The 1153433-nt window shown below is 36.3% G+C and overlaps 5 protein-coding genes across 14 annotated transcripts; 3 read left to right on the top strand and 2 right to left on the bottom strand.

Annotated features, from left to right (window-relative positions):
* Positions 1-255268: 255268 nt before the first annotated feature.
* Positions 255269-316129, bottom strand: LGSN (lengsin, lens protein with glutamine synthetase domain). Of its 3 annotated transcripts, XM_059843396.1 has the most exons (5): positions 276163-276192; positions 270404-270463; positions 268330-269326; positions 258043-258221; positions 255269-256468 (listed from the first exon to the last, which is right to left on the bottom strand). In XM_059843396.1, exons 1-5 carry the CDS (start codon positions 276190-276192, stop codon positions 255269-255271), a joined length of 2466 nt encoding a protein of 821 aa, XP_059699379.1. The 3 variants fall into 3 exon arrangements, with proteins under 3 accessions (XP_059699379.1, XP_059699377.1, XP_059699380.1); XM_059843394.1 differs by lacking the exons at positions 270404-270463; positions 276163-276192 and adding an exon at positions 316016-316129; XM_059843397.1 differs by lacking the exon at positions 270404-270463.
* A 32329-nt stretch (positions 316130-348458) lies between these two features.
* On the top strand, positions 348459-355384 carry LOC132325399 (uncharacterized). Its single transcript, XM_059842671.1, has 2 exons — positions 348459-348596; positions 355225-355384. Exons 1-2 carry the CDS (start codon positions 348558-348560, stop codon positions 355318-355320), a joined length of 135 nt encoding a protein of 44 aa, XP_059698654.1. The 5' UTR covers positions 348459-348557; the 3' UTR covers positions 355321-355384.
* Positions 355385-355532: 148 nt separating this feature from the next.
* On the top strand, positions 355533-361991 carry PTP4A1 (protein tyrosine phosphatase 4A1). The gene is made up of 5 exons (XM_059842670.1): positions 355533-355774; positions 357164-357256; positions 357636-357766; positions 359406-359480; positions 360567-361991. The coding sequence occupies exons 1-5, from the start codon at positions 355670-355672 to the stop codon at positions 360682-360684; spliced, it is 522 nt and encodes a 173-aa protein (XP_059698653.1). The 5' UTR covers positions 355533-355669; the 3' UTR covers positions 360685-361991.
* Positions 361992-369380: 7389 nt separating this feature from the next.
* On the top strand, positions 369381-419896 carry PHF3 (PHD finger protein 3). Of its 8 annotated transcripts, none has more exons than XM_059842663.1 (16): positions 369381-369549; positions 379829-380097; positions 389375-389536; positions 390642-392451; positions 403085-403406; positions 404443-404620; positions 406140-406290; positions 406417-406573; positions 407608-407724; positions 409657-409788; positions 410213-410345; positions 410845-411037; positions 412640-412787; positions 413881-413970; positions 415146-415341; positions 416515-419896. In XM_059842663.1, exons 2-16 carry the CDS (start codon positions 379854-379856, stop codon positions 418686-418688), a joined length of 6207 nt encoding a protein of 2068 aa, XP_059698646.1. In that variant the 5' UTR covers positions 369381-369549; positions 379829-379853; the 3' UTR covers positions 418689-419896. The 8 variants fall into 8 exon arrangements, with proteins under 8 accessions (XP_059698646.1, XP_059698649.1, XP_059698650.1 ...); XM_059842666.1 differs by lacking the exon at positions 379829-380097 and adding an exon at positions 389042-389117 and having other exon boundaries at positions 369382-369549; XM_059842661.1 differs by lacking the exon at positions 369381-369549 and adding an exon at positions 370114-370228.
* A 1601-nt stretch (positions 419897-421497) lies between these two features.
* EYS (eyes shut homolog) lies at positions 421498-1124478 on the bottom strand. Its single transcript, XM_059842660.1, has 48 exons — positions 1123725-1124478; positions 1121473-1121586; positions 1083248-1083441; positions 1081255-1081382; positions 1076003-1076117; positions 1062045-1062204; positions 1047062-1047166; positions 1046662-1046801; positions 1039667-1039833; positions 1032583-1032836; positions 1021836-1021940; positions 948713-948826; positions 946352-946474; positions 933819-933923; positions 918799-918921; positions 917519-917632; positions 916228-916341; positions 915668-915781; positions 899912-900109; positions 897476-897597; positions 870648-870769; positions 851706-851965; positions 844098-844194; positions 842853-842960; positions 842147-842292; positions 832384-832555; positions 831782-831860; positions 819048-819247; positions 762947-763071; positions 759261-759385; positions 755720-755972; positions 684349-684539; positions 682584-682675; positions 666761-666911; positions 637737-637849; positions 613297-613526; positions 568099-568263; positions 560619-560772; positions 529964-530072; positions 526978-527198; positions 475819-475991; positions 464417-464599; positions 459168-459334; positions 458827-458971; positions 452229-452403; positions 444876-445048; positions 434008-434169; positions 421498-423879 (listed from the first exon to the last, which is right to left on the bottom strand). Exons 1-48 carry the CDS (start codon positions 1124476-1124478, stop codon positions 422681-422683), a joined length of 8853 nt encoding a protein of 2950 aa, XP_059698643.1. The 3' UTR covers positions 421498-422680.
* Positions 1124479-1153433: the final 28955 nt, after the last annotated feature.

The raw sequence follows: 1153433 nt of genomic DNA, 5'->3' as shown, positions 1-1153433 counted from the left end.
AAAAGAAGAAAGAAAAAGTACCTGCAAAAAATCAAAAAGATAAATCTCAAAGCTCAAAACAGATTTTTTCTTCCTATGCATCTAATTCTAGAAAAAATGAATTGGCATTTAAAAACATTTTTTTATTTAATAATAATTACTCTTGCAATATCTTTATGTTATGTTGTAACCTCAGAGATGTGCACAGCATGAACAAAAGATATGAACGGTGCAGAATTTTTCTATGCTTCTCTATTCACATTGGTGGGCTCCTCATGAACTCTGAATCTAAGCAATTCTAAATTTACAAGAACTAAATTTTTCCTTTTCCTCTGATTTCACTTTAAAAGAGTGAAGGTTCTACCTGTATTCTGGAGAATATAATGCTGATGATAAAATTATCATTTTGCAATGGATTCCCCACAAATGATCTTTTGTATTACATGCAGCTGCACTTAAAATTAAAGTGTGCACAGGAGTGCCCAAAATTACTTCATACACAAGAAAGTAAGATGCTGTGTTAGGCATTTCTTCCAAATGGTAGAAATGGTAGCTGAAAAAGGAGGAAAAAAGTTAAGGTAATTTTTTTTTCCAGTGGTTCCACTGCAACCTGCACTCTGTATATTATGTTCATTTGAGATCATAGCTTGTGAGCTGAGACCTTGTTCACTTGAATGCCATAATGGTAAAAGTTAGATGCAGAAAGGAATAATTTTCCATGGGGTCTACTCCTAACACAAGCATAAACGTGAACAAGTCCTTTTTTTTGGGCTGGTGGATCAAAAATTTATTCTTAATAGAGACCAGCTAGAAATATCCATTGTACTTCCAAATTGCACAAGTATATTGAAGCTGAATTAAAAAAAAAAAAAAAGATCCACTACAGAGAAAACAAATCAACTGCTGCTGAAAGCAGGTCTATATCTTCCTGATTTGGTTAGGATTAAAAAAATGAACTTTTTCTCTTAAAAAAAAAGTTTAACTTTTTATGACCAAACTTAAAATCTGAACCCAACCTAATTCTCTTATTAACACAAGATGACAGCTGTCAGTGGTGTTGATGAGCAGGAAACATACCTTGTGAAATATTTTTGTCTTATGAAGAATTTCCTCTTAACTTACAAAATTCTCAAGCTCCTAAAATGTTGAAAAAAATTTTAAATTATGTTTGACAGCAGGGACAGAAGGGGCATAAGGAAGGCATATAAGCACGTAGCATGCTATTTTTTAAATATTTATTCCAGCAATAAGCATCTGAACTTTTACTCAATCAGTTGTGTGGCCCCCAAATTGAACAACCTGTGTTTGTGTTAACAATGTGTAGTTAAAAGTTCTCACTTTTCTGACCCGTGCTGGGAAGGTTGCAACTATATGGCAATTTGTTGTGATGTATTTGCCCACAGAAAACAAGAGGTGTGTAATGTGAATTGTGCTGTACATTGTTCTCTAAGGATGGGCACAATCACTGCAGCAATAATGATGAATTGCAGAACTTTGTATTAACTGAAGGCATTTTACCTGTTTATGCTGAATCATGGTAACCTTGGTACAGAGAACAACATAAGCACATTTTCCTTCTTTTAAAACTGCTCTAAGAAGATAAATATGTGAAAAAAGCCTAAAGCAAAACAAACAAAGGGAAAACAATTGCATGGTACTAACAAATAAAATGCCAGTTCTCTGACAGGAAAGCATCCCTCTGCTAAAAAGGAATGTGTTGGGGTTTAATAGCACAAAGGAAGGCTTCTATTCTTGGAAAATAAACATCTGCCTGATTTCCCTTAGCTCTGACCACTGCCAAGTATTTCTGAAACTGAGTCCTCAATAAACTGTCCTTCTGAGCTACTTGAGCAAAGACAAAAGAATAAGTTAATGACAGTGTGAGTTTTTCTTGCCAGTTTTGAGAAGAAGCAGCATCAACGAGAGGAAAGCAAATGGACTCGTTCCTGCTGCAAGACGTGTCACCTGCAGCAACAAAGGATTTTACTCTAGTAACTAAAGGATTAATTGCTAATTATCATCCACGTTTGGATGAATACACACGTGCTGATGTGGTCAAATAGATGCAGAGGGCTGCTGTGCTCTCACTCTCTGGAAATGCTTAGGACACTCAACTGGCTTGTTTTTCTCCTGATGCTCTGCCCTATGTCTGTTCCATCAGCCTGGAATGAAAGGTGTGCATCACTGATCTGAGGGGTGTGTTGCAGAATGTTGCCTGCCAAGCACCTTGATCCTTTTCCTTTCCCTTTTTATATTCCAATACAAATGTGAAAATATTGGAAAAAAGCCCAACAACCAAACAAACCAAGAACAAAAACAATCCCAAAAAGCAAAACCAAAAGAACCACAGCAATGCAGATTGGTGGTCTTTAATACTGGGATTTAGGAATGAGCTGATCCATCAAGAGTACTAGTGTATTGCTTACTCATTTATAGCTCTTGGCCATCAAGAACCAGGACTGTCAACATGCTACTATGGGAGTCTGTGGGAGAAGAGATGAACTGTGATCTTTACTGCACTAACCTACTTTTTATGCAGTGTGGTGTTCCTAAGGGAGCCTGAATACACGTTTGTTTTTGTTTGATATTGCTCTGTATACAAAATCAGTAAGAATTTTATTTTCATATGCATTCATCACTGATTTTATTGTCTGTAGATATCAGAGATAGAGGACAGCCCAGCTGAAACGCATTTGAAATATTTATTAAAGTTCTATAACCAGTAATGCTCTTGATATTTGTTCTCATGAAAAAATCCTACATTCTTATAATTAGCTTTATGGCTCAAGTAACACTTAGAAGGAACAGTTATTCCTGTATAATATTTAATGGAGATTTTTTTCTAGCATTTGTGTGAAGACCCTGTGTTGTCCCAGAGCTGTGTTAAGGAGGGAACATATTTCTACATAAACCTACAATATAGGTATGACCTGAAGGCAACACAAGCTAAAGAAGTGTAATTCTTTTGACTATCTCCTAAACCACACAGTTCTCCGAATGGAGAAAAGTAAGTAAATGTTGCTGAAAATTTTTATTCTAGGTACTGCAATGCTGAATATGAAGGATACTGTGCTAAAATTGGCAAACAACCAAGATTTTAGGCTTCTAGGAAGAAAATGTTCCAAATGAAGGCAGCAATGCATTTCCAGACAACAGGCAGTTTGCCATCTGAATCACTCTTGAAGAATGTGGTTACACACTGTTTTCCTGAGTAAAAAAGCTGGCTCAATAAATTTGTCTCTTTCAAGACACTGAGTGATCCAGGCGTGATTTTCACCCTCTACCATACCAAAGCATACTCTTCACCCACCCATGATGAGGAAACTGCAGAATATTGATGGGAATGACAACCAGTGCTTTTCCTACAATGTAGGGAAATTTTCTACAGTGTAGGCAAATAACCTATATTGTGAAACTACAAACTTATTTTCAGCTGGATTGAGCAAATAAGATTTGGTGTGGCTGTGTGATATAAACCACAGATCTAGTCTGATTCACCTGTCTAAAGCTATAAAAGAGAAAAAGAGCAACAGGATAGGGGTACCAGCTAAGGCCCTGCAGGTGTATCTACAGAGAAGACATTAGTTCCCTGTAGTTCTTCCATTTCCAGTTCTGAGGACCCAGCCTGAAATCCAGTGAGTGCCTTCAATTCTGGTTTTGACAAGACAGTCAATCCACTGTTAAGTTTGCAAGGGCCAAACTGAAATATTTTATCCATATGTGAAAGGGTCAGCCAGGTGTAACTTCATTGAAAAAAATAAAATCACAGATTAACATTTTGTTATCACACATTTCTGCTGTGAATGATCTGCTAAGTGAGTGGTGTGGCTGCTCTAAGTTGTTCAGGTGGGGTTCAGTTCACCTCTCCTAACAGTCTTCCCTCTCTTCTCTTTTTAATCAGTGGGGAGATAAGGCCATTCATAGAAGTACCCATTTATCCAAATTTTAAATGTAATTTTCAGTGAGATTCACACACAATGACTGTTACTCCAATGACAGCCTGGGGCAGAGACCTCAGGTGCAGACATCTACATTAAAGGTGTCTTTTCCATTGCAGCCTACTCACACTGGAAGTTTTGTGATATGAATGGCAGCATTCTTATTTAGAATTCCCCTTTCACAATACCAGGATGATTTTGTTAAAGAATTCCAGTTTTGGTCCAGAACTGTAAGTTAATAATTTGATTGCCAGGCTAAATACCACTTTATTTTATTATTCTTTTACTTTGAAATACAATAATTTTAAAAAGAAGCCTCACAATGTTTTTCAAATTTTCAAAGGAAGATTTGTGGAATCGTTACAACATTTCTTTTTTTTTTTCTAAGCATAGGACCAATTTGACAAATACCTTCTACTCTTCTGAAACAGCATGTTCAGAAAAATATGCCATCCTCCAGATAAAAACCACACTAGAACCCCAGAAACAAACAGGCTGTTCTCCCTCTGTTTGCCTCTTGATGAAAAATGTTTCTCTAGTTATATCACAACATGCAATAATAATGTACTTATAAAAAAACACATTTCCCCTGGCTTTATGGTCTTACATAACCCAAATAATTTAGGTGCCTATGTCTAGATGCAGTTACTAAGCAGGCACTTATTTAATTGAGAGATTGGGAACTATTTGATTTCCAATGTTAACAGATGATTAAAGGCCATTATTCTTTTTATCTGGATTATTTAAGTTTGTAGGTATCTGTCTATTGATTTCTTTTGCATTTATCAGGTGTTTCTATTGCTTGCCTCCAGGCACACTCAGAATAAAAAAAAAATTATAGTTTAATTTTTTATTACTTTCATTAAAGCAATCTAGTGATAACTACATCAAGTCTGGTATTTTGGACAGCTTTGATGTCACATTCAAATATTTCTGGAAGGAAAATCATTAAGATCAAAGGACTGAGCTAATCAATTTTCATTACATGAGGGGAGAATTGAACAGACAACAGTAGTCACTAGCATTACTTCGCCAAACCACATCCAAATTAGTAACACCCAAAACCTCTTCCCACCAGATCTCCATCCAAATATATCCATGGAAATTCCTACTAATTTGTAGGAATACAAATTATTCCTACCTGTAACCTCAGAGAAGCGTCTAAAAGCAGTGCCTGAAACTCCAGTAGTCTAGAAAGCCTTTCATCTCATCCAGTTTTGGGTTAGCTCAGCAGACACAGCTCCTGCTACATCCACACAAAGGCCATGTGTCCAGCCTGCCCATCTGCACTCCATGGCTCAGGCTGCCTCCAGCCCCTGAAACTGAAGAGGGCAATCACTGCATTTGGTAGGCTCCACTCTAAGTTTGCAGTAGCTGGTAAACTATGGTTACAGCTGTAGTCGTGGACTAAAAATTTAATTGCACAGTCTGAATATCATCTAACAAGGAAAAAGCCAGGATTGGGTGGACACATGAGATGTTTGCTTTGGGACAGCTACTGCTTTTCTCTTTCTCCTTGCTTAGTGATCTCAGCTGAGACTTGAAAATATGCATGAGACAACAAATCACAATCTTCAAAGCCCACAGAGCTCAGAAACTAGACCTGAGTATACCAAGAGAGTCTACCTGAATAGACCAAAAGATCTTGTTGCACATTCTGGGTCACCTCACTTAACTTGTGGCAGCTGTAAAAGTGTAGCTTTCCTTTCTAAAAAAACATAATCAAAGTTGTCCTAGAAAATACTGGTTTGAGGTCCATAACTGCTGTATTTTTAAGGCTGTAAGCGTATCTCTATTTATTCGTTTGTTGTATTTTTTTCTTCATTTCTTTTCCTCTTTGGGTTTACAAAAAGAAGGGCAAATTAATAAATAAGTCTGATTAAACCGTTTTCTGGGAGTCTTATTTCTGTGAAATTTCTCACACCTGCACTTTCACTATGATAATGCATCTCCATATTGGTATGTTCAAGTAAATGTCTGATAGCTGAAGCATGTGCCAGTTTGTCTACATCATATCAAACAGCTACAGAACCAAGGTAGATCCTGGCATGAGCAGGAGGATAGGTGCAGAGTTCTCTAGTGTGGTGCAAACTTCTACGTGTTTCTTAACTGAATAGCTCCTTTCTGATCATTTTGATATGACCAATAAAATTTAATGAAATACCTTTGGAAAATAATCAGAATTTAAGTTTGAGAGTTTCTTTCTAAAACTGTAAAAGCACATCAAAATAGCAGCTCATTTATGGGCAAGAATAAGGGTCATTGTATCCTTGCTCACAGTGACAGTTTCCACAAAAGAAGTCATATTTATATGGCAGAGAAATTAAGACTGTGCCAGAGTGGAAGAAAGGTAAAGGACACAATCAGGTTGTCAGTACCTGTTTTTCCCTTCAAAGGGGAGTCCTTTTATGGGATTATCCTGTATAAAGCTGAACACAGGAATAATAGCAGAAGGTCACAGATATTAATGGAGTTCCCAGTTCCCCTGAGTTTCACTGCAGCAGTGTTGAGAAAATGTGTCTGTAATTTCCCCATCTCTTCTTACAGGCTTGCTTCAGTGGACACAAAGCAAAAAGCAGCAGCTAGCTCAGATCATTTCAGCAACATGGGAAATCTCTCCACACAGAATCACAGAATGGGTAAGGCTAGAAGGGAACACAGGGTCATCTGTTCCAACCTCCCTGCTCAAGGAGGGACATCCTACAGTACATGGTACAGGACTCTGTCCAGATGATTCTTGCAGATCTCCCACGAGGAGACTCCAAAACCTTTCTGGATAATCTGTTCCATGCTTGGTCACCTGCATAGCAAAAAGTTCTTCCTCATATTCAAGTGGAACTTCCTGTGCATCAGTTTATGCTCTTTGCCTCTTGTCCTATTGCTTGGCACCACCAAGAAGGGCCTGGTCCTTCTTCCTGACACCCATCCTTTAGATACTCATACACACTGATGAGTTCCCTCTCAGTCATTTCTTCTCAAGGCTCAATCTGCCCACTTCCCTCAGTCTTTTCTCACAAGAGAGATGCTCCTGTCCCTCAATCACCTTTATAGCCTCTTCTGGACCTGCCTCAGGTGCTCCATGTCTCATTCATCCTGAGGAGCCCAGAATTGGACACAGCTCTCCAGATGTGACCTCACCAGGGCTGAGTAGAGGGGCAGGATCACATCCCTTGACCTGCTGGCAGTGCTCTTCCTGATGTACCCCAGGTACCACTGGTTTTCCCTGTCCCCAGGGTACACTGCTGCTTCATGGACAACTTGCTGTCCAAGAAGACCCCCAGGTCCTTCCCTGCAGAGCTGCTTTCCATCAATTTGGTCCCCAGACCCCCTTTTGAAGGTTCCTGCTCCCTGTTTGAAAGCAATCACACAATGTAAAGTGCCAATCTGACATAACCCCTGCTCACTCTATGCTGTTTGTAAAGCATGATGACAGGTTTATCTTATATCAGCAGACCTCATGCCAGACCAGGGGTTGCTGCTTTATTCCAGATCAGTAATTGTTTATCCTCCCAGCAGGTATAACAGCATAAAGCTGAAATAAATGCCATGACACACGTTCTGGTTCACTTGGCAGACACATGATGAAGGAGATCAGACATGTCCTGCTGCAATCTGGCAATGCACAGGTCTGATGCTGATGATCATGGACTCGTGGTATTGGAGGCATCAGGGCTCGTGTGCCTGACCCCACAGCAAAAGCTGGAGAAAGATGATTCTGTGGAAGAAAATCATCCAGGTGTTGAAGCCTAAAGTCTCACATTTGAAATGCATGTGTATCTAAGAAGCACGTGGACTTATGGCACAATAGGAATTGATAAATAATGCCACAAGTTTCAAAACAAGGGTGCTTTATCATGGGTTTAAAAGTCCTATCCCTTCCTAATGTAAATACTCACCCACTGGATTACTCAGAAACAGATCTGGGGAGTGCAGAGAAACCCTCTGCTGTGCCAACAGTGTTCAAACTCTGAGAAATATTTTAAAGTATTGACAGAGTTTGTCCTCTGCTTTTCCTCCTGTGTGATCATCTCTCATGCTGTACAAAAACCTTGACAACATTTTTTTCCAAGTTAGAAAACAGGTTCTAAAAACAACTACGAAGGCATTTGGGAAATCAGATTCTGAGACAGTCAGAATCTAGCTATACAGCTGAGTTGTAATGAAAAAAATGTTTCTGTATATTCAAAAATATTTTTCAAGGGAGCCTGTAGGCTACATACACTCATCTCAAAACTATTATGGAGGTGGGCATGGCGATACCCTTCCAATCAACCTCACTGGTTCTCCTCCCACTCTTTGTCACCTTTCAGAAGAGTACCTGTGTAGACAGAAAAAAAATGGATTACCCATCTCGTTCTTTTGTGGAAAATTTCAAGGTCATCAGAATTTTCTATTGAAGACCATGAACAAATTGTGACAATATTGTTTTGGGACACCATCAAAATTTATGAAAGCTGACTGTCTCATCCTACTGCTTTAGCAAGTATTTTGAATTTGCAATAGTACAACTATCTTATTGGTGCCTCCAGCAGGGCAATGGGAACTTCTTTGTGTGCTTTGGATATGCTTTCAAGGTCTGATTTTTGATATTTTCATTACGCCAGTGAGTCAAAATTATTTTTAAGATTTATCCTGCTTTTTATTTTCTTCTGAAAATCATCTGCCAGCAATGATTATGTAATGGATTTTTGAAATTATCAAAGTTGAGTATCAATGTCAAATGTCCAGTGTTGTAGCTTCCAAGATGATCTCCTCTGGCTTTTTCTACCACATAACTATTATCTGATAATTTTTTTACATAGATAAATAAAGAAGCTTTGCTAAAATATGCTGTTTTACTTTTAGATAACGTTTTCTCTTATTTGGTATTTTATAAAAAGTTTCACCATTTTTACCCTCTCAGATACATTTTTAAGTTATCAGATGTCCTAAAATCTTATATGTATCATTATAGAATACATACAGCATTCAGCATTTTAAATAACAAGCAGTTCAAGTAACACATCAAATTACTTTTATGTTCACTGAAAATAACAGTTGAATATCTGCCTATTTGTATACATGAAGAAGTAAGTTACCATTTAATTTTAGCAGCATGATAGATTAGAAATCTTTTCCATCTTGAAATGCTAAATAGCAGTGAGATTACTTGGTACTTTTTTTTGCTTTTCTTTTTGTTCTGTGGTAGATTTTGTGCATAACTTCTTAAAAACTTGACAGATGTTTGCAATATTTTAAAATGTAATTCTGTTTCTAAGCTTCTAAATAAATTTTTTAAAAACCAAAAAAATTCTCAAGGCTCATGTCCACTGCGACTGAGGGTGCCATTGACTTTCTACTGATTATGGACTGCAGGAAAATTTGAAAAATAAGAATTATTCAGTTATTGATATGATGTTATATTAATGCTTAGATGAACTTTTCAGGAAAAATTAAGGATTGACTATAAAACAATTTTAACTGCCAACTCCTGTTCCTTCAGGCTGCTGTGCACAGCTACAACCTGTTCAGGTGAAAATGTCTCCAAGTCCGTTTCTGCTATTCTTTAATATCAAATATACGGTCATGTCTCATTTTATGCTTATATTTCACCTGAGTAGCTTAACATTTTACCAAGCATCAGCTTCCACAACAAAACCTCATAGCACATACATTCTTATCAGATAAACACCAGATATAACATCTAATCTTATACTATTTATGCTCAGTGTTTTGCAAAAGGAGACTGACCATGGCAGCAGTCAAAAAGGAAATACCTAAAGTTGCATGGCTGGCTCTTTCTTTTCAGCTGATCTTCCCTACAACTGAACATGGAGAGGCATGGATCTGATGCATGGACTATTCAGTGGATAAGAAATTGGCTGGATAGGTGCAGCCAGGGTGTTGTGGCCAATGGATCTGTGTCTAGGTGCAGGAATGTCCTAGGGGATGAAAAGCTGGATGTGAGCTGACAGTGTGTGCTTGCAGCCCAGAAAGCCAAGTGTATCCTGGGCTGCATCAAAAGGGGTTTGGCCTGCAGGGCAAGGGAGAGGATTCTTCCCCCTTTCTCTGCCCTTGAGAGACCCCACATGAAGTGCTGCATCCAGCTCTGGGGTCCTCAATACAAAAAGACATGGATCTGTGAAGTGGGTGCAGAGGAGGCCACAAATATTGACCCAGAGGGCTGGAGCACCTCTCCTACAAAGACAGGCTGAGAGAGCTGGGGCTGTTCAGCCTGGAGAAGAGAAGGCTTCAGAGACCTTACAGCAGCCTTCCAGTACCTTAAGGGGCTTATTAAAAGGAGGGAGAGGGAATTTTTATACAGGTAGATAGTGACAGGACAAGGGGCAATGCTTCCAAACTGAAAGAGGCAGGTTTAGATTAGATGTTGGGAAGAAATTTTTTGCTCTTTTGGTGCTGAGACCTCTGAACAGCTCAGAGAAGTTGTGAATGCCCCATTCCTTGAAGCATTCAAGGCCAGGTTGGATGGGGCCCTGAGGATCCTCCTCTAGTGAATGGCATCTCTGCCCATGGCAAGGAAGTTGGAACTAGATGGCCTTTAAGTTCTGCTCAAAGAAACACAGAGAACATGATGCACATGCATGACACACAAAATCATACAAGCCCTTTGCAGCTACATGATCATCTTCTTAACCTGATGGGCAACTACACCACAAAATGAAAGATTAATTTTCAAACTGTGTCACAGAATCACAGAATCACAGAATCACAGAATCACAGAATCACAGAATGTGCTGAGTTGGAAGGGACCTATGAGGGTCAGCATGTTGAACTCGATGGTCTGACACCATCCCAAAAAGTGGGATGTACCATGCCATGTGCCCAAGAGCATTGTCCAAATGCTTCCTGAGCTCTGTCAGGCTGGTGCTGTGACTGCTTCCCTGGGGAGCCTGTTCCAGTACAACTTCTGGTGGAGAGAGAACCTCTCTCCAATATCCAGCCCAAACCTCCCCTGGCACAGCTTCATGCCAGTCCCTCAGGTCCTGTCACTGGTGACCTCAGAGAAGAGATCAGGGTCTGCCACTCCTCCCAGGGAAGCTGTAACTGCAATGAGCTTTCCCGTCACTCTCCTCCAGGCTGAACAGCCCAGGTGTCCTCAGCCACTCCTCATATGACTTTCACTCAAGGCTCTTCACCACCATTGTTGCCCTTCTTTGGACAATCTTTAATAGTTTAGTATCTTTCTTATATTGTGGTGACCAAAACTGCGCACAATATTCAAGGTGAGGCTGCCCCAAACCATCCAGAATAAAAAGGAGTTGGGAGCACATGATCAGAGGAAAAGAAAGAAGGTCACAACTTTGACAGCAGGCTGTAGACAAATTATCTCATAGAATTTTTATGTACAAGTCAACCAAGGTAAGTCTGCAAGGACACGGACCTCCTGCCTTTGATTATATCATGTGTGCTCCATCAAAATGGCTAAAACTGAATTCCTAGGATGTATGAAAACTACGGAATTGAGTGTATTCCTCTCAGGAAAAGGAGATTTGTATTCTAAAGCCTTTGTAGTGTCAGTCAATTTGATTCAGTGAAGGGTAGAAAACAATTTCTAAGAGCACAGAAAGTTTTTGAAATAGTTACTCCAGTGCTTCCCTGATCAAAGATATATGATGAGTTATCAGGTAACTCTCCCTGACCATTTTTTCACAGAATTTGGCTTAAGAAAATTGTTTGATAATAGCTTGATGGCACTTTGATCAAGGATCTATTGTTAAATTGTTAAATTGATTGTTAAATCATTGAACAGATCTGAGCTGTGGAAGGTAAGAACTTGCACACTAATCAACTTGAAATATAAAGAAAATTTTTTTTTTAGAAAGATGAAAACCGATATGCTAATGCAGAAATTATTAAAGTATGATTTATCTCTGAAAAATTATATGGTAGATGCTGCTCTATGGAGTAGTCTCAGGATTTTTATGTTTATGGAATCCATAGTACATTAGAAAATCCATAAGTAAAAAGCTGGTTTTTTCTTCTTTTCTTCCTTCTAATCCATCCTTTCATAATCAAAATGGATTCTTTGTATCTTCTCTATGATCCTTAGCAATGTAGTAAGAATAGGCCAAATTCTGCTCTCAGAGACATCCCTAAAACTTTTAACCTCAATCAAGCTGTAACCAACATCTTAGCTCATAAAGTGATACTCTACTGTGAAAGGTGTCATAGAGCTACACTGACACATCAAGAAGACAAAGAATAAATTGTTCTTCAATAGTGTTTATGGATGGATCACCTCTTTTCACAGAACAGTTTATTCCTATCCAGTTTTAAGATGGTTGGAGAAAGAGGAATGATTGAAGTTCCCTCTCCAATCTAACCTGGACCATTGCATGTAAGGGAGAGCTGAAGATTTCCTGTTTTAATGACTAGTGCTTGAGCTGCTGCTCAACCATGCCAAGTAATCACAAGAACAGGCTCACTTCTGCTTTACAACCTCCAAAGCCAAGAAGATGATTGAACATTTTGCAAACACTTGAATCTGCACAAAAGAAGGAACTCAGGCATGTTTGCTATCCAAACCTTAGTGATACAAGAGGAAAGATAATGATATCAATAAGTGAATGGTTTTGAAGCTAATCAGATAGAGGAAAATTATTGATGGATTAAAAATATGACAGCTTTACAAAATCACATTTCAGTGTGTAGGATTTTATGTTATGAAGAATGAGAAAAAAATGGTTCTGGAAAAAATTCAGGGTGGAGGCAATTGAGGAATCCAAATCTATTTTTCAAAAAAATGTTCCTCCTTTTGTATATGATTGCTCATCTACTTTCCTTCTGCTTGATTTTGCAAGGATGAATAAATAACTCCACAACTTTGGAAGAAACTAAAAAAAATACCTACTTCACAAAACTATAAGTATTTGCAACTGTTTTATATTTCTAGTTGTGTTTTTGGTGGGGTTTTTTATTGTTTTTTTTTTCTTGTTATTTACACAGCCCTTTCCCATACACACATCCAGATCTAGATATTTGTCTGTGCATAGAGAGATTAAATAATGATAGGATTATCTGACTCAAGGCAAAATGTAAATTGTTTACAAATCTGGTTACTGAGTGACAGTGAACAGAATTGGATTTATATTTTTTAAAAAACCACAGGAGAGAAAGCAATTTCTCAAAGCACCGATACTGATGCTCTGAACCTTGTGCTGATTCTAACCTGCATACAGAGCTGTGGAAAAGACCTGCTAATGTAGAACAAGGACAGTGTATGCCTTTGAATAAACTGCTGACAATAAACTGTGGTTGTGCAATGCTGCTGTTCTTGGGCACCTAAGCAGATTAAAACATCTTGTTTTGACAGTTACATTGTGGTCTTTTTTGCATTTCTTTTTCAGCAGTGCTCATTCTTGTACCACGATTGACTAAAGATTTTCTAGTTAAGTCGGTAGATTTAACTAGGAGTTTTAAAATAAAGATTTGCAACCATCTTACATTTCAGAGGCAGAGGAAATTTGATCACTTACATAATTTAATAGATAGCCTCATCTCATTCTGTAATTCTCCTTCTCTGTGGTTACTTTGAACACCATTATTCCCAGCGCTGCTAAAATGAATCTCAGCTACCCTGTGGATCATTGAATCACTGTTGGAACTGAGGAGATATTCTCTCATTGAAAGAAAGCTAAAATTATCATTCAGATATGAAAACATGTCAGCACATTCATATTTTAGCTTTAATGATACCATTTCCATAGGATATAGATCACAAAAGAGTCCCATAGGTTACCAGATAACCATTAACAGAATTCTGTCAGTATTCTGCACCTGTTAATAACATCCTCAAATAAAACCTCAAGAGTTTTTGACAAATGAACATCAAGTCCTGAATTACCAGGCCCATTTTTAGTTGCAACCACTTCACTTCATTGCTAAACTGTTTTACCTGCACTTACTGCCTCAAAGCAAATGCAACACTAGATCTGTGTTGTCAAAAACAAAAGACTCAGTTATTGATTGGAAAACTGAAAATAGTGTGTTGCATTTATAGAGACACTTTCTGGAGATAAAAGAGCACTTGCACCCCTAGTTGATATAAACAAAGAGTTGAGACCAAGTTTGCTAGAGTGCCTAATTTTCAAGAGATGAGTCGTAATGAGTGGCCACAGTTCTCAAAACTGTAACTGTCAGGGCCATCCCTCCAAGTTACAAACACGAGCAGAGCAAGAGGAAGCAGTTCAACTGAAGTTGTATCTTCCATTTTTATTAAGGACACCCTTTGAGGATTTTTCTTGGTTTCTATCACCAAAGTGAGGTTCAAAGAGTGAGCTAATAGCACAGGGTGCCAATAGCACTGCTGCTTTCAGAAGCATATTAATTTTTATATTTTCTTTGACCATAGGAGGCAGAAAAAATATTCAATCATACTTCTGCTCCCACATGCTACATTTCAAAATATGAGATGAGACTAACAGTTTGAAACTTACCTCCTTCCCATCTTGCTACATACCTCATTTATTATTCTGGGAAACTGTGGGGTGTGTGTATTTAGTTTTGGATACATCTGAATGGAATTCTTCCTTTTTGATCTTTCTTCAAAAATCCTTTTTTTTTTTTTTTTTTTTTTTTTTTTTTTTTTTTTTTAATAACCTATTAGGAAATAATATTTCTGTGCTGGTAATAAATACAACTTTTGGTAATCTGAACATTCCTCTTCCTGTTCTCAGGTGCTAGCTTCCAAATTACAAAGCACATTTAGTCAGAGCATTTCCCTCCCAGCAAAGTTTCCCTGCGCTTACTACAGTTTTCCTAAATTCCTGCAGTAATTCAAGCCTGAATGCTTTTGCTTCTGGTCGTGGTACATTCGGTACTGTGTCAGCTCTAAAAAAAAAAATACATAAGAAATTTGTCATCGCTAATTTGTTTTCAGTGATTCTTAACTCACTGTTTTGTGTGTAGTTTTTAATGAGTTTTGTTGATGTATCAATAATGCAGAAGTTGGGAGTTTTTGTTTTAGAGTGCTGTTTCTGAGTTGTCTCCTCAATCCTCCTTGCCTTTGGAGACCCCAGTTTCCTCAGCTCTGAATGAAGCAGGAATACACCAATCCTAGCAAAGTAATCACAAATAAATTCTTGCCTTTGCCACATAGTTGGCCTACTTTCTGCAAACTTTAGATGGCTGTTTACTGTCACATGGTTCTTAGAGATTCTGCATAGCCACAAAGAGGAGGAACAAAGGTCCAGTTTTCAAGTACTTTTAGATAAATGACAACCAACATATTTTCATGAAAAAGACTTGCGATGCTTAATGTAGTGTAAAAGAGACAGTTAGAAGATGAAGCAATTAAATTTAAATGTCTTAAAGAACTGTTTATCAACATTGTCAGAGTTTTCAACTGCCTGATCAACAGTGGGAATAATGATCCAAAACGTGTATCTGAACCTGCAGCTCCAGGTATGAATTTCCCCTTTATATATTATTGCTTTCAGCATAAACCACATACAACAACAGTATGGGCTGAAATCCATCTAATTTGGATCCATACATGGATCAATGATATGGTAGTATTCTATGGTGTGCAGCAGAGACTAAATTTTGTAGGTGCTGAGGTGCTTATTTTGAGGTGCTTATTTACTTGTGTACTGTGTATTGTGCTCTTTAGTGATGCTGTAAAATCACAGTAAATTATTTTTTCAGGTATTTTAAGGATATATAGAACAGAATAATGTTTAAACTTGCATATAAACTCATAATACAAACATGTAAATAGCATTAGGCTTGATTCACAAGATGTTCTAGAGAAGGAATGCAGGATAGTGTCTTTAAATGATAAAAAAACCTGAAACATTTTAATTTACTGGTAAATCTCCCAAGTTTTAAATCTCTGTAGAATTGGAGTAAAATATTAAAATCTCAAGGAGAAATGCCAAGTAGAGGGACTTGTTAGTGGAGCGTGAGACCTGGAGTGCTCCCTCTCAGATTAAGACAACAGTAGGGAATCTGTTTTGAATTGCTCAGGCTGAAGGAATAAATGCCAAGGAAAAGATAAGATAAATTCTCGCTAAAAAAAGGTACAGCAAGTGTAGGACTTTAAGACCAGCATGATAAGCACAAGAACTAAGTGAGGATCACAAAGTGAAAGATTTAAAGAAGTGCAGGATGTAAAGAGAATAAGAAATTACTATCACATTAAAACATCCAAACCAATCCACAGATTGAGTATGGGCTTTCAACAAAAATGAAAAGCATTTCTGAAAAAGCAGAAGGAAAGAACTTCAACAAGAGATCTAAAAGCATTGAGAATAAAATCATAAGCAGTGGGTAAAGCAGATTAAAGAACCAAAAGAAAGAGTAAAGAGTTGTTATAAAGGAGCGATTAAAACTGAAAGAGTGTATAGAAAACAAAAGCTTGTATACAAGAAATAGAAATAGGAAAGTGTCCAAATATACACACTGTAAATAGTTTTCAGTGGAATATAATTTGTCACTGTGACTATAATTTGAAGTTTGCAATCTGAAGTTATCTTTAGTTTTTGTATGATGGCAATGTACATATGCTGATATATTCAGGAAGCCAGTTACCTGCGTTTTAGAGGTGTCTATTTCCTTTTACTGTTCTCCACCAAACTGTTATCTTTATATTATCAGTAGATTTTCCATAATACACCTGTTGGATCTGTGTATGTATTGCCAGTACAACTGAGACTACCAAAACAGATGATATATTGGCTTAGTTTGCCACTTGAAAAAAGACTTCTATTGTATATCAATTTTCTTTCTTCCTTTAATAGTTTTATGTAAAATACTGTTAAAACTACTGTTGCTCTGATTTTTACCTTCTCTGATTTTTCACTGTATACATATGTTTAGGATAATTCATGTCCAAATCAAACTAAGGTTACCCTTGCTGTTATAGAAACACCAAAGAATTTTATTTTCCTTTTATTTCTGGGCAAGAGAATGAGGGAAACATTTCATTAGCACTTGTGTGAGGTTGTTCTTACCTACCAGATAATATACTGGAGAGGGGAGGAATTATGTTTAAGTGACTTTGGGGTATGTGTACACCGGAAGGTATTTTATAGAACAAAAAATTAAATTCTTCCTCAATGCCTCCCCAAAATCACTAGAACTGTGGTGTGCTAATTGTGTGCTATTTTGAGAGATTTCATAAATGCATAAATGCTTCATACAGTTCTACTCAAATATATATCATAAGGGAAAGAACAAATTTTCTTACAGAAAATAAATACATGCATTCACCTTAAAACTTTAGGAAAATTAGGTTTTGTGAAGTAATGTGTGATTGTACTAAACTCCTTCCTTATACCATGAAAAATATAATCAAAGGCAGGGGTGAGATCTTTCCCTTTCACATGAGTTGATACTAATTGTAAGAGATGCTAAGCCATACTGCCAGCAGACGGATTAGGCATGTCTTTCTTTCTCTTCCCACGGTTTTTAAAATTTTTCTCTACTTTCCAAGAACTGAAAACTGCTCCCAATTAGTCGAATCAAGAAAATCATCCTTGGTGTTAAAATATTTTATGTTATCAAGGGCACTTGGACAGGAAACAAGAGATTCTGTCTCTTCCAGTCTCCAAAGCTTTTCAAACTTTTCTCCTTATAATGATCCCATGTCTGCTTTCTGGTGTTCTCTGCCTTCGTTATTACCAGGGTGCCCAGACTTACTTGTGTCAAAAACTTCCTCTAAGAATGTTATAGGTCACAAATCTCTTTCAACCATTTTCACCTTGTACAGGTGTATGTTTTCCTCTCTGCCTTCTCTTTAATCAGTTACTGAGAAAACATTGTGCCAAAGTATTTTTCTTTTTAACAGGACATTTACTACCATTGTTATCATTATAGTGCTTCCTTCTGAGTGGCTGGTCTCCACCAAATGTTGTCCTGTGCTACTGGAAAGTGACCATCCCTCCTCCTGCAGTGATGGCTACAAAAATCCAGCTCACTTCTCAGAGGAGCCTGGTCTCTGTACTGACTCTCAAGGCTTTGGAAGGAACTGTCCCTTGCCCACTTTCAGTCACAAAACAGCTTATTGAGAAGGTTAATATGTTTTCTCTCCTGCTTTGGAAACTAGTATGGCTCATCTTGTGACAAACTTCTGAGGTTCAGCAAAACTCCTCTGAGGGCAATTTAAACTCTACTGAAGTCAAAGGAATAATGGTGGCTAGCAGCAGAATAAACTCAAAACAGGTTTATGAGAAATAAAAATAAAAACAAGCATGAATAATTTTCCAGAGTGGATATGAGTGTCATTCACAAAGGAATGGAAAATCCTGAAGTACAGGATTCAAAGCAAGATCAGAGTCCTGAACTGTAACAGAACTGAATGAGAACTTGAAATTCGGTGATGAAAGAGTAAATGCATGTAGCTAGTAGCAAAATAACAACATTATATAGAATGAAATTAAACATAAAGCTTCATTTTCTTTTAGAAACTCTTTCTGGTAGAATAGATTTAAAACCCCAGAATACAGAATAATGAATAAAGGATTTAAATTTCCAGGGCCACACATTTAGACATAATTTAAGAGCATACTTCAATGGAATTTAAATCAATGTTCATGTGGAAAATTAAGTAACCCTTCTCTTCTTCTCTATTGTAAACTGAATTTATGATCAGTATCTGAGAAACATAAAACCAAATACTTAATTTCAGTTTAACACATATATTTTGTGCAATGGAAGCAAATAGATCTGTCACTGTACTAATTAGGCATAAAAATTGGGAGCGAATATCTCTGTCATTAAACATGAAGGCAGTATAGAAGTCATACGGCTTACTGGTATTTTCAAAGTTGAAGCAATAGCTTTACTTTTTTCTTCAATATCATTCTTTCTTCTTCGGAGTCTACTGAAATAGCAGAAGAAGACACTGAAGGTGAAGAAGATCTTAGGCCTTCTTTCACAGGAAGATTTAAGCAGCAGCTCTGCCCTTAATGTCGTAGCGAGCCTTAGCAAATGTGGTAACCAAACAAGTAGAAATGTGCTGTTTATTTTATCCACTCACACCCTGCAGTCACCATGGATTCTCAGAATAGAACCGTGGGGTTCTGATCTTAGGCACCTCTTAGTGACCTCCAAGCCACATCACATCAGTCATCATCTGCATTCTGCTGGACCACAGTGATGGATCCTCTGTCCACTATTTTCAGCCTTGACATACAACATTTGATTTTATGGGGGTGTTCCCAAGCCAGGTCCTGCTTCTCAAAACATCAGAGTTTATATATACCTTTGAATACTCAGATATTCAACTAACCTTAAGAATAATTTCAATGACAGTAAGTATATATGTGAATGCTTTTCTGATCAACACTGTGGTGCTCACTAGCAAAATCAATCCTTAAACACAGACAGAAGTAAAACCACTGGAATATGTTCTTACATGTACTGGTAAAAACTTCCTCAGAAAATAACAAGTAAAAATCAACCTATGCTAAAAACCGGTATTAAAAGTCTCATCAGATCTCATTTACTTATTTCCGTAAAGAACCCATTACAATATTCTTTGAAATTCAGTATATCTGTCTTTATATAATATTTTTATTCAATATATTTTATAGACTTAATAAACCAATATAAATACTTATTTGATTTACAAAATGAAAATCTATATAATGAAACTAGAACGAGAAGGGAAATAAAAATTTGAAAATACTGAAAATTATGTCCATGTATACAAAGTGAAAGATAAAAGTAAGCAAAGAAACTCTGGGCTACCTACAATCTTTTGAAAAATATGGATAATAAAGGTATTCTACACAGCTGATTTTGCACTTGACTCTATTTGTGTGAAACCTGTAAAGAGTTGGAGGGCACCAACCACCACTGAGGTATAGACCTGAGAGTGCAGTGAAGCTTGGGTGGCTTTTGTCCCACTTAGAGAAATCCTTTTCTACACCCCTTGATGAAGCTGGCCAGTTCTGCAGACTATTGTGTGAGGCCACTGATCACCACATTGCTTCACAATCCTTTGATATCCATATTTCTCAAGAAAGAATTAAAACGACCAGCCTCTAAGAAGCCTGCAATGCAAGAGCTGCAGTTTGCTGGGGGCTTAGAAAAGCCATTTCCAGCACCTGGTGTGTGTTCCAATGGAGACAGGCAGAACCTCTCCCTGGTTTAGGGGAAGAAGGGGTCTCTCATTCCACAATACAGGAATGAGGATAGGTGTAATGCATTCATGTAGTGATCTTAAATACATGCCATAACAAAATAGACCTGATATTGTTTTTCACATTTCTATTTTTGCCACTGTCATTTTACTTGAATTAAAAGGTTTCTGCAGAGGAATTTATGGAGAGCTGTAAGAGGATGGCATCCTAAAGAGTAAGCTAGTTACTGCTCACAATTCCAAAGAACACAGGGCGCCAACTGCTCCTTGATTGATTCACATATGCTTCCAAATGAAATCAGTAGGAACTTTACCTCTTCAAGGGGTATAAACCATGCAAATATCAACAGAATTTGAGAAACAGAAGTCATGTATTTATTTAGTGAATGTATTTCTTTGCTTTCAAAGAATCAACCACAATATATTTTCACTTTTTACAAGGAAAGATAAAGCAGATAAAAGGCTTTATATCCACTCTGCTTTCATAGCATCTTACATCTGTAGGACTGTGTATAATCCTGTGTAATGAAAGTGAAAGGCATCGTTTTGACTCTGCAGTGTTGCATTTTCAAAGACCCATTCTGGAAGGTTTGCTCTACTTCAGCCAATTTAGTCACACTGTGCACAGAGCATGAGACACTCAGTTGAGGAACGATAATAATTCTCTCCCCCCACAGGAGCCCAGAATATGCAGCTCAGTGCCAACAAGTAGCAGCTCCAAGAAAGACAGCATCCAAAGGAGGACAGCTGAACCCAAATTCCTTCGCATTTAAAGCACTCAGAAGTGATGGGTGGTATGAGATGGCAATATTTTCAACCCCTGCTTTCACCACTGCCATGCAAATATATTTTTGTGTTTCTCTTTTTTGTCTCTTTTGCTCTGCATTTAATTACCTGAAAAAATGCTTTTTTTTTCCTGATGGAATTTTTTCTGTTTTTAAATGACTGAAAACCATGTAGCTGGAAAAGATCTGGAGTAACACATCGGTACAATATTCCATGGGCAGATGGTATGCTAGCCTGACCTTGTTTATCACTGGATCACATCCTGTGACAAGGTTTTTTTGTAGTGACTGCAGCTGTCCCAGACATTCCACATATCACATTCCTCCCTTCTTATTTGGATTACACAACTGTCAGGTCAGGGTGGCATTTCTAATTGTTACCTTAGTATTGTACTACCTAATTCTGCTGGACACCTTCAAAATTTTAAAATATTGATTCCAATCAGTAAATCAACAGATTATTTTGGAAAAAATTCTAATGAATGATATAACAACATTGATATAGACTTTGAAAACAGCAAAAATTTTTAATAAAAGGAAATTATTTTTTTTTTTACTCCTTTCAGGTTAATAAAGAATTTGTTCAAACTACCTGTCTATTTGCTCTTTCTTTGAAATGTACTTGGATTTTATTGCCCCAGAAATTTCAAGCCAACTGGATCTGCAGGATGTATAAACACATCTTTTTTATAAACTGAAAAAAAAAAAAAAAAAAAAAAAAAAAGCCTTTTATATCACAGGTTCTTGTTCTTTTTTCCACTGAAAAAAATAAGCAGAGGTTTTATTTGCTACATGTAACATTGTTTTTTCCTGTTCAGACATCTTCTACGCAAACTATGCATGCATTATAAATTCAAATGACATACATCTTAATGTTTCATCCTCTTAAAAATTTTTATATAGCTTTTTTGAGTTTTAGCTTCCTCCCAAATTCTACCAAAGAAGTAGGAGTTCCAATAGAAAGCAATTTCACTTAATAAAATAACAATAAAACTTAGGGAAAAGAACATTTATCCTTCCTTCTACAAAAGCCTCCTCCTCAGTTTGGTTAGTCCAGATGCTGCCCTTTTAAAAAGAGTGAAGGCTGAAGCTCAAAAGCTGGCAGATCTTTGCACATGGTAAGGTCAGCAGAAATTTCAGCAGACTATACTCTTTATTGTGGCAGTGCTTTGTGTGCAGACATAGCCTCAACTGAAGTCAACACATCTGCACTTTAAAAACACAGTGTCTTTTTCCATCCAGTCACTAGTCTGTGTAAGTGAGAGATTTTAAGCTTTGTGTCAGTCCGTAGTACTTGGTTTTGGTTTCAGAGTACAGATCAAACTCCCTAGAAACTGTGGTACATGAAGAACCCCTCATCAGCTTTCAGGCTGGAAATAATGTGTAGCATATATTTGCTTGATTATAAAGGATGAGTCACAAAAGATAACTCAAAAGATGACCCTAACAGACGCTATGTTGACAAGTTTTGCCAGAGGTGTTTCCTATCAGAAGTGTTTCCTATCAGAAGTGTTTCCTATCTTTGTATCAAATGCATGTACTCAAAAATTATATATGCAGAGCAGAGGCCTCTGAATTAACACAATGGGGTAACAGGATGTTCAAATGCTTTTTTAATGAGAAATCTGATGTTTGGGCTCCATTCTGCAGATTCTCATCTCCAGCAGACACTCATACTTCCTGCAGACCAGCAAACTCTACAGTTCCAAGCCCCTTCTTCAGTCCCATGGCCCTGTGATTATCCTTATTTCCTCCTCATAAGAAGGCACAGCAGAAAGCTGCACAAACAGAACTCCTCACTTTCATCTTTAACACTAAATTACGAAATGTTATTATCTGTTTATGCAATGCTACTTCTATGTTGGTTGCTCAGTTCCTTCTTTCCCAGCATCCTGCTTTCATTTGTACTTATTTTGCTAATCTTTAATTGCTCAGGCTGAAATTTTCTGCTCGGGATATGTGTCTCAAAATGGAAAGATTTAGGAAAAGAGATTAATAAAATTTCTACACCGAGATTAATAAAATTATTCAGCAATAATTTTACTTATAACCCTATAATTCTTTCAAGTTTTTCATCAGAAACATTTATTTTGACCCTGCTATCTTGATATCTAATTCTTTAAGGGGCAATCATAATAATTTTATAGGCAAAATTATTTTCTCTGTAAAGAATGACATTCTTCACATGACTTATCTAGACTCAATTGAGAACAGTTGTTAAATTATCCAATAATTACATCCCTACTGGATGTAGTTTGTGTCAAAAGGCACCTCTCTGCATCTGGGCTCTACATGTGTTATCCTACAGAAAAGATGTGCAGAATTTTACTGGAGATATTGCTTGTAGGCACTAGCTTGTGGTTTATATGTTTTAAAGACTATGTTTAATCATGTGATCCATAGGTTGTATTTTTAAGGAGGAATGGGGCTGGGCAGTATCTCAAATCCATAATGTATTGCACTTGGGGTATTTCTAGGATTGTGCAGTGAACAAAGCTGCTCACTTGGGAAACATTGTCTCAGTAGCTGATTATACAAGATGCAAGGTTTTGCAAGAAAATAAAGCCAGCTTGGAAAATTCTCTCTTGTATCTGCTTCAGACTTCCTACATGATGAACAAACTCTCCTCAAACTGAAGGTTTCATAGCTGGCCATCAGCTGTTCCTCATCTCTGGTTGCAGAGCAGATGGCAATTTGTACATGTGGGTAGTGTCAGGGAGAAAACTGATCTTAAGGTCTCAACTGGTCAACCCTGAGTAGTAAAAACCTCTAATGACTTTACCCCCAGCCCTGTTTTGTACCTAACACTGTTTCAAGAAAAAGGGTGTATATAGAGAATTCTTAGTCAAGCTGGGTGAAAGTGTCCCCCAAGAATATTATTACAAAGTATGAATATAATAGTTTGCAAGAAAAGGCAAATTCCATCAAAACTCTAAACAGGAACCAGGATGCCCTGCCCTGAATACAACTATGGAGAATTTCTTCTAAAATTTAAAAAAAGAAATTGGGGGAACTTGAACATAAACTAATAAAAAAATACCGGACCACAATCATATCTTATTATGGTATAGAAAAAAAATCCTGCAACTACATTTTGCTGTAATACAATCTTTTATACTGGTTATTTGCAAATAAAATAAATTATTAAAATCTCATTTTTCTCCAATGATCTGCTTTTTTTTAGGTGGCATGTGACAAAATGTGGTGCATTTATTTACTGGATCTGATTTTTAAACTTGCATCTCAACTGGCAAGATTGTTCCTTGTCCTAACAGACTGTGCATTGATCAACAGGCCCAGAAACATGATACCTGCTTGAGACAGCTGAAGGAAGCAGGGTGTCAGGAACCACTCACACAGACTAATCTTCAATAAGTGTTCATGCAGGTCTGAACCAGGAGTCTGTTCAGGTCCCAGAGCAACAGGTAATGCTGTTTCAGTGACTGCGTCCATCTTCCACTTCCATATAAGAAAGCAAAAGATTTCTACTGGCCTTGTGTCCTGGTTTAGGGCAAATTTGGGAGAGAATCCCCAAAAAGGGGCCCCTCCAGAAAGCAAACCTACACGGCCCCTGCCCCCAACCGGTTCAGGAAGAATTCCTCGGAGAGAAGTAGAAAGAACCTGTTTATTTAACAGGCACAGCACCCCCAGCACACAAAATGAACAATACCGGATGACACCGCTCTTTCACCACTCTGAAAAAGATGACAAATTCAGAAAGTCTCTCCTGGGGTGGTTGCTCTGTTATCAGTCCCTCCGGCGCTGGGGCAGCTGCTGCAGCCACAAGATGCAGACTCTCTCTCAGTGTTTCCCAGGTCCCAGTCTGAAGCAGGTTCCAGTAGGTCCAAACAGGAAAGGGGAAACAGTCCAGGAAGGAATTTGGACTGTTTAGCTAAATTAACTAATGAGAAGAGGGAAAAAAGAAAGTGCAAGCAAAAGCAAAGCAGAAGCAAGAGCAAAGCGAAAAGCAGGGCAAAAAGCAAAAAAGCAGCACTATGTAGTGAGCTGTCTGTATGTCCCGCTGAGTGGCTGATAAGAGTCCCAAAACAAAACTTTCACTCTGCAGAGCCAATCTTAAAGGCACAGAACATAATATCCAGCATAAATAACACACACGAATGGGGATAACAGCATCCTAATGTCACCCTAGGACACCTTGCTGCAGGTATGATGCAACTCCAGCACGGGATCTGCAAACTAAATACAAAAACTCTTATATCACATGGCTTTCACTGTTTTTTCCTGCCTGAAATTACTTGAAATAATAAATGACTGTCCTTAACCAGCTCTTTGATTCAGAATAAGGTACTGACTCACTGAAAGTGAGTCTTTTTTTGAAAGAAAGTTGTTTCTAAAAACTTGTTCAGCACTTGTTGAATAATCATTCGAATATCTCCAATTGAAACATTTCCATGCTGTGAAAGAACCTGCCAACAAGTCTTCCCAGTACATTAATACTTCTGGTTTACCCTTTTTGTTGCAACATTAAATTAAAATAAAGAATTTGTTTATTTAAATTATGTTAGGCAACATAGTAATTTGGGTTAGAACTATGCAAAAAAAAAAGCTTTTAAAGGAAAGTAATACAAAAAATATTGGCACTGCTCAATCAGCCATTATTATGAAAAATAAGGTCAGTATCTTTCCCATGTCTATGTCTCAAAAAAAGAAAAAAAATCCACCACACACAACTGTAATTTTAGAAAGGTTTTATGTTTATGTTTGTTTTATATTTTTGTTTTTATATTTACATTTATATATATATATGTGATGGCCATGTAGTCTAGCATAGTCTTTTTTAAAATTGTGAGGTTTATCCTTCACATGGACATGTGCATATCTGTGCTTGGACTGTACTGAGAAAATTTTAAGGGAATATCTGCACCTTCATTGTTTTCTGTGGTGTGAATAAATATTACACTATTTCAGTGGTGTGAGGAAGGTGACAATTCCCTAACTATAAAGTATTTCTGATTAAGGTGGTTCTGTTAAACAGTTCAGTCTGTCATAGAAAACAAATCATCATTCTGAGAGGTTATATGAAGTGTTTTATTAAACAGAATAGCAAAAAATTTGAATTATTAATCACACTGAACACCCAACACGTGGGTTATATACAGACAACAACAAACTCTTATACATTTGGATAAAGCCATATTTTTAAAAAGGTATATATTATTTTTTGCTTTGCTCTATAAAGAGGTATTATATAGATTTACCAATTGCCACAGCATGTGTTCCAACTGCATTTACAATAAATAAACACACAATTGGGAATCCTACAATAAACTATTTTATGCTTCTTTTTAAGTACAGCTATTGGAATAGAGGATATTTTTAAGATAACCTACCTGTGGGATTGCAAAGTGAATTTACTTTAACAATATACTTTAACAATATACTTTAAAATGCTCTCTTATAATCTACCTGTATATTGTTCTAGTCAGCATGGATTTAGAGGACAGAAATTTGTGATTGTATGAACTTACATCCAATCTATAACAAAAAACATTGGGTTTTGAGTGTATAATATAATCTACATTGCTAAAGACCAGACTAGCATTTTGCTACTCTAAAAAGTATTTTCTCTGTCATAAATCTTTGCAGAGGAACTCTGCGTATTCAGAGGAACTTTGAGTTCATTGAGAGAAGTCATTACTTGCTTTTTATACAGCAGCTCAAAACTTTCCATTTGAATAGTTCTTTAGGAGGAAATTCTTTACTGTGAGGGTGCTGTGACATTGGAACAGGTTGCCAAGAGAAGTTGTGGATGCCCTATTACCGAAAGTGTTCAAGGCCATCATGGATGGGGTCCTCCATGGGCTGTGTGGATATCTGCTCCACCATGGTCTTCACCACGGCCTGCAGGGGAATATTTGCTCCAGTGTTTGGAGCACCTCCTGCTCCATGGACCTTGGTTTTCACACCGACCCTTTTCACAGCTCAGCCATGCTCTGCACTGGGTGGTTTGATCTGGCTGGAACCAGCTGTGTCCAGCTGGGGCTGCCCTGGGCCATGCGTGGCTGGATCTGGCTGGAACTGGCTGTGTTCGGCTGGAACCGGCTGTGTTCGGCTGGAACCAGCTGTGTTCGGCTGGAACTGGCTGCTTCCGGCTGGAACCGGCTGTGTCCGGCTGGAACCAGCTGTGTCCGGCAGGAACCAGCTGTGTCCGGCTGGAACTGGCTGTGTCTGGCTGGAACCAGCTGTGTCCGGCTGGAACCGGCTGTGTCCGGATGGAACCGGCTGTGTTCGGCTAGAACCAGCTGTGTTCGGATGGAACCAGCTGTGTTCGGATGGAACTGGCTGTGACTGGCTGGAACTGGCTGTGTCCGGCTGGAACCGGTTGTGTCCGGATGGAACCGGCTGTGTCCGGATGGAACCGGCTGTGTCTGGCTGGAACTGGCTGTGTCCGGCTGGAACCGGCTGTGTCCGGATGGAACCGGCTGCTTCCGGCTGGAACCGGCTGTGTCCGGCTGGAACCAGCTGTGTCCGGCTGGAACCGGCTGTGTCCGGCTGGAACCGGCTGTGTTCGGCTAGAACCAGTTGTGTTCGGCTGGAACCGGCTGTGTCTGGCTGGAACCAGCTGTGTCTGGATGGAACCGGCTGTGTCTGGCTGGAACCGGCTGTGTCCGGCTGGAACTGTCTGTGTTTGGCTGGAACCGGCTGTGTCCGGCTGGAACCAGCTGTGTTCGGATGGAACCGGCTGTGTCTGGCTGGAACCAGCTGTGCCTGGATGGAACCGGCTGTGTCCGGCTGGAACCGGCTGTGTCCGGCTGGAACCAGTTGTGTTCGGATGGAACTGGCTGTGTCCGGCTGGAACCGGCTGTGTCTGGCTAGAACCAGCCGTGTCTGGATGGAACTGGCTGTGTCCGGCTGGAACCGGCTGTGTCCGGATGGAACCGGCTGTGTTCGGCTGGAACTGGCTGCTTCCGGCTGGAACCGGCTGTGTCCGGCTGGAACCAGCTGTGTCCGGCTGGAACCGGCTGTGTCCGGCTGGAACCGGCTGTGTTCGGCTAGAACCAGTTGTGTTCGGCTGGAACCGGCTGTGTCTGGCTGGAACCAGCTGTGTCTGGATGGAACCGGCTGTGTCTGGCTGGAACCGGCTGTGTCCGGCTGGAACTGTCTGTGTTTGGCTGGAACCGGCTGTGTCCGGCTGGAACCAGCTGTGTTCGGATGGAACCAGCTGTGTCTGGCTGGAACCAGCTGTGTCTGGATGGAACCGGCTGTGTCTGGCTGGAACAGGCTGTGTCCGGCTGGAACTGGCTGTGTTTGTCTGGAACCGGCTGTGTTCGGCTGGAACTGGCTGTGTCCGGCTGGAACCGGCTGTGTTCAGCTGGAACCAGCTGTGTTCGGATGGAACCGGCTGTGTCCGGCTGGAACCGGCTGTGTTCGGCTGGAACCGGCTGTGTCTGGCTGGAACCGGCTGTGTCTGGCTGGAACTGGCTGTGTCTGGCTGGAACCGGCTGTGTCTGTCTGAAACCAGCTGTGTCCGGCTGGAACTGGCTGTGTCTGGCTGGAACCGACTGTGTCCGGCTGAAACCAGCTGTGTTCGGCTGGAACCGGCTGTGTCTGGCTGGAACTGGCTGTGTCTGGCTGGAACCGGCTGTGTTCGGCTGGAACGGCTGTGTCCATCTGGAACTGGCTGTGTCTGGCTGGAACCAGCTGTGTCCGGCTGGAACTGGCTGTGTTCGGCTGGAACTGGCTGTGTCTGGCTGGAACCGCCTGCGTCCGGCTGGAACCGGCTGTGTCTGGCTGGAATCGGCTGTGTCCATCTGGAACTGGCTGGGTCCGGCTGGAACCAGCTGTGTCCGGCTGGAATCAGCTGTGTCTGGCTGGAACCAGCTGTGTCCGGCTTGGGCAGCCCCGGCCTCCTCTCGCAGAGCCTCCGCAGCCTCTGTTGCTGAGCCCTTAAAACCCACTCTCGATACAAAGCTCAACAAACAACTTGCAGTGTTTGTGAGAAGCCTAAGAAATAATAATTCAAGCACCTCAATTTCCTTTTTTCCGTTGAGTTCCAGCAGTTTATTTCAATCCCAATGTCTCTTGAACTAGACTGATTTGCTGTGGTGTTTTATTCAGATATAACTGCACTCATGGTTTTACTACACTATTTTTCCATTACTTACTAGAGCTTCAGGGGCTGAGAAAATTATGGTCCCTCCTTAGAACTGTAGCCTCTGTTACAAGTCAACGCATCATTTTTTATTATATGTTGTTCATTTTCATTTATTCAGCCTAAACTAAGACTATCCTCAGAGGAGAGAACATCTTTTTCCATTTACTGTCCTGGGAAAAAAAAATTAGATGTCATTAGCATGATCCTTTTAGCAACCCCCTTGGCTAAAACTGAACTTGCTTGAAAGCAATCTCCATTTAGATGTATTCCTAAAACATTTAAGTGGCTCATAAGGATCAGAGGCAGGTTTGGGTGGTGAATGTAACATAGCACTGAAGACGAGTCACTGAACCCCCACATTCAGGTATGAATTCTTTCTCTTTCCAGTGCACTTTGTTTCCAGCTTGAGATTGTGCCCAGATTGTGTGCCTAGGGCATGAAGAGGATCACCAACACCTTTTTGAGACTCAAGAAAAGAAATTAATTTATTGAAATGGGCTACTGATTTCCCCAAAGTCTTTGCTAAGCTACTGATTTACCCAAAGTCTTCTCATATTTGCAGCAGTGGGGCATTAGTCATACTGCTGGTTTCTCTGTTTCTTCAGTCCATTATTGTGTTTTTCAATCATTTAAGGCTCTTCACTTTACACAAGATGTTGAGAATATGCTGAGATCAGGAAGGTATGGAATAGATAATCTACAGGTTCATTTTTTAAATTCAGATACCTGCTGTAGAAGTTAGCTAGCTCAAGTAATTCCTATTCTTCTATTGAATCCTTAAGACAGGCATCATCAACTGAAAGTGTCTTCTTTTCACTTCCCTCTGCTGTAGTGCTGCTCAGCAGTAGTCCCAAAAATTACTGATTCAGGGGTTTGGGAATCAGGTAAGACAGAAAACAAAATGCTGTTGTCTTCCCAAGTGCACAATTCCAAGATCAGTAAATTTTTGAAGGAAAATACAAGGAAAAAGCTTTCTATTGATTTCATCCATAGCCACAATTTTACATTCTTTGCTTCCAGTCAGATTTTCAATATGATTGCCTTATACTATTTTGAAAATAACGTGTAATGCACTTACAATGGCCATCAGAATGGTTAAGGGCTGTTTTCCTGTTAAGCCACGATTTTGATGCTTTTATAAAAGGAAAATGATTACTTGCTTGGATGACCTTTTTTGAGGCATGTTTTCAATGCCAAGGTTATTTCTTTTCCTCCACTAAGAAAAGGTGTGATAAAATTAAATGTTTCTGGTTTAAAACTGTCAGAATGGAAAAATGGACAGTTTCATGCTTGGGAAAAAATGTTGAGATGCTTATTGACACTGAGTACTGTGAAATGACTTAATTTTATCTTCAAATGTGCCACTCACAGAAGAGAAATTACATTTTAAAGGAAAGTTGTTTAAGGAAAAAAACTTTTTGCTTGAGCTTAAAGAGCAAGATGGAATAGGTTTCTGAGTTTCTATAAGAAACCAGATATGCTTTGTTGACATTAAATGCATGCATATATACATATGCCTAAAAATACATTTTCTATGTTTTATTTTGTTTTGTTTGTTGTCAGTTGTCCCCTGTTGTATAACTTTACAGCTACTCAATATATAGGAAGCAGAGCTAGTAGGAAAAAATAAATGTGTTTGATGTTATCTTTTTTTTCTTCTTATAATAACTTGGCTTTTGTTGCATATAGCTATGCTATGCTTAAAGCACTCATATTGAAACTGCCTGACCCATCACCAGAACATAATATTGCTCCTGTCTTAAACAGTTACAATTATGATCATTTTATTGTCATTTATCTTATTAAGACTGTTGCAACACAAGTTATTAAAGCTATCAGTTGCAACAGCTCTTTCTGTTCTAGCATTTCCTAATTTTTGAGTTTTCTACTCAAAAATTAGGAAATTTGTAGTTCTATCATTCTTTTACCAATCTGCTACAATGTTTTGTGCTTAATCCAACTAGATGTTAAAATTGCAAAGCTGCCATGAATTTTATTTAGATTGGTTTTTGCATAGCAGTTTTTTAGTTCATAGAAGTCCCTGGTATATGCAAAACCTGAAAATTTGGTCTGGAGCCATGTGGTAAATTACTACAGTTAAGAGTTCTCATATTAGAAGTATGTGATAAAAAATATGAGTAAGATTAGAAATAGCTTGGATAATATAGTTTTAACATCTCAGTTTTACATTACTTATACATGCACTAAGCATCTCATCTTTCCCTGTTTGAAGATCCTAATTCCACTTTCTATGACCAACCCACATCACACTTTTTTCAGGCTTCCTATTTTAAATTGAATAATATCTTAATCCTGCTTGAATTCTTCAAAGTTTTTCCTTCTCTTTAAAATTCCTTTCAAATTATGCATTTTCCAATCTCTGCCACACTGACATATCTTTCTATCTGAAGTTACTTTCAAGTGAGAAAAACATGGAACGGAAATTCCATACCATTAAAGTCAAAGGAAGATTTGCTTTCAGTGACTACACTGCATTCATCTGTAATGCAAGCAAAAGAAAAATAAGCAACTGCATGAGATTTTTTTTGAAACCTTCTTCCATTTTGCATAATGTCAACTACCTCCATGCCAAGCCATGTCTCATTTACCTAGATAAGACTAGCAAAGTTTTAGCACTAATTGTGTCATGGATTTCAAGTCTCAGAGAAGCAGAGTTGCTTAATTCTGCCAGTAAAGTGTCTTATCCATCTGCTATACATTTTATAAAGATATGAAATGACTGTTCCATATGTACTACATGTTCCTTACAAATATGTAATTCCACATTTAGATGCAAAACTTCACTGAGAAAAAAAAAAACAACTCAGACTTTCATTTTGATCACTCAGATTTTTCTACTGAAATGATTTAGATAAGAGTGAGTTGCTTTTCTCTGGTGGAAGTATAATTTTCTGCAGTATGCTTTGACTTGGAAATCGTGAAAAACCTAAGAGACTAAAAAAAGAATAATTTTAGTCTACCCAAGGACCATATTCAGCAAAGCAGCTAATCACATGGTAACATTAAGAAAAATAAAAATAATGGGCAGACATGTGTAAAGTTTGGTACAGTCAGAAATAATTTGGTGAACAAGAGGCAGAGTGTTTTAGCCTATATTCATTTATGCAGAGGTTATTATTCACAAAAAGAATGTTTTATGATGGGAGTCATTAGTGCATGGCTGTTGCAATAGAAAGTTGGTGACAGACTTAGGCCTGCAATAATAGCCATGAAATATACAGTTAGGCTCCAGTTTTGAGCTGCATTCAAATAAAGCAATTCCTGGTGGAGAAAATTGTAGGTAATTTTTTTGGTACCAATCTGTCAAACTATTGCACTTTTCACCAAGAGATAATCACTTCTGTGCAAATGTCAGTATCCACATTGTAATCACTTATTTTTTTATTTATTTCTCTTTTTATACAAAAACCTCATATGATATTCTGGTAGCTGTATCATGTTTCTTCCATTCTGCATGACCATTATCCATGTTTTTAAATTCTCTCCAAGTTTTGTTGCATCAAAGCATTTTTTATGTAATTCAATTAAAACTCACTATGACAGGCTTTTTAAGGGGAATAAACCTAATACTAGGTTTAGGTGCTTCTCGAATTCTACAGAATTTTCTGCAAGAGACACTTGATTGTGGAGGTGTTTTATTGGTATGATTATCACCTTATTTTCCTTGGCAAACTCATGCTTTATCCTTATAAAGAATTTGTTAATCCTAAAGCCAACAAATCAATAATGTTTAAGAAATACTGGATAGATTCTCAAAAAGTCTCAAGGAAACCCAAGTCTGTTGCTGACAGAGTTCAGCTTTTTTCTCTTTAGCTGAGCCTAAAGGCAGTCAAGACAGATTTTCTAGTTAATACAAAACCTTCTGATACTGTAGAAATGCTTGAATGCCTAAGGCTATTAAACAGTTTTGTTTTACTGCACTGACATTAGCAATATCCTTTTGATGTAAGGCAGAACACAACTAACTTCAGTCACAAGCAAGCAAAATATACCAGAAAAGGTATCACATAAGCACCAGCACAGAAGTGCTGATGCATTAAATGATAGTTTTTCAGTTAGGATCTTTGGGCTTTAATTCAGCTTTTGGAAGAGGAGGAAGGCTGGACTGAAATAATAGAAATCCTATAGACTGCTGCCAATTGTCGTGTCACTTTAATAACTGTCCATATTACTACTCTGGAAAGTTTGCTTAAATGGGATATTCAGGAACCACTAGATCTTTCTGCATTTCATCAAACAAATTGTTTTTAAATACTATGAATCAAATTGCTGATCCTCTTTCACTGATTTTCCTGAGTAAAATACATGTGTATTTTAAGGTGCCTAGTCTTTCAGAGGCTCTCAGCCTGAGACAGGCAGAAGCTGTCTCCTGTCTGGTTGAGAGCCTCTGAAAGACTAGGCACCTTAAAATACAAGAATCAAAACCACAAGCCTTATACCTAATTTACACTCTACTATATAACAGGATTTTAAAACAAGTTAAGGTAACCAGGGAGTATTCATACCACATAGCATTTTGGGACCTCATGTGACACCCTGGATTCTGTGTAGAGCCAGAACACAAAGCCAGATGCAAACTCCTGCTGGTGCCCGTTGGTGGCCTTGGTTCCTAACTTCAGCTGTGTAATTTTACACCCTCAAAGCAGCAAGCAATATTAACTGTAGGTGCTACAGCCCCTTCCACAAGTAATGTTTTGAAGGTATTAGAATAACAGTGTTTCAGGTATCAGAACCTCTCTCTGATGTGTAGCTCACCAAATTTTGGACACAAGTTATTAGTGGGGATGGGGCTCTTAAAATCTCTATTATTTCTGCTCTTAGAATTTGTTTTTCTGTGACATTTTAAATATATAGCAATTGAGTGTGAAAATTCCACTTTGACTTGTCAAATGTCCTATATATATATATATATATATATATATATATATATATATATATATATATATTAGCATTTCTTCTGAAAGACTACCACGACAACAGTTCAATAATGTGGTTAGCCAGGCATGGAAAGAAGGTCTTCAAAAGAAAAGAGAATCATCTCAGATTTTTCATGGCAGATCTATGTAATCAGATGAAACAGAAAAGGAAGAAAAGGAAAATCCCTGGTCTTAGAACTTGGTGCTAGACTACAAGGGAAATATTTGTCATCGTAATTCACATTTCAAAGTAATGGAATCTGCTGCAACCACATATAAAGCAGACCTGAGAAATAAGAGGCTAAGATTTCAGCATTCTCTCATGCTGTTATTGTTGATGTTAATTATACATAACATAAAAATGTATTGTTTTTACTAGCCTAGCAGGTAGTATAAGTGTTCTGGTTAGATATGTACCAAAATATGTATTTTAGCATATCATAGAAGCTACATAAAATGGCATTTTAAAAAGAGATATTTAGAAATCAAAAATGCATTTAGAACTATATTTTCAATGTCAAAATAGGTGGAAATTCAATGAAGCCTATAGAGTTTGCAAGTCCCAGAAGATAATGCTGAGCATTGTGGAACTTGTAATGACCTCTTAAATAAAATTCCATTAAACACTCCTAGTCATCTTAGTTTTGAGATTTATTTAATAGTATGCCTCTGAAGTTATCTGCATTTTATGGTGACCTTTTATCTTTCTTCTAGGGAGCTTCTGCATCTACTTGCAAAGACCCTTATTTACACATTCCCCATGGAGCTGGATCACTGCTGCATGTACTGCCTCCTCACACTGCTTAGTAATTGCAGTTTTTAAAATGTTTACTCTTGTGTGGGTGGTAGTGAAATCTATAATTGAAGGTTTCTTTTTAGCAGATGTTCCCTTGTTTATAGCAAGGATAATAAAAATTTGAGCCTCTCCAACATCATCTAAATATCCCGGAATTCAATTTAAAGCTTTTTTGTTGGAACTATAATACTTACTACTTACTATCAACAAACAATAATAAAAGAATCCTACCAATTGCTAAATTTCCAATACAGCAGCTCCTGCTTTAAATGGATTAGATTATTAGGGTCATCTACTTGCAAATGCATCTGAGCAGTTGCTGGTGCCTGCTAGTGGAAAGTGCTGGGTTTTGTTTCTAAATACAGGGATAAAATTTAGAAGACCTGTGTTTTGGTCACGTTGATAGACCTTGTACAGTTCATATTGGAGGTGTCATGCCTAGGTCTGTTACTGGAAAATAATTAAACTCTTACTATCAAGCCCATCCATTTGAGGTATGTAAGAACTACATGCCAGAACATACAACAAAGGGAAGACTGAGCCACAAACAAGCTCTAGTCACATCATCATGATGCCAGACCAAACAAAGCAATAGACACAGGAGAATCTTGGTGGAGCTTTAGTGAGTTCCTATTTGACATGATATTATGGAAAAAGTTGTTGAACTCTTTGAGGAGAGTGTTTTAGAAGAAGGAGATATTATCCCCTGCACTCAGCACTGCTGAGGCCACACCTCAACTCCTGTATCCAGTTCTGTGCCCCTCGATTCAGGAAGGACATTTTGGTGCTTGAGTGAGTCCAGAGAAGTGCAATGGACCTGGCGAAGGGTCTGGAGCTCCTCCTGTAAGAAGCACCTGAGGGAGCTGGGGTTGTTTATCCTGAAGAAAATGAGGCTCAGGAGAGACTGTGTGGCTCTCTACAACTGCCTGAAAGGAGGCTGTAGCCAGGTGAGGTTCAGTATTTTCTCCCAGGTAACCAGCAACAGGACAACAGGACTCAGTCTTAAACTGTGTCAGGGAGGTTTATGCTGGACATCAGGAAGAAATTCTTCACACAAAGAGTGAGTAGCTATTGGAATGGTCTGCCCAGGGAGGTGGTGCCATCACCAGACATAGCCTTTAGGGCCATGGTCTAGTTGACATGGTGGTGTTCAACCACCAGCTGGCTCAATGATCTCAGAGGTCTTTTCCAACCTAGCTGATTCTGTGTTTCTGTGATATAGGATGCATCAGCCTCAGCTTCAGTCTGTCATCTGTGTTGAAGTATACAGAGCCTGAGGCTGCTCAGAGCCACAATTCATATTAGCTTGAACAGGTTTGTTACTGGGAAAAATGAAAAGGAGAAGAGAGAGGAAGCAAGAGTACAGGCCCCGAAAAAACTCAGGCTGTACTTTGAAATAGAGTGGACCCATTAACTGTTTCTGTATTGGAAAGATTTTTATAGTATACCTGAGCTTATAATATTTTGTCCACCAGAAGAATAACCCTACACTAGCAAAGCTATAGTAAATCCTTTGTGATAAAATTAGAAGCCAGTCATAAAGTAGACCCATAAAAGCAAGAAGATGAATATTGAGCATTCAGTGCAGTTGACATCAGCTATATTATATTTTTAGTTGTTTCTTAGGCATTACATGATGCACTTTCTGGTTATAAGAGTCAAGGACCAAACCAGTACCATTATTGAAAGCACTGTCATTCAAAAGGAGAGCCCCAGCTTGGGTTGCTTTTCCTGCTGTTCTACTGGAGATAATTGCATGTCCCTGAGATTAAACCATTTTTTCCAGAAATATTTACCAGGAATGTTCCTTTCCCTTTCTCCTCTGAATTATTTGACCCCAATTTTCCAAAGATTTGGTTACTTGAAGAATGAAAACAAAATATTGTTTAAACATTTTAGGGACAGTTTGTCTTTAGACATCCAAAGATTCTTGGACATGTTCATTTTTTATGCTAGGTTTGTCTTCCTACTTTCAGGCTCTATTGAATTACCATATCTTTTTCTTCCCAGACAGTGTGATTTGCATTTATTATTCTTAAAATAAAATATCATTAAAAATAACATGCATAACTTTGTGATAGTCTAATAACACCTGATCTCCTGCTGTCCTTTTAATGAAGATTGCAGAGGACCACTGATGACTGATGTGGTATTTGAAGTGGTTCCTTTTAAACTCTTTTCCAAGGTAACTTCCCTAATCACTCTTGTCAGAATCAAAGGTTCAAGCTGCCACAGTCAGGCGTACGGTGACTGACAGGCAAAATAATTACTGAAAGAAACCAGGGATCCATTAGGGAATATGCAGGAAATTTTCTCTCTGGATTCACCTCACAAACCCATTGGAGCTGTTGCTACCATAGATTCTCCTGCACCATTTAATGAGAAAAGACTAAAATTTAGGCTAAAATGAGCCTGAAACTGCAGCAGGAAACAGTAGCATAGAAGCATAACAGATGTGTCTTTAAAGCTCTCCCTGTTTCCATGTGACTGAGAAATGGTAAATTTCTGAGAGGTGCTCAAAACTGTCTGCATTTCATGTAGCCACAGGGTGTGATTTTTTTTTTTTTTTTCCTCTTTGAAAGTCTAGAAATGTCTCTCAAAGCATCCTCATGTAATGGCTATGGACCTGAAATGTGAAAATGCCATCATTTTCACGTTTGGCTTAAGTGCTGCTATTCACTTTTTACAGGGTATCTCTAATAGCTGAATTCAGCTGAGCTACAAATAAGGGAGTTATACACACTCCCTTCTATTCCCTTTGCCCAAAGACTGCAAGCAGACAACAATTTCACTTAATAGGAGACAGTTGCCCTTTGACAGGCAATTGTGTGTGATAAGCTCAGTTGCTGTTGCAGCTTTCACCTGTCTCTTATTTTTCAGTATAATAGATTAACAAGCACCATATTTTTACATCCTGAACTGCTGTTCAGCTAAATACCACAGAGAAGCAGTTTATCTGTTTAAATACAGGTGATTTCATTTATAATATCACAGCAGAATTTTGCCTTTTTTTTCCTGACAATTTTAATAGATTCAATTCCAGAGCAATCCAAAATAGCAACAAGACAGTAAAGAAACAATGACACATGCATTCTAATAAAAAGTTAAGCAATATTAATACTGAAACTGCTTTTCTACTGCTGCCTGCACCTAGCCTGCAGGTAATCTGTATTCCTTGTTCCCCTTCTCCCTCATCTCTCTGAATCATTTTATTCACATTTCCTGCAGCATTTTATATCTTTTTGTTTTCTCCTCCCCACACAGGCAGAGAGATCTTTTTTGAATTAATAATTTTTGAATATTCAGCAAATGCTAAAACCATCAGATAAATTGAGAAGATTGACATGAGACCCCATGAAGAGTCATCGCAAAAAAGGCAGGAAAAAAATTCATTTTAGGGGGCAGCTCTTCATTTGGGATTTGGTATTTTCTTTGCAGAAGTAACATCATAATTTTCTATTCTCCTCTTTACATATTATCTTTATCCTTGTGAAGTTATTATCTTTTTTTTTTCCCCAATTATCCTAGGTCTCTCAATACTTTTTAAAAATGTTGCTATTCTTATTTTGATGTGAAAGCTATTAATTTTTATTTTTTGGAAGGACATCTCTAGCTGGAAAGCATTGAAATGTGAATTTAGTGATCAAAAAACCCCATATGACATATTAGAGAATACCATATTTATTATATTGCAAACCTTTGAAACCAGAAGACTAATTTTAATTTACTCAGAAGGTGATTTCCTGGGCTTATTATTGCTTCTTTCTCTTGGTTTTATTATTCATCCAGTATTTTAAATCAGTATAAGTGTTGCCAGATTTTCTTCCCATGTTACCTGGTGTTTCTTCCTTTCTCCCTCTTTATCCTTACCTCTGGTAAGGATCTGTAATAGCATCCCTCCACTCTTCACAAGGCCATACTTTCTCTTCTGAATGTCATCCCCATTTTAGGGTTGATTCATTTCTTTCACTGTTTACATTAAGCCTCTCATCTTTAATCTCAAAGCTGTTTTGGCATTCTAGACACCTGTTTTCTCAGAAGCTTGATTTTTGAAGATGCTGATTCAGCTTGGGTAGTATTTGGAGGTACAAACACTTTAATTCAAGAGAGGCTCAAGACTTGAACTGATGAAAACTAAAGATCTGATGCTCAGCAGGATATCTTATTGGATGTCTGCTAGAGTGAGCTTTGGAAGAAGCTCTGTCAGTGATTTGCCTCCAGCAGGACTTTCTGTCACTAATAAAAGCTCTTTAAGCCTTCCATTCCAGCCAGTTGTTAATCTACCTCCTTGAACACTTAATCTGGCTCACACTTCTCAGTTTGTCTACTTTGTTTAAGTCTAAGTTACTTTGTCACGTAAAATGCCATCATTAAAATATTGGATTTCAGAGTTTGTATCACTTATATGAAACAAATGATATCAGATACGTATAAAAAGAGGAGGAGTTTCATCTAAATTTGAACATTTCCTCACTTGATACATATTTCATATGATGCATATAACTTTTGTTTTAAACTATGGTTTATACAGAAGTGGCAACAAAGGTAGGTCTAGGCATGATGTGGCAGTCTGAGCAATCAGGATGTGATGGAATTGTTTTGATCTTCAGGACACAGATGGAAAGAGGTGCAAAGTGCCTGTGTGACAAGCGACAGCAACTAGAAAGCCTATACATAGGCTTGGAGCAATGTTTTTCACAACACAAGAAATAGACAGGCCATTTAGACATTTAAAGATATGTATTAAATTTTTTTTAAATCAATCAGCTAAACTATGTCAATAGCTATAGTGGCATATACATTTTTTAACTTTGAGAAGGTTTGCAGTATTCAAGAAAAAAATGTCTTTCATTTAACAGGAACAACCTAATGATCTTGGTTCTGTGCTGAAATGCAAACACATTTCTCCAACTGTTTTTTACATCTGGCCTCATTTATTCCTTGGTTTTGAATAAAGCTGTTGCTGTGTGGCCCATGTGATTCTCTGACCCCCTGATTAGTGGACTATGAGGAAGCCTTGCACTTAAAAAACCCCAATCACATATGAACTTAAAATTGTCTATTTTCAGTTGGTTTTATCTTACAATTTACACCCATCTGCAAGCAGAATAAGCCATGTTACTTCTTCATAAACAAATTTCAGTTGAAGTTTAGATCTTCAGTTACAAATGCTGTCAAATATTTTGAAAGCAAATGGTGATCCTGACAGTTAAGCACACCATGCAATCCTTTGTACTGCCAGAAGTGTACTTGACTATATGAATAATAGATGTAACTAAAGTATTTAATATGCAGAAAAATTGTCACAAATTCAGATTATTACAGCTGGAAGTTACTATAGACATTTGCCTTATATAACTAAATGATGACAATATCCAAATTTGGCTCTTCACTGGAAGCATGGGAAAGTTTAAAAATGCTATGGTTGTCACAGTAAATGAAGGCACAAAGCATTCATGTGTTAAAGGTCCACCCTTCCCTGTATGGAATTCTCAGGAGTTATTCTATTTTCTCTTTGTGAATGTAGAGGCTTAGCCTGTGCCAGGGATTAGAGTTTCTAAGGAATTAAAACTGATCAAACGTATAATGGAGGTCTCATATCAGCTAAATGAAAATAATATACTTGAAGAACTCAGTGATGTGTTTGATTAAATTGGTTGCATTAAGGACACACTTCACATTTGTTTAAACCCTGAGGTAACCCCATTTATTACTCAAGCTGGGAAAACTGTTGTTCTTGAGAGAATGTGTTCAGCAGAAACTGTAAAGCAAGCTGAATTTATAAGTTATTAAGTCAGTTAGTGAACCACCTGGCTGGCTGCAGTTGAAGGTGGCTGGGCAGAAAAGAGGAAGAGATTGTCTGAGAGTATGCCAAGAAATAAATTAAATTTGGTAATGACTCAATGAGGACACATTCATTTACTCACTATGGAAGAAAGAAGTAGAACACTGGCAATAAAATCTCAGTCTTGTAAATGCATACATTTTGGCTGATATGTATTCCCAGAAAAAAACCCATAACTTTCATGTAATATGTTCGTTAATAAATTCTCCTCCCTCTTGTTACCTTGATTCCAGGATTGTTTCATAAGCACCTGCAAAAAAGATGGGAGAAAAAGAGAAGCTAGACACAAAGGCAAGCTTGAACAAGTTAAGAAGGAAGGCACATCAGTCCAAGAATACAATCCCAAAGACCCATGCCCAGCTCATATCAGTTTTTTAAGAAGAAGTTTTCAGAGGTTTTCAATGGTACATTTTTTCATCTAATAGTACCAGTCAGTGACTATACCATATTTTGGAAGCAGGGACAGGAACCCTGTGGCACAATCTTGTAACCATTTGCCTGCAGAATTATTTCTTTTGTTTTTTTTCCTCACTTCAGCCATATTCCCCAGATCACTGTCCTACTGATGTGTAGATCACATATCAGAAATTTTTTCATAGTTCGGTGTGTTCCTACCAGGATCACAAAAGAGGGCTGGCTACCTCTTTTTCCTACAGTTAAAAAGAAAAACATGTCTTTTACAAACACTTGCTGTTAGCTTTTCAAGTTTGTGTGATTACGTTAATCCTGAGAATGATAACCTTGGGACTTCACTGAAAAACCAAACCCAAACAAAGGGCAGGCAGGAGGGCACCATGTCCTGGAGTGCATCTGGCACAGCAGCACTGCCAGGCAAGAGAGAGGGATTGTCCTGCTCTGCACAGGGATGGTGTCACCTTGAGTTCTGGGGGCAGTTTTGGTCACCAGTGAATGTTGGGAGGGGCAGCCTTACCCTTCTGAGGAGTGGCTGAGGTCACTTGGTTTTTCAGAAGTGGAGACTGAGGGGAGACCTCACTGTGGTCTTCAACATCCTCATGAGGGAAAGTGGAGAGGCATGTAATACCAAGCTCTTCACTCTCAGGACCAGTGATAGGACTTGAGGAAGTGAAATGAAGCTGAGTCAGGGAAGGCTTAGGTTGGATATTAGAGAAAGGTTTTTCACCCAGGGGGTGGTTGGGCAGAGGAACAGACTTCCCAGGGAAGTAATCACAGCACCTGAGCAGGGCCAGGAGTTCAACTCAGTGATCCTGATGGGTCCCTTCCAGCTCAGCATATTCTATCATTCTATGAAACAAGACTCTGTGTTCAGCTCATTGCAGGACAGAAAGTGTGATCTGAGAACAGTTTGGGTGAAATTCTCTGCAGAGCTCTGGGTTAGAGCTGGAGTCAGTTCCCCTTCTATCTATGTGGCACAGGGGGAAGTGCTAGAAATCCCAGACTTCAATACATTTAGTTCTCAAGCACTAAAGTTGTTGAACAAAATTACTTTTTTTAGATGCGAGTCAGAACATAAAACAATCTTAAACTTTCTGTGTAGAATTACCCAGTTTTCCCTAGGCAGTGTACTCTTGTTCACTAGCTGGAGGTGTAGAAGTACAGAGCTTCATGATTTTCAGTAACTTCTTATCCATGAGTTGGCACTTTGTGAACTCTTTCAAGCCATTCGTATTCCCCATGGCAGAGTTCACTATGAAATATGTTAAGTGTGGCCCATAGGAAATGTGCAGTCAACTGATCAAAGTGTTCATGTGTACTTAGGTTGCCTGAGATGCACTGAAGGTAAGAACAGGACTGTGTGAGGTTTGGTGCAGTACAGAGGGGGGACAGCTACTGTTATCAGCAATGCTGTGCCTTGCAGAAGTACTCTGCTGACCCTGGCAACAATAAAGCTGTGTTAGCACAACTCTTGTGTTAATAAACTCAAGTAAAAAATCACATGAGAAATAGATTAGGCCAAAAAATAAAAAAATAAAACAAGTATCATGCTTTGACACAGGACACATGCCAGCCACTCAGGACAGCCTCTCACTCGTCCTCCCCTGCTACAGCTGGGTAGAAGAGAGAAATAAAAATTAAACAAAGGGTTCATGAATTGAGATAAGGGCTGAGAGACAGCACTCCAAGGGCAAAACAGGCTCACCTTAGAGGTAAAAAGTGAATTTATTACTAAAAAACTCAGAGGAGGATAATGAGAAGTAAAATAAGCCCTTAAAAACAACTTTTTTCCCCCCAATCCCTTTCTCTTTCCCACCGGCAGCACAGGAAGACAGGATATGGGGGTTTGGCCAGTTCATCACTCAAGATGATCTTCCACTTCTCTGGGAGAGGAGTCCTTCCCCTGTGAGACCATGGGGTCTCTCCCACGGGAGGCTGTTCTCCATGAACTCCTCCAATGTGGGTCCACTCTCACAAGCTGCAGCCAGACCTCACCTGCTGCAATGTGAAGTCCCTCCCATGGGCACACAGCCCTCCCAAACCTGCTGTGACATGTGTGGGTCACTCTTACACAGGGTGCAGTCCTCCAAGGACAGGCTGCTCCAGCCTGGAAGCAAGGGCTCTCCCTCTCTGCTGAGTCTCCCACTGGATCACAACCTCCTCCAGGCATCCACCTGCTCCAGCATAGGCATCTCCTTGATGGGCTGTGGGTGGATCTCTGCATTCCCTTTGGATCCCCACAGGCCATGGGTGGATCTCTGCATCCCCCATGGATCCCCATGGGCTGCAGGGGCACAGCTGCTTCACCACAGTCTCACCACAGCCTGCAGCAGAATCTCAGCTCTGACACCTGGAGCACCTCCTGCCCCTCCTTCTGCACTGAGCTTGGTGTGTCCATGTTGTGTTCCCTCACATGTTCCCAAGTCCTCCTCTTCTCTGACTTGGAAAAAAACTGTGTTCCACTTTGTTTTGATTTTCTTCTTAACTATGTTATCACAGAGGTGTTACCAGCCTCTCGTATTGGCCAAGCTTTGGCCAGCAGCATGTCCATCTTCAGAGCCATCAGGGATTGGCTCTGCTGGACATGGTGGGAGCTTCCAGCAGCTTCTCACAGGAGACACCTCTGTGGCTCCCCCAAGAAAAGCCAGGATATACAAAATCAACAGAACAAGAAAGGAATTTTGTGTCACTTCCAGGGTCTTAGGATATTCAAGCATTACAAATTTATTCTACTGGCCTTCCTCAGTCACTGCAAGAACTTTCCACTTCATTCTGAAATCTTTGAGATCCTTTGGAATTAGAGCCAAATCTAGATAGTTTCAACTCAAGTTGAATTAAAGTTGTAGGAACATGACTTGTCTTAGGAACAAAAGTTTGCTGCAAAATAAAAAAGGAAAGATTTTCATGGGACTCATATCAGACAGAATTTCTTTAATAATTATGATTACATGTCTCAAGGGACAATAGATATATAAATGCTTTGGTTCAGGTTAAGAGCTTGGTAGCTCCAACTTTTGTGCACTGCATTCTCCTATCTTGTTGTCAGAGGTAATTTCAATGTATGTTTTGCCAATTTAAATAGTTTGTCTTAAGCTGTTTATACCAGTATGTTCCTAATCAGTCACCCATATGCATGTGCAAAATCCACAGCTGACCCTGGATATTACTATGCTGTAACTTCCTGTGACAGGTGCCATACCTGAAGTTCAAAAATCTGAATAAAAGAAAAATTTTATTTTAAATATCTATAGTTTCTAAAAGCTAGAATATATCTCAAAATAATCCATTAAAATCCATTAAAATTAAAAAGTGTTAATTGTAGCATTCCAAAGCAATAGGATGTAGTTATTACATGACTAATATGGTACTGCAAAAACATAATTAACTTAAAAACCTTAGTTTGCAAAAATTTTGCTCAGGATTTAGTTGAGAAAGTAAGGTACAATGTGAAAAGGTAAAATATCTAAAAACTTTTCTCCTGGTTATCACAGAAGTTTCAGAGCTACAACCCTGCTTAAAACACATTGGTCCAGACTGCAGAAACCACACGTACCTGGCAACACACGATGAAAAACAGTATTTTACAATTCATAAACTACACTGCACCTTTATTAATCTGGCTGAGACTGATACCAGGCATAATATGCAATTGTTCAGTCCAGATGTCAGGAGATCTACTTTCATTCCTTTCTTGAGACTTTTTTATGATTTAAGGAAAATATTTTGAGCCATTCATGATCAATGAGAAATGTCAGAACTGTACTTTTGATTTTGCTCATCTCTACCTGTTTGGATACTGGTCAGGATCTGAATTGGCAAAGCACCAACTAAACTCCTTTCCTCTTCACCTAGCAAACCCAAGTAATGTATCTTCTGATAGCCCAACCTGCTCTTGAACTCTTTCTTTTGCTAAAAATCCCTATGAATTCTTTTTGTAATTTCCATGAATCTTCTACATTAGAATAAGTAGAAAATATGACAAATTTTGTGGGTGATTGAAGGAAATAAGCAGAATTTAAACAGGTTCTCATGAAAAATCTGAGGAAAAATGCTGTAAATTCCAATATCACATGGGGAATTAAGGCTCAATAATTTAACTGCTCATTTATATACAAGACACTCATCTACTTAAACATCAGTCCACCTCTGCTGAATGGCAAACTCATTTGTTTCAATAAAAGCAAAAAAAAACCTGAGTTAACAGAGCATAACAAACAGGGGAAAAAAACCAAAGGAAAAAAGAATACCAGAACACACGTGATAACGACTCAGCCAATTCAAACCAATTATATCTGAAAGGAGTTAGTGCAAAGTTCTCTTAAATTATATTTTCTATGACAAATTACACATTACAATTTTTTGTCTTCTACTATTCAGGCAACTGCCTTTCTAAAAGATTCCCCTCATAAGGTAATTAAGAAGAGCCAAAGATTTACTTTAGTTTCTATATGTTTGCAAATAAAATTTACCTCAAGCAGAGACTAAGAATTTGGCTGGAAATTGGAAGAGTCAGACTGCTTGAATAATTAAAAAGAGAGAATTGTACTATAAACTGTTTCCCAGCTTGTGTTAGTTGCTTTAAAAAAAGAGAAGAAAATAAACATAAAGTAATAATTTGTGGGGTGGAGGAGAGTTTTTATTTCTCTGTGTGTTCTTGAGCTACAGAACAAAAGCTAGTTCATTTTAATCAGAAGATAATTCTGTTCTAATGCTAAAATCTTGATAGGGCCTTCATTACTGTGACTGCTTCACATATGTGGCCTTAATTTGCCTTCATAAACACATATAAACAAAAGTATGATTCAAACTCCATGTTCTTATCAGCTTTAAAGTTTGTTACTCACTTTAGATTAACTCAGGGTTATGAGAAAGGGGTACGAATTTGATTATCTAGTGTTGCAAATAATATTTTTTTTTTTTTAAAGCAGACGATCAGATTCTTATAAAATCTGTTTTATATACAACAAGGAAAGTAGTCTTTAAATAAAAAGGATACTAACTAATTTTTTTCTGTAGATCAGAAAAGCATTATAAAAGGTAATATTGAAGAAAGGTACACAACTTCTGAAACTTTAGATGCCAGCCAGATGAGTAAGATAATATTTGTTTCATTCATTTTTGGAATGCATTAAACTTAATACTTGCTTCAGTATGGTTGTAAAGATAAGCAAAGTTTTTTTTCTCTCCTTAAAGTAAAGATATTAAACACATTGTTAAGCTAGCTGCATCCTTAATCAGTATTTCAATTAATTCATGTCCAGACATCATTGCCTCCTTCATCAGACATTCAAAGCTCAAGGTCCAAAGCATTTAAGATAATTCATACATCTTTGAACTTTAGTATTATAGGATATCAGGTTCTGATATCTTTACTAGAGCAAAAATTAATAAGAGCTGGCTCAGGTGCTATACATAAATTGTTGCTGTGATGAGTTATACAACCAGATTTTCCTTACACTTCTTCTGTGAGTGATATCTGCGCTGTTACTTCCAAAATATTAATTATTTACACATTACTGTAGAGTAGTTAAGAAGAGTAGAATTTTCCATCTCTGCTCTGGTAATATGGCAACAATTCTCAGTTTTTTTTCATTTTATTTTTTATGAGCAAATGAATCCCTAAACTATATTTCTAATTAGAGTATAACAACTCAGAAGTGAACTACTCCTAGGTTCTAAATTTGCTTTAATCCAATAATTTCAATCAAAAAGACAAAATGGTACTTGCCAACTATACTTTTTGAACTCTAAGAAAGAAAAAATGCTAGAAAGCTTAAGGAAGAGCACTGTTCTTTTTACAAGACAAAACCACTGCTGAGATAATAATAATGGTTTATTTTTAAAACTGATGAGTTCTTATAAAGATCAGGAATGGTTATAGAAGTTGCTAAAAATTCTGAGTTTTCTGCTAGAACAAAATATTAGTAATAAGGGCCTTCAATTTTCTTGGGAAACAAAGAGCAGAAGACAATTACTAAAGCTAGGATAAGAACCTCCAAATAATCTAGAAGGTCACATTTATTAACAAACTATAATACTATAAAACACCTAGATAAAAGGCTCAGTGGTTATGAAAGTAAAATTAATATATTAGCAGAAGTTTTACACAGGTATTAGATTCGGTGTGATAGATTCTGATATATGGCAAAAACTCAAGAATCAAATTAGAGACATGAAACTGGCAATTAGGGTCCCATTTCACTCTTGGATTTAAATGCCTGACTCATGCATAAAACCAAACAAATTAAAATATATCTTGTGATATTTAAATGGAAGGTATATCTGATATTGCAGCATTGAATAATGGCAGTATGAAAGAAAAGAGGAACAAATGACAATTCCTTCTCCTCTTCTCTTCTCTTCTCTTCTCTTCTCTTCTCTTCTCTTCTCTTCTCTTCTCTTCTCTTCTCTTCTCTTCTCTTCTCTTCTCTTCTCTTCTCTTCTCTTCTCTTCTCTTCTCTTCTCTTCTCTTCTCTTCTCTTCTCTTCTCTTCTCTTCTCTTCTCTTCTCTCCTCTCCTCTCCTCTCCTCTCCTCTCCTCTCCTCTCCTCTCCTCTCCTCTCCTCTCCTCTCCTCTCCTCTCCTCTCCTCTCCTCTCCTCTCCTCTCCTCTCCTCTCCTCTCCTCTCCTCTCCTCTCCTCTCCTCTCCTCTCCTCTCCTCTCCTCTCCTCTCCTCTTCTTTCCCTCTCCCCTCCCCTCCCCTCCCCTCCCCTCCCCTCCCCTCCCCTCCCCTCCCCTCCCCTCCCCTCCCCTCCCCTCCCCTCCCCTCCCCCCAGGTACCTCAAGGAAAGTTTTGCTGAACACTTTGGAGGTGAACATTCAAAACTGGGTTTAGAGAATAACGGGGAATATGGCTGTAACTTAAGATTACTCATAAATATACTTTTTTTTACCATCTTATTTAATTCAAACTTTTGTGGCAGTATTGTCTCAGCAGATGACAATCTCTATCTCAAACTTCTTAAAGGGGAATAAAGAAAGTTCTGGAATCATGTGAATAATTTGACAGACATTGGAAAAGCCCATCTGCTGTCCTTAAATAAGCCTAGTAGAGCCATTTACTGGACAGTAGATGGAAACCAAAGAGGCTGTAAACAAAGCTCCAATGCTGAACTAATTTGTGAATGGCCATGAAAGATAATGTCAATTAATTGTGTTTTGTTGAGATTTCCTCTTAGCTGGGGATACTGTAGTAAAAAATTACTTGTGTGAAGGGTTATAACACAGATGAAGTGGCATTGTTGTGAGTTTAAAGTCAAACAAAATGCTTATTTCCTACTGATAGAAAGCTTAGAAAAATCAAACAGCAATAGGAAAAGCTTTGAAATCTCTGTTTTTCTTGTGATGTTTTCTTGTTTCTCAGCTTCTCAGCTCCATCATAAAAGATCTGAAGACAAATTGCACCTTCTCCTGCAGTTAGAGAGCACCATTTTCTTCTACTATTGGCCTCAGCATGTCATAAGCTACAGTCTTGTTTCTGCTGTGTAACTGAATGGCTTCATAAATTACAATTTAGATACAATTCTACTGATGATACAGGTACCAGAAGAAATAGGACTTAACTAAACCCTTCTGAAGGTGAGTTACCAGCAATAAAAAAGCAGAGGTGAGGAAAAAAAAGTCTTCTTTTTTTTTTTTCCTTGCCAAATGTAACTTTTAATACAAACCTGAACAGATGAATAGAAGAATAAAATAGAAGAAGAATAAAATAGAAGAATAAAATAAAAGAAGAATAAAACCACCTTCCATATCATGGCTCTCCACATATATAGAATGGATAATTGGATAAACCTGCATGCTATATTTTTTAAAAACATAGTTATTTTCCATTTAATAATAGAGGTAATTTTTAAATGTATATTCCTCCTTCTTTCTTCAAAGGACACAGAGCATCTAATTTATTAGGAGACAGAGGATTTTGTTTCATTTTAAAAAAATTTAATTAATAACATCTGTTGAATAATCTTGTTAAAAATAAATTGTTCTAAGTCTAATATTATAATTACAAACCAACATTTCAGTGTATATCCCGAGTGGTTATTTCCATTGCTTAGGTCTTTTTGGCAAAAAATGCCACAACACAAATGTCAGTCTGCTGAAAATGGACTTTAATTCTGAAATTTTATTAAGGGAGGCTTGGATTTTTGTTTCATTGCACCTCAGTATTAGAACTGAAATATTTCTATTTTGGTTTTTATAATGAGGACATCTATGCTGATAAGAGCAGCAAGCCACATCTTTATTCTGTTCACATAGTGAAAGGTCCAGATATGTGAATCTAATTTTCCATGTTTTCCTGACTCTAAGCCAAGATAGATATTTACAGCAATTTCTATAGCCATGCAACAGAAAAGGAGGAAAAGGGTAAAAGCCACAGCAGGGAAACAATCCATTTCCTCAGCTGGAACTGAGGAGATATAGTGCCCTGGTAATGCAGCTAAGCAGTTTCTAGACTGAATTTGGCCATTGTCCAGACACCTACAACTAGATTTATGGAAGCAGAATTCAGTTTGAGACTAACATAGGAGAAGGATTGAGTTGAGGGTTAAGATACATAAATTTGTGCTAGGGGCCTACATTCCATTAGATTCAATAAAGACTGGGGTCATGATTTGGTTGAATATATGGGTGTGCTCAGGGCAATTTGAGATCATATGAGATGTGCAGGATAGCCAGACATGAGTGGCAGAAATGAGGCCCTTTCTGGAGCAGTGGTCACAGGTCAGATGCCCCAATGTAGGAGTAATGAAGTAGCCTTGACCAGCACCAGATGTTGAGGTTTAGGCAAGAGAATCTCACCCCCAGTCTGCACAGCAAAGGGGGGCACAGCCATCTGTTTCTTCATCTCTTCCTCTCTTGAACTTTCCCTTGCTCCCTCTTGCCTTCCTCCTTTTCTGTGTCAGAGAGACAAATGGTTTCAGACATGGCACTATACTGACATGGCTGAAGCTCATTTGTGCTCTCTAAATGAGTCAAACAGTTATGTGAGTCTGTGACCCACTGTGGAGCCATGCAATATCCTATCATCCAGAGTGTGCCTGCAGTATCTCTTCTTGCAGGACAACTACCTGAATGATGGAGGTTCATTTTGACTGGCTACCAAATACCCACCCAGCTCCTCTATAACTTCCCTGTTCAACAGGACAGGGGGAGAAAACAAGCAAGGAAAGCTCCCTTACCAGCTACTGTCATGTTCAAAATAGCCTTGATTTGGGAAAAATTAATTAAATTTATTGTCAATTAAAAAAATTAAAGTGGAGTGGGAAGGTGAGAAACAAAGAAAAAACTCCTCCAAACCACCTCCCTTCCTCCCTCCTTCCCAAGCTTAGCATCATTCCTCCATTCTCAACACTTCTTCAGGATTCATTACTGCATCACTTTTAGTCCTGTCACAATTAATTACTTTAGCTGGCAATTGGAAAGATTCTCAATATGTCATTGAGAGAAGCAAACACTGTAAGCAGTTTAAATGTTCTGGGCTCTTGAGTGCCTGAGAGTGATTGCACAGACAAACATAAATAGTTCTTGAATAGTGAAATTTCAGCAGACTAGGAAAAGAATAAAAATTTTATTTTCTCTCTGTATTCCAAAGCTATGGCACTCTTTGCAGAACAAAATATATTTCTGTGTCTTTAGAACCTGCATTGATCCAGGATTTTTCAGTGAGTGTTAGTAATTGAACCAAAGTCTTGGCCACTGCAGCTGTTCTTTGGGTGTCTGATTTAGCTTGCAGATACACAAAGCTGTTTACCAATTTGTAAAAAGGGAACAGTATTTGATTTACTTTGTATAAAAATTTCCTCATAGAGTGCTTTTGGGCAAAAAGTATAATTTCCTCTCTCCATCTCTTAAAATCTTTTTGCTTGAGGAACCATCCTTCTGGCTGTTTCTACACTGTGTGTATGGAACACGTGAAGATAATAATCTTTTTCAGGGGAAGACAAACAAGTCAATAGATCTTGAATTAAGCATCATCTTAATAACATATAAAGGCTTCGTTTTTTTCAACATAGCCAGAAAATTTCATCTACTCCTCTTCATTATTCCTCATCTGAGGTCATGATCTTTTTTGATGTGATAACTACAGCAACAAATTCTGATGGTAAAGGCATATCATGGTTTAGCTTAGAGAGAAAGTATCAGAAACAGTTGAATTTGCAAAAATTGAAAGACAGAACTTGTTTACAAGTAAATACCTCACTAACAAAAACATATCAACCTTAAAATAAAATGGGATGTACTACTCCAAAATACATTTCAGCACCAATGAGCTTTTCAGGCTACACACCAATCAAAAGTGTTGCATTTTTGTAAGTAAATATTAGTAGAATTTTAAATTCTCTTGAGAATAAATATATTTCTAATAGCATTACTTAAAACCTTCAATAAACACTGTTAAAAATAAAAGTATTGTTGCATATAACAAAAATAACAAGAGTAATTTATACACTGGTGGCTATAGAAATTTTTGATCTTTTACACTTACACTGTACATACATTTTCAATTATGGAAAACACTTTGCCTGTGGAAACCTCTAACACCATACCATACAATTATAGTACATTTTCACTACACTAGCTACAGATCTCAGGTGACGTCTCCAGGTGTAACACTTGAGAACCTGGAACTCTTTCTCTATAATGGTTCTGAAATACCACAGAATTAGGTGTTTTAAAAACATATGCAATGACAAAAATACACTCATTTAAGACACTAGAAAATATAGTCATGGTTGTGTTTGTCTTGAATACCAAATAATATTGGAATTTACAGGAATGAAAGAACTGCTTAGACTGCTGCAGCTACTGTTTTAAAGGAGTAGCAACCAAGTTCCTATTGTAATCTGACACAAAAGCTCTGCTTAATCAATGACTAATTCAAGCAGAGTTGCTTATCAAACTGGAATAATAAATGATATGTGGTTTTATATTCAGTGCCTAAGAAGTGATTCAGGAGGCAATTCTTTGCTTATCAAAACACACACCACATTATACAAAATATTGATTGACTCTCTGAACTAAATTAAGGAATAGCTGAATCAATCAGGATGATACACAAGTTACTGCCTTTCTAGTAAAGAAGGCATGCTGAGCATCAAAATAGAAAAAACCTTCTGCCATCTAATAATTAGAGTGGGGTGAGATGGTGTCATGAGGGAGAACATCTGGGATAGTATTTTTAATATTTCCACAGTCATCAGAGCCTTTTTGTGTCACTTGCAATGATCAGCACTTGCTGAGGGCCCCCCCTACTAAGGGACATCTCAGGACATCCCTTCAATTCTCCTTCCTGCATTCAGGAATTCCAAAGTGGATGCTGCTGTGCCAAGAAGAACAGCATCACTCTGTTAAGCTGCACTGTACAATCCCTCTCTTAGAATTACTCTGTCACTCTTCAGGCGAGTACAGAGACCAGGGAAAGAGAGCACCCAGGCAGGAGCCCATCTTGCAAGTTACCAACAGTTCCTGACCCAGGCTGGCAAAGCCAGGAGTGCCAGGAGTGCCAGGAGACTTCTGTATTGGTGTAGTGAGTTCCACATTTAATGAAAATCCTTGAATTTTGTGAACTGAGTTGCGGGGGGGAAATATAATAATAATAAATTGCAAGCACTTATTCAACTGACAATGGCAGCTTAGTTTCAATTATTTATAACACTTCATAATGTGCTAATAAATGTTCTTTAGTAGCATGTCTTGGTAATGTAATGAAGGCTTAGTAAAATAAAACCTCATTAAAGCATTCAGCTATTAATTCTGCATTGACAAAAGGAAAACATAATCTGTTTTTATGACAATGTGTTTCTCATATCTCTTCTATGGTATTTGTCTGTTTCAATTATTTATCTGCATTGTTTCTAACTTTTCTGAGTTTTAAGTGTATTGTATTTCCCTTATTCCAAAGTAAATTAACACCTACTTTTTTGCTGTGCCTATGAAAATCTCTTGATCTGACAGTTAAAAAGAAGAATTTATAATACATTGAAATTAACAACTTCTGTCCCTTCTTTGTGCCTGCTCTGGCTGATAGTTCCACTACACTTTTCTTGAATTTACAATGAAAGAAAAAAGTAGCATAGACACAAATAGTTACACAGAGGAGTGTGGAGTTAGAATTAACTTTGTAGAGGTGTCACAAATCTAATTTCATATTCTATTTAAAATTTCTAATGTTGAATGCATTTCAAATGCATTATGCCAGCAATCTTCAGTTTGAATGTTCAAGTCAGGATTTATGCTGTGCTGCCCTGCCTCAGAGCACTTTCTTAATTTTCTAACTATTTGCTGGGTGCCAGGGTATAATCTTGGAAGAGTTGTATAGTCAATTAGGAAAAAGAAGCTCTTTATGGTGCCACCCTGAAAAACTTTAGTGCAAACATGGAGCAGCTAAATTTAGCAAATAGTGAGGATTAAACAGAGAGTGTTCTGCTTCCCTTTCTCATACCTTAGATTCTTTCTGCTATCAAAATCCATGACCTGATGGTACTTATCTACACCTTTTTTACCTGTTTTTCAGAGGACAAGGTCAGACATTATTTAATTCTTTAAAGCAAACAAACAACTGAGATAAGAGGTAAAACAATGCCTAGACTTTCACGATGCAGAAAGTCTGTTCACAGTGAGCTATGATAATCCTTTATGAGTTGGCTATAGTAGTCATCAGTTTGTAGGAAATACTATCTGATGTTATGAAGTCCTGCAAGAAGAACTTTGAGCACCTTCCATTACATAGGACCATTTTTTCAACCTCTTTTTCTCTCATATGTGCATAAAAGTGTTCCCTATCTATACCTCTGAATGGTTATGCTGTTAGTAGGACAACAAAAACTGAAAAATCACATTCTGCTGAGATTGCCTGTTGGACAAGCAAAAGGCTGCATAGAAAGATACACAGACTAGATAGACTCCTCAGGGGGTGTGGGACCACCCTCTTCCTTTGAACTGTGCCAGGTCACTGCAGCCAAATCTCATGCCCATTACCTTTTCTATCTGCTGTTTGTGCACTTCCTTATCACTCTGCCATCAAGTGAGAATGAAAGCAATAAGGCTCTTCTGACTCTTTTGTCTGAGTACTACAGGCTAGTCTCAAATCTTAGAGTAGGAAAATGAGATGTAGTTTAGAGCCTTGGTATAACACAGAAACATGTTAAAAAAGTCTTTTTATATAGGTAAAGCTTTTTTGTGTGTGTAAAAGCTCCCTTGTGTGCTCTGTCAATAATCATGTTCATATCATCCCAACAACAAATGAACAAGTTTTTGCCTGCTTGAGAAATCATAATATAACTATAGATTCTGTGTGCTTCAAAATAATGTATAATCAGTCAATGTAATATTCTCAAATTATTTAGTAAATGCACAAAGATAGATCAGACATTTGATGATACTGAAAGCTCAGCAGTGGGTAAAATTGATTGAATGCACTTTGAGCATGAATAAAAGAGTTTATGATTTATTGACTCCTTGTAGATTAATCTGAGGCCTCATTAAGCAATGAAGCAGAATAAGAAACCTGATTTGAAGGAATATTAAAAATGGTCCTACAGCAAGGAAAAAGAATTACATCCCACTTTTTGACATTAGGTATTTTTTGGCTACTTTCAGTGATCTTGAAAGGTAACACCTGTAAGCAATGGAGGGAAACCTAGTGTTCTTTGTGGCAGATTTTCTAACAATTCTATTATTTCCAAGCATTGAAAAATGCTCAAAAAATAAAAAATAAAGACAAAATAGTTATTATTTGGAATAATATGCTGTTATTTTTTTTTTAATTCATCCACTTATGGCCAAATTTAGTACCTCAGATTTACCAGTCCAGTTTTCCTTGCTAAATGATTGTTTTACATTTTGTTAGATAATTTGAGTTTGATATGTAACATTGATTTCTTGATATTTCCTATCTAGATCTGAATTTTGTAACTTGAGGATTTGTTTCTTTCACATTAAATCACAGGTCTATTTTGCTTTCAGTGGACAATAAAGAGAACAAAGATTATTTTTTTGCTGCATTCGCAAAAGGTGCTTAGAGGACAAAGACAGATCTTTTGTGACTTTCCAATGAATTTTAGATTTTAGTTTGTTTACTCAGCTTGTACTGATCCAATAGAAAAATATGTGAGACAAATCCCTTGTAACTATTAATTTGGATATCAGGATCCTAAGGGCAGTCATGCAATAATTGTTGTTAAAAATGTTCACGATAAATAAACCTTTTATTTTCTCATAATGTTGTTGTAGAGACAAGTGCTGAAGCCCTTTTACTGTGCTAATAGTTAAAAACAATCCTCACTATGTAGGCATATATATTTATGATATACCAGAACATAACATACAAAATAATACCTAAGAATTACATCCATAAAATACAGAGTGGGAGTTTTCTACCTGGGCTAATGTATTCAGAATGCATGAAGGGATAGAACATTACTCCCAAAACTCCAAGCAAGAAAAGAATAACTCCTCATATTTCCTTACTTTATTTTATACAGAATATTAAAGAGGCTTGCAGGAGCCCTCACCCTGGAAAGAAATATTATACAAAACCTTAGATGATATTTCCTTCTACTAGGTCATCTTGACAAATAACAATTTTCTTTGGGAATTTGGTGCTCTTCATTTGCATTAAAAAGTGATATAAAGCAATGTAATCTTTCAGTTTCTCTCACTGGGAATGTTGAATATGAATTGTGATTGGGAAAAGAAAAACAATCACCAGCTTCTTCAAGATGAGTCAACAAAACAATAGAACATACAGCTTTATATATGAATGTTGCCTGTGAAAGAAGAATACAATAAATTTGCAAAGACAGCAGTAGAAGTTGACAGGTTATGAAGGTAACGTTTGAACACAAGAAATTCAGAAGTTCAGAAAAAAAATTATTTTACTCAGAAAAGTTAGGAGGGATTCAGAAAAGAGAAAGAAAAAACCAGAAATCTTGAAAGACATCCCTTTAAAAAGTTGGAAAACCAATTAAACAAAAAGAGGCTAATCCAAGTGAGAGACTGCTACAAATGAATTTTTTGCTACTTTACATGAAAAGATGAGAGGAGAAGAGCAAAAAAGACAAAGAAAATAAAAGTGGAAAAGATGAGTAAGCAAAGCTGTGGAGTGAAGAGTGAATCAGAGCAAGTTTGTGGTAACAGCTATATCCAGTTGTAGGATAAGGTGTCAGAATAATCCTGCTTCTACTGGATTACATATCACTGTAATCCTCAAATTCTAAACCTGGCTCTTGAAAAAGACATTTCATTTGATTTGTAAATCAAATATTTATTTCTTATTCCTGTGTTGATGTCTTGGGTTTAGGGAATGGATGCCAAAGGAACACTTCACTGTTTTTCTTTTTATTTTCCCTCATTTCCTTAACATAAAATGATTACCATCAAGGATAGTGTGGTGGTAAAATTATTAATATACAAGATATGAGAGAAATGTTTAATTTTATCCTAACTAGAAAAATCACTCTGACTAAAAGCTGTCAGTGACCATTTCTAAGCTAAGGTGACAATGGGTGTGTCACCCCTACAGGCTCCACCAAGAGCCATCTCTCCATATTGTCATATTATTTACTGTTTTATTTCTTCTTAGTAATTATTTACTGTTTTATTCCTTTTCTCTCATGGTTACACTGAAGGGTTTTACTAACATCATAATTATATAATATACATCATGTTGGGAAAATATTTTTTTCCTTCTTTTAATGTTTTACTTGTAGGCTTTAACAAGTTTATAGATACCAGCCTCCAGTGTTATGCCTCCAGTGTTATGATACAGTTTTAATTTAGAGGCAGATGACCATTATTGCACTGTAATTCTTTCTTGCAGATTTATGGAATCATAAACCTGATGGTGCTTTAGGGGTGCTTTCAAAAGGAAGCAGCAGGAACAACAAGGGAAATGTTAGAAAGAAAAGTATTGATGGATACTGTAGAAGTTTTTTCTGTTTTGAGGGAAGAATCAGAATGCCTGTACAAGGGAATGATAATCCTGCAATATAGAATATTTTGGGCAATATTATTATAAGTTTTACCAGTATTTCTTGCTAACTTACTCCCTATAAGGCATACACTTTTCTTGTCATTCCATACCTCCCTTTCCTGTTAGCAAAGTTTTGTGCCAAGAGTTTTCTGTTGTGCCATGACTTTCTAATACATTGGAAAGCACCTTTAGGTTCACCATAGGTGTCTCATAAATTTTTCTTGTAATAAAATGCACAAGAATGTGACTAAGCTGTTGTTTTTTTGATTTAAGGGATTAGCTTGTCTTGGTAGCTTTTGTATGTTTATTATGCCTGATAATTTAGGATTCTTACTGGACTCAATCATCTGTTTAGACATTATATTGCCCCTGCATGTACATTTGTGTTTAATCAGAAGTCTAGAAAGTTTATGTCTTGTTTTTCCCTAACATCAGCAGCATAGAAAAGGATTAGAAATGCAATATAAAATTGGACCTTGGCAATAAAAATTTTGGTTTGATTTTGAGAGTGGTCGTATTTACATTAGTAGTGAAAATATTATAAATTTGTTTCCACATTTGTAGTATTGTTCTATGATCATCTACATTCTTATCTGACTACCAAAAATGTATAGAAGGGACATCAATCATTAACTCTAAAAAAAGAAAGTATTTCCAGGGAGACTTTCTGAATGTAGAAACAAGATAAAAGCTTTATGACTCAAAGAAAAAAATCAAATGCTTTTTTTTTTTTTTTTTTGTAGCCACAAGCATCATATTTACTCAAAGTACTGTAACGATAAAAGCAAGTATCTCTTAGAGGAAGTTAGGACAAAAGCTGTCAGAGACCTGGGCAGTAAATAGCCCTGAAATTGTTTTCTCTACTTCATTTCAAAAGCTGAAGGCAAAGAATGCTTGACCTTTTACAAATGGAATGGCTTCCTGCAGGTCATGGTGCTGTATTGAGTGCTGCTGGTCATGTGCAGCTTGATGCAATCATTATGAATGGTGAAACCATGGCTGCTGGCACACAGTCCTGCAGAAGAAGGATTTCTAAGTCGGTGGCATTTGCTTGCTTCAGTCCCCCAAAAGTTGGAATATGTCTTTCTGCTTCCTCCATTCAGCTGTATTGCCAGAGGTTTTTGACAGGCTTTGCAAATTAAATAGTATGATTGTTCTACATGACCTAGAAAGTGTAAAAGGGTCAAGGAGAGAAATGTGAAATACAAGCAAAAAAGCTGCTCTTATACCTGTGATATCTATACTCCATTAGTTTTCACCTTGACATATTAATGAAATATGAATGATATTTCTGTTCAACCTTATATTACAACTTATGAATATTTTAATGAATGTCATATAACCCATAGGCTAAATTTTGCTCCCATTGAGAACAATGGAAATTTTTACTATTACTCTCAACACACTAAGACTTGACTCCACTTTACAGTTAATTTATCTCTTGCCTTTTGTTAAAAATTCTTGCTTGCATACTGGTTTCTTGCCATGCAGCTGGTGTGTAGATAACTAATTCATTAATGCCAGTTTGGAGTTTTTTTTATTTTCTCATGCTTTCTTAAATTTCAATTTTGCTGTGACCACTATAGAAGTCAAACAACCAGGTTGTGCAACAGTGGAGAGTATTTGAGCATACATATATAGGTATCCCTAAAACTATTAGGAATAGACTTATGAAGTATCTTATAAATTCTGTCAGGCAGCACTTTTTTCAAATTTTTGTCTGTTTTAACCATACTTTTCTTGCAATTACTCTAGACTTGCAGTGGAAACTCATAAGAGTGAGGTACCATGTGTTAAATGATCCTGACCCTTAAACTGCAGCACAAGTGCTGTCATAATAAGTTCCATAGTGGTAAAAATAACATCTTAGTAAAAGGCCCATAGTAAACCCAGAAATATTTAAACACACTGCAAAAGATGGTTAAATGAGTCCATAGAAATGTGTTGTTAGAAATATATGAGAACTGAAAAATTTCAATTTTCTGTCATAATAATTGAATTATTGGCTAATTATTTTGAGAAGCATTATGAAACCACAAAGAGAGTTTCTCTGGTCTCTTGCTGACAGTGATTCAGGATTCACAAACTATGTGTCCAAGTCCTCTGAAAGACCCTGTCAGATGGTTTTGCTTAAAGCACTAATTTCACCACTAAAGACAGAACTCATTATGCCCTTCACTGAAAATATGCAGTCAGAAGAGCTTATCTGTTTATGCAACCTACTACTTAAGTAGCAACATAGTGGTTAGAGCCCTTAAAATAATTGGAATAGAGATCTGGCTGCCTACAATCAGTACCAAAAGTACAATAAAAAAAGGACACTGTCCCCTTCATTTGCCTACCGTGTTGTGACAGTTTATGAATGCAAGTTTACAAGCAGATTTCATGCAGGAGTAAACAAAATAGCTCCTTCCAATAAGAAATTTCCTTATGGCTGAGAGAATAGTTTGAATATCGATCTATTCTCTATTCGCTGACAGCATAGCCCTTGATGGCAAAACTCCTGTAAACACCAAATCTATTATGCAAATAATAGATGTGCACTGCAAATCAGGACTTGGGTCTCTCATGACACAAACAGAGCCATGACAGTCATCATGTCATAACTGTGCACAGAGGTATGTAGAGACCATCAATCTCATATACATAGGACAAGAGAAGCAATACTGGTTTCAGGATGATGTTGCTCCATCTGTGAGTACAGTCCACCTCATGCCTTCACATTCTTGGAAACAGTGGCATGTCTGCTCTCCCCTGCCACACAGCCGTGAGATCCACGTGCATGTCAGTGTATGGCAATCCCAGACTCACTCAGTGCCAAGATGCCCATGGGCAATCTAAATGTGGCGACTGGTCCACAAAGTCTGGGGCTGCTGCTGAGGATGGCTGAAGGATTTATAAAAGAGCTTTGTCTTTTGCAGCTAAAAAAGTCATTGTAACTGAACCCATGGCACACGCCAGCCCTTGAATGGCTGATTTTTATGAGAATTGTGTTGGAAGACTTAAGAAAATAATGAACACCATGGCAATTTTGGGTGCTCTGGTCAATGCTTTGCATATCCAGAAGATTTGAAGCCGCTTCAGGGTGGCTAAATTTGTATGGATCATCTCAAGGAATGGGGATAAGACAATAATGGGCCTCAGGTACTGTCATGGTTTCCCAGGAACATTCATGAGAAGAGCAGCAGAAGTGGAGCAGGAACAGAAGCGCTGGAATTGGCAGTATAAATAACGGGCTGCACATTTTTACAAAGGCTAAGCAGAATTTTCCAGCATGTATCAGGTTTGTTAACAGTGCTAACAGGTATCCATTAGGTAGACTGACATGTAGCCATTTTTCTTTAGGTCATTTATGTTGAAATGTCCTTTAATGTTTACAGAGGAAGTCTGAAAGAAAGATATCTATTGACAAGTTCACACAGTAGATACTGAAGTCTAATCCTCACTAAAACACTCAATAAACTAATCAAGCAAACGAAAGTCAGATGGGGAAATGTTGATCGCCCTATAATCTTGCTGGCCTCTGTGGTTTTTTGGATTAGTTTTTTCTACTGTATCTTGTATTTTTCCTCTTGCATCTTGTTTTATCATCACCTCAACAGATGGCAGAGAAGTTTGTGAGTTTAACCCCTATGAAAAAAAAAATAAAAAAATTTATCAATAACCTTTTCAAACTTCCCCATTTCTTTCTGCTAAGAAATTGAGGAGACCTTCCCTCGAAAAATAAAAAAGAAACAATAATTAATTTAATATTTAAAAAAAAATTCTTGTTCCATTTTAGATTAATCTTTAGAGAAAATTTAATATAGTTTAAAAATATACCTTCTTAAGAAATACTATCAACTTAAGAACCAAATTTGAAAGGCTCTAACTTATTGTGCAACATCTGTGATACCATCAAAAGCAGCAATACTGCTATATATATTTTCTGGCACATCATTAAAATCCAAATATCACTATAGAGATGCAATTCAGTTTACTTCTTCTAACTTTTAAATGCAAAGAATTCCTTCTCAGAAGAATCTTAATGTAGGTTTTTACAGAAAATGCAGACTACTTTTTGTTTACATCAAGGATGAAAGAATAATTTTTCAAGTTACTATGTACAAACTCCCTCCTCTCTGTAGCATTGGAAAACACCTGCTACACCCCCCCGAACAGAGTCAGTAAGATTAAGAAAAAATTATTATAATAACCTCTAAGTATTTTTCCTGAAAAAATTCTGTAGTCACTCACTTTGCTATTTTTTTTCATTATGCACTTTGATTTCCATTCCCAAAAGCCATTAAGAAAAGAAAGAAAAAGAAAAAAAGTGCCTTTTGCAGCGACATATTGGCCTAGGATTTGAGTTTGCAAATTATATGTAAACATTGGGAAATTCTTGTTATCTGCATTGGAGCTTCTTCTAGCTATCTTAATGCTAAGATAAGCATTAAGATATATTGTATTTGATATTACCCAAGAGGATGCAGGTAATCTGCATAGATTTGCCACTGCCTTTCAAAACAACATGAAGAAACGAATCCAACTGCAATTTCAAAAAAAGCAGTCAACTCCCTAGGTGAACTTCTGACTTAAATTTACTTGTAATTTGGCTTTTCCTCCCTCCTTTTGTAATCCTTTCAATAAGATATGAAGGGAAAATAAGGATTTCATCATTCAAATAGATTCCACACTGTTAGATTTCAACTCTTCTCTATAGCTTTCAGAATAGATAATAGGAATTGGGACCTGTTGTGCTCAAGTCACCTGAGATCTGCGAAAGTTTTTGGTATGCATTAGGCAGCATTAATGGCAGAAAGCGTGCCTCTGCTATCTCTGGACTATGAAGCCCTGTTCCACAATGGAGTGAGCTGTGGATGGTTTCTGTCTTTGATGTGTGAAACTTCTCCTGGGCTTTCTACTCCACTTTTCATCTTAGACATGGAACATTGTCCTGTGGAGTTTGACAGCGTAGATATTCATGTACCAGTATAATAACTCTCACTGTACTACTATGAAGCTGAGAATCTGGCACATGAAGGCTCTTTCATTGCTGGTCTTCTGTTCATTAAATTTCTACAAAACCCCATAGCACCCCACCTAGCATCCTGCTTCCCTGCTTTGCATTTACTGTATTTAATCTGTTTGTTTAAACTGGCAGGGTACATAGTTGGTTGGGTTTTTTTCCTTTCTCCAACCAGACAATAGATTCTGGTGATTTTGGTTCAGTTGAATTATTGTTTCTATAAAGCCTAAATTAGGCAAGCAAACAGGTAAGGAGGAAAGCTAAAATGGTGGGAAATATTTTCCAAGACAACATGTAAGGCTGCATGCATCACTTGTGCTTTGATTAAAAGGGCATCTTGAGGTAACCATTTTGTACCTTGACTTTACCACAGCTGCCTTCTTTGACTCCCTGTATGCCTCCTTAAAACACCAGGGCCTCCACTTTACAACACCTGTGCAATGGTTCTTCTTCACAGCACAACCTCCTGTTTTCTTCTGACCTGCTGCTTTGCCTCCAAGGACGGGTCCGTTCCCTTGTGACCCTCTGTTGTTGGCTATGGAATCCAAGAAGCACAATAAGGTTGTGAGGTAGCAATCCTAAGCCTAGAATAAGGAATTGTACAGGAGAGAAGATGGGATCCTGGTAGTCTACATGGACCATTAAATCTTGTGGCTAAGTTATATAGGAGATAGGTACATCCATAGAGCTTCATTTTTAGAAGTTACCACTTCTGTATTTTTTAATTAAAAGAAAATAAAAAGTGAGACTAGGGAAAATATTTCCTCTTACCTAGATGTGAGGATTGCCACAGAAATCCAAACTGATTTTGACAATATCTCTGCTGGTGTTATATAATATTAAGTTATATGTTAATATAGTATGTTATATTATGTTAGGTTACTGTAGAGAACTTTCTCACCAGGGTATTTTCTTAATCAAAACTTCATACTGGGTTTGGAGAAGTTTCATGCAGAGATCCTGTTATCTATGAGAAAGCTTTCCCTTTAGCTCTACTATATGGATATTCAGAGTTCATAAGTTATTTGCTGGATTCATAAAGCATGTCCTGAAGAAAAAAAATACTGATCTTTTTGCCTAAGTAATGCACATGCTTTTATTTACCATTCTGCTCCACTTGTGGCAACAGCAGGTTGGATTAGAGCTGTAAGGTTTGTTAAGGGAATAAAGGAATATGTCCTGACTCCTGGGCTTGAGAGATTTGTCTGTAGACAAACTTCCACAGAGTATGGTAGTTCTCATCAACCTTTAGGAAGAATATGTTTATAAGGGGTTTTTTGTTGCTATTGAACCATGCTTGGCCTAAAGTTCCAAATTTTTTTGTTTTGCATCTAAAATAAAGGTACCCAGAGCTATAATTTATTCTAATAACTTATTTCCATTAATAATTAGAGCTTTTTCTCCTATCTAGCAAAGGTATAAATGCTTGTCTGGTTGAGCTTTTTACTCTTTCAGCTGAATCAGAGATCCAAATCTTTAATGACATCATACAAATATGTGTCAAGGGGTCTTTAAATCTGTAAACTTTGGAGTGGTGCACATGCATCCCTATCTGGAAGATTCAGCAGTACTTATTCATTATACCACTGTATAATTATCACTTAGGATTTGAATGCTGAGGGGAAAAAAAAAACAGCAAAGGCACATAATACTTTAGGTATATTCTTATGAGAAAGGTAAGGATTATTTTTTGTGTTAGTAAATCCTTATGCATCTCACAGGGTTTGAAACAGAGTTGTCTCTGGTACATATTTTCCCTTCAAGAGGGAAATGTGTATTTAGAATTTGACCAGCTGCTAAACTCTCTGCTTCTTTAAAGCCTGATGTACCCTTTGAGTTTGGCTCTTATCATGTGCAGAAAGATGACCACAGAGCCACACATTTTCAAGTTGTTTTCCAAGGTGTGCATGAGGTTTGAAACATATTTCATGAGTGTCTTCACTGAGGAGTTAAAATATGTGAAAAAAGCCTGATTTAAATAACATCCTCCACTATGCAGAGAAAAGTTACGTGATATATTGCAATTTTCAACAGTTTTTTACTAGGATATCCAATTTCCTTTTAGCCCTTGGTTATTACTCTTTCAGAACTATTTTAGTCTATTCTATCACTGATTCTTATGATGTCTAGTATCACTTAGGCAGGAAACAGCTAAGTTATAAGTACTATTGAGTAAGTCACATACACACACTAAACTTAGTCTTCAAAAAAATATTAGGAGCAGCTTTAAAGGAACGTGATCAAGGTTAAACAGTTCACATCTTGACAGTCCAAATCTGAAAAGAAATGTTCTGTTTTATTGCGGAGTATTTTAAAAACATAAAATACCATTTGGAGAGGAAGAAGGGTCAACCTTGCAATGTCCCTGTAATGCTTCTCAGGTAGTTTACATTAATGACCCATGTCTAACAAATTTCCCAATAATCTTGAATAGGAACCTTGGTTAACTTTCTGTTTCATTTTATAGTTTTCAGTTAAGCACCATTTCATTGGGTAAGATCATATTCTGGTACATGTAAAATAGCTCTGCCAATGCTGCATAAGTGCAGTATCTTCATCTCATTTTGTGAAATGGAAGGAGATCTTTGTTAATTAGATGCAGCACAAAATGGACTGTTCAAATTGAGTTCTGGATATTGGTCAGACGTCCTGAAGAAAATGCTGGGAAACAAGAGGATTCATTTTTTCCAGATAATATGTGACAAAGGACAAGAACTTGCTGTGACTTCAATTTTTACAGATTTTCAGTTCCATCTGTATTCATAGTAGAACTTCTAATGAAACTTAATTTTTATTCAAGAGAAACTGTTTATACTTTAAAGTAATACAAAATATAATTTGGTAATTTAAAAGCAAATTCCTATAGCTCAGAGCTCTCTGTAAAGTATTTTGAAATTTCTTAAATAAATTCAAGTGACATAAAAATGCTCACTGTTGAAAAGTATGGCTAAAAATAGAGGCCTTCAAAAAAAAAGAAAAAGAATGAGACATGAAATACTACAATGATAGAGGGTTTTTTTATAAAATGCTCTTGGGTATTTGCAGGGAATTCATTTGAATTTACTTAGACATCTGCAAGTTGTCTAGACTTAAAAAGTCAACCCAGATCACTGTCATCTTCAGGATACAGTGACCTTCAGGACCACACAAAGAAAATATGCAACTTCAGAGGGCAAAACACTTTCTGCAAGGACTGGTTGAATTAACTAGAGTGATTTTTACTTCCATTAACTGTATAGATATCTGTACAGTCACCAGTTTGGATTTAGACAACCAAAATTTAGATTGGTTAACCAAGATAAATAGTTTTCATCCTTGTGTTCTGAAACTTTAAAGAATGTTCTCCATCCATATTAAAATTTATTATATAAGAGTGATGCAGAAGTGAAGCAATCCAGTCCTCCTTCCTTCCTTCCTTCCTTCCTTCCTTCCTTCCTTCCTTCCTTCCTTCCTTCCTTCCTTCCTTCCTTCCTTCCTTCCTTCCTTCCTTCCTTCCTTCCTTCCTTCCTTCCTTCCTTCCTTCCTTCCTTCCCTCCTTCCTTCCTTCCTTCCTTCCTTCCTTCCTTCCTTCCTTCCTTCCTTCCTTCCTTCCTTCTGCTCTAATCTATTTAGTTCTGCACTTACTTTAAAGTGCTCTAATGAAACAAATAATTCTGGAATCTGCTACCTCTTTTGAGGTTTCAGGCTAAGATTTCAAGTTCTTGTGATGACTGAACTGCTCAAATTTCCTGCACAAGTTCAGCCATGAAAGTAATCCCAGAGCCCTAATATTTATATTTATTCTTATGCAGATTCAATCATTGAGACTAACAGAGCTTTAATTCTGTCATGTAAAGAACAAATATAAATGAACCAACTACAAAAACTGTGTTTCTACTTTTTGAAAAATCCCTATAACCCTAGTGGCAAATACTTTAGGGTAAATTGTGTGGTGAAAAAGTCAAAGTAATCTGTGCTTTGAGAATTTGCACTCATTAGAAAGAAAATACAATGAAAAAATTTCTGAGAAAGATAAATACAGAGAAACTATCAATGTATTATTCTTCTTTCTTTCTCTCATTACTGTTTTTATCCTGATTGGCAGCAGAACAGACAAAGAATACCCTTCAAAGTCATGAGCTGCTGAAGTAGATTTTCTATGATGTAAGAAAATGAAATATGTCTCCATTGAAGACATAACAGTTTCTAATGAGGAAAAAGAAAAGGGAAAAAAAAAAGAAAAATGAAAATTCAATGCCATCCAGTTCTTACATGAAGCCTCAAGTGTTACTTACAGGACATATGCTTTGGTTTGAAAGTTTTGACTGGTGCTGGATTACAAAAATCACCGCTATCATAAACTTCATTCCCCACATATTTGATTCATTGCTTTTTCTCTGAGCAGAGCCAAAATTTCTCTAGTCCCAGGAATATTAGATGGAATGCATAGGGGACAGTATGTGAATTCTGCTGCTTTCTTCCTCTTCAGAGTGAGGAGAAAGATATTTGTCTTTTCTGTTCAAAGAATTATTTTTATTGCTAAGGAAAAACCTCACTAAAGACATGTGCTCTTTAGTTAAATTAGATTTTTGGCTCTTCCTCAGAAATCTTGAAACAAAAATAGCAGTGTTTGCAAGCATGTTTTTATATACTAGGGTGAGAGAGCTATTATTTCAGAGTTCCTCATACTTTAAAAAGCAAATATGGAAAAATACACATACAAGTTTGAAACGAAATCTGGTAATCTGTGGGATTTATTCCCAAAAATTTCCTAATTTTCATAACCTTTCCAAAGAAAACATCCAGATCTCAGGGGAAGCCATGAATTTTTGCAAAAGGCAAGGGATAACTAAGAAATAAATCATTGAAACTTTGGAATTATTGTAAATTCTATTACCTTGCCTTCCCACTTTGCTTTCGTTTCCAGATTGGGAAAGCAGAAATTGCTTAGAAGTGCAATAGATGAAGGATATGTACCATGATAATTTCTTATTCACTCATTTATGTATGATTTTTGCATGTGAAAAAGAATCCTAGAATCAGAATCAATGTGTGGCTGAGGTTGGGCAGGACTAGTCCCTTAATCATCCATCCTTTTATGCTGAGCTGCTGCCCAGCTGCTCATCTCCCAGCCTACACTGCTACATGGGGCTGTTCCTTCAGAGGTTCAGGCCTTTGCACTTGGCCTTGAACTTCAGGACACTCCTCTGGAACCATTTCTCCAGACCATGGGGGTCCCTCTGGATGGCAGCCGGACCCTCTGCTGCATCAGCTACTGCTCAGGCTTAGGTGTTATCTGTAAACTTGCTGAGATCTACCCTGTCAGCCACATCCTTAATGAGGATTTCAAGGGGGATTGAACCCAGTGCTGAACTAGGGGGTGGCCAGTCACACAGTTTTGAGCCACCCTGTATTTCACTCATCTAGCTCATATTTCATCTGCTTCTTCATTAGGATCTGATGGAAGACTCTTTTGGAAACTACTGAAGCCTAACTGTCCTTTCTTTTGCTTAGCATTTCTTCTATGTTAACATGTACCAAACAAAATTAAGGGGAGGGAAATATAAGTTGGATATTAGGAAGAAGTTTTTTACAGAAAGGGTGATAAAGTTCTGGAATGATCTGCCTGGGGGGGGGGTGGAATCCCCATCCCTGGATGTGTTTTAGAAAAGACTGGATATGGCACCAGTGCCATGGTTCAGTTGAGGTGTTGGGGCATGCGTTAGGCACAATGATCTTTAAGGTCTTTTCCAACCCAGTGATTCTGTGAATTCTGTGTAACTTTATGGCCTGGGCTGGATTGACAAGCAAGGCCAAGGAAAAGCTGTTCAGGTTGAAGACATAGATTTGATAAATTATACTTTTTTTTAATGATGATTATAAAGACAACAAAAGACAAAGAAGATCTTTGTTTTCCTGGTAGCAGAATTTTTTTCCTAGATCTCATATTTCATGAGCGAATCCTAAATACACTTAGGTTTGAGATAAGTGCTGCTTATCTTCAGAAATAGTGTTTGCTCAAGGTGTGAACAGAAGTGGAACTGTAGTTGTACAGGCAATATGACAGATGAGATGTGTCTTGAACTGTGATCCCAAATCCTGCTGCAGTTAATTATCTGCTGCTGAAGCTCTGAGTCTCACCAGACAGAATTAGGTATTGTATTACTGAGCCAGTGGATGTCGAGGGCTACCCCAGAGCCTCTTCAAGGCAAAGAGTGGAAAAATACTGTGCTCTGTTTAACACAAGGCAAACCAGCACAAATCTACCAGAATAAGCAAAAAGGCAAAAGACTTTTTTCTGAATGTATAGGCCTCCATATATCAATTACTTTGTGTAAATTTCAAGATAATCTACTATTTACACAATTTAAACCTCTTTATTTTTTAAAAAATAATTATGCATAAAATTTACTGACATCTGTGCAATCCTTTTTGTTAAACAGCAATGTAAAATCCCTTGCCTATATTTGTCAACATATTCCTAAAACTGGTTAATTTAACTGAAATATTTATACATGGCCTAAAAGAATTTTACTTTATTAAACTGCATGGACTTCTAACATTTCTATCAGTCCTACTGTGAAATCACAGGCATTAACAGTTTTAAGTTAACCACTTCCTAAATATATAGTCTGGAAAGATATTAATCTTTACTGAAGACTGAAGCAACCTATAAAAAAAGTCTCTGCCAATTAAAATGGTTCTCTTGCCTTTATCTTTTTCTGGCCAGTGCTAAGTAAGCTGTAATTTTCCAGGAAATGATAGAATGTATAGATATCATTACGGCTAGATACCAGATAAAAAATGCTAATTTTTAATTTTGACCCTTGAATCTCTACTGAACCACTATGTACAAATTTCCTTCTTGAGACAATGAGATTTAAGGATGTTTCTTCTGACACAAAGACACAGATATTGGTTTATTTTTGTCTTGCGTGCTTCCTTTTCCTATAGTTGTTTTAAATGCAAGAGTACAACAAGATAAGAAATACTGATAATCTTACTGACATAATAAAACCACGAAGCATTTGGTCTCAGATTTTTTCAATAGGATTATGCTTCCAATAGTACTGGTAATGTACCCAAAGATTATTTTTTTTTTCTTATTAGTAGCATCTTTAGGGAACAATAATCTCTGAATAATTGAGAAACACTGGCTAAGATGTTAGCTTTAAATGACACATGAGTAGCTGTCAATTAAATTGATAGTTAAAGCTTTAATTGAGAGTAATGTCAGAAGGTAACTACTCTGTCACTAAATTTTTACTGCTTTATTAAATTACTGACCTGATGCAACTCTGCACCTGGCTGAGGTGTATCAACACAATATATCGGAATCTTTTTACCACATAAGTGCAAAAATTGTGATTTTAATCCTTTCTGTCATAAAGCTTCATATTCTGTTTTGTTTTGTTGCCAAATTTTGGATGGCTATATAGATGGATATTCTTTCTTTCAGTCTGTCTAGCTGTCTCTCATCATGTCTGCACAACTTTTTCTATGAACTTCAATGTAGGACTCTTAATTGCTTGGACATCATAAAGAATCAATAATCATTCCTCACAAACAGAGGCAAATAGATAATATTCTATGACAGTCCTGCCAGATTGCAACACTGTGCTTTAAATTTTTTTCAGTACTGCTTTGTTTTGCAGAAGCAAGTAGATAGATTTGAGCTATTTGAAGGAACCATTATACTCTCTAAATGTTATGCAAAATGGAGGAAAAGACACTTAGACCTTAAATTCTGCATTAAAAGTTACCACTCTGGACCAGCTCATCATGTTTGCCCTTTTCTCTTTGTGTGGATATAGCATAATTCTTAAACCTGCTATTTGTGCTGTTATGTTTGTAGAGACATTTATAGTGAGCCTTCTGTCAAAATTTAGTATTTGACCACTGTGAGTGCTGACATTTTTATGCTTCCACTAAAACACTCAGGTTGACTTCAGACCTGCATTTTATAAACAGAAGCAGCAGTTCCTTCTATCCTATCAGGATACCAAGATGCTGTGAAGAGACACAATTCAGGGTCCATGTCCTCTGCTACTTTTGTGAAAAAACATTTGAACAGTAGGACTGGGTAGTGTGGTCCTAGCTATTCCTAATGTTTTAGTGAATATTCTGGGGAGAGGGTCATAATGTTCCTTTGTCTATCTGCTCACAGAGATGTTGGTCTCTGTTCAAGTTTTCTATTTAGTTTAATGTTCTCAGCATGCTAACTCACTCTTCGGAGTTCTGGGCAATGTCTAGAACATATTAAAAACTCATCTACATATTTTAAAGAAAGATTTTGTATCTGCAGTTCTTTTAATATGAAATGAACCTTGACAGTTTTCATTTTATGTCTGACAGCCTGGACTTTAAGCACAAGGCTTACTAGCTGCTCTGAAATTAACCAAAGTGATGCAAATGGGATATGTTAAATTAAAGTGAAAGGATTGTTGGTTTAGCTGTCATTATTGCGTATAATTATTTTCTGTTACATAATTTATACATGATCTCTACTGCCTTACATCTGCAAAAATACTTGTAAGTTGGATACAAGTTGCTGCATTTCTCTATTTTGAATGATTCTCTCAGCTTTCCAAAATCATTTTGGCAAAGGAATACAAATACTATGTTAACACAGCTCAGGCCTTGTGACTTCAAGACATCACAGAAGCTTGCATTTATTACTAGCTGTACACTCCCCATTTTCTCCTGAATGCTACTTCTGTAATAGGCAGACAGAGAGAAAACCTATCTTGCACAATTTAATGGAACATGACAGTAGCAGCTAAGCCTGGATAGGAACAATTATCTCCACCCAGCATCCCACTCAAGCCCCTCCTTGGCCCTGCAGCTCAGCTGACAGCCATTCTGCTCCTTTGCAGCACTCTAGGTCTACCTTGGCCTAGCCATCCATGCAGTTGAAGCCATTTGGCAGCATTCCACTTCTTATTTCAGTTCAGCTTCCTACTGCATAGAATCCTGATTTAAAGACAAAGCAGCTGCAAATCTGAACCATACAGGACCAAAAGTTTATTTGGAGGGCTGCCTGAGGAAAAAAAACATATTAACAGGGACTTGTCCTCAAGTGAAACTATTTGTATTTAAGTTCTATTTGCATTGATAAAAGACCTATTGCTCCATAGCTTTTTCAATAACCATATGAAATAATGAAAAGTATGAAAAAGCTTCTGCTAGACATAAAAGAGTAGCATAAAAATGGAGAAATTATAAATAATATTGGAAAAGGAGCTGATACACAGTGTGATATGGATCATTTAGTGGCCGATTAAGGTTTTTTTAACACAGCCATATATTCCGTAAAAAACTGGGGAGAACAATTCATAGGATATACAGGCTGTGACCAAATAACTCAGCATGTGTTCTCAGCATAAAGCTTTGTGAAAAATAAAGGATAGTTACAATAATTTCAAATAAAAATACAATACTTGGATTCGAGAATAGAGAGTAGTTTTACTTCTGCATATGAGTGTAGCTAACATTAGAGCAGTACATACATAGTCAAATGAATCCATTCTTAAAATGATGCTAAAAGCCAAAAGATATAATTCAAAAAGAGATTCAGTCTTATGTCAGAAAATTTTGGAAAAAACCATATTCTTTACAAACTCAATTTGTGTGTGTCTGAGGAGAACTGGAGAAGGAGGTGAGTATATTATGTGGGGTATGTACCTTTTCAAGGAGGGAAAGTCAAGTTCTGAAATCTTAGCATTCTGTGAGGAGAAGGCATAACAAGAACAAAATTCTAGCGGCTGAAGCCAAAAAAAAATTACATTTGAAATTGAGAAACATGCTTTGAATAATAAGCATGCAAAGCTGCTCATAAAAAATACCAAGATAAATAGTGAGTTCTCCATCTCTTGTCTTCTAATCAAATATTTGCCTTCCTAGAAAAAAAAAAAAATCAAATTGAGCTCACAAGAGTGAAGTGTAACGAGATATTAGTCTTTCTGGCTCTAAAAAGTATCAACATGAATCTGTTATAACTATATATATAATCATGACCACACACATCATTAATATCATGACAGGCTTAAATTTCTCCACACAAGAAGGGCATAGGATCACAATGGAGATGGAACTGCTGTTAGTCCCTAGTTGCAGACATGGCAAAAAATCTCAGAGCACAAAATGCATAAAAGTGTGAAGTACAACAACATTATTTTTTGACAGTGTCCTACTGATGTTCTGCTTACGCAAAGGGGCACTTGCAACAACATGTCAACTTCCCCAAAATTAAAAGGTACCCAGGCCAGAAGGCTTTGCTATATGTACCAAGATCTGAGTGATCCTTTTATTTATCAGAGGTGGTTAGTAAAAGTTAGTCAAGCCTGACCCATTTAAAGATCATCAGCAAGGAGAGGTCTTCAGATTAGCATACTACTTTCTGCTGAAATACACTACAAATGACTGCAGACTGTTGGAAAACTCTCCCATTGCTCACTGTTTCCTATCCTGCATGTGGAATACATAATTAGAAAGGGGGTTGGATGCATAAGGAGCTGATAAATCACACATAGATTTAGGTAGTAGGTCCTCCTAACGTGTCTGAATTAGGACCATGAGAGATTTTACTTAGGGATAGTTATGAAGCAAAAGAGATGCATATGTCTGATTATATTCTAAAAACAGTCTAGATCAAGATAAGAAAAGATACCATCCTGAAAATCCTTCTGTTCAGTTTCCATGTAGAGCAGAACCTGGACAAGTGCCCTTCCGTATGACCTGAAACAACTGATGCCTGCTACTGATTCTCTGTCCCAGACAAATATCCTAAAAATGTGCTTTTTGCACGGATTTTAAAAGCCATGAAATCAAGACTTCCTAAGTCCCATAATTCAGTAAAGATGCCCATGATATGCGCAGCACACATCAAGGCATTCCAAGATATTTCACTGACTATTTTGGAAAACACAGCCAACAGTGCCAGTGATGGCTATGTGCTCTGTCCTGTTCTTTCTTACATGACTTAAACTTGCAGCAAAGCATGTAAATGTTATGGCATCTGTGAGAAAGATGACAAATTCTTCTAGCCATTTTTACCACAGAACTCAACAGTGCTGTGTATTGATCACTGGATAATAAACAATTACATTAAATTCCTGGACCAAATTCATTAAATCAGAATCTCCTTTTCCAGACTGGTTTTGTAACAATAACAGGTGTGGGGATGATACTCTTCTTACTTGGCTTTTTTCAGTTCTTTGACTCATGAATCTGTTCTCTGCTCCTCAGTGGTATAATTTGAACAGGAAAGATGTAAATTAACTAGTCTAGTATTTAGGGTTTGTACTTGAGAGATTTGAAGTACTTGATTACCTTTAAGATGAAGATATGCAGAATGCATGTCTCTTTTTGTGGGTACCATTCTATGGGCTATTTTACAAAAGATGTGTGACCTACCCAACATTTTAAAAGAAAATATATTCAACTAAAACAAAATAAAAAATACCCTTCTCTCCCCCCATATCGTGCACTAAAGACAAGAAGAAATTGAAGGAAGAGATATGTTTTCACATCCCTTTCCAAATTCTCCAGTGTATTTTTTCACAAAATATAATGTGTTCAGTGAGAATGAAATCAGAGGTGAGCATCACAAGAAGAACTGATCTGTCATGATACAGAATCAGAACACGGTGTGACCAGCTGATTATAGTCCATAGGAAGAGGAAGCTTAATAAATGACAAGCATGCTGTGGCTTTACACTGTCTAATTTATTTCTGTTTCTTAAGATACTTATGAAGAACATGGTCTTCTGTAGGATATTCCTTATTGTGCTCTGTTATTACTGAAGTTTTGGCAGTGATGCAGCTTGTTGCTGAGTTATACAGATATGCTGTAAACCCATAATTTAGAATAAATCTAAATTCTTCCTAGAAAAAAATCCAGAAGATTTTTCTTCTTCCTAATACAGGTTGCTGCTGACTGAATTATCAATATTTTGTAATTAACAATGCAACTCCTTTCTTTGAATTCATACTAAAGAAGTGTCATGGTACCTCTCCATAACTACATCATATTGTTGTGGTTCTTTGTCTTTAGCTTCTTAGAGTCGAGGAAAGTGCTTATTTTCTGTGCCTGTGCCTATTTTCTGTGCCGTTTTCAAGGGATGTGTTACTGGAAAATAGTTTTAAGGCAGAATGTTTAACATGACAAAGCTAGAAATGATGTATATTTCCTTCCTGGTTATTACTGACCACATGTGTCCCCTACTCTTTGTTCTCCATTTTATAGTGAGAAGTGAAAGAAGTGTACAAGAACCATGCCTCACATTGCACACCACTAATGGGAGACTGATTATTTCAAAGAACTACCTGCAAAACTCTGCCACAATGCTAACTAGTCTTGGTGCCTAAAATTTGATGCCCTGAAGATTTAGCTGCGCTATTCTGAAGAAGAATATTAACATTCTTTAAAGAAAAATGTAGTCATAAAAAATTCATGACTACAGGAGACAGCTTAATCATGAAATGTGCATTTTGGAGAAAACTGGGACACGTACAGCCATGCTTGAAGAATATCACAAAGGTCTCAAACCATTATCCTACTTTGGTTCAACTCAAAACCCCTTTGATGATTGTACTTCAGTTTTCAGACTACCATGCAACTCATTGTGTTTCTGTTGATCTGTCCCATTAAAAAAAATTAAATATAAAAGTAAAACCACAAGGCACATGAAGCAATATCAGCATTTTCAAAAGACTCTCTTTATTGCATTACCAGATTTTTTATTAATGAAATTTGCTGTAGTCATATTAATATCAAAGCTTTTTATTTTATTGATGATAGCATTATAATGTAATCACTGATGATCACTGATTAATTATGGATTTCCAGTATTAATAAAATAATGCTAGTTTTTTAAAGTTGATATAATTTTAAAAATGCATTTTGACCAGGCTTTGCTTATGATACATAGATGAATAACATTCATTCTAAGGCTTAATTTTTACTATTTTAGCTCAATTTTATACAAGACATCCTTTCATTTTTTAAACTCAAAAATGTACTGATTTTAGGAGGCATAAGAAGTGAGTCCTATAGACTATTCTTTTCTTATCCTTATATAAAGTCACATATATTGAATTCAGAACTAGTTATTGGCCAAAAATGATGTGTGAAAGCTGAGTGTTCTATATCAGTAAGCCATTACTAAGAGAATAATTAGGTGGAGAAAAGATAGATATATAGGACTACAGAGAGCTTGTAGCCAAATGAGGGGGGTGTTGCAGACAGAGAAGTAGAAGCTTGCTAAGGTATCATGGGCATTACCTACCTTGAACACAGCAGGCAGCTAAAATCCCCACAGCTGTTTCCTCACTCCCCTCCAGTGGGATGGGGAGATGACTGGAAAAAATGGTGCAGCTTGTGGGTTGAGATAGAGACACTTTATTAATCGGACAGAAAAAGGAATGGGAAAAGAATAAGGAGATAGAAAAAGTAATGCACAATGCAATTGGTCAGGAGCCACTGACCGATGCCCAGCTGGCCCCTGAGCAGTGGGCCCTCACCCTACAGCCAGCTCACCCCAGTTTTATTGCTCAGAATGACACCAGATGGTGGAACACCCCCTGGGTCAGCTGTCACAGCTTTGTCCCCTCCCAGTTTCTCATGCAGCCTCAGCATCCTCGCTAGCAGGATGGCATGAGGGACTGAAACGTCTTTGGCTTAAGGTCAGCCCTGGTCAACCACAACTGAAGCATCAGTCTATTGTCAATGTATGCTCTCTCTAAATCCAAACACAGCACTGCATCAACTGCAGGGACAAAAATTATCTCTATCCCAGCTGAAAGCACGACAAACATGTAAGTAGTGTAACAGGAAACAGAGTGTAAGCAGTAATAGCACAATAATGCTACCAAGAGTAAACTGGGCCTAAATATTTAAATGACACATAATCAAAAAAGTTGTAAATGAGCACTTGTGACTACACTGAACAGTAGATCACAGTAAACATCAAAACATATTTTAAGTTGCAAGACCAAAAAAAAAAAAAAAAAACCCAAAAATGAAAAGGAGTGAGATCAGGGTAATTAGGAAGAAATCTGGTATAATTTCATTCCTCTTGCAGAATGAGTGGGAAACAAACTAAACTAAGTCCTTATCTGAAAAATATGATCAACTTTCTGCTTTCTTTGTAAAAAGAACTGAAAGACATTTAGAATTAAATGAGTAAAAAAGAGGTCACCCACTTCAGTACTGACCTCCTCCACTGAATATCATACCAACCTGGCCAGCCCAGCCTTGAAGACTAAGGCTGTGTGGGCTGTGACCTTCACCAACCACAGCAGTGCCATACACTGAGTGTAGGGTGAGGCTGTCAAGGACTAATTATTTGAATATATAATAATGACAGATAATGAGTAAGAACTAATCCTTGGCAGCAAGTATGGAGTCAATGAATGTCAGTCTTCAAAAGTGCTTTTCTGAAGTCTGAAACTGGCCTGATTTATTAATCTCTTTATTCTTCCACCACAGTGACCTCTCATTTCCTGGGGCTTTTGGATATGCTTAGCTGCCAAAGGGCTTTTGCAGAAGGTCTGAGGGGAAATTATTGACATGTCTTGTCACTCCCATGTAGCCAGTGAAACAACCCCAGCCTAAACCAAGCAAACTAGACAGCTGACTAAAGCCAAATAGAATCACATAATCATTAAGAGGAAAGTACTTCCAGAAGTAAATGTCTTCCCCTCATTTAAAACACACATGACAGTGAGGCTTTCTTGAAATTTCTTCTTCTTTCTTTCCCAAAGGACAGCATAAAAGATGTGATGGGAGCTAGATAAAAAAGAGGAAAATATATGAGTCCAAGTGATGGTAGTGCCAGAAAACCTGAGAAGCTGTGGAGGAGCTGCAAAGACTGAGGGAGAAGACAAGGAGCTCTCAAAACAGAGCAGTGGAAATGAATAAAATAGAGATTAGTTCAATTTAAACTCTTAAAAGAAATTCTGCATATCTGTCATTAGATTATGAAGGAAAGTGAGACAAAGAAAATGCTTTCTTGTTTGTGGAGATAGAGACAAGGAGATCCCTTACCAGTCATTGTAATGGGAAAAACAAACTCTAACTGGAAAAAAAAATTAATTTATTGCCAACTAGAAGAGATTGGTGTAATGAGGGGGAAAAAAAGAAAAAAAAAATCCTCCACAGCTTTTCCCCTGTGATTTGCTGGCTGACCTTCACTCCTCTCCTGATTTTCAAGAGGTGATGGAGACTGAGGGGAAAACACTGCCAGTGCTGGGGCATGTACACCTTCTGACGGGACATTAGAAGGTACTGATGTACCTGATGTTGTTTGCCTTTGCCTTTTTGTAGAGGCCTGAGAAAAACTGTAGAGTGCCACAGAAAAACTGATTCATTCAAGCAGTATTTTTATCAGATCCTACAAAAACATCCAAATAAACTAACCTGTTTCCTTACAGATTGTTGTGCCTTTTTTTTTTTTGGTAAAAAGTAGTGAATGTTAGAAGTGATTCCACAAAGCTAGATTGCATAGCTTGTATTGTACTTCATGTGATTCTTGTCAGTATTTTATATTAAAGGTGTTGTTAACTGTGTTCCTTTTTCTAATAGATTATTTTGACACAAATTAAAACCCTCATGATTTTGTGGGATTGAAGCACTGAAAAATAACAATCATCAAACAGAGAAGAACCCCATCGTTTTCTTGGGGCTTTGCCAGTGAAAGGCATCCATGAGTATAAGAGGGACTACCAGTTATGAGGGTAAGAACTGGTCAGCCCTCTTTAGATCTGTGGAGCTGTGAGGAAGTTTTACTTAAAAAACTTGTGTAACGTATGTTAGAGTTACAGCTTTAGCCACAGATGTGCATTGGAGGGTATGGATCATGACACCACCCATAATAGGCAGCCAGAGGTCACCTATTGCTTCCTCTTCAGCCTGACTGGTTAGCTGAAAGAGGCTGGGATGTTACAGAGCAAATCCTAAATAATTTCTAATAAGAATGACATTTTGGTCCTTTTGAAATGGATATGTTATCATTTGTCAGTAAAGCTTTTTAAACCTGATGAGGTTGTTATGAGATTATGACTAGGGATACAAACTACTTGTGAGGTGAACCTTTAATCATGAATCAGAAACCAAAATTTTTTTGTTTTCGTTTGAGTCTTGGAAGATAAAGGAGAGGCATCTGCTACAGCTGGAGTGAACACTTTAGTTTTAATATGAATAACATTATAGCCATAAAGTGAATAGTTAATTTAAATACATACATGTTTGTATGTGTGTATATATATATATATATATATATATATATATATATACATACACACACACACAGAGATATATGTATGTCATATATACATTGCAGCAGATGTCAAAACTAATATTAATATCTAGACAATCATACCACTCACAGAGGAGGTTTATCATGGAGAGACATTTCATGATACTGTTTAGACACAAATCAAGCTGGTGCAGTAGAACGTGTTCTTCATTCCCAAATGCTAGCAAATGGACTTTTAATTAGGCAAATTCTGCAACACCTGTGACCGGGACAAGCCTCAACACCTTTTGTACTGTTGCCATGTAGACCAAAAAAAAACGATTTGCCATCAAAATGCAGTCATTCCCTCAGGAAGTCTCTGATATATTTAGGTTTATATGAAAGCTAAAAATGAGCTCACCAAGTGCCTTTGGCAAAATAAATCCTGAGGGAAGAGTATGAAATAACCCACGATAAATTACCATCTTTTGAACATCTTCCTACATGATTAGTACAATTACAGGTCAGTTCCTTCCATTGCAATTGTTGTGAAAGGTAAATATTTCACCAGTAATTCTAGCTGACAGTGTGATACACTGAGAATATAATAGTTTTAACCCATAGTTCTGCAGTCCTATTTCAAAAATTTTTTGCATCTCAAAGCCCCCTCCCTGTTTACAGGGCTACTTGTTCTCAGCATAACTGGAGTAGAGAATGGCTAAGTTCAAATCTGGCATCAAAAAAGATCTTTGCATTAAATCATTGTCCTGTTTATCTGTAAGACACAATGATTTTTTCTGGATTTCATGTAAATATTTGCCTTAGGATTTTTTTCCTCCTCAGAGAGGTGTGATGCCCATGATAAACATGCATTGCAACAGTCTGTGGTGCTGCTTTGTCCTTGGGAGTGACAAAAAAGCATGCAAACATATGATGTGAAGGGCAGATGCTGTCAAACCACGGCTGAAGAGGCTGTGGAGATGTATGACAATTACCTGCCTTCTCACTGGGAGCCCATATACCAACCCAGTCAGCAGCAAAAACAGAATTAGAACACTCTTGGCAACTTTTCAGTCTGGTTAGCATTCCCTCCATGTCTTATAATTTGCTCTGGATATTAAGAAAACGAAACCTGAATTAACATTTTTATTGCTCTTGATGGTTACAGACGTTAAGGCATATATTTCTCTCACATGGTTAAGAATCTGAAACAGAATATTTTTTGTTGCCCTATCTTTAGTGACTTTTACATAATCTGACAAAAAATTGTCTTTGTGTTGCTGATGTTTATCCAGAAGTACAGTCTACTTATGCCTTTGCTTCTGAACACAAACAAATTTATCTCTCTCTTTTATCTCTCTAAAAGATTAGGGAGAAGTCTGTAAATTATCCCTTGTGAAACAAACTTAAAAATAAGAGAGAAATAAAATAACCTAATAAAGCATTAATTGATATAAAAACAAAGACTATTTTTCCCTGAAACTAGGGCTATCAACAGAAAAATGAGAACATTAATTAATTGTGCCCAGACACAAATGGAGGTTGTCAGTGATGGAAGAACAAACATATTTTTGTATATGTTTTTCACCGTGGGGAAAACCATGGGGTAGTAATATTGGCTCAAGCTGGGGAAAAAGATACTATAAATATATATGAAAGCCCACATTTAAAAGAAATTCTAGAATCCTGTCATGACAGTGCAGTACATTGCAATTTGATTCTTTTCCTGTCTCTTCCATGGTAATTAATTCAGACACCAAAGTTAGAAACTTCCAGCTCCTGCCTCAGCATGAATCTTACCTCAGTCTAAAAAATAAAACATTTAATTGGGATATGCCTACAATGAAGTGCATGATAGACATGCCTGCTCCAGCCTCAAATTCAGAGTTCAGAAGCAGCGTCACTGCAGCAGTGTGACAAATTGCAACTTCCAGATTGCATGTGCTATGCCTGTATTGACTCCAATTGTTGAACTCACTCACTTAAGGCTGTATTGGGTGTCCCTGCACAGCACTGCTCAGTGGGGTGCCAGCTCCTTAGCCCTGACCTTGTGAGGATGATCACTGTTTTGCCCACAAAGGAGAGAGGTCCTCCATCTGACCTGTCCAGAGCTTTGCTTGGCACAAAGCGATCGGGCAGGCGGTGCTCCAGCTTGGCAACCTGATTAATGGGATTGTGTTGACCACAGAGCACCCAGTGAAATCACCAACAAAACACCAAAGGATAAAAGGAAATCTAGAGTAATTTTCTAAGGGCAAAGGTTGAGATAGCGCTAGTGGAGCAACAGGGAGCTGGTAAACATTTTTTTATGAAATAAAGAAATGTTTTGCCTGATGACTGAAATCCTACAATGGAAGTGTACATTGTACAGTAAGAAAGAAAACAAAGAAATAAAAATTCTTAAATTTCACAGAACTGGAACCATAAGACTGCCTCTTGGTTTTTGACAGAATTGGCCATTAATCATATTTTAATGAAACATTCTTGTGATATAAATCTGATTCATTAAGTCACCCACAGTTCAGTTAACTGAGTGTCCAACACCACTTTGTAACGGCTGTGTCTGAATATGATGGAAGAAAGTGATAAAATACTTTCATAATGATAAAGAGAAATATTATTCTGATTTTTCTGGGCTTTCAGGGGTATTTTAAAAATATATTTTCCAATAAAAACTCAATTCAAAACTCTACACAAGTTTTGAATATATTAAATGTCTTTATAATTTTTAAAAATTACTGGTGTAGTCATATGGTAAATATTACTTGTATTTGTGTAGGCAATCTGTAAAACAGGTTCATATTTTCAAGTTTCATGTACTTAGGTTGACTGCTGATGATTTTGAAGTATTCCACCATGGTGAAATGTTGTTATATCCAGCATGGATTTTGACCCAAAGCATGCCCCAGGAGGTACAAATCAATATAAGGCTCTAGATTTTCTGGGTCTGTAGTGTGAAGCAATAGCCAAGAAAAAAAAAAAAAAGAAAATTAATTCTTACGTAAATAGAAAGAGTATTAAAAAAATGGAAGTACAGAGCTGTTTTTGGTTCTCTATGATATTAGTGAGACCTCTACTGTGCTCTGTTTTAGGAACTCATTTTAAAGCAGCATTGATATATTGGAAATGGATTTAAAAAGAGCTACAAGAATAATAGAAGTTCTAGGGGGAAAAAGCTATTTCAGTGACATACTTACCCAGTTCCGTCCCTTTAGCTTAACAAAATGAAGGTTAAGAAGTGAACCTGATCATGATCCATAAGTGCAGATACTTCCAACACTGGGGGGAAGTTTAATCTACCAGAGACATTGAGACCTGGAACCTGAGCACAGAGCGTAGGTCAATTGAGACTAGAAATGAAAGAAGCATTTTTACAGTGAATCATCACTAACCAACTGAATGAGTTACCTTGATGCATGTTCAAATAAAGATTAGACATCTTTCTGAAATATATGCCCTAGCTGAAACCAAAATAAGAAGCTTGATGTGCCATTCAGGAAAATCAGGTCTGTTAAACATATCCTATGATTACCCAAGTGTAAATTCACCTAAATAATGAAATTAGATAATAGAATAGAATAGAATAGAATAGAATAGAATATTTATATAATAAACTAGTATTTTATTGTCCTGGTAACAGGCTTTGTTGCAAACCAGTTTCAAGATGAGAATTTGTCCATAGAACTTATTTGATCTTTCATTCCTGAAAGTGCACAAGATATTAAAACAACCTTCCTAGTAGACTTTGTTCTGTAGTGTATTTCCAAACTTATGAAATTTTTTAAGACATCACTGTCACCCATTTTTAGATAGTCTCCATTTGTTTGTCTTAGGGACTGAGATAGAAGGAAGATTGCGAATAATTATGTCTTATTATGTGTTATTATTATGCTTCTTTCTTTTGATCCCCCCAGGATATTATTTCAACACACTGTTTTTAGGGGAAGGCAATGCAGTTTTCAATATGAAATATGAATAAATCCAAAATGTGGGGATTATGCTGAAAGTCATACTTATTTAAATTTTTGAGAAACACAAGACAAGAGATGCAATTTTTCTAGTGTAATGTGTCATAAAATTGAGGGGATGCTAAATTTTGGAATGAGAAATCCAAGATCTTTAAACAGAAACATAAAGAAAGCTGCTCTACTAGTTTAATATATTATAAGCTCCCTACTGAAAAAAAAAAAAAAAAGAAGTAGAGAAACACTTTTCTGTGTGCATCAGTTAGGGTGAAAAGTACCTCTAGTTTGTTTAGTTTTTTGTTTGCTTTTTTTTTTGGTTTGTTTTTTTTTTTTTTTTAGCAGAACAGCATTTATACCTGTGTCAGTATGAAAATAACAACTCACTGTGGATTCATACTGTTACTAATAAAAGCAGCATTTCAGAAAAGTTCTTGATAACATTTCATGCCTCAGAGTTCCAGGGAGTCTGAGGCTGCTGGTCAAAATGCAGTCCTCCAGTTAATACAAGCTCTTGTGGGATGTTCAATACCTCCAGCAGTAGGAAGAACTTCATCAGTCTTCTCCAAAAACTGCTCTATTTGTCTCACTACAGAATTTACACTACACTACAGCATGCTGTTGGTCCAGGGACTTGGGCATTTCAAAGCTTTTACTGTACTCCACAGAGCCATCCCTTGTGCTTTCACAACCTTTATACTCATTGTCAAAAAATATTCTGCAAATAATTCATAAAGTTAAAATAATAATTGGGCTTTGTGGAGAGCACCACCTATTTCTCAGAGGAAGTGGGAATGAAGTGATTCTACACAAAGGCACATCTAGTTTTTCAACTATTTAAAGGGTTGCAAGAACAAATAAAGTCATGAAAATAATCAGCAAGCTGAAAATTAGGCAGATAACAAGTATCAACATTAATTCTAGACTCTGTATTTTCAACACCTTTCCCTCCACATCAGTAGTATAGCTGCAAGTTTGCTGTCCCCTCACATCACTGTTTGATTTCTGATTTCTGACTTTCAGGATCAGGAGTGAATCTTGATGCTAAAATCAGTGAATTGTGCAGGTTGTGCATACACTTTTCTAACAGTAGTTTTCCTTGTCTTGGGCTTTCAGAAAAACAGTTGACCAATTCAAAGCAATAGTTTTCAGGATGTGGAGAGGACCAGGATTCTCTGCAGATTTTTAGAAGATATAAAAATCATAAAAGACAGCAAAAAGTGAAGCACAGGGAGTTGGAAAACTTAGCACCATTTTTGTTTCTGAATTTGGTGTGTTTGCTTACTGCACACAAGATGTACCTCTCAGAGCATCAATATTGTCTAGCTCGGATATTGTGTGTGCATACATTGTCTCAGACATGAGAGACTTGTGGACAAATAGTGCTTTTAAAACATATACACACATCTATACATATAAAATATAACTCAAATTTAAAAGATGGCATATTGCCACAACCTCTATTCTTTGTTGTCAATTTACATGTCAGTTCAACTGAGATAATGTTGGTCTTTTCCTTTTCTTCTTTTTCGACTCTAAGATTTTCCTCTATATTAAGTAATAAGATTAAGAATCCCAGTAAATATGTTGGAAAATGAAGTAACATACTGATTTTTTTAACTAGAATACCTGGACTTCATAATTATTTTTGGTGGAAGGAAGGTTATAGAATTATAAATCTAAAAGTTAAAATTATTTAAATAGGAAGTTAGGGTGAAATGGCATTATGACAATGTTCTAGATGGGCTTTTTGACACAAGAAAGGTGAGAAAAGATGAAAATAATTCTGTGGCTTCTGTGGTACAGACCTTGGATACACTAATTATAAAGAAATTCTGCAAAATGTAGATCACTGTTCTAATAACTTTAGGGAAGTTTCCCATGTTTGATCAGTTTCAGAATAGGGAGTTGCAGAGTCCCACAGCTCTGCAAAAACTAATTTATGTAGAAATAACAGTTAAAAAAACAGATGTGAGAGAACACCAACATTCACTGGAAGGCTTTTAATCACACTGCATACAATTAAAATCTTCCCTGACATCATGGGAAGGGATCTGTGAAATAAGGAACAGGCTGCCAAACATAAATCACTGAAGTATTTCACTAGCCCTCAGTGTTTACAAAACAAAATGCTTCTGACACTGCTTGTTTTTACAGCAAGAGCCATTCTCTCTCCACAATTTCTTATCTTCAGTGTCTCAGTATTGTTAATGACGGTGTTCATCTCACCTGACATTACACATCTGACAGCCACACCATGGTTATTCCAGTTTCCCAATGAAGAAATCCCAGAAATAGGCTCCTCTGGGGTATAGTTAGTTTCATCCTAACATGAATGGAGTCCAAATAATGGGAAGATTTGATGTCAGTTCTTCAGCAGCTAAGAGAGTCCTGGGAAGAGGCTGCTGGGATTTCCACAAAAACCTGGTGTTCTGAGGGAGTTCTGCACTTCCCACCCTTTGCTCCCACACTGTTCCCAGTAAAAACTGTTCTCTGCAGGCTGAAGGTGCACTTAGTTCAGCACTCACACTGATGAGGATCCTCTTTGGCAAAGCTGTGGAGAGGAGAACCTGAAGCAGAGAGGAAACTGGAGGACAAGGGTAAGACCCTTCCTGAGCGTGTGTCTTTGCATGTACAACATAAGCACCTTTTATCTTGGTCTTGTGTAAACTCTGAAGTATCCCGCAGTAACATCAGCCAAAGTCCATGTCCTTTCTTCTCAATGCCTCAGTCTGCCTGCCTCAGACTCATTGTGCCTGGCATCTCTCCACAACCTCCAGCAGCCAGGTACAGAGTCGTTATTTTCATTTTGAATGTTCTGGAAGCGGACATTGGGCAACTGCTTTGGCCTCCCTCAAAACTGATTGCTGCAGATTGCTGCAGATGAGGCTTTTAGGAAAAATAACACAAGTGCCTTCTGATATTCACATATTAATTGTGACAAAAGAAATACATTCCCAGAAGTCCAGGGTTGCCCTTTCTAATCTTACACTTTTGATCATCTGGAGATCATGACTCAATTTGGTTCCATTTGAAACATTAATTAGGGAAGACCAGATTCCACAGACTGGATCATATGTTGATTTCATGCTTTCGGAGTATTGCCACTTTGGCTGACGTAAGTCTCATTAACGCTATTAAGGCCGCATCAAAGCAAGTCAGAAAATCTTGTGGAAGAACATCTCTGCCAGGTTTACTCTTGTCACGATGGCTACCACCTGCTAAAATTTCGCAGAACTACAATGAACAGCAACTATTCCGAGGGCTGAGGGCAGGCATGAAATTCCTATGACTGGAAGAGCCGTCCTACAGTACAGTCTATACTCATAATGGCTGTATGTTATTCATGCAATTTTGGCATTAAACAATTAGTATTTGATTAGTATTTGTTCAGTGAACAGGAGGAACATTAAAAAGAGGAAAAAAGCTCCTTTTATATCCTTCTAACTACTGTCTACAAAATTATTTTGAGAATCTTTATGCCTTTCTCCCCATCTTTTCCTCTTTGTGGAGGAAAAGAGGAAAGGATTGAACAGAGAAGAAATATTTCTACTGAAAGGATGAGGCTGAAGCAACAAACCAGAGGTTTGGGGATTTTCAGTCTTAGGTGAGTAATATCTTCCCTCCATTGCTTCCTGCCCTGCATAGGAGAAGCTTCTCTTCAGCAGCCTCACTAATTTCCAAATAAAAATGCATTACAGGAACCAGGCTGTAGTTATTCTTTTTATAGCTTCACCAGCATGGGAGGGAACATGACAACATTAGAAATAGTTTTGTTACTAGCTCTGTGTTGAAGGGCTAATGGGAAATGAAGAGAATACAGTGATTCCAGTTCTCAGGCCAAATTTAGTCATTTATATTTTATTTCTGTCTTTGCTTAAAAAAATTCAGAAAGTCCCTGGTAATTTAGGAAACTAAATAACATTTTTAAAATGCATTGAAAACCAATTTCACAAAGTTTTTGCAACATTAATGAGGCAGGATTATCTACTAGCTCTTCTATTAGGAATTATAAAAGGCAAACATGATTATTATTGTCTAATCACATAATCAAAACACAGTAACAATAGAATATTTATTATGTGCTTTCATATATTGTGTTAAATATTAATTGTATTTTAGCAGACTTCTATGTATGCAAGTGTATGTCTGTCTGTGCATGCATATATTGAACACCCAGATTGGAAGGGACCCTGAAAGTTCATCTGGTATGTTTGTATCTAAAACTTCATATTTATCTGTCTAAAATACATATACATGTGTTCCCAAGACCCTAATTTCTTTAAAATTCATTGGCTTTAATCATCTAAGTTTACCATGGAGCCTTGAAATTCTTTGCTAGGTTTCCGTGAAAGGTGAGAACCATTGCTCCATAAGCTGAACTACATTATGATGCCTCTAGCTTCACACCCAAGTTCTATACATATTCTCTTGTAGGGATAGAAAAAAGTGAGTTTCTGTGAGAAAAAAAAGGGCATTTTTCTTGCAGTGAAAGGGCAAGATGTAGAAGAGGCTGAGCATTCCTACAGCTTGCATTCTTGGAAAAACATTTTCTTTCTGTATAGGACAAAGCTTATAATGTCTTGCAAACCCAAAGTTGGAAAGGTTGGAAACCAAAATGGAAATAGGAAGGATGATCTTGTAGCATTTTTAAAGGAGGATGTTCAACAAAATACTTTAGGTCTCTGTCAGTAGTTTTGCTGTACAGGAGGCATTTTCTGTCTGAAATAATTTTAGCAAATGCTGTATCATGGGTTCAGAAATTTGGTGGATCACTTTGCAAAATTCCGTAAATTACTCTTTAAATTCTAAATGTGACATTCAACAGTTCTTAAACTGTACAGCAGTACCGAACTCCCTGGGTATAAGAAGTCCAGCACAAAACATTACAGTTGTCCACCCTCCAAGCCAGGCAAAGACTGAGCCACCCTCAGGTAAGAAACTGCCAAAGCCACACTACTTGCCCCACCACCCCCTCCCCTAGAATCATTCCAGCGTTATGCCAAGGCATTGCTACAATTCTTGTCTCTTAATAGAGGTCTGTTTGCCATTTCCATGACAACAAGTGGTGAGAAAATTCCCTGAAGGAACCTAAGGAGCAAGTAACAAAAACAGGCAACATGCAGCTTCGTTCCAATGCAAACTGCATAGAATTTTTGTCTAAAGTTTTATTTATATGCATCCATTTCTATTGCTTAGGTAGGGCATTTGTTTTGCTGCTTTCAGCAGTGCTTTCAAGACATAAGTACTCCATAAATTGCAAGTGCTCCACATGGCAGTGGCTGTCAACTTGCAGGAGAGGTGATGACCATCCAGTCTACCATCTCACTGAGAAGACGGGTAGCAGTGTTCTGATAAATAAGATTACATGTCTTTGCCATTGAAAAAAAGACATTCATGTCTCTTGTAAGCAGCAAGTTAAAAAAATAAGTTTGAAAAATATCTATAGTAGTTCATCTGACCAGAAAAAACTTGCAACTTTCTTCTTTGAGTTAGTTTGCCTTTCAAATTAAAATAGGACTCATACCTTCCATTTTATCTGGTGTCCCCAAAGCAATTGTGAACAGATTTTTAAGACACTCAGATATAGCTGGTCCACAATGTTTGAAAACTGAGGAGTCACTGAACCCTTGGTATCTTCTTTCTTCTTCCCATAATTTGTCCTCTAAGAAAAAAAACCTTCCTATCTTTAGGAAAAGTACAAACTCCTTTTATCTAAAAACTGGGCACACAGAATTGCTCAACTAGAACAGCAAACAAGATTACATAAAGAAAGTGAAATATTAGAGGTAGAATAATCAAATTTCTTAACACGTTTTAGTATATTTAATTCACCATGAATGTAGATGAATAGATGCATGGATAACCAGGGAATTTAACTGTTAATATATAAATTTTGATTTTCAAATTGCGGTATGTTCATTCATAAAAATATTATTTATCAATATTTCCTTGCTCTGAGTTTCTAGAATCCTCTTTTTTGAATATTTTAACCTCACTGATATTGAATATTTTAAAGCCTCAGCTCTCAGAAACTCACATCTTCCCCTTTTTTCCTTAAATTCAAGTTCTCAATATCTAATTTGTTTTTTGGGTTTTTTTTAGAATTGGTTTTGAAATAGTCTCTCTAAACAGCACGTCTATGATAGTGATTGACACCATGTGCAAACATAGTTAGACAGAATCTATAGATACTGTTAAAATAGAAGGAATAAAGTATTAGGCCAAATAAGCTTTCAAGTTTCACGTATTTGTAACTTTGTTTAATAAACTAAAAGAGATTTATTTGAATGCAGGGTACATGGCAAAGCTACAGAAATCAAAGATACCGAAAAAAATTGTCAGGTTTTTTCTTTTCTGTGATTTTGACTTTTTAATCTCTTTTATCTTATGGCTAAAATAATACTTTACATCAAAACCCACCAGTAACAGAAGTCCATCTGGTTTTGGACAACAGCTGTAATACTGAGGTATTAATTCATGTAGTTACAGTACCTGGATCTCAACAGTTGAGTCACACTACGGCCTTCAGACCTACACATTACATATCTCAGACCTGGACACCTTTCTCCTGCTATTCTTCAGGTGTTTCTCCCCACTCTTTGAGACGTTTTTGACACGTTGGTTACTTTCCATAGGTACACCATCCATGTTCTAGCTCTGTGTGGATACATAGATTGATATAGAAACCTGTAGTGTAAAAAAGAGAATATATTAGGAAGAATTCCAGAATCAGGTCCTTAATTGTGATACAAGAAAGTGCCCCAGTAATTTATGATTATTCCTGTGCTTTTCTCCTTCTTTGACTGAAAAGGAAGGGGGGGGAACATATTTCAGCCCATACCAGAGCAGGCAGTGGAGAATCTTTACTATGCTAGATTTAAAAAACACTGATAGATATACACGTCACTTGTTGCCAGATGAAATATAACATTTTAATGTATACTCTATTTATTTATCAAATATCTTTCTATTAAAATTTTTGAGGAGCAGCTGTGATTTATCTTAGTATTTTTCTCTCTGAATAGGAAATCGACTTGTAAATGAATATGGAACTTCACTAGCTAGGATTATGACATGACAGACCATTTCACTGTCAAAGAACTATCATTTATGGTATTAAACATCAGTAATTTTACTAAAATGCTGATTTAATGTGGGCTAAGAGCATCTGACAGATTTCAGGGGAGAAAAGAGGAGTTAGTATCTGAGTTAGTAATTGAGTTGCCCTTAAAAATAAATTGATTCTTCAGTGTTCATAGTTTTTAATAGGCAGGCAGAATAATTGATAGCTTTATTGCTCAAGGCAATTATCATATATGTACCTAACCATATATCACCAAGATATTCCTAACTCTTCAGTCCCTGTGCTTAATAATCTGGAGCCACAATTAGCTAATGATGAAACCAGCTCTTTCATAAATTTCTTTCCAGGGTGCAATGACACATAAGAAATTTATTCCAATGTATCTGCAGCAATATGGAACTGCAAGGCTGTATTTACATCGGTGCTGCTGCAAATGACTGAATTCATTCAAAGCAGAAGAAAAACTGGCTGTGTCTGCAGAATAATGTTATTACTCTTGACTCCCTGCTAGCATCTTCATCTGTTTGATCCTGTCCTCAAAAACCTGTAATCATCAAGTTCCAGGCAGCATGCTCTTTAATGTGAAAATTGAAATAGGCTCAGAAGATTACTTTGGAACTCAGGTACCGCAGGATTGTGCAACACAATTCAGAGACAGGCAGCTGTAGTGCTGCTTAAATTGTGGACATATGGAATGGGATCAAAACAGTCCAGCAGGCATCGTGGGAGTGCTGCCAGGAGGATCTTGCAGGAGAGTGTTTCATTGTCACCTTCACTTCATGGAGATAAAAGCTTAGCAGGCAGCAAGTGAATAGCTCTGGTGCTGATTACAGAAGGCAAGGAGAGCTCCTGGAGAGAGGCTGCAAAAATAGTAGGTTAAAAGTCCTAAGTGACACTGCTAATTTGGAGGCTTTAATCCCGTGTTTAGATTTCATTATTGATGACACCTCTGTAAGTAAAACATTGCTGTAAGGACCTATGTCTGAATGGTGGAAACTCAATTGCACATTGTGTGAGTGTGGGTTGATTAGCTAGTGGCCTTCAATTTAAAGGCAGTGGCCCTAGGTTTCTTTTTACATTGTGAAGGTGGTATTCTGCTGTGGTTTTTCACATGCTAAAAAAATATGCTCAACATTTTTTTAAAACTGTGTTTCAAGGCCAGATGTAGGTGTTGTCTGAAAACTTCCAGTGAGGCATTGTCTAAAACCACTGTTTCTTTTAAATTAAAGACTTCAGATGTGTATGTATTCAATATCTAAGTAAAATAATGCTTTGGTAATCAGTTATTTATTTCACTGTGCTAAGATTTCAAGCATAACCTGTTCTCTGTAATTGCATCCTATTGAATGGGATAAACAGATTGTATGGTGATTTTAATAGCTCATATTCTTCTGTCCTTGACTATGACTAAACAGATAATGGCACTTGAATTCATATGATCGAAGTGCATAGATATTTGAAGACAATTACATAAATGAGGAATTATAGTCACATTTTTGGCTGTGCTTCAGAAAAGATAATTCTGCATTTCAAGACACTGAACACTGAAATAATGTTAAATATAAATATTATTAAGGTGAATCATCTTCTAATTAGTGAGCAATGCATATGACATTGAGAATGGAGATTGAAATGGACTGTATGCTTTCCTCTTGCTCTATGTATATTATATACTCTTATTCCAACTGGTTATATAATATAGAAATGTTGACTTCAATATTTCTCATGACATAAAAAAGTGCCTGGAAAGCTGTTTATCAGGGAAGATTGAGAGCAGCCATGAATATAAGCCATTATACTACTTCCATTTGATCATTCCTGTCTTTGTAGAAAAAAGTACAGCAGGTGCAAATGAAAATATCATAGAGAATTCCATTGACTGCCATTGCATGCACAGAAAATAGGAGATTAAGAAGGTGGATGTAGAAAGACTTCTAAGAACTCTTTTCTTTAAAAACAAAAATAATTATATGTCTGTAGGCTAAAAGTTTATGGGGAATATTTTCCTCCCTCATTTGGAGCATGAGCTTGAGACTAGCTTATATAAAATGCAGATTTAAATCATGACAAACCATTTAACTGTGAAGAAATTTTAAACTTTTAATATGATGCATGAGATTTAAGAGAAATAGAATCTTAAACCTAATAATCCATTGGGCAGCTGTTATTCTTCTAATGCATGTAGCATCTCTAAAAATCATGAGAAAGAGGATCAGTTTATTAACACTGCTGCACTTGTTCCTTGAGATGGAGAAAGAAGGCAAGCAATATTACACTCCCAATAAAGAAGTTCTTCTTGAAGTACCTTGTTGTAAAATTTTATTTTAAACAAAAATTGAAGTCTTAATTAAAATCATCAATCGAATTCACATTTCCTTAAAATTTGTGGCCATCTTTTATAGCTGGGCTTATTAATCTTCATGCTTAAAAGATTCTTACTCCTCTTGAACAGAAAAGGAGAACTTAAATTTGACATTTCTCCACCTAGATGGGGCATAAGGGAAACTAAATGCTCCTAGGTTAGCCAGGGCATTGATATCTAAATCATACCATCCTCGGCAGATCAAAATCCTTCTATATTCTGAACAGAGACTATGTCCCAATTCCAGGTTCCAGTACCAAAAAAAATTAATAAAAATAAGAAAAGAGAAAAATATCAGGAAATACTCTTTTGCATCTGGAGTTAGAATACACACCTGACCACCATTTTAAGAAAGGTATGGTAGAATTAGAAAAGTTGCAAAGAAATCTTTTGAGAATGACCAAAGTCCCTGAACATTTCTGTTACAATTTTTCATAGTTGATAAAAGTCTGCTGTTTTGTAATTCAGCAGTTTTTGTCTGTCCTTCAAAGTACTTTGAATAAAATTATCTTGTATATTAATAACTTTTTTATATAATGAAGTCTTCCTTGGTGTCCTTACAAGGTATGAAAATAGCATCACCACTTTCAGGTCACTTGTAATACAGAGGGAAAATTAAGCTGGTGCTTAAGTTTAAGCATACAACTGCTCTTTGGTGCCCTGGAACCTTGATGAACTTCTTTACAGTTAAGCAATTAAGTCATGTGAATTTCCTGTCTTGCAACTGATAGATAAGCCCCAGAAACTGAGATAGTTAAGATATTTTAGATGGCCTAGTGCTTTAAATGGAATGGAATAGGAACAAATGTGAAAGAATTTGGATAATATCAGTCCTAATAATATTAAATCTGTATTTTTTTTTCCTTGTTAAAGGAAAATTAAGTTTTATGTAAGTCACAATATTTTACTTGACTCTTCACTCTTCTAATCTCTTTCCACATAATTCCTTTAATGAGATGGTGTTCCCTATAAATATCTCATTACATGTTCAAAACAGTGGCTACTGGTAAAAGTTACTTTAAATGTCAACAAAATGCAGTTACTGTGTGTGCAGTGAATATGCCACACCAATGAGAAAAAACACAAGCTAAAGAGTTTGTAAAATATTGCTTCCAGAGCACGTCACCACGTGTAATACATCATTCTAAAACAAGAAAGGTGATTTTCATTCAATTGCTTTTTAATTGACTTTAAAGGTGTCCTTAATTAGTGAGCAAAGGTATAGATGTCCACAAAGTAGAAGATAAAGAACTCCCCTGTTTGATGTTATTGTGAAAATTTAACTCTCTTGGTGTGGGAAAAGAAAGATCATGCAATTCAGTTTATTTAGCAACTAAGCAAGTCAATAAAATACAGCATATTAACTATTACATTTATTCTTAGAAAATAAATATGCAACCCAGAGTGTATTTGTCTGCCAGCAGTATTTGTTTATAAAAGCTTTCTATTTTTTTTTTACTCTCTGCTTTTGAGAATACTTCAGTGCACTTTCAATCTTCAGTATTTCTCCCAGTACAGAGTATTTGCTCTTCCTCTTCCCTGGGACCCTCCTGCCCTCACTGCAGCACTTCAGCCTTAGGGCAGTGCTGGCTGGGCAGAGGGCCCAGAAGTTGGGACTTCTGTTCATTATTTCTCCCTTCAGTGCTCATACCTGCTTCACCTTTGGTATTATGTTCTTTTCACTCTGTTGTTTTTCTTTTTTTATTTTTTTCCAACTCAGGTTTGTCTGGAGTTGCTTTGTTTTGCAGCTTGATAACCCCTGATTCCAGTATGATTTTTCCAGCACAGCACTGAAGCACCAAGAATGAAACAAGCCATCCCTGCTCATGTCTTTTTTTCTCTTCCATTTTAGGTTGTCTTATTCCAGTGAATGTTTCCTCACTCTCTGTTCTTTTGTCAAAATCTTTGTCCATCTCTGATTCTCAATTTATCTATCTTTTTCCACTTACCTAATTTTATACTTAACAATGCTCCTTTTCTTGCTCCCAGAGAGCTCTTTCATGAGTGGCTTGTATTAATAAGAGTATGAAAGACACTCAGGTTTAGTTCTTTTCCAAATGAAAGCTAGTATACCTTCCTGTTTATCTTTTTGAGTTTTTTAAATCTGCTTGCTCTCATTACTGAATATATTATCAAACTGTAGTGTGGAACCTGACAGTAGTCATATATTTTGCTTACAGGTAAAGCAGGCTTTTCAAGACATGACAGTTCAGGTTTCAACAGACTTTTTAAAATAAAGAAAATTGCAAAATATCAAATCTCCTCTAGAGGTAAAATAGATTAACTAAAAATCCAATAGGAAAATCAAGTAGGGTTTAAAATATATTTGAGGTGTAGTTTTCTCTGGCTAAACTCCATGTCTCAAAGTCCAAAAAGAAATCATTAATTAGTGGAGCACCTCAAGGGTCTGTACTGGGACTAATACGATTTAATATGTTCATCAGTGACAAGGACAGAGGAATGAATGCACTCTCAGCAAGTTTAAAGATGACGCCAAGCTGAGTTGTTTGATTTGCTTGAGGTACAGGACACCACCTGGAGGGACCTTGTTAGGTTTGAGAGCTGGGCCCATGGCAATCCCATGAGGTTTAATGAGAGCAGGTGCAGGGTTCTGCACTTGGGCCAGGACAACCTCTGGTATCCATCCAGGCTGGGGAATGAGCAGATCCAGCACAGCCCTTCCCTTGGGGGTGCTGGTGGATGAGAGCCTGAACATGATGTGTTAATGTCAACTTGCAGCCCAGAAAGCCAAACATATCCTGGGCTGGAACCAAAGCAATGTGGGCAGCCGGGTGAGGGAGGGAATTCTGCCCCTCTGCTCTGGCCTTGTGAGAGCCCAGCAGGAGCATTGCATCCACCTCTGAGGTCCACCAAGACAAGGAACACCTGGGCCTGTTAGAGCAGGTGGAGACATGGGCCACAAGGGCCAGAACTGCTCTTCCAGGATGAAAGGCTGAGAGTTTGGGTTGTTCAGACCAGAGAGGGGAAGGCTCTGGGGAGACATTGTTGCAGCCTTTCAGTACATAAAGAAGGTTTATAAGAAAGATGGAGACTTTTTAGCAAGGCCTGTAGTGGCAGGAAAATGGCCAACAGTTTTTAGCTGAAGGAGAGTAGGTTTAGACTGGACATGAGGAAGGCATTTTTTACAATAAGTGGTGAGGCACAGGAACAGGTTGCCCAGAGAAGCTGTGGATGCCCCATCCCTGAGAGTGTAAAACACCAGGATGGATGGGCCTTACAGTAATCTGGTTTAGTAAAATATATCCCTGTCTGTTGCAGAGGGCTTGGACTGGATGGTCCTTGAAGGTCCCTTCTAACCTGAATCTTTCTATGATTTTTATTCTGATGTCCTGATTCCTTTAAGGGATTTTCAAAAATAATTCTGAAATATACTCTAAATTCATTCAGATAATTACAATTCAAATGCAGTACTTAGAGCTTCCACTGCTTTCTGTGTGTGTTCATAAGGTAAAACTCAATGGTATATGGCCCAGTTATAAAAACTGCAGGTGCAGGTTTCCTTCAAGTCCGACCAACAGTATAGTTTGTGTTCCTTTAACAGCCATGCTTTCCACTAAGATGCACATTATCATAGCTAGAATGAGGAGTATATTTTCAGTAGATAATATATTTGATCATGAAGGATTTGGATCTTAAAATTTTTCATGTGTCTATATTGATTTTTGCAGATTGGCTTGTTATTTAAACTCTTTACTGAAGTCTGCCCACTAGCATGCAAATACACTTCATCTGGTGAGATATTTACAAACTATTCACTTTGATAGTTCACTGTCAATTATTTGTGGAAGCTGGTGATAGACATCTACTTTCCAGGAAAATTGAGCACTCTAAATAGCTCTGGCCAAATGTGCCTTTGGGTAAACAGGGTGTCTTAAGAAAGATTACGGAATGCGATCTTAGGCTCTTCATTATGCCGGCAGACTCCTCAACACTGCTGAAAGTTTATGTGGTTTGGTCTGTTCTTATGAAATCATAGTAAGCTGGTGACTGCAGCATTGTGCTGGGAGATTCAAGTCCTAGCCTGACTATTATCTTGCTTCTTTACATTTAACAGCTCACATCATCAGTGTTTCCCTTCTCTTTCTTCCGTATTTCTTTTCATTTTGCAGTTTTATTTTAATCCATTTTTTTAGGCTAGAGGAAAACCGCAAATATTGCTAAGTTTAACTGGCATCGCTTTGCATCTTTTTTTACCAACTAATTTCCCTCTAATCCTGTGCAGCTCTAGAGTTGTAATATTTTTATTCACTTTACACATCAAAATTATTTCAAATATAATGGCCATATTTTATTCCTTTTCATCCTTCAGCCCAAGCATCATTACATACACATTGCACATTTCATTTTAAAAAAAGGACAGTTAATAGTAAAGCCCAAATGAATTAAAGTACTTGGCTTGTATAGTAAGACTTGCCATAAGTTCTTATTCTTACATGTGATTATAAGTTTTGGAAACAAGCATACAATTCAAGATCTTCATTATGTGAAGAAATGAATAGGGAAAATGAGTGAAAAGAAGGAAAACAATCATGGTATGAGAAAAGATTTATGTGTGTATATATATGGAGATCTACATAAGTATATATTAACATATATATATTTTAATATATATGTATATATAATTTTTTTTTGTGCGGATACAAACTATCCAACATGTTTCTCAGTTCAGCCAGAGTATTCTTTTTTGTACAATGTTGGGGTGGTATTTAAAATACAGTTTTGTGGGGGTTTATTTTTTGTTTCTTTGGTTGTGTTTTTCTTTAGTATATATTTTTTATCCACTTTAGATGGAGTCCATAAAAAAAAAGTCAATTTTGAAAAGTTTTCTGCTATAATGACATTTTGACCTCAACAAAATCATAATATTATAGAATAATTCAGGTTGGAACATACCTCATGAGGTCTTTCATCCAAACTTTTCCTCACAGCAGGGTCAAAAAATAATAGAGATTAAGTTGTTCAGGGCTTTATCCAGTCAGGTCTTGAAAATCTCCAAGAGCAGAGGCTGCAAAACTATCTGGAAAACTTGCTCTAGTGTTTAATTGTGGCCATCATTTTGTCCTTATGTCAGAATCTCTTATGAATTTTTGGTCATTGTCTCTCAACTTCCTGACATGCCCAGCTGTGAGTAGTCTGTCTGCATCTCCATCTTGCCCAGAGGGACTGGGAATCTCCTCAAATGCCCTGGAAGCTGCCCCTTTTTCAGGCTGGAGTGGAAGACATCTTGAATGACATCGCAGATTTACATTTTTCTTCTTGGGATTAATTTCACATCAAGAACTTTCTCCTTCTTTAGAAACAGGAGTTTTGAATTTTCCTGCACTTGATGTAAAATCTTTCATACCTTCATGGGATTAATAAATTCATTTAATCCACTTACTACTTGGCAGGTCTGGAAACATCAACTCCTCAGTAACTTTCTTGGCTTCAGCACCATAAATAGGCAGTGTCTTTAATCTGGGTTCTTGTGCTTGATTTTACTTTCTTATCTGAATTTATTAAGTTTAGTTTTTAACTGTGAGTCTGAGCATTTCTAAAAAGGCATTTGGCAAGCTGTGGGGATATTGTATTCATATGAAATAATTTGGTTATTTGTGTTCAGTGTTTGTATGTATTGATAGTGACTCTGTGTACTAAAATAACATTGGCCCTAGACTTTGATTTAAAATGGAAGAAATTTATTATAAGACACTACTCAGAATTACCTTAATACATAAAGACTTTTTTTCTTAAAATAAAACCTAGGGTTGAATACAAGGTCATCATCATTGGAGGGAGATTAATCTTTATTCTTTTATCAGGTTTGCCCCTTAGCCAGGGAAGTGTTCCTAGCAGAGGTCACGTAATTTTAGCATGGAATTGAGGTGCAGCGTTGCTAGAGAAGGGAAACTATTATGAAGGGAAATTATTATGAAATAATAACCAGGGTTATAATGAAATAACCCTGGTTGCTGAGCAGTGTTGCAGTTTCTGTTAGGTAGAGAGAAGTTTCATCACTGGGCAGTAGCTCTGTGTGTGTATATAAATGCAAGAATTGCAAAGAATAGGAGGTCAATGAGTAATAAATTTGCTGCAACATTTCTTTCTCCCTTCTCAGGAAGTTTACAGCTAGAAAAAAAAGTAACACCCCTCTACTGCCTAATTATGGTCCTTTGGACTTATTCTTGAAGACCTTTGTATTCAAAGCTTTGAAACACAGTTTGTTTTTATTTCCTTAAAATTTACAAAGTACAGGAATACATTAAAGCATGAAGATGATGAGGGCAAAGTCTCTCAGAAAGTGGGCAATACAAGGAGTGAAGTGTGTCTAGCATTGCAATCAAACAATCCCTTTTAATGAAAACTTGTCTCCTAGACAGAATCAGAGAATCTCCTCTGAAATATGAAGCAGCAATGAGTGATATTAGCTGATGATATGGTTCTGTATAACTTTATACATTTTTCTTAGTGTAGGTCCATCATAGGAGTGCCCAAAGAATAATTATCTCGGTAATTTTTTAATCTTGGATGAATATATTCCAGAGCATTTTGGTATATTTATAATAAACTATGCTATTTTTTTTATCCTAAAGACAACACCTATCTATCTGGCTTTCATTTGCAATAAATTTTAGACACTTTATCAAGAGTATATTTGATTTATTCATGTGTATATGCATTATTCAGGATGAATGAGGAATGTTCTAATGCATTTCAGAAAGCATTTTTAAAGTCCTACTTCTGAAAGGAAAAAATTAATAATGAAGAAATTATTAAAAGCTGTTTAAAATTCTAGACATTTTTCCTTTGAAATCTGAGTTTCCTATTCTGCCTTCATTGTATATTAAATTCTGAAGTCTAGGAACACATGAGAAATACTGTGAAGTTCCTTTTTCAGTCATTGCCTAAGCTGCTAACACAATCTTGGGCCTTGGGTTAGAAATTGACCTCAACCCAGCCAGAAAATTAGATTAAAGGAGAATCTCAAATCATATGTCTCAACTCAGTATTACACACACAAACTATGTATATATGCAAAATATCATGATTTTGAAAACTTTCAAATACAATCACAGAATAGAGACAAGAAGCTAGGTTTTTAGAAGACACTTAGGTGCTTTGGTGCTTATTGCTGCAGAGCCTTGGGGACAGACACAGAATGTGACACAGGCAACAAAGGTGAGAGTCATAATTGCAAGTGATTATGTCCTAATTTTAGCTGTCCAATACCAGATTAATTACTCTCAATTACCTTTATGGTCACAACAAGGAGAGCTTAATACAGCCACATCCTAGGTATAACTTTAAGAACATGCACTTAGTTTTGCTGCATCCCTTACATTTCAAATAATGCTTTTTACAGTCTCCCTGCTTCCATCAGGTGATATTGTCATCATATTGCAAAGCTCTCATACCTTCTTGGTGATTTCTCATGGGCAGCTCCTCACAGCACTGACTCCTTCTTCTTCACAGCCAACTACTCCATCTCCCCTCACATCACAACCAACAAACCCCAACTCTCTTTTCACCCAGCTTAACCCACTCTTTTGTACCATTCGTCTTCTTACTGGACACAGCTGTGCCTATTAAGGGCAGGCCTGTTCCAAATCTTTGGTGATTAGTACAGCGGCAACTCCTCAGGTGCGAGACTACTTTCTGCACTGTCTTTATTTTCTTACATTCTATCCCTCCACAAGGTGAGAAGTTGAAACAAGGTTGACTAAGACTGCTGAAAGAACTGTGCAAGAGAAAGGCTGGTGAAAATGTTGAAAACCAAATCTAAGACGATCAGCACGTGGATGGTGACTGCACAAAAACAAAAAAGAAACAACAACAAAAAAACCCATAACCCAGATAAGGGGGAGAAAAAGCTGGAAAGTGTGCTTGAATAATCCTCTGAAGAGTAGTTCTTGTTCAAAAAGCCTAGATCCAGAAATACTTGGTTGCCAACCATGCAATTTGGGAGAATTTGTCTCTTTTCAGTACTTGCAGTGACCTGTGCAACAGAAGATACTAAGAGTATGAAAAAGTGCAGCAAGAACTGGTAGTCACAGGGAATGTCAAGAGTTCCTATGACAACTGAGGACTATCCGGAGGCTGCAAAAGAATCCCATCTTAAATATATGCTACTTAAAATGATCAAAGAGGATATTTTCCTTTTATTCTTGAATTTTCATTCAGAATTAGTTGCCTGCTTACTACCAAGCTGAATACTAATAACATTCAGTACCACGACAAAGGCTGTGGTTTCAGCTTGAGAATGTTTCGTGAATAATGTAAAACTTATATTCCACAAAAATTATTAATAAAACTACCATAGGGAGAAAAGTTCTGCATGTTTATTCATTTATTTTAGCTCCCTTTGCTTTTAAAAATGATAGCTTATAAATAGTTCACTGTATAGACCATAGGCTAGGCTGATACATTTTGATGTGTTTGTCATGGTAAAAATATTAAATTTCATGCTTTGTCACAGATTAATAGAAAAAACGTATTAATACAATGCAGAAAATTTATATAATTTCAGAGTCATGCCTAGAAGGAAAACAGAATTAACTAAGAGTTTACATAGGAAAAGAATGGCAATACAGTGTTGAGACATCTTGAAATTTCTCTGTAGTGAAAGAGAACCCCATAAAATACTGGCTTTGTCCCTGTTGTATATATACTGAAAAGGAAAATCTTCACACCTTTCTGTTTGATTTATCTCTGCTAAATACCCAGCTATCATCTAAGTTGATTACCCTAGGTTCTTCTTATAGAGAGAAATAGGCATTTCCTGAAGGTATTTTTCACTTAGACTCAAATTTAAAGAGTAGATTAAGTGCCTTCTGCATTTTCCTGGAATATCTTGCTTCAGCCTCACATTTTGTGTGGGCCTGTGGGATGAGTGATGGTTCTATTCTTATTCACACAAGATGTTAGAAAGTGTCAAATAAGGCAGCAGAGAAGGACAAGAACAATCCACAAGGAATTGGTCTTTTATAGATGTTGGAACAAATATTTAGTGCTTGATACTTTAAAAGTTGTAAATGACTCAAAAGGCAAATATGATATAAACACCATAAAAGAGCATAGTATTTTCTGTGGCAAAGAGAAGAGACCTCAATGTGGCAAAATTTGAACTGTATGACTGAAAAATATACTTCAGTATTTACTAAATTAATTAGATGTGTGTCATGTATCACACATACTTTCTCTGCAAAGACCTCTTATTTTTCTTACTGGAATGCATCAATACATCATAATTGCTTTTGGGTTTTTAGTCACTTTGAAGTAATACAGGGTCCAGCAAGTATTTTATCTCTATTTCTTTCTACAGTATCTCTGCAATATTAATTATTTTTCTCTCTTGATTTCAGCATTGCTGCTCTTGGGGTACTATCGTGCTATGCTCCATCAGTTGAAGCAATAATCATATAATCAGCAATTATATCTTCTCTGGAAGTATCACCAAGTGCCTCATAACTCTCTTTCTACAGTATTTCACTGACACATTTAATCTCAAATGTTAATCTAGAAAACTGATAATGTCCTCCTGGAGATTTAGATGTACCTCAAAAGAGATGTACCTGGCTAATTTCACCCGCCAGACCCCATGTTTCTTCTCTGAAATTGTAACAAGTTGCTTGATTTTAAATGGAGGTTGCAAATCTTCTGGTGCCAGTCCTGAGCTGTGGTAATAGCCATGTGCCATTTAACCTTCTGGTGTTACACATACTGAGTCTTTCTATTTTTGATTTGGTTTTTTCTGATCCAATTGAAGTGCTGATGCATTCCCTAGTGATATCAACTTGTCCTCTTTTTTACTGGCTGAGGACAAAATCTTAATGCTTTCAAACACTTCAAACATGCTTTAATCCATAGCTTGTTGCCCTAACTTTACTGTTGATTATAGTGAAACTACTCATGCTGCTTAGCAACTGCATTTTAGGTATTCCAACTGCAGCAGAATTTGTCTTACTGCAAACACATATACATAATACAACATTTATTTCTGTGCAAATATGCTCAGATTCTCCAATTCCTTTAAATATATCATGGTGCACTATGACAATATCTTCTCTGGATGTTGAATTTATTGTTAAATGTCTCTCACCTATATGCTCAGCATGTTGTGGATGGTCATTCAGTTATGAAAAATTGTCATTTGCCTTTGCTTTTTTTGGCTGTCACTTCCAGCTTCACCACTTCTTTTGATTAAGAGTATCCTCTGTTGGGAGTAGTAGATGAAATGTGCTTTACCTAGCAAAAAATTAGCTTTTGTGGTTTCAGAATTTGTGTCCTTTTAGCACAGAAGACTTTTGTGCTATTATCAATGCTGGCTTCCAGACTAAATTTGTCAGAACAGCTGTCAAGGACTTTAGACTTATTTTTGTTTTATTTTCTCCCTCAGCCCTCCTGGTTGCCCCAGCATGAGTGATATGCCAACTCAGGACACAGAATACACTGTAATTATTTAATAGTGTAGAGACTTCATGGAGCTTAATATTGCAACTCTCTGCATTCCTCTCTTTATTAAGAATTTAACCTTTGCTCTCCTCCTACTTCTGATGTTAGCATGAGGCTTTTCCAACATCATTGCACATGCTAGGAGTTTTCTAATATCAGTAAATTCTGTACTTCTGTTCACACAGAGTTAGAATGGCTTAGGTATATATGTTCCTTACACATAACATACTTTCAAATTCATCAGATAAATTAGTACCTCTTTGTAAATGGGATTATTTATTGAGAACAGAAAAATCTGTGAGGGGAAAGAACACTTTTTTAATCCCAGAATGGAAATATTACTAATGGAAATAAATAACAGCAAGGGGTTTTCCCTTTGGACCTTAATTAAAAGGAAGCAATACTTAAAGTTTTAAAATTAAAAAAGAATTTTGGCTATTGAGGGAAAGGACAACAGGCATACATAAACATATTTGGTAAATATAAATAGATTTAGTAAAGCATAATTTATTTTCTTCCTAGGCTGATTTATAAATAATTAAAACACTTGCTCAATAAGTTTCCAAACAAGCCTCTTTCTGAGAACAGTCTGTAAAACCCTGAAGAGACACACACAGCCTTTCTGCAAAAACTGACTAACATTCATAGGTGATCTTCCACAAAAAGGAAAAAAAAAAAAAAAAAAAGAAGCTGTATTCCAGCAGCACTCTCACCACTCTTGCATATTTACTAATGAAAACAATGTTTATGTCTTTAAGATGATGACAAATACATAAACCAAGAGGCTGAGTTCCAAAAAGAAGGTTCATGCTACTAAGGGATTTTACATAGATGACAAGAGGCAACAAAGCTGAAAAAGAAGACTGACAAAGCATTACATGAACAAAGATGTAAATAGATTAACCCCACAGACACAGAACTCTTAGGGAATAGTTTCATTTGTTCAAGGACTAGCTAACACCTCGTATCCTGTAGAAGGCTGTTTTCATTGTACCAGGGTTTTGCAAAGTCAGGATGATGGAGAACAAGATAAAAGCCCATTGTTGTGATGAAGGAGAATCTGTAGGCTGAAAAAAAACCGGTAGTATCTTTTAAAAGTGCTCTCAAATTATCTATAGTTTCCTTCACCCCAGTCCTGCTAAGGAGAGCAACTCTAGAAAATCCTTATATCTCTGGCATTGAGCTCTTCTTGTGTTTATCCTCAAAGAACACAGAAGTTTTGGAAACTATTGATGTCAGCAATCAGCCCTGGTTAGTACTACGGCTCTGGCTGCGCTTTGAAGATGCATGGGAAACCTTGGATCTGCTGAGGCACTGGCAACTTTAGAACACTCACCTTTAGCTATGCTGCTTCTTCCCTTCTGTGCAAAGCTCTGTGGTTTGTCAGTCATGCAAAAGGTCTCTGAAAAACTTGCAGCAAAAGATAGTTGCCAGAGAGCAACTTTCTCTGTTAGAAAAAAATAAAAGCCAGAGTTAGAAGCTGGACCCTTCATGAAAAAATGCTAAGGATAGTTACACTTTTGTTTGGGGTGGCTGGCACTGTAGGGATTGGGTGTTTTGAGTGGCTGGGATGCAGGAGAAAATGCTAGGAAAGTCCACAGTCAACGTACAATATAATAGTAGTGAGGCTACAAAAATGAGGCAGTTTATGATTTTATTGGTAAATCTTAATTCTGCTAGAGAGTTGGGGGTTTTATTGGGATTTTTTTTCTGTGATTTTTTAAGAGAATGAACTTTTTCTCCCATTGCCTGTAATGAATAGGCAAGGGGAGCAATTACTGTCTGACGTGGCAGAAACTGTCAGTGTGCTTTGTATATTTTGCTCAGCAGAAGCTTCTCATTTGGTCTCACTGTAACCAAACCCAAGCAATCCAATATCATTCTTTCCTCACATGTCTGCTACTTCTTGTTCTTATTCAAAGATGCAGCCTTTCAATTCTTTAAGGGGACCTGTGTGAAATATGGGGGAGAACTTTTTAGCAGAGCCTGTTGCAATAGGACAAGGGTAGATTTTGATTAGACAGAAGGAAGAAAGAAGTTTTTTTACAATGGAGGTGGTAAAATGCTAGAACAGGTTTCCAGCAGACGTGGTAGAAAATATTCCAAGTCAGGTTGGATGGGCTTCTGATCTAGTTGATGTCCCTGTTCATTGCAGAAGCTTTTGATGAGACCCAATCTGTAGGGAAGTAGGTTGCCTCCCTGGGGCCTGGGTAAGAGACCTCACCAAGAAACTTCCCAGCCTGGTGTGGCCCATTGATTATTATCAACTGCTGGTTTCCCACAGGGTTACTTACAAAGACCCAACAAGAAGGCTGCAGACAAACAAGAGAGATTTCAGTGCTTTCAGACAACAGGTCAAGGGATCTGGAGCACAGGTTGTGTTCTCTTCTGTCCTAAGGGTCCTGAATAGGTCAGAAGAATTGCACCTGATCATTACAATTAGCGGTGCTATTAACAGTGACATTAGCATCTTCTTTCTCCAAACTTTCATTGGGGTAATTTTCATGGAGATAATTTTCATTTGGGTAAATTTTAATGCATTTAATGCATTTAATGCATTCAGCCTTCAATTATTAATGTAAATTTGTAGCCTGTACATGCCTGTATAGTTAAGTTGCTGTCTACTTCATGTGGTCACAGATTTGGCAGAAAAAAATGAAGCTTTATTTGTAAGTTCTGGTATAGCTTTGGGTGCTGATGATTCAGCCATTTCCTCAATATCCAGATTCCCTTTGCCTTTGATGTTCAGCCATTTTTAATTTTTTTTGTTTTGATTCAACAGGATGAATTAATGCTGCAAAGATTTCTGCCAAATCCCTATCTAGGCTTTTATGTGCAGCACTAGATGGAACAGGAGGCATGGCAGGAGTTTGCAAAAATAAATTTTGGCACTTTTTTCCAGAACAGCTGGCAACAGCTTTAATTGATACCAGTTGTTGTACTTTTAGGAGGGGATAGAGAACAAGTAAATCCTTACAGTTTCTTAAAGAGATACATGAGATATCTAATGCATGCACAAATTCATAGAAATTCAGTTGGGAAAGGTGCCTTTTTTTGTGTAAGATTTTTTTAAAAATACATTTCCATGTTTCCCTTGACAGTAAAAGGATTAACTCTGTTGCATTCTGGAGAAATGTGCAGGTTTGTCAGTGGTTTGAATACATCAGTTCCATGGAATTGACATAACTTAGATACAGTGTACAGTGTGTACTTTTATTGACAGCAATATATCATCCATTGTTTCAGTGTAAGAAAATGAGTATGTTATTTGATTTTTGTTATTAAAATTGTTTAGTAACTCAGGTTATTTTTCAAAGTATCTTAAAAAAAACCCAATTTTAGAATATCAAAATACATATGGCAGAGAACATCACAAGCACTATATGCATCCCTTCTTTTCTGAGTGGATAATACTTATGTGATTTTATGGAGCCCATATGGAGGGCTATGAAGTTATCATTTTGATAACTCTTACTTATTCATAAGGCTAAAATCTGTCTCCAGTTCTTGAACACCTTTACCCTGAAATACCCATAGCAGATAGAATGTCATTTGGTGTAGGTATGGATGACAAGATTTGAAATATTGCTGCTTGCCATTCAAACTTGTAATTGTCAGTGAGGAGGTCCTGTGATTACTTGATTTCATGGAAAGGCAGCAAGAAAAATAAGTTTGACAGCCAGTATGGGCAAGGACACAGACTTTTTAATGAATTATTGTCAATCTTTTTTTTCATAAACTGGTCAGCTTATTACACAAACATTTGATCTAGTTTTTGAATCAGCTCAGTATCTGAGATTTGCAGTCCAATAATAAAATGTGGTCATAGTTTTTCTGGGAGATTTCATGAGGTATTTATAATACAAATGATGCAGAATGAATCTAGGAACTACATATTTCAAGTCTGTTGATAGGTGCAGAATTAAAAAATGTGTTATCAAGGACTAAGTTACAAATGACTCTTGTACAATTTCAGTATGAGTATAGATAAAATAAATAGCATTTAAATTCTGTCTAACAAAGTGTAAGAAGTTTTCACCATTTATGAATGAAATCATCAGATGCCAGCACTGACCTCTGGGCAAATGTGCAGTGAAAATATGGATGTCTCCTATATCAGTAGCTACAGAATTCAAGGACTGGTGGGCAGTTAACAATCCCTTATCAAACTTGGATTGCACAAATCTGGTTTGCATGGGTTTTTCTCACTTGTTTTGATGAAAGTAAAAACTTTATTCACTGCACTTAAGACTTGAGCCACTAAATCAGGTGAAGAAATTCTCTTCTGGAATGGATACTGGTGGTCCAGTTGCATAGTGGACTCAAATGGCTGTGTCACAGAGGATGAGTAGTGATTTTTAAAAGGCCTTCAGAGCTCCAAGAGGGATGTAAAGATTTTAATGGGACTGCATAAGGAGTTGATAGTATTCACCAGAGGTCAGACAATATTTTCATTTTATTGAGCTGGAAAATGTTTTGATCTGTTAATCATAACAACATGAAAATAACTGCATATTTCCTTACATTATTCTAAGAAATATCTAGAATAGACAATCAGTATTTAATTTTCTTTGAAAAAGTAATGCTTACATTAATAAAAGCTGCTATAATGCATGCCTTTGTCTATTTATTTATGAGGCATGAGATAACTGATGTTCTCAGTCTGTCAGTTAATCAGATGATTCTTTCATAGATAATATCTGTTGGCTTTCATAGTTTGTGTTCAGGTTGTTAACTTTATAGTTTTGTCAGAATGCTAAACAGTATACAAACAGATTTTCCTTACATTCTACTTAAACTTAAGTAAACATTTTATGTATTCATTAATAATGGCTTGTTTACACTCACCAGCCTCTCTCTGTCTCTTAAGGATTGACTTTTGTGGGAAAAGCAGTATGAACAGCCTTTTTTTAAAGGGAAATGCCCTTTAAAGGGCATTTGAGGGAGAAAAGTGAAGTGGTAAAAAAATGAAAAAATAAAGCAGAGAAATTCAGAAAGAGAATAAACTGCTTAAAGCTTTGTATTTTTTTGCATGGCAGGTATTTTGTTGTTTGGTTTGAGGGGCAGGGCAGGCTGGGTTACAGGAATGTGTTCTGTGAGAGGCCAAAAATTCCCCCTGATGCATCTCCTGCTGGCCAAGGGTGGATCCATCAGTTTATCTTATCTGCAGAGAAGATGGCAGAAAAATATGTATAAAAAACCCTCCACCTGTAAGTATAATAACTTGCAACAGAAAAAATTGTGTTCTTTGTTAGGATTTAATCTACCAAGGCCAAGAACTAACTTTCTATATTGCTTTCCTAGCTGCTGCTTTTTCTAAAGCTTAGGTGAAAGCATACTTAGGAGAATGAGATATTTGTTCTTGTTACCCACATAACATTTAAACTGCAGTATTATGTTTCTTCTCTTAAGCTTGCTTGCTGTACTCTTATTTAAATAATATTTTCACCTAAATTCCCTGTTTAATCTTTAAATAGCCAGCTGGGATGTCCTCTGATCACACCTGGAATGGCAAAAATTGGATCAATCCAATATTTGCCATTCCTACTCATTTCTATTCTTCAGGAAAGAGATGTGTGCTCTTCAGGACAGTATTTTATAATCATATCTATTTATTTAAATTTTTTTTAATCACCACTTTTTAAGCAATAGCTCAGTAAATTAAATCAGGTTAAAGTTTATACATAGAAAAATTCAAGGGAAATGTTTGCATATTAAATCTCTGCTCAGGGTCAAAAGTTTGGACACTGCATAAATTCTGTTAGTTGCTCTCCACTCAGTCCAGCAATTAAACCACAGAGGCAGAACTTGAAAGTGGAAAACAATAACCAATTAACAGAGATAACTGTACTGTGGAAAAGAAAAATGAGAAATACAAATAAAGCAAAATGAAACTGCAGGGTGTTTGGAGGTTTATGAAAGTAAAATGAGGAAACCTTGCATCAAAATTTAATATTCAGAAAAATAAAACATAACCAAATGAAAATCCTGTTTACCTTGAGGAAGAAGAAAAGAAGAGGAAACAAAAATAATCTATGACAAAAAGAAATTTTAGGGGTTGCTAGTGGTTTACATAAACAGAATAAGGAATATATCTAATTAAATCCCTCTGTTGGCATGAAAAAAAAGCTGCTGCATATAGTTTTTCGAACTCTAGAAATTACAAAAGTTTGATCCTTAGAGCCAAAGTAAACATTTTTTAAAATTAAGACAAAATAATGACATTTACACATAAATATTCTTTCAAGTTTTCTTTAATCTACTCAGTCACAAAAGACTTAGGAACAAAAAAGGCAGACTTATAACAACTTAGAGGAAAAATATTATAGGTATATTCTGTTTTTTGGGAAATGCAGACCTCTTCACTGTTCATAAATAAGGCTACCTTTTGCACACATGTTGACTGAGACTCCTGATCTATCTCTGACATTGTGTGATCTACACAAGAATTTGATTAAAGAGGAGAACAATGGAGAAACACAAATTCATGTTTTTTAAAGGAGTTAGATTTCATTTCTCTAATTGTTTATGCAAAGATTCTACCAACAAGTGGGATTATTTTCAAGGTTTCCCAGAATCTCTGAACCAAAGAATGGTTGAGGTTAGGATGGTGGAGGTTGGAATGGTACAGGCTGGCCTCTCTTGAGATCATCTCTTCCAACCCTTCTACACAATCAGAGCCATCTGGAGCCAGTTGCCCAGGATTTTGACAAAATGGCTTTTGAATATCTTCAAGGATGGAGACTCCACAACCTCCCTGGGCAGCCTGTGCCAGTGCTCTGCCACCCTCCCAGTGAAATAGTTTTCTGACAGAAATAGTGTTTTCTAGACAGAATAGACAGAACCTCCTGTGTTTCAGTCTGTGTCTATTGTCTCTAGTCCTGTCACTGGTCATCACTGAAAAGAGCCTGGCTCTGTTCTTCAGGTATTTACATAACTTATCAGTATAAGGTCACTCCAAACCTTCTATTTTCTACACTGAACAATTCCATATCTCTCAGACTTTCCTCATGTGAGAGGTGCTCCTGTCCCTTAGTCATCCTGGTGACCCCTCAATGAATTCTCTCCAGAATGTTCATGTCTCTTTTGTACAGGGAGCCAAGAACTGGGCACAGCTCTTCAGGAGAGGCCTCACCAGTGCTAAGCAAAAGGAAAGGAACACCTGACTCACCTACTGGAATTTGTTTTTGTCAACTGCAGCTGAGGATACTATTTGCCTTTTTTCCAGGAAGGGTGAACTGCTGACTGTTCAACCTAGTGTTCACCAGTATAGCCAGGCTCTTTTCTGACAAGCTGCTTCTCAGCTGGTTGGTCCTCGTGGGATTTCTCCTTCTGAGGTTCAGGATATTGCACTTTCCTCAGTTGAACATCATGAGGTTACTATTGGCCTTTGCTGCCGGTTTTTCAAGGTCCCTCTGAATGGTAGGTTGACCCTCTGGCAAGTCATTCACTCCTACTGCTTTGGTGTCATTTTCAAGCTAGCTGAGGATAGACTGCTGAGGTCTGCTTGAGAAGTTGATAAAGAAAACGTGAAATATTCAGCTGTAGGCAGGTGGAGCAGGCATGTTTTCTAGAACAAAGCTGAATAGGATAGGATTAACCACCACCACCTATAAATCTACCCTGGAGGCAAGCTGCTTGTGATGTCTCATGTGGCACACTGATAGAAAGGGAAGAATTAGTGACCTTTTCTCACACTGTTTGTCAGGGTTTTAATCCAAGTAGTTAAAACAGTACTGCTATGGCAGTTATTAAGAAATCTTAGATTAGCAGTACGTTTAGAAATATAGCTGTCCATCACATCCATACATTGAGCTCCTAACTATACATTGTTTCCATAATTGAGATCTTTCATTAGCTTTAAAACAGCTAGTGGACCATGACACTGCTGTGTTAAAAATTAAAAGCTTCTTAATGTGTTTGTGACAACAGTTACATTATTCTGTGTCAAAGCTGATCTCCAGGCTCCAAAGACACAACATTCTTGCTAAGAGAGATTGACTTTTGGGAGGGTTTTTCAGGATTAGGAGGATTTCCAACTGCAGCCATCAACACTGAAAACTGTAAAATCTTCCACTTTCAAGTTCCAGTATCTTTGTTAAATTAAAATGATGAAAGCAAATTGATTATTTCTATCTGCCATAGAAATATAAAAAAGTTTCCACTAATGAAACAAGACTATTTTTTCTTCAACCCAGTTTCATTGCCTGGAACTGAACAATAAACAGAAATGCCAGAAAGTACCTTTGCTATTTATATTGTTCATAAAGTATCAAATCAGTTGAGATAGACAAACTGCTAAAGTTTAATAAATAATTGAATTAGTACCCTAAGGCATAGCTCCTATTGTATCAGCTGATGCAGGAGAAGTGGTGTACCTGCTATCAGCAATCTCTCTAAAAGAGTATTTGTGTCTTGTCAGCATTCTTCTTTTCTTGAACTGAAAATCTTTCACCAAAAGGAATAGAAATGGTCTACACTGAGATATCCTTTATATACCTCAAAACTCCACTTGCTGTAGTCTTTAAAATTATAAGCCTTGTATCTTAATTTCCCAAATAAACAGGCCTCTGTAATTACACTGCCCATTTGTCTGTTTTCATTTACTTGTCTTTCTTTTATTAAAATGAATCACCCAACCAGGTTCCACCAAATTTCACTGAAGGCTCATAAATTCACATGATTTTTGTGATGACCACTAGTGGGATAAATGTTCATGTGACAGAGGACTGGGAAAGGGAGAGGAAGAGGGTGACTAAACTGGGTGAAAAGCTGAGCTGAGTGGATAAGGCTGGAAAAGCAAATAGCTAGGAGCTATCAGAGGATTATATAAGAGAGAATGTTAACACAAATTTAAAGCAGAGAATTTCCCTGTGTGACATTGTTCAGCCAAATTGTTCTAGTCTACAGGAGCATCACTATTTGAAGCTTCCTGTTAATAACAGTTCTTTAAGAAGAGATAGAGTACATAATATTTGGTGTATGAATATGGTGTAATTATTACATTGTGTCTACCAGATGAAGTCTGAAAACACAAAGTAATTAAAGTGCTGTCCTTTAGAAGATGAAAGCTGTGAAATTACTGTGTACCATAATTGGAAGTTCTAATTTCAAGGGTAAAAACCCCTTTTCTCAATTTATACTTTTGTAATAACTAACACTTAAAGTGCTTTCTTTCTTTTCCATTTAAGTTTCAAACAAATTACTTTTTCCCATTCAGACCTGCCCATATTTTGTACTCTTTATGGGCCTGATATACACTGGCAGCTACAGCTGAAAAGTCAAATTGAAATACAGCTGCTGTTTCTTCGAGGAGACATTTCATATAACATTTAAACATTTAAAATACCAAAGTGATGGCTTAAGTCCTTGGAGTGTGTATAACTCAAATGACATAGCATAAGTGTCAATATCAAAGTGAATACTAAACAAACATCAAGTGAAAAATCAGATCATTTAAAATGCAAACACATCTTGTAAATATGAAGGCTGGAGATAAAAACAGCGGAAGTGCACAAACCTGGACATGCTTGGAATAAAGTTTCAAGAATCCATATGTTAGAAGGATAATGTACGACCACACATCCATATCCCAGTGATTTATAACAGAAGTATTTGCAATATCTACCAACAGTTCTAAATCTCTAGTTAAAGTCTTTAACCATCTTTTTAATAATACCACTTTTGCATGCTTTGTTTAAATGTTCAGTGACTTGTTTATTGAAACTGAATTCGTTAATGTGCTCACTCTTATGATGTTTTGGACAAAAATAGGGCAAGGCTATGCACAGATATGCTCCTTATTGGGATGTTTTTTGGTTTCTTTTCTAATGGGGATAGGGCTGCAGGTCATGACCAGAAAACTGCACCAAGAGCAAACAAACATTGTTTTGGATAAGGAGGTGAAAATGCCGACATAAATACCACATGTAACTCTTTCTTTTTTTCCTCATCTCAGGCTAGGTCTTTGATGAAGCAAAGCGCGGGGTTCTGTCTTTTGGAGACTCTCAGATGCATTATATTGAATTAAGCCCCAAGGCTATTCTATCTAAAAACCAGAATTAAGACTTCAATAATCAATTTTCAGTCAATTTTGTAAAGAGCTGGTTTCTTGTAAGCATATATGTCAGGCATGCAGGAAATAGAGTTGATACTTCTCAAAATTGCATTGGCACAAAAGCTGTTGCTCTGTTCTGTCGGAACCCAGGACATCCCTCTGGCTGTCCTGAGCAGCCAAGACCCCTGCCAGAGGATTTAGAGACTCTGGCACAGAGCCCAAAGTGCCTGTGGTTTTGATTATGACCTGTGGAGCAAATTACAAACCTTCCATGAATGTCTGCAAGCCATGAGAGTTTAAGTAGAATGATAGTGAATTTATCACAGGGTGAAAAAGTAGATTTGGGGGTTTTTTAGAATGCTAGTTCAGGGGCAAGATGGAGGAATCTGGATGTGTCCTGCCCTTCTCCTTCTTCTTCTGGGCCTCCATCTTCTGCTGTGATGGTGGCACTTTTAGATTGGTTTAGAGTAGAAGCTTACTGTCTAACATAGGTGATAGGTATTGGAAAGTAATTGTAAATATTGTACATGTAGTTTTTAGTATAAAGACATAACACTGCCCCGGGGCAGGCAGAGTGCCTTTGACTGTCTTGCTGAGTGGACCTTGGCTGGACAGGAGAAAATATTTTATAGATAAGATAAAATGAACAACCTTGGGACCGAGAATTGAAGAGCTCTGATTCCTTCTTTGCACACCGGGCTGGGAAAAGAGACTTTTCAACTTTTCTCAGGGTCACTGACCAGTGAGAGGCCCTGAGATTGCTCATTTATTGGCATTCTCTATGCTTAGCACTTTTTATACAGAGGTCAGAGCTCTATACACCTTCACTAATTTTTAGCAGAGACAAGGACATGCATTTGTTATTAATTCCCCTGACAGGTATCTGTCATTAGGATGTGGTGGTGGTCCCACTCTGTTTTCTGATTTTTCAAGCTGAGAAGAAAATTTCAATTATGACCTTTTCCAAATAGTCGATAATTTCTTCAATGTATCAGACATAGATTTAATAATTAGTCAATCTACTTCACTTCTGCTGAAGCAGAAATTAAGAGTCTGCAACCAGAGTTGTCCAGGTGTTATGATCCACTCTTGGCACTCCACAAGCAGAGTAGTCTTCCTCAAATAGACCCAACTAAATTTAGTAAGAATGTGCTCAACTAGAGATTCAGTCACAACTAGTCAGGCAGCAGCTGTTGTGCCATTGTCAGTAATGGTCTCCATAATTTTCATCTTTCTATTTCATTCCATAAGCCAGTTGCAATGGGACATAACCATTATCACAATGGAAAGCTATTCCACCAGAGGTGAGCTGCAGCAATGCTTTCCCTTATGCAAAGTGATGTATTTGTTGAAACATAAACCTCCTGGGGGAAAGCAGCTCTTGTTGCTACATGCATTAATTATCCAATTAAGAGATCTGTCTTTAGCCTCTGTGTGCACAGGCTTCCTAATTGACTCCCATTTTCGGTGCATTCCTTTCTCGCAAGGTGGGTATGCAATAGGCATCTCAGGGACTTTTGACTTGCTTTGCCTTCCAGTCTGTGCATCTGAGGTTTGACACATCCTAACTATGCTGCAAAAACAAGCTGGGTTCAAGGCCAGTCCTCTCACAGCAGAGACAGCCACAATACACAGAGTATTATCATCCAATTCCAGAAGGCTTCAACCCATACAGAGTAAATCACACCACAGCAGAAGGCTTCAGGCATCTACCCATACAGAGTAACCTCATATCACATCAGAAGGCTTCAGGCATGTACACTTCTTGTTCTTTAGCCCAACCTTTTATACCCCTCATGTTCATGCACTGCACCTGTGTGCTCTCGTTCCCTGAGGTGGTTGGTCAGTGCACCTGGGCACTCCATGGCTCACTGCTGTCAATGCTGCTCACCTGTTTCTCACGGCTTTAGCCCATTGGGGATGAGTTCCACTCCCAATTACCACAAACTCTGCACCTACACAGTCCCTCCGAGAGCAGTACAGAGGATATTTATGGAGAAATCAATCTGGCAGATTACTATATCATCAGGCATACCCAGATAACTTGTTGAGAACCTCCTGCTATGACAGGCAGGTGGAAAGATGCGAGGGAGAAAGTTACTTTCCTTGTTCAGAGCAGTCTACACATTGTCCCTCTGTCTCTCCTGTGCATATCCTTTCTGGGGAATATATCTTTTTTATGTTACTCTGTAGTGTAACAGAAGGGATGGGAGCCATGCAGAAGAGAAACCCACAGTGCCAGTTATTATCTCGGGCAAAAGCAAATCAGGGAAAATGCTGACTGATAGGCTGCTTTGCTGCATAATTAACCTCTTCACCTAAACCCTAAATCAGTCTTGTGTCAATGTCCCCCATCCATATCCATAACAATTGTGCACTGGCTCCTGATTGATCAGGAATGGTTTACTCACACTGGATGTAAGGATAGCCCCTCAGAAAGGCCATTGATTAAAAAGACATATGAGCCAGCTTGTAAAGCTCCCAATTTTTTTAATCTATTTATTTATTTACTTATTTTTGTTCTCTTTTGATTTTAATTGAACTCTCTCAAAGGGAATCACTGCATGGAGAAATATAAGTAACTTTTAACAGAGACTAGGATTTTAAGTTAAATAGCTGTTGGAGCTGTTGAAATAGAGATTGTATAGACTTAATGTAAGTAACCAGGAAGTGATACATGCTATGATGTTTCTTTATGCTGGTTGAAGAGAAAAGCATCCATGCTGACATGTTAACAGCAGGTTTATTTCCTGAGAATTTCAAATCAGCCAGGTGATGGGTCACAAGTTTGTCCTCCACCCCTTTCCATCTTAGGGGTGTCAAGGTCATGCCAAGATAAAGTCATCTTCCCAGTGCCACATCAAGTATGATCATAATCTGATCAAATATGGATTTGAGACTGCAACATTCTTATTGGTGCAAAAGTCAAGGAAGGAATATTTAAACTTCTGATCACTTAATTTATTCATTTCTTTAGATTGTTTCAATATTCATACATCCAAAGCTCAGGGTGCACATGAAAAATGTTAATAGAAAACCCAGGAACATTATGAAATCATATAATACATGTCTCAGAGGTACTTTGTCAGAGGAAACCTCTGCGTTCTCAAAGCTTTATTGTTCTCCAGAGTTATCTGATTTTTTTTCCTTCTTTTTCTTTGACCTAAATTTAATAGAGAACTTTAGGAAATGTACTTATGTTTTTGAATCTCCTATGTAGCTTTTAATAGAGGAAAAAATGAGAGAAATGAGAGATGAGATAGAAAAGAGAAGGGGAAAGATGAAAAGGGAAAGTAAAGGTAGAGAAGCAGAAAAGAAAAAAGAGAGAAAAAAAAAGAAAAAGCAATAAATAAAAAAAAAGAAAGAATAATAGGAAAAGGGAAAAAAAGGAAAAGAGGAAAAAAGAACACATCTGCTAATTCAAGATACATAACAAAAGAGTATGTTCTAAAATAGGTTGTTATTTGGAGAGAGTTTTATGATCCATTAGACAAGAAAAGCCTTCAATCAAGAAATTTGAAAAACAGTTTACCATTTCAAGCCTCCTCAAAAGAAAATTTATCTGACCTGATGAGACAAATCAGGACCACCGTGGTGATTTAATGGAGCAATCAGCAATGTGTCAAATCTGATTGATGTGTCCCTTCAGAAACCTGACAGGCGATTTGATCCCCACCAGCACAGAAAAGTCTTCCCCAGAAGAGTCTCTTGCTAACACAAGCTATGGAAAGATTTTTCCAGTCAACTGTTTCTTTTTTGCCCTTGCATTGAAGTGATTTTTTTTTTACCCAATCCTTTGCTTTGACTTGATCTGAATAGCATTGTCTTGACCTAAAGGTGTTATTTATGACGGAACATAGCTCTTACTTTTCAAAATGTCAGACATCTTATCGAGTGATGGAAGTTATTCCTCTGATAAAGCTAAAATAGGAAAGTAATAAATATAATTTGCGTAGAATTCCAGTTCTAATAGGTATAAATGTATATTAAACCCAGTGAAATTCAAACTAGCAGTCCAGAAGAATAGTTACCTTTTTTCTGGATTTTAAGTGAGTTACAGTAAAATGACTGCAGAGAATGGCAGGTAAGCAACAGACATAAAACAATTAGGGGCTCATTTTATTTCAAAATGTTTAAAAATATTTTTTTTGTTTTATAAAGTATACATATTTGAAAATTTTATTTTAAAAATTATTAAAAATATGACTTTAACTTGTGTCAGGGGAAAACTACATTGAGTTTCCTTGCTGCTTCCAAATCTGTTTACTTAAAAATCTCTGTCTGCCCTGCTTTACAGCCCATTCATGGCATTACATACAGAAATCCAATTTGTAAATAACGCTGTACTATAATTTCACATTCCAAGCTGTAGATAGAGTCCTGCGTGTATTAGCAGATGCCATAATTGCAAAGGCCAGAGACATTGAAGGCATTATAAAAAATTTACTGTATCAATTAATACTCAACATTATATAATTAGGAAGTTAGCATGCCCTGTTTATGTAATGCTAGGTGCATCATTAAGAAAAGATAAATAAGCAGAATGTGAAAAAACTGTCAACAGAACAGAGGACCTGGCTGTTTCTCCTCCCTGCCCAGGAGATTTGGTGAAGCTTTGTTATGATGAAAATGTGTACACACAGGGAGATTTCAGGAATGCAGAGGCAAAGTGGTGGTGGCAGCAGCAATCTCTCTCCCAGAGCTACTCCCCAAACCTGGGGCTGTGGGGCAGAGGACAGTCAGCACTCTGCCAGTGCTGCTGTTCAGCCATCCTGTCCTGTGGCTCTCCAGCATCATGATTTAGCATCCTGCCAGTCCATTTTGGGAACAGTCTGAAAAAATCAGCAGCTCAGAATCCAGTCAGTTCAAAGAAGAAGATATCTTTTGCTCCTTGGTCTTTCTGTGTGCTCTGTGTGCACACAGCTATTGGTGATGCAGTGTTTTCAGATGCAACCAACAGTCAGGATCATCAATACATTAACTAAAGTGTGGTCAGTGAAGGATATGAGAGGGTAGGTAGATTTGCAACAGAAATGAAAAAATGAATCAGTTTAATATACAAATTCTATTTATATAAATATCATGTCCACATAAGATCTGCAAGTAATTTCCATTAAATTTCCATTAAACACCTGATGGGAGAATTGAGAAGAGAAGGCAGAATTCCTTCTATAAAAGCTTGGGTCTACATGATGATGTTTATTTTTCTTCATGAAGTATAAAAAAGTCTGTTTAAGCAGTTGAATAAGGTAATTATTTGCAATGCATTGGCTGTAATATGAAATTTCATATAAAGTATGCATGTTCTGAATCAAGTTTGTGTAGGGTCATTTCTTTTTAATGATGTCAGTTCATCATTAAAATCGACACAAGTGGTTTATTTTTGGAAGATGGGAGCTAGTCTTTAAATGTGCCTGTAACAGATCTTGTGCCCAATCCCAGTCTGACTGCTTTATTAAAATGTATTTGGTGTGCTATCCTAACAAAAATCAATTTTAACACCTTTTTGCAAACAATTTTCTTTCTGTTAGAATAATTTTCCTTTGTAATTATAAAATCATTGGTGTAAGGAGATACAATTGAAGTTTGAAGAGTATAGTTTATTTTTTTAATTACATTTAATGAATAATTGAAAACTATATTAATCTAATGAAGTAAATTTGAATTTATGATTGTTTCATTTTAATTTTTATTAAATCCATTTATTGTATATTCATTGCAGGAATATCTATACATGTTCTACAGCCTGAACTTGTCTTTAAATAGCCTAAATAGGATCAAACTAATCTGATGATTTATTCCTATTATCTCCCACGTTATATGTGCATTAATGTGGTCAGTTAGATGCCTACAGTGTAATTTGGTTTCTATTAAAATTGAAGACACAATTCCTAGTGATGTAGGGAGGTCAATACTTTGTCTATGGAAATGTACAGCATAATTAGCTGGCAAGGTCTTTGAGAAGAAATGGTACTTTCATCTTCTTCTGACCAGAAAGGTAAGGATGATCCCTGCCCCTCGTTAGCTTCCACAGAGTCTGAGGGTGTTCTGCATTTTTCCAGCAGCTTACAGGTCCCACGTCATAGCCCCAGTCCAAGACCCTGTTAAAGGTACACACATGGCTTTTTTTGGCTCTGTGGACATGGGATCAGATAGGTTCTATTAGCCCTGAAGGTCAAAGGCAGATTTAGCTTCTGAAGCTATAGAAAATTTTTCTTTGATGATGAATAGATGATACTTAAAGAGAGTCATTTGACATAGTTTTGTTCATCTACAGGTTTAATGTCTAGTCCAAATTTTCAGATGGTTTTTTCAAGTTTGACTATGGTATCTACCTTACCAAAAAAAAAAAAAAAAAAGAAAAAGCCTGTCGGTTTTCCTTTTTATATACTGAGTGAAAGAAAAGTTTAAATAAATGGTTAGATTATATGGCAGTTATCGTTTAGCTCCAGCTGGCAACTAAGCTCCACACAGCTGCTTGCTAACTCTCCCACCCCTTTCTGAGATGGGGAAGAGAATTTGAAGGGTGAAAATGAGAAAACTCATGAGTTGAGATAAGAAGAGTATAATAATTGTGAAGTGAAATAATTTAAGAAAACCATATTGAGTAGGGAAAGGGAAACTAACAAAGACAGATGAACAAAACCCAAGAGAGAGAAGAGATGAAATTAAGATAATTGTTCACTGCCAGCCAACCAATGCAAAGCGAGTCCCCGGGCAGTGGCTTCATCTCCAACCTTTGCTCTACTTTTATTGCCATATGGTTTGGGATATCCCTTTGGTCAACTGGGATTAGTTGTCCTGTCTCTGTCCCCTCCCAACTCCTTGTGCACCCAAACCTTCTCATGGGTGGGATGGTGAGGAGTAGGAAAGTCCTTTGTAAACACTGCTCAGTAATAACTAAAACATCACTGCATTATCCACACTGCTTCCTGCACAGACCCAAATCACAGCCTCATACCAGCCACTATGAAGAAACTGCTCCAGTATAAAACCAGTAAATTAAATAACTTTAGATGGGCTTGATTGTAAGGAACAAATTCACTGTGAAGACAACTGAAATTTCCAAAATATTTATCAGTTCAGGTGCTGTCAGTTTTCCTGTAACCAGCTTCAGACATCCTGTGGGCTGCAGAAAACTTCCCTGTAGACATTGGTGTATTCCTGTTGGCTGGATCTACTGGTGGGCACAGCCTTGATATTTGGAAGTGCTATTCAGGAAGTTGAATTCAGTCCAACCTCTTCTGAAAAAATCCTTTATATCAGCTGTAATTGCACAAAGACTTCCATCAGGAAAGTTTTTGAGTACAAAACCGATGTAGAAATATGCTTACCTCTAAACTGGCTATTCTGGCCATGCAAATAATCACTCTAGGCTACAAAACCAGTTCCAGTGCCATTCTTAGACAGACCGTGAAATTATCCTCATGCAGATTAAGGAAATAACACAACACAATTTCTGGATAGTTTTAGTTTTATATGCTTCAAGGTGCTGCATGATCATCCCTGATTCTACAAAAAAATCTTTAAATTTGAGAAAGTCAAGTCTATATCCCTAATTTATTTTTCTTTTAGAGAAAATAAGGTCCAATTTTTATTCAAGTTCTGTTAATGAAAACTGGATATTCCATCATAAAATTAACAGCCTTGCTACGTGTGGCTTGAAACTGTCATTAAACACCCTCTTGTTTTATCACTGCACATCAAAGTAATGTCTTTGCCTTGGAAAATCTGTCTTTCTGAGTGAAAAAAATGGATTAGGAAAAGAAATTTATTTACAACTTTGATAACTAATTTTCTATGGAATTTGCAGCAAGACTGTGTATCATAAAATCTTTGTGGTCTGAATACTCCTAGTTCTCTTTTGTTAAAATTGTAATCCTGATTAATGATTATGTGACATGAAATTATTTCAGTTTAGCAACATATACATAGGAATTACCTGTATCTTATATACAATTTGATCATAAATTTGAACACAATTATGTTCAAATTGTATCTTATAGACATTTTGAACATAAATTTTTCTAAGTGCCTGAAAATGACGTTAGCATAATATTTAAACAAAAGTCTAGGAGAAAAGATAGCATTTTCTTGCTTAAATTAATTTATTCATTATTTTGATACTCAGGGCACTTACCTAAAACCAAAAGATTCCTGTTCAAACTTTAAAGAAGCTTTTTTGTAACATTTCTGTGAGATTTATCAAAGGTGTGTGAAATGCTCTGGTATCCTCATCTGATGGGATTATATAAAACAACACAATAGCTGACAAGGTGGTTTTAATATTCATATCCATATAACCAGTTACCACACACAAAAACCAGTTTCTCTATTTGCCAGTTAGACATAATTAGCAATCACATTTGGGTAGTAAAATAAGCACAACCCCCCTCCGACTTCTACTATCTCAACAATGTCATTTTTCAAGTTTCTGTCAAGAAATAACTTCAGAGATCAATTTATCATATGATTTAACAAGATACAAGGAGACACTTCTTCCTTCAAGGTTACCACATACCATATGCCTTGCTCTATAGGTTTGCCAAAAGTCACTTAATGCCATATGTCCTGAGCCATTTGTTTCTCAAACAGTGCCTCAGCCACTGCAGACACCATCTGATATAAATCACCTGAAAATCTAATCTTTGTGCTTTGCTACGATTTTCTGTGTAAAGTAAGTATCATGAGAGATTTGTGTGTGTTAAATCTTAATATTAATTCTTCAAAAGACAATTTTCAGCATCATGCACAGTTCTACCTCCTGTAGCACACAGAAGAAGGGGTGGGTTTGTCTGCACAGGCAGGTCAATACCAGCCCAAATAAGTGACTCCACCTTTTCCTAACAAAAATACAAAACTTCTGAAGGCTGAGAAAACCTCTCAAACAGCTTTTAAGAAATGGAGTTTAATCACAAAGTGCTTACCAGAGTAGTGAATTGCTGGGAGAAGCAGAAGGCAGGGGACATCCTTCATCTGTAATTCTTTCTTTCCTACAGCTGTTAGACAGCTGCCTTGTCAAGCAGATTCTTTAAAATTCAGAATAAAGGTTTGTCTTGTGCCATTGCATAAGATTCATGATGGCTGAAGCTGGACCTTAACTTAGGGCAGAGTAGTGCAGCAGGCCACACACCAACACAAGCTGTTCTACTGAGCTATTTAAATTAGGGGTTTGTGGAAGCAGCAAGTATATTTGAGGAAATATATTATTAGATACTTTTAAAAATCCTTATAGATATAAATAAAGATTAAATATATTATTAGATATTTTTTAAAATAAATTTTTTAAAAAATTAAATTTTTAAAGATTTACCTCTAAAGAAAAAACATGTGATTGTATTTTATTACAAGGTGATTTTAAAAAAAAATTTGTTACTAATTTCATATTTTATTAACTTTCATATTTTTACCTTATTAGCCTAAATATTTCTTAAAATAACATTCAAAGAAAATCTTATTTTCAAACCTTGGAAAAGATGTATAATAGAAGAGAGATACAACTGTTGCTGTTGCCAGTGATCCAGTCATCAGAGCTCAGCAGAGATCTCCACTTATGTTTGCTTTATACTTTGGTTTAAGCAGACCTGTATAGTCTTTGAATTTGAAATGAGGGCATCCTTTGCAGGATGCTGTTGGATTAACTACCTAAGGTTTGTTTAACTCTTTGGAGATGAAGAATTCTATTTAGATACTAAGCATTGCTTTCATGTAGGAAAATAAGATAAATGCTGACTAAATGGAAGTGCTGGGGTAACACAGCTGTTTGGCTTGGAGTTACAAAATCACTCTTGCCATTCGAGGCCTCACAGAATCCTCAGTACTTCCTCTCCAGAGTGTGAAAGTGGCAGGTGTTCATGGCCATTGCTGGGGGTGCTGCAGCTCTGGAAGGGCTGAGACACCTGGCAGAAAAACAGCAAGTCAGATGCTGATTACATGCAGGAAAGCAATTAGAGTGTCAGAAGAAACTGTGATTAGAGTTGTGATATCGTTTTAATGTAATCTCCTGTGCTTCTGTCCTATGCTTTCTGTGCAACCAGACGTATGGGCACCTTCTTTTGGTCTTGCACTGAGCAAGAGCTGCAGTAAAAATGTTACTATTTTCAGGCTATTATCCCTTTGCAGCTTAAGCTGAACACCAGATATTTACTGATTTACACCGCAGAGAAAGTACTATGATGAGAGTTGGAGACTGCTCTCAGCCTCTGTAATGCATGCATGAGCAGCATGTGCTGTTCCAGCCACCAGAAATGCAGCTTCCAGTGACACACAATTGCATTTTCCTTTTTTATTAATTAAGGACAATATTCAGTTGTATATCAAAAAATCAATTCAGATACCCTTAGGTATGGAAGGCACCATTGTTATAGTCATATAGCAGTGGAATTTGGTTAACTAAGTCATTGAGATCTATTTATTTGGGATTTTGAATTCCCTGAGTGCATTGATTATATTTTCACTGATTATAACAGGAATCAAAATACCCAGTGAAGTGGTAGAAACTTACAAATAAATGTGTAGCAACCTCTTTTCAGAAGGGCACAAAATCAATTCTGTAAATTAAGGTGTTTTGAGCTGTCCCAGAGGTGATCTTGGAGATCCCACCAGGCTCCAGATGTTTCAGAAAGGTTAGATGCCAGTACAAATCCAACTGCACAAAAATTGCTTAAAAGTTCCAAAACCTTATATAATGAAGCTCTTAGCAGCACTGAGTTTTTGAGATGACATTGTGTGAAGCATGGTTGACTTCATTAGAAATAGAACCAGTGGAAAACTTAAAGGGAAAACCACAAAGAAATTTCATCCAGAATTATTTTAAATCTACTCTACAAGTCCTAATATGGGGATACATGATGTTTTGTGACTTTTTAAATAAGGACAATAGTTCTTGCAATATTGTGGTTTATTTTGGTTTATTTTTTTTCTAATGCCCTTCAAGTGACAACAATAAGCAGTTAAAGCATTTTCTGTTTTCTGCTAGGAAGACTGACTCTGACAATGATGAATGAAATATACTACCCTGACAGGGTTTTCTGTAACAGTCATAGAAGGCAACAATTCTGAGCTCTTTGGGTCTTGAAGCCACCAAAGAGAGGGGGGAAATAAATTAAAATTCAAAAATCAATATTTTCAATACTACATGTCTAGTTGTACAAAATCATCATAAGTCTTCTATGAAATCAGAGCTGCCAAAGTTCAGGAAATGCTGCTCTGCCTTATAACATCTTGTTCCAAACAAAGAAGAAGTAAATGGACTGATACAAGGACACGTCAACAGAAAATTTACCATCTTTTAAAACAGAGAGGTCTGAAGTCTGCATGAAAACTCCTTCACAAATCTTGGAAATCCCTGATAAGTTACTACAGTTGTTCAAGGATCAAAATAATTTGTTTAATTGAAAGTAACAGGATCTGTACTGCACCGCACAGGATGCTTTGGATACCACATGCCAGCAGACTGCTGATTGCCAGACTATTTCTGTAGCAGCAAAATTGTCAGTGTCCCAGTCATAAGCAGGTGATTATCTGTGTTTTTTATATGCTAATGTGCTTCCTGGCACCTTTTTGACCAGCATGACTGTCTCAAGAAACTTATGGAAATACTCAAGTTGTGGTAACCAGTACAATGGTTTCTAGACTGTCAGCTTTCTAAGTTTTGATGTATTTTTGCTGTTGTTGCTGTTAGGGGTTTTTTTTCCTTCTTGATTTTTTTCCTGGAACTTGTGTAAAAGAACAATTATATAAAAATATAAATCAGTGGTCTGGAATTGAATTTTCCAGGATTTTTTTTTCATTATCTTTATTTTTGAACATTTTTGCCACTGAAAAGAAGGAATTCTTATAAACAAAAGTTAAGTAAAAATGTTTAATTGAACAGAATTCAAGACACAAAACTACAATATGAATATATTTACATTTTTAAAAGAAAAACATAAGGTAAAGAATAAAAAGAGCTTTGAGCCTACAGTGAGAATTTTCAAAGAATAAGAAACACATAGAATAAATTTTCTGGCTGAAATACACTTAAATAGATTCTTTATGGGCCCTGAAGAAACAATTCTTTGCAAATTTGCAAGCAGATCATACTAGAAATTGTCTCTATTTTATAAAGCTAAAAAAGAAACCCTAAACAGCTGCAGAAATTAAGTATGGATCCCTGCTGCTTTATAGCATTAATAAAGATGAGATGAAGGAAATATAGTTCACCTGGAACTGTTTCCCACTGAACAGAAGCTCTTATCATTGAAATCACCTCAGGTAAACACAAGTGTACACAAAAAATGTTCATAGCATGTCTCTAACCTAACTCTGAAGACAGAAAGAAATGTTTATTTCTTCCTGCTGGTGAAGAAAGGAGAGCAGGGAGTGTAGAATGGTGCTCTTTGGCTGTTGCTTGCAACCAAGTAATGTTATAAGAACTAAGCATGAAGGCTACAACATCTGACGAGAAACTCTTAAACATAGTGACTCAGACAAACACTATGAATTTTTGTGTACAATTTTAGTCATTGGATGCCTACAGTGAAAATATCTGGTACAACCAGAGCAGTGATGTGGATTCCTTAGCTCACCAGTAACTGTAATGAGATTGTGTTTAGTGCCAATTCTTTGCAGCTAAGAGCAGAGTCAAAAGGAGAGACAAACGCTGATAATTCATGTGATGGAAAACACAGCTTATCATTTTTGGTTACGAGTGTTATCTATTCAGTTTAAAAGGAAAGGCTGTGAAGGTAGAGATATTTGACAAAAAGAAAAGACACCCAGCATGAAGAGAATGAACAGAAGGGTAAAGCAGAGAGATATTTTATTTAAACAACATCATGACATCTCATCAATAGGTCAAGTTTCATTCCATTTGACCTATCGTGTCTGACTGTTTTTTAGCTGCATCTAGAAGCTGATGACCAGGAGGTAAAAATGATCACTTCATTTGAGGCCCTAGTTTATAGAAATATGAGAAACAAAACCAAATTGTTTTGCAGCGCTGAAATTCTCAGGTTTTGGTTGGGTTTTTTGAGGTTTTGCTGGTTTGTTTGTCTGTTTTGTTGTTGTTTGTTGGATTTGTTTGGGGGTTTTGAGTATTTTTTGGGGGGAGGTGGTGCTTTTTTGCTGGTTTGGGCAGGTCTTTCTTATCCTCAAACCTATACAGTCTGAAAATGTGCAATTCCCAGTTTCTCTCATTCCTTCAGATCTCAGTGGTTTTGGGATGTTTCTGTAAGAATCAGCATTTTTTTTTTAGTTTAGTTTATCATTGAGACATTTCTTGTGCCATTGCACTGACAGCAGAAATTGAGCAGATGTCAAACTATAACTGGATTTTTTTGCTGACTACTTCCAAAATAACTTATTTGAATAACCAAATTGATTCTTTTGGGCTACAAGTCTTTGACAGTCACTGAAGAAATGATGCCATAACAATCAAATTAACATGGGCAGAATAAAGTGACAAAGATAAAACATGTTTTTCCTCTTCCTTCTTCCTCTTCCCACCCCACAGTTGGCGACAGATAACACTAGTGACAACAACAAGTGTGAGAAATAGAACTGCACTGGTTTGTACTTTTTTGCCAGGTCTTTTGGAGCAGCTTTGACAATTCTGATGAATATTTCAGACTAGATGCTCCAGAATGTGATAATGGTAGTTCTGCACTTGGCAATCCTTTTTCATGCAGGTCAGAGAAGCCTGGGACAGTATTCAATTTTGAGTATCTTATCAAAGCAATGGTCTGCATTCTTTTGTTAAAAAAAAAATTGAATAGTGGTTTCACAAGAATGAAGTATTACTGTCCTGTCTTCTATTCAAACTTGAGGATTGTACTATCTGAGTTTTCCAGTAATTTACATGAAGACAAATAAAACAACACTGATTTGCTGAGATAAAATTTGGGGGGTTGCTTTCTAACAACCTGTTTTACTAAATACTTCCTTGGGGGAAAAAAAGGAAAACCAGAGTAAATTTCTGTGTGGGTGTTCAGAATCTTTTGTTTAGCACTTACTACAAGTCTGTGCCAGGATGACTTTCAAAGCAAAAGGTCTAAGATTGTTCTGGTTTTGGGAAGAGATGCAGCTGGGAGCTGATCCCAACTGAGCAAAGGGATTTTCCATGCCATATGACAACACGCTCAGTATATAAATGGGGGGAAGAAGGAGCAAGGTGGGGACAGTCAGAGTGATATCTTCCCACATAACCATGACACACGATGGAGCTCTTCTTTCTTGGGGATGGCTGAGAACCTGCCTGCCCATGGGCAGTGATGACTTAATTCCCTGTTTTGCTTTGCTTATGTGCTTGACTTTTTCTTTACCTATGGAAATGTCTTTATCTCAACCCATGAGTTTTCTAATTTTTGCCTTCAGATTCTCTCCCTTATCTTGCTGGTGGGGGAGTGAGAGGGCTGCAGCATGAGGCTGAGTTTCTGGCTGGGGTTTAACCACAATAAAGACAATGTCAGCAGTGTGAGTTGTATCTCCTTCTTTTCTTGCAATTGAGGTTGTCATTTACAGCCCATGAACCTATTTGAGGAAGTTCATATGCTGGAGAATTACTCTTTGCTTTCAATCACTTTGTGCTTTGTATGAGTTGACTGTTCTTGGTTACATCTTCACAATTTTCTTTGAAAACAAAAAGATGGAATTGCTAATTTACTTTTCAAAAGGAAAGGTAAGACTTAAAAAAAAAATTATTTGCAGTGGGTCCTAAGCACCTTAATTAGCTAAATTTTTCTTTGACTCTTGTAATGCTGTAGTGATTATTCTTTGACTCAGTGAAACACTAGGTTAGAACTGTAAAACATGCATATGAAAAGAAATTTTGCTTGTCCGAGCACTCAAAATATAATTCATTTCACAGAACCTTACCTCAGAACAGTCTTAATTATGACAACCTACATTTCATTTTAAAGTCTAACCCTGCATCATTGAAGTACTTTATACATCCTTACTTGTCTATTCCTTTTCAGTATTTTCAAATTTATTTCCTTTCTATATATAGATTATCTCACTCATACTGTTTTCAGTTAGTTGGCAACATTTTAGAATTAGTGGAAATAATTAATGCAGCTTTGGGGAAGATTGGAGCAGCAAAAGTCTAGTCCAGGGATATTATCCTTGAGAGATGTCAAATGCAACAATAATATGCAAAACATGGAATATAATTGTTGTTAATATGTTCATAATCTGAAGTCACTATTAAGGCTTTCAGCATATCTTTATTAAAGCACAATAGCAGATGGACTGTCTGCAACCGTTTGCAGAGCTGCAGAACTGTAATCCTTAATATGACAAAGCTTTGCTGACCTTCTTTGGTGAGTGTGAGTACTTGTGGCTCAGATATACAAAGCTGTTTAGGACTGTAGCCTTTATTTTGATCTCTGTTTCCCACCAATTGCTAGAGGAACTAGACACCTAAATCTATCAGAGGACCTATGCCTGAAGTTCTTGAGGGGTGATTTCATAAGATTTCTAGCAATTTGTCATAGTTCAGAGGTTCACTAAATTACTTTTAGAAAGCTTCTGAATAAAACAAGAGGATAAAGGAAGATGTATTTCTTTAACATGAAGCTCCTCTTTGCAATCTGCAGCCGGCTTGGGTCAGCATAGTTGGGTTTTATTCTTCCTGAAGCCTTGTGCAAGATCCCAGCCATGTGATCGTGCTACATAATAAAAGGTTCAGCTTGCCTCCCTTAACTGCAGACTACAGGAAAGGATGTACAGCCTTTTGTATACTCAGTCCTTCAGGATTTCTATATCACCATCAAAAATTTGTGTCCCTGAGGTCTTGCTCTCATACAAACTGAAAATACATTTGCTTTGAGTGTACTCTGAAAATTGAGAACTGAGTGTACTTGAGACAGTGCAGAATGCCATTATTTTGTCCTTCTGCACAAATAGTTAATACCTTTGCCACAAAAATGACTAGTATCTAGTGTTTCACTAAACCTGAAAAGGGGAAGCTTCCCACTTAAATTGTAAGCTCTATTTCCTCAGCACTCAACCATCCTAATTTATTACTATTCTAAGTTTCTCAAGTACAGAAGAAGAAACAGCTATAATTATCATTATGACTAAACAAGACTGTTTAGCTCTTTTAGCTGAGACTCTGTTGTACTGAAATGACAGCAACTGTTTTACAATGTGATGATACAATTACAGCTGAAAAAAAAACCCAAACAAACAACCCTGCTGCCATAGATCATAATCAGTACCAGTAAGATATCATTCTATTCCTTGTATTAATTATGCTTGAATCTGCAAGTGGAGTTCCTCACTATGGAACATGTAGTTTTTGTCATGAAATAATTTTTGAATGACAAAAGATTTCATCCTGGCAAAATTTACCACTGCTAGCAGAAAAAGATAAATATCAGTAGTAACAGCTTATTTTACTTTGAAGTGATTTCCTTCACCATTATGTTTAAGTGCCATCTTTTACAGAGGAAGCCCATATACTCTGCCCTACCTTCCATCAAAAATTGTAATTTTCTTTGTCCTGTCCTGTTTGTTGTTATTCATGTTTTTCTGACATTAATAAAATTTGTCTCTGGTTTTGTAATTTCTTGGTCAGCATGTGACTATTTCATATAAATTTTGCTGTTTAGCAAGGTGGATATCTCAAGCTGTTACAGGGATCTACTCCATTTCTTTCTGTTATTTTGAGCTGGACAGAAAACCTGTCTGCTTACCCTGAAACTCCAAGGCAATAAAGGTTCTCCAGGCTCCTTAGAGCTTGCAGCCCTCTTACCCACTGCAGATAATTGGATTTGACCCAGATTCTGGTCTTCAGCATGATGATTGATGCTCCATTGTCTGCATCTCATCATGCTCTCATGACCTGTACATCCAAAATTTATTTGACCTTCAGCATGCTTTCCATGCCAAGTTGTACAGCCTGGGAGCATCTTGGTTTCTGCTGAAAAAGATATTTACCAAGAAACTGCAGATTTCTGTTCTTGTGTATAAGTGGTGCCATCTACAGTATATGGTCAGACAGCCATCCTTCCTCCTGGCCACTCCACTGCTTTCCAAGAAATCTTGTGACAGCCTTGAAAAGTTAATGTGACATGAATTCTCCATCACACAGGCCACCTAAAAACCTGAGCATCCCAGAAAAACTGGTATTTTTTGTTTTCCCTGCTGCCAGTGGGGAAAACTGGCTGAATGAAAAACCTCCTGAAAGAGATTAGTGAAGCATATTAATCATACTCAGGAAATCTCTATATCAGCCCATTGACTGTAGAGGGAATGCAAATAAATTTTTAACCTAGCCATGACTATTAGACTACTGTAATTGTAGAAGATAACTTTTATGCTTACTTAGATATCCCACATTTCTCATTATTTTCTGTTGCCTTAATTTGTGTAACTGAACCTAAAAAATGGTGGGAGCAGAATCTCACTGTATTTGGTCTGGCTGAGAAGGAGTTAATTTTTGCCCCAGCAGCCCTCCCAGTGCTCTGCATTGGTGGCTAGAAAGATGCTGGTAACACACCTTTGGTTGGTGTTTTGGGCACTGCTGAGCAACCCTGGCACTGCATCAGCCCTCTCTCCATCATTCCACCACCATCAGTGGGCTGTGGGTGGGCAAGATCTTGGCAGGGGACACAATTAAGACAGCTGACCCAAACTGGCCAGAGGGGTATTCCACACCATGGGACAGCTGCTCAGATGAAAAAGATAAAAAAAGGAGAAAAAAGGTGGGGCATGTTTGTGCTGAAGCCCTGCTTCTTGGCATGTAACTGGACATCACTTGGTGATGAGAAGTAGAGGCTAAAATTCTTGGGTTTTTCTTTGTTTGTGCATGTGCAACCTTTTGGTTTTGCTTTAGTTAACAGCCTTATCAACCTTCAAGTTGTTTCCTGTTTTATTTTCTCTTCTTTATCCAGCTGAGAAGGTGGAGTCATAGAGCCTCCTGCTGGGTTCCTGATGTCCAGACATCAAGGTCAACCCACAGTAGCAGTCACAGGGAGTCTACTGTGCAACTAGTTTAACATAAAAACTGACCTGGATGGGGCAATTCATTTATTTAAATAATTCAGAGGGAATTGAAACAATGGGTCTAGGTTTTGCTCATGTTGTTCAGTGAAGGCAAATGCCAAATTCTGCATGTGGGAAGGGGAAGATCCTAGTAAGAATCCATGAACAGCTAAACAGCTGGGAACCAACTCTTGTGGGAAAGGCCCTGGTAGGCAGTGAGTTGAACAGCCAACCATGTTTGAATATTTGAAGGTGTACTAACAAGAGCATGGTCAGTTGAATGAAGGAATTACTCACAGTTTGGAGTCCTCCAGCATGGGAAAGACACTGATAAACCAGAGCTGGTTTAGCAGAAGCCACCAAGAGCTCAGTGCCTGGAACAGCTGTCCTGTGAGGAACTGACAGAGCCTGGCTTGTTCAGCTGGGTGAAGGTTTGACTTCACAGGGATTTAACAGCAGCAGAGGGATTTAACAGGATTATAAAGACAGTTCTAGACTGTTGGTGCGTGTGAAAAGCTGAGAGACAGCAGACATAACTTTAAATCAGAGAGATTTTGGCTGGTCACAGAAAAAAGGACTTTTACCCATGAGGAAAGCACAATAGAGGAGGGGCAGGCTACACACAGTGGTTATTGAGTCTCCACCCTTGGAGGCTTTCAAGACCCAACTGCAAAACATTCTAAGCAATTAGCCTGACTTCTTGGTTGACCCTGCTTTGAGAGGAGGATGGACAGGAGGCCTCCTGAGGTGTCTTCACATACAAATTATCAATGATCTCATGAACAGGCTGTAATGAGCCTTTAATGAAAGCATGCCTGCCAGGGCATGTTATCTTCTACCATATGGGAAAAGAAGAAACAAACATGACATTGATTCATGCATCTCCTCTAGTGAAATAACATTTATGTGAGGCCTTATCAGTTGTTACAATAGTAATCCATTTTAGCTGCGGATAAGGGAGATGTTTGTTTGTTGAACAATACCTTTCACAGGACACACAGAGATATTCTGCATGTTCAGAGCTCCCCATTTCCCCTCCAAACGTGTTTCTAAAGCCTGAAAAATGAGAACATTTGCTCCGGAAAGATGAGAAGAATGCAAAAAGCAGTGTCAAAGCAAAAAGGATTGCACTGTGCTTGCCTTAGGAAGCTGCCAGTATGTGAACAATGAGTTTGGAAAGATAGTTCAGCTCATACCAAACACTGTGATAAAGGTGAGGCAATAGCAGACAAAATGGAGGAACTTTAAATTGAAGAGTCCTGAAGATTTGTCTCAGACGGACTACAGTGTCTGTATGATTTCTAAAGCTAATGTGCAACACTAGTCACCTTAAATATGTGTTCAGGTGAACTTGAAATCAGGAGACCCCAATGATATTGAATGAAAGCATTATGCTTCGTAGTCATTTGAACAGAAGCTCAAATTTTATTATGGTTAAAATAATTGGCGTATTTTTATGGATTCATTTTTTAATTTGGCATCCATTCAGATTTAATTGCTCATGCTACAGTAGTTGTATGATGGATTGCTGTATTTTTTCAATTATTATTAAACTTAATTATTTTTGCTCATGTACCCAAGATGTGAACAACATTGAGAGTTCTAATCTAATAATACAGACTGTTTGGAAAATATGTGCTGTCAATTAAAGGCATTTTGTAATAGAAACGATAAAAGAGTCATTAGTGAAAAGTAGTTTGCCTCCCTATGTACTGACTCCAGTTAATCAAAGGTGCTTTGAAATTGAAATCATCAATTAACTTTGCTTGGTTTTGTACTGATCAAGCACTTTTAGAGTTGCTGGAAATCTGTGAAATTAAGTTATTCTGCAAAGGAAATCAAAATTAATGTGGATTTTTTCCAAATACGTTTTATTCTTTCCTTCCAATAATGTACTATATATTTATTTCTTCCAGTGTTTAAGTGGAAGAAACTGGCAAGATTTAGCTGTGAAATTACTTGTTGCACTCCACTTTTAAAGGCACCTCATTTATATTTTACAGGGTCATGCAACAGATAATGAAATACATCTCTCCAATATATAGAGTTTTTTCTTACTTTCCTGTAATATTTTAAGTGGCACTCTGATGCTCAAAACAAATTTAAAATTAAAAATGTAAAAAATGTATTGAGAAACATAAAAGTTATATGATCAAATCCCTGGCATGATTATTCTGCAAGTGAATTTTTCTGACAAAGCTGTGTGTCTCCAGTTCTCCAGCATCAATTTGATACAGGGAAAGAGTCATGCAGACCAGCTGAAAGTGTTGTGTTAGCTTCCCTCTTTCTGCAATACTTCCAGACCAGAATTTCTAGTGGATGAAAACAGCAATTTTACTTGCTGCATGGTTTTACTAAATTTTGAAAAAAAAAATTATTCTTTATTTTTAAGAAAGGGCTTTCTTCTGAAAAAAGTGTTGGGTTTTTTTTTTTTTTTTTCACCAGAGGACTGTGAGCTTATATTTTAAATTTCATGGGTGTAGAGGCCCAGAGAAGCTGGCTTTAGTCACAGGGTGAATTTTGGTGGTGCATCCTCCTGCCCCCAGGGCCACAATATGAGCCAAGAAACCCTCATTAGGTCTCAACTGTGAGGGAAAAGCACCTGGGGTAAGCCCCTCTTGCAATTACCAGAAACATTGTTTCCAGGATCCAACAAGTGTCTAATGAGCAACTGTTTTTTAATGAACAGCTTTGGAAACTTATTTTTCTTTCCTGAATAGCAAGGCGAGTGGAATAGTACATTTACTATTGAACCTCCTAAGAAAGTCTTGAATGGCAACCAGGATGGAACATTCTTTAACTAAAGCCCACTCTCTTGCAACCCTGCAAACAGCAGCTCAAAGTAAGACCCTTAGAGCTCTTGAATCCCAGAAGATATGGGGTAGTGTGTATGTCTCAAACACCAGTAAGCAGATGTCTGTGGAGCCAAACAAAGATTGCTAGAAATAATAGACAAGAATTGCTGGTATTAACATGTCACGAGAAGCAAGATTTGGCTGCAGAAGGGAGGCCAGCTGGAGGCAAGGCAGCACTTCTCTATGACAGAGAACCTCAGCTCAGTACAGTGCAAATACAGGAATGAGGCTAAGAAATGGGAATGGGTTATAGGATGTGGGATTACATAAACTCTAACCAAAGGTCCCCAAATACATTTCCAGAAAGGCCTGAAAGAACAAACCATGCATGACAATTAATTTACATAGAAAATGACAAGCTTGTCTTTGGAGTGGAGAAACCTGTACGTAGAAAGATACCTCCGCAAGCATGGGTGATTCCCCTCAAGGCATCTCACTGGCTCAACCAATGCAGCTGGATTGATTCTTATCAGTGGGATCAATGTTGGAACTAGGACTAGTGGTGTATTTTTCTCTCTCTTTTCCTCTTTCTTCACCTTTTTCTTTCTCCCTTTCTTTATTTAATTCATGTCTCTAATTTCTCTCTTCATTTCACCCCACGCTTTTATCCAGAACTCGCTGCTGTGGGCTTAGATAGTAGGTCAGGAACTGATATCCCAATTTCTATGCCAGGTGTGTAATTAACTGATAAAACCTTCTGAGTGTTTGTGGACCCTCCAGTGACGTTCCTCTTATGAATCTTAGGTGCTTCCTTCCCCATAAGAGTGGGCAGTCACAATGGATTAATATATTTAAAGCTTTATAATAACCTTGCGTTCTTTATAGTGTCAGTCTGAGAGGGAATTTTTTTTCTCTAAATTGTTTAGCATCAATACTCCCCAGTTACTGAAGGATAAGAAGCAAAATTGCAATGCCTAGTCCAGCTTTCAGTTTAAAAAAAAACCTGAAACATGCACAGAACAGTTACAAATATTGCTAGCTGGAGTAAAGCAAAGTTTAGTTATGGATAAATTCATAGTAAATGGAAAATGGCAAAAAGAAAAGCAGTTAGAAAATTGATCCCAGGGTTACAATCATAGATCTCTTACCCAGTTAGGAGTTTTCCTAGGTTTACAATGCACAACTTAAATTACAAAGGTCTTTATGTCAGACTTATTACACAGAAAATACCAAAAGGCTTTGCCATTCCCTGACAGTAATAAGTGTTGAAAGGCCTCAGCAGTATGACAGGGAAAATGTGCACCTTTTATTTCTCAGAGAGTCAATCATGTTCTGCAAGGTCACAGGCTGACAGCAAAGATTTTTAAAAGCTTTCAGCAAAAGGGATGAATAAAATGCTTTTCAAAATTGGTGTTCATTTCAAATGTCATAGCTGCAACATAATAGTAATTGCAATAATTTGCTGTATTTCTACCATGTTGATAACAGCACAGCACAATGGAACAATGACAAATGCATTCTATAAATAGCTGTGCACTCACTGTAAGCATGTCTGTGCTCTCCACAATGACTGACAATAATGTTCCGTGTAGGCAAATAAACCAAAGATTGTACATTACCTTGGAGAATTTGGGAATGAATGGTTGATCTTGATAGATTTGAAATCACTTGCCAGTTATTTTAATAAATTTTTAAAATTTAATATAATATTGCATTTTTGCTACAGAAACACATAAGATGATTTTTAAAAGCTATTGCAAATCTATTATAATCTATCATTACAACCATTAAGTACTTATAAAATATTCTGTATGCCTTTCTGCGTTCCTTACTATTTGTCTGCCTGACTTTTAAACTCTGCAAAATGTCTTCATAAAATTATGTGATGTAGTTTTAATTATAAAAGCATGTGATATGTCTGGCCATATTCACACACATGTATGTTTAGCACAGCTTGATTACAGTCTTAATTGGAAAGGGCATGTTACTGAAAGCCAGAGTAATCTTAGCTCTGATATTATGATCCACTTTACGTCCTTCAGAATAAGCTTATCATTAAGGGGACTTATCAGTTCTCATTATGTCAGTATGTCAGATTGTACAACATAAGTGATTGTGATATGTCAAACCTGGTAGGACTGAAAAAGGAAGGACTTGCTAATACAAAATAAAAGTTTCCAGTATTTCTCTTCCACCACAACTATGTCCTGTTGCATCAAAACTGAATATAAACTGATGCAATTATTACTTGCCATCATGTGAACACCCTTGCCAGTTTCCAATATTTTCTATGCACAGTGAAACACTTCCTTGGTGGATCTTGTCTACACTGTGCCCGAGGAGAACTAGAAACTCTGGGTCATAAGTCCCCAACTCTCCCATTTTGTTCTTATGTGTGTCCCCCTATTTTGCATCTTGAAGAAATATCCTCCAGCATTTTTTTCTGAAGTTGAATTAAAATGAACATCTGGTAGGTTTTTTCTGAAGATGATTTAAAGCTCCTCAGGTTTTTGTCTTGTTTTTGGTTTTGTTTGGGCTCTTTTTGTTTTGGTTTTTTTTCCCTCTGAGCACAATCAATTTCATAGAGGGCTAAGATGCTACAGTGGCAGGTAGAGCCTGAAATCCAAAGGAAGGGGAAGTCTAATACACCTCCTCTTTTGAGGCACACTTCCCTGCAGGTCTTCTTCTTCCTATCACTACTGTGTCCGGAGGTAACAAATGATAGCCCTTTATACTTCATTAAGACAAGTTTGCTGAAAGTATTTTTATGGTTCAGATTATTGGAATCAATAGCTAAATGCAAGTGGGAGGCTGTGGACAAGACACACTAAAAATCAAAGCAATAACCAAAAAGGATCATGCCACATTTTACAGAGGTGTTTTGGTTTGTATTTTAATTGTTTCACCCATTATTGCAAAATGTGCAAAAGAGCAAATGCTAAAGATAAATAAAGATTTGAAATTGTAGAACCAAACAGCAACTGCCAGAGCTTAAGGGGACTTCAAATTGCCAGGACTATGAAAGGTCTTAAGTAACAGAAGGAAACTGTGAATGCATTGATACTATAAGAGAGTTTAAACTTGATTCAGTCAAAGCAACTAGACAGAAAGAAAACAAAAAGAAAGCAGGATAGATTTAGAAGCAAAGATCTTATGATAGCATAACCTGAATTAACTGCAGTTGCCAACCTTGAAGAGATTCATGGACTTCATTCTAGTCATGCTTTGTTCCTCAATTTCACAAGTAGTATAGGTGAAAGTATAAAATGGCTGATAGTAAAATCAGAAGTACAAAAAAAATTACATTTAAGTATTCTGAGAAAAATTAATTTAGCAGTATGCAAGGCCTAGAAAAATCTTTCTTGTGTAGAGTTACAGCCTTTCTATCTATTGAACATATTCAAGAGAATTTCAAGTGTAAATTTTATCATGGCTAATGAATACCTAAGCAGATTTTCTGCTGAAAAAGGCTTTCCAGCCTAGAAAAAAGAGACATTTTAAGAACCAAAATCTGGAGTCTAAATTTAGATATACTTAAACAAGACAGAAGACCCTTGCTTTATAGAAGAAGAGTTAAGTAAATATATAAGAAAAAACCTTTGTAGTGTTCGACCATTTTCCAAGCCGTCATTTGAAAACTTTAAGTTAATATCTATCTTTTAAAATATGCCATAATACAAGTTTCACCAGTACCACAGGAATTAGTGAATTCTGCAGCCTGGGTTACACAGCATCTTGCACTGGGTTATTTACATTGTCCTTAAAAATCTATGGCTCTTATACTGTATGAAAGGATCCTGACCTGTGCTGCAACCAGCTAGTTAGAACCACTTGTTAAAAACATTGAAATTTCACAAACTGCCTGTTAAGCAGAATAATTCTCTGCACCTGCATGCAAACTGATTTCCTCTTGCTCCATGTGCCAGAAAATCCTTTCCCCAGACATATCTTTTAACAGCTGGCATTTCTTTTCCTGCCTTCTTATCTGCTTGTTGGGCTGGCAATCTCTTCTCCTGTCCTGTGTTTTTTCTCAGTTCAGATTGTCTCTCTCTGCCTGTAGACCTGCTTGTTATCATCTAGCATCAGAGCAGTAGAAAGGTGTTTGGACCTAGAATTGCCTTCCTGCTTCTCAGGAGCTGGCGTTATTGCACTTTCCATAAGGTTTGCAATGCCAATATTCTACTAAACTCTGCCTGAAGGACTGTGGCTCGTGTCTCTGACACTACAAATGCTTTTGGGTAAATTGGTGATGATTAGTTATCTTTGTGGAAATTTTAAATTTAAAAATATCTGCAAAAATAATGACAGGTCCAGCTCAGGGAAAAACCATTAGCATCCCTTGAAAAGAAATTGAAGCTCTTGGCTAGCCTTTAGTAAATGGTTCTAAATCAATCAAAGCAAGATTTTGGACAACAGTAATCCCATAAGCATCTTGCATTTGTATGTTGGCACCTACTTTGGTGGTATGAAGACTCTTCAGGTCATGATTTTGGGGAAATTTTTGCTATTACAGCTTCAAAACTTTGCAAAAGATGATTTTGAAAAGTTTCTGAAATTTGGTTTTAAAAACAAATAGGGGAACTTCCTTAAAAAAATCTGGAACAATATTAAATTGTCCTTTAAAAACTACAGATTGTTTAAAAAGTGACATCTCTGCTAATCTCTGCAGAACACTTGTCCTACGAGGATGAAAAGTGAATCTTTCCATTGAATAAAAAAAAAAAAAAAAAAAAGAAAAAAAGAACTGAAAATCCTGGAATTCGCTTAGTAATTCTTGGATATAATCCTGAAAGAAGATAAAATATAGATAGGTATTATTCCAATTAATAAACAGCCTGCAATCTCTATATAATAAAATCAATTCAACAATTTTTGAGGAATTAAATTATATCTTCACATTAGTAGTGTCTTTAAATTGTCAGATTACTCATTTCTGAAATGGCCATAAATACAACATTTATCAGGTCTTCTCTGACAACCAAGTGAAAATAATTTTTTGTCTACTGACAAATGAGCTTTTGTAAAAGGGTTTTCATTAGCATAGAATACTTCAGATGCAATATGAAAACAAAGCAGATGAGAAACAGTCTTTTTTGGATCAAATATAAAAAAAAATATTAAAAGAGTTTTATGATCTGCAGTGAAGAAAATGTTACTGTTTATTGTCCATTTTCCTGTTCTTAATACATTTACTTTTTCCACCCTTGTGCATGACTTAAGTTCCCTAGGAAAAAGAAAATATAAATTTATGCTATAGTAGTTCAACAAGAATATTTGCTTTGTAAAAAGAGAAACTATGTGGGTATGAAAAAAAATCAGGGAAACAGTCATCAGCACAGATACCTGAAATATTTTCACTGATGTTTTAGTTTCACTTGGTCATCGGTTGGTAGAATTATTTCATGGTCACATGAAATAATCAGTTGGTAGAATTATTTCATGCTGACATACACTGTCATTGTTTGCACACTCAGAGGGCGTGTTCACCCTACTCACCAACCTTGAGGCTCAGAAGAGTAAATTGTGTCGTTGAACAGAAGTGAATATTTTTTAAGGTGATATTTTTTTAATCTCTGAGGGAGATCTTCCTTTTAGCTGCGCAGCACCTGTCAAAATCTTCAGTACCCTGCTCAGCTGAGGATGTCTTACATTCATGATTTAACCTAAACAAGGTTTTTAAAGAAAAATGAAATTTAATGGGTAAGAATATGATGGAAGATGATGTTTTCCAAAGGGAGGCTTTTCCTATTTCATACATCACTGCTACATAGTCAGATATTTCAGAAATTGTATCCAAACACACAAGTTTAATGCCTCTGTACTGACAATCTCTTAGTTGTGGCTTTAGAGTTGAGAGTTGAGATTGTCCTTGCTTTTCTTGGGTGGATACCTCACCTCTTAGAGGTCAGCATCCCTGCTGACTCCTGTGGAGACTGAGGCTAGATCCACACTGAAGAAAACTGGAGTTCCCACTTTGCTTCTGTCATGGGGTGTCTCACACATCAGAAGCAGATTTTGAGGAAGACTCAGCCTTTCAGCACAGTGGGCTCAAGTTGCTGCCATGGGATAAACTGTAAAGTGAACTAACAGCCACTTCCACTCCTTTTTATTTGCAGTTTGAACAGTGTAAGGCTAAAAGCATCCTCCAGAATTTAATAGGCATTCATACATAACATATGAGCACAACCATTCATAACAAGTTAATAATTTTCCAGTCCATAGCATACTCCTTAAAAAGACATTTTAGAAGGAATAAAGTGAAGTGTACTGACTGCAAACATCCTTAACCAGAAAATTAAAAAAAATCCAAACAAATAAAAGAGCGTATTGAAGAAACAAATGATTTTTTATTAATTATTTTGATTTTTAGTGAAATATTTAATAATTTAATTTTAGACAATATCTTTTGAATCTGAAAAGTCCTGTACTATAAGTCATTTTTAAGCTCAAATTCCAGAAAAAAATAACCATAGGTAAATTGAAAATGGAAACTGGACTATAACACTCCAAGAACTTTATTCCAGGTTATAACAGTTTTGATTTTCCTATTAGTTGTAATTAAAACCAAAAGCCAACATTATTCTCTTTTCAACTTTGGACTTCATATTGAACCAAAGGAAGTTTGTTGCATTAGGAGGTGTGTAATAGGTGTCATCAGAAGTACATAGCATGTGCAAAGAGCTAACTTTGTAAATGACATAATTTTGCAATTCTTTTTGCTCTAAGTGTCACAGATTAACCAAAAAAATACTGTATCAACATATCATTGCAACATACTGTATCACAAAGAGATACTTAAGAAAGCTAGACACAATTAAATACAGAATTGAGGAGTAAGAAATATAAATAAAACATCAAAACCAATAAGGGAACTGTAAGGAGGTATTTTAATACATAGGAAGCAAATTATCTGTAAAATTTGATAATTCAGGCAATTAAAGGGAACAAAGATGAAGTTTGACAGATATTTATATTATTAGTAAGTGCTCCAATAAGGTCTTTGCTTTCAGAATGGGAACTTATTATGTGAACAACACATTTGAAGTTTGAATATAATTTGCCAGAGGGAAGAATTATTGTCATAGCCCAGAGACAAGTAGCTCAACTCAGTTGATGGAGCTTAAAGCAGAAGTGCTTTTAAATTCTGAAGTCCAATTGGATTTTTTTTTTTTTTTTTTTTTTTTTTTGCAATAGTATACTTGAGTCTGAAGCCCATGATGTGGACAAGGAGTAAGGAATTGGAATTTTAGACACTTTGCTTGACTGATACTCAGTGAAACAACACCTTGATATATATATTACATTCCATGGGATTGTATGGAGCAACAGTTTAGCCTTCTCCTGCACTGTGCTGCTTCTGTGACCATTCCCTAAAAAGAAAAACCATACATATTAGTTCACATTACCTTATTTTAAAAGTTATGTTGATAGTTGTTTCTGCAAACTGGAGAAATCACCAGTAAATCTGCCTATAATGCAACCTGTAAAGCATCAAAATTGAAAAAAAAAAAAAATAAAGGAAAAATTCCTTTTCACTGCAGTTGATTTTTGGAGATGTTTTGGTGTCAGCTTTAAGCAGTAAAATACCATATTACATAGCTAATAGAAAATGGGTTACAAAAATCAGCATAGTACATATCTTTCCAGAGTTCTACAGAAACAGGTAAAGCCAGATGTTTCAAGAGAATTAAGCTCTCACTTAACTCACATGGCTGTCCCATTAAAATCTAGAATCTTTTAATGCTTTATATTGTGTAATATTTTTCTTGCTGGGATCTGTTCAAAGTAAAACTCCTTTCACAATCCTATCTGCAACCCTGTTTAACCAGCATCCAAGAATGGAAAGAAAAATTTTATCAGGATTAGCAATATGCACTGTAAGTAAATGTTAACAGTAGAAGAAAAAGAATTACATTTGGTGCAAAAATTATTAGATTTACAATTTGGATAAGTTTTCTGACCACTTACACTGTTTCACACCTTTCATGAAAAGGAAGCAATAAAAAAGATATCCATTGGTCTAGAAGTCATATATTTAAACTCTCTAAATCCTAAACCTGAAGTTTACCCCACATGGAGATTAATAATCTATCAATGTTTAAGTACTACATGTAGGATTGCAAAACAAAAACAAAAACAAAAACAAAACAAAAAAAAAAAACCAAAAAAAAAACAGACAAGGGCTTTAACAGTCAAAAGTGACTTAAAACATTTTAAACCTATCTATATCTCTTTATTTTTGCTTTTCTAAACATGGAACTCATCTTACTGGCAAATCTACTAACTACAGTTTGACTTATATGTCATAATTTTGTACAATTCTCAGTTTTATCATTACATGTGAAAAAGAGAAAATAGAATTTGAAGCAATGATTGTAAAATAAAGAATTATACATAACACAACACTACTGTCTCCTCAGAATATAAAATTTTATTAATAGAAGGCAGCATCTTCCTTTCTCCCTTTGGAAAATGTGGCTTGGAATAACGAAGTTTTCTTTTCTTCAAGAACTGCCTGGTTAATACTCAGAGGAGACCCTCCAAAACTTTTCTTGGTTTAGCCAGATCTTAGCACATCTCCATGCAGTAGGGCAGCGCTCCTGTATGTTGCTGTAATTGTGGGCATTGTGGACTCTAGAATCTGAGTGTTTATTTAACAGCACGGCAGATGCACCAAACACAGCAAGTGCCTGTGGAAGGAACACACTGTGTAATCCTCTCTTGGCACTAACTCAAAAACTCCCACAAAACTTTTTCACACCTACCCACAACATCCTATTATCTCATACTGAGAAAATATTTGCATTCTCAAGCAAAAGCCTTTTTGATTTTTCCTTGTTCCTTAGATGTCTGCAGCTTGACAGCAGTATTCCTCACCCTGAAGTTTTTCTAGACCATTCAGTCAGGAAACATTTCTACCCTTTTTCCCATTGTATTGGGTTTGCCTGGCCAAGTTTTGGTGGCTGTGGGGCTGCAGGGATGGCTTCTTCAAAAAGCTGCCAGAAGCTTTTCTAATGTACAACAGAGCCAATGTCACCTGGCTCTGAGGTGGACCTGCTGATGGCCAAGGCCAAGACAATCAGAAATGGTGGTAACATTAAGGTTACATTAACACCCCTGGGACAACATATTTCACAAGGGGGAACATGTGGGAAAAAAGCAGCCAGAGAGAGGAGTCAGAACATGTCAGAGGAACAACTCTGCAGACTCCAAGGTCAGTGCAGAAGGAGGGACAGGAGGTGCTCCAGGTGCCAGAGCTGAGATTCCCCTGCAGCCCCTGGTGCAGCCCATGGTGAGGCAGCTGTGCCCCTGCAGCCCATGGAGGGCCATGGAGGAACAAAGACCCACCTGCAGCCCGGGGAGGACCAGGGGATGCAGAGATCCACCTGGGGAGGACCCTACTCCAGAGCAGGTGGATGCCCAAAGGAGGCTGTGACCCTGTGGAAAGCCTGTGCTGGAGCAGGCTCCTGGCATGGCCTGAAGATCCATGGAGAGAGAGGAACCCATGCTGGAGGAGGTGTGCTGGCAGAGTTTGTGACCCCATGGGGATCCATGCTGGAGCAGCATGTTTATAGAAGACTGAACCCCAGGTAAGGTTGCGCTTGGGAGCAGTTCATGAAGAACTTCATCATGTGGGAAGGGCAGACTTTGAAGAAGTTTGTGGAGGACTTTCTTCCATTGGAGGGACCCCATTCTGGAACAGGGAGTGTGAGTAGTCCTTCCCTGAGAAGAAAGGATTAGCAGAGACAATGTGTGATGAACTGACTACAATCCCCATTCCTCATTTCTCTGTGTTGCCAGGGGAATGAGGTAGAAAATGCAGAAGTGAAGTTGAACCCAGGAAGAAGGAGCGGTAGAGAGGATGGTGGTTTTAATATTTAGATTTTATTTTTTCTTCACCCTACTCTGATTTGATTGGTAATAAACTATAGTAATTTCCCCAAATAGAGCCTGTTTTCCTGCAATAGTAACTGGTGAGTGATCTCTCTCCTGTCCTCATCTTGACCCATAAAATTTTAGTTGTAAATTCTCTCTCCTGTCCTTGTAGGGAGGGAAGTGATGGAAAGGCTTTGGTGGGCACCTGCCATCTACCCAGGGTCAACCCATAACACATGTCTCTGATCCAGAGAAATCTTTGTGTTACTCTGTCCTCCCTTACCTAATGAAATTGTCAAGGGAATTTTTTGACAGTTTTTACTTCTTTTTTTTTCTTATCTAGATTCTTTTGGTTGTCTAACATTTCTTGGATATCTGCAGGAAACTGCAGCAACTCTCCACAACAGAGGCTATATCAAGTCCCTTCTAGTCACCTACCTTCTCCACAGTTCTGTGAAGTCCAGCCCCGTTGTTTTGCCCATTTTTTAATGTTCCAGCTCCAGCACATTACTTCAGTTTAGGCATCCTACTCCACCACTGTCACCCTGCCTTCAATGGCATTTGTCAATTGTTTACAGCTACGGAAGTGACAAAACAGATGCAAGGAACAAAGTCCTTGTTTGGAGCTACCAGGACTCTCCAGGGTCAGTGTGTGAGAGACAGCAATGTTATGGTTAATGGTTTAAACATTGTTAAAAAGCACTTTTTGCCCATTATGGCAAAACTGTAAAAAGCTGCAGCCACTGAAGCCCACCCCTCCCTGAATGTGCCTCCTGACAGGAACTTTGACCTGTGAGTTAGGTCAATTTTTTAAGGTCCAGGGAGAAGCAGACAAGGCTGAGGAAGAAGAATGTATCTACAAGGAAAGCCAAACCCAGCAGCTGTCCTGAAAATCAGCTCTGACTGGGTTTGTGGTGTGGGAGCCAAAGCCCAGAGGCTCATCTGCTGAGGCCAGGTTTGCACACATCCCCCCAGTCAAAGGGGGAGGAGGAGAGTTTTGGGTGTGTGGTCTAACCTCTGGTCAGAGGGAGTGATCAGCCATCCTCCCTTACACAAACTGGCTCAGTTGTGAAACCCCCACCCTGGAATGCCACACACACACGGGACATTCACCTGAGAGGCAGCTGAGGAGTCTCACAAACCATCAAAGACCCCCAAAGTGCCCTCACCCCCGACTGATTCCTGAGGTCTTGCACCAGCCCTGCACGTGACACAAAGTGATGCAAAGGATCCAGAGTCTGCTGTAAGAGACAATGAAACTTGTCCCCTACAGGGGAGGTACCTGGGCACTCCTACCCAGCCCAAATTTGTTAAATATTTGTTAAATAGTAATTTGGTAAACTCTGTTTTGGGGAACCTTACCACCAAGAAGATCAGAAGAGGACCAATGGGAGGCTTGGAACCCATGGAGGGGTAATATTCAACTTAATCTGTCTCTGTTACTCTCTTTCTCTCTCCACACTTTTTCCTATTTCTCTCTCTCTCACACACACTGCTAAACAAAATCCATAGTATTGACTTTGGCATATGGTCTCCTTTGTACCTTAATTTTGGCAGAGGCAGCTCCCTAACAATTTCAATAACTGGATGGTAGCACAGGAATATGGTTTATGAAGGTAGAGCAGTGCTAAGCCCACATTCTGTCTGTACTGCTTCAAGACAGTCTCAAAGCCACCAAGGTAAGCCATCTACAACAACAGCCCTACTAGTAACAACCTCATCTATGGTATTTTCCTTGGGTCAGCCTCTCCCATTAATGTCCTTCAACTGTGTTAGGAATAAAGACAGATTTTTTAAAAACTTCCATCGTACTTTTCAGACAAAATAATTAATCTTTGGGACAGGTTTGGGGGTTTTGACAGCTTTTCTTCCACTCTATATTTTACATTATATTATAGTGATAGAAAGCAATTTAGAACTTCATCTTTCAGTTTCATGCTGAGAGATATCTCAGGATACACGTCCTTCTTACACTGTTCCAACCTGGCAATGAATTCTAAGAAACTAGATTTCTGATCCCCCTCAAGCATGTTGCAGGGTAAAAACTATGCATTTGTCTTCCAAAACCTTTAAACTTGTACCATTTTTGTTCTTATTTTCCTCTCAAATGATGAAGGATATTATCATTCAATGCTGGTAACAGCACTTTGCCAAAGCACTGTCCTGAACCATCAGAGAAATTTATAAGCGAGGAAGATGATAATCTATCTTAGCTACTGCTGTGAGATGGTAGGAGCATCATTTGTTACATGGCCTTATGATCCTCAACTCAAAAAGAAGTTATTTTCTTATTTTCCTAGCATCCTTTTGAGCAGGAAACAAAAGCAAATACTTGTGCAGCAAAGTGCTACCCCTGAATTGCTTCTAAAATTATTCCAATTCCAAGACTACTTCTACTTGATAATTCCAAAGAAATACCTACAAAAATAAACGTGGGTAGTGTTTTTCTTTCAATTGTTTTGTTAAAGTACAAGTTTAAGAATGTGAGTTCAGCAATTTCCAGACAATTGCAATCTTGGGGCTTTTTTAATATATCTTTGCAAAGTATTTTTTTTTTTTTTTTTTTTTTTTTAATCAGGGACTGTTGTGAATTTAAATGTAGAGTTAATTTAATCTGACAATAGCACAATCTCTTCAGCCTTGTAAAACTGATAGCTTTCAGGGAAGGTGTAACTTAAAGGACTAAAAAGTGATTATATTAATTTCCTGTGCCTGAAGCAATCTCACTAAATTAAAGCTCTCATTTGAGTAAATCTCAAACTGTTTTGAAAAACGACTCAAGCTGTTTGCTGTGGGGAAATAAAATGCTTTTTAAAACTAAGGTAATAAAATTTGCTTAGTTTCTTTAGAGTTTATGTGAAAAAACTCCAACATGATTTATAACAAGTATCTGAAAGAGACCATCTGAGGAAACCATTGCCTCCCCCTGGTCCAGGAGACAAAGGACCAGGGAAAATCAGTCTAAAATGTAACTCACCTTCTATTCAAGGTGCATATTTTGCTGATCCTTTCCCCAGGTTTGAGATAAGTTTCAGTGTCACACCAGTGCCACTGAAGTCAGTGCTCACTGGAGAAGGTTCCTACAAGGAGCTGGAGGCAGCCTGGCTGCTGACAGAGCCCAGCCAGAGGCAGGCTCAGCTCCAGCTGGCTCTGCCTGCAGAAGGAGATCAGCTGAAGCCTGGGGCTCTTGCCTTGTGCAAAGATTTCATTACTTACCTCACGGATAGAAGTTAGAATCTAACTCACCTTTCCTCTGGGATTTCCCCAGCTGAGAGTGAAGGAGCCAGGTTGAATATAAGGGAGGCAGAGACGAAGGTGTTGGGCATGGGGGTAAGGAACCACTCACACCACCAAAGCTGCCTTAGGCCAGCTATCTGGTACCCCAAATCTATCAATCAGGAAAACTTTGGAATCAAAAATTATTAATTAAGTCAGAATCTTCAGGCTTAGACTGGTGAAGAGAGGAGGGTATTAACTGAGGAGAATCTGAAAGAGTGGATGCTCTTCCGCTGGTAAAATTAATAAGGCAGGAAATTCCTTAAAACTAATTTAATTCCCTCTCCCCTCTGTCAGAACAGTGATTAGTACAAGAGATAGAGAATGATCAAGATCCCTGCAGAAGAAAAGAATAATATTAAGTCAAAAGATAATTATGACACAAATTAAAAGCAAAAATGAGCCATGAACATGCTTTCTATTAACATGTGCTATAGCACATTAATATATTGGTTTGTATTTCTTTCTTTATGATTTCTAACTCCAGAAGACATATTTCAGTAGCAACCACATGCAAGATACAGTCTGAGAGTAGAGTCTGGCACCTCTGAAGGATCTACCTTCTATTACACTGTCTGTCATTTTATATATACACTAATGAGAATTATTTTTTTGTTGACTGACATATGATAATGAAAAACAACGACATCAGAAAACTTTTACTTTTCTTATTCTTTTTCCTTTTTTCCATTGATTAGAGGATTTGTTCCCCAATTATGAATGCAGAAATACTTTTGATGGGTTGGAATTGTCCAAAACTAATGGCTGCAGCTGGGCTTTAAACACTGTTTATCAGGATGAGTAAGAAAAGCTTGGATCAGAATGACTAAGAAAATGTTCTCAGCACTTAAGGTTGATAGGGACATAGAAATTGATATTAGTAATTCCTCTAATTAATATCTCTATTAATTCATTGTGTTTGATACACAGTATACCTATACTTATACATAGAGAGCTATTTGGATTTTGTTAAAAACATAACTCCATGAGCTCATCAGAAAAATAGGATCTCACCAGTATACTGGTCCCTTGACAGGGGCAAATCCCTCCTTATGTAAGAAACCAACATTCCATGTGCCTTCCAAAACTATTACTCACACACAAGTTTTCAGAGTCAAAAATGACAGTTCACTCTTTCATTTTAAATTTTCCTTTGTGTACATTGCCCTTGGAGGGAATTAATGGGAAAATTTCTCTGCTGTCTTGAAATATAATAGCAAGAGCACAAAGCCATAAATAGTATACTGTAGTAGTTTTGCATCATCTAAAGCACAAATTGATTCTGTAACCCAGATTATTTTCCTGTAATAGATTTGTGAATTCAAGACTGCATCAGTTCTGCACGTGGTAAAAATCTGATTCCTGCATTACCAACATTGGTATGTGCAGGATGATGCCTACTAAGAGAGGAGGGTACCAAGGCACATCTGATCTTATGATCTGCAGAATCGCATAGCTCATTCACAGGATTGAGAAGGAACTATAGAATATCTCACACATTACAAACTGAAAAATTGCACTTGTAGTATAATGCAGATGTTTATGCTAATGAGTGACTGATTTAAACCACACAACTCCAGCAATTGTGTTTTTTGCAATAGCATAGTCACATTTTATCAGGAAACATGGACATAGCTGCTCTGCAGCAGTTAATTATAGAGCACTGGTTATTGTAGCCTATTAATATTTTCTGCAAGTTCAATAAGCTTTAAAAGTATAATACTGTTTTAAGGAATCTCAGAATGAGCTGTATGAACCACACTACTAAGAAATTAAAGGTTGGCAGCAGCAATTCAAAATTGAATTAACCCTCCCTGCCTCAAGGTATGAAATCAAAATAGCTGAATTTTAGAGTATCTCTGGAGTAGATAGGAAATTTTGCTGTAGGAGAAAAGCTCATGAAGGAAGATGGGAGAAGAGAGGTTAGAAGGAATCTGAGATCCTTCTGAGAAGGACAGTGGAGTTCAGGGAAGCAGTAAGGCTGGGGGAGCCTCACAAGATTCCAAGATGCAGCTAATGGGGAAACTGGGAGCACAGATGGGGAGAAAAAAGGGCCCTGCCTTAAGTGTTGGTTTAACACTTAATTGGGAAGTGGTTCCAACGGCAACACCACTTTCAATTTTTTCCTTCCAGCCAGCCTCTAAGCATAAATGCAGATGTCTCCCATTGCACTTGCATTGGCTATATCATTAAGACCATTGGCATTTTGCCCTGATGTGCTCTTTGGCTATCTGGGAGCCTTCTCCCTTTTAGCAGATCCTCTTGCACCCATTCTTTTGCAATTCTGCACCTTCTTTATCTGAGAATTCTCCTTTGTTTTAGTGCTAGGTTAAGCTTGGTTGGCTGTCAGATGCCCACCCAGCTGCTCCCTCACTCCCTCTCCTCAACAGAACAAAAAAAAATATAAGGTGGAATAGCCTGTGGGTCAAGATAAAGACAGGGAGGCCACCTGACAGTTACTGTCAAGGGAAAAGCAGACTCATCTGGGGGAAATTAGTGTAGCTTATTGCCAAACAAAACCAAAGTAGGATGGTAAGAAACAGAAAAACACCTTCACTCCATCCCTTGCTACCTCCCAGGCTCAACTCCACTCCTTCATTCCTGACTTTTCTGCTTTCTACCTGCCCCACGACTGGATGGGTGGGGAACAGGACCATGGTCAGGCCCTGTCAGCCTCTGTTATTGGTTCTGTGTATTGAACTTCAGAGATGTCAGCAGGGCTCCTGTGTGTGAAATGACCATGGGGGAGAGGACTGGGAAAGTGGGTGTAAGTTGAGAACAGAAAACAAAGAGAGAAAAAAATAAAGGTATCATTCACTGGGTAAATCTGACAGTTGTTCTCATGACTTCTTTTCAGAGAGATTGAAAACTGATTATTCTAAATATACATTTCTGGAAAATGGGTGAAGTTACACTGTTCTTTTATGTACTTTCACATATGGTCTTGAGAGTGTTACTTTTGTCGTGGCAGGTAAAATGAAAATTAATAAATGACAGTTTTCCTGTATTTTATTATCATTTATAATTTCAGATTCATTATATTTATTTAATATAATCTTTACACTTCAGTTTTATGTACATTCACAGTAAAACAGATGTTCTCCTACACGTCTGTAACACTCCAGAAGAAACTGCCTTTTTTTGCACTACAGAATAAAATATAATTGCCAAAACCTAGAAAATGAACTTTATGATTAACCAGAAGAGAGCATGAGTACATGTCTGGTTAATTTATGATCTTGAATCCAGGAGAAATATTTCATGAAATTGTTTCACATTCCAAGGAAAAAGTTTTTGCATCATGCTGTTTTATATTTTAAATGCTATTATTTTTTGTTGCACAATGTTTGATGTAACTGATATAGAGACATTTACATATTGGGTAATTAGACTTGCAGAAGCCACAAAAAGTAGTTTTCTTCTTGTAACTAAAATTTAAGAAAAACCTGAAGCTTCCAAACTGTAGAAATCTACTTATGGCATTTCTAGACTGATTAACCATGTTTGTTTTTCTGCTTATTCCAGAAGATTCATAAAACATAATTTCATTCCTTTTGTAAGAGTTTTCTATTTGTTTATGTGAGAACCTGGCCAAATGTTCTATTGAGCTACTTTTTTATGAGTTCTATTTCACAAGAAACTCAATACCTTCTTTCCAATAGCAGACTAAAATTGGGTTTGGTATCATATTCACCACTGAAATAGCTGCAGCTAATTTAGTTATAGTTAATGGAGCTCATTAATCCTGTATAAATTCTTTAGCCTCCTAAGTGTACTACACTAAATAGAGTGTACTTTAAAATATTTAGTTGAAAAATTTCAGTAAAATTGATAATTTAAACTTCAGCCTAGTTTAGCCTAGTTTATAGAAACTGTAGTTTATGGTTTAAGCCTAAGTTCTGAGTATATAGAGTATATATATAGAGAGAGAGAGAGAGAGAGAGAGAGGGAGAGAGAGAATAAATATTTTAAAAAATAGAAAACAGTGACAGTGTTTGTATGTTTCATAATATAAGCCATGCACTTATTGTTCTCTCTTTCTGTTAGTCTGAAATTTCCTCTTACATCACTTTTCTCATTCTTTCATAAATTCCTCTCAAATATGGAGATACATAATATACTTTTAAATAAACTTAACCTGATAAACTATTTGCTGAGAAAGAGACCTTGATGTTTTCTTCAAGCAATCAAGTTGAGGAGGGATTTAAATGTTGCATGTAATGTACAAAGTTCAGCATTTAAAACCACACCCATGCAAACACCTTGCATTAATACCTCCTTGTTACAGAACTTTTCATGGAAGAAAGAGCAAAGCACAGACTTTATTTGTTGGAAGGATTCATCTCACATTAAATTTGGTCTATACAATCCATAGATCTTTACAGTCTATACAGCAGTGCCTTTTTGCTGAAGAATTATCTGTCAAACTCCATAATGAGCTGCACTTTCACAGGTATATTGTATAGATTTTTGTAACAGCACCTCATTGCTTTTGCAATCCTTTTTCCTTAAGAGAAGTCATCCTTTTACAAAATGTTCAATACTTTGGAAAACAGAAAGGTTATATTGCATTCAAGTTTCTTTTGTGGCCCTTCAAACTGAACTGCCTGAAAAGTTTCTACAGCTTACTGCTTATGGTTTACTCTCTACAGATGTTTTCCTATTGTACACTGACAGGTACAATAAAAACACCTCTGCTGTGGGTCTTCGACCTAAAAATAAAGCAGTGATCTAATACCATTTTTATAGAGTGGGTTTTAGGGTTTTTTAACCCAGATTGAATATCCTTAGTTTCATCTTCCATATTGGAAGAGGTAAGCCACTCAGATCGTCTTGGTCAACAGTAAAAAACACTTGGCTTAGGTTTGGGAGAGCTGTGCTATGCCAACTCTACAGACAGGAGAAAGGATTTTTTAAATATTAAAAATAAGCCCTGACATCAGACTAATTCCCACTTTTGATGCTATGTCCACAAAATACCCTTAAAGTGATTTTTTCAGCTGCTGCCTAGTTTGGCAGGTTCTTCATCCACATAAGCACTGACGGTTTGACATTGCTGAAGTTCTGCTTCCATTTGCATTAGAAATTCCTTCTATTTTGATGTCTGCTTTTGACATCACTCACAGAGCTAGATAAATTTCAGATTAAGCACTTTTTGTCCATGCTCACCATTGAACAAAATCCACAGTATCTTACAGCATTGTCCTGATCTTGTCCTATCCATGAATTGTGACTCCGTGTCTCTGGGGCTCACAGCTGCCTCTCAAACTTGACCTAATTCCTGCAGTTTAAGCTTCACTTTCATGTAAATTTCATCTTAAATTGACTCAAATTCACATGCAAAATGACTCCTGAAGTCTTTTGACAAGATAAACACACAAACGCAATCAGGAAAGTAAATCCTAGCAAAATATATCTAATACATGTTATTACAGTTATTTCTTATGTGGGTGAAAGTGATACATGAATTTAAATGACTGTTTGCACGTCTAAAAGCACTGTTTCCTGTTAATCTCAGGACCTCCCTCCACTGCAGAACTGCAGTAACCACTTAGGGATAAGCAGAAAGAAGTCATACATTCATTGTGTCATTTTGGAAGACAGGAAAACTTACAAAAATGAATAAAAATTATTACAATTCCACCAATCCAGAAGACATAGTTGATATTTTCTTAGTTGTGGCTCTCTTGTACTGGGCAATGTGATGCTCTGAAGAGATGTCCTGCTCATGGTCTGACTCTGCTATTGCTTCCAGCCTCTGAATTCCCTCTATTTCTGTGCTCCCCAGAGAAGACACATAAGGTATTGTGAACTACCATATGTTAAAAACTTGGTGATTTCACACATGCACTTGCTTCCAGGGCCTTAATCACAAATTGAGGCAATCTTGCAGAACACACTGAGATCAAAGCCAATTGAGAATATATGTCTCTGTATCCTTTTCTTATTAAAATTTTGCAGAAGGTATTAAGACCACAGAAATGAGTAAAACCATAACAGAAAATTAACAACACCTGAACAAAATCTGACATTTTGGGTCATATTTCTTCTTCCTAGGTTTAGATTGCTATAGTACATCCATAAAAACTAAATGCTCTTCAAAGTTGTCCTAGTTTAGCAACCGTGTAATCTGGCATAAAAGTTGTGTGATGATTCTGTCTTCTTATGGTCAGCTGAGGAATAGCTGCATTTTTTTTTTTTCTCAAAAGGCTTTGAGATCCTTCAGAAACTTCTGAGGATGAAGCTCTGGAAAGGGAATTTAACATCTTCATCTGAGATGAAAAGCTGGAATTAAAAACTTTTTATTAGCCTTGTTCTCACAGTTCCTCCTCAGGTCTAGCAATAAGTACAATCATAAATTGGATTTTTTTTTTTTTTTAATTTAAAAGCTCAGTTGTTGAGCCTTTTCTGTAATCTGCCAGATATAGTTTGCATTTTGTTATACATGGTCCAAGGCTGTGCATTTCAAGCTCTGGGATATTCTGTTTGTCATGAAGGAAGAAAAATAATCTTCCTCATTCTGTTCAATGGAATATGTTTCACTTTGTCTTAATGAGTTAAAAACAGCAGTGCCAGAAAAGCAACACAGGTATCATGATATAAATTAACATATTTATACAGGAAGAAACATCAAATAAATGTGGGCTAAATATTACAATAATCTTGACAACAGCAACCAAAGCCTGTGTGTCCTCCACTCTGTCAAAACAGCTTAAATGTCAAATTACAGCAATAATGCACCTACTTGGTCTGGTTTTGACACTTCTGCAAAATTTTCTAGTTGTTATTTTCTTACAAAAGTGGGGCAATTGTTTCCCAACTGAAATTTGAGTATTAACTTCTTTTGTGTATTAAAACATGTGTTTGTCCCACAGGAACAGATGAGCCAAGTCCGGTTCATCTGCCCAGGAGAATTATTCCTGTAGGTTCAAGATTGATGGGAAATAATTTATACTTCTGATCCTTATGGTGCTTAAAAAAATAATCTGTAATATATATAAAATAAGCATAGAATGATTCAGCTTTTTCTCTATAGCCTAGCTAAGGCCTTGAAAGAAATGATTGCCTGGTTCATCTTAATGGAAAACAAATTTGAAATCATAATTAAAATGTGTGCGCCCTCATTACCAGCTATTCAAAAAATGATTAAAGAGCATAAAAATAAAAGAAGAGATCACATGATGATAATGTGATTTTATCATGAGTGCATTTTGGCATCGTTTGTAGCTGGCCTTGGGTTATGAGTGGTTAGAGAGAGTGCAATCACTTATTTTTCAAGCTTCCTAAGGCATAAATTTTACTTCCAGAACCATCTGATTTCTACTTCTAGTTGTCTGAATTTAAATGAAAAGGAAGGGAAAACATCATTATAAGGAGCACTCTTATAGAGTGCTTTAATTTAGAGGCAATTTTTGTGATCATTTCCATTGCCTATAAGAACCCATGCTATATTTAGACTATGAGCAGTTTGCATTTCACATACAGCTAATGTACTGTACTTCCAAGGTATAACTTTTTTGTTATGTTAAGTGTATAAACATTTTGATATGCATAAAAACTTCTGAAAGATTTATCTGTGCTATGATATTTTTATAATGTCTTCATCTGTCAATAATGTATACAAACATATGTTTCAACTGTGTATTTTCACTACACATATTCTATTTCTGTTAAGTGAGCAGTAAAGTATTTTCTAGAACTATGTATTACAAGCAACAGACTTCAGTCATCTACCCATTGTCTATCTATAGTGATGCAAGATGAAATATATTTAGCACAGCCCTTACACATCTGTTCATGTCTTCCTATTATCCAGCAGGTTTAAGCAAATTGAAAGTGGATCCTATTTTTCAAAAAGTACGAAGTAAACTTAAACACACACATAAGAAAGAGTCAAATTTTGCAATCATCTGGCATTTTACAATTGACTATTTTTAGTTTTTATATAGAATTTTTTTTTTTAAAAAGCAAATGTATTTACAAAATAACTTGATAATTTCCTGTGAAGTTACAATGATTTTTCTAAGTGACTTTCCACATTTAGGGCAAATTTGGGAGGAAAAACCTCTAAAAGTGTTCCTCTAGAAAGCAGATTCAAGTGGCCCCTCCCACAACTGGTTCAGGAAAAGATTTCCTTGGAGAAAAGTGGGAAAAAAACCCTGTTTGTTTAACAGGCAAAGCATTCACCAGCACAAAAAGTGAACACTATTAAGCAATAAAACCTCCTGCTGCTCCAAAGAGATGACAAACTCAGCAAGTCCCCTTGGTGGGCTGTAGCTCGTCTCACCCAGTCTGTTATCTGTCCCTCTGGTGCTGGAAATGCCACAGCCCAGGCACAGCCCAGTGGGACACAGGTGAGAGCTGCTGGTGCTCCTCTGGTGTTCAGTCCAGAGCTGGTTCAACAGTCCAAGAAAAGGGAAAAACCATAGTCCAGGGAACTTCTCTGCCTCAGCTACCTAAAACTAAGTAAAAGCAAAGGAAAGCTCTCTCCTGCTGTCTGTCCATGCTGCAGACAACAGAGTCCAGGAGCAGGATGTGGGGGAATGAGTGCAGTTTCTGATAACAAATTCCTCGCTTCTTCTCTCCCCCTTCCCCTCTTGGAACAAGTCTTAAACGAGAAAAACTTATTTCTGGGCTGAACAGATGAATGGGGATACAAGCATCATAAAGTCACCCCAGGACAGTGACAAAGCATTCATTGTAAGGCAAGTTGAATTATCACTAACACTTCTGGCAATGTTTAATAATTTCAAAGATGTTTTCATCACACATGTTTTGACCACTCTAATGCAATGGCCTGGAAATATAAAGACCAGTTCTATGTCACAGTTTTAAGGAAATTGCTTGATGAAAAATATTACTTATATTAATCTTTAATAGCTTATAAACTATGAACATCTAGGAAAACTCTTTACACTCTTCAGCATAAATTGAAGCTATGCATAATGTCTGGATGGCAAGAAAACAGATCATCTGTGATAACAGTTCAATCAAAATTGCATAAAGTCTAATGGTGCTCTTGAAATACAATGTGATTCTCCTAATGGCAGTTCCACCCCTGGTGGGAATTTTGCATAGATTAGCTTTCTGACTGGAAACAACTGAATTCTTGAAAGTAAATCTCAGAATTTAAAATTTTTCTTAGTAAACAATCCACAGTCAGCTACAGGGCTGTGGAACACTTGTGTTCACAGCCCATCAGTTCACTCTAGCTATCACTTACTGTGTCAGAGATTTAGGTGACAAAGTACTTTCTCTCATTTCAGTTGAGACTCTGAGAGGCTTTGAGGTTTCTTAATCCTTAGAGAGCTCCTCCTGCTTATATGAGATAAAGTAATGATCCCTCAGGACCATCAACTTTGCCTCTTTTTCCATCTTTGTAAGAAGATGGGTAGTTCTTTCCAAAATTTTCTCTTATGAAAAATACCTGGCACTATTTCTATAAGGTCCATTTAAACTGTCTTAGCCATAGAACAAAGATTGTTGTTCTGGCAACAAATTTTATTTCAGAGAATGAAATTAACAGCAAGATTGCTCTTTTTTAGCTAACACATGGAACAGGAATATATATTGTCCCTCCAGCTTTGGCGACCTGACAGTAAAGTTTGGCAGTGACAGCAGGATTTTTACTTTAGGATCAGCTGGCTATACAATTTAATTCTGAAGTTTAGGTGATTTCATGGCAGAATGAAGGCAGGACTGGAGCAAGTTTGAATGTTTTCAATTCACTTCCCCCATTAACATAAGCTTGTGTCATCTCACCATCACTCCTTAGTATACATTTTGTCACACTGATCTGCGTGGATTCCTGCATCCTTCAGGTGTTCAGATGAGATTCAGAACTTGATGGAGAGCTAATAAATGCCACTGTCATGAGCAACAAGACTGTCTGATCTGACTGCAGATGACTATACCTTGAGTGCTCATTCTCACAACTTGTGCCAATATCAGTGAATTGAATTTCCTCTGCATGCTCACCTTTTGGAATGGTTAATGATCTTAGAAACAACAATTTTCCTGGTAAGCCATTAGTTATGACTAAAGAAAGCTCATGTTTCCAGCTGTACAGGAATTTTGTCCCCAGAATACCTCAGCAGTGGGAACAGAGAAAACTTTCAGGAAACCACAGAGTAAGAAAATAAAAGAGATGTCTTTTTGACAAGGAGAGTGGAATTTCATAGACAAATTAAAATGTGAAAAGTGTCTGCCAGGGAGCAACAAGAGCAGAAGTTATGAGTATGTAGTTCTGTTATGATCACAAGTTAATGGCTCAAGCTCTTCAGAGTGTAACATTACCTCAAATATTAAGTGGGCAAGACCTCCATGTAAGTAATGATAATAAGTGTAGTGAAGATGACAAAGGAGTTAAGAAAACAGACAGCAAACTTAAAAATGCAAATGTTTTAAGATGTACATGTATTGCACATAATGGCAATCATTGACCACCAAGGTTAGCAGTCCCACTCGCGTAATTCAGCCATAAATGAAACAGCCATGTATTTTCCTAAGTGAAAGGTAAAGAAAAAAGCCTAAAAGCACATCCAGATATTAGTCTTATATGACAGTAATTAAAAGGCACTCAATTATGTTTCTAAAACCAATGAATGATGATTTGGTTAACAGAAATACAGGTTATATCTTAGATGAAAATATTAATGTATTAACTCTGGTCCTGCTTCAAGGCTAAAGAGAGAATTCCCATCTCTTTGGCTGCTTCTTGTGGCTAATAAAATCAGAAGGAAAAAGCCTTTAGAGAAAATGCACTGGAGTTTTTCAGCTCATTGTCCTTCTTATAATCTCTTTCTACATCCTTTTCCTGCTGTTAAGAGTGACTATTGAAAAAAATAGTTTTACTGTTGAAAAAATGCTTCCTAGGAAAAGAGGGAAAGGCAGATAAATGCAACTTGAAAGACATTTGGCAAATGCATTTCTGTTTCTAATATTAGCCTGACATTAAAATGGATAATGGAATATGTCCAAAGTGTCTCTTCTCTCTTTTTGATAATATAACTCTGGACAAGCTGGCAAATAATGAAGACTTAAGACCTTCCAAAGTAACTTCTTACATGAATGCCTCTGAACACCTCTTACATATTCCTAAAAATGCAAGGGAGAACCACCTGATTCAAAGACAGATATCTATGTCTACCAATACTTCAGACATTCAGCCAGACATATTTGGGAATTAAAGTTTTCTAACTAAGTAAAAAAAAAAAAAAAATTAGAATATAAAAAATAAAATGTTTATTAAAGATTATTTTCTTGCATAAAAAAGAGAAACCCTTGAAAATAGTCTTAAAGAGTCATAAATTTGATTTGAAACATAAATACATACCTTCCTTTTCTAAAATAGCCACTAGTTGAGGATCTTATTTATTTTATTTTTCTCTAAGGCTATTTGCATTTCATTTTTTCTCCCAAGTGTTAGTGGCAATAGGGGTTTCAATCTGATGTTGAAATTAAAATATTTCTTAATGCTACATATGATATTTTAATTAGCAGAGCTCAGTGGAATATTGCATATAAGAAAAACTAAAACCTATTCTATGTAAATCAGTAACAATTTAACAATTAATTTCAATCTTGCTAGCGTTTTTTCTATTAAGCATACATCCATATGCAATCAGAAAGCCAAGAATTTGCAATCGTGTTTTAATAAGCACATACTAAAAGTTATGTGGAATATAATTGAGCAATAAATAGCACATTGTATTTATGGCCAAGGCTTTTTATATTAAGTTAAATCATTAATATAAATGTGAAACACAACTTGGAATAATCTGCTGAAAAGAATCAATATGTCTAATTGCAAAAAACATTTAATAGTATCCATTAAATAGAATCAAAAATTGTTCTTAGTAAGTTGCAATGTAGTTAATAGACATTGATAAATATATTCATATTTCTATAAATGTTTATGATGAAAATACACTGTTTCTAAAATACTTTGACAATTCTTTCTTTTAAACAGCCCATCTCCCAATCATTCTCATTGATACTAGTGATAATAGTTTAAAAGTAGCCTCAAAACTTTTAAAAGCTCACTGGAGCTTTTATTCTGAGTTCACAGCTCTAAAAAATAAATGAGAAATCTCTTCTGACCATTTCTCTGTAAAGTTCTGAGAAAAGAATTTTCCATTCCATTTTCCAGTGTGATGTTTTCTCTACTGATGTTCAAAGTAATCTCTGGATTAGATATAAATAAAAGGCACAAAACATTTAGCTGTGCAAAGAGATCAAAAGATTAGATCAGACAAGATGGCTATGAAGAAACTGATGTGAAAAGAACTGAAAGTAAGTGGTCAGTCATTGATCTCTGAGTTCTGTTAGACCTCTACATGGACCTGTCATCACAGTGCTCTTACCTAATGCTCCACTTTTTTGGGGGAATGATGTGCATCATTTATGTGTTACAGAAAAGTTATGGGGCTGTGATTCCCTCACCTCTTCACCCTTCAAAGCCATTGAAACTCTGTCTCCCTGCATCAAGGGTACCTAAGTGTCCTCTCACTTGAAATTCAGGCTGAGAAAAATTCAAAACGGCCAAAGACAAGCCAAGTCATTTTTTCAGTGTAAGTTCAGGGTTCATTGAAGCCTTCACAGGCTGGATGCCACACTCTGGACTTCCTCAGAAAAAGAAATCTCCTTTAAACCTCGACAGGCCCAGTTTACATGAGGAGCATGCTAGCATATTTTATCTACTCCAGGATCAAGGCACCATTGCAGACACTTTGTGAACACAGAAGAGAAACCAAATGAAACCATAAATATACCCACAAACCAGGGAGTCTATGCTCTAACACACAATGATAGGCCCACTGATGGGCATGTTTTAAGTAAACCAGCAGATAGCAGTGCTTCTGTCGTGTCAGCAGCTGAACACTCCAGTTCTCAGTGCACAGCTAATCTCCTAATCTTTCCAAAATGCAGATGGAAAGAAAGAAAATGTACTTACCCATTGTTTTCTCATCTGTAGAGAAGTCAGTTTTCCTAGATCTTCAGATGTCTATGGGAATAAAAGCTGAATACTCGATTTGCTTTGAGGACTTAAACATATTCGTGCTGCATCCAGCTGTTTTCTATATCTACAGACTCACTCCCATTAGCCTTATCTTGTTCAAGTACTACTTATGGTCTAAAGTCACTGCAGCCCTTATTTTCACATGCCCTTTACAATAGTCTGCAGTCTCCACAAATGCAATTGTGTTCCACATTACCTTTACCTGGAAGATAGAGGCCCTGTAGAGATCTCTGCAGTGGCATCTCTTTCTTCAAATTTACAAACAAGGCAATTACCACCAGAAGATACTGCCTTGTTTCTTAAGAAAGCTAGAAATGAAAGGAAGAATACTTAAGTCTGCAAGTCACTATCCTCTCACTTAAACAACTAGAGCAAACAAATTTAATATTCTTATGTTGTGTAACCTTGCCACCCCAGGTTGATTATGTAGACAAAGCTACAAAGACTCTTAGCCAGCTCAAACTAAACCAATAAAAATGGTTCTGTAAAATTGTCATTGTAACTCAGACACACCATATGCTATGAAACTCTATTTAGTATGAAATACCTCTGTACTATTGATATTCTTGTCTCTAAATATTATGATTACTCAATACTAAACATTTATTTGCCAGAATTGTAAATTCTGGCAACTGGCTTTTCTCCTTCTCTTAGAAGACTCTTACGTGAGTTTGAGCTGGCACACAAAGGGTTGATATTTTGTAATTTATAGTAGATAAATTCTCTGGGATGTCATAAAGAAAATGTAATTGAAGATATCCCCTAGCTATATTGCTTTACCTTGTGTTATTGACATGCTTGCAGCCTATTCAATGTTCTTTCATCTAACAGTGTTAATTTTAAAAGCAAATTGAATCTTTTTAAAATTCTGTTTGAGTAGCCAATTAGATGCAGAAATTTTGCTTACGGCTTCTGCAAGAATCTTTATAAGGTGTCCCTATGTTAATACCTTCCCACATTGATTGCATAATGCAATATGACATTTTGTGTTAATAGGCTTTTATTAAGCTGGATTCAGAGGTTGCATTTCTTGGAGATTAAAAAAGTTGTATAATGAAGTTTTCTCAGTTTGTTGGTGTTAGAAAGAATATGGTGATCTAGTTGTGAAAAAGGATGCCTTTCACCCATTCCTCAGCAGGCAGTTATTTTTCATAATTTTTAACTGTTGTCAGACAAGCAAACAGATGTGTTTCAATAAAATCAGAAGCCTATCTTTAGTTGCTATTCCAGTAGCCAATGAAAGTCTTCATTCCACTGATGACAAATCTATGCTTTCTTCTATTCATTAAAAGCCATCCATAAAATTAACTCACATATTAACTGCAGTATTTAACATAACATACATTTAGAAATTCACTAAACACTGTTCAAATCAACTTTATAATTCACATTTCCAATGCATAACCGTTCTAAACTATATCCAGTGGATTACTTTTGGCTTCAGCATAAGAGTCTTAGCTATGGTACACAGATAAAAAACTTAATTTCCCATGGCAGCAAGTGGAACTTTGCGCTGGACATCTAAGAACAAAGTGTTCCATGCAGAGTAGAAGGAAAAGACTAACAAACCAGTCAGACAAGTACAAGTGAATGGCAATTCATTGGCCCAGTTCAATGTCCAGTTTATTTTTCGGAGGTATCCAACTCAGGAAAGAGTTGGGTACCTCCAAAACATGAGCTTCCTGATACTCTGAATTAACATTGCATAAGGAGCTTTGCATAGCTGGCCAAGAAAGTAACAGAATCTTAAAACTCATTCTTCAAGGCTTGTAACTACACAGAGATGGTTTTAGTTATAATGGCTACACAGCCTAGAAGCTCCTTCCAAGGAGCTGTTATTTGATGGACATCAAACAATAATTTATCATCTAGCACATGTTAACTGGCAGGCTTCACACCTTGTCAAATCATACATTTAATGACCAAGTGTATCTGGCATAAAGAACTTTACCTCCAAAATCCTAATTATAAGAAACCTTAGAGAATGGAAGAAAACAGGAAAATATTACATGTACCTTTCCTACTCTTCCTCTGATTTTTCTCTGGGGTGATAAGGTACGATTAATGATTTATTAGAAAATTTGGTTTTTTTCTCTCACTAAAATTTACATCTAAAATTTGCATCTAAAATTTTCTATACAGGAGGTAGTTAGTGGAACAACCTAAAGATTTGGGTAAATGTATTCTGTTGGATGCTAAAGGGGGTTTTTCAAAACAAGACTACTTAAGTTTCTGGATAATCATGGGCATGTATCAGTAGAAAAAAATTTAATTTTGAAACTTCTATTTCTAGAAGTCGGGTCCTGAGCCCTTCGCCTTCCTGTCCCATCTGGTATATTTAAAACTATTTAAGCCTATGAGAATTAAACTGTTGTTTATAGCTCAGTTTTGTCTGTTTTCATAACTAGCACCAGAGAATTATGTGATCATTTATAATTAATGAAGAAATGTAGTAATTACAAGATAATAATGAAGTTTGTGAAATTTAACAATTCATCAAAGTTAACCATCAATGTCAGCCATTACTACCACTTGTGTCAACAAAAAGGCACTTCTGCTGTTTTCTCTGAAGTAAGGCAAGATCTGTGTGGAGGAATAATACATATTCAGGCAATAGACTGTCTAAATTTTGCTGATGAAAAAGCAAATAAGTTGGTTAAAGCACAAACCCTTATTCAGGCATGAGAAAACTTAACATCTTTCCAAACTAAATAGAGGCTGAAAACATTGAGTCCAACACTTCCTGGAAGAAAAGTTGGCTGTTATTTGAGAGAATATTAGCTGAGGGATAGTTGATAAGCTGGTCCTTTGTGAGCAAGAAATGATGGTAGTTTATTGCTTGTGGAGCTGGAAGGGGCTAACCTGGAAGGCAGAGAAAACTATAGCATGTCATAAAGCCATTGTGTTTTGCATCCAATACTGTGTAGCTAATCTTAGATATTCAGCACTGTTTTCTCTCCCTGAATCACTTTACATCTCTGCCTAAGGAACTTCAGTCTTTCATTTCCCTGGACACTTTTTTCCTTAGACTTTCATGTCCCGCACTGCCTTGCTTACCTAGGATGCACTCATTTTTTATTCTGTTTTAGCTAGTTAAAGCTATGTTCCTGCACAGACAGATACCATGGTGTGGCTGTCCGAAACTAGTGGTTTTAAAAAGCATCTTTTTTTCATACTCTATATATACTGAATGCACTACTTAATTTTACTTAATGTAAAATATAAATGCAATTCTTGTTTCTGTATGTAGTTTACAGTGACGATTTCTGTCTTTAGTAGTGATTACCATGCTGTGTTCTCTATCAGCAAAGACATTCTCAGTGAGTTTCCAATTTACATTTTTAGGTAAGCTGTTTAGGTATTAGCCTGGAAAGAAGAAAGATATCCTTTCCTGTCAAGAACAGCTCAGGAGATTTTGGGAATGAAAATGTTATGCCCACCTGCTGAGATAAGTAGGAACAGATTTTGACTGAATAAACATAGCCACATTCATACTTAACCCAGCTACCTGAATCCTCTAAAGCATAGGTCCAAATTTCTCCTTCAACATATTCCTCAGCATACTCACACCCATGCCCAGGCCATAGTTTTTTATTTAGGTTGAACTCACCTACATCCACACTAACACTCAATTTCTGCACTACAGCAGAAATGGTGTTGTAAAGCAAAATGGTGTGACCAGACATCCTTAATGTGTGTATTTTATCGAGACTCCTTCGGCAAATATTTTGGCCCTATTGATTGAAGGCCTGTTGGATGGAATTCATTAGATGTGCTGTTGATGTGGCTCAGTTTCATTTCAGAGAAGTCAAATTTGCATGCTCTGGTATTGGTGTAAAGCAAAGCCTGATCTATAAGAATGATTGGAGATTTATCTCTGAAATGTAATTATGACCTTATCTGGAACAGTAAGAGAGGTAAAAGTATTATGTAAATATTCCCCTCTAGCTAACTGGACTTAGAACAGTAAACAGGTGATAATGAAGAGAAAATTGAATTTATGGTGATACTAAAGGTGACACTCTGCCATTTGACAGTAATTTTAGTGATTTGGGAGTCATTAGTTTCTTGGCTAATGAAGAACTAGAAGAATCATTATATATTTACCCTGTTTGCTTCCAAGAAGTGGCCTAATCATGAAATTTCTTTTTTTTTATATAGCAAAATTATTTTATCCTTTATTTTGAAATTAAATTAACCAATTTCATCAATTTCCAAATAATTTTGAAAGCATTGTATCTTAAACCCAGTGGAAATAAACAGTATAAAAATTAGAAGTTATTTATTTTTGAAAGGACTTTAAAGTGGTGATGGCTATATTTAACAAAATTCTCTTGTGCTGTTTGTCACACTGCCATAACTAAGGTAAGGAGAGACCCAAATGCTGGATGTCCCTAGATGAGAGAATATGCTGTGAGAAGATCCCTGTAAAGAGGGGAAGGGGCAGTAAGGGGGAAGAAGTTCCTAAAGAAATGGAAGTGATTTTTAACCCACTTCAAGAGGGTTAATAATATATATGGACATTGGGGTGTGTAGAAGGAAAAGGTATGGACAATATGGAAAGACAGGGACACTAAGGGTAGAAGCAGCTGAGGGACAGCTAAGGACTGCAAGCAAATTTCTTGCTACACTCATGGCACTGAAAAAGTAGTGGGCATTCATCTCAGCTTGTCTCTGCTAGTGGATTAAGGAATGGTTATGGTCAGGAAATACAGCTGGTCTGAACACCAGCTTACATACAGCTGGGATAATGTGGTTACAGACCAATTCTGTACTTGTTTCTGCTTAGTACTGGGTATGGATGCTTAGGCTATTTGAATTTGCTTTAATTTGTTTAGCAGTGAGACCCATGATGGGTACATTAGTTCTTTCAGCCTTCAAGCAAAAACTCAGGCTACTGTGACAACATTAAATTTCTCTGCCAAAAGGAAGTGGCCACCAGCTCACAACAATTTCTGTCCAGTGCCAACTTGTCTACCTCTTACCCCTGCTGCAACCATATATGTGACATACTGCCAAGATATAGTCTGGATGTGTTTCTCTCTGATGGTGCCAGACTCACTCATTTTGTCTGTAATATAAAATCTTGGAACCTGAGTTCACTGCAGAAGAACTTTCAATGTAGAGAATAAAAATTCTTTTGGATATAGTACCCAATCAATATCCCTCAGTTTGATTTACTTAGAGATTTTCTTATTCATATCATCACATTCTTATTAGAGAAAAAAAAAAAAAGAACAAAGAAACAAACAAAAGAAGTCTCTCCCCAGTATGAACTCCACATATTTCAATTTTTACCTTTTGTGTCCTTTTTGTGTGCATCTCTGGGAATCAAAAGCAGCATTAGAATGGAAAACAGCTAACAACTGCTACATGGTGACAGAATTGAAAAAAAAATTGTTATTCAGAAAAGTCAATACTGAATAATTATATTTTGAAAGCTAAAATAACTTTAAAAAGATATATAAAAACTACAACCCAAGCCAAAGCAAAACAGCTCTCTAAACACATCAGAAAAGTTTTTACAAAAAGTACAAGTTGCTTGTTTTAATGATTTGAGGGGAAGATTTCATTAACAAAATTCACATTTAACTACCAATATTTCAGATGGTATGGTGCTCAAGATACAAAACTATTAAAACTCATTAGTAGGGTAAAGCTGTTTTATGTACTTTTAAATTGTAGCCTAAATTGATTGTGCCTTTTTGTATATAAACCACCTGTCCATTCCTTATTAAGGCATCTGTCCATTCTTCATAGAAAAAGATGATAAAAATTACTGCAGAAGAGCTTCTAACTCAGAACCTTGCAAAGACATTACCTTAGAGGAATATAAAAGAAGAAAAAAAATGTAAATCAGATAACTATGAAAATGGGAAACACACAATCTACATTAAATTTAATCTGGTTTATAGCAACTAATTTTATCAGCTTTCGAATGACTCATTAATCTCAGTATACATTGTTTTACTAATAAAAATATTTTCTTCTGCCTTTGTTTCATAACAATAAGGATGACACTGTGAAAATACTAACCCCTCACTCTCCAGGAGGATTTTAAAATTTAATTATAATATGTTACTTCAATCTTGGTATTAGCCCTGAAAACAAGGCCTTGAACCTCTCAACTTTCATTAAAAAGGATTAGTGGCATATTATTAGGACACTCTTTCCCCTGGATACAAAGTTAAGAACATGAATCTGGTTTTCTTTCTGTCAGTAATCAAAACTAATTGCAGATGTGCAAGTATGGTTCAACTCATTCATGCTTCTGGTTCATGAAACTGCAAACAGGAGACAAGGTTTAAGTTTTTATGCAAGATCATAATTGTAGTCTCATCAAAATTTCTCTCTCCTCTTCTTTTACTGAGAAGGAGAAATGATTGTGGTGTGAGCCAATTTAGATTTGAAAACTAAGTGAAAGATTCCAAGCACTTGTTTGCCAAACTATCATTTTGTGCTGGCTAAGTGATGGATGGCTGCTGAATAATTTAACACTTCAACACCCCAGGTCCATCCATTCTGCTCTGGAGCAATGCCTTGACAAGAGGCAAGGTTCTATCCATGGGGTCAGGGACCACAGAGCCCAGTCATGCTTTGGCTCTCAAGGGTTCACTGCTGCTTCCTGCAGTCCCCCAAAACCTCTCTATCAGTTGAGGAATACCCAAGATGAAACTTGGTGAAAGAATGGCCTCACGAGCAGTAGCTAGAAGACCTGAGCTCCTCTGTTGTGGAAGGCACATGCTGGGGCCATGGGCCCCATGCCAGGCCTGATCCTGACCCACATTCATGGGTGTGAATGCATGCAAATCCCAGATGGGTCTTGGTGCTGCTCTGATCCAAAACAAAATGCTGATACATACACACCCCCCTCCCTCTGGATTAGGGAAAATGAAGATCTGCAATGAGAATGGGGATTGTAGTCACAACAGTTCCAGTGGTACTTCAGAGACCTGTTTTGCACTGAGTGCACACACCTCAGTTCCTCCTCATTTAGTCTCTTGGAGAAAAAAAGGTGTAAATTCTGTTGCCCAATGTACTTCAGAACTGTGCTGAAAAAATCCAAACTAATGCATTGTACACAAGAATGAGTTCAATGAAAACATACTACACTTTACAAGTAACATTGAAAGAATAAGGAGCTATAAAAAGCATAATAGGTCTTTCTCATGTATCATTTCTGCAATTATATTTACCAAAATGTATTTAAAAAAAAAAAAAGAAAACAAGCATTCTAATGGTGAAATGAAAAATGCTCATATTGTACTGATAATACACATTGAGAAAATTGCCAACAAAGGCTGATAACTACTGTCTGTGGATTGCTGAAAGGTAAAGAGAAATGCATTGTTACACCTTAGAATCCAAGAAAGAAGAAAGAAAAAGACTATTTCTGTTTTGTTTATGTTGACAGTTTTATTAAATTTTTTAACTGAATGCTTACATTTTGATTGAAGTTTGTATTGAGCAGGAATTTTAATTTACTTATATTGGCTTCTCTGATTAATAAAAAAGTCCTTAAGAAAGAACTCATTGTGTTCTTTCATTTCACATCTTTGGTTAGGTTTGCTGAGTTCTGGTATCTGCATTGTAAACAAATGAATAGAAAAGTTTAAAGCAAATCAAAATCACCACATTTATCTTTCCTCATTCCATTTCCTTAGAAGTGAAATTGTGCTATTTTTACTTGAAAACACGTGGCACTTCCATTCCCAGTTAATCCTCTGAAACAACTCTACTTTAAATTAAAATCATACTCTCACAATTAATTGAATATGTATTTTCATTGCCACTTGTTCATGCATAATTAATGAAAAAATAATGCAATTTTCATACAATGGTTTTGCAAAGCTGAATAAAACAGGAAGAATAAAACCAGCCAGGTTCAAGTTTTATATTCTTCACTGATTTTGGTTCATGTTTTCAGATATGTCATATTGCATACTTCAAGATATACCTCTTAAGAAGAAGAGAAGTTGGGAAAAGAGCAGCCATCTGAATTATTTATCACACAGCATTATCTTGCAAGATTCATCATTGAGGGACCCCAGGGATTTCTTTAGCAGGAAGAGGGGGCTGATTTAAAATATTAATGAGTAAATGTCATTTCTTAATTTCAAGATTGAAAGAAAGTGTTGAATGCTTTTATTGTCTATAGGTTTTAGGTTACATTGGCTTTGGGGTTTTCTGAGTCTTACTATTTTCTAATGGGACTTGAAAATTCAATGAGACTTGAATTTTGTCAGTCCTACTCTTTCTGTAGCTGGGAAACACAACTCAATACCAATGAGATGACAGCTCCACTGGGAAAGAGACAATAGTCCCATTTCTTATAGTAAAATACTGTTCCAGAGTCAACAATGCTTTAAAAATGCATTTTAAAAATACATTTTTATTTAGTATCGAAGATTGGAGTCCAACAACTTTTATTCTCTGTATAATTGATTGAATACCTGCTCAAGTCAATGGTTAATTTAAGCTTGAAGCAAGACAGGACCTGACTCTTCAACACATGGATCTGATATTCCTCTTCCTTACTCTATGGTAAATCAAGAATTATTCCTGCCTTTTGCTTACTGTGAGCAAGCAGTGGATCAAATGTGGTGAATAAGTAAACCAATTGTATTGTAAGATATATATATTTCAGCTTGAAGCTTGAAAAAAAATTAAATCTGAATGTCAATCTATTATACATTAACATTTTAAAAGACTGTTTCCCTGTTGGGGTGGCTCAAATAAATTGTCCAAATGTAGTACAATGCAAAAGTTTTGTAAACTTCACATTGAAAAGAAGTATGATTTTGTATGCTGTTCTATCAAGCCAGATTAAGAGATCAAGAGAAATTAAAGGGCACTGAAGTTCACTTAAGATGCTCCTGGACAGTTCATGCCATTGCCCCAAGAATTTTTTATTACAAGAGCTGTCGTATATAATGTGTGATGGACCTAAGATCTGCAGATATTCTCTCTTTTCAAATCTGAGCCTGAACTCAAAGGCTGAACAGAATTTTTCTGTACACATCTTCATTTCTTTTTCACTGTCCTGGGTCCTGACTAGAGAAAGGCTGCAGAGGTCCTGTGTCCCTTAAATTCATTTGCATTTATTATGCAGTGTTTGTACTGTGACAGTGGCAGCTCAATATTTGTCTTTTCATTGGTGACCTCCCTCTTCTCTGAGCCATGCCATGCAGGAGGGAGGTCCTTCTCTCCCAGGAAGTGCCTTGTGCTTAGTGTGGGACAGTTCTGGGCCACTCCCTGTGTGCACTCTGCCTGCCCATGGCTGAGACTCAACTGTGTGGCATCCCACAGAGCAGAAGCTGCAATACTGTTGGTAAGATATGATGCTTTTACCACCTCCAGTCTGAGGAGAGGAAAAACAAATTTCTACTGTGTAGCAGGTCAGGAGTTGAAGTAGGTGAAGGGATAGCTCAGGTCCCAGGTCTCTCTCTTCCTCCAATCCCTAACACAGGGTGTAAAGGTTAATAATTCTTTGGGACAAAGTGCCACTAATCTCCTGAGATCCTAGGGAAAGAAGCATAGATAAAGTCCAGTGAAGGCCAGATTATCTGGAATGCCAAGGGTGAGTGTATTTTTAATATTACAATGTTACTGTCTTTTATAATAAGAATCTTGTATTTTTATTACTCCTTCTCTGTTAGGGGAAAAATGGCAAGACAATTATCTAATTGTTTAATAACAGAAATTTGCCCTCTTTTATGGTTATATCCATCTGCTAGGACTGCTTTGACTGATGAAATATATTTTAGGCTGTAACGGAAAAAAATTAATTTACACTGTGGGGGTATTTTTTGTCTCTTCAGATAATTTTCCATTACTTTCTGGAACAATAAAACTTTGCCATATTTTCCAAGTGAAATCCTTCTTAGGGAAGACAATTCAAAGTTCATTTCAGTAACTTGTCTATGGGCTGATGATGTAAGTTTTAGAACTGAGCAGATAATGCACATTTTCATTGTTTTTCTTAATATCTAGTTTATTTCCTATAATAGAGGCACCATGCATTTTACCTTGAAGAAAAACCTAACGAGGAATTGGACACTCATCCTTGTTTGGTGTTGAATCCTCTGTGTCTCTTTTGACAGAATTAAACAACTCTTGTGTTTTAGCACTCAAACTCACTATATTTTGTTGCTGGTATTCTAAAACCATGTTTCAGTTACTTTTTTTGATCTGCTAACAAATAAATCTGGACTTTTACTGAAACAGAATCTTCCAATTTTTATTTGAAATCATAGCACACTATGCAGTGGTAATAAAACAATTTTAAACAATGTCAAAAGATTTAAGAATTGAAAAATAATCATATAGATACCCAAGAAAGACCCAAAGCTCTAAATTCCTCATAGGAAGAAATTCAAAATGTTTTGTATTTAGCCAGATGAATCTTAATTCCATTTGACCTTGTAAGTTATTTCTCAGTTACATTCCTGCACATAGTTTTGCTGATGTAGGAGACCGTGTCAGTTAAGTAGAGGGCTGTGCAAAAAAAAAGGGTCAATGCCATGCAAAGGTCTGGAAATTCCACAAAATCATGCAAATCATCACTTTCTACACAGTTTAGTTATTCTAAAACATGTGGTGAATGCAAATAAGGAGCAAATTATCTGTTGCCTAAAAAATATTTTCCGAGATATTTTTAATTTTTTCCTATCAAATGAAATTTAATGGACAAGAATTTGTTAATGTAATGTTCTTCAAAAAAAATTTTTTAGTGTGTCTATTTCTTCAGTTTAAAGTAATTGAGACAATTTTTACCTTAATGTGAATCATGAAGTTAAATATTTTTCATTTACTACAGTTTAGCTACAAAGGAGTCACTCAAAACGGGTAAGTATCTTGGAAAAAAGGAAAATAGTTCTAAAAGGAAAATATTCTTTCAATATAAATACATAATAATAAAATATCAGCCACAATTCTTCTATTGTGCTCTGGGTTTGGGATACCAGAATCATCTATTGCAAACAGAGAATTAGAGTGGAAATAGGGTAGTCAAGGAACATGTGTAGTTCTTGTCCTTATTATTTAGCATAATTTTTTTCTCCTTTAACAGGAGATCAGCAGTGTTTGTAAACATCTCCCTGCATTTCCCAGAGATCATTGTATAGGCTAATATTAATTTGTCCCTTTTCAAATTTTATTGGTAGCACAATGCACAGCTGATCATTCCAACAAACCTTTTTCCTGTTTTTTCCATCCATTTGTTGTGGTCTTGATATTTGGGGAAAACATATTTCTATTGTTTTCTCTTACAAAGTATTGCTCTCATTTGTTTCTTTTATCTTTCCAAGTGTTTTTATGAGGAACATTGTTGATCACACCTGTTTAAAGCCACGTTTATGCTACTCAGAATATTGACTGGGAATTTGCATTGCCAGAAAATCTTCTGATATAGTGGCTTTTTACAGAATATGTCAGTCCATCAACACCAAAGTGCTCTGGGAGAAAGAGACAGTGCCAGCAGTGGTCTGAGGAGCTTTCTTCTCTGCCAGGAGGGGTTTTGGCTGGTTCAGTGTCCAGCTGCTGCTTAATGTGATGCTGAGAAGCCCTTCTCTGCTGGAAATTAGTTCTGATCAGTGTCCTGACTGATCTGCTTGCCAAGATCCTGGGATCCCAAGGACCTCATTGTCAGATTCTGTCTAAATTTGAAAGGTGGATCATTAAGGAGCTGGGATTTGAAAACCAGGAAATTAAAAACTTTCTTTCTTAGGTAAGAGGGACAAAAGGAACTGGGAAAGAAATTATCTTCATTCTCAGTGATTCTCAGTAATGAGAAACTTGGCAGGTATTCTGCTTTGTGACACTGTTCATGGAGAAAGCTCCAGATTTCCAAAGTTTCCCATTGCAATCTAATTTTGATAATATTTCCTTTTTTTTTTTTTTTTTTTTTACATTAGGTAAGTGTTGGATAGTTAAAAATTTTTATAGCACATCAAATAAGTTAAAAATACAGTCATACTAATTTTGATAGTTTTTGGGAAGTCTGATATTTGATCATTTTTTCATCCTTTTAAATTACTTATGAATTTCTTCTCTTGCTATCTCATTAGAAGCAGTCAGATTCTTGTTCTCAAAATACATTAAGATATTAAGTAGCACTGTAATATTTCCCTTCTTTCATACTCCTCTTTTTTCTAAAAAAATGCTATTTCTTCTGTCTATTTATATACTTATTTTACAGTCCTGAGAAGTCACTTTGTCCTTTCTGGGCTCTTTGCATGTTTCATAACAGTCTCCAAATTCTGGGGGTGGCTGATGAATTAACTATGGTGTTTTCATATGAGGAGAATTTCTCTTTGTTGGTGATTGAAGGGTGATCTTCAGCTTACTCATCACTTTTTTCTCTTTTACAGAACTGTTTGCCCTTTTTTCCCCCCTGGGCAGCTCTGTGCTTGTGCTCCATACTTTTTATATCTCAAGCATTGCACTGCTCCGTGATCAAGAGATTAGTACATAAAACACAAACATCCAATTTTCAGGCTTATCAGCAATGCATTATGTAAAATGGAGATTAGACTACTGCCTTCGAGTATCTGTGCTTTGTAGTAGAAGGCTGAAGCCTAAAAGATGAAACTGACCTTAGGGACAGCTGGGTGTATATAAAACAATCTGACCCTCTGACTCTTTGAAGCTTGAATCTTTTGATGCCAAAAATCAGACCAGCTCCAGAGAAAGAAGGGAAGTTAACAAGAAATTGGAGAAAGCAAATTTAAGATTTAGAGATGAATTAAAGACATGCCTTTGAACTGAAAACAAAGTATTTGTGTCTGTTTCATAAAATTAAAAATAGATTCTGTTAGAGAATACAAGATTTATAGAATTGATAGGTTGTTTTTACTGTTCTTTTATAGCCAAGCCAAAAAGTACCAAGGTACATGTTTACAAATCCAGGAGAGCAGAGATAGTGCAGACTTATTTTCAGTATTTTAGAGAGTGGGGAAAGCTCAAACAAAGGAAACTCTGAAAGGTCTTTTGTTCATCTTCTTTTATGGAAATATTCTTCTTTTTTACCTTTTTATAAGGAAAAGGCTATGAAACATATTTTTTTAGGAACCTTCTCTCCTTATTAAAAAAGATGTTCTCTGCTGCTGCTTCTTGGAATTTTCCAACAGGGAAGGGAATGTGTTAGAAGGAATGGGTCAAGAGAAGAGCAATGGCATTGTGGAATATAAAACACTGAAGTGACCTCGCAGCTGGGAATAATTCTTGCTAGGCCTGTGTGAGCAGTAGGCCAGTGATCTTCTAGCTTGGACTGAGTTACCTTGGTTAGAAAGCTAATAGCAACAAGTTTACTCTTTGAGTTCTAGACATGAGGTTCATAATTATTTTTCTTGGGTAAAAACATAAGGATGCTAACACATAAATTTACTTCTAGATAGATCCTTTCAATCACTATTACCACCAAGAATTACAAGACTTTTTTCCTATTTGACTCAATCAAATAGAGATAATGGTGTCCTCTGCTTTTTCTTAGCTCTGAAATGCTGGGTTCAAGAGCTGCAGGGCTGAGAGGAGCTGTGTAAGCCAGAGCAGTGGCTGGGGTTGTGTTCTGATGTGGTGAATGAGACCCCTTCCATAAGTAAATGACAGAGATGAGATAATAATAGTGGATCAAGTCACACCCTCTAACATGCAGCTTCACATTTGGTCCAAGGCATCCTAGAAGCTGCTGTAGGTTCAACAGACACCCTGGCTTTTTCACTAATGAAACACACCTGGACTAAAGGGGTGCCAAGACATTTCCCAGACAGGCTCATGTTGCACTTCTCAAATATGTAGCACAGAGTACCAGAACAGCAGCTAAATTCTGTGCCCAGTGTTGTGATTGTAGCTGATTGAAGAATCTACACAGAATTTATAACCCTTAAAACCTTACAGGGGAGTCTCTATCAGCTTATAAATCTACCTGTGGCAGAAAGACTGTAAGTCCCAAACAGCATGTCTACAGTGTCTTTGTATTGCCTCCCAAAGTAATTATTCTGTAGGGATGAGAAAGAAAAGATTCCTTGACTGCAGCTTCCCTGCAATGGCAGAGGCCTTGGCTGGCACAGGTGAAGCAACACTGCAAAAAAGGTGATTTGTATTTATTACAAGGTTTGCACAGACTCTTGTCTCCCTGGAACAAGAAAGAGACTAAGAAAGGTCTTTACTTTCTCTTCTAGCTTGTCTTTAATGGAGAAGATCTATCATTCTTTACTCGTGCTGAAATTCAAGTCAGCTCTTTGCTGCACTGGTAGGTACTGAAGATAATGATAACTAATGATCATCAGTGAATTCACTTTATTCTTGAAAGTGGAAGGGCAACTTATATGCTTGTGATTGTCCATTGTAGCCTTAAAAGTTTCAAGAAAAATAAAATAAAGCTATTATCACCATGACAATGATGGTAAATCAAACAGAAAGTTTTATTATTTATTCAAGTTCACATTAACTAAGGGATGATTAAAATTTTACAGTATCTAAATTTAGAACAATTAAGTTACCTGTAATAACAAGCATTTTTAAGCCTTTGAATTTTAAACATAAGTATATAAAAAAATAATACTTCCTGCTTTACCAAGCTAGGCAGTCCACAACAATCCTTATATGCTTTAGGAGAAAAATGGTTTTTAAAGTCCCATCTTCCAGGCTCCAGGTCAGAGTTATATTCAGTTATTCCAGGGTTTGACCCTCAGCTGTATTTTCCTGATGCAGTGTCCCAAACAGTATCTCAGCTTGAGGTGGAGAGACCATTACAAAAATCATTTGTCCATGACAAGCAGGAAGTGAAACAACCAATGTTGTAACACAGATCAAGTCATTGAGCCTTGCTCCTGACACAACTACATCCAAGGTGGTTCTACAGTGGGTCAAGTGAAAAGGAATAAAGGGAAATATTGTCTGTCCCTGGGGGGACAAGAGAAATGTTAGCATGTATTAGATTTCATGTTGTGATTCTCTTTGTTAATTCTTAGTCTTCTTTGCAAAGATTCTTTTGTTATAAAACTGAGAATTAAACTAGAGTTTTATAAAATATTGTGCTGCAAGAAAGGTAAACAAATAATTATTTTCACATATAAATCCTTTCAATTGAGGTATGAAACTAGAGCAAGAATTCAGCATGGAAAAACCAGCACTGCATAGAATTCCTCCTTGCTTACTAGGAGCTAGCCTCCAGTATTGAGAATTAAAGGGAATAACATTTAAAAGTCAGTAGCCATTCTGATAACTGTGACATTGAAGACTAAAGCAGTATGCTGAAATGCATGTCAACAGCTTCAGTGATTCTGATAGAATTGCAGACTTCTCAACAAACTTACATTTAGCACCTTAGCACCAACATTTTCATTACTCTGCTGTGTCATTACATGGAGTGCCCCAAACAGGAATTTAGCAATAGCCTTATGGACAGTCTGAAGCCTCCTTGCTCTCAGACCTCCTCATTCCAGTTTCTATCTCATGCTCTGAGTGCCAGGAGGTAATATCAGCATTTACTAGCCCTATTTCATGTCTGGTTGTGGTTTTCCTTTCTAAGCCTAAGCATTTGCTTTTGCACAACAAAATGCCAGGAGGTGAGTTCTGCCTGGCAAAGTCCAGAGCAGGGTGCTGAGACTGACAGGATAATAAATCCAGACCTGCATGTTTTGCTCAATCACAGCAGTACCTCAGCTTGAGGGAGTGTTTTGTTGTTGGATTTAATGAAGACAGGGCTTCAATCCCAACACACTGTGCTCCCCCAGTTTCTAATGGTCCCAAAGAGAAAGGGCTCAAACTTATCCCTGCCCTGTCCTTTCAATCACTATTCTGCAGAATAATGTAGTGCAAATGTAACACTGGATTGGGATGGTAAGGACGGACTTCCAGTTACTTCTCCTAGACCTGTCTAACCATCTATACCAAAATTTCTTCAAAAGGTCAGGACACTCCTAAGTAGAGATAAATGGCTGAAGTCAAGAACCAACAGGCATCTTAAATAAGTAATTCTACTAGATACCATCAACTGCTTTACTACCTTGGTAGAATCAAAGCTAATAGATCCTGCTCAGAAATCTTCTTCCTCCCTTATGAGAAGAGTGGAAGAGATGAGATGTAAGGAAGAAAGAAGGATGAGACTTTCATCCTTCAGCAAAGCAAACAATCTGATCAGATTAGCTGCTCAGGCAACTGCAGACCTAGAAACCATTGAAGGTCCTTTTCTAGGGAAAGCTCTAAGAAAATTGTCTTTAAATATGTCCTTCTGTAATGCAAGCTATTTTACCCACCTCTTTATTTAAGATTATCAATATGTATATAAGTGTGAATATATACATGTATGTAAACCTATATACACCTCTCAATAAATAATTTCATTTACCTCACTGCCCATGAAAACTTAGCTAGTGTTGACATGACCTTAGAAATACTTTATAGGAATCTTTAATAACAAAACAGCTAAATCTCATGGATTTGGGAAGTATTAAAATATGCTGACTGTCTCTGACCAGCTAAGACTTCTTCAGCTATTCTAAACACCTTCTAGTCCAGTAACTTACTTAGTTGTCTTGCCCCATTATTGTCTTAAAAAAACAAATGCATTGTTCTCTACGGAAGACAATAGATTTCTAGTTTTATCTCTGCTAAGCCAAAGATTCAAAGAGTAATGAGGGTGTGCAGTTTTGTTTTTTGGTTGATTTTTTTTTTTTTAGAAAAGCTGAAAAGTGGAAACAGCATTATTGAGGGCATTGATCAATGGAAAAGTTGTGAAAAGTGCATTCTAGTTTTAGCTGTGTTCTGTAAATACTCTGCTTCATCATAGACCAGTTTGTCAATTACTGTAAATTTATACAGACCTAATCAAACCATTTTTTGTTCCCCAAGAATCGGTTCCAAAAAATGTATCTAAGAATTAGTGCAATTCTAATACATGGCCTGTCATCAGCACAAACATTTATGGAAAGTATTTTTTCAAGACACTTTTTAAAGTTTTTCTTTTATCCTAGAAAGACAACCTACACTTAAATCTTCAAATTAAACAGCTGCTCTTATTTAAATTAATCTAACAAACAAAAATAAAGTGCTATTTGTAAGTACAAGCGAATGAACAAAATTGAAGAAATATCTGTTAATTGGTTTTGTGAATTAAAAGACTGTGTTCTTTGTATTTGAAGGAGAAGCAGAAAATTGCAAACATTGATTTCAAAATAGAAGCTATTCCATTTATTGTCTTGAGAGTACCCATCAGAGAACAATAAATTTCACTCATGACAGTCTCTTGGTATTCATGCCAAAAGCAGCCCAAACCCACACCAAAAAACCTAATCAGAAAATAGACTTCTTTTCTGTGCCTGTATTTTCTCCAGTTTTGAGGCTTCCTGTATGTTTTCTGAATACAAAAATTATTATTCTTTTTCTTCTTCTTCTTCTTCTTCTTCTTAGTACTAGTAGTAGTAGTAGTAGTAGTAGTAGTAAATGCTTAACACCCACAATTATATAGATACACTGTTGAAAGTCCAGAAATTATGAAAATTGGTCTGTAAAACTGTCAGAATATTCTGGGGAATGTAATCAATCAGGACGTGGATTAATTTTCCCTTTGCAATCATTACCTTCAGGTAAAGAAATTTGGAACTTAATGAGCTCTTTAAACAAGAGCTTTGTACCCAGTTAATTTCTGTTAACTTCAATAGTGGTGCCTGATCATGGGGATTAGCCTGTGTTTGCTGGATTATCTGTTTAGAGCTGCATGATGTTGGCAGAATTCAAAATTATATATCATAATAGAACAATCTAGAACAGAAACACTTCTGTATCTGAGCTGCTCTATATTTAGAATGGCAGTGTTCTCCATGCAGGGCTGTGACCACTTAGCAAGTTTTCCCAGATAAGAAACTATTGAAAGTACACATCAAACACTTTATTACCTGATCATTCACATCCAGAAACTCATAGAACCCTAGAATACTTTAGGTTGGAAAGAGCTTCTGACACTGAACCTAATGCTCAAAACAAACTTCAAAGGTACAATAGGTTGCCAAGGGCTCTCAGTCAAGTGCTGAATATATTCCAGGGTAAAAGTTTTACAGACTCTCTGAGCAATCTCACTCAGTGTGAAAAGTGCTCTTCTGAAATTAAATCAGAATTTCCCTTCCCACAGCAATCTGTTCTCTGCCCCTTTCCAGGAAGAATCTGCCATGTCTAAAATTGTTATAAACTTGCAGACAGCAATTAGATTCCCCCCTCAGCCTGTTCTTAAGTTGCACAAACCCAGCTGTTTCAGTCTTTTCTCTCATTCTGCACACCAGTCCTACAGTCACTGTGGTTTTCTCTCTTCTGGTTTTCTAAGCTTTTCTTGCACCAGGAAGATGTTTGCATGCAGCAAACATCATAAGATAAAATGCTTCACCTATAAAATTATGAGAAATGAAACATTCTACCCATTGCACACACTCAAATTGCCTGTGGAAGCAAGTTCCCTTAAAACAGTGTTCAATCAGGTCATTTCCAGAGTTCGTCATAGAATCCTCAAATAGCTCACTTTGGAAAGGACCTCAAAGATCATCTGGCCCACCCTTTCATGGGAAAGGGAGGCTAGATGATATTATCCAGCATCCTGTCCACTCACTTCTTGAGTTCAGAGTCTCACCTCTGCTAACCCTTAAAATTTAAACTAGACCAGGAGAAAACTGGCCTTTCACACTCAGGAGCAGGTGCCAGTTTTAGTGAGATTTCACTAACAAAGACGCAAACTGTCACAGGCTGTGACCTGGAGTCACTGATGAATTTAGCAGCTATGCAGCACAGATGTGCTAAAACTTCTTACATTCACAGTGTTCTTACATTTCCAGCATTGAAGCTACATATGCAGTAAAGTAAGTGATCATAATCTTTTAAATAAATCCATGAGGATTCACAGAAAAATGTGGAACACTTCATCTGTCAGCTTTACCAGACAAGGGGTAATGTGATCTCTTAGCAGCCTCCCAGTATTGTCTCACTTGAGCTTTCTGTTGGGGGTGCTCTGAAGTATATGTGAAATGCACAAAAGTGAAGTGAAAATTAATTTAGGTACATGGTTAGCAGGTAGCTGTAAGTTTTCATAATTTTAAAGGAACGATATTAATTGAAAAATCATCAGCTTTCTGCTTTCAACTTCCATAAGGAGTTCCATAATCATCCTGTTCCCATTCCACATTCACAGATGATAAGTAAAATGTTTTAATTTTAACCTGGGAAGACAACTTGCAGAAATGTGATTTGATTGAACTCTTCTGTGACTGAAGATTTCTTTTGAAGATCCAGCACCTTACTGAGAATATTGAACTCAAGTGAATAAATAAAATACGAACATCAATAAGAATGAGGAAACTCAAAGTTAAATAAGATGTTATAAAAGACCACAGGGTATTTAAATGTGTAGCACAGACTTTATAGTGGAAGAAAAAAGGGAATATAATTAATTTGTAACTGCAGAAGCTGTAGATTATTACAGGAGGCAAAAGAAAAATTAGTTGGCTGTTTTAAAAAGTTTTGTGGCCATGACAACAGATAGGATAAAATGGTGCTGTGCTACAGCTGTCATCCTGATTTGCATGACAGGAGGATCTGCTGCAATCTTTTGTAATGCTCACGGTGTATAAGCTAAAGAATTACATTTGACTGTACATCAAGAGGCAGACTGAAAGGCAGCATTGTTTGTTAGATCTCTCAGTGTAGCTGGGAAAAAATGGCCTTGCTTTCAGGTCCATGAAATCATCTTCAGGCTTTTTGAGGGTCATGTCCTACCATGCTTGCATATGGAATGACAAGAGATTCAGCCAAGGGATGCTTCTGGGTTAGAATAAGGACATATTTTGGGTAGGACTGCTGCCCATGTCCATGTGAAGCACAGGGCTTGCTTTCCTCCTTATCTCATTTGTTTTGTCATATGCAACATGAGTTTCTGTTGCTCTTTACAGGATAAATCTGTACAAATGACAAATTTTTGCAGCTGGATTTATGCTTCTGTTGCCTTACAAGCACTGCAGAAATCACATATGCTTCATTTTCCAATGTACAAATTTTTATTTGCAGTATATTGATAACAACCATAAAATATGAACTTGAAAATATATCTTAATATGAGAAATATTAAGATACTTCCACTCATCAATAAATTATGGCCCCAATCCCCCTGGATCAATGACATAAGCTGTTTTCTGTGCCTCACAGGGAATACATGGAGAAAAAAGTAGATTATTAACCACAGCTGACAAACATTTTTTTCTTCTGGTAATTCAATTTATTCTGAAATACAGAGCAATGACCATCACTGATATTTTGTCATTGTCATCATGGCTGAGGAGTTGGTTTTTTTTAAATCCATCTAGTCATTCCAATAAATGTAAAAATATTTACGGCTGTCTTCCCCATTCTTGTCATGAACAATCTCTGATGACACTGACATTTTGAGGTAAGATTTTTGGTATCTTCCTTTGCAGTTAATTATGATGACACCTCCAGTGAAAGTCACCAAAACAGTTGGTAGATAGAAAGGCTGCAATTGAGACAATGAAACAATGACTTGCAAAAGATACCTAGCACCCTACTTCCATTAAAAGTGCCTTTAGTAGCAGAGAATAGATTTATGACCATAACACAGACACTAGACAGGAGTTTTGATCCTAGAACAATAAAATGTTCTAGGAGAAAAAAATAATATTGAAGTTAAATGCACCTCTATCATCATATCAAATATTTTAACACTTTATCATAATACAGCCACAAATATAGTCTGAAATGTCAGGTTTCATCTGCCTACAAGACATACTCATCCATGAGCTCCAGAGACCTTTTGGCTGCATTTCACACAGCACTTGTTTCAATGAACATGAAGTTTCTAAAAATTGCCTTGAGATAGCTGACCTAAGTTAGGGAATTGTTTTGACACTAAAGTGTTGCTAAAACCCAATGACAAGCCAGGGATATGGCAGAAACTGGAAGCATGTCTGAATTGCATAGCACAGCACTTGGCTAAGGATCAGCTTGGGGGCAAACCTTTGTAGTCTGTCTGAGGTGCTGTCAATCCTCAAAGTGCTCTGAACTTAAACCAAGGACCAGGGAAGCCTGAAGTGCCATGAGAAGATGCAATGAGGACTTTTGCATTGATAAGTTTAACACCAAGGTAAATTTTCCAAGATGTGATTCTCCCCTCCTCTAATACTTGAATGTGAACAGTCTCCAGAGGGAATTTAGAAATCCTAAGCAACACAGTCACCCCAACCTCCTTGGATTTAACAATACAGTTAGTCTAAGTATCCAAATTACATCTCAATTCAGATAGGGAGAATGCTCACAAAGTTCCTTTCCTTTTCATTTCTTCTCAGAGTAAAAAAGAATGAGTAATGCTCTAATACTTGTTGGGCTTGGCGAGGAGGTTTAAAAAGTAAACTGAATTTCTTTCCTGCTTTCTCACCACTCATATTCCACCTCCCCCCTCTTAATTCCCAAGATTTTTAACCATACTCATGCCTTATGGAAAAAAAATAAATTGTACTGATTCTCCTTTTTGCCTTTGTAGGTAAAACTGGGTGTGTATTTTTACACTAGAGTAAAACCCCATGGCATACAAAAGTTAACCTGATAAAGGTAGCCTCAGGTACTACTAACAGAGACTTTACAAAAGACATTGCAGAAGATTTTTGCTTTCACAGCTTTTTGCAAACAAGCCCTAACCAATCTCTTGAGAGCAAAACTAGGCTAATACTGATCTTTTTAATCAGTTCCTGCTGTAGCAACAAATGAACCTTATCTTGACATTCTATGCACTGTTCTAGTTATTCTCAGTTGTTGCTATTACCACCTCTTTTACAGTATCATGCTGAACACAAATTCAATTTCCAAAGCACCTGAAGGTACTGTCAGTATTGAAAAAGCATGCTCAACTTGCTATCAGGTAGACTGCAGAAGGAGATGATACAGACATCAAATCTGTAAATAAGAAATAAAGTATTTTGAAAGATGTTTGATGGGTTGTAATGCAGCTGTAGGGTCTTACCCAGAGTAAAGCCAGCTGTAGCAATCACAGTTGAGCACAGAGACCAAGAAAGCAATTCTGATTGTGTTCACAGACTAGATTTTTTTATGCAAAATGTTGATTCATTCCTGGAAAATATTTAGTTTTTCATTTCATGAACACTGCCACAAGAAACAGTCAAGTGATCAGTCTGGGGCCCACTTGAAGGATCTTTGTGCCTTAGAAGGTTAATTTAAATTATACATCCCCTGTCCTGGGAATGTCAGTGTTTCCCTCCATAATGTTTGTTATTTAATGGAAAAGTGTGATATTTAATCAAATTTGTACTGAAAGTATTAAACTCTTACCAATCAAATTTTCATGAATTAACAAAATCCTAGGCAAATATCACTGAAGGATTTCAATTCAATTTAATCCTAGTGTGGATATCCAATATAACTTCTTTACCTTCTTGGACTTGCATGGATTAAGTATCCAAAAAAAATTAAGGTGTATACATATGATTTAATTATTATTTTGTGAAGGCTTGTTTGGTGATGACTTGGCAAGAAAGAATTACAGAGATCTGTTACCCTCATGTTCATCAATGTTTCTATTAAGGAATCTGAGAGGCAGCTAGCAGACAAAGGGGTCTTCATGAGTATTTGAATGGTATACATATACTTCTGTGTTCTTTAGTTAAAAAGGTTAGCTGGCATTAGAAAAGGGCTGTTTTTTGGTGTTGATTGCTGAGTACATTTGTAATCTCTAGGAAAAAATAATTATATTAGACAAGGCCATTGTAATTCTTTTTTCTTAATACAACTCCAATAACCTTATAATTGCTGTCTGACTCATGGGAGACTATTAACTATTAGTTGAGCTACTCAGTTTCTAAAAGTAAACAATCACTAATAAAGAAAAAGAAAAGAAAGTAAAAAACCCCTACTGTATAAACAAGTAATAAAAATTGCTGCTTCATAGATAGCATTTGCAGGTTTGTCACTGAAGTCTTTTTTACAGACACCACTATTTTCAGATTAAGTTTACCTTATTCTGGACACAGTCTTTTGAATAACTCCAAAATCAATTAACCTTTTTTATTTTTCCTTTTCCATTTTTTCTGATGTTGTTCTGGATCTGTGCTATGAAGTGGGGGAGGGAAATGTAAGGCATGCTGAAGTGAGGCAGCAGTGAGGTGGAACAATTATAACCAAACTATACTTAGGAATACTCTTTCCATACATCCAGATAAAGCTTTTCTGTAGAGTGTCAACAAACAATTCACAGGTTCAGTCTGAGCTACTGCATGAAACAGAGTTTAAAAGAAATATGAGACATCGTTTTCTTATTTAATAACCCCAATGGACTGACTAGTTCTTGTTTTGGAGTCACTCATAATTCTCTTAGAAATGAGGGAATGTTGGTGCTGGGAATACCTGATAGACCAAAACCCAGGCTGCCTCCTAACTTGCATCTGTTTACAGTAAACTGAAATAATCTGTAAAGTCAAAATCAGAGCAGACAGACTCGGAAATTGCCTTTTTGCAGAATAAAATTTACCTGAGCAGGAAAATAGATCCAACTCTTGATACTCTTTATGCTTTTATAGAAGCAATATTTTTTCTACTTTGTTGCTGGTTTATTTTTTAAACAGGCTTGTAATCTTATTTCAACAAAAAGAAATCCACATACTGCAACATTTTGGTAAAATCTATATGTATAGAAAACACCCACATTTCTGTGATAGAGCATTGTTTCATATGTTTCATATAGATTCACTTCATCTCTGTTGGAAAATTTCAAACTTTCCATCTTTGTTCCAACTTGCTGTTGGAAAGTACATTGATTTTACAAACCATGAAAGTGTAGGAATGATAATTCAGGATTCTTTTTGGTGCCAACAGGATACCTTGACACTTCAACAAATCTACTCTGCCTTCTGCTGATCCCTGCATTTTGCTCTGAGTTGCTAAATGAAAGCCTTTTCCTCAGTGACCAAAATGACCACTTTGTATGGTACATGAGTGATGTTTTTTAATTTCTCTGTTACTTTGGACATGTATTAGAAAACAAATGGTTATCATTTTACACTTATGGAAGCATAAATAAGTGTGCCACTTACACCAGGAACATCCACAGTGCAGAGCATTCACTAAATTCAGCAGAGGGTTTTGGTCTTGGAAGCAAGTAATGCCCTTCGTAAGATAACACACGGGAAACAATTTCAAAAGAAAACACATTTCCAGCTCTTTAAGAGCAAAAAGTCAATCTATTTAAAAGCTGCTTTTGTTTTGGTTTGGTTTTCTTTGTCTTGTTCTTCTGCACAAATAAAAAATACACATATATCAAAAATATGTGTGCAATAAGGAAAGGTGTAAGAATTATGGCTTTGTTTTCCTACCTTGACTCCAACAAAGACTGACATGCTGTCTTTGTTAAAGATTATTATTTGTATCCAATTGCAAACATAAAATGTTATTATTTTTATTAGGTTTATAAAATTTTATGGGTTAAATGGAAGATAAAAGTGTCTCAGCAACTCCAACGCATTTTCTTGGGAAGAGTACCAGTTATGCACCAGAAAGTAAGAGCCAAAAATACTTCTTCTGTTGTACATGCTGCTCCAGGACTGAATATACTGCTTGTGTTTCATAAGTCTTTCTAACTGTCTTGGCGCACGTGGAAAACACGTGGTATGAAAAGTGAAGCTGTATTTTAATATATTTGACTAAATTCTATGTCAAGTATTTTCATCAGAGAGCTATATCTCACTGTTAGGTTTGATCAAGACAGATTTTGGATCATTATGCTGAGAACTGCTGCTTTTGGTATCTCTCTTGCGGCCCTGACAGGTAAGTAAAAAACATTAAGGAGAACTATTTCAAATTTATTTGGGATCTGTGGCCTACTGAAATGGGTAGAAAATTTATTAACGAAAGTCTGGAGGAATAAATAAAAGAGTAATGTTTTATATGATAGGTATTTCTATACAGTACAACCACAGTATAATAAAAATGATGAGTAGATAATTCCATTTTTCTACTATATAATTTTCAGTTCACTTCCCTCCCTCTCCCACTCTTTTTTTAAGGAAAAATTGCCAATTACCACCATGTTCCAGTGCATCCAGGTACACATGAAATTAAGTGGAGTTGTCAACATGCATTACCAGGAAATTGCACCAAGTTTTTCTTCATTTTCAAGTTATGTGCCAAAGGTGGAAAGACAAATGTTAGCACAATAGAAACAGAGGAAAGCAGCAGAACTGTTTTATAAATTTTATCACCAGAAGGAAGAGCAGCTGTTTCTATGTTATAGCTCTGCCTTTAAATGCTTTATCACGCTTTTCTTTATGTGGTAGGATATTTACTGTACCCAGACTAGATATCACCATGAAATGAATGTTTTGAGCACATCAAATGTCACTGCAATCTATCAATGTGCAGCAAAATACAAAAAAGATTTTTACAGATGCTATGAAGATAAACACTTCAATTGTAGTCACTCTATTTTCTTATTTTGCACTTTTATCTTCTGCTTTCTAATTCCATATTTCTTTGTTTCTCTAACTAATGTATTTAAGAGATCAGACTCAATGTAATGCATAATAATCCTTTTTCTTTGCACTTGTGTGTTCTACTTTTTCCTTTTTCCCCTTGTATAACCTCAATATATTTTTAATACATGTCCTATTCAGATACCTATATATATCTAATTTGAAAGACTGCTGAGAAAATTTTGGTTTTTAAGTTGGTTAACTGGATTGAATTCTGTTTCCCTAAACCAGTTGTACAGGTAGACAGTGTAAGTGGAACTGTATCACATTAAAAAAAAAAATCCAACTAAAATTGTATAATATTTATTCAGCTATTTATATTGGAGTTAATGTATACCTATCCATGAACTGGGAACTACAATATACAAAGTTCACCAGTGTCTTCAATGAAAAAGCAGATTGTCTATTAATTCCTCATTCCAGTTTTGTAGTAAGCCATGTTCTGTTCCACTCCAGTTGTTAAAATTTCAAATTTTTATTGCAAACAGAAGAACAAACCATGGAAAACTGCCACAGAGTTAAGGATTTTGAACTGAAAATATTCAATTATTTGACATACTTCCAAGCAGTGCTATAGAAAAATGAGGAAGGTTAATTGTAAATTTTAATTGTGACAACTATTTTACGGAAATGCATCTAGTCTAATTCAATTTGATTTAATATTGTTATTCAGTGTGAGTGGGGGAAAAAAAACATCACTGTAAATGTTTACAGTCTGATTTGTGTTAAGCAATGTGACTTGCTAAGAGATCACATTTCATTTTTAAAAATGAATACTACAACATATCATTAGAGCATGGTTTCAGAACTTTATGGAAACCAGAGTGACTAACTGGATCTCAAAACTCATTACTTCATGTAAAATTATCAAAGAATTCCCCATTAGGAAAAAAATTAAAGTTTTCCAAAAGAATCCTCCTTGCTTCAGCATTTTTTAACATTTTCCATTTGAGAGAGCAGTGTCTCTTCCTCAAAGGCTGACTGCCTTTCAGGGCTGAGCCAGCTGACACAAGGGAGAACCTTGAGACAATTGTCCTTTTTCCAGGAGCATGCATCCCCATGGAAGAGTAGCTAGGACCAGTCCTCAGCTCCTCCTGCTACTCCTTGCACCCACAGTGTAAAATATAAGCAGCATAAATGTCTCATATTTTCTTCCTCTTTTCCCTCCACCATCCCATCTTCCTTGAGTTGTTTCAAATTTTGGACAAAACTGTTTGAGAAGTCTCCTATCATTATTACTTAATATTTTAAAGAATATTTCTCTGGATAAATTCTGAAGTCTCTGATGACAGAAAGAAAAAAGTTCCTCAGTCTCTCAGTCAATTTTTCTGTAAAAATAATCTTACTTACGAGAGATATTTTAGCTTGGTAAATAGTATTATATTTCTTAGATTTTCTCTCCCTGGTCAATAATCTTTCCAGGAGTCCTTTGGTGTATGTTAGCCTTCTGAAGCAGGATGACACTGAGGAGAGATTTAGCTACTTAACAGTCTTCTGAGGCTCTGGGAGTGTAATCCAACCACCTTTCTGCATTTTAATGCATTGTACAGTGACTGCTCGCTCTTCTTAGTGTTGCTGCCAATAAAGTGAATCTCCCAGTTTCCAAGGAAGAGTGGCAAAGGTGTAAATGGACTTCAGCACTTTTGCACCCTGTCCAGTATGCATTGCCAGTTTGTCCATAAAGTGAGGATTTATTTGAGTACAATCCATCACACATGGGTATCATCTTTCTCTTAACAAATAAAAGTAGAAGATTTGAAGATTTTTACTTAAGTACTTTCAAATTAAGAAGTAGGTATAATATATGCTTTATTGACTGAAACACATAATATTTCCTATTGAGAAAAATGTGATGGCAAATCCACACACCCAAATATCAAAATTTACATCAACAAAAGACAAAAAATATTTTAAATAATACATGTAAAAAAAATCAGTTTTATACTGTACCTTTTATCATAGAAATCTAAAAATAGTGTGTCTTTATAAATATCCTGTGATTTGAAAATAAATTAATATCTTTGTGTTCAAGAGTATTGATTTGTTATAAGAATATGATCCAGAATCAAGGTTCATTTCTTACATTTACGTCCCGCATACAATACTGAAGAGACATCCACTCCTTCAAATGAACCCTTAGATATTATTTATTACTGGTGAAGGAAAGCACAAAAACATACATCCAATAGCTACAATAAAGAGAAAAAAAGACAGCCACAGAAACCATAATCTGCATGCTTGCACTACTGATGAGATTTGAGTTTAAACCATACATATCTGCAATAAAGGTACACAAAATGTATCTATCATCAAATCTGCATAGACTGATGCTTTGCACATAGGCAAGGAGTCTTTCATTCACATGAAAGCTTCATTCACATCAGTTAATTGCTCCATGAATGCAAGTACCCAATCAAAGAGAATACTGTCCTTAGTTCTTGAGTGAAGCCCTACCTAGACAGAGAAGAAGGTTGAAACAGTCAGAATAGCAGTGCATTCCCTCTACACAGTGGGCACAAACCAATGCCTCTCAGTGATAAAGGAAGAGGTTCTGGAAAGCAAAATGGGGAAAACAGCTGACAGCTAGAAGTGTCACTCACTCCACATGGCACAATGATGGTGGTAAACCCTTCTGATGTTATTAAAGGATGTGATAATACAACATTAAAAATATTTTTAAAAATTAAAAATCTTTAATCTTACTTTCTTTGTAAAAAGTTAAAAAATTATATTCATCCCTGAAGACGCCTTCTGGATCTATTTCCTCTACTTTAGCATTTTTCTCATCATCTTCTGTAAATAACATTTATTTTCAATTCAAGTCATTCTATGATTTATGGTTTTATGATTCTAGGCACCTTTGCAAGAGATACTTTCTGTAATACAATTAATTTGTATTTTAATTCGTTAAAATGATAATGACACCAGTTAAAAGCAAAAATAAAAATGCTGTGTAGCTCATAATGAACCACAACCCTGTGATTTCCTCATATAGACTAAAACTTTGTGGTGATTCTGATCTGTGCTTTTCTTACTGCTGTTACTGCTGCCAGTAAAATATCATTCACCAATAGATTCTGTAGGAGATGACAAGAACAAAATGATTGTAAAATTTACTTTTTTTTCATTAGCAATACTCTTACACAATTACTTCCCACAACAATAAGAAAAAATTAAAGAAACAGTATTTTGGTGGTTATTTGAGAAATGACTTAGCACCTTAATAGAATTTCACTGGTTTTGTGACTTCATCTAGTCAATGGAAAAATACACAAAATTATTGGATTCTGTTACAGGCTGCAATCACCTAGTCTGTTCTCCAACACAACACAGGCTAGGGAAACCCTTTAATTAAATCCTGTTTTAGCTTAAGCATATTGTTTAATAAAATATCCAGTGTAGATTTATGAATATTCTCCAGAGATGGAGAATCCATTAGCTGGATGCTAACTAGAGACAATTACTTTCCCTCTTTGCTAGTTCTCTGCTAATAGATTTCTATTCACAGGAAATTATTTATTGATTATGCTTGGGTCACCCCCACAGACTTGTCTTTTATTAGACAAACTGTTTGAGCTATATATCACAGTGGTAGCCATGTATTTCCATCCCTTCATCATTCTCTCAAGGTTTTTCCCTGAACCTGCTCCAATTTCAACATCCTTCCTGTACTGTAAATACCACAGTATTACAGCAGAAATCACTCTAATCTCAATATGAAATACATTCACTTGACATTTCCTCAAAATGTTTCTTCATTTGTATCCAAAAGGGGTTTTGCCTCAAGCTTGTTAAGTATCTCAAATCCATTCTTTCAGTCTACTGACAAAAAAAAAAAAGGGCAAATTAGCCAAGAACCCATTCTTCTGGGCCCTTTCTCCATGTGAAGTACATGTAGAAGTAGATATTTTTACCTGCCTTGCAGAAGTGTAAGATACATTCAGCAATCCTATTATTTGTTTTCAGCCAATTTGTAAATAATTGGAAGAGTTTTTTCAGTATAATACTTATTTTTCCTTATTTTCCTGTTAATCAGTGTTTATTTCATTATTTTACTTTGAATGTTAATCAATCAAACCCCAGCTCAGCTCAGACTTAATGCCATGTCAACCCAGTTTACAACTAGCAGGGTAATATTTTTCTTCCCTTTTGAGTAATGTGAAAATATTGCTTTTCTTTTATTTTTGTGGAACTTTGCCGAAACTTTTGAAAGTCAGTTACAAAGTTCCAAGGGGTTCCCTCTGGGGGGTTCCTTTCCAATGGTGGTATCTTTCAATTTTTTATTTCTCTCGTTAATCAGATTTGGAGAGCATTCTCCAAATCACATCAACTCACTTTTGAGAGGGCTAAACCAACAGCACCTGCTGGGTGGATGGCTATAGACCATTTAAACAGATGAATTAGAGGTGTTAGGTTTCAGATGGAAGATATGGAAGATTTACAATGTGGGTAGTGGCTTAAACCAGACTGAGCTCCTTCTTCAAGTTTTCCTGCTCTTACTCAGGCTGCTGAAAAAGATACAGGAAGTGAGTAGAAAATGAGTGAGTTTACAGCCTTTTTATGTATGTTCTACTTTTTGCTAATAGCAATGGATTCCCATAATTTGAAGCATCAGTTAAACCAGACAGTCATCTGTGATACTGAGACTTAATTTCCAGTATTTCCTATGTCAATCACTTAAAACCACTTTTTATTATAGAGATACCTTACACATGCTTCATTTTTACCATCTTAAAATTATATCCACTCTCAAGTCTTGTGAGTCCATTGCAAGAGGTTGGAAGTCCACCTGGGTACAAATTCTGCTGTCAGAGACTGAGAGAACTCACCTTAATTCCTAGCAACCATATGTAAAGACAAAGCTCTGAAACATTAAGGTTCACATCAAAATTCCAGCCTCTGTCACTTGTCCATCCCATTCAGTATTTCACATCCAAACCTGAAGAATGTTTTGGCCAGAAAGAGACCCAGAGAGGTAAATGAGGCACTTTTTTTGCTTTCTTGAAAAGGCCAATCTTCTCTCTGTCTCAAATATCTGCCTAATAGCATTATATCTAATCACACAGGCTATAATATTAGACAGAAATATTGATGGAGTCAGGCATGGAACTCACCCTGCCTTCCATGTGCATTCCTTGGCCAGTGGTGAATAGCTGCATCAGGAATTTGTGCAGCTCTTTTACCCCAGGGCTGTGTTTGCAAAATGTGCCTCGAGCCAAGAGGCTGGAGCTTTATTTCTCCTCAGAAATAAAAGCAGTTCTTTACTACCAGGGACTGCTTTATTCATGGAACTACTGCGTAGAAGAGAGGGCATGGGACCCCTTAACCTGCTATAAAAATGAATCTCTGGGACTGAATTATACCACCACACATAACAAAACCTTACTAGATCTCTTTTTAGACCACTGTAAATTTGACTGCCATGCCACTGTTGGTTGAAGTGCCCTGCAAAAGGTGGTACTTGCTAAAAAAAGCTCCTAATTTATTTGTTAAAGTTTCTTCTGTGAAAACCATTTTGTGACTTCCCTTGGAAGAAATTTTAACAAAAAGAATTTCATATTAGCAGTAAAATAAAATTTTTAATTAAACATTCTGCCTGCTCAGACGGAAATATAATCTTTCTGTGTTTAGACATTTCTGGACATAGCAAAAACATAACCTTTTCTGAATCTAATTACATCTACAAAGGTGGTAACTGAACCTAAGTCTTGGGTGCATTTTTCATCATTATGGATATTAAAAATCATCCTAGAGTTCCAAAGATTTTTTTTAAGACCACTAAAAGCAGTCCAGACCTTTTTATATCTGCTCTTAATAATCTTAAGTATTTTTATAGCTATTCTATTTCTTGTATAATTTCTCCAGACTCACTTAACTCTATTTGGCAGTTGTGGAAGAATTTTTTTCTGCTAAGGACAATTTCTAGCTGTACATGTATCCATCAAATTATCTTATATATATATATATATATATATGCATATGAATATGTATATGTTTATATATATAAAAAAGTTGAACTGAATAGCTGGATAGCTGGCATGGCTACCATCCACTGTCTTTCTGAAGACCCAGATGGAGGATAGCTGCCAGCACTTTGTATTACAGCTGAGGTTTTTATTGTTTCACTTTACTTCCAAAATTAGGAGGTATAGGATGCCTAATGAAGGAAGTGACAGACAAAAAAAGCCTGGCCAGATATCTCTCAAAAGCCTGACTGGACTGGAAAACATGTTGTTTAGAGATGCTGCTGTTCTCTCTCTGCTACCAACAAGTTTTGTGAATCCAGTGGAGAAAATGCTTTTCCTCACTCTCCAGTGAGGTCTCCTTGTGCCACAGAGATCCAGCACGGTCTGCACTCATGCCATGGTCTCATCTGGCAGAGGCTCTTGCCATTGGGCCAAATCTGTAACTTGCAGTGGAAATGTGCAGAGGTTTGTATTGTTCATGTGGAGATATACCTAACCCACTCCAATGGGCTCTGCCACAGGGCACAGCTGAGCTCCCTGGGTAAGGTAAGGCCACCTCAAACCTGTGGAAAAGCATTTATAAGTGATGGAAAAACACTTCCTGGCAGAGAGGAGTGAGGTTAAAAAGTGTGAGAGTAGAGGGAGGGGAGGAGGTGCTTCAGGTGTGGGTGCAGATGTTCCCCTGCAGCCTGTGAAGAGAACTCAGGGCACAGCATGTCATGGCCCACAGCCAGTGAGAAGGATCTAGACCAGAGCAGGAGGAGTGTGAGGAGGGAGGAGCAGCACAGAGGAGCTGTTGTGGTCTCTCCACAACCCCTGTTTCCCATTCCCTGTGCTGCTTGCCATGGGGACATAGAGGAGTCAGAAGTGAGGGAGTTAACTTCCTCCCAGGCAAAGGGGTAGAGTGATCAAAAAGGATTAATTTAATTTTTATCTTTGTTTGTCTCTGTCTATATATTTTTACTTGCAAGTAGATTAAGCTAGTTTTCCCCAAGTCAAGCTTGTTTTGCCCATAATGCTCACTGGTAAGTGGTCTCCCTGTCTTTCTCTGCTCATGAGTTTTTCATCTTATTATCTGCCCCCTGTCCTTCTGAGGAGGGAATTGGCAGAGTAGCTGGGTAACCATCTGGCCCTATAGCTAAATGAAGCTGAGGGATGTGCATCAGTTGGAAGGATGAAGAAAATGATGAATTGTTACCTCAGTGAGCTAAGATGCAGTGATGAGAAATCACCATGTAAACAAATAGATTAAGATTGTGATCTTGGGCAAATACAGAAGGACAGTATTAAAATTGTGCAAACAATCATCATTCTTTCTTGTAACATTTTTTTAAATAAAGGTGGTTTTAGCATACTTTTAGGCTACCTTATAATCATTTTGCTCTCTTACTGTATGTATACTATGTACATATATATCTCTCTATATATATTATATATATGTTTACTAAGATATCTGTTCATAATTCTGTTATTCTTAAATATTTATGTGCTGTTCACATCCTTTATTTACTACTATGCCAGAGCAAATGTATTAGAGGATTTTTGCAGTAAATTCTTCATTTCTGTAATGGAACAAATGCTTCTTTGACAGCATAATTATTAAAAGAGAGCTTTATCTGTTTACAACATTTCAGATATTTGGAATGTAAATGCATGTCCTGCAGACAGCTAATGAGATTGTCAAATGTAATTTAACATGTCTTTGATTCTCAGAGATAGCTTCACCACGTTACTGCTATGTCTGTATATTGGAGCAGAATTTATCTGTTTGAAAGTGATCAGTTAAGTATGACTCTGAGCCATCAAGATATCCTTGCAGTAAGAATGCTTCAGAAATTCAGGCCTAGCACTTCAGAGGTTACTCTTCTAATTTTATTCTTTGGCAAGAGGAGTCTTTCTGCAGTAATTAATTTTAACACTTTGACCAATCAGTTCTGAAGTGACTGTCACTCCAGGCACTTCTGCTCCCAGCTACACTGGGTACCTTGCAGCTAATCATCATCACCTCTTTCACCAGGCTGTCATTTAGCTCCAAGCTCCTATTTTTTTTCTCACACTCTGGATCTGGGTGTTTCATGTTTTGTTTTTTTTTTAACTAGACTAGAATAAATCTGCTTCTTAAGAGCACAGGGGCTGATTTACCTCATTTTCACTGGTACACCTTCAGTACAAGAGGATAGGCAAAGCTTTCCTTTAGCTGTAAAAGAACAGAAGAATCAAAGTCACAGTCAGTAGAAGTAAGTCACCATTTCTCAAAATCAAGCATTATTAGCATTATATTATTATAATTATCTTTATATTTTTATAGCAGATTCAGACTCAGCTATTTGCAGCAGCATGCTGTGTAGTGTCAGAGCTTAAATGAATGCACTGTATGAGTATGAATGCAGTCAGTCACATGGTTATCAGGTGTAAAAAAATTTTTGGAATTACAAAAATGCTTTTTCCAGGCATGTCAAGAGAGGCCTTTAGGCAGTCTTGGGGTTCACACACAAAACTCTCAATTCTTTACTTATCTATGAAAAATCATTTGAGTACTAAATTCAGTGATTCTATTTTAAAACCTATGTCTGTCTGATATTGCACATTTTAATTCCCTGCATCTCTGTCAGTGAAAGGTTAGTCACCTCTGCCAAAAGAAGCATGTTCTCACAAGTATGACAGGAAAAAATCATTAAAATCTAATTTAAAAAATGGTAATTTATAAGACTTCTTTGTTTCCACTTAATGAAAGTTTGAGAATAATAATTTAGTCTCCACTTATCTGAATAATAGTAATATCTTGAATAATTGTTTTATGGTATGTCCTAAATCTGTAGAAGGGTGCAAGAGATTTTTATGAGCAAATAAATATATAAATTAAAGAAGTGATAAGAACTGACTACTATAATTGTGAAGCGAGAAGGCACTTGAAGCTAAAATGCAATTCACGAACAGTAACTTCTTCCAGCCTATCATTCAGTATTTGTCAGATATGATTCATTCCCCTAATAGAAAGCTTAATTTTCCCAATGAGACCTGACAGTTTTCTTGAACTAGTTTCACAGATGATATATCTGCCATGAGTGCAGATTGATGTCTCTCAGGTGGCATTACAGAGACCATTTTCTGTTGATCTGAGAAGGGAAGATAGAAACAAGATCACAACTTTATGAAATGTTCATAGATTTTTTTGGCAGAAAATGAAAGAAATTTCAAACTGACCTTTGACGTGAAAGGAGACAACACTTCAGAGCATCTAGCCCAGTAAACAAACTGACACTTTTGCAATAATACACACACTGTGTAGATTGAAAGACTGCTTGATTTTTAAATTGATCATCTGACAATAATATGTCAAGATGTTGTTCATAAGTTCAGTCTGTCCAAGAATTTTATGAAGAATATTTCAGAATTTTAAGAATAAAATTCCTAATGGGCAGATGCCTGAATCTCATTACACCATTGGGCTGTTGCACATGCAAGTAATTGATCTCCATTTAGAGATCAGATGTGAGTTGCTAAAGTAATTAAAAATTTTGAAAAAAGAAAAAGCATAATCATGTTATTAATTAAATTATTATTAAGAAAAAATTATTCCATTTCTCTTGTGTTGAATATGCTTGCTACATATGTTAATAGGGTTTTTTCTCTGCACAAAATGTAAAGCAAGCACATATTACAAAGTAAGAAGTGTTGGATATAGATGAAGGAAGAAAAACAAAATATTGTCACGCAATCACTAATGTTTCAACAGGTCTAGTTCTTTGCTAGGTTTTTTTTGCACTCAGAATCTGCCATTTGCAATGCTGGGCATCTAACTAAGCCTTGTGCTAAAACAATTTTCTCAAAGATTTCTTTGAATGAGATCTTTTTAAATTTATTTCCTTACAAACAGGGAAAAATATTACCAATGTATAAGAAGAAAGATAATATAGATATTATGCAGACATAAATCATCAGACTTTCATATGCAAAATTTAAGTCAGAAACTCCAGTTCTATACAATTCAGTCCTTCAGCTGATTAAGTTTCATTGTAGTGTTGAGGTTGAAAATATTCAAAATATTTTAATAACAGATGATGAATGGCTTACATTTATCCAAAAAGCCATGCTCATTCTTTTAAAAAATAAAACAATGCTTGGCTTCCCCTGTAAAGCAAGCTGTTCTGGTCATTAGTGCTCTTCAGAAACAAAAATTCAAAACAACAAAATATTATATAATGATCACCTTGTCTTTGCAGGGCCTGTAAGCTGAAATGGCAGTTTACCTCACTGTATACTTTAGCTGCAGAGAGTCTTGTGTAAAAATGTGCTTTGCCATTCTGCCATATTTCTTTTCTGCATTCATCATGAAAGCCAGATTTTAAATCAGATATTGTCAAACAACAGAAGAGTTAGATGAGAGCAATAACAATTACTAAAACCTTGCTAGCTGCAACCTATAGAGCAGGACTGATCTGTTAAAAAAATGGATGAAGGGAGACAGAACTCTACAGTTGCATAAGGTGATATAATGAAGCAAGGTAGGATCAATTATCTCTCTAGTCAATGTGGAAAGATAAAAATAAGAATGGACCTAATTGATAGGCAACTGGGGTAAATAAAAGTTTTGATCAAGTATGGCAACTGAAAATAATTTTCAGGGAAAAGTGCAATTTCACCATTCCTACAGATTTAAGTTCTAGGTAAATTGTTATTCTTTTCAGGTTTGTTTAGCAACACCTAAACTAATCCTTCCAAGTGTTGCTCCCTACCAGGGAGTTAAAGAGTGGTTCTGCAACACAAACCAATTTGTGACAGCTGAATTGTAAATTACATTATTGCTGAAACAACTCCTACATGTTAATATCATCTCTGTTTCATGAAATATGATAATTTTGTGACTGAATGCATGAAGGTACTCATTGATTTTACTGATATATGTACAAATTGCAACCTTTTCTTTTCTGGAACAGATGCACCCTATTTGACTTTTATAGCCTAAAATATACTGATGTGTATCTCTGATATGCCACGTTTTTATAGCTGCCAGTAGGACACTAAAATGTATAAACCTGGCTAGTTTTTCAATCAGATTTGACCTCTTTATCTAAGTATTCATGCATTTCTTAAGTGTGCTCAGGAAACATTAATTATCTTATCCACCTGAGATTTATGTACTTTAGATAAAGCCTTTAATTTCCTGTGAGAAAACAGAAGCAAAATCAATAACTATTTCTAGTTCCTGTGCTTACCTGGAAAGAACCATTACTTAATAAGCAGAAAAGATAGCCCAACATTTTCTCCTGTGATAAAATAAGTCTGTGTCATGTATCTTTCTGAGACTTTCACATCTTTGAAGGAAACTAATGTAAATTCACTGCTAGGACAGCAAAAGTGAAGTTTGAGATCAAACAGACTTAGCATTTTGTGAGTTACACATGCATACAAGATTTTGCTGTTCTCTTTTCATTTAGCTGTACAACATTTTAAGCTAATTGCCAAAAATGTCACTGAATTTAAGTTTGTATCATTAGGTATGATCTCAATGATTTTTGGGTGTCATTCAAAGTACTCTGATTTGCTATGCTTTGTCTAAGAACAAGTTTAATGGCAAATGGGATTTTAAAAAATAATAAATATTGAACTCTTTTAACCTTTCTGAGTGTATTTTATTTCACAAAAACTATAGGTTGTATTTCTTTTATGTTGGACTTTTTTCTGTTTATGACTTTTCTATTAATGTCACACTTAAGATGATTAATTTTAAATATGATTGTCTACAGTTATCCTTTCAAATAATTTCTAATAGACAATAAAGAGCATGAAGCATTCTGAATATAATCCCCATTTTCCTATCCAAAAAAGTTACTAGAATTTGGTGGAGACTCAAGATCACTAAAATTCTTCTTTTTTTTTCTTTTGTTATTGCCAAATATCACACTAGAACATAATGCTGGATTCTTTAAAGCTGTCGGAATCAGAGATGCACAAGTTTTCATGCTGCAGACAATAGAAAGGTCTTTTTGAAGTTATGATGGGAAATACAACCATAAGGTTCTGAAAGGCTTACCCACTATGTCAGTATTTCCCTTGAAAATGAATTTTAATGTCTGAAATTCTCCTTAATTTTGTGTGGAGCAATTTGAATTATAAATGTTACACCACCACTGATACTTACTGGTATTGTATATCCTGGATTGTCCAATCCATGGTCCAGATACACTTCTGTTACATTTCTTTCTGTCACTTTATTGTAGAGTGAACCCCATGGCTATGGCTTAATCAGTATGAAAAAGCCACTAATATTTTTGTGTGTCAGTGACATGTGTATTACAATTTTTGTGGCCTAGTAAAATGAGTGACAAGGGTGTGTGAGGGCACACCAGCCATAAAAGGGAAAGAAAAAATAAAAACAGAGATTAAAGGAAGTCCTTAGAAGCCTTTGGAGAGATTACTTGTACTAGTGACACTTGAAAGAGATGATTTAATGTATGAAACTAAAAGAATGATCAATGACTGGAACCCATTTCTTACAAGAATGCATACTGCCTGACATGGCACTAGCTTGGTTCTGATTAAACAGAAATACTGTTTGAAGTCAAGACCTGCCTTAATGAGAACTCCAAAAATCAAATAGTAAAATACTAAACTAACAGCTCAAAACCACGTGTGTCATAAATAAAGAAAAAAAAGACAGGAAATGAAAGCAATGTGCTAGCCTGTCTAGAATCTCTGATATAGCAAAAGCTTGACATTTTTAAAAATATTCTCTTCAGGTATTACACTTCTAAGAACTCTGTTTTGAAAAGTTTATATTAAAAGATTTTTTTAATGTTTATTGAATTCACTGTACACAGCTCTGTAAAGATTCAGCTAATTCAACACCTTTTGTTTATACTTTAAGCTGTCATTACAACAATGACAGGTTTTCTTGGAAGGTAACAGAGTACCCCACACAGTCATTTGTACTTCCAAAAGCTTTTCAAGCTTGTATTATGAATGACAGCCTCAGCTCAGAAGTGCTATTAATTTAGGATGTGTTTAACTCCCTGAAACCTCTAACTTTGAGTTTAATCAGACTTTGCAGCAAAAGCTGACTGGGCACATGATTCTCAGGGTTCTCTTGGAAAATACTTATCTAGCATGTTACAGCAGGAAAATACAGTAGTACAGGATTTGTGAGATAAGCTGTACATTAATGAAATAATGAAGATTTTTTTCTATTCATTCCAAGCAGCAGTTCAGTGGAAGCTTAAAGATAAACCCATCCAGTGGTGTCCCTGTGCAAGATACAAACATAACCATGGAGACTGGTTTACTTGAGCATGCAGGTAGATCAGTGCTTGCTACTTCACCTGTGCAAGGTGATGAACAAACTACAGAAGCTCAGCAAAATATGCAGGTGCTGTCATGGGGCATACCTGTATTGAATAACCAGATAAGTCATGTCCTTCATTCAAAATGAAAATTCACCTAGAAATGTCAATTCAGTCCCTTCTTCACTGGCTGATCATTTGTGAATTCAATTGATAAACTATTTAAGACTAATCCTTTCCCATTTAACTTAGTCCCACCAACCTGTATGTTTCTGCATTTTTTCTAACAAGAACACATATTTGTCCAGGGATGGGTATTGAAATGTTGAAAAGCATGTGAGCTCAGTGCACAATATTTGTAGAATACTTTGTTAACGTTCATTTGAAAAGATGTGAAAAACTGACATCACAGAACATGAATTTTGGCCTAATGTTAATTAGCTACTATTTTGCTAGTAAAATAATATTAGCAAAAAATTTTTGGTCTAATATTTATTTATTAGGCAAAGTATGATGATCCATTGTCCCTGCAAACAGGAAAAAAAAAAAAAAAAGAGAAAAGTGGTAAAGTGACAAGGAACTCAAATGTAATCTTTCAACCACCTATTTTATGAAATAGAAGGAGTAGCTGGACAGCTGGGTAGGAAAAAAAATGTGAATATTTTTAGTTGAAAATGTTTAGCACTTTTTGTAAAAAGAAAAAAATTGCCAAAAAACCACCTCAGGGAAGCCTAGTGAACCATACAGACAAATCCTTCCTCAGACTAGAGCTTTCACTGGTGCCTGATGTCTATTTTAAGTAAGTGCTTTATAAACTCCTCTACCTGTCCGACAGTGCAGTGCATTTATTTGCTGACAATTTTGTGTATCAATTATTAGAATCTGAGATAATATTTCATTTTTGTGGCATTACACAGAATTCACTAGAAGTAAAAATAGGTCCAACTTTAATGACAAGGCTGAAAAATTGTTTAATTGTTCAAGAAAATAAAGGTTTTTACTAGTAAAAAAGGGACATGTTTAAGTCCTCTGTGTAGAAACAAACTAACAAAGAAATAGAGCTGGGAAATTACTTAGTGAGTGCTTAAGCTTCTGCTAAAAATGAGCATCATTTGTGTTAGGATGCAGTGTAGTGTTGATATGTCCAGGCTCAGCCTCTGTGTGCTGCCATTCATGACACTCACACTGGTGAGGGTAACAGAACTGAGCTGGCACCACAGCTGTGGGGGCTGCAAAGAGATGAGCCATTCTTTTTGGCTGCTGTATGAAAATTCAGCCCTCACCCTTAGGGATCCGTAGCTTGTTATCCGTGATCTCTTTTCTTGCCCTTAATGGGAAATGGACTTATTCCCTTTGCTTTATGAAAGAAGTTGATTCACATTCACAGAGTACAAACAATTTGCATGGTATGTCACTATGTAAGATTGAGGGATAAAAATATCAACAACTCTATGGATTTTTTTTTTCAAACCTGCAATTCCCACTGTGTTTCACACAGCAGAAACTTTCCCTGAAAACTCAAAAGTTTTACGGGTTCCAAGGACAAAATTTTACCATTAGATTAACACTGAATCTAATTAACACCAGTTAAATCTGCTGCAGCTGTACAGAGATTGCCTCCTAATGTGCTGAGCAACTCAGTAATGTCACATAGCTTTGCACCTGATCTATGCCAAAGTAGTCAATATCCAGCAAGAGATACTCCTAATCTTGGGAGTGTGGGGGAAAGGCAAGCACTTTTAAAAAATGCTACTGCCAAACCATGAAAAGTGCAAAGTGGTAAAACTTCTGGCTTTCAGGTGCAATGCATTCCAAGCAGTGTGCAAACAAGATGGTTATCTGAGGTGTGTACAGCTCAGCAGTGTGTATGCTGCCCAGAGTAACCACCTGGCAGCGCCTCATTTCAGAGGAAATTTGTTACTCACCTTCTTCTTCCTAATCTGTCTTTATTACTGCCTTGAGTATCCTGCTGGTATTTATAAAAAGGGAAATAGTCACACACACCCCACTAAAATTAAAGGAACAGCGAAGGGAAAGCCATGAACCTCCAAAGGCCACAGCACTGACCCAGAGCCTGTGTTTCTGTGGTCACCTGGCCCTTCAGCACAGAGCAGGAGGTCACTGCCTGCAAGGTGGAAATAGCAATGCCTCCTTCTCCTTGGAGTCTGTGAGACCCTGTCAAGGACAGGCTACATGGTCAGGCAGGACTGTGCTGAAAAGGGAAAGGGAGATGTTTAAGTGTTCCATCCAACACAAACCATTCTGTGATTCTCTGACTGTGTATATTAGATTGTGTCAGAAAGCCTATGAGAACACAGCTCTTTGCCTGATGTTGGTGAAGCATTGAGGTAATTCCTCATGCTTTCTTTTCTGTAAAGTTGCCCTGGAATTGTAGGACACATAAAACAACTGCCTACAGATCCTTTTAAAAAACTGCTGAAATAATTCTGTTTAATAGAATATATTAAGCAGAGGGTAGAAGATTGAAGGCATGTTTTTGTAGGCTTAGGAGAAAGAAACAGCTTGAACCTTTCACTCACAGACTTCATTGTGGGAAACCATCAATGTTTGAAACACGAGATCTTCTACCCTGTGTCCCCCCTGGACACTTAAGATCCATCACTGGGAAGTTTCTTGTCAGAATGACAGCTTTATAATGCAGGGAGTGGTAGCCTTCTCTTCAGGCAAAGGTGGCAAAACCTAACTAGACTGGATGTCAATGCACTCATTCAAGTGTACATGAATCACCCTCTTTCTGTAAAGAAAAAAAAAAAAAGATCTGCTTGTCTGCTTCTCACTGTGAAAAAAGGAGCACTGAATGTTTAATCCTGTTGGAAAGACTTCTAGTGAAAACTTAGTTGATTTCTGTCTGGGAAACACAAATTATTGCTAGGAAATGTGTATCATGTTAATGAGTGAAACTAATATCTCATTAGGGTTATCCAACTCAAAAAGAAAATAGTAATTATACCAATTTTGTGAACTTCCTTTGGTATCTATAATAATAAATGGTAGGTAGAGGAAAAGAAAGAAAGAAAAATCCAAGAGACAGTACTACATGACAGAGTAAAATGTATAAAGGGAGGAAAATAATATAACTACAGTGAAGTAACTAGTGTGATAGATAAGTGATCAGCCTAATTTTTTCATTTTAAATTTTTCTTTATATAGTGATAGTTATTACAAATGCCTAAAGATGGAAAACTTGTCAGTAGGTCATGTATAGCACCATCACTGATGTCAAAGAAGTTTCTCTATGTGTGTCAGAGCACGCATGCATTCCAAAAATGTCACTTGTTAAATTTATCAAATGAGAAATCTTTAAAATCAATGAGGAGAAAAGATCTCTGAGTTTAAGGAGATTAAGGGAAAAAAAAAAAAAAAACACAAAATCCTCCGTACTTAAAAGGGAAATGAAAGATTCTGAGAAGACTTGTCTCTTGTCTCTATGACTGCAGATTTTTCATGTTAATCAACACACAGCCTGGAACATTTTATTTTTGAGACCAAATTTCTTCCTTTGTCAGATCACTGAAGGGCCAGTGACTAAACCTAGTTGATCTTTGTATCATTACAGTCTAGTATCAACAACTCAAATAAATGCAACAAAAACATCACTGCAAATTTATGTGCTAGAGTGGCACATTTAAAAAATTAAAAATATGTCAATAAAGAGAGTAAAACTGAAGAGAACAATCTTGTTTGTTGATCCATGCTTAGGTCTGTTAGGCCAACATCCCACCTGACTCTACAAAAACTAAGGCATGCTCTTGATAAACCCAGAGCCAGAGTCCAAAGAACAAATGCACGAGTTGCAGATACAAAGTAAGGGCAACAACAAAAAGCAAAAGACTCTGTAGTCATTTTGTTGCACATTTTATTTTCTGTTGTGCATTAGCATGGGTTCTTAAATTATCTGGAAAACACAGTTTGGTTTATCTCATTGTTTGGAGTTCTAATTGTGAAGAAATAACTGTTTCCTTCAGTCTGAATACAGCCAAAGTTATGCTATTCTATATGTGTATTAGAATCTATTTGCCTTAATATACTGTATACTCTTTCTTTCTTTCTCACATGTGACAGGAAAAGCTGCGAAATTAAGTCTCATCCTTGCTTTTTGTGGGTAGAATACTGTAAATAAAAGTATGTGAGAAAATAAAGGCCAGAGAAATATTTTAATTATCAGGGTCATTGCAGAGGCATTGCTCCCCAGAAAAGTGGTTAAAGTACCAAGAAATCTGTTTTATTTTGATATCCTAATGTCAAAGACACTTAAATATGGTTGATATGATGTTAACATTATCCTTTAGAAACAAACAAGAAAAACAAACCCCCAAAAAGCAATGTTTAGCACAAAAAGGGTAGGGAATAAACTCTCAGGAAGTATCAATCATGTTATAAAAAATCTTTCCTATCTTGCAACTAGAAACTTGGTCAACAGAGCTGTGAAAAAGTTGTTCATACAAAACAAATTACATTTGAGTTTATTTAATAAAATGTTAAGTCAAAACATTGCATGCAATTGGAGTGATCTGGGATGTCACTCTCAGTGTAACTAGTGGTGCTAATGTTATTGAGCTAGATGTGTAAACAATAAAAAGAAAGTCCTTGCCTCAAAGAAGTTAAATCTACATTTTAAAAAGTAGGAAACAAGCTGATGGAGCATGAAAATACAGATTTAATGAGGCAAAGAAGAGACTGCTTCATGACTTAACATGTACAAAATAAACCCACTCACCAGGGATGAGCAATAACTTCTCGATGCTGATTGCACGCATCACTGTTGCCCAACACATACGTGCACAGAAGAGCACACAAACTGTCCACAAGTGCCCATTATTTTCCATAACTGGGCAATAAGGCTCTCCACTGTCCTACCAACAAAGCATCTAAGCAGAACTGACAAAGCTGAAACTGAAAGAAAGATGTTATATTGGTTAGAGTAAAATAAAGGAACATTTCTAATGAGCAGTCTCTTTCACTCTTGCAGTAAATGCAATTACTCTTAATGATATCATTTGGAGGTTCAGGAAGGGAGGCTAAGGGTAATGGGTAACTCCACAAATGATCACTGGAGTTTATATGAACTGCAGTACTAAGCCTGTCATTTTGTGAGAGGTTTGCTGGGGCCAGAACAATTGGTTGTTTCCCATAGTCCCACATGGGGAGCTGCTTGTTTACTGAGCAAAAAGCTATAGGATAGCCTGATCCATGGTGTTGCCTCTAAATGTGAAATCCCAGCTATTCCTCTTTAAAAGATACAGAAACTGAGCTATTTCAATAAAGTGTCTCAGGATTTTCTGTTGAGGAAACGAGCTTTGAAAGCATGGAATTCATGAGAGTCCCAGTTAGATGCCAGGCAAACATTTTCCAGGCCCCTTACCACAAACATGGCAGTCACAGGGACTACATCATACTGAGTCAGTTTATAATGCTTAGGGAACCAAGGAAGTGAAATTTTTAATCCCACTCATAAAAGTTTTGCAACTTTTTTTTTTTGCCTCATCTTCTTGTAGTCATTTCTTCATTGCACACTTTTGTACAAATTATTTTGCTGTGACTTAATTCCCAATTACTAATACATCAAGTAAATTTTTTTTTTTTAGAATGTTTTCTTTCAATGAGCTGCCCTAGAAATAGGGCTCCTCTGATGTCCAATCATGTATGCACAGTGTTCATTTCTATCATAAAATGAATGAGATCTCTAATTTCAGCTTTGATGCATGACTGTAAAAGTGCTAAGATTTAACAGCCTTGAGGTGATGCTGAGTTCATTATAAGAAGCTGGCAGCACTTCTTCCGCCAGATAAAAGAAATTTAATTACTGTCATCTACAGGAGACAGTTGTGTTCACTTTGAATGCTCTGATTTCTTTTATAATCTAGCTATTTATAATTTCTTTGCTGTGCATTTTCCCTGAATGACTCTGGTACTTCAGACAAGATTTTCAGCAAGAAATCATCATAACAAGAATATCTTTCCTTTATTTTCTTCTCAGAAGAACCAACATTAACAGGATGGTTTAAAGGTTTCTGAAGCCTAATGGCAGAATTTCAAAGGTCTTCTTATTTATTTGAGATTTTTCAGCCAAATTCTTGATGTGCCCCCTCTTTCCTGACTTTTGGCTGATGTAGAGGAAAATCACCAGCTATATAAAATGCTGTTTATTCAATATATAAAACACGTAGCCTTTTTCATCACAGTGAGCTTGCACCATAAATGGGTTGTAAAATTTTGGGGTGACATATTCAATAAATTTTTAAACAGACTTTCCTTGGTTATGTCTAAGAAGAATGCTGCAGTTTATCTACTTCTCTCAAGGAAAAATGAAAAATATACACAAGGTCTGGCTGGCCTTGTTGAGCATATTTTTAACTGCTGAGTCTCAGGAATATCCCAGCTATTGAAAAGTCAACTGAAGAACATATTCAAGTGCTGGTATTGATAAAAAAGAACTGTATCATAATTTTCTCACAATATAGAGGGTAGGGAAAAGAACTTAAGTGCTCATTTGGGGATGTGTGTATATATTTGCTTTATGTAGCATTTTTGGGGATCTTAAAGCATTGTTTGGCCTCAGTTCAGCACAGGCTGCATATATTTAGAATTGAAATGGATATAAGTAGTTCCTTGGTTTTAAATATGCTGTTTTTCTGAAATGGGCCTTTCTGAGCATAAGGTGAATAATGATCAGACTAAGGTTATCTCTAATTCCTAGATTAAATTTCTGTCTCTAACAATATAGGTGGAATTTTAACAAAATCATTGCTCTGCAATGGGACTGGCATGCAGACCACCAGTCTTGTAAGCCTGCTGGTAGCTCTGTGCCTGGTCTGGGTTAAAGTTTGAAGGAAGTGAAGTTGGAGCATGGTACATAGGAATTTTTGAAAGACTGCTGTTTTGGGATATTCCTTGAACTTTTGAAAAGTCTTTAATGTCATGTCATTGCCTGAAATGTGTTAACATTTGATCTGTGCCAGAGCATTTGGAAACAGAATAAAACTAGACAGTAATATGAAATGGAGAAACAGATGTTGGAAGAGTAAGATGATGGAAGAGTAAGAAGAAAAAGAACAAATACCCTGGAATAAGTGATGAAAGAAATGAATGCAGAATTTGAACCAAGAGAGTTACCAGTTGTAATAAACTTATGGATGGAGAAGCAAATCCACTTTTGCATGAAGTTCAGTAAAAGAGATACTTAGTGTAAGGGCTGGGATAAGGTCAGGAAGAATAGAATAGAATAGAATAGAATAGAATAGAATAGAATAGAATAGAATAGAATAGAATAGAATAGAATAGAATAGAATAGAATATTAAAGTTGGAAGGGACCTGCAATCATCGTTAAGTCCAACTGCCTGACCACTCCCATGGATTACCAGAAGTTAAAATACATTGTTACAAGCACTGTCCACATGACTCTTAAACAGTAACAGGCTTGAGACATTGATTACCTCTTGTAAGACAATCCTGTTGATACAGAAATAATTCCTAAGATCTTGTCTAAACAGCCCCCACTGCAGCTTTGAACTATTCCCATATATCCTGACACTGAATACCAGGGAGAAGAGATGAGCACCTCCCTCTCCACATCCCCTCCCTAGGAGGCCATAGAGAACACTGAAGTCAGACCTCAGACTACTTTTCTCCAAATCAGACAAGCACCTAGACAAAATGGTCTAGGGCAATTCAGCTTGGAAACAGACAAACAGGAGACAATATTGTAAAGGAATATAATATCATTAAGTTCATGGATAAATTACTAGGAAAATATTTTCACTAAACATGACTCAAGATTTAAAGGAGAGAGAGTAAATTTACAATATTAAAAAAAAATGTTTGTTTTTATACCAGGTGCCTTTATTATGAAATTCAGTGCTACAAGATGTTACTGATAAAAGGATAAAATTAACTTGTCAATTGCTATTAAACAAAAAATGTGTAGATATAACCTCTGACTCCAGAATCCCTACACTCAGAGATCAGAATCAGAGACAGAAAATCGGGTAAAACAGAAATCAGAGGCTGGCCCTGTGCTTTAGTTTTCCCCCATCAAAATGTCAAGTGTCTGTTGTAGAAGACAAGATAATGGGATAACTCAATTGTAATCAGATGCAAATTTCCAAGATCCTGAAAAAAAATCTTTGAATCCTGAAACAAAATCTATGAGAACTGAGGAAGTGCTTGATGTTAGTGTGAATTGGAATAGTCTTGAAGTAAAACTATAATCATTACTAGGACAGCCAGACAGTAAATACAGGTAGAACATTCAAAACCTTATCTCAAAAAAGAAAAATTAATTATGTGCCCCATTCAAATGATATGAATACAAAGCAGAGGATTTCCATCATTCTCTATGTCCCATTACATTTCTATTCAGTTCCAAGTACATTATACTCTGTCCTTTTGTCACTTGTTACGTCTTTATCTTAATTGTTTTTCTGTTTCAGGGGATTTGTAGAGTTTTTAATCCATCAAACAATTGTATTACACGTGACTGCATTTTTAAGTTGGATCTGAAATATTTTTATCTCATTTTAGCTCATGTAGATGCAGTCACCTTTGCATTGTAATTTGACTAATTTGCTTCCTGACAAATATTATATGAGATCTATTCTTTTATCTTGCTGTGTTTGGGCTTTTTTCTCAAGTCCACCATTTACTTTTTGGAATAATTAGGGATGAAAATATTGTAAGTATATGGATTACTATGCAAAAAAAATTACTTATATTTACACTTAGATTTTTCAAAAACATAATTTTGTACCCACAGAGTCTTACTATGGTGGTTTAATTTTACTGGATATCTACCCTATAGTTGTATTCAAGAGAATTAAATCTAGACTGCTATTTTTTTCTGTAGAATTGGGTTTTGACAGCTCCTTTTGGAGAGGAGTAGGAAAGAAAATGAAGTAGTGCTAGGTGTGAATAGTTTTGCTCAAACTATTCCCCAAGGTAAAACATGAGCTTGCATAAAAAAGCTCAGAGTAAGCCTCTGAATCTCAAAATGATTGATAAACTTTAGATGTATTTGTCTTAGGAAAGGAAGGAGAATACATTTGTGAATTACTACAGTGAAGCTCATTTTCTTGGTGTTTGTTCCAAAGACTCTAGAACATGCACTGTTTGTTCCAAAGACTCTATAACATGCACTGCTGAAATCTCATACCTAGCTAATGAGTTAGATTAGACCAACAACTTCTTTTATTCTTCAAGTAGATGGACATAAAAGTTTCATCCATCAACTTCATAATAAATAGTAATAACAAAGAAAGAGCCTTATGGCCTCTAAGCTACGAGACAATAATCAAAGAGGCTGTGCCTGCACAAAACAAAAAATCAGAGTGTAATTTAGCATGAGGATTAGCCCCAAAATCAGTAGGGCGATTCCAGATTTTCAAAGAAGTGTACAAACTTTTTCCATGGAATAGGTTTAGCCTGGTCTAGTGATTGCAGGTTCCATAGCTGGGGAACAGAATGGTGGTCATCGCTTGTGATTAAAACTTAGTATCTACTTTGATTCAAAAAGTCTTTAGCATCTGTGTAACACAATGCTTGCATTTGCGGTTGTAACAGCTGGGTGGCCTAAAGAGGTTATATTGTGCTTGATTTTTTTAAATGCTGCAGCTGAAACAAAGAATTAACCATTTAATTTTTTTTTATTTGAAAGATAAGTGATCGTGTAGTAAAGTGACAAATTCCTACCAAGAAGTACTTTTTATGTGCTACCCCAATATTTAAGCAACAAAACCAATTATCAGCCACTCACATAAAAGTGATCCTGGATCTTGGTATCTCAGCAGAGAGCAGAAGATGTAATGATAAAATGACAAAGGCAGGCTTAGATTATGTGAACCTTTAGAAAGAGGAATATTCAGGAAATCTGGATCTGTAACATCTGTTAAACTACTCAGGATTGCTACAGAACTAAGAGTTCCCAAATTCAGGAGAATTCAAAGTGAATTATCTGCATATTGAGTTGTTGAGAAGCATGTGGGAAATCTAAGGCACCACTTCCAAGTACTTTCCATATGTTGATTTTAAAACAATATTATCTTACCCAGTCGAGTAAGGCTGTCTCAAAATACAGTAAGCAAGTACTACTAGTTAACTTGAAATTGACCAACCCTCGTGTTTTTGGTTTTTTTCTGTCCTGAATAAGCAAACCTCAATCCTTAGCAGACAGCAATCAATCCAGGTCTATCACAGTGTTTTGGAAGATCTTATTTCCAGAGAGTGCTACAGCAGAGAAGTCAATACGAAATGACACAAATAATAAAGAGGATTGAGACAGATATTTCAATATCTTAGTGACAGATGAGGAAGAACTCGTAACAGGGGAATACTCCAGGATACAGCTGATAAAGATTATTCTACCAAGAAGGCTCTGAAGCTCAATAGTAAAGTTGATAAGGATAGAGAGGCTGAAGGTTCATCATGAATCCGTGGAAATCCTTGGAAAGAAGCAGCGTTGTCAAAAAATTCCATCTTTTCCAGAAAAAGAATAGATTATTTACTCTGTCAAAATTTATCGATTAGGAAGAGAAAATATGCATATATATATCTAGATGTTCATATCCTATAAATTTTGAGCTGAATAAAAATGTTTTCTCATGAAGATGACAGGTTTTTTTGCTTTAATCAGACATTGATAATACCCAGAAGGAGAAAGATGCGGGTGCCAAATTATGTTAATCATGTTAACTTGTCTGAAAGTATCATTACACCTTTGAGAAAGGAGCAACTTGGCCTTGGGCTGCTGAGTTTGAACTGAATCTGAGTGATGCAAAGAATTCAGGAGAACCTTACAGCTCATGCTTACTCCATAATTACGGTATTGCTTCTTGCTCCTTCCCAGACCAGAACAGTCCTTTTGACTTTTTTTGTCAGATGTGATGTAATTATTGGATTAATTTTGTGAATCCTGAGCTATTTGTCTTTGTTCTGCATGTAGAAGAGACCATCTCTAGTTCTAGTTTTGGGGGGTTTGCAGCTGAAGCTTAAATGTGGTGTGAAATAGAAATACTGGACAAAACCCTGGAATATATGAACAAACTTTATTCAGAATGGTCAGAAAAGTTCAAAAAGTGATGCCTTAGTGTAACAATATGAAATCTTTTCCATCACTATAAAACTGGTCCAGCTCTCTGAAAATCCCATGAGTTTAAAGATAATTTGTTGTACTGAGTCGGTTTGTCTATTACTAGTTATAAAACTAGAAACCATATTATCAAGTGTGAAACTATATAATTAGTTTCTTTATGGACCTGCAGTTTTTGCTAGATAAAATAAAAACTGCCACCAAATGCAGACGCCATTACGAATATGACAGGTCATTTATGGAAAGAAGGTTGTGTAGAATAACATTAGATAATTTGTTGGAAACATTAGCATATAGATGGCTATGGAATGTGTGAAATATTATCAGAAGAATTCTAATCTAAATTGCTGCAATGTCCAAATAGGATTTAGTGTTTTGTTACTCTAATGCTCATAGCAATTCCGACTTAAACAATTTATAGACATAGCATTCAGCTGTGAATAGAACCATGCATTCTTTCTCTGTGTTAAAATATTGAAAGCTGTTGAGTTGAGAGCATAGATTATTGTTATTATACAAAGATATGTGATCAAATGTTCAGAAGTGACTAATAACCCTGAGGGAAAATTATTATTTTTTTGCTCCAATACATTTTTATAGCTGAGGAAACTTTTTTTTCTAATCATATTTTCTAACAATATTTGACTAAAACTAGTAGGAGTGCTTTTGCAGTTCCAGCACGCAGAAGATTAAGTCAATATTTCCTGAAAAGGATGAATTTTTCTGTAACTATGCGCCATTAGGGATTATATTGGGAAAATAAACCAAGCCCTACTTATTCACAGAGCCACTCTCTGTGACTGGGACAGAAAAAACAACAAGTGATACAATTGCATGTGTAAATTCAATGGTTTTTGGCAGAATACCCTGACCTATGTATAAAAGTGATCAATTGAAATGGAGACCAGAAATTTCCCAAGCCTGAAATCCAAGATTACTCGCAACCCAATAAAGTAAAGGAGCAGTGCAAAGTTGGAATTCTCTTCCTGACTGCTCAGGGAACATGCTACTGACCATCCTTTCTGTCCTCCACTGTTTGCATGGGCTGTGCAGCTCTCAACTGCGAAATGAGTGCTAGGAGTCTCTTGTCAGAACAGGGATAACACCTAATTTTTCACAAAGACACTTGACATTCTTTCTAAGGACTTCCACAAGAGCATTTGTAACAAAATCAATTCTCTTAACAACTGTATATGTATATAGTAATTTAATATCTTTATTCAAACACTCAACATGGGAATGTAAATTCCCCTGGGAATGTAAATTCCTTTACCCAAATGCAAATCTTTTTCACCAAGTAGTAAACTTGAAAAATCCCATGGTACATGGGAGTATAAAATTTATCAACTTCACTTCTGCCTGTTAAATAGGTTGCTCTATCTCTTCCAAGTTTATGAATTCTAACTGGAATTTCTCTCAATTAGTTTGTTTGGGTTCTGTATATTACTATTCAATCCTAATGTACTTGTACTTCTTGAGTTTCAAGGACTTTTTTATTCTTTGTAATGTCTGCAGAGATATAGGGAATATAATTTTCTGCAGTTAAGCACATCTTAAAAGAGCTGCAGACTAAATATGAAGATAGCAGATTCCTTTCAGTTTATTTAAAAGAAACCCCTATTTAATCATGCCTCTCAGTAACGGGAAATAAGGATTAATTCCTCAGTAAATGAAGTAATTTTACATATTTTTGTATGTAAGTGGGTCAGAAAACATATGTAACTTCTATGATGGGCAGCATCTAGTTCTGAGATGATCTGGGGGGAAAATTGAGCTTTTAATTATTAATGTAACTTACTGCTACAAAATGTAATATCAATTTCTGATTTTTTTTTCTAGGTGTAAAGTTAATAAAACAGTGCAAGTTTTTTCTATTCCTTTCCTTATTTATGATAGGGAAATCATTTTATGGAAGAAAGAGTAATGAAGGATACATGCTTTTTAGATTTCTTTGTTTAGATTTTTGTTTTTAAGAAGGTGGTTAATTATTGAATTAGGTCTTGCAAAAATTAAAAAAAATATCATAATCAAACTTCAAGGCATGCATCTCAATTGCAATTGGTATTTGTGTTCCTGGAAAAACACCTACATAGATTACAGCTGGAAGGGCTTTCCATTCATTAAAAATAAAAAGTTATTAAGGACACTTCTATAATTAATTAGGACCCCAAAACTGCTCATTCTGAAAATACTAGGCCACACCTTCTGTTCTAAATGCATGGATCTGTCTTTCTGACTGCAGTTTATTAATATCTCAAACAAAGCAACACTATGTGGTTTTGGGAAAGCAAGAACCTTCTCTAGAATTTCTGTTGTCTTTTCTGCAGCAGCTGTAACGTCTTGAATTCTATGTGCTTCCCTATGAGGGAACCTAAAGGAACACAAGTTGATAGAGCTGTTATAATTTGGATAGTATTGCAGGCTCTCCAAATTCCAGACATCTCATGGTGAATCTGTACTATATTGGGAATAGAGGAAAAACATAGCTAAATATAAGGAATTGTGAAGATGAACCAAGACACTGTTGCATGTTCTGTTCTCAAGGCAAGCATAAAAATATAAAATGAAACCAGTTCATTCATTCCTCTCTGAATGGTTCAACTGATTGCACTGGTTAACTATTAAAATGAGTGCTAAATGACTTCTTTTTCAAATTTTCCACTGCAAGAGTAACACAGTCATTTGACTTGGTTATCTGCTGTATTAATTGATGTTTTGAGCATTTGAATGTGTTGATTTATTGATTCAATTTAAATTGTGACTTTGATTATCACAGATACAGACATCGCCCTCTGCCACTTTTAATTAATGCTCTAAAACTGGAGTGCATCTACTTGAGAATGTGTTTGCTTAGTTTTAGTAGAAGGATGAATAACAAAATATAATAACCATAAAAACCATGAGTTTGTATTTCTTCCCTCAAATTGACTCATGGGTCATGTACTCAAGGGCAAAGCATCATTAATGTACTTGCAAGCTGCTTAATTCACTTTCTAAATTCATATTAAGTCACTAATATTTTGACTTGGTCAATAGAAATGTGAGTGGAGTATCTTTAAAGATTAGATTATGTATATGAAATATTAAATGATCATATATTTTATGATGTGTTCTTTTACTATTTTAAAGGACTCTGGTTTTGGATAATTTCTTTTTAATAAAATCAGCACTTGAATAATTTTTTTTTTCTGATCAACAGAAACTAAAATGAAGTTATCTTTGGCTAAAAACTCTGAAATTTCTCTAAAAGTTGCAGAAATATTGGCACCAGGTTTGAAAATCACCATTTTGATAACTTGAGTTTCTTTCAGAAAATAATTCACTGTATTCAGTGATGTAATCAATCTCAGGAAAGAGAAGCTGGACTTTCAGACCTGCTCAAAGCATTATTTTAATGCATTAATATTGCTCTTCTACTTTGGCCTCATTGTTATTAACAAGGACATTACGTCCCCATTGCACCTTCACAGAGCATGGCCCTGATCCTCAGGGAAGGATCTAAGTTCACTCAAATTATTGCCAGTAATAAAAGAATCTTTCTAACTAGGATATAACTGTGAGTAAACTAGATATAGCTGTGAGTAATCTCCTGGCTTTAGATACCAGAGGTGAGCTGGGGAGGATCTACTCTGTGTCCTTCCCCTGTTTCTTTTCTGAGACATGAGGGTCGTGTGAGGAACAAGAAAGCAAGACTTCAGAGTGCCTGCTGGGTTGGCATCCTGATCTCATGCAAGAGCACACTAAGCACAACTCAGCAGACTTCTTTATCTTTTTTCATTTACTCAAATATTAATTTAAAACTCAGCCGGAAAAGATAAACCAGTACATCCTATTTCAAAACATCTCAGTGCTCTTCAACATCACCATTAATGACCTGGATGCAGGATCTGAAGAGGTATAGGTGGAGTCACAGACAGTACAAAACTGGGAGAAACTGTTGACTCCCTTAAGGACGGGGAGGCCCTGCAAAGAGACCTGGTCAAGTTGGAGGACTGGGAAAACATCAAACATATGAAATTCACCAAGGGAAAATGCCAGATTCTGCACCTGGGATGGGACAAGCCTGGATGTACAGACAGATTAGGGAATGAGATTGGGAACCCTCATTGCAGTTACAATTTCCTTGTGAGGGGAAGAGGAGGGGCAGACCCTGATCTCTTCTCTGTGGTGGCCAGTAACAGGATCTGAGGGAATGTCCTGAAGCTGTGGAGGTTTAGGTACGATACCACAAAAAGGTTCTTCACCCTGAGGGTGGTTGGGCACTGGAACAGCTCCCCAGGGAAGCGGTCACAGCACCAAGCCTGAGAGAGTTCAGGAAGTGTTTGGACAATACTCCCAGGCACATGGTGGGATTCTTGAGGATGGTGCTGTGCAAAGATGAGAGCTGGATTCAGTGATTCTTGTGGATCCTTTTCAACTCAGCATATTCTGTGATTCTCCTTTCTTTCTATTCATTTATATTTTTGTATTATGCAGTGCTAAAGCACCAATTAACTTACAGAAAACTTCCAGGTTCTCATGATTATTAATCTCTGCTTTTGAAAGAGCTAACTGAGTTACTGTTGTGTAAACCCCGAACATTATTCATGAGGCTCTGATTGCAAAGGCATTTCTTTCAGTTTTCAACAAGATCAACTATATCCTTAATGAAGAGGAGCAAATGGGAAATAAATCCAGCAGAGGATTTTGATACTGAATCTGAAAATACTACAGTCTATCAGTCTTGGCAAGAAAATTGCATAAAGAGAGAGAAATAGCATTTGAATTATGCATGTTGAAAAGAAAGAAGGAAATATGTCCTGGTTGCATGAGAACATTAGGAATATTGCAGTGCTCAACATTGCTGCACAAACCTCACAAATATCACTAGGTACACCATTCCTACTTTATAGCATATCACGTCAGATAAGTGTAACTGATTATTATGACTGCAAAAACTTTAAATTTCCATGAAGCCTTGCTTTGTATCCTCAAATAAAATGTCTTTGATTTTTTTTTCATTTTCCCTTGGATCCTTCAGTATATATAGAACATTATGCTACAAATCTGAGAAAAAAATGAAAATAAAATAATTTCCTTCATTTTAAAGGATATATATTTTTTTTTAATTACATTCTTTCTATAAAGCCAGTCTTTTCTGTGAGGTGGTGAAATTCATGATGTAGTAGGAAAATCTGTTTTTTTTCTCTAATTTCTTTTTATAGTAAAAGTGAATCTGCCTCCATGATGACCATTTTTCTAGCAGATGCATCATCTCTTAACACAGGATTTTTTCACTGCTGTTAGTACTCACCAGTAAAAAGACAGGTTTTTGCATCAAGAAGCAGCCAGGCTGTGAGGGCCAATGGCATTCAGTGCTACCCTCAGAGTCAAATCCTTGCCACCGAGGTAAGATGTTTCGAGGAAAGTTGGGGAGGGACCTGGTGCCCCTGCAGGGCTGCAGCAGAGGTTTCTGATCCCTTCACTCTGGCAAAGAGGGGCTCCTTCTGGAGACCTGAAGCTTCCACAGTCTCTGCACTGGCTGAATTGTATTTTTCTGTGCCTCCAGGAAGACTTCACCACTAAGCATCTGATCTTTCAGCAGAAATAGAGAAAACTTGACCTGATCCTTTAGCTCCTTGAATGCTATTTTTACCCTACTTGCAGTATGCAGCAGCTGGCTATTCTACGCTCCACCCAGAATGCATTAACACCTCAATCACTTCTTTCTGTTGATCACCTTTTCTCTGTACTACAGCAATCACAGTCCCTTTCTGTTAGTCACTATGTATTTTTTTCAGGCCTATTTGCTTGAAAGATCTTGCCACACAAGCATAAAATCAGAAATGGATACAAAGAAGATGGGAGAGTCCTGAGGAAACAATGAAATTATATGAAATTATTATAAGGAAGGAAAGCCACTTATGTCAAAACCAGCCATTAACCTGACCAGCTAATTTGAAGGCTGCAATCATAAAACCTGCACATGAGGGGGAAGCACACCTTCAAGATTCTGCATGCTGGTATGTCTTAGAGTATGTTGTTAAAACTATATTCCCATCCCTCTGTAGATGTAAATTTATTTAAAACTAATTAGGTTTTCATAATTTTGAAGATATTAAAGAGGCTGAAGAAGCTAAAACACTTAGAAAGCACTTCAGTCAGTTGTTGCTGTTTCTGCAACTTTCACAGAAAAATAAATTTGGGGCCAAAACTTTCATTCTATTGGCTGAGTTACTCTGACCATGGACATGACCACACAAGTCATTCTTGCATGTCACGTGGATTTGTCATCTAGAGCACAATAATCATATCTGGTTTGCCAAACCACCAATGAGGGTTTTTTCTCTGAGATGTCCAGTGAATGATATAAAACAAATAATTAAATAGATGTGAACTTAAACCAGGAGATGACAAAGTTGCAGAACTGTCACCTAATAGATTCACTCTGTTTTTTTCACAGCTTCCTAAGACGTTTGTTTTTCAATGGTCTTTGTCTCTATGCCTAGGTAGACTATGTTGCTAAGACACTCTATTAAGTGAAAGAAAAAGAAAATTTCTGTGTTGGGGGATTTTAGTTCCGGCTAATTTATGTAATATTGCTACATCATTTGTACCCAATTCAGTGACAAGCTCATAAAGGGACTTTATTACACTCCGTGCCTGCAACCAATTAAAGGAAAAAAGAGCCTTTGTTCAGCTAATCATCTGAGTGTTATCAAAATAATCCTTCTGGGCCCCATTTAAAAGTCTAAATACCTCTGGCAGTTGAAGTGTAGTGCATGTAAATAATTGAAATTATAAATATCTCTAAACAAAAGAAATTGCTAGTGATCTGGTAGCTTGCCAATAAAGTCTTGCTCAGTGAATTCACTGAGTTGAGAACAACAAAGGAGATGTTGTAATCGGACAGCATAAGGCAAAGTTATTTTTAAAGTTTCCAGTAGTGTTTTGTTTTGTGACTCTTTTTAAATGGTGTTCTATGGAAACAGAGGGTATATAATTCTGCTTATGGTAGAAGACAGATGTCCAGGGCAGCAAAAAAATGAAGGAATATTCTTCAGGTATCCGACTTTATGTTTTTCTTTGCATTTTTATGCCCCCAAAATAATACCTCAGGTGTTGAATGTAGGATTTTCAGTAATTTACTGCAAGAAGTAATTTTATATTCTTTAAGAGATCACAGCTCCTCTTTAAAATAATCCAAGGAACCTAATGAATTAAACATTTTGCAGCTGTAGACTCTCAATTTTTGTTTACTTGTACTATAAGTAGTAATAATATCTTTATATGCAGTAATATTTGGTGTACAAATATATCTCTTTATTTATTAATCAGAAATAGCCAGAGATGAATTAAAATCAAACAGTCAAGGAAAGTACAATATTTATGAGATTACGGTTTGGTCTGAGTGATAGTTTGCAGGTCCAAATATTTTTTTTCTGTGCACCATTTGGAAACATCTGCAGATTTTTGTATTCAAAGATGTGAAAATTCACTTCCACTTCAAAGGCTTTGCATTTCAGGTACTTGAGCAAGACCTTAAATAATTAATTTGTTTTTAATTTACATGGAATTTTTTCAAAATTTTTTTCTGTGAAATTTAAATAAACACACTATTACTCTCAGAGGATAAAGAAAACCTGACCACATTCACCTATCACTTCCATTTTGTGCTTTTCTGATTAGAAATAGTGCTTGCATATAAGCAATAAGATTTACAATGTTACAACAAATCCTGGACAAATGACTGTACTGGATGAGAAAAATGACCTACCATATTCCTATCCCCAGCTGTAGCATTGAACACAAGTCTAGGGAAAGGAAAAACAGAGCACACATTTTTCCTATCTCCTACTCAGCCTTTGCCTGTTTTATCCTGAGAGGGGTTCACAAGGCTGATGTTGGATTGTCATTTAGTGATGACATTGTTCACAGGGGTCTTAGGATGAAGGAAGAGACAAGAATCTTGACTCCATGTTTCAGAAGGCTTGGTTTATTATTTTATGTTATATATTATATTAAAAACTATACTAAAAGAATAGAAGGAAGGATTTCATCAGAAGGCTTACCTAAGAATAGCAAAGGAATGAATAACAAAGGTTTGTCTCTGACTGAGACAGTCTGGACATGTGGACTGTGATTGGCCATTAATTAGAAACAACCAGATGAGACAAATCACAGATCCACCTGTTGCATTCCACAGCAGCAGATAAGAATTGTTTAAACTTTGTTCCTGAGGCCTCTCAGCAACTCAGGAGGAAAAAATCCTAAGGAAAGGATTTTTTATAGAACATGTCGGTGACAGTTTAGTTCTCCTTATCTGATCTCTCTTCCAAGAACTTTAAAGTATCCTGTGAATCTACTTCCTCAAAATCCTCTGGAAAGAATTTCCATGGGAGCAATACTCTCTGCAATGCCCTGGCTCTTCTACTGACAGAGATAATGAACAGCTTCTAACCCTGCTCTCTGTGTCTCTCATAACTCCACTGATCTCTCTCATGTCCCCTCTACGTCAGCTCAGCAGTGAGTCCTGCTTCACACAAAAACTGTTTCCTACTTTTGATCATTCCCATCAGCTTTCTATGAGCCTCTTAATGTGTGTTTTATCAGGATGAGGGGATCAAAATGGGCAGGATGGCATGGAGGAGTAAATGAATTTATTCCTATAGCAGGAATTATCTTCTTTTTTCCAGAAACTACAGGACAGAACCTCAAATATCCATCAAAAGTGCTAAGAGCACATTTCTACTGTATATTGCATAAAACAGATTTATACCTCTTATTTGACTACCTAATAATAATATTTCATGAAGGCTTTTGTAATTCTTTACAACCTACCCTGATCTCATTAACCTGAATAATTACAAATTATCAGCATAATTTCTTCCCTCACTTCACACCCTGTTTTATAGATCATTACAATGCAACATTTTCCCAGACTTCCTCTTCCCAATGTGATATGAACAGGACAGAATAGGTTCCCAGATCAGTACTTTTCCAAATCACTTCCTAGCAATACCCTCTGCCATCACCATTTGCTGCCTGTCCTCCTAGTTATTCTTGTTTGTTTCTGGATGAAGTCTGCACATGACAAGGAAATATATTTAGCAGACTGATTGAGAGGAACCTTCATGCTGGGCTGTAGTGATGAATGACTTTCCAATTGCAAATTCTTGCAAAGTTTGATGCATAAAACTATTTGCATAAAAATATTTGATACATTATAGTGACATTTACAAGTCTGAGAATCTTGGGGAAAAACAATGAAATCAAATAAAAGTCTGCCTTTAAAATCTCAGTAAGACAATTGTGATTCCTTTCATTGTGGAAATGGTGGTTAGTTACATTACATCTTTTAATCCTTGTACCAATTTGGTGCCATCAGTTGAGACAAAGTGGTATTTCCTGCAAACCTCTAAAAGAGTATGTGCTGGAAGAGCTGCTGTTCACCACTATTAACTGCCTGTCCTATTTTAATCTGGCCAACATTCATATTTATTTCTTTGTTTCACAGGATTCTTCAGATAGCTGATTAGATTATTTTTCTTGTCTCTTTTGGTGTCAGTATGACCAGGTGTTATTTCTGTTTGCTTATTATGTGCTACTTTTATTAAGTGAATTGTTTTCTGTCTTGTCTGTTGGTTTTGACAAACATTGCCATCAGTATAAAGGCCAAATTCAGTAATTTATTTTTTTAAATGAAGACTATCATGGCTATTTAGATCTCTGTATATGATAGAGTTAGGTAAAAAGTTTCATCAAACTGCAATTAAAAGAGAAACATTGGAAAAAAAATCTGAGGTAAACAGGTCTATAAATGTAACCTTTCAAAGGGACTTTGCAGGGCCTCTGACTTTGGTTCTGCTACTCTTCTTACTGTTGCAATGTTATGATGCATTTTAGCTAACGATTTTTTTTACATTGTAAATATGTAATATTCATATTATCAGGAATATGATAAGGAAAGAGCCTCCTATTAAAAAAAAAATCGGGGAAATAATTCCTCCTTGACATTTTGACACAGGAGGAGGACACTAGCTTTATGTGTCATGAAATAATAACTCCAGAGGTCACTTCAGATGTGACAGAATATAAAAGAATTCAGTGACTTATTCATCTCATTCCTTCAGAAGTTGAACAAATCCAGAGGTCTAGTTCTCATACATATATCTATATATATATATGTATGCTGAATAAAGGTCTTGGACCTTGTGTCCTAGCTCCAAAATCCCACAAAGAGTTACTGAACTGAGGCAGAGGTTCCAAGCAGACCACACACAGGAGTGAAGTCTCACTGACCTGCTTTTCAGAAGATTATTGGTTCAGAAGCTCCTACTGAAACTAACAGGGCCTGCTGAAAGCTTGGCACTTCTGACAGTACCACTTTCTGTGAGTCCAGCAACAAGTCAGGACTTGCATGAAAGATCTGATAACACATTCCCTGTATGCAAAGAGAGGATGTGGGAATTGCTGCTTGCAGTTAAAACATCTTTACAGATGTTTCAGAATTACTCGTCCATACTGCATACAATTTTCATTTAGTGTCTTAACTCTTAAAACTAGATTCCTCTCTTCATTTCTGCCAAACAGTATTTTCATTCTCCTAATCTAAATTGAACTGTGTGATGCTGCAAAGTACATTTCCTCAATGATAACTCCAGATTTACATAATTTTCTCACATCCCAAGGTCTAATATGAAGGATACAGTATGAAGCACATAGATGGGAAAGCAAAATTAAGATTAAAATGTCATTACTTTACTTCTGGGGAAAATGTAATTGTTAGGCTTGAAACTAATTTGAATACTATTTGAGAAACTAGATGGCTGTTTGCAGAGCTCTGCAGGACATGACAAATATACTTGCAATCCTCTTCCCTTCAAAAGGTGAAGGGAGTTGGCCTTAAAGTGAAAGGCATCTGGGGTTCATTTAAATTATGTTTATATGGTTCTCCACCTGACCATGTAAACAATAACTGTTTTTTTTCCCTGGAAAAAATACTTACTCTAATTTAAATTTCATAGGAAAAGGAAGTTTTAATAATGATGTTCAAGTCAAAATTAACAGGAATTTAAGTAGGCAAGTAATAGAAATCTTCAAGAAGTAGGGTTCTGCACTGGGTTCAGAGCTAGTGACCTACTTGTTTAGACAATAAATCCTTATTAGGCTACCATGACTACAGTCTCAGAAAAGAATCAAAACTGATCTTGTATGTACATCCCTGTGAGAAATGGAAGTAATTTTTCCACTTTAAACAAGTGAGGAACTTGTTAAAATGGCCTTCCCAAGGTCACACAGGGAATCTGATTAGGGACTTTCTCATGGCTCTTCTGCTTTTTACTGTTTAGGCTAAAGTCTATTTGGATTAGGATCTGAGGATTATTTTGTAAATCACACATATGGCCTAACCTCATGTGACCTTAGTGCATGTCTGCACTATGTACACTTCTGCTCAATGTGAAAAAAGTGAAATCCTAAATAATGTAATTCATCAGAAAATGAGAGCAAAAGAAGTACTGTAGAGTAAAACTAGAAGTCTTGATTTAATTTTAAATGTTTCTCCTTTTAATTACCCAAGAGAAAAAATCAATTTAGACCATTCCACACTTCATTTGCTTTGAAGCATGTAATTTTAAATGCTTGGTTTTGTACTTTGTCTCACTTTTTTTACTACTTCTAAGTAATAGAAGCATAGAACATAAGTTAGAAAAATATGAAAACTACCTAAACTTACTTTGCATTGTTTGAAATTTTTTCATGGAAAAAAAAGAGAACAAATGTGAAGTCTATTCTTCTCTTTAGTTATAGGTTTCCCAGGCTTTATAGTAGGAAAAATGAAGAAAAGGGAGATTTGAAAATACTAGGAATAAAAGTATCCATTTATTTTTAGTAACATATGTTTTCTGAATTCCTCCATCAGATATGAAACCCTTACAGCCCATTGCAGGGACTCCAGTCACAATCTGCTACTGGGGTCTCTCTTTCTAGTTGGTCAGAGGGACCCCGAGAAAAGTTCGAAAGTCTTTTTTCTCAGCCCGGTGCTTAAAGAAGGAGTCAGAGCTCTCCATTTTTTTGGTCTCAAGGCTGTTTATTTATCTTATCTATAACATTTTTTCTCCTTTTCTAGCTGAGATCTGTTCGGCAGGACAGTCAGAGGCACTCTGCCCACCCTCAGGGCGGTGTTATTTTTATATACTACAAACTACGTGTACAATATTTACAATTATTTTCTAATACTTATCATCTATATTAGACAGTGAGTTTTTACTTTAGACTAATCTAAAAGTGCTAACATCACCAGACAAGATGGAGGTAGAGAGGAAGAAGAACGGCTAGACACGCTTAAATCTCTCCATCTTGTTACTAGAAACCCCTATACTAAAAATCTTAAAACTTACATTTACACTTGTGGGTACTTTATTTTTATATTATCTAAACTGCTGTGGCTTTTATCTCTTCATGTAAAGGTGGTAAATTGTTCCATGGTTTGTAATTGAAGTCACTGGTGTTCTGGGCTGAGTGCCAGGGTCTCTGAGCCCCCTGGCAAGGGTCCCAGGAAACTCTGGACTCCCAAAGGAATGTCTTGAGTTCCGACAATCTGCTGCTTCAGAGGGCAGTTTGATGAACTTGTTTGAGGACATGCAACAACATTTTGGAGTCAATTTAGAAAGAGTGACAACTCTCCTAGATGTCCCCTCTTTTGCTGAGCATGTTATCCACTCCTCTAACTGCTAGAACCTTCGAAGGAGTCAGGCTAATCACTTTAAGGAATAATACATGTCACTGATAATAGAAAACTGACAGGGTAAGGTTCAGTTGTTGCCATTGACAGTGACTGACTGCAAAAGTGAATTTAACACAAAATACAGATAAGCTCTAATCAGCAATGAGTTAGCTCAGGCAATCATTTATGGTGCATAGAGTTAGGTTCTTATTCAATAGCTGTCCCTGTTAGGCTGTGAGAGATGGCTGAGGCAGGGTAGAAATCCGGTTCAAGCTGACAACCAGACCCCGAAGATATGATGGATTTTTCCTTAACTTCTCCCCATTTCTAGATTACTTTTTTACTGTTTCTTTACACATAGGTGGAACCTGAGTAACTCTGGTCTTACATACCTTTGTTACTGATTGTTGTAAAACTGTCTCACTTTGATCATAAGATCAAGTCAAGAAAATATGGAATGCATGCTCAGGGAGGAGTGGTCATATCTTGCAAGTGGATAGCTTTGGGATCGAGCTGTGTGTCAGTATCTAAAATTAGATTTAAATGAACCAAGTTCACCTGAGAGGAGCAATTTCACCACAGCTGCTGGTTCAGCAGCAGGATGTTCCCTATCTCCCTTGGCTGATGGGTACTTTGTGGTTTATTGGCTACCTGGAAACACCAAGTTCTCCCCCGCAAGGATTACAACAGAGCCTGGCTGTGGTGTTTCCACTCTGCTCCACCCTCCATCCCATCCCTCTCAGCAGCTGCCTAAAGTTGCACTCTGTGTTGGGTGGGGAATCATGGTGGAATAGACTTTGTGCATGCCAACAGCATTCCATCCAGGAAGCAGCAACTGCATTTCACTGTCAAACATCTGTACTGTTATAACTTCTGCTAGAAAGTGAGTATAACTGCCCATTTTTTTATAATTTCACCCCCAGTCATTTTCCCACAACATGAGACCATCATAACACTAGGCATGGTACACACACAATAGAGTTCTTCCTCTCAGAGCACAATACTAACATTCTCTTTCATGTTAGCCTAGCATACATGCTGAATACTTGTTTCCCATGATGTATTTACACACAGAAAATAATTCATAAATCTATAGAAACAAATAAATTATTCTGCCAAAATGACCTATGAAAGGAAAGCCAGGAGAAAAAAAAATCAAAACAAGAAGTGGTCCCAGATTTCAAACACCTTTGAATTCCAAAATAGTCCAATGAACATAATGTAAAAGCACACACCATCTGCAAATTTCATATTTCCTGTAGACTGATTGTTGTAGAGAGTGGATAGTTGGTTTCAGACCATGTGTGAATGGCTGGCAGATTTTCTCTACAATATATTTAACAAAACCCACACTGACATTTTATAGCATTATCATGTCAGCACATGACATTAAGAATAAAGATTAAAAAACATTTAAGGCATTTATCTGACTTAATTCCAGCAAATGACCTTTGCTGACATTACTTACATGCTGTTTTGCTGTGAAACGAAAAATTAAGTTCAATTGTTCACAGCCTATCAACATTTTAAATTACTTGAGGAACAAATCTGATTTTTCAGAAAACTGGCACCTTTCCCAATGGCCTGGATAGTGAGCTCTTGAACAACCTCAGGCAGTGAAGTAGATAAAGGAGATGGTGATAATGTTTTGGGAACACCTTTACCTGAACAGTTTTTCTCCACAGGCTGACTGATCTGCTGTCCTCTAGCAAAGCTGAAACTTCAACATGGTGCTGCATTTTTTTGACAGAGACCTAACTATATCTCCAGTTTTTCTTTCAATTATTTTTGGTCTAATACCAACACTTGACATTTCCAGGTGTTTGTCTTGAACTATGTAAAAACAGCAGAGGAAGATGTAAGAGCCGAAATGAGAGATGTGGGACTCCCGGCGGCTCTCCAAAACGCAGTTTATTCCATCCAAGAGGTTACAGCAGTCCAGGGTCATGGGCAACAGAGCTGTGCCTACAGCTGCCAGCTCCAGCTGCAGGCAGGCCTGAAGACCCTTTGGTTTTGGTTACATTGCATTATATACTTTTTTTTGCTGAGCATCTTAATACAGTAGAACCAATCTATACTTTAACTTTTATCTATAGCCTATCAGAACTACTCTAATTACCATATTCATGTTACTATTCTCCAATCACTCACAGTCAGTACATTACAGTTTAAGCTAGAAGTTGTTATTCAGTTTTCTTGCAGTGGAAAATTCTGAGACCTTTCTTCTACTTGCCACATCAGCAGGCTTGTTTGCCTGTGCTACCCTTCTGCTTGGTAAAAATATCTTCTGGTTTGAGTGGGTTTATCTTTTGCTCTAAGTCATAAAAACCCCTTCTAACTAACATACCCTTTGCCTCCTTGGTTATCCAGTAAGACTGGCTCAGCAATTCTTTTCTTCTATATCAAAACTTGCTTCCATCTCTATTCCTTCATCAGACTCTACAGTTGAAAATCTTTCTGCTAAGCATCCATATCTGTGAAACTTTCTCGTCAAACTTTCATCCTTCCCAACAGTGAAACTTCTGGGCTCCTTCTCCTGCAGTATCACACCAAAAAGATCAGTTATTTCCATGTTCTTACATGGAATGTCCCACTTAGCATAACTACTTTTCTTTCCTTATATTCTCATGTTTTGAACCATCATGAATAAATACCAGTCCAGTTTCTCCTGTCATCCTTTTGCTCCTTTCATTTCTGGCCAATTGAACTTGAAAGAGCCCTTTAAACAGTTCATAAATCTTCATTTCCTTCTCACCAATACTTAAAATTTGTTGTTAAGCTTTAAGTCCAATATGTTTACCTTTCAGACTTACATTAAAATTCTGTGCCTTAAGTCGCATTGACAACCAATATTTTTCTAAACTTGAATCTTTTTGTCTGCAAGGATCAATCAGCTTGACTCACACAGTATCAGCCTGCATTTCTAATACCTGCACAGGTCATTACACATCCTTTTTAATCCCTAATGACAATGATTTATGTGCATGATCTTCTTTCTCATTATCCTGGTCCATCTCCATAAACAGTTCTGTCTTGCTAGAGAACTGCCTGCTTCAGTAACATTTTCTCATATAAAACTAAAGAGAATTTAATTTATCATACTGTTTTAAATAAAGGATTTGGGCATCCAGAAGGATGTAACTTTTCCAATGAAAATTAAATACAGTTAAAGGCATTTTGATGTGCCATCTCCCTGTTAGTCTTTTGCTAGGTACAAAACCAGTTTTCAGCTAAAACAGCACTAGAAGCATGGAAGGTCTAACACATCATCATAACTTTAGAGGGGTTTATTTAAGCTTTAGAGGGGTTTCTTTAAGCTTTCTCTATTTTCTTTAAAATTTAAGTTGGATGTTAGAGTCTGCCAATTTTAAAAAAATATCATTTCAATAAGAGCCCTCATTTTTAGTTTAAATGAGAGCCCTGCTCTATGGATCTGTATCAGCAAAACAGAAGTCCCTTTGTACTGATAACAAGTAGATGAAAATGCAGAGGGCTGGTTACTGATGTTTGTATGTTTTAGGTCTGGTAAATGCTGCACAGCAGCTTGGCATTAATAGCTGTGCTGCCTGGGAGCTTTGTCTTTGTTAGCTCAAGTTAATGTTAAACAGAGGGATTTTTCAACTCCCTGGCAATTTGAAGTGAGTTAGTACCAGGACATGGATCCTTTTTTGAAATCTGTATGGGATCTCTCTCTACCTGCTGTGCCTAATTTCAAAGCCCACTGCTATCATTAGGAAAAAAGTGTTGTTTTCTCTTTTGTCTGTGTGCTCTACTTCACATCAATATCATCAAAAACCTCTCATGACTCTTGCTGTAAATTGATCCTGTGTAGCCCTGACTGACATTCAGACCTCACAAAGCTGAATTTTTTCAAAGTTTAAAACCTTTCTTTGTGACAGATCAAACAGCCTGGGACACATTTGGAGGTACCATAATTCCATTGACAATATTTCATTTCCATAAGGAATGAATTTTTAACCAAGCAGAGCACTTTTCAGCAGTTAGTACAGCCCTGCTCTCTCCTGTATTGCACAGGGTGCAATCTGCTTTTATCCACTGGCTAAAAAGAAAGAAGGAAAAGAAAAAGAAAGTAATTCCAGGCCTCACCTGGTAGTTGCTGCAAAGTCAAAAGTACTTTATTTGAGAGTTCTTCAGGTGGCTGATTTTGAAGATTTGCTGGATTTTCATAGGCATCATAGCTGTATACAGCCTGCACTAAGTTATATCCTGGAATCTATCTTGCTCTTCTGTTTATCTTCTTCTGCAATTTATACTTTCATATTTTAGTACAAACATCTGTTTATAATACCTGCTCCTACAGGAAACACTTTTTATATCTTTTTCCTAATGCATCCTTTTCTTTAGACTTCTAATTTTAAAGGCTGTTACTTGGTACAGATGCTCATCAGTTTTTGTTAATTGAGACAAAAAGAAAGGGTGTTTTGATCACTCCCTACTTGTGTTTGATAATCAGTACACTTAGGTACATTTCTGTACTTCAACTCAACACGAAATTAGGATATTTCCAATCCTAAAAACAGGGTTTGGGCTTTACCTGTTGCTATGAGAAAGTCATTTTTAAGATAAAATAAATACTATTAAGTAGTGGTCTTGCACAACATTGTTTTTAGAATATATTGTTATCAGATACTAAATATGCTGGTAGGCAAAAGCAGAGCAAGAAAGGGGCAGAACACAAAAGAGAGGGTTCTTGAATCCCAGCACAGACACACTAGCTTCTACAGCTCCACTTCATGGGTCACCAGCTGCTTCTGCAATGCTAGAAAGCAGTGATTTTTATCAGTGTTCTTCTAATACCTCCTGTGAGCACAGCATTCCTGGGAGGAGAGAGAAAATGAAGCCTGCAAGGCACTCTAAAAAAACCCTTACCCTGTCTGCATAAAAAGGAGGAACATTTTTTGTCTGATTCTAAAATGTTTCTGAGTAGCTCTAATTTTTTGTTATTGTTACTGTTATGGTTATTATTACTAATTGTTTATGATTTATTAATTGTTTATTATTATTATCCCACACAAAATATATGTCTGAAAATCTGTCACATGTAGGAACTGCATTTGTTATAAAGACTCTTAAAATAAAACCCTTGAGCTTCTTCAGATGGCTGTGTAGTGAGTTTTAGGGGTTACAGTCAGACAAATACCTTTAACGTCATTGGTCTGCTTCTTTCACCTCACTCTGCAGGCCTGACTAGATGGGATTTCAGTGGGAATTTCTCTGGAACTGGAATGCCTGGGTCACCTTGACTTTGTGTGCAAAGATTACTAGAGACGTGCATTCACATGCCAATGGATCCATGAATATTTGCTCTTGTGTTTGCTTTGAGAAGTCACAGAAGCACAGATAGTGCAGTTAGGAGCTTGGCCTTGGTAAGTTGCACCTGCTTTTATGTCCTTACAACATAATGGCCTTTTTATTTCTTGTGATGCATTTTCAGCTGGTGGAAAAGTACTTGCTCTTTGCATTGGGGTCCTTCTATGGCAGCAGACTATGTCTCCAGAGGAATATAGGGTCACTTTTTATTTACTGGTGCTAATGGGACCATATGACTTTTACTGTCAGTTGGAAAATGAGGCCACTGCCGGATATGTGAAACAAAATTGCATTTTGTACTCAAATGCTTTTTCTCAGTGAACTCAAAGGAAGCCTGCAAAGACAAATGTTCTGGCTAGTAATGACAATCTACCTTTTTAAATTAGAATAGAACATGTGTTTTATAAAGGAGTTAAGGAAAATAAATGATAAAATGTGCTAAGTGCTGCAGCTAAATTAAAACTCTTTTTTTTCCAGGTGAAGCACTTCGATTTATTTCCCTAGACTACAAGGACTTTTTCACTGCCTTCTGCTATCAGCTAAGAAAAAGGAGCTTTTTATTTTCACAGTGGCACTCCAAGCTTTCTCAGATCTCTGGAATGAGTGATCCAGATGTTAAAGGACACAGCAGGACTCAATGGGGATTTGATTAAGACTGGCAAGTAGGTAAGGTCATAGCTTAAAGAGCAAGGATGAGTCTGTCTAAATTTGAGAAGACTTACAAGTTCTAACAACTAGAAGAAACTTTTTCAGCCCCTGGATAACTTGTGAATGCACCCTTTATCCAGGGGAAACACTTAGATATTGTGCAACTACTGGAAGTTAATGTCATAGAAATCCTGCTAAAATTTCCTTTCCACAAGGTAACTAATAAATAAGCAGTTTCCCTTAATGTAGTTTCTTTTTCCCAACTCAGACAATTTTACTTTGTCAATCAAAAGACTTTTTTAATCACATCTCAGCCCTCCAAAAAATTCAGAGAAGTATTAATTATGGTCTATTAAAATGTAAAATGTAAATTATAGTTAAAATACCAATCAGAAGGATCATATGCATGAATTTTAATACACCTTGCAAAAACACTTTTAATTTAGCAATTTAGCAATTAGTTAAATTTAGCTGATATTTCAGACTGAATTAATAACAAAGATCTCCCCTCCAAAAGTTTTTATATTGCTTGAAGATTTTACAGGAAAAAACATACAAGCCGATTTCCATTTTGCACAAGCATATGCAGCATGTGTTCCAATTTGTACTCAAGTGTTTCATCTCTCCAACACATTCAAATGTGGGGGTTATAGCAATGGATAATAGGAAAAAGTCATTTAAAATGCAGAGAAAAGAAAGTGTCTCATGTCAAACTGGTAGCAAAGTTAGACATGGAGAACATGAAAACCTCCGTTCTTCCTTTTTCTTTTATACCTGCCTCCAAAACACACAAACAGACCATCAGTTTATCTCCTCCTTGTTCTTAGATCAGCTGAGTGTTCCTTCAAGACCAGCTCAATGCTTTTTGTAGTTTACCTTGCACCCTAATATTTTTTCATAGGAGTGTCATGTCTATTAATTGCTTCTTGGAATCATCATTCATAAAACACACTGCACAAGGAAGTCCAAATCCACAGAAAATTAAATATATATCAGGTTACAGGCTCAAGTGTAAAGGCACAAGGGAAGAATATCCAGGCCTCACCTCTGAAATGAAAAATTTTGTAAACCAGCCTTATAAAAATGCATTTTCTATGTGTGTTTGCATGATATTCATGCATGATACCTTTATATTGTGACATATATCTTGTCAAGGGTTAAGAATGATAAGCCAATTAGCCTGTCCAGGGAAGTGGACATCAGTACTTTTCCCCACAACGTGAACTGCAAATGAATTTGTTTTTTGTAAAGTAGAAAAGAATTTTTTAAAAAGAGCTAAAAAGCATAGAAGTTATAAATGGCCATGCATGTCATAAATAAATGCATCTAATATATTATCAGATATACATGTGAGTAAAACACTCCCCCTCCTTGACAGGGAGAGAAAGTGAGATGGAAAGGCTCCTTGGGGAGGTAAGGTCAGGGCTGCCATTAACCAGCCCCCTACTACCAACACCTTGACAACTACACCAAGTACAGGCTGGGAGTGTGGAACAGTGCTTGTGAAGGGACAGCCCAAACCCTCTGAGAGATCCTTTCCTTCAAACTGGTAATGCTATGGATAAACTCCAGGGCAACCACTCATCACTCTGAACATCAACTACATAACCAGAGACACGTTACTGAAACTGTCTGAAAAGCAGTGGGACAGAAATGGACACTCCTATAAGCTGTTGGTAGAGGCCTTGGAGCAGAAAAACCCTGGTGGCACTGCCATCCCCCCAAGACATCCCCATGCCTGGACTGGGCTCAGCAGGTCCCTGTGGGGTGCAGCAGCACCAGCACCTGGCAGTGACCCCAGTGAGGGGGAGTGGGGGCAGCCCTGCTCTGCAGGCACACAAGGACACCTGGGTCACCTGTCCCTGCCACCACACAGGGGACCTGCAGCCACCCAGAGGGGAGGGTGGCACTGCCTGTGCTGCCAGACAGTGTGAGAGTGCATGGAAGTACAGGGGGGCATTACCTACAGAAGGAAGTTTGGAATGGGCTGGCTTCATGTTTTTCAGGCATCTGGGACTGGGGTTTACCTGTTGTGTCACCAATATTGATCCTGAATGTATAATTCATTGAATGCCAGTTCACTGACTGCCAGTTAACTCTGTCATTAATAAATCAACAAACCTTTACTCCTTATTTGATTTAAAACACATGAGGTGAGTAGTTTTTCCCCATAACACAGATGTTCTATCTCTACACTGATTCAGAGGCCTGAGACCCACAGAGGAGGATACAGGGCCATGCTTGTGTCCATAAATAAACAGAAGTCCTTAGCTGAAATGGTCCAGTAGTGGCAAGGTTACAGTGGAATATGGAGGATATTATTATGCTCTAGAAAACAGAACTTATAAGTCCATTAGTAGGGAGAGCAATTTGAGAAAATTATACAGTATGTTCTGCAAACAGCAAGACTCCTTATGCTTAGCAGTGGTTATTTTTTCAGTTTTTTGAAATACCACAATTTCCACCTTCTATGCACTGTTGATTTACAAAGGAGATAAAAGGTTTGTGACTATTCCTGCAAGCACAGAATGGGTTTCTCTTGCTAGTTTTGAATGTCAGTACTTTGTTGCTGATTGTGATTTCAAACTGGCAAGTTTGGTTATCCAGTGCTATGTGGAGATGAAATTGTAACCGCCATGTAGAGCAGAAAGGTTCAGCTGTAGAGACAGTATTTAGAGCAAAATCTTCAGCTTTCCCTAGGAAAAACAGATTCCTGCAACAGGGCACAGAGTCAGCCCAACAGAGACATTAGTGAGAAGAAAAATCTGAACCATGTTGCTCACTCAGAAATCAAATGTTCATGAAGAATTTTCTGAATATTTATCAGACAGAAGAATCAAAAAGCTGAGAAGGATGACTAAATTTTAAAAAACCCTAAAAAGTATCAAAATTCACATGGAAAACTTCTGCCCTGAATCATCCCTAGTGCAACAAAATTTCATGTGAACAAAGTTTTCCAGTGCTTCCAGAACACAGAAACAAAGAGATCACTGTTGACATTCCAGATAGTAAATAATGATTGTGGGGACATTCAGTAGTTATTGAAAAATTAGACCTTGTCTCTTAAAACATTTTTCATAAATTTAGTCTTTAATAAATGCAAAACAAACATTCAAACTGGAGAAGATTTTAAGCAGTAACATTTCTACTAAGCAACTAATAAGAATATTAATAATTATATTTGCCTTTGTTTTGGACACAGTCTAGTTTTGACAGTATTCATAGGGAAAAACATATCTGTAATTATTTTTTTTTCTTACCAGTTTAGTTCTGCAGCACTTCAGCCCTAGATGAAAAAGCTATTCACATCCTGATGTGCTGAAAAATCTCACTTATAAACACCATCCTTCCTTACAATTGAAAATACTATAATTAATTAGTTAACATTAAAGCAAGATAAAAAGGTTTGGTATTCTGCTTGCATTCAGATGTGAAAAGAGTTGGGTGTTTCATTATACTTTGATTTGTAAAACCAAACAATTGGAAAACGCTCAACTGGACAAAGTTCTCTTGTAAAGGGGCTTCTGGAAGCAATTGTATTTCTGGCTAAGGTAAATGACAAGTTTCATTGGATTTTGACATCTGGATTCTGCATAGTACCTCCTACAGAGTGAGAATTTTAGAATTGCTTATGTGTTCATACTCATGAGAGGTATTCACCATTTCACCCCTCCATCTGAGATTTGTATTCTGATTAAAATAGAAAAAAAAAAAGGCAGAAGGATAAAATTAAATTTCAAGGCCAAATTTATTGTTATTCTTTATGTGCATGACAACTGCTGATGAACCTGGATAGAGTTGCCACTGACAGAAAGCTGAATAAACTGCCATTGGAACTATGGGCAGTATTATCTGTGGTATGTCTGCAGGCCCATTTTGGCCATTCAGTACCAAAATGGTGCAAACTAATTCAGCACTTTTGTAGCAACAAAAAGGTGAAAATAAAATTTTAGAATAAAAATGAAAAACTATGCCCAAAAAATTGGTCCCTGTAAGATCAGTTGGCTGTTCTGCAGAGAGCTTAAACTAGTTTAAGCCAACTTAATCTCACTTTACTCCTGTCCAAAAGTTCCCAGTCTTTTCCTTGTGTCTGTACAAGGCTTTATGCAATCAGGCACATGGCTACATCTTACTGGCCCTACTGAAAGAAATATTTTTCTGCATTAGTTTTTAGCAGAATGAACTGAGTTGGCTGACTGGAAAGCTAATGTGAGTCATGCTGGCAGACATGCACAGCAGAAACACACTGTGGAGAGCAGGCTGAGAAAAGTCCACTCTGAAATCCCAGCCAAGCAGATCAACTGGAACCAAGGCTGCTTTTCAGATTGGCTCTGCTCTGCACTATGGAGAATATTTTATCATCCATGTCACGCAGCTCCTGTGATATTGTGATAAATAATATGAAGTAGAATAAATGTATTATCCTCTGTCATGATCTGCATAAGAACTGAACAGTATGTGCAGTATAAAAATAGGTCTGGGAAGACAGAGGGGTTATTTGTGTTGTAAAAACAGTTGCCTTTGAAAAGAGTTGCTGATGAGTATGCTAAAAAAGCTGAAATTAGGGCAGACCTTGTTAAGCAAAGAAGTTTGCAACAGGCTGAAATGTTGCATTTTTATTTTTTTGGTGTCACTGACACATGCATCTGCTTCTTAAGGAGCACGGGGTGGAAAGACCTCTCCTCAACTGTCTCATTCATTTCCGTGTCATGGCAGACACCAATGCTACACAGTTGCTTTAAGTGTTCATCAAGATCAATTTTTTAAGAAATTTGTTATACTTCTTATCTCTAGTACTTCTATGAGAAGAGTTTGAACCCAGCTTTCAGTAATAACTAACAGTAGAAAAGACAACTGAATATCATCACAGGGTTCTCAAGTATAATTTTTAAACACCAGAAAAAGAATTCATTTCCTTTTCCAAATCACTGTAAAGTCTCTCATGCTGACATTCTTATTCTTCCCTAAAGGTTCTGTAGTTAAAAATGTCTCTTTTGTATTCCTCTTTCTTGAGCAAGCTATATTTTTTTCATATATTCTTTTAGATCTTCCAGAATCTCAACTTCAGTGATTTTTTTTTTCAAAAATCAAATTGGAATTTATGAAATATGTAATGTTCATAGCACATACTGATGATCCCATCAAATTAGAATGTGGCATCAGGGTATCACCGGGATATTCAAAAAAGGTTTTTCAAATTAGAGTTTTAAAAGCTATTTCAGAAGATTTTCAAAGAAATATTTTCTTACTTTTCTAAGATAAAAATGTGTACATCAATATCAGAAAAATAAAGAATTGTGCAAATGCCTTTTCTTGAAGCCAGCAGGAGGCATGGCTTAATCAAAATTCATTATCATTTTGATTAACCTTTCACTGATTGTATTTCCGTATCAACAGAAATAGTAGTACATAATACTAAATAATTGAATCTCTTTTGCAATTTAATAAATCATAGAATCAATTATTTAAATCAAACATATCAATTTCTTCTCCAAAACATTTAAACTGCTTGAAAGGTCTGCAGAGAAATGGTTACAAAAAATTGAAAAGGAAACTAAGGAAATTCATATATGCTATACACAGCCATATGCATGCAAAATGCTTCAAGTTGTTTGTACAGCTCATGTTTGAGCAACAAAATCCACTTCTCCCTAGAATTACCAATGCAGCAAATAAAAGAAAAATACATAATGGTAAAAAAAAAAAAAAATACCAAAAATATAGCTATTAACCTGATTTTAATACAACTGAAATTATTTTAAAATCAAATTTTACTTTAATAAGTTATGAGTGGCATTAATACTGCTACCTTGACATGAAATGCTTCTTGTTATGAAATGCTTCTAAAGTGTACAGCTGGAAACTGGTGTTCCAGAATTACTCAGGAATAAAAACTATAAAATATACACATGGAAAGAGAAATAGTCCTGGTCAGAAGAAAAAGTGGAAATTAATCTTGCTGAATCCTACATCTCTCTCTTCTATTTGCACTTCAGCCAGCCACTAAAGTTAGTTCTTTTAAGGCTTTTGGTTCATAATTTATAGCAACTGCTATTGTTGGCTCACAGGGAATGTGAAAAGAAAAAAAATACTTTGATGGCATTTTAGAAGAATAAGTTGTGTGCACTTCCTTATGCACAGGCCACGGGAGGATTTTCAGCAAGTTCCGCAGTCCTGAGCTACTTTGCACTTCCATTTTTTGGGAGCAGAGCATCACAGCTTTGGAAGATGTCAATTCCAAAACACTTTCTCTTTGTGTTAATAAATGTGGACAGTTAATTTACTGTCCATTTTATGGCAATGATATTCCAACACTTGAAAAGCATAATTCATAGCAGAGATTGCCCTCAGCCTGCCCTCTGCGTCATTTACCTTCCTCATCCTTGTGCCACCCAGGCACAACAGAATGCCGAGCTGTAGAAGTTCCCCTGTTTGAGTTAAAAAATTGAAATTAATCTTGACAGAACAAATAAAACATATTATCTCTATGATGTTTACCTTTCAGCCACCTTAAAAAAAAATAAGACCTTCAAAAGCTGTAATGAATATTTCATATGTGTGAGAGGCACATTGCACTCACGCCTCATGGGAGAAACTGCATATTTATACTGATTCATTAAGACATACTCAGGCATTCTGGAATGACAGGGTTAACTGGACTACTTTTCCCCCAAGCACAAGAAAACAGAGCTGAAACACACTGAGAACAAACACTAATAATTTTAACTGGGAATTCAAAACCTGTACTACAGTGGTGTTATGAGCACCTTGACTTTAATTAGGGAAGTGCTAATGGTGGCTCACACATAGAGGGGCTACTTGGATACCTCTGCTGGGTTTTGTTTTAAAGAAAAAAAAGGTTGAATTCCATATTCTGTTTTGGCAGTTTGCTTCATGCTCTAGACGTTTAAAAGTTAATATAGATCTTTAAATTTGTGATTATCAGCATGTGAAGTATTAAGAAAAATCAAAAGAAGGTGTGGTGGAAGACAAAAACTTATTTTCATTTTTTCTACACAATAACTTTTTCACTTCCTGTAAAAGCAGAGATATATTTATTTTTCATGAACTACCATAGAAAAGAGACACATAAGCAAACAAAAGTGCACGTTAATGAAGATTAAGCACATTTATGAAGCTGCAAATTGTTCTAAATATTAAGAATAAGCTTCTGGACAAAGACTAATAAAGAAAAGTACCCTAGAGGGTCTTTTCTACCTGAAAATTTGAGTATTTGAAAACCAGGGTGATTTTGAGGCTTATTGTCTTGTTAATGTCTTGTCTGAAATTTTTCCAGCAACACTCAGTAGAGGATAATTGAATAGGACATGTATAATCTAAAAGGAAACACACTTTTTATTTGAATTGCCATTATTGATCCAAATATCAGCTCTCCAGTCTGAACACATTTCCTTCATAAGGAAAGCTATGGTATCTTACATGTGTACTGGATAATTCAGTAATGAACAAGTGCTAAACAGAGTTTGCTGGAAGTGAAATAGTACTGACAGAGTTTTTACATATTGGTTTCAGGAATTGAGTGTAACAGTATTATTCTTGTCACATAGATAAGACATAAAATATACAGGTAGATTAGACTAGCAGGATTAATCTTTGCAAAAGAAGTTGTCTACATTATGAATGTCTGAATTTGAGCCAGACCTTGTGAGATCTCTTTATTGTGAATGGAGAGAAAATAAGTACACTGGAGTACAATTGACTTAATGCTGAACCTAAAGTCAGCATGTTCAGAACAGGTCAGATGCATGCAAACCAAGAAGGACTAGGAACCAGGACAGCTGTGTTAGAGGTAGACACGTGTTTTGTACATTTGATGTAAACTGAGATCATTGATACAGGAAGGATCTTCTCACAGGAAGGACCAAGACTGACAGAGTCCAGCCACATGCCTCAATTTCAGTGAAGTTAATGTCCAGCAGAATTAGCTCAATGGGGAAAAGAAGTTACTCAAAACAGCTCAGTCTGAATTCTGGGAGTTACTGATTCCCATACAGTTGGGCTTTTTAAGAGAATTCAAAATTAATTTAAACCTAAAGGAAAGTAGTACCAAACAGGAGAAGAAACATAGAGGTGAAAAAATATTACTCAGCTTGAGAAAATACCTTGTCAAAATAAAATATGTTATATGTCAAATTAATAATCTTTCCATTGCTGCTTACTTCCAAAGGTACACTAGAATGTCCTCTGAGTCACACAATTTAATAAACTCTGGTTATACTGATCCCCAACCCAGAAAACTGGGAAAATATGAAAAAAAAAATCTGAAGGCATATTGGAATGTCTATGAAAGAAAATAGAAGTCCAATTTCCAGTGTGTCTATATAATGGTAAGCCTGACAGGACACAGAACCCACTTTTCTTATGCAGAACTATGAGCAAAGTCTGGCTAAACATGGAGAAATTGGGACGAGAAGAAAAAGCTTGTATGTTCAGCAATCTCACTGAGGATGGATAGCATCAGGTTCTGGGCTAAGCCTGTGAAAAAGATGGATGAAAATGACAGAAATAAATACTGAGCACATTCACTGAAAAGAGCATCTCCATCTCAGCCACCAAGGAAGGGAATGACTGTCTTTGATCTTAGCAGTAGCAGTTCTGTCTGCAGTTAGTATGTTCATGAAATACTGAGAACCAAAACACAGATAAGTACACATTGGCTCCTAGAAGGGTTTAGGATGTTAGTAGATTAACATGGGTAACTATTACTCCTATCAAATGAGAAATATATGTGTTAGTAGAAGATCTGATGTAAATTACCTTAGGCAGAGACCCTGCACCACTGTTTTACCTGCCAACCCAAAGGTTAAACACTTCGCCCTATAGTTAAATACTGTACTTTTTGGTTCAAGCAATTTCTGTGATGTGTCAGAATTTAGTGTGTGTGTGTGTGTGTGTGTGTGTGTGTGTGTGTGTGTGTTTGTACACAGGTTTTTTTCAAGAGAAGGATTTTGCTAAAAAAGTTGTAAAGGGAATTTATGCTGGCAAACCCTCGGGAGGAATAGCGAGAAAAAGATTTATATAATATTAACATTATTTCCATTCCTGCGCTGGGGTTTGTGGGTGTATTTCAGTGGATAAAGACTGATAAAGTGGTAGAAAAATTCCCTGGATTGAAGGCATAATGTGATATCATGACGAATAGAAACACGTTTGAGATTCAACTCCTCTGACACACTCATTGGTGTGATTCTTGCAAAAAATTCAGTATGAGAGACACTGACCTAAGAATAAAAACTTTAATGGCTATTTGCCATTATCTTGCTCTATCTCCAAGTTAACCACAGGCAAGGAGTGAGACTGTACTTGAGAACACCTGGGAAATGTCTGTGATTTTAGGGGAAAACACAGCTCTCTCCTTTTATTGGCAAGAGACCAGAATTCTACTGCATAGCAGTGGAATATAGTTTTCTTTTAGGATCACCAAAAATAGTGTACAATGTACAGAACCTACCATGAGAAATATGAATTGTTCATTCCTCTTTTTCAATGAAGAGATTGGAAAGATATAGATAGTCATCCTAATTTAGAATCTGTTCTTGTCATCCTCAACATTTTGGACTCCATGTGCTGTAACTCCTGCTTTAAAGCCTGTCAAGTTTGTTTACAGAAGCATCATCCCTGTAGCAAGCAAGATAACCAAAGTAACCCGGTCAAAAGACAAAGAGGAAAAAACTTCAAATACAGGATGATGGGACTCTGCAGAGGAAACTTGGAGTTCTAAATCACTCAGTATTGTTTCTCAGGAGAAAGTTTCTCATCTATCCATTTTTCCCCCCCCCTTCTTACCCACACAAAAAGGATGTAGCTCCCTTGCCTTTACATGCCTACCCTTTCCATCCTTCCCCACTCAGGTATTTGAATGAATGGCATTTTTCTGTAAAACACAAGCAATGTGCTCAAAGGAGGGGGAAAACCCCCGATTACTGTAGCTACACAGGAGTATTCCATTTTCCCAAACATTCTACTGATTATATTCCCTCAAACATCCACTTTTTATTCTGTCTCCAGTTGCTCTCATGGCCTTGTTGAAAGCTTTCTAATCTGGAGCCAAAGAAGAGGCCAGCTGGCTGCAGGCAGGGCTTCACCTCAATCTGCCTCCTGCAGCCTCAGCCCTCTCTGAGAGAGATGGATTACTTAATTGCAATTTTATTGTGCCAGTGTTTGCCTTTGCAAGTGTAGCAACTTTTGGGAAAGCAGTTTTCAAATATAAGAGGCAAGTACAATTTCAAAATAGAGCAGTTTGAACCATTCTATTTAATTCAGTTAAATGTAATGGCAAATGGTATTTTAAAAAAACCCAACTTCTTAAGATGGCATGAAAAAATCAATGAAAATCTATTTCCCTAGCTCCGGTTGCATCATTACAGAAGCTACACATTTTGGAATACATATCTGTGGGGCTTTGCTCATTTGATCCCAATTCAATCTTATGCTATTCTTCTCTAAGAGAATAGAAGAAAACTGACTAGGGAAAACAAAAAAATAACAAACAAGAAACACCAAACCCCACAAAAACTCAGAATATAATGTTTCATTTCACATGTTTCAAAAATATTTGCTTACTGATGAGGCAATAAGGTCCAAAAATGATAGACATTAAATTTCAAAATGTGTGTTTTTCAATGGTTAAATTACCTCTTTTCTAGGTTTTTTTTTTTTTCAGGTAATGCAGAAAAGTATGTCTGATGTAAGATTTGATGCTGTAATACCTCTACTAATATGAAGAAAGGTAATTTACATAAACTGTATCCTCCAAACAAGAACAGTTAAAAGGATAAAAGAAGGAAAATACCACTTTTTATTTCACTGCCCCCAACATGGCATTCAACACATGATATGAAATGAGCTTTCAAACAGAGAAACCTACCCAGGTCTGTGAATGTGTTTGTTTGCTTGTCAGAGCAGTGCAGGGGAGCACCAGGCCTCCAGGCAGAAGCCACAGGTGTGCCATGCCAAGCCTTGCACTGACACTCGAAGTCCCCTAGCTCTATCTAGTGGATGGAAAGGAGATTCTGCTTGACATGCAAAAGCTGCTTAGTGCTTTTGCTGTACATTTGAATGCAACAAACACCTTCTCTTTCCACTTTTAGTGTGGCTGTACTGTCTATAAATTGATTCATGAAACAGCAAATCTGGCTGTATTATTTTATATTGCTTCTGTTTCACTCCTCTTGCACAAAAACTTGGAGGTGGGGTTATAGAGAGATAATATTTTATTAGGCAATCGCTATTATTGGACTAAAGCAAAACTCACACAGTTTAACTCTGGAGTTAAACAGGAAATTTTGTGTTATGGACCAAACTAGGTCTTCACCAAAAAGTATTATTTTCCTCTTTTTTCCCCTATTTTTTCTTGCATTATGAGTTTATGGTTGTGAATACTTTGTTTATCTCGTCTTTACACAGTCTTGCATAAAAATCATAAAGACTATAGCACCAATATAATAAGTAATATTTTTTTAACTTCTCTTGAGGCAATTAATTATGACATTTTTGTCTTAAGCTTTATATATTATACCTATTTAGACAAAAAGAAAGACAACACAAGATGAAAATGTTTACACATCTATTAGGTAATAACAGTGTTCCCTCTTGAAACTTTTCTGTAAATCCAGCCCAGGCTTCCACCTACTCCTTCCTGCAAAACCTTGTGCAAGGAGGAAGGTCTGCATGGGGTTTGCCAAGTTGGGAATACAGCACAGCCCTTGCCGTGGACTCAGTGGATGCCCAAAGGCCTGGCATGAAGTGGGGGAGAAAAACTTTTGAGGGGATCCCCTATAACCACCAGGTAAAAATCATCTTTTCCATTCAATTTGAGGATGGAGTTAAAACTAATTGTCAGGTTCACTCACAAAATCAAGAGGAGCTCAATGAGATTCCATGGGAAGTCCCCTCTATATGTCACTGAGCAAGTGTGCTCACTCATTCTTAACAAGGTATTTGCCAGACCGAAGGGTGTGAAAGCTTCATTACATTTTTCATTATCACCACACATTGCACAAATTTGTGTGTATTTAGGGTCTCCCAAATGAACTAGTGAGATGTCTGCCATATGAGCTGTTTTTTAAGGCCTACAGGAAATTTATGCTTGTGCTGAATGTAGCTGCCAACTTGCTTACTGGAGTAAGAAATGTGTCTTTCTCTTCCAAGGACTCTAGTCTAACTCTGAACAATGTTTGGCTTTTCCTTTTGATCAGTAAATCCCTCTATAGTTGAAACTTTCTTCACTGCCAGAGCATTGATCTGTTGAAACATTTTAACTAACTTCCTTTAACTTTGCACAGAAACTCTTTCAATCTAGATATATCTTGATATATTGCAATTTCAGCAAAGGACCAACGTTGTAAAAGTCTCAGAAGCAGAACTGCAATAAAAATTACACAAATCTAAATAAATCAGGACAATGTCAGGAAAATAAAAGAGAAATGAAAAGAAAATGAAGGATCATTTGCTTGGTTAGATTCGAGAAATACATTTTGTAAGAAGAGACAATCCTAAGTTAAACACACCTTAAGGCAATGTAACAATGTCCATATCCATATAACATATGGACATGTAACATATCCTTCACTCCAACCAACTAAAATGAACTGGGAAAAATCTTTCTTTCCCCAGTGTAATTGTGTTTACATTGAGATTTACCATAAGAAATACAGAAAACTGCTACTGCTAAATGTTGTGACTTTTTTATTTATTTTTTTAGATGAACTGACACAGCTTTATAAAAACAGACAAGTTTTCTTTCTTAAGAATATATGTCATTATTTTTAACATAGAAGTATTTCTAACAAAGATACTCCTTCTCCTCCCCTGAGAACCCGCAGCTAGTATCACCATAACACAAAAAGATTCTAGCATGAACCTACCTGTAAATCAACACATTTAAAAATGTTTCTCCTAGCATTTTTCAAAGTATAGACACTTACAAAGGTCTTCTAGTAGAGATAATAATTCCTGAAGCAAATTTCACCTTAATGTCCTTAATTAGCTTTAGCAGGCCTTTGTTTGGACCAAAGATCCTGAGAGTCCCCTGGAAGTGCAGATTTTAATTGAGTTAATCTATTTTTAAACAGTAGATGTACATATCATAATTTTCATAACATGTAATTTTACCTACAACCAGTCTGAATAATTGTTGAAGATCAGAGAGCAGGCAACTGGCAGAGATGAGAAGAGGCAGTCTTGTTTAGTGCTTAGCTGTACAACACTCAAGTCCTAACATTAATTACTGTTTTTGCCTGAAGCTGAGGAAAATGCCAGAGGAAATCTGGTCAGAGCACAGACTGTCTTGGGAGGAGGGGACGCTCTGAAAAGAATGTACTACAATTGAGATATTATTATGCTGAGGCTGGGAATATTTCTGGGGTTTTTTGGTTTTGGATGGTGATCCACTGAAATCATATAAATTCTAAGATATTGTGATATTTGTAATAAATACTAATATTTATCAGTCCGTTAATATTTTACATGCATTCAGATCTTGTTGATTTAACTTGTTTCCTAAATCAAAAAGTATACACCCATTTACACAGCTGATATTACATATGCAATTAGCTAAATTAAAAGCTGGAATGAAAATAGGAATATTATCACCATTTTGCAATTCAAAGATTTCACAGTCAAAACTCTACCACAGGAGGAAGGATTGTACAACTGGGCACCTTAATGTACTTGGATGAAAATTTTCAAAATTTCTAAGACCTTTTTGTCCCTTGAGGTAAGGTTTTGCAGAAAAACTGAAATGTCTAAATATAAATACATAACTATAATTTATTCTACATAGACTGCCACTTAATTGAATTGTAATTGCATCATGAGAACCTTTTGAAAATGAGGAATGAACGCCTCTGATTGTTTCTTCTTGATTAGGAAAATAAAATAAGTGTAAAAGTCTCTACCAATCCTGTGTCCTTTTGTTTACAGCATGAAATAGCTGTGCACAATGCTCAGATACTGATTAGGCATTTATCTGATATACTGAAACACTTCTATGTACCTGTTTGCAATGCATCAGCCTCCCAAATAGTGGTTCAAGCTATGATGTGTAAAATATTAACAGACAGATAGATATAGGCTCATTTTATTTGCACATTTTGAAAATACTCACTAGAAAGCTCCCAGGGAGGTAAAATGCCTCTGGTCTTTGGATGAAGCATTTTCAACATTTATTTCTTGGACCTTTATATGACTATTCATTGTTTTGCTGAAGGGATATCATTTCACCCCCACCTTTTAAAATTGTATAAATAGCTACATAGATTGTAACCCATATATTCCTGCCTCCAAGTGCTATCTCTATTGCACTTTGCCTATTAGGATTCAGTCATTACTAGAGACCATGGGCTTCACTCCCAAATTATTTGTTACTGCAACTTCTCTTCTTGCTTGCCTCCAGACACACAACTGCAAATACAGTAAAAAATAACTGCTTTTTTTACAACTCTCCCTTATATCTCTTACTATCACTCTGCTTCCATTTGTAATTCTTGATTTGTAGACTACTGCTGCAGGCAGTCCTGCAACACCAGTAATGAGTCATGCAGAGCAGTACAAAGTGCCCAGGCAAACAGGGGAAATCAGTTACACGCTCAGGAGTGCTGCAGCCAGCGAGGCAATATGTAGAATTTAGACAGTGGCAATATATCTAGGGCACAGCTGAAGATATAAGCCCTTCCTCTTTCACCTAGTCAGAGCACAGCTGGGGAAGATGGAATTCATGTTTGGAGCCTGGGCCATCCCAAGAGGGCAGTAACAACAAATCAGCAAGAACAGCCTGCCAAAGGGAGACAAGGCAAGTGGTCCCTGTCTCAAATATGCTAAATGAAGGGGATGAGCCCATGGTAGGGACTGAATCCCTTGCATTTAACAGGGAACAACTCAGCAGCAAGAAAAGGGAAAAAGGAGAGAAACTCTCTTTTTAAGGCTCAGTATACTTGTGGAAGTTGATATATTGTATTGGCACACTTCCAAGTTGCAATATATATGGAAAAACTAGCAAACCTGATTCCACCCTCTCTGTAAGACAGATGGTTATGCTAGTGGAGGAACAGCTGTCAGTGTGCCTCAGGCACAGATGTGATCTTCAGGATACGTCTAAACTGCTAATTGCAAGAGATCTCTGGGCTGCTGGGACCTAGGCACACCCTGTGTTGTCCTTTACTGGCATGAATGCTGATCACAGACTGGTTTGGGTGGGAATAGACCTTTAAAGGACATCTGATTCCACCCCCCTCAATGAACAGTGACATCTTCAACTAGATTGGGTTTCTCAGGGCCCTGCCCAACATGACTTTGAATTTTTCTGGAGACAGGACACCTACAACTTCTCTTGGCAACCTGTTCCAATGTTGCACCACCTTCATTGTAAAAAACTTCTTCCTTATGTCTAATCCAAATTGACTCATCTTCAGTTCTAAATCATTACCACTAAAATGATGCACACCAGCTTCCCTAAATCCTGCTTCACCTCAGTTTGTGTGAAGGGATGGAAACCTGGGCATCCACTGCCAGTAAGGATACAAAACATGTTACACTCTTTTCCCATTCTGGATGATTGGGGTCCACAGACTCTCGTTAATTCTTGTAAGCACAACAGATAAATGAGTCATGGCTCATATTCATATTATTTCTTAATGGGAAAAATGTAATTACTCTGCTTAGCAAGCACAAAAATCACTCTTCATCACACCTCTGACAACATCACTGTAGCAGTAACACTCTTAGACTTCACTTGGTATTTGTTCAATGCTGGTTTTGAAGACCCCAGGCTTCCCCTCAAAGGTGTAAGAGCATAAAAGATGAATGCATATGCCAAAGTCTGTTCTTAGAGCCATCACTTGCAGTAGACTACTCTGATTGTAGTAGATATCTTCAGGTTGTTGTTTGGAAGAAAACAACTAAGTAGACCACACATGAGGATCAAATTAAGGGCTGAACTGTTGAGTTAAACTCTGTCATCAACATGGTGTAAGTAGAGAGAAGCTGTACTCATGTTGGTGGATTTAAACTGATATAAAATGAGGGTAAGTAAAACAAGGGCCAAGACTCCACCTACTAGGCAGTCTTCCCAGTCCTTGGAGTAGTGTTATGCAAAATTAAGGCATTCAAGAGAGGACTTTGAAAGAAAAGGCTGTGAAGAAATATTGCCCTTGCGTTATCACAGTATAAGATCTGATATGCAAAGAGCTGAGACTGTAGCCTACTATGTCAGGAATCATGTTTAAAATGTCAGGTGAGCTGGAACACATCTTCTTAAAGCTAATCATTCCTTTCATTGTTATTATTTACTCATCAAAATGATGTATTGACTTTGAAAAAGCATAGTGGGTGGAATTTTTCCACTTCTGTCTTTAAAAATGTAAAATCTTGCAAGGCAACAGACAAGAGTTCAAACAGGTTAAAAGATCTCAAGGACCTGAATGTTGTGATTATTTGGGGTCTTTGCACTAATATAAGTAAAATCCATGTATCTCACTGGAGGTGAGATTTGTTTTCTGTAAGAATATTACTTTTTTTTCTTAATCATAGTGTCAGTTCAAACTGGTTTTAGAATTAAATACACATAGATGGTGTATACACTATGACAGGTGAAAGAAATGTGGTTTTCTTGAAACAAAACATTTGTGTCAGTGAGAACTAAAAGATATCTCTGTGTGCTTCAGAGAGGAATGGCTATGCAGTAACTCAGGAAAAATCCTGAACAACAATAAAAAATGTCAGTTATTATGCACTTAGTTGGCAGAACAGCTCTTAACAGCAGAAATTACTCACAAGTGTGATGAAAAGAGGATATTTAAAAACCTTTTATTTTACATAATCTGTAACAGTATAATTAGTTATAATTGTGATAATTAATAGCACTGATTTTGACTGGTATTAGAGAATATATAAATATTAAAAAGTTCTATTCTTGCATAGGAGGAAATAAATGTTTAAGGTGCAGCAATCCACAGACAGAAGACTAAGAAAATGCCTTTTATTTTTCTTCGTTGCAAGACCAGGGTCCAGCAAAATAGAAGGAAATTAATGAGAATAAAAATATTCTTGAAGTTCTTTCCTGTCTTAGTAGGTGGAAATTACATTTTACTATTTTTTTAGGCTTAGTACTATGCTGCTTAATAATCCATTTCTTCATGTTCCCATCTCCACTTGTAACAAGTTGTAGGAAAAAATATTTTCATGATTCTGTTCCACACAGTCTCACTTGAATAATTTGGTCTTGATAAATAAAAGGCATCAGCGGTACTTTAAGTTCTGCAAATCAACAAGGAACTCTGCAAATCAACTGCAGAGTTAAACCAAGGACTAATTTTTTTTTTGCTATTACTCAAGAATCTTTAAAATAAAAGCCTCTTCCATGTTCATGACTCTTGGAAGTATACTTGTAGCCGACAGAAAACTAAGCTGGTTACAAGTGTGAATTCCATCAAATATGTGAGTCTTCTCCCTCAGACACTGAAATCTGGTCAGTAAAACCAGCAAATTACCCAACTGTATTTCCATTAGATCTCCCACCTAAGAAATAAATTTAATTGGATCTTTTGGGAAATGTTTTGTTGCTTCAGGAAGCATGTGCTATATTCTGAAATTTGCTGGATTGACATGGTGGCAATTTGCACAGAACTGCTGGGATAGTCATCTAGATAGATTGACCAAATTAAGGTGGTGCCAATATTTGACTGTCTACTTGGATATGTGCTGTTTGGAGTTTCCTGGTCAAATTTAAATTTGATTATCTACATATTTCTTGCCCTTTATAAAGATGTGATGTGACAGAAACAAGCTATAAGGACTTTTCCTCTATTTATTTTGCTCTGAATTTATGGGCATCTATCCTGTCTATGCCTCTGTAAGAAGAATCTGTCTAACTCCGCTTTTAAAACAAATTATGATGTGTGGAGAAACTGCACTGTGCTGGATCCAGTGGTCCAAGGGAGGCTGAGCAGACACACCCAGTATCCCAGAAGGCACACAGATACAGAACACACATGTACACCTCTTACAGACTCCTGGAACAGCCCTGAGAGGGGCCCAGGTGGAGTGTCCCTTCCTCTGAGCCCTTAATTTGTGTTCCCACATGCCACGGGGGTCCCTGCTCCTCTGGGGTGGTGACTGCTCGTGATGAGCTGATGAATCCTGGACAGTCCTCAGAGAACCCAGAGCAAGGTATTATTTGGATTCCCCTCCATGTATCATTCCTTCTCTGTGTTCATGTGTATACAGAAGAGCTTTTGGGACATAACACATAGATGTTGGTGCTCACACAAACAAATTTTGTGTTTAGTCTTTGATCAGCAGGAAGTGCCACACTGAGGATGTGTGGAAAACCAGAAAGTGTTAGAAGAATTTGCCTTTGGAATCATCTTTGACAAAGCCAATATTTCAATACCTCTTTCACTGTAATTTCCATAAGATCATGATTTTATGAAGCAACAGGTTTCCAGCTCACACAGTGCACCCAGAGAGGTACATCCTCTGCTGTCAGAGAACAATGATTGACACCTGTCTTTTTCCAAGATTTGTGGTTACAAATAGCAGGTAAAATGCGAGGAAGACACTGTGTGATTAATCAACTAGTTTCAACAAGATAAAACAGGTTTTGTTTTGCAAGCTGTCATTTGTGAAGGTGCATAATGCAGTACATAAATGGAGAGTGCATCTCACACAAGCAGTATGAGCTGCATGGTTGGTTCTGACAGGATCAGTGGAAATATCTGTCCCCCTGCTATCAGGGGTGTTATACCACCTGTTATATCACAGGTGGTATAACATCCATTTGTGTTCATCAAAGCAGCAATGTAGGTAGTGCAGACTTTTCAACCATGCATTTTACTCTGAGCAAGTAACCCAGACCCACAAAAGTGACCCACTGATACTCTGTGGCATCTCAAGAATTAATTACAATTATACCAGATGACTTTGGCATTTCCCTTGTCATTCCACACAGCTCTTCTGAAATCAGCTCCGAGAATTTGGTTTTAATGGTACAACAAGCAAAATGACAGCGCAGAGATATTGCTGCCATCCAAAATTCTTGCCATGACAAAGGCTACCCAGGGGCTCTGAGAAATGGACTGTACAGTTTCTAGATTTTGGAAGTATATTAATCCCTTTTATTCCTTCAAAATAAAGCAATAAACAATGTATAGGATACTAAAAGTGACTTTGTCTGAGCCCTGATGCAAATGATACGTTACATTTTGATGTCTGGAGTCAAGCACAGAGGCAAGGGGATGACAGCAGCATTTAAACTATAACACTCATGGGGCAGAGCAAGGATCTTCAGGCTTCTCAGATCCAGCAGTACTGAGCTGAAACAGCAGCTGAACAGATGGAAAGCTGCTATCTGCTGGATGCCACTGTAGTACCAGTCCTTTTTGGCTTTTTGATGTGTTAGGAGAAATCACACATCAGTCCTGTAGCATGCAGTGACTGCTCCAGAGCTTAGAGTGCTTGGAACCAGATCCTCTTTAAAATGTCAGAATAACTCATCGCTTAAATGTACAGCAACTCCAGAGAAGTCAATAACTGACTGAGTAACCACTGGTGTCTAGTGGTTTCTTTAATATTTCATGTCTCAGTGCAATTACATTATTTGACACTGTTGGTCATGCATACTTCAAGGTCAAAAGCATGCTCTGAGTGGGGAAGCTCCATCACATCAACATACTAGCCATGATATGTTAGTAGATAACAAAGTAGCTTTGTTAGCTATCTCCAAAGTAACTTTCACTTGGGAACTGCCTCTAGAGGCATCCTTCACAACCACTTCTTTGTTGATGGGTCATGTGCCAAGTATTTATTGGATGAAGGATGAAGCCTTTTGCCTGAAGCAGCCGTATGATCTCTGTTTTCTTTTGCCTTTCCAAAATCAGCATCAGCTTTTCTTTCTCGTTCTTCTGGATTTATTGATGCCTCCACATCTGCGTGAATGTTCCCTTTACCCTTTCAACCCTCAGTACACCAAAATCAAAGTGAAAAAAATTCTGTATGCATATATCCTAACTCTTTAGTTTTTAGGTTTTTATCCTAACTTTTTAGTTTCACTTCCCTAAGTCTACAGCAAAAATATTAGAAAATATTAGTCACAAGAAAATGTGACTGATCTGAAGCTATTCACCAAAACAAAACTAAAGTAAGTTTTAAGTGATGTTTTGCAGAGATTCCTGTGAATGTTGTTTTCCCAGTGTCTAGTGAAGTATCCCCAAAGGAGAACTGAAATTTACTTTCAACTCTTTATTTAATGAATGCATATGCTGTTAAGGCAACCAACAGAACCCTGGGATTAGCTCATCTTCACTATCGAGCAAGGTCAGCAGGTCAGCAGTGGTGGAGCAGTGTGCAGAATAGGCCTGTGCTAAAGAGGCCACCTCACCGCCCTTTGATGTTTAAAATTCTTTTCCTAGTATGTCCCTGTGTGTTGCAAAGCTACCATATTTCTAAGCAGAATTGTGAGCATCCCAAAGGAAGCACAAATTTGATGCAGTAGTAGGTGGTCAAATTCCATGTGCATCCTCTAAGTCAAACGGATTTACTATTTTCCTTAACTCTACCTGTCAGTGACAGATACCCCCATATCACTACAGCAGGAATAATAATAGTCCAAATAAAGCAAGGTGCTTGCTGGGCCTTGCTGTAACTTAGTGATTTATTGTATAATACATGGGAGCTTAAAGGTGAACCTTCTAGTGAATCTCCATGATTTAGCACATATTCCAGAGATGCTTAGCATGTAATTCTGTTGTAAATTTATATTGATCTGCTGTACAATATACAGAAGCTTGTGGTGTAGCTTCATTGGGAGGTTCTTCTTGCTCACTTCCAGTGTCATGCACTGTGACAGGGGGCACAGATGATTTCACTGTGCAACTCTGTTGTGACCCTCTAATGATGTCCTCACTGAGTCCTGCTGGAGCATAGGTTGAATTTCAACAACCCACTGATGCTACCATGTGGCCAAGTACCTGCAGCCAAGGAAATATTTAAATATAAAAAAAGCTTTCAGAACACAGACTCTGGATTAAAGCACATTTGCTTCTAATCCAGACACTAATAAGGTGTCACAAAATGTGACTTGTTCACCTTTTCCACAAAAATCCTAATATTACCAACACAAAGCATCAATAACTCCCATTTCCAAAAACTCCACAATTTTTAGCTTATACAGTGTTTTCACCTAGGTTTGTCTTAGGGTCACAAATTTCCAAGCAACAGTTTGTGGCAGTGACTCACTCAGCAACTAAGCACCCCCACAGCCTCTCACTCACCCATCCTCCCATCAGGATGGTGGAGAGAAATGAAAGAGCAAACACAAGAAGAACTTGTGAGTAAAGACATGTGAAGGAACAAGGAGAAAAAAAAACCCAAGTGACATAAAGACATCACCTCCCACAAGTAGATAAGTGTGCAGCCAGTCTCCAAGCCATGGCTGCTTTGAAAAAGCTTCTCCCAGATTTATTGCTGAGCCCATTATATTGTAAATGAGTGATATCACCCTTGTCAGTTTGGGTCAGCTGTTGCAGCTCCTTCCCTCCCAATTTCATGGCAACCTCAGCCTATTTGCTGGTGATGCAGAGTGAGAAATAGAGGAAACCTTGCTGCTGTGTAAGTAGCTGCTCAGCAGTAGCTAAAACACTGATGTGTTACCAACACTGTTTTATCCACAAATCCAGAACACAGCACCTTTGTTGTGGGCTCCTTGGAAGGAAATCTACTCCATCCCAACCAGACCCAGTACACTGTTGTACAATATCTATGAAATCAGATTTCAGTCATGCTGTCCTCAGCCCTAACTTTGAGAATTAAACAGTACAGTATAGCAAATAATGTTTTTGGGGTTTTTTTGCTCTGTGGTAATTTCTATCAGTTTCAATAAACAAGCAGAGGTGCACGGGAGCTAAGCTCCTAACTGAAGTGTGCCAATAAAGTGCCTAAAATTCTCTGGGATGAGTTTGAGCCCAATAGCTTTGAATTCAATTTAGCATTCTACATAAAGTCCATATAGAGTGTGTATGGAAGAGACACAAAACAGTGTCAGTAGTAGCTGCAATTCTCTAAGTGGTGACAGCAAAACAAAATCTCAAAATGAAATAGCAACAGCAAGAGCAAAAAACCAAGGAGCATCATAGTCAGTGGGAGATGGTAGAAGGCTCTATTTGTGAACGTTGTTATGATGAGAGCTTAGTGTCAGCAAAGAAATCAAAAGGCACTCCAAAGTTACAGATTAAATTGAACAATTGTTATTGTATACCTTCAATCAAAAAAAATTGCTCTGTATTTGTAAACTCATCTAAGTGATTTCTCACTTTCAACCAGTCATTCTTCATCCAAGAGCTATTCTTTTTGCTTGGGTGATGAATTAGAGATTGCACAAAGCACTCTCACTTGCTCAGTCCTCTTCACATCTCTCTCCCATTGTTCAACACTAACACTTTAAGTGGAGTTGCTTGCAAATAGTTCCTCTCCTCTTTACTTCCTTTACTGCCATGCCCTGGAACTGCATTGGTGTGTTGTCCACAGATGGTGCATTCAAATGTGTTAAAGCAGCAGATTTTCAGAGCAGCTAAATTAATGCTCTGTAACAACCTTGCAGTATCAATTTTTATTTTGAGCATTTGAAGAATTTTGAACATAATTGAACTGTTTAATTAAAAAGAACAAAACAAATTAAACAAAAAAAGTCATGAAGGTGTTGCAAAGAAAGTGTTGAAGGAAAAGGATTGCTAAGATTTTAATACTGCAACTTTGTGAAGAAATTCAATATTGAAAAATGTGAGTTGTGGTAGCAGACTTGCAGAGCAAAACCATATGGATATATGTCGTCAGAACCACTTAAAAAATGGCTATCCCACATGCTGAAAGACATCTAGAATGTGTATCTAAATTTCAATAATTCAGATTCTGGGTAAAGTTATGTTTTTGCTCAGAAATAGAAAGGTGGATGGGATAGGTATTTCTAGGGTGTGTTTATTCACTGTGCATTTATGATTTTCTTCCAGCAGATGGGAAAAAAATGACTCAACACAATAGGTAAAATGTAAGTCCCCATAAGCAAGCAGATCTCCCAAAGTATTTAAGTAAGATGGAAACATGAAATAAATTCCACTAATGGCCTGCATTAAATTACAAATGTAATTTAATTACTGCCATTGAATGGTTTGTACTTTTGTTGCAAAGCTATTAAGGATGATACACCTAAAGATCACATGCACACACACACATGAATATAGATACAAGCCTTTTACTAGACTAAGATTTGAATGCTATTATCAAGATTGAAAAAAATATTTTTGATCTATTGTCCTTAAGTGAAAAGGCCATGCAAATTCCACAGATAATTAAGCTTAGCTAAACCAATGAAAAGATATGCATTAGCTTTCAGCTGCCACACTATCTTTTTTTTAAAAAATATTGTAAGTACATATATAAAACACATGGGTGTATTTTAAGGGGTGTTTTTCAGCACAGCATGCCAGCTTGAGATCCCAGAGGAACACTGCACAGTGCACTGCTGCCCTCTGGCTGGAGCCTGAAAGAATAAAATTTGAATATATACTTGGGTACATGACATCATCACTTTGACTTGCTGGAGAGAGATTAGCAAACAAATTAAATTCTCTTTTCATATCTCGTGAAACCTGAAGCCTGGTTTGAAGAACAGCATTTCCAAATAGAAAATAAGCTACTGTATGAAGGGGTGTGTAGCTTTTGTATTATTTTTTGGATCCTACATCACAAAAGAGATCAAGTAATGATGTGTGCAAGGGGTATGAGGTACCTCAATTTCTCATCGCATACATTCAACATAACATTTACCTGAGCAATGACATATACTGTTATAGTGTTTCATTACATTTTCACTGAGTTTCATTACATGTCTCACTGTAGCTATACACCAGTTTTTCTGACTGTTTTGCTACTCTGTATCTTCTGGTATGTTTTCTTCTGCATAGGCTCATCACAGATAGGTTTCTCCCATTAAAAAAATTTTGAAAAAATAAATTATTAAAAATAAAAATAGTTATTAAAATATTGTTATTTTAAATATATCATTATTTAAAATAATGATAAAAAAATTATCTCCTAAAAGAGATAGTCTAGCAGACTGTTCAATGATCAGCATGGGATCTGGCAAACATTATATACCTGTAAATATTATGAACATACCTTGCATCAAGCTATACTATCTTAATGCATCATAAATTACACTGTGGAGTCCCTTATCCAAACACTGCCACTTTCCACAGACATCTACCTGGTTCCAGTTTCATTCTCTTTAACAGTCTGACATATTCCAGACAGTCTAATCTAAATCTCCCTTGATGAAAACCTGCTGCTATGTTCTAACTGCAACAGATAGGAAGAAAAGATAATATTCTTCTCCTTAACTACATCTTCCACATGCCTGAAAACCATTAGTAAAACCTATACTCTGTCTCCACTTTCTGAGCTACACACAACAATTCAGTTATTCCTAGTGAATAAGTCCTACCTAGATGTGTTCACTTACTTTGGTACCTGGGTTTTCTCCAATAAATCTACATGTGTCACACTGGCACATAATAAGGTGACACATTGAAGTGTGTCACCTTATTATCAAATCCTGAGAAGAATTTAATTGAGCAAAATGATCAAGTTTTTTTTTTTTCTTCCGAGCTAGACACTTGTTACTATTTTCTTATCTGCCTCTTCAATGCAACTGCTGAGCTGGTGAAATGAACACAGCCCAGATTCCTCTCTGGAAAAGTACAAACTGAGGCTCTCCCTATCCTTGTCTCAGTGTAGTATCCTGCATTTACTCTTATTCAAGTACACATTTCTTCCCTGAGGCCCCACCCTGGAAGTGTTCAAGTCCAGGCTGAGTGGGGCTCCAAGAAAACCTGTTCTAGTGGAAAGTGTCCCTGCCCATAGCAAGGGGTTTGGAACTAGATGACTATTAAGATTCCTTTTAACTCAAACCATTCTACAGTTCTATGATTTTATGACCCTGAAAAATCATCAGGAGCATATGCAAAATTACAGATGCCTTTTTTAAATTTATTTTATAACACTGCACATATTTATATTATCTAACTAATAATGCTCTAGACACTGACCTCAGACCTGTAGAAGAGTTAAGAGTATTTTCAGGCAACACTTGAAGATGAAATGTTAATGATACAACAGTCAATAATAATTAATTTCAGCTGAGCAGAGTGAAAGAATTAACTTTTTCTTGTCTTTCTAAGGAATATGCATGAAAACTTAGTTGGGGATACATGCAAATTTCAAATTCATATCTGCTTATGTTGAAATAAATGCTTTTATGCTTTCCCACAGAGTTGGAGCTACTTTATTTTTATTATAAAGAATATATCAAGGAAAAATGTTGAAAAATACTGACCCAAATTTGGGACCCATTAGCTTCAGGCTCCATCTGTGGACTTTCTAGTTAAAAAAAAAAAAGCATTCATGTGCCAGAAACACGAAATGTTTCCATCTAATCATATGTCAATGTCTTTTCAGAGTATGAGTCATTGAGGAGTATGAGTCACTACTTAGAAAATACCTGTGGGTTTATTTCACAGGTTTACCTTATCTTGTTATAACTGATTATAACTTGTAGAACATCAGTTCTAGGCACCTGAGATTTTTTGGTTTATAAATAATGGCTTTCTGTCAATCTAGTCAGGCAGTTGGACATATAGAGCAAGTGGTTTAGTTTTGATGTTATTTTGTCAATGTTGTGATAAGAGGAGATATGGATAATATATGTAGTATATATCATAAACTTCATGTTTATTAAATTCAGTTACAGAAGTCCATTATATATATTTTTTTTTAAGTGAAGGTATACAGTGGCATATAATTATAAATCCAAGACAAATGAGAAAATGTCTTATAAACCCACACCAACAAATAACTATTAATCTGTGTGACTGCTGGGACTAAATATTAAGTATGGTAAGTAAGCTCTCTGAGCAAGTAAATAATTTTTATGCTTGTCTTCTGCCAAGAGCTTGTGAAAATGTTAAGTAACCAGAAAGAGAAGAGAGAAGACAGATTTCCAGAGCCCCTGAGGAAATGCTTAGGCAGCAAAAGAGATTTTTTTTTCAGAATGGGAAGTTCTGCTTAAATGCAAGGCTATGCAAATATATGCCCAATGCAAATTAGCCTCTAGCAAAGAAAAATAGTCCCCTACATGCCTGAAAATTGGGCATTCAAAAATGTATCATGAGAGTAAGAGAAAGAATTAAATCCACCCACCAATCACAGACATGGGAATTCATCATGTTTCTTTAGAGTATTTATTTCTTCTTGCTACCTGAGTATAAAATGAGTTCTTTGGAATCACACAAAAAGCTTTAGCACACCAGGTGCTACATTTCAAGTACAATACTTTGTAGGGGAAGAATGGAAGATCCATCAGTAGGCAAGTAGCACGTTCCTGTTCACACCTTCCTAATTCTGCAAGCTGACAGAGGCAGTGACTGAATCTTGGTTTTACTCCACTGATGACCAAACCTTCAGTCACAAATTCCTACACATAGATCAAAATATTGTGACAAGATAAAGAATACCAGAAATCATTGTTAATGCAGAGGTGGTATAAGAAACAAATATTATCTTTAATAATAAGGGATAACAGCAGCAACAAGAACAAAGAGCAAATCTAAACCCCACCTCTTGCTATTCCTAAAACTTATTTTTCTTTACACCAGCTATTCTTTACACCTGCCATTTCTAATTTTAGGATTGGGTCTTTTGTCCCTCTATTTTTACCATGACTTTTTCAGTCTCTGAATTTGCATCTTCAGTCTTTCTTTTTGGTTCCAACTTGCTCTTTCTGCTTTTCTCCTTAGTCATCTTCAGCATGATTGATAAAATCAAGTTTCCCAATAAAGTACAGTTTAAGCTCTAAATTCTCTGGCATTTTTGCCCTTTTTTTCCTCATTTGTTGTTTAAATCTGAACTAACCCATTAACCATCAAAACAGATATAAATCCAACTCATTTATTATTGCACAGTGGCCTGACACTACTGCCTTTTTATGTATTATTCCCTCTTCAAGTCACCATTTGATTTTCTTTAGTAACTTTATTAACTCTAATTCTTGAAAACTCCATTCAGTAGCAGAATTCATGATGTACAGACTATTATATAATCCATCCTGCCTTTTTTGTTTATGTCAAATTAAGATACTGATTCCTGCCTCTCAGGTTCTACAGCCTCAGTCCTTTGCCCCTCTCTCTACAATGTTCATTGTTCTAGTTTATGTTTTAAATCAAACTCATATTCTTTTGCTTTAGCAACTCATCAGTTACTGAATAGGCTGGAACAAATCCCATAACCATGTTGAACACAAAATTCCCCACTTTCCCCTGTTCTAAACCCCACTCCTCATCACTGTCCCCTTTACTCCCATTTTTCTGCATGTTATACAGTCCTGTTAGAGTTGTGCAGTTGCTCTTCTTCTCCATTTCACCTTCTCTTTTCTTCTTTCCACCGCAGGCCTGCCCAAAAAAACCTCCAAAAAACTTGGTTTTTAAGAGCTTGTTAATGTTATTTCATTAATATAACAGCTTTGTGCTGCCATGAATGTATATGGACAATTAAGTGTAATTACCATGTACTATGCAAAGGAGGGGGGAAATCCCAACACATTAAAACGTTTTTAAATATATTTAAAACTAATTTAAAGAATCTGAGCCATACACTGTATGCATTTACACAGCACCACTACAGAAGAGTGCTCTGTCTAAATAAAATATCCCAGGCATTTATTCCTTTCACTATCCATTTCTTCGGTTTCTAACTCATAATGTTTCATGGCAACAAAGTATCGGATAAAAGTTTCGCCTAATGCTTCCTTAATGCACGAATCTTTCTCCAGTGCAACCAGAGCATCTTCTAGTTTCAAAGGGATAGATGAGTGTTTCAGATCACCAGTGTGATTTTCCTCTTCAAGCATTTCATCATACCTGAGTCCTCTCTTCACTCCATCTAGACCTGCAGCAATAGTAGCAGCAAGGACCAGGTACGGGTTTGCTGCAGCAGAACTTAATTTATTCTCTATGTAAGTGCCTTTTCCACCATGGCATTTGACATTAAAGGCACAGCTGTTATCATTATATGCCCATTTTGCATTTACAGTCTCTTTTGATTCTTTACTGTACTTAGAATAAGACTTGCGGCAGCTGGTGGTAGGAGCCATCAAGCAGCTGATAGCTGCCGTGTGTGCCAAGAGACCTGACAACCAGTTTTTTCCAAGCTCTGAGAGCTCCTCAACTCCATAACCAGCAGAAAACAAATTCTTCTGGCCATTCAGATCCCACAGGCTGTGTGATAGAGCCCCTGAATTGTAGAATCCTGATTCTGAGAAAAAGCTAGCCACGTAGTTATACTTCTTAGCCACCTCTTTAAGGCCCGTCCTAAATGTGAAGGCACTGTCAGCTGCATCTAGGCCAAATGCTGGATGAAAAGTGATCTCCATTTGCCCAGGCCCACTGGAAGAAGAAAAGCTTTCAATGTTGGCACCAGCATAATACATTCCTTCAATGAGCTCCTGAATGAAAGTCTGGTCATGGTTATTTAGTATCGTGGCTGCAGGAAAGGATATTGTCTTTGAATTTACAACCTCAGTAATGCCATAAATACAAAATTCATAAGTGAATGCAGAGTGCAAAGAAAAGCCATTGTCCTGAAGCTGGCTCAGCTGTTTCTTGGCAATGTGCCTTGGGGAGGTCATTAGTGGGGTGCCCAGCACGGTGAAGGAATCACATATCACTCTTGCAGTCTGCTCAGTCCAGGGTAGAATTCGAAATGTTGATAAATCAGGGTTCAGAATTATGTCACAATTGAAATTGGTTGCATTTATGTAATCTAATTCATTATCTTTAGGATTCAGCGTCAGTTCAAGGTAACTTCTGGGCATGGCAATACCATGAATTGCTTTCTCCTAAACACAGAGCAGAATGACATATTACCAAACCAGAAAACAGCTCAACGGTATTTTTATGTATGTAAAAGACATAAAATTCAAATTCTTGGGTAGAACAATGATATTTTTGTAAAAGAACACTAAAATGCAGTGATCACTGATGAGAAGGGTAAGAGCCAGTTGTTGTGTCTTTATAAAGCAGAACAACTTTCTGCAAGATTGGTATGAAAACTGTGACATCAATGATCATTTTTTAAATTTCCATAAAGGACGAAAAAATTGTTCAACACTTTTCTTGCAGGGTGCTTAGATAATTATGGGTATCAGCAGTTAGGTCCACACTTTGCAAGTCAGACTTTTATCTATAGTCTATTTAGCTACCATTTTTTTATGTAGACCCAAGTGACCACAGGAGACTGATATCAATTCAATTCAGGCTGTAATTTCTCTTTAAATACTGTTTTTCAGATGCAACATTTAACAGAAAAATCTCACTTTCTAGACTTGAAATGCTTGGGGCAAAATGCAGGGAACCACTTGCAGGTGAGAAAGTATAATTATGAATTTTTCTTCTCCATTTGAACAGAAAGTTTCAACTGATGAAAATGAAATGCAGGTAAGATCCTTAGGAAGGACCATCTACCTTCAATCAAGCACCTTTACAACTTCCCTTATGATCAAACATTTTTCTGATGGATGATGCAATTAGGCCAAGTTCTAAAAAGTGAAATTTGGCTCATATTTACATCTTACCTTTATTCTTCTAAGGGAAAAAATTGCCATTTGTGTGAGCAGAGGAGACAGAACAAACCCAGAAAAGGGAAAGCTCAGAAGTGAAAACAGCCAATTCTGCATTTTCATTTGGAAAATGCATATGGTGGTTTCTCTTAATATGAATAAATGAATGAATGAATGAATGAAGTCTTCTTTTAAGCAGGTGGCAGTCAACAATATCAATGTGTGACACCCATAACCAAAGCTGCAGACTCAGGTGAACCCTGCTCCAAGATGTCTAAGCTATCCTTTGGCACTGAAAAAGGTGTCAAAGGTGACTATCCCATAGTAGTACTTCTCCCTCCTGGAACACTGCTACCTAATTTATCCTGCTTGCTAATTGGATTTTTATTTCCTGAATCATTACTTTGGCAAATATTCCTTTTAAATCATTGTGCAACTCAGTGATATTTTCCTATCTTATTGATAATTATGATATTTCTCAACTAAGTAAAATTATTTTATTTCAGTCATTTTATTTCTTTCAGTGTTTACTCCTTTCTTTTTTTGCAATTTAGAAATGTTTCTCAAACTAAAATTTTTATAATGTGTTGAATCTGAAAAGATATTTCTGAGGGAAGAGAACTTCAAAGAACTGAAATTATTTGCCTTATCTAATTAGATTACTATTTGGAGGAAAAGAGGAATAAATGATTGCAGTGATGAAAGAAGTCTAGATCCTTTGGGAACATGAGCAAGGGGAGGGTACAGATAATTTGTTCTAAGCTGCAGTTGCTGCCTGCAGTATGAAAAAAAATATAACTTAAGGCTGGGGGCATGAAAACACAGGAAGGTACAACTAGAAACCAAAAACTTACTTGAAAAAATCGAGAAGGAACATTCTTTGATCTTGACACACCGTGGAGGTCTATTGATTCAAATCTGACAAACTGCACGTTGTCCCTGGCCATCTGTTGCTTAATAAATTCAATATGAGAGAACAGGTAAAGGAGAGTTGGGTTTCCAAAGCCGTTTACATCAGGGTCTCTGTTGAATGCTGGAAATGAAGAGGAGTGCTCACGTCAAACAAAATAATGAATGCAGGAATAAGGCTCTCCTAAAAAGTGCAACAGTAGGAAACTGTGGCATGGGGTGTAAAGACAGAAATGACAAAAAGATATGGATCATGAAAGAGTTTTGCAAATAAACACACGTATTTTTTCCTGACATGCTGTATAAAATTCCTTATTTTTTTTGGATGGTCCATAATTTAAGCTCTTTTTCAAGTTAAGAAGAGAACATGTGGTAAAACCAGGAATTTATTAAGTTTGTTGAGGGTTTTTAGGAGTAAAACCAGTAACTGAATACCTATTTCCCACTGAAAACTGACAGAATACAGGTGCTGTTTCTTCAATGGCTTTGTAAAGTGTGTTGACACAGGAACATAATAAAAAAGGCACTTGTCTTCTACTGAACCTTTCTCGAGGCCTCTTGAGGAGGGTTGCTTTCTTCTCCAGCACAGGCAGTGACTTTTAAGGGAAGTTGGGCATTTATACATTTGCTGTTATGGAGTCATCAACTGTATTGCAGAGGCTGTAGGGCACTATAAACTTCTTGACATGAAGGCAATAACAGCAGAGTACAACTTCTGTAATGGAGCAGAGAGATGGGCACAGTAACTTCCTTCCTCCAACCTCAATCTCTCAGCCTGCTTTTCTTTGGAGTATTTATGCATTGTTTTTATTCAAGTTAAACTACGTAAGGCATTAACTTCCACTTGGTACAATAAACTAAAATAACTAAGAGTAAAATTTTATATTAACAGGCAAAAAATTGGGCAAAATATATTTCTTTTCACGTTTCCGGGAGAAAAGTTTTCCATTCTTCCTGGGGATATGTGCAGATGAATTTTTGCCAAAATTTCAAATCCACACTGAAAGATCACCGACAGAAAGCATTCACCACCAGCCTTCAGGTGGAAGTATAAAGCTTCATGCTGAGGCACTCTTAAGGTTGGTGGGAGCAATCCTAATCTCTCCAGGAGCAAAGTACCCAAACTAGAGCAGATCTCTAGCAGGAACCAGCAGGCACAAACACAGGTTTTTGACCTGTCCTTTGGGGCAAGTAGGAGAGTCAGTTGCAAGGCTTTAAGGAGGCTCACCAGCTGGCCCAGAACAAGGCTGTCAGATTATTCCCTGAGAAGGCCACATCTTCATCTGTAGTCACAGACTTCTCAGAATCTTTGAGTATTACTGGAGCATCCTCCAGCTTAGATGGCAAGGAGGATACTTTAGGTCAGACAAGTAAGAAAAAGTTAAGCAATATCAGTGCTTCCTGAGGAAAGACAGATGAAAGCACAGAACAAAATTTAAATAAATATGAGAACAGACTAAAAATTGAACAGAAAGAAAATAATTTTGTCACATTCACTTCTCTTCATGACATCTTTCTCCTTGGCCTGTTTCAGCTCTAAGTTCCTTATGGAAATAGCTTTTTTCATCCCCCCCAATGTCTTCTCTAAGCACTGGGGCAATATGCCCTTTAAAAGATGAGTATTAAATAATGAAGTCCTGTTTAAATGTTTTGTGTAACACTCACTCTGTTGCAGGTGCTGGCAAATCACAAGAGCAAGCAGGGAGGACTGCCCTTGCCTTGTCTATGCAACCAAGTTATTTGAATACCACTTCAGTCATCCTGTCACATTGTTTTACAACATATGGGTTTACTGGCATTTACCAGATTTGACTTTTTACGAACATGACCAATATTCAGATATTTATTAAGAGGTATAAACTGTGACTGTTTAATAGTTTAACAGAACTTTAAAAGATTATGAAAATCTCCCTAAAGTTTATATCAAGAGACTTTTTTTTTTACTCCAGGGACAGAAATCTGAGGCTTTTACCTTTAAAGCAGCACTCAATGCCTTATTTTTTACTTTTAATTTCCTTGGCAAAGATGATAAACATTTCCTGTCAACCACCTGTCACACTGAGATTTTTATGTCTTTGCATTGTTCAAAGTAAGGACTGGCTGACAACCCTTGACATCAGTCAACTTTTAATGTAAATTTTGCCAGTATTTCCTAAAATGTCCTGAAATGTTGTCTGTTAAATTTTCATCTACTGAATCAATATTTCAGGTAAAAATATAGAAATAATGAGAAAAAAGCAACTTTAATTCTTTTAAACAGTATTCCTGAGAGATATAGATTCTACAAATCAGTATCTGAGAAAATATGTCATATTATTGATGCATAAATTAATTTTAAAAGTACAGCTACATATATACATAATTTAAACATCTGCCAATAGCAGATGATTTTCCAAATTTTACATATAGGTGTCTTCGAGCTAAAGTTATTTAAATTAATACATAATTCCATATGTGAACAAATATTAGCAGGAAATTCATAAACATACAATTTTTCTAAAGAACATTAAGAAAGAAAAAATAAATAAGTAAAGGAGCAAGAATTTGTCTACTCCAGTTAGACTTTTACAATCAAATATATATATTTTTAAATTATGAGAATAAATTGTATATATTGGTCTAGTATTAGTCTAGAATTAATCTATATACCCATGTAGACAACCTGCTAGTCAAAAGACACTTATTCATCTACAAGAGCTTTCTCCAAAAATTTTTTAGACTCAACAGAAGCAGTCATGCAACCTTCACACACTTTTTAGAGTTCATCTTTTACATAATTTTCAGATTAGTTTTCTCATTGAAATAATGTTTCTGTAATTGTAAGATAGATAAAAATTTCACCTCTGATGGATTTTGGAAATATATGAGGGGATTTGTTTCTTAAGTAATAATTAGTGAATAACTACTAGCTGCTTGCTTTTCCACTGTATAGAACCCAAAATACATTTTCTTGATAGCCACTAAATAAATCACTGTCAAGCTACATCCATGATTCTAACAATTTTTAAAGTTTGGAAAAGTATAGTAGGGAACTGAGTGCTCTATCTTTACACAGTTAATACAGTCATTATCCAGAGAATTAGCTATGAGAGGTAAAGTAGCTAATACATATTTGACAGACCTAGCTGATTTAGAATCACAGTCTAAAATTTTTACATTCTACTAAGGAAGGATTCTGTTCACAAGGGTAACTTTTTCTCTAGGTTTCTGAGTGCCTAGAAATAAGGGCATTTCCTTTTTGTTTCAGAAAATCTTGTTAAAGAAACATGTAAATTCAATGAGATGCTCAAACATTTTGTTCATACTTTCATTTTGAAAATCAAATAAAAATCCAAACTAGCCATCTTTCTTTAAGCAAATCATTAAATATCTACATCAGTTTGGGAGGACACAGGAAAGAACCAAATGTCTGTCTATGGTTCTGTCTGCATTTCCCATTTAAGTTACCACTCAGAAACAATTGGTAATATTCCTGTTTCTACTGTAATTAGTACAAAATATCTACAATTACAAACTATCTTCACATATTTAAAACATATTAATTGCACAAAATTTTTTAAAATTAATAGTAATAGTAATAGTATTGTTATTGTTATTGTTATTGTTATTGTTATTAGAGGGTTACCATTCTTAGATTGTTAATATTTAAATAATCCAGATTGCTAAGAGCAACTAGGAAAAATAGTTGACATCAGCTTTCCTTTCTCAGCAACAGGAAAGTGCCAAAACAGAAAAAAGTGCACGTTGCAGATCAATCTCTCATTTTCAACTTGTTAAAGGGCATTAAACCACACTACAACTCAAGTAAAGAGTCTCTCAGTTCTAGAAGAGGCTACTGTGTTAGAAATCTAACACAGGATGCTCTGAAGATCTGTATTTGACCCTCTTTACAAAAGCAGATACCTTGTGTTGATGGTACTCACTAGAAATGACTCCCACTGGGTAATCACACAATTATACTCTTCCAAATCCTATGGAAATTACTGTCAGAACCAGTTTAAACTTATCTGCTCTTCCTTACAGTGCTCTGGTTTGTATAGTTAAGAACAGCCAGTTAACTTGTTTTACACAGCATGTTATTTACTGTTCTCACTTTTGCCTTCAAACATTACCCACCTTTATTTCTCAAACCTTATATGACAGCTTTTCCTACAGCTGATATAGTTCTTATTGCTGCTTTTCTATTCCCATCTGTTTTTTTGACATGGTAAGTAGACATGAGTTGCATTTGAATGCTCTATTGATGTAAACAGGGATCAGAAGCATGTTAGTTTGAAAAAATACACAATTTCCATTTCTTTCTCACCTAAAAAAAGTTTCACCAAAACCATTTACTGATTTGATTCCTGTAGTAAAGCACATAAAAAGTTGTTTCCTACCTTGTATTTTAACTCCCCTATGAGACTGTTAACAGGGGAATAAATATGTAAGCCTATTAGAAACTCTCAAAGGATATGAGACAGCAAAAATATTCCCCCATCTATTTGACAGTGAAACTTTAAATTCATTTTTTCCCATTCACTTTTTTGTCTGCTTTCTTTTTTAAACTTAATTGCAAAACAGGCTTTTTACTGGCATGACCATGGAGAAGCTCAGCTTTTCCTTGAGTTCTATAGCTAATTTAGAGACTGACATATAGCTTCAATCAGCCACAAATCATTCTTTCTAAACTGTATGACAACAAGACAGCCTCCCAGAGAAGATGCATCTTCAAGAGTCAAATGCAACGTACATTTTTATCTCTCAGTAAGTGAAAGATGAAACAAATAACCTATATTTTTCTACATTCCAGTATATGTTATATAATATCTGCAGTGAGTGAGAAAACCATAAAAATTTAGAGGATTTGAAAACAATATGTGCAGGTGTCTGAAAGAAATTAAAGTTATGTAATACCCAACGGATAAAACCTAACTGATAATCCTAAATAAGATTAAACTACACTGGCCTATCTTTCTTCAAAATCAAAAAGTAAATTTAGATTTATGGAGGAATCATTGAGCAAAGTTGCATGAACCAAGGCATACACTGTTGCAAACTGGGAGGTCCCTCCTGGTCTAAAAATATTTGTCCTAATGTAAAAAAAATCAGGAGAATCATAGAACAGTTTGGGTTGAAAGAAGCCTTAGAGATCATCTAGTTCCAGCGCCTATGCCGCAGGCAAGGACACCTTGCACTAGACCAGGTTGTTAAAATCTCCATCCAACCTGGCCTTGAACACTTCCAGGATGAGAGAGAGCACTATGCTTAATGGGAAGCGAGGTTAATTAGGGAAGAGACTTTGTACAGTATTGAAGGCAAGGACTAAAATTTTCATGAACATGTTGTAGAAGGAGAGGCAGCCATAACCAGCAAAGAATGCATTTCCCTTACATTAGGTCCAATCTAACAATTTTTGCAACCTTTAACTATTACTGTAAAGAAAGCAAGCATCTCCAGTGGGTGGGAAGAGTTACTGTCAGAATACTGTCAGAATTCTCACACAGAGTCATGCCATGACTAGCTTACAACGAATACCAGAGACAGATGAGTTGACTCTCAGCTGAAAGAGGACAAGATAGATCAGAAAGACTGGGTGGAAGTCCTGTCTAAGCATTTTTCTTCTAAATAGATTAAGAGGAAAAATGGGAAATCATGCAGAGTCATAGAGGAGGAAGATTTCATCTAGTAGTATTGAAGATAAAGGACTAAAGATTTTTTGGTTGTTTTGGTTTGCTCTTAGAGTTTTTAGGTAAAAAAGAAATGATCTGTTGTATACAGCTTAGTTCATAAAGAAAAGGAAAGAAAAAGACAACAAATATTGTTTTTTCAACAGAAAATAAGGGCGAACAAGAGGGTTTAGAAAGGAGCTGAGTTTCAGCCCTGCTATACTCCAAGTCAGTTCAAAACATAGAAAAAGAGAGAAAAATGTTGAACCACAGGTAAGGCATGAGGAAAGAACATGAAGGAACAGTATATCTTTGGTTCTTCACTTTAGGAGAGCTGCAAGAATGGCACAGTTTGTGTAAAATACAAAGTGGAAAAGGGTATCAAGTGAAAAAGACAGTCCTAAGTCCCAAAGTAAGACATTGTTATGCTGCAGGAATTACAGCAGAGGCAGAGACTATGAAGTGACCACTTACATCCCCTGATTGTCCACCTACAGCTCACAAAGAGTCTCCATTTCTATTTCCTTGTGACTGACTGGATTTACTGAGCAGAATCAGTGGGGGCAGGCACGTCTCCACCAGGTGAGCACAGAGGACAGTGAAACCACATGGGGAGTTCAAATTTGGTTCAGACTTTATGAGCAAAGCTTTCTATGTCAATGGAGAGAAAAGCATAGGCTATTTCTTTGCTGAAGGATTCATAATTCTGTCCCTAAATATTAGGTAGCATCATTTGTTAGTGCCTCATTATTAAAAAGAAGAGCTTTGAACAACTCAAGAGTAAGAACATGAGGTTAATATTGCAGAAGAAAGCAAGATTTCTTGTAGGACTGATGAAATCCACTTCTTCCTACGATTTTGTTTAAAAAGCCAAGCTAACAAAGGAACTTAGTGTTTGGGTTCAGCAGGTGATTCTTGAAGCATTCAGACTTTCTTGTGCACTTGAAATTTCAACAGTCTCTAGGCAGCCACCAGTGTCTGCAGCCATAGCTGAAACATATTTTCTTTCTTCAGCTTCCTCTCAAGCAGTTCTTGGTCTCATGCTGGTCATATTTACATGGCCATATACTTGACATATTCTCAAGAATATGAGTCCTGGTGAGAGGACCTGCTTCAGGAGCTGTTCTGGATGCCCAGCTCTGCAGTCTGCACTGAGTAGATTTTAAAACATTTTTTATCCTGGCAAATTTGAAGCAAAAAAATTTTTTATTCAAAGCAAATTTGAAGCCTCAGGTGAGAGACTTATGCCAGTGCTTTGCTCACCTACAGCTACTAGGGGGTGATGTAATTTCCTAAGGTCCAGAAGAGCAATTCCTCCTCAGCCTGTGTGATGTCACAGGCTCAACTGATTCTTCTGCCCACACACAGTGTGTGTGGCTGCTGAGGCCACCTGCAGTCCCTGGCTCTGGGAGCCCACATCCCCCTGTGTCACAGGGGATGATACGCCAAGAGTCTGGGGCATCCTGATCCTTGGGTGCTTCATATTGCTTGAATAAAGTTATTTCCTCTGGCCTCCTCTCTGGCTGCTGTAGTATTAACATTCTAATTTAGTAGCATACAGAGCAGCACGTGGTAAGATTTCAGTTCAGAGAGGCCAGTACACACCTGCCTTATGTGCTATAGACACTATGCATATAGCACATGCATGCATTCATCCTGTGTGCACTCACATACCATGAATGGTTATTTAATACTACATACATCTTCTACTGGTATTCTTATCCTTCACCGTTTGGAATCATCCCTCTTTGTCTCCCAAGAATGCAGGCACTGAACAGCTTCAGAAGCACCTGGTAATTGATGACTACATACCAACTTGCAGCAATTCACATCATTATCAGATATAGAAACTTTGGCAAATGAAATTCCTAAATTCAGGTTAGTGCTGACACTATATTCACCTAATTAGCTGCATGTGTTAGTTTCTACCTTTCTTTCTTTCTTGCTAGCTTTAGATTGAGTTTTAGCTTTAGCTTCAGCTCCAGTTTCTCTGACATTGTTCAAGTAACATTTTTCTTACTAACCTAAATATCTGACATGTCTGCTTCTTTTCTATTATTTCTCCCCATGCCCAAGTACTTCTTTCACAAAAGATATGACAAGAAATGGACAAAATGCACACCCTAATTTTGGAAAAAATATATGGATTTATCATTTTAACAAGATGTTAGCCATGTAACTAACATGACTGTGTATAAGTCCTCTGATGTACTCTGAATCACTGATGCTCAGCTACATGTTTTAACCTTTCTACTGCTGATCTCTAGAGAGTGTCCCTTAACTCTGTACTTTTATAACAATAAAGTATATTCCTCTTTTGACCATATCTCAGCACTGAGTAGATCTGAAATATAACTTGTAATTTTTCCAAACATTTGGGATGAAGTCTTCTGATTTGAGCAAGTTCAAATATTTGAAAACTTGAAAATGACTGGAGATTGTATTTCAGATCTACTCAAAGTCAAGGTATCTTTAGATCCAAGACTTCAGGCACTTTGGTCACTGAAATATTTAATATAATGTTTTAGTCCAAAAAATGAAAATATTTAGGATTTGATCATATCAATCAATAAATTACCACAGGCAACAATGAAATACTGTTTAGGCAAAGGCTCATTAAACAGTGCAGAAATTTATCTAGAACTTTATTTTCTTCAGTTAAGTTACTGAATGTATTCAATGAAAATTAAATTTTGAATGCATACAGTTCTTATGAAGTAGAAACTATTTCTGTGCATTCCATTAACTAGTTGAAATGCACAGCGAGGCCCACAACTTGTTTGGTCAAAGCCAAATGGAATCCAAACCTCATGAGATTCCAAAATGTTTGATATTGAATACTTTTCTGAGGAGACAAAACAGTTTTCTCCCAGCTCCCCTCATAGTTACTTCTCACCTGTAGGTCTCCTGCAGCCATCCCTACCACCAGTCATACAGGGCAGGATCAATCCCAGGTAGCTTTAGGCATCCCAGAGTCAGACAAATGACCTAAACTAACCATCATGGGCTTCTTCCCCACTGAGTGAAAATACACACCCACCTTCAGAGATCAATTTTTCATCCACCTCTAATACCTCTCTGAAGACAAAATGCCTCTTTTTAGTGACTGGGTAATAAACTTGGATTAGCTATTTCATGTTGAGTGGTTACAACTGGGTTGAAATCTCCCTGTGGAATCTACAATTAATCTCATCAGTTCCCTCTACCTTGTAAGTGGTGTTATGACAAAGAATAATTAGTCCTATGTTTTAAAATATACGTGCTGGTTTTGCAGACAATGAGAACACAGTAGTGTTAAAATTTTGATAATGAATTTTGCTAGCCTTTAACAATGTGCAAAACAATGTAGTCTGGAAAGGGAATAGCATCAAGCATAGGCTGAGAAATAATCCTCTAAATTTTTATTCTAATAGATATAAATAGAGAGTGGTTCTAGTGTGAAGTATCTTTTCAAAGCTTTGCATTTCTCATGCAGTGCCTTGAGTGAACACTGATACTGTTCATGGATTTCTTTTTCAGACTCGTTCAAACTGGGTAATACAAAATGTCTGCCAAGAAATCCTGCTGCAGCTAATAACAATTGACATGTTCAAATTGTCTGTTTTCAGGGTATCCATAGCAGGGTTTCTATCCATCTGTCAGGAGACTTGAAAAAAGCAGAATAAATATTATTTGAAACATTTCATAGCTATTATTATATTTTCTTATGTAGTTAATGATGGATAAAGTATTTTATCAATGAAGAGATTCATATTTCTTGTATTAGCAAGAAAAGTCAAAAGGCAAGATATCGGTCCTGGAAAGCTGATAATGTGATCTTGGACTGATGCTCTTGGAAATGCATTAATCTCATATTCATATAACTGACAAACCGGTGTTTTTGCTCTTCCTGGAAACAGAACAACAAACTGTTCAAGCCCATTACACTATCACAGCTAATAATAGTTTTCAGTTTGTTGATCCAGCTAGCCCAGAAGCTTTTACAAAGAAATCACAGCCTATTAGTAGCAATTAATTGTCTCTACAAACACTTCCAAAATGGACTTAGGAACAGCATGAAAATAAGTGGATGTTCTCTCTGCCTCATTTGCTTTTCTTCCCCTATAATTTGCAAGAGATGTTTTTGTGTTCCAGTCCTCTCACAAGACAAATAATTGAAAACATCATTCCTACATGGGAACAATTTCTACTGCTGGATATGTTTTTTAAAAAAAATAAACTTTAAGAAGCACAGATGCCATCAGAGCTTTGCAGTATGTAGCAGAATTTTGGGAAATGCTGCTTGCACTCAGTTTAAATGAGGAAATATTTTAGTGTTAGTGAAAAAGACACGACCACTTGTGAGTGAAAGTTTTTGACAGGCAGTTGGGCTTTATAAATGCCTTGCTTTAAAAAAAAAAAAAAAAGAAAAAATCAGCATAGATGTAGAGCACAGTATCCAATCCATCCTGATCACACAGAAACCACAGGTGTCAGTTCTCTCATGCACCAGCTCTGACTTAAATTTGCAGCTTAACAAAACACCACAGAACAACAGGAGCATTTTCTTTAAGGGGAGAGCAGGTGATGTTTAAGCACCCTTACCGTCGAGGCCTGTGGAGGAGTCAAACTGCACCTCAGGAGCTGTGCTGTCTGCAGGTGTAGGAGCTGCTGGAAGTCCCAGAATAAGGTGATCCACATCGCTTCCCGCTGGTTGCTGCTGATCAGAGCCGGCAGAGCTGAGGACCAGGACGGTTTTGCTCTGCTGCCCCATTCCCTCCTTGTGGAAGCTGAGATATTTTTGCTTTTCCTCTCCAAAATGGGGACTAAAAGTCTCAAAGGGCCGGCCCTGCTTGTCAGCTGCTTTCTCCCGGGGTTTCAAATTTTTCTGAGCAAAAGTGCCGCCTGCCTTGCCACAGAAATTGGGCCCATGAGAAGGCAGATGACCTTCACTTAGCAGGTTTTTCAACTCTTGTAGACTTCGTTTAGAAATGCCAGGTGCCCCCTTGAAGGACTCGCCAGTTCGGCTCCCTGGCAGGGATGTAGCACTTCCCAGGGAGCCCATCTTTGTCACATGAAACTTGACAATGCTCTCTTCCATCCCTCCCCGTTCTTCTGGCCTACCCCCTGCCTGCTCACTGTGCTGCTCCCTCTGCACTGCCTCTGTGCAGCCACCTTTCTCTGCAGCCCTCACAGGATGAACACTCGTAGGCAGCTTCATCTGAGCTGCTGTGTCCGTTTCCTCATGCATTTTTCCTAATATGCTTTTCCCAGTATCAGCATATTCCTGGGTTTCTTGTGTTTCTCCACACCTGTCTTCTTTACCATCACTGCCAGAGTTGGAATTGTCATGACCTCCTCTGTCCTTTTGTACTTCAGGAAAGGTAGTGGGGTTTTGGAGAGTCTGCTCTGATGGCAGCTCTGAGCAACCAGTGGTTCCTTTAAGGGCACAAGGAGCTGGGACTTTTGAGGTACGGGACAGCTCCATCTTCTCATTTTCTAAAGGAGGAACATACTTTGTAGGACCTTTGATTCCCTTTTTCTTTCTGAAACCACATATATTGTTGCCATCAACTTCATCATTGTCACTTTCTGATGTGTTCTGTAACCAGCAATAAAATATACAACCAAATAACATGCATGAGTGACACAAACATGGCAATGGAGCACTACCACCTGCTGCATTCACCTTGTAGCACATCCACTACTTCTTGATGATGGAAGTCTCAGAAGTAAACACTTTTTCTGATCTTTAAAATATATCACAGAATTCTTTTTCTTATGTTTTATAACAAAATTGGAGAGAACACTGTCACAATATTGCTCCTAGGCAGATTTAGTAGATTATAATACACGACACACTTCATTGTGTGACATCATTTACCAAACGTGTCCTTCAATGTTGAAAAAATGTATTTTAGTACCTACAATTAAGTATATTCATGGTCATATTTAAAGTATTTGTATTTATAAAAGAAATTTATTGCCCTGAAACACAGAACACTGGCAATTCTTATGAGTGTGAGGATTGAAACCTGAAAATAAGCAGCTTTTAAATTAATTTCAGGACATAATTTGGACAAATAACTGAACTTTCAGAACAGTGTTCAAAAGGAAAAAATCATATTTGGATATTTAAACAGGAAAGAACCTCATATTTACCTTTATATATGACACTGATATACCTTATATTGTAGTGGTGGGAGCAGATTTTAAATGGATGTAAACCTGTGGAAACAGTGGAAAAAGGAGCTACAAAAAGTAATGTGATTGCATTATACCCAAATATGTCAAGTGTCTGGATCACCATCTCTCCTAAATATCCTGATCTACCTCAAGTGTGATTAATTTGATGGTGACAGGGAAAGGGACAGGAAATCATAACCAGACACTTTCAAATTTAAAAAAAATAGCACAGATTTCAATATTGTGAGTGATAATTGTCATGATAGTGATTGAATTCTTCATCTCACAATGTCTTATAAAAGACTTCCTAACTTAGTTTAACCAAAATCACTGCATAGCCAGTCACAAATTGTTGTGTTACTAATGAATACCTACTCAAGTATGTATTTAAGAGATATGAACACTCTTTGGCTGGCTTGGATTGGGCTGGAATTAGCACCTGTAAAAACACTGGGAAATCGAGGGATATCCTCTGAATGAGACCATTCTTTACCTTTTCCACAAAGGAAAAATCTGCACACTCTCCAATTTCTGGATTTCCAGAAGAAGGGATCTGCACAAAAGCAAAGTGAAAAGTGCAAAGGCAAAAGTGATTTCTGTTGACAGACAAAAGCACATAGAAGGAAAGCCAGAAGCATCCAATGTACACATGGAATGAAGCAGCTACATGGCCTATATTAGGTTCATTAAAAACTCCCCCTTTTTACTATTTTCCATCATTTTGTAATCAAAGGAGGTTCACGGCTTCTCTCCTAACTAAGAGTGCACAGGAATGTTTCCTCCCTCTCTCCCACCTGTCCCATATTTCCACGACAGGCTGTATGTACAGCTGCTTTGGAGCTCACTGGGACCCTGCTGTTGGTGTGGCAGGCAGGTGGCCAGGAGCTCTGTGGGGAGGACAAACCCCTGACTCCCACTCACAAATCCTGACAGGGACATGCCCGTGATGCCCACTTGCAATCAAACGCAGTCACTCGTGCATTCACAACAGAAGTCCTTTCCTAGCCCAGTTTCAGCACTCCGTATTTAATGAACCCATTTCTTCATCCAAGGGCTTTGGTTTATTCTCATAACACCCCACAAAATAATTCTGTGTGTTGCTGATACCCCTTCACATTCACCCATGCAGAATAGACCTAATTCTTACAGTTCTGTATCTTTAGGAATAGAAACGCAATAAAAAAAAAACTTTTTTGAAAAGAAAAGTGGACAAAGCCAGATTTTAATTCAGAATTATAATTTTAATACTTTCCTTAGTAATACAAAAAGGGAATGAAGCTGGGGGAGAAACAGTAGGGGTGAAGGAACCGGGGTCTGCCAAATGGAAAAACAGAGGTCTTAAAATAAAACATTCATCATATTAAATTTCTAAACAGGTAATATTATTTTTTGAGAGAAAGTAGAGAAGAGTATCAGCTATGGAAGCTATAGTCACTAAAAAAAATTCCATTATCATTAATTATCATTAATTTATGACAAATATTTGCTTTATTATCTTTTGTGGCAGAGTCTGCCATCATCAAAATATCTTGATTTACAATTTATGGGGTTTTCAGAATTCTTTTGTTTCCTTGGAGTAACTCAAAACCAGTACCATAATCATAATACCATATGCATTTCTGCTTTATGTATGCTGATAACTATTGAAAATTTTAAAATTAGACAAATTTTTTCCCTGTTATCCATATTGTAGATCTCTGAAAAATATTCAGCAAAATGACTGAAGGAAAGTTGAGCTCATCCTTTTTTATAACACCTCTACTGAAGTCAGGAAAAGGATTGTATAGATGTCAAAAGCAAAATGTCAGAAAGCTACTTCTTCATATAACTAGCCATTCTAAAGGATTTCATGAACACAAGGTACTATTCCCACACTATAATCCTTACCAAAACAAACTCCTTCTGAATAGGCATGAGCAGGATAAGGATTGATCACTTGTAAGTTTGTAAATGGAACTATTCTTTTGCAATAGACCATTAATAACTGATGTGTCTATAGCAGTTTGCAAAGAGTTTATTTTCCATGATGAACCAGGATATGGTACTGCAGTTTAATTTTAGACCCAAAAGAAACACTTTACTCATTACTCTTAAACAAAAACAGTGATCATTTTTACTTTCAAATAAAGAAAACTCCTACAATTATACAGAGAACAACCTATTAATTACTTTAGGTCCTCAGCACATTGTGAATTTTTGCAGAGAAATGACTCTTAATTTCTAAATAAACTCAGACGTTGACTTTCACTTAGAAAATTTAATTTTTCATTTTAATTTAATTTCAATTCATTCACAGTATTTTCTGCAGTGAAATAAACATTTCTGTATTAGTTGCAAGGTACCACTACAGCATCTCTTCATATTAAAGACAGTCAAATGTGTGAGATATAACATAGACTTAGACTTATTTGTCTAGTAGTTTATGTGGTGTCTACCATCAGAAAAGGTTCAGTACATGAGTACAGAGGGGAGACCACCCAGGAATAGGACCTAATAATAAAATAGTCTGTTTAACTTTTTATTTCTTGAAAGGATTTTTTTTTTCTACAGAAGACAGGGAAGGTTACATGAAAAAGTGCCTTGAAAGAGATACAGTGAGCTAGCTACAAATCATTACTTAATTTAATTGAACCATGTGTCATGCTGTGCTGAGAGAAAAGCAAAACAGTCATGGTATTAATATAGCAAAAATTCTGACTACTTTTAATTTCCTTCCTGAGTGTTCCCACATTTTTTGTTGCTCTGCATCAACAGTACTAGGAAATAAGCTACTTTAAAGTTCTTTTACCCAACATTTGTTTCAGCATGAGTTAATTTTTTTTGCTGATTTTCAAAATTTTGCTTGCACCTTAAGTCAGAGTTCTTGGCAGTTCTGAAATTTACTTCTCTGTCTTAGCAAGTGAACGCTTGGGCAGCAATTCAAATATTCCTGCCTGAAGAATCAGCTCCAAAATACAAATAGTGTGGGCCACATCGTGTGAGAGATCTGAGGTTTAGGTTCTTCTTTCTGAAGTTTTATCTGATGTTATTTTTCATTGATATTTATTGGTACTTGCCCAAGCTCTGCTTTCTGTTAGGTGTGCTTGTGCCAGTGCTGCAATTTGTGCTGATACATCGATCCCCTCTGCACTGGAGTTTGCACCTGGTAAGGCTTCAGGTAGAGGAGGACCAGTGCAAGTCCTACAAGAGGCAGGAAGAGTAGGCTGGATCACACTTCATTTCCCTTTATGGATAGTCTCAACTCATAATAAAAAACAGCTTTACTCATCTTCACTTTGTGCCAGCTGTACACAAGAGTCTGGATGTCTCTGACTATCAACAGATAAGGGCTACACTTCAGCTTTACAGCAGCATGTTAAGGCACCGTGCAGGAAGGAAGGGGAGAGAACAGAGGACAGTTACAGCAGGCAACTATTTCAGCAGGTGAAATTGCTTGCTCTAGTTAACCAGAGAAGTGCCACTTCTGGCATGCAACCAGGATTCTACATCTGAGGGACATTCTATATCTTGTGGTAACACAGAAAATATAAATCTAAAGCAATTTTTCTTGGTCGGTTTGTGTTCATTTTTTTGGCTTTTTACAGCTCTGAATTGAAGCATTAACTATATAATGAAATACCACACTGCCAAAAGGCAGTTCAACTGTAAACCTGCCAAACTGAGAGCATTGGAAATGTAAAGTGTTGCCTTTGGGAGGAATAACAAATACTGAGTTTTGTGGTGCATGAAACAGGTGAAAATCCAGGGCAATTCTTGAACTTTTGCCTGAAAATGTTATTATAGGTGACTGAAAATTTATCTGTAGTGTTCTATGTGGCAAATTCAGATGCTACAGAGGGAACCTTCCATTTTTCTTCTACTTTTTGTTTGTGTAGGCATCAGTGTCATGACTTCAGGCAAGACAGCAAACACTATTGTATTTTATAAACCTCTCTTAAAAACATATTGACAAAAAGAGACATGGAAATGAGAAAAACTCAGTAAAGCATTTGAAGGGGGGAAAAAAGAGAGAAACGGAGTTAGGTTAAAAGGAGCTCTGAATAACTCTAGATGAAGTGCTACAGAAGGATTTCTATCAAAAGAAAAGATGAAAGAGACAAGGTGAAACTCTAGCAGGAGCTTTAATATACCTAATCAGCAAAATAATTCAATGTTCCTGCTACTGATTACCTAAAAAAGTGATGCAAGCATTCAACAAAAGACAATAAGAGCTAAGTCACATTCTCATTTTTTATTTCATATCATTAACTGATTGTTAAGAGGTCAAATTGTGATGATATTTTTGACTTGGTGCTACAGATTTTAAAGAATGAAAGATTATATTTGCAAAGGACATCTAAATGTCAAAATCTGTTAAGCCTAAGAAATAGAAAAACATGGGAAACTAAAACAAAAGTCAAAAATATATAGGGTTTGGTTGCATGAATTTTTTAATATATGAAAAGTTAATTGCTACACTTAGGTTATATTTTTTCATCATATAAAACACTGTTGAAAAACTGAAATTAAATTTTTCCAGTCTAAAAAACCATAAAAGTGTTGTTCAGGTCATGCTGACATGGGACATAATTCTCATTGTTTGAACTTTTATCCGGTTCTAATTCGAAAGCCAGTTTTTCTGTGTTTTCAAATACTGTCATATTCCAAATGCTGAGGAACTTTTTCTGTCCCACTCTGTTATGAGGGTACCTTTTACAGTTCTCCCAGGTTGGTATATCAAATTTATTTAATCTTTTTGTGTAGTAATGAATTTCAAATACTTGAAGCCAAGCCAGCAGGAGGTGCTGCTTCAGGCCTCACACAACAGTACCCATAAACCAAGTAGTTCTGTGTCCAAGTGATTTCCCTGCCCCTTTCCCTGGCAGGAGGAACGCATTGCCCTGCTGCTTCCCCAGCAACCAGGCAGTGAAGGAGCAGAGGATGCAAGAACAAATTATCTACTGCTGGGAATTAATGAAGATTCACTGGAGTCACTGGAGCTGCAAAGATTTGAACCAGGACGGAATCTGGGCATGGATTGTACCGAGGACAGCACAGATATTTCCAGGGTGTATCTCCAAGCACACAGAGGGGGTTTGGCTCTTGGGTGCAGCGCTAAAACAAGGCGTGCAAGAGACGATAAACAGACACTGATTGTTTTTAAGCAACAAACATGAGGATCATATACTTTGTCAAGATACTGCTGTGACTAATTTCTCCCCCAGCGACCTTGCTTGATAAAGTGGCTCTTTGAGAGTGATTTACTGCTGCAAAAACCTTGTTGTGAAGGATGTGAAAGTGGCATAAGTGTTAGGTACATCTCATTATTTTGCAGTTTGAGAAGCTGAAGCACAAACTTGCCATAGGTCAAGGGAGATGTGTGGCAATGTGAGGAGCAGAAGAAATTTCCTTCCTTTTTTGGAACTTTTAAATATTCTCAAGATTATTAATATCCTTCATGTGAAAATTAATGGAGTGAGGTTAGCTCGCAATATTGTGCTACTTATTTTCACATCTAACATCACGTATTGTCTGTTACACCCATTCAAAGCCTTCATACTACATACACAATTACCAGAAAAGCTTATCAAGGTCATTGATTATCTTGCTGCTTCAAAGCAATGGAGTTGTCCTTGTAACAAGATTATTCACAATTACTTTCCCTTGACTATGCTACCTGCACTGTGTTAAAAAAGAAAAATACCTAAATAAGGAAGAGTCTCAAAATGAATAAGCTCAAAATGAATAAAGATATTTCTTTCACAGTAGTTTGGGACCACAGAAGTATGAATTCAGGACCAGAATCTGCTTTAAAATGCAATTATATAGAAACTAAGCATTTCCATTTAGGTCAGTAGCCTGACTCAAGAGTGTCACTTTCTAATCCAGGTCAGATCCTGATCCACAGATTGTAGTGCTTCCATTTAGGTTAACGAAGTCAAAGCCAATATGTTTCTCCAATAATATCAATAGGATTAGATTTAAGACATCTATTTCTGTTACTTTTGATAAAGCTATAAATGAAATGAATAGGAAGTCAAAATCTCTTGGACTTGCTTCCTAAAGCAAATGGAGTCAGCTTAAACAAGAAGCCTGTCTTAAACAAGAAACCTCCATTTTCTTCAGAATCAAGCCATGCTCAATATGCATGCATGAAGAGCCTTGCACATATTTCACAAGGAGCAATGCACTCACTTGAAACCTTGAGGTAGATGCAAGAAGTATTTTATATCAGTATATCTGCTTGGAAATCATTTATGATCAATCTCTTACCTGCTGACTAAGATCTTCTTTTTTGTTCATGTCCACTTCATTCTAGTTCAGGTCACCATTAGAAATGGCCTAGTGAAAGTCTGGTAGTAAGACATCCCATATTTATAGGCACAGACACAATGAAGGTTAGTTCAAACAGAATTGCTGTAAAGTTCTTTTCCCAGAAGGCCACGCAGATGATGAACCATGGAAAGCAACCCCAACGAGTCATGGCCAAGCACTGCTCTCTGGAACAGCACAGAAGTAGTAAACTGACAAACACACATTTTTAAGCTGCCTGCCTGGAAACAAAGACAACTGAGCATAAAACTGGTTTGCTCAACTTTTCTCCTCACAAAAGGCTTTTGTCCTGTAACCAGCCATCTCTGTTCTGGAATGGAAGCTATTGTTAGGCTCCTTAGAGGTAAAACCTATACTGGGCATTACAACAGCAGTATGTTTTTGAGGCACATGGACAGGGATTTGAAAGGCACAGAACACTGAGAGAACAACATGCAGCACCAGCCAGTTATTCTGGCTTGCATGTTGTAAATTAATAGTAAATGCATCTGGTTGTATTAGAACTTGAGAGGGGTTTTTTTGCATTAGATATCTAAAAATATTTCAAGATTAGATACTTTCTTATTTTTCTTTTTATTTTTCAGGTTTAATATGTATTCAAATGACTGTTTTTAACTGACATTTCATTCATTCAGACTCCTTTGGATGACATAAAATTAAAGGATGGCCATATTGTTGTGCTTACAGGAGCCCTACCTGACAACCCATCACTCAATAAATTCAAGTAAACATGATGTTCACATTGGCATTTAACTGTGTGAAAACACGGGTTTGGCATTCTTTTATACTAAAAATAAAAGTTTGTTACTCAAAATAATGACTATGCATTTAGAGCTATAATTCAAAAAAATCTTGGGCATCACCAGTCCAATGCATAAATATATAAGTTCTCAAGTCCCAAACTGGGATTCTGAAGATCATTCCTTTTCTTGTAGGCCAGAGATCCCACATTTGTGACTCCATCTATGTAATTTCTGTAACTGCCCCATTCTGAACTGCCCCACTTGACACAGACCAAAGCAGGCAACAACTGGAAGAACAATTACTATTCAAGAAATGGCCTTATTTATAAGTCTTGACTGTTTGTCAGCCAGACATTAAAAAAAAATCAACACCCAGACCATTCAATAGGACCAGGCTCCTACAGGACAGATAGCATGGAAGTCAGCATTTTGCTTTCAGAATAGTTCTTTCATAAATGTTTGCCTCAGACTTCCATCATACAACAGCAGGCACAATTGCACAGTTCCTTTTCTAGGCAGTGTACAGCTGTCATAGACCTATAGTCTGCCATGTCAGAGATGCTTGTGAGCCTGCTAGGATGAGCTATGCCAAAAGGATAATTCTGAGCAGGATTACCCACACCAAACTGAGAGGCAGAGGCCAGGCAGCAACAACTCTTCTGGCTTCCCATTTTTATCATTTTGAATGCAAGCAGAAACAACCTCAGTTCTTAATTAAAAAAAGACACACTTCAGGTTAAAAATCTCATTTTTCAGAGCAAGAAAAATATTCTTCACTACAACAATGGTCAAACACTGGCACAGGTTGCCGGACAGGCTGTGGGATATTCATCCCTGGAGGTATTCAGAATTTGAGGGTAAAATGCCCTGAATAAACTGAGACAAGTTCAGAGTTGGCCCTGATTTAAGTGGCAGATCAAGCCTGATAACTACCACAGATGCTATCCAGAATAAATTATTATATGATTGTACATCTGATTAATTTATACATATTTTTAATTAACTTCATTACATTCTTGCAAGTACAAAACATCTCTGGCACACCTAACATTCTGTTCTATTCTGTTCTACTAAACAGATCCTAAAGATAAGAAAGAGAAACCTCTGCTTTAAGCAGTGTAGTTGAGGTACCAATCTTGTGAACATCATTAGCAAGAAACAATCTTTTCATTAATGTTGAAAGAATCAACTATTTCCATCTCAAGTATTTACTAGGTCCTCTTAAAAAAAAAAGTGTTGTTTGGTTTGGTTTTGTTTTGTGGATGGAGTAAAAGAGGAGAGGGAGGGAGTTCTCTGCCAGGATCTGCCTGCAAGATGCTGCTGGTTTCAGAAAAACTGTGCTGATTGGAGAATCTGAGAATCAGATCCAGAAACTGATGGAAGCTTATTTCAGATCTGCCACAACATACAGATTACTGCAAAGAGCATTGTTTGGTCAGTAACACTCATCATCTTCCCACCTTTGGGGAAAAAGATAAATCAAGACAAATCACTGTATCTCATGAGAAGAATCCAGGGGTTTATTAAAAAATGGCTTTTATATACACATTCAGAAAGGCAATTTCTGTAACTAAGTTTCTGTAAAAACCTGCTTCCAAATGGATATGGGAGTATTCCTCCTAAAACAAACATCTCTACAGTCTTTCCAAAAAAAAATAAAACAAGCAAAACCAAAAAACCTACAGAGAAAGGCATCCTCAGAGGGAGACATATTCTGACAATAGAGAAAAGAGAAAATAAACTTAATGGAGTCATGCTTGTTTTACATTTATCATTGAATTCTGCATAAGAGACATTATAAGTAGTGAATTCCAAATTCCTGAAAACCCAATTTAGTATTTGCCACAATAAGAAAGGGCAAAAAAACCAAGAGCAGTGTAAATATTGATTGATCAGAAACACAGCTGTGAGAAACAGCCACGCCATGCTCATCCACCCCTTGTTTCCTGGCAGACAAATGAGATGGGCTGGAGCAGACCTGCCTCTTAGGCTTGTCCTAAAATGCTTGTCCCATCTTTCACCCTCTCCTCCTTTTCTAATTCATTAAAGAACCTTCTCCAGTCCTTAAACCCTTCAGGTAGGTGTGAGAGACCTTTGAGATGGTTTCAATTTTGCATTAACGTAAATGTGCTAAAAATGTTCCTTTTTCAGCTATGCTGGCTACAAAACAGTTTTTAACATTAAAAGTAAACAAAATTTCTTAAGGGCAAGTATGGTGCAAACTAATCTTTTCATATTCATATATATTTTTTGTGGCATCACAGGAAAGAGAGTCAGAAGAACAGCTCAAAAAGGTGTTTTCTGCAGGAGAAACAAAGATTTACACAAAATAATCCCTTCATTTTAGAATGTAGAACTGATACCGTGAGTTTGCATAATTGTTTAATTTAAATATACAGGTCTTCAACCACAGTTTATCAAATACCAATATAAAAATCTAGACACTTCAGAAATATAATACAGAACAAATGTCACCAGAGTGGTTACTTAATACTTTAACTACAGATACTTTGTACGCACTGTCTAGGATGAATAAGTGCAAATGAAAAAGTGCAAACTGCTCATTATCCCATTAGTAGCTCTTCAGCAGCTGAAAAAAGAGAACCAGCTTCTCTGGTGACAGCTACTGTGGTAAACAACTGCCAGCTCAGGGGAACGATCTGCTGGTGAGATGATGGGAGCCTTTGTAGCTTCAAACTACTTCTGATTACAGCTACTTACAAAAGGGTGGGGTTTTTAATGCATTTTCAAAAAAAAAAAAAAATAGTTAAAATTGTCACTGCTTGTGCTCTCCTTCCATTCAATTTGGGTCTCCAAGGGGGAAAATTTGTATATGCTTTTAATTAGCATCATTTTAAACAGCAAAGAATCAGGCTTTGGAGCATCCATGAGGAAAATATTTTTTCTCCTAACTAGTGCAGGTTACATTCAGTTGCTAAAAAATGTTTTCTCCCATTTCAGAAACCTTCAGAATAAAAAGCCTTTTAAAGGTGTTTAGCATTATAATGTGGAGATTTCCAGACTGGTGCCAACACTACAGAGTACTGTATGGCTCTACAGGTTACATTGTATTTTGGCAGACCTATTGCAGGAGTTTTTTATAAAAAAGACTCTTGAACTCCCTAGTTCCAAGGCTGGAAAAAGGAGGTGTTCACTAAGTCTCTCCCACATCATCATAAACTTATTCATTTCTGTGCTAATATCTAAAGGCTCGTATTACAAAGCCAAATTCAGAATTCGAACACTGAAATCCCTTCAAGTAAATCTAACCTAATGTGTTCCTTCACCAACAGGATACATCTCTTCTTTTACTTCTAACCCTGTGCCTTGCCATCATTACTAAACAACACTGTAGCTTCTATTCACAGCGCCTTTTTCTTTGCATTTTTTTACAGCTGATATATTATTCAGCATCAAGATTTACAAAATATTTCACCTAATTAAATTCCATATTGCCATCTAGTAAAACAGGTTGTTAGGGCTTAGATTTGCTTTGCAATCTCAACTGCTGTAGCTATGTTTCTCCTAGGTCCTATTAATTTTTCCTGATTTGGTTTTCTCTTCCTGCATTCTCAAAAGGCAGGCACAAATGGTGCTCACATTGAATTGGAACCAAAACAAGACCATGACTAGAAGAATTCCTGTGCCCCGAGTTCTACCTAATACACCTTCCTTCCTCCCCCTCTGGTGGCAATATGCACTCACTTCCCTGGCAGTCATGCTTTGCCACAGTGCAGCTGCTGGGTGAGCAGCCATAGAGCCATGTTAGAGAATCGTGTCCTATTTCCTCTACGTGCCTCTTCCAGCACAGCACCACATGGGAAGGCTGCCTTGCAGTGTGCCCCTGTCACTTGTGTGCCAGGGTCAGGGCAGGAACAGGCGAGAGGCAGGATTGTAGCAAAGGCGAAGAAGCGCTTTATTCAAAAGAACCGAGCGTTTTTTATAGAGTGGCACAATAGATTCTATTCTATTGGCTAACTAACAGAAACATCTTTCTCACGCGCTGTCCTTGAGAGGAACAGAAAAATAAAGTAGAAAAACAGCACTTGCAAATTGTTTATAGTCAACAGGTTATCACATCTTTCCAGCTCCCTAAAACTTCTCACAGGTCACTGTGAGAAACGCTTGCAGTTTCTCTCTCTCTGTCTCATGGCATCTACATGGCCCTACTCAGAGCTTGTCACCCCATGGGGAAGCATGACCTGTGAGGAGATCTGGAGAAATGCTTTAGCAAGCAGACACTCCTTCCAGTGAGCCTTGTGGCTGCACCTGGCCCTGTGGACTGTAATTAGCAATTAATGGATTACACTAAATCCAGGCGGTGCTTGACATTCTAATCCTGCAAAACACATCATGTGAGCATTAGTTACCAATATTGCAGTTTTACAGCTACCCCTGTAATTCTGTCTCACTATGACACGCTGCCTGAGTTGAACTGGAAGATGCTGCACAGCAGAAACAGCATAACAGAAGCCCTGACACCATCTGTGGCATCTGGGGTTTTCCACCTTAATATATCATGCAAATTCCTGTCAGATGTAACACCTTACTTGACACAGCAACACAGCAGTGTCACTGGCTGAGGTTCTGTGACTAGATCTTTGCACTCTGTGTAAAATCTTCACTATTTAATCTGGAACCACACTAGAGAGGCCACGAATCCATGCTGGAAGAAGGTTAGATGGTTACTGTTAGTTCTGTCAGCATGGACCATGACCAGTGCTTCATCATCTGGGTGCCTCTTGTTACTTGCCACCACCCTCCACAGATTTCTTTTTCCATACACAGTCAGTCTTCAAGAGCCTTTTGACATTACTCCTACCAACCTCATTTTAGCAGAAGGTTGGAGAAAATTCATGGCATCTTATGGCCTTTGTTCATGTGTCTTTCACGCCCTCCAGGTAAACACAGCACAATGTCCATCACGCCTCAATCACATCAATTTTTCCAGGATTACCCCTGCTTGCTGGAAAAAGAGGAAAAAAATGTCAATTAATAGACTTGGCCTTTTACTTAGACTTGAGATGGGAGTTCAGATGTGCCTCTACACAGCTTCCAAATTGTCCCACTTTGAAGCAGATGGCCAGCTGCCATTAAAGTGCATTGACACTACAGTGAGAGGTGCTCCATAGCAAGGCATGGACTTATGCGTGGATATCCAGCGTCTCTAGGTGGTGTCCCAAAACAAATAGAAATAAGTAAAAATATTTACTGTCTCTTGAGGGAAGTAAAAATTAAAAACAAACCTTCTTTCATATATTCTTGAACATATTTCTGCTAAATGTTTTCTCTTTGATGTATTTCAGCCCTTTGTAACAGTGTTCCAGGTGGCTGTAGTCCTATTTCCATGTTGTTAACTTGCCATCACCTTTGAAAATCTCATTAGAATGAAAAGGTAAAGGGAGAAACATCCCTGAAGTACAGCAGGATCAGACTGACCCAACCTCTCTGCAGTGTGCAAACATAGCCTGCATGGTAGATGATTTGGCAATTATTTTTCCTGAGGAACCACCGGTGGTTTCTTGTACACAATTATGCAAATCACTGGAAGCACTATGTGAAAATGATGATATTTAGTATGCACTCTGAGTATACTAACAATATTCAATGCCATTCATTCTACAATCCCAAATTTTCCAGTTATATGTCAAAAAAGTACCTATTTATATGTATGAGATAAATAATGATAAATTAATAGCATCTGCTACCTTAATTTGCACTTATAAATTGGCAAAATCAAAGAAATCAAACAAAAAAAATGCATACTTACCCACATAATATACCTGCTTGTAAAAAACTTTATATCCACTAACTTTAGGGTCTTTCTCAGGTAACATCTAGAATCTCAAAACAAGTCTAGAGGAAATTATCTTTAAGATTTTCTTTGCAATAATTTTTACCATTCTATAGCTGAAGAGGAATTCTGCACTGAGCGTTATGCTTATTTTAAACTTCGGCACTTCTGATGATTAAAACTTGGCAACAAGATTTATTAGCCTAATTACCTAGATGTCTTGATGCATTTGTGCTATGACACCATAGTTCCAGTATCCTTTATTTTGATTTCTTCAGTAAATCTGTTCACTCTGAAAGTAAATTCTCCTTTATGCCATCTGCATGTGCAGAACATTCTGGCTTAGTTGTATTCATATTCCCTTTTCCTTGGTAGATTATTTGTGTTCACACATAGAGCATATACTCCTTTTTGCATGCAATAAAGTGCAGTTATCTTGGGTACAATAGATATGGTTTGAAATAAACTTATAGATATGGTTTGAAATCAACTTATGCCTGAATGGATTTAGATATGTAATTCTGTCCCCTTTACTGACACCCTTAATAACTATGTTCAATTGCTTAGTGATTCAAATCTGTATTTGATATATATCCAAATATGTGAGGTTCAAACTCAAAAGTAGGAAGCATTTCTTTGCCAAGAGGGAATCAAGCACTGAACAGACTTCCTAGAGATGTGTTTCATGTCCCTAGACTGTCAGTGTTTAAGAGGCATTTGGGCAATGGCCTTGATAATATGCTGCAACCTTTGGTCAGTTCTGAAGTAGTCAGACAGTTGGATTGTACATCACTTCCAGCTAGAACCATTCTATTCTATTCTATTCTATTCTATTCTATTCTATTCTATTCTATTCTATTCTATTCTATTCTATTCTATTCCATTCCATTCCATTCCACTCTATTCTATTCTATTCACAACTGGTGTTGCTAAATTAATAGATGACAAAGATTGTCAGGACCCAGGACATCCCTCTGGCTGTCCTGAGCAGCCAAGACCCCTTCCAGGGGTCTCAGAGACCCTGGCACAGAGCTCAAAAATGCCTGTGGTTTTGATTATGACCCGTGGAGCAAGTTACCAATCTTAAATGAAGATCTGCAAGCCATGAGAAATTAAAGTAGAATAACAGTGAAGTTATCACGAGGTGAAAAAATAGATTTTAGGGTTTTCAGAATGCAGGTTCAGGGGGCAAGATGGAAGGATCTGGACATGTCCAGCCTTTCTCCTTCTTCTTCTGGGCCTCCATCTTCTGCTGTGATGTTGGCACTTTTAGACTGGTTTAGAGTAGAAGCTCACTGTCTAACATTGGTTATAGGTATTGGAAAGTAATTGTAAACATGTTATACGTAGTTTTTAGTATAAAGACATAGCACTACCCCGAGGCAGGCAGAGTGCCTCTGACTGTTGTGCTGAGCGGACCTCAGTAGGACATAAGAAAAAATTCTATAGATAAGATGCAATAAACAACCTTGAGACTGAGAATTGAAGAGCTCTGACCCCTTCTTTGAGCGCCAGGCTGGGAAAAGGGACTTTTCGGGGTCACTCTGACAAGCTAGAGACCCTGACAAAAGATGTTTAGTCCTCCTTGTTAAAACTGCTCTGCTTGGTGTAAACTGATTAAAAAATCATTGGGTCAGATAAAGAGAAGGAGTACAAACTTAAATCTCTATAACTAGTGAAAGATTCTTCCAGACAGAGGGAGAAACGGCTTTAATGTCTGTCTTGGTAAAAATTATATATACTTTATGTTTAGGCTGTTTTCTATCCACCTTTTCTGTCAGTCAGGTTTTAAATTCTGTTAGCGTAGAATAGATGCAGTGGGGTATAATTAAGAATCTCTGCTTTCATTTCAAATATGCATTTCTATCATGTTTTCAAGGAAGCCTTGAAAGCAAGCTAGTGTGAGAGGAAACAGAAGGGAATACTAAATTCCTAATCTTTCAATCCTTGCTGGTAATTTAACAGCATCAAACAAAAAGTAGCTGCCATTTTCTCTACTTACATTAGGTGGCACCATCCTCATAGATTTATTGTTTATGTAAAAAAGCTTAAAAGCATTAATTCTGAAATTAGGTTAATTCGAGTACTAAATCCCTTGATAAAGTTGATGCTTGAATTGCAACTCAGAGGAACATCTGACATTATTTAGACAAGAAAGAGTACTCTATTTTGTGCAAAAGAAATCTCCTTTGCTGAAGAAAAGGTGCAAGGAATAGTTAGCAGGAAAGCAGGAATGCTGATGGATTTACCCATAAACCTTGCTCTGTAATAGGCTTATTAAGAAGCCCACAATTCACTCTTCATCTTTAAACAGGTTTTTTTTCCCAGAAAAACATTAGTGAAACCCTCTTTATGATTCAACTTATTTAACTGGGTTATGATAGTTTGCAGGACTTTTTCATTCTTCACTTATCAATGGAGGAATTTCTAAAAAAAGTTGAGAATTGCCAATTCCACTTTGCAACATTCATCACTATTTCGTAGTGTGCTTCTCCTTGCATTAAAATGAAGTTAGTACTGTTAGAAATGGAATGAAGGAGAGGGTAAGTGTTGAGAACAACCAGCACCAAATTCAATTAAGATCTGCCTCTTCTCAAATCATCTCTGTGTCAGGCTTGGCATGGACTTAGGCACAGACACCCAGTGTCTTTAGGTGGTGTGCCAAAACACATGGAAATAAGTAAGAATATTTACTGTCTCTTACAAGAGACAAATTCTTACAAGACTCATGACACTAGAGTTCCTGGTCTTGAGGAAAATTCTTAAGAGCTTAACTTTAAAACTCAATATTTAGTTTTACCAAATTTTGAAAATTACATACAGTCCATCAGATAGAAAAAGGTGGGTGTGAACTGCCTAAATATTTTAGGACCTCAAAACAGAAATGGCTTCCTATTTCCTTGTTCCATCTCTAGGGTAACATACTAGGAACTCATTAAATCACTTTAAGTAATCTCTTTGTCATGGCCTGAGTAGCTAGAATCAAATTCATAAAGGCAAATAGATGCTATTTGAAATGTTCATACACATACCTCACTGCTCTTATTGCTGATGGTCCCCTGATACCAAATTTCACCCCAGTGCAAACTCGTGCCATTTACTGAGGTTCACAGAGACAGGTGACCCAAACAGCCTGTGATGAATATCCCTCCACCCTGCTTATGTCAATTCAAAAAAGCAATGACAATTCAAAGTTATGACTTTGGGTAGATGATTAAGGTAAAATGAATGCTAAATTACAGAATGCCCTAGATACCGAGACACGACATTATTATTAAATCTCTCATATATTACTGTATATGTATAATTATCATATTTTATTATTATTAAATCTATGTATAGTACAGTATGTATGTAAGCCTGGATTAATTACAGGATGCACACACTCTTTTTTCTTGCATGTATTGCTGCTTCAGAGATTAATTAAGGATGACTGATCTATTTATTAAAAACAAAACCAAGAACTTGTCTCAAATAACAGTGATAAAAGTTAGAAAATATTGCAAAGTAATTGAGTATGCATTTTCTATTGCTCTAAAAAAATACATTGGTGTTACTGTTAAGGTGCTTTCAAAGATATGCAGCAAAATCTTGCTGAAGACTACTTTTAGAAGTTCTTTTCTAAGTTCCTACTGTTTGTAGGATTGTTTACAGAGCAGATATAATAGGTCAAATGGACAATGGTAGTGCATAGCTGACTAATGCAATTATACAAGTTGCAAGTAATCTGGATATGTTTCCAATAGAGCATGGTAGTCCTAGGAAACAGATTTGCTCCCACAACAAGTGTATTTCTTACACACTTATCGGGGTAATAATGCAGTCCATACCTAGGAGGCAGAGGAAAGAACTAGAGGCTTGTTCCAAAGGTTATGTTACTGGGACTGTATCTGCAGCTGTAAAAAAGAGGCTTGGCTATAAAAAACCAGCCATGTCAGCTAAAAGCAGCCAATACATGCAGCAGCACATACTGCAGTACGGAATATGGTGAGTGTTCCTTCTTGCTGTAATTTTACACATTTACTCGAGCCAGGTAATAGAAGTGGACTTCACAAATGTCATTTATCATTGTCCTAGGGCTTCAAGCAAACATCCTTAAGGCTGAGCCACTGAATGAAATACTCATTACCTACTGGAGGTAGGAACTGGACAAAGCAAAGTTGTGTGCCGCCTCTGACACCTGCTAATACACCACTGAAAGACCACTAGGTCAAGGTTATACAAATAGATTTATATATTGTCATTACTATTTTCAGTCTTTTAAATAAGGATTATTTAAACCATAACAGGTGTTCCAACAATGGTATGTGCACGACAGATGAATGAATTGAAGGCACACCCAAATCAGTTTGGGAGGCCCTCTAGTTGTGCACTCATGGTGCATCATCCTTCCTTGCCCATAATGGACTTAGTTTTGTACATGCTCATGTGCCAGATGGCATTCAGAGCTCAGAACAGGCCAGGGATCATTTCTAACAAGTGGTTTAAATATGTCAAACCCATTTTGGAAGGCAGAAGCTATTAGACATAAGACCATGAATGAAGAAGTTCCAATCAACCTGAGGATTCAAGAGCTGTTCTTGGCAGTATTTATGTACTGATTTACATTTAATCCAACAGTCCAGTGTGGGTGAGGAGGAGATAGTGTAGCACATAAAAGGCTCCTATGTGTGGCTCCTATGAGTTCTGCCATCGCTCTTTTAAAGATTTTGGTTGCCAGATCATTTCCTGATACTCTGATAGGAGCAGTGAGAGACTGGCCCCTCTGTGTCATAGTCCAAAGGTCGTCAGTAAGTGCATTTTGAATCTCTGTAAGCTTTTTGTAATAAGCTAAACAAAATTGGCATAGCCTGTTAAATAAAGACATAGTGTAGATGTAATTTCTGACTGATTTTCCTCGCTGCCTTGTCAGGCCAGACCTAACATGTCTTCTCTAAGCACATTACTTGCAGTGCCACAGGCAAGTTTTCTTTCCCATATCCAGTCCAATGGTTCAAATTTCCACTCATAAATAACTCTCTTTGCCCTGTAGATATTTCTAATGATGAATGAATACTTTTCATAGATACTTTCATCTTCAACAAGTTCCTGACCTTCCAAATACAATCCAGAGAAGTAATGAGGAAAGAGTCCCTATCTGCTTAGATGAGGAGGTGCCAAATCCCCACTTCTCTGCCACTGATTCAGTGTAGTTTAGAAGAAATTTTTTTTCCAGTGATCCATATAGCAGGTTGAGCACAAGAACTCTAGATGTACGAGCCTGAGGCAAAAATCATTACAAAAACAGCAAAGAGGAGCCTGACTTGCATTGCAGTGAAGACTCCAAGACAAACTGCATGGACAGAAGTGCTCTGCAATTCTTTCTTTTTCTCAGATAAGCACTACTCTATGTTGGTTCCCCTTCTAGGCACAGGAAGCCAGGATAGGGTTAAAAGTGTTCCAAGACATGGAAAGATTTTCTGAGTTTACCCAAAGTCAGTGACAGAAGCATATTTATTCTGTGAGAAAAGTACATGTGTTACACCTGATCAGCCAAGGGTAAAGCAATGGCTTAAAGTAACAATGAAGCTTGCAAAGTTTATGCAGAAGATATCGGAAAAGCTTAAAGCTACAGTTGCTCACAACTTTCCTGAACCTGTATGAATTCTAATTGACATAATCATTATGACTTCAAAAAAAATTGGGAGGATTTTCACAGGCAAGAAGGAAGGTGTTGTGGTAATGGGCAACATAGGGACCCCAGGTGTTATGGACTTAGTTCTGTTAGTTTTGGGAAAAGAGAGTGTTTGTTGTGGATGGGTTTGATGTGGATGGTCCAGGATTTGGTGGGGGAAAACAGGCAAACCAGGGTGAAGGGTGATTGGACAAAGACACCAACCAATCATTCGATGCCTCAAAAAAACAGCCCCCAAAAGCTGTTATGAACTAACGAGACCAGATTTCAAAAAGGGATGAAAAAGGCTCTAGTTTATTTAAAAAAATAAACCAGAAAGAATGGAGGGTCCAAGATAGGCTTAGACCCCCTCACAACAGCTCAAAATGGCAACGTGTACAGAACACGCTGGGTTCTCTCCCTCACGAGCAGCGCCCATTACTCGCAGAACAGAAAAGAACCCTGCCCAACTGGAAACCCCTCCCTTTATAACACACCTTAGCCCAGGATTGGTGGAATTTTGGGGCCCCAATTGGCCCTTAACGGGGTTCATTCTGGGCCAATCGTTTCCTCAGGTTGTCGAATGATTGGTTGGTGTCTTTGTCCAATCACCCTTTGCCCTGGTTTGCCCGTTTGCCCCCACCAAATCCTGGACCATCCACATCAAACCCATCCACAACAAACACCCTCTTTTCCCAAAACTAACAGAACCAAGTCCATAACACCAGGCAGGTACAAAGGTGTGCTCTGGCCTTTTTAAGCAGTTAGCTGGTTATCACCAGGTAACACAACAGGCCCAAGTCAGTCAATCACCATACACCATGATGTGGACATGCGGCTGTCACACGCCATGTCTCTCACATCTCTCATGTCTCTCTACCCCTGTTCCAGCTGAGTCACTCTCCCATAGTTGACTTCTACTTAGCCTAAGTAACAGGCTGGAGCCACATTACAAGGCCTTCCTTTTATAAAGCCTTACCTATCGGTAACAATTCCCCCTCTGTTTATGTGTTGCCCAGCTAAAACTGTCTGCATCAGTAAAGCCATTATCTCATAAAGACTACTCTTGATCATTTGCTGTACATGAGATATAATACATGGGATATGTATCACAATCATTAAGAACATACAGAGGATAACTATGCTCTACATTACTAAGTGTTTAAGCCATGCCTCGAAGCTGAGGCTATCAAGCCATGAAGACACCCCCCATCGACCACCTTCATCATGTTGCAGTAGCTGTTTAGTGAGCTGCTCAAGATTACTGATACTTACAAATGGACTTTGAATGGTCACTTAGGTTCATGCAGCACATGCCATCAAAATCTTCGCTCCCATGGCCATGAGCCAGCAGTAAGAAATGAAAGGCAGCCTTGTTTTGCAGTGTTGCGTGTTGCACTGATTTAACGTCAATTAGCACAGCTGAAAGAGCAGCACTAGTGGTGTTAGCTTCCTTTGCAAGCCAGCAGCTGAGCTGGTTTAAAGACAAAGCGTGAGCAGTACCAATTGCTGGTGTTGAGCTGCCAGAGAGGTGCTCTGCAGTGTTCCAGAAAGTCAGTGTTGGATCGTGCTTCTCCCTGAGAACCCATGTGCTGCACCTGACCTGATGCTGAGCTGCAGCTGTTAGAGCTGTCTGATTTGGATGAAACAAGATTACTTGGCCAACAGTGCAACAGCTTTGCCTGGTATACCTTTCCAGATACGCTCCCTACACATTAAGAGCAAGTCCAAGGCGAGAGCAATAGCACTGATGCCAGATGTCAGTCGACCTTTCCAAGGGTTGATTACACCACAAGGAAGTATTGCTGAAAATACCTTTAGGAGAGACATCAAAGTTAGCACTGTTTGTGTGAACATCAAATGTATCATCAATGTAAAAGCATAGCAAGGCTCACAAAGTCCCTAGTGTATCTAGTTCTTGTGGCTGCGAGAGCAAAGCTGGAAAGCCATGTGCTTTTCTCAGATCTTTGAACCATGTCTCATCCCATCCTGCGTTCTTTCACCAGGTGTCCTGGCACCACCACCTGGGCTGCAATATACTTGGGGCCGTGCAGTTTTGCTGCACGATTTCTTTGTACAGCTTACCAAAGCTCTCCTTGCCGATGGGTACTCCTATGAAGCACGTGTGAAAGGGATCCCAGGGGTGCCATAGAGGTGCACACAGAATTGGTGAGTGTAGCATTCACAAGGGTGATCCATACATTTGTGCTGTCCAGTGCAGGGGGTAAGACACTTGCAGTGCCTTTGCCAATCAGGATGATGCAAACAAATTTCATGTGGTGACTTGTGGAGACACAAGCATAACCTTTCCCCACATTAACAAGTCTAAAGGTCCTGCCCACTGCCCTGTAACTGGGTCCTTTGCCATCACCGGAGGCCTGGGATGAGCCTTTGTATCAAAAGAATATTGCCTTTCACATGCTGTTTGACCAGGTTCATCCTGATTCAGAAAACTGAGAACATACAGAGCTTTTGCTAAACTATCATGTAGGCACTCCAGGAAGGCTTATTTCTGACATGAGAGCTATCTCTCTGCAAAATTTAAAATACCTGCAGAGTAGTGCTGGAGACCTGTACAGAATAGACCTCAAAGTATTAACATGAGCAAAGTGGCACGTTTTTCTTAGGCTCACCAATTGGAAGAGCTGAATTATTTGACTGAAATATTCTGGAATTCAGCCAGAGGCACAGGAAGGATATTAAACATTTTGGCTTAAACTTGGTACTTCAGAAAGGTATAAACAATTAAAATCAGTATTGTATAATGGGAATGAAAGCTGTTTTCAGTGGTGTCTTCAGTGGTGCATAGGGAGTGGTGCTGCTCACACCGTGTGCAAGACAGACAGAGCTCTCACTCTGCTGCATCTCTTTCTGCTGTTGCAGCAGGGAAAATGATCTTTTGGTAGAAATGCCAGACAGTGTAAGTGGTAAGTGTAAGAGGTCATTAATGACCCATTCTATATTATATTCATTATGCTCCACTTAGCATTCCATTTTAATTAGTAGCTCAAGAAGCAACCAGGAAATAAGATTTATCTGAGGTCACTCCAAACATTATTCTCTAGGACATCTTCAAAGTAGACCACCATCCTCCCAACAGCCTGAGAGACAAGAAAAGATTTGAGAAGTAAGTGGTATATATCAGTCTTTCCTGTATGCCAGCTGAAGCTAGCAAGATGTACATGCTGCTATGACTCAGCAACAACAAACCTGCAATTTCCTCAGGCTTTGGGCATTTGACATTAGAATGACTCACTGTCCATATGGAGAGCTGAGGAATTATTTGTATGACCACACCAGAGAAGCTTTGAAAGAGCTTAGAGAAATAGCTCTAGTTCCAAGGTGTTCTTATTCTGATAAATTTTCTTACTTATTTCAGTAATCTCTCTGTGATTGTTTCATCACTGAGATACAGCTGCTGATTGTGGCTACACAACTCTTACAAAGCAGAATTGCATATCTTCTTAGAAGTTCTTATGACAGCATCTTTCCACCAAATCTTTGATATTTGGCAACACTAAAACAACTAACATGCAAATATGTTAAAGTAGGTCGTCACTGAATTATGGAGAAAGGGAGCTGAGCCGTATCCTACAGGCCATGACACTTTACATGCCTAGGAATGAGAAGCAGATCTCACTGCACCCAAAGAACCGCCAGAGCAGCACCAGCCTTCCTCACATAACCATGCAGCAGGCTCAAGGACCTCCCAGCTCCATTAGGAGTTGAAATTAAAAACATGTGCTGAAAAAAAACAAATCTCTCCACCCATGCTTTGGAAGGTGGCCACAGCTATACATCCTCAATCAAGAAGTGCCACACAGAGCACAAATTTATTCCAGAGAGGAACCACTCTTTCTTACTCTTTCTCCTTCATCAGAGCATTTAAGCATTAGCACCTGGATTAATATTACCACAAAAAATAACAGACCCTTATTGACCAAAGGTCACCTACATCAGGCTTTGATACCAGTGATCTGATAAACAAGAGGGTTCTAATCTGACTGAGGTTCTTAAATTGTCATGTAATAAAATATTTCAGTCACTTTTTCAAATCAATAAAGTAACTAATTATGAAACTATAATGTGAATATAATATCACTTAAGATGGAAGCTCTTTTGCTGTCATTTACTATTTCAGCCATACAACTATGGCACTGCAGCTAATGTGTGACCATCTACTGGGGAATGAAGGCTGAAGAGCTGAGTTCTAACACTGGATGATAGGAAACATCAGATAAATTATTTCCTGTCAACCTTTATTCTGTTCCTTGTGCAATTGTATTTCTATACGATCTTTAATTAAATAATCATGGCCTATTCTTCCCCTTATTTTTTTGCCTTTAAGATTTAATGCAGAAAATTAATTCCCATAGTAGTTAGATGAAGGTCTCAGGGGCAACTCTTGGTTGTGGTGCTCCCTAGCTTCTGTGAAGCATGACCTTTGATCCTCAGCTATATTTTTTGCAGGTTTGGTTTTTATTACGTGTGAGTTTCTATGAACAGATAACATCAAAGTTAGGTGACTTTTGAGTGTCTTTTACCACAGCTTTGCTGGTGGCTAGCAGAGGCACTTTTTGCTTTTTGTGCATCCCAGGCTTGAACAATTCACAATGACATGAGAAATGTTTCAATATGTTGGTTGGTCTGTTTCCAGACAAAAGCTGTTTCTACTAAACAATTAAATATGATAATTTTTCATGTGGGATGTTTCATTTGCACTGAAAATTGTAAAAAAGAAATGTGATACAAGCAACTGAGCTGCAGTTCTCACAAGACATAAAAGTAACATTCAACATAAAATCCCCATAATTTTAAACATAAATGTTTGAGGTTGAAAACTGATGAGGTCGAGCTCATACCTGAAGCATTCAGTATTTCACTGTAAAGCAAATATATTCCTCAAGGGAACAAAATCAATCCTCCTACTAATTCTGCTTCCAAGTGTCAGCCTGCATTATGTGCAAATGTTACCAGGCAATGGCAAGACAGCAGAGAACAAATGAAACATTCTCTTGTCAGTGTACTCTAACTTCCATATGAATTTTAAGAGAAGAAACTGTAGTTTTGCTTACTTAGCCTGTATCAGCTCCTTTCTTTACAGTTAAAATGAACTTTTAGATGTGGAATGACCTCCCTAAAGAATACTACGTTTCTGTCCCTGCCAGTCCATGTCTCCAAGTACTGGAAATACAACCTTTTTTTATTTTTTTCTTGGCAAAGGAAGAAAATCTGATATTTGCTGTTTATGTTTAATGCCTGATTAAAAGCATCTTTTCCAACACATCACTGATCAAAAAACCTGTACTCTTTTTTGCATTGTCCTGAGGAATCATTCTGCTCTAGTCTATGGATGATACAATCCAGACCTCATGTTTGCATTTCATAGAACTCTGTGATTCAGCTGTCACGGCTACTTGTATTTTTGTGTGTCCAAACCTTCAGCCTGTGCTTCTGGGTTTGCTGCAGTGTGTGTTTGGATGCATTCAGGGAGAAGCTCTTCATTTTAGCCTCTCTTTTCAGTCTCATTACTAAGCCTAAAGTGAAAACATAAAAGAAACCAAATACTCCAGGATTGTGATGAAAAACAAAGCTTTCTTAGATGCCATTAGCCTGTGAAGCTATTTAATCAATCGAGGATATTCAATGCTACCATACAAAACATGGGAAATATTTGAGACTTACAAAGTGTTATTATGTTACAAACTTTTTGGCTGATGGGCTTTTGTATGAAGCTCTTTTACAAATATTTAGGAAATCTGATTTTTCAATATACAGCCCTGAGATTGTGTTATGGCTCGTACCAGATATCCTGTGCCTGGAGCTAATAAGTAGCTGTGGTAGCAAAATTTGAAAGGCAATACTGTAGATTCTTATGGCAGTCTTTCTTTCCAAAAGCTACTGAAACAGCTTTTTCTCCACTAAAATCAGACATTTCATCAGAAGTGGTTTGATATAGATTGTCTATGCTATCTAATTGCTGTATCAGTTTATAGGACAGGGAACCTACTGCTCACAAGAGGCACCTCATACTAATCTGCTCAAGAAATGGCAATTAATATTTGGTTTGCTCATCTTTATCAAATCCACTACTGTGCACTGACTATGACTCTTTCAGACAATCTCTGTTGCTTTGTGGAAACATTTCTTGAGAAAAATATTCTCTATTTATGGTGTAGTTACACGGTTATTTTCTTTTTATTATGGCTCTCATTTTTAGTATGGAGAAAATAAACATATGCATGGAAGTAGGTTTTTATTATTTGAGAATTAATCAAAATGCCACCAGTTTTTTTTGCATTAATGTAATTATTTTTATGTTTGAAGAGCAATAAAACATTTGTTAACTATCTATCATAATACTATACCACAATTTATTTCTTTTTCCAGGAACATCATAAAGGTATATGTGATATTGCAGTAGAATTTCATGAAAAATATTATTGTAACACACATGCTTATGATAATTTTACATGAGAAATAACTGTGCCAGGAAGTGAACTTCAACTCTTTCTAATAGACTGAGGAAAAGCCAGCAGAGCACAAAAACTTACTGACCTTTGCTGCCTCCTGCAGTCCTGCTTTGGAGTTTCAATGTCATGTCTAAGTGAATCTAGAGTTCAGGAATGGGATCCTACTTGCAGAAGATACCAAAGGAAAAAAAATAATTTTACTAACATACTTGTCCTCATTTTGTTGCACAAGTTGTTGCAGCCATTGCAAAATTGCCATAAACAGAGAAGAATTTTTAGAAAAATATTATCTATCAGAATAAATCATATTGTTAGCTTTTAGTGAGCAAAACAACTAAACAAAAATGCTTCCATCATTTTTGTGACTAATGAAGCTTCAGACAGTTATTAATTTACAGAGGCCTAGCACTGCAATCAAAACTACTACCCCTTTAATCTTCATTTTCTCATAATCAAGGCCTTGAATCCAGTTTTTTCAATTTTCCATTACAGTCTACTTTTTATAAATACAGACTGACTGCTGTCAATGATGTAAGGGGAAGTACAGACCACATCATGTATCCTTATTATGATGTTTCCTATTCCTCAATACTGGCATAACTTAATCACCTTTAAAAAGTCCCAATTATTTCTGCTTGAAATCCCCATGAAAAATGTACCATACATCACAAATTAGTGTTTTCTTTACATTGATCAGTACATCCTCTTACCTACAGAGCAAGAATTTCATCATTCACGCTCTTTCCCTTTTTTCTACTAAAGCAGGATTTCCATGTAAAAAATTTCTACATGATTTAAAGCATATTTTAGACTTTTCAAAAAATTCCTCAAAACCTTGCCTAAATCCATGCCCCCAAGCCCAGTTTCATGGATATCAAAGAGGATTTTCTAGTTAGTTCTTCCTTCCCCACAGGAATTCATAGGAGCACTTTGCTTCTATGGGCTTGAAAAACTGAAATAACTAAAATCATTTTTGAAAAAACCTACAACTTCTTATTTGGCCCTCTGAAATTCACCTACCTAACAATTTTGCCTGTCAATTTTGAAGACAGAAGATAAAATTAGTGCAGAAAAATAATTCTTTCTTATGGAAACACCCCTCCTCACCCCCTTCTATGAGAAGGTAAAAATTTTGGAGCATTGAAATGTCTGTTTTTAAAGGCTTTTATTGTCATGTGAATTAGTCTTCTTGGCCTATCTCTGGTCAATGTACCTTCTTTAGAAACTTTGCTGCTGCTGGTGGTTTGCAAAGGTAATTTGCCCACTGAGTTTGCAGGTCATGGCCAAGTCACCAAGTGGTGCTTTCCGGCTGATTAAGCTGTGGGACACGTTCTGGTAAGCAGATCTGAAAGCACATGCTGACCCTATCTAAATCTTTAGCCAGATGAAACCTGGGAACAGCTCAGCTCCACCTGAAGGCAACCTGGGCACCTGATCCAGAATGTGGTCCCTCTCCACACCAGCAGCACCCCAGCCTTGGCTGTGAGTCCTCACAGGAATTGCTTCTTCCCCCTTGATCAGACATAGCTGAAGCCTATGCACACAGACGAAGGAAGAACTTTGTTTGAACAGCTTTTCATTACAAACACAAGTTCTGCAAAATCTGGAAGGTCAATTGAAAAATTATTTTTCATGAAAAACACTGAAACATGACAATTCCCTTTATCATGAACATAAAGGTTTGATTCATAAGGAATTCTAACTATGTCTTCAGGAGCCTTGTGATCTAGAAGCTGTTATTCTCCTTTGTCTCCTAGAAAGCTTCCTGGACAAATAACATTTTCCATGATTTACTTGAAACAACCTTTCCTATAATGAAGAATGGTGTTTTTTATAAGAACACAGATTTCATCTGATGAGGTTTTAATTCTCTTCCTCTCTTTTCCCTTATTAGACCATATTTCTGAGCTGGCGGAGTGGGACATCCTGGTCTGAAATTCATTCACACTCCTTTAAATGACATGAGCTGCAAATCGATATACTTTACCTATGGTAAATTCACAGCATCAGTTGAGCACCCTGTCATCTTTAGAGCATCCAAAGTTGTGCCTTCCCCTAAAGACTGGCTATAAAGTAGAAAGCATACAACACGTTTGTATTGTCTATGGCTTTGGATTTCATCACGCCACTCATCGGAAATCCATCAGCCCAGGCACCCACTTGGAAGTCCTGGATTAAGTACAGATAATGGCCACACAATTCCCCCCCCTCTTCCTTCAAAGAATCCAGGAGCCAAAGAAAGGCACCAGAATATTTTGACGTGAAGTTGAGGTTCAGAGATTAAGAATAGTGATGATGAGCAGAGACCACTTGCTGGTTTTACTGCTTCGGAGGATTAACACAGAGAACATTAAAATCTGTTAAAATGTATTAAAATCTGGGCAAGCTGGATAGATGGGCTGAGGCCCATGGTATGAGGTTCAATAAGACCAAGTGCCAGGTCCTACACTTTGGCTAGAACAAGCCCAGGCAGCACTACAGACTGGGGGCAGAGTGGCTGGAATGGGGCCCAGTGGGAAAGGACCTGGGGGTGCTGGTCAGCAGCAGCTGAGCATGAGCCAGTGTGTGCCCAGGTGCCCAGGAAGGCCAGTGGCATCCTGGCCTGTACCAGCAATAGTGTGGCCAGCAGGAGCAGGGCAGGGACTGTCCCCCTGCACTCAGCACTGCTGAGGCCACACCTCAAAATCCTGTGTGCTGCTCTGGGCCCCTCACTGCAAGAAAGAAACTGAGGGGCTGGAAGGTGTCCAGAGGAGAGCAAAAGAGCTGGTGAAACATCTAAAGAGTGAGTCCCAAGAGGGGCAGCTGAAGGAGCAGGGAGTGTTTAACCTGGAGAAGAGGAGGCTCAGGGGTGACCATAGAGCTCTCTACCACTCCCTGAGAGGAGGCTGCAGCCAGGTGGGGCTTGGCCTCTTCTCTCAGACAGCCAGTGACAGGATAAGAAGAAATGGCCTCAATTTCCACCAGGAGAGGTTCAGACTGGACATCAGGAGGAATTGTTTCACAGAAGGGGTTGTTAAACAATGGAATGGGCTGCCCAGGGAGGTGGTGGAGTCACCATCCCTGGAGTTGCTCACAAAATGACTGGACGTGGTTCTTAGAGCCACAGCCTAGTTGATATCGTGGTGTTCGGTCAAAGATTGGACACCATGATCTTGGAGGTCTTTTCCAGCCGAATTCTGTGAAATCATAGAATCACAGAATCACTAGGTTGGAAGAGACCTTCAAGATTATCAAGTTCAACCCATGCCCTAACACCTCAACTAAACCATGGCACCAGTCTTTTTTTAAACACATCCAGGGATGGTGACTCCACCACTTCTCAGGAGAGATGATTCCAGTACTTTATCTCTCTTTTGTTAAAAAACATTTTCCAAATATCCGGACTATATTTCCCTTGGTGCAGCTTAAGACTGTGTCCTCTCATTCTGTTAGTTGCTACCTGGACAGACAGACACCAACCCTTACCAGACTACAACCACCTTTCAGGAGGTTTTAGAGGGCTCTGGTCTCTCTTTAGTCAAACTATTGTTAGTTCAGTAATATCCACTAATCTTCTTAATGGATGACTCGCATCCAAGCCTGAATTTCCACATATTTCAGCCTGACTCATCACTGTTCAAGCTGGAATTGTTCTGTCTCACAGTTTTTGCAAATACCCTGTCAGTCTTTGCTTACTCATATTAATAACTTTGCCATGGCCTCATGTCTCCCCCCTTGGTACCTTTCCAGCATCTGTGGGCAAAACTCAATGTTTTCTGTCTGAGACAGACTGGAAGACTTATTGCCTCCTTCATGAAAGAGGAATCTTTGCTCCTCAGAAAAGCCAGTCATAGCTTTATCACTACTCGCTGCTGGGCGTACACTACAGCTGATCTAAAAAAGCCTTGGAAGGTGCTTGGGAATTAGAGCTGCTGGCAAGGCAAAGAAGTGGCAGTCACTCCCCGCCGCCTCCGAGAATTCACATTCTGCAAGGGGGATTTTCCTCTCATTTAAGCCTGAAAACATTCCTGAGAGGAACAGTTTGTCCTCAAGTTGGCATAATGTTGCATTAAACATTTGCCACTTACTGTTCTGCAAGCTGTTAAGCTTCCTGTGAAAGCAGTAAGATACCACAGAAGCACTCTTTTGTAAACAGAGTCCTGCATCATTTTATTAAAGAACTGCAGCAGTACTTATCTGGGAATAAAACAAGGGAAAGTTGCATCACTGTACGGGCTGCAAATGAGGCAAGGGGAATTATTAGCCTAAATTAACACAGAAGAACATTATATTCAGCTGAGAAGTTTTTTACAAGGAAGAAGATGAAAGAGGAAGTTGTAGCTTTCTTTATAAGGAAAGGTTCAACTTTAATGATAAGTATAAGAGATAGGATATACAGACTAAAAGAAAGGAAGGATGTAATTTGATCTTAGTCCTGAGTTGTAATTAGAATGCGAAATAAAAAGAATACCAATAAAAATTTCAATACACTCTAAAAAAGGCATAGAAATAAAGGAGAAATGCCCTTACTACAAAGATTCTGGAGAACATTCCAAGTGAGCAAAAAGTCCCTTCTTTTCTAACTGTAAAAGGACAGCAGCATCATACTTGGCAACATCACTCCCTTGCTTTGCTAAGGCCATTTCTATCCTTACCCAATAAACCATAGATCTTATTAGGAGTCTTCAATTATAACTCTAATTGCTATGTGCTTCACAAGCCCCCTACTGCTAACAATCCAATTACAACACAAGAATTGACAGATAAACACAGATGAACATCATTCATTGAATCCACGTGGTACCTTCTAGCCTAGAATCTCCATAAAAATGGGAAAACATGCTGAAACTTTCTTATTCCCCATGACAGACATTGGTGGAAAAACACCTGCCTCCTAATCACTACCATCTGCACTCGAAATGCATTTCTTGCAGGTTTCTGTTTTTCTGAGTGCATCTCAGTAAATGTAGCACAATGAGAATCCTGTACTTATTTATATCTCTGCAAATGTGATCAGGCTGAACCTGCTCAAGAGGTGGCAAGTAAACAGTAATAAACCAGCTAAAGCCCTGCACTACTTTACAGAAGATTAAACATGCCCAGAATTTTTTATACTGAAACTGGCTAGACCAAAATATCCAGAATGTCAGCACTAGTGACCACTCTTTGTCTCCAAAGCACTGTAGATTGCTTTCCAACTGCCTGGAGGGAATAGTGTCCCTTCTGTACTAACTCCCAAGTAGTGCCCAAGAACTGCTGGGAGGAGTCCAGCCCAAACCAGGGACAAGGTTAATCATCTAGCACTACAGATGACTGAGTTTATTACTCTGGAAGATTTAGAGTAAGAGACACCTCCCATGGCACTAACCTCAAGGAAGTCATGAGCAAGAATTAGTCAGAAAACAATAGTGCTTTCAAGGATTTACTGCAAAAGCACATTCATTAGACTGCACCCCTGAATGTACCAGAGGCCAAAAACAGATCAATAGTTCAGGCAGCAACCTCCTAAGGAGCTCTTGTTCAGCAGAACAGTGCTTGGAAGGGCAAACTCAGGACTGTAAGCTCAGAAAAGATATTCTTTGGTAAGTTTCTACAGCAAGGCAGTTGAGTGCTGCAGCAGGGGAGGCTGAGGAGGAAGACAAGGGCATCCCTATTTACAGACAAGACTGCACCAGAAGTGTCTGACTTACATAAGCAATTTGTTCTCTTGTTTGTGTAAGCAATTCAGCTAGACCACAAATACCATCCTGAGTACTCAGGTGAAAAGTACTTGCAAGTCATTGTTCTGAGAAAATGCTCTGAAAAAGCAGAGCCCAAGGCTGTGACATCAACGGCAGACCTCTGTATACCATGACTGGATGCTGGTGAGTCATGGCATGCATAAACCAGCAGCATTTGAGAAGACCTTCATAACTAGGTCCAGTAAAATTTATTGTTCTAAATTTGCAATTAACTCCATTTAAATTGACATAATTAGGAAAATCTGACTCATAGCCTTTTCATAGGTGTATTTTTGAATATCTCATTTATAAGATAAATGCATCTTCTGTTTCTGAAATGACTTTTTTTTTTTTTTTTTTTTTTTTTTTAATGAAGCTATGCTTCATTTCACCCAGTAAAGGAGCCAAACCCTAGTTTATTAGTACTTGATCTATGTCTGGCTGAGAAATGAATCAATACCCTTAAATCCTGCCCTAAATGAACTTTTGTGCAAAGTTGTGTCTTACAGCACAACTGAGGATTTACATCAACACAGTGACTCAGATCCTGCCTGGAGCCACAACTGGATTTTTATTGCTGTTAGAGAGACCTGAGTCTTTCATCGGTCCCCTCCCTCTTTCTTTTTTTCATATGAAACCACCAACTCTAATTCTAACCTGGAGTGCAGAGCAACTTCTCCAATGTCCGGGGAGCTGGCCCGGGCTGGCAGCTGGATGGGGCTGCACCGAGCGAGCGGCAGCGGCAGAGCAGGGCTCGCTCAGCAGCGTAAGGAGGTGTCGCTAGGCGACGAAGGTAACCATGGATACCTGCATCCCCGGCGGCCCTCGGGCTTCTGAGATTAGTCATTCATCTGGAAAAACACTTTAAAAAAATAAATAATAATTAATGTGTTACAATGCAACACTGTCTCTGCATAAATGTTGTTGTAATGACGAGATTCAATTTAATAGAACTTTACTGGGACCTGGTGTTGGCACTACCTGAAGACTCTGAGAACTCTAGGTCATAAAATCATGGAATTACAGAATAGTTTGCACAAGAAGAGACCCCAAGGGTCATGTAGTTCCATGTCCCCTGCCGTGGGCATGGGCAACTTCCACTGGACCAGGTTACTCAAAACTCCATCCAGCCTGGCTTTGAACACTTCCAGCGATGGGGCATGGTCACTCACTTTCAAACATTGTGAGCTGCAGCATTAGTGACAGAACCAGATCTCTGGCCAAGGGTCACATGTTTTTAAATCCTTCATTAGAGAAATACCCTGAAGCTTAAATGCTACAAGAAAATTAGTAGAATTCCTTTGCATAGAAATTACCCAGTGAGACTGACCCTTCCCCAGCAGTCTGGCATTGGTGTTTGGTTGGAAGGTATGATTGCTGGCTGATTAATATCAAAGTTGCCAGTAATCATGTGCCCACAACTAATGGTCTCCCATCTTTCACATGCTGGTTTCCAATCAGCAAAGGCGGCTCAGAAAGAGCAGCATCCTGGCGGCCACAGCAGCAGGACAAAGAGCAGCCGAGGTCACCAAGCACCTTCCTTTCAGCTCTTGCAGGGATGTGATTGTGTAAAAACATGTGCACGATTTCAGCAAAGCCAGAAAACCTCCAAAATCCTTTTCAGTCTGTGGCCACTACACCCTGAGCAAAATTCCCTCCCAGCTCCAAGCCTGGGAACCCGTTCAACCCTGTGCTTATGTGCCTCATTGCACACATCACCCGCAATACTGGTATTACCAGTCTCTTTCCTGTCACTTCTTTCCCTTAATGCTAAATACTTGAGTCAATAAAATCAATCTGCTGTTAGCATAGGCATTTACAGGAGCATGGATTTGTCCTTGCACAAGTGGTGTACTCAAAGTGATTAGCTCAGTCATTCCTGATAGGGTCTTGTCTACAAATTATTGATTCCTGGGTGTTTAAGGGATGTTGATTAGAATTAGAGTTTACAGCAACAGCTTGTCTTACTTCATCAGAAGAAATTGTAAAAAACATATCAAGAAGATCAGCTGCTTAATAAAAAATAATCTTTCTTTTCTGTGATATGCTGACTATTTAAAATATTACTATAAAGGAATAAGCAAACCAAACAATGATAACACATGCTATATATATTACCTATCTTGCCTTAATTAAAGTAGTTTACTTTGTTTACTATTGGAATGAGGCAGGCCCTGTGACTTGCTTTAATCTGCTTATTCAACTTCTTTATTAAAATCATGCTTTTCAGCTGTGATCACTAAGCCAAATAATACACACTGTGAGCAAAAAGCTTATGAAAATCTGTATAAACTATTTTGATCAGTCTTAACAAAAAAGTTGAATTTGGCTTCAAACAATGAACCTTTTTTTCTATGAAGCCTTTTAGGAAATCCCACTGCAAAAATTCTCAAGCTTAAATGGTAGCTACTGAGGATACCATTTGCTTGCTGGAAACATTTAGGAATTTTATTTACTATGCATCGTAGAAAAAACAGAGAAAGTAGAAAAAAAATTCCGGGTTCAATTGCACATTTGCAATGCTGACACAGTCATAAACTACACTTTGATCAATCTTGTGGTTCAGCTTCACTGAATGATGTCCTTGGACAAAAGCACTTGTAAGTAGCTCCATAGTTTAATAGATTTTGCTTCATGAAGCCTAAATTTATACGCACACCTATGCAGTCTCCTTGCACTCTCACACATACTTTCACAGTTAGCAGAGATTCTGATTTAGCAATCAGGAAAAGGCTTTTCCTCAATCAGAGTTGCTAAGAAGTTGAAGCCTGAGCAATGGGGTCTTTCATTGTAAATGAGGCATCGTGGAGAGCGAAAAGTTTTAGACTAAATAATCAGGATTCATATATTTTATGTTAAGATAACAGCCATCTAAAAACGACCCAAAGAGAGACTGGAACAAGACACACTATAATGGATGCATATTATCAAAACCTATTTGATTTAGTTGCTGGACTATAAATTGCATGATAAATTTATTTTCACATGACTGCCCAGACTTTCTGCTTTAGACTGGCTCAGAAATGCCTTGGCCTTTCTCATAGTGTTACTGAATTTCTTCTCCCCAACCCAGTCAAAAGCAGAGTCACATCAGGAATAAATTATTTACTGAGTAAAAAAATTATATTGCTGAACATTGAAGCTGAAAAAGCCTGTTTTCCTTATAAATCTGTGCCTTGAACTTGTTTGGCTTTGGCCAGACAAGGCACAGGAAACACTGCTTTTCACAAACTGTGCTGCCCAAACAAAGTTTTTCATTCCAGGATTCAGGCTCCCTTTTCATGCACATTTTAATAGAGTATACATCCCTGTTGCAGACTTTAATTAACAGACTTTGTCTCCTCTAACTGTTAATTTATTTACATAAATCTTGGGGCTTAATTATTTTTGAAATGTTTACCACTTTGCAAGAGTAGTAGAAATCAGACAGAACTTTCCAGTTATTAGAGAGGATTAAAAAAAATCACCGTATAGGCAGAATTACCTCACCGCATGCGGTTGCACAAAGCTCATTTATTTCTGACAAACAAAAAACTCAAATCTGAAAAATAATAAACAAATATATAATTGTGGATTCCAAGATTGTTTTATTTTTATTGTAATCTGGCTTTGACTTCTTTGTGCTGTTATCACCTAGGAAGGCTTTGAAGACTGATTCTTGGTTCAGATTCCCCAGTGACAGCTATTAATCTCTTCAAATCTAAACTATCTCTTAAGGCATGGAAAGCTTCTTTCTCACATCTTCTCTTCATTATTACGTATTCACAAGAAGTACTGGAGTTGGTTCTGAATGCTAAGGAGGATCACCTCAGCTTGCTAATGAGGACAAACACAACATCAGTACAACTGTGACTAGCTTTAGAAGAATTTTTTGAGGTGATAAAACTAGTTCTTTACACAAAAAGGTGCTGAATATTCCCACAGGGGAAAAGCTAGTTTGTGTATTTCTCGTACATCTCTGCAATATTTATTTTTGAACACAGTGTTGGAACATACAGTTCATTCAATGTGATCAAGTGTGTGCTTTTACATTTTAAACTGTGTTAAATGGATCCTATTTCATTTGTACTGAGCTTGTGGCTGAGAACAAATTAGATTTTTCCCCAAGAAAATGCCGGGGATTTTCTGTTTTTCTTAATAATTTGTTTCACTACCTAATGTCCTTCAATTTAATAGACCAGTGTATGTAATAAACTTTATTAACATCTGCTTGTGCAACATTTTCCCCATGGGGTTCAATGAAGCCCAGCACTATGTCACATAGTTTGTGAAATGCAACAGTTCACAGACAAATTCAAGCACACCAGAGTCAGGGTGGCCAAAACTGATCCCACCCACCTATAATCTGGATTTTGGGGCTGAATGTGCCTGGACCAGAAGTGACTTCTCATGCTACTTAGATTCCCTCACCGGCAAGAAATATTACAGCTGCTGGACACAAACAAGACCCTCAGGCCTTGTGCGTACCAAGTTTGTCCACATTTGGTGCCTTACAGAGTGCAGTAGCCTGGAAGGGCAAACACAAGGGCCCACACATCTGCAGCAGTGCTTTCCCTGTTCCTGATCTGAGTTCTACAATGAGATAAAAAACACAAACAGTATTGGGAATACACACTTCCTCATTTTCCATGAGTTTTTGTCGTCCTGGGTCCATTAATTTTTTGCAGACTTTTTGGCATAGAGATCCAGCTTCATCTGCACTGTTGATTATCTGCCAGCCTGGTGCTTCCCCAAACTCTGAGACAAGGAAGATGTGGGTTCATCATCTCCCAGAACAAAGGTGATGGCCAAGGTCTTGCATTTCTTGGGCAAGTGCTCTAATTCCCTAGCTGCTGAACAATGGCAAGTATTTCTTCAATTGTGACTCAGGGCTGGGAAATTCCAAGGTAATGTTCCTACCTGCTATGAGTCCATGACAAAGCCTCTAAAAAAAGTGTAGTGTAGACGAGCAAGCTGTGCCTAGTGTCCATCCTGCTGAAAACAGTTTTTAGATCTTAGGAAAACTCTAACTTTTCTTCAGAGGTATAAAGCAACTCTAGCTCACATAACAAGCAGGACGTAAAACTGCCAGAGCTTGACTCCTCAGTGATGGGTCCGCTGCAGTGGCAAAGTAACAACCTCCCATCTAAGATATTTAGCAACAGTATGATGTGGCAACAAATCAAGAGAGGTCTTTTCTGTCCCCTGTAAAATAGCCTAAATCACCAATCAATTCTCAATTAGACTACAAGGGAAAAAAACTTGGAAAAAATTTGTCGCCTCTGTTGATTGATTAGAATTTTGTAGCTCGTTTTTTGAGGCTTTATTTGTGTAGGTTGCTGACCTTGGCAGGAAGGTGACTGTCATCTTGTAGGAGTTCTATCTGACTAAAAGGAAGAATTTTTAAGAAATCATTGAATCTTAAAACTATAGAATCGATAAAGTTGGTAAAGACCAAGATCATCAAGTATGACCTTTGAGCAAACACCATCTTTTCAACTCAACCATAGCACTAAGTGCCTTGCCCAGGTATTTCTTGAACACCCCATGGGATGGTGTCCACCTCCCTGGGCAGCCTGTTTTAACATTTGTGGTCAACCTTGTACTAGTTTGAAAGCAAACCAGTGAGAGATCCCAAGTCAGAAATACAATTTAATAGGAAAATTAAAATAAATGCAATAATATAGAAACACTGACAGAGTATATGCAATTAAAATAAAGGCAATAATATAGAAACCTGACACCCTGTTGGTCAGAGTGTTGGTAGCAGTCTGATTAAATGGTGGCTGTAGTCCTCCTGGAGTGGTTCCAGATGTGGTTCTGTAGAAACAGTGATCCTGTAGAAGGGTTTGATCTTCCTCTAAAGGTCCAGTGGTGGTTATGAAGCTCTTGTGCTCTGGGAATTCAGTGGATAAGGCTGCTGTGGTGTTCTAAGTCTCGGATTATATCCAGGTAGGAATGCTTGGCTCCTCCCCCTGGGCAGAACATCTCACAGTGGGATGATGTAATTTTTATCAGCCATGCAGTGAGACTCAATGGCCCATTAACACGGAGAAGATATCTCTCTGGAGGGAGGATCAGTCATGGAAGAGATAAAGAACACTGCTCCACCTGGCTTTAACAGCTGGCCCTTTAATAGAAGATATCCCCCAGAATTCTCAGGGATGAGTTAAGAAGGAGATAGGGAACAATGCCCCACCTGGTTTTAACAGCTTATGAAGATGGTGATAGAATACTTACCTTTGGGTACATCTTACACTGTAACCTAAGCCAACTCTCAATGAAGAAATTCTTCCTGATGGCCAACCTGAATTCCCCTGGCAGAACTTGGGTCCCTTTTCTCTTGTGCTGTTGCTGGCTGCCTGGGAGAAGAGGCTGACCCCCACCTGGCTATAACCTCCTTTCAGGCAGTTGCAGAGAACAGAAAGGTCTCCCCTGAGCCTCCTCTCCTCCAGGATACACAACCCAGCTCCTTCAGATGCTTCTCACAGAACTTGTGCTCCTTTGCTTTTTTCTGGACTTGCTCCAACCCTCCCTGTCTTTCTTCCAGTGAACTGGACACAGCACTTGAGGTGTGACCTCACCAATGCTGGTGCCAAGAACAGAGGACAGTCTCTTCTCTGGACCTGCTGGCCACTCTGTTACTGATACAGGCCAGGATGCCATTGGCCTTTTTGGCCACCTGGGCACACACTGGCTCATGTTCAGCTGCAGTTTACCAGCACCCCAGGGCTTTTCTGCTGGGCAGATTTCCAGCTGCTTTGTCCCCAGCCTGTAGTGCTGTCTGGGGTTGTTTTGACATAAGTGCTAGACCCAGTACTTGGTCTTATTGCACCTCATCCTGTTCATCTTGGTACAACAACACAGTCACAGTCTATCCAAATCCTTCTGCAGGTGATAAATCAGATTAAATTTTCATTGGTGAAACAATTCTTCATTTTATATCTATCCTGATATTTTATTCTTTAGAAACACATGAGGAGCACAATAAAGACAAGCAAGTGTTCTAGTTTTGTATGTAAAAGCATCTGATATGTATTTATACATATCAAGTATTTATATACACATAAGGAAAAATGAGGTAAAATGTTCATTCCCCTCCTAGCCATCTTAAATTAGGAGTCAGGTTCATACATTTCACAAGAAATGTGATACTGAGAAATCTGGAGGATGAGCAACTGGCAGATAAAATTTACTTAAATCAAATTGCAAGATAAGCATTGTTTAATATTCTACTTTGATGTAGCCCATTTTTCTGCTTGACACATCTGTTAAGCTGTAAATTCAGAACTGCTCTTAGTGACAATCTGAATACTCATTACCACCTAATTTGCTAGAGATCACAGGAAATTACATTTGTATTCCACTATGTTACACCACATCTCAAACATACCCATTGTAGTTTAGGTCACAAAGTACATGACATTGAAAAGGTAGCATTCCAAATTTAACAAATTAGACAATAGTGATCTTTTGTTAGATGGTTGGAAACATCGTCAGTCCCAGGCTGGTCGTCTGTCAGTCAGTCTGTAGGAGGCTGCTGGTGAAACCTGTGAGCAATCCACAGCTGACTTCAGGCAAAGGTGTTTGGGCTGGTATCACCTCTGTCATGGACTGTTTTGTCAGTCTTGCCTGAAAGTAGATTAGAAATTGAATGCACAAGTGTTTTGGCAGCCAAGTCACAGAGAACTAAATAGCACATCTGGTGCCATTAATGGCTTCAGCTGACACAGGTTCAGAAGTGACATTTTCGCATGCCCTGATTGATGCCTTTTGTGTCATTTAAGTTCCTCATCCAAAGAGTCACAGCTTTCTGCAGGCAAAAGATTTGTATTGGAATGTGTTTTGAGTACCTTTCTGAGGTCAGTAAAGAAAACTTTTTTTTTGGCTAAACAATCATCTCCCATACCTGAAAGTTTTCTAAATATTTTTTTCTTGGTTTATTAAAGCAAATGGGACCACATATGGTCATATTCATGGGCTGTGACAGGAATTAAATAGTGGTACAAAGTTGGGGTATAGCTTTCTAAATCACCTGCATACACATGACCCCATCAGGCATGGTGCACTCCAGGGCTCATGGCAGAACAAAGCAGACAGAGTTACTGACGCAGAGACGGATTAGAGAAAAGCAAAACAGTGCTGAAGAAACACCACTATTTCTAGTGGTCAAAGAGATTACTTTAGAGCAGCTTTCCTCATCATCCAGACCTGAATACTGAACTGCTTTTATAAATGCTTCTGCCATAGCCACATCCCTGGACAGCACACACCGAACTCTACAGAACACTTCTTGGCTCATTTTATCGCACATTTTTATTACTTTTTTCCTTTCAGGTGGAAATATCTTTTTTTTTAATCTAATGTTTCAACATGACAGTATTAGATTATGCAAAGCAAAGAATTAGTCAATAAAAAGCGGCATTTAAGCATTCTGTGAATGAAACATACCCACTCTTGGTTTTTTTTTTTCTTTTTAACTATGAAAAGACTATAATCTCTGCAGGGTTGCTTTTTATTATTTTTTTTCTTTTTCAATTCTGGCAAAAATTTCCCCTTGAAATTACCAATTCCAGCTAGAAAGAGACCTGAAACCTGTAGTCAGATGCATTGAGACACAGGCAGTGCAGAGAGGTCAGCTGGGAGCCCGTGGTGGCCCCAGCACAGGGAGCACCCCATGAGTAGGACACAGCCCTGTGGGAGCAGGGACCTCAACAGCCACAGCAGAAGATGTACCAGGCCCAGGGGGCACCCAGAGTTCTCAGCCAGGAGCATCAGGGTCCATCCAGGACACCAGCCCCCTACAGGAGAGGTCTGAGGTCCATCCAGGAGTCAGGAACACCTGCTCCACAGCTCAGGTTCAGCAGAAATAAAGGGCAGGGGTCCCTGTGGGAAAGACTGAGCATCCCAGGGAAGGCTCATCGGAGCCATTAAAGACATTTCATGCTCTCAGGGCCCTGACATGTCTCACCATGAAGCAGCAGCAACACTTATTACAAGTCTTTTTTTATTGCAGTTTTCCTACAAGTAAAAAAAAAATCAGTCCCAGGGCTATACCAGTATCAGTGTTATCAGAAACATCTTACAAGTTTGACAGTAGAAAGTTTTATCTGATATTACGTTTCATCTATCTTGAAAACCTTCTAAATGACTATTCTATATCTTAGTACTTATCTATTAACACTGGATGTAATTTCTTATCTTGCCATGTATTAAACTATTATTATCTATCCCTTATAGATGTTTCAGTTAAGGTCTATGCTGCTGGTGCTGTGCAAGTATAAAATAGAAAGCCATTTTTTGCCTCAGCAGAAGTTCTTTAAACATAGCAGAAGGCACTATAATAAATACAGTATATTAAATACAGTAAGTTGTGGGGAAAACAGAAAAAAAAAAAGACAAAGGAAATGAAATTGTATGTTAACAAAAGGCAGCAAAATGAACCTGCATCATTTTGGTTTAATTCTTTAGTTGAGAATCATACCTGCTTGTCAGAAAGCCCCTTTGGATGTTTATTTTCAGTGATATTTCTGGAACACTGTTTCTGCTCAGTATAAAATTCAACTTGCATGATTATTGTTTTTTTTTTTTCTTTTCCGTCCAAAAAATTCTAGTAATAAGAATTCCTGGCACTGCATTTAAAACAAAAATATTTTCTTGATTGCTTTAGGATCTGACCTGGCATTACTCAATGTCCCCACTGCTGACTGGCTAAGGCAGTGTCTTGCAATAATAGAAAATGTATACAGGTCTGCTATTTCTGAAGAGAAGCAGCCAAGGAATGTGAGTTTTACAGGAGATACTCTGCTCTTCTGAGATGAATTGGGAACACAGATATCTCGGAGACACTCTCAAATTCTACAGATCTGCAAATCTGGGGGAGGACATTTATATTAGTCACAAACCTTTAACATTTACAGAAGATAAATGTAAGTGTCCTGCCTAAGTATCTGATCACTGGAGTAAATATCTGGTCTGCTAGATACCCTTAATTTGGAAATAGCCTATAGAAAAAGGTAGAACAAGAGAAAATGAAATCACCCCCAATCCCAATGTATGCTAAAAAGAAATTTTCTAAAGGCAGCCAAAAGGAACTACTTTTTTTTAAAAATAAAAGGCAGTCTGGTCTCTTTTTTTGAGATTTGATGCCTTTCTTAAACCATAATTAAGTTCATCTATCCCCAGAGATCAAAAGCTAAGACTTACCCATGGATGGCTTGTTTTTAAAGCCATATTTAAAAAAATTAGGCAGTGTAGCTTATATTCAAAACAAATGAAAACTAAGGACGCAAATCTATCCTTTAAATTTTATACATGAACATCAATTTGATGCCACATTTCTTTTAGCAAGGTGGAGGTGCAACCTCAGCACTCCCCACTACTTGAGGAAATTTAAGCCCAAATAATTTTGGATTGTACCTTGAGTGCCCAACAATGGACTAACTTGATAAAAAGGGTACTTGCCATCATTCTTGCTCTAGTTGTCATTGTACACAGAAGAACATAGTGATTTGGCCACAAAACACAAATGCATGAAGGAATATGACAAAGTAGGCATAAACACTCCTTGGGCAAACAAGAGAGCAACCAGAGCTCTAAGCACTGACACTTTTCCAGTGGTGTTTTATATATATTACCTAAGATGCTCTAATATCAACATTCATCACAGAAGAACTTCAAAATTCAGGTCACTCTTCTTCCAGTGCGCAATCTAATTATCACTCTGTGGTATCAAGATCTCTATTGTCTTCAGTCTTCACAGCCCAGTGAAATGGTCTTTATTCTCCAAAAGCTTTATTTCCAGAAAAGGAATGAGCAGAGTAATTTGTTGTTCATACCACTGTCCACAGTGGGCTGAAAGCAGACTGCAGCAGAGCAGACAGAAATTATCCTTTCCTGGGATTTGCACGTCTTTTAGACATAGTGTAGCATCAGCCCTACAATAACTGAAAATATAACAATTATTATAAAGAATATGAATAAAATATTTAATAATTATAAACCCCCTTAAATCTGAAATGGAAAAATTCTGACTATTTTTGTAGGGACCTTTACTTACTTTTGTTCTTGTGCTTCTACATGTGTTGGCCCTATTCTCACAAATCTTCCACAAGCTAGGTGGGTCTCATCTATCCATAGCATCTGTACCTGACTGAAGGGCAGGGAGCTTACAGCACTGCTTCTCACAGCAGGAGGAAAATTCCAGGCAAATTAAGGCTTTTGGACCCTTTAATACCTTAGGCTCTATTATAGTTACTTTTGACAGGAGGAGGATAAAGTGTAGTTTAAATCTTTGGATTTACTGGTCCCAGAAATAAATATAAGGAGGTCAAAAGCATAGCTCTATAGAGTCCAGGCCAGCACAGTCATGGATGTCAGATGATATTTAAGAAACCAGGTATCCCTAAAGTCAGCTTGTATACTCCAAAAATATCAGTAACAAGTACAAGGGCAAAAGTTGCTCAGTTTTAGATTCAAACTATTGCAGACTGACTGCTGAGATGCTTGTGCATGTAACTGGGTTAGAAAATATTCCACTGCAAAAACTTCTGGAATTCTGGATGCTTTTCTGAGAGAACAATATATGTGAGTACTTACAGGTCTCCAAAATTTTTTTCCTGGTGTGAATCGAGCATGCTGTTTTTGCACAGTGAAGACAAGACACACCTGGTACCTATTTCCTCCAGTTAATGTACATTCACATTTTGTATCATCTCTCCTTGTCTGTTATCCCATGATCCCAAATGGGCTACTTTTATCAATGTGCATCAGTATGTCTGCCCCATAAGGTAAAGAGCAATAAAAGAGATCAAGGGAGGCCTACAGCAGAAAAAAAGTTTCTCTGTTGGGTAAACACAGTATCTTGTGAAGCCAAAAATATAAAATACAGAAACTGCAGATCTGGTGCCCAAGAAAATGGGAAGAGGCTAATCAGAATCTCAATCAGACTAGTTTCCCATAAGTTTGAAAAGCCCTTTTTTAGGGTAGCTTTCTATGAAGCTGATCAATCTTAGGAAACTTCTGATAGTAATCAAGACAGTTGCAGTGATGCACATACTGACATTTGTCTCTGGTTACAGCGTTATCCAAGTCCTCAAAATTGGTAGTTACTCTAAATCTCTAGACATTTTCTATCTGAATAATGATTTCCAAAAATACATTTCCCATCTTTCATCCTCCTATGTTGATCACCTACAGCATTGCTTAGCCCACTGAGCCATGGACAGGCAATCAGCTGAATACATTGCTTAGAGATACTAAAAAACCAACTTTCTGCTTCTTCCTTAAGCTTGTCTCCATGACAGATTAGAGTCTGGCTGGTTTCAACTCAGGACTTTCCAGAAGTGTAAGCATGGCTGAATTCTACCCCCAGTCTAGAACTATAAATTATTTCTATTATCATAAACAATAATTATCTCAATTAATCAGTATTTAATCTCCTCAACAAATTTAGATTTTTTCAAGAAGCTTTTCAAAAGATTCTGTCACAAAGGCTCTTTTGGAAAAGTTCAGTGTCAAGAGAGGAAGAGGGAAATTCCTCTCATGGTCACTGGTCAAAGAACAATCAACTAATAGTGGAAAGAAATGGTGGATTTTTCATAGAGAAGGAAAGTGCCAGAAGAGTCCCTCAGGTATCTGTGTTTAGACATATGATATTAAACATATTCTTAAATTATTTGGTTAGCAAATAAAAAATGAGGGAAAAAAATCTCCAAATGGAACAAAATTACAAGAATCAGATTTGGAAATGACAAGAACAAGTTTCAGAATGGTCTTATATGCTCCCATATATATGTGATAGAGGGGCAAATACAATTCATCATTCATGAAAGAAAATCCATACCTACCATTGTAAAGGAGAACAAACCATAAAGTTACAAACTTAAACTTATAAATACTAGACTTCAAATGACCATGAGGAAGGTGATCCTGGAAACAGATCTTATGTAAAGTTCTCTGAAAACATATTTTCAATGTTAAAAAATGATCAAAGCAAAAAATAGAATATCAAGAACCATTATGAAACCAGTAAAGAATCAAATGGAAACAAGGTTCTGTGATCCTACCCCAAAGAGACACAGTAAAATCAGAAAATAAGTATAATTGGAGATCTGGAATAAAATAAACTAAGATTTATGGGAAAAATAGGGAAATTTGAGATAGTTATGAAAGAAAAAAATTAAGAAATTAGAGAGAAGCATACAGAAATGGTTAAAAACATAGAGAGGGTGAATAGGGAATAGCTATTTATTGCTTCCCATAGCATAAAGACAAGGTGGAACACAATGAAATTACCAGGCAACTGGTTCAGAGCAAAAGGAAGTATCTTTTCATGTGACACATAATAAAACTGTAATACTCATTGCTACAGGATGTTGCGGATGCCAGAAATATAAATAGGCTCAAAAGCAATTAGTAAAAATTAGTAGATGAATTAATGCAAGATCTCCATTCTGAAAGTCCCAAAGCTTCAGACTGGTGAAACTTATAACCATGGGAAAAATTAATTATGCCCTTGTCTTTCTCAAAATATCTACTAGTAGCCACTGTCAGAGACACATCAGCAAGCTAGACAGATCTAACAAAGTTGTTCTTCAACACAAGAATTCAACTCTTTTTTTGTTGGAAGTATGAACTTCACTCATATTCTGAAATGAGATTTTTTTTTTTTTTAAGTTAGACTTTATATTAGTGGTTAGGTAGTGATTGGATAGTGGTTGCAAGCTAGTGGTGAAATTGCTGGTTTGATGTTGTCTTAATCCTGGCACTGAGTAGAAGCTTTTGTCTTTTGATGGCTGATTTGTATTATGGGGTCAGTCTGATTCCCAGAAATGAGATGATTCCATCCAAAAACCATACTCACAAATAAAACTCAGAGTGAAAAGCCCATTAGTTCAGTATACTTCAGCCCTCTTCATTAGCAAGACGTGGATGGGGGTACATCACAAGGCCTGCACTGACAACCTTGTGTGTAAGGTTGGCACTGGCAATCTTGTATGCAAGATCTTAGGATGAGCTTCTGTAAACCCTCAGTAATGTAACAGAAGAATAATTTTCCAAAAATCATTGATATTATTCAGGATTATCCCCTACACCTAACCAGTCTTTAGGACTGGGGCCCTTGTCTAATTTTAAGTAGTGTAGGGAATGAAAATTTCAGACCATTTCTCCTTTCCATGGAAGAGCTCTGATCTAGAGCATAGCAAGTGACAAGATAGGGAGGGAATATGAATGGAGCCCATGTTAGTAGACTTCATTACTTTGAGTGATGAGGCTGAACTAGAGTTTTGCCTATTCTTTTAGTATGTGATTTCCTAATAGATAAGAAGGCATTGTGCTGTTGAATAGCTAAGGCAAGGTGATAGGGTAGGAAGGAAAAGAAAAAAGAAGCAGAGATTCTTTCCCATTTTTATAACTGATGCTTAGTTTATAGTATGCCTCCTAAACATAGTGAAGGGCTTAGAAACTATTGAAAACCAATCATAGAATCACACAATATGAGACAGAAGAGACCCACAAGGATCACTGAGTCCAGCTCCTGTCCCTGCAGAGCACCATCCCCAAGACTCACCCCATGTGCCTGAGAGCATTGTCCAAACACTTCTTGAACTCTGTCAGGCTGTGCTGTGACCACTGCCCTGGGGAGCTGTTCCAGTGCCCAACCACCCTCTGGGTGAAGAACCTTTTTCTAGTATCTGATTGAAATCTTTGATTTAAATCTGACATTACTTCAGGCCATTCCCTTGGGTCCTGTCACTGGTCACCACCTTTGGATGCTCTCTAATAGTTTAACAACTTTCTTATATTGCAGCAACCGAAACTGATCACAGTACTCAATGTGAGGTCACATAACTAGTTCAGAAAAGACAGTTCTACTGAGACTTCTTGCTAACAATCAACAATTAATTTTTTCCATGCTGTGTAACTCCTTTTCATTTTTCTGCATTGCTTTCATTAGAGTGTGCTTTCTCCTTGACTATTGTGAGAAATTTAAGTATGGTAATAATTATATTGTGGAATATAATTGTTTTTCATCAATGTTGTTAAATAGTCTTGCTTGGAAGACAGGCAGATTGCAGGACATGTGGACTCCGAGGTGCATTTTGTTCTGCAGAAACCATCACTAGCTGTTCAGATATTGCAGATGATAAACCAGATACAGACACAGAAGGGATTTTAAATAGATCAAGTTTAGATGGTTTCAACACTGACAAATCCATACCGACAAGATTCCATGAGAATAGAACAAATAAGGCTGTTTAATAATAGTTTAGCAAGTTTTTGTTGCTAAATATATTGGGAAGAGACAATCTCTTGATACTTGTTAAATTCCAGATAGTCTGAGATGTGACTGGGATTCTTTCTGCCCCTTTGCACTTACTGCACAGCATTGTTGTAATTCAGGCACCAGATCGCTGTAAGTTTGGCATCAATGTCAAATTTTCACTTACTGCTGAAATGGGGCTATGAAATCTGAGGTCCAGGAGAATAGGCAGCAGTGGGAGGATGGCAGGAACTGCTTGCACAGACATGGTATGGGGGTTAGATTTCATGGTGATCAGCATTTGAAAGACAGCAGCAAGCAGCTAATTGTCTATAAATGACTGTATTCACCAGTTCCACAGGGCTAATTCTAAGCTAATGATACTTAAATTCAATAGCCTGCTACACAATCAGACAGACTACAAATTAAATCTTTTTAAAATTACAGCTTTCTCACAACAAAAGCAAACAAATAGATGAGACAAAATAATGTTTTCATTTGTAGTGTCTGCACATTGATAGATTTATGAGGTTTAGATTGAGTCAAATGCCACTTAACACTTCTGCACTGAAAGAAATGGATTAATTTAGCTGAAATATTTTAAGAGGTTTTCACTCCAGCTATCCATTTCTGCCCTCTCAGGAGATAACTGCTTACTTTGCACAAAGTTGCATGACCAGCATACCACTAAATGTTTTGAACATATTTTCTTAATTCAGTTGTTTTTCTAGTTTTGCTATTACTTGTTACTTAAAACTGAAGTGCATCTGCAAAAGGCATTAATTTTGCTGTGCAAATTTTTAATAGGCTGATGCATCCATAAAATAAGAAATAACATATTTCAATACTATTTCTTATTCTCTCTAAGAATATGAACACATCACTTTCCATGATACTTTGCTCTTGAACCTTCCCCATTGGTCTGAAATAAGCTTGTTCATCAGTTTTATATTTCTATCCTACTGTGTCTTCTATGCATTGAGGGGCACACAAATAAACCATTTAATCCTGTATATAACATGGAGGTGTTTCTGCTTGTACTTTGGCTACACTTTATTGTCTTTGCCATGTAATAATTGCTTATGCAAATGCTTTGAAACCATTTTTCCCATACTCTAAGCAAAGGAGTAGGCAACCATCCCGCCTCCCATTTTTTTACTGCTAGGCTTTTAACGCTGAGTTTTTTGAAATCACAACCTGTTGGAAATGTCAGAGTTTATTAGACATTAAATACTTCACTGGCAAAGTAGGTCTATACCAAATGTTTTGACAAACTGCTAATAAATACATTCTGATAAATGTAACCTTACATCCTGAGTAGATATTAAAGACAGCAAGATATAGCTGCACATTGGTGTCTTTCAGATGCTGATACCTCACCTGAAACATTTTCCTCTAAAAAAGTTCTTTGCCTAGGGAGTACTGGATCAGGCAAACCACAACAGCTGCCTGAGAGCTGAATAGCATAAGCTCTGAGATACAGGGCCAGTCTAATGGAATGATACACTTCTGCTGATGCCTTTTATCTGCATCCCCTGTGAGATATTAAAGCTGTATTCAGGCTAGTAACTCAGTGCTCTTAAGTCTGACACCTTGAGTGCAGACGAGGATTAAATGAATGTTTGAAGCTGTTACTGACTTAAGCTGTTTGCCTCACACTTTCTTTGAAGGACCACCATGGACGCCTCATGACGTCAGGAAAGAAAGGGCATTTTAAAGTTTTGCAGCAAATCCAATCAAATCTTCCAGATTATATGAAAATGCCTTCATTGTTTCTGGGGGTGGTGACCTTGTTCCTGGGTTTTTTTAATGGCTTTTCTGAAGAGCACACAACCATCCTCTAATGTGTAAGGCTATTTGCTACAGCTGAAACCAAGAAAAATTAACTTCAGTGTCTATAGAGAGCTCTACAGCCAGCCCAGATGAGCAGTACTATTGTTTCTCCTCCATGAGTATCCAAGGGTCTCAATCTGTATGTGCTTTAGCTGACTTTTTCCATTTTATGGGCACACAACTGGGTTCTGGGTGTTCTGAAACAGGGACATCTTATGGGTTGGATTTAAAATCCATTCTGCCTCAAGAGATATAATTATGAAGCAATCACTATGAAGTCCTGCCCAGAATCCTATCCCAGGTCCTATTTTGTCTCTGGAACTGTGGCCTGTCTGTACAAAGACCACATATACCATGTAGATCAATGTTCCTGTCACATTAAAACCACTCAATGACTGATTTCACAGGTTAAACACAGTCTTTCCTTCATGTGCAGGCACCAAGCTTGTTCAAACAAACTGTCACTTCACCTGTCCTATCATTCTCTGCTAATTTTTCTCCCCAGGCAGAATCAGTTAATCTCCAGGGAACAATAACCCCCTCTTGCAGAAGGACATCTAGCTGAAAGAAACCTATTACCAATCATAGTAATACACTTTGCAAAACTTTGCTTTTCCGGCGACACCATATTCCAGATGATACTATTTCCTGTCTGGATGCTTGCCTGTCCTTGCAGTATCATGTTTTGATACACTATTAGACAAATTAATCTAGTCTTCTCTTGGGTTAAGCAAATGGGTGTTTTCATACTCTTACCAGGCCACTTGCCTCCCTTGCTGTGATAGGGTTCACCATGGCCTTAGGTACTCCAGGATACCAAGGAGAAAGACACTCCTGAGCTCACAGCAGAGCACGGCATGAAATTAAACCAATTTTCCAATACCTAACAGAGGCTCAGGTAAAAAATTTCTAGCAGTCACTCTTTCTTCCTTAGCATGTGATACATGGGAATGTCACTATCCCCTTTTAAAACTTCTGCATCAACTCACAGTCATTACAGCACAACTAACACCCATTTTTCTCTTCAAAAACTCAGAAATTGAGTGGAATGAGGACAGGACCAACACAGGTGGTGATGAATGCCCCAGCCAGCCAGTAGGTCTGGACTGCACAATTTCCATGGTCTAAGTGTCCCACTGACTCAGAAGTGATTCAGAGGCTGGGCACATGTCAGTACTTACCTGCAAAAGCCTTTCCAGTGCAGTGTTTATGCTCTCACCCCAGCCCAGGTGGGAAGTCAGACAAAAGCAGTCGCTACATCTGGTAGACTCAGCTTCCAGGGCAGCTGCCTCTTGGGGCAGCAGCTGAGCTCTGAAGCAAAAAGCATATGAGAAAAGTACTGAATATCACAGATTTGTGGAAAGTGAATAGAGTATTAGTGTGTTGGTTTTGACTGGGACAGAGTTAGACACAAGACAAGAATGATCACATGAAATACACAAGATAAACTAGCACAAAATCATAATACATGATTTTTTCAATGCAAACAGTGAGCATTCATGACCTGACCTTGCAAGTACTTATTGAATAGGTCCTAATCTGCTCTAACAGATAATCTGGCTCTGCACAGTAAAGTATAACTGCTCTTATCATTAAACTTTAATTCTAAAGTCAAATAAATCCTATGTTCTCAAACCTGTTTTATAAATTCATATTCAAATTTCACCTGACAGAAAACACAGACTGCCTTGTGTTAATAGAACACAAGATTAATTTTTATTACCACTTCCTGAAAAGTATAATCTGAGAAAGACCTTTTGCTTTTATATCTATTTTAACACACCAACTTGAGAGATTTTCTCTGACTAACAAGCTGTGCTGCCCAGAGAGGTGGCCAGCACAGTGTTCAGAGCCCCATCCAATCTGCTCTCTAATACCTCCCCATCCCTGGAAGTGTTCAAGGGCAGATTGGACGAGGCTCTGAGCAACCTGACCTAGTTGAAAATGTCCTTGTTGGGGGTTGGACTAGATAGCCTTGAAAGGTCCCTTCAAACTCAAACTATTCTATCGTTCCATAAGAAACAATAAAGCAAGAGCTAAAAGAATGTCTTGTGTTGATGGCAAAGGAAAAACTGACAGCAACCAAACTGAGAACGACTGAGGAATGTGGTTTTGCCAAGATCAGAAGGTCTGTGGTCTGATAACAGAAGAATGGCAATAAAGACAATATCTTGTTGTGTATATCATTCCTGTTATTCTACAAGCAAGGCAGACTGTAAGCCTAAAGATACCTCAAATGAGGAAACATACGAGCAACCCATTGTCTAAGAATTATGAAAAGAGAAATTAAATTCTGAAACAGAAGTATCACCCTGAAATAATGTTTGATTTAGAAATGATATTGAGCAGCAGTCCAAAAACCTATTTGATATCACCAGTAAGTAAGAAAGCAAGGGAGGCAGTGAGGAGTCAACAACCAGATCCTTTCCCATTGCTACAAACCACAGATGATCCTTGCCAGACCGCTGAGACAAATACATTTGTGCTTTTATGTGGGTATGAGTGAGTGAGGGAAAATCTAGGGTTGACTGAAATCAGGGGGCTTTTCATAATTTTCTCTAAGTTCTCACAAGTAGTTTTCTCCATAATTTTCCCACAAAGCTGAGGAGAAAAAGCGTGTGACTGTACTACGGCATCAAACACCTACATTTAACTATTACAGGATTCTAAACTGTGGAACTGTTTTATTTGCTAGTAAGGTCACAGCCTTAATGTCTGCTCTGAGGTGAACTAAATTGCTCTTCTGACTCCAACTGTGTTGATTAAGTTTCCATTGACAATAATGGGGCCATAGGCATGTCTATGTGCATCAAAATATGAAAAGTCCAAGTTGAAGGATCTTAATATCTAGCCCAGTATCACTGCCTTGTTCTAGATATCATCTTTCTTTGCATGTGTTTCTAAATCACAATTTGGCAATTTTTTTTTTTATTAATGTCTCTCTATTTTACAGGGTAGACAACATTTTTAATGTGACCAATTGGTATTTTTATTACTTTGTTCAAGTAACAGCATTAAATATCCTTAATTTATGCTAAATTATGTATTTCTTGAATTCATGTTTCATTTTGTGCAGTAGAATTTTTTCACACATTTAAAAATTGACATATTCAAAACTGCTCTAGTTCTTTGGTGTTATTTATGCTTAGCACAGGAGGGTTAATGTAGCCTAGGTTAATACTTCCTGAAAGATTAACAATGTACAGAATATGTAAGGAGAAATAACAGCAATTATTTGTTGTTTAGCTCACATAAATTTTCCATTTTTCAGAGATAACATGACATGGAAAAATGTTCAGTTATTTCCATTGAAACAGATCAGATTGCATTTTACTTTTTATAATGAGAGTAAACTCCTGTTCTTGAAAGTCCTGACAACCATGATATCTGAAATCTTTTGTTTAGGCACAAAGCAACATTCATATTTAATGACAAAGTAAATTCATCTGCACTTGGCTGCTGATAGTTTAAGTGCTGAAGGAAATACTCCCATTTTCAAAAGAATGTGATTAAATCTCCTCTTTCTTTCATGCCATCCTTGCTTGTAAGCTCACTATGACTCTATAGTTGTGAGAGTACATGTAGAAATCAAGACACTGGGGTTTTATTAGCCAGTTTTTGCTGTACCTGTGCTGTGCCTTAACTTACATTTCTGTGTCTCTTTGTGCGTGGTGTTTATTGTACAGTCCAAAATCTCATATAGTCCAGTATGTAGCCAAATTCTAACAAGTCTTGTAGTTTGCAAAATGTGGCTTTTAAAATCTTTTTTACCCATCTTAAAAAATAGTTGATTTTAGAATGAATCCAAAATCACAGAATGGGTCAGGTCAGAAGGGACCACAGTGGATCATCTGGTTCAACCTCCCTGCTCCAGAAGGGTCATCCTAGAGCACATGGCACAGAACTGCATCCAACCAGACCCTGTGCCACTGATTACAACCCTCAGGGACCTGACATTCAGCCAGTTCTCAAGTTCTGATTATTCTTCTTACTGTTACAGACAAGGACCCTTCAAAATTTCATTTTGGTTGTATTTATGTTTGCCTTGATCTGGGTCACTACAGAGAGTTTCAGGAAGAACTATCTGCTTTGCTCCCTCACAGTGGCTGTGGTATGAAGCCAAGGAAAGAATGCTGCACTGGCAGTGCAGGAGGAATGGGAGTGCTTCCTCCTGAAGAGGCACCTCCTTTCATCCCTTTCACTGGAGCTGGAACATGCGGAGTTTTCCAAAAAGCTTGGAATCCTTCCATCCACACACCTTTGACAAAGCTGAACATGGATGCAGCTCTGGGCAAGCTAACCTGGCTAAAGATGTCCCTGCTCACTGAAGAAGGGTTGGAACTAGATGACTTTTCAAGGTCCCTTCTAACACCAACCATTCTATGATTCTATACCTTCTTTGCTGATTATAGTCCTATAGTCTTGGGTATTTCTGCACAATTTTAATAAAGACTAATTTCTTTTCATTTACAGCCACAAAGCAGATGTCTGAGTACAAGGGAAATGTGCTCTAAAGGTGATACAGAGAGAGTTCCCCTAGTCCACATATATCCTGTCCATGGTGTAATGCACACACAAATTTTGATAAAAATTGTTTTTTCATGTTTGTCAGGAGCGGTATGATGTAAAAAACATCTATGGAAAATGAAATATGAGTGGTAGAACATGAAACTCTTTTCTTTCTTGATTGCAGTAACAGATTTGGCTTACCCTGTTGCCATTTAATTTTGCCAAAAATGCCAGAAGTCACTATGTAAATTATCCTCAAGAAGAATTGTCCTTACCTAAAGTTTGAAGGGATCCTTTCTCTGTTTTGATGCATCAGTATCTATTAATGCTAAGTATCTGCCTAATGTGATTTTTGAAATTTTTTTTTTTTAATTGCAGCTTTTATCCTCCATAAACTGATTTTACTGGTTTGTTCCATTTTTCCAAGCTCGGAGTCTTATTTTTCAAATTGAAAAATATAAAATATAAAATACACTAAAATGGAAATCTAAGCCTAACTCCCTTATAACCCAGTTTAAAACTGCTCCATTGTCTTTTCTTTTTCAAAAAATAAATAATTATTTGACAACCTGAAACTGTTACAATGTGTCTTTTTCTCTTCTAACCCTAACCCAATTTCTGTTGATTAAGGTGGTCTCACAGAAAAGGGGAAAACTGCTCCAGATCCTGATATATTAGTATTTTTTTTTTTTTGCCTCCCACATAAGTGGGAAAAAACCCCAACATTGCTTTTATGAGGGAATTAAAATATCCACTACCCCATACTGTAAAAGTCTTTGTATCATCCATTGGAAATGGTATAAAAGCATCTTCTAAATTGGTCCCCTAGGAAAAGATAACTGAAAAGATGCCTGGCTTGGCAATCCTGCAGGAGATTGTTTTCAGTGCAGGTGAAAGCTCTGCAGTGTTATCCATTTATCCAGTCCCTGCAAAGTGGCAGAAGCAGGTCAGTGGCAGAAGTTCACAGAGTACATGTATTGCTGAATTATGTCTCTGCAAAGCTGAAGAAGTTGCTTCTACCTGAGTGAAAGATTTTTACATTCAGCACCTTTGGTATCAGACATTACTGCCTCAGATGATGGAGAGGACCATTATCTGCCCACCTTGCAGGGACTGTGAGGAAAATCTATGCCTTAAAAATTGCAGGGCTCCAAGTCCAACACATAAATAGTTGCTTGCCTCACTTTCTAGGATAACACACTGAGTTCAGGACCTATGAGAAGATGCTAAGTCTAAACAGATGGACAATACAAAATAAGAGGGAGGAAAATCTACAGATGGCACAGAAATATTCTGAGGAATGAAGCCAACATTTCCAAGTGTAAATTCTCAGACACCATGCACACAGTAAAAGAAGCACCTTCTTTGAAGGAAGCTGCTCAGAAGTGTTAACTCCACCAATGCAGACTGTCCCTGATTATTTATTTCAGATTTAATTTTAGTTTCAGGACTTAAGTGAACATTCAAGCTTGAAAATGTTTGTCTGTTGCTCACTTTAATGCTCCCAACTAGAAGTAAGGTTGGTCAAGGAAGTCATGCCATAACTATGATCAGCCTGACTCCCAGGTTACAAGATCATTTTCAATATCTAAAGAAGAATTAGAGCACCCAGCACTTGTTACTCATAAGCATCAACTCACCATTTTGGACAAAAAAATTTTTCCAGGAAAACAACAAGCATGACAATCTGTGTTGATTTAGAAAACACTTTGCTGCAAGATTCTCTTTCCCTTTTAGTTTTCTTATTTTGCTCTACTTAGTTTATCTTTTCCATTTTACTCATTCTATTTTTTATCTCATTTAGCCTCCTTTTGAAATTGTATTCCTAAATAAGTCTCCTATTTCTCTAATCCTCACTCAGTAACTCCTACAATGGTGTAAATGAGGCTTTGGAATCAGTGCACTGAAATTCTTCTGTGATTGACAAGTGAATGGATAAAGTGCATTCAGATTTCTGAAGGTGGTATTTCCTATCTCTGACTGACAGAATGAGTTCAGGACAGATGATTTTAACTTCCTCTCTTTTTTTTTTTTTTCTTCTTTTAACCTAGCTCAGATCTTTATTTTTACTCAATGCCTTAAAGGAGTAAAATTTCTCATTTCTCTTCTTTTCCTCCTCCTGTTCTCTTTCCCAGTGATGTCTTCAAAACCTAATCTTTTAGCTTTGCTTTTTTTTCCTCTTTAAGAAAAAATATTAATTTAACTCACACTATTTTTTTATGGTTTTTAATCATATTCAAGAAACAAAGCACTCTGATGGTGCAACGAAGGACTTTTTAAAGTTGAATAGTGTCATACAATTTTAAAAATTGATGACAATCACACAGTATTTCACTTAGTTTAGGTAGTTCACAAAACAATGTTATGCATTTCAGAATATCTATCAAAGCATCTGGTTACATGTACAGAATGAATGGACATACACCCATATGGAAGGATGGGCACATATGCATATCTGTGGATATATATTATAATTTCAAAAACAAGACTATGAATATAAAATGGAAATCTGTCATAAAAACACATAAAGGCCCCAAATGACTGAACTTTTACTTTCCAAAAAGCAGATGGTTTATGATAAATTTCTGCATTTGTTCCAATAAAATAGAGTGGTTATTAATTTCTACTAGTAAATGAATGTCTTTGAGTCTTCTTTTTCTGTGCAGGTCAAATGGCAGTGCATTATTTTTTTAAAAAAGAAGATAAAGGTATGAATATCAAGAAGATGTCAATATTTTACCAAATTTTGGAACAGTTTTGCTATTGCTGAGGGTAAATTCCACATACTTTCAGCAGAAATTGTCCTGCAGAGTTATGGCTTCATTCCCAGTATTTCCAGTGTCTCACCATGACAGACAGAGAATAGTGAACTTGTAAATATAGCCATCTAAATAAACCCAAGGCATTTCTTAAATCATAGCATATTTGAAGGACACTTAATTTTCTATGCCAAAGCATTATGAACACATGATACTTGAAATGAATTCCCAAAGTAAATTTGGAGGCAGACAATCATATCTTTTTGTGGAAAGAACAAATTTTTTCTAAATGCTGTATCTTCTATTTTAAAGCCTTTGACAGCATGTTCAGAATAACTACATGTCAGACAGTTATTTAAAGGAGAATGAGAAATTAGCAGTGTGTAATTCAGAAAGGAACCAGAATACCACTGAGTTTGGAAATCCAGAGAAGAAAGCTCCTCTTCCCAACCAATCTTTGCCTCATTCATGATTGTTACACAGCTGCAGTACTCCTTCTCCTGGGCAGTAAAACAGATTTTTATGGAACAGTTGGTTGAAATGGCATTTTCACCTTACCCTAACTTATGATGAAGAAAGAACAGTTTATTGAAACTACTCGTGGACTACTTTGAAAAACTTCCTGTGTTGTTTTTCTCAGTCCTCTGTGGGTTTTGGGCAAATTGGAGGAGGCTTTAGAAAATGCCAGTATGGCACAGACAGAACATGCATTCTCTTGATGGAAGAATCCCAAGAGGAACAGCAGAGCTGACATGTGAAACACATTGGTTATTAAACAACACTTCAGGGAGTGTAGCAGAAGTGGATTTCCCAGCCATGCCACAGCTAATAAAGATGAACTGCAACACCTACTGTACTTAGTAACTCTCCTGGAAAGTTAATTATTGAGATGATATGCAAAACAATCCCATTTGCTGATAGCTTTTGAGATCACTTTCCTTTTCATGCAGAGTGAGAAAAAAAGTGAGATTTTTTTTTCCCCAATGAAATTCTGTTGAAACAACCCTTCAAATTTCAAGAACTCAAGTGTGAGCACGAGTAATAATTAGAGAGCCCTGCCAGAGATTCATCATACTAATAAATTCTGCTGAAAATTTCTGAAAATCTACACATCTAAGAAATATTTCAGCCATAGTAAACTGGATATTTGAACATCTTTTCATTTTAATGAAAGGAATTCTTGTTATAATGTAGAAAAATAACGTGAATGCTACCACTCCTCTCCTGCAGCAGTGCAACTGCTTCAGTAACATGAATCCTATTTTGCAGCTTCTCTCAGAAATTAGTTAAAAGGAACAGGAGAAAAATGCAATGGAGAACAGAGATATTTTGTGATCCTCATTCTTCATGGGTTAATTCAGATATCTTGTTTTCAGAAATTATAAAAAAAAATTATTTGTCATTACATTTATTATTTGCTATCCCTTTTGCACTGGTGTTCTTTTGCAGAAATGAAAATATTTTGGACTTGTACTGATGTAGTTTGAGGCAGAATAAAACCCTAGAATTAGAGGGAGGGCAAGTAGCTGAGATAACCATGGCAAATACTTCCCATTAGAAGTTGGATCAGATAATTTTAACTTGCCAGTTAAAATATGTTTAAACAACACCAGTTGTTTAGGATGACAGTTTCCATACTAAAAATCTGGCTGAGTCTGAAAACTTTTAGAAAAAATTAGCAATAATACTTTGGTTATTTGCAAGAAGGAAATAAGGAAATCCAGATTGTTTTCTACATAATAAAATAAAAATCTGAGGTCTTTTCTTGCCAATATTTTAGCCCCATCTCACTCTTTCTGTCTTCCTCTCTTCCTTACTTTATGACATGGTTTTGAACTTGAGCAAGATATGGACATTTAAAGGCTGAACCTGTCATTGCCCCTGTGAAATACCATCTTAAATGGCTGCATTATAAACTTTAAAGGGCCACTGACACATACCCAGAGAGACCTGAGAAAGAGAAGTCAAAATTCTCAGAAATTATGTACTCACTGAATATATTTAAGCTATACAAGACTTGTAGTGATGAGTAACCTGTTCCTATACTATACTCACAAAGTGAATGATTTAAAACACACACATTTAGATTTTTTTTTTTCATTTTCCTGGCTGCCTCAGCTGTTCTGCCTGGGGCAAGAAGTGAAAACTGCAACCATATAACCTGGTTTTTTAAGTATTAAGCACTCACCCTGTAACACTGGTAAGAGGAAACTCTGCTCTAGACACATGGCTTACTAAAAATACTACCTTATTTGAAAAATGAGGCCTCAGTCTTCTTGGTTAGATACATGAAATTAATGGATCCCTTTAACCTCAACCTCTCCATTCTTCAGCTTTCCTCACATCAGATAAGGATAAAATATTCCATCATTTCACATGGCATAAAGTAATAAATCAATGCATTTTGTGGTGCTTCCAGATGCAAGTGATACATCTCATAGAAAAATCTCTGAGAAAGGCAATGATTCAGAGTAGAATTTCAATAGTATGCACTGTCAGCTGTAATGAATTAGGTAATATTTTAAATATGTGCTTCTGTGTCATAATACATAAGCATTGCAATGCCAAATAAAGACTGTAGATGCATTTTTCATTTTGGCACTTACAAACTTTTTAGTGCTTGGTTTCTCAACCCTACTCACATTTTTATGTTTGTGCAAATGCCTGTAGTCTTTAGAACAGTGGATTTTGCTTGTGCAGCACTATAAGTCTGTAGTTAATGTCAAGTTCTACAGACTCTGGATAGAAAAGGACTTAGAATTTCTGAGTGCCAAAATTGTTTTTCCTTGTAATTGCTATTAATAACTACTGAGAGTATTTTGCATTTACAGTTTTTCTCACTGTATGAGCTGCCTTGCGTGTTTGCAACTCCTGTGTGAGCTAAAGAGATATTGAAGAGATTATGTCCCTTACTGTTCTGCAACCTAATCTTTCAGTTGCTGACCATCAGGAAAAATAAATTAGCAATACACTAATGGAGAAAGGATTCACTCTCACTACAGGCTATGAAATCACATAAATGAAAAGCAGAACACATAACAATTTATCATTTCTTGCCATTTCACCTCTAAAGGACATTTTTACTGCCCAATTTGTTTTAGCATCACTCGACTTTGAACGTTAACAATTTTACAATTTTTTTCTGTGCTACATGGCCTCAGACTTTATAGCATTTTTAACTGTTGCCAGCTAAAATCAGCCATAAAAGTATGTCCTTGATGCTAAATCCAGAGATGTGAATGGAGTTAGCAGGAATGTGAATGGAAGTAGCAGGAATGTATTTTCAAGTTTGTTTTGTCAATGGCTTACTTGTACAAGGGCTCTCAATTAATAAAGGAATAGATTAATCTCATAAGAAAGTGCCATATTTACAAAAACAGTGTCTAAGGAAAGTCACATCTTGATGCTTCAACTTGAATTGGAATACACTAGAAACTGGAGCATTCAATATCTTAGACTTGATAGAAAAATATATATCCACTTCAATAGCAGAGCTAAAGCCAACACAGAAAAACACCAAAGGTAATAGATGCTCTGGCAAATTTTGCACATTGTCAGAAGAAGAACTGTTGTTTTATTTGTATGCTGTTCAAGCAGGCAGATTTCTAGAAACAACCTTTTAAAAAGTGCATAGCCAAAAAGACTGAGTCTCAACATCATGAGAGCAAGTAGGTCACCAAGAAAACAGCAACACAACAAAAATAAAACAGAAATAATCCTGAAGAGGAAATCTACACACAAAAAAAACCCCAACAAACAAACAAACAAAATAAAAAAGACCACTCAGGGATCTAGCTGAAATAATCATTTAAATCCTAATGAAAAAGAAAAAAAACAGGTTAGACAAAATAATTTCTCTAAGAGAGGTCAGTATAAATCCAGATCAAGAAAGATTAAAATAGAAACAGGAGAAGTTCACCACAGCAAATCACTTTTACAAAGCAAAAGTCCTTTATCTCAGTGTTAAATGAGAGACAAACTAAAAGCATGCAGAGAAAATCATATAAAAAAATAACTGCAACCTTTGGTGTAATATATGAAAGCTAAGCCTGGAATACTATCTGTATTTTAGCAAATGTAAAGATCAAACACATGAAGAGAAGATAAAACTATTGATGAATCCTGTACATTAGAAATATCCCAAAATCCCAGACAGAAACAGAGTCCTGTGTCCAAAGAAACTATTCCAAGCAATGCATTATGAGCAAGAAAAGACCTAACTAGTTTTATCCACTGGAACTTTTCCACAACAAAAATGATGGGGCTTTTCAATAGATTTATTTTTCTGCTACAAATTTATCCATAATGAAGGTCACAAAAATTATGGGTGTTACGACAGCATACAAATACATGCATTTGTGCATTAATTAGATGTAGTAAGCTTCTAAGGAACAAATAAAACACCACAACAAGAGAACAGCTTTTAAACATTACATCCTAAACTTGCAAGAAGTTAAAATTCATTTGACTGTGCACAGCATCATGGTTCCCATCTTGTATCAATAATGCCAATGTTCTGAACTTTCCTACAAAATACAGAGAAACCAATTGCAGTACAGTTAGAAGAGAGTTTGCATCACACATTTCAAACATCAAAACAAAAATGTTCTATTTTGTCTCCTTCTAAATGCTTCATCAGAATTTACAAAAGACAAAAGGAGCTTTAAAAATACATTGAAAGATAACAGAACCATGCCATCAGCATTGCTCTCTATAAATTCCCTGCAAATACCAACCTGCCAAATGTGCTATTCCAGATCTGACTTGATCACATTTCTAATCTGCCTGTATTTTTCCAAACCTTCCTCCAGGGATACAAACTGTTTCATTTTGTCAGAATATTATCCAAAAACTGTTCCTCCTTTAAATTTTTCTATTTGATATCTAAATAAGACAATGACCATGATTCCATCAAGTAAGCATAAAAATGTTTGCAAGTCTAATTAGCTGCCATCTTATGACTTCAGTTAATGAGAAGGTCCCTTAACATGGTACAGAATTAACAGAAGGCATGTAAGTGATAACGAATGTAAAAAGCACTGGACCAGCTCAGCTCATGGCATAACAAATACTTGTAGGATATACCTCAGACATGAACTTCAGAAACAGACTCCCTAAGAGGTTTCTGCCCCATTCTTCTCCTTTTTTTTTTTTTTTTAATAATTTTCTATTTACATCCTACTGACTGAAATTCCAAAGCCCTGTCTCAGTAAGCTCTGACCTCAGGAGAAAACTTTCACTGCAGAAGACTTCCCTTGAGTCTTCAAAATTAATTCAGGGACATAGCATGGATAGTCTACTCTTTCAGTTACTCAATGATTTATTAAAATTATGCTGGTCTTAAAATACATCACTCTTTTCTCCTCCCTCAGCACACAAATGATTCAGCCTTATCTAGGGGCATGGAGACCTTACTTAGGAATAAGGAAGAGGAATTCAACACATATACAAGCACTGGTATGTGAAAGATAACTTTAAGCTAACTTGGGCAACTTCATAAGCTGTCAGTACTTCACTGTCCCAAAGGCAGTACTAAGACTTTCATTTGAATTTGGACATTGGGTTGAAAGAGCAGGTCTAGTTGGATTCTAGGCTTTTCCAGCCACTAGCAAAGGTTTAGGAGGTCTTTGCTACAGATTGCTCACCTACATTTGCATTTAAGCAGGTGAAGAATATAAATACATCAAAAAATTACTGATCTTATGAAATACTCTCTGCTTTTGTAGCTTTAGAATATTAAACAGGTGATTTGATTTCCTTTTACCAAAGAAGAAAGGTTAGTTTCAACACTACATTTTTACACTCATAAACAGTTGTTCCTTCTTCTACAATCTCATGGATTAAAAAATTCTCAATAAGGAAGTTTGCTAAATTACTAATTAATCTAGCCTGTTCCTCTATTAACGCAAAATGAGCAATATTAATAAATAAAATATTTATTTAAATTTGCATTGAAGCAAAACCAGCTCTATGTGAATATCAATATCTGTTAATTTGTATAATTTACTTGCAATTAGCAGACAGCAACATCATTGGCTTGTTTTGTAATTATGAGAGCACAAATTTACTTAATCCTCATGGATATCAAAAAGGAAGATCACCCACTTTTTTTTTTAACTTCATGTTTTTCTGTCACTTTTCCATTATTTCTCTTGACAATCTGCACAGCTGAATTGAATTCCTCTTTGCCTTTCTCATCTCAGATCTCCAAATCACTAGACAGTGACAAAAGGTGATTGTCAATTATTAATAGGGAGTTGTCTGTACTTGTTTGACATTTTATAAGTGCTGCATAAGTTGCATTAATCTTAAATGGCCTTTTGCAGAAATTGAGAAACTATCATTTCCTTAACTATATTTTCCCAGTCATAACCATGGAAGAGTTAAAAACAGTAATTAGTCTGGTGCTGACTCACTCCTCATTGCTTCTGAAGATACTTGTGTTAAATAAGTATAAACATAGGTTTAAATGGTATTTTAATCATGAATTGAGCAGTAATGCATTGATTTTAATTCCAGTTCAAAAAGTTTGCAAATCAAAACTGCAATCACCTTTTTCCATAATTTTAAGAAGGGAATAAAACAGGTTGAAATGTTATTTTGTTGATATGTTCAAATGCGAGAAAATATCTTGCCTAATGTGAAGAGTTTTCACTGAATCAAAAAGCTTTTTCTGTAGAAAACATAAAATGATATCTTTTAAATACTGTTCTGCAATGTCTCCTAAGCAAAGTGGGTTGCAGTTGTCTGTTCTGGTAATAGGATCTAATAGTTTGGTAGGAGCTCAAATTGGTGCTAAGTCAATCTGCTTCTGTCAACTACTTCTACAGCATTTTATCCCAGTTCATCAGCAGTTGGAAAACACAAGAAAAAAAACCTTTTTTTCCCCCTCTTCTTCTTCTTTCAAGTCAGTATTCGCCAGGAAATAATTCCAGGCCAAATTGTTCCAAGCCAAACGCCAAAGCTCTTAGTGGCAAACAGGCTAGAGAAGATTTTTCTAAGAATTTCCTTCTATGAAGTTTTGGAATAGTATCTCCCTTTGCAAAGAGCAAACAAGAGTGGAAAATTAAGGCTCTCCACTCCTTTGTGCAGTGTCTTTTTAAACCTATAACAAAAGAAAGGAGAAAGAGAAAAATAATATCTGAAATGATCATTTGTAAGCACATGCAGACCCGCTAGAACTGCACTGAATTTTCTACCAGTGCAAGTTTTTTGGAAGACCTGTTTTTTGTCCCCTAAATGAATCTAACCATCTCACCCATGTCTCTACCCTCTTCTTAAAATAACTTAGTATTGTAACAACCTCCTTCTGGCTCTCCTTGGTAAATGGACTATCAACTAATTTCATAGAGTTAAAATTAGAGGCCAAAAAGTTTTAGTCATCTTGGCAAAAAACAAAAAAAGGCAAAAAAAAAAAAAAAAAGCACAGCTTCACAGCTTTTCAACATAACTTTGTTTATTTTTATATGTAAGAAGACATAAATTACATGAAGCAGAGCCTGTGTCTGTGAGACTTCAGTCCCCAAAATACCAGCAGCATTACAATCATAGAAACAGGAGTCTGTAGAGGCCATCCCAATTTAGCTGAAGTATTGCTCTCCTGACACTGTCATCCCATAAACACAAAGCTCTTCCTATTCTCAGCTCCCACTTGCAGTTTATAAATAGCTGTGGTGCGTTGTGCAAAAACAGGTTGCAAACAACATGAAAGGAGCCAGCAGTTGGAAAGAACCTACTTTTTCCTGGGGTCTAATTGCTGTTTGTACTGCTGCAATAACCAGAGTAAAGCACTTCAGTGTCCTGTGTGCTTTATAAATGAACTATGTCCTTTCTCTCTTCTACAGGATTTTGTGTCATTAAATTGGTGGCCATTAATATAAGTTGATCACAGAGCAGTTGAAATTAAAAATAATTTTCCTTATTTTTTCTCCATACTACCACTCCTTCATGATTTTTCAGGCAACATTTCAGAGTGGCACAGAGACAGGAAGTGAACATTTGGTGGGATGAAGGCAAAGGAGTGCATATTGTCACAACAGCAGTCAGGAGGTACCCAATGGCCCCAGTGGCAGCAGGAGTACAAAGAGGACCTACCAGTTACAGGCACTGGCACACAGCCCATGTTGTCTGGGCTGCCTGAGGAAGGGCGGTATCAAATTGGACTTTGTCTGGCCAAGACTTGTAGGACAAAGAGCAATTTGTGTAGGAAGCAATGATATTAAAAATCCCAATAGAGAAATGCTGGACTTCTGCCAGTCAGTGTGTTGAGAGCTTTGGGAACTTTTAAAGTGGTACGTTTCCCCTTGCAAGGGAGCTGCCCTACACATGTATTCCTTTGCTTTTACTTTTTCACAGAGATGCTATTGACCTTGCAAAAGTCCAGTAAGCCTCTAGTCAGACAGTTCCTCCCCCAGTTCAACCAGGTCTGCTCTTAAGACTGAATAGCACCTGTTTTTCCAATAGTTTGCTCCTGTGCCCTCCTTATCCCTGGTATTTTCAAGTGGACACCCTTAGCCTAAAACCGCACTGCATCCTCTATTTAAAGAAGATTTGAAAAGAGAACCAATAAAATATTCAAACAGCTGGTCCCAGGAGCAGCTTTCAAAACAGGGTTTGGCAACCATGTGACATATATAGCACATAGCAGTATGTAAGTGACTAAGAATGACAACACAATGTGATACCCTGCTGCCCAGACCATAAAAAATCCTAGGATAGTGACATGTCTGAAATCCATCCTGTCCATAAATGCTGTGTGTCACGCCAGACAACGTGCCAGACAGGCACTCCTGCCCCTTCATGATCCACAGCCATCAATCCTTGCTTGAGAGTAGGCTGGAGCTGTATTTATTCCTTTCCTTCTACACTCCAATGACATGGCCCTGCATAACTGCCTTGATGTTAACATTCTGCTAAAGGAGGGAATGTCCTAGGTTTACTGTCTGCCCTCAGACTCATATATATATTCCCTATTTTCTGGAGAATTTCCTTATTGACTTGGTAATTGTAGGTGGTAAATAAGGCTCCAGAAAGAATTCTTAGAATTCCAATAAGGTTCCAGAAAGAATATCTAAATATTAAAAGGGAGGAGGAGAGGTAACTAGGAATTTACAAACCAGTCAGCCAACTGCAATTTTCAGAAAAATATTGCAATAAACAAGCAAACAATATGAATGCCTTTAAGAGGTAGCCTAAGAGAATGTCTGGCTTTAATGCAATCTCCTTCTAAACCAGGCAAAGATCACACATATTAACTTACAAAACGTTTTTTGACACTTCCATATGACTTTATTAAAAGCAATCACATAAAAATATCTTGATGAAACAAAAGGAAAATGGAAGCAAAAATATTTGGGAAACCATTTCAACTATTTATTTTTTAATTAAAATTAATAGTTCATTGTCCAAAGGGAGAGATTATTGAGTAGAGAAACACAGATATTTTCTTTATACCAGATTCTACTCAGTAATGTGAATAAGTAAATTATCAAATAAAAAAGTAATTCATTAAAGTTATACTTTATATTAGGCTTTGGAGAGTACACAAGCAGATTGAAAGGCCAAATCAGAATTTGGATGCTTGAATAAATTGGAGGATAGGTCAAGAGAAAAAAAAGAAAAAGAAGCAGACAAATGTAAAGCGTTAATCTATTTAGAGTTTACTAAAAATGCAACTGCAAGATGACTTGGCAAAATTTCCTCAAAAAAAGAACCTGCAATTCACTGGAGTTCATCAATCAAAGTTAATAAATCAACACTGAAGAAGTGTTGATTCATCCAGCCAAAGAATCAACACTGCCTTACCATTGTGAAAAAATAAGACATACTGACATGCATAAACAACAGTATTGCAGATACTATATTAATAATATTTAACTAAATTAGTAAATGCATACTAAAAGATCCATTTTAGCCTCTATAAGTTAGGGAAATATTTACTGGAATTATTATCACATACTTAGTCCAGTGAGCAGGAAATACGTTTACTTACATCAAGTAAACTTAATTTTGGATTACAGGACTTCCCTCCCAAATTACAGGGAGATGCCAGACTTTGATAATCAACAAACATAATTTTTTACAGGCATAAAAATGTGGAAAATGGTGCTTCTTAAGGTCTGTATTTCATGTTAAAAGGCCTGACAAATGTAAACTCTTTGTCCAAAATCATACCTGAATTCTTTAATTTCAACACTGTGTATGGTTGAAATAATTTTTAAAGGCATGTTTAAGGACTGTGCTATTGAACCTCTTAGATAAGCAGAGGAAAAAAAAAGATTCAATCTGGCTGAACGCCCCCAACAGAATGCAGTAAACAGAATCCAAATTCCTTTTTGTTTCACACTAAGTAAAATTATGTCTAGAGTTCAAGTCAAGTAAATTCACAGCACAGAACTTCATTAACCCTGCAGTAGAGGGGTTTGTCCCTTCTGAATTGATATTCCTTTGATTGCTAGCCTTTTAGTGTTCAGTCTTACACCAGATTGTTTAAAATGTGTTTGAAATATATTAGACCTCCTTGCCTTTTTAAATCCAGATATTAGAAAAAAATTACTACTTCTTAATGCACTTTTCCTGCAATGTTTGAGACTGCTGTTTAAATCACTATCCATAAACAAACTGACGTGACTTCCTACTCAGGACAAGAAGACTGGCTACTAAAATTCAGAGCAGAATTTGTGATGGGGAAGTTGGTGTACTGGACCACTGATGATACTGCCCCATTACAATTATAAAACATAAATAATCAGTGTTGCAAAGACCAAAAGCGTAGAAAGGTAGAAAATTCACTAACAGGTTGGCATGTGTATTTCAGCAAAGGGTTTTACATTTGGCTGGAGAACCTCTAGTCACTCGTTATGTACTGAAGACATGGTGCAGCCTGAGAATTAAGGGAGTCTTCTGAGAGATGCAGTCTCAAATCCCAGAAGAAGGATGAGAGGATCAAATTTAAGGTCTTGCACTCCTATCAAGTGTGCTGAACCTGCAGTTTTAGGCCAATACAGGGACATAGTTGTATTTGGAAACCATGTGAGGCCCTTTGGTTTGGTTTTTTTTTCTTTTGTTAGAAGTACATAAATCATTTTAGGTCAAAAAAACCTTTTAATGTTGCAAAAAATGAAATGAACTTATGGTGGATTCTGTTCTTTGTGGTTTCTAAGTCTTCTCAAGGAAAGGATAACAAAAAAATTAACATATTACATAGGACAACTAAAAATATCAGTCCGAGTGTGGGAGCAGATACTGCTCAGAACTGAGCTAGACACATAGCATGGTTTTAGACACTGATGGGGTACTTTTTTTGGATAGGTGATATATTAGAGCCATTGGTAAGGAGAATTCATGCCACTCTAGACTGGTAAGATTCAGGTTACATCATGTGACCAGTTTGAAATATAGGTGCTTACTCTAACTGCTCATTCTTTTTCTACAGTCATGATAAATACTGCTGAAAAACAATTTATCCCATCTTTAAGACTTATGCCAGAACAGGATTTATCAGCCTCTAGAAGGACTTCTCTTGCTCTCTGAATTACAGGAAAAGCCTCAGATTTGACACCTAACTCATGGTGGCAAAAGGAAGCTGGATGTCTCCTGCTATGGTAGGTTTCTACATGGTGCAGTCCAACACTAGTTAGTTTGTTTTTCCACTTGAAGGGAAATTACTTTTATGTAGCTTTAGTTAAATGTCTGAATCTGTCTAAATACCATTTAATAAATTTACTTCTGATTAGGATATTTTATTATTTGGTTTCCTGATCTGCATTGTAACTTATATTATGGAGATTAATGAGTTTCCCTGTAAGTCTCTCAAGGCAATGACAGTTACTTTGAAGACATTTTACATTATTTTTTCCTAAAAATAATATGACAGAAGAGAGACCATAAGGATACAAATATGTAAACTGGAAAGGACAGGTCAGGTCAGGAGAATTTTGTAAAAACAGTATAGGAGAAATATAGAGCATAAGGGAGAACATTCCTAAGACTAAATGTAAAACTGTAGTCCTGATAATTCAGCAAGGGGAAATAGAGAAATACATTTTCTGAGGCTGAAGTCTGTAATCCTTGAAGAATATTCCAAAGAAGACTGAGGTATCTGGGTGCACAAGACACAGGCTTGAGATGACAGGAATAAATATAAAATAAATATGCAGTCTTGGGGCAAAGAAGATAAATAAAACAATATTGCTGGTACCTCTACTAATGCCAGGTACAAAAAGCAGACGGAAGGGTTACCAAACACAAAGAAGGCAAAAATCCTTAAAAATACAGAACTTTTACCACAAGTAGAGAAGGCAGTACACAAAAGCAGTTAAGATAATTCATAATTGTATCAGTGAAGAATGCGTGCTGCTTTAGTTTCTGGAGAATGAATGGATTTGAGTGAAGTAGTTTGTGAACAAGAATATTGTAAGCAGGAACCTTTAGGACCCTTTTTTCCATGACTTTGATTGATGAATAGATAATTTTAAAGATTAATTTTGTCAAAGCACTGTTATCTTCATAGTGTTAGGCTGAGGAGTGTTTATCAACTGACAGGAGCAGTCATTTGCTGATAATTTTTTTTACCTGCAGGCTGTATTGATATCTGTTCCCTTCTTGTGTAACTACTCAGTATTTTTTAAAATATTTTCTTAGAAACCACAGTATCTTTTAAAATGTCTTTTCTTTAAAAATATATTATTTTGTAGTTATATTCAAGAATTTTATCCCCATGTTTGCCTACTTTTTTCCTTCCTTTTGACTGCAGCCTGGCTAAAGAAAGTCAGCTTCATCCTCTAAGAATTGGCCAAGCTAATTCAAGTTTTATTTCTCTCTGCTATGGTTTTTGTCTGCTGTATTTTTCAGTGAGCCATGCTGACTCCTGCTAATTCCATTTTTAGTTTCCTAGTCCTTCTCATGTTTTGAACAGGAATATGTAATGTGTAATAAGGGTGTGAATTCCCTTATGCTGGAACTGTCTAAAGTTGAGCATCCCCAAGCAACTATTCCCTAGGAAAACATGACTTTTGCTCTAAAATAATATAGATAATTTTGAAAAGCAATCTTTTAAACTAAAGGGCAACTTCCAAAGGCAAAATATACTTTTTGTTTGATCAGAGATGAAGTCAGTTATTTGTTTCCAAAACTACATTGTTCCTGAATAAAGCAGAGTAAAATCTGACTAAATACTTCAGGCTATTTACTGAAAGAAGACTAAACAGGATATTGTTCTTCTCTAAATAAGGATAGTGAAATTACATAGAAATTGGGAAATAGTATAGGAAAAAAGCCCCAAAATGCAAGCAGTATTTATGATCATTTTTGTTCATAATGGTACCTTAAGAAAAAACAGTCACGGTTCCTGCATTACCTTGCAATGTATTTTATTCAGTTTGGAGAGAAATTGGTAGCCCTTATCTTGTACAAGCAGTGCTTGGTTCTGTAAGCTGCTGTTCAAGCCGAGGCTTACTGGATCAGTAACAGGATGAGAAGCTTCAGAGAATGTATGGATGAGAGCTGCCTTCTGAGCCTCACAACAAAGGCAGCAGAGCATCCCCTGAGCAGCATAATAAGCTTGTTTCTAGAGGTTGTCTCCAAGTTTGTAGTGTTAATCTTTAGGAAGAGTGTCTGTAAAGCTCATTGCTTAGACATTTGAAAATGTTTCCAGACTGCTTCTTGCTTGATTGAAAATGATAAGTAAAATTAGACCTTGAATTGTATATTGAAATTTTATTATGTTTTCAGCAATGGAGTGTATGTAAATACTGGCATTTCTAATAAAATTACAAGCTACAAGAAAGATGCCAGTAAATTTTGGGGTCTGGTTTCTTTTAAAATATATTTTATGTAGTGAAAATGTGAAAGTCTGCTTATAAGCAACTTTAGTTATCCTAGAGTACTGCTGAAAAAATTATCAGCTTTACATTAATCTTGTTTGCATCCTAAGAACTTTCTTCTAGTAACTAGGAGGCCTTGCATCAAGTTTCTTTTGATATTTGAAATGTTTCCATATGTGACAAAGAGTGCGCAGAAAATAGGTGCTCTACTGGCAGCTTGAAACTTCTTCACTTTTTTCTATCATTGCAAGTATTGTTAATCTGAAACACTTGTTAAGGCCTGTTTAGTGAGACTAAGCACTTAGCTCCATATCTGTCTACTCCTTTTTCCTCCCTTCCTAAGGCCAGCTTCAAGGACAGAAGTTTCACTACACACAATTATCCACAGCGGGATGTGTCACACGACAGAGTATTTTCACATCTACTCAGGCAACCTTAAAGCAACTATTAACAATTATCTACACTTGCATAAATCAAGTACAGCCTGAATACACTATGGTGCACTTGCTTACTCCAATGGTTATGATGATATTTCCCAGTTTACATAGTGCCCTTCTGAGTGGTGTGTATCTCTAGGAATAAAGCAATCAGATATTCTATTTTTCATTTATGGCTCTAAGGACAGTGGTTATTTTAGCTTGCCACCACATACACCTGAGGTGCTTCTGGCCCCTACAGCTCTGACTATTCCCCACTTGCATCACAGACACATTAAACATGCTTCCCATTCTTTTTATGTTATGGTGCAGACATCCATGTCTTTTGGACAGAACAGAAATGTGAAATTACCACCATAATATTTTCATGGCAAAATGGGCAGTCATGGAAACTGCTGGAAATGTTACTCTGTCCCCAAGTATACACTGGTGTTTCAAGCAGGAATTGTGCAATTCTACAATGAGAACATTTAAACACAGATAGGGAATTATAGCAGAGGCTCCAGAATTTTGCATCTAAGCAGATGTAGGAACAAATGTGACCCACTTTTCTTGGTGTGGAGATGCTAACTCTCATTATTAAAAAGAAAATATCCATGTGGCATCAGAAATATGTTGAAGTAATAGTTCCAGAGAACAGGATTATTGCTGAAATGCATATGCCTACAACTGGTAGTCCTGAGAGCACATATGAGTATGTGAACTGCAGGAATATTAGACAGGAATATACAGTTTGGGACTTGATGGCAGGTTCAAGAATACTAGTTTGAAAATTTTGAAAAGGTGAGTGGCACAAGAGGGACAAAAGAGGCAGTTCTGCATAAAGAAATTTGCACAAGCAAACTACAGCGTATTCAGTTACATTTTCAGTGGGGTACAGCTCCCTACCATTAGGTTGGAATGCATTATTTTGACCAACAGTCTGCTGACCAAAGTAATATTCTGACTGTGCAAGCCCTGGGAAAAAAAAACCAACGTAATCGCAAGCATAGCAAAGGCTGCTGCAGAGTTCATCTTGCAGATTGGAAGCAAAATAGCCTGAGACCAGGAGTACCATTGGAATGTCATCTATGTCACAAAAAGTACATGTTTATTGATAGCCTGACAATGTGTACCTGCTCTAAGACAAAACAAAAGCCTTTTTTTTACGACAAAGACTTAGCACATTTTTCATCTGCTGACCAGTTTACTCCAGCAAAAGGCAAAAGAAATTAGGGATCCAGAAGAATTCCAGCACTAGATCACGGAGGGTGACAGTTCGCAGATGCTTTCCTATATAAATCCAAATACAAAAGCCACAACATTTTTTTAGGACATTTGGAGAATTACTTATCTTTTCCTTACAGCTTACAGCTTCCATCTTGATTTTTAAACACATGTAATTTTCTTCGTTTAGATTAATACTAGTTAATCTCCCCTGTTTGTGACCTTTAGATCATAAGATTACACATATTTTGGTTCCAAGAGATTTGCTTTTCCTGTTAAATTGAACACAGGTATATCTCTCTTCTAACACACTGACAATATTATACTATACAAAAGAGAAATGTTCTACAATGAGAACATTTAAACACAGATAGGGAATAGCTGCAGAGGCTACTACTAATCAAAGAAACAACAAAAGGACATATATGGACACCAAGAAAACATATTTTATATTTTCTATGACATGTTCTAAATTTCCTTCTTGTATAATAATGTTGTCATTTAAATGGTATAGGGTCATATTTGAGCATGGAATAGAATTGCAATAGAGCTTCCACTGCCAACTTTAGCTTCTATTTTTCAATTTTTAATTCAATTCTCACAAATAAAATGAAAGGCATTGATTTTTAACAATAATGGGATTCCAAGATGATAAGGTAAACTTTGAGTCTAGTGACAGTCTAGCGACAGCATATCAGCTAACAAAAGAATAGAGTGAGTTATACAAGTGCAGGTGCAAAATTTTCCTGTCTCAAAAATTGTTATTTTGCTGCACAAAACAACAACAACAACAACAAAACCCTCAGAAAAATCAATGAACATTCCTCCCTAGCAACAGAGAGGAAAAATCAGGAGCAGTGTGAAGAGGATGCTGAACAGGCAGTAAGTGACTGATAGCTGTAGTAATATGAACAGACTAAGGAAAGAGATTGCAGTTTATTTCTGGTTGCAGCACTAATAATGCAAGGCAATAAAATACGTGGTTTTCATTTTAGAAACAAAAGCATAAATGAATTTTCACACTTATCCAAAGAAACCTTTTAGAAAGGAAAAATTACTAGTCCTTATAATTGCTGTATGCTCCTGTAATTGCCAGGAACATATTTTATATCACTATTAAGAGTACCAGTTTAGCAGTTTTCATGGGTAGCATTGTTGAAAAACACACACAAATGAAGTATTTTAACAGCAGCTGTATAGGATCCTTACACCAAAATGTCATAAAAAGTAATAGTAAATATGGAAAGCACTATTAGCACCTAAGGCCCTGTTTGTCATCCCTGTGGCAGGGCTTCAATTTGCCACTAACATACTTGAGAAAATATTCCCTGGCTGTCAGCTCAAACAGCTTCCTGAGATAAATGCTGTGTTATACCCAGAATGTCAAACCACTGGACTGTTCCAAAAAGGAGAAAACCTAATTAAACCAAAAATGTCCAGTTTTCCTAGTGTAGAGGCTTTTACTTCAATAGGAATAAACTAGCAGATATGTTGTAAAAGAGCCTAACAACAGAAAACTTACCTGTAAGCAATATTGTGCAAATATTTTCTGAAGTTATTCATCTTTATAATTGCTCCTGTAATACTTAAGTACAATCTACTCAGATTACATGTTGCCTAAGGGCCAACAATGAATGTTAAACTTGCCAGGTGACTATTACAGCACGTGCCTATAAAAGATCATCATTTCTTCAGTCATGAAAAATCCTTCTTTACCACATCTTCGCTGCTTTAATACAAACTGGGTATTATGGAGACAATTCTTTTATTGAACAGACAGAAGCAATATGAGAAATTCAAGAAATGTTTCCAAAAAACAAGTGAAAAAGGGCTTCACATTGGTTGCATTTGTGAAGTCTCAGTAGTAGTGTTCTAATCCCTCTGACCAATGCACATAATCCTGGTTCCAGAAAGAAACTAAAATGGCCTTCTCTTCAGAATACAGAAACCAATTTTGGAGCTGAAAATGGAAAATAATCGTCATTATCACAAAAGCATATAGTCGAGATCTAGCCCAAGATCATGAAACCAGAAACCTTAACATACCCCACTTTGTATATGAAGTGCTCATTTCCATGAACAGTGAAAAGGTCCTCATAATGAATTCAGAGTATTTTTTAATAAGAATGCTGACCAAATATGAAGAATCCACTGCAAAATCTTTCAGTTTTGATAGTGCGCTAGAGCATCACAAATAGATTTCCTAGTAAAAATCCTGTATCACTCTTCTAGCACATCAGCACAGAAATTTCCACAGCAGAAAGGTTCCCCTCCAGCACAGGTCAGTGCCCCCAGTCTTGCAGCAGGACAGTGCTCCTTAGGTGCTATTTGCCAGCAGTAAAGGGCTCCATGTGTGCTGGAGATCATGGAAACAGAACCACACCCTGAGTCAGTGCTATTGACCGAAACTTGGGACATAGGAGAGAAATTAACTAATGCTTAACAGTCATGGGGCTTTTCAAAGAACCGAAGAAGAGAAAGAAGCTTGAAAAAAGATTTTGACTGAAGACATCTGTGGAGTCAGATGGGCATGCCAGCCCTCTCCCTTGGAGAGGTATCCCTTGAATGGGCTCTGATAAGATCTTAAACTCTTATGGATTGAGAAATCCTCCTTGGTCATGGTGACTTGCCAGCATGCTTTAGAACCCCATGTAGATTTGATGGGACTGATTGTTTTATCCCCCTTTGTACCACCCCCACTTTTCCCCACAGAACCCCCAGTTTCTGCCCTGTTCAGAAGGAAGCTGCCATCACTGGCGTCCCTGGCAGGGTGCTGGAATAAAGGCTACCCCTGCAGAACAGCCACAGGGTGCTCCTGTCTCTTTGTCCCTGTGTTGGCCAGGGTACACCTCGAAAGGCAGAGCTGAAATGACTAAGAGCTGCAATCACTGCTAAGAGCCAAGCTGCCTGCCCCTTGCTGAGGTTACCCTGTGGCTGGAGCACTGCCTAAGACTCCTACAAAGTTGTCTCTTGCGGGACCTCTCTCTGGTTGCGGCATCCATGCCAAGCCATCAGACCCCCAACCGGCTGCCCCCACAGACATCCATCAAAAAATAAAGAGGAAAACATGCTACAGGGGAGAATAAATGAGACCAAGCTGCACAAATGAAGCTGACACAGTAAGAAAAGATAACAGCAAGAAAATCGGAATTTTGGGAGCTTTTATACACACAACAGAATTATAATCAGTGGGAAATTAAAAATAAGCACTCCATTAAATTATTAATGTTTTTAAACCTTAGAAATATTAAAAGCAGAATTTCCAGTTAAGACACAAATTATAAGAAATTCTACAGCACCATTGAGATAAAATTACCATAAAGAGTTTGAAGTAGCTAAAAAAACCTGAAGTAAAGCATTTTTTATTACTAATCTTCTTTTGCCGCTAATTTGCACTTCAAAATGTAAAAATCTGTATTTTACAGTTTATGGTCTCCTCTGCATCATAGCATATGAAATTTCACCCAGTAGTTTCTGTACTGAAGCCAGTAACTTGTATGTTCAGTAACTTCAGACCAAGTGAATTTGTCGTACATTTACAAACCAATCCACCTTACTCTTCAAATTAAGAAACCTTTAGAGGCCTATATTTTCACCTTGTGAGATATCACTGCGTCTACTTTTTGAGTTAAACAGGAATAGTCCTCTATATGCCTCACTGTTTCTAGTCTTTTAACATTTTCTGCAGATTTGCATTCTCAAAAACATATGACTTTCTCTGCTATGACATGGCTGTGGATCTACCACTCTCAAACACAAACTGACACTACTCTGCACTCCCTTCCACTCCATTATCCTGTTCACCAAAAGATCACAGAATTCAAGAGACCCCATGGCACGGAACCTAACCTGAAGAGGGAGGCAAAAAAGGGCTAAGAGGTGGAGCAGGAAGTATAAACAAAGGAGTAGGTAACAGGGCACACAAAGAATGCCACACACAGGCCCAAGAGGAATTAGCTGGGATTTTATGTATATCAGAAAATCAAATAAGGTCTGTGGTCAACAGATTTGCACATGGTAATTCATCAGTATTGATGCTATTAAAAGAAAAAAAAAATCCTTCTGTTCTTCACAATTTCACATTAGAATGATCATTCTTACCATTACCAAAGCACTGCCCTGGGAGTTCATATTGACTTGTCCATTATCATCCCTGTACTCCTTTAACAGTAACAAAAGTATTCTTGAAAATTTATAAATCTTGCTTGTGTTCCTTGTTCTAGGTGTATGACTTTGCAAATGTCAGTACTAAACTGCATTTTTGAGTAAATAAAAGTTACTAAACAGCCTAGATTACTCTGAAGAACTATGCTGGCATTGTTGCTACTTACTATTCATCAGTCTTTGCATCAGTCACACTTGTTTTTAAGACTGATCTTTGATTACACTCCTTTGGTAAAACTGAAAACATGAACATTTAGTGCTGCAACTATGCAGCTACTTTTTATGTCAATCTTGTAATCTTATCAAAGCATTAAGTCAGCTTTCTTGGCACTAGCTGTTTCCCCTAGAACTACATTGATTTGCTTTGCTTACGTTCTTTTCCTTTAATTATTTTTTGTTTTAATCTGCTTAGTCATGTATGAGTTTTCTATTAGATGACAGTCTAACTCAGTGATAGTCAACTCACTTCACATATTTTACACATTGGCAAGACATAGGCATTAGCACTAACTTCAGAAACCTCTACACAAAAGGCTACAGTAAATATCAGCAGATCAAGTTCTACTTAAGTAGAACCTTAAGTATATACGTTAATTCTATACATATTGACAAGTAATAGACACAACATCAAGAACTATATAAAATCCCCAATTCTACTAAAATTTAAAATAGGATTAGTCCATATAGGCACAGTGAAACTATGTCCAACTGAACAAATTCAGATTCTCCCATTTCTTTCCAGTATAAAATTGTTTGTGGATTTTTGCCCTAATGTTATATTACAGAAGACCCAGACAAACATTAGGAACAACTGACTGATTTTTAGAGGGACTAAAGAAGCTGTCTCCAAAAGACAAGGGTATTAATAACCAGTAATTTTATTCAGTCTTTGAGTAATATTTTTATAAGTTGTTATATAAAGAAATATATTTAAAATATAAGAGTAATGTTTTAAAGTTTAACTTCCATGAATCCCATAGAAGAAGCATTCTCAAAAAAGAACATATATAGTAGCAATGAATTAAAACCACTTCAAAGTGAAACATGGTCTTCGTGTGACTGCATGGTGAAAAGTACTTCCTGTTCTGGTCCCTCTGACTATAAACTAATATAATGGAACTTTTATAACTACAGAAAGTTGACAAAGATTATCAGAAGTAAAAAAACTTTTCCCTAGTTATATTAGGATTCCCCTTCTTTACAAAAATGGCTAGCAAAGCATATAAAACATTTACACTTTTGCATAAAGAGTGTGAATAGGATTTTTTTTTTCACTATTTCCACTATTCTTAGGAGAAAATAAAGCAATCATAAGGTATATTTGGATTTGTGAAACTTTGCTATTCTTTAAATTGACTGTTTTACTGCACAACTGCCTATTAAAACTTTCAAAAACTCTTGAGAATAGTCAACAAGGTAAGGACATTCTGTCCATACCCACATTTTGTTTTTCATTCCCACTGCTTCAAAAATGTATTCAAGCATTTTCCTATTATAGCCTCTTATCATAAAACTTGTGTTAATCTTCCTAATACCATGAGATGGTCACAATCTTTGCTTCTTGTACTGGTAGTATCAGTCTCTTCTGATTATACTCCACAGATTTCTATTTTCAAGCATTTATTTCTTTCTTATATTTAAAGTTCCTTTGGAGTGTCATCTCTTTCTGTTTCCTCAATTCATTTTGTTTCATCAGTTCATTAAGTGGCACCTTGTAACTATCCACTTGTCTCTCTCCTACACATACCTCTGATTCTGCCCTATGTTATATGAAATAGGAGACTATTGCAGTCTCCAAGTATCTCTTGCCATCTCAGATCATAAAATACAGGAACTGCATAGTAAGTGACAACCAGTACGACATAATTAATCACAACTAGTGGGACCAGACCGGGTCAATCTTATAAAAATTATTAATATATGTTTAAAATTATCCAGGCATTCTTTACTCAAGAAGAAAAAATCCTTTTAGACCAGAAGTTCTCAGAGCTAAATCCTTTCTTCTTTGGGTATATAATTTCCGAGGAACTGCCAGACTTATTTTCAGTGTAAACTACCGTGTGAGAGCACTCAAAGGATGTTGCAGCAGAAAGTAATTTGATTTTAAAATCAATCTGTTTATTGTGCAATGAAGCAGTAAACAAAAAACCCAAACACAGAAACCAAACAGCGTGGATTAAAGCATGTAAAGAGCTGTTTAATCACAGACTCTGTGATTCAGAGGAAATTCCTGAAACTTTACTAAGGGTAGAAGTGATGTTGACTTTACGTATTCCCAAAAGCTTCCTATCATTGCAACCACCGAAAAGGAAACAATATTCCAAGCACCCATTCACCTTGGGATCTTATTTTATAGCATTCTGAGCATGTTTTCAAGAAGTTTTATATGGAGAAGTGGAAGCAGCTGCGAGTTAACCAGACATGTGCTCTAAGTCAGTAAATACTAACACAATGTAAATAAATACAGCCCAGATCTATTTATAGCCCGGAGAAGCTAAGTACATTATCCTAGCAGAGACGTGACTCCTGGTTAGATTAGCTCATGGCCTCCTGAAGCCAGGCACAGTGAAAGATAGCATAAACATGCTCTGAATAGCACATCTCTCACGTGTCGGATACCATGAAAACCTGCTCCGGACAAATCACAGCTTATGCATGTTCTACAAACCCAGGACATTTGGGCAGAATCACAAAGCAGCCATGCCTTTGTACAGAGCAATAGTAACTTGAGAAGACTCAGATTGCGGCTGTTTATTTTTTATATAAGTAAGCTCTTGTGATCTGTAAAGCAGCAATAAAATATCATGCAGAAGAAAGACTTAACTAGTTAAATACAACCAGAACAGTTTCAGACGAACCTAACAGGCTAAAAATAGGCTGTCATTTCACAAAGCTGGCAGCGACCCACATCGAGGTGTTTCCCGGACTGCCGGTGTCCAGCCAGGGACTGCCGCCCGCGCCGCTATTCCCGAGGCGCGGCAGCGATACCAGCGGTGCTTCCCGCCGCCGGCCGCACCTCCTCAAGTCCAAGTCTGCCTTTCGGGAACCCCTGTGCCCCGGGACACGCTTTCCCAGGAGCGAGAGGGAGCACGAGGCTGAGCGAGCCCCGTTGTTCCTCACACTGCTGCTGGTCTGCTGGGCTGAGTTCCCGTCTGCAGCACCAGAACCACGGTTTTCACCTGGACTTAAAAGACACGGGATAATCTGCGAGCAGAACGCTCTAAGAGCTTCCTGTCGGTATTAAACTAGCCAGAGCGGTTTTGCAGCCCGCGGGCGAAGGGCCCGACGGATTAACCCCACGCGGGGGCGGCTCTGCGCCACGCCACGCCACCCCGCGTCCTACGACCCGGGCGGGAGCGGCTCTCCCGCCTCGCCCCGCCCCGGCGGGCACAGGGCTGCGGAGCGCCAGCCGGCCGGCCCGCACCGGCGGCGCGGGGAACAGTCTCGAACTCCCCGTCCCTCGGGAGCCGGGGCTCGCGCCAGGGGCTCTTCGGCGAAGCCGCCGGCACCGGCGCGAGCGGACGGGGCGGGGCGGGGCGGGGCGGGGCGGGGCGGGGCGGGGCGCGCGCGGGATGTCCCGGCGCGGCCCCGAGGAGCGCTCCCCGCGCCGGCCCCATTCACCAACCGGTTCCCGCCGGCCGCCTCCGCCTCTCGAGCCCGCCCGCCCCGCCTCCGCCCCGCCCCCGCGGCCTCGCGCCCGCCCCAGACGCGCCGATGGCGCCGTTGATTGGGTGGGCGCGACGCTCGTCAGTGACGCACACGAGGGGCGGGACCCGGGACGCTCGTGCGGGAGGCGGCGCCGAGTGTCTCTCCTGGTGCAGCCGCGTCCGCCCGGCGCCGCCCGCAGAGCCGCCCGCCTGCCGCAGCCGCTGTATGGTCCTTCCCCGCGCCGCCGCCGAACCCCCGCCGGCAGCTCCGCGGCCTCCAGCGCCTCCTCCTCTTCCTCCTCCTGGTTCTGCTCCTCCTGCCCCCGGCGGTGGCGCCTGCACCCCGGCTGTATGATCAGGCTACAGTCTTCAATGAGTAACCATATTCCTGTGAGTGCCGCTCGCCCGCGCCCCCCGCCCTGGCCCCTCGCCCCGCTGGCCTCCCGGCTGCCGCGCCTCTCCCCCATCTCCTCCATGTTGTCTCTTTGTTCTGTCGCCCGGGCCGACTGCGGGCGGCTTCTCGAAACGCCGGGCTGCGGCTCCCGTCGGGCGGGCCGCTGGGGAGCCGAGCTTGCCCTGCTGCGGCACGGCTCGGCCTCCCTCCTCGCCGGCGCCCCTCTCCTGCCCCCGCCTGCTGGCGCCCCTCTTCCCTCCTCCACCGAGAAAGGAGGAGGTTGCGACTTCTCCCAGGCTTCTGGGCGGCCCGGCCCGGGCACAAAGCCGCTTTGTGAGCTCGGCTGCCGCTTGCCCCGCCCGCCGGTCCGGCCTTCTCCCCGCCGGGCTCTGTGCGGCGGAGTCCGCCGGTCCAGGCCGGGCCGCCCGCCGGGAAGGGCAGCGTCTCCGCGCCCTGGGCCGCGCCGGGAGCCCCCTGCCGGGGGAAGCCGAGCCGGGCGGCGGCTCCGGGGGACAAGATGGCTCCGCGTCGGGAGCCTGATCGAGGCGTGATGCGAACCCGTGACCGCCGCAGTCGGGGTGACGGTCCGGCCTGGCCCGTGGGGCGCTGTCACGGTCGGGACGGTGTCTCCGCACCGAGGAGAGATTGGGACAGACCGGCAGGGAGCCCTGCACCCCGCGGCTGCAAGGCGGCCGTAGCCCGGGGCTGTCCGGACAAGCCGGGGCTTGCCCGTGGGCGGCTGGCTGCCAGGCTGGTTGCCAGGATAGGCTTGCGCTCGTCCCCTGCCGCGGCCCCACGTGCGCGGCTGCGGCCGGGGCGAAGGCGGCTGGGCGGCTGCTTTGTCTCAGCCGTACTCGGGCGGGGAGTCAGTGCCGGCTGCGAGCGAGGACGTGAGCCCTTTCCAAAATGAGCTCTATGCAGTAGAGGTGGGGTATGCCCGAACTCGGGTGTGCAGCCGGCATTGTTCGGCAGGAAAAGTCCGCAGACGAGTCATTAAGTACGTGTTGAAGCGGATGTTTCTGTAACAATCTGCCTGAAGCCTCAAGAGCTCACGAATACAGTCAAGTCCCTTAATTTTGACCAAAACTGTTTTCAAGACCTTGCCATCTGTCTTTTGAAGTAAGGCATTTCCTTCTGGAGGTGGATCGCAGTTCGGCTTTGCAAGATTTCGCTTGCCGCTTTTTGGTTTGTTTTCCTTTTTTAACTCACCTAGTAATCTCGGTGCCTGTGCTGCCTAACATCTGTGACTACGGGGTACAGTGTGTATTTAAGCAGAAAAAAAATCAAACAAGGCGCGGCTTGCTGGTGGTACTATGCCCTCCAGAAGCAGGGAAGCAAGAAGGACAAAGAATTAACAAAATCAAGTCGTCCACGACAATAGAAGCAGGATTGTTTGCTCACTGTTAGCCAGCTATGCACATTGCAAGTATTATGAGCTGACAGTTGTACAGTTTGGGTGGCATGAAGGTCCTGTAATCTGGTGTTTCTTCTGGAGACAGCTTTCCAATATGTCTACCTGCATCTGCTGAGTCTTTCGAAAGCAGTGACTCAGAAGTATGAACCCTGTCTCTTTGTAATCTCATAAAACTGCCAAATCAGGAAACCTGAAGATTGCACCTAAATGTCAGCTCATATTATTCCATTGATGGTAACAGCAAAGGGTTTTGAAATTGTCTTAACAGAACAGAGTCATTTCAGGGGGAAAATGTGGAAGAGGTAATACAGAGGTGCTGTTTATTAATTGCACAGCCATGAGAGGAAATATGAGAATGAGAAATTAAAATGTGTGATAGATATAAGAAGATCCAAGGCAACAGGATGTCATTGTCTTACTGAAAATGTGGCAGTAAGACAGTAAATAAATAGCAGTTAGTCTTTTCTAATAACTTCTATTAAGTGAAACTTTCCTGTTCTGACAAAATCCATGCCACATAAGAATGCCGGATCTGTCCCAGCATGTAGGCTGACTGGAAGCAATCACTTGTTTTAAACATTAACCAGAAGACCCAGATAAGGGTATTACTGAACTGTAAGCAACAGATTGTCACCTTCTTCAAAAAATTAAAACTCACTCAATTGGATCAATACAAGAAATAATTCTGTGTTAAATGGAAGTCCTTATTACTTTCTTCTCAGTTGCAACTTTTTGCTAGGCATTCATTACTTAATTAAACTTGATGAAATACATGCAGACATTTATTGCTGTATGTGCTATATTTCTCATTTTATTGCTTAAAACATAATGGTATCATTTTTTTTTTGACAGGATTTATGTAGTTTGCTATTGAAGTGATAGTGTTAAGTCATTTGGAGATTCCTTGCTTTAGAAACTCAGGAGGAAGTTTCTCCTGAGTTGTCTAGCACTAGACAAGGGGATGGATTAGTTTCTGTGATGTCTAATTTTTTCCAATATCTGTTAAGGCTTCTTTGCATGTTGTTTTTGTGGTCCAAGCAGAAGAACTTTGAACCAAATCACATGGCCTTGGTTTCATCATCTCTAAAAGTTGCATTGAATTGTTATGCAGGAAGTTTTGAGATAATTTTTTCTTCCCCCTTCTTGAACCACAAGAATATCCTTCCGGCACAGAGCATGTCACAGCAAATTTATGATAAACCTTTGGATTCTTCCTTCCCACTGGTGAGATGTGAATGTATTTTCATAGGCAATGGGTCACTTTCCCTTGTCTAAAATGGACAGTGTTATCACTGGATATCATAAGGACGGGCATTTATGTGCTCAGTAGATAGGAGGTGCATCTTGTCAAGAGTGCCTTATGAAGGTGTGCCTCTTCCTTGTGTAATGGCTTCACAGTTTGTACCCTTTACCCTCCTACTCTTCCCTGTCTGCTTTGGCAGTTGCTACTGAGGCACTGAATAGTAAGAAGTTGGAGGTATTTGTCATTCAGTATCTTTTTGTTGGGTAGCAAGTTAAAACAATGAACTTCCTTGCAGGTGTTCTCAAATTGTTGTGAAACTTAGTTTATTTTAGTTTTCTAGTGTTAGTCCTGTGGTTTCAGTAGGTGAGTGTGTGTAAGGTCTTGATTTAAGAGACTGTGAGGCCACATAGTTGGTTCTGGGTATAAATGTTTTCAGTCTGTGCGCAGGTGGATTGAGTAACCATGAACAATCTTGAACATCTTCTGAAGGTAAAGTGTCATGTAACTGTGTTAAGAAGTGCTTTTGTTTGCATGCTTTTCAAGATGCTACCGAGTTGTGAACCAGTGTCAACAGCGTGGGATAACCTTGCATCTCTCTCTCTGCTTTCCCCATATCAATAATGAACTAATATATTACTTTTGTAAACCATTTTTGTCAGACATGAGTGATTGTTTCAAGCCCCACATAAACAGCCATGTGAATCTTCTTGTCAGTGGTGACAGATCTGTCCCAGAGAAGGGCATGAATTAAAGCCTTTCTTTTCTAGATGCCTTCCTCCTGCTTGAACAGACTATTCTCTAACTTCTATCTTGAGTTGTAGTGGATACAACTATGAATACAATCATAATTAATGCAGCTATAATGGACAGGTTACCTTCTCTCAATAGGGCATATTAACCCGAGTTTTGTTTTCCAAGTTTATTTTAGTGGCTCTAACAGTCTAAATGTTGGGCTTTCTGTTGGGATGGAAACTCCTACTTTTTCGAAAATCCTTCAGTGTTAAATTTCCTCAAGGAAAACTTATATGTAAATTGAAAAGAACATGGTGGTTCAACATACCCAACTTGATGGTACAAACGATGAATTGGTGTTACTCTGTTAAATAGCCTTCTGCCTTCAACACGAGGTGTCTGAATTTCACTTACGCAACTTTTTGCTTTCATGCACTGTCTTGACTGTTTTGATAGCTCACTACCAAAACTGTATGAGACAATATAGTAATTTTAAAGCTGTATTTCCAGGTCTTTTGAAAACTGATCACATCATTTGAGTTCCCTCAAAGCCTGAGGTCATCATAATTACTGCAACACTATTTTTGTAGCTGATTTCTTATCTTCCAGGTCTTTTTGCTGAAGCTGGGTGGAGCCTTCTACTCTGGCTTAATGCATAACAGAAACAGCATGGCCATGTAGTACTCATCTTTAAATTTCATTTGACTCCCAGAACAGAATGAAACTAGGTTGGCAAAGCTGTCTTGGGAGAGTACAATGTGTTTCTGCCTAAAGGTTGGTCTGTCTGTGAAACTTTCTGCTAGATTGGTGAGGAGTGATGGCATTCACATCAAAGGAAACTGTGAGCTTTGGTCTTCTGTAGTGTGGCAGCAGTTGTTGCCAAGGCAAACAGTGAGGCTAAAGTACATGCTTGGTTAGGTCCTTAGATGTGTGAATTAGTAAAGTTCTGATGTGTCTAATACTGACTGTTAAGTCAGTAATTAACAAAATGAATCCTTTGTAAGGGTTAATAACACATGGAACTCAAATGTAATGTTGCATAATGTACTTGCTTCTGCTTTGTATAAGAATTTGAACTGTGCAGTTAGTTTTTAAAATGTCATTAGCAATCTGCATTAAAAAGAAGGGTTTTTTTACTTAACTAATTGTTTACTGCCTGCCATTTTCTGTGTGTACTGGTTTGTCTGGTATCTTGAGCACTCCTAGCTGCAGATTGAGGGCAGCCTGCCTAGAAGACTGGATGAAACCTGGTTACTTCTTTCTTCCTACCTGCCCAGGCATGGCGACATGTTAAATGTTCTTTTCTCCCCAAAAGATCTGTTTTGAGCTTTTGGGCGGGAAAAGAAAAGGTTTTCACCCAAATGACTCCGTTCTGTGTCCTCAGGCTCACTTGCATGCATTTGTGTTTCTGACAGCCTTTGCTCCCTCATCCTTTTGCAGAGCAAGGGTGTGTCCATGATTCTTCTTAGCAGTCTTAAGAAGAGATTGACAGGAGATCTGCCAGTGTAGTGCAAAAAGAGGCACAAGACCTTGTGCAGCTATATCTGCTTAAAGCTGTCCTGTCCCTTTCTGCCATTCTGCTTCTTAAACTAATTGAAAGTGACTTTAAATAAGTTACCTTCAGTTCTTTTTTTCAGTTACTATTTTAGCTGTTCCCTAGATCTGGTCCTAGGAGGCTTTTAAATGCACTTCTGCCACCTTGCTAGGGCATGGCTGGTGAGTCAGATGATTCTTGGAGTTCTTCCGAGTCTGAATTCTCCTGGTTCCTGTTACTCTCTTGACCTTTGACTTAAGAGGATCCTTCTTACGCCTTTTCCATGCCTATTACATTTAGAGTTCTTGCTCTCTCTCAAGTTGTTAAAGGTAAATACTGAAGTAGCTTTTTTTACAAGTACCTGGCAAACTTAATCCGATAGTCTGCATCACTACCAGGTGATGGTAGTATCTCTGAAGTGGCAGCAAAGTGGATGTGAAATTGTCATCTTAGTTTCTTTCTGTTAACTTAATTTTCATGTTTGTTAGTGGGTTAGGGTTTTGTTGTGTGTTTCTTTGTTTTGTTTGTGTTTTACAAGTCATGCTTGTGACTTAACACACACATTAAAACTCATGCCAGGAAGCTGTCTGAAAACATGAAGATAGGTTTACTGATCAACATAAATAACTTTTCCTGCTAAATATTTGTAGGATTGATTGTGTTTCTCTCTAATACCTAAGTATATTTTGTGGACATGTGGTTCAGCTTGTACCTCTCTTTTGGAAAACAGAACTCCCCTCTTCTTCCCTCCTGTGCCCTAGGCAGGTATAAGCAATAATACTGGTAGAGTAGCTGGGCACAAAACTTAACACATCTATCTGCTGTAAGGGTTTTATGGGTGTAAAAAGCCCATATGGGTGGTTCATTTGCAACATCTGCAAATAAATACACAGCTTGGAGCAGTTCATTTGCTATCTTAATTCCTGGTTGCTTTTTCCAGTAATTATATATATATAAATTCAACCATAGCTAAGCAGCATACCAGTGGACAGGAATGACCTGTTCAAGAAGCTTGCCTGTGTATGTTTTTAGCTAGAGCATTACTGCTTTCTGTGTATGTTAATGAAGTCATGGTGTAAGAAGACTGTTAAAGCATATGAAGGTTGCCATTGGTCTTTAGCCTTAATATGTGAAATGTTCCTTAGTTGGAAATGTGTGTGCCTCAAAAGCCCACATTGTACTGTTAGGCCACAAAGACTGCATTTGCTTTTAAGGCCTACTGTTTGAGTCAGGTGGATTTATATGCATTTTTTTCTGTAACTTTAGGTACTGTAACTTTAGTAGATGTGATGTCTCTCAATTCAATGTGGAGAGGGCAGTTATATGGGTATCCTGGAAGAACTATTCTTTTTATAATTACTGGGGTTCTTAAAACTTTTTGCTGCGTTTAGCACATCTGAAATTGGTATTTTAATACATTACAGGATTTGGTGTTGCAAAAACCCTACATGGAAACTTTGTAATAAGTTAATGTATATATATTCTAGTTTTCTAGATTTCTAATTTTTAAATTCTAATTTATTTTTAATCCATGCTAAAAAGGTAACAGGATTCTTGGACAAACCTAATTCTTGGAATAAAAAATAAACCTTGGGAAACTACTTAGTTGCTCTGTTTTTATTTTTTCATTTGTTAAAGCTTGATGTCTTAAAACCTTGTTTCACCTGTACTCATTTTGCTTTTCCCCCCCTCTCTTTACAGCAGTTCTGTGGTGTTCTTGGTCACACATTTATGGAGTTTCTGAAGGGCAGTGGAGACTACTGCCAGGCACAGCACGACCTCTATGCAGACAAGTGAACTGTAGAAATCCATTACTACTCCACCAAGAAGCCCCCCTAAGAGTGGTTGACCAGGATAAGAAGTGTTGAATTGAAATCGGCAGAGCATTTACCAACAGAATTCAGACCTGGATGGGGTAAACCTCAGTGCACTGCCTTTCTTTTGCCTCAGTATTACTGGATTGAAGAATTGCTGCTTCTTGTTAGGAGGTTCATTTCATTTCCCATTGCTCCCAACGTCATACTTCCAAGCACTGAGAATTTCACGTGGAGTATAGTGAAGTAGACTTCAGTTTCTCTACATCACTTCTGTATTAGAATTTTTTTTAATCCTTTCATAATCTTGTTGCATGTTTAAATAAATCAATATGGCCCGAATGAACCGCCCAGCTCCTGTGGAAATCACCTACAAGAACATGAGATTCCTGATCACACATAATCCAACCAATGCAACCTTAAACAAATTTATAGAGGTAAGAATGGTACAGAATTCTTACTGATGTATTTTTTTAATCCCTGAACAGCATGCTATATTTATATATATTTACTAGCTAATAACTGCTCTAACAGTCATGTGAGGAGATACTGAGACTGTATATTGATTTTTCTTTTCAAATACTGGTGCTGTGCTTTGAAGATTTGTAGACAAATCTGCAGATACCTGCAAATCTGCAGACAAATCACATATACTTTGGCCTTCACAAATATAATTCTGAGACTGAAGTAATAATTATACTGTCTAGTATGTGGTACATTAAATACATTGTTTAGGTCTGAAAACAGGAATTATCTAGCAGAGTTATGTGCAGAACAATACAAACATATCTTAATGGTAGGAGCTCACATTCAGATTGGGCTGAAGTGGTGTAACATTTCCTTGCACTTCCTGCATAGCGATACATAGTGTGGGTCAGAACAGTAGGAACTAGTAACAGGATTGCAATAGCCTTCACTGCCTAGCTTCCTTCACTATTAGGATAGGGGATCATGGTTTTAGTGTAGCTGAAGAGGATCCTCTGTGTCATAGCATCTACATGAGTGAAATTTGTGGCAGTAAGCTTAGTCTGCACTCAGAGCTGCTGAAGCTACTTCAGGTGCTTTGGTGCATGCTACTGACTAAAGCCAGTGGCTTGGCATATATTGCTAGTACTGAATTTATCAACTAAATCACGTATTTAGCATGTTGGACCTATAAGGTGTGTGGTTGATATAAAGTGTGTGTGTATGCTAATAAGTTCCTTGCAGAGCTATTTCATGGGAAGGTCCAAGTTTGCTAAGTCCCTCCTTAGCAAGATTTTAGGTGTACTAGACCTCAGTTCTGTATTTGGTGCAGCATTATTTACAGGCAACAGAGTGAGATAACATTTGCTTGCCTTTATATTCTCATTTTTTGTCCTGTGCTTGTAACTCTTAAGAGTAAGTGGTCTAACAAACCTGTTGTTTTAAGCAGAGAGAGAGGGGGGGAAGATTTGAACTTTACTCAGAATGATTTTAGTGAAGTATGTAGCTTTGCAAACCAGGAAGCTTCATGTTCCTTTAAGATGAATGATCATTTGGAGATGGACTACTTGATTAATCAATATTTATCAGGATCTGATTTTTAAAGAAGAAAGTCTGATCCTACGTGACTAAACTTAGTCTGCACGTAGGACTTTGTTTAGGCTTTTCGGCAAAGTATCTGGCATTAGCACAAAAGTTTTTAGTCATTTCAGCTTTCTGTGTCTTTGCAGGATGGCAAGCATTTGCATGAGTTTTGCTTGTGAGAATTTTGGAATGAGTTACTAAGTTAGCTTATCGAGAAAATGTAATGGTTAAGTGAAGCTGGTTTACTCTTACAGCATTTTTTTTTTTCCACTCCTTAGGAACTTAAGAAGTACGGTGTTACCACAGTGGTAAGAGTGTGTGAAGCTACTTATGACACTGCTCCGGTGGAAAAAGAAGGCATTCAGGTTTTGGTAAGTAGTGTAGAAGCAGAGTTCGAAACCAATGCATTTTGCTGTTCACTCTATCCCCTTCCCCCAAAAAAAGATTATTTGACACCACTTTATTAACTTTGAGTGTATTCCGTCAACTGATGGAGGAAAAAGATGTGGAGATACTGCTTCTTGTCAGGAAGAAAAAGTTCAGTTTTGAGCTAAATCATGTGATCAGTGAAAACTGATTGAGAGGAAACTATTTGCAATATTGCTATAGTTAGCCTATTAGAAAATATTAGGTTTGAGTACTTTCCTTAGCTGTCAGCTTTGTCCATTGTGTCCCCTCCTTTTTTTTTTTTGCCTGTGCATACAGCTTGCAAGAATTCTGTCTTTATGTGTTTGTCACCCTGTGTTCCAGGACTGGCCCTTTGATGACGGTGCTCCACCATCCAACCAGATTGTTGATGATTGGCTAAACCTCCTTAAAGTTAAATTTCGTGAAGAACCTGGTTGTTGCATTGCTGTACACTGTGTTGCTGGTCTTGGAAGGTGGGTGAAGTTTTAAAGATTTGTTGAATTGTCATCCCTTGCCAGACTTGTTAAGATCTAGTGCAAAAGTTTACCTGAGGCAAATGTAAAATACTCACATATCTAGTATTGGAATGACCTCACACTTAAAAGTAGTTAAGATGGCAGGAAACTGTTGTATGTATTTATTAAAGAACTTTATGTCAAGAGATGATGCTTCGGTCAGAGCTCTCATAAAGTCTACAGAATTAAATTAACAAATATATTCTTGTACCGAATATGTTGATGAGTGCCCCATTGAGACTTTTTGTCTGCTTTTCCCTAATGGATTTGGGATTTTGTGATTTGTCTGCTTTCTCTCCATCTCCATTTCAGCAGTATTGCCAGTCTCCTTGAAACAAGGGCATTGTAACCATTAACCACAAACAAGTGGGTGGTTCTGGCACATCATGACCAGCTTTCGTCTACATCCTATCTGGGGGATGCAAAGTGTTTTCTAAAGTCCCAAAGATCTCAAGATCTCTTGTCTCATTTCTAAGTGACAAGAAAATTTTTAGGGATATTGCTAAATATTCTCCTCTTATTCCTGTTCCCTTCTCTCTGCTGCCACTATCTTGAATAGAGTTCTAACTGTTGTGAGAATGTAATGGTTTTCTGCAGTTCTAAACTACCAGGGAGCTAGATCTGTTCAAAAAGGAGTTGTTATATTCTAGTCATGGATTTCAGCAGGTCCAGTAAAAAATGGAGGTTTTAGTCTTGTTGTCCCTAAACCTGGCTTATCCACTGCCTTACGGGTTCACAAGCAACAAAGTTCACTGTAGTGAACTTGTAGATGAATGTTAGTAGCAGATGAATGTTACCAAAACAAGTCTTCCTCTGCTGCTTAGAATGATACCAGTTGGTTTTTCCTCAAAATGGGGTGGTTAATTAGTTGAAGACAGTCCTAGCTTTCTATCATGTAAGTTTCCTTTTAAGTCCCTGAACATAAAAAACCACTTAAAGTTACTACTATATGCACTAGCCTGTTGCTAGTGTGTGGCATGAGGTTTTGTCTTGTGGTTTTCTGGTGGGGTTTTTTTGAGTCATAAATTGCTAACGTATTTGAGTTTGATTTAAGTCAAGCTTTTGTAACTGAAAATTGATTCTGTCAGAGGAGGAACACCATGGCAAACAAGGAAATCCTCAGGGGAGTGTAGTAGCCTGTATGGATTGCATCTGTTCCCAAAACTTGTGACACTAGTGTAGGATTCGTCACTTCTTACTGAACTTGATCTCTCTTCTGACTTGTTTTGGTATCCTGATTGTTTCTAATGATGATTCATTTTGGAGAATAAAAACCTATATGCAACTCTTCCTTAGAATCAATTGATTTGAAACAAATGGTTAAAGATTACTTGCATTTCTGTTGTCCTGTCATGTACTAAAGTCAGGTGAATGAAGCTAAGGTTGACCAGAGTTAATTTAAACCCCTATTTAATGAGAATGGCTAACTCAAAATCAGGCAATATTATGTCTCAGTGAATATTATGTCTCAGGAATGCCTTTTGCCTTTTCTGCTTTCCCAGTGAAGAAACATCATAATGCAAAAAACAAAGTAAATTGTTTTTCTGAGTATGTTTTGACAAAAGCTAAACTGAATTTTTTTTTTTTTTTTAACCAGAGCTCCAGTCTTAGTTGCTCTTGCACTGATAGAATGTGGAATGAAGTATGAAGATGCAGTGCAGTTCATAAGACAGTAAGTGTGACACTAACATGTAGCTCTTCCCAAGATTCAGTATGTTGATACATCCTTGGCCCTGAAGGAAAGTGTGAATTTTCTTTGATGCTTTTTTTTTTTTTTTTTTTTTGGTAATGCATTTAATTTAGTACATCTGAAATTGTAGCGCATACAGACGGTGCTGTAGGATTTGGATCTGCAGAATGAATATTTTTCTGCTGAGACCGAATCCATACATAATTACTTGAGGAGGTTTAAAAAAAAACCAGAACAACCATTAACAAACCCCCTAACCTTCAGTTAGATTTGCAGAGTTTTCTTATTTATTTTACATATGAAAGGCAGAATATCTTTGTCTTTTCTGGTGGTCTACTGAAGGCAACTATTTACTTGGATTTTTTAATCAATATATATAAGTCAGAGGAGAGCAGTTTTAGTCTCAATATTTTAATTTCTCAGGTTTCAGCTATATTTAAAAGAAGCTGCATCCATTATAAACAATAACAAAACACTTCTTGCATAATTGCCAGGCCTTCGAATAATTAAATTCAGCTTGTACTGGTTCTATATGAAATGAGGAATAGGTAGCCAGGTACATAACTCCAGTCAGCCAACATGTACCTTTTTTTCACATACATACAGTTTGAGAAAATAAAGGAAGCTCAATTTCTGTTCAGCATCTTTATTATGGGGACTTTAAATGTTTATGTACTTTCTTACTATTGTCATATTCTTCATAATTGTTTAAAGAGAATGCATAACTTCAGCTCTCAAGAAGATCATCTTGTATCTACTCTATAGCTTCCTTTTGAAGTTTCTTCTAAAGATATTAATGTAAAATCTCTGGCTTTAGCTTATCATAGGCTGAACACTGTCTAAAATGCTATGTACTCCTTTGAGCATGTGGTCCAGTGAGGTGTTTGTGAAAGGAAGCTACCACCCTCTTTCCTGGCACTTAACTTCCAATTATCCCTTCTTTGGTTACAGCCTTGACTTAAAGGTGGCTTTTTTAAGTGACCTAAAAATATTTTTCTCTGGTTGGTGATATTATTTCACTGGGCAGCAGATTAATGTTCTGTTTCAAATCTGTTTTTTTTCATCTAGGAAGCGGCGTGGAGCTTTCAACAGCAAGCAACTTCTGTACTTGGAGAAATACCGCCCCAAGATGCGTCTGCGCTTTAAAGACTCCAACGGTCACCGAAATAATTGTTGTATTCAGTAAAGCTCAACAGCCTATAGTACTTCTTTGGAAATAAAGGGTGGAAACTAGAATTAAGCAGACTGCATGCCAAAGACATCAGTCTGGTATTTTTTAGTAGTAAAGGAAGCTTCCTTAGGAGTATTTATTAGGCTGAAGGCTCAGTAGAAATGCAACTTGTATGTTTAGATAAATATCTGTCTATTTGGAGACCCAGTAAATGTTTTTGCTGTACCCTGTTTCTAAGCTGTCTCCTTGTTCATTAATTATCAAATCAAATATCCTTTAATCATGCCATTGAGTCTTACTGACCTAGTTTCAACTACTAAAAATTGGGGTACTAAAATAAATCAATCTATAGAGAGATTAGGTGCCAAAATACCCAGCATATCAGCTTCATGTTTTTCCTTAAAATGGGCATAGTTCTGATGATGTGAGAGCTACCAGCTTATCTGGACCTTACTATCTTTTTTTCTACAGTCATTTCAATATTGAAGAATATGGCCTCTAAAGTAGTCTTGCCTGCTCACGGTATGTTTTGTCTCCCACAATCGCACTAGAATTATCAAGATTTGCACAGTTTGTCTTTTTAATACTATGAATTACAGCAACTTTTTACCCCTGCATCTGTACTTTTCTGTTACCTGAACCTCTCCATATTACAAGTCATTACTCTGGTTATTCATGTAGAAGATCTTTTAAATTGTACAGAAGCACACAAGTCTTTAATGTCTCCAGACAAAAGCCTTACAGTAAAATTAATGTTGGCACTTCATGTGCAACTTAACAGAGGGCCTGAAAAGGTTGGGAGGGGCTATTTAATATTTCTAGTAAAATGTTGCCTTTGTCTTGTGCAGGAAGTATAGAATATGCCCTTTACTTTAGTAAATATTTTTTTAAAACGTAGAAATGCTTTGTTATTGTAGCTAAAAATTCTTAATCAGAAAATTTCTGAAAAATCTTGTAGTTTTCTTTTACTGTACCTATTGAGAGTTGTTTACCAACTATTGCTTTGTTGAAAGTGTGATCTTTTTATTTTCTTTTCATTTTTCCTCCTTGAGTTTCTGCTATGACTTGGGCAGACCTCTGTAATATTTTGTATGCCTTTCAAGCTGCGTAACTTAATATTTGGATACTTGATAATTTGTTTTATTATGTAATTGATAAAATGGTGATGTGTATTAATGTTAGTTCAACCATATATTTATACTGTCTTGGGAATGTGTGGTTATAGTTCTGTGGGAGAAATACTTTTGCCAGTGTTCACCAGCTTGTAAAATCTAGTGCGAGAGCTTAAAACATCTAAATAAAGACTGAAATGCACTTAAAAAGTTTGCTGAAATGCTCATCACTTTCACTTATTTTTGTGTACTGTGTCAGCGATCTTGAGGTGCCTAAATTCAGAATCTAGTCAGGCATCTGTTTTCTTCTTTTTTTTTTTAATCTGGCCCTGAATGTCCCCTTTGCTGTAATTTTTGCTGTTTGTTTTACTCATAAATAAATGTGGACAAAAATTAATGGTAGAAAGTACAGTATTTTTTCGTGTAGCTTACTTGTGACTTGCTGTCCCCAGTACTAAAACAGCTTACTTACTTAGTGTTCTTGAAGCTGTTTTTGCAGTAAAACAGAAGAGGATATGCATCAGAGAAAAGCTTAGAGAACACTTAAATCAGTACCATTAGAATTCAGGTAAAAGTAGTGTGTTAGAGTGCTTCATTGTCAAGACTGAAGCTATGTACAAACAAGATGTTCCAAAAAACGTTTGAGGTATGTGAGTTTTCAGAGTGGTGACTAAACTTCCTGATGAGAACTAGAAGGTGCTCTTAGTAGCCAGCTGAGGTGATCAGTGCTCATATCTGCTTAGAGTTAAAATTTGGTTAATACATCTCTTCCTTTCTAAACAGTGATGTGGGATCATAGTATCAGTCAATGAGATTCCTGAAGGATTGCTTTATAAAGAGCACTGTATGATTTAAAAATCCCTAAAATAATATATTATAGCACAATCTTTAAAGCTATAAAATAAACTTTGGATCATCTTTCCTGTGGAAGCTGAACATGGTTTAAGAGGTATTTTGTTTAATGGAATACAGCTTCATTTGACTGAAGAAATGTTGCGGAATGACATCCAAAGTCATCAGTGTTTCTGTTGTCAAGATGGGCTAGATTATAGGAACAATGGCAAAGACAAAATCTTCATATATTCTGTAACTCATCGTTATGCTGGGCTGATTAATGTAAATACTGGATTAACAGTATTAATACAGATTAATATCCAGTTCAAGTTAAGAATTCTGATTTGGTTGCCTGTGAAAATAGGAGAAGTCTGTAAACTACAAGTAAAATGTCTGGAAATTTTACTTAAAATTATTAATGCAATTTCTGTCATTTTACCATCTTTACAGAATTCATCATGGGTAAGGAGGGTTGTGTTTCAGTTAAGAGCTCTAACACGTTAGTGATGGAAGCTTGGTTCATTGAACTCTGAACTTGAGACTGGGCTTGACTTCAGCTGATTTCAGTAAAGAAGAGGGAAAATTTGCGTGAGCGCATGTCTGTTGAAAGTCAACTTCTGATCTCTCCCTGTTTAGACATGACTTAGGAACAGAAGATCTTTTCCTCTTTTGTAACAATTCTGGTAGTTTTCAACAGTACTTAGGTTATGAATATAGGATAGCAGATGGAGCTACATAAAACAAGTTGAATGAAATTGCATGTAAAGGATGTATTTACAAATTTGTAAATATGTGTTTACGTATTTACAGATTCAAGTGAATAAATGCTTAAGCAAAATTACTGTATCTTAAGGCTAAAGCCTGTCATGGAAAACAGGCTTAAATGTAACATTTGATTTTGGATGCTTTCAATGTGTAACTGCTTTGCCCCTTCAAGGGGTATGTTGTAGTACATTCCTGTCATCTGCTAGACTGGTTTCTGCCATGGACTTGATGGCTTATGTAATGTGGCATGTAAATGGTGGCAGTGTTTGCATCATTCCTTAGTATGTAGCAGAAATGGTCATGGGAAGTGGGCTGAGAGTTTGCAATTAATGCAGCAGAAAACTGATGAATTCCCTGTATTGTTCTGTCATATGGTCCCTTAAAAATTCAGAGGAAAGGTAGTAAATTTGTTACTGATTATCCAAAATTAGGTATAAAATTGAATGTGATTTTTTTGAATCTGATTCTTATAAGTGCTGAGCAGTCAGTTTCAACTTAAATCTGTAAACACTGTACTTAAATATGTATGAAATTATGTAGAACTCAGTTTCTGAACAAGTCCTAAGCCACTTCAGACTGTATGCAAAAGTAAATAATACTTCTAATCTCCCTGTCTTCAGTTCTCAGTGTATAAAAATCCATTCCAGTCCTTGAATTAGTGGGGCAGTTCTGGAGATTAGCAGTAATTTCTGAAGTAATCAGACCCATCTGCTTTATTGCAGAAGAAACAATGGAAAAATGTGTAATTGGTATTGAGGCTGAATCTAAGGTTAGACTTAAGGTCTTTGGCAGTAAGCAAAGTAGTAAGGCTCTGCTCATTTTATCCTTACAAATGAGATGGGGGAAGAAATCTTCTGAGCAGGTCAGACTAGGGGTTCATAGATGACCTTACCTTAATTGTTTTTAGGCTTCTGAGTGCTTGACTGCAGCATTAATAATACTATTTTTTTCCTTTTTTTTTTTTAATATGTGCAACATGTTTAAATAATTACTGAGAGATAGTACTCAAAACAGTATCATAGATTTGCTGGGATTTTGCTGTGTCATTAATAAGCAAGTATTTTCTGTCAGTATTGGGAAAGTTATCAAACCAGAGTTCGTGTTGTTCCAAGAAGATTACTATTATCTTTTGTATGTATTTGTGTAATCCCGCTGTAAAAAAAAAAAAAAAAATCAGTTATACTTCACAAGTTGAATTCAGGTCATAAAATCAGGTTGAAATTTGGTAGGGTTTATTAATAGCTAGGAGGGACTTCACTGAAGAAATACAGATTTCTTAGTGAAAGGAATTTTGCTCTTAGGCATATGTCTCAGATCTCCTATGCTAAGAGATACTTAACATAGACTAGATGAAGAGCTCTCTAAAGATGAGAGCATATTCTGTAAAGGGAACATGGGATGGCAAATTCAGTATTGGTATCTACAGGTAAATTAAATAAATTTCACCTAACTTCTTGAAGTGCAATAGTTCAAAGTGTCAGGTAAAGTATTTCCACATACTCTGCTCTTAATGTGTAATAGCCATTGACAATTATAACCTGATTTTATATTATTGATACGGGTTTATACTACATGTAACCACAGTAAGTGGCATTATTTTTATCTTGATGGTCACCTGCATGACTGCTGTTAATTTTGATACATACTGTCCTAATGCATTGATAATTATCTCAATAACAACACAAGTTCCCTATCGGTTGAAAGCGTCTTTGTGAGGTAATAGTGTTTAAATAGTGATCTGACAAGAAACGATAGGGACAGTGCCAGAAGATCAAGTTGCCTGCTTCAGTTTCTGATTCAAATGAGAACTCTTAGAAGTGTAGCTGAAGAAAATCAGATACCAGTGTTTAGATACATAGGAATGCTCAAGACAGAAATACTCACATACTAGAAGGCATTTGGTCTCAATACTATATGCAACCCGTGTCTGTAAAAAAACCTAGATATATAGAACAGGTATTTTCTAGTCAGCTGGAGTCTTAGTATCTCTGCTAAAATAACAGCAGTAGCTGATTCTTATCCTTTTTATAAATTTGCACATGCTTTATCATCAAGTTCCACTGATGCTTGTTCTGAAGAGGACAGAACTTGAATTATATTTGGACTTTACAGGAGCAAGAGTTGCAGGTGATGAACTCTTCTTCCCCATTCATAGGAGCATAGTTATGATACGATCTGAACAGGACAGTGCTGCTCAGCATTGTTATGCACATCCACAGTGCTAGTAGGAAGCTACACACATCTTGGTTTGCCTTCTTCAATTCTCCAGTAAATCTGTGTGTCTTAACGTAGGGCATGCAAACCCTGAACTTGCCTTTAAAATTTCAATTCAACTCTGACAACTTTCAGTTCGTCATAATAAAAGCACATAAATACAAGAGTGCCATAGCAAATGTGCAAAACCATGGAGTTCCCTCATACTGCAAGTACACTCATCCCTTTACAAGGTTCTCAACAGTAAGACGTCCCCTGTCTGTCCCAGGGGTGAGCTACCCTACTCTTCTCTCCCTGATTTTGTACAGCGGGATTCTTACTTCTCCTTGCCTTCTAACTGGGAGTTCCTTGTAGGATGCTATAGAGGATGGGTACCTGGAAGGAGCTACATAGCCTGATGCTCTCAGATGCTACCTCAGGCCATCCTACATGGAGTGTTTCTTTATCCAAAAGACAGAATATTCAGAATCTTCCCAGATGCAATTTCCCTGTTTTTCACATTTTTTCACTGTGACCTCCAAGACGCTCTGTCTCTTCCTCTCTACATTCATCTGCCAGGTAACTGACAAGAGGAATTTTGCCTCCCCAATCTCATGACGAGGGTGAAGAAGCACAATACACTCTATGCTTCAAGCCTCTAATAATCTTGGTGACCCTCTACCAAGGTTCCTTCCAGTTTGTCAATATTTTCATGTACTGGGGAACCAGACAGAGGCTACCATATCATTGCCTTCATAGAAGACAAAAATTGAGGTAAATAGTACTGGAGTGAAATCTCAGGTATTCAGAGAATTCGTAACCAGCAGTAGTTCCATAAACAACCACCCAAATTAGTTTGGGACGTAAGTCTCAAAGGTATATTTTGTGCTGGCTATCAACGTTTGTTTTCCTCTAGCACTAAAAAACTTCATTCAAGCATTTTTTTTTTCCTGTTTTATACCAATTTCTGCATATAACTGCAACTCTGTCTGATTTTCTGGGATAAAATGTCTTTTTTTTAGTCTTAAATCTATGTATTGCATTGGATAATTCTTAATAGCTTGTAGCTTCTACAGCTTTTACCTCCCTACAAAAATCTACCCTTAGTCATAAAATCAATGGCTAAACATCCTTTGTCTTCAGAACCTTGCCTTTGTCCACCCAGCTGTATGGGTAATTTTAAAAGCCTCAGTCCCTTTCACCTGTGGAACTGAATGTTTTTCTGCTGCTTTCTAGAGTAGGACACGTAACTTCTGTTTGATCCAACAACTGGCAGCTGCTTATGAGTATTTTTGTGGGGAAAGAGAATGATCATGTCATGAATTTGGTGAAAAGTGGATAACGGGGCACATGTTACTGTTCCTATACTAACCAAAGCAAGGAGGAGGCAGGAAATTAAGGGGGAAATAGTGTCAAATCAGATATTCTCAACCAAAATATGTGGGTTTCCTTTTTGCGATTAGAAAATTTTAGATTATTGGTTGTTACTGTTCTGCGTTTGAAAAGTAAATTCTTATAACACAAGAAATAGAAAATATCTGAGGAACTAACAGTTTTAAATTTTTCTAAAGGTATAATTCACAATAACTTAAAATTGACTTCCAAAGAGCTAACTGTGGAGCTTCCTGAATAGTGGTATTGGCAAATCCCAGGTATTGAGAGTAAAGTGTCTGCTGTTCATCCTGGAAAAAATCATGGCAGTGAGCTATGAAAAGCAGTTATCTAATTATTGAAGGGTGCCAATGTAGTATTTGACTCTTTCAGAAAACAGTAATCAGAAAAAAAAAAAAGAGCTTGTTCAATATTGTAAATTCAGCAGATAAACATAACTGGTGCTGTAGTACCTATCAGTTTATTTCAGAAGTTTAATTCTGCTTTGTATAACATTTTAAATTATGCAATTACAAAACAAATGCAGTACTTGGGTTTTAAAATCATTTAAATCAAGTATCTTGCAGACAAAAGAAAGATGTTCCTGTGAGACATTGTTTGAATATTTAATGGCCTACTGCTGTAACATATCTCAGTTTTTTGACAGTAGCAAATACTGCCCTACAGCAGGGCACCACCATACCCAATACATTCTTTATCCAGATAAGCACATGGAGCAGTCTAACTCCTTTCCACATTTTGACAACCACAGCATAAGTAATAGTCAAAAGCAAGCCATGTTTAAGACCAGTGTGATCATAATCTGACTGCATAGAGCATATTTTCAAAAAATTCCATTTAGACCAAAAGACATGGAAAGACTATAAGCAATATAATTCACAAATCTCTTGGGAAGAGTTGTGGCTAAATAGAGACTTGGAACTATAAGCAAAGAAACCACCTTCTGCTTTTTCTTGTGTTCAGGGCACTAGGAGACTTAAAATAAATAGGTTGCTTTTCAAGGGAGACAACTTGGAAGATGTGGACTACTACCAAGTAGCTCATGTATAAAGGGATTATGTGATAAAAATATTGCTAGGGAAGATAGCAGATGGGACAGTTGTAATTGTGTACACCTGCTGTGTCACTGTACACAAAGGCCTCTGTAATAACTACAAAATTTGCTATTGGGGTGCTCTTTTTTTTATACTGAACTGCAACACAGGCGCTTCAGATGGTCAAGTTCATTACATAAATGGAGTGGCACAGTATGGCCATGGCAAAAGAAAAGTGCACATACTCTGTTAAACTGAGATGGGTCACTGGAGTTATGTGACTTTTGACAATGTAAAGAAAAAACTGAATAGAGCAATGAACAATGATCAGATTACCAGCAATGCTTTGCCTGCTGCTTGTGTCAAAAGAAATGAAATCAAAAGGGCTGAATGCTGGAAAATTTGTGCAATGCAAATTCAGTTTAACTGAATTTTGCTTCAGAAAGTAATTTCATTTCTTTGTATAATATCAACAGTATTTTAGAGGGTTAGCACCTTGTTGAAAGTTCCATGCCTAAAAAGCCTTTGAAGAAATTAGTGCAACCAACTCAGTAGCTCAGTTCGGCACCATCATAAGAATTCAGTTTTTTTTTTTAAAGACGCTTGCTTTGGAAAGGAGAGAGACCTTCTCAAAGAGGGAAAATACAGGAAGAAAACTGGAGAAAACCAACTTGTGGTAATGTGCATAACTAGTTATGGAAGGGCAGGGAGAAAAAAAAATGCTGCATAGGTTAAAAACTGCTTCACATCAAAACTGTTCTGTTGGAAATACCTTGTGTATTGCCTGTAAATATTGCTGTGTTACCATGCCTTCAGTTTAATGCTTCCTTTCTTAGTGTGATGGCAGCAAGAGAAGCATTCAATGTATTTCAGCCTTCATGGCACCACAGAAAGCCCTAAAGAATACAATCTCAGAGACTCAAAACAGAACCAAAAGGAAACTAAAGGAAACACAATCAATATTTTTGTCCTTACATCATGTTTGTATTTCATTACAAAATACTAGGAATATGTAAAGGCAGCATTAATATAATAATTTGGAATAACCTTAATATATAAGGTAATTCCAAATTCGATTTTTAAAAATATTAAAAATCAAGTTTCTCTTTTGGAGGTGCTGAATGAAACTTGGTATATACTAGAACCAGCCTGCACGGCACTTCATGCCAGCCATCACAACTGAAAGCAGAGTAACGAACGCTGCATTCAGCTAATGCTGTAACACAAATTAGGAAAGACAATCCTGCTTTTTGGTAACATTACTCCAGGTTCTGATTTCCCGACGAACGCATACCGCGACAGCCCCCTTAGGTGTCGATTCGTGCGAATGTGCGCCACAGGTCCTGCAACGCGCGTACACAAACTGCTACCAGGAAAAGAGAGGCGAAAACGCGCCTGCACCAACAGGCTGCATGAGACGTGTCTGCCCAGGACCGACCGACTGCGGAGACTTTGCTGTCTAATATGTAGGAACCGAAGAGCCTGGCACATCGGGAGCTGCAGGAATCTGCCCGGGGCCGGGAGGGGGAACAGGACAGATTAACAAGCAGGTTGTATAATGCGGGCTGCACCGAGGAGTGGGGGGGGTGGCAGCTGCTCTCCGAAGACAAAAGGCCACATCATTACACACTAGTCACACCATGTGTGTCCTCAGCCAGGGTCTAACGGGAAAACCGGCGGAGCCAGCCGGCCGCCCTCCATCCGCCCTCCCTGGTCCAGGCAGGCCCGTCAGGCGCAGTCGGGCCCGCGGCTGCCACCGGGCGCCTTGGCTATTGCGGCCCCCGACTCCAGCGAGGGTACGCGGACACCTCCGGCTCGGCCGCGAGCGCTGGTTCCGCTGAGGGGACCTCTCCGGAGCCTGTCCAGACCGGGCCCACCGGCGCAGCTGACGCCCGGCCCGGGGTCCCGCGGCTCTGCCCCACCCCCGACCACTGCCGCCCGGCGCCTGCGCAGCGCGCGAGCCCCCGCCCGCCCCATCCCTTCCTTCCAACAGCGCCGTCACGTGAGCAGCCGGGCCCGGCGCGCCGGACGCCGCGGGGGCGCGCACCGGCGGGGCAGCGGGCACGCGGCCACCACCGGGCCGGGCCGGGCCGAGCCGGGCGCGACCACCTGGGCGGGGGCAGCCCGCGCGCGCCCCCGCGGAGCTGCGCGCGCCGCCCTCCCTTCCTTTGGCGCGGCCGCCGCGTCCCTTCCCCCGCGGCCGCGGGGCAGCGCTGGGCGGCGGAGCGGGTGAGTTATTGCGGGCTGCGGCAGCGACGGGGTAGGCAGGGAGGGCAGGACCGGGGGTGGAGGACCCCGCTGCGCTGCGCGGCCTCCCCCAGCCTTCTCCGTGCCGGGCAGGGCATGGCCGGGCCTGCGGCGGCAGAGCCGCGGCCTATGTTCGCCAGGCCCAGCCGGGTGGCGAGGGGCGGCCCGGCGGGACGCGGCTGCTTCCACCGCGGGGCCGCGGCACGGGCTGTGCGCGGGGGCGGCGCTGCCGCTGGCTCCTGTGCGCAGGCGACCTGCTGTCCGGCCGCCGGTCCCGGGGGCGCTCCCCGGGGGTGTTCCCCGGCCGCCTCCCTCTGCCCGGGTGCGGCCCCGCGGCCGCGGCACGGTTGTTGCGGAGGTTGCCACCCGCGGGCCCCGGGCCGGCCGGGCCCGGCCACCTGACATGGCGCTCTGGCCCCGGCCTCGCTGCCTGCGGCGGCTGCTCCCGCCCCATGTCCGTGCCGGACCCTGCCGCAGGCTCCTTGCCCGGAGTCGTGTTGCTGCTGAGACTTCTCTCACACCGCCTTCCCTGCCCTGCACTTGCTACGTTTCGATCCTTCTACGTTTGTCTCTTCTCACCCTTTGAGACGCCGATGCCTTGTTGTCCTATACCAACGAGAGAAACAATCACCAATTTAGACCCTGCTTTTCTTGCTCCTGATCTGACCTGTTCCGGGCGCCTTCTCCCGTCTTTTAAACTTAGCATCACGAACAATTTCTGTGTTCAACTCCTGTGTATAGTACCCACTGTAGGAAGTGCGGGAGAAAATGTGGTCATCAGCTGTGCTGTGGGATTCAGTGGCCTGGTGGTACTTCCAGATCCTAATCTGGGATGAGGTGCTGTTTCTGGGACAGTGCGTTTATTGCTTGCTACTGGGATGCACGTAATAACTCTCAGGCTTTAGAAGAGGCATTGTTCATGTAATTGCGAGTGTTCACTCTGTGTGGTGTGCACAAGGGAGACCTGTTAGAGCCGTGCGGGGAACGCTTGGATGAAGAGCGCTCTGCGGTATAGTTTAAATTAGTAAAAATTGCCTATGGAGTGAAGTGTAAAAACCAGTAAGGAAAGACAGGAATGGGGGTGACAGGAGCTATACCATGCAAATTGTAGTTGTGGTGTCTTTTATGTAGTTGTTAATTCATTATGCAATTTTTATGCATTTGCTTTTATCAAAGTGAATATTAGCATCACTAAACAGTGGAAGTATTTTAGGATTAAGTGTAAGGATGGCAAACATATGGCATCTCTTTAGCACCACTAATTCATTGTTTGTTTTGCTTAATAAATTACTCTGTTGTGGTTTGGGACACAATGTAAGGGAGCCTTGAAAAGGTTTTTTTATATTTCTTGGAGTAGTTCCACTTCTGCTTACATTTAGTTCATGTCCTGCAATGAAAGTCTTCTTTTTTCTGTAACAAGCAGCTTCTACTTTTAATTTCTATAGTTGGCTTTAAAGATTCTGCCTATAAATATGGAGTTCTGAACACCTATATTTTTTCAACTATCGTTTCCTGTTACTCAGTCATGCAGTTTTTATGTGCCTTTTACATTTGCAAACTGAAAGGGCACCTAACTACAAACCATGTTGGCTAGATTTAATTCAACACAGTTAGCTGAGATAGTTAAACACAGTGGTAAGGTGCTTTATGGAAAACAGAAACTCTAAAAATTCTAACCTACTGTCTTTCTGCAACCTCTGTCTTAAAAAAAGGCTTACCTCTACCACTAGTGTTGTGCTTAGAATTGAGCTGATGAATTTCTTTAGTTGTTATTTTAATTTTTTCTATTAATTTTTCATAGTCAACCTAAATATTATTAAATACAAGCTTTAACAGGAGAGCCATATTATATTAGAAGCTTTTTTTATGGTAAGGGCATATTTTTGAAAGGTAATGCTATGAAGTAGCAATGATAGGGTTCACTGAATTGGGGTGTGAGAGTTCATTTTATAGAAGCAGAAAGTGAAAAATACAGACAGCTTGTCACATTCTCCTGAGTGGTGCCAATATAGCTATGTGAAGAATGGCATATTTCTGTGAAAAACTTCACAAGGCTTATCCTTAAGCTTTTAACTATTGCTAATAAAAATCCCAACGAACAAACCCTAATTCTAATAGGTGTTTCCAAATGGATCTTTGTGAGAGAGACACTGACAAATGCCAAAGGTATTACAAATGAAAATATTCTCTCTGGTGACTGACAAATAATCAATGTAACCTGCTACACAATTTAGCATTTTTTACTATGTTCCAGCTGAAAATTCTTGAAACAAGTGTTGAGAAACCTGTGGGTGGAAGAGTTCAAGAGAATAGCAGTAGTGGTGGAAATACAATCTCTCCTCATCTTTTTATTTTCAGTGAAATGTCTTTTGGTAGTGAACTTACAAGTTCCCAAAGTACATACAGCAATGGAGAGACTCATAAAATTATGTATGGTCTTTGATTATGCCTAATTTTTGTGGTATTCAGGAGTATTCATTGGTGCAAAAGTCCAACAAAGGAAAACAGAGTACTTAATGTTTCACAATGTAAAAAGTTTGCATTTTACATTTACATACTCCACTCCACATTTCACACTGTGAAGGTGTTTTTTGACATAACACAAGTTTTAGTGCAGCAGTGTGTGCCTCTTCGAGCTATAAAGTGAGGGTGAGAGAGGGATTTTTTTTAACATAACTGCTAAGATGATTTTCAATGGTACTATTTGATATTTTATGATTAAGAAAAGGTTTCTGTATTCTTTCTGCATTTCTTTGTCTTCTAATTAAATGATTTTTTTGAAATTTACTTTCTGTTCACTGAGGTACACAGTGATGTACAGTTATGGCTGGGGAATGAGTTATGAACAGGGAAGGTTTAACAAAGCAAGTATATTGAGCTATCTGCTCTCTTAAATACCATGATAGCAAGTAGTAAGATATCTGCTCTGTCATTGAGGAGAGCAGCACATAACTTTAGATTCTAGATAGATTTTGGGAGGTGATTATTATTATTACGATTATGATTATTATTGTCTGTTGAGATTTTAGTAGCAAGAGGTTTTAGATGGTGTCTGAAGACTTCAGAGTGAGGTAAACGCAGAGATAGTATAGTAGAGCTTCTCAACAAGTAACAAAATGCTCAGATTTACATTTCTTGTTTTTTAGTCTTTTGCAGGGTTTTGTTTTGAGGTCACTAAAAGCTAGATCTTAAATTTTAAATGAGGGATTAAATTAATAAATAATAAGTAGGGGATTTACATAAGGGAACAGGTGGTGTATGGATACCGAATGGGTTGATGTTTCAGTGTATAAATTGATCAGCGAAGTGTACCTGGCCCTCCTTAACAGCAGTATTGATGATTCAAGTAAACCTATATGTGTACATGTTCCTGTTAGGCAGGTTTTTGCCAGTGTCCTTGTTTTTGGGAGATAAGCAAATGAGGAAGGTCAAATTTGATGATGCTTAAAGATTAAAGTTCAGTAAACCATATTCTATACAAGTATTACATCTGCCTTTTTTTTGGACAAAGGATGCTGAAATCTTCTTTTAACCCTTCTAAACATGTTTTTGTGGCTAGATGGCTGTTCATATGCTCATAGATCACATTGCTTGTTGTGTCAAAAATATTTTGTTAATTTAATTTTTGAAGACTGCCCCAGATGATGGGATTTGAGCCAAAATGAACCAGAGCAGAAAGCACATTGGTGTGAGAGTTGTAAACTCACCAGAAAGTTGTCAACTTGACATCTTCTTACTGGCGCTGCCTCTGATGCACTGTCTGATATTGATTTTTCTCTTTGATCCCATGATGTGTTTGGACTGTGAACACTATTGGGTAAAATCTCTGGCTGCAGAAGACGTGGGTCTCTGTTCTGGCTTTTGACGCTGTAATATCCATGAACATAATGCATGCAGCTTCTGGTGCTTAAAGCATGGCAGCATGGATATATGGCAACTTAGGGTTAATTTTCAATTAGATACTTGGGAGCTTAAACTTTAAAGTTTGTGTAGGAGGAAGGAGGAGGATGGTAGTAAAGCATGCATCAGGGCTCTGAAGTAACTGTTTGGTGGGTGGGTTTTAAGTGTCAAGGTATCAGTGAGCCCATGGAGTGGTCTGACATCACAGCTCCAGTGAGCAAAGGTAGACATTTCATACCTTGAGTGTCCCTTTTTGGTTCTGTAGTTGTCACACAGCATGAGCAAGGGTTTGTTTTGTTTTGTTTTTTTTTTTTTAAGCTGCTTGCGTTATTACCTAATTGCTTGGCAATTAAGATGCAATTCCCCTCTTTTGATGAAAAGTTTTTACAGATTCGTCTGTAACTGTGCTGAGTCAGATTTTCCCATTTGTTTTGTCATCTAAGCTGATAGTCATCCAAATAGCTTGTTCCTTTCGTTTAGTCTCCTTCCAGAGTTTACTACTTGAAGAAATACATATAATATGGATCTTTTTAATAGAGTCTGTTAGAGTTGTTATGACGAGTGCTTGTTGGTGTTTTGGTGTGCATAAGCACAAGGTCCAGAGACCAAGTCCTGTATTTTGAATGTTGCAATGTCTCCTACATAGTCCAGTTAATAACTGCATGTACAAAAGCTTTTAAAAGCACTAGACAGATTCAGTGAATTGGAAGTGACAGACACTATTCAGAAAGGTACTTCGGTGAAATGGAAGGAATTGTAGTATTGCTATGCTATCTTCAGCAGTTTCAGGCTCACTTATTCAGGCAGGTCAATAAAGTAGATAGGCTATTCAACATCTAGGATTCTGAATATTCTAAATAAGCAGTGTGAGGTTGGGTTTTTTTCTTTCATTAGGTTCACTCAGGTTTTTGCCTATCCTTGTTCCCAATTCAGGCAGTTCTTTTTTGGTAACATTTCTCTGTAGAAATTTTTTTTTTTTTGAAGTCCAACTTCTGAGGACTTTCATAAACCATATTTATTTTTAAATTGACAATTATTAAACATACAGAAGCTTCTATTTTATATTACTAATTTTAAAATATGAAAGTCAAGTTTAAAAGGTAAACTGATGTATTAAATTCACCCCCTGGCCAGAGAGGGAAGGAAAGAGAGTAATTACATTGAAGCCTAACATTAGCTTTGTAAAATAAATGATGTGAAAATACTGTAAAAAATGAACAAAATGAATGTACAGGAAAATAAAGAAAAAAATAAAATAGCAAGACAAATGTATCTAACATGTATCCAAATATGTAGTTTAATTTTTAAACTTTAACATGCTGCTGTTTAAGGGAGACTTAGTTTAAAATGCAGTCAAGAGTATGTTTGGCCTGTCCATCAGCTGACAAACACAAGGAATGCTTAGTGGTAAATACAAATTGTGGTCACCCCTGCCTGAGGTGGATTTTAGATAAGATGATAGAAGCATGCAGATGCAGTTGGAGATCTCCACTAAATTATTTTTCTCTGTTGGGATTAAGAAAATAATATAACAGGAACTGAAGTAATTCTTTGCCTCTTTCATAGACAAACTAAGCAGTGAAAAAGCTTAAAGATGTACAACATCTTTTGTCCAGTTTCTAGTCTTCCTTCCCTTCTAAGTTTAGTTTGGAAGGATATGCTTTTTTGATGACTCAGTTTCTTTTCTAAGCAAGCGATCATTCTGACTATTTAACTTTTAATTTTAAAAAGTCACATAGAACTGTTAAAGTTGTAATGAAAATATGGTAGTGTTGGAGAAGATAAAAATCTGCTGTGGCAGATTCTGCAGTGTGTTTATTTCATACCAGGTTTGTTGGGATTTGAAGCAATAGTATGGCATACCTGACTTAATAAACTAATTCTGCAGTGGAAAAAATTATTTCTTTTAAACTGAAAGACTCTGACTGTAGAAGGAAACAATGTTGAGAGCATGAAGAAATTTCATGGTAAACATAATGTGGGGGAAATTCTAGAAGTTATACTTGACTGTAGTGCTTTCTAACAGGGTTGTTTATAGTATTGGATCAGTTAATGACAGATATTGGTTGGTGAGTTACTTTGTAATTGTTGCAATGTTACTTCTGTAGTTGTTGCTTCCGTTTTTTCAGTGGAGAGACTGATAGAAGCAAATAATTTTTGAAGGTGTAAGAGAAATGTATTTAGTGAACTGAGGAGAGTGATCTCTATACTTCAAGCTTTTCTTGATGGTGAATTCTTTTAGCCAGACTCCTCCTGTATGTTGCTGTGCTGTAACAGTTTCAGTGGGTGGGAGAACTTTAACTGAGCCAGGCTGGGACTTGCTCCTTTGCCTCATTTACGAACACTCGTCACTGGTTCTGGGTGCATAATACTTTTCATATTCTGTTGCTTGTGATTAGCTACCCAGCGGGAAGGCCCTTGTGAATTGCCGTGGGATGGGAGCCCGCTGCTATATGCGCATCTGCTGGGAGCCTTGCCGAGGCACCGGCCACTAGGGTTCAAGGGGAGGACACAGCTGTGTTCCAGTGGAGCAAGGCATTCTTCCTTTGAGGGGTTAGGATTATCTTTGGAAATAAGAGAGCATGAAAATCTTAACTGTGATTTTACCTGTACCTCTGGCTATTTTTCCTGATGTTCAAAGTGTTTCAAATGCAAAATAAACTGTTCAAAATTCATACAAGGAAGGCATTGTGCAGTGGAAGATTTTTTTTTCTTGAAGCAACTGTTTCTAACAGCAGCTAAAGAAGTTTATCTTTCATCCTCAGTCCCACAGATTTTACACTTCTTATGATAGGTAATCTAGTAATGTTAGAAATAAGTTTTTAAAATACCTTGGTAGTGTACCAATTATGAAAATAATCAGAGAGTGGTTTTTTGAACTAGGTAAAGCAAAATTTTGATTTTATGTATTTTGCTGGCATAAACTTTGTATGTTAAAAATGGTAGAACAAGTTCTTTAAGATTAGATTTTGTCGTAGTAGTATTTTTATGCAAGCCCCCTGACTCTGATGCAAAATTTAGGTAGAACTTATACTTGATCATAGGTTCGTGCTCCAGGAATAAAGCTTGCAATAAAATTCTTCTTGAATTTTCTCTGCTGGCTACTTACGTCTCATTGAAGGTGTCTGTGGCCACTGCATGTATAGCTGCTTTGGCAGTTACTTCTCAGTGCTTTTAGTGTTCTGAATGGCTACATGGTAGTCTTAAAAACTGTAGGTAATCTTTTTCTTCATCACATCACTGAAGACAGGTTAATTTCTGTCAGGGATTTTTATATCAAGAGCTAACATTCTTAAGCTTTGCTTCTTAACATTGCGTTTTATGAAGTGATCATCACTTCTTTGGGAACAACAGTATTTGAGTAACAAATATATAAATGTTCTCCTATCCAGGAAAAAAGCTTGGGATATGTTATTGTGTCTTCAAAACTTCTGCCACTTTTTAATGTTGGATGCAAAAGGTTTCTTGCATTCTCACAATATGTAGGTGTTCTATTGCAGTGTCACTGACACTTGTTAATGTCAGGGTTCACCATAATTTTATGCTGTGGCTGTTACTCTTGTGCTCATGTAATGGTAATATGAAAAAGTCTGTCATTACAGGAAGGTGCTTTAAAGTACTGTATTGGGGCATTTGTAATTATTTTCTTACTTGGAGCTACTGCATCTCTTGTAGGTTATCCTGTGTAGTATCAGATTGTTGTAACTACTTGGTATAATAATAAAAACAGATTATACAGTGCAGCATAGTACTTACTCCATTAGTTTGCTTCTTCATTTGTTGCCAGATTTGGAACTTCAGAAACCCTGTTTGCTGTTATAGGTGCTAGTTGGTGTGGTGTATATGCAGATGCACTGCATTGCTTGATAAAAGAAGTCCATTTTTTTGGTGAGAGTGCTTTCAAATTACAACTTGCTGCTGAAGTCTGTTATCTCTTTACTAAATGCATGTGATTTAGCTGAACTTTCCTTCGCTCTGGCTGCTTGGTCAGTAGAACCTTGTGTATCAGACTGCTTTGTTGTGTACAAATTGTGTGTAGAAATTGGAAAGATGACATGCTCTGCAGAGACACAGTTCTTTACCTGACCATTCAGCTTTCTTTCTTCTGAGCTGCCCTATGGGAGAAGGAAGAAAGACTGGCGTGTTTTAAAATAAAGCCCCAACAACCCAAAAACCTACAAAACCCCACAAACAAAAAAAGCCCCTAAGAAACTCCACCCAAACAAAAGGAAACACCGTTTGTGTTAAACCTGTAGTTTTTATAAATTTGTGAAATAAAATGCGCAAATAGGGTTGAAATGGTAGCAGAGCCCTTATATGTATCTGGCTAGGATATTCCCAGTTGATTGCTGAAACAGAAATGCCCCATTAATGTGTCTAAGGAAGCATACTTAATATTCTGTTAAGCATGAGTAAGTATTGGATTTATTTAGTGGCTGGTTGCTGGAATAACCATCTAGAAAGTAACTCAAGCACTGCAAACTCCAATTCTCACTTGTCATTTTCCTTTAATTAGTGTGTTCATTCTAGAAAAGTAGTTATCTCACATGGGAGAAGGAGGATGATGAAAGGAGGAGACGGGAGATATTTGTGTCCTTTTGCTGTTTCCAAAAGCTTTAACAGCCTTGTGTACCAAAACCTGGCCTTTTAGACTATCCTGCATGCCAAATTAAGCCAGGCAGTGCTGCACTGCTCCATTTTCCTTACCTGTCTGATCATATTTATTATAGTTATCTTTCTCCACTTTGAGGATATGCTAAAGCAAAACTTCCAAAGTGTTTTGCTGACCTTTTCTCCATTCTTAGTTTCCATGTTTAGTTATACATACTTAATAGTTAAGTCTTTGCTTCAGTACTTGCACTTCTGCTGCATTGCAAAGAAGATCTAGAAAATAAAGAATTGCTTGTAAAATGCAGTTGCCATCTTTGTATACAATTCCTTAGGTAGACTACTAGAATTTTGCCTAAACTTCTTTAAAACTGAAGTTTCAAAAGACTTCTCCTTTTCATGCCAGCTCAGAATTCTCATGTACTGGATTGAGATCAGATTTTCATATAAAATTTATGTAATTTTATTGACTGTATTGATCAGTGAAAAATAATAGCTATAAAACCTTGCTGTTTAAAAATACTGTCTTGCTGTGAAGTACCTGGTAGTTGTTCTTTGAACAGAAATATAGTTCTTCTCAGTAGTACACCATATTAATAGTATGGCAGGCTCTGGAACCTTCTCAGCTCCATTGATGTTAGTGGAAGCTGACCTCACATTTGTACTTTTAAAAAGAAGAAAGTCATGCTCACAGTGCTGCTGTCTCCAGGTTCACTTGTTCTTGATATCCTCCTCCTCTGGTGTCCTACCTGCTTGGGCTGGTTAAGATTTAAACAAATTTTAGAAAGAAGCTGTTTAGTTACCTTTGTTATTCACACTCTGAAGAAGTGTCAGCATTTGGATGCTGATAGAGGAGATAGGCATGGAATTTCTTTTAAAAATAATTAGGGAATTGATTTTTTGTTATGCAGTGGGCCATCCTAAGCCATTAGCAGTTTTTTATTTGTTTTTATAATTCTTAAATACCTTAAGCATTCTTTATAAAACACAAGAGCCAAAAAAATTTTCTGGTGTCTTAGATGTTTTACAATTTGTAGCTTATTTTCTTATGGTATTTTTCTTGTCTTTCTATAGGGCTGAAAGACACACAGGAGTCTTCATGGATATAGTTGATACATTTAACCATTTAATTCCTACTGAACAATTAGATGATGCCCTATTTCTAGAATCCAACCTGGAGAATGAAGTCTGTGAGGATTTTAGTACAAGTCAAAATGTCTTAGAGGATTCGCTGAAGAACATGCTCAGCGATAAGGATCCTATGCTAGGATCTGCAAGTGCCCAGTTCTGTTTGCCTGTTTTGGATAGCAATGACCCCAATTTCCAGATGCCTTGTTCTACAGGTAAATCTTACAATTTTTTAAGATTACAATTTAAAATACAGTTTCACTCTAGTACCAACCCTTTTTCATAATAGAGAAATAATAAGTTTGGATTTCTGTCGCCTTGCTGCCCTTTTTCAATGCACTTCATACATGCCTGGCATGTAAACTATGTGCAGGTCTTGTAAATTTTGTAGTGTAACAATAGAGGAAAGCTCCTTACGTGGATCAGAAGTAGCCTAGGCATTGTCTGTCAGTTTCTCCCAATGAAAGTCAAGATTTGTTTAGTGTAGGTACTGGGCCTGATCACTGAAGTCACTGGTTTGTTTAAAAAATGCTGTATTTCTGGATTAGCAGTAGGAACAGGAAAGTTACACAAATTACTGCTCTGACCTCAGGGTTAGTCTGTTAGCGCTAGGCCTTCTGCTAGCTCTTTCTGGATTCTGAGTGTTTTGCTTTGGTTGGTTTCAAGACCCTGGAATGATAATAAAATTAATTTTTTACTGTTTGGAATACTTGATTTGGAAACAATTTAGAGCAAAGTTTTCAATGAAAATAATCTCAGAATTTATTGAGGAATTTTAGAAGATTGAAAAAAAAAAAAAAACAATGATCCAATCCCTAAAATTATTAATATTTATGAAGAGTTGGAATAATTACACTGAATTTGATGCTAGAGACAAAAATATACTCTATTCTTAGTAGTGTTCTTTATTTGACTGGAAGTTTAAAAAACATAATTTTTTAGCTTCATTGTTAGAAGTGTTGTAGATTAATGCAGTTACATGATTATATCAAGATTTAGATTTTTTTAATACGGTTTATGATCTGTTTCTGAAAATCTTTATAATTTTCTTATATAGTATGTATTTTACTGTTACTAATGGACTAAATGTTCACCTTCACTAAATTAGGTGGCATTACATAATGGAAAACTGTAAATCAAAGATGATATTGATTAAGGCAATGATAAAGTGAGCTATCAAGCCAAAACAAGATAGTTGGCATTTTTTTCCTACTTCAGAAGAGCATTTTTGAGGCTATCCTTAATGCTTTGGTGTACTCTTGCAATAGTCTATTAGTCTCAATGGTATTCCTATGCATTTTTCTCTGTAACCTGTCAAATAAAAATCATATCCCTCTTAATATGCATAAGACCATATAATGTACACAATTAAACCAAATTCCCCATCACTTGCAAATTCTTTTGTTATATTTCATCCTGTGCATCCTCCAGCAAACCTGTACTGCATTTAAAATGCTTGAATTAACTCATAGGGTACAGCTGGATATTTTGGAAGGTATGGAGAAACTTTCAGGTGCTTCCTGGCACGTATTTTTCCTGAAAGTGATACTGCAATAATTAATACTATTACTCCTTAAATAATCAAAATTAATTTTAAGGTCCTTAAAAATGGTTGAATGAATGTATTTATTTGGGGGCTACTATTTCAGGCTGTGAGAAGACTAAGGGATTCAAAGCTGATTTGATTTATGAATTTAATGTTTTGTTTTTAAATCTGAAAGCACCAGTAGAGCCACATTTCAGTAAAGAAATTAAATTGTGTCATTTGGAATTAATATAGGTATACAAAAGAACATGAAATGTTCTTGTTGTTGCTTGTTCTTTGTAGGTCTTGATAAGGACTGTCCTTATTCTGACATGGTAGGACTGCAGTATGTGCTTAAAATTTTTAAGTTAAGAATAATGAGTATCAGTTCAAAGTATGGTTTCCTTGCTTGTCTTTTTTCCTTGAAAGTTCATATAGTTGTGATTTATTTGATTTGTCTGACGCTGTTGGTGATCTAACCCTGCTGATGTAGTCTGCTGGTAAGAGTGTGGTTATTCAAGATGGTAGTACCCTTCATATGAATTAAGCCATGCAAAAGCCATTTTTCCCAGTTTAGGTGGAAGCTCATCTGTACACCAAGTTCAATTTTTCTAAAAAGTAAAAAAGCATAACTCTGCTGACAAAACTTGCTTTAATGTATTCTATATTTTTCATAACCCATGCCTAGACTATTAAACAGTTTAAGAAAAGGAAAAAAGTGCTCATGGAAATTAATCCACAGGACCAGCAAAAGACAGATTTATCATATTTGATGCTTCTTGTATTGTAGAATTCTGTTTTGTAGAACTTTTAAAGTGGTGCAGATTTCATGCTACAGCTTATTGACTGCTGTGAGCAAGGAGAAGAGATAAAGGTAGTAATAGTTAAACTGAGGACAGGTGTTGTAGCTAAAATGGTAATCAGGTCTTCTAGATAATATGGAGGAGCAGAAGGCATGGCTCCCTAATACTTCTTTGAAAGCAGATTTGAGCTGAGTTCAGGAGTAGAAAACCTATGCACAAACAAACTACTATCTTTATATGCCTTTAACCCAACTGTGTAAGTGTGAAATATCTTATGTGGGCATGAGTATATGAGAAGGGCTCAATTCAGGCCTACTTCTTACCCACATGCCTACTTTCGCAAGATTGTGACATTTTCTCTACTTTATTTTGGAGATCGTGTATTTTTGTTTTCAAAAGCAAAAACTCTTCTCTCTTGCTCTTAAGTTGATTTTGAGTGTGGGTTTGCTTCCTGCTCTTTTTCTTACAGCTGCATGGACATGAGTTTTTGTTGGGAGTTTTTACTGGCCTGATCCAAAGTTGTTACTCATCAACATGTTTTGCTGAGATTTAGGGTTTATATTGCACATCATTCATCAAGAACTAAGCTTTTTGTTAATACTAAGCTCTTTTTTTGCTGAGTTACCTCTTACCTGACTGTATGTGTTGCATACTGGTAGCAATTGATTGTATGTCCTTTAGACAGCTCAAGTGCATGCCTATAAGAAATACAGGGAGATCTATTCAGAAAACACAGGTTTTGTACGTTGAATTGTAACTACATCTCTTGGGGAGAATAGTAGCATAGAATCATAGAATGATGTGGTTTGCAAGGGACCTCTAAAGGTCATCAAGTTCAGCCCCTGTGCAATGGACAGTTGTTCAACTAGATCAGGTTGCTCAGAGCCCTGTTCAACCTGACCATGAAGGTTCCCAGGCACGAGGCATCTACTGTCTCTCTGGACAACTTCTTTCAGTGTTTCACCAGCCACATAATAGAAAAAGTTCTCCCTTACATCCAATCTGAAGCTACTCTCTTTTAGTTTAAAACCATTACCCTTGTCCTGTCACTGTAGGCCTTACTAAAAGTCTGTTCTTATAAGCCCCTTTTAAGTATTAAAAGGCTGCAATGAGGTGTCCACATATTATCCGGGCCAAACAACCCCAACTCTGCCAGCCTTTCTTCAAAGGACAGGTGCTCCAGCCAATGTTTTGGCCTCCTCTGTACGTGCTTCACCAGGTCCATGCCTTTTTTGTACTGAGCATCTCAGTCGGCAGTACTGGTATATGACAAATAGAAGGATTGTGACAGTGGATGTTTGCTGCCTATCTATTGATAGGCAGAGCTATTTCAGTACCAATAAAGCAGTCTCATGTTTATCTCTTGGCAGATACCAGATTGTGCTGGATTGAGATAGTTTCTTTAGTTAGATGACAAAGTTGGTCAGACAAAGACCAGCAGAAACCAAAGACAGAACAGACCAAACTTGCTGAGCGTGCTCTGTAGTTGCCATTGAGTAACAGAATGGGGTTAGAGTAATAATATGAGGTTATCTTTTCATCTTTGATTGAATAATTGCATATTTAGAAAAGAGAACAAGATTCTTTGTGGGTGATCCTGGTTATAGCTTTGATCAGAGGTAGACATAACTCTGTGACTCTCACAAGCTGAATAGGGTAGAGGTCAAATTATGCTGAAATCCTTTTAGAATGTGTTAGTGAAGGCTGACTGCTAAACTATAAAGATGTAGTTAGGTTGCTGGTTTATGAAGTTCTGTTACCTCTGTGAATCAAGGTACAAATTATCCAAGTCTTATTCACTGCAGCTCATAGGAGCTTAGCAATTATGGAAGGCTCTTGACCTGAAGTAGGTATCAGCAGAAAGACATCATGTCGATAGTAGAAATTGGTATAACTGCTCTCCTTGCCTGTTAAAGGACAGAATTGGACAAAATGAAACTTTTGAGAAATAAATGAAATTCAAATTCTTGAAGCAGTCAGAAGTGTCACAAATCATGTTTTACGTGCCTCTCTGCTTCTTTTTGTTGGTTGGATTGGCTGATTGTTCTTACAGGCTGTGCATGACCAATGTAGAAAATTACATTGTATAGAACAGCTCTTGGCCATCTTAAATGTTTGAGTGGTGTGAGTGGGTGTTGGAAGCATACTTTGGGGTTATGTTGGTTTTTTACCTTATTGAGCAATTCATTGGTAAGAAGTGGAAACTCTGAAGTTTAGAGTATGACAGAACTCTTTTAAGAGCAACACACTTATTTCAACTTTGAATGGTACCCTAGTGATAGGTTTTCTGTTTTGTTCTGTTCTTGCTGGAAGACATGCTAGAAGCTTATCTACCTGTGAACATAGCAGGTCATACTGGTTGCATGCCAGTGAGCTAAATAATTTAGCATTCATACTAAAGTGGTAATTCTTGGTAAATTGAATTGGTAGTGACGAACAGTGTAGCTTTTCGGGATGCCATTTACTGGGGTAGTTTGATTTGTTATAATACAGGGAATGGAATTTTAATTGCATATCATCTGGAGACATTTCTAGATTTCATATTAAGATCAAGCTTTTAACTAATTTAGTTTATGGGTATGTTTATCAAATTGGGTACTTACCATAAATGATAAAGAAGAATCCTGTAAGAATCACAAAATGTACAAAATGTGTTAGGGACATCTTATTAATTGCCCTTTTTATTCTGTCCCTCTGGATTGCTGCTGGGAAATTTTTTCCCTAAAGTACAGCCTGCTTTTTCTAGTTTTTGCCTGTGTTTTCATGAGTATTGTTAAAAGCAGCATTACCTCTGCTAAAAACATTATTACTTACTGAGTCTTGGAAGCCAAACCAATTTTTCTGACTACAAATACTCTTTCCTTTTGCTGGCATGATGTCTGGCTGTGTTAGGCATTTTGGGCTTTTTTCACTAAAACCAAATGTACATGTATTTTTCCTCCTACATTTGAAGAAATTTTGAATGTAACTTTGAGATTCCAGAATTTGGTTTACAGTTGTTTCTCTCAGTTTTTTTACCTCTTTATGCCTTTCTTCTTCCAAACTGTCCATATGAACAGCTACACAGTGTTTTATGACCAAGGTAGTAACTTTTCTGTATAAAATTTAAATTTATTGTATTGGTGTTGAGAACCTGGGGAATATTTATTTTGTGCCTTTTTCTGTTTGTGGGTGGCAAACTACCTATATTTCCCAGTGTAGGTCCTTTTGAAGTATTTAGTTATGCCTTTGGATCAGTTTCATGGGTGGAAAGAGGTTGGATCTGTACTAAGATTTGCAAAGCAATTTAGATTAGCTCTCTGATTTTTAAATACATGAAGACTCCCTGTTTAATAAAATTAATTAATTTACATTAAAGTGCACGGTTTGATGTGTTGTTTTTACTTCGTTGTTGAAATTTGGTTTTCTGCTCCTTATTTCCAATGTAACAGGCTTGTGTCACTAAAAAAACCTTATTCAGTAAGCTTGTGATGTAGCTCCATCTTTTTAATAAAATGGGCGTGAAGTCCTCTGTCAAGATACATGCTGTATTAAGTTTATTTATCCAAGTTGATTTTCATATATCTTTATTCTTAAGACTGTAAAATTGCCTCTTAACAATGCAGACGTTAAAGGAGAGTGGGAGCAAGTGTTTAGTTAATAGTTCATGTTACTTACTGTGGTTCTTTTCTTGCACTGGACAGTCAGCTCAAGGTACTTGCAGGCAAATTCTCTGTTCAATGGGTTATAGGCAAACTTTTGTAAAACAGTTTGGGTTTGATGTTTCCTTATGTAAGTTATGCCATCAGTCACGTAATTTCTCTTGAAAATGTATCTTCTTTTAACAGAAAGTATTTTTAATCTTGTTTCTTGAACATATGCATCACAAATGTCAATAGAAAAAAGGTTTCTCATAGAAAGTATACCATCCTCATTTATGATCTTGAGACTTACTGACAGAATATCACTATCTTTATATGTTTGGTTGTTCACTGGAGTTTATTAGCTCTTCTGAAGGCTTACCTAGACAAGTTCGTTACTGCTTTAGACTGTAACTGTTCTTTTCATTGAAGAATTATGTTACATCTCTGTGTTGTTATTCCCATGTAATGCAGAAATTTTGCAGTGTTCAACCATTTCCATATGATCTGTGATGCTTGTATGGAATCTATTGTGGATTTGCACATTCCTGCCATTAGTGTGATTCAGCTGGACATAGCATTTTACAGCAGTGCAAGGCAGAAGCAACAGTGATATTCTGTTCGGTGTGGTTACCTAAGCAAAAGAAATCCAGGGCTAACATCTACAGAGAAGAAATTTATTTCTACACTTGATATTTACCTTTGTCAGTGTGTCAAAAAACTGAGTATTTCTGTCTTAGTTGTGGCTGAAAATAATGGAGGAGAGTCTTATGTTAATAAAAATAAAGATTTATAAACATCATAGTTTTTGATGATGTATTTAGGGGTGTTTCATTCTCCTTACCTCCTCTTTCACCAGAAAGTAAGGCTTGTTTTCTTAAGTTTTGCATTGCTAAAAAATTAAAAAAATGTTCATGCTTTTGTTTTAGCATGGGGAAAACATTGCTTTAAATTTGCAAGTAGACTGTTTTTACTGAATGTTGTTCTGTTATGGTATGACATATATAAAAGTGAGTCAGTAGTACAGCCCAGCAGTCTGGAAGTTTAGATACTTTGCAAGTAATGGAGAAATTCAAAATAGTAAGGTGAAGGTCAGTGGTGCCTTTTCCAGTATAAATATGTTGAATGTGACTTGTACTTTTCTTATTTGCAATCTGTTCAGTTGTACACTGGTGTACAATTCTTCTATTCAAATAAGTTCTTTCTTTATTCCTTTTTTATTTTTTCCTATTTTATTTTTTAAATTTCTATACTTGATGCTGAGATAATCTTTAGATATTTGTTACTAAGATCATCTCTGCTTTTTTTGTTCTTTCTGGCTTTGCTTTTGTTGGTTTACCTTTCCTAGGGTTGTTTCTTTACCTCCACTACTCCTTCATAATTTACTTTTCTAGTCTTCTTAGTATCTATTGCTGTTCTCTGTCATTTTTCTCTTCCCAGCAGGGTCTGTGTGGAATGCTCCTCATCAGGGGCCTCATGAGACTGTCTTTACTAGCTGAGTTGTAGCTCAGGTGGTTTGAAATTAGCAAGATTCTGTGCTTCAGTTCCTCTGTAAAATTAAAGCTACAGCACAGAGTCTTGTAAGTATGAAAATACTTTAATTCTAATATTTCTCATTGTCTGTCAGTAATGGACTGAATGTGTCTCTTGTTATTAATAGAGGAGGGTGTAGAAGTTCCGTAACTTGAGCGAGAGCGTTGTAAAGCCCAAGACTAATGTTAGCCCTTTAATATACTCCAGAGTTATTACAGAAGCTGTCCTAGTAGTTTTTATTTTTCATGCTGTCTTCAATAGTTTAGTAATTTAGTTCTCACAGAAAGAACAGAAGTGGAACAGTCTGTTCCCAAAAACCAGTTTGTGTTTTGCAGGAACACTATGAAAAAGCAAATACCAAAGTGCGGAGCTGCTGGGAGGATATAATCTTGAGAACACAAGAATGGGCAGCTGGAGTTAGAGTGAGGTTCAGGAAACCTCATTCAGGTTTCCATCTTAGACAATGGCCAGTATTAGATATTTACTGGGAAAATGTCTAATAGGGCAGTTGCAATGTAATTTTTTTGCCAGTGTGTCCAGTATGTAGCTTATAGCAAATTAGTGATTAAGGAACACTCTTGAGTGGAGTAAGACCAAATTTATCAGCCTCATGCACCTTGCATGTGTTATCTGTATGTTTGTAAACACACACAGATACAAAGGTGGCTCTGTGGATTGGAGAGTTTAAGTGGACAGTAATTTCCACAAGCACTTTTCCTTGTAACTGATGTGTACAATGCAGTAACTAAAAATAATGGTTAAAATAAAATAAATGACCATAAACTGTTAGCTTAAGAAACTCCTAGCTTTCAGCTCCTGGCACCCATCTGATTATAGAGGTTCAGAATGCTGATTGCTTGGTGCCATGATTGGCCTTCCTTAAGAGGCCAATAAAAAACTTTCTAATATTTGAAATTCTAACATGTTAGTTGGTTACTTTATTTTTTCATTGTTTTTCAGAATTGCAGTAATATCAAACTTGAGAAGGACCAGGAGTTGACAGATTTTCTGAGCTGGTCTAAAAATTCTAACAATTTTTAATTTAACTTCTTGCTTTTTTTACTTTTCTGATCAATGTGTTAATTTATATAATTTTTAAGTAAGCAGTTTTTAGAAATTTTTAGATATATGTGTCATGTGAGTTTATCTTAAAAATGCTTCAAGGTTTGTGTCTTAGTAGTGAAAAACAGGCATACTTGATTGTTTGGAGTTCTCTGTTATATTTGTTAGACTTTCCTATGTGTTTTACAAAGTCACTTGGGTGTTTGGCTTGATCTCACAAATTTTGCATCCCATGGGGACCAGGATTCATTAATCACACATAGAATCTTTGAGTAGGAGAGGCTACCACTACAAGAACCAAATTTAGAGCAAGTGAGGAGAATGGCTGGTGTAATGACTGCCTCTTAGGAAACCTGTTTTCAGGAGCAACATCTGGGACCTTTCTCAGATTAGTGGAGGATAGGAGTTCATCAATGACAATGTTCCCTGTCTCTCCTGAGAGGTTAAGTGCTTGCTGCACTTAAAGCTCTTCCAGAAAGACATTACAGGCACAGATATGTGATATGGGTAGGGCTGAGAATTTTAAAATGGTATCCTGTCAGAAAACTGTGATTTTTACACTCTGCACTTCTGGATCAGCTCTTTCTGCTGTTTACCTTTCTTCACTTTTTCTTAGGTGGGAAGGGACAGTGAGGGGCAGCTGATCCTCTAAGACTGGGGACCTTCCTGTGGCAAAAAAACCCAATAAAAATGTGAGTCCACAAAAAGCTATGAGGACTATCTACAGAAGTTTTAAGCTGTGGGTGATAGCTTCTTCTACACTGAAACTGCCTCATGTGGGAATTTTCTGTCCTTTTGTTCTTCTTTTTTTTTCTCTTTTGCTTCATTTCAGATGGCCAGTTTATTTATTCTTTAATGTCTTCTCCCCTGTCTTGCTCAGCATTATAGCTGCAACACTTTTTGATAATTTTAAGTTTTAGGCTCTTTCTTGTTTGTTTGTTTTTTCCAGTTACTGGTCTTGATGATACTATGGATGAAGAAGGAGTTAAAGAGAGTGGTAATGACACCATTGATGACGATGAGCTTGCTTTACCTAGTAGGAATTTGAGAAGCCGTGCTGAAGAAGCATCAGTCACATCACCAAGGAAATCACCACGTTTAATGGCACAAGGTGATTATAGATTGTGTTTGAAGTAAATCAAATCTTTAAAATCCCACCCCCAACATCTATAAATTTAACTTGGTTGTGTGAATTCCAATATAGAAAATTCCTTTTTCATGCACTGCAGGTAGAAGCTGGCATCCATAGGGTATGAGCCAATTAGAATTCCTCTTTAATAAATACTTAGTGTCTTGCTTATGGTCATTAAGCTAATTTTTGAGATTTTGATCCTTTTACATACATAATATTAATAATGTGTTTCTTCACCAACAAAAGCATGATGGAGTTGCCAAACAGCATTGGAATATTAGGTTAGCGTGTCTGTATTTCCAGTTAAAGTTTTGATTCTATTTTTATTTGCATATTCTCTTTTTACTTTAAATTAGGTTATAGTAATTGCAGTCAGACAGTCTTTAATCAAAATATCTCAAGATACTTAATATTTTATTAAAATATTTTAATTCTTTCTGTTAGCTAATTTATCATAGTTATGGGTTTTCTAACTTGTTGAACTGGAGTTATTTACTGCTCTGCTTTTGTCCCCTATAGAGCAAGTTGAGTTAAAAAGATAAAATTATTTAATATGGCGATGAGAATTTAAATAAGAGCCTGTGGTACAAAGCTGGTGATTATGCTGTTTAGGAAGCCCCTGGAATGCTTACTTGTTTAGAAAATATAAAAGTTGTCATCAGGTGAGAATGTGACTGGATCTCAGATTTGTAGACTGTTCTCTAAAAGATTTTTAAACTTCAGTTATATTTCTAATCACAATATAGCTTGTGCAGTTTTTGTTTAAGGTATAAAAGGTTGAGAGGTAGAAAAGCAGAGTTAGTTTTGATTGTCTTTCTATCATCGCTTGTGATTTGTATGTACTAAGAAATTCTGTAGCTTTTAGAATAATGGGATTTTACATCCAAACTATGTCAGTGTAAACTTGAAATGCAAGTAATTTAGTTTTGGGGGGGCTTTTAAGTTTAGTAAATAACTAAGTCTTAAGTCCTCTTTGTATCCAGTAAGCTAAATTGGGGTAAGTCACTTTTATGCTAGGCAAATCCTGTATTTGCAAAAAAGAAGGAAGCAAAGTAGCTAAGAGATTTTCTTTTTCCCTTCCTAGAAACAGTACGGAGTCTGCGGCAGAGCACGCTAGCCAAGCGTTCGAATGTTGCTCCTCCTCTTAATACCAAGAAATCATCTGTAAAAAGTGGATCTGCTCCAAAAAATGGACAGAAACAAGAGAGAAGTCCAGTTAAAGAGACAGATGCTGCTGCACGCTTGAAAACGGAGCAGCCTAGGGAGGTTAGGCGTAGTACAAGACGATCAGGACAGGTGGAAGGAACAGCAGCAGCAGTAACAGCATCCCAAAGTAATACAAAATGTCTGCCTGGTCCTGAAGATGTGAAAGAAATAAAGTCTGAAACCCGTGAGCAGGCAAAAGTTGAAGAAACATCCCAAGAGTTAAGTTGTGCTAGTTTAACAGAACCCTGTTCTTCTTTTCCTGGGGAAACAAAGGAAATAGTAGAGGTTGTAATGAACACTGATTCTGGGAGTGCTGAATCAGTTTGTTCAGTATCTGCAGATACTGAAATGATTCCAGTTAAAAATGAAACAAGTGATGTGATTGATTCAATGGGCTTGGAAAATTCTTCAGAAGAAAAGACTGATAATAAAGCAGAGGAATCAGAGAAAGCAGAAGAACATAATCAAATTGAAATAACTGGAAAAGATAATGATTCATCCAGTGCTTGCTTGAGTACAGATGAAATTTGTGAGACCTTTTCAAATTCGTCCAGTTCTGTGAAAGATAGGGTTGATTGCAGTTCAGGTTCCCACAATGTGGAAGTTCTTGATGAAAATACATTGTCAGTAAAGGAATGTGTAACAGAAGCTGGAGGTGATGACAAGGGAATGGAGAAAACTGAAGCTCCATCTGAGAAACTATTAGACAGTACAGACTGTGATAATAAAGACTTGAAAAGCAGAGAGTTTACTTCTGCTGACCCAGGAAATAGCATTTTAGAAAGCACTGATGTTGACCAGTCAAGCCAAAATGTACAGCAGCAGATTAGCAGTACTAAAGTAGAAGGCCCAGAGGCATCAAAATTTCAGGATGATGAGAAACAAATTGTTATTTCAACAAAATGTGAAAAGAACACTAGGCCCCGGCAGAGTAAATCTGTAGTACAGAATAAACAAAATCTGACTGCAAGTACTCGGCAGAAATCAGCACAAGAAGAAATGACACGGTCAAGAACAAGAGCTGGTGTTGCTGATTCCGGCCTTCACAGTCCCTCTTCAGCAAGTCTGAAGCGAAATGCAGATGAGCAAGAGAGTCATCAGCATCCAAATAACCCAGTTAAAATCAGAAAGAAACAGTCTGATCTGGGTTTGAAAGCAAAAAGTAGTGTTTCAGGGGTGACTGTAAAAAAACAGACCAACACAAAGCTAAAGAAAATACCCCGAGTCCAGGCTTCTGGGCAAGCCCAGAAGTTACCAGTTCAAAAAACAAGTGAGAAATCTCCTACTCATCAAAGCTGTTCTAAAGATACCCACCACTCTACGCATTCATTGTCAGGTCATGTTTCACATCCTGGTCAGAAGCAAGCCAGCAAACACCAACTTGCAACTGGGCTAAAAGCAAATAACTCTGCAAAGGAAGAGGCAGAGATTAAAGATCCCTCTGTTGTAGAACATCTGAAGGAGGATGATAAGGAAAAAAACAAGTCAAAAAGAAATGATAGGAATGTCCAACCTCGCCAGAGAAGAAGTAGCAAAAGTCTTTCACTTGATGAACCTCCGTTATTCATTCCAGATAACATTTCAACTGTTAAAAAGGAAGGCTTGGAACATACCTCTGCTAGTGAAAGCAAACACATTTGGGTGCCCAGCAAGCAGTGTGGCTTTTGCAAAAAGCCACATGGCAACAGGTGTGTGTGGCAGTGTGTTTCAGGAATTGATTACTGGTCTGGGAAGCTAATTTTTTTCCTTCCACCAAATGTTTTACGCTGCTCATGCCAAAACAGAGTCCTAGTCTGGCAATACAAGTCTGTATGTCATACAGTCAGTTAATTTCTTTTGCACTCATACACTTCTTTTCAGTCATTTAAACAGAGCATTAGAAACTAGTTTGGCCCAAAAGTTTGAATACAGATGTTTTATTATATGAGTACATATTTTGATGACTGTATAATTCTTCTATGCTGTTTAATTATGCACTTTAAGCTTGGTTTTTTTTCATAGAAAAAAGATTAGATACCTGTGTTTCGGGTTGTCATTCCTTCTTTACAGAATCCTCTTAAGTGGAAGGATCACCATAAACTAAAAAAATCAAATAGTTGTTTGCATGTGACTTTTATCTGGTATAGGTCCAATTCTAATAGTAGAGACACAGAGATTTTTTTTTTTCACTTTGTGTAATCAGTGCCCTGAGGTTTCATGTAACTGTCATTAAGTAATTACTAGGGAGGAGAGGAAGAAGAATGTGGAAAAAAAACTCTCAAAAATTCCCACAGCATATCTGAAATTACCTTAAAACTTAATAATGAGTTTGCATCTGAAGTTGATAATATCCCTCTGTGGCAAAACTTGTTCTACACAGTAAGTGAGCTGAAAAAGACCATTGGGTTTCACTAATGATCTGTTAGTCCAAGAATAAGAATTCCTTTATTACACATACTGTGTTTTAATATTGAAGTATTTTTTTGTTGCTCTTCTACCTGCTAGCCTAGTTTTTGTTTTTTTAATGTCAAATTGAAGATATTTGTGATTAGCTTATGTGAGAGAAAGTTTTAATAGTACTTTATAACGATTGTGCTTTAGAACTCCATACATCAGAATGAAATATGGAACAATTATCTTTGGCACCTGAGGGGTTTTTTTTTCCATTAGTCTGTATCTAAGAAGCCCTTCTGAGCTTTATTGACTCATTGTATCGTATTTGAAAAACAAATACATGAAAATTCATTTGCTGTACAGCTGCAGTAACTGCATCATTGTGGACTACTAATAGAATTAATAAGAGGTTTGCTCTGCTTGGTTGCTGAGGATTACCTGATTGAAGGGATGCTCAAATTTAGTTCCATGTGGTTTTGTGTTTTAAAAAAAAATCCTTTTATTTTTACGACTCATATCATGTCTTTGTAAGAGTGCTTAATTTTAAGCAGGTTGCATTTCCTTAGTTTTTGTCATCTTAGGCATTACCATGACAGTAAAACTGTATGAGTAGCCTGTATTTCAGTGCATTGTTTACATCCCAAAAGGCTTCTTTCTGAATAAAAAATGCTTCTGTAGATATTTTTAAATTAAAATATGATATTTGGAATTTAATCTACTTGGTAGCTGTTAAGAATGCAGCTTTGACTTGAACTTGTGCTATATTCTTTCTATTTTTGCTAATATTTTAAGCATTCTGTAGTTTGGGTTTTTTTCAATGTCTTTTTAGAGTTTAGAAAGTCTTAATTTTTATTACTAAATGGATCTAACCAGTGTGGGAATATGTGGCAGTTACTCAGTTAAATCTACTTATTTTAGTTTATAAAGTCAAAGTAGCATTACAGAAGATACAGGGATACACATCAGTATAGGATTGAATTCAACAAAGCCAATTTTGCATTTCCAGTTCTTACTGCTGCCAGAAGAATAAAATAGTGTCTGAATCACCAGCTGAGGTTGGATTGAGACAGCCCATGAGTTGCCACAGATGGTAATTATGGGTATCATCAGTTTTGTAATGTTAGTCTTCAATGTTTTAGGCTTTTTGTGTTGGAATTGTGTTACTTTTTGTCTGCATAGCAAAACTGTTGACACAACCAGCACTTTCAGCAGAAGATAACCAGATTTGCTAAACATAGAGAGATTTTTAGCACATAAACACAGAATTTTTGTAGATAAAACAAAAAGAGAGAGAGAGACTCAGTAGTGTAATAAGGAAACTTGCATTATTGCGCTTCATGCCTAATAACAGAAAATTTAAGACTGTCAGTGCATGACTTTTTTTTTTATTACTAATCTAAGTAATAAAGTTTTAATTTTTTCAGATTACTTTACTTGTCTTGTGCTACAAATAACTTAAACCTTGCAGATTCACTTGCTATTATTAAGATACCTGAGGAAGCAAAACTTGTATCTCCTGTGCTTTGACATTTTGTCCTAATTTAATTATTAGAGCAAGAAAAAGAAAGTACTTCTAATACAGTGCAAAAGAGAAGAAGTGTATGATGATGAATTTGAATTCTCTCTCTTGGAAACCCATCAAAACTATCAACATTTACTGTAATGAAAAGGGAATTTTAGTTTGCTGTTTGGACTACTTTTCAAGGAATTTTTGTTTCTCTTTTGAAACCACCTAGCTGGTCCCTCTTACCCTTTTTTCTCATTGTATAAGAGAAAATGAGAAAGTGTAAGACACAAATGCTGTAAAATGGCTGTATGTTCAAGAAATGTCAAAGGCAGAACTAAGATCTGAAACAACATTTTTGTTTATAGCTCTATGAGAGTTTCAGTTTTGGAAATTTTATTCAATGCTACGGTCAAAATTGCTTTTAGGAAGAGAAGTTAAACTGAAGTTGCGGCCTCAAACTGGGGTGTAATTTGCCAAGAGCTTTGCAGGATGTCATGTTAAAGTAATATTTAAAATGCAGGATGCAGAGTAGTAGTCACTAGAAGCTTTGTGTATTCCCTCTAATAAATGTAAAGCCACTTGTTGTTATTGTAATACCAGGCTTTGGAGAATTGATTCAGGTTGAAGGTAATGCGTGGAAATTGTGGCATCAGCTTTCTTTGTGTACAGAATTCCCAAAGGACGATGCTTTCATAGGCCTTAACTGACCAGAGTAATTTTACTCTGCCTGTTAGATCAGGAGTAGAAGAATGGTACTTCAATGTTGTTTTATTTCAGATCAACATATGGCAAATGGAGTAAATTTATATCTTTAGGAATCCATGCAGTAATTTGCTGGCCACGTGCAAAGTCATAGTACGCTTACCTTGAATTGCAGATACAGTGGGTTTGGGAAAGGAGGACTTCTGTTTTATGAACATGAGATTTGCATGATCAAAAAAGTTTACAAGTTATAACATCTTGCATTGTAAGAGACAATGTTTGCTTGCTTTCTGTTAATAGATCATCATTGTTTGGCACCTGAGCTTTGAACAATGACTTCATGCTCTCTTTTCCATTTGTCTTGAAGTTTATGAGCTGTAACGATCATAGCTGTTTTATATATAATTTTTCATTACTCAGAGAATGGGTTGTCAGTGTTTGGCTTTAGGACTCTCTCAGCCTGTTTGCTTGATGTATTGTGATTTATCTTTGCTATATAACTAAAAAGAATTGCTCTTTCATATGAAAATGAAGCCTTGTGTTTCTGCACAAGTCAGATGACTTTTTGTAATTTTCAGCAGATCTGAAAGGGTGTATTTTCAGTGCAGGGTTTGAGTTGTTGTTACTGGTAGTATTATTTTCAACATGTTTGACATTGCCAGTGTTTTCCTATATTGCTATCAGATGTTTTCTAATCAGCTAATAACATAAATTATATGCAAAAATTTTCATTTATCTATAGATAGAAAAGTGTTTATGTGTATGGATATGCATATCACATTGAAAAATTTTAAATTGAAGTTACTATTCAAATTCAAAATGATGATGCTGAAAATACTAAGCTTTGTGACAAACAATAGTTACTTTTCCAGAAGACTGGTATAAGGTCGTTAAAGATAGTTGAATTTTAAAAATAATACATCATTTCTTAGCATAGTGCAAAATGAAGGTGGTAGCTCTGCAGACATTGAGAAATCTGCTAATTTCAAATTTCTCTGCTTTTCACTGTAGATGTTCAAATTCTCTGCAGCTGGAGGTCTGAACTGGTTTCTTGCTTGTACAAATAGACAAAATCTTAACAGGCATTTTTCAGATTGTCTCCCTTGTCTATAGTCTGTCTTGTTTAACAAGAAGTTTGATCAATTTTGGATTAATAATTCATAGTATACAACTTGAGATACTCTGTTTCTAAGCAGATGTTCTAGAAAACATTACAAAGCAAATTTGTAACTTTAATTTGGTGATGTCCTCTTGATTTCAACAGTTCCAAGTAAGATTTGTTTTAATAGACTGCAGGAATTTGAGGATTCTTTTCTGCGGTTATTTTGTGGGGGTTTTTTCTGGTTTTGTTTTGTTGTTGCTTGCACTCAAAATCCAGTTTGAGTGGTTAGACACAAACTGGCCTCAGACCTCACAGAAAAATAAATGATGCAGGAATAGATTTTACTTAGGGTATTCATTCCCCCAAGATTTCAACTATGCTTTAATATGGAGGAAAAGTTAGTAATGTTTTAAAACGTAGTTAATTGGAAAGTGCTGTAGTTGATTTAGCAAAGGTACAGTATTCTTGATTTCTTGCTTACACATAATTCCTTAAATGTTCCTTTAGAACTGTAGTACAAAAAAGTACTTTGGCTGATGGATGCAAACTGCAAACCATTTTTACCTATACTAAAGATTATTAAGACATTTGTATTTTAAAAATAGTGCTAAATGTGAGTAAATTATAGTGGATCCAGGTTGTCATACAGCTTGCACAGCCAATACAAAAGAGAGTGATTGAGAAAGGAGCTTCAGGCTCCAAACTTATAGCCATCCTTAAATTACATATGCATATTTTTTTAGGGTAGTGATGCCTGGCATCAGTGGATAGTATACAACAAACAATTTGTCATGAGAACATTCTTCACAAGGAACAGTAATTAGAATAATAATGGTACCTAGAGTTCTGGTAAATATCCATTAGGTAGTATGAGTGTGTTAAAGCAGCAGATTATGCAAGATGTCATCAGTTTACAATAATGGATGATGCTTTTAAATTTTTTGCCTCTGCTACTGCTTTCTTCCTCCGTGAAAACCCTTGCAACATTAAAAGCTATCATGCTTTTCCAGTCCACAGCTGTAGAAAAACTGAATGACAGTATAAACAAAACAACATTGTAATGTATAATTAACAAAGGGAAGGCCTCCACTGTGATTTTTATTTATGGTTACATAATCGTATTTGTAGATTTTATATGGATTATGTTACTATATTGGCAGGATTATTATTAATACCAGTGGCATTAAGGAATCAAGCAAATGGATACCATAAGTTGTCTAAAATATTTTTATAAAAGATGAACATAAATACAAAGTGCTTATAAATGCAGTTTATAAAGCATATGATGCTTATCCTGCAACATGCAATGTGTATGGAATCCACTGGTAATGGAGCTTCCCTTAATGATTATATATAATATGTATATATGTGTGTTTATATATGCATAATTTTTTTGTGCAGGTTTGTAATTAATATTAGGAAACATACTCTTTTATTTTCCGGATTTTGGAGAAATTTAGTGGTTTTGGCTTTGCTGTTTGGCATGTTTCATGAGTTCATCTTTAATTCAAAAAGCACAGGGTTGTTTATCTTTCTGCCACTTCCTATTTGGAGGGGGTTCCTGTACTATAAATAGCAAAGAAAATTATGCCTTTAAGAAAGAGGAGAAACATCGGGCATAAAAGATGGGTAATTGAAATTTAGTACTTAGGCAATAAGTTTGCAGTTTCTTTTTTGTGTGCTGCAAATTTCATAAAGAATTCTGTAAAGAGATCTGATGCTAGTGATTGAGATAGGTTTATGGGTTTTTTCTAGATCAGTACTTGAAAAATCACATCACTTGTGTTAGACTTTGTCAAAAAGGAAGCAGGTGGAACTGCTCGTGTCTCTGTGTGCTTACAAGGTAGTGCAGATTTTTTTTTTGACAGACTATATTTCATTTGAGCTTTGTATCAAGCCATGCTACTTCACTGATGTGGAACATACACTCTGCTAAAGCTGCCATGCAATGAATGTCTTGTCCCTGCTTTAACATTGGCCGGTCTGTAGCATCGGTGCAGCAGAGAAACAGTTGAAATGTTAATGCAAGCTTACAACAGATCTGTAGAAGATTGGTGAACAGTGCCATTAAGGGACGAAGTGCAGATGGGGGACTTGCTTTAAATACTGAAGTCCTTAAAAAGTGAACAGTGGGTATACTCCTCTTGGGTGAGTTTGGGGCTAGGGTGTTCTTTTGAATAGTTTAGTTTGGGTTTTTTGGTTTTTTTGAGGTTTTTTTTGTTAAGATTTGAGTCCTGTTGTGGTGGTTTTTTCCCAATTGCTATGTACCACAAACATGAAGGATTAAAGAGAAGCAGTTGTTTTGAAATGAAATGATTTTCTTTGGCAATGCAATATTAATTAATCTTAAAATGCTGATTACTGTCCCACACTGATGAATAACTCTTGACAGCTCCTGATTTTTATTTTGATTTACTCAAGTATAGCTTTACAATGAAAAGCTGTTTTATGAGTAAGGTGGTTTCTGCCCATTTTACAGTAATGATTTTCTCTGGAAACTTGCTGCTGTTACATAACTTGAATATATGAAGGTAATTTTAAAACATGGACCATATATTTAGAAAATAAATTGTCCTGAGTTTTTCATCTAAGAAATGAATTTAATTTATTACAAATAACACACCAGAGGAAGTATTCTGATCATAAGAGAGATTGTGGCAGGTTTGCATAAATTATTCTGTCTCTTTTTATGTTTCATCTGTTACTTTCTGATTTTAAGGTGTTTCTTTTCATGCTGACATGTGGACTATCAAGGGGATTCTTTAAAGGAATGAAACTGTAGCATACTCTCTGCAGAAGTCCCAGTGAGCTATAGTACTGTGTGCTGTCACCTGTCAGTTTTTTTAAAATTTTTTCTTCCAAAAAAAGGATTTTTATATTAAAGTCAAATGAAAGCAAGTCTTTCATTGAATGTGGCATGATTTAATTTTTTAAAATATACTTTTCTTTCTCTTTCAGCTTTACATCTTCCAGTCCAGCCTTACAACATGGGTAAAAGTCCTGCACTTCAGATTTGAAGCAATCTGCAGTCAGAAACTTTGATGTTTTACTAGTCCAAGATACCAGAACCACTTCAGTCAAAAATAACAACTGTGCAAAAGGACATCTTTGAGCCTTCAAACCAGGCTTCAATTTTTCTTGACTCCTCTATTTAGTTTGAACATTTCCTATTATCTAATTATAATTGCTTCAAATCATAGTTGTTTTGTGCGTAGATGAGAGAAACAGGCAGAGATGTAGAAGTGGCCTTATGGTAAAAAGTATTATACACATTACTGGTATCAAAATCAGTTTGTTCTCTCCCAGCCTCAAAAGATGCAGTCTTGCATTTGACTAGTGTGGAAAAAAAAAGCCCCAATTAATAGAAATAGTGAATTTTTTAGGCAGGCAGCACCAGTATTTTTATTACCATTTTGTATAACTAGGTTTAAGCAAAACAATTGTAAACAATGCATTGTGTTGTATAGAACAGGCATCATGGATGTTTCCTGATTCTATTTGTAGTTTTGGTTTATGAATCCTGAATTTTGAAGTTTTGTTGTGTGTGTTAAAATACAGTGTAACTGAAACCTTGTTGTGAAGACTGGAATGAAGCCAAATGAATCTTCCATCTTCAGTAGTTCGCTTGAATGACCTCTCTCTTGGTGTGTAGTCTTAGGGAAGAATGATCTTTTCTGAGCTGAATTTATTGTAGGGTTTTTTGACTTTTAAAATTTTTATTATTTATTTGATAGACCTGAAAATAAAGATTTAATACTGGATACCTATCCTGGTGCCTTACTTACACACCATCTCTATTACCCCCCTTAATATGTGAGCTAAGCTGAAAAATGACGTGTGCTGTCAATTTAAAGTTAAAGGTGTGCAGCATCTTGTGTATTTTAGTTTAATCTCTTCAGCAAATACCCGTTTTCTAAATACAAATCAAAAGTTTGTTTCGGTTACTTAATGCTGCAATCCATCTTGCTCATATAACAAATTGGTCTCCAATGCATGAATTTACAAACTGAGGAAAAAAATTACATATATTTTAATAAAAATTCAGTTAATAGCAGTTGTGGCTTCATGATGGTGTATTCTTGGTTTCCTTTTATTTTTGAACCACAGGCATTAATTCCTTAGGACACCAAAACACCCTTTAAGCATGATGCTTTGTCTGTGTGGTTTAACTTTATTTCAGCTCTTGCAGAAAATCCCACATGGGGAATTTTTGTAACCAGTTTCATTGTTCCCAGAGCTTTACTAGTATTTTATTGCACTGGTACAAGATGTGTTCTGTGTAAAGCACCCACTGTGAATCCTTGCAGTTATGAAATAGGCACTCACCTTATATTTCCTGCCTGTGCATTTTTGGCTCCAGGCTCTCAGAAAGGAGCAGTGAGCTTTGTGTAGCAGTCCTGTCACTTCTTTCTTGTTTTTCTGTTGTGTTTATAAATGCTGTGGTATTACTCTGCTGAGACCGTCAGAAGTAATTGTGCCCTAACATTACCTTTCTTGTTTTTGCAATTTGCTAGAACATGAATCTGAAAAGATTGAGATACTGACAAAACATGAAGGAGCCTCTGCCTTTCTAATTAAAATTATGAAGTAGATGGGCAGATACTGTTTGCTAGTGACTAGTAATACTATTAATGTACTTGCAGCTCAGAAAAAGAAAATTCAAAATGAGAAAATATTTTTCTTCCCAAACTAGCTTAAAAAACAGTTGCTTCAAATCTAGCAAACATCATCATGGACTTTTTCTCAATCTGATGGACCTCTAAAACTTCTCAGACTCATTTTGCATCAAAATAATATTTTCTTCAGCAGAATGTAATCCTAACATATTTTGAGTAGGGAGGGACAGAACATACAGTTATTTCTTCTTTCGTTTCAAATGTCTGCTGTTAATAAGAGCATTCATCTCTGAGGTAACAGTAGTTTTTGAATACAATACCTGCATCAAGCTACCTGGAACATTGATTTACAGTTCTGGAGAATGAGAGTTGCTCTAAGCACATCCTGTAATGTTTATATGGTTCCACCAAGTAGGTAAGTCAGCAGATAGCAGATCCTAGCCTGAGGGGGGGACATACTTACGTTATGTCATTTTGCTTAGAATCACCTTGTGAAAGAGATCTATAAAGTATTAGGTTAAAGAAATAGGGTTTGCAGGTCAGCGTATTTAGCTCTTGAATATGTTGCAGAAACGACCAGGTTTTCATTAATTACTTTTTAAATCAGATCTGTCTTCTGTGAAATTCAAAATCTAGGAATTCAGTAAATAACTTTTTAGTGTTACCAAAGAACTTCTACTTTTTTTAATACACTTACAATCTTTCTGGATTTTCTTCATCCGGACTATATGTTAAAGTATGTATTTTGAATATAGTTTATGTAAGTATAAAACAAAATTAAAAGAAGAAATAAAAACTGAACAGAAAAATCCCAACAAACGAACAAAAACACACACAAAAACCAACATGCAATCCCCCCGCCCCATCAAAAATATGAAAAGGGAAAGAGAATGTAAATGGACATTGCAAGAGATCTTCCTACATCATTTGAAAGCTGTTGCTTGGTGCTAGGTTCATTATTTGTAAAAAATAATTCCTACCACATAAGTCTCCTGAAGTAGTTGGTTTTTAGCCTGTGAAACTTTGAAATTCCACGTCATTCCCAAATACTTGAACTGGAAATTGTACCTATCAGTGCAATTAGGTGTTTGTGATACCTGATGAAGTTTTCAAAATGCTTCCACAGAATAGTAGAAATTATGCTTTTATTTTAGACCAGGTGATCTTTACAATGCTTTGAAAGTACTATCTGTATCTAAAGTTGATTCTGCTTTTAAAATAATGCAATTAAGGGAGTTGTGAGTTAAAGGGTGTCCTTTAAACAATAGTCATTTTGAAGTTTGAAGCATTCTTTAAATAACTCAGCTCTGAATAAAATGGCTGAGTAGTGCAAAAGTGAGTACCATGTTTAAAAGAAAACTGTCACTGCAAGCTGGACAGGTGGTTTTGGAAGCCAAACTCCTCGCCCCATATTCACCAGTAAAGAGAATGAAAAGCAACTTTGTAGAAATAATTTAGTAGTAATCATCTAAGGAATGAGATGTAAAATGCTAATTTAGAGTAGGTTGATATACCCATTGTGTTTGTCAAAACATTTAAAGACCTCATACTGCTGTGGAAGATTGCAGCTGCTTGTGTTTTTGATGATCGATGACAATCATATCAAGGATAATATCTTGCAATAAAATTGTCAAGTATTTTCAAACAAATTTAGTGTTTCAGAGAATTGCTGGATTTTTGGTTTTGTTTTTTAACATTCATAAGAACATTGATAGTAATCAATGTTCTTATGAATGTTAAAAAGAAGCTTGGTAGGATTTGGAAGCAATTTACACAAACACAGGTTCGATAGTCTCTTGGACTACTGTAAAAAGGCCAAAAAACTACCTCTTGGGAAGATCATACCATGTCGTAAGGCTGGAGATGGATGTAAAGCACCCAAGAAAATCACTTACTAGGTAAGAAAAAATTGAGATGCACAGATCAAAGCAATTATGATATATTCTGCTGAAGGTGCTGTATCTTCTTTTCATAGTCTTCTTTCACAGTTTTCACTGACTTATATCTTACTTTGTTTTCAGGTTTATGGTCGGTTGTGGTAGATGTGATGATTGGTTTCATGGTGATTGTGTTGGATTGAGCCTTTCTCAAGCACAGCAGATGGGTGAAGAAGATAAAGAGTATGTGTGTGTGAAATGCTGTGCTGAAGAAGACAAAAAAATGGAGTGTTTTGATCAAAATGTACCAGATACTCAAGTGAAACTTGAACATAAAGAAGAAAAAGCAGTTGAGTGTGAAAAACTGGGGGTGTCAAAGCAAACACCTTCTTGTAATCTAAATACAACTGAAAAAACGAAGCAAGTGGAGGACACTGGGAAGCACAAAGTCAAAATCTTCCGACGAGTGAGTCTTATTTAATGTTTTAATTCTCTTTATTACTGGGGTTAGAAGGTTTCTGCCTGTGCTATTACCAGTTAATAGACCATGTTTCAGACATCTTTGTGAATCTAGTTTAAAATATTTGCAAAGTTACATCATTTTCTAAGTGTCTTGACTCTTTCAAGAGGGTATTGCTAAACTCTTTTTATATTGAGCAGGGATATGTTCATGTCATGTGCAACATGACATCCTGAGTTGGAAGGGACACATAAATATCATTGAAGTCCTACTCCTGTATGTGTATATAAACCCCTATATACAGGTGTACAAAGAAATGATGAAGAACCTAGTGCATTTTTCTTCCAGATTTCTAAATGTATTATAGGACATCTGTCAATTTGCTATGTTTACAAGGTGCAGATAAACAATAGGAAACAATACAACCCACAGTATTTTAGTTTTGATTTTTTTTATTTCAGATTGTATGTAGAAAGGAATGCCTAGAGCTTTGATTGGGGTTTTTCTACTTTTTATGTCTAATTTTACTAACCAAAGGATAATTTACAAAGATTATTGAGACAGTTCTTCAGTTTGTTAGTATGTAATGTCATATTCATTATAACATAATCATCAGTAAGCCTGTCTTATTTCTGAGAAGTAGTGTTGAAATTCTGGAATGTAAACTGTTCTTTTTAATTTTACTTTACATACGCCTTCTAAGCATCAGTGACCTTTGTGGCTAAAACTGGTTAGGGGATGTTCATCAGTATCCCTGACTTTTTAAAATAACTGCAAACTTAAAGGTTCTCAACAAAGACCTTAAATGCAAATTGTCTGTGCTGTATCTTGAGCCAATATTTAAAAGAGAATGTTAAGTAATGCTTGGCAGTAATTTGAGATATTGTTCAGTAATTCTTTAGAAAATTATATGGTGACACGTACATCCAGGGGATACATTGTACAGTGTAAAAAGGAAAAAATGGGAAAAATGTGTTGTAATTATGTAGAGGTTGATTGTAGCATTCAGTAGCATGCTAACATGTGTAAATGTTTCTTTCAGGAATCTGGGGATGGGAAAAATTTACCAGAGTCCAGAGACTCAGATACTAAGAAAGGGCAGCATGTTTCTGCTCGGAAGGGATCACAAACTACTGCAATTCCTCGGCGGTCCCCTGAAGATAAAAATGAAAAAATAAGTAAAGAATCCCTTAGTACAACGGAAAGGTCCACAAAATCAGGTACCAAGGTTTGGGGATGTCCTCCATGCTGCAATTCACATCTGTGTGCAGTGAAGGATGATACCTTTCTTTATAGCATCCGTTTTTCAAATTGTGTTCATAGTGGACGTGATGATGATCTGAAGAGCTGCTTGTTTCCATAATATTTATGATCTTTATTTCTCATATCTTTTTCAGTTTTATTTAGTAGGTAGATGTGTCCCAGGTAGATGTATGTTTCCTGTTTCAATAGTAGAGGATGCTCACATAATCAAAAGTGGTTGAAAAAGTACATGGACCTCTCTGTATTAAACTTTATTCAACATTGTATGAGACTTTGAAATACTCTTTCATAAAATAGTATTAAATTCTTTGTATACATAAAACTGGTTTAATTGTTGTATACGTTATATTTTGACTTACTGATGTCTTTTGATAATAATTAACAAATTGGCAATTTTGTCAACTCATTTCAGAGAGGAACATTGTATTACTTGCTGAGTCATCAGATTTTCATCAAAACTTCATTTGAAAGGTTGAAGGGACATATTTACCCTCCCAACAACCTTTGTCCTCCCCCCAGCTCCCTTCCAGGAAGCATTTTTCTTCTACGGTCATTATAATATGAAGTTGTTGTTATTTGGGACTGAAATCTCAGCAGCAAAGCTAGTGGGATTTTGTGTGAGAGCTGTGTCTTTACTCTGAGACTTTTAATTTTTGTCTAAAAATACATAACTTAGCTCTTCTGGTCATTTGCCAGTGCTGATGCATTCTAGAAATCTTTATCAGTCTTCAATTTGTTCTTTTTTTTCTGACTATAAAATGAAAAAAAATATTACTTAGTTCCCATTTCTTCCCTAAATTGAAGCGTGCTGCTCAAAATTAGTGACATGTTCACATGCTGACACAAATGAGCTTTCAGTTGACTCTCTGAAAATTAGTAATTTTTCTGTAATGGTTTTAGTTTGATTAGACTTATCCATTATTTGAATTATTTATTACACAAACCTTATAATGACCTTGAGTGTTGTCTGAATCAGAAGATGAGATTATTATAGTTCAAATAATTTTAATGGCTAACAGATGCAGAAAAGTTTAATGAAAAATGGTATTTTAAAGTAAAGCTTATTTTGCTTATATGTGCTTCATAGTATATTATTTCTTAGTTTATTCATTGAAAAATGAATCTATGCTGTTACCAAAATTTAGAGTCAAAAATCATACTTAAGATCAAGCTAATGGGCACTGGTCATCTTAGTTTGGTGTAGATGAAAATGCTGCAAATCAAAGGGCAAACCCCCTGTTTCTGCTAAGGAAGTTTTTGTTCTGGATTAATCTAAGTAACATAAAATCCAAACCAAAGAAGAAAAAAAACCCAACCAAACTCAAACCATCCATCCTAGGGGGTCCGGTCCTTCTTCTGGAGGATCAATTCTTAGCAGTTTAAAAATTAAAAATCATTAAAATAATTCCATCAGCAGCAAAGGTTTCCAAATAAGCCTACTTGCGTATTTTACAATTTTTAACTGTGTTTTGGTAGGTGTGCATGAGAAACAAGAAATTAAGAAAAAGAAAAATGAGAAAGGATCCATTAGTGCAACACACCTGCCAGCTGTGCCAGCTTCCAAGCCTTCTGCTGATCAGATAAGACAAAGCGTTAAACAGTCTCTTAAGGAAATTCTTATGAAAAGGTAAAGATATATTAAGAAATGAAATTATTAATTTGTATTTATAAATATTTTTCTTTGGAAGGCAAAGAAAAAACTGTTAACTATTTGGATGTATTTTGTAATTTTTGCCATTGTGTTCTCTTATAGATTGACAGATTCCAGTTTAAAGATTCCTGAGGAGAGAGCAGCAAAAGTTGCCACAAGGATTGAAAGAGAGCTGTTTTCTTTTTTTCGAGACACTGATGCGAAGTATAAGAACAAATACAGAAGTTTAATGTTCAATCTGAAAGATCCTAAAAATAATGTATGTGTGATTTGTCTGTTTTCCTTTGCAGAAATCCTTGATTTGCTGTAGATTAAAGGAGCCATCTTCAATCTAGAAACATTATCAATCCTCCTGCAGTTTAACTGCTTTGGGGGTTTTTTTGGGTTTCCTTGGTTTTTGATGTTGTTTGTTCCTTGGGCTCTGAGTGTCCTCTGTCTTTTTCTCCATTGTCAATTCTCCAACTCCTTGCTCCCAGTGTACAGGTTTTTTGTTTGGTTTCAAACTGTAGTAGATATAGCTTGCCTAGTCTGTGTTTCTTTTTACCACTGATACATTATTTAGATATTCCTGTCTCCCCCCATAATTCTTTGCTGTTTACTATACCTACTATTTTTATGTCCAGGATCTCCTCACTCTGCCTTTTAATACCCAGATTTCTCAAGCTTGGTCTTCAATCTCTATTCTGCTTTCTGTGAGCCCATTATTTAACATCATACCTCCTCAGCTTCTGTCTTTTGTGCTTTATCAGTTATTCTGATCAAGTCACTTTGTTTATAGTATTTTGCCATTACAGTGAGCCAATTGTAAGAACTTCTATCTTAACTTTTATCTAACAGTTAACTTCTGTTTTCTCTTTGCTCATACTGCTAAAGTAGTTGGTTGTCATTTTTTTACCCTGGACTTCATTTAGGCAAGAAGCATAGATATCCTCTTTGATAGCTTCTTCTCTTTGATGTGTAATGCAGAGGATTTGCACTTTTAAAAACAAAAACAGTGAACTGTCTGAGTTACTGCTGCAGTGGGCATAGACTCTTTCTCCTTTGAAACAGTTAATTATATGTTTAATCATTAAGGGTATGTGTAGATACATTGTTATGTAGAATAAATGGAGCTTTGGAATTAAGCTTTTTATGTTATAAAATCTAGTACTGCTTCCTGGAGTGGAGGTAATTACAAACCCACACATTCCATTTAGCTGTACAGAGCATGGTGTATGTTACTTCTCTGATTTATTTCCTGCTGTGGGCTATTTTTGTCTTGATAGCAACAGTTACTTTTCTTCTTTCTTCTAGATATTATTTAAGAAAGTACTGAAAGGAGAGGTTACTCCAGATCATCTAATAAAAATGAGCCCAGAAGAACTGGCTTCCAAAGAGCTGGCTGCTTGGAGACAGAGAGAAAACAGACATGTGAGATTTGTCAACTTATGTTGTTTATTTGACAGCCTAAGCATGTGTAACTTCTGTTTGCAGGTTAAATGTATGCAGAAAGAGCAGAATTGATGTTGCAACCAAGCAGGAGGATCTCTGTAATTAATTTAGTACTCAAAACCCAAAGATGTTGGTAGGACCAAAGTGAAAGGAGTGTAGTCAGTTTCTGAGGGGAGGAAACCATGCACTTTCCTTTGCCTTGCAACTTTGTTGCTGCTGGCTTTTTCTTCTTTCTGTCTCACAGAAGGCTTCTTTGTCCTTATTTTCCACATGATTTTAAAGCTGTTGCTGGAGCTTTATAAACACCAGTTTCTTAAAGAGGGAGAAACAGATATTGGACAAACCAAACCAGAGCAAACTGGTGTTGTTTCTAACTTACTGCTGAGGCGTTGAGTCCCCAAGAAGAAAATCCAGAGCTGAAAACCTGATCTGCCAGTTGGAAAAGCAGCCTAAAGGGACAACAAACGAACAAAAAGAAACCAGGCAGCAAAAGAAACCCAAGAAAGTGTAGGAAGTTTACTAGGTTAGTTTAGGCATGACTTCTCAAAGCAGAACGTCTCTCTGTGTACTATGCTGAGAGTTTAGAAGGAGAAACAGGAATAAGAGGATCTGTATTTTTATAGAAAATTCCTTTTTGTTAGACATTGCTCCATTTATTGGGCATTTAGTCTGACGATAACTGCAGCTGCTTAGAAATGGCCATTAAAGTTTTTCTAGTTTACAAAATGTGGATTTATGTTGACAGGATCTTTGGTATTTATATTCCACATCATAAAATCTAAAAGCACAATGTTTGGGTAGTGTAAATTCATCTGTGTGCTCAGAATGAATGTTTGGTAATAACTAATTTAGTAGAGTGGGATGCTGTTTTAGAGACTGCAGTGTGCTTTGCAGTAGTAGTTATTCCTATGGTTTTTCCTTGTCATTGCACATCGGGGCTAGACCTGTTTATGAATCATGATAACTTTTTGCTACTTTCTGTTCAAAAACACTTGCTGATTATCTTGTTTCAAGGGCCTAGAAAGAATGAGAAGTTTGTGTATTCTGTACCTATCCAAAGCCCATCTTTTGTAGTGGAACTTTTTTACATTTATTTTTATTGGCATCAGTGAAATTCTGAATACAGACCATGCAAAATAAAATTCCACTGCTATGAGAGATATCTTCCCCAAAAAAGTGTATGCTGTTCAAGAAATTGCTGAAGCGTCCTAATTATTTCAGAGAAATGCTTCAAAATTTCTGGAAACATGTAAAACATGTAAAACAAATACACTTGACTGTATTTTTCATGTTACTATTTAAGCAAGGCATTGAGACTGCTATTAATAATTTATTTTTTTTATTTCCCCAGGATATTCATAAGTATGTTGGTATTTTTCAGACAGATAAAGCAATCATAGAATTCTTGTTTCCTAAGTAAATTAGACTTGAGATATTTGCACAGCCAAAACAACCTCTTCTTGGTGTAAGAAATGGAAATGTGCTTTAAGAGGAAATATTACAAATAATGTTTTTTATTTTATTTTATTGCAAGAAAGCAAAGCAGCAGTGCTATTCAAGTTAGCATCTCCATTACTTCTAAAAATACCTTAAAGTTTTTTCTTGAGGTGAAGCATTAGGTTTATGTACTAAAAAACAAAATGTTGAAAAATAACACAAATTTGCATATATTTATATCCTACATTGTCCCTGTTATTATGGGGAAATAATGGATGTATTTTTTTTCTTTAGCTCTTCCATGCTTGCTGCTTCCATGTTTGCTTTATGACACTACTTGACACTTGCAAAATAAGAATGTATTACTTTTCTTCTTAGAGGGTTCCCTAATTGCAATACTGTTAGCTCTTATAGTTCTGAATTTCCAAATTTTACTGTATGGGAATAATTACTCATAACTACTTGTTTTCACAGACAATTGAAATGATTGAGAAAGAGCAGAGGGAGGTTGAAAGAAGACCTATCACAAAAATTACTCACAAAGGAGAAATAGAAATTGAAAGTGAGACGCCAATGAAAGAACAAGAAGAAGTAATGGAAATTCAGGTAGAAAAGAAAGCATGGCACTACAGTGTGTTTAGTTCATAAGCAATGTGGTTGTGAGGTGTTTTGTTTATGATTCTGTTGTTCAAGTCTATAATTATCTGTTAGTTTTTCTTTTATCTTTACTGACTTCTTGGCCTGGTGATTTTGTTGGTTTCTTTTCTTCTATGTTGTATGTGACTGTATCATGAATTCTGGCAGTAGTAGAAATTAGAAAATATTTTAAATGGTACCTGAATATATTTGAGAATACCAGTTAGTATTGTAATGAATTTGAAGGTTTTTTTGATAGAATTTTAGGCTGTGCAGCTGAAGGAAGAGCTTTTTGTCTAAAGGGAGGAAAACACCATAAAACTTTTAAACAATATTAGGAATATTAACAGAGGGATTAAAAAAACCTAACTGAAATGTGTTTGACTTTTCTTAGGAACCTAATACGAAGTTGTTTGAGAAGTCAGAAGAAGCTGAAAAGGATAAAGAAATAAATGAATCTGCATCTCCGGACACCACAAGTCAACATAAAAATCATCTCTTTGATCTAAACTGCAAAATCTGCATAGGTAATTTGAGAAAGCACATAAAAATAAATAGATGGCACTTCTATAATTTTCAGTCATAAATCTCAATATAACCTCAAGAATTTAAAAAAATGTGGGTTTTTACTTAGTTTGATAACGAAGTTGTGGAAGGAATGTTTTACTTCATCATTTACAAGAGAGACTATTAAAAGGATAGTCTATTGGCATAAACTTGTCTTCTTTTAAAAAAACAGCTTCAGAGAGTACAATCCTTATGTGGATGTACATACTACTGTTGATTCCTCATTTCTTTATCCTATGCCATTGCAGTGACAAAATTATGTTAAGTACTGTATAAACACATACAATGTAATAACTTATACAGGGTATAAATATGTGTAAAATATGTATCCTATCCCACTTCACTGGCAATATGTACTGGTTTTGGTGTGTCTTCCTTGTGTTCAGAGGAAGTTCAGAGGAAGTCCTCTTTTTGTTTCCTTACTAAAAAGTGAAACCCCTTGTGCTTCCTTTTCTGCAGGCCGAATGGCACCACCTACTGATGATCTGTCAGGGAAGAAGGTGAAGGTGTCTGTTGGGGTTGCACGGAAGCAGTCCGACAACGAAGCAGAGAGCATTGCGGATGCACTCTCCTCCACGTCAAGTATTTTAGCTTCAGAATTACTGGATGATGATAAGCAAGACTCATCAAAGTCATTTACACTTCTCCCAAAGTAATATAAGCTGTAGAAACAGTATTTTTAAATGAACGATATTATTAATCTTGTTAAGCTATTATGTCTAAAGCTACTTTTTTAATGGTGTTTCATTAATCTATTTGGGTACTTGAAGTCATACACCTTTTTAGAATGGAGTTCTCTGCTGGAGTAAATGCTGTTCATTTATATACATAATACTACATATATTGTTGTGATTGCAAACTTCTAATTACCACACAGTTTACTTTTCCCGAAAAGCCAATGTGTTCTGGTGCAGCAAGGTTTAAAAAGATTTCATATTACAAAAAACCCCGATATAAATTTCATATTGTCTTTTGCTGTTAAGGCATGTAGTGTATATATAGTGCTGCATTTAAATAAGTGTGTTTTCATATATGTGTATATCAAAATTCAGGGAATTTGATATTGCTCTAAACAGAGCACTTACACTGATAAATCAGGCTAGCTTCAAATTCCAAAGTAGTGCTGTTCTAGAAATGGCAGGTAACAGCAGCTTGTTTGATGCTTTGCTGTGTTTGCTGTCAGCTGTCTTCATTTTCTTCCACACTTTGCTACTCACTAAAAAGGAAATTGCAGTTTATGAGGCTGTTTCTTTCTGGTGCAAGAAAAACATCCATTCCCAATTATTTAGAATTGACCAGAGTTCATGTTGAAATTTTGCCTTTATCAGGACAGTGTGATCTTTTACCAAGGATAGTGAACTTTGTTTTTTGAATAGCTTACAACAAGTTCAAGGTAATATCCAGTGTAAACAGACATAAATATTGGTTACAGTGTTACTGTAACAGCACAACATCTGGTACTACTGGGCAGCTTAAAACTGCTAATAGTATACCTAGAATATTTTGATAGCAGCATGTTGGGAAATGTTGAAATGTGTAGTCTTTTTCATAAGGAAAATCTCAGGTTGAGACACACTCTCCTGTGAAATTATTTATTATTCTATCTAATTATTTATTATTCTATCTAAAATCTATTAATTTTTTCAGCTACTTTGTTCACAAAACTGAGGCTTTTTTTCAAAGGCAGGAAAACCAGTTTTTTACAGGTGGAATTAGGAGGAGACACAGAGCGTGTGGAAGTGATGCACAGATGAGAAGACATGAGGAGCCAGCTTGTGGTACAAGGAGAGAGTAGGGTGACACAGGCATTCAGATGGTGGACACACAGTGGTGGCACAAAATGTAGGAGTTAGGAAAGCAGTATAGGCCAGCAAGCAGTGTGTGTTGTCGTCTTTTACCTGTGGCAGGGGAGCATCTCTCTGGCTCTTTAGCACCTGTATGTGTTTGTGTCCTCTTCAATATAGCATTTGATAATTCTCAGACTAAGCAACTCCTCTGTTTTTAAAAAATACTGACTGGGGAACTAATGTGCTGCTCATCTGACTGTTCCTGTACCATAGAGCTATTCTACTGGAAGAAAAGAAATATTGTTGTCTGCCTGTCTTTTTTTGTTGACCCTTCAGTATGCTTAACTGAAAAAGAAAATTCTTGATAATTCTGCATTTCTCTGATAAAAAAAAATTAGGATTTACACTGTCTTGCATGATATGTCACGTTGTAAACTGAGTGAGGGGTTTTTTTGTCCTTTTTTTAGGTCAGAAACGCCTGGTACTGTGGAATGTGAAAGTCTGTTTCTGGCACGCCTGAATTTCATCTGGAAGGGCTTTATCAATATGCCTTCAGTAGCAAAATTTGTCATTAAGGCTTACCCAGTTTCTGGCTCCTTTGAGTATTTAACAGAGGTATTTATATTTATTGAAAAGAATGAACAATTCATTTATTAATTTTACCAACCTATTTACCTTGTATGCTGTTATTAGTATAAAGATTGAAGACAGTGAGGCATGATCATTGTACTGAATGAAGTATTTGTGGGAGGATATTGGCTAAGGTCTATATTTGTAAGTCAAGTATTATTCATTACTGGAACCTCTGGTTCATCTTTCCATCTATAACAGAAACCTGCATAATGGAGTTTTTTTTTTTCTTTTTTTTTTTTTTCCCCATCTGGTGGTAATTCTGGTCCTAACCTTGCATTGTGACTCAATTGTCCCTGAAAAAAAGTTTGTGTAATGTTCTCTTCTGTGTCTGAGACTGGAAAAGCATGTAACTGCTTACAGTAGTTGTCTTCATGTTACAAAATAGAGATCAGAGAGCTTATAAGGCACAATTTTCCTTCTTGACATGTACACAGGATGCATCAGCTTTAGGTCTTCTGTTAATAAGATTGTCTTTACTTTGCTGTAGATCTTCAGGGAAGTGCAGGTCATGCGCTAATCCTTAATACTAAAGGATTGTTATATGAGTATGATACATTTTTCAAAACTCTTCTACTCTTCTATTTCAAAAACAATTTTTTTCTGAAACTCTGTTTATTTTCCTTGGGAACAGTGAACTAAGTAATGTCCAAGAATTTACATCTTTATGTACATACATGTGTAGGTATGTTTTCCCCTCATGATGAAGATTCTGAAAGTTTATTATGAACATAGGTGTGGAGCTCTTACTGTGGTATGATGTGATGGATAGCTTGAAGGTTCCCAGAGCACAGTACAGTTATGTTTGCAGTTAATGTTACCAGAAAGGATAGTTTTGGCAATGCATAGATGAGCAGTATTGAATGATAATTAATTTATTACATATCGCTTTGTACTGAAAATCTATTTAATTTTAATTTAATTTTTTTCTTCTGTTGTAACTTCTACTGATATTTTTAAATTACAATGTAAGAAATAAAAGAACTAAGTATGCTTTGAATTTTATGAAACAGATACTGGATGAAAGACATAGTGCAAGATTTATTTGGATTCACATTTCTGTTGTCCTTTCTCATAGGATTTACCTGATAGTATTCAAGTAGGTGGCAGGATATCTCCCCACACTGTCTGGGATTATGTAGAAAAAATCAAAGCTTCAGGGACCAAGGTAAGAATTTTATCTGGTAAAGACTTGCTGTTTAATATGCATCTTAGTCATCCTAAAGATCCTTGGGTTTTTTTTTCCTCTTTGAAACATTTGCAAAATATGTGAACTTTAGGAATATCTTATGGTTATGTTGAATGGGATGGGTGACAGCTGCTGGCATTTATTTTCTTCCTGCCTAGCCTTAAACTGTCACTGCTGTCTGAGAATACCTGTCTTCATAACAGTCAGAAATGTTTGGATACCACTTCACCTGTCAAGTGTTACCCTTTCATTTTCAGTAGTGTTACATTGTGCACAACCATCTCAGTGGCTCTTTGCTGGCTTTATGCCACTGTGTGCCAGTTGTCCTTCTGCTGGGGAGCCCAAAAATTGAAAGTCCTTTCCAGGTGGTGTCTCACAAGTGCTGGATAGAAAGAAATAGCCATTTCCCTTGGTGTGCTGACTGCTTTGATTCTGACACCCAGATTGGAATAGGCCTTGGCATGGATGCATCACCAGTTCATATACCAGTCCTGGCTTGTCCACCAGGATCCCCACATCATTTTATGCCAAGCTGTTTTCCAGCCAGTCAGTCCCCCAGCCAGTCCTGGTGCATGGGGTTACTCCAGCTTAAAGTGCAAGATTTTGCATTTTGCCTTTGCTGACATTGACAAAGTTCAGCCTGTTATTTCAGCCTGCTTAGGTGCCACCTCAATTTTGTAGAGGCTCTTCTGTCCAATCTTCCAGGCTGTTCAAACAACATCAGCTCCTGAGCTGGACTTTGGGCATAATTCTGGGATCTGAATACTGGTCTTCCACTATTATTAATGGACATCTTGGACACAACAGACTACAAAACATAGCTTTCTAGTAATGTTAAGGGTAGAGAGTGGAATAATTTATTGGAAGCTGGCAAGCTTCCCTGAAACTTGTTATTTAGCTGGCTGTTAAAATATTGGCTCTTTTGTCATGTACTTCAATTAATTTTTTCATATAAATGCTTTCTACTTGTTTTATCTAGTTCTGAATTATTTTTGGCCATGTTTCTGCTCCTTCTGTCTCTTCTGTTCTCTGCCATTTTGGCATAGCTTTTTCTCCTCAGCACCGTTCTTTTAAATAAAGAGCAGTCAGTAAACAAATAACATTTCACAGAAAAATATTCTTGACCATCTTTTTCCCTCTCATTCTGTAAACAGGAGATCTGCGTGGTTCGCTTTACCCCAGTAACTGAAGAAGATCAGATCTCCTATGCATTGCTGTTTGCCTATTTCAGCAGTAGAAAACGTTACGGAGTAGCAGCCAATAATATGAAGCAAGTGAAAGATTTGTACCTCATCCCTTTAGGTTCCTCAGATAAAGTCCCTCATCACCTTGTGCCTTTTGATGGGCCTGGTAAGTACAGCTTGGAATTTGGAATTTTATTATCATAACGCTGCTTAAAGAAGTTGGCAGTCAGAGGAGGAAATAAAATTTTAAAATGCTGTTTTATTCAAATATGGAATGAGTTTACCATAGTATTATTATATTACTTTCCTTGAAAAGATATTAATTTCCCCTTGCTAGATTATTGTGATACTTCAAAGATGAAAAGATTAGTGTTTACAACCTTGTTTTATGTCTGCTACCTTCTTTCTCTAACACAGGAGGCTTTGTAGGTTTCAATGTCAGCAAACTGAGTCACGCAAGTGGACTATGGTAGAAGGCATATGTTCCAAATTTATACTCTCAATTTAAAATAGTATTTTTCATTATTTGAATTGTTTTTATCTTTTTTCCCAAGTACTCCAAAGTTCCTTAAAAAAAGTACATTGAAAGTTTAAAACATAGATGGGCAAGGAAGAAAAGGTCTTGAAATGGCACTCAGTTTATCTGTGTACACCTAAGTTACTTTACATCAGTTTATCTTGGTTATAAAAATTTCTGGATAATCTTTCTTTTTGAGATAGGCAGGGCCAAAATGAAGAGAGAATGAGCTAGCACTCTTTTTTTTTTTTTTTTTTTTTACCGTTATATGGAACAAAGTAGATGGTGAGGAGATGGGTAATAGTATGCCTTGAACACAGTACCTTTCCTGGAATGAGGGAAACATTTCTGTAATTTGCTCCTGGTAAATCTTTGAAGAAGTATGTCTAACACAAATTAATGAGGAGGCTTTTTGTTTGCAGGTGTTCTGTTTACTTTTTTTTTTTTTTTCCCTATTATACTTTGCTACCACTGTTACCATGTTGTAGCTGGGTTAGACTAACTTGATGTTTAATTTCCATGCTGATTCTGATGAGATTAGATGTCCTATCTGTCTCATATTCTCTATTTGGAAGTTATAGTGTACTTGAACCAATCTTAAGTTGCAGTGCTTGAAGTCATAGTTTTAATACTGGAAATACATATTTTTATTGTTTTAAGTATTGTTAAACATGTTTAACATGACAAGCAGAACAAATTCAAATGCCATAAGATTAATACTTTTGATAGTATATTGTAAGTATGTGGGGGTTATTTTTGTTAAAATTATTGCCTTAGCCAAAATACAAAGAGATGATAAATTGCTGTTGCAATTTTGTACAGGGATTGAAATACATCGACCAAATTTATTACTGGGATTGATAATTCGCCAGAAGATGAAGAGGCAGATTACTGCTGTTTCAAGTGTTACCAGTAGTTTTGCAGATGAAGCTGCTGAAAGTACCTTGAGTAGCTTGCCACCAGAGAAGAAAAGCAAGCCAAGCAAACCTGAAGTCTCACATCATGATTTGGCACTAGAAGAAGAAGAGGAAAATAATTTTTTTAATTCCTTCACAACTGTGCTCCACAAGCAGAGAAATAAACCACAGCAGTCTAATACAGACGATGCCCCAGCAGTTATTGAACCAATGGTGGAAAGTACCAAACATGAACCACCAAAGCCTCTCAGGTTTCTTCCTGGAGTCCTGGTTGGATGGGAAAATCAGCCTTCTACTCTGGAGCTAGCAAATAAACCACTGCCAGTGGATGATATTCTTCAAAGCCTGTTGGGTACGACAGGGCAAGTGTATGAGCACAGCAAGTCAGAAGCAGGTCCTAGTGAAGACATACCATTATTAAATGAACAGGCAACCTTGAAAGAAGAAACCATGGATGTTGCTGATGTAACTGCTGAAGCTGGTGAAGCAAAGACTGGTTTGGATGATCCTCAAGAATCCGCTAATGCTGCTGCAAGTGTGGATGCAGCAGCTGTAGGGACCTCAAGTTCTGCAAGAAGTGCTGGTTCTTTGATAGGGCTGAGTCTTAAGGGAAAACCTCCAGATGTCTCCACAGAAGCATTTTTGGCAAATTTGTCTGCTCAGGCACAGAATAAGGAAACTGAAGAAAGTAAAGAAAATGACCCAAAGCGACAGATACCAGACAAGGATAGTGTTGCACAGGAAGTTAGAAGGAGCACAAATTCCAGCTTTCCTTCCTCATCAAATTCAGGAAAAAAGCCCAGTGAGAACAATGTTAATGTAGGCTCTGCTGAAGGTACTACTGCTAATACCTCTAAATCACCACCATTTATTAATCTTAAAAGAGACCCACGACAGGCAGCTGGACGAAGCCAGCAGACTAATATTTCAGAAAACAAGGATGGAGATGTTAGCAGAAACGAAGACCGACAAAATGCTTCAGGAAATGATCAAGGAGAACCAGAGAATAAACAACTTTCTGGAGAAGGGGTCTTAAACCTGTATCAAAGTGAGGCACAAACCAATGAGACACCGTTCAGTTCAGCTGCAGCTAAGGCAGATAACACAGTTGCATCACAAGCAGAAGATACCAAACACTCACAAGAAGATGGATTGATGCAAAACATTGAAACAGTGAACTCATTTAGAAGAGGACCAGCCGCAGCTTCATCTCATTTTGAAACTGAAAACTCTTCTCGTTCTGAATTTATTTCCAAAGTCCCAAGCCCTATTGCAAGTGGCAGCTTCCCATCTGTTGGACCTCCACAGCAGAATTTTCAGCATTCTAAATCTAATCCACCTGGATTTCAGTTTCAGGCTCCTGCACCTCATAACTTCCCTCCACAAAACAACCCTATGTTTGGATTTCCTCCTCATTTACCACCTCCACTTCTTCCTCCCCCTGGCTTTGGTTTTCCTCAAAATCCAATGATGCCATGGCCACCAGTAGCTCATTTATCAGGTCAGCCACCACAGTATGCCGGACCCATTGCACAAGGGCTACCAGTGGCTCACAAACAATCAAGGTTTTTGGGACCAGAAAATTTTTTTCAGAGTAAAGACAATAGGAGACCAGAAAGGCGCCACAATGATCCTTGGGGCAGAGAAGAACAGCATTTAGAGAGAGGATTCAGTAGAGGAAAAAATGATCGACAAAGACTCTACAATGAAACCCATCACCAAAAAAAAGACAGACATGAAAAAGAGTGGAGCAATGAAAAATACTGGGAGCAAGATTCTGAAAGAAACAGGCGCAGAGACAGAAATCAGGAAAAAGAGAGAGAGCGGAAGAGTAGAGAGGAAGGACAGAGAGACAAAGAAAGAGTTCGATCCCCACACAGTGACAGAGCTGCTGATGGAAAAAGTCCCAGAGAGACTAGAAATCCAGAAAAAAAGACAGAGAAGACTAAAAGTGATGAACAGGCTCATGAAAAAGATAAGGAGAGGGAGAAAAGCAAAGACAAGCATAGAGAACGAGAAAGTGAAAAGAACAGAGAGAGACATAGGGACCACAGTGACAGAACTAAAAGCAAAAGGTAAAAAGATGCAGGCAGTCTTTTAAAATCCTATTTAAATAAACTGTTAGAGTAATGTCGTAAAACTTTGTATGACAAAAAAAAGAGAGCCTGCTAGGATTGTGCCATCGTTTTTTATTCTGTGTTGGTGTTTTGCAGAAACAAGTCTGTGTTTTGGTACCACTCAGTGTACCAATACTCATCCTTTTTTTCATTATACCAACTATCGCTAGAAGTAGGAGTTTAATATTTTAAAAATTTTACATTGCTGTATATTCAAAATTTTAAAGATTTCTTTTTATTAATATGCAATAAAGGCTTAGGAATTTTCTTAGCTGAGGAAGTTGGCTTTAGTCAAGTCTGCAATATAGTTGCTGCCTTTGGTAATTTGTGCTCTCTTCTGTTTTAAGATGCCCTGATAATTTTAAAGGTCGTTTTCATACAATACCCTTGTTTTTAAATTGCACTGTTTTTAAAGACTGCAGCAAAGCCTCAGAATCCACATGTTACAACAAAATGTAATATGCTTGGTGGTGTGAAGAGTTTGGGGTTTTTTTAAATTATTCAGTAGTACAATAAAAACTCAAGTATATTTCGTTATATTATGGTTCAATTTTTTCCTAAGCATCTGAAGCAGTTTGTGACCAGAAATTGGAAGGCTGAGCTGCTCGAATGTTACTGCTTTAAACTGCACTTGTTTTAATAAGAAAGCATTTCTAACCTAAATTCTTGAAAATTATTTGTAGTAGTAAATTCATTTTTCCCACCATTTTCCATGCTTCAAAAACTTGAATACCTAAGCTTGTACATTACTTTGTGTTTTGCTATCCTTTTTACTGTAAAATGTAAATATTTTAAGGGATATTTTGATTCTAAAATGATAAAACTTTCTCACATACTGTGTGTGTTTGATTTCATAGCTGTGAAACTGTAGGCTAAATGAATATAGAAGGCTGAGTCACAGAATGCCACATTTATTGTACACTTCATAGCTCGGTTTGTTTTGAGTTTTGGAGAACAAAGAGGGGGGAGAAGGGCAAAAGTGTTTGTACCCTTGGGACTTCTGGTAACTTGGTAATTTTGGACTACCACCCACCCATGCCAAACGACATGCAAATGTGAAAACAAAATCACCTACTCTAATACTTTTTAAAATACACTGGGCATCTTATTGAGTCTGTCAGAAATGACAAAAATATTCCACCATATAAAGAAAAACTGAGGTTTATTGTTCTGGTTTTCAGTGTTTTGTTTTTCCACTTTGAGTACACAACCTTACTATGCTGCTGACAGAGCATTTTGCACTTTGCTGTAGAAAAGCCTCTTCTTTCCAGAAAAGTCTTCCCAGTATAACAACACCGTAATTGTTAGTTTCAATTACAAATATATTTTAAGGTAAATTTTTGCTTAGATACCTTGCAAGTAGCTTCATGGTCAAATTGGCTAAAATTAAAAATCTTGCACTGAATAAAGGAGGTGGTGGACTTTTATTAAGTGATGTTTCTTCAGCTCATCGTTGAGAGGACTAATTAAAAAAAATCCTCAGTAGCTAAAAGCAACATTCAAACATCTTTAAAATAGAATTAGTCTTTTCCAAATTAATTCCATGAATATATCTGGTAGTAATATACATGTATTTTGTTGTTTAAATATTTGCACTGAGTTCTGTAGGCACAGAAATGCACCAAATCATTGTTCTCATTTTTGGAGTAAGTTTTAAATTGACAGCTCTGCATATGAAGATTTTCTTTTGATCCATTCAAAAGTAGTCTGCTCCAAGGTCACTGCTGATCTGCCTCTCACATGTGCATCTATCTCTGCTCTGAAAATAAACTGGAAGCAGTGAAAATTGCAACTGCCTGTATGGGAGGGATGGGAATGCTTTCTGCCAGAACTATCAGAAATAATTTGTTTAAAGGAATATGTAAATATTTTTCAAGTTTGCTGAGTGCTTTGCCACCTGCCTTGTGTATGTAAAACCTGAAGAGAGCCTCAGTAAAGCAGCTCTTGAGGGAGAGTTTTGTTAAGTGTTTAAATTAACAAACAGCAAAAGTCTCCAGGATTTGTTCCTAGGATGTGAGTTAGTGTAATGGGAATAAATCCTGCTACTACAGGAATAAAAGATTTTACTTTGCCTTTGCCTTCAGTCACTCTCCTTCCAACGTTTATGTTAGCTGGCAGTGCTCTCATTACTTGTTCCTTGTTTTACACTGAATCACTGCTCAGATCACACAAGGCAGTGTGGACTGCTGAGGAACTGGCAGTACACCAGAAGCCCCAGAGAGAACAGGATAAACCTTAAATATGCTCCCTTCTCCAGCATCATCTGGCCATAAAAGGCTCTGCTTAGAGAAACTGGAAGAGAAGAATCTGGGGACAGCTCAAATGCCAGGTGGGCTTCATGATCTGCCTTTTGGGAAGAGTTGCAGAAGCTCTGTTGCATTGGGCTGACCACTTTGGGGCTCAGAGCAGCTGAAGAAAATAGAATGAACCTCACAAAGATGTTCGCAAATGCTTAATGAAACATCTTGGGGTAGCTCCCATGCACTTTAGTTATCTTTAAGTCACCTCTAACTGACTTGACAGTGCTTTCATTGTTACAGGTTAAGTATGGTGATGTGGAAGCAAGTGTGTGTCACCTAGTTTTAGATGCTTATGGCCTTTGCTCCATAACATACACCCCCATCCTCATTTCCCTCTCCACCCCAAAATAGTTACTTGTTTCTGACAGGTGTGTGCTGAAGACATGCATTCAGAGAATTTCCATACAAGGACGTAATGGTCTGTTATGTGCTTTGAGCAATAGTAAAGTGAAAAAGGAAAATATACAAATCAATCACTATTTTTTTTATTTAATAATTTTACTAATTTGGTAAGCCAAATGTCAAATGAGAAATGTAGATGCCATTGTACATTATTGGTATAAGCATATTAAGATAGAATTTTAAGGTTTTTTTATTGCTCCCTAAAGCAGAATATAACACAACTTTATGAGAAGGAATTTAGGGGTTTTTTTTGTATTTATATATGAACAGCTCTATTTACTTTTGAGATTATCAATTAATGAAAAATATATTTGCAGAAATTTGGTTTACTATGACCAAAACCTCTTTACTCATAAATCTTTGAAATGTCATTTAGGGCCATATAAGCCAGAAAGGTATAGGTAAAGTACAACAGTTCTTGGATTTTTTAAGGTGTTAAGAATAAAAATTACTTGTAGGCAGACTGCCACATTCCAGTTATAAATCATTAAAGCCAAAAGTTTTCATGTAGTCAAATAGGGGAGACCTCTGCTGGAGAAATCCAGTCCTGTTTTCTCTCTCTAAAATTATATGTGGTTTTTGTTGTTCAAATCTTTCTTTAAGAGTAATATTTTGGCAGACTTAAGAGAGGCTTGAATTCTACCCTCTTACCTATAATACATACAGGTTGGATACAGATAAGGGAGGGAGAACAACTTCATTACCTAATTAGAGTCTTTGTGGGCTTAACAAGTAATTAAAGCTATTGCATTTTTTAAACTCTCATTACAATAAATGTGGGTTTTACCTCAAGCACACTGTTTCTTCCCCCACCAATTTCAGTTTTTAGACTGGACCTTAACATTATAAAATAAACATTTTAATAATATTCAAGAGTTGGAGAAACAGGTAACAGTTTTCTGTTCTCATAAAGCAACAAACAACACTTGAATGATGGTTGGCTTTATAAGCTAATCACTACCTCTTTGTTTACAAAACTATTTCCAGCACAATAAAGAATAAAAAAACCTTCAGACTTTCCCATTATTTTAAAGTAAATGCTAAAGAGTATATATAAATAATTCTATGAGGAAAACAATTGAACATATTTTATATGCATATGCTATTAATACTCCACATAAATTTGTCCCTTACTACTTTTTAAGTGCTTTACTATGTTGGTTGCCAAGTCATACACTGACAGCTAACACAATAAACAGGAGGAAAAGGAATTTTATATCCTTTTTAAAAGAGTCTTGGACAGCTTTTTCAATTAATTTCCAGAATTTCCATCATGAATGTTGTATCCTTCTGCTTTCATTAGCTGAATCTTTTTAGAATCTTGGAAGAGCACAACGTCTTTAATCTTACCAAAGAATTCCTTCTGAAAAAGCCCTGTAGTGACTATATTAACTTTCCTGCCAATTTCAAACCCACCAAAGTAACAAATACCACCATAGTTTAAAGCAGTATATTTCCTTTGTGGGTCAATATCTTCAAAAAGGATTAGTTCCTCATCAAGATAAACCTTAATACAAGTTTGGTTTTGAACTACAGTAGTGAAGTGCCATCTTCCATCAGAACAGGTGAAATATTTGCTTTGCATTAGAGGAACAGAGATTCTTTCTCCAAGATTAATCACAACTTTTAAAGTTCCATTGGCAAGACCAATGGCAAGGAAGTCATTATCTTCATCTTCACTTTTTCCCATCCATGCTATTAAGCCTTCAGTTTGATTGGTAGTAAAATTTAAAGAAAGGCGGCTGTACTGGAGGTCTCTTTTTCCATAAAAAGGATCTGTGTATTTGATGTAGGAGTTACCAACAAACTTTGCTATGTAAAATTTGATTTTGTTATTGCAGTACTTACCTGTCCAGCCTAGTGCACATGCACAGGTATATGAAAATGAAGAAGGCTGAGGAATACAAAGCGCATGAGATCCACACATGTTTTGTGAACAGTGAATGGATTGTTCACACTTGGTCCCTGTCCAGTCTCTTGGGCAAGAACAAGAAAAGCCTGAGTTTCCAACTTGACATGTTCCATTATTTTTGCACACAGTGTAACCACAATCTGTTCCATCACAGTCACCGATGTTGGCTCCACCCTTGGGGTCAGTCACGGTAAGATTCAGTTCCCTGTTGTTTATAACCATTTCTCGAATACAACCAGTGAAACCTGTGGGCTCATTTTCTATTGCCATTGGATTGACAAGGTTTAAGGAGGATACCCCTCCAACAAAAAAATCTGAGTGTGTGTCTAGTGCGTTCATTCCAGGACTAGCTTTTCGAGTAACGTTGATACCATCCAGGTCCAGGTAGCCTTCATTACCAACTCTTCCTGCATTGAGTAAGTGCCATGTTTTTCCATTTGTGTGGACCTTCTGAAGGGTCTGTAGGATGACTGTTCTGTCTCCAAGGTTGTAGCGTAACTGTGTAAATCCATTTACTAATGATATACATAGAAAGTCACCTGTAAAAAAACAGTATAAAGTATTTTTAATTTTTAGAGGGGTGCACTGAAGAACAACAAATTAATGACTGATGCTTTCATGTCTACATTTCCTTGTACCATCATTATATCTCAATCACACAAAGGGAAATGTTCCCTGATGAGCTGCTTTTAGCCTTTTTTTTCTTTCTCGTTATTAGACAATGAACTCATGTTGCCTCAAAGTAAAAAGCCCAGCCTTCTGAAGTGCTTTGCTTTTGTGCAAAGACTAGATAACTGAGGTAGGAGGAAACAGGATCACTTTGGCATCCAGGAAGTGTGAATCAGTGTTCCCATGCAAAATAAAAAAGTTTTGGCCGAGTTACAAAGGCAGAAATACTCTCAACTTCAGTATGTTGAATAAAGGCTTGATGGATTTGTCAGTTTAATGAACAGTTTTGTCTGCACCAGACATACTCTGCTTTCCCTGAAGACTCCTTTTCACAACAGGGATGTTTTGGGTTTAATAATCTGACAGCTGTAGGAACAGATATGCTTTTTATTGAATTGTTCTTCCAGAGGCCTTCGTGACAGGAGGTATTAGAAGGGAGTTCTCTCTTCTTGTACTATCAGTGTTTCTGGCCTTACGGGCAGGGTAAAAGGAGAGAGTGTACCACTGCAAACTGTACTTCCAAGCGTGAAGAAGGAAAACTAGGAAAGGTTAGGAAATGGGAGCTGGAGCAGTTTGTAAGGGCAGCAGTAGAGCCTAATAGGGGAAAGTGACAGGGAAGCAGAAGAGGACAGCAGAAAAGTCTGCAAATTAATGTTATGTTCTCAAATTTTTTGAGGTTTGCCTGTGCAATTTAACGTTTATATCTCACTTTTGGAAATTATTGGCCTCAGGTTGTTATCTGGTTGTTAACTGGTAAATATGTTTGTTAAATTTGAATGCAAGCTTTCCTAATAGTTACCAGTCCAGTTTCCTTAAAGATTCAACATTCCTAAGGGTGGACCTAATAGAAGAATGATGAAGTTTGCTTTCATGTGTGTTTAATTTTTGAGTATTTCTAATCCTTGGATTACATTGCCTGTAGTGAACTTGAATGGCTTAATTTACTAGAGGCTTGTGAAAGTTGCCAAAATTATACCTCCCTATTCAAGAGATGTTCAGGTTGCCATTTAGGCAGGCTAGAGATGTTTCAGTTGTATTAGTGGCTGTAGAGCACATCATGCCTCACCTTCCCTGCTCCAGATACCCATGGGAAGAAGAAAAAAGCTCTTCCTTCTTTCAACTCTGTTGATAGCAGAGCACTCCCTTTTAGCTTGCTAGTTGCAGTTGTGATGATCTGGTTTACTTCCCTGTTTTTACTGTTCTTTTCAAGGACCTTCCTTGCTCTTGCATCTGACCTGTAATCAAGACCCAGAGAATCTGGCAGTTCTCCAAGACTTCCTAGACCTCCTTACAGGGGAGGGTTTTGGTGGCTTTGCACTTTGACGATGATCTGTTTTGTAACCTTTTTTAGTTTTATTGCAAGAACAATCTATGTTACTGAATCTGCTGCCTACAGTGTAAAGAGATTACTGCTGAATACTCTGTTCTGGCACAAATTTGAAGCTTCACTTCAAACTGGAGTAACTTCTGCTACTTTTGAACAAAAAAATTACACTTCCAATTTCACCTCTCCCTGAGGCTTTTCTTATGCTTCTGGTTAGACCCTCACTTTTCACAAATGACTTGCCATTTTTGTTGTTGGCAAGAACAACAGAGTGTTGAGATAAATTTTAGAATCTGAAAGTTATCCCAGGGTGCTGTCAGTATTTCTCCATGAAGTTTATCATATCATAGGTACTACTAGGAACAACTGGTTGAAAACATCCTAGGACTGTCATGTAAACTGCTGTGTGTTCACTGTCCAAGAAACTTCCTCTTAAAGTGAAGGGAAATGATGGGCTCATCTTTGATGCTTTTCAATTTAGCAACCAGCAATATTTTTAACAAGGGATCTCCGTCTGCCCTGTCTCTGAGGGCCAGATTGCACAGCTGGAGCCTGCGCAGGCCAATGTCATCATAGGAGTTTTATCACCAGTTTGAACAAATGGCATTCTTGCCACTGATTTTCTCTTCTCAGTCTCTGTACAGGACACCACGAAGCACTAGAGTTTTTACTATTTCAGTTGGATCATTGCTATGACCTGCCTCATTTAACCTGTGAGAGACCTTTCTGAGGAAGTTTACTTTGGTTAAGCATGAGGGAGATGACATCCTTAGTTTTTCCAGCACTAGACTGTACAGCTGGTCCCTACTTTCTTGAAAATATGATACACACAGGACACACAACTTTGCTTCTGGCTTTTTAGATTAGCAGCTCATTTAATATGGGCTATTCATCACCATCAGTGGTGTCACAAAAAAACCAGAGAGATTCCTGAGACGGGCACTCACAGTTGTTCTTTTGTTCTGCATGAAAGTCTTTGCCTAACCTGTTAGATGCAAGGAACTGTAAGGCAACCTGTGTCAGTAAGGTTGAATCTTCTTTTTAAGTAGGCTGTTTTAGCTTAGCTGGGCCTTTAAACTGCAACATTCAGTTCTGATCTGATGCAACTTCTTGCCCATGTACTATTCCCTGTTTTCAGTAAAACAGTGATTTTTTTTTAATAGCCCAAATGCTAATTCCCTTCTTCTCAAGGGAAGGGAGCTTGTAGCAGGTATTGCTTTAAGGAAGAACCTGTTCTGGAGAGAAAATAGCACTTCTATGTGCAAGTCCTAGTTTGGGGTTTCCACCAAGTGACTGAAGGTCAGAGTTGCTCTGCCCCAGAGCAGATTGTCTCTATTTCATAGAAGCCAGAACTCCAAAGCAGGGGTAAATTTTTCTTTGTAACTTTATTTTTACGTTTTTCTTATGTGTACAAGTCTCACCTGCTCCCATACTGGATGTCAGAATTCCCAGAAGGCCAGTCAGCCCTGTGTCTTGAGTAGTCAGTTCCTCAAACTGCAAGATAATGAAAAGTCTCCTAAAAGTACATCCAAATGCCTACTGTGAGATCTGGATTATCTGTAGTGGTATCTTCTTATATGACTTCTTATGATGAATTCTGAGTGCATCACAAGATTTTTCAGCTTGCTACTACTATGAATATGTATGTAAGTCTCTTCAACAAATTGGTTACAGTCTCACAGTCAAATTTTAAATGCTTCCAAATGGTGACAATGCCCTTTCATGTTCAGTGTTTATCTGGACATGCAGATGTGTATACCCCCATTCTAAGATTATGCTCAAGCAGTATCAACTCTCCATGCTTCTATATTACCATAGGAAACTCATGTACATCATAATTTGTAAAAATTTGGTACAGTTGGAAATTCATTCTAGGAAAATTGCACTCTCTTTGGATATGTCCTATTGAGACCAGAAGCACTGGAATAAAAAATGTGGTAATATTCAATTGACACAGCTGTGTTGGGCAAAGATCTCTGCATTTTCTGCTTGCACTACCAAATATGCCTGATACAGATGTATTTCCTAGGAGGGCTGAACAAGGTGTCAGTGTCTCAGGCTGACACATCAGCTCATGCTGAGCTGGGACAGCATCCTGGATGGTATTTTTATCATTTCTGTTTCAAGGTCTCTTCCCCACAGTGACTTCAGTCTATCCTTATGCTCTGGTGTGTGTGTGTAAAGCAAGGCCTTTCTTAACCTGTTAAATGAGTACCTGAGGTTTTTCCTACACTCCACTGAAAATTAAGAAGTATTACCCACTAGTTTGCATGGCCAAAGGAACTTCCAGAACATACTTTTAAGTCACTTTTGTAGAAGTGGATGCAATCTTGTACTCAGTGGACGTTCCCTTTTTTGCTGCTGTTACCATAGTCTCAGTGATACACAGATGCAAGTGTCCCTGAAGGCTCCCTGTGTGCTCAAAAGTCACCGATTAGTCCTGGAACTACTGAAGATCTAGATTTCTTTAAGCATGTGTTGCTTGTCTTTTGTCTCATCTTGTGTTACTGAGCAGGAGCCTCTATGCTAAGCTGAAGAGATAAGCTTTGATGAGGTCAGTGTTTCAGCAGCTTCTTGCAGCTTAAGCGTCCCAGGAGCCCTACACTGTGGTTTCCTGGTTAATGAACATCTACAGTCTTGGTTCCTTTAGTTCTTTTGGAGCCCTGAGACAGCACCTCTGGGTGTATGCTTGCAGTCTGTGCCTTCTGTTGGTGTTACCTCACCCTGCTGTCCTCTAGCTCAAGCCCAGAGCGCCAGTTTCTATCACTGTGGTACTGAGTAGCACTTCCTCCACTCTCCTTCCACCATTTTTTTGAGAAGCTGTTATTGATCACTGGCACCGTCTTGGTGGCAGAGCAAACATTGAGCTTTTTGTCCTCATAAGCAGCAACATTCATGGGAATCACTCCCAGTTAATGAAACCTCTTACTCTAGGTTCTGCTATGTGCTCATCTTCATTCCAAACTGACCTTGTTAAGCTACCATAATGAACTGCCTGTGTCTCAAGCAGTATTACTGCCTTGTATTGCATGATGCATCCTGTAACCGTCACAGCTCCAAGAGCTGTCTGCTCACTGCTCCTTCCTGCCTTGCTGAGCTTTCACATTGCTTTCATTCTTTTTTTTTCATTATTCTGTTCTTCACAGTTTTCCTCTCATCCTGCTTTCCTGTATGATTTTCCATGGACCTGAACCACAATCTCTTACATATTTTTACATTGTCACCCCTTACATATTTTCCAGGAGCAGAACTTTTCTTGTCTAGAAGGGGTTGAAATAGCCCTGTCAGCCTACAGCTGAATGGCTACAGTCTGTGGCCAAGGAAGGTGATGCACTCTGGTGTCCACCTGAGAGGAAACCTAACTGACCAGCAGTTGTCCTTTACATGCCTCCTGAGCATATCCAGAGCCAGAATAAGGCCCAAGGCCAAGGAGAGAAAAAAGGGAAGAAAAGAAAGGGCTATAGTGGGGTAAAATGAGGAAACAAAGAACAGAGAAGAGATGAGCCTTTTTCCCACTCTCTGCAACTTCTGCTGTTAATTGCTAGCTGCTAATAAGTCAACATGGTTGAAACTGCCTTCCTTTAAGTTAACCTTGTCTTTACCTGAGTGTATGCATGCAGTTAGGTACCAGCTGGCTGACAAGGTAAAGGAGCTCATTGCAGCTGTTGTAACTTGATCTTTTACCTAAGAATGACCATAGCCAGTGCCCCTAACACACACTCAAAGGACTTACCCATGGATATGCTTTCATGGATTATTAGAATTTATTCTGCTCCATGTGTGCAGTTCTAGCTCATGCAAGACTGAAAACTGATGTCAAGTCAAGCCTGTGTATTTCTCAAACTGTGTAAAAAATCAGTGTGTCAATAGGTAGAATCCAGCTTCAGTTTGGAGCACCATCCCATAGCAGGAAGGGCATAGCTGGGATCCAGAGCAACCTTGCAGACAGTGATGCCCAAGCATCTACAAAGGGTGGGTACTTATCTATTTGTAGATTAGACTATTCAGCCTCACCTTTCCAAAATGCATTTCTTCTTTGTGAAGAAATGTACTGTGCTTCCTTTAGTTGTCACTGTCACCCTGGCACATTTTGGCAGCTGGAAGCAGCCACCTTCCTTGAGCAGCCTCAATTTGCCAAATGTTTTTGGTTTGCTTGCCAGTATCAAATGGATAACAATAACATTTCATGTGCAACAGGTTTTAAGACAGTGGGGATGTCTGTTCTGTCACAGAGCTGGCTGCCAGTTTTGCTTCCTGCGCTGCTGATTTAGTCCATACAAATGATTCCAAAATTAGTAACAAAGCAGAAATGATGTCCCTGTCAGCTAAGGAAATATGGCTGCAAAGAGAAAAAGACTTAATCACTCAAATTCTTGTTTTAGAAGTGAGCCAATGATCAGTTTCTTTCTGATTAGGAAAGTAATACTCCTGCCTTTTAGGTATTTAAAAGTTCTGAATATTTCCAAAAGATTTTAGTCCAGTTCCATGATTCAGTTTTCATCATAAACAATGTTTTAGAAAATCATGCAGATATCACATACTTGTACTAGCATTCTCTTATTTTCATGTTATAGACTTATAAACTGAAATGCCTTAAATACCAGGACTTAAAATGTTTAGGTTTTTCAGACCGGGTAGGTGATATAATCTGGCTAGAGACAGAGAACTGCTGTTGCAAGTGTCGAGTGTTAAATTTAGCATGAGTCACCCCATTCTGTTTATTGACCTGACTTCATTCTTAGTCACCTGGCATGACTGTTCGTTCTCATCTCTTTGGGGAGCAAACCTTTCCATCACCCTTGCCTGAACTCTGGAATAATGCAGGCAGTCTATGGCATATTCCACTTTTGCTAACTAAGGTAAAGCTTCAGTAATGCTGTGACTCAACAAAAAAGCAAAGCTCCTTTTAAACTGCCTTTTACCCAGAGTGCCAAGGCCTCCAAATATATACAGTGGCTGCTGTGTAAATGGACTGATTTATATACTTTGTTCAAGCACTTGGTGGGCATCCAGCAAGCCCTGTCTGAATTAAAGGCTGTTTAATCATTAGGAGTCTCATGCTTTCATTGGTAAAAATAGAATACCTTGCCCTTGAGAAAATGTGACGTGAGCTGGCCTTCTACAAACAGTGTGCTGGACTCCACATGAGTTGCACAGTGTTTGCAGAGACCTTGCCCAGATGCAGTGCACAGAGCAAGTAGTCAGAGAGGGGAAGAAAGTTCCTTTGTCTTCAAGTTTCCTGTCTTCAAGTTTCTGAAGTCAACTCACTTGTTGGGTTGAGTTTTATCCCTAACTTATTAATAATATTGCCAGCCACATAAATTTTGTCAGACTTCGGAAATTATTTTCTTAGGGCCTGCAGAAATCCATAGTACCATACTTAAAGTCAGGATGCACATTCAGAAATAGTTGACAAAGCAACAAAATGGATGACTGGCAATTATAGGAAATTAGGCTAACAGATTCACAGGATGTTTTCCATTTTGTGCCAGTTTGTGAGGTGTTTAAATGTGTGTACTGGAGAAGTGATATTTTTAGAGGAATAGAAGCTGGAACCAGCAGATCAACTTCAAAGTAAGGAGATTTGCCCTTTCTAGAAAGTTCTCTCATGTGCTTTGGAAAGAAGAAAGCTGGAAGAAAATCTTCCACAGAAGTCTTGTGTTTTTTACTTCACCTACTAAAGATGTGATTTCATTTTTAATGATGGGAGTATTATTTGGTGTTACATGTCCCTGAAGGAAAAGTCCCAGTATAGTGTTATGAGTGATAAACCACACTGATACATAACTGTGCTACTCAGTACCATTGCTAAATTAGCTGTATAGTTAGCTCATTTCTTTAAAAAATATCAGCATTGCCTAGTGAGGGAAAAAATTCAAATTATTTCCTATTAAAAAGGAATTTCAGAAATAAAATCCTGTGATTTCAGCAATTAATTTATTAACTCTTACATAACTGTCTAGAAGGAGAAACTTTATTTGAGTGCTTTCTGAACTAATATTCAACAGAAAACTATCTCATCTACTGGCAGCTAAGAATACTTCTAGGTCGTTCATCAATCTAATTCTGGCCTGGATTTGACAGGATTATATGAAGGCAAAGAAATAAAAAGCCAGGTGATTAGCTTTTCCTGAATCTTTCAAAACTAGAGGACAGTGGAAATAAGAAGTTTGTAAATAAATCCATCTGAATAAGAGGAATTTTAGGAATTTTATTTTGAAATTGAATTGCTATGATTCTAGAAAATGATTGAAAGAAAATATTATTTCCTGTTCAACATAAACACTCAAGAATGGCTAGGGAATGAGGGCATGCTCAGGCTACACCACTCCTGGCCCAAGTTAAACATTCTTAGCCCTCTCTTTGATGCTTCCAAAGAGTTGTTTAATTTCATTAGGTGCTAGCTGCTTCCATGACCTCTGACTATTCCTTCTGAAAGAGATCCTTTTCTTCTATTTTGCATGGCCCATGTAATGCTTTAGTTTATACAGGAGAGAACAATTCACCAAGAATCTCAGAATTTGGCCTGTAAGTGATAGAACTATAAAAGATTCATTGTAGAAGACAGAGCTCTTTGGTAATACATGTATTTTTATTACAGATGCTCCATGTATTTTTCTGTGAAGCTTCTTCTCTGTATGTGGTTGCAATTAGAATAAGGCAAACAGGAGGTGTCAGCAGTGTTTGATGAATTATCAACCTGTTGAAACATCTGTGTACACAGTAAAGTGCTGGTACATTGGGCATATGTGTGTTTATATGTATTTGTGGCTGTTTATTGAAGAATCTTGGAGCTTTAGACTTTGAACAAAGCAATGTAAAAACACATGATCAACAATTAACTTGTTTTGTCATATAAAGCATCATTTTTGCATAACCTACTGCTCAATACAAGTGAAAAATTTGCTCTAAGTTGATGTAATGGATGATACATAATGATTTTGTTTAAAAATCTGCAATCAAAATTTAAATGCAATTGAGTATGTTAATAAAGTAATTACAAAAAACGTACACTTTAAAGACTACATTTTAGAATGTACTTACACTATCAAAGTATGTTTTCTTGACATGAAGTTTTAGGAATATTAACTTAGTAAAATTTAAAATACTTCTATAAATATTTTATTTAGATTTATTTGTCACTCTGCATATTTGGGAAATGCAAAACTTTCATGTTTTACATACTGCACCAGCACCAGCACACTTTTCAACATTATATAATAAAAAGCTTTACTTCTGAGGAGCCTCATTCTCTCTGTTCACTTTCACTTAACTTGTTTGATGAGTTTTTATATTGCTTTAGTATAAGTCATTTAAAACACTGGGCCGGCTCACCAAAGTGAGAATCTTAGTGTAGCTTCTAAAAAGCTGGCTGAGGTCACTTTCAGGGGGAAGTGCTTTCCTGAACCATTAAATAAGTTCACTATGTAGTTTCTGGCTTTGGACTACGTTAAACTTTGGTTTTGCATAGTTTTTTCTTATGAGCTTGATTATTCACTGTTCAAATCAACTGTACAATACAGTTCTGCATACAGTTCTGTCTCCAGGGTAAGAAGGACATGGAATTATTTGAGCTAGTCCAGAGGAAGGCCATAATATTGATAAGAGGACTGTAGAAACTGCCCTACAAGGACAGGCTGAGAAAGTTGGGGCTGTTCAGCCTGGAGAAGAGACGGCTGCGTGGGGACCTCACAGCCATCTGCCAGTGTCTGGAGGGAATCAGGAAGCCACAGAGGGACTTTGTCAGGAACTACAGCACAATGAGTAATGAAAATTTGAAAGTGAGGAAATTTAGGTTAGGTATTAGAAAGACATATTTTACTGTGAGGGTGGTTAGACACTGGAACAGGTTGACCAGGGCCTTGCTAATGCCCCATGCCTGGCAGTGTTCAAGGCTGGGCTGGACAAAGCCTTGAGCAACCTGATCTAGTGGAAAGTGTCCTTGCCCATGGCAGGGTACTTGGGACTAGGTGATGTTTAGGGTCCCTTCCAATCCCCTAACATTCTATGCTTCTGTGATAAAACCCAGCCACCATGGGTAATGGGTTACAGAGGCTGAATGCCTGAATCACCCCCATGTACTCCCCTTGTTTTTCACAAAAGTACCTGGCTGTGTGATAGCAGCAAGCTGGGATCCCCTTACTGTTGTGGTGCGAAGTTAAATCCTGTCCCTTAGCTGTGACTACTTCCTCTTTGCCTTCCCCCTGCCCTCTTCCTAAGTGCTGTCTGTCAAGTTCCACATTCCAGCAAGGGCATCGTGTGATTGGCAGAAGTTCAAAAGATGCTTCTCAGGCCTGGGGTCATTGGCCTGTCCAGGTGTCATTGTCCCCTGAAACCCTCCCCCTCCCACCTGGTTGGTGGCTCACCTATCCTCTCCCTCCCACCTCCCTGTGAGTTTAAAAGGTGCTGGAAAATTGCAGTCGGGGTCTGTTGGAGTTGTTACCGAGGTTCAGAACTGTATCACCCTGAAATAAACTCTGGATTTTACCCTCCGGCAGAACCCGCTCTCTTTCTCTTCACCATCGCCTGAACTTTTTCCACTAGAGGTAAACTGAGTTTCTACTTTGCTTGGACTCATTCTGAGTGCCTGGCTGCAACTGCCTGCGAGCCAAAGGTGTCTCTGAGGAGAAATGTCCCCAGCAGTCACCTCTAGCTCAGTGCAATCATACCTTACCTGACTGAGTCCCCAGATGCTGTGCAGTGTAGAACAGGATGCCATCTGGAGAGAGAGGCTGGAACTGCACTTTAATATGGGTCTTACGCCGGATATAAAAGGGTGCAAATGACATCCATGATGATTCATTATTTCTGAAGGATGCATCACTAATGGAAATATCTGAAAAATGCAAGAGGAAATGTCTTCTGAAAGATATTTTGAGAGGACTGCATCATTATGGAACCAGTTATTTTGCATAGTACTTAAATGCTGTACATAATACTTTCAATTCTTTCCTTTTCACAGAATTAAAAATAACCTAGATGCAAAATAAAACTTAGATAATAGCAAATCAATGTCATTGTCTTCTGGATGCCTTATTTACCTCAACAATCAAGGCTGCAGTTCTAATGCAAAATAAATGTGATCTTGTTAGCATTCATTTTCAAATAAATATAAGTGTAAATTTCACATTGTTTAAAAATTGAAATGCAAAACACTGTGGCAGGAGTCAAAATAAACATTCATTTTCTCACCATAGAGATGAAAATCCTAGTGGAGGATTTGTAATAAGCTGCTTTGTGTGTCATAAGAATGTACCTTTTAAGTGGGAAATATTCATTAATTGTTGCTGAAATTTGTTTTTAGGATAATCATACTGAGATGTTTGATAATTCAAACCATTCTATCTTATAGTGAAAGAGAACACTCCCACAATTACAGTTAGGATATGATGTACACTTTTGACCTATAGGCAACTTAATCATTCTGTCTTACCTCTTCCCTCAGTGCTGATTGTTCATATACCACTACAAAACCAGGCTGTTTCAGCTGCCTTCAGCCAACTGATAGTTATTATATTTTTCTATAAGGTTTATGTGACTTCAAACAATTTCCAGTTTTTCCTGCTGTAAAAACATTGCATATTTGAGATGTAAATATCATAGAATCAAAGAATGACAGAATGGGTTGGCTTGGAAGGGACCTTAAAGATCAGCTAAGTCCAACTCTCCTGCTATGGCCAGGGACATCTTCCACTAGATCAGCTTGCTCAGGGCTCCATCCTACCCGGTCTTGGGCACTTGCAGAGTTCACATCCACAACTTCTCTGGGCAGCCTGTTCCAGTGCCTCACCCATCTCAAGGATTTTTTTCTTTATAATTTCAACCTACTCTCTTTCAGCTTGAAGCCATTCACCCATGTCCTGTAACTGCATGCTCTTGTAAAAAATCTCTCTAATAATGTTAGTTATTAGCTAATTCATGATCATGTTAATGGTAGTTTCATGTAGATAATGTAGTTTTTAGTTTACTGTATTTGTGGGTTCACTGGAACAAATCAAGCTACTTAGATGTCCAGGGCATATTTAGACCTGTGTGTGATAAACTGTTTTTACTATTTAGTTAAGCAGCAGTATTAAATGCCTGAGTTTTAAGTGTTCCCTTCTCACTTCTGCATTTCCCAGCTGAAGATGGGCGTTTCCCTTCTGAGAGACCAACATCTCTCTTCATTCTGGTGCTCCCAATTTCTTGTTTTATAGTAACTTGCTCTCAGTCACATATACCTTCAGGATGTCCTTGAAGGGCATTCTGAGATACCTTTTGCTATCTTTCCACACTCAAGTTTTCTGCCCAGCATCTGCTGGTGAGCCCACTCACCACCCAGCTGCACCTCGCACTGCCTGTCACAGATGGGCCTCAGTTATTAGGCTGGAATACAGCCAGCATGCTGCAAGCTGTTGAGATTTGTCTATTTGTCACACCAGCTCCCTCAGAATAGGGCTCAAGGTGTCCTTGGTGGACAGTGTCCAGCAGGCAGATGCATCACTGGAGAGGATCCAGATCTCTCACCTGTTATCAGCATAACCTGACCTGAGGATGCCTCTTGAATGGGCAGTAACTGCAAAGCTGACCTTTTTATTAATTTCCCCTGGTAGATTACAGATAATATTTGTGTATAGGTACGTGGATTTGATGGCACATCATCTCAGTAAGTCTAAAAGTAAGATTTAATCACTGGAATATCAATTATTATAGATTTATTAAATGCTTGAATGATCTGAATCAGGCTTTTGATGGGCTGTTGTTCAATCTATGTATATATTCTCAAATCACTCCCATCCTAAGTATCACAATAGCTGTTATGCATGCTATCAAGGCTAGGCAGTGTCTGTAGTAATATATTGCATAATGTCTAAAGTATGAAGTTCCTGGCATCTATATTTAAGAGTTCACAGAAAAAGAAGTATTTAGAATAGCAATTGCCCTGGATGATAAATAGTAATAAAGTTTGCTAAATAGATTTGGTGCTGTACTTTACATCACTAAAACTCATAAACACTATCAGGTACAAAAGACAGAGTAATACTTATTATTCCATATGGATTTTTTTTTTTTCAGTAGGTAAGACAAGGTTCTCCATTAGTAGCTAAAAACCCTATACTGATGTCTTCATATTTAAAAACCAATCAGTAATAATAATTCATTTTGTATATAGGCATTTTCCCTTCATGCATAATTTGTAAGTCAGTCTCCTTTCGGCAGATTTTTGCACAGTGAGACTTACATGTGGAGGAACTGTGCCACAGGGGTCAATCTTACATGAAAATGTGCTGCTGCTTAAAAGGTTGCCTTAGGCAAAGTGTGTAATGAGGTATCTGAAAGTCTCTATGGCAGATTCAGTTTCACTTTATCAATGTAGTTAATTCTTTGCTCCTTACAGAGGAAGCCTGGTCAATGACTAGTGTGAGAGCAAAATCAGCAGGATTGAAATGCTACATTGCTTGTCATTGGGAGGGATATGAAAGGAAGATTGCTATGGTAAAAACCCTTGAAGCAGAGAAAGAGAACAAGGATAAAAGATGATTTCATAGTATCACTCAGAGAAAGAATTAAGTCCATGGTTTCATATTTCAGATAGAGTATTAAAAAAATAAGACCCACAGTTTCAGCAACAGATGTCAGAATTCTTTCGTAAGGAGGCATTATCCTGATTTATAGCTATCAAATACAATACTCTATTTAATATACTTCATTCTGGAACTTCTAAGATGCAAATATTTTATTTTCATTATCCATAAAAAGTATGCTTACTCCCAATAAATGTCTCTTACAAGTGTCAGAAAGTAAGATATTTTGTCACAATGCAGCAGGAGTACCTATAGGAAGTACTAGAATGAGTTATAATTTTCTGGTAAATGGCCTGTAGATCCTGCAAGTCCTGATTATATGCATGGAAAAAATCTGGCTTGACAGATGCATGGAACACATACGTGCACACGTATCCCAAACCAGAATGCATTCACTCTACTGCAGTGTACAGAGGTGGGCAGTATGAAATTTCATTTTTGCAAAATTGCTTCTTTAGACAGACCAACTTTTAAGGTGAAGAATATGGCAATTTAAGCTTTTCAATTTTCTTTTATAGCAGGCATATACAAAACTAACACATCAGAGGCTGAGATACTCTAATGCTGTTTTCTTGGCAGCAAACTTTGTTTTTCACCTAAAATAAGAAAATGAGAAGTTCAGCTAAACTTGCACAAGACAACACCTGTGTTACATATGCTTACTCCTGAGAAACTCTTTGCTAAAACAAATGAGGTAAATGGATGCTTTGCTGATCCTATAAGCTAAATTGGTAGGAGCTTTGCTGTGTAACTACTGCATTACTCACTAGAACGCTTAGCACCATGGGATGCATTGTGACTACAACAGGCATTTACACAAATACTTCTGTATCTGATTAATGGCTCTGTTTTCTAAGCTGAACGCTAGTATCTGATGATGTTACACAGAATCACAGCATGGTTGGAAGGGACCACAGTGGATCACCTGGTCCAACCTCCCTGCTCAAGCAGGGTCATCCCAGAGCCCATGGCACAGAGTTTGTGTCCAGACAGTTCTTGAGTATCTCCAGTGGCAGAGACCCTGCAGCCTCTCTGGGCAACCTGTTCCAGCTTCCAACCAGAAGGGGAAAGGAAATGTGAGTCACTGCTCAAAGGAGCGAGGACCTAATAACAAAAGACATAGAAAAAGCCATGTCTGGCTCATTTTCTCACTTGGTAAAGCCTGATCAAGCCTCCCCATGCCTGATAGCTGAACTAGGGCAAGTGAATCATCAGTTCCACAGTCATGAGGCAGGTGTTAAGGTCCAGCCTGCAAATTAGTCCGTGAGTCAGGGTCCGCATGAAGTGGATCTTGATGCTGCTACAGTGTAATTCAGCACAGGATCATGGTGCTGCTCCTGCAGCAATGCAGGAGGGAACTCCTGCTGGGGCTCTTCAGCAAAGCTGTCTTTGAGACCTGACACCAGCCCCATCCCTATGGGCTGAGAAAAGCTCTCAAAGCTTTAAACTCATAACAGGAACTGATATATTGAACTCACATTTAGACACTTAAATCTAGGTGCTTTGCTTTAAAACCTGTTCCCACCATTAACTAACTACCTACCTAACTCTGAACACCTTCCCAAAGTAAGGTGGCAAACACATTTTCAGCATATTATTTGATATAAATAGGGCAGGAGATCTTTCTCCTTTATAATGCCAATATTAAAAGTGATCAGATCAGGTAGGGAGGTCTGACGAGTCATGTTCACGCCACCGGCGCTCCCAGGAGTGGCACAGAGGAGGAGAAAAAGTGCAGCTTTGTCCATTAGTCAGTTGGCTGAGCTGGAGGTTTCAACCTCATGAGAGCGCCATAGATTCCCAATTTCTCTGGTTTGACATTTGAGGTCCTCTGTCCAGCCGACATCTTAGGTTACAGTGAGGGGCAAAGAAGGGTCTCAGTGTCTCCGCAGGCTCTGGATTCTGTTCTTCACATCCAGACATCACTTTGATCCCTTAATTTTGTGTTGGCTCGTTGTTTTTAGGGGTTTATTTGCTAAGTTTGGTGGGGTGGCTTTCCCGTGGCATGCTGGCTCCGAGGTCATTTGCATGCCCTCTGATGTCCCCTCCTTTCACCTTCCGAGGGAGATGCCATCCCCCTGGCAGCAGGCATGGTGGTACTGACAAAAAGGGGAATTCTCAACAATAGGGAGTTAACGACCGACTCTTAACAGATGATTACAACATGAAGCTAACAAAGAACTCTCCTCTGCCAGAACTGGCTCAACTTGTAGTTCCACAACCTTTAAAAAAAAATGGGCAACCCTTTTTTTACTCATAACATTATTCATGCTCACAGAGGAAGTTGTAATTTCAGAGTCATCCTGCTAAGTGCTAGTTAGCTGGCTGGATCTTGTTCTTGCTCAGTTGGGTGAGTGGAGGGAATGGTCAGTAGATGACTGAATTTTTATTGGGACATCACATCCCATGATGACATGTCTGACTTGGCGTGGAGGATATTATCACCTCCTTCATTTTATCATACATGGTTTCCACTTGGGTTTATACATAATGTAGTTGAGTAGGTAACTCATTTTATTCTACTTGACATTTTAAATTATTCAGATAAATATTACAAATGCACATTCCCTTGTGTCTGCCATGAATATTAAGTTTACTGGACTGTTAATGATAAACCTGAAAGCTTAGATGGATTTTGAGGTAAAATTTAGACAATTTATACTAATGTGACATGAATGCCGAGGCTACTACTTAAAGATTTTCTCATGTTGCCACAAATTTTCAAAAAACGTCACTGGAAACAAAGTTTGATGGGATTGGCATTGCTTAAATGACTAAAAGACAATAGTGACAATAGTCACTGTGACTCAATAACAAATTGCCCTTGTGGTTAAATGTAGAAACAAGTGTCCAAATGGTAACTGTGAAACAGACTGTGCAAGTCCAACTGCATTGTCAGGTAAACCCAACAGCAGTGTACATGACTATGTTTATAAGGTGTCTTGTCATGTACAAGTTGAGCCAAATCTTGCTGTGAATTAATTTATTTTACAATAGTAGTCAAAATATGTCAAGTAACATTCTATACTGTGTAGAAAGTAAAAAATACTTATAGTAAAAATTATTTCAAAAGTAAAGGGGTTTTTTTTCTGTCAGTTTATCAGGTATTTTAAAAATTTTGCTGTGCTTTTATATCAGAATAATGGAATTTGACATCAAAATTATATGTAGGAAATTGACTTGAGCTGAATAAAAACGGCCCAAAGGAGTTGCTTGCTTTTTGTTCATCAAGGAAATGGCTTTATTGCTTGACAAGTATCTCAAGAAACCAAGGATGAACAATGAAAAATCTTTACATTTTCTTTCAGTTCTTCAAGAGTTGTACATTGACAAGCAATATTAGTAGCTGTGGAATTCAGAGACTAATATACAGTTGAAGAAGTCTATTTATTAACTTATTTCTTTGTGAAAAAGGCAGTAGCATTCTGTTATCATGCCTTAAAGTCAAGAAAAAGTATCATAATAGATTTTCTGAATGCATGTGGCACAAACTATTCCTGTAAAGAAAACTGCTGAATAATTTAAAATTCATAGAAATACTGTGATGAAAACCCTGCTTATTTTCACCACTGGCAAGTGTTCTACAATAGTGCCATCTATAGAATCTTTCAAATATTACATTGCTGTGCCCTTAAATAAGAACATTAGCAGTCCCTGTTATCTCACAATTAACTAATCTGAAATAGTTTTTTTTCTTCATTCCTCTACAAAATTATCTGGGAAAAAAATAAACTCAGTACCTAGAGAAACTCTATCTTATGTGTAAATATCTCTCAATGTGTAATGGAATGTCAGAGGAATTTTATTGACTTAAAATTTATTTTTGTTCAAGTTTTTCATAGCCTTTGGTGATGCTACTTATGACAAGATTAAAGACTTGATTTAATAAACCATAAAGATAAATGGCAAGGCAAAAAAAATGGTAAGCAATAAATGTTTAGATGCTAAAAGAGTGCTTCAGGGAGTTATTGTATATAGTTGCTGTTATAATATATTATAGTATAGTTATTGTATATAGTGTCAATTTTTTCTCTAAACTTCCATGGGTGGCCACTGCTGGAGACAGGATTACTGGCCTCACGCAGGCACACAGCTCTTATGAGAGGAATAAACTGCTAAAATAGAGTTTAGTAGAGATTAGAATATAAATACAGATTGCAATTATGGATAATGTATGTAATTTTAATGTTCACATATCTTAATAATTACTATTTGTGAAAATAGATACTGTGTTCACATATGTAACAATGTGCTGTATGATTAAATTACCTGCTGTAAAAGGGTTTTACACTGTTTCTTCTTCCTCAGGAAGAATCATCCTTGACATTTGATCTTGGCCACTGTTTCTCACAGTAATAATCACAGTGAAACCAACAGGTCTATTATACACTTGCAGGGGAACTGAAAAACCAGGGCCTTAGACACTTCTCCCTCTTCAAAAGCCCTTTGAGAGATCTAATTACAAAGGTATTCATTGGCACAAATGGAATAAGCGGAAATTTGGCATCCAAAGCCATGCAGGAGACTCCACAGACAAATTATTGGAAACTCTTGTTAGTTTTGAATATTGTGTGTTCTTGAAATAACTAAATTATTATGCTGCTGCGGGCTGAATCTTCCCTTCTTTATCAGAAGAAAAGTTATAATTATCTGGTGCTTCAGTAGCGAACTTTAAGTCAAATGACCCAAAGATTTTATTAACATCATGTTTTGGTGTCATGGAAAACATAACTTTAAAAAAAACCCCTAGATAAACTATTTCCCCATATTCCCAATCCTTGTGGTTATGGGAGTGCTAACTAAGAATTAATGCTGGGCCAGACCCTGACAATGTTTGGTTGCCCTTTATGCACCTCAGGAGCTGGGCTGGCTTTGCTGTATTGCTTTCACAGCTGTGACCTTTTCAAACCAGTGGAACACTATTTGCTGTTTCATGTGTCACAGAATCTTGGAAGTGGTTTGAGTCCAAATGGCAATGTTAACACCAAGTAAAATAGACTCCTCCATAAATCTTCCACTTCCTCCCCATTTCATTACAATCAATTTTGTTTCTGGAGGTATAAATGAATAACATTTTTTTTGTTTACATCAGTGTTACCTTTCTAAACCTAACACTCTTGTTTTATGAGTGTTAACGGGTTTGGACAACACAGTGCACCCAAGAAGTGGAGTTTTAAGTTGCTGAACAAATGAAGTACTCTGCCTTGAATGACAAGGCTTTATTTCTTGGGCCCATTCTGATCTAATTTACAACCCTGTCTGTCTTTCCTAGTGCTCATTATGGATGCTTGCCTTCCCAAAACTTGTCTTAAATTTCACAGGCATCTTCCTACTTGTCAGTCACCAGGGTGCTATCTGCCTGCTGAACCTCTCCATCTTTCTCTGAGAAAAGCAAATCCTAGTACTTGCTTTGTCAGATTGAAATATACAATGAAATATTTGCTTTCAGCATCTTGGACTACAAAATATCACTGCACCACTTCCTGAATATGAATTTGTTGTGCACAGCAAACAGGAAATGAAGAGTAATTGAAACTGCTACCCTCTCTTTGTCAAGTGGGTTTATTTCTTTTATTTCCTCTAAAACACATGAAATAATACACACCTTTCTGCAACCTCCTGAGAGTATTGCTCAATTTACATATTGGCAATGGTCACTGTGAGATATTCAAATAAGTCCTGTGAATCTCAGGCCATAAGTGCTATGAAAACTGTGTTCTTTAACTGAACTTTCTCTCCCTGTGCTTAGTCTTTTTCTAACTTAGTTTTCCAACCACTGAACACTTGTTAGTGGAGCTCTGACATCTAAAGCTTAACCCTAATGTACCCTATCTCTTTGCTGACAGCCATTGCATCCGTGGTGGCTTGGGTTGATGCTCTCAGCAGGACCATCACAGCAAAGAACAGCATCATCCTCATCTGCTCATATGCTTTCACCTCCCCTCTCTCATGTACATAGTTAATAAAGAGCCTCAAACATTTTTAGTGTTTGCCAGAAAAGTTAATGCTTGTTTATTGATGATTTATGCCTGACTACCCTTGATAGTTGTGTTCAGAGTGCTCTTGTTTATTATTGTGGTTCTACCCCTATTGCCCCATTTTCTTGCTTCACCTGACCTGTTCCTGTGCAATCCATACTGTTGTACTGTCTTTACCAGTTGCTATTATCTGGTAAACCCCTGTTCTTACCCTTTGTTAGCCTACTCTATGCTTTTTTTTTTTTTGCCTCATAAATCTCTTTTGTCTCCTTCTCACACTTTTTTCCTTCCTTCTGGTACATTCATTAGTCTTCATCCTTTAATTACCCTTTGTTTCTCCCAGTCCCTTGGACTGTTCATTGCTCTCTGTCTCTTTTTCTTTTGGCTCCAATAACCACCATTAATCCAGAGATGAGATATTCAATCTTGATAAGCAGCTGTTTTTTAGCAATTTGCCATCCACTAAAAGTGCAAACTGCTCTTTGAAAAATCTCATGATAATTCATTATTCTGCCACAGAGTAAGGTGAACTACAGGGCACAGAGTTTGGTCAGGATCCACAGTACCTATTCATAAAAGGAAAGCTTTTAAATAAAACAGAGAAGAACCCTCTAATGTGTTTATCAGGTGAATAACTACTACAAGAAAGACAATATGTAAGAAATACAATTTTCTCTTGCTCCAATATAAGTTTTGTACTGATAATGTGGCCATCATAAGAAGACCCAAATGTATTCTGGAACCAGAACACAGGAGTGTTTACCTGATTAATTACCTGCTCTGTGTATAGCACATATCCTGATGATCATTGTCCTGAATCCAGATGGCATTACTTTTGAAAAACTCACTTGAAATGAGAATTCAAAATTGAAAAGTTCATATAAAGAGCCTTGAACAGCTGTTGCAGCAGAGGCAATAAAGCAAGCACATTCTTACATGGAATAAGGAATTCAACAGTAACTTTCCAGAAGCTATATTCTTTTTCATTTGAGCCTTCCAATTCCACGTGTAATGGGATTTAAGAACTATCCATCTATAGGGTGAGGAGGACTGCAAACCAGGTCAAATGCAGTTCAGCTTGTCAGTTCTGTGCTTCAAACTCACACAACAAGAGAGCTGGACCTTGACAGGCAGTTTGGAAAGGCAGCTATTTAACAGTAACTGGAGTTCTCCAAAAGTCTTATAGAAAGCTTCTCAACAGGAAAACATAAGCTTGTATAAAATTAACATGAATCTAAGAGCTGTGGAATAGAGGGTGTGGACTGTACCTCCTTACACATAGGGTAACTTCGAGCAAAGTGACTTTCAGGAAAAGCCCCTGAGCTTGCAGCACCTGTGTATCCACATTGTAAAATATTCATTTGCACAATCTCTCAGAGAAGAAAACAGATAAAGGATTCCTTTACATGAGGGTAAGAAATACAAAACCTGCAAACTGAGGACATATTTTGGGTGGCATGTTAAAAGAAAGCCAGGGAGAATAATCTCGTGTGGATTTTTATAGCGATGTTTGCATCTCTTGCCATCATTATCAGTGCATCCAAACCCAACAGGCTGTGAAGCCAACAGGAACCTCTCCATTAGGATCAGTAGAAATTGGATAAGGTCCCAGATGCTTCCCTCTTCTGTACTACTACCGTGATCTCAAGGGTATTTCCCATCATAGTTCATTACGATGAGCTTGGGAACTGAACTAAGCACTATACCATTGCTCTGCAATGCTTCCTGACCCCTTGGTGTCTGACAAGTCATGCTTGTGAATTTGGTTGATTGATTTGAAAAAAATTGAAGGAAAAAATGGCATTAAAAATAAGCAAAGTAAAGAAACAATATCTAAAAATTCATTGCTTTAAATTACTTTTTCCAACAGAAAGGAACATCATTTTCTTAAATCTATTTTGTATTTTGTGTCTCTATGTCACATTTAATGATATATTGCAAAATGCTGTGGTTTTACATCACATAAACTGTGTGTACAATGTACTGTGCATTTGTCATACCTTGTTCACAGTAGGTACCAGTTGTTCCAAGAGGACAGTGACATGTGTAGCCACTAGGCAGTGGCACACAAGTACTGCCTTGCTGACACAGATGTGGAGGATCGTGCTCAGGATCACACACTGACACAGTTTCTGTGCAAAATGCGCCTTTCCATCCAGTGAGGCAGTCACAGCTAGGGAGGGAAAGTGAAGGGAAACAATGTAACAGTATTATCAAAAGAAATCAACATATCAGTAGCAATCTAATCAAGAGATTTTCAAGTTTGGATACCTATATTCAATAACCTGATTCAAAATTAACAAGAAAAGGGTAGTAACCAAGTTCCTCGTTTAACTATTTGATATGTTAATTTTATTATAAAAGAAAAATGTACATAATAGGAAATATTTTATTTTGAATAGTAACATTATAATATTAGTATCTCTTAAAAAAAAAAAAAAAAAAGCCTTGTAGCTTTCATATGTTTGTTTTGCTCTACAAATAATTCCAAAAGGCCCTGGCTTCATAAACCAGAAGGAGTTAAATTGGGCATTAAAAGGGAAAGGTAAGCAGCAAAAAACAGTCATAAAAATAAAACCAGCATAAGGGAATTGCTAACAGCTACAAATTGTAGCTATTAAAATTTGAGTCCGTCAGCAACTGCCTTTCACTTAGTCATTGGTAATTTTCTAAATTCTTATAACTGGCATATCAGATGTAGGTTTGTTGAAGCACTTGATGGAGAAGAGGATAGTGGATATGGCCATGAAAGAGGTGCCAATCTGGGTTTCATATATCTGTGATTGTAAATCTATACCAAAAGTAAATTTTCTAAACTGACCGAATCATTGAACTTGTTATTGTCTGCTACACTTTATGCCTTTCTTTCATCCAGGCTGGGGAACAAACCCAAAATGTCACACTAACCTATACATTTAAAATTAGTATGAATTCTATAGAAATTGTTAAACACAGAATGCACTAGGCATTGTTGTTTAAAATGCCCTCCTTACTAAAGAGTTAAAATTACATATATTAGACCAATTTTTATTCTATCATTTTGTATCACTTTATAAAAAAATTATTAAAAAATTATTCCCTTGAATAAAAACACATGGATTTTTTCACTGGAAGTTTTCTCTCTCAAGGCTAAGACAGAAAACTCATATTTTGATAGGTCCATGTCTATTTGGCTTTTTGTTTTGTACAAACTCTTGAATTTTTCTGTGCACTGACTGAATTGCACATCCTCCATTAACCAGACCACTATTTCTGCATAAAACATAATGAGGAGCTCGTGAAACTGCTGTTTCACCAAACCTTCGGATCAGACAACATGTAAACAAAGCACAGCCAACAAACTCTTCAGAGTGATAAACAGACATTTGGAATGAAGGGGAAAAGAGGACAGGACCTTGCAAAAGCAAAAGCATCTCAATTCATCAAAGTCAGCATGAGAATGCTTTGTCTGTCTCAGCTATAAATGTTATGCTTTGATGGATGAAAGCTGCTGAGAAGGGGAAGGGATTTAACTCCCTGAGTGCAAACAGCAGCGCCCCTTCCTCGTGCCTTGAGGGAGGCTGCTGGAGCTAATGCTGCTGCTCTTGGGCATCATACCTGGGGCTTCTTTCCCTTTCCCTGGCTTGTGTCTGCATATGTCTTTAAATTTCTTTTAATTCCTATCTCTTATGACCTAACAGAAGTCAGGTTTTTAAATGAATTTAAAATTATTTGCACAGAGCTGAAACTGTTTGCTGGCCTACAGTAGCGATGATCTATCAACAAATGAAGCCTATTTAACAGGCCTAAGCAAGCTGGGCTGCTGTTGAGAAGTTAGATCCAAAATTTCCTAATCTTTACAGACATGGAGGAAGAGGAAGTGTTTTAAATAGTTTCCATCATGTGGCCTGATTTTGGTTGCTTGTTTTTCCAGACCAGGAGAGCCCAATAGCTTACACTAGTGACTTGACTCTCAGGGATTTAAAGACCTATTTAGAATCACAAACTACCTCAAGCTGGAAGGGACTGATAGGGATCTTTGAGTCCAACTCCCTGCTCCTTGCAGAACTACCTAAAAGTAAATTGTATGAGTAAGAGCATCATCCAGATGCTTCTTGTACTTTATGTCTAAGCAGTGAGATTCACTCTGAGATCAAGGCAGTTAATTTTATGTTACATCAGGTGCCCAGTTGCCTTCCAGTTGCCCTAGAAGTATATGAGAGAGGCAGCTGTTGGCCAGGGAGACAAGCTTCTGACAGAGATCTGACAGAATGCTCAAGTTCAGGCAATGGGATCCTCGAGTAGCTGCCTGAGCTCAGCTACTAATCAATGTGTGGTGATCGAGCAGAAACAGTCACAGGAACTGGAGCACTATCCATCCCACAAACCAGCACGTGCATGGCCCTAATGATAAAGTCCTGCATTCAGTTGCCTCAACACTGACAAATGGTGTTTGTCTTCTGATCCATGGTGTGTCTGAGAGAGGTGTGAGCCAGCAGATAAGACAGAAAAGCTGCAGAAGACTTGTGCTCCTCTGGAGTGCTCCTTTTCTGTGCTCCTATGAAGACCAGAAAAGTATCCCAGGACCTGTGCCATTAGAATGCCTGTGTTTAGACAACTGGAAAGGCCTGGATCTTCACTGACTGTCATAGGATCCTACACATTTGGCTCACCTGGAGACACTCTAAGTTTATGTGTCTTAGGAGACAATGTCGCTGCAAGATACTTTCCAATCTTCAGGCTTTTTGAAGAACATGGATTAAATTCTGTAAATATCTCTTCTATACTAGAGATACCAGTATCTCAAGAGCAACCACCAAAATGTCTTTTTTTTTTCTTCTTTTCTAAATCATATTTTTGGGTGGGAAAGGATAGAAAGGCTTTCAAATGCAACTTTGATTTTGTGTCAGAAAACAAACTGTATAATCTTGAATCACCTGGTTTTGCAAAGGAATCTTAATAGGATGCATTTCAGAGTAAGTATGGGGCAAAGTTAGGAAGTTCAGTAAGCAAAACAAACTTACTTTAAATTTTGGAAATTCAAATACCACTTCAAGTTCTGAAATATTTGTATTTAGGAAGCTCAAGGATGATTTAATTTAATGGCATTTTCTTTTTTTGCTTCTTGTAAAATGCTTAAAAGTGTCATGCAGTATTCATAGAATGGTTTATTCAGGTTCAAAGTTCCTTACCAAAAGCCAAAATTAGCTCTCAAACAAATAACACAGTTTCGACATAAGCAAGGATGACAAGGGTATGTCACTGTTGATTTTGAACCAAAACCCAAAGTTTTTAATCAAAATTCAGGCAACAATAAAAAAAAGTAATGAAAAGTAATCTTACACATAAAATATGTAAGAAGTGTGCCTGTGTGTTACTACATAAAAACCTGATCAAACTTTCTTGAACTTTATAGTGAAATAACTAAAGATCCTATAGGATTAGTGAGGAATTTAAATGATTACTTAGATCTGAAATGAAACAAAACACATTCTTCCATTAGATATGGAAAATATGCAATTTAAAATGTTGTTCTCAATGCTAACAAATATGGAATTCCCATAGCTATGCACATGGGAAGTAACCTTATAGCAGAAAAGGAGGTGTTCAAATCTGCACATTTGGACACCTGAATTTAGGATTCTGTATGGAAGATGGGCATATACTCAATGGAGATCAGAAGCTTAATTAATTTATCAAATTAGTTAGACCAATTGAGATTAGGCAGATGCTTAGTGACATCTGAAACTCCCTAGGGTATCTTGTGGGACCTCCAAACACTTCTCCAGGAGGAGTTGAAACATATCTCAACATCATTTAAGTATCTCAGATAGTGCAGGACATCTGAAATCCATATTGGCAGGTATCAGCCCCATCAGGCTGCCCAATCCACTGGAGATTTCTGGATATGGTTCTTGAATTTGTTTTGTAGTGGAAAAATTCTGAGCAAGGAAGAAAATTTCTAAATAAGAGTGGTTTCAAATTCACACAGTGGAAAACCAGAGCATTAACAAAAAGCAGTCTATCTTCACGCTGGAAAGTAAGGATAGAGCCTGAAGAAAACAAGATTGGAAGACAATCAGCTGTATTTAAACAAAGAGAACCATGGAATGCTGCAAAAGTGTCCTATTAAATAAGGCAAATTGGATGAAAAATTTTAGGTAGCAAATTCACCCCCCAAAACAGAACCTTGTATTGTTTTAAACCATGATTATTAGACAGAGAAATGTCTTTTTCCTTACAGACTATGAAAGTTATGACCTTGTGTTCCATATTGATTTTGTTGTTGCACTGCAAATTTATTTTAATTGAATCTGGCCTAATAATGAGACTACAGAAGCTCCTTTTAGGGGCCACCCCACACATATGGGGTATGATTTAATTTCTGAAATCTGAGTGGCTGTTCTCTTTGAAAGCTATAAAGTACTGAGAAATCCACATGAGATTTGAAGGTATGACAGAAAAGTTATTCAAGTCCCAAATTCTTCTGAAGCCATAGCTGGTGGCCAGACATCTACCCAGGGGTGTCTAAAGTGACACTACATGCTCACATTTAGCAGACTGGATCCTCTCCATTGTGTCTGATGTTCTGTTCAAACAGCACACAAGATACATTTTTTTTCTTACTTCACCAACAAGAAGCAGCCACAACACCTAGCAGACATTCTTGTTACATATAATTTTCTATTTTCCATAATTTTGTGTCACAAATAAAATAATAGGGGATATTATTGTCCCTTGAAAATTATATTCTCCATTTTATTATTCAAGTAATTCCCCTTTGTTTTGTTAAAACACAGCAGTTGTGCTCTGTTGCTGGCCAGAATGTAAAGATTAATGCTGCCTATTTCTGTTTCTATCTAAATCAAAGCATTATCCCTATAGCAACTGAATCTACAGCTTAACAGCACTGCACACTTTCTGGCAGGGTGGTGAAAGGAAGACATAAAAATAGCTCAAAACACCAACCCAAACCTCTGGAGAGATCTCATTTCAGCAAAGAAAGTATTTGAACACAAATCCAGTTCCCTCAAGGACTCTGCTCTTCAAAGGAACACGGATGATTTGAAAATAAAAGGTTCCCTCTGAGAAAATATATTGAGACAATATTGACAGGTACTGCACTTTGACAGAAATGATACATAAACTACATCCATGCCTCTTTGGCAATGCTTCACTTTCTCTGTGAGAGGAAAAGGTGGCCATTACTGGTGCATGCATGCACATATACCTGGTGTGTGAAGATCTACCTGTCCTGAGACATGGGGACAGGAATAGAATTCAGTAGTAGGTCACTATAAATTAAATGCAAACAAACAAACCACAGAAAAACCAAATTATGCCCTCCTTCCCCCATCCCTCCCCGCTTCCCCAATTGTCTCAGAAATTTTAGAATAATCCCTAAACTAATCTGGAATACAAACTGTAATGATGGAAAAGAACTTTGCCTATAATATCAAGCTTGCCATGTTTTCCTGTCACCAGCTGCCATTCTAGCCCGCCACCTGCTTTCCAAATGTGCTCTGTATGCTGCTGGTGGTGGTTCACCTTAAGGACATGAAGGTGACTTAGCACAGCTGAGTAAATTGCTGAAGCAAGGATTTAGGGGCGTGGATGGGAGCGGGATGTTTCAGCTCACATTCATGCTTTTTTTGTCTGGCAATTTTGGTTTTGTACTGCCTCTAAGATGCTTATAAGGGGAAAGACAACCATTATCCTTCCTTGTTCCTTAGAAAGATCGAATGTCAAGGGTTTAACAGCTCTGGGAGGATCCTGTGAAGTGCAACAGCTGTGACATGCAACAGTGCAACAATCAGAAAGCAATTCCAAATTATGTTTTTTAAAGCATTTCCTTAATTAATGTATTTAGGAGAATATAAATACACTCATAAGGGGAACGGAGAGCAATCTGTGTGCTAATCTTGGGGTCAACTTTCCAAATATCAGTACAGTTTACTAGCTGTAGAAACAGGTTTTTTGTACAAATTTTCTTACAGGTGAAGATTTGTATCACAGGCAGCAAAACCAATTACCATATAATTCTCTCTCCAATACAGAATTAGTAGATTGTTTTTGGTTTGACAGATATGCAAATGTTTTCCCTCATAGCACACAGTAGGACAGGTTTTTGTTGTTTTAAGAAGCATCATACAGAGGCTCCACAGTGCAAAGCCTTTTTTCTCATTCAAATCTGTCTTGCTGTCTGCAATGTTTTCAGTCAGTATCTTAACAAGTTTTAAATCAGTACTTTTCTCTTTTTAAAAAAATTATGCAAATTTATGTGGAAATAAATGAACACGTGAAAGCACATGAGGGGAAGCAAGCATAATCAATCTTGGCAGATACTTTTAAAATAAAAAATCCTCATCAGCAAAGGTTTTACAGCTTCTTTACAAAGTGAAAACAAAATTTTTTACAATGGAAGTGTTGACACTCAACAGCAATTTGGAACTGCAAATGTGCTTCCTCCCTCTGTGCATACAGCCTGGGCACTCAGCTCCATCTACACTGAGGGACAAGGCAGGAAAGACCAGAGACTCATCTTTTGGGCAACCTCTGCTGGCTACCCCCTCTCAGGTAGCCTCTCTCAGCCAGGTGAGCAGCTTAGAGATGAACTGACACACTTTGAACGATGTTTGGAGCTCCTATGGATTTAAACTGGCTCAGAACTTTCTGATGTTGGACAGTCAGTGCTTTATTCCACAAGGGGTTTTTTAAATGGAAAATAATTCCCAGGAAACAAAAGTCACCTATTTTTGCCCCATCAGTCACATTTGGACATTAACACAGCCAAGCTCTCCTCTTTATTGCTTTTTCTCTGCTATCCCAGCTGCTCACTAAGTTTTAAAAAAAGGTCATGCATCTATTTCTTCCCATGCATTTCCCAGTAAGTCTCATGCCAGTGACTTTAGTGGAGCAGAACCAGCCCATGGAAGTTCTTAAAAACATTCCCCAGAAATGATCCTAAGATTATTTTAATATTTTAATATAAAAATGTTTGTCTAACTGAATGAACTTTCATCACTTTCCTTCCTTCCTTCCTTCCTTCCTTCCTTCCTTCCTTCCTTCCTTCCTTCCTTCCTTCCTTCCTTCCTTCCTTCCTTCCTTCCTTCCTTCCTTCCTTCCTTCCTTCCTTCCTTCCTTCCTTCCTTCCTTCCTTCCGCCACTTCCTTCTGCCACTTCCTTCCGCCACTTCCTTCCTTCCGCCACTTCCTTCCTTCCTTCCTTCCTTCCTTCAGTCCTCCCTCCCTCCCTCCCTCGTTCTGTTATGAACACAATAAATTACCATAGTTATTAGTCTAGGGACAGTCTGTACTCTGTCTACAAACATATATAGATAGATATATATAGAGATATATATAATATATACTTACTAAACAGTAGAGCCACTTTCAATGCACTTGCCACCATTTCTGCATTTTATTAAACTGCATGGGGAATCTTTACATTGTCCAACACTGCGACCAGAATTGGGGTGTCCTTCTGGAGCTCCTGGTGATTTAAACCCTTTATTAAGGCTGGTGCGAACTTGAACATCAAAAATGCAACCTCAAATGTAGAAAGAAAGAAAGAAGGAAAGAAAGAAAGAAATTAAGTTTAAAACAGATAGCAAAAGGCAAAACAAGGCAAAACAAACTGAACAACAGGACAGCGTCAGCCCTCAGAGAATGGGTTCCTCCAGAATATCTTCAGTGAATGGGCAGCCATACCATCTACAGGAAATAAAGGTAGGCCAGCTATTTTCTGTTCAGGCAAATGAGTGGATGATCAAAGTCTTTCATTTAATGGTGGGTAAAACAAAATAAATAATTTCTTAAGGGATAGACAGAATGTAAATTCAGTGACTAGGTGCAATTTTGTGTTTACACACTCATGCTCTTACAGGAATGTGTCGATATCAGATAAAAATAGTCACAAATCCCAAAAGAATATAAAACACCAAAAAACCAACCAATCAACCAACCAAAGCCCCAAAAACCTAAGAAAAAAGTGAAAAACAGACAGCAAGAAATCTACTTAATATAAAATATAATAGAATCCAGTTGACATCAAATAATATAATGCAAGTAAGGAATGTGGACTTGAATTTCCATAGGCTGAAAAGGACTCCTTCAGGTAATGACTCAAATTCTTCCCTTCTCAAGTGAATGCTTCAGTCCTTGGTACATGCAGATCATATCACACATGACATTTTTAGGTCGAGGTAGATTGCTTCTTCAGGCCCTTAATCTCAGAAAATAATTTTAAAAATTAACATATACTAGTAAGGTAAACGCTTCTGGGCCTATTGCTCGGTCATGTGGCCAAGAGACCTGCCATGGTCACAATTTTATTATCAAACTTTTCTTACTTTCCAGAAGAGTACAGCTGCATGCAGACTGCCACTGGGAAATGATCCAAAGATTGTTCTCAAGTCCCTGAACACACTAAAGAATTGTTTAGGAAAACAATAATTGTCATAAATATTTGTCAGGGAATATTGTAATAATTGATTTATAAAGATGTTTTGTAAAGATGATCAAATGCCGGTGCCTGGATCTATGCTCTGATTTTCTTTGAATGTCCATTGGTATCCCAAGTGAAAGGAGGAGTGAAGCAGAGGTGTTCCCGACTTGCTTCTTCCCAGCAGCTCCTGCTTAGCCTGTGAGCTTTCTAGGGACTACCCCTTTGGGAAGACTTTGCTCTTCCTGGTGGTGTCACAGGATTGTCAGCCTTATGGGTCAGGCAGAAGTCACCAGTACTTCTGGATCCTGTTTATGGCTCTATATGCTTATTTCTATACTGGAAAGCTGAAGATGATGCCATCTAATTATATTATATAATTTTTATTTGAGCAAATCCTAAATGACCTTTCAAAATGCACCCCAGCATCCAAGTGATGTACAGTCACATTTAAAGGTAGCCTTAAACATTTTTGAAATGTCATCCAGATCTATACATAAATATATATACAATTTCAAACTGAAAATCAAGTTTTAAACCACCTTAGTTAAACTAGTACATAAATGTATTTGAAAATGCTCAGAGCTTTCTAAAAGTGATTTATAAAATTTAGCTGAGACATAGTGAATTCCTACAGTGCCTGAAATTACAAGAAGAGTTGGAATTCAGCAATGCATATCAGAGGCTCTCTGCTTAATTTTAGAAGCAGGGAAAGGATATGATATGGTGATGGCAAGTAACCATTACATTGATTTTAAAAGCATCACTTAACATGAGTTTTTGCACGATTCACTGAAATCACAAAAGAAGTAGACTTGCATCTGAAAGACCTGATGAATATACAATGTGATTTTTTCTAGTTGCATAATTTTTTTGAAGAAAATATAAGTAATATCTACAAGCAAGATAACTTTTTCCACAGTTTCATGATATTGAAAGTAAATTTCTTAGGCTATTTCCATATTTCACACATTTTGTAGCTCTGTCTATATTGACACATAACTGTTAATTCAGAAACTCTTTATAAGTAATTTAAAAATAACCTAGTGTGATGATTATTTCCAATCTTTGTATTATTGCTTCTTTGCTTTTTACAGGGTTGTTTTTCTAAGCTGCCTTATGCTTGGTAAATCCTAACTAATGTTTCATCTCTTTATCAGTAGCAGATAAATCATGTTCTGTTCTCCTGGGTCTTGCTGGAGTGCTAAGAAAAAGCAGCCCAGAGCTCTGCGTAAACAATGGAAAGCACAGAGGGTCCCCAAGGACTTTGAGGTCATCATGGAAAATAAACTGGCATTTGTGTTGATGACTAGTTTGAGTGTACCAACCACAGTTTAACTGTGCCATCTGGGTTAGGAACAGCTCTCGAGCACTGGTAAACAAAGCATGTAATAGGTACAAGAGTGTTTTGGCCCAGCTAAGTTAAACTGAATCTTTTATTTAATGAGTCAGAGCAGCAATTTGAGCCTGTTGTAGCAAGTGCTACACAACCTTCTGCAGAGGGATCAGCTGATGAATGTGCCTTGTTTCTGACCTGAATTTCCTTAGCTCTGCCAGTTCTGGGCCCCTTTTAATAAGACTGCCAACTATTCTGAATAATGGAGAGGTTTCCCGACACAGCCAAGTTTGCAAGAGGAACTCGAAGTTCCCGACTTTGTGAGTTAAACTTGGCATGATTCTGAACATCAGTTTTTTGCAAGTAAACAGAAATCAGACACCAAGACTGTACACTCACAGAGGGCATACTACCCTTTTTCTGAAATCTTTTGATTTGTGGCCCCTCAGACCACACCTAGGCCTTTCTATTATTGACCTTTTTCACCATCAATTTATTTTACAACTTTCACCCCAGTCAAGCAGAGCTCATAAACCACTTAAGAACCACTAACAATGGATTAAGTAAACTTGAGGGATTATCATAAAATATATTATTTCACTGCTCAGTTTTACTTTTTGTTTGTTTTTTCTGATTATCCTTATGGTACAAAAAATTTTTCCTAGAATTTCTTGCTAGGATCCCTTGCTCTCTTGTAAGCACTGGCTGCTAATTTGACAAAAAAGTACACAAAGCAGGCATTTTCAAGATATATTAAAAGTGCAGCAAGAGAACTGACAGAAATAGATACACTGATAAATATTTTGTGTCTGAATGCAGTACTGAATTTACAGATTTCTTAAATCCTACCTATCCTTAAATGCTTTGCTTTTTCCCTGTCTGTCTTTGCTGTTTGTGAGTAACGGGGTGTTGGAGTGCTGGTCTAAAAGATGGCCCTGAGTGTGACTACTCAGTTCTTCTGAGCTGTGACCCAAACACCCAGAGGCACCTGCATGAATCATACAGCACTGACTAAAAGCCAGTTCAGAACTCACTTTCCTTCTGTGACATTGGTGGTGCAGGAACATAAAGATAAGTAGTCTTAACCTTGGCAGGCTTGTAATGTATTCTAGCTTATTATGAGCTTAAACTTTGACTGAAAGGCTATATCTGTCTCTATTTGGAACTCAGCTGTGCTCTGGGTTTACTCTACTTTTAAAAAGTGACTGCAGTACCAATTTTATTTACTTTGCAAAATAATTTATGTGAAGAGATGGCTTTTTCAGCATGAAAGAGGTTCTTCAACAGTTCAGCTTTGTGGTAAGAGTTTCTTTAGCCTATTTACTCCTCCTTTTAATAATATTTGCTGTCAAACAACAGATTACTTCTATAGCCATGCTTCATCCTGCTTAGGCACAGGACCACAGGAAAAATCATTTGCTCCTCTTTCTCTGCTCCTCACTTATTTTAGATGCAAGCCCTGGCTCTCCATCAGTTGGACTGATGGCTAGAGACTGCATCCTGCAGTCATGGTAGAGCAGAGCATGAAACATCAGAACTCTCCCTCTTTTGTCCCTGACACCAGATTTCTCTCTGCCTCTTTCAGAGATGGAAGGGCTGGAAATTCAGCTGTAACTTCCAGCTTTTCTCAAATAATTCTCTGTCTCATTTTGTGTAGGTGAGTCATAGTGCTGAGTTGTGCAGACCTTTGAACATGAGTCAGTTGGTCTTATGCTCCCTTTTCAGATTGTCCATTAATGACCAGGCTGAGTCTCTTTGGCCACAAAAACATCACATTTGAGTTTTTACAGCATCTGCAGTGGGCTCAGAAAACTCTCAAAAGTCCCTTATTTACACTGTTATAGGAAATGAAAAAAAGCTGAACACTTAAGTAAACCAATCCATTTACAAAAAGCTCCTGTAAGCCTCCAAGGAACCTCAAATTCAGATAAAGTGCAAAGAGCCTCAAAGTCCTCATGAACTTGGCTGCTTCATCTGAGCTCTACCTCAGCAGTTTCTTCAGCTTGTCATAGGGACTGAATGAAACTTTGCAAATTGCTTACAGCACCATCAAACATCCTTCAGCCTTTCCAAAGAATCTCTAGGTGCTGATTTCCTAAATTAAAAATTCCACAACTTTTGATCATTTAATGACAATTTATTAAAAACATTTGTGTTCAGTTTCCTCCTTCTCTGTGGAAATGTCTTGAACAAGGGCTAAAGGCTTGCAGGTCAGGGTAGGAATGCTCTGAAACTGAAGTTGTACAGAGTAAAAATTCTAAATAATTGCACACTGACACTGGGGACATTTAGTCTGCAGCAGTAAGGCTGGTCTCAATGTTTCTTCATCCATTTCTTAAAAAAGGAGAGGTACACTCTGGTATTAGAAGCAAAATGGTTTTAATAAATCATGTCTTTAAAAGGAGCCAACAGCAGGGTTCCAAAACTCTGAGTGGTTTAATCAACTATGTCCTAGATAAATTTATCTTGGCTGTCACTTCCAGAGTTTCTGTGAGATCCCTACAGCTGCAGTTTGGCTGAAGTAAAATAATTCAAAATTTTCTCCTCTGTTAGTGGTATTGCCATTCCCACTCTGGAAAAAGAATCTGTGGAGATTTATTTCTTATCCTGAAGATCCTGAGAACTGGAACTGGGGAGATTTCTGAGCTAGAGGAACAAATGAGCTGCTGACTACCTAAGAAAACACTGGAGGAAATTGATCATAGGAAGATGCAGATTCCTTGAAAGTCACTGAGCTCTGGAGAACAGAGACAAGCTGCTGCTGGGAACAGGAGCATGGAATAAATTGGCAAATATAATAGTCTTAATACTGTAAATGCTAGGGACAAAGAGAAAACTGTTTATGTGCTACATGTTTCCCAAAATTTTGCAGTAGTATCTCTTGTTAAAGAATGATAATGAAAAAAAATCAATAAATAGTATGGTAACTAACAGTACATGAACTTCGTGGCTTTTTAAAAATTATTCATATTGAATTTGCAGAAATTTGGTCCTTACAATACATTTGGAACATGAGCAACCTGGAAAACTCAAATTATTTATGCTTCAGTAAAACATTAGCGATTCCTGTTAGTCACCCCTAACTAATGTCTATAAAAATGCCAAAAGTACTTCACAGATATTGACCCTGTGAAAACAGTCACACAGACATTATGTTTTATGATATGCCAATTTGCAAGCTGCTAAGAGGCTATGAAAGGTTTAACTATACAATCCATGCTTCCTGAAAAGACAGAGGCAGAGGAGAGACAGAGACAGAGGAGATGTTAATTCATATGACATTCTGAGTGGGAAGTTGACTATACAATATGAAAATGAATTTGAGGAAATTTGAGTGTAAGAACAAAAAGTGAAGTAATGGCTGGAAAGAAAGCAGGTACATGGGCTTAATGGAAATGCAGTGTTTTAGTGCATTAAAGTGAGTTTTATTGCTATGCTTGACTTTTGTAACATAACCTCATTTTCATAATTGAAAACTCAAACTCTGTTTTACTATTGGAAAATGTTTTCTTTTCATTTGAAAGGCTTTCAAGTGCTTAAAATTAATTGAAATTTTACCTTGCAAATATCAAGAACTTTGTTTTTTTGGAAGTAAAGAACAAAAATAAGGTGTTATGAACAAGTCCTTTGCTTCATTGCTGATCTGGTAGGAGTTGAAAACAGATTAATAAACCTTCAATATCAGTTTTAAGGTAAAAAATTATTGTCTGCTTGGTAAATATTTGCAAAAGAAATTAGCTAAGTGCTGTCTCGAGACCTAGATCATAATGCCAGGAAAAAAATAAAATCAGATTTTTTTTAGAAGAAGTTTTCAGCAGGAAATCTATTACCCAAACTTGCACCACCAGTCACAGTGGGAGCAGAATCTAAACTACTTCAGAGAAAGGAAGTCCTCTCAAAGTGATGCCGTAGAACAGGGACACATAAGAAGAAATTACATGGCAAACATCACAATGGAAAACTTCCATTTTAGCAGAAACAGAAATTATTAAGATTATTTAGCAGAGCCTCTTTTTGCATCATCTTAGTTTCTTAGTTATCATAGTGAAATAATGAAAAAGCCACAGGAAGTTCAGCCGAGGAGATTCTAGTTTGATTCCTGATAAGACAGAGATTGTTTCAGTTGCCTATGAAAGAAAGATATACAATCTGATGCATGTGTTAAAAGGAATTGAAAATGGTGCAATCTTTACCTTGAAAGCCATTCTTAAATCTGGGTCCCTTTGGTAGGAGTTCTGGAGTATACTCACGATAGCCTCCTAAATAAAACTGACTGAAGACATTGAGTCCAACCAGCCTCCCAGGAGAAGTGACAGTTTTATTCTTCTGATCGTCCACCTTTCAATGAAACAATAATACTTGTTACAACAAAGGGATTTGCCTTTATTTAGGAACTCCTATGAAGAAAATCCTCCCAGCTTTATAGGGAAGCCAAAAAAAAAAAAAAAAAAAAAAATTAAATTTCCATGTAAAATGTGAAAAAACACAGAGAACACTTTCATCTAAAGGCTATCTTAAGGATATCCTTTTTTACCTTCAGCCAGCCTTTCTGGAGATTTCTGCCAAGATGGATGACATGAATATTGAGTTTCAGATCAAGTGGTTTGCTAATGATTGTTGCTGTGCCAGAACCTAGATTGTAGCTATATACCACTCTCCCACTACGGAGGCCTAACTCCAAGAAATCATCTCCATTCAGACCTGAAAAAACAAAAGAAGGGTAATTACTTATTCCAGGATTTAGTGAACATCAGTAGAACATCAAATTCACTGAAAAATTAGCAGTTTAGCAAAATATTAGCCAGAAAGCTAATGAGTTTACTATATATTTCTAATATTGTCCGTTTAACTTGTAATACTATTTCCAGTATTCTTGTGTATTTAAAATGGAAACTGCAGAGATTTCAAACATTTATAGGATTTTTGACAGAAGATTTTTTTTTTCATACTGCGGTTAAGTGAGTGATATCCACAAAACCTGTCAACTCTTCAATCTTGGGGGATATAGCAGTCATTGCTGTTCCTTCCCCCCTGGAATATAAATAAATTTTCAACTTCCTCCAAAATCTTAAAAAAAAAAAAAAAAAAAAAATTAAAATTTGAAATTTCAAGTTGCAGGTGAGAATAGGCCCTGACTTAATCCTCTTCTAGGCTGCTTTCAGCTTTCATTCATTATATGTACTTCAAGAGCCTCAAAACCAGAGAACACCTGCTGCTCTGAGGCAAGGGGAGTAACAGGGACATGGCTCTGAAGAAACTCTAGCAGCTTCTATCAAGCTCCTTCAGCTGCCCTTGACTCAACAGCACCCGGAGACTTTATTGCACCTGCCCCTGATTAAAGCAACTCTAGGATGGTCATTGATGGAATTTCCTTGGTCAGGCAAGTGCTTTAATTCTTTAAGCCTTCTTAACTTTCAGGTTAGAACTGATTGATTTGCCGGTTTGTAGTAAATAATTTAATTTCTTTACATGGAAGGATTTTAAGTCTGACAGAAAGCCCATGAGTAAGAGTTCAATTTCTGGACCTGGTCATGCAAAATAAACACATTTTTACACTGTCATCTTTAAAGAGCATTCAGTCTCTCTCCTCATGCAGGCAAGGCAGGAACCACCATTGTTTAGAGAAAACCTGATAAACTTGTTTCTTTTTATCAACCCCAACCTTTCTTTGTTTCTGGTAAAAGAACCAGGATGACAAACAATGGTGAAAGTGAAGAATGTTCTCACTTGTGCCTTAGGATGACCTGAATTGAAATTCAAAACCATCCATTTCTTTTTACAACTCTCCTGTGAATTCAAGCAATTCAGGGCTCAATTTCATGCCCATACATAGTATTTTATTTGATATTTTCTTCTGTTTTCATAAGGCTGTATTGTTTTGTTTTTGTTTCAGGGAGGGTCTCTTCCTATTTGTTCCTCCAGTGTCATTTGATGGCCCTCATTTAAAATGTGTGTTTTGATGCCCCTGTCTCAAATGCATGGGAAATTTTCTTCATTTGCAAAAGATAAAGCAGGCTTTTCCCCAGGAAACAATGCTACTTATATTGTCCTCCCATTGAAGCTCTGCACACAGCTGCTTCACAGCCAAGACTGCCATATTCCCCTTATCTCATATCCTGGAAATTAATCTGGGGTATATTGTGCTTTTTCTATACAGAAATTTGTTTTTTCTATAGAGTTACTATTCTGATGCAATGGGAATCTATAGAAAAAAGAAAAGTAAATCCTTATTCCAATGACAACAAATCCACTGCCTCTGTAGAAAGTGTGCAGGAACATTCAGTTGTATGGAGCACAAACACTATTCATTTTTTATTACAATGATTTGTTCATTTTTTATTAATAACTGAATGAAATCCCATTGCTTTCAGTTACACTGGCACATTATCAGTGAAGGACTTCCAAACTGAAAATAACAATTCTTTTTAAAAAACCTTTACTAAAGTTCTGTTTTCAGCAGTGTCTACAATGTACTTATGTCATTTGACTGGAAAAACTGGGGGAAGAACATTAAAGACAAACTAATATTTAAAAGGCTTTCTGATTTTTTAAAATGCTTTTTCAGAATTACAGTATATTAAAGACATACTGCAAAGTAGCAGTGTCAGTACTCTACAAAACTGACTCAATAGGGAAGATGATCATAGAATCATAGACTGTTGAGAGGTTGGAAGGGACCCTAAAGATTATCTAGTCCAACACCCACTGCCATGGGATACCATTGGCTAGATCGAGTTGTTCAAGGTCTTGTCCCTGGCCTTTAACTCTGTCAGGGCTGGGGTAGAATAAAATAATTTTGATAGTTTGCACAAATGAGACAGCTTTTAACTTTAGCTATGTATTGGGACAGAATTTTATAGTAACTCACAAGAGGTTAGCTATGAAATTGATGTCTGTGGTTTGGGCAGAGACAACATTGGAGGGGAATCAGGTGGGGTGCTGCAAGAGAATGTTGACTACAAGAAATGGGATGAAATGGAGAAAGGGGAAAATTCAAATTAAATATTAAAATGTGCTTCCTTTCTGGAAGATCACTGGCTGGGAAAACCCTCATGCTTCTCCTGTTGGGAGTGCTATTGCTCAACACTCAGTAAATTGTTAAAACAAGGGCATGTTCTTTGTGAAATAAGTGACATTCACTTGGTAAGAAACTGCTTTTGTGGTTAAAATGTGGAGTGCTCAGTCTCCCAACCATTTAAACTAACGAGAAAATCACAAAATATCAACAGCATTTTACCATCAACTCATTGTTCTGTGTCTTTTGAGCTTTGCCCTTGGCAGGTGTGCTGCTGCCCACCCGTTGTTTGACATGGGGATGCAGAAACACCTGACTGCTGTACCACAGTGCTCACACACACACAGATGATATGCAAAGTAATAAAAAGCCAGGTTTCTGCCTGGCAACTGCATAACAAGCCCAGAATGCTAGTACTCTCATTAATAAAAATGACATCAGTAAAACTCATTTTTTTAATTCAGTTCAGCCAAATATGATTCCAACACCTACATTCCACAATGACTTCTGACATTACAGGGTACACCCTGCAGGCAGGCCTTTTTGAGACAAATTTTAGTGCAATGTATCTTTTATACTTAAGCAAATTTTTTTGGTGTTCTCCTTTGATTATTATAACAAAAAAGAATCTGATTATTTCATACCGTTGGTGTCCTACATTTCGTATTTGCATTTTCTCCATCCTGAATCAAGACAATGAATTAATTGGTATGATTTTTCTTTGGTTACATTTCCTACAATTGGAAATGTTTCAAACAGGTATTTGAAATTCAGTTCCTAAGGATTCAGAAACATGTGTGAATGTGGTGGTTCATTCTTGCTGTTGAAAAGAACATTCGAATGATTTCTTTGTGTTCATATTGCAACAGAGTTTCTTGTAAAAACTTAATGATGCAAACTTAGGCTTTTGAATGCTGTTTTCTGAATGATTAGATGGAAAGGTTTTAGGTAATTTCAACTCTGTGCACCATTTCTGCTCAGCTACCCAAAAAAGAAAGACAATATTTCATCCATCCACAAAAATTAATTATAGCAAGTGACAAGAAAAGCTGCTGCGAGTGAATGGTGATTGTCACAGGATTAAAATGTGGCATGATGAGAGTTCTACCTGGATGTAGTTAAAATAATGTGAATGTAGTTCAATTAGCAGGATCACCAGGTTTGACCATGTCTTTTGCTGAAGTTTGGGAAAAAAATAGCAAATTCTGATTTCTACACAGACAGAAGCAGAGCTAAGTTTTGAGTTTAAATCCAGTCAGAGCGGTTAATACCGATCTGTGTTGGGCTAATTTGGGTAATCAACCCGATAAATTGAGTATCAGGGTCTCATGGCACACTGAAGTGCTGCTGAGCTAAATTTGACAGGATGTTTGCAAATGAAAACTAGCAGACTTAATTATATCATAGATAAACTGCTCAGCAGTTCTAAACTAACAAGTTTTCGTTTGCATTGCAATACAGTAACAGTCTGACTCTTGCAAGTCTGCCACAGGGAGAAAGGGGAAGAAGCCTCAAAGGGTACAGGAGTTTAAGTAAAGAAATGTAATAGGAAGAAAGACCTAAGAAAATATCAAATGTATTAACATAGCAAATCAGGCATCCCCTGTATCCTACTGATGTGATATACTGCAATTGTTTTGTAATGCCTCCCCAAAATTGATTTTTAATAATGCATTTTGGGAGCTCAGTATCTTAAAACACCAAATTATAATTTGTCCCCTACTTCATCCTTCTGAAGTATTAATTTTCTGATACTGTTCAGCATAAGTGTAGGGTTCCTGTAGGTCAAGGGCCATATCTGCAAAACTTGTGTGATGTTTCAGGCATGGTAAAATATCTACTAAAGTAGTAGATACTTCTACTATCACACCTAAATCACTCTCCTGCTGTGATAGGTTTAGACATAAGACACGTCATCCTCCCTGTGGTTGTGTCCCATAAGACACAGCCTCCCTTCCAGGCTTCAACAATTCCATAGGACAGCCCCAAACCCAAAAACTAGTTCATTCTCCAGCTGCAGAAATGATTAAGATAAAAATAAGTTTTGCTTCTTATGAAGTATCTATGACCTATGACTGCTTTATGTCTGCATCAAATTATACACACTTTTTCTCAACTTTCATTAGTATTACATCTTCTGTTTGGAGTAATGGTGAGATGGACAGAACACAAGTAGTGTTACCCATGCCATGCTGATGCCGTGCAGGCTGACACAGAGGGGTGCTGTGGAGAGATACTTTAAATCTTGTTCAAATCTTAGTACAAATACTCTAAGTAGATTTACATAACCTGCTTCTCAGCTGTGTTAATCAGACCAAATTGAAAGCTTTGCTACACAGACTTCAGCTCAACTTATTCGTAGCTAGCTTGGGTTAACTTACATTGAGAGATCTCAGGGCTGAGGGTTTCCTATTTTATGTGAATAACACAGAGTTCAATGATCAATAATGAAATTTATGTTAACAACTGAAAAAAGGAACCTTGGCCTTTGGGTTTCCATTTATTTTGTTCAGAAATACACTACCTCAGATTAACTGTTGACTTCAATTACTAGAAGTAATTATATTTCTCTTTAATAAAAAAGAAACATTTCTACAACCTGATAGATTTCCCTGTCTTTACAAAACAATACAGTTTTGAAGAGATCATTTCCCACTAATGACGTTATATCTTAAATAGAATCAAGAGAAACCTGTACATATTTTTATCCTACTTGTTCAATAAGAATTTGACAGCTTGTAAGGATAAATGATACAAATAAAGCCTACCTTGGCCCTTCTGTCCAGTGAAAAAAATCAGGTTATCTTGTAAAGCTGAGTGGTGGTTTGCCAACTGAAATTTCAAGCGAAATTCGTAGTAGAAGGTGATATTTGGGATTGTAGAATAAGCTAGGAATGAGGTATATCCAAAGATATCTGTGCCACTGAAACTTGGTTGAGTAATATTAATAGCTGGATTAAAAAAAAGAATAAACAGTGTTAGGGCAAAAGGTTCAACAGACTTATTTTAAAAAATGAATTATTGGCAACTACTGCCATCTCCTGGACTTTAGGTAACATTGCTACAAACAACAGTGAGATTTAATCGGGACTCAGACAGACAAAAGAAAATGCAGAAAGAAATTTTCCTGTTACAGGAAATGCCATCTCTGACAGGCATTTGAGTGAAAGTGAGTACAAGAAAGTGCTGACGAGGTTATGGAACGATAATTCTTCACAGGTAGAGGCAATAAGAAAAAGAAGCATCATAAAAGTATGAATTTGCAGCACAGCGAACAGGACCTACATGAATTGCAAATCAAATCAAGTCTATACCTGTCTGGTCAGAAAACAGAGTGCTGGTGCTGAGTACCCACATGGCTCCTAGGGCTGGCACCCAGTAGCCAGACTGCTGTAGTCAGTTCCTGGAGCTGATGCTCAGTACATAATGCTCGTATTGACAACATGGTTCAGTAAAACAGGAGAAAGAGGAATGACAGCTTAATCCTGAAAGGCTGGGTCTGGGACTAGATTTAAAAGATTCAAGCAGTTACCTCCAACCAACCTGTGCACCAAATGTGACTGGACACAGCTTTATTAATGAAGGCAGTGTGAGGGACTGGGGCAGGAAGGAATACAAATCTGCATCATGCACAAGCCAGATGGGGAAATGCTAGTAAAGGATTATAATACTCCCCAAGTAAATCTGTATTAGCCTAAGTACATCTAAGCACCTAAATGCTAACAAGGTGGGAGAAGCAATAACATGTAATTGTGAAAATGTCATCACCACCTCCAGAGTGTGGGATCTGTTTCTAAATTTACAGCCTGGGAAAGCTGCCATATTGGCACTGATGTGGCAGACATTGCCTTGGTATCTGCATCTGAGAAAAGGAGCAGACACAGGCATGGCAAACCTATTCTAGCACAGACTTGGAATTTGCAGCAGTACAGAATGTACTGTCCCATTTATTGAGCACTACTCCACACATGGGGAGTTGCTCTTGATCTTGGATGGGAGCCAGAAAATATAAAACAGTGGCTTTGTCCTAATTAGCAGGACACCGGAAATGAGTCTGACTGAACACAACCTCAAACCTCAGACCTCTGTGAGTCATGGACTGAGTTGGAGGCACAACACAACTGCCCCATATTTAAATCTCACGTTAGTTTCAATCCACCCATATTCCATTAGATTCCTTGAACACGACTAAAGAGTCTCAAATTCTGTATTTTTGCTAATTCAGGAAAATATGACACACAGACTGCTCCTTTGATGTAAAGTTTTCTTTCTTTCTTTCTTTCTTTCTTTCTTTCTTTCTTTCTTTCTTTCTTTCTTTCTTTCTTTCTTTCTTTCTTTCTTTCTTTCTTTTTCTTTCTTTTTCTTCCTTTCTTCCTTTCTTCCTTTCTTCCTTTCTTCTTTTCTTTCTTTCTTTCCTTCTTTCTTTCTTTCTTTCTTTCTTTCTTTCTTTCTTTCTTTCTTTCTTTCTTTCTTTCTTTCTTTTCTATTTTCCCCCCTTTTTTGGTGTCTTTATGTTTACTTAATAAACCACAAAATATTTAAGAGACAAGATTTTAAAATAAAGGAGACCTTTGTGTTTATTGTTTTTTCCTGCTTTGATTTATAACGGGAAAAGCAAATTCTCTCATGTACCTTCACAGAGCCAGGTAATTTGGTTTGCTGGAAGAGATCACTGAAGAGTCTATTCCTGACAAGTTATTCCCAACAGGAATTCTTTATGCCCAGGATGAGATATGCTATTGTCTCAGCTGTTTCCTTGGAGCATTCTAAGTGAGGAGTTATTTTCTTGCCTTCCTACTTGCTCCTCCCAGTATTCTATATAAAGCTGGATTAAAGGTTGACAAAGGGCCTCCAATGCAAGAAAGCCACAGACCTGTTGGAACAAGTCCACAGGAGCCCACTAAGTCAATCACAGGGCTATAGCACCTTTCCTATGAAGACATGGAAGAGTCTGAGAGAGCTGGGGCTGTTTAGCCTGGAGAAGAGACAGCTCTGGGGAGGCCTTGTAGCATCCTTCCAGTACCTAAAGAAGGCTTACAAGAAAGCTGGAGGATTGCATGAGCACCATATGGAGCTGTACCCCATCAGGCATGTAGTCCTGAAGGGGAATAATACTTTTTAAGGCAGTAGGAGTCCCGTGGGCACTTTTAATGGAAACTGTGACACACTATTTTGGTTTACGTATTCACAGTTTTCTCCACTGTACTGAAGAAATTTCCCACACCTGGTAGAAGTCAGATGCAGTTTCTAATTAACCACCCTATCTGCAGCAAATGTCTGCAAATATGTTTGCAAATAGTCCTCCCTATGCTGGTCTCTGGAGAGTAAAATGTATTTAGAAATGTTAATTAGTAATGAGTCAAAAGCTTATATTTCTGGCTAACTCAATCTATCTAGCTTGACAGCTATGCCATATATTATCTGTCTCTGAACTGCCACTTATGGATTTTATAGCACATTTTTAATCATGTTTCTTGTCTACACCAAGTATTGTTTGTCAAGACATCTTTATCCAATCACAGAAAAAAGTGAAAGGTTATCAGTAAATGTGCATCAGTGTTTGAGATTCAGTTCATGCAATGACCTTCATTAATTTGATTTTAATGCAGAATGGTTTACCATACTCATGCATATTTTTAACTTAAAAATTGAAAGAAAAAGTAATAACCCTGTATGAACAATACAGTGATTGGCAAAATCATGTGAAACAAAACAGCTCCACCTTTCTTTTTATTCTCTACCTTTTCATTTTAAAGCTATGGAGCCAAGATTGCAGAAAATTGCATAATCTTTTCCTTGAAACACAGTCCTTCTAAAAAGTATTTTTAAAATTTTTAGGCTGGTTGAATTAGCAGAGGGCACAGCTATCTTCATTGGGTTATGTTTCTTTTCCAGTCTGGACATCATCCAAACTGATTTTTACTCCTGCTCTTTCAGTGTACATTCTGAAGTGGTAAAGAACAGAGATGTGTCCCAATGACTTTGATTATGAGCCTTGCTTGCACACTCCAAATTAACACTGTGACTAAAATACACTTTACTCTGACAGAGTACTCAAGTCTTTTATCAACTTTTTGTCCTTGATCTTGTCCTGTGTCTCTCTGTCAGTTCTATGTCGTTCATCATTCTGCTTTTCTGCATTCTCAGTATTGAACAAGTAATAATGCGTGATATGTCCCATTGACTCACAAACAAATAATGACAAATTATCCCATTATATAAATGTATCAATATGGCTGACTACTTACTTCCCTGGTATTGTATATCTCATCAGAGCTGAGCACAGAAAATGGGAGTTAGAAAAAAGCAACTATACTTTGAAAAAAATCTTATCAAAGTGAGGAGAATAAAGCAACAAAGAAAAAAGAGAATAAACATTTCATTATCTTTGAATTTTCTCTTACAAGTTAAAATTAATGTTCCTTCTGCATTGACTAGCAATACATCTCAGACCACAGCTTTAAAATTCATTGCAGAAACCAAGATACATTAAAGAGGAATAAAGAGATAAAGACTTCGGGCTATAGAACTGCCATCAGATTATACAGGGTTTTTATATTACCACTGACTAACTGGGAACAGTTACCAGCTCGGTGTCTGGCTCCAAGATCAGCAGCCATATACAGTGTGGGATGAACAGTATAGAGTTCTCCTAAAGATCTGCTCATAGAATCATAGAATTACAGAATCATCGAGGTTTGAAGAGGCCTTCACGATCATCCAGTCGAGCCAAAAACCTGGCACCACCATAATCATCTTATCCACAAGTATCTCATCACTCTCAAATGCTTCCAGAGATGGTGACTCCGCCACCTTCCTGCACAGTGTATTCCACTCTTTCAATGATTTTTTTTTTTTTTTGTAATATCTAATCTGAATCTCCCATAGTGCAATTTATGGCCATTTCCTCTTGTCATGCCCCTTGAAACATGGCAGAAGAGACTGATCCCCACCTCACTACAGCCTCCTTTCAGGTGGCTGCAGAGAGCAATGAGGTTCCCCCTGAGTCCTCTCCAGACTAAACATCCCGTTCCTCAGCTGCTCCTCATAGGACCTGTTTCCCAGACCCTTCAGTAGCTTCATTATCCTTCTTTGGATACACCCCAGACCTTCAAAAACCCCTTTGGTGAGAGGCCCAGAACTGAACAGAGTGTTTGAGGTGTGGCCTCACCAGTGCAGAGTACAGGGGGGCAATCACAGCCCTGGTCCTGCTGGGCACACTATTGCTGGTACAGGTCAGGATGGCATTGGCCTTCTTGGCCATCAGGGCACACACTGGCTCATGCTCAGCTGCTGTTCAAATTCCTTTCATTTGAGCAGCTCTCGAGGTAGTCTTCCCTAAGTGAAACACAGGGCTGTTGCAAAGATAAATTATTTGCAAAGACAATATTGAAAAGAGAATTTAAATCACTACTAAGTGTTGTACTTTACAGTCTTCCAAGCTGTGGTGGATTGACCCTGGCTGGACACCAGGTGCCCACCAAAGCAGCTAAGTCACTCCTCTCCTCAGACAGACAGAGAAAATAGAATGAGATTACCTGGCTTGTGATAAGGACAGGGAAAGATCACTCACCAGAGCAGCAGGGCATCCCACCCTCCGCTCCCTACTGCGCCCCAAACTTATCTCTTGTTACTTAGCCAGTCAGGTAACTCAAGCAGGACAAGCTGTCTTGTAGTGAGTTATTTTGGCACCATGGGGTTAAGGTTTGGCATCTCCCAGCTGCCAATAAACATCTTAATGTTGAAGTGAGATCTGGGGAAACAAGCCAGATTTCTGACTGACAGACACCTCAGTTTGCAACTATATAAGTCACACCAAACTTCCACAAAGCAGAAAACTGTATATTTTCCTGGAAATATGTGGAGTTTCTCCCATAAGTAGGGATGCTTCACTGTTACTCCCCAGGGATTAAGTGAAGGAATCTGTGCACATTATTGTTGTCTCAGTGGTAAGTTACATTCGACTCCTAATCAATACTATTTATTTTGCTAGCTTTAATATAGCTATATCCCTTGATATAGTGCACTGTTTTATGTTATGCTGCAATCTACTGGTAGTTCTTTAGTTTTATACTGTGTAGTAAGCAATACTGATTAAGATCTTTCATCTCTTATCTCTTGTCTATTTAATAAACAATTCATTTTTATAAATAGATCTGCTTTGCCATCATTAGAACCTGTGGGTCAGAATAATTCCTTAAATTTAAGCTTCTGCTGAACTCTGAGGCTAAGGTAGGGCTTGTCTGCTCTCATCCCATGACAACCAGTTACTGTCATGGACAAAACAGGCTTGGCTTGGGGAAAAATGTCAATCAAATGAGAGTAGGGTAATGAGAAATTAAACCAGTTCTTTTAAACCTCCTCCCTCCCTTTCTTCCTGGGCTCAACTTCACTTCTGAATTCTCTACCTCCTCCCCACGACTGGCACAGGGAAATGGGGCACAGGGGTTGTGGATGAGGCCTCTGCCACTCCCTCCTCCTCAGTGAAAGAGCTATTCATACTCTTCCCCCATTCCAGTATGGGGTCCCTCCCATGGGAGACTGTCCTCCATGAACTTCTCCAACATGAGTCCTTTCTATGGGCTGCAGTTCTTCCCAGCATGGGTTTCCCACAGCGTCACAAGTCCTGCCATCCAACTGCTCCAGTGTGGGCTCTTCTCTTCATGGGTCCACAGGTCCTGCCAGACCCTGCTGTGGTACGGTCTTCCCACCATGGGGTCACAGCCTGGGATCCTCCATGGCCTGCAGGTGGATCCTCCATGGCTGGAGGGAGCTCCACGGGCTGGAAGGGACAGCTGCCTCACCATGGTCTCAACCACGGGCTGCAGGGGAACCTTGCCATGCAAACCCACTTTTCCTGCTGGAAACTCTGGGAAGTCCAAAGAGGAAAAGATAAGGGGTGCTAGATCTGCAGGATGGTGCAGTGCCAGCTGAGGGTTCAAGGTGGTAGTGAAATACTCCTGATGTCTGTAAGACTGTTGTATCAAGAGTTAGTGATCCACTTAATGGGTCATTCAGGTGTATGACTTTCCCTCTCCACTTCCAGGACTTATGGATTCCTTTTATCTGTCTTGTGGCATCAGTAATCATGGAGTCATCAGTTTTACTTTGGGAACTGAAATTTGAAATAATGAAAGTGACTTCACTGCTCAGAGATGAAACTATGATTCTGAAAAACTGCTAGTGCAGCAGTGACATTAATAGTGTTTGGGTGTCCCTATATGTGTTTTTTACAATTTTTATGACATTTGTCACATTGGAGGTGTGGGGGAAATTAGGGCCCAGTGAAAACAAAATAACTGAGAAAATAAATTCTCTTTAACAGTAAGAAGAGCAACCCTGCAGATTTTTTAGCTGAGGAAATTCCCTTTGGGCATCTGCTGCCACCAAACTGCACAACTCAGTCTGCAGACCCAAACAGCTCTGAAGGTGACATTGAGAGCCAAACATAGCTGCACAGAAACAATTCGCTTGCAGGCTGATTTTCACTCTACAGAACTTGAAGCAAGTGACTATTCCCACTTTAACACTTTGAAATTAATTTTATACGTGGGGGAATACATCCCACAAAAAACCTGCTGGAATTCTTGGGGCTGTGAAACATTACCATAAGTGTTGCTCAGAAATGTTTCAAGGAGAACCTTACAGATTGCTGTGAATGACCCTTTCCAGGGTGTGTTTGCTAAATACAGTGTCACAGCTAGGATTCTGCTTCATGTTGTCACATATGTGAACATATGTGAAACTAAACCACTGAAGTTTGGTCTAAAACACTGCAAATGACACAATTACTCATTTTAGCAATGCACATGCCTTTGAAAACCTTCTCCCTTTAAATCTGCATTTGTACTTACAAAGTGCTTGCTCTTGATTCTTGGCTCAACAAAAGGCCTCATGTTACGACCAGCATCTTCCCAAAAGAGCCCCATTTCTTGTGCAACATATTATTACAAACAACACCAGGAGTACATTTCCAGTCCTGGTGAATGAACCTTTCCTGCTTCACTTGCATTTAAGAGGCCATTACCATCCCGCAGTACAATGGTACACTGCTATTTACTATTTAGGAATTCTGCATCCTATATATCAAAATTTCTTACACTCAGATATTTCAAACATAGTGATCTTATATTTTACAGACTGTATCAATCTCCTGTACAATGCCTCCATTCTGTGCTTGGATGGAAGTGTAAACAAAAATAGGAAAAAAAATGAAAAAAGAAATAAAGGCTGATTACAGAGACAGTAGCAATTTAACAACTCTAATCAACTCTCTGATACTAAACACTGGAGGAGACATATAGCGTGCAAAAAACAAAATGCAAGCAACTTTTTGCTGATTTAAATGTGAAAGGAAATTTGTCAGACTAAGGGCTTGAATGCTGGCTGCTCTCACACAAATCTACTGAAAAGCCAGAGCTCAACAACTGGACTCAATTTAAATTATATAGATCCCTTTATCTGCAGCTTAAAGAAGCAAAGTCACTTGGGGAATTGGTCAATCTGCCCATGTAGACATGGGTTCTAGAGTCTCATAGTGTCTTTTCCAAAGTGTTGGGTATCAATGGTGTTCTCCTCTCCTTCCCTTCACCCCAAATCCCCAGCCTAGCTGGAAGTCACAGAAGCATTTAACTCTGAAAATCAATAGTCAAGTCCCCCCGCTATTCCAGGAGCCACCAGCCCATCATAGGTCCATCTCCATAATCCCAGAGGAGCACAGAGCTCAACAACAGACAGGATCCAAAATAAGGATTCAGAGGAAGGACACCTTGACCAGATCCCTCCCAGGACTGTCAGGATACCTTCAGCCCTAGTGTCAAGGTGTGACACACCCCATGATGAGTTAACAGTGGATCACCTTTTGGACAGAGGGGTGTAACTACCATTGGGTATGGGACACATTATGAGATGTAGGTGAAGAGCATTTTGGAATAGCACAGGACTTATGGGAGTCTAAAAGACACAATTAGATGATTTGGGGAGGAACAAGTGAGGAAAGTAGAGGGATACAGAGACAATAAGGGCCAGGCACATGTAAATAGATCAGAATGCTTGTCTGGCCATGCCCTCCACCTGGTCAATGTGGCCTGTACTCTCTTCTGTTTTATATTATCATTCCCCCTCCCCTTGGCCCATTATGCTGTAGCTGTGTAGGTTCCTGAGAGACATTTCAATGCATGATGGTTAACTTGCAGTCAAAATAACATGGTCATCTAATGATAAAAGCAAGAAAAATGTGTGAGATAATGCGTCTTGTTATGTATGTTTGGAAAAATGGACATGCTTTTGGAAGCTTTTATTGATGTCTGAAACAAGCATAGCATAATAAATAAACTCAGAGTCATTGTCACCAGCCTGCTTAGACTGCAGTACGCTCCATCTGATTCAGAAATGTAAGAAAAGCCCTTGTTTGTCCCAGACCTTGTCTATTTTTCCACATTTATATAGGTGTGTCTAACAGAAGCTACTATCTCTCCTTACATTTTTGCCTGATTTGTCATATTTACAATCGCCCTATAATTTTCTTCACTTTTTGAATGTTATGCATTTTGCATAAAATGATGTACTTTTAGCTTGTCACAATTTGGTTTTTCTTAGTTTTTTTCTATTTCTGTTTTTTTTTTTTCATTTAATAGTGCAAATAGTTTCATTTAACCTAGTCATTCCATGAATTATAACTTTTCCTTACATAGATTGCTGTTCTTAGCATGATTTCCCTTAACAGAAGGCAGTTGGAGCTTTGATACAGGGAAGATCTGAGTCTGTGGGCTCATTTATGGCTCTGTCCACATCTTTATTTATCCTTACTGTGTCTTTTGCAAATAATCTCTATTGGTAGGAGCAGCCAAGCTGGCATGAAATTGCAATTCTATTTGATACACTAGTTATATTCATTTTATCAAATAATCACTGTGACATCTCACTTGTTCTGTGTTGATGAAGACCAACTATTATTTGATAAACATTTTGATAAACAGCTTTTCTTCAGTGTTTCAGACACACAGTAGCAAGCATTAGGTTATAATCTGAATAGTAGAGACAATGTTATTGTGTATTTAAACAAAAGATTATTCATTTAAAAATCCATGCTTCTATGTTTTAATTTTTTATGGATCATTTCTTTCTATTAAATTTATTATCTGGGACACACATTTTGTCATAGTAAACAATTAAGTTTGCCTTCTGCTTCTAAAATAATTTAAATTATTCTATGATTTTAATTAGGTAATCTATCATTATCTTCAAATATCTCCCAGAAGTATGGCTTTGATGCTGCTGGGGCTATCCATAAGGATACATCCAGCCTCCACTGCTTTGTGTCTCTCTTTCTTCCTTGTTAGTTTTAGAAAATGTGATAAAGGGACTCTTGCAACTCATTTTAGGACTTCTGTCTGTGCTCAGGTTACTTCTACTCCTTCTAAATTGTTAAGATACAGTTCAATAAAACAATTTTTCATATTCCAATAATAGTTTCTTATGTTGTCAGCTGATTACTTTAGATTTATGTCCTGCAAAGCAGAGTGTTCTTTCCCATTTTGCTTGTTTATAGTGATGGTCCCGACAGTTTTCCCTTTCCACTCATTAAAATTAATTCTTTCTCTGCTTCCAAAGACTCCAGTGTTGTAGCCCAATCAAACTAATGGATTTCTGTACTTTCTCTCTCAAATTAGGCTCTCAATTTTTATGTAGTCTCTCAATTTAGAAACAATTAAATACAAAGACCTGCAGAAGAGCCTCATTGAACAGCTACAGGGAAAAACCATTAGATGATACTCAGTGTTGACAGATGTAAATTGGGGCAGATTACAGAAACAGTCTTAGCCTTAAATACAGAACAGTGGGCTCTGACCTCACTATCAGCTTTCAAAGGAAGAGGTGTTAGAAATTTTAATAAGCACTTTCCTGAATATGTCAGTGTACTCATATAAGAAAACAAAATGGGAAACAGAAAGAAAACAGAAATGGGTTAAGTAAGGGCAGAGAATAAGAGAGAAAAATGTCAGACACCACTGTATAAAGCAGTAGCATTATCAGACCTTGAATATAACAACTTGAATCAGCTCTGGAGCCTCATTTTAAAGAATGAGGAATTGAGAAGGAAGACAGAAATGCAGCTTGGATGTCTAGAGATGCAGCAAATGAAGTCCCAGTGTATTGCTGCTGTAAATTAGGAAAGGTTACCAAGAAGTTATCATACATGTTTCATATATTGGCTTCTACTATTTGCTATCAAGTATCACGGTTAGATGAAAGCAGATAAAACATAAACGCTCATCTACTGAAAATTTTGGAAATAAAAAATTGAAATAAGACTTAAATATGTATATGATATGACAAAAACCAACCTGATCATTGTTTAACATTTATTTGAAAAGGCACTCCATGTGCACCACTAAATAAACTCAGAACCAGTGATTATTTTCTATATGTACATTTTTCAATCATTACTTCTTGCTGCATTCACTATTACGGGAAAGAATACCTTGGATGTTAACCCACAGGAATTCCTGACCTAAAACAATCATTATAATAAATGCTGAAGGAATAAAAGTCCTTCCTTTGATAATGTTAGTCAAAGTGACCTATTTCCTTTGCTTTATTATTTTCACTTTATCCTGTCTCCTGTTTCACAGCAAAGCACTTAGTAAATTTTAAATTGTCCTTCTTTTTGACCTGAAAAATTAATCAAATTATGGTATATGGTGGTATTTTTACAATCCAGAAAGTATTATTTTTACACTGCTTTAATATGCAAAATGTACAAAGTAATGCTTCTGTAAGCAGATGAAAAATCAAACTACAGGAGAAATCAATTTCTCCAAAGGAGCTCTCACTTGAATCTCTCAGTTTTCTCCATGTGATTTACTAAAACATCAAATGCTACCTGGTATTTCCCAGCTTCCCTGACTAAACTCTCAGCTTCTTTGATCCCTCTGTCTACCTTTCTCTGGAACTGTAATGAAACTGGGCTGGAACTGTAATGAAACCACACATGGGAAGGGTGATCAGCTTAGCCATTCTTTGCGTGTGACTGGATTTTGGGCTGTGCTTTTAGGTGGGGAGGTCGTGACTTTCAATGTTTTACCTTCAAAATCTTTGACATGTTTCTTATCACAGCTTCTATGAATGATAGAAACTATGGCCAATGCATGAAGAAAATGTTTCTTACCATCACTGCAGAGGATGCCAGACCTTCCATATGGACACAAGCAAACAGCATCTCGCCTGGACTTTGGAAAGCATGTAGCACCATTTCCACATGGATTTTCATCACAAGTTGCAAACTGGCAGAGTTTTCCAGTGTAGAGTTTAGGGCATTCACAATACCAATTTTCTTCATCACTGAAAAATTTAAATTACAACAAACAAACAAAAAAAAGTGTAAGTACCAAAATGCATTTAAAACAAGCAGAATAGGATTTACACTTAGAGAAAATCTGTGACATCTGACTTATGGTTTTAATAGATCTCTGCTTTAGTGTTCCAGGCATTAGACATGCCAGAATGCCTTACTAGGACTTGAGATGACAGCTTCTTTTGGGCTTAATTTTAAATTTTAATTTTTCTTTCTTTTGCTGATGAGAGATGTGGCTTTTCTAATGTCTCACTAGTTGTTTGTACTACTTCTTTCATAGCATAGTCAAAATAACTGCTACAGAAGAACAGGTCTTCTATTATGTCTAAAAAACTGAAAGCATGTGAGAACAAAAAATGGAAGTTACTAATTTATTTTGCAAATGGAAACACCATTTGTGTATTCAGATGCTACATACAGTTTGTATGTATACAGTAGGATGCAGAAAATCCTGAAATATGAACACATGCAGTAGTGATTAAGTTGAACTTGAAACAGAATGAACAGGTATATCTCTGCTATCATATAACTTATGCTCTCAGTCATAGAAAGATTATTAGAATAGGCAAGGATAAAAATAAGTTGTAACCAGACAAAAACGACATTTAGAAATGTTCATATTCTGGTTGTACCAATTTTATTTTATAGTACTCAAAGATAGCACAATGACAGATATGGTAGGAAAACCAAAGCAGATATGAAAACAAAAGAGTGCAAGACATTCCCATTTATGACTTATTATAAATATAATTTCACAAAAGATCTTATTTGTTTTTTCCCTTATATTATGGCTAAAAATAGATGACAGCTAGATAGGTCAATTCATGTGGTTGCTCAGTATTCATGTACATCTTCAGTATTGAACAGAAACATATCTGCCTTTTACTTGAAAAGGTCACATGTGCCCTTGGGTATAAATGCAGAAGACATGGTGCATGCTGTATCAAATCACACAAGAGGGAAATAAGTAAGTCTTGTGACAGTCCTTGCTCATAGCAGTTGATTAGTGTGTTCCTAAACTGACCACCCGCAGAGCTGGGGAGTGAGGATCTCAGCTTGAGAGTCTACCAGAATGAATCTCATGAATAATGCCTCCAGACACCTTTGCAAAAGAAAATTGCTTTAAGCTGCAATAATAAATTTCTGTGTGTAGCCTATTCTATTTATAGATCTGCTGCAGACAGCGTGAGAGGAATCTAAATGAGCTGCTGGATTGCTTTCATTTGTGCAGTACTGAGAATCCTGCTTTCATGGGTTTTAATATCAACATTACATAGTTCAGCTAATTAAAAAAAGCATTAATAAGCTGTATTATTCCTGGAATTCTATAATTGTGGGTGATGATTTTTAGTTATCAAATGTTTTCAGTTTTTTGTAGAAGAAAAAGTAGATCATCGCTGCTGACTGCCCTAAGACACAGACTTTAGTCTTCACCTTTAAAGAAAAAATTTCATACATTCTTTTAAGGACCTGTATATGCAAACATTGGCCATTACTTTTCATAGTCTTACTTTTGCTATTATGGAGAAGATTAAAAATAGCAGGTTTCATAACAAATGGTGAGTAGTTTATGGTTTACAAAATGAGCGATGTTATGACATTTCACTATTGGTGCTGTAAGATTCTAATAACAAAGAAGAGGGATTCCTGATAAGGCAAAGAAAACAGTTTTAAAGAAGTTCTACAAAACAATATAAAACTTGAAAGTATAACAGCTAACCACAGAGAAAGAAAATTATCACATCCATTTCACAAGAATTAGTATACAAAGCCCCCAACGACTTGTTCTTTTTCATAGCACGCTGTAACTGTACTAGGTTAGGAGAGGGACGAGATCTCCCATATTCTACTGAATTAATCTCAGATGCAAGAAACACACAATGCTTGAATGGCCAAAACTTCTTCCAGGAAGATTTCACAATTTCATGATGGCCTGCTACCCTTTATAAATGCAAGAAGCAAATGAAAGAGGGCAGAAAATCAGAACAGTAATATCTTTTGCCTATGCTGTACAACTGTGAAAGACTCCAAGAAAAACTTATTGGGTAATTACATACCAGAGCTGAAAAAAGTGAAAAACAAGGAAAATACCAGAATTTTGAAGCTGCAGAACAAGAAACAAATTTGAGTATTTTGTGGAAATGTGTTACATAGTGTATAGTGTTTGAGTTATAGTGACCATATATAGTGTTAGAGTTCAGATCCAGAGCACGGTTCTGCAGAAAATCTCCTGATTGTCCCCTGTTGAAATGCCTTCTTCCACACTGTGTCTCTAGAGTACATGAACTGAATTTCTTCCTGATGAACCTGCACCAGAAGATTGTCTTACAGCTCAGATTGCTTCAGCTGTATGGACTTGGCATTTGGACCCAGACCAGGTCTAGTGTGAGTCAAAGCTTCTTGAAAAATGAATAATGGGAATGTTGGGTCCTCAGCACTAATTGATTTGACTTGAAAATCTATGCCTCTTGAAATACATTACCTACTAATGTGGATGCAGATTTATAAACCATCAAAAGAGAATCATGCAGCCATGGTATATGTTACACACAAAAAATCCCTCCAGATTTTTCATGAGAGCACTGATGAACTCCAGGAGTAAATAGAGAAAAAAAACCCCAAACAACCCCTAACTATTCAGAATCATATGAAGGAAGAAAGACACAAACAGTGAAAACAAATGGGAGAAAAGACAGAAATAGTGTTGACAAGGAGTGAAAGAGATAAGAAGAGTGTTTCTAGAGCACTATCACCTCATGCCTCCAGGATTATGATACAGGGAAAAAAAGTGTAGGGAAAATGAACTATTGCCTGATATTCATAAAGTCCTCTGAAATGATAAGAGACATATTTTGTATTACCATTTCCCATGTTAAAATATTCCTTTGATCTTTGGTTCAGATATTAGATTGGAAAGAAAGTCGCCGAGAAATATTTGCATGAATATGACATCATATTGGTAATTCAGTAATACAATTTCTCTCAAATCAATGTTGCATCAGTGACCTGATTTAATGAAATCAAAATTTTCTATAATATTGACAGCTTTGGGATGCCAACCCAGATTATGGTAATTTATTTATTTTAAATATTGCACAATACAGAGGAGACTGGATTGTAATACATTAGTAATCCAGTCACAGCTGTATTTAACCAGCTGGTAAAACCCTGCTTTTGACTTAAATCAATTCTGTTTTTGAAAGAAAATATTATAATCCCTCTTCACAATGTGTGACAGACCTCATCTCTACTCTATTGACAGTGTTGTGTTTGCCCAAAGCAGAGTATAATTTTCTATATTTCTGAGCTTTTTCCATTTCTAAAGTGGGAGTACAATGAAAGCACATGCCCTTTATATATTTTTATGCAAGAGGGCTTCCCTGAAGGGAAGCACCCATTAATCATGATTTTAAGGTCCCTTCTAACACAAAACATTCTATGATTCTATGATTCCACGGTTCTACTTTGTGTCACAATGGGTTCAATATTTAATGACATAGATTCTTTTGGTGCCTTCATTATATTATCTGTAACGAAGCTATGGAAGTTGGAGGGAACAGCTCCTTCAGTCAATAAGTAGTAGATGTACTTCAGTTCATTTTCAAGGTACTATTATGTTTTGTACCACTCTTTTTTTTTAAATTACTGGAAAATGAAAGGACGATCATACATTTTCTGTTTAAGCTTTAAGTTGAATTATACTTGATGTAAAGATTCATTATATTGCTTTCCAGAAAACACCAGTACAACATAAAGGCAATTACAGTCTCCCTTTGAAAGCTTTGTGTAATAGACAAATCCACAGAAACTCTCTGCAGCCAGAAGGATAACCTTATCTCATCAATAATCTTAAAAATATCAAAGGACAATATATAAAGGAGGTGTTTCTTCCTTGTGCACAGCAGGTGTTTTTTAGTATATGATATATCTGCCAATCTTTCCTTCTATTATACAGCTACCAAAATCAATTCAGCTTTCATGCTGCTTTAGTACTTTTCACTCAGGTTTCCTCAATTATGGTATCTTGTCTAGCTCTGAATGCTTTTGTTATCTTTACTGTTTTGAATAGTTTTTTCCTCTGTCTGGAAGCATTATTCTGCAAGTTCTGTCAGTTCACTTTAATTTTCTTTGCCTTTCACTGAGAGAATTTTTGCATTGGGTTTGTGTGATCAGGTTTTGATAGTGGTGGGGACCTACAGGGGTGGCTTCTGTGGGAAGCTGCCAGAAGCTTCCCCCATGTCCAACACAGCCAGCGCCAGGTGGCTTTGAGACGGACCTGCCACTGGCCAAGTCCATCAGCAACCATTGCAATGCCTCTGGATAATGCTGCTAAGAAGTAGAAAAGAGAGCATGAGTGACAAAAAAGTTCCAACACCTTGCTTGCCCCTTGTCAACACAGGAAAAAAGACCATTGTGTACAAACTGATTCAACTCCAGCAGCAAATTTATTTATAGGACCCAAATAAAGCTTTATCCATCCCAGTCAGACAGAAATGAGCATCTGCTCTATCTTACCATTAAGCATATGAGTTTCCTTGAGCAAGAACACACTTTTTAAACAATATCTAAACTGTAGAAAGTTTCTTGCAGTTTGATTTAGCTGTGATTTAGGAAGGACAGAATTTGATTTATGGAAATAATGAAGGAAGATAAACTCTTGCTTATTGGCAGATTATCTATTTCAGACCTTCAAAAACGCCATTATTTTCAGGAGTTAGGATGGTTTTCATTTGTTTTGCAGCGTACTAATTGAACTTATTACCACAGTACTAACTTTTCAGGATCATGAAGCCTATTCTGGGGTCTTTTATAAGGACTGTTTAGACTCTATTTTCCACTCACTTGGTCAACATGCAGGATTCCATAACCCTCCCATGAAGGATATATATCCATTAAAATGTCTGATGCATGAAAAGTTCTGCCTGGTAACATGTCAGTTATGACCATTCCTGTCACAAGAAGATGCACAATTGTGGCATCAAGCACTTCTAGACACGTAACACTTAATGACAGATGGTTAAGGATCCCTCAGAAAAAGCACAGCAAGTAATGGTTGGTAAAAACAATCTATCTGGGCAGAAATCCATTCCCTGGCCACATCTAGGAAGGGAAATAATGATCTGTCAGGCTGGATCCAGTGCAAGAGCTATAATTAGCTCTGACATTATTCCTTTCCCCAGTCTCAGTCTTTTCAGTTATATCTACATTTTGTCCTTCCTCTTGTTTATGCAAAAAATAGTCAATAGATGTTGACATATGATAAATGTATTTATAAAAATGATTTTTTTTTAAGTTGAAAGGCTAGGATTTTGATAATAAAAAATTTGGACTATGTGAAACAGGTCCAGGGAAGCATATAAATATTTTCAGCAGCATAAGGTTGAAGGCAGATCTCTACATCTTATTGAAATCATATGCAGCCTAAATTCTGTTTGTCTTTCAAAAATCTATCATAATTCCTTATGACAGAAGATTTCCAATTGCTCTCAGCAGTCCCTAGGGCTCTAAACAGCCTTTGCTTCAATATCTCTACTATTTGCAGTAGGACTTGGGAGTGCCATACCCAAAGCAGTGACATTGAACATTGGCCTGCACCATACTGTTTGTTGCACTGCTTTCATTAAACTTGCATTGTATATTATTATTAATTTCTATTAGAAACTTAAAACAATCTTTAAGCACAAAACCACTAATTCAGTTTTAGATGAATTTATAGGTTGCAGAACTACATGGCAGTATTTTCCAAGATTTCAGCCTCATTACAGACCAGCTGCAGTTTGCTAGAGTAATCATGAGGAGACAGGTAACAAAATTGCAGGGCAAAATCTTTAATAGTTTGTAAAATAGCAGCATTTACTTTAAATACACAACATAATAACTTTGAACTAAGATGGCTATATTCTAAATCCAGGACTGTCTACCTTGGAAAGAGAAAAAAAATATGGTGCGAATCTAGGTAGTCATTATGCTTTTCTCTCTTTATCAGTTTCTTACTAATTTCTTTTCCTGTTTCTAAAAGAGGTTTTTTATTTATGTATTTATTATTTTGAATTTCCATAGATGAAACCTATTCCATTCTGAATTCAACTTACAGAAAGAAGCTTCCATAACCTATTTTGGATTACGTCATCACTAGCTCTACCAATTTGCAACTCTGTTAATCAGTGGCTCAGCACCTCTTTCATGTCTATTTAGCACCTATTACCTTTTCTGTTTTAAAAGCATTCTGAATCACAAGGGCTTGATCATCAGCACTTCTTTTAAGCCTGGTCTATGTACAAGGCTGGAAGGCACAAACCTCTTAAGAGTTCACATAAAAGGGTAAGTTAAGCTTTGAATTTGCAGGGCATCATCACCTTCCTATGGTGCATTTTCCCTGTTCAACTAATTTCTCATACCTCCTGGTAATTCAAACTTAGAGCCTTCTCTTCAATCCTAGGTACCTCCTCATGTCCTAGCTTCAACCCAGCCTCTGAGATTTCTGTTTCTAGCTCAACAAAATGGAGGTAATTTTTCCATACGCACATAACACAGTGTAATATTTACAGATAAGAACTTATGTTTATAAACATATATAATATATTCTAAGCTATGAACGAAAAGAGCAATTACTAAAGGCTCTGTGAAGAGTTAACAACATTGCAAGTGACCAGGTAAACCACAGCTGCTTTGAACTGGCAAAACCTTTTCCCAAAGTGAGTACTTTGGATATTTTTTTTCTAACTATCCTAAAAACACCACAAGAGAGAAATTCTGAAGGAATGAACTTCATGAAGGAAAACCTGAATAGAATCTTTCTTTGATGGTTCATCTTTCCACATTAAATCTTCAACTAATTTTTCTCAGTGAGTGCCAAAAGAACATTTGTACACTGATTTTTCATTTCTTAATGAAAACACAAAACTGGGCAAGTGCTTGGCTTTTTCTCTGAGCAGCTAACAGAGCCACAAGGTGGATCAAGAGCCACAACTCAGAAAGAGCAAGTCCCCATGGAGAGTGCTTTGCCATGGAAAGAAATGAGTATGAGTCATACTTTCACAACAATATTCTAGCCTTAATGAGAAAGTTGTATCTCTCCACTTTGCCTGTAAATCTTTTATATAGTTTTTAGTATTTAAATTCTATTAGTTGTTTACCCATGGGCTTTAGGAGCTTTTTTTTCCCTCCTGATTCTTTAAGTTAAGGAAGGAGAAGATAATATTCCTCCACATAAATCATACTTCAAACCAGTAGGCATTTGCAGACTAGCATCTGTGTTTGCCCAGTGGCCAGTGAAATGTAACCCTTTCTTCCTTCTGACTATGCATCACAGAAAATTTGATCCTATAATAGCATATACTAATGTATATCAAAAAATGTCCTTGTACATGTCATGGCAGTTAACATATTAAAATTCACCACTGATCTAATCAGTAAAAATAGCACTGCAGAACCCTGCCTGGAGTTTTGCACATATTTTGAAAGAGTATTTGAGCTATAACTAAAAGTTGTTTGTCAACAGAAAATATTTTTTCAAAATATTTATCATATATAATGTTTTTTCCAAAACCCTCCTTTTTTCAACCTCAAATGAAATTGATTGCTATCTATGCAGCATACCAAACTACAGCCTCTAAGACATGAAATCCTAGGAATGTTGGAGGCTGAGTTAATTTATATTAATTCCTATTTCTATTATCTAGACCTCATTATATTATATTATGAAGATTGAGGTGATGTATGAATGACACAAGCAATTGCATTTGCCATATATTCTACAGATTTATTGCTGGTGCAATAAAGATGGTAGATTAGCCAAAATTCCTTGGATGGTGCAAACTAGATAATGTAAATTTCCTTGCCAATGACCAAGGTGATTTCTTTCCCTCAGAAGGTAATTGGAATCTCAGTGCCTTTTCAATCTGTAGTTTCTTAGACTGTCCAGGGCCTTAACTCTAATACAGATAAGTCCTAGAGTTTTAAATAAGACTCTGGAAATTTCCCAAATAGCTTTTTACAACCTTCAGACTAGCACATCATCAGTTACATGATGTGGCTGAATTGGTAGGTCATGTTTGAAGAACATTGGTTGTCAGGAATCACCTCATGTATACTGGTACATAAAGTCTAGAGTTAAATCTTATCTCAGCCCAACAGTGGTGTTCATCACTGCAGGTGTATCTAATTACACTGCAAACATGGAATGTGTAATGCTGAAATCCAGAGAAGGAAAAAAAAAAATCTAAGTACCCTAGACCTTTGTGTAAATTAGAACAGGACTAGTAAAAATTGGCCTGTAACCAGTGCATCAGGCACTGCAACCTGTGCTGAGTGTAGCATAAAGTCTTCCACAAAAACAGAATAGCATTTTTCTTTAGTTCCAAAAAACCCCATCTCTTAAAGCTCCTGGGTATCTTTCCCCTGTCTATCTCTCTTATCTCTTTGAGATTCACTTTCTTCCCTGTGCAGTTCAGGTATTTTCTTCTGCTGTTGGGAATAAAAGAGGAAAAGAAAGCCTCAATGCTGTTTTCTTGTTCATCCTTTCTCTGGAGTACCACCTGCTCTCAAAAGGAGCAAGAAATTCTGCATCACAGAACTTTTGCTTATACTTTAACTGAAGTGTAGAAGGTTAAGGACAACTTCATAGATTCAGTTTGTCCATGGCTCTAACCAAATTTCCACAATTAATTCAATCTTAGCTATTTCTTTAAATGACATCAAAAGTAGGTCACAAAAACTGAAAATAAAAAGCAGCTAGAAAAGTAAGTGTGTATGAAGGACCAAACCTTGACTGCTCTGTCACAGTTTTCTCCTGCTAAAATGAAAGGTAGTGCATAGGAAAGTGCACAGAGCTTTTACAGAGTAATTGCTTAAGCTTACGCAACTAATTGAACATGAGAAGGACAAAAGAAGTACTGAGTACTAGAACTACAAAATATTGTCTGAAGTGAAAAGTTAGCAATCACAGTGTGCTTTCAATTTTGTTACAATATGCTTTCTATCAATAGCTTGGGTTGTTCCATCTAGTAGGTTGACCTTCTGGTTTGATTGCTGCCTCAGCTCTGAATTTCACACATTCCTGGATGATGGCTATGACTTATGAAGGACATAAAATGCCCTAGAAACTGTAAAATCAAATACTGTAAAACTGAGTGTTGGCATTTTTCAAATGTGCAAGAACTGTAACTGTTACAGTTGTCCCATTGCTGAGAATTTGCACAATTGGTGACACACCCAGAGAAACTGATCCAAAGTGCAACAGAGGAACTGAGTCTGATTCACAGCTGCTCTTCATAAATGTTACAAAAGGCCATTTGTTTACCATTTTCTCAAACAGACCTATCTTTAAGTTCTATGAGATTAGTCTCTCTCTAGCTTGTACTCAAGAGGTCAGATGAGTCAGATCATCTGCCTAATTTGGAGCAAAAACTAAATCATTATCTTGAAAAAGTAAACTACAGGAGAATATACAAGAGAGGGAAACAGTTGCATCATGACATAATTAGCAGTACTGTTATTTGCTACAAGATTCTCTTCAGAGAAACAACTCAGTTTCTCTTGATATGATGCTGACCCATTTCTTTATATTTATGTAGAAGAATAACTGAAAGTTATTCTGTCAGTCTGACTCTATTGGCTACCTAACCTTGCAAATTTTTGGGGGATGGAAATGAGCAGTTCTTTTAAATAAGACACTTGAAATTGTAAATCAATAACTGAATCTAGAAAGCATATGTAATGATCTGCATTTAATCATAGAGGATTTTAGAGTAGTTTTGTCAATAAAGCAGACAAAATATTTCATGTTATTTTCTGGATATAGAGTGTCTATGACTAAGATTCACCAGGGCAGTGCCTGTGACAAATATAACTTTTGAACGTGAATGATTTTCTTTACACCTTCTGAAAACTTTTTATTTTCCAGTGTGCATCAGTATGATGTCTCTCCATGTAAAATGAAAGTACTGGAGCAATTTCTGGTAACAGTCTGATATTACACTGCCTCATTCTAATGTCTGAATATTTTACAGATACTGCTCTTCACTGCTGGGTGGAGTGAGTGGTGCTTCAACCTCTAATACATGCTGTATTCCTTTGACAAAAACACTTCTGATTCAGTAGCAAGGATGGTGATTTGAAAAGTGTATCCATATTTTTGCCATAAAGTTTCAATGTGTCTGTGTCTAGACAGGAAAAGGAAGAGATCATGGAAGTGGAATTGGACATATTTGACTTTATTCTAATTAGCACTGCTACCACCTGCAGTGAACACATGGGATGTTTCATTCTGGCTGCTAAGTCTGCAAGGAAAAGAAGTCTTTTTTCAGTTTATTAGCATGCATAGATATTGCTACTTATTCTGTCTTCGTGAAAACTACCATAGCTGTGCCTTTTCTGCAACCATTATCTCTTTATTTTGCTTTATGGGGATGGCCACTATGTATCCATAGAAACAAGCACAGAATGAACTGCGATGCCTTGTGGTCACCTTTGTTTTGAAATTAGCACATAAAGAAACTATTAAAAAAACCACAAAAGAAAAGAAAGGATTTTAAAAAAGAAGGCAGAACTCTAACACAGCAAGAGGAAAGAATTAATTTTAACCCTTCATGTTTACTTCCTTAGTCAATTTCTAACCAATACATTGCAAAGGCATAATATTAATGAATTCCTTCCTTCCATTCCTTCCTATTCATTGATATATAATCAATGGTCCTATAAGTGAAATGCACATTAGAGCTAGTAAGGGCAACTGACACCTCAGTTAGGCTGTGAAAGAAACTGTTTGTGGTTGCAGAATGATTTAATAATTAGAGTAGGTGCTTGGAGTTTTCCCAGGCTTTCAGGCTCTCTTGACCAAATTATGACAGCACTATTGAAAACAGGTGATCTTGAAAAATCACAGCTTCTTGTACACTGTAACACAAATAGGCATCATTAAAATCAGAAATTTAATTTAAATTCTCAATTGAGAGAAGGTGAACTGGAATTCCATTCTCTACTTCTTGACTGCTTTGCTTTAATATTAAAGATTTATTGACAAAAAGTAACCCCAGAGTACCAACTAAACCTCAGTTTTCCCAATTTCTTCTATATGCCTCTTCAAAGGTAGGGGCAGATTATACCAATTATTCTGGTTATGCAGATTATTCCTGGTTCAGAACAACAGACTCTTTCATGCTTCCACTGCTGGCTTCAACATTCTTAGTTTCTAAAGAGAAGGGGAAAAATGCTCCCAGAAATCTTCCAAGAACTTGGATATTTAAAGGCTGACGTAAAACGGGGTCTGCAATCTAAAAGTTAATTCAGACCTGTACCATAAATTTCCCTAGAATCCTGAAAAATTGATAGAATCTCAGGTTATGTAGCAAAGTAGTTATGTATTCTTTTTCTTTTTTTAAAAGTGTAAAATTTAAAAATACAAGTGTTATCTGTGCTATCCAAAAGAATTACATAACTCAAAAATGAAAACATTTTCTTTGTTAACTGATTCAATTTTCTGATGTGCAGGGGTTTTCTACAGCCTTTTAAAGACATTCAGAACTGGAAGGTAGTTCCCTGGAGTCAAGGTACATCTGAATAACTTTCACATCAAAGAACGTTTGTCTTGAAACTCCCACCTGTAACTGGGTTTCCAACACAATATTGTTTATTGTGTGGAAGGGTCAGACCATGGTGGGAATGTTCAGTCGTCTGAACCAGTTGACTGGTTCCATGAGGATCATTAACTTATCACATGCTTTAATGCAGACAATGATATGACCTCTATGAAACCACTTAGGAACTACAGAATCTGGTAAAGCAGCTGAATTTTTTGATGCATGTGCTTCTTCTCTTTGCAAAAACAAAAAAAATTCTTGCTTTACTGAAGGTCATGTAATGCTGAAAAGTTAATATTAAAAAATATACTGTTGAGTGACAAATCAGGATGTGATACAAATCAAAAGACTCCAAAATCAAAATAAGAAATAGTAGACTTGTCTGCAGCGTTGATAATTACATTTTTTGTGTATTGGATATTGAAGGAAAGGGTGCTAGAAAGTGGGAAATCCTACTGGTGCACAGCTATCATTGAACTGTTTACTCTGCCATATATAAATTCTGTACTAAATTGGTGGGCATTCAGTGGTAGAAAAGCAGTAAATGAAATATTGTCATCAAAACCAAATATAGTGTATTGTTTGCTTTCTTTTAAAATGTTTTAAATTAAATGTGTAAAATCCTAACTTTGTTAACATTCCCTTAGAACATTTTATATGTGATCAATGTAGTAGTGGAATATCATAACCACTGATATAAATAGGGCAGTTTGACATTGTATCACCTGTGAGATAAGCTCTTTAAGAGATCTTTGACTAGAACTGATATAAACCATAGTTGATTATAAACACTTATTAGTGTTTATTATTTTCTGCTGAACTATTTCAAACATAAGATCAACAGTGGAGTTAACTACTATCTTCTATTAAAGAATGAGCAAATTCCCTTAAAATCTCACTTTCCTATTGTACCTACACTATGATTTTTTTTAAAGGTGTTAAAGAGAAGAGTAACTGAACCATTTTAAAATATGTTGAATATTCATCATATTTTCTTTTGTTAGGCTGAAGTAAAAATTATCTCACAGCGATGTTTGTGGGATGGGGATCTCTGTCAGAGGTTTCTGCTAATGCAGCTGAACATTTCCATTGGGACTGAATCTGCTTGATAATTGTGGAGAAAGCAGAGTATGAACAGCTTCCGTTGCAGTTGTTGGCCTGAGTCCTCCAAGATTTTACAGTGCACAAAATAATTTCTGGCAGAAATTCCTGTAACTCATATGGCTACCCTTAAGTGTATTTTCTGTGTGTAATATCATTCCATGTCTTTCAGTATTATCTAAAGCAGTGTTTGTGTGCCAAGGTATCATTTATGTGCTTCCTGTGTTCCAGCACTTTCTGTGAGACTGGAAATTGCAGTACTGGAGGAATGGGGTGATTCATTGTCGTGTGTTTCTATGGTAAGATTTTCTGCTGCTGTAATTGTCCAGCTCCACAGGTGGTAGCTATGGCAGCATCACTTGTGCAGAGAGAAAACCATGCAGCTTCAGATGTTTTAAGGAAGGTTAAGTGTTTTATTGTTAAAAGCAGTACCATACAGCACACCACCTATATATGGCATTAATTACACTGTTACTCTTAAAGACTAGCTCAGACACAGTGGAATTATTGGTAATAAATGCTAAAACCAGAAAAAAAAATAGACATGGAGTGAATTTACTAAACAAAGAATACTTGAAGCTGTACAAATAGAAATTATAAGTGAAAGATATACAAAAAATGGTAGACATGGCTTTAAAAAGTATAAATTATATGCAACAGCAAGAAAGATATTGGTATATTTGTCCACTTTATCTAAGGGCCACCTGTATCTCCACAGTGGTGCAGCTATGCCATAAAGAGGCAACCTAATCCATTTAACACAGGACTCCATAAATCTCAAATTTTAGGGAAGACAAGAAAACCAGATTTTTTTGAAGCTCCTTTAGCATTCTATTTGCTATTTATCAATTTTTTTTTTTTTATATATAGCTATGGCAGTATGATTCAGTAAGATGCAAAGAGCACTAGAACCATGAATTCATCTATGAATCACGAGCATAAATCACACAGGATCACAAAAAGTACATTAATCACTCCTTCCTCCTACGTCACCACCTGCCAGGGCATGGCCACTAATGTGCACTCTCTCATTCTTAAGGAGTTGCAGGCAGTGCCTGAAATAGTATTATGTCCTATTTTATGAAGGTTAAGTATCCTGGAGAAAAGGCATTATCCTCTTACTACCCAAGCTATTAACAACCTTCATCCCTCATTCATCATAATTTCAACGAATGCTTTGCTCTGCAGTCACGGTGCACTCCTGCCTGCCAGGAAATGCAGCCTTGTCTGAAGACAAGAGTGTAACCTCAGCACATTAGTACCACCTGTCATAGTGCAACAGCAGAGCTTTGTGAATGCACACCAGAGACCTGTGAGAAAGCCCCCTAACACAATTTATTGCAGCCAATCTGATGACAAAAAAAAAAAAAAAAAAATCCTTTCCCATTGTCCCAGAAGAAATTGACTCAATGTTCACAGAGGCTCTCAGGATGCACAGCTGTGCTCTGACCTGTCAATGAAAACCAGTGATCTCCCAGCACGAGTTGTGGCTGATGAGGCAGTATCACACATGCTTTGCTTTATGAGATATGAAAAAGAACTGGTGATCTATCTGAGTCATTTTTGACATATCTTACCAATTCACCGGAGAAACTCAGAACCCTTCCTTCAGGCAGGCAAAGCTATACTCCCTTTTAGCTTACGTGACATGAATTCCTGAAATGGAATATTTTTGCTTCAAAGAACTGACCTGTGGCCAAGCACTGTGACACCAGGCTATGTCTTCTCCCCTGAAACAGCACAGGTTAGCAGAAGCACATACCATTTTTCTCTTTTACTATACTTGTTATATATCCAATTTTGCACTATTATGAGCAGCAAAGATAAAAGAGGTGAAAAGAGGTGTAGCAGATGAGAGCATCAGGCTCTCAACATTTATTCCAGCTAGCTGTATTGGAAAGAGTTAATTTACTGCAAAGCAGAAGGCGTGTTGCTGTACTGTGGATTTGAAACTGAAACAGTGTTAAGGTGTCAATGTTTATCTACTGCAAGCAGTGCTTGCACAGCATAAGGTTTTATGTTTTCTCACTCTGAACAGGCTGGGAGTGGGCAAGAATTTGGGAAGGGACTCAGTCAGGACAGCTGACCTGAACTGGTCCCATAATCTAATGGACTGTGCTCATCAGTGAAACCTGGGAACTCATCTTTCTAAAGTAGCTGTTGCTTGGAGACTGGCGGGGCATTAGTCTGCTGGGGGTAAATGATTGCTTCTGCATAACTTGTCTTTTTCCTTTGTTTCTCTTAATTTATTAAACTGTCTTTATTTCAACACACCAGTTTTCTTGGTTTTGTCTTTCCATTTACCCCCATCACTCTGGAGGTGAGTGGGTAACTCATTTGGGGGTTACCTGCTGGCCAGGGTGAACCCACCCCACTGAGTAAGTGACAAATTCCAAATGTGTCTGGGAGCTGCAGTGTCAGGAACTGCAATACAGGCACTCTACAGAAGTTTGCATTTGGCTAGGTACCCAAGGACAAATGATCTGGCCCAAAGACTGGAAAATCTGGACTTTGCAAGGGACATTAACTTCCAGCAATTCTTTTGTGCTTTGATAACAACACACATTTGTCAGAGTGAGTTCACTAGCAGGTCAAGATTTGTGTGACAACCAGGTTGCAACACATTTAATCAAGAAATAGAGAGTAGAAATGATGCCCATCCCTAAAGGTTTTCATACTCTGAATGTGTTGCTGCTGGTCCACAGCAGACTCCTTGCCCAGGTTCTGTGATGGTAAATGCAGCAAGCCCACTCCCCTGGAATCTGTAAAAATCCCAGGAGCATTCCCACAGAGCTGTGAGTAAGTCCTGTGAATACAGAAGTGCAACTGAGGGGGTCTGAGCCCCCCGGGCTGGACATCTGTGGAGACGTTTTTGCTTTTCCTGGTGTAGTCCTTGAAATCCAGGAACAAAAGGACCACAAGGGAGGTAGGCTGCATGCTATTGAGGGGTGCCATTATCCTGTCTCTGACAGTGGACATCTCACAAGGAAGGATGGTTTTAGTGCAACATTAGGTGACATTCATCACCCCATGAGCCGCAGCAAAGGACATCTAGAGACAGATGTGTTTGACAGTCCTTAACAGGTATTCCTACACTAACATGTCTGATCATTTTATAAACCTATGTCAGCACCTACATTGTGTTGCGTTATTCCACTGCTTATGTATGAAATATTTCTTACCATCTACCTCTGCTCTCTTTGAATTTTTTATCTCTTTGTTTTTACATGATGTACACAAGTTTTTCCATTAGAAGGCAAATAATTAATGTATGTTTGTTTTCTTATATCTCTCATGATGGTGTAGATGTCACTCTTCAAACAACCCTTTTCCACACCAGAAAACTTCAAAGTAATCTGGAAAAAATCCATTTCCTCCATCATCCTTCTCTCTTCTTTTCTTTTAACCTCATCACTAGCCTTTTTGAGAATAAAGTGACAAAATTAATGAGAAGTAATGGAACTTTATCAATTAATATTTATGCATCATGACATTTTTCCTCCTTACCTTCTAAGGATTACTCTTTACTTTTATAATTGTCCCTGAGCACAGAGCTGGTCCATTTAATTGATTATTTAGAAATTGTTTCAGAGAATATTAGAACCTATAAAGTACCAGAACCTTTTCTGAAGGGCAGCTGCTGGTTGAGAGCCCACCTTCCATTTGGACAGTTAGGATCTTCCCCTCTTTTAATGTGCTTTACTTCTCAGTATGATTTACTTTTCAATAATTTTCCATACATTTTATTTATCATATTTATTATCCCCAATGTGGAACCTAGATGAGATCAATCTCTTGATGCTGTGGGATCCTGCAAGAATGTTTGAATTGGTGAGACTTGTTGGCAATGGTACCTACGGGCAGCAGTTTTTCTTCCAGTCAGAGAAGAGAAGGAAATGAGGACACATGGGGGAAAACAACATGGTGGCACCAAGATCAGTGGAAAAAGAAAGAAAGGAGGTGCTGCAAGCATTGGAGCTGAGATTCCTCTGCAAGCCGTGGTGAGGACCATGGTGAAACAAACTGCCCCCCCTGTAATCCATGAAATCCATGGGGGATGCAGAGATCCACTCACAGCCCATGGGAAAAGCGCTCATGCCAGAGTGGGTAGATGCCAAGGAAAGCTGTGATCTAGTGAGAAACCTGAACAGACAGAGAGGGTCCTTGCTTCCAGAGATAGAGAAAAGGAACCCTTACTTCCAGACTAGAGCAGCCTGTCCTTAAAAGACTGCACCCTGTGGAAGTGACCAACACCACAGCAGTTTTGAGAAGACTGTTTGCCCATGGGAGGGATGCCGTAGCACAGCAGAGAAAAGCATCTCTCCCTGAGGGAAGAGAAGAAGATTTTGAGTGACAAACTGACCAAAAACCCCATGCCCCATCTCCCTGCATTGTTGGTGGGAAGAGGGGAGGAGCTAGGGGGGAAAAAAAGGTGTTTTACAGACTTATTTTGCTTCTCATTACTTTTCTTGGACTATGCTAATAATAAATTTACTTTATACCTTTACATTTGAGCCTATTTTGGCCTTAGAGTGTTCTTCTTCCTATCTTTGTCTCAGCTCATGAGCCCTTTTACAATTTTTTTCCCTCTCCTCTGCCCAACGATAGCAGTAGAGGGTGAGCAAACAACTTTCATGAGTGACTGGTGTTTGGCCAGTGTGAAAGTACTACATCCATGGGTCAGCCTTTAGAGGTAAAGGATGGGATAATATCAGAAAAATATTACAGTGGACCCTGAGCTGGGCCAAAAACCAAAGTGCAGCAGAAAATATTGTATGGATGCCCTTCTTACCATGAACTTAAGGAAGATAGCAAACCTCTGTATCTAGTGAACCACGTCCTAACTCCTTGGCATAAGTGAACTAAAGGTGGTTGTTTTTTTTTTTAATACTTCAAATTCTTGAATATGAAGGAGAACAAGTAAGCAATATTAATGCACCAGACACATGCTTATGCTGGGTTAAATGATGTCTCTGTTATAGTGTAGTTGCAATTTTGTAAGGACTTAAGGAGCACAGTTGCCTGTCTCAAACACTGTTAAGACCCCAGAAGTACTTGCCATGAGATAAATGCAGAATGGAGCAACAGAATAGTGCTAACCTCAGGCCTGGCAGAAGCAAGGTCTGCTTAGCACATCCAGACAAAAATTCCTTCTGTTGCAAACTGTGAAACTCCTTGTAGGCCTGTCACCAGCCAAAGAAAGGTGACCCCAAGTTACGGGGCAGATGGCACCTGTGAGCACCAGTGGCCACTGAAGCCCCTGGAATAGACCTGTGGAGACCTGGAACTTGGACTGTAAGCGAAATCACCACAGTGGGAACTTGAGGTAAGATAAAGGTACCATTGTATGGATGCTATCTCAGACCTAGGGAGAGGTTAACAAGGCTGGGGGAGAAGAATTTGTCACTGATAATGGACACAATGAATACAGAATTTAGAGGGTACAAGGAAAGTCAACTCAGGAACTGTGCTGAATCATCTTTGATTGGTTACATGGTAATTCCAGTGAGGGGACATCATGGCCTCCAACTCATGGCCTAGTGACTCATTAATGAATTAAATCAAGTTAAGAAAAGCCCACTTTCTGTATAGTAAAAGCAGTGAAAATTATGTTGTGCTTATTATGTCATACCCTGCCTGTCTTACAAAGCTGCTAAGTATAATCTAAGATACTTTGAAGTAAATAGTGAATAAAATAATATTAGGTCTGTTTCTGACTGTGTTTCCATTCAAGGCAGATTAAAGCAATTTATCTCAAAGAGCTGTTGTGCAGAGATGATGAGGTTACAAACATGGCCTAATTGTAAAGGGCCATTGGACATTTCTGGAATATTAAGGAAGACATTATTTTCAGTTAAGCTTGAAAATGATGATAAGAAAACATGACATTCACCTGGAATTTTGTATATGTACATTTTCATCTATCATGTCTTTTTTTTTTTTTCTAGAAATCAGCTAATAGAGCTGCCAAGGCAGACAAAATTGCTAACATTTCACACAGATTTTTTGCTGTCTAGTCTCAAAGTGTCAGTAGCAATACATTCAGTGTTAAAAATTTTCTATAGGCAGAGGAGTCTCTTGTTCTGATGATTATTATATGTGTCATTCTTTTGGTGGGAAGTTGCCAATGAAAATTACTTCTGAAAACTGGTAAGAAAGCAAAGAATGAAGCTGCCAAAAGCTGCTGGTCATTTGCCTTTTGAATAAATGTTTCTGAGGCTCATTAATGTTCACTTTCTGATAAGTCCTGCTGTATTGATGCTGAAGATGAAGTAGGATTAGAATGTGCTACAAGCACTGGGAAAAAAGACTTGCTCTTGCCCAGATTTTCAGACCTTGGGCAAATCTCTCAGATGTTTTCACAAAAGAGAATACTTAAGATAGCAATAGCTTCACTACAACATGCCACCTGCAGAGCAACCTGATGAGATCCCTCTGCTATCACTGCCAACTTGAGTTAAGAAAACCCCATATGAAAATTTTTGGTAGTAAAGGAATTCAAGTTAGAGGCTAAAACCAACTTTGAATCTGAATAATTTTTTCTCTAAGGGAAGACAGGGTTCTTCTCAATGCTAAAGCTCTTCAGCTGTGAAACCAGTATAATTCTGTTTTTCTGGGTGCATTAGGAAGATCAGCATGTAGCACTGTGGAACTATGATCCAGATGAGCCCTTACTGAATATTTAAAACAAATTCCATTTTAACAACTTTTGTTTGCTCACAGACCATACAACACTAGTGATTCAGTGGAATGAACAAATATTTCTTCTTCCATTTAGCAACATTTACTTCTTGGCCTTAGTTTTAGAATCTTAGTGCACTGGCTGGAGAGAAACACCATTTTATTGTCTTTCAGCAGGGAAAGATTTCTGTTTGGAATGAAAACCTGAAAATTGCTGAATGAAAAATGACCCTTTTTATTCTGAATTAAGAAAATTACTATGATTACTTTTGCATTTGTGTTTAAAGCCAGGCTCATAAATGCAAGCTTTCAGAAGCAAAACCAGTAATATTGTAGCATTCCTAAAGTTTTGTAAGGGAAACTTATTAAAGGTATTTTCATGCAAATGGATGTGTGACTTCCTTTCATTAGCTTGCTGAAAATGGCCTTAATGCCAGCCAAACACCAATGGTGTGATAATGGCCTCAGAACATTCTCTACAAGCCTGCCTGAGTTCTAAGTATGTTCCAACATTCCTGGAAAATTTTTCCTAAAAATAGTATTCCTTTCATTGAAGTTCATGCACAAGCTTTTCTAGCTTTGATGTGTCTGCTTGTTTTGCCACAATAAACTCTTGTTTCAGCAGAAACATATTTTTTTCCCCTAAAAGAATAGGAACTGGAGTTATTATGAGAAATCTTTTTAAAAAATAATCTTACATAGAACAAGATAGTGCTGCTAACAAAAAAAAAAAATCAAATGCAACTCCCTAATAGTCTGAGACTTTAAACTTCAAGCCACTGCTGATATCTAGGTCAGAAGAGAATGGACAAAAAGGGCAATAAGTAGTTGACAGGTATTATTACAAGGAGACATGCAAGCTTATCAAAAACCCAAGCAGATGAGCATAAGGGTATACATGATGATATACTGGATGTAACATCTTAGGAAAAGATTCTCATCCACTGCTTTTTGAACAGCTGTCAGTCATTCAAAAAAAAAAACCCACAAGGGTAGTTGCTTGAAAAATGCCATAATTCCTGAATGCAGATGATAACAAAACCTCTATAAAAATAACTTGCAAATAAACTTGACCACCCAGCCAGTGGAATAAAAATGGACACCCCCTGAAAGGATACCAGAGTTCATCTTTCAAAAGTCTTAGCTGGGGAAATTCAAAGTAAAAATGCTGCTGGAAGAAATTGGTTTAACAAGTCTATTTTCAGATTCTCAAAACTGACATAAAATTACATGTGAAAGACTGTAAAGTCAACCAAAATTATTGCAGTTTGTATGGAAATGTCACACATTCCAGCTACTTCACTGCAGTTTTTCTGTTGAGTCCACATGAAGACTCTTGGTTCCATGTCCATTTAATTCCTTCTGAGAAACCTGTGAGATGGTATGTGCCATAATAGCAAATCCGCCTTGTAACAGCCTCTTAAAATTGATAAATATTTATCTTTATGCCTTCATTTTCTTTCTCCTTTTCCAGATTTAAAAAAAAACCAAAACAAGCCATGGCCCTTCCCCCCTGAATCTGAAGTGATGTGTCCATGAAAATGTGTTAACCTTATAGGTTAATAATCACCCAGGTAGTGCCTTGTGAAACCATTGAGGCTGGGGTCCTGTTATAACAGGTATTTAACACACAGAAATATAATGTCTGAACACCACAGTAATGGCTCTGTTTGAGCAGTTGCTGAATTGTGTGGCTCTCAGTGACATAAACAGGAACCCTGGATATTTCAATAGCTTGTTAGCTTTTACAATTCATGTGTTTTTTTCTCTGTAGTCTGGAAAGATGAAGGGGTTCATATCCCACTCCTCAAATCTGTGTGCAAGCAGGAGTGACATACCTCACCCACAGATTCCCCAACAGAGTTCATACTGCTGAACACTTTTTTTTTTGCATCTCTTCCACATCCCAAAAGGCTTTGTACCTCTAGACCATGACCTGCAACATTAATTCCTGATACTCAAATGCTTGAAAAGTTAAGTCTGGTAATTTCATTGTGGAATACAAATGTGGAATGAATGAATTTAGCAACTGAAAGTCTGCCCAGCATGTTACAAATGCTTTGTGCTTTTGCAATTTGATATTAGAGTGCAACTGCCTGCTTCTGACTTTGGTATCCACAGCAGTAGGCCAAAGTACAAGGCAGCACAACTGAGAGCCTTCATCAGTCAGGTTTCAGGATCATGACAATTTACAACATTTATGATTCTGGCAACTGTCTGTAATGTAAACTCCGTGGTCATCTAAATAAAATAATGCTCTTATGCTAATATGGTAAGGCAAAACTACTGTATAGAATTTATTACATACATTATGATGCCCTTGGTTTGGCATTATCTTAATGTACTTCACTGCAATAAGGCTCTGTACATTTGCAGTAATATACTGCAATTTTATACAGTTACATAAAAGCTTTATTGAAATAATACTGCACAGCTTTTTATGCAATTCCTAAAATAGCAGAGGCATAATGTAACACCAAAATCATAAGCTATTTAATAATGCATGAGATGTTAAAATTATGCCACTTTTGTATTTTAAACTGTCCATTTTTTCTTCATCTTAGTGTCTCAGATGTTCTCTTCTACACTGTGCTACTTCACCCTTCTTCTCTGATCTTAATGCAAATAAGCATCATTTTGCAGCATACTATTGTTATGTTTTTCCTGCCAATCAGTAGTACATTATAAGAAGCTGTTAAAGAATAAAGGACTTCCTGTTGCCCCACTTCTCAAATTTCTTTGCTTCATTTGCAAACATCCAGAAAATCTGGACCAACCACCATGTTTATCTTACTGAATGCCATTTTAGACCTTGTAAAATTAAGGGAAATATTTAGGGATGGTGCTAATGTCATACATAGTTTTATTGTCCTTTGGGCACCCTTAGATGTCAAAAGCTGTGTTGGTAAAAATTAGAGAGCCTCTGCAAGTCTAGGAGTCTGTTTTTCAGTCAGCATAAAGATATTGCTGACATGAGTGTTCACACAGTCTACCAGAAAGGAACACCCTTTCCTCTTAACTCCTGGAGTAGTCAGGCATTGTCTTAATTGTAAAATGCATTTGTGTCACAAAAGGACCCTAAAGCCATGCAGTCCTTTTACTTGGCAATATCAAGGAAACAAGATTAAAATCAATTCTCTTCATCCTATTTTCCTTTGCCCCACACTTGTTACTTTTCTGAAATATCCACAGACATTTGTGGCTAAGCCATACTAAGCTTATCTCCAGATTTTTTTTTCCTAAGTATGAAAAGGGCATCTTTATGAAATCCTTCAGTAGAAGTATCAGCCATTATCAAATGCTTAAAATTCTTAGACTGCTACTAAAACAGAATAATACACTTAACAAAAGCAGATTTGGATTCAGATTCCTTAAAAAGTGGGGGAACTAATACTGTTCCAGAAGCAGATTTTATTGTTCAAAGATGAGAGAATCGGAGAATGGTTGAGGTTGGAAGGAACCTCCAGAGGTCAGCCAGTCCAACCCCTCTGCTCAGAGTCACCTACAGCCATTTCCCCAGGACCATGTCCAGAAGGCTTTTGTGTAAACTCCAGGGATGGAGACTCTAAACCTCCCTGGGCAATGTGTACCAGGAGTACCTTAGCTGATAATGTGATATCAAGCAAATTATAATTTCAGGGTATATTTTATTACTCATTTCTCACTTTATTAAGATAGCTATAAGGAAAAATCAAGAAGGTTGGCAGCTTGACAGACAGTCACTTTAATTTCAAGAAAGATTTTAGCTATTAATGATTACAGCAGGCAAATGGAAGTTGCTTACACAGGTGAAATAACATTAGATCAGGCCAAATGGACAGTGAAGGATATTCATTGCATTTTGAGCATTTTCAATGCTGAAAATGCTTACTTGTCAGTTGGCTAGCTGGCATTGATAATCAAATCTTCAGACTTGCTGTGTCTTGCAAACAAATGCCAAGTGTGATGTTTTTCAGATTCTCTAACACTCAGCTATTGAACTGAATGCTTGTAATTTCAGAATGTTCCATTTCTCCAGCATTTTATGTTTATCAAATAGTTCAAGTTATAATATTTTGTATTCTACAGGAAGATTAGAAGAATATTCATAAGTGTATACCCCACACTTGAAAGATTTCACAGATCACAGATTGATCTAAGCTGCAAAGTACAGAAAGAAATTCTTTAGATAAGGTAAATGATGCAGGGTCAAAAGAACTGAAAATGCCAAGTCTATTACTCAGCACATAGAAAGAGCTATGGAAAGAGCAGGGGAAAAGTCCTTACAGTAAGAAAAAATTTAGTGTATTTTTTTCTCCATTTTTAATGATAAATCTCAATGCTTTGAATGGTGTGTCCCCTTTTACAAGCATTTCCAGTTTAGCTCAGCTGTAGGCCATAAAATGCACTAGATGGCAGCAAAAAGTAAGAGAACAAATCCATAGTGTAAAGGTAGGCAGAGATGTGGTACAGACAGCCTCAATGATTCCAACGTGCAATGAAGGTGAAAGAAATTCCTTCACTCTTTTACTTGTGCTTTCCATTAAGCAGTGCAATGCCTAAGCCAGCTGTCCATTGCACTATTTATTAACCTAAGTCAAAACTGAGATGTTCACAATTGCCTTTCAAAGGGGGTGAAATGCAGAGTCAATGGGTGGCTCAGTGCAAAGGAGGTGGGTAGCAAGCTCAGTGGTGCTCATAGGTGCACAAGTGACTGTGTCATCTCAACACTTTGCGTCGAATGCTTCAGTTAAAATGATACTCCATATTTAAATATAAGAAAATGGCAAGTGCGCATTCCAATACAAGATTTTTCTTTTTCAAATTGTGCTGTTGCCTCTTCTTCAATATATTTGTGTTTATATAACTAGGATTTCAAAATGCAGTCATGCACAAGGTTCTCAGAAGACTTATGGGTTGACCAGAACAATCTGATTAAAGGTGGATCTCTTCCCTAAAAAATCCCAAACAACAAAAAACCTACATAAAGCTATACCACCTAAACCTTGTCTAAAAGGGTTGCCAGAATATTGGGTATAGTACAGAGGACATTAAAGAGTGTAATGACATTACCCTCTGAAAAGCATTGTGAAGCTGTCATATTGTACTTGCCATGGTTACCTTTAAGGCTAATTGCATACACTTAACTTCTTGCTTGCCTACACAAGAGATGCAAAAAGTTACAACTATTTTAAAAAAGAATAATATAAGTCTTGCTATTTCACAAGAGGGAATCCCTTAAAAATGTTTCACTACTAAAGGAAGCAGGAAACCTGCAAACAGAATAAAGGTTAAGAAGGAAGCAATACTAATGCGAATGTGTAAAGCAGAGAACTTGCTATTGATGTGGATCTTTATAATTTTATCTCCTCATATCTTCCCTTCTATCATGGCACTACAGACAATGAACCATTTTCAGCAGCTCACAGTTTACATCCCAGCTTGTTCTCCTGAACACTTTTCTCCCACAGGGATTGCTTTGTTTAGGAGTGGAGGAATAGGGAAAAGAAAAACAGAACAGAAGGCTCTGTTTAAAGATCATACAGTGACTTACTGAATTTCAGTTTCTTCAGTATACACTGTAACAGGCATTAAATAATCTATTGAATAATTCAGGATCAGAGATCATAAATCTTTGTTGCAAATTTGTATTATTTAGCAAATTCATCATGTGTAAAACCACAACAACTATGTTGAAATGTTCTCTTTTGTTCACCACATAAAACCTGAATTAACCCGCAGACTGTAAATGTAAACTACAGAGCCTGATGATCATTCTGTCAAAAAGTAACAAGACCATAAGAAAATATTTCAGTCCAAGAGCGTGTAGAAATTAATAACTGATCTTGCACATAATCTTCAATACTAAATAACATAAGTTTGAAATTCCCATTAGGCTAATGAGGGTAGATTTTTATATCCAAAGAGGAATTTAACCTGTATTTATTTATTGTAGCATTTTTCATCAAGGTATTCTGACCCTTAATACTGTGATTATCCATTTTTGTTTTCAGAAAGGTTGATAAAACTTTCCTACAATATAGGCAAAACTGTTCTAATTATAACAGAATCAGATGGCTGCTGGCATCTCTGTTTCCATGCATGTGGATATAGGCCTATGTTCTTATCCCTTCCCTGAAGTTCCTATAACCTGTGCCATTAGCAGAGCTTGCTCTTCTCTATTTCCCTTTTCCTCTGTTTTCTCAGAAGGAATTTCTTGTTGAAACAATTTTTGCTGAATTCAGCAAGTTGAAAGGATATTTCTGTTGAAATAAGTACACACACAAACCCACATCTGCGTTTTTTTCCAAATGGCTTCTAATTTTCATTAATTTTCATTAATTTTGTGCGCTACAAACTGGCAGTATTCAATTTTTCTTTCTGAAAATCTAGTTTTTTCAGTGAGGGCTGAAATCTATAAAAGTTTTTACAGAGAATTCCAAGTGAAATTTTCTTCTTTGGAAATGGTTGTTATATCTATCTGGATGAAGTTACACTCTCCTCTGGAGAGATGAATATTACCTTTTCTGCAAAAGGCTGCAAGGAATTCAGAATCACTAAACACAGTTGATGATGATAAAGAAATTATTTGTGGATTTTGAAAAAAAAGTTATTTCCTTCAGCTAATGCTCAAAGGAAGATGATCACAGGCAGTTACCAAAAAAAAAAAAAAGAAAGCTTTTACTACTACCTCTAAAGAGAAGTAACTCTTCAAACACATACAAGTGGGAAGATTTCAGCAACTTTTACCTAGCTATGAGGTTTTGCTGTGATTGGAAAAAATGCTCCAATACAACAGATGACACTTCTCAAAGGTTCTATTTTAACCCTTTTAATTAGTATGCTTAATTTAGAAAAAAACCCAACAAACACCAACAAAAACCCCAATTGAATAAACAAACAAAAAATTCACTTTTAAGTGAATTTTACACACTTTGAGATGGCGATAAAAATTTGATCATAAATTGTATTCTGACTGTATTTGTATAATAACGTGATTAAGTGCCTTACTAATTTGTGAAGCTCACCATGACTTAAGTTATTGAACACCAAAGCACAATTCTTGAAGATAATAAATCAAATTGAAAAAGAACCTTAAAGGATCCATTTCTTTACCAATGAAAGGTGGATTTTTTTTAGGAAGGAAAACAATAGTGGCTGAATGAGGACTGAATATTTGGACAGGAAATGATAATTAATTTGAGTGTGCAGGAAGAACTGCAACAATCTCTCTTGTTTTTCAGACAAGTAGGTTACGCATGTGTAAATCTGCCATATGTATTTTTGAATCTAGCAAAATTTTAACAAATTTCTAAAAGTTTAGCAACTAAGGCAACTAAGACTCATGCCCAAGTTCTCATTCGAAAGAAAATTTCCATTTCCCTTAGCATCAGACAAAGATATTTAACGACAAATGATTTAAGGAGATCAGTGTTCCTTGCTGAATCAACAATGATGATTCTTTGCCACTCTGGTCTTCTGAAGAGGTTTCATATTTGAGCACTAAACCAGCATCACATAGTTTAAGAGTTTTGACAGTTTCCCTGCAAAACACAACCTGCCCACAGAATACCTGCACCTCTCATACTCTCCTACAACCTTTCATTCTAGAAGAAAATTGTTTTTCTGTTCCTCTGCTTTCCCTTTTGAGGTAATTTGGAACTCTTTTAGATCCTTTACTTGTATTGCAATCCACAATGTCTGTTTAGGTAAACACATTTATAAATGCAGCTTTAAAAATGCAGTGTCGATTTTTTTCCACATATTTTAGAGGCTTCCTTGGAAAGAAAGTATACAGACCTGAATTGAAGAAAATTTATTTTTCTAATATAAAAAATAAATTGTAAGGAAGCTGTTAGGAATGACTTTATAATCCTCCTTGAGGCAGAAACCATTTAGAGCAAAACTGGTAGAATTCAGGCTACATAAAGAATCAAGAAGGCATTAAGAACATTTATGATTGTTGCAGCAGAAGTCCAATTTACATTGAGTTAAAGCATGATGGAATTGCCAAGTGTGCACATAAGTTGAGCAGATCAGAACAGGATCAGTGTCACACCTTCAGGTATGTCAGATGTAATGTGTACTAATGCATTATTTAAAGGATTTTAATGAAAACTGAATCAGATTAAGTGAACTGTTTCTAATCTGATTTTCACTGTATCAGGCTCAGCCCTACTCTGAGAAAATAAAGCAAATGGAAAATAAAGAAAAATAAATAAGCAATGATCAGCAGAGTGTAAAAAACTTCAATCTGCAGGACCAAGAGTCAAGCAATAACTTTCTGTTATTAGTTGATTCCCAGCTTGCCAAAACACACTTTCAAGACAAATTAGCAATTGATGAAAAACGGCCCCTTTTCTCTACCAAGAACTGTCAAGAATAACAACCCCTTGTTCGGATTTCTCAAGCGGAATACACATTATTATGTTCTTCTCACCATCAAATACTCCCTCAAAACTGGCACTTCTCATCTGTAATTAACAAGCAGAACACAAGGTAAAATGCCACAGCTATCAGTGGTGCAAGTAATGATGTGAAATTGTTTCCACAGGCCCCAGGTCCTTTGAGAGGAATAAAAAGCCTCCACTACATAACCCTCTCCAGACCATTTCAGACTCTAATCCTGCTTCCCTCCTACAACACAATCCTCTGGGGCACTGGGAGATCGTGAATTAATAACATTGATTTCTTTTTGCAGTAGCCAGTTGATTCAGAAAACTGCATCAATCAAAATTTGTTTTTTCTATGGTCTGTCAGTAGTTCCACAGGCATTTCAAGCAAGTTGCTGTGAAGAAAAAATAGCCTCAAGAATGCAACTACATTATGCAGGGACTAATAAACTGGCATCTACAAAATAAAAATGTGTTTGCAGCCTGGGGTTAACATTTGGCTACTTTCAGCTGAGAGAAAGGAACATTTTGACTTTACTTGACCTAGTGACTTCATAGACTGAACAGTCTAGAAAGATTTTGCTAGAACTGATAGCTGACCTTGGCTGGTGAAAAACATATAATGATGGCAATATTATTTGCAACATTTCATTTACCAGTTCTAAATTTTGAAACCTTTTTTGCTGTAGTTGGTAAAGTCAAGGTAAGAATGAATAATATAGGTATCTCCAACTCTTCATGCCGTGTCTAGTCTTAGGAAGTATATTTAGAATGTTTCTAAATTATGAAGGAAACAACAAATTTTCGCTTCCCAAGGGCCTCCGTTTATATTTTACACTAATTAATCATAATTTGTCTTAGACCATTCCTTCTTATCTGTTATGCTGGCTTGTCATATTTCAGCATCTTCTCCCATCAGCCCCAGAGGAGCTGATTCAACCTTCATGTTTTAGCACTACGTTCTTTTAAACGTTGCAGTTGGTAACATGACTTCCAATTATTTTTATGCAAATGCATATGACAACAATCCGCATCTATCTTACCTCTCATTAATTAGATTCTAAGTTTTAAAAAACTTTTTCAGCTTTTAAAATTTTGCAACTTGCTTGAGAAAGTATTATTTCTGTAACATTGCTCTTCTTCAAACACTGCAGCTTGGTCTTTCTAATAGTTTCCAGATAATTCATCCTTGACATATTTCTGCTGTATGATATGTCTTTCCCTCTGGGCTTTTAAAGGAAAAATATTCTCCACAAGAAGCTCAGGAAGACATCTACTGCATAGCTGAAACTGCCAAAAAATTACTATTCTTATCATATTGCTGCTTCTACAGAAAGGGTATGGCATTTCTTTCTATAAACTTAGATGTGCCAGTTAAAACCTGAATGTCCAACTTCATTTTTACTTTATTATTTCTTTTCTGTTTTATTATCCTTGGGTCCCAAGCTAAAGTTTGACCTTGTTCTACATATTTATAGATGCATATTATATGCAGTGCCATGAATCCTTGATGACTATATATATATATATATATATATATATATATATATATGTATAAAATAAATCTCATTAATGTTTCAAAACAATGGCAGAAATTATTTAACATTATATCTATCTTATCCATAGTTTTGAAGAATATTTAGAATATTCTTGGCTCAGAAAAGACAAGGATGTGACTCAAGGTGGCCAAGATGCCTTTACTAAGGGCAAATAGTGCCTGGCCAATTGGGTGGCTTTCCATGGCAGAGTGATAGCAACAGTTGTCAAGGGAAGTCTAAACAGATGACTTCTGTTTAGACTTCTGTAAGGTCTTTGAGATCGTCCTTATCTCCAAATTGGAGAGAAATTGATTTGATGCATGAACTGTGCAGTTGGCAGGGACTGGCTAGATGGACACAACCAGAGTCTACGGATGACCTGGCTGACCACACTGGAGCTGTGGTCAATGACTCTGGGTCAAGGTGGAGGCTGGTGAGGGGCAATGTCCCTCAGGGCTCTGCTTGGGACTGGAGCTCTTCAGTGTCTTCATCAGGGACACAGTGAGAACTGGGAACCTCACGAAGTTCAACAAGGCCAAGTGTGGGGTGCTGCACCTGGGTGGGGATAATTGCAGACATGAGTACAGGCTGGGAGAAGAGCTGCATGTGAACAGACCAGTGGAGAAGGGCTTGGGGCTTCTCATGGATGAAAAGCTGGACATGAGCCAACAGTGTGCAGTCACAGCCCAGAAGGCCAATGGCATCCTGGGCTGCATCAAAAGAAGAGTCAAGGAAGGGGATTCTACAGCAGGTCAAGGGAGGGGATTCTCCTCACCTTGCCCTCAGGAGTCTAGGGTCTTCAACACAAGAAAGACATGACCTGTTAGAGTGGATCCAGAGGAGGCCACAAAGATAACCAGAGGAGAATACTTCCCCTACAAAGACGGGCTGAGAGAATTGACATTGTTCAACCTGGAGAAGAAAAGGCTTTGGGGAGGCCTCATTGTGGCCTTCCGTACATTAAGGGGATCTACAAAAAGGAGGGAAAGGGTCTTTTTATATGGGCAAATAGTGACAAGGACAAGGGGCAATGGTTCTAAACTGAAGGAGGGCAGGTTTAGATTGGCGTCAGGAAGAGATTCCTTACTCAGAGAACTGAATGAAGCACTAAAATAGGTTGTGCAGTGAGGTTATGGATACCCCATCCCCAGAAGTGTTTAAGGCCAGGTTGAATGGGGCTCTGAGTAACCTGGTCTAGTCAATAGCATTCCTCATAGGTGTAGAAGAATGGTGTGTGATAACTCACTTGCATGGAATGTGAGAACTGTAGCCTCAGGGTAGGGAAAACTTATCTATAAAAAGCCCTGGTGGCACCCCCTGGACCATGGACACCTTGTTGGCCAGATTGATGCTGGACCAAGGGCCAGTGATATCCTTTACTCTGTCTCTGTCTTCCCCCTTTTTAAGAAATTATTTTATTTCTATTACTACTAGAAGATAAGGGACTAACTTATTCCAATTTCCACGATGTGTATAATTTACTAACAAAACTTTATAAGGTCTTTTTTTTTTTGACCCTCTGCATTTGTTGCTCTTCTTCAACCATGGGCATTCACAAATCTTGAGTGGCCGCTTCCTCTCAGGAGTGGAACACCACAAATATGTAGATTGGAACAGTATTTAATTTCATATCTGCTACTCTCCATCTTTCACATTATATGAAAGCATACCAGACCACACTAACATGACACCCTTCTTCACATTTTACATGAAAATGATTAAAAGTTATTGTCAAAAAGGAGGAAAACCAGCAAGCCAGATGCAATATTTCTTAGCAGACACAAAACCTCAGCTTTTAAATGCAATGCTGAATTGTATTAACTTAAGTTTGAAAGGAGAATGAAATGTGATGCATCATCAGAAGGTTAAACCCTTGGCTATACCAGCTGCCTTGAGAGAAGAGTGACACTGCTCCATCTCAGGAAAGACAGAGGTACATTAGTGAGTTTCAAGGACTGCAAATATTACCAGTCAATACCTTCTTGCTGCAAATGTGTCAGAAAGCACAAATTATGTTGGAACAGTTAAAAGGACTGAAAGCATTTTACGGCATATGCTGTAGCCAAACCAAAAATAATTATAAAAAAAGGCGTTAACAAAAAACTCCACTAAATCTAGCAAAAAACCCCAACAACTAGAAGGGAAGGAAAATTACTGTTCTGCTTCTCTGATCTCTGGCTTTCATGTACTTCATTATCAGTCAAATTGGCCAGGAGTCTCAACCCCTCGGTGTCAGTACCATCCCCTACTGGAGGCAGCACCACCTCAGGACAATCTGTAGGACAGAATGGGTAACCATGGTTCAGTTGCTTCTCTCCACAGCTCAGTACCTTAATACAAATACACCTGGCTCGCACTAAAATGCCAGACTGGGTGATGAGATGCAGGCATATATTCCTTCATCCAACACAGAAGTGGAACAGACAGCTCGAACAGGCGCTGCCAGCATTATCTGTCAGAGCTTTGAATGAGTTCATCTAGAACTGGAAATTTATACCAGACAAGGGCAAGTTTATGTGACACCTTTCTTTTTGAACTCTATGTGTGTATCTAATTGGGAAAACAAATATGACAGATACCTTAAATAATAATGCTTATGTAAGTGTATTTGGCTACAGTTTGTCTTAGAAATGTTAAATTATCATTTTCTGCATGCTTTCTGCAGCTCTACATACATAATTTGATATGTCAGACTATGTTTCTCTGGTCCTTCTTGTGGAAGTTTATTGCGCCGTTGCACTATATGCGATTCTACAGAGTTCTCCTTTAAAATCTCCTTCAAAGTTATTTTCAAACAATGGGCTCTGATGATCAGATTTCTTAAAAAAACTTGATCCTGTATAAACTCATTTTAATGCCCATAAACAATTTTTGCATCTCCTCTATTGACTGTTAAGTGCATTTTTTTTGTCTTTTTTTTTAATAGCTGTCCAATCAGCAAGATAGTACTTCAAAACTAAATCAAATATTACTAAGATGCCTTGCTTCCGATGTTTTGTATGGTGCACGTGACCTGCTAAGACATTGATTCCCTCACTACATCATCAAAAAGGGTGGGAATTCTCTTTTTTTGACTTGAACGGGCTGTTATCTCTCTCTACAACTTCCTGAAAGTTGGCTGTAGTCAGGTGGGGGTTGGTCTCTATCTCCAGGCAGCAACAGACAGAACCAGAGGACACAATCTTAAGCTGTGCCAAGGGAAATATAGGTTGGATATTAGGAAAAAGCTTTTTACAGAAAGGGTGATAAAGTTCTGGAATGGTCTGCACGGGGAGGTGGTGGAGTCACAATCCCTGGATGTGCTTAAAAAAAGACTAGATGTGGGATTTGGTGCCATGGTTTAGTTGAGGTGTTAGGGCATGGGTTGGACTGGATGATCTTGAAGGTCTCTTCCAACCTTGTGATTCTGTGAAATCTGTGAATTCTGTGAGTTCTGTGAAAGTTACACAGCTAGACCAAGCCAATAATTAACCTATGTTTGACAGTCAAATAGACAGAAAAGTACTTCCAGAAACGATTTAGGGACATAGAATGACCTGGGTTGGACCTTAAAGTGACCTTTTGCTTGCCAGGTTGCTTAGAGCGCCATCCAACTTGGCCTTGAATACTTTCAGGAGTGTGACATCCACAACTTCTCTGTTTCAGGGCCTCACCACTCTCACAGTAAAGAATTTTTTCTTAATATCTTATCTAAACATACTCTACTGAGGATTAAGGACATTCCCCCTTGTCCTGACATGCTCAGCATCCACATCTCCACAGGAAGGTCTGCATGTGGCAGACCCACACTTCACAGTGTTTGCAAAATCCACACCGCCTGCGAGGGACTGGGTGCGAACACCCTGTGTGTGGGTGTGTATAAATAACTTATAGAAAGTTTCTTGGAAATTTTTAGGTGTTTATTAACATTCTGCAGCATCTGATATAGTGGTTTATCAGTGGCATTGCTGATACTGATCCTGAATTCATAGTTCACTTATTGTCACTCGTCATTAATAAATCAGTAATACTTTTATCCCAATTTAAACCACATCAATTAAGCAGCTTTCCTCTGTGAAGAATACCTGTCAAAATTTGAAGATAGAACTGCCAGTATAGCCTGCATCTTGCTTCTTATATTACATAATTCTGAACATGCACAGATTGTTGTACTTATGCATTTAGGAAAATCCATAAGTCAAAATGAAAGTACCAGCTAATTTTACACACCACTTGGAGCTAGGAAGTTGTTGAAAGCAAGCAATCTGAATTACTGTCTGAGACAACTTAAAGTTTGTCTAAATTGAGAAAATAGGTGGAGACAGAAAAAATTGCAAATGTTGACATCTGAATAATTATTAATATTGTACCGTGGCAAATTTGTTTCCAGCTGAGTCAAACATAGATGAAAGTGCTTAATGGGAGAAAGTCTTTGAAGCATTCAGGTGTCTAAAACCAGATGCAAAGGTTCACAGTGATATTCTCTGTAGAATAAAGGAGAGCCCTCCCTTTTTCAGAGACTCCGACTTTTCAGACAGAACTAATTGGTTATTACATAAGATTTCTGTTCTCTGAAAACAATCAAGCCACATTATTCTTTTTTCCTTGAAAAAGAACTGTAGTCAAACCAGAGAAAATCAGGCAAACATAATGCTATTTGCCAGTAGCTATGGTGACTGCTTGTAGGAAAAGGTAAAATGTTCACGGATGAAAGAAAAAACCCTCTCTGTCGCTTCTGTAGGATAAAACTGAGCCAAACAAAACTATTAAATTTGTTAGTATATATTTCTTTACCCAAGTAAGCAGAGTGGGAAGGAAATTAGCTTCCTATATTTAAATGCTTTAATTGGAAAATTCTTCTAGGAAGAGGGTTGTAATACTTCAGGAATGCTATCATTATATCAACTCTCTGTGCTAAAGATTGCTGTAATAGCTGAAAGCTTTGTAATAATTAACTCCTTCTAGAAAGCAGGAAGATAGTGAGGAGGTAAAAATGTTAATAATTCATGAAAAAAAATCAGGATTATTGACACACTATCATTATAAATAATTGAATCAAGTAAGTCTACTCTCGGTAACATATCCTTGAGGTGCTGGATTCTTGTACATATTGATGTGGCTCTGAGACATAATATTGATTAAATCATCATTATTAAATTATTAAGTCAGATTGGGAAAACAGGCCAATTTTGTACTCCCCTATGTTTTCATTCTTAAATAGGGAGACCTGAGAATGTTTGCTTGCAATTGTCCTCTTTGCACTGCACTTATTCAGAAGCCATTTTAAGCTGGACCAAAAAATTGCTGGGTTTCTTAAGCATGAGCTAGTATGTATTCAGCTAAGAGTGGGCTCTAAGGGACACATCAAAGCATTGTACATCAGCTACATTAAATACATGTTAATGCCTAAAATATTGAAAGACAAATGTGACAGAAGTGGCTTGATATGAGTTGACAGCTTACAGCCTATCCCTGCTGTTATTCTTCAGGCCTGCATGTGTCCCTTAGCCACCGTCTAGTAAGGGGTGCAGTGGCATCTCATGGTGAAAAGACTTCTTTTTTCCAAAGGATGACTTCTCAGACTTCTCAGCAACACATACATTTAACTATGACTGCCATCACTAGAGGTAGAACAGGTTTTGCCCTTTTCTTTGTTCTGGAAGTGGGAGGCAAGTGGATTTCTCTTTTTCCTGGTTTCACTGAGTTGACATCCACTGGTATGACACAAATGGCGGTAGCAGCAAGCTAGGGACGCCACAGCAATTTCTGTCCTACTGAGAATTAATCTAGCAGTCAAATTTTTTTTGTTGTTTTTTAATAACCATATTTAATACCAATGACCTCTTTTCCTTCTCTTGTTGTACCACCCAGTCTCTTATCTTCTAGCTGGCTGTACTCTGAAAGGAATAATTAAATTTGGACACAATTTTAATCAACAGGATAGCTGTGTTTTTGGTGGTATCCCCCTCTACCCCAACTCTTTACCTTCTATCCACAGAAACCACTTTAAAAGTTCAAGACATTTTTATCCATGATTCTGACTGCAAGTTCTTCATTGATCTCTAAGGGTGATAAAGCCAAGTATGGCAATGCAAAAAACACCTTAAGAACTTTTACTAGGTTCTAATTGAGACACTGTTTTTCAGATTTCCCTCCTGCTGTTTTCTCTTCAGTTCTATAATACAGATCAATACAATCCAAAGCTATTCTGTGTGAACAAAAACTGTTGAATGTATCCAGCTGTGGTGCTTGATTAGATTTTCATTTCGGTAGTATAAATCAGAGTAACTCCACATAAGGCAAGGAAATCTCAGTTCTCTCAAATGGTGTAATCTCAGATGTAAACCCAGAACAGAATTCCATTTTTCTAATTTTTCCACTGGCAATGTTACATCCCAATCCTGCATCAGAAGATTAGCCTCCTTTATATGTAAACATAGAATTGTACAATTACTAATTATTAACTAATAGAGTATTTAGACAGAGAGGGATATGCTCTTAACATCCTCTGTCAAGAAAGATAATTGGAGATGCTGCCTGAAAGAATATCATCCTCTGTGACTCAGATATCAGTGCATAATTTCTGTTAAAAGAAATACAATTTTTCTCAAGAAATGCTGATTGCAGGCATAAGTTAGCTCAAACAAAAAGCAGGCTGGAGGATGAAGCACAGCTGGAATACGCTGATTTTATTTTTTAAATAACATAATGTGTTCCTGCAGTTTATTCTTATGCCCATTCTGCTTTCAGAAATGAAAACCAGGTCTCAAGCCTAATTTTAATATTAGAAATGCAGGATTAAAAAGTCTGTTTTCTGGACTGCAAATGAAAATAAAATAGCAGCACTGTGCAGGCTCTTGCCTATGCACTTACACACCTCACTATGAAAGAATACTTCCATGAACACAGCATTTCTCCTAAAGTACAAGTTTTGCTACATCTCACTGGGGCTATTTGCATAAGAAATCCTTTATGGGAGTGAAGTAGCCTGATTGGTCCACACAGAGCTCTCTTCTTCGTTGTTGCATAGAAAGTGAAATGAAATCAGGAGACCACAGGGAAAAAGCCCTCAGATACCACAGTAGTAGTGAAAAAAGAGGATATACTTGAATGGAAACAAGCAACAATTTCCCATCCTTCCCATACACACAGAGCTTGTCATGCCAATATTTACTAGGTTAAGCAGAACAGAATAATGTTTAGATGGAAGAAACCCTATATTTTCCTTAATGAAAAAAATACTGCAATAAAGCTCAGAACAATAAGTGTTGGAGCAGTCACAGAAAATGGCACACCACTGGGCACTGTTATTCCTTCTCTCCTGAGGTCTTAATCTAGAATGGGATTTTTTGTTTTGTTTTGTTTTTCATTTTAACAACTGGAGATATATAAATGCAAGGGGAGGAGGGATGGAAGTTACAGGGGACAACATTCTGAGCATCTTAAAATATTTGCAACACACATATCACAGTGACTAAATATACCCCAAGAGAGTATATATTTTTTTTTCTTTCTTTCTGGTAAATCTCAGAGCATTTCAAATGTTAACTGACACAAGGTTTGTCAGAAGCTGAGTTTTTTTTCTCCTCCCTATGAAATTTATTTCTGCAAGCTACTGCCAGTAGGAAGATGCTTTTATGAGAAGCAAATTGCTGGAATGTGCTACTGGGGGATTTACTTTCTCTGTACCCCTAGTTTTATTTAAATGTCATAAAGAGCTGGCTAAACCCAATTACTACCAGCTCTGCAGAGTCTTCCTTCAACTCAGGTCTGTGATCTACTGCTTTTTGTCCAGAGGGGCTTTAGTGCTGGGTGTTTCTCCGGCAGGGAGCCAGCGACACTCCAGCTGTAGGTGGCAGCAGCCCACAGCTCTTCTCTCTCACAGCCTGGTGAAAGTCTGAAACCAGCCTCGAGACACGGAGCAGTGTTTTACTCAAGAGGCAGCAGAACAAAATATGGTAATAAGGATTTTTCACAGCCAAGGATTGTAGGATTTTCCTGGCAAAGAAAAGCAATTTATGAAGCACCCATTGACTTAAGATTTTGTTTGTTGATTTGTTTTTTCGTTTTTTTTTTCCAGTTTTATTTTGGTGGTTTTGGTTTTATTTTTCTGGAGAAAAGTGTTATTTTGCATACACAGGCCCTTGGACAGTGTATAATTGTATAATCAAATGTCTCCAGAGCATAAAGATGAGATTTGACACAAACCCAATGTTTGTCATTTTGTATTAAATTTTATTTTTGTAAGTTGGAGCATTCTATGGTGAGTGGCCTTGTGATGCTCTGTTTTTTTGGGTTTGTGACTCAGGTTGCAGTGTTCTGGTCTAAGGAAAGCTAATTGCACGTGTACCTGGCTTTCCAGTGTAACTTGATAGAATACATATGCAATCATTGTCAAGGATATGAGAAATACATATATATTGCCCAAGTTACTAAAAACACATATTATCAAGTCTAGCTTACAGAAAATGCTTGTCAATTTAAACATCCAGGAATTAGGAAACTGCCCAATTCATACTAAAAAAGCCCACCAAAAAATATGGGCAAAAACATACTGATAAACAATATCAATATATATGCATGTATACCAATTTCCCTATGAATACACCTTATAAATATATTTTCTCCAATATATATATCATAAAGGTATAATAATACCCAACAGGTTTTGCTACTACTCAAATATTTACCCATAAAAAATTGATGGTTTAACTATATTAGTAGGCAGAATAAATAAAAAGAGAAGTTCATATCAGTTACCATTTTTTACATATTCAGCACGTAGCAAGATTAGTTCCTAACCACAAATGCCATCTTGCTCATATTAAGTCACAGCATTTTACTATCAAAGTACAAAACAAACATCCTCTCATTTTAAAACTGAGTGTTATAACTCTACATCTGCTCTTAAATCATCGCCCTAGCTTTAAAAACCTGATTGAACACGAACAAGCAACTGTCCATAAATAAAGTTTCCAGATATTGAATCCTGCTCCATCTCAGTATTGACTCTTGCCTTGCAGTAGCTTCTATGTAAAACATGCTCTCCTACAGATGGAATTCACTCGTCCTTGCTATTAAGTGAAACACAGCAGGACCCAGAGAGCATTTGCTGAAGCTGAAACCAACGTTAGAATTCAGCCTTGAATTTTGAGCTGGCATAACTACAACCTAATAAATCTGGATGCTGAGTTTCAACACTTATAAAGCTAACAAAATAAGCTCCTGATTGCTTTGTCTTTTTCATTGCAGTTTAAGCATGCATACTAAAGTTCATTTCAATGTTAAAAATGCTTGTCCACTCAAAGAATTTTAATGCCTAACAATTAAATAGGTATCTGTGAAACAGTTTGTGTATCTCATTGTTCTTTAAAGCAGGGAAATAGTAATGATACTCAAAGACTGCAGCAGGATTTTAAATATGAGTGGCTACTTTTAATTTACTGCATGTTTATATATTGCAGTTTTTCTCTATCATCCCTGAAACAGTGACAAAGCAATGAGCTGTTTACTGTGTCCTGTGTCCCACTTCAACTGTGCTTCACGGTTTAAGTGAATCTTAAGTAGGCAAATTTCACCCTGGGGAAGATGAGGGTATAAGAATTGTACTGCCTGAATCAGAAACCTAGAGAAAGCATCAGGAAAAGGAAATGGTTTGGAACTCTTTTTCTGTGCCTTCTCCAAGCTGGTGAGTGGGGGCATTTAGACCTTCTGACTAATTTTCAGGTTTGGTATTAATCACCAGGGAGGATTTGTTGTTGTTGTTGTCATTTTTTAATACCATTTTTTGGATAATAGGAGAATACATTTGTATTAGGCATGACCTGAGAGGAAAAAGGAATTCATTAAATTAACAGCTCTAAATGTGTCCTAAAATTTGGAGTGAAACCACCTTATGGACTGCGTGCCTGAAGGAGCAGAGCAGGAGATTCCAACCATTTGGCAAATTTTCACTTTAATTTCTCCATGAAATCCACTTGAGGAAAAGCTGAAAAGAGTGTAAAAAAGGTAATCCCTTTTACAATACACAATTTATTTGTTAATGGTTCTTAACTGCAAATGATTTTCAGTTCAATTTACCCTAGGTTTTTCTAAACTGTTTGTTCTCTCCACTACATTAGTATTTTTTTCCAGGTAGTGACTCTGATCCATGTAACAATATCCTGAATACTAATGAATGCAAAGAAAAAAAAATCTGGCTTGCACAAAATGATAACATGATGAAAATGAGCTCAGTGTGAATTTTGGGATTTAAATCAATCTCTGAATATTTTGGTAAGATATGATGTCCATAATTAATCCCTGAAGGTATCCAGGAAAGTGTTTAAGTCTGGGTTAATGAACTACCGTGCTTAGGCTCCAACCTGAAATTATTATGCAATATTTCTGGAAATGGTTTACAGAATGAAAAAATGAAAGAATTATTGGGCATATCTGAAAACTGAAATACAATCATGCTATACTAACATATTATGTCCTACTGCAAAACAGAATAATTAACGCATATTACCCAGGCTACAGATAGTAGTCTTCATGTTTTATTTTAAGACTTGAACTCAAAATGCTGACCATTTGTAACTCAAACCCCCTTGCTGTGAAGAATTTGTTTAGATTGAATGTCTCTGTTATTGATGATATACCATTCTCTAGCTTATTTCTGTGTATTTTCCTTGGTCATTTCCAGACCCCATGAATAATCCAGAAGAAAAAAAAAAAGAAATTAAAGCTGAGAATAGGAACCAGCAGTGTGCCCAGGTGGCCATGAAGGCCTATAGCTTCCTGGCCTGTATCAGCAACAGCGTGGCCAGCAGGAGCAGGACAATGATTGTCCCCCTGTACTGGGCACTGGTGAGGCTGTACCTTGAGAGCTGTGTTCACTTCTGGGCCCTCCCTCAATACAAGAAGGACATTGAGGTGCTGGAGTGTGCCCAGAGAAGGACAACTGAGCTGCTGAAGAATTGGTCTAGAGAGTAAATCATAGGAAGAGCAGTTGTGGTAGCTGGGGTTGCTTTTCCTGGAGAAATGTAGTCTCAGGGAGACCTTTTTTCTCCCTTCAACTCCCTGGAAGGAGGCTGCAGCCAGGTGGGCGTCAGGCTCATCTCTCAGGTAGCAAGTGACAGGACAAGAGGAGATGGCCTTAAGCTATGTCAGGAGAGGTTCAAGTCGGACTTCAGGAAGAATTTCTTCACTGAATGGAAAGGTGGTTAAGCACTGGAATAGACAGCTAGGGAAGTGGTAGAGTCACCACCCCTATCAGTGCTCAGGAAATAACTGGAGATAGCACTTAGTTCTATGATCTAGTTGGCAAGGTGGAGATGGGTCAAAGGTTGGACTGGATGATATTGAAGGTTTTTCCCAACCTTAATTATTCTATGATTCTAATTGCTAAGATTGTTGCTGAGAAATACAGAAAAAATGTATTTTATTTATAGGATAGCACTCACGCATCTTGAACAAATGCTGTTCATTTATATTTAATTGATAGAATTCACTCCCAATGAGTACATTGTGTTCATGTGTCTTTTTGGGATTTTACCTATTTTCTCAGTGTCCTTGTCTTTGCAGTTGGTGTGAGATATGAAATTTTAAAAATTGCCCTTAGCACCCTCACCAAAAGTAAACCCCAAAAGTGTAATGAAGACAGGATGATTTTGAAGAATGGAACAATACATACAGCACAGTATAGTCAGCATATAATTTGTTTGAGTGCATATGTATCCACATATGTGTTTATATCTGTGTTTTCACACAGATATTTATCACACACTTCACAAATTGCTCATGATTACAGCAAGCTCATGACATGGTGACTCAACAATGAAATTTCATATTCTCTTAGTAGCTTCAAAGGCTGTTTGGAAACAGAAAAGTGATCAGAACTTCTGAAACTGAAGGCTTACACATCCCTCTGCATTCCTGAGACAATTTGATGGGGCATGTAAAAGAGAACTCTAATGTAAATAACAATCATTGAAGTGATCAGTGATAGTTGTGCTCAAAGTCGATGACGAGCGCTGAACCAGAACTCACCTACACTTAGTACACTTGAGGGTTCCTCAATGTTCCTGCCAGCAAAGTGAGCCTTGCTGCTGAGCTCCTCCTCAATTCCCAACAGCTGGTTGTACTTGGCCACACACTCAGAAGGTCACGGGGCACCAGTTTTGACCTGACCAGTGCAGAGACCCACTGCTAGATCAGTAAAGGTGTCTGCTGTCTCTCCAGAGCGGTGACTCACCATCACATCCCAGCCATTGGACTGGGCCAGCTTGCCAGTGGAGCCCTTATGACTGGCAGTTTCAATTTCTATTTAAAACAAAACTTCTGTCTTTCAGTAACTGGTTTCCATCTGGGATTTTTGCCTTGTGGGATTCCTGAGGTGCCCACTCCCACTGGGATTTTTTAGAACCTGATCTCATTTAGTATTACAACCTATTCATGAGTGTGAAAACCTGCTAGGACATATGTGTTCTTTTAGGTACACAGCAAAGTAAAGTATCCATTAAAGTACTCTACATGTTAACATATTTGAGCTTCATGTACAGACATGAGTAGGATGTCCAAAAACTCATATGTCTATCCCATCATAGACATATATATATCCCATATAATGACAAAATATATATCCCATATTATCATCATGGTAATGAAATCAGATTTCAGGGTGCAGTGGTGTTGTGATTTGTATTTTTCCACGACAATGCTAGATGCCTCCACTAATTATGGAGGGAACAAATGACCCAGGCCTTGTTCTGACCTCTTCTACTGTGAAGTAACCTGAGAGAGGTCCTGGTAAAGGACAAAAGAATTTTTGTGGTTCTAGGGTCCTTTCACCTTCATATTTCCAAAGATACAGATTTCAGAAAATCAGTCTTCAAAAGTGACTGTTTCATACATATTTTTTATCCAAGACAGTCTTTCCTGAAGACCGATGTACTAATTTTCTAGCAGGACACCAGGTAATTCTTAAGTCTCTGGATGTTTTGAGAATAAAATAACATATTGATCTTCTGTGTTCCCATTCACTTCAGAGTAATACACAACTTCTATAAGTCTTCCCTAGGGAAAAAAAAAAAAAAGTCCCTGCTTCACAACATGCCAGACCTGATATAACTGACGCCAGTTGTGAAGAAGACAGTACAAACACCTCAGGTATTGGCCCATTCCAGTGGGCTCTGAGAAAAAAGTGAAGTACTAGTTACCTTTGTCTTTGAATAGTCAGCTGGACCCTTAAGGATCTTTTGGCAGAATGTCTCCTTTGTTTCTGTCTTTCTGCTTCCTAAAAGCTGTCTTTTAGCTAGGTTTGGCTACTAAAAAGACACCTAATCTAAATTCCTTATATGCATACACATGGAGCATGAAATTCTTGTGACGATAGTGGTACCACTATGTACATTTATCTTTTCAGATGGTCACAAAGTTGGCTAGTTTTATTAAATCCAAAAAACCACAGTTTCCCAATGAAAAACAAACAAAACAACACAAAACATTTTTTATATTTCTAAAAGGCAAACTTAAATAAGTGCTTTCTGAGAAAGAAATAAAGTACAAAACCAAATCTGCTGTCATGATAACCCTCTATATCAAGATGATACTTCATATCCAGACTTCTCAAATTCTGTTTGTATACTAAGCATGTTTCTCAAAGCTAACAAGATACCAAAGGCAAAGGAAGCTTCTCTAAAGCATAGTCAAAACCTGTTCTGTTCTGTGACCTTTGATAAGCTTCATTGTTTTCTTTCAATGATAAACTCCCAAAGAAGGCTTCAGAACAATGAAGTTCTAACCCATTCAACCTCTGTCAACTACACTAGTGGTTCTCCATCTATAATTTTTAGTACTTCAAGTGTAGAAATCTATAACTAGTAAGTAGGTGTGCATGTTAGGTCATCAGCAAAGGAAGAAATGTTCTGACATGTATTACAGATACTGCAGATTATCTGGTGGTTTGATCACTTTCCTGGGCAGCGTGTTCCAATATTTGGATGTTTCAAAACATTTTGGTAATTTTTTTTCCCTTAATATCCAACCTAAATCTCCCCTGCTGCAACCTGAGGCCATTTCCTCGAGTTCTGTCACCTATTAATTGGGAGAAGAGGGAAACACTCACCTTGTTACAACCAACTTTCAGGTTGTTGTACAGACCGATAAGGTCACCACTAAGACTAATTTTCTCCAGGCTGGACAGTTCCACCTCCACTGCCCTTCTCTGGACACACTCCAGCACCTCAGAGTCTTTCTTCGAAGGAGGGTTCAAAGCTGCACACAGGATTCGAGGTGTGGTCTCACCAGTGCTGAGTGCAGGGGGACAATCCCTGCCCTGCTCCTGCTGGCCACACTGTTGCTGACACAGGGCAGGATGCTGTTGGCCCTCTTGGCCACCTGGGCACACCCTGGCTCATGTTCTGCTGCTGTCAACCAGCATGTCCAGGGCTTTTCTTCTGGGCAGTTTTCCAGCCATTCTGTTCCAAGCCTGGAGCTCTGGGTGGGGTTGTTGTGGCCCAAGTGATGGACCTGACTCTTGGTGTTATTGAACCTCACAAAATTGGCCTTGGTCCATGGATCCAGCCTGTCCAGGTGCCTCTGCACAACCTTCCTGACCTCAGCAGGTCAACTCTCCCATGCAACTTGAAGCTGTCTTTGAATTTACTGAGGGTGCACACCATCCCCTCATCCAGATCATCAAGACAGGTATTAAACAGGACTGGGCCAAACACTGAGTCTTGGGGAACCTCACTATTGACTGGCTGACACAGGGGTGTACCTGTTCACCACCACTCTCTGAGCTTGGGTCCTCAGAAAAACTTATACTGAAAGGATTATGGATGTGGAATTTTGGAAAACTATTAGTACAATGAATATGACACATTAGTCAGTTTTCATACATATATTACATGATATACCTTATACATTTATTGCATGATCTACCTTATAGCAAACAGCCTGAGCTCTACTTTTTGTCAGGATTCATAGTGAAATGAAATTCTTGCTAAGAATATGCACACTACTTCTCCAATTGGAGAAATTTGTATGAATAATGTTTTGAGTATTTCTACTTATGCTTAAACATCTCACTTGCCTTAGAAAAGTATTCCATTAATTTTGCTGCTCTGTTGTATTTCAAAGCTTTAAACTAGATGCCCCTTCAGGAATTAAAGCTATCAGAAATGCTGATTTGGTTCTGCTGTAATTCTCAGAAATAATGCTACATAGAATTTCTAGGCATTCAGTCAAAAACATTCCAAGATGACTGGTATAATAATGGCATTTACTGGTATTTCAATACCCTCAGTAAAATTTTAGCAATGGCAGCTTCTCTGATTTAAGTAAAATTCAATAGAGATGATATATAACATGATGTGTAAAAATTTTGTGCACAGCCTGCACATTATCTAAAGAGTCAGGAATTTGAAGGCATATATATATTTTTGATCCTTGATTTTCTTACGTGCACTGTTTTCAGTGTGCCACTTTTCACACTAATCGGATACTAAATCTCTGGATCTGAGAGCATAAAAAATTGATTTTCCCACAAACATTTTTAACAGAATCACTACAATACCACCTAAATTAGAAGCAGAATGCTTTATGGCTTGAACATCGCTTTTTCTTACTTGCTTGTTTGGATTATTTTTCAATTGCCGAAATTTGTTATTACAACAATATTTCTAAGATAAAATTATGTTCTGAAGCAAACAAATTCTGAAGAGAGTACCTCATTTTAATCACTAGTAAAGAAGTTCCATATTTTAAAAATGCTTATTTGAAAAGAATAACAGTTCAATCCTAGTATATCCAACAAAATTTATGATTTTATATTTTGCTGTGTTCCCATACGTTATCATCATAAAATTTCCTGAGGTCTTACAGATGTTTTGTTTAAAATCTAAAACATCATCACTTAATTCTCTCAGTTTAATGGAATATGGCTTTGATTTCTTTGTCAAATCTTTCCTCCATGGTCCTATAATCTAAGGAATACAATGCCCAAGAAATTAAATATAATAAAATGGAAATTTATTTCAGATGCAAAGAGTGAGACACACCTTGTTCAATTAATTCAGTCTTGAAACAGATATCCTAACAAAATTGTAGATTAGAACAATTTATTGTCTAATCTTCAAGGGCTAGAAGGCATTAAATTTTAGTTTTCTGTTCTTATTTAAGGAAAAAATAATGAGGGAGAAATGCAGATTTTATTCAGAAAAACAATGTGCAGAGTTTTTATATGGAACTTAAGCCAAATTAATTCCTTCTACCAGAAAGATCAACCTAGGTAAATTAATTCTCTACCTCTTAACACTTAGTGTTAGGAAAACTAGAAATGAAATTTTTTCTTATTTGACTTTCTTGTGAGAATATGATGCAACAAACACACATCCAACAGGATTTTTGGTCACTATGGAATTATCTTTCAGCCTCCTCAATGCTATTTTTTTTCTTAATAAAAATGACATTAATTTTTCCAAAGATCATGAGAAACCAAAAAGGATGAACAATCTCTCTTCCAGAAAAAGGAAACAGCTCGGAAATAAATTTAAATTAATTACTTTATTCTCTGAAATCAAATTTGAAGTAAGTAATAAAAAAAAGCAACAGATTTCCAAATATGAATCTCTTTCTTAAGTACCAAACTCCCACTATAATATCTAATCTCAAAAAAAGAGCAGAACCCCAAAAAATCAAGTCTCCCAACTAATCTTCCTAAATAATGGTATGTGTAAGCATGAATCAGCATCATCATCATCATCACCATTATCATCATCCCAACATCCATTTCTGGAGTTGTAAAATGTGAGCATCTTTGGTATTGAGAGACCTGCCTAAAAATCACCCCTCTAAAAGGAAGCAGGTTATCTTCACACAAATCAGCATGCATAACTGCATTTGTTGCAATTTCTGAAAAGTTGTGAGGGTAAACAACTCCCATCTGGAAATTTTTTTCATTTGAAGATCAACTAGGATGAATTTTAATCCCTTTGGTTTGTCTTTTTGCAAAACCTGAATATGGTGGAACTTAAAGCATTAATTTTGAACTTAATATGGATTAATATGGATGTGAACTAGGATTTAGATTGGTAAAAACCCCCCAAAACTGATGTTCTAGTTAATATATTGGCTTGAGCCTCTTAGTCTACAAAACACATCTATAAAAAGTTTATTGATATGCGATAAATTCTGTTATTTATGACTAGCTGGTACCTTTCTTAACCCAAAACACCTACAACTAAAGCAGTGAGAGAAAATCCATGAGCAATTCTAAAAATTTGACCTGCCATAATCTTGCTAGTTTTGAAGAAATGCTTCAGTGTTCCTTAGTTTGAAGGAACCTGTGTATTCTAGGGTAACAATTCTATCTTTAGGTCAAAAAACACACAAACCAGATTTTGCAAGCTGGAAGCAGACTGCAGCTCTGTGCTAAAATGTGAGAAAACAATTAATAAAGGCATACAAGCCTACCTTTAGATTAATACTTTCAGCTGAAACCTACCATAACACACATTTTTGGCTTATGGGCACAAGCAAGCATAAATGCATTTTTGGCACATGGCTGGAAAAGGATCACCAGGACTAGCATTTGAAATGAAAAAGGAGATGTAAAAAAATTTGAAAAGAACATTTTAGGGTCTCCAAGGTTTACAGCTGAAGGTCTTTCTTTTTTCTCCTAAAAATTCACATTCATAATTACCCTTTCTACTGTTTAAGTAATATTCAGGATATATACTGAAAGGACACCACAAAATTTGTTAAATCACTTATCTGGTCTCCTCAGCATTTTTTTTTCTAAGAGACATTCAAAACGTTATCAGATGAACTTTAGAAGAGTTTGGATGAAAATTTTCATTTAGTGATCTGTTCTTAAATGTTAAAGAGGAATTGCATGATTTCCCAGAATGCAGAAAACAGACAATTTCTGAAATATGCTTTAAAATATATATTTCTCTATTTATAGCTAAAAAGGTACTGTTCAAATGAGACCTACATATCTAGTAAGGCATTCTTATATTGTCAGGAGATGAAAATTGGAAATTTAAATTCCTTGTCTATTTTTGTTGATTACAGCATACATGGCAGTCAAAATCTGAAGATAAGTGTCTCTCTATTGAAATTTATTGCTAATTGAGTTTGATTTTTCAGTCTTGGTTAATTGATTAACATTAATGGACCCATCTGCTGCATCAATACATGAGGAATAACAACAGTACGAATAATCACTGTGAGAATAGTTTGAGACACTGCAAACATGAATGTTTGTGGGAGCAATTAACTTTGAGATTGTATTCTGCACTATTAAAGTTAAGCTTGTGTATGTTTACATTTTTTGAGTCTTTATAAAATTTAAAACAAATGCATTAATCAACTGCTACTAGTGTAGTGGCTGACATAATCGTCAAATCATTGGTGAGGTAATTTTGTGAGTTTATTTCCCACACACAGATGTGTCTTCTTAATTAACACTAAGCTTGGTTTGCAACATCTGGCTCCTATGATCAGGGGGCCACACAGAATATTAAGAGCTTCCTAGGTTAATCTTCCCATGCCCATTTCAAACACATCCAAATCCAATGAGCTTTGAATTCTGTAGAACTTTGTGGCATCAAACGCTTAAATTTACAGAATAGTTGCCGTTTCACCCCCTCTGAAATGAATCTGGAATTCTACCTTAGCATAAAGTGCTGTAAAAGAGCTAGGGAACTTGAAAAAGTGTTTTTTAAAGGAGTAGAGCATTTACATAGTTAGACTGATTTGGTTTTTAATCTAATAAACAATGACTTTATAAAGAATTAAAAATTTAGATTTCTACTGAAACATTAATCTGATGCAACATATGTTTAAAAACTTTTAAAACAAATGGGATTTGTTCTATTGGGCAGGCTTTGGCTGGGATAGAGTTAATATTGTACACAGTAGCTGTCTGTGTTTTACATTTGTGCTGAACACTGAGTTGGTAACACAGTCAAGGCCCTTCTGCTCCTCACCCCACCACACCAGTGCAGGGGCTGGGGCAGCAGAAGGAATTGGAAGGAGACACAGCCAGGGAAGCTGACTCCAACTGATCCAAGTGATATCCCAGACCACACAGCATCATGCTCAGGGTATCAAACAGGGGGTAAGAAAGAGGAAGTGGGGCACATTTGGTGTTACATTGTCTGCCTTCCCAAGTCACCCTTGCACAGGCTGAAGCTCTGTTTTTCTGTCACCATTGCCCTACCTAGACAGTGTAGGGCTGTGTCTGGCCCTGTTTCCCCTTTCTGAGCTTGATCCTGATCCCCTGCCAGTGGACTGATGTCCCAGTCCTGCCTCAGCATGTCATTATACCTAGAGATATCCCCAAAGCCCAGTGGCTGGGTCTGTCCTGATGCCCTGCCTGGTGCAAAGTCTTGCCCTGACAAATGCCAGGGGGACACCTGACATAACCAATGACTGGAACACAGGCCACAATATACTCATTTTGCACCCTGAAGTTTTGTGTCTGAAAACGAGGTACATTCTAATCCCTGTCTTCTTCTACTAAAATGACAAAGATTTTTTTTCCCTTTCAAATAAATTTCTTTTGCATAATCATTGTAATCAATAGGCTGAACACTACAATAGTATTTTTTCTCTAATGATGAGAAAAGGCAAGTAAATATCTTTTCAGAACAACTGTAAAAAATGTTTCTTAAAACCACACCTGTTTATACTCAGCAATATGAGTTGAAAAACTCCAGTCTTCTTTAAAAAAAACATGGCAGAGATATTTGCTATATAATACTTAATGGTCTTTTAGAAGAAAATCCACTAACTAGTTGCCAAGCACCTGAAGAATTAAATGCAATGAAAAATATACTTTTTTTTTTTCTTTTTGCCATTAAGCAGTGTAAGTGAAACACCTGGCAAAAATCTTGCTATGACACCAGATAGTTTTCTCATCCCTCATGTTTGAATCCCATCAGCTCCCACGCATATATGTCCAGTTGATTTAAAAACTTTTTAATCTGATTCTAGTCCACCAAGTGTAAATTCTTTCTTCAGACTTTCTCCTACAGGAGAGGAATAGGATTCCTGGAGCTCAGTTATGCATAAAGACTAAGGCAAAGAGGGCACTTCAGTCTTTCCTGAATCCTTTGTCAGAATTTTTCCCCATTCAGTAGCAACCCTACATTTTCCTATGTCTTCCTTTTGCTGCTGATATCCTTGTAGAAGCTTTTGGTCTTGCCCTGCCCATCTCTGTCAGATTAATTTCCAGATGGGCTTTGGCTTTCCAGCTCCATATCTGTGGAGTTGAATTTTTTCTCCGTACTCTGCCCTGATCACTTGGCCATGTTTCTATCTCTTGTATACTTCCTTTTAATGTTTGAGTTTTGCCAGAAGCATCTTATTAATCTGTTCAGGCCTGCTGACAGTTGATTTCCTCCTTATTAGATTGAATAATTCTTAGGTTTGGAGAAGGTGATCCCTGAAAATCAGCTGGCTGTTGTAGAAAATCATGAAAGCTGTGCTACTGCACAGCCACTTATCCCTGGTTTGCACATGCCCAGTCTTCCATGACGCCTCTGGGCAGAAGAGAAGTGACCCATTTCAAAACAAAAATATTTCTGAAAAGGGCCCAGGCCAGCAGCTGGGAAGCAGAAAGGCAGGAAATAAATCCAATCCTCATGAATTATTCAGGACACAAATTCAAATGAAACAGTATTCCATAATGGGAGCTGACTGGACAAGCAGTAGAATGTTAGAGATACAGTAAAAGCCAACAGAGAAAAACCAGATTCACTACTCTAAAGTACACACTCAGTTTCATCAGACTGATAGGCAAATTGTGTGTTTTCATAAAACTGCCTTGCTTTCATTTGTGATCTAGTCAAACAAGACTTAGAGATCAAAGCCCTGTTTTGTGTTCTTTGTGTGTTCATATCAATCAAGAGGCAGAGAAGTTCCTGAAAAATTTGTTCAAGATCTCCTCAATCTAAGAAACGCACAGTGGCCCAGAACATCAAAAGAACTTTAACTGTTCTGTTTGGCATTTGCCTTGAAGTGAAGTACAATTTTTTAAAAATTAGGCAGCTACTTCATAAATTCTATCATTTCTAAACATTTTGTTTCTGTTTAAATGCTGAGTTCCTTAGATAATGATCAAGTTGCTATGGCTTAAAAAGTTACTGTGCTCCTACCAAACCATCATTCAACTGAACCATCATCCTCCATTCTTTTAACTCATGTCTCTTTCAGACTCCATTTCCTCTTTCAGCATGATGCACCTTAGCTTTCAAAGGTTCTTTGACAATATCTTTTCACACATGCTGAAGATGACCAAGAAAGTCAGTTGTTAGTATTTCCATAGGATGATGATGAACATTTGCACTCAGGAACACACCATGAAGATGTGTGAAGGTATACAACTAAGATATGGAGTTGTTAGGAAAAAGAATGACCTCTTATGTGCCTTCTGTCAAAACTGTCCATAGAAAGGTTCACATTCAGTCTTGTAGCAGTATTGATCTGGTTGGTTGCAAAGGAATTCTGGCTTCAACAAAATATATATCCTGTGTGGACAAGGTCATTATATTTTATATCACGTTTCATCAAGCAAGTAAAGTGTAATATCTCTCTGGCTGGCATGAAGATGTCACATTTTCTATTTGAAATTATCAGGACAAAAGATTGGTGATTATTTCATTACCGAGAAAATTATAGTAATTTTTCATCAAGAATGAACGATAAAATGGGTAGAGAAATACCTCTTACCTAGTGCAGGTCCCACCATTGTGGCATGGATGATAATCACATATTGGAACATTGCAGTTCTCAACATTCCTTCCTTCAAGAGCCTCATCTATGATGAACAACTCTTTGTGGTTAACTTGAAAATCCCTAATGCATCCTTTATAGCCATATATCTGCCCAGCACATGGATGAACCTCCTCATGAGCAGGAACCTTTCCAAGGAAGATTGATCCAAAGTTGATCTGCAGAAACAAAACAAGACTTGTCAGAAAAAAATATGATTTGTGACATTATTATAAATAATGAAAGAATAATAAATACTGATAAAGAAATAATCATTATGTGATGATGGCCAAAAACTGATACTTTCTGAAGTGATTATTTTAAAAAATATATATAAGAGAACATACATCCCTGGAATGTATGTATGTATCCCTGGAATTCTCAGCATTAACCAGTGAACATGGTAAGTTTTTTACATAGATACCCTTATCCTATATGATGAGTTGAACATTCATGGCTGAAGTTTGGTGCAGGAACACAGGAGAAGCTGTAGAGTTGAAGACAATTCCTTTAGGACCTGGGACCTACGGGATCCCGAGATAAGGGGAATACAGAAAAAATATTTTAGTTTTTTTTAATGAGTGACAGAAAACAGACTGATGTACTGAAGCCCCCGGGGAAATAAAAGGGAAATTTTCAAATTTCCAAAAGCCTAGAACATCCTTATAAAGGTGCAAAGAAACAATCACAACTTTTTCACACGGGGTCTGGCCAAATCATATTAGTGCTCTCTGTGGTAATTCCTCTGTTGCCTAACCTAGGATTCAAGCCCTTAATCATCACATATAAATGATCTGTGACTCATTTGACACTTTGAATTCCACTCCTCAATCTAATTCCTAAGTTTCTGGAATTTTGACATGGGACTTCATCATTCCTAAGTTCATTTGCTAAGTACCTGCCAATTCTTAGGAATTGAAAAAAACCTATACTTGTATCACACAGTGATGCATTTATTTGTACAATACCATTATTCCAGAAAGAGGGTGACACCTAGCCCACTCAAGTCAAGAAGGAATACATCAATGTAATCAGAGATTATCATAGCATACGTAAAACATGTGAGGGGGTAACTTTTAGTGAAGAACCACTTCACTATCATATTCAGACACTTATGAAAAAATAGAAACAGGAGGAAAATATCCCATCGTTTTATCTGGAATTCACACATCTATATGATTTTTGCTTTGCTGTTTCCAGTATTGTTTTGTCAGTCCTGGAGCTATGTTGTTGACAATTTTAAGTGAAATTTTGTGATACAATAAATGTGAATACTGCCAGATATTCTTCTACTCAGTGTCTTTCATTCTGAAGGGAAAGAGAAAAAAACCTACTTCTTTTAGAGCATGGATAAAATTAAATCAGATTTTTCATACCGAAGGAATTCAAAGACATTGGCTCTGCACTTGGTGAATTCATTTCAGATCACTTGACTTTATCCCCTTTCAAACAAAGCTATGAAACACTGCAGTGATAGACAAGATTTATAAGTAGTGTTGGCAAACATTTTCTTCCTGCTTGTGAATCTCTTTTAAGAATTAAGCAAAGCATTGGACTGTGTGACAAAGTGTCTGTGATTAAGAGCAGTGTTTTTAACACTCTACTGGTAACACAATCTCCTTTATTATTTTGCTTATTTTACAAAAGCACTAATCTTGGGGGCATATCAAGTGTATCACAGAGGAACTTCAGTAGGCTTTGCTCAGCTTCTAGCACCACTGGATTTTATCATAATGTATTTGATGTTCAGGCTCATGTTACTACACCATAATACACATTCTTTCTATAAAGGTCCTGTTCTGAATCTAACTGACTTAACCTAAATATATTTTAAAGAGGCACAAAGAAAATTCCTGTAAATTTGTTAATAACATCAAAGGTTTAATATAACATTATATCAACAACTTATGTAATACTCATGTTTAACTTTCAAATACTAATTTGAAAATAGCCTTCTTCACTTTTAGACTGAGTGAAGGATTATCTTGGGCAATAATGGGAAGATATTCATTAGACTTCTTAGAGATAAGAAATGTCTTTTTATTCTTTCTTTGATTGTGTACTATGTAAATAGAAGTTCTGGGAGATTAGGAGCAGATCTGTAAAGTGTAACCGTTAGTCATGAGGATTTGACATTCATACTACGAAAGGGAAGAAATTCTGTTACAAACCAGCAGTGCGTACTGTGAGATGCACATCAAGATTAGCATCTCTACAGATAACTGACCTGTCTTCTAGTGAACAAACTTATAAAGCAAGCTGTCAATCACAGATCAAATTCTTGTCTAAAAACATTTAAAAATGCTTCATGCAGAAATAATCTTGTGATGAGAGAGAATGCATAACAAAGGCAATAAAATGAAGACAAAGAATAACTGAAAAACTCAAGATTTGGGAACGCTGGCCTCTTGTCCATTCAGAATGAATCCTCTGATACCAGTTTCAAAATGGAGACAGATATTTTTACAATACTATTCAGAAGCCAAGTCTTAGCAAAAAAACCTGAAACCAAATTAAATCACTGATGATTCATAACTGTCCTCCACTAGACAGTGTAGCTTGCAAACAAAAAGTAACTAGAATTACTGCTTAGTAATATCTGAATTGTTTCCAATAACCCCCTTGGCCTTAGGTAAATGACACTGCTAATATACTTTCTTTTAATTCTCATAGCATCCATGCCTTTTTTATGGACTTTGTGCAGCAGGAATAGAGGCTTCAGAGTCAAATAAATGAAGAAATTAATGGATATATTCTCGTTGCTGGATGCGAAAAGACCTATTAGAAAGAAAAAAGGTTCATATAATGATCTCTGAAGAGGAATTATATTTCCTCCTTTAGAAGAAGTTAGAATATACCTGTTCTCGTTTGAAAATAACTATAGTGCATATGCTGAAGAAATGTTCAAAGCAAATAGCTATTTTTTGATGTTTTACAGACTCACCTGAGATGCTTGATGGGAGAAGGAAAGTCTGTGCTGTACAGGGGGGTTTCCATCTGCAGCCACTTCAATCATGCAGTAACCTTCAGGACTGCCCACAGGCAGCATGTAGCTGTAAGGAAACAGAAGATCCCATTGCTGCTTATACTGTTGGTCATGGAGTATTCAAACCTCCCACGGCAAAGGTAAGGTGAAAGAGATGTTCATACTTCCATAAAGTATGGAAATCTTTGGACACTACTAATTTCAGTTTCATGGCTATTGAATTACCCAGGAGACAAAAGATGCAAGTTTCATCCACTAACATCCCTCTTCTGTTTGCTTTCTTGCTATTTTTGACTAGTGTTTGAAATATATACAGAGAAAAGAAGAAAAAAATCTTTAAATATTTAAGTGGGTATTGATACATTTTAAGTGCTAACTGTGGTTGACATACTGTCTCCCTCGTATAGAGGATTGTTGGACAAGTGACATCAATGTTGAATGATGCTGAATAGCCTGGGTTGAAATTTCTTTTTCCTGACCTACAGAGGGAACAGAAATGGAATAAGAAATGAAAGGCTGCATACCTCTGAGCAGAAAGATTACACTGCGAGGCAGTTATCACTACTTGCAAAGTGTGTTAGTGCAAACTCTGCTATTGAGCCTCGGAGATAAAGAAGAGTGTAAGATTGGGGGAATTTGTGTAGTAAATACTACTGAACATTCAAAATAACACTGAGAATTTCAGCCAAGTCACCACAATTAGGTTTCTGGAGTACAGCTTCTAACAAAAATGTTACATTTTTATGTAATATCTCACAAATGCTACACAACCAACTTTAAAAAAGTTTCCTGAAAAAAATTAATTTATTTATATGGACTACCAAATTTTCCATTTCTTTTAGCTGAATAAAAGGTAAAGGACAATAATAGGAATCTCAAAAATTGTTTTTGGTTGGGATAGATGAAATTTATGTTATGCCATACACATATGAAAGAGTTTAAATTTAAAGCCCATTATGATCTGTACATTAGAAGCATTACTAATCGTAGAAATTACTTCGGCATAGATAAGGACAAATTTACTCCTGGAGAAAACACATCAAGATGTACCACAGTCTCAAATGGTACCTTTTTATATATCACCACCTGGCTGGTTGTATGCAGCTGCCATGGCATGATTTATTCCAGGTTATGCTTTGAGTTTTGTATCTCTGCTTCTGTTTCTAGTCTTACTATTTCATCCTTCCCTCTGTAGATTCATTATGAAATTTAGAATCTCAGTTTTCACCTCTGAAGTTGCTGGGAACATTGTATTGACATAAATGGATATAGTACAGTATAGTATAGGCCCCAATGAATATTTAGAAATTCTCTGCAGTGATTTCTGAGTGGGTAGCACAAAACCAGTGCATTTACTCACTCACCTTATAGCCAGAACATCCACATCAGCAGCTGATGCTTACATATTAATAAATCCCACCTTTCCAATGGTTATATCACTGCTAGTTCACAGCTGAATCAGTCAATACTAATTCATTGACTTTTCACTGTACTCTGATGCATGGGGTTGAAATGTGCTAAATTATTTCTGCCTTTTAAGTATGTAACACATTTCTTATTCTTGAATCTTTCTTTAAAAGTCTGAGATACTTGAATGGCATTTTCTATTATCACCTTCTGAAATGTGATCTAGACCCCTAGACTACTCAAATGAGTTTGAAAAATATTCATTTTTTATTTATAATTTTAGGCTAAAAAGAGATGTATTGTTCAAGTATTTTGAATTGCATTTCTTCTTGAAAAGTCTAAAGTTAGCATAATATTTTGATTTTTAATATAGGGAGATAGAAACAGTTCCTGCTGTTTTGAAGACCATCTGATTTGCACAATTTCATTATAAATAATGAATTCAGTAAACTGAAGTTTCTCCTTAATAAACAATGGATATATTGACAGATGATTGGTGATTTCCTTTTTAGGTACTTGAAATAAGGAAAGTTTTGGAGAAAATGCTTCCACTGTTGTGTTTTCCAACCAATTTTTGAAATAGAAAATATTCTTTGAATTTGATTTATTATTCCTACTCATATTTCAGTTGCTGGGAATTGTCTCAGTAAGTCAGGGTGTATAAAGATAATTTTCTCAGATAATAGAAAATCAGGTCATTTGAGATTCTCTCTTGGGAGAAACAAACTCATAGCCTTTCCTTGATGCTTTCTACTCTGAGTGGATACTGTAGCAGAGACCTAACACACTCATAGTAAAGGCTACCCTCTGCCCCTACCTTGCCCCTGATTTGCAGAAAGATTTCTGAAGTCTACATGTTTCTTTTTCTAAATAACCTCTTATACCATATGTTACAATGGTCCAGCCCAAAAAGACCAAAAGTTTAAGTGAAGTGCCAAAATTAACTAATAGGAAATGCTCATCTAATGAAAAATAAAAAGAACATCGAGGTCTGTGTCAGTGTGACCATCTTCAAGCAATTAGCCATCCATTCAGCATTGTAAACTTCCATTGCAAATGCCTGGCGTAAACACATTCTCACTGCTTTCTACACAGAATTTACATTGTTTTGATCCTTTACTGTAGGAAAAAAGTGGAAGATTAAACATAGGTGCAACTAAAATAAGCCTTAAAGACTGTTTAACACTGACAAGTTCTTTAATTTAGGAATCTTTATTTAGACAAGCCCAAGTATCATAAATTCATTTAGCTAATAACACAGTCATCCCTACTCAGGCATACCTGGTAATCCATTCTATCTTTAAATAAATATGTGAGAAAAAAAGGAAAATCCACATAAAACCTCTCAGTATCCATAAACAGCAGCTTATTATACAGTGATTTTGATCATTGAATTGTAAGTTCACAAAGGACATAGAGGCGCTTTGCTTTTTTTACTAATATGCGGCGATGAAATCTCAAAGAACAGAACAGATTTGTTTGATGTCTGCCAATAGATTTGTGACTGAGTCATGAGAATGAAACCACAGGCTACAAGAAGAAACTTACTGCCCTGTGTTCTGGAGTGCATGTTTGGAATGCACTCCATGCATGCTACCACTCTTTTCTTCAGCATTGCTTCTTTCTCTGTAAAGATTTCCAATGAATTAATACTTGGAATTTTTCCCTGTCTTGTCATAGGATGGAAAACCTGTCATTTGAAAAGTGAACAAAATGGATGTTTTTCATGCTTATGTTACCACAAAATTAGGACTGTTTGAATTTGCTAGATTACTTAAATATGCCTAGAATAGCTTTTAGAAAGAGACAGAGCATGGAAAATTACAGTCCAAATGACAGATTTCTTAGAATATTATAAACATATGAAAAAATGGCAATTAAACCACAAATGCTGTCTCAGTCTTTAATATAGCATTTAAATCCAGAAAGTGCTACAACACAGAAACATGCAAAATATAATAATATTAGATTTTAAAAACAACGATGGAAAAAAGAAGGGGCTTGAAATATTCTGTCATAGAAATTACCTGAACTAAAATACTATCAATGTTGCTCTATAACCTGGTTATAGTTTTTTATATCTATGTTTAAATCTGTCTTAATCTTACAATTGAATAAATGCAGTTGTATTATTTCATGTACCTCACAGAAGATTGAAATCCATTAGAAAAGAGAAAATGAAACTGATGATTTATTATCTTGACATTTTTTCTTTATTTTTCTAATTAACCTCATATTATGAGATACTGACCTCCCATTAAGAACACCTGAGATGAAAGTGGCTAATCACTGACATCTTTAAATTTTGAAGTATTTTTAGTTCAGTGGTGCTTTTTCACTCGTTTAGATGCTGAAGGCATTTCAGTCCATCTGCCTTGCATCTCAGTGGCATATTCTGGCTGCACTTAAAGCCAGCATATTTTTCCCTCCAGAGACAGTGACAGGAGAGAATGCAACACGATTCCTATTGCAGCATAATTTTGTCAGGCAGCAGAATTGTGATTCCTTCATATCACACTCATAATGATATAAAAAGGAATCACAGGCAAGTAAAGAATTGGGTGTGTGAGGAGTAGTTATAGAACATGTGTATGTGTGGAGGACATATGGGCAAGGTTATGCACAGTAATCTTAACAGGTCTGGGGCCATGTGAAGCCCAGCCTGTTCCTGGAGATGCTATGATACAGGCCTGATGAATTCAAATATTTATTTTTAAAAATTTGAAATGAGAAGATGTTCAGCCTTCTTATTTGCTCTAGGCTTAGAAAATCATGGGTTTTATTCGTAGTTGTTGTGGATTTTATATAAGGTTAAGAACAAGAATTACAAAGGATTTACTATTTTTCTACAAAAGACTCATGACCCTCAACAGGTGCAAAACAGTAGTTATAGACTGTGTCATTAATAGTTGCATGTTGATTAATTATGTGCCTGAACACTGGATTTCTAACAAAGTGCTATGTGTACCTCACACACTCATGATATAAATGTGGTTGTTAGGTATTGGATTACTTTAGGTCTGGAACTGGTAGTCAAATAAATCCTCTTAAGCTACCTAACATTGGAGCACCTCTAAATCTGGTAGATCTTGCTCAAGTAAATGTTTTAATTTAAATTATCATAGATTTCTCCAGTTGGAAACAAAATCATACTTCTTTCCTTTCTGGCTAGTCACCAGGTGGCACTAAAGGAGCACAGTAGAAAGCATGAATGCAAAATCCCTACTAATGTCTCCTAATAATTGGAAAGACTGACTTAAGCTCTAATTGATAGCATGATTGCTTCAGCTTCCAGTTATATCAAGGGAAACATAGTAAAGTATCTTAAACTGATTACATATTTGACAATACAGATGAGAATAGGTCCAGAGACTAGAACTTCTGGAAGACTTTTAACTGCTTTTATGCATTATAACTACACAATGTAATCATGTGAACATGGTGCATTCATGGTTATGTAAACATGCATTCATATATGCATATATGCATTCAATGGTGCAATGGTTATGTAAATATACTTAAGAAAGTTTAGTTTATAGCAATTATATTTTCTATATAATGCTGAAGGTGCAGCTATATTTTTAACAGATTAAGGGGTAGTATACCAAAATTAAAGTGTCATTTCAGCAGGTATAAATAACCCCAGGCATTATAAAGGGAATCTTTGTTTTTCTCCAAGCTAAATAATCATGATAAAACTGTTTCTGACCAGAGACCTCACACTTCTAGCAGAGCAGGGTTTCTGGTCTTCTGAAAAATTATTAGAAACTAGCTACACCACTGTCCATTTTACAATATCACAACTGGAGGATTACAATTAGAACTACTTGCTATTTTTCTCTCTACAATCTGAAAAATGCTAGCCCAGCTTAACAGTTCAACGTAGAAAAAAACTCCCCATAAAAATCCCTTTACTAAAAAAGTATTGATATTAAAGACATAAAATAAAAGTGTCCTGCAAAACACTGAAACGGCAGCTTCTTTTACACCCTTGATTTACCAGAGCAGTTGTCAAGGGAACAACTAACCAACTGTCAAGTATTACAGGTGATTTTTCAAGAATGGTGATTTTACTTTTGACTGAGCATATTCAATCACAAGCGTGAAAATATGTATTGTGCCCTGCAGTTTTAATAATCTCTTCATACTTTTCCAAAATCCTTGCACTTATTACCTTTTATCCCCTCAAAATATATTTCTAAAAATTCCATTGCTTTAAAAACCATACCTTCACTTCCCAAAAATTAACTTCAGCATATTTCTTTCATGGAAATGTTGTCATGTCTCTTTATCATCTTCTATTTTAGTAAGGTCAAATTTTGGTATTTCTTACCAACTTCAATTGCAACCCTCAGAAGTGACAATTATAAAAATGAATGCTGCGTTTTATGTCTGACATTTTATTTGAAATCAATGAAACATATTTCATAACCTCCAGCAATTCAGCATCAATTCTCCGGTTTTCTAGTTGCTGCAAAGTGACCAAATAGTAAAAGTGTTCAGAGAGGGAAAGAGAAAAGGAGACCAAGGAGAAGAATTGATGAAAACATGGTAGATGGAAAACCCCAAATTACTTTGACTCCTGAAGTGTCTCACAGGCGTCCCTTGATGGCCATTTCTTTAGGAAAAATAAAAGAAACCACCCACAAAAAGAGGCGTGTGAACTTTGGGAAGGCATTAGGGAATGATAAACTTCCAGCTGACCCTGGACTTGTTTGAAATTTGCTGCAGCATCTGTATGTACATAAATCTCTGGGCCCCCATGGGACTCATCCCAGAGTACTGATAGATTTAGCCAGTGTCATCACAGAACTTCTCTTCATTATTTGTCAATGATCTTGGGAGTCTGGAGAAGCCCCAGTTGACTGGAAGCCGGCAAATATTGTTCCAGTTTTCAAGAAGGGAAAGAAGGAAGACCCTGTAAATTACAGGCCTGTCAGTCTTACTTAGTGACTGATGGAATTATGGAGGATCTTATTCTGGGAATTATTGTAAAACATCTGAAAGACAGCACCCTCACTGGCTACAGATAGCATGGGTTCATGAGGAGAAGGCTTTGCTTAACCAACTTATTCTCCTTTTAGCACTAAATCAGCCACCAAGAAAAGAGAGTAGATGTGGTGCACTTAGATTACAGCAAAGTTTTCAGTACTATTTTCCAGAGTATCCTTCTGGATAAAATGTACAGAGCACAGAGAAATCCATAACACATTGACTGAGCAGTTGGCTCAGAGAGGTATTAAATGTGTTTGCATCAGGCTGGCAGCCAGCTGCCAGTGGGCTCCTCAGGGCTCAGTTTTAGGGCCAGTGTTCTTCAACGTTTTTAGAAAAGATTTGGACACAGAAATTGAATACACATAAAAGTGATTGTGCTGATGACACTAAACTCAGAGGAGCTGTGGACTCCTTCAGGGACAGAGAAGCTTTACAGAGAGATCTGCATGGACCAGAGAGCTGGGCAAGCACCAATCATATGAAATTTAACAAGAGCAAGTGCCAGAGTCTTCACCTGGAATTGTGGTTATATGTAAAAACTGGGGGAGGAGAGGCTGGAGAACCACTCTGTATGAGAGAAATCTGAGGGTTTGAGTTCATGGCAAGCCAAATATGAGCCACCAGTGTACTCTGGCAGCCAAAGGGGACAACATGGGGTGCATTAGGCACAGCATTGTGAGCCAGCTGAGGGAAGTGTTTGTCTCACTCTACACTGTAGTGGAGCAGACACATCTCAAGTACTGCATGCAGTTTGGAGGGGTCTCAGTGAAAGAAGGATGTAAAGTATTACAATGTGCCCAAAGGACACTGACCAAGATGGTGAATGGCCTCAATGGCAAGACTTAAAAGGGGTGTCTGAGGTCACTTGGTTTGCTCATCTCGGAGAAAAAAAGCTGAGGAGAGACCTCATTCCCAAGGGAAGCAGTGTAAGGGGAGATCCTGCTCTCTCTCCAGTGAGCAGCAATAGGACACGAGAAAACAGAATGAGCTGAGCTGCACCAAGGGAAGTTCAGACAGAACATTTGGAAAAGTTACTTCACTGAGAGGGTAGTCAGTCACTGGAACAGGTTCCCCAGGAGAGTGGTCATGGCATCAAAGTGTCAGAGTTTAGGCAGCATCTGGATGATGCTTTTAAGTGTGTAATTTAATTTTAAGTATTTTTGTAAGGAGCAAGGAGCTGGAATCAATAATCCTTAGGGGGCTTTTCCAATCTGAGAAAGCCAAACAATATCTTTTTATCATAGAATCATAGATTCATAGATTCATAGATTCATAGATTGAATTGGGTTGGAAGTGGCCTTTCAGATCATCTAAATCCAACCTCACTGCCATGGCCCTTTCAGTAGACCGGGTTGCTCAAAACCCCATTCAACCTGGTCTTGAACACTTCTACAGATGGGGCATCCATGAATTGCCTGGGGCCCCTCTTCCAGTGCCTCTCCACAACCATAGTGAAAAATTTTTTCCTTGTATCTAATCTACACCTGCCCTCTTTCAGATTGAAGCCATTCCCCCTTGTCCTGTCACTCACTACATGGGCTTATAAAAAAGAACCTCTTTTCTCTTTTTGCTATGGGGCTACTAGAAGAATTGAGGAAAACAAGGAAAACAAATACCCTTTACCTTCCCAAATACAACTTTGCACAGAAGACAGAAGATGCAATTTATTTGCTTAATGTTGGTATACAGTTTTTTTTTCCTACATTATACAGAATCTAAAACAAAAAACAAAACAAAACAAAAAAAACCCAAGATCAATGTTTTTGTATAAGCATATTAGTAGCTGAAAATGGTAATACCTACATTAGGTGAAACAGATACTGTTTATGTTACGTTCTACTTAGCTTGGTTTATGCTTCATTTACTCCAGCTCTGCTAGTCCAACAGTCAAGTTTATGATCCTTTAGCAGACTGGCTAATGGAACTCTTTCTAATGCATATATTGCCAAGCATACTACAGGCAGCATACATCCAAGGATCATTTATTTCAATGGAATGCTTTTCTTCAACATATATATTTTATGAATCATGACTTTAAAGATATGTGTTCCCAGAAAGGATCTTTAAAGGAAAGTATAAATTCTGCTTTTAATCATATCTTTGAAATTCTGTTGACTTCATGGGGACTTCACTGGTGTAAACACAGTACATCACTGTGCTGTGAGAACCAGCTGATAGACTGTGACACCTCCACTTCACACAGGCAAGAATGGGAATAACATAAAGATACTGGAATAATTAGTGCTAACATTTAGGCAGACTTTTGAAGTTACAACAAAATTGAACTTTTATTATAATCATTACCATAGTCATTATCGCTGTTCATGATAATGACAGTATTGGAAGAACAGATTGTTACAAAACAGAACCTGGCAGAATGCACCAAGTCCCACAAAAGCTTTGTGTTTTAATCTGAGTTTCAGGACAGCAAGTTTGTATATAGAAAAATACACAATAAATACTGTCCTTGTATTTATGTCTGTTGGTCCATAATCATGCTTCATAGCACATATTGTAGGCTTTTTTGTCTATTAGATGAATTCATTGAGATTTCACTGCTGATAAATACCCTGTGTTTCTAAACCCAATAATCCACCTTCAAGACTGAATACAGTTGCTTTCTCCTGCTTCTGACTGCATTGCCTCAGGCGCGTGTACCAACTGGGTATTTGCTGCACCAGAACAAGGCTGTTTAATTTTTGTTATGGCTACCTTTACCTTCTCTTGGAGTCTACATTACATCAAAGAGAAAGACTTCTACTCTTCTATTCTTTGGCGCAACAGACATGAACACTCCTTAGGGAAGGTGCTTGTGGTCTTTTGCACAGCTCATTCTTACCCTGTAATCTCACTTCTCTAATTCACTGATTTTTATTATAGATGTAGTTGCATTCAAGCAATTTTATTAAAAAATTATGTAATGTCAGAAAAGAAAGTTGGCCTTCCTCTTTCAGTAAAAAGCCTCCAGCTAAAGCTTATGCAACACCTAGTACAAAATATGTAAAACATGAAAATTCAACCATAATCTTCACTGAAAGAATATGCTGGTGTGAAAATAGAAAAACCTTTTTTATGAAGAGTCATTAGATAATAAGTTTTTGACAATTCTTCCCTCAAATGGACATGAAATAATTTCAGCAAACAAAATGGCTATGCTGATCTATTACATCAAAAGTAATATACCTTTGTCTCTGAGAAATGGAAAAAAATTGTCTAGGGGTAATAGGTGATACTAGGGAATTAATTTTGAAAAAGCCAAAATAGTCCCCAAGTACAATGATGCAACATGACACTGATGAAGAGTGGTAGAAGTTGGAAGACTTCTTCTAAATGATAAATAAAATTTGATTGCATGGAACATACAAATGCTAATTAAGAGTACACTGAAAAAGTACCAACTCAGAGGTCTTTTAATCTCAGGTGAACTGTGACCACTATCAAACCACTCTGACCACTAGCAAGCATTTCCTCCTCTTTGAGAACATCATTTGTAGGTAGAGTGATTTTGAACACACTGAAAAGGATTGTGTGTTTGGATCATGTTTCTGTTTAAGAAAATATTATTATGTGTAGAAGCAGAGTATAACTTCATATAAGAAATATTCAGTATTACCTCCCGGTGAGCAAATAAACACTGTTGTAAGCCTGGAAAGACGTGAAAAGAGGTCTTGGCAAAACTTTAAATTTCAAAACCTGTCTGCATTGTTGCTTTAGTATCACATCTTAAAACTATTTTTATGCCATTTATCTACCTACCAGGTAACTGAATCTCATGGATATGAATAGATTGTGAAAATAAAGAGAAACAAAATAACAGTTTATGTACATTTAGAAACAGTCATCTCATGTGAAGTGGCTATGAGATACAAAATTTGAAGAAAGTACACATATACAAATGTTTCTGACAACAACCAATGTTTAAAAATTTTTCTTATGTGTACACAACTTATATATGCACAATTTCTGCTTTTTAGAATGGTTAAACCAGAACAAAGAGAAGAATAAAGGAAAATAATATATCCAAACCACTGTATTTTGAGGGGGGTAAGTTCCCCTCAAGACATCAAGAAAAAAAAGGTAAAATCATAAAAATGGTGAGGGTTCAGTTATCCTAACACCTCACTAAGAAAATGACACAAAAAACCATTGAAAAAGTGCTTGAAGAGAAACATAGGAGGCAGTCTTCAAATTATGTCTCCCCTTCCCCAAGGAGGACTATCACTCCCAGAGCAGAGGGACTCTTCTGGAGCTAGCAAAAGCTTGGTAGTGCACTGGAGCATAGGAATTAATGATTATGCTTAACCATCTTCAGATAGAGTCTTCCATCTATTGTCTTACGTTAGTCTGATCCTGTGAATGAAAATTAGGAAGCCACTTGACATGTGAATAAAGCTCTATCAATGCAGTGCTGTACAGATAATTGCAATACTACAATGATCTATTGAGGAGCTTTTCTTACCTCTTACAGACAGAAGAAATACAAGGATCAGTAACATATATTACTTCTACCAATACTAATTAATTTTTTTTTGCATACTCTGATGGGCTAAAATGAACTGTTACCTCCCCTCTACATGGAAAAACTAAGAGAAAAATAGGTTAAGCAATGTGGTTAATGAGAAAGTGATTCTTCAATTTGAACACCAAGAGAAGGAACAATTTCTATACTAGTACAGGAAATCCTGGGTAGACTGGAGAACAAAGACCTTCCATTACCAACTAGTGCAAATCCTGAGGTAGTGCCTGGTATTAATACTCAGGACCAAGAGACATCCTGCAGTATTTCAGTTTTATACATATAAGTAACAATTGAAAAAAAAAAAATTGTATTTTGCTTTCAGATTCTTTATGGCTCATGTCTTCCAATCCCTTGTAACCTTAAGCCTTTGGACCTTGGAGCCACTGTCACATTTCTCTAATTATGACTTAGAAAAACTTTATGTGCCAGCTTCTCACAGTGATATTCAAACAGCCTGTTCCTTTCCCTTCTGGTGACATTCTCAGAAGCAACCCAACAGGAAAAAAGAAATAGGCAGACACTTAATCTCTCTTATAATTCAGCCACAACTGCTGAAACAACTGTATCCTTTGCTCAACTCTTCTATAATGGTCTATGAATGCCTAATTCAGTGGAACCACATTAAGATCAGCCGTAGATATGGCAAGAGAAAGTGAGTCAGGGCAAACATAGCTAAAGGTGACTTCTTAAAGCAGGACATTTAGTTCTCCACTGTGTTAAGAATAGAAGGTACAAACATATTATTGCCAAATAAAAGTTTTCTATTTATGACAAGAATTATCACTAACATATCATTAGTGTTAGGCATTACTTATGCTGTCACAAGCAAAGGTCCATGGAAACTGCAGAGAAGGTTAATGCACCGTTTGTAACCAGATAAAACTGGAAATGAATAACTAATCTTTTATATTAATCCAGAACACCACTTAAGAGAGTTACCTCTTCTCCCCCAATCTTCACCAACCTTGTGTCTCTCCCTTTGATAGCATCAGTAAGAAAGAAAGTAGGGCCTTTCCATCATAACCCCTTCAGGCCCTCTTCAGTACAGGTAAGAATAACTAATTTTTGGAGAAATGAGAGGCATCATTGCCAAAAGTGCTGGTCATGTTACAAATCTACTTTCACAAAGCATGAACAACTGACCTGAAGTCAATAATACAAGGCAGAAACATTAAATAACACTCCCACTTGCCAGACTTAAGATTTATTGATTTGTGAAGCTTAATGGCCACACAATGTAACCAGTTCATTACATAAAAAAAAAAAAAAAGGTTTTTGACAGATACCTATTGCTTTGAACACACAAAAGAACAGAACAGAGCAGGCTTCTGATTTCAGAATACATTCATAAATACAGAATTGCACAGAACTTGAAGCTTACTGTGGTCATCTAAACTGATTAAAGTGCTGTACTCATCTTTATCTGGACCAGACTCATTAAGTGTTTTGTTGCAGTCTGCTTTTGATAACACATATGCTGTATTTTCCCCCATTAGAAAAAAAGTATGAGCTTTAGAACTGCTCTGTCAAATAAATTAAGATTCTCATAATAATTTCATGTGCATTTTGTACTTGAACCTATCTTAATCAAAGCATCCAATGCGAACAGCTAGGAACATTTTGCTAAGCTATAACCAACTATTTTTAAAGAAAAAAGAGGCTGCTTTATGGTGGCATGTTTATACACATTTTACCTGCAATCTTAAACATACATGAATGTACAGAATGCTTTTTGCCTATTTGAATATCAAAAGGCATAATAAAAGCATAATATAGTTTATAATGTCATTTGGATGTGCTTCAGCAGAACCTACCTAAATAGCCAGATGTATATTTCCTAGTTTTTTAGGAATGTCTCTCCTACTTTTTTTGTTCACTTTGTTTAGTGATATATTTGAGCTGAAATGTATTATTTGGAAAATAAATGTTGCACAAGATTGGTGAATATAAACTGCAAAAAAGAAAAGCAAGGCAAATATAATACATTTAGTTTGTAGATGTAAATGTGTATTCACAGACCATCTTTTAGGAAGTATTTTGGTTTTTTTTTTTAAACAAGATAGATTACTTTCATCAGATTGTAGAAACAAAAAGTATGAGGCCTTCATGGGAAAAAAGCAATCTTCTATGATGTGAAATGGGCAGCATTTCTTCATGGGTAGTCAAAATCTTACATATGCCTTTCAACAAGATTAAATTTTATGAATGTAAGTCATTAAGGAAATTGTGGAAGTGTAAACAAACACCACAATGCCTGGTGGTTGCCGTGTGTGTAAAATCTGGTTTTGCTAACAGATGAGGTTCTTTATTTCTTGATTTTGATATCCAGTTTTCCACTTATATATTATAAATGCAGCTACACACACATTGCATTTGGAAATATCAGAGATTATTTCACCACAAAACTACCCTGTGATTAACTGTTTCATTTCAGAGAGATGCCTGGTTGTATTAACCATGTAGATACTTTAGGTCAAGATTCAAGCACTGAAAAATGCATCGATTTATCAGAATTACCATTTCTAACAGACAAAAATTAACTTTAGAATAAGCTGTCTCTAATTAGTAACAAATTAAATCATGCACAACTGGGGTTTACCAGTTACCAGCTACAGTCTCTTCTTTATAGTGTGAGCCCTAATGAAAAGCATTTAAAATCAGTATTTGCAGAGTGGGAATCCCTGCAGACTGGGAGAGTCAGTGTTTATTATCCTGAAAGGTAGGGAATTCTATAGTGTGTGATCCAGGGCTGTCTCATACACTCTCCTGCTCCCTACTAGCTTACACTTAATGTTGCAACTCACCACCTGAGAGTGTTTGGCAGACTCTGCAGTCAACAGTAAAAATAAACTGCTGAAGTGGCCTGAATGAGCCTGGACAGACAATTTTTAGGTACTCTAACACCTAAGTGTCCTAACAGGGTGTTAAGAGCAGATTCTCTTCTATGATGGGCCACCATGAAGCCAAAGTTAAACCCTGATTTTCACACTTCACGTGGAGTCGCTGAACGGGCCGGGTTAGAAGGGGCCACTGGAGGTCGTCTGTTCCAACCTCCCTGCTGCAGCAGAGTCCCCCACAGCATGTTTCTTGTGTTTGCATCTGGATAGCTTTTGAGTATCTCCATAAAAAGAGACAATGCCCATAGTCTCCCTGGGCACTCTGTTTCAGTGCTCAGCAATCCAATCCTGGCAGCAAAGAAGCTCTTCCCCGTGTCAGGTGGAACTTCCCGTGTTCCAGGTGCTGACTGCTGCCTCTTGGCTGCCTTCTGTATGTTTGTATTTATGATTATAGCTGGACCCTTCACAGCATTCCCTTACCAAATGTTATTTTATGGGGTTTGTTTGTGTGTTTGTTTCTTTACTGCAATAGGTAAAAGAGTATTGGGCTCTAGAAAAATGGATGGCAACAGGATCACATCATAGGTGTCTTTTGGTTCAGTGGATTCAATACTGAACAGTAGCTGAGTTCCATCAAATAGACTGTAAAACAAGAAGTCTTGCTTTAGAATGAAATAAAGACAGTTGTCTTTAATTTCAAATCACTCTTTAAATCTTCAAACACCAAAATACCAAGAGCAAACCAAGCTTATTAAAAAATTATGAAACTAAATATACCAACATATCCCAGCCTATAGATCAGATACTTGCAAGGTTTGGAGAACAAACTTGTCCTTCAAATTTAAATAGAAAAGGAAAAACTTAATAATGTAAGAAAATTGTGTACAGCAAAACCATTTCTAGTGTGTTCAGAAGAGCATTCATGGGCAATACTTCAGACATGCCTCTGAGGCAAACCCTGGGAGGTTGTGCTGGAAGATTCTTTTCCTCTGAAGGACCCAGTGAGAAACTTCATAATTTCTCTGGCTCACACTGAGCACTAAGGGATGCCAGATAGACAATGCAATGCTCACCAACAAATTTTCTGCCCACTTAGCTGATCTTGATATGAGGGTGTTAGGAGAGCCTTGAAAGGAATGTTCTATGTGAGTGGCAGTGTATTTTAGGAAAGAGCTTTACCTATCCAACATAAGTTATTTTTAGAAATTATTTTAGTCTTCATCTATGTACCTTAGAATCCTGTGATCAATAATGAATTTTATAATAAAAAGATCTCTGTAAATCTTTTATCACAGAGAAAGACCTGAAGGAGATGAACAAACGTGCCCAAGATGTTGTCTGAAGAATGCCAAACATGTAAGGTAATGAGTGCAGGTTCTGTGATTGTCATGCTTTTATTGATCTCATGTGAAGTTGCTAGAAATTAGGATGAATTAATCTAAACAGAAATTGATTTTAAAGAACATACCCATTGCACTTATTAAATTGCAGCAGTCGAATAGTTGCCTGTTTTCAGTCAATATTAAGTGCTTTGCTTAATGATGAACCTGGAAAACTTTGCCTGCTCTGCATCTGCCTCTCATTTGTGTGCCAGAGGAGGACAGCTGGCAGGAAGATAGGGTGAGCAGGATTAGGTCAGCTAATTCTACCACTGTTTTCATTAAACAACTATTGCACTGTTTTTCCAAATTAAAAAACAAAATCAAAACCAAAAACCAAAACTAAAACAAAAAATAAAAACAAAAAACCAAACAAAAATAAAACAAAAACCAAAACAAAACCAAACAAGCAAACAAACAAAAACCCAAACCAAACCAAACAAGCAAGTAAACAAAGAAAACCCCCAACCAAAATAGGCTACTGTTTGGTCAGGAAGGAAAAAAAACAACCCATACACCTGTGCCTGACATATGAAAGGCAGGATACCTGCTGATGATTTGACTACAATATGTGCTGCACACAATTAGATGAGCAGAATAAATTGTGTGGGGAATCAGTTATGGAAAATCTACTTTGCAAGTGCTCATTTCCCTGTTTTCCTTTTATCATCCTTTTTTATTCAGGAAGGGTAGAGGGAGCAAATGAAGTTCTGTCTTTGTCCTCTGTTGTCACTGCTGAATATTGATGCAACGGTTTGGGCAGGTAGGGAAGAAACAGACCTGATTTGGCTTGAACCAGATACAAAGTACACTGACATAAAAAGAGAGCAGTGTTATTTCTAGAGAGAAAACTGAAAAGGAAAGAGGAAAAAGCTTATTAAGCAAAGTATTGAATTATCATCTTTGATCAACTGAGCATTTTGGAATCTTCCATCCATGGTAGTGATTTAAGGCACAGTATTTTTATAGGAGACGTTCTTTGGAGCCCATAGAAAACCATCCTCAGCTATCTGGGATTAAAATGACAAGGGGTAGTCTCAGCTACTGAAATGTGAAATATTTCAACAGCTCAATAAGCAGTTTGGAAGAATAAAATATTTGAGATTTTGTCTACATTTTGTTTAAAGGTATGCAATGATAGTTTAAAATTATAGAATATGTACATAAAGTTTCCCCACTTATTAGGAAATGTAATTTATTTTATCATTTGAAGCTGCAGCAGTACTATGCTGTGGAAGTTGCAGGTCACAAAACATTTCATGTTTAGTTCAAGAACTTGTGTAAGGTGAGATGAGATATGTACTAGTTTCTTGCAGCTCATCTTGAATTTAAACTGAACAATTCTGCACCACTTCATTTCCCACTCAATGTAGCTGTAAATGTTTTGGCCCCTTGGTTGTCTCAGTACTCAGCCTTTGGTGTACTTAACTGTCTTCCTGCTCATGACTGAGAAAAATGGTAGCAGATTTTTAGTAGTTTAAAAAGAAAAAGTACGAAAGGAAAAACCACAAAATATCCTAGCAAGAATTCTAAGTGAGGGCAAAAATGCCTGTTCAGCATTCACTACTGTAACACTCCATGACCAAGGAGATAAAAGCTACCAAAAAATCTCACAACCTTGCTGCCAACCTGTCAGAAAACATGAACAGCTATAACAAAAATTGTATGGACAAATTGCTTAATTACTTTAAATCACAAAGCAATGATATGAACTAATTCTGACAGGGTTGGATACATTGAATAACATTTCTCTTTGCATTAACTCCTCAGAGTAAGAATGAGAGGAATTTCCAAGATCTAGGCCTCTTTTTGGATTCAACTGCCACAGCTGCTTGAGTGGCAAAGTATTTCATAATTAATCTACTGTTAATAATGGGCAGCATTAGTCAATATGAAACTACCTTGTGTTGCTACCAAAAAGAATGGTGCCCAATTGAAGAAACTTTTCAGGGAGTGTAACTAGTGATCTGACCTGACAAAAAAAAAATTAACAAATCCCTCAAAAGATAATTTTTTCATCAGATAAGCAGAACTTCAACAGCAGTTCACAACTAATCAAACTGAGTTAATCACTCTTCTGTTTAATTGCCTGCTTTGTAAGACTGACATTATCTTCCTGAACAAAGAGGGCTTCAATAAGAGATATTAATTCCAAAAGATGTAAGATGCTGACCAGTGTAAAACTCACAAGAAAATAAAACATTACAGATGTATATTGCCTGAAAATTCCTTATGTGAAATGCAATATATGCAACAATAGAGGGCCATTTACTATTCAATATAAATGAATGTTCTTGTATTGGAAGGTGTGAATACCTGAATACGATAGGATTACTTCTTAGCATTCTGAGACTCTGCAATTTTTATTCGAGACAAAGGAAGTGGCCATACTAGCAGTGTTTCTTTATTATTAAATAGAGAATTTCACAATTATTAAATATGGGGGTTTTGTTCTCGAAAAACAGAAAAGAAAGAAAGAAAAAAAAAAACAAAAATGAAACCCAAAAACTTTCTGGTTAAATTTGAAGATTAAAGTGTTTAAAAGGAAATGATGAAATTATGTGGGCTTTAGAAAGCATTCATAGTCCCTGGAGAGGAGACTGAGTACTTAGCCAGACCAACAATACCACATCAACCTCAGTATCACCACACTGAGCTCTAAAATTGAAAAATACGGATGTACATTTGGCATAGGCTGATGCTGAGATTATTTTCTGCATCAAGCAATCAGCAAACTCCACTCACATGTTAACTTGAGCCTTTTTTCCCCCATGTATCCCCACCTTAAATTTCCAGTAAAACTGCTTTTGTGCCTGCTTCTCCACATAAGAATTGAAGAACTGTCATTTAAAAAGCAGTAAAAGTGCCAGGTTCACTACCTCCATGAAATACATTAGGAAATCTTGAAAGATTGCAGGTTTAAGTATTTGATTGAAATAAATCCATTAAAACAAAGCCATGTGTTCTTCTCTTCTGTTAAAAGTGAAGGAAAAACTCAGTCTTAATAATCAATGCCTTCCTCTTTGGCTGGTTGAGGATGAGTACTCTTCAGCCAAGGAAAAAATTGGTCAGAACATACCTTGGTTTATGCCAGGCACAGACTGGTGTTTAGTTTTGTGTTTTTCACAACATTTGCTGTTGAGCAAAACTTATACCTGCCCCAGAAGGCAGGCAAGCATAATCCTGTTATTTTCCAGATGGATGAACAAAAGAGGTTGTAGAAGATTGTTTCTGACAGTGTTGGGAACAAAACCCAGGGGCCAAACCACATGTCAGATTTACATAAAATGTATTCAAATCAAGAGAAAATGTATTTTCTGAAGGCATTTTGAACGGCTGCTGAGTAATTTAGTAGCAGCACAGCATGCTACACTGTAGCTCTCACATTCACATCTCTCATTACTGCGGGTCTGCTAGGCGCTGGCAGCTCTGACAAGACAATGTGAACCGTAGGGGGGATAAAACAATTTCTGTGACAATGTATAGGTCCCTAGCTCCTGGTGTTCTCACAAAAACCCCTCAGTGCAGTAGAAGTCACATCCACCATTGCTACAAACAGCAGAGCAGAGCTGCAAATTGCATGGAAGCTGCAGAAGGAAAGCCACAGAGACCCGTATCCCAAGGCACAGGCGTGAGCTGGTGCCATATAAACACCATTTGCCTAAGCAGGGAAATGTACAGCAAACAGGTGATACTACACTAGAGCAAAGCCCCCAGAAAAGGCAGTCCACAACTGGAAGAATTTTTTTTTTTTTTTAATGTACTTCAAACCTCTAACAGTTGCACGTCTGTTTAATCTAGTTCATTTGAAGTGTGAGCTCAAAAGCAGATTTGGCATTACATAATGTTTTGCTATTTTGTATCAAAGCACAGAAAACCTGTGAGACAGTTACTTTATCTGGAAATACTCTCTAATGCAGCAGATATTTTTCACACCTCTGGAAAGGCCATAGCACCAGCAATGTGAGACAATAATTACTCTTCTGTGTTCACTGTATGCTAACCCTCACCATGTGACTACAATAATTCTCCAATATACTCATATTTACATTGTGTTGAGCAACAGAATACAGCCCTATCCACCACAAGAGAGCACTACTTATAATTCAAATAAACAGAAGAGGTCACGTATCTGTTACAAAATTTTGCCTGCACAATTACACATGGAAGGAATGCAGGAAAATCATGTTCAGTATCGCTTCCCTGTTCCTTCTGTGGTGAGTTGACCTCAGTCAGCTGCCAGCTGCTCTCCCAGCTGCTCTCTATCCCCTCCCTCTCAACATGACAGTGAGTGTGGGGAAGCACGATGACAAAACTCCTGGGCCAAGATAAAGACAGGGAGATCTCTTACCAGTTGTCATCACAGGACTCACATGGGGAAGATTTATTTAATTTATTGGCAATTCAATAGGGTTGGATGGTAAGAAACAATGAGAAAAATTAACCCCTTGCTCCCTTACCCCTTTATTTCCAGTCTCAACTTTGCTCCATTCCCAGCTTCTGTATCTCCCCCACACAACAGGGCAGAGGGAGGATGGGGAATATGGCTCAGTCTGTAAGAGCTCCTCTCTGCTGCTCCTTGCCTTTCACACCTTCCCCCTCGCCCAGTGTGGGATCTCTGTGGGTCCCAGTTCTTTCAGGAAATACCCTCCTCCTGCAGCCCCCACTGCCACTGCCTGGGCACCTACACTCTGTACATCTCCTTTCTATAAACTCTGTAGCACTTTGCTAAAATATTAAATAATCAAGTAATGGTCAAAAAATGACAAAGCATCTGGGATGAAGTTGATCAGAGATGTAACAGCAGCATCCCTAACACCATGGAAAATAGATCAACAAAGGTAAAGAGCAAGATACAGGAGGTAAGTGGCACGAAATGGTGAGCAAACAGAGAAGAAAGTTTCCCAGGCACTTTACAGTCTAAGAAAAAGCCAGGTTAATGTGTGCTTCAAAGAACAAACTAATGATAGTGGCAATCAAAGTGGTGGAGAGATAAATAAAATAACTTCTCACACCTGAATTATTGATACCAAAATATAAATTCCTTATGGAATCAGTGTACTTCAGTTAAAGGAAGAGAAATCATTTCCTTCCTGTGATGGGTTCCACAAATGAGTTCCCTGCGGACTCTAAGAAGGATGCAGTAGATGTTTCTCTCTCTCTCTCAGAAAGATGAAGTTGGCAACTCTCTCTTTTTTCCTCTCTCTCTTTCATGACTATCAAGAAGGACTATTTAATAAATGTGTGTGTGAATTTTACTGAATATTCTCTTTAATCAAGGGACTCAATTTGCACCAAATTTTCTTACTGTTGGTATGCAGAACTAGACCTAAACCAGCTATTCTTCTAACAAAGAGCTGTCTGACGTCCTGTTTTGTTCTTTCTTCTCTGCCTGTGTATTGAACATCTACCTGAAATTTATTTAGAAAGCAAGAATTTAGAAAAAATAAGATAATAGCTATTAAAATTAAATAGTAACCCTCTCTGTTTTTTCTTTCCCCCAGCCCCCATGAAAAAGAGATGGACTGAATATAGTGAAAAATACAGATCATGCATCAGAAGCTCAATGTCACATTTTTAAAATTCTTTGCCTCAGAAAATTTACTCTTTTGAATATGTTTTGGAGATAGGTAAATAGTATTCCCACTTAAGAGTTGTGCAAATTAAGCAACTAGCTAAGATTAACCAAACTTTTTGAAAGTTTATTGAAAGTTTGCTGCTAAGCTAGGAGCTGGTCCCCTAGACCAAGACAAACTTCTTTCTTAGCAAACAGGAGAAAATTCAGCGTAATCCCATGGCAGTCTGGACTGCAACTCTGCTGCCTGTTTCATTGTTTGTGGAGCTCTGCCTTCTGAATCCTCTGTGGTTATTGGTGCTCATGAGATGAATCAAAGAGAGCCAAACTGGCTTGTTGAGAGACAGATACATTTTCTTGCCCTTCCCTCTACTGCCACTTTTTTGGACATTCATACAAAGGCTGGCTGACTACTGGTTTTTATTTCCTACTGATTTTCAATACCTACAGAGCAAATAGCACTTCCTATTGCTCTCAGCTAAGGCAAACCTGAAGAGAATTGCCAATTGCTACAAGCACACTGAACCAATTTTATTTCTGTATTGATCTTCCACGTACAGAACAACAGGTTGGAGGAAGAGAATTAAAAAACTGCTTGCTTTTCACAGTTTTATTTTGTTGTTCAGCTCTTCAGAACTCTCAAATACAACGTGTAAACTACCATCTCGCTTAGGAAGAAGACAACACAGCACCTCCATAAGATATTTTGCTCTGTACTCTAGTGCTATAGTTCCATGTGCTGTGCCAAACCAACAGAAAGTAAACTGCTGTCTGAAAAGTCCTCTGTGTAAATCATTGGGTGACCAGACATAGATTAGGAATTTTAGAGAATTTATATACATTAGAAATAAAAAAAAAATATTGAAATGATAAAAATATTTAACTATATATCATATTACCTTGAATTTTATTATTTTATTATTCCTTCTATAATCCTTCATGTCAGTGATATCTGCCCTGTTTCATGCATAATGCCTAGTGTCCCTTCAGCAGTACTGAAATCCCTTCATTCTAGCCTGTATGTGAAATAACTGATATTCTTTCCAAGCAGATCAGAAGGGCCATGCATCCAACTTCCTCCCTGGAGCAGTGGGAGAAGCCACATATTTTGAAACCTTTGCTTTTTCACCCAGCCTGACTCAGACACAAGGAGATGGAAAAGTGAATCAAACGAGATCACTGTCTATGTAGAGAAACCACAGTGAGTAAGCAATCACATCAGCAGTACCTGGAATGCAATGCTTATTCAGCACAGAAAAAACAAGACTGTGTGCCTGTCTGCACCATTAAAGCAGTGTCTCCTTTAATACAGAAAGGGAGAGTTCTAAAGAACTTAGCAAATTTTGGAAATTTAAGTTAAATGCAGTTTAGAATTTCCATGACATCATAAAAAATCTCTTACATATGATTTATATCCAACACTGCTGAAAGACAAATAATATAATTTTCAAAGCAGATGTATCCAGAAAATGGAAATTAGGTTATATGGACTATTAGAACTGAATTCTTCTCATTTTTCTTCCAGAAAACCAGAGATTTTTTGGATATTAAAACTTTAAAGCTATAACACGTAGCCAAATCTAAAGCAGAAGATAAAGAAATGTGCATTCATTATGCTTTATAAGGTATACTTTAATTCTGGTGAATTCACAACTCACTGTCTTTAGAAGACCTGATAAATTATGGCATAGAGATTCAGTAAAATCTCATAGAGAAGTAACTGCTGTTAACAGCATCACTCACTAAGAAAGCAATAAATGATTACTCCAATTGTCAACAGCACATTGAAACTGTTTCTTTAATGTGATTATTAATCTTACAATTTCCTTTGGAAAATGAATTTTTCTGGTTATTCTGAAAAATTACACTAGCTATTATTTTGTCATGTTTGATAAGAGGATCTGATAAACAGTAAGGTTTAAGAATTTTCTGAATTATACAATACTTTAGTCATGCTTTTGAAAGTTATAGCATGGAAACCTAACAATCTGTTCACATATCTAATTACCAAGATATCTGTAATGTGCTTAACAATGAAATACTAAACATACATTGGAGATTACCATGGTCATTAAACATCTGATTCTGCTTTAAAATGTTAAAATTGATACAACAAGGTTTTTAAGCATTCCTCATTACTCCTTTTCATTTTACCACTTCTGTAGGCAAAAATACAAAGTAAATATACTGTCTTGAACCACTTGGTTCAAGTGGACTTTTTAAAATCACTAACTGGAATCAATGAAATTCAGAGTATGAGTATGAAGGGTATTACTGAAGTGTTTGACTTATCCTAGGAAAAAATGGACATAATAAAAACATTGCTCCAACCCGATAATATCAACCTGCATTATTATTTTCAAGTCTGGTCCTCTACATTAGAGAGGGAGAATGGTGGGAGAACAACATAATAGTTGGGCAGGAATGCACCTTAAACACAGGAAAGATCAACAAAACCTTTCCATTCTACCACTAGTCTATACAGGCACTCTGACTGGGACAGTCACTGTATAAAATATAAAGTTGGACTCATGTCAAAATGACCCCTGACATGACAGAGTTTTCTTCAGAACTATGTTTTGCTCTCCATCATAAAACTTTTTTTGTATTTCTTGCAAATTAATGGAAAGTTGAATATTCAAGTCTTTGGTAAATGGTTGATTATTCTGCATAGCTGTGAGCCAGTTATGCTTATCAGCATCTTATAGGATGAGTTAATTCATCCTATAATGGTAAACACAATCCAAAATAAAATACTGGGAAGGTTAGTGCATTTTTTCTGTGTTGCTTGATTTTGCTTTATTATGCTAAGTTGAACTCACTAATAAATACAAATACCCTTGAGCAACACTGGTAATTCAAATGACATATGTTACATTTTTAAAACAGATAATATGGTTAAAAATAACACCTATGCTTTTTCCTATAGGAAATACAGTCATCTCTAGCATCTCTTATTCTATCAATTAAAAAGTTCAAATTCTGGTGAGTACCTTCAGGAACAGAGATTAAATTATGCTCTCTTACTTTTTTCAGGATATTGAAGTGTAAACAGGAATTCACAGTGTCAATTTTAAGTTCATCTATTTGAGCTAAAGTCAGCATTTGCCCCCAGACAGAATTTAACAGAATGCCTGATTTGGCATAAAATTTAAATACATAAGATTACAAACAAAATTTAATTTTTAAAATTCCGTGTTCAACAGATTGGAGGGTGTACCCTGCTAACAGGACTTTCCAAATTATATTTTCCAGTATTATTTTCTGTGATACTAAAGATATTTACAAAATATATTTCTTTTATCATTATGACTTACAACAACAAAATCTTGAATTTTAAGTAGGTTTGAAGCTGAAGTAACTGCAACAGAAAAAAGGGGTTATCAGTGGGATGAAAGATTGTGAAAAACAAATAAAGAGTATTTTGCAAACCAATTTTTCTACTTTTTCAGCGTGTTTACCATTTAGAATTGACCACTTAGGGAGGTAAACTGAAGGCAAATTTTCAGTTTCAGCTGACTGTCAAAAATTGCTAGTGAGCAATAAATGTCTGAGTACTGCATTAATTTTTAAATTTTTCCATAAATCCATGTACTTATACAGACAAGCTCCTTTAGATTAATACCTTGCTTGAAAGTAGGTGAGGTTAGATGGAGTGAATTTGACTCATCAGCATTTTTCCCAAATAATGTTAGTAATCAAAAGCCTCATATTTTTTCAAAGCTTTATCTTTGAAATATGGTAAATATACATTGCTTTTCCTTGTTGCTTCTATGGTTCCAGGTAGGTCATAGCACTCCAGCTGTGACTCAGAGCTCAGTTCAGTATGGAGCTCTGGATGTCTGATGCCACTCTAAATTACTGAACTGCTAATACAGTTTACATTCTAAAATTTATATAGATATGAACAGCTTTGAAAAAGATTGAAGAAAACTCGCAACTAGCCGGAGAACCTCAAACCTTCTTTAATGCATTGATTTTGGTCAGTAGTTTTAGCTTTTGGAATACACATCCTTGTAGGAGTTCAAATGACATTTAATGCAACCCTGTAACTCTGTCCATAAGAAAAAACAGCAGATATCACTTATTTTGTGACATAGCCTTTTCATCTGAGATAAATGTATAATGACACACAATGAATTGGAAGATGAAAATATTATGACATCATATGCTGTGAGTTGGTCTGTGGTGAGCCACTTTGCAATAAACCATCCAAAGCCAGTTAATGATTTTTTTTGTGTGTCTCCTTACAGACAGAGTATGAGACACAAAAACAAGCCCTTGACTTACTATAAACATGATTTAGCAACAACCAGAGCATTAATGTGTTATTAACCTGACCCTCATACTGAATGCAAAACACAGCACTATACCAGGTACTGAGAAGAAAACCCTACCCCAGCTGAAGCCAGGACAGCCCGCTTGAGCAGGAATGTTGGAATGACCTCTAGAGGTCCTTTCCAGCCTAAAGAACCACTTAACTTGTCCTTCTGTGTTCTTGGGTCATTCCTCTAAGGGCAGTTAATGTAAGAAAATCTAGCATAAACACAGAGCATGAAGGGTACAGGAATTCAAACATCTGTTCTTCAAGTCAGTAGCTAATGAGCTTGAACAGCCATAGCAGTTGGTTTGTTGGCTTTGACAGATCACTGATGAAATATTGCATACTGCTGATGAATGAAGGAAAAAAAAATTCAGAAAGTGGCTTATGTTTCAAAGCACACTGAATGTTCTGCTCATACACAAAAGCTGAAATTGAAACCAACACAAAAGGTAAATTCTTTTGAAAAACTCAGAAACAAAATTCTTTGTGAGAATCCGTTTTCTTATTTGCGTTATTCCGGACAACATGCCACAGGGCATGATTTAACCAGCTGATTCCAATGTTCCAAATAATTGTTTTAAATTTTAATTGCATATACAAGAATTTGTATTCTTTAGCTTGATTTAATGCATCTCTTATGGGACTATTTTTAAGACTAAATAGATGTAGTGATTACTTGTGTAAAACTGTAACAGCTCGATTAAAAAAACTGGGATTAAGGCTTTTAGAGAACAAACACTGCATAGGCATACAGAGCAAAAGCTTTCCTACCTTATAGTGGCAAATGTGATGATTTTATGAAATTTTCAATTGATATAGAAAATGCAGTAAACATAAATTTATGCAGTTGTATATATGCCCTTCTAGAATTAATCACAAATTTTCTTCAAAATTGATTAAGTATAAATAATATCCTACATCATTTCCAGTTCTATGCAACACAGCATGGGTATAATTCATCTACAGGCTGACTTAAAATTTGAAATTAAGATATAGAATGTGTAAAATATTCCTTTTTAAAACCACTTCTAAACGTGTTTTCTTTAACAATTTTATAAATTAATAAAATGAAATAAAAATTCTTAAATCTATTCCAGACTTCCTTCACTGTTAATCTTCAAATAATTTTGAAAAGATGAGATGTGATGACAGCAATATTGCAGGCAGTTGTCATTTACCAAATCACCTTTCTATTTCTCATTCATCACATAATTGATTATGCTGGAAATCAGAATGGCATGTATGAAAGCGAGGCTATACTATGTACTTGCTGAGATACAAAACCTACTGCTCAGATGTTTCCAAATCAACAAAAAAATATCCTATGTTTCTAGGTAACTGGTAACGTTGGAAACAATAGCAAGACATCAGATAATTGAGTTTGGGTGGTTTTCTTTGGTTTATTGATTTAATGTAATTGTAAGTAATACTTTCACATTATGCAGGATACCCAACACCTGTAAATGACAATAAAAATATGTACTAATATGAAAACCTATATATCTCTGAAATAATGAAATTAAATAGATAAACACCATCATTGAAAATGAGACAATATATTGTATGAATTGTGATTTTTATGTGTCTTTTAGAAACACATTTTCAGAATACACATGCATGAAAAGCTTTTTAGACTAGTTCAAGCAATGATTTTCTTCTTCTGTGGAAAGGGAGGAAGTAGAAGTGTAGGTAAAATCATGGGCACAGATAATATAATCTTGTAACTAGTATTTAATACATTAAGCCTTGCCAAAGTATCCATGTGGAGGTACAAAAACATGCTGAGGACTTTCCCAGTTCAGAATGTGCCATCTGCTTTTGAAGCTGGAAGACCAAATAATAAACTTCAGCAGATTCTGTACCATTGCATGGTCTAGGTGATAGCTGGCCAAATTAACTGGATAATGTATTTAACAAATAAACCCTTTTAAAGACAGCTAAAGGTGCCCTTCTCAGCCATGAGTAAATGCTCACATCCATACTACTGATTAAAGTGTGACAGAAAACTGGAAACAACTGCTTTCAATATGTTCACTTGGAAGATACATGAAACGTAAATGTACATAATACCATGATATAGCTCTGTGGGGATGGTCACTATGTTCAAAAAATTCCAGAGAAAAATTCTGAAAGTTCTGCAGGTAAATCAGATTGAAGAGTGATGTTGTCACATACAGGGAAGATTTTAATTAATGCTTGCTTGGAATCTCCTAAACGGAAAAGGACCCGCTGTATCGCATCACTGTGCAGAACAGACAAAAATCTAAGATGTCTAAAATATATTAGTATTCATATTCTAAAAGTGACAACCCACCTTACTAGATAAATCAAAATCCTGATGACCTGACTATTTCAATCTCTTAGTTACATTTACCTTCCTTCAACCGCTGAATTGAAGAAACATCATTTTCCCCCAAGACAGTAATATCACTTTAACCAAAAAGGGAGCAAATTTTACATCAGGCAAATGCATTCCAGAACATACTCATGGAATGAAATGTGTTTGGATTAATGTTCTTTGAATAACTTTAAAGAACAAATCCGTAAAACCAATCCAAACTACATTTCAAGTATGTGCTTAAAGCTTTAACTGAAAAAAACCAATACATTCTCAATCATAAAATCACAAAAAATTACACTCAAATGAATACACATTTTCAAACCAGTAATCAAATCATCCTAAAATAAACAGAAACAGAAACACAAATGAAACTGCATTGAAACAGGTTTTTATTTTCTTTAGGCAAGGCAAAAAAAGTAAGCAATCAGAGCTTTATTGACTTTCTTCTATAAAGCTGCCATTTCACAAGTACCATAAAGACAATGACTGAACATTTAAAACTCATTTAATCTTCATCAGGTTTGAAAAAATGGCCATATCTAAAGAAACTAATCATACAGTTAAAAGAAAGCAGTAGCTCTAAACTATATGAATGTATTAGTTTCTTGCACATGTGGATTAAAAAGAATAAGTTCAAAAAGGAGAAAGTCTGTTTCTATAGATATTGGATGTGTTAATTGTGGTGTTTAACCACTGCAGTCATAGTTGAATCCAAAACCAGAATAAGTGTCAAATATGATCTTCCAAACTAATTCAAAGTCAAATGTAGCAAATGTATTCTTTTCCTATTGGAGGGTTTTGAAACAGTAACAAAAAATGGTCATTTATTCTACTCTTTGACTCTTTTCCTGCATTATAGGGAAAAAAACCCCACACAATTTTGCAGGTAAAGCATACAGATAGAATTATCTATCTCCAACAGCCTCTGAGAACACAAATCAACAGTTTGTCACGGATTCATATTTTATATCTTATGATACAAGAGCTTGGGAGGCTACAACTTCCTTGTCAAGTTTGCTTTTTCCTTTGACAGAGGTTAAGGATGACTGCTGAAGGATTACAATTTTATTGCTGCTTGGTGAAGGATATACTGCTCTCTCTACATTTTAGAAGGACTCACAAGAATAATCACAAGTCATTTTGAAGGCCAAAACCATAAACTCAAATTCATGTAAATCCCTACTAGTCACAGTCTACAATCACACCTTGCAAGTTATTTAGTATGCCACTGTTTCAAAGATAGCAGTATAAAACTCTAGTAAACAAAGGAAATGTGTAAATTGAACTGACAGTATTTTTTAGTGTAACAACAAGAAGAATGAGCCCATAAATACAGAAGTGTTAATATTAAGGTAGAAAAAGAAGGAAATAAAATTTTCAGGGTGAACTTGAACTCTATACCTAGAATCAATTTTTTAATTGTCGTTTAGCTGCATTTGTTGCTACAATATTATTAGGCTTTGAAATTGGTATGGCATTTTAATGGCTTAAATGTATGAAGCAAAGACAATGCTTTCACAGCTGATGCAGTGCAGACAATTTTCTGACCAATGTCTCATACAAGAGAAGCCCCTGGGATTAAAAAACAAACTTAGAATAGCTTATTAGTATTGAGCTGTATAACTCTATCAAGTTTTTTCTGAGAGAAAAAAACTCTTTATCTGCTAGATCAAAAGGAGGGGAAGTGATATACTTTGTAATTTTCATATGCTTTTACAATCTGTTCAAAAATCCTAAAATAAATACACAGCCAGCTAATAAGATTTGAATGTATGCTATGTAACTTTGTTCCATTAATACTAGATGTTAATACTAAGCATAAAAGGTAAAACATCCCTGCTGAAAAGAAATAAGAAGAAAACATAGAAAGGAAAAAATAGAAAGGAAACAGTTTCTTAAAGGGCAGCTCCTATTAGCCTTCCATATTTAGAAAAGAGGATTTATATTCTAACAAGTCTGTTTTTAAAAGAAGTGGTAAAGCTAATGGGTTAAGCATGCAATCTAACAATATATGCTGAACATTCTCTTCTCCCCATATCAATCTACTATATATAATGAGATCAACAAACCCCTGTCATTTCAGAATTATCAACATTTACATCACAGAGAAACAGCTCAGAAGAAAAACACAAAAATATTCAGATTTTCCTTTGATTTTTCTTTTTTGATAGAAAAAGGCAATTTTGAGAAGTCTAACATGCATGTCTCATGGTAACTTTTGCAGCAGTCTCCTTCACAGACCATCCTCTAACAGCAAAAATAGTCCTAGCTAAGGCTTCCTTTAATTTCATAATTTGTGCATTGCATTCCCTCACAGCACAAATGTTTACAGTCCAGGTGCAGCAATTGATACTTAATAATACTTGAATGATGTAAAAAAATACTATCTTAATCACAGTAATTTGATATTTTATACGGGTCAGAATTATTTCTAAACACTTCTGAAGTAAAGATTGAATACTTTACCATTATTTAACCTTACTAATATAAATATAGCAAAAAACCCTATATTATTTCTGTTTTACTTCTTACCTAGTTTGCACATATGACATTCCATGACTGGAAAAGAGTTAATTCATTACCAAAGCATGATACCAATACCCATCTCAGAATGATTAGTGAACCATTTTGAGAACTATCATTTTACAAGATGAAAAATGACAGGAGTGATTAGCCACTCTTGTATAACCCTGATAGTACAGTGGTAAATGTAGATATGAAAACTTTTAGAATCACAGTTGTTTGGATCAGGCTTTTAAAATGACCAAGTCCACCCTGTAATGTAAGATGCTGTTAGCATGCCCATTTTTAATTTATCTTAAACAATAGACTAGTCTTATATATAGCATTAAAATGTGATGACAAATCTAATTTATTCAATGTGTTAAATAATAAGCATAAAATATGAGACCCCCCATTTGTAATTTCAAAACTTATGTTTAAACTGTTTCAGTTCTCAAACTGAAATAATCTGTATCTGTAAATGTATCTGGACTTTGAAGACTTTAAATGATTCATAAGCTCTCCAAAGGACTGAAGTAATCTGTGTGAACTAAAATGTATTTTCAGTCAAGGAGAATTGAAATTGAATTATATTTTCAACTTTATGAAAAAAGTTTCCAAATTTCCTTTCCAATTTTACTTGCCTCTTTATTGTCCAAAAATTGAAAGAGTTAAATTACACTTTATTGCTCAATATAGATTACTAAAACCCTTTAATGTAACCCAGTTCTTACCTTATTGTGATAGGGACGAGCATACCCTTGCTGACAGACTGGTTCAGGGATGCAGTCAGAATGTTCTGGGAGGTTCCACAGCCTAGTCGAACTGTTGGTCTTCCCTCCACAAGATACAAGTGAAGAAACTGCTCTCCAAAATTTCTTTCACCAGCTTTGAAAACAAAAATGGAGACAGTCACACTTCTGAAGGTGTAGGACCTCACAGAACTAAATCACACTACTGGAACACCATCATCAGACACGATGCCCATGTGACCTTGGGGACACTTCTGTCCATATACAGGACTCTTAACTGTGAGGAAAAAAAATCAGACTGTAAATCTCTATATTTAGCTGATAACAGTTAAAAGTAAAATAAATTAACTAAAAGACAAAATTTACTTAATACCACTGTAGTGGCATTGATCTTACAGAGATCTTACATTAATTGAACTTCTCTCTATATCCAGCAGTATCATTAAGGCAGCAAAGGTGACAATAAAAAAACAAATTCACATTAATTCAGCTTTTCAAATAAGTTATAGAAAACAAAAATTATAAGAGGACAGCTCTTATAATAGATTTAATATTATGAAAAATTCACCTTTCTCAATTAATGATATATTTCAGACTTGTAGAAAAGAAAAATTATTTACAAAACAATAAACATAGTGTTACTTGGACTCTTAAAAATAAGAATGAAAAATATGCTTAAGTTCACTTCTGCTATATATTACAATATAATTATACATTGTAAAAATGACAGCAAAATATTTATATTTAAGTGATGAATGATATCAGGGTTTTCTAAACAAAAAGGACTAACACCTACAGTTTCCAATGCTATTGGGTGAATTTGCCCTTTGAATTTATCTGTATTTACTTTTCATAAAAGGTATGACAGTTCCTGTTGACAATTTTTTTTCACCTTTAAGACAAATAGTTAAAACGTTAATCTGTTTTTACACTGTATTTCACTATGTTTAACTGAAGTAAAAAAGACTCACTAACTGGGTCACAAAATTGAAAATACTGCATGTATTTTTTGATGTACTACTGCCTCTGAATAGGAGGCCCTGGGTGCTGGCATGGGTGTTAGGCAGGGAGGAATCTCACGCTAGCATTTGGGGGACCCTCAGTTGTGGAGTGCCTGGGTTTGGGTGTGTGAGCCTTGAGTGAGTCTGCCCATGAGCCATGAGCAGGAGTCCCCCAGGGTGGGTATGAAGGGCTGGGATCTGGGCTGGGTTTCAGCTGCTGGGTAGGAGCTCCCAGCCCTGGAGCTGCTGCAGGGGGCCACAGGTCAGAGCATCCTTTATTGTTTTTATTCAGAAAGGTAAAAAGAATGAGGGCATTCTTGGGACTTAGAAGACACACCAATTTGTAAAATCAAAATAATATAGTTTATTTTGGAGGAAAAAACAAAAAGCAAAAAATGATTTTTTATGAGACAGAGAGAGAACACAGTGCTTGCGACTACCTGATCACTTCCTTTTGTATAGTTCCTAACAGAAACAGTTCACAATGTAAACTCCCTCCTTGAGAACAGCTTCCTAGTCAACATTGCATTTCTTCAGTCTGTTACAAATCCTGATGACCTACTGAAGTCTTTTATGCTTAGACATATTTTGTATTCTGAATACCTAATTAACTCCAAAGCTCTTTTAATTTGACTGGATTTCATGCCTTTAGCTTTTACAATTTCCTTCTACAATAGTCTGATAATGCTCTTTCAAAATATATTGCACTATTACACTGCTTTTGAACCATCATTTAACTGATATATGAACATATTGCACTATTTGTTTCCTAGTCTTCTCCCCTCCCTGCACATGCCATTCCTGGCATTTCCAGTTTCTACCAGTAAGTAGATCTGTAAGCCACATTGATTCAGAGAGAACAAAGTGGATGTACATGTGCACGTATATAACGTCTTGAAAAAGTGAAGTTACAGATGAACAGCTTGTTTCCCTTCTCTCAGTGACTCTGTCTGTCTATTCACATTGCCCACTAGTAAAATCTTGGAAGAAGGTCCTCATTATTACCAGTAAAGTAAAAAATCTGGGACAGCTCTCTCAAAGGCAACATTACTTCTTGAAACTTCAGTGAGTGTTGCTGCTTGAACTTCAGTCTAGGGAGCACTTTTAAGTCACACTTACAGGTGACTAACAGCATTCTTCACATTATTTGCTAGGTGGTATGAAATCCTTTGAAAGGACAGTCCTTTAAATCTTTCTACAGTGAACATGAAGAGTCAGAATTTTGTTCTGGCAATGTGAAAGAGCATATACTACCCAGTGCATATGATGGAAGCTACCTTCATAGGAAAAGCTTGAGTCATAAGCAAAACAGACAGGTCCTGGGAAGAGACTAAGATCAGGAAATATCTGAGTTAAAAACCTTGATGGATATTAGGGGTAAATCATCTTGACCTTAGTAGAGATTATGTGAGGGGTTCCAGAAAAAGAATCCCAGCAATCATCCTTTCACAGAAAACTGGTAGCTGGAAGGTTATTTTTGTACATCAGTATGTCAGCAAGCAAATGGCCATTGAGCTTAAATGTCTGCATATTTAAAAGACAGATTCGAAGTCCCATTAAAATATGAGATAAGCTTATTAAGAAATAAAATATATTTTGACGCAGAGGAAGGATACTGTGAAATGCTCCACATGAAAATGCCAGCTGAAATAAGAGACAAAGAGACTACAACTCAAATGTCTGAATGGCCTCTATTAGTTTCTTAAGGGGAACATGGGAAGATCTGGGGAACAGAGCTTTTGAGAGAAAAGGAAATAATTTATGAGCCCAGCTTATGAAAAGGGAGCTGTTGTCCTTAAGAAATGCTATAAACATGGGCTATGATATCTGAAATCCAATTGTCAGAAGTTATAGGCTACCATATATAGCAGGAGCTAAACAATCTACCCTTGAAGGGATTGTGAGCAGCATTATGCTGACTCTCTTAAAAGTGAAAATGATGAAGTAAAACTTAACAGCTATATCAGGTTTTTATGATCACTAGCAATTTATTTTGCTTTGTGGCTAAATATCACAATTTGCTTTGACATGTTGATGAAATTTAATCATGCAAACAAATAAAATAATTAAGGAATAGAATAGAAATTTTATGAACGCATTCTGTAGTCAACAAATAAATCTTCTCAAATGATGGCTAATCTTTCTTGGCACAAATGTAACTGTCACATTCTATCAACAACTTAAACATAATGTAACTGCAAAAATTCCAGACAGTTTTAGTCCATTTACTGTTAACATTCTTGAATGTATGTATTTCCTGAATACATACTGAAATAATTAGGGAAAACATCATTATTGAGAACGTAAATACATTTTTCTTTGTATTAAAACAGACATATGTATAATAATTTTCTATAAACCACACATAGGCTTCTATGATACCCTATCTCTTTCCTCATTTTTTCACCAGAAAACCTACTTTTGGAAGCCTCTATAAGTCCTTAGTACTTGGTAATTTCAACAAACCATTGATAAAATTCTTGCTAATAGAGTCATCAAATAGTAAATTTTTTTTTAACAGTATGGTATGATTTACTAAAGTGACATGCCTAGTACATGTAATGATTCTCATATTCTGCCTATTGGTTAGCCCATAAGCAAGCTTATTTGCTGCATTCTCTATTTTTTAAATTTGTCTTATCTATATTTGCATATATATAATTGCACTAACTGCTAAAAGGTATTAAAATAATGCATTGATATTTTTAGTGTTCTGTTACTTTTATTTTAAGGCATGTTGACATGAAAAAGTGAAGAAGGCCCAGATCTTTTTTGTTCTTCAATGGCTAATGTACTAGGTAAAGATAGATGCAAGTTTTAATCCTTTTATATTATCCTTATGATTTTGACTTAAATAGTCTTCTTATGCATACTTTCTGATTCAAATTCATTGGTGTATCAGTCGCATCTTGTCTGAGGTTTCTCCCTGTAATTAAATGTCTATTAATTATCTGCCAGAAAAACAGATGTAACCTCACCACCAACTGGTAAAAACAGGTGTGTTTGTAAAATGTGTAATCTGAAGGTAGATTAATTTTAAAAAAGTAATCAAAAAGTGTAACAATTTCCTAGTAAAGTACATCCGAAACAAGCAGATCACTGTAATAATTTTTCTATTTCAAAAAGTTATTTTGACAAATAGAAAGGTTTTTGCTTTATGAATGTGTGAAGCTTGTTGTAACAATAATTATTAAACCACTGCTAAAATGCATAAATTAACAGAATCTGAAAATGGTGGGAGCATTAACCCTTAGAAGTGTGTGGTTCTTGTACCTAGTGAGGGCATTAGCCTCAAGCTGGCTTTCTGCTGATAGTTAATTCCTTGGATGTTTGATGGTAACACCGCTTCAAAAAAGCAGCAGTAAAGGCAGGAGTTGTATTACTATTAAAAACAGAAGAGCTGAGAGCAGCAGCTTCTCTTTTGTAGTAGTTAGAAGTGAAAATGAAAGACCGAGCAGGGAGAAAAAATGGGGATGAAAGAAATACAGAGAAAGCATATGAGGAAACTCACAAAGGATATTTATCTGACAGAAGAGTGTACAGAAATAATTTAAAAATTCTCAATTATCTGAATAGGCACATGGAGTTCATTCATAAAACACTGGAGAGATTTTTATTTACAAATTTATATAATTTTTTATTTTATGGTCATGTAAAGGCAAACAAGAATATTGATCTTAAACGTTATAGGAAATATTTGTAATGTTTGGAAAGGAATCTAATTACCAGGGAGATACAGGACAAAAAAAGAAAGAGCACAAACAAGGAAAAGAAATTGGTGCTATAGAAGGAGGGGGCAGAGATAGCTAAAGTGGAAATGTAAATCAAAGATCTATCTAATGTTAAACACAATATCAGAATTCTACAAGAATTCTGATAATAAGACACAAAAAGTAAAGGATGACTTATCAGAATTCTCCAAGAATTCTGTGTCTGTGTTCCACAGCCAGGCAGAGATCCAAAGTTTTCCTTATTTACTTATTTATTTATTTAGCTTAACAGAAATCGAATCTTAATAGAAACCCTACTCGTGACTAAAAGAGCAGAATATTGCAAATCAGTTAAAATTCCATTTTAGGGGTAACATAGGGAATGAGAATGCAAGTATGACATGGTATTGAGTACCTATGAAGAAAAGGTGAGTTTTCACTCTGAGAAAATATACAAAATTTATCCTGAGTTCCTGGAGCTACCCCAGCTCAATTTTAGCTTGAGAACTGAACTCGTAGCACTAATCCTGACCCACACTGCCTCCTTTTTGGAGGGACAAGAAGTGAGCTGTGACACAGTCCATGGAAGTCTCAGATATGGGTAATTGGAAAGCAACAAACTTCATGGTCCTCCACTAATGTCATTCCATCTTTTCAGAAAGTGGAAACACTTATATTCTAAAGAACGTGAAGCCCTCAAATACTGCTGAAAGAAAATCTCTGCAAACACCTGAAAAATACCATATTAACAATTTTCCATAGACAGTATGAACTAATAGCTGAACAGGTTAAATTAGGTTTAAAAATCTAATTAGGTTAAATGTAAAATGAGTACATCATCTAGAAAAGAAAATACATAGAGTCACATGAATGGGTCATCTTGTTCACCCCTTGCAGTGAGCAGGAACATCTTTGACCCGATCAGGTTGCTCAGAGTCTTCTCAAACTTGGCTTGGATGATTCCAGGGATGAGGAATCTACCACCTCTCCGGGCAGTCTATTCCAGTACCTTGCTCCTCTCACTGTAAAAAAAAATCTTTATATCTAGTCTACATTTACACTCTTTTAGTGTTTTTTGGTTCAAAGACACACCATTTTTTTTGGTTTAAAGACATTTGCCCATGTCCTATTGCAACAGGCAACTAAGAAGTTTAGCCTCATATTTTTTATAAGCACCCATTTAATACTTAAAGACTGAAATGTGGTGTCTCCAGAGCCTTCTCTTCTCCAGGCTGAACAAACTCAGCTCCTTTAGCTTCAAAAAACACCACTTCCTCCAGAGTATAGCATAGAATCTTCCGTATTTTTTTCTCTTTTTTTTTGGTATGGAGTTCTTTGAGATTTTTGGTTCACAGAAATGCTTACTCAGGGCTTATGTGTAGATAGCAAGATTTACTATTTACTTTAACTTTGGCTGGAGCCAAATTAGTCTGCAGTGATCAAGCAAACAAAATCACTAAATGCCAAATACATTCCAATAACCTTCACTGAATTCTTCTTCAAGGGCAAATAACTCCTCTTGAAATTGAAATACTAACAAGTATAAAACATTTTGATATAAAGAACTGCCACATCATCACTTATGCATGATTCTTGGCAAATTTTGCAGTACTGTAGCTTAGGCAGCTGCAGCAACAGCCCAGATATAACACACAAGAATTTAAAATACTGTTTTGAAAAGAAGTAAACATTAATTTTCAGTTTGGGGCTAGAGAGTTTCAAATCTAAAAAAAAAAATCTAGTACAGATAATAACAAAAGGCATAATTAAATAATGCCACAAAGCTTATATTACTTTTAACCCTGGCTTATAAATATGTACATAGTTCAGGTGAATTTGCATATACTACTACCAGATTAATATAAATGCCACAGATTTTAATCAGAATTATTTATGCTATATCAACAAGATTTCTTGTGTAGAGAAACCCTAGGAAGCTGCAGTGAACTGAAAATGCTCCCAATGATTTTGTCTTTGTGGAGTAAATCTATCAAATAATCATATTTTTCTAGCTCTTGGGAAGAAATCACCTCACTTTCCATGTTTTCCATTTGCAAGAAATTGCAAGATAAAATATATAATGAAATACTCAACTGGCAGAGAAGTCTATTTTTTCTTGCTGACTAGTGAAAAGCGTACTTCTGTCTCAGAAGTTTATTCCATATATTGAGGAATGAAATATGCAGGCAAGAAGCAACTTTTTATGTAGTATTAACAGGCATACATCCAAGTCTGCACGGATACTCTCTGGGGATCACAAAAGAATTCTCTGAAGTGTGAAATCACAGTAAGTGCTTCAAAATATGGCAAAACTGCAGAACCTAAGATAGTTCTATAAATCAAGAATTTGGAGCCAAGATCACAATTATAAAAGCGAGACTCAATCCAGCTACAGAGAAGTTGTTTCTCTGTAAGTTGTTCAAAACTTCTTCAACGTTTGTATTTTAGAGCTGTAAAACTTACAACTAAAGTCATGCTCACTATGTTCTTTCTTGTCAGGAAGCAGCATTTTCTCTTGTAAGTTATGTTTTGCTCAATGAGTCATAAATTAAAGAACTTTCCAGAGCTACACAAGGAACAATGGTTCAAATTTTATAATGCAGCATGCATTAGAATACCAAAAGGCTTCTACTGCATTTTAATGACTCATTTTGCTGTTGAAGAGGAAATGCCAGCTGATGTACACTAAAGTTAATAAGGACCTGAAGGAGCTAAAACTGATACTTAGCTTCAAGTATCTTTGGTACTCACTGTAAAGAATGGTGCCATTTAGAGCAGTTGTTTTCACTGTCAAGTACAGAGTCGTCAGATTGCTTGTTTCCTGCCCAGATGCAGTCCTGGTTTCAGATACAGATGTCAGAGAAGGTAGCTCCAAATAAGAATTTCCAGTGAAGGATGGAAAAAACAGTGCTATATCTGAAATGAACAACAAAAAGCTATTTTTATTAATTTATTACAAAATAAAGCAATAAAATGCAAGCACTTAAGAAAGATCCATTTTTTATACCTGTGAATAGCATCATCACCTATATTATTTGCTAAGCATGCATATAAAATTCTTTAATTTCAAATGTTTAAATCAAATACATAGAAAATGAAATCTGCCTATTACCAGAAGTGAAAAGACCACTATAGGAGAGACTACTGCTAGAAGATGCAAGTTAAAAAGACTGTCATAAATTTTCTTCTTTACAGATGTGTCAGTACAGAACTTTTGTCCTATGACATCTCTGTGAATTATTTTTCATTTTTATTTCTAGACAGGAAACCCAGTCTTCATTTTCAGAATACTCAAATTTGTTCAGTTTGAAATTATAAAGAGACTGCCATTGGGCAGAATATGCATTTTTCCACTACACTAGTCTGGAAATGAATGATTGTTAAGAGAAAATTTTTAAGTGTGGAGGCTTAACATTTGCAATGTTTATTGCATTCATTACTTTAATCATTATGGTTTTTGCAGGTTTTTTTTACCCTTTAGACACGATAATAGTATCATGAATGGAAGAAAAAATAAGCTAAAACTAACTGAGGTTAGGCAGAATGTCTTCCCAATGCCTTAAGAAACCTATTTAAGCAAAATACCTTGAAGATTTCCCAGACTGATCACCAGGGATATGAGCAACGAATAAGCATCAAGAAAAATATTTTGAGTTCAGGTAATTTTTTGCAAAGAAATTTTTAGTTTAATGAACTAAAAATATACAATGGATCTATGTGTGATGATTACACACAGGCATGATTAGCACTTTTTAAAAAAGTTTGTATTCATTATATTAATTGTTTCTTTGTTTGTGAATCTGACCACTGTTTATCCTCTGCTGTTTTTATTGGACTTAAGAAAAAAGGACCAAAGGAAAGGCCTAGCTAAATGAGCACATGTGGAAGGACAGTCATTAAAAAACACCACACCCTGACAGCAAAAGAAAACCAGCAGTGACTAGTTATGTTTCTAAATCACAGGTCTGGAAAAGTCAAGATTGTTGGAGAAAGTGGAAAAAGATATGGGATCAAAAAGGTCAGTGGCATTGCAACTCAGAGGCAGACCTACATGATTATGAGCGTGTTTTGCCTAATTAAATTCATATTTTAAAGAGAAACAGTACTAGGAGATCTAGCAGTGTAGTGCAGGGCCACAAACAGGATTAAGGGCTGGGCTCTCTTTCACATGAGGAAAGGCTGAGAGAGCCAGGACTCCTAAGGCTGCAGAAGAAAAATCTCAAGTGGATCTTAACACCTGTTTGTAAATACATGGGGATGGAGAAGAGGGAGCCAAACTTCTCTCAGCAGTGCACTTGATAGCAATGGGTACAAATCAAAACCCAAGAAATTACACCTGAAGACATGGAAACTGTAACACTGTGAGGATGGTCAGACATTGGCAAATACCCAGAGGGGTTTGTCAGGTCTCAGTTCTTAGGGATTTTCAAAAACAGACTGGGCATGGTTGTGAGAAACTTGTTCTAGGTGATCCTGCTCTGCTTGAGCAGGGGGTTGGACTTGATGGTCTCAAGATGATGGTCCCTTCCACCCTCAACAAATTGGTGATTCTCTTGTCCTTCACAGGGAGGTTCTGTGCACTCAACCTTAATTATTATTCTTGAAGTGCAATGCCTTTAGAAATCTCAGGGTGGTTCAGTACTCACAATATAGTGGTACACTGAGCAACAAAGCTATTAAAATGTCTTTTATTAGGTAGTTAAAAAAAACCCCAAACCAGTCAACTTGGAGAGTAACTGTCTGCAATTTATAATAAAGTTAAAATTCATCTGTGAAGTTTCTGTCAGCTAGGTGAAGGGAAGGGGGAGAAGAATGAGGAGGAGAAGGGATCATGGTATATCTGGGCAATCTTGAAAGGAAGGACAATCTCATTAGTCCTTTAGGAAAGTTAGCTCCCTTCAAAGGAGGGATCTCCCTTAAAGATTTGAAACTTTCCAAGGAGTCCAGCACCTTGCATCCAAAGCCTTTACAATGATGTATAGGCAAAACTGCTGAGAAAAGATGCTATTTCAATAGTCCTGTCTACATCTGCAGTGCCCAGAGCAGCCTAGGCTTCCACCACCAGTGTCGTGAAGTCCTCTCAGAAATCAGCAGAAGAGACAGCAAATGCAGCAACTGCATCAGAAACAAATGCATACCTGGCAAATAGGCCATCCAGAAATGCCAAGATGCAGAGCACATCCTCTTCCCTATGGTGTGCAGGCTATTAGCCTGCTGATCCTGAACAGTCATTTTCTGCCCTAAAGCTGTACAACAGCTGCAATCTGTTCCAAGTCTACAACATCAGTAAAGGGGTCACTGAGAGCACAGGGATTAGTCTTCTGCTTGGATGAAGGGTCTAAGTGGGAGAAAACAGATTGAGTCTCTGTATTAAGAACCTAAAACTTATGTCTGTGATACAGTACACAGGGAGAACAGCTATGGGCAAAGCTGCCAGTCTGAACAAAATTTTTTCACTTCCCTCATTCTAGTAAACTCTTAATTAGCAGAAATTAAAGTTCCATGAAGCACTGATCATGGCTGCACACTGGTAGGATCCATGAATCAGATCCAAGGAAGGGCATCTGCTGAACTACAATGAGCTAATTTTCCACCACCTTATGAGAGTATTTTAGTACTGCTTCCTAGCAATATTTACAGATCTTCATATTTTAGGATGGTTGCTGGCAATAAATAATTTAGTATTTAATATATTTCACAGGACAGGCTAACAGTAAGAAGTGGTTACTTAAATCCACTCTGGATCCACTATCTGACACTGTCACCTCTGTCCATGATCACAGGGGACTCTCTTCCACTGAGGCAATGGTCTTCAAGTGAGCACACGCAACCTAAGGGGTTCTCAAAACAATTAACTAGGATACAGGAAGAAATAAAAAGTTTCTCACATTTTAAGGGTAAAAAAGATTAAAAATAATTCAAGAGAAAAAATTTGTAGGAGGGACCACAGTGTTGAGTCTGAATTACCTGACAAATACATATTGCTAAGAATTATACTTTAACAATTAAATGGAAGACTCAAATTTTCTACTGAAATAAATAGATTAGCTGGGATATAATTTATGACAATTTTCACAATAACACAGTACAACAAGAAAAAGTTGAGAAACACCAACAAGTTTCTATTATGTCTCTACTAGATTTTGTCTTGGTCAGAAAACAAAGAGGAGTAAGGGGAAGAATATAGTTTTCTACTGTTACTGAAATGGAATCAATCTGTTTCCACTTCTACCTCTAATTTTCCCTTTGCATTCTTCATTTTTTTTTTTTTTATTACAAGTCTGGCTTATCTTGAATTTGATTAAATTCTGTTGAATTCTTTTTAAAATATATTTTTAAGTGTTAAAGATGTTTAGAGTCATCAACTGCACCAGCCATCATTAAAAATCACTAATTTTTTCTCTTTCACAAAATCCTAGAAAGAGAAAAAATGCACTCATCTTCTGGTAGGAAAATCAGACCAAACATCTGACTAAGTTTGTCTACAATCTACAGGGTAGATAACTTCATTGAATGTCCCTGATCCTCTTTAATAATGAAAGTATACAGGTAATCCTAGGATGTGATTATCCTCACCCAATCATGACTTAAACCTGCCTGTTTCACTTTATTTGCTATAAAAGGACTTGAGGGTCAATAGTTTAGGTGTAAACATGTCTGCCTGCAATGTCTGATGGCAGATGAACAATTCTCATTCTTGTTGCTTATGCATCAGAAATAGGCAACCTGCAGAAGGATTTTCTTAAGGCAAAATCAAATTAATACAGTAGTTTTGAGTTGAAATGTTAAAGATGTGAATTGAACAGGATATCAGAATATTTGGTCAGGGGATTAAACTCTGAATTTGCAGTTTGTATCTTTCAATTACAATGGTAAACATCCTCTGAAATCTATGGACAGATTCTGTGCTTGTTCCTCTTTTCCATCAGTCAGAGAATGTAATAGAAGCACAGGTGATAAAAACTTTTACGAGCAGTGCAGCAAACCTTTTCCATATTATCAAGAATGGAGGTGTTCCCAGCAGGCAGAAAGTCAGTTAAGAAGCAATATCAAGGGTCTGATGAATACATGATCTGTTCTATCCATGTCATGCTCAGAGAATATCCCAGGCAAACAAATTTAACCACCTCAGAGTAATGCATTCTTTTATCTTATGTTCATGGTGTGAAGAAAATCAAAGTGAAATACATATGATTCAGAAAATTCCTAGGGATTATGTCTGGTACCTATGAAATCTGACTTGGCTGTTTCATAAAGCATCACATGCACCTACACCAGTACTGAAATACAGCAACCATTTCCTATGAAATAATTGATTAGCTGAGTTCAGCTGTTTCAAGACAATAAAATATGAAACAAAATAAATCTTACCCTTGCTGCTTTCATTCATTTGTCTCAATGCACAAAAGCCTCCTGCCTGCTGTAACTGAACTCCAACATAACAAAGCACAAAATCCTTACAAAATAAAATGCACAAGTCTTCCTCTATCAGGCCAGCCTGGTGTTTTTTTGATAATGCTCTCCGCTGCCAACAGGGAGGTCTGAAAACAGATCACTGACTTAATCTCTTACTTTGCAGACTGCTAGGGCCTTTGAATGGCAGAAAGACAGTACATTTAATTGTGAAGACTCAAGAGGAAAGTGCTAAGGGCAATGGGTCACATAAGCAATCCTTAGAGCAGGACATCAATTCATTTTCATTGAAAGAAACTGCCATACAAGTGGAACAGTAATAGAAGAAAAGACTTAAAAAAATTAGGAAAACAAAGCAGAAGATATTCAGCAAGCATGCATCTGCAAAGGTTACAATGAAACCCAGAACAGAAGTAGGGATGATCAAAGGAATGGCATTGCTTCCAGATGGAGAAACAGAACAGGCCTATTCAACATGCAGAGGAAAATGTGGGTAAGAAATGGCAGCTCCATGTCTTGGAACACAGCAGGTAAGGGCATTCAATTACCCAATTATTGTTACTATCAGGTCACAGGCTTGCAAAACAAAAGAAAATTCTTACTAACTTTTTGCAGAATGTTTGGGGCAATTTATTGCAAAAAGATACTATGTAGGTCAAAATATACAAAAAATAAGGAAAAGTTAAGAACAGTACAAGAACCAGGGAAACTAATCCACCAGACTAGCAAATACAATGGAACCACAGGTCAGGAAACCTTAGTCTCATTGATTGGTGGAAGCTGAAACAATGCACTTGGGGAAAAAACTGTTGTCCTGTTTTATATATCCTTTCTAAAGAGCGACTGTTTTTTCTCTGAGACAGGAAATTGAGCTACATGCCCTCCTGGCCTGATCTGGCTTATGATTTTTGTGTGACTGGTTTTGCTCTGTGTATCACTACTAAGATTGCATGACAGAAACTAAAAGATATGCAGACCATTTAACATTAAGGAAATTAATGATTCCATAGATATCTGAAGCATATAGCAATTGACATCACCTAGTGCCTAGAGTTATCCATCTCCTTTGACAGCTGTATTTCAATAAGCAGATCAACTCAATAAATCTAGTGTTATTAGATTTATTACAAGAAAGAAATTGTTGATAGTTTAAGCATTCCTTAAGTACAAAGAATTTGAAGAGTTAGCTGCATGTCTGAAAAATCAAGATCATAATAAATCAGTTTGATGTTAACATGCTTTGTGAAAAAGAGAGACACAAAACAAAGAAATAATTCTGTTCACATTCCTATTTTGTAGCTCACAATATTCCTCTTCCAATCTCACATTTTAGGAAGGAGGAATCATTTAATTTTACTTTTCCCCTATACCTCAGTTGTTTTACATCAGCAAAGTTATAACTGCATTCATTTATAGAAGAAGAGAACTTTGTCAACTACTGAGTCTATGTGAAAGGAAGAAAATTACCTGTCTGTCTCAGAATAAGAAGAATTTTACTCAGTTAATGGGCAAGAAACATTATAAATGTCCAGGTGAGAAGTGCTGTGTAATTATTAAATTCTATAAATTTTTCTGGATAGACAGGTTACATAGACAGGTAAAGTCCAGATGTGTCAGCAAGTACAAAAGACTGACATGAAAAAGAAAAAAAGAAAATTATTAATTCATATTCAGCTCAAGATTTTGTGATAACAGAAATGACACCTCCACAGAAAGATAAAAAGTAGTGAAGATGTTTTGTGTTGAAAAAATCCCAAACAATCTAGTTATTGTTAGCCCAAATCCACAAACAGAATTAGCCTCTTACTGCCTGTTTTTTCATAGTTTTGAAAACAACACAGTGATTTGTCTTTTACTGTTTGATTAGTTTCATCTCCAAAATTTATTACTTTTCTCCTAAGTGCATTGGATTTTGAAGCGGAAAGAATGTTCTTAATTGATACTTGTACCTAATCAGATGTATTTTACCACCTGCATTCAAAATGATGCATAAGTGCTTCTCTTTTCCTGAATTTGACATGGAGGAAATTGGGAAGCTATTATCTAATATTTTTTCAAGCTGAATATATTTGACAGGAAATGATCTTCCTGCAAAAACACCAGAGTTCTATCTATTTTTAAAAAGCACCCCATCTAGAAGGGAAGTGAATGTCCTTTATATCTTAATTTATATATTTCTATCTTTCCCAATTATGGGAAAAAAATCTAAGACAGACTCCTAACATGAAATCATAATTTAAACTGGAGCTGTCATATTGCACTGCTATATTTGGTGCTGAGATGCTGGTTGCTTTGTAGGTTGCTGTGACACATATTAAGGCAAAATTTAATGAAGCAAGACTTGTAAAAATCTTTTGAAGCTCCTTCAGTAATATATTTGTTCTGTAAAATATCACAGAAGATCTACTCGAACATGAGCTTTCACAGTTTTGATTCACATCTAATGAACTGGTAAAAGAAGAAAATAAAATATTGGTTTTCAGTAAGAAAAGAGGCAGCTGTCATAATATTTTTGAAAACTCATACTTTTCATAACAAGTTTATGTACAAGAGATCATCATTGTAATGAGAACTTTTTGGTTCCCCAAATGAATGGGTCAATTATCTTAATTTTCTATTGGTTTGCAGTGAGTCTCAGCTAAATGTGTATATATTTTATTTGTAAGTTATAATTCTCATGCTTATCAAAATTCCAAGGTCTTTTTTTGTTTTGTTTTGTTTGATGGGGTATCAATGTGTTTTCAGCCACTTTAATTTTATCTCTGCCATCTAAGTTTAATTTTATTCTCTGCAATGGTTCTTGAACACATAAACAAACATTCCTATCCCAAAGGATCTTCGAAATACTTGAAGAGTAATTGGCTACAAAGGTTTAATTTGGAAAAATATTCAGATTTTTTTCAGTATGTGTCATACTTAGTCAGTTGAAGAGGAATCTTCCATCTGGATAACATTGCAGACTAATTTGTCATATGGTTGCCACCAGATATTAATAATCAATATTAAAAGTGAAATGCAAGTGTAGTTTCAAGAACACTAAACTTAATGTGCTCATGTAAATAGCACAGTTTATGTATTGCTACCTTGTGTATGCAACAGGTTTTTATTACTTTCCTTGGAGATTTTGATGAGATTTTGATAAGACTTTCCTATTATTATTTAGCTGATATAGGTATATCATTTAAAGAATTGTGTAAATCTAATCTGAGTTCTAATCTGAGCTTGTTTTCACAGGTTCAGGGTGCAAAAAAAATAGGAACGTGAAAGCAATTTTTTCTTCATCTCTTAATTATATTAACATCTTGCTATGTCTTCCTTTGGGAACCATGTAGCTAACTCAAGGGCTTGGTGGGAAAAAAATTAACAAATAACAGGCAAAGAAGGATACTTAAGGGTTAAAGTCATTAACAAATTAAGTTGGTATCAGAGCATGGATTAGAAAAACAGATATTTCACTATGTTTGCCCTTTCCTTTGAGGATTCAAAACCCGTTAGTTTTCTGCCCCAAGTTTTGTTAATGCAATTTATTTATTTTTAGCCTAAAAGGCAAAAAATATAAAATGGAGACCTATCTATATAGACAATTTGCCTATTCCTTTCCTTTATTTCCTAACATTTATCACTGTTACATTATTTAACAATTATAAGGCTAGAAGTATCACTTACGTATAATTATCACTTTAAACATTTACACTACAGCAGATGCAATGTCGGTCTTGGAAAAATATTTTCCAATTGATTTTTAATATATTTTCTGTGTTAGTATTCAACAACAGTGAAACAATAATAACAAATCTGAACAAATCTAATTTCAAAGCTGCAGCAACTTTGATTGTTTTCTTGGCAATTATAAAACAGCAATATTTGGGAGAAGCATGTTCATTTACAGATATTGATGTTTGCTTAATCCCAAGAGCACTAATTTGAAAGTATTTTAGTTGGGCTCAGCATTGTGGGCACACAAACCAGTTCAGTCACAGGAAATTGCTAATGAATATTACAATCAAGTAAGCAAACTTATCTGGATTAAAATAATGAGGTGGCCAATTGAAAAGGAATTAACTTGCATAATTCCTAATTTTTAGAGCCTTATTCAGCCAAGTTGTAATACTCTGACATCTTAGGTTTTATCTTGGTTATAGTCTTGAACTGTAGAATCCTCATTCTCCCACTTCCAAAATATAACTGGTAGAAGTTCCAGATGAGATGGATGTCCAGTATTAAAGCTTTCACTTTATCTGCTTGCTTTTCTTCCATTGATTTTAGGTGAGAGTGTTAGCAAACCTTTACTGTGGTGTAGGTGAAACAAGGAGAGAACCTCTTCAACATACCTGTATATTGCCTTTTTTGTGCCAACTCTGGCATGGATTTTGAGACAGGGCTTTGAGCAACCGGTTCAACTTAAAAATATTCCTGCTTTTTTTAGGGGAGTTCAACCAGATGGCTTATAAAGGACTCTTCAACCCAAACCACTTGCTGATTCTGTGATTTTATTAAAGCAGAAGTGACTGAGCAGTAGACAAGACACTAACTGCCTTCCCATAGCTGCTGCCTCTAGGGCCAGTGCAATCCTTCCTGAGGAGGAAGGGGCAGACTGCTTTCCTGAGGAACAGAGCAAGCTCCATTTGGGGACAAAAGAAGCCTACAGCATGGCTGTAAACACAGCATTCCCAACACTGATTTTTCCCCCTTTCCATTTTTCTTGACCAAAAATGCATGCCTAAATTGATTCCCAAAGGTAATAAAAGGCCTGTGAAGAAAGCCACCAGTTTTGAACAGATCTTTTTGCAGCCTTTTTTTCCTTAGGAGAGCAGATCTGACTTTTGTCTAAACATAGAGTTACTTAGTGGTTTATGTTCCCTGCAGGATAATTTTAGAAAAATATTTCTTTCATATTTTGGGGTTCTGTCAGAAAGAGCAGCAAAACAGCCTTTCAACTCTAGCTTTACTCTAGAATCTGAAGAGTGGTTGCTCCAGACTAAAACATGCTGTTTCAAAACCACTTCTGGTACTCTTTTCCCACTTAGGGCAGAATACCACAAGCCTGTTGATTTCACCACATGCCAAAATCTTCCTTTTGTTTAACTATACAGAATTAGATTTTAGCACTTATACTATCTGCTTTGCATTGGTGTAAGCAGATGTACTCCAGCAGGTTGTTGAAATTAAATTAATAGCAAGGTGGTCAGTGAAAGGACAGAGATAATTTTATCCTACAGAAATGTATGTGCACACAAAATATGTCTTTTTCTCCGTGGCTTACTGCAGATTTAAAACACATTAATTTCAAGATAAGCAAGACTTCTGCTTATAGCAATTCAAGTCCAGGTGTCCAAGCTACAACACCAGAATATAGTTTGAAAAATGCACTAATTGAAATGACACAAAATGATGGAAAGAAAATGACAAGTTATTTTCCAGCATTTGCCAATAGTTAAGAAACAATTTCTTGTGTACATGGATATTCCTACAAAGGATTCCTGGAGGTGAATAATCATCTCCTTCAGACAACAATACAAATACAGAAACATTTTTGAGGGACTAAAGTAATTGTTGTTCCTCAACACCATGTAAAAGAGAATGTCTTCAGGAAAGTATGAAGCAACAGATCTCAAATATACCTAGTTCATTATAAAAACACAAAGGTACTATTAAAAATTTGCTTGATTTTTTCTGTTGTTTTATTAATTGTTGAGCTAAGGAATTAATCTTGTGGTATCTTATTTTCAATTAAATGTCTATTTTAAAATAGCGTGTCATGTTCTCTCATAATCTTCAATCTGTCTATTTCTTTCATCAAAGTCAATGATTTTCTCGTGTAGTGGGATGACTTTCACTTTATTTTTAGGAAGAAAAAGTGATAATTCTAGCAGTTTTCTGTTATGAGGCAGAAAACTGTCTGTTTAACAGTTGAGTAGCAATTACAAAAAAACTTCAGCACTGCAAAGCTGATACCTCTTTGTGGAACAGTGAATGTAAATTTTAAGATTTTAACGTAATATAAAATAAGGACAGTCTTCCCTGAAACTTGATAATGAAAAGGATGGGAGATAAATAATAATTCTTTTATAAAATTCAGGAAATTCTACATATTTTGGAAGGGAGGCCAAAGTAAACTAAGTATGCATTTGAAAAATGGATGACCCCTTCTGCTGCTTTGCCAAAATACTCTTCCTCACAGTAGTACAAATCCCTGTAGATGGTCTGAGAAAAAAGCTATAATAATGTGCACACTTTGCTGCTGGTAAATATACCAGCTGAACTCACAGGACAGAAACATGTTTTAGATAAGAGATGCTTAAGTACTGATGTACACAATGTGAAGGAATTGTGCTCCCAACTTGGACAACTGACTACCAAAAGAAAAGGAGAAATGGCAATTACATTTAAAACATGACTTTTAAAAAGTTCTCAGATAGGCTTTCACCCCTCATAGCCATCCTAAAAAGTGACCAGCAATGGGCTGTCATCTTGTTTCCCCAATAACCCAACACAGAACAGGAAGAATTTGCAGTCTGTGCTGTCCACTAGGTCAAACTACTTACTTAGTATCCAGAAATCTGCAAATGCCCTGGTCTCCAGGTTTGAGGAAGGAAACCCTACACTTCTGGACACCCATCAGATCATCCAGGAGTTTACACATTATGGTCTACTTGCTCTGGAGATTAATGAATTTCTGCAAGAAATTCATTGGATATTATTTCTTATTTCTGAAATAAGAAATTACTATTTCTTATTTCTTATTCACCTGTCTCAAGTTTGCAAAAAACTTGGTGAGTTTTTTGATGGTAATAATCTCAAAGTACTAGGTCCCAGCAACCATCTAATTTGGGTTTTATTGCTCCAAATTGAAATTAGAAGAAAAAACCTAAACTCCTAAATTTTTTCCCCACAGTTGAAGAATCTATCCAGCAAAGCTTAAAAACTATCCATGGAACACATTGTGAAAGTACTAACATTTTAATTGTAATTTTTTTTCTGCTTTATTTATTACTTTGTCACACTGTTCATTTTTATATATGCTGCTTCCATCAACCAGGACCAGACAAAATAGTCTACATGTTTTTTCATTCTTGTCTTAAAAATGGAAATTTTCAGGCCAAAAGTTTAGATAGGAAATGCAGGCATAAATCCATCCAGTATATTCCAGTATTAAAGAGAGAATGGAACCCAGCATAAGAATTTAGAGGAAATATATTGCTACACTTCCCATATTTAGACATAAATGCTTTAGAAGTTCATAGTTTAAAGTTATTTGATTAGGACATCTTTCCACATAGCAGCTTCTGAAGGATATCCTTGATATATCAGAATAAGGAAACAAATGAAAGTAATGCCTTCCTTTTCAAAGTAAACACTCCTGATTGTATTCTCTTCCATCCATGATGATTCCAGAACATATATTCTCACCCATTCCAAGACTCAGAGATTAATACTTCACCTCAGGTTTGATATCAGTTTTAGATTTAGCTTTGACAGTCTTTCATCAGCTGCCTTCTAAGGCAGACAGAAATACGTGAGGCAAGATGTTGATCAGGATTTTGTGACATCAGAAATCCCAAAGTGTTGGAGCTAGAAAGTCTGCTGCCCTCGCTAATGGAAAGCTGAAAACCCTGCCAGGTTCTCAGCTGGTATATTTCTGTTTCTGACCTTAGAGCTGCTGACAAAGGACATTGTAGGCATGAGGGCTGGTCAGCATTTTTTTAACTCGAAACCACTGATGTCTGTACTGCAGCAGGAGTTTACTTAGCAGAAAAGGTCTGAAACTCAAATACTTCTGACTATGCAATATGGTATAACTGGCATTTAGCAAAATAAACCTATAGTCTGATGTACTGATAGCAAAATAACCAATCTTTTACAGATGGCTTTTTTTTACTTTGTTCTGTTTATCACTGGCCTATGGCTGATACCTATTAAATAGCAGTTTATCTACCATTTCACACTAACTTATTTCGTTTACCTAAGACATTGGAGCGTACTCTCAAAATATAAAGAGAGTAAATTTGCTTTTGTATATCTAAAATTAACCAATAATCTAGAACAGAATCAATTGTTGAAGGGGCCACTCTTTTTCTCCATTAATTATAATGTCAAGAGCTACTTAATGAAGTTCAGTACTTTTCTTGTTGTTGTTACTTATTAGGTTGTTTTTTCAGTTTTAAATCTCAGAGGTTCCACAGTAAATTTCAATGACATGACTGCACTGGTTTTAGCTGTGATAGAAGCATAGCTGTGTGGTGCTATATTTTGGTTTTATGATGAAAACAGTGTTCCTCACTTCTACCTTCCATTTCTCTTTCCCATCCCAGTGGGAGGGAGGGAGGGAGGGAACAGCTGTACTGGATTGAGCTGCCTCCTGGGCTCTTTAAACCACAACAGTGTTCTAGGAAAAACACTTTCAGGCTCTCTAGAATGCATTGCAATGCAGGTTGTTGTCATTTTATAGAAACCAACTATCAGTAATTCTGAAGAGAAGGTGAAGCTCCTCGCTCAGCCTGGGATACTGAAAATAATAGTTGGGAAGTATATATCTGCCTAGAGTAATAAGGCTGAACAGCAAAATTTCAAAATCTTCATTGACTGGTAAATGCAAGAATTTCTGAAAACGTCTGAAATATCTGAGGTAACAGAATTCAGAACAAGAATTTCTAGATTAGAATGAATGGAGGTATCACTCTCTTGACAGTCCTCTTCGTATACCAACCATATTTTTCCTCCATCAAAATCTAAAAAGTTATTGAGAGTGACGGGCCTGGCAAAATGCAATGTGAGGTATTGAAAAGGAGAAAAAAAGGAGGCACATAATATTTCTGAGAGTAATTATAAAAGAAAATAAACCACACCATTTTAAATGCATCACTGGTGCAACCAAAGAATAGCCAGAGGTTGCACCAAGAATTTACTATAGTCACTTTTTGGTTCACAAGCATAGATCAAGTAACACTTTTAGTTCTTTACCTCTACTAAGCTATGCAGAGAGGAGCTTCTCCCAGGCTCTGCTCTTTTAAAATAAAGCACAGTTACTAACAATTCCTTTCTGATAGGACATGGTACCTTAGGATGGGAAATCTTATTTAAAGTCATCAGCAGAAGTAGAATTAGGTTTCATTTTGAGAACTACCTGCACTGCTGTAATATCCATTTTCTATAATTTTTTTCCCAATCTAATAAGCAATTATGAGATAACCTTACTATGTCACAGCTCTGCCACTAATGTCACACAATGTCATGATTCTCTGGTACATGAAAAAAAAACTACATGAAAGCAGAGAATAAAACAAAACTGCAATCATATTTACTGCTACTTTTAAATACACATTCCCCATCTGCCTTACTAATATCTGCTGGGCTATAAATAGTAATGTAGGAAACTACTTATTGTTCTAATCATAGATGAAAAATTGGTATGAGAGGAAGAAACAAGGTTTAAATGAACTACCATTTGGCATAGCTCAGATGCAGCTTAGAACAGTAGCAGTGCTGATTATTCTTTTGGAATAAACACAATCCCAAGACACACTGAAAGGGTAATAAAATCAAAATATGCTCAGAAGAACATGTCCCAGCATAAGGAACCCCTGCCCTTTCAACTTGTGGTATGTAATTATTAAAAAAACACATCCTGCATTTTAGTGCTGTTTGAGTTTTCATCTTTGAACTATATTTTACGTGTAGTCACACCTCAGATATTTTCTCCCTAACAGTCTCAGTGCTGATGGATTTCATATTGGAAAAAGGTAATTGCTTTTCTGGATTTTACATTCATTTTGTAACAAACCTACTAAAAAGTAGCACAATGGGTGAACTGCAGGTAAATGATCCAACACAGCTCTAATCTAATTTATCTGCTAAATCACTTTAATTAGTTTTTGACTGTCAGCTATTACTTCCAGATTTTTAAAACAGAAAGATGAATGAAAACACTTATTTGAAAAAAAATATTCCTATGCACTTTCCTCAAGTCAAATAGCCTCCCACAAAGTGAAAAAAAAAGTGGAAAAAACCTCATGACATTTGTATAACACTTCCATGTTATAACTTGGATATAAGGCACAAAATAACTAATATCTGTCTTTTTGTACAATGCTCTTCACCTTTATTATCCAATGTCTAGTAGACTCAGACAGTGAGCAGTCTTGTTTAGACTGATTTAAATTCACATTTATTTTTATGCATGCCTATAAAATTTGAAATTTGCCATTTGGCTTGTATTTCGACTGTGCTTACTTATGTCAGACACAGTAGTTTAAATTCAAAATAAAGAATGTAAACCAATGTATGATAGCAACTACTACCACCAAGTGTGGGCAACCATTTTTAACAATATGAAATATCAGAAAAATAAAATTATTCTCTTTTTGGACCAAAAAAATAAAAGCTTTTTTTTTCTTTTATTCACAGCATGTAAATAAACAATAAATGCTTAAAGCCTCATTATATCGTGCATATTGCATAGTTTCTGAGCAGCAAATGTTTTGAAAGTAGTTTCATGATGATTATAAAGAACAAATTGTGTGAAATAAGTGGAACACTTTCAAAATTATATCCAAATATAAAAAGAATTTTAAAATCATGCTGGCATTGCTAAGAGCAGAGAGTAGTGGTCTTGATGAGAGACCTTGTTGGCTTTGTTAGACTTGTTTAAAACTGCAGAAGAGGAACAAGAGAGAAAATGATAACATAAACATAGACCAGCACCTTACCCAACCACTTAAGTCTTACAAGCTGACATAATTGCTTTTTAATCTATAGAAAGTTTTCATTTATATTAAGAACTGTGTGGCCTCCTTTGGCAATAAATGAATTTATCAACTCTGCCGTGAAACAGAAAGTGTGGTGAATAAACTGAAACTACTGCTGTAAAAACATACTGACTGGTCTTCAATTAAATTCTCATATTTACATAAGGAGTTATCTGGAGCCAAAACCTGCTGATCCTTCTTTGCTTATGTTTATGTGTCAAGGAGACAAAACTCCAAAGTCCTGATCAACAAACTAAGTTAATAATTTTTTCTCTTCTGTTAGAGAAGAAATCCTTCTGTTTTCCTAGGAGGGGTGGGAATCAGCCACTGCAGATCATAGATTAAATCTCTGCTAAGAGAAGCATCAGAAATGGGATTTTCAAGTGGAGAATTATGAAGGAGGGATCTTAATTTTTGTGGCTAGAAATAGCCAAGCTGTAACTTAGGTGAAACTTGCATACGAACTGAGATGAAATCTTGGTGTCACAAGATGTTGTGCAGACACAGCCTAACTCAGGATTCTTTTTATGAAGGGGCTGAGTGGATGTCACAGAGAAGACAGAAACATGGCAAGTACACAGTGATTCTTCTGAAGAGTATTCTGCCAGCCTTCAATGATTTGCAACTAGTGGACTTTATGAGACAAAGGTTTTGTCTTGGCATTTCATGTCTTCTAAGAAACCTTTATTGCATGAATTTATACACGTTGCTCTTTGAACCTGTGCGTTAGGAGTTGACCCTGGCTGAGTGCCAGACACCCACCAAAGCCTCTCTATCGCTCCCTTCTGCAGCTGGACAGGGGAGAGAAAATGTAACACAGGGTTCGTGAGTGGACATAACAACAGAGATCACTCACCAAATACTGGCATGGGGAAAATGGGCTCTAATTACAGATATTAATAGAATATTACCAAAAAAACCCCAATAAAGCAGGATAAGCAGAGGTAAAATAAGACCTTAAAAATAACTTCCTAGCTCTAACTCCTCCCCCTACAGTAACACAGGGGGACAGGGAATAGGGGTTATGGTCAGTTCACCATGAGGTGTTCCTGCCACTGCTCAGGGAGAGGAATTCTTCCCCTACTCCAATATAGGGTCTCTCCCACAGGCAACAGTCTTCTACAAACTTCTGCCTCATGGGTCGCTCTTCCATGGGGTGCAGTCCTTCCAGGACAGGCTGCTCCAATGTGGATACCCCATGTGCTCACAAGTCCCACTAGGAAACCAGCTCCAGCATGAGCTCCTCTCTCCATGGGTCCACAGGTCCCTGCCAGGAGTCTCCTCTCAGGCTCCCACCTGCTCCATTGTGGGTCTCCTCCAAGGGCTGCAGGTGGATCTCTGTATCCCCATGGCCCTCTCCCCCAAGGGCTGCAGGGGCACAGCTGCCTCACCATGGGCTGCACCAGGGGCTGCAGGGGAATCTCTGCTCTGGCACCTGGAGCAGCTCCTGCCCTTCCTTCTGCACTGACCTTGGAGTCTGCAGAGCTGTTCCTCTCACATATTCTCACCCCATTCTCCTCTGGCCACAATTACATCTGAGCAATAACCTTTTTTTTCTTAAATAAGTTATCACAGAGGCACTACTATAATTTCTAATTGGCCAGCCTTTGTCAACAGCTCGTCTGTCTTTGCTAGCTGACATTGGCTCTGCTGGACATGGAGGAAGCTTCTGGCAGCTTCTCACAGAAGCCTCCCCTGTAACCCCCCTTCTGGCCATGCAAACCCAACACATTCCACCCATCACCTCTGTGAATCACACATATAAAAATTATCAGCAAAAAGCCACATTCATCAGAGAACCTACATTCACACCAATAAAACTAACCAAACAAAACAAGACAAAAATTCCACATACAAAAGCAAAATAACATAATCACAGCACTTCATGAAAATGGAGAATTTACACAAAATCCACCCCTGCCCATTAGGTGCTGTTACTCAGATGTCATGTCATTCACACCATAATGTAACTTCTAGTATCTACAATTTCCTACAAATAAAAAGCCCCACTGCTTAATTGCACTACATGAAGAATACAATCAGAAGAATCTCAAATTATTTCAGTCAGGCTGAGGGTTTCTTTCCTCTCTGAACATAGTGTCTTCGAAACAGCAAAACAACTCAAGCCTGTGAGAAAAATATGATTTCCATGAAAAAGCTTTGTCTAGCAGACAAGACATTAGTTCTAGAACTGTTTTTTTTTTTCCTGAAAAACTTCATATTTATCTTCAGAATCTGAAAACTCAAAAAACCTATTATAAATTTCAGCACATTTGCTGAACATAATGAGAGAAAGCAAAAAATTCTGCTGTTGCCAATTGCAAATTAAAAAAAGTCTTTATGACTAAAAAGTATATAGGCATAGCAAAAGTCAATAAACTACCATTTCTAATGTCAAAAGAAATAAGACAGTATCATCTGCTATGAAAGTAGTTTCTACCAGCATAAATTTACAGTCACAACTTAAAAAAGCCCTGAAGATTTAGTTATTTCTTCACAGGGTATGCATTCCGGTTTCATGGGAGAAATTACTGGTCAAAACCCTCATGTTCCTCCAGATACATCTACTCTTCATCTCTCTATCTGTAAATGAAATTTAATTCATGCCCCAACTCATTGCATTTTTATTCTTCTCAATAATATTACCATCTAATGAAAGAATTGAAGTTTAACTAACTAATCTGAAAAAAGAATATCAGAGGACATACATAGGGAGATTAGGAATTTATTAATTTTAAAATGACAGAAGGAAAATCTTTTTCCAAATTAGATACAATTTTAGAAGCAGTGGAAATGCTGATATTATATTCATGCTCATTTATGAATTAGATGTAGTAGCTTAAAATGTTACTGTTCTTCAACTGCTCATTACTGTGCCCTCAAATAAGATCTAATCATATGAATGATGATTCCTTTTAGTACATTTCAGTGCACAGTAAAACACATTAATTTAAATCATACAAATGGGAGCATTGCAGAATCAGCTTTTATCACCATGGATTACAATAATACCCTAAATTAGGATAAATCAGGAGAAAAATTAGACAGTAGATTTACAGTATACCAAGTCTTTGAAAAATATCTAAAAATATGTCATTTACTTCATGCATTCAATTTCGTGCTTCCAAAAGCTACATAAGCCTTCATTCTTTTAGAAAACAGAAAATTATGGAGATTTAAAATTTTATACAAACCATTAAATGAATATTGCCTTGGGCAGGCATGTGGAAACCATGGACTTCTAAAGAACCAGACACCCTTGATAGCTTCATTAGCCCCAAATAAGTATAATGATTATAACCCCTAACAGACACTCAGCAGAAGCTTCTATGGTCTTTGTGTCCTGTTCTTACTTAATTTATGCTTTTTCTGCATCAGATTATATTTTATATTATTACAATCCAATGCCTATCATTGCTAAACTTAGTTTTTTAAGGGTTCTTACTTTCTCATGCATAAGGCATTTTGGAATGATCCTGATCAGAATTTTTTATACAAAAAACCCCAACAAGCACTCAAATATGATGAAGTTTGCACTGGTTATATTTCAGATAATCAAAAGGGTACTTTATTTATGTGAGTGTACTGTCACATAAAATAACAGGAATAAATTGCAGCATCTTTTTTCCAGGATTCTGTGTTTTACCAAGAAATGTTAGTAGCATCACTTTGTGTGAGAAAGTTTCTCTCCCCGTTAGGGGACAGCTGATGTTGCAGTTCAACCTCTACAGGTATAACATTGAATATTGATGCAAATTGATCACTAACATTTGGTATAATAAATTTTTTACCAGACTGATTCTATTTTATTACTTCTACCTTACACATAAAGGTGGGATAGATATTGTATCATGATAATATCAGTGAGGCATTATTTCACATTTACTAAAAATACAGTTTCAGTTGTTCAACACTTTGTTAAATGAAAAAAACCTGAACATTTTTACCATCTAAAATCTGACTCATGTCCAAAAAATGCTTCTAGACTGCTAGGATTTAGCTGTAGTGATTTACAGGGAAACCAGGGAATTAACATTCACAGATTAAGTCTGGCTAGACTCAATTGTATTTATTTCTCAGAAGTGATATCATCATCCACACTTAGAATTGTAAAATGGCTGGGGTTGGAAGGGATGTTTAAGGATCCATCTAGTTCAATATTCATCACTTGGGTGAGAATTTTTGAGGAATGTCCAGACAATTGACATTTCCATGTGGTACATGAGGCAGCTGGGAAGTAGCATGGACAATACCATTCATTCATACTTCAAGGAGGTAGAGCTCTTGTTGCCACACACTCATAGCACCAGGAGCTGCCCAATCTCAAGCTGCTTATGCACACCAACTAACCATGTAAAACATGGCACTGGGGACATCACTGAGCTTTCAATTATCTTCACAAAGATAAAGAAAAAATTGTGGTGCTATCTAATTTATGATTCAGTGTCAGTATCACACCATAACAAGTTGTACTATGAATAATTTTAAATCCATCAATTAGCTTGGAGAAGCAGATTTGCCATGTGCTAGAGAGAATGCTTTAAATGTTACTGTCAGTAATTGACTAGGATGCTAGTATCAATGGTGCACCCGTTAAAAGTGTTCTGTTCACTCACAGAAAAGAAGCAGGGAACTTAAAGTTTTGCTACATGAAACTTCAATCCTGAAAAACAGCCTGCCATTGCAAAGGAGAAATAAATTTTAGGAATTATCTGTTTCTTAAATATCATCAAAATTTCTTTTCTCTCAATTTTTAAAGAAATCCACTAAGTACACCAATTTACTATTAATAGTGAAGCCCAGATTTCTGTCACATAAATATAAGGCTGTGACGGAGAAGTAGTAGTTAGGACTGGAATTAGCTGTTTGGCTTGCAGACAGACACTGCCAAAAGCTTTTGAAGGTACACTTAAAACTCCTAATAGATTTCCTTTTTAATTTTTTGTCTTTCTTTGACCTAGATGTTTGGTCAGCTCGTGGGACAGTTATATTAGGCTGAAGTGTGTCAGCAAAATTAACTGGTTACAAATAGACAGATTCCCATCCAAAGAACAAAACCTGCATTTCCTGAAGAAGAGACTATATTTTTGCATCAGTACACTCTTCAAATTAATGACAGATCCTCTGAAAACGAATCTAACACCTAAGTACACAAGCAGTAGAAAATGTGTTGATAAATTCAAAGTGTTCATCACTGTAAAAAATAAAATACACTTTACCCCACCAAATAAATAAAAATTGCATTATAAGGCAGAACTGATGATACAGAAGACTTAAAACAAGTGGAAATCGACTAGAACAGTACAAAAAAGCAAAAGACAGCATCTAGTTCTGTTTTGTCATTCTTTTAAAGGACATATTTAATGGATATTTCATACATATCACTTTATCATTTGTAAGTGTTCATGGATAACTCATAGGCCAGATACATAAATAATGAAAACAATATGGAAATTTATATATGAAATATATGTAAGTGATGACAAACACTGGGGTGCCTTATGGCAGCCAGTAGGTTTTGAGATGCACTCTGCACGGTAGTATTTTTCTCTTGTTCAAGTGAGAGACTTTTCTACATATTAACAGCAGTTGGGGAAGTTTATTTTCTGAAAAGTTTTTATGATTAAGTAATGGCAACAGAAGGCACATCACAAAATCAGTCAGAGCATATTTCATGGTACTTCATTTACTGGGAGATGAGACAGTTTCCTCCTTGAGTGGAAATCTTCTGTGGCTGGGGTTCTACTGCAATAAGTTCTTTTAATAGAAACTCTGTCAAAAAATTATCCACAAAGTGACCAAAGCAAAAGTGCATCAAGTTTTGCATCATAAAAATGGGGCATTTAGTGAGAGATGTTTTAAAAATATTACTGTATCATATTCCCCAAAGAGTTCAAGTGAAAAAATTGCTTGCAAAGGTTCATTTGATGGCCCTGAGTCCTAAAAGAGTCAGCTACAATTTTGTCAGAATCAGCAAATCTTTCATCTGCATGATGATATAATCTGATAAATCCACATCTTACACTAGAGATCCCTTCATTAGTGATGGACCTACATTTTATTCTTTAACCACCTATTTCCAACTGTTCAGAAACAGAGTGAAAATTTTCTTCAAACATGCAATATTATAGCCTGTGTTCTTCTTACCTGAAAGCAATTTGGAAATGCTGGTGAGACGATGGATTCCTCTATGAGGTCATGCACAGCTAGCTAACTTTGGCCTATTTGTAAGGTGAACCGTCACAGAAACTTTATGAAAAATTAGTGAAAAATGGCACAACCACTGGAAAGAGAACAGTGATCCACAGGGGTTGAAAGACTTCAGTTTTGTTTGGGCTTCACTATCAAGAGAAGATTGGCACTGACAGTAAGTCAAAATTTCCCAGCAGCAGCTGCATCACTATGGGATGATCTAAGCCTGCTGTATTTGGCAGCCTGGGCTGGAGTGACAACAAAAGCAAAGGGCAGTGCAGTTGGGGAAAGTGATTTTAAAAATAAGGTGACATTTAAGAATCTTGTTATATAAAGTAGAGATAAAGCCCTTGTCGATTATCCTTTTTTGATTTTTGCTATAAATTTAAAACTTCAATTTTTATCAGAAATGTAAGAGTTGTCCCTTGCATGACCCTGAAGTATGTTCACACCTTTATTTATCTTTTAATCCTTCTGTACATCTCAAGTCTTTAAAGTGTATCTGACAACAAAAAAATTCTTGTTTTCCAGCATCTTTTCTTCTATTGAGTGTTACATTAAAGTAATAATGAAAAAATTCTGTTGTTTTTGCCTTAGGCTGATGTTGCAGCCTCAATGAAATGAGAGCTCATTATAAAATTTCCTGGTTTACTATATTTAGTGTTAAAGGAATCTAACTAATGCCAATGTGAAATATATGCAGACCTGGGCCAAACAAAATCCAATGAAATATGACAAATAAGACCCACATGTGAGTTTACCATTTCAGCATCATGAAACAATAGACAATTTACAAATAATCTTTTTAAATAAGAAAAACCTTCCTTATATAGTGGAAAAGCAGTGCTTCTGCTCAAGTGTTTACACTCATGAAGAGCAGTCAGTCCTGCACATCAGGGCAGTCATGAAAGTTACACTTTCAGTAATGGCCCAATGGGCTCAAATATAACACTGCTGTCTGCATAACAATTACAACTCAGTTCTTGGTTTTAGCTTTGAGTTTAACTCTTCATTGGACAGGCTAAACCCTGCTGGCTCTCAAAAAACCCATCCTGTTGCTCAGTGCTAAAGGCAGCTTCATTCTTGTGGAGACTCCTCCAGAGCGAGAGGTGGGGAGCAGCTGCCTGGCACCATCTGCTTCGGGAACCTGGCTCAGTCCTAGCCAAGTATTCCCTCTCTCTTTCTGTGACACAGAAGAGCTCTGGTCTCTGAGGACAAAGAGCTTTGGGACTCTGTCTGGCTGGGAATGTTACCCTGACCTGTCCCACCTCCTTTCCAAACTTTATTGCCCAGACACCAACACCACCACCAGTACTGCTGCCAAGGGGCCAGGGCTTTCTGTGAGGAGCATTTACCCTGATCTGCCTGGCTCCTCTCTCAGGCTGTCCCATTTCCCCACCATGGGCAGGCTGGTCCCTCATTAGTGGTAAGGACAGATCTACACCAAGCAGTGCTCCTGTGTCCTTGTCCATCTGGTCTTCACATGTCAGTTCAGTATCAGACACTTTTATATCCCGATTTACTGGTTGTTTATAGTGCTCCCAAGGAGAGGCTACTAGAAAAGGACTTACTGACAATTATAAAGGGGTTGCTCATACTACACTGATTCTATTAAATTCTAACATAATTAAGTTCCTGGCAAAGTATGTTTTCAGCCAAGTCCTTGACTAGTGTGGCATCACTACAGATGTTCTGCTTTGGTGCAAAACCAGATTCACACTCAGCTCTCTCCATGGTACAAGCTTTTTGTAGCTTTAATGGACTGCATAGACAAATGTTGTATGTAAAACTGTCAAATGAATTATTTTTACTTAAGGAAGAATAATAATTTAGAATCATATCTATATTTTCAGTGTTTGAGCCTGGTTTTTAAGTCTTGGTTTGAACCTGCATCCCATTCTGTTTCTACAGTTTTCTGTGCAGTTGTCTGACAACTGCCTTCCCTCAGGCTGTTCAGCAGAAGAATGGTTTCAATCACTGAAGACGCTGGTCTAAATCTTAACAATCAAAATCTAACATCTTTTGGAGAAGTGTTCAGTGTCCTGAACTGTTACAGCTAAAGTACATTTACAGTTTCTGTTTTTTCAGGTTTGAAAAGAGTATGTATAGACAGATGGGTAAATAAATATCTTTACTCACACTTTTTTGAGTTGCAATATCCATGAAAAATAACCCTGTGGTGATTTTAGACAAAGCACCTTCAAATTTCCTAAATTCTTTTAACATATTAATAATCTTATAAAAAATATTTTCAATTCTTTTGTATACTTCTAGGGTGCAAATACAGCTAGTGTTCCTTTCTGCCAGTGGCAAGTAATGACAAAGGTATCCAAGTAGGCAAGCAAGCAAACATGTAAGAGGATATTAGGACAGTTACTTCAGAAAATTTCTCAGTTTTAAGGATTTTAAAATTGTATTACTTCCCAGATTTGCAATGCCTGCTCAACAAAGAATGGGGAAGAGAAGGAAAGAACTGCACTATCTGCTGTCCCTTTTGGATGGGCACTGATCCATTCAGAAAACTGGCTCTGCACCGTGTTGCATGAGTTAGAACCACTAAGTTTACAGAGGCTCCAGAACAACTGAGACTGCAGTTTTGGTGATGCAGTGAAATAGGAAGGGTATAATTTATGAGATCAATTACTGAATATTTCTACTAACAGCTAGGACAGTGGCCTGACAGGCACATGACTGACTACAGCTGGCTCAGATTGCAGCATGGTGAATAAAGTACCTATGCAGCTATGCAGAGGTGGGATGGATACACAAAAACACAATGTACATTCTTAAGTAATTGAAACCCCATCTTTTGGCACTGCATGAGCAGTAGGAGTAAAATATATGCAAGCTATCATTCAGTGAGGAGCATATTTTTCATATATTGGAAAAGTAGAAAACATTGAAAAACTCATGCTATTGTTATAAAAATCCAAGCCATTGAATTTTTAATGGTTCATGCCATTTGAGTTTTTAATAAAAATCAAGCCATTCTCTTGAAATCTGATAAAAATAGCTAAAGTACATCACTAATTCTAATTATCACGAGACTATGAGAAAAAATAATCAGTGCCTGTAGCTGCAACCCCTGTCCTAAACTATCAAAATTAAGCTATTTAATCATGAATCAAATTGAGGGGCCCTCCAGAATTTTGGTTAAGTCCTTTTTTAATTAAGGTAGCAGGCTTTCAGTTTTCTATTTGCATTAGTGAAGACCTAGCTTAATGTCACAAATACAATCCTTAATATCAGAAAAGCAGAGGATATTCAAGCCTGAGAAACTAAATCTGTGGGACTTCGCTTCTGCTTTGAAACTACATTGAGAATTTTGACAACATTAGTTAAAGCTGCTGGTAAGTTTGAGCTAAGAAGAGAAGAAAATCACCCAGCCTCTAGAGCTCACTTTCACAAGCACACCTTTGCACAGAGGGGCTAGATCGAGTAACTGCATATGGTCAATATTTATATATATGTTTGTATATAGTCATACCTAAAAGTGAGATACCACGGCCTGTATTCTGTGGTATTGTGCTACCACAGGTTTTTGCCTATCATAAAGAAACACAGGTTTTATAGAAGTGTCACTGACATGTTCTATGAAAAATCCTTTCCTTAGGATTTTTTCCACCTGAGAAGCTGAGAGGCCTCAAGAACAAAATGCAAACAATTCTTATCTGCTGCTGTGGAATGCAACAGGTGGATCTGTGATTGGTCTCATCTGGTTGTTTGGAATTAATGCCCAATCACAGTTCACCTGTCCAGACTGTCTTGGTCAGAGACAAGCCTTTGTTATTCATTCCTTCTCTATTCTTAGCTCAGCCTTCTAATGAAATCCTTTTTTCTGTTCTTTTAGCATAATTTTTAATATATTATATATCATAAAATAATAAACCAAGCCTTCTGAACATGGAGTCAACTTCCTCGTCTCTTCCCTCATCCTAAGACCCCTGTGAACATTGCCACAAATGGTGAACCCCGAGGACAGAACTGACATAGATGAACTAATTAGAACTGAAGCGTTTTAAAATATTATTGTTGCTATTTTCTAGACCCCTCTTGAGAAAGCTCAGTACAATATTTTACAAGAGCCTACTTCAAATGCAGAGCTTTCTGAGGAAAACAAAAGAGCATGCTTAAGAGTGATGCAATTCTTTTAAGGTACATTTTGTCATATTAGAAAGTTCATGGATCTAAGCAAGGTAAGAGAGTATTGGCTGGAACTATAACTAGTGTTTGACTAAATATTATCCTTCCAGCAGTTCAGGCTAAGTATTTTTATGACAAATTATATGTTTGATCCAAAAGAAAGAAGCACTTAATTTTTGCACTATTTGAACTAAGAGGTATGTAAAGCTGTCAGTGATTTGAGGACAGGATGCTCATGGGGAGACTGTAGAGGAATGTATGCCTAAAGGTTCAGCAATAATTTGTCACATGCTTAAAAATTTCATCACATGGTTTCTGTAACTCTTTGCTGCATCAGTACAGCTATTGACATCTTGTGTCAAAGAAAGATGAAACTAATATAATTGTTATATTAAAAAGACGAAAGTTCATGCATGCTGGGGAAAAGTGATCCAATAATTTTTTAAATATGTTTTTCCAACCTTCATTAATTATTAGTTTCCTGAATTCTTCACACCTTGAAATACAAAGACTTGAAATATTCTTCTTGCTAAATGAGTCCTATTAGGAAAATGATTAATGTATGAAAGAAGTTGCAGTACATTGCAAGGTTAGTTTGATCAATTGGTAGAGCAAGCACAGTCTTCTAGCCAATTTTATAGGCTGAAGATACAGAGAGAGACATTTTTCTTTTAAACTTACAGACTACAGTCTCAGTGGATAACAGCCACAAGAGATAAGTCATGTGGGCACTCACAAAACACCTAATCTTAATTAGCAGAAGAGACACCAACACATCTCTTCACTCTGTGTTCCCTTGGTTCTAACTTAAAAGCAGTGCAACTCCAGAGCCTGTAAAGATCTCTTTTTTCATATGTAAACAATCTGAAAGACAAATACTTGCTTTTAAAAAGCTAGGAAAATGTGCTGTCTGGTGAAAAGCTAGTCTTCTCCCATTTTGCTTTTTTTTTTTAGAAGATGAAGTTTCCTTCCTGTCAGGACACATAGCAATGCACATCAAATAAAAGTATAATTAAACGGACAGTGGCAGTAGTGACAACTTAGCTACTCACCCTGCTGTCAACTTTTACTTTATCTTCAAACTGCTGTACTTACAAAAATTGCTGGAAAAACTGCATTACTTTACCTGCTAGTGAGTAATGTTTGCAGTGTTTTTGTCATCCCATCCTCATGCATCTTTTTTTGCCTGGCACTCTGGTTAAAATAAAGCAACTTCCAATGCAACTTTCCATTTTTACTAGTCTTTTTAAAGGGCATACTCTCTGACGTAATGGTTTTAAGTGATTTACTTAGTGTTAGACCAGGGGGAAGAAATCCTTGTGTCCCCTAGAGCAGCCACACTTTTAATCAAATACAACTCATAAATCACATTTACAACTTTCAGAACTCAATCAATAAGATACTTTATAGTCTGTAAAAAAATTATCTGGAAAGTAATAGAAGTACAAGAGGGATGTTACTGAGGGACCACACACATCTAGGCTCTGCACACTGTCTGTCTTTAGGGACTAAACTGCCAATTTTAACAATGACTGATTTGTCCCAAAACTCTAATGCATTTATAAGCAATGCATAGTTGGCTGATAATGAAGCATTCCAGGAGGCCATAATCAATAGCACCAAAGCAGAGTAAGTTTACTGTTCCACTTTGCCCTAGTTTGGTGACTGTTATTAATACTTTTCTCATCAAACTTTAGCTAAGGACTTTTGTTCTCTTGGGCAGAAGTTTTCATGGCTTTTCTCTGAAGCAATCTCCAAGTAAGTTACAGAATACCAAGGACTTTCCAATGCTAATTCAGTTACATGTCTTCCTGAAGTTTAATTTGCATATTTAATGTAGCAAATTCTTCATCAAGTGTTTAATTTGTATACATAATACTGAACAGTCTCCTGTAGCAAAAATTACCCTATTACACAGTACTTCATCTAGGACTGATGCATAAGTCAAAAGCAAGTTCTGTAAATTACTGCTCAAGTATCTGCATAACTTCAATTATATAGTAGATAACTTTCTCATAATTTCTGGACCATGCATTAGAAAAAAAGAAATTAATGACCCTACATTAGATGCTTCAAAATGTGATGCCTGCTTGTATATTCCCCTAATGACTCAAACATAGTGTATATATTTTGTATGAAGATTTATGCGAACTTTTTTTCATGTAAGAGATACCACAAAATTGTTGTACTCTATGCTAAGAGAAAAAGACCCAGAGAAATATTATCTCAACCTTTTGAAGATCCAATGACAGCAGCTTTCATGAGATATAAGCAGATGCCTGCAGCTGTTGTATCAATATTCAATTTGAACACATACTCCAGTGATACCAGAGAGTGGTGGCTAAGAGACTTTTGAAGTGACAGACTACTCAATAGCAAGTTTTCATTCAGATGGAAATGATCTTATCGGACTGAGTTCAGACAGCTTTGCCTTTCATTCTTTTTTGAGACATCTGCAGAAAGTACTGGCAAATATCTGGATCATTTCAGTTTTTGAAGCTAGAACAAAACAGAATATGTGAGAGCTGTTAACAGAATATGTGAGAGCTGTTACCAGCTCTTACAACACAGAAAGAAAAAAATGAGGAAATAGTACTGATACATTAAGACTTTGCATTAGAATGTATTTCCATTATTACTTTAAACAGATGGCAATTTTGTGGAAAGATAAATGACAAGAAAAGGGCAAGCACAGCTCAGAAATCTGTTTTCTAGCCAAACTGCAAGTGACTTTTAGTGTTAGGTCTATGAGAGATCATGTTGTCACTTACTTAAGACAGTTCCATAGGCTGAAAATGTTAAATTAAGTTTCTAGTAGTGACTGGGTCTTTAATAGGTTTAAATAGGTTTAACCTTTTAAATCAAAACTGCCAATAATCTTACTTTAAGAGAGGATGGGAGAAATTTTTTTGACAAAAAAATTTCACAAATAGTGAAGTTGGTAACAGTCAAATAACCTTTGATCAAATTTAATGTCTAATTGCTCTATTTCAGTTTTAATAAGCTCTCTACAATGGAAGGTACCAAAACCTCACTGGAATCAGAAACCCACTGAGATATCTCTTTAAATAACATGAAAAGTATCCCTCATACTGCACATCCTATGGCTTTCTGATTGACACAAGTGAACCTTTTGTGATGTTTGTAAAAGATTTTCTATTTACAGAGCTGCTTTGTTTTTTGATTGATTGGCGATTCAAGTGGAATAGCAGAATGCTGAGGAGGGGAGCTGAATGGATTTGAATTCTAGAAAACAGCTATTTGAATCTTGCATGGCATCCCTGTCTTAAGAAATAATCAGAGCCTAAATATATGCACATCTAAGACTATGTCCAAGTCTTTAAAAGATATGTTGTCATACAGAGCCTTTGATTTTCCACTGATGGTATGAGGAGAGTATGTCTGCTAAAGTTTTCTACATGTTTTTCTGTAGACCTGATGTGTGAGACAAAGGAAACACGATCTGGTTTGGGGTGGTCAACTTCCAGGCAAAACCTTTCCTCATCCACATGGAGAATATGGCATATAATAAAATTACTGTATTTATTTATATACTATCATAATCAGAGTCCTCTGGCATGAAGTCATATATGAAAATGTTGACCATAACATATTTCTGGTATTCAGCAATCGGTACCAGCAATTGGATGGACATACAGAGGCCTGCCTGCATGATCTTAGGCAGAAAAAATACTGAGTAATTCAATTTCTAGTCAAACTTGGCAGGGCATGAATCAGATCTGATCTACAAGGCATGATGCTGCACTAATGCACACAGATGGTAGTAATTCTGCCAAATGTGTGAATTCCTATGCTAATAAAATCACATTATTTATTATTTCTTCACACAGTGCTTCAAGACAAGTGATTTTTCAGATAAAGTCAGAGCATGACCATCTGTCACTGATCATAAGGACATGCATAGAATGGAGCAATCATGCAGCATCTGGTCAAAGTATGATTCAAAAGGCTAATGAGGAAATATAATATGGAATATTATATGAAAAAGTTATTATAAGTAAAGTATTAAAAGTATCATAAACCAGAGATATATTATAGCAAGTTAAGTAACACTTATAGTGTGAGATCTGGATTTTCTTTCATTGTAAGAGTCTGAAATCTGTACCAAACCAGATAAACTCTGAATTTAGATTTCTCTACAGAGAAATTACATATCAGAGCTTCTACAGGTTTCTTAACATGTTGAATATATCCTGTGTATTCAACTCGTAAGATGAGGTTTTCTCTTGTGTAAGCCAATCACAAAGGAAGGATGCACCAAGATAAAGATTTTTAAAAACTATTTGAGCAATCAATTCCATTGAGACTGGAAGATAGTGCATTTATGTAATTACCAGGCAGGCATATTTTCTATTAATAAAAAAAGGATTTGTTGCCAAGAATGAATTATGGATACTTGATATATATGGAGAGTGCTAATATAGGAAAATTTATATTTAAAAACTGTTCAGTGCAAATGAATCCTAGAGTTACTTTTTCACATTAATGTATTAAATTTTAAAATCCTCAAGGAAAGAAATTTTCTTCTGGGAAAATAAAGAAGGGAAAAAAGCCCTGATGACATACACGCATCTGTTCCAGAGAAACAAAACTAATAGCTTGTGTTCTGTGAAAATACATCATGAATCAGATCCTCTGTGGCTGGTTTTAGGTACTGGGCAGTGGATTTAAAACTGTTGATCAGAAGCATCTGTATCCAGATGTATCTGTAGCTAATGTTTCTCCTGACAGGCACTGTCAGAATGAGTGTGTCTGTGCTGGTTATGGACAGTTGCTTCGGACTACAAGAACACTGACTCCCTCTGGGTGATCTGCTAATTCTTTGCATAAGAAAATGGATTTGGAATTAACCTTTGTGGAATGTGATTGGTGTCAAATATGTTTTATTTGACAGATTACAGCACCTGTTAGTTCATTGAGCTTCCTGCTCTTTATGATATTGTATTAGCTTTCAAAGGCAAGTGATCTGAATTATCAGGCATCCCATGATTAGGAAAGGATGTAAAGAAGGACCTCCTTGAGACAACCCTAGAAATCTGAAAAGCTGTCTTGATAAAGAATGGACAAGTCAATTATTAATTAACAAGCAGAATCACATCTTCACAATCCCACAAAAAAAAAAAAAAACAAACAAAATAAAAAACAACAAAAAACCACCACCAAAAAATCCCCAAAAACCCAAACAAACAAAACTACAGAAGAAAATGCAGGAAGAATTGCAGTGAGGGAACAGAATTCCAAGGTCATAGAATGAGTCTGAGGCTAATTCAAGAATACAGGTGAACTTGATTTTAGTCTTCTATGCTATTTAAAAGTACAGTTTCTGTGTCATGCACTGTATTTTTCAGACTACAATAGAAAATAAAACACATCCATAAATGGAAAATCTGTTATTACAGAGCATGCATTGAGCTGCTTCTAATGTCCTGACATAGTCTGCCTAAAGTGCTCCTATGGATAGGTTTTTGCCCTATGAAATGACTTTAGGTTTACTTGGACATAGAGGCAAGGAGGGTCTTTTCACTTCTTTATCTGGTTTTTCTTTCTTTCCTCAAATACACTGTGTTGACTGAGAAACAGTTGCATTCTTTGATATGTGACAGTTCTTTTTACCTTTCTTTCAGAATATTTGGCTTTGTTATTTCTTCCCTTACACTGAACACTGTCAGTGCAAGTACCCCTTCTACTGTTTATATCAAACACTTGAACAGTTTGCTTCAGGAAACTAATTCTGCAGTGCTAAAGGACATCATCTATCTCCAAAATTTACCTCTTTCAAGTCAAACTCTTTCTCATATAATCCAATTTCATGAGGGTATGTTTCTTTGCTACCTTTGATTCAGCTTTATAATCCACTATGTATAGCCAAAGAAAACTATTTTGTGATCTATGAGTGATTCAGTTAATCTCAGATCATATGTACTCTTCCTCCTTAAATCCTTTCCCCCTGTCCTTTATCCTTATTGTAGCTCTGATGTGACATGTGCAGAGGGCATCAAGTTGAGTTGGGTGGGGGATTCTATTCTCTGCTGTATCATGTGTGATGGTCGAGTGGTCACAAAACCAAGGAAAATAAGCAACAAGCTCCTGCAGATTTCCAGAGAATAGCTTATGGAACCATCAGAACAACAAAAATTACAGGCTTTATGGTCAAAGAGAGAATGAATAAAGCGCAAGGATTGCTAGGGTCAAATTGTAACACGAGTATTTAGATATACTTTCTGAAATAATCTGATAGCAGTGACCATATTCAGCTTTTTATTCAAATTCTCCAATTATTTCCTAGCATTGTCTCTAGGTGGTGTATATGTTAACAAAATTTCAACCCCAAATTTCCATGGAATTTTCCCCTTCCCCTTCACCATTTTTTCCCATAAAAAAATAATTTGAAGATCACAATGGCTGCTAATTAAATTGAGCCCCTTGCTTACTATGATAGTATATTGGCTTTTATAAGCCAATGCTTTGCATGATCAGACATCCCAGGTTCATAAAAGGAAGTAAATAGGGCCTTAAAATACTACATAGTGAAGTGTCAACAAGAAAACTCACTTTTTCCAAAAATAACCCTGTTTCTTTTCTACACATGGTGTTCAAACCCATTCATTTTTTCCACAAATAAAAAAAGAAACTCCATAGTTCAATCTTGGTTCAGTGATGATGTTAGGGAAACATTCAAGGACTTTTAAGAAAAATAGTCCAAGTAGGACTTGGAATAATATTACTAGCTCTGAAATTGAACCCAGATTTATACCAGGAAATACTACCAAGAGATAACTGAATTAAGATTTTTTTTAGTAAATATTATCTCATTTTCAAAGTTACTTTCATTATCAATTATAGATAACAACAGAGAAAACAAATTTTGTGTCAAGAGCACACAAAACCAAGAAGAATATTGAAGGAGTATTAAAAGTAAAAGCATTTTGTCTGCTAAGCATTCAGTAACACATCAGTAGCAAAGAATCTCACCTTCACTGCTAGTCTCACCTACATTACCTGCTAAATGGGATGCACAACAATTCTACTGACCTGACTTCCCCACCACAGGGACCACTACAAACACCTGTAGCCAGCACCACAGTGAACACCTTTATCACAGAATGCATCAGAGAAATGCTCCTCTAGGTGGGTGCTGCATGGCCCACACTGCCTCTGAAAGCCATGTGGCAGCTGGCACATGACCTGCTCAAATATGCTTTGCTGCATCTGTAAAATTTACTTTTTACTAGTTACTCAAACTGGTCTGGACTGGAAATCAGAAATGTTTTCCATGTAGCTGGATTAGAAAAAGAGTGATGCAAATTTGTGACAGTGGCCACACACCAGGAAGGAGACGTCCACCTGAGAGGAAGAATCTACAAAAGAAAGAGTGACTCAGCTTTAGTACCTGGACCAGTGTGTCTGCTTCTGGGCTCCTCAGTGCAAGAAAGACCAGGAGCTACTGGAAAGGGTCCAGGAGAGGTCACAGAGATGGTTCAGAGCCTGGAGCATCTCTTTTATGAAGAGAGACTTCAAGAGCTGGGCCTGTTTAGTCCAGAGGAGCAAAGACTGAGAGAGGATCCCATTAATACATATAAATATCTCAAAGGCAGGTGTCAGGAGGATGGTGCCAGGCTCTTTACAGTGGTGCCCAGTGACAGGATGAGAAGAAATGACCATAAACTAAAACACAGGAAGTTTCATTTTAACACGAGGAAGAACTTTACACTGAGAGTAAAGCACTGGAACAGGCTGCCCAGGGAGGTCATGTAATCTCCCTCTCTGGCAACATTCAAAACCCACTTGAGTATGTTCCTGTGTTGCCTGCTCTAGGTGACCTTGCTTTGGCAGGAAGGTTGGACTGGATGATCTCCAGAGGTTCTTTCAAACCCTAAAGATTCTGTAATTCTGTGATGAAGAAATTGTCAAATAGAAGATGATAAAAATGTCCCTTTCTTTATACTGGGTCTCAAAAAAAAGGAGTTGCTGAGTCAGCTTCTTTTATTTCTGCTCACACTGCCGTGGGGAGGTTGGCAAGTCAAAAAGACTGCAAAAGCTACAACAAAAATGAGGGAGAATAAATAAACAATAAATGGTGTCAGAAAATGATACAAAACAATTATTATGAAGTTGCAATATAGGGATTCCTGGGTTTTCTATAAATATACACAATAGCGTATAAATAGTTTATGGCTATTTGGGAGAACAAAGCCATAAAATTAAATAGGATATAATATGGCATTATTTGGTCTGTAACATAACAGTAAAGAAGAAGAGAAGAAGCAGCATTGGTCAGGGTCAATAAGAAACATTTCTGGTTTCAAAAAAGAATCTACTTTAATGACATTTCCCAGTATTCTCATAGATGCTTTCGGCATTTTTCTCCTTCACTTTTTGTTTTTTAGTAGACAGATATTGATTATAACTTTCTAAAAGACTCATGAATCAAATATTTAGGGGAAAGACACTTTTTGTTAGGGGAGCACCCTTTAGAGCAGAAAATGAAAATAGCCACGCTATGAGCAAAAATTGTGGCATAGATAAATGAAGATATTGCCAGAACTTATAAAAACTTTAATGTCATGGAGAGTGGCTAGGTCTTATTGATTATTACAAGTAAGCTTCATCACCCCTCACAGAGTCCTCTATGTTTTTGGCAAGTTGTTCGTGTGAAAAATAAGCGACAGCAATATAATAGGAAAGTATTAATCTACTGCTTCTGAAACTGTAACAATGCAGCAGGATTTCAAAGTTCTGCCACTGGAGTCAGAAGAAAGAATGAAGAATGTTGTGGTCCTGAAAATGCAGCAAATATGAGGTGTATTTTTCACAGGCAAGAGAAAATGCAAACAGGTGCAGGGGTTGGTAAAGCTCCATTTGAAATCTCCTTTTAGCAACTACAAAGTGGCAGGCATTCCCTGCTCTGAGATAGTTTGATTAACACTGCAAGCTGAAATAGTCTGTGGAAAAGGCAAATATAAAACAGTATTTTTCTTCCTCAGATGGTTCTGAGCTTTTATTAGCATTCCTATGACCAAGAATTTTTTCTTTATCCTTTTAAGAGAACTTCAGCTGGATTAAGTACAATGCCAATGACTACTTTTCTTTATAAGTGATCATTTTATTTTGCTTTTCTAGACTTGTATTTAAAAAATATTTTCATTGTTGAACTGCCCTATCACACAACCTCACAAATCTGTCCTTCCTGCTGTTAAGTGCACAGTAGTAATTCCTTTATCCTGTTCCCCCCTCCTTTTCTTAAATGTTATCAACATTTTAGCATATCTAACTGGGATCAAAGGCTTAATAACCTTTTTAATGGAGCTAAAATCCTAAACAAAGCAAAACAAACAAACAAATAAAACCCCAGGATGCCCCTTGAAACAGCCAATATTTTGGATCAAAATGTTCAGTTCGTACAAAATTTATTGTTACTGTTCCTTTTAAATCTTTTGCCTCCCCAGCATCTCTGGATAAATTTTAGACCCACAAGCATCAGTGGCTGGATTATTCATGGGAATGTTGAGGCTTTAAATCTGGGCTTACATTCTTTCTCTTATTCTCAATTGCACCTGTGTTAGTCTCCAGAAATGTCGAAGAATGGGAGACTGGTTCTGATCATCCAGAAATTAATTTCATATTCTCAATTCCTCTCTTGAGTCTCTCTGAATTCGACTTTAAAGGAGGAAAATTATACAGTCTGCTGGATCTCAAAGAACAAAGAATGAAAGGTCCCTTCATACTCTATTTATTTAATGCATGGAAATTCTTGATTTTCTGCACCTTTTCTCTACATTAATATTTTCTATGAGTGGTTTAAAATGCTATTATATCAAGGGAAGAATTAATTTAACAGGAGTTTCTGTAAAACTCCTGTATAAGAATCTCTAAACAGAGAAGGCTGTGTAGTGATTCTACAATGCTTTTAGCTAGACATTGGATGAAGTACATACGTATTTAGTAAGAAGACTCCCAGCTCTTGTGGTTTTTTTTCCTATTACAGCAACTACTCCTTAATTTATACCTTAGACAAACCTACAGTGATAAAACTTTTAAATTTTGCAACTGTGCTGCATAAAACCCAAAACTCAGTAGCATGCTCCCTTTCATACAAGAAAATGCATGTGAAGACATGGATGTACAACAGGGTCTGGGCTTCTGCTGTCAAACTCTAAAAGGAAATTAACAAGCTTGTGGCTGTACACATTGTACACATTTTACCCATAGAAATATTTCATTGATTTTTGCTCTTTATTTTGCTGACATTCACCAGTGCTGAAGCCAACTGTACATACGAGTAAAAAGAAACAGCCATTCATTTACAATTTCCATAAGATAACATTAAGAATAATGCCACATGATGGAAAACAGCTTCAGCAGTCAGATGATTCTATAGTTTTCCACTTTGGTTGGTAGAAGCTAATAGGGCCCTTGTCATTTTTTTCCCCTGAGTTTATTTTTTCATATTTGCATATTTTTTAAAGTATTTGATATACAAGTGTCTTTTACTATTTACTTTTAATACTGTAATTTTATTTTTGTCTTGCATAGGGCTAAAAAAACCATTAAAGAAAATTCTTGATACAGAGAAATACAATTCACATAGGAAATTATTTTCATTTGTGGAAGTCATTTTTTGAAGCATGAATCTAACAGAGTATCTGTTTGGGCAATGTATCAATCCTTTGCTCTGTGTGATGATGTATTCACTCTTTTCAGTAATTCCACTAAAACACAGGGAGACAAGTTTTGAACCTCTCCATGTTCTGCACAGAACTGATTTACATCCGTAGAATTTAACTATATCACTATATCATGCTACCAGGAAATTCACTTTCTGAAGCCTAGATTTCCTGGGTAACGAAAATGCTAAATCACTAAAATGTTTTTGCTGTATAATTACTTGCCTATTTTATCACCATAAACTTTTATTACAAAAATATAAAGAAAGTACAATGGTAGAAAGAAAACCAAGATTTTATTTTACGTAAGAGAAGTGGCTTTCTCAGAAGGAGGTGGGAGGTTTGAGGAGCCTCACAATGGTAACATCCTAACACCTATATTATAAATTTTCCTCCTATTTAAATGCCAGCAGTTTAAGATTTTATGTAAATCCAGGCAGCAGTGGTCCATGAAGATGCATGAAAAACAACGGGTCAGGCACTCTTAATTAGAAATATTGTGGGGTTTCATGCTTCAGTCAGAAATTTATTTTTAGGCCAGGCAACAGCAAAGCCATTTCCTCTTTATTCACATTATGTAAATAGCCAGCGCCCTTCCGATGCCAGCATCCTGTCACTGGCTTTGGGAGGTGGCATGAAAAGATGGGCCAGGTGACATGGTCCTGAGCAGGACACTTTACTGAGGTCCCTAGAGAATCCTGATGTTCACTCTCTCAGCTAGCTGAAAGTTCCTGAGAATGCTTTGGGAGTAAACCCACAGCTTCACACCCTGTGTGAGGGAATGTAAAACCCCTCTGTTTTCAATCACAGCATTCTTGATATCAAAATGTCAAGGCAGTAAAGCATACTGCTATCCTAACTCAGTACCACAGATGATTTCTAACTAACTCCTAAATTAACTGAGCTGTAGAAGCACACACAGTCTTCTATGTCTCTTTCTTACATGTTACATAATAAAGCTCAAAAACATGATTTAATACCTCACCTGCTTTATTACACAGTATCTCCTGGGGAAGAACTCAAATGAGTCAAGCTCAGAAAATAAGCATTGCCAAACTGCCAGGGGAGACACAGGATTTTCGCAGATGACTTGATTATCAGCAAGTTAGCACCACAGAATAAATGGCTTCAACTCAGGAGTAACTGAAAGGTTTTCCCAGAAAATGCCATAAATGGAGAAGTAAAGCAAGAAAAAAGCCAGTGTTTGTCACTTACATGACAATGATTACCTTCAAATGAAAAATTACTCAGAGGACTGGGACATTGCAGCCTAATACGTTGCAAGCTTTAGAAAGAACCAACTTTATACCGACATTTTCAAGTGGAAAATGAACGGGAGAAAGCTTGTTCCCTGCAAATTGTAAACTCACCATTATTTCATTTTCTGCTATCTGTTGCCCAGAAAAGAGTTTGTTATCAAATTGTAATAATTTTCATAAAAATTATTATGACAAGGAAACATTCATCCACCCACATAAAGAAATAGTGATTCAAGAGCCAAATACTAGAAATGGTAAAATTTCACAGGTCTGATCCATGTGATGAAGAGACATAGATTTTTCTATTGCTTTTATCATTTTTTTCCAGAAATGCTCATTAATGCAAATCCTTATAGCAAAATGCTACAGCCATCTCATTTTTAATAAAATCCAAATAAAAAAAGGCAACTTTAAACCAAAACTTAAACCCAACACTTCTTATTTTAAATGGCTCATGACTGGATGTGAATGGATGGGACTAAAAGACAGAGAAGGTACTAGCAAACTGACAACTCCATAAAAATTTTCTATAACTATTAACTTTTTTCACCATGATCTCTCAAAACAACTTATGCCCAACAGGCTCCATAATCTATTTCACAGAACAGACTTGTGAACAATATATTACATCTCTGTTAAAAAAGTGAACCCTATAGCTCTACAGTATAGCAAAGAGCTCTATATTATATGCGATAGCAGCAGGCTCTACAGCTGTTCTGGAGCTCATTGGTTATGGGCAAATGGCAACTGCAATCATAAATAACTTTGCAGACACTGGGACAGCAGTTTTTAAGAGTTTGTTGGTGCTCTTTGGAGAACTTTTCACAAGTTCAACAATCTCTCATTATTCACAATCTCAACAAACTCTCTCATTATCATCCCCCTAGGCATAATTAAGGTGTATCTTAAACTTTCATTTAATCACATACTTAATCTTAATAATCATGGAAAACTGTCACATTCCTTTACAATTTCATTAAGTCCTCTGGAAGGATTTGAGGTGTAGGTTGATTTTAAGTAATAAGCTTATATGAATGACCAATCAAGTAACTGAATGGAGGGATCCTAAATCAGGGTCTGATGGAGTAGAATACCTGCATCCTGAACATAAATCCCATGAATCACAGAACTTCCTTACACTCTTAAAATTAAATACATGTAAAGCTTACATGCTTCACTGAATCTGGGACATAATATCTGAACTAGATGAAAATGAAATATTAAGTTGTGTGAAAGCTCATACTGACACTTGTTTCTGAAGTGGCAAAATTGTACAAATATGTTCAGGAGAGCTTAAGAAGGATTAGTCTAAAATTGCTTCACCACTTCCATGTGAACTCTGTTTCTTTTCCCTCAAAATCCTGTTTTCCTTTGCTTTCAAAAATACTTCAGCAAATTAACCCACATAAATAATAAAACTGATAGAACCAGATCGGATTGGAGATATTTCAGAAATCTTGAAAAATTCTCCATAATTTAGTGAACTAGGAAGGAAAAAATCAAGCTAAGACCATAAGCTAAGTCCAGGTGACTGTGAGGCTAATATGATTACTCACAGACACAGGCTATTATAAAGTGTTGACAAGTTACACTTCACAAGGTTTTCATTGTCTGATATCAAAGTGCAAAATTATATCCTCAAGTGAAAGTGCAGAGAAGAAAATTAATTTATATAATTCCCTTTTGCTTTGCTCACCTAAATAAAATTTCTGTTGAATTTTATTGAATGGAACAGACTGTGGGAATGGCTGGCTATTTCAGATGAAAATTGCTATAATCTTAACTAGGGTATTAAATCCAGCATACAAAGTAACTACTGGCTAAATCCTTGATTGTTCTTAAATTGCCTACTGTGTTCTTAATTTTCAACCCCACTCCCTAAAAAAAAAAATGTCTGAAGGGAAATCTTACTACATTTTTTTAAATCTAGTCCAAAAACTAGAGAGTTTATTTGAAAGGTTTACATACACAAATACCAATTGTGGGCTATCAATAGGTATCTCACTAGTCTAGACATAAACCGAGGTTAATGACATTAAATTAATGACTCTGGGAATTTATAGAAATCTCTAAACACATTATTTTTCCTGCTCACAGAGTCTTACAAGGTTTGAATCATTTTGAAGGAGGACAAAATGAGTGAATAAACCCTTGAACCCTGGAAAAACAGAGGTTTTGGGGTAACCACATCCCATTTTTTCTTTCTGGGTGCCTCAAACCAAAACCTGAATGTGGAGATGAAAGTGCAATTGTCTTTCCTCAGCCTCTTGATATAATTTTCACTGGCTCACTTTTCTTTTTTGATGGAAAATGTCACAGACTTGTTTTAAATCATAGACAGTATAAATGTTATTAAGGAGATAAATAATGCTACTGGAGACATGAGATTGTTCTAAATATGGCTGAAATAGAAGAAATTGGAGCAACTACATTTCTTTTCAAAGCTAAAGACATAAAGACAAAGCTCCCCATACTTGTCTGAGATGAATTATGGTAGTTAATGACACAAGCTAGGAATGACATCTAGAAAAGCATCTGTAAAAGAAACTTTTAATGTTCAGGGTGATATTATCATGTATTTCTCAACAAATTAGGAATTCAACAAGTGTATCCTGGGGAACAAATGTAGCAAAACTTTTAATGTTCAGGGTGATATTATCATGTATTTCTCAACAAATTAGGAATTCAACAAGTGTATCCTGGGGAACAAATGTAGCAAAGTCTTCAGTGTGACTGTTCCAACCTAAGTGCCTGCAACAGCCTTTCATTGTACTGCTATTTTTGCAGCTTTGTCAAAGGAGTTGACCTTTAAGTAATGTACAAAATATACACAGGCAACATATAAAATTCAACAGATTTTCTGGTTTTAACACATGACATTTAAATACACTTTTTATTGAACAATTTATAAAACTTTTACGGAATACTAAAAATTTTGGAGGCTTAAAAAATGTTAATCTTATAATTAACAGTCAGGGATATACTATCTTCACACATGCAAGACACTGATATTCCAAACTATTGCTATGAACTTTCCAGTAATACACCACCATCTGCTTTCATGCTAAAGCAGAGCCATAGCAGTTTTTTCCACTCGTGAGGGAATTTCACAATGAAGGAGATACGCAGCCTAGCTAATAAAGACAGAATTATACATTTATTGTTAAAGTAAAAAAACTTATTTATACAGAAAGGAAAAAGAAGAATGGGCAGTCAGAGTGCACTATCTACCCTTCATACCCTATCTATAAAATCCTCCCTTTCTATTGGATGAAAGCAGTCATGTAGCACTCACCGCTGAGTAATGAAGATTAATTTTATGTGACAAACATATTTTCTATGCTGCATTTTAATAAAGGCTTAAAATACACCTCTTACTAACTTCTAATTTCCTATTAATTTTGTAATTAAAAAAATAGAAAAACAGAAATACTGAAAGCAGTATTAAAGGGAACAGAGGCCTCAGATTGTTGTCCTTCCATGCTCTAAACTAAATCCTCACTTTGGCCTTGGGTAAATAACCAGTGTTAATAGCTTCAGTCTGAATTTGGCAAATACACTGACTTGTATGTATACTTTTCTATTTCCTTAGAAAAATGGAGATGGATTTCCATTTTCCAGAACTGTAATTTAGAGATATTTCAGAGGTATCTGCTTAGAGTAAGCACACAGTGTAATTAGATAAACTGCTATGGTCTAATATATCCAGAGGGACAATTATGACTTGAATGTATTTCTTGTAAGGGCAGAACAACCTGAAAGAACTTCCTAGTCAAGGAACAAATGAATAAAAACAAGAAATTGAATTTAATAGTACTCATTAAGTTAAAATAGATAACCGATAATGACATTCACTTGCTCTCCCTATAGAAGGTGCTCTTATGCACTGTAACAAAAATAGTTATCAACCAGCTAAGTGAATCTTACCGTAGCTATCAAATCAACAAATTCACCCATGCTAGTGAAGCCAAGATATCCACAGAGGATATAAAACCTTTACATCCATGTGGATGTAAAACCATGTGTACTGTTAATATGCCAGGTAAGTGCACAATGAGTTTCTTGCTGAAATTTAGATAATGGTAGGTAAAAGGCAGATCACAAAGATGGTTAATGAAAATATATTGCTGAAATGTATAGGTATACATAATAGCATGTTATAAAAGATCACAGATATCATTAAGGAATCAAGAGAAAATTTCCTTGACTGTCATAAAATTTCTGGATTGCATACATGACAATTTACTTTCTCCATTGGGAAGTCTATGGTAAATAATTATAAAATTATTGCAGATGCTCTTATATCCTGTAATTATGAGCTCTCTCTAGATTTCTTGAAGAATAGATCTCTGAATATCAAAAGTTTATAATCATGGCTCAGTTGGTCAAATTTTAGTTTCATTAGACTAAATTATCAATCTCATTGAAAATTTAGGATTAAATAAAATCACTCTAAACTGCAGTTACTTTTCAGCTACTAAATACAGGATCTATCATGTCATATTCTGATCTATATAAAGATGCAATGTGACAGCATGAGCTCTGGGATGCAGCTGCCCCAGTGAGCTCCCAGCCAATGAACATGTCAGACACAGCAGCCCAGGCTCACCACCAACAACAGAAGCACTAGCAAAAAGGAGGAGGCTGTTGCCTGTATTGAGCAGGGGGTTTTAGAGGGTAAAAGAAGAGCTCTGTGAAAGGAGAAGTTAATTCATCTTCTCCACACAAAAAAAAAAAAAAAAAAAAAAAAAAAAAAAAAAAAAAAAGAACGAAAAATAAATGCTATTCTTCCAGTGCTAGAACTATTAGACAACCTATGTGGAAATATAATTCTGTTAATCTGTTAAATAATATCTCAACATCATGTAAGTTGCAGGAAAGCAAAAGGCATCTCTTCCACTTTTAGGAATATAAAACAGATACATCATGGAAACTGGGTCATTGATCATTAAAAGGATGATATTGTTGTACAGCTGAGGTTACGTTTTCCAAAGGAGCTGCTTGTTTCAGGGTTTCCTTAAAGCTTCTATTCCGTTCTATTGAATGGAATGGTTACTGCTGTACCTTATGTAGAGTCAGTCCTCACCATCAGAGATCGGTTACAACTGCAACTTAGTGCAAGGGTCCTATGCTTTTAATTTGCTCTAGGGATAGTCATAATTCAGTCATATTTTCACACATGATTTTTGAAACAAAATCACAGAAAGAAAGAGAGAAGAAGTCCCCTTCATTTACACAACTAAGATAAACTTCCTTGGAAGACGAATTTCCTTGGAAGTGTAGCTGGCGGTCAACTCTTTCCAATGTATGAACTCTGCTGACCTGCGCTGGCTAAGCTTCAAAGGAGAAAACAGCTTAGAATGCTGTAGTTTTGAGTGAGCAACATAAAAATACTTTTTTCAGTCAATGAAACAGAAGACAGTAGCCGTAAAGTCTGTGCACATGGAAGTACTCAGCCCAGATAATATCATTCAAACGCAGATTGTGTCAGTTATCATTAAAAACACCAAAGCATAGTGATGCCTTAAGTTTTAGCTTTCATATTTCTCAGATTCTGAGCTGCCTTGGTGTGTAACTCTGAACTTCATGTAAAGTGTTAGCAAGTTCTCTTCACAGGGTAGTCAGACAAAACAATCCTTTTCCATCTTGAGAAGCAAGGACAACTGTTACAGCCTCAGGCCCAAAACCCATAAACAATGGTGAATTGAAGAGAGCATCTGAGAAGATGGGACTTCATAACCTGAGGTGTAATTGGACAATTAACCCCAATGCTAATGGACCAAAACTTATAAAAGAGTGAAACCTCATGACTGGTCATCCATTTTGTGACCATTTTGGGTCCATCTTGAGTGTAGCCCTGGCCAGGCTCTTGTGCTGCCCAAGGTGTATCCTTTAAAGGCTTTTAATAAATACCTACTTTATTCTTTAACTCTGTCTAGCCTCTGTTCTAGGTCAGCCACTCTAGGCATCAACAGAAGACCCTTGGGGACAGACAGATCAGCTGGAAGGTCAGAAGAAAGCAGCAATCAGACTCTGGTGGAAGGAACCAGTGGAGCCTCACAGAGTGGTTATGCACACATACTGATATGGCCTGTTATCACAGGATATCTGTCAAACTCCTGCTTAAATTGAACATTGCCTACTCCTGGCATGACCCTTGCAAAAAGTAAGAAACTGCTCTCATCCAAAATAGCACAAATGATGCTGATAAGAAGGAGGCCAAATGCCTTTTTTGGAACACAGAAGGAAATTCTGGCACATGAAATGTATGTAAATAAATAAAAAACTTTATTGAAATGTTGAAAATACTTCATTGAAGCACTAACTATTTCATGTTTTATGGAAACACCCTTTTTCAGTTTTGTTATTTCATGTTGCAGTTTCCACAGCTGCCGAGTATGTAGGCAAGTGGAAAGAGTATGCCCAGAGACTAAATATGTGGAAAATACTCATGGGATTCAATTTTAACACTGAAAATTTGCAAATATATGATTTATTCCAAACTTGAAAAGGCTACATGGTAAAATATGCTCTGATATCTAAGCAGCAAGACAATTTTTTTTTTTTTGAGCTGACAGTCAGTGACTGCTTTCACATATAGGGAGTGCAATGACCTATTTTTAGACAGTAATATAATGTGATGCTAGCTCACATACACTAGCAGTCTGGCAAGGGCATTCTTAGCTCTAGTTGCTTTTACTTCATTCTGTGGGAAGTTCATTAGGAGGATGATACAGTTATATAACCATATTTTTGACATATTTTTGGTTCTTTTCCTGTACACCAGTAATGCCCTTTAGTGCTATGAGAATTATCTACTACAATTCATAAACCACAATACCTTAAAAGCTAAAAGAGTTTTTGAAGCCAGCTATGAAATTTACTCTAAAAAAGAACTTTCTGAAAAGCAATAATGAAAAGCAATTACAATTACAAAACAGAAATATTGATCAGTTTGCATTATAGCCTTGATTCATTTTACAAAGAAACCAAAATTGCTAAAAGAATTATTTTTTATTCAAATTCCAATTATGTTCATTTGATTGATCTGTGCTTTATGAGCAACAGTAGTAGAAGTATAAATGAGTTACAGAGAAAAAAAAAAAAAAAAGCCTTTTTCAACAAAGGATCTGACACAGTGATGGAAAAAACCCAGTCTGTAGAAATGGAAAACATAATCTTTTGAGGAAGTCAACTAACTTCTGTCACAGAAATAATACACTGAATACCATAGATTAAAACTGTGCACTACAATTTTGCACAAATAATGCAATGTTTTGTTCATTAACTCAAATTGCAACCCTTAGGAGTGTGCCAGACTCGTATCACCTAATTTACACAGCAAATAAGTATTATTCGAATTACCTCAATGAATTTGCTCCTCAGTTAACTAAAAGTTACTGGGATGAAAAGCAGAGAAATATGACAATCAATACCTCTTCCCCTTTTCATATCCAAAGCAGAATAAGACTTTCATCTCCTAACTAATAAAGAAGAATTAATGAGAATTACCTTTTTCACAGAATCGCCCAGTGAAGTGCAGTGGGCAGTCACACTGGAAGGAGGTGGCCCCGGTAGGCAGAGAGAGAGGGTGACAAGTCCCCCCATTGTGGCACAGTCCTTCCTGGCACACAGATGGCAATGCAGGGGAAATCTGAGAGGACACACCAGGGTCAGGCAAGTGAGGCACATCAGAAGAAACCACAGCGAGTGCTGTTGATAGATGTGTGAGTACAGAGGTTCTGAAAGGAGAGAGACAACATATCAAAAACAAAAAAATTCCTGTGAGATCAAATTCTTGTTACTGTACTTAAGCTTCAGTTTATATTAGTTTGTTGTTTTTAAATAGAAATTCAGACTATACTTAAGAAAATATGAATACATAAGGAATTCCCAAGTCTAGTCCACATCCAGAAAACTAGCAAAAACACAGTAAAGGTATTTTTTCCTGTGAGGGAGCAAGAAATAGCTTTCATGCAAGAAGCACAGTTTTTATGTGCTCTAAAAATTCATTTTTGGTGGATGTCAACAACAGTTAAAAAATAAACACAGCCTTCACTTATTAAAAAAAACTCATTGCTTGAAGTTACCAAAGCTTGTAAGGCAGTTCTGTAAGAGACTTCCATATAAGTAGATGAAGCATGCATGGCAGAAGGGAAAAAGCTGTAGTACAGAAACACAGTATCTTTTAATTCACAGAAATATTGGGGAGAAAGGGGAAAGGCGACAAAAAAGAGACTTTTTTTGTTTAATATCACCTGTTTGTCAACTCTGTTTGAAAGAAGCCCATATATTGGCTCCTGTTGTGCTCTTTCCTTTCTCTTTGGCACCTGCTCTTGTATCAGCTAAAACTTTTCCTTCATCATGTTCTAGAATTGTATGTCTTAAATAGAAGAATTGGAAAGTGATGACTGCAGAAACAAGATAGGTGGGGATGCATTCAGTGTGACATTGCATTCAGCACTCCATGCATCTGTCTAGCTTCCAAATTTTTTACATATAAAATTTACATGAAAACTGATTTTAATAATTTACTTATTTAAACCCAAATTTTAGAAAGTACCAGCAAACTTCATAATATTCTGAAAAAAGCTCTGCCCAACATAACACATCCCAGGTAAGTAAGTTGTCTGTTAATGTCACTATTAAAGATCTGCTGCTCTAAATTATCAATACAGCAAAAAAAAAGATACCTGCCCAGAGGCAGCTAAGAAAGAAAAGGAGGTGGACAGAGGAAGGAGATAAATAATTCAGGGCAAAGAAAATATCTAAAGGGACCCAAAGAAAGGCACAGTAACTGAGAAAGAATTGGAGCCCGGGAAAGAACAAAAGGGACACAGGGCTTATGTGACAGTAAAGAGAAGATGTGCAGAGCCATAACAGTAAGGAAAACATTAGAATGAGATACTTAAGAAGGGATGCATACAAAACACAAAATAGCAAAATACACACACTGTGGTGCTTAGCAATGAGGATTTCAAGGCAGCTATCTACTTTATATGAGAGAAAAGCATCCAAAAATATGGCAGTCATCAAGGTGGCTGAGAATAAATCCTTAAAATATTTTGAGGCAGAGCACTTGCTAATAAAAGGCTTGAGACTTTTAGAAATTAAGTGACTTACTGTTTATTTCCATTTAGATGAATTGAATAATAACATTTCCATTTATAGAAATACAATGAAAACAACATAATTGCTGGATTTATAACAATACTTTTCTCCTAAGGGAAATAATACTGTTGAGCTTCATGTAGGCTATTCCATTCAGAGCAGCATTAAGGGTGCATTAACATGTGTGATCTTCTACCAGCAAGCACAGCAAATCTTCTATTTGCTAGCACAGCAAATAAAAAATGCCTAGTCACCTGCTGGGATTACAATCTCTGATTAAAAGTAAATAGACCAAAAATCTTGATTTTGTCCCCAAGCATAACCTAAATGTTGTAGAAGCTCTGAACTAATAGCAGTTTTACATAAAGATTTAGACATTTACAGGAGAAATTTATTGGGAGCAATTACTGGTATTTGTTGATTTTTCTGTTTCTCCTGAAAAAAAATAGTCCACAAAAACTACATAAACCCTGGGGAATTAAAACAGTATAAACTAAGCTCTTACTAGTAGCTATTAGAGAGACCATTTTTCTAATGACAGATAATCCTATTTGACCACTGCAAAATTTACTCCTCTGAACCCGGTCACAGCTACTGTCAGGGGTAAAATGCTGAACAAGAGGGAGAGCTGTCTGACTGGCAGGTGCGTTCTTGTCTCTGCTGAAAGCACTGATTTCCAGCTGTGGAAGTTTCACATCCCCTTTCTGATGGGAAGCTACTGTTTTTCTTTAAAATAGAATCACAGCAGTGCGCTTTAAATGAAATTTTATGAGTGCAAGTAATGCAGCCTTGCTTCATTTTTTGGTTGACATTCTAATCTTCAGAGGAGAAAGGAAAGCTACTTGGTAGGCTGATTTCTCCCCGGTTCATTTGCTAATTTTTCACAGGATGTCAGCCTTTGCAGTGTTGTTCTGGATGTTTTGCTTCTAGATGGTGCCTGACTGTGTTGGTGCCAGCACTGCTTCCAGGCACCCCGCAGATCCCTGCCTTACCACAAAAGCAGGGAAGAGTTTGCTGGGGCTGGTTAGTGGGGCAAACATCTGCAGCTGTGCTCACAAGCCGTTCAGGCTGCTGCTGTGAATAAGCAATGACCTCGGCTCAATGAATTTTAACTAAAACACTGTTTGAATAAAGAGCTGGGAAGCATTTAAAGTAAAATAGTAATTGAGGTGTTGAAAGTTTTGACAAAGTGTAACAAAAATATATCAAGCAAAACTTGTTTCACTGTTACTCTGCAACAAGGCCACAATTATATGTTTGTTTTTATTCTTTTCAATTTCCCCCGCCTCTGAGGTCAATAATGCACACAAAGATCTTCTAACTTGCTGCAAGCATCAACACATTGTTTTTAATCTTACAATGAGCTCAAAAAGCTGAGTTTTAAAGGCCTGCAAGCTCATGCTTCATAGCTGAGTGCGTGTAAACTCGAAATGCTTGTCTAAACATAGACATTAGTGCAATTTGAAGCCTTGTTTATTTTATATTACATTGTTTTCCACTCGTGAGATGTGTGATGAACTGAATGGCAGGAATATAGTACTTAGAGGTCATGTTCACTGTTATGTTATTAAACCAAAAGCACACATACCCAGACCAGCTGTGCTTCCCTCTCCCATAGACTCTCCTCTATCCAGTTAGAGCCTGAAACGATCAGTGTGTGAAGTTAGAGGCACTGCAGCTCAAAAAGCTAGCAAAACCTCTGGAATGCCCTGCTCTGCGCTGACCTGGCAGTGAGGGGCTCAGCCTCAACAGGGCTGAGCTGTGTGCTGCCAGTTTAGCCCCGCACCAGGGCCAGGAGAGTTGCTCAGCCTGAAGAAAGGAAGGCTCTGGGGAATCTGGTCAATTTGTAAAAAATACCTGAGGGAGAAGGGAAGGGGAAAGAATGGAAGCAGATGCTTCTTGCTGGTGGCCAAGGCACATAGCAATGGATACAAACTGAAATGCAAGAAATTCCACCTAAATTTAAGAGAGCTTTTTTTTTTTTTTTTTCCCAGGGTGATCTTTTTATATAATGGACTTCAAACTGAGACCTGCAAAGAGAGCAGACTTTTCCCCCGAGCAATTCATTATCAGGCTGATGGCAGATGTGTCTAAAGAAGCACTCTGACATTTCCCATGAAGCAGGTTGATGAGACAAGCAACGGCACGGGAGTCCCCATGATATGATAACATCTCCACTGCCTATATCTTCTGGTACTTATGCACTTAACATTTTATTACTGGAGTAATGGATTTAGTCTTATCTGATATGAGTGGGATAAGGCAGTTTGTATTTTCATCTTGTCAATAAAGTAGTTTGTGCTGGGAAGCAAGTGCTTTTACTTGCAGTTTTCTTCAGTGTACATCTGCCATTTTTCTTAGGTTGTGACAGAATATTATTTTAACTGAATGTTTTAGAATTTGGAGCCAAAAGAAGGATTTTTCAAGAGCATTAGCATGCATGGTATAATATAATTTCAAAGTTTATGAAATTGAAAACAACTGCACTTCATGGAAATGTTGGTTTAAACAGGAATAAATACCTAGTACCTTGAATGCAATTTGGCAGGAATTGATAAAGCCTTTTACAGGCTGTTTATTTCACTGTTCATAACCATGTCAAGCAGAGTACTTTAAATGGCATCTCACTGATTTCAATGAACCCACAGAGCAGTGTATCTGTGCACTTACCCTCCTGGAGACACCATTTACATCACTCAACACAGTAATTGGGAAAACAATTCAAGAACTTACCAGATATGGATTGTTTATATTCTGCAGTTTATATGTGAATCTGATTTCCTCCCTCACGACAATTTTTGTTTTAGTTGGAAGTGCTGGGGGTCAGCTGTCTGAATAGAGACGATATATGCTCATGCTTATCTCTTAAAATATTAAATTTTCAGTGTATGTTCCAGACTGTACGTTCCAGCCCACCTTCCTCCTCCTACAAGCCACAACATCCAGTAGCAGAACTCAGTAATACTGCAGTTGCAGCTTTTCATTAAAAATTCACAACTGGAATAACATTATTATTTGCAAATGCTTTTGCACACACAGAATCTCTTTTAATGGCACAAACTCTTAGCAATGCAAAAAATATATTCAATATCCAATGCAGTCAAGGATGTGAGAATGAAATCAACAGATATAATGAAGTTTTTTAAAGCTCTGTTTACAAATATGAAGGAAAAATTTAAACTCCAGGATACATAGTGGGGCTAGATATGGGAAGAAATGTCGGTTATAGACAGATGAAAGTGGAAAGAGGAAAAGGAAATACATGTACTGAGACATATTCCTGTTGTTTCCTCTAAAGTGTATAGATTCCATGAACTTTGAAATGGATAAATAAGTTATTGCAGCAACAATAGGGTGAAAGTTTAATAGAAAAAGCCTTTCTAAACTAAAATTGAAGTGAGTGTTCCTTAGATGATACTTGAAAAACACCCTTAGTCCATAAGTTTAGGACAATTGTTAAAACAATGGTTTTGCTAAAACTAAAGAACTGAATTTGTGTACCAAATTCAGTCACGTTTTTACTTGTCTTGCTTGAAGAAATAAGGGAGCATTAAATCTTTCAGTTGATCACAGTGATCCGTACTTAAGCGTAAAAGATCACATGTGCCAACGATCCAAACATTAACTCAAAAAAAAAGGAAAGAAGCCAAACTACTGAGCACTGAGTGGAACAGTGTGCAAATCTTACACTTTCTGAAGTTTAAAAAAAATCTCAAATCTGTGTGAACTTCAGCTTTCTCTATTACATTTAGTCAATAGTCACTGTTGGAAAATGTCTTACCAGTTTCATCTTAGCTGCTATTTGGAAAAAGAGCACTTGAAAGGCCTAAGCACTGCATCTTTTTGTTGATTTCTGCAACTCCTTTTGTTTCTTGGAACTGGTGGTTTTGAAAGGAAATAAATACTTTCATTCTCTCTTTGAAGATTCTTTCAGCAGATGAAAAATGTTATTTTGTTTTTTATGACACTGTACTTATCCTTCTGAAAAGGTTCTGCAAAATTAGAATATAAGCATTCTGTTTCAGTCCTAAATGGCTGGATAATTGTACTGGATAAATTGAGTTCCTGTAACAGAAATGCTATGACAACTATCTCAAAAATCACAATTCCAGAATGGAGTCACTACTGTTTGCCAAAGATTCTGTCTAAGTTCAAGCAGTTCATCACCTCACTGATGACATCTATAATTTAGACTCCAAAATGCATGATCTATCTATGCAATATTATTGCACAATATGTCTGTGAGGAATAAAGGAGGAGCACTTCTAGATCCTGAATATGCAATTGATTTCCTAAGCAATAATTCATTCAGGCAAGACTTAGGCATTGTAATTTTTGGGGCTATAGTAGCTAAACTTTGGTCTTTGCCCACAGTGAATATTCTCCAGATGGGTAGTACCCTGCATTGACAAGAAAAAACCCTTAAATGCTTCAAGAGATATACTTCAAAAACAACTAACACAGTGGAAAAATACAAATCTGTACTCAGGTAAATATTTTGGCCCAAGAGATGGGGAACCATATGTGAACACTTTTCCTTTATCCGTTATCAACCCAGTCAATGCTTATTCCATGCAGGACAGAACAGACAAACAAACTGCTTTGGGGAGTTCTTACAGCACTTCTGGAAGGTGTTTATAACTCCACCAAGCTAGGAACAGAACTGAAGTCAAGAATCTATAAACCAGAAGAGTGCTCTTATCACTGATCTGAGGAATAAAAACAGAAAGAAGGGATGTACCAACACTGGCACTGTCATCTGCAGTCTCATCTCAAATTCTTCTGGGGATATTTAGGAGATATTGTTCTCTCTGAGACACACCTGTAAAATAGAGGCATTCTCAGATCCTGACAAGTGCGAGGAGGACTCTTAAGACAATCAAGATGGTTCCAGAAATAAACGGCATGCTGGAAAATCAACGCACTCTGATTACATTAGAGATAAAGTGCAGTTTCGAGAGTACATACTTTGCTTTTAGAGGACTCACATAAGAATAGTTTAGGCCTTTAAATGATTTTTACAGATGAACTGCCTTATTTCTTTTAGGATTAGTTTCCCCATGTGCTGAAAATACTTCTTACCCGCTGAATAGAAGTAGGGAAGGTCTACATTTGTGATTTTCACTGGGATAGAGTTACAGTAGCAACTGTGGCTCCTTGGATTCCTACTGAGAACAATGTTGCTAATATAGAGATGTTTTAGTTGGTGTCACACAGTGTTTGCACATGGTCAAGGTCTTTCCTGCTCCTCACCCCATCACACCAGTGAGCAGGCTGGGAGCATACAAGGAGTTGAAAGGGCACAGAGCCTGATCCTGACTGCCCAAAGGGACACCCCATCACAATCACCTGATTGTCCTGTGTCACAATCAGCATATAAAGCTGGGTGAAGAAGAAGAAACATTTGGAGTGATGGCATTTGTCTTCCCAAGTCAATGCTGCAAGTGATGGAGCAGTGCTTTCCTGGAGATGGCTGAGCCTCCACCTGCCTGTGGGAAGTGATGATTGAACTCCTGTTTTTGTCCATGGCTTAGCTTTACCTATTGAACTGTCTTTATCTCCACAAGTTTTCTTACTTATACCTTTTGATTTTCTCCCCCATCCTACCAGGGAGGGCTGAGCAAGTGGCTGAGGGGGGGTTAGTTCCTGGCTGGGGTTAAACTATGACGTTTTATAAATGTTAATTAAGATTCCTGTAGAGAAAGCATTTTTCAATTCAAGGGCTCTGTTACTGGAGTGAAATAGGAATTTAAAAACGCATTCTGTTTCACACACTATAAAAACTAACATAAAAGGTGTCCTGAAAGCAAGATGAAAATGATATGTAGAAATTATTAGTACAGAAAGAGTTAAAAATGCAGAGTATTGTTATGTATCATCTAGTCTTTCTTCCAGACTAAATTTCTAATTATATCTTAATGCTGGAGAATGGCTGACATGCATAAACACAAACATCATACATTCATCAGTAATTTGGCATTTAATTAAAATATTACTTCATTCTCATTGAGTGCATAAGAAAGAGTGTTGTAAATATGACAGGTCAAAAAATATCTGTAATATTAAATGAGAAAATGAAAAAATACAGTACTTGAAACATCCTAAATACAATTTTACAAAGTACTTTACAAAATAAGGAACTAAAATAATAGATGACATGTAATTTTTTTCTATGAGGAAGAAATGATTTTACAATCAATAAAATGCATGACAGGTGAGAACTGATGGGAATAGAGCTGTTACCCAAGTTGTTTATCTCATGCACTTCCACGTGCCCTCAGTTCCCTCATGCCCTGTTGTGTTCACTGGGTTTCCACTTTCATTTCTAGCAGGGAGGTTGCTGGTGGTCTGGGAAGCTTGAGTGGAAAGTCATGTTGATTCACATTGAGCTGCTGTCTGTGGTAATTGGGCTTGACTGCTGCCAGCCACAGCCCCTGTGCATTCCCTGGTATTCATCTACAGGCACCTCTCTTATCTTCAGTGTCCTCCCCCACTTCCAGGATCTTTCTTCCAGCCAAGACGTTTACCTTCTTTCCTGGCCAGCCTCAAGTTATCTGGGACCTCAACCTTTAGCCAAAACTGATGATAAATGATGAGAGTGGCTGGCGAGCTCTTCCATCACCTGCCTCAGGCCCATCAGACTCCAGTGTCTAAGTGGCTCAGCAGGTCACTAATTACTTCCTCCTGGATTACAGGGGGTCTATTCTGCCCCTACCAGCTCAGGCAGCTGGTTGCCCTGAGGATAACTGGTCTTTCTGTTAAAGACTGAGGTAAAGAAGGAGTTAAGTACCTCAGACTTTTTCTAGGTGACAATTTTCCCCTCCGAGGAAATGGAGACTTTTTTTCCTTTTGCTGCTAATGTATTTATGAAAACACTTTTTATTACCTTTCACAGCAGTGGCCAGATTGAATTCTAGCGGAGCTTTTGCCTCTCTAATTTTCTCCCTACATCACATAATGATATCCTTGTACTCTTTGTGAGTCGCCTGCCCCTTCTTCCAAAGGTCTTAAACTGTCTCTTTGTCCTAAGATCCTGTGAATGCTCCCTGTTTAACCAGGCCACCCTTCTCCACTGGCTCATCTCTTGGCACATAAGGTTAATCTCCTCTTTGTTATTAAAGAGGACCACTTTGTTATTAAATACTGTTTTCTGGGGGACTTTCTGAAATAGAGTACTGAAGAGGCACCCAAAGTCCACCCCCTGTGAGTTCCAGGTAGAGGTTTAGTTGATCTCCTACCTTCCATCACTGGGAATTGAAAACTCTACCATTTAATGGTTGCCCCAGATTGCCTCTGACCACCAATAGTCTCTCTGTGCAGAAATACAGTGTGAGATCAGCCTCCTCCATGATGCTTTTATCTCATGTCACTTTATTAACTGCAGGCTTCAGGGTTTGCTACTATTGTTTGGTCCAGACATTGTCAAAGTGTACAACCACTCATATTGATGGAAGTAGGAGGTTTCTGTTTAAGAATTAAAAAGTTCAATTTTGGATATTCATATATGTGTCCTTTTATCTGCTGGCTGCTATTGTTTACAATTTAATACTTTTTTTTTCCCTACAGCAAAATAATATTTTAGCATGTCCCAGTGTTAGATGCAATGCTGGTAGATTACTTTCCCTTCTTGGAATGACTGTAAGTGTACACTAAACAATATTATGTTCTTACTAGCGGGATTTTCCTAAAGGAAGACTGTTAAATGCTGGAATAAATAATATTTATCTTTCATACAATTGGAAAACTATTTGAATTTTGCCCCAAATGTGTTTTTGTAACAAACACTCTGACTTTACCTGAGAGTGAACAAATACTGTAACTACAATGTTGAGAGCACCAAGGAGAACCATCAATAACAAAGTAATTAAGAAGTTTGATACATATGACCTCATATTCAATCTCTTTTTGATTCCTAAATCTCCAAGGCATCAAAATATCAACCTGCTAACCAATATAGTCTTTTTCCTCCTAAATATTTGAAGAAATTTCATCTACAAATAAGTCTAGGACAGAATTCACTTGTTCAAACATTATCTGTCTAAGAGATTTGAAACTTGACTGAGATGACCACCATGGCTCTCCCTGTAGACAATCTATATGCAGAGAGGTATCTCCAGCTCATCACATTCTAAGAAAAGTAACCATCTTTTTCCATTGACTAGAGATGATACTAAATAAATCAACTGTGATGAGTGAAGAAAAAATTCCTACTTCTGCTCACTATGTCACGCTTAAAATCATTTGTGTTTTGATGATATAGCTGAAAAACATCTCAAACCACATATACGTATTGAGAACACTTCCTAAAAGCATTTCCCATAAATCATATGCCTTTACAGCACAGACTGGAGCTTACCTTACCTTTTCACAACCTAAAGTAATCTTTCTAACATTTTAAGCAGCTTAAGTTTGCAACAAGGGACTGAATGTAACAGAATGTGACTCTAACCTAGGAAAATCTTAAAACATGGAGAGATAGTAACAGGCAACATTATCAAGACTGAAAAGTTTCATTTTTAGTGTGAATAACTGGAAGAAAAAAAAACAGTCCACAAACAAGAAATAAGGAAACTCCAGATTTCTGGTTTTCCTTCCAACATGTGAGCAATATTCAAAACTGCACAGGAAATAAGATCAGGGGCAGCAGAAGAACATGCCACTGCTCTGCATTAAACTACTCACTTTTGATTAAGATTATGAATAATTAAGGAATAGTTAAGGAGTTGACTTACATTGATGTGGCTTATTTGACAGAAAAATGTTGTAAATGGATTATTCACACCCTCTCATCTTCTTATCAATCCAAAGGTTGTAAAAGGGCAAGATCACAGTGAAGTAGAAAACATAATGAACTAAAACTATGTTATATTGAATTAATCAGGTGGTCATGCTGTTCCAGAGTAACATTGGAAAATTTTGATATTTTGCATCCATAGATCCTAACAGGTTTTGTTTATCTTAAACACTACCTGAACCCAATTACCATGTCATTGATGGGTTGGGTACCCAGCTATGACTTGGCAATAGGCAACACCACCTGTAAAACTAATTGTTCTTTCCAACTACAAAACAAGCCTCAAAACAAGAGTAAAAAGAAACCTGAGGAAAATCTGGGAGATTATTCACAATGGCAGAGAATACTTCTCATTTTTACCTTCAAACTGAGCTATATTCTTCAGCCATTCTTTTTTGAGTAACTTTAAATCATAAAGGGCAGCTATATTTAAAGCATTGATATTAGTTATTTAAGTGATAATTGTTTCAAAGCAGGTCAGATTTAATAATACCAGCCAAATGCTCAACAAAACAACAAAACAACCTTATGAATGCAATCATGCAGTCAAAAATTGTAAGATGTATGTTTTGCTTACTTTCTTAATTAAAAAAAGAATTATACTTGCATTCCTTGTGAAAAATTTAGACAACTCATTCAGTAATCAAGACTTAAAATATCTAAGCTATAGATTTAAATTATGAAAATAAAATGCAGCAAGGCAAGTAGATTGTGCTTCACCATTTGCAAAGGGCTTAGGAGGGCTTAGGAGGTACAAATATACCTTTTAATGTAAAAAATAGTAATTTTATTCAATTAACCCAACTTGATAAATATCTGTCAAAGATTGCAAAACTATATTCCCAAATTAGAGAATTTACCTTAGTCTGTTTATATTAGAAAGTTATTCTGAGGGGAAAAATTATTTATTGCAAATAAAACTAATCTCACTTGCAACCAGAACTATCTCACCACTTAAGCATTCTGAATGCTGCCAAATTTTTTTTCATATACTTTAATTCACTCAAGAATACTTTATATCTTTTGGTTTATGAAATGGATTTTATAATTGATAAATTCTGGAAGCCAGTTACTGATGTCACACTTGTGTTTATAGTGCTCAGAAGAGATTTAATAATTTCCTATCATTTCCATACCATACTAACTCAATTTTATAACATCAGTGAACTATGTTAGACAGTTAGTTCTAAGAAATTAATGCATTTTCAATTGACTAATGTAATTTGGCATCCAGCCTTCATCCTTACAGATGTAAAACTTTCCCATTATATCTTGCTATTTAAATAAAGACTTTTTTGGCAGTAAAGGAATGCAAAGTCACTTTTTGTTGTCAAGTAGGACCTTGTATGGGTTCTAGCAGTGCAGCATCATCTCCTATCTACCTCCTAATTTTAGCATGGGTATAGAGAGGGAAAAATGGAGAAATGTGGCTTCAGAAAACTGGTCAGAAGCACATATATCTCAAAAAATTAATTCACTGCATAGAGACAGGTGTTTTCTTAAAACTGATTTTATTTATGTTCATGTTTTCTTTTTGGCACTGTTGGCAATTTTAACAGCTCATGGTTTTATGAGCTGAAAACCTTCCTTCTCCCCATACATAGACAAATTACCTTAGATTCCTGCTACTGTTAACCATTGCTTTATTGAAACTTCAGAGTTTCAAAAGAAATCTATATACCCATAACTAATACTGTGTCTAGAAATTTGCCAATGACTTTAGAAGTATGGGGATAGGAGCTGAATGAGAGGAAACAAATTCCAAACTATCTTTATATTATATAGGTAATTTTGAGCAAATTTTCAAAAATATACATGAAAATGTAAAAATACCTACAGTTTAGCAAAGATGAAGCAGCATTTCTCTATTCTCTGAACATTCTACACATTACAGAACTTGGTCTTTTGAGAGTCAGAATTTCTTTTTTATAACTATTAATTTTAAAGTTTACACATATATTCTCAATTTCTTATGCTTCTGATTTCTGCTTTTCATATGCCAGTGTATTTGAATGTAAAACAAAGGGACTTTTCATTCTGACAAATATATCAAGGTCTGTCTTGAGTTTTAGGCTACATTTTTGAAGAGTGTTTTCTTTACCCAAGAGCTGCAATTTCACTTTTAAAGAAGGAAGGAGAAAAAAGGAAAGGATACAACAGGATTTAAAGCTGCCCTTTTTCTGAATAGTTATTTCAACAACGATCAATAGTGTTGGGGGTTTTTTAACTGTTATACTGGTGTTTTAAGGCTGCAGGGGGCACTGATGCACTGTTTATCTACAGTACTGCAGAGCAAGAGTCAGACAGGATATGATTAAACTGTCCTGCAGGTTACAGATTCAGAAAAAAACATATAAACTATTTATAATCAATTTAGGTCTTGAGAAATTAGGCAATTGTAAAATATTTATATGAGTTTTGGAGGGAAATTCATGTTTCTTTTACTGGTTAATATATTTGTTTTTCTGCTACAATCCAGTGGTTGTGGAGATAAGAATGTTTTCTTAACTTTACAACCAAGGTCCTTTGAAGGATGATATATCTTTCTAGTCTTGCATTACTTAATATTACAACCTTAAACAAACAATCCCTGTCCTGCACAGAAAATAAAATTTTGCTTAGCATCTCTCCAGAGAAGCCTATTTATTCACTGCAGGTAATAACTTTCTCAAATATTAATCAGCCAATATAAATACTACCTGATTCACCAAGTCACTAAAGTAAGAATTTATTGCAATAAGAAATAATTATATTTGTAAAGATATAATTACATATTACTTCCATTTATTCAATATTTTATGTTATAGAACCTAGGAGTGAGATCATCTAAGATGCAGAGATTTCTTGACAATAAGAATGTAAGACAATTTATGACTCAGCAACACACATCAGATATGAAGTCATGTCTCATTATGTGTTTTGGATTTTTTCCTTACTGCTTATTTATTCTTTAATTCTTTTCTGCACATAATCTCTCTTTTTTTTGCTTTTTAATGCAGATTATATTAGAGTTCAATCTCTTTTGTTCTTCTCAGGTCTTAGCACTTCCTGTACTTGTAACTGTACTGAGGCATGGTTGCTTACAGAACCCTTTCTGGAAAGACAAGAAGAATAATCTTAACAAAGCAAGAGGAAGAAGCCACCACTTCAATTGGTAGCTTGCACTGCTTATCATCATTTATCCCAAAGCTATTTTGGGGGGTTATTATCAATTCAGACCTTCAGTTACAAATGTCAGCCATTGGTTCTAAGATGCTGGTCTCTGCAGAGCTAAAGAAACCTACTCTGCATCCTTTGCTTCCCTTCATTAAAGAAGTGTGCTACCTTTGTATACACCATAATCCCCACAGTCACACTTTAGCAAAAAACCTGACACACTGATTTACTCAAGTATCTTTCTGCATCCCTTAAAAAAAAAAAAGTCACGAATTTATTTGAGAGTTTTTGAATTATATCTTTCATCTTTTATGGTTTCTAGGTTCTGCTGCATTGCACATCAGGACACAATGAAATACAGTACAACCAATATCACAATCAATAGTGTACACAGAAAGGAAATTGTTTCCCTCCTTTCTTGCTCACACACATAGAAATCACATTTATCATTTTGATCCAAAAGCTTACATTGAGTTGCTTGTCTAATTAACTGAAAGTAACTCTTCAGGACATCTCTCTCCCTTTGCAGTTTGGCCTGCTTAAAGTAATTCAGATATGAAGCTTTGTACAAAATTAATTTTAAAAAGTTACTAATATTTCCCTTTTTCAGGCTTTTCAACTAAATCTGGTATGTTTGAGCAATTTTAGATGAGCTTTATTTTAATTTAAATATCTTTTATTAAGTTAATTGCATATTAATATATACAATTTTCGTTTATAGGTTCACAATATATAACATCATAAAGAATAAATTTTTGATTTCAAGAATATAAGGGACATCTTTAAAAAACCCCGTGTTTTAAACATTTTGATTCCTGATGATTTTTTGACTTGAAACAAACCATTGTTATAAAAAGCGCTCTGACAAAGAGAATTTCAAGCAGTCTTTTTAATTATAGAAAATATACAAAATAAAAGAATATTATTTTTGATGGATTTTATTTTCTATAAATTCACACAAGGTTATATAATGATGATTTTTTAACTTTTAGCTTTGTTAAATGAGATTTTTCCAAAGTCACAAATATTTTTTAAGTCACAGAGTCCATGGTCTATTCGCCAACACAGTGAAGGACATAGATACCAGCAGAATGCTGCCAGAAAGAATAAAACTGAACTTCCAAACTTTTCTCTTGTCATTCTGGCTGTTAGCAGTTGAAAGTAACTTTGAAGATTTCTTATTACTTCTGTACAAAATTTAAAAGTCAAAGAGAAAGTATTATACCAATTCAAGTTTGCAGTAGGCAAATTATTTCTTTCAGTGTGACTTTCATTCTCACAGATTCTCTCTAATATGCCTCTCTTCACAATGCAGCCTGGTACAATACCAGGAGAAACTGCAGCTCCATTATGAGGCACTTTCTGCACATAACTCGGAAGTCATGGAAACCTGCTCCAAAGTTTAATTATTTCTGAGTATATAACAAAACACTTCTCCATTTCCAGGTTTCTGTAATTGGAATGACAGCAAATGCTAGCACTAAAGTTAAGTGTGACTGTAATTCAATAGAGAAAGCATGCAAGATAATTTTTTTTTTCCTTTTGATTGTTTTTAGACAATTCATCATCTTATATACTTAGCCTGTCTTAACCACTACTTATAGTAGATGAAAGACTAGATATATAGGGAAATATTCCTAAAGCAAATTTTGTCAAACTATACATGCACCCATTTTTAAAACCAAGTTGTAAATGGACAGAACAAAACTGAGATATTTTTTTCTATTCTAAGAAAGTAGAAGAAAAGGATTTTATTATTCACATACCTGTCAGGCTAGAAGCCCAAGTAATTTTTTCAGGAAGCTACTGAACCCTACCACTTGATGTCTTGTGTCACTAAGATAACTGTTCTTAAGAATTAGGTAAAGTTTTCAAAGAGTGTTTCAATGGCTATGACACATGATATTATTAATACTGTGAAAAACATATGTAGCAAAATTTTAAGAACTTTGAAAAATGGCTTTACACTAAGTTTTTGTGAATCTGCACAAGTTTTATGGGAAAGTTGGTACCTTCTAAACCTTTTTGTTTTAATTTTTGGAAATACCTTCTATTTTCACATTAATGATATTATTTTGTTTTTGGGGGAAGCTGTGCTGAAATCTTAAATGAAAAAGTTACATTAATTAATGAAAAATATATTAAAATATATTTAAAGATCATAAATCTTTAAAATATATTTTCTTGTGCTTTTCTATGCTTTTATATTTCAAAAGCTAATAATGATTAAGCACAGTGCTTTTTTGGATGACAGAATTTCCAGGGAAGTATAGAAATTAAAAAAAATTTGGCAAAAGGAAATGAACATTGTTAATAACCTAGATCAACCCAAATGTTGTAGCAATTTGTAGTTCTTCTGGAACTATGATCCTTGATGTAAAAACATTCACCTTTACCGTCGCTAAAAATAGACAGCTGAAATCCTACACCTCTCCAACCATTAAATAACCACATAATCCACAAAGAAGAAGAAATGCTGAAAGATTGTCATAAGGCTTTTAAACTATCTCAGCAGCTTTCTAATTCTGATCAGTCCTGACAGCGAGGGAGCTCCAGCTATGGAGGATTCATTCACTGTGCTGTCCTTTGGACTGGAATGCCTCCCAGAATTTCCCCATGCTGGTCCACTGAGCTCTGACATATCCTTAACTCTCTTGCCTCCTATGTAAGAACTGGTGATGACCCAGTGAGCAGACATCTGACAGGCAATCTCTCTCACTTCCATGATTTGGGAATGTGCTTTGTATGGATACAGCAACTTTATACACCAAGCACACATTGTGGGGCTTTGAATCTACCACTCAATGCAAATAGGCCATAGCAGACAAAGACTCTCACTGTAACAGAAGTCTTTAACTCATATTTTTCCTTCCTAAAATAGTTAGAATTGGAGTCATAGAAGGATTTGGGTTGGAGGGAATCTTAAACACCAGCTAGTTCCAGCTCTCCACTGTCATTGGCCAGGTAATCCCACTAGACCAGGCAGCACAAAGTCTGATTAAACCTGGCCTTGAAAAGTTCCAGAGTTGGGGCATCCACAGGTTCTCTGGGCAACCTGTTCTAGTGCCTCACCACCCTCACAGAAGAGAATTTTTTCCTAACACCTAATCTAAATCTTCAGTTTAAAGCCAGTCCCTCTTATCTCACCATATGCTCTAATTACAGTCCCTCCCCAGCCTTCTTGAAAGTACCCTTCAGGTACTGGAGGCTCCAATAAGGTCTTCCCAGAGCCCTTCCTTCTCCACGCTGAACAGTCCCAACTCTCTCAATCTGTCTTCATAGGACAGGTGCTCCAGCCCTCTGATCAACTTAGTGGCCTCCTCTGGATTCATTCAAATGGGTCCATGTTGTTCTTGTGTTGGGCACCACAGAGCTGGATGCAGTACTGTGAACAAATTTGGTTCTATAATAGGAGTGTTCTGCTAAAAGTGACCCACTGTGGTCCCTCCCAGCCTCACCCATCCTGTGTTTCTGTGAAAGTGTGATTTTGTGATGCATGAAGGGATCAGTTTATATGCAATGGTTTAGCATTTGAGGTGAAAGAAGCTTTATAAATTCCATTAGTAAATTTAGTAGTCTAGAGTAAGAATCACCAGCAACTGGAGACATTAATTATTATATAAATGAACAAAAATAGATCCAAAGGTGGGACTGGAGTGCAAAAGCACTCCATCAATGGAGCCTGCTTTTTTAGTGCCTTAAATCAATACCTTATAAAATAATGAAGTATACATGAGCAGTGGAGGAAAGACAATTTCATTAAAAAAACAACTGTGAGTCTTAATCCCAAAAATATTTCCTTTTTCACAGCTGTGTCAGAGTGTTTTCCAAAATATTTAACTGAGATTTTATTTATTTTTAGTAACGCACTGTCTCAGGCATTGTATGCATTCCTCGACACATATACATGCAAACGCCTCCTTGATAAAAGTGAAAAGAAAAAATGCCTGGTATCCTTTAATACATGTCTTATTTGTTTCCATACCAGTACCTGGCAATTTCAGCAGAAATCACAATCTCATTATAATTGTTCATTACAGACACACACTAATAGACGGTAACTGCCGCTGAATTCTGTTGACAGAATTAAGGAGCAATTTTCTCTTGGTATAATGCATATGCCTAAACTTACAGAGGGATAATTAAGGTCAAGATAAACATCACCAAGTACTACTAATAATCTAGAAATAGCAAGTTTTTCTAAAGAAGATTAATAATAGTTTTGTGGTATGCTAAAGTCTGACTATCTTTTCCAGGAACAAGCAGAGAAGTGTAATGTTTACAAACACACATTATCTCACCTGCATCTATTTGACACATGGATTTATCTAATATCCATCAGAAACAATTTTCACAGAATACTTCAAAAGATGGAGATAAAGGGCTTCTATAACATTTTAGAGTGATTTTGAGTATTTATAACAGTAGGAAAGATTACACATGTCACTTCTTTCTTTCTACTTCTTTTTTTTTTTAATACCGAAGTCTGTCACTGAAAAGTCATTATCTAAACAGGAATGCCAGAAGAAGAAAAGGTAACAGAAGAATAGAATTCATGTATGCACAGAGAGCAGAAAGGAAATTGTAAAATTGTACAGAGCAGAAAAACTCACAAAGGAAAAGAAAATATTGGAAATGCAAACAAATGCAAAAGATGAAGGAAATCAAGAAGAGCAAATGAAGTAAAGGGATGAAAGCATATGAAAGAAACCCAGGCCCTGGAAAAGGAGTAAGAGACAAACACACAGAAAAGTTATCAGTGAGCAAAAGCAATAGATGAGAGAGGGAAAACATTAACAAAAAAAATTCATAAAGAACATCAAATTCTTGTTATCACTCTCCATGTTAGAATTGTGCAGAAATGTTAATAATGTAAGCATCATGCATGTGGTGAATACAAATGAATGACATTTGTGAAGCTTTAACTTCAGTTCTGTATCTCAGAAACATTTAGTCCAATCTCTATGTAAACCAGAGAAAACTCATAAAACTTCTTGAATAATAAAACTAAGTAGTGTCACCATTCTTCATCTAATAATTTTCTTCTATAATGTTGATGGGCATTGTATATTCTTCTTTGTCTTTTTTTTTTTTTTTCTGGTGTTTCAGAATTAGGCACATAACTTTAAACTCTTGAGGAGAAGATAAAAATGCAGGTAATGTAAGAAGTGAGATTTTGGGATGTAAGAACTTAACTGGTAGTCTTTCACATATAACAGGGGCTCAATGCTTTTTATAGGATCTTGCATTCATTAATAAACTAAGATATAATTGGACAGAAGAGCTTAAGCTTGAAACTGTATGATTTCTCTTTTGATTTTGAGGCAGCTTGTATGTTTGATTGACATTAAATTTTTCAGCTCAGGGGAATTCATATGAAGAAACTCTTCAAGCTGACCTATGTCTTCTATGGACTCTTGCAATGAGCATTAACATACAGCATGCACCAGAAGAACCACTTTCCTTGGAAAGTAGAATGGTTAGAGTAGGGCTTTCAAAACTTACTGAAAAATAACTTTCAGCAGATGAACTTTCCCCTTTTTAAAGTATGCAGTTCATTCCAAAGACAGAAGCCAAACACCTTCAGATGCCAGGTGTCAGATGCTCTGAGTTGTGATGTTTTTTGATATATTAAAAACCAGGAAGTTCCGCAGTGGGACAAATGCTGAGAAATTGCACAGGAGACTGACTTCAGAAAGGTGTTGTGGTCTCTGGGGATTTCTGTAAAATATCACAGAAAACTACAGAATGGAAAAGGGAGTAGTCACACATGAGGAAAGGGATTTGGAGCACGTTGGAAAGTGCATGAGTGAGGGGGAAGTGGAACTGAGGGCTTACTGAAAACATGTAGAGCTCTCCAAAGAGTATTGCATCGCTCCTGAGAAAATTGCCATACAGTAGGAAACCCATCAGTCCTCTTGATGGAATGGACCTTGGGTAATGCACTTTCAAGAGCCTCTTTCCAAATGCAAACAACAATCAGAGTTTTTTGCTGAAATAAAGCTCAGCTTCAGCCTGGAAACACATATTAGGCTAAATTAATAAGAAAGCAAAATATTTTTTTAAAAATCTACCACAGTTCTGTCCAGTGGGCAGTAATGAAGAACTTAGCTTATTAGTTCCTCTCTGAGAGTCCAATTCATTACTGTACATTTGCATTCATCAGTAAGACTTCTCTTAGGAAAACAGTTAACAGTATTTTTCTGTTTCATAGATATGATTTTTTTTTTTAAATGAAAAAACAGGGCTTGCCTAGGTAGAGGCATATATGTATATGTATACATTGTCTGTGTGTGTGTTTGGAACCTTTGAATTTAGTACATGCAGTAAACTGTTACAGGAAACACTTACAGCAATATATAGCAGTCATAGTTCCCAGACACTAAAACAGAAATGAACTGCAGTAAACACCAGCTTTTAATACTGGGACTCAAAGCTTCATTTATATCTGTCATCTGAACTCTGTCTGGAAGTGATAGTCATTTATCCTGCAAATCTATTCCAGTAGCATTTTCTGAAACACTTGAAGAAGCTTTATATTCCATTAACACATCACAAGTACCTTCCTTCAGAAGTAGAAAAAAAATAGAGATTTCATTTCTTAAAAATGTTATCAGAGATCCTTTATTTTAAATTGTCCTTCTACTACTACTACTATTGGTCATTATATAATCTCTTTCAAAATCACCTATATATTCATAACACTGAGACAGATATAATTTAAAGAGAATCATAACATAAACTTTGACAAGACTTACATAACCATATAGTCTAGCATAATTCTAGAAAACTACCTATTGGAGGATTACCTTTACTAATTGATACGATTCCAGTACGACCTCTCTTGAAAGCCAAAGCTGCATAGCTCAGAGTACTTTATGGCTGCCAGTCTGCTCTCAGAGAGTCAAACTCCTCCTGCCTATACCGTTTTTCTGCCATTTCCTGTTTCACCTTGGTTCATTGAATGGCAGGAAGTTCTGATGAGCCCTCAGCGCAGTACATCCCTCCTACCTGCTCTCTGTCCCTGTGGCATCATGTAATAGTGTACTTATAAACACTTAAACAATGATGCACGTGAACAGTAGAAGGAAATGGGCCAGATTAACTGAGTTAAAGCCACACATCTGAAATCTCAGTGTTTCTGAGCATGCACAGAAATCTTGCATTTTATAGAATGATAAGGATTACTGCAAGTATTTGGTCTTTAATCATATCCAATTGCCTGGTGCTGCCTGTATCAATAATCTTCTTGAATTTAAGCAGAATTTCACACCTGTTTCCAAAATGACATGAAAGGTAATTTCCATGATGCCCCCATTTCCAATTTAGTTCTACCAAGTTAAAAAATTCTCTCTCTCCTGTGGTGTATGACATTCACATTAAAAGATATGAATTTTAAAAGAAAAAATAGCATCCTTCCCATAAATACAGCATTTTAGACTGTAGATAGTCAGATATATATGCCAAAGAAATTAATGTTATGGTGCAATTTTTTGCATTTCTTAATTCTGAACTTTTTTTAAACAGTAATGTAAATCTCTGAGATAAGGAACATGCAGTATATAATATCCTGTGAAAGGTACCTTCTTGTCCTGATGTAGTGATTTCAATAGTTTTGAGAAGGTAAATGAACTGTCTCTAAAATATGTTTTTGAAAGCTCTCTATATTCCTTGCACATATTAGATAATTCTTTTGGTATTTTAAAATACAAATAGATCCAGTGAGAAAGATGGCAGAACACATTTGAGTAAATTTCAACCCTATGAAAAAATCATAAGCTTTAAATTTACTCACAAACCCATACATTTTAAGAAGTGTCAGCATGACCCCAATAATGAAGTAATCCATGCAGCTGGGGCACCAACAAGGACAAAACCCAGCAGGATAATTGAATGCTACTAGAGCATGCTAAATATGTAAAAGCAGGGCATTCAAAAGTATTATAAATCTACAAATAGGTGATAATAAGTAGAAGGTCAATTAAAGAAAAACTATCACAGTAAGAACAGAAAGAGTGCCTCTGAGTGACAAGTACATGGATGTTCTTGCAGAAGAAATTGGATTGCTTTGTCTGCCACACTGCAGAGTTCTCTGCTACTGTTAGGCAGCTCCAACTGTAGCAATACTGCATCAGTAGAACTGTGCAAATTCTGAAAATAAAATATAAATTACACCACGCTTTTTAGTAGTCACTGCTACTCGTATTTGCAAAGTATATAATCCATTATTGCCCTATTTAAACAACTTTCTTCAATCACTTTCTCCTTGCTTCTCAAAACAAACCCATCTTCCCCAGAAATAGTCTTACAAAAGGGGAATGACTTCTGAGCTTCATAGGTGCTTTTAGGGAAGCAGACTACATTTAAAGGCTGATGATGTCAAGTGGGTTTTGCCTAAAGTGAAAAGCAAACCATGATGTTAGCTGCCAGGTGTGAGCAGCTATGAAATTCGTGCATCACAGGGCAGGAATGAGTAAGGAGAATATCTGCCAGGCTTCCAAGCAGTCCATTTCTATGGCCTTCCCTCCCCACCAAGGGAAATTCAGAATAATTTCAATTATCTGTTGAAATTATTCTGAATTTCAACAGACTAAGTACAACAATTTCTGTTGTTGAAATTCAGCTTTTCCCAGACAGGAATAATTGTGATTTGGGCTAGGATGGTGCCAGGTCTGTGTGGACTACATGGGGCTGGACACTGTTAGACTCATCTGCAGCATTCTGAAGAAGCAGGGAGGTAAAAGGAACATGTTGCTTAGCATAGAGCATTGAGAAAGAACAGTATTCTTTCAACAATTTTTTATGCACAAGATTATATCCACAGTTCATCTATACAAAGTCATGTCATTTTACTCACCTAATCAGTAACATATGCACAATAAGTATTTGCAAGAAACAGTGCTAGTCCTGAAATCTCTGAGTTCTGATTCAAATAAAGCAATCTTTAATGTCTGCATTATACAATAGAAGCCACATTTTTAGCTAATTAACTATGAAGATAACACAGCCTTATATAATAATAAATATTTAAAAGGAATACAGGTATTTTTTACAAGCCACCTCTTTCAGGTCTATATCCCTCTCTATATTATATAAACAGACTGGACAAAGCTGTCCTCATTGCTTTCTTTTTTTACTTGTTGAAGGTTTTTGACACTTAATAAAATGGTTATATTAGTGTTCAATAGGAAAAATTGTAAAAAAGAATAGTGTCAAAAAGCTCAAGGGTGTAAGCACTTGTATCAATGAAAGTATTATTAAGGAGAATGAAAGAAAGTAGAAAAGACAGAAACAGTCCTGATTTTTAAGTTATTCTCTTTTTACCTAGTAGTTTAAAAAACAGAACCGCCTCTTACTTATGATTTAAGACATCAAAGCTCTAATGCATATGCAAAATAGAGAATAATTCCCTAATCTAGTATCCAGAGGAGCCAGCAGAGATGGTTTATGATTTTTGTTTTTCACTATGATTCTTAAAAGTTAATACCTGAATGAAAGACATGAAATAGCTTGCTCACTTGCTTTCAACCTTTTGAATTTCTGTTTTGCACAGAGTTATATTTTCACACACAAGAGTACATGCCCTCATTTGGAAGGATACCATAGTTCTGACTAGGAAAATTTCTGATGAAACACTGTACAGAAAGACAAGAGAGGAGACATTGTTTCTTTGTTATTCAGGGCTTATCACAATAGAGGCCAGGGTTTTCTTTTTTTGCGCAGGATTTAGACCCACAACCATTTACTCAATGCACTTAGAGAACATATTCCAAACAAAATACTTTGGGTAACCTGAAGGGTGTGAAGATTTATTTCTTTATCAAGCTTAGACAAGGAGATAACACTGAGCTGCTGTCCTAAATAAAATGGTGGCAGGTCTCTGCAGGGATAACAAATTGAATTTTGTGTTCAAAGTTTTACTGGCAAAAGCTTAGATGCCTGGGACTTGGGGCAGATAATTCATTAGACAGTGGGTTTACTGTTGTACTTTTGTAATTTTGAGTTGGATGTGTGCTCATTGAGGGGTTAGTGGTGGAGGTGAGTGCAGGGTTCAGATCTCATGGATCTTTAACTAATGATCTAGCGGGTTACCACCAGCTTTTGAGGATAGTGTTTAAACAAGCACATGAACATTAATTGATCTATTCTATAAATTCTAGGGAAAAAAAGTCATATGTTAAAAGCCATATACAATGTCCTCCAGGAATCTAGGACATGTAGATACTATGACTGAAGTGATATTCTCTCCCGAAAGACTTAATTATCTACAAATGCAATTCACCTCTGTTTTCCTTTGCTGTCCACTTTGCCATTTTAAAACTCTCATATTCCAGAATAGAATCTTAATGTACACCACTGCCCCTGTATGGCTTTTATTTCAATCAATGCATGATGAACAGCAATGTGAACGTACAAAACTGAAATCAATTGAGGTTTTTAAATGCATTCAGAAACAATGCTTTCCAGCATTTTTCACAATCTCTTGTAAATGTGGCACCAGTTCATCCATATTTGTAACAAGATTAATGGAAGTCCCAAAGTCACGAGTAAGACACAACCAGCACATCTCCCCACTTCCCAGTCCTGTATTTTCCTGCAGATCATCTTTCTTAGTACACTGTTTCAGCATTAAGAGTGCGACAACTCACTCCAAATAAGCTGTCAGGTTTAATTGAACTACTTTGAAAAAAAGAAAATCTTCCATTAAGAAAAAGCTTTAAAAGCACAAAAAAAAGAGCAAGATATCAGTCTCTCTATGGATTTTTGTCTTTTTTTTTTTTTTCTGTAACCATTGTTGAAATTATCTAAAATGGTCACCCTGTGTACGGAAGAAAGCAAAATCAGCACAAACAATTCCTTAGGATTTGGAAAGGCATAGAGGGCAGTTTACCTGCAATTGTCAACATTACTTCTTCCCACAGCATTAGAGAAGTTGAAAGGTCCGACGTTATTGATTTCTACGACTTTTATACAGCCAGTGAAATTGTAGACTGGTCGAGAAACCTACAAAGGGAAAAAATGCATACAGTTCTTTTGCTTGTTGATATTGTGATCAAGGTATTTATTTTTCTATGGAGGAATACAGATCATGGGGAATGGTAAACAGGGAAGATTTGAAATTTTTAAGTGTATTACTTCCCTGCTTAAAAGATTTCTAGTGTCCTTAATCATGTTTCAAAGACGCCTAAGGACCTACTAAAAATGGGAATCACTGCAGGGGCACTGAAAACACAGAGAACAGTAAGTTGTTATGCACTGCCAAGGACCCATTTTTAACAATGAAGTCAGGTTTAGATAGTTGCAGAAATAAAAAAAATCTTGAAGAACAATTTGCTGAAAGCATAATGGAAAGCATTAAATGCTTTTTAAAGCCCAACAGGAGCATTAAGCCTGCCAGAAAGGCTTCAGGGATAATAGACCAGCTAAGTGTAAAGGGAATGTTCAAAGAGACATGGCTCTAGCAGGAAATGTAAATGACTCACCAAATCAAAATTTAATGAAGAGTAGTTCTGGGAGGTTCCCATGACTGAACCCCTTTTTAGTTGGGGTACATCAGAGATCTGTCTCAAATTGAATTACTACTAGAAAATGTTTTTTAAAAAAACCCAAACCGTGAACAGTGGCAAAAAAAGGAGAATGATCAAGCAGTGTTTGCCTGGGATTCTTATGGGAAATTACTGTAGTTGTCACTTAAAATGGCATCCAAACCATGGGAAAGGTAGACATGGATTTTTGGGGGAAGAGGAGGGGGGCTTGGGTTTTTGCTTTGTATGATTTTGAAAATGGGGACAAGACTAGGGCATGCAAGGACATAACTCAAACTACACATCAGTAAGACCCAATTCCATTCAAGATAGTGATTATGAATTACACTGAAGAACAGAATCAACATATTTGTAAATGAATGTAATGTACAGGGGAATAGTTGAGAGGGTTTCTGAAAAGAGAAATTGTAACTCACAGGAGGAACACTGACTATGAGAAAAATGATGCCTTGGCACACAGTCTTTGATTTCCAAAGGACTTTAACAAGTTTCTGTGTTAAAAGATTCTAAAGTAACTCAGTTGCCCTTGGATAACAGAGAAGGCCTTCAATAAATTAGAAGAATGGTTAAAACAGAAGCAGAAAAATTGAGAGCAAATGGTGAGGTTTCTCAATATGGAGAGTCCCTAGAAATTCCCTCTGCAAGTCTGTATTAGGGTCTGTGGTCTTCAATGTATTTGAGTGGCCCAATGTTTTCTGCACTACTCAGGATAGCAAAACCTGAGTAGTGAGAACAGGATTTCACAATGTGCAAAAGTGTCACAATATGCAAAATAATAAGGCATGTAAGGATGATTATACATATGAGAGTTTCTGAACAGAGTAACTGTACAGACCAGGGATCTCCAGTCAGGAGAACTCACTGTCAATGAGGGACAGAACAGAGCAATGTGCAGAGGAATAAAGAGTTGTCAGTTTCTCAAAATACAGAATCAAAAGGACATGAAACAACAAAAATTAGTGCAAAGATGAAAGCAAGGTAAGAGGTTTGCTTTTCATACAATTGAAAATTTAATTGTGGAACTCTGCCATAGCATGTTGTGGATGGTACAAGTGTAAATGGGGTTAAAAATCAATCATACTAAAGGGAAGAAGAGCCATCTCTCTCCCTGCTGACAGACAGGCTGCACAAGTACAATACAGTTGAAGCAAGGAGAATTGCTTTTCTCTGCACTGCTCAGCCACTCTGGAACATAACATGTGTGCCATGCCATACACTATAAACAGAATGAATTGGCCTTCCAATCCATGGGAGGGCTCAAAGAATTCACTAATAGTTTATTGTTTATTTCCTTAGCAGCAAAGGCTTACAGGAAGTTAAGACTTTAAAAAAGATATATTACTACACCGCAAAAATGTGGAAAGTTATGTAACCGTCTATAAGGTGGCATTTAAAGTCAACACAGTTCAAATGTGGCAAAGGCAAGATGGTTTCTCTGTGGAATAAACACAATGGAATACTCCTTCTCTGCCTCCTTTTCCAGCCACTGTGGCATGGAAATAAGTGTGATGGACTGCCAAGATGGACACACCCTCAGCAGCCTGCTTTTGCTGCCATCATTATAATGAAATGTACCAGGTTATCTTTGAAGATGCCTTGCCCTACTAAGCTTCACGTTTTAATTTTTATTAGAGATGCTTGTTATTTTATTCCCCAGTCTTTTATAAACAGTAAATAACATAATTTTCAATTTAACAGGATGAAGGATCTGTTATAAATTTATTATGAACATAGACAGAAATGGTTACAGGATTCTGAGCTGGAAACTACATGGAACCTGCAACATTGCCCCCCCCCCCCAATGAACAATTGAACAGTGTTTTAATATTGGCTGCATAAATCAGCTTGTTAAAGCTGTGCTTCTATTTTTCTCCCTGAGCCTCATATGATTGTCTCAGTCATACCATGATGCACGTGTTTCAACAAAAGTTCTCTTTCTCAGGATTGTAAAAATGAACAAACAAAATAGAAAACAAAAGAAATCAATAAATGCAAAGGGCAAATAGAATACAATTTTATGATGGCTACTGTGCCAAGCTAAGTTCATCCAAGACATTGGTATAGGGAAAATTCACTATGTCAACCTATGGTCCATTTTACACACTGAAGAGCAAATTAGTTTGGAATCAACATTGGAAATCAACATTTAGCTGCATATTTCCCCTAACACTCTATTGTGTGAATGTTTTAACAACCTGGTTTCCTTCCCCTAACTATTGGCTGGCTGCCATCTAAGTTCTCTTAAATTGATATATGTGCATATTTTGAAGGTAATGCACTCCTGTAAATCAATCTTAAAATTATTACTTTGTTTTTTAACTATAACTACATTATAAACATTTTGATCAAAAAATTACTTGCATTTGTTCTGCTATGCTATCTCTACAAAAAAATCAATATCTTAGAGATATATAGGAATAAAAGCTATTGATATATATAATCAAAAATAGGTGGCTTTTATTCTTCTACTTTTGAGAACAGATACCTTTTGTGTTTAGCAGAATATTAAAATGTAGACTTCACATGTAGTTGAATTCCCTTCCATTTTCAAAAATACATTAATATGCTGACAAACTGTAACACTTAAATTGCCTGAAAATGTCAGGGCCAGAGCAACACCAGAAATTAAGTTTAATAAAATTCACTATTCACAATCTTCTCAGATATGTTTGACATATAGTAACCATGCTCTTTAAACGCCCTTTATACTTGACAAAAATGAGTACTGATATTTACCTTGTAGGAAAAGTTCACACATATATGCCAAATAATTTATTAACATCCCTTACTGACTAGCCCAAATTAAGCTGCTGCAAGATAGAATTAACCTAGAATGAGTTCCTAATGAAAGGAACTTACATGCTGTCAATTCACTACAGATTCATAAATAATAAAATGCATTTTTGGCTTATGATCTGAGCATTTATTTGAAAAGTATGATTAACTGGAAAGAAAAAAAAAAAAAACAAACATAGCACAATCTTTCCTCATTTGTCTCCAGTCAAGATAAATGTTATGTATCTTGAATATTCCTACAATAGATATTACAGTGTACCAGAATACACTATATAGTAGTCTTTCACATCTTTGTGATTCCTGAAATAGGCCTGATTTTGGAGTCTGATCAGTAGAACTCTCTTCAATACACTACAAAACTTTTTAAATGCAACATTTCAAACTTAAATAACTCAGGTGCACAATTTGGAATACTTGAATAAAATTTTAACTTGTATTTACTAAAACCATGGTGAACCATTAGGAAATTAATAACTCAAAAAGCACCTCACCTTAGATAACAGCTCCTTTACTCCAGTTTTGTTTTCTGCTAGTGATTAGAATCATATGAAACAATCATAATGAACACTGAAATTAAGCAAGCCATAATCTCACTTCAGTATTTACTTTATATTTGCCATGACAATTTGGCTAACCATCTCAGTTGTAACCTGCTTGAAACCTACTGCAACTGAACTTAAATATCAAGCCCACTAAATAAAAATATATATTTAAAAAAAAAAAACTCAAATCAAACTAAACAAACAAACAAAAAAAAAACAACCAAAAAACATCCACATCTAATTTCCATGGGTTGTGGTGGTAAGGCTTCCCTCTAAAGAAGAATTTAAAAATTGTTCTTTAAAGATGTATTTTTAAAACCTATTTTCCTCTCTTTGATACTGAATTACACACAGCACAAAATAGAAATATAGAGACTATCAAATTGGAAGCAAGACAATCAGAATTGGCTTAATCCCACAGGATATTATTCTGCCTTTATGTTTTACTTAATGAACACTGAAACTTGCCTGCATTCAAGGCAACATGCTATATATGGGATGTGTACTTTCTTCAAACCCAAAAGTTTTCAAGACTTTGTTAAAAATCAACATTAGTGACTCAGACATCACCTTGCTGAAAAATGTCTCTTGCTGATTTAAATTTTTAAAAAAATCAATTTATAAAAATTAAAGCTTATTCATTTTTACTCTGGTAGTTCAAGCAAAACGGACAAGGCTTGTCTGGTTAATTTGGATAGCTACTGATGAGAGAAACATGTATCTCCCTTTGAGAAGTCCTGCTGAAGTAGGCAATGGCAGGGGAGTGTGTGTCTTTGATGTATCTATACTGTGCATTACTTCACTTCCTAATATTTGCTTTTAATAACCCTATCCATACTCAGTTCAAATTTTAAATCACAAGTATTTTGATTGTTAGATGACGGAGTATAAGCCAAAGAGTTTAATGACATTTCAAAATGTGTAGGAAAATGAAAAGTAGTATTAGCTCTCAAACACAAGTAATAAAAGAAAACACTTAAAATATGGGAGAAGGAATATTGCTTCAGCTTATGTCCTGGTACTAGTGTAGAAATGGGAAGGCAAAATGGGAATATGCACTAGTAAAATTGCCTGCATGCTATCATATCAATAAATTGGGTGAAACACAAAGGAACTGAAATCTTCTCCATCCTGACTCGTACTGACTATGAAATTGAATACTATATAAACCTATATATAACACTGAAGTTTCATTCAATTCATATTTAAATATGATAGATGATTTTATGCTGATATTGTGATTCTGAGCCAAGCATCCCAAAATAATTTTAATGAAGCACATTAAAACTAACATTAACTAGCACAACAAAAAAGGAGCTCAAGTGGTAAGTGAAATCCAGATGTTTTTAATCTACCTCTACTGAATTTTCTAAAGATTTTACCAGTATTACCCTGAATCTGCTTTTAGCGTATCTGCCATGGATATCGAATCCTATCCCTAGAATTTATTGAAACAAGAATGGTAAAGCATAATATAGGCAGAAGAAAGGAAGAAAATAAATCCCTAAATTGCTTAGTGTGGTATAGGTGTACATTTCTGCTCCTCATGTCTCATTTGTTCTAGACACTGAAATCAGGGGTTATAAAAGCAGCAATCCTGACAGTTCTGCTATGGGAAACCAGCAAGTCAATAGTTCTTCCAGTCTCCTGTGCTGTAGAGCAGCTAACTGAGGCTATCCTCTCTCATTGGATCTGAATTGGCAAACCATCTCCTGCACTGCTGTGCTTCACAGTGGAACCCAGACTGGTCATCTGCCTGGTCCCAGACTTGGGGGCAACCAGCTCACCACACAACTGACATTCACATGCCTCTTGTGTCATTTCTTCTTCTAAAGTGACTGGCAGTCTAAATCTTGGGCATAAGAGCTTCACTGTAAATTTTCCATGATCCTGACAGTTCTAGCTCAGAATGATTCATTAAACCACAAAGGATTAATTAAAATCAGTAAGTCTAAAAGATTCAAGAGTACTGAGAAATTCCCTTATCATTTTTATGAAAGTTCATCCTTGGCCAGGATCCTTATATTTTAAACTTGCTCTTGGCTTGCGCTCTAACAAGTGCAATGCTGCATTTCAGAAGGAATATGAAAACTCTGATGTGAGGAAGGATATTCCTAAGCTTTGTGGCTAGCAATGTCAGCCTCTTCTGTAAACAATTTCAGTGTTTATGCTTATAACCATAATGCATCTTTTGCTTACTCCATTTGTTATTGCAATTTTTAATAAATTCAACCACTGTAATTTATCTTTTCTCAGTTCTCTCTGTTTAATGTGGTACAACACCTTGACCCTGGGAAAGAACGAAAATATATTGGCCTGAGAGGACTAGAAAATGTAGAGTGAAATTTGGAAAATGGACTTACATTTCTTGAACAGTGCAGACTCTATCAAACTGTGGAAATCAGTTCATCTCCCTGTGCTTCACCTTTGCAGAGTGACACTGAAGTCACACATGTTGGACACCATGCTAACACATTACAGTGCTCCAGCACTTAGGGAAAGGTCTTCCGAGTCCACCACCATGAACTAGTTTTCAGTCCAAGTCAGTCAGCTTCTCTAGTTCTGGTTCTTGTCCAATCAATAGCCAATCACTCAAATCTACAAACATTTAACCCAAGAGATGTTTGTATTGAGCATATGTGTTTATATGCTGATAGATTTGGTAGTTCTCATGGGTCATTTTCAAGTCAGGATATTCTGCTTCTAAAGTCAGATTCAGTGTGAAACACTTTGTGAATTATAGATGTTGAGTTATGAAAAAAGGAAGAGTTCTAACAAGAAGCTGTACATCTGTCTGACTAGAAGAGATGACACCTTATCTAAAACAAAAAGGTGCCTTCAAAATGAAAACATGACCATAAAAATGAAAATGTTCTCATAAAAGAGGCTTTCCTTTAATGTATATATATATGGTATATGATATTCAGAAGGGCCTAATTTTGTCAGACTCCTAAGAAAACTGAAGATTCGCTGCTGAAGAAGGGTGAGAGGAGAAAAATTTCTTCATGGTCTGTGCTTTTCTTATATCATGCCAGTACACCATTTAGAAACATATGCAACTAATTGTCTGGTTTTGTACATATTAAATACATTTTTTTCCTAGCACAATTTCTTGACACAAGAGGTGTTGCATGATAACAGTATACCTCACACTCTAGGGAAGGAATATATCTATCAGCTGGCACACTATACCTTTCAACAAATGCCTTCACTTCCCCAAAATACTCCAGAGAATCCAACTAGGCAATCCAACAGAGAATCCATCAGGACCAGGTAAGAAGTAGTGGTTTACAGGGTTAGGAGCATGGTAACAAGGAGAGCTGCCTGACATATAACAAAGATTTTAGAAGCACGTGGGCATTCCAAGGTTACCAAGGTGTTAGACACATGTATTTATGTGATCAGAGGTGTATCTGCAGGAGACGGATCACATAAAAACATTAACCATGATGTGCCAAGAAGGTGATGAATCCACAGACTTCCAAAATGCATTTAATTATCTTACTACAGCAAAACAATATGAATTGCTGAGTTCTAAACCAAATAAACTCTACCAAAACCTAAAAATTTTAAAATTTTGTTAATTTTTAATGAAACAATTGACAGGTTACCACTCTTTTTTGTCTGCTCTGTCTTTCAGTTAGTTGTTACTGCCCTTCTGACAACTGTAGCACAACATGAAAGTGTACCTATAATTCTTCATATTAACATAGATTTAGATTAATGGCAGTTTAATTTGGCACTGCTGGGAAGTGGACATATAATCTGGTGCTTTATATCTCTGAGGAAACAAAAACTTTCAAAAAACAGTTGGATTTGGTGACCTAGTTCTTTGGTTTGGCTTGAATTTCCATTTTGAGACATGCAGTCCTGAGCAACTTATGACAATATGTGTTCACCCGGAGCTTTGAACTGTACTACCTACCCAGTGCCAAAGACTGGTGTTGATTTTTGTGGAGAATTTCCTTTTGCTCTAGCACTAAATTATTTTTCCCCACCTTGACTTGTATACTATTCATATACTTAGCAAAAGACACACCTAATTCTAAAATACTCATACTTGGCCTGAGCTTCACGCTCTTAGACTCCTTGCCTAAAGCATTTACAAATTTTATTTGGAATTGATAGTCCCCAGGAAAACCACAGTAAATAAAAAAATCAGGTTCACATGTAACTACATTTTGCACTGTATGATCTACAGGAGAAATCAAACCATGTTCTAAAACCTGGAAGTTAAAAGTAAGTTCTTCACTTATAAAAAGAAAGCACATATTAAAATAATTAAGCATTCATGGCAGACTCTAAACTGCTCCTTTACTTCCTTCCAACACTCAGATTCTGGTAGTGACTTCCCTCCTATTCCTCCTTAACATTGCTCTAAGCCTCAATGCTCACCAGTTCTACTCGTCTCAAGGTGAAATCTCACCTCTTTCATTTTTACTATCAACATACATCAGGCTGTTATGCAGGACAAACACCAGAAGGTCAGCCACTTTCCCTTTTCAGAGATTCAATGCATTTACATTCCTTTTCAAGTATATTCTTTCTTGTTGAAAAAAAAAAACCAAAAACAGTCCATGCTTCCAAAAGTCAAAACCAGTCAATGCTATTAAAACCCCTTTGAATGAGGTTAAATGACCCCCATGTTCATGCAATATACATCCTACTAAGATAAAATAATTTAATTTTCTATTCAGTCTTCAGAGAGATTACAAATGTCATTAATAACCACATGGAGATCTGGTACTCAGAGTACTCAGAATCCTCCTTTCCACTATTCTGCAGCCAATTAGGCTTCTATTGCCACATCACAGAGCATCTGGCCATGTGAAATAATTCATGATTCTTCTCCTATCATTCCCTTAGAAACAGAAATATTAGGTGGGGGTAAAGAACCATCTTCAGCTGACACTGAACCTGTATCCTACATCTCCATAGTAGCAACCAACACAGGATGCTAGGAAAAAGAGCAGTATCAGATCACACCATTGCTGAGGTTAGAGGGCACCTCTGGTAGGTTGCCTCATCCAACCCCCTACTGAAGGAGTGTCACCTAGAGCCAATTGTTTGGGATCAGGTCCAGACAGGTTTTGAATATCTCCATGAATGGAAACTCCCATACCAATCAGAGCAACTTGTGCCAGTGCTCAGACACCCTCACAGTGGAAAATTTCTGATATTCAGATGACACCTCCTGGGCTTCATCTTGTGCCCATTGCCTCTGGTTCTGTCACTTGGCATGGCTGAAAAGAACTTGGCTTTGCCCTTTTTGCTGCCTTTCTTCAGATGTTTGTAGACCGTTTGTGAGTTTTCCTCCAGAGCTTTCTCCAGGCTGAACAGTCCTGGCTCTCTCAGCTGTTCCAGTTCCCTAACCAACTTTGTGGCCATGTACTGGTGTCTCTCCAGTAGCTCCATGTCTCTCTTGTATTGAGGAGCCCAGAACTGGACACAGCACTCCAGATGTGGCCTCACCAGGGCTGAGAACAGGATAGAGATGCCCTCCCTCAACATGCCAGAAGTGCTTCTCCTAATGCAGCTCAGGATACCATTAGGTGCGTGCTCACACACACAGAGTGACACAGAGGTTTGCATTCATGCACTCATTTATACTGTAAACCAGGAGCCTCTTTAAACATCTGTATAATCAAAATCCCTCTCCTCCAAACCTGTTAAAGGATTCCAAAGTACTCTGCTGTGCGGACATACAAGATGGACAGTAGGATTGTAGAATGGAAAAACAATTTTAATTTTCACAAACTGGTTGTAAGATAAAATCAGTAGCATTATTTTTCAGATCTGGCTTACCTCTGGGCTCACTAATGCCAAAGATCATTAGTTTATTTGAATTGTCAGGATATTCTTATTATTTCAGGTTTACTTTGGCATTTCATCTTATAATTAACTTGTGTTACTTTTTAAATACATTCTATATGTGTTATTTGTTTTAATTTCTCTCCTATTTTCTTCCCATACTATTCAGCCCATGCTGTAAACAACTGCTTGTAAAGTAGCATTCTATAACCTGGTATAAGAATCTGTATAATGAGATGCGACACATTCACATATAACCTTTTTCTGTTACTATTATCCACAGAGAAAATGGCTTGCTGTATTTCTATATATGGTCCTCAGTAATCTGTAATCACAAACACAGTAAAGTAAGATAAATCCAGATAATGTGAGAGTTTTAAGCCATGGAAGAGAGAGACAGGCATCAATAGAGTAACTTATCTTTACTCATTTTTGCTTTCAAAAAAATTACCATTAATACTAATAAAATTGGAAATTAAAGATTTTGTGCTAATGTTCTCCATGGTTCCATTTCATTAAATGATTCTTCCTCCTACTCTATTCTTTCATTTCCAAATCTCATTTATTTAGGTGAAAAAGCACAAAATAATAGTTGCATTTCCAATGTAGAACAGGTGCCAGTTCCTTTGTTCTGCTCTTTTTTTGTGTTGCACATCAAAAATCACACATTTACAATGTGATCATCATGTTCTTCTTTTAATAATGACTCTTGATATTACAGCAGCTTAGTCAGCCTCTACCTTCAGAGTAGAGTGCATTTCCTGCTGGCTTGGCAAATGTGTTGTTTGACCACTGCTCAGGCTGAGATGCTCCCTGCATGCCCAATAACTACATTCAGATGCTTAGTTTAGAGTGAAGCCATTAAGCAAACAGCACTGAAGGGCTTATTTGCCAGGGATCAGGAATGGCCTCCATTTACTGCAGTTTTCTATAAAATCTGCCTCTGCTACATTGTTTGCTATTGGGAAAAGGAATGAAACAGCACAGCAAAATGTCAAAGCTGTCAAGAAACATAAAGTCAATTTATTGTTACTGAAATAATGGAAACTGCTACGTAGAAGATCAATGAGAATGGGAGATCTTGTACTGAGAATGAATGCAGAGAGAGATTGCTGATATTATTAGAGTAGATTCTAGGCAAAATCACATAACTGTGAGACTAACTTAGCATACATAACAGGAAACCAAATGCTTTTGAATTTGGTAGTCTCTATTCCTCAACAAAAAATGTTATGTCTTTTTATTCATCAACTAAACACTCAGCCTAAAAACAAAAAAAAAAAACACCCCACAAACCTAACACTGTAGATTGATAAATGTCAAGGACACTACAGAAACACTAATCACCCAGATTAACTCTGGAAGGAGCAAACAGGAATCACCGTAATTTAAACAGAGTCTAGACAAACAAAACTACATCTTCGGTGATGGTTTTCTTTTTTGGGAGGAAAACCGCAAAATTAAAGAGATCAGATAAAGAACTGAAAACATCAAAGATGGAAGGTGTGAAATTTCCTTAATTAAAATTGCATGAGTGTCTGGCAATCACCTGCTGGAAGAGGGTACTGGGAATAATGAATACACAAAAACCCACACACAAGGAAACAGCAAAGAATATAATATATGCTGGAAGAAGAAAGCATAAAGAATACAATATATGTTGGAAGAAGAAAGCATAAAGAATACAATATATGTTGGAAGTAGAATGCATACAGATTAAATAAAACTTAATTAAAAACTCAAACTGAGCTGGACCTTACACAAGTTTCAAACACATGGATGAAAGAAGAGTGACAGATTACAAATGAGAAACAGAACCAAGTCACAAATACTGCAGCTGTCACCAAAACCCTTTGTCTTATTAACACTGGAAAAACAGTACTAAAACTTCTAGGGTCAGGGTTTTCTTAGACAGTTGTGCATCAGTGTGATTTTGTAATAGGCGGCATATTTCATTTGCTGCTATTTAAAATTAGCATTATGGTCCCTTAAAAATAAAAATTACACTGTTAGGAGGATAAAATAAGATTGGTTTCCATAATGAACAAAGAGTGGGCTCTGATTAAAAAATATAAGAAGTTTCTGGGTCACAACCCAGATGGAAGACAATAGGCATCACAGGAAACTAGCAGACTGCAGCTTCAGCAGAGAAACTGAAACTACTCTTAGGAGAAAAGAGCACAGAATCTGGGCTCAGAGATAATGAAGAAGAAAATAGGATCAAAGAAGATGCAAATTCACTAAATTTCACAAAGCAAGTGAGAAATTAAAAACCCACCTGCAAGATCATGGTGGGTAGGTGATGCTTGTCGAGTCATTTTTCTTCTACTTTGTCTGACTTCATTCTAAGCTTTTATTATGAAGATGTTAAATGTACTAGTTTCTAGACTATTCTACCTAACCTTGGGATGTTGTTTATTTTGCAGACTTCTGGTCTTTGGTTAAATAAAACCATGCAGAATATACCCAGATAACTTCCTGCAATTTCGGTCAGATCAAGAGGCTACCAACTGTGAGGGTATTTATGCATCCTTGTGTTAAGATTCCAAAAGAAAGTCCCAGATTTCAACATTCATTTCACTCCGTGATTAGAAAAGTTATATAACCTCATATGACTATTTTTATATAAAATATGTAAAGAGGACTTTCTTCTGGCTGTCCTAATATTTCTTTATAAAAAGGCTGTTAGCTTGTTGCAGAAGGAATGGTTCTTACCAGCTAGTCAGGCAGGGCTCTCACTTCTGGAAATACCTTTAGCACACTGAATAGTCAGGCTTACCACAATTATCAATGACACCTAATAGAAGTATATGAGAAAATGCTGTGTGTGATTCTTTGTGAGCATGACACAAATTGGCCACAGACGTCCCTCTGAGGTGGCAGTGCTGTTGAAGGAATATAGTGGGTAGAGCCCAGCTGGAAGATCCCTCCACTCTCTTGCTCCCACCCCTCATCAGGACGATAGAGAGAGGAAGGGGAAAAGCGAGCAAACTGGTGAGATGTCATTAAGAAAGTTTAGCAAATCAGGAAAAAAAATGATGCAAAAGAAATCACCACCAGCAGACAGATGCCCAACCAGTCCCTGAGCAACAGCTATTTTGGAAAAACTTCTTCCCATTATATCACTGAATGTGATGTTACATGGTATGGGATATCCTTTTGGTCACCCAGGATCAGCTGTCTTAGCTGTGTCTCTTCCCAGGCTCTTGACCAAATCCTGTCTATTTACTGAGGGGTAAGAGCAAGGAACAGAAGGAATTGATGCTGTGTAAACAGTGCTCAGAAACAGCTAAATCATCCCTATATTGGCAATATTGTTTGGATCACCAGTCTAGAACACAGCACCTTTTCTGTGAAGCTGCTGTGAAGAAAATTAGCTGCATCCCAGCCAGATTCAGTAGGGAGAATTAATACATATTGACACATTGCTTTTATCATACAAAACTTCACAGATACATTATAAGGTAGTCGATGCAACACTTATGAATTGCAATGCTGATGCAATGCTGTGAGTCATTGCATGAAAACAAAATTGCCACTAAAGAGGTTAGAGAGATGCAAAGTCATACAAACGCTAGTAAAAATGGTGACAGAGGTAAGAAATAAAAAGCCAAGATACTGTATCAGAATACTGTAAAAAATCTGCTGTGAGAGCAAAGATTTTTTTTTTTATTGGTAGCAACTCAGGAGGCTCTACATGGTTATGGAAAATTAAATAAACAACCTTAGTGTACCTCATAGCAACATGGATGTTTTTGGTAACTGAGTTTGTATTTATCAGAAATGGCAAAAATTTGCTTCACTTCCCATCCAAAGCACAGAAGTTTAATTGGTAAAAGTAATTTTCAATGGGATTTAGCAGAAAATTGTCTTATTTTTTTTCTGAAGAGAAACTCACGGATTTGCATTTTAATAGGATGAAGTTATACACTCAAAGCTTCATGTTTGTGGCATAAACCTCTCTCTGCTTAAAAAAGTTTGAGAAAAATCACACATACATAAAATAGACACAGATGAATATTCAGATCAGTTTTTATCAAATAAAATGTGATAAGATTTTTTATCTAATAAAATGTGATAAGAATTTTGCATTGCATGTTTTTTTTTCTCCTATAGAATGAGTATTGGTGTTAGATTGCTAGAGCTGATGCCTCAAAATTTACCTTTATCAAAAAACTAGCTTAACGGATGAGTAAATTGCGGAGAATGCATAAACTCAAGGCAATATTTGTGCAGTCTCATCAATCACAAAAAGAAACAGTTTTCAAGAAATAAACCTCCAGTTACCAAATACAGAATGAAAAAGTGGGTGCCAATTCTAGGGAACTGTTGGTTGAAAGGGTTATTTGAGTAATCACTGCATTAGTTGCATGACTGATACATACATGCTGTCAAACATATCTCTGCCTTGTCAAATGTCTGGTTTCTCCTGGAGCTAAAAGGGTCCTGCCTAAAACACATGGAAGTAACTGCTCTTGCACAAACCCTTTAGGTTTACACCAGCAGGTTGTATCACCTCAAGAACTACAAAGGATGATTAGAGGCCATGACCTGGTATCTGCTGGTACACAGTCAACACAACTACCTTTTCCAAGGGGTAAATCCCAGCTCTTCTTAGTTCTTCTTCATTACATATAGGGAGTGTAGTGGCCACTATTCATGACTCTTAGCTATAATTCTACCTTGAAAAAGAGACTGAAAGGAAGGGATAAACAAGACCAATAAGCCACACAAAATTTCTGTGTGAAACACTTTTTTTTGGAAGAAAATGTGCTTATATACATTTTCAGTACCAGCAGATAGTCTGCCATCAAGCTTGTTACATAAGATCCCAGAGTACACTTATTCAATGGATGATTACAGCCTTTGTGCCCAGGATTTGGGACTCTGCTTGGAAACAGTGTAATGTTGAAGTCAGTGTCTGGAAGGAGCTCAAAGTATTCAGGTCACAGATGTCTGGGATGCAAGCACTGAAGACCATTGCTGCATTAAGTCACTTCACCATAGTTTAAGCTTTAAGCTTGCTGGAATGGACTGATACCAAACACATCCTCCAAGGGCTCATGAAAGTTGCCTGCTACCTGCTCAAGCCTTACTTCTTACTTATCATCAACCAGACCTGCTGAAACTTTCAAAAAAGATATCAAAGAGTCACACAAAAAAAATAATGGAATGACAACCTCACAGATGATGCCATCTGTTGAGATCCATTTCTTCCAGAAAACAGCAATTATTTCTTTTTGTTCTTTGTATAACATGAGGCCAATAAACCTATAACTCACGAAGGTATACTCATTTTGAATTGCATCAACCATGTGAAGGCATGGCTCCATCAAACGCTACCAATTCTTGAATATGCTGTCCATCCCATAATGCTGCCTGCTGCCAATTTCGAGGTAACAATCATCTTTTTAAAAAGAGCTTCCAGACTGGATATGAATGATAGGTAAGCAAAGGTTAAGTACCTGCCATGCTTCCAGAGAAGGTCTTATGCACATACACACTACCACATTTCCAGGAAAATCAGGAAATTTGGGAACATGAGAAGCTATTGGATAAAAAAGGCTGAACATGCTCAGCAGAAGGAGTCATCCCAAATGTCTATAACTACCCTGGATTTTTCACACTGAATAGGAAGAAGACACAAATAGTTAATGTAATAAGGGAACAACAGCTATCAAAGAGAGAAAGCATCAAAAAGACACTGAAACAGGACAACTGCCATATCAGCACACACATCAAGATAAACTATCAAGGAGATGTCTTGCCAACAAAAATGGGCTGTAGCTATTGCCAGGAACCTGTGGTAATGTGCAGGAACTGTGGAATAATGAAGTGGCAATCCTCACAGTCCTCACAGATGAAAGACAAAAACTAATATTGCAGGCGTGCCAATATCATTCAAAGAAAAATGATCACCTGGATTTGAACTTTCAAATTCATAAAAGCAACTTGCATGCAAGTTCAAAACAATGCTAACCCTTTTTAAAATGTTCTTCAAAATAAGGAAATAATCTCTGCAGAAACAGAATAATATCTTTGTATAACATCAAATCATATCTTTGCATATCACTGAAACAGCATCTTTTTTCTGATAAAGTTAGGGTACTTTTGCATAGGGTCCCTGTGAGAGTTGATGAGCAAAGGGCCTGGGATGATATGACAAGAAGGCATTAAAAACCCCAAAGAACTGTCACAGTTCTTTCAGTCTTTTCTTATATGAGAGATGTTCCAACCCCTTGACAATATTTCTCTCTACTGGAGATGCTGCAGTAAGTCCAGTTGTTTCTTTTACTGGACAGGTACAGAATGGGTCTCAATCATTTGGATACAAGCTCACCAGTACTGAATACTGAGGATGAATCCCCACCCATGCACTGTGAGGATGCCTAACTGGCTCATAGACAGCTTGCTGCTCACCAGAAATCCAAGGCTCTCCTTTGCCAAATTGTGCTCCAGTCAGCTGACACCACAATGTGCTTGCACATGGGATTGTGATTCCTCAGCTGCTGGACTTTGCTATACCCATTTAAGAACTTCATGAGTTTTCTGTCAGCCCATTTCTCCAGTCTGTTGAGGTTCCTCTGGATGGCAGCACAGCCTTCTGGAGAATGAGCCACTTTCCAGTTTTGAACCAATCTTAGCATCTTGCTGGGGGTGCATTCTGTTCCGTCATCCAGGTCACTAACAAAGAAGTTGAACATTATTTGACCCACTAGTAAATTCTGGGGCACCTCACTAGTTAATGACCTCCAACCAGACCTTGCATCACTGATCACAACACTCCAGGCCTGGTCATTTAGGCTTTTTTTAAGCCACCTCACTGTGAACTTCTATATACGCGTGTTCTTTATCAGTTTTTCCTATGACGATGTCTTAGGAGACAGTGTCAAAAATTTTACTGAAGATGTTGACAGCATCTACTGCTCCCCCTTGTCCACCAAACTAGTTACCCAACTGTAGAGACTGTGGGGCTGGTCAAGTATGATTTCCTCTTTTAAATCCATGTCAATGACTTCTAGTTACTTTCTTGACCTCTATGTGTTTGGAAATTGTTCCCACAAGGATTTCTGCATCATCTTCCAGTGACTGAGGTGACGTTGTCTAACTTACAGTTTTGCAGACCTTCCTTCTTGCCATTCTCAAAGATGATGATATTTGTTCTCTTCCAGTCTTCAGGAACCTCTCCTAATTGCCATGATCATTCAAAGATAATTAGCAGTGACCTCACAATGGCATCAGACAGTTTTGTCAGCACTCCTGGGTGTAACCCATGAAACCCCAGAGACTTACACATGACCAGTGTTTTTAAGGGATCTGTAACCAATCCTTCTCACAGTATCACAAAATTAACTAGGTTGGAAAAGACTTTTGAGATCAAGTCTGACCTAATGCCACCTTATAAATTAAATCATGTCATTAAGTGCCACATCCAGTCTTTTTTCAAACACCTCCAAGGATGGTGTCTCTGGCAGCGTTAAGTATTCCTTGCTCCAAAGTTTCCCTCTGGTCTTAGGGACTTTCCATTCCTAAAGGCTGGTTTTATGGTGTCCTGGTTTTGGCCAGGACAGGTTTGATTTTTGCAATAGCTGTGGGAGGGCATGGCCAGGATCCTAATGTTATTATTCCTTACCCACTCACATCATTACCAGGGGAGAGGGAAAGCAACTCTCTCTCACTTCCCAGAAGAGTGTTCCTTCAAGTTAAAAAAGCTTGTGGGGAGGAGTGCTCCGGGACTTGTTTATTGTCGAGCATTTCATCTCAGCGCAGTATGAAGTGGTTGCAGACATTCTTGCATTTTAAATGTTGGCTGAAAGAAAGAGCTTGAACAGACTCCCTAAAGGTACTGGAACAGAAAATCTTCTGTTATCACACAGGAATACATGACATGCACTTTTTATCAAACAGATTTTTTTTACAGTATATCTATTTATCTGAACATGCCCACCAGTTGCCTTTATAAATTGAATTATACTATTTGCCTTTAATTTATCTTCTGTGTCCCAAACTCTTATTTCCCTTTATAGGAAATACTAGTCAAAAAGAAAAGGAAATAATTCTTCCATACGAAACAGAAATCTGAATTCAAATCTCTTATTAAGTTCTCCAGATACCGAGTTTGTTTACATCCCTCTACCCCATATGTTTTCTAGAAATTATCTCAAGAGAATAAGACAGAGAAATTTTCAGTGATGCCTTGGTATCAGCCTTTTAATTTGCTGAGGTTTTTGCATGGTTAGCTTCAAGCATTTGGTACACACAAGCCTGAAGTCAGGCACTGAAATGATGAAATAATTAAAATGCTTTTGAGAAAAATACTTCCATAAAGCCAAATTTTGAGGGGACTTCAGTGAGACAGTGGCACAACCATCATCATTTAAGATCAGCAAAAGATTTGCAATGTTTTCGTTTATCCTTTCTTTCAGACTCAAAATCTTCAGAAGTTTGATTTTCCCATGCACCCAGAGCTCTGGTTATTTCTAGCTGCATAAAAGAGCTTCCAGAGGACACAGATAAAGCCATGCATATCAAAATCTCATATAAACAAGAAACAGAAATAATCTATTTGGCTCAGCATATAGATTCTGCTGAGAGTTTTGGAGCACAAAATCATTGCTCTTAATGTTCTGATCCAGTGTGGCTGCTCTTAGCCAAGGCCTGTTGCACAGATGGCCTTGGGCCATGAACTTCTTAAAGTTCACTGGCTTCTTTTCTGCAAGAAATAGTGTAGCTATAATATCACCAGTTTGAGTGATTTGTAGATCTGTAATAAGTATAATGATCTTGGCATTTTAGCACTATCTAATGAGAGTGAATTACATTTTTAATCTTGGTTATAGTAGTCAGTTTATATTGTGGACTGCTGATGTATGTGGAATGCAAATGCTTTTTTAAAATGTAGATATTAATAAGATTTTTGCACTTTTTTGAAGCACAGCCTTGTCAAAGTGATTCAATATTTATAACCTTAAGTGTCCCCTTTAATTTGATGCAGAAGATAATCAGTGAGAAAAAACCCTTGATTTCTCACCAGCAATAATTTCTGGTCTGTGGACTTAACACAGTGAAGGATATTTCTTGCTTTCTCACTTGAATTTATTTTGTTATGGTGTTAGGAGACTTTATTGAAAAGTTTAATACACATTTTATTGATATAATATCAGTATTGGCATTATATAATAATATACTATTAAATACATGCATATGTACATACATGTATATTGCATAAGTGAAATTCCAACTTTGCTAAAACAACACTAGTGAAATTTAAAATAGAAGTAGTAAAAATATCACAGCGTACAGCTGGTGAAATATACATTTTCACAATCAATAAGTCTGATATTATAAACTTCAAAAATACTTTTCTTAATATTTTCTTAATAAAATATGAAATGCAGCCTATAACTAATAAAATCACCCAAATTAACATAACTTTTCAATACAGACTTATCAAGAAGCATTCAGGAAATAGTATTGAAAATCTTTATACTTAGTTTTTTGTCTCCCATTCTATATTTTTAATATAATAAATATGGAATTTAGTAGGCATACTAGAAACATTAATTGTACATTTTGAATAATAGTCTAGGTTTAGATTTTACAATAACTAGCAAAATTCAAGATTTCTGTGATCTGTAAAGTTTAAGAATCACACAGTACTAATAAGGATCTTCAGCAAGAATTCAAACTTTTTTCAAGTAGATAAATCAGTAATGAATTATCCAAAACACTTACATGAACATACTCATCTATAAGAAAAAGAATTACCAAATCCATAAAATGACTATAGGCATACTGAATAACCTAATTAGAAAAAAAATAAAAATGTCACTCTTCACTTCAATGCTCCCTGTGCATGCCTCTTTCCTAGAAGTTAATATCTCAAATGCTGCAGTGTCCAAAACCATCATCTGCAGCCTTTTCAACACAGATTGACTTGAAAAAAATAACACAAGCCAGCAATACACTATTACAAGAATGTTTTAGCTTTCCCTTGATGGTATCACCTCTCTGTATTGTTTAGCCTTGAAGACCTAACATGAACACATTTCTAGATGGTAAATGCTACCAGCATACTAGTAACAGAGAAACCTACAGGGCAGCATTGGATGCTTTTTGCAAAATATCTGAAGTCTCATATCTATTTGTTTTTGGATTAATGGTTTAGGCAAGACTGTCTATTACCATTATATAGAAGACATAATTACAGTATATTGAAATTATAATAAAACTGATTTACTAATGTAATTCCATTACATTTTTCTCTTTACCTGCAAAAACCTTTTTAAAAAAATTAAAAAAATCACATTCAAAATATACCTGATAGAGCTAAATATGTTACAAAAATTGTAATATGAACATTTGAGTAAAAACATCTCTCTCTCTCTGCCAAACCACTAAACCTTTATTTATTTTCAAAAGAAAAGTAAATGCCTATGGAAAAATACCTGACTTCTAAAAAAAGCAGTAAAACAGTAAGAATATGATAAGAATCTTGATGGCAGAAATATAAACACTGGGATGTTATGATGCAACAGTAAAAATCAAGAAAGATGTAGGCTGCACCGGAAAAAGGCAATATAATAAAAGTAGTCAAACAAATATATACAAATTCACACAAATCATTTTGCACTAAAATTTCATGCAAAATGAAAAATATTATATTAGAGCTATATTATATATCACCAAGGTGATGATAGTGTTTGTTAAATACTATTGCAGGTTAGGAGGAGTAAGGCAGAAAAGACAGTAATAAAAGAGTTTTAATTATTCCAAGCAGTCTGGTAAGAAATCATGACAAAAATATGCTGAAGGGACTACATTTTTAGATGCTGTAAATAATGGTTTCTTGGAGCCATTAGAGAAACTATGAGAGATGTAACTCTAGGCAAATAATATGTTTCAATATTTCAAAATATAATAACTAACACCCCCACCAAAACATTAAAAAAACCCTGACTATAATATACTCAACCTCTGAGTTCTCTGGGAGGAAATCACACTGAAAAAGCCACCAGAAGGTTTAACTGCATTAGGACAAGGTTATTAAGGATATAAAAAAATAGAAAGCTCAACAGGTGAAATGCTTGCAGGTTACAGAAGAACACTTCTATTGAGTTCAGTAACTGTATATTACGAAGTAGAAATAAATCAAGCATGACTTAAAAAAAAATAAAGCAAAAAAGAGAGATTGATTGTCAAAGTACCACAATAAAGAATATCAGTCAACACTTTTCCAGCCAAAATATGGGTAAAGTTTAAAAGGGTAATATCTGGTAAATTAAATCTACTATTATGCATATTTTAAAATGCTCTGGGATATATTCTAATTTTGGCTCAATAAAGTACTTAAGCCCTAAAATCATAAAAAATCCTGGGCTGGAAGGAATCTCATGAGATCATCTGGTCCAACCTTTCATGTAAAAGGGAGTTTAGATGAGAGTATCTAACACCCGGTCCAATCTCATATTGAAAACCTCCAGGGACAGAGACTCTGTCATCTTCCTGGAGAGGCTGATCTATGTTCATCAAAACTTTCTAATATGTGAAAGCTAGGAAGCCTGGAATTGTGCAAAAATGTCATATAACTTTTTCATTAAATTATGTTTGGTAACAACATAGAGAAAAGTGGCAAATACGACACTGGCATTTCAAAAGGGACTATGAAAGGCCAAAATGATTGAAGATAACTAAAACCCAGAAAATATATATTCATAAAAAAATTCCTGAGTGTTGTATTGAAGAATGTAAGTAGCAAAAACATAGGATAATATCACATAAAGAATCTAAAATTTGGTTAAGGAAGTTATGCTTTGCCAATGATTAATTTCCCTTGAACACATCAATAGTCCTATATAAGAGGGTCACCCAAAAACTGAGCCAACCTAATATCCAAAGATGTTTTGACATTGCTCCCAAGCAAAAGTTCTTCAAGAAAATTAGTAATTGTGGGAAATACAGGTAGGGGGTTTCTTAGGTGGGTGGTGAACAAACTGAATAAAAGAAAAGACAAAAATTACCGATATCAGTTGAGTTTTCACACTGGTGAGATGCAACAAATATTGCCCAATGAGTCTTATGCTGTTAAAAACATTCACAAATTACCTGACAATTTAAGAAGTATCAATGCAAGAAAACATTCTGACCAAAACAAACTATTCAGAACAGGCAAAACATTTCTCCAGTCAAGACACAGGACTCCTGACTTCAGAGTAATACTTAATTATACAAGAACAGAGCCTTACCATGACTTACCAATATAAAGAAGAACAAATACATAAATATGTGATATTAGCCAATGAAACATTGATATGTAGAAGTATTTTTGATGATGTGACAAATATTTATTTAGTATATAAAAGTGCATAAAGATTTAAAATATATTGAGTAACAGTAAGTGGTTACTCTTAATTAAGTGGCTTAATTAAGATGAGCATTCAGGTGATGCAAAGACAAAGTCAAAGCATATCCTAAGTAGGACATGAGAAAGTAAATACATGTCAGGATCTAAGGCTGTCATGCCAAGATTCAAAAAGAAGTCAGATTCTCCTCAGGATGCAAAATGCATTTCAAAACAACAAACACCCTGAAAGAGCTTTTCTGAATATTGTAAATCATAAACCTGACAACAGAGCAGACTTAGAAGATGTATAATGTGTGTAGGGAAAGTCAAATTAAAAGGGAGCAGCATAAATATAACGACAAAATTTTCATCCTATTTTTTGAAAAATACAGATTCTGGAATTGATGGAAACAGGAACAACTCACACTTTCAGAAATGCAGTACTAAAACAACAATGAGATTCTGTATAAAAGAGTCAACACTGTTCATTTTAATTTTATTACCACAGCAGAATCCTAAACTCTATTGCATAGCTACTACAAACTAAACACCTATATTTCACTCTACCTAGAGGGAAGACTAATGCTTGGCAACTGGCTTCCACTTAGTCTATCATGAGCTAGATCTTAAACTGATGGATCAGATAATTCTTTAAATTACATAAAATATGAAATATTCTTTGTATAATTCCTAGGCAGATTTATGATTTAATGAAAAAAAAAAACCCAAAACTTATAACCATTCTGCCTAAAAAATTATTCAAAAAACCATTTTATTTTTAATAGTTAAATACGGAAATTTCAGATATGCTGTGAAACAACATGAAATGTATGGACATTCAAGAACTGCCCCTCAAAGGTTTCAAACTCCCCATTTTTGCTTACACCACTATAGCAAACAGTTGCAGCCATGTAACAGTCTAGTATGCTTTGCAATCCTGTGACAGCTTGGATGTTCTTTCCTTTGTTGGCTTCCCCAGAATCTTCTCAGGCTGAACACTGCAGCCCAGGGACCATTAATTGGGTCAAGACTACTGCAATTTGCTCACATCCAATGATTACTGTAGCAGGATGCTAAAGAATCCTGTACATATTATATTATTATAAATTATAGCATGAAAGCTGCTGTCAGAGCCCAAGATTTATCAGATAAGGGGAATGCCAGATAATCAAATCTAAAGCACTGAGCACAGATTGTACTAAATTCTCCCACTGCTTTGCAATACTCTGGCTCAGGAAATGGATCATAAACTGTTTCTAACAAGACAGTTACAGAGGGGTTACTGTTGTGTTAGTCTATGGAAGCACAGCAGCTGTAACACAGAGCAAATTGCTTTTGGATCATTCTAAATTAAGGGTCTGATTCTGTATTTTGTAACACCTGTTTCACATTGGCCATTTCTTCACTCAATGCCACTGAATTCTGTGGATGAATTATTAAAAGAGAAAGAACATAATTTTGTTTGTTTTAGCAGCTGGTTATTAAAATGTTTAAAACATTTTTATCTACATTTGTATATACCTGAGAATATCTTAAAACTGGGCAGTACATATGATTGTGATATCACATTATCTCTTTTTCATAGAAAAATGATATGTGTTCTTACATATGCATAGTGCATTTTACACATTTGGATTTGAAGCACAAGCCTGCTAGGCTACTATGTCTGAGTCTTCATATATACAAAGATTTCCACCACACCTTCAACATTAACACAGTATGATCCTATGTGAGCATATCTCTCAATTATCTGTTGCCATTTCCCCTCTGGTAATAAACTGATGTCCACATATGTATTTGCACATCTTCCCCTTAATCTTTTATCTTTATTTAGAAGATTGCTCTCCTGGTATGGAAGCTTCCTTTCCTTCTGAAATGTCCCTGTTTTAATACTTGCAAGGTTTAATTATACAGAATGGCTTGAGTTGAAAAGGAATATGAAGATATAATGACATTTCACATTCTCAATACTAAAATACTATTAAGTCTAGAAATATAAATTACTGAAACAATTATAGCAGCAGAAATAACAGTATTACTTCAATCAACTCCTACTGCTGTAGATATTCGAAAACAATATTAAATTTCCCTTTGAGTTTACCAATCTTCACTGCAGAGAAAAAGCTATTGTAAACAATTAACAATACTAAAACTAGCATGAAAATAATTATTCTGAAACATGACTTGAGATTTCAGAAACAATACCTTTTCTCAATTTCTGATCAGAAAGGGGTTTTTTTTTCTGTGTGTAATTTGGTTTCTCTTCCTTTTCTGTTGATTTTTATGTCTTAAAAAACAGAGATCACAAACAGCTTTAAAACCCCAATGTTTTAAAAAGATGATGCTATTTAACTGTTCTAATTATTTTGTCATTTACCTGCAGCAAGTCTGAACTATTTCTATCATATTCTTTTTTAAAGAAATAGGATAGAATACAAAAATAAGTAATAAACTAAGCTGGTACAGAACTGAAGAGGATTTTGTTCACTGTGGTGAGGCAGGAGGACAAGATGTCTGCCAGCCAGCCATTTAGAGTTTAGCTGTCATTGTGACTGCTCAGCAATGGCTTCCTAGACTGTAAGATGACTCCACTAAGCTTTGCAAAGGACAGTTTACAGAGTCATAAAAACAATTTCTTGCTGTGCATGAAACAGATTGCAGTACTCTAAACTGGATGAATTTATTTAAGGTGTTTCAGTGCACGTATCTGTTACCTTGATTTCTACCCAACCTTCAGATCCTCCAGAATTCATACCAAGCCAAATACTTTTTCTATCTTTGGCCTGTGGATAGCTAAGAGAAATGTAGATGTGTAGGAGGAAAGAGTGGCAGAGACAAACGTCTATGATCTGACTATAACCCCCTTTTCCATCCTCCTGTGCCACTCAGAGGTAGGAAAAAGAGTTGGGAGTGAAGCTGTCTGGGACATGAAGTAAGGATTATCCACTGCCCTTCCCCTTGCCCACAGAGCCAGGGAATGCAAGCATACTAGTCAGGCAGAGTCTCCCTTTGGTAAATCCTTGCTGGTGGTTCCCAAGGATGTGCTTGTCCTTCATTTGTTTCTATATTAGTGTCAGGAGTATAGTGGTGCCATTGACCTGACAGGCTCATGGTTACCCATCTTCCTTTTTGAAGATGAATATAACATCACATTTTTCTTTTTCTACAATCATCAGGGGCTTCCTATGATTGCTCTAGGCTTTCAGAAGGAATGGAAAGTGGCCTAGTGATAACATCAGCCAGGGGTGGATGCTTATAAGTGTCTCTCTGAATTCGTGGTACTTTATATGTCTGGTTTACTTAAGTAGTCCATAACTTTATCTTGCTCTAGTGTTTCTCACCACCAATCACAGGCACTAGGACTGAGATCTGGGATGTTTGAGATCTTCTGAATAGTGAAGAAATCTATTGGGTATTATGGCATTTCTTCTCCAGATGTCACAGATATTCTTTTAAATGCATCACTGCTTGAGGGTAAGGCCTTGATCTCCTGAAGAGACTGTGGCAGAAATGAGAGAAATCAGTAGAATTGTTGCACCTTGACTGACTCTAAGGAATACCAAATAATAAGCATACAGAAAACAAGAAGAAATATGTGGAAAGAATGCACAGACATTTCAGAACTTATTAGGAAAATGTATAGGAAATCATCAGAGGAGACAATATTTTACCCTGAGGGCTTTATAATTCATCCCAAATTTCAATCAAAATGGAAGGTAGAGGAATCTATCCTAGAAATGAATCATTTAACCTGAGCCAATTTCAGTAATACATGACTCCCATGTCAACAGTTTCTGGTACTGAAAGCTAGAAGTTCCTGTTAGTCAGAAACTGAAGGAGTCTAGGGTCTGAAGTCACTGTTCTCTGCAACTTCCACAATATTGGAAGGTAGGAGAGCCAGAGTGAACAGCAGAGTGAACTAGTCCTATGAGAGAAGGAGCTAAAACAAGACAATGTATTATTAAGTGAATACTGCAGATATCACAAGGGTCATTATCAAACTTGACTCCAAGAGTGATCAGAGCACTTGTCAGAAAAAGCTGAGTCTCAGCTGGAGCAGAAATCTCCCTTGAAGCAAACTGCAGGATGAAGGTCAGAAACAGACCTGTACTGTTTCAGGGATGAGGAGCATTTTACAATAGAAGCCTGACTGCCTGGGTCTAAACTGATGGAAAAGAAACTTTCTGGAGTGGTTTCCTACTGCTGGGGTTGAAAAGCCCACATAAAGAGTACTTGGACAGGCAGTTCTCCATTCCCTGACAAAAGGGAAAAAACCCAGCCTCTGTAGACTATATTTGTCTTGGACCCTACAGACTTTGACAGGGAAGCCAAGGAAAATTGAACTTCCCTGAAGCTAGAAAAACATAAAAAATAAGAAAAATGGGATAGTAATAGCAAAGTGAATACACAAATCACAAATATACAAAGAAAATTAAGTGAAATAAAGGATGAGGTCATCTCAAACAGAAAGAAAGCTGCAAGAAAGTTCAGTGGAAAACTAGAGAGGCAACTGAGAGCAGAGGATATATTTTTGCCTTTTTCGGGATGTTATAAGAACACATGCTTTCCAAGTACTAATAGAGGTTAAGTATGGCCAGCTTGAGCACTTGTATATGTCCCACATCTATGACCTAATTTAGATAACAATCATGAGCCACAACATCTCATCTATTAATCATGCATTAAGAATAGACTTGAAGAAGGAAGAATTCTCAAAGAAGGAAAGCTCATGCTGATATGACAATCCAACACATCCAGGCACAATTTTTAGCAATGCATTACCTTTGAACCATTGTGTTTAATTTCTATTTGAATTTCCCTAATGTAAATTTATTTTTCTGGATTTTATCTGGTCTTTAGCTAGTAAAGAGCTACTTTTCATCTCAAAATTCAGTCTCATATACACGTTATTAGTATATCCCTCAAACAAATTGCTTGCTTACCTGCTCCGAAATACACTACATGAATTGAACTTCTCTAAGCCTTCACTATATATTCTTTGGGGTATCCTCTGAAATATTTCTCTTAGCTTCTAGAAGAAAGGTCATTTAAACATCGAAAATACAATTTTTATATATCTTATTGGTATGGATACATTTTTGAAATAAATAAAATTCTATATACAACTGAGGATAAAATATTCCAGACAAAGGTATAGTTTGTGTATGAACATTTGAATTAAGGGAAAAGTTGTATAACTATGAATACCATTTGATGTGTTCTTTTAATGTCAGTATGAGCTACTTAGAAGTACACTTTTTGTGAAATACTTTACAGCCTAAAAAGCACTTATTCACAAGAACTTTTAAGTTGGATTTCAACACTCCTGTCACATCACTGATTACTGTGCAATTTATTATAAGGTGAAAGCAATCCAGAAATGCTACAGTACAGTAGAAGTATCAAAAACATGCTGGTGCTTGAAATTACTTTATTTGCCTCATGATAAGATGACCTTCACTTACTGAAGAATGGAACAGAAATAAAAAGGTTAAATCAATTGCACAGGGCAATGCCTACCCTAAAGTATGGCTTTAAAAATGAAAACTGGACTACAAACGTCCAGTTTTTACAGTGCACTGGAGAAACAAAACCCCTGCAGTCTAACTTTGCTCCAGTTTGCAGGTGAAACCAATACTAAGATCCCTGTTTGGATAAATGAGACTTGCAGTACACCATCTCAGTGCTAACAGTTTAATTTATTTCACGACATGGAAAACACAAACACTCAAAGACACTCTTTATTATGTAAGGGTGAACAGTTTTACATTCTGGAAGCACATCTGAGCATGAGACAAGAGAGTTAAATAGCCCAGGTAGCAGCACAGGTTGGCTTTGGATAAATGAAAGTCAGAGACCAACTTGGACCTATGTAAGTAGCGAGGTCACCAGCACCTACTGTCAAAAATTTAATGAAACAATTTGTACATACCCTAACAATAGCCCCTTAGATGCTGAGGTGCACTACATACTTAGACACCTGACAAGATGTAGAAGGCTGAAACAGCTGCACTAGGAGCTGTGTTGCACAGGGGCCATGCTCTTGGAAGCTGGCCTAAGTGTGCCCTGGGTGTATGGTGCCAGTCTCAAATTAATTACAGGGCCTGGGGCTTTGAGCTGTGTTAGCATGAGTTAGAAGAGTTTGAGTGTCATAAACTGGAATAGAAATTGCTAACTACACTCATCCGGCTTTGGAAAAAAAATTGGAAATCACTTAAGTGAAGTGTATCTGTTATTGTGACTACTCTACCCCAAAATTCTTCATAAGAACCAGTGAGTAATGATCTGCTTGTCTACAACTCTCTGCATCACCCTGTGGGTATTCTTCTTCTTCCCTAACTCTGTACAAGCCCCACTGCACATTACTGCTTATCCCTGCATATGTGGTTACTTGAGCTGCATACAGACCCACAAATTCAAGCTCTGGTACTATCTCTCATTCATTAATGCAGTTTCACAGGTTAGCTTTCTCTTGCCTGGTCCATTTTACATACACTTCTCTGAGCCAGCACAGGATGCAAACAGAGCCTCCTCTGTTTTGGAAACCCTTGCAGTTATACTTTTCACATCCTCACAGAACTAGCACCTGACGTAACACTTACCTCCTCTAAATTTGATCATATTTGCTCCTTCAGTCTGCCTACTCAAGACAAACAAGATTTCAGATAATAACTTTAGACCATAATGCCCTTTTTGCTCACTTTCCGAAGTCCCACACATAAAGAATACTCTGCAAGGGACCAAATTCATCCCTTAGATGTAACTCTCAAAAAGCTGTAATTTTTAATTTTTGCAAGGTTTAAATCTCTTCAGTTATATCATATTCAACAGGCCACTCCTAAAATAATAGAAATTAAAATATAATAAACATAAATACCTGATTTTCTGCATAAGGATGAGGCAAACCACCAACAAATATGGATCCTGTTTCAAGCCAATAAGAACTGGACCAGAAATTTCTAGTTATATTTGTATTTGAAGATAACTTCAGGACTGACAATTCTGCTTCACATGGTACCATGCCTTGCCTGCAAAAATTCAGAAATAGGCACATTTTACCACCATATATTGTTTACATTACTATCTGACAAATTAGATAGGCTGTTACTAAACCAACAAGGAAAGAAAATCAAGTAAATAGCTGTTTTATATTATAGAGCTTTAAACGTAAAAGAAACTGTTTAACAAGCTGCAAGTTGACTTGTCTTTGGGGCTTGAAATTCTATTGAAATGAAGCCATGTTGTAAATCTGGGCAGTTTAATTGCTAAAAAAGCCAAAGCACATAAATGACTGAATAAAAAGAGTTAGAAAATTTTGAATAATAACAAGAAGACTTCTTAATTTGCAAAAAATGCATCAATTGAACTGAAATATTTTAAATATCCCTCTTTCTCATCACACACACACAAATCACAAAAGCAATTTAAAACAAGCTGCATTTTAGAAAGTGCAGAGTTACTATAATAATCTGTATTACTTCTCTTCAAAAGCATCATTCCTAAAGCTGAAGTCAGTAATATTAGGCCCTGAAATTAATATATACGTTCCCATTTCCCTCCCTCACTCACATACCCTCTTAAAAATGTTGCTGTTAACAACGTGCATAAATTGGTAACAACAAACAGAAGGTACCAAGCAAACAATTTCTTTTCTTTCAATTTTTTAAAATGATGTAAAGGTCATTTGCATTCCAATAACCAGCTGGCAGCAATCATTTTATCTTCATGTAAGAAAGCACAATAAGGAAATATCAGAACAAAACCAGTCCCTCATGGGGGAATTTCTTTTAGCCTATCCTTCTCTCTGTACATGAAACAAATCAGAGTTCTATCAGCTCTATATTTAAAGCTATCCAAGTGTCTTTGCAATATGGGTTTCAAAAAAAAATCTATGTTAAAATAGCTCATACAAAAACCCCCTAAAAAAAGCAAAACAATAAAAAACCCCCCAAAATCACAAACCATCAACCCACAGCTCTATAAAAGCAATTTGGGTAGGATGCAGTAGGTATTTTATGAATTCAGTTTATTTCTGAGAATGCGAAACAAGCTTCGGAAAATTCTTACAAAAAAGAGCATTGAAAACTTTCTTGATTATATTCTGTCATATGGTAATATATGAATTCTCACATACCATTTCATAAAGTCCTCTATGTGTTTTTAACAGACATAGTGGGGAGCTAACATTAGTAACATTTGCAAACAGTTCTCTATGTTTTCCATGTAATTCTGTTCTGAGATACTTTCAGAACAATATGCAAACATGGTGATATGTATTTACAGAAAGGACTATAAATATTTCTGTAGGTAAAATGGCCTGTTCAACCTATGGCAAATAACTTCAGGTGAAAAATAAAAAAAGTTTGGTTTGTTGATAAATTCAAGGATGAAGAAGATAAATAAATTGGGGTTTTGATTCTGTGGAATGAAAACTAGTGTCTTAATGGATCAATTTAGGGGAATTTTTGTTCTTCCCTCAATTTTTTTTGAACTTGATAATAGCTAACATGAATGCAAAAAAAGAGACCAATGTCTCTAGAATAAAGGAAAGAAATGTTTTTCCTACCATGTTTTTTGGATATTATACAATGGCTGTAGGTCTGAGAACACACACAAGGCTCTGTAATACACAATTTTCATTAATGACTCACAAAGGAAGTTTGCTGATAATGTGTGTAACTGGCACAATCAATCTCTGTAGCTCTATTTGCAATGGCCAAGAAATTTTTACTGCTGTTTGAACTCAGTATGACATCTTGGATATATCATTCTACAGAAAAGAGTGGCAGTGAGACTTTAAACAAAAAAAAATTATGATTTTTAGAGATCTAAAATTACTTCTCTTCCTGATAAAATGATATTGCAATTATGAATAAAAACATAATAACAAGATAGCAATATTTCAGAAATATTTAAAATCAGACTTGTTTTAATGCAGTGTAATTCTTAAGATGGAGTGGAAGAGGATCAGGGAAGAACTGCCAGGCTTTTCTTTTTAACTGACTGATGTGCTAAGTGAAGCACAGCAGCTCAAACAACTTCTGTTTTTCTCTTAATGACTTTTTCTTCTACATGTTTTCAGATGCTAACACTGTAACTAGTTGCATGACCATGGACGTAGTTCTATCACACAAACACCATATTGATGTTGTTCTTTCCACATTAGCTTTAGTCATATTTTTAGCTTGCCCTTAATAGCTTATATGATTGATATGTAAAAGTATTTTTGTGGGCATATTTTAAAAGAATATTTTGAAAATAATTCCCAGTATTTGGTTTCAGAAAACAAGTTAATACAATTCAAAGCATGAGCTGCCTTTGCCCTAAGCTTGTTAGAATGTCAGCCATGCACCTCTGATTGTGTTTGATTGAATCTAGCAGGGTCTGGCCAAATTAGAATAATGACTTTGAACCATTGTTTAGCATTTGCTGATGATACAATCACTGGGTCATATATGCACTCTATGAAATTTCCATCAGGCTTTTAAAATACTTTTTCTACAATCAGCACATTGGATGCTTTAAAGGTCAAGTAAGACGACAGGGCTTTTTGCATAATTATAAATGTGGAAATGCATACAGCAACTCTCAAGCACTTTTGCTGGGTAAGCTACCAGTAATTGTGCCTCAGTCCAAGCCAGCAGTAATAGCTCACAGTTTCCTCATTTGTAATCACACAAATGTAGTGATTAAATCCTGGCCTATTAATTATAACCTGAAGATGGATTCTGTCTAAACAGTACTAAACCCATTGCTCAATGCCTCGCAGGTTAGAATGATGGAAAGGTCAGACAATAATTTGATAACTATTGATATAACAGTCCCTAAACATGGCAATGTCTGTATGAAATCCAAGTCCTTTTACATAATGTCTTTACCTTCTGACATTTTTCAGTGATGATTAAAAGACATTTTTAGAATTATCATAAAATGGTAAAAAAGAAACAAAACAAATGGTAGAAGAGGAGGAGGGAAAGGGGGATGTTCAGAAAAAATATTTTATCAGTCATGCTGGGCAGCCTTGCTGGGAATAAAAATTCTTTTATTTGTTTTTTTTTTTTTTTTTTTTTTTTTTTTTTTTGATAGAAAAGGGAAATATTTTGTTCTGGAAACAAGATTGAAACTTTCACCTGTCTCTAGAAATTTCACTTGAATGTGCCCATGCTAAGCATCAATAAATAATTCACTATTAACATTGAATTGTTTAGGTTGTAACGTTAGCATTCAGTCTATTATATAAAAGCAACAAGATATTTAAAACATCTATATCGAATATGAATTGGGAACCACCAGAAGTAAAGAAGTTTTATTATAATATATCATAAAACAAATAATCCCTAATTTCCCCATTTGTATTGAAGAAATTTTTTTAATTAAAGCTGAGAACATATTGAACTTTAGTTTTATTTAGTTATTATTTATAGATTTATTAGCTTAAAAAAGAGAACTCGTTTTTCACTCAGTAGCTGAGGTTTACATTTTCTGTTTTCATACTCAAACTGTTCCTTGCAGTAGAATATTTATTTTTGTAAAATTTTGACAAAATAATAAACCTACTGTCACTACAATAAAGAGAAACTTTTTTTTAAGGCACATTTAAAAGGTCGGGTCAATTTTTACCTAGCACTGTTTTTGAAATCTTTATGGCTTTTCAAAGGTGTTTCAGGCAACTTTAGGAATCGATCATCTGGACCTCTCTACTCAGAGGGTTTTGCAGGTTTCAGTGCTGAAGGTTTAGAAAATCTGACTGAATAATGCACTGAGCAACCTGTTCTGACCTTGGCTGGCCCTGCTTTGAGCAGGAGGTTGGGCTAAAGACCTCCTGAAGCCCTTTTTGGCTCAAAATACCCTACAATTCTACAATCCTAAGACATCTTCCTTCAGCAAAGAAAACCCCAGAAATTCAATACTAATAACAGTTACAGAATAGGGCAGAATCTCTTATTACCTGCAGTAGATTTAGATACAATATATTGTAGATACAATATATTCCAGTTATGTATATTACATTTTCACTCTGCAGTAAAATGCATAATTTTACAGTGCTCTCACCTGTTGTGCTGACTTTGTCCTACTGAGACGCCATGTAACACACATTTCCATGTTGTAGATAAACACATTAATCAACATCATATTTATTCTCATTTCTCTGATAGCATATTTCCTGAGCCTGAAGCTAATTTCTTGGTCTGGTCTTGCATTTAACTGTGATTTAACTAAACAAATAAGAACAATGAAGCTAATGATGCAAAGTTCTCTAATAATACAAGAAAGGAAGGAAATGAGCTTTGTTTCATATTCTAAGAAATAAATAAATATAGTACCCCTTTTTCTTTTCACAGAAATTACATTTACGCTACTATGCCAAAGTCCACAACTTGAGTTCAAATCCTGACATGGAATCATCCATATTTTTATGAAGTCATCACTGTTTCTGTTACAGTTACTATGGAAGTTACACATTATCTTCAATTCTGAAACTTACAAAATTCACTGGTTAGTGCAATTCAGGAATCATTTCAAACTCACATTACCAAACAATTCTACGACAACATTTTTTATAGATGTGACTTGCCAGTTGGTCTCAGTTCAGAGACCAGTCTTCAGATTTGAGTTTAATTTACTACTTTAGCTATAGCTAAAGAAAAAACAACTATCTGTGCCTCTGGCCCTTTCTGTCTTTGCAGTTTCCTGCTTCTGGTTTTTGCTGCTTACATCATACCAACCATAGATACTACTTAGAGAAATTAAACTTAGAAAACTGTATGCGCTTATTTAAAGTTGAGGCAGATGGAAGTGTCACTTCAGGAAAAGTTTGGCTCAAATGAGAGTACTCTATTTAAGTATTCAGACAGCAGGAAATTTAGAGTTGGATTTAGACTTGGAACACTGTAATTTTAGGTGAATCTTACAGACTGTTTTTAATAAAAAAGTAGTTACATTGTAGGAATTCATATTTACATCAGCTCTGCTGGCCAACGTTAGTTCTGATCTCTATAGCCTATTTGTGTTCTCCTCAGTACAAGTTCTATTCTTTTGACATGTGGCCAAAGCAGCCACAGAACACTAAACCCACTTTAAGTATCCATAAGTACCCTCTGATGTTCCATAGAAAATAATACAGAACAAAGCCTGATGTATTGTTATTGGCCTATTATTAGAGTCCTATTTTACTGGTTTTATGTTTCTGCCCCTGTGATAAGCTGCTTCAGAAGATAATGCAGAAAATTTTAATTCTTATAAGTGACTCTAATGATTTCTTTCGAGATCCAAAGCAAAATAAGTAGCTATGACAGAACCATTTCTAGCATTTTTTGAAACTAAACATTCTGAGGAAGAAAACTTCACAATACACAACAGATTTGTCACTTGCATGATTCTAAATGTTAGCGAGTGTCTGCTTTAAGGTAGAGTTCTGAGAACATGTAGAATGTGATTTATACCCAAGATGTCGCAGAAGTAAGTAAGCTTTTATCTTAAAGAGGTTGTAAAACAGCAGTTTCTATCAAACTAATTGGTGGTATTAAATCACTATTAACTGTTATTAAGATCAATTTAGTATAATTAAATCCATTGCATTCAATGATATTACAAGGAAAAGGCAGCTGCTTATTCTCTGTTGATTCATAAGAAGTTTCTGAAAAATAGCCAATCTGGAAAATTAAAAAATATGTGCAACATCTTAAATTTTGATTTCATAATGAGTTTGGATTTCAATTAGGATTTTTTTAATATTGCATTGATGCAAAATAAAATAGAATTACTTAGCTGAAAAAAGTCCCATAAGTTTTAAACTTTTTTTTAGTAGAAGACTTGATCAGTGCAAGGTAGGGTTTTTCCCTGTACTCAGACAGCTGTGTAAGCAGAAAGACTACTTTCACTATTCTCAATTTATGGAAACTAAATGCAAGATACAAAAAATATTAATGCCAAGTTTCTCTGACATAATTTCTAGGTTTTATCCATTTCCCCTATTCCTATTTCTGTGGAATCTTAGTTCTTGCTGAATGAATACAGTAATTGCTGTAGTGACTTTAGAACAGTAAAAGGTATTCTGCCATGTCTGGCAATGCAGGACCAAGATCTTTCCTGCACAGTTCAAAAGGAGTATCTTCCTGTGGCATCAGCAGTATAACCCCATGATTGTTTGCTGACAGAATTTTTTTTTTTTGAAACAAAGTTAAATTGATAATTTTAAGACGGCAAACTTCAAGCCAACATTTTAAAGAAACTCTGAAGTTAGTGGAGGGCTGTGAATATATACAGTAGATATGGTGGAGCCTGGATAATCCCACTGGTATCTTATATAGTTACAAGTGTGTTTTTAATGGCATCTTAGGCAGAAGACCCCATATGAGCCCTGGAAACATGGGTCAGCGGCCAAACAAAGAAAGAAGTAGAATAAAGTGGCTTAAACGTAGAAAAAACAACCAAGAGTTTTGTGGTCAAAAGTGTCCCTTTAACATTCAGGCATTCTGAATTGTCTCCCTTTTGTTAGAGTAACTTCTCCAAAAAAGTCATGAGCTCCCTCTTTAAGGACAGATTTTATTTAGCACATAAGATAACTAGATTCTTAAAAGATTAATTTTTTTAATAATGAAAATGTAGCAATAAGTGTGATTAAATAAAATCCTTGAAAGAAAATTTATTCTGTAACTTGAAATAAATTTTCTACTAGATATAAATAGTCCTAAACAAAATCTCCTTCTTTTGTCTCTCCTTCGTCTTCTTTTTTTCAGGATTTTCTGTCTGTGCTGTTGCCATAGACTCTCTGCAAGCTCCATCCTACCCTTCAGGGAAAAAAAAAAAAAGCTTATTTGCTTTCAGAAGAGGTGCAGTCTCCCTGCCTCCAGATAACTCTGACTGAAAGGGATTCATGTGGGATAAAGTAGAAAGCCAGCTTCCTTCTTGCTAAGTAGGAGTTACAGTGCACAGAATTCACACAGCGCTGTCTCAGTAAACAAGGCTGCTACACTGCCGGCCCTGCTCTTTGCATTTCCTGCTTTATTAAGAGGAGAAAGGGATTGCTTGCATCATCTTGCAAATACTCATGGCTGCCTCATATCTGCTGCAGTACAATGACTTTAAAAAAAAAGTATGTCTTCAGGTTTCTAGATGAAATGTGTAGTGCCTATCACCATTTTTCTCCCACTACAGAACCATCTAATTATTTTCATTTCTCCATTTTCTGGACATGTCTCAAATAACAGAGTAGTGAAAGGGTACCGAGCAGACAAAAAGATCTTTGAGGTGATAGTGAATTACACCTCTTATGTCTGCACTGCTGGCTCAGTCCTGAGCATTACCTCAATACCTGATACATAGGGTTAGCAGGGTCAGAAGGGAATCTCTTCCCACCTTTTATTTTCAGCTTTTTACTGAAGTACTGGCTGGAGTTTGCGAGACAGAATTATCTGTATACATAAACTGCCCACCAATGCTGTGGGTTTAGGAAGAGGTGACTACAGTAAAATGGAACTTAGGAAAATATTTAATAGAAAGGCTTCATTTAAATGAACTCTATGCTTTTCATAAAATATTGATCATTTAAGATATAGAAGTGGTCAATCCAGTGGTCCCTTGGTAGTCAAATAATGTTACTTTCTTGCCTGAAAATTTAAACCCAAGAAATTTTAGAAATTTTAACTCAGCGAAAAATGGTAGCTTATCTTACCTTATGCTGCTATGTTTAAGTCACAATATACTTTCATCCAGAGAGAGAAAAAGAAGTTCTATAAATTTTTTTTAAAACCTACACTGTTTTTTTCTCTATTAAACTTCCTTTATGATACCTAGTATATTTACTCCTTATTAATATGCATATATTGTATAAAATACATTACTATCATATGCAAAAACCTGAGTTCTTAAAATCACTTTGATTACAAAATCAAAGTCCTCAGTGTATTTAAATGTATAAAAGGAAATACTAGATTGTGTGCATTATATATATTATGTCTGCTTTCCTAAAACCAAAATCCATTCAAAAATTGATACATTAAATTACTTTTTATAAGGAAAAATATTTATAATGTATATATATTTATAATGTATTAAAAAGTCAGATGATAGTATTATTACTTTATTTTAAAAAATAGCAATTTGAATTATTCTGGTAAGAAAATGTTGAATCTTCTGTGAAATTAATAATCTGAACAATAGAGTTAAGAACTATTGTATAGATCACACGGGATAGAACAGAAATTAAACACTCTTAAACAGACAACCAGTTAAAGACATATCCTGGGGCAAAGCCTCCAGCAAATACATAAATTGTTTAGACAATATCTCTAACAGATATGGCAATTGGTGATATGCAGCAGTCAGTAAGAGAGGCAAGTTGTTTCTTTGTTTTTTGTGATAGAGATGGACAAAGAAAGGCATTTTCTAGCAATGAAAAAAAAACCCAAATAATTTCTGTATCTAAAATATACTTTTTTTTTCACAATAAAGACACTTCAAAGAACAGTAGAACCATTAATGTTGTTGTGGTACAATAGTTCTACTATTGAAGCTTAAGATGTTCTCCTTAAAAAAAAATTAACTAAACTGGTATTTTTAAAATATCTAGGATTAATAGAATATGACTGCAGTGATACACTGTACTTGAAACTTATTTCTGGTATTTGTGCACAAAAATGACCTTCAGCTACAGAAATCTATGCTTATTCACAGAGGAAACTGGGTAAATATAAATTCATGGATGGTCTCTTTCCTTAATAATTGTTCAGCAGCAGATACAATAAATGCATTCTCCTATTCAACCTATGTGTGGATCAGTTTTCTTATCTGTGTTTTTAGTGAGATGCTGTTATTTCTCTCTAGCATCTACAGAGTCATTATTCTCACAGTGTTTTAAGTCATTACAAAGGGAGAACTATCACAGAATAATACAATAATTAAGGTTGGAAACGACCTCTAAGGTCACCAGTCAAACCACTAACATAATATTGCAAAGTTCATCACTAAACCATGTCCCTAACTGCAACCTCTAAATTTTTAAAAAATACTTCCAGTGAAGGTCCACTTCTTTGGGCAGCCTTTTCCAATGCTTAACAAGCAATACTGTGAGGAAATTTTTCCTAATATCCAACCTGAACTTCCCCTGGTGCAACTTGAGGCCATTTCCTCTCCTCTTCTTACCTGGGAGAAGGTACTGACCTCCACCTGGCTACAACCTCCTTTCAGGTATTTATAGAGAACAACATGGTGTCTCCTGAACCTCCTTTTCTTTCAGCCTAAACAACCCCAGCTCACAAAAAGAAACATACATTAAAGTACACTTAAATTATAAACTATTTATGAGATAAAGTAAAAAAACCACAAATAGTCACAGGAAGGAATATTATTGGCTTGGTTCCTCCTCTACTAATCTGGGAAAGGATTAAAATCAAAATAACTGTCTCTAAATGTACTGTGCACATAAGCAAAATGAACTGGAAAACACATATGCTCTGACTAGAAAGATTTCAAAACTTTCCTCTATTAAGTGTTTTCTGATTCTTATTTGGCTTCAGTTTCAAAGTTCATAAATCAGAATCTCCTTTGATTCCATCGCTTCAATCCAGCATTTCCCTTTCTGTGGCATTGTTATGCTCTGCTAGCAGGCAGTATAAGTGTCACCATGTAACAAATTTTCAGCCCCCAGAAACTAGTTGTCCACCTTTTGAGCTACTTGTGCCAATAGTCAACCTATGCTGTTACAAAGTTAGTATCTTTTTCCTTTCACAAGTATTTAATAATACCCTTTTTGGGGATATTGTTCATTTTTCCTGCTCATCTGTGTGATAGCTACCATATGCATCCAATGTTAAATTTCTTTATCCAAAATCCCCAAACCAAAATAAAAAAAGAATCTTTCCAACTTTCTTCAAACTTCATGATCAACTCATTGCTATTTTCCATTTTACAAATCCAGGTCTTGACATCAGTATCAATATTTCCAATGTTTTAATTATTTTCATTCCATATTAAATGAAAATGCCTGTATCTCTAAACTATATTCTCAAACCCACTTGTTTTCAGTGACTTGGCATCTCTGCAATGTATATTGGACATTAAATAGAAGATATAGCCTACTTAGGATTTAACATACAGGGAATTTAAGAAAATACAAATGTCATTTTATTACCAATGTTGATACCTCATAAATAAATTGAACTAAGTATAAAAACCTGTACTTTTTCCAAGTAAGCTCCACTGATATGGGAAAAGTTTCAGACCGTATGAAAATTAGAAATTATTAGATAAGTCAGCACATGTATTTCATTCACCCCTAGTTTTACACTAGGCACTTGAGGAGGGACTGAAAAAAAACCCCAACAAAATTGTGGCTAAGAAGTATGTTTGTGAGGACCCTGTCAAAGGCCTGTTGAGAGGTCCAGCAACTTCCTAAATCTTTTGTATTGGTAACAAATACAAAACAGGCTAAACCATGCTGGATCCAAGTACTTAAACTTCTTGCAGCTTTTGCAAGTCCATTGACAGCTTTCTTGGGTGATGAGAAGAAAATTAAAAGACCCTGAAGCTATTTTATATCAAGAATATATTTCTCACTGCATTTTATAAATATTGAATACAGTTCTCTAACTAAACAGCAGCAATTGCTAATATTATCTTTTGACTTTCACTGTTTTTTGAGGATATGGACCATTAAGCATGTTTTCAACAAGTAAAGCAAATGACATTTACATGGTACATGAAACAACAGATGAGTGACTTCTTCACCCATATGCTATCATGCTAAAAAAGAAGGTCAAAGTTCTGCACCTTTGTGATAAAATAAAAATATGAATTTACAATAAAAGTGAAATAAAAAGAACCAAAGAGAAACAAAACAAAGACCCATCTGCAGGATTTGCTACCCACTTTATCTGTCATATGCTTATCTTACCTGCCTAAAAGCCCTAGGGAAAAGATGAGGTTTGTAGCATGCTGTGAAGGATAATAAATACAGGATACTTTGCACCATATGAATTATCTCAGACCTTCATAAAAAACTGTCAAAACCAAGCAAAATAAAAGCTCCTGAATGAGCATATGTTGCATTTTGGCATGATTATAAAAATCTTTTTCTGACTAGAGGAATCAGAAAACTTGTACACCTCAAAAGCAAGACAATCAATCACTAAAAATCCTTTAGGTTACTAGAGCAAAATTCAAATTAAAAACAATAGGAGTTAAAGAAGAGAAATAAAACACTTTTTGAAAAGCAATTGTCAGATTTTACAGTCAGTTTCCAATGGAGCACAACACCAGATTTCAATCCTAATGATCTCAGACAATTAAAAAAATTTCAAGCACGATCGTCTCATATTAAAGAATGAAGTTGTATTCATGACATCTATTGCATAATCAATTTTTAAATGGAAAAATTTGCTAAAGCAATTGAAAATTATAATCTGAGACCTCAATTATATAAAAATACTTTTTATATAGTTGAGGAAACTATTTGTATCTGTACTGAAATGGAGAATACTGGGGCAAGAAAAGGCAAATTTCTAATATCACTGCTGCAGTTTGGTTTGTTTCTGCAATAAATATTATTTGATCAACTTGTTTTGATGACAAAGATTGAAGAAGGAAAACCTTAAAGCAGTTAATGGGGGCAGTTTTATAAAGGCTGGAATGAGAAGATTGTGGTCGAGCATCCCTGCATTGCCAGTAAGAAAACTGTATCTTCACTACAAAGCCATACATGTAAACCCTCCAGTGCTTGAGTCTAACATTTTCTTCTCTTCACAATATCCTGCAGTAATCCAATCCCTGTGGGATATTGCCCAAATCCATTTTTCTCTGTAGCTCACTCACTCCCCTGGTAACATTCTTAAGAAAACCAAAGCAATAGTCAGAAATGTGAGTGAAACAGCTGCAATGAAGTTTCATTAACAGGCTTAGTACACAACCACTGTAGTCTACACATGAAATGGATCTTTCAGGCACTGCTCTAAGGCATACCTTGGCAATAAGTTGGTTTTAGCAGCCAATGCCACAAATTAGACTAATCTGATGCAAAAAATTATATCCTAACCCCAATTATCCACTGTATTCCAGACTGTGAAGCAAATAAAGTCCTTATATTACACCAAAATTTATTAAATTATTACAGTTTTTGTAGTCACAATATTCTATCATCGTGAAAAATGTACATCAGCAATGCTGCTACTTTTCTTTCAGCATGAATATCATGGTAAACCATGAGAACTGGATAAAGAACATTGTTTGACAGCAATATGCACATTTATTTGCAAATATTAGATGGTGTGTTATTTATTTGATTTACATGAGGAATTATTTCTGTGGGATAAAGGAAGCAGTAAAATGTTCTCCTGTAAGGAGAAAGGAAGATATTATCACTATCTAATTTTCACTGTACTTAAACTTGTATTTAACAGCACTCACTACTTTTAAGTCTACTTTCATTTAATGTGATATTGTAGAGGCATCATGCTCTTTGAAGATGGCTTATCTTCAGTAGATGAAATGCACTGCTTTTCCTTAATTGAAAAGACAAAATCCTTTCCATCACAGGAATACATCAAAAGAGCTCCAAACAATTAAGATAAATTCAATAATTAAAATTAGCATTTTCTTTCAAAACAATTTTTTTTTATTGGAATTATCCTCCACAATGTCTGTTCATAATACTTAACATATGCACAACAAAGAAAGTCCTGTGTGCATACCCATTATATTACAATAAGCAGTATCTCCTACATTCCCATTAAACTTCACCAGTTTCCCAGATACCATTGTTCAAAACTTAACATATTTATCTCACTGAAAATCAGTTCTGAGAAGATTAAATATTTGCAAGCCTCTAGGAAGTTGGTGAATAAGTTACAGGAATTTTTCACTGAAGTTATTTTAAGTTTTCTTATGCTGTGTTACACTGAAATGTTAACTTTATAAAACAATTAACTCATATTTCAAGACTGACCCTATAAAACTTAACTGTCAAGAATATATATTTAATTGTCAATAAAGGAAAAAATGTAAAGCATATATATACAGGATATATACTTGATAATTAATTCAAGCACATGTGAAAATGCATGAGATGACAGTGAGAAGCAACTCCAAATCTTTTTGACATCTACATCACTAATGTTTTGAATCTTAGAATCATAGAATCACATAGTTGTTTAGGTTGGAAAAGATCTTTAAAGCCATCAAGTTCAACTGTTAAACCAGCACTGCCAAGTCCATCCAACACTAAACTCTAGCTCTAACTGCCATGTCTACATGATTTTTATATATCTCCAGTGATGATGACTCGGCCACTTCTCTGTACAGCCTCTTTCAGTGTTTTACAACCTGTTCTGTGAAGATTTTTTTCCAAATATCCAACCTAAACCTCCCCTGGTGCAACTTGAGGCCATTTCCTCTTGTCTGATTTCTTGTTAGTCGGGGGAAGAGACTGACCCCCGCCTCACTACAGACTCCTTTCAGGGAGTTGTAGGGGTGCCATAAGGTCTCCTTTCAGCCTCTTTTTCTCCCAGCCAAATGGCCCCAGCTCCCTCAGCCACTTCCCATAAGCCTCACACAATTGGCCTTGACCCATTGATCCAGTCTGCCCAAATCCTTCTGCAGAGCTTTCTTGCCCTCCAGTGAACCAACAGTGGCACACAACTTGGTGTCATTTGCAGAATGTCTGCAGAATGTCATCTTAAAACAACTATTTCCAGAACTATTTCCACTCTTCTAAAGTGAGTAGAATGGTTAATTATTAATTGCTCTGTAACTAGCCTGAATCTCATAAATGGCTTGCATGCCTTCTTTTTCAGCAGGAAACATAAGTGTGGCCCATTTCCTGAGCTGTCCTTAAATAATTGCCTGAAAAATGAAAGGAAATTCCTTTTTTTTATGCTCAAAAGAAAAAGCAAAATATAGAAATTACGTTGGTTTTCTTTTGTCATGGGCTATTGTCATGGGCTGATTTAGAGATGCAAGCTCTTTTCTGCTTGATTGAGTAGGGGGAAAATGCATAGAATAAGTGTATTCCCATCATAGTAATTAGTGGATCTCGGAGGGATGACAGTGACATCACAGTTTGAATGCTTCAGTGCCAAGGGAAAGGCACTGTAGAGAGTTCCACATTACTGAGGGTTCAGGTATTCATACCTTTGCTATTTTCAGGATCTTAAATCTTTCTTAAAATGAACAACAAAGGAATAACAATTGAATCATAATGGATTTCAACTAAGTAACTAGAAATTGTATGTCTCCACTTATCCCCTTTCTGCGTCACTTGGGATTTGTCTTCTTTGGGATCCTCTCTTAGTTGTATTTAATGGGCTTGCAGCGTACTTGAGTATTTAGTCTCTATTCATACAGAAGCTGCTTAAAGATGATTTTATCATCTTTATATCTCTTCTCTAAAAACTATTTTCCAATTTAATTTCTCTGTTTTGGTATGGAGAGGGAGTCATACCCAGGGAATAAACAGAACTTTTTATGTTATTAGATTTTAGAGAATCTCACTTTTATCAGTGCCATTGAGATACTGTGTTCTATTTCTTCCTGGTCACAGAGGAGCTTACACTTGCTGTAGCTTCCATTAACATGGCTTGGTTTATGGTGCTCCTTTTTGGGTGATAAGCACAACCACAGTGGATTACTGGCTTTTGCTCCTTGCATTAATTTGTTTATGTTACTGAGCAGTCCTAGTGTGGTTTAACAAGCTGGAAAAAAATTATGATCGCAATGGTAACTGAAATGCAGAAACAAACTTTGGTTCTCCTCACTGAGTACTCACTGCCAAATCTGAGGCAGCAAGGTACGGTATAATGGATACACACTCCACAATAATTCCCATGGAAGCAAGGGGAGACAGTGTTGCCCTGCAAAAGTTCTTAATTTAAAAATGTTTGGACCGATATAGCTATAAAAGGCCTATTCCAGTATAAGGTTTGAGCTCCTTCTGCACTCCTCCACAAACTTTTTAAGGACTAACTTACTTCTGAGAAACAAGCAGACAGCTAGCTTGCTTTCTTCTTGCTGGACAAGATGATTGGACCTATTTTAAGTTACCTAATAGAAACTAGGTACCCAGAGAGCACACTAGGCACCTAATTTTCCTATAAAGAGAACCCAAAACTTTCACCTCCAAGGCTGTGGATTCTATGAGTACAGATATTTGGTCATTAGATACATCTATGTACAAAAACCATGGAAAGCCTACTATCTACCTCATTTTCCTACCTCATTTTCTTTTCATTTTGTTTACCTTCATTTGCATGTATTGTTACTTTTACAGGAATAATATATCCTATTACGAGTTGCAAGTCAGTTACAGCAATGAAAGTAATGGTGCTGTTTCTGCCTATCTATTTATTTTCCAAGATTTTTCTATAAGTCACACTTTCATTGTTGGAAATTCAACTATTTCCTGCACTGAGTAGCTTGGAGTTACTGTGCAGCATCTTCCCTGACTGAATGTTTGTGTTTGCTACAGTAAGTTATTTCATTAAGAATAAATTTATTTCCACTATGCACATCAGGGATATGATGATCACTCTCCAACTGTAGTTTTAAACATTCTTTCTAAGGATGTGTTGTGGTCCAGACTACCATAACATGATTTTACAGTACATGTTCAGTTATCATAGTCCATCAGATATAATATCTGTAGGTTTTACTAATGGTCCAATCTTTGTGATACTTGAAACAATGATAAAAACAGAAAACAGTAAACTTACCTAATTTGCACACTGTACCAGTGTCCATCGTCCACTCTAGCAGTGGTAGAGATGTTTTTGACTTCTGCTGCATCATCACATAAATACTGGTACTACAGAGTGGGAAAAGGTTTTAATTACATTATTTCTAATAATTAAACAGTTTCAGGCATCCTGAATTTTAAAACGATAAATGGTTAAAAAAAAACCCTGAAGGATGTCATGTGTATAAAGAAAAATTAATGCTTCATTAAAAGTTCTGGATATGGAAGCCTATTGTACCAGAAATATGCAAGTACTCATAAATGCTTCCTAACCTGCATGAAAATGCTTTAATCTTTGTGTATCGTACAATCAGATATTATAGGTCTGGTTTCCAAAGAAGTTGACCATCTGCAACCCATCTAAAATTAACACTGGCCATGAGTGAATTTTACTTAACATTTTATGGCTTCCTTACACTTCCAAACACGTAATGTAGCGTGCAGGCTTGAGCATTTTGGAGCACCATTTAATTTCCTATACTAATGCGAACAAGCACTTGATTTCATGGTTTGTCTACTTGTAATTGTAGCTTGATTGTGAGCTTAGAACCATTTGTTCATTGGGCTTTAAATCCACATTTAATTGACCAGCTTTGTGAATGATTAAGTGAATTCAATTAGTTTTAACATGGCACACTGGGATCTCTGAATAGATTTGTGTCAATTAAAGTACTTTCATATTTTATGGTGCTTATGATATGTTAGAAAAATATTTTTCTGCATCATTACTTTACCATGAATACAAGTATGATGAACTTAAAGTCATCACCATTTTCTAAATGTTGGATAACTTCCTGCCCATGACTAATCTCACCTTTTTTTTTCTGGACAAAGATAGTCACAATATAATAAAAGACAAAAAAACATAATATAATAAAATAAAGTAAAAGATAATTTTCTCTTTTTCTATTTATCTTCAGTTTATCTGTTTAGTATGGTCATGATCTTTAAACATCAAAGCATATATAATACAAAATGCTGTTTCCAACAGAGATTTCACAGTTCTGAAAAAAGAATATAACTACAGGTAGAAGAAAATGGGAGGCAAGTGATGAGAAAAGTAACTTTTCTTTTAATACCTTTTTATAGCCTCTTTAGCATCCGCCTATTTCTTAATAAAGCTCTAGTATTACCTCTTTTTCAGAAAAGATGGAATAATTTGTAGAAGGTAAAGATATACCGATAAACACTTTAAAGTTTATAAACATATATATTCCTAGTTATTCTGTCCAAAAAAGCCAAATGATTTTCTTTCCTGACCCTGTGAAACTGAGATTTAAATAACAGATGAAGTGAAAGATTTCTACCTATAGATACATGGTAAAAAAGATACACTCCATTCCCTAACATGGTAAATTTTCCTAAGACAATTCACTCAATTTCTATGTCTATGCCTATGTCATAAGCCTTCGTTATGAAAATTTTTATGAAGTTCCATGTAAGGAATTTCAGTTAGTTTAGGTGTAAAATACAGTAACCTAATTTGTACCACATGTAAGGATAAAACATTCATTTTTTGGTTTTAATGTATACTCTTGTGAGTCATATTGACTATATTAGCCAAGAATTGGACAAAACAGAGAGCAAGTTTGACAACTATCTTCCTTAAAATACTGAAGATGTCAAGAACCTCTGTAGCTTTATTTACTATCTTCTACAGTAAGAAAATGAAAAAATATTAAAATTTTTACAGATTCATCTTTTATTTACTTTTCCTTCAGTGGAAGATTTTGATACCTTACCTGTAAAGTACTATTATTGATGACAAGTCGAATTAAAAAATGTCGCATTGTTTCTGGGCTCTGTTCAATATTTAGGAGAAGTCCATGAGGATCATAGGTCTTAAATTCCAAGTGGATGAAATTTTGCATGCTCAAATGTAAGCCTTGAAATTCCAGGTAAGAATTGCCATAGTAGCGAGCATAACTGAAATCTGTGAAAAGATTTTGAGATATGTACAAACAAAAAGACATTTTTCTTCTTCACACACTGCTTTCTTATTCTGGTAGTGGTAGCAAAGATATAGGATAATTATTTACATTTTTCAAGGATTCATAAATTAATCTGAAAATTATATTGGTTTTCTTCTGTCAAAAGTTATCATTGAGAGTTTATTTACTAGACATAAAGGTTTTTGTCAAATTATATTAAGCAAGCATATAGATCAATCCCTGAAAGTCTAGGCTGCAAAGATGAAAGACTTGGTACATATCTAGTAGCTTTGCCTCAACATTTTCTTCAAAGTTAGGTGTTTTCATCAAACCTAGATGCAAGAAAAAGTTGGTTTGAAGTCTTTACAGAAACTACAAACTATCTAAATGGAGAAAGACACTCTACAACCTAATTATGAATTTGGCATCTTAATAATATATCAAATCTTTTCTGGCGCTAGGGTGAAAGATGAAAATTTCCCTTGGGTCTATATCCATCGTGTCTGATTTATCTATAAACCTCATAGTATTCAGCACCCTGTGAAGTACCTGGCAAGGGCAGATGCAACTCTTATTTAAATAGAAAAGGCATGTGAATAAATGGCTTAAGCCCACCAGGTGACACCTAAAATGGGGCTTCTTAGTATTTTTTTATTTCTTCCTGTCCCCTTCATTCTTCTCATCTTTCCTTTCACCGCTCCTTTCCTCTGTTTTCCCCTTCCCTTCCCTTCCCTTCCCTTCCCTTCCCTTCCCTTCCCTTCCCTTCCCTTCCCTTCCCTTCCCTTCCCTTCCCTTCCCTTCCCTTCCCTTCCCTTCCCTTCCCTTCCCTTCCCTTCCCTTCCCTTCCCGAAACCTTCCCTTCCTTTCCCTTCCCTTCCCTTCCCTTCCCTTCCCTTCCCTTCCCTTCCCTTCCCTTCCCTTCCCTTCCCTTCCCTTCCCTTCCCTTCCCTTCCCTTCCCTTCCCTTCCCTTCCCTTCCCTTCCCTTCCCTTCCCTTCCCTTCCCTTCCCTTCCCTTCCCTTCCCTTCCCTTCCCTTCCCTTCCCTTCCCTTCCCTTCCCTTCCCTTCCCTTCCCTTCCCTTCCCTTCCCTTCCCTTCCCTTCCCGAAACCTTCCCGAAACCTTCCCGAAACCTTCCCGAAACCTTCCCTTCCCTTCCCGAAACCTTCCCTTCCCGAAACCTTCCCGAAACCTTCCCGAAACCTTCCCGAAACCTTCCCTTCCTGAAACCTTCCCTTCCCGAAACCTTCCCGAAACCTTCCCGAAACCTTCCCTTCCCGAAACCTTCCCTTCCCGAAACCTTCCCGAAACCTTCCCGAAACCTTCCCTTCCTGAAACCTTCCCTTCCCGAAACCTTCCCTTCCCTTCCCGAAACCTTCCCTTCCCGAAACCTTCCTGAAACCTTCCCTTTTCTCTCCTCTTCATTTATTGCTCACTTTCCCTCATTTTTCCTCTTCTTTTTCTTTCCCTTATGGTGTGTTTACAAGGGAAGAGACATGCATATAGGTACTTATTCATACACAGCTGCAGTCTTGCACTTTGTTTTTTTCACTTGCTAGTATTTATACTGAGATCACTATATTTGTCTGCTTGTAAAGACCAAAAAATATGGGTCATTTTCCATACTTGTAAACACGAGGAGTTCAGTATTTTGATTTTTGTAGAAGCAGGTGTATGCTTTAGTCTCACAGCATAAAATTATTAGTTTGATCTGCTTCATGAGACTGAAAAAAATTTAAAGAAATATTAACAATTCAGCCATTTGGTGAAAAATGTTGGTCCATCTTGTTAAAAATGTTAGTGCAACAATATCAACCTGAATACAATATACAACATGTATGTGAATTATTCCATTTCACTTTGATCAAATTTTACTCAATCATCTCTACAGGGGTTTAGAGTATCTTTGAAAGTCACAGATTTCTTTTATTTTCCAAAATAGGTAAAATTTTAATCTCTTGTGGCAACTCCAATAGCAAATACCTCACTATATATGATTAAATTCTGAACAAAAATTATACTGGGATAAAACAAAACACGTTGATGTTGAACTTTTGTGTATCACTGTAAGGGTACGCTGAATTTTATCCTTTCATGACTTTGCATAAACCTATTTACAAAGTCCAAGTCACTGCGGTCAAATCTCAAACAAAGCTCTTAAGAAATTCTCAGTACTACATAAGAACCATCAACATATGCATACATACAACATAGAGCAAAACAGACCAAAAACTCCAAGAAATACCAATCAATAACCAGTGCTCAAATAAAAAGATTTTACAATTTTAAGTGTATTTAATCCTTAAAAACTCTTTTTTGAACTACAATCTTGTAGGCGTAAATTTCAGAAAATTAAATTAAGAATAGAGGCATAAAAAGCTTTTTACATTTTATAGACAGGAAAAAAATCTCAAATAAAAGGCTTTTGAGAATTATTGCCAATCCCTAACCCTTGTTTGTTTTCCTTCCTGAGCAAGCCACTGAGCTCTAAATCTTTATCTCATTCTGCTTGACCTGAATTGCCCCTGAATAGATTTTGCTTATCCCAAGGAACCACTCAGTTATCCCCACACTCCTGAAAGTCTGATATCTAACCATCTCTTTTTCTTGATCCATTTAGGAGATCAGCTTGGCTTAAAGACAGCAAAGGGGTACACAACATCCCCTTCCTGCAGTCCTAAATCTTTCTGCTACCTTCCCAATATTTTGGAGGTGGGTTGCTTTTATTGTTGGGTTGTTTTCCTCTCCCACATTGTTCAGTGTATAATAAAGTTGACATGTGAGAACAGGTCAAAACTATGTCAGTTCTTCAGAGATTTGCTAACACAGGGCATTTGAGACCCTAGGTCTCACAGAAGAGTAAAATCTGTAATCATGAGGAGAAAAAAACAAAAAAATGTTAGTTGGGGGAACAGTTTATTCACTATTCCTGAAACTGTAATTTAACTCTGATAACTGAGGTCAGACTGAGTTATCTACTAAAATTCAAGGAAGACCAAACAAGCACAAGCTAGCGTGATCTACCTTTAGCTTTCTATATGTAATTGCAGCAAGTGCACAGAGCACTGCAGAAAAAACCTGCTGCTTTATTCTGACCAGCATCCACTTATTTTTATCTTCATAAAGCAACATGTGATGATGCCTTGCAAGACAGTACACTCCACTACTCCATGGATTTGAGGCCAGTTTGGCTTCTACTTGGAAATACATTCATGCTGCTAAACAGAAAACTTCTTAAACAATTCACCTCCAGTACAATTTCTGCAATTACTCTTGTCCACAAATATGGAAAGAGTTAATGAGAGAAAGCACTGAAGAATATTTAGCAGGCTCCAGGTTTCTGTAAAATCCCTAAAAATACTACTTCAATAACAAAGAAGCTACATACCTTCTCACAACAGCTATTAACATAAACCACTGGTGTGGTTTTACTTATTCTCACATTGTTTGTAACAGTACACAATTTCTTTCTATAGAACATAAGCTTTTGCTTATAATCCTTCTACTGCACTTAGATGCAGTTTTTTCATTTGACCTCTGGAGTTGGCATCCTAGATTGCTTTTTGTCCTAATGGAGAGGACTCATCCCCCAAGCTTTAGAACAAAAAAAAAAGAAAAATTGAAACCGTATCTTATCTTTTTCTCAGAATGCCTAACACTTGCTTTCCTAAGAAACAGGCAAGACCTTTGATCTATAAAATCCTCTCAGCTTTAGCTTTCTCCCCTGTGTACATCCAGCTCTCCATGGTTTTGTGTTTTCTAGGCTTCATATTAATGTCTGAATGTTAAAAAATTTGAGATTCAGCTGTAATAGTAAGCAGATACACAGGCAGGTCTGAAACCCAGCTGACAGGCAAGCTTCATTAACTCTTGCCACTCCCTACTGGTTTTCTCCATTCCAATGAGTACCAGCTGCATCAGCTTCAGAATGGAGGCCTGCAAATTTAAAAAGTTTTGAGAGCTACACAATTTTAGGTCTTTGTTTATAAAAGCAGGTAGAGAGAGATAATAAAAACTTTTTATATGATCACGAGCATGTGCTCCTGGTGATTGAGCTTTTGTCTCCATGTATTTCTACATATAATGTATCCCCTGCAGTTTGCATGGACTCAGGCAAAAAGAGGGATTATAATAATGCTCTTATTCTTCTGCAATTCTTTTTGTTATGTTACAACTGGGAACAAAATCCTCCCATTCATATTATTGGTCTTCTCTTTCTCATGGACATATATTTCACATCTTTTTTTATTCTTTTGATTAGATCTGCCTTACAACATTCAAACAGAGGGCATTATTGCCTATGGAATGGACCTGTCATGAAAAAGCATAAAAATTCATTTTCTATTTGAAATTTTATTTATTTTTTTAAGAAGGAACACATTTCTTAATAGCATAAAACTGTGGTCATAAAAACCTTTTATGTTTGTTTAAAACCGGATAATGCCGAAAGAAAAATAAAACAGAAAAGCAAAACAAGTCAGAGTAAGAACTGTTTCACAGGGCTGCTTGCAGACCCCTTGTGCCCAGCTGATGACTTCCAATGGATGTCCATGCCCCAGGTTTACACAAATAGCATGCAAGGAGCAGTGCCTCCCTGGGACAGCTTGTTAGCTTCCTCCATACAAACTGCCATGGCTTCCTCAGCCAGGGTGTGCTGCTAGCATGCCACACTGGGTATCCAGCCCTGCCAGCACCTCCTGTGAACCTGGCTGGCAGGACCCAGCGCCCTGCCCCTCCCATGGCCACACTAATGGATGGCCTTGCCACTGGCTGCCATGTGCTGCACAGCTCCCTCCCACTCCTCGCTGCTGCTTGTGAGGAGTGAGGTCCCTTTGTGGGCTCTGGCAGCAGCTCTGTGTTGTCTGGGGAGGGACTTGTAGGGACAGAGAAGGCAGCTGCCACCATCAGGCAGAATTTTGCATAAACACGTGTGGAGAAGAAGCTGAGCCAGACACAGAAAGGGCCAGAGGTCACCACCCTGTAGGCAGGGGTGCGTGGGCTCTTGAGACAGGACAGGCTGGAAACTTGTGGTGAACCAGCCCACATGCAGCTGCTCAGGGCACTGCTGAAGGCAAACAAGGTTCCTCAGGAGACCCTCAGAGCTGGCTCAGCCCAGAGCTGGTGGAGATTGCTGGCTTGAAACATTTCAGGTACATGTGTGGGGTAAGGGACAAGTCAGGTCTTGCCCTGCTCCACACACCCTGCACCCCCAGGGTCTGGGTTCCAGCAGTGGGGCCAAACCCTGGCATGTGGGAGGCAGTGCTCCACACTCCGACCCTGGAGCCCCTAACCCAGCTCCTAATGGCAAAATGACCAGAAGTCCCTCCTAAGGGAAGAGCCCAGGAAAGCTAATGGGTATGTAAGCCGTAGCACACACAGGTCTTGACCCTACATCCTCTTGGAATTTCTCTCAGGTGAACACCACTGGAACCAGAAGTGGTAGCTATATTTGTTCTTTTCTGTATCTCTTTTCTCTTTCTTCTAATTCCTTCTTCTCAAAGTTTGAGTAACTTAAAGTCAGATCGGCTGGAGTTTGCTAAGTGGAATGGGCTTAGAGTTTACTAAATTAATGCTTTGTGAAATGCTTTATGTTGATTTAATGTTGCTCTAACATTAAAAAGTTCCCAGATTTTCTGAAGTTTGACAGTAAAGTTTTTATCTGTTTGCCCTCTTGAGAATATCTTGTCAGTGTTTCTCCCTTGCATCTAACTCAAGCTGCAAAAAATAATGTTAAATCCTTTTAAAATACTCATTGAGTGAGCTCCGGGGCCTTACACCAATCCAGCCTGATGTCCTCAGAGGTTTGTCTGTCACCTTGACTGTCAGAGCAAGGATCTGGGATTCTATACAGGGACCAGCAGGCTTGCCCAGCTCACAGATGTTTAACCCTTGTTACTCTTCCCTATGGGCACCAATAACACTGCAAGGGTAGCCCAATACACCGAGTGACTGCAGAGCTCTTGGTGTGGGAGGAAGGCATGGGGGGCCTTCAGTCCTTCTGTTGAGCAGGAAGTCTTACAAGGATGTTATTGAGCCTCCAGTCAGGCTCTTTGTAGATATTAATTACAGAGGGATAAGAGAAAATATACTTCAATTGAAACAGGTATCTTACCAGAGAAGAAACATACTTGCTGTCCTAACTACAAAGAATTCATCTCCCTGTTAGTATTTTTTTTTTTTAATTTCACAGAATATAAAAGCAGGGTTAATGGATAATATTAATGATGCTTTTTTTCCTGTTACCACTTTTAGAAATTTCTGTTTCAGGTAGGCTATGCATGTAGGAGTGAGGTTTGGTTATTTTCACTCTCAATGTGCTAAAAGTACCTCAGCTTTCATTCTCCTTACATCTGTTTTCTCTCAAAAAATCTAATTTCTTTGAAGTTTCATATTTAATGAGTCATTTCAATCACTCTCTTTTGCATCTAAAATAAGGTCAATCTTTCCAGCAAGTTCTGAAAAACAGCCTCAGCAAAATAATCCATGAGATTTACTCTTAACTCCCTTAAATACAATAATCTACTTCATATTTGCAACCACCATTTAAAAGGCTTTCGTTTATTTTCAAATGAGTCTCATTTACTTCCATACATTTCATTTAGTCTTTTCAGCTGAAACACCTTAAAGGCAGAGCAGAACAATGTTCTCCAACCATTATTTCTATTTACAGTTGCAAAGCTATTTCACTGCAATGTGCTTCACCTTTGGTTCCACACAACAAACCCACAATTACAGTGAATCCATGTTTTATGCTGTCACAGAAGTCTGTGCTGCATGACTAGCAGGGAATTATAGTTGTGTTTTTCTCTCAAAGTTGAAATGTTTTCTAATGTGGCGTGTTAGACAACAATAAAATGTGGTTAACATCCAGAACGGTTGCCAGTGCAGCCCACAAGTAGCTTTCAAGCAAAGAAAAACAAGTTATGAATAAACGCCCTTTACTGTTGCTTTTTCATGCTTACACAGAGCCAGGGATTTGAGTAGCCTTTGAAATTCTTCTGAAAGAAAAATGTAACTGTTTTAGAGCTCCTATTACTTCACACGATCTTCACTGCTAGCTTAAACATACACATACACACATGCAGAAACACATACATAGAATTCAGGTGCCTTAAGGCATGGAACATCAGACCCTAAATCTCAGGAAGCTCCTTCTATTTCTCTGAAGTTCTTACAGATCTCTCCTTTCCTCATGCATGTGTCAGTCATGTCTTTTGATCCAAGTTTTGATTCTTAACTCCTACATGTCCAACAGGCAGTCTGTAATGTTTTTGAGTGAGGTCTGTACCCACCTTTGCTACTCACTCCATAAAGGGGACAGTAGGCTGCATTTTTATATTAATTTTCAGGTTTTCCTTCATTCTCTTCAAGAGTTACAGTTAGAAACAACAAGAAAACAAAACTGTACATATAATATTTTCTCACACAATTAATTTTTCAGATTTTTTTTTAAAAAATGCTGACTGCAAATAACTGAAAATATTCTCCTTGAACTCAGGGAAAAGGTGGGCAGACTCTTCTAGCAAGAATACATTTGAATTTTAGTAGGGACCTGGAATGCAGTTAGTGCAGGAAATTGCTTTATTGTGGTCAAAAAATTAAGAATTTCTAAAGCAGGATTCAGTTTCCTGGTGATGTGTAGATTTTAAATTCAAATCTACTGCCTATATCTATTAATTGCAGTAATAGCTTAGTGAGATTAACTGATACTTGCATGACTGCTGCCTGCTAGTCCCAGAAGGGATTTTTTGCCATGTGAGCTAGCTCATCAACATACAGATAATGGAAAGAGGTGCTATGTTCATGTGTTCATTTTTATTCATGAATCTCTTTTATTCATGGCAGTCAGCAGTGAATAAAAGAGATTCTCTCAATGAAGGCATAAAACATGCATAAATGTATGTGTGTGTATATATATATATATATATATATATATATATATATATATGAAAAAATGAGGAGAAACATCAGCAGTATGTGGTTCTGCTTCAGCTAAAGACTGTGAGTTCTTTTTCTTCTTTAAATGTACTAGAAGAGACACAGGGAGGATCAAGTAGTATTACAGCAGAAATCAGGAGCAGCTCTTACCTTGGGGATAATTTGGCTTGCTCTCAGCAGAACTTCACAAGCCTTGCTAAAATCTTTCCCCCCTGCTGCTCTTTCTTCCAAAGCACTGGCAGCTGGCACACAGCCAGCACCAAGCCCAGTGCCACTGCCTACATGTTGATAACCCCCATGGCTAGAAAGCATTAGAGCCACCACTGGGAGAAAAGCAGTTTTATCCAAAGGAAACCAAGTTTTTTGCCCTTTACTCATAAACCAAGAAGCTGTTTTTCAGTCTCTTACAACTAGATTTTGAACAAACAGAACTGAACTTTTTTTTCGCATATAATAACTGTTTTAAAGATTAAAAAATATTAATGGTCAAAGCAAGAAGAGTTCATAATGTGAATTTAAGATAACCTTTAGAGTGCTATAAGCTATTCCAAAGGGAGTTATCTTCCATTATTCAAAATAAAAACAATTCATGTAAATAGCAAGATAATCAAGATCTTGCAATGTATTGTGAGAGCGGCACACTTAAAAGCAGAACTTTTTAAGCCTAAGATAAAAAAAAAAAAAAAAATCCCTTACCTCCAATACCAAGTCCATAATACAAGCAAGATTATTTACTGACTGGAAAATAAACAAAACCATAGTGAAATCCAGAAAAAAACCAATATTTGTATCTGGCCAAATCCACTGGTATGGTAGAAGAAATAGATTTTTAAAAATTTGTTTCATGGTATTGTGTTTTTAAATTGAAGTCAAAAAAATCACCATTTGGAAGGTGCATGGACTATCCAACCATGGGTATTGGTTTAAAGTGACATGCACAATAATATTGCCTATTCTTTGCATTTAGTTGAGGATGTATGCATGGTATCTAGTAGGAGTATAATGGAATTATTCTCTGTGAATAATTTGTTCTTGTTCCAGATCCAAATATTCAGATATCCAACATTTTCATTTCGTAATTCAGCTTGAATTTGCTTAAGATTATGCAGCTATGGGAAAAGTGAAATTCAGGTGATTTGCTGACAAGTATTTTCAGAAGTGTGCTTATTCCTCTTGAAGGTTATCATATACATTCTTGTGAAGGCCTTAGATTCAAGTCATGTTTATTGTGCAAACCACCTCTGTCAGTCACTGATGAAATGCTGTATATTTTTCATATTTTATGAAAAATCCTTTTGCTAGGATTTTTCTCCTGAGAAGCTGAGAAGCCTCAAAAGAAAAGAAAAACAATAATTATCTACTGCTGTAGAATGCAACAAGTAGATCTTTGATTGGTCTCATGTAGTTGTTTTTAATTAATAGCCAACCAGAATCCAGCTGTCTCAGACTCTCTAGTCAGTCACAAGATTTTATTATCATTCTACTCCTTTCTATTCCTTGCTAGCCTTCTGATGAAATCCTTTCTTCTATTCTTTGAGTATAGTTTTAATATATTTTTCTTTTAATATAATATATATCGTAAAATAATAAATCAGCCTTCTGAAGCATAAAGTCAAGATTCTCATCTCTTCTCTCATCCTGAGACTCCTGTGAACACCACCACACAAGATGGCAATCTAAGGCTTGTGAACTAGCTGTGGTTGTTCCTTGTAATTTATAGTAATTACTTTTACCTATTAACTGGGCACATGCCCCACTAAATTGACAATGAAGTTTTATCTGTTCTGCATTTGCGTTTACCACAGTTGTGACTTTGCATAAGCTCCTAACTGCCTAGTCAGTTGCAGTTAAATCAGTCAAACACATATTTTGTCTTCAGTATGCATTGTTTTGGTCACACATATGTATGAGATCTCAGGCTGGTGGCAAATGGGCAGGATAATATCAGCTGCGCAGTTCTGTCTTCATCTTGGACACATGAAGCCTGAAAACATTCCCAACTGAAGTTGTACTTTCAAGATATATAAGCAGTATGCACAGTATTACTATATTTTTACAAACTGGGATGACACTTATGACCCTGACAGCAAAGCTATGGTTCTCTGAAATAGTACTTCATTCACTCCTTCTGGAGAAGTTGCGACTAATATCTTACATATAGTACTGTGTTCAGTATTTCAGTATGCCCCTGCTTTCCTTTCCCCCAGTTAGACAGTGCAAATATGCAGCTGTCCTATGAAAAAAATACCAAAGCCTCAATTAAGAGTCTGGTGAGCATTATTTTTGCTTCCTTCATCTTAAATAATGTATTAGAAGCCTGCAGTCTTAAAATGCAGTTTTTCTTAAGCATTTTCTAATGCATTCTTATTCTAATGCACTGTTTTTTTACTTAACTTCATCTAATTAAGGCCTACATGCACAGAAAGCATCAATAAAAATACTCAGCAAATGTTAAAAACGTGAATAATTCACAGTATTAACTTCTTCAATGATGTCTAATAAAGAAGGCAAATGATACATGCATATGACATGTTATTTTCTATTTCACTTTCTGAATCCCAGTGGTCAAGGATCTGCTAATGTGTTTGAGAACTATGAAAACAAATGCCATGAATATTAAAGAATACAAATAAGAAGTGAATCATTAATAACATACCACACCAATATTCCACCACATAAAAGTCAGTGAATGTTTTGAAGATCACACAAAAAAAACTTTGATTGAAAACAGGATCAGAAAACTTAGTAGATATAATTTATGACACATAACCTTGTAGAGAAACCCAAACTCAAAACTTCAAAGAGATGGTTTATAAATTATAGATATAACATACAATACTGTCTGTTCCCCCTTTCTGTTTTGTATGTGATTTAGTCCCTTGAAACATACACACACAAAATTCTTTTTTGGTATCCTTTTAATATGGGAACTGACAGTCCAGAGGATAGAGAAAGTTTAGAATAATAAACTTCTGTTTAGGTAATTTATTTCAAGATATGCATTTGAAGTAATTTATATGCTGAAAAATTCAACCTTACATTTGGTGTCCTAATGTAAGCCCTGCAGAATAATTTCCCCTGTGTAAAAGAACTTACTATGTAAAAGAAGGCCTTCACACAAGTTTTCTATAGCACAGATTCTGTATGAATCATGACAAGAAAATTAAGTGTGCAGACGTGGGACATCTTCCAAAATAACTACATGTATGGAATTTGTTGGTGATAATGAAAAATTAGTAGCTTCTTGTTGCTTCAGAGCAAATACATGGGTTTGTATAGTGCTTGACTAATATATTTGGTTAAATGCAGATTGGACACTGAAGTAACTACACCATGGTTGAGACAGAGGCTTTCTAAATGAGAATTTGTGCAAAGATCCCCACTTGTTATCGTAAGATCAAATTAAACACAAAACTGGCTGGAAACCTAAATTAGGGGACATGGCTGAAAGCTAGATGACTTGAAAATACTGCCTAGATAGTAATCAGGGCTGCAAAACAAATAAGTTACCCATATACCTTTATCTGTGATGGGGAAAAAAAAAGCAAATAGGTAAAGATGGCTGTTATCAAGATGACAGACAACGTGGCAAAACCAAGATTTTTTTGCTTCTGAAGAAGCCTTGCAAAATACATAATATTCAACTGTGTTAAGAAGGTGTATACTATACATGAATTTTCCCTGTGCAGTCAAAAATTAGGATGACAACATTAAAAGCTGGAAACATCGATCAAATTTAGAATACATTCAAAGACACATATGGAGCAAAGAAAATGGTGGTAGAAGATAAAAGGTTCCCCTCTGGGTTGTACACTAGTTGACAAACTAGGAATATATTGTAGAGTGGTTTTGGTTAAACTGGGCAGAAACACCAATTAAGTGTAGTGGTTTTGGTTCACCAATCTGAGTTTCCTGGCCAATGCACCACTTAATATGGTGCGTCTAGCGCTGGCCAAATGCCAGTGCATCCACTAGAATTATTTACTCATTTTCTGCTGTGAGATAAGGATTAGGGGGAGAGCAAAGCAGGCTCAAACCTTTAAAGGGTAAAAAGAAAACTTTATTAACAGAACTAAAATAAAATTAATAGGAAATCAGAATAAACCTTCAGAACACTTCTCCTCCCCCACACTTTTCTTTCTTTTTTCCACTGACAAAGTAAAGAGACAAATTTGGTGTTTTCAGTCAGTTTACCACTTTTAAAATAATCTTTCTTCAGTCCACTTAGGAAGAGGAGTCTCTCCTGCCATGCCATGGAGAATTTTCCACAAGAAACAGTTCTCTTGTGGTTTTAATTTTCATGAATAGCAGCTGCCCAGAAATCTGCAATCGTGAAGTTCCTCCCACGATTCTGTAGTTTTCCCACAACTAACACCATGGGTCATTTCAGCTTATTGGAGTACAATTTTAAGGATGAGCTCTTCTAGTATAGAAACAAAAACTTCTTTTATCTATGGGAACAGATGTTTTCTTGTTTTATTCCTGGGGCAAGGTTTCTCACTTCTCTCATATCTCTCTGTTCAAGCTTCTCACTGGATCACAGCTACTTCAACATCTGCTTGCTTCAACATGGGTGCCTCTGCTCATAGCTGTGTTTAGAACACTGCCACATGCCCCCAGTGCACTCCATGAATTACAGGGAAAAAAACCCGAAGTCTGATGTATCAATTATATCTTCACCGTAGCCTTACAACAGAATTTCAGCCCAAGACTAAGATATCGCCTCATTCTCCTGCCATCTGGGATTTGACTTCTTCACTGACCTTGGTGTCTCCATGTTTTTTTCTTGCCTGGGCCTGCAGATGGTTATGTAACCTCTGCTGGGCACGGCAGTGCCCGCTCTGGCTGCATGGCTGCTTTCCAGCCCCTGTCACGTTCAATTTCAGCCGTGGGGCTGCATGGCTGCCTGTGTTCTCGGCCGCATGATTTTTACATGGCACCAGGATGGCTTGGTGGCTCACGGCCAGAGTGCAGCCTGGCTTGGCTCCACCCGAAGCCGAGTGGAGCTGGCCCAGCCCGCTGGCCATGGTTGGAACTCGGCGGGCTGAGCCGCCCTGGCTGTGCGGGGCAGTGGGTGCGGTCCGGCCAGCGCTGCGGAGCAGGGCCCGGCCCGGCCCTGGCAGGCCACGCAGGCCGCACGGGGGGATGGGGCCTGGCCCGGCCAGCATCCAGTTACTGTTCAAAGGCTGCAAGCTGGAGCGTTTTTCCCAGGGTTTGTTCCTTTTTAAATGTGATTTCAGACTTGTGTTCAGCTTTCTTAACTGGTTTAACAGGGCGTCAATATTCAAAACTAGCCAGCTGACTGGTACTGCCAAGCCTGAACGAAGCTGTCAAGATCCCCACAGGGAACGACTTCTGGAGCTTGTGGACTCCCTCCCAACTGAAAACCAAACTACGTTAAACCTTGACATCTTGTGATTCAGATAAGCAAGTAACAATGAAGAAAACATAGCAAAGGATCCTAGATAGTAAATGAAAGAGAGCAGAGAGGAGAAATCAGGAATGAATAGTAATGGAATCAGTCACTAGGATGAGTGGAACATAAATGTTAAGAGCTTCAGAATAAAGAGGAATATGGATGGCATTTCTGAAGCTGTGAAAAAAAAAGGCGGGATTGTGTGTGATCAGAACTCAGATGGAAGTGCATTCAAAGTGTTTATACTGTCTATCTGCAACAACAGAAGAATTAATTCAGCATGCAGAAGTCCTTGTCAGCTTTATACCTGCACTGAAGTAAGATGAGGCAAGTAGGGGCAGATTTAAATTTCATGTCACACATGCAAAACAGAAGTAACTTTTCTTGCATTGATGATGTGGTGTTGGCTCTTCCACAATGAAGAGGAAACCAAAGGGGTCTCTAGAAATTCTAAGAGATAAATGAGAGGTCAAGTATCTAAAAGGATTTTTGTCTTCAAAGGGACCTAAAATTTTCCGAATAATCTTCCCAGTACTGTTGTTCAGATGGATGTATTCAGATATCTTCAGATTTAATTCAGGAAGGTCATAAAGTAATAGCCAGAATAGAAATTGCCATGCTAAAATTTATAGTTATTCTGCTTGGTTTGGAATTACTTACTTTAAATGCAACTGGTGCATCTTAGAATCAAGATGGAATTAAGAAAATTATTAAAGACAATATCTATACTTGATGCTGTTCATCTCTAAGGCAAAAATTAAAATACACCTCAATTCCTATTTTTCAGTGAATGTGATTACTTTTAGGTCCATAATAGAGAAAACCCATAGCTTTCACAGAATCACAGGACAGGGTGGGTTGGAAAGGACCAAAGTGGATCATGTAGTCCAACCTCCTTGCTCAGGCAGGATTATCCTGGAGCACATAGCAGCAAGCGTATTGTGTCTGGATGGTTCTTGAATATCTCCAGTGATGGAGAAAGCAGTTCCTCCTCATATTTAGGTGGAACTTCCTGTGCATAGAGTTTCTGCCCATTGCCTCTTCTTCTATTGCTTGGCCCCACTGAGAAGAGCCTGGAAACATCCTCTTGACACCCTCCCTTCAGAGTCTCTTAGCCTTTAATGAAGTCCACTCTCAATTGTCCCTTCTCAAGGTGGAACAGGCCCAACTTCCTCAGCATTTACTCATATGAGACATGCCCCAGCCCCCTAATCATCCTCGCAGCAGCCGCTTTGTTTTATATTTCAGCTCTTACCATAAGAAAGATGTATTCTTTATATAGACAGTCTGTCTTCACATATTAGAAGTCTACAGTCATAGCTACTGCTGTGATGTACATGATTCATTTCTGCTGAGTATTCTATCCAGGAGATCCAACTTCAACTTCTCCACTAAGTTTTCCTAAACATATTTCATTATAAAATACAAATTAATTTAAAATATGAAAAAAAACCTGTTTCTCTGCTTAGATTTAGCCCTGACTTTTACCAGAGCTATAGCAAGACTCTGCTGATGTCCTTATTAATCAGAGTAATTCTCTTCCTCTGTTCTAGTATGTGGATTTAGATCACATTGTCATCCTATTGAGTCAATGGAGAAGAATTCCCATTTCACTCAAACCCAAGAAAGCTTTCTAAAAGAACAGAAGTAAAGTTTTCTAAAAAAATGGAAGGAAAACTGCGAAGCTGCCACTACTAGAATATTCTAGATCACCATCTTACCTTGTTCACTTGGGAAATGACTTATGTCTATATGGGAATTGTCTTGCCCTAGTAGAGAGCAGGAATTTTTGTTTAGTTCTATAAACCTCTGTGTCTGCAATAGCAACACCACTTAAATGGTAGTCTGCTTTAGGAAGGTCGCCTTACTCTTGTGAAGTTGAAAGGACCAGATCTCTAACTTTGGGTCATGCATTTCCTAATATGCCTTCATCCTTTAAAGAAAAAATTAGATAACAAGAAGCTGGATTACAGAAGAATCGCTGTTTAAAATTTATGTTTCGTAACTTTTATATATATTCAGCGTAGTTTCAAATTTTATCAACTTTTTAAGGACAGTAGCAAAAATGACCTGATATTAATAATTTGACTGTTGCAAAGGTCTAATGAAGATCTGCTTCTCACTGTACAGGAAATGTGTTAACACAGCTCTAAAACAGCACACTGAGCTTTGTCTGAGGACTTAAAATTGTCTCCCTTATTTAAAGTACAAAGCAGGTTTCTCATCCCTTAGGAGCACAGTGCTAAGCCCTCTGAAGGAATTAAAAGCATTTCTCTTATATGTAGCAGGTATATTGAATCCATGACAATTCACAAACATTTACAAGCAAGGCAGAGACATACATATTACAAAACCCCTCTGCCTGGAGAAGTTTAACTTGCAGCTCCCATCTTCCTTAGGCATGGATGATATACATGTCTCTGCCATTCAGCAGAAGTGAATGTAAAATCCACTGGGACAGAGAAAAGGAGAGAGATGTGCAAGACATCTCACTATGGCCTAGTGAATAAGGCTGTTGCCTGGCTAGAAACCTCAGAATTGTAACAGGATATTGACTACAACTGTACCATCTATACAGAGAAGTGTGGAATTTAGGTCATCTTTAACACTAAGAAAATCTATGTTATAAAAAGAATGCATCATTGTTAGATGCGGGCTGAGAAGACATTTGTAAGAATCAAGAAAAGGAGATATATTTGCAAATGAAGTGTGTGAAAGGCAATGGTCATTTATATCATTTGCATTATGCCTAAAAAAGCAAAACCAAAAATATAACATGGCTTTAGTAGCCTAGACCTCTTACTTAGTCTGACAAAAAAAGTAAAATCAGATTTACAATGCTACAAATAATCAAAACCAATGCAAAAATACCTATCTAAAAATTCAGTTTGCTAAATAAAAAATATCCTTTTGTTTCCTTATATAATTCGGGGAGTTACTGATTAAACAGCATCTCCTCTAGAGTGATCATGACCAAATCACTACACTGTGTCCTTTTGCCCCTCAAAATGGGATTATAGAATATGCAGTAATTGTGAAATTAAGCATTTTTAAGCAATAAACCAAAACAAAAAGTTCCTTCTGAAAATGAAGCAGGAATCTATCCAACACTAGATAATAGTAACCAGGGAAGGCTGTAGTTGGGATGCTAAGCCCTCCTCAGCTGCCAGTATCGGATTAAGGATTGCACACAGATCTGTCCACCTGGATGCTGAAGGCCAGAATTTTTTCCTGGGTGTTGACATGCACAATTGCACTTTCAAAGAACTAAACAGGGATCATTATTCTCTTTTACAGCAGTTTCACAAAGGTGGTGGTAGTGGCACTGTTCATCTTTTATGCTACAAAGCAATTATTATACTGTTCAGCCAGCAGGAGACCCAGGTTAATTTTTTTCTAGGTCTAGGACTCAATATCTCTGCCCTCTATGTATTAGCAAATGTCCCAGCTACTAGATAGAAAGCTAGCCCAGAGGGTATTTTGTCCCTTGGGGTGGCAAAATTAATGAAAAATGTAAGTGAGGAGGAAAGTATAGATTTTGTAGCCTTAGATGAGGTCACTTATCTGAGAGAAGGGAGACACAGGATGACTCAGATTTACTTTATGGTGGATGAGGAGAGAGGAACTTCTCTAACGTGATTTACCTGAATAATTTTAGATGCATTTCTTGAGATGAATCACATCCTAAAAGCACCTGTTTCTCTGCATAGAGACAGTCTAGGGTCAGACTCCAGATCCTGCCATTGGCAAACGAGAAAACAACACTTAACATGGGGACTAGACATCAGTGTTTTAAAGGTCTCATGTCATATGCTGTGTAATTAATATGGAAATGCTGTATTAACATTAAAATTGTTATGTAATAAAGTTTTCCTGTTATCTGTCCTTTTTCTTAGCTGTTATCCTCATCCTTCCTGTGTTCTGCTGGGTCCTATGGTTGACACTTCAGTCTTCCTCAGGAGTGATGGGGGTGAGAGGTAGCAGGGGGTCACAGTCAGCTGTCAACATCCTCAGGTCTTCACCAGAAAAACTGTCACATTTCTTTGTCCTCAAGCTTAGTCACTGCTTTGGGTTCTTTTTAAATGTTTCCCAGTGACAGTCCTTTTCCTTTTCCCAGACTGCCAGCTCCAGACTTACAGTGGCCTGCAGCCCCACGCCAGCCCCATGCACACAAAGGGCTGTGCATTGTCAGGAAGCAATGGAGGTGGGGGGTGTCACCCCTTCCCCAGTGGGGCCACCACAGGGCTGGAGCTGGAGCAGGGGAGGCAGCAGCCACTGCCCCCAGCACAGGGGTTAAACCGGCAACACCCAGATCAGACTAGAGCGAGTCTAAGCCCCTGAATTGCCAGGTCAGGGCAGACAGCATATTTACTGGGCAGCACTGGCTACCCTAGATCCCATATGGATAACATCATTAATCTCCAAGGTAAGTTGTGATGGTGTCTAAAGTCTTGCTAAGGACTCTTAATGATCTCTTAATTGATTGAGTGTAAGATGAACAGTATCTCTTCCAAATTTTGTCAGCAAAGCTAACTTTTCTGATTTGATTAACAGTTACCTTAAATGTCCTTGAAACCCAGGGAGAGTAAAAAAAGGAGCTGCCTGGGGCAATGTTGGCCTTAAAACTATGGTAAAAACCATAAAATTGCAAGGTTCTGAGAAGTATCTATTCACTTGTGCAGAACAAGAGAAGCTCAATTGAATGAAATATTGACCTTCATCTTCCCTCACAGTTCCTCGAAATTAGCTGTCTCTCAGAGAAGGAAGCTTCAAATTCAAGAAATGTGAGATGACTTAAAATCTAATGAACTTAAGAATCAAGTACTACAGTTTTCTAGATAAAATAAATTTGAACTACTGCTAAATAAAGTTGTACTACTCTGGATGCTGAAATAAGAATGCAATGCTCAGTTTGTCTCATATATTCATTTAATACATTCCTCCAGATTTTATATCACTGATTCCTGTGGTTATTAATTTTTGTGGCATTGTTGTAGGTCCCAAGAATGAGGTGAGAGATGAGAAATCACTCCAAGTTTTCAGAAGGCTGATTTATTATATTATGATATATATTAAATTAAAAGGCTATACGTAAACTACATTAAAAAAAGAGAAAGGAGACATCAGAAGGCTGGACAAGAATGATAATAAAAAACCCCTGACTGACCAGAGTCCTGACACAACTGGACTGGGATTGGTCATTAAGTAAAAACAATTCACATGGAACCAATCAAAGATGCACCTGTTGGTAAGCAACCTCCAAACCACATTCCAAGCAATCAGATAATTATTGTTTACATTTCATTTCTGAGGCTTCTCAGCTTCTCAGGAGAAAAATCCTGGCAAAGGGATTTTTCATAAAATATGACTGTGACAGATTCCCTCACCCCATTCTTTGCTGTTCATTTAAAACTCACCTGTAGCACTAAATTGTGTAGTTGAATTTTGATTAGTGAAAATTCTGTTTATTCTGCTCAGCTGAAGGACAGAAGAGATACCACATCAGGATTTTACTCATCACTGAATTGTTTCTAGTCCTAGTTTCTATGTTAACCTAGAAAGTAATAATATATGGTAAAATTTCATCCACTGGTGATTTCAAACAGAAGCCTCTGACATTACTGAACCAGTAATATTATAATTTCATATTCTATGAAAAATAATCCTTTACAGCCAAGTTCCTTGCACCCTTTCTTCTGCTGAGCAAGTCCTTAAAATTTTAGGAAATTAAATGAACCATTTTTTCAAAGCCTTAAAAGACTGTTTACTTTTCAATCATCAGAAAAAAATGGAGTGTTTCAAGCAAATTCACTCTAATAAATATATACATTTCAAAATTGCTAGTAATGCCAAGGTAACCAAAAAGGTCACTTCACTCCTGGAAAATATTTTAGTACATGTTCAGTTTCATCTACAGATTATTAAAGAAAAGCTGTTTTAAGGTTGATTCCAAGCTAGCAGAAAACTCAAGAAACCACATATTTCATATTTTAACTACAACAGTTTCAGTGTTGCAAATTGTCTTTGAGTTTTATCAAATCAGTCATAAGAACTCCTCAGAGCTTTGAGTATGACAGGTTCCAAATTTTAGCTGTTTTGATCTCAGATACAATTTCTAGTAGAAACCTAATCTAAATAAAAACACTGTCTGATTTATCAGTGTCTCATTAGTTTGTGTAAGTTAACATATCTACTTTTCTACTATCAAAAGTAGCAGCCTTCAATAACTGTTTAGTGTTGACTTAATATATTTTACATCCTGTAAAGGGGAAGGGTTACATACCAAACTAGCTTTGTTGAATTTTTCTCAATCCTCATCCATTGCTTAGTTCCTGACAGAAAGATAGTGTCTCAAAAATTTCTTACACATAATACTTTAACAACATTCAATTTTGTCATAGAGGCCTTTCATTTATGCCTTCTCTTGCTCTTAGGATTTCTTTCACAGAGATTGTACAATATGTTATCTGTAATGCTGAGAAGAACCATAATGAAGAACCATAATTGAAGCTGATGAATTTTCTCACAATTAATTTTAAGACAAGAAAAAAGGAAAGCAGCAGTAGTTCATATTGGATACATGTAACAAAATGGCTGTGGTTGCTTGGCAACCAGGATCAGATATTTGAGAGAACAATAAATACCTACAGCAAGCTGTAGAGATTTTCCTGTAACACAAAGATGTAGTTGATATTTCTTGACCAGTTCATTTACACACTATGCAAGTTTTGTCTGTGTGTCTTTTAGTGATGAAAAGTTTGAATTTATCTGTTTAGATTACTGACAGTGTTATATTCACTTTATTTCTTCTTCTCAATCTCTATTGGCAAACAAGCAACCTTCAGGTGAATCTGTTGAGCAGATTTTATGTCCACCTTCCTATATGACTTTGAATGTTTTTTGGAGCACTTTCATTTGCTTATTCAATAAGTAACTAACTTTGAGCCACAGCTGCTGGGAAGACTTTTTCAGAATGGTATTTCTGAACCATGGCAGTGTAAATGCTTCTGTTTGCTTTTGCAGCCCATTTCAGACATTGGTGTGTAAAATATACCCTAGACCAAATGTGAGGACCAAAGGCCATTGCAAGTTCCAGACTTATAGAGCTGCAGGGAACTATAGGCAAGACCTGCATCATTATTAAACTTAAACCAAGATGCGAACTCACCTTCAGTATGAATGGCTGGGATACTTTGTGCCTGGTCTATGTGGCACACATTTTTGTAGCTTCTGCTCTCCTCAGTATGAAAGAGTCCTGAGCTTGTCTACCGTAGAATTTAATGGGAGTGGTAGACAGTACTTAAGCAATATCTATAGCTGCTCTCCCTGAACAGCAGAATGGCCTTAAAGAGCTGAATCAAGAATACTGTGAACTGAAACTTTTTCCTGAACTAGCACTTCATCATTAACTTTTCTTGTAAAGTTAACTACTTCAGAGTTTTGGAAAAAGAAAAAGAAACACAACAAAAACTTATTCTCAGCAAAAAATATAATAAATTCACTTGGAATAACTTCTTTTCACTTGGAATAACTGAAAAGATGCTCCACTGCCTCCTGTGTTCCAGATGATGCAGCTAATGTGCTGGTAAAGTATTCTCTTGCCTGAAGAAGCAGTAGATCATTTCATGACAGATTAACCCTGTAGCTGCTGTTGGCTTTGTCAGGTGTGATGCAATTGTGCTTACATTTAGAGGTATGAACTTCACTGAACATGTGGAGGGATTTTCATTAAAGAAAACTAAACTTCTTGTAAACTAAGTTGTCATCATCAGTGCAACGGAAGATCAACATATAAAGATTAAAATAAACCTGCAATCACAGTGCAAAATGACCTTTTTTTTTGAGGTTCATTTCTGTAATCAAGTGAAGTCAACTCAGAGCCAATGTCTATCATAAAGTCTTCCTTCCATTTTATCAATATTCAGAGCCAGCAAGGGTGATAAACCTACCATGGTACTGTGGTACCTTTAGGTAAATCCTAACTTTATTTTTCCTTTGTTTACAGAAGACTTCTGTTTCTATAAATGCATTGTTCTCTCACAGTTTTCAATGTTCCCTTTCAACTTTTACTTTTAAGCTACTGTCTAAGGTTCAGATTGCTGTGTTTTCAAGAAAGATCTTTAAAAAGGAATGAGAATATGGCACCACAATCATGAGAAAAGGAAAATTAATTTAAAACCTACAGCTGTAACCTTCTTTAAGATAACTTCCTCAGCAAGTTAATACTCCCATCCTGTAGACAGGTTATCTAATGATAAAGGACAAGAGTTTAAATAACACACACACTTCTTTCTCGTAGACACTAAGGCAAAACTCAGTAACTTACAAGATTAAAGACTCTTCAAAGGGATTAAAACCAGACACAAAAGTGTAATAGACTGCACAATAAGCAAGAGAGTGTTTTATTCGCTTTTTTATTCCCACCTGACTACAGTGGATGAATAAATCTAAGGTAATGTCATTTGATTTAACTGTCTATGGAGAATAGTATGAAAGGGAGCTGTAAAAGAGTAAGCAAAAGTTTAAGTTTTCTAGTTATTCTGACACATACCCATATACCCCACATTTCATTAGTGCATGAATAAGATTCTGGTAGATATGCTGCAACACAGACCTTTCTTTTCTGTTTAATACTCTTATAGCAAAACTGTTTTCCATTAATGGGCACATACAGATTGTGAGAAATTCCTTATGGCTGTTTACAAGAATAAAACTATTGATGGGACTGCAAAGGGAAATTCAGAATTAGTTTCTATGTACTAATTCCAAATAATGCACTTAGTTTTTATTACCTCCCTGGAGTTCACTCTACCTTTGGTTCATCATTTAACATGATATCACTGAGCTGTAATACACTTCCACATATGAGAGGTTCAGCAATTTAACTGTTTTAGTGGCCTTAAAGTGATTATACCTATAATGCAGAACTAGAAAAAGCCTTTTGATGCTTAAAACCTATAAACCTGTCATTGTAGATCACAGAAAATCTATTATAGCAGTGAATACTTTCTGCTTCAAATTGAGATGAGCAGGCAAGCCTTTTATGGCAATTTGAGAGGCATTTAATGGAGTGAATCGCTATTCAGAAGCTTTTTATACATGTATTAAGTCCAATATAACACCTGAGCTTAAGAAGGTGACAAACATTAGCTAATAATTCTGTCACTTCTTAGGTTGTGCCAAGTGTTAAGGAAAATTTCATTGGAAGACTTAACAGAAAATAAAACAGAATGTACAATAGCTACCACACGTCATTTTAAAACATCAGACTTAAATGACATATTAGAACATTACAGACCATGTCAAAAAAGTCAAGGAACTGTTATAAAGGACACTGGTTAACTTTGGATTCACGGAGGTTGCACCTGGCCAGAAGAGCAAGAACAGATTGACTGGATCTGCTAGATCAACTGGAGAAGGAAAGCTTACAAGGCCATGACCCCTTTTTACTCATTGCCAGTAGTCTAAGGGGTACAAGTTCTATTTCACACAATAAATGAGATTAATCCATAGCAAACTCTAATTCAATTATACATGTAAATTGCATGTCAGTAACTAAAAGTATACCTGTCAGTTTATCTCTGCCCACTACCTTCAAAATTCACTCTAAAATACACCAAATGTATTTTTAAAAAGTTGATAGTTCCCTGCATAGTTTTTAAATGTGTAGCTAGCATAAAACTAACAGTTCTTAGTTAACTTAACAGATCAGCATATCAGGTGTCTTTAAATAGTTCTGAAAGAGCTGTTAGTTGTCCTGATGTTGCCATGGTTGTTCAAGGCATTGCACTTGGTGGAGGTTCTACTTTGGCTATTACATTTGTTGAAAATGTGGTGAAATGCTCTTTAAAATGGCAGTGACCACTGGGGCTTGAGGTCACCTCACTTGACAAAGATTTCACAAGCTCTGAGAGCATTTTCAAAAGAGATAAGAAATATATTAGGGATAGGCTCCAGTTCAAGATGTAAATGCCTAAATGAATTTACAAACATTCTAAATTCTCACTATGATCAGTATCATTGTTGATGCTAATAAATAAGGGGTGGGACCATCATCGGGCTAAGAATGATTTATTGCTCAGATAAACATCAGTCTCAGAGGCTGTGAGATTTTAGAGGAGCAAGGAGTAGTCACAGCTCAAGAGCAGTCACAAGTTTCTTTGTTACAAGGAAATATGTAACTTTCTAACTCAATAGAAAGTCACTACAAAGTTTATTTTGCTTTTTTGATCTATCACCTTTACCTCATTTTGCTACAGTGTCGATACTTTCATCTATGGGCTTCTGTCCCAGGTCTACACATATGCTTCTATTATAACTTCTAAACCCTTAACTTACTTTATACAGCCACACCCTTACATTATAAACCCTTCACCATATTATCAATACAGTTTCTCACTTAAGCATATTTTTACTTACAACTATAGAAATATGAGTTTATGATTTTTCTTTTTAACACATGTGTATTGTATTTTTACATCAATCTAAGCTTCTTCCAAAGCTACAAATCAAACTCTTCAGTGTCTGTAGAAGTTTCTATTTTTCTAATTCCCACAAAATCAGTACTAAGCACATTTCAGTCACATGAAACTATTAGCAATGCTCTCATTTACTTTTCAAAATTGAACTGAATCTCAGTCCATGAATGTCAGTCTACGAATTCTTTCCTTTTATTCCTAGACATCCTACGAAAAATAGCAGAGGCCACTTAGTTTAGACCTTAAGTATAATTAAATACAAAACTGAAAATCCTTTTAGCAGAATCCTATTTTCTATTTGGAATGCCTTGATTAAATGTTGATCGTGCAATATGTGTTCTCTGTTGATATACACAAGGCTACCCTATAAATAGATTTTTAGAATAGAGAAATGAAATCCACAAGCATCTCAGTGAAGAGATATCTTTGGGAATTGAGAGCTGTCACCCTTCCTAGATATTCTCTAGTAATTCTCAGAGTTGAAATGGAAAACAGATTAAATCTCAGTATAGAAGGTCTACAACTCTCATGCAAATGGATTGGCTACGTACAGTGCATCATGACTATAGTATCAAGAATGTCACTGATGTTTTAGAGCTACACAGGGCACTGAATCATTGTCTCTGCTTATGACTTTCAGCTAAAATTGCAAATCATACAGGGGTCTTGTAAGAACACTTAGGTCTGGGAAACAGAAAATAAAGAGAAGATATTTAATTTCTGGGATGCTCAAATCCAGCCTGATATTTATGGTAGAAAATTTTCCAGTTTCCATTTTAAACCCCCTATTTCTGAACCTTTCTAATCAGAAATGTTCTTGAGATAGACACATAATACAGAAAGGCTGAATTCTACTTGGGAGTCTTCCGTTTCTATACTTAGTTCATCTCAGTGATGATGTATCATTAAAATTCAGCATTTGTAATAATTGACATCTGAGGCTATCAATGTTCCCCCTGGGTGTTTTCCTCACTAACACACCCAAGCCAGGTCTATCATAGTTTCATACAATCTAACCCAGAATGTGTTCAGAATTTTCCATTTACATTGAAGAATGTCAGCAGTGTTCTAAGATATCATAGGCTCATTATCTTGTCTTACTAGATCTCTGACATTCAGGAATAAATTCAGGAATAAATCTGTTCAATTTATCCACTTTAGTTGTTAGACTACTGTAGTAGTTAAGTATTAGTTGACTACTATTTGCATAAATACATAGAACTAAATCAAACACATGGAACTAAAAATCTAGGCACTATTAATGCTAAAAAAATTCTTCAGCTAAAAGAAAACTTCACGAACCTGAGCTACTCACAATTAGACAGGAATGGCATACAGAACTAATATTCAGTCAGCTGTCCTAGTTTCTGCATGGGTCATGTGGATCAGCAATTTCATTTCATTCAGGCACAAACTTGTTCTGTCTTAATGAACAACTGTTAGCCTTAGCAAATATGTGATCAATATTTAGGGGTAAATAAATGTAACTTGTGGAAGACTGTGTGCAAAACAGCATCAGAGAGACGAAACTACAACCCAGGATGAATGAAGCCAGAGAAGAAAACTAACCTCATAAAGGTGGCATTAGTTTTCTGAGTTTTCTGTTCTCAGTGTTAAGTAAGCTGAAGCAGGACTCTGCTATAGAGACAGACACAACAATTAGTCCATGTGTAAAAAGGGATACCCACAACTGATCATTACAATGCAATCCACATCCCATAGGCTTGCACTCTCCTTCTCACTTTGGCTAATTTGGCTAATGCTGTTTTCTGCGCTGCTTTTTTTTTTTTTTTTTTTTTTTTTTTTTTTTTTTTTTGGTTTTACAAGGCAAATTGTCCTTTACAACATTGAATAAGTTTGCAGGGAAAAGTCCCCTGATATAACTAATCATTATCAGTGTCATAGGATATATTGTTTCAGGAGGTGAATTGGAGGGTTGATTGAAAAAATGTTACAGCAAGCTCATAGAACTCCATCATGACATAGTGTTGAAAACAACAATAAAGCACTGCTGCCAGTAGGCTGTTTACACACCTCAGGTGTCATAAGAAACATGTAAGTGGAGAGGTCTCATAGTTGCAAGCTGTAATATTTCCCCATCCTAGCCCTACTGGTGGGGATAAAATTAAATCTAAATTCTCCTTGATTGCCTAAACCATGATGTTTCAATAATCATATTAGTCAGTAAATTGAAATACTTAGAAGCAACAGGTTGAGTTGATTACAATTGTAATAGCAGCAGCTTTCCTTTATTCATCACAGTTTGCATTTTGAATACCAATCTTTTGATAGACACTCTTCTACATGTATCAGAAAAACTAGAAAAATAAATCATAATTTTTCAGTTGAGCAACGGAATAAAAAATCAGCTGGGCTATCCACCACAATATTAATGACCTGAAAAAAGAATATGTTGCAAAATTATCCTCACATGTCCACAACCTTTATTTGTATTAGACAAAGATGATTTTCTTGTGAAAATTAAGTAAAGATTTAAACATGCTCATTATGATCACCATAAGTTGTGAGGAAAAGCATAGTTGTTGCAGTGAAGAAAGATGAGGAAATCAAATTCTGTCATTGATATGCCCATTTTTTTGTTGTTGAACTTGAAGGATTTTTGCAAAGAATGATGTGCACATCCACAGGAAGGAAAAAAAAATCCATTTTACTTTAGTGTAATCGTCCAGCTGAGTAATACCTTGTTCCTGATAACAGCATGCTTTAAAGCCATGCTGCCAAATGTCAGGTTATTTTCATGACCAAGCCACAGAGTGAGGAACTGAAAAACCATACTTGTCTTTGAGAGACTGAAATGTTGATGCTTAATGACTTCAAACTCCATTTGTGGAAGCTGCAGGGTGCTTTTGTGAGGCCAGTTTTGCACTCCCCAAGATGAAGAGGTGAATTTTTGGGTGTGTAGCAGCAAGCCTCTGGTCTGCATATGACAGAGGGGTGAACACCCACCACCAAAGGCAACCAGCCAGGCTTTGAGGCAGATAAGCAGCAGATCCTGTGAGGTGGGTGGGATAGTGCTTTTTACCATGCCACTTCCCCTCACACCCCATTCCCCCCCCTTGGGGAAGGTCACATTCACACAGAACATTCACATTCACATGTAAAACTGAATTGTTTATCCCTTTTAATGGGACATAACTGGCTCACCTGAGCTGACCTGAGAGGCAGTTATCATGTCTTAGAAGGTGTCATAACCCATAAAAGACACCCAAAGTACCCCCAGACCCATTTCTGAAGCCTTCCACCAGAGGACTTGAAGGTCCTTCCCTCAAGGGTGGTACTCGGGTGTTCCCACCCAGCCTGAGTGTGTATTAACCCCTTGAATTCTATATTTCATGGGCTTCCCCTGCCCTGCACAGGTGAAGACCACAACCTTCACGTTGACAAGACTCTGACCATCACTTTTCAATAATCAAGTCTTTTCAGAAATCCATGGGTGGTCGTATTTTTCTACTCTTATCCTTTCTTTCTCTTTTTCCCCTCAAACACTTTCTGAAATGATATTTTTCATGTATTTTATGTTGCTACCTTATTATAGATAATAATAACCAAAATGGATACATACCTGATTTCTATTGCAACCAAATTGTTCTAAAATAAACTCTTCATACACATACATACATACATACATACATACATATATATATATATATATTTATATTTACAAACACAATCATTCAATGTCCTTTCACTCTAATCTGCCCCAAGGGATCTGTTAATAACAGCCTGTGTTACTCTCACCTTCTGGAGCTGGTGGTAACCCCATCCTTCCTGGAAATGTCACTTTCCCTTTCTTGTCCTTAGTTTGCTGATCTCTTTTATGTGCTGACATTTTTTCTGCCAGCTGTGTGGGGAAATGGACCATGTTTCCACGTGTCTGCAAAATACCTATCTTATTTTTTAAGTTTCTCACATAAGAAATTGCACAGGGGTCACAGGAAAAAAAAAAAAAAAAACAACAAATCTGTGTCATGTCAGTTGAGTTGTATCCTTGATGTTTGACACTGTAAGACAGTTGCAGCTGGAAGTCAAGCAAGCAACTAAAGAAGCCAAAATATATAGGAGAGGGATTTAGGAAGAGGAGAAAATGTGTCCTCTTCCACAGTGTATCCTGTAGGAATCCATAAAATCAGAGGGTTTTGGGAAAGCAAAAGGTAGGTCTCAGAGACAGCAGAACTGTGATTAGAGCTAAGCAGTAGCCATGAGATAGGTCAGCAGAAAAATTATGTGAGAAGTAGGAAAGTAAGGACAAACAGAACAATGGTCTGTGTATCAAAGCTTGTCTAGAATAACTCCCTAAGCTGCAGAAAAGTTTATCTAGCAAGATATTAGGAAGTTCTAAGCTTAATAATGGAGCTCTGTGCATTGTGTTTTAAGGCTTAGAAGCAGGCATTGTATTTGAAATAAGCAAGCATTGTTTTACCTGAAGGTACATGTGCTTATAGTGATTGGATAGAACCACTGACAATATGCTTCTGCTTTGTGTGATTGGTCAAAAAACTTTTTAAGTTGTAACATTAAGTATTTTGCCTGAGATGTGAGCTGAGGGCATTTTCCCATTGACAAAACCATGTAATGAGACTGATGCTGGAAAATAAGAGCTCAAGAGATGTTCCTCAGTAGTCCCATCCTGTCTGTGGTTTGTACATAGCCCCCAGCTGGCGATATCCTGTTTCAAAATTTTTTGGGGTAGTTTTCATTTTTTATATAAAAATCCCTACAACCATCAAACCAACCCCAAATATCTAAACAAACAAGAAAACAAATTTCTGTGGAGATCAGGGTTATAATTTGTCTTTTATTAAACACTTCATTATGGTATCTCTACTTTTAGTGTGACTCTTAGCAATTTTTGTCTTCTACTTAAACATTCAACACCTCAACATATATAAATCCATTCCCTCAGCTAAATGCTGGAATTATTGCATCCCCATCTTTCCATGGTTTACAGAATCTCACAAAGCACAGCCCTGTCTAGTCTGGCCCCTCCCCACCCTATGCAACTGTGTCATGATTACAACATACTGTAAAAATCCCAAAGACCTGCTTAGGAATCCAGTGGCTCTTTTACCCAGGCCCCGGATTTCTTACCAAGTTTATAGATTTACCCACCATCTGCAAGTCTTGCAAAATGACAGATTTTTCCAAGTTTGAGTCTGCAAAATTTTCTCACAGAAATTTCTATTCCTATTTTTCCCTGCTAAATGTTTTTTTCTGTTTCCTAAGCCTGACCAGTTCAGGAATTTTTTGCTTGACTGTAGCTGTATCACAGCTCAGGAGACAATGATGCAGGAGACATTACAGACACTCATAAATCCTGATTGTATCCTTGAGGGAAGAAATGATAGCAATCACATGAGAGGCACTACATTTTATGTCTTTCTTAAATTCAGCAAACCCTGAGGAGGATTTAAAAACAGGTAGTTTCAGTATTCTTCATCTAACTTCCAACTGAAATAATTCTGAAAAGAGGAGCATGTTGTTCAGAGGGAATGCTGTATGCTTAAGGAAGCCCCTGAAATCACTGTAACATCAAAAATCTTTGTCTCCCCACAAGCACACCCTTTACACATCCTCACTGAGTTAGGCATGCCTACCTTGGAAAACTCAGGCAATTCTTGACAAAGATGAACTGAACTGATGTTAACCTCAGCATCCTGCTTTTTACGTTTTATTTATGGCACAAGGTCAGATCACTTGCTTCCCTTGCTTCTGTAAGGTGACAAAGGGTGACTGCTGGGAGAATCTATTCTGCCTGACCAGACATTGTAACTCACTAATGGATTATAGAAAGGACTGCAAAAAACACAAGAGTATATCAGAGAAATCTGAGTAGGGTTTGTATGAAGAGAATGGAAATCTGCAATAACACCATTTGCTTTTTAATCGTGGAGAGAAAACCTAACAAATCACCATGGTTGATGCTTTTTTCAAGACCAATACAGAAATAATTTGTAAGAGTTCTTGGGAAAAGTTCTGGATTTTTGGGGGGGGGAATATTTTTTTTTTATTCTCTAGTTTTAAAAGGAGGATCTTATGGGCAAGGTAAGACATAGCCAAATGCATCTTAAAGCCTATTTACATTTAAAATCTATCTACATTTTTAAAAGTTGAGTTTCTGTGAATAAAAAAGATCAAATCCTTTGTAATGCAAGATGATATTTTAACAGCTAACTTAATCTGGTGATGAAATAAGCATAAGCATAGAAAAAAAAAATCATTGCATAAAGATTCAGAATTCATATAGTAATCAGGTTAGAAAAGACAACTGATGCAATAAAATGTAATATATGGACTTAAATAAAAAGAGTGAAGAATGAAGAGTAAGCATGGTTTAGCATTAAGAAAATAGTTAATAAAATGCAACACAGTAATGTAAAGCTATTGGAATTCAGACTATAAGCAAAACATGGCTATTCTGGTATCAATTTTTCTGACACAAACAGGACACCAGAAGAGGACATAGAGGTAAATTTCCTAGTAAATTGCATGTAAAAAGAGTGTACTCTCTAATATATTTATGAGTGTCAAACCTAAAAGCTTAAGAATGTAATATAATTTAAACTATTGCTATTTTATTTAGATTTTAAAAATGAATAAAATTTTAAATGCAAAATTTGTAAGTGCATGATACACATATAGTTTCAGATTGCTGAAACAATATACATGTTAAATTTCGTTAATCTGAAAACAGATTTATTAACTCTTCAGTTAATAAACACTTTGCGACAGTGTCATGTTTTCTAATTCTGTCCATACTAATTCTTTCTAAAGAACACACACACACACACACACACACACATATATATATATCTCCACTATATACTATCACAGGGTTTATCCAGAGCTGACACATGCACATAAGTGCCTTTAGTATAAGAACAAGCTGATTTTACCTAAAAAGTCAGAAGTTTGAAATATGTGTTATTGGTTGTTTTGAATACAAAGACATGATTTTTCACTTTGCTGTTACAAAACCTATTGGATACATAACTAATACTCTCTTTACAGCTGTACAGCTCTGAATATTTTGGGATTACCATGCTGAATATGTACTATTCCCAAAGAACACCTGGCTGGGAGTGTCACAATGTAAAGCACCCTAGTACACACTGCTTCTCTTGCAGCCTGAAAATCTTCTAATGCTTTTACAACAGACCAGGAATAATTTCATTCAGAATGAATTTCATTCATTGTGAACGTTTATTAAATGCTCTGAATAGTTAATAATTTTTATCTGAAAAATAATAACAAAAAAATGGATATATCATTTTCAGCCTTATATCCAAGCAAAAGGCTTGGGTTTCTTTAACGTATAATATTATGTGCAGCATTATCAGTTTTGGAATGCACATGTTGCTCAATTTAGTACTCATATGCATAGAAAACTTAATCTCTCCTTCTCCTAATGCTTATGACTTTGTTTCAAATTTGGCTCAGATATACTCATTATAAAATACTTATGTGAAATCTCCTCACAGATATACAGAAGGCAACAAAGCGTATTCATAGCCTTGCCCTGACCAGGAGTAAAGTGCAAACAGAGGTCAAATTTTTGAACCCTGTTCAAAAGAACACTAGGAAAATGACGAGAGTACAATAAGCCTCTGCATGTGCTGTGGACAACTGTCAGGAAAACAGCAGCAAAAACTACTGGAAAGATGCATCACAACAGTATTCTACAGTGATTTGTTTGATGGGCTATGCTAAAATCTGTCTATGAAAGCACTACATACACCCCTTGCCATCCCAATGATTGGAGAGGTAAGCTACAATAAATTCAAAGATGAGAGGGAAAGATTTTTATGTGTATGCAGAGGACCTGACGTGCAGCAGTTTTGTGTTTGTTCTGAGCTGCTGGCTAGAGCCCAGTGCTGACAGTGGCCAGAGCTGTGGACTCCTGAGCTCAGTAATGCCTGCTCATCACAGCAGGAGAGATGCATCTCAGCTAATAGTGCATCTGTGTATATGCACAATGTTTTCTTTCTTCTGCCCCCTTACTAAACCCAACGTGTAAGTGGCATTCTGTGGTGTTCCCTTATTCTCTCCTTGTGGCAAAGGGGTCCCATGTTTTCCATGTCTCAAAGGTAGGAGAAAAGAACTATTTACCTATGAAGAACCCAAAGGAATTAAGAACAGGAACTGATTTACTTCAGTCCTCTTGTGCTGTATCTGATATAAGTTCCCACAAAGCAAGAATCATTAAGAATGTGATGTTCTGACAATTTCTGGACATCCTGAAAATTAGAGACAGAAAAATGTCTCTGTTGTCTGCCTGGAGTAAACTAAGCTCTGGGGAGATTTTGTTGAGGCTTTTCAATGCTTAAAGAAGGCTTCTAAGAAAAAGAGGGACAAACTTTTGCAACAATTGGACAAGATGTAATTGTTTAAAACTAAAAGAGGGCAGACTCAGACTAGATACAATGAAGAAAATTTTTTAGGACAGTGGTGAAACAATGTACCATGTTTCCTGGAGGAGTGGTAGATGCCCCATCACTGGAAGCACTAAAAATCAAGTTGAATGGAGATCTAAGTATCCTGATCTAGTGGAAGATGTCCCTGCTTATTGCAAGGAGGTTGGACCTTTAAAGACTACTTCCAAACCAGACTGTCTATTACTGATTTCGTGACTCTATTCTGTTCTGAACTCAGCGCTGTGACTTCAATAATGGAACCAGGTATCACATGTATCACAGCCATCAGTACGAGAAATACCGATTTCCTCTACATCTCCTTTGGAACAGTACTTACAAGAATATCAGAAGAAGATATAAAAGATATAAAAGAAGATCAGAAAGGTTTTTTATAGGTAGTGCTTTCCTTCCAAGCACCTTCCTTTGATAAAGAGATATACAATAACAAGTTACTTTATTGTATGTCTCTACTACCAGATCTCGAAGCCCTTTGCTGGCAAGATCTAATATATTAGGCACATATTCCACAGATGGAGAAATGGACACATGCTAAAATTACTTTTATGAAGTCAACACATCAGAAGCAGGGACTGAAAACAGAAACAAGGTGAAAACTATAGATGTTTTCACTGAAAAATGATTGATATTTCTTTTTTGAGAACCTTACAAAGGCAGCTGATATATTGGCTTGTGCACAGTAGGATTCACTTGACAGTCCTCAGATATCATCATTTGTATGAGGATCCATTCATCTACTCCTCTTTTCCCTATGAAGCATGACACATCTAAGAGTGCATTCAATCACACCCCTACCCCAGCCACCAATACAACCCATGAGACCCAGCCCAGAATTTTTTTAAAATTAATCAAATAAAATAAAAAGTCTGTGCTGCCAGACACCATGAATTTATACTTATTACCTGCACAATTCTTGTGGAATAGAGTGTATTGAATAGTTTTTCTCTTTTTCTAATGTATCTTTAGTTAAATGTAATTTCTGCATGGGTTGTTAAAAATGTCTAGGATAAAAGTTATCAATTATTGAAGAATCAATTATATTTTTTAATTAAAAACAAACAACTAAAAAACCCTGTCCAATCTTTTTAATTTTTTTTCATAAATTATATAAAAATAAAATACCATGAGTGTAATTTTCTCAATTTAGATATTGAATATGCATGAAAAACCAGTAAAAGTAGGACTATTCATGTTTGTAAGTAGGAAGGGGTTTCTGGCTGAAACAAATTAATACAGACATTAAAAATATGCAGCTAATACATAAATAGTGCTTAAAGACAAGCCTAGCAGTAAAGTAATGCACATTAATCAGGGGTTAGTGAAAAGAATTAGGAACTGAGTGAATCCTACATGGTCTTACTAATGAACCTGTTGATTACCATTCAGGATCATGAGAAATCTTCTGAATTATTAATTATTTAAAATGTTTGCCCATAATAAATAGCTAAAACACAGAATTGACCATCAAATGAACTTTAATTTCTGTCTTTTAAGTTTCTTCTCCATGTAAACTGCAGTGGAAGGGAGACTGAAGTTATAACACTGAACTATAAAATAATAATCAAGAACTAATTAACAATTTCTCTGGTAGGTTTGCTGTGCTACAGGTATCACAAAATTAAAAATAAAGAAAATGTGTTCACAGGTAGGATTTTCCCCTGGCAAATATAATGTGTAATTTATATTCTTGTGGGGTAAAGGTAAATTTGTAAATCTTTGAAGGAAATAAATGGTTAATAATATTAAATTATTTAACACAGCAACAAATGAGCTTTCTATAACTTATAAGCAAATATTAGTATCTAAAATGAAAGAGGACTGGGGAGAATGGAAGCAGCTAAAACAATAAACACTTTTCTCAAATTACTCAAGTATCTGCCACATTAATTCTTTCATTACTTTAATTCTCAGCTGCTCAAATCCTGCAGTTGAGGTGAACTCTACAGCTGTATTTGCACTCCCCAGGTGGCATATCATGTCCAGTAAACAAAATATAGGAAGATCCTGTGGGCATCTAATAATATCAGCCACAGAAGCAGCTATTTTAAAATTGAGATTCTGTCATTATAAGGAAAAGCTCCTGTGCATTTCATATTCTCCTTATCAGTTATTTCTACCCACACCTTTTAATAATCTGTTCTTTGAATTGTAAATGTCATGAAAATCACAGGCATTTATAGTCTCAAGATGAAAAAAGTAAAAGAATAAGAACACAGACAAAGCTATTTAATATCAAATGTCTTAACTGCCAGGCCCCCTTTTTCCTGAAGGGAAGAAGGAGGGAGAAATCTTAGCATGGGCTAACATCTATATATAGCTTTGGACTTTTTATTGATGCTTAACAGCAAGCATGAGAAATGAAGCTTTAAATAGGTTGCCAGAAGTCCACAGGCATTGTAATGTATCAGAAATTTGTCATCTGTCATCAAATTTATCAGCTGGCTACTATAACATCTTTAGACCAGCTATAAAGGGTGCCATGAGTGCCTACTGGTAACGTTATTCTCATGGATCTTGGTGTTTCATGGAAGAAAGGTTTGTAGTAACTTTTCAAATGTATGAAAAATGCTTGCATTATTAATTGGTCCTGACACAAGCAGTATTTTTGCTGTATACAACTGAGCAAAAAGCCTTACTCAGTGTAAAGCTTTCATCAAATTATCTACCAGTAAAAGCTGACAAGCTGATTGAAAGTGTCAGTGAAAGGGGGAGGTGATATATAACAACACAATTTTCATTGCACAAAGCGGTATTTTTAGCCTTTGCAATTTGTACTGAAACTCATTATTCTTCTCCATTATGGGTAAAGGGGAAACTCTGTAAGTGCCCAAGTCTGTGACTTCTCTAATTTTAAATCTAGCTCAAATGACTGTTTTCTGCAGGGAGATGACTAAATGATCTACAGCCACTCACCAGGCATTTGTCTCCTGTTCACATTTAAGGAAAGCTATCAAGAATTAAACTCTGTGCAGCCATTACACTGGTAGGGATATTAAAGTTAGGACTGTGCTACATTAGATGCAGCATAATGAAGGATGTTGCATAGCAGTCAGTCTGGAATTGATGTCACAGGACAAACGCCTATGTCTCAAATACAGAGAGCTACAGCACCATAATTAGGTACCTGCATTTAGTTGAACATTTCTTGGCACAACATGATCACCTGCCATCCCTCTAGCCTCCTTTTGGGAATCCAAACAGGCTGATCTTTTTTTTTTTTTTTTTTTTAATAAAAGCAGGATTTGTTGAACTGCCTGACATACCTGTGCACAAAATGATTTAATTGTAATCATAACACGCACATAGATGAGAAAACTATAAAACTATACTAGCAGCTGATGGGAACATGTGAAGCCATTTGAGAAGCATAAGAATTCTTTTCTTTTCTTTTCTTTTCTTTTCTTTTCTTTTCTTTTCTTTTCTTTTCTTTTCTTTTCTTTTCTTTTCTTTTCTTTTCTTTTCTTTTCTTTTCTGTTAAATTAAAGTAGTTGAGTGGTAAATTCAAACCAGTAAAATCAAATCACTCATAGAATCACAGAACATTCTGAGTTGAAAGGAACCCACGAGGATAATTGAAGTCCAAATCCTGTCCCTGCACAGGAGAGCTCCAAGAATGCCACCATGTGCCTGAGTGTGTTGTGCAAATACTTCTTGAACTCTGTCAGGCTTGGTGCTGTGAACACTTCCCTGGGAGTCTGTTCCTGTGCCTAACCCCACCCTCTGGGTGAAAAACTTTTTTCTAATATCCAACCCAAACTTCTCCTGACATTACTCCAGGCCACTCCCTTGGATCCTGTCACTGGTCACCAGAGAGAAGATATTAATGCCTGCTTCATATACCTTCCCCTCTAGGCCCTTCCCCATTTTCATATCCCTCATTTGGACACTGACCATTCAGTGACCATTTTTTAGTTTGAGGGTTGTTTTTACTGATAGTTATTTTTATTATTATTACTATTATTATTATTTTAGATCTATGTGCTAGAAATAAATTCAAATCAAGGAATTTCAAACAAGTGTGTTCATGAAAATATATTTGCCATTGTAGAGGCAATGAGGAACATCTATGAATTCTCTATTTAACAAGAAATATCTAGGTATAACAGATGCCTTCAATTTAAAACAAACAATTTTTTAAAATTTTAAAATATTATTTCAAAGTAATTTTAATTAATTCCTTCTTTATTTCAGAGCCATATATTTGAAGTATTTACATTAAAGCCACATTATGGTAAAACTGTAGTAAAACAAAGACAGTAACAGTTTTGACTCTGCAGCACTTTTCAGGGAATAATCCTCTAAAGCCACATGGCCACAGGGGATAAAGAAATATCTAATCCAAGTTTACACAGAAACCAAGTCCTGTACCTGACTCTTAGTTCAGTGAACTCTTTGCTAGACTGTGCATAAAAAAAATTTGCAGGCCTCACTTAGATGCAAGAAATATTAGAGGTCTTCCCCCATATATACCTCTATGTGTTCCTTCAGCAAATCCTGTATTTCTGTCTCAAGTTCCTCACTCCATTGCAAACTGAACTGAGATATGTCTGTTATTTAACTGCAAAAACAAAAATGTTTTTATGTGAAATGTACTAAGGAAAAAAATAAGCTTGCTACTTTCTCTCCTCCTGCTTTTTCTATACTTCAGGATTGAGACAATTCAGAACAAGCATATACAGACCAAGGTTAGTAGCACACTGATAACTACTAAACACATTCTGATAACTACTAAAACACATTTAGTAGTCATCAGAAAGAAAAAAAAATGACAAAGGTATGAGTTACACTAGAAGGAAACTGCAAAAAATTCTTTAGAAACCAATGAATTCCCATTAGAAACTAGAAATTGCTTTAGGAAGGAACAGAACCACCTGTCTACTTTCTCCAGGGTGAGAGCATTAAGATCCCAAATTGTCATTGAAAACTCGCACTTGGTTTGTAAGTATGAATTTGAAAAAATGTGTTTTCCACTGATGATCCAGAGTCTAGATGGAATCTTTACAGCCCCTTTTATAACACCTGTTCAATGCTAACAGCATCATCTGATCATTTCATAGGAATATTGGAATTCAAATATTTGTCTCCTGGTTCTATATATAGGTAAACCATATATAAATAAAAACCTCCCCAAAATACTTGGGGGAACACTTCTCCTGAATAGCAGGACAAAATCTAAGACTGTGCAACTTCTTATCTTGCAGAGATAGAACTGAAATTCCCTGCATAGGTAGACAGTGGTCACCTAGTAACTGAAGTCCACATAATTGGGACCAGCAACACTACCTCTGGAGTTGCAAGACATAGTTTATAATCTCGCAAGCCAGATATTCACCATGCTTTACTTCTATTAAAAAAAAAATCCAAAACACTGAATCATGAAATGGAAATTTTGTTTAGATTATTGTACAGTTCCAGGAAGCAGTTAGTGGGAAAACCCAAATTCCTGTAGGCTTTCTCCCCCTTTTCTCAGTCCATTGGCAACATTAAACTCAAAAGAGCTTTGCAACCTGTAACCCCAGCAGGCACTTATGGCCCTTAGAACAGATCTGGCCTCAGTCACAGTGAGGAGTGACTGAAGTAAGGGGCTGTTGGTTGCTTCTATCCCAGTTCTATGCTCATCCTCAAAAGACAGTCAGCTAAATGCAGACATGAAATATTGAAATCTATTTAAAACTTCATGGAAATTTTGTACCAATATGCAAGTTCTCTAGCAGTAGTTTGTGGTCATCTGAAACCTGTAAGTGGACTTGAGTACTATGGCATTACATTAAATATTTGGGTTAAAGATCATCTTAACCCATTCATTGTAACAGAGTGACTTAAATGTAATAGAAGAAAAAAAGACTCCAGAACAGTATAAGTTCAAGATTTTAACAAAATCTACAACACATTATTATTATTATTATTATTATTATTATCATTATCATTATCATTAACATTATTATTATTATCATTAGGATAAATCGTTTGCTCAAAGCATTGCCATTTAGAAAAATATATTATTTTGTTATGCATTTAAAAAATTGAGTCTTAAAAATTCTGAGTTGAGCAAGTATGCTTGCCATTATACTAGTATGAGGAGATGGAGAAGCATCACGCCAGATCCACCCATATCAACTTCATTTAGTATTTCCCAGTGTTTTTACCACCAGAAAGAAAAAAGTCTTTTCAAAATGCTGACAATCAGTGGCAGCACTTAGTTTTTTTCTTATTTCATAGTGTATGTTATTATTCTAGTCCTGCCTAAAGCATCATACAAGTTGTACTTGCCATTTTATTAAGGTTAATTAAAAAGAAAAAAAAAAAAAAACTGAGACAGGGCAGGTATATTTCAAAAACAGATGGCTAAATTATCTTGTAAATTCTATGACTGGTGATACGTGAGTTTTCAAAGGTTCATAAGAAAATTATTTCCTTGGTGGAAAGAGACTAGGATCTGAAAGTCAACTTGATACCTAATCAGGAAAAAGAACAAAATCACTAGTAATAAAGTTTCTTCAGGTCAAGAATTTCCTTAGGCAACTTCTATGGAAGCTGACTATTCCCAAAATAGACTTTAAATTACATCTTTACAATTCTATTATCTTTAGTAGGGTAGAATTTGAGGATGCAATTTGATGAGAAATCTGTTTGATAGATGACCTTGCAAATAAAATGGAGTTCTGATGACTATAAACAAAATAGTGTTGATTATAAAACATCAGAGACCAACTCATTAAAAGTGTGAAAGTAATGTACATGAGAGCATATAAACAAGTAAATATAAAAGCAAGTTCAATGACTTTTTTTTAATTACAGTCATTTCAGGACTGAATTATGTATTGAGGGAAAAGAAGGGATTTGTATTTTCTTTCTCTTGTTTGTCCTTTGCCCCAAGTATTGGGCATATATTGCTCAAAAATATTGTTACTTATCACTGGTAGACAGTCTATTGATTGAGAGCTACAAGCTACAGACAGAGAGGGTTACAATATGGGATGTTTTTTAACCATCAGCATTTTTTAATGATAACTGAAGGAGCTTAGTCTTAAAAAAGAGGATAGAACAAACAAAAGCAGGGAATTAGTGCCATTTTCTGATTTCATGTACCTGTAGATAGAGATGAACATGTAGGAAGAGCTGGTAGATAACCAAAAAAACTAAGCCACAGCTAATTAAGATAAAAGAATGAAGTGTGCAAAAATGAAAGACTGCTGCCAAAGAACTGTAGATAAAATGTCTCCCTGTTAATATAAAAAGAAAATTAGACCAGTGACAGGGGTAAAAAAAAAGTAAGAAGAGAAGAAAACAAGTAAGAAAACTAATGTATGTCTGGAACAAGAAGGAAGTCAGTTGAAAAGATTAACAACACAATGGTGAGAGAGTGTCAAAGACAAACTTTCTAGGGCAAGTGGCAGTCCAGAAGCATTTGTTCTCTACCTTTGAATCCTCTGGCAGAAATTGCTATGCATCTTTTAAGAGATTTTCCTTCTATCACTGGGTTCATTGAAAAAAGCAGTCATTATATTGGTTTTGCTATCTGTCTCAGGACAATGTTCTGTTAAGACATTCTCAGTGAACTCTCAATGAAAACAACTTTAAAAATTGGAAAAGATTAATTAACATTAACTTGTGAATTATATTTTCCAATTTTTTATTTACCATGGGTGCTTTTAGGGACTTGATTGAAAGTACTATTCTAAAATTCAGAAATTCCATATAACTCCAAAGACTATTTTGATCTTCTCAGTAACTTATTGTTTTGCTTATAGAACTAAACTACACAATCAAGTTTTTATTTTAATCAAATTACAAATTTTTTTATTCTGTGCAAAACTAAGAAACTGTTTATATATCTATATCTATCTATCTGTCTATCTATCTATCTCAAATCATACTAGTACATGGATAAAGTTAATGGATACATTCAAATTTCCAGGCTGAACAAAATAACCACAAAACAGACCTTGAGCATACAAGATGAAGGTACAAGAGTATAAAGATTGCCAAAAGACACTTCTTAGAGAGAAAATTGAATAGAAGCTTTAAAAAATGAGTCAGATTAAGTATGAAGAACTTCCTTGGATGTTTCTATATGTTGAGCTGATATTCTCTTAGGCTTAAGGTCTAAGAGAGAAGAGATATGTAAAGGCTTCCAATACATGCAAAGAATTTTCTTTATCTTGTGACAGCCCTGTCTTGGTCTGATTTTTTTCTGGTTCACGAAAACCTTTTTTTTCTTCTGTATTTATGCAGTAACATTACTATGAGCTTCAGCATAAGATGGTATCTTTTCCTCTTTTCCTTCTGTGAGAGTTTTGATTAGGATTTTGTTGTCACTCTTAATATACAGCTTGTTCACTCTGTTCACTCTGTTTGCTCTCTTCTGATAACACACTGTGTATTTGGTTTTTCCCAAAATAATTTTTATAATCATCTTAAGAAAATAAATTTTTCTCTGTATGTATGAATCTCAGAAGGATAACACATGAAATAGAAAATTTTAATTTTGAGAAATGCATGCTAGGTTGAAAGAAAAAAGACACCTAAGACACATGTTTCTGTGTAAGTTTTAAGCAATCCTGCCAGATGTGGGACACTGCCTTGGATTCAGTATATCTTATAATGGAACTTCAAATTACTCAGAGACAATTTAGAGGTGTTAAAATTAGCATACAGAGATCTTAGTACCATGTCCACAGCTGTAGACTGTTAAATGTCTCCAGAGTGACTCACCAGGTAATAGCACATTAAAGCAAGAGCAAAGGACACAACGTAATACAACCTCAGTACCCTGAATTATCAAACCTTAAATTGCTTAAGATTTTGTGTCATTTTGATAAGGACAGGATTTAATTTTTCAGTAAGAGACAGAGGAAGCCATTCTGTTTTACAGAGAATTGAGTACTTTTTGCCAGAACAGTACAGAAGAATACAAACGACACAATTTCCTGTTTCACCAGACTGCAGCGCTTTCAGTGGAGTTTCTTGTCAAATATCTATAGATATAGATCTGTGGGGGTTCATACATTGAGTTTTAGTCAATGGAAGATTTTATCCATTTTCTACACATGGATAGCTGCTGATGACTGAAGGAGACTCTTTGATTGTCACTATCCTATTTAAAACTTTATGTCTATGATTAGCTTCTATTATGCATCAAGATACACATTTCATATGGCCTGACAAGCTTCTCAGAGTTGTACAGATGCATGCCTTAGAAATTATTTTGTTGCTTAGATTTCTTTTACTGATATTCTGGGTTCTTTCAAAGGACCAGATTCACATAAAGATGCAAACATCTAATCATTTGACACGATACTGTTTAATGTTTACCTTTCTGGTTCCTGCCACAGACCCCAAATTCTCTTTGCAGGTAAATGCTTTACAAATTCCCAAAGTCAATTAGCAGAAGAATCACAATAGGCACTGAGGAGAATCCATGCAAAATTTATTTCACGTCTCATTTTGTCTGAGTCATGAAGCAGTGATCTGAGATTGAACACTGGAAAATCATTGTGATTATTTTTTCATTCAGCATTAAAACCTTAACCGAGGTATTTATAACAGATTAAAATAGAATTGTTTTAATCTGTAGAGAAAAAAAGTTCTTAGCAAAACAAATTCAAAATAGAATTGGAGTAACTGACAGAAAAGGTTCTGGTTTTAAAGCCTTCAATACAACCTGCTGAGATCAGATACTGGAGAACTATTTACCTACTTCCTACTTAATATTTTTTTGAATTTTAGAATTAAATATTAGAGAAGTGTAAGTTCTTGTGAGAGCACAGAAGCACCTAGCTGTACATGGCTGTACTGATGGGGCTTTTACTAGGACTACTTATGTGAAGAAATCCCAGTTTGCCAGCCATCTCCCTTAAAATGAACACTCTCTTGTTCCAAACGTTTTTTATTCATACTACGTTGGAGCATGTTTTCTTTGCCCTTCCTGCAAATGCAAATTGCAAACACCAGTTTCTGTGGCAATTTTACATCTGTCTTGTTCCATACCTATCCCTCACCCCAAGAATATGACTGATAAACAGTTTAAGAGGAATTGTTCTTGAAAAGTCTGATACAGTTTTTAGGTTGCTGATTGCAACCTTTCAGCTACTTGAAAAGATTTTGCAGCTGTGGTAGAACAGAGAAACTACTGACATTCAGAGACCAGGAAACTGCAGGAACCAGCAATGACAGATTGTGAGCATGGTGCCATTTCTCATGTAACCAGCTATTGGGATCACATCATTTGAACAGAAAGCCTTCAGTTGATAGGTCACTGTATTTTACAGAATTTCCAAATAACAAAAGCCATTACAGAGAGCTTAAGAATGGTGTATGTGTTGGTTTTTTCTTTTTTGCTTTTTTTACTAGTGTGCATTAGGAAGTCTATAAAGTAACGGCCAATACATTTATTAATAACCACCACATTCTGAGAGTGCTTTCCTCTCCTAAAACAAAGAGGGAAACACATTTTATTGTCACAGGAGGGAATAAAGCTGTCTATAAGCCACACATCACCAAAACTGTAAGTTATGTACATTGCTTATAGCTCTATCTTTACCTTTTACTGTGATTGACTGCTCCTCTCTTTTACCAACACATCTTTTAAAAACATTTCTATTGATCAAACTTTGCTTTCCCTTTCCCTCTTGTAATGAAATGTCAGACTTCTGTTCTTTTCTTTCAATTTCTCTCTGATCACCCTTGTCTCCTGCTACATCACACTTAGGAAATTTCCCCCCCTGTGCTTCTTGTGTATTAAACAGATTTATATTCTATTTGTTTATACAGTGATGGTGCTGTTTTACGGATATTCAATTCTTTACTGGATCTAGTCTTTAAACAAAGGCCCATGTTTGCACTAAAGTTCTTTCCACAAAGCCCATGAGATGTCAGGCGTCAGAAAATGTTCTGAAAACTGATGAACTGTAATTGGTAGGATAACCAGAATGTACAGGTCCTTTTGATTTACTGCTGCTGAAGGTCAATTCTATCTGTCAGATCCCTTCCAGAAGAAAGGGGCCAGTGTCTTCCTCAATTTACTTGGTAGCTATTTTGTTGTTTTTAAGAACAGCAGTGCTAGAGGTACTGTAGCTGCTACCCATTTCTCGTATATTGCTCAGAGTTTATGAAAGCAGATTTCAATCTTTGTGAACTGAGAAGAACTTCAAAACCTTGAAGTTATAACGCAGAGCTAGAAAGAGAGAAGCCAACTTTGATGAAGACTCAAATCTTACTGATGTGTGCTAAACTGTGGATGCAAAACTGACTGTATCCAAGAGAGTAGATGAAGAGGAATCCTGGAATCATTACTTTTCTGCAGTGAGATGAGGACTAGCCATGAACTGTGAAAGTGCTCAGCGCCAAATCCCTGGTACAAAAAGAAACCTAATATAAGTTTCTTATCAATTTGAAGAAGAGCTGTACTGAAAAGTGGACCATTTTGAAAAAGCCAAAACTGAAACACTTCTAGGGATGATCCAACATCTGATTCATGACTGGAGGACATATATAAAACACATCAGGGCTCTGATTTAGTATGTTCCTGCTTTAGTATCTTCCAGTGGCTAGACATTGCTCAACACTAGCTGTATTTCTCTCTTTTTCAAAAAGAAGCTAGAAATGCTATCATTACCTCCCACAGCTTTACTTGTGTTCTGGTTTGAACCTTTTCTCTTGGAACTTTGATCTGTGTGGATGGTGAAGAGGGGAAGGAGGCAAAAACATTCTCTCTAGTTTTGTTTTTCAGAGCAGGAAGTCAGTTGCCCTAATTGAAATCTCTCATCCTATTTAAAGGCTGCTTTTAATAAAACTGTATGTGCAAATACTTGCATCAATACTGATTATGCCTGTCTTTGTATTCTGAGAGCATAGATTTAAATCTCACTCTTCCAGGGACATTGTTTTTCTCAAAACAAAGAATCTCATATCTATCCTGCCTCTAATGAAGACCTGGAAATGATGAAGAGAGTCACTGAAAATAATGGTCTGATCATGAGAGCAAAGGATCGTGAGTCTTGACTGAGAAGAACCTGACCCTGACAAAGGGGAGTTGATAAATTGCATAATGCCTACCTCTGTGTCCTTCTGGAAGCAAGCAAAAAAAAAAAAAATCATTTGCTACCCATGTGCACGCATATTGTTTACCTAGATTTATAAAAGGAATTATGATTAAGGAGAAACTTGATCATAAACAGTGGCATAAAACAGTAAAATCTGGCATAAAACAGTTACTAAATATATTCCTACAGTGAATTGTAATTTATAAAGTGCAGTAAAAGTCACAGTGACAAAAATAACTGTGAACTTTCACTTTATTCTGTTTTTAAGATCTGATGCCCACTATGACTCTTCAGCCTTCGTGGTAAAAGCTACAATAACTCCCTAAAACCACAGAGCTACATTTACCCCTTCAGTTTTAGCAATAGCTTAAGTTTCTGAGCTAATGCCTATCACACCAAAAAATGGTGAAAAAAAAATTAGAAGGTTTTTGCAATATTGACTTACAGAACAGCAAGACAAGGAAACAGAAAGGTCTCATTGGGCTCATGTACTGGTGATGTCATGAGCTACTACTGTGAACACTCAGTGGTCTGGTCCAGCATTTCATAGATTGGCATTATAGAACTGGGAAAACAACATAGAAGGATGAACCCCTTTTTTACTAAATAGAATAGGAAGAATGGAAGAATAGTAGGAGAAAGGTCTAGAAAGCTATGAGTGACAGGAAAAATGTTAATAAGGCATTCACCATTTTCCAACAGAAAAATCAGAGGCATTATTTTAAGTCTACATTTGCTAATCAAGAAAAGCTAGCAGGAAATGCACTGGTTTGTTTTAATTTCTACATTTTTAACTTTTCCAAGTCAATGTCTACTGTTCTATTCTTCCAAGATAGGACTTGTTATGGTAGATACTAAAAATTGTCTTTGGGAAGATGAAAAATCAACTTTAAGTTCAGTGTTTAATCTAAATGATTGAACGGTGCTTATTAATTGTCCTGAGTGAATAAAGAAGTATACTCATTTTCTCTTTTTTAAAATGCACTTGCAATGTAAAGATTATAAAGTTCATTGAAAAATGGTACAGAGAAAAAAATTGTGGAGGGATAGAATGTAAGAGAATAAAGATAGTACAGAAGGTAATCTCACACCTGAGGAGTTGCAGCTGTACTAATCACCAAAGATTAGGAACAGGCCTGTCCTTAATAGGCCACAGCTGTGTCCAATAAGAAGAGTGCTACAAGGGAGTGGGTTAGCTGGGTAGGAAGAGAGAGAGTTGGAGGCTGTGCAGAAGAAGGAGTCAGTGCTGTAAGGAACTGCCCATGAGAAATCACTGAGAAGGTATGTAACTTTTGCAATAAAATGACAACAAAAAATTACCAAATAAATAAATTTTTCCTCACTTGTGCAATTAAGAATCTGTAGCTACTTTCTTCAAAAGCAAGACTGCACTTTTATTCCAGTAATTTTCTTGAAATAGATCCTGTGCCCTCTTTAAGATGAAGAAATCTTAACCACCACTTCACAGAAAAGCCAAAATTCCAAAGGGTGAGAGGAAAAATAACCACTGAAGAAATACTTGGAATCTGCATAGTGATGGCCAAAGACCAGTATATTAGGTACATATTTGAACGTTTTACCTCCAAGGGTGTAGACTTAGCACATGCTCAGGTGAGCAGCACTCCTTGTGCATCCTTTCTGGTGCCTAAGCTTTACCACAAAAGCCATGCAGTTTTCATTAAGAACTGCTCACACTCCTTATGGATTGGGAATGTGGATGATGCTGTTAGCATTGAATAGAACATGTTTTGGTCATGGACAGTTGCTGCCCACTAACTGGTTAAGCTGTATATGTGCATTTTATTGTGCATGTATATTGACATACACAATGTACATATTGCTGCTCTCTAATGCAAAGCAAATGATACAACTGCTAGGTTGAAGGGGGAGGGGTGGGGTAGGAAATGAGGTGATAGAAATGCCTTTGGAATTTTCTCCCCAAGAATATCCACCATAATCAACCATCAGAATCTGAAGAAAGATGAACATGAGAGTGACACCACAAGAACATGGGAAACATTCCACCAGCAGCAGCACACTGCTGGCAGACATCCAAACAGTCCAGCCAGTTTACCTGTTACAGGCTTTAACTATAATTTAATTTCACTGTTTCTACTTTACATACACCAGCACACTAAGTGGACTGGCAGCACTACTTCTTCCTAAGTGTGTGCTTCTTTTGACTTCTGCCCAATCCTGTATTCTAACTCCCTCCTGACTAATCATGCTTCCTCTGTGTAAAACACAGCCAGCTTAATTTACACAGCCCTGCCTTTCTCTGTAATTTCAGTGTTTATAGCAAAACCTCCTCAAGTTTAAGTCTTAGCATTACTTGTATGGTTATGAGTTTGCTTCTCACAACTGAATCCCTTTTTCAAAGGTCACTTGGTTTGTTCAGCCTAGAGAGGAGGAGACTGAGGGGAGACCTCATTGTGCTCTTCAACACCTTCGTGAGCAGAAGCAGAGGGGCTGGTACCATCTCTTTACGTTTGTGACCAGTGACAAGAGTCAAGGAAACAGCATGAAGCTGAGTCAGGGGAAGTTTGGGCTGGATATCAGGAAAAGGTTTTTCACCCAGAGGGTGTTTGGGTACTGGAACAGGCTTCCCAGGCAAGTGGTCACAGCTGCAAGCTTGAAAGAGTTCAAGAAGTGTTTGGAGAACTCTCAGGCACATTGTATGATTCCTGGGTGTTGTGTGCAGGGCCAGGAGCTGGACTTGATGATTTTGATGGGTCCCTTCCATCTCAGCATATTCTCTGACTCAATGATTTCTGGAATTCTCACTTCTGAGACATTCCTGGACATGTAAAACCACCCAGAACTCAAATATTAAGCAGAGTGACCACACTATTTACAACACAAAATTATTCTGTCTTTTATGCTGTACCAACAGTTGTTAAAACCATGTTTTTCACTGTGACTACATGTAATACTATCACCTCACTTACAAAATCAGCAGAGCTTAGCAACCTCTTTTAATATAGCTTATGCCAGTCTTCTGCATAATATCCCACAGATGCTTAGAGAGCTTATCCTCTGAGAAGGGCACCTCTTTAGTTAACTGGTGAAATCCTGAATAATTATTCTCTACTTGCAGTCAGAGTAATGATCTCCTCTGCCACAGGAAAGAGGTATAAGAAATTTTAACATTTTGTGTACATTGATTTCATTTCTACTGTGTACATTTGCAACCAGAAGATTGTTGATTGGGCCACTGCAACTGTAGTTTTTCAGATGATGTTCAGTATTGCTGTGATGCACCTTTCTGTATGTTCTTTGTTGTAGAAAATGGAAGGTAGCTGATGGCTACAAAACATTCAGGACAGTATGTAACATTATATCCTGTGCCTGCATGGAACTATATCTAACTTTCCAGAGGTAATCAAAGCCACAGATTTGTCGAACTTCCCTCACCTCTTCCAGGGCCTAAGCAGTAGCATGGCTAATCTCCAATATGTTAAGCTTTAAAATATGTTTTTAAAAGTATGGTAGCATGTACTCTGAGCAAAATAATGATGAACTGCAATCTATCACTCAGATTTACAGAGCTGTTACATACATTATATGAAACTGATTTTAAGAAGTTTGAACAGTTCTTCTAAATACATTTCTACTTGTATTTCTTTGCTAATATTTGTCAACCCAAGACATACTGCTGGAAATAAACATCTCTCCCCCAGCCCCCCTCCTTTTTTAAAGGCAATAACTAAAGTAAAGAATAAATGAGGTTTCAGAATTTTAAATCTATGAATCTTACATAGGCATACTAGTAAATTTATGTAGGTTTGAAAATCCTTTTCATATCAGATGCCATAAATTATTACATATTAGTTGAGGCCTGTTTAGATTGTAAAGATACTGAGATCTACTAGGGTGATGAATATAATCTCATATAGATTGAAAGAATAGTAAGAACTAGAGTTGCTTGAGTATTCCTTTTCTAATCCATTCTTCTATTGTGAGATGGGAAAAAAGAATGGTACTGCTGGCAATCACAATTTCTTCTTTAAGCAACCAAGAAATGACAGCATTCATAGAATGGGATACTTGAGCTATTAGAAGGGAGGTTTATTTCCCTCTACCTTGGCAAAAAGTAAGGAAAAAATGAAATCAGTATATATTAAAGGGTTTTCTGTGTTGTTTTCTATTAAAAAGTAGATGCTACCTGGAAATTAGGTCAAGTTAAAAAATCACAAACAATGAAAACGCCCTTGCAACTTCATGGGTTTTTTTATAGAATTTTACTGTGTTTGTCAAAAAATATAATTTACTGTCACTTAAGACTGACATACTCCTAATTCTTTCTCATTTCAGTGAGTCAGTCTTAAATATGAATAACTAAACCTTTCTGGAAATATGTAAGCAATTGAAATGTAAAACAAAAATCCCCCATTGTTTACATGTTTGGACAAATAGCAGTTTATCCTTTATATACAAATATACAAACAGAATCTGAATATTTATGCAAATATTCTTTGGTCATATAATATCTACTGAATTTTCCTAAAGCCAATAGATAATAAAAAATAAAATGTGAAGGTGTTTTCTGCTGGATCTCAAGGTTACAGGATAGATATAAATGTTTCATAGCTCTAAAATTAACTGCTGTGTAGGGTTTTTAAGGGTTTCGTTGACTTTTTTAAAGTTGTTGACAATAACATTTCAATCTCAGTTTTATATGGCACTTTACAAAGAGTTACACTTTGAAGCATTACTGCACAAAGAAAATAATGGCACATTCTGATGCTAAAATCCACTTCAAAATGAAAGCCAATTCAGCTGACTCTTGAAGGGGGACAACTTGTTTATTTGCAACAGGGGTATAGATTCATCAGTATCAGAAATTACATGATTTTAAGATACTCTATACTGTGAATAAATTGACTAACTTTTAGTCAGAAAGTTGTATCAGAAGACAGATTCAAAGAGAGAGACAGAGACAAGGGATAGAAACACTGAATAAATAAGTGAGGAAGGGGGGAGGTCTTAAAAGCCCAGACTACCTTTCCTTTCCCTGCCACCATACCTTTCTTTACCTCCATCGTATCTGCCCCCAAAATCCACGCATTCACTCAATCTAATTAATGAGTCTGTGAGAGGATAGAGCATTCAATACTTCTTGACTTCAAAAATACTGAGAATGTCCACTTGAGAAAATATATTGGCTCAACTCATAGCTTGTATAAGTCAAGACACTATCTAATTTCTCATATTTTTCACTCTACAACATCCCAAGAGTACTTAAATTTCTGTATTTTGGAGTGTTTTCCCCAGTGATTGCTTACATTAATTGCTTTTTTTCATTTAAGTCAGTGAGCATTTCTCCTATTTCCCTGACACTTTGTCTCCTTTCCCTCTCCACCTTCATAAGAGTTTAACCAAAGTTTATTGTGCTCAAAGACAGGTTGTTTAACCTGAGATTAACTTAGTGGTGACAGAGGTTTTCTCTTCTTTGTTCATAGTTTATCCTTACAGAGATGACTCCCAGCAGCCAAGAGGAAATACCCGTAAGCTTTTGCCCTTCTACTAGTGAGCAGAAACTGCAAGGAAGGAGGAGAATGGTCCTTCCTTCAAAGGACCATTTGGATAAACATAGCAAGACTTTCAGAAAAGAGTTTTTCACAACAACAAGGAGTGAGTGGTATCTGAGAAGATACCTGTTTTATGTTAAGGCATTATAAGTTTTCCCACATCGTTCTAGTTTTCCCATGAATGTTTTTTTCCACAAATAAGGACTAACAAAAGTCAACTCTCTGAAAAAATAATTACTAAGAATTTGGGCATTCATGAAACATTAATGATATAGCAAATACTAAGTAAAGCACTATTGCAAGCACAGAGCTTCATAAGAAGCTTTCAACAACTCCCAGCAAAAAAATTAATTTCTTCTAAAATGTAGGTTTATACAGTGGGTATTCACTGCCATATAAAGGTGCTGCATTCTCAAAGCCTAAACCAGTATTTCTATGTTGAGCAAAATGACCCATGATCTTAGAGGTCTTTGAGTCTACATTTCTGTGATTTCACTTAAATTTGAGACAAATTCAGATTATTTTTTTACCTTTCTGGTAGGCAACAAACTTTATTGGAATGTCAAGAAATATAGCATGGTGATGATTAGGATTTACTACACTTTTCCCCAGCACACACAAAGCTAATATCATGAACTACTGCTATCTTCTCCCTATGAGAGATTTAGTAATCATCCTCTTTCACTGTGTGGACCTAGAACTATTTACATTCTGAGCATTTTCACATTCACACTTACTAAGGGGTGAAACAGACTAATTATTTTACAGATGTCTCAGTTTCAAATGCTCATGCATACAGCTAATTACCCATTAGTTGCATTTTAGCCCACTTAAAACATTTAATTATCAAAATCTACTTTTGCTGCCTGTTGATCATTAGATTATGAGGATACTACCCACCTGTCCTGTGAAAGATGTGAAACTGCTGAAACACAGAATATGCAGTTGACTCCCTTGTCAAGTCAGACAACACTAACTATTTCAAAGAGTAATGCTCTTTGGAAGTTTATCAAGAAAGATTAGAGTTGGCACTACAGTCTGGTGACTGAGTCTAGGGAAGAGAAGACTGAGAGAGGATCTCACTAAAGCATATAAATATCTCAAAGGCAGGTGCCAAGAGGATGGTGCCAGACTCCTTCTGCGGTGCCCAGTGACAGAATGAGGAGCAACAGCCATAAATTAAAACACAGGAAGTTCCACCTCAACATGGGTAAGGACTTCTTCTCATTGAGGGTGGACCAGCACTGGAACAGGCTGCCCATCGAAGTATTTCCCTCTGTGGAGACACTCAAAATCCACCTGGATGTGTTCCTTTGTCACCTGCTCCAGGTGACCCTGCCTTGGCAGTGGGACTGGACTATATGATCTCCAGAGATCCCTTCCAGCCCTAAGGATTCTGGGAATCTGTGATTCTGTGATGACCAGAGACCCGCTATGAAATAAATATAAAAGACAAACAGGAAATCAGTAACTTTTCAAATACAAAATAGACCAAAAACTCCTGGGAGAGTGGGAACACTAGAGTCTTTTTTGTTAGGTGTGGATAGCTGTTTGTTTGTTAGCTGTTTTTAAGAGCCACATTTCCATTTCATGTTCCAAAGTGATTTCAGTAGAAGTCCTCAAACCTTGAAGAATAGGTTTGTGTTTGACTGAATAAGCCCTTTTCATCTACAGTTCTGTAACCACCCTGAGGGAGTTCAAAATGCTCATAATGATTTATATAACAAGGTTTACTCACCTCAGCTGTCAAGGACAATTTCAGAACAAATACTGAAACTGGCATAGCTACTGTAACTTTCAAATCTGACACTGATGATTATATCTTGCGGCTTATTTTTTTAAAAAAGCCTAATTGGCATATTAAATTTGTGACTTTAACTGAACAAACATATCAATATTTTCTGTGTGGTGCAATTGTTTCATTAGCCCTGCCTTAGTTAACTCTCTGTAATCCCTTTCCACTAGAAAAACCCACTTTGCAGGATTTTCTGCAGGGAAAGAGAACATAAGCTATTTTTGACATTAACTGTATCTCAACAGCTGTCAAGACTTGGGACAAGTACTACATTCTTGCTGTCACAAGGAAGCCAAAATTTTAAGCTCTGTTTCTATAACAAGATCAAATTTTTAGAAAAGGGAAATAAAATAAGTCCCAGGTTTCATGACACACTTTCCAGTTTCTTAATCATTGTGTTGGTTAAGAGCAAGACTCCTGGAACACTTGTTCCAAGTTCCTGCAAAAAATATCTATTGCCTGGAAACTTCTGCTCCAGGGGCTGTGGGAGAGAAGAAATCAACTTGTGAAACAATAAAGCCATATGCCCTGCCATGTGAAAATCCCCATTTCAGAAGTTCTCTCTAGGAATAGACTTCAACTGATTGTATCCTTCTTTGAACTACTCATGGAAAAAAAAAATAAAGGTAGGGGAGAGTATAATATAATCAATTGTTCACAGCAGTGTTGCAAAGATCTTAAAGGAAGTGAGTAACAGGCTTTCAAACAAGATTTCTTTAAAGCAGAAGCAAAACTATAAAACTATTTATGTTACTGCAGAAGGACCAGACTATGGTGGCATGTCAAGGTAAAATAAATCAGCTACTGAATTGCACTTGGACAACCCTAAAATGGTTTGTTCTTATTTTTTTGTTTAACACTGATTTATGACAACCAACCAAGATTTTTGTCATAATGAGGATGAAATTCCAAATTTTATCGCAAGAAGTGTGACAACTGTTTGATTTCAGGAGTTTTCTTTCTCCAGAAGTCCTTTAAATGAATGTTTATAGAAAGGCAAGAACAGACCAAACATAGAAATCTCTCTGTCAGTCTCCTACTATTCTTCAGCTTTGATGCCTTTTGCACTAATAAATTTGATCTTCTCTGATCAGTCAGTATTCTATTCTATAAGACAGAAACTTCAAGCATTCAAGATACAAGCATCTATACTGTATCTTTGATGCTATAGAATATTCCATTAATTTTCTTAATAGTTTCCAGCACTTGTTTTGGGATTTTTTTAATGATTACTCTATGCTGAGTTGACACTTTATACAAATATCAGGCATGAACTCCAAAAACTGCTCCTTAGTCTGTCACTGTAAAACAAGTCAGAATTTTTTAATCTTCCTTGTGTACCTGTGTACCATTACAGATATTTGTTCAAATTCATTATGCCATTTCAGAGTACAATCCCACAGTATCCTAAGACTCTTTCTACTAATCTAGTTAATTAGTTCTTCAACTGATCAACTTGATTTTCTCAGTGAACTGTTTTTCATTGCACTGATTATTCCATTTTCAAGGTATTAAAAATCTTACTGGCTTATAGAGTTTCACTACTGATCTTCAGCTACAATAAACATTTACTGCTTTACTGTTTCCTACCCTCTAGCTGTTCCCTTTCCTTAAAAATCTGTTTTATGGGACTCAGCAGCAGACTTCTGAAAACTTAAAAAGCTTCCATCAATCCATTATCCACACAACAGAAAACTCTTCCAAATCTGCCAAGAAGTTTTAGGGTAGAATTTCTCTTAAAAAAAACCCCAATCCAGACATATTGATTGTTTCTAACTAGGTAATACTTAGCTGTGTGTTCACCAATTCTATTCTTAAACATTATTTCTATAACCTTACCTGATACAGCAGGACATCAGTCTTATGGCTTGTAACTTCCTGGAGGCATCCTAAAACCTCTTCTGTCATCACAGTTAGTGTCTTGCCTGAAAATGACTTGTCATTGAACACATCAAAAATTTCTAATGCTCATTTTCTCTGTTTATTCAACTATCACTCATATAATTTATTTTCCAAAAATGGATTTTTTTAACACTCACATGCAAAGAAGGAATCCAACCTAAATGTTTCCTCAGTTTCTTGTAAGTGGAGATAGAATAAAGTACAAAAAGATGTAAAGTTTTTCTGCAATGTCCCTGTCTCTCGATTTTTTTAATCAACCTTGCTCACTGACACCCTGCTCTTTTAATACAGAGGAAAAATGTGTTAATAGATAAGTGTCTAATAGATTGTGCTAGTTGTTCTTAAAAGCTTTTTTGATCTGCCTTATATTCTTTTTTAGACTAACAGTTTCAGAATTTATCATCTCTAAGTTTCTTCATTTAGACAATACTTAGACATACTAGTTTCCTGTAGCACTTTCTGGAGTCCATTTCCAAGTACTCCACAATGACAGATAATCTCTATCATGGCTGCTTTAGATCTGTAAAAAAAGAGCACTAAATATTCAGAGAGGAGGGCACCCAATTTTCTAGTTCTGTGAATAGAACAGCCAGAACAGACTACTGGTTTCCATTTCTGCTTCCAGAGCTGTTTCCACAAATCATAAAGATAGAACAGAACATTTTAAATGTAAATGTGAATGAGATAAAAAGCATGGCCAGACAAGCCTTAGCTGATGAGGCTCCATTCTCCTTCCTTCCCTGGCATATTCCAGCACGTTGCACTGCATAGGAGTTCCTAAATGCTTGTATTCTTTTTAAGTGCAAATTTATACCTTGACTGTCTGTGATACTTGATATCTGCTAAGTGAAGTGACAGGAGATTAAATCAACACCATGAGGCATCACAGTTGGTGTGCCTTATAAACAATAAAACATCAAGCAGACTTTAGCTAATTTGGAGACTGCACTTTGATCATACCGAGCAGAAGAAAGTTATAAGGAACGTAACAAATAAATTATGGATCCTGACAATAAAAAAAAACCTCTCTCATTAAATCCCTTGCTTTGCAAATACTTGAAAGATGTGTGTGTTTTACTTTAATCTTACAGTTAAGTGCCTTTCTTATATTATTCAATAAATATGCCTTATATTACACTTAAAGTTTCTTAAACCATATTTTTTTTCTGCATTAGAAAACAGAAAGTATGCAAATTAGAAAGTTATCCTAATGACAACTTCGACTGTCCAGGAATTGGTGCCACCCCTGGCTAATTTTGCACTTTTCAGCTCAGATATTATACACATTCGTTTGCAAACATTTTCAAACTCAGAATTCAGGAGAAAAGGCAAGGTTTTGTTAATTGGAACTCTCTAAAAAAATTCTGAGACAGTATTTTTAAACTATGCATTTGTGCTTAGATCATTGTCAGCAATTAAGAAAATCTATACATTGCTACTATTTGATTATTTTTCTGTTAAATTTAAGTGTTGAAGCATGAAGGATTAGAAATAAATTCAGCAATGAGGGCTGGTACCTTGCCTAGGAAAAACAGAAGTTACTGATGCTTCTTGTTAAGGAAACTGTCCATCCCTCCAGGAGCCACTCTGTCAGTCCCACTCACACACCTGAGCTGGGAGCGAGGCCCCTTTGCAGCTGCATCCCCGCACTCACACAGTCACACCAGGCTTCTGAGCTGGCCCAAACCCAGGTTTCCCACAGCAGAGTCTCAGATCAACCATCCTTAAAACAATTTAATCTTGGTGCAATAACTAATTAACAGACAACCAGTTAAAGCTGGTGCCTCTGAGGAGGAGCCCTGAACAAAGGACCCCTGGGCTTTTATCCTTCCGCTGTCCAGGCCCAGGAAAGTCTGGCACCCTCAGCCCTTTCAGTGTCTCTGAGTGCCTGTTCCCCTGGCCAGGCCACAGCTCCCCAGGCCCTTTGTTGGGCAAAGGGTCAGCAATTCCTGACCTCTCACCTCAGGCTCGTTGTCCCAGAGCTCAACCTGTGGCTGCTGCTGCAGCTGCCCTCTGAGATACTGGCACTGAATGGATCCCTCAACATTTCTCATTAGGACATGCTTCCTTTTCTTAAACAAATTCAAAAGTGAAAACTCTTCAGAATGAATTATAATTTGGCTATGTAGTGTTTTTATAATCTGCTTCATAAACTACCATCACACATTCAGGGGCAATTTGTGTTCTCCTTCTGTTTCATACATTGTAAGAAAAGAGTAAGTTTCTAGCATTGTGGTTGGTGTGCTCAGAGAGTTGAAATCAAGTCAGGGACATGAAAGGCAAAAGGGCCAAATGAAAAAACCAAGAACTCCCAAAAGAACAAGACTATTCTGATAAAAAGAAGTAAGGGTCTTAAAAAGCAATCACCAATACATGCAATTATCTGGTAGAGATTTAAGTGGGAAAAGCAGAATTTCTAGTTTGATACCATGACATAATGACATTGTCAACAGGTTTTGCTAACTGACACATAAATCCTTATTCAGCAAAAAGCAAAGAAAACATTAGGACCATCCAGGCAAGAGATGTATATGTGTCTGATTACAATCCAGAGAAATTTTTTTCAAAGAATAATACTAAAACCTAATCCAAATTTCACAAAGAACTCCAGGATTACAATATCATTTTTAACTACTGTAACCTATGAAATCTATTGTCTTGCCAAAAACAGAGTTTAAGATTCTAATAAGTATTTTCTTGATGAGCCTATATTTAAATTTTTTTTGGTCTTTTTAATCAAAATATTAGGAGACCAAACATGCAAGAAAAGTAATTATTGATCAGTCCTGTCTCTAGATACAGCAATTTTAGAATATGTAGTTGGTGTCACACACAGTGGTCTGTAAGATCAGATGTTTCATTCTGTTGTAGACTCAGACTGTATATTTGGATTTTAATTGAATGGAGTTTAATATTCTAATTAAAAATAATTTTGCTCATGAATAAAATAAAAGCCAATGTGATTAATTAATGTAAATACTACCTAACTTTCTGAGAAAGGGCAGGAAAGTTTCTATTTGATTACTACATTGTGGGAGGTTTGTTCACTTGATTTTAATTTTACATTTAGAAGCATGCATTATCTGCCTAAGAAAAACCTCCTAATCTAATTTCAAGTAAAATGTCAAGACACTAAAAGAAAAAGGAATACAGGAAAGTCCCACAATATTCAAAGGCAGTTTATTCTGAAAAGACACTCAATGTAACTCCTTGTTTTTCTCCATCTAATTTCAAAGGTTTTATTTCACAATCTCTGAAATTCTGACTGGGATCTGAAGGTAGAAAAAAAAAGTTGAGTTCTGACGAAGCATTTCAGAATCTCTTAGTTTTAAGACCTTTAAAAGCACTGCAAGCTAAGGCAGTGGGAATGGCTGTACCCACACAGCAACTTTCTGTGTTGGTGAGTAGAACTCTATGCAGTTTGTTACATCAGCAAAAATCAATGTCCTTTACAGATAGAACAGAAGAATAATTTCTTGCAAAATCTGACCTTAAAAATAACATTTATGAAAAGTACAAATTATAATGATTGTAAATATAAAGTTACCAGCTGTTCCCAAATGGAAAATGCTATTTAAAAGTTTGGTTAGTATTTTTTTATTTTTAAGTTTGAACCTTACGGATATGCATCTGAATTTAAACAAATCAAAAACTGACAAATATTAAAGTACATTAGAATATTTTTTCCCCTTGAAACACTGTGCTGTTTTTCTTTTGAGCCTGCTGGGACTTTCAATTATGAAATCAAATCTCACTTCATCATCTGTCATCTCCTGGGAAACAAAAACATGTTGACCTTACCTCCCACTGCTTAGAGGGATGAGTCATTTCTTTGCTTCATTTCCACAGATGAAATGCACCTGCGTAAGCAGTTGCTTACATTTTACAGGCCAATGCTGTATTATGCCTGGCAAATTGCATTCCCAGAGATTACTCTACGCATTAGGTAAACACTTCAGTACTTGAGGAATTGCTATCACTTTTCTTGTCATTCTTACTGTGTTTTTTCCTAACACAAATTTTAATTAAATAGTTATCAGTAATAACCTAATCAAGCTTGTATCACACTTGCATCATAAAGGCATTTTAACTGATTTTGATAAGAGAAAGCTGCATATAATAGTAGCCTGTAGTACTACAAAACCAAAGTAGTTTTTAACATAAGGCATTAAGCAAAGGTTTAGAAAAAATATTCAGAAGTTTTATACTAACATGTTGATTATGGGAGGATGCTTTGCAATCTCATCAAGGTAATGTTTTATTAGTACAATTAAAGTTATTTTACTGCAGTAAATGTTGGTATTGAGATGTTTTCATTTGAAATTAATAAAGAGCAATGATTAACCATTCATTACAAATGTGGTGGATTAAGCTTTAATAGCTCTAAAACATACAGAACAATGTTTATCGTGCTGGAGTTCAGGGAAGTGGTTATTTAAACAGCTTTTTCAAATTAATTCTGAGAACATCTGTATCATTTGTATGACCCACACTTGCTTACCCTGCAAATGGGGCATGATACTTTCAACAGTTACTATAGCAATAACAGTAATAATTTTTTAGTAGCAAAAAAGGTCCTTCAGTAAAAATCACTTGAAATAACCTTATCTAATGATAACTCACTGAAACTTTATTTGCTTCTTTTTCCTAGTTAAAAAAAAAAACTTTTTATAAAGGCAATTTTAGTTAAACACATTAGGGCCCTGAAAAAATGTATATAAGAGTGATATATAATATACATAAAGAAAGCATCTACATTTTTAGAAAGAAAACCTCATAGACCATACAAATGTTTTAAAATTGGTGTAACAAAACATATACAGCTAGCTGAGGCTTAAATTCTGCAACTTGCAGAATCAAGTTCATGACAGGAAGCGTTACAAACATTAGCAAATGCTTGTAGGACTGTACACAGAACTTGCTGTCCTATGAAATGTACACCTACAGAAACATGGATATTTATAAATATTTATATGTAGTCTTATCATAACACTGAGAAGAAAAAAAAAAAGCCCTGCCTTTCACATGAGAATTCTGCTAATGGCATTGAAGAATTATCCTATTGTAAACACTGGAGCTCAAGTGAACATTGCTGATATCTGGTGTTATGGATATGTTCCAGAACAAAAGAGGCACAGACAACCAAAACAAGAAACCTAAATATAAAATTAAAAATACCCCAAATTAATAAGGGCAACATCAGCCGTATGTGGATGCACCAATAAGCTTTTTATGCTTGCTATAGGGGAGACCCCCAGGGAAAAAAAGTCACGCTTGGAATATTATTTTTTTACTAGATGGGAACCACCAAGTTTAAAAGTATATTATAAATAATCAGAACAATTAAAATAAATACTCATTTTTTTACTTGTGCCTTTGATAAATGTTTTATTCATCTATTCAATGGAAGTCTCACTTATACACACAGTTATACCATTTATGTTCAAATCTAAGTAAATATTTTAGTGACATCAACTGGTTACAAAGAAATATAATTCTAAAATGTATGAAAGTTTTCAACATTATTTGCAGTTGAGAAAGAGCAGATTATAATATGGTCATATTTTTCTAATTTCTGAGCCTTTACTGACTCTCATATAAGTAATGATGAAGTAGGTTCAAGCTAGCAGTTACTGACAGAAATTTAGAAATGCATATTGTAGCCAGTATTTTTTAGATGTCTGAAATATTTCATAATATGGTAAAGAAAGGAGGTTCTAGCTGTCTTAAGAAAACATACAAAGGACCAGAGCTGTTACTGCACTAAAGGCATGGCCCTGATTACGTTTATTTTATGCTTCCAACATTGATTTTACACCACAGCACAAATTAGCCACTTAATGATTTAAGAACCAAAATAAAAAAGATCTCCAAAATCCAGAAAAAGTATAGAAGATGCTCTAACCATAATTATAAAAACTGAGAAGATGAACTCTTTTCAGAAGTTGGGATGCTGGCATTTGCAATGTTTTCTACTACTTCAAAATTCATAAATGTGTTAAGATGCCCCAATGAACAAATTCTATCTCAAAAGATGGAAAGCAACAGCATCTCATTTTCTGAAAACCCAGGAATTTCTATGAGTCCCAAGATGTCCAAACAATGTGCTTGTTCAAGTGCTTCACTGTACTGCTGTGTCAGAAATGTTACTATGCTTTGGAAGAGAACAGAAACAGAAAGGGCATGACTTTAAACTAGAAGGGTGTCTACAGCCATTTCTTTCTCATGGTCTCAAAAACCTCTCCTGTGACTCCAGCAGTAATTTGGGGATGTAGGCTGGAGTAGGCAGACAAACATAAACCCAAAGGTGACAAAGCAGACATAAAGGACAGTGTGTTTCATTCTAAACCAAAATTCAATGCACAGTTTCTACGTCAGTAGTGCCAATTCCTGATCAGCCATTCTAGCTCATGGAAGAATAATTGAAACAAATTATTTAACTGACTATCTAATATACACTTTGCCTGTAGAAGCAGCTCAAGTAAAATACAGTGAATTTATACTGAAGTGCTCCATACTCAGGGTAGGTATAACATTCACTGCCTACTGTGGTTGGAGGATTCAGGTGGTTTTTACTCCTTAACCAGGAGTTTGCAATTCTAATACATATAAAATGCTGTTAATACAAACAATCTCACTCTTAAACAAAAGCTTGAAGGCTGAATTTCTAACCAACCAATTCTTCTATTTTTGTTTATGTGAGCTACTAAGGTTCATCGCCTGGACTATTGACCATATAGGAATGTAAATTCTGAAATTTTGCCAAGTCCTTGTCCTCACATATTGTTTTATACAATTCCTGAAGCTACTATCTTTAAGTGAATGGAAGATAAATAACAGAGCTTAACAGATCTTTACTTGATCTTGAGAAAGTTTATTCAATGTGGAAAAAAATCCAGTGAGGTTACAGTGAAAACAATCTCCCATACCTAAGGAATTTTAGATGAGTCAGTATTATAGAACTTGGCTCAGTTTTTCAGTCTTGAACAGGAACCTATCTTTCAAGAGGATGGCTGTCCAGTAGACTTTAATTAAAGCTGTAAGATTTAATGGTTCACAATTTTAGAGGTGGTCAGGATTATAACTTAGCACCAGAGCATCACTGATACTCTATTTCCTTTCTACATTTAAGGTTATGGAAAAAGGTGGAATATAAAAGGCAAACAACTACTAGAAGAAAAAAAATAACATAGATAGAAGAATTACCTTAAGAAATAAGTAGAATAATAGCCCTATCTGCTTCAGTGAATGATATGGAAAAAAAATTAAATCCCTTCACTTCTTTCTCCCACTGCCTTTTTATATAGACCAATAAAAAAATAAGTATAGTAAATGAAGTCCATTTCTAATCCCAATAATGAAATTCTTGGTTTATACTCTTTAATTTTGAAATTCAATATTTTTAATTTCAAAGAACTAAAATAAATTCAATAAAAAATAAATATTTTTGGCCTAAAAGAACCTGTTTTGTAACCACAGTCACATAAATCTAGTCAGTATGTGAAGCTTGTTTACTAGATGTCATATAGCCACAGCTAAAAGCTGCAGTTGAGTGTCTAAACAGGTACTGATTCTCCCTCCTCCAATCATTATAAGTACTCATGGAGAGATAGATTGGCTAATCAGATGCAATGCATCTTGGAAGGAATGCAATGCATTTTTGGAGGATGATGGTCTTTCAGATTTAGAAGTCGTATTTCTAAAGGTCTGAAACATACTCTACTTATATGAAAAGGCTTTGCAGAAGCCACAGAAACCACAAACATCAGAATAACTGAAACACCTGGTGCTAAGGTTAAATTTCAGAGGAAATACTAGAGCATTACATATTATGAAATTTGAAAAATGCTCTTCGGAATAAGAAACGTGCAGCAGATTGTCCAGTATCAGAGACTTTTCTTCTCTCTTCAACAGAGAAAAGAATGTATACTGGATACTTCTTACCCCTCAAATCAAACACAGATACTAACAGTCACGCTGAGGTTAATTCTTAAAAGAATGTTTAGATATCTTTTTTTAATATTGAGGTGTATGAAAAAAAAATTATATTTTCTTCTAGTACTTGTCTTTTGTTTAAAGTTCTGCTTCTCTCTGCTTCTATTTTAAAGTATAAAAGCAATTAAATTCCTGTCACCAATAAAAAAACCTATTATTTTTACTAATATTTACAAAGATAAAAATATTCAAAATAATCCATTAAAACTGATGGTTTTCAAGTGGTCTTTGGAATCCAGAGAGTTCCCAGTTAACTGGAAACTAGGAAATGTTGTCCTGATTTTCAAGGACGACCCTGGAAACTACAGGCCTGTCAGTTTTACTTCAATGCCCACTAAAATCATGGAAAATACAATTCTGGGGAGTATTGAAAAACACATGGAGGACAACACAGTCATCAGTCACAGCCAGCAGGGCCTCATGAACAGGGAGTCCTGCTTATCAAACTTGATTTCCTCCTACCACAGGGTAACTCACCTAGTTATCTAGGGAAGCCATTAGGTGTAATCTTTTTGGACTTCAGCAAAGCTTTTCACACTGTCCCTCACTGTATCCTTCTGGACCAAATGTCCAGCATTCAGCTGGACAACCGTGTTGTACTCTGGGTGAGAAATTGGCTCCTGGATTTAAAGACACAACATTATCTATGATAGAAGCACAGCACTGGAACACAATTGCGTTTCTGTGTAAGGAAAATTATTCTCTCAGTCCTACTTATATCCTGAAAGACTGGATAGAAACTATTATTTCTAAAGTGTCTACTTTCAGTATATTTTATCCCCTGCAAACTTTCCTGACTTAATTATTGAGATACTAAATAAATTCTGGACAGCAAATAGTTCTAAAAGGTCATTCTCAAATTACTCTTTTAGAGTTAATAGTGTAAAACCTGCTTATGATACACACAATGACTGAACTGCCATATGATTTAGTGTTTGTGACACTTTAAACTGCAGCATTCCTCTGGTATTTGAATATATGACAGTTTGCTAAAAAGCAAATCATGATCTAAGTAAGGATTAACAACCTTGCACCTGCCCAGCTTGGAAGAAAAAAAAGAATGTTTACAATAAATCATGCCAAGATATGCTAAATATTTTTTTTCTTCAGCCCACAAAACAGAAAACAGTGACTGAAAAGCTGTAAGATACAAACTTCAGATGGAGAGCAGCCTTTTCCAGCACATAAGAACAATGAAACATTTTTCATTTGGTATATTCTTGATCTATTTAGATATGCAGAATAGGCATAGCCTTTCTCTTCTCCAAACAAGCATTTAGCAACTGCTTAGTTACACATAAATGGACAGTGTTAGGAACAGGCATTTAAAGGTATTTAAGGCATCTCTAATTTCTGAAGCAGAGCTAAGACAACAAAAACTTGAGAGAAATTGCTCCAGCTCCACATTGTGTACTTACTAATAGTGAAAAATATGTTGTGCCTTTCTTTTCAAGAAGAAGAAAAGAAAAGCTATATATGAAAAATTGCTGAGAGGCCAAGTCAAGTCACAGGGAAGCTTACTGTTAATCAAGCACGATTATCTCAAGAGTATTGAGTAATCAGTTTAATCTTTGTGACATGTTGACCCATGTGACATCAAAAGGAAAAGTAGGATTGCCTTATGAAGTCATTTTATGTTTTCCCTATCTGCACATAAAGATTTACTGGCTACCTGAAATAACACAAACCCTGTGGTCAAAGGTTTGAGGTGCAGAAGCCACTGTCACTCACAACTCTACAAGGCTGTTAAAATTTGAGATAATGAGAAGGTAAAACGGTGATGCAACATGGCACACTGCAGTAGGGATAGTGCTTTACTCGTGAGAAGGTCTTACCTCTTGCTTCCACCAGAGTAAATATAGAAATTTTTAAGACTTATACATTGACAGAAGCTGAGGGGTACCCAGGATGAGTACAGGCACTTTTTTTTTTCAGGCCAACAATATGTACTATTTCAAGTCTTGTTCCTGAATGTGTCACCCTGAATATCCTGTCCCCTGTTACCTCACTGTGTATACATTTGTTTTGTCTTGTCCTAACCCTACAATGTTCCCCATCCATTTACATCATACGATTTTTCCTTTTTACCCTCCCCATCCCACAGCTTACTTCATTTCAAACACATATCCTAGAATTTCGGAAGATTTGGTTTTTTCCTTCTTTTATTTTCCAAAGCACACTAACCTCTTTACATCTGTACACATGACTGATCTGAGAACAAAACCAAGACTTATAGATAATGGTGAGCCAACAGTTTCTCTGTTTTACTGTAATGTCCATGTAAGCAGAGATCCCAAACAAAGGAAAAGAATTATTTTCTATTTCTTTATTTTTCCTGAGAAGGAATTCACATTATTTAAACTTCACTACGGGTCAAGTTTGCTAAGATTTTGAACAGTGTTTTTCAATTACAGGACTAGAGATCTTGCACTAGAATCCAATAGTGCAACCCTCCTGTTGTGCTCCTCTCTTTTGTTCAGATCCCAGTTACTATCAGAATTTACCACTGCCAGTGAGCAGTTTCTTGCTCAAGGGAATCATGCAGGAACCTCTCTACTACCTCAGCTAAGATGAAGAAAAAGTTGAACTGACAGTGTTTACACTTCCTGAATGCTGCTAAATCATCCCTAAGGATTACTTAACTCCAGGGAATGCAGCAGTACCTCTGAGGAATAATCTGTACATTTGGGATACTTTTCATATTGTACTAAATAATAGGTTTTTCAAATAAATAATCCGAGAAAGATTTACTCAGAGGTTCTCATGACTCTAAAATCCCTTCTTATTTTAAAATGCAGAGGTTGATAATCATGATTTATTTTCAATATATTCATAATAAGGTTTAAGAGCAAAGCATAATTAATTCAATAACTGCTCCGAAATGTAAATGCAAAGTGTGAGCTACATGGAGCACCTCACATATTTTATTTGCTATTCTTCAAAGAAAAGTAATCATAATTGTCTTAGGCTCCTCAGAACCCACTACACAAATGACAGTTTTAGATTTTCAAAACAGTACACTTGCCATGCTGAGGAATGTTAGCCCACGTGTTATATAGTTGGGTTGGTTCAAAAATCTACAATATAAATCAATCTTAACATAGAATGCTGATAGTATTCAAAAAATCAAAGACAATCTTTTGAGTTACAGGAAAAAAACCAACTTCCCTAACCCAGAAATACTTGTACTAGTCAATGCATTTTTTTGTTGTTTTTTGTTTGGTTTTGGTATTTTTTTTTCCCAGTCATAAGGAAGTTAACTATGCCTGTAGGAAGTTTCTTAGGGCAATGTTTTTCAAACAGAGAAGATGCTATTGAATATTTCCCTGTTCCAGGAGTAGATGATGCTCATAGATCTCACCAGCTTTGAAACTCCAAATGACAGGAGATACTGGAGATACTGAATGGCATAAATACTGTTCTCAAATTACCTCATACCTGAAACTCAACATCTGCTGTCATTGGCCAAGAGTTTTATTCCCAATATCATGATTCTTTCTGCTTTAAAATAGCTGGGAATATTGAGCACAATGAGCCTCTAAGCAGATAGACAATGCATAGCCTAGAAGATATTTAGATATTACTAGAACACTTTTGATGATTAGAAAGCAGAATATATTTGTCAGCTCGAAAGGGAATTTAAATTTATTTTGATACAGAAATCTAGAAAATATAAAATTATGTATAGTTCTTAAATGAAAGTTTAATTTCTTATTTTTTTTTCTTATTGTGATGTCCATTTACATGGAATTCCTACAGATTTTCCTATATACCTAGCTTGCTGAGAAGTCTGAGCACAAAGCAATCAGAGTAAAAAATTACACTTAACAGTTGCAGGCTATCAAAATGCTTTTGCCTGCAGGGCAGCAGGTTGCACTTAAGTAAAACCAGAAGTAGGCCAGGCTTGTGATTACTCTTCTAGGTCTTCTTTATCAGAACTCTAGGGAAAATGACTGCTTGTGAAAGAGGTCTGGAAAGTTACCAAGTTTAAAGCTTCTAGCAGTTGCAAATAAAGTGCAAATAATGGATCAGTGTTCAAAGCACTCACTTTGCATGAAATTCCATGCTAACCTACATAGCTAGTAACTTCACTATGTCAGAAGTAATTACCTTCTTGATGTGGCAGATATAATAACATGTGTTTAAAACCAGCATATGATTACAGATACTGAGAACAGGGAAATTGCAATGGAATGAATAGTAATGTCTGGCCGAACTGATGAAAGACAAAGCTTAAAGGAATAATGAGAGTGATGACAAATCCAGTGAATATAACAAAAACAATTCATTATGATAAAGACAGATTAGGAGGCAAAGGCATCATGTAGTTTCAATATTTTTCAGAAACCAAGTGCACCCTGTTGTAATTGAATAGAACTTGATTAAGGAGAAAGCTGAAAAAGCATTATATTATAAAGAAAAGCAGTGCGTAAAATCCAAAACCCTGAAATTTGCTTTATGCTAGGGGTGTTTAACCAATAATGCAATCAAAATTGGAATTTTTGCAGAGCAAGATTTTAAACAAAGTAATACTGAACATGAAGAGCTTTGTAATAACGTACCAATTTGACTATTAGTGATATGTTCAGAACATATTTAATATTTTAGGCAGTCTTAAAGGAAATAATGAAATATTGTACACAGGCAGTGAAAGTAGGTGACTCAATAGGAGCATGAAAATACACTTCAGTAAAGTATTTGTTTAATGTATGTTTTTCTCCATAATTAATGGAAGTAAATTCAGTTAGCTGCTGTGTAGTAGCAGATGTGTTGTTAACATTCATGTCTGGTTCTGCCGGGTTTTGTCTTTCAAATGTCTTTGTGAGCTCTATGATCCACATACATTACCAAAGCAGAACATTCAAAGCAATATTCAATTCCTTTGCCAAAACCAAAAGTGCAAAGAAGCAGAATAGTATATATTAAGGAAAGGAGAAAAGTTTGCATCCTATCCCAGAGCAGACATCTAAAGCAGATGGTGCAATTTTTCTTCATTTATTACAGCGATGTAGTTTACACAGATTAATGAATGGATAGCTATAGGTAAGATGAATCCTACTCTTGGTGACTAACTAGATACTTGCATAGAAGTAAACTCTAAGAGTCTTAATAAACAATGTCTGAAAGGCAATTCTGTCCTAACCATTACGTGGTACCACAGAATCCTAGAATTACTGAGGTTTGAAGGTACTGCTAAAGTTTATCTAATTTAACCTCACCTGCTCAGGGGAGGGTCAGCTGGAAGAGGTTTCTCAGGACATTTTCCAGTTTAATTCTAAATATCTCCAAGGATGGAGACTCTGGAAAACTTGTTTCAATGCTTGGCTGCCCTAACAGGGAGGGAGGGAGGGAGGGAGGGAGGGAGGAAGGAAGGAAGGAAGGAAGGAAGTGGCAGAAGAAAGTGGCAGAAGGAAGGAAGGAAGGAAGGAAGTGGCGGAAGGAAGGAAGGAAGTGGCGGAAGGAAGTGGCGGAAGGAAGTGGCGGAAGGAAGTGGCGGAAGGAAGTGGCGGAAGGAAGTGGCGGAAGGAAGGAAGGAAGGAAGTGGCGGAAGGAAGGAAGTGGCGGAAGGAAGGAAGGAAGGAAGTGGCGGAAGGAAGTGGCGGAAGGAAGGAAGTGGCGGAAGGAAGGAAGTGGCGGGAAGGAAGGAAGGAAGTGGAGGAAGGAAGGAAGTGGCGGAAGGAAGGAAGTGGCGGAAGGAAGGAAGCGGCGGAAGGAAGGAAGGAAGTGGCGGAAGGAAGGAAGTGGCGGAAGGAAGGAAGCGGTGGAAGGAAGGAAGGAAGTGGCGGAAGGAAGGAAGTGGCGGAAGGAAGGAAGGAAGTGGCGGAAGGAAGTGGCGGAAGGAAGGAAGGAAGGAAGGAAGTGGCGGAAGGAAGGAAGGAAGGAAGGAAGGAAGGAAGGAAGGAAGGAAGGAAGGAAGGAAGGAAGGAAGGAAGGAAGGAAGGAAGGAAGGAAGGAAGGAAGGAAGGAAAGAAATGAAAGAAAGGAAGGAAGTGGCGGAAGGAAGGAAGGAAGGAAGGAAGGAAGGAAGGAAGGAAGGAAGGAAGGAAATGAAAGAAAGAAAGAAAGAGAGAAAGAAAGAGGGAAAGAGAAAGAAAGAAAGAAAAAGAAAGAAATAAAGAAAAAGAAAGAAAGAAAGTTCTCTGCATTCAATTTCTGTCAATTGTTGCTTATTGGGCAATTATTTGCTGGCAGAGCATGGGAAACAGAGAACGTCATACAGAATTTCACCGAGTGCTAACAAACATATGATTAAGAACTTAGGTCATCCCCTCTGGTAACATGAAAGAATTTCTATGACAATAAATATTTTTTTCAAAAACAAATGTATTTACAAAACCTTATTTGCCACAAGCAATGTTATGGCAGTGGAAAAGCACACCTGGAGACCAGATCAAAAAATGTATTTTTCTGCCAGATATATCTCATCTCTCATAGCCCTTTTCTAGAGATCTCTGCTACTTTAAGGTATCTTAGAACTTGCTGTAATGGATCTACCGATTGTCATATGGGAATAGCTACTCTAAAATATATGAAAAGTAGGTAGTACCCATTTTTCAGAGACTGCGAGTTATCTGGGTGGGTCATCAGTATTTTTTCTCAAGTTTTAGTAAAATGATTATTAACAAATACACAAAATCTGTGTAGATTAAATTATAGACGAGTACAACAAGTTTAACAGCTTGACATGTTTCTCCTACTATGGATTGTGTATTAAAGATCTTACTCATCCAAAAGCATTTCTCACTTAGCTTTTTAATAGTCTTATCTCTCCCAATAAAAAAGACATAGATTTGCTTATGCATCAATGTAAGGGTAGCTATTACTTTTGGAGATGCATTGTTGTTCCTTTTCTATTTTTTCCACTATAAAACCCAATCAAGCTAACAAAACTCCCTAAAACAAGAACAACAACAGCAACAAAAAATGCAAATAAAATTCCTTTTAGGTCATATCATGACCAGTTGAAAATCCATAGTGGTATGCTCAGATAACTTGACCTCTTGAGACAACTTGAGGCAGTTCTGGCAGTATGAATTTGATCTGTGTATTTATGTATGCGTACTGAGAATGAAATCTATTTAGGCAAGCATTCACATGAAAATAACCGTGTTCTATACTCCACAAAAATTGTTTATTTGTCTTTTGGCATCTTTATACATATCTTTCCTGGTCTAGAAATATTTTTTTTTCCCCTTAGTGCTTTAAATCAATGATATAAAGTCATTTTTTCCAACACAAGCCCTCAAGCAAAGAATGAAAAGCAAAAAAACCTCTCCTTGGCTTTATGGATATTCATTTTGTTTTATAAAAGTACAGTATAAAAATGTAGACCAAACCAATCAATATTCCCTAATACCTAATTCCAGAATTCTTAGCTTTTCCTGTGTCCTTTTAATTCCCTGAATTTATTTCTGAAATGTTGCAATATTCTAAAAGTAGCACTGCTTTTAAAAAATGCAGCCATCATTTGTCTCATTGTGAAACAAGAAGTGTCATGTTAATTGTACTAAATACAGAAAAAATTTACCTCAAGAGATATGCACTTTTCTCCGTACCTATTTTATATTAAAAATGTTGATTATACTTTTATACCATATACTCATATACTATAACCTATACTATAATATTATAACTATATACTCAAGAGGTAGAAATACCTCCTGAGTTTATATATAAGTATGATGAAAGGAACACCTGAAATCCTAAAAACATTATTATAGTGAGATGAAACTTGAATTGCTGATCTCCTGTCAGCATTGCAGCAGCCTCCAACCTGCTTCTCTACTGCTGAGTAGCCTGTGTGGCAGGTACGGCAGCAGGTGCCATATCAGCCTCTGCCTCTGGGTGACAATAAATCTCTTCCAAGCACCTGGAAACTTTGACAGACACTTTTATCTTTGTTTAAAAACACCCAACCACCTCACAAAGGTTCTCTGAATAGAAATGAGGAACTAGACAAAGCACCAGCTGATAAAGGCCAGAACCTACTCCACTGCAGATGTACTGTGAAGTCCAGGTAACAGGGTGTACTCACGAGTTCTTTACCAGGCAGAGCAGTCATTTGTTTCAGTACAGTATAGCTGATAAACTTGTATAAAACAGGTATGTAAAAATAAATGGTTTGTCATTAAAAGTTTACAAATTTCTGTTCTCACAGATGTGACTTGTGCCAATAAAACCCAGTAGGATGTCTCATCATTAGGGGATTCAAACAATGACAGCTTTTCAGTATCCATCAGTAAATTTATGCCTGAAGGTTTTTTAGGAAGAAGATACGCATAAGAGCACTTGATTGGACTGTTTTGAAAATATTTTAAGAGTCTCATTTACTTTTACAAATAGATGTGTTTTGAACTCAGAGCTACTGTAACTCTGTGAGTGAAAAGTAGTTGTTGAGATACACTACTCAGCTGAATGTTTCAGAAAGTACCCTGATTTCATGAATGACAGATCTCCATGTCTGGATCATGCAGTTTTGTCTCCAGTATTAGTTGAATTTCCTCTGTTGTCAGCTGTTTAACATTACCTAATCATTTTGCCAAGTTTCTGTTTGTCTCTTTAAAGAACATAAGTGATGAAAATGATGATTATAAAGAGATGCTGTTTGAAGGAAAATAGTCAGACAATATCAATCAAAAAATGGAAGATGAGTATGTGATTCTTGCGAAGGAAAAGGCAGAACAAGCAGTTCAATCAATCACTCAGTCAACCCCAAGAGAATTCTGTATGCCAAAACCCAATATTCGCTATAACTCATTTACCCAAATTTACCGAAAAACAAAACAAAACAACAACAAAAACAACAAACCAAAACAAAATTTATAAAAAAAAGACAAAAATCCAAACAAAAAGCCCTCACCAAAACTAACTCAGCCCTCACCAAAAACAGGACTCAGCTTTTTTTATACAAGTAATCACTTTGAAGAGGTATATAAATGAAAAATTCTGAAACTATCTGTAAAGGGAATGCCTGTGCAATACTATTTTTAGTAAAATGAAGAGGCTAGAGTGAAGGTACAATCTTCATAATAAAATGTTGCACTTCAGTTACTTTTGACTTTTTTGCAAATCTTTTTAAAATAACAGGATAGGCAAATTTTGGCTTCCCCAAAACATCTCTACAAACAATTAGAATAGAAGAGACTTTGAGAGGTTTGTCCAATATATTTTTAGACTAAAAACATCTAGATGCAAAGAAAAAGAAGCACTCAGAAAACATGTGAACTAGGAAAAAAGAATCAAAGTCCCCATGGAGTAAGGCAAATTATCTTTCTCTCCTGCTGACTAGCCAAGGAAGAAGAGAAGATTGGCATTAGAATCAGAGATTACTGAACACAATATGAGGCATATGAAATTGTACACTCTGGAAAACTGAAAACCCAGCTATAAGAAAGTGGATGTGAAAGATGGTGGGAAAAATTCTTTTGAGAGAAAAGGGTAATGTTGCAGTTAAATATAAATGCAATTAAGAAAGGATGTTGGAGTAAATACAATAAAAATAGAAGGGAATACATGAAATTAAAAAAAATCTTAATTATTAAAATAATTATATTTCCAATATTCTAACCATTTCAGAAGCACTGACAAGGAAAGAAGTTTGATATATGCATTGTTCAGGAGCTCTTTCTACTCACCTTGGGACACTTCTCCTGCATGTAAATCAGGAGAGACCTGTTTAGACCAAAGTTCCATAGACACAGGCAGTGCTGATGGAAGGTCATTGTCTAAATTTTCAGCAGGAAACACTTCCGCCATTTCACTGAGAATTTTCTTGCTTTGGGGCATAGTAGGTAAACAGGTGATATTGTTTATTCCATCAACACAAAGAAACCCAGTGGAGCAGGAGTGTATAAGACAATCATTGTAATTAAGCTCACAGCTTCGTCCCTGAAAGAGAGTTTTCAAAAAAAGGACATTTTTTGAATGCAATTTGCATTTCATGGTGATATTAGTAACAATTATTGCTTTCTTTTGATTCTAAAATATTTCTGCTTTTATCAAGCTATTTACACTTTCAAAAGGAAATTTAATGTGGAAAATATTCCTGAACTTATATAATAGTATAGTTGCACATTTAAATTTTAACTGAGTGACATTTTGACTCTGATTATCAAGAAAAACAATTTCTCTACAGACTTATAATTGCAAAGTATCAAAGACAATATTGTTACCAGTAATAAAAACTGGTTAAAATAATGATCTTCAGAGAGAACATAGGTTTAAAAAATATTTTTTACAGAGGACTTAGCTGTCTACAAATCTATGGCTTGCTCTGGCTTGCAAGCTAATGTTCTTTCCTTTTGTACTCTGCAGCCCATTGTTTGTTGTCTGTTGTTACCAAATCTGCACACAGCTCCCTGTTAATACCTTGCATTCACAGACAGCTCTTAGAAAAGAAAAAAATATAGTGGCAGTCTCAAATTGGACCAGGCATTTATTTCCTATTTTTTTATCACGAGTAACAATTCATGGGAAGTCTGAAATATCCACCCTAGTAATAAAGCAAAAATGATCATACTCAGTGGTCTGTAAAAAAGGCAAGGAATAATTATGTGAATTAAACGCATTCTTGAAGTGTGAAATAAATATATTCTGAAGTCAGGCCTGGGTTCATTTTATTTTCACTTCTGTTGCAATGAACTAATAGGCTACATGAAGAGAGACAGCTAACAGCTTTCTTAGAAGGATACAATGTATTTGATAACTATTTAAAATATGCACATTTCATCCCTGAAGACATACCTCTCTTACAACATATCATCATGATATAATTTCTAACTGAATCTTCTCCTGCAACTGGAGCACATGTAAAAAAATCCAAGCATTTTCTAGAGCTCAAGAAGCATGTGTTCATTACACACTTTCCTTCAGACAAATACTTAAAAAGTCTTTCATGGCTACGTGGCTAACTATTTACACAGAACTTGGGACAACTTATATTTTATGAGATCTCTGTCAACTCTATTACATTAATGTATGATATGAAGAAACAATAGGAAGGACAAGAGAGAGCAAGGGAGAAATGTAGGCATAAAACTGAAATTACTTTTTTTACAAGTAGTATAAATTATTCGGAGTTTAAAACAGAAGAGGTTAAATTGATGGGTTTTGAGTAATTTTGATACATTCATGTTTGTTTCAATCAACTTCTTAATTTGTTTTGGCAAGCAGACAAGCTATCTGGTAAATTCATGGCATCATATAAAATCACTCACTGTGTCGGTATTCCAAAGCACAAAGGAAAAACAGCCCAATTAATATGTCAGTTTCCATGCATTTCCTTCTTGCTCTTTTCTAACTCCACACATAGAGCAAATGATCAGTTTGAGCAGGCTCATAATCGTTCTTAATCCTATAAAACTTATGTTTCATTCTGACTTTCCTGTGACAGATTAGTACATTTTTATGACTACTACATTTAATGGCAAAGAGCATTTGATTACGATTTTATGACTCATAGAAACAAAGCAGATGTGGATAACCTCCAGTGTGCATGAAGGGTACATTAAGTAGCCATAGATAAATTTGATAGCACTGAAAGTGCCTGTAAATGCTTTAACAGTTTCCATACAGCATGCAGGGGGATGGAATCATTTAGCTTGTGCAGATTTGTGTTTCAAAGCAGGTATATGTCTATAGATGGTTCCACTCAAAAAGTAAACACTTATTTCATATACCACTGACTATGCTTTTCTTCTGAAAATTTATGAGAGATTTAACAATCTATGCTTTATGATCCATAGTTTGGGTAACAGTACAGACACTGACTACAGAAGATTTACATACACACTGTAGCTGGAGCTCTTTGAATACTTATTTCTCTGTGAGTTTCACTGTTTCCCCTCCACACCTACTCATGCTTAGGAACTAGAACCCATTGATACCTAACAAATATACCTCTTGAGGTGTTTAGACCATGACTTCCTATCCTTGACTCTGAAGATAGGTATGTTAAAAATGTTTCCCCCACTGTGTTTTCTTACTTTTATATTCCTTCCCAAAGCATAGTGGAATTGGAGGGACTGAAGATGGAAAAATGAATAATGGAATAAAAAGCAAAGATGATACATCTTAAATTTCAACTGCTTCAAAGGCTTGTTACTTTTCCTTCTGCAAGGGCTTGCTTGTTCTGCAACATACTGTACAATTAATACTCAAGCTATGTACTAATAGAAAACTGCCCCCATGGGTCAAATATCTATCTAGCTCCATCATCAGTGAGCTACTAATGAATACTCTGGGAAGAGAACAGGAAGAAAACAAGCAGAGCTAGCATCTGATAACTCACCAAATATACCATTGCAACTTTTGGCAATAAGTAAATCAAAGACTCCCTGGACCAGGGTAACATTCAGAAGAGTAATTTGAATAACAATTAATCTATCCTCCTTCTAACCCATTTCTGGGTTTATTTGTACTTCTGGTCTCTACAGTGTCACACAACACTGACTTGCACCAATAAATTTTGCACTAATTGAAAAAATAATTTCTCTAAACAGATTTTAGTCTTTCTCTCTGGTGGTTTTATTTGGAATTCAGAAGTTTTTTGGGTTTTTTTTTGGTGAGACATAAATGTTAAAAAACATTGTGGACCTGATCTTCTCCATTACAATTGTTCATGTAAAATAAGCCTAAATATTTAAGGAAAAAATGAGATTATTGTAGCATAAGGATTGAACTGTTTTCCATATAAAAAGACTACGGCCTTCAAGTGATGTATCATTCATAAGTACTTGACATTATTTTGAAAGACAATGTGCTTTAGGAGACAAAAAGGCAGCAGTTACCGTGCCCTGTGGGAAGTATCAATGTTACCCATACTACTCTGTAAAATCCACCTTTCAAAAATGGTATTAATTTTTATGAAATAGTTTTTTCCTTCTCAGGATAGTTTGTCAGTAAATTTAGTCAGATTATTTGCATTGTTCAGATCCATTTTTACCTACCAAGCCCTTGTGGTAAAATACAGACTTTACAAAATTGTAGACAGAGTCACTGGAACAGGGAGAAATTGCTGGTGAATTCCTTGAAAAAAGCATATGTCACTTCTGTGATTCCATTTAGTTCAAGTAGTATATCAACAATTCCAAGCAAACTTAAAAAGAAAAAGTATTTTCTGTGCAATGTTGAACAGCCAGGTAAAAGGAAAGTTAAGAAAGAATTTCAGCATCTCACCACAAATCCTGGCTTGCAAAAACAGGAATAACCAAAGCTGGGCTCCTTCTGAACACAGATACCATGTATGCAGGGGTTGGATATGCACTCATCAACATCCAACTCACAATGGAGGCCTTCCCATCCTGTCAGAAAAAAAAGCAAAGCAAACCCCAAAGCAAGACTCATTAAAATCTACTCAGTAAATCCATTTACTGAGTATCAATGGAACAAAGGTATGGGTGACTATCATCCATTTTCACATATATAGAGATATATATTATGGGATGAATAAGAACTTTTTTTGGGCTGTGGTTTCTCAGAGTAGAAAAAAATAAAGGAAAAAAGTTTAAAAGAAAAACTCTGAGATTACTGTACCAGATCAATGAGGAGGACATTTTCTGAGCAAATACTTTGTGTTTCAACACTATGAGATTCCAGTTCATTAGTCAGATTACTGGAATTTTTATTGATATACATTCCTTACTGAAATCTCCTTTACAAGTAAGTACACCATAAAATAGAGGCTAAATTCTCATCTTGAAGCTGTGTTTTAGATCACGTAATTTAAGCCTGTCTCGAACTTGCTCCTTGTAGGCTAGGCTGAAATGGAATCAGTCCATTTGGTTGGTAAATACAAACCCAGAATTCTATAAAATATGCCTAGTTACTGAAGAGCACCAGACTTCCTGCCATGATATTCCCATTGCCCATTACAGAATTGTTTTTTCTCCATTTTATTATTTCTAAACAAACTAACAAAGAAAACCCAACAGCCCCACAAGTCCCCTAGCAGTCCTTGACTGCTACAAATCTAGTTGCCACTGTTCAGACTTTGCCTCAGAGTATTTATCAAATGGATTCACCTGCTACATTCCAGTCTTGCTTTAGTTGCCCCGGTAGAAGAGTAGCCTGCACAGTTAAAGACTTCACCATGAGCCTGCTATTAATTCTAACAGCTGCTGTTGTTGCCTTTGAGCTGTCTGAGGTGCTGTTAGAATACAGTTTCCATCTCTCCATGCTGCTTCTGCACCTGAACAGCCTGAAGCTGCAGGCACAGAACCTGAATGTGCATCTATTATTCTAAGGGTAGGGGGCCTGATACTGGGACAAGAGCTGACAAAATTCATGATCCATTGCAAAATGCATTTGTCAGAGCTAAATCCATTCCCTTTCCTGGTATCACATGCTGTCACCACATGCTTCACTTTGTTCTCTGGAGGTTTTTGGAAAGCTGCAATCATCTGCCTTGTTCCTATTTCAGTCTTGGTACTATCCCTTTTCCATTTCATTAAATTACAACAGGGAATGTGTTGAGGGGTATATCAGACTATCTGCCCAGTTGTTTCCCATTGTTGCCTTTATAGACCAAAAAGTCCCCAATCCCAGCTCCATATTTCTATAGGTGAAGCTAAGAGAAATATAAGATCTTTTATATGTGAACAGTCAAAGCCTGCAAAAAATGCCAATTTTCTTTTCTAAGTATTTCTACTTTCTCTCTCTGGATGGTATTTTTTTCTTCTAATCCCTTTCTTCACATGTGCAACTTTGAAAAAAGTTATTTCTCTCAAAGGTTCCCCTGCCTCTCCAAATTCACCCCTTTTCAGAGCCATAACCTTCTCATCTCCTCAGCCATTTTAGAGACTCAAATAACTTTGGAAAATACTGTATTAAATTTAAAAAAACCCTCAAGATATGTAAAAATTATGTATATACTTAATGCATTTGGTTTTTATTCTGTGCTTTTTACCTAATGGAAGAGTGATTTATAGATCTTTCACCCCTACTAGCACATGGTATTGTTAAAAGGAATATAAAATAAAGTCAGCCATGCTTGGGTTGGGAGGTATTTAAAACATGTTAGTTGTAGAAGTGAGTTCCAAAGCCCCAGAGGACTTTCTTCTAGTTATACCAAGACTTTCCATGTTGCACAGAGACAGCAATCACAGTTCTTGGCTTGTGACCAATTTTTAAATGCCTATATTAAAATATCTTGGATGTATTATTTTAATAAGATTTAAAAATAAGGAAAAAATAGTCTTGGCAATGTATTCTGTGTGAAGCACTTTAATGACTAAAAAATATATCTTTAAGTTTTTAAGTCATTAATATTGGTGGATATTGCAGATGGATATGGCCATATGCAGTACCTAGTGGATATGTCGTACTGAAGTTAGGTCATGACTCAGATTTTTTAAGATCAGAAAGATCTTTATTTATCTTTATCACAAATTCTGTATGAAAAAGTAAAAAAAAAAAATCATTCATTGGTTCATACATCAGAACTATAGTGTTTTTCTGACTTATCAAGTATCTCTTTGACATTAAAAAAAGTCACTAAAAAAATTAAGCTGTAATCAACATAGTCCTGCACATAATTAGCCTTTAGTAAGCAAAAGATATTTAGATTTAAGTCTTACATGTTAGAAAGTCATCCCTTATTATCAATTAAACAAATTAATAATCTGCCAAATTGACTCTAATTATACACATGCATGTATTTGCTTCAGTATCTTCCATACTTTTTTGGAATAAGATCTCTTACATATAGTTTTGTAAGCTGCATTAAAACGAATTCAGAATGAAAAAAAAAAAAAAAGCAAAATATACTAATATTCAATTCACTATGGGCTTTCTTTTAAATGTAGAACAGGAATGAGTAGAAAGACCCTAGAGAAGTTTAATGTATATATGGTCAATTTACTTCAGGAGAGTTTGCTAACATGTTTTTGCTTGTAAATTGAAACCAACAATGTGAATATATTTTGGCACAAAGTAACTAGATCAGATATATGGAGATAGCATGGGTTAACAGAATATTTATCATTCAGAATGTATCTGAATTATCCTTAAAATAACCAGTACCTTGTGTCAGTACTATCACAGAAAACATTTAGCAGCAGAAAAGAAGAAAATACTTAATAGATTTAAACTGAAAAATTAAAGTTTAAGGAGCCAGTTACTTATATATTTCTTAATTTAAGAGTAACTTATGGAGCGGGATGCTACTTATGTCTAAGGATTAGAAATCCTACTTATGGTAAGAAAAGGCTTTTTATTAGCAGACATGACAGGAGATTGCAAATAGTCCTTAACGGATTAAATTTGTGATTGCATGACAATGCAGACTGATTGTGACCTTTGCTTTTGTAAAATTTTGATAAATATTTGTAAAATATTTTCATAAATACTAAATCCCTTACATTTTTATAAGCCACTAGACCTATTTTAGTTGACCTCTGTCAGAATTAGGAAACAGTTCCCACTTTTTAAGCAAATGCCTTTTTTTCATTCTATTTATAATGTTTGAAAAAAATTTCTCTTGTTAGTTAAAGTCTCCAGAATTTCTTCTCAGTCAATCTCATTCTATAGGTAGTGAAATTATTTTGCTGTTAAACAGTGACTATTTGACAGCTTGGTCAGCAAGTAACATTAGTAAAGATCATAAACAATAAACCTGGCTCCAGATAATACTTCAGGCTCCCTCAGTGAGCTGGCTTTACTTTGAAGACTTTCTCATATGCTTACTGGAGTAGTTAATTCTTTTTAGATTTCATTCCAAAATCTTGCCAAAGAGATAGCATTTTTGTACCTTATAGTTCATATATAAGAGAGCAGCTGGATATGGATCACCAGTTTTTCTCACTAGTAACATTAATAATTCAAAACTATCATTGTTTAAGATTGCTCTGTCATATGGCAGTTACCTTGTTGACATTTACAAGTGTATCCATTGATATGATCAGCACAGGTTGAGCCATGTAGACAAGGTGATGAATTACACTCATTAACTTCTATTTCACAAAATTGTCCAGAAAATCCAGCAAGACACCTGAAGAAAACAACATTTCAAAGTGTTATACTATGCACAAACATCATGTGAAATAGCCCTTGTATGGAAACAATGTGTCTAAAATGGGTGCATTAACAAGACATCATATATTACTTTCTGTTTAAAGGTATTTTACTGGAACACTTCCAAGCTTCATGTTGTTATACATGCTGATCTTTTAAGGGGTTTATGATGGCAAAACCCATCCAAAAATTTCACATCTGGACCATAATCAAGCATAACAATCTCAAATAGAGTATACTGGTTCTATCAAGGTGAATACAAACCTTTCTTTATGTACTCTTGGAAGATTATCTACTAAAATAATTTAGCTAAGTAACTGCAGCCCATGTTTGAAATACTGCTCGCTGACAAATGTGTATTATCAAATATAAACTACAGCACAAAAGCTACTTTTCAGGGTTAATCATTATTGTAGGTATAAAATAGAAGTTTTATTAAAAAAACTCTTCTGTATTTTTGTGTCTATGTGATAATAGATATCAAAATAGTTCCATAGTTTAACATACAGCTTATAAGACTTACAAGACCTTAATGAAGTTAAAAAATCCTACTAATCTCATTGTTAAAACATGCCTTTGTGTATATACACACAGCTTTATGAAAACATGCAAATATGTTCTAAAAAACAGGGTCTCATAATGGTATTATTAAAATTTACTCTTTTGAGATGTGTTGTACATTGATATATTTCACATGAGACAATGTTTTCAACAACCACTTTTAGTAACTGCCTGGTGCACACCTTGTATGTTGTCTTGGGTCTACTGAAAAGCATAAAGGTTTATGCCTCAATAAAGAGGGAGATGAGTGCATTGGCAAAGTACTTTTGAGTAAATCCAAGTAGCCATGTCACCTACTCCTCAAGGTGCTACATTGAGAGAATTCAACATATATAATTAGAATGAGGTACTTGCCGTGCCTACCTTAGCTTTCCACATTGTAAAGCAAAAGAGGAGGATGGACCATGAAACATATGTGTGAGACACCTCCTGAGGGATTATTACTCTCTGTATCAGGAATTATACTTTGGTTTATTTTTACTGTGACTATTAGACTATGGTTGTTTCATTTCATATGGAATACACTCTGGGTAATGGCAATTTGGAATCTAACAAAAAAATAACAACAGAACAGATTTTTCAAAGTCTACATCAACTACAGATGGCAGCTATGGCATACTGCTTGGAAAATAAACAAACTGAAGCACACCCTACTATTTTTCAAATATGCAGTCACATTATATGAGATAAAGAGCATGGAAAATACACCTTAGTGAGTGTGCCATAAACCCACCTGTTTTTTGGTTTAAAAACATTTAAAAAAATTCCCTGAGAAGATACAGTTTGGTCCTTTGATCCTATATGTAAATGTCGAAGTAGTCAGAACACAACTTCACATACCCAACATGAATCACCCTAGCATTCTCCTATTCTCAGTGGAATAATGAAAGCAGAGGATGATTCTGCTCACTGAAATCTTAAATAATTTTCTTCACATACCTTTGTTTTCACACTGTTTACAAAGCATATTAAGGAAAAAAAAAAAAAAGACAAAAAAAACCCCAAAAAACCAAACAAATTGAAGGGAAGAAATTGTCCCAGATATGAAAAGGATGGAAAGAACATTCTACTAGGGGGAAAAAGGCAACTCAACACAGGGAATCTATGCCAGTTTAAATTCAATTTAACTTTAAGCTTTGGTGCAATTGTACAAATTTTATCTAAACAATAAAAAAGCATTTACAGAACAAACTGGAAAAAATGTACAGTTACATAAAATATCTGGACAGAACAACTACATTTATGTGTATCTAATGTGTGTGATCTTGATATTTTAGTATGTAAAAGTCAAACATTGAAGAAGGGTCTTTTTAAGAACTCTCCTGTTGTCTGCTTTGATTGGGCACATTTTGATATGTGGTGTGTTTGCTTGCTGAGGAGTGGACACCAGTAAAGACTAGAACAGTCTTTACTGAGCTCCTGTGGTCATAACTATTTGGAGCAAGAATGATTAGTGAAGCAGGTTGCTATAACTCCTATGGAGAATCAATAGTATGGAATCAGCTAGATATTGCAGGTTACAGCCTGGATGAACTCTGTGTAATTTCCTACTCAGAAAAGCTTGAGACTTCAGAGACTCAAGGCTCTACAAAGTCTTGAAACTTCAGAGATATAAACTATATAACTATGGGTCTAACTCATACTCTCACTGAGGTAAAAAAATATATATATTTATATATGTGTGTGTGTGTGTACATATAAATGATTGGCAAAATAACCTATTTTGTACTGTAAGCATTCCATTTATTTATTAAATTTATAATACCATATTAAGTGATTGTGGCACCACCAGAAATAGAAAAGGTTTACAAATAGAACTTTGTTTTCAAATTAAAACTTAGATGGAAGGATAAACCCATGAATATCACCTAGATATCCAGTATATCAAGTCTTACATATATCAATATGTACAAGGTGCCGTTTTTATAATGTCAGACAATCATTCAACTTACAGAATACTTTAGAATATTGGAAGCATTTAGCATACTGATGTGTTATATTTTTTGGTAAAAACTGAATACACAGTATTCAGTTTGCTTCTGTTCAAAAAGCATGATGCGATATAAAAAAGGCTTCATCACTGCAAAGACAGCCACGCTATTAACTAAATTATTCTCAGCAATTATGAAGCAACTAAAAGTGAGATAAAACAACAGCTTAGTATCAGCAGCTTTCACAAATTTCCCAAAATTGCAATAAACTTTACACTTTATTAAGAGATTTAATGAAGTTAAATTTTCTTAGGATTTGTCAAGCACTTCAATAATTTCTTAACCTATTGTTCACTCCCACCTTCCTTCATATCTACTCCTTTTTTTTAAAAAAAAGTGTTTTTGTTCTGTCGCTCCACATTCTTACTTCCCTTCTGTTATTTCTTCTAGAACATTGGAAGGGACAGAAACAGTGGAATTTAAATACTGATATTAGCAAGTTTAAGTAGATATGGTATACAGTTCTTGCTATAAATAGAAGTAAACATAACTGAAACACTTTAGAACATATTTCTATGTTTTTTTGGGGATATGAACATTCTGCAAACGAGAAACAGAGGCTTTTAGATAACTTTCATATACGGTATGATCACAAAAAATCTTGTATGTTGATTACCATCTAATAGAAAACAATTTTATGTCTTTATAAGTAAATGCATATCTAGGTTTATCCGCAAATAACTCCAAGGGCTTATCTAACAAAGTAAGCTAGTGCACTGGGAAGTCTGAGCTTTTAAACTTACAGAAGGATCAACATAAGATCAATAGTTTTGTACTGAAAGGCAGCAAAAAAAAAATAGTGCTCATTTGCTGTAAAAATAATGCATTCACAACTTATTTATGACCAGTTTTAGGGATGTTGACAAAGATCTTTCTCTTTTCTGTCATTCCCCGCAGATTTTTTTATCTCATATAAGATGCTGACATACTGTGGTGCAAATATAATCCCTTTTATGTTGTGCCTTTATATCAATCACTATCAGGAGTAATTATCTTAATTTGAGAATATGCCAAAGCAATAGCTGAACAAAAGACTGAAAAGAGAGAATTAAATGAAGGATTTTGATCTATGACAATTCTTGCTACAGTCACAGTAATTTTTTTTCTTTGTTAGTAAACTCTCAGCCTCAGAGAAAATCTACAAGAAACCAAACGTCAGCCACATTTTTCTCTACAACATTGATTTATATCCTCTTGTAACTCACTGCTCTGAGTCTGTTTTGTATCTCATCATTTGAGTCCATTTTTTAAACCTGTACCCTTTTCCTTCTCCCTCCCTCTCTTTCTTCATCTGCCTTGTGACCTTTTACAGCTTATGAATAATTTGTGTATCAGTGAGATATGAGGTTCAGAAAAAACATGGTTTCTACAACACAGAGGTTTATTAGGTTTATCTGGAGCAACGATTAACAGCAATTGTACTTAGAAGAGAATGTTTATGTGGTAACCTTTACCTGCTTATGTGACTCAGTCAACCTGGAAAAATCAATGAATTTTTTGGACCAGTCCACACGATGAAATTTTTTGGGGACATCAGTTTTTCTTTGTGAGTGTTAAACTTGATGACTTTGTTGATGTTTTGCTAATACCTCCAGGTTAGATAATGAGGATGCTGGGCAGAATAATAGATGAATGGGAAAAGCACATATCCTGAGCAAATGCCTTAGCTAAAATTGTATTTTAAATGTGCAATCTCGTTTGACATTAGTCATGATTTTTTTTTTTCCCAAATCTGCATTTTCTGTCCAAAATAAATCTAGTTAACTGCTCTACTGTAACAGGCCAGATTTGTCACTGCAAATTTACACTGGGATTGCTATACATTATTAACAAGCTATGAAAAGTCACTGGCTAAATGTCATGGACGCTGAGATATAGCAGCACCTTGGGATTCATATAGCAAACAGTTTAGTTTTAATCATCTTGGATCACAAGGTGCCTTGACATTTGCAAAGCAACTTTTTCCTTTTTAACTTCCAGTGGAATCACACCTCTATTATCTCAATCATAATTCTTAACTTCAAATGTGATTGAAAGTTTTACTGTCCAAATCAAAGAAGTGAAAAATCGATCAAACATGGACCTTATAATTCATTTAATCGATGCTCATATGCCAGCTTGGAAAAGAAAAAAGGAAGAGCAAGGAAAACCAGATAATTTGACCAGCTTCAGAATTATTAGAGACATTTCCTGTGAAATACATAACCCTTAGCACTACTGAGGCATGACCTTCATGAGAAAAATTAGCACTACAAACTTCTGCAGAACCTTTTTAATTTTAAAGAAAAAATGAGTAAGAGCACTGATTAATTTTAAATATACCTACCATTATAACATGATTTCTTAAAGCTTTATAATTTTGGCAAGGTGGAATTTTTCTAGAGTGCTAAAAAAAAAATTCAGTCTTTATCATACTTTAGTCTCTAACAGCTAACCTTTTGGATAGTAAATTTCAATTTACTGGAAGCCAATGCATTATTTTTGCCCCTTTAAGTAGGGTTATTCACAGACAAAATATAAAAAAACAAACATCATTTTATTTAACTGATTTTTCTCTTTCAAGATAAACAAGAACAAACCAAAATCCTGGCCCTATCACCATTAGTTTGAAAAATAAAATGTCTCATTTGATGTTCATAAAGTTTTGAATGTTCAGATCTTTTTATTTCTTTCAAATTTAGTTGCTCTAATTTATGTGTGTTCTTTTTTCTTATCTTACACATCTGCCTGTCTATATTAGCTCAATACACCCATAAAAAAATGTTGCCTCATAAATGAATATATATTCATATATATGTGAAGAACTGTCATCAGATTACACAATGAATGACCACAAAAATCCATTCCTCATTATCCCTAAACCACCTGGGGAAAGGAGAAAGAAGTACAGGAGTTGGGAAAAAGGAGTGAACTTAAGCCTGTGAAAAAGAGTTTGATGGAATTGTGGAGCAAAGATGGTTTATTTTTTGTCTTTTTTTTTTCTTTTCTCCTGACCATCCTATTCTATTTGAAATTGTCAATAAATTTAATTTTCCCCAAGTCAAGACTTTTAGCCAGTAGTTCCCGGTGTTTATTTAGACCTCTGAGTTTCTCCATCTTATTTTCTCTCCACATCCTACTGAGAAGAAGAAGTGAAAGAGCAGCTGGGTGGCATCTGGTAACTAGCCAAGTTTAAGCCACTAGAAGGTTCTGTGCTTTTTCAATGATTTCTACATAAGTGAAATTCTCAATTTATTTTCCTACCTCAAGAATTAATCCTGTTTATGGCAATTAAGATAAGGCCTCTTCAGAGCTTGCCAGAACCTTGGTAAGGAGCCTATCTCAGAAAACACTAATATAACATGAATTGACTCACAAACTGATCTGTACTTAAGGCAAATTCTGTAAAAAATGAAAAATCAAACAAAAACTTTAAGGCAGAATTATAAAATAAAATTCTCAGGAATTATTTTGGTTTGGTTTTTTTTCTATTTCTTACAATACTACAGTTGATTATAACATTGAACTTGTTCACATAAAAAAATCTATTGGCAGTAAAATCTGTTATAGCATTCTTGTTTCATCAGTCAGGTTACTGAAACTTTTGCTGTATTTGTTTCATTAAAAGTGAGATTAATAGCTATGGCATGTTACTGTGAAGCTGATAGAATAGTAAGAGAGGAAGTTTCTATAATTATCTAATAATGGCCAAGCTCTTCATTGCTTTAGAATTAACTTTTATAGGCAAGTCACTTCAACTGAGAAACCTTTTTTCAAATGTTCCACTATTCCAAGCTTTGCATCATGCATTTTAAACAACTTTCATAGTGAGCTTTACCATGGCCTTCAAGGAACACAAAAAACATGGGTGCTGGACAGGTCACCTAATGAGCTTAGCTTGGCAGTCACCATCCCATGCAGGTTTTACTGGCTACAGATTTTAGGCTTTTATCATATTACACTCAGATACAGGAATTCCCTAAGAAACACTGAAAAAAGGAAGGTGTCGCATGAAAGTAGATTATCTGCTGTGTGGTCATCCATCTAGTCTGAAGACTGTGGATGCTGCTGATGAAGCAGCAGACAAGCCAATCAATGTGTATGATGCTAAATAAATACATAAATAAATAAATAAATATGTGTTCTACTGCTCTTGGAGTCTGAAAAATTGAGAGGAGAAAAAAAGAGCATTGACTTCTGTGTGCACATCTATGTGAACTCAGTGATTTCTGGGATCCTGTGTTGGATCAGCATGGATCTTTTTGGTACTGTGGCTTCACTAATGGGTTAAACTGATTGTCTTCCTAAAACAAATGGCTCTGAGTTCAAAGTAATATGAGTCAGCTCCCTTATCACTAATACTACTGAAAATTTCTTCTCCTGATATAGTGTGAAGCATGTTTCTATGGAGAGAACATGAGAAAGCAGCCACTAAGGAATTTACAGAAATCTCCTCAGAGCTTTTCTCAGATTATTATCTCTAAAACCCTTCTCAAAGGTGATACTGTGATTGTTAATTTTAGAATACTGACAATGAAGCTTTCCCCAAGCTACAAGTAGAGCATATCATGGTACTTTTTAAAATTTCCTTTTCCTCCTCTGTATTCTCCTTGGATGTACAGTCTAGAATGAAGCAAGTTTATTTACTCCGATGAAAAAATTCCCATAGAATGAAGTAAAAATACATTATTGATCTCTATGATGGTCGGGAAATATTAGTTCTATTTTAAAGCATATTCAATATTAATCAAAAAGAAAAAATAGTATTAGCACACTTGAGTATATATTTTGTTTTAAAGGGTATTCTATTTATTCATCTAAAGTTCTGTTCTTATCATATCAGAATCAGAGTCCCTATTACAGATCTCTAATCTGAAATAACAAGAGACAACCTTTTTTCTTTCTGCTGTCTTTCTTAGACTATGGGAGAAATAATTCAATTATTAATGTAATTTAGAGTGGTATGAAAATAATTACTAGAAAAAAATTAATTTGAAAAAAGCAGTACCCCATATAGTCCAAGAATCCCAAGTTCAGATCTTGTAATTTTTCTGGTTCTGATAGTCAGGAACTTCTCCATATTCATCATTAGTTTATATTGAATATCTTTCAAAGGTAAAATTGAATATCTTTCAAAGGTAATTAATAGTGCCATTCTCATGGAGAACTACTTTTAGAGCAGGAGCTACAAACCACAAGGTTGGAACCTTATCCATATGTTAACTTTTAACAGCCCCATATTTTCACTAACAATGAGAACTTATCATAGGCTTACAAGAGTGTCTGACTGATTCAAGGATATCAGACATTTGATACATAATTATAAATGTATAATTTCCTGTGATTTATACTCACAGGGGTAAATGTAAGAAAGAATGAATGGATACATCAATGTTTTGCAAAGAATGAAGGAAACTGAAGAAGTTTATTCTTTATCCCCGTGGAAAGGTGATCCTATTAGCATATTGAACTGGATATACTATAGTGCAAGGCATCCTTCTTCACACAGTAGGAATGTTGCATGTAAAACCCCAAAACAGATTCCGATTTTTTAGACAGGATTGGAGTTGGAAGCTTTGCAACTTTTCAGCTTTCTTTTTTTCAACTTCATCTATCTTCTTAACTTGTAAAATGATTAATAGAACAGAGAACTAATTATGTCTGCAGAAAAAAAGAAAAATACCATAGAATCATAGGACAGTAAGGAATATTTTAAGAGCTTTATTCCTGAGTATAATAAGTGCAATGTGGACTATATAAAACTACTTTTTAACTACTCTGAACACACAGTGCCACCCTAGAAATAGTTGACACTTTAATTAAATTAATAAATTAATGTATGTCAAATTAGAGTCTTTATTCTCAAAGAATGTTTTGGGACAATCACAACACATACTAAACATTTGCTAATAAAAAGTTCCATTCTTTCTAAGGTCATTCTCATTATAAAAGATGTTAAACTTTCTCAGTCCACTTGGATTCAGTCTTTATTTTCCCTATGAGAAAGGCAGATTTTACTGCCAGTAAAAGCTCCCACTGTGCTTAACATGAACGTTCTTATTAGGTGATAAATTATGTACCTGCTAAATCACAGTTGGTGGGGTGTGACAGCGTTAAAGGAAAGGTTAATCTGTGGAATATCAGGCTACAATGAATACAGTAAAATAACCAGAATGGCTAAGCCTTGATGAAAATATATTAGAGCTAAGACACTCCTTTCTTTATTTTATTAACCTACCCAGATGAAACTATATGCATTTCTTCACACAGCAGTAGTGTGGGCAGAATTAAAGGAGGAGCAGGAATGCGTGTGTGTGTGTGTGGGTGTGTGTGTCTGTGCTTGTCTCCTTGTAGAACTGATGAAAAGCCACCATTCAGCTGTTTGCTAAAATAATCCATATTTGCAGCGAGATTTCATATAGAAGAAAGCTAACATCTGGTCAATCCTTTCTCAAACAGAATCTCTCTAAGCTTTTTACTAATAGTACTTATACATAAAGGAATAAGTTAAGACAGGTCCTTAGCTGATGTAAACTACTATAATATCAGTCTTGACATACCTCTCTGCTATCCAGACACTCATTCAAAATCCAGAAAAGATTAATATCAGACATTTTTTTCATATTCTTCGTTTTCTTGTCCAATGTTCTTGGTTTAAATTAGCTCCTGTGTGCATGACTGTGTGTACATGACTGTGTTGAGAACCATGCATAAGAAAATGTATGATTTTAGTTATTAGAGTTTACGAAATAAGTTAAGAGCTCACAAAATGCTACAGGAGAACAGGAGAAGGGAGCTGTCAACCCATCTGTAATAAATGTTCTGTACCACTTCAGTTTAATTTTTTAGGTATTATTTAAGACCTCTGCCCTTTCCAATTCTGATAATACAGATAAAATACTCATAATGCAGAATTGTGAGCACCTCATTAGCAGCCTGCTACTGCTTGTCAAGACCAACCTCCCTACTCCCCATAGTTTATTGCTAGAATCCCCAGGGATCATTTCACAGGGGATGTCTCAGCTGATTCTTGTTGTTAATCATTTTGGCTATGAATTCTTAAAAGACAAGTGAAGTGTAACAAATTCCATTTCAGCATATATTTTCAGTTTTTAAAAATAATATCTACACAGTTTTTCCTGTGTCTCACTTTTGTAGTCCTTTAGTTCAGTAAACATGGTCTTACTGAACAAGAAACCACAGGGTTTGTTCTTACACTGCAAGGATGTAGACTGGGGCTTATCAAGCCTGATTTGTCTGGACTTGTCTTACGCTTGCCTGGAGCTTTGTTTTAGCTTTTTTTAGGTCTAGCAGGCTCATTTCTAATTTGTTTGAGTTTTTATTTTCACCATACAATGGCATGCTGATATGTCTCTTTTTATAATAATTCCAATATAGCTCAAATAGTGATAGCAAGTATTATTCGAGTGACACTTTTCTTTGTGCATAGAATAAATTATGGGGTATTGTGGAGGAAAATCCTGTATAACAGTTGAGATTATACATTTGAAACTGGGTGAAAATGTCTTTAGGAGTAATAGAAGACAAGCTTCCAACAAAACATCACTTACATAAAAAAATTCAGATGTAACACAAAAAAGCAAAAGAAACACAGTATAGGACATGTTAGAAAATGCTTTAAATATCCCCTAGTATAAGCCCCTCAAGTACAAGAAAGAAGAAGCCCCCACTGCGTTCCCTTGGCAAAAGATTCAGGATGACAAGGCACCATAACCCCTTCCCCCTGAATGAAACAAATGGAAGTAATTCTTCACTTTACATACAAAGCAGTAAATTCTTCACTTTACATACAAAGCATGTCTCTTGTCCAGTTGAGACACTGAAGTTTTAATATGACATACTAGTAGAGGCAAAAAGACTTAAAATTTAGTTGAACTTTTTTTTCCTCAGCTCTTGCTCATATCTGTAGTGCATTCTACACCTACGGACTCTGCTGGGTGCTTCTAGTATTAAGCACTATGAAGTTTGGAAACACTGGCAAAAACTAATCCCTTCCTAACACAGACTAACTTACAAAAGTGAAGCAATAGTGTCACCTGGAAAAAATGCTACTTCACATAATACCAGGTTGGAAGCAACCTCAAGGATCATCTGATCCAACATTTCTTGGCAGAACACTGTTTGGACAAGATGCCTCAGCACCCTGTACAGTTAAATCTTAAAAGTATCCAATACTGTCCAATCCATCACTTCCTTATCAAAATTATTCTGATGGCTGATTGTTTTCATAGCAAAAAATTGTCCTTGTGTGTCCAACAAGAATCTCCTCAGGAGCAACTTGTACTCATGAGCTCCCATCTTTTCCATGTGATTCCATGAAAAAAGAGTCTCCACGTTCTTTGTAGCCACCCTTTGGATACTGGAACATGGTAATAAGGCCCTGTAAGCCCCTCACCTAAGCCTTCTTTACTCAAAACTGACCATACTCTGTTCTCTTAGCCTTTCCTCATAAGGCAGGCTTACCAGTCCACGATCGTGACTAATAAATAACTGCTACTGTTTCTTTTGCTGATGTGAGAAACACTAAACTAAAAGTTTTCCCATGGTAGTGGTCAGGGGAGAAGGCTGGTGAACTACCACAGCAAGAACAAACTGTGATATATAAAAAAATGCCTTTAATGACTAGGAAAAACTTATTTAAAATGAAACCGTTTCCTTTAGATTTCCCAAAAGCATGATGAGACAACATTGCAATCTGTCCAGATTAGTAGCATCCACAGTGATTTCTGTGGTGCAGACATTTCAGGAGAGCATATAGCTTACTTTAATAGTAGTAGAGAGCACTGTCAAGTCAGTTTATTTATCAGGGGACACATTTTACTGCCTTCAATGTAGTTAAAACTCTTAAAAACAGCATTTCCACAGAAAAAGCCAGAGCATCTTTGCGAAAGAATGGACAAAGCTATAATAGTTCTTGGAGAGCTAAAACCACAATAAAAGATACTAGTGGGAGAAAAAAGAACTTGGAAGAACCATCTTAGTGCAAACATTCCATTGACTGTGTTATTTGTAAAGTACTTATTCCTTATTCCAGATGACTGATGAAGAATCATGTAGAACAATACTGCATGCTGCTTCTTGGAAAGATTGTATAGGTGTTAATGGGGTGAAGTAAGAGGTGATTTTTAACTAGGAGCTCCACACAATAACTAGAACCTTTGTTGATTTTCATCTTATGCTGTATAATTGCAAGATCCTGCATAGAAACAAAAAAATCTCTAGACTTTGTAAGTAATGTATACTCTCCATAGCAATGCATGGATGGTAAACCTCTTGGTAAAAGCAGAAAAGCAAAACAGATATTAAGGATAAACAAGAACATGTATTGAAACCGTTACCTGCAATTTCAAGTGTAGATGAAACAAAAAAGTCACTTCTTCCCTCATATTTTCAAATCTTTCTTTTTTATTAGCACATGATATTCCCCTTCAGGGCAAGCATACCTATTACATATGAGAAGGAAAAATTTGTACCTTACATTGTGTAGTATCTTAAAAATATTAATGACTACCTGTGCTAAGTTACCAATGCTGCTGAAAATGGATCATACCTAGCTACGAAAGCTAAGAATTGGATTTCTCTTCCCATTCCCATTCCCTCACCCTGAAAAGGATGGAATGAGCATAATCATAAAGATGGTGTAACATAGTGTTCAGTTATAAACTGTATTTGTAAAGTTTTTTGTGGAAATAATGTGCTGTCTTAATCCATCCCTTTTCACTACCATTGACATTTATGTTCTCCTGTCTACTTGAAGCACTCCTATTACAATGCAAATATTTTCCTATCTTCTTGGACTAAGTTGGAGGTTCTTTTCAAATCCTTATCTGCCCAAGTGCATCTCCAACCTTAATATCTGCCTTATCTACTCAACTTTGTGCTTTCTACTTGTTAAACTCTGTTTAGAACATTTATTCTCACTAAAGGCTTAATTCTTGCCATCTGTGGCATGTAGTGTCTTGTGCTTATTTTTCTTTCCTAGTGTTTGGTTGCTAGCTATAGTGTTACAGGTAGAATTCAGTCACCTGCATAGAGATATCAGGGAGCCATTTCAGCAGTCTAATGTATTCCTTCAGGCTTTCTGCTACATTTCCAGAAGTGCTCAGCTTTCCCAGAGGTCCCATACCATAGTTACCACCCTCTGTGTGTCTCAGATTCAGAAGGAAAATTACGATTACACAACACCTACTGTCCTGCAATGAATGTGGTTTGTGCCTTTAACAGTAGAATACAGGCCCTATATTGACCTGGCACTGCAAGGTCTCAAGATTTGTTCACTTGTTTGGGTCTGAACTGGATTTGCTTTGCTGGAGCATCTATGCTATTCTCAGTGACTGCTGCTTCTCCCATTACAGCTCCAGCCCTGGGGATGCCCCTCTAGGCACAGTGTCATACTCACGCCTCAAGCGACTGCCAGACAAATCACAGGCTTGTGTGTGAGTGGCTGCATTAAAGAAACCCAAGTGGACCCAAACAATGAGAAGAAAGAAGCCCCTGCCAGCAGCAAGGTGTTCATCCTCACAGAGAAGTCATCAGCATCCTCATGGCTTGTCACAGCCTACACCACATTTTGCATGAGAAAGACTTTAAACGTCAGCTTTTATTGTACAGAGAAATATTGGAAGTGTGAGTATAACACTAAATAAAAAGCCACCTATTTAAAAGGAAAAAACCCAAGAAGTTATGCAACAACTCTAATTTCATTTGCTAATGTGTTTTTCAGTATTAACTAGACAATTCAGAGCACCAGAATGATAAAACTAGTTCATGGCTCCACTACATATTTTGTGTTCTTTTTCTAACCCAAAACTGATTGCAAACCTTTCTAGACAATGAAATGCTGCCCATAGGACAGTTTCCACGCCTTCTGTCACTTCCATTGCACTCCACAGCTCAACCCACAGTCCAAAATGCAGGGCTATGCCTGACTTTATCTGATGAGATAAAAAGCTTGAAGCTACTGTAACACTGTCTCTGCAGAAAGTGATATTAGAAGTTAAGACCTCATGATTAAGTACTCAGGAACAACAATCAGCATTTGCATCCAAAGATTTATTTTAAATGATATCCTGTACTTTTATTCATTCTTTCCTGGCACTCACAGAGCAATCATAAATATCTGTTAAGAAAGTTACCCAACACTGCTTTTATTTATTTTACAACTTCTTCAGGCCTTAGTCTCTTGACTCAGCCACGTCCTTTGTCCACAGTGTTCACTAAGGTGAGCCATTTCTCAGGCACACCATGAGTACATAGAAGGGAGAAAAACATAGGGGTGACTTAGAATTCCCTGATAACATTCAGGAAAATGCTCTTTAAACATGTCGTGGCCTTGTAATAAAATTTATTTTATGAGTAGCAAGTTTGATGTGCGTCTGTCCACTATAAAAATTAGCTGATGGGAGTGAGTGGGAAGTGACTTGGAAAAGTGGGGAGTGACTTGGAAAAGAGCAGCACCCTCCCCTTCCCCACCAGCTGGCCTACCAGGAAAAGCTCAGAAGCAGGATCCCACCTATCAGGTAGAGGTTTGGATAAGCCATTAGCCATGGAAAGCCCTGGAAGCTGCCAGAAGTGATGGATAACCACAGCTTAGACCCATGACATGGCTAACCCAGAGCAAGGGAGCAAGGGAGAACCTGCCTCAGCAGTGTTGGAACTCTGCAGGGTAAGGAAAGACTGCTGGATGAAGCAGAAAAAAAAACAAGTGAGTCAACCTGGCCCCCAACCTCAGCCCTGAAAAAATAAAACACAAAAAGAAGACAAAAAATAAAATAAGTATAAATATCTCCCACAAACAATTTGGGCAGAACACAAGAATTAAAAAAAAAAAAAAAAAAAAAAAAAAAAAGGCAAGCAAAAAGTTGTCTGGGATAAATGCTATCTAAATAAAAATTTTCTAGAAGCTGCCTGAGAATGGGATGTCCACCCTAAAAGCTGTTCTCATAAGAGGGAAAAATTCCTACACAAACCTGCCAAAAAAAAATCCCATTCTGCCCTTCTCCTGCACCTGGAAGCACTACCTGTTTATACCACCTGGAGAGTTAATGCCATGTGCTTGCACAAGTAGGGGTTGATGAAGGAGAAAACACCTTCCCAAAGTGGCACTAGAGGTGGAGCACAAATGTGTTGAGTCCATGCTCTGGTGCATCCCCACAGTTTTGACCAGATGTCAACCAGAAATATCCTGCCTTTTCCTCACTCTCTGCTGAGGCTGAGCTAGGTCAGTAGAGACTAAAGAAAGTTCAGATTCTGTAAATTTTCCTCTGGGATTACCACAAACATAACAATTTTGGGGAGATGTTTTTCCAGAAGAGAACACTAACCTGCTTCTTCCTCCTCATGTCAGTGAATCAAATTACTGAAAATCATATGTCAAGCTCTGAACTCAAACCCTTTTGTGCCATCCAAACCCCACACCAAACTTCAGTCTCCCCAACCTTCTACAGTACATTTTTCAGTTGTGTAAAAGAGGCTCCAGAAGCTTATTTTATTGTTTTCACTGACTGACACTATGCTGAGACATACAGAAAGGCCCAAATTACTTCAGCCTTTACAATGTTTATGACTACCTTACACTACTGTTCTCTTACTCCAGACAATTAGGAATGCTGGGACCTTGCACAACTAAACTGATCTGCTCATTCTTTTGAAGTCAGTAACTGCTCACTAGATAGAAGCCATAAGTAATATGTTTTTCTTTGTGCCTCTTGCTGACAACAAGAAAAACATTAATTTAACTTCTTTGGCTGAATGTGAACTAAAGCCTTAAAAAGAAAATTACTTTGCTGCTGTTGCCCTACAACTCTCAAAGAGAAATGAAATACTGCAGTGATTCTAAAACAGTGACTTTTACAGAAGAGAATAATTTCAAATACAGTGTGGCAAGCCATAAAAAAATACTAGTTCAGCTTTTATGCATATTATGTCTCCTTTGACCCTGTTCAATTCTTAAAAGGGTACATATATTTACAGGACTTAACAAACACTTTGTTTCCAGCTGATTTCTCTCTGGCAAAGAAACCACTATTGAAGTGTTACTTTTTTTTCCTATAGACCCAGAATCACACTCCTGATAGATTTATTGCTGTCACTGTTATTATCATTTGTATGAATGTAACATCAAAATAGCCAGTTCACTGTGAGTGAGTCTGTACAAATGATAAGAGAAAATGCTAGCAATATAAATAGATGAAGCCTGAGGAATGGGAGCACAGTCAAAGAGAAGTGAGATACTCAAGGTCACGCAAAGTACAAGTGGGAAAGAACTGAGGTTTTATCCCCATAAACATTTCTGAAGCATTCCATATGGTCTCCTCTTTGAAAGTAACATAAACAAGTTGCCAAATTAGAACAATCTAAATTTAGGATGTTTTTCTACATAATGTAATGTAGCTCTAGCTTAATTTTTTCAGTGAATCTGTAGTAACTTCTTAATCTGCTCTGACATAAACACAGAATAATCAGAATTAATAACTAGTAATTCATTAATTCTGATGTTGGTGTATAATGATTTATATTATATTTCATAACAGTGCCTTATAGAACATTCAGCAGCAATGTAAATGATTAACCAAATTAGAAGAGGGAGCATTGTTGTATAAATGAACTCCTGCCTTTTTTTCAAATTTTCTTTTTTTTTACCTATATAGATAATAACACAAAAAACACTAAACTAATTCATAACTCAGTATGTTTATTAACATGTGTAATCATTTCAGATTTTTACAACTCATAATAATTACCAGGAAAAAATTAAGCCATTCCTTAAGTGTTTTCAGGCTGCCTTTCTTAAAAACATTCCACAGATGGCATTTTTGACTAGTTCTCTGCAGTAATGATTTATAAAAGTTGCATAGAGGCTTATGAACCCCAGTTAATATTTAAAGAATGCTTTCAGTGGCAGCAGGAAATGATCCATCTATGTCAATAGTAGAAAATAGCAGCAACAAAAGTTTCCTTGGGGGGTCTGCCCTTTGAAACACAGGGCAGTTCACATGTCTTGTAGAGAACTGTTCAATGGGTACCCTGGGTGCACGCAGTGCCTCCTCTTTTGTTTCGGTTCTATCCATCACACCTCAAATTTTCCATATATCTTCATTAAGTGTGATGCGGTTAACCTGTGTGATTGTTTGCACTGTCTTAACCTAAAGAAGAAATTTCTCTTACTGACCCAACTCCTGATTGTATTTGTACACCTATTAATCAAGAATAGTTTTGAAAATAGCTTGGGTCTTTTACAATTTTAGACAGAGACTATACATACACATTAAGATTTTTTGATTGAAGTAAAAACAGAAACTGGGAGTTTGGCTTGACAAATATCTCTGCAATCACTGTTTTACATTTTTGGCTCTTCTAAGTCGAATGTCTCAGTTGAAAAAGACACAACATTAATTTTTCTACATACGGGTGCCATTCTATTTTGTTATATCTAAAAAGCAGTTGTTAAAAATTAAGATATATATAATATGGGGATAAAATAAATTTAATGCTACAGTCAAATTCTACTGTCATTAATAAATGTTGATCTGTTAAAGACAGAAAATGAAAACAAATTTTAAAGGTGGAAGTTTCATATTTTTCAGTGTTCCTTCTCTCTTTGAGGAAATAAAGTCTTATTCTTAAATGTGCAAGCACATAGGCTTTTAAGGTAGAATAAGTCCCTGCAGGCACACAGGATTTTTCAGATAAACATTCTAAACCAGGACATTTTTCAAGAGCAATCACTTCCTTTTTAAAACAAACATAAGCAGAAATTATATCTCTTTGTATACATTATTAATTGTCTTTCATTTTTAAATACATATATGCACTTACATCCATACAAATACCTGTGTGCATATTTTAACTGGCTCTATACAAGGAAACTGATTTGCCATTACAAATGCTAACGTTTGCAGATGTCTGTTACAATTTTGGCATTATGTGTCAGAAGAAGTGCATTTGGAAGAGTTTATTTTCTGTTCTGAGTGTTGACTTCTGAATGAATTACAAGTTATCATTCTCTGCAGATTCTCCAGAAATGATTTAGGAAGATCCCCAAAAATTTTAATACTTGGACATATCCAGACATTAAATCTTCTAAATTCATGAAACCTCTTTCTAGGGCAGGCACTTGATTTATGTATGCAAATATCTGCAACTTGAAAAGTGCATATACATGTTTAAGCAATGTATTATTGCTGTGACCAGATGCTTTGATTTAAATTGAATGCTGGATTTCCATTTGCTTCTGAATGGAGAAGTTGCAGAAACCAAGCAGCAGTTGTCTAAAAAGGCCAGGTAAAATGCAGCTGAGATGTAAATTAGCAGAGATATCAGTCTCAAGCACCTTTGCATACACAAACAGGAGACACTGCTGTGGTTTTACGACCAAAAAAAAAATAAATTCCATAGACAGTTGTGTTAAATCTAGCAGTTGTCAATTTTAAAGTTGCAGATGTTTCAAAATCTGGTTACGACTGACAGTCCTTTTGGTTTTAGGCCATTTATTTATTTTGTGTTTAGAGATTTGCTAGAAAGCACAGTGTGCAAATCTATATAAATAAAGTGCTCGGAAATTGCTCAGGGTATGAACTCTAATCTCATAATTCAAGAATTTTTTTTTCTGGGAAAACAAAATGCTTGATGTGGCACTCAAGTTTCCTACAAGGTAGGGCTTGGCAAAAAACCAAATATTTTATAGTCTTCTTTTTTAGGTGGAAGATTGAAACATATGTATTTTCCATTTATCAGAAATTATTATTTCAGGGTTATAATAAGAAAGAGCCATGATTGTATGCAAATGAAGAAAATAATAATGAGAGTGGTATTATAATGTAAATAGATATATAGGGGTTTGAAAAAGAAAAAGGAGATATGGTTTAATTTAGTAATTCACTAATACTTTTGTATTTCTATAACTTCAGTATCACATTAAATCTTGGTAATGAATAAAAATTGTAAAATAGTAAGTGTTACAAGTAGTTATTTCTCAGGGAAGCTGTTTCCAGGTTTCTTTTCTTAAAAAGTGTGTATGGGTGAGGAAACAAAATATTATTTGGACCTGAAGAAATAGTGAACACATGTATAAGAAAAGGCAAAAAGCCAGAACTGTAATCAAAGTAAGAAATATAGATGCCCAAAGAAAAAAGTAATTTCAGCACTCCTTACTAATATTTTGACCTATTAAAGACATTAAATAAATTATTGTCATATTAAGAGTTGAGTATATCTAGTTCTGTGTTGCAATAGGTTAAAAAATTAATTTCACCATGATTCATAATCCCTATTACATTAGCATTGAACTCTTTTCCTTTCTTTCCAACCTTCGTTGTAAACCCTGCAGACTAATATATTCCAAGCTCAGAGGGATTGCAGCCATTCATTTTTTAGATTTGTGGAAAAAAACCCAAACCCAAAGCAGATCACAAAACTGCCTCCAACAATTTATTTATTAAGCCTATCAATTTCTGTTTAAACAAATTGAGTACATAAAGCCTCATTTTTTAAAATATCATGTGTTGAGTCCACTGTTCTGTGTTCAGCAGCAAGAAAGATCATTACTTCAAGAGCCTGATCAAGCCTCACGTTATAGACAACTACATCTGTTAGAAATTTCCTTTTACTTTCAGCTGGTTTTCTTTATCACTTGTAGAATAATGTACACTTAAACATTTTTATTCCATCTCAAAGAAGACAAAAATACTATATATTATGTTTTAGAAATTAAATAAATCATTATGCATTTTGTTTTTACTTGATTACTCATAGACTCTCTTCTGATCAGCTAATAATGTATTCTGCTCTGCTCAGATGTTTTATTCTGCTAGTAATGAAGAATCCCAAAGGAAGACGATCATCATTCAAGACTATATCCTCTCCTGAGCAAGGGTTAAGCCTAATTTACTTATTTTGCAGTGCTAATAGAAGTAACAGGCAAATAGATTAGTGTTTAAGTATTCAAAGAGGCCATATAGTTCTATTTTCAATATTAAACTGTTTGCCACCTAACCTGGGTATAGAAAATACTTCCATTTATTTCCTCTGACCTCATGGATGCTTTTGTGGGTGTTCAGGGAAGGAGCATTTAGATCACTCATGACTGTGACTAGCAATAGAGGTGGTGATGATGATAGACTACTGAGGAGCTATTGAAATATGCTAAAACTTAGTTTTGCTTCTATTTTCATTGCATGTTCAATTCTGTTATACAGCAAGTACCTCACATCAATATTCAGAGGGAATGACTGAATGACTAGAAAATTTTACTAAGAAAATCATATGTGGCTATGCATGTAAACATAGGTGTATATTCCTTTCTATACAAACACATACACAAATATATAAATCTACACGCACGTATGTACTCTGTATGTATTTACACACAGAAACTGGAAAAGGTTAGCATAACAGAGAAATGCTCCACATATAATTTACTTGGAAGAAAGTAAGAATCATGTATTAATAGATAAAATCTATTTCACAGTCTGAAAAAAAAAAAAAAAGGTAAGTAGTGTTTTCCAAGCATTTTGTTTTCATTTTGCATTTAAAATTCTCATGTAAAATAATTGTGTTCATTGTATGAAATAATGAATCATTCTCCACTATGGTTTGTGGGTGTTGGTCTCTTCTCAAGGAAGAATCAGTGAGAAAAGAAGAAAAGGCATCAAGTTTAACAGGGGAGTTTTAAATTGAATATTAGTGAAAATTTCTTCACTGAAAGGGTGGTCAAGCATTAGAACAGGCTGCCCAGGGAAGTGGTTGAGTCTCTGTCCCTGAACATATTTAAAGACAAGCAGATGTGGCACTTAGGGAGGTGGTTTAATAGGGGGCTTGGCAGTACTGGGTTTGTGATTGGACTCAATGACTAGGAAATGGTGGCTTGTTGGCTTAGGAGGGGAGAAACTTGTGAAGATTTATCCAGGATAACTTGACCAGCAAGGCCACTGTCATAACCATTGAGATTAAAAATCAATGAGTAGTGAAAAGTGTGGTCCCTTAGAGGAACATGTTTACAAACACACAATGCTGCAGTGATGATTGAGCCTGAAATAGAGAGCTGCAGGTAAAGGCCACCCAGCCAGCCAGGACTAGTACCAGGCAGGAATGACTGTCCAGCTACTCGAGGTCCATGGTACTGGTCACAGCCACACGAGAGGATCTGGGGCCTTGGTGAATATGAATCTATGTGTGTGTGTGTATGTGTGTGTGTTTGTATGTGTGCTGTAGCATACGAACTGCTCTACAGCTGCTATACTCATCCCACAAAGTAAATTAATCTTTTGTGTTATTGAGCAGTGTGGTTCTGTTCTTGCAACAACACCAGCCTTAATTCCTCTGTTACAATCTGTTTGGGTCAACACTACACCAACAATCAATACTAATCAAGAATGCAGTTTGCCTCACTGATACAGCTTTAAATCAGTGTTAAACAAGGGTGCCTAGTAACAAAAGGTATATGGACACTGGTAATTACCTTTTTTTAAAAGCACAGCCATATTACTAAACTGAAGAAGAAGCGACAAGTTTTTATAAGGTTCAGTATAGGTCCGAGTATCAATTATAGGATAAAGAGTCTATAGCTCTTAAAGTTGTTAAATTTTTTTCTCAAAACAGATGATATAAAATTGTTATCTCTAAGATGTCTTCACTGCCTTCACAAATTGAAGTATTCTTAATCCAGTAGGTAGTGTATACTTGGTATTAATATATAAAGCTAGGATGTAAATTTAGCAAACAAATATGTTTGGGAACCTAAGGCTCAAACAATTGGTAAGACATGTGATCTGATAAGAGAAGAATTGAAGATCAAACCATTTGATTCTGAGGATCTCACATTCTGACTGTATATATTTCATTATTTTCTTCATTTTTTTAAACTTTAAATTAGTCATGACCTAAGTCCTATGGGCAAACCCATTGCATTCGGAGCTGTGGTTTTGGAACACATCTTCTGGTTTGGTTTCATCCAAATGAATCTTATTTGTGTACTTTGAGACAATTTTATGAATCAAAGCATAGTAAATAGCCAATGAAAAGATATTTCAAAAATGCAATCTACATAAAGCAAAGCATAATGTATGCCCTTTCATGTATCGATATCCCATAATATCTGATAAATACCTAACCAGTACAATCAGTGAACCAGTTCAGAGAGACTTACAATTGACATACATAAGGACTCGAGTCCTTAGGGATATGAGTCAATGACCCACTGCTTTAGAGGCTGAAGACCCAGACTGCTACCAGATCTGCCAGAGATCTGTTAGGCTGTTGTGAAAGTTTTGGGTACCCTAGGGCATTTGCAATGGCATTTCTATGGATGCTGAGGCAACAGAGCCTGAACTAGACACTTGAGCTCCAGGTCTCCAGGGAGGGTTGATTTGCCTTTCCAGCTGCAGTGACTGCACTGAATACAGTACTATTATTTCATTGACTACAGTAGCAGCATAGACAGCTGGCTGGCTGTAAGTTGTTTAGACCTAAACACAGGGGCATGGAAATTTAAATGGATGTATTTTATTCTGGATATAATCACAACAACTGTCTCCATTGCACACAAAAAGATACATTATCAGTAAGAGTGTCTTGCGACTTTCAGTACCAAACCCAACCTCATTAATACAACAAGTTAATTTTTTCTTGTACTCAAATGAGTGGTCTTTGCCAAGAGGTAGGATGATATTGCAAGAGTGATATGCCAGGTTTCACAGACTGGTTTGTGTGGATGAGACAGTTTAGTCAGAGAGAGAGAAACAGATAGCTTTCCCAGGCATCATCCTGGGGAAAGTGGTGGGAATGCTCAGAGAAGGAATTAAAACAATTCTTATATTAAATCTCTGCAGCTGGTGTTTGTGAACATGTGGAATGTGTTATACATGATGTTATGGAAAGATGGTGTTGTTCCTAATGAACCAATGGTGTGACAGGTGTTATTAAGAACCAGTCAGGTTCTGGGTGAACAATCTTGCCTATAAAACGTGTGTGAAGTTCCAATAAAGTTTGTTCTTCTGCCTTCTGAGCATGGAGTCAAATGTCACTTTCTATCAGCCATCCCTAACTCAATTGCAACAGGTTTGAAATGAAAGGGGCCTTCAAGGTCATCTTGTCCCAACCCCCCCACTGTGGGCAGGAGTACCACCCACTAGACTGGGTAACTCAGGGCACCGCCTAATTTGGCCTTGAACTCTTCCAGAGATGAGACATCCACACATGTGCAGCTTCTCTGGGCAAGCTGTTCCAGTGTCTCATTGCTGTTGCAGTGAATTGTTTCTTTCTAATATCTAATCTAAACCTACACTCTTTCAGTTTAGAAAGAGTCACTACATGTCTGTCCTGTCACTACATGCCCTTGTAAAAAGTTCCTCTCCAGCTTTCTTGTAGGTATTGGAAGAGTTTCGTTATTACTGCCTAGTCTATCAAAGCACAAAAAGACTTTTTCTCCAGAGAAATCTGCCTGACTAAGAAACACCATATGAATGACAATAGGTTTTACAAAGCAAAGTTTGTGGCAGCCTCCCTTCTTAGTTAATGCAGGGGTCTTACCAAAGCACAGGGCTTCAAATAAGTCTTGTGTGTGTCTGGGGGGGAGGGGGGTGGGGGTTGCTGAAAGGCTGTGCTCAGCACTTTGTGAGAAACACTTCAGATGGAAAGATGACATAATCGGTTCATAACACCCATGTTTAATCTCTAGGGGTCTGGGTCCAAACATAGAACATCAGTAATGGAATGAGATGTGATCCTGAGCTAATCTGTAATTGAAATTCACTTACATTTGAAGCACTCACATTATAGAACCACTTATTATACATCGGTAGAGGTAGGACTTTACTTAAAAGCACTGTGCCCATTAAATAATTGAGAAATAGAGAGTTATGAAATACTACAAAGCATCACAAGAAGTCACATAATATTAATCACTGGGAATGTTGATGTAGACCAGGTGTGGAAAAATGTGTGTATGATATAAAAAACCTATTCTTCTGGATGCTTATTTCTAATAGTCTTCTAATAGTCTTATATAAAAACTTATGGCAAGAATAGTAAAAATAACACAATTTAAACAGAAGTAAAAATTTCTAAATTATTTGTTTACTTGATAATATTTTTTCCCTAATTTTTCATTAAACTGTAATTCTTTCATTAAGCTGTATTCTTTCTGTGAATTGTGTTTCTTATATTCATTGTACTTTGTTTCTTGTTCCCATCAGGAAGATATCTCTTCCATGGAGGAATGAATAGCCTCTCAAACAAACAGGAAACTTGTCTGGTCCAATTTTTAATTATTCATTCTGCTATAACTGTGTTTCAGTGTGCAGATGTTTTAATTAATGCTGTAATCCTCTTTCTTAATGTCCTTTGTAATTTAAAGACCAAAATATGAGAAAGGAACTGGGTTTGGAATTGACTGAATAGAACATTGAAGAATGTTTAATTTCTAAATAGAAAGTAGAATAAATGAATTTCATGTGACATACTTTGTGTCTAGGATTTGGCAACCAACCTGATATTTCATTGTCAGGATTGTCATGCCATCTGCATGATGCTTCGCAAAAGACAACAGGATATTCCATTTAGTTATCTTGCATTTTCAACCAGACATTATTTTCCTGAAACTGAACGGGCTGTTGAAGAAATGTGCCTGAACATTTAAATAATCTCCTAGAAGACTGACCCTTAAGCATAGAATCTGTGTTGTCCAAGGAAAATCAATATTGATTTCAGGTTCTTAAATTAAAAAAACTTAACCTACCAACCAACCTCTGGAAAAAAAAAAAAAAAATAGTACACATATTTTCTGTCATAATTTAGGAACAGTTCTCTGAGTGCATTTGAGTGCACAAGATTGTGATAACAGCAGTGACCTAAAACTGCTGAATCATAATTTACATTTGATATCTGGGTAAAATAATGGAAGTCTTAGTTTCTGTCGCAATTTGACAGGGATATCAAGGGAGAACAAGTAGGAAAAGAAAACTTGTCAATGTGGCCCTTATGCTCAACTGCTTTCCAGACATCATGTTACACTGTACTATTGTTGCCTTTCAGTGTGTGATCTGAGAAACAGACTGCAAACTGACGTGTAAATCTTCATAGATGAACTTGCTTTTGAACCACCAAATAATGCTCTGAAGACTGTTCTAAGGCTGCCTGGATCTATTTTTGATGCTCAACTTTTGCGAAGCAGGTCTATACCCAAAGAATCATCCTGCGGGGTTTTCCTCAAACATGCAGGTCAGTAACAGGAGCTCTAATGTGTCACCTCTCTGATTTTGACAAAAAGTATACTTTTAATCTAGTAAATCCCAGTTTTTAGTCTGTACTGATGACTAAACTATTCGCACAGAATTAACATCAAAATCTTGGAAGCCCCAAAATATCCATTACAGGCCAATACAGATTTTGCTTTCATACCCTTAAAGTGGAATTTTCTCAATTTCCCTTTTAAGTCACAATCACTATTTTTTTTTTGTATACTTTTAAGCCACACTTTTTGTTTGTGTATTTTTGTCCACACCCTCTATTTTTCTATTTTACTTTCTTCTTTTCTTTTTTTAAAGGATTGATGGCTTTAGAATTTTTTCTTGAAAGAACATGTGCCAAATGGGGGGTTACATTCCCTTTTTAGTAAGTATCAAGGGGGCAAGCCAGTGTTATCAAATCAGCTGCTCTGAACCACCTCCAGGAAGCACATACTACATGTTGTTATCAACAGTACCGTGTAGTGTGAACATCTCACCATCTCACTCTCCTTAAACAGACATCACTTTAATATACCAGAAAACTTCTACATGGTGACTGCACTTAGTTTTGTTGCGTCATCATTAAAAAAGCCTTCATAGATAAGATACAACAGATTGTTTCTTCTTTGCAAGTCCCACAGCAAAGTATATTAAAAAAAATCAGTGGAAATATTTAAAAACTTTTTACATAACAGATTGACTCCACCAAAGACAATTTAAAATGAAATTGATTTATTTTTCTCTATTTGACTAGAAATTGTGCCTGCCTGTGCAACATAAATATCATTCTTTGTACCTCACTCAACCAGTTCAGAAGGATATATGAAATAGAGCTAGGATGGATCAAATTAGAACTATTATTATTATTCATCAACTCACTAATATAATACATACTTTGTCTGTTAATTTCAATTATATTGGTCTTAAATAGAGTTTAAAAAACAGGTTTGGTTTTCTTCCTTGGCAGCCTATACGAGTAATAGTATATAGCACTAATAAAACACTGTAGAAAATTCTGATAGGAAGAGACAGATAGCAGACCTCATTTGCCTGGTATCCCATAATCCACGGCTGAGCTTTTTTCATGGAAAGACAAATAAAAGTAAAACAATAAAGGAGTCAGTATCATGGGAAAATAAATCTGTGTTTCTCTACAAAATATATTTTCTAACACAATATATTGTGTCCTGTCAGACAGACTTTTATCAGCCCCTGACTCACCAAACACTCACAAGTGTTTTTACATCTATTCACTGGTTTTAAATGACATGCTTTTTCTTTCCTAGAAAAAGAATAGGAAAACAGGAAAATAATAAAATGTAAATATATATTCTGTCATTCTCTTCATACAGTTGCATTTTTTTACATATAATCCAAAACAAGGTACTTTGTCTTTTCTGAAGTATTTCAAGTTAGCAGCTAAATGGTTCACAGATTTGTGATAATTAGCCTCCTTTTTTTTTCTTTTTAAAACTTCATCCTATTACCAAATTCACCTATTCTCCAAATTTTTTCTTCCCTTCTAAATACAATGATCCAAAAGGTTTCAATTGCTAGGAATGATGAATCATGGACCTGCAAAAATACTTCATGGTGGGCCACAAGAGCACCAAGACAGCTCTCAGCTATCTCAGAATTTTAGAGTCTGAGTAGAAATTGAGTTTTTTCTCTATACATTTTTGTAAAATGCTTGCCAGAGCTTAGACTTTAGTACCATGAGATCAGTCGGATGTAAACTAAATTTTTCGGAAACTGCTACAGGTAATAGAAATGCACTATATGTACTATTTGAGAGTATATGTATTATTCCACATGTTCTTGGTGTTTGACCAGGTAGACACCTCAATATGAGCTTTGTGAAAGATCGCTGTCTTGGATGTTCTCCAGGATACACTGGCATCCATTGTCAGTAGGCTGAGAAGCTAAATTCCACAGTCCATTAGTATACTACATCTGGAGGTCTTTATGTACATTCTACATGGCTGTATTCCTTGCAGTCTACAGATGGGGCTAGAAAAAAACAAAAGGGGAAGACCCTTGTTTTTCAGAATGAAAAAACCAAGGACTAACAACTCACAGCCATCTTTATTTGGGACATAGGTACTGGCAAATATTTTAGCATCATAGAGACCAGGAAAAATTAGTGATTTTTAATTAAAAAACTCCCCCAAAATGCAAAAAGTTTTTAACCCCCTCAATATATTCAGCAACTTAAAATGGTGTTAAGAACTTGAATAATATATAAAATTGAAAGAACTCTGCTTTTGATTCACTGCTCTGCAGTCAGGTCACCATGTAGGTGCATAGTCTATTTGAATTTCCATGGAAAACATAAAACGTCCTCCACGTCAGTGCTCGAGCAGATTGTTCCCACTGGCTTTACTGTGTATACCATTTGAGTCTAGTTTTTTCCATTGACTAGTGGCAAGTGCCAATGAGCCCAAAGATTGAAAAACAACTCCAGTGTAGAGAACCAAGTCCTTTCGAACTTATAGAACACCTAGATGACAAATCTAACTCACTTTCTAAAGATACAGTTATTTAGCTTAACCTTTTAATAAAAAAGTCCTGTTTCAGCAAAAAACAATGCCACCTACTTTTGTTCATATATGGAAAATTTTCCAAAATCTACCCTAATTTTGTTTTTAAAAATATAATTGTGAAAACATAAGCCAGAAAAGTTGCCCTTTTGGTAAAAAATATTAATGATATACCAGGTTGCATTAAGAGAAGCTTTGCCAGCATGTCAAGGGAGATCCTTACCCTCTGCTTAGCCCTGGTGAGGACAAATTCTGAGTGCTGTTCTGGGCTCCCTAGTCTAAGAGAGAAATGGACCTACTGGAGAGAATTCAGTAAAGGGCCACAAGAAGGATAAAGGCACCAGAGCATCTCTCCTATGGGAAAAACCTAAGAGACCTGCAGCTGTACAGCCTGGAGGAGAGAAGACTCAGAAGGGCATCGCATCAATGTCTACAAATACCTTTATGGAGGGCATGTAGAGAACAGACCCAGTCTCTTTTCAGCACTGCCCAGTGACAGTCCCAGAGGCAATGGGACCAAGCTGTACACAGGTGGTTCTGCTTGAACATCGGAAAACACTTTTTCCCTGTGAGAGTGATTGAAAACTAGCACAGTTTACCCAGAGAAGTTGTGGAGTTTCCATGCATGGAGATATTCCAAACACATGTTTGTTCTGGTTCTGACAAGCAGTTCTACATGACAGTGCTTGGAACAAGGCCATTGGACAAGAAAACATCCAGAAGTCTCTTTCAACCAAGATATGCTGTGATTCTGTGAAACCACTATAGAGAAAATGCTGTGTTCTGTATAGCAAAAAATTACAGCCCCAGTCTACAAGAAAGAATACAACTACTTTAGCTATTATAATTTAAAAAAAAAAAAATCAAAAAAAGTCTCACAAACCAACCCAAACAAAAAATCCCAACAAACCAAACAATTCAGTGCCACTATGTCATTCAAGTTATAGGTAAAATACAAGTCCTACCATTTCAAATTTAACCGAGGGAAGTAAATGTACTGTATGAAGATGAATTTTATTCTTTGAAGGCTCAATGTTTTGAGAGGCTATCATTCGGAGTCTCAATCAGCATGAATCCATGCTATCCCCATTTTAAGGCATTTTTTCTAAGATAATGTACAAGAAAAAGAGATTCAAACCAATACAGCACTTATGTCATTCATGTTTGTTATGCAGATATGATAGGCTGAATACCAGTTTAAAGTCTGAAACTGAAACTGACTCAACTAGGATTAACACTAAGTACACAGCTTCACTTAAAACAAAAAGTTGTTGAAATAAGTTTCTTTAATGAAAATAGAGACATTCAACAGTAGATTAGAAGTAGATTAGTAGTAGATTAGAAGCAGGCAAACAAAAACTAAAAACCAGAAGGTATTTCAGTTGGTTCAGTGAGGTTCTCTATAAGCTAACCATAAAAAGAACAAAAAATATAGGATTATCATTTGAATGCTTAGCTTTACAAAGAAACGTGCTACTTAGGGCAATACCCAAATGATCATGGTTTTTTTTTTCAATAATATAATGCATGAAAATGAATTCATAGAATATGCTTACTTTATTTGCACACTAGAAATTCTTGAAAAAATATTGTAAAGCTTTTTTAAAGAGCAACTCAAAAAGCTCAGGATTTTGTAAAAGACGGCCTGTACTCAAAGTACCTTACAGGTACAGGACTGAAAGCATCTTACAAACATGATCAGGAACAAAATTCATCATGGGATAGACTATTAGAAGTCTCATTCCTACACTGTTTTTTATTAAGCTGAAAGATTTATAGTAAAAACTGTCTATCTCTTTGTGGATATTATGCCCTCAGTGCCTTGTAGAATATTTTCTTTCTTTGGTTTTGTCTTACCATTTGTTTCCTTTTGTTTCGGTTGCAGTAAAAAGGAAAATAGAGACTGTCTGTAGCAATATTTTTGCTTTGAATTGATATCCATATAGACTGGTAATTGTCTGATTATTTTATGGAAAATAGACAAAGTTAAAACAATTTTCATGAGGCCTATTGCAAGATATTCTCCCCAAGCAGTAATATGAGAGAATGATTTTTACATCTGCCACTAGATTTAAGTCTGGTCTTAATCTTACCAGAGAATAATTTAAGACAATATCTGAACAAATAACAAGTTGAAGATAACTATTACATACCTAGGGAGAGACTCAACCACTGAGATGCTATGAAAAGACTGAAAAACATATTAAAATAATTAATTTTCAAAAATGTGGCTTGTTCAAAATATGTAGCAGTTATTAGCTATCTATTTCATACAAGTAAAATATCAACATTAAAAATATAGTAGACCTGAGTTCTGCCTGTTGGAAAGGGGAAAATATAAAACAGGTAAGAACCATGGCAACTGAAAGGGCAGGCTAGCAGTAAACCATTGATTTATTTCTGTATGTAAAATAATCCTGATAGAAAAGATTATCTTACTATAAAGGTCCTATGCTACACATAAGTAAATTTATCTCTAAAGATTAGACCTTCAAATAGGAAACTTTTTACAGTCACATTTGCAACGAGAGGCTTGTTGACTATGCCCTGCTAAGTGAATGGAAAAGTAAGCACTGACTTGTACAGAAGAAGGATTAAGCTGTAGTACTTGAGGCAATATGTACCATTTCTGAGGGGATAATTCAAGTGGCACATTATTACAGCAGGGGGAAAACAAATTCTTCACTGAGCTTTGCTGTAGGCCTGTGTGGTTCATTTAAATGTAGCTCAGCTCCAGCTTTTATAATATATGTTCCAAAAGTAAAGTAGGGCATCAGTTCAGAGTGAAGCTAAAATGTTTGTCATGTGAATTGTAAACAACAAGCAACAAGAAGAAAAATATAATGGAAGCAAAATCACACATCTCCACACTCCAGTCTTGCTCCAAAAATGTAGTTTAAGCAGAAAAATCACTCACTTTAAACAATGGAGACTATCTAATAGAAACAGCGCATATTAATACTGTCAGTGTGACAGATGGTTCTGCAGTACATAATAAAGTAAAAGACATTCTGACGAGAAAGAAGATGTATCTGATAATTTGCAAATCAGAATCCTGGCAGCACAGCAAGGGGAAGACAACTGAGTGCACTTTATGTTGGTGCATCTTTAATGCTTCACATTTCAAGTCAATAAAGGAATGGAGGTGAATACAAGTACTTGGAGAACTGAAAGGGGAAACAAAAAATATCTGCTGCGAACAATATACACTGTAGCAGATATTGGTTTGAAAAAATAATTCTACATTTCTAAATAGCTCCATATTATCTGTATGTGGGTATAGGTACACATTGAAAATATTCTAATAAGCAACTTTATTCTAAAAAAAAAATCATTAAAGTTGATCCATTTAAAAAGTAAAAGGTTCCAAGTTAGAACAAGTAAATTTAAAACACGCTTAATGACAAGAATTTCTGTGTCTAACACTGTTTTAACTTACAACGTATACAGAGATGCTCAAGATTTTTTAATCAGTGTTTTCTCCAAAGGAAATCTCTTCCCCCAAAATATCAGATAGACTTGAATGATATTTTCAGATATCTAGAAAAGGTTACCGTTAATATATATTTTTATTGTATACTATATATCCAGTATATATCGTCTCTGATGACAAATTTCAGGGTTTATTTCTTCAAAATATACATCAGCCAGTGAGCTTTTTGAAGAGAAAAAATACTATGTACAAAAAATTTTGTCTGTTACATATTTCCTGAAATTATCAATTTGTACTAATGTTTAGTAAATTTATGGAGCTCTATTTAACAGAATTCTTTACAGACTAATCACTGAGACTCAAGAGAAACAGGCAATAATGACTAATATTTTCTCAGCATTCTTGATAACATCTATATTGTTTTATCTGTAGACCTACACAGGTATTTTGTTAGGAACATCTGCTGTGGACGTGAATGATGAAAAATGGTTAGATCAATTATTTTGGCTTTTATCCTTAAAAAAAAGAAAACAAAAAGGATCAGAGAAGTTCAGTGAAGTTTCTAAAATTTCTTTTTAAAATTGTGTGCATAGATACATGTATTAAAAATATTAAATCACTGCTGGCAGTTGTACAATACAGAGGTAAAAAATGCATAACCTCAGAAGATGACAGAAACAGCTGCTACTGAGTTTCTGAATGGTGTACAGCTCTCAGAAAGATTTATGTTGACATTTGAGACTGCGAATTTCCATTAGAGTCAGACATAGGGACACAACTCTCATTTACTGTCCATAAAAATGCATGAGTCCTGCTAAAGGCATTTCATGTATCATAAGGATATGGGATAAAGGTGCTCTGAGAATTACTGCTCACTTGACCATTTTATGATTACAAACTAATAGCAATTGTTAGGCTGTAAACTTGTAGTTACATTAAGTAATTTATAAGCTGAACATTATGAAGTGCTGCTCTATCAAGCCTGACAAAAAGGTAGAGATGGTGTATCTCTACCCTTTGCAAAATATCCAAGTGAAGATTTCAAGGAACCTGCACATGAAGTTATGAAGTTATGCCTCTAGGATCCAGGTCTCCATGCACATATAGACACCAGAGGTGACCCATGGATTTTTTGCAAAGACAAATACTTTTATTGCAAATTTCTTGAGAAACACAGAGAAAATTGGATGGTGCTACAATGTGTAATGTAAAATTCTATAGAAATTTATCAGGTTTGTATGGGCAGGTTTTGCTAACCATGGAGGTTACAGGGTTTGCTTCTGGGATTAGCTGCCAGAATCTTCCTCCATGACTGGAAGAGCCAATCCCAGGCAGCTCCAAGACTGCTGTTGGCCAAGGCTGGTCAATTAGAAATTATGGTAATGATTCTGTGAGAACATATTTAATATGGAAAAGAAGTTATTGCTCAGATGTAATTGCAGCCAGAGAAGAGTGGGGTGAGAACATGTCAGTGGAACAGTTCTGCAGACTCCGAGGTCAGTGCAGAAGGAGGGGCACAAGCTGCTCCAGGTGCCAGAGCTGAGATTCCTCTGCAGCCCCTGGTGCAGCCCACGGTGAGGCAGCTGTGCCCCTGCAGCACATGGAGGGCCAGGGGGATGCAGAGATCCACCTGCAGCCCTTGGAGGAGACCCACACTGGAGCAGGTGGGTGCCTGAGAGGAGGCCGTGACCCTGTGGGAAGCCCATGCTGGAAGAGGGTCTTGGCAGGGACCTGCAGACCTGTGAAGAGAAGAGCCCACACTGGAGTTGCCTGTCCCTGAAGGACTGCACCCCATAGAAGAGTGACCTACATTGCATCAGTTTGTAGAGAACTGTTGCCCATGAGATGGACTCACATTGGAGAAGTTATGGAGAGCTGTCCCATGGGAAGGACCCAATACTGGAGCAGAGGAAGAACTCCTCTCCCTGGACAGCAGCAGAAGCAACCTGTGATAAACTGACCAGAGCCCCCATTCCCTGTCTCCTGGCACCACCAAGGAAGGTGGTTGAGCTGAGAAGGAGGAAGAGGTGCAGAGAAGGTGTTTTTAAGGTTTTATGTTACTTCTCATTATCCTGCTCTGATTTGGTTGTCAATAAATCCAATCAATATCTCTAATTTGAGTCTGGTTTGCCTTTGACAGTATTTGGTGAGTGACCACTCCTGGTCCCTATCTCACCCTGTTAACCCTCAGTTATATTTTCTCTCCCCTGTCCATTTTTGGAGTGGAGTGATATAGAGGCTTTGGTGGATATCTGGCATCCAGCCAGAGTCAACCCACTACAAGAAAGTACACACTAACTAGATTTAAGTGACTGTGTTTTGAAGATAGTCTACTGAGACAAATGACATAAAGATACAATGAAAAGATAATTTAAAGCAAGAGTCTGCCAATTCCATTTGACAGCATGTAGAAGCGTGGTGGAACTATCTAAATTTAATTAATTTCTTCAAGTTATCTATTTTCAGACATGAGACTTTTCAGAGCTAGGAATTAATACTCTAGGAAGTCAAAAATGCAGCAAAAATGGCTACATACAGTCAGGTTCAAAACTTTGCTGGAGTCTGTATAGACAGCTGCTGGTTTGGCTTTGTTAATTTACTTCCTAGTGGCTGTTATGGTGCAACATTTTGGATTATTGCTGAGTAGCTTGCATAGCCTCAGGGCCTTTTCTGTTTCTCTGACCACCCCACCAGGGCACAGGCTGAGGATGCACAAGTAGTTGGGAGAGGACACAGCTGGGACCACTGCCCCAAACTGACCAAAGGGACATCCTGTACCGTCTGGCATCATGCTTAGCAATGACAGCTATGGGAAGAGGAAGAGAAGGATATTTGGAGTGATGGTGTCTGTCTCCCCATGTCATCATTACATGTCACTGATCCCTGCTTTCCTGGATAGGGCTGAATACCCACCTGCCCACGGGAAGGGGAGAATTAATTTCTTTTTCTTTTTTTGTGTATGCAGCTTTGTTTTCCCCATTAAAGTCTTTATCTCAACCCACAAGTTTTCACAATTCTACCTTTCTGTTTCTCTCGCCATCACAACCCAGGGTAGTGAGAGCCACTGCATGAAGCTCAGCTGCCTGCTGGAACTAGCAGGCAGAAATTACAACAAAGCATTCTTCTCCAGTAAGCATTAATTCATTTTCAATGGACTGCTTTTTTCTTTAAATTTACTATGATGCGTAGAGATATTTAAAATATACAGCAGAAAAGCTATCCTTGAAAATGTGTCCACCAGCATTTAGTAATTTGCACCCAGTACATGATACTAATTTTTTTTTTTTTTTTTTTTTTTTTGCTAGTGAATGAGATAAAGCCAGTCAGAATCAGTCAGAAATAAATCTAACTGGTCAGCTAACTAATTTTTTTTCAGTTAAATCAGTCCTCAGATTTTACACACTGTATGGTACTAGCTAATGACTAAACATCTGCCTATTGCTGATTACTGTTTCTAAAGAAACAGTCTTTATCATTAATACTTCTCCCCATCTGTGGAATAGAACTGTCATTTGATTATCTTTTTTTTTATGGTATCTCAAATACAAAATTATCTGGATACATTGCTTGGTTTTTAGGATTTATTAAAGCTGATGCTGGCATTCGGTATTAAGAATGCAATGATCCAGAAATAATCTTACAATAAATGAAATCTTTCAAGACAGTGAGACATATCAGTCAGTGGGTAACAGCAGTAGCACACAAAAACTCACACAAAGAGGTGAACGTTTTTGCCAAAGAAACCAAACATAAAAATAGGATTTAAATTGAGAAAAAGGCAACATTAGAAGCATAAAAATGACACATTTCTAAAGAACTGGTTGGTCTGTGTAGCAAAGTATTTTCCCTCCTAGATGGAAAAGTTAGTTTTACAGTCCTGTGCAACAAGTTTTAATCTTAAATACCAAACATTAATATATGTATTTTAACTCTTTGCATCTTGGACATCAATAAAGAAACCAAATTCGAGTCTGTTACAGTCTAGAGCCCTAATATATGTACTTGATATCTTGATCAACTATACCATACTTGTGCTAAAGGAAGAACTTCAAGAAACTAGCTACAAGAAGAAAGCATGAGTAAGTAATATCCAGAACTGCAACTCATAAGACTTAAAATCCAGATTGTGTAAGGAAGATGCTCCAAATATTAAACATAGATTTTTATATTTCTAGATTATTAAATCTCTACAGAAACAGATATAAAATTTTGATTGTAGTTCTAAATATACTTTAAAGCTTTCTGTTATCATCAATAAAACATCACATGTAAGCACTTGCAAGTCAGTCCCCACTTTCCACCAGAAACACACACACACAATTCTGGGGGAGATTTAATGATGATAGGGTGAAACATAGTTCAATTAAGGGTCAGGAAAGGTATTTAAATGGGCAGTTAGGAGTTAATGAACTGAAAAATTCCACAGATAATGAGCAATTCTGAGAGAAAGGTACTCCAAAGTTATCTAATGAGATGGCCTTAACAATGAAAGTGATGGCACTACATATGAGAGACTAAAAAAGATTTCAGCTTAGAAATTGTGGAGAGAAAATAGAGAAAAGATAAGAGAAAAATAGAAAGAAATCATATTGAACTACTATGGAGGTACTCCTAAGGTATCCTTACATAGAAGAAATAAAGTAAACTTTTAACATTGGAAATGTTCATATAATTTATATTGTTTGTGAAAAAGCTTGGGCTTAGGGTACACAGCTGTGCTGAAAATCTAGACCAAAGACAACAGAACAATTATTCACTTGATCTTCATTAGAGGAGAAAAGACTGCTGATATACATATAAATTTGCTGAAGACCAAGCAAATATAAGTTCTGCAGTAATGCGGGAGGAAAATTATAAGGAGATATCTCTCCAATATCTCTCCAATATTTCTCAAATTAACTGAAAAGATGGGTTGTCACTCAGTTGTAGGCCATGACACGGATGTGTGTTTTGACCTAGAAATACGGTTTGACTACAAGAATATCACCCTACATTTACTATAAGTGGATAGCCAACATTAACTTCAAACAAGAAGTTATGCTATTTCAAAGATTTATGAAGAAAAACTATATTTATTCTGTAATTAATAAAATGTGAATTTTGAAGGAGTACAACTGTAACCCACATACAGATTAAACAGAATTATTTTGTCTTCAAATACATGAAGATAATAAAAGCAATCACTAGATTTGTGAAATAAATATGAAATAAATTAAAATTAAAATATATTGATTTTGTATTTTATTTAGCTTTGGATATGAATTTAACATTTTAAACTTAAATTTTAATTTCAGTCTTCCAAGGATTATCTGCTTTTAATATATTAGGGCCAGCATTTTTTCACTTTTAATATTAGACATTAAGCTATTCTTTCAAAAACTTTTACCTGATAGAAGAAGGTTGTCAGCAAGGAAATGCAAAAAGACTAACTGAATCATTTAGTCAATGAGAAAGAAAGAATTATTCAAAGACAGAATCTGAAATTAAATGCATTTGTCCCCTTCCTCATGACACCTGTTTTTCAGAAATTGAAAATAAAAGAATGAAGGTAAGCTGTAGTTTTCCTCATTGCTACTTGTCTAATTTGTTCAGTGGTGCCCTGTAGTATCATATTTTCCAAAACACAATATTTGTAAATATAAAAACAGTGTAAAAATACTCCAGGTAATTCAACAGCTTTTATAGCCTTACAGCTTAATCCAGTGTTTCAAAGGTTTCTTTGTACCTGTAAATGCTATCCTTAATAAGTAATGGCTTCTTCGGCTTTTATCTTCCTGCAGAGGCAAATGATTTTTATAAGAGCTTAAGTTGGGGAGGAGCTGGGACTGAATTAGCTGATCTTTTTTAGTCAACAAAACATAAGAACTAGAGGTTTCTTAGTTGACACTAAAAAATCCCTCACTTTGGTTTAGGGCAACACTGTATCTTAGGGCAATTTATAATGAAATGAAATATTTAATATTTAATTTTAAAGAGATATTAACACATAACAATATGTCTTTAGAAATGGAAAACAGTTTTTTTCTCTGTTTCTCTCTTCTACAAATATATTTTGTTTTCGAATGTTTCTCTAATATTCCATGGAGTTGGGAAGAAACTAGAGTACAAAGCTGTTCATTGGAGAGGCCATGAATAGAACAACTGACACCAAGTTCTTCTGTTGAAAACCACCCTATGTTACTATGAAACGAAGTATCAGAAGACAAAGAAGAAAATCTCCTCCAGCAACAAGTTGATTATGTACCTACTTATTGCACCATTTTCAAACTGATCAAGAACATGCACAGTTAATGACACCGTTATTCATTTTCTGCTCCTGGCAAAAATGCTCCCAATAACAATGAACATGCTGTTATTTACTAATAAAGCTTTTAGAAATTCAAGGATCTTAATTCTAAAAATATAGTTCAAATGTATATTTTTATCTTATTATTTGAAATATGTCACGTATCTGCTAATTTGCAGAGAAAATGAATGATTTTATCAATCAAAGGTAAATCTTTGATCAAGTACAGGTCCATTTAAATAATTCACAAACAACCTTAGCTCAGGATACAGGTTAGCATCAACACAGGAGGTAAGAGCAGGCAGATACTTACTGTGACAGACGTATGCTTAGAACCTATGTGGTTCACTTTTCTTCTAAGAGATTTATTAAATATTTGAACAAAGTACTGTGATGGTTATTTGACCTGAGAAATTAATAACTGAATGATCCTCCAAAGAGTTCTTAGGGAATAGACTTGCTTTTTAAAAATGAAACAGCAAAAGATTTTCTTGAGCATTTGATGATGCTAATCTGTCTTCTACTGTGGCTGCTGGATACTGAAGCAGTATTTGTTTTTGTGGTTGCAGGTTTACCTGATCCCATGTAAATTAAAAGGGAGAAGAGTTTAAGTGTTTCTGTGAGTCCAGAAAGAAAAGCTGCACAGTGGTATAAAAAAATGGGGATAACAATGAACATAATTTGAACTGCACAATCTTTAAAAGTGGAAATAACTTGTGACAAGATAAAATACAGCTGGGCAAAACTCCATATGAATCCACATAGTACAAATGATCTCACAATAATTTTTAATAAAATTGACCATACACTTTAAGAGAATGTGGAAATAAGCAGTGTTAAAATTTCAGCAATACTTCCATATTTGTATGTTTCTTTTGCTGCTTCCCTTTTCTTCAAAAAATTGTTTCATAGCGTTACCAGTGATGATCCATGTCACAGAACATGCCATAGTGGCAGTAACAAGGCCCATTCTAGAGGGAACATTCTTACTGTACTGATGGCTACTTCACACAGAAGGGAACTACTTAAATGTGAATGAATAAACATCAAAGACTAATAACACAGCAGGACTTGTTCTTTACACCACCTTGTGTAGTTAAAAACTGCTATTTCCTTATGCTAATCATTTAAGTCCATCTGTTGAAATCCTGCCAGCCACATGTCTAACATAATGACAGAATTTTTACTTCAAAGTGTCATTCACATGTCTCCCATGCCTATGAATTTTTTGCCATGGATAATGCTATAATTATATAAAATAAACTGTAATACATTTCAAAATGGTAGGTGAAACATGTCAATGGAGCAGTTATATCTTTTTAGAAGTGACACAATATCTTAAAAAAAATAAATAGGCCTGTGCCAGCTCTGCAGACTGCAGACAGTTAGAGCCAGGTGTCTCCTCCCCTCAGCAAGTAAAACTGCTCAGGCAACTCCCAAGTACTCCCAGTGCAACATATGCTGCTGCTGCAGGTGCTGCTTTGGCAGCCCTGTGAGCTTAGCTCTTAAAAATGTTCTTGCTCAGTTATCATTTTGTCAGATGGCCAACTTTCTTCCTGGGGAGAAAGACAAAATGGTTGAGGCTGAACTCCAAATGTTTTGCTAGCATAGATTGAATGAAAGTGAGCGGGAAAAAAAAAAATCACCTTTCCAACCAACACAACTAGGGGGATGAAGAAAACAGTGTCATTCAAGTAGGCAGTAAGTCTGGTGCAGGAAAAGTTTCTTTGGCAAGCAGGTATCTCTCCAGCAGAGGGCTTTATTGGTATGATTATCCTAAAACTTCTCACAGTCTCTTCAGCCATAGTACATTGGGATTTTGTAAAACAAGAAAAGGCAGCTGATTTGTTCTTGCTTAACATTGAAGGCTAATTCAAATAAATGTTATTAAAGTCAGACTAACCTCTAATAACAAAATTGGTCAGTGTAAATGAAGATGTTGGTGTCCTCGATAACTTTATCATGTATGTATATGACCATGTTTACACAGATCACTCTTCCAGATTATCAGTACAGAATGGTACAGATAGCTAATATTCTAAAGAGCAAAATGCCAGCTGCTCTATATCCAAACCAAAGACTTAAAGAGGTAATTTAAACATTAGCAAACTTTTTAACATATTCTATTTTTATAAAAAAAAGGGAGAGGGATTTTTTTACCTGGGTAGATAGTGATAGGGCAGAGATTTAGTTTATATGGTATGAAGAAATGCTTTACTCAGAGGATAGTGAGATCTGGAACAGGTTACCCAAAAAAGTTGTGGATGCCCCATTCCTGGAGGAGTTCAAGGATAGTTCAGATAGGGCCCTGAGAAACCTGGTCTTGTGGGAGACATTGCTGCCTATGGTGGTGTTAGGGGAGTTGGAAAAAGATGATCTTCAAGATTTCTTTCAATGTGTCTTTTTTTTTTTTAATGATTCTATGTTGTATTGCAAAGGGAGCTAAACTGAGAAAATTTCTTTATGAAGTTTATGTTTGCTTCTTGTAAAATTTTCTTAAAATTTTAAAATGAAAGTATGTTTTCTCTCAGATGTCTATGAGGTTGAATGGAACTCTCTTCTCCTCCCTAAATATCTGTATACTCAGGCTCTGCTAGAAGGAACAATTTGTCCCCCAAAGTTCAATAATGGGTCCAGTAATGTTTAGTTTATTCATCAATTACTTGGATGAAGGAACAGAGGCCTCCTCAGCAAGTTCACTAATAACACAAAGCTGGGAGGAGTGGCTGAAACCCCAGAGGGTTGTACAAACCTTCAGAAGGACCTTGACAAGCTGAAGAGATGGGCAAAGAACTGTCTGAAACTCAACAGAGGCAAATGCAAGGTCCTGCACCTGGGCGGCTCCAGACCAAAAATTAGGATGAACTCTTTTTTTGTGAGGTGACTGAGCACTAGAACAAAATGCCCAGAGAAGTCGTGAAGTCTCTCTCTGGAGATATTCAAGAACTATCTGGGCACAATCCTGCGCCATGTGCTCTGGGTTGACACTGCTTGAGCAGTAAGATTGGACCAGATGATCCTGTGTGATCCCCTCCAACCTGAACAATTCTGTGATTCACACCCTGACTTCCATTCTAACCCCCATGATAATAAGCGAGGAGGAGATAGGCAGGAAAGGGTGGAAGATTTGACAATATATCAACTACTATTCCTAAGTCAGGGAGGTGAAAGGATGCAGGCCCCACCTAAAAAAGGATTTGTCCACAACAGGACTCAGGATCCTTTCCTGTATGAAGCAGAAAAAAAAATTATCTGAATGGTTATAATTTATGTGGGCATACAAGCACCATCCCAATATATTTTCCCTTTTATGTGCTATCTTCCAAACTCAGATCATGGCTGTGAGATGTATTTCCTGTAGCATTTTCTTACTATTTTCACAGGTTTGGATTAATTGCAAGCTTTTTTTTGCAAGTCTGTGTGTACCACATAAGTCTCAATAGACTGATGCTGCTACATTTTAAACAGAGTACTATATTGTACTTCCCATAGTTTTATTAATTGCTGTGCTTTCACTTTCAGTTCATGTTTGTGAACAAGTGCAAGGTTCAGAGTGTGGCCTATGCTTAATAACTTCAAGGACCTCTAGAAAATTCAGTGTGTAAAGAATGTAAGTTAATATGATGTATAAATAGTAAATGATAGGGTAATGCATGGGAAATCTGTTGACTGCAGAACAGATCTAGTCATGGAGATAGTAAATGCTTTCAGAGAAGTACCCAATATTCAATAATGCTTATCTTGGCTGAAATTCAGTCTTTGATACCTTTTACAATAATATGATCGATCAGTGCTTGTAAGCCCTCAAGAAGTCTATTGAAGCGGCTTTGTCCTCTTGATTGGTGCTTTTTTCCTTTGGCTATTCAGTATATTGTGTGGAGGATACAAAGCCAAACTAACAGGAACTTCTGAAAGAAATACAAGGATCTACTTTGCTTGGGGGAGACATCAATTCAAACTGGAAACAAAGATGAATGAAAACTATAACAGAAATTTACAAACTTTAATATTATTAAAAAAATGAAATATTGAATGTGTGTCATGTACATTGTGGTAACGTTAAATGATAACAGTAATGGTGTCAAATACTTCACATTTAACATCCTCTTTCATGCCACATACATTGTAGAATCATAGAATCAGAGAATGGTCTGGGTTGGAAGGGACCTCAAAGATTTGCAATCTCCTGCCACGGACAGGGGCACCTTTCATTAGACCAGATTGCTCAGAGCTCCACCCAACCTGGCCTTAAATATTTCTGAGGATGTGGAACCCACAGTGTCTCCAGGCAACCTGTTTCAGTGTCTCATTACTCTCACAGTAAAGATTTTTTTCCCTAATATCTCCTTTGAATCTACCCTCTTTCAATTTAAATCAATTTCCCCTTGTTTTGTGACTACATGTTCCTGTAAAAAGCCCCTCTCCAGCTTTCTTGTAGGCTCCCTTCAGGTACTGGAAGGGCACAATTCGTTCACCCCAAAGCCTTCTCTTTTCCAGGCTGAACAATCCCAGCTCTCTAAGCCTTTCCTGATAGGAGGGGTTCTTCATCCCTCTGATCTACTTGGTGGGCTCCTCTGGACTCAGTCCAACAGTTTGATGTCCCTCCTGTGCTAGGGATCCCAGAGCTGGATGCAGCACTCCATCTGGGGTCTCACAAGGGTGGAATAGAGGGGAAGAATAACCATGTCACAGTATTTCAAAGTTATTATACATAAAATAAATAGTGACAGTAAATAGTGACATTGAAGAGCTATTAACATCTGCATTACCTTCAGCTTTTGCTGTTATATTTTAATGCAACTTTTTCAATGCCTACATTTTCAAAAATGAAATTCAGTAGCTCTGAATTGAAGACTATATATATATTTTCTGAACAGCATGAAGATTTCTTGTGTACCAAGTCTTCTGCCCACACATTTATAGCAATGTACAGAAGTTATTAGTCATCATTTACTTCAGAAACAAAATTTATTTTTTCCATGTAAAGGCACATTATTTTTTTTACTTCCAGGGATAAGGTTTAATATATTAATTTAAACATATATCTTAAATTCTGCTTATACAATATTTAGCACTGGAAATGTGGATTATTCATTTATTTCTCTAGATAAACACTATTTTTGTAACAAAGTAGTGTACATAAATATGCATGTACGTGTATATAAATATATATGTAGTCTTGCTGATGTCAGTTTTTATAATAGAATTTTACTGTAGGAATCATGAGAAAAGGAGATGTCTGAAATAATATAGCAAAAGCAAATGCAGAATTCCTCCACTCCCTGCCAGCTATTGTTGGTCTCCTATTTGAAGGATGGATATAGCTTGGATAGGATTTTCTTTATTGTTTTGAAGCAGCTGGCTCTGAATCTAAAGAAAACATCATGCTGAGCTACCAGGAGCTGCATTCATTCTCATTTGAAAGCAGGTCATGCATTCATCTTTGCTCTCAATTTCTGAATAATCTCAGCAATATGTGCCACACATGCTGCTTCAGCTCTCTGAAAAGACTCATACTGGTAGCATGCCTTCGCACACTTATTAGTGGACTGGGCTTGTCTTCCTTTTACTTCAGATCCTAAGTTTGCACACTTGCAACAATGAAGCAATTGCAAGGTCTGCCTATGTCATTAACTAGTTTTATTTTTTTTGGTAGAAACACTCAGCATTTCCTTCAAAACAAAGGGGAAAATAGTATAATCACTGTGAATTCTGTTATTGCTTTTTAAAAGGTATTCACAGATTGAAGCAAAACCAAATGAACTGTCAGCATAATACCGAACAACAGATTTAACAGTGCATTTTCATCTTTAACAGGAGCTTCATTACTGAGAACTCAATCTGGGAAGCTATTTAGATCCTATCCCCAAAGGTGTCTATTGTTCTGTATCAGTCAGTGACGTACTCAAATTAGTACCCAAAAAGCTCTCAAAGTTAGGAAGCATTGATTTTTCACTTTTAGGTCTTTTTCCTTCTTTGGTTTCTGTACTGTACATCAACCAAAGAGGAAAAAAGAGAGTTAGCAGCAGCAAATGATAATTTAGCTACATATGTTTGGTATATTGTACTCTATTCACACAGCTCCAAATAATAAATTCAGGGAAGACAATGCAAATTGGAGGCCACTAAAATGTTACAGAGATGACTCAATTTTTCCCAATTTGATTGTATAACAATTACAAGAGTGATAATCAACTAAGGTGGTATAATGTTATTATTTAATCTCTTCTACTGGTAGCAATTCACTGTGTGTATATCTATGCTTGTGAATGAACTACAAGACAAAGCTCATGTTACTGATTTTACCACTTTATCCAAGTAAAGCATCTATTAAAATATTTAGAGATGATCCAGCTGGGTTTATAGTGAAGGAAATTAACCATTTCTAGATTCTACAACCTTTGCAATGTTAAGCATACTAGCTGTTGGAGGCAACCTAGAGAAAACTCAGAAGATGGAAAAGAAGGAGACAGTAAGACTAAACAAATGCTTCTGGAAGACATACCTTGGAACAGCCTCTTTCCTAACACATCTATTTAACATTTCATGAAATAAGTGTCAGAGAAAACTCAAACAAACAAGCAAACAAAATCAGCAAAAAGAAACAGCAACACCAAAATCACATATGAAAACAAAACCACTCAAAAACCAGCAAAATAAGTAGTGGCTGCCAGATTTCAGAATAAAACAATGGATTCTTTTATGGGATCTTATAGGCAGTATTATCCATGAATCCAAAGAAAATAGTAACTGATGAAATACACTTTTCCATTAGGAGGCACCATAGACTACCATGATCATCTGGATTGCTTTCATTTGCTGTTCACTAACCAAGAGGACAAAGGTAGATGAATTGTGCATCTGCTAGAAGAGAACAGTTGATATGCTCATGCGTAAGGCTTATTGCTACCACATTTTATAAAGATTGTCAATTTTTAAAAAGGGTGTACCTGAAGTTTCCTAACCGCATCAGTGTAAATGAAGGAATCAGCAATGAAAACAGGTACTTCTTTCTTGTGCTTTTATCAGTGGTCAGCTATCCACAGTAAGTTAAGAAAAACAAAGATAATTTGTGAGGAAAATATAATGGCTGGTTTAGCACTTATAACAACATAGAAATTAAAGATGTCAGTGGCCTTGGGTGATTCATTAGGTGGAAGAAGATTAATACTATGTTTATCTTTAAGAAGAAAAAGTGGAATGGAAGACTGCACACCATAGGCCAATTATCTTTATCTCCGTCCCTGGAAAGGTCATGGGCAAGACTTCTTGGAACTCATTTCCAAATATATAAAGGACAGAAAGTTAATCAGGGGCATTTAACAATTATGAGCTCTTCAGCCACTCCTCACGGGACTTACTGTCTAGACCCTTTTTCCAGCTTCTTTGGACATGCTCCAGCACTTCACTGTCTTTTTTATCATCAGGGGCCTAAAACTGAACACAGAATTCAGTGCAACCTCACCAGAGGCAACGGCCCCTTCCCTAATCCTGCTGGCCATGCTGCTTCTGATACAAGTCAGGATGCCATTGGCCTTCTGGGCCACCTGGTCTCACTGCTGGCTCGTGTTCAGCCAGCCGTCAACCAGCACCTCCAGGTCCTTTTTCTCCAGGCAATTGATATCCATAACAACTGCAGTTTCTGTTAAAGACTAAGGCAGAGAAGGCATCAAGTACCTCAGCTTTGTGTGCCTCGGTTTCCAGTTTCCCCCATCGTGTCCATCAATGTATGAAGATTCTCTTCATCCCTCCTTTTGTTGCTAATGTATTTATAGAAATATTTTTTTATGACACTAGGAAGATTAGGTTTTACTTGAGATTTGGTGGTCCCAATTTTCTTCCTGCATAACCTCACGGCACAGAAAATCATAGAATGGCTTGAGTTAGAAGGGAACCTTGAAGATCATTTAGTTCCAACTGCCATGGACAGGGACACTTTTAACTAGAACAGGTAGACATCCTTGTAAGTCTTCCTAAGTTGCCTGCCCCTACTTCTAAAGGTCACAAAAGGTCACAAACTCTCCTTTTTCTTTTTCTGAGTTCCAACCACAGCTCTCTGTTGATCCAATGTGGTCTTCACCCCTGGCATGTTTTTCAGCACATGCACAGTATGAGACGGTATATCCATTTAATTAAGATTTTAAATAAAAAAAGGAAAATTTGCATTTCTTCAAAACAAGTAAAAGTAATATTTGTTACCAATATTGGCATTCATAGAATTTCTTCCACTGTCTGATTTTCCCCACTATCTAATTTCCATTTTGTCATTAAACCATATTGTACCAGAAAAATTCTCAACAGTGCCTAATGTACCATATCTGGTAGCCATCCCATTGAAAAGAATTTCAGGAAACGAGCCTGTAGATTGTTGGGATTACTCACCAGTAAGCTATAAATTTAATTTCTCAGTTCAAACTGTTTTTGTTTGTCAAACATGGTAAGACTTAGAGTGAAAAACAGATGCTTATCATTTTCCTCCAGTGCTTGTAACCTTTCCAGAGAATGTATTACAATGATACAACTAAGGCATTGCACAAGGTTTATAGCATACTGGTTTTTTAGAAGTTTACCATTCTAAGCTAATTTACTGCTCGCATTGCCAATGTAGTGCCTAGAGTGCCATCTTTATTTTTTTATCTGCAGATATTTGAAACTTTTGAGAGATTTACAAAGCATAATACAGAACAAATGCTAGTAAGAGTGGGATAGAAAATTGGCTTGCATCTTACAATTGCACCTTTAACCTTTTCTAAACCTTGGATTAAATGTCACTAAAAAGATGGAATAAACAAAAATAGGAGACAACTGTTTGCTGGTAAAGAAAATAATCACTCATTATCAAAGAATTGCTGATGACCGCAGTCTCTTCACTCTTTTTTGGCCCTCTTAACGTTATTATTTTTAGTTTTTATTACCCTTTCCAAATCAGTTTAATATTTAGAATAAAAAATAAATATTTTAATTCCAACAGACCACTGGCAGTAAAGAATTATTTTTTATGCCCCTTACTTTCATAGCTTTGCAATTACTTACTGTTGGTCCTTTACGTTTACTTGGAAAGCAAAGCTGGCCAAGTCTGTTTCCTGAAGTCTTTCTGTTCTCTTTATTTATTATTTGAGAGAAAACAGCAATTAAATTTCTTATTGTAAGGCCGTCACAAGTAGATTGTTGATGAGATAATGAGAAAAATAATAGGAATACTTAGTAGGAACCAAAGTACCTAGTATCTGAGGAACATATGCTGCAATGCTCACAGAGAAGAAGACAGAGCACCTGCAATCATGCAGGAAACAGTGTTTCAGGGACACCTATCCAGAATGACTTATACTCGCCCTGGAAAAACTGAGTTCTGGAAGAAATCAAAACAAGACATATAAAGCAATATTCATGACCTACACAAAACTGTTAGATATAAATAGATGTACAATTTTTAATCATAGACTTGTGAAGGAAATCTTAGATATGTTTTGAAGTTTAGCGGATACAGAAATGTCCATATTTAATGCAAAAATGTTTTAAAATAACCTTTATGAAGGATCTTGAATTTATGCTTCAGGGAAATCATTGCTTCCAACCAGTTAAAGTGAGACCTATAAGTGATGGTAGATGAAGAGTTGAGGAGAAAAATATTTTTCTACTGAATTCCTTAGGCATTCCTCTGAAATCAGTGCAAGATCAAACAGAGAACAAAATGAGGCTGTCTGACACTAAATGGCAATTCCTATGTTCCATTTTCTCTCCCCTAATTCTCCAACACAGTAATGAGTACAGAGAACTAGGTTTCAATATTAGACAGAAAGTTATTGAAAGTTTTATATCAACAATGAAAGTATTTTACTTCAATGCTCAAACCCTGAGGAAGATTATTTTTCAAGAGTTATTCATCTTGTTTCTAGCATTAGTGTATCCTAAGTTATGGTTACTTCAGCATGAAGTAATTCAGGTGTACACAGTTGGAGAAAAAAATAAATCTGTAGCTGGAACTACCTAGTACTATGTACTACATTATTTTCTGAAGAGAAATGATTATTCCCCTGGGTTGAGCTCCAGGAAAAGCACCTAATTGACCAGTGCAGATGAACAGAAACTGGAGGAACACTGATCTTTAGCTGTGTCCTGCAGAACTGAAATTGAGATTTTTCAGCATGAAATCTTCAGGAAATAGCAAAGTATTTCAGTTAAATCCATAAAAAGAAAGGATACATAAATATACACAGTTTATAACACATAAAAGAAATTCTAATAGAATTACATGTGTCACATTCAGGCATAGAACGCAATGCCTTATATACTTATATGTAGATATATATTGATAAATAGATACTTAAATTTGAATAAATATAAATAGTATTTGTAATTACTATAGGGTTTTATGGTAAAAAGTATCCTTCCAGTATTACTGCTCAGTCAGATGAATTATTTATATTAGTTTATAAATACGGAATAAAATTCTAAGGTAGTAACTAATCAAATTAATGCATACTGGCATGTACATGTGGTTGTAAAAAATTGTATGCCCCCCCCATGGAGACTGATTTTGAAATGTCCATTTTAAATGCTGAACTTAGATGGGAAAACATTTTTATTATTATTACGGGCTTTTAAATGACCAATTTACCTTGATAATACCCTCTTTTTTTTCCTTTCTCTTCCCCTTCTCTATGGCCTTGCCCATCTCTACAAAGCATCAATCTATATGTCTAAAAGACAATGGGAGCTTGCTCTTTAAGAGAAGAAAAATTAAAAGATGCTCTAATGTTTTTGAAACCTACTTTATTTTCTCATCTTTTTAAATGCAGGCTTCAGTAAAATTTAATAGGCATAAGCTACTCTGTAACATTTTCAATAAATGCACTTTAAAAAGCAAAATCAAAATCAGACATTCAATCCATCAAATAAAACCTGCAGAAATTCTGTTGTTTCAAGCAGTGACCTGAAATACACAGGCTTTAAAATTTTTTTGTGCTACCAAGGTCAATGGACAAGTTTAGAAGAAGCCTTTTTTATACAGACAAGTTGAAATGTACTTCTATCTTGGTCCTAAATTAAAGAGTAATCTTTTTCATTGTTTTTTCATATTTCTTGTAACAATTTTTATTGTAAAAAGTCATCATATCTATCTAATTATTAAAAAATACCCTCAAGGATTCTACAGTAAACTGTTTTCTTGTAGTCTGAGCTAGAAGACCTCATATGAAGCACAGCCTTTTTTTTTCCCAAATTGAGGGCTGCCACTCAAGATGCAAGGTAGTAAATTTCTTATGTTAGCAAAATGCTGGCAGGTTTGAACTCTGCAAACAGTAAATAATGGATTTTAAAGAATAACATATTAAAAATTTTAAACTGTCACATTATATGACTTGGTTATATAATGTAACAAAGTATAGTAATCTTATTTTTAAGTGTTGTAAATTTTGATAGGTTTGTTGCTGCTTTTGTAAACAGTCACTATAAAATGCATAGTCAGTTAACTCTTAGCAGTATATTTGTTATTTTTGTATATGCGCTTAGAATATATATCGTAGAAAGAAAAAAAGAATACCACAAATATCATAAGTTTTGAAGACTGACAGCAAAAATATCACTAGTGACATGTCTTTGAACCACTTGTGTAACATGCTTTAGTATTTCACAGGGTTTGCTGAATAAATTAGCAGCATATTATATTGTAAAGCACTGTGAAATTTTAAATATTTTTCTAGGTCTTGGATTTTACTTAGGCATTCCTGTTTTGGGTAAGTTTGGATTAAATATTCACTGTGTATAACTAGAAACAATCAAAATGTTCTGTTACAGGTACATTCCCACCTGCTCAGTCCCTTGTATAATGAGGATGTGAATGTGATTCCCAATAGCTATTTTTATTTAGCCTCCATATCATAAAATCACAAAACAACTTAGGTATAAAAACAATACCAATACATAGGGTAGAGGCATCCTTTGTCTTTAAAGGCAATGAATTTTTAAAAGATTTGCTTAAAAATAGAATATAACAATTGACAATAGCTATTCAGATGCAAGATTTAAAACAGTTTTATTCTGGGACTGGGCAGATGGGTGATTTGTATTAGATTTGTGTTTTGCTTTTGGGTGTGTTTTTATTCCTACTAGATTTTAGTGCCTCATTTCCAGACACTACTGTCTGCATTTCTGTAGACAATGCTAATTCTCTAGCAGATTGCACTTTACTGTTGAATTTTAGAACAGTAAAAAGATAAGGAGAGTGGGTAATTTTAACTAGATTAAGTGCTGCCATTGTAAACATCGCTAGTAAAAGCTGAAAAAAGATAGAGCACGCATTTATTAAAATAAATAAATATATATAGTCATGTTTGGGATATGTGTCTTAATGCATTGCCTTTCTTCATGCTCCACTTTTACAACTTCTAGTCATTTTCAATTTTTATATTTCCCTTTCCTTATTTAATTAGCTAAATATCACAGTGGGTAGTTAAAATTGTTTGATGTGTTTGAATATCAAAACATATAATCCGCTTGAGTGACAGAATGAAAATTTCCTCTAGCTTTGCCAAAAGCTCTAGGAGACAGGTATTCTGTCAGACATATTGTACACATTAAGCATCTTCAGATACATTATTTGTTAGGTTTACATACTTCAAATCCTGTGATCTTGACCTTCTGGTTGATTTGCTAATACAGGCACAACCCCTCTAAAGCAGATCTGTTGCCTCCTTATGACTATGGTAGATTCTTTTACCCTTCATGCAACATCATACAAAAAGAACAACATATAAATTCAATATTCTTCTCGAAAATATTTCTAAAATAATTCCAAACAATAATTCAGCAGAGAACTGCTTTTATTTTATTTGTTTTTTTTAAATTTCATGTTAACCTTCTTTTGATTACAGTTCTGTTTATAGTTCAAAGTGTAGGGGCATGTTAATAGTTATTAAATGCAGTTTATTAAAGTAAATATTTATATTAGCAGCTATCAAATAAAGACTGTGATTGAGTTGGTCTTTTTTCTCTCATATTCTTGTCATGTAAGTAAAAAAAATACAGGACATGATGTGCATTTTTATTATACCATTTCATTTGTAACACTATGATAGTGTTACAGCTAGTATTTTTCACGTGAAGACACCAGAGTTTGTCATTCTAAAATGGACAAATAACTAATTATTATGATTAACATAATTTCCTATTCTTATTTATCTGATGGTAAAAATGAGATTTTGATTAAATAAATAAAAAAGTGTGATATAATTAAAAATAATGTATACACATATTTATATGAATTTCATATATATATATATATACACACACACATATATATAAAATAAAGATACATACAATATTATAGACACGCATAGCATGCTAACTTTGTCTTTCTCCGTAGAAACTAAATTTTAGTGATCAGCCAGATAATAACACTGAAACACCTGTGTTCCCTTTTCTCACAGCACCAGTGAAAAGTTAGTTGCTGTTGTTATGGGAGGAATAGAAAGGAGAAAAAACCATGCCATTGTATAAATCACAGAGTGGCCCCCAGCCTGGATACTGTGTGTACTTCTTGTCCTGTTGGGTTAGTAAAGGAAAAATAGTAATTAAAGATCCTTGGAAAAGGGCAAAAAGGATGACTAAAAGTTTGTGATGTCTTCTGAAGGAGGAAGGACTGGGAAAACAAGAAAACTTTACCCTAGAAAGGAGGAGGCATAGAGAAATGTGGCAGTGGCCCACAAAAACAAGGAAAGCTTGGCTTGGAGTAATATTTTCATTCTCCTTTTCCACACTAGATATGGGATAAAGCTGGCAGCAGCAGTAGTTAAAGTTTTAAAAAGGGAGATATTTTTCCATGCAACAGAGAAAAATGACCTGTGGGTCTGTTTGCTGTGCCATATTGGAACAGAAGAGATAATATGGGCAGGGATCTGTGGAGATTGCCTAGTCAAACCCTCCTCCTCAGAGGAAATGTTTATAAGTGTTCAAGGGAAAATGGTGCAAGTAGACACTCACTGACTCTTACTGAACAAATCAAAACAGGCTCAGGAAAACCTCCATTTGAGAGAACATAAGAAAGTACTGGAGGACAAATAACATGTGCACATTTCATTATTTTCCTGGCAATCCTCTTATGGCCACTGCTGGAAATAGCATAAACGGTTATATAGTTGTTCAACTGAATCCATACACCCTTTCTTTTGTTTTCATGTAAACTAAAACATACACACAAAGCAAACGCTAAAATATTCATGCGTCACTAAGTGTAAAGAACTAGGCAGTCAATTATGAAATCAGCTAAATCCATCTTGTTATCTACATATAAATGGAGTAGCATCTGTTCTCACAGATGAAACAGTGTACTGCATATATATTCATAGCTCATACAAATGTGAGAACCTATTGTTTTATGACTTGCCAATTTTAAGAGATTCTAATGGTCCAGTAAAGTTGTTTCTTCCACATTAAAAAATGACTTGCTTCTTACATTTATTTCAGTGTGCTGAGGAACTTCGAGGCATAGTGTGGGAGGATGGATTGTAGGAGAATAGAGATAGTGCTGAAGGCAATCTCACCCCTGAGGAGTTGCAGCTGTACTAATTAACAAAGAGTAGGAGCAGGCCTGCCCTTAATATGTCACAGCTGTGTCCAATAAGGATGGGTGCTATACAAGAGTGGGTTAGATGATAGAGAGGAGGGTGTTGGCTGGGCTTTGGGGTGTAAAGGTTAGTGCAAGGGACAGGAAGGTGTCAGCCAGCTGGGCACAAGGAAGAGAAAAGGAATCAGTGTTGTGAGAAGCTGCCTGTGGGAACTCACAGAGAGAAGGTATGAAAGTTTTATAGTAAGATGGTAAACTGATGGTGACAGTCAAATTGGTGCTAAGCACTAATGCCAACAATTGGTAGCCCATACGGGGATGAGTCCCGACAGCATAGCTCTGTGTGATATGTATTCTGCAGCTTGCAAGGTCTGACCATTCGCCATGTAAATGAAATGAAGCTTTTCAATTAGCGATCTTTCAGCAGAAGAATGTGTTTTTTCTGTTACTCAGCATACAAGACCTGAGTGAGCCTCAAAACAAATACTTTCCTATTAAGTCATTTTTGAGTTGGTGGGGGCACACACCTGTGTAAATGTTCCGCATGTTAAGCCTTTTGAAATACAGGAGAACTTTTTATATATTTCTTGGAGGTACTGCTGACGTGAACAACTCCAAAGAATAGCTCTATTTCCCTTGGGGTAAATGACTGAATGTTCAGTACTGCTAAATCAGATTTCTGCTTAAAAGTACTTAAAAAATCCTAAAAAACTTTGATTCTGAAAATTTTTTGTTTAATACAGTTGCCTAGGTTGCCTGACAAGACTGCACTTCTAGGGTCCTCCCACAACTGTTTGCTTCATACTGGTAGTATATTGTTTATTTTGTACAAGCTCTAAGACAAACTATTCTAAATTACCATTTCTTATCTTATATGCTGTCTGCATACCACAGCCACAGAATAATGTGTCTTCCAGACTCTGTTTTTTTTTCTCATACAGCCTCTCCATGCTTGAATTGTTTTATTCACTTTCCTAGGTCCCTGTAGAGGTCCTAGCTGATTATGAGGACTGCTGCTCCTTGCTCAAACAAATCAAGAAAATTAGAACACATACCTACTCAAAATAAGATGCTGTAAAATCTAAACTCTGCTTCCTTATCTGTAGAATAAAAGAATAGATAGGTAGATATCATAATGAACATTTTAAAATAATTGCACTTTATTTGGAAGAAATGTAGAATAACGTATTCCTATTTTAGACTTTTTCCTTCAGCTCAGGAGATCTTAGAAAAAAAACAAATTGGCATTTTTTCATCAATAATTTTGTTGATCAAGTATTCACACTTAGCCATCTTGAGTATAAAATTATCTTGTATAGATGCCGCCAAAACAGCTTCAGTTATGAAAAAAATTATGTGGTCAAATATAATCCAAAAAATGGATTTAAAAAGCACCAGTCCTCCTTTTTGAATCAAAAGATAGGGTCAAACTTACTTGTGGTGCTACACATCTCTCAGACCCACAAACAATAAATACATTAAATTATAACAATAAATTGTGAAAAGAAGATTGAAAAAAAACAGAATTACATCAAAAGTTTCCTCATTTTTCCCTAAAAAACCCATTTACAAACCACATATGTTCTATAAAATGCTGAAAAAATACAATGAAGCTATAATATTCAAGAACATAATCTAAGGCAAGATCTCATATAGGACTGTTGCTATTATTTTCACCTGCTCAGGCTGAAAGCACTACACAGATTATCTTTCCAAGACACTATGACTTCTGAACATAATCAGCAGAAAGTACTTGAAATGAACATTTGAAAAAGGCCAATGCAAGAATTAGAGGGGAAGGAAGAATATTTTTTCTCATTATGCTTACATTTTGAAATCCCGAGTTAAACTGAATGGTCTGGGACTAAAAGATGCAAAAGTGGAGATGAGCCACCTATGGATTAAATACACTGAGAAATTTCAGAGTATTTTATGTAAACAGTTTCTCTTCCCCTGAATACTTGGAACATTCCATGAAAAGGCTGTGGAATTCCTATTACATATTCATTATATCTGTCATATGAATATTGGATTGAATTGTCTTCTGAGAGGCTCCCTGAGCCCAATGTTATCTTTATTATTAATTTGCTGATTCATATAGTGTTTATTGTTGTGGCAGCCAACACCTTTAATTGAGAAGACTGAAACACAAAAGAATGTAGGTGGGCATCCTTTCAGATGGCAATCTGTTTCCTGAAGCACTGATTCAGTGGCAATCTGCCCAGCATAGAACTGAATTACAACTCCCAGCATCCCTCTCATTTCCAATGAGTTGTTTTATTTTTAAACAAGGGGTTTGAAGACAGAAAGATATTTCAGATAACACACAATTCAAGAACTATCTCAAAGGGTATTTTTCATATTAATTTCACAAGAAGCCTGTAGGGTTGTTCATGTAATTGATTCACGCATAATTCAAGGAAAGCTGAAGTGTTCATGGCACTACTGAGTAAAATATCACATACATCATAGATGAAGCTGGCAGTTGTGCTTACAGTTAAGGCAGCCTGACACTTGCCCATTACTAGACCATTTTCACTACTTCCTATTTTTTGATCTACCAAAAAATTGAAACATCCCAAGACATATCCCCAAAACAAGAAGACTAAGCAATACTGGATTAATGTCCTTTTGCTGCCCATTCCACAGTGTGTAACAGGCATTAAGACTCATTATTTATTTGAATGTTTGCGTTGCTTTGCTAGAGTAGGAGATATTTCTCCCTTCTTTTTTTTCTTTCAGTTCCGCTTTTCCATCCTCCATATAACTCTTATCCTTGCATTTGTACCCAGAATGCTTGAAACATGTGAATGGAAGGGTACAAAAGCAGTAGGGTTCACATTGTAACATTCACAGTGCAGTAGCAAACCTGACTTTATGATCTTTTTATGTTTCTTACTTCTGTTTGTAGGCATCACTTGGAATTGTATCACCTGCTGAATGATAAGAAAGGGAATTATGTCTGTTTTCTAAAGCTTATCAATATAGAAGAGGAAATCAGCTGAAAAAATTCCTTTCCCTGGACCCCATCAGAAGAGACTTATGTAAAATATGTCACTTCTTTTTGCAGGATCACAACTGTGTCTTGCATCAACCCACCATGCTGTAGTATTATAACACTCATGAAAACCTTCGTAATCTTGGCAACACTAAAAATTCTGATTATAATTGCTTTCAAGTTCCCTGAATCTAGTTCCATGAAGTCCTTCTGATGGTCAAGGCTGGGCTCAGAAGCAAATGCAAGATAATATCCTTACAATGTTTGGTGTAAGCTCCCAAGCAGAAGAGGGGAAAATATAAGCAATTTAATTTAATTCAGAGGATTCATCTGTGAAAGATGAAAGGGTGCTGCAGTACTTAAGCTTGAAAGAAGGAGTCTAGAGTAACATGAACTGGGAAAGAAGAAGCAGGAGAATTCACAGGATTGAATTTTCAAACTGGCCATCAAACAATAATGAGTGAAACAGGTTATGAGGCCTCTGAGTCACAGCAGAAGTCTTAGTGCAAGTAGTAGCCCTCTGCAGAATCAGTAGTGTGAATTACTTTAGCATGTATTGAAAGTTCTAAGATAAATGATAATATTTTTTGAGTTGTCATGAGATAAACATTATTAATATTTTCATCAATGACATAGATAGTGGGATTAAGGGCATGCTCACCCTGTTTGCATATGACACCAAGCTGAGTGCTGCAGTTGATTCCCTGGAGTAAGGTACCCAGAAGGGCCTTGAGCATATGATTTTATAGGAGCAGATATTTATGTTTCTCTCTTAATATTGTTTATAAAATAAGTTCTTAGTATTTAATATTTCTACAAATATAGCAATTGAAAAGGGACTTAGATATTAAGATTAAAATAATAATAACAGTCTATAAAGTAGATTATTTTAAAACTGTTTTACAAGTATATAGGATATAAAATTACATGCTTTTAAGCAGAAGTCTAACAGCTGAAGAATAATGATGATGGATCTTAGGACATTGTTTTGTATATGTGTATGTGCACACGTAGCATGTAAATTACCTGTCATCTAAATTTGATTGCAAGTTCATTTTCCCTTTGAGTATGAAACACATGAGTACATACATAACAATGACATAATAATTTAAGCTATTTTAAGGTCACGTTATGTTAGACATTTCCACACCTGATTCTGAAAAGCACTAGAAGATAGCTTTTCTGATATAAGAGTCTAATGTTAAGCAATGAATGGTTCAAGATAATAATATATTTGACCACTAAATTGAGCACCAAATCCATTTGAGTGCACATCGTGCACATGGTATCAGTACTGCCCTGAAATATTAGCTAATCAATGTTAATTTAAGCAATTATATGACAGTATTCATACTAACCTGCAATGAAACGTTTTTCCAGGTCCATCCACACATACACCTCCATTGTAACAAAGAACTGAGTTCAGTGTGGACTCTCTGCAAACATCAACATCAACTTCACAAAACCTGCCAGTGTAGCCACTCAGGCAGACACAAACAAATGCATTGATGGCATCTTGACAAGAACCTCCGTTGATGCAGGGAGCTGATTCACATTCCTGAGAAGAAAAATAATAATAATACATTGATTACACACATTAGTTACTCATTCAGCTCAACAAGTGCAAGAGACTGAATCTGGGGATTAGGAAAAGTATTGGACTTTTTTATTGTCTGATAAACAAAAGTCTCTGATTTGACACAATTTTTGTTATATAGAGATCCTTTGATTACAGCTCACACTCACTATACTTGTTCCTACTCATTAATCTTGCAGAGATGCAAACATAGCTTTATATAATCCGTCTTACAACCAAAAGTATGCAATCCCAATCATGATTAAATTTTTAAAGCATGTTTTTGAGCCACACTCTTACAATTATTCCTTCTAATTTTTTACACTAAGGCCTACTGCTGTAAAAGAAACACATTAGTAAGGCAATTATGGACAGAATAAAGAATTACTTATATAAATGAATGCACACAAGCCTTTTATCAGTATTTCCTGATAAATGTTTTCTCATTATCAATTAATGCCTAATATTGCAAATAGAAACATGTTTATGTGTTCACATAATAACAATTTCCTCTGATAAGGCTAATGTAAAAATCATCAAATTTAAATCACACAAATTAGCAGCAAGTTAATATTTCTCTAGAATTACAGGAGAGTTTAGTTCGTGCAATATACAGTGTGAGAAATATGTGTTTGCCCTTGATCACAGAAACCTAGTTTTTACCTGTATCCCAAAGGAGTTGTATTTTGCAGCTGCAACCCAAATAGTCTGGCTAAATCCAGTATTTTAAATTTATTTTCACAGTCCCATAACTTTAGAAGGTTTAATTCTTTGAGGATATCCAAGGGCACTCACATTTCCTGCAGGTAATACAGTAGCTTTGACAGAATGTAAATGCAGATATCCATGGGGAATTGTGAGAAAACAACTTATTTTCCTATAAGCTCTCCAGCTGGGTGTATATAGGATGATTTATTAGTGAGCATTACATAAGCTAATTGAATTATATATCCCACAGGAAGATGGAGATAGCCCTACAGACTGCCAAAATTTCTGTGTCTAGGTTCTAGAAGTAATCTTTTGCTATATTAATTACCTTTTTTTTTTTTTTTTGGCAGATAGTAGTGTTCTTTCTTTGTTAAAAAAAAAAAATTCAATTCTCAGTTCCAAATCTCTGACTTTTTTCTATTCCATTAACTTGTCCAATCTTCTTAATTTGTACTCACTTGTATTCCACACTACAAACCCAAAATTTATTTATTCTCATTAGCAGAATAAATTAACTCTACATTAATTGATGGATCAAATTTTTACTTAATTATGATTCAAAAGTTAAATTCCAAAAAATACTGAAATCATCAAAGTAATTAAGCATAAATTCAAAACTCAGCCTAAAGTTCACAGCTTTGGTTCAATGCACTATCCCAGTTGTACCAAGTTTTGAATAACACAAAACCTTTTAATTTTCTTCTGTGAAATGTATTATTCTTTTAAGATTTTACAGTAAGATAAACATGAGACAATTTGTAGGAAAGAAATCCCACCTATCACTTTCCAGTACATTCTGATGTGCTGCAGTTAAAATTTTGTCATTAGACTTGCAAAAAACCAGAGTACACTATTACCGGAGACACGGTAGTCTGCACTGCTCTTAACTCATGCAAGAAAATTGTGTCAGCGTAAAGGCAGAATTCTGTTAAAAATGTCACAAATACCTTTATCCCAAAGTTTATGAGCTACCACACTACCACTAAATTCTGTAGTTTTTAGTCTAAAGAACAAGAACATGAGATGACAAACTGAAGTTGTAAGACAACTGTCACCAAGGTTTGCCTATCTTAGATGCCACCAGAGACTGATTTTACAGCATGACATTATGGAAAAGCTGGCTCTGCAGAACATTCCCAGCTACCCTGATTATCTGAAGACAAGTTCATTGAAACACGAATGCTATTTTCATTTTGTATTCCTTTATATAATAGGTGATTGAATCTTAACTATGACCCCTAACCAGACAGGTGCCAAATTGGAGCAGCGATAGGGACTCACAGTCCTAGAAACATTACCTCTCTTCTTCAGTACAGTAGGAGAAAAATACTTGGTCACCACAGCTACCCAGTTCCTAACTCAATAATATATAATTTTAACCTTTTCTTGCTTAGAAGTGATCAGATAAGGAAAATTGCCTCTGAATAACTAAGAAAAATGAAAAATACGAGAATAACATTCACAAAAATGGGTCATTTTATCTTTTCCAAAGCACAAATTTGTTGATATATAGGAGTGTCACAATTACCTACTTATTTATATTTAAATTTGTAGCTTCTTATTTTCATGGGGTCTTTTCAATCTTTAATAAATTTGGATCTTTAATTTGAACGAGAATTTAAAAATGTATAATTTTTAAACTTCTGAGACAAAATCTGGATCTGACAGCAAACCTCTTAAGAATTTGTGCAACTTCTACCAACAATTTGCTAGCAATAAATGTTTAGGAACAAAAAAAAAGATCCAAAGCTAACACACACATCAAAAAACCTCCCAAAACCCAAAAAAACAACCAACCAAAAATAAGCCACCACAAAGAAAATAATACCAAAATGAAACTCCTCCCAAAAGGCAAAAAATTACTTTCAGCTCTGAGTTAGATTTCTCATCAGAATTATTAAATTTAAAAAGCAGAGAACATGCTGAGACCTCCAGGGCCCACTGAGCAGTCATAACACCGAGAGGTCACGGGGCAAGAACAGCAACAGCTTTGGCCCCCAACTTGTTTTTTTCCCTCAGGACTTTCTACAAATGTCCAATACTCCTTTTAATTATTATTCTCTAAGATTTCTTCATTTTTTTCAAGCCCTACTTTCATTTTTAGTTTCCTCTGAGAACACTGGAAGTCTCATACACCCCCCGGCCTCACCGCCCTGCTGCGCTCTGGCCCTAGCAGCAACACTGCTGCAGGCCTGGCTGACGGCTTCGTTTGACACGAGAGATTGAGGTAACTCGGGTTAAAAGAGCTGTTAAAGCAGCTACATGTGGCAAGGTTTCACTTGCCGTGGGGGGTGGGGGACACACTCTGTGAGAGGAGGCCAGGGCTGCTCCAGCCAGACACAGCCAGTTCCAGCCGGATGGAGCCACCCAGGACAGGGTGTGGCTGAGCCCACAGCCGGAGCAGCGTGGAACGATGTGTTTACAAAATCATAAATATTTGCAGAAAAGCGTTGGAGACAGGAGAGAGGAGAAAGTGTGAAAAAAACCCTGGCAGGCTAAAAGGTCAGAGGAGAAGGATGGGGTGGCAGTGTCCACCAGGGATCCCTGGGAAGATCCTCAAGAAAACCATTGTGGAGCAGGTTGGCCCCTTCTAGCCCCAAAGGCCCACACAGAAGCAGGTATCTGCACTGCCACGTGTGTGACCAGCAGGTAGATGTGCCCTGAAGGAGGCTGAGGGCCATGGAAGAGCCCATGCTTGACCATGCTCCTGGAAAGAACTTCAGCCCCTTGAGAGGAGACTCTGCAGAAACGTGTTCTCTGGCAGGTTGGAAGGAAAGTCTTTTAGTTTTTTGTGAACAGTAATTTAAATTATTCTTTCCTGGGCTGAGTCTGTTTCTCTTGTGACAATAATTGGTAATCATGACCAATCTCCCCGTCCTTATCCTGACTCACAAGATTCTCATTTCCTCACACTCTCCTGAGGCGAGGAGGTGGAGTGTAAGAGTGGCTGTGCAGTGTGGATGTGTGGCAGCCAGACAAAGGGAACTCACCACACCTGGGTATTCATAGGCTGTAAAACTTTTTTTCTGGCCTATCAGGGCAAGTAACCTGTCCAAACAGAGCTGTGATGCCTAGCTTTCCTGTGGCCATCATAGCCCTTTTTCCCTTTCTGTTTTGTTCGCTCCATTCAAGGGCACTTCAGTCAAGCCAGGGCTGCAGCCACACACAGACAAGGAAACTAGGACAGAAAACTACTCCTAAGGCCTTATCTTCTCCTAGTTCTGAAGGGTTTTGTCGCTTACATTGTCACCAAAATACCCCCAAATGCCCCACCCTTATTGTCTTCAGTTGAGGTGCTCTGCTTATTCCCAAACCTTCCCCACATGCATAAGGGATGCCCCGTACTCCCCCTTTACAGCATACCAGTGCTCCCCTTCCCAGCTCATCTTTCAAAACATGGATGGCTTTCATAAGCTCCAATGCAAAGAAAATAAATGATTTAACAAAATAAAAATTATGCAATTGTAGTTATTTGTGTAGAGTTTTTAACAACTCTTCACTAGTCTGATGCACTTTATTCTCATCCAAATATCTTTTGAATGTTCTTACATTTGACCTCCTAGGAGTAAAGCAGGAGGGGGTCCCTTTCAATAGGCATTTCTTATTCTGAGTTTGTTATTTTTCTGTTAAGCATGGACTTTCTCCATTTTGACCTAACATGGGATCCTTTGAGTTTATATGTTGTTAACAGGAAATGAACTTGGAATAGATTTAAAAATTATAATGGACAAGCTATCAACATGGACTCTCGTTGGAATGCTTTGGAAAAGTTGCTAATTCTGCTCTTAAGTGTTCAGAGAGGAGAACTATGACTTACACTATGACTTAGAGGTGATTATTTCTCTTTTTATGGTTAGTGGAAACTGAGACATTCTGCCAAGTTCTAGAATCCCTTTACTACAAAGCATGTCAAAAAATGTAAACTATAACATCATTTAAGTACTAGCTAAAATACTTCACAGTAAGTTAAATCTAAGAAAAATAACACTTAACAGAATTTTTAGGATAGATTTTTTTTCAAAACAATTATTACATCGTATAAATAATTTTCATATGATACTGCTGAAAACATAGAATATAAGGGTTAAAAATTTTTAGGCAAATTTATGGATTATAGATCTGTTTCCAGCTATTAAAAGCAATAATCAATGTGAGTTCTTTGCTAAAAGAAGTTCCAGAATTCTTGATGGCTCTATTACATAATCAACAAAAAAATTGAGAGAGAGAGATGATGGCAATGCACAGTTATTTTCGCAAGAACTATTATAAATTGAGTATTCAACTCCTAGAGATAGTCAGTACAAAAATAACCACCTGGATTCCCCAAATCCAGATATATCCAGGAAGAGATAAGGTTTAACTTGACTATTGAGGATCAGTCACTGTAAAACTGCTAAATGTTGAACTTCCACCTCATTATGTTTTAAAATAAAGGCTTGAGGCATCTCTAAAACATATGCTCCAGGCAAATAAAAGTTAAATACAAGTATTAATTTCCATGGAGATGTAAGTGAATGGAAAATACATACTTCCAACAGGACAACAGAATGGTGATTTTCTGGATTTATTTTTACTAAACTATGTTTACAGTAAATATAGGTCCTTATTGATTTTTCTAGCATAGCAATGCAATTTAAAAATCAAGGCAAAAAAAGTGAAATATTGAGATTTCTAGTTATGCAGCTCTTTTAAAGGTAGATTTTAATAAGAATTCTCAGTTCAAACAATGTCATCCAAGGTCCACTACATTTATTAGAGTGCAATAATTTATTATTTATTCTCTGTATTTCTTGTTCTCTGAATGTCATGGTGCAGTAAATCTAGTTTGTATTAGGAAGAAAATTACTGTCCCTTAAGAGAGTCCACCTTGGCATGGCACAGTTCACTGGTTCTTCTGGCAGGGAATTGTTCTGAAATCTGGACTCTTAACAAGTGACCTAGAAAGGCACTTTGCTCAAGGCATACTACTTCCATATCCAAATCTGTGGGTCCCTACTGACATTTGTCTTTGAAAGTGAAGTTATTCTGTCTAAGAAAGCCCAGCTTCCTACATATTTCATTATATTATTTCCAAATTCACAATCCATAGCTTGAAACAGTTCTAAGGGAACACATTTTGACAAACTAATAAAAATAGTAAAAATTTACTATTTTTCAAAATACTGTGTCTGTTCAACACTGTTTCTTAAAAAAAAAATCTAGAAGTGCATTTTGGAAGTTAGGATTTTTCTTTTGTTTTGTTTTTGTTTGCCTTTGAAATACTGATTAAAAATACAAAATTATTTCTAACTAATCTTTCAAATCTATTTCTATAAAAGAGATTCAATGCAAAAAATTGTAAATGTAGACTTATTTTTATTCATGTGAAGTTTTGCTTTGTATCAAAAAGTATTTATAAAGTGGAATAATTCTTAAGAGAACTAGTTCAAATCCCCTATGATGATTTCAGGGGGAGGTAACGAGAGAAAAGAAAGGGAGAAGAAAGGAATTTAAAGATATATATTGCACCACAAAAGAGAGATGCTTTCAAGAGGCATGCTTCCATTGACTTAATGATAGGACAACACTATTCTCAGGACAAAATTAAAGGTTTTTTTAATAAGCAAGAGCCATGTGGCTAAGGGTTTGGAATGAAATAAAAAAAATAAAGCATGGAGAGAGTAAAAAAGGCTGTAAATAAATGCTTTAGAAGCTAATTGATGTTTTAAAACAATTTTTTTTACATGCAGAATATAATATGTGTATTGTTTTATTACTTGTTAAATCCAGATTTTTTAAAAAATCATCTAATTTTACAGTGTATATACTTTAGGCTAAATCTCAATAGTGTTGATGCCATATAAAAGCATGAGATTTATATTGAGACCTTTAGATGACTGGTCCAGATATATTTCTATCTGATGTTTAAAAAAACTATAAATAAAGTGTATTTTTCTAATGAGTACAATTATTAAGCTATTTTTTGCAGTTAATATAATCATGTATCCATTTTGCTTAATTATTTACTTCGCAAAAATTTTTGACTTTTTCTTTTGGTAGATTGAATCCATATGCAACGTCTTGAGGACTGAATAGAGGGAAAAATTGGGTCCACCTTTCAGAATGTTGGTTTTATCCAAAATCATTCAAAAGGAGTTTAAAACATTCCAAATGATAAGAATGTTTTGCCTTGAAATTTTGTGTTATGAGCACAAGGAGGGGAGAAAAAACAATAAAAATAAATCTAATTTTAAGATGATAAGAGAAAGCAGGGTCATACTGGATCAGAGTAGTGCTCCATCTGCTCCATACAGACAGTATTCTGTCTATAGCAGTGATGGAGGGAAAACCACTTTAGCAAAATCTATGTCCCATGCACCCTTCCTTCAGCAAGCAGAACCGTCTAATCAGACATGATAAACTGTATTTCCCTGATTGATTCAATTATCATTCACTTTTGAACCTGGTGTCTCTGACATGACTAATTTTTCTTAACCTACTAAGAGATTACCTGACTCCCCAGCTTTTGGGGCAGGAAGTTCTAGGTGTTCTCTGCTTTCTCTGAAAGAAAGCAGTTTGGTTTCTTCCAGATATTTCTCTGTTTTTTTTTTTATCATGTTCCCCCAAGTGACTGTTCCTCACTACAGAATTTGGGGAAGTGATTTTCCATTCATCTTCCTCTGCAGCAGTTTTCTATATCTTAATTACATTTCCTTCCAATTTCTTCTCTTTAAAGGGAACAATTTCAGGCCTTTATGTATCTTCTTATATGTAGGCTAGGCAATTCACAAAATATTTGTTACTCTCTGTAGCTTCTCTCTGCTTGTGGTTCTTAAGGTGCAAGGTCCAAATCTGTGCACAGTTACCAAGGTATGAGCCCACCTTGGTTTTAAGTAGCAGGGAAATCATGTCCTCTGTCTTGTTCCTCATACTTTTCCTCATCATGCCCAGCAAGATTTTTTGCTATGCTTTGCTGTGACTGTAGATTGAGACAATGACTTCAGAGAACTGTCAAAAATTGTTCCAAATCTTCTTTCCTGAATTTTAACTGACAGTTGAATTTAGTTGTGTGAGGCTATTTCTCTCTAGAATATTACTTGATGCTGAAGCTTATCTGCCACCTTTTCCCTCTATCCATTCTGTGAGGTCCTTCTGGCATTTTGTCAAATGCAAAGAATTCACTAAGCTTCTCTCAAACCCTGTTTGAGTGCACATTTTGCACTTTCACCAGCAAGCAATCCCACCTATTCCCTACTTCCAGACTTTGATAGATGTGAATAAATTTTTATAAGTTAGAGTGCTCTTTAAAAGAGAGTGTCAAATTTTTGGTTTAGGTTTTTGAAGTTCCTGCCAACGTTTGAATTAATATGTTTTGAAAAATTTTCTATTCTTTCCATATGGGCAAGCTCTCTATTTATTAAAATGCCATTTTTTTTTCTTGTGACAGTCTAAAGTTTTCTTCTTAAGCCAATCAGGGGCTTTGAACCACTTTGCATTCTTCAGCTATGGCACACATTTTACCAGGGCTTTTAACATTATTTGTTTAATAGCTGTTAATATAATTGTGGGCCTCACTTTTACAAAGTGTATTTTCATGAAACTGAATATTATAATTTATATTGCTGGGGTTTAGGATATACTCTGTTACTAGAGTATCTGTGATGCAAGATCATGCTATGATATCAGTTGATAGGATTTTCTCATGTCATCGATTATAAATATGCCTGTCAGTTGAATGCCCTCAGAGGGCTTAGCACTTTGGGGGTGAAACTCCTCTTCAACATTCTTGTAGATCTCACCCCTTTCTTCGCTTCACCAATCTATATTATCTATTTTTCTAATTACTTTCTATTTAAAAGGCTCTCTAATTCAGTCACACTGACTTAAAATAAACTTTCTACATCATGGTCAGATGTCTCTGAAGTATTACACACACTGAAATTGTCCCGTGGGTGTGTAATTACAGATATTGTGTTTTACAGAATAAAGTGGGTATCTCCCTTTCTTCGTACTCTTAGATTTACCTATCTGCATCTTGTGCATAAACCACTTTTTTTTTTTTTTTGTGAAGTTAATCTTAGTTTAGAAATGACTTACTTTACCAAATGCTTTTTAAACTAGTTAGCAATAGGTAAAAATACTCAGGAGTATGAAAACGTCTCAGAGAGACATAAAAATCATCCCCCTTATCTGAGGGTCTTTGTACATCCACTAGTGTTGGCCATATCCATATCTTTTGTGCAATCTGGCCCATCCTGATGAATAAATATTTATTTGCTTGAAGTAGCCTCTGCATGTGCATAAGCTGTGGTGCTTTTGCATAGAAAATTAGCTGATTTTCCTGATTTACCATTTGCTTCTATATTTTATGAAAATAGAGATAAAAGATTGGTAAAACCAGGTAAAATAAAACAAATTTAGGATGCAGTCTGATCGCAGCTTTCTATCAGTTACAAGTCAAAACAACAACAAGCTGAATATTCTCCTGTGTAAATACTCAAAATACTTTTGCTTCTATTTTGACAGGATGAGCCATCTTAACTGAGCATGGAAGAAGCACATCTGTCAATCCTGTCTCATCCATATAGCAAAGAAACAAAAAGCCAAAAAAAGGTAAGAAGCCATGTCTATTGCTAATCATAATTGCTATTACTGCGCATATTATTATTCTATATTTATCAAAGAGGAATGATCAATTTTCCATTGTGTACATTCATTTCATAATTTCAAAAATATGCAAATGTCAAAGGGAATTGTGTGTACTGAAATTGATTAATACAGTACATCTATTTTTACTATTGCTTGTTTTTGAGTGAATTCCATAAACGAATAAGCAATGAAAACCGTAGAAGATAGGGAAGTTCCAATATACACACTCCATAATTGATATGCAAAAGTTATAGGTTATAACTACAAAGATATATAGTACTTCTTTTGTATCCAAAAGTATTAGACAATCAGAGAAAGTTTTGAAGTGTATTTTCTTGAAAACTCTATAACCACATAGGCAAGGATGAAAAAATCCATGGTAAATAAGAAAAAAATCAGCGTAAAAATGTAAAGAAAGAAGATCCAAGTATGCCTAGGGAAATACATATACACACACATAAATATTATTTTTAAACTGGTTATTTGAATCAGCTTAGTTACTGACCTTGTAAAGACCACCCAGCCATTCTCTCACTCTCCCTCCTCATACATGACAAGGAACGAAAAGAAGATGACAAAGCTGCTAGATTCATAAGGGCTGAGAGATCACTTACCATTTACTGTAACAAATAAGACTTGACATGGGTAAAATAATAATTTACGTTCAACTACAAATAGACCAGTGAGAAACAGAAAGAGAATTTAAATCCACACTCCACTTCTTCCCAGGCTCATTTTTACTCTTCTATTTCAAAGTGTTCTTCTTCCTCGTTTCACCCTGAAAAGTTTAGACAGGGTATGGAGAGAGGGATCTTAGAAGGAGCAGCAGAGAGGAGCTGGTGTGAACTTTCTCCCACTTTTCCCCTGCTTCAGTGCGAGTTGTCTTTATGTGCTGCAGGATGAAACTCCTCCTGCATGGGCTTCTCTCCATGCATCACAGTTCTTGCCTACAGCCTGCTTCTGTTGGGGCACTTCATGGGCTGCAACACTCTCAGGCCATATTCACATGTTGTAGCGTGGGATCTTATGTGGGCTGCAGTGCAGCTGTCTGCTCTGGCATGGTTCTCTCCATGAACCACCGGCAAATACCTGCTCCACCATGATTCTCTTCAGGGGCTACAGCTCCGACAATCTCTGCTGCAGCATTTTGAGCTCCTCTTCCCTCTCCTACTTCAGTGACCTTGGATACTGCTTGATTGTTTCTCACAATTCTTCCCCCCCTCACTCCTTTGTCTGGCAAACAGTTTTCTGCTCTTTCTTAAATATGTTTTTACTAAGGTGCCATCATCTTAAGTGAGAGGCTCAACTCTTCCCTGCAGTTGGTTGGTTGGAGCTGACTCAAATAGTTTGTTTCCACCTTGGTGCAGTCCCTGGCCTGTTCTCACAAAAGCCACTCCTGCAGACCCCTTTCTAAACAGAATCTTGGCTCCTTCACCAAGTGAAATTGCATAGCCCTTAATACAAAGAAATGTACCTTCAAGTTACAAAAGAAAGAAAGAAGATAGATAGATAGATATCAGATTAAATAATGATTATTTTTTTAAATGAAGAAGTAGCTGAAGCTGCTCTAGAAAAAAACAATTGCAGAGCATAAGCCTACTACGATTATTGTGATATGCATACCACTACATAGTCAGAAAGCCTAGCTGATCACTTTAAGTGTTGCACAGGTATGATATATGTCTGAGCAGGATGAATGCAAAGATAGAACATTTAAAATATGACATTTGCAGCATAGTGTAATCTGGGAATCACACTGCATGCAAATTGAAAGACTATCAGAAAATGAAGTTGTTATTCTGACAGACTTATCTGTCAAAGGTATATGTATATTGTTTCTTCCTATGAGTTTCTAATCTATGCATTTTCAAACATCTCACTATGAAATATGATTATCTTTTGAATATAATTTTATGCTGTTGTCTACAGGTCATTTAATCTCTTGTTCTCTTCAGATGGAGAAAAGTGTAAATCATGGATGTTCAGGAGAAAATATTACCCAAGGGTATTCTGTATTAGCATTTGCAACAGCTGATAAACATACAGATTTGCAATATCATATCTTATTATGTCATGATGGGCATTCTGTAGTGCTGGATTACTTATTTTCTGGCTTTTTCTTTCTGTAAAAAAAGAAAGTTTGGAAGCTAATATACCAGCTAGAATTACACCTTGTGTGAGACTTGGTTTTTCAACAGAAAAATTATGGACTATGCTTCCTTTATATAATATGACACATTTTTAGTTATTTAGTACTTTAAGCTGTAAATAAAAATTATGAAAAGTCCCTGCATTCATACATAAGTTAAAAAGAAGTTTTTGTAACATTTTGGAATGTTTTTTGACAATTCAGTAGTGCAATATTAGAAGCCAGATATCCTGAAGGAAGGTTTATGCCAAACTTTCTCATGCCAGATTTTCTCATGAGACCAAATGCATTTAAAAGGATCATATCCCAAGATCATATTAAACTCCGTTTGGCAGAAAACCTAAAAAAGTCTAAATCAATTCAATACTTTCTGCAAAGTGTAGTCAATATTGTAAACTCTGTTCATTGTTCTGCCGGATGTAGTTTTCAAATTGGTTTGCTGACCATGGCAATCTGCACAGCAGAGACTTATATATATGGATCCCTTCTTGACCACAGCCATTCCCCGTGAGAACATAACACTATTAATGAACTTCTGAGGACTAAGTGGGCAGTGTATTTAGTACCCCATGGTTTTATGCCATAGAATTTTATTATTGCATGGTCTTTGAAATTTAAAGACAAGTCATGGCAACTTTCAGTGTAGAAAATTGTACCTTGAGGTTTACTATTCAAATATACAGCTAAACTACAGCAAATGAGACTCAAACACACAAATTAGGTAATTATACCATTCATCCCAAACTGAGGGACAAAGGATATTCAGGTAATGTCAGCTTAGCTTGCTGTGGCTTCCCAGATTTATCATTCACACTTCGCCTTTAAACTTCTTTCAACATTTTTTTAATGGTCTTTTCTAATACACTGTCATGTAGGCAAAAAGTAATGCACTTTTCAGAATGGATTTTAAACAACTGAATTTCTGTCATACATTTTCGATACACTGACTTCAGAGGTTAACTAAATAAAAATGAGTTTCACTGACATATTACTCTTTCCCCTATAATTAAAAAAACATTTTGAAAACATACGTTAATATTTATCTCACATCTTGAGCTGGTCCATCCAGGTTCACAAGAGCATTGATACCCATCAATGAGATCTATGCATCTGAAATACAAAACAGTGTTATTTAACTTTTTACTTATTTAGTTCCAGATTCAGCACTAGTAGTATCATTCCATGCATTTCAAAATAGTGGTCTGATGTAACCTACTGTAATCCATGGTACTTTTCAATAGTTTTATAATGGATTTCAAATGTGCCTTCTGTGGGTGCTGAGGCATTTGGTAAGGATTTTGATTGTCACATTAGAAGACATCTTCTCATTTCAACTGTTGGCATGTAACAGCTAAAGATTTCCTCTTAAGTATATTAAACACTAATTAATCCCCACTTACTGAATACTAGTTATGTTAATGAACAAAAATGCAGGAGAACTTGAGATAATGTCACTATATTACATTAGATTAGGCAGGCAACATCTGTCATCTTTAAGTGTTCGTGTACTCTTACTTTATGGAAGAACATAATTAAAAGAATATTTATCAAACATCCCTTATCATTAAGTCTTGAATATTGTTAGTTAGACACATTATCATGGAGATAATAATAGTTAAAGAAAAATAGGCACCTTCCATGAAGACAAGGATTTGGCAAGCATTCATTAACATTTATCTCGCAGTTTGTTCCGATGAAACCTCTCTTACAGTGACACTTGTAGGAACTGATGCCATCAATGCAACTTCCATTGTTGAGGCAAGGAGAAGACATACATTCATCTATATTTACTTCACACCTATCACCTGTTTAAAAATCCAGAAAATGCAACTAAGTTTTAAATTTCAAACTCAAACCAACTAACACTATATTTATTAATACAATATTTCCAGATATATGCTTTTAGATACATAGATTGTTCATATAGTTAATGATATTCATCAATAAAAAATATCTATTTGGAATTGCCTACAGTGTAAATACCAAAAGGATAGTTATATTGACATACGTAATGAAAAATGAGAAATAAAAAGTGGTGACATCTGATTGATGTTTGATATTTGAGTGCTGCTTGAGAAGATTAAAAATTCAAGATACCAGTTTATGAGAATTGAATAGTTTGAAAAAACGAAAAGGAAGAACACAGAATTTTGTGGAGCAATAAAGTTAAATATTTTCTACCTGGAAAAGAAAAACAAATGCATGATAAAAAACCAATTGATTTCTGAGGGCATAATCAGAAATGGAAAAGAATAATAAATTAGCATGCTATATAATTTACACATGATATAGAAAAAAAGAAAAAGAAAGTTGGTCTTTCTCCAGTAACTGAAAATTTTATATCCTTTTGAAAATAGAAAAAACTGAGGAAAAAGGAGACATTTCATTTCAGAATTGCTCAGCCAGCACCTAGTTCCCTTGTTCAAGTCAATTTTGGTATGAAATATTATAAGACTATTGACAACTACTTGTGACTATTCCATGAGATTTCATAATAGACAGATATGAATCAAAAGATCAAATAATAGGTTTATCAATTGTATAACCAATAATGAAGCCAATTATGTATATTAACAAAAAATCTATAGCATAAATGGAAGGAATGAAAATTAACAAATTAAACATGAGCAGAAATACTAAAAACCATATTTCAGAGCATATTCCAGTTACAGAAAGAAAATCAATTATTTGTTAAATAATTTCTTACAAATCTAAAAACAAAAATAGTGACTGCAAAGAACAAGTACTCATTTTGTCACATTGACATTAATCTTGTGAAAGGCAAAACATCCTTTCAACATCATTTTAGCATTGTCTCATTCAGTCTGTTATGAGTGAATAATCTGTTAAGAAAACTTTTCGATGAGCTGTGCATGGAAAACTAGGGCTGAAAAGGTCACTGAGCTTGTTTTTGTTGATTTCATCTTAAGTAAGATTTATTATAACTTAGTGACTAATACCAGAGATTTAGATTTTCTATTTCTATTGTACTTTGTGTCAGTAATAGACTTATTTCAGGCAATAATTTCACCTATATCAAGTCAAATTCAATTGGTGCTGATTGGATTGCAGTAAATTTGAAAGGTTGCCACCTATTTTAAAGTATTTTTTTCTTTGTTTAGACAAAGATTTATTTCCTCTGCAGAAAACTTTACAAGATAAGATTAGACCACAGGAAACAAAGTAATTTAAAAAAAAATAAAAAAATTATTTTCTTGGTTTGAACTTTTAACAACTTTTATTTTCATTAAATATCAATTATGGACCTTGGATACGTATGCATGGTTCTTGAGAACTATATTTTCCCATTTAATTTAAAAGCAAATACAAGAACTAGAGAGATAAAATATAAAAATATCACCTGTACCTTGTACTGTTATTTTGATATTTGAACTTTAGACTGGAGCATGATTTCTTTCTTCTCTTTGTTTGAAGGAGCATGATACTGATACTTGCTTATTCCCCTAGTCTTGGGCTCTGCTTGGGTTTCCCTTTATACCTTTCCTGCTCGCAGGCTGCCAGCAGTAGCCTGGGAGTTGTGCCCAGACACCCCAGCCCCTCAAAACCCCATGCACACATGGGATTTTGGTTTGCACACCATGAGGACCATGGTTTGTCAGGCAGTGACAGGTGGGGGGCGTCACCCCCTCTTCAGTGGGGCCACCCCAGAGCTGAAGCTGGGCAGAGCAGGCAGCAGCCACTGGCCCCAGCACAGGGGTTAAACCAGTGACTTGATAGGCCATGGCAAGGCTTAGCCTTTGCACTGCTGGATCGGTGCACAGCTGGAGCATCCCCCTGCTGAAGGCAGATTTACTAAAATACAAAATGAAGAAATCAAGCCACACCTAAAGATAGAGCAGTTAAGAATTAAGATTTAGTTGACAGTTGTATAAACTTACAAAAAAGGATATAGAACAAGATAAACCTGAAACCATGTAAGTAAGTCTATTAATTCATGTCTGAATATAGGAAACATCATAAGAAAATTACATAGTTGTCAATATTTCCAGAGGAGGCAACATCACATTGTTATACTATAGCTGGGCAAGCTGCAAGTATCAATTCAATATCTATGACTTCTCAACTTTGACTTAAGGAAGATAGGGTTTAGTGTGATCAATGACTTTGTTAAAATTGAGGAAAACTTTTAAAACTAAAAGATAACTGGAAACTTCTAAGTGAAAGACAAATTTCTAAGAAACCATGAATCTCTCATTTGAACTAATGCAGTTCAATATGGAGAAAAGAATTGTATTGTTATGTTGCACTGAATATAATATTTATATATTTCCTGTATTTCCTATATTAATATAAAAACACACACATATCTTACAGATAAAAAAAAAGTTTTATCCAGTGTAGTCATTGTTTATTATTTTAACATTGTGATATAAAAAAACATGTAAAATAAAATTGAAATAAGGGAAATTTGGAGAGCTGTACTATGTGTTAAACGCATAAAGAAAAAAATGTTCTGTCACTTCTTTAAAGCAGTGTAAGTGTAGTCTTCAGGATGCACTAATAATAAAATTATATATTATTATTATTATTATTATTATTATTATTGCTATTATCATTAGTGGTAGTAGTAGTTGTTTTGATTTTCCTCTCCATTAGGCATATTTTATGTTGTATGTAATGGTCTTTTTTAAAATGGAATCATTTTTATGCATTTTTTAGAGTCAAATGACAATAAAAGACAAAGTTTGCTGTTCAGCTAAAAATTCAACTTCTTTTTCTTTTCCTGGGACACAAAAAATCACATTTACTATGAGTAAAGCAATGTATTATTTGCATTACAGTTTAAATACTCAGTCAGATATGATAACTGTTCTCTGCTTGGAGGTTTTCCAGACACAACTGGGCAAAGACTTGAGCATCCTCGTCTGACCCCTTAGCTAAAATTGACTTCAGCAAGCGATTGGACTAGAGACCTCAGAAGGACCCTTCCAACTTGATTTATTCTGATTCAAGAATGAAATTTCCCCTGTACAGCATGACCTAGTAACCTAGTCAATGACAAAATACATAGGATCAGAAGTATGACGTGGGTGCAAGGAAGAAAATGAAAATGCAACAAGAATTTGATGATGGTATATGAAACATTACTTGTGACTAGCATGTATTTTATTATACCCTTGTAATTCTCTTACACTTTTTAATAAAAATCGGGTCAAATTCAACCTCTTCTGTATAAATCCAAAAAGATGCTATCATGTCCAAATTTTTTGGGAATAAGAAGTTCATGTTCATAGGAAATGTTTTAACATGTAGCATGTTGTGTTCTGCAAAGTGAAACCATCTGTCAGCATTCATAGCTTTACATATTTATTGCAGTGAGTGACTGAAACATCCACAGGTTCTTAAGTGATTAATTGCTTGTTTCTATCTTACTAGTTATATCTGATTAATTTGTCTCTTTCTTTCTAACTAGTTCCCAGTTGCTGTGGGTTAGGAGCCATATTCCCCAATTCAGTGCTGCCAATAGAACCCTGCTGCCTCTTCCCCTCCCCCCCCTCCAAGTGGACGAACAAAAGGCAAAGATCAGGAGTTGAGATAAGAAACAGCAATGAGATAAGGAGATTAGCAATTACAACAACATCAATTAAAAAACCCCAATTTACATGGAAAGCCCATGAAAATAAACAAATACTGGACAGTTTTCCCCACCAGGTTTTCTTGACAGGAAGGACCCCCTTCTTCTCTCTAAATGTATATATTCTTCTGTTCTCAATGTATATAAAAGGCTTTCTTATGGCTTTGCACGTTTTCTCTCTTCTCAGCTCTAGCTTAGCTTTTCCTTTCCTAATTGCAGTTCTGCACACTTGGGCAATGATTTAATATTCCTCCTAAGTAGCCCATGCTTGTTCCTTTCACTGAATGAGTGCTTCTTCTCTGCATCCAAGCTCAGTCAGGTGTTTCCTATTCATCCCGTTGGCCATACCTTCTTGAAAAATCTCTTCCATGAACAAGGAGAAGCAGCAATGAAGCCAAGCTGCCACCAGACTAAGACTTAACTGTTTAAAGTATGTCTTAAGGCTCTACTTAGTAGGCCATAAGTCACTTTGAGAGGAAAAATAATGTTTGTGTCCTGACCTTGGTTCCCAGAAGATACAGCTAGCAGTCCTGACTTATCACTTCAAGCCAAATACTCAATGAGGATACACCTTACTGTTCTAGGTTTTTTCTGGCCTAAGAAACCTTTGCTGAATAGTGTTCAAGCTCAAGAAGTCCAGCAAAAGTGTCCCCTCCTTTCCTCACAAATCAGAATATACCAGAGACATTGTAGCACTTCTCAGAAAAATGCATAAAGCAAATTTGTGCCATTCCTATGATGTGTTCACCAAACCTAAAGTTTCTAAAGTACCCCAAACTTATGTAAATACGCTAATATTAAAACTAAAAATAGACACCACAAACTCTACATTTAGTACAGAAATGCACATCTGTCAGTCTGCATGTTGAATTTGTTCCCAGTGTGCCAGTCAGTTTTGACCTCTTTATATGTAAGCTGACTCTTGCTTTAACATCTCAAGGAGCCTGTCATTAGATTCCTCCTATCTGACAAAATAAGTGGTCTCTTCAGGTGCTAGTGTAGTCACTCTTCTTCCACTGGATATCAATAGCAAGAAATGCAACAAGGCTTGAGGAGTGTAGATGCAATCACTACCAGAGCTGCCTGGCAGTACAAAGCTGTAAAAGCAGCTGGGAAGGTCAAAAAGACAAAGTAAACTTCTCTCCCTTTTAACTGATTAGACATTGTGGGACTTTTTTGTTGGGTGAACCTATTGTAGGAAAAGTGGAGCAGTTTTCACTGTCACATAATTAAGATGAACAGCAGGGTCTGAGGCTGATGGTAAGGAGGACTGGGCCTCAAAACTGACATGAAAGATAAAATACAAACTGAGTTATTTAAGCCAAGATTTTGATTTCATATAACATGACTTAAGTACACACTTAGTCACTTTCAAATGTAAGTTTGAACTCATCTCATAGGGAAGATAAGAAAGAGAGAGCTGTGCTTAACAGAATAGCTATTTAAAGCTAAGGAATAATCACTGCTCTGCAAAAATGACTGAAATCAGTGACTTCATGCTATTTTGTCATTTTTTGACATCTTTTGGATGATAGCCAGTAATTGGCTATTCGAATGAGAATTTTGAACTTGTGTAGCTTGTTTTAACCCACATTCTATTTTAGCCACTGAAATCTTACTTTTAATATTGACTGGAGGTGAGAAAGTGTTGATGGAGGAGCTGCGAGGCACCTTGTGTGAGAAGAGACCAGGGATTGCCTCATGACAGACACAGTTTCCTCTTTTAGTTTATAACCATTCTCCATTGTTATCTCATTATATGACATTTAAACAGTCCCTCTGTATCTTTATTGCAGCCCCCCTGTACATACTTGAAGACTGCTATGTCTCCCTGGTGCCTTCTCTACTCCAGGTCTAACAGCCCCAACCTTTTTGGCCTGTCTCCATATGAAAGGTGTTCCAATCCTCTCACCATTTTTTGTGAGCCTCCTCTGGACTTACTCCAAAGGGTCTGTGTTCTTTGCTGGGACACCTGAGCTAGACACAGGCTGGGGTTCACAGGAGAGAGGGAAAATCACCCCCCTCAACCTGCTGCCCACATTGTTCCTGCTGCAGTCTTAAATATGGGTGGCTTTCTGGGCTGCAAGTGCACACTGCCCTGCCATGTTGACCTGACTACCTTGTCAAACAACAGTTCCAGTTTGGGATTTTCCAGACCCACATGCAAGACTTTGCACTTGGCCTTGTTGAGCTTCTTGAGGTTCCCACATGTCCATCTCTCCAGTGTGGCAAGGGCCCTCTGGATGGCATCCCTTCCCTCCAGTAAATCAGCTGAACCACACAGCTTGGTGTCATTGGCAAACTTACTGAGAGTGCACTCAATGTTACTTTCTATGTTGCTGACCCATGGCTTTTTTCATATTTACTTTCTTTTCTTATTCTGTCGATGAAAGGGACTGAAAGAACAGCTGGATGATCAGCTGGCAGCAGGACAAGTTCAACCCAACACATTTAAAAAAACCTCAAACACTTAAGTCTCAAAGAGATCTTAAAATTGTTTTCTTAACCTCAAATAAAGAAAACCAAAAAGTAAAGTCTAAGGAATGATTAAGTCTTTCAATGAAGACAGTCAGAATTTGGTAATCCTAGAATCCTTTCACAATAAGCAATTAAAAATTAACCAAGTTCTAGAGTCAAAAAACTTGTATTTTTATTAAATCCATTTTACAGCAGAGTTGGTGACCCAGAAACCTATGGTTTATACTTGAATATAAAATAAATTTTTCATTAATATGAAAATTATTTCACTTGAAGCATGTCTTAATCATCCAGATTATATTTTGATATAAGATTATTCAGATGGCAAGATTTAGAAGAAGAGATTAACACCTCAGTCATAAAAGTGACCTTCAGGGCAAGAGATCACAACGCATTGTGTTTAAATACACATTAACTGAGCATTTGAAATGAAATAATATCAGTGTTTTCGTTATTTTTTTAATATCAAACTCAGTGAAATGTTGAGATCCATATTTTTTTTCAAATTTTATTTGTTACATAATTATACCGGAGTACACATTCAGAATGTGTTGGACAGCTTTGCATCAATGAAGATATATCTGTACTCCTAGATTATATTTTACTTCTAGGTTTAATTTACTGATTAAATTCCATTTCATTTATAATTCCCCAAACAGTCATGAAAGTTCCACTTGTTTACATTGTATCTTCAGATTCCCTCACAAAAAACTTTGGTAAACTATCAAGCCAAAATAATTGCTACATACCCTTTGATGTCCTTAGATTATCAACAAATTTTCCTCAATTTATAGTAACATTTACAAAATCAAATGATTCTGGAATCATGTAGAGAAAAGCAGTCCCTGAGTAAGGCATATTTCAAAGGCTATTTTAGTGTAAAGACGACTATGGAAGCACAGTGTTTTCTTACTTAAAATATCTATCCTCCATGCACTTTAGGTCTCATTACAAAGTAAAAAGATTAGTTGTTAGTTTCTTTAGATTTGAAGTATAAATTCAACAGTTATTGTCATAAGCACTAACATTAATTACTCCAGCCAACAAATGGCTGTCTAGACAAAAAAGATTTTAGATTCAGTGACTCACAAAGCATCTTCCATTTTGTGTTTTTATATCTAACACTCTGGTACCACCAACCTACAAGCAACAAGCAGTAATAGCTATGATCTTGAGTAAAGAGCTGTTCTACTTAGGACTTTCAGAACTGCTTTATGAAATCACTTTACTTCTTATTTTGCTGTAGGAAATAAACAGTTTCTTACATGCCCAGACCACCAAAGTTTTATTCTCCAAAGTATCTGGTGTAAGGATTTTATACAGGGTTTGTTAGTGATATTTAGAGCTTAGGAAGATCATTGTTTCTGGCAGTGAAATCATGACAGAATACAATTGTGCATTTTTACTCTGAAAGGTGATCACTTTAAGAGTCTATGTGACATGCAAAGCATTCCATTTTATATTAGCAGTGTGGATAAAAAACTATATTTTAATAGTTTACAAATTTTTTAAGTATTTTTTGGTAAACATCTATTTAAAATGAAATAAACTAATGAACAATGTAAAATAAATCCAAAATAACATAAATCCATGGAGGACTTAAAATTCTATTTTAAACTTAATTAACTTAAGAATTTAAAATAAGAGATACGTTATGTGCCAAAATTTTAGAGGCAACAGAACAGGGATCAGTGTCTAAAGACTGCCTTCTCTAAGACAGCAAATTACATGATGATCAGAAAAAACATTCAGAATATCTAATAAAAGTTAGTAATTTTAAAATAAGATTTAATAAATGAAATTTTGTATATATTAACATAATTTGGCCTAAACAATTCAATGTATTTTAATTTGTTTCCAGTCTCCGTTCATTTATAATAATTTAATATTTTAATAGTTGATGATTAAAGTTCTCAGTATATTAAAACATTTTTAAAATTCAGTTTATCATTGGGAATAATTCATGCTGTCATCTGTCTTTAAAGGGACCTAGTCTTTGAAAGAAAAGTTCTTTCTAAATTACAGCTAATTGGAAAAAAAAGAATCACAAAAAAACCCGTAACAAAAGCCAACATCTTCTCCTTGTTGGTTAAATATGTTAGGAAAAAGCACTAAAGTCAAACTGCTTTGTCCATAATGAAAAATCAAGATAAAAGCACACCTGCAGACTGCTTGTTCCTTTTCAAATTAGAATCTCCTAAGTGCTCATGTGCAGGTGTCTTTTCTTTCATAAATATAACAGGGAATTCTTACAGAAACATACATAAAGTTTAATACAGCTATTTTAACATTTATTAGAAATTACATCTGCAGCACCACTGCCTAATGAACAGAAGTTTCTATGGCACCCAAGAAGTACTACTTAGAGCACAGGCCATCAGAAGAAAATATTCCAGGGGGAGGCTTTAAAAGATTTAGGCAGGAAAATGATAGAGATTTCTTCATTTTTTTCTGAAATGTCAAGGATCATTTTTAAGATCAGTGCACAAGTGATATGTGGACTAAGATTTGTGGTGAATGGAAGAAGGATATACAGCTATATAGAAATTCCCAGAACTGTACTTGTTCTTTGTTCTGTGGAGAATTACATTCCTCTCAGTTCAGTGGATGCAAATTGCATCCTTTTTTATCTTGTACTTTATGTGGTGTTCATCACAGGCTGGAATAGATAGGAAAAAACATTCTATGCAGAAAAATATGCGGACATTATTCAACTTGAGGGAACAACTGTAAATATTTCTGCAGTCATATGATCCCATGTGTTTTCATGTTGCTTAAGATGGATCTATCAAAACATTGTGTATGAACTAGCTCAGCAGCACACTGAGCATTTAAATAAAAGTCAACATCATTTTAGAGAAATTTTACTGCATCTCTACCCATTAAGTATTTTGTCATGACTCTGTAAAAATATTAAAGTTAGCACTAAAGGCAGTGGTGTCGATCAAACGGGTCAAAAAGTCAAGGTGTTTCTATGGTTCTGTGCAAATTCAAATGACAAGGTAGCATATTATTGTTTACAAAATTTATTCTGTGTCTATGATAATAGTTTTCTTCCTGGCTAAATTAAAAAGAATACACAATAATTTTCTTTATACTATACAATAACTCATTTCAACTGAATGTATGGGTGATTAAAGAAATTATAATTCAAGTCTTAATATAAAAAATCTTGAGGTACTTCAAAAGAATTTGATAAAATTCTTTTTAAGTTAGTATTGATTTGTCCTCCAATGAGGAGATTAAATTTTGTTCTTGCTATAACATTAAAACCATGCAAAACCTGTGAAATAAGCTTCTTGGCTGAAAGAGTAGATCATACCTGTGAATCCAGGTAGACAGAGACACCGATAGCCTCCAAGCCTGTTGATGCAGCTTCCTCCATGTAAACAAGGCAAAGTTTCACACTCATTTACATCCATCTCACACAGAGACCCATAGTATCCAGGTGCACAGTTACAAATGAATCTTTAGAAAAGGAAAAATCAGGTATGTCAATAGAAGTAACAATGGGATCTATTGCAATACTTAAAAGCCATATGAATCTCCTGATTCCAAGCTGGTGTCCCTAATCCTCATCCATATTAAAATGAACAGAGTTTTCTCATTTCCATGTTTCTGGAGCAAAAATGGTGTTTTACTTTTTGTTAAATTAATAGAACAATTTGGCACAGAAATTTTAACTGAAGATATAAGAAATGACTTCAGGGCTAATGATCTTGCACAAGTCTCTGAATAACTTGTGAAGTGCTGTTGAACAAACACAGGGTTTGTAGCAATCCAACAAGATCCATTTTCTTCTCTTTCAGTCTTTTCCCAAATTAAAAAAACCAAAAACAAAAGAAGGAAAAGAACAAGTTTTGCAGAAGACATTTTCCCTTCTATTTTTCTTTAAGCTCACATAAGAAACAAAAAACTGAGTCAGTAGCATTTACTTACTCCATTTTAACTTGTATGGTGAAGGTTCCATCCAAACCCAGAATTAACATAATGAATATAGGGAAACTTGTCATTTAGAAGTAACAAACCTGTTTATGAGATCCAGACAAGTTCCATTGTTCTTGCACGGTCTTGATAAGCATTCATTAATCTCCACTTCACATAGGGTCCCAGTAAAACCATGTTGGCAGGAGCACCTATCAGAAAGGATGCCACTACATTACTTTTTAGGTCATTACAAAGATTCCGGGAAAATATGGCAGATGTTGAGAGGTATTAATTAAATGGTACCAAAATCATGTTTGCTTTTTACTGGTAACTGCAAAGGGCAGTACTTCAACAAGCACCAACAAGTAGAGTGTCTGAAGCCCTTTGTTATCATTAGCTGAAGGCCACAAGCTTTGTTCTGACCCCACTGTGCAAGGGCTTACTTAGAACTTGCCTTGGCCTGAGCTGCTTTTCTCTTGTTTTGACACCTGCCCTGCAGCCATCTGACTGATGCCACTCATGCTATAGCTTCAGCTCTGGAATAGCATCTATAGTGAGGGTGTGAGACACTGAGATGTTCATGGTGATACAAATAAAAGCCTTTTGTGTTCCACTCCTGAAGGATGGGAAGACATCCAGAGGAATCTAGACAACCTTGAGAGGTGGGCCCTTAGGGATAACATGAGATTTAATGAGACCAAGTGCGAGGTGCGGCAGCTGGGTCAAAACAACCCTGATATCAACACAGGCTGGTCAATGAACAGATTGAGAGCAGCCCTGCTGAGAACGACTTAGGCATGCTGGTGAGTGAGAGGCTCCAAGAAGCCCTGAGACTGAAGATGAGAAAAAAACCCACTGTGAACATCATAGTTCTCCTACAAAGACTTCCAGATGCTAGTGACCTGCAATAAGACTGCCAGTTCTCGAAGAACAAGATCACTGATCACAGGATGCACAAAGACATTGTGAGGGTAATCAAAGAGACATAATTGCAAGATTTCTTATAAAACAGCTATAACTATATTCTTCATTTTTTTCTATTTATTTCAACTCAGATTATTTGTACTACTGTAAGTGGACTAACAACAGCTCTGCTTTTTTAAATTAGTTCCTTGTGATTTTAATTGGTCCTACAATAAATTCTTGGGTCAAACTTATGGTGTATATGTACTACTTTTTGCACACAAGAAGATTTAGACTATAATGTAACTGTCAAACACATTACAAACCCCCCCCCCCCCCCCTTCACTGAAGGTCAGCAAACATTAGACATTCGGAGTATGAAAGGAAAAGCTAGATGATAAAAATCCATGTATCATATCTGTCATTGAAGTAATTTTCCTGACCTGTAGTTGTTGACCCCATCCACACAGAGACCTCCATTCTGGCATGGATGGGAGATGCACTCATCACTGTTAACTTCGCAGTAAGTGCCCTCAAATCCTGAAACACAGATTTCATTAATGGTGAATGAATGAACTCAGCTACTTCATGTGAATAAAAGGGTCAGAGATTCTCGTGGACTTTTGGTTATCTGCACCCAGGACTAACTGAGACAATGAAGTGGCTGGCCTGGGAAACCTCATCTGCACTCAAATCATTTTAAGAAAAGCCTGAGAGAAGCATCAGCAATGGCTACCTCTTCTCTTTGGGCATTTAAGCTGCAGCTCTTTGCCCTTGGTATCTGACTGAGCTGAGTTGCAGCCATGGCCAATGCCTAGCTCTGTAGTATGCTGACTTTGGCCTACAGACAGATTCTCTGGCTTGACCTTGGATCTGCCCTATTCTCTGTAGCCTTGACTGGCCCTCTCTGCTGTTCCTGGACACAGCCACCAGTGCTGCCCTTCCTGCCTCATTCGCATACTGTCAGACTTGTGGCTGACTGCTGCTTCTGAAGGAGCCAGCCCTTACAGCTCACTGACCTAAAGATCAGAACTACAAGTAGAAGTAACCCTGAAAGAACTTTCTCCAACTATTTTTGTTCCTTAGCTTCAGCTAGTTAATTTCCAGGCAGTATATGAAGTCTCAACATACTTTAATGAACCAGAGATAACAGATTTGGATAGGGCATCTGGATAAATATACTGGGGAAATGCAACCTATTTTAAAAAACAGAAAAGCTTTCTTGGAGAGTGTGAGACAAAATCAGAAACTAAAAGCTAATTCAGTAATTAATATATTAGAGAGAGTAGTGGAAGTTAGAGTTGCATTTATGCAAAGCAGTCAGTAGCTGAGAAAAAAACCCAACTGGTTTTTATATTTAAATGAAGACAAAATGTGATTAAGGTCTCATCTCCACAGCACATCACTTGCATTATACATTACGTTTGCCTGTGTAAGTGTTCCAGAATATGTACTAAAATGAAATAAGACACTTTTCATTGATACATGAACTCTATTTTTGCTCTTAGACAGCATACTACATCTTATAACATTTCCATAAATAGGCATTCTCCTAAATGCATACTTGTGGTGAAATTCTATACATAGCATGGAGAAACTACAGCTACTCGGTTGAATATTGCACAAATTCAATATATTTGTTTTCAATTGATGGAGAAATGAAACCATTGCAATGAGCAAACTATTTGCATTGTATGACTTACATGCAAGTGCTGATTGCAGGTTGCTGAAAGACCTTTAATAGAGTTCCCCAAAGTAATTTTGAACATCACTGAGATAAAAAAATTAAACTGAAACAACTTTAAATTTATCTCTTGAAATTCAGTACATATTGCTATAAATATGACAAAAGTTCTACTAGATACCCTATTAAAACAACAAGAAAAAATTGTTAACTGTACTTTTTTAGATACCTGAATAAGAATAATATTTCTTTGGTTATGTTTTGTATTTTTGATTTTCAAAGTACCTAATGAAGGTGAGGAAATAATGAAAGACCACTGTTAGAATAGTATGACTTATTTTTATCTAGAGAAAATCTTGACTGGAAAATATAAGTGTCTTGGTCAGAGTTGCAGAGAAAGCTGTAGAAAGAAATCTCTGCTGGTACTCCAATATATGATCTAAACATGAGCTCACATCAAAGCAGTTGGTATTTTCTTCTTATTTGGATTATTTCTGTTCAATAACTTTTGGGCTCGACTGAAATGAGCTCTTAATATTTGCTGAAGGTTTCACAGCAATGTTACTATAAAGCTGGAAGCTGGGAAAATAAAGCCTGGAACATTTCTCAAACTAGCCTTTCAATTATAGTAATTTATTCTGTTATGTTGTTTGTAGTTTTTTGGGTTTTTTTCAGAAATTGAGCGTGAATGAATACCCTCATTTATTTTCTATTGGTATGTTTCACAAAATTAAAACCCAACAACAAAAACAAAACCAAATCTAAACAAAAAAAGTCCAAAACAAACCAGGAAAAAACAAATCAGTCCCCCCAAAAAGCTGTAAAAGAATTGTCATAATAGTGAGGAAAATTCTGTCTCAGTGTACTGTTTTGAAATATATCCTGCAGCACAGAAAAAAATGTATTCTGAATGGTTAAGTTTATTATGTGCAAATGAGCCTGAACTAGGGCAAACCATCCAAATACTTTTCTTATCTGTGGCATGTGTAATCTGCATCTTAATGCTGCTGAACCTTCAGCTATTCCTGCCTGTACTTTGATTAAGGAAAAAAGATAAAAGAACTATGAACTAGTGCACCACAGACCAAGTTAAGTACTAGGCCTGATTGTGTGAGTAGGCAGAAGTCACTGACGCACAAAATATTGAGTCGGTATTTGATACATGCCTTTTAGCGCCACTGAGTAAGAAAAGTGCCACTAAGAGCAGAAAAGCTGACAGACAACATGTTTCTCTAGCTCTGGCTTAATTAAGAAATTGGAGGTCATTAGTGAATGTAAGACACTGGGACTCATAGGGCTATTTGTAGTCAGATTCCTCATCTGTAATTTCTCTTTTATTTGTAATGCTTGAAATTTCTAAAACTAATTTTGGTTACTGAGTGGAAGGCTGTCAATGGGCAGGGAAAATAGAATTTTACTGAAAAGGATGCACTGAAGGTAAACCAATGTAGCATTATAAAAAACTCACAGATATAAATATATTTTAGCTTTATAATGCTATTGCAATTAGTTTTAAACATTTCTGAATGTATTGAATATGTACAGATATATTTGAGGAAGTATCCCAGTAAGGTTAATTTTTGTAGTAGCATAACATGTTTAAGACTTTCAGAAATTAACAGAGATAAATTGACAACTGCAAGTTATTGCAGTTCCTTGTGTTACAAAATAAAGTCTTATTTCTCTTTATTTTTAATTGTTCAGGTGGCATGAAAATTACTTTAATGATATGAGGTCTAGGAACATCTGGAAAGCTATTACTTAAGATGAGACAGGTGCTGTTTTTACTTCCCTTTCTCTGAAATACAGGAAATCCTGCATTTGTCTACTCTGCCTATGGGGCTTCTGGGAGTTGCAAAGTGATGGAATGTGCAGAATACAGAAACTAAATATCTGTTGTCACAGTTATGGTCATTTCCATCTCCTTATTCCATTGCAGAGAAATATTACAGAATTGACCTCTGCAGGTAACAGGATTCTAATGGGATTCTTTTGCCCTAATCTCTCTACTGTTTCATTCATCAGAACAGCACCATAGATGTTTCTCTCCTTACCATGAACTATTTATGAACCAATGTTTGCAAACAGCAGAGATATCATAGCAGTCCCATAATCATTAGTTCAGGTACTTAGGTTGTTCAGCATAACACAAGTAGGTACATGAATCAAAATCAGAGGTGTGTAAAATATTAGGCACTGTAAAAAGGCTATTTCATTCTGTAAATTATGCATGCATATGTCTGAAAAAGAAACTGGCATCGAAGGACTCAGAAAGCTGACAATGGCAAACTCCAATTTAAAAAACTTTTTTTTCATCATCTGTTTATTATTTCTGCTTGGTATTATAAATTTTGTACATTATGATAATTTTCACTAAGCCTTATTTCAGGCATCAGCTGAAAAATATTTTGCCTCGGTTCAAATTTCTAGCTATAAGGTGTTACAGACAAAATAAAAATGATCACTAGCATCTAGAACAAAGAGTAGGTGTCATGGGAAAGCTATTGACAGGAAACTGATAAAAGAGGTGAAAAAGTCCATGGAAAATCTGTTTAAAACAAGGACTTAAAAAATTACCTTGAAGCATCAAGAATGTATTGCTTTTAGAAAGGACAAAGAAAAAATAGAATGCAAAATTCCAGTAAAAACTGTTGCTATTGTTTCTCCTTAGAGATGAGTCCTTTTCATAGATTTCCCTGGAACAATACACATAATTTCACTACACCCTAAAACTGATGGCTTTAACCTTAAGCCCCATGCATAAACCAGTTTTTCAACTTCTCAGTTTCTTGCTTTAAGTCTGCAATGAGCATAAATAAGATGACAAAGCTTTTGTGCACTTGTGTGCCGTAATGACATATGTTGCTAGTCCCTGTTCTTTTTACTCCTTTCTAAAACTGTGTGCTTTCAAAAGCTATGAACCTAAAAAAACAAAAACAAACAAACAAACAAAAAAAAAAAAAAAAAACAAAAAAAACCCAACCAAAAAAACACCTTTACCGCAAAACCGCAAGAGGCAACTGGTCAAGAATTCAGCCTGCCTGCCACCAGAAAGATTTTTCCTAAGCTGCCTAACTAGTTGTCAGAGTGACATAAACATTTCTACAGCATTAGCCATTTCACTTTGTATGTCTGCTTTTGTGTGAAATGAAGTACACCAGAAAATAACACCTCCTTAATGTAATACTGTGGATATCCGCAATCCAGACATTTCCAGTTTACTTCTTTCAACAATACATACATTGTATATTGGTCCAATCTCCCTGTTACCATAACTCATAAAGGCGTTACTGAGTTAACACAAATGCCAGCCAAATAATTCATATTTCTTAAAAGAGTAGGTACAGCTTTGGTATGAACTCTCTCTATATTTATACAATACTTAATGTATAATACCTAGCATTTCCTGATAATTTTTCTATCACCTATCATGTTTATGGAAAATTGTTTCCATTGTAATAAGGAGGCTGCATGAACATCCTGAGATTATCCTATCCGTATTACTCGGACTAATGAAGGAAGTTCTACATCTAATTTTAAAGACATTCCTTCCTACTTTCTAAGAAGCAGGAATTCTAGAAACCATTTTAATTCAGCAATCTTCCCCTTCTCTTCCTCTCTTTATGTCAACTCTATCTGCCTTTCCTACTCGCTTGCCTTGCTACTATACAAATATCTACTAATAGTTCTCATGAAAGAATAGATCACATTTAAAAATAGTCTTTTTAGAAAACACTAGGTGTTTTCTGGCCTGTAGTTTATGGTTGCAAATTATTTTTTCATTTTGGTATTCTCTGCAATATTTATGTGCTTTTAATTACAAAGGTTTCACACCTTCTTCAAACTGTTATCTTTTATCTTTCATTTCATCATTAATTAAACTTGTTGTTCATCAGTTCCAGCCAGAGAGCTGGTCTTGCACTCAGTAGTTGTATGCTCATAGTTTTCCTTGATTCAAAAACATTTTTTCAGTAATTTTTTTTGTCTTGGAAAACAATTCTTCTCACAAAGCATCACTATTTTTACCAAACTGTCCTATCTCTCTTTCGGGTTTCCTCTAAAAAACAGTTTTGTGCTTGCCATTATCAGGAAGAGCATGGTCTACTGCCTAGACTCTTGTTTATTTACCCTCTATTTTACTTATATATACAGTTGAATTGCTCTTTGTATCTTTCTCATGTAGTTCTTTTGGGGAATTTACGAATAGTGGCCAAGACTCAGCTATGAATATTCCAGCATTATTTAAATTTTATAGTCTTGCTTACATCTCCTGCCTTGCTTAACTGTTACACTAAATTTTCAGTTCCATTATTAAGATTAATTCTAAGAATGGAGTTCTCTAATACTGGAAAGGCATGTTGATAAATTAGGCAATAAAAATTCTGCTATTTGCCCTAAGTTTTCCATTCCTCCTGTTTTCTTTGCATTTAGTGTGTATTATTATTTAAGATTCAGTGCTGGCTATATGATTAACATCTCAAACCTATATGTCCTCCTAGACGTCTTGATCAAACCCTTGCTTATCAATTACTGGCAAAGTATTTAAGTGGGGTTTTCTCTACACCTCTTGGGAAACTTGTTCTACAGCAGTGATTCCTAAGCTTTTGCAATAATGGCCTTCCGTACCACATTTTTGCAACCTTGAATATACCATCGTGCAATTGTAGAGATCATAACTTCTTAAACTTCTTAATCTGGTTCTGTGGACACATTGACCTAAAGTCATGGTCTAACACTGTTCCATGATCTGTGATATGAGAGACCATTTTTGTTACACTAATATTATAATCTATCTCTTTGAAGGAAGAAAACCTCTGTATCTAGGGCAAACAGTTCAAGAGGAAGTTTTACATTAACAGTATTTATAGAATTTTAGAACTCTTTATAGCAAAATCAGACAGCTATAGTTCCCCAATGTACATACAAGAATATAGATGCAACTTTGTTTTCTACTACAGCTAATCATGACTAAATCACCTTCCTACTAATTTGCTGTGGTAATTCTGTCCTAAAGTAGCATCTTACATCAACTTTGATTCTGCCCAATTCATATTCCATCAGCTTTATCTTCTCTGACCTAGCCAACACATATTCTCTTTTTTCTTCTAAACATTTACCACTGTCAGTGATATAATTTATTGTCCCATAAATTTATATGGGATATATAATCTGTTGTACCCATCTCAGATATGGTCTTCAACAGATGGCTGTTAAAATATGGTAAGCACTGCTACATTTTGATTCCTATTATACCAGACTCACCCTTTCTAATGACTCGACTGTTAGCTACTGGCAAGTTTAATCCACATGCCATTTACTACTAATTCAAGTATTTTGAAGAAATCTACCTACGTTTTTGAAAAACAGCTTTTCTTAAAGATGCTTCACTAAGCAACTTGCATACCTCCCCAGCGATGTTTGGGATTTTTCCTCAGCAGCTTGCAGTAACATTTACCTTAATAGTAAAAACCCAAGGTATTACGTGCTCCTCATTCCTAGATATTATGTCCATATCTTTGTAGCTTTATAAATGACAAATAATAGTATAGTCATGTAACACTGCAATTATCTGCTAGCCTTTGTCCCTATGAGATCTTTATAGGCATAACAGTGAAGACTTCAAAATCCTCCTCCAATTCCAGTTTTAGTAATTGTACTTCCCTGCTACTTAAATTTTCTAACTTTTCAGTACAGTTGTTAATTAGTTAATGCATTCTTCAGTTCCTACATGGAAATGTATAGCAATGTTCTGCACAGTTAAACTGTTGCTCCGTTCACCTTAGCAGTTCTTGTACATTGAGGGTGAGATTGTGTCTTTAAGCCATGGCCCAGGGAAGCTGTCAGCCCCTGCTGTGATTTGGTTTGTTGTGCATACAGGGAGAAACCCACTATATCCATTAAGCAAGGGAAGATTACTTCCCTGATGTGCCAGGCCTACCTGACAGCTCAGCAGGAAAAGAAACCATTTCCAACTTGCTCCAATTTTTGTACTTTCACCAATTTGCATACATTTTTTTCTAAATCTGCCTGTCTGTTTTGTCAATTTAGTTTGTCTTTGCTGGCCAGGTACCTGTCTATCTCTATGTCATTGTAACAGTTGACTGAGAAATACTGATTCATAGTGCTGAATCTAAGCCACCATAGATTTAACAAGTATTGTAAAATAATAAATTAATAGTAAGTAAACAGACAGCTATCTTTCCAGTCTTTAAACACAACTGATAGAACTGCTGCAATTCAAGATAGTTTTATGTTATTTGAAACATTCTTTTCCACTAAAATTAAAGATAGTGACAAATTCAATATATATTTGCAATTTTCCAGATCACCGCAGAAAATGGAAGAAATTAACTATTCCAGTTCTCACCTGTTTTGCAAATGCACATTGGATTTCCATCTACTTGTGCCAAGCAGGTTGAATTGTTTATACAGGGATTGTAAGGCAGCTCACAGGGACTGAAGCGCTGGTGGCAGAAGTCACCAGTATAAAACGGAGGACAAATGCATACAAACTGCCCCGGCTTCACAGATTCAAAACAGGTGGCCCCATTCAAACATGGTTCAGATTCACATTCATTTATATCTTCACTGCAGTCTGGCCCTGTCCACCCTGCTGTACATGTGCATCTGCAGGGTGAAAAAAAAAAAGAAAAACAGCATTGACATGGTGGAATAAAAATTAACAGCTTGGCCCAATCACTTCCAAACTTTTCTGTTTTAAAAATAACAGAAAAAAATTTAAAACAAAATCAATAATACATTTCTGTGACTAGCTTTTCTTTTCCTGGCAATTGTATCAGAATGCATTATGAATAAAAGTTATGTTCAGGTTATTGTCCCAGAATTTATCTGAGCAACAGCAAAAGGACTTATTCTAAGTCACAGTGTCACTCGGAGAACACTCTGGTTTGGTAAATGCAGACAGACAGAATCACATTTTCATAATTTTTAAGATGAAACAAGAACAAAAATTATCAAATATGAAAAGTAAATTTTCTAAATGCTAAGGATTAGGAAGACATCTTTTTATATGTGTGAAACTAGTAAGTACTCCAGTGTTTGGGGTGAAGTGCATCAAGTAACATTTCCAGTACGCTTCAGAAAGTAGGAATCATGAAGGATCCTAATTTCATTGTGTTCTTTCTCTTTTTGAATGCTTTTGTGAAGATCTGTTAGTGATAACACTGAAGAGAAAACTTCGACCAAAATCTAAATTACATCTGAATGTAAGGAACATGAATTAGATAAATATAGTTTTTTATTCATGATATACATATGATGTGGTTCTGTAAATTCAAAGAAAACAATTTGCTAATGTTTTCAAAGCTTTCAGAGCCAAATTTCTGCACTGGCTGCAATAAAAGAGGCCTCTATGTACTCTAAAAGTCATACATTCCTGTTCCTTTCACTGTAAATAAAATTGAATTTAATTCTATTTTTGCAGCTATTTGGTAGGACAAGAGAAGATATGAAAGACAAACTATTCCAGCTCTTGTCTACTTTTGTTCAATATTGATTTCAGGTATTAAACCATTCAAATATATCTTCATAGTTATAATTTGATAAGAAAAATTGTTCCTATATAATAAACAGGTTGTTTAATGGAGAATCCTATGTAGTTCTGTTCTGTAAGGCACAGGTATTTCTTGCCACATGAAAGAAAAATTTTATCCCTTTAAAAACCCCAGTCTTTTCTTTCAAATTTTTTTGTATTCTGTGTTATTTAGTTGTGGGATACAGTTACCATGTCACATGAAAAGAAATGGATATTACAAAGGAATTTTATTTATACTTTTAAAAGCCTGAGTATTTTAGCAATAAGGATACAAAAATCAGGTTACTGTATTTTTCTCATGTTAAAAATTAATAGTCATTATTATCAAAAAGCATTCAGACATTCTTAAAATAACTGACAAAAATCGCATTTCAGGGCTCATCCTTTATAATACTTAAAACACACTTTTGGAAATATGGTTAAAAATACTTTTTTTTTTTTCTGCTTATGCACAACAAACATACCTGCTTTTGATATACATGTCAGAATGCATTTATTATCTAGAGGCAACATCCACAGAATAACACTGCATGCCCAATCAGCTCTTTACTGAATTTTCTCTGAAGTAGTCAATATATAAAAGCATCATACTCTTACAAATAAGCACCTTCAAATGTCTCATATAGAACATAGGAGAACACTGACCCAACAGATGTTAATTGTTTTACAGCTGCTCTTTTTTTTGTTGACTTCTTTTATGAAGTTGTGAATAAATTACTACTGGTACACTACTACAAATTGGTCTGTAGCACTTGGCTATGCTCCATTTTTAGCTTAAAAAGCTCATTAAGTGGAGAGCCTTTCACTTTGTATTAGGAGAACACAGTTCAGTTCTGACCTGGTCCAATTTTATGGACATAACTGAGGTGCAGAGGAGCAAACATTAAACACATTTCTTTCCCTTTTTTCCCCTAATTAGTTTCATAACTGCCTTTGAGTTATCAAAACTATTCTGTATGACTGCAGGGAACACTAGGTCACTGAAACATAGCAGTTACCTACACTGCACAACTAGCCACTCCTACCCTGGCTTCATGCCAGCTATTAGCTGAGATGCAACAGTCAATATTAATGCAAAGGAGACAATTAATAATAGAGCTTTTTGTACTCCTTTCTGGATTGTTAAAAAGAGTTACTGGAAGCCTCATTAAATGTGAAAAAAATTCATAGAAGCACCTATTCTGAGGCCCAGTTTTTAGAATCAAGACAAAATTTTGTGTTAATGAGAACTGTTATTTAAAAAAAGGTAAGGAGGTATTAGGACTATTAAAAGTGAATTATAAATTAAGCTATTTTGGCTGTTATTCTTGGAAATTAAATTATCAAAAGGCAAAAATCCAAGCACTTTTTCAAAATGACTAATTTTTTTTTCACTTCATTATAAAAATCAAGATGATTTCTAGAATTCTCAGGGGGAAAAAAAAGGCTGATATATGTTTTTAAGAGTCCATATAATGATAGTCAAAGATTAATTTCTTTCTGTTGTTTTACCAACTTGCCAATGTCAATAGTTTCCTTTCCAATAACCAAATCCAAATACCCCCATTGATATTAGAAAACCAAATCATAAATCTTTTATGTAAACTATTAATTTTAATAATATAAGCTCCATTCACTGCTTAGATTGTGACATGTGTAGAGTTCCTCCAACAGATATGAATCAGCTTCCATAAGTATTATCTCTTTACTTTCCATGCATCTCTCCATAAATTAAAAAGCTTTCTACAGAAAAGCAACCAAAAGGAGAAGGCAATGAAAATACACAAATTATATTGATGGTTTTATATTTTGCCACCTGTATTTAAAAATTGCAAGCTATAGTCATGAATTGTATCCAGAGAATTAGTGTTAATGTAATAAGTTCCTCTGTCTCCATATAATGAGTTAAGTATTAAATTTAGTTCTTGCCTGCTTGAAAACTCCCTTTCTACTTCTCACATTCCAGTGAAATATATAGGTGTCACCTGCCTTATATCCTACATGAAGGGTTTTAAGGAATTGAAAAAACAAGGAAGGGTTTTAAGAATACCTGAATTGTTGATTTTGGAAAAAAGTTTCTGAGGTTCATCTAGGCTCCCCTGCTCAAAATAGGTACAACTAGAGTTTTCTCAGGTCTGTGTCCAGCCTGGTTTTGAGTATGTCAAAGATGGAGTCTCCACAGCCTCTCTGGGAAATCTATTCTAGCACCTGACTATCCTCACATTAAAAAAAAGGAGCATTTTTTTATCTTCATGTGGAATTTCATGTAGTTTACCTTCTGCCCACTACATATCCTGTCACTGGATACCCCTGAGAAGAGTCTGCCTACTTTTTTCTTGCTCTTTTTTATCAATTATTTGTACATATTGGCAGGAGCCTATTGGAGCCAAAGCCATTTTTTCAGCATGCTAACTGCAGAGGCAGTCTCTCCTGAATCTTAAGAGTTCTAAAATGGCTGTCTATCAATTAGAAAATCAAATTGGTGGGTTTCTTCCAAAATAGCTCAGCTAGAAGCTCTGGAAAATGCCAAAGGTTAACAAAAGCTCGTGGTGTGACTCTTGGGGATGGTCCTGTGCAGATGCATGATGATGATCCTTGTTGGTCCCTTCCAACTCAACATCTTCTGTGATAAACAGTAATATAGATGAATATTCCAGAGTAGAACAAATCTCAGAAGAAGCCATTTTTTTCTTTTAGACCTCTTTCTTTATAGCAGAAAAATACAAGAAACTCGTCTTTTTAGTCTTCTGTATAAAAAACATTTCAGAAAATATATCAGTCAGAGCACTTGCCTTTGACACAGATAAAGGTGGTTTTGCAGACAAAATTGCAATATTTAAGAGGCATCAGAACTGCTTTTTCCGCAGTGGTTCAGTCAAAGCAACAGGAATCCTAAACTGAACCCTCAGCTAGAGTGTGCCTATCATTCAACTTCCTCTTTGACAGATTCTTGATGAGAAATGGCAAGACATTCAGTGAAGTTTAGGTCAGCCTGTTAGCCATACAATACATGCAACAATGGGCCATTCTACAGTAAGGATTTATGCTGTTTAGTGCATTCAATCAAATCAACTAACAGCCTGAGAAACCACAGTGCTCAGTGACAAATTTATTCCTTGTAAGCTAGAGGCTATTGGATCATCTGAAGTAGAGAAATAAGAGCTTGCTTTCAATACATACACAGCTTGAAAGTTAGGGCACCAACACACACCACAAAGCTCCAAGGACATACACTTCCAGTCACTACAAAGGCTTCAAACACTCATGTTTCTATCTCATCTTTCCTTCTACAAACATGTTTTTTTTTCTTTCATACTCTGAAAGTTTATGTCCTTTGTTCCACTGACAGCTACCAGACCTCTTTCACCAGCTTCAACCTGAAAAAGCTGTCATGAGTTGATCTCTGAAGTTCTTCTTGTGCTCCTAGTTCTTTACTCTCATATGTCACCCTGAGATGGTCTCAGATTTTCACCTATGTCTCTCCTCCTCTCCCCAAATTCATTTGAGCTTGCCTTTACAATCATTACCATAATCTATTCCCTACTTTATTCATAGAGCTCTCCATTTTTAACTAATCAAATGTTTTTAACCAATCAGTCTATCTGAGTAACTGATTAGAGAAAGCATTTACCTGGGCTGCCGAGCTTATGCTCTGATGGAATTAACAGTCTTGAGGGATATAAGACAGCAGTGGAGTAGTCAGGACCCTGAATTTAGAAAAGGAAACTTTCAGTTGATTAGGAGTTTAGATTAGACTTCAGTATTTGGGTCCATGGGATCCCCTAGGAAACTGCCATCAGGGAAAAGGGATCTGAACAAAGCTGGCAGCCCTTTAAGGATTTTATTTGTAGAGCACATTGCTTGATTTCCCAATGTAAGAAATCAGGTAAAGAAGGCAAAAGACCTGTGTGCCTTAGTAAGCATCTTAAGGGTAAACTGAAGTGCTAGAAGGAAACACACAGGTGAGCAATAAGGGACATATACCCTGGAGAAATTATGGGATGTCATCTCCATATGTAGTAGTGGCATTAGGAAAGCTAAGGCCAATTTGGAGCTTAATTTGGCAAGAGATGCAAAGAATAGGAAGGGATTTACAGCTATGTTTGCCACAAAAGTAAGGTTAAAGAAAATGTACCGCTGCAATAAATAAGACAGGACAGCTGGTGGCAAACAACAGAGAGAAGACTGAGATATTCAACATTTTTATTTGCCTCAATTTCTACTGTTAATATCGCTGAAGCTCATGCTAGGTACTGAGACACTGAAGTCCTTCCCATCCTAGGAGAAGGTCAGGTTTGAGGAACCTGAATATACCTAAGTGCACTGAATTCCATGAGATGCACCCCAGGGGCCTGAGAGAACTGGCTGATGTAGCTCTCTCCAAAGGATTAATCAGTAACCAAAGACCAATTTGTCCATCACAGAGTAAATCGTTAGGTGAAGGTAAATTGCAAAAATTATGCATTAAAGAAAGTCTACCCACCTTTATCTGCTGTTAGCATAAGGATATGAAGTTAAAATTAGGGAATAAAATATTGCTATCTTTGTCATAAACACACGTATAATTTTTTAATTTAACTGAGATGTAGGTACTGGCTTATGGGAACTATACGCACCACCTGCAGACTACAATTGTATCTGAAGTGGTGGCTAAGAAAGCATAAATTAAGTACTTGGGGAATGGTACCAGGTAATAACAGACATAAATGGATATTGACCCCAAACTGGGGAAAAATTATTTGGAAGGTATATTGTTGGGAAGAGAGATAAAAAAATGAAGTTTCTGCTACTCCATTAATATTGTCTAAGGGTGTCTTTTGCATGGTTGATGCATACAGAAAGCCTTCAAAGGGCTTATGTAGTTTTCATTCCCTTCCAGTTCAATTGCTTCAGACTTTTAATCATTGTTCTTTTTTTTATTTTAAAGATATACTTTATTTGTTCTCTATACTTTCCTCCCATAATTCTCTACTCATGATCTTCCCTTTAGTAACAGTAACTAAAATTTATTCCTGATATTCTGTGGATTCAGGAACATTACACTACAAAAAACCCAGACCCAAACAAACATATTTTAAAGGAACAGATAAAAAAAGTTGTATTTGTGTGTTTTCCATATATTTCTTTTTTAATTCTCTTTTTGAAGCTATAAGTTCACACAATCACAAGGTAACATTCAGCCCAATGAGACAGCAAGCTGTATTTCAGCTTCTGCATTAAGCTCTGTTTCAGCTGCAATGCACACATTTCTGTTTCAAGAAACAGATTTTTACATGCTATAAAGGATATTTGTACTTTCAACTTCCTTTTTTAAATTTTTTTTCATGCCACTGTTTTCTTTTTGCTGTTTTCCTGAACCAGAATATAAGATACATCTTATATCAGGCTGGATGCAACTTTCAGACATGGAACCCAGAAGTGAGGTACACACTCATTTTCTTTTTGGATCAAACTCGTTCCTTATTTATCACAATAAGAGCAATTTGTCCTATCTACAAGGCCAGATGAATTTACATTGTTACCTGTTTCAGCTGGTAAACATAAAAAAAATTAAAAATCACTAGTCAAACTGTCTCATTTGAATAAGTGTTTGTGCTTTAAAAACAAAAGTGCTGAATGCTTTGAATACTTTTAGCTAAGAAAGACAACAAAACAAGTAAAAACTGTAATAAGCAAAACTGAAGATTATTTCTGCCATATGGGAGGATCTCTAGAGTCATACGGCCATGAACCAGAAAATAAAACATTTTGGTATCAACAGTTCATTGACCACTACCATGGGGAAAACCATTGTTGAAGTTCCTTCCCATCAGTCTTGACTACTTAATTTCCTATTTCAGAAGCAATAGAAATTAATTTAAAAATACAAAAAAATTACTCTAATGTTTAGGTGCATTTTTTACTCTTGCTTTACGGTTTTGGTTATTATCTAAGGTATTAGAAAAACTGTTTGCCATGTTCAAGTTTTTAAAATAAATTATAATACTATTCAAGAATACTGAATCATCTCTTAAAATGTAAGAACTTCCATGTCCCAAACTTGATGTACAAAAAGGATGTCATAATAATATGAAAATTTTGGAATGCGGTTTAGCAAGTTATCACACAACATAGGGTGAAGAGAAAGAAAGGTTTAAATTTGTGTTCTGTGTGTCAAACAATTTTCTGAGTAGCAGCATTATTTCTTGAATTACTGCAGACCCCCACAGAGAATGGTTATGCATTTTGTCATATGAAGCTGCTCTTTGAGTAACATCCTCTATTAACTAAACCCACATTAGACTTTGCTCTGTTCCTGACAAAATGCAAAGGCAAAAGGACATAAATGCCTTTTTATCTTATCATCTCTGGTCACTAACACCAAGAGCTGCATTCTTTGCCTGTGTACCTTTCATCCCTCACAGGAACAACAATCACTACAGGAGCAACAAGGTAATTCAAGATTTCACCATACAATCTGAGAGAAAATATGTAATTTGCAGCCTTTGTAACAGGCAGCACTTCTCCAAAGATATGTCAAGGGGAAACCCTTAATTTGTGAAAACCAAGCTTCAGTAAATCAATGCTACCATAAACATTAAATAAATGATCTGCCTCCAATATCTTGGGTGGAACTGATTCACTTTGGTAGAGAAAAAAAGTAGAAGTATTATTTCATTCTTTCAAGAATAAGAGGGAATCTGTTGTCATGTGGCTTCCAAGAGTTACAGCAAGTTGATCTGTTAGACTCAGATGTTGAATAAATCATCTATGAGGACGACTCTCCATATTTCAAGGATTTTGAATAAAAGGTTTCCATCTCCCCAGCTGCCTGTTTGCTTGTGCTCCTCTCTCTTAATTTAATGCTGGTCTTTGATGGCAACTGGGTTTATTGCTGCACCTGTGGAAACTGGTATCTTCAACACTATTTCCCTTGGAAATCTCTTCCTCTACACAAGACTGCTGTGTAAAGGGCCTAGTTGTTATGGAAAGCAGCTCAATGCTTTTCCTCACTTTTTATTGCTCTGATATTTTCTGAGTTACAGGTAACTCTTACAGTATTTTAGTATTGATTTTGAGACAAGTCCTCTTTGACCTGAGAAATCTGAAAGGAAGAAAATTGCTGCACTGAAAAAGTAGGAGCTATCACCTGAATGCAGGTAACAGCTCCTCCAGGAGAAACATTTGTTAAATTTGGGAAGTTTAGCAATGCAGCTCTAGTTCTGTCAATTGACCTCAAAGCTCTTCACCCCATATACAGAGATTACACTGATTGCAGAAAAGAAAAAATGAACTCTTTGGGTAGAGTGCTCACAGTGGAATAGACTTTGTCTCAGGGGGAACAAAGGAGATCTTTTCTGGTCTGTTCCTTTCACCACAGGCAATCAAAAAAGGCCGAATAAAGGTGATTACAATTGCAATCTTTATTGGCAATAATTAGCATGGCAACATGAAGTGCTAGATAACATGCTCCAACTCTGAAATTTTATGAAGCATGAACAATACAAATCTAAGTGTGAAGATAGATTACCTTGACATTTAGAGAATTTGACGTGAGAAAAAATTGAACATAATGCACACCAATTCAGAAGCCTGTGCAAATGACCTTGCATAATTATTTGAATGGATGAGCAAAGAAATGTTTATCTCCTTCATATTTCAATTTTTGAACTCTGCAAGTCATTTAAGCAAGACATCACTATCAGTTTTGGGGGGGAAGGGGGGAACAACTGCTTCCAATATCCTACAGAAAATTTTCAGAATTGTTGATTGATGTTTACCTAGGGTCTACTCAAGGAAGAGAATCATCGAAGAAAATATTTCTATGGTTCAGTCTGACATTAAAGTACTATTTGATCCAAGAATAGAAGCAAGAGTATAAAAAAACATTTATTTGAACAAGTGGACTTATCTATTATTACTGTTATTTTTTCCTTTTTTCTTTTTATTTATTCCAAACATAAAAGACATTGAATACTTTATGCTTAGAACCAATTAGATGCCTATAAAAAACTGATATCCAAGGATAGATAGAGCATTTGTTATGGCAGAATATATTAGATCATCATTACATCACTTAACCATATCATATCTATACTTATATATTTAAAGAGAACTATTGAAATATTTTCAACATTCAGCAGCAGCCATGCTAACTTCAACATTATAACTCAGATTTTCAAAAGAGCCTATAGAAAATAAAACTTTTGGAAAGGCTAGAGAGTGTCATAATTAAAACTGGCAGTCTAGAAAATACTTTGTAAATAGATTAGGAAGCAGATATGTCTCTGTTTTCATATTTGTTATTAGAATAAGAGAAAGAAAAGAAAAAAAGATTTGCACAAACTGACCTTCATTAATATGCCAAATTATAACCTTTTACCATTGATCTAATAGTGCAAGAGGATTTTAACCTCAAAAAAATACCAGAGGCAATAATATTTCATCTTTCAAGACTAAATTTACCTAACACAGATCTTGATTAGGTTAGCCAAAGAATATTTATAGTAAAAAAAGAAAAAATTTTTTCAAGAAGTGCTACAATTTCCAAGCATATAAAGAGTAAAAAAAAAAAAAAAAAAAAAAAAAAAAAAATTAAGCCTCTTCAAGCAAGACAGTACTTCTCAAAGTTATAAAGAAACAGACAAGCAAACAAACAAATATATCTGCACTGCTCAAATACTGCAGTCACACGAGGTAGCTATTTCTCTACTGCAGATTCTGTTAAAAAAAGCCAAATTTGACTTGTCGTGTCCTGGCAAATAGCATTTAAAAAAATAGCTTTGTCCTTATAAAGATTATTGTTCTGATGTAAGCTATAAAAGCAAACTACAAAAATTATTTTCAGTTTCTCTCCAAGAGTCAGTTATGTCTTTATCTACCTTTGATATCTACTGTAGTATAAACAATCCAACTTTCTTCTATGGGCGCCTCACTGAGTTATTTCAATAGGGCAAACCTATGAAAATTTTATGACTGTCCCTACCAGACAGGGAATGAACAACTCCAAGAGACCTACATATAACAATGCTTATGGATGCTCACAGAGAGCTGTGAATTTTTGTATTTGTAGTTTCTTTTCTCCACCTGTGACCTTCAAAGATAAAGGCTCACTTCTATAACTCTGATTGTTTTTTTTCATATATCCAAACTGGCATTTAGTAGAAGAAAATATGATGGTTACTGCTTGCTATTGCTGAAGAGTGAGCACTGGTTTATAGAGGACCACTTACAGTGTACAATCTGTAATTGCAGTCTAAATAAACTCCTTTAATGTTTCTATTGATCTAACAGAGCACACAAAGTGTAAATCCCAGACAAATCCAAAAAGACAATTAACTAAAATTTTTTTACCTATAGAAACTAGTGATGGGAAAGCCAATGTTGATTTTTTAATTGTGATGTGTATAGTTAACTTATACTAGAACCATTTAATGTACAATTTTTACATGTATACATATGTTTCATATTATACAGTCATGTATAAGCAATTATTTCTAAGATGCAACTGTTTTATCTGAGTAACTCATACTTTTTCAAAATTGTTTTTTCTAAATATACAATAATGTTCTTCTCCAAAACCAGTTTTGTAGTTCCCATCCCATTCTAATTTTTTTTTAAGATATTGTGACTGTTATGCTCTGAAAATAATTCTCTACTTCAAAAGAAAATGCCTCATAATTGAAGATGAAACCTTGGTATTCTTTTGGCTGTGAAGTCATTTCAAGACAAAATAAACACATGTATCATATTGACATTAAAACTGACACATTTAATTTACAAAAATTTTGACCCTTGACCACCTTAAAATTACTTTAAGAACACAGGAAAAAGGAACAATACCTATGAAACCAATGAAACCTCTTCCAAGAGGTAGAGCATAGATTTTACCAATGACCTCTCAAGTCAAAGGAAAAAGTACAGTTTTTATAGTAATGAGAATGGGATCTACACCCTGTAAGGACTGTGGAACTGTTTATTACTGTTATGTGGAACTGTTACTGATTCTCCATGGTTCAAAAGGATATAATGTCAGCAGCAATGCCCATAATCCTTGAAACATTTTGTTCCTTTGTGCATGTATTAGACATTGCTGATGCATGAAATATCTAATATGTAGCTAACAAAGACAGATGGTTTTCCCATTCATTTCTAATGAGCCATTTTTAAAGTGTCAGCAGCATTTTTTGTTTATTTGCTTGTTTAAACTTCTATTTTATTAAGGTTTTCCAAATTAAAAACGTGCATGTTCTTTAAGGGAGCAGTTAAATGAAGGGCAAAAGAACAAGCAGGAATGAGTCTATTATGAATCATGTGCAACAGAAGCATTATAATATTAGGATTAGAAATAATGAAGTACTAAAATCTGTCTTGAAAACTTTTTTCGGACATTCTTTTTGTGCATTGCCTGTCTTATTTCTATCCATTCTATTTTTAATTCTCACCATCTGACACATCGTAGCAACCCATGACATCTCATCCAAGATTACTATGTGGTGGTAACATTTTTGTTATTGAACAGAACTGCAGCTACAAAAGCCAAGCCATTGAATTTCAGTTTTAGTGTCATTGGTACATAATGTGATGAGAGGACGAATTATGTTGAATGTGGTCTTTGTATCCAGCAATTCAGCATGTTTTGTCTATGAGGATGTTACGGTAGCCTCTGAAGTCTTGCTAAGGTCAAGAGAAACAGCATCCGCAGTCCTCTCATTATCTGTCAAGCCAGTCATCTCATTGAATGCTGTCATCAGGATGGCTTTCCCCTTTGTGAAACATTCTCCTGAGCACCTTCTTTTCCATCATGTGTGTGGAAACAGTTTCAAGGTTTATTTGCTCCATCATCTTTCCAGGGACCAGGGTAAGGCTAACTCGGCCACAGTTGCCCACATCCTCCTTCTTGCCTTTCTTGAAAGTAGCAGTCATTTTCTCCATTCTTAGCCTTTTTTTTTTTTTTTTTTTTTCTTCCTTTGTTCATTCCAGTCTTGGACATATTTCTATAACCTTTCTTCCAATCCTTAAAAACCTCTCCTTGTCACCAAGATTTTTTAGAAATAATCAACAGTGGCTTCACAAGGACTTGAGCCATTACCCTCAGGACTCAGGATATCTCCTATCAGGAGCCTGCAGCAGAGAGTCTCCCAGTGCTTGCCATCACTCATCCATCCTTCCTCATGACTTAGGTTAAGCAGATTTAGATGCTTCACTGGACAGAGCTTCTAGTTCATCCTCTGGTACGAGTCACTGTGACTATGTTGTAGTGGCGGAGCTCAGACAGGACAGGAACCCTCATCCTGTTGTCAAGGTTACAAGCTTCTAGCCTTCATTGTAACATTGAAGTCTCCATTTCCAAAATCTTATGCAAAGGCTCTTCCTTGTTCTCCTTCACTATGTCTGGGAGTTCAGGTTCTTATAATTGTAGGGTCTTGGAGAGTATGATATTGTCCATATCTCAGCTTCACAGAGTGCTGACTGCCTCCTAAAGCTCCTTTACTTGGCAAAACAGATCCTCCTCCAGGGTACAAGTGCTTCCTCCAGGCAAGGACCCTGTCTTCTGATCCCAGCCTCAGTAAGAGTTTCCAGACATTTCTGCAGCTCCAGGCCTCCAGAACTGCATCCTCCCTGAGGAACTCATTCTGGTTTGAGGTCTCTCTTGGGCTGATCTGGTTACTCCTGTGGATGGTCAGTGACAGCGCCCTGCAGCACCTCACTACCTAAGTACACTGTGTCCTCAGTAAAATTTCTGGCCCCTTCTACTCAATTGGCTGTGCTCTGGGCTTTGCAGGTTCATACACTCTTTCTAGCATTTGCTGAAAGGATGCTGGGCTGTCCTTAATGTGGAGTCAGCTGGAAACAAAAAGCTTCAAGTACCCATAAATCAAGGAAAGTTGGCAACAAAGCTTGTGGGACACTGCTGCAGCTTGTTAGCAGTCACAGCCTTCTGTAGCTATCCCTTCTGGGGAGCACCAGGCACCCTGAAGCACTTCAAAGTTTCACAGTAGTCCTCTGATGACCCCAGGAGTTCCCAGGAAGCTTAGCATATCATAAGCTAGAGCCCATAAACTGCTGTGCAAACTGCTTTGTTTGTTAGCTCTGCTCATGTATTATTAGTACATTATTTGCAATGGAAGTGTTTAACTGCCCTACAGCAATGATAAATTTGGGCAACTTATATTACATTTCATACACTCTCAAAACTATGCTTGAGGTACCTTATTATTTTAGAAACTGGTTTAAACTCCCTCCATTTAACCCATGAGTTCATCAAATGAACATTTTGCATCTCTTTGGGTGTTTGTAAACAAAAGACATTATAAAAATTTTATTCAAAATATATCACCTAATGATTAAATCTATGAGGTGGAACAATGCTACTGTTCAGGCAAAAAAAGTTGATAAGCTAATTTTGGAGTGGGGGGAGGTATTTTCCAGGTACTTACTGTGTTTTGTTTCAAATTTTAATGTTTTATTGGGATTTTAAACAAAAATACTCTTGTTTTTTGAGAAGATTGTTGAATTATGGCTAAAAAATGCCCTAAGGAGTGCAGAATGTCAGCGACTCTTAGATGATGCTGAGGTGGCACAGCAATATTTTCTTTTATTTGCTAAAGGCAATAGAAACCTTAAAGCTCATTTCACTGCAGTATAACAAGAAGCACACTACACATCTCAAGTTGTTAGCAGTATTACCAGAGAAGAACTATAAAACACTTGCTATCTGTGGAGGAAACACTGGTTTGTGCTTGCACACATTTCTTTAGTGAATTCATTAGTAAATTTCCTGATTGTCCATATAAATATTTTAAAGATGGTTTTGACTAAGAAATACGTGCATAACTTGGTACAAGGATGAAGGAAAAAACCCTACAACTGTGAATGAAAGATAAGTCAGAAGTGCAGCAGGTGAATGTTTTGGGAAATGTCTTATAGCAAGAGAGGAAGAGTTGGCCAAAGAACCCTGAAAAAATGACAAATAAGAGTTGTTGCTTGCAATAAAATACTCAAGCATTTGGCATCTGGGACCATTGAATACCAAGGTGATACCCATCTGCTGCTTCTTGCTTTTGGGGGGGAAAAAAATTAAGGGAGGGTATAGCAGTAGTTAAAAGGAATTGAATTAAAACAGAATGCACATTGAACACAAAATTAAAATTATAATCATATCGTGACTTCCGTTAGAATTCTATGATAGTTTAAAACTCATTTATTTAGACATGAACATATCTTTAAAATGCACTGTGTAAATAGGCATACTTTTACTTATAGATCTTTCAGACATTTACACATCCCAAACTTAGGAATCACCTGCTTCCACAACTCGGCACAGAGCAATTCTTGCATATTTCTGAAAAAATGCAGTGGCTGATTTTGACTTTGCTTTTCCAAATAAATTCTTTCCAGAAGGGGAAAAAAGAAGCAAAACAGTATGCTAATTTTCTGTAACAGTACTGTAATGTAAGTATGCATGACACTGAATATATCCTAGTGACTTAAAACTGGTCTTTTTTTTGAGAGCTTAGCACAGGTTACACTAATGAAAAAATATTTTACTATTCTGAAAAGATGTGGCTTCAAATGTTAAGGAGTAAAGAGGGAAGCAGTAGGGCAAGATGCTGTACTTGGAAATGTACTGAGAAAGTAAAAACAAGGAGGCAGGATAAATCTAACTCTGGTTGATAGCTTGGTTATCCAAATTGTCAGCTGGCATAAATCATTATCTAAGTAAAGAGAAAGAAAGATGATCATGGCATGGGTTACTAACTGAAGAAGCATTGGTTACTAACATAAAGAAGACTAGCACAGTTTGAGATGAGTTCTGAAATCATGCAAAATACCCTCTTCTATGATCCCAAATTATTCTTTCAGCTGGAATCTAAAGGGAGATAGGAAAACAGTGACCTCCTACAGGACAGGATAAAGTATAGAAGAGTTTAAATGGAGAGAGTTTAAATACAGACCACTTTTTTTGCACACATTAGCAGTAATTTCTCAAAAGTGCATAACGAACTTGAGCTTTAAATTCTAAGGTGATGTTGGCAGTTACCAACTTTTTTCCATGAAGAACTTAGTGGGAAGGAGAGCTTTCAGCATTTTATAACAGCCAGGTTATCATATCCATTACTGTGAAGGGGTAAATAGAGGCCTGTGATATAGTTGCACAAACAGGATGTAAGAAAACATGTAATAAAGAAAGTATCAAGGATAAGAATGGGGAGGTAGGAAAAATGTCTGTCTCCAAATCAAAACAAACAAAAAACCAAACAAAAATAGCAAGGGGTCTTGATTGCAAAAATAAAATATCAAAAGTGGATAAGATAGCATGAAGAATTGGACTTCAGTTTACACTGAGATAATAAAAAGGTGTCTTAGTGGATGGATTCAAGTGCTGACAAAGGATAACATTTCTGTACTCAACTGAAGCAAACACTGAACCTGTCATAAAACATAAAAGATAGAAAAAATTAAAACAGAAAATATACTTAGGTAGGTCTAATTTCCTGTTTGGTCTGGAGAAGTCTATTTGCATGTCATAAACAGAAAAGCAGCAGCAAGGCACCCTTTTTATTTATAAAAAACTCAGCAACAAGAATTGACAAAATGAATGTGTGGATTCATGTGAATATGCAGAAAGAACTGAAAGCTTTGAAAAGACACCTGATTAATTCTCCAAGTTCTAATATCATAATGATTACGGACAAGTTTTAAACTATTCTACATCATTAGAAACTCCAGTTCATCCATAAAATAATGTTTCCTGGTTTTTGGCAAGAAGTTGAGCAGATTTTCACTCAAAAGTTGGTAACAGCAAAGGAGACAAAAGGCCTTTAATTAGGGTTTAGTGTTACTAGGGCTAAACCTCAGAATTATCAATACAATAGAGAAGAAATAAGGAATTCAGCTGATACTAGATGAATCTGTCCATAAATGTTCAGAGCCATAGTTTGAGATTTAATGTTATCATGAGAATTAAAATCACATGGCACTGGAAATATATGCATGAAATTTTTCTAAATTAATTTATTTGCCATGTGCCATGAGCCAAACTGAAACTGAGAAGGAAGAAAAAGATTTCTCATTTTATCAGCTGAACCTAAACTAAGTAGAATGAAAGGGGACATAATAAAAACTATTCACATCCAACAATTCAACCTTGACTACTGGTTCAGAATCTTTCTTAGCCGATTTTTAAAAATAAAAATATGCATCTGAGAAAGCTTTATTTTCCTTTTTTTCCTATTGTGATGTGATTTACTTTTCTATAATGGAATCCATAAAGAAAGATACTCAGTGTGACAGATTTGTTGATACTTCAGTTTTGCCAGATAGTTTTCATTTCAAGATTCAACAATGAATAGCCCCAGATAAAGAAAATCAACTCAAAAGTGAAGTATTAAATTAGTAATTATGTTTTGTATAATTATTGTTCTATCACACATTTGAATTTGGTAGGGAAATGTTTCATTTTTCATTATATTCACATTCTTTCTATTAAAAATAATATTTTTTAAGCTGTTGCACGATAAATTACTTAGATTTTAAGTAACTGATGTTGTCAGCTGGACCTGCAAATATTTATGAGAAAATAAACTAATGAAAATTATCAAAGCATAAAAGAAAGCTTAATTTATCTATCTCTTACAGTAATTTAAGTCGTAAGTGGTATTAAGTATCAGTCATGGTGTGGCAAATTTCAAAGAAATTCAGAATACTCTAAGTATTGCTGCCAGCAGCTCAACTTACAGCAGGAAAATGAACAGTGCCAAAACATGACCACAGGCAAGAAAACTTCATTGCCTATCACTGGTGCATTCTCAGATCACTTGCTGGCCTGACTTTGATCCAGACTAATGCCTGTCCAAAACAATGCCTGGGCACAGCTCAAGAACTGCAATGATCTTTTCTGTTAGGCAACTATAATTCAGTTATCTTGTTTTAAAAATTACATTTAAATTTAGAGACATGATTGGATTCCTCAGGTTCAGGTACCAATTACTGCCACTGCTTACCTACCATAACACAAACACTTTGTCTTGTTGATATAGCTTTTAAGAGAAAAGTATAAGTAAAGGTAAAGGTAAAAAAAAAGCCGACACTTTTTTTTAAATTAAGAGTAATTATGATCTTTTAGCATCGCTGACTACAAACAAGGACAGCTCTAACGATGGAAATGAAATTGCTTTATAATATAAAAATAAAACATTGAGCTACACTAATTTTCCTTGGTATTGCCAAGTGTCAGAGTCACTTTCAACTCTAGTTACCTTGGAAGATGTTGTTTTGTTTGGTGTAACCTGCCCCTTTTATATGATGATTCAATGGTATGTATAATTTTCTTGTTCTGTTATGTCAACTAGGACAAATAGCTCTGAGAAAAAATATGCCTGGTGCTCACATTTCAAACCAATTTTCTTGTAACTATTTTCTGTAACAGTTCTGTATTTGCAAAATCAGGAAAAAAGTACTTCTTGAACATTTTTGTTCTCAATAAAAAATAGGAAGTCCTTGGATTTGTGCATAAGTAGTTGACCCAGCTATGAGTAAAATCAGAAGAAGCCCTGTTACCTTCTGCAGTACATATTTTGTTTTCTGGCTGGGAAAATTGGGAAAATGTAAGGACAGGTAAGGCTTCATGGCTGCAAAATATCCATTCACCTAGAATTGTTCTTGAGGGTGGTAAACTGCAAAGAGCTAAAAGAATCAGAAAAATAAGAACCACAAAATTTAAAATATTTAACTTTTTTTTTTTTTTATATTCCAACAGGCTTTAAAAAGTGGAAAAATAGAAATTAAAGGGACTTTAACAGGTTTTCTCAACATTGCTATACTTTCTGTTATTAGAATAAAAATATTTTACCAAACTGAGAAGTTTTATACCACATAAAAATATAGCTCTAGGATATCACAAAAAATTTTGTTTAAGTTCTGAACATAAAATTATTTTAAAAAATAATATATGTATTATTTTATTTGACTTAGTTATGTTTAGCTATTTGGGAAATCATTTCTCCATTGTCAACTGTGGTTAGTTTCCTTTCTGATTATTGTCTGTCGCACCAGGAATATAATTCCTGTACAACAACTAGACTATGTACCACATCTACCTATGACTCTGAGCTGTATATGCAGCCTCATCAGTGTCTAGTAAGAATTTACAGGACTGTTCAAGTTTTGATGTCATAATAAAGACAAACCCTGGCTTCATGGACGAGAAACAGATTACTGGATTGTTTATGGAATCTTAATCTTCATGCTACTGAAATAAAATTATTTTTAAACCATATATGAATGCATGAAATAAAGATTGGGCTTTAAGTTTAAAAAAAAAATGGTTAGTGTCACACCCTCATGCTTTGTCCGAGCGTATATAAATTTTAGGTAAATTACTCTTTTGTTGTATTTTTAGCCACAAGGTGGCAGCAATGATATAAACTCTTCATCCAACTGCCCACTACCACTGTTTTTACTCTTTAAATCATCTCTTGTGTTTATAGGACAAATATGACAGAAAGAGAAACCATATTTTCTTTGAAAAAGTACCATTCCAAACTAAGTTACTTCCTAAATGTTTTTTAAATCATACTTTTTTCTTTTGCTTTTTTAAATTTTACATATACCATTTAATATATCTGCTAGCTTCACATGAAAGTACAGTGAAGCACTGTGTCCATGGCACAAGTCGTTTACCCATTTGTGTAATAACATTTCCTTCCCAAGCTGGGAAACAAAGTAATGTCTGGATGCATAAGCCTGGCCTTCCTGGAACATGATCATAGAGTGAGGAGGTGCAATGCTTACTGATAGCTGTTGAAAAGGTCCATGCAGGTGCCATTGTTTCTACAAGGCTCTGAATTGCATTCATTTGATTCCTTTTCACAAAATCTTCCTTCCCATCCAGGCAAGCAATCACACTGGTATCTCTGTAATACAGTAAGGAAAATAAACAATCTGTTACTCTTCGTATTTTAATGCAATTACAAAAGTATTATTACTAAAGACAGCAAAACAACTTTAGGAGTTTTTTAAAACCTGAGTACATAAATAAATTGCCACAGCATGATGATGAAATGTGTAATGTAACAGCATTGTGGCATCTACAGGTGTTTAGAGACTGCAAATACCCAGGTTTTTGTTATTTGGAAACAGAGACAATAATGTTTCAAAGATATATGGACTATGATCTTCATATTAAAAGCAAAAGGAATTTTTAAAATTTTCTAATACACCTAAAAAATATAATAAATTAAGAGTCAGAATTCTGAAGGGAATCCAGATTGAACAGTTGACCCAGACCTTTCTGTAATGATACTCTTGCACTCTCCTGACCAATTAAAAACTTGAAATATTTTATTGGAGCAAAGATAACAGAAAAGAAATGAAAACAACAATTTATAGTCACACTCAGTATGATTGTCCTGGAGTATGGAACGGCTCCACTGATACCAGTACTCCAAATGAAGTTATTTATATGTATATTCTATGATATCTGGTCAAATCAATTTTTGTACCAACCAACTAGTACATAGTATATTTGTCATTTATATTTTCTCAGCTGCATTCTGCTTGTTTTGTGCTAACGCTGATGAACATCACTGCTATATTTGCTTGGGACACACCCATGATTTCTGTGACATGGATGTTCTAAATTCGCTGAGAAAAACTTTGACAGTCAGGAAATAAAATTGATGGGTATCTTTCTGAGTTAAGATAGGGCATGGAACATGGGCAGATGAAACCAAGTTTTGTGATAATGCTAGTCTGCTGAAGGGTAAGGAAGGCTTTTCAGAGGGATCTGGACAAGTTGGATTGATGTGCCAAAACCAGTTGTGTGAGGTTCAATGAGCCAAGTGTTGGTTCCTGCCCTTGGGCCCAACACCCCCAGGCAGTTCCACAGGCTGGCTTAAGAGTGGCTGGAAAGCTGCCTTATGGAAAAGGCCTGGGGGCGTTGGTTGACAGCTGCTGAACATGACCAGTGTGTGCCCAGGTGGCCAGGAAGGCCGGTGGCATCCTGGCCTGTATCAGCAATAGTGGGGCCAGCAGGAGCAGGCAGGGATTGTCCCTCTGTACTCGGCTGTGTACTCGGCTCTGTACTCGGCTGCACTGTGGCCTCTGTGGTGAAGCCACACCTGGAGTTTTGTATCCAGTTCTGGGCCTCTCACTTCATGAAGGATATTGAGGTGCTAGACTGAATCCAGAGAGGGACAGCAAAACTGATGAAGGGTCTGGAAAACGAGTCCTGGACGGAGTGGATGAAGGAGCGGGGGTTGTTTGGTCTGCAGGAAAGGAGGCACGGGGGAGACCTTATGCATCTCTTCCACTGCCTGAAAGGAGGTTGTAGCAAGATGGGGATCAGCCTCTTCTCCCAGGTAAGAAGTGAAAAAACAAGAAGAAATGGCCTGAAGTTGCACCTGGGGAGGTTTAGGTTGTATACTAGGAAAAAATTATTCACTGAAAGAATAGTCAAGCTTTGGAACAGAGTGCTTTGGGTAGTGGTTGAGTTACCACCTTGTAAGTGTTAAAAAAAACATGTGGATGTGGGACTTGGGGACATGTTTTGGTGGTGAACATGGTGGTGCTACACTGACAGTTTGACTTGATGATCTTAGAGTTTTTTCCAATATTAATAACCTTTATGGTAGGAGATAGAAAGATTTTGTTCTTTTAAAATCTAATACAGAGAGATGAACTTGGAAAGAAAAAAATTTTATGTGAATTGTACCAAAGAAAGAAAAAAAACTACATTTGAGACAAATTACATTACTAGTCCATGTGTTTGTGTTTCCTATTACATATTGACCCCGAGATTAGCTCAGTTGTTTACAGCATGCTGCTAATAACACCAAGGTTCTATTCCCATATGGACTATTCGCTTTGGAGTTGGATTTGATGATCCTTGTATGACCCTTTCAACTCAGAATGTTCTGTGATCTGTGATAATAGCCACACCCAAATATCTCAGTTCTCTGCATATTTATCTGTGTCGAATGGGAAAAAATGGGCACTACTAATCCATACCCATGAGTAACAATCAGACACTTCTTAAAAATGTTCTATTTTCAGGTTAGGTTTTCATATATATACTAGGAATGTGAGATAACAACTTATTTCCAAAAACTCTTCAAAAAACAGATTGCAAAATGAGAAGTGAAGGAGGTTTCCCAACAGTTTTTTTAGATAGCAGCAGTATTTTTCTAGTTCCACTAAAATTATCTGTCAATCAAATGCTGGAATTCTGTCCTTTTCAGACTTTTCATTACATGAGGATTGTCACATCAAGCACAAAACCTCACTCACATTTATGTATATCATGCATATGTGCAGAGAAAACAAAAAATTCTCACACAATATTTCATCTCTGTAGTTTTACTGTAGTTGAAAGTGCAATGTTGCAATAAACAATATGTAAGCAGATAAAAAGGGTTTCTACAGCTACAAGTCTTTACAGAGAAGGACCTGGGAGACCTGGTGGACGCCAAGCTGGACAAGAGTCAGCAATATGCCCTTGTGGTCAAGAAGAACAAGAGCATCCTGGGCTGCACTGGGAGGAATACTGTCAGCAGATCTAGGGAGGTGATCCTTCCCTCTACTCAGCCCTGGGGAGGCCACACCTTAAGTGCTGTGTCAGTTGGGGCTGCCCAGCACAAGAGAGATATGGAGCTATTGGTAAAAGTCCAGCCAGTAACATTACTAAGAGATTGATGCACCTCTCAGATGATAAAAAGCTGAGAGAACTGGGATTGTTAATCAGGACATAGTTTACACCAACATTTACATAAATGACAGGAAGCAGCATAGAAGGAAGTGTGTGGTGGATCGAGCAAGAGGCTGAAGGAATAGCATTTGATACTTATTTATATGTTGTCCCCTTTTATTTACTGTAACTATGTATTACTATCCATTGGAGACAGGTTAAAATAAATGGTACCTTTAAGTTCCTGCAAATTGTCTTTTGTTTGTCCTCTAAAGAACACAATAAATGCATCAACAACACTACAGTTATTCCTTGTAGATAGCTCTCCCTTGTGCAATATGTAGCACAATATGCTTAAGAAGAGTGGATTTTACCAGCAAGGGTAAAAAATTACTGATCCCTTGCATACATACCCTGAACCACATATGCCCGTGAGCTTGTCTTTATGCAATTAACTTGGTGGTTGTAAGAAAGTGCCATTTAAGAGCAATTGCATGTTTCCCTTCTCCAAAACTGTAAATGAAGAATTAATAATTTCCTTAAGCCTTAGTCAATGTTACTTCACTAGGAAATGGCAGCTGAACATCTGGTAAACAGAAACTGCAATGAAAAATGTTCATCACACACAACAAAGGTCTAAATTATGAACAAGTCAAGCCTGTCCTGTGTATATCTAGGGTGGTAGATATTTTTATCATACAGATACATACTCCAGATGTGTTTTCCATGTCTAAAGAAAAAAATGAATCAATTTAATTTTTAAAGATACCCATGGAGTTGGAGAATTTTTGGGGGAATTTTAAAGTTTTTAATTCACAGAAAGAACAAAAAATACCTCACCTGGAAGCAGAAACACACAAAAGGAAACACAGAAACATCTCTTTATTCTGTGTGTTCCAAATTCTTCTGCCAGACCTTTTCTTGGGGTGCAGCCCTTTATCCATTAAGGCCAAACAAGATGAACCTATTGTTCAACAAACCATTGGCACACAATTGGAGATGTACTCCAGCCTCTATAAAAAACTCATCACAAAATTCTTGTCTGTAGGAATCAGGGCTTTTGTTCCTACAGAAAACCTTCATGCAACTTCATTTTGTTAGTGCTAACAGCAGTTCATTTAACCTTGTGAAATAAATGTGAACATAAAAACGTAAGCATCTGTGAAATCATATTTGCAATTGCTCTAAACCATATTGAGATCCTAACCATATTTATGCAGCCTTTTTTTAATTTAAGGGCCTTTTTTGAGTTGCTACTTTAGGCCTTTACTTTTAAGTTATTATTGATTTAGCAATTTGCATAATCATACATATTAAGTGACAAAATTAGATTGCCATTTGTCATTATGGCATTGTTTTCATTGAGCAAGTCTGCTTGCATTTATGCCCTAAATAAGCAAGCTTGTTTAAACACAAAATAAAATAGAACAAAGCAAAACCAGGATATCTGTTCATCTTCATTTGGTTTAACACATTTTTTTTACTATAGAAGTCTGAGTGAAAACAAGACCTATGCTTAGTGAAGTCCCAGCAAACACACTACTTTTCTGTCTTCTGATAATGAATTATTTACCTTCTCTTCACAGGTTGTAGAAAGAGTGAATGTATTAACCATGCTGCTCCACAAATTAAGGAAATTTGACTTCTGGCACAAAGAAAATCTGCAATTAGCTCTGTTGTTGCTACTCTAGAAGACATACATGGGTGGCTCTAATATTAGTTAATAACTCTGTAATAATCAGATTGCCTAATTCACAGCAAAGAAACACCTCTGGGGCTGAGTGTCATGAGGTTTGCTATATGGTTATTAATACTTATGTTAATTGGAAGAACGATTATAATAAGTGACAAAAGAATAATGTGGAAAAATGTGTGAAACATGGATTGAGAAGTGATGAAAATTACAATTAAAAATATAATTTCTAAACAGTACTACAAGTGATTGGCTCTGATAAGACTCCTATTTAAAAATCACCAAAATTTGTCACTGATTCTTATTATTAGAATCACTAACTGATGAATTTCTATTATTTTATTCAAAAAAAAAAAGACTTTTTTTTACTCTAGCTAAGTTACAAAGCCTATGTGGTGTCCTGTATTGAACACCTAATTGTGAAAAAGTAGGGTAAATAACTTAATATTAAGTACTACCTATCTAAAGAAGTTGAGGTAGTATTAGGCAACACATTAAGTATTTTTAAAGACTTCAAATTTCTCTATTTTTATTTATATACCTTTTCCTATACAGTTTTATGTTAAAGATGCTGAGCTGTATATTTATTTGTTCTTTCAAACCACTTATATCTTTTGTAACCTAAGCTATTGTAAATTATATATCAACTAATATAAAGGATAAACCAGGTTTTATTTAATTCAAATGTTAAGCAAGGCTTACAGGACAGACGAACATTTTTAATTTGCTAATCTCTCTGAGATTTTAAATAATTAATAAGTCAAAACAACAAGAAAGCATAGTTAAAACAGCTGGTAAAAGTAAAATTAGGTAAGTTGTAATGCGTTTTTGTTTTACATTATAATAATTATTTTATATTAAAAACTTAAAAAGTATACGCAAAAAAATTAAGATTTTCATAATATTTGAATAGCACACCATTAGTAAAGAGAATCTTGCATTTTCATTCAGTGCAAATTCTGGCTTAAAATATGGCTGGCATCTAGACCTGCTGTGTACTTATAACTCTAAATGGACTGTACTGTAATTTACAACCACAATGAAAATTATCTTAAATGGGAACACTTGTTATTTGCACTGCAGGTCTCTATACACAACCATTTCATAGAATGATTCTTTTCTAAAAAATCATAATTATTGCTGCATTTGATACTGATAATTTTAAAATGACACTTCTTGTAAATGTATATTTTGGTGAACGTTTTGGTCTCTCCAAATTTAATCACAGCTAATGATAGTAAAAAGTTTCTCTTAAAATTATTTTAGATTTCATGTTACATTTAACATGGAAATGAACTCTGTCTTATGCCTTTAAAATGTAATCAATTGTTCCCATCACTGCTCAGACAGGACAGACAGTTCTCAAAGTCCAGTTTAAATCTTGTTGGTTTTCTGTGTGGAGATCCACCCATAACATGCTGAGGCATGTAAACACGCAACATGGCTTTTACTAGTATTGACACAGATATTCCATTTGAGCATGGATAATGTTAAACATTATGCATGTATTATTTTTGGAGGAAAAAAAAGGAAAAATACTAAATAACAAATCCAAATCTCTGTGAATTTATACTTTTTAGTAAATTCAAAATGTTATTTTATGAGATGCTACAACAAATATGAACATTAGAAGACCATAAAAGGTATTTAAGAACAATCATTAATATAAACAAATGCTACAGTCAAAGTATTTTAAAAGCTGCTGATATGAATAAGGAAATTTTTTCTAAGGAAAGATGAAGGATTTTAGGGAAAAAATAAGATCTGGTACTGCTCCAATCCAGCAATAATTTTATGACAACAAAACAAAGTCAGTTGGAGACCTAATTAATAATAGGTGACAAGTCTGTTTTAGTCTCTGCTTCCTGACTGCTGCCATTTATTCTGTTTATACCTTTCTTTTGTTCCTCTCCTAGAGAGCTTACTAGGAAATGTGCCAATCAAATCATCTTCAGCATGACAGGTGCTGAACAGTGCAGGAAAACTAATGGAAAACAACAGCCTTAGGTTGTTTGTGCAAAATAAACCAAATAACTAATCCAGCTGATGACAGACATTTGAGTATCAGCCTTTTGTTGGTGTATCTGGGTTGAAGTTTAGCTCAATTGTTCAATGACTAGAGAAAGGTCATGAACACATTCTTGTTAAACTAAAGCACTGGCAGGAACTGGACGCCCCACTAAAATCTTGTCCAAAACTTTCAGTTTGCTATTAGGCTATTAGATCTCATGTAACAGGAGAGCTGTGGGAATTAATTGTGATATTGCAAAGGAATAGGCTAGGTACTGACATACAGAAATAACATCTTGCTTTTGAATTACGAACCTGGTGTTTCAGCTGGTGACTTTTTAAATAAAGTAAGAAAATTCAGAAGATCAACTACTGGTTTCCATAAAACTAAGCTATCTCCTCCCTTAAAATCACAGCTCACTCAAATTCAGATCTTAAGGATGCAACCATTATCACATCATACACTTCAATCACCACAAAGTGTCATTTTTGCCAAACTGGCTCAAAAGTAAGGGAAAGTTGAAGAAATGCTGCTCCAAACATACTTCAAATGAAATATCCTTAGAAGCACCCAGAGATTCAAAATATTATTTGATGTCAAGTCTCCTCTTTTAAACTTTCACTCATCCCTACTTTAAATTTATAGAACATTTCATTATAATAAATCACATTACAAAAAAGTAATTTGTAAGAATGAGAACATGTATCCCCACTGACCTGAATTTGCAACTCTTGTGGCTTGGCTGTGCTTGTTTTCAGAGATATGCCATCAATCTTTACTTTTTTAATTAGAACAATAAGAACAGAAGTTTAAAATATGGTGAAAACTTTCCCATGTATTTATCTCATACTTCTAGACATTTGCTAATGCCCAGGTAATGTGCGTGTCTTTGTGAAAATGTTCAGCATATTTCTATCAAGAGTTTGGTCATTCTGAGCCCAGTGTCACTGCTCCTGGAAGGACATTGGTTACCTGAAACCAGACAGGTTGGGTTTCTCAAAACAGAAATTCCAGTGTCCCCAGATTCTGAGGCACTAGACACAGCCCAGTTTTCTAGAATTTATTCTAAGACCAAAGGGAAAAATAGTGTTTCAGATGTTTGATATATGTTCTCTGTATTGGAAACTAAATCTCAGCACTCTTGGTTCATACACTAAAAACTTGGATCAGTCTGTTTATCAGGGTCACCTACTGCTAGCTGCATCCACAAATGAAAAATTCATAGCAGCTTCTGATTGCAAGGGAATTTCTGTATTACCTATGGTCTCAGAATGGCTTGTTATAAGAATCAATACTTTCTGGGAAAAACACAAATTGTTTCCAACAGTCTAATTAAGTTGTTGCATAACACAATTTAGAAATAAGTCACCAAAAGTCAAGTACCAGTGCTCTTTTGAAATCCAAATTATTTAATTGAAAAATCAATGAGAGATTACTTCTGAGGTTTTTTCTTAAAATGATACTTTACTTAAAAAATTTAGAAATAGGTTGTTGGACAAGAAGTAAAAGAGATGCATTTTATTTTGCCAAGGGTTACCACCATTTAAAACATGCAGTTTCCTAGAAAGAAGAGAGATAGAGAGAGAAAAGGAAACTGTGAAAATAGAAACAAACTAGATAAACTGAGGATAAGAGCATTACCATCCCTCCTCATTTTTATAAAACCAGTCTCAGGTTTTCCCTCTCTGCTTTAGAATGTCTTTGTTGTAATTTGTCTTGAAAATCAGAGCATGATTTTAAGAGAACCAGCTCAAGATTTTAGTAATGTGTTTCTCCTTTTCCTGAAAATCACAGGTTAATTATAGATTTTCCACACTAAAGGACTGTTAAGAAGAGATTTCCATTATGAAACATTTGCACAGAGAGGAGAAAAGGAAATAGTATTCTTACAATAAAATCCTAACTTAATACTTCACATTCAAATGTTAAGAACTGTTTTCCCCTCTTTCTCTATTTTCCTAATACAGAGTTAAAATTAATTTTAGTATTATTTTGGATGAGGTAATAAAATATCAATCATTTGTGCAGTAAGTTGACTATACGGTGAGCTTAGAGAAGTAATACTTTAAGAGATTATGACTTTAGATTTTATGGTTCAATCTGTATTTGGTATGGTAGAGGTTAACCACTCTTTACCTGTTAGCTCATATTTCATATGAGAGAAGAAAAAGGCTTTTCTCTCTGATAGGAGGAAATTTAAAGACTTTCATTCTAATCTTGTAAGGCTGTAAAAATATTTAATCTTAGCTATAACTTTTTCTGTCTCATTTCCACTCCCTGGGAGAGCTTGATCTTATTAAGGGCAATCTTTTGCAATTTGCATTTTTCTGGCCTTCCTGGAGTTTCCCTCTTATTACTTTAATGAAGTTCTATTTCTGGATATTGAAGGTGCTTGCCTATAAGACTTCAGGAGGCTCAGACTTTTTAATGGCATTGCGAACACTGTACTCACTAGCCCTATGTATTAAATCTATTACAATTTTTGATGCTGGTGCAAAGTCAGAGCTTTTCTTCATGCTTTGGATTTCAGCAGCATATTGATGGGATCAGCAACTCATCAATAAACCACACAAAAAGATAATTTGTGACTGAAATTTTTATGCAAATGTGATATATTATTTTTCTTTTCCTATTGGTGTGATTGCAATTGTGTCATTATTAGACCACTGACCCTCTCTCTCTTCTCCCCATTCTCTTCTCTCTTTCTCCCTCTTTTTCTGCAACACTAAAGATGTAGCTTGTTCTTCTACTCATGGAATTCTACCAAAACAAAAAAAACCCCAAACAAACAAAAACACCCCCAAAAATACTAAAAAATGAAAAACAACCCCCAAATTTGAAGTGCAGACCTAATAGAAATGTGAGGAAACAGTGGTGGATCCTGGAGGGATAAACCAAATCAGAGAGTACAATAGGTAAGACAGACAGAAAATTGAAGATTCAGAGGAGGAAGAGCACGAAGGGACATAAACTCTGACACAACAATCTTTATTAGCATTTTTAGATCTTTATAAAATCTGATTTTGATAATCTTCTGTTAATGGGTTAAATTAAGAATTGAGGAATGCTGCAGAGAAATGTGTTTCCTGCAGGCTGAAAGAAATAGACTGTAAGAGTGCTGCGAGAGCTGGATGTAGATCACCACAGAGTATTTTCTACTGGCCATCTCAGGCAGATAAATATATTACCATGGTTTTTCAAGACTTATATGCAAGATCCCTACTCTTCTTTTTTCACCTACAGTGTCATCTCTTTATTTTTGTCCTGAGGTACAACAATTCTATGTGAAATAATATTAAAATGCTAATATCTGGAAAATCAAAACACATACATGTATTAAAATATTAGAGAGTGTCCAAAGGAGGGCAAGGAAGATGGTGAAGGACCTTGAGGGGAAGCCTCACGAGGTGTGTCTGATTTCTCTTGATCTGTTCAGCCTGGAGAAGAGGATACTGAAGGGAGATCTCATCCCAGTCACAACTTCCTCATGAGGGGAAGAGGAGGGGCAGACCCTGATCTCTTCTCTGCAGTGACAGTGACAGGATCTGAGGGAATGGCCTGAAGTTGTGTCCAGGAAGGTTTGGGTTGGACATTACAAAAAGACCCTTTTCCCAGATTCTCCACCCAGATGGTGGAAAGGCTGGAACTGGCTCTGCAGGGAAGTAGAGACAGCACTAAGTCTGACAGAGTTCAAGAAGTGTTTGGACAATGCTCTAGAGCACAGAGTGTGACTCTGGGATGGTGCTCTGCAATGCCAGCAGTTGGACTCAATGGTCCTTGCGGATCCCTTTCAATTCAGCATATTCTCACAAATTACTTATTTTTCAGGAATTCCTCAACATTTTTCACCATTTGCAAACATAATAACAGATGCCAGGGTCCTCTTTTTACAAAACCTAGTTATGAAGTGCTTGCTGAAATTCATTCCATTTGTTTGTAACTGTATGATTTCAAAATAATGTTTTGAAATTATGCCTTAATTTAAGCTTTTTTTTTTTTTTTTTCAGATTCTGTGCTGCTTTAGTGTGTACTTCTGAGCTTCATATTAAGGGATGGTAAGCTCTGTGAAGAGTCACAGAGTAGGAAGACAAAACAATTCCTTCTCTAGCTGGGGACCAAGGACAACCAATCCAAATTTCAAGCCCAAGAGCATAAAGAACAATGGACTGAAGAGAGAAAAACAAGAAGGATGGGACTTCATGGGCTAAAGCTATAATTGGACAATTAACAGTATGCTAATGGACCAAAACTTAGAAAAGTGAGAAACCTCGTGACTCCTCATCCATTTTGTGACCATTTTGGGTTCATCTTGGGTGTAGCTCTGGCTGGGCTCTTGTGCTGCCCATGGTATATCCATTTAATAAATACCTTCTTTATTCTTTAACTTCATCTAACCTCTGTTCTAGGTCAGCCTTCACAAGGCATCAATTTCTGGTGGGAAATCAGGCATCGGAATCAGAGAAAGACATGGGACATCAGGCATCAGAACCGGAGTAAGAAGGAGACAGAGGGAACCTTTTTGCATGTACAGCTTACCTTTTCTCAAAATATTTTATTAAAGATATTAAGATACAAAAAAACCAAATATTTACTTGTCTTCTAAATAAACAAAATTTAAAATTATTTTTACTTTTTATATATCCCACTTAATTATAGGTTTGACTATTTCACTTTCACCATAAGCCCAGAAGAATGTAAAACTCTAAGTTGATGCAACAGCAAAAATTTTAATTTTTGATATTAATACTAATTTGGGTGTAGTTTTTTTTTTTTTTTTTTTTTTTTTAACTTTAACTGAAAACTTTAGTATGCAATTTTTAAAAGTGTAATATCAAGGTTAACTTACTGGGAAAAAATTGGACCAGTTTCTTAGAACCAGTTGATTTAAAAAGGAAGTGCATGGTAGTATAATTGTTAAAATACAAATGTAAATAAGCTATTTATCGCTGAATAAATGGTTGTTTCTGAAAAGTGTATGAAAATGTAGAAAATATTACTCTTTTAAAACACCTAACGTTAGAAGTTTCTTTAAAAATAAAATTATTTCAAGCATTGTTCTTGCTTTTTTTTAACTCACATAATATGTGCATGTTGGAAAGGTAATACAGCTGAAGAAAATGCAGCAGAGCTCTGTAAAATTCTATACATTGAGAAATCACAGGGTAATTGATAAGAAGTGCACCAGAACATCTTGCTGTTTTGGTATTTCATTAAGCATGCATACTCTGAACAAGAACAAAGAATATTTGTTTACTGATATATGTGGAAAACAGTACAAGCACCCTTCTGGATTAGCTGCCACAATTGTACTCAATAATAGATGAAGAAGGAGGTTTCAAATAGATGAAGAAGGAGGTTTCAATTTTCTAAGACAAACAGGATGGTGCTCATTTAGAATACAAACCCTTAATTCATAATGAACAGTCCATCTAAAGCATGAAGATGAGAATCCAGCTGGGACTTTTATGGAAAAAAAAGAGAAAGAAAGAAAAAGAAAAAGAAAAAGAAAAAGAAAAAGAAAAAGAAAAAGAAAAAGAAAAAGAAAAAGAAAAAGAAAAAGAAAAAGAAAAAGAAAAAGAAAAAGAAAAAGAAAAAGAAAAAGAAAAAGAAAGTAAGAAAATGTTTGGAATAACTATTCCATTTGAAAGAAATTGCGACATAATAAGAAGTACTGAAGTAATGAAGCTGGTGAAGGGTCTGGAGCACAATTCTCATGAGGACTGATTGTTTATCCTGGTGACATAAAGGCTCAGGGGGACCTTATAACCCCCTGGAACTACCTGAAAGCACAGTTAACAGTGTGGGAATGGGTGTCTTATCCTAAGTTACACACAACAGGAAATGAGGAAATAGGCTCAGGTTGCACCATGGAAGCTTTTGATGGGATTCTAGGAAAAAAAATTGTGGAAAAAGTTTTCAAGCAGGGGAACAGGCTGTCCGGGGAGTAGCTGAGTCACCAACCCTGGGTGTACGTTAAAGTTGTGTAGAAGTGTCTCTGAGGGACATGGTTTAGTGGAGGACTTGGCACAGCTGGATTAACAGTTGGACTTGAACTTGGAGGTGTTTTCTACTGTAGCTGATTCTATGACTCTAACCATGGCCTGCAGGCATTCCCAATATACAATTTCTCAGCTATAACCATGTAAGCATTGCTGTGACTTTTACATTTCTGGAGAATGATGTTTCCTTAGTGTTTTAGTTTGGATGGGATAGAGCTAATTTTCTTTCTAGTAACTGGTACAGTGCTATGTTTTGGATTTAGGATGAGAATAAAGTAGATGACATTTTAGTTGTTGCTGAGCAGGGCTGACATTAAGTCAAGGACTTTTCAGCTTCTCACGCTCTACTGCTGCTGAGTAGGCTGGGAGCCACAAGGCTGTAAGAGGACATGGTTGACTCTGATTGACCAAAGGGAAGCTGTGATGCCATGCACAACATAAAAAATTGGTGAAAATCTGGCCAGGGGTGTACTGCTTGGGTAGTAGCGCAGGCCACTGGGCATTGGTTGGTTGGTGCTGAGCAATTGGTTTCATTTTCATCACTTGTCTTCCTTGGTTTTAATATCTCTCTCTCTAATGTCTTAATTTCCATCATTAAACTTTTCTCAGTCTCCAAGTTTTCTTTCTTTTAGCCCTCCAATTCTCTCCCCCATCCCACCATGATGTGGAGTGAGCAAGCAGCTCTCTGGTGCTTAATTACTGTCTGGGGTTAAACCTTGACATAGAAATAAAACCTGCAGTGCATTTTTCTCTCAGCTACAGGTTAGAGACAAAAAGAGATAACAAAGATATTTTTATATACCCTTGCTAAATAAAGGCTGTGTTTGATGTGTGTTCTGCTTATCTGACAGTTTAGAAACTGAAGGAAATTTTGGGGTTGAGAATCAACAGCATCATAAGAAAAAAATAATACATCTGACAGTAGTAATGAAATAATTGGGGCAATTCAAAAAAATAAAAGATTTAGACAACTATTGTAAGGAGGAGATATATTCAGTAAAGACGGGAGAAAAGCCGAAGACTGTAAAACTCTGGATTTTCTTAGCATCCATTGCATTCAATACACCTCAACTGGATCAAAACTGGTATTATATCAAACAACTATTGTGTACTAATTAACCAGTTTGAAAATCAATTTCTGAATATTTTTTCCTGATATGCATTTATTTGAGCTTTTTTTTTTGCCTAAACCCAAATTTAGTCTAAATTTCTATCATGCAAAGCAGTTGGGAATGGAGATTCCAGAAACTCCACCTAAACTGGTGGAGTCTTGGGGCACCTCTTGATTCATTCTTCATAATGCTGACAGCCATGATTAATATTACAATTTCTCACAAATCTTTTTTATTCTTTTTTTTTTTTTTTGGCAAAGGAATGTTTTTATTGCTAAAAGATTGCAGGAAAACCTTGCTACTTTTGCACAGTTCCTTTCTCTCCCTCAGTTACAATTCAGCATTACATAGATTTTTTTAAAAAAACTCAGATTTTTTTAATCTCTCTTAATGAAAGGCGCACAGGTACTAATAGAGGTAGTATAGACTTTTTTTTTTAATTGACAAAGGTTTAGTGGAGAAAAACTGAGAGCCTGGAAGGTAGGAAAACAAACTGGGAATACAGCCAAAACCAACAGAAGTAATATAAAGCTGGGAACTTGGAAGCTACAGATGTACTTAATGAAGGCTGAGGAGAAAGATCTGAGTTTCTACATGGTAGCAGGTACTGTGAGAAGGTGTACTTGGCCTACTGTTCATAACTACAAGTATTAATTAAGTTGACATATTTAAAGCATGTAAAAAACCACTGTCTCAATTATTGTTCATTCCTCAAGCACGAAACAAGTATCACAACCTGACTAAAAGGCATATGTCCACAGCCAGAGGAGACTGGAATGCTGCCTAGGTAATGAAATGAAAATGCCAGACTCTTTGATATGCCTTTTGTGTCTTTCCCCCGTGGGTACACATGCAGAATGTGCATTTTTGTTCTCTATAGCACTGGGACTTTTGCTTGCAGATGCTTTTCAGTTTTGGACTTATTCAGAAATCATTTAGTGACAGTCATCCCAGATATATAACTAACCAGCAAGTGGCCACAGAGTAAATCAAAAAGTGTGTTGTGTTTTTCTCTGCTGTACAAAATACATTGTTTTTCCTAACAAAAGAAAAAAAAAAAAAAACACAAAAAACCAAACACCTTCCCACTCCCCCACCTCCAAATCAGCTCAATATATGAAACTCGGTCTCTTACACTATGTTTGTATTTTCAGACTAAGCTAATTTTAAGAGGAAGTTTGATATTTCTGGACTGATTTTTAAAAATACTGCATATATTTTATTAGAGTTTGCATAAATTAAAATCATAAATCATCTAATATTATTAATCTTACATGAGAAATTGCTAGCAGTTTTGCAGACGCTAAAATAGTTCTGCAAAATCTGTAAAGTGCAGATACTTGTTACCAAGGACATTTCAGATATAGCCTACACACCATAAACTGAAAGAAGCCAGACCAGTTTGAAAACTTTTGCAATCCTCCACCAGTGGTCTTTTTCTTTTTTCTTCATTGTTTCTATATCTCAGTGATTGCATTTGAGCTGCTCAGCACCTCAAGGAACACGTATCAAGAAAAGAAATATCTTTGTAGTACTCAGAATTAAGGAACTGAAAATAACCCCTTTCTAGGCTTGTATTTCCTATCTCTAACTAAACTACATTAAGACAGATGTTACACTGTGCTATAAGTCAAACTTATCATGTGGTGAAGCCACCTTAAGCATCTAGGCACAAACCTCACAAAGAAAATGGCATGGTACTTTCTATGGTATCAGTCAGTGCAGTGCTAACAACTAGCTGGTTCCTTCATGGTTCAGTTCAATTCAATAGTATACCTCTGCCAACAAACAGATTGTCAGTATGGGACTTCTAAATTTAGTTTCTGACCTCTTTTAGGGCTTGGGACAATATGCAGAGTTTTTTCAAAGCACGAATGCTGGGTTTCATTGAAATGGTATGACCTGCAGTGTTATGGACCAGTAAGAGTTAAACTCTTTCAACTGGCACATTTTGTCTGGCTGTGTTAAATGGATCACTGATTTTCCAGTGGGCACAAAACCAGACAAACATATGGACAACATTTATAGACAATCAGTACATTTACACTTAATTTGAGTATCTCAGCTGACTAATGAGGGACAGACTTAAAGCCAGAGATTTCCAAGCTGTTGTCCATACTGAGATCACAAACTGCTGTTTCAGAAGACTTGTCCTTTATGAATCTGTTGGCCAAAGAAATTTAAAATCGACCATGTGTTCATATGCTTCTTGTTGTCACGGTTCTTTTGGTTCTGACTCATTAGTGTTTTAGTTTACCCAAGGACTAAGCTTTGGACATGAATTTCTCATTGGTCCTAAATTAATTGTGCTTTGTCATACAGTGGTCTCAGAGCACACAAATCCAATCGCTTTTGAAAGAAACTGAAACAGAAAATGTGCCTATCTAATGCTCTCCATAAGTTCAAAAAATAGCAAGCTTCTCCCTCCAAACAGGTATATGGTTGGCAGCCAGTTCTCAACACTCATTTTTTCACTCTGGGGTTATCTGTGTTACTTGCTAATGTAGTATTACCCTAATTCAGGTAATATCTTTAATTCAGTAATACCCTTAATTCAGGTATACTATAAAATATGAGTGAAAGAGACAGAATTTTTCCTTTTTGAGTTTTGGAATCTGAAATGGGTTTGGATTTCGGATGCCTTGTGCTCTGATCAACACATACGATGTTTACAGAGAATGTCCCCACTGTGACTACTTCACACTTTCAGTGAAGTACCTATATAACTAAATTTACAGATCCATTTACAGAACATTTTTTGTTTAAGTAAGAAAAGCATAGAAATGTGACCTTAAGTCACATATAATCTAGTGACTAGTTACTAAAAGTCTGATTCTATCCTCACACAAGTCAATCTTAAATGTTTTTACTCTTAGATCGTATCAAAAGCACTTGAGCTTCCTACCCTTGTATACTCATTTGCACTCAAGTCAAATGGTTGTTAAATAAACTACTGCTGCATTTTCTAATGGAGATATTTTAGTGCCACTTTCTGCTGACGTAATTTTCTCCACCTAAGTGCTTTCAACAAGTGTGAACCACATTTTATCAACTCTCAATGTAAAATATTTCTGCAATGCAATTCTAGGACTCTTATTTTTGTTTTTTCTCGATATCTTTAAACCATTCCCTTAAAGATTTATATTGCTGTTCTGAAATGTACACATTAAACTGTAGGTGCTTTGGTGAGATACAGGTATCAAGTTTCTTTATTAGAAAATCATACATAAGCAGACACTGTAAGGGACCTCTGCAGATTGTCCTGTTCCATTGCCCTGTTCACAGCAGGGTCAACTATAACAGGCTGCTGAGAACCTCATCCAGCTGAGTTTTTGATAAATCCAAGCATGGATGCCTCACTTCGAGGCAACCTGTTTCAGAGTTACCTTTACAGTAAAAAAGATTTTCTTTACATTTTAATGGACCCAGCATTATTTCAGTTTGTGGCCTTTGCCTATTTGGCTGGGGACCACTGTGGCCTGAGAAAAGTCTGGCCCTATCTTCTTTACTTGCTGGGGTGCTGCAGGGGTTTATGTACTCTCACTTCAGATGGGCACACAGTCAGATTAATTTCTCAGAAAAAGTGTGATAGTTTTCTTCATGACTCTGTCCTCCTGGCACCTCCTTATTTTTGTGTATAGAGAGAAGTGGGCCCTCTGCAGTCCTAATGTGTTTATCAGAAGGTCTCTCTAAATCACTCGGACCCTTTGCTTGATAACTGAGTCTGTCACTTCACTTGATTTTGGTTGGCCAATCTGTTGTCAAAGATACTTCTGTCCCGTTTGATCGACTCAATCCCACATCTTCCTAGCCTCAATCCTGTGGAAAGTCCCATGGTCCTGAAAGGTGAAACTCTGTTATCAATATCAGTTATGTAAGCAGTTGTTGACCAACAGGATTTATCCACACTCTCCCAAGTACTTCCTGTCATTGTCAGGATTGTAGAGAAAAACACTGGAGCAACCATGTCCTTTATCGTGCTTCTGGAGACATGGAGTCACCTGTGGTGTGTTCCGGGTCTGCTCTGGCCATATCATTAGTACCTACATGGAAAAGCAGCAAGAGATGATAGTCCCAGGGCTGGACAAGCCTTGTAACTCTCACCAAGGCATCCCAAATCCAAGCCCTTGGAAAGCAGCAATCCTACTTAAACAACAGGTAGTATAGGCAGATGGGGGCCTTCCTCGCTAGCATGGAGTCCCCCTGTACTGCCACTTGCTGTTCTCTGTTGTGCTGCTGAGTGCTTCAGGCTCAGCTGGTTTGGACACTTTTTTGGCATAACTCCCAGTCCCTCATCTGCTACAAGGACAGTGAACCTGATCTGCATATTCATTAAATAAAAAATATATAATGAAATTCATAAATTCTTTTAATGTTTTGTCGCTTCTTGGTTTCACCTCAGGGGGAGTTCTGATGAAATTCTCTTATACTTTTTTCTTGGTTTGTTTTTGGGTTTGGTTGTTTGTTTGCTTTTTTATTATTTCCACTACAGAAGGTCTAGCAATTCCTGAATATAAATTGTGGCATTAATTGGCATTTTCTCAGTTAGAAAAAATAAGGAAAAAGAAAGGGGACGAAACATAGGTGGAGTGCAAAGAATTGCTTCATGTCACCTCTGTATTTCAGACATTTTTGTTCTCCAGATACTCAATGGTTCCACTGAGCATGTGTGAATGACTGAAAACCAAACGTGAAGTTCAGAATTTTTCCCAGAATTTTCCAAATTGCAGTGGTATTTATACTTCAGACTACATTATAGATATTTGTTAAAAAGTGAGTCTGCATTAATGTGGTGAAGCTTTTTGCTTAAAGTAATCTGCTTTGCCTATAAAAAGAAACATATTTCTTTACAAATTAGGCTCAAAAAAAGTAATAGATTGAAATATGAGAGATACAGTGTCTGACTAGAACAGATTTAATCTGGATGGAAATACATCTTATTGAGAACAGGGGCTGCTGGCTGGTGTTAAAGCTGTACTGAAACAAACATAGTAAAGCATTTATGCAATATATCAAGTCTTTGACTCAGCATAAAAGTTTCATGAATTATTAAAAATTTTACTGGAGAACTCTAAATAAGCTTTCTTTTTTTACAAAAGATCCTAAAGTTGATGAAGGTGCCTAACTATTTTAGAGCCTTGGCATCATGTCTCAAAGAAGAAAATGCATATATAATTACTGCTTCAGAAAGCTTCTAGTTAACCACTAGTTCTTAAAGGTGTATGTGCAGGTGTGTCCCTGCTTAGGGCTTCAATAGCCCTTACAAAACGTTTTTGAAGGCAGAGCTTGAAGTCATGTGGGAGGGTAATGAGGAAATATTCAAAGTCCATCATGATTATTTTGAAAGGAAACTTTGGTCAAGGGTTTTGTTTTCAGTCCAACCACATCTGGCATAATCTTGCATTTTCGCAATTCCATAATAGACCTGCAGAAATCCATTAATATAATTACTCACTAAATGAATGAAATGTTTTCCCAGTGCTTTCAGGGTCAATTCTCCTGTAAAAGGATAAACTATTAGAATAATCTTGAAAATTACTTTTTCTGGGAAATATCTCAGCATATTTCAGAATTTTGTGCTATGCAGATAAAACATGCTATACAAACACAGTATATCTTTATATAATTTGGCTTTTTTTTTTTTTTTTCCCTGAAGGAGGTTAGCTAAGCAACAGAAACAAGAGCAACTGACTCTTACAACAAGTAAATCAGTGCCGGTAGTACATGACCTGGTAAATTGTCATGGGTGTTCTTCAGCTCCCTCTTTTCTATTGTCATAAGCAAAAAGGAAAGGGGTCAAATGATAACAAACTAACAAAGAAACAAACAAATAAATAATACTGCAAGAGATGGACGCTGGGCAGGGTCACCTTCCACCAGATCAGGTTGTTTCCAGGGATGGGACATCCATAGCTTCTCTGAGCAAACTGTTCCTGTGACTCATCACACTCACAGTAAAAAATTTTTTAGTCTGAATCCTTGGAACAGAATATTAAAATCTAAAGGAGGACAGATTGGAGAACTCTAAAATAACTAAAAGAAATGGGATAGCAAGTCTTTCTCTGGGCTATTTTTCCTTCCAAATGCTACATAATTTTTGCAAGCCTGAAGAGATTAGCAGCTAAAGAGACCTAATGAAACTAGAAAATGACCTCCTAGTCTTTGGATGACAAATATTTAAACATAACTTGTCAGCTGTACATGTTTTATGTGAATTATTTCACTTTTTTTTTTAATACAAACACAAATAAAAGACTGTTCTTTATTCCTGCAGAACTTATTTTCTTGTGAAAGAGACACTATACTGTAATTCATAATTGATGGACTGGGAGTAATTTTCTAGAAAAGCAAACAGGTGCAAAGCTATTTAATATACTTTAAGCAAAATAAAATACCCTCCCTGCTATATGGAGAACTTATTTCATATTTAATTAATTTTTCCAGTTAATTATTGTGTGTTGTGTAGCAAGGACATATATGTGGGAAGCTTTCAGAGAGTGACTGAGCACCTATGGATTTCACTATTTAACTTGTTTCAGAATAATTACCTTGTGGACCCATACCTTTCCATGACCTTCTGCTCTCTAAGTCTGCTAAGTACTTGCAGCTAAATGTCCTTTTTTAGAATTCCCTTCCTTATGAATCAATACCATGCAGTTTCAAGTCTCTGTAATACCACTGCCAGTGTTTTAATGCCTTCAAAGGTATAAACTCTTCCTTTCCCACTTCAAGCATTATGTTAGTCTCCACAGAGTGCATAAATCAAATTTAGGGTTATGCTTTCCACAAGTAGGCCACAATTCTAGAGCTCCTTCATTATATTGTGAAGTTCTTCACTTCATTCCCTGCTATCACTGGTTTTGTCTGTCCAGCCTCCTCACTGTGGGCAAAACTTAAAGCACACCACCTGGGACTGCCTTCCTGTATCTTTATCACATTGATTTGCCTTCTGTTCACAAGTCTCATTGGAAAGTCAATCTTTAACTTCCTCTTGCTCTCCATTTCCTCCATTCTGTTACAGTTCTATTCATCCTGTAGAGTGTTTAAAATTCAGTTTAGGAAAAAGACAATAGAAGGCTTTCATTCCCACGGTATTTAGTGGTATTATTTGTTGAAGTTACAAATTTTTGTATATATCTGCATCTTCTTTCAAAAAGATCAAATTAAAACATGTTAAAATGTCATAAATAAAACAAATAAATGGAAATATGATACTTGTTTGCCAAAATCATCTTTCAATTAGATGAGTAAAGCATAAATATCATAATCACTCTACCCAAGTAATGTATAATACCACAGATCAATACCAAGGACATTATCCTAAGTCAGTAAATCAATAGTTAATTTTGTGTATTCCAGTGTCTCTGGACTTATTAGAGCATAAAGGAGTACACCCAATAATGACTAAGTTTTCAGTCTTTTTACTGGTATATTCACTATAGTACAAGGCAGAGGAGGGAGGCATTTCAATAGATCTTGAAAAAACCTTTTATTGAAGGACCATGAAGACACTGTTCCTTTTTTTTTTTAAATTTTAGCTAAATATAAATGGAAGATGAGATATTTCAGGGATAGTGAGTCAAATCTTTAGGGCAGCACTGTGAGCTATATCAGCAGCAAAACTTTGCAGAAGAACTGCTGCAGTTGCTAGTTTTTTGGGTGAACTACAGCTGCTGTATAGCTCTTCTATAGGATCTGTAATTGGCAATATGAAACTTATTTGTCCTGCATTCACAGTTTCACCACATGGGTACTCACAATGAGGTCAATACATAAGTTTAAGTCACATAGAAATCAACTTGAATTTATTTGGTCTGGGAACCCTTAAGAGCTTGTCATTTGTTATGAACACTGGATGCCACTCATGGTATGTGGTCTGACTTTTAGATAAGTTGAGGTTTCAGATCAACTTAAGTGGCAGTGCTTGTTTGCTTTGTTTAAAGCTTAGAGAATTTCTACTCCCACAGGAATCTAGAAACTTCATTGATGCAGACCTATCTAACCTTTCATTTCCTTCCAAATGTCAGATCACCTGCTCTCATCACCTTGGAAGATGATCCTCCTGAAGCACTTTGAGTGCTTCTTGATGTTTTAAAATAAGTTATAGGGTTTAGAGATAATTTTTTTTTCTGTTTAGCAAAAAGTACAAAAAAAATCTTTTTTACAAGGAACTTAAGTGCAGTGTACTAATTTAGGAAATTGTTTTAGGTTACTCCAAAGACCTGAATAATTTCTTTTTGGGTAACTTAAGCTGTTAACAGTTAGCTGCTTTGTACTTTAGTCCTCAATGCCAGAGCTCTTTCTTTTCAAATATTTTTCACAATATGTGCAAAGAACTAACCTACTTGTTCTTGGAATTTAAACTATCTGTCAACTCAATTTTTTTTTTGTTATTTAAAAAAAAAAAAAAGTAATAATCTCTCTCCACCCTTGCCATAAGCCTTCCATGCAACCCAGAACATAAATTCCTAAAAGACTTGAATTACATGATTTCACTTTGTTATATGTACTTTTTTGTCTCCCTTACCAATTTAAAGACAGAAACCAAACAAGAAAATATTGATTCTAGTTCAAAATAGCATTATTGTCCATTGTTTTATTGGAAAGCTCATTTCCATAATATTAAATGTTATTGAAAGGGAAATAATTTCCTTTAAAATCAAAGGAATAGAGAGTTAACCACAAGAAGGACATGGGACTGCAATACAAGCATTATCACAAAACTATAACTTTACCTACAGTTTATTTTCATTACTTTACTATGTGGTAAGTACAGAGAAATAATAGCTTCCAGAAACAAAGCTCTGAAAGAAACATCTATTATAATTTTCTGCATGGATCTCCACATACACTAAAGTGAAAGGATTTGCATTTTAATTTGACATACAGAACAACGCAAGCAAAAACTGAATTTAGAGCTATTGTGAAGACACTGTTTTCTTTTCTTTTTTTTTTTAATGCAAATACCCCAAAATAATGTTTTATGTTATATAGACTATATCCATGATCTGATCTTATATAAATCATTAGGGACAACATATCTTTGTGTATTGTCCACCAACAATACTTTGAACTAACTATTTTAACTTTTTAAAGAAGAATTTGCAAGTCACTCTGGTGAAACTCTACCATAAGGTAACCATTATTCAAATGCTGGCTAGACAACAGTGTTCACATGGGAGGTGTGAGAGATTGTCTTTGAATCATGTGATTTGTTTTATTCTTTCTTCCTCCTCTTTCCTTTGCTTTTTAAACTATCTCAACCCACTAGTTTTCTTCTGTTTGCTCTTTTTCTATTGTCTTCACCATCCCATAGAAAGGACAGAGAGAGTTGGTGGCTGTGTGGTCCTTAGCTAGCAGCTGGATCAACCCCTCACGAGTGTCATTTCTTGTGCCAGTTCTTTCTGATGCAATGCTAATTGCATCAGAAAGATGCACAATTGCTAATAATGCAATCGTTATGAAATTTCAAGGCTCTATATTATACCACATTACCAACACCAAAAATGAAGGATACATACTGCAAGTGTCATTCTGACAATGGTAATTCATCCTTACCTTGAAAAAATGCATCAAAGGTATTTGAGCTGCTTGACTGCAAAATGAAGCTTTTATAAGGGCAACTGATTAATTATTCCTAAGCCATCAGAGGGTCTAATATGACTGACAGTGGCTTGTTCTGTCATATATTACCTTGCTGGTATATAACTCTTGGAGAACTGGAATTTTCAGATGCAGTAGAAAATCAGAATCTCCTTATGCTGATGTAGTTGTGAGATTAAACTTTGTATTTCACCTATTCTGGTCTCCCACCAGAGAAGGTTTAGACTGGGTGTTAGAAAAAATGTCTTCATTAAAATGGTGTCAAGCATTAGAACAGGCTGCCTAGGAAAGAGATTCAGTCACCAATGCCTCAAGGTATTTACTAGGTGTGTATGTGTGGCATTCAGGGACATGGCTGAGTGATGAACTTGGCAGCATTAGGCTTGCAGTTAGAGTCAATGGTCCTGAAGATCTTTTTCAAAGTAAATTTTTCTGAGATTCATCCCACAGTCCAGTAGTTTAATGCCACCTCCCACCTGGAGAGCCTAGGTAAAGTCTGTGAAATATATGTTGCAATTGCAGCACATATTGGAAATCTTTCTCACATTCAGATCTTTGGTCTTTGACTTGTATAATAAGGCTGCTGTAATATAACTTTGAAAGAAAATGGTATTTGATGCAGAAATTATGAAACTCCTGAGATCTCCATCTGTTTTTAAATCTTCCTTTATTATGCTTCGCTTAATTCCTGTCATCCAGTTTTTTTACCTTTTAGAGGAGGATGAAGGGAGCCTGTATTGTTAAAATTAATTTTCTAGGAGATTGTTAATTCATTATCGGTTCTTTTAAAGCTGCTGAAGAAGAAGGGATGAGTCTTCTTCCATTTTTATGAATATATGTTATTTCACTAATCCTCTTTGTGTTGATCGCTCAGGAATCTTTATGTATAAACAGATAACATGATTTGGAAAAATTTTAGTACACTTTGATAATGAATACAATTAGAAGAACACAGTATGTGAAATAATAAAGTCACATATAAACTGAATAATGCAATCACTTAGTGAACAAGTCTTTTAGGTCCCTTTCTAGATTCAACCTAAAAGATGATCTACATGAAAGTTATTTCAGAAACATATAAAATAAATATTAGTTTAAGTTAATATACTTTGGAGAAGAATAGAGCAGGATAAATTTAAATATTGAATATAAATGAATTATTATTACTATAGCAAAATAATACCAGAAATTCCCAATTTCTTTTCAAAATAACTTTTCTACTTAGCAAAACCCATTGTGGTTGGAGTGGGGGGTGGGGGGGGTGGTGAGAGTGAAATTTTGTTGCTTTTAAAAATGCCAAAGAACAAGCCTGTAATGAAAAAAAAAAAAAATACTGAAGATTTTGAATGTGTATTAGCCAACATCAAAATGAATCCTTCCACATAAATGTTTGCTGTAATATTGACAACATAGGTAAAAAACTGGAAAAAGCCTGAAAAGGATCAAACACAGAGTTTAATATGACACCTTGCCATTAAGTTTCTACAGCATTTATTTTCTGTAGATGCTAACTGTATTCACATTGATGTTTTAAATGTCATGCTTTGTCAGAAACAGTAGTTTGGCTGGATCTCACTGATTTGCTGTGCTGTGTTCCATTTAAAACTAAATTGCATAGGTCTGTGCTGAACAAGGTGAGAAATACACAGGAACTACAGAAAAAAAATAAACACAAATAAATCAAGGGGAAAAAATGGATGAAAGACATGTGAAGTAAAAATTATAACAGTGTTTGATATTGCAGTAAGCTACTATTCTTTGTCATGCTAAATTTTGCTGGATCAGTATTTAAACTCATTTGGTGAAGCATAGCTAAAATTCTCAAGGGATAAAATAGATTAATTTTAGTAAAAATGCTTATTTTTCTCCATTTCCAGCATCTTGTTTTTTGGGAAGGATGTTGTTTAAACTGCATATAAAACTCTATTTTGTCAGTCTCAATTAAAAGATCAGCTGCAGTTAGTAGTACATGTCAACATATGCAACACACTCTCCTAGGGAATAAGAAAGCACATGAATGGGAGGCAAAAAATTTATAGTGTGGAAAGCTCTCTAGCATGACTTTAAGATGGCAATATGTGTCCAGTATGAGATCTTGAAATATTACCTGCACTCTAGTGGTAGAAAAATACACATTTACAATAGCATCCAAAGAAAATAACAAAAGTGTCACAAACTGTGCTTTCCATATCGAGCATTTGATTTTGCCCAAGGTGTTGAATAGCTCTTGAAACATGTTAAAAAACCCCCTCCAAAATATTTTACAACTCATAAAATGTTCTAACTATGAAAAGAGAAACAGCTATGGAAATCTGAGAATTTGAGAAAATTCATTTGAAGCAGATAAGTTTGGTTCAAGTTTAGGAAATAGTGACAATTGCAGGTTACCCTCAGGATTTGCCAGAAAAAGTGCAGTTTCTTTATGAATGTACTAAGACAAGCAAGCAAAAACAACCAAACAACCACAAAAAAAAAAAAGCAAATCAACCAAAGAAACCAAGCAAGGAAAACCCCCAAAACCCACACCTCTCATACCCTCCCTTAATTACAAACACTTTCAGCAAAAATGCAGCAGCCAGTACCTACAGGGTTGTTTAGTTCTCCCAAAGTGCAGATTCAAATGGTGGGCAGCTAAACTGTGGATTGCGCTGCTTACGTCCTCAGTGATCTTTGGTTGGTAATTAGATGTTTAGTTCATTCCATATATAGTCACCTATATTTAAGCTTTATAATGTAATTTGAATTCCACATTTATCAGTTTAATATTCTCACAAATGTGCTAGTAGAAACTAGAATAAGAAAGAAAAAGCTGTCTTTTCTTTCACTTGGTTTTTTTAACTGGCAATTTCTCTGACAGCCTGAATGCTTCTTAAGGAAAATATTCTTACTGTATGATCTTGGTGTCTCTGTTGAGTACAATGAAAACAAATTGCTTCTTGACAGATTCCTGGAAGGAGTGACAGAGAACATGGGCCACCTCTGGTGTTGAAGTTTACGCCATGTGAATCTCTGTCTTCTTTCCTCTCATGGAGGAATCAGGTGATAGAATGATTTTATTTATAAGACATGTTATTTTTACCACACTTCATATCTCCGAAACTAATATATCTGTGGAATTTTGAAAATAAATGCTGAAGTACTTGAAGCACTTGAAATCAGTTTTCTTGGATGAGATACTTTTTAAGTCCCCTTGAAGCCATTGCAATTGGTGTAAATGAGTATTCCTGTCACTTATAATGAGGTCATAAACACACGCAATAGAAAATTTTCTGTGCTTTTTGAATTCCCTGTATAACCACATCAACCTCATAACTGCTTTTAAATTATAAAAACATTTCTCTTTCCCATTGCCTATAAAATTACAAATAAACAATAATACCAGTGTCTGGAAAGTAAGATTATAAAACCCTTGATATGTGGATGTATGGATCAAGAGGAGGTTTAGAACTCAGAAAAATATTGCTTTTTAGGAATGAAAACTTAGCAATCATTTTAATTAAAAAAATTTGCTACTAACCAGATGTAGATCAACACATGTGGAATTGTGTTCACAAGCGTTGACTATGCAGTCATCAATATCTTGGTCACATTTCAATCCTGCATATCCTGGATTGCACAAACAATAGAAGCCATCGACATCTGCAATAGAGATCATACTTTACTACAAAGAGTGATAACAACTGAATGTAGTAAATTTACTAAGTTCCAGTTATGAATACTATCTGGAAAAGTAAGACCAGCTTTACTTAGATGTTAAAAAAATTGCAATAAATTAAATGTGATCTCAAAATACCTTTTAAATATGAAAGCAGATCCATGCACTGAAATATTTGAACAATGGAAATATTTTGATTCTAGAGTTATAAATCAATGAGTTTAAAAGTGATGTTATAAGTAATGAGTAATTTTCTATCAAAAAACAATCACAAAATACATAAGACTCTATCTTTAAAATGATATCAAAATAGGATATGGCAGTTAAACAATGTTTGGTTTATTGATTGCTTTTAATGTTATTGTTGTTGTAAGGAATGCCTCATATTATACCACTATATTAAGAGAAAACATACTTGAGTTGAATTTTTCATTTTCTTAACAAGATAATAATAAGAATCCTGTCTCTTTTTCATCATTAGTAATCCAAATGACAAGGAATCTTTAGAATGCTCCATCCATATGTGGAATTCATGACAGAAGGAATTACACTTCTTGCCGGCCTGCATTTATTTTAACCTCAGTCGGGTCCCTGGGTTCTTCATTATCTCTGAGATTTACCATAGAATTTATTCTACCATCATGTCTGTACACACAGCTGCTACTGTATTCATTAAATGCTTTTAGCCCTTCAGCACAGGAGCATTATTCATATACTAAAAGCTTCCCAGCTTCCTTAGGATTCCAGCTTTCTGCAGCCAGTGCACATAGGGGTAGAGGAACTCAAAGGTCCACATGATAAAACTCAAGCCAGAGGCACCACAAGGACAAGCTGTTCCCCCAAAAACTGGCACTTTGTCAGCGTGAAAACTTTAATAAAGCTCATCTGAATTCCAGTCCAAAAATATCTCTAAAACAATGTAGACCACATAGAAAACATCTGTAAATGTAATAGGAAATAGTATTTTCTAGATAGAAGATGAAGTCACTCACCTTATTCCCATATAAGGCAGGACAGAATTTTTAAAGGTATTTCATTGAAACAGATTTTTATTTTTATTGTAACAGGAGAAGTTTTAGACAATGATGTATTTAGTAATTTGGTCTCAGTTCTTTAAGATATCATCTGAAAGCAGTAGGCAGATAGGTCTTCTGCAAATTTTTCTAAAAAAAATATTCATTTCATGGATGTTCTTAAATAATCATTCTTTTTTGAAAAAGGATGTGAGGAAACAGGAGAGACATGTAGAAGAAGAAAAACATGGTTACTCAGGGCTTAAAGTGTGGACCCTATAAGGAAAAGTTGAGCAGGGAAGTGTTCATAGTGAGAGGGATATTTAACAATAACTTCAAGGATACTTGGACAAATGACAGAACTGAAATCCCTTAGTAGCGCTAGGAGGTACTATGAGGGAATGGCCAAAACCTACAGCTTGGGAGATTCAGATGGGACTGGAAGAGTGTGAGAATTGCCAGAATAGGTAATCAGTGGAATCCATGGTCCTAAAGAGTTTGTGAAACTTTTGTCCCTCTTTGAAGGCTTTAAAAACTCAGCTAGAAAAATCCCTGACTGTCCTGTTCTATCGCTGTTAGTAGTCTAGCTTCATGCAGGGTTGACTACATGACCTTCAGATGTTTTTCAGCTTTCCAGTCAGCATTTTAAGATCCTCTGAAAATTACTACTTCTCCTTTTTTATTTTTTAAACAAGTATAGAAAGTGTCAGATAGATGTTAAGGGCCCTATAAAACTTTCAGCTAAGTACTCCATACTAAATTTGGCCTGCCAATCCAGACAGAATATAGTAGGGTAATCAAGCTGCTTTTAAAACCTTTCAGTACATCTTGCAATGAAAGAGCAAGTTACACAGTTACTACATGCAGAAAGTAAACAGGTACATCTTTTTACGTTAGTTTGAAATTAAACAGGATTTTTTCACTTATTAGAATTATGACATATAATGCCTAAGTGCTCCATGAGCTCTTTTTCAGCACCTGAATATTCTCTCACAAAATGCACAATGTAAGATGTTTTTAGTTAATTTAGGTATCAAAGAAGACAGCACAAATCTCATTAAAATTTCTCATTAGCTACAATTCTGACCCCCTGAACACAAAAAACCCCAGTGCCGGGAGTTGAGGCATTTTGGCAAAAATAGTCCTTCTGGTACAGGCTGTGAAGCTTCAGACAAGCTAAATTTCAGTAAATTATCCACTGTTCTCCCTAGAGCAGCTCAGCAGCTACAGACACTTCAAGAGAAAGACTACCCTACATTAAAGTGAGTAACCAGACTGAACTCACTGTCATAACAGTATCCGTGGAGGCAAGGGTTAGAGCTGCACTCATTGACATTGATCTCACAGCGTGGACCCGCAAAGCCCTTCACACACTGGCAGTGGAATCCAAGGGGAAAAACATCCAAATTCATTTCTTCTATGCACACAGCTCCATTCTCACAGGGATTGCTGGCCTCACAAGGCCTAAACTCACAGTTCAAACCTGAAAAAGAAAACGGCAAAGCTGTCAGTGTTAAACTAATGAATATATCCCTGCAGCTGCTGTCTATTATGAGCTTTATTTTCTTTATAATCCTGGTTAAAATCTACTAGGAAGGTCTCAGAGGTACATATATGCATATTACCATGCAGAAACATCTATTTGCTTGATATCATTAAAAAAAAAAGGACAATTTATATTTTGTTTATATTACTTTATATGATACAATAAATTTTAAAATCTAATAGCTATCTCACAGGTTTCGATAGATAGGTATATCTTCCATCTTTTCTCTTAACCCTTGTGTTTAAGGGTTAACCCAGCTCAAAAATGAATTTTTTTAAAATGTATTTAAAAACAATAAATTAATTTTAATGGAAGCTTGCTGCTATTTTGTCTTGATAACCTGTTGTCACAACTACCACGTGAATTGTTCATATATTAACCTATAATAGTGACCATGAATTAAATATATATAACACTGTATAATAGTTCCATTTACCATCCATGACTGAACTCAAGCTATTTTACTGAAAAAAAGTACTTATTTAATCATGGGTGAATGCCTTGTTTATTTATAAAAATTCCATGCAATAGAAAATCTCTCACAATCCCATTGTGCTCTTTCTCTTGCATAGCAGATTATGTACATTTATCTGGCCTACCCAAGGAACTGTGTGATTGTGGATCTTGGGTCACAAATGCCCTCATCTAAATCTTTAATTTACAATAATTAGATAAAAAAAGGTTTAAAGGTCCTATAAATCAAGACTTATTTTTTTAGAATGTAACAAAACTGTTTCATGTTTTCCAGTACTGATAATGGAAATGAGGGTGGCAGAGACAACTGAGATCAAATGGGTTTAGGTTTGTAAATCTGCCTGCATTTTCAGTCAATGCTGCTGGAGGCAAGTCTGTTCTTTCAGGCTTACTTTCAGATAGTGCTTAGTGACTCTCAGGGCTGTAACAAACTGTACACAGGCCCCTCTGAATCCCTTTGAAGCTTTTCCACAACTACTGGAGCTGGGTCTATGCCATGCTCTCTGGTGGAGCTTCCCAGGGCTTGTTGTGCTCTGAGCCTTCTGCACACTTCACCAGTGCCCTTGATGCCACTAAGGTTGTCCAGCCATTCCTTTTTTGCAGCAGTTTCTCCCTATCCCAAAAACCCCTGTATTCCTCAGACAGGTTGTAACCTTAATCCAGGGATGGGCAGTGTGACACTACAAGACAAAACACCTGGGTAGTCATGTGGAAGATATAATCCACAGTTACACTAGAGAGGGTTAGTAGCTGACAGATGCCCATCCAGCCACTCTGTCACTCCCCCTCAACAGGGAGGTGAAAATAATAAGAGAGAAACCCTTGAGGACCATGATAAAAATAGGGGCATCATTTACAAATTACTGTCATGGACAAAATAGAAACAACTTGAGGAAAACTGATTGAATTAACTGCCAATTAAAAATAGCTCAGGATTGTAAAAAACAAACACAGAGATAAAACCACCTTTCTTCACCCCTCTTTTCTCCCCAGACTCAACCTCACTCCTTCACTTCAGACTTTTCTATCACCTCCTTACCCATGAATAGCACAGGGGGATGGGGAATGGGAGCTGTGGTTAGTCCATGACAGCTCTTTGACCCTGACACTTCTGCCCGTGTCAGTGCAGACCCCCCACAGGCCACAGCTCCTGTCAGGAGCCTTCATAATAATGAAAACACTCTCCAAAATGTCAGCAGGATTGTAGGTGAGCTGACTGCTTACTGTAAGGTGGTCATTTAAGGGCTGAATTCTAAATGCTTTTCATAACAAGTACAACAAGTAGGACCAGAACTGAGGTTAAAAAATTCCAACAACCCTTTGACCCCAGTAATGATGCTGACAAAAGAGGAAAAAACAACACAAGTTGTTCCCTGTCTTTATGCCTATGATCTCTCTGAGGCAGGATGATCCTGCTAAAGACAGCCATCACTTTCAAATCCGGAATTCATGAAACTGCACAGCAAAAGAAGCCATATGGCTCATTGAGATTTTTGCCCTCAAGTTTCCATATTTATATCACAACAGCTTGACATGAATGAAAACCCTGCTGATTCCTAAAGTGGAATAACACAAATAAGCTTAACACATGGCTCACAATCCTAAATGGAACTGACAGATGATCCAGTAATGCAGTACTTAATTTTCTTTACCTGGAGAGGCAGCTTTACCTTTGCATCTCCCTTCTGTGCACTTCCTTTTCCCTTTATGCTCATTCAGGAACCCATTTATCTGTTTTTCAGCCACACCTGCTTGAGTTCCTGCACATTGGAAAGAACTGTGCTTTGAGGAAATGGTCTTTTAAGATAAATCACTGGGCTCAAGACAAATCCTTTTTCCCTTCAGTGAAATCTCTAATGGGAGCTTGCCAAAGAGATTCCTGGGCTAATGAAAACCAGCTCACTGAAGTTTGGAATCATTATTGTGCTACTTGAATTTTACATTTCTCTGAAGATTATGACCTCTATCATCTCACTGCCATTATTTACAGAGTTTTTCCCTGCCTCTACATCCCAAACTTCCTCCTGCTTATTTACAAATATAGAAAACATATAAATATCTCCCCTAGTTTTCTCACCCTGCAATTGCTTAAAAATTTTTTCAATATGTTCAGTTATTTGCGTCTTTCCACATTGTCTTTTCAGCAGAAGGCAGTGTGGTAATATCCCAAGGAAAACTAATGTTCCTAAGTCTTTTTTCCTGTTTCCTAAAGATGACTTTATAAACTTCTCCTTATCAAGCTATCTGTAGAAGACGTCCACCGCAATATTTCTTTAAATGGGTGCCATTCCACTCTGCCTGATCTACTTGAGTGATGTATCAATGAAGTTTTTCCTGTGATATTTATCAGATGTTAACCCCCAGGATGATTATCTTCCTATCAACAGGGCTGTGAAAACTCAATCTGGGCCCCCACAGTTTTTGCCCCTCCTGCTGGAGTCCCCTAGTCACCTTTGATTTCCTCTGGGTATCTGCTGTCACTGTCATTGGTGTTGTCATGGACAAGCAGCAAAAGCAAGGCACCTCTGGCAATCAGCCAAACTCTGGTAATCTCTTCCCCACACTGAGATCTCTGACATGCAAATAAACCTCCTCAGAGATCAGGTCTGATCACCTGGTACCACCCTCCCTCAGATAAGTGTGTTATCTGTCAACCATTGCTTGGTTTTAGTGGTAGTGATGAGGATGCATGTGTCAGACTCAGACCGCTTCTTGGCCTTCCAGAAAAAACCTCTCATCCAAGTAATCAGAAGGAATTTTCTTCCAGCCTTCTTTCACAGCTGCAGAGTCTCTTTCTCCCCATGCCTGAGTGTATCCTCTGCCTACCCTGATTTTCTCCTCTCGTCCTGCTGCTGTGAATATCAGGCTTTCTCCCTTCAGGGAGCCTAAGAATAACTTGTTGACCTTTCATTTTGTAATCACTGTTCCTGTGTAGCCTATTCCTATTCACCAGGTCCTTCCCCTGGTCGCATGGAAACTAAACCAGGATGCATGGAGAGGAGCTCATGCTCCTCCTTCCTCCCATGGTGCTCTGCAAATAGGAGCATGAATCTTGCTCAAGGGAGCTCCCCAGAAGGGTATGAATTACAGTGAAATTTTTGTAGATTTGAAATTACACCAAAACTATTTCCTGACAAAAAAAAGATTTTTTCCCCTTTTTAAGGATTTAGGGAAAACCAATAACTCCTTTCATTCTAACTATAATATAGAGAAAAAAAGTAAATTAAAGATTTACGGAAAACAAATAACTCCTTTCATTCTAACTATAGTAAAGTGAAAAAAAATTAAGTTAACCTGACATTTATAAAGAATGGTACATGAAAATATGGCCATAAAGAAGTTTACCAAATGAGGCTAAGCCACATGGAATGATGGTAGTTGCTATTAATATTATAATATTTTTAGCGCCTTGTTTCAAAAAATATTCACCACTCTTTAATTAGATAGTCAATACCCTTTTTCTCCCACCCAGCTTTCATGCATGTCATTGAATGAAAAATCTTTTTGTCTGCTACTGTCAGAAATGGCAACGATTTTATTCCTATTCTAACTGGAAGATTGGTAAAAGAAAGAGGAAAAAAAAAAATAATACTCTATGCATCTCATTTAGTTATTTTCCCTGAATCAATTAATTTTTAACTATCAGTGTTGAGAGTAATAAGTAAAAAGACTATTCCTTTACTGAGAGAATCACAACTATTGATATTATCTTAATACATTTTTGTTAAGTAATTAATTATTAATACTAATCAATACAAGAAGCAAGAAAACAAGAAAATAAAATTGGATGAATAAATGTAGAAATATTTTTGAAAAATGCATATTCACACAAAAATTAAGGGTGAATAGGAGTAGGTTGGATAGGAGTAGGCAGTGTTGGTTACACACTTGCAAAACAAGTTCACTTGCTGCTGTTGCTCTCATACCATCATTTTTTTACAAAGCTGTAAAAAAGATGTATAATCAAGGATAAATCAAACAGCAAGCAGGGTATATGTTAATTCTTTTCTATAAAAATAGCTTAATCATAAAACAGTTTTTATGTTTTCAACATTTTCTCTTCCTTCTAAGTATTTGTTAAAGAATTTCTGTACAAATATTATAGTACAAATGTTTTACTGTACCTGATTTCAGTACATCTGTTTTGTGCTAAACATGAAACTTTTCACTTGATCTGAAAAGTTTCTGAAAGAGCAGGTCTGTGATTGTTGACAGAAAGGAATGCTGTGATAGGAAAAGAGTTTGTAAACTGTCTTCTCTCCCTGACAGATCAGAATTTTTAAATTCAGAGTAGAAAGGTAATGTTCACTCAACAGTTAAATGACAAAAAAGAGAATGTCCAACAGATGAAATGTGAAAGAATACATCAAGAAGTTCGTTTATTAACTAATAAGTTCAGGTCAACTTCACAACAGTGCTTATTTCTTTTAGACATATTTAGCCTTTCTGCTTGTTTAATTCATGGCTACATTTTATTGATTGCAATAATTGTCTTTAATGGGCTACCAAAGGCCTCTCTATTAGAATAAACCTGAAAAAACCTCAAAGTTTATGCACAAATAATTAAATTAAGCAGTCAGCTGAAGGACAATTACCTTTAGAGTTGCTACGATATATTGCAGCAAGCATTATACATTTTTGTCTACATTTAAGCATATACTAATAGCATATAGTATGCTTCTTTATCAGCAAATTATATATTGAACAATGAATAGTTTATTTGGAAAATATTCTCTTTTTTTGTTTAGGAGTAAGAAGCATATTGCATATTTAGAAATTTCATTCACCTGATATTAATGTTTCCTTTTCTACTGTATTTGCTTATAGCACTTCTAGGGTAGAATTTCTAAATACCATAAATGGACAGTGAAAAAAGATTTCATGTTGCTGAAATAGACTGTCCTTTAAAGGCTATTTCTAAAAGTCAAAAGCCTAATTTATAAAAATGACATGGAAAATAAAATGCCTGATATAAATTTCTACTTCTTTATGTGAAACTATTGATATTTGTTTGTTTTATTTGCTCAGCATAAATGTGTACATGAAATGTTTTGATGTGTAGTACTGAAGTCTCCTATAATCAAAAGTGACATCTCTTCAATGTTGTTATTCTTTAGGAAAATAATCTAATAAATAAAACATTTGCTACTAACATTTTATGGAATGAAATCTGACAACAGTTTTCAAATTCAGCATTTTGCTGTAAAAGTATGGCCTGCAAAAGGCATCTCATTTCAGACTGATAGCGCAATTATGACAATATAGGGAAAATAAAATATCTACGAGAAAAACAAGTATGTAGTTTGGATGGCAATTTCCTAAATTATAACAAGAAGTCTGTTAATGATGTTAAATACACATTCATGAGGACAAGAAATTTTCAAGAACTAGCAAGCAGGTAGCAGCCCCAGTACTGCGGTTTTGTGATCATAATATCACTGCAATGGCATTGATTCATTTCTTTTTAACTTATCTTTTAACAACAGAGCTGAAAGACTCTTCTAACATTGATTTGAATCACTACTCTTTTCCAAGATAAATTAGACAAACTGAATTCTTTACAATAAAAATGAAAATATATTTAGTTATGGGAAATAACCCAGTGTTCAAAGCCACTATAAAATATATAAAGACAAGCCTGCCCACCCCCCAAGTTCCTGCCCCCAATCTATATGAAACTTACTGTTTTCCTCAGAATTAACCTTTTGAAATGAGTGGATACAAAAATTTAAATTCAAAAGTTATTTGATCACTTCAGAGAAATATGTGGTTTTGTTTTCATCACCTTTACACAGCTCAGTAGCTCTTGCTCCCATAGGCTTTCATAGACTTGCCATAAAATCCCAGAAACACTAATGAGCAAGAAGTTAGATACCTAAAATCTGAGTTCCTTTCAACTGTAAATATTAAATGCCTTAATCCTAAAGATAAAATTGTCTCCACTAAAAGTTCAAAACTTTGAGAAGTTTAGATGTACCTCTAAGCTTTCCATTATTTTAAAAAGTGCCTGCTTGCCTTGATCTGCTATGGGACATAATGAAATATTTTCACAAATGAGATGATTAAAGACTAGTAAAAGTAAATAAAAAACCCCCACAAGTACCCTGGAAATGGGTAGGAAATAGAAAAAAAAATAAGTGAAGCATGCATATTTTTATATTACTTGAAATTAAGCTGAGTATTATAATATTTTAAAAACTTAACAAGTATTTTCTTATACTTCAAGTTGATAGGAAATCCATTCTTTTCTTTGGAATCCAAAGATTCTACTTCAGACTTTCCATTAAAGGAATTTCTTTGAGACTCTGTGTATAAACAGTGAAAAGACATTTTCTCTGAAATCCATACTAATTGAAAATCATATACTTTTTTATTTTTAATGGAAGAATATTTGAAAAAAATACTTAGCACTTTTCAAGTAAAAAAACATTTCCATAATTATGTATAATAATGCAGAGCATGCAACAGTGCTAAAAGAGAGTATGAGAAAGACCCACATCACAAATTTTAGAATGAAGATCATACAGAGATTTATATATCATTGCTCCATACCTGTATAAATTTCTGTAAAAACAGAAGAAAACAGAAGTTGAATATAGTATCTAGGTGCAGGTTTTTTTTCAAAATATACAAGTTTATTATGTATAAACAATGAAGATATATCTGTATCCACATTTGTGAATTTCACATTTCATATAAAAACATGGTTCACTCTTTCTCAGTAACCAAAAGAAGAATTCCATTATGGAAAACAATTAATAAAAATTTATTTAAGACTGAAATATATAGAATGTTTTTCTTTTCATTCTTTATTTTATCTTCAACAACATTCAACTGAAATTAATATTAGGTGTGGAAAACTTACAGAATACTTGCATCAAAATTATGTTTTCCTTATGGCTTAGGACTTGTGGATGTCAATATGAATAATGGCTGCTATTAGTACTGGTGGTCAAACTCTTCTTTGTTCCAAGATCACACTTTCCTTATCTTAAAATTTGAGTGATTAGACAGATATTATTTATAGCATTTGATAGCAAGATTATAACATCATTACTTTTAGGATTTGTATTGGCAGATGACCCTATGCCATAAATAGGCTCACTATGTAGAAAAATGAAAATAAAAATTTTGCATCAGTAGTCAAAAAAACCCCTCTGAAATTCAGTAAACTGATCTTTGAGCACCAGCAATGCCTTCATAATTTGCAGGGCAGCCTTAGAAAAGGTAACCATGTTTTAAGTCCTAAGAAATGGTGGTTTGCACATACTTTCTGGAAAAATAAGGGCCAGATTTCTATTTGCAATTAATAGAACTTGGATAATCTCCATAACTTAAATCTGCTTTCTGCATAGATATCTTAAACACCATTCTCACAGAATGACTGATGAAATCCAAATCCCTTATCAGCTGTAGGCGACTGGATTTACACATGAAGTATTCCCAGATTACTCATGGCTGTAAAGGCTTAGAGAATTTTTCTTGTGGATCAAGATGTGTCCCAAAGTGCAAACTAAAAGGAGAGTTGAAACTGCAGCACTTACCTCACTGAATCTGTATGGACAGAGTTAGGCAAACACGGTTTTTAGAGATGCCTTTGTGTTCTCAGCACTGTTCTGAAAGGCCACAGGTCTCCTACAGACCTTGGCATATCTGCCAGACCCTTGTGGATATCTGACATTCCCAAAAGCCTCTAAATAGATACTAGAAATGGCTGGGAAAAAGGCTTTCTCTCTGATTTTTTTCATTTTGGAGACAGAAGCAGATGAGAATATTCATTTAGATGGCAGCTTTTAGGAACAATACAAAACACCACAGAAATACAAGAAAAAAAATTCCAAAATCCTGCAGTGACTTTATAAATGAGCCAAAAGCAAGTCTCAGATCATACTGATTTTCATTCAGGCATTACATATCCTTTATTGTTCAAAGGCAATGCATGTTTTCTTGGTAATATAGCCCAAATATGGGCACTCTGCTGCTCTTCCCTCAAGAAGCTCCTATGTGATGCAGACTGCCCTTCATACATCTATGCATCAGTTTCTTTTTTTCCCCTAATAAAATTTTATTTGGCTGTTCAGTGTCAAGAGAGTGGCAAAATAAGATAAAACCTGATGTTGAACGGAGTTTAGTGGTTTATGGTCTAACACACAGTTATGCTAGAAAGAGCCAGAGCTCTTGCAAACCTGCCTGTTTGCATGGGGCTTGGCACAGGAAAGACTGAGGTTTGGCCTGGAAAAGTAATTGCTCCATTATCTCTACTCCAGCTTTTTGCCTTCATGAGCACTTACATTTCTTACTTATTATCTGTTTTGTAATTAGCTGTTCTCATAATAGAGTGTCCTGTGATGAAATCTTCATTATTACTCTTGTTTTTTGATAGACTTAAGCTTTTTTTTTCCTGCTGAGTTGCCTTTCTTACTAGTTTACTTTATTTTGCAACATGTTTGATGGTCAATTACCATTTTTGCTTTGATCTTAATTGGAACACATTTGGAGACGTGTCATTAAGGCTTCAAGAAATAAGTAGACATTTCCTCAGAACTGAATTTCAATTTTCCTCTACAATTGTGTATATTTGGTGTAAAAGGTCATACCTATTAGCAACATCCAGACAAAATACATACAGTGCAGTTTTTTAAATGAGTCATGTAAATAATTTGGATCAAACAATAAAATTCTTTACTCCATTTATTAAAAACAATTTACTAAACAGATGGGGGTTTTTCTCTTTTTTTAAAGAAAAATATAATGTGAACTGTCATAGGACTATCACATATCCAATATACAGTCTCTAATTGAAACTAGAATTTTAATGCTTTCTTCCTTCCTGAGCTTCCTTTGGGAAGAGCAGGTTTCTGGCTCAGTCCATGTGTCACAGAAATGCTGTTAGTTAGTTTCACCTTTGCCTTAAATACAAATGTAGAAAATGGGGAAAATTTGCAGTCCTGGTGTGGTACTGCAAGATCTGTTCTTAGTTATCAATAATACCAAAGAAGAGAAAACCAGCCTTTTAAGTCTTACTTTATTTTCTGTAAAAATGAGCTGGTCTAGAAACTGTAGTGAGATCATTCACCTTTTACATGATAAGAATGCTGAAAAGCAGCTTGCTGATACAGGGGGGAACTCGCTCTGCTACTTTCTCAGCAAGGACTGTTGTCTAATAGTTGTGAGTAACTTCATTGATGTGGCACAAAAATGTTGGCATTTCAAAGCTCTGAACAAGGTTCCATAAATTACTATGAACTTGACAGTTAAAAGAATATTTGAGTATCTTCAATGTTCTTGCAAAACACTAAAACCACCAATAAAACAATATGGATATAAATATAGACAAAGCTATAATCTTTATTAATTGCAGTGGTTTTGAATATGTTTGAATTTTTAATGGGACAACTCAGTGTTTTCTGATAGAGCCATGGGAGTTTTCCTTCTACCTTCTGTGTAGTTGTTAGGACACCTAAATGAGATACAGCCTCATCATATTTCTCATGCCTTCTGCTCTCTGCCCAAGGACTTAACATCAATTCTCGAATAACTATGATTCTATTATAGAAGGGCCTCAAGTTTAGAATCAATATCATAATAGAAAAGTTAGTTTAATAACTTCCCAGCTAGGACAATCTAATAGAATCAATTTTTTTATAATATTAAGAAAATAAAATATTTTATTTGTCTAGCATCCAAATCAAGTTTATCCTCCTTCCTTCTCCCAGTTACAATTGCTTGTCAGCAGCAAATGCAACAGCTTCTCTCTCTGTTTCTGAAGAACTTCAAAATGTCCACTGATACAAAATGCCTCATATACACAACTATCACTGTTGTACCTCATTTCTGATACAAAACAGGTGGAAGTGGAGACATTTATAAAATGAGTATTTTCAGGTACTAATATATTACAACCAAGCAGGAGCAACTGCACCAGCCATATTAAGGATAAGACTTATATGTAAAGAACATCCCACTGCAGTGTATGTAAGTGGCAGCACGGCCACTTTTAAGCATTTCAACTTTAAAGCATGAAGTGTGATAACGACTTGTACTAAAAAGCTTAGTGGCAGAACACTGCTGAAAGCCAACAGAAACAAAGAACTGGACTTTTATAAGTGAAATGTCATTTTTGATTAATTAGAACATGTTCACAAACACATACAGTACTTCTGGCATAGATAACTATTATCAATGGCAAAAGCATATTGTGCACACCTAGATGCTATATTTTTTTCTCTGTTTAACCTTAGTCACACCACAAGCTCAGAGGGTATCAGAAACTTCTAGAATTTCTGTGGTTTTACACAGGAATGTCTTTCTCTTACCAGATTAATAACATAATATGGTACTAATAATTATAATATGGTATTAATAGCATAATATGGTAGATTTTCTTATGTTAATCAAATCTTGAGTTCCTCCAAATCAAAGTCAAAAGAATTAGGATGTAAAGGTACAGGGAATTTGAAGTTCATTATTTTGTACCATATCAAGACTACAGGTAAAACTCAATAATTTTGGAAAACAGAAAATAAATTTTCAAATCCATGAGGGCAAGGAACTTGGCTGACATAGGATGAAAATACTTCAACTATCATTTTTAGTAATTAGAACATTATTAGATGCTGACAAGGTTGTTATTTCATATCTGAAAGTCTTATAGGTTCATTCAGTTTTCTCTTGAATTATGTTTAGGTGGACTGCTAGTACCCTCAAACTGTTAGTCTGAATATTTGGAAAGTCAAAGGTAGTAATTTCAGTGGCAAAAATTCCAATGAAATACTAGAATTTATAGAAAGACCATGATCTACACTGCATGGGAGGAAATCTACTCTCAGGAGAACACTGGTAGAGAGGAATGCATTAGTTTTGTTACGGTTACACCAGCAGCATCAGAAGATATAATTCTCCAATGCCCTCTATTCGCATTATGAAAAATGGATTTTCTAAAAAAAGAGTTGGTGCCCACAGGAAAAGTAAAACTTCATCCACATATCAGACTTGTAGGGTTAAGTCTCACAACCTGGACTAGAGATATTTGAAGAAAAATTTAGCTATATATCACTGCCCAAGCATCAATTTTCTTAGAAACCTTTGATGTCTTCCATTATTCTATGCAAGCCAATGGAATGAGTTAAAACATTTTTTCTAGAAAAATCTGTGCTTTGAAAAAACCAAAGAAAGAAACCCACTGCTCCTCCCAAGAAAAATACAAGAAACTATGAGTACACAGTAATACCTTAATTAAATTTCTGATGAATTTTCATATTTATATACAACTACTATAAAATTTTTAAAATATAAAAGCACCAATTAAGGACATTATAAAGTTTGCCACACATAAAAATGAGTAGCAGAAAGACTTGAAATTGAAGAAAGCAAAAATTTGCTTAAAAATCATGAAGAAATGAAGGGGAAGAAAAAAGAAAAAAAAATCAAAAATTTCTGGTCATAATCTTTCTTAGTCTCCATGTCAAAATAAACAAAGAAAAATAATCAAGGAAATAAAACCAAAAGCAAAATAAATGTATGTTAGCCAGTCTCTATATATAAAATACATTTTTTGCTTAATCTGACAGACAGTCTTTTGTATGAATGCACCTGAATGCCCAAATCATGCTCTGAATTCCTTATTTCCACATTCTATACAGTGGGCAACTGCTGTACATCTCCTTATCAACTGGTATATGTTCCTGATATATGTTCCTAATAGTAGTGCATGCCCTTCAAGTCAGATTTTGTGATGGAACAAGAAAATCTTTGCAATATAGTATGGAAATACATCTTCAGATTGCTTTCCAGGTAAATGACAGCACTCATAATACAGCATTTATTGTTTTCCACAAAGAACATCAGAAGCAAGAAAATCTGTGAAAATACTCAAAACCAAAACAGGTGTTCCTATATAATTTTTTGCCATTAACATCATGCATACACTTTCTTAACTAAGGGATTCTGTAATCTGTAATTAGTGCACACAAAGCTGTTCATTAAAGGGCCCTGAATATATCCACACAATTAAAAAACATAGTTTAACTAGCCATTTTGTTGGCTTACTGTGAATCTGTTAAAGGCTACATTTACAGCAATTTAACACTAAATAAACAGATGGTGTGAGACAGAGGTAGCATTTTCACATAAACCTAATCTACTTTTATTTATACCCGTATAAATCTAGACAAAATCAGTATAAGGATTTGATATTGGAAGGTGTTGAAAAAAGCTGTAAAGAAGTAAACAGACAGTAATCAGACATCCTGTACCAAAAATATTATCATAAAACGGAGTCATAGAATCATTTAGGTTTGACCTAAATGACCTCCAAGGTCATTGAGTCCAATCTCTGACCAATCATCACCTTGTCAATTAAACCATTGCACCAAGTGCCATTTCCAGTTTTTTCTTGAACACCTCCTGGGATGGCAATGCTGGTACTTCCCTGCACAGCCTGTTCAATGCTTAATCATCCTTTCAGTGAACAAATTCTTCTGGTATTATACCTGAGCCTTCCTGGTTCATCTCTTGTCCTGTTGATGCCTGCTTGGGAGCAGAGGGCAACCCCTACCTTGGTACAATCTCCTCTCAGGAAGTTGTAGAGAGTGATACGGTCACCCCTGAGCCTCCTCCTCTACAAGCTAAGCAACCCCAGCTCCCTTAGCCACTCCTTGTATGACTTACACTGCAGAACCTTCACCTGCTCTGTTGCCCTCACCTGCACAAGCTCCAGCCCCTCAATGTCTTTCTTGTAGTGAAGGACCCAGAACTGGACACGGGATTTGAGGTGTGGCCCCACCAGTGCCAAGTATAGAGGGACAATCCCTGCCTGGGTCCTGCTGGCCACACTATTGCTGATACAGGCCAGGTTTTCTTGGCCACCTGGGCACACTCTGGCTCATGTTCAAACTCTGTCTACCCCAAGTTTTTTTCTGCTGAGCAGCTTTCCAGCCACTCTGCCCACAGCCTCTCGGGATGAATAGGGTTTCTGTGCAGGACCCTTCACTTTGTCTTGTTGAACCTCATAACACTGACTTATTGAACCTCATAACTCTGACCTTGGCACACTGAACCAGCCTGTCCTGATCCCTCTGCAGAGCCTTTCTAACTTCCAACAGATCAGCAATCCCACCCAATTTACTGTCATCTGAAAACTGATTGAGGGTGCCCTTGGGCCTTCACAAAGATCATTGACAAAGATAATAAACAGGACTGGACCCAATGTTGAGTCCTGGGCAGCCCCACTAGTGACTGGCCATCAGACAGATGTGACTCCATATACCACCACTCTCTGAGAATGGCCATCCAGCCAGTTCTTAACCCAGTGAAGAGTGCACCTGTCTCAGCCATGGATTGCCAGCTTCTCCAATATGATCTTGGAGACAGTATCAAAGGCTTTGATGAAGTAGAGGCAGACGACATCCACAGCCCTCCCGTGACCCACCAGGTGGGTCACCTGGTTAAGAAACATCAGGTTGGTCAAGCAGGACTTGTCTATCCCAAACCCACATGTCTGGGCCTGATCCCCAGGTTGTCCTATATGTGTCATGTGATCACACTCGAGAGGATCTGTTCCATAACCTTGCCGGGTACCAAGGCCAGCCTGACAAGCCTGTAGTTCCCTGAACCCTCCTTCCAACCCATTCTGAGAATGAGCATCACACTGGTCAACCTCCAGTCATTTTTGACCTTCCCAGTTAGCCAGAACTGATGACAAATGATGGCCAGTGTCTTGGTGAGCTCTTCTGGCAGCTCCCCAGTACCCTCAGGTGGATCCCATCTGGCCTTATAGACTTGTGAGTGTCTCAGTGGCACAGCAGGCCATTAACTACTTTGTTCTATAAAGTTCTCAGAGGATCTCAGTTACATTTCATGAGTCTTGCCAGCAGGGCTTACATTTTCCATAAAGCATATGAGACACTGCTAGTCTCTTGAAGGATGACTACAAGAAGGCTGACTTTCTGAATTTTTAATTAGTTACTTAAACATCTAAATGAATACCAAAATCTGCTGTTTCCTTTTGCAAGAGCTACTCAAGAGACTAGTATTTCTAATCATGCACTGAAAATTATTTTACATCTTCCTGCACAGAGGCAATTCTGATACTGCAGTAGTCATTTACTCATTATTGTACTGGATTTTATTCAGTAGAAGATAAATTAAAACTAGCTAAGATGACAAACTAAATTTTGACCATTAATTAAAATAATAAGAACAAACATGAGTGTTTGTTCATGAGCACATGAAAAATGAATTTTATTCAACCATCTTCCCTATAGGGGAAAAGTCCTGCTGTCTGAACATACCAGGAAAATTGCCTTTTAATGATTGTTCTGGAATCCTAAGTAAGTATCATTATATTGAACTGCTGGAGGAAAAATGTGTTTATATTTAATTTACAAATCAATAGGTGCTTTTAATTGAGACTATCACTTGAACTATATTTGCTCAAGAACACCACAAAATTTTTTTCTTTAAATTATTTCAGCAGTAAGTGCTTAAAATTTAACTGAAAAATTTATTTATATGAAAAATTAATATGAAATATGTTTATCTTGCAATAACCTTTGCAATTTAAGTGTATTTCTTTTAAAAGCATCAAGGGAAATAACCACACAGTTTCTGGATTCATGGACAGCTATAAATTGCTTTTTAAAAATGATAAAATAATGTAGAGAATGCCGATAGAATTAGAGAGAAAACTGCATAAAAAATCAACCACTCTTTGTGATGGCAGCTTAATAAGTACATACCTCCTATTACCTATGTAAGCAATTTTATTCTGCTAACAAACTGATTTTAAAGTATCAATTTTGTTTATTAAAAAATTGCACTTAGCAGATATATAAACAATTTGTCCCTTTCACCTTAGTTGCAGCTAAAGGCATATATATGGCTGGTCACTTTGAAAGCTTTGTTTGGGGAAGTGAAGGACTGTTAATGCTGTAGGGACACTGAAATGCATTTAAACAAGTGATAGAAATGCCTTATAAAGTTAATTATGTTTACTTTCCCCTCTCCCTTGGTGTTCATTACCTTTAAACGGAGCCACACATTGGCAGAAATAATTACCAGGTTGGTCAATGCAGGTGGCTCCATTCTTGCAGGGAAATGAAGCACACTCATCTATATCTGTTTCACATCTGGCACCTTTGAAAAGATGAAAGTTTTGAACACTTACTAAAAAGTCAGGTGCCAATTTCCAGTTCATTTGCACCACAAAAATCTCAAGCTACTTGTGAAGACAAGCTAACATCCATTAGCCAAACAACAGCCACACTACTAATCTCAACATCCATTTTGTTCTTATAACCACAAATACCTACCAGCTTATTTCTGAGTTGCTAAATGGTAGCTAGTCTTCCTTATGTGTGCAAGCTTTGAAGGCCTTTTTAAATGCAGACTAATTTATCTTGCGCTATGTAGTTTACAGATGCAGTCAGTATTCCAGTTAGTTGGAATGCAAATTAAACATTAGACCAGGGCAGATAAAGAGAAATGACAATAAACCACAAGCAAGTTAGTCAATAATGTCTTAATGGATGCTTTGTGGACTATCTGGCTGTGAAAAAAAGTCTGCTATGAAAACAACTCACCAGTAAAACCAGGTAGGCAGACACATTTATAGCCACCAATAAGGTCTGCACATGATGCATTATGAAGACATGGAGAAGACTGACATTCATTTATATTTGCTCTACAAGTTGTACCTGTGAATATAGAATCAAGGAAAGGGGAAAGGTGTTATTCCATGGCACCTTTATGTAAAGACCAACATTTATTTTAACTGAATATAACTCACATAACAGAATCTAGTTGACACCCTTTTAATAGTCAGATCTGGGTGTTTAGGACAGATGTTCATCTTCTAAGTGCTTAATTTGTTCACTAATTTTTCAAAAGTATTAAAAGTACAGTAATCAAACAGTTTACTAAGGCTTAAAGCATAAAATTTTCTTATTATATAAATATAGCAGAACAGAAAATAAATTACAGTAGGTGTAATAGACAGCATTGCAGTGATGTGAGAGGAAATACTTCTTATCTTCATGATAAGGCAAAAGATGTACTCCTAAAAAACTATGTGAAAGAAATATGTTATAGACAAGAAGAAAACTTATTCCAATGTAGACTATAAAAAACCCACATAACTACTCAAAGTACAAAAAAATACTTCATTGCTAATATTTTTCAGTGAACCCAATTCTTTACATTTGAAGAATAATTGAAAAATTGCGTCAATTGCATGATTTGGGAAGTTAAAAGCATTTAAAGAAATAAAAATGCAAGTAATAATTCTTCTGAATATATGAGTGGAATAAATGTACTATTTTGCACTGGAAAATTTGAATTATGGATTGATTTGTATTTTAATGATTAAATATCCATGATGTTTAAAAAATGATGCTGTAAAAAGAAAATGGATGCACTTTAAATTCCTGATCTAAGCTGAAAGCATAGCTGCAGCTATTAATGCACCCACTTATCAAAGCTATTAATTTTTTTATATAAATTGTACAAATATGTCAAAAACAAAACCTTTACCACACAGTTGGATTTTTTTTCTCAGTTCAAGGATATTAAAGCTTCAAAATATTTTGAAAGCTTTCAGGAAAAAAAGTATCTCTGATTTGCAGAATTCACTGAACCCCACAGATCCGTTTTCAACAGCCAAGACACCAGTAAGCAGAAAACACCTAGTTCTCTGCTATCATGAAAACAAAATCAAGATATATAAAGTCAAGATATGCTTCTTCTAACTGACATGTTTATGACTTCAGATGACACCCATATGTGAATACACGCATCTCATCTGATATGTTAAAAAAAATGGAGTAAAACTCTGAGTAGGTTTACAAAGTTATCATTCGGTGGACTTTTTTTCACCTTCAAATCCATCCTGACAGATGCAACTGAAGGCATTCAGGTGATCAACACAAGTAGCTCCATTGTGACAAGGGTCACTAAGACACTCATCCACTTCAATCTCACAGTTATGACCTGGAAACAAGTGGAGGATTCATTTCATTAGAACACCCACTGGTTAATCATCAGCACAGGCAGCAAAAACAAAATGAAACAACTGAGCTTAGGTACATGGAGCTTTTAACAATAAGCCATAAATTGTCTGTGGGGAATTCATTTCTTGTTGATTAAAGGAAAAAAGCAGAATATAATGTTCAACAAACATTTTATAAAATCCTTACAGATGTACTCAAAGACTTGCATATTTTCATAATTTAAGGGCAAGAAAGCTTTGAGTTTTTGTGAAACGTCACAATGTAAATGTGGTTTCCAAGAAAAAAAATTAAAATAATACAGTCTTTCTTTATTGTCTTTTATCTTATCTTTATATATAATTTTCATTATTTATTAATTTATGAGTTTGTTTTAAAGATCAGAACAGCAAGTTAAGAGGTATGCAGTCTTCTGAAGATCACAATTCCTCTGGTTGTCTGTGTACTCCTTAACTATTGAGGGAGATTTTAGTGTCATCTTATTCCTGCTTTTGGAGTCCTCTCAACGTCCCTGGAGTTAGACAGGATTAATCTGGGTAGCACAGCTGATCTTCCAATCAGGGAACTCTTACTGCCCTTGATTATTTCACCATATAGTTGATCAAAAATACCTGCATATGTATCTAGAAAATTTTTTTTTCTTTTACATTGGCTTCTGAAAATACCACGTCAGTATAATGACATGGCCAAATTAATTTTAATCTAGTCAGTGTAATGACAATGGCCTGCATGGTAGATGCAAACATGAGTAGTTAAACCTGCCCAGGATCTTGGATGTATGTTTGGCAGTTGAGACCCTTGTTACTGCAGCCTTATTATCACAGAGAGCACAAAGGAGATAAATTAAGGCCAGATTGCATATGGCTGTGAGTTCAAATCACATCAGTCTAGGAAAGACACCATGTTTAAAATAGTATAATGAATAATTGTAGTGGAAATAGTAGTGGAAATGTAGTGGAAATGTAGTCAGTATTTTTTACAGCTGAATACTTTTACTCAGCCAAGAACTTTTGTGTGCCAGGAAAAAAAAGTTGTTCTGCCTGAATCAGAGGCACACTGCTAAATAATCTATTGCTACTGTTGAACAAACTTCTATTCTCTGGTTTAGGACTGACTGAAACATCTTAAACAGCACTTCTATGAACTTGCCTATAAAGCCAGGGGCACAGAAACAGAGATAGCCACCCACAATGTCTTTACAGATGCTGGAGGCCCCACATGGTTGTGATAGGCAGGTGGCAACATTAGACTCACATAAGTCACCAGTAAAACCTGTTGAAAAACAGAGTAACAGAAGACTTAGGAAATTTATTGCAGTTAATCTGAGAAAACAGACACGTGATAGATCAGTTAAGTGTGCACTTTTCTTATGTTTTAAAACCTTATTTAGGCTAGGGTAAAATATTCAAATTTCCTTGAAAGTTTCAGTTTCATACACAAAACAATTTTAAATGGAACAAAGTCATAATGATAAAATCAATGATAAAGCTGTACTCACAATTATAAAAAAAACCCTTCCAAATACAATGGGCATCAAGGAAATAATAATTTTCATTGATGGCACAACTTTTATTTTTGAACATACACAATAAATAGTTGCAAGAAAATATTCTTTGACTGATTTTTTTTCAAACCACATTCATATACTTAACTAAGTGATATAAAGCAGTTGAAAAATCAATGCATATGTGTGGAGCTAGTATCTAAATGCTGAATATAAACACAAAGTTTCAAATTTTAGACATTTTGTTTTGGTCACAAAAACTTAGTGAGCTAAAGCATAAGAAGTGCAGTTTTCTGATCTCCTATTAGCTGAGCACTTAAAATTTTCTAAATATTTTTAGTGCAACAAAGATCAAAACAGACTAGACCGATTTATTATAATTTAACAAGTGCAGAATGAAAAGCCACTAAAGACTTAAACCAGAGATTTGGTTCAGTGAGTTAAATATAACGAATTCCAGTGTCTTACAAACTTGGATACTAAGTCTGGCTGAAGATCTGAACTTCACCTTTAATTTAAAAATATATTTATAAAGCAATGACATGCTTCAGCAGCATAGGTATTGCCATGACAGATTCCAGTTGAGGAACCATTGAGGTTCCTCATATCTGACATTGTGTTAGTCAAATTATAAGACAAAGAGGAAGACCCTCTGGTCAAATATGTTGAAATAAATTTGCATTCCCACTGTATGCCATGATAGCTTTCAGAACTGAACATAACCTTGTTTTAATAGTGTTTATAATGTGCTGTTGACTATAATGAATAATTTAAAAATTTCATAAGTTCAGTACTGCATGGACCTAGTCTTTAAACTAGAGGAAATGGAAACTGTGTTCTTAAGGCATGACTGAAGACCTCCTGATCTGGAAGATTTTTTAACTTTTGAACATCTTGTTACATGAGGCAAGACAGCAGCTTCTGACCATCAGGGTAAATTGCTGGAACATGCTACACTTACAAATTCTGGCTTGTTGAACAACCCTTTGAGGCATAAATACAAGGCAATGCATATTAAAGCTGCCCTACACATGCAGTCATTTTTGTTTCTAAATCAGTAGATGCAGAAAGGTGACTTTAAGCTATGTTTCAATTCCATCCTAAACACCAGCTGTGCAACATTCTTGCACAGCTGAAGTTTTCCTCCTTGTTGATTGCCATTAAAAATTTAAGTCTCTCGTTTTTGCCTTTGTAAATAGCTCTTAACATCTGCATAATGAAGTACTACATAAAACTAATATAAAAAATTATTATAAAGAAATAAAATGAAATGTTGATCAATGATGGTAACAGCTATGCACAGACATATCTATAGTTGTTGCAAGTGTGACTTTCATCAAAATAGAGATAATGAATATAGAAAAGCCAACAGGTTTTGTCCTTGATTAAATAAAAAATTATTACTCATAACTTTATAGATTTTAAATAAACGGTCTTAACATATGTGTCTTTTTATTTCTGTGTTTTGAATTAATTATTGAAGTATTACAGCATGGATTATTAGGCTTTGAGCAATCTGATCTACTTAAAAAAGTCACTACACTAAGTTGAAGAACAAAGGGTAGTGATTTCAGGGATCAATTTCAATATTATACATCTGATTTTGTACAAGGTTTCTCATCATAACAGATTCAGTTGGAGAACTTCACATTACTTAACATTTCCTACAAAAAGAATTGAGCACATTTTGATTTCCTTTTTTGTCACAGATATCCAAAAGATACTTCACAAATTTAGATAAGGAAAATTTAGCAACAGAATATTTAAATTTTTTAAATGCCACATTTACATTCTTGAGACATTTCTTTTTGACAAACCCAAATGCCTCACGACAAAAGTGATTTTTACTAGTCAGGCTGTGACACTTAAATTCTCCAGGGAGATCACTGAATTGTGATGCATTCTGACATAGTCCAGCCACAGAGTGATTTATGGCAATTTCACTACACAGCTCCTCATATTCTGGATGGCAGGTACATCTGAAACTATTAACTGAAACCTCACATTAAGGGTTATTGTCAGAGCCAGCAGGATTTGATGTGCATTCATTCACTCTTATTGAACAAATAGTACTCCTGGGGAAAAAGTTTTATGGTTCCTGTTAAAATTACATCTAAGAAAAGCTTAAACAGAAAGAAAGAAGGAGAGAAAGAAGGAGAAAAAGAAGGAGAGACAGAAAGAAAGAAAAGAAAGAAAAGAAAGAAAGAAAGAAAGAAAGAAAGAAAGAAAGAAAGAAAGAAAGAAAGAAAGAAAGAAAGAAAGAAAGAAAAAAAGAAAGAAAGAAAGAAAGAAAGAAAATGCCAGAATTTAATAAATTCATGTAAAACCTGGACAATACTTTCATTGTCATTAGGATTCTTACATAATGGGTTGCAAATTTATCCTTATTAGTACTGAATGTGATAATAATTATGTATAAAACTATTTCATTCATTTGATTTTGGGGTAGAGTGGTTGCAATTGTTTTTGTGATTCAACACCTATCATAGTGAAATTCTGCTTGTGCTTGGGTCCACTGGAATTTCAAATATAAAAAGTGTACTTATTGAAAAAATTATACAAAATGTAAAAATTGTAAGAAATATGCAATTAAAAATAACTGTGTTGAACAAAATAAAGGGTAATAAAGAGGAAAAATCATCACCTTGGCACTGAATTGGGTTTGCTTGGCCAGGTTTTGGTATCAGGGTGGGGGCTTACAGAGTTGGCTTCTCTGAGAAGTTGCCAGAAGCTTGCCAGAGCCAATGCCAGCTGCCTCTAGGACGGACCCCCTGCTAGCCAAGGCCAAAGCCATCAGCAAATGGCAGAAATCCTTCTGTGATCATATTTAAGGAGGAAAAAACTGATTGCACAGAGGTAATTTTGGCCAGGGAAAAATGGGGTAAGAACGAGAGGAGCAGCTCTGCAGACTCCAAGGTCAGTGCAGAAGGAGGGGTAGGAAGTACTCCAGAGCTGAGATTCCCTTGCAGCCCCTGGTGCAGCCCATGGTGAGGCAGCTGTGCCCCTGCAGCCCATGGAGGGCCATGGTGGGTCATGTTATCTAGGGACTGTCATATTTTTGTTGGCTTCAGATGCTTATAAATAGTTCAACTTCACATTTTCTCCAGTATTTTTTCAATAATTCAAGTTAGACCTGACAGTTCTACATTACACTTCTGCTCTTTTCTACCTTTCTGTAACTTGGCCTAACCACAAGCTACAGCTCTGAAATGGCTCTGAATCCTTTCTAAATACCACAGTTGAAGCTGTAGCCAAACAAACAGATTTTACAGTCATTTGAACACTTTAGTTTCTTCTGTGACTGATAAAATCTTGAAGATTATTCTGGGAGTTATGGCAAACCACCTGAAAAACATCACAGTATTGGTCATGGCTTCATGAGGGGAAAGTCCTGCTTATCAAACATGATTTCCTTTTTGGACAAGGTAACCCACTGTTGATCAAGTAAGCCAATTGATGTAATATCTTTAGATATCTGCAAAGCTTTTGATACTGTTTCTCACAGAATCCTTCTGGACAAAGTGTCCAGCACACAGCTGGATAAACACATCATGTGGTGGGAGAACCACTGGCTCAAGGGTTGGATGCAAAAGGTTATAGTGAATGGGGCAGCATCAGACTGGTGACCTGTCACTGGTGGGGTTCCACAGGGCTCCATCCTCGGCCCTGTGCTCTTCAACATCTTTATAAATTACCTAGACACAGGACTTAAAGGAATACTAAGTTTACCAATAATATTAAACTGGGATGAACTGCTGACTCCCTCAAAGGCAGAGAGTCCCTGCAGAGAGACAGAAAAATTAGGGTACTGGGCAATAACCAACCACATGAAATTCAGCCAGGGAAAGTGGTGGATTCTGCATCTGGTTCAGAGCAACCCTGTGTGAATGTGCAGACTGGGGAATGAGATACTGAAGAAAACTGAGGAAAGCAGCACTGTGGAAAGGGTTTTGGTTGACAGAGAGTGGAGCCAGGAGTGCCCTGGCAGCCAGGAGGGTCAAGACTATCCTGGGGGGGCATCAGGCACAGCATCACCAGCTGTGCAAGGGAGGGGATTGTCCTGCTCTGCTTTGCACTGGGGCAGCCTCACCTCAGGTTCCATGTGCAGTTTTGGGTGACACAATAGAAGAAAGATATTAAAGAGTGTCCTAAGGAGGGCAACAAAGATGGTGAAGGGTCTTGAAGGGCAGTCATAAAAGGAGTGGCTAAAGTCACTTGACCTGTTTGGACTATTGGTTTTTAAAGGTTCTTCATCTATTTTTTAATATAGTGCAAATCAGCAGAACAGAAGTTCTGAAAAACTTCTTTCAAAAAGAGTAAATCTGACTTTTCTGTAACTTTCTCTTTCTTCATTATCCCCCATCTAGAATTTCTTTCTCCCAATGAGGGCTAGTGAGTGTGCCATGTCTCTTTTTGCTACTTGACTTCAATGACCATTTCTTCTCCTTCTGGACAAGCTAGACCTTAAGCCATACATTCAAATGAAATGTAGGAGAACTGTCTCTCTACAGTGTTTTTCTTTTAAAAAAAAGCCCTTTAGCCTATGCAAAGGGCCACAATGGCTAGATACATCTTCCAATACTGTAATGTTTTTGTCAGTTCCACTAAAAGATAGATTAGAACTAAAGAAAGAGGATTAAGGAAAAACAGAGACATACTCTACATATCTTACAGTAATACACCAGAATACTTACAGCAATTACAACAGAAGTTTGATTACTGTACCACAGCAGGCAGCTGCAGAATCTCTCTTATTTACACTAAGAAAACACAGAATAAGTTTTTATTCTGACTGTGTTTGCTGGCTTGAAATGTGTCAGGCTACCTGATAATTTTGTGGTATGATGCATTAAAACATCACCTAGTGATGCTTTACACCGGCAGAATAAAATAACAGCAAGAGTAGGGAAAAATACAAAAACTTTATGAAATAATATCTGTTATCCATTTTCATTTTCCCATGAGGACTGCGAAGTTGTCAATGTTTACTGCTTCCTTTGTGATGATGTCAAGATCTGCTGCTTTGTATTGTATAACATAATTTGATTGTTATTAGGAATGGGTAATTTATTACCCTTTCCTATATAACATCTTCCTGTAATTAACATGCAAATCCTGTGGTATTTACAATTCCCTTATGGATAATGAAAAATGAGAGTAAGAAATTGCTAATTGAAATCATTTATGCCAGTTAGAATTGGGGTAAAAGCATTGCTGCTAGCAGATCAGAAGGGAAATAAAACCCCAAGAAAAAAAAGAAATGACAAGAATATAAACAACAATAGTAACAATTAATATAAATTACCTAACTTCTGAATTAAACAGATTTTCACCTTAACATCTCTGAAAAAAATAGATCAGTGAACTACAAAGCACCCAATAAAATCAACACAAGCAGTGGGCAATGTTGCTATTCTTCCTCAGTTACATCTCAGAGGTCTTGCATGCTTTCAGATTTTGTGTGTCGAGAATGAGGAGATAAGAGGATGAGCTGACCCCCCATTGTGTAATACTACAGTGGATTAAATAAAGAGCTATTCTGTTCAATATTCTTATTTTAGAGATGAATTAATTTCGTACAGAAAGTAAGTACAATGACTTTTTATTAAAAAGAGAATGGTTTCAAGTGCCACATAAAGTCAGGTATGTATTTCCTCAGGACTGCAAAAGATTTTAAAGTAGAATTTAGGAAGACAAATATGAAAATAAAAACAAAAATACATTGGCTTTCTGTTCATGCCATTCGTGGAATTAAGATTGGCAGGCAGTAGCAAGCAAAATTTTTTGGTTGAACTGCTACTTAGGATTTGCTGATAAGCAATCTGTTGGACAAAGGCAAATTGCATAGAGATTCCCTGTCATCTATCATATATTTTCTAGTCTGTCTTTCATAAATTATAAAGATAATATGAAATCCAAATATGATCCTTCATTTCTCATCTGATTAGAACACCATATGGAAGTAGAAAACTGGGGGGAGAAAAAAGGGATTGATTTTAGTAACAGGTAAGTAGAGGAAAAAAAAAAGTTGATAAAAACACACAAAGCACAGCAGTGGACATTGCTGAAGGTCTGGTAAGGCAATTCTCTTACTTGTTGAGAATATTAGACAATATTTTTACTCCTTGTTAATGCAAGTAGAGACATAGATTATGAAAACTGAACAAATACTAATTATTTTTCAGTACATTGTGGGACCAGGAGATTACTTGGAAAGTGAGTTGTCAAAGAAGGAAGTTTTTAGAGAAGGGTAGAAAAGCATGAAGAAAGAACAAAAACACAGATAAATAAGTAGACGAGTGGAAATTTCAAAGAAAAAGAATAAATCATATCCAAAATAAAGAGGGATAATATTTCTTTGGAAATGTAGAATAAAGGCAGTAGAATAAAGACTGTTTCAGTTTTGGCTGTAAAAATACACTTCTGGAATTATTATTTTTTTTTTTAATCAGAGATGGTCAGACAACATAGGAGATCATAATTTGAAAACCTTTAGATCCTTCATTAGAAATTTGAATGTATTTGGACATGTGGTGGACAAATAACCTATAAATTATTATTATTACTTTTCAGAAAGAGAAGTTTTGGAATAAGCTAGTTTTAAACATATAAATCAAACATAGAAAAATTAGGTTTAGTAGGTGCAGCATACTAATATCAGGAAAAGACAATAGTATGATTATCACATTAAGTTCTCCACAAAAAGTATGATTTTAGGCCTATTGACTTAAATTGTAACAGTTTTCTGGAAAGCGATGTCTAAAAACAAATATTATTTGCATTTCTAATGTCAGAAATGGAAAAAGGCAGAGAGGAGCCAGAGATTACATCATTGTAAATCTTATTAATTTCTTATTAAAAGTGAAGTGAATGGACTCATTCTATAACCAAGAGGCACTTAACCATGGGAACATATTCCAATAATGTATCAGAAAAAATAAAAATATGGAGATGCCAAATATAAGAAGCAGAAAATTAAAAATTAGTCACAATTGGCAAATTAAATCCTTTATAAAAGAATGTAACTTTGGTGAATTGAGAAATGCAGCTATGATGGTTTTAACAAGTATTTGAAATAGCTGGTTAGTATCATAATCATTCCTTTCCATCCTGTTACTGCCATTACAGTACTTTTAGAAATGAATAGACTCAAGCTAAAGGCTGTCATAGAGATATTTCCTGACCTGGGGGATTTGTAATGGGTTATTACAACGCCCCTCAAGACATCATTCTTTTGTGTCTGCTTTTGGTAGCAGTAACTCAATGTCTAATTAGACACTTTGAAATAAGTAGTGTTGTTTTTGTTAAAAAAATGTCAAATTTTTAAGTCATCTGCTAGGGTTGGTGGATTGCATTGACATTACAAATGAGCTATTAATCAATTTTCTTCCCTGTATTTTTAGCTTCATAAATGACAGCACATTTTTTAAAAAAATGAGAGGAAGTTGACAATTTTTTCTTGTTCTATTGCAGGAAAATGTCTTTTACCACTGGCACGAAGCACTATACTGAAAAATTGGAAAACAGGTAGAAAATTGGAATTATAAAAAAAGAAACTTTCTTTATGAAGCTATTACACCTAATAAGGTATCTTTTTACAATATCAAGAAATTTTCCATGTGGTCCCTTTACCATCATTGCTTTCTCTTTCTTCCTCACAGGCTGCCTTAACAGCAAAGTCTTATAAGAGACTTTTTAATGAGCTTTTCAAAATTTGTTGCCCTTCTCATTTGTCCTTTCCTCCATCCTATTTTTGTAGGAAACTTTTGGATTCCATCTTTTCCTTCTCCTACACTTGGGCACAAGTATATATACATAGTATGTGTTGATATATAATGAATGGTTTTCAGTGTCATTTTTTTTTTTTGTGTGAATTTTCTTCTTCCTTCTTCATTTAATTATTTTCATTTTAAAACTGTAGTTAAAAGGTATATCTATTTCAAGATTTTTTTAAAAATCATTGTATCTTGTTTTACATCTTCTTTACCAGTCTTTTACATATTCCAGTCTTTCAGTGCAAAAACTCAATAAATGCTTATATCTAAAGGAATAATATAATGAAATCTCACTGAAGTAGAAATTACAGAGCTTCATTTTCTCCTAATACCTTTATGTCCAATTTCTAACAGATAATAAAGATTAGGTTTAAAATTTTAAATCTTACTGTGCTTCTGGGAATATTTTCAACAAATAGAAGGCACGGATGCCAGTGTACTAGAGAAGGTACAGCCAGTATTACATCATAGTGCACACTTTGAATACACAATATCCAAGCCATTACATGTCTCCTAGTGGAATGAGCTATTAAGCACTTTTCCAGCAGTATTTTTATTTCTATAAATCTCAAAGACTTTTCTCTGCATGAAACATGTATATGAAGGTTAGCATTACAATTTCAAACATGCATGGCAAGGTAATCCAAAAGTATGAGAATTTCAAGCGAGGAAACTTAAGACTTTTCTGCACTGTTCTCTTGCTTTTCTGGTGAAAATCATGAAAGTAGAAAAAGGTATGTATATCTTGAAATTTGATTTACATAGAGAATTAGAAAGAAAAATGTGAGAAAACTGGTGAGTCATGATAAGGACAAATTAGTGGGTTGCAGAAAAAAAAAAATACACCAAGTAATGCAAAGGCACTCTTCACCTCCTTCCCATGGCCATCTGGCCATATGTCTATAGCAACAACTATTTTGGAAAACTCTTTCCAGGATTTTATGGCTGTCTATCTTATTGCATATGGAATAGAATATCTCCTTGTTCCTTTGGGGTCAGCTGTCCCAGATCTGTACACTCCGATGTGTTTTTCCACTCCAACCTACTCACTGTCAGGGCAAATGAGAAACAAAGATGGCCATGATGCTGTGCAAGCACTGCTCAGCAACAGCCAAGACATTCCTGAGTTAGCAACATGGCTTTGGTCACAAATCTAAAACACAGCACTGTAACTTCTATGAAGAAGATTATTTCTATCTCAACCAGACCCTGCACATAGATCCAATCAATTCTTAGTTTGGGGGAAATACCCATTAAACATTTATTTTCTTGTGTATTATCCAATTTTCTCTTCTGATAATGAGAAGATCATGGGCTTTTTTCCAGAGTGAAAAAGCAAAGAATGGCCTTCATTGATTTTTTTTCCTGCTTCCTAGTGTTGAAAATACTGTAGAATACTTCTGAATTCTTTTTATTTAAAAAATGGAACTCCCAACTTGCGCCAATTTTAGAATTGCTGCCTCTTTCAGCTAGGTAATTTATGAATAAATTTTTACACGTAATGTAAAAAACACTTGAAGTTTAACAAATATTGTATAGGGCTCCATGAAAAAAATGAAGTAAACAATCCAACCTTCAGTGGCAAAAAATGACTAGATATGCTTGTGAATGTCTTTATTAGAAGACTCTCTTACTACACTTAGAGTCTTAAAACCACAGAAGAATTACTAGGGTATTAAATATATTTAATATTTCACAACTATCAGAGAAAAAACTAGCGTATGGATGAGCTATAAATGTAAGGAAAACCTCTTGGGAAGGACCCCTAATAATGTTCCCTGTCACTCACTGTTTTCAGATACTGCTTTTGTGAGAGGCAATAAAAATGGCAGGTCCTGGAGACCCATCAATATAACCTCTGCTTTTTCAACATCTCTGACTTTAGGTGGCTTCAGCCTTCTTCCTGGATTAAGATCCAACACAAATGTCATGGATGACTGCCTACACAAGTCTTAGTATTAAGACTTTGCAAAAGAGACAACATAATACCAATTTATTGACCTCTGTTTCTCTATATTATTGAGTCCACTAACTACTGCTACAAGTAATTCTGTACTATTTGCTATATGAATACTCAAAGTACCTTCTGTCTCAGTCTGCTGAATAACATTTCTACAGGTGATTAGATGGACTTGTTTAGAAAGAATTCTATCCCAGTACAAGTTAGGATGTTAGAAGAATAACATGATTTACAAATTGCATATGTGGATTGTGACTTGGAGCAAGAAATAGAGAATTGGAATTTTAAGCTACGCATCAGGCAGTCTTTTTGGCAAGAAGAGCAACAGCTTCATGTGAAAAATGCTGCACTTTCTGATCAAGCAACTTTGAAATCAATGCAAAAAATATCATTACAAATTCTATGTTAAGGATCACTGCGCAGCAGCAATGTGAAGAATCGAATGATTTTGTAAACTTTTTTCAACTGTAATCTTGATGATTCACTTTATTTTTTGAGTCACAGCATGCATTAGTTTTTCTAAGGTCTCTTCCTGGAATAAAAACTTTCATGTATAAGCATCTACTTCATAACAAGTGTTGCCAGAAAGGTTTGAAAGAAAGTACAGTCTTATTTCATGGTACACTAAACTTTAATAACAGCAACACCTTCTGAAAAGGAAGAATTTGATTTACAATTTCTCTGTGTGCATGTTTACTCTTAATCAGAAGTACTGCTTCTTTGATTCAGTGTATTAAGTCGAACACAAATTGATTTTAGGTTGAATCCATCAACTGATAGGATTTTCTGCTTCAAAATCAGTCTCCTTTAGTAATCATGCTAATCATCCAGTAATCCCATAAAAAAAAAAAAAGTATTCAGTTAAGTATAGTAGGGATAATACATGACTGAGTCACAAATAGGGATGGGAAAGAAATTGTGTAATAGATGTAATGTTTCCTAAAAGAGAAAAATTGTGCATCCAGCCTACAACTGTCTGAGAGCAGAAAAAGGGAGACTATTAGGGAGAGATTATTAGTTTAGAAACTTCTAACTGTCTGTTCCTCTTGAAACCTCCCAACATTCCAGTGTCTTAAAAGTCAAAGGATTCTTTAGTATTGATTTACAGATATTTTAGTCGTGAACTTGTCTAATCCTTTACTAAAACTTCCAAATAAATTCTCTAGTTATATCCAATTCTGTGGTAACAAATAGAGAAATGCAATGTCAACTGTTAAAAGGTTTTTTTATGGGTCTAAGATTCCCTCATGATTGTCTTCTACAAACTTAAAAGGTCTTCACTTTTCCATAAGGAAAAAATAAATTATATATAAATTTTAGAAAGAGGTTCCTCACTTCTTTCTCAGACTGTACTTCTCTACTTGACCATTTCAATGCATCATTTCCAGATGACAGACTACTGTTGTCAAAATATATAGCCCTTGTTTCTAACTTTTTCCCCCTTTTTCTAAATTCAATATACATAAGTAACCATTTTCTAGTGGAATAAAAAATTAATATTCACAGTGAGTTATTTTGGCACCATGGGGTTAATGCTGGTCTGGCATCTCCCAGTTGCCAATGAATATCTTAATGTTGAAGTGAGATCTGGGACAATAGACCAGATTTTTGATCAACCTTTTGATACCTCCTTTTATGACCACAAAAGCAACATGAATCTTTCACAAAGCAGAAACCTGTGCATTTTCCTGGAACTGTGTGGAATTTCTCCCATGAGTAGGGATGCTTCACTGTTACTCCCCAGGGATTAAGTGACAAAATCTGTGCATGTTATTGTCATTTCAGTGAGTCACATTCAACTCCTAATCAATACTATTTCTTTCTCTCTTTAATGTTGGTCTCTTGATATAGTGCTCTGTTTTGTGTTATGCTGTAATTTACTAGTAGTTTTTGGTTTTATACTAAGTAGTAAGTAATTCTGATTAAGGTCTTTCATCTGTTGTCTCTGTAGACCCTCAGCTCCCAGATTCTGGCTACGCAAACCTAGAATGGTTGAAGTCTTTTTATGAGGACTAGGGTTTGTGAATGTGTGGCTGCTCCCTTCTCTCCACAGAGGGCCTCAACCACTTGGACTCCCTGGTGGAAGAGCCTATACCAGCCTCTCAGTGAAATGTCACTTGTCCCTGTCCTTTCTTCCATCCTGACTCATAAACTCTTAGCTGACTCCTCATCCATGACCAGGCAAAGCTCTGTGCATTCCAGCTGGACATTGGCATAGATTGCAAACACTGCCTCCTCATCTGCCTTGCCTGCCCTTCCTAAACTGCCTTTATCTTTCCATTGCAACACTTCAGTCATAGGAGTCATTCTGTTGTGTCCCTGTGATGCCAATGATATCATAGCCATGCAGCCATGCACCCATCTCCAACTCCTCCTGTATATTCCCCATGCTGCATTTATTTGTAGGGAGCCATTTAAATTGAGTTCCTGATAAAAAAAATTTATTAGCTGAAATTTCTTTGTGCTGTCCTTCAGGTGCTATATTGCCTTTCTGCAGTCCTAAATACTGTCTAAACCATTGCTTTTCATCCTGCATTTTGCAGATGGGTAAATTCTTCACAAAGACTGTATCTAACAAGTGTTAAGAATAGTAATAGAAAATGTTTAGAGTCTGAGATTTCATATGTGTACTTCTTACGGCATTTCATTATTCATTTCATGCATATGATCTCACTTTTAAAGTATAATGGGAAGATGTTTTCATACTTATTGTTGTGCTTGTGATTTCACAGAACAAGCTACGCTGACAAAATGAGATGTGACATTTGGTTTATCCACAGTAGAAGGAATGATGAAATATAGTCACAGTGTTTGCAACTGAAAAAGTAAAGCTAACTTATTACAGTACCATATAAGAATTCAGCCTTAAAATATTAGCCAAAATAAATAATAATAATAATAATAATAATAGCTGTAATAATAAACCTTTATTTTTCTGCATCTTGAAAGTCTATTGTAAGACTCATGTCTTAAAAGATAGTATGAGTATGTATATGTATGCACATTTATAATATACAGATATACATACTTCTGTATATAATAATATCCACAAATATTTATGCCAAAATTCAAATTATATTCATGCCCTTACACTATTACTGAGTGGCAGTGCTGGCTGTGAGTTCCTGTATTCTACACATCAATAACTTTCAATGTATTTGTACATGAGGCTTGAAGTAGCCTGTATACATTTTAAAAACCTATATAGCCCTTATAGGGACATAACAATTTTAAACCACTTAGTTTGCCTATCCACTTGAAGTAAATATTTCAGTCTAAATACAAGTTTGATCATTTTATCCTTACATTGTTAACTTGACATTGTAGAATAAGGTTTAATGCAATGTAACTGACTTAAGAGTATTTAAAAACTGCAAGTGAAAGAGTGCTTTTGCTTCATGTTTTGCTCACTACTTTCCAATTGGCTGAAAACCAGTCAGCCCACAAGAAAGAGAGCAGGGGATAAAAAAATATTAGTCATGTTATGCAAGTGTCGCATATTAAATTAGCTGGTTATATTAAAAGAGACTATATTTCAATGTGTAAAGTCTTGCCCATAGCACCAATCTACACTGAAACATATAGGTTCATATCTCAGATATGTTTATTTGTTGGACTCTATGATCTCAGAGGGGTTTTCCAACCTAACTGATTCTGTGACTAAAATTATGTATGTCACATAAAGATAGAAAAGTTGATTTACTCCTTTTGACAAATTCAGATATTGCTGGCATCTCTCATCACTGCAAGCAACTGAACTGGGTTTGCACAGCAATATTTCAGTGAGGGCAGGTACAGGGGTGGCTTCTCTGAGGACCTGCCAGAAACTTCCCCCTGGTCTGATGGAATCAGTGCCAGCCAGCTCCTGGATGATCTGCTGCTGGCCAAGGCTGAGCCCATCAGTGACAGTGGTAACACATCTGGGATAACAGTAAAGATGAGGGAGAGAAAAAATGAACTGGGCAACTCCAGACAGAAAAAAAGTGTGAGGATAGCAAGAGAAACAGCTCTGTAGACACCAAAATCAGTACAAGAGAGGGTGGAGGTGCTGCGGGCACCAGAGCAAGATTCCCCTGCAGCCTGTGGTTTGGCAGCTGTCCCCTGCAGCCCATGGAGGTCCATGGTGGATCAGAGATCGACCTACAGCTCACAGATGACCTTATGACAAAACATCTGGATGTCCAAAGCAAGCTGTGACCCTTCCTGTGGTAAGCCTGAGCTAGAACAAGCTTCTGGCAGCACCTGTGGCCCCGTGGAGAGAGAAGCCCATACTGGAGCAGGTTTCCTGGCAGGAGCTGTGACCCTGTGGGGGACCCACACTGGAGCAGGCAGTTCCTGAAGGACTGCACTCAGGGGAAGGGAACGATGCTGGAGCAGTTTGTAAAGAACTGCAGGCCATGGAAAGGAACTCATATGAGAGAAGTTCTTGGAGGACTCTCTCCCTTGGGAGGCAGCCCACACTGGAGCAAGGGAAGAGCATGAGGAGTCCTCCCCCTGAGGAAGAAGGAGCAACAGAAATGATGTGTGATTAACTGACTGCACCCAGCTCCCAGCCAGGGCCAACCTGCCTCAGCAACCCTTATGACAACTACTGTGTAGCTTGTCCACATTTTGTTTCAGAAATTTTAAAAATACCTTTTGCTAGTAGAAAAATAGAAACCAAATCGTGCTAGTGGCAGAGTTGGTTGATTTTTAAGGCTCACTATTCATAAGTTTGGAAGGCAGGATTTCCAGAATACAAGTTATATTCTGTAAACAAATTCTGCTGACACCACCTGCATAACAATTGTAGCATATGCTTAAAGAATACCAGTTCATCCTTCTCTCTTTTCAAGCATAATAAATTACTGCTTAGTTGTGTGCTTATGAAAAAACTCTGTTTCTTTTTTGAATGCCACAGAACATTTCTCAACTAAATGTGACTTCTTACCTGGCAAACAGCTACAGTGAAATTCACCAATCAAATCATGGCAATGGCCTCCATTTTTACAGGGCTTGGAGGAACATTCATCAATATCCGTGGAACAGTTTTTGTCTGACAGAAAAGAAAATTAAACATTAAAACTATAAATCATGCTAGGAAAGTAGAAAAGCTGCTTCACAGTGCAAGTGACAACTGCATAGTTTAACTTTTCCAGGTTGGAAACACTATTTTATTTCTGCTTGACAGTTTTAAAACTAGAGATATTCATAGATATAATTGGTAGCCAAGAAATTAAAAATTTTAAAGGAATAAATATGAACAGCTTTTGCAAAAATTTCCTTTGCATATTCCAGCATCACAACTCAATACCATAATTACTAGAGTTATATGCTACTTTGAAAAAAATTGTTTTAGAGATTTAATAACCTTAGTAACAATAGCAAGAAAAAATATTTCTCAAGGTTGCATTCATATTTCCAGATGGATAAAGCCATTTCTCAGATCCAAACAGAAACCCACAAGTTCACTCAGGTGTTTCTTCATTTTTCTGCTTTTAAGAAGATTTAATTGAGCTGAAATTCAGAATAATTCAAATCTGAAACAATAAAATATAGGTGAATATACAGAAGATACATAGAGGGGAAAATTTAGAAGACAATGGAATGGTGGCTTATGAAAACAGTTAACTCATTGGACATACCAAATAAAGTCCAGTCTCATGTTTTTCTGTTGTGCACTGCATTAATTTAGGGCAATCCCTATCTAGGCTATTATAAATAATCCTGGGATCTTTCTGAACAAAAATTGATCAAAAATAGATGGGAAAAATATTTGGGCTAGGAGCTCACATGAAAACCAGGATTTAAGCCAATGATAGAGAAGGAAAGCTGTAACTATCACTGATGTGAACAAGCAGAACTTTTGTGGGTGTTCTGTGTAGAAATTACAGAAGATTCCTTGCTTCACTCAAATCAGATATACCACATAGGTAATGAATCCCAGGAACTGGGATTTGGACAAACAAAGCTTGGACAATTATAGATTCATTACAACAACAAATGCATGGATGGCAGAGGAAGTTTTGTCTTTTTGTCTTCCTTAACCTTATGATGTACTTTCAGCTAACATGTAAAAATAGAATGTATGCAAAAATCAAATTAAATGGGAAGGAGAGAAAGTGAGGAGTAGACAGAGGAAGGAAAAAAAAAACATTAGGAAAAAGGTTTAAGGAGATGGTAAGAGAAGCTCATAGACTAGGATAATTATAGAAACTAGGTAAAACTTTGACATTTATAGGAAAATACTGCGCAGTCACATATAATATGCTGTATTTAATGATTAAATACAGATCAAAAATCCAGTAGAATCAGTTTAAAGGAACCTTAAATTTTTTACAGCTTTTTTTACAATGGGTTTTTTCTGTTGCTGTTTTGTTTTGTTGATGTTTTTAAATAGCTAAAAGAACTAGCAGAATCCTTAACAACACAGGGCTTGAACCCATAGAGTATTTAATTACAAACCCATAATTTTTGAAAGGAATCATCATTATAAAATTCAAAGTTATTTGAATGTACTATTAGTAATTTTTCATGCCATAGTGAAATAGGTAACTGCAAGTTACTTGATTCAAAGTTCAAGGGGAAAGTACTCTCTGACTATAAGGAAAGATATGTGAAAAACTTGGCTGAGAGCTGTCAAAATCTATGGAAAAGGAGAGGAGGGTGAGCAACATAATGAAAAGGAATTCAGAAGAACTTCAAAGAATGTAGAGAAGTTCTGATTTGAAACCTGATAAAGAGAAAACATTTTACCTTAAAAAGGTAATTAAGAGAGCTGTTGCTTGCTATAGGTACACAAGGACAAACTTTATTTTTGCGGGAGAAAGACACTGAATATTAGGAGACCAACACAGCACTTCCTGGTTTTCAAAAAGTTGGTTGGGAAAAAAATCCCAATCTATTAAAAAGCAGGTCAATTTGCTAAGGATAAACTAAAAAGTACAACATCAATATGCAGGCATGAAATTGGACCTGCAAAAGCATGTAGCTATTATAGGATGGTCAGGGTAACAAGAAATTGTGCTGCATGTACTTCATGTTGAAGATGAAGGAGAGTTGCAGTTTCCCATCCAGGCAAGAAGGATGGCTACCGATAATGGTAATCACACCAAATTGTTCAATGCTTCTTCTGCCTCAATCATCAGTAAAAAGACCAGCTGTAAAGCAGATCATTATCATATTTAATACTTATGTTTAAAGGGCAAAACTTCAGCGTTGAATACCGAAGAAAAGCTATAGAATTGTCAGATGAGTTAAATAGTCAGATAGGCTGGTCTGATGAACTATACCCTTGGTTATAAGTGACAAAAACTCAATAGTTTTCTTTGGGAACATGTGAAAAATAGGTAAAGTACCTGAAGACCCACTAAAGTCAGCCTTCAGGAAAAGAATAAAAGGCAAAGACGTTATAAATCTATTTTTGAAATTCCTGTTCCTGGAAGAAATATAGAGAAAAGTTTTAAAGTATTTACTTGCAAGAACCAATTCATTAAAAAATGGGCCTTATAGAAGCAAATTTATTCCCTTCTACATTAAATTTACACATTTTGTAGATAACAAAACCTAATAGCAAATGCCAGGCTCCTTTTGTTCACTAATGCTATTTTTTTGTGAAATCCCAGTAACTGGTCTGCATAGAAACTATAAGAGCATATTATCTGATGAGTAAAATTTTATGGAAAGCCATATTCATGCATTAGTTATCAGTTGTTTTGCTACCAGACTGGATGAATGAATTGCAGAGGCTTTGAAAGAAATCTACTCCCCATTCAATTCCACTAATTTTTTTTCAACAACCTAGATGGTGGTTAGCAAAGAAAGCTCACTGATGGCAACACAAAAAGGTATACTGAAGAACAGGATTAGAAGTCTTCATGAATTTCAACCAATTTCAACTGAAGACAGAGTCTGATATGACAAACATAATCCAATCAGAGGCTACAATAAAGAAAATCAAAAGTAGGAAAAAACACCATAATTTTGTTTTAAAATAAATAGTTTGCTGGCATACATAAAAAAGAACATATCCAGTTAGAAGCTTTACTGGAGTAAAGCTGCTTTTGGAGTGCTTTGCATGGTGCAGTGAGGTGCATTTAAGAAAATTTTGAGCCAAATGACAGTCCATATGAGCATGTTAGGAATGAAAAACAGCTTAAAAGCATGACCTTGTAAGATGAACAAAATAAATGGGCCTATAAAGCCTAAATAAGGAAAATTTGAATAGAAATGTGATGGCAATCATAAAATAGGAAAGTACTCTCACAAAATTCATCAGTTTGCTGTGTTCATTGTAGACAGGGTGAGAAGTAATGCATTTAAATTGCAGTGAAATATTAGACAATAAGAAAATCCTTGTAGTGGTTAGGAAAACATCACACTGGGAAGATTCCACCAAGAAAATAAGGAATTATTGAATTTTTTTAACAGCATATATAGGTGAGAAAGCAACATAGTATAGTATAGGTTTTTTGCTGGCATAAGAATGAAACAGATTATAGTTAGTATTTTGTTCTAGTGTTGTGATTATATAATTTACAGGGTATAAATTCTGTTTATTACACTGAAGGATGTCCAAAGACTTATGTTTGTGTAATGAGTTGGATTATCTGGAAACTTGCTTTGCCTTATGGTAAAGGTCTTTAGCTACTTGGTGTGTGATAACTGTGCTCTGATTTTGGAACCTAGGGCTTCTGTCCAAATCTCTGTCTCTACTCTATTTCTCCATCAAAACACGTTTCTACATTAGTGGTATTAAAGAAAGGTGAGCCCAGACTTGCAGCAGACAAGAGAAGTAGGATAAAAGTGTTTACACTAGTAGGAAGAGAAAAACACATTCTTCCTGCACAACATAAATGCCCATGGTTGAAATTACAGAGTGAAAGATACTAAGGCCTACCCTTCCAAAGAAAGCAGCACAACCTTTGGAACATTCAATCTGAGTTTGCCCCTCAAATCTTTCTCATGAAAAAACCATAATGAGGCAAATAAGGCAAATGAGGCATTTTTTACTTCTGTGAGTCTCCTTTTCTGTAGCCAAATGTGAAAATTTCTTACTCAATTATTTCAAGACTGACTTTTAAACAGATACCTCATTTCCACTCTCACTTCCTTTCCTACATCTCCTCTCCACAGGGGACCAAGTCTATGCACTTGTCACCGACATGTTTTTATGAAAAATCCTTTCCTTAGGATTTTTTCCCTTCTGAGAAGCTGAGAGGCCTCAAGAACAAAAGGCAAACAATGATTATCTGCTGCTGTGGAATGCAGCAGGTGGATCTGTGATTGGCCTCATGTTGTTGTTTCTAATTAATGGTCAATCACAGCCCAGCTGTCCAGGCTGTCTAGGTCAGAGATAAACCTTTGTTATTCATTCCTTTTCTATTCTTAGCTAAGCCTTCTGATGAAATCCTTTCTTCTATTCTTTTAGTATAGTTTTAATATATTGTATATCATAAAATAATGAACCAAGCCTTCTGAAACATGGAGTCAACTTTCTCATCTCTTCCCTCATCCTAAGACCCCTGTGAACATCGCCACATGCACCAAATGAAATCTTGGGATAATTTTATTTAGCTAAACAGTACATTTTTCAATGTACTGCAGGTCACTTCTGGTCACTTGTAGTTTTCAGATACAAGCAGAGAAAAAAACCATGCAGATTATAGCTACTGAGCTGTTGCTGAGCTGTATGTGGGGAAAAAACTAAAGCAATTTGAAAAGGACTGCTGAAGACCTCAGCATATGAGCACTATTGCAGTGCTATGAGAAAAAAAATCTCAGACATATTTAAATAAAACAAAAAGCGAACATTGATGTGTAAAGTACCTCTGTATAAAACATTGATTAGAATGTTCCATATTTAAAAATAAGTGGGAAGGATGCAAGAAAACTACACAATTTATTCAACGACTGAAGAAAGCATGCTGTTGGCAAAGGCTTAAAGAGCTCCATCTGTTTCATTTAGAAGAAACAAAACCAAAAAGTGACTTGATTACAGTGTGCAAGTATCTTTACAAAGAGAAAATACTTGAGTAGCAAGAGCTTTTTAATTTTGTATAGAAAAGGTAATGAGATGCAGTAGATCAAAGTTGAAGACAAAAATTGAAATAAAATATTTAATATAAACTTCTAAATCTGATGGTGATTACTACTAGAAAAAATGCCAGTGAAATTCTGGCTTCTTTTCATGCATTCAAATCAGGATTGAATGCTTTAGGATTCATTGTGTGCTTTAATCAAAACTAGAGTAATTAGGTTCAGTACAAGGTGGTTAATGGCCAACATTAACTTCCTTCTGGTACACAGACTTAATACAGAGCACACAACCAGCAATCTATGGATTGTTAGAAGACTTGCAGAATATATAGACTCATCCTGTAGCCCTCTCTGTGTCTTCCCTGGGAAAACATCACAACGATTTGGAGAGACAGGTATATTTCTGTGTTAGTAATAGCCCACCCTGAGGCACCAGGGCTCCGTATCATCACTGTCATCATGTGAAAAGTGTATGTCCTGTAATTGGAGGTTTTGGAAGTTACTAGGAAAACTACATGCAAGGTGTTACTCTATTGTTACCAGAGCAAATAACTAATAATATTCCATTTCTTGCCTAGCTACCAATGTGCTAAGGGGAATTTTTTTTTTTATTATATTTGTTTAAACAGCTCTAAAAATCATCATTCTGCATTTAACACATTTCTCCTCCTGCCTCAAGGCTCCTCAGTAGTCTCTGGTCGACTCACCACTTAAATGAAGAGAGTCAAGCTGTGGTGTAATGTTGCAGCTATCACCACTGCAGCCCTGAGGCCCAGTACACATGGCACTGGCATTGCTAGCCACTGGTCAGGTATCAAGCTAGGATCAAGGGCCTCAGGACTTGTCTAGTGGCCAGGTTGGTGTTAGATCCATAGAATCTTGGCATGGTTTATTTTCAAAATGATCTTACAGATCACCTAGTGCCAGCCCCCTGTTATGAGCAGGGACACTTTCCATGAGACCAAGTTGCATAATGCCTTATCCAAACTGGTCCCGAACAGTGCTAAATATGGGGTATCCACAGAAAATAAAGAAAAAAAAATCATGACAAAGAAGAAAGCCAAAGAGTAAAAAACAAAAAAAGAGAAAACAAGATAGCACCAAATAAGACTCCTATTTAGTGTGGTCATACTAAAACTGACAGTGTCATACTGTTATAGTATGGCTCTATCAAAACAAAGGATGGCAAAAAACAATTGTTTCACTGTCTAAAATGACAACCCAGTGTATACACTGGTAAATATAATTTACTATCAAAAACTCCAGTATTATGCTAGTTGGTATTGCAGAGGCAGTGTTGAACAACAGAGCTTTTCCAACATCAATGATTGGGGATTTTTTTCAGAAGAGGAACTATATGCTAGGAAAAAAACTAAGCACACCCTAAATATAACCATTCTTATCTAAGATGCCACTTCTGTTTCTCAAATTCATTAACAAAATGTCTGTAAGGGATGAAAATGTGCACTGGGGAAGTTGCTTGGAGGTTGATTTTTTTATGTCAGGGTTTATTCACTGATTGCTCAGGTCATTGCAGAAAATTAATTCCTTACAGGATTCTTGAGGCTGTTGTAACAAAAATTTTGAGTGGAATTGTGTCTTGATAGCTATATGTTATTTTTCAGGTGCACTCAGATGTAAAAAGTAAAAGTGGTCCTCACTCTGCTGGCATATTATTGTTCATCGTATGATGTCATCAATGACATTAACATAGGAAAAATATAGAATTAAGGAAAAATTAGGTTGATCTTCCACAGTAACTCAAGAAGACTAAAAATTTCAGCCACATGCTCCAGTGTCTTCTCTGTATGAGCTTTTCTAGACATGATTGTTTTCCCTTTTTTTATTTTTTGATAAGAGCCTCCTAGCAATCGACAAAAGTTTTAAAATTGATGATCAAGCCTATTCATATAAAATTATTATTGTCCAATTTATCTGAAAGTAATTAAGTACACAGTCATGCCCAGAAAGATATTAATGGATGTTCTACATACATTATGCAATGCACGACAGTTGGAATCACTACTAAAGAAACCTACCATTATACCTGAAATAATGGGGATAAACTGGAATACAAAAATAATCTCGTAACTCCTTCAGAAGAGCAAAGATAAAGTAAATTCCATGCTAGCTAATTAAAGTTTTGATTGAAGAATTAACTTATCTTTTGTCAGGTGGTTCCAACTATTATTATTCACCTTCTAATTTAAACCAATCATGCTTAGCATTTGCAGATGGAATACTATTGGAGAAATGTGCCATTTGATTTCTCACACAAAAAAAACAAGCAACTTTGCTTATATTTAGAATGACTGTAAAAAAAATTGATTTGCTTTTCTTTCATGCAATTCATTAACTTTTATATATTATTTTATCAAAATTTTTATGTAAAAAAAATTGCAGCATGATGAAACTTACAAAGATTTTTTTGCACTTTACTGCTTTTTTTCCCAAATGTCCTAACCTGAATTCCTTCCAAGCAAAGCAGGTACACTTACACACGACAAGACAATAAATATTCTCTAATGACTCAGAAGTACATAGTGAATACATTTCCATGAATGCATAAATGTTGTTTATTTTCCAGCATGTTAAGTTTGCACACCCCACTGTGGGAAGCCTGCCCTCAGCAGCCTGCCATTTACAATGTTTGTGCCAACCAGCAGCCCATCTGTGCTGCTCCAGCTGAGCAGGGGAAAGGAAGTCAGCCCTTCTCTCCTCCATGGTCTGCTATGAGTCAGAGCTCTGCTGGCCAGGAGCCTGGGGAGCCATCCCTCTCCTTAGCTAATAGCTTCCAGGTTTTGTTTTGGTTTGAAAACATCAGTGCTTTGACTAGTGCTTAGATGAAGGCATGTTGTTTAAATGAACTTTGTCATCAGGGAACATCACAGAAAAGACCTGGCTTTTGAGCTGCTTCTGTGATGGCCATAAGGGCTGATTGACGTGGAACAATTATCTGATGCATTAGATGCAAGCAAGACTGAATTTCTGTGGCTAACTCTAAGGATGAGTGAGCATCCATAGATCTCAGAGTCAATTAGGTTGGAATAGACCTCCAAGACATCGAGTCCAGCCTTTGACCAAACAATAACATCATGTCAACTTAAACCATAGCACTAACCATGTCCAGTCTTTTCTTGAACATCTTCATTGTTCTTGACTCCACCACTTCCCTGTCCGCTCATTCCAATTCTTGTCAGCCCTTTCCATTAAGAAATCCTTCCCAATGTCCAACCTGAACATCCCCTGATGCAGCTATGTCCTCTTCTCTGTCACCAGCTGTCTGGGAGAACAGGCCAACCCCCACCCTGCAAGGCCTTGCTCATCTTTGTATAATTTTGGTTTTCAAATGTTCGGTGTTGCAGTGCCCACTTGCTTAGCCACAATATCTACTGCAGGATTACGAAAGCCCAATAGTATCAGACATGATAGGGGAAACTATATAGACCTGATCTTCAGAAAACATATTAAAAGGCTTGCATATCTATTTAGTCTCTTGTGTAAATAAGTCAATGTGTGACTGGCGGTAGATTCTGACTGTTGATTCATACTGTCTTGTTATAATGGTTAACATCAATGAGACGTGGGCAAAACTTAGAGGAAGGATCATTTTAAACATAGAGGATTCATATGGACCTTGATATAAGTGAGAGAACGCAGATTAAGAATCTTATGCATATAAACTAGAACTACAAAATTTAGTGCTAAGTGATGAAGTAAAAATCACTTTGAAATCAAGTTTTTTTTTTTACCCAGTGTTCACTGGTAACATCTTGCTAGCACAGGGCTTATCCATATATATGAACAGCTTTGAAATCCTTTTAATTAACAAATAAATTTATAAATAAATAAAAAAAATTAAATTCATCTCTTCCAACAATTATAAAAGGAAGAACATTTACAATGGAACAATATAGTCCCATCATTTAATAAAGATTAAAATCCCATGTTTTCTCATCCAAAATCACTGAATTTCAGAGTTCTTTAGTTCCAATTACTTAAATTGCCATAGAAAATCCACTCAAATAATGACAATGGTCAGTAGTCACACCTCACAGAACTGCCTCTTCCTTCTCTATCTCTGATCAATTTAACACCCTTGCACTGATGTTTTTATTTGAAGTGTCTTACTTCCTAATGAGCCAAAGGTGTCCCACTCTTCAATATTAAAATTTCCTACTTCATCTGTCTTCGGGTTTTTATGTGCTGGGCAAGATGTTTTCTAATTTTCAAAACTGGCCAGTTTAAGAGACTTGGACTGTCTTTACCTATCTCAGCTATCTCAAAACCCCTCTAATTGGCAAAATCAAATAAAAATACTGTGAGGCAAGGAGATAGCAGTTTTGCTATCTGCCCATTTGTCCAGTAGCTCTTTACTACAGGATAATTACTGTAATCATGCAGATTACCATGGAAGGGCATTTTGACAGCAAGCTTTTGATGAAAATAAAGTATTTTCCCGGTCTTTCTCAGGAGCTGCCTATCTTGGACAGAGTAAAGGAAATTCTATGCAGCAAGCTCCGAAGCCTCCCACAATTCTGGTGCTCACGCTTTTAGCAACAAACAATTCAGCTGGCGGCAGAAGCTGCAAGAGAGCTCCCTGCTCTTCTCAAGGCTGTCTCAGATGATTTGGGTGTCCCTTTCCTGCTGTCTTTCCTCGGCAGGAGAGAGTTGCTTCCACCATCTAGCCCTGCTCCCTGTTGCACGTTGCACTGCCTCTCCCCAGCTCTGCTCTCAGGGAAGGACAAAGATCCACCCTCTGTGGAGCACCACAGCCTGGTGCAAAGGGGATTCATCCAAGGCCATCCATGGAGGCCCTCCTGTTCAGTGCTGACCTTCCATGACAGCTTTAGTGCACAAGGCATGTGATCCCAATCAGAACTGATGCCACCTCACGCAGATAGTAAACAGGAAAATAAGCAAAAAACCAACCTAAGACAATTTTGTACTTGACCAGCTAATATGCTAAAGGTAAACCTTTTCTGAAGTTGCTTTTAATATGATAGGAAAGCAAAAGTGTGTTTAAAAGAAAGTAAAAGGTAAAAGTCAGTCTTTTACACTTAGTGGACTTTTTCAAATGTTACTTCCTTGATCAAGTCTTATCAGAAGAATACAGGATGTGATTGGCAGGTTGTTAGCAGATATGTTGATGAACGTTTTACCATATGCCTTCATCAGAGCTAGTTGTTATCAGCTAATGCTCTGTTTATGGTGTTTTTCTAAATTAATTATGCAATTTCTACATTGTTTAACTATTAAGTGCATAAAAAAAAAAATATATATGAACACCATGTTTCCTTTAGCCCTTAAATAGCTTTTGAGTGTATCACTGTTACTATAGCAAAATCTTTGCATACCATTTATATAAATCTTAAAACTCAGAAGAACATGGAACATTCTTTTGCCATTGTTTGCCTTTTGTAGAAGATAGAAACCCAAATATTCAGTATTTAGCATCCCAGACTCATTCTAGAGAGGCTGAAGCAGTTGTTGGAAGGCTTGGAGAGAGCAGACCTAGTGAAATCCACAATGACTGACTATGAGTTAATTGTACAAAAAGCATGAGCAGAAATGAAAATATTCAGTGTAATCAGGGGGACCCTGGTTCCTACTCCTAATTACAGTCAGTAGGCTGGCTTATTTTTTTTCTTGTGGGAGATGTCCAGTCTCACAAAAAAAGCCAATATGAAGCAAGATCAATAGAAAATTCATGATGGAAAGTCTCTCACAGAGGAAATGCAGGAGAAAATGGAATTTTTTTCATATTAGCTTATTATGCAGTCATGTGAACTTCTATGACTTCAATATAGGCCTCAAGGTATTCAATAAAATCTACTTATAACTCACTTGTAACTTTTTTAGTTGACAGATCCTGAATCCTGCTTGTCTTGGAATGAACAAGGATGTTGCTGGCAACTGTTTGCATCAGTATGATGCATATATATCCAGAATATAGGATAAAGAGTTCCTCCTAAGGAACACATACTCTTTCCCAGGCTTCCTTAGTGACACTCACACCCTAATTTGTAGTTTTGGCTCTAGAATGTGAGCTCTGTCACATCCCAAAATAGTGCTGCTGTGTTTTCCAAATGAACAGCTTTCCCTGCTTTTCCCAGTTTAAACTAACTGTTATCAACCTGCTACAGAAAAGTTAGACATTTTCCATTTTGATTCTAGCAGAACAGGAGAAAGTTTTAAAAGCTTCTTATTTTAAAATTTTTCCATTAAAGTTCTTCTATCTATAGTAACAAATACTTTGTAATCACCTCTGTTATTTTCAAAATTGATGCAAAATAGACATACTATGCAAACTCATGGCAGCAAAGCCCATTACCAACATAAAAAGGAGAATTAGATATTACAGAAAATATATCACATCTCCATTTTGTAATGCTGAATAATATAAGAATAAGTTTGCATGAAAATTCATAGAGGTCTCAGGCAATTGCAACTACTATTACTTCCACAGATTCTAAATGCCTGTGTATTGTCTTAGATTCCTTTTGTCTCATCTTCCTACTTTTAACCATTGACGAAATATGAATGAAGAATTTCTAAACTGAAAGTCACTGGTGTTACTACTGACCTAAAACGCTCTATTTACAACTAACTTAATTTTGCCTCCTCATCCTTCACTGTTCTGCTTACTTCTTTAACTTTTCATTTCTCCTTAAAAATCTCTTCCATTTTTTTTTTCCTTTCCTCTCCACTGGTCCCCACTCATTTTGAGCTCTTTGGACAAACTTGTTTGGCTTTTTATTATAAGATCCACTAACTGTGTATGATTTCTTTGACTGCCACTGCTTGTTTTCCTGTTACTACTTATGACTTATGCTGCTCCATTTGCATCTCTGAAATCAGCAGCTGAAAATCAGTGTTCAGTGCCTGACACTGTTTTTAGATGGCATATTTTTGGAGACAGTTTTATTGACTTCCCCATGATGCTGTTGCTGCTTCTGGCAAAAAATAGAGCCTTGAAGACTCTCCACGATGCAAGAGCTATTTTCTTAAACCTGTTAGACATGCAAATAATTGTGCAACATACAAGAATTTGTCATAAGGATCTGATGGCACCTTTGTTAAAGAGAACAAAGTGTAATCTTTCTAAAATTGTGCTCTTGTTACCATATCAGTCAAGTATGGCTGTGATAAAGTCTGAGAAAAATAGCACCAGCTACCTGTTCACCTATGTTTCATAGACTAGGTGGTTCTGGATAAATTTTTTCTTCTATGCAAAATACAGTTTTGCTTTCCATACACACACTGCTTTCATTTTTATCGTATTAGGAGGGAAATTAAAACAGATTATCAATCCCACACAACCCTGAGTTGATTTTTTTTTTTTTTTATTAATGCCAAGACACTGAACAAAGTGCAATTAATTTCAGGAAAGAAAATTAATAGTTTAACTACTTAACTTCTTTTCCAACTTAAAAGAAATCTTACCAGTGAATCCTGGAGGACAAGCACAGCTGTAGTCTGCAACCAGGTCTAAACAAGTCGAATTGCTTTTACAGAAACCATAAGTGCACTCATCAAAGTTGATTTCACAGTTCAGGCCTTCAAATCCTTGGAAATAAAACCAAAGAGCTTTTCAATATTCAGCTATATCCGTGCCTTATTTTTCTAAAGCAATGTCTTTAGGTCCCTTGTTTTCAATTTACTCTTGTAAAAAATGATCTTGAATCCTTATGGATTCTCATTCTTAAAGTTTTTTCTCTCACTAATAGAGAAATGTATTTTTCTTCCTGTCAAATATACTTTGAAAGGAGTCAATAAATGAAAGCACAAATTTAGGGTTCAGCATGTTCATTAAGACTTAAGAACTTATGAATTATGTATCTGCTGCCATTTTGACAACATTACAGGTGAAGTGAAGCTAGGATTTGGATATCTGCTGTCAAAATAAAAATCAGCTCTTAAAATCTCTCTTAAAATCTGTTCTCAAATAGTTGCTTTTCTACTTTTTTCTTTATTTGTTTTACAGAACCCAAGAATTATCAAGGTTGCAAGAGGCTTTCCAGACCATCCAGTCCAACTGACAGCCCAGCATCACCACAACCGCCGCTGAACCATCTCCCCAAGTGACACATCCAGACTCCTCTCTCACTCTTCCAGAGATGGCAAGTTCACCATCTCCCTGCCAACTTATTCCAGAGTCTAACCACTCTTTCAGTGATTTTTTCTTAGCTAATAATATCTAATCTGAACCTGCCCTGACACAATTTAGGGCCATTTCCTCTTATTCTTTCACTAGAGACATGGCAGGAGAGACAGAGCTCCTGTCAGGCAGTTGTAGGGAGCAGTGAGGTTCCCCTGAGCCTCCTCTTCTCCAGAATAAACAACCCCAGTTTCTTGTGTCATAATGACTTTTAGCAAACTCAGAGGTCCAACAAGGTTTTTTTGTAGTTGAAATTGCTAGAAAATCTCCTCTCCAATATCTGACTTTTCATGCTCTTGTAAATGTATTCTAATTCATGGTCATGTTGCAAAATGAGTGTCATTAGTGCTGTCACAGGCCATGGCTGCAGGAAGACCATGACTAATGCTAAGCTATCGGTACCCTCAGTGCAAGCTATATTCCTATAATTTCTCAAACTGACCATGGAACCAATTTCCACTGATCCTTAAGTCATAAAACTTTAGAATTGCCCTTAATTCATTAATAATGTATAAAATAACAGCTCTTATTTGCATTTAAAGTTTAATCACACCCATGTCTCACAGGTAACATGTAAGCCACAAAATTAGCAATGTGCATGGCAAGATTTATTTTTTATAAGCTGGTCAGACAGGCTTAAACAGCAAAATGATTTTTTCCAAGGTTAATTTCCAGCTACCTTCCAATATCTGTTTTGGCTTCTAATTTAAGCTAACTAATGACAGAGGATGTACTTATGAGAATTATTTGGGGCAATTTCATCTCCTTTGATGAGTTTCTGAAGTTATCACCACTGGAATGCCTGTATTAATACATACATGCCTGAAATATGTATTTCAGCTATGAAATCAACTACCGCGAGTCCATATTCAGAAAATAGAAGAATTTGAAGATTAAAATAAAAACATAAAACATAGAGTGCATCAGGTTATAGATGATAACCTTGGATTTATTTTTAACTAAAGATACATTTAAAAATATTTGTAAGGAACCCATTTATAAAACCATTTAAGAAAGAAACTGTAATTTTAGGTGCTTTAAAACATTTTAGTTTTCTTTGAATAATTTTTTACTGCAATTGCTATTTTTTTCATACAGTACTGATAACAAAGAGCAGTGTGTATTTTTAAAGAAACAGACTACAGGTGATGAAAATCAAATTATTTTTCTCTGTTAAAGTTCTAATAGATCTTTTTAGTGATGGCCTATTAAAGTCATTGTGACCATGGTAGCTTGCCATGATCAGTGAGAAATATGCATATTATTAATGAAAGTAAAAATACTTTTTGGAAGCTTATTGATTATATTTTCCATGGAATTAATGTACTGCTTGCTCATTTGTGTTTTCTCCACTGCTTCAAACTTTGGTAAAATCATTATGTTCTGTCTGAAAAAAGGTAGCATTTAGGAGTACATCAGTCTCCATTCCTAATTTTTTCTCCAATCTCAATGATCATGGTTGTTTTGGTAGACATGCTGACTTGGTGGGCAAAGATGCCAAGATGACTTTGGAAAGGAATGAACGACTTTCATAGAAAGGAAGTTTTAATGATGACTTGACGCCTGTCAAGAAGATGTTTTGCAGACTGCAGGCAGTTTTGAAAATTGTCAAAGATAATAAAAATAAATTATTTTGAACAACTTACCTTCAGGGCAAAAGCAATCATAGCTGTTGACATCATTCTGACAAACAGCACCATTCAAACAGGGAGCTGAATCACACTCATTCATTTCTGTTTCACAGTACTGGCCTGAAAAACCTGCAAATGAAGTAAGATAAGCTTTGATTTTCTTTGTCATTATGCATGCTATTAGCATGAAACCTGTATTTCAAATGGTGTTCTTTAACTAAAACCCAGAGTTCTTGAAATCCATATTCCCCTGGAAAAGGAAAATTTAAGTCAGAGTTTCTGTATTTTATTTATAAAGAGTTAAATTTTATTCATCTCTTATTCAATGCTAAAAATACATCTTTATTGATGGAATAAAGCAATAAATGAAGTAGGAAATGCTTTCAGAATGCAAGGAGACATTCAGAGCTGTAAGAAAACAAGGTAGAGATTTTCATGTTCTTTTCTTGTTTCAGAGTAATTTTAGTATTTTTTTGATATAATCCCAGAATATATTGGGTTCAAATGACCTTAAAGATTACTAGTTCCAAGCTCTCTGCCAGGGGCACTATCCACTAAACCAGGTTGCACAATACCTTATTTTGCCACATCAATATGAGAAATACATCAATTCTGTTCTATCCACTTCATTGTCCTATTGCTGTGGAGAGTAAGAAAAGACAGAGTACAAATATACTGAGGCATAGCAAAGATGTGCTGTGCAAGTCAGGCCTCAGGACATGTAAAATGCACAGCTCAGTTATGGTACATAAGACTGTTGGGTTTGTTTCTAAAAGACAGAAGATGTACATCCTTAAACAAAAATCTAAAGAATAATTAAACTTGTATAAGGAAAGAGTAGCTCAGTTTTTTTCATTTCTTACAGGTACTTTGAGACACTGCACAGGGCACAGGTACTGCAACACCAGCAGCTACAAGGGGGTTGCAACTGCTACAAGTTGCAGCATCAGTTGCAAGGGGATCCTGTCAGGAGAGGAACACAGGGATAGAAATTGTTTCCTTGATCTATAAAGCAAAAAAATATAAAAATTAGCTTTCATTGTGGGGAAACCGGGCAGAGTTACCCACTTGCCCCTAAGTTAAATGTGCTAGATGAAGACAAGATGAATTGGTATTTTCTTAAATAGCAGTGAAAGATACAAGATTTAATCTGAAGTATAATGAAGAATAATTCTAAAGGGTATATAATGAGAATCGAGACCTACATATTTTAATTTGTTTTGATGATACTCAATATCAAAGAAGCTTTGGAGGGGGAGGTTAGAAAATTACTGACACCAATGAAATTAGCTCATACTTTATACACTTAAAATGTAAAATTCAGAGAAGAAGAAAATATGTTTGAGAAGCTGTTTTGCATGTGAGTGTATTAAAAAACTACAGGAAACATTCCTTCTACCAGTGGTTCAGAGCATTATGACCTTTATGAAAACAAAACTGGTTATACATAGCTTACAAGTTACTTTTATTTAGCTGTTACAGATTATTTTTTTTAACAAGCTAGAATTGTTTTCTATTTTTGAAAATGTTAGCTTATAACGCCTGTAACTGAGAACTAGCTACCTAGATGGAAATTAATTGAGCTTAGAAACTTAACTATCTGAAATCTGGGCTAAATAGGGTTTGTTGGTTTTGGTTTTTTTTTTATTATAAGAAAATTAACAAGTACAGAAGAACAGAGAACACCACCCTCATCCTTAATAATGGAAAATAAAAACTTTTTCAAGCTGTTCCTTTTTTTTTTTTTATCCTTTATGCCTACTCATAAATTATTTTTTGAAAACACCTTCTAGAGACCTTCTTAAAGGAGCTACTGGGGAGCATAATAAGTCATTTTAGAAATAAATACTTAGCATTTTTATAGGTCTTGATGATAGTGTTAAAATGTTCTAGGAACCACTGCTGCCACTTCAGGATCAGAAAAATGCCCACATTTAGATCCTACCATGTGAAACAGTATGAAATCTGAGGAGTGACTCAAGAGCTCCCAGCTCTCAGCAGGTCTGGCAGTGATGCTGCAACAACTCCCTGTGACGAGTCGTGACCAGGTCACCCTTTCTTGGGAGCAGTGGAAATATCCAGCAGCTGCACCTGACATTCTGAGGATTTGTGTTACAGCAGGACTAGCAGGCAAGGGGGAATATCACAGGGGCAAATGTAGAGCTGCAGGTAGCAGAAGCTTTATAAAGTTTTTAATTTACATAGTTGACTTCATTATCTTTTGCAAACTTATGGATTGGAAAGGAAGAAAATAAAGTCATAACTAGAATCTGTTTTTAATAGAATTTGGTGCATGCAGTGAATTATCCACTCTGAAAGAGCTGAAAGGAAAATATTTTGATAGCATTTTATTACTTCTTGTCACATTTTTAACAGAATATGTCCTGCAGACATATTCCGCAGAAAACAATTTAAATGTAGTTTGTATTTTTTAAAATTGTTTCTGCTGATATAGAATTATTAAAATATAATATAATATAATATAATAATGAAATGAAATGAAATAAAATAAAATAAAGTAAAATAGTATAGTATAATATAATATAACATATAATATAATATAATATAATAAAACATAACATAACATAACATAACATAACATAACATAACATAACATAACATAACATAATATATTATAATATAATATAATATAATATAATATAATATAATAAATATAATATAATATAATATAATATAATACATTACAATTAATATTATGCATTGTATTGCATTGTAATGTAATATAATGTAATGCAATATAATGTAATATAATGCAATGTAATGTAATGTAGTGCAATATAATATAATGCAATAAATTATAATAAGTAAATTAGATATATAATATAATAATATAATATAATATAATATAATATAATATAATATAATATAATATAATATAATATAATATAATATATTTAATATACTTTGATGATGTTTATTTCTTTCTGATCAACATTCCAAAAAATGACACTTCTTTTGCAAGCATTAAAAAACTCACATAATGGGCTGAAGGAACATGAAGGAAAATAGTCTTCATTTGTATTATTTTTAAATCAAGAAGTAGTTGAGGAATGCTTTTAGCTACATTATAATCCACGTTTTCTTACTTCATTACTTGTGATATAATAACAATAATTTAGACAACAAATTAGAAGAAATTAGTAAATTAAAACATAAATATTTACTCCTTTTTGATATAATACAAGTTAATCAGTTCCATACATTGGAAAATATGAAAATAAATTTCTCTGTATAAGTGCTCCAAGCCTTTGTTCTCTTCCCTCTCATCTCATAAAATGACTTTGGCAGAGCCATCTCAGTGCTCTATGAACCAGGAAAAAATTCTGTTCCCTCATCCATCCAGCTCCTCTCTCCATCAGCCAATGATAAGTGATATCAGAGAGATACCTACTTACTCCTTAATAAATATTTCCATGCAGTCAAATGAAAAGGAGTGTGTCCCGTATAGAAATCCTTTCAAACAGTTGAGAAAACATTTATGGGAATCTTTGATGTAAAAATGTATTGATGAAATTTGTCATTTAATCTAGAGTGCCTCTTAAAAAGGATGTAAAATTATATAATATACATTTACATGTGTAGAATAGTACAGTACTGTACAGAATAGTACAGTATTTTTTTATCATATCACATCACATCACAAGTAATTTGAAGTTTATCATAATTAATAGTGGGTTTATATTAGTATAAAAAGTATGTAAACAAATTATATTCTCCAAAAATATTTTGCTATTGCCTTCTCTGAGTGGCAAATAGCTATCATCAGAGAATATAATAGATGAGGCAGCTGTTCCAAAACTTTCCTGCACTGAAAATGCAAGGGTAAAACACATCTAAAAAATGAATTAGAAGTATTAAATTATCTTGCTTCAATTATTGCAAGGAATGAATTCATAACTCAAAGTTTCTATGGTCAGAACTGGAAACACATATCAAAATTATTTACTAAGGATATGATTACATTATTTTTTTGGTCAACTGCAGTAAATATTTTCAGCTCTCAAGCTTTATAGCTCTTTAGTTGGACTTCCTCCTCAGATGAGGATGACATCTTTATTTCCACTGGCACCTGTCATAGTTTCCTTATCTAATGTAAATGTAAGATGAAACATAAACAGTCAAGCAAAGTAATAAGATTTACTGTGAAGTAATTTTGTGAAAGCAACATTGTTTGTGGGACTCTTTTACATAAATGAAGTTGTTTCAAAAATAGAGTAGTTTTAATAGAGTTGGAGATATTAAAATATGTATGCAGTAATCTCATTCATAAACATATTTCTTATATAAAAGCCACAATGTTATTTTCTTTCCTGTAGCCTAATATTAAGGACTAAACTATATATAAGGAAAAAATATTTTCTGTGTGTCATAAGCAATTCTAGAAACTCGAGGTCAAATCTGAAAAAATAATTTATTTCAATAGAAATATGAAATATATATGTTTCTAATATTTGATACCTGAGAATTATGATTCCACGTTCTCATTCTTAGCAGAAAGTCCTCAATGAATAAAAAGGGAATTTGCTTTATGAATATGTCAGAAAAGTGGGACACATCCTCCCTGGATGCTTATATCTACTAGATCTAATCCTTATTCATTAATGGCAAGAAATTTTTACTATTAAATTTTATTTTTAATAATACATGTGTTTGTAAAAATGAAACAACATATGTCTAACTTTTGTATGGCTCTGTTAGCTTCTACTAAATTTTACCAATACAAATGTGGTCTAGGATCATCTAGGGGTTTGAATGCAGACACTACTTCAAAGTAATAATTTTTCATATTGGTCAGACTCCTAGACATTTTTCAAGGATGAAAGCATAAAACTGAAAAATATTTTATGTTGCAGTCTTTAAAGTCTCAACTCTTACAATGTCAAGTTAAGCCAGTTACTAAAGTTGATTATATGTGAATCTCTTGAACACAGGTTATGCACTGAAAAATAAGGCACGTTGGGAAACTGAACTGTCTAAACCTCAAGTAATGATGTGTGAACTCTGCTTGTTGAGATCACATTTTTTTATGTCTTTGTTCTAGAGGAAGGTCATTACTTTATTAAAAACCTTCTCAGGTTGAACAGCATCTCAGTCGCCAGAGCTGGTTGAATTTTAGGCAGACAAATGTCACAGTATTTTCTATTTCAAATGCATATTGGCAAAACAAAAGGAAGGGTCTCATTAGAGAAAAGCACTGCTTTTTCAAGTGGATGTAAGGAAGACATGTCTTGCAGTGAGAACTTTCTGGAACATCCTCCCAAGGGACATGGTAGGTTGACCATCACTGGAGGTTTTCAAGAGACAGTTGGACAGGGTGCAAGAAACTCTCACCTAGGCTCCCTTTCCAATCAAAAGGGATCCTCTGAGGTCCCTTTCCTACTGGATTGTTCTATGTTTCTATAACAAAGTCCAAAGCCTGTAAAACAGTCTGGTAGAATGATCAGGGAAATAGAAAGCCTGATACAGAACAGAAAACTCAGAAATTCTAGTTTCTCTGGTGTAGCAAAATGTAGGCTGAAAGGAGATACAAGTGTTTCTGTTAACTTTGTCAATGAGAAAAATCAACAAAAAATGTGAAGAGCTATTTAAGTTAAAGAATAAGTGTCACAGGTAAAAAGTGACATTATCACAAACAAATTTAAATTACATAGTAGAAAACCTTATCAACAAGGAGATTCCACTAGTACATACATTCATTAGAGGTTGCTATGGAAGTACTTATCATTCTCATGAGCTTCCTAAATTTGCATTTATGAATTGTGACAGCATTTAAAATTAAAGAGTGTATATAAAATTCCCTTCACAATAATTTTCATAAGATAACATGCCAGCTTTGTATTAAGAACACATATTAGTAGTCTGAATGTAATTAAAAACATTTCTCAAGAAATCAAGATTACATTTATAACTGAACTATCACTGCACCCAATATTATTAATAAGAAAGAAATCTCGTCAACTGCTATAATCCAGAAAAAAGCAGAGAATGGAGCTATTGCCATTTAATCTAAAATCTTAAATAATCCTCCAAACAGAAGACACACCCAGTATTCTGGAATTTAACTGACATGTAGGACTATTGGAGTACATGTATAGAAACAACATAACAACAGAACATAAGCAAAAAGAAATTGTTCAACTTCAGATTATAATGCTATTACACAGAGAGGAACAGAGATGGTACAGGAAATCACACTGGCAACATTAATTCTGGCTTTTCCACATATTGAAATCTTAATCACTTTTTTAATATGGTTTTTGGGTATATGCATACTAGGTGCATTCAGGTGTTAAGAAGGAAATAATAAAGTGGTGCAAGGGATAAAATATAACAAACTGTTATGCTTTTATGAAATTCCTCTGACCTAGATTAATTTAGCAGGGTTAAAGAACAAATCTCATCTACCAGATGTTTCAGTGTTCTAAATCTGCATATAAATGATTTGTTTTACATCTGGCCATTCAAGGTTAAGCCATTACTGTCTCCATGGGGTGAAGAAGAGAAGGGGGATATCCATAATTTAGTTATCTTGTCTTCTGTAAACCACCCTGCATCTATAATAGGGTTTTATCTAACATTTTTGTTTTTTGAGTCTTCAGTTGTCTAAACCTAATATAAAAAATAAAAGCAGAAAAATTAAGAATAAGGAGAGAACAGCCACATTAAAGTTATCTTGTACAACTGTCAGAATTATTTGTACAGGAGATAAAGCTTTCTTGACAGGCAATTGAAGATTGATGAACAAATTTCAATAGGAATTAAGAAAAAACATATAGCAGACAGTACAGGTGTACCATTATTTATAAAAACAAAACAAAACAAACCCACACACCTTTATTGTTTGTCCTTGCAGAGAAAAATTAAGACAGACTTGCAGGTGGGAGATGCTAGTTACACAAAACATACAGCGGGCCTGAATAGAAAACCATGTCCTCTGACATAATGATTTTATAAAAAACTGTGCAAGCTGAGGCTTGCTGATTTTACTTATGCTACAGCAGGAGATCTCCCAAGCTTTTCTTTCAACCTATTCTAATTTTCTAATGACCCATGAAATATTTGTTTAAAGGTGAAAAGCATCAGAGTGGTTTCTTCCATTCCTATAAAAAACTTTCCTCATTCCTCCCCCTCTTTATTTTTCTTTTACCATTAGTATCAGTCTTTTTGAGAGGATGTCATTATGGCAGACAAATTTGTAAAGCCACATCAAAACCAAGGGCAAAGAAACAGCATCTAGATTCCTCCCACAGGTAAAAAGCTGCCATGAAGGACAAAGAGCTCTATTCCAAGACAGATGCTAAACATACCTGTTACCACAGGAAGCACAGGGACAGCTGTTGTTTCATTTCTACCTCTAGGCCTGAGGAATCTCTGCTTACGTTTGTGATTTTCAAGACTCACAGCTTGAGTGAAAAGAATAGCAAGATTTATAGCTTAAATATAAGGAAAAATTATGAATTTGTGGAAGCAGTTGTAAGAAAGTACAACACATCTTTTACAAAAAAAATGTCAAAATTTGTCTTGGTGAAAATGCACTAGAGGCAATATAGAAAGGATTTAAGGAAATGTCTTTACTTGTCATTCTTTCATATGGGTTTCTGCTTTTCTTTCTCATAGGTGTTGTTTTGGTTTTTCTTTGTAGAGATGTCTTACTCTATTTTTCTAACAGATTTTAAACTGACATCAATATAAAATATTCCTGATCAATTCACTGTGAAAGAAATGGAACACACAAATGGTATTAGAAATAATAATAGTACATTTTGACTCTAATAACCAGATGTGCACTTTTCTGTCAAAGAGGCTAAAATTCTCATGCAAGAAACTGTGACATTCTTATTGCCCATCAGATGCACAACATGGATGTCATTTTTTCCCAGATAAGTATCTCAGGGGACTTGGAGCTTTGTTAATTTCTTTTAAATAATTCAACAGTCCACTAATGAATTCACATATCCTTAGATTCCTAAGTCTATTTAAATTTGCTGTCCTTATAAGCAAACTATTCAGGACCAAATTTTACACTAGTAAAACTCAAACAGAAGTTTACAAATAATCTCAAGATTAACCTTAAATCTAAATGACAAATAGATCATAGCATTTAGGATTGAACTAAACTGAATGTTAATTTTTGCCTCTTGCTGGCAAATTCTGCATAAATTCTACCATGGAAAGAAATAATGGAAGCTCCCTAATTTTTCATAATTTATAGAGACAAAGTTGCTGAATATGAATCTCAGTGAAACTGGTTGGATTGACATCCCTGAAATTTGGTAACCATTCCTCAAAATAGAAATCCTTAGTGTGACTATCAGAGGGGAAAAAAAAAAAAAGCTTAAATCATAAATGCTAGCAGACAGTAGATCATTGGGGATTTGGGTGTGGGTAAACATCTCAAGCAAAAGTCTGCAACTTTTTATCTTCACCCATTGTGTGGCGTTATTGCAAACTTTGATAATACCCAATAGCCCAAATAAAGGCTGCACATTTTGAATCCAGTTAAGATGCCATGAGAGCATCATCCGTTTAATCATGTGTTGAGACTGAGACAACTGGGGAGGAGAGGGCAGTCCAAGGTTTCAGAGAGAGTTGATGCTGAACAACAGTAGCTCCTGCAAACAAGAAGTGGCGCTGAAGAGAAGAGGGGTGGTGAGAAAGAAGTTGAAGATCTTGACTGGAAGAAAGATCCTGGAAGTGTGGCAGGAGCCTGGAGATCAGAGAGATGTGTGGGGGAAAAAAAAAAAAAAAGCCAGGGTATGCACGAGGACGGTGCTTGGTGATGCTCAAGACTGATAAGTTTGAGCAGCCACTCAGCATGAAGCAGCATGTCTTTCTGCCTGAGCTTCCCACAACGACAAACCAATGCAGACAAAGCACTGAAGGGATGGGTATAAGTGGGATAACCAGCTACAGTAAGAGCTCTTATCTGGATTGTTCTTAAATAAACCCCTTAAATTATCCAGATTCATTGTAGACAGTCATTTGCATTGCTGCCCATGATCATGGCTGGATTGGCACCAAACGTGTAATTTTGAATAGGCTCCAAAAATTTGGCTTTCCTTGACAGAGAATGTGTTTTGCTTACAATGAAAAAGTAGCATACTAGATAATACACTTATCTTTAGCACTCTTAGATGTGTCATTAATATACCAAATATATTTTCCTTGCTAAGTACTCAAAGTTAGTCCAGCTCATTATCATACCTTTCTGGTACAGAAAGATGCTGCTTTCCAGTTGCATGATTAAAATGGGAGTTTTATTAAATAAAAAAAGATTTGACCTTAGAGCCAAAGAATTTTTTGTCTTACAGATGCAGGATAATAAATTTCTCTTCCATCTAGGATTTCAGTGAACTAGGCAACTACAGTCAAGATAAAAAGAGCAAAAAAAAGCCATTGGAAAATGAATATCCAAAAATTTTAAAAAATTAAGTAAGTGTCCTCTGAGGGGAGTAGCTGAGCTGTATTTCAAATGAGAAATTAAATAATCATGAGTAAAAAATTTCTATTTAGGGTATATTTTAAATGGTTTGAAAATCAGGGCAAGTCAAAGTATGATAAAAAAAATGTCTCCAAAATTCAGTACTGGAGTTGTAAAGTGTTGGTATGATCAATTTGACACAGCTAAACAAGCAAAGAAAATGGTTAATTGCTACGATCACTTACTATTGAAAAATGTTTTCCCCTCCCATAAAAATAAATGAGTAGTCTGGTTTTACAGAGCCACTGAGTATGGGCAATGAAGTCATTATTTTTCACAGCACTCAAGATGTACTGTCACCATTTCCTGAAACAGAGGATTTGAACAGTGATGTGACAGTTTAATGCAAGACCATGGAGACCAACTGCTTTCACTGCTGTTACAAGGTGAGATAACCATGACAAAATGATTTCTGTATGTGTCTATAGGGAGCCCATTATGAGTCTATCATTCTGGCACTACAGTGTGAAATTATGATGAGGAAAAAAAAAATAATTCAAATTTGTACTGCATGACAATGATGCTCCAGCACAAGTTAATGATATATAGCAACCGAAATTCAAGCCTTTTTTTCACTGCGTACTGAATAAAACTACTTAATCCCAACATTTTTATTTACATCTAGCGTAAGAGAACTGGATATAAAATAAATTATTAGAATTGCTTTCAATTAATCTCTACTAAGTGTAAAAATTCTGGTTTTAGGCTGAACCTAGATGTTTCTTTGCAAAGTTACCCACAACAGAAATTCACCCTGTGGAGATAAAATGCACAAACAGACCCACATAACTAGAAATCAACTATTTCTGTCCCCATAATATAAAAAAATAGAGTATAATCTCCTCATTTACTCAAATTTCCATTTGCTTTCTCCAATCCAATTATTCTTACATATTTCCACCTTGGAATTCTTTAATTAAAATAATTTTTAATTTGCTCTTTCAGGTATACTAGTATACCTGCTGATGTATATATTTTCTAGTATATCATTATTGCCCTTTGTCATCAGTAATTTTCTTTAAAGAACCTTTACTTCCTTACTCAAAGACTATTTTCTTTTATCTCATAAATGCCTGAATTACTCTAAGTATGTTTAGTCAACATTATAGTAGTTAATTTGTTAGTAGACATATTTTTCCTAGGACTTTCACTTAAAAAATATGCTTCATGCTACTTATAAATTGTGAATTTTCTTTATCACTCCTCTGTCCCTTTCCATTTTTCTTGAGTTCATTCGAAATTTCACCTCTTTTTATAATTCATATTTGGTCATTTTTTTCTGCTGTTTTCTCTTTTATGAAATACTAGCCTGAATGTCCTTATTTACTTAACAAAAAATGAAGAAAATGGTAAGAAGTCTGTCTGTTCAAGATAAATGTACAGAGCATGATGACCTCATTTACCATTGTTTCATATCTCTTGTAACAAAGTTATTTCCTAACATTGTCCGCAAGTATTCTTGTTTCTGCAGTAGGGATGGGAATTTGGAAGAAAGCAATGGAGTTTGAAAAGCCAATACTTCTGAGTTTTCTTAGCAATGTAGTTAGAAATTTCTCATTTAAAAAATGAGCCTAGCGCTGGTAAAAACATCAAACATTGTCTAAAATACAAACACTTAAGTACAATGATATCCCGCAGGTATCCTAAACAATGAGACTCGTTCAGCCTTTGGAGGGACCTGCTTTGAAAGTTAAATTTAATTGCATTTTCCAATATATGCTATACTGTATTATTGAAACTACCTAGTGGGAAAGCATGACATAGTAAATTAGAAGGAAAGCAAAACAAATAGTTCTCTGGTAGAGTACCAGAGAGAAAAGGATGGCTTGAATGTTAATTTAGATTTCGGATGTGATGGATGAAACTTAGCGCATTCTTGTCCACACATACCTACTACAACTAACTTTAAGTTTAGCATTCTAAGTGAATTTTTAAAAAAGTATATAGAGGCCATAATGCAAACAAAAACATTTTCTAATTGTAACTGGCTTTGGCCTATCCAAACTGAACATGGATTTCTATAAATTGCTTAAAGATTTCTGAACATATCCTATAAAATTTTGAATATGAACACACAATTAATATTCAATTTAAAAATTGAAAGTAGGTTGAACCTCATAACAGATCTTAGAAAGACAGTATGTATTTCTTTACAGAAACGTTGCAGGAATCAGCTAATTTCAAAGCGCCGTAAGTCACAGAAACATAGCTGTCAGGAACTACTGAAGTCATTGAATCAATCACCATCGCTTTTCTCACTCCTGAAAGCTTCTGACTGTGAAAGAAATGCTTCCTTTGAAAGAGTTAACATTTTCTTCATATTTCCTTCAGAAATATTTTCAGTGCACTGTCATAAAATTAGTACCCACGACAAAATTCAATTGAAAGGAGAAGGGAGGACAGCAGAATTTAAAGGTCAATAGGCTGGCTAAATTCTTAGATATAGCAACCGCAGAGAATTTATTAGATAAAATGGTGTATGTTACAGTCAAAGACTAAAAGTATTTAGAAGAAGAAAAGACAAAGAACCTGACACAGAAGACCTGACACTGTATCCTAAATACAGTAAATAAATTAAAGTACTTAGATATGTGATCTGTGGTGTTACTTTCAGTAAAATCTGGTAGTCCTCCCTGACTTGTGGGGGGAAATCAGCTGTTTAACTGCAATTGGCAGTCAGTGGAAATCAGGCACTTATGTCCTTAAGGTGCTTTGGGAACTATCACCTTGAAGACAGAAAAATGAAGAGAAGATTTCATTGAATTATTTTTGATATGGTAAATTCACATGGTTAGATGCAGCATTAAGGCCATAGGGAAAAAAACCAAGGATTAGTTACCAAAGAGCTAGTGTCTATTATCCATATGCTTTCAAAAATATTATTTTGAGAATTACCACTAGGGTGTATTTTAAGAGAAATGAAACATTCATAAAGCGAATAAAATCCGAGGTCATGTCAGACCTCGACTAGTCCCATCCAAAAGTAAGCACAAGAGATCTGCCAGCAGATAATTTATTTATTGAATCTTTTGCACAGGGTTTGGTCTGTATTCAAGTTCACTTCCTATCACTGATCCTTTTAACACCTGTGTGAGAAGAGTCAGTCTGTTATACAAATAAAGTAGAAAAGCACTGCATGAGATCCTGAGATCTGCTTCAGTTCCTTTGTACTTCCATAGTCTAACGGGATGTAAGAATTTAGCTTTGTTTTGCAAGAACTTAAACCAAATCCCTTACATCCATTTTGCTGATTTCCATGAGCATTGGTTCAGGCATAAAGCTTATCTTTCTGATTCCTAATTTTTTTATTCGTAGAGGGTGTACTTTAACCTACTTTTCCGTAGGTTATATATATATTTCCACAACCTTTTATTGTGGGTGATGAAGTGCTGCCCTGCTACCTGACCTTTATTTCCCATAACTCTGCTCAAGTGATAACCATCAGTAGCAGTTGTGATGGTTGCACCACACTCATAATGTGTGTGAGGGAGACAGATAACAAACAGCACAATAGCCAAGAGCCAATCTGATGCCCCTCTTGTTACCCCAAAATAACACTTGTCAAGATCTGGCTCAAGCCAAGTGTGATAGAAATTAACTTCTGTGGGCAGCATGAAGGTATGGCTGTAATTCAATTATCTTCCTCTAAAAACATTTGAGCTCTCTTGCGTGACAGTCAAGTGCACAGCAGGATGTTCCCCTTAAAAGGGGCACCTCTCAAGGTTGCTCCTCAAGTTTTAGACACTCCTTGCTGCAACAGATCCTTAGTATTTGATTTATTGCACACTAAAATTTGAAATTTTAATGATATAATTGATTGATTGTGCACCTATAAACCTTTAGACATAAACATTGAACAAGTTTCAGACTAGTAGAGGATCAGTTGCACCCAAATTCCTCTTTGAGAAGAATTGTAAAATTAAAGGGTGTCTTTTCTGAATCAAGGGAGGTATCTCCCTGATAATTTTGTCTGACTTTATTTTCTATACAATAAAAAATCCAGCATACCTTTGCCATTGAATCTTGTTAAACCACTGCTGGTTTTACTATGAAACTTGGTCAAATTGCTGGTTTACATCAATGAACATATTTTTACTTCTCTCTTATGAGTAAAGCCACTCCATCTGTGACACTGTTATATCAGGTTTTTTACGAAGGGGTTTTTGCACCTACTGAAACAAAACGGGAGACCCTACTATTTTTAGTGAACATTTTTTTCCTCAAAAGCTGTATATTTTTTTGTTCAAAGACTAAGTTTATTTCTAGGGAATCAAATCTAGATGCCCATTTCTAAATATTCTTACCGCAAACTTAAGAGCATTGACTAGAGAGAGAGAGCTGTGACTAGAAATTGCCGCTTTGTCCTTCTCAGTAATCCATTCCGTCAACAAGTGCTTACACAGTAACTGACCAAGAATTTAATATGAGCTTAAATTGCTCTTGAACAGGTGTTCAAAATTGTGCTTGAATAGGTGATATTTATTTACTTAGAAATTATCAACACAGATGCTCTCACCCACCGTGCACATTCTTTGTTTTCTGCAATGATTTAATGGTTTCTTGTACAGAAGTAGTCCACGACAATTAAAAAGCGAATAAATAGTCTCAGTGGAGGGTAAATTGCCTTTCTTGCTTTCAAGAAGCATGTGTGCAGCTATAAGATAAGATGTTGTCTGTCTGTTAAAATCTCAGCATAATCTTTCCTCATCAGATGTTTATAGCAGAGCACACCCCAGTTTACTGGAAGTACTGAAGGTCATTCTTCCACATACTGTCATGCCTTGAGAGCATAAGCAAAACAGTATTACTTGTGGCACTACAAATGCAAGTAATCTTAAAAATCTATTGCTTTAAAATTGACCAATAGATGGACTTTTAATTTATCTAAGTTAAATTACAGAAACCTACAACTATGATCAATATTAAATTAGTAATAAGATATTAGGAAAAATAATAAATACTGAAATAGAAAATGTTTTAGATATGCTACAAAATGATCTTAAATGCGCGCAAACTTATTTTTCCTATAATTTTTAAAGAATTTGTTAAAAATAATGTGAAACTCAAGAGGCAAGACCAATTTTTACTTTTAGCTTAGGAATTGGTCCTATTTATACAGTAATAATTAAATATTGACTATTTCCTGAGTGCTACAGATAACATTAAATGACAAGTATTCAATTTGCTACCTTTTATAGTCCAGGAAGACATGGAATCTTCATTCAAGGTTATGAAAATAATTACTTGAGTCATCCCTGATAATTAATAGTAATTATAATAAAACTCAGAATAACACAAAATCTTTAGAAGTTTGAAGGGAAAAGATATACATTTTACTGCTACATTAAAAGTCCCAATAAGAGGGCTCTAGAGAAACTGATATTTTTTTATCTTGGCAGTATTTCCAGAAAACAATTAGAGCAAGATTTGGAGAGAACTTAAGAGGCGAATTGAAGGACATTCAATATAATTGAAATAACCTTTTTTTTTTTTTTAGGAAAATAAGCAATATCAAATAAAATTGGCATTTATGGCATCATCACAAGTACAGTTAAGAGAAAGCAGGGAGACACAAAACCATCATAGAGCTATAAATTATCAGTATTGCAAGGGACTGTAGTTCCAATACACCTGTAATGGACAGAGAGTTTTCCAGCAGAAATATGTTTGGATTTTTTGTTTGTTTGTTTTTTTCTTTTTAACCTTGGACTCATAAAATACTATTGAAAACACTTCAATGTCATCCAAAATATAGGGTCCCTAGTTTAACTGAAATTAAAATTAGCTTACTGAGACACAAGTAATTTTGACTGCAGAACTTCTGCACTGCAGAAATCTTAGATATAGAAGTTTTTTCTTGATCTGAAGATATTATGTGTATTAATAATAAAAAATAAATAGCTATTAGCTAGATTTGCACATGGAAGTAGGCTGGAAGAGAATAGTTACTGATGTGGATGTAGAGGTCGAAAAATTTCATGGATTTGTAAGATGAGTGTCTGAACAAACAGTTCCAAAATCAAATGCTTAAACTAAGAAAGTAGGCCACACTTTCAGGTAAGGTTTAAAACATGGTTCAAAGACATCTACAAAGAGCTTATGTATAAAAAAATGACATGTTGTATATAGGATGTCAATGTCTGAAGAGAGAGGTTAAATGTGAAAAGGAAGGTACTAGTGAGACAATTATAGCAATCCTCTAACCCAGTTCTCCGGTTGGTATTTTTAAAATTATTTGGGAAGGCTTTGAGTCTTCTGAATTTTTTCCTGCAAAGACAATCTTAACATCCACAGTCAATCTAATCTGAAAAGTTTAAAATATTGCATTCAAAGCAAAGATGAAAAAGAGAGCCTCTAGCAGCAAACTTCTTATCATGTATACTTTTTTGCCCATTCCAGTAGTCAGAATAGCTTTTGATTGTTACTGATTCTGTTTACTTTTCACTGTTTATTTCTAAGATGTAAATTTGTAGTTCTGCCTTCAAGCCAAGCAGCAGTTCTTGCTAGGACTCACAAAAGTGGCAGTAACAGTAAGCTGCATAATTTTCTTCAAGTTTAAATGAAATCTGCATAAAATTCCATTATAATTAAATTGTATGTATGAAGGACTCTGTAGAAAAAAATATTAATTAAATATGTCCACATTTGTAATGAAAACGGGTTTCTCAAATTATTTAAAGGGAATCAATAGACATATTGAATTATAATTTGTTTGTTTATACTTTTTATTAATGTGATCCATTGACTCAAACTGACCTTATAAAATGAGCATGCATCTGAGATGTGATCGTTATACAGAAATACACCTTTATTGGTACATCTCTCTGAAATACAAAGAGGCATATTTTCTAATGAAAATATTTTGGGCCTGAATCCAAGAAAGCACTTAAGTAGGGGTACAATTTAGGTGTGTGAGGCATGGTATTGATTTTAGAGGAGGCACCTTTATAATTAGAGTTTCATGGGTGATTAAAAATTCTACTGGACTTGGAGCCCAATGATGAGGCATAAAATTCACCTTTATGCAGAAATTCATAGTCAACAGAATGAAAAAAACAAATCTCATAAATATTTCAAACTAAGCACTCCATCGTGAGCTTAAACTCAAAATTTTCATTTCTGGAGGGAGAACACCAGCTCAGCTGTAAAATAAATCACATGGACGAAGAGAGATGTGGCTGAGTAGCATCTCCGTTTGTTTAAAATAACCTGAATTATTTCCCCCACAGTCCTCTTTCAAGCAGGCCAGTCCCAGGGTAAACCAAAGAATAGTCTACACCAATGAACTTTCAGAAGTTTTTTTCTTTTCAGCAGCAGAGTGGTCTGGGGCAGGAGCTGGTTGTTCAAACCTTGCTCACACTGTGCTTCATCCTCGTGTAATCAGTTAACCAGCATAATCAGTTCACCATTTCTCCAAATCTAATATTTTGGTTCAAATTAGGGCATAAAGCTATAGCATAGGCATCATAGCAATTTGCTGTCATTTGACATTACTGAAAAGACCTGAGGGATGTCTGTTTCTGAAGCCTCTACATCTCTGCATTAAAAGTGTATGCTAAAAAAAGATCAAAAAATTTATACAAACATTATTAGTGGCATTAATTTAGAATGCTATAGCATTTTAGTACATGCCTTCTTATAGTGCTTCAGTGTACATCTGCAGAATTTACCCAACAAGCTTCTCTCTGAGATTACCAGAAAATCTAAATTATTGGCATTTTACTCAACCTCATTCAACCTCAAATCCCCCCACCTTTTTCTTTGTTTCTGTTTATAGAAACATTTGCAGAACACTTTATGAAGTCAAACAATTGCTGAAGCAGTTTGCTACGGCAGACTCATTTAACACTAAAATATGTTTTAAAATTCAGTAATTAAATTGTTCTGATATTTTTGATTCTTGTCATTATAACTAATTTACAAGATTGCATAATTCATTATATGAGAAAATTGATCCACACTACTTCTTTAAACTGTTATTTGACACATCCATAGCTCTAGATTGCAGAAATAACTACACTGGCACTAGACTGTATTTACTCTGATCGAGTCTATATGCATTTTTCTTAATGTGATTAAGAGCTGGTCTAGAACTGAACATAAACATATATACTTACTTTTGGAGTTTAGCCATTTCACACCTTAATTTTTGGATCTTTTTATTTAGTATTTTCGTGTTAGAATGATTATCTGAAATACTTTTCATGAAGTTCTACTCAAAATACATTATCATTCAAGGATTGATTACAATCAATTCACTCTTCATTGTTCCTTTTTTTTTTTCAGTTTTGCACCATTACTTGTATTTCTGTTGTTTTTGGTTTTTTTTTGATAACTGCCAAAACTGAGGAAGTATTTAGAAAACTCTTCCAGGCAGTTTTCACATTCAAAGAAACAATCTTGTTGATGAGAGATATTTAAGTTTTGTGCATATTTAACCTTTCTCTCTCTTACAATATTGTTTTTACATTATTAGTTAATCATGATGCCAATTCCAGTTAGTAAAGATGTTTAAATTAATTTTCCTAAATGACAGGAATATATTAGTAAGAAATTCTTTACTGTCAGGGTGTTGGGGCACTGGAAGACGTTGTCCAGAGAAGTTGTGTATGCCCCATACCTGGCAGTGTTCAAGGCCATGTTGGATTGGGCTTTGAGCAACCTGGTCTAGTGGAAGGTGTCCCTGCCCATGGCAGGGGGTTGGAATTAAATGGTCTTTAAGATTCCTTCTAACCCAATTCATTTTATGATTCTATGTATGTACAGATGACCCCCACAAATATGGCAGTAGTAGTATCTTAAAACTCACACAGGCAAGACAGACAAAGGAGAGAAATGGAAACAGGCACACAAAAAACCAAACCTAATTTCTCATATCTTAAGAAGGTTTGAAAAGTCAGTCCAAGCTTCACCTACAGTATTCATAGTTTTGACGGTGTTAGTTCTTGTTTTTACAAATGAGAAATGAAATGAGAAATGCAGTACAATGGCTTCAGAGAGAAAAGAAGAATCTGAAAGCCAGTAGGTTGCCCTGCAGCTCATTAACCACTGATGAAAATGTTGCAGCTGAATGTCTGTGCAAGATGCATAAACATAACAGAGGAAGAAAAAGCAGTTTGCAATTTCTGTAACCTGAAGATGAATGAGAAATAGTTCAAATATTGTTCTCCATGTCAGAGATTTCAGAAAGGCAATATTCAATACCTAGCCATTTGCAGCTAGACTCTGGACTAGAGGTGGCTCACAGCTTTATGCAAGTGCCAATATAAATAGTGCCCAGCAAAAATCAATTTTTATCAATGGGTAAAAAACCTAGCTGCATAATGTAAAACAGTCAGTTTTTATTTGAAGAAAAAAAGAAGTGTAGGACATATGTTGCTGTGGCTATATGCTATTACACAAGGAATTAATTCTCTACAGGGACAGATTTTTAAAAGATTTTACCACATGTAAGCATTACAGAATCTGCAGTCAAACCATGTGATGGATTGTAACGTCGGATTTAGGGGAAAGAGTCCTTAGTCATATCAGAACAGCTATAAAATTAGGATTGTTGCTATTTGGTACCACGTTTTATAAAGACAGATATATTAATCTTGGTCTAATTCCATGAATATCTACAAATAAACAGTCTGTTAGCACACATGACTAGCATACATCTTTCCAGTTATGCTGATAAGTCATTTTAGTTTATTAATATGTCTGAGCAATAAGTAGTTTGAGATGACCAGAAGAAATCTATCAAACAAAGACAAAAAGCTGTAAGGTCCAACCATCTGAAGAGTTTAGATAACTGAAAGGAGTTTGTAACCTGAAGCATATAAAACAAGGAAGGAATCCAGCAGGTTTTTGACATATTTGTTTTTATTGTCTGTGCAAGAAAACTGACAAAATTACCCTGTCTGACAATTCCAGTGCCAACTGGCCTGTGAGTGCCAGATAGATGGCTCTCCAGGAAAACAGCTCCAACCTGGACAGAAGTGGGTAAGCTGGCTGGAATTGGTTTTCTTTAGGCTGCCCTCCAAGGACTTGATCCCACTGAAGCCCATAGGATTTTCTCTTTTGTTTTAAATTGGCTTTGGCTCACACGTTCACTTCCCCAAACCATGTATCCATAGTGAAGATGTCACTTGCTAGTCTAACAGAGAAAGCTCAGCAAGATGACACAGTACTTCATTGGGAGGTATTTGTTAAATTTTGGAAAATAAGGACTGTTTTAAACTTAAATTTTCCCACAATATAATTAAAATAGCTATAACTGTGCATAAAATCATCTGTCAAGCTATCAGATATTTCCATAATTAAATGTTAGAAGATGACTTGTCCAACCACAACTGCTGGGCTTTTAACATTTTCCACACATTTTCATATTTATGACACTTTCTGTGATAACTTGTCCTAACTCATTAGGCAGAATCTAGTGAAAACTAAATAAGATATAGGGAAGTAAACGATTAAAATAATAATGACATCAGAATAAAAGGATTTGTTATAGAAAAAACTGGTCTATTCTTTATTTATAAAAGTTGCTGGAAGGATCATTATTTGTGGTTGCATATAAATGCTCAAGAATACTTACACAGATTTAAATTTGCTGGTGTTTGCTAGAATTTTAATTATGTGAAGAAAATAACACCTTGTCACTCTTTTAATGACTATTTTTGCAAGATACATACCTTAAAAATCAAAATAGAAACAATGTAAGTTTTGTACCATGACACATCTTATCTGATATAACTTATAGATATTTTATGTTTAAGTAAATACTTTCTTCAGTTTCAGTAGCTCAAGTATGTTAGTCTCTTCTCTATGGGTATCAACAGAAATTCATCTTAATTCCTCCTGACAGCTCAGTAGCAGATAAGTATCTAGAATAATCACAGCTTTTGTGTTTTAAGGCATTGTTCTGTATTCCCTGTTCACATTCCAGTCTATTTAGGTCCCCATTGTGTGATGACAGTAAAAACAGTTAATTAAATACTTTGCCAGGGATTCTTTTTTCCTCATTTAATTTTATTTCTATACTGAATGTGCTTAATCAAGGGTGAAAAGCATTTTGTGAAGAGTTTTATATTAGAAAATCAAAAAAAATCCAGCAAATTAACTGCAAAGCAGGCTGTCCCAGTTGCAAGTAGAAGTAAAAAGCATGTGCATTTAAAGATAAAAAGGAAAGAAAACAATGAAAAGAAAAATCTATGACTATTTACCTTGTACCTTTAATGGGTACAAGGAGGATGTGTCAGCATTTAATTGTTTGTATGGGGAAAGATAATAGATGATTGCAGTATGGATATGCAGGCTGTCAGATTTGCTTCAAGCCAAATACATAAAATAAATGCTCTGAAACTTTATTTGTGGATTTTGTTGATTTGACACTAAATCAGGTGTTATAATACACTAAATGTTTCTAGTATGCTGCATTTAAAAATTTGTGTGACTAATTATGCAAACCATATGAATAATGACTTCTCTACTGTAATTATTCAGCACATAAGATACAAGGCTTTCAAATTTTTAAAGTTTAGGACTAGTAATATTTACTTAATGGCAATAGAACCAAAAATTATGATCAATTAATAAAAGATAAGTATTCTAGAAAACCCTTCACTACTGAAAGTCAGCGTATCTCCTTTTTTGATAATGTTCTTCTGCCTATTTCAAACAGATGTCTTTTGATTTGTTTTTAATTCTAATTGTACTTAAGTTTTTACATTGTATTAATCAAATTCTTAGTATTGTGCTAATTATCAACATGTATTTTATCTTGATGCTGTTATTATAACTATAAACTATAAAATAGGTGTATATGTCTTCCACTAATGTGAATGGGAAAATCTACATTTGGGTAACAGACCTGATGTGAATTTAAAGTCAGCTGGGGGTTCTTGTATAATGCCAAATGTCTTTGTACATCTGGATAGGCTCTGCAACAGAACAGAATTTAACAACAGAGATCAGCCATGAACAAATCCCAAGAGAAGGTGTGAGAAGCATCACTAATTTAGGAGGGCTCTTCTGGGGCAAAGGGCTGTCAAGGGTGTAAACAGGTGTAAAAGTCATCACGGTGTAAACAGGAACTAATCTGCTGCCATCAAGAAGCAGTATAATTGCACCTTTGTCAAAATTATGACAAGTATTTGCTGTGGCATAAATTAATTTGATAAATTACAAACTATGCAAGTTAGATTTATTAGTCATGCTCAGCAATTTAGAGTGGTGTGGTGACCTTTTATCCCTGCCCTGCTGACATCAAATTGTGCCTAGGTCTCAGGATAGGAAACTGTCTTTCCTCCATTGGATACACTTTCCCTACACAATGCACCTAGATGAGTTACAATGGCCATTAACATGTCAGCATCTAACTGGAAGAGATGGCTTCAAACAAGATGGGCTGAAAAAACCTGCCTTTGCTCACTTGCACTGGGATAAATTATCTGGAATTTCACTAATGTCAACCTACAATTCTGTATGAGAAATATAAGTCTCACTCTTTACAGGTTATGTTACAGACATAGCATCTGCAGATTGTCCAGATTTGTTTGTGGCTACATAAAGAAAATATGCATGAGGTAGAAATCACTTCTTCCTTACTGATCATAACTAAGGGCTAGCAGAAAACATACCATATTGCCACCAAGATCTGTTATCTTGGGGAAAGAAAAGACAGGACCCCTACATTCTTTGTCCCTCCTTTTGCTGTATAAAAGGGGAAAAAATAATGAAAATAAAAGAGGAACTATGCAAAAATTCCACTCAACCCTCTTCTCAACTCTTCTGTTTAATTCAGTTTCGTTCCAGCTGTTGGGGTCAGATCACACCAAAAGTGATGGCTTGGGCTGAGACCATCTCTGTGTACAGCAGCCCAGGCTGACTACACAGGGCCATCTGAACTTTCTCCCCTGCTTTTCTACTTCATACTAGAAGGTGAACGGAACAGAGTGAGGAAAAACTTGCACAAAGACAATATTATGGGCAGTCTTTGGACCACCTTAATGTAATACTGATTGAGGCAGCAAGGATCCTTCCTCATGGTTATGGAAGATGATTTTTTTTAAAGATTGTTGGTATAATGGGCAAGTTTTTATATTGGGAGGGATGATACTAAGAAAACTCTGAAAAGATTCAAATGAATCACACAAGATGCTTCATAGGCACTGAAGATTGTAGAGAATCTGCACTGGAAGAAACTGAAAAATTTATAAAGAGAATCTTTGTAAATCTGGGAAGAAGAAGGGAGATTTGGGTTGGACACTGATAATGTCAGACCCATAACAGTTGTGGAATTGGGATATATAAAGGAAAATAATATGAAGTGTTTGCAAACATTTTGTTTGACCTTGCCCAAATTATTATAATAAAGAAGTAAGTAAATCTAAAAAACCTTATGATACCATCACATATTCAATAAAGACTGAATTTTCACTTTAATCTGAATTGTAAACTGAACTCTGTTACTATGAAGCTAATAGAGCACATTTCTATAATTTCTAAATTAAACTCTTTTTCACAGGGGTTCTTCATGCTTCAGCACTGCACAAACTGATATTGTCTACAGAGCTGAGCAAAAAGTCCTCCATGTTATCACAAAGAGACCCACAACATTATTGGACACAGTCAGTGTCAGGAGTCTTGAATACAAATCCAAGGGAGAATAGCTGGTGCCTTGAAGCCAGCATCTGGTTAGTTTTTTTTTTTAATGCTTCAAAGCAGGGGCAGACTGAAGATAATCAGGAGTAAGGACTAAGAGGAACCTCAGGACTTCTTTTTTTATAGAGGCATGATTTTTACTGGTTTAAAATATATTAAGGAAAAATATTGAAGTTTTCCCCCAGTTAGTGAAAACTGTTACACTGAGGACATTATTTGTCAATCAATCTTCTCTTGAAGCATATTCTGATAGATAAACCCCATTTATAGAAATATTTCAGAAGAATTAGATTATTTTCAAAAGAGAGAAAATATATACAGTCCATTACTCCATAAGTTTACTAAATTTTGTTTATATCCATGGGTACTGTGTTCAAGGCAATGTAAGTCCTTCTTGGTTACATTACATAGATTTACAATACAAAAACAGGAAAATCAAATGTCCAGGTTGCTGAACCATGTTTGGGTTGCATGCCAAAGTCATTGAAACCATGCCATCCAGAGTACCACCAAGAGCTATTTATATATCATTTTCCCACACAAATGATCACTGAAAAGCATTATTCTTACTCATATAAAATCTCAGCCTTTGTTAAAGACTGTTTGAGATCCTTCCTACCATTTTATTCTCTGGATACATACTTTCACTTATTCCAAAATATTAGGTATTCTTTAGTCAGATTCAGGCTAAATATAAGCTGGGTGAGAAAATTATAGAAAGAATAAAGAAAGAATTGACACAGAACAAATGGTTTAAATGATCGACTAGCATCAAATTTTCTTTATATTCTCAGAATTTTAGTTTGAGGGAAAGACTGTTGGAAGGAACCCATGAGAATCATTCGTTCCTACTCCTAACCCTGCACAGAACACCCTAAGAATCACAGAAGATGTTGTCTGAGTCCTTCCTGTGTGTTTGTTGCAGAAGTAAGAAATAGCAGTCACTGTCGTGAAGTAACAGAGTCTACCTTACTGCTGGGATGTGAGTGACCCAGGCCTTCAGGAAGACACAGCAACAGAACTAAGGCTAAAATTTCTGGCCACATAATCTTAACTCCATGTAAAAATCTAAGTGATATTTTTACAGTGAAACACTTTACCAAGCTGTTGCTCCATTCTTTTTTTCAAAAGAATCTTCTTGTCTGACTGCTCTATTGCTCCTTTACTGAAATGTTTGTTTGCTTAGTGAGACAGGAGAGCTGCTGTGATAATATTTTTCTATAGACTTTGTTTTGGGAAGAGGTGCCAACCATCCTAGCTGATACAGATTGCTCTGCAAGCTGGAGGGAAGAAAAATGTCATTTAAATACCCATCCAGACAAATCCACTAATTTCTCGATGACCTCCAAAGGCAGTTCATACTCTTCTGTTCCTCAGCTGACATCAAAACATGTGCAGAAATTGATATGTATATATTTATTTACAGAATATGAAACAGGGAGAACCAAAGTCCTCTACTGCTGTACCTGCCAAGAAAATCCTGTACACATAGTGGTCAGGTTGATCATTGGATTTGTATCTGAGAACAAATTTTTCTCTACTCTACATTGCCAGGGATGCCAAAATTTGTAAACTGTCTTTTACATTAGCTTTTTTTTTTTAATGACACCAAATCAATATATTCCTTTTAATATGTTTACATCCTTTCAGGAGCTTAAGACTGTTTTATCTATACATTTCCTTTCTGAAAACAGTCCCCTACAACTGTACCAGAGGACTGGGATGTTAAATCTTACTGGGGTTGGAGGAAGATTAGAGCTTTTAATAAGAAAGTGGAAATAGATATTTTGATTATACCTTCTGGCCTAAAACTCTGTATAGCATTTCTTCCTCACCACTTTCTCAAACAATTAAAATAAAATAGATCATCAGGAATATTTGACAGAAACCTATCTCTTAGATCATCACTCCCACTTGAATTATGCTTATCATTTGTTCTAGATAAGCTTATTCTCATTTAAATAGCTCTCATGTAAGTGGCTTTGTGCACAACTTCCAGACTCCTACTTAAAGCTAAAGTTAACATTTTGAGTTGCTCTGGACATATCTTTGACTATTACTGTAATGTTTGTTTCCCTTTTTTCTTCTTCTTTTCTTGGAGTTTTGTTTTCGCGTTCTTTTTTTTCTTTTGGTTGGTTGGTTTTTTTTTTTTTCTGGTGGTTTGTTTTTTTTTGCTTTTTTTTTTTTTTGGTGTATCCAATACACATACTTTGTGCCTCAACTGTCTGCCTATAGAATTGTAGGATTGGCAAGGTTGGAAAGGACCTTAAAGATCAAGTCCAACAATTAATCTGACACTGCCATCTTCACCACTAAACATGTCCCCATGTACCACACCCAGACATTTCTTGAATATTTCCAGAGATGGTTATTCTACCAATTCCCTGGGCAGCCTGTCTCCATGCTTTACCATCCTTTCAGTTAAGAAATTTTTCCTAATATACAATCCACCCAAGACTGATTCCCTTCAAGAGCCATTTGATGTCACTCTAGACAACCTGCTTTGAAACCTTTCACAACACCAAGATCAGACTGGCAGGCCTGTAATTCCCTGTAATTCCCTCCTTCTGGGCATTCTTGTAGATTAGCCTCACATTTTCTCATCTCCAGTCACCTGGGGTCTTCCTGGTTAGCCAGGACTGCTTGTAGATGATTGAAAGTGGCTTGGTGAGCTCTCCCAGCAGCTCTGTCACTGCCTTTGGATGGATGCAATCCAGACCCATGGAATTTTGTGCATTTAAGTAGTGTAGCAGGTCACTGATTGTTTCCACTTGGATTATGGGGTCTGCATTCTGCTCCCTGTCCCTGTGATAATTTATCTTGAAAAGAAGAATACAGTTACCTTCATTCATATTCTGCTATTATTGCAGACATTATTTACATAAATATTCTTCAGTAACATTTAAATTTGTCATCATCAGGTTTTTTTTCATTACAATATGGGTTAATCTTTATTTCTCACCTCTTTGTCCTGAATTCAGAGTCTTGCAAACTTGTTTGCTGCCAAAGATACTAGGAAATGTAGCAATTACTACTATGAACAACTTTGCTTTTTCCTCTAACAAAGCTTGAGTGTCCCTTGACAAGGTTTCTGCATTCAAAATGTTATTCAACACAAAGTGAACTTGATTATCTATTACTTAAAAGCTTGTAGAGTAATTTCTTCTTCTGCCTAGTGTGTATGATGTCCTGAAGTATTTTGCATAGTTTTACAGGGAATATATTCACACAGGAAAGAGATTTTACCACAGAAAAAATATATTTAGTACAGACAGTAGGAAATTTTTGTGTAAACGCTAAATATTAAAAACAGGAATGTCATTGGAATAAGAAGAAATAAAAAAAGGTTGAATGGAAGAAAAAAATTTAATAATTGATAACAATAAATTATTAACACACTACTTAGGTACTACTATTATCATAGAATCATAAAATGAATTGGCTTGAAAGGAACCTTAAAAGATCTTCTAGTCCAAGCCCTCTGCTGTGAACAGCGTCACCTTTCACTAGACTGGGTTGTTCAATGCCCCATCCAACCTGGTTTTGAGCACTTCCAGGAATGGGGTATCCTCAGTTTCTCTGGGCAGTCTTTTCTAGTGTCTCACCACATTTATAATAAAAGATTTCTTCCTTTTATGTCATCTAAACTGACAGTTTTCAGTTTAAAATTATCACTTGTCATATTTCTGCAAGCCCATGACAAAAGTCTCTCTGTACTTTTTTTATTAACCCTCTTTAAGTAATGAAAGGCCACAGAAAGGTTTCCCTGGAGCCTTTCTTCCCCCAGTTTCAATAATGCTATCTTTCTCAGCCTGTCTTCACAGGAGATGTGTTTCAGACCCTGATGATACTCCTGGTCAGCTCCCAACCAGTTATACCAGGTCCATGTCTGCATTGCGCTGGGGTCCCCAGAGCTGGGAATACTCCTTATGGGTCCCATCCAACCTGGCTTATTCTGTGATGCTGATTATATGATTCTATGATGTTCCAGGAGAGTTCTCTGGGTGGGGTCTCACAAGAGCAGAGCAGAGCAGAGTGACAGAATCACCTGTTTTGGCCTGGGGACCACTCATTTGTTATGCAGTCTAGGATCACAAAATCATAGATTAGTTTGAGTTGGAAAAGACCTGTAAAGTCCAATGTCTCTGCAATGTACAGGGGTATCTTCAACTAGTTCAGATTGCTCAGAGCTCTGTCCAACCTGACTTTGAATGCCTACAGGAATGGGTCATCTACCAGCTCTCTGGACAATCTTTTCTAATGTTTCATTACCAAAAAGGATACAGTTATCTTTCTGAAATGCAAGTTTCTACAACATTCCCATTTATTCATCCATGATTTTCCTCAGTTCCTTCTCTTCAAGGCTGCCCTCAATCTGTTTATCATCCACACTGTACCAATACAGATTGAAGACAATAACTTATGTCTCTAAGGAAACCTACATATTTGAAAAATATTTTTACTGGTAGATACTTGACCTTGAACAAGCTATATTTCAGTATTAACTACTTTGTTTTAAATTTAAGTTTAAACTAATTCATTCATGCAAAATAATTTTGAATTTCAACATAAAATCAAAAGATTTTAAGAAAATTATTTGGTCTAGCTAAGAAAAGAATATAGGCCGAAACATCCATAGGGAAGTAGTTTTGTATCAGGCAGGAAGATGAAAGAGAAAGAAAGAAAGGATAACAGAATGGATAAAAATACTGATATTCCTTAACATCATCTTGTATTGTAGCTTTATTGAAAATTACCATCTATGGTAATTGTAAAAATGTAATGGTATTTATTATACTTTTACAACTGTTTCCACAATGAAGATTTTGGGTTCTTTAAAAGAAAACACAATACCCTTATTGCTTTTTGATATATGTGAAACTATTTATTGTTGGCTATAATGATATCAGTAAAAGAGCCTGACAAATTTTAAACAAAATAAAACACAGAACAAATGCCATGAGGAGGTAACATACTTTTTTTCTTTAAAATTAATCCATCTCGTTAAGCTAGAACATTAACTGCATCACTGCTGTTGCAGGTTTGACGGCTTGTAGGGTTTTTTTTTTTGTTTTAATTAATATGCATTAACTCATTTTGTTTTTTCTAGTGAGTACTGAGTAATCTCCATTTGCTCAAGGCATCCAAAAGGACAAAAAGATCAAGAGAACAATTTGCCAACAAGACACAAGAAAAAGGCTGTTTCTCATTCATGCTGAGAACAAATGTCAGCTGTCAACTTCAATAGTTACAGCCACAAGGCTTGTCAAGCTAGGGTTAGCTGTGAAAATCAGGGAGCAGTGAAAAGTCCAAGCTGGATGCAATATTCTTGTGCATTCTCTGACATCTGTAGATTAGCTAATTTTGCCTCCAATTTCTAGTTCAGAATTACAAATTCTGAGTTACAAATCTGGAGTTTCACATGAGAAGGTGAAATACTGAAAGCACAGTCCTACAAGTCTAGGACAGACCACAGGGCAAGGCTAATTCCTGCACAGGTGCTGCTTCTGAGCTGTTGGGTGACTTGGAAAAACCCTTCTCAATCTTTTTCTCTGTCCCTTTTTGTCTTCCTTCACATGTAAATCAGTGGGTTCCCAAATACACTTGAGGCTTCTAGCCAGAAGGAAAACTTGTATAAGGGCACAATAACAGCCACATTTATTATTTATATGCTAAAACAACAACAACAAAAAAATAGAAGCAAGTTGCCTGTGCAAAACTTTTGTGTTCTGGAAAAGAAGCTCAAATTCCAGGACACATCTGGTAGGGCAGGACAGGAGGCTTAAGCAGGGAGCAGGTTGACAGCTGATGAGTTAGGTCACACTAGATCATAGATGGTCCTGGAAGATAAATCAATTTTAGAACCTATGGAATAGAAACCTGAAAAACAACAATTTGGGAAAAAACTGCTCATGATGTTGACAAGATAATATACACTTCTCTTCTGTGAATGTTTTCAAATAAAATTTATAATTTTTTAATTCCAAACTGTTAGATGATACAGCTTTCCACTCAACTGCAAGAGCAAAGGAACTTGGATACTCAGTGAAATGGGATGAGAGGTGGGATTTTCCATGGCCATCAGGGCTTTCTGACTTTGGGATCTTTTTTAGGCCTTCTGGAACCCCCACAAATTCAGATCAAGCCACAGCCATTGAAAGATTCCTATTCCAGAAAAGTAGAACTCCAGGAAAATTTCACAATTAGACAAAAGTTTTTTTAATTAAAGATATTACTATGAAATGTTTGGCTTCTACAAACCAGAATAGAATACATAAACAGACTTTTGTCAGGTAATTTCCAGCTAATTCTTATGGTGATTAGGCTCATAAGTTGAGAGCACTTCCGTATCTAATTCTACTGTCTTTGAATTAAATTGAAAGAAATTACAAAAGTTCACCATTTGTTAGATATGGTTCCTTTAAAATCTATCTAGTAAAAATAAACATCATTTCTTATAATCACAACTCTATGTTTATGATTATAAGAATTAATGTTTAATTTGTATTAAATGTTTTTATCTTTCAAATTACCCTTGGGTTTCCTGTAAAAGTGTGGTAAAAAAAAATAGATCAACTTTTCAAGATGCATCATTCTGAACACTCATACAGTGAGAAGTACTCCATGTCATCATATGCTGCAAATTTCCCTTGAAATTAGCCTTTTCGTTTCAATGACTTAATAAACTTCATGGAGAAGGCCCAACTGCCAGTATTTCTCACCACAAAATTCAGATAAAGATTCTAAAAAAATAGTCATCTTGACCATTTGCCAAATGAGATCTAAAAACAGAGTGTAAGTCCCTGAAATTCATTATACTGCCTTCATCAGATTGTTAGTTACATTTTCTTTACTGGAATCTGTTCTAAGTCAGAATTTATCCCCGAGTTTGTTCTGTGGGAGACAGCACCGACTAAAAAGCAGCATAGATCTGATTTAGTAAGATTGTCTTCAAACATTAAAACTACAGCAAAGTAGGAATTGAATTACAAGCAGAGAAATATTCTAAGTCAATACAAAAATTTTAGAAATTGTATCACTGACATGAAGAGTCATTTAAATGCCTCCTGTCCAAACAAACACAAAACCAAAATCAAAACAAAATTATTTCTCTTGTACAATGGCACAAGAACATAAATATACATCAACTTAACTCAGGATGGTACTAAATCACTCAAGACAGATTTCTTTTAATGAGGTTCCTTTTTTTTGCCAAAGATTAATGTGAAAGTCATTACTTCATAAGAGAAGAACAGGTACACATTCAAAGCTCTCACTGCTTACCAAAGATTGTTGAATCACAGCCACCTTTCAAAATCAGAGCACAGTAGTTAGTTACCACAGAAAAATAAGCATCAGATAATATCTTTACAAATCTATGGCTTTACTTTGAAAGGCGTTGGTGTTTGCTCATCCAGTGAAATATTTATAGCATTAGCATGAGAGATGCATAATCTGGAAAAGAGTTCACTAAGTAGCCCTACAAGCTTTTTAAAAAAATTATTAAAAAAAAAAAGAAACAGTGACTAAATTTTTACTCACACCTTACAAGCTTCATTACACCTAAAATAAGTATTTCGAATGTCACATGAAACTCAAGGGGTGCTGCCAAAAATACAGTCATATTAGTACAGAGCAACAACGTATTAGTACAAGAGCAACAGAACGTGGCTCACTATGTCCGCAATTTCAGACAAAGTAGAAGTTGCCTCTGATTCTTATCAGGTCAGATACAGTTAGTCCTATATTTCTGTGCAATGCATTCCGCTGAAATGCCTTTCATTCCATACTTCTGCAGTAGCTAGAGTAGATAATTTGATAGATATGGAAAGCCAAGAGAACTGCAAACACTCCAGAAACTCCAGAGATCATCTTAGCAGAGTTTCATCTCTCCAGAAAATGATGAGGCTCATATAATTCAGACATGTTTTTCTAATACATAGCCAAAAGAATAAGAGATAGGCTACTTGGAAACTAGGAACAATTTCATCATATTTTTGGCTCTACCAATCACACTCTACTATAAATATGACCAAAAACTTTGCAAAGCAGCAGCTATCTCTTTTTATTTTTTCAAAGTAAGTTTCATTGTATGTCTTCCAGCTGCTATTTGGACTTTACATCCACTTCAGGAAAGCTCCAGGGCAACAGGCACTTTAATAGCCCAAAGAACACTGTCTACCTGTGGGGTGCAGTTACAAAGTCAATTCAGTAGAGATTCATTGAATCTGAATGTAAAAAACACAATAGGAAACATTATTGGTAGCTAAAACCAGCTGCACAAGATTTAAGTGTAAAGCCAAGAAGTCTATTTGCTCATACTGACTTACAGTCATTTTTGTCATAAAAGTAAAGGGGAAAAAAACCCTAGTTTTCTATGTGGTTAGGACATGACAAAGATAAAGAACAGTCCTCTCTCTCCACGTGCAAAATCCATTTATTTCTTACAGTGCTAATTTGTCAGCCTTTTAGTTTAGCTGTAGGTGGGACCAAGGTATAAATTAAAGACCTTCATCTATGAGAATGATGTTTATTTCTCATCATGAGAGTCCAGTCTGACTGGCTCAGTTGGCCACAGAAAGTACTGGTAAAATGCTCATCCATCCCTGTCATCCCTCTACCCAAAAATGAAGGCAGCATCTCACTGAAGGAGTGCAGAATTCTGGGATGCGTGGCAATATGTGAAATTATTCAGGCTGTTCTGAAGTGCTTGGAGGGACAAACAGGACAAGGCTGAGAGCCCCAACTTTGTGATTTGTTTCTTATTTTGGGAGGTTTTTTTTGTTTGTTTTGGGTTTTGGGGTTTTAGGTTTTTTGGTTTTTTGGGGGGGGGGTTTGTTTTGTTTTTTTTTGTTTTTGTCTGTTTGGTTTGGGGTTTTTTTTGGGGGGCGTGGGGGGCAGGTTGTGGTGTTTTTAATGGTTTTGGTTGGGCTTTTTGGGTATACAAAGACTTAAGAAACCCAGATAGAGAGAAAGCAAAAATTTTTGTGTAGAAATTGACAAAAGCAGACCTCCAAGCGTTTAGAAATTTAGCATTTTAGTACAAAATATATAGAAAAATATGTGTAAAAATACATTTATTTTTGTGCCACATGAACTAGATAATAGTTGGTGGGTTTCTTTTATTCTAATTGTAATGTTAACAGGCAATGCAGGAGAGCAGCTCAAAAGTTTGTTTTAAAAATGTATTTAAGCTATAAATTCTGAGAAAAAGGGAAGGATCATTAACTGCCTTTGTTATCATGACTTGTTCATGCTGTGAACATGTGAATGAGTCCTCAAATATGCTAGTGCTTAAACTGTGTAATTTCCTTTTTGGTCTGTATAATATTCTGTAATTTTCTTTGCTTCAGAAGGTCCATTTTCTAAATGTCTCTTGTTTTGCTTTGACAATATGAAAGATAATGAAAATGATGGAAATACTTTTCACTGTTCAATTACAAAAAGAAAAAACTTTAAGCAACTCTAAGGAAAAAGAAAAAAAGGAAGAGTGAACATAAATCCCATGAGAATAGTTCTGTCTTCTACAAGATCTGATCATAAATATTAAGCATTCCTGTACACTGCTATATATTTCTTACCAGTTAGAATTAGTTTGCATATATTAAATGTGTTGAGTATGATTGAATATAAAAATATTTTGTAAGTAACTTTTCCAGAAATGAAATACTGGGGCTTGATAAAAGCAAATTTCTCAATGGAACAAATAATATTTTTAAAAGATGGAATTGTTTTAAGTACCAGTTCTTCAGTTCTATTTGACAACAGCACCCTGTATCTCATACAGGATAATTAACAAATTGTCTGACAAGGGCTAGAGAGACAAGGGTTGGAGAGAGAGTGAAAGCAATCTACACAAGAGTAGTGTTCTTAATAGCTACAATGTGTAACAATAATAAGGACATTTTGACAGCAAAATGTTTCTTTTTAATGGCTTTATATTTAGTTCCAGGTACCTAATTCATTCAGTAATAGGTAGCAGAGAATTTAGTACTCTTTTCAAAATAAAATTCAATACAAATTTCAAAAACAACACAAGGAGGAGAAGAGATAAAGACAAGATAAAAAAGTAATTTAGGAAAAAAAAACCCAAATCAAACCAATATAATTTAACTGTTCCCATTTTTACAACTGATGTCCTACAAGCTGAGTCTCGACAAAGTGAATAAAAATGTCTTTCCTCCTGCCCTGACTATGGCATGCCTTAGGATCAGGATACGATCTGACTCCTCTGACTCTGAACACTAAAATGTGAAACCACTGTTATTTTCTGAGCTACGTGCCTTCTAGAATATTCCTGAATCCCTCCTGTCTTCTTCCAGAAGTAAATAGCATGAAGCTTTTGGCAGAATAGAAACTGAAAAGCTACAGACACAGCAGCTTTTAGCAGCCTTCAAAGTCAATACACCTCTGAGTGTTACTCTGATGGACGTCATTGTTTTTACTGATATGGTTTTTTAATTGCTATGCTTTTTGCTTCTTTTCACCTAATATACATTTTAAGAGAAACAGTGGCACAAGACCCAAAATATCTATTAAATGTTGTAATCTTCATGGTGTTCTAATGTTCATATTCTCATCTACCTCATTTTACTCTCTTTATGTAAAATTTTTTTCCCAGTGTCAGCTGAGGCAGCCAAGGTTCTCCTTCCAATTCCTCCAGAGGCTAGGACATGCCCTTGGGAAAACAGGAGAGGGTTACAGACGTCTAGAATTCAGTTCCTGCAGGTTCTTGGTTTGTTGCCTGGCTGTCTCCAGCAGGGTGTCTCTAATCAATACTCAGGTTTAATTGTTGGAGCAATTAATTTCAGGAACTGCTCCCAAAAAGCAAAACCAATAGAACTGAATCTGTTGGGGCTCTTTCAGCCCTACCTAGTCCTCTGTAAAAACACCAGAAGACTCTGCTCTCAAATGTGGCCTCATGCATTCATATTGTCTTCTGAGTTAGGTAATACATATTTCCAGTCTCAAGTGATTGTGCTGTACTTGGGCCACAACATTTTGTCTGGCTAAAATGCATCTTTTAGACACTTTGAACTGAAAAATAAGTCCTATACATGTAGCTTGGGAAAATACAATCAAGTTCTGTGGAAGAAGCCTGTCTATATTCACATGGATCCAGCCCCACCCAGGGTGGATACAAGTGTGTGGTGTACACAGCAGCCCCAAGGCTGAAGCTGGATCAGGAGAGGCAGCAGTCGCTGGTTGGGGTTAAATCAAAGACATTCAGCTCAGGCCATTGCCAGGCTGAGCCCCTGCACTGCATCCCCCTGATGGGGGCTATAATCATATTTGCTGGGCTACCACCTCTGTCCTGCTGTCCTGGCACTGATCATTTTTTACGGTAGCAAAACATCAAACTAATAAAGACAAATTTGTTTTCATAGACCCTTTATCTGAATAAATCCCTATGCATTTAATGATTTCCAGTTTTTATTAAATGGAAACACTCCTACCTCGAAACTAGTTATTTTGCTTGCATGTCCTAAATTTACAATGAGAATTTTTGCCTTTTGTTTTTTCTAACCAATTATGAGCCACGGATTTAGGAAATATAAACTCTAGAAAACTAGATAAATATAGGTGAGATACATGAAGCCCATAGTACACTGCTGAGTAAAAGTAACAGAAAACAAGTGTTTGCAAAAAGTAATCTAAACATCCTCATGTGGATGGTTTTTGCATTTTAAATATGCTTTGAGAGACAGAAATAATAATAATTTATGGTTTGCAATTGCATGTGACTTATCAAATGAAGATTTTGAGTATGCACATTATTATCTCATTAAACCTTACAACACCCTTGTGAAGGAAGAAAGTCCTTTTTTATGGATACTTTATAGAGGTATTAATTTAGGAAAAAACATGAAAGCACCGCAGCAATATTAACCCATATTACCACGTGAGTTAGAAAGCAAATGCCACAATTTTGCCCCTTAGGAAAGAACAGAAACAAATAAAGAAGTGATTAAAACTATTCTCCTAAAAAGTGGATAGGCCTTCCCTTCATTTAAGTTAATTTAACAGCTTTAAATAGTACTTTGGAAGGACTGTTTAAGAAGGTAAAGACAGAGAAAGGGTTGCCTAGAGAAGTTTTAGATGTTCTACTCTTAGAGACTTTCAGAAATTTATTGCACAAAATTCTGAACAGCTTGTATGTAGCTCTCTTTTGATCAGAAATGGAAAAAATGATCCCCTAAACGTTTCTTCAAGCCAAATTGTTTTGTGATTTGTTTATAATCAATAGGTCACTTCAGATATTGCACTCTCAACTACACAACATTTTTGATTAAAATTCATCTATGCTAGCCATTTACCAACTACACAAGAGCAAAGAAATATCACAATTTTCACTACAAGGAGAGAATAAATAATAGATTTCCTATGGGATAGCAGCCTCCTTGGGGCACATCCACCTGCTGTAGCATGGGCTCTGCTCTCCTTCTCCAGGCTGCAGTGGATCTCTGCCCCCTTGGGCTGCAGGGGCACAGCTGTCTTACCATGGGCTGTACCATGGGCTGCAGGGGTTTCTCTGTTCCAGCACCTGGGGCACCTCCTGCCCCTCCCTCTGCACTGACCTTGGTGGCTGCAGAGTTATTCCTCTCACTTATTCTCACTCCTCTCTCTTGCTGCAATTGGCCTTGCACAATAACTTTTTTCCTCTTGTTAAATCTGTTCTCCCGGAGGCACTACCACTCTCGCTGATAGATTCAGCCTTGGCCGGTGGCAGACCTGACTTGGAGCCAACTGGTTTTGGCTCTGATAGACAGAGAGGAAGCTTCTGCAGCTTCTCAGAGATGCCAGCCTTGTAGCTTCCCCTGTTACAAAAACCTTGCCAGACAAATCCCAGGAAATTCTTACAATTTAAATTATTTAATTTAGGCTTAGAATTTTTCTTTTATCCTTATAATTTTTTTATCATCATAGCAGACAAATTTTTGTTAGACCTTCCATTTACCTACTTACTACCTATATAGTACTTCATATGTGCACTGAACAGTTTGATTATTGGGGTTTTTTAGTAAATTTATAAGGATAATGATAAATAAAGTATACAATGGATAGAGTTTATTGACAGAAGGGACTTCAACCTGTCTGTCTCTTCTGTAGACAGAAGAGCAGTATAGTTCACTTGGTCCTTCTAGAAAAACACAGCCCTATTTACAGATACAAAGATGGAGAATAGAGAGGAATTTTTTGTATCTTCATCAGTAAAGAAACCACAGCTGCCTGTTTCCTACACAATAGAAGTTTACTGACAAGCTATGACACAGCACTCCATTATTTCTTCCTGATAAACTGAACCCTTACATCTTTCTCTATAAACTGTTTAATCAATTTTAGACACTCAGCACTGTCCACTCCAATTTTTCATCAGACTTTTGAAAATGAGCAGACAGTGTGCTGTCCTAACCATGTCTCAAGTGTAAGGGAACGTCCATACTAAACAGGCTTTAGTTTGTCTATCTTGTCCAGACTAATAATCATACTTCTAGTAGACTGGAGAACTTCATTACAACATGGCTATGCAATGGAGGCACAATACAGATAACTTCCTTTTGTCATGCTTACTCCATCTTCAGCCTTGGCTACCGGCATTATTTAAGTTTTTAAATTATGTATATTTTTAGCCTGTCCTCTTTCAATATAGAGAATATGAGACAAGAAGTTGCCATTGTTTTAAACTTTGTTTTGAAGCTGATGAACCAATACTTTAAACAATATCAGGAGTTATTGCATCTTTTAAAAAATGAGACCAAATAGAACATTAAGTCACACATTAAAAAATTGTATCCTAAAGTTAGATTTCTAAAATAGATTTTCCTGGTTAAAACTGAAGCTTGTAAATTGCATAAGTGCTTTTGACAATTGCCTTTTTAAACACCTTGAGATTAATCTGCTTATGAATTATTCATGGTTGAAGAGAAGTTTGCCTGTGGTAGACTGCTCTCTTAAAATTGCTGTTTGCCCAAGTGTTTAGGCCATAACTACACAAATACTAGCCTTCCCACCCTAGAAAAGAATTCATATGGGAATATAGGAAATGAGAAATATCATTAGTTTTGAAGAACTTTGAAGAATCTAAAAAAGCAATTGGATATACCAGGTTTATACTGTGAGAGTTTTTTCCAGTACTTCTTTTTACAGTGTCAAAGTTTAATGCTAATGTCTCTCCCAAAGTACTAAGTGAAGACAGGTAACAAAGAGAAATATAGAGTAGTGAAATGAATCCAAAATTAAAATTCAGGGACTTCATAAATAAGCCAAAAGCTCTCCTAAAAGTATAAAAAAATATTTTCAGGTGCCAAATTTTAAAATGGCCAGTCAATTGAAACTATTTTCTTCTCTTATCTTTCTTTAATGTAGGTTTTTTTTTTCAATTTTTCTCAGGGGCAGGTCAAAATTGGTTATGCAGGTAAGGAGTAGGAACATTTGGCAGACAGAAAATCTTTTATTTCAGTCATTTCATATCTACAGTTTTTTATTTATAAAAAATTATTTTTAAGAGTGTCACTGACAGGGAATCATACTCCAAGGTTAAATTATTGTGTAGTCCCAAATGAAATTCTAGACGCCCTTTGCTGACTAAAACTAGATTATACATATTTTTAATATAATGAAGTGATTTTTTTTTTTTTTGCGTCTTTTCCATTAAGCTCAGTCTTGAGGCCTTTAAAACAGGGGAACTTATCAAAGATTCATTTAAAAAGAAACACAAAAAGGACAAAAAAAAGTCCTTCATGAGGTCTCAAAATATTGAGTAAAAAAGACACTTTCCATCTCTACTACTTAGTTTCTGACAGAACAAGTGAATGATATATCTTAAAGAAATTACAATTCTTAAAATAAAACTAGAGTAATGAAGCTGTAAATATGCAGCTTTAGATTATCCTGCTTACTAATTATCATAAATACTTTAAATTGTATATGGATTATATCTTCTTATAGATAAGCCCAGACTCCCAACTCTAACCACTACCCATACAAGTTCTGAGATCACCATAGGATGAGATCAAGGTTTTTTAATAGTTCTCTTTGTTCTCATGCTTCTTATTTTTCTTTCTATGACAACATTGTTGAACTGTATAAGAAGGAAGCTGCATTACTTCTACAATAAAACAAATAAACAACAAACCCCTTCCAGTCAACTTTCTTTTAAATGAGTTTGACACCGTAGGAAAGAATAGAACGAAAAGGCTGCTGTGACAGGAAGGTCAGCCTCAAATGTCAGTACATATAACTTCAGACATATTTATTCTCTGTTTTCAATTACAAATGTTGTGTATTGAAACTATTGAATATTTGCATTACTTTTAAAATAGAATGGTTTTGAGGTCTGGGGGTTCAACCTAGCTTGCTGCTGACCTTGAACAATCAGGGGTTTTTTGGCTAATGATCATATGAATAGAATAAGAAGTAAAAGGTAATATAATTTACCAGTCTTCTTTTTCATTGTTTGCTATACAGTGGAATATTCTTTTCTTCTTATTTTAAAATGAGTTATTGCATGAACTAAACCCTTCTGAAAACAGCCCTTACTTTAGAACAAAAGGAAAGCGAGCTAAATTCTATTTCATTTAGTAACAATCAAAATAATAGAGGTCATTGTACTCAATTTCAGCTCCCTGTCATGATTGAACAGTGGCTTAGAGACTTAAGGTACTTTCCAGGAAATTATATAGCAAGATGAAATCTAGTATATAGATTTGGCACTACAGGAGATGAAAAAGTTTAGAGATAGATAATGCAGTCTGTTATAAATCTTGGAAGAATCTCTCTCATTTCTGTATAAGGTTGATATAGCCCCTTGGGTATTAACTGATATTTGGCATAGCTGCAATAATTTTATCACTTTTAGTATGAGATATTTGCTCCTGTTCTAAACATCTATATCCTAACTTATAAAGATGCTGTGAAATAATGTGAGCAAACAAAATAAAAGTTACTAAAAATTACTAAAAATTATCTTTATAGTCAAAATCTCAAGGGGTGTTATTAACAACTCTTTACTCATACTCAAAAAATTCTTGACTATATAAAATATTCTGCTAAAAATGAAAAAGCTAATTATAGAGGAAGCTCATAACCAAGATTAATAATGACAACCACATAATGGGTTTGTATTAAAAAGAGAAAAAATGTCTACTGAGCAGCGAGAGCAAAAGGGACAAAGCAGTATTGCAAACAGAGATTACACAGAAAAGAGCATTTGACATTTATAAAAACTTCATAGGTTTTAATCCCAAGCAGACTTTGTCCTTTTTCACATACCACTATGACATTTTGTCTGACCACAGCCTTCTCTTTGCCAGACATCTTTTCTTGACTGCATAGGCACGAAACAGAATCAAGTCCAATATGTATTTTATAAATTTGTGTTGGTATAGAATTTGAAAAAAAATCTAAATTTCTAAGTCTGAGGCAGTAACAATTAAAAACTTTTTATGATACATCATTTTAGCTCATGACTGAATTCCTCCACAATCTATATGCAGTCAGATGAACTTACTAATTAAAAAGAAAATAAGTCTGAATTCTGGCGCAAAGACAGTTTCTTAACTCTTGTAAGTTAATGCATTTCAAATATAAGTTATGCATTTAAAAATATGTTTTATATGCTTTACTTTACAAAAACTGTGCAGCATTTACAATTCAAAGTAATTGCAAGGTATGCAAAATTAAATGAGAAGTTTGCTGTTGCCACTAGTATTTCACGCTTAGTCAATTAAAGTGACACTGTATTTTTTAAGTGAATGGAAACCTTAGTCTTGCTTCATTTTTTTTTTTTTCTTTTTACCATTTAAAACTAAAAAAATGCCTTACTATTATTTTAGAATGGAGTAAATGTTTGGGGAGGACAATGGTCGTAATTCTAAACTTTGCAAGACTCCACATTCCTCTTGAACTGATAAGTACTCAGTGCAAAAGAGCTCTATTAATATATAGAGTATGGCTTATTGGAAGTTAAAAAGTCAAACAAAATCAAAAGGCAGATATTTTTAACCCCAATTTAATTTAGAATATTTAATTCTTGAATTCATAGCTTTTAAAAGTCATGTTCTCCACTGTAATGAAAGAAAACTGAAAAAGAGGTACTTAACTTCCTTTAATCTGTTTTTGATGCAGTGTGACAATTTGTATGTATCTTCAAAATGCTCATGCTTTCCTCCTTAAAGTGTCTTCAGAAAGTCATCTGTTACACTGTCTAATAAATGACCTCAATGTTAAACTCCCAAAGTGAAACACTGGTACTGTGAATAGGCAATATCATATGCCAAATGGGAAATCACTGGAACTGGAAGATAAAAAGTATCTTCTAAGGCCATGCCTTGAACCCCTTTCATCCCTAATATCTGCCTCTACCCTCTTCAAGACTAAAGCCTCTAAAGAATCAATACCTCTACTCATCTTTCAGTGTTTTAAGTGGTAAGACACAGGAGATTCACTGGCAGAACATTGTGGGCACTAATAGATTTTTGTGACCCTGCTCAGCCTCTTTGCTGCTTCTTCTGGTGCTTTGACATGGCTCCATTTAATCCCAGTGCCTTGTTGCGGTCATGCCATAGGAGACACCACGTCAGTGGCATCTCTGCGAAGTCTCCAGGATGGACTTCAGCCTTACAATGTAGGTAGGTTCACCCTTAAGCCCTACTTACTCTGCAGTCTTGTCTGCAGTCTTTCCACTGTCCCTGTTTGCTTCTGGCTGAACTTTGTCAATGAATTCCAGACCTGGTTCATTGCTCACTCTGGATTGCCCTCTGTTACCAGTCCCTTGCACTGACCACAATTTTCAGCCCCTAATTGCATAGCACTGTCTGTGCTGCTCCCTGACAGTGTTCCACTTCCTTTATAGCTTTATAATTTGAATCACCACCAATTACATTAAAGAACATGATTTAAAGAGTTTCAGATGTTCAAGTTATTTTCACTGACATAATCTATTACCAGGAGAGTGTCCTAGTCTCAATGTCATCAGATATCTTGTAAAAGATGCAGCCTTCACTTTTTCTCTTCCTCAGCGAAGAAAGAGTACACAAAATAAGGAAAGGAAATGTAGAGATAGAGACAAAAATTAAATGGATTTTTAGCCTAATGATTAAAAAAATATTAAGAGAGAGAGAGCTCTAATGGTTATGACAAAACTCATGTCTTTTCAGGAAATCTATGAAAAACACCTTGCTGGTGTGAGTCATGCAACCAAAAGGCTACAAAAGCAGTTCACTTTGGTTCTCAGGTTATGCAATCTCTTTGAAACCCCATGTGGTGGCTGTTGTACCCCTATTTTGATTGTCTTGCTCTAAGATTGTTGTAGAATTTAAACCTAGAGCCAGTTCCTTGTATTGCAGGATCACAGAAAGGTTTGGGTGGGAAGGGATGTCAAATCTGATCCAGTTCCAATTCCCGGCCAAACTTGGCAACTATATCCCAGTGATACAATGAAATTTAAGCAATATAAGAATGGAATTGTAACAAAAGCAGAAGTTGTTTTACATGTTAACTGATACTCAAGGTGGAGCAATTTTAAGACCATGCCTAAAAATTCTCACTTCCTAAAGGCATCTGAAGTTTTCCAGGTTAGCCTCTAACTAGTTTGTATCTACAGTGAGCATCCCAGGTACTACATATAGAGTGTACTTCAGTGTAAGAAGTTAACAAAAACATTAATATGCAGTCTAAATTACCACCTCTTCTATCAGGTCAGCCATTACATATTATATAACAAGTTTAAAACAGCTTAGAGTATCAAGTCGTTTTTATTTCAAAAACGGAGGTTCTTAGTACTGTATTAAATTGTTTTCTGTGCACTTAAATGAGAACTATAGTGGTCTGAAAACTCCATATCAATAAACTCACAGAAAGTTGAAAAGATGTACATTACAGACAGAAAGAGTGAAAGGGAGAAAGAGAGCATCAATTTTATAATGCATTTGTTTCAGAGTAGCAAATGTGTTAGTGTTTACTGATGTGCTGATAAGCATGAGGTACTCCAGTTTAGGAACAGAGCAAAATACATCTGTATCTGCTATTCATGCATATACATCCCTATAGGTGCAATCTTTGTCTAATGTATGGGAAATATTAAAGGCTTATGGAGAAAATGCTCATTTGCTCAAAAAATCCCCTGTGAAATTATAAATCATGCAATATTAATATCTGCAGATAGAAAAGTGTGGAACAAAAATTACCTAACACAGACATTAGCTCTAAGCAACATCAGCTAGCAAATCATCCACCTAAGATGCAGTGGTAAGGACATAATTTCAAGCTACATTGAATATTGCATGGTATAATACAAGCCATTTTGAAACAAAATTAGATACATAATTTTCTATACAGACTGCATGAGAAGTCCAATCAAACTAAATTTGTTGTTCTACTGACACATTTTTGCTGTCTGTAATGTCAGTTTCCTGCAATTTTTTTCATCCCACTGTGTTATTATTTTTGCTGAGGAAGAATGCCACAGAGTCATGAGGTACATCTTGTAAAAATCAATATATCAGGAAAGTTATATAACTCATTTACGAAAGAGACTGCATAAAGTTTGAAGAAGAGACAGTAGTGGGCAGACCCATAAATTCAAATTTGTAGGACGGCCTCTCACTTTTCTCATTTGCCTTACATATATTTTAATTTATAACAAAGGCAGAAATTTTATGAGATAAAGATGATTGAGACATTTATAATCCCGTATTAGTGATGCCAGAACTGAAAAGGTCATATAAACTCTACAGTTGGTATTAAATATCATAACAAAAAGATCTTTCTATCAGGCCTTCAATTCCTATGTCTTCAATATCTCTTTTCTGATAATTTTTATTATAAATTCTGGGGTCAAACTGTAAAAAATATGCCATTTCAATAAAACAACATTGTTTTAAACCAAATCAGTATGCTCTCACAACTGCAGGTGCGCTTACATAATTTGAGAAAGCATCATTGAAGGTTACTCAAAGTATGTTTTTCTTGTTCATGGTGACAAATATGTGTACTTTATACTAAGCATAGTTAATTAATTTCAGTATTCATTATCTTCATAGCTCTCAATAACCACAGTTATAACCACAGTTATAAATTTTGTGTAAGTAAGCCTGCACATGTGGACCAAATGCCATTTATCTCTGTGCTCTGTTTTCTTCAAATGATGTTCATTCATTATGTTCTCAAGGGAGTTTTTTTTCAATTGTGGCTTGTTTGTTTGTTTGCTTTTCCCCACAGGTAAGACAATAACATTATGCTATTCTTGAGTTTTGCTAGGTTGGGTTTTTGGAATCTGAACTTCCTCAGTCACACAATGGAACCCACTGCTCAAAGCTGTTTGTTACCCTGTAAGCAGGAACTGGACACCCTGTAGCTTTCAGAGTTCCAGGCAGCAAGTTATGACAAGGAGTCAATAGCAAATAAGAAAGTGATTTCACTTCAGATATGAAAGTTTCTGTGTTGAACTGAGATATGCATACCAGAACGAGCACAACAAGAGCTGAAGTTAAAGGAACAAGGACTCTACTCCCAAAGGACAAGGGTTTCTTTAAAAGGAAGCATATGCTATGTATATGCATTATACAGTTTTGTAAGAGAGCACCCATGGGGAGAAAGCATCCTGTCTCTTGTCAATTAAATATGTTTAAGCTTGACTGTTGCAGTAGCAAGCCCTGTACAGCAGGGTTACTCTGAGATTCCTCTGCTAAGCTTCATTCTGGGAATGACCAGCAACAAATGCAATATTTGGGAAATAAAAATTTAAAATATAAGCTTGTGTCTGTTGGTTCACACAGAGTTTTTACTATAGCTATTCTAAGTCAAACTTTTCTGAATTGGAGTACAGAAAAATTCTTTTGAATAAGAGCTGAACGCACCTGAACTCATAGTCTCAGCGGGAACACATCAGCACGAGGCTGCTGAGAATTAGCACAAGCTCCTCTCTTGCATGCTTTTCTCACACTTATGAACCCTGAATCCCTCACTGTGCAGTGGTATGGTTGATACAGAAGGGATTTATGCATCTTGCCAACTCATATGCTTGTCCAATAAGTAAGGCTTGGCATTGTTCTCAGTAGTGGGAGATGTAGGCTGAGAAGGGAACTGAAACCTTGCATCCTTTTTTTCTGGATGAATGATTGCTTTAGTAAGTAGTGCTGTTACAGAAAAACAAAAACAAAACCACCAAACCAAACCAAAAACCCCATACTTTTTGCTCTATTTATTATTAAACAACAACGAAAAATATGTACTTTTTCTTTGATTGATGAATGTTTTCAGTCCTCATCCATCAAACCTATATCCTATCTGTGCACTTTCCCAATGTTACTGTCTAATTAATAAATGAACATTAAAGCAGCAGAAATGTTAGGCAGGGACTTGGCTTTGAAATCTTGCTTATTCTTTCTGATAGGAACAAGAGTGTTTGGAGGTACATGTATCTGCCTAATATGACAAAAACTGTACAAGAATATTTTTATCAATATTACTTTTTTATTAATTTATTTCTTGGCATTAATTTCTGCATCAACTGGCAACCAATACAAAATACACAAACACATTAAAATCTTGAGAGGAATGAATTTACACCACTAATGGCTTTGGTTTTATACAGTAAATACTGAGAAATAAAGTGCAGTGATTCACTCAATAAATCACTAGATGCACCATATTTCAAATTTGGCAGCAGTTGAAGTTTCTTCATTCTTTTTGCCTTTGTTTATAGACTTTGAGTATATGTGTCACATTCCTTTCAGAGATACTTTGCACCAGAGGGAAGCTACTTCTGCTTCATCCGAGGTACTATATGCTACTTTTCTGCTGCAGAATGTGTTAAATTGAAATAACTCACCTAGTAGTGCATTTTCAGTTTCTGTTTCCTAACTATGTCTTAATTATATCCAGCAAATGACGAGCTATACAGTTTGGTTCCTTATCACCAGACACACAGAAGCAAAATATCTTTATATGTACATTGTTCTCTTCTGACACCCCTCACAAATCTGATTTGAAACAGTTCTCTACTGTTTCTCTCTAGGGAGTCTAGAGAGATGATAATATAATTGTTTGAAATTGGAGTAAAAAAAATTACTCATAGGTTCATGGATGCTGCTCATAAAATGACTGCACTTCTCATTACAGGATTCAGCATATATGAATGTGTTCTGACCTAGTTGGATATACTGAGTCTTCAAAGCAAAGACTGTTACATAATGGTAGCTTCATTTAGGACCTATGGGTTGAGATATTCAAGACTGTATAAAACAAATTAAAGAACTCATTACTAGAAAAAGCCTGGAATAACATGGTTACCTTTATGTAAGCTTTAAGATATCAGCTGGGTATCATATGGCTGAACCAAGCATCAGCTGAAGGCACTATGTGATGGCAGAGCCACTTGCCTCATTCTGTGCCTGGGAATGAATGCCTTTTGAAGAGGCAAAACAGGGGAGATACATTTCCTAAACGTCCACCCCAAGAAATAATCTGTATGCAAAATAGAAACCATGAGAATGAACATTCCTTCATCTTACTGCTCTTCTGCTGAATGGCAACTGAAATAAAGGCCTTATTAACCATTATTTACTGGAAGGGGCATTCTGTGAGGTAGCATCTGTTTATGGCCTTAATACATTTATCTTGTCTAAATTTACATGGGTACATAAGTGGATTCATAGGTCTGCCATAGCACAGAGAATCCCTTCCTGCTGCAATCTAAATCACAGCACCAATATCCAGTCTTGTATACAGCAAGATTAAAGCATACACAATGTTTGATTTCTTCAGCACACCCAAATAAAAATCAAAACAATTCTGAATAAAGAATATAGGAACATGTCAAAAAATGCAGTAACATGTCTGCAATTTATGTTGCAGCACAGTGAAGCTTTTGCACAGCAGTACTACTACATTTTATTCTAGCACTCCAGGGAGCAGGCAGGCTGTGCCTAGCTCAATCCAGCCCCCACACAGTCAGATTCATTAGCTCCAGCCATCTCTGATCTGGGTCTAGGGAGAGTATCTATGAGATGAATCCAAGCCTCCTTGGCTCTGTGTGTCTGTGAAACAGTACTATGCTACTGTGCCAAATGAAGAAAAAGTGGTAGATCACCACACAGCACTTCTTTCCTTTACCTAATTTCATGCATATCCCTATTTCATTTTCTATTTCCCCCTTTTGGGTTTATTTTTTACAGATATGCTTTCTGGGTTCAGTCATGCATGGACAAAATGAAAATGTATTAAGACCACTGGGAGCTCTATACTGATTGAAACAACAGCCATGTAGAACTCTGGCTGCCACTAAAAAAAATGTTGATTTGATTGCCTAATGCTGGCTGAGCAACTCATTATCTTGTAATGACAAGTCTGTGCACCCCCTTCACCAAACTTCCGGATTTGGAACATTTAAAAAATATGTAAATGACAATGGAGATATATTTCTCCAGTGCATGGATGCCAATAAAGAAAAAGTGGAACCTCATGTGTCTTCTACATTTTTAATAAAAATTATGCTGATAATCTTACAGCAACTTCAAAGGAAAGAAGAGCCTAGCATTTAATTTTGTGTACAATTACATATGATAAGTACCTTGTAAGAATAAATAAAAACCACTGTTCTTCTTGAGAAATAAACTTAAAATGAGAGGTCTCTGAGTCCATACCAGGCTTTGTTCAATGTTTATTTCACAAGCCTGATATCCTTGTGACTTTGGTAAGAAACAAGGTTTGGGAAATTTTTAAGTGGGAATTCCATTTGCTTCAGAGCATAAACATTGGAGTTTTATGCTTATTTTACTAATCCTTCTATCTGCATGTTTATTAGAATAACTCTAGTGAAATAAAATAGAATTCTAGCAAACTAATCCATCTCTATATTATAATAACAATCTGCCATGGACAGGCATTACAGACATACACAGCATTTCCTAAGGAACATTTTCTGTACAGACTTGTACAGACTGTACAGACTTTTTTAAAAGATGAACAATCTTTTCTACCCTTGCCCTTCTTTCCCCTCCCCTCTACTTCCCTCCTTTCCCCTTTCTCTCCCCTCTTCTTCCCTTTCCCTCCCCTTTCCTTCCCTGGCAGTTCCCTCCCGTTCAGTTACTCTTCTTAAATTTCCAACCACAAGGTTTATTATAAATAAGCCCATACACCATCTTGAAAATTAAACAAATAATACTAAGACTGTCAGAATTCTTAACCACGCAGAACTGAACACATGGATCCTTTAATGTACTTATTCTGAACAGACTAAAAAGATTAATCAAAGAGGGATATATTTGTTACTCCCTCCTGTATGAATTCTTTTCTCCTATATAGTTCTACACTTATTGTGACTGATGGCAATAATTTATTATCACTCTCTAAATTCTGTGAATGGAAAAAGCATGTGTTTCCTGGATTTAATTTACCACCGTCAGATTGAAAAGGTATGTGAGATTATAATAGATGCATCACAGAGTCCCTATTATATGAATAAAATCCCAGTAAATTAATATTGGTATGATGAATTCATGAATATTTACATTGTCCTTGAAATTGATTACAGAATAAATAATCATTTGTGCAACATTTATCAAAGCAGACAGGTGCAAAAAGATGATAAAATGCATTTTCATAAATATAGGAATATATTTCAATGCAACATACATTACAAGATACTACTTTATTCTTTTGACTAGAAAGTGAAATTTTCATTTCAGAATATGTTGATAAACCTGGCAACAGTAAATGCCATGCTGAAAAGAAAACCCATTGGAAACTGTAGAAGAGATGTTGAAGCACCCAATATGCAGTTATTCTGACATATAGCAAAACAAATATGTGCTGAGTGTTTTAAAATACAACTCAGTGAAGTTTATCAGATACGAAATAACATATTTATAAAGTATATAAATGGTAGCACTGCATGGAAAAATCCAGCTGTGAAGTGCATTTTAGAAGTTTTTCTAAAAGTCTGTTTTTCTTGGAAGAGCCAGAAGTTGAGTATTTAATGACAATAAACAAAACAGTAACTTTACGAATTAAAAAACCTTTTTTAACTCTAAGAATTTGGTAAGGTATTGAATTATACAATGCATAAACAGGTAATTAACATATTAACATCTGAAAAGCATATCTAGTTGATGCTTAGACAAGAATTCAGAGGAACTCAAATTCACTAACAGTAGTTAGATTTTAGAAAAATGAAAGTTGCCTAGAGAAATCAGGAATGGATTAATCTGGTACTGGCAGGTGAAACTGGTCATCTACAGATGGGGTTTTTTCAAGAAGCTGAAATCAATACATTTCTTATCACTTTATCGTCTATTAATTATCATATCTTCAGTCACATTCATTTCACAAACAATTCTCCTCTTCATATGATGACTTGTGAGTCACACAAATCACATATATATGTATTTTTTCCTTTTGTACTGAAAGGCATAATTTTTTCATATACATGAATCATGTATGAATCTTTTCATATGTGTTCATATTAAAAGTTATGTTGTTCACTATAACAGGACATAAAAAGCTTTAGATTTTTTTAAACAAGAGGTAGAAGCATCTAACTACGCATTTGCATCACAAAACTTATTTCCATTTAAAGAATATTATTAGTAGACAAAGTGGTACAAACTGATTGTGATTAAAAAGAAACAAGGTTGTAAGCCACAAAAGTGATTGAACTTTCATACTTTTAAATGTAATTTCATTGATGTACTGGGGCATAACCAGGTTTTGGTAGCAGGGGGGCTACAGGGGCGGCTTCTGTGAGAAGGTGCCAGAAGCTTCCTCCATGTCCAACAGAGCCTATGACACTCAGCTCCAAGAAGGATCAGCCACTGGCCAAGGCTGAGACCATCATCAGCAGTGGTAATGCCTCTGGGTAGTTAAGAGGGGTGGACAAAAACTGCTTCACAACGGCAACAGAATTGAGGAGTATGTGAGAGCAGCAATTCTGAAGATACCAGGGTCAGTGAAGGGGAGAAGGTGCTCCAGGTGTCAAAGCTGAGATTCCCCTGAGGCCCATGGTGCAGACCATGGTGCAGCAGCTGTGACCCTGCAGCCCATGGAGGGCCCCAGTGGAGCAGAGATCCACCTGCAGTCCATGGAGGGTCCCACATGGGAGTTGTTGAATGCCCAAAATTACTGGAAAGCCCTGCTGGGGCGAGTGTGCTGGCAGGAGATGTGTGACCTCCTGTCCTCGTGTGGGGGATCCACGCTGGAGCAGCCTGTTCCTGACAAACTACACCCCCTGAAACAGACCTGTGCTGCAGCAGTTCATGAAGAACTGTAGCCCATGATGAGGATTCACACTGGAGAAGTCACATGAGAGACCCCCATGCTGGAGCAATTAATTCATGAAATGTGAAAATGGAGGCAATGATGGAAATTTCCAGTTACATGTTGTGTGTAGACAAAAATAAAAAGGTTTCAAGTATGATTGTGAAAAATATGCTAGTTTTCAAAAATAGGCTTCTATACATAATGATACAGCTCATGGGTAGTCCAGGTTAAACTTAATCAGTGATCTGAATTACCCAGAACAAATTTTAATTGAAGTCATCACTTACTCCAGTCTCTGGGATACTTGCAGAGCTCGAAGTTACTTTTCTCTACATTTTCATGCCTTGACATTCCCCTTTTTTAACAGACATTTTCTTCTCATTGTCTCTTCTGTCTAGGTTGTTTATTAAACTGCTGGTTATTCCACAGACTGAATTGGCTGAAGGCAATTTTAGATTATTTTAGATTATTTTAGATTAAGCTTTGTTCAAATTTGACCTTAACATCACCACTTTTCAGGTTTCTAGTACTGTTGGACCCTCAGACAATAATATCAATATATTTAGACTAAGTATATTCAAATTTTTTAAACAAAATTGGCGTGCATGCTTTTGACATATAGGGTGCATTTGTAATATGATTTAAAATGGTTGAGTTATAAAGTTCTTGGAAATTAAGGTTAATAAGGAAATCATGGAAAGACACTTGAACACAGCAATAGTACATAATGACTTCTTGATATATAAAAGAAAATTCATATTCTCTTTTAAAATTCCTAATGATTTTTCATTACGCTTTCTCTGTATCCCTGAAGTACAGCTTCATATCCTTGAACTACCACCTAATAGAGGCTTCATCCTATCACTATTTGTCATCATTTAGAAGGTGTCTCAGGAAAGAACGTATTAAAATGTCTTCACTTCCTCTCACTAGTTCAAACCTTTACAGAAACTCGATTTTACAGAAATTTTATTTCAAAAAATTTATATCTGCAGTGTTACAGCAAACAAGTACTTTACCTCAGCAGGCAGCAAATCCAAATGACTCATATTTACTTACACAAAGGTTTCACTTCAAAGATAAAAGGATAAGGAGTGTTCTTTTATTCTCTTAGCTCCCTTTCAAGGACCTTAAAAAAACCCTTTCTTTTTCCCATTTTAAAAAATAGTATCTTTAAATGTCACAGCAGAAAAGTACTACCATAAACATGGTCCCTGAAGAGATATCAGTACACGTAAATTAATTCTGTATTAAATACATACAAAGGAACTGCTTGTTAACTCTGTCTGGGAAACTGCATGAAACTGCTGGGTTTTTGTGCTAATTTTAAGGAGCAGATCTGTATGGAAATAGCATCAGAAACAGTACAGAAAGCTTTACAAGAAGCATGAGCTCATGTGTTTACATTCATATTCTAAATAATTCAGGTAAGAAGCTCTTTAAAGTTAAGAAGACATAAGGATCACAAACAGAAATAAATCATGGATTTTCTCCCAAACTGGTTTAGTGGGTAGTAGGGAGAAGAAATAGTGAGTCAGTTGAATTGTGAAGTTATTTAGGTTAGAAGGAGAGGGGTTGCCTAATTTAAGCCTCCTGCTTAAAGCAGGTTTACCTTCAAAGGCAGCTAAAGGTGCTTAGCACTGTGTCAAGTTGTATTTGAGAAACTCAAAGGATGTCAATTCTGCAATCTCTTGGGAAGCTTTGGTACAATTTCTGGCTAACAGCCCCTGCCCTTCTGTTGTACATGTCAGTGAAAAGTCTGCTCCACCTTCTCTATTGCACTGGAATTAAAGCCTTGACTGCTTGATTCTCTTCCCTGAGCTAAACAAACAAAGCCTCTTGTCTCCTCTCAGGGTATGTATTTCTTCTGTCTAACTACCTTACTGATCTTTGGATGGATTTGCTTTCCTTTATGAACATATTTCTTTCCCTGGGACCCAGAAGGAGACATATTACTTCAGCTGTGGCCTCCCCTGTGCAGTAACAGCTCCCCTCAGCCAGCTGGCAATGATCTCACTAATACAGCTGTGCTGGCTCTGCCCGCCATGGATGTGATTCCATTCATAACATCTCCTATGGTGCTGTTTTGATTTTCTCACCAAGACAGTGTTAACATACTGGCACGACTGAGCAGTGCTTTCAGTGTCAAGACCTTTTCTTCTTCCCAGCCTGCCTCCTCAGAGAGGAGGCTGGAGGTGCACACAAAGCTGGGAGAGGACACAGCCAGCACAGCTAACCCCGACAGAACAAAGAGATATTTCATGCCACATGATATTGTGCTTAGAAGTAAAAAACCAGAAAAATAAGGTAGAAGTGGGGCCAGGGCATTTGTGTTGTTTTTTATGGTGTTTATCTTCCCAACTTATTTGTGCTGAGGCTCTGCTTTCCTGGAAGTAGGTAAACATCTGCCTGTGATGGGACATGGTGAACTCAGTTCTTATTTTGCCTTGCTTGCACAAAGCAAGCTTTTCTCACTTTTTCCCTTCTGATTCTCCCCCTCATCCCCTTGCAGAGCAGCCAGTGTGCACACCTGGGGGAACTTACCGGCTGAGGTCCAACTACCACAGCAGCTTTTTGTGCTTTTAGCTTTTATCACCACAAGAGTGCAGTCCTGGCTCATGCTAATTGGTTCAAGGCACACCAAGGACCTTTTATTCTGCCCTCTTCCCAGCACATCAGCCTCAGCATTGATGCTGGGGTCCTTTATCAGTGGCTGAACTTCCCATTTGTCTTTGTCGAACTTCCAGAGGCTCTATTGTCTCATTTCTACATTTTTATTAGCTACCATGAATAGCAACATCTCTCTTCAATATACCAGCTCTTTACCACAATTTGTGGTCATCCATGAACCTGCTGAGGAAGTCAGATGTGGGTCCCTGAATTACTGGAACAGGTCCCTCAGAGAGGCTGTGACATCTCGGCCAAAACTGGAGGTTTTCAGCTCTTTACTGGAAAAGCCCCTCAGCAAACTGATTTAACTTTCAAGTTAAATGTTATTCTGACATAGATCACCTCTTGAGGGCCTCCCACAACCTTAAATATTGGTAGAAACAAAATACAGCACAAAGCCTACTTTTTCTCAATTTTATAAGGTTGTATCAGTTCTCTAGTTACAGCAGGAATAATTACCTATTCACAAAAAAAAAATCTGATTTTGGCAATCTTTTCATTACACCTCTGGTAGCTTTTGTTCATATAGAATTGATTTTAAAGAGAGAAGACTTGGAAAATCCCTGTTTCCTGAGAGAAAAAAAGTGTGTTTTCTAATAGGAAGATAGAAGAAGGAAGACTCCATAATCATTTGAGAAAGGCCAGCTATTTCAAATGTTACATGACTTCCATCATATGGCAGTGATGAACACCCCACTGTAAAACAAATTATGTTATTTACATGATGCTGTCAGGAGGCTTTCATTCTTCAGTTTCTTCTTAAGATGATCCTAAAGATTAACATGTACTGGGAATAACTGCCACTGGTATACCAGAAGTTTTTAAGCCTCTCTGTGTATTCTCATGATGAAAATACCTTTCCAATCCAAAATTTCCTTTACAGTTAAAAATCATACCCAAAGGCATTTGTATAACTTCGTGTTTCTCTCTCACTATTCAGAGATGCTAGAGTTATGGTTTTATTCATGAAGGAAGGGTCCTTATAGCTCAAAGGATATTCTTTGAAATTCTCTGAGTGGCTCAGAGATTGAGCCATTCTCAATATCTGAATTAATTGGTTAAATTGCACACTCTCTTATCTTAGCAGTCCTGTTCCAGCACAATGGAAACCCAGGGCAGTCTGAACTGAATTATAATTTCATATCTAGCACAGCCACACAAACATACAGGATGCCTTAGGAGAAAGTTCAGATAGATAGAAACAGATAAAATTATTTTCTTCCAGACATCTACATTTTCTGAGAAGAAGCTGTTCATGAAGTTTTCAAATGGGATTGATTTATTACAACATAGACATGTAAAAATTATGAAATGAATCATTCTCAAAAAATATCTCTTTTTCCCTGCTTTCTAAGCAGTTATGTAATTTATTCATGACTATTTCAGAGGAAGATAGTTCAAAATAAATTAAATTAACACCATCTCTAGCTAAGGAACCGATATCAGGTGCTAACAAGATTGTTATTAGAGACTGTCCATGTGCTTCCAGCTTCTGATGTTATCTACAAGGTCTGGTGTTCTTTGGGATATTCCACCAGGATGAAAGCCTCATCTTACTGAAGATGTCTGTAGTATTATCATTACCATTTCAGGGAAATCCAGCAGCAGCTAAAACATCTGTTTCTTCTTTAGAGAATCAGGAATACAAACAATTTTGTTTCTAGAATACTGTAAGATAAAAAGGATTTCATGGAACTTGATACTTGCAGTATTCACTTTGGTTTAAACACATGCTTGCCCGGAATCTGATTAAGGAAAACTGAAAAATTTTAATTCCTAATGTTAAAAAAACCTGCCCTATTTTATATAATGTAAAAAGACTAGAAGCTATTAATAGCTCACATATTTACTAGATTGATGTTAACATGACACAGGCAAGTACTTGATAACCTTTTTTTTTACCATAGTGCTTGAAAGATCAAAGTATCCTTCTCCAGCTAAAAACAAAAACTATTTTACACTCATGTTGCCTGAGAATGAAATTTTCAAGAAGGAGTTCATGTATTGTAATTTGCCTCTGAATTGCCTTGGCATAGTTAGTTACCAATGAAATTAGGAGCAAGAGATCAATCATTTGCAGGTTTATGCACAAAACTTTAATTTTTCTTGGCAAGATTAAGAAAGCCATATATTATTATGATAAAACTCTATACTTTTTTTGATGATAGTGCACGAGTTTGGATGCACTGGTTTCTATTTTCTTTTTTCACAATTCCCAAGACTAGACTCTATGGAAAGAAAAGCTTAGAAGCTCAAGATTCAATGCAAAAAAACCCCAAACACAGATACACAAAATGTGTCCCCCCTTCCAAGCCTGATCTCAAAAAAATCCTGAGTTCTAAATGACTGGGGGAGTTTTTTTCCACATCAGTGAGTAGAAGGGGAGTTTGGTTTGATTTGTGGTCTTTGGCTGATTTTCTGTTTCCTGTGGGGGCCGAAGAGTCCCTGCTCATGGTCTAGGCAACAGTACAAGATGAGATGTTGGTATGAGAGACACTGTGCAAAGACAACTGGGAGCAGATCCTGGCCTGGCTATACTAGAACTTACTTGCACAGAGAATTCCTAGTGCACGATGCCTTCTTGCTAAGCCCTAGGGCAAAGGCTGCAATATAAATAGTGATAACAGACGTGACCTTCTGGTAGATCACTATAAGAGCTGATCTTGTACATAGAACAAATACTTACTGTACCTGATTTTTTCCCAGGTCATTTGTAGCATTCCCTTCTTTTCCTTTGTTTATCATTAAAAGAAAAAAGAAAAAAAATCAACATCAGCATAGCTATTGCACCTAATTTGTTTTGTCTTTTCAATTGAGGAGTTATGTTGCATCTTTCCTTAAATAGCCCTTTGGAAAAGGAAGACTGAGGCACAGGGAAGGGGGAGAAATGTCTCTCCTGATGGAAGATTAAAAAAGAGAAAAATGTGCAATTCAACCATTTATTTCCATATAGAGTGTATTTCCTGGCTAATGTAATGGAAAATATTGTTACTATATTAGCCTATTTATTGGATATATTTCTTCATTCAAATTTCCATGAAATTTGTGTACTTACATGCATTATCTATAATGATCTGTCAGATTATCAAATCCTTTCTAGGAAACGGCTTGATGTAAAATGCACCAAATGATAAATTCACATTGATGATGTTTATCCTTTATGCCCAGTACTCCTCCTCCATTTTTATCTGTATTATTGAATTATTGTATAACATTTGTACAGCCTTTAACATGCTCACTACTAAAAAAATCAATGAACTTTAAGAAATTTTTTTTTTTTAAATACGGTATACAGTATTCTGTAAGAAATTATATATTGTCTTTAGATTTTTTTTTTTTCCACACTGTTTGGCTAGGTATAATGTTTGGAATTTTGATTTAAATAAATACATGTTTTATTAAATAAGGAGAGCTGAGAAATCACCTCCCTTGATCTGCTCACCATCTGCTAGATGTTGCAGTCCAGGATGTGGTTTCTGGCTCAGGATGTCCATTTCTGAAGTATGAAAGCAAATGAAGCATATGCTGAAGTATGTCCCACAGACTCAAGTACAGCTTGTGATGAGCTCTGGTCCCAGTGCCTTCCCAGCAGAGATATATACCCATCTGCTTGCAGGGGTAAAGACCCCAGCTCATGCTGCTCTTTGGGGTTATTCCAGTTGCTGGACTTTGTATTCAACCCTGTTGGACTTTTGTGATTCCTGCTGACCCAGCTTTTCACACCTGTCAAAATCTCTCTTTAGGGGTGATCTTCCTTCTAACTAAATCACTTCACCCAGGTTAATGTCATGCACAAACTTGGTGATGATGCATTCAGTCCTGTCATCCATATAGTCTAGAAAGACATTGAAAAATATTGGACCCTGAACAAACCCAGTCATGAGTGGGTGCCAGTTCAATTTTATCTACTCTCCTTGTGCTTACCAGTACAGGCCTAATATTATATTTGCTCCAATACTGGTCTATCTGTGCAGTCCGTTTCTTCACCAAATTGTCAGAAGAGATGTTGTGGGAGGCTGTGCCAAAGTGATTTACTAAAATCAAAGAAGTAAATTCACAGCTCTCTCATAATCCACTGAACAAACTGTTTCATCATTGAAAGCAATCAGGTTGGTTAAACCCAATTTACCTTTGTTAAATCCGTGTTGGCTTTTGCCAAAAATTCTGCCACATAAAATGTAAACCCACACTGCTCAGCCTGTCTACAAACAGCAGTGATGTTCCAGCAGGGTGAAAGGCTGTGGTTCTCAGTCTGTGTGGACAACAAATATAATTAAAGTGATGGTGGTGGCCTCAAGCATTCTTTCAAAACACCACATAATCATATATATAATATGAGTTTTTAAAATCTAAATTACAGTTTTTCACTTTCATCAAAGTGGGTGGGGAAATAATTTACCTTTATTCTGTACCTCAATACTCATACTCATACTTCTGAGAATTTTATTTGGGTTCTTGAAAAGTTTCTTCTCTTGTAATATTAACCCTCAATTTTTGAGGCAGAAATTAATGCTTTAGCACTACTTTACAAATATTGCTGTTGAACACTATGATCACAATTTTGTATTAATTAAATTATAAAAGTCATTATAAACTTAAAAAAAAAAAACAAAGACAGTAAAGAGGATTCACTTAGTTGAAAAGTAGTTAATAAAGCAACATCATGACATGTTTTGCATAGCATTTTAGGACATAATTATATTTTAGACCATTGCTATATCGCTCCATGTCCAGGCCAGCATGTTCTTTGGGAATTAGTTGCTTTGTTCTGATGCACATGTCCTTATATCATTAATTGTGTTCAAATATAATTCATTATGTTCAAATTGAAGTGACCTTATATATTAAGTCAGACTCTTGATCTTACAGTCCCTGTGTGACAGGCAACCAACTCTTTAAGTTACATTCCATGTTTTCAAATAGCAGTTGAATTCTGCAAATATTAATATAATTAATGAGTGATGGACTACTAAACATGGTGGCAATTATACACTGTAATTAAGTAATCATTGAAATTCAGCTAAAAGAAAAAAATTCCCCAATAGCATGAAATAAATTTTGATTAATATCCTGAGCATTATGAATATATAAACTGTCCTTTCAAAAATGTGAGTATCACCCAATTGTAAGGAAATACTGGAGCAGTATGTTATTTTAGCTTTTTCATCATGGCTAGTTAACAGCTTGATCCACCTGTTAACATGCAGGACACCATAAAGCAGATGTGAAATAAATTGATTTTCAAGTCATCTTAATAAGAATAGGTACCAAAATATACAACTAAACCCAGAAATATTTGGAGGAATTTCACGCTTTTCTTCACTGCATTTCTATTTATTTCTGTTTTGCACAGAGCATTCACCTCTATTATAATTTATTATAATATATTTGTTTAGTTTATAAGCTATATTTATTTGAAATACTATGTGCAATTGATATATGTTTAGATATATAGATGAGGAACAATCACTTGAATGACAATAAAGCTTTTTTTTTTCAAACTCTTCTGTCTGCCATTTAGACAAAAATAACATCTATCAGTAAAACTGGGTGAAGAGACAGATCATTTAGAGGGAATCAGAACGGGTATTCTGAGGCAAAAAGAATACAGAAATAGAAACAGTTCTATCTGCAAGATACAAATTATGTAAGATTTAACTGATTTCAAATATTACAAGGTTAGTTATCTTTTCTGTAATACCTAGAAATTTTGGCCTGCATCTAGTCAGTGTAGTCACCCACTGAGCATGCTACTTTCCCCTTACTGCAGAGAAACCCTAACACAGCATTGTCTGGCTCACAGTCTTACATTTTTAGTAAAAATATTTTGCACTCTATTTTTACTATTACTTTCCTCTCATGTTCTTTCCTCCCCTTGAGGAAAGTTATTGTTTTGGCTGCCTAGGTCTATTTCCTTTCCCAGATGAATGTGTTTCCAGTGTTTGCATGCTTTAGCCTGGACACCTCTATCTGCTGATGGCTGTACACTTCTAGCCATTCTCCAGCTCAGCTCTCTGGTTTCTTGAGGCAACTTAACACCACTTCAGCCAGATCCATACCCCAGGCTTTACATTCACATTCTTGTTGCTCTCCTCAGACCTCTCCCTTGTTCTGTACTGTTTGTCCATCCTATTTCTCACTCACATTTTGACAATACACAGTTCCCATTTGTTTCTGTCATTTTGTTGAGGCCAGCATTTCAATTTTAGCACTCAATCATTTCAGACAAACAGCCTAACCAGCTGAGAAAGTTTGACTTCAGATGACTCTAACATGTAGCTGTGAGACTTAGAAGATGCAACAACTCACAAAAATGAAGATTATAATTTAGCATTGAATTACAATCTGAGATAGTAGTTATGAAAGAAATAAAATGAAGCACCATGGCAACACCACTTTTTTTGTTGCTGTTGTTTGTTTGTTTTAGTTTTAGTTATATAGCATTTTTTCTTCCAAAACAATTTTTTCTATTAGAACATTCTTCTTCATTTTCTTCTCAGGAAAATACAGATGAACTGAACCCAATTTGACAGATGAGACATTTAAACACTCTGATATTTTTCCAGTGATTCTAAAGCTAGCACTTCATAAAGTATTCTCTTTTTCAAAGCTACATTCATCTTGAAAAATGCATGATTCACTGTAAATAACCAGTAAAATCCATAATGTTTCTCCAGAGTCAAGATTTCACCTTGTCTTTCTGAGGCCTTTCTAGTAAGATGCCACTTGGTAGCTACACCTAATTGTTGAACAGTTACTGTATTTTTCCAAAATAAGTATTTCAATAAAAGCAGTTGCCTACAATACAAAAAAATCCCAGGATGTGAGAGCACAACTGTGCTACTTGGTCTTCTGTCAGCAAGAAATTCCCTTCTAATATTACTAGGGATTGTTGGTGGGTTTTTTTCTGGGGGGGAGGGGGACGGGAAATAGGAAGTAAACGCATATTGCAGAGTATTTATGATCTGTATTATTTCCTATTGACGATTCTTTTTGTGATATTTTTTAGAAAAGCAGACTTTTTAACAGGCTTCAAGTGTCTCAGAGTATAGAAGTGAAAAGCTGGTCAGACCTTTCTGACATTTGAGATACTAATTTGAAAATCTCCTAAACCTCATAGTATTATAGATACAAAGAATAAAAACTCTAAACATCTGTTTCAGATTGATGTACATCCTCGAGAAATCTAATTAACTCACTGTTATTCTTTCCACTACTTTTACTTGACTCCTACCTTAAAAGTAGGAATCTCACGCGCATTTCATTGAGTAATCAAGTTTGGTTGGTAATGACTGCTCTTTTGGTGATCTCAAATATAGTAATTCTTTTGCAGAAAATGAATAATTAGAAGTCATTTAGTGTAACTAATTATTTCTCAGGATTTCATTAAGTCGAATAAATATATATTTAATTCATCACATGCACAGCTAGCAAGTGCAATTATCTGATCAATACACTTTCATAAATGATAGTGACATTATAGACCTTGGCACACTTTGCTGATATTCCTTGAGATGTTCTCAAAGCCATCTGCCTTTATAAAAGGCAACAAGATGACTGGTGTATTCAACTTAATACAAGTAGTGATAGCCTATCTTTTATAACAGGTATAAATCTTCCTGAAATGTATGATTTTTCTATTTTTTTTCCTCTAAATTCCAATAAAACTTTCAATGAAATATTGCCTCATTATTTCTTGAAAGTCTTGACTATTAATTTCTCATTCTTAAGCCAGATAATATTTCATATGCTAGAATGTATGCAAAAATCTATTCTTTTTAACTTGCTAAAAAGTTCTGTCCTTGTTATATATTTGTCATATAATAAAAATTAGAAAAGAGAGACTAAGAAATGATATTTTAAGCATTTAAAGAGTTTATTATATTTATCTTGATAGCTTTAAAAAATAAACATTTTGAGTTTAAGTTTATGTAATAAAACATTTTGCATGCTAAATCTCATTAAATTCAGTGAATAATTTAAAATTTAAAAAAGTCACAGGTCTAAAAGTTTTATTTCTTTCTACTCCATGGATGGTAAAGTTGTGTTCTGATGCATCTAATGACTGAAAAGCTCTGTCATTAGCTCTCCTTTTCTATCACAGTGGAGAATTCCCAATAGATTTTTGTCTTAGGGAGGTTAAAATTGAACATGTTACCTTTAATGTAGAAAATTTGAATCTATGATAAGGAAATCATAATACCTAAATATGCAATTTCACTTTCATTCTTACAGCTCTCAGTGATAACTTATCTATCCCAAGCGAAAAAGGGGAAAGAGAAAACTATTCCTAAAATACACCTTTTAAACATATGTTCTTGAAGAAACCCCAAAAAACCAAAAACTACTAACTCAGAGATATGAGGGAGGAAAAGAAAACTTGGATATGTAACAGCCTATGTTACAGAAATGTGATTTGTGTTACCAACCATTACTATTTACAGCACACATTTACATCATACAGCTGATCTAGTCCTCCTTTGGATCCCTGTGGATGAAAATCTCTACAAGAGCCACAGCGTGCATTTACAGCCCAGAAGGCCAACCATAAAAAAAGGCCCATAAACCTTGTAACAAACCCCAAAAGCTGATTCAAAATAGGAATGGACAGCAGGCCAAGGAAGGGTATTCTCCCCCTCTACTCTTGCCTCTTTAAGCTCCCACCTGAATTACTGCATCCGAGTCTGGGGTGGTCAAGACAAGAAAGACTTGTTAGAATGGGTCCAGAGAAGAGCCATGAAAATGGCCAGAGCACCTCTCCTATGAAGACAGGCTGAAACAGTTGGGGCTGTTCAGACTGGAGAAGAAAAGGCTCTGGGGACACATAATTGTGACTTTCTAGTACCTTAAAGGGGCTTATTAAAAGGAGGGAGAGGGATTTTTTTATACAGGAAAATAGTGACAGGACAAGGGAGAATGGTTTTAAACTGAAAGGGGCAGGTTTAGATTAGACATTGGGAAGAAATTCTCCACTGCAAGAGTGGTGAAGGACTGGAACAGTTTATTCAGAGAGGCTGTGGTATGTCCCATCCATGGGAGTGTTCAGTTCCAGACTTGACAGGGAGTTGAGATGGTCTAATGAGAGGTGTCTCTGTCATGGCAGTGGGGTTTTGAACTAGATATCTTTAAGATCCCTTCCAACCCAAACCGTGATGCATTAAAACAATGCTAAAACAATAAGTTTATGATGCTATGTTCAGTTTACTCAATTACACTAGAATAAATGGAGAAAAAGGGTTCATAAAAAAACGTAAGTGTAACCAGTGATGCTAAACTCCCAGTGTTCAGTTCTTAGCTATGGCTATATACCTTTACCACAGTAGTGAATAAAGTTAATCCTGCACTTTGAAGAATACTTAGAATTCTTTTATTACAGCAAAAGTCCACAGGAATGAAATGAGTATTCAATCTCATAAAGTGGAGAAACTTCAAGAGAGAGATGCACTCTCTCTTGTAGTAGAGTATGTGGGTGGCCGTGGGTGGCCGTGGGTGGCCATGGGTGGCAAATTAGATATGAGTTTGCAGTGTGATATGACAGAAAAGTGCAATTCAACAAAGGTAACAAGTCATAGAAGATGAAGGCAGTTGTCATTCTATACAGCTCATGTGGTATAGAATCACCCAAGCACGCCATTCTGCTGCATGCACCTTGACATCAGAGAAGTTGTTGATATACAGCTTGACAAGATAATTTGTGTTGAAGAACTGTATATTTGAAGTAAAAAAAAAAAAAAAAAGTAAAAAAGATTATCAGAAAGAGGTAGGTGGGCGGACAAGAGGATTACTCGCTGATAATTTCCTATAAATACCTGCAGAAAGAAAACGACTGGTGAGATTTACTGTTGTGCTACTGGAATGCTACTTCAGCTCTGCAACAGCAGAGCTAATTTTATCTCAAAGCTTACCAGAATATGCAAAAAATCTATTTCACTAAACTGTCGATAAATTAATGCCTTTATTAATCTTTAGAACATAATTGCATCTTATTTTATGGAATGAAAACAAAGAGGAAAAGATTAACTAATGTGATTAGTTAATGCCGGTGGGCAGCTGAACCCAGCACAGCTGCTCACTCATTACCCCACATGAGGATGAGAAAGAGAATTGGAGGAACAAAAGTAAGAAAAACTCATGGATTTGGAAAAAGACAGTTTAATAGGGAAAGAAAAGCTGTGCATGCAAGCAAAGAAAAACAAGGAGTTTATTCACTGCATCACACCAGCAGTCAGTTGCTCAGCCATCTTTAGGAAAGCAGAGCTCCATCATGCCCAACAGTGACTTGAGAAGACAAACGTCCCTCACATCCTTCTTCCCTCATTTTTATATGCTGAGAATTATGTCATATGGTATGGGATGTCCCTGTGGTTAGTTGGGCTCAGCAGTCCAGCTATGGCCTCTCCCAACTCCTTGTGCATCCCCAGCCTACTTGCCAGCAGGGCAGTGTGAGAAACAGAAAAGTCCTTGCTGTGCAAACACTACTTAGCAAGAAACATTTACCAATGTATAATATCAACACTTATTTTGTCACAAATCCAAAACACTGCATTATATGAGGTGCTATGAAGAACACTAACTCTCTATCAGCCAAAACCAATAGAAATTTTTTTTAAAGTAAAGGTTTGTTTTGGATGACAAGGAAGTTAATTTCATGAAGAGGAAGCCAAATGAACTTGCTTGAAAAAAAGAAACTTGAATCTGACCAAGAAGTTCAACTAAAGTTTAAATAAATCCCAGTTAGCAAAACTCTCGGAATTATGTGCAATCTGTACTAGGCTCTATTTCTCTCCTGGTTGATGTACAGACTCCCTATCCAGCTGTCAAAGCATGCTTTTTATTCTCTGAAAGTCCAGCTGACACAGTTGGCACAGTCTGAGTTACAAGCTTAAGGAAGAAAGCTGCTGAATCCTCTCAGGGAGTACTTGCAGATAGGTTTTGGGCTGGATTCCTGCGTAGAAAGTAGAAAGAGTAACCAGATATTCCGTTTCCTGTCTAACCACTGTTTATGCAAAATAGACTGGAGAGAATAATCATGCCCAGTTATGAAGGCAGACTAGAACTTTATCCAGGTCTTCTGTACTGCTAACCACAATGGATTATCATTTCATTGTGTGACAGCACTCATCGGTGGTAAATTTGTCATTCGAAGTTGGTCTGCAAGGATATCTTTCTTCCACAAGGATAAGTGTCTTTTCCAGCCCTTTTATCAATATCAATTCATAAACAATAAAGAAGTAAAACACATCTGACAAGGCTGCACTAACACATAGGAGTGAAATAAATGGTACTAAAAGAAGGCATGGAAATGATACAGAGTGATGACCTTTTCCCATGAAGTACAGCATGGTTTAACAACTGCATTCAGGCAAATAAGAAGATCTTTCTCCCTCAAAAAAAAAAAAACAAAAAAAACAAGGAAGACAAAAGAAAATGACACAGAGAGTAAATAAGTAATTTTACATGAAATTTAGTTAAAGAAACATTTTATAATGTTTCTTGATGAGAAAAATTCATCACATATAGAAAGGATAAAATCAGTGAGCTTCCTATTGAAATGTTTCCCTGAGAAAGTACATACAGACCTTTTCCATCAATCTATAATTTTTTTTGTTAAATCTAATAAATTTCCATCAGCAATTTTGATTACTTGCATGAACAGTCATAAATATATATTAATAATATGCATCTAGAGAGATATTATATGTATATTTAAGTGGTATTATTATGAGATTTTGTTTATCTGAAGGTGGTTTTATCATTGGTATGCAAATTGAATTTCTAGGTATCATAAGAAATCTGCAAAGATGAAACTGAACCTACACATGTAACCAAGAAAGTTTATATTGAACTTATTTTACAAAAAATGTCAGTAAGATGCAGTCAATGGCTCAATGTCCAAGTTGAGATCAGTGACAAATGACATTTCTCAGGGGTCACTATTTGGACCAGCATTGTTTAACATCTTTGTTAGCACTAGGACAATGGAATTTAGTGTACCCTCGGGCAACTTTGCTGACTACACCAATCTGTGTGGTGCAGTTGAGATGCTGCAGGGTAGGGAGGATGTCCAGAGGGACTTTGACAGGTTTAAGAAGTAGTAAAAAAATATAAAATGCAAGACTCCATGCCTGCGACAGGGCAATCCCAAACACAAATACAAGCTGAGCAGAGGTTTGGCAGAGGTTGGGCAAGGTTTGCAAGAACAGGACAGAAAGGACATAAAAGTCCTTTGGGGTAAAAAGGTGTGTAGTGAGAGGACAAAATGGGGATGGATTCTAGTACCTAAAGGGGGGTTTATGAAAGAGGGACTTTTTCTATGCATAGATAGTGACAAAGACAAGGGGCAATGGTTTAAAACTGAAAGAGGGCAGATTTAGTTTAGCTATTAGGGAGAAATCCTTTACTGTGAGGGTGGTGAGGTACTGGAGGAGATTTTCCAGAGAAGTGGTGAATACCTCATCCCTGGAAGTGTTCAAGGCCAGGATGAATCTGGTCCAGTGGAAGGTGTCTCTGCAGGAGTGCTGGAACTAAAGGATCTTTAAGGTCTCTTCCAATCCAAACCATTCTATGATTCTGTGCAGATACTAGTTTATAAATATATCTGCACCAAAGAAAAAACATATCCCATCACAAGGTGTATAGATGAACAGGTTGTCTCAAGCTTACAGGCCATATGTAAGAAAAGACATACAGAAGAGTAGCTGACATAATATTCTAGAATTAGAGAAAATGAAAATATTTTGTTGAAGAATCAATTAACCTTGGAAAGGGATCCCAACTTTACCATGTAGGTCATCATTAAATTTGATCTTAACTAGGATCATGGGTAAATCTGCTCCTGCATTTGATACATAATGCTGTAGTAAACTCCACTGAGTTGTGCACCTGTTCCTTTCTTAACTTATGCAAAATTGATCATTGATGGCCCTTTATGTTATTGCTAATTACATCAGCTTTACTTTTTTTTTTTTAAAGTGAACTGTGAATCTGGTCTCAGATTTTTCTGGTTCTGTTTGGACTGAGTACTTGATTTGAGGACTGCTTATGGAGGTTGGGTGCAACAACAGATTTATAGTGTGGGCAGCCTGAACTACAAGGTGGCTGGAGTATTAATGCAATTAATTAATTTAAAATTTTATTTTTAATTGCTGAAGTCATAACATATGCAGAGAGGGTGTAGTTTGTCTCAAACAGTGTGCTTCAATTTGGGCAGTAGCTTCACTATTTCAGTCCTGAGTTTCCTCTAAAAAGGACTGCCAATTATGTTGAACATAATAAAATTGTGTGGTAGCTTTTGTGAGGTTTCATTTTATTGAACTTTTTAATTGTGTCTTATTACAGCTAATTTTCACTGTTTGTACAGACTGCAATTCTGCCCCTATCATCCTGCTACACATATCATCCTTCCTGTTATTTTTTTGATGATTCACATTTAGTTATAGTACATATGCGTTTTCCACTTGTCCTTTTTAGGTCCAGACTGCAGATTAAAGCATAACATTGCACCTTATAAAAGTAGAGGAACTGTTTTAAGAATCTTAAAGATATAAAGAGAAGAATATGGAAGAAAATTATGCAAATTTAAAAAAAAAACCCTCCAAAATTCATTTGTAAAGATGAAAAACTGGCATCAGGATACTGCTAAGGAAACCTCTGTCCACTTTTACTGCAGTGTCTTTAGTCACAGAGTAAATCAGCTGGTATTCATCTCATCTCATCTATCTTCTGCTGGCTAAAACTTGGTTTTCTGAATGCAAGGTCTCCCAGTTCAAACTCTGACACAAAAGACTGGTACCTCTAGCAAAATGTTCATCTCATCTGTACTAATGTTTTCTATACAACCACAAAGTAGGGAAATTAAACCATGGTATATCCAACTATTTCCTATTTTGTTTGCAACAAGGAGGATTGCCCTTCAAACAAACAAACAAAACAACACCCATTGAACTCCCTGGATCATATTAACACTGAAAATGAAAACAACATGAAGAAAGCATGACATGTAAGTGCTCCTAATATAAATCAGGCATCATGACATTATTGTAATACAAACAGAACAATACTTTCTGTCACGTGTTTCGTCCAATATTCTAGATGTATAAATGGAAATATTTATCAATTTAAATAACATGCAACAAACATGATGAGCAGCACAGGAGTAATGCAGAAATGTTTTTTGAAACATAAGAAGGGAGGTTGTCATGGAAACAGCTAGGTTAGAAATCTTTTTGTTGCCACAATTTTTTTCAGCTCTGATGCTTATTCTTTATGTTATTTCAATACATTTATCTTCCTGAAGTCATATATGATTTCAATTTTTTCAGAATAAGGTGTTAGGGTAAGAACTTTTCAGATGTAAAGAAAAGACTAATGGCATATTCTTGTGCACTGAAACACACAAAAATGAAAATTTTCAGTTTACTCCTACTCTCATCTACCTGAAAGACTAAAAGGAAAGAGAAATAAAAGAGTGAGTCATTCCCTCTATAAAAGGTTAACATGACACTACACAATATTTTGCTTCAAGTGAACTAAAGGAAGAAGTAAACCTGTAAAAACAATCTCAACAAATTTGAAATACTTAAAATATTTATCCTACATGACTAAAACAGGTGAACTGAAAAGTTCAACTAACAGAACTCATCTCTAAAAGTAATTTAAAAACAAAAGAAGTTAAAATAAGTAAAGTAAACCACTGGCAGGTTAACCAGAAAAACAATACATGTACTCAGTGACAAAAAAGAAAAATTCTTGCTAATTAGCCTGTCTGCAAGAAACAGAAATTTAATTAGTCTTTATGAGGATACCTGCAAGAAATACAAGTTTCTAAATATTTGTTTTCATAAAGAAAAAAAAATGTGAAATACCAATGGAAGCAGAATGGAAGGGGTAACAAGTGGCACATCTTCATAAAACAACCTGAAGGATGCAATATAAAACAAATTTGAAAGCAAACCCAAAGAATTAATAGTGTTTCAATGAGCAGTATAAACAGCCAAAATGAAAAAACCCATCAGAGACTAATAAAAACAATCTGAAGACTGAGCAACATAAAAGAAGAAGAATGTACAAAGAAACTTCAAGGCAATAAAGCATACAGGGAGTGAATCCATGGGTTTGAAAATGTACATTATTTCTTGGAACAAGAGCTGATCTAAGAGTCTCCATGGATACTTTTTTCCCTGCTGAACATGCTGGTTCACTGATAGGTAAAAAGTTTTCTGGATACATTAATCTTAACAAAGGTTGGAGCACAACACAGGTCCTTTAGGACTTTCTCATCAGTTATCTTCCCTTCAATTTTTTGATAGATTCTGTGGAGAATTACATTCACTCTATATTAAGCCAACACCATATTACTTCCAACATCACATATTAAATCAACTATCAAATAGTAGCTGCATATATATCATCACTTAAATTTCCTTGGCCATTGCCTCTATCACTGAAGATGGTATTAAGTTGTACTTTTATTACACTGAATTCAGAATACCTATTAATCTATACCTATTAATCAATATGTTTCTAATGATAAAAATCACAAGTAATGGCAAGAGACAGTGCCTAACATTTTCCTCAGTATTTTTGGTACTGATTGGATGGTTTCTCTGCTTCAAGGAAAGAGGCTGGAATTTCTTCCAATAAAATTGATGAAAAATATCAGATTATACTATTTAATAACACAAGATGCCTTGCTGGGTTGGAACACAGGTTTCAGACTCCTTGGCTTTCCAGTGTCATCTTCCAGACAGAGCAACTATAGGTGCAGCACTTGGCTTTACTGAGCAGAAGGTATATTTAGGGTCTTTCCATCCTGCTTATAGGACTTACTGTTACAGTACTTTCCCCATAGTTCAAGAATCTCATAAAAATTTTCTTATGCTACTTGTATTAATGAATAACCTGAATTTAAATATTTTAGAACTTTCTTCCTACAAACTTCATCCTTTGGTGCACAATAGACTAGAGGATGCTAAAATAATGAAAGTTCACATTTTTACTTTTCTTTTTTGTTAAATCTGCTGATTCACAGTATTGATGCCTGTGGGTGTGTGGTGGATTCACCCTGGATGGCTTCCAGACCTCTACCCAGCTATCTGCTTTCTTACTGCCTCTTGTCAGCAGGGCAGGAAGAGAAAATTAGATTAAATATCTCATCGGTTGAAATAAAAACAGTGAAATCACTTGCTAGAGAGAATTATGGAAAAAATAAACTCAGCTTGGAGAAAATGAATCTAATTTATTGCAAATTAAACCTAGAGTAGGATAGTGAGGAACAAAGCAAAAGCTAAAACATATTACACTTGACCTGACCTGCCTAAAGCTCAGAAATAATGCCTGCAAAATCTCCTCTACAAGGTCATCAGTATATAGCAGTAACCCGTCACCCAAGCTATATTACTATACAATTACTTTCCTGAAAAACATTTTCAGAAGATATTCATATGAAAGTCATGCATGACTTTTACTATGAGAGAAAAGGACTTAGGTAATGATTTCATGCAATATCTAAAGATATTGTCTGATTCTATTTGATCTATCTGTATATTATTCCCTTTTATCTCGAGGTGCAAAAATAAAGATCATTTTCTGTCACAAAAATCCACCAAAGCAGACCTGAAGAGTCCATTAATGAAAGTAACCTATACCTTTTGATGCATTGGCTTCCTATGTTGTGTTAATAAAATGAGAATATAGTACAGGGAAATGAGGAAAACAAAATCAAAAGGCAAAAAACCCAAACCAACCAAACAAAAATGACAAACAACCCTCCCCCCACCAATAAAACCCCAAAACCAAAAACATTAATATCAATCCAAATTGATTATAAGGAAATTTTTTTGTCTAGTTATCTGCTTTTATAATTTGACTCTAGTTATTTCAGGTTTCCAGCAAAGCTGAGATACATTTATGTGAATTAATGATCTGTATGATTAAATGACCTCATTTCATCCTATTTAGTGGCAATATCTTATCAACAGCAGGATGGACTACTGGAATAATTTCTAAGAAAGGTCTCAGCTGTATTACAGAGAATTTTCATGGATTATTTTTAAAGCTGCTGAAAGGGGATTTGTCATATAAAAATAACAGTGTATTAAAATTGACCACATATGAAGAAATTGAACTACTTGAAAGTAATTAATAAAGCATAGGATATATTTTCTTAAAATGAGCTCACACAATTAAATGCATATGTTTTAGATTTTTTAAATATGCAAAGTTATGATTTATTGACAAGGAAAAACAGCTGTGGTTCTCAAGGATGAATGAACCCTATATGTAAGTTTTAAAATTTAAACTAAATATTGCAGTTTTGAGGTCATTTTAATGGACTGTGTAGGCTACAGAAGCATTTGGGGTAGATCTGGGTAACTCTCTAGAAGACAAAACTGTCTTGGAAAGTTCATACAGACATAAATATGTATGATTATTGCCTTAATATAGCATAGGACAACTTGTACATTCTGTGTGCTTTTCCCACTTTAAGCTCTTATTAAGCTCTATAAAAATAAAATAAAACTGGAGGACCACAAGTCTCAATCAAAAGCCGCTTTATCAGAATATGAATCTTCTCTGACAATTTAATTCTCTTAACTCCCCCCAACAGTAATATGCTAGCTGCTCTGCATTTCTTAATCACTCTACTTTATAAAGACACAGGATCTGAAAGATCCCACTTATTATCAGAAGCAGCCCAAGTATTACCATAACATTCTTTATGAGTTAATGAACCTTGTTTATTAAACAGGCTAATCAGCTTGCTTTCTTCAGATACAATCAAATATCTACAGCACACAGCACTGTGAAGAAATCAGCCTTACATTTTTCATGTATAATGTGTATGATGTGAGATCATCCATGCTCTCACTGGGCCAGGTATGCATTTTCCAGATGCAACACTGCATACCAGAGGTAACCAGACGAGCTTTTGGAAAAATATATATCTTTATAATAAAAAATGCGAGTCTTACATTCACTTTGCATGGAAATTCTATAAGATAAAAGATAAAAAATCTCTATTTCCTTTCAAAACATATATGTTTATTCTATGTTTACTATTATACAGCATCTTTTCATTATTAAGCCATGTCAAGGTCTTTAGATAAACTATCTTCACCCATTGCTAATGCAAAACTCCACATCTCTTAGCTTAGCATTAATGTTTGTGAAAGAAAAACTAAAAAGAAATTAATCCTTTTCTTCTAAATTGTACTTTAAGAGGACTTATGCTTTTTTAAATTCAAATAAATAATATACTGTTATGCCATAATTTTAAGAAAAAAATATTCAATGAATTTTAATGTATACAACTCCTAACTGTGATTACCCTTTTAATGTATGTAACTTCTAACTGTGGTTACCTCTGAATTTTTAGTAAAAGGTAAAAAACAGTGCTGCTTACTTTTGACATGGCAGAAATGTTGACATATTTCTTGCCCAACTAACTTTTTTTAAGATGCATCTAGTAAAACAGAGTTACTATTAATCATAAAAAATAATCTAAATAAAATTTGAAACAGAACCTCCACTGAGGAGAGAGGAAAGATTTTTATACTCATTGCTTGTTACATATTTGATATTGAAAGGTCAATTTCAATAAAAATAAGGAGCAGATACTATTTTAAACAACAGAGGCAAAGCAGAAAAGTGCAAAGACAGCAACTATGCACCTAATGAATAAAAATATTATTGGTCTAGGCAGACAGTTATAGATACAAGTTTTTCATTTAAAAGAACTTCATCATTAGGGAGCATCCGAATTCTTTGTGTTACCTTGTCTATTGCTGTTGAATACATGTGATTTATTACATATTTTTATTTTTTATTTACTCACTATTATTTAGTTGCTGAAAAGTCAACAACTACAGTTTCTCTGAGAAGCAAAACTAATTTTTTCCAGAAATCCAGGAGCACACTGGCTGTCAATGAGACTATGGGGGAAAAATTGTTATTTTTCACTTAAAGATTAACTCAAGTCAGCTGTGTTATCTTTTGAAGTGATGCTTTTGTTAGAACTGAGGAAGGAGTATAAATATCCATTAACATAACTTCTTGTGATTTCAGGCAATTTACAGGCATTATTTAATCACAGCAATGTATTTGAAATAGTTACATTTGTTTATCTGCACTTTCACCTAGAGAATATGAGCAGGGATATTAATTAATTTAGCCAAGGGCACAAATAGAATACGTTTCACATTTAGATTAAAATTCTCCTTTTTTCAGCTCATTGTTAGGTATTCACATCAGTACACAATTTTCCCCTTCTCCAATTCAGTTTGCTATCATATTAATAATGTAGCTGCAAATTACAGCAAGTCATAACTCCTTTCAGAAATAACTGATCATTTCTACAGCTGACCCCTGGTTCACTATGAGGTTTTTATGATTATTTGACTGATGATGATGAAGAACCACTGGTATATACAGTATTTTTTTAGTCACTAGAATGAAACTCATAATTTTAGTGTATATGTCCTTTACATAAACTTCATTGTTCCAGATCCCCCACACACACTGGGAATTATTAAAAAATTTAATTGGGTAAGGAAACCTTTACAAAGTGACTGGGTTTCTTTAAAGAAATAGACACAGATGATTGCTAATACAATGCCACAATTTTGCTTCCTGTCACTGACATGCACTCTGCTGTACGAAAGAGTTCTCCTTTTAGACCTGTGCAAAGAAAGAGGTGCAGCATGCTTCTGTGTAAAATCCACTGTAGATAAAAGTCTTGGCAAATACCAATAAGAGTCAAACACTGATGGCAGCAAAGCAGTGCATTGAATGGGGTAATCTCCATCTCAGAAGAACAAAGGAGATAATATTTGTGTTAATATTTTTATACAGCCTTTATTCAGTGTAACACCTGGCAGGCTTACATTTGTCTCAGTGAAGCAACAAACTTGAAAGCATCGCCTTATCTTTAAAGATATAACTCAGTATTGTCTTCAGTTCCCAACTCAGCAGATACCAACCTTAAGGCATTTAAGGATCTTATGTTATTAAATACATTAAAAAGTTGTTCAGTTTGAGAGGGTTCATTGGAGACCTGTGATTCACTACTCTGACATTTCCAGGCTTTCCTGACCACCATGAGTTTATCTTCAAAACACCACAGTACTATATGTACTTCTTAGTCCATACCCATATAAAATTTGTTTTCTTGCTCTTATTTTCCATAGTAACAATGAGCTTATAAATGCACACGTACAAACAAAAACTATTTTTGAAATTATCAGTAATTTATCATCCATATTTATGAATGAACTTGCAAGTTGCAAAATTGGTACCCCAGGCTCCTTCAAAGCAATTTCTAAGGTTAGGAGTTTCTAACCCACCCTTTTCTACGTTTTCTTAGTCAATACAAAATAACATGTAAAATTCAAATTAAACAATATATATGTAATTGGCAAGGCAAAACTTTCAGTAGTATATATCTTTCTCCCTGATTTTGATTGGTCTTTTTGTGTTGTTCTGAGTTCATTTGCCACCTGGCCTGATGCATCTTGGATGTCCCTTATATACTCTAGCATATCTTCCAGCCTTTTAAAATACCTTTGATACTTCAAGACATTTCAGATACCACAAAGATCAGACAACCAGACTGAGGTCATACAAACTTTAGAGCAATGTTCAGTTCCTTTGGGAATTAGCAATTAGGCCAGTGGAATAGGATTTGGAAGATTGGGGTCTTTATGTTTACTCAATTTCAACATTTTGCTGCCTGAATTCTATATTGTTTGAAAGAATGTGTTGCTTTAAGGTGTCTATACCTATATATACTAAATAATTTAAAATCTTCAGTTCTGTTATATTTCTTTCCCAGTATGTTCCAGTACTGCAAGTACTCTTTTATCTAATTAATCTATAATTTATAAGATTTTCTTATGACAAAATTAGAGAAAAAAAATCTTTTTATTAGTCTAAAAAACTAGCTCTGTACATTTAAAAATGCAAGCATTCTTCTTGCATAATGCAAGACTTTAGAGCACTTGAGTGACAAGTACTGTGTCATATTGTGCCAAGGTAGGAATTCTATAAATTATAAATGCTTACCAAAGGGGCAATTGCATTTGAAGCCACTTATGCCCTCTTCACAGGTTCCTCCATTCCAGCAGGGTTTGTCTTGACACTCATTGATGCGAACAGAACATGTTTCTCCTGAAAATTTGAATTAAAAATAAAAAAAGGACAAATATGCTGACATGTTGAAATCATCGAGATATATTTGCAATGAAAAAAGTCTATGGGATTTTCACAGTCTACATGGTGACCCCACTGGCCATGGTACACCACACTACTGATAGACCCACTGTGTGTCATGCATTTTTCTGCTTCACTGGTTACAGGGCAGTCTATTTTGACAGGCAAAGTTGGAAGCATTACAATCAGGAAAATAGAAAGCTTTCCTACTGAGGTTCTGCAGACTCCTGATGATTTTTTTTTTTCCCCAGTATACAAATCTACAGCATTCAAGCAATTTTTGTCCAGTTTTGTCAATAATTTTCTTTCATTTTGCTCTCTGACACCTTTGAAACAGAATTGTGAAGTACCACTGACTATGAAAATCAGGCCAACACTAATTTACAGATATTTATGTGCAATAGAACAGTTCAGCCTATGGTCTACAGCAAGTTGTCAGTACTGTAATATTGAATAAAGGAGGAGTAAGATCAAATCACTAAAGAATATTTAATAAGGCAAAATGCAGATAAAAGGGGGTGAAACAATTAAGAACAAATCTAGGAAGTATAGTGAAAAGTAGATTTTTAATCTACAAAAGTGATTGCTTTGATATGTAACAGGAAATGCTGTTTCCAATATATTGGGTTTGTGAGGCCCTATTTTGGTAGAAGGAGGAGCACAGGGATGGCTTCTGTGAGAGGGTGCCAGAAGATTCCTTCTTGTCTAAGAAAGCCAATACCAACCAAGTCCAAGATGGACGTGCTGCTGGCTAAGGCTGGCTGGACCAACCAGAGAGGGTGGTAACACCTCTATGATAAGACATTTAAGAAGGAAGAAAAAAAGTTCTTGCACATTTGAAACTGCAGCCAGAGAACAGCTGAGTGAGAATATGTGAGGGGAACAGCTCTGCAGACACCAGGGTCAGCAGAGGGGCAGGAGGTGCTCCAGGCACCAGGGCTGAGATTCCCCTGCAGCCCATGGTGCAGCCCATGGTGAGGCAGCTGTGCCCCTGCAGCCCTTGGAGGAGATCCATGCCAGAGCAGGTGGTGCCTGAAAGGAAGCTGTGAACCTGTGGGAGGTCTGTACTGGAACAGGCTCCTGGCAGGGACCTACAGCCCCTTGGACAGAGGAGGAACAGGGTTTCTGGCATGACTTGTCACCATGTGTGGGACCACACTGGAGCAGCCTGTCCTTGAAGGACTGCATGCTATGGAAGAATGACCCATGCTGAAGTAGTTTGTGGAAAGCTATTTCCCGTGCAGTGGAATAATGTTGGAAAAATTCATGGAGAAATATTTCCTCTTGGAAGAATCCCATGATGGAGCAGGGAAAGGACTCCTCTTCCTGAGCAGAGGGAGAAACCACAGATGATGAACTGACCATAAATCCATTCCCTGTCTCCCTGTGCTGTTGGCAGGGAGCATGTAGCGCTGGGAAGGAGGAAGGTGTTTTTAAAGGTCTTATTTTACTTCTCATTATCCTGCTCTGATTTTATTAGCAATAAATTCAATTAATAGCTCTAATTCTAGCCTGTTTTGCCTGTGATGGTATTTGGTGAGTGATCTCTCCTTGTCTCAACCCATGAACCCTTTGTTATATCATCCCTCCCCTGTCCAGTTGCAGAGGGGAGTGATAGAGAGGATTTGGTGGGTGCCTGGTGTCCAGCCAGGGTTTACCCACTACATCCAGCCATAGGATGATGGAGGTGAATCACCTTCAGTAGTTATAACAAGTCAGCAGTATGGAAAGCATGCTGGTCTTTCTGTGTATCTTACAGCAGAAGATAAAAAGAAACCAAATGCTGATATTCTTCTGAATTCTTTCCATGGTGAAAATAATTTGATCTCTTCTCTGCAGCACACCTGCATGCTCTCTCATAGAATCATATGAACCAGGACTCTTGGCTCTCAAAACCTGTATCTACTAGATACAAAAGGTCTTCTTGGGAGAAATGAAGCACCAAAATTCTCTTCCACACATAAACTTGTGATAGAAGGGCTCCTACTGGGTTTTTCTGCCTCTAAATATGCTCTGCATTTTCCATAAGATTTGAAGATACATATATGAAAAGAAGGAGAAAAAGCATAGTCTAGGGAGAGTTCAGGTAACTCAGTAAACAAAAAAGCTTTCTGCTATGAGCAGCTGCTGAATGCTCTCTAACATATGCCATGGCACCAGTGAGCATTACAGCAAGGACTGGCCAACATATAAATTAATTTCTAAGTTCTTTAATTTTTTTAAAGAATTTTCTTTGAAGTGCTGATAAAGTAATGGCACTATATACAACTTTGCCGATCTAATTCTGGTATTTTGCATTCCTTTTTTTTTCCCGTTCAGGTCCCTGATTATGGTGGGATTATTATTTATCTCTTTTGAGGGAGATAAATAAAAATGCATTGGCATCTGTTCCTCCAGATAGGCCGGTGGAGAGTAGCACAAATTGCACAACCAGAGTTTCCTGCAGAAGTAAATTGTCTGGCCACAAGCCATGGGCAAGCTGTAGCGTGTACTAGAAAAAACTCCTTGAAACAGATTCTTTCACAACCCTTGAATTGTTAAAGGTTAAAGCAAATGCAGTTCCAAGGGAAATAATAGAATGAGAGCATCATCATATACTGATGATATCTAAGATAACATGCAAGGGGGAATTTAGGAATTCATGTTCTCAGAGTACAAAGGTAATATGTGGGCAGTATTTAAAAATATTTCAGAGGGAATCAAAGAATCTATGAAGCTACTGTGAGACCATATTTTCTGAGTATTTGAGACATGAAAAAAGCTGGACAGATGCAGAGAAGCCTTTTTTGTTTTCAGCATGCAGCTCCTCTCAACTATGCATTTGAAATGTATGATGAGAACCTTCTTTGAAAGTCAGATAAAAATTGTTAATTGGCTACAAATCACTTTCAGCATCAAAGTATGGTAATATATTTTTTTTTTGTTTATGCTTTTAAGGTTAAAATTAATACAACACATTCCAAACATAATTACTAGTATAACAAAATATTTAATTAGATATTTAATAAATCATAGCTTTAGGTCTGAGATCCTATACATTTTAAAGGCATCATATCACCAATTCTGAAGTACAAAGAGAATATTAAAAATTACTGTGAGCCTACTATACTTCTATTAATGCTATAGAATATTTTATGCTGTATAAAATTGCAGTGTTCTCAAATATATAACAGATAATTACAGGAAAGTCTGTCACTTGCAAATTTCATTGCATGATCTTTAACAGCAACATTTTCTAGTGGCACACTGATGATACACAAGACATTATTTTGCAGCAGCACAAAGGTGTTGAGAAGAACACAAGGAGCTGAAAAGGTGAATACTAAAAATATTAGCTAAGATATTTCATCATCCTCAGTGTTACTGATACCTCTTACTCTCCTTAAAATAATCATGCTGTTTTAGCAAATAGAGGGACTCTGAAGTTCTCAGGTAAATTTAACTACAGATGAAAGACAGCAAAAAAAAAAAAAAGTTTCATAAGTCTAATGGATGAACTCTCATTGAATATTCCTTACCTTCAGAAGTGCAACTCAGTAAGATCATCAGATTGAAAGTTTGAACTTCTCAAAATTTTTATGTCTTTTTCTGCTTTACTTAAAGACATTAACTTTGCACTTTATCTGAACTTTTCAAACTATTGTTAGATTTTGTAGAATATCCACAAAATTGAGGGGATTTTTGATAGCAAAATAAGTTGAATTTCAAACTGTTCTGAAATCTCTATTCAGAGATTAGAAAAAATATCTGAAATTCATTGAGAAGTTAGAATAGAACTGAAATAATTTGAGAGCTTATTTTCTTAAGGTAATACACATTATATTTAAAGTATCTCTTATTGAGTGCCACCACCACTATAACATTTCTATCTGAATCACAAAACACATGCAAAAAGATCAAAATACAATGTTTCTTTTAAATACTGTTTATACCAACTTTTGTTTTATAGGCAAAATAAAATGCAAATTATTTAAAATTCTGCTTAATGTAATCTTAATGAAGTGCTGTTAAGCAAAAAAAAAAAAAAAACCAAACAAACAAACAAAAAAAACAACAACCAAAAAAAAGCAAAACACAAGGGTTTTATAAAGTTCAAGAAGTAGCCAAAATACTAACCATGTATTTGGGGATTGTTTTCACAACACCCCTGTCTTACTATCCAGCATTTTATAAAATGTGTATAATTGCAAAGCATTCCAGTCATGTACCTGATAACGAATTGTGACATTTTCTTGCTTGCTTAGCAATATAAGCTATTCTGTTAGATAAGAGATGCATCAAGTTGAGTAATGCTTCTGCTGACTTTGCAGAAAATGCAGTTATGAAAAAGAAAGAGAGATGGTCCAGGTGAGGCTTTAATAAACTTGACAGACATTTCTTTTTCTCAGCTTTGTTGTTCTACACACTTGCTTGTTTTTAAATTTACTTTGAGGTCTTTTCTGTCTTAGTTGTTGTAGTAGTTAAAAATCCAAAACAAATCTAATTTTTATTTACCTCATACAGAGTAATCCTTTCTGTGAACACCTATTACAGATTGAAAATTTATATGATGTGTCAAACAACTCCATCCTCTTAGCTTCCATGAAAGAGTTTTAACTCAGATAAAGTCTGTGACTCTTCAAATGTAAACTGCCCTGAGCCCAGCTCATCTATGTCCGTGGGATTACACCGTACATTTGACAGTCTGCTCTGGCACAATGTGCCAGCAATAATCAATCTTCCCTAGCAGAAAAAGCCAGCCAGAGCCCCTGAAAAGGTTGCGCTACCCAATGCCCTGAGCTGCAAATCTAGACAAGCCTTGGTATGTGGTGGAAGTGTGGGAGCAGACATGAGCTGTGCTTCTAGTCCTATCAAGATGTGAACTGCATGAATGGAAATGGAAGAAGACGTTTAAAATGCAGAATATGTGTGAGAAAAAAATGAACCTGATTGCCTTTCTTTGTCAGCAAAACAAAGGATTTCGTGTTTTCCAGATGACCCTGCTTCAGGCAATTCCTATAAAGCAGCTATCAGAGCTCTAAGAGCACTGACATACCCAAATTGTCTGCAGCAGATCCACCCAGGGGCTTCCTACAGACCTTGCCTGTAGCCAATGAGTCCACTGTGGGTACTCTGATCTGCCCTGAACTATTCTGTAGATGTTTTAATTTCCATCCTGCTTCCCTCCCAGTCTCAAGAGTGACCTTGAGATGTTTTTGGTTTTTTTTTTTTTTCTTTTTGGATGGATCACTTATACGTATATTAGATATTTGTCTCTGGTTCTGTCTCCTACTATTTCTAACTTGATCCTGGATCTGATGCATTGCTTGTGCTGTCTGGGGCTTGTCAGGAACCCTGTTATCAGACACTGGTTCTGACTTCTCTGCGTAGATGCTGCAGAACTGTGCTTTGCTTAGTTAGATGGCAACATTGCACTGAGGTTAAACTTGCTTTCTAGCCTGTGATTCCTCTCGTGGAGCAGCCTTGATCTTGCTGCTCCCTGCAAATAGAATCAATCTTCATAATGTGTTAGGGTGTCCATCATCTCTCCTAGACTTGATTTGCATAAGGGATTAAGCTTTAAACTTACTTGTGTCAAAAGGGATTGGCTTTCACATAACTTCAAGTACTTTCCTTCAAGATTTGTTTTACTTGATGGCATGGAGGATATACAATCACACCTTTTACAGAAGGGGGAAACTATTTAAAAACATCCAATGAATGTAAAGCCAATTAATACTGTACTGAAAATACAAACACTAAAAATTTCCTCAGACTGCAGATATCACATGAACTTCTCCTGTGTATTTGTGGAGTAAAATAGTAAAAACAAAGCCCAGAAATTTAAAGTAATGGAATTATTTCAAAAAGTGCACATGCCATTTTTCTCTTCTTGGGCAAAAAGAAGAATGATGAAGAGCATGACATTTAGAATACATGAATGTCAAACTCAAAAAGTCACTGTGAGGCCTACATTAGTAATAAGATTTAATATAGTTATTTGTTAATTACACACAGGTGAAGCAATGACAGACTATATTTTGCTATGTGGAGTACAGTATATATTCAGAATGAAGAGATTTCCCAAATCTTAACTATACAATCAATATTATATAGATGCAAACCCTTGAGAGAAACCAGTGAGGCAACAGACAACATTGCCTATCTGCTTAGAGTTCTCAGTAACCGCCTTCACATTTTTGTGGGCATCTAAGCAGAAAAGAGTTTTAATGAAGGACATTTTTAGATAAATATGGGATTTTTACAAATAATTCCAAGAAGGGCTTCCTTTAAACCAGAAGTAAACAGAGGGCTATTTATTTAGACATATCAGTCATATGAAAGCTGGAATTATTTGATGCTGAGCATTGATGTATTGAGATGCAGTTAACACAAAGATATGGGAGAAAGGACTAAGAATTAATCTGAATTACTCTGAAACATTATACTACATTAGAAGGACTGAACCAGATAATGGCAATATAGAGGGTCACCACATGACCAAGAGTTAAGAAAAATTGAAAAGTTATTAACTTAATTTTTAAAATCATTTTGCAACTTCCAAGTTTGACATGTATGAAGTTCTCTTATAGGCAGCAGAGACTACTTTTATATTTCATCTGAAAGTGAATTTACTATTTATGAAGAAAAACTGAATACATCTGGATTAGTGAAAAAGCTAAATTACAGAGAAACAACATAACAAACACACAAAAATGAGATAAGACTAAATGTGGTGGTTTTAGTTGTACACAGAGATACAAATCACTAATTCATAACATGCAATTATGACTGAACTTAAAATCTGTTTTGTACAGGAAACTATCCCAGGATCAGAAACCCTCAGAGGTTATGAAAATGTAATTGCCAGGGTAGTGATAACATTTTTATAAGTTTAAACAGCCTTTTATTAATTGTTTGCGGTTTATACTCTGAAAAATCCAAAAATATTGTCAGTACATGTGGTAATGACTTATACCTAATGGGTAATATTATGATATTTCTTTCTTTAAATTTACTTCTATGGAAATGCCATTATATAATATCTTGTTGGGTGATAAAAATAAAGATTATTTTAAAGTGTTCTCCAGCAATATATAATTAAGTCACTTATATAAGCAAGTCCTCACAGTAACAGTCACAGAATGGCTGAGATTGAAAGTGACCTCTGAAGTAATTTTGTCCAATCCCCCTGTTCAAGCTGTAACACCCTGAGCCAGTTTCACAGAACCATGTACAGATAGCTTTTGAATATCTCCAAGGATGGAGACTCCATAGCCCCCCTGTTCTATCTGTGGCAGTGCTCAGTCGCCCACACAGTAATAAAGTATTTTCTGATGTTCAGAGAGCAGCATCTGTGTTTCCCTTTGTGCCCATTGCCTCTGGTTCTGCCACTGAGCACTACTGAAAGGAGCCTGGCTCCATCTTCTGTACACCGTTCCTTCAGGTATTTATATACATTGATAAGATCCCTCTCTGAGCCTTATTTTTTCATGCTGAAGAGTTTCAGCTTCCTCAGCCTTTTCTCACAAAAGCTAAAAAGGACTAGATCCTCTATTGACTCCTGGAATACACCACTAGTTACTTCTGAAAAGTTGACTCCATAACAAACATTTCCTCTGGACTTAGCTACTCCTCTAGTTTTCAGTTTACCTCACTCTCTACTCATCCAGCCTATACTTCATCAGCTTTTTCATGAGGATCTTGTGAAAGATCATGCAGAAAGCTTTGTTAACGTCAAGGCAGACAATACACATTGCTCACCCCTCATCTACAAGCCAGTCATTTCACTTTGGAATTTTATCAAGTTGGTCAAGTATGACTAACCCTTTTTGAAACCGTGCTAATTAATTCAGATAATTTTCTTGTTGTTCATGATTTCCAGGATTAACTGCTCCATTACCTTAATAAGGATCAAGGTAACAGTGAGCTGCTTGAAGTTTTCCAGGACTTCATTTTTGCCCTTCTTGAAAAGTGACATTTGCTTTCCTCCATTCTTTGAGTGCTTCTGCTAATCAATATGATCTATGAATATTAAATGACAGTGACTTTGCCATGACATCTGCCAGCTCTCACAGAATTACATATCCAAGGAGAGGCAGCAAAACTGGTGAGGGGTCTGGAGCACAAGTCATATGAGGTGCAACTGAGGGAGCTGGGTTTGTTGAGCTGGAGAAAAGAAGAATGAGGTGGAATCATATTACCCTCTTCAGCTACTTGAGAGGAGGCTGTAGCAAGGTGAGCACCAGTCTCTTTTACCAAGTTACAAGTGGCAGGATGAGAGAAAATGGCTTCAAGCTGTGCCAGGGGAGGTTTAAGAGGGATAAGAGGAAAAAAAGTCTTCACTAAAAGGATAGTCATGCATTGGAAGAGGTTGCCCAAGGAAGAGGTGAAATTGCCACACCTGGAACAGTTCATAAGGTTTGTGGATGGGGCACATGGGGATATGGTTGAGCAGTGAACATGGTGATGCTATATTAACATTTGGACTGAGTGGTTTTTCCAATTAATGACTATAAAATTCTATGATGCTATGATTTGTGGGTGCATCCCAACAGGGCCCATGGGCATACATATATCCAGCTTGCCCAAGTGTTTCTCACCCATCAAGGGTGTGTCTTATTTCCTTCAGACCTTTTCTCTTGTCTCCAGGATGGTGGATTTTTTAAGGACAATTTTTCCAGCACAGATTGAGACAAAGGTGGTATTTATGACCTCAAACTTTTCCATGTCCAGTCTCATTAAGAATGGGACATTTTCCTTTCTCTTCCCTTTGTTACCTACATATTCACAGAAACCCTTTTTGATGTCTTTCATATTTCTTGTCATATTCAACTTGATCTTTAACCTTCCTAAACTTTTTGCTGCATGCTCAGATAGTGTCTCTCTATTTCCTGCCAGGTTACCTGTCCTTGCTTCTACCCTCTGTCAGTATGCTTTTTTTTTTGGTTGAATTTGGCCAGGAGTTCCTTGATCATCCATACAGGCCTCCTGGTATTTTTTGTCCACTCTTTGAGACAAATAGCTCTTGAGCTTAGTGATAGATTTTCTTAGGCCCTTCCTTTGAGGGTTTTATCCCATGGGACTCTTCCAAGCAGATCTTACACTCCACAGTATTGTCCCTGTAGAAGATATCAGAGTGGTTGAAGTTCCCCATGAAGTCCAGCAAAGTACAAAGTAAGGCTTGAAGTTTAGGCAGCAAGATGGAAATACATTGTGTTAGATTTTGCACATATTTTGCACATATTTTTCAAATACTGTGTTCTTTACTTCTATTCAGACAAACAGTTCTGCTATCATAATGGAATTTAAGTCACTTCAGGACAATTCTCTTTTCTGTTGCACATTTATTAATAAATGAGCATGAACAGGAAGTAACATCTTTCATTAAATGTGCAAGCAAATGACCAAGAGACTATATAATCAACTAAAATTGAGGACAACAAATCTGCAAGTGTATATCACATACATAAATGTGTAAATGAATATATGTAAATGAAATATTTAAATTAATGTAAACATATTTGAAATTAAAAATGTTAGTTAAATGTTAAAAGTATATGTAGTTAGCCAGAATATAATAAAATTAAAATGTAATGAATACAGTGAGTATAATGAATTTTTTCATATAATGAAAAAAAATATTTTTTCATACAATGAAAAAATATTTTTTCATATAATGAAAAAATAGCATTGAAATTATTTTTACTTAATTTTTTTGTGATTTAACTGGGACTTAAAAATCTATTAGTACACACACCCTTTGGACTAGGGCAAAAGCCCTCAGCAGCTTGGAAGAAGAAGCTGTAAGTTAATGTCTAGTTAGTACAAATGACATCGTGCTATTTTTTTTTTTGCCTTTGTTAGTGATACCACAGATTGTAAATAGAGAAGCATTTGGAACATTAGTTGCCTGTTCTTGATGATATAGACTAAAGGCTGGAAATGCAACTCTTTGGTACTACTCTATTCAAATTTTCCGTCTCCCACATGTAGTCTGAATATTACTGTTATTCATGCAAAAGAGAAATTAGTACCAAAAGAAATCATAACATCAGGTTGTGTAGAATTTATCTAATGCAATGCAAAAATCTAAAGCCCATCTCTTCCTAGAAAAGATGTCTAGGACAGACAGATGCCCTATCTCCCTCCACTGTATAGAAGGGAAATCTGAACAACTAACTCAAATATATCTGATTATATTCTATACATGCAAAGAGATGGTACTTCTGATCTCAATCCTCTCAAGCTCACATTTTCATGTTCCGTACCAAAATATTTGTTATCAGCCTGTGTATGACTTGAACCATAACATGTAAGACTCCATAACTGTGAAATTAAAATGACGCAATTAAAATTGTATTTTGGAACTACATTGATTTTTTTTTCCCATCAGAATCAAAGCTACTACTCAGAATTGTGCATTTAGTGGAGGGAAGGTCAGCTGGGGAGCTGTTAGGAGGGACAACACAAGAATTTCAATGTCAATTAAGTTAAAACTCCATCACAAATGTATGCATATTTACATAGAATTGTAATTAAACAGTAACATAAACATTGCTTACTTAGAGTGGGACAAACACATCTATAATACAAGGCATTTCAAAAGGACAAAACTTACCTGTGAACCCAGCAGTACAATGACAAGAAAAGTGGCCACTTAAATCCATACAAGTAGCTCCATTTTTGCAAGGTGAACTTGAGCATTCATTAACTTCAACTTCGCAGAAGGGTCCTTCATATCCAGGCACACAGTAACAGCTGTAATTATGCAAGTGGTCCTGGCAGAATCCATATTGAGAGCACTGGTTTCCAATACAGTTGTCTATATCAAGTTCACAAAATGTGCCAGTGTAACCAAGGGGACATATGCACCTGTTATTGAAATGAGAGGAAAGGAGAGGGGAAAAAATCCAACTAAATCACTAGCCTGGAATATATAGGTCAATTATCACTAATAATGTTAACAATACTCTGCCTTTACATTACCCACAAATGAATCACAATTCTTTTTCAATCTTCTTTCCTTACCTTTAATTAGTCACTAACTTCATTTCACATGCACTGCTAGTAAAAATTAAGTTGAAATCTTAGCTATTTACATTGGAAAAACTAGTAGCAATATTTATATTGAGCTTCAAATGAAAATATTGAGAGACAAAACTCATAGGTATGAGCATTATGCATTTTAATTGTTTTTTTTTCTGAAAATTAAAATGGTTAGCTGCTACAGTATCTCTAGGAATAAACAATATTACTACCTGTTTGGATATAAAATCAGTACAAAAGTGCTTTATTGTTGGCCACAAAAGCTACAATTTCCATCTCACCAAAGAAAAAGTATCTATAGAATACTACAAATATTTTTCAGTATATTTCATAGAAATAGTTCAGAGTATTTTCTTCCAAAATTTAGACAGACATCTAAATCATGTAAGGCTGGAGATGACTTTTTCATGGTTACCCTTTCTACCTTTTTGTTTCTTTTGCTGTATGAATGAAAACAAATCTAGATTATCTCCTAGCTGACCCACATCTCGTAAAATTGGAAAATCCCTTGTACTTGGCAATATATTCTTTGATTGATCCTCTCCTTGTGACGTCCAGAGGTGTCCTCACACATGAGGTAGTTTTACCATAATACATATTCTTAATCCACAGAGATGTTATCCAGAAGATGGAAAGAACAAACAAGTTAAAAAAGCCCTGATTATAGTAATTTTCTATTGATCCATCTGGCAGAAAGTGTATTTTTTCCTTGATTTTTAACATAAGTGAATGCTCATGTGGGTCTTTCCTTCTGTCCTTGTTTACAGTGCCTGCATTTTTTTATGGTAGACATATGGAAATTAAATCAGGAGCTGTGTGCCTTGGAGTACAGCTAATGGACACCAACTGCTAATGGGCTTTTAGTCCATGGACCAAAATACATCTTTCTTGAAGTAAGAAGTGAAGCACTTTCACACCTCCATATCTCATTCAGTGTGGTTGTGAGCCCTTCAGCACTACCATTTTTGCTCTACACATCCATTGCTACTGCAGTAATGACTCAAGTATATATAGCTGTTGTATTCTCTCTTCCAGCCTCAGTCACTTCTTAGTAAATGAGAAATCTCTACCTTCTCTTGAGAGCCTCAGCCAATTCTGTTTCTCATTTTTAAGGGAATAGAGTACACAAAAAATATCATGCATATTTTGCCAATTTTGGAAGGTGTAGAGTTAGTGGCTAGTACTCATCCTCTTGGTTTTAATACACTGATTTGGATTTATGCTGGAAACAGAGTTGCAAACATAGAGTTGTTTTTGTTACTGCTGAGCAGGGCTTACACAGAGCCAAAGCCTTTTCTGCTCTTTGTTCTGCCAGCCTGGTGAGGATGTTGGGGCTGCATGGGAGGCTGGGAGGAGACAAAGCCAGGACAGGTGACCCAAACTGACCTAAGGGATATTCCAGACCATGGGACATCATGCACAGTATATCAAGTGCAGGGAAGGAGGAAAAAGTGCGGGACATTTTGACTCATGGCATTTGTCTTCTGAAGTAGCTGTTATGTGTGATGGGGCCCTGCTCTCCTAGAGATGGCTGAACACCTGCCTGCCCATGGGAAGCAGTGAATTCATTCCTTGTTTTGCTTTGCTTGTGTGCATGGTTTTTTCATTTCCAATTAAACTGTCTTTATCTCAACCCATGAGTTTTCTAACTTTTACACTTCCAATTCTCTTCTCCATCCTGCTGGTGCAGGCGTGAGTGAGTGACTGCATTGGGCTTGGCTGCAGGTGGTGTTAGACAATTACATTTATAGCTAAATATAAATTTTGACTTGCATAAAATTTCATTATGCATAAACACTAAAAGCAGGTGTGCTTTTAGCTACCTTTAGTTGCACATTTTCTGAATCTATCTACAATAATATGGTAAGCAACCAGCCATATTAATCTTTGTGGTGTACTTAATCAATTTATTTTTTTTTCTTACAGTAACAATTAGTGTGTGCACTGTAAAAATGTAACTATTCAATCATTCTTTGAAAATGTGGCTAATATCATTTGCATTGAATGTAAAATTTATTTTAGAGCTCTCCTTAACAAAAAATATGAGGATGAAGAATTTTCTGTCCTTTCCTGATTATTACTAGCTGAATAGCTTATCTTCAGAGACCACAGAAGAGTTACACTGAAACAGATGTGATGTAGAATCTTCTACTTTAGGTTTCATACTTCTGATTCCATACTACAAGCAATGATGTAATAAATACCTTATTTTTCAGTGCTTTGGTGTTTGAAGAAATCAAAACCAGCTAAGAATGAAATGCACTTTGTTTTTCCTAGTGAAACTATACCTGGATGTCTTTTAATTTAGTATGGGTCATCTCCTACAACAGCGCACTTAAGTGCTGTATTTATTATTATTATTATTATTATTATTTTGTTGTTGTTGTTGTTGTTGTTGTTGTTGTTGTTGTTTTATTATAATTCAATTTATTTTTATTATCTTCAGCAGTAATAAAGTACTGAGCATGATATCAGAAGCTTTGAGGCATGGATTGATTTTCAGTCTTCTTAGCTTTGAAGCATAAATGTTTCTCTACAATAAAAAAGAAATAAAATTGTATACAGATACATACAATACCAGAATTTCTATTTGCAAGTATATTTCTAGCTCAGGGAATTGTATTTTGTCCTTATCAGAGGGATGACCTGGCTGTGCACTGGCATCTCAGTGGAGGGGCTCAGTCTCTCCATGGCTTGTCTGGGTGTCACTCCCTGTGCTGGATCCAGTAACTCCTCCCTCCCCTGCTCCATCTTCAGCTCTGGGATGGCTTGTTCAGTACTAATTATCCCTTTTTGCCACTGAAATGTGAACTGTACACACATAAGTTGTCGAAAAGATTATTTAGTTTCACTTTGACTTTTTATATGCATCTCTATTCTCTATAGAAAAGCTGCTGTATAACTTAATACAGAGGTATTCCCTAAAAAAATGTGACATATATCCACCCAACTTCTGGAGTTGCAGAATTGAGGAAAAGTATTTCTCCTCTTTCTTTAATGGATGAAGCCTATTATTGCTGCGGAAAACTGTGTATATCACAGTACTAACTTTATAGGGCACTGTCAGCTAGGTCCTGCAGTCAAATTGCATATATAGTATAGGATAAATAAAATTGTAAAAAGAAAATTGGATACAAAAAATATTCTAACCAAACAGCTCAATTTACCCAGCTGGAAGAAAATGGAAAAAGTCAAGGATGAATAAAATAATGGAAACTTTAAATTTTGTGATGCTCAAAAATTATCCAAATTATGTTTACTTTTCACAACCTTGCTGGCATCATGCAAAGAAGTGTTTCATATTCTAAAACATTTTAAACTACAATGTGTCCCTTTACTCTTTTGTGCTGAGATTAGTTAATTATTTAATTGTGTGCACTGAAATTTGTATACTGAATACTGAAGAATGTGTTGGCAATTCAAGTTTTACCATACACCAAACTTAATTTCTTAATGAGACATTTTCCTGCATAGAAAATAATGAAATGCTGATGTCAGAGCTATAGCTATTAAATAAAATACATTTTTAAAGTATATTAGTTCATCATGACTTTTTAAACAGTGGTAAATCCTGCAATTTTCAACATTCAAGCGTGCTGGGCTTCAGCATTCTCCTTGCTGGGCTTTCCTGGGGTTGTGATAAATGTAGGACTTCATCTGAACACACTGGACTGAAGAACTGGGAAACAGGAGAGGTAATGGAAACTACACCAAGTTTTAAATTGTATCTTTTCACTCTGTTGTTCCTTTCCACTGAATAGACAAGAGTAAAGTACCCACTGTTATTGTCTTATTTCAGTTAGGATCTTGGTTGTCCAAAATGTTGTGTTGACAAGAAAAAAATTTACAAGCATGAAGAAATCAGAGTAATAAATTTCCCCTTGGATTTCAAAACAGGAGGTTATACTCCTCAAAGATTTCTTTCAGTTAAATTATTCATTAAATGCTTCTCATTGAGGCATATTAAATCAGTTCTCTCTCTTCTCTTATGCAGAACATAATCAAACAATGCAGGTTCCTTAGAAGACAAAAATCATTATTATTTTCTTTTTAATCTAGAAACATTTTCTATTTACTGAGGTAATGAATCTTATCTGTCATTTTTTCTCTCACGTATATGTAACCAAAGGTCAAGAGATTCTTTTGGCATATGGATGCAATTACTCTATTGTATGGTATCTGCCACATTCAAATTGACAGCTACACCATCAACCCAGTGGCAAGAGCAGCAATTCTTTGAAGTTATCATTTTAAACATATGCTGATTGACTTACTCTATGATATCACAAACAGCACAGACTCAGCTGGCAGTGCAACAATTAATTTGAATTAATTACAGGGTTTGTGTCACTGTGATTTGGGCCACTTTAGTTGTAAGAGAAGGCTCACTAAACCAAAGGAGTAAAACTCTTAAGACTTCTTATTGTAATTATGAGGATCTTAGTATGCAGCCTTGCTGAGAATTGCACCGTATAAAAGTTTAAAACTCTCCCTTCTTCACTTAGAGCAATTCCCCAACCTGAACCCAAAGGAAATGCTTTGCATATACATAAAAATACCTCTAGGTGACACTACAGTCTGGAACAGTTTTTCAAAATGGGAAGAGAAAAAGAACAAGCCATGGTAAGGAGACAAAAAGCTAAAAACATTTCCTTCAGTTGACAGCTTTTTTCCTATCTGGGGAAAAAAAAAAAGATGGCTTGCAAAATGAGATCTTACAGGAAGGGGGATGTTCCTGAATCAAATTTGGGTATTTTTTATGATTTCCTTGTGTTAGCATTACTATATCAAGCTACCACTAGAAAAATACATTATGACAAAAATTTAATAATTTAAAATTTAAGATTTCTTAACTAGGAGAAAGGTCTAGAGTTTTACAGTAATTTTATGTAAATAAAATCTATTATATATATAATTTTGGCATATCATTATCTTCTGCACTCATTTAGAGAGATTTTGAATGGCTGTAATAGTTTTAAAAATGGATCTCTGTGGAGTTCTTAATGACACTTATACATTTGATTCTCCATATATTCTACTGACAGTTCTCTTATGTCTTCCTGAAACTACTTTGCATCAAATACAGCTCCTGATAAATCCTTTGATAAAAAATTATACCCATTTTAGGACAGAAATGAAATTACAAGTCTTTAGAAAAGGTTTGTGCACTTACGTTCAGCATTTCCTCTTGTATTCTTTTGTTTTCAATCATGTAATGGAAAGGGAAAATTGGTTTTGTTTCACTTGCTAACAATAGCTTGGCAAACATCATTATTTTTAGGGCAAGCATAATTTAGGTATTTTAAAAAATGCTTCACTGTCATTGAGAAACAACCACGCTCTCCCAACAGAGCAGATATTATAGAGTAAACATGATACACTTTGTCTTGACAAAATAACCAGTTGTGTTCTTTTGGGGTCAAGTTCTCTGCTAGCAAAACTGACCATCTGAGATTCAGATCTTAATGGTGCATTTTCCTTCTCCTTAGATTAGCAGACTGATCTGTCAATTTAATTTGCCTTTCAATAACTGAAAAAGTAAGGTTTAAGTGTTTTCTGTCAGTAAATTGAGTCTGGATTAGTAAGGTAAAATCAAAAGTTCTTTATTACCAGATATCTTCAGACCTACTAATTTCTCAGTAAATGCTAGTGGATTTTGTAAAGTAAACATAGCTTTGTACTTCTATCAGAATTATTTTCCTGATAAGGAAGAGAAAGCCACAGATCTAACAGTTAAATAAGGTGCCAAAATATGGTCCAGTAATTTGATACAAGAGTTGATTGCAAAGTGAAAAAAAGAAAGGATGTTTACTTTGTAAGGATTCTTTGACAAAAACTCCTTTAACTCTGATACACTGAGAATCAATCACTTTTCTCCAGTTGTGTGCTTTTTTGGTGATTTCAGGTATTTTCACAGAAGATACTTGGAAAACAGAAGTGAAATTGAAGACATCTTTAATTGCCTCTATTTTTATTTTGTGCACAATTGCAATCTTTTCTAAGTAGAAACATTAAAGCATACTAATTACAGCGCTTCTAAGTGGGGCATGGCACAGCACAGAATAATGTCTTTCAAAATACCATCACAGATTTTATGGAGAAGTTTTATTTATTCTGGATTTTGTAGAGGAAAAATAAATAATTCAAGTCTGATAAGAACAGCTGAATTCTGTTTGTTGAAGAAAACCGTTCCTATTCATTTTTTCACCATATTTTATAAAATCTTTTTAAAATATCTGCAGCATGTTACAGCTCACTAAGGAGAACACATAGTTTACATTTCTTTTAATAACTGAAATGATAATAAATTATCATTCAAACATTTATAAGACACTTTATGACAAAGTCGAGGCTCAAAAACTCTTTGCCATTTTAAACAAATTGATTATTTGTTTATGCGAGATTCTGCATAGCTGGTTCAACTTCTTAAACCAGCAAAGAGGAATATTTGTGATTCCTTCCTGCAACACTTCAGAATACACAGTTTTACTAAATGCATATCCTTTATGAAAATTTGTATTCCATGACATTTTTTGACATGAAAATTATATTACTGCAATAACAACGCCCTTTGTAATTCTTTCTGAAAGTCAAAATATCTTCATATGGCATAAAACACTTTATGAAGGCTTGTACAGATAGCAACATATTAGTACCTGTATTTACTAATTCCATCTTCACATGTGGCTCCATGTTGGCACTGGTTTGTCTCACAGTCATTGATATTCTCAAGGCATGTGTTTCCAGTCCATCCAAGAGCACAGACACAGTGAGATCTCTGATTTTCTTCATCATAGAAGCAGCTACCTCCATTTGCACATACCTGAAGATGAAAATTACAAATACACTGTGTTGGGTTTGCATGGTCAGGTTCTGGTAGTGGAGGGAGTGCTATAGAGCTGTTTTCTCTGAGAAACTGCCAGAAGCTGCTCCCATGCCTGACAGATGCCAGCCAGCTCCAGGATGGACACACTGCTGGCCAAGGTCAAGCCCATCAGTGACAGTGGTAGAGCCTTGGGGTAACAGAGTTAAGAAGAAGGAAAACACTTATTTCACAGAAGTGCAGCCAGAGAAGAGCAGAGAGAGAACATGTGAGAGGAGGAGCTCTGCAGACCCCAAGGTCAGTGCAGAAGGAGGGGCAGGAGGTGCTCTGAGCACCAGAGCTGAGATTCCCCTGCAGCCCCTGACGCAGCCCATGGTGAGGCAGCTGTGCCCCTGCAGCCCTTGGAGATCCATGGGGGATACAGAGATCCACCTGCAGCCTGGGGAGGAGATCCACACCAGAGCAGGTGGATGCCCAAAAGAAAGTTGTGACCCTATGGGAGACCCATGGTGGAGCAGCCTGTTCTTGAAGGACTGCATCCTGTGGGAGAGACCCACACTGTAACAGATCAGGAAGAACTGTGGCCCTTGTGAAGGGCTCACACTGAGAAAGTTTGTGGAGGACTGTCTCCCATGGGAAGGAACCTACTAAGGAAGGGGAAGGACTCGGCTCCCTGAGGAGGAAACAGTGGCAAAACCAACATGTGATGAACTGATCATAACTCCCATTCCTCATATCCCTGCACCACTGTAGGAAAGAGGAGATAGAAAATTGGGAATAAAATTAAACCCATGAAGGAGAAAAGAAGGGGGGAAGGTGCTTTTAAAATTCGTTTTACTTCTAATTATCCTGCTCTAATTTTGTTAGTAATAAATTCAACTAATTTCCGTAAGTGAAATCTCATTTGCATGATAATCATTAAGTGATATCTCTCTGCCCTTATCTAAACTTATAATCAATTTTCTCTCCCCTGTCCAGTTGCAGAGGGCACTGATGGAGTGGCTTTGATGGGCACCTGGCATCTAGCCTGGGTCAACCCACCACATACATAAAGAGTTTTTTCTTTACATATTGGACTTTTTCCCAAAGTTTAATGGAATAAGCCATTGGTCATAAATATGGTTATTTAATCTTTTTATGTTGTAGTTTAAGAAAGATACATCCCCAAGAACCTAAAAAAATGAATGCTATTAAATCATTATATTAATTTATTGTTTAGTTGGTAAAATGCATTTATGTTTTAATTTAACAGTACCATTTTTACAACTGCCCTTAAAATGTGCTTGTTTTAGGAGGGACAATAGTGACCTAGACTATTATTTTTTCATTGAAAGACTAGAAAAATTGTTCCTATGTTGTATAATTTAGCTTAATATGTGTCTATCAGGAAAAGACTGATTTTTCTTTCATTTTAATTATAAGGCTGAGTCAATCTATCCTTGAATGTTTATATGTTTATAAATTACATCTACACCGTGGGAAATCAGAAGCTGCTTCATTTTCAATTTGCAGAAAGATTGATAAATTTTTAGACTGGAATAGCTTTTTTCATTTTTGCTTTTAATTCCTAATATTACCTACTAAATCAGTATTTCCTGTATTCTTCAAAAATTACAGAAAATTATAAGTCTGAATTAATGCTCCTTTCCTCACTTTAGGTTTTAAGTTCCATTTTCATTTCTATCAAAATTTTGCCTGTATGAAGACAGATAACTACATATTCATTTCAAAGCAATTAAGACCCCTCCTTCTAATCAATTGGTTTTTAAAGAAAATGGTGTCTAAAAGATGACTTAATGCACTAATACTTCAGTTTGATTGAGTCTGAATCTCTTTAAAATGTCATTAAGATTTGTAATAATAACAGTCCTTGGCAGAAATATTTTAATATTCATTTGTCTTTGATTAAGTTTTAAATTGACCTTAAAATGAAGAGACTTTTGTTATGCTCCCTGTGCTGAATTTTAGACTTACATTGGGATACTTATTCATTATAACAACATATTGAAGGAAAATGCAGTTCAACATAAATGAAAATAAAAACCCTTCTATGGTATGGGAATTGTTAATTTTTATTTTTTTATGTGTTTTCTTACTTTTCTATTTATGTTTTTGCTGGATTTTATCCTGATGCTTACTATTTTCTCAAAGCTGAAATAAGTCAAATAAACTCATACTCAAGAAAACCATCCAGAAAACCATAGGCCATTAAGACAAATATTTAAATATTGCCATATTATGCTTAATTTATTCTTATGTCATTTAGATACGTTGTACTGTGAAGAAAGGTGCTATCTTTAAGGTGTTAGCACTATCTAAAGATTTATATTGAAATGAAATTTTTGGAATGTGTTTAAATACAAATCTAATGTTTCAACAGACCATAAACAGGTCTATTCTTGTCAGTCTGACCACCATACTTCTCTCTACAGCAAGTACTTTAACACTTTGCCTTTTTATGTGGTCGTGATAAAATGTAAGAATCACTTTTTTCCAAAATCAACCAGTAGACTTTATTTCAGCTAGGAAATATAATTAGACCTTAGAGGATTTTATTCTTCTCCTATCTTTCCTTTGCAGGAATTGAGGGATATAACTATATGTCTGTCTCTTCTCCAAATATCACCTGTTGTCAAATGCTCAAGATAAGGTGGCAGTCATTATTTCCAATCCCTCTTTCATCTTATATTTCATGGAATTCTCTTCAGTTTGAATGAAACTGCATTTTACATAGACAAAAAACCACACACATATGTGTATTTTCCTGCATTTTACTATAGTCTTCAGGTTTTATTACTGCAAAGTCAATTGTCCCTGAGTATTCAAATTTTCCCAGGTGTGCAATTTAGTTTAATCTGACCTATATTCTTTCCTGGATTGGTAGTACATTAAGCAAGTAGATAAAATGTTTGTCTTAAAAATATTGAAAACAGAAACTGCCTTACTTTTACAGAGGAGGAACTTTGTAAAATTGCATATAAGGACCAGAACAAACATGGAAGTGGCAGCTCCTCTAAACACTAAATATATACTGAGCATATAGATATTTCCATTGAAAAAGTTGGAACTACGGTCTTGGCTGCAAGTGCAACATGGGATCATGGCTAATAAAAAGAGAACATTTTCAAGTAAAATATGCAAAAGGAGTTCCATAAATTTCAGTATTATAAAGCTGTGGATAGACACTGAGAGGAACTTCCACACGTGGCTTAATTCGTAAGTCATATGGGAATTATTTTTGACAAACCAAGTTGATGTCTGCTAAGCAGGTCTGTTTACATCTTAAACCTGAAAAGAAAATGAAAAGTAATTGTAAAGTAGTTTTTAATTCCTATTCCTAATTTCCTTTTAAAAAAACAATAACTATTGGTCAACATCTTGCAGTTCCCATAGTTTATGGTTGCACTTTAGAATTTTTCATAGTAAGAACTAAAGAAAACAATGATTTTCTAAGATTACTGACAGAACCTTGAAAAATAGGTGTTTTAAGGGAAGCAATAAAATTCTCAAGATTTAGCTGTACCCACTAAAAATAATCACACATAAAATCATAGAATTAAGGCTGAAAAAGATGTTCAGGATCATTGAATCTGACCCTTGATCAAACTCCACCATGTCAGCTAAACTGTAACATTAAGTCTCACATCCACTTGTTTCTTGAGCACCTCCAGGGACAGCAGATCCACCACCTCCCTGGGCAGAGGGAGGTGGTGGAGCCCAAAGTTTACCAGCCCTTTCCATGGAGAAATTCTTCTTGGTATCCCACCCTAACCTCCTCTGGCACAGCTTGAGGCTGTGTCCTCTTGTCCTGTCACTGGTTGCTTGGGAGAAGAAGCCAACCCCTTACAGGGATACAATATAAGAAAATAAAGGTAGTATAGAAAATAATCTTACACTTAAGGAGCTGCAGCAGACCCAATTATTAGGGATTAGGAACAGGCCTGACTTTAACAGGCTATAGCTGTAGCCAATAAGAAGAAGAGTGTTATAAAACAGGGGATTGGTTCATTTAGGGGGAACTGGTGCCAGTTGGCTACTGTGAGAAGAAGGAAGAGTCAGTGCTTAGAGGAGCTGCCTATGAGAAACATCAAGGAGGTACAAAACTCTTGCAATATAGAACCTTTGTAATATAATGACAGCAGACCCCACATGGCTACAACGTCCTTTCATGTAGTTGTAAAGAGTGAGAAGGTCTCCCCCGAGACTCTCCAGCCTAAAAAGCCTCTGCTGCCACCCCCATCCACCCCCCCCCAACATAAGACTTGCTTTTCAGACCCTTCACCAGCTCTGTTGCCTTTTTCTGGACACCCTCTGACAACTCAATATCTTTCTTGAAATGAGGAGCCCAGAACAGCTTAGAAAGCCTCTTCATTTGTGACTATTTGGATTACAGGTGGACTTTCTTGTGTATGTAAACAGGTATGTAAACTATTCAGGGATGCGGTGCCTCCATCACTGGAGGTTTTCAAAATGTGCTTTATAATCTAACCAAGGATTTCTTTTCCATAGAATGTTGGACTAGATGATCTTATGAGATCCCTTCCAACCTGGGCTGTTTTACGGTTCTGTGATTCTGTTACTTAGGCCTATCATGTTGCACTACAACTATTTGTTATTATGAGTGATCCCATCAATTTTCTATGAGCTCCTGTTAATAAAAATATTAAAATTTGTAGTATACATTGAATATTCAGATTGAAAAATGAGATATTTTCTTTATTTCTTTTCATGTCTACCTGAGTAGAATACAGGAAAAAAGGCGTTATAACACAAAGTGGTTAAATTTGGTCATGTGTGAAGTCACTAATTTAAAGATGACAAAATTTTGATTTATTTAGAGTTCTTTTATAATCCTTGGTCCAGAGCAAGCAAGCATTATCCTAATTACAAAGTTAAGATTAGATTTTAAACTTTAAAGGAAGATATCCGATTTTAATATGGTCACCTTATTTTTTTAAATATTTGTTTGAAAAAAAAAAAAATTAAACACAGCTGTATTGTACTACTTGTTGGCCTGGGAAAGGAAAAAAAAAATCGAATGCATTAATATAATTATATATGTATACAGGGATAGAAGACCCCCAATTAATTACATCTATTTTTTGTTCAATAGGAAAATATTACAAATAGTAGCATTCTTTTTAATCTATTTTGCTGAGTACACAGAGGTAAAGCAGTTCAGCATAACAGAGATACCATAAAAAATGTAAATAAATGAAAGGATGCAAAAATGTATGCTTATTTTCTATCCACAACAAATGAATTAGGAATTAAATGCTGAATAATGAAATTTATTGACTAATACTAATCTTTATTTCAAAATCTTTCTCACAGTATTTCAGGAAGGTACTAAAATATTTGTTTGAATAATACAGCCTTTTGTTTTTCCCAAGAAGGAAATTATAATCATTTTAATGATCTGTAAGCTAAGAAAACAGGTAAAACTCAGTTATATAAATCCATTATTTTATTTTCTATTCTTTTTCCCATTAGAAAATTTACTAATTATTCACATTATGCCCAAATCAAGCACATCATACCATGAGTGTATATTGATACATATATATATAATTACTTTTTTTCCTATATGACATTTATACTTGCATTTGAAAAGTCTGTATGAATAAATTAAATATGTCTGAGGGATTTTTAGTGACTATTACAGTAAAATGTTTTACTAGCTCCCGTCAGCATCCTTGGCACACCATCACTTCCCATGCTAACTAGCCATAATGATGATTGCACCATTATGATGCTATGCCATGTACTTGCCCATATATTTGCACTCAGTATGACACTCTAAATCATAAAAATGTTAAAATTTACCAGATGCTGAACAATTTAAGGATAAACCTTTGAGCCAGTGCATTTTTCAGTGCTATATTTCATGTTCACTGATAAGTGTCTACTGATGACTTCAAGGTGACATAAATATTGATTGTTCTTTGTAAATATGTTGCCTACCATGCATAGTATATTTTTATGGTTAATGTATTTCAATATAAAGAATCAATAAAGCCTTTAAATTACTCATTATCATCCTTGTGTACTTGTTTTGTAGGCTATATAGCATTATGTATAGAGCTTTTAAAATAACTATCAAAATAAAAAAGTGCAACAGTATTTTGGTTTAACCCATACCAAAATCTCATAGTCCACCCTGATATGAATGAATTCTGCCCAAATGTAATTTAAAAGGTCATAAATGATTGTGAGAAGGATACAAAAAATACATATCTACTACAAAACTTTGAAAGTGCAAAAGTAGTTTTCATTCCCATATGCTGTGAGCACTGCAGAGTAACTTGCAAGCAAATATAGATTTTTTTCCTAGCTGCATTTTCATTTCCCATTGAAGTGTAATTAGTCCTGACTTTTTGTTGATGAATATAGTTTATTTTTGTTGGTAATGGAAATGAAACTTCTATAATTCTTTCTGTCCATTGCTGTACTATCAGCCTTAAATCTGGTAACGTTTAAACATACCAAAATTCACAAAGAGATTTTGCCTAAAGTTCTTCAAGTTTGAGAATACAGCAGCAGCAAGTAGGAGACAGGAGGAGACATCAGTAACAAAACCTTTAAAGAACAAGAAAGGCAGAGCTCAGACATTACATGGTTTGTTGGATAGTGACCAGAATAGTCAGGTCGTACACTTTGCATGCATATGTTCCACAGGAAAAAGGAAAATTAGCATGAGAATATATGAAGAATGAGTGCTTTGTTTAGGAAACCCGTGCAAAATGAGACTTCATCAGCTCACTGCTATTAGAATAAGTTGTTTGACTTCCTAAAAAATGCTGGGGGGAATATACAGCTTTATCCTACCTCTGTGTTTCCAATACATGGTGATAAACATGTGTAATTAAATCCGTGAGATTTATCCACACACAGTGCTCCTGGGGCACAGCTTATATTGTTGAATAAGCAGGCATCAATATCGAGTTCACATCTTTCACCTTCAAAACCTGCACCACAAAGAGAATGTTTAATCACAGTTCATTCAGAATATTGACATTATGTCTGTTCAGGGTGTTAGCAGTTAACACCACTCTAGTAGAGTTATTTGGCAGTTTTATTTGTGAACAAGGAGAAAAAGTGCTTTTCTTCATAATAATGTTCACTGCATTTGTTGACATAAAGTGCTATTTTTATGTCACTATTTCTTAACATAAATATTTGGATGAAGTTTTATTTTTTTTGTTTGAAAAAATTACCAATGGCTCACCTATAGGGCAATTGCACTTAAAATGATCTTCATATCCAATACATGTTCCTCCATTTTCACATGAATTGGAACCACAGTTGTCAATTTGCACCTCACAGAATTCTCCTGAAATAGGAAAAAAAAGTCCTAAAATGATTAGGAATTAATATCATGTTCTTAAGAAAACACAATAACTTGAATTAGTAATATTGATAGGATAACCTTCTTTAAATAAGATCTCTGGAATATTGGTTAAAGATCTTGCGTATGTTTTCAGACTCTTTTTCACTCCACTTATACATATTTAAAAAAAAGATTTCAGTGTTTTAAAAAAATAGTGAAACCAAAAATACTTTTTCAGCAGTTGAAAAAATTTAGGATGTATCCAGAAGGGGATATAGAGCTAAAGAGGGGGGATTTTCCTGGAAATAATTAGATGAAACAAATGAAACGGGAAATTTCCTATTATATACGTATTTCATTATGTATTTTCTGAGCTCTGTTTTGGCTGGGAAAAGGCTATTCCACATTTATCTGAGGTAACCTTTAGTGTGATTCACTAAACAACTTGCTCATTTAGCTGAAAACTGCTTTTAGCCCAGCAGGAAGAAATAATTAAACTTGTAACTGGACATTTTAAAAAATAAAATGTACTGAAGAGAAATGGATTCCATGGAATGCGATATGAATCAAAAAGGAAGACCATCAGGTTTGCCATTAGTCTTAAAAAGTAACCAGATTTGACAAAAACAAAGCACTTTCACTTTTTATGCTTATTCTTTTCAGTACTGAAAACAATTTCATTAATTCTTTACATACATTCTTGGTTTTTTCCTTGTTAGTTGTTTTGTTTTCCCTGATTTTTATATTTTTTTTTAATTTACTATTTTTACAGCAGGAATTTTGAGCAGGGGGAGGGTGGGGGGGCAGTTTACAAATTTAGAAAATATAAAGAATAGAGAAAAGAGAGAAAAATATTTACTCCTGAGAAAAGTAGAAGAAGGTGCAGGAGTTCTGAGATATTTTGAAGAGGAAAACTTCAGAAAATACAATAGGTATAAATTACTGATTTTTTTACTATCAACTTGTTTGCAATCAATGTTACTTTACTTTATAGCTTGAGCAAAAAACGTAGAAGAACTGTACAGAAGAAAAATGTTTGGAAGGAATATACAAGAAATGCAGATAATTTCTTAAATCAGAAAATATGTCCTGTAAAATTTTGAATCAGAAGTTAGTATTTTTTTTGAAATTCTTCATATGTCAAAAAAACCAAAAAAAAAAAAAATTCTTCAAATAATGAAATGGTTTTAAAATTTTTAATCATCTGTCCATTTTGATCTAAAGCTAGAGACATCAGGAAACTAATAGGATAAAATTTGGTAAGAAATGACTATGTCTCTCCAGTATTTTCTGCCAATTTCATTCACTTTTAGTATGCTGGAATGGAGTCCCAAATTAAGACCTAAAGACTGTTTCTTATGGACTTCTGTAAATTCAGGCAGGAATATGCTGTGATTTGTTGGCCAAAAATCTTTAATTTGGGCCAGCAGGTGCTAAACCACAAGTGCAATCTCATGTTTTTACATAGAGGTTGACCAGCGTCTTTTTAAGGATTTTTAACATTTATTCTGTCCTTTCAGTTCTCAGTTAAAAATCACACACATCTATCAAGTTTTAAACAACCAAGATTGTATTTTACTCTAATTCATAATGCTTACTGAGTTAAATTTTTTTTAATAACATGTAATAATAGAGAACATGGGAAAATAGGAAAATAAATATTTCTTGCTATTTATTATAAGTATATGTAATATTCCATGAAAAACTATGGGCAAATTGACCTTCAATATACAAGACTCTCATTTGCTCTGTTCATATTGACTCTAATGGTAACCCAAAGTATCTGCATTTCTTGGAAGATTTCATCATAATGAATATTTTTAGAAAGCCATTTTTCCTGTAATAGTGGCTGGCAAAAAGGCATGCTAAGACATAAATAGAGATTTTCATTCCCAAAGCTACTGGATGTGCTAAGAAAGTTGCAATCTTGTAGGAATTGCGGGGTTTCATTTGTTTTGTTTTTCTTAATGAGGTTTGAAATTCAAAATCAGGAGGAAAAAAAAAGCTGGGAAAAAAACTTCAACTCAATATGTATTTTGGATCAATTTTTTGCATGTTTATTCATGAGGAAGCGATTGTCTTGGCAAGAAATCCTTATGAATAAATATTAGCGCAACCCAACATTCATCAAGAATTATTTTGCTGTAAATCAGAAATTCTTATAGTGGCTGTATCCTTTAAGCAAACTTTATGACTTTTCCCTGCCACAATGAGGTCAAGAAAACCTAGTAAATTCAAACTGTTACAGAATTTATTGGAATCTGAATACTGCTGAGAAATGCATAATTTATGGTATTAAAGTCTGATTAAGTGATAAATGGATATCAGGAGAGATCTCCACAGTAATCCACTTAGCTTTTAATGCCTAATTATCACTTCATAGTGAGTAAGGGCTGAGTAATTGAGAAATGCAGTACTTAGAGAACTCAAACAAGATTTTTGTGCACAATTAAGCATGTTATTCTTCTATCAGGAATAGGTTCAGCAGGCCCAAGGAAGAAAGGGGAAAATAAGGAAATTTTACAACATTAGGAGGAGGGAAAAAATTTGATTCAAGACTACTTATTAACTACTGTTGAACTATGTTTTTTTTGTAAATGATCTTATACATGATTCATCTAAGGATGTGTTCTTAAAAGTTAAATTGTTTAATTATTTTCCTTAATTTTCTTTTACTACCATTATATTTAAAGGAAACGTTCTTGTCCTCCTTGATTCTTGCTCTTTTAATTTCCATCTTATCTTTAGCTTTTTTAACTCCATCCATACACACACACAGAATTTCTTTATGTTCCTTTTATGCAGCTTCCAACTTCCACTGTCTGTGTACTGTGGGATGAGACCGTTAATTGCATTAACACACTAAACTTGAACATACCTTGCTTCTCATCTGTGTATTGGTTAGTTTAGAGTCTATGATTAGCTAAAACAACTGCCTAGCTCTCATACCAGCCAGCTAAGAAACAGATAAATTAGTGTAGTTATGCCTGTATCTGAAAATTAACTTGTATATTTATATTATATATGTATATTGAAATACATAACCACAAATAACCTAATTCAGGTAAAATTCACCAATGAGTTCTAAAAACACTGAAATGCGACATTGTTGAATAAACATCAGTAAAGTGAGGAGTCTTTTAAATGGACTTTGGGACCAGAAGAAAGAAGGGTGGCAAATTCAATATAAATTCTAAAAGTAATCTGAGGGTTTTTTTCCCCATAGCCCGGCAGAACAACACTGCCTTTTCTAGTAATAGACTATGAACTTTGCACTGAATTTGCAAGAACTGAGGGTCATCAGACTTTCCTGCAGTGATGTTTTACTTGGCCTAATTGCGACAATAGTGTTTTTCTTCTGATTTGCTTTAGTTTTTTTATCTTTATATGGAATAACCAAGGATTTAAATAAATAAGAACAAGTAGATATTATGAGTTTGATTGCATTTACTAGTCTAATGCAATAAAAATACAGGGCTGGTACCATAACAAGAGACCTTGAGAACAGAGACATAGGATGTGACGTGAGGAACACTGCAGTGATCAGAGATGGGAGACCCCATAACAATAGGCAACTCAGCAGTGCCCAGTAAAAGAATGAAGACCTCTAGCTGGACAAAACTGATCTGAAGGCTCACAAAGAAATTTTATTTAATATACTTTAGACCCACCATAAAATGTTAATTAAGATCTAAAATAGAACTGCAGTCCAATGGAAAAAAAATGTGCAAGTGGACAAATAGAAATGACCCCAAGTGGATCCTGGAGATGAAGAAGAAACCACCAGTATGAATGTCACATTCCTTCCAGTGAAAGAATATAGATTCTGCAACACTGCTTCCAACAGCAGCACTATGAAACCATTGACCTTAAGACCTGGAGGAGGAGGGAAAATGGTGAGAATAATTACATAAATAGGGACAGAAACTATAAATTATGCTGAAACTGCATTTCCACTCATTTTCTGCAGCAATTGGATTTGACTTGAAAATTATATTAATTTTAATATTTCAGTTACATCATCAATACATTTCTGGCTTTATGTGCATATATGGTGTGCTTCTACCCTGCACATAACAAATATTTTCAACAAAACAAAATAATTTAGAGGCTTATGTACAATTAAGTCTGACTTTATCACATATGTCCCTGTCCCTGAGGGTTCTTAAAAAGAATTTAACTCACAGTTCCATTCTGTATTGCATAGCATAGTAAAGCCAGCATTTCTAGTACGTTTCATTTTTAATTCACCAAAACATTTTAATCTATAAAACAGATTTTGAATTCCCTCCAACTTTGGCTGCTCTTATGATTGTTAGAGATATTTTTAGTTTTAAGTGATCTTCTTTTGTCTATTTTTGTAGTCTGCTCTAGTCTATTTTTGTACTTCAACTCTCAATTTAATATTCTTCTTTATTTTTTTCAGAAACTATGTTAGCAACCAGTGTGCTAATAAACAGTGTATAGAGATGATCTTCAGTAAACATTTTTAATTTCCTATGTTGCATGGTAATAAGCTTATCAAACAAAAAGAATACCTGAAATAACACTTCTCTTCAGTGCACAAGTACTGGATTGTATCATAATTATTTTTTAATGTTTTTTTTTCCAAAGTAATTTTTTGAAGCTACAACTCAAGACCATTATTTTATATATTTCTTGGTTCCCTGAATTTGAAGGTAGTTGTAACACCCAATTAGATTTATTGCATTTGTACATACATTTGCACATGCTGAAATAATCACAGGACCATTACTTTTCAACCATTCAAACCAAGAAACTAGTAGGAACTTCCAAAAATATCCTCTTTGGCAGAGCATGGGCAGTTAAGGTTCACTCTCTGAAATGTTGGCTTTTACATGCATGCTGTTGCATTATAGGTCATGAAAAATTCCACTCCTGTTGTATAATTTGTCTCATCCTGAAATCAGCCCAAAAAGTGTCATATGAGTGGAGTCCTCTAAAATTCTCAGCTCTTTCCATGTATCCCAAAGTGATCAAAAAGTGACAAGCCTGGTGCAGACATTGAAAGCACATAAAACTTATGTGTTTTATTCCACTTCCCAGAACTTTACTTTTATTTACTTATTTTCAAATACAATAAATCCACTTACAGTAATATTTATTGGAACCATTAGATAGGTTTCCACGGATTCCGAATATTTCCTTATTTTCCCTTGGACCTGTGTAGAACTGTGCAGGCAGATAAATCTAGGTATAGTGATAGATCTTTGTGGTTTTCTCAGTAAAATAATTTGAGTGAATGAGAAAAGAATTTAAAAATAACAGAAATGAAAAACTGATCTGACATTCACACATGTAGGTGTTCAAAGTTCTGCCTGACAGTTGAATAATCAATCTTAAATGACTTGGTTTTGACTATAGAAAACCCTCTTTATAAACTAGTTAGCATAAATGAAGATTTATTTAAGAGTAATATGTGGGGGTTTTCAGTCTTCTTAGAACAAAATATAATTGTATACTGATAAAAAAAATATTTTATCTACAGCTAAACATTAAAGAAAGGATCATGTCATTGTTCTCATTGGTGGAAGCATTTTTGATATAGTGGGTTGAGGAAACATCAAACTGGAAAATGCTCACCAACTATAGATGTAATCTAGCCAACTTGTTTAGATTAAATTATTAAATTTTAGATTTTTAATGCACATCATACTGAAATTGCTCATTCATTATCACTACCATATACCTGCATTTAATGAAAAAAAAATTAAAAATGATACAGCCATCTGAAATGTCAACTGGCATCAGAAGTGTTGCTATGGAACACGAAAGAACACAGGCGCACACCGCTGCTCTCAAGGTGAAGAGCAAAAAGAGAAGTTTATTTTCTGACTCTAACACTTATAGTTTTCTAAAAGTGACAGTGGATTGCAGGCTGACAGTGCCACCTCTCCAATGACACTGGACAAACTAACAGTCTATCAAATTTCTCTTCTTCCATAAAAGAATGCAAAACAATGTGTTATTTACAGAAAGTGTGTGAGAAAGTTGTCTACAAGAATGTCAACTTCAAAAGGCTTAGAAAATCTTAAAAAATCAAAGTGACCAGAAGGAATAGTGGTATTTGAAAAATAATCTAAAAATATTAATTTTGTTGAAATTTTCAGGTTTAAATATATTTTTTCTGGTGTTTTGCAACCAAAATTCCTTTGTATCTCCATTTTAGGATGGTGTTTCACAAATCCCTGTGAAGAGTTATTTTTCTGAGAGAAGGAAATTAAATAAGGTAAACCCAAGACAATGCAATAATAATTTTGTGATGACACAGCTTTTCTAATTATTATATAAAGGAGATATTTTCAATTAGCTCATGAGAAACAAGAATTTATTGGGGTTGGAGATAACAATTCCAAGACTGGAATTCATCATGCACTAAGTCTGATTACATTTTGATTAGGTGTAAGTGGTTAGGCAAATTTACACCATATCATGGGCCAATGTTCTAGAAAACTATTTCCTTTTTTGGGAAAGCAACACAACCTTTCCAACATAAAGACATACATGCCCAATAGCTAAAGCAGCCAAAGTAAAACACCTAGGTTCATTAGGTACTGTCCCAGCTTCATAGACTGAGGGGATACAAACCATAATAGGAACATTTTCCAGTTCAAGTAAACATTATTATGCTTATTCCGAAAATTCACCAGCTATCATAATTTATTTACATGGAGCTGAATTTAAAGCTTTTTGAAAAGATCAGAAAGACTTCCACTGACTACAGTCAGCTTATGACTTAGTGCAGTTTTCTACTACTGCATGAATTATACACAGTCAAATGTTAAATATGCAGTTAAAATTTTACCTCTCCTGGTTGAGAATGCAACTAATAATTTAAGGACACTTTGGAACAGTCCTTTCTGAAAGTCCTTCTGCAGCTATTGGTTAAGCACAGTCTTTAGCTGAGTTACTTTTTACAGAATGTCTTTAAATTTGTTTGAGATGTATTTTAATAACCTTGGCTCCTAAATGAACTCATTATTCTGGAACATACAATTAGACTTTTGACCATTTAATAGATTATCTGTCCTTTCCCTTAGCTGCATTCAGGATTTAGATGGAAATCTGGTCATAAAGATTAATCTCTTGGCAAAGTCTTCTGCAGACCTTTCTTTCAAAGAGTCTCTGATTCTCTTGTTGAGGTTTTGTTTCTTTCATTGTTTTGTTGTTGGTCAAAGTGTCCTTTATATGTCTCATTAAAAAATCTGGTTCATATAAAAACTACAACAGGTTACTAGGAGAATATGCAAAACAATTTTCATGCCTGGAACATAGAAATTTCATATAGCCTGATCCTTTTTCACTCATCCTAAGTGAAATATGAAATAATACAGAACATTCACAGAGACACCCAGAAGAGAGGGCAGATTACAGAAAGAGCCTCCTACCTAGCCTGTATAAAAAAGCACCATACTTGCAGGGCCCTCTGTTCTCTGGAAGACACTTGAACATCACTCTTGGGTTCCAGAGAGGAGGTGGAATTTTTTAAGTTTTAGAAAACATTCCTTGGAAAATTTGGTCTAATTATTTAGATACAAGGATTCTTGATTGAGAGTAAGATAATAGTTTATGAGCCTGGGGTAAAGATAAATGTCAATGCACTGAGGCAACAATCCAAATTTGAGTGGGTAACATAAAGATTGATCATGGGATAATAGAATAGATTGAGTTGGAAGAGACCTTTAAAGATCATTTTGTCAAAGCCTCCTGCAATGAGCAGGGACATCTTTAACTCAGGTTGCTCCAATTTGCCCTTGAGTGCTTCCAGAAATGGGACATCTATCACATCTCTGGGAGACCTGGTCCAGTGTTTCACAACTCTCATTCTGAAAAATTCCTTCCTTATATGTAGTGTAAATTAATTTTCCTTCAATTTAAAGTCATTACCCCTTCTCATTGCTACAGACCCTTGTAAAAAGCTCCTCCTATTTTTTTTTCTTTTTTTTTAAGCTGCAGTATTGAAACGCCACAATAAGGTGTTTAGAGATTCTTTTCTACAAGCTGAACAATCCCAACCTTCTTAGCCTGTCCTCATAGGAGAATTGTTTCAGTCCTCTGTACTGGCTCCATGTCCTTCCTGTGCTGAGGGCTATAGGACTGGATGCAGCACTCTGATGTAAATTCAATATTATTTTATGTTCTTATCTGAATTGTTCTGATCTGAAATGTAAATTAAACCTCCTATACAGAGTTTACACAAATGACAGATGCCGAGGAGAAAGGTATAATGAAAACAAATCTAAAGAAGTCAAATATTTTGAAGGAACACGTGTAATGTGAGATATCTCAGTAAATAGAAATGGAGGCAAGTATATTACAGAAAAAGTAAACCTGAGCAATTTAAAGAGTCCTAGAGTGAGGACTAAAGTGTAGAAGTTGTTGCTGAATGTAAGTTTCTGATTTGATTCAGGTTGAAAAACCCAGATAAACAAAACAAAAACAAAAGATAGTTGTTGAAGTGCCTAAGTCTGCTTATTTGGCAAGAGAAATATACATTATGAGACATTAACACAGCTGAAGTTATGCTTTAAGTCTTTAACAAAGTGGTATTGTATATAATATTTCAACAGAATGCATTTGGGTTGTTTTATTTTTGTTTTAATAGGAGGAACAACTACTGAGCACAAAGGTTGAAATATAGCCTCAGAAAGTCTAGATTATTTGGATCATAGATTAACATTATTTCAGTGTCAGTGGAGATACAGTAGGCTATGCCAGCTAATGATGGTATACATCGTGTCTGAGAATAAGGAAGCAATATAGGATTTGCCTGATTATCATACTTTAAAGAGGAAATTTGATATTCAAACCTAAAAGATGTAAGTCTGAGGTCCTTTAAAGAATTGAAACAGAGTTACAGAGATCACCTTTTTAATGAAAACAGTCACTAGATCTACACTACAGCATTATTCATCTTTCCAATGCATTATATATTTTTAAACATACTATAATTATATCTACACTGCCCACCTTGTCATGTTTTAAACCCATTAGTGTGATAGGTGATTTATAATGCTGTTGACAGTTCTTGTACCTTGGCAAGATCTGAAATTGTGTACTTGGCTGAGTAAATACAGGTTCAGCTGAGAAACAGAAAATAATGTCTCTATGGTTATTATAGTAAATTATCTTTTTTAAGCACTTCAGCTTGTTCAGAAGACTTTTTTACTGTATTTGCATAAAAGGCCTACATCATTCATGCTTCCTGTTGATGATATGATGGTTTTTGCAGGGTGATATATAGCTATTTGAATGTTCACTATCTATCCAGCTACCTCTCTGAATGTTTAGAAAAAGCTACAGTTTCCCTTCTCACTAACAGCAGATGTATATATTTGGGAATAGGAATGAATGATGCAGTGATGTTCTCAATAAGAGACTTACAAACTATCTACAGAGGAAAAAAAAGCAAAAAACTTGTAATTTTTACTCTAAATGAGTAAAAAAGAAGAAGATAGAGATCAATAGCTGTAAACCCAGAAGAGCCAGAGAAAATAAAGCAAATCAGCACAGTCCTAATTCCTTGACAGGTAAATCTTTGAGTGGTAAACCTTAATAAAATAAGGCATGGTAGGTTGGTAGGAGGTGGGAGGCAGGAGAATAAAATGGTAGGCTGTGTAACATGCACCTGGACTTGAGGTCAGACTTTCACAGGAATTTATTGTGAATAGGAAACACTCCTGCTATGTCCCTGAAACTTTGTTACTTTTAAAATATTCAGTCAGTTATGTAAAAATCCTCTTTAGTTAAAGTTCTGAGCTAATAGTCCCAGGAAGTCAAGCAGCTTGGAACTTCTCTTAAAAAATACAAAGTTAAGAGAGGTGGGTGAAAGTCATTTTTGGAGTACATGAGCAGATGTAGCTCCCGGAAGGATTCCATATGCCAAGTTTAAGGGTGCATGTCTTTTAGTTGAGAACTTCACTAATTATATGCTTAGAAATCCAGACCTTAATACAGCCAAGTTTCTTAAAAAAACAACAGCATCTTTAAGTTAACCATAGCTATTCTTAATGAACAAAAATTCCATCAAAATTCCTACTTACTCAAATGGGCAAAATACACTGTGCACAACAAATTAAACCAGAAACTGAACTATTAGGAAATATGAACATATTCATAAATATCCACCTGCACTGGGAGCATTTTGTTCAATTTTAACAGCTGGCAGAACTTAAATACTGATATTACACTTCTCCTTGAATTTTCATGTGGAATGTTTTTATAGTCTTTTGGCTTTTCATGCAATTGCTGCATGCCAAAATAATACAAGTATTTCCAGCACAAAATTTCAATAGCTTTAGTGTTTTATGTGGAAATTAAGATGTGAGAAAAAAAAATTTGACTTGAACTACTGTAGATCAGAGTCTGCTTGGAGTAACTACAAGTATGCTACAACATCAGACATTAGCCCTAGCCCTCATTTATTGCCCAGGAGTTTGTCTTCTTCAAATTAAATATTATGCCAGTATGGATAATGTTCTTTTTATTTTTTCATTGTTTACTTCTCTGTCCTTTCATTGCATTTAGTACTGTCGTATGCCTAGACTGAAACTGTTGTGTTTTCATGTAATTTATCATCTTAGGTGAGACGTCCTAGTACAGATTGGTGTCCTTACAACACACTTTCTGGTGAGGCATCGCCTTGAGTCCTGGGTGCAATTTTTGCTTTGGGCATCACAATATGAGATGGATATAAAGCTATTGGAGAGCATCCAAAGAAGGGCCACAATAAGGTAAAAGGGCCTAGAAGGGAAACCATATGAAAAGCAGCTGAGATTGCTTGGTCTGTTCAGAAGAGACTGAGGGGAGACCTCCATGTGATTTTCAGCATCCACACGAGGAGAAGAGAAGGGCAGGTAGCAATTTCTTCTCTGTAGTGACCAGTGACTCAAGCAAATGAAATGAAGTACAGTTGAGGAAGGTTTAGGTTGAATATCAGGAGAAGGTTCTTCCCCCAAAAGGTGGTTGGGCACTTCAACATGCTCCCCAGGGAACTGGTCAAAGCACCAAGCCTGACAGCGCCCAAGAAGTATTTGTAAAATGTTCTCAGACATGTGCTGTGATTTTTGGTGTGGTCCTGTGCAGAGCCAGGACTGGGGCAGGGTGACCTTTGTGGGTCCCTTTCAATTCAGTCCATGTTATCCTTCTGACTTATAGAATCAGTGTAACTCATGTTTTTTCTTGGAATTTTACTGGCATTGGGAGAGACCTACATTGCGAGCAAATTTTAAGGAACAGGCTAGCTAAAAACCTTTTCCTTTCACCCTAACTACTGCCGTATGGACACACCTAAAAGGCATTTTTAAAAGCAGGTAAGGTTTCTAGGCATCTGCTGAGGAGGATTAAAATGAGAAGTACTTTGGTTGTTCATATTGCTTTACGTCCATTATCTCTAAAAGTTCTTCTTTAATAAAAAACTGAGTCTTCTGAAAAGCAACAAGCTGTTTCCTTTTTATTCACCTATGAATGTAAGTATTCTGAGTGAATTCCTGTAGCATTCCTTAACAAGTGACTGCTTTTATTCCATTATTTCACTACCTGGTCATTGATGTTTGGGATCTATGTGCCCTAACCATTTCTCTTTCAGAAGTGACAATCACAACTTATCAAGTGCAATGAACAAAGCTTAAAGTGGCAGCATCTGCTGCTGAGACAGATACTGATGTATAATTCCAGTATACTCCTGTGATATCGGCACCTCCCATGATGCTTCAAAAATTCCTTTACTTGCTCACCTTTACTAGAGGGATTAGAGCTGTGGGGAAAAAAGTACTACTTTTTTATCTATTTGAGTTTTGAGACTTAGAGATTGCAACTGTACTTTGACATGAAATAGAAGCCTTTTCCAAATATTCTAGAAATCGCTGAACTCTTGCCTGCTAACAGCAAGTACTGAAGGACTTTCTTATTTTTCTTCCCCTATGTGAACAGCTTCTGCTTGACCTAATGATTTATCTTTATCTCAAATTTTCTTCCTTTTGTTCTTCTGATTTTTTCCAACACCTCACTGGGGAAGAGTGAACAACCAGATTTTCGATACTTAACTGCAAACCAGGGTTAAAATATGTCACCACTGTATCTTTGAGAACAAAAGAATTTTAAAATGTGCATTTGACCAGAGAGAAGGATTAAAATTAGACCATGTAATTTTTTTGTTCACTAGTATAAACATTGCCTTAACTAGACTTTGAAACAAATAGGAACTCTTATATCCCATATCTCGTTCTCTGGGACATTAGTAATTCTGGCACCAGAGACACCCTCTACAGAACACTGTTTCAAGTATCCTCCACAGTTCAAGAGGGCAATCTCCATCAAAGCGTGTTTATAAACATTTCCCATATACCTGTGGAAATAAGAAGATCTGTCTTAATAAAACAATGAAAGAAAAAAAAATTGTGGGTAAATCTATGAGCAATCTTAATGAGTGCTTTAAAAAGTTTTAAGATAAGGAAAAAGTATGCTATTGAACTAGTACTTTTAACTTGTTGGTGAGTTTTATTGGGATTCAGTTTATTTTAGCAGTAGTGAGATTATTTTAATTAAAAGGCTTTTCTGTGAAGTGAGAATGAAGTGTCTAACATGCCAAATAAATTCCTGCCAATATGATTGCTCTACACACAAGAAAAGATAGCAATAAATTAGTGGAAGTTTATTCAAGGACAATTGGTCTACTGTGCAGGACTTGAGAAATTATTCATATGGATCATTTCAATGCCCTAAGACATATTACTTACAAGCACTGTTGTAGATTCAAAGGTTTTTATCCACTTTCAGAGATGAGAAAAATTAAAATGAAAACAAGAAACTAACAGTAGAAGGAAATTGAAAACACAAAAATAATGATACCTATTCAACAAAAATAACTATATATTATAATCTTTTATTCTATGAGCATTTAAACCTAACATTTACTTTCTGAGTAAATGACTCAACATTTTTTTACATATAAACAGAAATAAAATATATAGTTTAAATTTTCATGTGTATATATCAAGTTTTTACAAGGTTTTGTTAAAGAGTATGGTAGAAAATCTGAAGTGGGTTTATTACATTTTGAATCAAAGTTCTGCTTTTCACAGCTGAGAATGTTACATCGTGTCATATTTTGTGTTCCGTAAGATGTTTTTTCCAAACATGATTTGAATGCTAATGCAAAAGCTGCAGCTGTAGTGTGTATAATTTAAAAACACAATTAAGAACCAATAGATGTGAAATTACAGTAGCTTTTCTCGTTGCAGAAACCATTTAATTCAGAGTCCAGTAGATGTACCAAAATTGCTACTACATTTCCCTTCCCTTTCCAAATACATAAATTAAACAGTAAACAGGTGTAAGTTATTTTTTTTTTATGGATCAAGACTGAAGAAGTAACTGGCTATTAAAAAGCAGAAAAAGTGAAAAAAAAAATCTTTTGCAACATATAGAACCCCTTAGTATAAGAATTCACACAAAAACGATCTTGGCCTCACAGAAAGATTTCCTTGAAAAACAAAGTTGTTTCCACTTGAATTCAGCCGTGACTCAGAGTTTGGCAATGTTTAATTCTATTAATTGCATATATTTATTGCCATTTGTTATAACCTGTTAAACTTTTGTTTCATGATCATATTGTACACCAGAAACCTTAAATTATCTCAAAAGCTTTGAAGTATTGTAATGAAACATTACTTTTATTCACAAATTCATAATTATAGGTGTCACACCAGTTGAAAAAAGTCAAGCATAGATTGAAATAATAAAACCCTAAAGGGGATAATGTAGAAGTGAAAAGAAAGGTTAATAAATAAACTCTGGGTTTTTAAACTATTATTTCTTTTTCAATGGTAACAGATTTAAAGTCTGTTTTCTCTGTGTATTGCCACCAGTTCTTTAGATAAAATTAATTTTAATTCGTTGGGTAATAAACATTGTTCTTATATGTCAAATTGTTATTTTTAAAGTTCTCTTAATATTTCTGGCACTTATCTTTAAATTGATGTACATGTGGTTAATGTCTCTTTCCATAATATTATCTAAACCTGCAGTGAATCACATTTGAATCTTCTCTTTCAGTTCCCTCTCTAGACAAAGATTAGGGAAGGATTTTAGAATCCAACTTCAATGAGATTCTATTAAAAGGATAAAACTGGAGGAAAAAAATCAGAAATTATTTTCTTTGCCAGTTAAAAAAAAACAGTGTGTTTAATATAAGCTACCTTTTTAGGCTTCTTTTGTATCTAATTAAAGGAGAAACATTGGTGAAGAAGTTGTCACTCACTAACAAATATCTGACACAGTGGTTATAATCCCCCTCTAAAAAACTGATTTACTGACAATACAGAGAACCTCAAAGACTAGGCTTTAGTTAAGTAAAATGAATCAGTTAATCCCACACCAAATTAAATTTCATAAATCACTGGTGGTTCACTATGGTATTTAAATAGAAGGTGGAATTCAACTCTCAAAAGCTGAGTAAAGTTATCTGAGTAAATACAGGCTGATAAAAACTAACAAACTTCCTGAATCCCATTACTCTCATTAATTAAATATCGAGGAACTATAATTAGACATCAGGATGTAGCTCACATGCAAAACTTTTATATGTAGACATATGCTAAGTCTCTTAAACATGAGCTAAAGTTTATTCTAGGAATATTATTACTGCAACCTTAACTGGAAGATTCAAAAGTAACCTGTAAATTCCATTCAGATTTTATAGGCATCACAGCAGAGGGCAGAAAATGCAGAGAGGTATGATTTCTCTCTAAATACTTCTTTTTCCTTTTTTTTTTTTTTTAATCCAGCATACTTCTATTTGAATATTAAAAAGGAAATGTAACTAAATGATTTGTATCTACATGATTCGTATACACCTTACCTGTAAAATCTCGAGGACACAAACACTGAAAGAAAGGTTGTTCTCTCAGTTGACTCATATCAATGCAAGTTGCTCCATCAGAACAATTATTTGGGTAAATTAAACATGCATTTTCAGCAAACTGGCAAAATTCTCCCGTCCATCCAGGTGCACAGAGGCACTAGACAACATACAAACAAACAAACAAACACACAGAGAAAACCCAAAATGAAAATGCAATGTGAAAGTTTGTAGAATTTTCTTTGGGTCTTGTATTTTATGACCGAGTAAAAGTGTGGCAGAATGCAGTGTTGCACCCAGATGAGACTATTCCTCATGCCTGTATTTGCAGAAGATAAAACAGTTAAGAGAGGCAAAACTCATCTACCATGTCTGTTGAAAAACTGGGAGAGAAAAAGGACACATGAGTTGGGAGAAATAGTGAGATAATTACTAGCGGTAAGGGATAAAAACAGCATCAGGAACAGAAGAACTGAGTGTTCAAAAAGGATTTTAAAAGGATAGACATGAGGGAAAAATTGGGTAGTGAATGATATCAAAGCTTGCAAGACAAACACTGTCACCAACCAGTAATCAGAAAACATAGTACAGGGTTTCTGTTATACATGCAGTCTCTACCTGTTAAATAAAATAAATTAAAATTGCTAATTCAGAGGAAAGGGGGAGAGCTGAAACTTATATTAGCTTCTCAAAAGAGTCCTGTGAAAGTCAAACAAGGGCTCTGATTAAATATAATTGATAGCTTGCCTTGAATCCCATTACAAGGCCAATAAAACAGTATAGCCAACAGTAGCATGCAAGTATTTCGGAACACTAACGGGATAGGAACTAAGGAATGGTATAACAGATTCACAATATATAAACATTTTACATGAGTATGTGTACATGTGACCACCAAAGACAGAGAGATGCATTGTAATGACTCACACAAGTGAAAAGAAAGTTGCTAAAGAACAAGATTAGCATAAGGCACAAAAAATAGGCAGAATATATTGCTGACTACAGAAAAAAATTACTGTAAAAAGCCCCAAGGCAAGTAGTACCAGGAGAACACCATCATTTTTTGAAGGGTGGGAGAGTGCTTGTGTGGAGATAAAATATTGCAAACCATCAAATCTGTAGAGAAAGGATGGAGACAGAAGACAAGCTCAATTTAGTAATGACTTCTCTCATCAAAGAGCTCATGAGACAGATTACCTTGACCTTTGTTGTTAAGGAACACCAGGGACCACAGCTGTCAGCACTAACTCTTCAACACCAACTCCACAGCCTTGTGTAATCACAGAGAATTTAGCATGTAGATGTTAGAGAGTAACAATATGTAGGTGTACTGACAATGCCTAACAATCTTGAAAACTACTTGCATTAAGTATGCTGTTTGTGAATTAATTCATTCAAGTTTGTTTTAAAGTTTAAAACTGGCTGTACCTCTCAGTCTTTTAAACATTCCCTTTACAGTGGTCTCTGATTCCCTATCTGACATATGTATTTTGTAAAAATGAACAGTGCTTAGGTGGTCAAGTGAAGGCTTCAGGGGAACTGCACTGATAAGAATCCCTTACTGTGAATCTCTACATTCAATGATTGAAACAGCAGATAACTAAAGCAGATTGCCATCTCCAAAGTGACCTAGCTATAAGAGGAGCGTGATAGCCTACAGAATTAGGGTGACTTGCCTTCCAAGGCCTGGAAGAACACAATGTTCTCCAGCAGCTGTATATTCCTTTGTATTTTCTGCATTTTTATTCCTGCATCACTCTGTTGTGACAATGCCCGTACACATCCCTGACATTTCCTGATTTCCTTCCCCGCGATCTCCAAACACCTTTCACTGCTATGTACTGTCCTTGTCCTTGATGATGTGTTTGATTAAATATGACACTACTAGGGGAAAGGTAATACGAGGTAAAAACAGGATGGCATGTTTTATGTAACTGTATCTATTGTTTGTTTGTTAGTCAGTTCACAAAGCTTATCCCAGGCAAACCTATCGAAACATGATTTATCCTGTATGTCAATATATTGTACATTCATAGGACTCCAGAATTATTTAGGTTGAGAGGCCTTTGGAGATCATAGAGTCCTACTCCTTTCTCAGAACAGGTCAAATTTTAAATGCAAGCTGGTTGCTCAGGATCTTGTCTACTTGAGGTCTGAATATCTCCAAGGATGACAATTCCACAGCCTTTATGGGCAACTTGTTGAAGCTCTTAAGTACACTCACATGACATTACGAAAAATTTCTTTTTACTACCTAGCCATAATTTCCTAAGTTGCAAATTCTGCCAGTTGCCTCTCACTCCAGTGCCATGCACTTCTGAAAAAAAAAAATTGGCTCCATCTTGTTTATGATCAGCCAATAAGGAGCTGAAGAAAAAAAATTATGTCCCCATTCAGCTCTCAGTTTTCAAGGCTTAACGAAGATCCTTCAGCCTTTCCTTATATGCTGCAAAGTTTTCACAATGTTGATGGCTCTTTGTTAGACTTGTTACAATTTGGTCAGTCTTATTTTTTGTACGTTGAAGTTCTACACCTCACAGAATACTCCACAGGTAGCTTAACAAGTGCTGAGCAAAGGGACTGATGACTTAATTTGACCTGCTCTCTATATGCTTTTACTAATGCAAACAAGTATTAGATGAAGCTACCTACACTTTATCATGATTTGGTTACATTGGCCCACTCCCTCATCTTCCATGGATGTATCTTGTCAAGCCCTTTGAACATTTATAAATACCCTCATTGCCTGTGGTCCTGGTTTGGCATTTCTCTTCAGCTAATGGTATTTAATTCCTCTAAAATTTGCCACCTGGCATGGGACTTGGGAAATTTAAAAGCACATGTAAGTAAAAACCCAAGCAAAGACACTGAATGTCATACACCTCAATCAGCAGGGGGCATACATTTTCCTTGATCTTATTTTTCCTGCCACTGTACTCATACAGATTTATAAGATAGTTTCTCTTTTATAAGTGTTTTTCATGAGGACACATTTGGAAATTCTCCTTGACTAGACTCAACCTTTTACCTACTCAGTGGCTAAACATTACCATTTATTGGTAAAAACTGTTTAGCCAGTATTTTCTTTCTTTACATGTCTTAAGTCCATCCTGCAAAAAAGAATTTCAAATAAGCTCACTGAAGTCTAACCCTATTTCTAGTGGATTAACATTAACTTCAAAAAATATGTTCTCAGAGATGGAATTGTGACTTTAGCTGTGAAAACTATATTTTCTTTTCCTCTAGAAAAGTGACTTTTCTGCACCTGCAGTGAAAGGTATTGCTGTCAAGACAGCATTCAGGACCTGAATCGTTTTGAGGATAATTGAAGGACGAGTCTTAGGGATGCTTAAGCCAGCATTTTCCACAAACATTAAGCAAATTTTTTAAGCTTAATTGTAATCATCTCTATGGTATACTGGTACCATAACCTTTCTTTTTTTCTGCACAGTTTTCAGCTGCCTGGTAAGACAGTTGGCAAAATGAAGATGTGGCTAGACTTCTTTGCCCCTTTTTAAAAGTACATGGAGAAAATTCCATATCAAACCAAAATAAGGCATTAAAGGCATTAAACTGCGAATGAGTGATTTCAATTTTTGATTTAACTTACATAATTCTGTTATGTTGTTTATTCCTATGCTCAGATTTTCTTCTTTGCCCACCCCTCCCTGCTACCCCCTAATCCATAAATATAATCTGAGTTATGTGTACATCCTTAGTAGTGTTTCTATTTTCCAATATTTCTACAGGTAATTTTGATAATTTGGAGTGACTGGTCTGTGACAAAAAGGCTTCAAGAACTCCAAAAGTGCTGTTAGGGTAAATGCTTAAAAATAAATAGCTTTTTTTTTTTTTCTGCACTGATGGAACTCTGAAAATTTTTTAAATGAAGAAAACAAAATCCTTAGCTTAATTTAAAAAAAAAAAAAAATCTGCTTACATTTTTTGTAAGTAAAGTTCATTCCCTACTGAAATTCTAGAAGTCATTCACACTGGAAAAAAAAAATGCAAGATATATAAAGAAATTTAGCTTGTAATCAACAAAAGTGTAGCTTCTTTGTGGATTGAGGGATTTATTTGGGGAGAATATTTACTCACTTCCTCTTTTGAACTGACAGATCTTAAATCTTTAAAATATTGATCATTAACCTACAATACACCAGGACACATAAGTGATTTTAAACCTTAAAAGAGAAAATTAACTGGTCCTAACTTGCTATATCTGTCAAATTTGTAGACAACACCAAGCTGAGCATTGCAGGTGACACACCTGAAGTATGGGACATCATCCAGGGTCCTGAACGAGCCTGAGGTATGGGTCCGTGGGAACCCATGCCAAGTTCAACAAGGCCAAATGCAAGGTCCTGTACATTGGCTGGGGACACCCCTGGTACCAACATGGGCTGAGGAGAAAGGGATTGACAACAGCTCAGTAGAGAGGGTTGGAGATGGCAGTGGGTGAAAAGCCAGACATGAGCTAGCAATGTGTGCTTGGGCTGCATAAAAAACAGTGTGAACAGCATGTCAAAGGAGGTGATTCTGTTCCTCTGCTATGTTCTGATGAGATCCCACCTGGAGTGCTGCATCCAGCTCTGGGATCCTCATTACAGCAAAGCCATTGATCTATGGGAGTGGGTCAGCATGAGGGCCACAGAGGGCTGGACCAGCTTTCCTAAGACAGGCTAAGAGAATTTGGGTTGTTCAGTCTGAAGAAAAAAAGATTCTGGGGTGATCTTCCTGTGACCTTTCATTAAAGAGGAATGTGGAAAGATGACTGGCTGTAAAATTAGAGGAAACCGAGAAGTTATACCAACATCCCAACCAAAGATAGGTATGGAAATTATAGGGTAAAACACAATCATTTCTCCCTAGGTGGAACGCAGTCGGCATGCTCAAAGTCTATTTCATGAAAATTCCCAGTTCACATGATCTGGAACTACAGGCATCTTCTAAGGGGGGTGGAATTGAGGGTGGAGCAGAGTGGAGACACCGCAGCCAGGTGCTGTTGAAACCCTTGCAGGGAGGGGAACTCAGTGATGCTTTGCAGCTGAGAAACTGCACAGTACCTGTCAGCCAGGGGAGATATCCTGCTGCTGAGCCAACAACTCTGGCAAAATCACATTCCTCAGATGAACTTGGTTCATTACAGCCTAATTGTAAGATTAATCCACACCTCCATCCCAAAGTTATCCCCCTCCAGCATATGACCCTGCCCCACAACGTATGTGCTATTTTTCTGACTCTATCTTTAAAAGTGAAATGAGAGAATTTCATGCCAATCAGTAACAAAGGTATGTATGACTAGAGTTACTCAAGGTCCACCTAAACATAGAGAGATAGTAAAAAGTTAGTAGAGAATGGGGGAAAAGTTAGAGAAGACTCTATCATCACTGCTGAGATCAGTTGACAGGCTTAACCTGTCTTCTCCCCACTAGAGTCGTCTTTTGGGTAACAACTCTCCTCTGTCCATGCTGAATGTTTTTATTTGGGATCTTACCTTTTCTGTGTATTGCTTTGAACATGTTTTTGCAGTCAGATATTACCACTGACAATCCTTGAAACTTAACCCTTCACAATTTTATATTAATAAGGAATGTTGTTCTGTGAACTGTTGGTGTGAGTCCTTAACAGTCTCTGGCAGTTGCCAGCAAAAGGCAACATACTCAACACAGTGGAAGACCCAGTAAGGAATCAGAAGGTGGGAAGACCTACTGAAGGGTCTCCCTCATGCTGTTGGTGTGTGTCCCTGAATGAGTCAGATAAGCCCTTCTCTGATCTAGCAGGACTGCTCAGTGAAGGATTACCATAATGGGACACCAGCAGACAGACTGGACACAAGGGTCTTGGCTTTCCTGGGGTGCTGACAGACAAATTAAACACTGAGGGCTAAGTAATCTCCCCACACTAAGGGTGGAGGAAATCTCCCCTTTTCACATGACAAGGGCTTATAAGAAGGATGGGGACAAAGTTTTTAGCCGGCTATAAGGAAATAGAAGGGATAATGTTTGTAAAATAAAAGAGACTAGATTCAGTTTAGATAGGAGGAATAAGTTGGAATAAGTTGACCTGAGATGTGGCAGATGCCTCATCTCTGGAAACATTGAAGGTCAGGTTGAATGGGACTCTGAATAATTTGACATAGTGGAAGATGTCCCTGCTCATTGATGGGGATTTGGACTAAATGACCTCTGTAGGTCACTTCAAACCCAAGCCATCCTATGATACTATGATCTCTGATATGACATGCTCCTTCATATGAAACCCTGATTCCAGGTAAAGCAATTAGGAGTCTCAGAAGAAATATGTCATAACTTGAATTAATTAATTTTAAGAAAGATTGTATTCTCTCATTTCTCAAGTAAACATATGGGTAAAACAGAACCTAGAATTCTAACCATGTACATCTCATATGGAAGGTAGGAAGATGAAGTTATGTTTTGTGTTGTTTGAGCAGGTGCCATCTCTTTATATATGATTTCATAAAATAATGAAATTTTATTAGTATTTAATTATAACTTAAAAAGGCAAATTAAGAATGTGCATTTTTGAGCTTTTGGTAGTAGATGACAAAAAGGGCAAATAGTGAAGAATGAAAAATAATCACCAAGAATCTCAAACTAGAAATTTATTGTACAATGTCAGAAACTGCCAAGGACACCAGAAAATATATACAGCACATGGAGAATGTGTGTCTGATCTTACTGGCTTTAATAAACAGGCAAAAAATGATTATAAGTTATGTGCTTCAGAAATGTATAGTGCTGAGTTGGCTGAGTGAAATTTTATGGACTCTTTCTACAAACATTTTCCTTATCTCAAGGGGCCAGCTCCTTATTAGATAGGGAAGTCAGTGAAGAAGAAATTTGGGGAATTTCTGTACCTTTGAAAATTGGTTTAAACTTGAGCACAGGCTTGATTTTAACTTCTCAGAGATTGCATTTAAAAATAAACCAGAACATTTCTGTTGGTTATATCTGGTGTGTTTTGCTGTCCTTTTACATTTAATTATATGCTCTTCTACTGTGTACATTCAGATCCTTTGTACAAAAATATCTGAAATGATTAGATGATCAGTTTTAATTAAATATTTTTCATTTAAATTTTCTCTTTAAAAGAAGGACATTTAGTTTATTACATGAAGATTTCTACTGTTTATTAACTTCTGTACAGCTCAGAGATAATTAGCAGCACATATAAAATGCACCTGGGGTGCTTTGATGGTGTTTATTTCAATAGAATAAGAAAAGCAGGAAAATTAATTTTTATAAAGTCCAAATTAAACACTAAAGAAGGAAAAAACTGTTTAGGACATTTTAAAATTTATGTGAACTCTTCTGTAGAATTACTGCTACTGTGTGAAAGAAAATTGACTAATTAACTTGTGTAAAACTAGCCCCTAATGGAAGTATCTGACTTTGAACTACTGCTGTTTTGAACACTCAGCTGGAAGGACAAACACAGGAGAGACATCAATAGAATTAATGATAGTGGCAAAGTGGATTCACAGAGATGAAACTATAATGTTCTCATATGGTCCATGGGGAGAAACAGTAGGAGAGACTGTAGATTTTTTTTTAAAGGAAAATGACAATAATCTATTTGATATGTTGTGCATAAGTATAAAAACCCATCTGAGAGCAGTAGACTTTGCAGTGCCAATTTTCTTTGCTTCTAGCATTGGTTGTAGATCTCTTATAAATATTCATAATCATTTTATCACTCTAACCAACTGCTTTAATATATAATACACCAAATATATTAAATGTTCATTTCTTTATGGCTTTTTTTTTACTCAGAAAACAAACACTGATAGATGCAGTACAGAGGGCTTTAAAAAAGCTCCAGTGCATTTTTCTCAAAGAACTGAATTTTTTAAACAAGGTAATGTTTTGTTTCAGCTATATTGCCTTTTAGTTCTGGATATGTGATCTAGAAGTTATTTGTCCTCTCGTGCAATAAATACAAGTAGTTTTTCTAAGAATAAGCTGGAGGCCTGTCACTACATATGCCACAGCACATGCCACAGTCAAGGCAGCCATCATACACAAAATATCACCATAAATTTCCAGAAAGTTTTAAGCATTTGCCCGCACGGAGTAACACCACACCACATCAGAAGACCTCAAGCATTCACCCATACAGTGTAACACCTGAAAGCTGCAAGGAGCTGCTTCTTTTGTTCTTTAGCCCAACCTTTTATACCCCTCATGTTCATGCACTGCACCTGTGTGCCCTCTGTTCCATTTGGTGGTTGGTCAGTGCCCCTGGGCACTCCATGGCTCACTGCTGTCAGTGCTGCTCACCTGCTTCTCACAGCTGTGCCCACTGCGGATGGGGCTCGGCTGCAGCTCCACTCCCAGTTACCACAAGCTGTGTATCTAGACACCTTCCTGGGGCTGTGGGATGTAAGCAGTATGACATAGGTCCATTTTGCAGATTATTGCCAATTCTGCATAGAGCTGCTTTGATTTTGGGCTATAAATTCAGCCAGACTTCTAGGGATAAAGCATTACCAAAAAGCATTAGGACTGAGATTGGCTCCTCAGGGAAGAGCTTACCAAGAAGACCTGAGCAGCAGATTTTCCACAAAGGTTTTTCAGGCAAGTCTGTGGGGCTTGGCACTGCTCTTCTGCAAAGAAGCAATTTGATCCCCAGACTGACATCTGGGTGATGGGCCTGGTTCTGCACCCACAAAGGCAAACCTCATCTGGAAGGGATGAACCATGGACGTCTGTCTGCCTGATTGCATTTTCTGTACAAGTTCTGCTGAATAAGGGCCACACATCAGCTTGACATGGGGAAAAATCACAGGAGAAAGAGATGTTCCCTCCTCTGTCCTCCTTCCCACATTGCCTCAGAAGGAACATTTAACATCGGTGAGGACTGTTTTCTGTGTTAGTTTACAGTCTCATGCTTTGCTAGAGAACACAGTAGTCTTTGGGCAGTACATTATTGCTGGAGTTTTTATCTTCAACTACAACATTGTGACCCATGGTGTTACTGACTATTAATGTATATTCATAATTTTACTTTATCAACCATATATTCTCTTGGTGTACAGTTTGTTGTTGAAATGTCTCAAATTCACCATAAAGTTCCAACATAAAAGCTATGGCTCCATTATATGGATGTGAGAGAAAGATCAAAAGAGTATGAATAACCACAGAGCCATCTGCAGGGTAAGATTTTAGATACCAATCTTTTCTATTATATTAAAATTTGTATCCTCTTACAGTAAATCATACTATTAGATAAGCATTATTAAATATATGTCCATATAAGAAAGCAAAATTCTGGTGACTGGGGAACAATTTTCTGAAGGGAATTGACAGGAATGCACCTGTTATCATTAATCAGTGTTATCCAGGCAAATTACTTGTAAAAGTTAAAACTATTACTCCTTTTTGCTGAGCTCCACTTTCGCCTAAAAGCACCATCTACTTCCACTGCACTGTAGGAACACTAGTTAGAAATCAGCAGCATTTCCTGTTGCTATTACTGAAGGTACCAGGGCATCCATTGGCAATTTTTCCAACACAAAATTCCACATGCAAGTGTCAGTATAGCTTCTCAGAGAAATTTCAAACATTCTCTTTGAATGGCCAACAGTAAAACCCAGAATGATAACAGAGATTGTTTTCTCTTTCTTTAGTGCTGCCCTGGTGTGCATTTGCTTGCCAACACAGCTCTGCTGTTCAGACAATATGCATAATTTGTTTAGACCTTGTCTCGAATGTAGTGCTGGCAAACAGAAATAGACCTTACAATGACAATGCTTCCTCTTCATCTTTCAGCTTCGGTTTTTGTGTCTACATAACTCAATTTCTTTGCTGGCTGTAAGCACACAGCTTTGCAAGAATCAGTGGTTTGTCAGGATGATGGGAGAAGGGTATATTGACAAAATAGGCTTTGATGCACTAGGCAGACCATATAAGTTGAAAGATAGTTGCTTGTAGCATAGTAAGAAGATGCTAGGCAAAAAAAAAAACCAAACAAACAAACAAAAAAAAAAACCAAAAAAAACCCATGAATGAGTATTTTTGCACTCTACAAGAAGTGGAAAGCATTTTTAATTTGCATGCCCTTCCATGGGAAGGTTATGGCAGATCACAAATGGTAGAAAGTGCGGTGCTACAGTGGTTACTACACATTCTTGTGCATCGAATGCACTTCTGTAGGTAATTGTTGTCTTCTTATGGCAAAAGTTCCACACCCTCTTGGTGATTTCTCATGGGCAGCTCCCCACAGCACAGCCAACAAACTCCAATTCTTTCCTCAAACAGCTAACCCAATCTTTTGTGGCATTTGCCTTCTTTTCGGACACAGCTGTGGCCTATTAAGGGCAGGCCTGTTCCTAATCTTTGGTGATCAGTACAGCTGCAACTCCTCAGGTGTGAGACCATCTTCTCCACTATATTTTCTTACATTCTATCCCTCCACAGGTAATTATAACTGATCTGTATTTCTGTCACTTTTATGCAAATCAATGGTTTCTCCCTGGAAAGTAAAGACAGCTAGTATGCCACAGACTTGGCAGTTTTTCTTACCTAAACTTTCCCACTACCATGTTTTCAAAATTGTGGTTTTTTTCCATGCTTGTAAACTCTAGTAAACTAGAGTTCTATTATCCTCAGAATTTGCACTGGATTAATTTAATACCTTTTTTCAGTATTTTTACTTTGTTTGGTTGGTTTTGAGGTTTTTTTTTCAGTTTTATACTAATGATTCAGAAAGAAACAGGGGATCTTAAGGAGAGATTATACTCTTTGCCACGATCTAAACTACTTGCTGTGGATAAACAGATAATAAGGTACTTGATCCACCCTTGGGACCTAGAGGAAAGCTTTACATCCACAAGTGATTTCTTGTTTGTGTACTCTCTTTATCAGCTTTCACTGCCCAGTCGTGTGCCAGAGGCTTTACTGGAGCCATTCTAAATCACTGGGTGAACCCTACTCTAACCATTCCATGCCCTGAGGTGGTTAGCGTCTGGCAGCAGGATGATTAACATGAAACAAACAACAGCTCTTTTTTCTCTACCATTTGCCTTTTGGGCATTGCTCATATTTTCCCTGTCTTCAGGTAAAGATAAGAAAAACAGATACCTACAGCCATAAATTGTTTAAGACAGATTTAAAGCAATGAGAAAATACTATCAGCTGCAAAACAAGAACACTGACTTTTCACTTATAAATTCTGTTTAAGAAAAAGAAAAGTTGCAATGAGAACAGAAAAATCTATTGAAAAGTGTATCTGTGGGCAGAGGTTTAAAAATATTTTTAAGAAGCAGGTTATCGTATTGCCAAAATAATGTAGTCAAATAGTTTTATTAAATAAAAATCTGCTGAAATCTTAAATTGGTTCATACATCAGTAATTGTATGATTTATGCTCAAACTGTTTTAATTTATTTCTTTTCTAAATACAGTGCCCCCTGTCTTCTAAGTAGATGGAGTTATTTATTATAAAATTGACAAACCAGTACATTAATTAAAAACTTTCTTATGGTATGGATATAAAAAAAAGAAATTGCTAGATTACATTTTGTTTAGAACTTTTACAATTACTGTATTTACTCTTAGAAGCAGTTCCAACATTGCAGCTGCAAATCAGGAGAAATTCAACAGCAGACTTCTTGCAATAATTGATAAATCAGTAGTAAGTAATAGAATTTTCAGTATCAGTACTTTTGAGAGAGGGAGATCTGTTCATGTTCAAGACTTGCGTTTGTCACCTGTTAAAATTATACGTCCAAATGATAACCATATTTCTCAAACTGAGTCAAAGCTGCAGTGTTGTCTTTTTGTGCTTTAGAAACCAACAAGGTGAACATTATATCTTTGATCTTCTTCAGAGCCCAAAGAAAATGGGGGGATTTATGTTTTCACCATTCATGGCAACTTTGGAAGATATAATCCTTTTCCTAACCCCTTCATAACAGTGAAATGTGTGTGCTGCATTTACTACTAGAAGCAATCCACAATAAGGCCTTCAGCCTTCTGTGGGAATTATGGGGTTTGGATTCCACAGTTGTAGATCCTCATGAAATTTAATGTCTGGTGAAGTTATTCACAAGGACAGGACAGATGTGACCTGGCACCGATCTGATGGGTAACTGCTGAAACACAGCATTGGACCATATTACCTAAAAAGCCTTTGAAAATGTTCCTGCTATGATCAATAGTACGTAGAAGAAGCAGCTGCTCAGAACCATGCACAATACTTTTATCCCTTTGTTGCTAATGTGTCTTCAAAAGTTTTGGTACCAACAGTTGAATATTTTAAATAAAATTGTTCCTTTTTCTTCTGAGAAAAACTGGTAGAACACAGACTGTTTTAAGATTGCAAATCTGTATGTACTTTTGAGAATATAATTTTAAATTGTTTCATTATTTTATTTCATAAACCTAATTTTTAATAGTGTTTTTCTCATTTGTAAACTTTTAAAGCAGTTTAGATGATATAGCAGCCTATGATGAGCCTTCACTGACAAAGAAGTATGACTACTGAAAAAAGCTTCTATATATACAAGTACTTATTTTTGACAACAGGAATTGTCTTTCTGTCTTCATCAATAGCGTGGTGTCACATTTTAAAATTCACTTTGAGCTAAAAGTTGCCTTCTTTGTCCCTGACTATCAAGAGCACTCAGTACTGGTTAATTCACATTCTTTTTTCTATGCATACAGCATTGAATTTGCCCCTCATAGAACACATGTTTTCTTAAAGTAGTGCAGTCCACCTGGAAATATTTGTCATATTTGTGTATTATTAACTACTCTACCATTCTCTGTGGTCATTCACATACACAGGAGAAGGAGACCCCAGAAACTACAGGCCTGTCACACAGGGCTTGTAAAACCATGGACAATATTATTCTGAGAAGTATCCAAAAGCACCTGGAGTGTCTCAGTCATAGATAACAGCCAGCACAAGCTTCCTGCCTGTCAAACCTTATTTCCTTCTATGAAAGGAAACCCACTTAGTTTATCTAGGAAAGTGAGTGAATGCAATCTTTCCAGCAATGCTGTCGATACTGCCTCTCACAGGATCCTCCTGGACAAAATAATAATAACCAGGTTACATGATAGGTGGCAACTGGCTCACAGGTCAGGCACAAAGGGTTCTGAAGAATGGCGTGACACCAGTCTGGTGACCTCTCACTAGTGGGGTTCCACAGGGCTCCATCCCCAGTCCTGTGCTCTTCAGCATTTTCATAAATGACTTGGACAAAGAGCTTGGACTTCTATTGTTTTCCTTTGTAAAGGAAAACAAAAAAAGTTTGCTGGTGACACTAAACTGGGAGGAGCTTTAAACTCCCTCAAAGACAGAGAGGCCCTACAGAGACACTTTGACAAATAAGAGAGCCACGCAATCACCAACCATATGGAGTTTAACAAGGACAAGGATCAGATTCTACATCGTGTTTAACATCTTCAGAGGCAATTTAGAGAGTTAAAACAAGCCAATGTAATATTTTTTTCCCAAACTGACAGTTGGAATGAATGTCGCCACACTACAGTTTCATCATCAAAATTTTAAGCTTGTATTCATTTTAAACATGTTTATGTGTAAATAAGTAATTTGATTCTAGTTAAAATAATGCAACAGATGCTCTTAATTCAAGCAATGTATATTTAAAGGCTGCAGCACAGCTGTGATTATCATCTTTGTGGTAAATGACACTGGACCACAATTAGTTATATATTCATTTTACTATAAAAATACCCTGCAGTTATCTTACTTGATATAGTACTAAACATGATCTCAGTAGAAAAGTAGTAAAAAAAATCCATATTACCCAAGTGAATTGCCCTTGTGTTATCGATTAAAGTAAATAAAACCTTTAATATTGTGCCTCTCTCATCTCTTAGAGTAATGAATGCATTTCGAGTTTGCTTTCTGAAGCTTTTATACTTTGGAGCACTGAATTAGTTTAACATGTATTAAATTACTTACAGTGAATCCTCCAATTACATTAAGACACAATCCTTCATTCAGACAGTTGATGCTGAGCAGCCTGCAGTAGTCAATTACTTCCTCACAGTTCTTTCCAGTGAATCCTGGCATGCAGCTGCAAATACACCAGTGTATTTTAGAGAACTTGCATTTTTAAAGTTAATTGTATTTAATTATGTTCCATAATTCTATTAAATTATGTTCTTGCAGTAATAAAACAAATCTCTTATGTTATTTAAAATAAACAGAATATGTTTTCTAAAAATTAAAAATCCCTTGCATGATTTTGAATAATTTTTCTTTTTCATGAATAATTTCTTTCATTAATTAAAGTATTTTCACACCAATATTTCATAGAATCTTCCAGGAAAAAAAAAATCCAGAATGAAGTAATATTTAATAAACAGTTATTGACAAGGTGACAAGATTTTGGAAAACTATTAGAAAGGACAGGTCAATTTAAGCATCAGAGAGATGTTTTAATATAAAAATGAAAATGTGATAAGTGAGAAATAAACATCAGTCATTGCTACTGAATAAAGAGTAGTATAAATAGTAAATATTGACATGCTTAATTATGCAAATAACAATCAAGAGACAACAATGCATAGTTGTTTACATGTTTGCTTAATTGTAGTTCAGTATTTTCTTTAAAGAAAAAAACTGGCACTTAATTTTTGTGACTGTTTGTTAGTTCCACGTGATGTCAATGGAGTGATGGATAACTCATGAATGTAAAAGGAACTGCAGAAATTTCTTCTGCTTCATGTCAGCACTTACTATTAGTAGGAGAAGATCCTTTCCTGATGTAGCCCTCCCGTGTTAAAAAAAAAAAATCTCATATACACGAATAAAAGAGATGAGATTCAAATGGATAGTAAAGAAGTCTTATTCAAAATCAATAATGGAACCATGTAGAAAAATATTTGAATACTTATATCTTGGTAGATAGATAATCCTTGTAAACACTCTCACTATGTTCATACAGGCACAGCATGATCTCCTGTCTAAAGGCCATTTCTGGTATCATGAAAATAAAAGATTTAAGAAGAGAAAGGAAATGGCCAGGTACTTGAAAATTTGTCTTTGCAAAAGAATCCCAAACCAATAGATGGGAATTTCTTTAGCTGTTTCTAAGAGGTAGTTTTTTTTCAAATTATTCATTTCAAAAGCTGGAAAGAATGAAGACTATACAGAATTACTTCTGGTTTTCGTACGTTTTTGCTCCTAATAGAGATGAGATCCAGATGTGTTGCTTATGTTTTCTAATTTAGAAAAAAAACTATCTAATTCCTGTTCTCAAAATTCACGAAGCTTCTCACAGTTACTCAGCATACTAGAGTAAGGGGTATATTTTCCACAGCAACTTCTTGGGCAGCATCATTTAATAGAAAGCAACTGAGTTAACCTTGCTTTCTAAATCAGTTAAAGATGTATATCTGTGGGTATGGTTCTGAGTCCAAGGAATGCACAGACACATTTAGCATGTCCAGATGCTTAAGTCATTTATTAACCTCAGTTAAGTGTTAAACTGGTTAGATTTAATCAGAAATCCATGGAAACCAACCACAATTCATGCACAGGACCATTTTGGCAGAGGTAACCAGATATGAAAAAACCTTCTGTAAATGGTTATATGCTTTGAGGCTGGTATAGTCACAACCACATAAGAACACTCCAAGCAAGTTGCAATGCACTACTTAATCCTCACCTTCCTCTTGAAAAAGATGCTACATGCAATCATATTTCTGCCATTTCAAGTACTTCACTTCAAACTTCTTGCAAAGTCTATTCTTGACAAAGTTCATGTATTGTAGTTAAAAGGAATTTTTTGTAATAAAATTTACATATGAAAGGAATGTAAAATAATAATAAAAATATTTTGTCTATTTTATTATAATTTTTAAATAACATCTAAAACCAAGTCAGAGAAACTCAATTACTTTTGTTTTACTGATTTGTTTTTAATGATCTGAAGTGAAAGAGTTCCTAGATTTTTTGCTTCAATCTATGATTATTTCATTAATTAGATCATCTAGAAAGACAATTTTAGAGGTGGCTTCTTCTAATTTTTATATTTGCTCATTTTTTTCTGGTTTTGGGTTCTTTATTGTTGTTTTGAAATAAACATGCTAATACCAGGAAGGGGAAATGTAAGCTAACAGGAAAAAAAGTTGAAAGTAAAGTTCCTAGGATAGCACCAACTGAACACATTTTCTCAGAACACCCTTTCATATTTTTTGTGACTTTTTATTATCATAAAGTACATGGATAATAGAAGGAGATAGAAAGCAAACAATCATAGTTAATTTTGATGGATATGCTCATTCACTACCTATTTGAATTTTGACATTTAGGAAAAAATGCAACTATTAGATTCTTAGCACAAAGTTGTGTGTGATATCAAGACTGAAAGGATGGAATTAGAATGCAAGATAGTCATACATCAAAACTGAAGTGGGGAAAATTAAATTGGTCTTGTTTCGTTATATGTTTGGAATGGAAAACAACTGCTTTTCCAAAGAAGGAAGGATATGTTGAGAAGAAGCTGGGATTATGTAGGATATAAGAATGTAGTTTGGGTTTGGGCATAAGGAGAACATAGCATAGGGGGAAGCAAAATAGAAAGTAATGAAGTAAAAAGTTCAATTCAGCAATTATTTTAACTTGTACATGCATCTGACCTAAACACCATTACATTTATTTGTGATGTTAAAAGGGATATGATAGAAAGGGATCATGTTGCAGTATTACATGTAGTATTACACTGAATGTAGTATGAAAAACATGCAGTTTATTGTGGAGTGACTAGACAGAGATATAACATACAGTATTTGACAATGATTACCAAAAATGAATCAAATCTTCACTTAAAATGTTGATGAGCAGCTACAAGTCTCCCAAATTAAAGCAACATAATTAATAGCAGGTTTCCTTTGGGTGAAGTGAATTAAAACATGAATCACAAGCAGAAAGTGTCCAAGCCTGTGAGTTTAGAAAACTGAAGCAGTCTAATCACTGCTCCTATATGTCTCCTGAAATCCTCTGTTAGTCAAGTAGCTAATGCAGAATATGAATTTAAAAAGAAAATTTTGAATTCTTAAAACAGTGAAGCCTGCTTACTGTTGGACTTCTCTACCTGTCAACACCTCCTTTGCATTTCAGCACTCTGGCAAGATTGCAGCTCTCACAAATAAAACTACTGAATGTGATCTCCTTGTGAAAAATATGTAATTCATACTTCAAAATGCTTTCACACCTAAATGCCTCCTTTCAAGTACAGAGGCATAAATACTTATATTAGCTATTTCAGGTCAAGTGGTGGAAAACTAATTTTAACTTCACAAAAAAAAGATAACAGTATTTTAAATTTATTTAAAAAAATTAAAAACTATTACAATCAATAATTGAAGGCTTTGGGGACTGAATGGCAAAGCTAAAGCAGAATACTGGAGATTTTCAACAAGCAATTGGACAGGGTACTAGATAATCTCATCTAAACTCCCTGGACCAGAAGTTACTTCAAGCTCTCTTTCAACTTGGGCTGTTCTATGAGTCTCTGACAGTATAGTAAATTTATTATGTTCTAACATTCTGTGATTCTACCTTTGGACAAAGAAAACTGTGAACATGTGTAAGATGTGTCAAGTCACCTGTTCTGGATATTTCTCTGTGTAAGATTTTAGTCACTTTCTGGAGTTCTCTTCCTCCATCAAGAATGTCTGGTGGGCAAATTGGTTGCTAGGGTTGACTATGGGGATTGAACACTATTCACAGTGTTCTTTCTAGGTTTTCAGCTCCCCTTCTAGAACATTCTTAGTGTTAATGAGCTTATTACCCACCCCAATGTGAAATGGGTTCCTAATTGCCCATCTTTATGTTCTGTTATATTGATCTAAATAATGACTTCCATGCTTATTCTCACATAATATTATCAAAGGAAAGATAATTCAACCACAATGTTTTCCCATAGACATTTTTATTAAACAGTTCCTATGGTACAATGTGGTTCCTGGTACAGACCATTTCTACAAACATTTTGTAGAATTATAAACTATTTAATATCAAGAACAGGGCCAGGATAATTTTTTATGGCTTCTTTTTTTTTTTGTTTGGTTTCTGTTAATAAAGGCAATGTACATCTGGATATTAATTGTTCATGTTATGCATACTTTTAAATGTAAACTTCAACACATTTCCATCCTAATATACACATATTGTGGGAAAGACTGGCTATATAATGATAATAAATTATTAGTTTATATCCCAGTTTACAGAATTGGAAAATGAATGATCACTCTCGTTCTGTGCTTCACATATCTATATGGGAAGATCTAAAGCTGTATGAGCTTGCATATGTGTGTTTGTACGTATATCTGTATTTAGGAGTGAATAAGAATGAAATTATTTGGATTTTCTTCTTTGGGAAAAGTATAAACATTTCTACTTTTTTTTTATTTCAAGTCTTCTCAATTCAATCTCTACTGATGTACTGTAACTCTGTGTTCAATACTTGTATATTTTTTTGAAGTTTCTAAATTCAATCATAATATGTTGTCAGGCTTTTTTATATCACAGCTTTCAATTTTCTGCTTTTATGAATATCCTAAAATTTGAAAAATGTTTACTTCAGTAATGCTTATCAGAATTTACTCAGATAGCAAGAAAAAAGCCAAACAAAGAGAAACAGGATGAATTGTACTCCTTACTGGCATAAGAAAAAAAAAAGTCTAAAAATCTATTTTAAAATGAAATTAAATTATAAATTGGGTCACTTCAGGTACTTTCCAGTGATTAATTTTTAGTGTGTTTTTTCTGAATTAAACAGTTTTTCACATGCTGCTTGAATGATCAATTTAAAGTCTACTAATGTGTGTCTGTGAGCTATAAATTAAATAGGTTCCCCTATCTTTTCAGAAACAAAATAAATTTCATGTACCCTGAAAGGGAGTGACACATGTAGTATAACTGTCTCAGTTGTCATCAGTGTTTCAAAATTTATATATTTCTTAAAAAGTATTAATAAGGAAAAAATTATAGCCCTTAAATGCTTTAAATCTTTTTGTATCGCTCCCAGAGTTTGCAAGAAGCCTAACAGAGTAAAGCACAAAAGATAAATATATATATTTTTAAACAGAAGTTTATAGTTTTCTGAGTTCTCTGTGAACGATGATGTCTTCTCTTTCTGCAATCTGTGTGATACCATCTAGTGAACCAATAAAGTACTGAAATAAATTAATATCCAGTCTTACCGGCAGTTATAGTTTTGCTGTTGAGCTACACAAGTTGCATTATTTAGGCAAGGCAATAATTCACAGGGATTCAGTATTCTCTCACAGAACTTGCCAGTAAATATTGGCATACAGACACATGCCACATCCTATAGAAGAAAGGGAAATAAGAAATAAATATTTGCTGTATGCAAGACAGTACAAAATTTAGTCTTTATGGTGTTTACATCCATTTCTAGAGAGATCCTAACTATGACAACTTTCCATTATACAAAGCAGTCGACAAAATCAGAACAGTTCTAGTCTCAGATAGGTTACAAACTTAATTTAGGACAAGTAGAACAGGCCTTCCAGCAAAGATTATATCATACTTGAATTTGCTAGATTGAAATGTACCAGTTTTAAAACTACAGTTTCTCATAACTGAATCAAGAAGGAGTTTTATAATTAATTTGGGGATTTTCCTTATTTCTGATTTTGTATCAATGTAATGTTTGCATCTCTTAAACACTAACAGTACACAAGGTACATCAATAGCCAAACCATCACTAGAGGAGGAAAAAAAATTGTGTCTGTCCATTTTCACCTTCAGTATAAAGCACAGTCTATGCCTCTCTTTAACAGTTAAAGACATCTGTCAGTTACTGCAATCTCCAATTTGAACACTAAGAAAAGTAAGGTATTTTACAAAGCAAAATATTTTTTAGGGCTGACAGTCCCACCCATATTTTCCTATGTTCTTCATAGGTTTTTTGAAGTCAGAAAGTAAAGGAAAAAGTAAAGGGCTTTGTTCCCCTAATGAAACTGGAAGTGCTTAAGTGTTTTTTTAGAACCGATCTTAAAGGTATCATCAGGAAACTTCAACTCCCACTGAGACATTTCTATACATGTGAAACAAGCTACTACTACAACTGTTTGCCTTTTGCACAGAAAGGCTTGTGTTAGTATATCTAGCAGACAAAATATTCAGACAGGTTACATAACTTAGAAATCTATCAATTTATTCAGTAATTTAGATGTCTCTTTTTCCCTCAGTTTATGACTATGTGTCGCTGCTATGTGATAACTAAGCTTTTGAACTCTTCTTTCACTGTTTTGATCCTGTACAATCACTGCTATTTGCAATAGACATGCTAGTGAAAGGACATCAACAGTTTATTTTGACATACTACTAGGTTTGACTCTATTACTAAAACTTCATGAGTTCTGCATGAATTTATTCTATTTTATGAAAAGAAAAAGGAATAGAAAAGCAAGGAATTTAAAAATTATGCCACATGAAAAGCAAGAACTAGACAATAAAATAAAGATCACAATAAAGATGATGCTTCATGTCTGTGTCAGATGATTTTATTAGGGAGAGGAAAAAAAAATAAAATAACATAGGTAGTTCCTTACATGATTACCACGCAACTGACATAAAATGGGGAGTTTGGGGGTTTTTATCATAAAAATATTATAAACAGGACACATTGAGAAAATCTTTCTTCATGAAGCATGCAAAGCTAGTTTCAAAATTTACATTGGAGCGAAATGTTTTGACACTTTCATGGAACAGATCCTCCTTTAAGGTATGTCAAAGCATATGGATAACAGCAAGGTGATTAGAAAAAGACAATATGTCTTCACAAAGGGTAAATTATGTCTGACTAATGGTGTCTTTCAAAGATCTAGTAACTGCATTGATGGGTAAGGGAAGAGCAACTGAGAACATTTACCTTGACTCCTTTGAGACCTCTGACATCACCCCACACATCATCATTTTCACTAAATTAGTGAGATAGGAGGAAAGTTGTAAATGCCCCATCCCTTGAAGTGCTCAAGGACAGGTTGGATGCATTTTCCAGCAACCTGATCTCTAAGAGGTTAGGTAAGAGGTCAGGTAAGACCCACTGCAGAGGTGTTGGAAATAGATCATATTTAAATGTTCCTTCTAGCCCAAATCATTCTATCATGCAATGCTGTAATTCTATGATTCTCAGTTCAAATAGGGAGCTCTAACATTTATACTTACATTTGGCAAATCGATACATGTGCCTCTGTTCTGACATGGCCTTGAAGAACATTCATTAATGTCAATTTCACAGCTGTGACCAAGAAAACCAGAAGGGCAATTGCAAACATATCCAGACTGGTTATACTGGCATATACCTCCATTCAGGCATGGCTGAGAGGCACAAGGATCACCATGTTCTGCACAAAATGGACCTAAAAGATATAAACATAAAAAATACAGTGTTGGAGTGATGCTTGGAATGCTCTTTGACACTACTTTTTTACTATGTCACGATTCTGTATTATTTCTCTTTGTTGTTCTTGTTGTTGTTGTTGTTGAGGGATTTAAAGTCTTTTATTATTTGTGTGTCTCTAAATGTCCTTACACTGTGAAGCTCCAATTACTGCCTGGGACATCTGTAAGCTATCACCATCTAAAAAGCAAAGAATTTAACATAATCCCAAATGCTTTGTTTGTTTTGGTCAATTAACATGGAATCTCTGGGAGCAACTAATCCCATCTGTAGCAAAGGAAGGATGTGACTGGAGCCATGGTCCTGTGACATGCTGAACAGTCACTGAACATCTCACTGCAGTTACTGTTAATGGAAGCTGAATCCAGTGGATTCCCAGACCAGGAGGGTTCTTCTCATTCCTGTTTACAGATCCAGCCAGTACTGAGCCTGAATGTGCTTTCAGTAAGCAAACACACAATCATACACATACACACACTACAAATCTGCAGGCCATGTGAATCACCATGAAGAACAGCGTCTTTTTCCTTAGGAAAACATGAACAGCAGACAAATGAACATAAGCTGAAATGATGGCTCAAACTTTTTCCTTATCTCTGGCTAGTTAGTATTGAAGTTCAACAATGAACATACACACTCCTTCATTTTCTAAATATAAAGATAAACTTTCATTAGTGGATGCCTCAAGAATCAGCATAGATTTTAAGTCTGTCTGATTTCCATATCCAGATCCTGAACCTCTTGCTGACTTGCTGGCTCAGAGCATGAGTTGTTCCAGATCTGGATGTCATTCTGGCATCTGGCTAGTCTAGTTCAAATATCTATCACTCCCCACCACGAGAGATGTTAAGACAGAGTTAGTAAAGAAAAGAGATTGTTACTCAGTCTCTGTTGGCCTTGCAAGAAAATAATCTGTAAAATTTCCCCAAGTCACCTTCTTTAATTATTCGAAATTTCCATATCTCTCACAAAATTCTCCCTTAAATGTCAGTGAAATTCAGTCCTTGTTCATGGTGGTCTGTGCAACATTTGTCAGCTACTTATCCTGTTACTTGTTGAACTCAGCAGTCTCATGTTATGTCCGGTAGCTTCCCATGTTCTCCTAAATTCTTGTAACCCTAGGCAGGATTTACTTGATCTGTCTGCATAACTTAACATTTATGAACTGACTAAGTATTTTTGACAATTAACTCTTTTTAGTCTTGTGACATCAAAGATAAAAGAGAGTTATATCATCTAAGAATTTATTTCAGTTTACTTCAGGAAAATTATGTATCAAATATGCTTTTTACATACATTTTACTTTGGTGCACTGATTCAAACCACCTCCCTAATACATACTTACAAATTACATCAGAAGAATTATTTAGCAATTTGCTGTAGCAATATTACAGCTTTGTTATAAATTCCTTCTGCAGTAGTAATATGTATTGATTCAACTTTTTGTTAGTAATATGAATTCACCGACTTAAAAATAGATATGCATAAAAGAGTAAATTGTACTTCACAAAAAGAGGTATAATTTCAAAATGGTAAACAAAATACATTTGCTCAAATAGTAAACTGCAGGATAAACAAAAATTATTAATCGCAAACCACCTAATAGATAAGTATATAAACCTCCAATAACTGAATTATGAATAGAATAGCTATCTAAAGAAACTGAAAGTATGTGGATCAACATTTACTAGAAGACTGAAATACCACACTGTCTCCATTATATACCAGAACAGTTAATGCGACAGGGTCAAAACATTTTCCTTTTTATCATTCAGTTTAGTAGAAATACTTATTCCAATAAGGCAAAATGAATTGGACCTATCTTTTATGACAGATTATTCACTTGCCTTTAGCATCAGAGAACACTCAAAAAAATCTTTCAAATTTTTTTTTCTATCCCTCGTCACCATAGTAACCAAATTACAGTACATTGCAAATTCCAGATGTTCGGGCTTGCTAGTAGGGAAAGCTAAGGAGGCTATTCCTCAGAAAAAGGCCATTAATTGGTATTACTGCATATATAAGAGGACCTTAGCAACATGAAGTGAGGGGATTGGTCAGTTCTCTCCTACTATTCAGTTTACTAGCTGTCCTGTTCTACTTCAGTGCAACATTATACCCCAGCAGTACTCATCAATGAGGTTATATATCAAGGCTCACCCAATTTTTTCTCCATTATTAGTCACATTGGACAATCATGGGTGCTCCTTTCCCATCCACAATAGTAATCAGAAGAAGAAAAATGAGCAAAACAGTGATCCCATTTGCTCTACCTAAAGGAAAGTCAGAAAGTGAAGTCTCACTAGGTCAATGGAATAATGAGGTTTTCCTGCCGTTGTTTATAGCCCTGAATCCATTCACTCCTCCATGGTTTTTTTGCACCACCATTACCAAACATTTCTTATCCTCTTGGCTCTCAATGGGATTATTAGAACAAGGAAAGACTAAATGAACAAAACAGGACAGAACAATGAAGACCAGTGGGGAAAACCAGATAAAAGAGATGCCTTTGGTAATTTTATGCTCATTTGTAGCAAAACTACGAAAACAGTATTGTTCTGACAAAAAAAAAAAAAAAAAAAAACAGTGATAGTGCAACATTCTTTTAAAAGAAGACTAAAGCAGCTAGAAGAGGAATAAAAAAAAAAAGCCTGACAGTGGATAGGGAAACACTGTCAGTCACACCATGAGAGATATATAAAGGACAACTGCAGGTTACAAGGATGGCAAAAAAAAAAGGAAAAAATATTTAGCTTATTACTCTTTTCTCCTTGGCATTTCCTTGCAAAGGGAGCAATTTTTTTTTTTTTTTTTTTTTTGTTAATTTGGGAAAGAACAGTGCATTTAGTGGAAATTGGTAGCCAATTATCTAACTAGGTGAAGGGATACTAATTTAAATGAAGATACTAACTCATGGTCTAAAACACAAATCACATCTACCAATGTTTTTTTACAAAGAATTCAGTCTTGAGCCGAAATTTTTCCTAACTCATTGAAAATAATTATGTCTTTCATATTCCTCTGCTTTATAATTTCCTGTATTCAGCATCTTATGTGAAAAACAAGAGCAACTCTCTTTCACCTGAACATCCATGCCTGATGAGTTTGACAAAGTCAATAAATGGAATTTTTGAGAATTAGTGGTTTGAGATTTTTATTCTATCATTCCCAAACCTGATGTCACACTCAATCTATTTGCTAAATAAGGTTAAAAGGTGACTTGATTACAGCTCTTGGATGGGGGAAATATTAAGCACTAAAGGGATCATTAATTCAGATAGAAGTGTGTAAGAAAAGCAAATGACTGAAGAGAGAAGCAGAATGATTCAATGTGAGAAAAATCTCACACATTTTTATGAGAGATCTCTTTATCTGGCTATGATGAAAGAATTGAATTCTAGATTTGCTGTCTTCTCATCAATGTTTTTCAAAAAATACTTTAACTGCATACAAAAGAAAACTGTCTAGAAGACGACATATGTAATATAACAAGCTTTGGTCAGAAGAGATGAATGCCTGGTTCTCTAAACTTGCAAATCTGTTTACCTACTTTGATTCAAGATGTATACAAACCCTTTCAAAAGTTGTGCAAATCAGAAATTATTTCTAAATTCTTTTATTAAAATGTACACATTTTGTCATTATCAGTGGCCCTTGTTGCAATATGTTTAAATAAATACTAAAATTCATATCCATGTTAACACTTACTGACTTGATTGTTGTGGTTAGAAGCAAGGTAAAGAGGGAATAGGACAAAAATAGATCTTTATAATCTTATGTCAAAGGCAAGCCCCAGAAAAAGGACAATATTTAAACAATGCAGCTAGGATCAGCCCATCAGACCAACTAGTACATGCATATTTGAAATTTTTGTACATCTTCTGAAGACCTGAGACTAAAATTGAAATAAAAAATAAAAAATGCAAAGCAAATTGTCTTAACAGCACTGATTTGATACATTTGATACACAGATTTTTGATATTAAAAAAAGCATAGTATAGGCATAGTATGTGCCCTAGATGCTGTGCATGTCTGTTGCCAACAATTTCAACAGAAGTAATTTTCCCTCTGTGAGACTCAAAAAGAGATATTTGCTTTTAAATTCTTTTAAATACAGTATTTGCATCTTCATATGCATTTCTAATCAAAACTGGTGAATGATACCTTGTTTTTCATGTAGATGAAGTTTCAGTGGAGCATGAATCAAAATGAAATCTACTTTAGGCACTTTAAATCTAGGTCTTTCATGGAGTAAAAATCTCTGAAAGATTATAAGGGCTATAATCCTAATTTTAGACCAAAAAGGAAGCATCAAAGCTCACTGATTTTCTTTATAGAAAAGCTCCAATCAGCATACTTGAAAATGGGCATTTTAGAAGTAAGTGAATGAGAGCATTAGCTTCCATCAGAGGTAAGTCTATTAGAGAAAAAATTACAGTAGTGCTGGAAAACTTATAAACTTTCAGTTTTACCTCTTATCTTGTCTAACCACACTGTTCAGAAAGTGGTATAAGCTAACAGAACTGGTCTGATCCTGAGCAGATGCCACCCTGGCTGCTGCTAAGGCAGTGTGCATAGGCTGTCCTTGCTTCTGGAAGGCTGTTAGTCCCTGGGCATAGCAAGGCATCACCCTAGGTGTAAGAGATCATACACCATTCCTCACCTAAAGTCACTTCCTAGTGCCTCAGTCTGTTGCAGAAAGGAGTGTTCAAAATACTGCTAGGAGCATCAGAATAAGACCTATAATGTTCAGATTGACAGTTTTGACTTTTGTCAAGAACATCAATGCTGCCCAATCACTAAATGCCCAGATTTAAAATGCTCTTTCTCTTTGCAGCCAGCTGAGGGTGTTCACCACACAGAAGAATATCCGAGTGTGTCCATTAGCAATGAATTCACTTATACTTCATGGGTTTTACTACAGTAAAAATGATATGATTTCTTTCCAAACATTTTTTGGAAAGGCAGTTTCAAAAATGTAGTGATTAAAAGTGTTTTCTCTGAGGCAAGTTTCTTCAGAAAGTATTAATTCAATTCCTCAACTGCTCATCAAGTTATAAGATCTTGTCAATACTCCAGTTTAAAGCATGTTCCTGATGGTTCACATGCTTCTGTGAGAAGCTCAATTTTTTTGAATTCTTAGAAATTACACCTCTTAGAAATGAGGTCACCTGGGATTCATGGACTTGCATTGTGCATGAGGTTTCTCAACATGGTTTCTAAATGTATGAATGGGAAACACACTTCTTATTAATATCCTAAATGAAAACAGAGCAAGTAAATATGATAAACAGGACAGCAATTTTCTTCATTAAAATTGAAAAGGATATGTGATTCCAAACTAAAATAGGTCGATAAATTAAAATTTTAGAAAGTAGGATACATATGTCAACCATATATTTTTAAAAAATTTTTGTTAAATCTTTTCTAACAGGTTTATTTTGCATGGTAATTTATTCTGAGTGCCCTCTTGACACACTTTTCTTTGGCAAAGTGATAAAGGCTATTTTTGTTACATTATTCTTAATTCAGTTATGCAAAATGACACACCTCTCATTTTTTTTGGGCAGTCGTAATTGTGCTTATTTATGATTTATCTCAATGGAACCTCAACTAATCTAGGGGAAATCAGAAAAATCCTATAAAAAATGTTCGACGGATCTGGACTTAAGGCATCAATATATACATTTGTCAGATTTATCAAATTCCTTGTCTTTCTTTCTTTAGGAGTGGAAGTCAGTAGATGAAGATTAAAGTTTAGATATTTGGACACCAAAAGCTTTAAGCTAATACCTATTGAGAGACAAATAAAGAAACTGTCCTGCAACTGAAATTTCCATAAAAAGCTTTTAAAAATTGGCTGTAACAAGTGTGTTCTATACACCTCAATATTATGCAGTCATGATTATGTAATAGTAAATGTAAACCTTTAAGAATTCTAATACTTACTAGGGGCTATTTTGCTGTTGTCAATGATGATGATAATTGTTACTATCCATCCTATTGGCAGTAATATTTTCAAGAATTCCTCTGACACTAGGATAAATTAAAGATGCAATAATTTATATATTGACAGTGGACAGTTCAGTTAGTTATGTGAATCCAGGAAGAAGAGAATTAAATAAATTTGCCACCAGAAAGTTGGCATTCTTTTATTTCTCTGCTAATATACTTTTTAGAACAGATGATAGGTGATTAACTTTCTCCTCTCTCCTCAGTGTTACCACAGCCAGCTGAGTGATGGCAAAAGATGCATGGGCTGAAAAATCATGTAGTTTAATGAGAATACCCAAACACTTTTCTCCATAACAAATTCTATGATGCATGGCTTGGTCTTTTCTCTATTTTGCAGTCAAAACTGTGCGAGAAGACAAAAAAAGCTTGTATAATCTTGTGCCAAAAAACTTACAAATTTGTACATCACTTTTAAATAAACAATATACATCTATGGGAAAATGCAGCTCACAGCAATAGCATATTATACACAACTGCAAATACTGAATTTAAAAGTATTGAAACACTTTCTCTACTTTCAAATTTTCAGATGACAATATACAGTTGTTTAAACCCTTTAATTTTGTCAAACAGCTTGAACCTTTGGAATTCACTAATTTGTATTAATTTTTATTCTCTTAAAATTCTTTTCAAAATCAGTTTGATGGATGTGAATAACTGAAGCCTCTGATTCATTCGTCTCCATAGTTTCACAGCTAATTATTGTTAAAGATTATATATCTTCTTTTTCTAATCTGCAGTAGTGTGGAAGCAGGTATACAATTACTCAAAAAGAAAGAAATTGACATAGGGAATAGTCTTATCAAAAGAGAATTGATTTTTCAAGTCTTTGACAAAGGAGTCTATCCAAGATGTATACATTTGCTTTTGTTTCATCCTCAAAAATCACAAGTCTAAATGACAAGATACTTCTGTTACAGTGAAAGAGGATTTTGGCTGAGATGAATTCCAACTAAATGGCTTAACAATATTCAGAAACATGTCTGTAGGCTTGAGACAGCTACTAAAGACCTGGGAAATGGATCTTCAGGAGATATAGCCACTTGAAATTCAATAACCAAGGTAAGGCTGAAAAAGAGATGTCAATTATAGGAATATATTCTGGGAAGGTGTGCCCTTGGGCAACTGCAGAGTCCAGGGACATGTGCTAGATAAGGGGAAGTCTGAGACAGCACAGGGATTGAATATTTTGAAAAGAAGCAGGGCTCATCCTGTGGTATAGAAAGTGAGACCAAAAGAAGGCTTGAATCTCAAGATTAGAGAAGCACATCACAGTAAGACAGAAACAGTAGAATGGGCTGAGTAGTTACCAATAGATCTGTTTTGATACTTTTTGTATCCTAGGAGGGAGAGAAAAAAAAATGCTGAGGATACATGTTTAAATAAAAATAGTTTATAACCTGTATGTTGTTGGTGAGGAAAACAGGCTGTTGGTGTTTTATCTTGAGTATTTTGATACTGCTGATTTTTTTTATCTTAGCTACAAAATTTTAAGCAAATTGATTTTCAAAAGGTCTCAAGAGGGTTCAGCTGGTTTAATGTCCAAAATGCAGGCTGGTCAAATGGGTAAAATATGGGGTATGCTGTCAAGTGACCACATCCATCATCTCATAATCCAAATTTATATTCTACAGTATGCATTAATTTATTGTAAATCACTATTCTTGAGAAGAAAAAAAATCCCTAGGAGTACATATGGAAGAAAATCAGAAAAACAAAATAAGTATTATTGAGATTTAACTAAGTTTGTATCTCTGTACGTTCTATTAGAATTGTGATGAAAAGGAAAAATCTGCTTATTTTTCAGCTTGTAACATTATTAGGTACTGAGAACCAACTCAGTATTTTTCTGCTTGCAAGTAAACCAACCTTTGAACATTCAAAATTTCTCAGAACTGTAACTTTTAGTCTCCAATGATCTTGGGCATATTTCCATTCGGGTATATTTCCCTTTTCTTGACATCCATCAGCATTATTTAATGGGACAAATGGGTGAGTTCAAATCCCTACATATTGGGCTGAGTAGTACAAACACCTGCCAGTTTTGGAAGCGCTGTAGAGGTACAATGTGCTCAGTGCTGAAATAAATTCCACATCACTAGTGTTGAAAGAGTAGAGTCTGAGAGTCTCTCATAAAAAGATTAGTCATTCTCAAAAGCTGGAAATATCAACATGGGTTTATGGCTCTAACATTGTGATGTAATTTAAAGGAATGGAGGCCTGGTATTGTAGAAGAGGCCTTAAAAATTGCAGACACAGCATGCAGCGTATGGCAGTACAGGTATGGCATATTTCGAGGCAAGGCACACTTTAGGCCCTGGAGACCCCAGAGCTGTAAACAACTCACCAGTGAACAGTCAAAGAAATGCAGACCTGGAGGTGGACAAAACTGGTCTTAGGGGCAACAAAAAGAACAGTATCTAATATCCATAAACCCCACCACAGATTGCAAATTCAGGTGTAATTTGGAGCTACAGCCCAATGAAGAAAAAGAAAGGTATATGAGGATGTTAGCAAACATATTCATATTATCCTGAGTGGATCCTAGAGCAAGAAATGTAAAACAATGAGCACAAATGTCATATTCCTCCTGGTGAAGGACTACAGATGCTCACAGAAACACCCACCGTAACTCACCCCTGGTGCCAATGACAGTAAAAGGAGCAGGGTAAGATTGAGCACAGCATACAGAATAGGGTCAAAAATTAAGAAGCTTGTATGTATAAGAAGTTTAGAAGCATTATTATTGAAATATTTTCTGCACAGACGAATCTTAAGATTTCAATTTGTACCATAATTGTTTGGCTTTATATTTATAGCTTTTTCTTCAGAATCCTGCCTTTAAATGTCAATACATAATGACACATAATGATGTGTAGCAAGATAATGGCAGCAATATAGCAAACCCAAATCTGATTGAATACGTGGAAAGTGAAAAAAAAAATTGTAGAAGACACTTGCTGGATTAATGAGAAGACCCATTCAGTATTAAGTGAAAATTCTATAGAAGTCTGTGTTTCTCTCCTGATTTTGGAGATTTGTTCCCAGTAATATACAAAAAGCAAGCTCATATGACAAAACTCAGCAATTTAAAAACTAGATGCTCACTCTAACCTCTGTTTAAACTAGACACCTTTAGAAGATGGCTCATTCCATCCAAAAAAACATATCTAGGACTGATTGTTCATGGATGTTTGCTTTTTTTTCTATTTTAACATGGCAAACTAAACAAGTATTTCAGGTTAGATACCAAACTAGAGATCTGATGTCTCATAAAATGCAGTCAAAGTTCACTAAACAAATGGATTCAAGCTAATCAGATAATAGACTTTTACAACAGATTCATCCTCAAAAGCATTCCCATTCTAACAATCTCCAAAGGCTAATTGATAAAAATAAGTTTCTTGAGTCTGTTGCTTTTACTGACAAAGTGGTAAAATGTATTTTGAAGTGATCGGCTCCCCTTTTCAGTTTGGAAAAGGGTCCCATATCTTGGAAGAAAAGCAACTACAAATATGAGGCATTCCTATCTATTTAGGGATTTTATTCATGCATATACTTAGCAATAAATTAAAATGGGCAATAATTATGCAACCTTCCATCTTCATATATAGTGTTTTTATCTGCATCTGTAATTTTGATTCATTTTCATGATTTTCATTCATGAAAAATGCCCTAGATTTAAATTATCTAAGTTTGTTTTTATTGATACTAAGTTTGAACAGTGCAGCAAATAAGTTTTATTTTCATTTATAATAAAGGGTTTTAAATCTATTAGCAAGAAAAACCAAAGGAATTCTCAAAGATTTCTCTTAAGTTTCAAAACCTTTTGAAATAGTGACTCTATCATAATTAATTGGTGGTCATTATCTCCTTGAAAGATAAATTTGGCTTTTGTCTATTTAGTAGCCTAGAAATCATGGATACACAGCATGGAATTCCCTTTAAATGAAGACAGACATTTTACTTATATATTTGGAGCAATATTGATTCTATACACTGGGCTTTATCCCTCCTGGAGATAGTGATATTGTTTGTAAAATAAACAGTATCACAAGCAATATATGCTGCTAATTCCATAAAATAAATAAATGAGTCTTACTAAATTTGAAATGTGTGTAGCCATCAGCTTTTCAAAGTGAAAAAAAAAGGACTGCATGCAATCTTTGATGTTTTCTAGTGTTTGAATTTCATTCATGAATTGAGTAGATTAGGCCTTGTGTTCTGTTGACACATGGTAGGAAGTCAATAAACATTCAGCTACTTTGAAGACACATTGTGTCAAACCATCAATTTCCATACTTTGAAATAAATCATATTATAGACTCTAAATCCTATGGTCCTTTGTATTTTAATCATTATGAAAAATATAGTTCTTTGTATTTTAATTAATTATGAAAAATATTATAATGACCACTGTACTCACACATTTTTGTATTGATTGCCTGCCATGACGATTTGCTTCCATCAAAAATTTTAATGAAACATTTTTAGAAAGTTCTTTGTTTACCTTCTTGCATGTGGATGTTAGTACTAATAGTTTCCATGAAAGATGAAGACATTGCAAAGCAACATTGTGCAAATCTCATGTTATATAACTGTAAATTGCTCTTAATGACACAGATTTGCCATGTGTTTTACTTTTGGGTTTATTTCTATTGGGAAACTAAAAATGGTTTGTAATATTCACACTTAGTTTAAGATAATTTCACCACAGACATCATGGAGTGTAAGCACAGGGGCACTAGGAAGTCTTTAGTCCAACCTCATGCTTGAAGCAAAATGAACTATGAAGTCAGGCCAGATTAGTCATGGTTTTATCTATCCTAGTCTTCTAAGTCACATAAAAAAGAATTGTAATCTCTCTGTGAAACCTGTTCCAGTGTAGGATATCCCACTGTTTCCTTCCCAACTCCCTTGGGCACTCCCAGACTCCTTGCTGGTAGGGTGGTGTAAGAAGCAGAAAAGGCCTTGATGCTGTGCAAGCCCTGCTCAGCAGAAACAAAAAACCTTCTGTGTTATCAGCCCTGTTTCCAGCACAAATCCAAAACAAATCCACATACCAGCCACTATGAATAAAATGAACTCTGCCCCAGCCAAAATTGGTACATCTGCCTTTTGTGCAGAGATAGGCACAAATGGGCCCTGCCATAGGATAAGATTTTGAGACAGGACTCTGAAGTGTTATATTTTGAAGATAAAACTGCAAGAAATATTGAGTCATTTGTAAATGTTAATGGTAAATTCAGATGTGATGTGGAACTGCAAGTCTAACATTAAATAAGTTAATTTGGTTTTTATTTATAATAATAATATCTTGCACTATACCCTTTATTTTGAGATTTTAAACATGTTCATCTTTCTATGCCAATCCTGAAGAGTAAAGAAATCTGTGCAATGAATTCTAATATCCTTTCTCCATCAATCGTAATTAATCACTACCCTGGAGAGAAAGATTAGTATACTCAATAGTGGTGTTATCAGTCCTGTGACTTTGTGTCTGGAAATATTTCCCAAAGCACAAACTTCTGGTGACATGTCATTATGCAAGGAACTTCACTTTAATTCTTAGAGAAAGTTTGTATGACAGGTGAAGAGAGTTGCAAGTGAAAAAGTTAAGTACTTGTTAGATCATTTTGTTACTAGGTATAAAATGTCAGTATAAGTTAGTATATGTTAAATTATTTTTAAAAGTATGCAAATGAGCAGCATAAAGGAATGCCATCTGTCTTAATTAATACCTTTTTTTTTTTGTCACAAAAACCTTTAAAAAACAGCAAAATTAAATATTTGAGAATTTAGAAAACAAAACAAAAATTCTGGTAGGACTAGGAAATGGATGTTTCTTCCCAAGTACTTTTCTTACAGCTGATATATCTGATTTTAAAACTACTCAGAGTAGTGGTTAAGATTAGATATTAGGATGAAATTCCTAACTGTGAGGATTGTGAGGCTCTGGTATGGTGTTCCATCCCTGGAATTTTCCTAAGCCAGGTTGGATGGGGCTTTGAACAACCTGATCTAGCAGACTGTGTCCCTGCCCATGGCAGGGGTCTTGGAAATAAATGATCTTTCAAGTCCTTTCCAACACAAACCATTCTACAGCTCTATGATTCAGACTGAAAAAAACCCAAATGCAATCTGAATTAGTGAATTCAGTCTGACTCAACATGCAGTATTATCAGTCAGGCCAGCTCTGTTGAAGCTGCCATGTTGGTTTTTTTCATTGCATGAATTTTTAGAAATTAACTGAGAATTGTAAAAAATAGCTAAATGAATTTTTGAGCTATTTAAGTGCTACATGATAGTATCACTGTAACTCATGCCACAGGACTAGAGCTACATCTCCAAACACACTGCTCTTGAAAACGGAACCAAAAAGCAAGAAAGTTTCTAAATACTGCTTATTGTCTCACTTGTTATTTAACAACTAATGTTATGTTTTTCTTGGTGTTTAGGCTGAGGATTATCTGGAATATCAAATGATTAAAGTAGTATGGATATAAAACAAAGAACTAAAGGAAGTAAAAAAATGTCATAGGGAACTCAAAGCTCCATATGGTGTAGACTTCTGGATTACAACTGTGATGTTTATAGAAGGCATTTTTTCCTCCTGTATCTCAAGTCTAGAATTTATTTTTGCTTGTATTTTGTTGTTGTTGATGTTTGTTTGGTTTGGTTTATTTTTATTTTACATTATTTTTTTTATTTTATTTAAATACATTTTTCTAATCACAGACCACTTTCTTTTCCCAGACTGCCAGCTGAAGCCTTATTCCTCAGGCATGAAGAGCTATTGTTTGCCTGGCAAAGACTGAAGGATGGAAGTGTGCCCTCCTCCTCAGGGGCCATCTCCAGAGATGAAGCTGGAGCAGGGGAGGCAACAGTTAGGAAACCCAGCTCAGACCAAGGTGAGTCTGCCCTGCTGGGTCAGTACAGAGCCTGAAGCCTTCAACATTAAATGGCAAAAATCAAGCTTTACAGTCTCTCACAGGCTGAAGAAACTGCCAGCCAGCTAATCAGTAGTGTATTTACCCTCTAACTGGCAAGACGAAAAGGTAATCTGGTATAAATACACTGAAGAATTTATGGCATCCTCTTTAAAAAGCACTTCAGATTATCTATCAACCTATTGTCTTGCTATCCAAAACTGTGTCTTCTTGATTTTATTCATTCTGCTATGGAAAAATGTTCAGTTGTCATTTTATGCAGAACACTGATTTACAAGATAAAGACTTGCAAGTTACATCCATCCTCAAAGCTCACATGATCTGACAAGCCAAAAAGCCAAGGGGTATAATTCTGACATATTTTGAAATTTGTCATTTGTTCTCTCTTCATGTCCTTGCATTTTTTGCTTATTTATAAATATATTCTGTTTCTTTTTAATTTTTATTTTTCCTAGGATAGAGTTATTTTTCTTCACAATTGTATGTATGAGGCTGTGTTAAGGATTTGTGCTAAAAACAGTGTTGATAACACATGAGGGTTATAGTTATAGCTAAGCAGTGCTCACAGGGTCAAGGCCTTTTCAGGCTGTGCAGAGAAATTGTGGCTGTCCCCTTCCTGGAAGTGCTCAAAGACAGGTTGGATAGGGCTCTGAGCAAACTGATCTAGTGGGAGTTTTCCCTGCCCATGGAAGGAGGGTTGGAGTTACATGACCTTAAGGTCTCCTCCAACCCAAACCATTCTATGATTTGCACGATGCCCCACTGTCATAACTAGGCATTCCCGAATGAGTAATAATTAGCATTGACTCCATGATTCTCAGAAGGTTGATCAATCACTTTATCATACTATGCTTATTAAGAAACCCATTGCCCTTACTGACAGTCACAATAGAGGTGGACACAATTGGTCCTTCCATCTAAACACCATCACTAATGGCCAATTAAGAAATCACCCTTTGGTAGATAAATCTCCATAACACATTCCACATGTTTACAGCAAGGGCAGCAAGTGAAGATAAGAATTGTTTCTCATTCTTTTCTCTGATCTTCTCACAGCCTTTCCCCAGGACAATGCCTGGGAAAGTTTTGCATTGCTCTCTGTGGCCAGAGAGCTGCTACCACACCCCACCACTGAAAAGGCTGGATGTGCATGAGAAGTTGGGAGGAGACACAGAGGGGACAGCTGACTCCAACCCACCCAAGGGATATCCCAGACCATATGACTCTGTACTCAGCAAAAAGAACTATGGGGAAGAAGATACTAGTGGAGGGACATTTTGACTTTCTGCATTTGTTGTCCCAAGTGACTGTAACATATGGAGCCCTGCTTTCCTCAAAACAGCAGAACATCTCTTTCAATTCTGTCCCTCCTTTTGACTTGGATGCCCTGTTTCTGGGTTTGATTTCTTGGCTAATAGTTCAGCCATCCTAGTTCCTAGAAAGTTCTCTCCAATACCACTGACTCATGTCTATCTGATGCTTACTCCTCTCCAGTAGTCTTTTTCATAAGTTGCTGTTCACTGCCTTTTTGTCCTCTTTGCTACATTGCCATGTTAAGGCCTCTACTCCATGTCTGCTCAGCTTTTGACTCTGGAAGAAACAATCTTTCGTCTTTTTTTTAAATAAAAGGGCATGTTAATTGAGATTGAGGAACTAGACTAATTATTTGTTACCCACATTTTTAAATGCCCTGCTGGATGGGTGCCACTATTACATAGTACTCATTTTGCTAATTTAAAATGATGCTGCTAGTGTCGATAACTCTGACTCCTTTATAGTTCACTCTCTCTTCAGCCTGACCTGGGACTGCCCTGTTGCATAGTATCATTTAAAAATTTGGAATATTTTAATACTTTGAGTGTATAAAAATGAAGAAGCTACTGCTGATCTTGCATTTCTCTAAGATGAGATATATTTACAATTAATATTATTTCTATAAATATACATTGAAGTTTTTTTTTTTAAAGAATATTCTGTTTATCTCTCTAAATCTCTTATTCCCAGAAAAGGTGTTTGGGCATTTGTGTAGAGAGGCTGACTTTAGGAGATTCTCTTAAGCAAAGATGTAAAAGTGCTGTAGTTATTGATGCAGTACCACAATCAAATATACAAACAGTGAAATCTATGCATTTACAGGTATTGAGTATGGGCTTATACTTGTGAACATTGAATAAATTGTGATTGTTTTGACTAGGTAGATAACATGCTAAAACATTTAGAATGTTAATACACATGATAGGTTTTGGGCTCTAGGTTCAAAATTATAGTTGCTTTTTTGTGATCATGATCAGTGTGCTGGAAGGCTTTCAAGGGATTTACATGCTCAGAACACTGTCCTATTATGTGTATAAATCATTGTGAAGAAAAATTAAAACAAGGACTGAACTCTTGGAAATATGTCAAAATTTCCAGGGTCATTTTCTCCCTGAAGAGTGATAAAAGCTCTGTATTAATGGCTTGTTCAGAACTAGTAGAATTATTTTGAAGCATAAACTAAATAATCAATCAATAATCATTATCTGCCCTGCATTGAACTTTGTCTGTTTTGCAGGCAAGACCATCAGTGTCCAGCATGGATTCCAAATGAATCATGGGTTAAAAGCCATTTGCAAACTATTCTTTTTTTGGGGCTCCTGACTTAAACTACTGTACAAAAATAAAATGTATAATCGTGAATATGTAGACCAATAATTTGTCCACATATTAATATACAAAGCATTCAATTCTAAATTGAAATGGCATGGTAAAAGACCCAAATGTATTACAGTCTTTAATTACATAATGCGTCTTAACACCAGATATTTCTAGAAAAAATAAATGTAGTTCTTTTCATTTGCATTCATTTGCAGGAATGCTGGTCTTTCTAGTTGTATAGGCAATTAGCTTTTTGAACACATAAACTTCAACCAGTCTGTTTTTTTGAAAGGAGGTAAAAAGATATTTTTTTAATGACAGACTGTCTGATATAAAAAGAGAAGTGACTTTGCTTTCAAAAGAAACTATTCTATATTTTCATGACCTTGATTCATTACTATATGGAAAAAGTAAAAGGAAAGATAGTGCTGAAAGGTGCACTATCTGTTAACTTCAAAGTGATTAATGACAAGTTATCAGGTATCTCAGAACTGAGAACCCATTAGCTTGGGAGAAAGCTGAAAAGCCAGGGGGAAGAAATAAGTCATAGTAATAAAATGAGATGAAGAAGGAATGCAGTTCTCTTGACTATAGATTGATATGGTCTTGTAGCCATACTTAGTGCCAAAAGGAAATTCAAATTACTGCTCATGTTTAATCTGGCCTTACCTTCAAACAAACTACCACAAGTTGATCGGTAAGCAGTAAGTGCTTAAGTAAGAGGAAAATAACAGATGACCAAAGAAATTATTCTCTAGAGTGAGTTCATAAAACCAATAAGAAATGTTCAAATATAGGAAAAATTTTTATTTAGTAATTTTTCCCCACTAACATAATTACAAAAAGGAACCTAGATGGTATCAAATAGAATTGCAAGTGTGCAATATAATTTAAATCAATAAACCATGTACATAATTCCTTTTTCTTCAGACTTTAGTGTTCTTCAGTCTACTCAATATACTGTCTTACAACTATTACAAATTTGCCTTTTGCAAGGATATCCATTGAAGAAAAGGAAGGTATTTAGAATGAATTAATCTCAAGAGGAATTGTATGACATTTGCTTTATATTTCTAACTTCTCTCTATTTTCAATGATCTCCATAATTAAAAAAAAAAAAAATCCATACAGCACATCATTTCTCTACAGGAATGAACTGTAGTATGAACTCCATGTATGATTTCTAGTTCTAATAGGCACCCTCTGAAGTTTCTGTATTGTACAATAGTTTAACACAGGATATAAAGGCTTTCTGTGTTTTGAATAAAAATAGTTTCAGGAACAATTCTGTTTATGTTTTTTTTCAATTTCTTTTCATAAAACATTAGCAACAAAAAACCCACTGATATAAGCAAAGCATGCTTTAGTTGTCAAGTGTTGATAAAATGATGCCTACTAAGTGATATTCTACGAAATTAATTGAGTAAAGACTACCTGCTGGCTTTAAAGGGCAATAATAACAGTAAGAAACTGTGAAACTGCAGCTTTTTGTACTGAGCACTTATTAAGCTCTTTATTCCTGCAGTGAAATAGATTTCTTTTGGACAAAAAAAGTGAAGAGTGCATGCCTATGTTCTACATCAACATGCAGTCGTGGAACACCTAAGGGAGCAGTGATCTGGTTTTTTACATGCAGGTCATGGCAGTGACAAATCCAGGCAGGGAAGACTGTGAGTATGGAGAGGAAGCAGGCACTGCACCCTAGAGCTCATGAAAGCTTCTAGATTGGTGGCAGAACTTTGGAAAATAAGTTATCTCTATCCAAATTGTGATAAAATACCCTCAGAACAAATACCATCTAATCGTCAAGGCATCCACACTCTAAAATGATTTTGATATTCTATAATTGTCTAACATACAGTTGACATATTTAGGCTCAAGCCTACCCAGTTTGATGTGTTTGCTGCCTATCTTCAGTGATGTAACTGAGGTAATGGAGTTAAATTATATTTATTCAGTTCTAATTAAAGTAACGTACTCCAAGGACATCAGTTTAGAATTTTTTCACACACTAAATATACACCTGCTACAAGTTCAGTGAAGATCCAAGCTCAGTGAAGATACAAGAAATGGGAGGCCCTCTAAACTACCCAGAAGTTTGACAGGCTATAAATGATGAGGGAAAGTCATGCATATCATCTGCCAGAAAGAATTTCACTCCATGAAAAACAACAGTTTTGGGAAATCACAAATAATTTTATCAAAACAGAGCTATGCCCACTTATTGTGGAGAAGATCATATTAATTTCACAAAAAACTTGCAGCACAATGCATGTATCTTAGGTTATGAGATGTTGCCTTGTTGTTAAAATGTATATATTCAGAGATATCTTTATTTAGAAACACAGTTATAGTGATCTAATACTATTGGTAGATTTGACACATCAGTGAGAACTCAATTGTTTTCAAAGGACAATGATTAATAAATGTGTATAATTAAATCCACTTTTATTTGTGCCAAATAATGAGTCACAAAGAAAAAAAAACTACATTGAAAACATGAGTACACAATGAGTAGATGTGGTTTGACTATTTTATTTTTTATTCATAAAACAACATAAATGCTTAAGCCTTTTTTTCCTCTTGTCCAATTAATCCATGGTTATCTTGGAGCTGCAATTCAGTACATTCAAAATGAAACGTATATCTTGCATTTCAAAATGTGTATTCATTTACAGAATGCTGTTTGACTTGAGGTTTTAAATTTTTTGTAAATGATCACTGAACTGAATCCATAAAATTATATTGGTCACACTGGAAAATGGGTCTGACACAAATGAGAGTCTGTAATTACAAATTATTGAAATTTGTTGGGGACAGCTTTTGCTGTGGAAGGGTTTCAAAATACTACAGAAAAATAGGATGTAATCCAGTGAAATGTGCAGAGTCTACAGTTAGATAAGAATACTCATCTTTGCAAAACCTGCCTAAACAGTATTTAGAAATTAGTTCCATGCATTTAGAGCTTAACAATCAAAAATTTGAATCAGCAATTTTTTGTCATTCCAAAAAAATAAAAATTGTTTAAATGGAAATACTTTCCTTACAAATAAAAAAGTATATATTTCTGTAACTCATTAAATGCATTCTCCTCTACTGTTTTTCTTTTAGGCATAGATACTAATTTGAGGCCAGTAAATCATAGTCTGGTTTGGGTTGGAAGGGACTTTTAAAGATCCTCTTGTCAAAACACCCCTGCAAAGAGCTGGGACACTTTCAATGAGATCAGGTTGTTTAGAACCTGGCCTTGAATGTTACTCCCATCTATCACTTACCACCTGAATAGATAAGTAAAAGCCACAGATAGGAAAACTGAAATGGTAATATGCAATTTGATCTTACTATGATCACATAATTTTTCATGTATTTTCTACACTCTTCATTTTTTTCTTGACTATATTAGGTCAAGTAATGCAGAAAAGTAGAAAAAGTAACATGCCAATGCTGTAGGTAGAGGTTAAAGGGTTTGGCCACCTTAACTGAAAGGCTTTGGGTTGCCAAACTGGAGGAAGAAAACAAACAATACATGATTACTGACAAATCCATTTTGTACCTAAGGAACTGGTAGGCCACCTACTGGTTACAGAGAGGCAGCTGGTTACTTTACTGCTATTAAAGGTAATATGCTCACTAGGAGGAAAGAAAAAAGGAGGTCAGAAAATTGTATCTTTATAGTGTCACAAAGTTGATGGCATGAAATGGCAAACCTTGAGTTCTTATTTAAAGAAAGGACCTAGATAAGCATAGTACACTACTGAGTTTCAGAACACTGGTCATCATAACTGTAAAATAAAAATAGTATACTACTGAGTTTCAGAACACTGGTCATCATTACTGTAGTACTTTAATCAGCTGAGAAGGAAAAAATATATCTGCATACATAGTCCAGGCATAGCAGTTTTCTAGCTAGATTATTGAGATGTCGTTTAGAAGTTGCAGATGTCAGAATTAGCTATGTAACAGGAAGTTTGACTGCAGATATGAACCTAGAGGGGGCTACAAGTCACAGGATGACTGACAGTTATGATTTCAATACCAATCATAACATATTAAAGGGTTCAGATTCAATTAATCAGAAGAGCGGAGAATAAGAAATCAATGAAAGTCATTCTTGTGGTTTAGCTTTTTAAAAGATCAAATGGAAAAATTCAAGTAATCAAGCTATTTGCAAATACCTGGAAAACAATAAAGATACTATAAAATAGCAAAAATAGACAACAAAAGTTGTAAGCTACAAATCTTGTCAAACCACTCTAAGTATATGGAAAATAACAAGTATGTTAATAACATTTATATCACATTTATTGTAATATGGCATTTGACATCGCTATTCATAAATGGTTGCAGAAAACATATTCTAGTTCTATCTCAGATTACTTGTTCAGTTGAAAAAACAATGTAAAATAGAAAGGGAATCATTACAGAAACTCCTGCTTAAAAGAAGAAGTGGCATCAAAATTTAAATGAGCAGGTTTCACAAAGACAATTTGAATAAATTTCAGTTCATTTTAAGGAAAATATAGTCTTGGAATAATGTGATGGCAGCTTCCAAATACAAGAAAGATTTCATGATTTTCCCACCAAGAAAATCCTGTGGTAGCACGAATGACCAGAATAGAGTAACTCAATCCATAGACTGAGCCAGCATGGAGGTCTGCATGGACTGTTCAATATTACAAAATTTGGAATTGCCAGAATCTATACACATAGGATTATGCATATTATTTTTTTCTTTTTTTGTTATTATTATAATTTTGCTAGCCATTAAAGATATAATTTTAAATTATAGCATAAGACTTTACAGAGCCAGAGTGCCATTCTTCTTGGGGTCCTAACAGACAAGCACTTACTAGCAAATGCTAGGAAGTGCTACCAAAAAATAGTGAGGGACAATGACTAGAAATCATGTAGCGGTTATCTTGTTGCAGCCTAATAAAAGAAAATAGTTTTTTCTAATAGGGAATGTTATAGGTATCCAGCAGTGGAGAGGAGGGATGAAGTAGATAATACTGGTATTATTTAATAATACATTTCTTTGATTTTTTTTCAGTCGGCATGGAAGTCAGGCAGCATACACTACCTCAGAGGATGTTCTTTGCTTTGCCAAAGGCAAATGTGAGATATGTTTGAGTTCTCTAAAAAATAATTTCATCAGAACACTCTTAAAGTATAAATGCAAAACAAGGCTAGAGTAAAATGTAAAAACTGGCAAATAAACAAGCTGCTTACCATAAATGCTAAAATGTTTTAAAATGCTAATGAAGGAAAGTATAAATGTCAACAAAATGTAAAATGGTATCACATCAAACATTTTTCCAGTGGCTTCAAATTATATAAGTCCCTGTGATGGTGCTATTGCACAACAATTCAATGGAGACAATCAAATTCTGTCAACTGATGGAAAAGAAATCCTAAATCCTGGTGGAAGGCGAACAATTCAGTACCATTAAATCATTCATGTATCATTTCTGACAAAATGCTAAATGAAACTTAAGCTACCCACCAAGAAGCAGATAGCAGCAGTACCACCTTTGTGATATGCTTAAAACTACTTAACAGCTGCAATAGAGTCAGTCAACAGAAACTTGCAGTGTTCCCACCAAAATACAGAAATATAGGAGAGATTACTGACTCAGAAAGACTGTGCTTTTGACAAAGTTCACATAAAGAACATTTTTTCACTTGAAAGATAATGTTTGTCTCTTCAAATAGAAAAATGACTCCTCAGACATGATAATGACCATACTAATTCTCTCAGTGATAAAAATATTATTAGGAGAATTATGCTTGACAGTGCTGATCCTAATAAATTTCTAGCTACTCTTTTCAGTTTCTGATTTTACTGGTTTTGGCTGGGATCAAGTCAATTTTATTCACAGTAGTTAGTATAGTGCTGTGTTTTAGATTTGTGATAAAAACTGTCCTGAATACTCAGGCATATTTTAGTTATTGATGACCAGTGCTTACACATAGCATCAGAGGGCCTTTTCTGCTCCTTGCCCCACCCTAACAATGTTCAGACTGTGGTGCAAAAGGAGGTGGGAAGGAACATGGCATGGATAGCTGACCACAACTGACCAAAGCGATGTTCCACACCATATGGCATCATGCTCAGCAACAAAAAGAAGGAAGAAAGGAGGATATATGGACTGATGGTGTTTTGTCTTCCCAAGTAACAATTACATGAGATGGAGCCCTGCTTTCCTGGTGATGGCTGAACCTGCCCACAGGAGGCGGTGAATGAATTCCTTAATTTTCTGTTCATGTATGGACTGGTTTATCTTCAACTATTAATTTTTTTTTTTTTTATCTCAACCCATGAATTTTATCATCTTTACCCTTTTGATTCTCTCCCCCTTCTCACTGGTGGGGAGTGAGCATGGCTGGGTGGGGCTTTCCTGCCTACTGGGGTTAAACTATAACCTGATCAAAGCTGTTGTGATTTTTACCACTAAGGAAATTTTAAAATAATATGCATCAATACAGACCACTCAGCACTATCAGCTATCAGATTCCCTGGAGGCTTCAGGAAAAACCAGGCAATACAGGCAAGTTTACAAACATATTTTTAACTCATAATGGATGTGACACATCCTTGTCTAATATAGACTTTATGTCCTTCAGGGATAAAAAGTTACAATGAAATAACTCGTTTGATTGTAAAACCTGTACATTGTACTTAGGAATCTGTATTTGTCAGCAGAAAGGAATCTGTATTTGTCAGCATATGTAAGAGAGAGAGACTTTCTGCTAAATCAAAATTTATGTAATTGCTGGGCTATAGACTGTTCTTTGCCAATCATTATGTACGTATTAGGATATATGCCATATATCATCAACTTTTGATCAAAACAAGAAGTGATTAAGCCTTCAACATCAACATTGAGGAAATTAAGGACCTCATCCATCTTCACAGTACTGAAGAGCTAGAAGATGCTGAAAAGTCACTTAGATCTGTCATTGCCACTGAATGACAGAAATCTGTGTAAGAATTCAGACAATATAACTGATAAAATATACACGGATAACAAAGAGATGAATTTGAGCTCTGTTTTGGCACATTAAAAACACATCGTTCATTATTTTGAATTCAAGTATGTTCTACTCATTTTTTTCAAAAACAGTTTTATGTAATGTGTAGAAGTTAAGAAGCTTGCAGTCATCAGAATAAGCATCTAAGTGTTTTCTGTATGAGTCTGTATGAATTATTTTGATGATATAAAGTGACAGAATATAATTTTGACTACTGAGAAAAACAACACTGATGGATGTTCTTTAAAGAACAAATACACTTATCCAGGTGTCTTTATGTCAGGTAATAGACTGCTGCAACCTATATTCACTGGCCAGATAATATATACATACATGGCTGAAAAGAAGGCTGATGAAGAATAGCATGGGCATGCTGAAGATGAATCTGAAGTGGAATGGCAACTGAACCACCACAATGTATAAACCTAAAGGCTAAGAGTAATATGCTGTGTCAGAGAACCTATGTTGATATTTCTAAGGCCTTCAAGCAAAAATTGATTGAAAAAGAGACTGCAGTGAAAAGTTCAAAATATTTTTGAGGCATTTCTTTTACTAATTGGCTACAAAATAGCATGATAATCTACAGTGGCTACGAATTATGATGCCTTCAAAAATGAGAATAATTTTTATAAAGAAGCCATAAAACTGAATTTTTCCATATTTAATAAGTAATGGCTCTAAAAAGATGTCTAGAAACACAGGAAAAAGTTTGAGATTTAGACTATTCTGAAGGAAATCTGGCACTGTGGAGCTTTTGAGTGAGGGGGAGCTGAGAAAGAATGAGAATGACATAGGGATTAATAGGAGTTGGAGTGGTAGTGATGAGTAGACCAATCTGTCAAATTTTTGTGGAACAAAGTGCTTGTGGACTAGTCCCCTTTTTATTTTAGAGATATATTTTTAAAATATTCTTCTGGAAAAGCCTAGTAACATATAGGCTACAATTAATTTAGCTAAGCAAATATAACTACTACCATTTCCACCTGGATGCTGATGATGTGATTTAAAATTGTTTTTTTAAGTCTGACCTATTATGTGAAGACAACCAGCACAATATTAATTTGTGGGGATGAAGCCAAGTGAAATAATGCCTGTTTACATTAAGAAAATATTTACCTTGTCATCACCTGCTGCTCAGCTGTTTTACCTCACACAGATGATAGATAATTTGGTGTAAAGGCCTTTAACTGCATAACTTACTTCATTGCAACTTATGAATTTGATACAGAGTTGCTTCTGCCAGGAAATGCTAATTTATTGATTTTACTGCTGTGGACAAGTCAGCAGTGACACCATTGCCTTTTACTTCTTATCGTTACCTTAGCAATTATATTACCATGTTACCCTTCTCTTATTTTTCATTTTTTTTATTTTATGTTTTACCTGGGGATATTAATTCATTTTGTGCTTCTTTATTAAAAATTATTAACTTCTTAAATAATTCCTAATTTATTCTAAAACATCAACAAGTTCTTAGAAAATTCTTAGCTTCCTCTACAGCACTCTATTGCAGTATTCTTTAGTTGTATAATTTAGACTTCTTTTTCAGTATTGCTTTCTCTCCAATCATTTTAGCTGCAATTAACACTGCTGCTTCATATCTCATTTTTCCGATTAGTCTGCCTTGAGATTGCTATTGAGTGAGCTGAATTGCAAATGCTGTATGGTATCAGCAGGAGCATATTATACTATAAAAAGCATATAGTTCAGCCTGGGGAGACATTGAGGGGAGACCTCATTGTGATCTTCTCCATCCTCATGTGGGGAAGTGGAACGGCAGGCACTGATCTCTTCATTCTTGTGACCAGTGACAGGACTTGAGGAAATGACATGAAGTTGTGTCAGGGGAGGTGTAGGTTGAACATCAAGGAAAGGTTCCTCACCCAGAGGGTGGTTGGGCACTGGAATAGGTTCCCCAAAGCAATGGTCACAGCACCAAGACTGACAGAGTTCAAGCAGCATTTGGACAATACTCTGAGACACAAGGTGTGATTCTTGGTGTGTCTTCTGCAAGGTCAAGAGTGGGACTTGGTGATCCTGATGGGTAACTTTCAACTCAGAATATTTTATTATTCTATGATCCTGAAAATACAATGCTACTTGGTGGCAAAAATTTGCATTGGTGATCTTAAAGTAAATAAATCAAGCCAGAATGAGTAGTTCTTTTCTGGTTGTTTAGTTGCTACTTATGCAGGAATATAACAGCCTTCTATTGATACAAACAGATTAAATTTGCTCCACAAGAATATGTGAACTGAAAAGCAATACATAAGCTAAAAGGCTTGAACGGCAGAGCCCCATAACCTCTTGAAAATACTACATTGTATATTCACTTTCATAACAATAAACAAGCAATGTTTTGGAAGACATGGGATGCTTTTGAACAGGCAGGGCAAAAGTATTATTTCCAGAATGATGATTAATTTGGACTTTAAACCAGAAACCAACAGAGGAGAGAGAGGGTTACCAGCAGCCTATAAGGGAGTGACTGACAAGGCTGACTAGAGTCTGAAGTGATGTGAAAGAAAGGGAACACAAAACCAATAAACATGGCTTAAGCAAGACCATCTCCAGCATTTGCATGGAAGCAAGGAAGTGCCTATAAAACACTATTATGGAAAAAAAAAGAGATTGGTTTTGAAAATCAGTACACCAAAGTGTTTTATTTCAGGCACCTCTGCACACAAAGAATAACATGAGAAACTGGAAGTCTTTGTGCTATTGTAGGACTATAATCTTGTTGGTATTACAGAGACTTGGTTAGATGGCTTGTTTCATGAATGCTTCAAGGGAAGAATACAGGCGCTTCAGGATCAGCAGGGCAGACAAGGACGAGAAGTTGCTCTCTATGTGAGTAAAAACCAGTTGGAGCTCCACAGAAATGTGGAGCTCCAACTGGATATGGATGATAAGATGACTGAGAGCTTATGTGTGAGGATGAAAAAGCAGAGTGGTAGAGGTGACAAGTTTGTGGCTGCTTATAGACTGGCAGACCAGGAAGAACAAGCGTGTGGTGCCTTTTTTGGAAGGATGGAAGCAGTCTTGTGTTCTTGTGTAGAAGCAGTCTTGAGGACTTTGACCTCATAGGGAACTTCAACTACACTGATATCTGCTCAGGGAACAGTGTAGCAGAGCATAAGTAATCCAAGAGGTCCTTAAGGAGTGTTAATGACAACGTCTTGACCCAAGTCATAGATGGGCAATGAGATGTTCTGGTTGACTTCATACTCACAAAAAAGGATTAGCTAACTGGGGATTTGAGGGCTGAAAGCAGGCAGTCCTCCAAACAGTTCATGGTTTTAAAAGATTCTCTCTTTTTTTTTAACTCATTACAAGTATAAAATTTAACACATTTATTTCTTTAGTCTTTCAGATCAACCAAGTCTTCCTGTAAAATTTATTTACTTCTCCTTTTTCTTGAAGGAACATTCTAACTGGTATACTTTGCAAATTTCATTACTACAGCTTTAACTTCTTTGCTCAAGTTATAACCATTGTTGTCATCACTGTTGATCATCTCTCATGCATATTTGCCCACCTCACTTTCCTAATAAGCAGTCTTCTCAATTAGGTGTTAATATCCAAGTGCAATCACCTTTCTATGTGGGTGTCTGATACAGACCTATAAATCGCAATATTTTGAACATTTATAGATAAATATCTTAATTGATTGATACAGTTTTCACCGGAAATTCTTAATATTACATAAGGTGAATCTTATACATTTTCCTATGAAAAGCTGTAGTAAAATCTGTGGATATAGAACAGTTTAACATTGTAACACGCATTTTTATAAAAACATAAGCAGTCAGGTACTATTATTTATATTGTTGTGCATAATATTTTTGCTATTTTAGGTCCAATCAATAAATCTTCCTTTTCATGAAATCTGAGTTTGATTATTTTCTGTTTCTATGTCCTACATATTATGATACATCAATGGGATGTCTATCACACAACTCATTTATGCACAAAAAATTCCAGTGAGGCTACAGTTTTCCAGTGAATAAGCAGGAATTCGTGTCAAAACACCTGAGCTGTATTCTTGTTTCCTATGATGTCCTGATGAGTGACTTAGGAGGTTCAGATATGGTTTCCAGGAATTCTGCTGACATTATTTCAGTCATAAAATCTTTGAAGAACATGTATTTTTGCTTGCACAGTGACATACAACAATGACTGGAGTTGCAGCTAGAATTAATGTAAGGGTGATATCTTCTATTTTTTTCAATTTCACAGTATTCTATCTTATTCTGGTTTTTACCTTCTCTGTATGAATTTCATAAACTATTATTGTCAACTCACTGTGAAATAGAAACAGTAAACTTTTATTTTTGCTCATAAACTAGGGATTTGATTTCAAACTCCTTTTTTTTAGACATTTGTCACTTGCTTAATACTGAGAATTTTAAACAGTCTTCTGTTCAAAGTGGCAGTAACTTTATCACCTATGTCAATTTCAATATTTCCTCCAGAATTTGTGTTCTTTCCAGAATGACTATTATTTCTAATATTTGCTTTGTCAGAGTTTGTGAGATTTCAGTATGCTCTCTCAGCTTTCATATCACCTTGTGGGTTTTTATTTTTATTTCCTCTTAGTAAGTGTAATTTATAACTCTGTAAGTGAAATGGCAGTGCAGGCAGAACCAAAAGAGAAATATTACATCTCTATTTTTTCATCAATATTAACCCAATATATTGCAATGTATGCTTTGTCTTCACCAATACAATTCTGATTGCTAAATATGAATAACGACCATTAAACCATGAGCAATGTCTGTTGTATTATCTACCTACCTGTCTATTCATCCATCACCCCACTATCCAATCACTTCCATAAAAATGAATAGTGATATATTTTATGGACTTAATGGAGCCTTTGGCATGTCTCCCATTTCAGGCCCAGCATTGTGCTGAGGTAGAGCTCTTTTGTGCGTGGTATTTGCTGTGGTTTATGGTCAACAAAGAATGCCATATTTCAGCAGCTTTCATTCATCAGCCTCATTGACTACCCTAGATTCCCAGCCATAAGCAGTATTAAGAACATTCACTTTTGCCTGTTTGCAAAGAATGTTTTTGGTTTTATTTCAACCCCTTCCATTCTTCGTATTTTTCATTACTTTATCTCTTCTTTTGTTTTCAGGTTCTTTTTTTTTCACTTTGAATATTAATAATGAAATTTTAAATGTCTTTCTCTAAATCCTCATTTCTATTCAGTTTATTGGCTGATACTACCTTCTGAGCCTATCTTCTGTGAAGTATCACAAACACTTAACTCAGTTTTATAGAAACAAATCTCTTTTCCCTCTTTTTTCTCGCTTTGCCATTCCTCCTCTATATCCTCTTTTGTGGTCTCACCCTATCTTCTGAAATTATATAAAAAAATTATTATTAAATCCTGGCTTTAAATGCTTTGAGTTCTACACTGATTAGAGTTACGTGAAACGGTCTGGATAATGTATCTGCAAAGGTTTATTAAGAAAAGAAAATACATGTGTGCTTCTGGCCACATGGAAATACTCTAGTTGCTTCCTACTGCTTGTCATATTTCATATATATACATATGGATTATTAAATAAAGATTATTACACTGGTGTGTTTTAAAGTTATATGAAAAGCAGCATTCTTTCCCAAAAGAATCTTTTACAGAACTGTCTACTTCATTAATAAATACTATTGGTGATATTCCCTTTCGTGAAGCACCTAGCAGATGTTGAAGCAATAAACTAAAATTAACAATTAGCTAGAATCTATGTCTACACATTTTCTCATTCCCTATTTCCCTATTTATTTACATCATTTGATTAATCCCCTTTTATATGCTAATGAAATGAAACTTTCAGAGTTTCTCCATCATATTTTAGGCATTTAGCTGAAACATGCAAATTACTATCTTGCTTACTGTGATATCTTTGTTGTTAGTGGAGAAATACACAATTCTAGAGCAAATCAAGCAAGATCAAAATTAAAGTCTCCACTGACTTCATATTATGATTTAGCTAAAATCTGAAAAAAACCCACTGTTGAAAACATACCAAAAATTTCAATAGTGACTCAGATGCTAAATATAATCTGTTGAGAAAGTGGTACATATGCAGTGATAAGCTTTTAAACATCAGTGCTTTTCATTGCAATCTATTGCAGACTAGACAGGTATGTAAAATTGAATAAGCAGAAGACTTTGGGAGGGGTACTGAATAGTTCAAAGCAGAGGTTTTGAAAACAAATAAGCACATCTGACTGCAGTGTGATGCTCACAACTGGCCAATTAATGATATAAAATAGTGTAACAAGCTCATGGAGCTGTCCATATCTTACAGCATATCTGGAAGTGTCTTTAGAGTACATACAAGACGACATACAAAATAATTGATTCTGCAGGTGTTGTGCTTCAGAACTGCATATGCAGATTGATCACTGGTATCCAAAAACGTATCTAAATGTTGTCCTATTGTCCTTAAGGAGAATTTTATTTAGTATTTGGTCTGAAGCTTTTCTGGCTCATTGGTCTCATTACCCATTTCCAATGCCTGTTTAAAACATACATAATATTTTATATAAGTAGAGTCAAAATAATGTAGGTAATTTTACCTTCTTCAAAAAAAAAAAAAGTTAGCATCTAAGGTTTTTCCATCTGTCATTGTCTTTTCTTGATATACTAAAAATATTAATACACCTGTACTCAGTGCCATTCGGAGTGCTCTTCCCTTTCTTAGAACTCACTTCATTCCAGACTGCTACACACCCTGCAGGGAAATACCTTCTCCACAACAGCTTTCACCACCAACTGCAAGGGAATATCTGCTGTGGCGCCTGCAGCACCTCTTCCCCCTTCCTTTACTGGTCTTTAAAGGTTTCCCACTTTTCTTGACTTTATTCCTCTATATGTGTGCAGCATTTTGCCCTTTCTCAAGTACATTTCACCCCAGGTGCCCCTACCTCTGCTGCAGGCTTAGCCATGACCTGTAGTGGTGGGTGGGACCTGGCTGGAACTGCAGCTTGAACTAGGCACTCTATATGATGATAAATATGGCTAAGCATCCTGAAAAAAAGGGGATGGAGTCTAGATTACTTTTGAATATCTTATCCTCTTACTATTTTTTTTTTTTATTTTGCATCCTCTAAAATAATAGTGGTATCAAGTAACAGCCTCTTCAGCATATGAAAACTCTTCGTAAAGATGATGTTTCCTTTCCTTCCTGATCAAATGAGACTCTTAGAATAATATAATCATAGAATAAGCTGAGTTGGACCCATCTGGATCACTGAGTTCAATTCCTGGCCCTGCAAAAGACAGCCCTTGATCTCTTGTCAGGCTTGGTGCTGTGACCATGTCTCTAGGGAGCCTGTTCCGATGCCCAATATTTGGGTGAAGGGCCTTTTCTTGATATCCAACCTAAACCTCCTCTGACTCAGGTTCAGGTCACTTCCTTAAGGCCTGTCACTGGACATGAGAGAGAAGAGATACCTGCTGCTCCTCTTCTACTCATGAGGAAATTGTAGACTGCAAAAAGGTCTCCCCTCAGTCTCCTCTTCTCCAGGCTGGACAGACTGAGTGACATCAACCCCTCCTCATACGGCTTCCTCTCAAGGCTCCTTACCATCCTCACGGCCCTCCTTTGGACAGCTTTTTGTATTCATCTGCACTAAAAGCTGTACTTGCATCACCTGATGCACTGTAATTCCCACTCTTCTTGCTTTAAAATGTTTTATAATGTTGATTTCCTGTTTTCTATCATACATGGAATCTGATTCTGATCAGATGAGGAACACTAATAAAAAAATTATTTAATTATACCTATATCTGAAATAACCATCAGTTTTGGGGTCTTTTTACATACTGCTATGTATTTTAGCACTTCACAGGTCCTGTTATTTTCCAAAGTCTAAATTTAGGGTAAACACAATGTAAAGTTTCTTCAGGAAGGTCTGTTTTCCAGAAAACCTTTGTATAACTGTCAATTGTATAGTCATAAAGAGTGTTAAGATATTAACCACATCTTTCCAATTCATGCTTTTGAGGACTCACAGTAATATTTTACATAGTGAAGCCTTTATCAACAAGCACCTCTTTTAATTCACAGGAATAAAACTATTTTAAATCGCTTATGCCAAAATATAATTTAAAGATGTATTTTGTCCTAAACACGTCATCAATGTCAAGTGAAATAATTCTTTCAGCATACCTGATTTATTTCTAAGTTAGAAAAGAAAAAGATGCCTGAATTATCAGAATGAAAAAGAAGACACAAGAAAAACAACATGAGATTTTTGGAGTATTTAAAGTATAAAAGAGTAAATGGGCCTGACCTTATTAGTTATACTTAATCTATTTAATTTCTTTCATAAAATATAGACCTTTTGCATACTTGATTGCATTTGCTATGGAGTAATTTGCAAATTAAATTTAAAGATGGGATATTGACTGTTCAGATGTATAGCTCTGCAAAGTCATAATTAATGAAACTATGATACTGTAGTCATCACCAGTTGATATTTGGGCTGAGATTCTTCAGCGTTTTGTCTGACTGGAACTGTGGGTTTTTTAGAAATAGAACTTCTTCCCAGCAATATCGAGGATTGCAAATGGTACTTCATTATACAATCTTGGATACTGGTCTTTTTACAGGATGACAAAATGAACAATCTAATGATCTGAAAAACAGATGGGTATCATTAGCTTGCAATCAGTTTTGATGCTATAGTGAGGCCTCAGACATTGCCTAATCTTCCCAACCGTTCTCATTTTCTTCCTTTTCCTTTTCCTTTTCCTTTTCCTTTTCCTTTTCCTTTTCCTTTTCCTTTTCCTTTTCCTTTTCCTTTTTTCCTTTTCCTTTTCCTTTTCCTTTTCCTTTTCCTTTTCCTTTTTTCCTTTTCCTTTTCCTTTTCCTTTTCCTTTTCCTTTTCCTTTTCCTTTTTTCCTTTTCCTTTTCCTTTTTTCCTTTTCCTTTTCCTTTTCCTTTTTTCCTTTTCCTTTTCCTTTTCCTTTTCCTTTTCCTTTTCCTTTTCCTTTTCCTTTTCCTTTTCCTTTTCCTTTTCCTTTTCCTTTTCCTTTTCCTTTTTTCCTTTTCCTTTTCCTTTTCCTTTCCCTTTCCCTTTCCCTTTCCCTTTCCCTTTCCTTTTCCCTTCCCTTCCCTTTCCTTCCCTTTTCCTTTCCTTTCCTTCCCTTCCCCTTCCCTCATCTCCTTTTTCTCCCTCCTTCCCTACTTTCTTTCCTCTCCTACTCTTCCTTCAGCTGATATAGCTCAACTACCTACTGAATTTATATCACAGACCCAAAGTCTATAAAACAAGTTAGATGTTGCCACCTTTTATAACATCAGTGTCACATTTAACTTTTTGGGGTATCTAGCTAAGAAACAGACTTGTGCTAAATGAGACGAATCTGCAGAGTCTTGCAAGCTCAAACTCAATATTTCTGACAACTTTTTGCATGGCAGATCATGATATGGGTTTACAGGCTTAGCCATTCTGCTCAAAGTGTGTGTTAATGATGATGGAATAGTATCTTTGAAAAGGCTGACTTTTGCTCATTTAGGGCCTAAGAACACCATGATAAAGTCTTGCCATCCCTACTTAAGTAAGACTAAGACATTTGGCATCCTGTGAACAGGAAACGCACATCAGGATTTTATTTTACTTCACAGCCTTGAGTTGCTCAGTATGGTGTCCCAAGTGTCTTCTAGCAAATGTTATTAGATGTCATTATTTCATTAGAGGATGAATAGCTCTTTCAATCATGAACCATCAGAAATGTGTAAGAAGAACTACAACTCCAACAGCAAGGAGTTGTTTTTTTTTTTCTTTCTTAAAACTAGTTACACTTGCTATGTTCTGTGTTTCAAATAAGCATAATACTAGCAGATAACTAATCAAGTGGAAAAATGTTTGCGCTTTTTTAGCTGCCAGAAGGAGTGTGTAGAAAAACTGGAAACTCACGGGGATGAAATTATTTGGGTATGTCACTGCCATAGACGTTCATACCTCAGAGTTTCAGTCACTTTAATATCTTCTGCAGGTTATTTCTACTTCTGTGTTCAGTATTATCAGTATTTCTTAGCTAATAGCATCTGTAAATATAATACATCTTTTCTCACTGTCTTTTGCAAGATCATGCATAAGCATTACTTTGTTTTTGTTGAAGAACTATAAAAAAAATGTAATAGAAATTTAAGAATAACTTGTGAACATCTCCAGGGAAGGACAGATATCCAAAAACTACCGAGACTTTCTGTCTTCAAGGAGATGGGATAGATTATCAGTCTGATTTGCAGCCTAATAATACAATCTGATATTCATATATCTCTCATGGGTTAGAATATAAGAACTCCACTTAATATATTGGAGGTGCTGTTACTTCATCCATTTAATCTATATAGTGTGATTACTCTAATGATTTAATGTAGTTAAGATTCTGCAAGAATTATATTGCTTCTCCATACTAAAATAGCACAATAATTGATTTTAAAAAATAAAATTAATTTAATAGAAATAATACCCAAAAATTTATCCACTTATAATTTCATTGCAAGTTATGATATTAATAATCTTGCTGTGAAAAAATTCCTTCCTTGAAAAAGAATATTTCATAAACTTATTCATATGCAGAAAAGTAAGTTACAAGACTCATGCATACCTGGTGTTTACCCAGAGTAATTATACTCATCAGTTTTAAAGTGCTATGAGATATTCACTCATTACATTGTTGAGTTTATATACTCAATAAATATGACAATTACTTATAATTCAATGTAAATCTATTAATAAAAGGGAAAAATATTATGAAAAATGGAAAGGTTATCAACCTTAGCATGAAGTTTTCAAATATAGACTATGGAAGTGTGTAATGAAATCATGCCACAAGAGTACAGTTGAGAAAACTTTAAACCACTTAGGTCAGACAACATAATTCACATCATTGGTGCAGTTTTGACAAAATCCTTTCAGGTATACCTTTGTAACTAGCTAAGATGAATTAATCTGCATCATGTCTGGAAGAGCAAATACTAGTGGTAGAATTATCTAGCGCTGAAGTGAAAACATATACAAGTAGACTAAGATAACCCTTTGATTGATAGGTGAGAAACTTCCAGTGTGAATGAAACACCTCTCAATGAATACCACAAAATGTGGATGACTTGGTGCAATTGTTGTGCCCTCCTATTGAGGGAGATGGATGGATTTGACCAAGAGGTGCACTGGAAAGCTGAGCATAATACCAAAGTAAAACATAGATAGTAGAAAAGCGTTTTACATAATGTTTTTAAGGGAACTATTAAGAATCCTTTGGGTATTAATTTGGGCAATGAGCGTTAGTACTAGATGAATTTAACTGTTAAAACAGCCATTAAAACAGTTATTGTGCAAACAATTCTATAACAGACCCTTTTAAACTAAAGCACCTTGGTGATGGAAGCTCTAGCATAGTGGCTCCAAGCAAAACCACTTCATTCTCATAGTATGTCTGGTCGCTCAAGCGAGGAGGGAACTCATTATAGTCTGCAAAGAGGTCAGTTGGACCATTGGGGAAGGCAGGAAATTTAGGTCCCTCTTACAGGAATGTGTGAAAAAAACTCAATCTCAAGTGCTCTACAAAGGGTTGTTTTATAATCAGTCCCATCTTCCCACCTAAGGAGAAAAACCCCACACAGATTCAACAAAACATATTCAAATGGAAAACTACTTCTCTTAATCCACTAAATGTTATCTAGGGTAAGCCTACTGAGCAGTACCATTACAGAGGTAGCTAAGATGTTTTTTCCTGTTGGTTATGAATGAGTCCCATTAATTTTCTATACATCTTCAGAACAGAACAGTAACATCCATCAAAATTGTTGGGACATCCTCTCTATATAGACACTTGCTCTGGTGGACTCTGGAGCCTGGAGAACCTCCTTCCCAGCTGCTAAATCCCAGCTCAGTGAATCCAAAGATCTGGGGGTCCCATCCATCCAATGTCTGGAGCTGCTGCTTTCCTGCTTGCAGGCTCAGCCAGCAGCCAAGTTGAACATGGATGCCAGAGATGCACACATGCAGAGGACACTAATGCAGCCAGCTACATAGACTACCCACAGATAAGGCATTGCCTTTACCAGCATCCACCCAGAACTCACATAAAACATATGTACAAACAGCCGAATTTTAGCCTTTTTCTCTGACTGATAAGGATAGAAGTTTGCTAGTAAAGATACACAGCCCCTTACCCTTTGTTTCAAAAGGACCGACACATTTGTGAATCCATTCAACACACAGCCCCTTATCCTCTGTTTCCCAAAGACCAACATTTTTATGAACCCTTTCAACAGCAGTGTGGGACCTCAGCTCATCTCATATTGATGCTCAGATCCTGTGCCTCCTACTCAACAGTCCTGCTTGAAGGGTGCTAATAAATTGCACATGCACACCCACACATGTGCACATGCACATCTGCACACACACTCAGAGACCAGCTTAGAGGTAAATATAAACATTTTATCTTCCAAGTGGCTCTTGCCAGTGCAAGCAGGCCCTGGCCCCCTTGCTCCCCTCTTCATTTGCTGATGCTGTGGTCACCTGCTCAATTGGCACTAGGCATGTGAGCCACCATCACCCAGAGTCTGATGCCTTTTGCTGGCACAAAATTGACTCTCTTCAGACACACACTCCTGCAATCTGTGCTTTCCCTTCAGCTTGCTGATGCTGAGACCCTCATTTATTCCAAATGCTGGCACCAAAGTTATTAAGACCACTACCACCAGTGGTCTAACTCAAATTGCAGACACCAAATTCAGCACTTTTTTCTCTCCAGTTCTGGCATTGGAATCTTGGAACACATAGATGAGGAGAGAGTGAGATTATATGGAAAGAGAGCAAAGAAAATATTTAATAAAAGGAATCTGAATCACTACAGTGATTCAGTGCAGGTCTCAGTCAGACAAGAGTACTATGCAGCAACTTCTTACACACTACCGGCCTGTTTTTCCTTCCTTCCTCTCTGCACCCACCCTGTCTTTGTTTTAACCATATTCCCTTCCTCTAAATGCTTCTTAATAATTGTAAGGGTGCAAATTCTGGTATGAATTGGAGTATTCAGTCATAAGAATACTGACAAACTTAATGTAAGCTGTTTCCTGCTATGCTAAAAATCGTCCTTCAGTAGAGTAAAGAGAATTTTGAGAGCTCAGTGAATGAATGACTCAGTTAATAAAAAAGAAAAATATATAATTGAACTGAGAATTTACTTTGCTTGTCTAATAGACCCATTCTATCCTTGTGAACATTGTTATGCTCTTGGACCCAGCAACCTTTACTTATTTTGGATAAATTCTTTCAGAGACTTTTTACTTTATTATAATTTTATTTACTTCCCATCAATATAGAGTAACACATATTTTCATTTAGATCATGTGAACTAGTTAGTGTCTTGACTCATTTTAGAAAAAAGACAGGAAAAGTTAACAAAGTCTTAAACATAATGTGCACAGTATTGTTTGTTTGTTTTGTTTTCTGTGTGCAAGTTCAATATCAAGACAGAAGAATGTTTTGAATTTTCTGCCAACTTCACACAATTAAAATAGCATTCAAATTACAAGATTGGTAATTACACAACACACCTGGGCTGAGACTACAATACAGCTGCAATGGAACAACAATAGGAAAATGTTTATTTTCCTAGAAAAATATCTTTTTCACATAGTAGTATTCTTTTAGGTAGCTATTCTTCAAATTGCCTTTGTGCTAGCAAACACCTTTACGCAGGACCATAGAAAGACATGTAGACTTAAACCACCACATTTGGTTAGTAAATAATTGTAAAATTATACTGTGTGTTAGTCAATCATTCCTGTTATACTACAGAACCAGAAAAAATTGTTAAAATCCTTCTCCTCCTAAGATACTTATTCTTAGAAACAAGAAAAGATTCCCCATTTTCTTTTAGATAAGTGGACAATAAAAAGGCAGCTAGTTACACTCATAGTCTTCTTTTTTCTTTCTCAATCCTTACCAGCTGTTGAAGAGTAAATTGCAGTCTATCTTGCCCTCCAGTAGTTCAGAATATTAAACCATTTCCATGTCATTATGGATATGTATTTACTGCATCTGGAAAGTTGTTTCTCCTGTCTCATTTCTCCCATCCCTCACTATGTCAAAATTGCAAGGATTAAAAAAGATTTTCATAGGGAAAATTTCAAAAGTGATGTGCCTACACAATTTGTGTGAAACCACAAAGGTAAGTGTTCTAAAAAGATATGGACCATGAGGGGGTGGAAAACCAGTTCTAGAAAACTTTATTAATGGATTTTTTTTTTTTTAAGAGTGAGGGTTTTTTTTTTTCAGTTTTCACAGAATTATGCTGACCATGATGCTTCTTTAGCAAAAGAAAGGGAAGGGAGAATAGCAAAGAGATTTACTAGGAATTTAGAATTCAGCAGGTCTATCCCATTTTTTTAAAATATATTTCAATACAGACCTAATTAAAATATCGACAAGGGTATTCAGTCTTTCACTATGAAAATAAAGACTGGCTCTTTGATTCCTCTAACTTCACTATGTTTTTGGGGTTTTTTTAAACTCTTCATTTCAATTTAATGATTTATTTATATTCTGTAATTGACAAGATAAGTAATGCTTTCAGGAAAGAGACATTTTGAAAATGGTACTGTCTTTGGATATTCAAGAGCTAGCTTTATACTTAGCTTCTTCTTCAAGAATGTTTTTCTGAGTGCTACTACTTTTTTCACATCCATACAGTGAACTTCTGTTGTGAAACACAAGAATAAATAGTTTTTCACTGCTATCCTAATCCTTCAAAAAAGTGTTTACAAGAGGATGGTTTTAGATACATTTTTTCATTCAGCTTTTCTTATGAAAACATCTGATTTTTCCTATATAAAATAAATAAACCTATTATATTCTTTCTTTTTATCAAGTTGCACCCCCAAAAGCATTACATTATTGACTCGTTAGATTATTTCCATCTTATATTTCTAGTGCATCTACAAGAGGATATTGAAATTAGGAATACAAATGTATTCTAATTCATCCATCCAGGAAGAGTTCTGATTCTTGATAACTCCATATTTGAGAACCAGGGAGTCAGTGATTAAGTCTTCCTCTGTTATACTGCCAATAGAAGAAAGATACTTGTGGATGGCATCTGATTATGAGAAGCTTTTATAATTTATATGGTTTTACTTCAGGTCATGAGTAATTTGGAAGTCTGATTTCTATATTTTACAAAGACTGTTTTTAGAAAATCTAAGGATATGGCAATCTGTGCAATAATCATAAAAAATAACTGTTTTAATAAGGCAAAAGTTCATAGATTACTATAACAGATAAAATTATTATTGTAAGACAGGAAAAAAGGTGTTTCCTACCTGTAAAGCCCTTGTTACACTCACAAAGAAAAGTGTTTGGAGTAACATTGATGCAGTTACCATTGAAACATGGGGATGACTCGCATTGTCCAACTATTTCTGAGCAATTTTTACCTGTGTCAAAGGAATAATAGGATCATTATTTAGTAAATATTTAGGGAGTTTGGTGAACATTTTATAAATGTCAAATTTATAGCTACAATATAGACAGGCAAATGGATAGGAAGGTGCTTGTGCCAACATTGTTCATTAGTTTGCACCAAACTTACTGAATTTCTAAGGCAAGTCAGGAAGATATTAATGTCATTTTGTGCTCACATACTGTGCTTAACTTCATCTAACAGATAGCTACAAATTCACATATACCTTAAAATGCAGAAGTACTACTAGAACTGTAGTATTTATTTCTTTTTAGCATGAATTTATCTTACAGTTTCTTTCTGCACTGAGAACAAAAGATGTTCTTATGTGGAGAGGAAGTGTGAGAATTCTTTTAACATGCAGCTTTCTGGAAATTACAATTCCAGTTATAAGCTGTTTATGCTATTATAGCACACAGGTCTAAATACCATTTAATTATGCTTGCCTCTTGAATTATTACCATGACATTATTCATACTTCAGAAAGAGTTCAAATTTCTAATAGACTTTATGTTATGGGAGGCTCTTTTTCCTCCCTCCCTTACTCTTGTGTAACCCTGCCCATAATATATGGTGATTTAGTCTCCTAATTCTTCTTGTTTGCATATTTATGAGACCAGTATTGTCAGCTGATGGCATTACCCACAACTTTCCCATAAAGGATTAAAAAAATGTTTTAAGCATTTCTTGTTGATAGGATTAAGCATGATGATTGCTTTTAACTGAATTTCTTGCAAATTTTTTCATTAATTTGAGTTCAATTAGTACCAGACACTTTTAGTACTGTTATTTTCACAGCATTTTACACAGCCTTCAGTAATGATAAAGGAAATATAAAGCATACTGCATACCATCAATGTTTCCCACTATCTTATTACACTGTTCATAATTATAAAAAAAAAATTTCTCACAACATTGACTTATTCATACCTGCATAATCTTTCATTGGCAAATACATTAGTAACCAAATTATTATGCACTTTGAAAAGCAATTAAAAATAAATTACAGCAATCTTTATGCAACATAAGCTTCATTTCTATGGAGTGTATTCTATGAACCTCACTCATTCCTAAGCCATCAGCTGTGCTTCATAGCATAATATCCCTCTTGTGAGATCATAGAAATTCAGTCCCATAGAGGAACATTTCAAGAATTCTGCTCCACAAGTACAAAAAGAGCTACAACAATTCTTTTTTGATGAGAATGAATATTTCTGATACTTTCTAAAACATACCCAATTGCTATTGGTCTTAATGCAGGAACAACATCCCCTTAATTTCCTTAACCCATTTTTTTTTCCTCCATGAAATAAAGGTAATGGTTAGATAAGAGCTTAGCCAGTTATGTTGTATTCTCTGTAATCCAAACCCAAATTCAGTTTATATGATCAGTTTTGGGTAAGTGTTACAAGATTTCATAGGAGGATTATTATTTTTTTTTTATTTGTGACATATTTTATTTGATAATAACAGCATGTTTAGCAAATTGCCTTTGAAAACAACTTTAGGGGACAGAACAATCTGGAAGAAAGTACTAAGTATTTTATTTTGCTTGTTCTTCTAAGTTAAGGTTTGACCTTTCAGTTAAACTGAATTTTGATTTAAAAAAATTCACTAATGTAATCTGAAAGCTCTTTAAATGAAAATGGAGGGGAGTTCTGAATGATTGAATGAAATCATTATTAATTTCAACAAAATCACTCTTTTCCACCAGTTTGGTTAACCAGCTATTTTCAGGGGACCTTACTCCAAATGAGTGTTATTTGGTCTCAGAACCTGAACTGCAGAACAAAAAAAGTAAGCCAGTTACTTCTGTCAGTCAAGAAGCATTTATTTATGTCTCATGCTTAAGCAGGAAAGAAGCATGATAAGAACTTATTCTGTTTTTCCCTACAATGTATTTATGACTGTCTGCAAGTACAAACTGTCTTCAAATGCCTGCACAGTCTCCCATAAGGGACACAATGTAAAAGAGACCCTGAGGGTATGGTAGCAGCCACGGGCAATCAAATGATACAAAAGTCTTGCTAGTGTTGTCCTTATTGTTTTATCATCTGTTAAGGAAAGTGTATGATCTATATAATGTTTATCCCTAGAGTAGAAAAGCAATACCTGAGAATTTTGGAGGACATAGGCATTCGTAAGAATCTCCAGAAAGTTCTGATTTCTCAGTGCAGGAGGCATTGTTGTGGCAAGGTTTGGTGGAGCATACATCAAACTTCTGGCAGAACGTTCCCGAGTACTGTGAGAAACAATGGCAATTATATGTTTTCTCCCAAAGGTGGCTTAGACATCTTCCATGCCCAGAGCATAGGGGTGCACCCAGAGACTGCTGGCAAAGCTGCTGCTTCACAGTAACATTCAGACGAAGGCCCATGTTGCACAACAGCGGACCTCTCTTGTGAAGTTCTGCAAAGTAGTGAGTTCCAACACCAAGCCAGTTAGGGTCCACTTGGTGCAGTCCTCTTATCTGGCAAACAAAAATCAACTGCTCTTGAAGAAAATCAGCTTTAGGGCAGTTAATAAATTCTTCCTTGGAGACATTTACCAGATTCATTCCATATGACTGAAAGGACGGCTCAGAGGAGATGAAGAGACTATCCCCTAATTGAAGCTGTAAAGGGCATATCTGAGGGATACTGAGGTTGTGTTCTTCAGAGATTTCACCAGTAATACTTTTATTCATATTCCAGCATTCAGTGTAAAAGTCTGAACAGACATTTTCCCTCGGTGTCCATTTTATTACAGTAGGTTTTGGTTCTGTTCTCCATTCAGTAATCATTTGTCTCTCACATATTACCTGCCCACTGACAGTGCAAAGTTGAAGAAAGCACACTACCATGTAAAATGCTGATTTCGTAGTCATCGTTTCACCTGACCAATGGAACTTTCCTTTCAAATATGCTTCATTACTGAAGATAACTTCAGAACACTTGTTCCTTAAGGTTCACATGTATTTTCCATGACACCCTAGGAATTCAAACAGAGGAAAATATTTCTGTTTTCACACCAAATACAGTTGACTATTAAAACCACGTTACATAACAGAAAAGGTACAACAAATCAAGCGCAACATCTAATTAGTAATGGGAAATTGGAATAAGTCAAATGAACCAATCAGAACTCCAACACTGCAAAAAAAGTCAATTTTTTCCTATTTTTATTCTTGCTAAAAATTTGATATTTATTTACCTTCAATCTCTTGTGTACTTGTGTGCACAAGAGATTGAAGGTGTACTTTTCATGTTTCCTCCCTCTGATGAAAAAAATTAATGGTAATAAAATTAAGATATGGAATCTGAGGCAAAACGAGGAACTAAACAAGAACATCTAAGATCTAATCATAAACTTTTACCATTAATATTTTTCTGACAATCATTTAACAGTTTATTATAAAAGTAGATATTCCAAAGATGTAGGTCTGAGAATTTTTGCTTTTTAAAGAAAACATGCAATCACTACTCAACTCTTTTCTTTTCTTATACATTTAACAAAAACCTTCATTAAATCCTTACTTTTCAAAGAATATATTTGAAGAGCAAATGCCCTTAATCATATGCTTGAGACTTTTATGTATTACAGTCAAAGACGACAGATTACAGAGTCCTCCAGGACTATATAATTTATAGACTAGCCTTTTCTGTCCCTTGAATATATCTAGCAAATTTTATTGCATCGAGATGAGTGTGATTACAGAAAGAAAAGCAAAATAAGATTATGAAGCTTTTGGCTGGAGTCATAATGAAAATGATGAAAACCCAATATTATGTTAAATACCTTAGAAATTTTCAATAGCTTTTCATTAGTAATACCTTAATTTGTCCTAAATACAAAGCTTTTTCTCTCTTTTAGTCTTTTTTCCCTTCAGTATCCTTATCTGACGCTCTCAAATATTTATATTCCCCTTTATGATAGTGGCCACTAAACTAATATTTACAAATGAGAAAGTTATTCTAAAGAAAATTTATCTGAGAAGGGAAGCCATTCAATGTAAATAAACAATAGCATTTATAGTTTGAAATTTGTTCCCATTGCTTTCATTTTACACAGTGTGTGTAAAATAATGTAGATGTATATTTTTCTACACCTACCCACATGTAGTTTCATTGGGTTTGCAAGGCTGTGGTTTTGGTAGTGGTAGAGTTAGATGGGTGGCTTTCTCAATGTCCAGCAGAGCCAATGCCAGCCAGCGCCAAGATGGACTTGACACTGGCCAATGCTGGGCCAATCACAAAAATGGTGGTAAGACCAATGAGATAAAAGTTTTAAGAATAAGTTATTTTGCTTTTGCAACTGCAGCCAGAGAACAGCAGAGTGTGAATATGTGAGAGGAACAGCTCTGCAGACTCCAAGATCAGTGCAGAGGAAGGGGCAGGGGGTGCTCCAGGTGCCAGAGCTGAGATTCCCCTGCAGCCCCTGGTGAGGCAGCTGTGCCCCTGCAGCCCATGGATGGCCATGGGGACACAGAGCAGCCCTTGAAAGAGACCCACGTTGAAGCAGGTAGATGCCTGAAAGGAGGCTGTGAACTTGTAGGATATGCAGGACATCCATGATGGAGCAGGATCCTTTCAGTGATCTGCAAACTAGTGGAAGGAGAAGCCCATGCTGGAGCAGGTTGCCTGGTAGAACTTGAGAACCTGGGAGGAACTCATGCTGCAGCAGCCTATTCCTGAAGGACTCCACCTCATGGAAAAGTGTCCCTCACTGCAGCAGTTTGTAGAGAACTGTTACCTGTTGGATGGACTCACATTAGAGAAGTTTCTGGGGAACTGTCTTCCTTGGGAAGCTCCCCATGCTGGAGCAGAGGAAGAACTCCTCTTCTGGAGCAGCAGCAGAATCAACTTGTGGTGAACTGACCATAATCATCACTCCCTTTCTTCCTGTGTAATTTATCTTCTCATTATTCTGCTCTGATTTTTTTAGTAATAAATTCAATTAATATCTCTAATTCAAATGTTGTGCCCATGCCTGTGTCTAGTAAGTGATCACTCTGTCCTTATCTCAAGTCACAAACTCTTCATTATATTTTCTCTCCTCTGTCCACTGTGGAGGGAAGTGATGGAACAGTTTTGGTGGGTTCCTGGAATCTACCCAGAGTCAAGACACTAAACTGGTTTATTACAAAAGGGCATGTGGATTATGATGCAACAGTACAATTTCCTTAAATGTCCTCATTTTCCCCAAAGTTCTTCAAGGGTATTTTGGTCCATACTCTGGACTAGGCTGAAAGATCAAAGAACTTTCAAAGGACAAAGAAAAGATACTATTTGTGGAAACTTTTAGTTGAAGAAATTTAAAAAAACTTAATGATAAGACAGCAATTATAGGATAACATTAAAGGGTCATATTCAGGCTCTCCTATTTCTATCTAAATTGGGATGAAAATATCTAAAATGTAGCTATGTCCTATTAGTGATATGCTGAACATGTGAACCTGTCCCAATGACCTTCGTGCAGCAGAGTGGCCAGCACTGTTTAAGGTACCAGAAAAGCATGGACTATAACAAACTAATAGTAATAACAGGAGACTTTGAGTTAAGAATATTAAACTCAGAAAGGGTACAAACTGTATTTTAACCCTTCTCCCAGAATATGTTACATTTTAATAAAGTTACTGGATCCAAATTTTGCCTTCAAAGAGTTTCAGTTCTCTAGTCACATAGTGCCAAAGCTAGGCAAGTATGTTAATACTGTTTTCCTCTCTTTGCCTCTGCATTTTCACCCGTGGGAATTAACTCCCCATAGAGAGAAAGAAAGAAAGAAAGGACACACATCTGCAAAAAAACTACTGTTCTTGCTGCTGAATACTCATATTTCTATTTTGAGACCATTCTGTTATCTTCATAATCTCATGATGTTCAAAGAAACCATTACATAATGGGGTATCAAATGTGTAGTTTGGGTCATTTAGCACTTTTTTTCTTTTAAGGTAGCAGTCTTGAACTATTATGTTCATTATAACTGCTATTACATCTGTTACTGTTATCAGGAATAGAAGTCTATGGTCTATATTATAGCATAGATTTATAAATCTTACATTCAGCAGCCCATCTCTTCATACCTATTTCATAATGAGATTTTCTCAGGTGTTACTAAAAAAAGCCTTTACAAAAGGTTTTTTTTTCCTTTTAGACACTTCAAAAAGAAAGCTATTTCATGTCTAATGCAGAACAGTTCTTGCCCACTTACATTTTATCCTTCATTCATGTAATTATGCATCATTCTGGTGTCATACACAAATTTCATTTTTAATGGTAATGAAAATGTGATTCATTATAATATTTATATAGGATAAATCTGAACTATTTAAAAATAAGTGGTTGGAAGTATTTTAACAGTTTTTATTCTTCACAAAATCATTATTAGCCTTCATGCATAAAAAACTTTTAAAAAATTATTTTAATAAAAAAATATTAAGGGAGCCCTATAGCTAACAATAATAAACAAAATAAAAATAAACGAAATTGAAAAAACAAAAACATCTTGTAAAAGCAATGAAGAAAACCTGAGGGAATATAGGAAATAAATACTTAGAGATTGTTTATTTAGCAATAAAATCATGAAGGAAACAAAATTATGTGAGTGAGTGAAGAGTATAAAAAGAAAAAAGCTCTGTATGAAATACAATTAAAATATAGAAAATTAGCAAAGGAATGAAATAACTGAAAAATGCTGGTCATCTCATGAGATAAAATGATGTCATTAGATGAAATTTGAAAGGGATTATGACAACTGCCATACCTTACATCTGCTTTTGGCAAGGATAAAATCTTCCTATTTATAAGCCCAGCTGGCTCTATGTAACTGATGAAGACTAAGAAAATTTCAAGACTGGGATTTGTATGGACACAGAGATACTTGAAGAAAATCAGACTCTTAAACTTATATAAGGCTGGGTGAAAAGCAGCACATTGCTCTATTTTGCACTAGAGGAGAATAAAGCAGGTAGATCTTTTGCAAAACTTCAACAAAAATTAATCCCAAATGATCTGCATTCCGGTCTAGCATTTTAAGGATTATGTGTCCTTTCTATTAATAACTGGTATTACATACCAATAACAAAAAATACAGTGTATTATAAGTGAGATTGGAGAAACACCCACAGATGATATTTGACTTTAACAACTTCTCAGGAAATCTGTCAAAAAAGAGAATAAACCAGGAAATGTTCAGTAACATCATGCCACCATGTTTTGGTGAAGAATGAACCTCTTCTTTCCACCTTCCCACATGTTGCGTGACCCATTTGTTAAATTCCTTTCTGTGCTTGAGCAGCTTTGGTAGGATGGGCTTCAACCTTGGATCAAAGGGATGTGAAGTAACTTAAATGGCTCTGTTAGGGGGATGGGGGGTGATTTGTGGGTGCCCCCTACCTTCCTCAGGTGCTGCATTTAAGGTCAAGTTCTGATCCTTGATACTCATTTGGGCTATGCTGCAAGTGAGCAGGTACTTGCCCTTATACCTTGATTACTTGGGCCTTGACCCTGTCCTAATTTGATTTACTCTCTCGAGCACCTGTCTCCTTGCTGTTTATGTGTCTGGGTACCACTGGACTGTTGGCTGCCTCTGAGCATCATCCCCAGACACTCTCTTTCCCATATGGATGCTATGGGATGGTGCCTCTTGTCACTGTTGTCACAGTCCCTCTCTCCTTCCAACACTCCACCCTTGTATGGCAGCCCATGTTTGCTGCTCCTTGGGACTGTGATATTTGGTTCACTTTATTTCTGATTTGTATTTAAAAACACCAAATTTAAGCATGATGTAGTAGGTATATATAATACAGGAAAAGCCATAAATTACAACGACTGCAAAATTTTAATTCCACTCTCTGAGTTTGCAATATGTGCTAATATTCTAAATGATATACCAAGCAGTCCTTTGTGCCTTTTTGTTTTTCATCACAAAATTAATAAATATTAGTAAATTCTGAATTATTTTTGCCAATCCTAATTATTTACAAATGATTCCTTGTTTACTAGACAACATTTAAAACATATGGCATTTGTTTAAGCAATATTGAGCATGCTAGACAGTGAATTTGCCTAGACCTCAAAATACACAACCCTTATTTCTTCCTTATAGTTGTACTGTAAATATAGACAGAGCAGTGACGCAGATAGTATTGAACTTGCTTATCAGGGTTTCTGGTAGCTAGTCTTTAATGATAGGCATAACAGTATTAAACCAGGGAATTTTACTTTACTCTAGTGTACTGTTAGCTGCCATGGTTTAACCTTGACAACTAAGCCCAACACAGCTGCATGCTTATTTCCCCCTATTGTGTTGGGGGAGAGAGTCAGAAGGGAAAAATGAGAAAACTTGTGAGTTGCAATAAAAACAGTGTAATACGTAAAGCAAAAACTGTGCATACAAGCAAAGCAAAACAAGGAATTCACACCTGATGGGCAAGCAGGCGTCCAGCCATCCCCAGGAGAGCAGTGCACCATCACATGTAGCAGTGACTTGGGAAGACTAAGGCTATAACACTAAAAATGTCCCCTGTTGTCCTTCTTCCCTCAGCTTTATCTGCTGAGCACAACACCCTACATTGTGTATGGAATGGTATGGAATGTCCCTTTGGTCACTTGGGGTCAGCTGTCCTAGTTGAGATCCCTCCCAACTCCTTGTGTACACTCAGACTCCTCATTGTGAGGTGAGGAGCAGAAAAGACCTTGGCTCTGTATAGGCACTGTTTGACAATATCTAAAACATGACTGTGTTATCAATACAGTTTTCAACACAAATCAAAAGCTCAGCTCCAAACTGACTCCTATGAAGAAAATAAACTCCAATCCTGTCAAAACCAGCTTACCAGCCAGCCTAGAATTCTGTTTAGCAGTTCTGATAGTGAGAAAAATTATCACGGAAACAGCACATACACAAGCAATCTTTGTGCCCACTCTCAAGTGTCTGGAGTCTGTCCCAGTTCCTCCAGGATACACAGAGGAGTTTTTGATGTAGTATTGCACACAACCTTTTCTGCTGCCCATGCTTAGTATTTGTGACACTTGTTTCTACAGTCCTAGGACATTAAGTTGACCTTGGCTGAAGTCTTGGAGGATGTCTGTACACCCACGTCATAATGTCTCTGCTCCTACCTGCCTCCAGCCTCTATCAGCTACCAGTGCCCTCCTTAGGTATGCCTGAAAAGGGCCAGGAGCTCCTCCAGCTTGATGACAGCTTTGCCCAGATGGGTTTCCCCACCTAGAGACTTCAGGAAACATCTGTGAGGAGCAGAAGGTAGATGGTGACATGATTTCACAAGAACCCTACCACTCAAAACCAGTCCTCTATGCCTGTTATACCCCACATGGCTCTTATTTACTTCACTCACAGTTTTGCATGCCCAGCAAAACAGTACAAGGACTAAAAATCTGCCAAAAGGGCAGTTGAAGAAGTTATAGAAGAAAAACAGATCCTAGAAAAAGTGTTTCAAGTGGCACGGCTTCCCATAAATAAATCCATAAATACACATTCTTTTAACCTATTTTCTTTATTGTAGTTTTCTTTCTAAGACCATGATGAAGCCCCTATGTGACCATGGATGTGACCTGCAGAGGTCAAAGAGTGAGTAAAGAAAATTATCTGTAATGGGAGATTGCAGCTACGATGTACATTAGACAAATAGCATGACACAGTTTAAATAAAGATTAAGTTCCTGTGTTGAATCTATTACTGTTTCATGGAGCAGTAGGTTGGAAGACATAAAAAGGCAAAGCAACTTTTGACATGATTCTAGCTAAGTGTGTCTCTTTAGCAGTGGCCATCATGTACTTGAATTCAAAATGCCTGCAGAAAGAATTAAATTGGAAAAAGGTCTACAGTTGTCCTCAGTTTCTAAAAGAGAAACAATTGATGAGTCAATTTGTTAAAAGAATGCTTAAAACTGGGCAATGCTATTAAGTGCTCATGGGAAAAACAGAAATTATATAAGGATACTGCCTTGAAAATAAATTTTAAAATTGTGTACCATTGGTCAGGGCTTGAAAATAGATAAAAAGGATATCTGAGAGGGTGGGAAGGAAAGCAAGAAGCAGACCTGAAATTTCCTGTAAATAAACTAAATAAAAGCATCACAGAACCTTACAGACTGAATGTGAAAAGAGATTCATATGCAAACACTAGAGGGGAAAATTATTCCATGAGCAATTAATAGCATCAAAATCAACAAAAAAATCTCAAAAAAGACAGCACTAATAGAAATTCCAATAGACCCTCCATAACCAACAGACATTCTAATGATGAACTTATAGTTCGGTTGTGATAGAGTGTCATACTAGATCATATTGACACTCAGTGAAGATTGTGGTTGTAGTACAAAATAGAGAAGAAAAAACCAATATCCCATGCTACTCAAAATTACACTCTCTCTCGTCCCACTGATCACTCTGCTGAATTTCACAGCTTTGTTGTATTCATTCATGATGCTTACGGTGCCTGGGGATTAAAAAAAAAAAAAAAAAAAAAAGCTAGAAATATTAACAATGGAAATTGTTAAGGAAAATACTGTGTTCCTGTGGTGAAATTATTTTCTAATTTTTCTTAATCTATGTACTAATTTAAATAGGTCATATTTAGTTTATTGCACTGCAGCTGTATTAAAAAAGAGAAGGCAGAAGTGGTTTTAAACTTATTTTATCCTTTAACACTGCTGCATTTGACAACACAAGGTCCACAACCATGGACAAGAAACCTTGAGCCCTTATTAGTTATAGCCCAATCACAGAACAAGGTCCTGGAAGTGACCATCAAGGATTATGATAAAGAGCATTGACATTCATTGAAACATGTATGGAGTATTTACTTCAGTTAAATTCCTTCAAGCAGTTTGTCTGACTAGTGTTGTATAAAGAATGAAGTGAAAACAGATAGACTTAGAACAGGATACACATTTCTCATGTCCATCATCATGCTGCCTTTCATTTGGTTTTTAAACTTTGAAAGTATTTAGTCATGCCAGTAAAGCATGTACACTTGTCTTTAAAGTAAAAACAGGATTTTCAAGGAGAATGCATGAAAATTATGATGGGCAAAGTAAAACTGCAAAAGGATTCGAAATGGATGACAAAAGTTTACTCTATTTTCTTGTTATCTATAAAAGCAATATGTTTAAACTGGATTATCCCTTTTTTTCCATTTCTTTGAGGTTTTTGAGTTCCCACAGAAGGTATTTCAGACGTGAATTTACAGTAAACTTTTCATTACAATCAAAAATATGCTTCTGATTCTAACTGAAAATTACCACCACTTAGCATGCTTTAGTTTACTTAAGGCAGCAATCTCAAAACAAGTGAATCTTCAAATAGAACAATCCTGAAAGAAACACTTGAAGAATGTACCTGCTACACCCCAGTGAGTATGGATGGTTTATCCATATGTGTAAGGCTAGTCAGCAGGAAAACCCCTAAATGAATAGCATGAATATAATTTAGTGGTATCAGGTAGCTTCACAGCTTCACTTTTAAAGTCCTCTCTTATCTCTCCATACTGCTTGAAAACGTAGGAAAATCTGTGAGCTGAATGTGAATTAAAAGAGAACTAGTTTCCTAATATATTCAAAGAGTTAAATTCTATTGTATTCAAAATAAATAATCCTTAATTAGAGCAATGGAATTTAACCAATCTCCCTGAAAACTAGCACAAATCTTGAAAGGAAAATTAACTTTCATCAACTCCAGATAATTTAGGTTAAGTGAATTCCATTCAATACTCTGTTAGAGAAAGTATTAACTTGACTTTTTCATGCTTAAGAAGCCATATTATTCAAGGCTGTCTTGACTATTACAGTCTAGTGTCCAACTTTGGTTGAGGCTAGATAGAAAGGAAGAATAAGATAATTCTTGGAGACTCCTAGATGGCATAGAATCAAAGAACACTTTTGATTGGAAGGCATCTTAAGGATCATCTAGTTCCAACCTTCCTGCCATGGGCAGAGACACCTTGCACTTGACCAGGTTGCTCAAAGCCCCATCCAACCTGGCATTGAACCCTGCCAGGGTTGGGGCACCCACTATTATTGACAATCTGTTCCAGTGCCTCATCACCCTCAAAGTACAGACTTTCTTTCTAACATCTATCCTAAACCTTCTTCTCTTTGAACCCATTACTCTTTGTCATATCACTACAGTTCCCGATGAAGAGCCCCTCTCCATCTTCCTTATAGGCCCCCTTCAGATACTGGAAGGATATTATGGGATCTCCATGCAACTCTCTCTTCTTCAGGCTGAACAGCCCTGACCTTATCAGCCTACCATCACAGGAGAGCTACTCTAGTCTCCTTACCATGTCCTCTGTAGAAGCTCTGAAGACAAGGGTCTAATATGCATGTCTTCAAACCAACAGCCAAATAACTGTGGAGGCAAATAGGGATTGTTGGCAAGAATATGCTGTGAGAAAGGACTGGATGTGCCTGGAGAAGGAGCTCATACAGAGGCAGGCCAGCACTTTTCTGAGTCAAACTCCTTGTATTGGCTCCTGGAGAAGACCTCAGCAGAAGCCGTGGACTTAGAATCAGGCATGGATGGTTGACCAAAGAATGACCCAGTAGGGATCTCAAGACCACCAAAACCCCTCTAAACACAGCATGATAATGAATTTGAATAGAAAGAGAGAAATTCAGCCCCAGGGCAAGGAAGGCTTTGGGGTAAAAAGGCATCCCTGTGAAGCGCAGGTGATGTGTCTACATATGGCATTGTCTGATAAAATGGCCATTCTTAACGCCACATGTAAACAGAATTGTGGTATCATAGAATCATTTGGGTTGGAAAAGACCTTTAAGATCATCAAATCCAGCCATAAACCTAACAGTGTAACGTCCAACATTGAGTGCATGCACATACAGAGAATACATACTCACTATAAATAGCAATATTTATAATCTATGTTCCTAATAAGCCTCTTGATACACTAATATATTTGACAGAAGCTTCTGTTTAATGATAGAATTAATAAAGTCATTCCATAATTTAATACATTTTAAATTAAACATACAACAATATATCTAGGCAACAAGAGAAATTGAATAACTGGTTTATTGTTGCTCGGATTTTGCAAGTTAGTACTTTCCAAGAATTAAATCATCACCACTCCTCTGACCACTTTTTCACTTGCACTGACTTGGAGGTCTTGTCACTACTCATAGAGAATTTAGCTAAGGCTTTTTACTGAACTTCTTAGCTGTATTCTTTAAAGAACTGCAAAAATAAAAAAGAAAAAAGAGGTACTTAATGCTGCTTGGTAGAGTTATATATCATTGTCTGTGGTTTTAGTTGCCTCCACCATAACTCTTATAGGAATTCACAAAATAAAGAATATGGGGCAGCTATATTTCAAGGATAATGAAAAATCAGAAAGCTCACAATTTTCACCAATTGTATGTTTAAAAATCTGAGTAAATAGGCAGATGAGTCAATCTTTCGTCTTTGGAAATCACTATTAACAATGAATATCAGGCAAGCCCTGTCAGTAACCTGAGTTAGCCATGTGAGTTAAGCTGAAGCAGGTATATGGGGAAAATCTTTTTCACATATGGCACAAAAAAACAAAGTAAAACCTAAAGCCAACCTTTCTCCTAGTCAAGGTGAGATGAATAGAATTTTAATCTAAATTTTGAAGAAGGTGTCATGTGGCTTGTCTAAGAGAATTTCAGTCTTGATGTCAAAATGTAAGAACTAACAAGTATAATACAGAAATGAACATACAATTCTCCTAGAACATCAGCAAAAATGACTCTTGGGGAGTAACCAAGACTCTACAATAATCCTCAGAAGAGGATTTTACTGATGGTGGGGAAAAAAGCAAACTGTGTATAGGAAAAAAATTGTATCAACATTATTCTCCAGATTCTCATCAAAAATAATGAACACAATGTGTTGTATTTTGCTGCCATAAATGTCTTAGTGCTCCTGAAAGAGTATTCAGACTTCTTACTTGGGAGGAAGCAGGTATCGTCACCTGTTTTGTTTGCAGAAAAGCATTACAGCACAGAGAGTTTTATAAAACTGATGAGGTTATGCTTGTATTTAATTGCCTGGAAAGATCTGGTTTGGACCTCCTGCCGCTTTCATTTCAGTGATGATTTTATTCAACTGCACTTGCATTAGTAGTCAAAGCGGAAATACTTCTTGGCTCAGAGATAATAGGATACTGATGCATCAAAATTAATTTTCATTGGTATCTGAAATTTGAGGTTCTCTTAAAGCAGCGCTGATCCAACAGTAGATTTTGGATCAGTAAAATACATTAATTTTACTCAGAAACTCGTAATAACCTCAGAAAATTAATTTCTCACACAAATGTGAGAGATTCCTTGCTGTTGTCCTGATTATTCATGAAAAAGGTAGAAGCTTTTAACTCTGAGGGAGCATGCAGACTGCAATTTTCAGAGCAAATCAGAAAGTGGTTCAATGCTTCCTGCTAAAAGCACTTCATTTTCCCAGTAGGCTTTGGCAAAACTCAGCAAAGCTCAGGGATAAAAATCAAACAAAACCAAACTACAAAAACAAAAGCAACAAAACAAACAAAAACAAAGCAAAAACCCAAACCAAAACAAACAAACAACCCCCCACAACTCAGAACACCTGACAAAGATGAAAACAATTTTTCCCTAAATTGTGAAACAAAAAGCTGATAGATGGCTCCTGACTCCAATCCACTTGCAGCTTTGAAATAGGTACACCACCTTTTCAGGTTTTTTTTTTTTTTCAGGAGTGAAATGGTTTAGAATTTCTAGGATTGATAGAACAGGATACTTAGAAGTTAAGAGTTAATCAGACAAGAAGAAAAGTATTTTTAAGCAGCAACACTAATACCCTTGTGTAAGTGAATGGTATATTTTTTTTCTGTGATCCAGCAATTTTCAGAGGTCTTTTAGATTGAAAAACTACACTATTGTCTCTAGGTAAGTTAGAAAAATCAGTCTATATTTCCTGTAGTCACTGAAACATCCTCTCTTTACTTTCCAAGACCTTCCTGGCTCTGTTCATGTTTGGCAGATCTTGATACTGAGTTTCTTGCTCACCACCTGCATTGCAAGAGCATCTTCAAAGCTCAGAAATGCAATTAAACAAAGCAGCATCTTTTCCTCTTCCCATAGAGATATCTGTATGCACCATTGAGGCAGGAAATGCATATAACTCTATTCTCTGCTGCCCAGCCACACTGAGTTTTGCGTATTTTGGGAAAAAAAAAAAAAAAAAAAAAGAAGAAAACAGAACACAGGGAAAAAAAACCAAAATTTGCATCTACTTTCAGAAGCTGAGGGAGACAGAAGTAGAAACTTACAAAATCAATTGGTCAAGCTGAGAACTTTGTAAGTCCAAAAAGCAAACCAGATGATATGTTTTCCACCTTAAAAGAAAACATTTATTTAAACTGTATAATTTAAATACCAGGGGAAAAGTTTCTGGGTTTTCAAGTTTTATGATACTTATTTTGGCATAAAAAATGTTATACAACATTTGTAATGAAAACACTGGATTATTTTTTCCTAAGGGTAGGTTTTTTAGCCTGAGTTAGTAGGAGCATTAGTCGTGGTGTTGCTTTTAGCATAGAGAGTTTTTAAGAAGATACAAATCAATGTTTAATATAAAGCAAATTTGGAATATTGTATTAACAATTGTGCAAATAATATCTAAAATTAATTCAGTTTACAGTAGGAAAAGTGTTATCCAAATTTTTTCAGAATGCTTCATCCACATTCTAGAAGCTATGACATATATGTAAGTCACATTAATTGCTTTTCTACAGTTATGTAATGAAAAAGGTATTAGTATAATATGTATTGACTAACTCATCAGGAAATTCACCTCACATAATTGGGATTTACAATCTAAATGCGTTTTATTCTCACTTCTGTGTCTTGTAAGTTTTCTGGTATTTTGTCAGGTCGTTTTGTGCGTAAGCACTCTTATTCGAAAGGCAGGATCTGTTTAAAACATTTTGTCTGTTGAATTCCATAAAACATTGCAATTCATGAGCTATTCTTGGAAATTTGAATATCCGTTTGAGGCATTTGCAATTACTTTTAGTTTATGTGATTTAATTCATGATCTTGCATTTTTCAATAGCATTACTCTACTTTTCCATCTGTGAAATTCAATTTTCCCAAATTGTTTTCACTCCTTATAGTCCTTTATCAGAATTAAGCATCACTGTCTCTTAAAAACTGCATATCTGAACAATATTTCTTCTTTGGTCTCTCAAAAAAGTACTGGGTTTCCAAGTTATTTTTTATAAAATAAAGCAAATTTTCTGCATTATACAAATAATGCCAGCATATATATTTCTCAAATCTAGAAAATGTGACATTTCAGCACACCTAGTCCAGGAGTTGTCTATTATTTTATAAATCCTTCTTTCCATAGTCTATTGTCATGCATCATGTGTAAGTGCAGACAGTTTCTAAAGGAAATTTGGATTTTTAATTAGTACATAATTCCTGAGAATATTTATGCAATTCTATTTTGTGGAATGATGGCTGAATTGGTTTTTTTTTAGCTCCTAGATTATCTGGAAGACAGAAGTGCTAGAATAGATAGGTTATTTCATTGCAAATTAAGATCTGTAGCACCTGGGCTTGGCTCGTATGGAAAAGACTAGCTGTAAAAATGACACCTAAGATAGGGAATCAAAAATCATATTTGAAGTATTACAGTCAAGGAGGTGATCCTTATGTCAACCCACAGCTGTAAGTTGTTGGTAATAGAATATCCAGTTCTAATGACAGAACTGTCATTTCAATTTACAGTTCTATATGTGGCTTGTATGGAATCTCAGAATGGTTTCCAGGACCCCCTGAGATCATCCTGTTCAAAACTCCTGCTAAAGCAGGACAGTCATGTTTTGAATATTTATGCACATGGGGGACTTTCACAGCCTCCCTGGGCAAGTCTCCCAAGTATTTGACCACACTACAGTAAGAAAAGTGTTTTCTTTTGTTTTTCTAACTTAGTATGTGTCTTCTCTGTTTCATTACATCTATTAATCTGTACTCATTAGTTATGAGGCATATTATTGCTATAGATGAGTGATATAATGACTTTTTAGCCCATTGACTTGCAAAAATATAGAAAAAATATCAATTGCCATTTATCTTTACCTCAGATTGTAAATTAAAAAATGTCACCGAAAATATTATAGTTGAGTCAGAAAGTTACTGACTTTTCTAGAAAGTCATTAAAAATGTATCTTCCTGCAGACCTTCAGCGCCATCCCCCTTCACTCTCCCCCAATATTATTTCTTCATATTTTTTCATGTGCACATCTTATTCTCAAAAGATTTCTGTATTCTCACCATATAGTGGCTGAAAGTCTCCTAATTTCCTTCCTATGTCTTACTAATTTCCCCCATTTACAGCTGGTTTTTAGTTGTATATTCGCTATTACTCTATTCTTAGGCCTTGCCTTGGGGATGCACCTTTCAACTTCCTTTGTGGAAACACTTTGCCATTACAAAAGGGACACATTTAAAACTCTTGATGGTTTGACTCCTAAAACCACTAAACCAAGACCTGACAGAATTAAGGCTGAAACTCTGGCCTGACACTGGCCTCTTATTATAAATCCCATCACACAAGTAATCCTCTTAAATAGTTCCTTTTTCCATGATCATACTTGTAGTTGAAATAGAAAATTATTTTAATCCTTTAAGCAGTAGAAGTACATTAAATTCAATTCTTTCAAATTTATAGTGAAATTATGTAGATATACAGGATAAAAGAAGCAAGAGAAACCACCTGATTTATTACAGAACCACCTCAATTTTTTTCATAGGTTGACTGCACATGGAATATTTAGAGCAGTACTGATATGCTCTAGAATAAAATGGAAATAAGTGGACTTCTTAGGAAAAAAGTCCAAAAAATTCTGGTAAGTCATGATTAGCAACATAGATTCACCTGATTTATTAGCATTATTAGATTTATTTGGGTTGATCAAAAAATATTCAGTATTTTTAGACATTTGGAGGAGAATTTTCCTCCATAAATTTTTTTAACTTGCTAGGTTTCTTTGCATAAAAGAGGGAAACTTTTGAAAAAAAAAAAATTAAAAAATACAAAAAATTATATATTAAAAAAATATATATATTAAAAGATACCATTTCATAGTATTTTCTTTTTTCAAATAGTTGTTTCATTTTTGGGGGTTTTCTGGCATTTCTTTTCTCCTTTGTCTTCTTTTCCATTTAAAAGGGGAAAAATGAGAAAAGTATATGAAAAAAACAAAATCTTTTTGGTTTTCTATATATTTTATTTTCAACTGTTAATGAAATAACAACCCCCCCCTAAAATTTACATTTTTTATTAATTACAAATCATTACATACTTCTGTCAGTACAATGCATGGATATGTTTTCTTGTAGCTCATTCCCAAAATTGTCTTTGGGTTCAAACCATCATCTCACCACCATACAATCAGTGTGAAGTTGATTTAAATTAGAAGTGATGTATTTCTACATTTTTCTTTGCAACTCTTAATGCATTTATCAATTCTTTTTCATTAGATTTTTAACTATTTTTTTTCATTATATGACAAATTTCCTATTAGGTTTTTGCTTTTTGAATATTTGAGTAGAGAAAAAATTCACATGACTTCTCATTTCATTTTTGCCAGAGCTTACTGTACTTTGCCTTGGCACAATTCACTATCTCTGCACATTAGAAAACAGGTAACTGTTTCAGAAATAAATGAGCTATCCTTACTTTGAAAGGCATTTATGGTTATTTAATATGGAAATGGCACACAAACCAAACTAGCAAACCTAACAGAAGAAAATATACCAAAAACCCCCAGACCAAAACAAAAAAACCCAGCCAAACAAAAAAAAAAAAAAAAAAACCCCAAACCAACCAAACAGTCCCCTGTAGACTTCCAATTTAGTCGCATAGTAAAGAAATTGATCTCCTAAATCTCCCAGAACATAACATCTTGCTGACTTCTGTATTAATTAATTCATATTCCCTTGTCTTGTTGCCTTTTTTATCCTTCCTCTGTTTGAAAAATAAACAGACTTGTGAGAAATCTTTTGTGTTCTATAACAATTTTTGCAATGGGTATTTTTAAAAAGTGGTACTATTCTTATATTCAGTTTTTTGTTATTTTCTATTTATAGTACCATTCCAATATGAGACATAGAGCTTGGTATCTATGAAGCACATTAACTAAGCCAGGCAGCTTCTCTAAAATAAAGCTTTATAGTAGAATTATATGTAGGCATATGTTGCATTTGGAAATACTCTTAAACTGATGCTCATTATCTTAGACTGAACATTTAATGCACTCAAATAACCCTGTAACTTTTTCATTTGGGCTTACTAAACAGATGTAATACTGAATGTCATGCCAGAAAGAAGTTTTAACTTGATTAATAACAGTAATACCAGTGTAGAAATACTTGTGGCAGTTCATATTTTGATGACACATATACAATTTTAATTTTTCCTAGTATTGAAGTTCCATGGATATTTCTTAAATATTAAGTTTCTAAAGTAATGTAGACAGCATATTCTTCAGTGGAAAAAAACCCCCAGAAATTTCTATTTTTCTGCATAAATAATTTTAGAACCATAGATGGCAATCAACAGACCATTAAAAATATCACAGGAAAAAACCAAAAGAATATTAAATAAAAGTGTGCAACTAACTAACTGTCGGGATAAAGTAGCTCAAAATAGTTATATTTCCTCACAAGGTAGTTCAATTAAACATCTAATTATTTAGACTTATCTGTTTGACAGTAATTTTTGTTACAGGACAGGTCAGTATATTATATTCTATCTCGCTATGCATCTTTCTTGACTGAAATAGCTAAACCTAACCTTACCATCTATTTTAAAGTTCTGATTAATTTATTTGTGGCATGGTGTAGACATTGCATAAGAGAAATCACAATAGCTACTTAGAGGCATTTGTTACCATACAGAATCCCTGTCCTTCCTGCACTTGAAGAGAAATTCTAATAATTAGGAACTTGATGTACAGCTAGTAAATTTCTTCAGGAATATACCAGTGTTAGTTTCTCATACATTTTCTAAAGAGGGCAGCAAACAAAGTCTATGTGAATAAAACTCCCTCAAAGTAAATATGGAGATTTGCAGCACAGAAGATTTTTGTCTGGAGAGGAAAAAGCTGTAAACTTAGATATAAAATACATATAAAATTAATAGGAACTAAAAAATGTCCTTTAAGAAAAATCTTGCTCACGTAAATGCATTATGTAATGTGCAATATTTAGGACTATGTGTTTACTGGCCAAGTCTCCCAGTTTACAAGTCTTGGAGCACTAGTTTCAGTCTATCATCAGCTCAGCTTTTAACTGGAAGAAGAGAGAGACAGAAAGATTTATGCTCTGTTTCAAAACTGTCTATTCCAGCCTTTAAGTGAGTAAACTTCTGGTGTAGCGAGCATAATCTTTACAGAACTGACTTTCTCATGAATGTCTGAAGGAGTCCTAATGATACCTCACGCATACAGGAGATCACTGTAAAAGATGAGTTTACAGAGGTAAGTTATAGGCTTTGGGAAAATGAGGTTTGATCATTCAAGCATTTCAGGTGATGATCATGAGAACAGTTAATGAACTTGAAAAAAGGTGTTAACTCTCCTGAGACAAGCTCCTAGTGGCTGGGCGGTAATGATACTTATTTGCCGAAGCAAGTGTGATAAGGCATGGCAAAAGAGATTCAGTTATACTAATTATCAGAAGGGTTCATACATGTTGCTGTATGATAAATAGAAGAACTTATTACAAAAAAAAAATTAAGGTTTTATAGTTTCTTGTCTTAAAAAATCTGTGTCTGTTTATAATCTCAAGGTCATGTGTTCAATCCCCAGGAGCGATTCATTTAAGTGTTGGGCTCACTGATCCTTGTGGGTCCTTTCAATTCAGATCATTCATATTACTCTGTGATCTTTTCCCATCCAAGCAAAAAATCATTGCAGGAGTTTAATTATTTCTGTTAATAGAATACAGGTTTCAATACACCATGATTTCAGCATAATTCTGAATTCTTGAGTAATTCAGGCTCAATGATAAGACTCTTGTGGCTGTTCAAAAATTTCACAGATTTTATTAACTGTTCATTTGTACTTGTGTTTATGGACCTAAACTGAATACAAAGGATTTTAAATAAACATTTTATTAACTTTCAGTCACAAGGTTTCTGATTCCTATAACCATGGAGCTCATGAAAGTCCAGTGTTAAAAAGAGGGTGTGCTTGAAAGTTTGCTAAACAAAGTCACAAGAAGATAAGGATTTTTGGCAGACAAAAGAGATTGTCTGGCAAAAGAGAGTTCTTTAAATCTATATGTGGAAGGGAAAGTGACCTGAGTAGTCAAAGCAGAATGGAAACTAACAGTTAACTGGGATACTAACAGTATCCCAGGCTTGATTATGTACAAAGAATCTTAAACTTGAGAGACACAGCACGGTTGGTTTTTTTGTTTTGTTTTGGTTTTTTAATTGATTTCCTGTGTTTCTGGAGAAATCCACCTTTCTTTTTCCTACTATGTTAAGCTGGAGTGCCTGTCAATCAGTGAATGTCATTCAGTTAAGTTATACTTGTCCAGAGACTACCTCTAAATTTCTCATTTTTACAGGGTAACAGGTTGCCTAATATAATCATACATTTCTCCAAAATGAGAAGATGCAGCATCCCCCAAATGTTGCATATTCTGGTTATATCCATACTCAACAGCAAAAACATTTCTAATAGTTGTACTCTCAGTGTACAAGACATTTCTGCACTTGTAAGTTGGTCACTACCATGAAGGCATTTACATTGTAATGACAGAGGAGAAATTATGGGGGAAGTTACAGGCTGAACTTCTCAAACAGGATCAAAAAGAAACAAAAGTTTACTAGACCGAGTGCCTTCAAGCTTACATAATAAAAGAAATGTCACCTTAGAAGGCCTGAAACACGATCAGAGTAGGGGCCTTGCAAAACAAGCCACAGGATCAGATGCAATGCAAAAGGAACTGAGTGAGTGAAAGCATGGGGAGATTCTGTGAGGAGCTGACAAACAGGCAGCCAAGGGTGACAATCAAGATGGGAGCTCTTTACACATGGCTGAGCAAGAATAAACTTTACAATGCTACAAACATAAATAAACTGACAGAATCTGGAAGTTTTTATGCATGTTTTTCATAAATAACATTGTCATGAAAAGTTATCTAATTAAATAAATGTTAGGGGAAACTGTGAGTAACTTACTTTTGTTTTTCATAATTTTTAACTACTTGAACCAGAGCAAAATAGGAATTAGTGTTAATTTACTAGTAGTGGTATTATTTGTCTGATTTGCTAATACTTGGCTATGCTAATTTTATCTTCTTTATTAGCTTCTTCAGAAAAAAACCATGATGTTAAAGAATGCATGCCATTGGATAATAATTTGAAACAATCTAAACACATATTACACATGTGAGAATAAATTTGCAATCCTTGATTCCGCTTTTAATAATGAAAAGAAAATTTTAATTATTTGCTTTTGCAAGCTGGCAACAGATTTGGTTTAGTGTTTGGATCTAGGAACCTAGGCTTGAATTTTTTTCCATCTTCATATTGTCTTACAAATTATTTGACCGGTAAGCCTCATACATACAGGCCTGGAACACAATATCACTTTGGGATTCTTTTTTTTTTTTAAGTAAAAAGGCCTTCTCTCACAAAAGTATTTGACACAAATTCCTGTACAGCTCATTTAGGCTGGGGTAGAATAATTTGTCTTTGCAGTGGCTGGCATGGGTCTGTGATTTGGAATTGTGCAGAACACAGGGTTGGTAACAGAGAAATATTTTTGGTACTACTGAGCAGTTTACACAGAGCTAAGGCCTTTTTTGCTTTTTGTACAGTCATGCTGATGAAGATGTTGGGGATGCATGGGAGCTTGGGAGGAGACTCAGCCAGGATAGGTGGCCCAAAATGACCTTGGGGATATTCCATACCACATGACATCAAATTCAGTATGTAAAGTGGGAGAAAGAGGAAGAAGGGAATAATTTTTGGGTGATGGTGTTTGTTTTCCCATGTAGCTGTTGCCTGTGGTGGGGCCCTGAGCACCTGCCTGCCCATGGGCAGGGCTAAATGAATTCCCTGTTTTCTTTGCTTGTGTGCAAGGCTTTTGTTTTCCCTATTAAACTGACTTTATCTCAACCCACTGGTTTTCTAGTTTTTACCCTTCTGATTCACTTTCTGACCCCGTTGACTGGGGAGAACGACTGCATGGGGCTTGGTTGATGGCTGGGGTGAAACCACAACAAAACCAGAAGACTATATAGGACATTCCCGAAAGCCAGCAGAGAAAATTACAACTTTTCCATACAGATTGTTAAAACAGATGAAATATTTGAAATTTATATTTTAATAATGCTTACTTTGAAAAAGGCTGTAACTGGAAAAGGAATAGTTTAAACAGAAATGACACTGGGGACCTGAACTTAGTGTAAACTCGTTAGACACTGACTTTCACTTTAGCACCTACTAAGGAAAACCAGCTGCTTCTGCACCTCAAAAATAGACATTTTCTCTGCTCAGTGTGACAGGTAGACCAGCTGTTCAAGGGCAGTAGTTTCCTTAGGAGAAATTTGATTTCAGAAAAACATATGATCCCAAACAGTCCACGACATATAACCAAAAATGTCACTGAAGTGTGATCAACAAAGCCTGCAAAAGATGAACATGAAATTCTGTGCATTTTTGTGTAATTTTATAGTGTACCTTAGTCAATCATAACATTTAAAGCAATTTATATAATTTTCCTTGTCCAGATCCAGCTTTTCACTGTAAAATAAATTTCTGTTTACACCAAGGACTCATTTTTGTTCACTGAAGTATTAGGAGAAAAAAAGTCAAACTTACTATTATCTATATTTCTGTGAAAAGTCTATCCTACTACGTTTGATCAGCAGTCTTGAAAAGACAATGTCATCCTGTGGTACCTGTTGAGATTCATCTGAGGGTACTGCAGGAGCTGGCCCATGAAGTCACTAAGCCATTTTACATAATTTTTGAAAAATCATGTCAGGTTAAGTTTCCAATGACCTCCATTTTAAAAAGGAAAAAGTGTAAGACACAGGGAATTACAGACCAGTCAATTTCATCTCTGTGCCAGGCAAGATCACGGAGGAGATTTTCCTGGAAACCTTATGCTAAGACACATGAAAACCAAGAGGGGAATGGTAACAGCCAACATGGTTTTACAAAGCAGAAATCATGCCTGATGAATTTGGTGCCCTTCTGTGAAGGGGTTACAGCATTGGTGAATAAGGGCAGAGAAACAGTCACTGTCTACCTGGATGTATGCAAAGCATTTGACACTGTCCTGCACAACATCTTTGTTGCTGATTTGGAGAGACATGGATGGATGGACCACTTTGTCCATAAAGACAAGGAATAAAAAACTCACAGGGTGGCTGCATGCAAACAGTTGTGTCCAACAGCTCATTGTCTGCACAGAGAGCAGTGGTGAGTGGTGTCCTGGGGGTCAGTACTGGGGCTGATACTCTTCAACCTCTTTGTTGGCAACATGGACAGTGTGATCAAGGGCACCCTCAACAAGTTCACTGATAACACCAGGCTGTGTGGTGCAGTTGAAAAGGTGAAGGGAAGGGATGCCATCTATAGGGACCTTGACATGTTTGAGAGATGGACCAATGCAAACTTCATAAAGTTCAACGAAATGAAGTGGGAGGTCCTGTACTTGAGTCATGGTAATCCCAAACACACCCACAGGTTGGGCAGACAGGTGGTTGGAAGCAGTCATCAGAGAAAGACTTAGATGTGATGGTTGATGAAAAACTCAGCATGAGCCAGCAGTGTGTACCTAGAAAGCCAAACATATCCTGGGCTGTGTCAAAAGGAGCTTGGCCAGCAGGTCAAAGGAGGGGATTCTCCCTGTCTACTCTTCACCTCCAGGTGAGACCCCATCAGAAATACAGTGTACAATTCTGGTGACCCCAACAAATGAAGGACATGGAACTGTTGGAACAAATTGAGAGGAGGGCCAAGAAGTTGGGAGGACTACAGCACATTCCCTACAAAGATAGACTGAGAAGATTGGGGCTGTTAAGTCTAGAGAAGAGAAGATTGTATGGAAACCTCATAGTAACTAACCTTCCCAGAGGGGGATACAGGGAAGCTTGAGAGGGACTCTGTTGGAAACTGCCGTGACAGGACAAGGAGTAATGGGTACAAATTGAAAGACAGGAAATTTATGCTAGATTTTAGGGAAAAATTCATTACTGTAAGGCTGGTAAGATGCTGGAACAGGTTTCCCAGGGGGGTTGTGGATGCCCCAGCTTGGGCAGTGTTGTGGGCCAGGCTGGATAAGGCCTTGAGCAACCTGATCCAGTAGGAGGTGTCCCTTGCCCATGGCAGGGCACCTGGGACAAGGTGATTTCTAAGGACCCTTCTAACCCTTAGCATGCTATCACTCTATGATTCAGTGCTTTGTTAAGACTAATAATCTCCTTACAAACACTGCAAAGTAAAGCTGCACTAATAGGAGTTTAAAGATCCACGTTTTCAATCAGAAAAACAAATCAAATATACTCCGTGGCCTGAATATCGCAGTTACAGGGAATTGAAATGTATTTAACTGGCTCTGCTTGAAGGCACCTATTTGTAGTCAAGTTTTATTTGCTTGCCTTCATGAAACACATCTGTTGATTTAAACTTTTTCCTTGAAAACACTCCAGCTGTTTTCCTATTCTATGCTAATTCATAAAAGCGATGCAGGAAGCAAGTGCCAGGAAATAATCCAGCTTCAGTGTTTGTTGACCATGATCTTCCACATTGGATTTCATGGGATTTAGAAGATGATGTCATAGTAACCAGATGTGTTTTTGTCATAGTAACAAGATGTGTTTACTCCATTTTACTGGAGGTGGTGGATGGGTAGGCCCACTAAATTTATAGGTTGTTCTCCTTTTTCCACAGTGTACACAAAGTAATTGGTGAATTGGGATATGATCATTACTCTCTAGGATCTGATATCAGTCTTTGTATTGACAAAAGAAAATTACTTAGTTGATATTTAGGCCAAGATTATAATATTTTTCACATTAACTATAAACTGACTCTTGATAAAGATATCATGAACATGAGATATTTGGTTTATATAATTTTAAATATTTGTTATCAACTTGTCAGCAAGGTGCTCTGCCTTTTATGGGGGCAGTGGACTTAATAAGATAATGAATAATTGTATGAATGTTAAGAATGTCAACCTGATTTAAATCTCAGGATAAGAAAAGCTGAACAAAGGTGATACCAATCACAAGCCAATTGTGATAATCAAATAAAAAGACTGGACGATCAGGAATGATAACTTCATTTTTACCACACCTCATTGGCTATAGGGGGTATTTTGTTTAAAGTAGAGCAATATCCACTAGCCCTTTGATAGACCTGTATAAATTGTTTCTTGACATTTTTAGAAGCCAGTAGTAAAAACCTAGGAAACTCCCAATAAATAGGGCTCTTTTTGTTATCCCAGATTTCAGAGACAATAGTGATAAACTTTGCATCTCACAGCTTTCAAGGAATTTCTTGATTTATGAAAGTAATTTTTCAGCTCTTCATGGTCTTCCTAAAAAGATATAAACTTTTTTATAGATATATATAGACATGAATCTATAATTTTAGAATACTCCTCTGTTTTTTCTTTACTGTTTCAAATGGAGCTATTTCTACATTAAACCTCTCAGGAAAACATAAGAAAGAATATCAATGTGTCAATCAACTAGTTATTTTGGGGGTCAGAACATTTGCATCCCAATATAAAGAACTTTGAAAATAAAGCTCTTTATTTACCAAAGCACAAATACAATCAGAAGCTCCGAAAGTTTAGATGCCTAGTTACAGTTGTGTAATACATATGCCTCAAATAGAGCAGTTCCTGAGAAAATAACAAAATATAAATATTTCATTTTCTTCTATACGATCTGCAGGCTTTATAAACTGCATTTTAAACTCCATTCTAAATAAGTAAGCATGTAAGTTTCTGTACTGCATAAGAAATCAACTCTGAATTTAAATCTGAAAATGGGATGCACAACAGATAGATAGTCTTCAGCTAAAGGAAGTGTGACTGAAGACAGGAAAGTAGACTGTCTACTTGTCTGGCACAAACCTTAAATCCTGCATGAAAACCTTTCAGGTAGAAGACTATATTGAGACCATTGGAGAGTGCTCAGATTTGGAAAAACTTCTATAAATGGGACAATGTTTTCAAGAGGAGAGCCTGCAATAGAAAGGACAAGGATATACAGATGGTAAGAAATTCAAAGCTAAGTCTCAGAAATTATGAAAAGAAAGAAGCTTTCATGGGGGTAAATAACCACACATTTTAGGATATAGAACCTCTAAATCATTTAAAGATTTTTTGGAGAGCAAGAAGGCCAGATTCCATAAAAGGAAAATTATTTTCAGATTTAAAGTTCGTCCATTTCACCCAAAGAGATGAACATTTCACTATTTAAAGTGTCACCATTTCCCCATGTATTGATCGCAGAAATCAGAATGTTATTGTTATATGGTTAAATGTTGTAAGGGACACGACACCCAGAACTTGGAGCCACTTCTCTGATAGCTTCTTGGAGTTAACTTCTTTGAGTTAACTTCTCTGATGATATAACTTGGGTTGTAGGCATGTGACAACCTGTTGAAGTTGGTCCTATTATAGAATGAGGATTTTGGAGCAGATTTATTTAGCATAACATAGGATTGATGACACAGGATTAATTACATAGTGTAATCCCCTTTGAAAATCTCACATTTACTCAGAAGGTTCTTGGGGGCAGGTCAACTCCACGACTTCAGTTGACTCTATGTTATCCTTGAAGAGGTTGAAACTGAACATGTTTTCAATTTCCACTAAAAAACCAGAAAAAGTCCTTGTGCTGCCACTGCTAAAACATCTCTTAAGGGGATTCTATGCTACAGTTCTATATGATAAAAAATGTAGTACTTTTAACCTCAAAAGTGAGGTTTGTGGTCTGTTCAGGATTGCAAATGTACTACTAATAACTATCAAAATGTCTACAGAAATATTTTGCCAATTATTGTCCAGGGTATTCTGAAAAAGGATGTTAGGAACTTCAAAAAATTATATCTGAGATTTACTACTAGCAAGAGTAGAACAAACACTTTCTCAAATCTTTGGAAGTCTGATACTCAAATCTTTAAAACTTTTTTCTTTTTTTCTTTAAAACACTTTTCTCCCCTCTTGCTTTGGAGTTGGAATTCATATTATACTCTTAATCTTTGCATGGAAGCAACATTCTTGCCAGGGGTTACATATTCTGTTCTCTCCCTTCAAAAAAAAAAAAAAAATCTGCCTCTACTGGGAAAAAAGAGAAAAAAGATCTCTATTGAATAAAGCAGGTAAAATCTGCTCTCAGAGCTAGTTTTGCTACTCTTGCTAATTATATCACATTGTTAAAATTCCTACCAAAAGCATACTGGTTGTACATTTATGAATAAACCAGCCTAGATTTCCTTGATAATAGGACTTTGGGGGTTAAAAATTGAAATCAAATTCCTACAAATCTTCAGATTTTTAATATCACATTAAAAAATTTCCTATTATAAGAAATATAAATAAAAATTCTTTAAGAAAAACAAATTCAAGCAAAAATGTAAAATAAAACTATACAACAATTAAATCAGAAACAGCAGGAAAGCACAGAATTTTTTTGGTTTTTTTCTTTTTGAAAAATAATTTAACCTACACTTACTGAAGAACTGTCACTCACAGATTGTTCCAGTTAACAGACTGTCACACTGAACACTACATGCAGCTCAGCAAAACTGGCACTGCTCCATAATTGAGATGCTGGTTTTTAAACCTCTTTCAATTATATAATATCCTCAGAGTCAATAATATAAAAGCAGCAGCTTTTCTCATATGGATGAGAACTTTTACCATGTCTAAAATAAGTAATATGCAACACGCTCTTGCATTTTAAAATCCTCAATAGACAAGTAACTGGATTAACTGTTCTTGAGGCAAGATTAGTGTGGATCAGGTCATAAAAGTAACAAATGGGTTATAGTATATTCTTTGTATGGTCAATTTCATGAATTATATATCTCAGATGCAAAAAGCATACCTAAAATAATTTTGTTACTCTGTATTTGGGAGAATGTATTGAAGCCTTAAAAATTCTTTGTCTGCACTTTTTTCTCAAGAAATCACATTTAATCAAGAACTACATTTAGTTAATCCTATTTATATCAAATTGAAATTAAGAAATAAATTACTATATGGAACATGGCAATTCATGCTCACAGAAAAAGAAAAATGCCCAATTCAAGGAACAGATTTGCATATAAATATCAGATGTCATTGATGAAGCTATTTCACATAAATGACTTTTACTATTGTCAAAAATTAAGTGCTCACCCTACTTCTAAATTTAGTGCTCTTTCCTCTGATGTTGCTTTTCCCAATTGTAAGGCACTGTTTTTTGTTTTTTTTTAAACTACAGAGATATGATGCAAAGCATTTAAAACAGAGCCACACAGCTAATTATTCTGAAGTTGGAGAATGAGGGCTGCAGTTGTAAGGAGTTTTGCTTCAGACTGAGAATAATAGTATTCAAAGGGAAGCCACCATGACAAATGCAAATTCTTATCATAGGGATCTCACTAATAAGAGCAAAAAGGTATCAAAGTGTTAATAACATTTCCCTAACTGAAAATATGGAAAGCATTATTCGTAGAAAGAATGAGAACAGGAAGAACTAACTCTGAGGGAGCAGAAATGGAAATGGAAAATGAGCTATATTAGTATAAAGTGCATGATTGCTCATAATGAAAGTTTTTATGCATGGAGATTCTGAGTTGGAAATGGCAAAGGAAGGCAAAATCCTGTCTGCATTAATTCAGCAGCTAGCCGTATAACGGAGACATGAAAAAGTCATTGAGGTTTGTTGGGCTGATCAGGCCATGTACTTGCAAGAGGTAAGAAGGTGGGCCAAAACACAAGGGAAATTTCATCCAAAATATTGGGAAGAATTGCTATGATTAATTTTAGGTTTTCAGTTTGAATATGATTATTATAGGAAAAGTCTGCTTATGCAATTAACAGAAACAAATACACTCCAGACTATGTCAACAGTATTCTGAATTCTGATTCTAAATGGCCTGTTTTACAGTTTTATCACATGAGGAAACTATCTTAGATTCCTTAAACCAATCATATGGGCAATATTTGCTGTAGACATTATGGGTCATTGTTTTGAACAGATTTAATCAGATGCAGGAAGGGAATTATCATAGAAATAGCTTAATTTAGTCAAAAATACTAAACCAGATTGACTTACTTATCCTAGTGAAACGAAGGCTATTCAGGTTTATTATTTGTCATAAATACATTACAGAGCTAAAGTGCAATGTTGGCACAAGAACAAATTGATGTAAATGCAGCAGAAATAAATTTAGGAGAAAACCAGATATTTTTAATATTCAATCTGCCAATGGTGAGGAGCAGTAAGTCAGTAGACTAAGTGGGACAAAAATATATTGCTAATTTTATTACAAAGGTGAATCAATTTACAATATGGTTGCTTACATTATCAGGGGACTGGGTTCAGTGACACATAGAAATGTACAACTCCTTCCAGAATAAGAGAGACTTAACCTGTATGACATTGAAGGATTTTCACATTTGTTTTGTTAAGAGTAGTGAAGAATTGTCTTATCTAAGTTCATGACATAGTTTTAGCTAATATGATTCTTATAATTTCCCATTTCTAGTATTTCGAGATAAAAGAATTTGCCAAAGGCTGATTTTTCTTTCCTAGTCCTATATAAATTTCCCTTTGTCGATCCAAGGAGGTAAAATGAAAAATATTTTCATCTAATAAAGAGTTGAGATATATAAGAGCAGTGATGTTATTGTTTATTATTTGAGCTATTACTATATTTTAATTAGGAGAATCTTCATGAAAAATCATAGTTTTAATTTACCTTTACAGGTGCTGAGAGTTAATCACTACTACCTGTCGACATAAATAGCCCCATTCTTTCAGTCAAAACAGAGATCTATATAAAATAAAGGGCTCAGCTTAGCATGTCATTTCAATGTTCTTACTATGTCATAAATCATTTATTTTCTCATTCTGAGATTGCCTTCTATTTTTTCAAGGTGTTAGGAGAAATACAGCTTGTACCAGATAATCATGATGTTGCTTGATAGTTTAAACTGCCAAAAAAGGCTGCAAACCTCAGCTATTCAGAAAAAAGCACTGAAGGTACTTTTAAAGAAAATAGATTTCTTTTACATACACTACTCTAGGAAATGTGTGCTTAGGAAAGCCTAGAAGAAATCAAAGTGAAATTAAAGATTGACTGGTTACAGATCTTATATTATAATGATGCAATAAGCATAATTTAAAACTGTAAAGTATATAAAAAAAACATATAAAATAGCTTTTTGACTGTGTTTCCCCATACTAGCAACATTCATCAAAGTCATATGCCACTATTAAGTAGGCATTAGTTATATCAGTATTAGTATTATTTCAGTCATGAAAGTAATGGATGTAACATTAAAAAATTCTAGGAAAGAAGAACATACTTTTTGATCCTATTTTACATGCCTAAGCTTTCCCTGTAACCAGGTATAAATCTTTGTATAGCTGGAGACAATATATCCTGGAGAAACATGAAAAAAAGAGAGGCAAGAATAGTTTTCAGACACCAGATATCAACCAGAGTGGGTATACTGCTCAGTCTTGCTGCAACAAAGCTGTATCAGCCTCGGCAGTCCCTGCTAATTTGCTGTTTTTCATGACTAAGTACTCAGACA

Source organism: Haemorhous mexicanus, chromosome 3, assembly GCF_027477595.1.
Source record: "Haemorhous mexicanus isolate bHaeMex1 chromosome 3, bHaeMex1.pri, whole genome shotgun sequence".
NCBI classification, from domain to species: Eukaryota; Metazoa; Chordata; class Aves; order Passeriformes; family Fringillidae; genus Haemorhous; species Haemorhous mexicanus.
The sequence above is the reverse complement of the archived record's forward strand: the minus strand, read 5'-3'. Positions and strand labels throughout refer to the sequence as shown.

Excerpts from the sequence above, each read along its gene's own strand:
- LGSN (XM_059843394.1), bottom strand. The coding sequence starts at position 316,129 with ATGCTGATCACCATGAAATCTAACCCCCATACCATGTCTGTGCAAGCA. Across the intron at positions 269,327-316,015 it reads TTCATAGCCCCATTTCAGCA|AACACATCAGAAAGTGACAA; the intron begins GTAAGTGAAAAT and ends TGCTGGTTACAG. Across the intron at positions 258,222-268,329 it reads CTCCTCCACAGGCCTCGACG|CATTCAACAGAGACCCTGAT; the intron begins GTAAGGGTGCTT and ends CTTCATTTCCAG.
- LOC132325399 (XM_059842671.1), top strand. The coding sequence starts at position 348,558 with ATGATCAGGCTACAGTCTTCAATGAGTAACCATATTCCT. Across the intron at positions 348,597-355,224 it reads CAATGAGTAACCATATTCCT|CAGTTCTGTGGTGTTCTTGG; the intron begins GTGAGTGCCGCT and ends CTCTCTTTACAG.
- PTP4A1 (XM_059842670.1), top strand. The coding sequence starts at position 355,670 with ATGGCCCGAATGAACCGCCCAGCTCCTGTGGAAATCACCTACAAGAAC. Across the intron at positions 355,775-357,163 it reads CCTTAAACAAATTTATAGAG|GAACTTAAGAAGTACGGTGT; the intron begins GTAAGAATGGTA and ends TCCACTCCTTAG. Across the intron at positions 357,767-359,405 it reads TGTGTTGCTGGTCTTGGAAG|AGCTCCAGTCTTAGTTGCTC; the intron begins GTGGGTGAAGTT and ends TTTTTTAACCAG.
- PHF3 (XM_059842663.1), top strand. The coding sequence starts at position 379,854 with ATGGATATAGTTGATACATTTAACCATTTAATTCCTACTGAACAATTA. Across the intron at positions 410,346-410,844 it reads AAACTGCAAAATCTGCATAG|GCCGAATGGCACCACCTACT; the intron begins GTAATTTGAGAA and ends CCTTTTCTGCAG. Across the intron at positions 413,971-415,145 it reads TCAAAGCTTCAGGGACCAAG|GAGATCTGCGTGGTTCGCTT; the intron begins GTAAGAATTTTA and ends TTCTGTAAACAG.
- EYS (XM_059842660.1), bottom strand. The coding sequence starts at position 1,124,478 with ATGACTACGAAATCAGCATTTTACATGGTAGTGTGCTTTCTTCAACTT. Across the intron at positions 933,924-946,351 it reads TTGTCCTCCAGGATTCACTG|ACAAAAACTGTTCCACGGAT; the intron begins GTAAGATTTCTT and ends CTTTTCTGTCAG. Across the intron at positions 458,972-459,167 it reads TCCAGAAAGGCTGGCTGAAG|GTGGACGATCAGAAGAATAA; the intron begins GTAAAAAAGGAT and ends TTTCATTGAAAG.